Here is a 1,153,433-nt window from a genome sequence, read left to right on the forward strand (position 1 = left end):
ACATGTTCAGAACTATCCAATCTGAGACTGGAGATGGTCCAAGTCCCATCCCTGCCCTACCAGGACCCCAAACCACTGTCCCCATCACAAAGGAAAGTGACAGGAGGTCAATGAGAGTTCACACACACACACACACACACACACACACACACACCTTTCTCTCTACATTAGAACACATGAAGAAACTGATTGCACGAGTCATTTTCATTAGGTTAACATGTGCTCATTTAGCCAAACAGGTGAAACTGATTAATGCCAGGCTTTTAGGGCCAGGGGCTGCACAAGCAGAGTGGGCTTTGTGTGAGAAAACTGGGATTCTTCTGGTTTGAAATTTGTGAGAAATTCAATTTGAGTGCACACCCTTTTCACCTCTGAGGCAAGCCTGAGGCCACCTGAATCAAAACCAGATGGTTACTCAGGCCTAAAGACAACAAATAGCGGTTCGAAATCCTGTCGGCAGAGGACCACCAAAGCAAGGGCTCATTTTGAGAACTCTGCCCTGATGCATATTAATGTTCCCCAGATCTGGAGCAGAGCCTCAGCCCTTTTTCTACCCTCAATGCCCAAGAACATCGCATCATTGTAAACTGGTTATTTGAGCCGGTTTAAGTGAAACCCATAGCTCCCTGCCCCTCATGCTCCCCCCTTCTTTGCAATGTGCCCCTAGCAGGGGCTGGTTTGTTTTGGCAAGGCGAGCAGGTGCCCTCCCAGTGCTGAGATCTGAGCTCCGTCAGGAGTGTCAGCGGTGACCTGAAGTCTTGGGTGGCCGCCTTCACGCTCTCACTTCCCCCTGTCAGCTGATACATCTACCACCCACACACTGGAAGGTTCCGGCGAGCTCAGAGATTCCTGAAGGCGGGAGCGCTGACCTCCTCTGCTCCCCACCCCCCAACGGCTGGGCCCTCTGGAAGAGCCAGGGCACGCTTGGAAATCTTGGGCTCTGATTTTTCATAAACAATGGGAGAGGTGAGCATTTAAACATGTGGTCTGTGAAACATTAGCTTCCAACTGATAATTGAAATAGGGCCTTGTAAACAAATGATGCCTTAGATGTCTAGAAGTCTCTTCTAAATTGCCTATGAAAAGAGAAGTGGGATCAATGGGTTATTTTTCAGAGACTGGGTTTGTCTGGGACTCCAATCACATGGACATCACAAGAATGGGCTTTTTTCTCTGTGCTTTATCATTAAATTCACACGCAGCATCCTGGAGGCAGGCAACCCCCCAACTGGCCACAGAAGTTGTCAAGCAGCCATCTCCAGTGCCATGAAAACCAAGCCTGAGGAGGCCCACAGCAGTGTGGTAGACTTGGTTTCCATTTCTTTCCTCATACACAAGACATCCATTTAGATTATGGAATAAAATCCCCCTAATTGATTTACATCTATTCCCATAGCATTGCCCAAGCTCTGACCTTAGTCTCACTTCTGGAAGTCATCATGAAATCCCTGCAGGCTGCATGGTGAGAACGGGGCCTCTCTACTCTGTGTGGGTGCAGGTGCTGATCCCCTTGCAGCCCAAACATCCTGCTGTGGGCCAGGCCACCTGCTGTCCACTCAGGTGGAAGTGGGACCACATGTCTCTGTCCAACCCACCAAATTGCAAGGGATGAGTAAGGGAAACAAACAGGCAGAGCAGGTGCTGGGGAAGCATCCAGAATAGGACAAGGGGAGGCATGCACTTGAGCACCGTCCCCAGGCAAGGCTTCAAGGTGGGATTGCCCAGTGCTAGGGGCTTCATAGTCCCTAGGAATAAACTAGGGTCATTTTTCCTCAGAGTCTTGCTCAATCTTTCTATTGCACAGAACATTTGAAATCATTCCAGGAATTGGGGGGTACAGAAACCCCATTACTTGCAGAATGACCACTGGGAGGGGGGAGCAGGTGTGCAGTACAAAAGGGCACACACAGGGTAGTCTTTGTTTTGGTGAGCAGGTGATGGTCATTCTTATTTTAATGAGTGTATTGGTGTCTCTTTGGCTGATAACATTATTTAGTGCTTACCAGCAGTGCCAGGCATGCTGTTAAACACCTTGTACATTATTTTACTCGATTTTCACCACAACTTGCATTCTACCCACTCATGGAAGAATAGTTGAGGCTTAAAGAAAGTGACTTGCTTCATCTAGGAGAGCTGATCTGTGTGGAGGATGGCATTGACCAGAGAGACCTAGCCCTTCTCTGCAACATCCCTACTGTGTTCATCTGTAGCAGCCAGCAATGCCATGGGCAACCACATTTACTGACCTATTTTTCTTGATCCACTTGGGGTGATTTGGGGGAGCAGAGGAGGGCCCAAGATGCTTATCCAGGAGAAATCTAAGTGCTGTTAATATTGAAGACAGCAGAAACTCCCAGAACTGAGAACATGAGTACAGAGAAGCTCACACACACACACACACACACACACACACACGGCACTTTAACAGCCAGAGGAATCAGTAATGAAGGAGAGGGAGAGCCTGCTGACACAATGGTCTTTTAACTATTCACTCCCTCCTGGTCTACATCCCACCTTGAACTAGTGACTGGGGTGGGGAGAAGGTGTGGATAATGTTGAGGGTGGGGCAAGTGCCTTGAAATGCCATATTGTCGCGACACCAGTGGATTGAACATCAAAAGTAAAGTGGGGATTGTGGCAAAGTTTACGGGATGGGGTGGATGTGGCCAAGGAAGGAGCGTGCATTATGTCTACAGTTTCCAGTGTCCCTCAAACTCTGCGAGTCCCGCGAGTTTCCCACAGCCTCTGTGTGTTTGCAGGTGAATAACATTGGCCACGCCTGGCCCGGATGCGCCAGGAGTCACGAGGGCCCAGCTTCAGCACCAGAAGTCTCTGTCTCTTTCCGGGATGACAATTGGTCACAGTATGAGTTAAGCCCAAACTGGAAAGGACACCAGCTCAAAGGTCGGAATCCCACTGCTAGACTAGACAGCATAAACCTCTGTATAACTTGTCTTCTTAAGTCTTGAGGCACATAAAGAGCTAAACTACAAGGTGAGTTAAAAAATAGAAGGTGAGAAATAACCAGTGGTTCTGACCCCTGGCTCCTCCTTACAATGATTGGGGAAAAACATTAAAGAATGCTGAGCTCCAGGCCCAGATCACACAACTCAGAATCTGTCTCCATGGAGCCCAGGCATTGGGCAACTGTTAAAGCCTCCACGCCACAATGATCTCATTGTGCCACTGGGTGGAGACCCATTGGACAGTATGGACACTGGTGGGGTTTCTAATGAACAGTACTGCAGGCAGGAAGGAGCCAGGTCAAATCAGAGCACTGGGATGAAGAAGAGGCTTGCTTCGTAGCAAATCCCAGAACTTAGAAAATCTGACTGAGAAACCAGGACTGACCTACTGAGTGTGTGCGCGCGTGCATGCGTGTGTGTAAATATTCCCCCAAATAATAGTTAAATGCATATCTGTACATATACATACATATACATATATATTTATTTTGAGGGGGATATTTAGTGCTTTTTATTGTGTGTGTATATATACGTTATAATACATAGTATATTTTTGTTGTGTATATACACACTATGGTATATATATTTTTTGTTTGGGGGAAATTTCGTTTGCCTTGTTGACTAAAATGAAACTAAGTTTCCCTGTTTATAGGTGGGAGGCGTTAACAGAATTGGGCACCCCCCCCCCTTAGGCTACAGAGGGCACTAGTGAGCCTATAGGGAGCAGCAAGCACAAAAGGATCACTCAGGAGATGGGATATTTTTTATTTTCGAAAGAAAGAAAAGGAAGAAAGGGACGGAGGAAGAAAGCATCCCCTTCTAAAATTTAAACAAGACGTATCTGGAGAGCTACAGACTTTGTGAAAAAAGCCAGCCCAAACATTGGTGGCATGCCTTCCTCCCTGAAGAAACTTTGAAGCTACCTGTCTCTGTTTTTAAGAAACCTGCTTGAAGTCATGCGTTCAGCCCAGCAGGATTCGGGATGGTTAGGAGCAAGCAAGGAAGCTGGCCCATGTCTGTCATGTGAGGCCACAAGTGATCAGAGAGGAGGTGGGTCTTTCTGTCCCTGACTTGATAGCTAAGAAGCTAAATTTGTCTTGACATTATTTGAAACTTATGTATCAGGTGTTGCTTGGAGAGGTAACATCTGTCAGAAAGGGTTCTATGTTCACTTAAAGAAAAATCTGTACTTTGCAAGATTACAGTTGCCAAACTCACTCTGTGGTGGTTGAGTCAGAGGTAGAGCTGGCGATTTGTAGACACCATCTGGGCTTTCATCACCCCATCATGAAGCATTTACATTGTACTTTATATTTGCAGTGTATTTCACATTGTATTAATTTTCTCTAAGGTTTACTATTTAAAATTTTTTGCTGGGTAAAATTACAAGAGTAATTTAACAAAGCAGCCTCATATAAACTATCCACATGCCGAATAACAACCCACAAAATAGGTTTGTTTCTTTGTTACAGACAATGAAATTGAGGTCCAAGAAAGTGTAAGCTGTTTCAGTGGTGTCTGCACCTATTGTTTTCTGCTGTGGACTTTAGAAATGTTGTGCCCTGAGTTTCTTATGTTTCACATTTTTACCTGCAGTGCTATTCCTTTCATCTCCCATGCAAGAAAAAAAGAGTGTCTTTTTCCTTTTGTATCTACTCATTGCACATTTTTATCAATGCATAGCACCTGTGTGTTTTCTGACGCTACTTTGATCTTTAAATGTCACTGATGGGAAAGAAGATTCTCATTTTGACATCATCACAGAGTTTGAACACGCAAGGTGTAATAAAGAAGTAGTAGAGATTCTTTTATTTTAATTTTTAAATCAGCTTTGTTCTTGACTTTTTCAGTGAAACTATGATTGTCCTTAATGTGAGATCAAACAACTCAAATCCTTTTTGTAAATAGGAAGTGTGTGTGTGTGTGTGTGTGTGTGTGTGTTTGTGAATGCTCAGTTTTCAGACTAATTTAGTTGTCTTTGTAGTATCTCTATAGGTGATGAGGTGTGATGAGAAATTCATCTCCATGTTCTGCAGATGAAACTGAAACCAAGATCAAATAATCAGTCGCCAAGTTCATGAAGGATTTTAAGGAAACTGTGTAGGATTGGGGAGGTTTAGGAAGGTGGTGGGGGTAGGAGGACCATCTAGTAACCAATGAACCAGGCAGATGACCTTGGACAACTTACCTAACTTTAAGCTTCGTTACTTTCAACAGAAAAATGGAAATAATGTCTGCCACATCTAAATTTCTGTTGTTATGGCTATCAAAAGAGATTATAGCTGGAAATGTTTTCTGAACTCCAAATTATTATATACTTGTGTATATAATTATACATTATTATATATGTTCCTTTGTATATGAATTATGTCATATATATCCATACATAGCAATGCATTATTAAAATCAGGATTGAAGTCATTTCATTTCAGAAAGGGCAATTTCATTTCTTAAATTTAGTAATAGCAAGCCTTTGCTCTAGACCCCTTGACATAATATAACCGATTTTTAAAATAATTTTAAAATGAGATTCTTATTTAAGTAAGAACGGCTTATAAAAACAAACCTTAAATACCTCCAACAAAAGGTCATTCATTGTAAGGAAAAAGCATATTTTATGAATGTGAATCAGCTTCAGATTAACACTAGTACTTCAAATATGTGTGAGATGAGATGACATTGCTGGAAAATATATTACCATCTCTTTCAAGGATTCATATACCTTTTTCTCCTTTTCTCCTTAGCTTATGGAACCAATATTAGAGAGGTTCTTTCTCCTTTAGAAGCCAGGAAATGTAAGACACTCTTAGAAAGAAGCTCAAGGATTTGATGGGCTCAAGCCAAGACCTATTGGTACCTGGGAGGCCTGAGGCACAGCAGGACTGTATGCTTCAGGGGTAGGCTGAAATGATAAGACACTGCCTTTCTCTAGTTCCACCGGAAGTTATGAGTGTATTGCTGTTCTTTCAGAAGGCTTTCTGTTTTCTAGGAAACTACCCTAAGAAAGTAACCAGAAATGTGGATGAGATTTACATATAAGGATAGTTGCCCAAGTGTTGTTTACAATAGCAACACTAGAACAATTATTAAATATATTTTGTGTATGTATATGTGCAGTTGTCAATTTGGCACTTTCAAAGAATATTTATTAATATAGGAAAATATTTCATGCTGCAATGTTAGATAAAAAGGGAAAAATATAAAATCAGAAATGCAATGATACCAATTTTATAAATGTATATGTGCATAGAAAAAGAAGACTAAAAGAACATACATCCAAATCATAACCATGGCTCTCCAAGAAATGGATATGAGAAAATTCAATTTCCTCTAATACTTTGCTGTATTTTATTCATTTTATACAATAAGCATATATTATGATCAGAAAGAAAGTTTACTTTTACCAAGAAAATCTTTTCCAAGGATGTGGGTTCTATCCTGACTCAGAAATAAATCTATGTAGAATAAGAACTTATCTTTTCTTTTTATTTTTTTTATGAAATTTATTGTCATATTGGTTGCCATACAACACCCAGTGCTCATCCCAACAGGTGCCCTTCTCAATGCCCATCACTCACTTCCCCCTCCCTCCCACCTCCCATCAACCCTCAGTTTATTCTCAGTGTTTCAGAGTCTCTTATGGTTTGCCTCCCTCCCTCTCTGACTTTTTTTTCCCTTCCCCTCCTCCATGGTCTTCTGTTAAGTTTCTCAGGATCCACATTAGAGTGAAAACATATGGTATCTGTCTTTCTCTGCCTTATTTCACTTAGCATAATACTCTCCAGTTCCATCCACATTGCTACAAAAGGCCATATTTCATTCTTTCTCATTGTCAAGTAGTATTCCATTGTATATATAAACCACAACTTCTTTATCCTTTCATCAGTTGATGGACATTTAGGCTCTTTCCATAATTTGGCTGTTGTTGAAAGTGCTGCTATAAACATTGGGGTACAATTGCCCCTATGCATCAGCACTCCTGTATCCCTTGGGTAGATTCCTAGCAGTGCTATTGCTGGGTCATAGGATAGATCTGTTTTTAATTTTTTGAGGAACCTCCACACTTTTCCAGAACAGCTGAACCAGTTTTAATTCCCACCAACAGTGCAAGAGGGTTCCATTTCTCCACATCCTCTCTAGCATCTATAGTCTCCTGATTTGTTCATTTTAGCCACTCTGGCGTGAGGTGATATCTGAGTGTGGTTTTGATTTGTATTTCCCTGATGAGGAGCAACGTTGAGCATCTTTTCATGTGCCTGTTGGCCATCTGGATGCCTTCTTTAGAAAAGTGTCTATTCATGTTTTCTGCCCATTTCCTCACTGGATTATTTGTTTTTCGGGTGTGGAGTTTGGTGAGTTCTTTATAGATTTTGGATACTGGCCCTTTGTCTGATATGCCATTTGCAAATATCTTTTCCCATTCCATTGGTTGCCTTTTAGTTTTGTTGGTTGTTTCCTTTGCAGTGCAGAAGCTTTTTATATTGATGAGGTCCCAATAGTTCATTTTTGCTTTTAATTCCCTTGCCTTTGGAGATCTGTCAAGTAAGAAATTGCGGCTGAAGTCAGGGAGGTGTTTTCCTCTAGTGTTTTGATGGTTTCCTGTCTCACATTCAGGTCCTTTGTCCATTTTGAGTTTATTTTTGTGAATGGTGTGAGAAAGTGGTCTAGTTTCAACCTTCTGCATGTTGCTGTCCAGTTCTTCCAGCACCATTTGTTAAAGAGACTGTCTTTTTTCCATTGGATATTCTTCCCTGCTTTGTCAAAGATTAGTTGGCCATACATTTGTGGGTACAATTCTAGAGTCTCTATTCTATTCCATTGGTCTATGTGTCTGTTTTTGTGCCAATACCATGCTGTCTTGATGATTACAGCTTAGTAGTAGAGGCTAAAGTATGGGATTGTGATGCCTCCTGCTTTGGTCTTCTTCTTCAAAATTACTTTGACTATTCAGGGTCTTTTGTGGTTCCATACAAATTTTAGGATTGCTTGTTCTAGCTTCGAGAAGAATGCTGGTGCAATTTTGATTGGGATTGCATTGAATGTGTAGATAGCTTTGGGTAGTATTGACATTTTAACAATATTTATTCTTCCAATCCATGAGTATGGAATGTTTTTCCATTTCTTTATATCTTCTTCAATTTCCTTCATAAGCTTTCTATAGTTTTCAGCATACAGATATTTTACATCCTTGGTTAGGTTTATCCCTAGGTATTTTATGCTTCTTGGTTCAATTGTGAATGGGATCAGTTTCTTTATTTGTCTTTCTGTGGCTTCATTAGTAGTGTATAAGAATGCAACTGATTTCTGTACATTACTTTTGTATCCTACGACTTTGCCAAATTCATGTATCAGTTCTAGCAGACTTTTGGTGGTGTCTATTGGGTTTTCCATCATGTCATCTGCAAAAAGTGAAAGCTTGACTTCATCTTTGCCAATTTTGATGCCTTTGATTTCCTTTCGCTGTGTGATTGCTGATGCTAGAACTTATTTTTTCAGCTTCTGGCTATTCTTATATAGCCTTTGTTTTGAGAAAATGATCAGTTCCTGGTTGTAGCTTCTGCTGGACCATGCCTTGTGTCTGTAATTAGCCCAACAGGGTGATAACATGCCACATCAATAAGACTCAACACGGCAAGTTGGGGTAAGTAAAAGGATTTGAAAAGATAAATTCACTTGTTTGCTGGTTTGGCAAATACATGTTGATCTGCTGCTCTTCCAGGAATATTTTTAGGAAATTTATGTTTAGGAAGTAGGTATGGTTGACCTGAAGAGATAAATCTAGGGCTACAGTTTGAGGCTTCTTCCCTTTGGGAGCTGTGTCCAGCTTAAAGGTTCTCAAATATGTCAGTTCTTCTCCAGGCAGATTTGCAAAATTCTCTGAGAGATGACTTGTGTTATTAAATTTAAAAAGTATTTAATGAAAATAGGGGCACCTGGGTAGCTCAATCAGTTAGACATCTGACTCCAGATTTCAGTTCAGGTCATGATCTCCATGGTTTGTGAGTTCAAGCTCACTCAGGATTCACACTGGCAGTGTGAGCCTGCTTGGGATTCTCTCTCTCCCCAGCTCTCTCTCCCTCTCTCAAAGTAAATAAATAAAAACTTCAAGAAAAGATACTTAATGAGAATGTTCTGTGTGTCAAATACTATGCTAAGAATCTTGGATATGTGAAGGAAATATATTGAATGACCTCTATAGCAAGACAGCAATGTTCCTTACCACTTGAACTGCCTGTGACCATCATAAGCCACTACTGTTCATTTTGCAGATAGGCTGAGGAAACATTATTTGATTCCTCCATTGCATGCTTTAAACTTTGTCATTATGAATTTCCATTCTATCAGTTATACTTGATATACAAATACTGCTCCCTTCCTAATTCTTTTGGTAAATTTTAAAGGCACACTACAAATAACCATGGTTTTTCCCCTCTTTTTTTCATAAGCACTATGAAGCCGATGTGGACAATAGACCATCACAGTCTAGTCTTCCAGTTGTTGTAAAGAAAGTTGCATTCACTTAGTACATTTTATTATTCTGCATATATTAGCACTAGATTAATCAAGATCACTCAGGAAGTAAAATACTTGTCCAAACAATATGCAAAAAATAGCCTACGGTTTTCCCTAATAATCTCACTTCTTGACACTCCCTGAGGCCCAGTCACTGATTCTGACTTTCAGAATCAATATCTTTTATAGTATTAGAGGTGGGTGAGTCAGTGACCAAACCTCTCCTCCCAACTAACTACAAGTCTACAAGCATCTAGAATAATAGTATTCAGGAAGCTAGCAAAGCTAACAAACAAAATCTCTGGGATGAACACTTATGACTAATACTGCATTTGCTGACAAAATATAGAAAATAATTTCTATATATACTGAACATTTTTTTGTATGTAGAACCATTTTAACAGAGATTCTCAAGCTTTAATAAGCATGAAAATCTGCTGGGACCTTGTTAAAATGCAGATCCTGAATCTACAGATGGGGCCTAAGAGTCTGCATTTTTATCAAGGCCTGAAGTGTCCTAATGCTGCTGGTACATGGCCCACACTTAGAGTAGCAAGGATCATTAGGTTTGTCTTATAGAAAGAAATATAAGCATTGGCGGAAAAGTCTGAGCTAACATAAATAAAGAAATCTTCTTTTATTTTTTTTAACGTTTATTTATTTTTGAGACAGAGAGAGACAGAGCATGAACAGGGGAGGGGCAGAGAGAGAGGGAGACACAGAATCTGAAACAGGCTCCAGGCTCTGAGCTGTCAGCACAGAGCCCGACGCGGGGCTCGAACTCACGGACCGTGAGATCATGACCTGAGCCGAAGTCAGACACTTAACCGACCAAGCCACCCAGGTGCCCCAAGAAATCTTCTTTTAGAGCAAGATAACACACTTCAGGAAATTCTTTGAGGTGTGGGTCTTTGGCACATTGTCTTTGGAAGGCCATACAAGGTGAAGTCACCATAATGGCCAGGGACCTCTGGGGTGGGCGTTGCAGGGAAGAAGGGAAAGCTTACCAGCCCACCCACTTCAGGCATGGAAGCATCTTGTCTTCAAACACATAGGCCAAGTGAGATATAAGTGTGGAAATGCATTGCAAAGTACAGTATAAATGCTGGGTGATGTTATCACCATCATTATTTTGCACAAATGCGCTGGGTGCTGAGGCACAGTCTTAGGGAGTCTGAAAAATAAAAGAAACATAATTCCTATTCTAGAAAGCACTGGATGGCATTAAAGATAGATGAAACACAAGTATAGAACAAATTTGCTCATCTCATCTTCAGCCTCAAAAATATAAAACAGACTGTTTTCCCCTAATATGTTTTACATTTTCCATCCATCCACGTATCTATCCATCTGTCTTTCCATCCACCATCTATCTATATATGTACACATGTATGTGTGTGTGTGTATATATATTCCCTACTTACATCTTTCATAAGATTGAAATTTCTCAGTCCTTGTTGCTGCATGTGATTCATGATGCTATTTTATTATATGCATTAGATGTTGGACATATATTAGATGTTGGACAGTTAGCAGTAATATGTCGCTTCACTTTTTGGTCCATGCTGACCTATCTATGCTCTTATGGACCTGCTGTCAATACAGACAATGTTTGCTCAAGAGTGAAAACTTTTTGCTTTTTATATGTTTGTATGTTTCAGTCTGGTGGGAACTACATAGAGGATAGAATTACCTTTCTCTTAACAGCTACCTGGTCATAGACATTCCAACTTGATATGTATTGGAGAGAAGTCACTGGGCTTCAAAGTCTAAGTTGTGATCAGTGGACTCCCAGCTGGAATAAAAATGGATGGAAAATTCCTGATCAAATGTCAACAGTAGTTGACCATAAGCAGTGTATACTTCTAGTATTTCAGTCCTCATTTAACATTTATTCAGCAGTCATTTGTTGACCACCAACCCCGAGCAAGGATCTTGATTACAACAGAGAACTAGACACAGTATTGGCCCTGAAGGTGCTCACATCCTGTGTTAATGTGTATTGGCATGTGTGTGTATGTGTAAATAGGCATGTCTGTCCCAGGGTATATGTGTGTCTGGGTACAATCATCTATGTGTGTGTGTGTGTGTGTGTGTGTGTGTGTGTGTGCGTGTGTGTGTGTGAATAGGGAGGGAAGCCCTCAAGTGGACAGATAAACTGACTTATTAAAAAATATGTCAAAGAAAAGTAGAGGACAACACAAAGTGCTGAGGGGACACATGGTCTCCTGACCCAGTTGTGGAGGTTAAAGGAAGCCTTCCCACTGGGGTGACACTTAAGCTGAGACTTGAAGGATGAATAAGAATAGCCAGGCAACATGTAGAAGAAATGAAGGTGTTTTCATCATAGAAAGGGTAATCAAAGGCCCAAGGTGAGACTACTTTGGCATGAATGTAGCTTTTAGTGTGGAGCAGGAGGGCCTGTGAGAGGTGCTGTAGGGGAAGGAAGCAGATGAAACCTCCCATGTCCAAGTATGAAACAAGCTCCACAACACATTTCCGCTACTCACCGTCTGCCAGGGTAATAATCCCTGGAATATTCTTATGTGGTCTGTTCACTGATAAAACCTGAAAATCCTTGAACTTTTCTCCACCTTATTTCTTCCTGTTCCATGTAATTGTTTTGCAAAGCACAAAAAGACCTAATTTTGGTAGGCATAGGAGAGAAAAGGGAGAGTTTTTCCCCTTATACCATAGCTCTTTATGAACAAAGAGCGTTTCTAACTCCCGCTTATAGAACATTCACGTGCAGTGAGGCATCTCAACAAGTGTTGGTATTTTTATAAATACCACACTCCACTCTCCTATGTTTATGCAAGAACATTAAGGCCTATCTCCTGCAGCTGATGGTTTATAATCCAGATTTAGGTGAGTTAATGTAAACAGTCTGATGGACTTGCCTGGATGGATAGCCAAAAAGCAATTTCTTATGAACATGGAACACAGTGATGGGGAGGCCCACAAGGTGATGAAAGAAGCCCAAGATAGCATCAGAAATGACCTAATAGAGGAGGAACTAGGGCAGAGGTGATCAGCATCCCAGCTTTTGCTAAATTTAACATGACAAGCCAAGTAAGAGAAGTCATTATTGAGAAAATGTGAAAGTCCAGCCAAGAGTTTGTGTGATGGAAAATTAACTATAGTTGAGACATAAAAGTTTATAATGTAGGGATTGTAGAATGATTGGATGTCTTTCATATTCTAAGAATGCAGTTCAATGGACCATCTCTTAGCATTATTCTGAAAGCTTTACTTTTGATTAAAATCATAAAATCTATCTTAGAGATCCAGGAAAAAGTGTGTATACCTTAAACCCAAACATTTTACTACCTGGATGACTAATATTCTCATTTTCCTTCTATCTTTAATTAAAGATAGAAGTAAATATTTAAGTAAAAAGGTTGTGGCCAAACTAGAACTTTGTGTAGAAAATTCAAAGAAATTAAAGATTTTAAAAGCATATTTAAGAGTTTACATATTTCATCATTTTCAGGGGATACACGATCAGGTCCAGACTTAGCCACAGTCCTTGGAAAAATGGCTGATGAATGTGCCTTGGTGTTGTCTACCTGGAGGGGCTAGAGGTTGACTGGGGACAGACTCCAGCCAGCCTTGTGAATAGTCCCATGATGCATCATGTGCTGATCTGGAAGCAAAGGGTGATCAATAAGGGAGGAGGTCAGCTAGAGACAGGCTAGATTTGAATCCTGGCTATGGTCCTCTCCAGATGTGTCTCCGTTCATTTCTACCTTGTCTGCTTCACTTACATCCACTTTCTTTACTCAGCCAGAATCTCAAGTACTCATGTCATTACACTGGGCTAGATGATGAGAGAGAGCTGAGGTTTGGAATTGCTAATGCCAAGATCTGTCACACTAGAGAGCATTGTGTACCATGAACAAGAAACCCAAAGGAATAAAAAAGTAATAAAATAATAATTGTGGTTATGAGGTGTTTAACAAAGCCAAATTTCCATAATATGCTAAATAATAAAAAATGATTCTCAAGAAACACTTAACCCTAATAAGAAGGAATTGCATGGTTGTAAGTAGTTGAGTTCAGTTCAATGAACATTTATGGAGATCCTCTTATATTTGAGGCACTGTGAAAAACAATGGGGGAAAAAGATGAATCACACATGGTCACATTGATGACAATTCAGTCCCTGTCCATATCCAGTGTAAATGGAATGATAACATATCTAAAGAAAGAGAAAACATCAACTTATTACCAGCTCTGAGCTGGGCAATGTTCTGGTCTCTGAGGCTATAAAGTTTATTAAAACAAACTTTTTAACCTTAGGAGCTCATAGGCTCTATGGCCATTGCCTTTTATCTGTTGCTTTATAAAGAGTAGAAACTCTTGGGATCAAAAGAATCATAATTCAGTACATTAATAAAACTCTGAAAGATGCTAAAACTTGGTCTAGCTACTTGGGAAAGTAATCAAAAGGAAAAGATGGGGTTTCTAACAAAGGAAAAGGTGGAGAGACTCTCAGTCATTTCCTGAGCATTGAACTCTAACATATGACATGTATATTCTGATTTGACACACTTTCATCTTCTGTGGCTGCTTTATTTTCAAGTATTTGAAACAGAGCTATAAGATTTAGCAAATAAAAATATAAGAAATTCAATTAATTTTCAGATAAGGTTGAATTTCAGAGAAGCTACTCATTCTTTATCTAAAATTCAAATTTAACTGAGTGTTCTGAATTTTATCTGTTAAGCCAATTAGAAGTTAGCTCTTTATTTATAGAGATTATGTAATCCAGTTCTGCTGCGGAGTACCTATTTTTAAGCCTGAATAAATTGTTTGCTTGAAGTTGTCTCTGGATACCTGAATTAACTTAGTCTTGCTGTTTCAATCTTGTTTTTTTTTTTTTATTCATATTTAACATAAGCCTAAAATCTTTGTCTGTTTCTTTGAAGAATTTTATTAGCTCTTTTGAGTTTTCACTTACCTAGCTTGCTTTTTAATATTCATTTGGCCTCTATCAAATTAATAATTCCATTCTTGGTCTTATTTTCTAAAAACTATTGGTATACATGATCCATACCAAGGTGTCACATGGGAAATTAGTGAATTTTAATCAAATGACACATTACATAGTATACCCTGGAAAGTTCTCACCATTCACCCAAATTTCTCTGCTAAATAAGGAAAGGGTAGCAGGAAGAGTAAGAGTAGAGTTTATCCTGTTGAGTATATGAAATCAGTCAGAGCAATATTCTTTATACAGGTCATTTAGTTTGAAATACATAATTTCCTTGGTCAAAGTCAGATTAGTTAAATTCATATATTGATTCACAGGTAATTAAATGGGAAGACAGAATGCCAGACATAGCAGTGTGAGAAAGATTGGCATCCACCACTGGGGAGTTGACAGCCCATAGCTGTGCTTCTAACACAGCGGTGGCCAGCCATATGGGGCTACTTGATTTTAAATTTAAATTAACAAAACTCACAACGCACCCCCCCCAAACCCCAAATAATCCAGTGAAGTAATGAGCAGAAGACATGAATAGATACTTTTTCAAAGAAAACACCCAAATGGCCAACAGACATATGAAAAGATGTTCAACATCACTCATCATCAGGGAAATACAAATCAAAACTACATTGAGATACCACCTCACGCCTGTCAGAATGGCTAAAATTAACAACTCAGGAAACAACAGATACTGGCGAGGATGCGGAGAAAGGGGAATTCTTTGCACTGTTAGTAGGAATGCAAACTGGTGCAGCCACTCTGGAAAACAATATGGAGGTTCCTCAAAAAATTAAAAATAGAACTACCCTATGACACAGCAATTGCACTAATAGACATTTATACAAAGGATAAAAAAATGCTGACTCAAAGGGGCACAAACACCCCAATGTTTATAGCAGCACTATCAACAATAGGCAAATTATGGAAAGAGCCCAAATGTCCATCAATTGATGAATGCATAAAGAAGATGTGGTACAAATATACAGTGGAATACTACTCAGTGATGAAAAAGAATGGATTCTTGCCATTTGCAACCATGCGGATGGAACTAGAGGGTATTATGCTAAGCGAAATAAGTCAGTCAGAGAAAGACAAATATCATATGATTTCACTCATACGTGGAATTTAAGAAACAAAAAAGATGAACATAGGGGAAGGGAAGCAAAAATAAGTTAAAAACCGAGATAGAGGCAGACCATAAGAGACTCTTAACTCCGGATTACAAACTAAGGGGAGATGGGTGGGGAGATGGGTTAAATGGGTGATGGACATTAAGGAGGACACTTTTCAGGATGTGCACTGGGTGTCATATGTAAGAGATGAATCACTGGGTTCTACTCTTGAAGCCAAGACTACACTGTATGTTAACTAAATTAAATTTAAATTAAAAAAATCACATTTGGATTAGCCACATTTCAATTACTCAATATCTACATGTGGCTAGTGGCGACTGTATTAGCATAGATGATAGAAATTTCCAATAGTGTTGAAAGTTCTAGACAGTGCAGGTCTGTGAGGATAACAGATGGGATTATTAATTCCACAATCAATTATTTATAGTAATTGCAATTATGTTATGTGACATGAAATAGATGCTTAAGGAATTATTTGATTGCAAAACAGGGGAAAGCCTCTCTGAGGAAGGGATATTTTGAGGTGGAATGGAAAGGATGGGTAAAAACCAACACACAAGTAGCTAAGGGGCAAAGAGAACTATACAGGCAGAGGAGATTAGTATGTGCAAAGGTCCTGAAGGGAAAGGAACAAACAGAAATTAAAGAAAAAGCAGAGGGCACAGAAGAAAAAGAGGAGAGAGGCCCAAGAGGAACCTAGAGGACCATGGTGAGGGTTTGGGTCTTCATCTGAGAAAACCACTAAAGGATCATACAATGAAGAGTGATAAATTGAGATTCACACTTAAAATCATGGCTCTGGCTTGGGGCGCTTGGGTGACTCAGTTGGTTAAGTGCCTGATTTTGGCTCAGGTCATGATCTCATGGCCTATGAGTTTGAGCCCAGCATAGGGTTCTGTGCTGACAGTTAAGAGCCTGCTTCAAATTCTCTGTCTCCCTCTCTCTCTGCCCCCTCCGTGCTCTCTCTCTCTCTCTCTTAAAAATAAACATTATAAAAAGAAAAAGAAAAAAAAATCATTGCTCTGGCTGCTAGGCAGCAAAATGACTGCTGAAAAATGAGATATTTGATATTGCAGTAATCCAGAGAAGACAGCATGGTAGCTGGGTAAGTGTATTAATTTGCTAGGACTGCAAAACAAATACTACAGACTGAGGGTGTAAACAGCATAAACGTATTGTCTCACTGTTCTGGAGACTAAAGGCCCAAGATCAAGGTGCTGGAAGTGCTGGTTCCTTCTGAGGGCTGTGAAGGAGGATCTGTTCAGGCCCCTCTCCCTGTAGATGTAGATGGCTGTGTTCTCCCTGTGTCTTCACCAGTCTTCTCTGTGTACCTGCTTGGGTCCTAATCTTTATTCTTATAAGGACACCAGTCAGATTGTATCAGAGCCAACCCATATGACCTCATTTCACCTAATTATCTCCTTAAAGACTCTATGGCCAAACAGTCACATTCTGAGGTACTGGGTATTAGGACATCAACATGGGAATTTGGGGGGGACAGAGCTCAGCCTATCATAGGAAGTTTAACCTTCTAACTAGTGTCAAAGTTGCGTGAAGGTCAAGAGAGTTCATCATATGTCATTGGCCCAAACCCCTACCCACCCAGCAACACAAGAAACATCCAATTGGAGAAACACATAGGGTAGAAAAACACTCTCCACCTTTCAGGCTCTCTGGTCATGAACTATTTAAGAGAAGTTCAGTGAGAAGAAAGGAAGATCAACTGAAGTGAGGTCTCTACCCAGAGGCTGATGGTGCTATGCATTTTAGTGATCTGCCTAGTCTTTTGTGGCTCTTGAGTGGGAAGTTTTTTGGTTTGAGATCTATAGGATCTTGGCCCCTAACCTTCTCCTGTGTCCCTTTGGTTTGATCTCTCTCCCTCTAGGAATGGTCTCTGCAGTATTCCCACCCTCCTGGTGAACTCTCAGTTTAGACATCAGCTTCTCTGGGAACCATTGAAGCTTTGCAAGAGAGTTCAGTGTCCCTCTTAAATTATCCCATGACACCCTTTATCTGCCCCCATTAAACCTGCCTGTTCACTCTGTCTCACCCACAGTGGTGGCTGATACTGCCCAGTTCACAGACCACTGGGCAGAGGCTACATGAGTAGCAACACTGAAATGTTCTTTTTTTAATTATAAGTAATAAAATTCTTTTTATTATAAAAATTCTTTTTATTATAAATCAGAAAATGAGTGAAATTATCTTAAATAAATCCCTGATTGTTATAAAGTGTCAATGAGTTAAACTCCAAGAATAATGGCAAAGGGGGAAAAATTATCTTAAAGTAATGAAAGCTTATTTAAAAATATAATTTGTTGTCGTTAGGCAACATACAGCGTATACAGTGTGCTCTTGGTTTTGGGGATAGATTCCTATGATTCATCGTTTACATACAACACCCAGTGCTCATCCCAAGTACACTCCTCAATGCCCATCACCCATTTTCCTCTCTCCCCTGCCCCCCCATCAACCCTCAGTTTGTTTCTCTGTATTTAAGAGTTTCTCATGGATTTGTCTCCCTCTCTGTTTGAAACTATTTTTTCCCCTTCCCTCCCTCCATGGTCTTCTGTTAAGTTTCTCAAGTTCTACATAATAACTGAAAACATATGATATCTGTCTTTCACTGACTGACTTATTTCACTTAGCATAACACTGTCCAGTTCCATCCACGTAGTTGCAAATGGCAGGATTTCATTCTTTCTCATTGCCAAGTAGTATTTCATTGTATATATAAACCACATCATCTTTGTCCGTTCATCAGTTGATGGACATTTGGGCTTTTCCCATGATTGGCTATTGTTGAAAATGCTGCTATAAACATTGGGGAACAAGTGCCCCTATGCATCAGCACTCCTGTATCCTTTGAATAAATTCCTAGTAGTGCTCTTACTGGGTAATAGATAGTTCTATTTTTAATTTTTTGAGTGACCTCTACACTGTTTTCCAGAGTGGCTGCACCAGTCTGCATTATCACCAACAGTATAAGAGGGTTCATGTTTCTCCACATCCTTGCCAACAACTGTTTTTTCCTGAGTTTTAATTTTAGCCATTCTGACAGGTGTGAGGTGGTATCTCAGTGTGGTTTTGATATGTATTTCCCTGATGATGAGCAATGTTGAGCATCTTTTCATATGTTTGTTGGCCATCTGGATGTCTTCTTTAGAGAAGTGTCTACTCATGTCTTCTGCTCATTTCTTCACTGGATTATTTGTTTTTTTGGGTGTGGAGTTTGGTAAGTTCTTTATAATTTTGGATACTAATCCTTTATCTGCTATGTTATTTGCAAATATCTTCTACCATTCTGTCAGTTGCCTTTTAGTTTTGTTGATTGTTTCCTTTGCAGTACAGAAGTTTTTTTTATCTTGATGAGGTCCCAATAGTTCATTTTTGCTTTTATTTCCCTTGCCTTCGGAGACGTGTTGAATAAAAAGTTGCTGCAGCTGAGGCCAAACAGGTTGTTGCCTGTTTTCTCCTCTAGGGTTTTGATGGTTTCCTGTCTCACATTTAGGTCTTTCATCCATTTGGAGTTTATTTTTGTATATGGTGTAAGAAAGTGGTCCAGTTTCATTCTTCTGCATGTTGCTGTCCAGTACTCCCAGCACCATTTGCTAAAGAGACTGCCTTTTTTTCCATTGGATACTCTTTCCTGCTTTATCAAAGATTAGTTGGCCGTACATTTGTGGGTCCAATTCTGGGTTCTCTATTCTATTCCATTGATCTATGTGTCTATTTTTGTGCCAATACCATACTGTCTTGATGATTACAGCTTTTTAGTAGGACCTGAAGTCTGGGATTGTGATGCCTCCGGCTTTGGTTTTCTTTTTCAACATTACTTTAGCTATTTGGGGTCTTTTGTGGTTCCATATATGATTTAAGATTGCTTGTTCTAGCTTTGTTAAGACTGCCAGTGCAATTTTGATTGGCATTGCATTGAATGTGTAGATTGCTTTGGGAAGTATTGACATTTTAACAATATTTGTTTTTCCAATCCATGAGCATGGAATGTTTCCATTTCTTTGTGTCTTCTTCAATTTCTTTCATAATTTTTCTATAGTTTTCAGCATATGGATTTTTTACATCTTTGGTTAGGTTTCTTCCTGGATACTTTATGGTTCTTAGTGCAATTATAAATGGGATAGATTTCTTGATTTCTCTTTCTGTTGCTTCATTATTGGTGTATAGAAGTGCAACAGATCAATGTACATTGATTTGTATCCTATGACTTTGTTGAATTCATGAATCAGTTCTAGCAGCTTTTTGGTGGAGTCTTTCGAGTTTTCCACGTAGAGTGTCATGTCATCTGCGAAAAGTGAAAGTATGACTTCTTCTTTGCGAATTTGGATGAATTTTACTTCATTCTGTTGTCTAATTGCTGACGCTAGTACTTCCAACACTATGTTAAACAACAGTGGTGAGAGTGGACATCCCTGTCATGTTCCTGATCTCAGGGGAAAAGCTCTCAGTTTTTCCCCATTGAGGATATTAGCTGTGGGCTTTTAATATCTGGCTTTTATGATGTTAAGGTATGTTCCTTCTATCCCAACTTTCTTGAATGTTTTTATTAAGAAAAGATGCTTTAGTTTGTCAAATGCTTTTTCTGCATCTATTGACAACATCATATTGTTCTTATCCTTTCTCTTATTAATGTGATGTATCACATTGATTGATTTGCGAATATTGAAACAGGCCCACAGCCCAGGGATGAATGCCACTTGATCATGGTGAATAATTCTTTTAACATACTTCTGAATTTGATTTGCTAGTATCTTGTTGAGAATTTTTTCATCCATGTTCATCAGGGATATTGATCTGTAATTCTCCTTTTTTGTGGGGTCTCTGTCTGGTTTGGGAATCAAGGTATGCTGGCTTCATAGAATGAGTCTGGAAGCTTTCTTCCATTTCTATTTGGAACAGCTTGAGAAGGATAGGTATTAACTCTGCATTAAATGTCTGGTAGAATTCCCCAGGGAAGCCATCTGGCCCAGGACTCTCATATGTTGGGAGATTTTTGATAATTGATTCAATCTTGTCACTTCAATTTCTTCTATTCTTCCTGTTTTAGTTTTGGTAGTGTGTGGGTATCTAGGAATTTGGCCATTTCTTCCAGGTTGTCTAGTTTGTTGGCATATAATTGTTCATAGTATTCTCTAATAATTGTTTATATTTCTGTGGTATTGGTTGTGATTTCTCCTCTTTCATTCGTGATTTTATCTTTTTGGGTTTTCCCTCTTTTCTTTTTGAGAAGTCTGGCTAGGGGTTTATCAATTTTGTTTATTTTTTCAAAACACCAGCTCTTAGATTCATTGACCTGTTTTACTGTTTTTGTTTTTGATTCTATATTGTTTATTTCTGCTCTAATATTTATTATTTCTCTTCTTCTTCTGGCCTTGGGGTTTCTTTGCTGTTCTGCTTCTAGTTCCATTAGGTGTGCTGTTAGGTTTTGTATTTGGGATTTTTCTTGGTTCTTGAGATAGGCCTGGATTGCAATGTATTTTCCTCTTAGCATTGTCTTTGCTGCATTCCAAAGGATTGAACTGTTGTGTTTTCCTTTTCATTTGCTTCCATATATTTTTTAGTTTCTTCTTTAATTGACTATTTGACCCATTCATTCTATAGGAAAATGTTCTTTAACCTCCATGCATTTGGAAGCTTTCCAATTTTTTTTCTTGTGGTTGATTTCAAGTTTCATAGCATTATGATCTGAAAATATGCATGATGTGATCTCAGTTCTTTTATATTTATTGAGGGCTGTTCTGTGACCCAGTATGTGATCTAATTTGGAGAATGTTCCATGTGCACCCAAGAAGAATCCGTATTCTGCTGCTTTTGGGTGAAAAGTACTGAATATATCTGTCAAGTCCATCTGGTCCAGTGTATCATTCAGGACCGTTGTTTCTTTATTGATTGTCTGTCTAGATGATCTGTCCATTGCTATAAGTGGAGTATGAAAGCCCCCAGTAATTACCCTATTCTTACCAATAAGATTACCTATATTTATGATTAATTGATTTATATATTTGGGTTCTTTCAAGTTGGAGGCAAAAACATTTACAATTGTTAGCTCTTCTTGATGGATAAATCCTGTAATCATGATATAATGACCTTCTCCTCTCTTATTACAGTCTTTAACTTAAAATCTAGTTTGTCTGACATAAGTATGGCTACTCAGTTTTCTTTTGACTTCCAGTAGCATGATAGATGCTTCTCTGTCCCCTCACTTTCAATCTGAAGATGTCCTCATGTCTAAAATGTGTCTCTTAAAGACAGATTATAGATAGGTCTTGTTTTTTTTTTTTTATCCATTCTGATACCCTATGTCTTTTGATTAGAGTGTTTAGTCCATTTACATTCAGAGTTATTATTGAAAGATATGGATTTAGTGTCATTGTGTTATATGTAGGTTTCATGCTTGTGGTAATGTCTCTGATCCTTTGTAGTCTTTATAGTGTTCTACTCACAGAGTCCTCTTTAGGATCTCTTGTAGGACCTGTTTAGTGGTCATGAACTCCTTCAGTTTTTGTTTGTCTGAGAAAGCCTTTATCTTTCTGTCTATTCTGAATGACAGCTTTGCTGGATGAAGAATTCTTGGCTGCATTTTTTCCTATTCAGCACATTGAGTATTTCCTGCCACTCCTTTCTGGCCTGCTAATCAGTGTACAGGTCTGCTACTACCCTTATGTGTCTACCCTTGTAGGTTAAGGCCCATTTGTCCCTAGCTGTTTTTGTAATTCTCTATTTATCTTTGTATTTTGCCAGTTCCTCTATGATATGCCATGGAGAAGACCTATTCTTGTCAAATCTGAAGAAAATTCTCTGTGCCTCCTGGATTTGGATATCTACCTCCTTCCCCAAATTAGGGAAGTTTTCAGCTATAATTTGGCAAGTAAACCTTCTGCCCCTTTCTCTCTCTTCTTCTTCTCCTGGAACTCCTATGATATGGATATTATTACATTGCATTGAATCACTTAGTTCTCTAATTCTCCCCCACGTGGTCTAGTATTTTCTTATTTCTCTTTTTCTCAGCTTCATTGTTTTACATAATTTTATCTTCTATTTCACTTATTATCCCTTCTGCTTCCTCCATACTTGATGTCACTGGATCTAGTTTACTTTGTACCTCATTTACAGCATTTCTTAATTAGTCGTGACTATTTCATAGTTCCTTGATCTCTGTAGCAATAGGTTCTGTTATCTTCTATGATTTTTTCAAACCCAGCTATTCTATTAATCTTATGATTATTATTCTAAATTCTTGCTCAGATATATTTTTTATATCTGTTTTGAGCAATTCTGTAGCTGTCATTTCTTCCTGGAATTTCTTTTGAGGAGAATTCTTCTGTTTTGTCATTTTGGCTAGTTTTCTGTCCCTTATGTGTTTTAATGGCTTATTATGTGTCCTGCACCTGCAAGCACTATTATATTAAAAAGAAATCATACACCGTTCAGGGCCTGGCCCTTCAGAAGTTGTTTTTGGAGTGTGTTGCATGCTCTCTGTTGTTGTGACTCTGGTTCCTTTATCTCCTACTTGTAGTGGTTGTTTGGGCCTTCCACCAAGTGTGCTTTGATTTGTTCGTTGAAGTAACCTTGGAAAAAGTTCAAGAAAGGGGAGTGGTGGTGGACAAAGCCTTATCCTATACAAAGAGAGAAGTGAGAGGGGTCGGGAAAAAGAAGAGAAAAAAATTGACCAGGTAGAGAATAGTAGAAACTATACGGCTTAATACAGAGAGAGAAAGAGAGAGAGAGAGAGAGAGAGAGAGAGAGAGAGAGAGAGAAAGAGGAAGGAGATACAGAAGAGGTGTAAAAAGAATAGATTAAAAATGTCTATGGCATGCCACGTTGTCTCCTTGGGCCCCTGGAGATGTTTCTGTCACCCTGTAGCCTAGATTCCTGGAAATCCAAGTCTTCTGGCCCCAATACTGCTGTGTTTGAGGGATGAGGGAACTTTGGGTCCCCCTACTTCTCTGCTATGTTGACTCCCTTAATCAATAACAGCTTTTCCAAAAGGAAATTTTCAGGAGCTCATAAGATTCATCAAACAAGTATAAAATTAAAAAAAAATAAATAAAAAGGAGGATGTTTGTGTGCCTCAAACAAATCATAGAATGAATTAAATTTAAGAATAACTAACACTTATTGAAAACTCTAAGAGCACTACTGTGCTGAGCATTTTACCTGCATTATATCATTTAGTCTTACAGAAGTCCCTGAAGTAGGTCATTATCTCTGCTTATCAAGCAAGGAAATTGAGTAAATAACTTGGCTACAGTCATAGTATTCAGTGTCTGAGCCAAGATTTAAATCAATGTTTGTTTGATTCAAAGAATGTGCTTATAAACATTATGATGCAGATAAAAGACAAAAGAAAATACAGGAGTTATCTAGCAAGATTGGCACTTTTAAAAGTAACTTGTATGTCACTGTCTTCCCAGGCTTAATCCCCTGGTCTCATTTAAAGTTTCTGTGTGCACAGGGAAGCGGACCATGCCTTCACTGCTCAGAGAACTGTTAGTCTATCCTTACAGGAAAAGTATTGGTCAAAAAGAGATCCCCAAAACACAATTTCCCTTCTAGAAATTGATCCTTAAAAGTAGCCAGTAAGTCAGAAAAAGGATTGCTTAAAACACAAAAGGGGCACCTGGGCAGCTTAGTCAGTTAAGCATCCGATTTTAGCTCAGGTCATGATCTCACAGTTTGTGGGTTCAAGCCCTGCATCAGGTTCTGTGCTGACAGGTCGGAGCCTGGAGTCTGCTTTGAATTCTGTGTCTCCCTCTCTCTCTCTGCTTCTCCCCCACTTGTGCTCTGTCTCTCTCTCTCTCTCAAAAATAAATAAAACATTAAAAAAATTTTAAAAACCACAAAAGCAGCTTAAATAGGTGTAACAGTAATAAATTATGATATAATGTTATATTATGAAGCCATCTAAATGGTATTATTGGAAAATATTAATGATATTGGAAAATGTTCTTATGATTAAGGGGAAAATTCAAGGGACAAATTCAATGATCTGGATATATCATTATCCAGATTTTGTGGGTTTTTTAAAAGTGTACACACATAACACTGAAAAAAGTGATTGGAAAAAGTGCATAAATCATTAGTAATAATTACTCTGAGTCCTACATCTTACTTGTTATTTGTATTTTTCTTCAAATTTTTCTGTTTTCCAAATCCTGTGTAATGAATGTATGTGATTTTTATATTAAAACATTAATAATATAATTTTTAAAGGCCAAATAATTTATGCTATAATGTTATAGAAATAATTCTATTAGTTGTTAATCAGTTAAAGAAATAATAGACTAAAAAATACAGAAAACAATGAAATAGGAAGAAATTTGAAGTAAATTTAACAGACAAATGTTTATTAATAAATGTGAACAATAGAATTTGTAATGGTGAAAAACTAGAAAAAGTTCATATGTTCAATGATGGCGAAATCATTACGTTCATCATAATGTGTGAATCTATACATGTTTTAAAATTTTCTTTAAAAAATTGATTTATTTTATTTTATTTTAATTTTTTAATGTTTATTTATTTTTGAGAGAAACAGAATGCGAGTGGGTTAGGGGTAAAGAGAGAGGGAGACACAGAATCCGAAGCAGGCTCTAGGCTCTGAGCTGTCAGCACAGAGCCCAACAGGGGGCTCAAATCACGAGCTGTGAGATCATGACCTGAGCTGAAGTCAGTTGCTCAATCTACTGAGCCACCCAGGCACCCCAATTTATTTTTATTTTAGAGTGAGGGAGCACACGAGTTGGGGGGACGGGCAGAAGGAGAGTGAGAGAGAGAGAGAAAGAGAGAGAGAGAGAGAGAGAGAGAGAGAGAGAGAGAGAGAGAATCTTAAGTGAACTCCATGCTTAGTGTGGAGCCTGACACAGTACTCAATCCCAAGATCCTGGGGTCATGACCTGAGCCTAAATCAAGAGTTGGCTGCTCAACCAATTGAGCCATTCAGGCACTCCTATTGGTGTTTTTAAATAGCCCACAATCTAAGAGGCAGAATGTGACCTCCAAAGCCTAAAATATTTGCTATCTGGTCCTTCAAAGAACAAGTTGGCTAGCTCAGTATAAAATATTATGAACACATTAAATTAATAAAGATAAAGACTTTATTATAGTAGTATCAAAATGTGTATATAAAATTATATGAAATATCACAAAATGAAAAGATACATAAAGATTAGCAGAGACCAAAACCTATTATGATGGTTTTTTTTATATTCTCTTTTTTATATTCTCTTTTTTATATTCATTTGCTATCACATATTTTTGGAGCACTCACTATGTACCAGACCCTGTTTGTGCACATAAGAAACATCATGAACAAAACTGACAAGAATCCCTTCCACCATGGAGATTACATTCTAGTGGGAGGAAGGAAGACTGCAAACAATAACTAGTATGTCCAAAGCTAAGCCAATGTTATCTAAAGATTATGTATCAAATAAGCAAAGCACATCTTCTTGAGAAGGTGACATTTGATCAAAACTTGGAAAGGTGTAGAGACTTAGTGATGTGAATGATGTGGGCAAAAGAACATTCCAGGCAGAAGCCCTGAGAATGGAGTATGTCTGTAAAGTTGAGAGGCAAGAAGGCCAGCATGCTGGACCTGGTAAGTTAGGTGGAAACAGGACGAGATAGGTGGGAGAGGTAGTTGGGTGGGGTCAGATCATATAGGGCCTTGAAGACCCTTGCAAGGACTGGGAAAAATGTTTAAGCAGAGAATGGGCATGATGTGAGTTGTATCTTGAAAGGATGGCTGTATCCACTGTAATGGTCATAGACTATAGAGGCAATGGTGGCAGGAGGGACACCTAGTAGGAAGCCAATTGTAGAGGTCCAGAAAAGAAAGCAATTGGTAAAGACCCAAATAGTGAGGAGTAATCAGATTCTGGATATTTTTTAATATTTAAATTTTAGTTAATATACAGTGTGATATTGGTTTCAGGAGTAGAATTCGGTGATTCATCACTTAGATACAACATCCAGTGCTCATCACAAGTGCCCTCCTTAATACCCATCACCCATCTAGTCTATCCCCCACCCACCTCCCTCCATTAACCTACAGTTTGTTCTCTATCTTTGAGAGTTTTTTATGGGTTGTTTCTCTCTTTTGTTTTTTTCCCCCTCCCATATGTTCATCTGTTTTTGTTTTTAAATTCCACATATGAGTGAAATCCTATGGTATTTGTCTTTCTCTGACTTATTTTGCTTAGCATAATATATTCTAGCTCCATCCATATCTTTGCAAATGGCAAGATTTCATTCTCTTCGATGGCTAGATGATGCACACACACACACACACACACACACACACACACACACACCACATCTTCTTTATCCATTCATCAGTCATGGACATTTGGTCTCTCTCCATAGTTTGTCTATTGTTGTTAAAGCTGTTATAAACATTGGGGTGCATATACCCCTTTGAATCTTTATTTTTGTATCCTTTGGGTCAATACCTAATAGTGCAATTGGTGGACCATAGGGTAGTTCTATTTCTAGTTTCTTGAGGAACCTCCATACTGTTCTCCAGAGTGGCTGCACCAGTTTGCATTCCCACCAACAGTGCAAGAGGGTTCCCTTTTCTCCACATCCTCGCTAAAATTGTGTTGTTAATTTTAGCCATTCTGACAGGTGTGAGGTGGTATCTTATTGTGGTTTTGTTTTGTATTTCCCTGGTGATGAGTGATATTGAACATCTTCTCATGTGTCTGTTGGCCACCTGGAGGTCTTCTTTGGAGAAATGTCTATTCATGTCTTTTGCCCATTTTTAAATTGGATTATTTGTGTTTTGGGTGTTGTGTTTTATAAGTCATTTATGTATTTTGATACTACCCTTTATCAGATACGTAATTTACAAATATCTTTTCTCATTCCATAGGTCGCCTTTTAGTTTTGTTGATTGTTTCTTTTTCTGTGCATAAGACTTTTATTTTGATGACATCTCAGTAGTTTATTTTAGCCTTTGTTTCTCTTGCCTTTGGAGACATATCTAGAAAGAAAGAACTTGGTATGACTGATTTCAAGGAGGTTGCTTCCTGTGTTCTCCTCTCAGATTTTTACTGTTTCAAGTCTCACATTTAGATTTAATCCATTTTGAATTTATTTTTGTGAATGGTGTAAGAAACAGGTCCAGTTTCATTGTTTTGCATGTTGTTGCCCAGTTTTCCCAACACCACTGTTGAAGAGACCATCTTTTCCCATTGGATATTCTTTTTTGCTCTGTTGAAGATTAATTAACCATATAGTTGTGGGTTCATTTCTGGGTTTTTTATTCTGTTCCTTTGATCCATTGATCTATGTGTCTATTTAAAATGTAAGTATTTAGTGAATGGAGCAATCATTTGTGCCCAGGCCTGATTCAATGCCCTTATTTTATTTCTTTTTTTTTTAATTGTAAAATATATGTAACACAAAATTTACTATTTTAGCCTGGGCTCCTGGGCGGCTCAATCAGTTAAGTGTCTGACTCTTAATTTCCGCTCAGGTGGTGATCTCATAGTTCGTGAGTTGGAGCCCCATGTTGGGCTATGCACTGACAGGGCTGAGCCTGCTTGGGATTCTCTCTCTTTTTCCCTCTTTCTCTGCCCCTCCTCCTCTCAAAGAATAAACTTTTTAAAAATTTTACTATTTTAGCCATTTTAAGTGTACAGTCCAATGGTATTCACATTATTGTTCAACCATCACCACAATCTATTGCCAGAATTTTTTTTACCTTCTCAAACTGGAACTCTGTACCCATTAAACAACAATTCTCTGATGAGTTATTTTAAGTGTTCAGGAATAGTGTATTTATAAAAATGAAATAGATTACCTATACTAGATCTAAATAGTTATTACATTAAGGAGAAAGGAGGCATTTTGGATAATTTTATTAAAATAAAAGTATTCATTAAACATTTTTTAATAAACTATATACAAATAGAACTGTCCTTAAGTCTTCATTGCTGAGACAAAACAAAGGAAATACTTACTGGGAAAACCAGTCGTGCATCCTTCTAGGCATCTGAGGCCACCACCTTTTCTCCTGGGTGCCCTGGGTCTCCCAAAAGCAAGACTCAGGAGTCCAGACAACCATCCACATTCGTGGGACAGGTGAGAGCCATCATCATAGCATAGGATATGGGAGTTCAGTCTCACCTCTACAGCCACAGCTCATCTGTCAAGCATTTAAGAAGGATGCTGGCTTTAGAATGGTTTTGGCTTTGCCTCAGCCCTCAGCTCATTTTAGTCCCACTTGAAGAAGATTAGTCCCCAAGGCCCCACAGTTAGTGTCCTTGCCTCAAGTGTTCTACTTGACTGAGTCTTCAGGGAGCCCCTTAATTCTTGTACAAGAAATGAGGAATCCTCCCAGGTATCCCCCAAGTTAGGAGTAGAGCATCCGGAATACAAAAAGCAGTGAGATTTTGATGAGTTCTAGCCTAATTACCTTCTCCAGGAAAGTACTTTGAACACCATCTTCAATGATCTAATATTAGTGTTAAAAAGACTTGGACATCCAGGAAATTTGTTTGGGAAGAAATATACCATAAAACAGGAAAAACGCAAATACACATAGTTCCAATATAGAACACATTTGAGGGACCGGAATTTTGAAGTGAAATATAAGACCACAATAACTTGAAAAAAAAGATACAATAACTCAAAGTGTTTTCCTACATTTCAGAAGAACATGGTGAGTATAATAGCTGCCTGTTGACCTTTTGCTGTAGCTGAACTAGACAATACATAATGAAACTTGGGATCCATCCAGAAGAAACAAAGGAAAAATCTCAATTCACCTGAAGAGTCCTGGTGATCACTACTTTCTCTTCTGAAAGTGCTTACATTAAAAAAAAATCATTTTGACAATTTTTCAGTAAGGCCAGCATGTAATGTTGTTTATCTCCATAAATATTTCCACATCAAATAAAGTAACCAATAATAGGCTTAGTAATAAATTAAAGTACTAGCTCTGTCAGACATTATGCTAAGAATTTCATGTGTAATCCTTGTAACAACTCTATAGAATTACTATTACCCATTGTGCCAGTTATTAACCTATTATAAATATCAACTAATGAAAAAATAACAAACCTTAAAAACATTATGCTAAGTGAGAAAAGCTAGCCACAAAAGACTACATATTGTATTATTTTATTTATATGAAATACAAAATTTCAGAATAGGCAAATCTATAAAGACAGAAAGTAGACTCATGTTTGCCAGAGACTAGGGGACGAGTGAATGGGGGTAGTGACTGCTAGTGCGTACAGAGTTGTTTTTTTTTTTGAGGAGGTGATTAAAATATTTGTGGTGATGGTTACACAATTCTGTAAATACACTAAAAGCCATTGAATTGTACACTTTAAATGGTTAAATTTTATTATATGTGAATTATGTATCAATGTAGATGCTTAGAAATATATCAAATATGGTTTCATGATTAGTTACAGAAACAGGGATGGTAACAGCTACACATATTTTTTCGTATATTTATATCAAATGTATGTATATATACTAAATGTTTCCTCTTATTGCCTATGCTGCCACTTATTATTTTTACACAACTTTTGATGCAAGGAAAGTTTAATCTAGTCTTTAAGTGACAGAACACTTAGATGGGATTGTTGCTGAATTTGAGGAATAATTAACATAGCCTAGTGATGGACAACATGACTGCCTCCCTGAGATAGATGCAAAGACTGTTTCTTTTCCTCATTTTGAGAAGAGGGTAAGCACATCTTCTCAAGGATGTCCTGTTCCAAGGACAGTTTATCTTGTCAGGTGGAAACAGGGTTGTTTTGATGTACTATGGAAATTCAAATAGCAGTGTGTGCTGGATGGTGAGTGAACAGGGGGAGGGTTTGCTATTGGATCTCACCATTGAGCTCTCCTTCTATCTTTTGCTCTGTGATGCTGGGGCAGGGGCTCTGAAACCACATGTCTGCTTTTCAGCTCATTCCATGTTGGGCTCTGCCCACTAGAGTAACTAGGGAGAGACTGGAAAGATAGGGCAGGAAGAGTGATTTACTCCTTTCTGGTGGCTTCCTGTCTATTTGCAGTTTCTCTGGGTGTCACTCCAACAGCATTTCTTCAATCCAAGAGCTACTGTTTCTTCTTGAAGCAGTAGCTGAATCAAGTTTGAAATTTTTCCAACACTTGCAGATCAGCATCATTGCATCACTTCTGAGCCAGTGGGACCAGTCCGCCAGTGTCCCCTCCTCAAAGATCTGTGCCCAGGCCAATGGACACCTCCTCTAAACTCAGACATACTAACACTAGCCACTTGGCTACTTAGCACATCCTCCTCAGAGATCCATTTTGACTCTTCAGGACTTGTTACGGGTTGAATTGTGTCTCCCCCGCAAAATTCATATATTGAGTGTGACCTCTCAGTAGTTCAGAATGTGACTTTATTTAGAAATAAGGTCATTGAGGAGGTAATTAGTTAAGGTGGAGGTCATTAAGGTGGGTCCTAACCCAATATGACTAGAGTCCTTATAAAAAGAGGAAATTTGAATGCAGACATGCACACAGAAGGAACACCATGTGAAGACGAAGGCACATGTTGGGATGATGCTTTTAGAAGCCAAGAAATACCAAATATTGCCAGTTAACCACCAGAAGCTAAGGGAAAGGTCTATAACAGAGCCTACCTTGTGGCCCTCTGAAGGAGCAAACCCTGCTGATACCTTAATCTTGGACTTTCAGACTCCAGAACTGCGAGAAAGTAAATTTCTGTTGTTTAAGCCACCCAGTCTCTGGTGCTTTGTTGTGGCAGTCCTTACAGACTAATACAGGACCCTTCCTCCCAACTTCTAAAGTTAATAATTCCAAACTTTTCCTTTTATTACCCTAATCCTGGGGGTGGTAGATGCTTCTTGAAATTACTATCTCCACAATATCTTATTGTTCTCTTTTTATCTTGAGGAGTTACATAGTTAATTTTATACCAAGATAGAGATTCTTTATTTTAAATTCTAAGGTTCAAATACCTTGTATATTTTCTACCTCCTGACTGTAATTTGGCTGATACACCTAATTTTCATATAAAGAAAAGAATCATAGAGGGATTAAACAATTTACATGAAGGCAAAGAGCTACTGAATAGCAAAGCTAGGTTGGTATGGCTTTAGAAGCTATTTCATTAAGTGGTTTTGTTAGGTGAGAATTTAAAACTTGACCCCCTATGGCTGTTGTACCAGCTTTAAAGAGGCCAGTGATGAAGTTTTGTTGATCTTAACTGATTGAGCCATTTGTCTACTTCTGTGTATATGATTAATGGTGGACATCAACGTGTGATACAATATCTTAATTCTTTGTGCCCATTCTCCAGCTGTATGTCTCTGCTCCAGACCTACTTGTCTTTGATCTTTACTTTTTTTCTCCTTCCATGCCCCTTACCATCATGAAACCATTTGCCACTTCCCAGAAAACTATATATTCCCATTTGGGGCCACTTCTTTCACATAAAGTGGATGAGCAGGTGCAGTCTTACAGCTCTGCCCACTGAGAAGCTTTGACCTCTCCACTGCCTTCAAGGTCGTGCCTGATGTGATTGCAATGCAGCCATTATCCATTTTCAGCTCACTATCACATACCAAGTTGGACATCTATAATAGAGCTCAGACTTTTTCCTCTTCCTTCTGCTGGTCATAGAGGGCCCCCATCAGCCACATGTAGGAGCTGAAAGAAAGATGTAAACAACTATAATTGATGACATGTAGGTCTGGAATGTTTACCCATGCAGCTCGTTTTGCCCTCTGATGTCTGCTTAGGCTCCATCCTGGATGTATCCTCTCCATCCAGTGATGGACTGCTGCTGGGTCCATCCAATATTATGACTTTGTGGGTCTGATAAACCAAGCTAATAATGGGAAGTTGCCCCATGGTCAAGTGTTCCATCTCTAACAGAGCTTAGTAACACTGCAGGAGATTTTTTTCTTAAGCGTGCAACTCTGTGCTGCTGATGGAATCAGCACGGCCCTGCTCCAGAGACAAAATTATGACTCCTCCATGGGATTTAATACAGATTCACACAGCATTCAGCCCTACAGACACCACTGACATTATAGGGTCTGCCATATTTCATGGTCTCATTGGCAGAACTGATTGCAGCATGACCCATTGTTGAATCCTTTCCTGCTCCAGACTTCACTTAAATACGACAGCCTTCCGTGACAGCTGATACATGGGCCAGAGCACATCTTAGGCATATAATGTGAGCAGCAGAACTCAAAATGGCTGATTAGGCAATGTGTTTCCTTATATGTGGTATGGATGTAAGATATAGCACTTTATCTGTTTCTTTGGAGGGAATATCTGAGCACCGTATTAACCTCTCCAAAAAACTTTACTCAAATGGCATCCCTCTGAATTTTGGTATGGTTTATTCCCCACCTTTGGAAACACACATGTCTTTACCAAGACCTCCAACATACTAGCAACTGCTTGCTTGTCCTGTCCAGTTTGATGTCATCAATTTAATGAATTAATATGACATTTCATTGGATGTCCAGTGGTCCATATTTTCTTGGACTGATAGAGAAGGTAGGAAAGCTGTGATAGTCCTGGGGACTGTTATAAAGTCCTGGGAACTAGTTATAAAGAATGTTATTGACTATTTAACATGAATAAAACAGCTTCTGATACTTGTTTCTTTTTTAAAAAAAATTAATGTTTATCTATTTTTGAAAGACAGAGAGCATGAGCAAAGGAAGGAGGGCAGAGAGAGGAAGACACCAAATACAAAGCAGGCTCCAGTGTCTGAGCCCTACATGGGTCTCAGAGCACAGAGAGCCCTACATGGGTCTCAAACTCATAAACCATGAGATCATGACCTGAGCCAAGGTCAAATGCTTAACCGACTGAGCCACCAGGTACTTGTTTCTGATGCAAGTAGAAAAGAATACATCTACCAAATCATTAGAATCTTCTCTAGCAACAATAGCACATCCAACCTCTAGCATAGTATTTGCAAATGGAATTATTACTTCCTTGAGCTTGGTAATCTACACAGATATTAAGATGTTAAGATATTAAGTTTGTACAAGTTCATATAGAAAATTGTGTGGTCAGAAATGAACACTGAATGCCACTCAGATCTGTTCTAATATGTGAAAATTTGTAGTTAGCAATTGTTTGGTTTAAAAAAAAAGCATGCATAGATACTTGTAGATAATAATGTCTTAATTCCTCTTTTCTATCCTTGGTTTGGGGCATTGCTTTATATCCTACTGAAGAAATTTCTCCATCAGGACTTCCTACTGGACTCGTCGCCAATCATTTTTCCCTTTGCCTTTTTAACAGTAACACCTGACATATGTATTTCCAGCCACAAAGTTGCATGGATAAAAACCACATGAAAATATCATGAAGTCAAAGGACAGTATGTTTACATATAACACGTTTTGTTTAAAAAAAAATTGTTTTTTACATTAGAAAAATACCTACTCCTAAAACTTACTCTCTCAACATGGGCTACTTGATCCAACCCCATGCTTTGTGATAGCTCTAATCCAATACAGTCAAGGTACTGAGTTGTCATTGGATATCAATCACTACTTTAAAAAAGGAGAAAAGAGACAAACTTAGATGAGGTGACTTCTGTGGTCACGTTAGAGCCACCCATGAGGCAGTCTTGATCCATAGCCTTTATCTCCTGGCAGCCTTGATTGAACAGAGGCCATGAGAGATGTTAAAGCCCTCTTAAACTCTCATCCCCCCTTTTTTCTATCATGTTTCACAGACTACTTCCTGTCACCCAATTGCCTACTTCTTTCCTTCTGCCAACAAGAAAATTATTAGGTGCCGGCACATTCAGTAGATTGTTATTCAGTTGCACTTGAAAATGTTCATTTACTGTAATAGGCTCATTATTCTAGGAATGTAATTGGAACCCAGACTGTTATGACCTCAGGAAATAGAACATAACAAAGCTATGCAGAAATATTAACTTTGCCCCAAAGCAGGGCAGCCCTTTCCTTAGGGAAAATGGAGGAATCCATCATCCTACCTTCCCATTCTCTCACAAAATCACAGATGGTTGGGTCTTTGTGAACTGTAAAAGACTTCTAATCGAAATTCCTTAATTGACCCATGGGAAAACTGAATCCTATCAACTTAAAAAAAAAATAGAACTTTTACTGTCTTGGAAAATTTTTTTCTAGTGACAACTAAAATTTGGAGTAAGAACTAGGCAAGAAAGGCTGTGTATACTTAGGTTTGTATAGCAACTGCAACACAAAGTTGGGTGGACTTATAATCAGTTTGAAGATAAGCACTGAAAGCACTTAAAAAGTGAAGAAAACCAGAGGGAGGGGTAAAAATTAAAGTCCACATTAATGGCCCATGTAGAATGAGGGGATTAGACAGGATGACAAACTCTCACATTCTATTTCATGATGTCTATTATGCCTTTAAAAATTATTAACAAAATGGAGTTTAATATAGATATAATGCACTGTACACCATCCAAATAGCTGATGCAGGAATCTGGTTTGATATTAATGATTTAGACTGGAAACTGTTCAACATATGGGCTTAAAATAATTAGAAATGTTATCCCCTTCAGTGTGAGCAATGCTTAGACTAATCTGAGACCTTATTTTTAAGCCTCAGAATAGCTGTATTGCAGAGACCTCATTTGAGTTTGGTTTCCCTTTTTGGAGTAAAGTTTTATGGCCTCATGTGACTTTATAAGAAGGGCATCATTATATGTGCACACACATACATATGAGCCATGTTTGAAATTTCTAATTTCAGCCTCTGAACAAAGAAACTATTTTGTAGTATAATCAGACATATTTACTAGTATTTAAATGGCAGGCTTATTGTAAGTTTTACAACATTAAAAATGCAATGGTATTTTTTAGACCCAAAATAATTTATAGTGCTTAACATTTCTCAGTTGGTTTAAAAACACAGAGCCAAGACCAACAAATCCAATGGAAAAAAAATGGGCAAAGGATAGGAGTAGACAACCCACAGAAAAGGAAAAGTAATTGTCTCTTAAAAATATGAAAAGATGCTCACTGCACTCAGTATAAGAGAAATGCAAATTAAAATATACTGAGATGTCATATTTTAATCAATCACATTGGCAAAAATTCAAAAATTGTTAATACTTTCATTGGTGAAGCAGTGGGGAAACAGGCCCTCGCACACATTGCTGGTGGGAGTATAAATTGCTACAGCCCCCGTGATGGTCTATTTTATAAATGCATATTATAAATTATAAATGCATATTACCCTTTAACCCATTAATTCCCTCTGTAACTTTATCCTACAGATACACTTGCACACGTGCAAAATGGCATATTTACAAGCTTTTCCATTGCAACACTGTTTATGATAACAAAAGATTGGAAATACCCCACATTTACATTAGTAAGGACTATTTAAATAAAAAATGGAGCATGCAGTTATTTGGAAAAAAATGAGAAAACTGCCTATATACACTGATATGGAAAAATCTCCAGATACATAATTTTGTGAAAGAACAAGGTAAAGAAGCTGAACATATAGTATGTCCCTTTTGTGTATCAATAGAAGGAGAAAGAAGAATATATCTTTACATTTGCTACTATTTATAATTAAAAACTCTGGAAAGCTGTACAATAAATAAACAAAAGTTTTATGGAAATGGGATAGGTAGCAGAAAAACATAGGAGGAAGACATTTTACTCCACACCTTTTCATTTCTTTTTATTTTCTTCCAGCTTTATTGAAATATAATTTGACATAAAAATTATGTAAGTCTAAGATGTACAATGTAATGATTTGAAATATGTATATATTGTGAAAAGAGTACCACAATAAAGTCACTCAACACATCCATCCCTCACATAGTTACAACTTGTTGTTGCATATGTGGTGAGAACTTTTAAAATACTTTTGGCAATATTTAAGTATACAACACAGTATTGTTAATTAGCCACCATGTTGTACATTACGTCACCAGAACTTACTTCTCTTACAACTGAAAGTTTGTGCTCTTTGACCTCCCTCACCCACTTCTTTCCATACCCCACTCCCTCCCCAAATCTCTGGCAACAATCAATCTGCTTTCGTTTACTAAGAGTTTGATTTTTTTTTAATTCCACATATGAGTGAGATAATACAGTACTTGTCTTTCTCTGTCAGACTAGGAATAATACACAATACTCTCAAAGTTCATCCATATGGTCACAAATGGCAAGATTTCCTTTTTTATGGCTGAATAATATACCAGTGTATATGCGTGTGTGTGTGTGTGTGTGTGTTTCCTACTACATTTCTTACATTTTTAATATTTCTTTTTTTTTTAAATTTATTTATTTTTTTACAACACCCAGTGCTCATCCCAAAAGGTGCCCTCCTCAATACCCATCACCCACCCTGCCCTCCCTCCCACCCCCCATCAACCCTCAGTTTGTTCTCAGTTTTTAACAGTCTCTTATGCTTTGGCTCTCTCCCACTCTAACCTCTTTTTTTTTTTTTTTCCTTCCCCTCCCCCATGGGTTTCTGTTACGTTTCTCAGGATCCACATAAGAGTGAAACCATATGGTATCTGTCTTTCTCTGTATGGCTTATTTCACTTAGCATCACACTCTCCAGTTCCATCCACGTTGCTACAAAAGGCCATATTTCATTTTTTCTCATTGCCACGTAGTATTCCATTGTGTATATAAACCACAATTTCTTTATCCATTCATCAGTTGATGGACATTTAGGCTCTTTCCATAATTTGGCTATTGTTGAGAGTGCTGCTATAAACATTGGGGTACAAGTGCCCCTATGCATCAGTACTCCTGTATCCCTTGGATAAATTCCTAGCAGTGCTATTGCTGGGTCATAGGGTAGGTCTATTTTTAATTTTCTGAGGAACCTCCACACTGCTTTCCAGAGCGGCTGCACCAATTTGCATTCCCACCAACAGTGCAAGAGGGTTCCTGTTTCTCCACATCCTCTCCAGCATCTATAGTCTCCTGATTTCTTCATTTTGGCCACTCTGACTGGCGTGAGGTGATATCTGAGTGTGGTTTTGATTTGTATTTCCCTGATGAGGAGCGACGTTGAACATCTTTTCATGTGCCTGTTGGCCATCCGGATGTCTTCTTTAGAAAAGTGTTTATTCATGTTTTCTGCCCATTTCTTCACTGGGTTATTTGTTTTTCGTGTGTGGAGTTTGATGAGCTCTTTATAGATTTTGGATACTAGCCCTTTGTCTGATATGTCATTTGCAAATATCTTTTCCCATTCCGTTGGTTGCCTTTTAGTTTTGTTGGTTGTTTCCTTTGCTGTGCAGAAGCTTTTTATCTTCATAAGGTCCCAGTAATTCACTTTTGCTTTTAATTCCCTTGCCTTTGGGGATGTGCCGAATAAGAGATTGCTACAGCTGCGGTCAGAGAGGTCTTTTCCTGCTTTCTCCTCTAAGGTTTTGATGGTTTCCTGTCTCACATTCAGGTCCTTTATCCATTTTGAGTTTATTTTTGTGAATGGTGTGAGAAAGTGGTCTAGTTTCAACCTTCTGCATGTTGCTGTCCAGTTCTTCCAGCACCATTTGTTAAAGAGACTGTCTTTTTTCCATTGGATATTCTTCCCTGCTTTGTCAAAGATTAGTTGGCCATACATTTGTGGGTACAATTCTAGAGTCTCTATTCTATTCCATTGGTCTATGTGTCTGTTTTTATGCCAATACCATGCTGTCTTGATGATGACAGCTTTGTAGTAGAGGCTAAAGTCTGGGATTGTGATGCCTCCTGCTTTGGTCTTCTTCTTCAAAATTACTTTGGCTATTCGGGGCCTTTTGTGATTCCATATGAATTTTAGGATTGCTTGTTCTAGTTTTGAGAAGAATGCTGGTACAATTTTGATTGGGATTGCATTGAATGTGTAGATAGCTTTGGGTAGTATTGACATTTTGACAATATTTATTCTTCCAATCCATGAGCAGGGAATGTCTTTCCATTTCTTTATATCTTCTTCAATTACCTGCATAAGCTTTCTATAGTTTTCAGCATACAGATCTTTTACATCTTTGGTTAGATTTATTCCTAGGTATTTTATGCTTCTTGGTGCAATTGTGAATGGGATCAGTTTCTTTATTTGTCTTTCTGTTGCTTCATTGTTAGTGTATAAGAATGCAACTGATTTCTGTACATTGATTTTGTATCCTGCAACTGCTGAATTCATGTATCAGTTCTAGCAGACTGTTGGTGGAATCTATTGGATTTTCTATGTATAATATCATGTCATCTGCAAAAAGCGAAAGCTTGACTTCATCTTTCCCAATTTTGATGCCTTTGATTTCCTTTTGTTGTCTGATTGCTGATGCTAGAACTTCCAGCACTATGTTAAACAAAAGCGGTGAGAGTGGGCATCCCTGTCGTGTTCCTGATCTCAGGGAAAAAGCTCTCAGTTTTTCCCCGTTGAGGATGATGTTAGCTGTGGGCTTTTCATAAATGGCTTTTATGATCTTTAAGTATGTTCCTTCTATCCCGACTTTCTCAAGGGTTTTTATTAAGAAAGGGTGCTGGATTTTGTCAAATGCCTTTTCTGCATCGATTGACAGGATCATATGGCTCTTCTCTTTTTTTTTGTTAATGTGATGTATCACGTTGATCGATTTGCGAATGTTGAACCAGCCCTGCATCCCAGGAATGAATCCCACTTGATCATGGTGAATAATTCTTTTTATATGCCGTTGAATTCGATTTGCTAGTATCTTATTGAGAATTTTTGCATCCATATTCATCAGGGATATTGGCCTGTAGTTCTCTTTTTTTACTGGGTCTCTGTCTGGTTTAGGAATCAAAGTCATACTGGCTTCATAGAATGAGTCTGGAAGTTTTCCTTCCCTTTCGATTTCTTGGAATAGCTTGAGAAGGATAGGTATTATCTCTGCTTTAAACGTCTGGTAGAACTCCCCTGGGAAGCCATCTGGTCCTGGACTCTTATTTGTTGGGAGATTTTTGATAACCGATTCAATTTCTTCGCTGGTTATGGGTCTGTTCAAGCTTTCTATTTCCTCCTGATTGAGTTTTGGAAGAGTGTGGGTGTTTAGAAATTTGTCCATTTCTTCCAGGTTGTCCAATTTGTTGGCATATAATTTTTCATAGTATTCCCTGATAATTGTTTGTATCTCTGAGGGATTGGTTGTAATCATTCCATTTTCATTCATGATTTTATCTATTTGGGTCATCTCCCTTTTCTTTTTGAGAAGCCTGGCTAGAGGTTTGTCAATTTTGTTTATTTTTTCAAAAAAACCAACTCTTGGTTTCGTTGATCTGCTCTACAGTTTTTTTAGATTCTATATTGTTTATTTCTGCTCTGATCTTTATTATTTCTCTTCTTCTGCTGGGTTTAGGCTGCCTTTGCTGTTCTGCTTCTATTTCCTTTAGGTGTGCTGTTAGATTTTGTATTTGGGATTTTTCTTGCTTCTTGAGATAGGCCTGGATTGCAATGTATTTTCCTCTCAGGACTGCCTTCGCTGCGTCCCAAAGCATTTGGATTGTTGTATTTTCATTTTCGTTTGTTTCCATATATTTTTTAATTTCTTCTCTAATTGCCTGGTTGACCCACTCATTCGTTAGTAGGGTGTTCTTTAACCTCCATGCTTTTGGAGGTTTTCCAGACTTTTTCCTGTGGTTGATTTCAAGCTTCATAGCATTATGGTCTGAAAGTATGCATGGTATAATTTCAATTCTTGTAAACTTATGAAGGGCTGTTTTGTGACCCAGTATGTGATCTATCTTGGAGAATGTTCCATGTGCACTCGAGAAGAAAGTATATTCTGTTGCTTTGGGATGCAGAGTTCTAAATATATCTGTCAAGTCCATCTGATCCAATGTATCATTCAGGGCCCTTGTTTCTTTATTGACTGTGTGTCTAGATGATCTATCCATTTCTGTAAGTGGGGTGTTAAAGTCCCCTGCAATGACTACATTCTTATCAATGAGGTTGCTTATGTTTATGAGTAATTGTTTTATATATCTGGGGGCTCCGGTATTCAGTGCATAGACATTTATAATTGTTAGCTCTTCCTGATGGATAGACCCTGTAAGTATTATATAATGCCCTTCTTCATCTCTTGTTATAGCCTTTAATTTAAAGTCTAGTTTGTCTGATATAAGTATGGCTACTCCAGCTTTCTTTTGGCTTCCAGTAGCATGATAAATAGTTCTCCATCCCCTCACTCTCAATCTAAAGGTGTCCTCAGATCTAAAATGAGTCTCTTGTAGACAGCAAATAGATGGGTCTTGTTTTTTTATCCATTCTGATACCCTATGTCTTTTGGTTGGCGCATTTAATCCATTTACATTCAGTGTTATTATAGAAAGATACGGGTTTAGAGTCATTGTGATGTCTGTATGTTTTATGCTTGTAGTGATGTCTCTGGTACTTTGTCTCACAGGATTCCCCTTAGGATCTCTTGTAGGACTGGTTTCGTGGTGACAAATTCCTTCAGTTTTTGTTTGTTTGGGAAGACCTTTATCTCTCCTTCTATTCTAAATGACAGACTTGCTGGATAAAGGATTCTCGGCTGCATATTTTTTCTGTTTAGCACACTGAAGATATCGTGCCAAGCCTTTCTGGCCTGCCAAGTTTCAAAGGAGAGATCAGTCACGAGTCTTATAGGTCTCCCTTTATATGTGAGGGCACGTTTATCCCTTGCTGCTTTCAGAATTTTCTCTTTATCCTTGTATTTTGCCAGTTTCACTATGATATGTCGTGCAGAAGATCGATTCAAGTTACGTCTGAAGGGAGTTCTCTGTGCCTCTTGGATTTCAATGCCTTTTTCCTTCCCCAGTTCAGGGAAGTTCTCAGCTATAATTTCTTCAAGTACCCCTTCAGCACCTTTCCCTCTCTCTTCCTCCTCTGGGATACCAATTATGCATATATTATTTCTTTTTAGTGTATCACTTCTCTAATTTTTCCCTCATACTCCCGGATTTTTTTATCTCTCTTTCTCTCAGCTTCCTCTTTTTCCATAACTTTATCTTCTAGTTCACCTATTCTCTCCTCTGCCTCCTCAATCCGAGCTGTCGTCGTTTCCATTTTGTTTTGCATTTCGTTTAAAGCGCTTTTCAGCTCCTCGTGACTGTTCCTTAGTCCCTTGATCTCTGTGGCAAGAGATTCTCTGCTGTCCTCTATACTGTTTTCAAGCCCAGCGATTAATTTTATGACTATTATTCTAAATTCACTTTCCGTTTTATTATTTAAATCCTTTTTGATCAGTTCATTAGCTGTTGTTATTTCCTGGAGATTCTTCTGAGGGGAATTCTTCCGTTTGGTCATTTTGGATAGTCCCTGGAGTGGTGAGGACCTGCAGGGCACTTCCCCTGTGCTGTGGTGTATAACTGGAGTTGGTGGGCGGGGCCGCAGTCTGACCTGATGTCTGCCCCCAGCCCACCGCTGGGGCCACAGTCAGACTGGTGTGTGCCTTCTCTTCCCCTCTCCTAGGGGCGGGATTCCCTGTGGGGAGGCGTGGCCCGTCTGGGCTACTTGCACACTGCCAGGCTTGTGGTGCTGGGATCTGGCGTATTAGCTGGGGTGGGTAGGCAAGGTGCACGGGGGCAGGAGGGGGAGGCTTAGCTCGCTTCTCCTTAGGTGATCCACTTCAGGAGGGGCCCTGTGGCAGCGGGAGGGAGTCAGATCCGCTGCTGGAGGTTTGGCTCCGCAGAAGCACAGAGTTGGGTGTTTGCACGGAGCGAGCAAGTTCCCAGGCAGGAACTGGTTCTCTTTGGGATTTTGTCTGGGGGATGGGCGGGGGAGATGGCGCTGGCGAGCGCCTTTGTTCTCCACCAAGCTGAGCTCTGCCGTCTGGGGGCTCAGCAGCTCTCCCTCCCTTTGTCCTCCAGCCTTCCCGCTTTCTGAGCAGAGCTGTTAACTTCTGACCTCCCAGAGGCTAAGTCGCGCTTGCTGTCGGAACACAGTCCGTCCGGCCCCTCCGCTTTTGCCAGCCAGACTCGGGGGCTCTGCTTGGCCGGCGAGCCGCCCCTCCGCACCGGCTCCCTCCCGCCAGTCCGTGGAGCGCGCACCGCCTCGCCGCCCTTCCTACCCTCTTCCGTGGGCCTCTCGTCTGCGCTTGGCTCTGGAGACTCTTTCTGCTAATCCTCTGGCGGTTTTCTGGGTTATTTAGGCAGGTGTAGGTGGAATCTAAGTGATCAGCAGGACGCGCGGTGAGCCCAGCGTCCTCCTACGCTGCCATCTTCCCTCTCCTCCACATTTTTAATATTTCTTACTATTCATTCATCAATGGACACTTAGATTGTTTGCAAGTTGTGACTATTACAAATACTGCTGCAATGAACATGTATGTGTGGATATCTCTTCAAGATGGAGATTTCATTTCCTTCAGATATATGCCCAGAGTGAGATTGTATAAAAATTATATTGTTAATTTTTTGAGGAATCTCCATACTGTTTTCCATGGTGACTGAACAATTTACATTCCCACCAACAGTGTACAAGGGTTTCCTCCTCTCCACATCCTTACCACCACTTGTTATCTCTTGTCTTGAGATGATATTTCATTGTGGCCCTGAGTTGTATTTCCCTGACGAGTAGTGTTGTCGAACACCTTTTTATGTACCAGTTGGCCATTTGAATATCTTCTTTGGAAAAATGCCTATCCAGGCCCTCTGTCCAGTTTTTAATTGAATTACATGTTTATTACTATTCAATCACATGAGTTCCTTATATCTTTTGGATATTAATCCCTTATCAGAGATGTGGCTTGCAAATATTTTCTCCCTTTCCATAAGTTGCCTTTTGATTTTGTTGGTTCTTCTCTTTTGTTGTGCAGAATTTTTTGGTTTGATGCTGTACACTTATTTATTTATTTTTCTTGGTTGCTAAATATTTTCATTTCATTTTCAAAACCATGTGAATTTGTTACTAATCAAAATGATTAAATAATTTTAAAAGTAGAGATAATAAGGAGTCAATTTGCCAAAAAAAAATCAAAGCTCTGAATATGTTTCATTTGTTCAATATTTTTTCATTTAAAAATTTTTAAACGTTTATTTATTTGTGAGAACAGAGAGAGAGACACAACACGAGATGGGGAGCAGCAGAGAGGGAGACACAGAATACAAAGCAGGCTCCAGGCTCTGAGCTGTCAGCACAGAGCCAGATGCGGAGCTCGAACTCAGGAGCAGTGAGATCATGACCTGAGACGAAGTTGGACACTTAATCGACTGAGTCACCCTAATCTTTCTTAATTTTAGTAAACATGTTTTTTAAGTTTTAATTTTAATTCTAGTTAGTTACTATACAGTGTTATATTCGTTTCAGGTGTATAATATAGTGATTCAACAATCTATACATCACCTGGTACTCATCATGATAAGTGCACTCCTTAATCCCCATCATCTATTTAACCCATCCCCCATCCTCCTCCACTCTGATAAGGACCAGTTTGTCCTCTATAATTAAGGACATATATAATCATGTTTTTTTAATTTGTCTCTCTCTCTTTTTCCCTTTGTTTCTTTTGTTTCCTTAATTCCACACATGAGTGAAATCATATGGTATTTGTATTTCTCTCACTGACTTATTTTACTTAGCATTATATTCTCTAGCCCCATCCATGTTGTTGAAAATGGCAAGATTTCATTCCTTTTTTATGAATGAATAATCCATTATGTATGTGTGTGTGTGGGTGTATGTATGTGTGTGTATATATATACATATATATATATATATATATATATATATATATACACCACATCTTCTTCACCCATTCATTAATTGACGGACACTTGGGCTGCTTCCATGATTTGGCTATTGTAAATAACACTGCTATAAACATAGGGGTACATGTATCCCTTTGAATTAGTGTTTTTGTATTCGTTGGGTAAATACCCAGTAGTTCAATTGCTGGATCCTAGAGTAGTTCTATTTTTAACTTTTTGAGGAAACTCCATACTGTTTCTGAGAGTGGCTGCACCAGTTTGCATTCTTACTAACAGTGCACGAGGTTTTTTTTTTTTTTTTTTTTCACATTCTTGCCAACACCTCCTGTTCTTTTACTGTTGATGTTAACCATTCTGACAGATCTGAGGTGATATCACATTGTAGTTGGTTTTTTTTAAAGAAGTACTGGTATTTTATTTTTAAAAAATTTTTAAATGTTTTATTTATTTTTGAGAGGGAGGGGGAAGAGATAGAGGGAGACACAGAATCTGAAGCAGGCTCCAGGCTCTGAGCTGTCAGCACAGAGCCCAACATGGGGCTTGAACTCACAAACTGAGATATCATGACTCGAGCTAAAGTTGGACACTCAACTGACTGAGCCACCCAGGCACCCCTCACTTTGTAGTTTTGATTTGCATTTCCCTGTTGGTAAGTGATAATGAACATCTTTTCATGTGTTTGTTTTTATGTCTTCTTTGGAGAAATGTCTGTTTATGTCTTCTGCCCATTCTTTAATTGGATTATTTGCTTTAGGAGAGTTGAATTTTTTATGTTCTTTATATATTTTGGATGCTAACACTTTATTGGGCATGTCATTTGCAAATATCTTCTCCCATTCAGTAGGTTGCCTTTTAGTTTTGTTGATTGTTTCTTTTGCTGTGCATAGTTTTTTATTTTATTAAGTAGTTTATTTTTGCTTTTGTTTCCACTTGCCTCAGGAGACATATCTAGAAAGAAGTTACTATGGCCAATATCAAAGAGGTTATTGCCTGTTCTCCTCTAGAATTTTTATGGTTTCTGGTCTCACATTTAGGTCTTTAATCTATTTTGAATTTTTTGTGTGTCTTTTAAGAAAGTGGCTGGAATGCCTCGGTGGCTCAGTCAGTTAATCATCCGACTTCGGCTAGGGTCATGATCTCACAGTTCGTGGGTTCGACCCTTGCATTGGGGCTCTGTGCTGACAGTGTGTAGCGTGGAGCCCACTTTTAGTTCTGTATCTCCCTCTTTCTTCCCCTCCCCTGCTCACACACTCTTTTTCTCTCTCGAAAATAAATAAACATTAAAAAAATAAAAACAAAGAAAGTGGTCCAGTTTCTTTCTTTTGCATGTTGCTGTCTAGTTTTCCAAACACCATTTATTGAAGAGACTGTCTTTTTCCCACTGGATATTCTTTTTTGCTTTGTTGAAGCAGATTTATTTCTGGGCTTTCTATTCTATTCCGTTGACCAATGTGTCTATTTTTGTGCGAGTACTACCTATTTTGATTACCTCAGCTTTGTAATATAACTTGAGGTCTGGAATCGTGGTGCCTCCAAATGCTTCTCTTTTCCAAGAATGGCTTTGACTATTTGGGGTCTTTTTGAGAATACCATACAAATTTTAGGATTATTTGTTCTGGTTCTCTGACAAATGTTGGTATTTTGATGGGGATTGCATTAAATGTGTAGATTACTTTGGGTAGTTAGATATTTTAAGAATATTTTTGCTCCAATACATAAGCATGGAATGTCTTTCCATTTCTTTGTGTTGTCTTCAATTTATTTCATCTGTGTTTTATAGTTTTCAGAGTATAGGTCTTTCACCTCTTTGGTTAGGATTATTCCTAGGTATCTTATTCTATGAGGTGCAATTGTAAATGGAATTGTTTTCTTAATTTCTCTTTCTGTTGTTCATTATTGGTGTATAAAAATAGAACAGATTTCTGTATATTGATTTTGTATGCTGCAATTTTACTGAATTCATTTATAAGTTGTAGAAGTTTTTTGTAGAATCTTTCAGGTTTTCTATGTATAGTATCATGTCATCTGCAAATAATGAGTTTTAACTCTTCCTTACTGATTTGGATGCCTTTTATTTCTTTTGGTTGTCTGCTGTGGCTAGGACTTCTAGTACTATGTTGAATAAATGCCATGAGAGTGAACAACCTTGTCTTCTTTCTGACCTCTCAGTTTTTCCCCATTGAAGATGATGTTAGCTGTGAGCTTTTATATATAGCCCTTATTATGTTGAGATATGTTCCCCCTAAACCTATTTTGTTGAGGGTTTTTATCATAAATGGATGTTTTACTTTATCAAATGCTTTTTCTGTGTCTATTGAAATGATCATATGGTTCTTATCCTTTCTCTTATCACTGTGACATTATCATGTTGATTACCAATATTGAACCACTCTTGAAATCGAGAAATAAATCCCACTTGATCATGGTGAATGATTTGTTTAATGTATTGTTGGATTTGGTTTGCTAGTATTTCGTTGAGGATTTTTGCATCTATATTCATCAGGGATATTGGCCTGTAGTTCACTTTTTTTGTGGTATCTTTATCTGGTTTGGTATCAGGGTAATGTCCTCATAGAATGAATTTAGAAATTTTCCTTAATCTTCTATTTTTTGGAATAGTTTGAGAAGAATAGGTATTAACTCTTCTTTAAATGTTTGGTAGAATTTGCCTGTGAAGCCATCTGGTCCTAGACTTTTGTTTGTTGGGGTTTTTTGATTACTGCTTCAATTTCTTTGCTGGGTATCATCTGTTCAAATCTTCTATTTCTTCTTGTTTAAGCTTTGGTAGTTTATATGTTTCTAGGATTTTGTCCATTTCTTCTAGGTTGTCCAATTTGCTAGCTTATAGTTGTTTTTTTTTTTATAGTTTTTCATAATATTCTCTTATAATTGTATTTCTGTGGTGTTGGTTGTTATTTCTCTCTCATTTGTGTGTATGTGTGTGTGTTTTATTTGAGTACTTTCTCTTTCTAGATAAGTCTGGCAAAAGGTTTAACAATTTTATTCTTTTTTAAAGATTTTTAGTTTAGAGAGAGAGAGAGAGAGAGAGAGAGAGAGAGAGTGTGTGTGTGTGTGTGCAAGTGGAGGAGAGGGGGAAGAGGGAGTGAGAGAGAGAATCATACTTTAATATTTCTTTCTTTATTTACTTATTTATTTACTTAGAATACCAATTATGTGTAGATTATTTCTCTTTAGTGCATCACTTAGTTCTCTAATTTTCCCCTCATACTCCTGGATTTTTTTATCTCTCTTTTTCTCAGCTTCCTCTTTTTCCATAATTTTATCTTCCAGTTCACCTATTCTCTCCTCTGCCTCTTCAATCTGAGCTGTGGTTGTCTCCATTTTATTTTGCAGCTCATTTATAGCATTTTGTAGCTCCTCCTGGCTGTTCCTTAGTCCCTTGATCTCTGTAGCAATAGATTCTCTGCTGTCCTCTATACTGTTTTCAAGCCCAGCGATTAATTTTATGACTATTATTCTAAATTCACTTTCTGTTATATTGTTTAAATCCTTTTTGATCAGTTCATTAGCTGTCGTTATTTCCTGGAGATTCTTTTGAGGGGAATTCTTCCGTTTCATCATTTTGGATAGTCCCTGGAGTGGTGCGGAACTGCAGGGCACTTCCCCTGTGCTGTCTTGAATAACTTGTGTTGGTGGGCAGGGCCTCAGTCAGACCTGATGTCTGCCCCCAGCCCACCACTGGGGCCACAGTCTCAGACTGGTGTGTAACTTCTCTTCCCCTCTCCTAGGGGATGGATTCACTGTGGGGTGGTGTGGCCTGTCTGGGCTACTTGTACACTGCCAGGCTTGTGGTGCTGGCGATCTGGCATATTAGCTGGGGTGGATCGGCAAGGTGCACAGGGGTGAGAGGGGCAAGCTCAGCTCGCTTTTCCTTCAGTGATCCACTTCGGGAGGGGCCCTGTGGCACCAGGAGTGAGTCAGACCCGCTGCCAGAGGGATGGATCTGCAGAAGCACAGCCTTGGGTGTTTGTGCGGTGCAAGCAAGTTCCCTGACAGGAACTGGTTCCCTTTGGGATTTTGGCTGGGGGATGGGCCAGGGAGATGGCAGTGGCAAGAGACTTTGTTCCCCACCAAGCTGAGCTCTGTCGTCTGGGGCTCAACAACTCTCCCTCCCATTATCCTCCAGCCCTCCTGCTCTCTGAGCAGAGCTGTTAGCTTATAACCTTCCAGATGTTAAGTCCAGCTTGCTGTCCAAACACACTCCGTCAGGGCCTTCAGCTTTTGCAAGCCAGACTAGAGGGCTCTGCTTTGCTGGTGGGCTGCCCCTCCGCCCTGGCTCCCTCCCACCAGGCTCCCTTCCACCAGTCCATGTAGCGCGCACCACCACTCCGCCCTTCCTACCCTCTTCTGTGGGCCTCTCATCTGCGCTTGGCTCTGGAGAATCCATTCTGCTAGCCTTCTGGTGGTTTTCTGGGTTATTTAGGCATGTGTGGGTGGAATCTAAGTGATCAACAGGAATGTGGTGAGCCCAGTGTCCTCCTATGCCACCATCTTCCTCCTCCCTTCTCCTTATTTATTTACTTAGAGAGCGCATGTAAGAGGGGGCGGGGCAGAGAGAGAGGGAGAGAGAGAAACCCATGCAGGCTTTGCACTGTCAGCACAGAGCTGGACACAGGGCTTGATTTCATGACCTTGGGATCATGACCTGAGCTGAAATCAAGAGTCAGACACTCCACTGACTGAGCCATCTAGGTGCCCCAGTTTTATTCATTATTATTATTTTTTTTTTTTTTTATCAAAGAAGCAGCTCCTGGTTTCATTGACTTGTTCTGTTCTTCTTTTACTTTCTAATATCATTTATTTCTGCTCTAATTTTTATTATTTCCTTCTTTCTCCTGGTTTTAGGTTTTATTTGTTGTTCTTTTTCTAGCTCCTTTAGGTTGTTTATTAGAGATTTTTCTTGTTTCTTGAGGTAGACCTGTATTACTATAAGCATCTCTTTTAGAACTGTTTTTACTGCATCCCAAAGGTTTTGGACTATTGTGTTTTCATTTTCCTTTGTTTCCATGTACTTTTTAAATTTCTTCTTTGATTTCCTGGTTGACTCATTCAGTTTACTAGGATATTATTTAATTTCCATTTATTTGTGGTATTTCCAGCTTTTTCTTTGAGGTTGACTTCTAGTTTCATAGTGTTGTGATCAGAAAAGATACATGTTAAAACTTTGACCTCTTTGAATCTGTTGAGGCTTATTTTGTGGTCTACTATGTGATCTATTCTGGAGAATGTAGCATTTGCACATAAAAAAATGTGTATTCTGCTGTTTTAGGATGGAATGTTCTGAATATGTCTGTTAAATCCATCTGGTCCAGTGTGTCATTCAAAGCCATTGTTTTCCCCTTGATTTTCTGTTTAGATGGTCTGTCCATTGATGTAAGTGGTGTGTTAAAGTCCCCTACTATCATTGTATTATTATTTATTAGTTCATTTATGTTTATTATAAACTGTTTTATATATTTGGTTGCTTCTATGTTGGGTACATAAATATTTGCAGTTGTTATATCTTCTTGTTGAATTGTCCCCTTTATTATCATATAATGTCCTTCTGTGCCTCTTATTACAATCTATTTTGTACAATATAAGTATTGCTAGTCTGGCTTTCTTTTGACATCTTTTTGCTTGATAGATGTTTCCACATTACCTCAGTTTCAATCTGCAAGTGTCTTTAGGTCTAAAATGAGTCTCTTGTAGGCAGCATATAGATAGATCTTGTTTTGTTATCCATTCTGTGTCTTTTCATTGGTGTGTTTAGTCCATTTACATTCAATGTAATTATTGGTAGATATGTATTTATTTTCATTTTCTTATTTGTTTTGCAGTTGTTTCTGAATGTTTTTTTCTGATCCTTTTTTGTCTTTCTTTGATGGTTTGCTGGTTTTCTTTAGTGATATATTTGGACTTATTTCTCTTATTCGTTACATACTTATTAATGGTTTTATAATATGTGGTTACCATTATGTTTGTATATAATTTCTTGTGCATATAGCAATTCATATCAAGTTGATGGTCGTTTAGGTTTGAATCCATTCTTTACTCCTCTCCTCCCCCATGTTTTAGGTATATGGTGTCATATGTCACATCCTTTTATTTTGTGAGTTCTTTGATTTTTTACAAAAATATTCATTTTTACTGCTTTTCTGTTTCCTATGTACATACTGTCACTTTTGATCTTTCCTTTCCACTCAAAGATCATAACTATTTCTTGAAGGGCTAGTTGTGTGAGAAACTCATTATCTCTCCTATTCTGAATGATAGTATTGCTAGATGGAATATTCTTGGCTAAAGATTTTGCCCATTCAGCACTTTGATTATATCATGCCACTCCCTTCTGGCTTGGAATGTTTCTACTGAAAAATCTCCTGATAGCCTTTTTGGATTTCCCTTGTATGTTACTGTCTTCTTTGGTGTTGCTCCTTTAAATTTTTCTTTATTACTATATTTTGCCAATTTAATTACAATATGTCTTAGTGTTGGCCTGCTTTTGTTGATTTTATGGGAGTTCTCTGTGCCTTTTGGATCTAGATGTCTGTTTATTTCTCCACATTAGGGAAGTTTCCAGCTATTATTTCTTCTGCCCCCCCCCCCCTTTTTCTCTCTTCTTCTTCTGGGACTCCTATAATGTGATTGTTATTACATTTGATGGAGTCACTGAGTTCCCTAAGTCTGTTCTCTTTTTGCATAATTCTTTTCTCTCCCTTCTGTTCAGATAGATTATTTTCCATTACTCTATCTTCTAGGTTATTCATTCCTCTCTTATTTCATTTATTGAGCCCTTTATTTCTGCCATGTTATTTCTGTGTTAAGGGCCTTACTCATGTCTTCTACTCTTTTCTCAATTTCAGTGAGTTATCCGTATGATCGTTGCTTTAAATACTCCATCAGGCATTTTACTTATATCTGTTTTGCTTAGATCTCTGGCTATCGCCTTGTCCTGTTCTTTCATTTGGTATATATTTCTCTGTCTTCTCATTTTGTCTAAGTCTCTGTGCCTCTTTTTCTGTGTTAGGAAAGTCAGTTACATCTTCTGTTCTTGAGACTAATGGCCCTGTGGAGAAGAAGTCTTACAGTGCCCTGCTGTGTAGTGTCCTGTTTCCCAGGGCCTAGTACTTCTGGGAGTGTCTCCAATGTTGCTGCATGTGCTCTGCTCTTTTGTTCTGGATGCTTTGTCTTTCAGGCCAATCATCTGCAGAGGCTCTCCTTACAGTGTTGTGGGCAGTGTTTGGCCCCTGGCGAGTTTTAATGAGATGTCCTTTGATTTGTTTATAAAATGAGAACTGTTGCTACCAACACCAGAACTGAGGCTCCACAAAACTCCCAAGTTGGGAGATGCATTTGAGTAGGGGTTTGCTCCAATTGACCAGGGCAGGGGGCCTGCCAAGCTGAGACTGAGGCAAGTGGGATTGGGAAGGGCAGTTCTACCAGAGTGTGGGGGATTGGGGCTTCATATAAGGAAGCTAGGTAGTGAGCATTAGTGCGGCCCTGGTTCCCACAGGTGGTCCTGTGCTTATGCTAAGGAGAAGGAGAGGAAAAAGGCACAAGCCAGTTCTTTTGTTCCTGGTAGGGTCTCTCCATGAACGCTGCCTCTCTGGGATGTACTCCAAGATGAGCAAAAAACCTCCCCTCTCTGTGCCCCAGGTACTCTTTAGATTTCTCTTTCCTTGCTCTATGTCATGCATTGTTTCCCTACCTTCTCTCTAGGAGCAGTGCAATGTCCTTGGGACTCTATTCCAGCCAAGTCTGCTGACCCTGAAATCTCCATGTTTTTAAGTGGTGCTGGTTGCCAAAAGTCATGAAAATCAGTCCCCTCTTACTTTCCATGCCGATTGTTATGGGGATTTATTTTCCCGTTGTGTTCCCCGGTGTGCTAGCCTGTCTCTTGCCCTTCTCCACAACGGCATCCCCCTCCCCACTGCAGCAGCCACAATCCATTTCTCTCCCAAACTGCATCTCCCACCTTCTTTGATGTGGCCTCTTTTCTATCTTTAGTTGTGAAGTTGTTTTTCCAGTTTTCAGGTCAATTTTGGTATATTTAGGAGATCTGATAGTTATCTAGTTGTATTCATGGAATGAGGCAAACCTAAGGTCCTGCTACTCTACCGCCATCATCCAACCTTCTCATTTGGTTCAGTTTGAGTTTATATTACAATATAATTATAATTTTATATGTAAACTTCAGCATATATTTCATGGTGATTAATTTTTTTTAAAATTTTCTTTAAAAAATACTTTTTACTCCTTATTTAGACCTAGAGTTAGCAATAATAGGTAGAATTAGCCAATATATCATAACAGCTCCAATAAGAATAACTTCATTACATAAATGTTTAAACAACATGCTGAATTTTATTGCAATATTATTACAATACCTTCCTAATGTGCTTCCACCTTGCTTTCCTTCAGTGCATTATCAGTCCAGCAAACAATCATCGTACTAAAATTATAAATAAGACCATGACAATTTTCTGTTCAAAACTCTCTAAAGTCTCCCTATCTTGCTCATAGTAAATAAAAACCCTTTTGATTGTCTTTGAGGTCTGATGAAAGCAGCCCTCCAGCACCTCCTGTGCCAAGTATCACTATGGCCCTTCAGCTACAAATGCATTCTTCTTTGTCTGCCTTGCATCACTGGAGTAGGTCCTTATAGGTTTTCTCCTGGCACAATACCCTGCTTTGTTAGCAGAGGGCACTGCAGGGGGAAAGGGCTTCTCCTGGTTGTGGTGTTTGATCTTGCTCTCAAAACTCAGCTGCCAGTCTTGTGCAGAAGACCCAGAGATGCCTACTCTCCAGTGTTTTATTGGCATCCCTGTGCATGCCTTCAGCTCCATCTGAAGTTTGTCACTGAATTTCTGTTATCTAGGGAACTATGTCATACCTTCTTAATGACATCTGAATCTGTGCCTTTGTTGGAAATGGGGGAGAATCATCCAACTTTATTCCTTCCTGGGGTACTGTGACTCAGTGCTATAGGTGTTGGCTATCTTTAAATCTTCTATTCACATATCCTTTAGAGTTCTCTCTACATCTTAGCAGGTAATCTCCCTTTCACTAGTTAATGATTTGTAAACTTCCCTGTTTAAAAAAAAAACCTGTATGACAAAAATGAGTTGCATTTCTATACACCAATAAGAACATTATGAAAAGGAAATTAAGAAAACAACCCCACTTATAATAACATCAAATAAATAAAAGACTTAATAATAAGCTTAACATTAGAGATGAGAGACTGGTATACTGAAAGCTGCAAAAGTTGCTGAAGGAAATTAAAGAGAAAATAAATGAGAGACATCTCATGTCCATGGACTGAAATCATATTTCCCAGTTTTTAAAATAAACAATCCGGATATTCATCCACTCTTAAAATTTTGAAATTAGACATAGGACTTAAATTGTTAAAATTCCCATACTCCACAAAGCAATCTACAAATCCAATGCATTTCCTATCGAAGTTCCAGTGGTGGTTTGTTTTTTTTTTTTTGTTTTTTTTTTTTGCAGGAATAGAAAAAAAATCCTAAAATAGACATGGAAGTTCAAGGGACCCCAAATAGCCAAAACACTATTGAAAAAGAACAAAGTTGGAAGCATCATACTTCCTGGTTTCAAAACATATTACAAAGCTACAGTAATCAATGTGGTAATGGCATAAAGATAGACATATAGACCAATGGAACAGAATAGAGAACCCATAAATAAACTGTTCTATATATGGTCAAATGATCTTCAACAAGAGTGTCAAGACAACATAATGGGAAAAGTATAGTCCTTTTAACAAATGGTGTTAGTAAAATTCCATATCCACATGCAAAAAGATGAAGAAATGAGTGCTGCATCTCAACTGCAGTAGGCCCTTAGATAGGAGGTTAGGCTATCTCTTCCACTTGACAAGAGCCATTACCAATATTGTTTAGGCAAAAATATTTAACAAATTTTGGAATCATCTATCTTTCTCCTTCAGATTGGGCTTTGACAGCGATTAAAAGGGAAAGTGTCAATATTTTGTGGCAATTCTGATGTGAGGTGCTCACCCTTTGTCCCCATCTGTATGTTCTTCGTTGTAACCCCAACAGAGAAAGAAATGATGGGGTCTGCTCTTTCCATGGGTGATCTCTACTGGCAAATATTAATTTAATGATCTGTTCCAGAATGTTCCTGGGGATTGGTTTCATGCTTACAGGTTCATAATTTCCAAAATTCATCCTTATACTTAAGTAAACTAACAGGATCTTTGCCCTTCCCCTTCCCCTTGTAACACTGCTATGATTTCCTATGAGTTAACATAACAATATGACTTTGAAATTATATTTTCCATTTTTTAAAATAAACAACCTGGATGTTCATCCATTCTTAATTTAAGAGCTTGCTAAAATATATGAAGTAAAAATTCCAATATGTAATATCCCATATAAAATACAAAAACATCTATAATCCTCAATTACTTATCATTTAAAAAAAACATTAGATTATTTTTCTTAAAGGTGCCAAGTAATCATAAACCCCAATAATCAACTTCAAGATACTAATTTTGCTTAAAATCCATGGTAAGCTGACCTTATGTGAGGCAATCTAGAACTGTTTTGTACGCTTGCTCTATTTGTGTGCCTCGGTGAGTCCTCCCATTTTCTAGGAAACAGAAAGGCAAAAATAAGGCTAAAATCAGCCAGTGGTACTTGGGCCTTCCTGATCACTGTCTGCCCTGTGCAAGTAAGTGTTCTGAGACCCTGTACTTATACATGTCTGCCATATAAGAAAATTCAACCACCAGGTCCCAAGCCAAAGATGTATTACTCTAAGTTATATTAGCAGTTATGACACATCATCCTTTCTTGTCCAAATTTCCCCCATTTGTACTTTCAGAAGTTGGCTTTGTGCCTCTGCATAACATGTCAGGGCCAAAAAGTTGCTCTGAGCTCATCTGATCTGGAAAGATAAGATAACCTGTCAGATTTGGATTTTGCTGCCTTTACAGAATGTGTATGTAGAAATGAGTGGCACCAGTGAGAGTTCAAAAAAATTTTTTCCAATAAATGAGAGACTCTGAAAGGTGAAAAGTTGAACGTGTGAAATGGCAGGGTTTAAAGAGCTCATGCCCAGCATTTGGCTTTTAACCCAGTTCCGGGAGTTCACACTGAATAATCACTGGATTCAGTGGGAGGATTACAACAATGCCCCTCATTTCAAATGGCCGTTAGTTGTGAGAGAGCAGGAGCCAAGAGTAACTTCTTTAGAGCATATTTCTTCAAGGGATTTGTCAGAAGACAGACAGAAAGAGAGAGTAGGTAGAAAGGGTGAGTATTGAGACGAAAAGGGGAGGTTGTGAAAGAAGGAAGGAAGGAAATTAAGTTTGATGATCAGCAGTGAGTAATTTATTCTTTTAAACAATTTGTTTTGTTTTGTTTTGTTAATGGGCGTTCAAATATATGCAAATACAGATTAAAAAAATACTGCTACATAAACTAAAGTCATTTTTGGAGACCTGGTGAAGCACACTATTTTAGCAGGAAGTTTAATTCCACTATCATAAATTAAAAAGCATCAAGGTCTTGTATTCACTTGCCCTTGGTTGATCTGTGATTGCAGAACAACTGTGATATAAAACGATGCCCTCAAACATATGTGCTGTAAAGTGGTAAGATCAAGTTCACAAAGAAACACACTTTATAATGATTGAGTCTGCAATCCACAATATCATGAATACGCACTGTATAGCAAAGCACTAACACAAAGTAAGATCCACAGGAAATGCAAGAAGAAATATGCAGAAATTCACTGATGGTAGAAGACAGTTCACTTTAGATCAAAATGATAAACACACACATACACACACAGAAGATCTAAACAACAAATAATGAAGTAATTACTGTGTATCAGACTATATCCTAAAATCAGAGTATAACTCTTTTTTTTCCAGATGACACAAAGTAAGTCACAAAAATTGACCCTTGCCAGCCAGAAAGGAGACCTCAATACATATTTTTAAATTAAAAGGTAAAAATAACATTTTCTGATCATAATACAATAAAAAGAGAAACTAATAATTTAGAAGCTAAAAACAAATAAACCTACCATCTATAATCATTTTTAAAAATCTTAATTCTTCAGTTATTGAAAAATAAAAATAGAATATTTAAAAAGGAATATGTATCAAATGCTATTGGAACAATTAAAGCAGTGCCCAGAGGAAATAGTAGCTTTAGATACATATATTAATAAACAGAGAATATGGAAGATAAGCAAATTCAACATACAGTGTAAAGAGCTTGGAAAAAAACACAACAGAGTGAATTTAAAGAATGCAGAAAGAACGAATTAGTACAAATAAAAGCAAAGGATAAATTAAAAAACAGAAAGCAGTAATACCAATAAATGACCCAAGTATTGGTTTCGGTAAAACTCACATCAAAATACATTTGAGGAGAGAAATGCAAATATGAAAAATTGGAAATGGAAATGCAAATACAGAGTAATTAAAAATTTTTATGTTTATTTATTTTTGAGAGAGAGATACAGAGTGTGAGCGGGCGAGGGGCAGAGAGAATGGGAGACACAGAATTCGAAGGAGGCTCCAGGCTTTGAGCTGTCAGCACAGAGCCTGATGTGGGGCTAGAACTCACAAACCATGAGATCATGGCCTGAGCCAAAGTCAGACACTTAACTGACTAAGCCACCCAGACACCCCTAAAAAATTTTTTTTAAGTAATCTGTGCACCCAATGTGGTGCTCAAGCTCACAACGCTGAGATCAAGAGTTAGATACTCTACTGACTGAGCCAGCCAGATGACCTAAGTTTTTTAAATTATAAGAAGTTAATTTTAAAAGTTCATACAAATACATGTGTATTAATTATCAAAATTGGCCCCCAAATTGAAAAGTCCACTCATATCAATTAACACTGAAGAAATAAGGTTACTACAGATCTGCTCTGTAAAACGCACCAAGTCTGGACAGTTGCACATAATTCTACCAAATCTATTTAACTGATTTCTCAGAGCATTCATATTTTTTTGTACAAGAGCATATCATTGATAACAAAACTTCCCAAACATTATCACATAACAGAAAACTACAGGCTTATCTCACAAAAACTATATACAAAGCTGTACAAACAGAGAAAATGGCCCCACCGAACCAGTGTGCACTGTGGACACTGAGATAGCATCTGTGGTGACTGTGTGGTTCTTTGTTGTCCATCACACTCTGAAGCAATGTCTGGCACTCTGATAGAGCCAGAGGTGACACCCCAAGGTAGGGATCCTGGCTTTTATGCCACGTTACTAAATAAGCACCAGCCCCTTGCCTGGTGTGATCAGGAACCAATATACAATATCAGTATAGTGCAGTGGAACCTTGGCTTCAGTTCTAGCCTGTCAGACCAAGGTTCATGAACTGGAGAGGGGATGCATCAGACCCTCCTCTGGTGAGAAAAGAATTGGAGTTCAAACCCTGCAGCTACAGCGATGTGAAGGTAACAGCAGGATATACCTTATCAATATTCAGATTTGGGCAAATGCCAGCCCCTATTCTAGCATGATCAGGAGCCAGGATCTGGGCCCTGCAGTTGACCAGAATTTATGCCTTATACGCTGAACTGTAGCTACTTTACAGGTAACTTTAAAGAGAAGCTCTTTTTTTAGAGGCCAGGTTTCCAGAGATCTTGGACAAATTAATCCTTACTGCTCAATTAGTAAATAGAACCCAGAAAAATATTGAAAGAATAATGTGCCACAACCAGGTAGGCTTATCCCAAGAATTCAAGGATGTGGTGCACCTAGGTGGTTCAGTTGGTTATGCGTCTGACTTCAGCCCAAGTCATGATCTCATGAGTTGTGAGTTTGAGCCCCACATCGTGCTCCATGCCGACAGTGCAGAGCTTGCTTGGGATTCTATCTCTCCCTCTCTTTCTGCCCCTCCCTCGGTCTCTCTCTCTCTCTCTCTCAAAAGTAAATAAATAAACTTAAATAAATGAATAAATAAACAAACTAACTAAAAAAAAAGAATTTAAGAATGGTTTAATAATAGGAAATCTATTAATATTATTCACCACAAAAAAATGTCAAGAAAACTTATATGATTTCCATAGAAAATTTAAAAATTGTCAAGATCTTAAATCCATTCTCGATTTTAACAATAATAATTTAGAAGGAGATAAATTCTTTGATCAGGAGATTCTTTTGTAAGAAGATACAGAAACAATAGATGTCCTTTATCATTATTATTTAGAATTACTCTATGGACATTAGAAATTCAATTAGATGAGAAAAAGAAATAAAGACATAAATATTGGAAATTGGAAAGTATAATTATCATTTGCAGATGATATTGTTATTTTACTAGGAAGCCTAACAAAGTCAATCTAAAAGTATTAAAAACGATAATAGAATTCAACAAAATGGTTATGTAGATAATGTTTATAATAAGCAAATTTTTAAAAGATGATGAAAGAAAAGACCTCATTGTCAAAGTAATGATAAATACGAAGAATATAATGAATGAGAAAGTTGCAAGACCTAAATGCTACTGAAGGACAGAAACAAAGACTTGAACAAATGAAAAGGCATTTTTCCCTAAATTAATCTATAAATTTAACATAGTCCCAATAAAAATGCCAACGAATTTCTTTGTACAAAATAAATTAATTTTTAAAATTAATGTGAAAAACAAGCATAGCCAAGAATTTATAAGCAAGAGTTAACACAACTTGCCATTGAAACATATTAATTACAATATGGCACATAAATGTATAGATTAATGAAATAGAATAGAATATCCAAAACTAGAACAAGATAAATACAAAAACACAGTGTTTGGAAATTGTAGCATTTAAAATCGATGGTGAAAAGATGGATTACTTATTAACAGAACAACTACACAATCACTTATTAAAATAGTAAGGTTAAATAACTATTTTGTATCTTGCATGAGACAGCTACCAAGATGTGAATGCAAAAGAAAAATTCTTGAGGTAAATTAAAAGTGCTACTCCAGTGAATCATGAAGAAAGTGAATGCCAATTAATGATAAGAAAGTGAAATGGTGCCCAGAAATAAAGCTATGTTTATATGGTCAATTAACCTATGACAAAGGAGGCAAGAACATACAGTGAAAAGAGTCTCTTTAACAAATAGTGCTGGAAAAACTGGACAGCGACATGTAGAAAAATGAAACTGACCACTTTCTTACACCATACACAACTATAAGCTCAAAATGGATTAAAGACACATATGTGAGACCCCAAACCATAAAACTCTAAGAAAAAAACATAGGCAGTGATTTCTTTGACATTTGCCATCAAAACATTTCTCTAGATACATCTCCTTGGGCAAAGGAAACAAAAGCAAAAATAAACTATTGGGATGACACTGAAATTTTAAAAAAGCTTTATATAGTGAAGAAGGCCATCAATAAAACAAAAAGGCAACCCACTAAATGAGAGAAGATATTTGCAAATGATATATCTGGTTAATAGGTTAATATCCAAAATATATTAAAATATATAAAACTCAACAACAAAAAATAAAGAAAGAATCCAATTAAATATGAGCAGACCTGAACAGACATTTTTCCAAAGAAGACATATAGATGGTCAACAGGCACATAAAAAGATACTCAGCAGCCCTAATCATCAGGGAAATGCAAATCAAAACCACAATGAATTATCACCTTATGCTTATCAGAATGGCTAGAATAAAAAACAAAAATACAACAACAACAAAAGAAAACAAGAAATATCAAGTGTTGGCAAGGATGTGGAGAGAAAGAAACCCTCATGCGCTGGGAGTAGGAATACAAATTGGTGTAGCCACTCTGGAAAACAGTGTGGAGGTTCCTCAAAAAATTAAAAATAGAATAACCATATGATCCAGTAATTCTACTACCAGGTATTTAATCTCCAAAAATGAAAACACTAATTCAAAAAGATATACACATCCCTATGTTCATTGCAGCATTATTTATAACAGCCAAGATACGGAGGCAACACAAGTGTCCATCCATAGATGAACATAGATGAATGGATAAAAAAGATGTGGTGTATATATTCAAAGGACTGTTACTCAGGTACACACACAAAGTGAAATTTTGCCATTTGCAACTACATGGATGGACCTGGAGGGTATAAAGTTAAGTGAAATAAGTCAGACAGAGAAAGACAAATACCATATGATTGCACTCATGTGTGGAATTTAAGAAACAAATGAATAGACAAAAAAAGAGGTGTAAAGAAAAGACTGACATACAGAGAATTAGTGGTTGGCAGAAGGGAGGTGGGTTGGCAATGGTTGACATAGATAAAGGAGATTAAAAATACACTTATTGTGGGCCACCTGGGTGGCTCAGTCAGTTAGGCATCCAACTTTTGATTTCAGTTCAGGTCATGATCTCACAGTCGTGGGATAGAGCCCTGTGTCAAGCCCCACGTTGACAGCATGGGGCCTGCTTGGGATTCTATCTCTCCTCTCTCTGTGCCCCTTTTCTGATTATGCATGCACTCTCTCTCTAGCTCTCTCAAAATAAACATTAAAAAATACACTTACTGTGATGAATACTGAGTAATGTATAGAGTTGTTGAATCATTATATTGCATATCAGAAACTAATATAACACTGTATGTTAATTATACTTTAATTTAAAAAAATAGCAAAACAACCTTATTGCTGATATGCAGAAAGTTTTAGTGGTCTTGATAGATGAAATCAGCCACAACATTCCCTTAAGCCAAACCCTAATCCAGAGCAAGGCCCTAACTCTCTTCAATTCCATGATGGCTGAGAGGTGAGGAGGCTGCAGAAGAGAATTTGGAAGCTAGCAGAGATTGGTTCATGAGGTGTAAGGACAGAAGCTATCTCCGTAACATCAAAGTGCTAGGTGAAGCAGCAAGTGCTGATGTAGAAGCTGCAGCAAATTATCCAGAAGATCTAGCCAAGATAATGAAAGTAACTACACAGATTTAAGTGTAGATGAAACAGTCTTATATTGGAAGAAGATGCCATCTAGGACTCGCACAATTGAGAAGAGAAGTGACGCCTGGTTTTAAAGCCTCAGAAGACAGGTGAAGCTTTGAGGCGTATTAGGGGCTAATGCTCCTGGTTACTTAAAATTGAAACCAATGCTCATTTGCCACTCCAAAAATCGTAGGGCCCTTAAGAATTATGCCAAGTCTACTCTGCCTGAGCCCTATACATGGAACAAAAAAGCCTGGTGACAGAACTTCTGTTTACAATATGGTTTACTAAATATTTTAAGCCCACCTTGGAGACCTACCACTCAGGAAAAATGATTCCTTTCAAGATATTACTAATAGTTTATGTATATATTATTTGTTTATGTACATGTTGTTTTATTTTGTGCTGAACCACTGGAAAATATGTCATAGACATCATGCCACTTTACCCTGAAGTACTTGCATGCATTTTTCCATATAATCACAACCCCAGTTTTACACCTAAGAAAATTAGCAGTAAGTTCATAATACCATTAGTAAATAGTCCGTTTACAAATTTATCAAACTGTCCCAAAATACATTTCTATATCTATATTGTGTTTCTTTATATTAAATTCAGGATCTAATCAAGTTTCATACATTTCACTCAGCCGATTATCTCTTTTGTCTCTTCTCATGTGCAAGAGTTCAACCTCCTCTCTCCATGTTTTTGAAGTTTTCTTGTAGAATATTTACATTATTGTTTACTTATGGGTAGAGGAAATGTAATATTTTCTGAAATGTATTAATGGGTTTTTCCTCCCTTTGGCACTTTTAGAATTTATGTGTCACAACAGGAATCAGGACTCTTACAGAGGGAATTTAAAAAGAAAGCTTTAATATTCCACTTGTGACATCCAATATATACATATTTTTCTCAGTCCAGAGCAAAACATAACCTGGAAATATAGATTTGTCAAGAAAAAAAAAGAATTTCTAAATCCTGTACCTATCCTTTTAATACATCATTGAACAAATCTGAAAGACTCAGATCATAACATTTTTTCCATGGTGTTGGAAGGAAGCCCATTCTAAACATGGGGAAGAGGCCATGAGGCTAACAACCCAAAAGAAGAAGGGATCTAGAGAAAGAGGAAGGTCAGCCCTAGAGACTGAGGAAGGAAAAGAAGATTGGGATGGAGTGATAGGGTTCATCACTAAAGCCCTTTTCTTCCACCCTAAGGGCTGCAAATTAGGGAGAGGGGGAAAGGAGAGAGGAGTTTAGAAACATCCAAATAGATGAAAGGATGTTGAGAATAGAGAGAATCTAGCCTTTCTCCATCTTTGGGACTCTGAGAGAAGTCCCCAGCGCCAACTCTAGGTCACTTGATTCAAGTAAAGGTATTACCAGGACGTGCCAGATAAGATGAACAGATTAAGTGTAAGTCTCCAATTCTCTTTTGGCTCCTAGTGATGTGCATGGCCCCCAAGAGTTCCCATGTGTCTCACTAAGTGAAGAAAAGGGGGACTAAGGGACTGGCAAGAGACTGGCTAGAAGGGGGTTACTGTGGTGGAGGCCGAATGGCCCCTGGCTGGGGGTTGCAGTGGGACCACCTAGAGCTGACTGTGAAGGGATCTGAAGCCAGAAGGACCACTATAACAAAGGGAAGTGGCTAATGCTCCAAGAACCACTGGAAGTCCTGCCTGGACCAGGGCGATGCTACAGGCTCCATAGGTTCCCAGCCCTGACCTTCAACCTTGGAGGCCAGCAGTTCACCTAGTGAGCAAGCTGATGAAAGCCTCCCTGCAGAAAAGCCAGAGGGCAGCACCAGGGCCCCACATGTGAGTCTGAGCCTTCTCTGTCACTCTGGGGCCATGTAAACTCTTTCCTGAATAACCAGACACCATCCTGGAGAGACAAAAGGTAAGCCCTTTCAGGTTTGAAAACTTGAACATTGACCCCAAAGATACCTGGGTATCAAAAAAAATCCTGTTTAACTTATTGAATTTAAATAAATTTAAATTGGAAATGGGCAAAAGTTTGCTTTTTTCCCCTGCCATCTATAAAATTCTTATAAGGAGGATCAAAACAGTTATAGAAAAATGAAGAATATTTTCTCTACCTACCTCAATGCAGTCTTTTTTTGTGATGGTAATATATATGTTCATACATGTGAGGGAAAATATAAAAACAAAAAAAAAGCAAAAATTATCTTTAGTACCTTCAACCTTCAGTTTCTCAACTCCTCATTCTACCTCTTCACTTCTACTCATGAGTGTTCCCACACCCTCATCCTGTCTCTTGAAGGCCCAACTAGATCTGACTTCAGTAAAGCACTGTCCCAGCTTTCTTTTCTTACTAAGTCCCTGCTTCAATTGTTCAGATAACCTGAAGTCTCCTCAATGGCCCGAGGCATCTATATCACAGAAGGAAGTGATATGACAAACCTGGTTACTAACACCTATGATGTAGGATAAATGACTGATAGGTCCTTAATATATAATGTGGGCAAGGATTCTTTGCAAAATAAGAGAAAATGCCTAGAGTTGTAACCCAAAGAGGAAGTTTTCAGCAGGGGAATTTCAGAAGTCATGGCTATTAGTTGGGTCCTCCAACCAACTAGTGCCCAGTATTCATATCTCATAGATTGCTAGGTTAGCCAGTGTCCACATAGGAGGCAGATGGCAATTTAAAGGGTTTAACTGGAAAGGTTTTAATGAAGAGGTTACTTACAGAGGTTTGGACAGATTAAAGGGGAAGCCAGGTATACCAGAAACAACAGTAGGAAGCCACTCCCATCTAAAAGGTAAAGCAGAGGGTGCTCTCTATGGAGGACACAGCCACTGAAAACTCAGAACAGGCAGAAGGAGTTCTTCCAATGGAAGACATAGGCACTGTGGAGCCAGAGCAGGTGGATAATTTTCAAACACTTTCTGCCCCATCCTTTGATATACCACTAGTGTTGTCCATTAGTCAAACCCAACTGGATGCCTTCCCTAGGCACAGAGCAAGCTGGGAAGGGTGGAATATAAATCCAGGCTCTGTGGCCAATAGAGAATACCAATCTGTACCTAACGTCATCTGACCCTCACAGTCAGTGTCTTTCTTCTTAAGAGATTATACTGCTTATAACTGTATAATTTCCAGAGTTCACACTTAAATTCATGTTTATGAGTACTGATAGAATTTATTCTTTTTAGGATATGAATTAAAGTCACTGAGAAGGTGACATATAGAGAACTGATGTATTATTAAGTCAATGAAATCATGTAAAATGTCTCCAAAAGTAAATTAAAATTAAAAAAAAATTAAAACAAAACACCAGGAGGGCATTTTCTAAGGAGATAATTATTTGGACACCACTGAAAATCAGTGCTCATATGATGTGTTTACAAACACATGAACCTAAGATAAATTGAGCCTAAGGTAAACTGAACCTAAGATGAACCCTAAGATAAATTCCATCATCTAGAAAACAGGATTGTTACATTCCCTGCAGATATGACAGGCAATAAGACACAATAAGATTATGTTTGTGAAGTATTTCTTCAACTGTAATGAACTAGGCAAAAATAGGTTTATATTATTACATTTATATAATACATTATATTATAATGTTATCTATAAATAAGCATATGTTATATTATAGATATAGAAGAAATTTTTTAGTTTACTCTTTTATTTAAAAAGTATTTATTAAGTACCTGCTAGGGACCAAGGCTTTAGGACACATAAACACGTGAAGTCTCAGCCCTCAAAGAATTTATACTCTAGCAAGTATAGGGGTCAGTAAAGTGCGGCCCATGGGCCCAATCCAGCCTGCTGCTTGTTTAATTATACCTGTGATCTAAGAGTCATTTTTAAAAATCAAAAGAAGAATAATATTTCATGGAAAAAATTATATGCAATGCAAATTTTAATGTCCATAAATAAAGTTTTATTGGAACACGGCCATACCATTTATTTATATATTGACTATGGCAGCTTCACACTATAACCACAGAGTTGAGTTGTTGAGACAGAGACTGTGTAGCCCGCAAAGTCTAAAGTAGTTATTATCTGGCCCTTTACAAAAAAAATATTGCTGATCCCTGGTCTAGCAGAAGACAAACAAATAACTACAGCAAGTTCAAGTCAAGTATATAAGGGTGAAGTCAGGGCAAAAAGCGGGAAAAGATTACATCTGCCTGTAGGAGTGGAAGCACAGAGCAAGGGGAGCCAGGGAGGCTTTATGAAGGATGCAGGGTTGGCCTTTTAAGAGCAAATTGGTACAATCCATATAATAATGATGAATGTACCCATCAGCAGGACTTCCTCCAGAAATTGTTCTTCTTCCAGAAATGCTGGTGGTGGATTTATACAAATCCCAACAAATGTTTCTCCTTTTCCCTGAGTGACCAATTCCAAGCACTTGCTAGATTGCTAGATTAACAGATACCTGGGAATTTTAGAGATGCTATATCTGGCCATGGTATAAATGACTCACTCAGAAATTAAAGCCATGCCAACCTATCACCTTATTGCCACTAAATTTTCATCAACTACACTCACAGAGAGAGAAATGGGAGTTTTGTAGTTGGAAATGATAAAGAATAATGAAAAAGATGAAGAATAATAAAAGATTGGGTCGGACCCAGGGCCCATAAGTGGAGGGATAACTCCATGAGAAACCACAGCACTGACTGAAGGAAAGAGCAAGAAGCTAAAATAAACAATCAAAGGCAAGAACTATCAAATTGTCAAGGACAATAGGCCCCGATGAACGGCATGCCCCCAAGAGCAAGCTGCAAAGGGAGCATCTTAGGAGAGCAAGCTGCAAAGGGAGCATCTTAGGAAAACAACATGTCAGGGCCCATAGCCTCATGTGGCAGACTGGTACAGGAAGTTCATTTCCTCTCCCCAAATTCCAAAAATGAATAAAATGTTGCTCCCAGACAGGAGCAAGGGGGCCATGCCATTGACTTATTTGAAATGGACTAATCGTTCTGATAAACAAGTTGTTTTATGAAAGTATATGATGCTGGTTGAGTGTCTCTCTTCCTTTTGATTCCTTCCACGTGTTAGCCATGGTCTTGGCCTCTCAGCACACAATGGTGACTGATGCTGGTTAGAAATAGCAGCCTCTGCTGGTATCTGGAAGGATTCCCAAAGAACAGCAGGAAGGCAATAACTTGTGTGGAGAGGATGTGCGGTCACTGGCAGTGATGCGAGTGGCAGCAGGTTCAAGCATAAGAGACTCCAAATATTTGGAAAACTCCCAACTTCTTCTTGAGTCTGCTAGCCTTCCCTCTGTCTGGTTACCTGACAGGGGACTAAGTTCCTAGCATCACCACAGGCCAGCACAAAGCGGCCTAGCCACCGCAACCCCACAAATTACCCAGGGTCTTTTAGTCCATCTTTCCAAGTCCCATGATAGCAAAGAGCTAAAGAAATCTTGGCATAGATCTGAACTTCATTTATGTTTTCTTGAAAATCCATTCATTTTCATCTCATGATAAGAGTGTGTTATGCTCTTTGGGATCCATGGCACTTCTCTAGGAATTGTAAAGAAGCCTTACTCAGACATGGTCCTTGCCTAAAAAGATATGGCTTTCTGGTAGTAGGGATAGTTCTTCTATTTCACAGATTTTAAATGCTTACATTTTATATAGCCTCACTATAATGCTATGGGCAGATCATTTTATTCCCACTTTACAGATGACAAAACTAACCCTAGTAAGGCAGAGTACATTGTCCAAATTGCTTTATACAAAAAGTGCTGGAACTGAGGCAGGGCCTAAATATTTAGAATCCAAGGACTCAGTATTGCATTAGCTGAATCTGCTTGGAGATACACTATGTTTAAAATCATCAACTGAACCCAACACTTTCCAAAAGAGTTAATATTAGAGACAGTTTTTAAACCTATGCCAAGGGAGCAAGATTCTTCTTTAAGGAGTAAAGACTAGGTAGTGGATAAATGAAATATAATTTTGTTGATTTTGAAAATGTGTGTGTGTGTGTGTGTGTGTGTGTGTGTGTGTGTGTGTCTGCATATAGGAGGCAGATGTATGTATATATGAATTTCTCTATGGGGGCATATAGGTATGTTTTGAGTGCCTGTGTGTAAGTACATAAGTGCACAAAGCAACCTGCCAAGAAAAAAAAGGGGGGGGGAGTGGGAAGGGAAACACACGTTACACTAAGCACAGAATTCACTGCCCTAGGAATTAAGAGCAGACGATCAAGAACTTTTCAGAAAGGGGAATCTTGAGTCCTGAAGAATGAGCCTCTCCATCCATGGCAGGAAAGCCAATCCCTCATCTTGTTGTCAGTTTTCCGTATGTATTCAGTTCAATCATGAGGGATTTTTTAGAAGCTGAGGAAATGGGTGTTTATAAATGTAGATCTAAAACGAGGACACCATAGGTTATGGCGTGAGTTTTATTTACAGTTTCTCTGTGACAGTTTTAATCCTATTGGCATTCCTTTGCATTATTCTTCAGAGAATTTTTATTCGTGAAAAACAGCAAATTGTTCATCTCTGAAACACTAGATAGTTTTGTGACTCTGAAAGTATTATGAAAATTATAAATGATAAGGAAACTCTGGGCCAAATTTTTTTATACAACTCTCCAAGAATTATATAGGATGGGAATCTGACCCTTTGAGAGTTAAAAATGTTTCTAAAGACAGAGAAGACTTGATGCACTAAGCCAGAGTGCATTAAATCACATTGGTAGTGCAATTATCTCTCAGCAAAGATCCTTGGAGTTGAAGTTCAAGCTGGGGGTCAGGAAGATGGTTGGGGGAAACAGGGTCTCCCTTGTTAAAATAAAGCAATTAGTTTAATATATACTGTAGGGAAAGGAGAGAAGGGAAGGGAAATTCCCCTTGTCAAATGTTGAACATTAGAGTACTGCTTAGAGCAAAAGTAATAAGGAGCTCTTCATGAAAAAAATTGGCCATCTACCATGTCTAAATGCAAACATGTGTGTTCTTTATTTCTTTAATTCATTTAAACTTCTGTTAACTGGGAATATTTTTATGTGCATTCTCAGTCATTCCTTTTCTCACTTGAACAAAAATGTGTCAGGGGACAGGAATGGTGCCCATGCAAGTACATTTAGATACCATAAAATATTTAACAGCTCTTTCTAGTATGGTTAAGCCCCACCAAATGGCTAAACAAACTTTAATTTACAATTCACGGGCTGAAGCATTCAAAGGGCCATAATATTTTGCTGCTGCTAATTTATATCTCTTAGAGAGACATTAAATTCAAAGTGAGTCATTTAGAAGTTCCCAAACCCACATTCCTTTCTGTGAAATAAAGATCTTTGTTTCTTAGGAGTTTACATCCTTTGCCATCAAGAGGAAGCAGCTTTGCTTGTTAGTTTTAAAGGTCTCTGCTCCCTGTAGAGATTTTTAAAAATTGCCCTTGAAAATAGGTGATTTTGACCCAACTGAGATCCAGAGGTTGCTTGGTTCTTATAAAAAGAATGAAATAAATAAGTTTTGGCAATGAAACACATGATGACTTAGGTGATTCTCAAGAATATTATTCTGAGTTTTCACTGACCTGAAGGCCTTACCCAAAAGAGTATGATCTACAGTATGACCTCATATTTCTAAAGTTATAGAACCAGCAAAGTACTCTATATTGAAAAAAAGAAAAAACCAGAATGGTGGTTGTCTGGGTGAAGGGAAATCAATTGGGAGGGGGTGGGCACAAAGGAACTTCCTTAAGGTGAAAGTAACATTTTATATCTTGACATGGGGTTTGGGTTATACATTTATTTGTCAAAATTCATCAAATAAGCACTTAGATGTACACTTCATTTTATGTTAATTTTACCTCAAAAGAAAAAGTACATTTTAAACAAATGTAGAATTCTGGTTATTGATGTATAAGGAGAAGCAATTGATGCCTATAAATTACTCTGAAATGCATCCAAAAAAATAAGACAGTTGGATGGATGGAGAGATACAAGATAAAACAAGTCTAGGAAATTATTAATGGTAAGATCTAGCTGGTTGGTATATAGGTATTCCCATAAAATCCTGTCAATCTTTTTGTAATGAAATGAGATTTCTCATAATAACAAGTTGGGAAAAGGGTGAAAGGAGGTACTATTAGTAATTAGGCCAGAAACCCAGGCATAGGTTGAAACCATCTCAGACAATCTTGGACATATGGTCACCCTGTGTATAAGTATTCTTGGTTCTTAATTTAAACACTCCCCAGGTCCACTTTCATTGAGCCAAGACATGTATTTCCTCTGGGTTATCTCAAATAGTGTTAAAGTCCTCACAAAGCTACTCAAAAATCACACAGTCCCCCTTCCTCTAATATAGAAGCTATAGAATTTGTGCAGTAAAGAGTAGATATGAGAGCCAGTTCTGGGCTATGAGATGTGCGTGGATGTCAGGATAGAGTGTCCCAGGAAGCTTTTTATCTTATTTTTTAAAGTTTATTTATTTATTTTGAGAGAGAAAGAGTGTGTGTGTGAGCAGAGAAGGGGGAGACAGAGAGAGAGAGAGACAGAGAGAGAGAGAGAGAGAGAGAGAGAGAGAGAGAGAATCCTAAGCAGGCTCCTGTCAGTGTGGAGCCCGATTCAGGGCATGTTCCTATGAACTGTGAGATCATGACTTGAACTGAGTTCCAGAGTTGGACACTTAATCAACTGAGCCACCCAGGTGCACCCCAGAAAACTTTTTAAAGAGGAAAGACTCAGTAGGAATGCCCCCATTCAGCCTTTTGTCTTTTTTCCTTCATCCAACTCCTTTCTTCCTGCCTGGAATACAGTGCCTAGAGAGGGGGTGGCCATCTTGCAGCCATGAGGATGAAAACCCACACAGCAAGGATGACAGAACAGAAAAGGAGATGGAGCCTGGACATTATCCCTGTGTAAGCTACACTAAGATTTCTTATTACCTGACTCAAATAAACTCCTTATTTTTAAAAACATCTTCAGGTTTTCTATTACATTCTGTCAAATGCATACCTAACTAATATTCAGGGTATTTTAGATTAGTTCTCAAAAAGATTTTGCTTTAATTCACATTAACTTGAGCAATGAATGCACTTGAGTGCTGGAAACTTTAGGAAGAAAGAAAGGTGAATTCCACACAACTAAAACAAACAGAGAGATTCATGAAAGCCAGGAGTATGGGGGACTTAAAAGCAAATCAGCATGTCTAACTGTTCCTCTTCTACTATCCTTTACATTTTTGTATGTAATTTGGTTAAAAAAATACAAAAGACAGGACAGTCTTCAAATAAAGAGCAGGTGTCCCAGAGAGCATGGTACAGCACCCTGGGAGGGGTTGCAGAAGGAACAAACTGTTGGCAAACAGCTAGCCCTAAGGTTACACGTGTATTTGAGTGTATATGAGGACCCCAGGTGATTCTTTATCCCACCTTCTAACAACCGCCTTCCATTCTCAGCAGATAGCTCTGTCTCAGAGCCAAAGCCATACAGGTTTTCAAATGCCAAGGGTCCATGGGCAACTACCATGGGATACTGAGCCCAGGGACATCTTGGTGATAATGTTGGGGAGTGAGTCCCAATTGAATTTAGGGCTGAGAGTAACAAGGATATAGTAAACTAGGGCAACTGAGTTATTATACACACATTGCTGTTACTTGCCAACCCCAGGTCCTCAGACCAGGTTTAAATGGTATAATATTTTGGGAGAGGCTGGGTGGCTCAGTTGCTTAGGTCATGATCTCATGGTTCATGAGTTGAGCCCCCCATTGGGCTCTCTGCTGCCAGCATGGAGCCCACTTCGAATCTTCTTACCCCCTTTCTCTCTGCCTCTTCCCTGTTCTCTCTCTCAAAAATAAATAAAATAAAAATTTAATAAATTAGTATAAAAATTTGCACAGAATGGATTCACACTACATGAAAACATAAAGGGGATACAGATCTGTACCTTTCTTATATTTCTAGAAACAGCTGGCTTTCTGCCCATGGCATATGTAAAACTTAAATCTACTAAATTTTTAGAAATGATGACTCCACTTAGCATTGGTATATAGGACACTTTATATAAGGTCTTTCATCATCTTAGGGTTCAGCATCTCCATGTCATTCTGATATTGTTTTAACTTCCACCTTCGAGTGAGGCAGCCACACTGAGCAGGTAATCCAGGCAGCTAACAACAGAAACACAAGCAGAAAACTGTCTGCCTGTGTTGCTCCTGACATCCACATGGCGAATTTCACTGGACACTTGCTTATTACAAAACTTAAAAAATATTGTAAACATCTTTCAAAGCCAAACCTTGCCCCACTTCAACAACTAACACGATGTGAGTGGCCTATGAGTTTATAAATCTGGAAGTCACATTCAATCACTCAGGAAAGGGAGTTTACTTTCATGGCCAAACCTGTTTTCTGCTTATGACAGGATTTTTTAAATTGCTAGTGAAAACTGCTATGGCACAGATGGAAAATTACCAGGCAAACACTGACTGTTTCACTTTGTGATGATTATTTTGCTCTCTTTTGTTTTTGAAAATAGTGGGTTTTTTTTTTTAAATAAAAACTTGTACTTTCTACTATTAAAGTTCGTGCCCTGCATTGGCTACACATTTGAAACAAGCCATTTTATTTCAAGGAATATACCTGTTTGAAACAGGCACAAGTGAACCTGATCGTATTTATGTCTCTGATTTAATCATTCTCACCATTAATTGGAGTCTTGACTCTCATAGTTTGGTGGGCACTGCCCTGGGACACTGGGATATTTACACAACTGACAAACTGGGGGTTTGGGTCTTTGACATAGTTTTCCCCTCAGCACTCATGCTTAGCATCCTGCAGACAGGACCTCAGTTACATATGTCATCCACATAAACCGTACACTTTGCCACCCATTCTCGACAAGGTGTTAAATACAAAGAAAGTCTGTCTGACATCCAAAATTTTAGTTAGAAAAGCAATTAAAATATATTTTGCTGGAGGATTTTTAAATGCAAAAGAGGATTCTCTTACTTAAAAGCAAACGAACATAACAACACTTATAGACTACAGAAAGTGTCTTTTCCCAATTGTTCTTTTTCTTTTAATGTCTCAGCACATGTCAACTTCTCCTAAAGCCTCTCTCCTACTTCTCTCCAAAGTCATCAGAAAGACTCCTTCAAGTCCATCTGAACTGAAGCTTGCCTTTGTCTCTGCCCATCCATCCCTTTCTCTTCTCCTAAAAATGTTCTGGGAATCAATCAACTCCACCTGGACTCTCTACCTTTGCTACTCCATCATTACTTTAAGTTTGCTCAACAAAGCCTCTGTAGTAGAGCAGATTAAGACAAAAATCCCCTCCTTGGGTGGAAGTTGGGGGAGGGAGGATACTGATAGGAATAAAGTTTCCACAGTTGAAGGGAATATAAACATTCAAAATGCCCCGTTAGCCAATTCCATCCTCTTTTCTAGGGAATCAGAACTAATAGTAGATCTCAAGATTGGTAGTTTCAGATCCAGTTCCTTCATCCAGCTTACTCTTCTGACTTTGTACTATAGAGAGGATGGCTATGTGAAAGTAAATGGGAAAATTTTCCCCACTCTGTCTATATCTAACAAAAAGCTATACACAACTGTATTCAACAGTAAGAACAAAATGATAACTACAATCACTAAGGCCTGGGCAGATTGTCTTCAGGTCCATTCACATATGTCTATCTTAACTCTGTCCTTTGGTTAAACCTTGCATCAGCTGAACGAAAATAGCCTATTTATAGTCCTATGTGTAACTCAGAAAATCAAGAACTTCTCTTTGAGATAATCCACAGCCTTCAGAAAATCTACAATGAGTTCTGAAGGGCCTACTACAGGAATGTGCGTGTGTGTGTGTGCGTGTGTGTGTGTGTGTTTGTACACAGACATGTGTGTGTTTGCCACTGGAATATATATGATGCACCCGGTAAGGTTTACTCAGCAGATAACTTAGGTATCATTTGCTTCATTTACTCTTCCATTTTCTCCTGTGCCTGGAGCAGTATAGATACATGATTTCAAAAAATTGAGCTATAAATACACTTGGAGTATCATATTTTTAGTTTCTTATGACAAAGACAAATCACTGCTAGTGTGTGAGAAATGCCAGAGTGAAGTAGTGGGCATCTGATATTGAGGGCCCCTCTTATTAAGAATTGGCTATGGGTCAATTGCCCTCAGTTGACTCCATCGCATTTTGTCTCATTATGTGCTGTTGTGCAGCCAGCGGATCTCCGCTCTCCTAATCTTTCTGTCATTAATGATTGGCCTTCATTATGGCAGGTTTTTGGCTTGAAACTGAATACTTTTGACAAGTTCTACAAAGACGAGAATTTAGCCAAGGGGCTCTTTTGTCAATTAAAACATTTTATCCCACAATTGCCATTAGGGGCTTTCCAGGGCTCAGGAGATTCCTATTGCTGTCTGGATTTCAAGAATGAAGAGGAAAAATGTTAGACCTTCTGAAGTCATCCCTTCTATCACAGGAAAGGCAAATTCTTTCATCTAACATTTAAATACTTGCCCAGAAAGAAGACATACATGGAAGAAGGGCATTTTCCCAATTTCTCCATGAGTGATTATCTAGTGACTTAGAATTATCTAGACAGCCAAAGCAAATATATCAGACCTAAGACACCATTTAAGGTTCGAATTGTCCAAATTGGCTGTTGAAGCAAGCTGCTAATTCAGAATGATTCTAATTCAGAAGAAAATTGTTGATACTTCTGCTTCAGTTGTTGAAAGCTGGCCTCAGGTTTCTTAATATTGTTGAGTATTACATGGAAAATACACAGACATGTTTCTAAAGTATAATATACTTATTATTATATAGTAGTGGCTTTCTTCAGCCTGCTTCACAATTAATTGTTTAGTTTAAGACACCAGGCTTTGTTCTGATTGTCATTTTTTGAAAAATTACTTGTTTTACTCAGGTCATATTTCCTTTTTTGAGATGATTTAAGAACTTTAATAAACTGTAATCTGAAAACTCTCAGGAACGTTCTTCCTGCTCTTCTGGGAAGAAGACACATAGATGAACCCAGGGCTAAGACTGAATTATGTTCTGAAAATCCAAAGGCCAAGAGGTCTGGTCACTCCTCAGAGCCAGAGTGGCTGATTTACAATATCACCAAAGTCCCCATGGATGTGTGATCACTTCTTATTTCCATTGCCTTTGTAAATTTTGTGTAATTTAAGAATGTTAATGCAGATAGGGTAGGAAATGCCAGCAAATACTCACAAATCAAGAAGTTTTACCCAAAACTCAAACTTCCTCTTGCTAAATGCCTTTGGATAGAAATTAACTTTCACCTCTAGCAAGTTGGGAAAATGATAGATTTGCTGAGCCTATTAGTTTAATTTACTAAATTTCTTCACAAAACTTCAGGGGTGTAATGTGAAAACGTTTTGGTGAAAACCAACAGAAATTATGAAGAACCATCTGAAATGGACAAGATACACTGAACTGAATTAAGTTAGATTTCAAGATCTTTCAAAGTTCTCCTCACACTTGGTGCTGTTCAAATTTGTGAGAATTTTTCATCTCAGAGAGGTCCCAATTAAGATCTAGTAGTACAGAGATAGCCCCCTCTACCCCACACACCAATGAGATAATAGAAAAAGTAAAAAAAGGGGATGAGTGACTAGAAAATTAAGAAATTATCACATGCCCTTCTGTCTGTCCTTTTCTTAAAATAATGGAAAAGGGGAAATTAAGAGTTCTGGTTATGTTCAGAATTAATTTCTACAGAATCAAATTTTATTCATTGTATTATAGATCCATTTCTCAGAGTCACTTTTTAGCTTAATCCCTTGGGTTTGTACTTCCAAGGACACTCTTAGCACAACCATTTTCCTATTTCTTTTCTTGCTTAAATTAGAGCAAAGAGTGAACAATAGTGACTGAGTTACACTCAGGGGACTGAGTAGCCAGGTTGTTCATACACATGGCGGCCACAACAAAAGCCATTAGCAATTTCCTGTTCAGTTAGGAGTTCACTTATTATTTATTCTTTCAATCCAAAAATATAAACCAGAAATTGTTCCTGCTTATGTGGGGGGCAAAGATGGTCATTCCATAATCACAAAAATATGTATTAAATTACAATTATAAAAAGAGAGGTTAATTAAATTACCTTTGTAAAGGAGAGGTTCGGGGATCTCTGAGGTCTTCCAACAGGGGACTTGACCCAATGGGGACATCAGGAAAGGACTCCTGGAGGAAGCAGTAACTGGACTGAGGTATGAAGGAGAGGTGGGAGTTAATTAGCCAGAAGGAAAGTCAGAAGGAAATAACTGTCCAGGCAGAGAAACCAATATACATATAAAGGGGGGGGCCTGCGTCAGAGGCTGGGGTGAGCCTGCCACAGTGTGAGGATTTGCTGTGGGGCTGAAATACAGAATGCAAGGGAAAAGAGCATGTATGAAGTGAGTCTGGAGACACAGGTCATGGCGGAGCCATGCCAGGATCTTGGAGACCACATGAAGAACATGCTCTCTTAAAGGCAAGGGAAAGGCAGTGATGTGGTTTAAGTTTCATTTTTAACAAGATTGTTGTGGCTATAGGGTGGGAACTCAACCCAAATGAGCAGCAGAGAATGTGAATAGAAAAGACTATTACAGTGGTCCAAAGGAAAGACTTGGATGGCTTGGACTGGAGAGGTGGAGATAGGAATGGGGATGCAGTGGGTGTGGGGTAAGGAGGGGAAAGAGCCAGAGATGACTCCCAGGTTTTTGTTTGCCTCCTGGGGAGTTGGCAGTGCCATTCATCAGGATAATGAGCTGGGCAGGCACTAAGCTTTCAAGGGAAAACCCGACTTTGGTTTTAGACACGTCAAAATTGAGCTGCTCTGTGATATCTCAGAGGAAATGTCAAGTGGTCAGTGGGATACACAGGCCTGGGTCTCAGAGGGAGGTCCAGGCCAGAGGTAGACATGATGAGTTATATAACATGTTAAAGGTCAAGCATAAGCATAACTGGCATTACTAATCTATTTGCAAACACAATGCTGGGAGCAAAATTTAAAGTAATAAAAACATCTGGATACCTCTAACTGTTATCAATCACTCTCAACACTGTTCTCCCTCTCCTTCCCTCCCCTCCAGGTTTGACACTTCATTATAACTCCTCCAGGCCCTTCATCTTGTAGTTGGGATTCCTCTGGGAAATCTATGTGCCTCTGGGTTTCACATGTTAGAATCATTGTCTTTCTCCCTGTCTGGGACAGCTAGGGCTCTTTAGCTCAGTGAAAGCACCAGTATGTTGGTCTCTTCCACAGCCTACTGCTATGCCCCCCAAGAACTTGAGCTGTGCTCCACCCAGAGAATTTCTCTTACCTCTTTGAGTGCTGGGCATAGGTTGAACAAGAGAAAATGCTTAAAAGGGATACCATATTTTTTTAATATCATAAAACCTGGAAATGTTCTTTTCCAGTAAAATGACAGTTTTCCATTCTCTTGCCTAACTGGTGGCAAATAGCTTAACTGCGTTTTATGTATTATACATTTAACATTCCGAAAATTGGTCAGAGCATCTGACACTCACAAAGACTATTCTGGAAGAGTTAGACATTTTGAAATTTAAGTTTATGAAGTAATAATTTAAAATTTTTTAAACAACTTTTTCAAAGTTTATTTATTTATTTTGAGGGAGAGATTGAGGGAGAGCACAAGCAGGGGAGGGGCAGGGAAAGTAGAGGAGAGAGAATCCTAAGCAGGCTCCGTGCTATTAGAGCAGAGCCCAATGCGGGGTTCAATCTCATGAACTGAGAGATCATGACCTGAACCAAGATCAAAAGTTGTACACTTAACCAAATGAGCCACCCAGGCACCCCTAAAAACTTTTTTAAAAAACTTTAGAAAAGGTTTTTAGGCAAACAAAATGACAACTACATTTAACTATATTTTTTATCAATCTGAATTTAATACCCATTATCCTGATCTACTTAAAAGGAGTGGTTGTTACAGAAAGGCTTAACCATCATAAGAGCTTGTTTTAGCACTATTTCTTCCTCTTTCTTTATTTACAACCTAATGGGAGCCACTCAGTCTCTTTGGACCTCAGTGTCTTCATCTGTAAAATGGGAACATTAATAACTGGCTTCAAAGGATGGTTTCTAAAAACTGTATATCTATATAAACTCTTTTAACTTTACCCATAAATTCTATCATTTATTATTATATGAATGTAAAATATTACAATTGCTAAAACTTTCCAAAAAAAGTTTCAACTTTCTTAATGTCTATTTCTTCTTGAAATGATTTATCTAAAATCCTTTTGTAACTAGTACTCTGTGATTTATGTGTCAACTTGACTTGGCCACAGTGTCCAGATATCTGGTTAAACATTATTCCAGGTATATCTATGAGAATGTTTCTGGTTGAGATGAACATTTGAATCAGTAGACTGAGGTAAACAGATACCTCTTCCCAGTGTGGGTGGGCTTCATTCAATCCACTGAAAGCCTAGATAAAACAAAAAGGGTGAATAAGAAAGAATTCACTTTCTCTTCCTGTCTTCAAGCTTCAACTTTAGTCTTTTCCTGCCTTCAGACTAGGACTTGCACCAGAATTTGCACCATGATTCCTCCTGGTTCTCAGTCCTTTGGTCTTGGACTAGAACTATACCACCAGCTCTCCTGGGTCTCCAGCTTGTCAATGGCAGAGTTTGGATTATTGGCCTCCATAATCACATGAGCCAATTCCTTATAGTAAATCTCTCTCAGATAGAGGGTTGGATGGATGGATGGATACATAGATAAATAGAATTGAGATAGGTAAATAGATAGATAAGAGATTAGATTAGATAGATATATAGATAAAAGATAGATATAGATATAGATAGATATATAGATTGATGGATAGATCAGTAGATAGATACATACATATATAAATATATACATACATAGATATAGATAGATATCCTATTGGTTCTATTTCTCCTATTTCTCTGGAAGGCTCGAACCAATACATACTCCTTCTTCTAGATGGAAGTGGTCAGAGGGCCTGAACTATTTCTGCAACACTATATGATTGAAAGACGTTGTCTGTGGCATCAAGGAGATATGTGCATGGACACACTCATAAGCCCAGTGTCTTTGAACAAGTTATCCAAACTCTCAGAGCCACACTTTCCTTATGGTAACCTAATCTCCTAAGACCTTACCAACTGAGGAAAGAGGCTGGTTTATAGTAGGATTTCCATTAATGCTAGTACCTTTCTCATTTCTCCTCCTTTCCCCACCAAAGCTTCTTGTAACCCCTGTGAGTGCTCACCCCTCAGTGAGCTGTTTCACAATGCTGATGGCCGCCAGGGAGGGCAGCAGCCCATGGTGGGCACTGCTGATGTGTAAGCATTCAGACAGCAAACCACAATTTCTACACATAGTGCTGCTAAATGCCCTTAGGGAGTTCACTAACCCTAAAAGACTCCCAAGACAATTTGAGGTCATAAAAACATGAAACATTAGAGCTATATTTCAGAAAATAATTTCTAAATGTTTTTAACTCCACAGAAACAATCCACCCTTGCTGCACACCCTCCTCCCCCCAGCAATGCCAGCTGACCCACAGCAGCTGGGGTCTGCCATCATGAACCACCCAGTGGCCCGGCCTACAGCAGGGTGAAGTGCTGGGGCCAGAGCCACTGGCAATGGCCCTCCTTGCATCATCCCTGCCACGGAATCAGTCACTTGTTTCTTTCCTCCTCTCTGGGAGGTTCTATCCTTTCTCTTGGAAGCCTTTTCCAGACAGCAGAACATGAGCCCCTATCCATGAAATGCCCTTTCCACAGCGTTGCTGGCTTAAATCCTGGCTCTTATGGCTCTGACCAAATGTAAGTATGTATGACCCAATGGGCAGACTGGTTATTTTTGGAAGGGCACTGCTGTTTACTTTGGAGAAAACTCACCATGCTAAGAGTGACAAATACTTTTCCTTTTGCTCACAGATAATTTCTCTGGGGGCAATTTGGCAATAGCCAAATTTTTAGATGATTTTTTTAAGTACCAGCATTGAACCATAAATGAGAACTGTGTTGGTATATTCCTGTATTCCCAAGTGGGGTTGAGAAGTGGGTCAGCTTGGAGGAAGGAAAGGAAGTTGCCAGCACCATTTAGGGACACTGAGTTGTCCTTCTTCACATTTAACAATGCAGGAAATGCAGAATCAATGAAGACATAGACAGTTAAGGCCCTCCTGATGGGGGCATCACTAGTCTGAGTTCCTATTATTTCCTGCTTGTGTGCTTTGAAGGCTAACCTTCCCATGGAGACATGACCAAAAATGGCCTTCCTCCAAAAGGATTGTCCATGCATTTCAATGTGTCACTATGTTCTAGTGTCTCAACATTCTATCTGCTTTTTAATCAAAATGAAAGCTGATTAATGGGTACAAAGTTTCAGTTTGGGAAAATGAAAAAGTTCTGGAAATATTTGCATAAAAATGTAAATGTATTTAATGCTACTGAACAGTACACTTAAAATGGTTAAAATAAAATTTTATGTTATGCGCATTTTACTATGAAAGAAACAGAGAGGGAGGGAGGGAGAACAGGAAGAAGGGAGGGAGGGAGCAGGGAGGGGAAGGAGGGGAAGGAAGGGGAAAGGAAGGGAAAAGAGGGGAAGGAGAGGAGAGGAGAGGGGAGGAGAGGAGAGGAGAGGAGGGGAGAAGGGAGGGAGAAGGGAAGAAAGAAAGGAGAGAAGGAGGGAAGGAAGGACACTGCATTATCAGATTTGTCAGATTATGGCTTGTTTTTATGCCGTTGATATAGAACTCAAAATATTTTAGTATCAGAAAAAGATTTAAATGACAATCTTTCAGATCCCCACTGTGGTATCTTTGCCACATTGTGCTACACAATAGTCTAATTTACAATCAAGTGTTTTTCTCTGCCATATATACATCCATGGAAATCAGCTTATCTATGGATTTATCTCTATCTTGTTCCCATATATAGAAACACTCACACAACTACAGTGGACACTGTGAAATAAGAAAAAGAATCATCCATGGAGATGAAAGACCTAAGGAAATAAGTATACACATGAAGGAATGGAAGTAGTGTTTTCCAGACAAATGTAAGTAACTAAGCCAAATAATAAATGCTTTGCTCTTGGAGATGGTAGACATACTGCTCTCAGGTGCTTTAGCACTTGTACGTCATTCAAACTTCTCAGGAGGCTGCTTAAACTTATTATTTGCTGCTCAAAATCCTCCAGAAACTATTAGCTTATATTAAATGTAAAGCCACTAAATTCTTTCCTAATGACAGAGTCATTCAGAGTGGCTAGTTTGAAAGACGTACAGCTAACTTTACACCAGGGACGTTTTATGGAGAAACTTGACCTAGGCGCTGCCTTCTTTAAGTGCCCCTCTCAATCACCCCAACAGGAGTTGTCTTGGGGCCGTTGGGAAAGAAAATCACACCAGTGAAAGGCAATGCTGTGCATTTTCTCTTGGCTCTGGAACTCTTAATAGCACGCTCAGAACTCACTGTCTTGCTTTGAATTGTGGTCGCTTGAGACTGTCAATCACTACAAACAACAACGGTCATATATCACATTTATAAACCACCTCTCATCCCCAAATGCTTGGCAGTCACAGAGAAATTATATTGACCACTTTTCCTTCATGTGGCTTACGAAATTCTTGAAGAAATGCTTGCTTCCTAACAGAATAGCACCAAGTGCACAGTCAATGTAGGCATCATTTTTACCTACCGAATGGATTACACTTTTACAGGCAATTTTACTCATGCATTCCCATCTGAACTGCACAAATAATAAGAGCAGAGCAAGTCACACCTATTTGAAAGATTAAAAAACTAAGGTCCTGAGGATTATAACCCAAATCTCTATCTCTTAATGTGTGCTCAGATACATGCATTGAAAGGTGCCAAGGAGGCTTTATTAACCTGCATTTTCTCAAAAACATTTCATCTTTCCTGGGAAACTCTTAATTCAGCCTCTTACACAAGAAGCCATTCAACTTTTAGGTTCTATATACAGTGAGAGGAGAAGCAGAAGGAGGAGGGTTTTGCTCTTTGATTCAGGGGCAGAGGCTCACTTCCACTCGCTCCTCTGTGAGAGGAGAGGGGAAACTGAAGATGTTTTGCCAAACCACTTCCTTTAGGGAAAATAGTAACAATCACTGATGTTTAGTGAGCAATTGGTATGTACCAAGCACTGAACTAACATACTTCATGTGCATTAACTCATTTCATCCTCACAACCATCTTATGTGATGGATACAATCAGATGGGTACTATTGGGAAAAGAAAACAGGAGTCACAGAGAGGTGAGGTAGCCCACATTGCTTGAACTTGACTAAGCCAGAATTCTGACATGGATGACAGGGCTGCAGAGCACGTGTTAGCCACTACTGTACCCATGTCTCTATCTAGACAGCTGTTTCATAAGCAGTCAAAATCTCTCACACATGTAATTATTGGAGTACTTTCTACTCATCCTCCCCAGTCTATCCTCATTCTTTGTACAGCAAGAAAGAAGGATAAGTGTCACACACACACACACACACACACACACACCATCAGAGTTTCCAGCCCCTGAAGGATAAACAAAGATGCTTTATGCATTCTAGGTGTGTGCCTGCATTCATATGAATCTCTGTAAGGAACTTAAAGTATAAAGACCTGGTATACATATCATCATGCAGATTATTCTACCTTATAGAACACTTCAGCTCTGTTCTAGTCATAGCAGAGGTAGACACAGGCAGAGCTGAGGCAAATTTTGGAATGCTTATTTTTCATGAAACCAGAGTCCCCCCCATCCTTTCTTTGCCAGCCAACACCAACTCATTGTTTGGGTCTTAACTCAAAAGTCTCTTCCTCTAGATAAGCTTCTGGATTCCCAAAGCCAAGTCAGCCCCACCAGTCACAAGGAGACAGAATAGAAGAGTTATCTTTATAACAAAGGTAGTGAGAAGTATGTAGGGGAGTTGGTCCAATGTGAGAAATCACAGAAGACTAGAACCTATGCATCTTTGATCACTGGTGCTTGGCAGTCTCTAGCATTATAAATACTAGCCTGTCACATCTATAGTGTATGCATCTACAGTGATAGTGAAGTTTGGTAGGTTTCTTTATCCTTTGTGTCAACTTTTGGTCAAAAGAGTGATGGGTGGAGATTGTGTAATTTCAGCCAGCTCACTAGGTCCTCTAGGATTCAAATAGAACTGGCTCAGCCTCCTTCCCACATCCTGTGGGAAGTATTAAGGCCCTACTCAATATTTCTGCAAACTCCATGGGAGTAACAGTCCCATCCATGGTCACCTTTTTTTCCAACTTCCTGTCCTGCTGACCTTTCCAACTCATTCACAGCTCACCTCAAGTGACTGCTTCCTTCTCTCTGCCCTGTGGGAGCCAAAACCTGGCCACAGGTTTCACCTGTGATTTCACCCAAAGCCACTCACAGAAGTCAGGGGATATACAGGAAAATTTTACTCAAAATTAAAGAATAGGGGAATGGGGTTGACACAACACAGCACACAGCATATGATTTCAGATGAAGGGTTAGGCATCCCTTTTCTATATACCTTCCCCAGTGAACTTCTCATTGGCTGATTTTCCCCCTATTGTCCCTGGTCTCCCAACCCAGTGGAAACACTTTCTTTCAACATCTCCTCATCTTGTCTTTGTGTATTCTTCTTCTTGTTGTTGTTGCTCTGCACCTAGCACATTACTGTTCTTTTCTAATCCCATTAAGTTCCACCATCTCTTTGTCATTTATTGGCCCTTATAAACCATACCTGCATCCCCATAAACAAACATGCCCATTTCAATATTTTCCAAAGCAAGTTCAGTTCTCTCCAAAAGAGGAATTTTGCAGTCCGTTCTTAAAGTCACAATTTTCCCCAACCTTTCCCAGTAGAATTTATAATCATCCTGGTATCAAGAGAAAGGGAGATGAGTAAGGTGGGGAAGGGTGGATATAGGGTGACATATGGCTGGCAATTCGGCTGTGGACCAACAGTAGCCTAAATGGATAGATGGCAAGACCGAACAGGGACAAAGCCAACTTCAGCTGATTCTTAAAATACCAAAAGCACTTACTGTGTAATGATCAAGGGCAAGAGCTAAGCCTAAGAGAACAAAGATTCAGCTCACCTCCTTGTCCAGGGAGAGGCACACAGGAAACACAGCCTGAGATACCAGCATCTCATATGATCACTGGGGAAGCAAGGCTGACAAAATATCAGGGCTGTCAGAGCTATGGTTTCATCCTTTTGCTCTGGCCTTTTCTGTTGTACATTCTAAAAATGTACAGAGATCTCAAGATTCTAGCCTCTGCACTCTTTTTACCTCCATTTTCTATCCCTGCCCTATGAGCAATCAGTCCACACTCTACCAAACTCTCAATATGCTAGCACTGATTGCCTAATGTACAGCCATCTGAAATCCACCTTTTCCTTCCCCATTTTATTCAGGCATCTGCCCCTCCCACGGTGACTTCATCTCCTGTCCTAGGGTACATCTTGGCCTATCTTAACCAATGCAATAGTTCCACCCACCCGCCCTCCAGAGGGATTAGTAGAAGAGGAAGGTCTGCAGAGGGAGCATCTTTGAGTCATTTCCTTCTCCTCAGGTGGCACCTCCATCTACACAGGTGCCTGGACTCTGCAGCCATCTGCAGCTGGCCAGAGGATGGAGGGACAGGCAGGAGCAAGAACTTGGGTTCCCTGTGACATCAGGGAGCTGCTGTTCTATGAAATAACAAATTATTGGGTTATCCAAGCAATCTGTATGTGGGGAGGCGGCTTTATGTTATCTATGATTGAAAGCAACTTGACTAACACACCCAGAACATAAGAATTGTTTCTGCAATGTATTAGATGATAGCAGGTTGTTAAACACATACAGCGTGCCACTGGCCTGAGCATGAGCAGATACCTTCTTCACATGGATGTGCCCAGACTTTGCATATTAAGGCATACAGGGTAGCAGATTCTTGTTCTTAAAACTTCACATAAACTGTAGCTTTGTTTTGAACATCAGAATACGCTTCTCTGTTATCAGAAGACTGAGGATATATACTAGGACCTTCACCTTTTCTAAGAGTGGGTAAAAAGATCTCTAGATGGCTGGTGAAAAGTTGGTTCATGAATAGATGGGTAGCAGGGAAGTGAAGATGATGCCAACTATGTGTGTGTCTGTGTGTATGTGTTATGTATGAAAACTGGCTAGAAACCAAAGCTAACAAACTTTGGCTCCAACTAACAGATCTGACATAAATGGCATGATTGCTGGAAGTTCATTAGTGTTCTCTTACTGAATGGGGTTTGGCACTGGGCTTGTTTTCCATTGGCATGAGAGAGTTAAGAAAGAAATTGCCAATGAATTTTTAGCCAACCAGATTATAATCAGCATGCTCCACCTGAACTTGGTGCCTACACAGCCATTTCAATTAACACCTGGAAGTCTCTAGTACTTGGTGGGAAGCAGATGAAAAGATTCAAAGTTGGGAAAAAATGTGTTAAGGGGCTGGACCTTGAGCTCACAGAGACTCAGACTGTAGCTGGGGGAGATGAGGCAAACCCATGTGTAATGAGATTAGAAGCATGTGCCCTGGGGCATATATTACACCCACAAATATAGACCCTATATATGTTATATATTCTCCCAACCCAAGGTGAAGGCATGAAAACTTTCCAGACATCTGGGCTGTGGCCTGGGTCCCAGGGAATTCTGCCCTGTGGCCACCGTCAGGTCCCCTCTCCACTCTTCTTTCCTTTCTGTTTCTGTCTCTTTACCTCCCAGGGGCACACATTTATTTGGCACAAATATTTCTTGTCAACCCCAAATACCATCTGCTGTCTCCCAACTCCACATTAAAACCCATTCCCAGAAGAAGTATCTATTGTCAGCCATTTCTTCATCATCCATCTCAGCCCAGCCATATCAGATCAAAAGAGTTGTTTATCTAATATACTTGTGCTGCAGAAACCATGACTCTGATGTATCTCATCTCCTGGAGTCTAAGATACTGTACATCAGCATGGCTGAGTTTTGCTTCCTCTGCCTAGCTGTGGAGTTGACACACTGTGAGGAATTCTCTGGTTACTTTGTGGATACAATCAATTGGCTCCAGACAAAACCAAGTACTCCTCTGAGTCTGATTTTTGAAAATTATGAGTTTGTTGTCTTTTTTCTGAGTGGTTAGGGTTGGCACCAAGGGGGATGGGATGGAGATAGTTATTAAGGATGTGTTTCACTCAAAAAATAGTAGACATTTAAAAAGAGAAAAAACAGAGTAAGAGATATGATTTGGACCATTTCTGTTCAGAAAAATTCCTTGGTAAGAGGCTATCAGAAAGAGCCATCTTCAGACATCATGATCACAGGGACATTAAATAATGACCCAGGGAGATGGTGGGTGGATTTGCTGATAAATGCTGAAAAACATCACCTGGGTTTGCATTTATCCCAAAACAGTAATGGAGGGTGACAACTGGATGGTTCTGAGAAGGTCTTTATATACCTCCACTGCCATACACACCTTCTCAGGTATCTTTTAGAAACATGAATTCATCCATACAGCCCTTGAGATTGAAGTTATTTAATCAGGATTTAAGAAAAAAATTGAAGCAGCACATAATGTTATTCACCCCAGATCTTAGAGGGAAATACCATATTATGATGGAAAAACCATAACCTCCAAACTGGCCATTTATTACACAAAAATAAAATCTCAATAACTTCCAAAGCAGTAATCATACAAGTATAATATTTTTGTCATAATATAAATATATACCAAAAAATTTAAAAGGTAAAATCATCATGACTCTCATGAAACTATAAAATGAATACATAAGAGATTTTATTTTTATACATCATTAACCATTGAGAGAACCAATGAGGCATTAATTACAATGAGCTCAAAACAATTCAATAACACACACACACACACACACACACACACACACACAAGCACTCTTAGAGATGTTGAAATGAATTTACAAATAAATGCCATTTCCACAGGACAATAATTAATTGCATCTCCACTAGACAAATCATTACATTTCTATGGGTGAGAATCATATACATTAGCTTGAAACTTCTTCAACTTAAAGAGTTCTAAAATAGCACAAAGACAGGGAAGTGAGAGATAATCTAGAACAGTGTGCTACAAAGGATACCCAGTAATTTCTGCCCATTTCAGACTTTTCAAAAATGTTCATGTATGTGTGTGTATGTAATTTTTCATTGGATTTATGTATCATATAGATGGAAATGACTTACTGTTAGAATAAGAAACAACTAAGCAATAATACTTTTACTAATTTTGGTTTTATACATGGTAAAAAACATCATATTCATCTAAATAAGTAGACGGTAAGTGAAGGCTTTGTTGAAGCAATGGCATTCAATTCTTTGAATTTCTTCTGAGTTCTATGTCATAATGATCAATAATCAAAATTATTTTTAATGATCCATCAACTGATAATTAGACCTTCCTTTGACTTCATTGAGAGCAAAGGATTAGCAATTATCTGATTTGCTACCATCATTAGAGTCATTCACATTCTCAATACAAATATTTTGAACTGTTTCTTCATTGCCCATGATGAATTTTATATCCTTGAGCAATGCATCATAACAGTCTGAGTAAGAAGTATGGCTTTTGCAAAGTGGGGAAGGGAGAGGAGGAAAAAAAGAACAGGCATTACTCACTCACAGTGTTATATTTCTCTTGGTACTTCCCAGTATCTGGCACATAGTAGAATTTTTTTTAATTAATAAAAAAATTAGTGAATACATGGTGTCAAGGCAGATTTACTATAAAACTAACAAAGCTCAAACTTCAGAACCCTTTATTGCATGGGCCCCTTCCAAAGGCTTGGATGGACACCTCAGGAAGGCATCCAAATGCCCATGTTCCTTGAGTGGGCCCCTAACAATGTGTTTACATGTTCATATGTAATAAAATTACAAGAGAAGGATACTTCAACCACAATGAATTAATGTCTTTTCCATTCTTATTTACTATAAATCACATTTTCCCCTCCATAGGGTGAATTGGAGTGACTGAAGGCCACTTGTGATTCAGTTAAGGGATAGTTGGGTTGGGGATATACTTAGTTTGGATTTAATGAGATACATTTATGTGATTTCCAGTCACTCTTCCATACTTTTATTGCTAATTATCCTGATGTAGTATGGCTTCTAAGAATATCCCCATTGTACATTGCTCACTCAGCATCAAGAGTTGAAGATACAGGGCAGGAGATAAAAATACAACCTACAGGATCTGGCTGTGGGCAGTGAAGAAGAAACAAATTTTGGTATGTATAGAAATAGAAGCTACCCCATGGAAAATTCCTCCAATCATCATCATATAAAATTATATGCACAGGATCATAAATACCTCTGCCAAAGCAAAAATTCACTATGCTTTCTTTTTCTGTTTTTGGTGGGAGTGGAATATTTGATAAAATTTGAATGCATTTTTTTTTGCATTTGAAAGATTAAACATTTTAATAAAATAAATGAGAATTATAAAATCTTGATTTGGATGTATGTGAAAGTATCTTCTTTTGGAGAGTTTAAACTTATTAAAGAACTAAGAAAAGTTTACATTAAATTCAATAGAATATAAACAAAAGTGATAAAGACATGCAATGAAATCAATAAGAATTATTTCAGTATTTTAACCAAAAAAAGAGTTTAGATTATTCAAAAAAACAGTAATTCATCAAAAGGAAGAGAAATTCTGAGTAAAACTTATGAATAAGATTGGATTATAGGAAACTCTAATCAATGAAGATGTAAGAATGATATGTAACACATTAGAATAAGATTTAAATGTCTTCTTGATTTGAAACAAAATAGCTATATTGAAGAAGCATAAAACTCACAGGTTGCTTTCACTGGCTATTGATGAAACTAATGAATGTATATCATCAGTTTCAAGAGTATGATTAGTCAGTGTAGAAGGATGTCTGAAATATCCTGAAATATTACAGTTCATACATGAGAAAAGTTTTCCCCAATTTTGAGAAAAATCCTAAACTTTACCGAATACGACCAACAGTGAGTGGAAAATTAAAATAAATTTTTCTAAATCTTTAATAACAAAAATTAAAATTTAATCAACCATGCTCAAAGAAAGTATGAATTATCTTTCTGTTCTCTCAGGTACTAAAAAAAACTGTCTTTTGAAGAGGTCATCAAAGAGGATATAGCTAAACAGGTAGGAAAAAAGTGTGTTAGAGGTGTGTTGGATGTTTATTAGGAATACATACTATTCTCCTAGATTTTGTGAGGTCTGAGGTATGTTCCAGAATTTTTACAGTTATAATATGTTTGGAAAGATTTCAGTCATATAACTTCCAAAATTTCTTTTGCATGTTCTCTCTCCTCTTCTGCTAATGTTAAACCTGATTACTCTATCCTCTCTTACCAACCCTTTTGTATTGTTTCATTCTGTGTCTCACCATGCTTTATTCGGAATATTTTCTTCTGATCTAACTTCCAGTTTACTAAATCTCTTCTTGGTTATGACTAATCTATTAATTCCATTCATGAGTTCTTGATTTTGGTGATTGAATTTTTCAGTTTTGGAATTTGCTTTTGATTTTTGTGGCCTGATATGTTTTCTGCCAAAATTCTTAATATTGTCTCTCACCTCCTTGAACATATTAAGAATAGGTATGGCAAAGTGTCTATTTCTATTGAATTTTATATCTAATTTTTATTTTTCTATTTCCATTAAATTTAGTTTTCCATTTCTATTAAAATTTTTAATTCTGCTATCTGAAGTTTCTGGGGCTCTGTTGCTATTGTTAGTTTTTTCAGCAGATGTTTGTACATGCTGTCTTGTCTCCTAAGAAGCCTGGTTATTTTCTATTGTATGCTAGATACAGTAACCCAAAATTATTTGTAGAAATAATTTGTGGCTCAGGTTCTTTTCCCTGAAGGCACTTAAATGTGCCTGTGGGAATAGCTGTGAGTCTGAATGATGGCATTTGGTGCGTCATGGTGTCAAAGGACAGCCCTGAAATGCAGGGCTGGCAAGGTGTGTGTGTGTGTGTGTGTGTGTGTGTGTGTGTGTGTGTATGTGTGTGTGTCCATAACACAGCCCTTTTGAGGCCCCCAATCAAAGTGAGTGCAGGGTAGGGGTACACTTAGTTTGGGTCTAGTGTTGAAGAGGTTGATGATCCGTTATTTCAAGGAACATTTATATTGTTACTGCATCCTGATCTGGACATGGCTTCCAGGAATGTTCAGAGCCCATTCTGCTGACATGCCCAGTGTGGTGACCTGAAGGTACTGGGTCAAAAGTCTTCTGACAATCCAAACATGTTCTATAGTGCCTGGCACTGGAATACATGGGGAGGGAAAAGAAACCAAGTTTGAAAAATATGGAGTCAGAAGCCAGCCTTTGGAAAGGTTTTTCAAATCTTACAGCTTACATACGAATGAAAGTTGATAAAAGTTATTCAAAACTTGACACCACTAAAATTTAAATGATGATATCAATAATAAGCTGCAAAACTGAAAGAAAAATTTCTAAACTATCCATAAGAAACAAATTTTTATCACGTGCTAGAAAAAAAGACTGAAATATATCACTGCTCCCTCTATAAAAATGATATTACAAAATTGGTGTCATAGGAAATGGTAGTAATCCAACTGAAATTGTAAGGAAATAGGAAATATAGAGGTGGGTTGGAAATTTAAAGTAATAAATATATCTTCCTGGATTTTATGCTGTTTGTGTTATTTAGCAAGTTTTGAAAATTTGTAAACTATTGTGATTTATTTTCTTTCTAAATGATAACATTTCCCATTTAATTTTGTATTTATCCTTTTTGAAAGAAGACTCTCAAATTGCTTAGGCTTCAGGCCCCTCTTGGTCTGGGTTTGTACCTATGTGTGTATTATAAAAAGCTTTCTGTAGTTGTTTGAGAAGATATTCTTGGCTCTCATCATGTCACTTACATTTTGTGGGTTTCTGTTTAGTCATCTGGAAAATGAAGGAATTAGCCTGAAACTTCTAAGGTCTACTGTCACTTTACATACAGTGGCCCTGTGATGCTGTGAATTAAGGTAAGAGCTTTAGTGACACTTCTCTCACCCTGGTGTCCTCATTTGACAGACAAAGAAAAAAAGTGACCCAGACCACCTCAGAACTCAAAGCACACAGACCACCTCAGAACTCCCGAAAAGAGCAGCAGAGGGGCGCCTGGGTGGCTCAGTCAGTTAAGTGTCCGACTTTGGCTCAGGTCATGATCTCACGGTTGATAGGGTTCGAGCCTCTCATAGGGCTCTGTGCAGACAGCTCAGAGCCTGGAGCCAGCTTCAGGTTCTGTGTCTCCTTCTCTCTCTGCCCCTCCCCCACTCACACTCTCTCTCTCTCTCCCAAAAAATAAACATTAAAAAAAAAAAGAGTAGCAGAGAAGAACAAGAGGGTAAGAACAAACCCACAGCAACCAATGTGTACACATGCCAGGTAAGATCCCAAGACACCTGGGCAGGACCTGCCGGGGAAGTGGCCAAGTCCAGCTTTGCAAATTTCAACCCAACACCATCTCCTGGGTATAAAATGGTTAGTGCTGAAGAAAACAGAAGAGAGGATTTATTTGGAAAGAGCTTTGAAAGTCCTGCTGTGTTTTCTTTTCCCATACCAGAAGTTTGGCATTATTATTTTTGCATTAAAGTAAATCTTTTAATTATTAAAATTAAAAGGTTTGACTAGAAGTGACCAAAGGTGAATTTTTTTAACATAGTGTGATTAGAAAAATCACAGAATTTATCCCAGATTTTCTCCGGGGTAAATGAGAAGCCAACATAACTGGTTTGCAAGGGCAGTCATGAAAAAGCATCAAATTATTATATGGTTGTCATTAAGTTCTGCTCTTTTAACTTAATGCTTTAAAAACATTAGATACAGAGATGTTATATAAACTATACTGTGCTTTATAAATTTTAACTTGGGTTACATTTGGAGATAAAAAGGTCATTAGATCCTTAGATTTCATAGATAAGTATAATTTAGAAACATTTTGAGAGCTTGATATCAGACTGCCAAATCCTTATTTGGCCAAGTAAAAACATTTTTTAAAATCCCACCATCTACCATCATGAACATTTCATAAGGGGAAGAAAAACTTTATACTAAGAAAGTATGAAAAGATATAATGATATATTATTGGAACAAAAAACAATACTTGCAATCTATTAAGTTAACTATGAATATTTACCTCATAATTGTTTTTCCCACAGATAAGTAAATATTCTGTAACATACATGGGTCTGGAAGCTGTGAATTAAATGTTTGTGGAGGCATTGCTTTGACTGTGGCATTTGAGAAACCAGAAAAAAAACAACATGATGGTCCTCTCAGTATGTCAAACCTGCGTAAATTGACATGACCCACAAACTGAAGCACATATCCTGTCAAACCTCTCTGATTTTCTCACGTGGTAAATCAAAACATGAAATATTAACATTGCCCTCTTAAAAGCCTCCTTCCTGGAATTACCCGTAAACTCTAAAAACTAACTGGCTGTGAGGTGGAGGCAGGAGGGGAGGACTCCTCTTGAAACAGCCGCTGGACAGAAAACCAAGCAATCACACTGCAATTGCTTCCACTGCCACATGGTGGTGCTGTTGAAGCTTGGTCTCGCACAACCTGATTCCACCTTGAGGTGAAAATCCCTCTTCAAGGGAGAATAGGCCCCTTCCTCAGTGTTACTTGCTCAAAAGTATTCTATATTTAAGCCCCAGAGTTGCAGCTCTTAGAGATATATTCTTTCAATTCCCGTAGACAGTCCTTCCAGAATACCAGCCACCCCAGTCCTAGTTCTAACCTACAGCAGCTCACAGATAGAGATCAGGCATCCCCTTTCTCCATAGTGGCCAACATAGAAGGGGGGGCAGATTTTCCTTTAATACCCTCCCAACACAGATCCTCTCTGACACTCAGATGTCCTTGTTGAAGAACCTCTGGGACCTTGGGGCCCTCACCTCCCATCACACAGAGCAATCTCATTGATGGCAAGGTGGTTCTCCACTGAGACATCTACTACAGAAAGGCTGGCAAAAGAAAGAACTCAGATTTAATCTCTATTCAGGCAACACTCTGTGCCAAACATGCCCCTTACACGTTGCCACAGAACCTCAGCACAAAACTGAAGAACTGTGAGTCAGCCACTTGGCCATGAACCTCCACAGAACACAAAAGGTATAAGGGATGCAGGGGTGCAGCCTGCACCGATGGCCAATGGTGATGGCAAGGGAATAGGGACATAAGGGACCAGCCTCACCTCTGCTCAGTACCACCTGCAAGAGTCATCCTAACGTCAGTCACTTGGGGGCAGGCTGGAACTTCTGATACTTGCAACAGCCCAATTTCCCTCTCCATCCACCCCATCCTCTCCCTCCCACAAAGGGGTTACTCTTTTTTAAAAATTTTTTTAATGTTTATTAATTAATTAATTTATTTTTTGAGAGAGAGACAGAGTGTGAGTGGGGGAGGGGCAGAGAGAGAGGGAGACACAGAATCAGAACCAGGCTCCAGGCTCTGAGCTGCCAGCACAAAACCCTCCATGAGGCTCGAACCCACAAACCGTGAGATAGTAAACTGAGCTGAAGTTGGATGCTTAACCAACTGAGTCACCCACGTGCCCCCAAAGGGGTTACTCTTGAGAGGATGCCCCAATAAACTCTCTGCATGCTAATCTCAAGGTCTAATTCCAGGGATGCCAAACTGTGACACTGGCCCATCCTCCAGAAGTTCTAGTCCTGTCAGTTGGATTCCTCAAGATCACAACAAATGACGTGAATAACTAACTTATGACAGTGAGCAGCGATTGCCAAGGAATGTGTGAATATGCAAAGGGGGGTAAATGGCCCCAGCAGCTGATTCAGTGTCCTGTCCAAACTTCAACAATTGGCAGGACAGCCAGGATAGCATTGCTATAGACAGCAAACTCACCTATGCTGTTATTCTCTTGGGATTTAACATTTACTAAAGAGAGAGATCTGGTTGTACCATTTAGTGTCTTTGAGTATGGAATATCTCCACTCTGTACCCCTTGATCATAGTCCCTTTGTAGTTGCATGGAACAGGAGTGGTGGTTCACTCTGAAGACAGGTCTGGTTTCCCATCCCTGATAAGCTTGCTCCCCGAGCCACAACCACTCAACAAGGAAAAGGTCAGTGGGGGCACTTTCTCAAAAGGTGGCCATATACTGGGCAACACTAGGGACTTCAGACTTCTCTTTTATCCCATCCAGCAACCCTGTGCAAGCAGCATAGCATGGTGGTTTAGAGCAGCGGATTTCACTGTGGTCCCTGGACCAGCAGCATCAGTTGCCCCTGGAAAATTCTCCTAGAAATGCAAGTTCTCCAGCTCTGCCCAGACCTACTGAATCAGTAACGCTGGTGGGGTCCCACAATCGGCATCTTCACAAGCCCTCTAGGAGACTCTGATGCATGCCAACATTGAAGAACCACTGGTTTGGAGCAGAATTTGGTAAACTTTCCTTAGACAGGGTCAGATAATATTTTATCTTGTGGACTATGTGGTCTCTCTCATGGCTGCTCGGTTTTGCAATTGTAGAGCAAAGGCAGCCATGGGCAGTACATAATTGAATGAGTGTAGCTGTGTTCTGATAAAACTATATTTGTGAATACTGGAAAGTGAATTTTGTGTAATTTTCATGTGTTGTGAAATAATATTCTCTCAATTTTTGTCAACAATCTAAAAATTTAAAAACCATTTCTAGCCCACTGGTGTAGAGTATGAATTTGAATTAGAGTCTCCTCTAATTAGACCTCCTCCTGGGTCTCCCCTAAGCAGTCGATAGCTTTGGGCAAATCACTTTGTCCCTGTGCCTCAGCATCCTCAAATGTGAAATGGGGCAACGGTGGAACATGTCTCCTACAGCTGTTGTTAGCATTGAAGGGCTAACACATGGAAAGCACATGGCATGGCCCTGGAGAGATGGTTTCAATTGTTTTTATATCTGTGCAGAACTTCCTTCTTACTGGCAGATGTCCCTTTCCTGAGAGGCTCAACCCTCTGGCAGGGCGTCTTTTCCCAAAGCATCCCTGAGGCTCCCAACATGTTTCCCATGCTTCCCTACAGCACTGCACACAAGAAGGGGTTACTCTGCTGCTCTTGCTCATAAAGAGAAGACTCCTGGGGTTCTGGCAGTGAAAGAGTCAGTAGTCATGGGAACAGACTCACTTTTCAGGCCTCAGTTCCATTTCTGGGCCAGCACTCTGCTCTGTAGGCTCTGGTTCTTCCATGGTGTCCTCAGCGATACATGATAGCTCCAATTTAACAGTTTACCAAGTCAGTCAGCCCTTTCTTCATAGCTTGGCCTGGAACGTGCCAAAAACAATGTTTTAAGCACTGTTAGGGTGGGGTGCTTTTGTGTGTGAGGGAGAGCATTGCAAGTGGAAAAGAGACAGGAGCAGGAAATGGCAATTACTGTGCTAGAGAGCCAATATGCCATCCTTGAACAACACCCTAGGAGGGAAGACAAGGCAGTAAGAACAGAAACAGTGTGAGGGTGGCCTAAGCTGGGAATCTTGGATGATTCAGACATGGAGCCAGGGCTAGGTCCCAGGCACATGAAAAGCCAGTAATGCTGCTGGTTTGGGACTCAGGGCACTGGTGACCCTCACACTTTGTTCATCGTGTTCCAGGCTTTCCTTCTTCCACAGTGGTGTCCCTCCTGATCCTTCCTCTTCTCTCATGTCACATGAGAAGTTCATCCTCTCCACTCCATCCTCAGGCTTCTCTCTGCATCCAGTTAAATGCTCTTGGAGCAGTGGAACTACATCGCTTGCTTCCACCAAATAGCTTAACATGTGTGGTTGTCCAAGATATAAAGTAATGAAACATGCTACTGGGGAAAATGTGGAGTGTTTGCCTCCAAAAATTAAGAGTAAGAGACAAAGAAGAACAAAATGGTCTTTCTATGTCAGCACTTTCCTGTTTCCCTGAATAGAAAGTGAGAGTCTAATGCAAAATGCAAATTTCAAATGTACATATTTTATCTAGTATCATTGTATTTATTTATCATAGGAATTCCAAGAGGTAATTAATCTTCCTCTTATTCAGAGATGAATCAAGGAGACTCAATGAGGCTAACTAGCTCTCCCACGGCCTCACAACCAGGCAATGGAAGATAAAATAATTTATTTTGCAAATGACTCAGTGAGAAATGGCTCCAAAATGATCTGATGAGACAGAAAATGAGGAAAGATCCCCTGAAATAAGGAAGCTCCCAAACACTGCCAGAAAGCGACTACAATGTGGGTCATGTGTAAATGGTCACTTCTGTATGACTGTTTTTTTTAAACAAAGTTAGTTTTTACTTATTAAGACAAGCTTTCCAGAATAAGTCTCTCCCTATCTTTCAGTTATCACTTGTTAAGATCCCTGCTGGCATTTTCTTCCATGGAGATAACTATTCAGTTGAAATTTCTGACCACTTCATCATGTGAGTGCCTAAGATGGTTCCTTCAAATCCAGTCCTCAGGCGCTCTAAGCTAACACGTTATTTTTTCCCCTCTATTCCTCTTCCAGTCCAGCACAGTCTCAGTTGTCACTCTAGGTTGATTCCAACTCCTGCTTAGGCCAGGATCAAGCCAAGTTTTTCCCAGTGCCAGCTAGACACAATAGACATGAGGGGGTCCCAGCAGGCAGTGTCCAAGGCATATCATCTTGGTGAGATTCTTTGAAAGTTGTCCAAAGTTCTCTCTTAGTCTGGAGGATGTTAAAGTGAGTATGTAGTCAAATATGGAAACCTTAAGTAAAAGTTGATGAAGAAACCAAACTTGGAGCAATTGGCAAACATTTCCTGAACACTAGTGCCAGACACAGACCATGAGCCAGAGAAACATGGCGGTCAATCTTGGGTGAAGTAAGTTTACTGTTACCGCTTCGCTCAGCTGAAGCCAATAGTGGGAGAATCCTGTCTGACATTTAACTGTCACCAATTATCCAAATTTAACCTTCTTTCTGTACTCTGTATTCTGTCTTTCAAACTCGACAATCTGATTTCAATTTTATCCCTAATTCAAGGAAATTTCTACATTAAAGCTGTATTTCTCCTTGCCTGTTCTCCTTCCCTTCAGCATGGGACAGTGTTCATCTATATACTGATGAGCCTCAAGATGTGAACATACAAAAAGGTCTGCATGAGCTAATGCTTCTGACCCTCCTGAATGAATACAAGTAGAAATCACACCCCCTCCCACACAAGCACTTTTCATGTTATAAATGCTGTGAGAAGTACTTCCTCATAGAAGGGATGCCCAGCATGGCAGGTCTCAGATTTGCTTCTCCTCCTCTCCTGACCCCATTATTCTCTGCTGACTCCACCCCACAAATTCTCCTCATATATTTTGCTTCAAAGTTTGTCCAAAAGGTTGTGAGTGAAATCTTTGCTTCAGCATTTTCCTCACAGCTCAGGAAGGGAGAAAGAGACAGATGGAGGACACTCGCCCTCTGGCCCTGCCTGGGGCCTCAGCCGGGCGTCCTGCTGGCTGGCAGAGGAATGATAGATGGCGCCCCTTCCCCGTGTGCGTAGGGGAGGCTGTCTTTGCCTGATTCCGTCCAGTTAGCAAAACAGGGGGAGCTGCCAAGACAAACAGCCGAGGTATGAAAGTTAACAGCTAACGATCACTGCGGTGTGAAACGGACCCATGAAACGAGACATCAAGGATGCTGCTTGGAATAGCTTGAATGTCGAACATTCTTTCCCAGAGAAAGGATGGACAGTGGCACAACAGCAGTGTGGGAGACCCAGGCCAGGCAGGCACACCCGCGTCCCGGGGCGTGTAGGGGGGGTGATGGGACTTCTGATGCCACGGCCTCAGGCATCATGTTGGAAGGGCAGGAGGCAGTGTCCACTTCTTACCCATCCTGTGCCAAAACCCCCAGCCACCTCCCCACCCCCATTCAAAAAATAGCGTGGCTATTAATACGTCATATCAAAAGAGCCCTTGTAGTTTATAATCATTTTCATCTGGCTTAGGGAAAAGCAGCCATAAAACGTCTGTTGGGTGACTGCGTGGGCCGGCGAGGCAGGTTTACATTAGCTAGTGCTCAGAACGTGGTAGCAAATGACAGACGAGGCAGAGGATGGTTTATGGTCCTTAATGCCTGTGCTGACACGGAGGATTGGGACAAGATTTATACTAGGCTCGGGCCATCACCGAACACTGAAAACCAGTCATTACAAGCCGGATGACAACTGGAATGCAGCAATCACTTGGAGGAATATTTATTTGGTTTTTAAGTTTTTGGATGAATCTGGTTTTCAGAAAGTGAAGGCCCGCTAGGAAGTCAGACTATGCCATTATTACATCCAAACCATTATGCATTTGCTAGCCAATTATGTAATCCTATATGGAAAACATAACCAGAAAGTGGGATAAGCTCAAGACACGGAGGCTCATTATTACAGGCCTCACCACCATAACTTCATTTGTGGTTACCACACACCCTAAATATTATTAATGGACTAAAAGAATCCAATACTTGTAAAGTCTGGTCAGTATCATTAAGCCCGTGGTCCACTGTGACAGTGAATTTGATGGAGTGGCAATACATATTAGGGTACTTTTCTTCTGACTCATTGTACTGAACTGATACTGATAAAGTAGCAAAAATAGAGCTAGACATTTTTATTAAGCCCATTGTCAGCCTAAAGATTTCAATTAAGTTTCTATAAACACATCTTCTTTTTACACTAAAATCATCCCAAATGTTAACATTTCTGCTCTCAAGCAAGTCATGCCTTGGAATTAACGACGTTTACTCATGACATTCTTAATGGTTCTAGCTTCTTTCAGATAAGTAAAGGAAGTTGGGCGCAAATGACTGATATACCACTATTTCTACAAAGTATGGCATGACACTTCCTGTATAATCTTGAATTCATTACATCCCACTTAACCATCTTGTTTTTCTTTCCTATCCAGAACTCTAAGCAAGCATCTTTCTCTGATAATTTTTCTCCTCAGAAAAATCCATAATTTTCTGAGTACACAAAAAACAAGAAACCTTGTCTGATTTATGGCCCACTCACCCTCATGGTAGGTGTCATATACCACCTCACACGTCACTCGGCCTCTCTTGTCAGCTGAGGGTGCCTAAGCCTGATGCCTGCACAAGCAATGTCCATGGTGTGAAAATTCATTGAACGATTTGCTTACGTGGGCACATTTCTAGGTATATGTCATATTCCAACAAAACAATTCATGTTTTAAATGTACATAAACCATGACCATAGAAGTGTTCTCCCTGTCTCCTCTACATTTTCAAGTCTAAGATAAGTAAGAAACAAATAAATGTAAAGCCCTCCAGTGTGCGCCATGAATCTGGAGCTTTGGGGTGGACCATGTCAGGTTTGAGAGAAAGCAGCATATAGGTTTCAGGGAAAAGGCAGAGACTGGAATCCCCATCTTCTGACACTTAACGTGCCATTTCCAGTGTGTGTCCTGGATTTCAGGCATCACTTCTTCACCCACCCCCCGCTCACTCTCACCTTCTACCTTGCAGGTTTCAGATTTGGTTACATTTGTGTTGATCAAACTTCAAGACCAGAGGTTTCAAGAAAGAAATAAAAAAAAACCCCACAACTTTACCATTGTGTTTTTCTTTTAGCATAATACTGTGCAAGGAATTCATTCTGATTCTTAAATTATTTACACACCCTTTTTTTGACCATGTCAGTAATCAAAACATTTCTTTTTCTTTAATGTTTATTTTTGAGAGAAAGAAAGTGTGAGTGAGGTAGAGGCAGAAAGAGAGGGGGACAGGGGATCCTAAGCCAGCTCTGTGCTGACACTAGCGAGCCCGATGTGGGACTCAAACTTACAAACTGTGAGATCATGACCTGAGCTGAAGTCGGATGCTCAACCGACTGAGACACCCAGGTGCTCCAATAATCAAAACATTTCTAAGATGCTATTTAAAGCTAACGAATTTGGCAAACACAAATTCATTTTGTTCTCCACTCAAAGCTGTGAGCTTCCAAAGCCGGTGGCGGTGGGGGGGGGGGGGGGGGAGGGCAGGATGTGGCCAAAAGTTGCAGCACCCAGCTGCTGTCTGTCCATAGTCTCCATTGCAGCACACTCAGAGCCTGCCTCAGATATTCTCTGTGTATCCCTCCAGACCCCATCCTCATTTGTCTCCATGTTGTGATGGAGAGACCTCACCAGGGAGCCCCATTATCCTCTGACTCCCAGGTGGGTTTGGAGGGTGAGGCCAAGCCTTTGTTCCCCCAGCAACCTTCCTGAGGAGTTGCTTCTGACGTGCTAAGTCTCTTGAACTAAAATTACAGCTCTTCTCAGGTGGCGCTCTGCACAGGACTCTATACCCACTAACTGTCCTTGCTCCTTCTGGCTGAGGGATGCTAATAGTCCTAGCTCTTACTGTTACTTGTACCTGTAGCCTGATTTCAACATTGTAAATAGTCCCTTCATTTAAATCTTCATTAAAGTATTATAATCAAAGAGCCATACATTTCCTATAAAGACCCCGACTTGATATGGGATCTAAAGGGAGACTGTGGTCAAGCATAAAATGGAGCCACCACTATATGTTGGATTGTCAGAAGCTGTTTATGACTACAGAAAAGAAAGAATGTGTGCTGCCTTCCAGTGAGGCCCACTGGAGTCTATACATCTGAAGGATTTTTCTGGGAAGTTCTTGTCAAAGTCTTTGGTGGTCTATCTCACTGTTCTTGGCGGTCTATACTCTATTGCTGAGCATTGCTGGCCTCCTGACTGGAGGACCGGAAATAGAAGGGCTGGCACATGATGACCCACAATGTATACTGTTGAATATGCACCCCTCACAGGCAAACCACTTGATGAATTTTCAAAAAGGGAAAACACCAGTATCAAGAGCGCCCAGATTGAGAAACAGGTGTCACCAGCACCCTCCAGGCTTCCTCACGCTCCTGGTCACCCCACTTGCAATGAAAGCCTTTATACTGACTGTTAACACCAGAGTTCCAGCTTTTCTGTTTTTGAACTATGTGCAAATAGGATCTTGTAGCATGTTTTTCTCTGTCTAGCTTTTTTTTTTTTGCTTTACATTATGTTTATGAGGTTCATCCATGTTGTTGCATATGTCATTCTCATTGCCAAATAGGTTTCCATTCTACAAACACATCACAATTTACTTATCCATTCTATTCTAGAAGGATATTTGGGTTGTTTCACTATGGGTATGAAAACTAGTGCTGCTATGAACATACTTATACATGTTTTTGTTGAACGCATTGCATGCATTTGTGTTCAGGGTCTGAATGCTATGATTTGTACTAGCTTCTCACCACCCTTTGAACCTATGTCCCCTCCTAATTAGTGCTATTCGGAACAAATGGGAAAAAGGGAAACTGAAGTTTGAGGACAGAAAGGGAGATAAAGCATACAGCAAAGCTGTGGTATAGATTTCCAAGAGTGAATCTGATATTGAATCAAAGAGCCAGGGGCAGTTAATCTGCACCTTAAAACTGTCCTGTTCCAAACATGCATAGCTTTGTGTGCCATGGGGGTGGGAGATGGGGAGGTTCTCCATATCAAGTAGACCCAGAAGAAAATTCCTCTTACTTTGCATTATCTTACACAAAGAAAATAAAGTCACAGGCATCTTGTTGAAATTGATGGAGGGGGGGATCCTGAAAAGTCTCTACCCAGCAAGGAATGATAAGTGGCAAACAACCACAAAGTTCCCACGACTACCAAACTCAGATGCATTAAATGCTACTAATAATCTCTCTAACTGGTGTTTTAGCTCTATTTTTTTTTTTCATTTTAATAAGGACATCTTAATAAGGGCTATTAACAATGCTCTTAATGTCCTAATTCCCTGCGGTGTCCTAGGGTGACCATACAAATGCCCTCAACCTGACTGGGCAACACGGTCTTACTTTCTCACAGTTCTGGAGGCTGGAAGTCTGAAACCCAGGTGTCAGGAGACTTGGTTTTTCCTGGGAACTCTGAGGGAGGATCTGTTCCATGTCTCCCCTCTTAGTCTCCAGAGTTCCTGGCAATCCTTGGCAGTCCTTGGCTTCTGGACGCATCGCTGGAAGCTCTGCCTCCATCCTCACATGGCCTTCTGCCTGGGCATGTCTGTGTCCAAATGTGCCCTTCTTATAAAAAACACCAGTCACACTGGATTTAGGGCCCACCCTTCTCTGGTCTGACCTCATCTTTACTTGATTACATCTGCAGAGACCCTATTTCTAAATAAGGTCCCATTCACAGGTTCTAAGTGGACATACATTTTGAGGGAGCACTTTTTAATCCAGTACACCCCTACATGATTTTTTCCTGTTAACCTTAAGTATGATTTTTCTTCCCACAGAGATGTTCAAGAGCATAATTCTTGCACTTGTGGAGGGAACCCAGATGTATATAATGAGCCTTGAGTTGGAGCAAGAATGTGAGTCGGGAGGAGAGAAGAGCCTCTTGACCTTTCTATGATACATGCAGCTCTTTTGTCATAACTGAGGAGACAGAAGACTAGGGGGAGGAGGCTCTGAAGACAGCTTCTGGCAATGTTGGCCAAAGTTTTCCTGCACAGCAAACTAACTTATAAACCAGGAGTGAGGAATGTCCAGAAAAGGGGGAAAAGCAACCACTCACAACCACGAAGGAACAGGGATTTCCTAAGTTTTACAAGAAACATAGAAAATGTTAATTGATTAATGTTTGCTAATGGCCTAGTTCCAGACAGCCCAGAGCACCCACCTTCCAGGAGAGTAGAGCTTCTGTGAAGATCGATTTAAATTGTGTATGACTTTTGCCTTTAATCTGTGATGCCAAGTTTCTGTCTGTCGTGCATTTCCTCTATAAATTGCTCTTTGTTGTTGAAGTGTGTACAGCATGGCCTTACATGACACAATTGCAGAGCAGCCTATGGATGCGAAGTGGGGGAAGGCTGTCCTTTTCCATAGCATGCTGCTCCCAGTGGTGCTAAGCAGGAACCAGCCAGGCCAGGGTGGCTGTTGGGAAAGTTCTGGAGAGCTGGGAAGAGGTCTGGCTACAATGACTACTCTACCACTTTCTCTTCTCCTCCTCTGACCTCCCTGTCAGCATGACCTAGAACACCTGAACTGGCAAAGCTGAGTGACAACTATGTTACTCTTCTGGTCAACCAGGAAGCAAGTGGATTTGCAATTTTCAGGTGACTGCTGAATAATAACCAAAAAAGAGAGCATTGGGAGTCTCAATCTATCACATACATTCTTATTCCATAAAAAGGCAATTCAGATCATTCAGCCCAAAATAAATGCATTATCATGTGTGTTCAGAAATGCCTAAATTCACTCTATAATTTTGAATTATCTATTTTTAGCATTTAGTTCATGACTAAAGAAGCTGAAGAAACACTGCAGGCAACTAGCTGGATGGCATAACGGCTACAGCTAATGGTAACATTCACAGCCCAGCTCAGTTCAGGGCAGGGTATATTTTCACAAAATGGTTCCTTTGAAAGCAGAAACTGAAAGTGGTGGTTAGGTTAGGTGGAATGTTTGAGTTGAATTTGGCTGCTCCTTAGAAACTCATATAATGGGGACCTTTGGGGCAGAAGCTTCTGAGACAATTGCACAAGTAAAAGAACTGAAGTATTTTCTGCTTCAAAAACATCTTTCACTAAGGGTTGCCCTACACCACACTGAAACTGTTGAGCTCTGCTGACTTCCGTTCTAACTTTTTAACAGACTAATCTCTTCACGTTGGGATTTCTCAGCTGGTGATGGGCACATGCTGAGTGTAGGCTGAAGTTCAGAAAAGGAACATCACAGGAGGAGACGTGAGAAAGAAACTAACCAGGAAATTCAGATTGTGCTTACAATACCATCCATCTGTCATTGATTTTGTAGTAGAGTTGCAACTCACCCACAGTTAACTTCTAAAATCAGTACTCAGAAACAGAGTGTCACCTTGAACGATCCCGAGAAAGTCCCACACTGGGCATCTCTTTGGACACCTCCTTCTTTGTTGGAAGTGTTGGCTGTTTTTTTGAACACCAGAGTTATTGACCTAGGTTTGGAGGGCATTTCTCTTTAAGCCCTAGAATCACACTCAGCTCCTGCGATGTTGATACCATGAGAGACACATGTGGTCTGTCACAACTGACAGCACAGGCACCCAGAACTGCCCACTGCGGCTCACTCTGAGGTACGCATTCATCGGTGGGTGTAACTGACCAGTGTTCAGTATTTTTTCTTTTGGCTGAACTCATGAAGTTGAATTCATGGAAGTGCAAAGTAATTTTGATACTCTATTTCTTTTTTAAAAAATTATTATTTTTTTCTAAGACAGAGAGAAACAGAGCACGAGCAGGGGAGGAGCAGAGGGAGAGAGAGAGAGAGAGAGAGAGAGAGAGAGAAACAGATAGAGAATCCCAAGCAGGATCCATGCCCAGCACAAAGCCCAACCTGGGGCTGGATCCTACAACCATGAGATCATGACTTGAGCCAAAATCAAGAGTTGGACGCTCAACTGAGCCACCCAGGAGCTCAATACTCTATTTCAAACAAGCATTCCCTTGTGAATAGTGATGCAGAAAAGCACATGTGCTACCTGTACCCACATATGCTGGATCTGTGGATTTCATCAAAAACGAATAAACAGATCTATTTATGGTTATTGGTTTAATAAGCTTCTTAGTGGCAGACACACGTCTAGAATTAAAACTAATGAACCTATATAAATCATTGATTTTGTGAGGCTTTAAATCTATGGGCTATAAACTATAAACTTTTTAAGATATATTTTATGAAATATTATGTTACTGCAAGTTGAAGACAAGCAAGAACTAAATAAATAAGTGTCATCAGCTTAAAATAATGTAATGAAGCAAGTATTACGGAGAGAAGGAGTGAGAGAGGGAGAGGTAGATATTAATTTTTGATACTGGATACTAGGCTATATAATAAGCTCAAATATAATTTACTTTTAACAAAGATTATTTTCATAAACCAAATAAATAATAATAAATTATGACTAATGGAAGAAGTAGAGCAAAGTTTTCTAGCAAATAAAAACAAAATTAAAAGAATAGAAGGCATAATGATAACTACATTTATTTTAAAATACTACCATCTTAAAGCAAAATATTATTATTTTTTAATGTTTATTTTTGACAGAGAGAGAGACAAAGTGCAAGGGGGCAAGGAGCAGAGAGAGAGGGAGACACAGAATCTGAAGCAGGCACAGGGCTCTGAGCTGTCAGCACAGAGTCTGACTTGGTGCTCAAACCCACAAACCTTGAGATCATGACCTGAGCTGAAGTCGGACACTCAACCGACTGAGCCACCCAGGCGCCCCTTAAAGTAAAATATTATTAAATTGTATGATTTTAAACAAATTTCTCATGGAAGAAGTTGGAAAGATTTTAAACAAATTCCTCATGGAAACAGTTGTAAAACGTCATGATCTTTATAGAATTCTCTGCCCTCAAATAGCCATGGGAGAACGAAACACTTGGATGGACATTTTCTTAACTAGTTTTAGCAAATCTCATTTCCCCTCTCCCAGCCAAATTCTTCCTTCACTGCTTTGTCTCCTGGAGTTGACACAAAATAAATCTTATTAAGATTGACAAAATTTGTCTCAAAATCCAATCAAAAAAGCTTGTGAGATCCAGCTGACTGATATGGATAGAAAAAAAAAAACAAATAATTAAAAACTCTTCCTTGAATCTATAATATTGGAGTTTTGTTCTGGAGAGAGAAAAAAATGAATTTCAAGTTCTAGGGAAATAACTGGAGTAAGCTGGTCCCATGGCCTCATCTACCCCCAGGGGCCTCCCACTGCAAGAAGACAAGAGGCCTCCTCTTAGGACTAACCCATCCATGTCCAGCATGGCCAGAACAGGAGTCAGGTGTGGGCATTTGGGCTGGGGCTGGCCTTGAAGCTGGATGCATAAACATCTGTGGTTACTGTACCATTTGTCCAAAAACAAGGAAATAAAATGCATTTCCCCACGAATCAAACATTTCAGAGCAAATCTGATTTGTCATAGGAAGATTGGTACAAGAATTCTTAGCTTGTCAGAGATGCCCAACCAGCTTTTTGGGATTCACCATAAAGTCAAAAACCCCTCTAAAATCACCATAACCCCATCTCGCACACATGTGTACATACACACACACACACACACACACACACATACACATTCATCCATGAACACACATGTGTACACATACACTCACACACACATGGGCTTCTAGGCACATAAATTGCTCTGCTTTCTGTCCATTGTATGGATGTGGCACTGTATATGCAGCTCACACATCCCATGGCATTTATTCCTGCCAAGGTACTCAGTTCATGGTTGAAGCATGGTGCTCATGAAATACAAAGGACTAGTTTCTGGCTAGAGGCAAACATGATGAAAGCATCTCCCACATAGCACTTCTTCCATTTCTGTTCTGGGACTTTCCTAGGGATGTCCACCAACTCAACAGAGTGGAATGTGGTGTGTGTGTGTGTGTGTGTGTGTGTGTGTGTGTGTGTCTAAGAGTTATGTGGACAGATGCCCACAAGAGTCTGGGTCAAGACCACCAGTCTTTTTTGCCTTCTGAACGAAGCCAGAATTTGAATTCAGGTCTCCAGAGAGGGGAGCTTGCCAAGCCATCTACTGTCATAATTGGTGCTACATCCACTACAAGCAGAAGTTCTGGGAACAAGGAAAAAAAAAAAGCTTGGAAAAGAGAACTGGCCTTCGACATTCCCCACAATCCAAACCAGCATGGCCCTGAAACCCCAAAATAGTTCCCTTGAGGGACACTTGTTTATTCGTCTGTTTGCATCCCTTGGTTTCCTACTTTTACCCAAAACCAGAGAAAGGGACAAAAGATACTAAAAGCAATGGTACATTCTTGCCATATTTCTCATCCATTCAGAACTAAGAAGCATCAAAAATCTTGTGGGAAAGCCACTTCTCAGGAGATTTCTAACTCAGTTTCTCAACTATAGTGGTCTGGAGTTTGTTCCTAAGTTTTAGATAAGTTCCTAATTCTTGGTTGCTTGGCTCCTCAAATTTCAAATCCTCAGGTTCACATCAATCATTCCAAGAAATAAGCAAAATATTTTACATAACAAAATTTGTTGGTTTTTAACATATCTTTGGTCTGGATTTATAATATTTCTATGTCTTTGAGGAAAAACACATATCTTCTGACAAAGTCCTCCCTCTCGTAATCTGAAGCCGGCTTTCACTAGCACCGCAGACCCCAACACTGAGCTACTAAACCAAGTGTGCTCTAAACAAAATGTACAAGGAAACCACAGAAATGAAGACAATTAGGGTAAATAAGATCCAGTGATCAAATATAGCTAATTTGTATCCATAATATTTGGGAGTTACACAGTCTGCTTTAATTTGAAAGATATCTTCCAGACCACACTGGTTTTTTTCCAAGGGGACTGCCTTTTGCTTTTAATTATTGAACCTTAAGAATTCTTGCTATAATTTGGGGTTAGCTTGTAATTCTTGAAGAAGAAAAAAAATCCAGCCCATAAATCCTTCTGTATTCCATCACTTCCAATAATAGGCTTCTGTGACCTAATTCACCATCAATTAACTGCATTTTTCAGAGGGAGCGGGTGAAGCAGGAGAGGAATTGAAAAAACTAAGCTCACGGCAATCATGGCCTCAAATAGCAGTAGAGTGAATGGACACTCCTTGGCAAAGAGCCTTGGCTAAATAGAATGTATAAGAAATGTCTCAAAAATAGAATATGTAGTAAGGAAAAAAATGAACTCTAAATAGCAAGACTTCAACCTACTGTTTTAAGAGATTTTGAGCATTCCCATGGTAAATAGTAGTTAGGAGTTCACTAGCATTGCTCACATTTTAAGCAATGTATTCTGAGGCTCCATCTTATTATCAGTAGTGATCCTTGTGATAGGAGGTGGGCCATTGCCCTGGTCGCAACCAGGTGTTTAGTGGTGCACAGGGGATCCCGACAACAAGTTGCCTTCATTCTCCAACTTGGGCCTGTAGCAGTGATGACAAGACTTGCTCTCCCCATTACATTAAAGGAAGGGGTTACAGCCTAAACCTTCCCACGTAACTGTATATCGTTTTATACATTTGTACAATCTGTCAACACATACCATCTATGAACCAGTGACAGGCTATATTAACCATGCCTTTTACTGTCTTTATTCTGATACTTTAACATCTTGGGTCTTTGCTGACTCTGGAAGGGCTGTCCCTCTCAGGGTTAGCCAGTTCCTAGAGATAGTAAAGACATGAGCCATGCATTGCAAGCCAACCAATACAGAGCTCCCACACTCCTCTGTGGGGCTCTCACACTCTGGTCACTATACACCCACCTAATCACTCCAGGGCCAGATATCAGACAACTAGGGACAGTCCCTATGTCCCAGAGCCCACTGAAAATTTTCAACCTTGTCAATCCTGAGCCTGCTTACCCTGTCTCATTCATTCCTTCCCTCAGAAACCACAATACAATCTCTTACCACATACCCCTCTGACTGCCCCTGACGCTTTCCTGTGTAGCCCTGGGTGGTGTGGTGTGACTCCTCCCCTTGGGGACTGTGAGCAACAAACTTTATTTTCAATGGCAGCAGCCATCTAATCTGTTGACTTTGCCATACTTGAATGATAATAAAACCTATATTTTAATTTTGTTTTTACTTTAGAGAGAAAGCATGTCAGCAGAGAAGAGAGGCAGAGGGAGAGAGAGAAAGAGAAAGAAAGAATATCTCAAGCAGGCTCCATTCTCAGCGCAGAGCTCAATGTAGGGCTCTATCCCATGACCCTGGAATCATGACCTGAACTAAAATCAAGAGTCAGTCACTCAACCAACTGAACCACCCAGGTGTCCCATAAAGCCTATACTTTAAAATAGCATTTCCAGCTGGAGACATCAAAGACTCAGAAATTCCTTCTTAAGAACAGGTTCATTTTTTAGCAAACCAACCATGGAAAAAAATAACAAGGACCAATAGCGTTCCTAATTTTAAAAAATGAAATAATTTCTATCAAAGTGGGAATTAAAAAAAAAAAATATATATATATATATATATATATATATATATATATTTGCAGAAGCATGCTATGGAAAAATGGGAACTTAAATTGTAGGACTGTTAATAAGAACAACTTTTCTGTGAGGCTATTTGGCAAAAGTATTTAAAGCCTTAGAAATGTGCATACACTTTGACCCATAAATTCTATTTTGAGGACTATATCCTAGGGAAAAAACTAAAGATTTAGCAAAATGATTTTCCTAGAAGCATTGTTCATAACTGTAAAGAGTACAGTGGGGGTGGGGAAGGGGCGGGTGAATCCACAACCAAATATCCAGGAACAGATGACTGGTTAACTAATAGCACATTCCACCATTCTATCATTTAAAATGATGGTGTAGGTTATCATATATTCACATAGAAAAATGTTCACAACATGATTTTAGGTAAAAAAGAAAAGATTACACAGTGGTGTGTATCAACTGATGAAAAAGGTAAATAACTATATCTAAATACAGAATACCCCAATTAAAGACATGAAGAATTTATCACCTATGTTTTTAGGTAAAAAAGAAAAGATTACACAGTGGTGTGTATCAACTGATGAAAAAGGTAAATAACTATATCTAAATACAGAATACCCCAATTAAAGACATGAAGAATTTATCACCTATGTCTCACAAGTAGAAAAACAGATATTAAGCAATATTTGTTCTGAGTGTTGTCAAATCACAAATCACCCATGTGTTACAGAGAGAAATGTCAGTGCTATGGTATTGGAGCACCAGGGACATATTGAAAGACTGGAAGAGTATGCTCAAGGTGAAAATAATGGTTATTCCTGGATGATGACATCATGGGTGCTTTTACATTCTCTTCATTTTGCTTTTTGTATATCTAATGTGTCTACAATGAAGTTATCTCATTTGTATTAAGAAAGAAATATGCTTTTTAAACACTTTTAAAACAACCTTTTTTAAGGTATGGACAGAAGGGTCAACTTAAAAGAGGTATTAACATAACTCACTCAGCAGAATAAATTGTACCATTTTTAGGACTATTAGGATTTCTATGGGTCACTTGGGTATAAACTAGACCACGAGGACTGACAACCTGATTTTCTGACTGACTATATTTTGTAGACCAAAGAACAGGGCATATAGTTTGGCAAATGGATCCCAGAGCATGGCAATCATGTGGTTGCTGAACTCATCTAGCCTTTGAAAACAGCAAAGAACCACAAGTCCAAGGCTTGAAGGAAAATCAAGTCAAAAAAACACCTAAACAAATAAGAAAAAATAAATAAGTGATTTGCATTAAATCACCACTCAAATCACTTTGACTCAGCAACATTATGGGAGATCTCATCTGTGCCAGGCAGGGGCTGGGTGCTAAAGGCAGAGAAATGAATGGGACACAGATTCTGTCTCTCCAATGCAAGGAAATTTAGCATCTTCTCACACAGTGAGCTGCTGTTCCCAAAATCACCTGGGAGACGTCCAGACACAAGGTCAGAGTGGGCAATTACAAAGGTCCTGGAGGTGTGAATGCAGAAAGGTGTAGGCAAAACAGCCATGGAGCCAAATTCTACTGACTGCTTATGTAAGTTAACTACCCTGAGCTCCAGTTTCCATATATGCAAAATGGGGATAATAATAAATGCTTCATGGAGATGCTGTGAAAAATCACACCTATGAGGTAACCAGGTGAGTTCCTATCTTTCTATTTCTATGAACACCCCACTGAACAAATGGTTAGCACCTGTTCGAACAGTCCAATGCTCTTCTTAGCTGACTCAACCTTTTCACCATATAACTTAAAGTTGCTGTTTTAATCAATAGTTGTTCTAAGAGCACCTAGAGGATATCCAGCATTAGTATCTGTGCAGAGTTCTAGACAGTCTTCATTTGATCACCCGAATTTCCTAAGAATTATCCTGCAATGATTTTCTAAAGTAGAGTTGCTTGAGCTGACTGAAAGAAAATATTGTGATGTTTTTTTCATATGTCTTCACCTATTTTCTATCACATTTCTTCTTTGCACATTTAAAGAATTTTTAATTGTCTTGCAAACATGATTTATCTTGTAGCTCTATAGACATTGGCCATCCATTTAAGTTACTGCCCAAGAGTGGGATTTGCAAGGACTTTATAGGGGAAACACTATAAAAGTGGGAGAGCAAGATAAGTTAGGGGGCACCATGAGAGTGTGATGTAAGGCTAACCCTGAGGAAAGAGGAAGCAGAAGTTGGTGGCAGTGTCCTCGACTGCTCCTCAATCTGAGGATGTTTCCACAAAGTCATCAGAGAGTCCTCCAGACAATGCTGTCCATCAGAGCAGTCCTGGGTCTCCCAGGGACAGACCTGCCTCAGTATCCCTGCTGCTTAGTCACTGGCTGGGAACAGCCTGTGGAAGCATGGGTTCAGAGGAAAGATGGATGGTTTTCAGAGCCAGAACTGGGCTCTGGCCTGTTACACACCCGAAGCTGAGGCACTTCTCATGGCCACCACACCTACATTGAGGGAAACTAATTCTGCAAGTGTTCATTAATCTGAAACTTTGTCCTCATATGTCACTAGAGTATCCAGAGATAACACAAGATTTTAACATTACTTTATCATGGCACTTCATACTTTTCAATGTATGTCTTGCTTTACTCTTCGACTAATTTCAGCAAATATTGGCTGGGATCCTGGCTCTGCACTTGCCAGCCCAAAAAGCGAATGAAATGCAGTGTAGAGTGGGTCTGGCCAGCACAGTGGGGTGCACAAGGCTATCTATGAAGGGGAGAAATGGTCAAAAGAAGCAAATGGAGAGGGGAAAACCGAGTCTTCAGAGTGTAGACAAAATTAAACTAGGGCATGTTCATGGATGCCAAAGGAAAGAGAACACTGAAGGAAAGGGGGTCAACCTGGAAGATAGAGAAGACCTAAGAACCTTAAGTTGTAGTAGCCAGGAAAAACACTGTATTTCCATAATATTGATGATACTTGGAGACATTTTGTCTTTGTTTAAGCCATGCAAGATCAGGACCAGCACTCAGTTCTGGGGTTCATCTTGTGAATTTTCCATTGAGGTATTCTTATGTGACTCTTACCCTTCATCCAGCCATTGCTGTTATTGTCACAGCAACTCTGTGCTCTTCTGGGATCCCCACATATCTCTTTCATTCAGATTCCTCACGATGAGAGAGTGGCTACTGAGGCTAAATACATGCTCTCACTAGGGGAGATGAGGCACAAGGTGGGTCTTGTGCTCAGCAGAATCCTGTCTGAGTCTCCACTGGTCAATCACGGAGCTTCAGGGGAAAGTAACAATATAAGGAATAGGCTTTACTAGAAAACATTATTTAGCCAAGGGTAAAAAAGAGAAGAGAAAGCACAGGTACCCATGAACTTCAAAACATCTCACAGAGACATGTGCCAGAACCAGGGCGCAGCCAGACTTGCTATGGGGTCTAGTGGAGGAACCTCTCCACAGTATGGGCCTCCCTTTCTTTAGGTCCATTATGGCAAAGGATTCCTGTCAATGGGGAAACATTGTCAGTCAGTGCCAGACATTCTGGGTTTGGGGTGTCAACTATTGACAGAATTAAACACCTGTTGCAGAACATCAGCCACCCAGAACCTGGAGACTTTAGGGGTCTGAAGGAAATTTAAGTCTCCCCTGTAAGGGGAAAAATCTCAAGCCCCAAGGGCAAATCCTCCTGCAGAAAAATAGGGGTCCCTTGGTACCAGAATTTATCAATCAGATGACACAAAGTTAGCCTCATGAGCACTTTAAAACCAATATGCTCATTGCACCCCAGATCTGTAACCAAAATAACTATATTATACAAGTGGTATGTGGCATTAAAAATAAGATCAGGACAAATGTGATGGCTGTTCAAAAATGGAAAGAGAGCTTCAGCAAGTGAGATTATGAGGTAAGCCTTCATAAAAGAGAATTTGATCAGGGGCCAAAGGGGTAAGTAAAGTTTGGGCATGTAAGGTGGTGGACAGGGGCAACTGAGATGTAAATCAGAACTAAATTACAGAGAGGAGCATCTTATCAGAACACAGGTGGCTTTCAACACCCTGTTAACTGAAACACTGGGAACCATATTCCATATCTCCTTAAAAATTTATTTCAAAACAGAGTAAAATGGTGGTTATGAAGAATGGTGGGGGGATAAAATTGGGGTGTTTAAGGGTACAAACTTAAAACAAATAGTAAATATGCCATGAATATCTAATGCATAGTATAATGAATATAGGCTCTAATATTATATTATGATTCTGTAATGTGACAAATATCACTACATCTGCGCTTATGTTACAATACATAAATGTATCAAAGTAAAACCCTGTATACCTAATATTTACACAATGTTGCCTGTCAAATTTATTTAATAAAAACAATTCATAATGGAATTCAGGAATATCATTTTGATCGGGCAGATTATAATACCAGCAATTTAGACTCAGTGAGTGTTGGAGTGTGCTTCACTTTTCTCATAGTTTGGTCTGTTGTTCCATTAGGATCCAACACAATTTTTTTGTTTTTTATTTTTCTAGACTTAAAATTTTGCTACCGAGGGTAGAAATCCCCACAATGGAATTCTTTCTTCTTCCCAAATATGCAATTCTTTTCAGTTCAATTCAGATGTTGGGATTCTGAATGTTTCTTGACATTTTGGGGCAAACTACCTAGTCTGGAGGTATTGCAGGATAAAGAACTTCCGGAACAAAACATGAGTCTCTAAATCCTGACTAGGAATGTCTAACAAGAGCACTTTTGCATCAAGGAGATGCAAAACACACAGGGGAGGCCCAACACTCAGTTCCCTCTTTTGGCTCTAGTGCGTTTCCACATTTGTCATTCAAGCTGTGACGTATTTCCAAATGACCCCAATATGTTTTTCTCTCTTTTATATTGTTTGTCTTGAGGTAGACTGGGTGTTAAAGATAAGCCAGGTTTGGAACCGGGTTGGAACCAAGTGTGACTAATCACCAGTCACTCGTGCAAGGAATACTTTCACCCCTCCCATATGCCAGAGCACACCGTCCCCTCATTCTCTACACTTCAGGTCAAGTTCTGCTCTCCCTGACCCTATTCACCTCCAAGAAAATGCCTCCAACGTATAGTAAATTCAATTGGAGCCATAACACTTCTTTTCAAGTCCATGATGTACTACTGCACAGCCAGAGCTGATTGGTGTAAATAATCATGCTAACTGCTGGTTCTTCTGTCTGGCCCTTACTTCCAGGTAAAAACAAGTTCTAGTCCAAACTCTGCAACTAGCTCACACTGGGACTTTTTGTAAGTCAACAAATTCTGGGTGTATGTTTCCTTATCCATAACAAAAGGAAGTGGACAAATATGGGCCATTGTCATCCCTCCCCACATCCATATCCATGGCAGACATTATTAATCAATCATGACACTGAGTTCCAACATGAACTCAGAATCCTTCTAAACCCAGGACTCCAAGCAGCTGCTACCAGCCAACTGGTGTTGGCTTTTGAAATAAAAATGATTTGCCATCTTGGGATTAAGCTTTCTTACAGATTTATCAGTCTATTATTGCATTAAATGAATGTAACAGCAGTATAGCATTAAGAACAATGGGATAGACCGACCAATTCTAATACAAATCCACTTTTTTTGTAGTTGACATTAAATAAAGCCTCATCCAACTTTTTAAACCAACGCATGTCTTCACTTGAAGTAAAATATTTCTAAATTCAATGATGAAACGATGTTCATTGGATAGGACAACAGAGTTTCTTTGGTATACTTTGAACCCATTCCCAGTTAAGACCTAGCTTTTTAAAAAAATTTCATGGGTCAGATTACCAATATCCTGTTATATTACCTGAGTTATTTTTTTCTGCACAATTGTACATTTTATAGAATTTAGAGCAATCAAGTAAGGACAAATGACTAAAGACAAATCTTTCTTCAGTGAAATGAATTAAGTAGTTCTGGTAGCCCATGCATCAGAAACTATCAAACCTAATGATAGGAACTTGAGGCTGAGGATCTGGGAACCTTAGGAAGATAATGGCCTAATCATGCTTCTGGAATACCACAGTCTTTGTCAGTTTACATACATCTCCTCTATATGCTTGTGAGCTCCTCAAGAACAGAAACCCTGCTCTATTTATCTCTAAATCTCAAAAGCCTGGGACATCAACCAACCAGTTGTGGATGAATGGCTTTTGAGTGAATCTTCTCATTTCTCAGGCCTTCAAGGAGCAGGCCTGAAAATACATGGGGGTTTTAGAAGGCAGCCTGTGATCTCTCTGCACACATGCATATTACTGTTAGGTGGTGGAAGGGCCCCAAGAATCCTTTCTTTCTTGGAACACTGTTCTTGGAAAAGTGGGCAGGAACACTGCTTCCAGGCTTGACTACACTTTCTATCAGGCTGATCCAATTTGCAGCCTCTCCAGCAGGAACTCAATGTCCAGAGGTGAGAAGGGGCTTCTTTGAAGAATCAATAGCAGATGCTGAGAATGTCCCAGTCTTTGGCCCTTGGGCAAAACACATAAACTCGAAATGACAAAAAAAACCCCTAGAAAGTTCATTAGAACATCTGGGCACCTTATCAGGGATTTATCAAGCTTTCCAGAGTTGATCCAAGTCTTGTTTTAATAAAAATTTCCTGCCCATAAACAATTTATGCCAAGGATTTTTCCTTTTCTTCTCCTCCTTCTTCTTCTGCTTCTCTTTCTTCTTCTTTCCTTCCTTCTCTGGCTTTTATCACTGCAAAAAGTTAATTCCGATAGTGAACAAGCTTCATATTTCCAGGGCTGCTACATATACTGTTATTATCAAACATTTGTGCTTGGGTTAACCACTCTCTGTCAAAACAAAATAAGTGTAGTGGACATCCATCATCACAGCTTGAACTGGGGAATTACACAAGGTTGAATTACCCTTTACTTTTGCAACTGGGTCCTTGGCCAAGACAACATAACCTTTCAATTCTAATTTGTATAAATAAGAAAGATCTGTATATGTTTTACTGATTTTTAAACTGGTAATTTTACACCAGTCACGTATTTCAATTAACTAATTGTTATTCCTCTGTACTTGTGCCTTGAGATGACTTAACCCAAGAAGTTGCAATCATAAAATTAAAATAAAGAACAATATTCCAACAGAGTACTGCCCATCTATACAAATCAACAGCCTTTGTTCATAGCCTTGGGGGAAAATAATGTTCTTTGAACAATCAAAATGATATTACCATAACATTATCATAAACTCCTCCTTTATTTCTCTGCTCTGCTCTGATTTAGTTGTTATGTTTTCATTTGAGATTCTTTCATTTACATGAATAAATTAACTGACAATGGAAGTCAATGAGACAAAGAGAGGGAGTACAGTTGCAGGCGCAGAAAGGGACAACCATGGGACCTCAGAACCTAGAAATTCTCAAGAGTCTAAAGATGGAAACTCAAGAGCCCCTGCAGTTCTGAAGACATGAAAGATGTCAGGGCCTGGAAAGAGCAGCTAAAACCCAAAGACCTAAAAAGCCAGCTGATTGAGTAAATAAAAATGTGCACTGAATTTAAAAGATAAGAAGAGGAGCAAAGCTCAGTAGACAACTAAACTTTTAAGGGCGTTTAGGGTGATAAAGAAATATCTGCTGAAGAAAAATGGTTAGTTTCAATCTAATCCACCTTTAAGCCTGCAACAGATTCAGGGTTAAAGGACACACATATGAATTAACAGATAGACATAGATATATTGTAGATTTGTTTTAAATTGTATTTGAAATAACTATGAAGTATGGTTTTAATACTTTAAAAAAATGTTGAAAATCATAAGGAATGGGATTTTTCATTTCAATTTCTGTCTGAGCACCACTCACACTTGATTTGAAGAAGAACGTGGTATGCTCCTCAGCTACGACCATGTGACCAAACTGTATTTCCCTCATCTAAAAATTGAGCACCTCGCGTCCTGATGAGGTAAGATAATACACCAGCAGACCCTCTGGGTGCCTCTAAGTTCTCAGGCTTGGCAGCCTTCATCCTCTACAACCTACAGGAGACAGGGAAGCTACACCTTAGGTGGTTACTGACCAGGATGTGCAGTGGGATCCATGTAGATCTTGATTACACAGCTGTAGATTTAACATCTCATCCACATGCAACAGAACAGTATTGGCTTCCATCTGGAGATGACTTGCTTTAGAAATAAGGCATTTGGATCAGACCAGAACATCTAAATTCAGGGTTTTCTACTAGCTCCCAATGTTCTTCTTTAGTACCTCATTACTGATGCACACACAAGCTCTCATATACATTTATGTCATTCACCTTGAGGTCTTCCCACGAGATCTAAATACCCAAAGGGCAGGGTATGAATATGGCACAGGCCATGCACTTCTGAGTTGCTCCCAAGTAACCATATGGCAGTATATTGTGGTGGTTGAGATGAGGCATTTAAAAGACTTTGTTTCTCCTTTGAGTCATAGTACTGGAGAGGACATTTCCAGTTAGTCAAATGAAGTATAGAGGCTACATTTGAGGGGAATTTGTATTTTCTACTCCTTAGGTTTTCCTAGTAGGAATGGAATTTCCACACACTTCACTAGCAGGAAAAATATGGGAAGACTCTCTCACTCTCTTCTCACTCTCTCACTCTCTTCTCCCTAAACAATGGGTATATTATGGGGATATTTGTATAACTGGCTCATTTGAGAGAAGGACATAAGGACAAGCCAACTTCTGCCTCTTCTGGGTTCTCCAGCTGCAGATCAGGTTGGTGATGTCCCGCTCTGTAGTCTCTATCCAGGGGCAGGTGGAGAGCATGTTTGAGGCTGGTGGGGATGTTTGGTCATTTCAAGTGTTATTTATTTTAAAAGTCCTGTGGCTACTGGTCCAAAAATGCACTTTCCAATAGAGATGATGATTTTTCATCTCTATGTGACTCCTATGTTTTATCTTATAATTACATCTAATCTCTGGTGATGGATGAGGGGACTGGACCATAAAAAAGCAAAACAGAGTGAGGTAGAAGATTTAAAAACATGCCCCAGGAATGACATGCTCACAGGTCTGGCAAAAGGGGAAAGACCAAAGAATGCCCAAGTCCTCCTCCCTGATGTCCCTCTAGCCCAAGGAAGAAATGGAGGTTAATGGAGAAAGCTTTCTGTTTTTTTGTTTTTGTTTTTGTTTTTTGGTTGCTTAATGCCTCTCAGTCTCTCTTACGGTGCCTTATGCTCACATCCCTGTCTCCAACCCATGTGTATCTATCTAGTGTTTGCCAAGCTGTCTGATATACTGTCTTCATTTTTTTTCTCTTATTTATTTTTATACTTGTTTTTGTATTTCATAAATAGTATTTAAATATATTCTCATTATGAAAATTCAAATGCTACGAAGTGGATGTCCTGTCTGAATTTCCCCCATCCTCCTAATCCCAACATTCTTCTTTGAGAACCACTACTGTCAAACACTCCTGAAGACCAATTTTAGAAGCTCCTTCTATAGTGAGGCCCACCTCTCCAGAACACTCCACCTGCTGCTTCCTGCAGAAGACCAAACATGGTTTATTTAAAACCCGGTGTAGCTACACCTCAGGGTTTGAGCTTCCAGATATCTTTATACTTACAAAAGCACTGGCTGATTCAACCTCCAATTTAACAGAGAAATATGTTAACTATTGTGATGCAATTAACAAAATTGAGGCAATGAGAAACTCTATAAGACAGTTTGGAGAAAGTTTCTTCGACAAATACATTTCCAGAGGGGAAAAAGAAAAGAGAGATGGGGTGAGGAAATCCATAGATTAAAGAAACATCTTGACAAAATGCAATGTTTTAAACTTGTTTGGATCTATGATTCAGACAAACTAATAGAATAATTAAAAGACATTGATGAAACAATTAGAAATGTGAACAAGGACTATCAGGTGATAATAAGGATCATTGTTAATATTGTTGACATGTGATAGCAGATTTATATCTTTATATTTATGAGTTCTTATCTTTTAGAGATATCATCTGAAACCTTTATGAATGAAATTATATGAAGCCTGGATTTACTTCAAAATGGTTCTGGGCAAGGGAGAGTGTGTAGGGGTGAAATGGAAAGAAGACTGGTCACACTTTGTAATTATTGAAGCTGGGTGATGGGTACCTGCAGGTTTTCTTTTGCATGTGCTTAGAATTTTCCATTAAAAATTTTTTTTAAGGTGGAAAACCTTGGCCAAGTTTCATTGGCACAGTCCTGAGGGAACAAATCTTTTCTTGCCATCCTCCAAACCTATTGAGTTGGGTGTAGTTGATGGAGAAGCCTGGTGGCAGGTGTGGGCACAAACCAGGCTGAGAAAGGGCTCAGGGAGTTGGAGTGGCCCTGACCCTGTTAATGAAACTTGACTACTCTCTGCAGAATGCCAAGTTCAGTCTTGGACTCAGATGGAAAACATGAACGGCCTCCTTTGCAATGACCCCAGCTTTGAGGTTCCTGTCATTTTATTGCAGGACTAGGTTCCCACACCCTGACTTAATTTGAAACATTCATGCACATCTCTTCCCCATTATGAAGAAGTGGAGAGATGAAGGTTTTAAAAGCAGCATTTCTCTGTGATTGCATGGGTAGTGTTTTTGCCCTGGAATGTGGGCAGCCTGACACATGTGATGCTGAGAGCAGATGCTACTAAGCAGGGCTTAGGACTTTGCCCAGGAGTGAGGACATGATTGGAATATTTACTTTGAAAAGTAGCCTCCATAAATGGGAAATGATTAATTCACCATGAGGAATGTTTTATTCTACAGGGTGATACCCTCAGGAAAGAAAGGGCCTCCTTGAGAAAACCAGATTGAGGAGATCTCTGTTGGTCCCTTCCCCTGCGACACTGGCTTGACTATGTGCCTTCCTAGAGCAAAGAGACAGCACAGAGAGAGGGCAGGAAGAAGGAATAAAATCCCCTTTACCTGCCTTGAAACAGTTATAATCATCAAAAGACATTATTAAGAAGGTGAAAAGACAGCCTACAGAATGAGAGAAAATATTTGGAAATCACCCATCTGACAAGGGTGTAATATCAAGAATATATAAAGCACTCCTGCAACTTAACATCAAAAAGACAGTTCAACTTGAAAATGGGAAAAAGACTTGAACAGACATTTCTCCAAAGAATATAAACAAATGATCAAAAAGCACATGAAAAGATGGTTGACTTATCGCATCAGTCATTAGGGAAATACAAACCCAAACGACAATGAGATACCACTTCACACCCATCAGGATGGCTTTAATCATAATTTCTTTTTAAAAAAGACAGAAAATAAGTATTGGCAATGATTTGGAGGAATTAAAGCTCTCTTACACTGCTGGTAGAAATGTAAAATAGTTATGGAAGACATTTTGGTGGTTCCTTAAAAAACTAACCATAAATTGCCATATGGCCCAGCAATTCCACCATTAGTAATATACCCAAAAGAACTGAAAGCAGAGACTCAAACAAATACTTATACATCATTGTTCATAGCAATGTTCTTCACAAGAACCCCCAAGTGCAAACAACCCAGATGTCCATAGACACATGAGTGGATAAGCAAAATGTGACATATATATATAACAGAATATTATTAGGCCACAAAAAGGAATGAAATTCTGACACTCCCTACAACATGAATAAACTTTAAAAACATTAAGCAAAGTGAACAAGCCAGACATAAAAGAACAAATATTGTATGATCCCACTTACATGAAATATCTAAAGTAGGCAAATTCATAGACACAGAAATAAATTAGAAGTTACCAGGGCCTGGGAGAGGGGGAATGGGGAGTTATCGCTTTAATAACTTCAGTGTAAGTTCCCGTTTTTCAGTAGTTTTTCTGCTTGTGGTGATGAAAAGGTTTGGAAATAGATATGGTGATGGTTGCATAACATTGTGAATGTAATCAATGCTGTTTGAATTGTACACTTGAAAATGATTAAAATGGAAATTTCATGTTATATCTACTTCACTACAATTTTAAAAAATTAATAATATACTAAAAATTGTACACTTAAATGGGTGAATTTTATCTAAGTAAAAGTGTAATAAATTGTACACTTAAATGGGTGAATTTTATCTAAGTAAAAGTGTAAAAAAAGAAGTCACACACACACACACACATACCCTAAAAAATGTTGCAACTCCTCTCCCATGCCTACATCCACCAAAGATGTGGCTGCTGGAGAAAACAAAGCCACTAGTGCTCAGTGTTAAAGTGATATGAACTCAGCTTCAAGGGTCCTATCTTCAGTTGCCCTCAGAGCTACATAGGCACCTCCTCACAATCCGTGTCAGCTAGAGCTGACCTGTGCCCCTTACTGCTGATGCTGGCAGAGCCTGACCATAGGTACAACCTTGTGTCTTCCTGGCTTCCAGCATTTGAGGGGAACATGCTCTGCCAGCTTCCATTCAGCAGCTCTGCCAAGGACACAAACCAGCATGTAGAAAATTCAGTTTGTGACCCGCCTAGTAAACTTGGACAAGTAAGCCACTCACTTGTCCTTAAACAAGATCCAACAACTAAGGGGGACAGCAGACACCACCACCAAAAAGCAACTTTGGAGAAGGGTAAAGCCCTGGTCCTCTTCAGGCAATGCAGGCTGAGCAGGGAACAAACCAGAAGCCCCCCTGTGAAAGAGACTGCCACTTTATCCTGATGAAGCAGGGCCATGCCACATCCAAAACTCTAGCCACTTCATCCCCTGCCTTCTCTCCCTCTTCCAGTCCATGCTCCAGCCACAGCACCCAGGCTGCTTCTCTCTGAACTGGCGCTGAGCCTCCTATGCCTCAGGACTGGTCAAGAGTTTTCCAGCCTAGAATCATCCTCTGCCTCCTTCTCCCCTGGGTCTCAGTCCACTGTTACCTCATTTCTGAACCCTTTCAAGACCCTCCAAATCTGGGTTGGTCAGCCTTCTCTTTGTGCTTCCACTTGTAACAAGAACTTGTGCCATCCATGCTGGCCTCTCTTTGAACTAGGAAGTACGTGAGGACACGGCTATGTGTTTATCTTTGTAACCCCATTGCTTGGCATGGTGGCTGGTACATAATGAGCTCTCATGTATTTACTGAATGAACAATTGAATGGCACAGAATTGTCACAGCATTGGACAACCCAGGGGATGGCACTCAAATTGAAGTGGGGGAGGGGTAGTTGCAGTTCCATAGAATATGACATAAGTGGGCTCTGGAGCTGGGCAACAGGGAGAGCTTGAATGACTACCACCCCATATTCCTGTAAAATTAACATTTCCCCAAGGAGGCTCACAACCCCCAGCACAGGTGTGTTTCTTCCCAATTTTCAAAGAAAATTACTTGTCCAAGCCCCCCAGAAATGACTGTTCATAAGTAGCCACTGGTCAGTCTTGGTCATGCTGGCTCCTGCATCCTACTTTGGAGACTACACACTGGATCTTGGGCTCTGAGAGTCTCAGATAGGACTCCCTCTTTCACTTTGTGTGTGTCGAGAGGCCAAGGGCTGTGGGCAGTCAATGACAGCAATGCTGACATGGAGAGCTTTTCATTCCCACTTCACTATAATTGCACTAGCCTCTTTACATTTTGTAATTTGCAATTGCAGTCAAAACCACAAAAATAAACCCCACTTTCTAATTTTCCATTTTCTGGATGTTATATTTTTATGTGGAAAGCAATATCAGTTGTTGTGTTCCCATTTCCCCCCTGAAATATCTAGATGTCACTTTAATAGTATATGAAGTACATATCAAAGATTCTCCCACATCAAAGGAGCTTAACAATAGTGATTGTCAACACGAATTTCTACTCCCTATTTCTACTCAAACCTGAATTTTCCCCTAAGATTTCCAAATGCATCTTGGAGTCTTTGGCCAACTCCCATTTGTGTCCCTTCATGCTAATATGGAAACTACAATCAACCGAACATTTATTGTTTTCTTTTTAGTAAATGAGTATGTGTTGGAGATTTTTTTACTGCATCATAAAACCAACATAAAATGAATTTGCTCCAGTGCTTCCTCACTCTTTAAAACTACCATGCCTCCCTCTGCTTGTGCTAGTCTTTCATTGGCATCTTGCCCAGACCTTAACTAGGTTATCAGCTGGGTGATGGCAGGCAGCCTTGAGTCTCAGGGCTTTGGCCGACCCTGGGTGTCCTGTTGTCTGCCCATTTGGGAGTCCTTGCGGGACAGGCAGACTGTGATCAGTTTGCACCCCCAAGGGGGCTTGGCCACTGTGGATATCGCTTTTATAGACTCTAGTTGTTTCTGACCCTATGTTTTTTATTACATTCCTTTGCAATTCTAGCAGCTGTTTTTGTCAAGAGTCTTAATAAAGTTTGAACTGCTAAACGAACTTTATGGAAATTGGTCACAGAAGTCTGCGCGGCACCTTTGAGAAAACCAGAGGCTAAAGTGCCCTACAGCTATGCTTCATAGTAACAATAGTGACAAAATAAACCCAACAGTATGGGTGAAAAAGGATGGTTTTGCAACTCATTACTAACTAGGTTTCCAGACTAGATTTCTGAGATTATCTTCCATACATAATTAGTTTCTTTACCTCTATCTACCATAATTTATTTAAAATGTTTGCGGCATGGCTGAAATTATGAAGATGCCTAAAATACCTTTACCTTTTAAGAAAGTCAACTCAAGTTTCTGTTTTGTGTCTCAGGGGTTTACTTTTTTTCATGTTCTTCAATTTTATATAACCTAAGACTCAAAAGAACTAAATTTACATATTTAGTAGAGTTCTCTGGTCTATGAAAGAAAAACAAAATATCTGAGATACTATTAGCTTACATCTCTTATTTAGTATTTATTTATACTAAAACATTGTTCCATTTTATTAAGCATATTAATTTGGCCATGAAGTTACTTGGATTCAACAGTACCCATATGAGCCAGTAAAGAACTCTCAACTTGTTCTAGACCTGCCTTGAGTATAATGGTTTACCTTCCACTTCACATACCAGTGTTATGGAAGAATAATTCATCAACAGACCAAAACTAACCATTCATCTGTTTGGGGTTCAACTTCATGCATTTCCACGAATAAAGCAGACTCTGAAAGCATAACACCAAGTGTCTCAGTAGCCTTTGCCAGGTATCTGAGTACCCACCTCCCATGTTCCTGTACAACCATCAGTCCTTTCTTTCACATCTCTTTGGAAATTAATTTTGCCCCCCAAACCAAGAAGTTTAAAATCAGATTAAGTTATTAGCAATACAGCAACACTATAGCTAGTTGAAATAAAACATTTATACAGAGATGACTCGGCAACTTTAGGCAGGTCACCTTGGATTTACAAAGTATAAAACAAGAAAGTGAACTATATTACCTTGAAATGTCCCCATACCTCTAACACTGGAACATCTAAGACAAGGTGAGCATTCTAGGCTGAGATGAGAGATGGGCCAAAGTGGTAGTCATGTTGGGTAGAAGGCATTACTAACAGGGTGCTTTCACTGTAGAACCAACAGATACTTCCACCCTTCCAGGTGGGCTGCAACGAGAAGCACTTGACATTAAGGTGCTGGATCTGTCCTTCGGCTCCAAAGCAAACTGAAACTCACAGAGCCTCTGGTTATAGGGTCAGCCCACAAATCCAGCTTCCTCTTTAGTCTTTTGAGAACTGCATCTGATTTTAATTTTCTTTTGTCTGTCAGAATATATTCCAATGCAAAGGAGAGGGAAAATATAATCATGGTAAAGGGCCTCACAGGCTTTGCAAAGATGTCACAGTGAAATATGAAATACTGTAGATGATTTAGAGTTCTATTCTTATTTATAACCTAGAGTGAATAGACACTTTTTTATACCATTCTGGCTATTTAAAAACAAAAAAACAAACAGCCCAATGCCAATAACTTACTTATGTTCTGATATCCTAATATCTGTGCTGTAAACAGTGGCAAACTGCCTCTGATTAGAATGATCTCCTTCAGCTGGCCTGGTCTTCCTTTCATCACAAAAGCACACATTTCCCTTTAATGACCAGTAGAGGGCGCTGTTGTATTTGATGTGTTTCCACACACTCAGGAAATTTTTCCTTTCTGAGGGAAAAGGGCTCTTTCCCATAGTAATATGAACATGATGTACGATAATGAAAACAATAACTACACCAACATATTTTCCCCAGAAGTTGGGGATTTTTTTTCAGAGTGTGAATGTAGGGCTTCAATTATAAGATACTAAGATAAATGAATTGACTTTAGAAAAGGGTGTGAGGTATTGAAACATATTTTCAAGATGAACATGGGCTTCCCAGACCTTGTAATTCGACGATTTTGACTACTGTATATTAGGAGTTTCATTACATGTCATTGTTCAGCAGTATGAAGATAATATAATGACAACAAAATAGAGTGAACAGCAAGATTAACATCTGGCCACAATCAGCCTGGTGTCATAGAATATACTCCCTGAGTTTCACAGGGCATGAGCCTGGCAAGAATGATAGAAAGACACACTGTTAAACCGAGTTGTGACAGCTGAATATTATTTTCAACCACTACACTTAAGATCTGTGTAAGGCGCTTCTCCATTTCCTTTCCTGAAGCCTGAACACCAAAGACACTTTTTTATTTCCCACAGTAAACTTCTGCTACATAGCAAAATTTTTTGTGTAGTTTCTCACTAATCATATAATTCTCTGTGTCACGTAAGTAACTTAATAAATCAATTTAAGAAACATAAGCATGCTTATAGCATGCTCAAAAGCCTCTAGAACTACAAGCAAGGAAACCTGACTTTTCGTTCAAGCACGTTTTCATGAACTCCTAGAAGGGTTGCCAGATAAAACACAGGACAGCCAGTTAAATTTGAATTTCAAATAAACAACAAATAATTTTTTTTGGTATAAGTATATCCCATGCTATATTTGGGATCTACTTACACTAAAAAAATTATTCATTTATCTGAAATTCAAATTCCTATAGTTTTATTTGCTAAATCTGACAACCCCTACCCTTAGGTAACCAGGGCACCTAAATTGAGACTGACTGTCCTGTACAGTCTCTATGGAACTTCAAATTTAAAATCCTATTTGTCTGTAGTGCGTGAAAATATGAATTTACAAACACTTAAAAACATGCCAGCTCTACAGCTTTTGGAGAAGATGGGACACAGGTTTTCTTTCCTCTCCTAACCTAGTCTGCTGCCAAAAACCAGATGGAGATAATTTGGCTTGATTTAATACTCTGTTTGACAGAAAACTCAGCTTAGGGAATAATGTTTTTGTGAAGCCAGGCTGACAGCTAACAACAGGATTCCACCCAAGACACACCTAATGAGACTCAAAGATTTAACTGCTCTTCGGCCAAACCCAGGTATAAACCTGAGGGTCAGAACAACCAGCCCACCCCAGTGGAATCCCAGACTTGGCACCTGTTACTCATTAATTTAGCTTCCATCTTGGTCATCTGAGCAGAATAGCACACTCTAGCTGCCTCCTGTTTTTTTCCAGAAACAAAAGTAAGCAGGTATTGTGGAATACTTAGCAAACAGGGCTACCTGCATTGGAAAGGGATAATGAGCCAGGCCATCCCCAGGAGCCCAGTGAATTAGGCATTTAAGGATGCTCCCTAAGGCTTTCAGACATTGGGAAGCAAACAAGAGGCAATTTAAAATGCATTACAATTCCCAAGCTGCTGGCTATCACTACTCCCTTAGAAACCCAACGTAATGCCAGAGAATGAGTAGCTGAGTGAGGGGAATAAAGCCTACCTCGCTGCAATTACTCAGCAGCACAAGTGAAGCATAAATTGAAGAGATCAAAACCATTATGTAATGATGATTGTTGAATTCCCTGAAATATCACTAAACTGTTGATTAAGCCAAAGGAAGTTTATCTGAGCTCAGTGCAGTGAGAGAATGCCATCTTGACAGATCTTAGCACTGTCTCAGAAGGCAAGGTCGGAGAGAAACCTTCATAGGGCTCTATGAAGCCCTCGACTTGAGCCTCGACTTGAGCCCTCGGAGGCCAAGAATTCAAACTGCCAGGGATTAGACGGCTTTGTGACATACAAGTTTGGGATCAGTTGACACAGTGCAATGAGTGCCTTGAAGTGAGTCTTGATAAGTAAATTGTTGCTTTAATAAGCAAGCCCTTTGTCCAGGTGAGCAGACTACTTCTGATAAATTGATCATAGTAATTTCTTGAAGTAAACATTAAAGTTAATTTTTGATTTACAGCCTTATCTCCCCCTGGGTAAGTTTCCCTGGAACAAACAACTAAATCATATTGATATGGGTGGTCTCGGATCTCTCCTCCCATGGCAACCTTTAGTTTCAGGTGAGCCCTGATATATAATTACTGTGTAATGAGCACCTACTAAATGCCAAGTACTTTCTACAGGTTTTTGCATATAAACATAGATGTTAGTATCCCCATTTATTGATAAGGAAACAAGTCTAAAAGGTATTAAGTAATTTGCAAAATCCTTCTGGATCAATCATTTTCTGAAGGAAAGTACAGCAAAGCATTTCTTATCTGACATAAACAGAAACTGAGGCAAGTTTAAAGGTTTTGGCCAAAGTCTGCAGCCCTTTGGAATGTCTCTTGGATCCTGATCAAAGTGTGAAGTTTGTTTCCTACAACCTCTTTCTAGAATCTTTTCTTCCTTTCTGATGCCCCTTTGGATTAAGAAAAACACAGTCCCTACCCGAGAGAAGTTCACAGTCTGATTTATTATTTTAACAAGCCAGCTCAGTGTCTATTCTACCTACTGGTAAGATGAATACCGTGACTCCTTAAAACCCAGCACCTCATGCTCAGCTTTGTGCTCAGAACAACATTTCCGTTCACTTCATGTGAGGCATGAGAAACGATCACGTTACTTTCCTAAGGAATGAAATGGGCTGAGGACTGTAGCAACTTTTCTTTCCAGTATAATCCATCAAAAGCATGGTCTAAATCATGATAACACTAAGTCCCAAATTTTCAAAGTAGGACATGAAATTATATCTCAGTGACTTCCTTGACCCAAAAGAAAAATGCAAAGCTGGACTTACTTGGTTTATCTTCTTCTTAATCATGACGGAGAAGTGTATTTAAAACACCGAGCAGAATGCCATTTTTCAACTTTTCCTCACAATGTTAGATGTCTCTTGAACTACAGTATTTATTTAAATCATCAACTCCAGTGACCTTGCTCCCTATATTTATTATGCTTTGGATGAAATAATATTGTAGGAGTTCCTATTTTTTAAATTCCATGCTACCATAAAATATACACTGGATCTATCAGTATTTTATCAATCCTTTCAGGACTTTGAAATCATAAATGGGTTAGCTTTCAAACCTTCCCTTTCTGAGAAAAATAAGATAAACTCTTTTTCATTTACCTTGGAAAGTGCTAGTTTCTTTGTTTTAAAGATACAGCTCAGATTCATGTTTCTTTTTAATAGAATTTTCTGTTTTCCTTATGCCTCGCCTGGACAATCCTCTCAAAAACAGAACTGCTTTTGGACAAATGTTGATACCACAGATTAAAAGGGGATATAATTCCCTAACCATGAAAGGGAATATTATCCTTAATTCTTAATAATAACAGCAGAAATAAAACCAAGAACCTTTAACAACATATTTCACTATGATATTTTAAAAATAAAGATGACAACTTCATTTTTAACTGACAACAAATTATACATCTATCACTGTGTTAGGCCAAATATTGCCTAAAATAAGTGGGGTAGGATTTGCCTTTCTTTCTTTTTAAAAACAATTATATTGACTTTATTCATTTCAGTGGGGGTAAACTTTATTTACACAGCTAATATACCAGTGTGAGCATAGGTGTGATATATATTTGTAAACCACTAACAACACTGAAGCTAGTTAAAATAAAAACAGTTCTATTTTGCGCATCAATGTTGGAAAATAATTACAATAGCTGATATACTTTCTACCCTTTCTAGCCTAGAGGATCTATTTAGGACTAAATCGAGTCATAGATTTTGAGCTATTATTTGTGCTACAAATAGCAAGTTATCAAAACCTCTTAGAACAAATTTCTTTCCATTGTCACCCTTCTAAGGAGCCTTTGTAGACATTTTTTCCTAATCAATACCTGTGAAATTTTCATACCATGGACGTAGTGCTTATGGACTAAATGTATATGTTTGTGACTTATACACAAAAAGAAGAATATTTTTTTCAGTCTCTCCCTACCCCAACCAAAGAACCAATTTTCACTCCTTTGATGGAAATATTACTCCTGCTGATTTTGAATTTTTTTTAAAAGATTTTATTTTTCTAAGTAATCTCTTCACCCAACGTGCAGCTCGAACTCATAACCTGAAGATCAAGAGTCACATGCTCTACCGACTGAGACTGCCAGGCACCCCTTGAATTTTTTGGTAGAGAAAGATACCATACCCAAATTCCCACTTGGAATAGGTTTGTTCTACTTGTCTTGAATCAGAGCCTGAAGAATGGGCCTAAAGTAGACTAAGTCCAAAATCATTTTTTGGGCGTGGGTGGGGAGAGAGAAATCTTCAATTTTAAGCTGATTATTTTTCCTGAAAAAAATAGTTTTTATCTAATAACGGGGAGACTCTCACTGACTGAAAGCAATGTTGACCTTGGTACTCAGCTGTAAATATAACCACTTCACCCATTCGCTCATTATCATTCATTAATTCACTTACTGACTTGTTTGCCCAGCAAGCTTGATCTTAGCAGTTAAAGAGACAAAGATGAATTCTATTTTGAGCTTGAATTTATTCATCTCATTGATGAAACCACAAATTTTACAAGTAGTAATAAAAAATGTAAATAAATCTACATATTCTGAAACACCTGGAATGTCTAAAGAAAGTGGATTACTAATTTGTAAAGAAGAAACAATGATTAGGAATCACAGCCCAATTACACTCTGTGTGTATAGACAATTCCATTCTTTTGAATAAGCATACAGAACACAAGCCAACAGCCTAATTTTGGCAATCCACAAGTGTGTTAATAAATCTGCCTTAAAACCAATTTGCCAAAGTTTGAATTATAACTTTAAAGTGCCCATAATGGGGATGGAGAGATGGTGTCTTGTGGTGGTCAGCTCCTGCTTTGAATTTAATTATTTCCACCATTTTAAGTTTAAATATTGGTTTCCTAAAGAGGGATAGGCATATTTTTAGATTTTTTTTTAAATCAGTCACCTCCTTCATTCCTTTTTCTCTCTAGCCAGCCTTAAACCTCAGACACCATTTGTTTAAGAGTTCACTTTAACATCCATGATGTAGTGGGAGTCCTTGCAGCTTTGGCAAGCATACGGTTCACTGAAAAGCAACTTTGCACTAGCACACCATTTATTTCTGAAATGCTGGCAAAATTGAAAGAGGCTCTAACTCCACAAGGGATAACATTTTTCTTCAGGAAAATTGTCAACACAGGTAAAACAGCTGTGTGCAAATTAAGAGAAATTAGCTATTGAGTCAAATTCCTGTAGTTCAGGGATGATATTCATTGACATAAACATATTCTAAAGTAATAAAAAGTAGTGTTTCCCAAATGAGATCCAGGGACACCGATGATAGTGTATCTGTGATCTATAGTCCATCTGAGAATGAAGGGGGAAAATCACATCATTTCTAACTATTTGGCTCTTCCCACTCTTGTTAACGTGGGTATGGGGCTCTAGCAATTAAACGGTGGGAGGAAGGTCAACACAGATAGATGGAGATTTGAGGCCACCAAATAGGGAACTGATGTCTAACATTTTTCCAGAGGTTTGCATTGCCAAGCTTACAAGATAGTCTCCATCTTTTCTGTGATTTAATAGCTGCAAAGAGTATGGATATTGTGAGAGACAATTTTGAGGGCATATGTGTAAGTATTGTTAAATCTGGGGAAAAGCAATGGGAAAAGCCTCTTTCAGCTAACTAAGGAAAAAAAGTACAGCCTTTCCAAGATTTTTACCAGCAAGTCCAGATTTTAAACTTGGCTACTGTCTATGAAGAAAAAAAAAGTAAAAAGGGTTTGCTTTATGCCAGCAGATATGGGGTATAGAAAGAAGGCACAGACAACAAAAATATTAAAAGCCTAGAATTAAAGAGAATGTAAAAGTATAGATAACAATATAGCAAGAGAGAGATTAGAATGTAGTCAGAACAATAGGAGCATCATAGGGGTAAACTGTTTAGACTGGCATTTCCCAAAGTATATCCCCTGGACCACAAGTCAACTATGGGTAGAAATGCATATTCATCTCTCACTTGGTTTACAATACCAATTTCTTTTTTTTTAAGTTTATTTATTTTTGAGAGAGAGAGCATAGGGGAGAGGCAGAAAGAGAGAGAATCCTAAGCAGGCTCCATGCTTAGCATGGAGCCCAATGTGGAGCTCAATCCCATGACTGTGAGATCATGATTTGAGCCAAAATCAAGAGACAGATGCTCAACCAACTGAGCCACCCAAGTGCCCCTACGACATCTATTTCTTTTTTTAAATTTATTTATTTTTGAGAGAAAGAGGGGCAGAAAGAGAAGGAGACAGATAATCCCAAGCAGGCCCTGTGCTATCAGCCCAGAACCCAACACGGGCCTCAAACTCATGAACCAGGAGACCATGACCCAAGCCAGAATCAAGAGTTGGGACACTTAACTGACTAAGCCACCCAGGCACCCCCTACAATACCTATTTCTATAAGAAATTCTCAGCACTATTTACTGAAACAAACTGTTCATGGTAGATGTCAATTGTGTTGTGGGATGGTTTGTGCCAACTAATGAGAGCTCAATGTTCATTTTCAGGAATTTGCAAATGGATTTTTAAAAACAGCCATTATTTAAAAAAACAAATTATATGCATTTACAATTAAATAAGTTATCTTTAAAACAAAGATAACAAACCCATTTGGTGATTTTTAAAATTTCAGTTATATGTTTCCACTCTAGCTTTCCATTTCAAGTATGTTCACAATTGCTTTTGGAGCATTTTGATAAGAGTTTTTCTGATATCTCTGTCATGTAATTACAACATCTGTGTCATCTCATTAGAGTCTGTGAGTCTGTTGATTGCCTTTTGCCACAAAAGTTGAGATTTTTCAAATTCTTTTTATGCCAAGCAATTTTGACATTTTGACTATTTTAAGACTCTGGGTCTGGTTTAAATATGTGGAAACTTGACATTTGTGTTTTAGCAGACAGTCAACCTGCATAGGTTCAGGCTGCAAGTTCCAACCCGCCATCTTTGGTTTGTGGTTTCAAGGTCTGTTCAATTTTCAAAGCCTTTGCAGTGTTATTTGGATCTATCCTGCATACAGTGACTAGTCTGGAACCTGGATGGTGGCCTATCTGTTAATTCAGTTCTCAAAAGTCCTTTCTGTGCTGATTAAAATCAGATTCATCCATGTGTAACTTTGAGGTGAGCCTAGGATTTCACAAGTAACTTTGCAAGGTTGCTTTCCCAAACTCCTCTCTCTTTGTGCCCTGTGAGTACTTCCTGGTTTCTCAGGGCCTCCCTCTTTGTCTTCCACCTAGAAAGCTGGGACTGTAGTTACCCTTCCATAGCTATACCCACATCCTGCATCAAAGAGTAAGAGAACTGGAGGGGAGAGGTCGTAAGCTTGCTGCCAGTTCAGTGTACTTTGAATTCTGGTCTTCTGCAACCCACCTTCTATTAGCTACTTTCCAGAGTCCCAGAATAGCTGCTCCACACATCCTGTCCAGGTTACACAGCTACATTCAATGGGAGACACGGGGAGGAGTGAGTATTCTCCATTTTATCATGAACCCCCGTGCATTTTCTGCCAACCCACCTGCATTCTGCTCCCCTCCCCCCATGGAGAGAATCTTCTTCCATCTATTCTCCTGTTTTTCTTCAGGAGAAATATCCCTGTTTTCCTTCATGGTTCCTTATAATTTATCATTTCTGGACTCCTTTTCATCTCACTCACTTTCGTCTGGATTTTCCCAAATCTGTTAATATCGCTTTTAAGATGTGGTGCCCATATATTGAAACCATTACCTCTGTCGATCTGGGTACTGTAAATATAATCATGCAGTTTCAAGTGTGTTAGCTTTTTCAGTAACTGCATTTCATTATTGGTTCAGACTAATTTTTTTTAAGTCCCAGGCCTTTTGCATATGCATAATGTCAGGTCTTTACTACTCTACTGCTGTTGCTTTTTTTCACCCAAATGTGGGAATTTAAGACTTTAATGTTATATTTTACCTTATTGGGTCTAGGCATCATTCTTGCCTATTGAAGTAATTTGGAATCCTGATACTATTATATATCTATTATTTTATTAGTTATTTCTCCTAGCATTGTGGAAAAAGAACAGAAGTGGCTTTTATTATGTTCTGAGAAGTCTGGTAAAGTGGAAAGATTTTCAGAAGCTAAAGTCCATTTCTGCATTATGCCCAAAACACCTCACTAGTTTTGTCGGAACATATTGAATCCCCAATTAAATGGAGCTCCAATTTTTTTCCATTGGGGTTCCTCTTCCCCATGTCATATGGGGGTTATCTCTAGACACCTATTTCAAAGTGTTCCGTGTTTCAGAAGGTTCTATAGACTGGGGCAGGTGGATACCCTGCAGCAGTTGGAAGCAGTTGGCCCACATACTCTGGAAGAGTTTGAATTGGAAAGATAGCTATGGGACAGCTTTTCCACAAAGAATATAGGAAATGATCTCATAGTTGGGAGTTTGAGCCCTCTGTCCAGCTCTGTGCTGACAGCTCAGAGCCTGGAGCCTACTGTGTCTCCCTTTCTCTCTGTCCCTCCCTTGCTTGTGCTGTGTCTCTCTCTGTCTCTCAATAAATAAATAAATAAATAAATGTTAAAAAAAAAAAAGGAAACAGAGTTGACCTAGTACTGAAAGAAAAGAAGAAAACAGAAGGGGTGGGAAGAAGAAATAATAAAGGGAGACAAAGAGAAGGGGAAAAGAGGAAAGAAAAGGAAGTAAAACTGGATCCCAAAAGGAGAAAACTTTTGGTTCAATGGTGCTCATCCTTGCTCATCTCATCCTGTGCTCTTCGTGGGTCTACACTCTGCTATGCTTACCCTGATAGAAGTTACAATAAGAACACACACACACACACACACACACACACACACACACACACACACACACATGGTGATAAGCAGTGTCTTATCAGGTTGAGACATCTTCAGAGCTCCAAAAATGCCATTGTCAGAGATGGTGAACTGAGCAGAATGATGTCCTTTCCAGACTAAACGTTTGGGGTCTAGAAGAAAGAAATATGGATCAACAAACCAGAGTCCAACAAAAGAGAAAAGTGAATCCTGGAGAGAATTGAGGAAAGCATTTTTTATGGAAAATTTCAAATGTGTTCTAAAACAGAATAATGTAATATACGTCCATATGCCCAACATGTAGCTTCAATAATGATTAGCTCACAACCCAGCTGGTTTCATCTAGACCTTCACCCATATCCCTCCACCACCTCACCGTATTGGGTTGTTTTGAACCGAATCCCAGACCTCATACCATTTCCTTAATAATACTTCAATATGAAGGCTTTTAAACTAGGACAACTTCTGCACAGAGAAGGGGCATATAAATTCCAAGGGAAAGTAAAACCTGAAAACAAACAAAAGTAAAGCCACTAAAGAAAAATTTGAGAAGCCAAGTGGGGAAAGGGAAAAAGGAATTCATTCTTAAAAACTATTCTTAAATTTTGATAACATTTTACTTTTCAAATAAGACATAAAATTCTATTACCACTCCTTTTTTTCTAATCAAACACTACAGCAGAAATCGGACACTTAGTAGAGAAGCAAGACTTGTACTGGGGAAAAAGATCTGTCCACTCCATACAATTAAACATGAAAGAAACATATTTGAGCTGCGTTGGTCCGTGGTGACAACACTTTTTAAAATATATGGACCGTGACCATATTTTTAAAGTTTATATTTACTTTGCTTCGTTCCATGAGAGGTAAACTGGGATATTCAGTTATAAAACAGCATTTTATTGCTTCTGGATAATTCCCCAAGAGAGAAAAATAGGGTTTCTTCCCCCACCCCCACCAAAAAAAAGGTGATATTTAATGAAACATCTAGACTTTTCCCCTTAAGGTTAGGCATGACTTTTCAGAATATTTTTATAAGCATCTGATTTCTTCCACCTGAATTTAGCTGATGAATCAGAGTCCAGGTATGGGTTTGGAAAAAGGAGAAGAAATACTTGTGACTCTAAAAACGGGATTTACTCTTCAGTACATGGAATTCCTGTCAGATGAAAGACCTGTCTCTAGGAAGGACCATGGGCTGCCGAAAAATGATGCCCACTCAGAAACCATAGACAAGGGCTCAGCAAGTAAGATTTCACTCAAATTGCCAGCTACTTGAAAGAAAAAAAGTATGGATGGTTTCTAGATCACACTCAGACTCCATAAAGAGTTTGTGGGCTTCCAATAGTTGTTAACCCAACTAGTCTCAGAGAAGGATAAGACAAACCAGAAACAAAGGTATGAAAGGTTTCTTCAAATAAACAAAGATTTCCAAGGAAAACAGGAAAAGGCCCATTGAGGATTTCACCAAAGGTGAAACTTTTCTCAGTGAGTTCTCAACGCAGTGACCCCTGAGCACCCATTGCGCTCTTGGCTGTCACATCACCTTCACAGAGTGTGGCTGATAAAAGTTGTAACTGTGAGTACCTGCATCGCAAGTGTGCACCTCATTCAAAGTGCAGCCTTTTCTCCCCCTTCTCCCCTTTTATTTCCTGTGATGGTGTTATTTGCTGCCTCGTTTTTATACCTCTGGTTTCCATTAAATAAAAGTCAGGAGCAGAAGACTGTAAATCTCTTCATGTTCTACGTGGCTGTAGGGCAGCCAGTCTTCAGCCCCTACCTAAGGGCCTCTCCTGCCAAAGCCCACTATTCCAGCCCCGGGGGACCGGGGCCCACCAGGAAGGGGAGGGAAAGGAGGCTTTCTTGCCTAGAGCCCGTTAACCCGAGTGTACTTTCTCTTTCTCGGGTTTGTTTTCTCAGCTGGTGGCACATGCACTACTCCAGCACCACTAGGTCTAGTGGAAAACAGCTTCCTCCAAAATCTAACGGTCCATTTTAAAGAAGTGGTTTGGAGCTTAGAAGAAGGGAGCTCAGTTTTAGCTCCATGCCCAGCTTTCTCTGTTTTTCTTAGTACATGGAAATATGAGCTGTGTAAACAGCTCATATTTCACATTCCACCTGTAGCAAAATCGGCCAAAGCAGACAAGGGAGGCTCTTTAGACCTGTCTCCACCTCAGTTATTAGTGTCTTCCCATCATTCTCTTTGTTCCCTATCACCCCGCTTTCACCAAACACACACGCACATGCTCACCATGGTCCATATCCCAAGGGAAAATGTCTTTTCCCAAAATATTTCATCCTTACAGCGTTCTATGACTCACCAACTTCTCCACCGGGAGGCTCCAGCTCCACATAGCAATTGGAATGCTTTTACCCATCAGCACCTAAGCGAGGGTTTTATTTGCCCTTCTTCTCTCTAACCAAACATCAGTGAAAGTTGGACCTCAAAAACCTAGCTAGCAGCTTTCAGCTGGGAGCTAAATAGGACAGTTCCCTGAGAAGTCACCCATCTCCTTTCTACAGGTGTCCTACAGCTGCCCTTTTTCCTTTTATCTCAGCCCAAAAATGGTCCTAAAGCTTTGATTGGCAAAGAGCCCCCTACCTGTCACATGGTAGACAAGCATCAAGTCCCTTTCATTGACTAGAGAGAGATCAACGTGGAGGGGAAATAAATGAACAGAGATGACACACATTGCAGCATTTGCAAAGCCCTTCATCACGGAAGGGACAGACAAGCTGGTTCCACCTGGCTTCAAAGTCTCCAAGCTGTAACTTATTCTTACCCAGAGGTAAATGCTCAGTGGTCTGCAGGGATGTCTAGTAGTGAGGTCAACTCTGGCCCATTAACCAGCAGCCCTGGCCTCAGGCTAAGCCCAGAGGAAAGGTAGCTGGTGTCAGCAATACTGCATTCTAATTCCAGGTGGCCTGTTTCTGGCTGGAAATGGGAGAGGAGGAAAGGGAAGCTTCTTTGTGCTTTGCCTTCTCAAGGTGCAATGAGACATTGCAAGGAAAGACATAAGAAGAGGAGAGAATGAAGGGAGAAAGGGAAAGACAGGGAGAAAGAGGACAGGAAGACTTCCCTGGGGACAATTACTGGTCTCACATGTAGCCGTAACACCAGCTTCTAATTTTGAGTTGTCAAGATTCATCTCCCAGAAAAATCAGAGCCGAAAAGAACGTGCAGTCTTCTTGAAAGAGACCCCACAGTATCTCCAGATGTTTTGGTTTATTCTGTGGGGAGGGGAAAAGGCCTAGGTTGAGAGAATCAAATATGTTCATTCCCTGAAAGAAGGAAGGTCACCAAATGGGAACAGTTTATTCGCCTTTGGAAGTATTACATTTCAGCAGAAGGAGCCAGGAATAAGATATCATTTGTTAACTTTGCTAATCCATTAAGTATACATTGGACAACTGAGCTATTATTTGGAACTCTGTGCTGTGTGTCCTCTAACAAGGAAACAATGTCCTGCTGAGTTTAGGTGTGGTGTGTGCTAAGACTACATAAAACTTTCAGCAGCTTTATATGAAATTGATTTTTATTTTAAGGAACAGCACATATTGAATCAGTAGGAGAGAGAGAAACCACTGCCTTCCATCTCCTCATCATGAAATACATTACTAGTAAATTACTGGATGCTTTAAATGGTTTATGGTGATTTTTATCAAATCAACTCCAGGACATAGGATTTGTATTTTTGTGTATGTGTGTGTGTGTGTGGGGGGGGGGGGGGGGGGCGTTCTCCTAAATGAAATATCCCAGAATCATAGAAACATTTTGAATTAAAAGGAGTGTTTGTGTCCCAGATTCTCATTCTACTGATAGAAAGTTGAGGCCTAGGGAGAGGTCAGTGAATGCATGAATACATAAGTTAATTTGGTGACAGAACCAGGAGTAGAAAAATGGATGATACTAAGACCAAGCACCAACCAATGAGAACACAGAGCTAGTGTGGTCATCCAGTGCACACTGGTTAAATACTAGTTACCCAGCCATTCCAGTGCTCTGTCCATTGTCTGTGATTCATCTTGGCTTTGGGTTTAGGGCAGTAGCTCTTTCTGTCCTCCGCGCAGCCCTTTAATTTATAGTCTCAGCAACGTTTGAAGGGTGAGCAGCAGAGGGATGGAAGCCAGAGTCCCATGCCAGTTACTGTGGAATAAGAAAGATGCATGAGATGCAGTTCCTGGAAATCTGACCCCTTGATATCATTGTTCTGCATGACTTACAGATGATTCACACAGACCGGCTAGAACTGGCTGGTTGCATCACCCTTCCTTATTCTCATGACACAGGACAGGGCATGGCAGGTAAAGACAGAGGGTGAATTGAAAATACAGATTAAAAGACTCCTTTTCTGTCATTCCTGTTCCCCTGACAATGACCTGTCCTAGGAAATGTGCGACAGGAGAAACAAGCTGACAGGTGGAGTGAATCAGAGGCTAAACCACAATCAAGAAAGAAGCATTGGCCCAGGGGATCACAGTGTTGTTGCCAACTTAGAACCCTGCCCTGAGCCTGTAGTGTCACCAACTTCTCCTCACAGACAAGTATTCTTTTTTTTTATTGTCCTGGCCAGCTTTTATTTCTTCTGGTAACAGCACCTCCATTTTCCTATGAGGTTCCACCCTATCCCAGGCTAACACCCAACTCCTGAGGTAGGTACAAGGCTCAGGCCTGGATCATTGGGGCATTCATCCCACCTTTGTGGCCTCAGTGGTCAGCTCTGGGATGAGCTCATGAGTCAAGTCAGGCCAAAGAGACTTTGTCTGAGGAATTTTATTGGAGAGACACAGAGAAAAGCATTCTATTTCTGCCAGAATTGCTAACCATTAAGGTGATGTAACTGCAGAGAGCTTTCAGTGGCCCACCTGAGAGCTAAGCCAATAAGTATGAAAGCAGATCTGAGAGCCAGAGAGCAGAGGGAAAGGGAGAGATAAAATCTAAATGACACCATCGGAGCTCCTGGATTCAGTTATGTCCAAGGTCAAATCCAAGGCTTTTCAATGCATTCTCTTTTTCCTTAAGTCAGTAGTTGCAGTTTTGCCACTTGATGAAGCAAATGCAGGACCCATAATACCAGCATTCACACAGAGCTGTGGGAAAGAACAGGCACATTATGAACCAGCTACAAGTCCTGTCAAAAGAGTAAGGAGTGTTAGGCCTCATCACCTTCCACTAACCATTAAACAAGGTGGGCTTCTTGGAGGTAAAAATACACCAGCATTGTATTTTGAAGTGAGAGTGAACTATGCTTTGCTGGCGGTATATGTAAAGTATGATGGAAGTATAGAGAGAGACAATCTAACTGAGTCTGGGAGAAAAGAGAAGACCGCACTCAAGGGCCATTTGCTAGATGAGGGAAAATAAAAGGAGAAGTAGGCTGAGAAGGAGAGGGAGATGAAGAGCTTGGTTTTAGAAATACTAAATTTTAAACAGTCCTCAGGACAGCTGAGTGGTGGTGTCCAGTTGACGTTTCATATGTGATTCTTAAAGCAAGGATGGAAATGTAGGTTAGAGAAACCAAATTTGGAGTCAACACCACGGGTGGGGTGGTAGGTAAACCATGCTCACATATGAATGAGATTACCCAGAGACAGGGATGAGAAGAGGAACATGACCATGGACAGACCTTGCAGGATGGTGACATTTAAAAGACAAGACTAAGGAAAGGGAGCCAGGAAGGAAAAGAATAGCCAAGAAGGAGAAAGAAAATCAATAGGAAATGTTGTCCCCAAAGCTAAGCAAGAAAATGTTTCTAAAAATGAAAACAATTGGCAGAACCAAATGCCACAGAAAGGTCCAAAAAATAGGAAACCTGGGAAATACATCCTTGATTGGCTAATCTGAAGGGCAGTCTCATGGTATGATAGTGACATGATCAACTGTCTGGTGTGCTATCCCTCTCCTGAAATTCCCCTCTGCCTTTTTCCAAGAGAACCAGTGTTCATCTCCCTCTATCTTCTCTCCTTCCCCATGCCTCTATCCATGTCTTTTTCTCACTCCTCTTCCTACACACTTCCCTGGAAGCACTTAGCACATGCATAGAAACTACTCCTTTTTATACTTTTCTCTCTTACTAGGCTATTGGCTCCTTGAGGCCAGGGATTCTGTATATACATCATTTTCATTTAAGCTATTTAATTGAGGTATAATTTTCATATATCAAAATGAAAACATCTTAAATATACAACTCAACCAATTTTTAGAATATTTACATATTGTATACTCCCAGCCAGATCACAATATGCACATTTCTGGTGCCCCAGATGCCTACCCCATTCCCTTTCCCAGTAAACTCCCCCAACACCAAATTAATCACTATTCTGAATTGTCACCATAGATTAATTTTGCCTATTTTGAACTTAATATGAATGGAATTTTGGAGTATGTAGTCTTTGGAGATGTCCACTTGTTCTCAGCACTTTTGCTCACCCAGGTTGTTACATGCAGCTGTAATCTGTTCCTTTAAATTGCTCTATATTGAATGGGTGTACCACCATGTATGGATTCACTTTTCTATCACAGGGCTCTGGAATCATTTCCAGATTGTGGCTGTTAATAACAATACTGCTTTGGACATTCTGGCATATATCGTCAGTGAACATAGTACTCATTTTTTGAGGTATTTTCCCAGAAGTGGAAATCCTGGGTCTGTCCTTTGGTCTTTTTTTCTCAGCATTTATCGCCTCGTCCTCTGTAACAGACAAATAGAGTAGATACCAAATAAGTCAAAAATGCTCTTGGTAATATCATAAACAATTTTTCAACAAATCTCTTGTAAGAAGTTAAATTTAATGCCATTTACTATATTTTTGTGGTATTATCGTCAAATATTTTTATATTTATTTCAAAGAAGTATATCAAAAACTAGAGAACTGGCAAAAAGTTCAATTAGCAGAAGACATAAGCCCCTGTCCTTAAAGAACTCATAATATAAGCTCAAATTAAAAAAAAAAACTGTTTAATTTCAATAAATAAGGTAAATAGCTTTTGAAATAGATAAGACAGAATATGAAAAATTAGTTTCTGGGGAACTCAGGAAGATCTGCTATTTTGCCAAGGGAAGGAATGAGACACATATTCTAATGTAGGTTGGAAGGAGGTCTCAGTCAATACAACTATATTTGCACAAGAAATATGTTTAGGTAGGAACACAGCCTCAGCAGGTGCTCCAGGAATAACATGGCAAGAAAGGAATCTCACCAACATGGTACCAAATTTGTGGAGTGTTTTGCAAGTACTTGCCTCAGTTTTTACCAGTTAGAAGGAGTAAATACCATGGGAAAGCTAACAAGTCATGAGAAATGGACTTTTATCACAGGAGAACCATGCCCGGACAATGCCAGGAGATTGCCTGCCACCTCTTTCTCTTCCTATTCTCCTTGATGGGCAGAATCTGACCACAAATTTGGCCTGAGTTTGCATGAAAAGAAGTGAAGTATTACCTTAAGTGAAAGATAAAAGGAAATGTAAGATAATGTGACTTCTGGTTTGGACTCAAGCCTTTGTCTTCTATCCATCTCATTCCATCCTCCCAGCCCCCTGCCCAACCCACTGCTCTAAGGCATGACTCAAGTGCAAATATGAAGTCAATAGAATTTGTTGGTGTTTTTCTAGGTCTCCTTCTATCCCCTTGTAAATCTTTCCAAGAGGAGGAAAAAATGACCTCCTGCCTATCCAGCTTAAACTATCAATACAAAGTGATTAAATAAATAATTTAGGCAGAGGGTGATGATGAGGGTGAATTCAAGGTCATTACTCTTCTGTGGCTGGCAGATATTGATAAGAAATACCAGGAAAAGTTGAAAAAGGAATGAACACAAAGAGAGGATAGGCCTTTTCTGGCTGGGTCTGCCCCAGCTCCATTCGTTCAATCGTCAGGTTGAATGATACATTCAATGATACATTGAATGATACACAATGATACATTCATTTGCTCTGTGGACTCACCCGTTAATAATATATGAGGGTTTGAGTAGAAAAGAGCCTGAAAATGAAAACTTTATGGGAAACAATAACATTGTTTTCATCTGTGGCACAGGGCTCTGTGGTACTGGCAGTATTGGGACAGACAAGGGGAGTGAGCAGTCTGCTTGCCTGTGCTGGGGACGCCAGCTTCCTGTGATGCCTGCCCCTGGACAGTTCAGAAATGCTAGTCAGTACTTCTGAGGAGACAGGGCTTCTGTGTTTACAACTCCAAGGACACCATTTATGTTGGGTGTCACTAGGAAACAGAACGGGAATGAATGTTGGCACAGTGATTGTATTTCCCTATTGAACATTGGCCATGTGTCATGAAATATCCTGGACACTGATGAATTTTAAATTAGATATTTCATTATCTTGGTAAATCTACTCAAAAGTGTCAGCATCACAAGTTCTATGTTTTGTAGTTTGAATATACAGTTGACCCTTGAACAACACAGATTTGAATTGCATGGGACCACTTATACATGGACTTTTTTCAATAAACATACAAACATATTTTCTTTCTTATAATTTTCTTAACAATATTCTTTTATCTCTAGGTTGCTTTATTGTGAGAGTACAGAATGTAATATTTATAGCATTCAAAATATGTGTTAATCAACCATTTATGTTATCAGTAACTGATACTGGTCAACAGTAGATTATTAGTAGTTAAGTTTGGGGTGAGTCAAAAGTCAGACACCGATTTTCAACTGCCTGAGGGTTTGGTGCCCAAACCCCCATGTTGTTTAAGAGACACACACACACACACAAAATATAAGCATATCAGGTGCAGGGGAGGGAATGGAGACGACCATAAAAACTATAAGAACCAACCCCAAAGAAAATAATCCATAGAAGAATTGCCACTAATATATCCCTTTTGCCAATGCCACCCTCCTTTCTCTATCCACTGGAAATGGTCAATAAATACACTATGGTTTAGTTCTTGACTAGAAATTCTTAGAAGATGTATATCTAACTAAATCAGAAGTTTCCCAAAGGCAAGCACACAACAGCGTATAAAGTAGACGATCAAGAAATAATTTTGTATTTGACTTGACAGTGCCCCCCCCTTTCTTTTTATTATCTTCAGTTAGATATGCCAAAGGTCTGTTTCCTGCAGAATTCACCTATTCTTGAGGAAAACACCATTTCTAATAGCATTAAAAATTTTGATCTCTGATCACCATCTCCTCTTTTTGCTCAATTCCTCTAACCCCAAACTGCAATAATGCTTTCATCTAACTGGTACGCCCAATCTATTGATCAAGTCTCTTTATGGGCCTCACACTCAGGTGAGACCCTTTAAATTTATTTAGTTTAAATTTGGTAGTGAACATGCATATATCCTTAACTCCTTTGCTCTTTTCTGGTTTGCTCAGGCTTCCTTAACAAAAAACACAATCTCAATAATGTCCAACCCTCAAGAAATTTAATTCTACCTCACTTACTTCATACTCTGACTATGACATCCAGCTATCATGCTTTTTGGTATTTACCTAAAGGAGCTGAAAACTTATACCCACACAAAACCTGCACATGGAAGTTTATAGCAGCTTTATTCATAAGTACAAAAACTTGGAAGCAACCAAAGTGTCCTTCAGTAGGTGAATGGATAAATAAGCTGTAATAGATCCAGACAATGGAATACTTTCAGTGATAAAATCAAATGAGGTATCAGGTCACAAAAAGACACGGAGAAAAGTGCATATTACTAAGTGAAAGATGCCAATCTGAAAAGGCAACACACTGTATTTTCCATCCACATGACCTTCTGGAAAAAGTAAAACTAAAGAGATTGTAAAAAAATCAGTGGTTGCTAGGGGTTGACCAAGGGAAGGATGAATTAGTGACACCCAGGATTTTTAAAGCAGCAGAACTACTCTGTAGGCTACAATAATGGTGGATACATGCCACTATACATTCATCCAAATCTGTAGAATGTATAATACCAAGAATAAACCATAAAGTAAATTATGAACTCTGGGTTATTGAATGTGACAATGTAGGTCATCAGTTGTAACAAATGTACCACTGTGGTGGTAGATATCGATAATGCGGCAAGCTATCATGTGTGGGAAGAGGGGCATAGGAGAAATTGTTTTACCTTTCTGTCAATTTTTCTATAAACCTAAAACTTCTCTTTAAAAGTGTTACAGTTTTTAAGACTTTACATTTTTATATATAAATATATTTGTATGTAAATATATAAATATAAATATATATATGTTATGAATATATATGAGCATATAAATTTATAAATATATAAAAATATATATTTATAATATGTTTATAAATATCTATATTTTAAGACTTTACATTACATCTGAGGATCACCAGAATAAAGAAATCAGACACTCCAGTAGTGAGGATGGGGAATCTGCACTTTTAAGAAGCTCTCCAGGTAATTTATATCCATGCACATATCCATGACAATCACGCTGTAAACCTATTAATGGTTTTCAAGTTTTAAAAAATTTGAAGCTTTTCTCCAAATGTCGACCTTCAACTTCCTATTAGATCAGACAGGTAAACCCAAAGAAACTCAGATTTAAGCAGACAGAGGTGAGTCCTTGAAAACCTTGTCCTCTTGCAGTGACCTCTGACAGAACAGGACTGGCCTCCATAGTGCTTCATAAAGGATGGGAAGGCCTCAAGTGTGAAGTTGTAACTCAAGGCCTATTTCTTTTAGGAAATTTGTATTAACATTAACTTTTTACTGACTCAACCTATCACTTCTCATTAAATTAGACTCCACTAACATTCAAAATGACTCTTCCTTGAAGATGTTAAAGTATAGAATTTCACCCCCTAAAGCTCAACCTCCCTTCCTTTGGCAGCCCCCACTCTTACCTCCATTCCATCTGAGCAGGACTTCAGTCCCTCCTTCCTTCTCTCTGGAGGCTGACCTCCCACCATACTGACCTTCTGCTTCACTGACCTGTGCTAATTCCAGCCCTGGACTATCCTGATGATCTCTTGTCTCCATTCTTCTTCCTCAATTTCCTTGGAGTTAAATTCTCCAAATACTGCTTTAAAAAAATGACACACCCACATTGACTTGCTCCACCGCAAATTCATGTTTTTCAAACTTGCCTGGAACTACAGCAGAGAAATCCACTCATTCATCTTGGGTCAGTTCCCCTTCCCTTCCCTTCTCCCAAGAAGGTGATACCCAGCTCTGCCTACAGTCTTCAAAGTGACAACTCCTTTGGGATTCTTAGTAGATAATATTCCCTTCTGACTTGACAGAGAAAACAGATGCAATCTGGCATGCCCTCCCACAATTTCCCTCCACCCTTTTACTAGCCTTATTGATGTACTTATAGTCAATGTTTCAGAAAAGATGTTTTCACTTCTTTTTTTTTAATGTTCATTTATTTATTTTGAGAGAGAGAAAGTTGGGGAAGGGCAGAGAGAGAGGGAGAGACAGAACCCAAGCAGGCTCCGCAATGTCAGCACAGAACCCCACACAGGGCTCAATCTCATGAACCCTGAGATCATGACCTGAGCCAAAATCAAGAGTTGGACACCTAACAGACTGAGGCATCCAGGCACCCCTGTTTTCACTTCTATTTAAGATAATTCTCTCCCATGCCCCTTGTCGATCTCCTCCCTTCTCTTCTGGAATATCCCTCTATTGTACCTTTAATCTCTTTCTTCTGTTTCTATTCCTTAGCCTGAAAAAAAATACACAAAGAAAATACATACAAAAAACACTTTTCCAACTCTGTGCTTCCTCAAGCTACTTAGTATCTCGTTTCTCCAGCTAGACACCTCCAAACTTTATGAAAATACTCTAAATGGCTATCGATACATATTTACCTTCTGTTTACTCCTCACCCAATGTGAACTTTTGTCCCTTGCTCTTGCAAGACAATACTTTCTCAAAAATTAGAAATCTTACTTCCTCATTTAATGCCCAACCCAGCCCAGGGTCTCTCACATAGTGGATTCAATGGATATTTGTTGAAAAACCACCCCCAGTAATTTCCTAATTTCTAGATAAGAATTCCTTTTGTCAGTAGGCATTGTAAACTATTAAACTATTCTCTCCTTGCCACCATAGAGTCTATTTTCCACAAATCAGCTTGAAAGGTCTTTTTAAAACATGTAACAGATGTGGTGAGCAGACTTTAAAGCAGTGTCCATGACCCTACCTCCTGATATTCATGTTCGTGTTCACCGCCACTGAGTGTGTTTGGAATCTGTGACTCGCTTCTAACCAATAGAATATGGCAAAGATTGAATGTTATGATCCCATTATGTCATATATGACCCCATCTTGCTAGGAGACTCAATTTGCAGTATTGTTCTTGCTAACTTTGAAGAAGGAAGTCATCATGAATCCTACAGCACAAGGAAATAAATTCTGCCAAAAACTATAAGGGATCTTGGAAGCATGTTCCTCCTCAGCTGAGCCTCCAAATAATAACACAGCCCAGCTGACACTTTGCAGTTATATGAGATCCTGAAGAGAGGACCTAGCTATGCCATGCCCAGAGTCCTGCCCCACAGAAACTGTGAGATGATAAATATATATTGTTTTCAACTGCTAAGTTTGTAGTAATTTGATACGCAGTATAGAAATCTAATATATCTGACCATAACATCTTCATGCTCAAACTCTCAATGGCCTCCTACATTAAGAATAAAACCCAAAGTCCTTACCACGACCTGTAAGATCTTTGTAATCTGGCTCCTACACCTCTCCAAATTTGTCTCCTCCCACTTTTCCCCTTGCAGCCACACCAGTTTCCCTGCTGTCCCTCAAATACATCCATTTCTGCCCCAGGGCCTTTTTACATTGTGTTCCCTGCCTGGAACATCTACCTGCAGATCTTCCCATGATTCACCTTTCAATTCATTCATGACTTGACTTAAAAGTTAGCTCCTCAAGGAAGCCTTCCTCTGGTCCACATCCTCTACTCCAGTCCTTATCAATACCTATTATAGATACACACATATTTGTTTATTCATTGACAGTTTATTTTACTAGAAACTAAACTCTTAAAAAAAACTAAACTCTCTCGGGACAGGAACATTATTGGTCTCATTTTAGCATAATGCCTAGGATAATGCCTGGCACTGAGTAAGTGAGTAAGCAATTCATAGTGAATTAATGAATAAATTATTCTACCTGACCTATCTGAAGCATTGAGCATTTATTGATTGCCTCCTTGAAACATTCTCCTCTTACTATTCTCTTGGTTCTCTTCATATGTCTTAATAACTGACATTTCTCTTTGCTGACCACTTCTCTTCCAAATACCCATAGAAGTTCTACGTAACTGCAGCTCTTTGGCCATGAATAGGTTCCTGTCCCTTTAGCTGGACTAGGAATTCTCTCCCAGGAATTTGAAGTACTGCAGTAACAAAAGATGACTTTAACTTTGGGCCAGGATGGTGGTGCCATTTACTGAGATGGGGGTAGGGAGGGATTGGGGGGACAAAATCAAGAATCCTGCTGTGGTCACATTTAGTTGTAGACATCTATATGGTTCACAAGTGGAGCTATCCCCTACACAGTTGGAGCTTATTGAAATGGTAGAAATGATAGATAACGTAGATGATGATGATAGATAGATGATAGATAGATAGATAGATGATAGAGAAATAATTGGTCTACAGATGGCATCTAAAACCACACAACTGGATAAAATCACCTACATAGAAATTACATCTAAAGACACAGAGGACCCAGGATCGAGACCCTGGTGTGCTGCACCATTAGAGCACAGAATAGCACCCAGCAAAGGCTTCAAATGAGTCATCAGTAAAGGAGGAGGAAAACCAGGAAAGTATGATAGCACACAATTTTTTTTAAGTTTTAAAATAGAGGAAATGGGGGCGCCTGGGTGGCTCAGTCAGTTGAGCGACCGACTTCGACTCAGGTCATGATCTCACAGTTCGTGAGTTCGAGCCCCACGTCGGGCGGGCTCTGTGCTGCCAGCTCAGAGCCTGGAGCCTGCTTCTGATTCTGTGTCTCCCTCTCTCTCTGACCCTCCCCCACTCATGCTCTGTCTCTCTCTGCCTCAGAAATATATAAACATTAAAAAAAATTAAAAAAAAATAAAATAGAGGAAATGGTTAACTGTGTCAATTTGTTTAATTGTTTAACTGTGATAGTTCAGATTTGGGTACTCGGTAGAAACTATCTTGAAGTAAAGGCAGTGAGCTTTTCCCTACAAGGAAAACAATTGTCAGTCTTGCTGGCAATGATAAAATTTGAGCTAGCTAATAAAATGAAGACGTTTTTAATTTTAAAAAAGAATGTGTATATACCACCATGAGAAGTTTACACATACTTAGACTTTTTGATGAAGTTCGTGGCGATACCAATGAGTGTGATTTTTTTGATATTGTAAATGAAATATCTCAATATTCAGAAAATATGAAAAACTCTATGAACGTTTTCAAAGTGATCAGTAAATAATGTTACAAAATCATACATGGGTAACAAAGACAGACATATAGGCCAATGGAATGGAATAGAGAGCCCAGAAATAAACACTTGCATAAATGGTCAACTGATCTTTGACAAGGGTACCAAGATCATTGGGTAGGGGAAAGACAGTTTTTTCAACAAATAGTTTCTGGGAAACTTGGATATCTGCATGCAAAAACTGGACCCTTACTTTATATAAAAATTAACTCAAAATTCATGAAAAACCTAAATGTAAGAGCTAAAACTGCTAAGAAGAAAACATAGAGTGAGATATTTATGGATTTGGCAAGGACTTCCTGCATATGATACCAAAGCCCACATGCAACAAAGTAAAAATCGACAAACTGGACTATATCAAAATTAAAGATTTCTGTGCATGACAGGACACAACAAAATAGAATGACAACAGACAAAAATGGAAGAAAATATTTGCAAATCATATATACAATAAGGGTTAATATGAAGGTGAAAAACTCCCACAACTCAAAAACAAAAAATCAAATAATTCAGTCAATAAATGGACAAAGGACATTGTCAAATTTACCAAATTTTTACAAAGTGGACAAAGAAAAAGATATGCAAACAGTCAAAAAGCACATAAAAAAGACGCCCAATGTCACTAATCCTTAGAGAAATGCAAATCAAAACCACAATGTGATATCACCTCACACCTGTTAAGATGGTTACTACAAAAAGAAGAAAAGAAGTGCTGGCAAAGGTGTAGAGAAATTGGAACCCTCGAACTCTGTTGATGGGGTTGTAATATGGTGCAGCCACTGTGGAAAACAGTATGGTACTTCCTCAAAAAATTAAAAATAGAATTAATATATGATCCAGTAATTCCATTTCTGGGTATCCTAAAGAATTGAAAGCAGGATCCCAATTGATATCTGCACACCAATGCACATAGCAGTATTATTCTCAATAGCCAAGGGGTGGAAGCAACTCAAGCCTCTATCAACACATGAATAGATAGAAATGGATAAACGAAACATGGTGTATACACCCAATGGAATATTACTCAGCCCTAAAAAGGAAGGCAATTCTGACATATGCTACAATGTGTGTTACAAATAGTCCAATACTGTATGATTGCACTTACAGGAGTTATCTGGAGTACCTGAATTCATAGAAACGGGTGGAAGAATGATGATTGCCATGGGCTAGGGGGAAGAGGGGAATGGAGAATTATTATTCAATGGGTACAGAATTATTATTCAATGGGTTTTAGTTTTTCAAGACGAAAATTTTGGAGATGGATGGTGGTGATGGTTGTACAACAATGTGAATGTACTGAACTGTGCACTTAAAAATGTACAATGTACATTTTTAAAATGTACACTTAAAAATGTACAACAATGTAGAAGAACTGAACCGTCCACTTAAAAATGATTAAAATGGTAAACTTTATGTTGTGTATATTTTACCACAACCTGAAATAAATAAGTACAAATCATTCATGAGTAAAATATCCATTCAAAAGTACAAAATAAACCAACATATATATTTTTTAATTTTTTTAATGTTTATTTTTGAGAGACAGAGAGACAGAGTGACAATGGGGGAGGGTCAGAGAGAGAGGGAGACACAGAATCCAAAGCAGGCTCCAGGCTCCAAGCTGTCAACACAGAGCCCGATGTGGGGCTCGAACCCAAAAATGGTGAGATCATGGGGTGCCTGGGTGGCTCAGTTGGGCGACCAACTTCGGCTCAGGTCATGATCTCACGGTTCGTGGGTTCGAGCCCTGCATCGGGCTCTGTGTTGACAGCTCCGAGCCTGGAGCCTACTTCAGATTCTATGTCTCCCCCTCTCTCTGCCCCTCCCCTGCTCATTCTCTGTGTCTCTCTTTCTCTCAATAATAAATAAACATCAAGAAAAAATTTTAAAACAAACAAATGGTGAGATCATGACCTGAGCTGAAGTTGGATGCTTAACCTACTAAGCCACTCGAGGCACCCCTAAACCAGCATATTTTAATGTAACATGATACTAAAAGTTTAGTGGTAACATTTTCAGATTCTGGATTACAACTAACTCTTAAAAATTATCATTGAGTTTTATGAAGACACAAGAACATTTATAATTACCCCAAAGGCTATTAAAACATCACTCCGTTTGCAGCTACATATCTATGTAAGCCCAATTTTCTTCATACATTTCAACCAAAACAGCATATTGCAACAGCTTGAAAGCAAAGCACGCAAGACAACTCAACTATCTTCCATTAAGACAGAGAGGAAAGAGATTTGAAAAAATAGAAAACAGCACCACTCTGTTCACTAGCTTTTTACTTTGGAAAATACAACCATTTTCCTAAAATTAGGTCATTTATGTCAGTATACATAACCGTTTTTATTTTCATATAAATTAATAAATGTTTTTAGATTTGCTCAGTTTAAATTTCTAACTGTAAATATCTTTAGATATGCCTCACATAAATATAAGCTCTTGGGGATTCTTAAGTGAAAAGGAGTACCAAGACCAAAAAGTTTGAGAACTGCTGCTCTAGACTAATGCAAAACAGAGGATAAGGCATTTAATCCTTTTCTCAGTGCTCTGCCCTTGAAAGATTACAGCTTTAATTAATAGATAGAATTTAGACAATCACATTCTGGAGGCCGGAAGTCTGAAATGAGTATCATTGGGCTGAAATCAAGACGTCAGCAGGCCTGTACTCCCTCCAGAGGGTTTAGGGGAGAATCTGTTTCCTGTCTCTTCCAGCTTCTGGCGGCTGCCTGCATTCCTTCACTGTGGCTTCATCACTCCAGTCTCTGCGTCCATCTTCACATGGTCTTCTCCTCTTCCGCCTGAAATCTCCCATGCCTCTCTGCTATAAGGACACATGTGACTAGATACCATTCTTTTGCTTTATTAGAGCAATCTTATCATGATTATATTTGTTTCATCTTTTGTATGTCCAAATGGTGTCAATGAGAAACAATTTGATTTGTTCACGCTGTACCTTGTGGTTGCTTTTCTAGTTTTGTCTTAATCCAGTGTAAAGCGATGCTAGCAAAAGTATAGGTTCTAGAGCCCAGCTACCTAGGTTTGAATTTCAGCTCCATTGTTTCTAAGTTGTATGTCCTCAGGAAAATGAGTGTTCCTTTGTGCTGCAGTTTTCTCACCTATAAAATAGAGATGATAGTAACACCGACCATTTAGGATTGTTGGGATTAAATGAGCCGATGCTTGTCAAGCGCTTAGGATAGTGCCTAGAACATAGTAAGCATTGTGTTATTATATGAACAACTTTATTAGAAAGAAGTTAGATCTGGCTTAGGAATTAGATCACTGGGATTGGGATCACTACACTGACACGATTGATACTGATGAAGTATCTGTTAAGTCACAAGGCATCGGGACCTGTGCACCCCAACAAAGGCATCACTCTACATTTCCATACCAAAAACCATCCGGATTTTTTCTGAGGTATCCACGGCCAGTGAGTGGTGCTCCTGTCACCCCAAGGACATCCACACACCACAAGGGGCCTTCTCTTAGTCTCCAAAGTCGGGAGGCACTGTCAGGTTTTCTTCTTCAGCTTGAGGCATTGCTTCTTTCTGAAAATGAATAGCATATATTTATGGAGGGAAAATGACGGCATGTTTTCTGTGAATAGCTGCATCATTTTTATTCCACTTCCTGTTTCCACCATTTGAAGTATTTATAAAGTTTTCCATTGGATCCTCTTTTGGGACAGACTGCTTGTCTGGAGGGGGAGACATGGAGGGACACAACTGAATACTATGGACAGCCGGGCCCAGGAGCTATCACCAGCGTCTTAGCCCTGTCCAGGCCACCAGGCGCAAGGAGCAGGGTCTCCAGCAGCATCTGGGCGCCGCGCTCAGAAGGATGGCACGGGCCGCAGAACCGGTACCAGGTTCCCGTGGGCCTGACGACCCGGCCAGCGGGTGGCTGCTCTCGCCTGGAACTCATTTACAGTCGTTACGTGCGTGTGCGAAGAGCAAAGGCAGTTGCCCAGAAAACGGAGGATGGAAAATGACGGTTATCGCAGACTGTGTTAAATAGCTCCGTGGTTTGTGTCCCACAGGAATCCGGAAAGTGGAGGCTCTTGAAAAGCTGTCTCCAGAAAGTCTCTAAAGAGAACCTATTAGCAGCAATCGAGCCCTGAATAAACTGAGTAGTGACGTGACGCCGGAGAAGGAAAGCCTGGAAAGAAGGGGACACAGCGACCACGGGACAGCAGATCTGGGGCGCTGTCTGGGGACTCTGCCACCGGCCCGTCAGGGGCAGGGGCAGACTGTGCCTGGAACAAATGATTCAGTACATTTCCCAGAATGATTTTTCAAGCTGGCTTCTTTGCTGGATCCGAGACCCAACCCGTCTGTTTATAACATGCTAATTTCAGGGCAGAGTGAAAGCCACTGATCCAAAGCTAGCCCAGAACCAAAATAGAATCCACTGCTCCAGGACCGCTTGGAGCCTGCCCCCCCGCAAAGCCCCTACTGGCTGGAAGACATTCCCCGCAGCTTGACTCCTCAAAGGAAAATGCCTGCTTTTGTCGAAGTCTCTGTGTGTTACATCATGGGACACAGCGTGGTTCCTTTCTTTGTTGCTGACTTGTAATCTGTCTGACCTTTAAGGAGAAAAAATACCTCCAGACTTGGCTCCCAAGCTTGTCACCACAGAACAAGTGCTGGGAGCGGCCATGCTAAGTTAGGCAACACCAAGGCACTTGTTCATCCTCACGTTGTTTCCTCTTAAAAAATATCTCCATGGTCATGCGTCTCACTGAAACAGCTGGAGGAGATCTGACCTGCCCAGCCAGCTCGGCCAAGGGGAGTCCACGGCATACTCACATGGGGTTGGAGTCAGAATCGCAACGGGCGTGAGGCAGGGGTGTACAGGAGCATCGCCCCTGTCAGCTCTCCAAGAGAATCAGGAAATGTTGCAGAAGTCGCCACCAGGATGCATAAACTAGCAAAGACAGCTTTAGAGAGGACCTCCAAGGCCCTTAAGGAACAGGTGTTCTGCACATGCTCAGGTACTCAACTAGAAAGTACATTAAAAGCACACAAATGCTCTTCTTTTAAGATTTTATTCAAATGAGTATTATAACAGTCCCAGCAAAGTATTTAGCCCTATTAAGTAACTAGACCATTTATCATAGTAAAGGAAAGGGAATTGGGGGTTAACATACTTCTAAGCTTTTCATTCAAGGGAGAAAGATGAGGGAAAACACATAATATATCTTAGAAACAGTAATGTCCTGTTATTGTTAAAAACTGCTGGGACCTCATTAGAGCCTATGAAAACATCATCTGTAAGTACCGAAAGGCAATAAATCTTCAATAGGCAAAAAAGAAAGTGGGTAAATGGAGAGAAAGACAAGAGGAAAGAAAAATGAGAGAAGAAAGAGGAAAATAAAACAGAAGAAAATTACCATCTATCTGTTGGTTTTCTCACCAAGCTATGAGCCAGCAAATTCCGTGTTTGCCTGCCAACCAGCTTCCCAGAATGAGTGTGTCAATTCAGTGACTTGATACAGGTTGATAAGGTAGGAAACTACATTAACTATTTTTAAATAATAGTCAACAATTAATAAAATCTGTTTAAGATAGAATTTTTTTTCCTTTTCAGTTTTTATACTGTGAACCTTTCAGTGGCCATAGTTCCTTTCTCGAACATGGAAATTCCTTTTCATAAACTTCATCCTGTAACTGAAGTTGAGCCAGTTTTCAATAATCAAGCAGAAATTAAACAGTAAAGGTTCAAGTTGCTCATTTTGGACTAACTGAAAGTCGTCCCTGTAATCCATTCTTATTGGCACATAGCCAAGGAGCATCTTCCAAGCCAAATGCCTTTACAGGATTCCAGGGGCTGTGTGGCTCATTTATTATCTTATAGAACTGAAAAAATGCTCACAGGTAATAAGTAATAAAGCCCTCTCTGAAAAAAGAAAAGAATTACAAATTCAGCAGTGAGCTATGTGAAAAGTATAGACAGAACTTGAAGAGTATCACAGCAACAAAAATTTGTCAACAGAGAAATCCCTTGATAAATAGAGAGCATACTACATTCTGTATTCAATAAATAATACCTTTTTGTCTATAAAAGAAATTACTTGGCTCTTCAAATGGCCAGTCTGTTTGATGCTGAAAATTCTCCAATATCTCAGTGGCTCTTACCTGTGGAAAGGAAAATATTCTGATCACTGTTTGTGCTTTTTAATTGTCTATTGATTATTGTTTAAACAAAAATGCTCTAAACATTTTACATACTATTTCCATAAACTTAACTACTAAATAAAAACCTAAATTACTAAATATTAAATATGAAGTTATAAATTTAACAAACTTGACTCCTCTGAACACGAACATTTAAATAGATGATTGATATCAAAAATTAAACAGACTCTTCCAAAGATTTCATGGGTATAAGTCTTTTCAATGCTTTGAGCACATAAAAAAGGACACATTGGAGTGCCTGGGTGGCTCAGTTGGTTTAGTGTCCAACTCTTGGTTTTAGCTCAGGTCATGATTTTGCAATTCATGGGTTCCAGCCCTGCCTCGGGCTCTGCGCTGACAGTGCAGAGCCTGCTTGGGATTTTCTCTCTCTCCCTCTCTCTCTGCCCTTTCCTTGCTTGTGCTCTCTCTCTCTCTCTCTCTCTCTGTCTTTCAAAATAAATAAACTTAAAAACAACTTTTTAAAGGGACACATTATTACAATGAATACAAAACAGATCAATGAATTTACACTCAGACTAGTTTACCAAAGATTTAATTCATGGATTTATTTGCCTCTTTAATTTTATTTTTATTTGTATTCTAACCTCCTTTTAGAGTCCAAATTTCACTCAGCAAAAAAAGCTAGGATCACCTTCTTAGAGTACCTGTGATTGCAAACATGAGTTTTGAGACAAAAGACAAAATTTAGGCAGTTTCCAAGGAACTTGTAGGCAAATCACCTGCCCTAGTACCTTATTACAGTTGTTCTTAGTCCATTACTTCAGAAATTCTCTAGATCATTTGCTTTGGAAGTTTGGATGTGTTTTGATTTTTTTGTGACCTTAATCATTTTATTATCAATATCAAAATAGTACTTATTTGACATGTCTTTGGTTGTTTTTTGTGTCACTAAGATATTGTAACATTTATTTTCATCAAACGTTAAAATCCATAATATTGACATAAAGATGCCACCGAAAGCCTATTACCCACTCTTCATCCACCTTTGTGTATGGGATGCTGGGATGGCTCAATTCTGATGGCATCCTTCACACCTTTAGGGTCTCATATTCGCTTGTTTCCTCCATCTTTCTTTACTTATAGACTTGATTAAATAACTGCAGCATAGAAATGAGTGAGCAGAACACTTCTCAGAGAAATTAAAGAATCCAGCTCTCCTTTAGATCAAGTTCCTTTTAAACTTGCCTTTGAGTACATTTGTTTAGATTAAAGATGAGTACTATCTCATTATTATTATGAAGATTTATTGTCATCTGTCTCATTATTTCACACAGTGGTTCTCTAAGTATGGTTCCCAGACTAACAGCACCACCTGGGAACTTGGAAGAAATTCATATTCTCTCGCTCTATCCCAGAACAACTAAGTACGAAACTCTAAGAGCAAGATCCAGCAATCTGTGTTCTCCTAAATACATCAGTGTCCACGTGACTCTGATAAATGTGGGAGTTTGCTACAGTACCACCATTGAGAAGTTTATTTAGTCTTTTTATTTCCTTACACCTATAGTCAACATATAGAAGTTTTATTGTGAGATGCTTCCCAAATTTTGAGATTACTAATCTTTGAGGTGAAATTAGCTGGAATGATTACTTACTGGAACAGTTTTGTCATGCTCAGAAATAACTCACTCTAAGAAGTGGATTCTATGGATTCTAGAATCTATGGATTCAAGAAAAAGATCAAGAAACATTCTCAATCAAGTCATAGTACTGGGATGTAATTAAGAAAAACAAATATCTGATTGAATTAAAACTTAGAAGAATAAGTCTCAAAATAGGGAAATTGTGTAGGGAGAGAGGGAAGAGTGTATGTGAAATAATAGAACATATATGCATTGGTGTCTGGCCCCAATTTCTGAACAGAGTTTCTAAATCCCTTGAATTTCCTGGATGTCAGGAACATCTTTTGCTCTAGTAAGGAGATATTGATAGGTTCTTGAATAACTTCACTATGGAAGCTGGCCACCAGAAAGACCCAACCATGACTAAAAGCTTGGAACTTTCAGCCCTAACCCTTATTTTTCTAGGAAAGGAAGAGGGACTGAATATTAAGTTAACAATGGATCATGCCTACATAATGAAGCCTCCATAAAAATCCCTAAAGCACAAGGTTCTTAGAGCTTGCAGGCTGCTGAAGATGTGGAGGTACTGGGAGGGTGGTATGCTTGGAGGAGGCACAAACACCCTTACCTTTTCCCCCATGCCTTGCCCTACAAATCTCTTCTCTCTGGGTGTTCCTCTGTATCCTTTATCATATCTTTTTATAGTAAACATAAGTATTTTCCTGAGTTCAGTGAGCCATTCTAGCAAATTATCAGACCCAGTGAAGGGGTCACAGGAACCCCAATCGATAGCCAGTTGGACAGAAATACAGGGGACTTGAGATTGGCACCTGAAGTGCAAGGGGTGGAAGCAGTTCTGTGGGACTGAGCCCTTAACCACTGGTGGGATATGAGTGTCAGAATTAATTTGTGAGACACCCAGCTGGTGTCAGGAATTGCGTGATGTGTGGAAAATCCACACATTGGTGTCAGAGATGAAGTGTGGAGGTAATGTTGTAATGTTGTGAGAGGAGATGAGAAACACAGGAATGTTTTTCCTCATACAGGGAGAAAGAGATTCTATGCAAAAGACTGGGCATTCTGGACCCTAGAAAGACTTAGTGTGTTCTGCACAGAGACCATTCAGTTGTGCCCTTCCTGTCCTGCATCCAAGCTGGTTAGGCTGTTGGAAGAAATTGTGCAATGGCACAGATGAGTCCCACTATAAAGTCATGATTTCCAGCCTTGGTTGGGCCCAGAGTGGATTCTACCATCCTCCTACTTGCCCTTTCTCGCACTTGCCTAAAACTCATCACCCAATGCCTGGGCCTTCATTCACTCTCAAAAAACAACTCTGTCCCCACTTCAAAGAGAAAAGGCATCAGATCAGAAATTCCTCAAATTTCTGCCCTGGAACATACAGATTCAATCTGTAAGCATTCCCATGCTTTTTCTTCCTTCCTTTTAAAATTAGAAGATGACCCTCTTCATCATCAAAGGTTAATAACTTTCACCTGTGCTCTAGATCCTGTCCCCATCCCCCATGACTATCCTCCCCCTCCTTTCCCTTCAATACCTCCTTCTATATTGTTTCATTCCCAACAACATATATGTGCATTCAAACCCCTCTTACCTAAATAACAACGACACCGTAAACTCATATTTCCTTCCAACTATTTGACATTTAGTACGAATTTTAGGTAGTTTCTATGTTAAAAGAGCAGATTCACCAGGTTCTGCCAGGAAATATCTTTATTCTCCACTCCTTTTGTTCCAACCTGTTCTGTGGAGTTTGTTCTTGTCCTTGCCTGGGTGGAATATTCGGCAAACACCACAGTTTATCTGCTCATGTTGAATAGTAAAACTAAACAAGAATAGTCACCTTTTGGCAATTGTGGGGGGTTTTTTTTTGTTCCTGTAGTAATCGTGGGTTTTATTTAAGGCCACTTCCCTCTCCCAGCTGTGTCTTGAGGCCTTGGGGTGAGGGATCTCTTTTCTCTATTTCCAAGCTTAATGCTTCCACTTCTGCTCCCTCATCAAATAAAATATAAGGGAAAAAGTAAAGGCAGAACCAGAGAAGATCTTATTTGACAGATAGTGCCTTCATCTTCTCAACCTACCACTGGTCTTTGGGTACATTCAAAACTATTATTCTCAGAAAGCATTTGTAGATTCATCAGAGACATTCTTCATAACTGTGGATCACTCATGGAAAACTTACTTCCTCTGTTTAGCCACTTACAACTTCCCTTTCTGATGATCCAGTCAATGCAGACTCTCTCTGTTGGGACCCTACTGGCCCTACTGTCCCTACTGTCAGCTGTCTTATGTAAGTTCCTCTTAAACATGAATCCAGACATTTATTTCCATCAGTATGGTGGACTAGAAACCCTAAATGACTCAGCCTCCCTGTTCAGAAAAGGAAATAAGTGAAGTCTGGATAAATATGAAACAAAAGAAAATAACAATTTAATGAATCAGCATCCTGGCAGTAAAGTGAGGAGTCTATCTTACTATGAAACTTGGAACCATGAGTTTCCAGTTCCAAAGTGAAACACTGAGACTGGAACCATGGAGAGTAAGCAAGATCCAAACCAGCCTTCACCCTGAAACTATGTACTGAACTCTGATGACCTTTCATTTCCACTGGAGAGTTACACAGTGGCATGAGAAACAGGAAATTAAGACTTCAGCACACCCAAGGTGGAGAAATACTACATAAGGTGGGGCCTATAATGTCAACTTAGTATAAAGGTGAATGGGAAACAAACCCAGCACAGAAAGGGAAAGTAAGGGATATGCCTATTTTGAACATGTCTATTATTTAATTCATTACTGTCAATTCCACTCACATGAGTTAGTAAATAATACATACTACTTTTGTCAGTTTAAAAAAAAACACAGATAATTTCGCTTAAACCGGTCCCAACTTGGTCATGTCCGCTGGCAACTGATAGAAGAAATCTCATATATTCTCAAAAGGAACTCAACCTCAAAACAAATCTCAAAGAATTCCAACAGAAAATGTTTCAAGAAACAAAAAACACAGAAGGAGACAAGGTACCATGAGTAAGAAGCAGCAGAACACACACACACACACACACATTGTAGTTTGGGTTTTGTGAAACCAGTTGCCAGGTCAAAACTTCAGATACAAAATGTTTATTAGGATCAACAACAGTGAAGAAAAGAGAGAGAAAGCAAGATTACACAGAAGGAGAAGTGGAACTGCTGTGTAGCTCTGACAAAACCTCGTCCAGCCCCAGCAGAGAGCACTGGTAAGAGTATTGTCCATCAGAATCATCCTACACTGGGCCAAAATGGCCAGGCCTTCATACCCTCACTCAGTCTCCAGATACAGGTTACTTTGAGTATGGCATGGCCATTGGTGAGGCAGCTCTCTGCAAATGGAGACTGCCTGCTGAGCCTCATTTCTTCCCACATCTGGGCATCAATTGTTTCCTTGAAGAGGAGTATAGGTAGCACATCTTTGTGATAGATGATAGATAATCAGAATAGGTCAGGTAAAGATTTTAAATATGGAAATTATCAAACAACATAAAACTGGTATTTTAACATTTTAATAAATGTTTTATTCTTTTAGAGTTTCTAAAACGACCAAGCAAATTTATAAAGTAAAACCTCTAGAAATGAAAGTTATAATAACTAAGCTTAAAATTTCATTAGACATGTTAAAAAGCAAGTTAAGCACACTAAACAAAAAATTACCAAGCTGAAAGTAAGAAATGAAGAAATTATTCTTCATCCCAGAGAAACAAAGGTGGAAGAGAGAATGAAAAGGTGTCACTTACGTGTCATTGGAGTTCAGGAGAAGAAAAGAGAGGAAGAAGAGGCAATATTCAAAAGACGGTGAATGAGAAATTTCCAGATTTGTTGAAAGATCAAACCTCAGATTAAGGAAGACAAATCAATTCCTTGTGGGATAAAAAGATAGACACATCATAAAACTGTAAAACGGCAGAGACAAAGAGAAGAGTTTAAATGTAAACCAAGGAAAAGAGACAGAAACTTTCATGGGAAGGGGATTATATCGAAGCCTGACTTCTTATCAGCAGTAATAAAAGCAAAAAAGAGTGAAAAAATTTATTAATATACTGAAAGAAAATGACTGCCATCGTTAAATTCTTTACCTAGTCAAATTAAGAAAATAATCACTTTTTCGGAAAAAAAACCCAACAGACCCTTATGAACAGAATTTCTTGAAAATACAAAAAGTTCTAGCAATGAAAAGAAATATAAAATATTTAATACTCTTAAGTTAAAAAATTTATTTTCATCAAAAGACACCTTGAAAAGAGTGAAAACACAAAGCAAAGAATGGAAGAAAATACTTGCAACACATTTAACCTACAAACTCTACTATCCAAAAAATATATAATGATCTTACTAGCAATTAGTAAAAATAAGACAACCCAATAGGAAAATAGGCAATGAACTTGAAGTGGTATTGCACACAACAGAAAATCCAAATGAGAAATAAACATAAATTTTAAATGCCTAAACTTATTAGTAACCCAGGAAATGCAAACTAAAATCACAATGAGACACCATTATACCATCTTGTCAAAATTTTCAAGTTTGATAATATCAAATTTTGGCTTGGATATGAAGCAAAAATGGGACTATCATACACTGCTGTTGGGAGTGTAAACCAAGAACAGGATGTTATGGAAGAGAAAAATAGAGGATTCTTTTCAAATTGGAAGTTTTCAGATGGCCTTTTTAAAAACCTTTAGCTGAAACTGAAGAATCAAAAGCTGGTTAGACCAAGTAATTCCAGGCAAAAAGAACACTTTGTACAAAGGTCTGAATTGGTAAAGGGCTTGGCATGTTTGAGAAACTGAAAGACAGCCAGCATGGCAAGGGCAGATGGAGCAAAGAACACAGGGCCAGAAAAGCCCAGGATTAGGCTAAGCGGACAGGCAAGACTCCTCCATGTCTTTGCAGGCTACTCTAAGGATTTTGATTGCAATCCTGAGCCATGGAGGCCATGAAAGTAGGCAGAGGACTGATGCTCTAAGAACTGCATTTCTCAAAGATCATGCTGGTCAATACTAGGAAGATGGGTTGAATGCATGTATGTGCAAGAGTTGATACAAGAATGGGACACCTGGGTAGCTTAGTCGGTTAAGCGTCTGACTCTTGGTTTGGCTCAGGTCATGATCTCGTGCTTTATGAGTCCAAGCCCTACATCAGGCTCTGTGCTGACAGCATGGAGCCTGCTTGGGATTCTCTCTCTCTGCCCCTCCCCTGCTCTTTCTCTCTCTCTCTCTCAAAATAAATAAACTTAAAAAAAAGAGTGGATACAAGGAAACACTTATCCTTTGGCAATAATCCAAGTGATTAATAATGATAATAATGAGAAGTGGATAGATTGTGAATATTCAGGAAGTAAAATTAATAGACGTTGGTGATGGCCTGGAAATGGTGGTAAGGCGGTGCCACACGCTCAGATAGGAAACCCTGGAAGAAAACAAGGCTGAGTGTGGGGTAGAGAGAGATTGTTAGTTCTATTTTGCACAAGTTGATTTTGACATACTCATTTTGGAAAGGATGCATTTGATACGTAACTTTGGATCCAGAGGGATACTGGAGACAGCTCACACATGCTCTGCATCATTCAGTGATACCACGTCAGTAGCTTGATATTGGCCCTGGTTAGAATATTTACACCATGGAAATTGGCAAATACTACAATTCAGGGTGGGTTTCCCTCTCTTTGGAGAAATGGTGATTAAATATTTTCCAGCACACCACTCTTTGGGTTACAGGGGAATAGTCTGATATAGAGATATAAAATTTGGGAGTCCTCAGAAGGCAGCTGGAGGTTCTCAGCTGTGCTTCATTAAGCAGCAACTCGTTCTTCGAACAGAGCTGAAAAGCTTAGCAGGGCATTTGCTCATGCCATGCCCATAAAACTGCCTGTTATTGACACATGAATGGCTGCCAGACCCTTCGGACAGGTTGGGGATAATTTTATAAGAAAAAGAGCGAAAAAGAAATGTTTGTCAAGAAACCCAATTCTCTTCCTGTTTTTGGCCTTGGTAGTGTGGCAAGGAATGTGAAAACAGTGTTACAGATTTATGTGCATGTTCCATTTACTGCCTTTGGAAGCATCTGTACTTGCTTCCTTAGGAGCCTCTGTGGCCGGATGCCGGCTCTGTGCACACACCAGCGCTAGGTGGCAGGGCTTGTGCACACCTAGCTTCCTCTGTCCTTACATCCAGGCATAAGAAAGCATACATGAGTAAAGAACCCTGCCGACAGCCTTGTTTCCACCCACAGAACCATGCACTTCCAGGCAGCACATGGAAGCAGAGCTTAAGAAAACACAGTGGCTAAGGTGTCTGACAACTGGAGCAAGACGTGTGGCTAATGCTCCTCAAAAAAGGCTCCCAGGGGCTGCAAAGCAGCAGTTGTGCGTGGTTCTAGGAGCCCCAACCCTGCCTGTAGGAGGTCTTGGCACACATCCAGAGATAACAGCTAAAATGACGGTGACAGTAGCACCTTCCTCTAGTCTTAAGACTTTATGCTTTTGCAGGCGTTTTCACATAGTTTCTCACGTTTGTTTCTTTGCAACAGCTCTATGGAGTTGAAAGCACAAGTGCCACTATCTTCCTTTGTTTTACATAGTAACTAAGATTCTGAAATTCTGAGTTTCCAGGCCCTTTAAATTAATAGGGACCACTAGCAGCACTGTGCAAGGACTGGGCAAAATCCACTCCAAGTATTCCCCATTTATCTACCATCTGGAGTTTTGTCATTGGCGTCCCTGGGCTCTGGACCTTCCTACATTCCCCACTGTTTCCCTGATTTGAATTCCAGGTAATGGCATATATATTCATACATACAATAGAATATATAAATTCTATATATAATTGTGTCTATTAGTGACCAACTAAAAAATATTTGGTGTAATGGAAACATCATTAGGATAAATATATAGCCTACCAAGGTAGTGATTACTTTAAAGTACAGTCATTTGAGTTTATAAATAATGGTATTTATATATATAATGAATGTTCATGTGTGTGTGTGTTCATAGGATATACATGTTCAATGTCTTATCCTACAGACTGCTCTCTAAATGCCTACTTTAGGTGAAGGCCCTAAAGTCAGCTGTGGAATTATGAAACACACATTGGCTGTGATAGTCAGCTTCAAGGATGCTCCTAGGTATTCACCTTCTGTGTGGTTCCCTGCCACACTCAGCAAGGCTGACCTGTAAAACTAATAGGATATTCCAGAAATGACAATACATGATTCCTAAGGGTAGGCAACAAAAGGCATTGGGTGTCTGTCTCTCTTTTGGGTCACTCACCCTGAGGGAAACCAACTACCATGTCGTGAAGATACTCAGGCAGCCCTACAGCAGAGCCACCTGGAGAGAAACTGAGGTCTCCTGCCAACAGCCATGTGAGGGAGTTAACTTGGAAACAGACCCTCCAGGTCCAGTCAAGCTTTCAGATCATGCAGCCCCAGCTGACACCTGGACTGTAGCCTCATGGGAGACTCTGAGCCAGAACCATCCAGCTATGATGCTCTTGAATTTTTGTTTCACAGAAACTATGAATTAATAACCTTTTAGTGTTGGCTTAAGCCAGCAAGTTTTGCGATGATTTATCACGTAGCAATAGATAACTAAAACACTAGTTTTAAAGCAGGCAACCCAAATTAAATCCAAGCTGTAGCACTAAGTAGCCTTGGGAAATTCACTTCATCTCTTATTTACAAATTCTTTAAGATTGAAATAACAGTATCTACCTCAAAGCATTGCTTTAAAGAGTAATGTGATCACATAACACAGAAGAGCTTAGTACAAAGTCAGCATTCTTGGGGTACTAATTCATTCTGATTTACTCAGAACTTCCTTGATTTTTGCGCTGAATGTCTGACATCTGGAGAACTCCCTAAACCCCATGCACATTGAAATAGTTGGTCACCTTAGCATTCATTGAAAATTTGTTTAAACATAAAAGGTGTCAGTGGAATATAAGCAAGAAAATCTAGAAGCATTAGGTAGACTAACCCACACCTTATACCTACACATAAAGAGAGATTCCAGCTATAAGATTGCATCACTATAGCTGTGAAACCCAGACATGGTAAAATTGACAAGTTCTTCCTAAGAACTACTAATTCTATAGTGACCCCAGAGATGTCTAGTCTGCTGGGAGCTCTGCTGTTTCCATAACTCTAGTCTTACCAGGGAAATTCTAGGTCTTCCCATTACCACTCTTTCTGAAGAATGGAACAAGGCCGAATCCACACCACCAAAAGACTGATCTAGAACATCTCACTGTTGAAGTTTGGAGATCATGACAGGGAAATGCAACTCTACCAATACTAGAAATGGCAGCTCTGAAGTCCAGTGTCAAACCTAACCACAGAGAACCTTACCAGACAGAGTTCAATCCTGCCTTGAGTTGGCCTCCGCAGAAGCCCCAGGTATCTCCCAGTCTCCTCAGAGTGTCAGTTCTGCCTGGAGTTCTCACCTCTAAACCCTGTTTGCCCTATGCACATCTCCATTCACCCCGAAAACAACCAGCTGCCTCTCATCCTTCATGTCTATGGTGAGGTATTGCTTCTTAGAAAATTCCCCCAACTCCCAGGGAGCTACTCACGGCACCTGATGCTTACCCTGACATACTGCATTACCAGTTCTATCCATGTGCACCATCCCCACGCCCCATTATGCACTGCGTCTTGTTCACACTTCTCTCTTTAGAGCCCACAGTGTCTGGCACATGGTCAATTAAATGTATCAATGCATGACTAAATGCTTTTCATTTCACTTGGCTCAATTTTGCAAAGACCCACTTATGGGACACAAAGTGAAATGCCCCTTTTGCTTCCCAAGGAGTCATGGATTGCTCCAGCTCATAAGCCAATGAAGAAAGAAGGCAGCAAAGACTGCAGAGTTCATCACTTGTACAGGATATCCAGCGGTGGATGTCTATTGATAACACTTGACAACAGGGAGTGCCTATCCTAAGGCAAGGCCAGGGTTGGTAATAACTCTTGAAGAACATTCTGCTCTCTGTCTACACTGATCACTTAAGAAGTCAAAAATAAAAGTAAAGTGTCTTCAAGGAATTTTCTTTCTTTTCAATATGACACAGACCCAGACTGAACCATTTGACAAACTCCAGTGCTTGGTGGATTCCCTATAATCAGGAGTGTCTGCCCTGAGCTACTGAATTACCTACCCACAAACAACCAAAGGGAAGCCAGGTTAGTCTGGGTAACACACAAAAGAATGATTATCAGGAAGATCTTGAAGTAGCTGACCCTCTGGACAAAGATGGGAAGCGTGAGGTCAATGACGTGAGTGAGCATGTGTGCAGCAATAGGGGCCTGTGGCTTTCTGCCAGAGGCTCCTACTTCATGCATTACATGTCTCATCAGAGAAAATAATGTCTTCTAGAAATCTCAGTCACCTCAACATCTGGTTTAGTGCTCTTTCCAGCAGCCCAAATAAAGTGACTTGCTGATTTCAAAATCAGGTCAAAGTAAATAGAGGGGAAGGATGTTTTGACAAATAGACTTCATTCTGTCTGGTAAACAAGAAAAAAAAAAGTCAAGGCAAAACCTTGTAAAGAGAAGCAGTAATGAGTGAGCAGCCCACAATACTTTTGGGGGTAAGTAAGAGCATTGAAATTCAGTTTCTAAGACAGTTTGTCTGTTATGATGCTAAACAGGGGAAGGAGCAACATCTCATAACCTTGTTTTACTACAAATTTGCTATTATGTGCCTGCTACCTAGAAACCAAGCATTAGGTTGTATGTGGTTCTCCAAGATCAAGACACATAAAGTAGCAGACTGAGCAGCCACAGCTGCCCCTGGTATTAAGGAAAGTGAACTAACATTAATTGAACATCTTTATGCTTTTACATATATTCTTTAATGGAATCCTTGGAACGAAGATGAAAGGATAGTTATCATCCTTGCTTTATAAATTAGATTAAGCAACTTAATCAGGTACATGCAACTAAGTAAATTTCAGAGCCATAATCTGAACCCATGGCTCCAAATCTGCTGTTCCTGTGTTCTAGAATGTACAGTAGCCCCTCCAGGCTAAGACTACTGTAGTGGCATCTTAGATCACTTGCAACACGCAGGAGCTAAGTGACTTCATTTGCTGGTTCAGTGGAGATTTCAGCAGATCCATAGTCAATCATAGCAGGCTACTGATCAGAGCATTCTCAGTAAGCGCAAACCTCAGGCTATGCACTGCTTCACTTTTGCAGTCCTGCCTTCTACCATATTGGGACTTAGTATATTTTCCATAAGATGGAGTATCAAGGTAACTGCATAAAACTCACACTCACTTATGTGTTTTTTTTTTTCAAATTTGAAAATCCAAATTCCCCATCTGCTCACAGAGCCATGTCTGGAATTAACCAGACAGAGTGATATCCTTACATTATAGAGTGGGTGCAGAGTTAAGGAAGTGAATTGAATTTACAGTGGTTACCATTTTTTGCCAAGAAACTCATCCAGCTGGGGTTGGAAAACCAATCCTCAAATGTTGGGTATTAATTGGACCCTTGGCCAAAGCAATCACTCTATCAGCCAATTAAGGTCCTTGAAGCAAGAGTATACTGTCATCCAGAGCCAACACAGACGGCTTAAGTCCTGGTCACACACCATTTCTTTCCTTCTGCCGCCAAACCCGTGGCTTTGCCCCTTTGTCTCCAGTGACTTGAGTTTCCCTTCTTCAGTCTGCTGGCAAAATTAGGGGGCTTTTACAGCACTCCAGGACCCGCCTACCCTTGAGTATTAAAAAAGAAGCCACAGTTAGTTATTGAAACTTGTGGAAAGTTTGTGAATTTTCAGTAAGGGTCCTGGAGGAGTTCGTGTTCTTCTGGAAAGAGACAAAAAGAGTTGGAGAACCAGGAAGAGAGGAAATTCTGGAGGCCAGTGAATGGGTCAAAATAGGATAGAAGACATGCCAGTTTCTCACTGTCTTTCTTTCCAATATGAAAAGGAATACATAGTTGGGACCTATTTCTATTGTTTTCAGCATCATATTTACTACTAATAAACATGTTGCCCATTACTTATAGATAAGACAAATAAACCAGAAGCTCTAGCACCCCCTGGACTTGGACTAGAATCCAGACTCTGTTGCTTTCTAGTTAAGAAACATCAGGCAGGAAACTTGTATTCTCAAACCTCCATGCTGTCAGCCTTAAGTTGCCGAAGGGTTTAAGTGAAAACTATTTCACACACTTAACACAGAGTATGTACTCAATAAATGTTAGTAACTATTGTTATTGTTCTCTGACCATTTTTAAAATCTTTTCTGTCCTTTCCATTTAAAAAAAAGTGTAAAATTGGACATTAATTTCAGCCCAAAGCTGGATAATTGTTTTCTAACTTAGAGCCATGGCATTCTTCTATTAGGACACATGTAGACCAGGTTAAGCCCTGGGAGATTTTCTGGTAAATTGCATAGTGTGGATGCCCAAACCCATGTATAAGATGCAGTAAGCCTCTTTGGATATTGGGCCAAAAAAATGGAGAACACAGGCAACTGCAATTTTGGCCAAAGAGAGCATGTTCATTTGAAATATTTCAGTCAGTGAGGAAAAACTGAAGGTTTTTTATGGATTGAATTATCTGGAAAAATGTTTCAGGCTCCCAGAGTATCCAGACAGTGAAGTGATTTCCTACAGTATGCAATCTATATGGGAGCCCACAGATGCAATAATAACCAGACCGAAGTGTTAGACTGAACTGGTAAGAGGGTAGGGGAACATTCCCTGCTGGCAGTTATCAGCTCACAGGGCTCACTAGAGCAAGAAGTTGTTGTTTGGCTGACTGGTGATGCCATTAGGCAGTGTTGGAGTGACACTGACTGGTTGGAACAAAGCCAACTGTGATAGTCAACAACACAGAAAGATATCACTTTGACCTTTCTGATATTATTCCTGATAGATATCCAAGATTTGTGGCAGCTGGCTTTGTCCAAGAAAAATGTAGTGGCTACCACAATGACAATTCATGGAGTATCCTTAGAACTCTTTATTTCCAAGCCAAATACAAAGACTGTTATGGAAAAAAAATCATCCCTATTCATTCACCTATGCTTCAAGACTTCCTGCCTTCTTCATTAAATATCCTTGTTATATTCACAATTCTTGACTTTGTTCCCTTTCCTACATCTGCCCTGACCATGAAACCAATAAGGATGATACAGGCATTTGTCCAGCATGTAGTTTTATTGGTTTCCCTCAATAGAAGTGAAATATGTGGGCCCAAAGGGACTGGGTTAAGACTTTATATTGAGAAAATACATCTGTACTGATAAGTGTCAAGGGTTTAGTGACAAAGCAATTCATTTACCATCAGGTCAAAACCATGTGCCAAAGACTTTGAAGATCTTAACAGGAAAGACTAAAAATTCTCTTCAAGGCAAAGATACCCATGAAAATGGACTGCAAGTTATAAAATGAACCATGGAGGATTTGTAGATGAACAAGCATGCCCCTGGGCTAAGGTACTTCAAGTCCTCCCTGCCACCTGAAGCCTCACTTGTTCCCAGTTCTAAGGCCAGATCGGAGTCCTTCCAATGCCTCCCATGTGCAGGCAGACACTGCCAGTTGAACCCTGTGGCCTTGCCATGTCCCACTAGTAGATACAGTCTTTGTGGCATCTGTGGCCCAATACCCAGATACCCAGGGCAAGATGGACTTTTGCTCCAGGGGACACTAACTCAAAGGACCTAAAACTCACTACCATAACTTTTAAAGACTGCATTATAAAAATGGGTTGCAATTACAAGTTGGAAACTCATGAATTCTTTCAATGGCATAGAAACAACAGTATTACTAAAAATACCTATTGAAATAATAAAAAAAAGATGTTACTCAGTTGTACCCACTGCTGTCAACATTCATGAGTAAGGTGTTTGAAATACAAAATCAATCAGAAGGCCTACTTGATGCTACTCTCCTGAGCACCAAAAGGTCAGGCTAGAGCTCTTAAATCGGTCCTGCTAAGATCACTGGCCTGGGTCCTGGGTGCCACAATGGTGAAGGAGGGCGAAAGAATGATTATCATCTCCATAGCTACCATTACCAAACACTTGTGCTAAGAGCTTTACATCCAGTCACTCATTTATCCCATCACAAACCATATAGAAACGTACTTCCCTGCACATTTACCAGGCTTAAAGAGACCAGGAGTAACTTGCCCCAGTTAAACAGTTAATATGTTGCAGAGGATTTGGGGTCAAAATCAGAGCCAGGACTGTCTGGCATATAGTATTTGGCATATATTATAAAACCCCCATCTAAACTACTATATCAATGCATCTCAAACTTGAGTGTGTATTCAAGTCACCTGGAAAATCTTGTCAAAATGCAGATTTTGATTCTGCAGTTCTGAGTAAATAGGAGATTCTGCATTTCTAACAAGCTCCCAGGTAATGTGGGTGCTGCAGGTCTCGAACATGACTTTGAGAACTGAGGTTCCACATGATACTCCTTCTGGTATGTCTAAAAGGGGAACCCACGAGGGGAAGAGGGAGGGGCACAGGAAAGGAATAAACAGGAAGGGAGCAAGGTTTTCTTCTGAAAAATGTGGTCTCATCCCATTTTATATATATGTATATTATATATATACATATATATATTATATATATAAATATATGTATATATATATATAACAAGTATATATATATATATATAAAATATATATATATATATAAGTATTCCATGTATTTATATATATATATAAGTATTCCATGAAATCTCTTAACTAGGAACTAGATACAGGTCCCATGTATCTATTTCATAGATCTTTTCTGAAAACCTTGCACCCCAATTCTGCATTTTAAGAAATCAGCCTGTGGGAGTAATAACTGATCAGACTGAAACCTGAGGACAAGGTACAGTCACAGTTGAGTAAGCCTGAATGCTTGCAAGAGTCCTGCCACTTGCACTGTGGGAGTGTGAGAGCTGCTTCCCTTCAGGGACACCTCCAAGTCATGCAAGGTCATACAAGGCTGGCCTCTCAGATGGAGATGGTGCCAATGACACTTCTAATGGTACTTCCTTCCTCATAGGAATTTTTGGGGACACTTCATGGAAGATAGTTTTATTTTCACTCAGAGCATCAGGGCATCTGATTCTTGAGAACAAATTCAGGACATGAAGGAACACTCCAGAGACATCTGGCAACATCTGAAACTCCAGCCCTGCACACAGGACCCGAGGTAGCTCAGGAGCACAGTAATGTGTCTGGGTCTCACCAGGGCAAACATTGCCCCTCTGGGCTTCTTTTGTCACATTTGGCTCCCTCTCTCACTTGTGGGCATCCTCTCTCCTCCCCACACCCAGAGAGCAGAATCAGGAAGTGCCCAGTGCAGACCTACGCCCTCATTCTTGGCAAAGTTCATCCTTCCTGAAGAAAACATGTAGTGCTGTGGCCACCCCTAAAGAGTGTGGTGAGGGTTGGGCAACAAACATGATGTGTTTTCAGCCCAACTTTCAAAAGTCTTTGGCTGGAAATTTTAGTGAGTGATTCTTCCATGAAATTGTCATCCATTGATCCATTCATTCAACAAATATCCACTGAGTATCTACTATGCTCTAGGCCCTGGGGCTATAGCAATGAGTGTAGCGCAGTCCATGGGCTTGAAGGACTTGGAATCTAGAGGGAAAGACAGATGTGCAAACAAATAATGATGACACATATCATGCCCCTGAATTACTTCCAGTTCTGTGCGCAAGGCTGGGGGTTCAGATGCTGTAATAGAGGCTTGTTCACAAGTGGGAGGGAACAAGAGGTGGGAAAACCTACATGTGTTGAGCACTTACTATGTGCCAGGAACTTTACAACATTCCTTCATTGCTTCCCAGTCTTTCCACATTATTGTGCATCTGAAAAATGAGAATAGCCCTGTAACACACTCAGGTAAACTTGGAAGGGTACTCCTCCAGGGCTAGGTACCCTCCAGGTCTCTCTATAGACTGCAGGGAACACATCTCAATACCACCCACCCCTTTCTTGGGTGCCTCATTTTGCTGTAGAGGCAGGCAGGAATGCATTCAATGCATCATCAAAACCTCACAGCTCTACAAATGGGGAAAATGAGGATGCATTGAGTTTAAGAAACTTGTTCCAGGTGTCACTGCTCATAAGAGGTGAGACTGAGATTCAAACCTAGGCCCATCTTGTTTCAAATTCATGAGAGTTTCTCTTTGGTATTACATTGCCTCCAGCTCTGCCTTTGCTGGGGGAAACACTTCACTGAGAAGTGGGCCCCAGGAAAGGGATCTTGACAAATGAGCAGTCTTTTCGAAGGGAAGAGAAGAGATTTCCAAGCAGAGGAAATAGCAGGTGCAGACACATAGGGACATGAAATAGGTTTTTCCATCCCAAGTTAAGAGCCGTATAACAGCATTCATTCATAAGTGATGAGAATAAAAGGAAACTTGTTATTACAACCAGTTACTTGTAATCATTTCCCTCCTCATCTTTTAAGGAGAAAGGACACTTTGCTCAGGCAGGTCAGATTTCCAGATTTGTGCTGCTGGCTGAGTGAGGAGATGGAGGGGAGATGTCAGATGCAGAGAATGGGCTTACCTCAGGCACTTGGGAAAGATGAGGTGTGGTGAGGTGAGGTGAGCCAGCACTGGGAGAAAGGGACAGAGACCAAAGGGACAGATACCAGAGACCACAGTGAGAGTGGGAGCATGGAGGGTAACGGAGAGAAAGGGAGAGAAGCCAGAGAGACTTGAGGGAAAAGACGGCTGCAGTCTTGCTGTGTGTTGGGCAATTGAGAGACCTTCAGCCGAAGCCTAACATAACTCCTATGTTTCTGTGAGCTACATGGCCATATCAGGAATGCCCTTGGGGAAACTCGGTACATTTGGCTTGTACAGTTGATCCACAAACATGCTCTAGAGACCCTACTCTGTCCAGCTGCTGTGCTGAGCAGTGAGAATCCAGTTCAGAACAGCCCCACCGTCTGTATGCACGCAGTGAATCGAAACAGACACACACACAAGTCAGCAGATGAACTTAGCATAGATGGAAGGGCCAGCACATGGAATCACCCTTGTCCATCCTGTTACTGCCTTTTGCCTATGACAAATCATACTGCTGTGAATATTCACATACAAGACTTTTGTAAGTGCATGTTTTCATTTCTTATGGGTAGGTACATAGGAGTGGAGTTGCTGGGACACAAAGTATCTCTATGATTAAGTTTTTACACATACTCTATATCTTACTTATTAATTTTAATTATACTCTTTCCTGGCTGGCCCAGGAGAACCAAGGACCTGGCTGGTCTAAGTAATTGAAGGGCCTCTAGAATCCCATGAAATGGGTGGGTATGTGTTTATGTGTGTGCTCACATGTGCAGTGTATTTTTGTGCACATGTATGTGTGTGTGCATGGGCATGTGTGTATATGTGTGCTGGAGAAGAATGGTAAGCGCAGGAAAACAAAAGGGAAGGCATGAGAGTAACCGACGGATGAAAGGATAGCTAGGCCTGATCCAGCTCAGTGCACTGAAGGAGGAAAGGCCACGAGTGGGGAATATTACAGGGGGTGGGTAGCACCTAGTGATGGGCAGTATAAGAAACTCTTGGAGTGCTGGCCTGGAGGACTTGATGTGTCCCCATGTCATTGACTGAAATAAGGAGTAATGGAATAGAAGCAGATTTCATGGGATGGCTTTGGTTTCCTGGTTTTTTTACTCTCTTAACACATATTCAGACTTATTTTTAAGTTGAAAAGACATGCCTGAAAATTATAATCAACAAAAGACACTATCATCAGGGCTACTATAAAGGAATCTACAGTATAGAGTTTCCTTTCCTTTGAGGCTTGAGATCTAATACAGACAGCATTAAAGAACAACCTGAGATGGCATAGACACAAAGTGAAGTTCATTTGTAACATAGGTGTATATATTTTAATACATATGTGTACACATGTAATAAAATGGAGTACAGAAATCAAATACTGCCTCAAATTGAGAATAGTTAGAATGTATGATTTTTTCAGTTAATAGGTAAACTATTTTTAGAGTTCATGGGATAATTAAATATACACACACACACACACACACACACACACACACACAAAGAAGTAAGAATAAATTGGCAAAAACAGTAATACAATGAGATGGTAAACATTGAGTATATTAAGATAGATGTAGGTAGAAAGACAGACAGACAGATAGTAGATAATTAGTTTCCTATAGCTACCATAACAAATCAACATAACCTATGTGGCTTAAAGTAGCAGAAATATATTCACTCACAGTTCTGGAGGCCAGAAGTCCAAAATCAAATTTTCAACAGGGACAAGCTCCCTCCAGAGGCTCTTCAGGAAAATATGTTCCTTGTCCTTTCCAGATTCTGGGGGCTCCTGGTGTTCTTTGGCTTGTGGCTGCATCACTCCAATCTCTGCTTGCACAATCATATGGCTTCCTTTTCTTCTGTCTGTCTCTCCTCTATGTGTCTCTTCTAAGGACTCTTGTCATTGGATTTAGGATTTACCAGATAATCCAGGATGATCCTCATATCTTGAGATCCTTAACTCAAATGACATCTGCAAAGATGCTTTTTCCAAATAAGTTCACATTCACAGGTTCACAGGGTCTGGGAATTAGGCAGTAGACAATAGGTGGGGCTTCCATTTTCTATTACATTTATTAAATCCCATCTAGTGTCCAGGCTCATTTATTCTCTTAACTTAGTTGCAATAACAGTTATAACTGAAGCAACTATGAGTCTCTAGCATTAGTTTCACCATATCATTTTGGATCACAAGCTCACAAGAGACTACATTTTTTAAAAAGATGATTGTCAAACCAGATGCCAGAAGTTCTCCTGAGACACTGTATAATTCAAACCACAGGCTCCTCAGACTATGTTTTAAGAAGGACAGTCCTATAATAAAAATACTGTGTGGACTTCCTCTTGGCCTCCCAGAGGCTGGTGGCACAAGAGCCCATCACCTGTGAGCAGGCAATGTTCTGGACACTGCTAGGTGAATACAGCCAAGAAATAGTCCCTGTGCCCACAGCCCCAAGACCATCAGTTTCCAGAGACCATAGACTGTCATATAAAGCATGTCTATGGAAAAAAGATTTTTTTTTTTTAATTTTTTTCAACGTTTTTTATTTATTTTTGGGACAGAGAGAGACAGAGCATGAACGGGGGAGGGGCAGAGAGAGAGGGAGACACAGAATCGGAAACAGGCTCCAGGCTCCGAGCCATCAGCCCAGAGCCTGACGCGGGGCTCGAACTCACGGACCGCGAGATCGTGACCTGGCTGAAGTCGGACGCTCAACCGACTGCGCCACCCAGGCGCCCCGAAAAAAGATTTTTTAAGAGTATCCCATTTCTTTAATCTTTCATTCCTCAGTGCTGAAAGAACTCCATAAAAAAAAATAAATAAATAAAGTGTTTTGTTTGGGCCAGTGGAAGAGGAAGACTGGGGTTTATTTCTGTTTAATTTCCAAAATGCAAACAACTAAAAGAAAACTTTTGATTTTCTTTGCATCCCAGATTGGTCAGGGCTGACAGTTGTTGCACGGCTGTCCATGAAAACATCAAAAAGTGACCCAAATGGCATAAGGCAGCATGCCCAGAAAAAAAAGGGAGAAATATAAAAAGGACTAGAAAAGCCAAAGAAAAGAAGTTTTGAGCAAGAAAATATACTTCAAATTTAAATATACAGTAGTTAGGTATAATAAGTATATTTTCTCAGTTTAAACATCTCTTCATTTAAAGAATTTTGTTTTCTTCATTTTAGTGACCATTCTGTGACTCAGACTACAAAATAGCTCATAGTGTTTTTTATTGCCATAAATTAGCCATGTTTCCATCATTGTGCCACAATAAAACATAGGGAGTTATCATTATTATTTTTTAAAGAATTAATTTAAGCCATTATATAACATCTCCTTAGCAACATTCACACAGGTGTGAACCCAAACCCTCAGTGACTGTTCTCATGCAGGGGAGCTAGCATCGGCCTCATCTGTTCAGTAGGAAGACCTTCTGCTTCATTTTACTTTTCACTTGACACAAATACCCTTTGGCTTTTCAAACATTCTCTTTGAGATATATATACGATACATATATGCCTCACATAGTTGAAAAAGTAAGGAAATGCTCCAAGTGAAAAATCACCTTTAACTTTCCTGTTGTTGCTGTTTCCTGGACATTTCAAGCAATTTAATGTATGTATTTATATAGATATCTCCAACAATCCATATAAGTATTTCAATATTTATCTTTATTTTTTCCTTTGCATTTGTTGAAAACTTCTTTACTTACAAAAAAAAATCTTGCAACACAGCATTCCCTTGAATAAAAATTCCATTAATAGGCCAGAATTATGTAGGAAGTAAAGTGAGTGAGGACTAGCATTATTCACTTATACTTACAGATTAATACCATATTATTAAATTTTCAGTTCCTATTATTAAAATGACATTTATATCCTGCTCAACTGCCTGGATTAAAAAGAAATCAGCTCTTGAGAAGCATAAATGCCCAAATGCAGAACAAACTATAATGCTTGGAATGAGTTGCTGCTATTACTCAACAAAAATAAAAAGTATAATGTCAATGGTAGAGGTTGCAGAGAACAGCTGGAAAATATTGCCCTCTTGATAGAAGTTACCTTAATTGTGAGATCATTCCCAAGCCAGGATATCATCATTTAAATTTGCTTTTCTGTCCCCTGGGCAATATTTTACTATTCTGTGTCTAACCAATAAAGTTTACCTCAGTTGTTTATTTACAGTTACTGCTGTCAGTTGCCAAGCCAATAAAATACATAGGCTCTATTATTTATCACAAGAAATATGTGTGTTTTATAGACATTTATGGTAAATTTTTGTGCCTTTTATAGGTTCTGTAACCAATACTAAGTCTCTAAACATCTAAGACAGCTTCTGCCCTAAGGGCATCGTTTCCCAGCTGTTACATTAAACATAAGTCACTACCTATTTTGTAAGGTTTTTAAATTAATACATGTTACAACTCTACATTTAATTAGAAACCCATTCACCCAATCAGGCACCTACTAGGTGCCAGGTGCCATGTCAGGTCTGGGGAATAAATAAGATCTTACCAGTACGGGAGGGCTCAATGTTTCCTGATCTTGTAGATAGTGTAGCCTATCAGACACTGAAATATTCACAAAGGAGCAATGAAGATATACCTGTCAGCTTTTACTAAAATCATAATTTTAAAAAGAACCTCTTTACCTGGGAGTTCACAAGACAATTACCAAAACAAAAAGAAAATAATAATTATAATAAAATAATAATAATTATAACAACAACAACAACAACAATAGTATTTGAATAACATCGTGGATAACAGTCCAATCTAAGGAACAGAATCAGGTGATGTCTACAATGGACCAAGAAAATAGGAGGTAGGACAATTAGCAGCCTAACTTGCATGATATGCATACATAGCCAAACATCTCAGAGTGGCTTTCTATGCTGACAGACCCAAACAGCTCTTTCTGGTGCTACTTAGATGCAAATGAATTATATTTATATGCAAATACAGTTGATTCTTATTCATTGCAGTTCACTGAATTAGCCAATACTGAACCAATGCTCCTGGGGGAAATCCAGGGTTGGGTTCCTTTCAAGCCTCTGGTCACATTTTTATTGACAGATCAACACAGGATGTTCTTTTACATGCATTGCTGTTTAAAGACACCTTTAATGTGTAGTGTTGATTTATTACCATTAAACTCATCTTGGACAGCATTATAATTCGTGCCTGAATGAAGTGCCTCTAACATATTTATTTTCTCCTTGAGGCACACACATCACAGCCTTCTTGCACTTAGGAAGACTAGATAATATTTCAGCACTCTGCTTGGAAATCACTTTAAATAGCAAAATCACTATTAAAAAGCACAAAAATGCAGAAACTGGGGCACTAAATAGACCATGAAAAGGACACTTGTTTACAGGATGAGAACTGAACCAAGGAGGCAGAGCATCATCTTGTTTAACGTCACCTGGGACCGTGTCCACTGGTTGACTCAAATTTTTTGATGCTCTGTGCATGTCCATGAACGACCACAAAAGCCCTGTAAGTTTTGATTTGGGGATTACAAATATATTTTACCTAGTAGGTGAATTCACAAATATAGAATAGCAAATAATGAGGATTAATTATATATGGGACTGTCAAGACATTTTAAAACTTTTTTAAAAATGTTTTTATTTATTTTTGAGACAGAGGGAGACAGAGCATGAGCAGGGGATGGTCAGAGAGAGGGGGAGACACAGAATCTGAAATGGGCTCCAGGCTTTCAGCGGTCAGCACAGAGCTCCACGTGGGGCTCGAACTCACAGAGTGTTAGATCATGACCTGAGCTGAAGTCAGACGCTTAACCTACTGAGCCACCCAGGCGCCCCATTTTAAAACTTTTTAATGTGAAAATGTTCAAACATACACAAAAGTAGAGATAACATTAACATTTACTTCTATCTGAATCTCTTTTCAAAATCACCTCTATGACCTACATATTTCAGAAGATGAAATTTGTGCTTGCCCTCTTCAGATAGCAGAAAGATTAGCACATAGCCTGTCTGGCTGATAAGTCTAGGACCTGGTATTTGCATGGTTGAGTTCTTTGAGAATCAGGAATGAACAGAAACCATGCTGAACATATCATTGCAAACAGGAGTCTTACTGAAGAAATGTTTATGATATAGACGCATGTAAAAAATAAGCCTTTTATTTGGAAAAATAGGCATTAGTGTGTGAAAAGAGAATTTATTCATCAAGGATATGTAAATTACAATTCATATCAATTAGAGTCCTGCATGAGGCCGAAGTTGAAGGCATCTAGCAACTGATAATGAAGCAGCAACTATCCATGTTTGAAAAGCATTTTGATGGGCTCTAGACAACCGAACATACGGAAGAAAACTGATGCAAAAAAGCTAGCCCAAGTAAAGTCCTGATTGGAAATAGTAGATTAATCTGAGTGTGGGTTAGATGGGTGTGAAATTACTACTTTGAGATATTTTATAATTTTAAACAGAAACCTCTTTACCCAGGAGTTCACAATGCCAATTGTCAAAACTAAAAGAAAAGTAAAATAATGATGATAAAAACCAAACTGGTAAGAAAGAAAGAAAAAGAAATTATTTTGGGGCAAAAGAACTTAAGGATTCTTTTTCTCTAAGTTTTACATTCACATATTAAAAAAAAATTTCCCATAAAATGTCACAGCATAGTAAGTATTCCTACCATAAAATTGCAAAGATAATTTCTAAGCAGTTTTGTTTTCAATCTCACATTCCTGAAATGAATACAGAAATTGAAACATCTGCCATATGCATGTGAATTTTAGACCCTGAGCGCATACCTTAGCAGACTTGCAGAGCCTAACACATTCTTAACCAAAGACCACTTGGATTACCTTTCCCTCCTCTGTTCATGCCATTCTCCATAGCAGGAAAATGTATCATGTATCATATCATTTGCCCCAAACCAATTTTTCCAAGTTTCATGGTCATCATCTCCCTATTCCTGGAACAGAACGGTCTTGCAAAGTTTGCCAACAGTAATTCAGACTTGGGCTGCTAGTCACTTCCTAGACAAGGCTGTCTTGACAACCAGTACCTGGTTTCCCGACATTCCACTCTATGTAATGAGATGTTGCTGCCCTGTTGTGTGGATAGATGTTTGAGTAGGATGCAAGAGAGAAAGGTTTATATGCAGCCTCAATTATCTACCCCTGACTAGTCAGGACAGACAGAAGTAATTGGGATAATGGTTTTGTGGGGGGAAAAAACAAAATTTAGGAAGCCAGGAACTAAATAAGAGACTGGCCACATGTTAAAATATGTCTCTTTCTTAAAGCACCAGAATGGGGGAAGGGTGGGGAGGATGTCAGGGAGAAGTAGGCCAGGATCACATTAGGGTGGCTAACATTGTCCTTCATCAGCCCAGTGCTGGCTCATTTCCTGGACCATTCAATCTATCTTCATTTTTCTGGCACTGGACATTTGCCTGCAACAAGGCATTCCCAATATGATCCAAGAATGTCTTTTTATTTATGTTATGATATTCAACACAGCTCTCATTTCTTAATTCACATAAGTAAAGACATCTTAAACTTCTCATTTTAGCATAAAGCAATATTCTGTGCTCTGATCAAAGACAGTAACTCTTGGGTTCTTTATGCCTGGTTAATTTCAATACAATGTACTCCTTCAGAGAATTAGTACTTTTATTTCTAAGAGAAAGAATAGTAGGGAACCAGAGGCAGTAAGCCTATGACTTCAGCAAGGAATCAGATGTCAAATTTAGAATAATCATCTAAAGATTAAATGTCCTTTCTGAAAGGATCAGTAGTAATTAGGTAGTGGCCACTTTACTGATCCAATTGGATTACTTTCCTTAGTGACATTTTTATCTTGGTTTTGGAAACTGCAGTGTCCAAAGAATTATTTCCTTATTCAAAACATTTTAATATCAACTTCTACTTTAATTTAGGGAAATGTTTTCTACCAAAATTAAATAGACATATCTATTTATGTATAATTACTCAATATTTTTGATGCTGAAAAAAATTAGCGAAATTAGGAGCTTTTTCTTACCCAAAGAGAAATATCATCCAGTCACCACCTTTTGACTCTGTGTGTGTGTGTGTGTGTGTGTGTGTGTACTCTCTTTACTCCATCAGCTATGACTTTAATGATTCCTTAACACAATTCAACCAGTCACAGAGGGAGACATATACATATGTGTAGGATATGTACATCCTCATGTATTTCTGCCATGTAGACAAAATCTGGGCTTTATCTATTTGATTTGCTTGTCCTGAAGTTTCACTGGCCACAGGCTGGGTTACATTGCTCAGTCTTTCCACTGACTAAAGCTATTGGGAAAACCATTCATATTGGCTCTGTGTTCGGAGAGAGGAACAGAATACTATAATTTGAGTTCAACAGAGCATGGCCAGAACATATGTACATTACCCAGAGTGCAGGAAGGGCACTTGGCCAGGGGAAGCATATGCATAGAGACAGGGAGTTCTTTCTACTTGCTTGGGCACTTTCCTGGTCCTACCCCTCCCTCCCTTTGACCATAGTTAGTTTTTCCTTGATGGAGCCTGCCTGCTTTACTTCAGCACAGCTAAGAAGCATGAAAGTGTGGATTCACATGGTCATTCTTCCATTTATTCCTTTATTCAAGTAGCATTCTAAGGGCACACTATGTGCCAGACACAGTAGGCTCAAGGGACATCACAGTGAGTAAGGTAACATTATTACCAATCAAGCCAGTGAGAGGACAGAATTCTCAACAAGACTAGAATTTAATACCTAGACCTTAGATACTGGAAAAGAAAACACAGCTATAAGGAGTTCCCAATTCTGCTCACTCTCTCTGTCATTTGTCCAGTACTATAACAACTTACGGTAGAATATGTTGCATCTTAGGTGCATCTTTAGGCTTTAGCATGGGGAAGAGCCACAGGATGCTCAACATGTTATTCACTTAGTACTCTGTGCCTTTACAATGACAGTTTATCAATGAATTGATTGTAATACTTGCTTAATGTCTGTCTTTTATTGAGCTATGGTAGTCATGAAGGCAGGGTCATAAATTATGTTGTAAACATTTAAACACAAATTTATTTTTTACATCACCAGATGGGGTAGGGGTGGGGAAGGGGAGAGATTGACACCTTGCCTCCTCCATAACTATACCTTCTTTATATCTATGACATTGTAAGTAAGTTCACATCAATCCATTGATTCTAACACAACTCAGAATAATTTAGTTAGGAGTTAGTTGCATGAGGCAGCTTTTTGTTTATTACAGGGAGCACTATGGGACATGCAATTGAGTCTCCATAACATCTTCCTGCCTTGATTCCTAAAATCCATCTCCAATGCACATCCTGAGGCATAAAGTTCAATTGAGATTGAATGCAGCTATCTCAAATAACCCAGTCAAATTAGCGTCAGTACAATGATGTATGTCAACAAAGAGGAATGAGATGGGATTGGACACCTTGTACCCATTGGGCTCTATGTATGTGTACCTGTGCATCACACGTCAAAACATCACATGGCATTGAGAAAATGTAGTAGAAAAGCTACAATTCTTTTTTTTTCTATTTTTTAATGTTTTATTTATTTTTGAGACAGAGAGAGACAAAGCATGAGCAGGGGAGAGGCAGAGAGAGAAGGAGACACAGAATCCAAAGCAGGCTCCAGGCTCTGAGCTGTCAGCACAGAGCCCGACACGGGGCTCCAACTCACAAACCGCGAGATCATGACCTGAGCCGAAGTCAGATGCTTAACCGACTGAGCCACCTAGATGCCCCGGAAAGCTATAATTCTACACACACAAATTGTATATGGTGATTTTGCAGTGCTTTTTTAACATACTACAGGTCCTGCCAAATGTGCTTCTCATTATAAATAGGTTTGTGACAGGTCCCTTTTCAAATGAGTTTACTACCTCTCCTACTTCAGAGAGCAGCTGGGGAAATGAAATTATATATTTATACCTATCTTTTGCTTTTAGTTATCATCATCATCATCAATAATTTATTTTAACAAGCAATGGTAATTTCAGCCTTGAATATTTAAAATGTTTTTATATGAAATTTTGTATATCTTGGTGATACCAACTCTTTCTAGGGTTGACAAAGATTTATAGTTTATTAAATTGTTGGTTAGTTTGCACCTGTTTACAAAAATCCACTAAGATCCAGAAAGTCTTTATATTTTTCTTTCATAACTTTGCCCACTTTTCAGCACCTCCACATGCTCAAAAACTTTATTAAAGTATACCTTCCCGGGGGTGGCACCTGGGTGGCTCAGTTGGTTGAGCATCTGACTTTGGCTTAGGTCATGATCTCGTGGTCCATGGGTTTGAGCTCCACATCGGGCTCTATGCTGACAGATCAAAGCCTGGAGCTTGCTTCGGAGTCTGTCTGTCTGCCTGTCTCTCTCTCTCTGCCCCTTGCCTCCCCCCTTTCTCTCTCTCAAAAATAAATAAACATTAAAAATTTTTAAGTATATCTTCCCCAAAGGTATATACTTCTCCTAGCATATAGGAAGTGCTCAATAAATATTTCAAGAAGGGAGGAACAATCTTATACAACTGTCTTATGTACCAGTGTTGTAAAGCAAAATATTCAAGGAACTAGTTATCTCAAATGTGTTAAGACCCCTAGGATATGTCCATTTAAAAGAGGCCTTCTTCAGAGGGCATTGTTGAAAACTCTCAACTCTAATATAGGCTGACAAGACCAGTTCTGGAAATAATGGATCCGGGGTCAAGCCTGGGAAAAGCATATGTGTACCTCCTCTGAGAAGTACCCAGTTACAACTCTGTGTAACAGTACTGAAACCAAGACCGTCCCTGTCTTCCTTCCTTCCTCCTCCCTCTCTCTGTCTCTCTCTCTCTCTCCCTCCTTGTTTTTTTCTCCCTTCTTTCTTTTCCCGATTCCTTCCCCCTTTCCCTATTTCTTTTCTTCTTTCCTTCCTTACTTCCCTTTTATTTTTTAGAGCACCACACGAGACTAGTTGAGGAACATTCTTTATAGAATTCTGGTCTTACAGAACCAGTTACAACACAAGAAGAACAGGGCCCTCCATCAATTTGACCAGGGCCAACCATCTCTCAGAAAAATTATCAGGAGGTGACTTCCTCCGTGAAACAGGACAGTACTTACCTCATAGGGGTATGATGATTCACTAAGTTAGTACACATATGATGCTTAGAGCAGAAGTGCCATACATGGTAAAATAAATATAAGCTATGATGACTATTATTAATTTCTGAGGTTAACCATTCAGCTAGCCCTGAATGCCCCTTCTTTGACTTGTTAACGGGTATATGCTCAGAACACTGCTCTTGGTGGCAAACATTTTTGAATCAACAAATGAACTGGCTGCTCCCAAGTGCTTGCTATTTTTAACAATTTTTAAAATGACCTCTCTTACTTTTACTTGGTGGGTGGGCAGCTGTTTGCAATTACAGCCATATATGTGGTCCACAGGTAAGCCAGGGTTGGGGAATCTGGCTTTTTGTGAAACGTTTTCAAGTAAGTTGCTGCCACATTGCACCTGGCAGCCAAACCACAGCCAGTGGAAATGTGTGAAAAGAGATGGCAGAGTGAGTGCTCCCTGAAAAACAGAAGAGTGACTCATGCTCGTAAATTATCATTACCATGGTAATTCTTGAAACATACTTCTCAGTCTTGGCAAGGAGGGTGGGCGGTGGGGAGGAGCCTCTGGAGGGCATCTCAATAAACTGCTCATTGACCTGTTGTTGAGGACATTGGCTTTCTCACTTGGGCTTCTTTCTTTTATTAGTGTGGCCAGAAGACAAGTTGGTCCTAGAAAGGAAGGTGTTCTCAGCTGGGTAGAGAAGAAAGTCTCCTTCCTGCCTTGTTACAAACCCTGAAACATAAGTCCGTGCCCCACCACATGATAGCAGCCATCAGCCAGCATGTGCATGGATTGGGAGGAAAGGGGGCATGTTTTTCTTTGTTTAAAATTATAAGATCTTGAAACCAAGGAAATAGTTAAATAAAAGATTCCTGGCAAATATGCACTCTTTTCATCAGTGTAAAAGCTATCAAGCTTTAGAATATGGAAAAGGCGGCTTGGGAAAACTCCATTTGAAGGGAGCCTCCTGCTCCTTAAGCCCACGACCCTTCCTGCTGCCCTGTCACCTCACTGTTCTTCAGCTTCTTATCCTGATCCCGGCTGTGTCTGTCTGCAGATGCCTGCTTCTCTCCATCCAGTTGTGGGAATGCTCACACCGGGTGTGTACGTGTAGGCAGGGTGTGTGTGTGCATGTGTGTGTTGGCTCTGGGGTATGTGGGCACAATGTGTATAGTGTGTATGTGTGTGTTGGGTGTGGAGAAGATTTGTGCAGCATGTGTGCATGTGTGTGCACGTGTGTACATGCATATGGTGTGTATGTTGGGTGGAGTGATGTGTTGTGTTGTGTTGTGTTGTGATATGTTGGGGGAGTGTTGTGTACATTAGGCATGCGTGTGTGTTGGGTAGGTGAGTGTGTTCATGTGTGTGCCTGTGTGTGTATGAGGTATACATGTGCAAGTGTGGTATGTGTCTATAAGAAGAGACAGATGCCCTTGGCACAAACAGGAGGGATTTCTACCCTAAACAAAAAACTAGTAACTCATTTTTATGCCATCTTCTATGGTCACTGCCAAGGCCAAAGCCTTAGACTTATTACATAAGACAGGGAGAAGATACCCATACACCCTTTGGGCATACACTTGGGAGAGCAATAAAAGTATATAAATCAACTAAAGGTTGCCAACTGGTTTTTCTGCATTTTATATTATACTGGCTATGTCAGTGACTATCAAATATGAAATTAGCACGTCTTTTTTTTTTTTTTTTTTTTACTACTCTTTCTAATTTGTCCGTGTTTATTGCCTTGGAACAAAAGAAAAAGAAGTTCAGAAGAAAGGAAAAGTAGGAAAGGAAGGGGGATAAAATGGCAAGGTAAAGGAAGAAAGAAAGAAAGAAAGAAAGAAAGAAAGAAAGAAAAGATTTCAGACAGAAACCCGGGAGTGAGCAAAGGAGACAAGTTTTGGCCAGCATTGCCTGCACGTGCCAAAGAGGAGGACTGCTCTGGAAGCACCGGAAACCCAGAACAATTGCCGACTGTACCTGAGGATAAGTGAATTAATGGCTCCAGCACTGTCGACACTCCCTCGCTAGCACGTTCTCACCTGTGGCATGTCGGCCAGCCTGAGTTTGCAGGTTCAAAGCTGGCTTTGTATATCCATTCCCTTGTGAACTGTGTTGGATTTTCCCCACATGCACACTTTTACATAATTGTTGCATGTTCTTGCACTTAATGAGAATAACATGATGCTTGTGTAAAGGAGCCCCAGGTGTTCTGGAACAGTGATCTTTCAGATAAGAGCTTTGGGGGTTGGGGGGGGGGGACACAACCACGGGATGTCATCTTCTAGACACTGCACCCAAATTCACAGCTTGCCCTCGATCCCAATTTTCCTTGAAATGAAGCCAAATCAAATTATGAGTATTACCAAACAGTTGACTGGCATAAATGACAGTAGCAAGCAATGTCAGGGCTTTTGTGATTATGCTAGTTTCCCCATAAAATGGTATGCTAAAGAAACTTCCAACCTCCATTCCATCACTCTAGGGAGTTTAAACATGTTCAATAGATTCATTCACAGAATGTTCCAGCTAGAAGTGACTTTAGCGGTCATCTGGTGCAAACACCTCATTTACAGATGAGAACCTGGGGCCTAAATGTATAAAATGACTTGCCCAAGGGGCCTTAGCAGTTTTGCAGAGAACCAGGCTGGGGACTGAAAGCATGCTCATGCACCCGTCAAGAATATGAGTGTACACGTGATAGAGAGCAAGTGGGCTCGGACTGTTTTATCAAGGGGGCAAGAGCGGGCCTTTACCACAGACTTCATTTAAAGAGGTGCTTTTAAGTGAATCTGTTTGCACATACCCACCTCAGCAACTTTTTGTGCCAGGTCCAGAATAGAGGCTGTGCATGGTTTGTTATGAGTGAAGACACACGGGCATTAAGTAGGGTCTGTCCAAGCAGACCTCACTCATAAAGTACCTCCTTTAAAATAGATCTTTTGCAGTATAAGGTACCCTTTCCACTGTCATTTGAGGGCATCTGTTGTCTAACTGACCGGAGGAAAGCAGAGAAAGAAAGTATCATGAAGGAGCATTCTCGAACTTGAAATTAGGTATTTTAAAACTCGTATGAAATATGTGGGTGTGTGCATTTGTCTTGCTCATAGAAAGAAATATGAGAGCAAAGTTTCCTTCTTTGAGGGAAAGAGAAAGAGGCCAATACATTACAAGCTCAGAGCATAAGAGAGTTTGGCAAATACAGACTGGTCTGTCTGTTTTATTACTTTTGAGATTATGTGGAAACTAGGTGGGTGGGAAAGTGTAACTTCCTCCTGTGCTGGCTTGAAAAAAAAAAAAAAGATGTAGAATTGAATGTCAATCTACCTCAAGCAATAAGCTATCACAAAGACGATGTCTAAATTTTTTGACATGGACCTCAGGCCAAACAAGAAAAAGCTGAAAGGCAGGGTTTGTAAATATCTCAGTGACATATGATCATCATATCCATAGATATCTTCATTTTTTTATTCCTCAAAAGTTTCCAATAACATACCTGGCCACAGGCTCTATATCCTGCCTGCAAATTTCCTCCTATCCTTTTGGTTTATCTAACTCCTGCAATACTAAAGCTCTCAGCTCGAATCTGATTTTTTTCACTATGCTTTTCCTGTCCCCTGATTTAACCTACTTTCCCCCTCTTGCAGCATCCCATGGTGCTTGGGTGTATCTCCCCACACTCGCATAAAGTCATGTGCTGTGCTAGGCTGGAAGTTATCTGAGGTTAGGAAGCACGTCTTTCCATTCACAGCTGTCTCCCCAGTGCGTAGAAGAAAGCTTGGCACATAGAAATTCTCAGCGAATATTTGCTAGATGGGAAGACGGATGGATACATACCCTTTCAAGATTCAGACACTGTATTCAAAGTACCTCTTTTCAAACTACAGAAAGAAAACACCTTCTTTTTCTTGAGCCCTGTTTTCTTGACCACTTTCTTCCAGTAAAGTACAATTAACCCTTGAATAACATGGGGGTCAGGGGCACCGAGCTCCAGCTCAATAAAAAAATCCACATATGACTTTGACTCTGCCAAAACTTTACTAATAATCTATTGCTGACCAGAAGCCTTACAAATAGCATTGTCAATAGCCACCTATTTTGTATGTTGTATGTGTTATCTACTGTGCATTTGCAGTACTGTACTGTTTTTATTGAAAAAACAATCTGCCCGTAAATGAACTCATGCAGTTCAAACCCACGTTGCTCAAGGATCAACAGTAGTTTTCAATAGAAATGTAGGAGCATTGAAGATAAGCCAAACTAGCTGCCATTTGCATTGGCCATAAATATAAGATTCCCATGAAAAGCTGGTTCATTGTGTGTTAGGGACACTTTGAATTCCAAGTGTTGAAATAAAGTAGACCTCTAAGCCCTAGCTCCACACAACTTTGAGTCAAGAATTGTGTCTAATTCTTTTTTGGTTTCCTACTAGATTTTCAATAAAAGTTTGTTAAATAATGCCCATGTTTCACACAGACCAAAAAATCACCTTTGTGTAACATCAGTGTGCAAATTGGATAAATCATAAATGAGTTTGCCTTAGCCAACACATTGTTCCAATTTAATGCCAGTGCTATACATCTAGCATCTGATAGTGTCTAAATTACCCCAGAAACAATAATCTGCACATATATTCTGAATTATTTGAATTCCTGCCAGCCATAGCTTAGTATCACCTCTTGATACAATGTCCACTTCTGCATTAGGCTTTATGAGGGCATTAATGGCAAAAAGTGCCACATTTCAACAAGCTATTAAAGTAACAGATTTATCATGTAAATCAGGGGTATGCAAAATTTTGGAAAAAATGTTTATTAACTTATTTTGAGAGAGAAAGAGCACGGTGGGAGAGGGACAAAGAGGGAGGAAGAAAATCCCAAGCAGGCTCCTCACTGTCAGTGTAAAGCCTGACACCAGGCTTGATCCTACGAACCACGAGATCATGACCTGAGCCAAAACCAAGAGTTAGGTGCTTAACCAACTGAGCCATCCAGGTGCCCCAGGAGTGTGCACACTTTTTCTGTAAAGGGCCAAGGTATAAAATATGTTAGGTCTTGCAGGCCTTTCTATTTCTGTTGCATTTGCTCAGTTTGGTTGATACAGTACAAAAGCAGTCATAAACACACATAATAAATAAATGGGCAGGACTGGGATCCAAAAAAACTGTATTTACCAAAACAGTTTGTGGGTGGTGTTTGTCTTACTCCCGATCTAAATGACGCATGGAGCCAAGTGAAGGCCAGACAACATAGCAGAGCATTACAGGGAAAGTTGCCAGTAGTTTGAGTAGGGAGAAATGATGGAAGAATAGAAGGTAATGCAATGATCACCAGATTAAAAGTGGAAAAACTCAGCCTTAGCTGTCAATACCATATTCACATTGAAAGCAATGATTTGGTATAGAATCACTTATAGAATTGATTAATGTGTAAATCATTATAAATTTATGAAATATTATAATGTACTTGCAGAATTTATGAGAAAGTTTATACATAGTTTTAGGACTATACAAACTAAGTATTAAAACAAAGATACTTTATAAACTGGGAGATTCTGTGAAAAATATTTTTTTCTTTAAAAGACACGTGCCTGGGGGTAGTGGCTCAGTCGGTTAAGCGTCTGACTTCCACTCAGGTCCTGCTCTCGCAGTTGGTGAGTTCAAGCTCCATGTCGGGCTCTGTGCTGACAGCTCAGAGCCTGGAGCCTGCTCCAGATTCTGTCTCCCTCTCTCTCTGCCCCTCTATTGCTTGCACTCTGCCTCTCTCTCTCTCTCTCTCTCTCTCTCTCTCTCTCAAAAATAAAGAAACATTTTTAAAAATTTTTTTAAAAGATACATTTCTCAAGATTGAGAACCACTCGTCCAGATGAAATTAATATTATATTCTACAACAACAGCTTCACAATACACAGAGTCTTGATCAGATATATGGTCTTTTTGGCCTGTTTGGTTTTGTTTCATCAGGTTTCAACATTTTAAACAGTCTTTCAGTCAACACAAAAGTGAGAAAACCTTCAGGCTTTAGGGTCTTTTTGGAAAGAAAGTGTTATGAAGTTTATGAAGCTGATATATATGTAGGTGGACACACAGGCACATACACGCACATGTGCCTCAAGCAAACAAGCATTTGGGGAGACTCTGGAATGAGTCTGAAGCCAGCTTGGTTAAGGCCTCAGCTTCCCCAAAGTGTTCCATGTTTCACCATCGAGTATGATTTTGCTGCTGTGGGTTTTTTGTAAATATTCTTAATCAGATTAGGAAAATTTCTTTCCGTTCCTAGTTTGCTGAGAGTTTTATCATGAAGGAGTGTTGAATTTAGTCCAATTTTTTTTCTTCATCCATCAAGATGGTCATATGGTTTCCTCTTTTTTCTAGTAATCTGATGAATTACGTTGATTGAGTCTCAAATGTTAAACCACTCTGATTCCTGGAATAAACCACACTTGAGCATGAGTATTATCCTTTTTATATATCACTAGATTCAGTTTGCTAATATTTTCTTAGAAAACTTAGCATCTGATAATTTCCGTTCTTATAATGTCCTTTTCAGATATTGATATTCAAAGTGGACTGGCATGTAAAAAGAAAAAGCGTTCCATTTTTTCCTATGTTCTGGAAAAGTTTCTGTAACATAATTATTGTTTCGTCCTTAAATGTTTGGAAGAATTGACCACTAAAAGCATCTGGACCTAATTTTATCTCATATAAAAGATCCTACAAATCCTTACTTCATTTTTTCACAATAGGAAAAAATCTACATAGAAATCAGATTACAAACCTCTGAGTACCTCCCACACTGTACTCCCCAATACCCACCAGTCTCCCCCTCACTCTTGTCCCCAGGATGTGTAGGATCGTGGGACCCAATACCACCATAGCTTCATCATTGTAAATCTCCCAGCACACTTTAGCTCCACAGTGAGTAACCATAGACCAATGGGATAGTTACCAAAATACTGTCTGACTTACTTCACTCTCAGCCTTGTACTCCAGGGATCCAAATCTTGTAAATTTAAAAGTTCCAAGGGTCTTTGGATCAGTCAAAATTAACCATAGTATGCTAGGATAACAAATAACTCCAGAATCCCAGGGACTTACTCCATCAGAGATTTTTCACTTGATCACAATACATGACCATTTCAGGTTACTCTAGCCATGTTCTTGACCCCTTGGGGACCCAGGCTAATGGAGCAGGTTCTACCTTGAGCATGGCTGTCACTGGAGCTGAGGGAAAGAGAACACAGAGAACCATGTGCTGACTGCCAAAGCTACTACCCAAAAGTAGCAGGTATCACTCCCACTTACATTCATTCCACTAAGCACAGCAGGTCACATCCAAACAGAACCCAACAGGGTAGGGCTATATTTGTGAACAACAGTGTTCTGACCAGATTTAGAGCACCAATTCTCCATGTCTCTCTGGCTCCCACATCATCCTGAGCCACCCCAATACATATGTACACACACACATACCCAAACACATACACATACAGAACTTGGGTTCTACAAAAGGACTCCTGGTTCCAATGAGATGAACTGTATGGGCTCAGAATTGCTTTAGACCCCACATCCCCATGTCCCAGACTGCTTAGCAGAGAAGCATATTTTGGTGGTGCAAAAGCAATCTGATTCCAGTGGGGAAGCATGGCTTTCACTTTCTTTAACCATATTTCACTGATTAGGTAAAGAAAATACCCAAAATACACATTACTGAGTACCTGCATCTAGGTCCTGGTCTTTAGTTGGCTGAATCAGTAGAAGAGACATCTTACTCCCCCATTCCTGCTACTACCTGTACATTCACTTTTCTTTTGATGAAGCAATACATCAGTTTCCTTCTGGGGACTCCTCCACTCCATCCCAAGCTCCAGTATCAGGCCCTGAGTTAACCCAATGATGTGTCCCACTCTGGCTCATGGCCACAGAGAGCAAAAACACCTGAGGCTGTAAGGCTAAGACATCTGTTTGCTGGAACCTATAGGAAACAAGAACGTTCTCTCCCTTCAGAGGGGGTTACCAGAAGCAAATTCTTTTCTCCCTCTGAAGGATAGGCTATAAGGGTATGAAGCCCAAAGATGTCATTGTCATTTACATTGGGAATTCTCAACCTTGGCTCTATTGACATTTGGCCTAGATGATTCTTTGTGGTGGGGCCATCCTGTGCATTGAAGGATGTTGGGCAGCATCCCTGGCCTCTACCCACTGGATACACATTCTCAATTATGGCAACCAAAAATGTCTCCAGACATTGCCAGATGTCTCCAGTGGGGCTAAATCAGCCCAAGTTGAGAACCACTGGTTTATGTCAAAGCCAGTTCCAGCAGTGTTTTCTGTCATTTGCAACAAACAGAAAGCTATTACAGCACATATGAATGATACCTTTGATCACGTCTTAGAAATATTTTAAAGTGGGATAGTATGAATTAAATTCCTCCAGTGAACCTCATGTTTGCTTGTTTTTGAACCATTTATTTTAAATAAATTTAAATCTTACTTTCATTTTTAAGGTTCTAAAGGCAAGAGAAGGTTCTAGTTTGGAAGACCGCCTTTAAAATACTGGTTTAAGTATCAAATAGGGTTGGAAAAAAGGACACCAAATTCTAACAATTAGTCTAATTGTGGCATATTTGTAATTAGGCCACAAATTTCAAGGAAATAGTGCATCCAAACAGAAAGAAGAGTAAGATTAAGAAACGAACAAAGTCAGGGTGCCTGGGTGTCTCAATTGGTTAAGTGTCCGACTTTGGCTCAGGTCATGATCTCATGGTTTGTGGGTTTGAGCCCCACATTAAGCTCTGCACTGATGTAGCAGAACCTGGAGCCTCTTCAGATCCTCTGTCTCCCTCACTGCGCCCCACCCCCCTGCTCTCTCTTCTCCCTCTTTCTCTCTCTCAAAAATAATAAAAACATTTAAAAAAAGAAATGAGCAAAGTCATTATGTTCTTTAATTCTTAGCAAAAGAATTAGGTCATTTGCAGAAAAAGCACAAGAAAAAACATGAGTCCTAGGAGCTAGGGGGAGGGCCATGTCTTTGCTTTGTACCCATCCTGGGCAATCCCTGATCAGATGCAGATGCCTCCCAGAACGGGATGAGACCTTGGACCTAAGCCATTTTCTTCTGCCAAGGGCAGTACTCAACGAGGCACTCAGCTGAGGGCTGGCAGCTGCCAATACTAATGGGTCTGAAAGAATCTGCCAGCACTATGGGAATCTGAGTGGTTTGGGTCCACTGGTGTGAGTGGCTGATCCAAGCAGGATGGTATCTACTCCAAGGCTCGATTGAATGTTTAACACAAAATATAAATCTTACATCATTAGATTATTGGTTTCAGGGGGGCCTGCATCTTGTCTTTCTACTTATCATTGTATCCTTAGCACCCAGAACAAAGCCTTGCACATGGTAAGGGCTCAACAAAAATGTATTGGTCAGTTAGCACTTGGACAAGTAAGTATTGCTTCACAAATGCTGAAACATTGATTACAGTAAGTTTCAGTGTCATTCCAGGGTTCTCAGCTGGGTTATCTGTATACAAATTTTGTACTACTAAATTGTGTAGATTCGTTGTTTCTTATAAGAGTTATAAAATTGTACAAATGTAGGTATAAAGTCTATTTTAAACAGCATAACCCCCTACTTGCAAAGGCAAGTCAGTCAATCCTGGTGCCAGGCTACTCTTAAGAGAGTGCAGGGAGGGGCAGTGAATAGCAATCCTCAATGATGGAATGAGGCAGAAAACACCTCCAACATCACTCCCCTTCTTGAGGGACCAGGGGCCTCTTGGCACCTAGCACATGCCTTCCAGTCGGGCCAGCTGGGTGAGAGAAACACACACTGAGATGGCTGGGGTTCCTCTGTGGAAAGGGGGTGGGGAGCATTTTGGACAGCTCTTTGGAAAGCTGTAAAATAAAATGCAGTTCAGAACACATGGTGTTTGATCAAACAGAGCCTCCTCTCAAGTGCCAAGACTCAGCTAAGGGACCTAAAACTACATGTTATAAGCCAGCCTTTGCTTTCATATGCATCCGTGTGTTATTTCATTCTACTTGGGAAGAGAACCAAGTTGCCAAGATAGGAGTGTGTGGGGTAGGGTGTGTGTGTGTGTGTGTGTGTGTGTGTGTGTGTGTGAATCCTGGCACACAGTACATTCCACAGGATATTTTATTTCTCAGTTAGAACACAAGTTAATACTTTCTCATTTTTATTGTTTTTCTTAGCTGAAGTATATGTTCACTACAGAATTATGGTCCTTTACAGTTATAACTACAATTACAAACCAAGATCAGGGATCACTAATTTCTTTTGTATTTGAAAGATTAATATTTTTTAAATGAGCCATTTTTTTTTTTTTTAATTTCCAAAGAGAAGGCATCATCAGTCTGTTTGCCGGCTGACAGGAGACCAGTGGTGTGCTTTGCTTAAACATATAGTTTGGTGGTTGCCAGACTTTGTTTTTTAATTTTTAACTTAATGTTGTGTTTGAATAGTTAGTGTTTGGAAATGATATGTAATTCAAAAGCAGATGTAGAGGAAAATTGAACTTCTCTCCTATCCTTATCCCTGAGCCACCAAGTTTCCCCCTGGAGACCCCCTAGGCACTCACCGTTACCAATTGTTTTTTCTTGTACAAGTGGGAGCTTACACTATCACACTGTTCTGCACTTTGCATTTCACCTCCCAGTAGAGCTTGGGGATCACTCTATATCAGTGCAATTTCCTCCTTTTTTAAAAAATACCGACAAAGTATTAGAGATTTAAGTTATTTAAGATTTAAGATTAGAAATTTAAGTTATTTCCAATCATTGGCTATTATAATTAATGACTTTGTAGACATGTTATTTTGCACATGTGCAAGTACAGTTGCATAAAAAAATTGCTGGGTCAAAGTGTTTATTGTTTTTATAGATAAAAACAAATTGTACCCCCTAGAGAGTATAAATGGTTTACATTCCTTCCAACAATATATGAGACTTTTTGTTTTTACTTTTATTCCAATAAAGTGTGTTGATGTTTTTTAAAATTTCTGCCTTTTTGATAGGTAGAATATGGTATTTCTGAAGGAAGTGGATGGAGGGGTATGACAAAATAAGACTGGCCATGATAAATGTTGAAATTGGGTGATGGATATAGGCAGGGGAAGTTGATTGTACTGTTCTGCCTACTTTAGCATAAGTCTGAAGTTTCTACAGTAAAAAGCTTGGTGAATGAGACTGATTTGTATTTACTTTTCTAAGACCTGCCTATGTATATATTTTTCCCATATTTCTATTAAACTGTTGAAACTTCTTCTAATTGATTCAAATTAACCCTTTGCTTATGAAATGGTTTTTAAATATTTTTCTTATTTTCTGCTTTCACTTTTGAGCTTTCAGAATTTTTATATATATTTCAATTTAACAATCTTTGTTTTATGACTTCTGAGGGTTGTACCATAACTAGAAAGGCCTTTCCCACTCAAAGATCATTTTTTAAATTCATGTCCTCTAATAGTATGTTCATTGTTCCATTTGTTTAACATTAAAGCTTCAGCGGGTCTAGAATTTACATGGAGCTAATATTTACGACAGGGATCCAGTTTTATTCAGATGTTCCCCTATTGTCCTCACATCATTTTTATGTGATCCATTTATTCTAAATGGATCTTATGCCCTTTACCAAACACTGAAACCTGAAATCTCCAGAGGTTTTAGGGTTTCCCTATTCATGGGCCTGCCTCCCATGATTTTTCTGGTAAAGCTAAAACCCATGATTTTTTTCTCTTATCTAATTGCATTGGCTAGTACCACCAGAACAATGTTAACTAATAATGATGATTGTGGACATCCTTGTCTTGTTCCCAACTTTAGTGAGGATATTTGTATTTCACCATAAATCATGATGCTGGTTTCAGATTGAAATGGGTATCTTTTATTTTAAGGAAGTACCCAAGTATTGCTCATTTCAAACTAAAATATCCAATAATTACTAATTTCAACTCCAAAATCTCTGTGGCTTGAACAAATAAAGACAGTTTGGGTTTGTTTTTTATCACTCAAATCACAAATCACAGCCCACTGTGGATCATGGGGCAGTGTGAGAGCTCTAATCTCTGCAGTCACTTAGGGACCTATGCTTCTTCCATCTACCATTTCCCAGAGCCTCAGAGGCCTCCCTGAATTCTCTGTATCTGGGTAGCAGAAAACAAGAAACAACATATAGGAAATTGTTTGGGAGATGTTCTATGAGTCAGGCCTAAAAATGGCTGATAGCTCTTCTTTCCACATTTCATTAAAAGAACTCCTACCTGTGAGAGAAGCTGAACAATGTTGCCTATCTTTGTGCTCGACTTCACAAAGAAGGAAAAAATAATTTAGTTAATGCATTGCTATGTTCATTATTCCTATTATTTCCTGTCTACCTCTATGCATTTTACCCATATATGTACTTTTATGTATATAAACAAGTCATTTTCTTTACCAGTCAGGACTGGCTACGTTATGCTGTAGTAATAGACAACCTAAATATCTCAGCTTACGAAAAGTCCACACACCCAGCACAGTTCAGAGGAGTGGCTCTGCTCATCCCAGTTATTCAGGGACCAAGACTGATGGAGGGACCAAGTGAAACATACTTCCATGATAGCTGGGTAGGTGAACAAAAGGCTATAAAGTCAGGCACTACATTTTGTTGACAAAAGCAAGTGACATTCCATGAATAAATGCTGGGATAAAGAAATGCAACTCTCCCATGTACTTGTATATAAGAGGTAAACCAGATATAGGTGAACTGTGGAAGTACCTGCATTACTCAGTGTGTAGGGCAGGTATTCCAAAGCCTATCTCACATATAATCTATAATTGCCTTTATGTTCATAGACATGTATTAACATAACTGGAAAACACTGAAATGCACTTCACTCCCAAAGATAGGATAAAGTATTTAAGAAATTGCTAAAACCTTGGTCAACATGGGCCTATATCAATATCAATACCATTAGCCACTAAACTCAACTGATCCTATCTAAAAAGAGCGTGTCCACATTTGTTTTTTGTAAAATGGATAAGCCAACCTTAATGGATTTCACTAACCCATTCTACAGCCTCCAATCCAGGGACTAACATTTACTGTGCCTAAAGATTTTAAGTCAGTTGGAGACTGTCAAATACCATACAGATGCCAAAACTAAACTCTACCAGCAAAGAGTTGTAGAAATTAAATACAAAACCAAAAAATCTCTTAAGCAGTTAAACTTTCAATAGTTCTTCTCTTTCAAGTTTTAGAAACAAATTTCCCCTCTTTTTTTAATGGACTACCAGGTACAAAGTATTGCAAGAAAGCATATGTATTCCAGGGAAATAAATCAATGGAGAAATGTGAATTAATTCCTACTATGTGCAAAAGCCCTTGGAATGTGAGTAATTTGTTTTTCCATTTCCACCCATTATTCAGGTTTCTAACTGGAACTTTATTGGTTGTGGGATAGATCAGAATAGGTCAGCATGAAACCTGAGTTAAAAGTGCAATGTGGAATGGATAATCTTCCAAGGTTTTTTAAAAAATGTTTATTTATTTATTTTGAGAGATAGAGAGAGAGTGGGGCAGAGAGAGGGGGCAGAAAGAGAATCTCAAGCAGGCTCCACACAGTCAGCATGGAGCCTGATGTGAGGCTCAGTCTCATGAACAGCAATATCCTGACCTGACCCAAAACGGAGAGTTATATGATTAACTGACTGAGCCACCCAAGCACCCCAGCAGTGACTCTACACTGACCAAGTGTTTGAACAAATGATCTGGGCTAAGCCTGTAAACCCTTCTGTTAAAGAGAAAAAAAAAAAAAAAAAAAAAAAAAGGATAGGAAGGGTTTGGGGAATTCCCCTGAATGGCTGGGACTCCATTTGCTCCCCCTGCCTTATTCTGACTTCCACAAGGCCAGACTGTGTTTGCAGTCTGCCTTGTCCCTTTATTTGCCTCTTCAGCTAACAATTACTGAGAACCACTATGTCCCAGATTCTGTGCCAAATCATGGAGATACAACACAGAATAAAAGTTGGCTATAGTTTTGAGAAAGTCATAATCTAATTTTAAAAATGTTTATTTATTGGGGCACCTGGTGGCTGAGTCGGTTAAGCATCTGACTTCAACTTGGGTCCTGATCTCATGGTTCATAGGTTCGAGCCCCACATTGGGCTCTGAGCTGACAGCCCAGAGCCTGGATTCTGTTTTGGATTCTGTCTCCCTCTCTCTCTGCCCCTCCCCCACTCACAGTCTGTCTCTCTCTCTCAAAAATAAATAAAAACATTTAAAAAAGTAAAAATGGTTATTTTAAAAGTCTTTTTTATTTCAGAGGCATTTTATATTTTTATGCTGGCAATATACATTCCTATCACAAGTGGCTTTTATAAAAATGAGTTTATATTGATGCCTCTTTTTTTAAATTTTAATTCCAGTTAACATACAGTGTTGTACTAGTTTCAGGTGTACAATAATGATTCAACAATTCTATACATTACTCAGTGCACACCACGACAGGCACACTCCTGGAGTGCCTGACTGGCTCAGTCAGTAGAGCATCTAACTCTTGATCATGAGGTTGTGAGTTTAAGCCCAACGTTGGCATAGAGTTTACATTTTTTTAAAGTTATTCTTAATCTCCTTTACCTGTTTCACCCATCTCTCACCCACCTCCCCTCTGGTAACCATCAGTTTGTTCTCAGTAGTTAAAAGAACTATTTTCAGTTTTTGGTTTGTCTCTCTCTGTCTCTCTCTCTTTTTCTTCATTTGTTCATTTGTTTTGTTTCTTAAATTCCACATATGAGTGAAATTATGTGGCATTTGTTTTTTTCTGACTGGCTTATTTCATTCAGCATTGTACTGTCTAGATTTATCCACATTGTTGCAAATGGCAAAATTTCACTCTTTTTTATGACTGAACAATATTCCATTGTATATACCTATTGTATATATCCACTTCTCTATTCATTCATCAAATGGTGGACACTTGGGGTGCTTCCATAATTTGGCTGCTATAAACAATGCTGCAATAAACATAGGACTGCACATATATCCCTTCAAATTAGTGTTTTTGTATTCTTTGGGTAAATACTCAGTAGCATAGTTGCTGGATCATAGTGTAGTTCTATTTTTGATTTTTGAGGAAACTCCATGTCATTTTACACAGTGACTGCACCAGTTTGCATGCCCACCAACAGTGCATGAGGGTTCCTTTTACTCCACATCCTCACCAACACTTGTTGCTTTTTGAGTTTTTTATGTTAGCCATTCTGACAGGTAGGAGGGAATATCTCATTGTGGTTTTGATTTGCATTTCCCTGACGATGAGTGATGTTGAGCATCTTTTCATGCATCTGTTGGCCATCTGTATATCTTCTTTGGAGAAATGTCTGTTAATGCCTTCTTCCCATTTTTTCATTGGATTATTTGTGGGGTTTTTGGCGTTGAGTTATATAAGTTATTTATATACTTTGGATACTAACCCTTTATCAGATAGGTCCTTCGCGAATGTTTTCTCTTCTTCAACAGGTTGCCTTTTAGTTTTGTTGGTTGTTTCCTTCACTGTGCAGAAGCTTTTTATTTTGATGTAGTCCCAGTAGTTTATTTTTACTTTTGTTCCCCTTGCCTCAAGAAACATATCTTAAAAAATGTGGTTGCGGCCAATGTCAGAGAAATTACTGCCTGTGCTCTCTTCTAGATTTTTATGGTTTCAGGTCTCACACTTAGGTCCTTAATTCATTTTAAGTGTATTTTTGTGTATGGTGTAAGAAAGTGGTCCAGTGTCATTCTTTCACATGTAGCTGTCCAGTAAGAAAAGGGATATGTACATGAGGGTAACTCGTACGAACTGCTTCCCAACACCTGGAGGGCTGCAGGTACTGCCTCATTTTCTTCACTTTTCCAGATTTAATCAGAACTAGCTCAAGCCTCCACCTACAGACTGGCAAGAGTTCTAGGATTACAAACATGCACGTTCTTGTCTTCTTCTAGATCATCTGGATCATCACCTGGAATCCTCCACCATGGTCTTCTTCCAAGTAAAGGAAAGCCCTGTCATTACCCAGCCTCCATTTCTAGTCTGGTTCTCACTGCCCTTCTGCATGGCCTCACAGCTGGTTCCCCACCTGTCAACAGCGCTGACCCACACTGCAGCCAATAGGCCTTGCAAGGGAAGATGCCATGCAGCATTCTGCACTCCCTCTGTGCTAAATCCACCTGAGTCCCCACCACCCTTTCTCTCAGGACTGTGGCTCAAAGTCCTCAGTTCCTCCACACAACCTTCCTGCATTCTCTTCCAAGGAGGTACACAGCTTTGGGCACTTCACAGAGTCCACTGTGACTTAAGGATTCCTCCAGTGGCATGACTGCTTTCCTTTTCAATACTGGAAATATGTTGGCTTTACTTCTTTTTTTCAGGCATTGTTGTTGTGGCAGACCTAGATCTTTGGTCTACCTGGCAAGCAGGAGGACCTATTCCCAGATATTCTGGCAGTTCACTTTGTGGTCTTGAATCAGGGCCACAGCTTACAGTTGTGAAAGCGGCACGTTGCACAACTTCAAGACAGGGATTGCTGGGTCAGAGGACAGATGCACACTTTATTTCACCAAGGAACTGACAGTTTCCAGAATGACTGTACCAGTTTGTACTCCTGTTAGCAACGCCCTGTCTCCCCACATCTTCGTCAGGCCTTGACTCACCCATCCTTCTCATTGTTGCCATCCTGATAGGTCTGAAGTGGTTTCCTTTACTATTATTTCCAGAGCTAGAGTACTGGTGACACTGAGCCCTTGTTGTTTCTAGTCTGTCTTTGTCATGAACCTATGCCTTAGTGACGAATTTGGGAATATGCTTACTCTATATGGTATATTTTAAAGATGGCAAATAATAGAACACCAGTCCCCTCGCCCCTGCCCAAATATTAGTTTTTCCAAAGCACTATAAGTTCATCATCTCCTTGGATCCCCACAGCCATAGACTGCCCAGTGCTTTCCCCATGCATGCCCTCTGCTGTGGGCCACTGGGCGCAGTGCTGAGAGAGGCACTGGGGAGGGTTGGGGACCATGCATGACATAAGCATAAGGTTTGCACTGAAGTTCTGGAAATGGATGGAGGAGATGGTTGCACAATAAAGGAAATGTACTGCTGAACTGTACATTTAAAATAATTAAAATAATGAATCAAAGGTATATTCTACCACATTTTTAAAAATACTTATTTATTTTTGGGAGAGCACAAGAAGAGGAGGGGCAGAGGATCCAAAACGACTCTGTGCTGACAGGCTGACAGCAGCAAGCCTGATGTGGGGCTCCAACTGATGAGCCATGAGATCATGATGTGAAACACTGACCTGAGCCAAAGTCAGGCGCTCAACCAACTGAGCCACCCAGGTGCCCCATTCTACCATAATTTTTAAATATTTTGTTAATGTTTACTTATTTTGAGAGGGAGACAAAGACAGAGAGAGAGCATGAGTGGGGAGGGGCAGAGAGAGAGAGAGGCAGACACAGAATCTGAAGCAGGCTCCAGGTTCTGAGCTGTCAGCACAGAGCCCGACCCAGGGCTGGAACTCATTAACCTTGAGATCACGACCTGAGCTGAAGTTGGACGCTTAACCAACTGACCCACCCAGGTGCCCCTTACCACAATTTTCAAAAGTCTCCCTGGTTGCCCTGTGGATCAGATGCTAGAAAGGCAGGAGTGGAAGCAGAAAGACCAGATAGAAGGCGACTGTATTAGCAGAGGCAAGAAACAGTAACTTAGATCAGAATGGTGGTGGTGCAGATGTGGGTGCAGGGATATCCTAGCATTCCCACTTGTTCCTAAAAATCAGAAATTCTGTGCAAAAACGCTAAAAGCCTATTTCCCACTGCTTATAAATGGAAAAAAGTTATGCCACATTGTATGGCAACCCCAAACCCCAATCAATTTTCTAAAACATAACTGCAACATGGTGAAATGTCTCTATATAAGTAATATATAATATTACAGTGTAAAATGCTTAAGACATCATTTTCAGATCTCCAAATAATGTGACTGTTATGTGCCATATGTTAATTTGGTTTGTAGGCAATAACATGTACAGCTTGCATGCTACAACATAAACATTTTGTTTACAGTGAGCCATGGCAAATAACAAATAGCGATGAATATATTTGCTTAAAAAAATGCAGACAATGGGGTACCTGGGTGGCTCAGTAGGTTAAAACCATCTGACCTTGATTTTAACTCAGGTCACAATCTCACAAACTGTGAGACTGAGTCCCACATCAGGCTCTGCAGTGACAGTAGGGAGCGTTCTTGAGACTCTCTCCATTCCTCGGCCCCTCCTCTGCCCCTCCCCCACTCACTCTCTAGTTCTCTCTCAAAAATAAATAAGCTTTTTAAAAAATGCAGACAAAAATTTTCAATAAAAATAATGCTTTTTTTTCTTTTTTTTTACGGCTATTTCTTGTAATGTTCACAAGTACCTGGAATTAGGGTGTTGGTCTCTTTGGGGGGGGGGGCAAAAATTTACTGTCTACTAGATTTTGGAAGATGCCAGGAAAAATGTAAAGAACTTGAGTTCTTTGTGATGGTACTCAGCTGCTGAACCCGGGAGCTCTTACCTCTGGGTTTCTTTTTTTAAAATTTTTTTTTTTAACGTTTATTTATTTTTGAGACAGAGAGAGACAGAGCATGAATGGCGGAAGGGCAGAGAGAGAGGGAGACACAGAATCGGAAGCAGGCTCCAGGCTCTGAGCCATCAGCCCAGAGCCCGACGTGGGGCTCGAACTCACAGACCGCAAGATCGTGACCTGAGCTGAAGTCGGACGCTTAACCGACTGCGCCACCCAGGCGCCCCTGGGTTTCTTATTATATGAAATCACACATTTCCAAATTGTTCAAGCAAAAAAAAATTTTTAAGCATTTATATTTGGCTGTTTTCCAACTGATATTGACACCTTCATAATACATGGTTTTATCCAGTTGATACTTATCCACTAAATTTATACTTGTGAACAACACCAAAGTAACCAGACTAAAAATTCAAGTGAGTTACAGCAAAGATCCCAGATAAACAAGGGCAAAAACACTTGTCCATAGATAATCTACCAAATTATGATCACTACTTGGAGAATTTAAAATTAATCTATATTATTAAAGCAGATTTTTGAGAAGGAAGAAAGACTTGCTGTATATATTTCAAGTATTAAGGTAAAAAGGTAGCTTGTCCAGGGCACCTGGATGGCTCAGTCTGTTGAGCATCCCACTGCTGTTCAGGTCATAATCTTGCGCAGTTCGTGAGTTTGAGCCTCTCATTGGGCTCACTGCTGTGAGTGCAGAGCCTGCTTTGGATCTGCTGCCCACCTCTCTCTCTGCCCCTGCCCCCCACTGTCTCTTTTAAAAATAAATGTCTCTTTTGAAAAAATACAGTGGTCCTACATGGGCTAATCCATAATAATTTAATATTAAAATATAGTGTGCCAGCTTTTTCTAAATATACATCTAAACTAGATATCTCAGGAGTCCTTATTAATAAAACATTATGTTGCTACTGAACAGAAAGGAGCTCTGGGGAATGGGGCTAAAAAGAAGAAAAAGGCAAGGAAAATTCAGAATCTGGTCTCCTTGAAAAGGCGATTCAAAATACCTGCAAGAAGAAAAATGAGAATTAGGAAAAATACAACAGTACTTTAAAAAAATCTCGCCTCTTTTCTTTTTCCACATATTATTTAACACAGGGATTGCTATAATTGGCATGGATGGATGGATGGATGGACGGATCGATGAACAAATAGGTGACTAGGAAGACTCATCATTTGGAATCGTTTCTATGAAGAGCAGAAAAGACAGTAGGAGAATAATTATTCAGGAGCATGATCGTTTTCAATAATTGATCTCCTCTTCCTCATTCAACAGCAGCCACACATCCTCCCTATAACCTTCAGCACGCCTAATGGTTGTAAGGAGTGCTAAAGTCTATCTGTGAACTCAACTTTTTTTTTTTTAATTTTTTTTTTAACGTTTATTTATTTTTGAGACAGAGAGAGACAGAGCATGAACAGGGGAGGGGCAGAAAGAGAGAGGGAGACACAGAATCTGAAACAGGCTCCAGGCTCTGAGCTGTCAGCACAGGGCCCGACGCGGGGCTCGAACTCACGGACCGTGAGATCATGACCTGAGCCGAAGTCGGACGCTTAACCGACCAAGCCATCTAGGCGCCCCTGTGAACTCAATTTTTAATGTAAGACTCTAATTTTGAAATTACATGGACCCTACTGGGTTTTTATGTTGTACATTTTATGCATCAACATACAATATAAATAAAAAATATTTATAGACCCAAAAGATTGTTTTAAAATATGGTGGAAACAAAGTGGACCAATTAATGTGTGAGCAACAGTAAAAAAAAAAAAAAAAAAAAAAAAAAAAAGATACCACTATGTAAATTCACTTATTAGAAAGTAGAGTGGACTCTCCAATCTCCCGCTACTTATTTAAGCCTACATCCTAGTCCTGACTCAGTTAGAAACATGTTTTGATGCTTTAGACAACTTAACTTGGCTATTTAAGAGCTCTGTTTCCCTGACAAGAGAGTGTTGAACCAGGTGGCTGTAATGGTATCTCTCAGTTCAAAAACTGAGTTCAAAAACTATCATTTTAGTGAGTAGTAGTTTGAACTAATGTGTAAAGAAAAACAAATGCCAAGTCCTCCAACTAGATTTTAACCACTAAATAAGAAACTCTGGGCTATTCTCCAAAAATCTTAAAATTTAGTTAGAGTCCAAGGAGACAGAATTGCTGAAAATAAGTTGTGTTGCTGTATGGAAACAAACCAAAAGATGTTTTTAACCAAAATATTTTATTTATGTGTTCATACAGTCATACTTTTAGTTATCTACCCCCCAAATCTCCAATATTATAAAAGTTATTTTAAATTCTAAGCCTATAATTAATAGTTTTTCAGGTTTTATTTGCTTGTTTTTTTAGCTTGCAATTCTAAAATCTTGCCTAGGAATAGAGACCTCCCTGTTTGGGGCATTTATGCTCTTCAAGTTACATAAGTCGGAATATTTAAGTGTGGTATTATCATTTTATGCAGATTTCGATCTTTTCTCTGATGCGAGCTTTTATGGCGATTTCCCTGAATCAACCCTTCCTTCCCGCTTCTCTTTTGTAAAGCATTTGGCCCATTTTAACTGCACAAATGCTGCTTACTTGTGTTTCTTCCATGCAGCTCCTGTTTGCAAGTACTCTATTCAGAAACTAACAAAAAATAATGTGAGATATGCAGCCATATTACAGAGATAGTAGCAAAAATGTTTGGTTAAATTGGTTTCCAAGATCAAATCTGTGGTTCCCAGCAAATTTATTGGTAAGTAAATATTTGTAGTAAACGGGTAACGCCGAAGTAAACATGAGGGCCATTGTGACAAAATCAATGTAGCACCATTAAAATAATAGATTAACCATTAAAATAATAGATTTCTGTATCAGTGAAGAATGAATTTAAATGCAACGAATTAGTAACTACGGACCCTCACCTTGACTAGCAATTTTAAACTTCCCTTCCACCAAATGTTTAATAAATGCTGCCGACATGGGAAACAAATAGCTGACATAAGTCTCGCCCTCTTTTGCTTAACTTGTCTCCACTATGGATATAGTCTATGAATGAAAAGACAATAGTTAGAACCGGAGGTATTTACAAAAGGAATGAATAGTACCACAAAGATTTATAATACTCCTGTAACTTTTATAAGTATATTGGAAATAGTTTGTAGCAAATGTGATTCCAATAGATATCCACTAATACAAAAAATGCACATAAAACCACATTGTTGCTAAAGGCATTGTCAGAGAGAAGGAAAGAGACCGAATTTTGAAATAATGGGGTTTCGCGCCACAATTTATTTTTATCACATACTTTCTGTAAAAGAAATGCTCACACAAAGAACCTTCCTCAGTTAGACCAGCAGGTGGCGATATTGACCGTATGCCAGGACAGCCTAAACCTGGCTGGAACTTGTCATTGTTTCAAAAGAGTAATTCCCAAGAAATACAAATGAGTTAATCTTATCTGTGTTTTGAAACTTTCAAAGATATTATTCCATCCTATCAGAGACTACTGTGAACTCCCTTTGTAAAGCCTGATGATCCATCTATTTCTCTTGGCTGGATGTATAGCATTAAAGAGATGGCCTTTCTTTTCCAAGTCTTAGTCAACCAGTGGATATATACTTTATCTATTTCATAGTTAGAAAAGCACCACTGTTTACGTTGCCCAGGACAGAGCTTTGGAACTACATGGGAATTTTCCTATAAACATACAGAGCAACAATATGCATGAGAGAATATGAGTTTATAATTGGAGTTAGAAGCATTAAAATAGTCCAAGCTATTCTCAGAATAATTTATATACCTACTACAAGCTGTTCAAGGATCCTCTGACAAACTCCTCTTTAATTGTATATTTATTGTATTTTTATTTGATATAAACTTATCTGTAGGGGAGGTTATTGTTTGCCTACTAAATGGAACAATCTGATATCAGGATTCTGAATCGTATCAACGAAATGAAACCAATTGGTCATATCATCAGAGACACGTTTATAAACATAAGTACAAGTGCATCATGTGAATAAAATGTTCACATTCTTTTTTACCAAAGGTTTCAGTGTTGTGCTACATATACCTTTCAGGCGGGTTACTGAAATGCTAAATGAGTTATTTATCCCTTTCAATTAGAGTAAAGGTTGGCAAACTTCTCTTAAGCAACCAGATAGTAAAATTTTCCTCTTTAAGGGGTAAGGGGCAAAACTGAGGATATTATGTGGGTATGTATACAACCATTTAAGAATGTAAAAACCATTCTTAACTCAAGAACAGTACAGTACCCAGCAGCAGGCCAGATTTGCTTTGCAGGCTGGGGGTTGCCAACTAGTTTCTAGACAATAAACCCGATCATGTAAGCCAAGCGCAGAAAGACTCCCAGAAAGATAGACCCTAGCCCTGCCTATTATGTTAAATTTTTCCTATTTAAAACTTTTGCCTGTTTAAAGTTCTATAGTAGAATTTGACATGGATCTTTAGTATTTTTAAAAACATATTTATTTTCATTAGGAAATAGAAAATCCTGAGCCCAATATCAGAAAATCTGGTCCAAATGACAGCCATGATGCTGCCCAGTGGGCTGGGTATGGTGAGGGGAGCGAGTGAGGAACAGAAGTGTCACAGAGAAAACAAGCAGAAACCGCAACACTGAACACACATGAAACCACAGCATACGCTTTGCAGTAGAGACTTAGTTAGAATGTCTTTAAGCACTCAGTGTTAATGAGTCTTAGTTTAAAATTTTTTAAACTTTATGTTTAAATTTAAGTTTTGAAATTTTTACAAATCCTTAGCACTGTTGGCTTTGAAAGAAAAGATCTCACTTATTGCGGACTGCTCTGTACAGTGAGTTTCCTCCAGCAGCCACAACAGAAGAGCATTAGGAGGTGGGCTGGTGTTGGTGTTTATCCTCCGTGGAGATTTGAGGGCTAATGAACTAATCTGTAGAACTAACTTAGAATGAAACATGAGTTTCAGATTCACAGTTTCTCTTTCCTCCCTTTCACCAGGATCAGACGATATTTTGCAAAGTGGATTAGCTAGTAGGAAAGGAATAGCATAAAATAACAGACTCGCTCAATAATTATTTTATCTTTGACTCTGCAGTATAGTCAGAGATACTCTCAGAAGCTTGCTTTTTAGAAATGAAGCAAAGAAACTTGAATAAGTGTGCCTGCCTGCTGGGCTGACTTAGAGCTAGGAGGGGCCTTCAATATCCTTCAACCCCAGTCTCTTTTTTACAGATGAATGAACTATGGCTCAGAGAAATTGTGTGGCTTACATAAAATCACACAGCAAGGAACTGGCTGGGCATATTATATACAGTCTGTTTAAGACAAACTTTAGAGATCCAGGGTAGAGCTAAAAGGAAGTTATTTTTCTTTCAGTGAATGGGTCTTAGACTCACAAGATGACAGAGAAATATAAGTTAATTTGAATGCATTGTCCAGAGATCCAGTAACAATGGGAAATTAAGGGGTATAACTTTGATCACTCTATGCTGGTTCTGGTGAAAGTTGTAGGGAGTTGTGGGGGGGCAGTGAACATGCTCAGCCAACCTGTACATGCCCAGGAACTAAATTCTGCCTCCTCTGAGTCGGGACCAGCCATACCGTATTGGATAGTCTCCTATCATGGCACAGACCAGCAGTATGTTATTGTTGCTCAGACAATTCCAGACAGAAGGGTATTGGACCCTACATTTTGTGGAATCAAAGGAAAGCATCAAAAGAGACCAAGCATTTCAAGGCTGGGCTCTCTAAACACAAATAACACACCAACTCCCGAAATATAAAATACACAAAGACTCTTACACCTTTACATATAAACACATCAAACTGTTTTATTATAATCAATTCCCATCAGCTTGTGTTGTTTTTAGATTTAAGGCTTCTACCTTGTGGGACACTCTGTGACCCATAAAATAAATTTTTCTCACAAATTAATATTTGCTCAGAGAGGGTTACAGGCATCTAAAGTGAATTACCCTTGTGCCCCCTATCAAAAGAGTCTAAACATCTGGATTCCATGTGATTAGGACAGTTTTCATTTTCAAAGTCATGTCGCCTTCTAACCCATAACCTCATTACCATTCAGACTCTCCACTCATCTTCTCATCCATTCCAGAAAGAAATAGGAAGATGATTTTTTTAAAGTTTTTATTTTAATTACAGTTAGTTAATATACAGTGTTATATTAGTTTCAGGTATACAATATAGAGATTGAACACTTCTGTACAATACCTAGTGCTTATCACAAATGCCCTCCTTAATCCCCATCACCTATTTCACCCATCCCCCTACCCACCTCCCTTCTGGTAGCCATCAGTTGGTTCTTTATAGTTAAGAGTCTGTTTCTTGGTTTGCCTGTCTCTCTTTTTCCCCCCTATGCTCATTTGTTCTGTTTCTTAAAGTCCACATATGAGTGAAAACATGTGGTATTTATATTTCTCTGACTGACTTATTTCACTCAGCATAGTATCTCTAGCTCCATCTGTGTCATTGTAAATGGAAAGATCTCATTCTTTTTTATGGCTGAATAATATTCCATTGTACATATATATACCGCTTCTTTATTCATTAATCAATGGACAGTTGGGCTGCTTTCATATTTGGCTTTTGTAAATAATGCCACTCTAAATATAGGAGTGCATGTATCCCTTTGAATTAGTGTTTTTGTATTCTTTCAGTAAATACTCAGTAGTGTGATTGCTGAATTGTAAAGTATTTTTATTTTTAGCTTTTTGAGGAACCTCCGTACTGTTTTCCAGAGTGGCTGCTCCAGTTTGCATTCTCACCAACAGTGTAAGAGGCCCCCCTTTGTCCACATCCTCACCAACATCTGTTGTTTCCTGTGTTGTTAATTTTAGCCATCTGACAGGTGTGTTGAATGTATTTTTGTGGACGGTGTAAGCAAGTGATCCAGTTTCATTCTTTTCCCTGTAGCTGTCCAGTTTTCCCAACACCATTTTCTTAAAAGACTGTCTTTTTACTGTTGGATGTTCTTTCCTGCTTTGTCAAAGATTAATTGACCATATAGTTGTGGGTCCATTTCTCTAGTCTGTTCTATTGATCCATGTGTATATTTTTGTGCCATTACTATACTGTCTTAATAACTACAGCTTTGTAATATAACTTGAAGTCTGGGATTGTGATGCCTCCTGCTTTGTGTTTCTTTTTCAAGATTGCTTTGACTATTTGGGGTATTTGATGTTCCATACATATTTTAGGATTGTTTGTTCTAGCTCTATGGAAAATGCTGTTAGTATTTTGATAGAGATGGCATTAAATGTGTAGATTGCTTTGGGTGGTATGGACATGTTAACAATATTTGTTCTTCCATTCCATGAGCATGGAATGTCTTTCCATTTCTTTGTGTTATCTTCAATTACTATCTGATGTATTTAATAGTTTTTTCAGAGTACAGGTATTTCACCTCTTTGGTTAGGTTTATTCCTAGATATCTTATTATCTGGGGTGCAACTATAAAAGGGATTGTTTTCTTAATTTCTCTTTCTGCTGCTTCAATGTTCGTGTAAAGAAATGCAATTTATTTCTGTACACTGATTTTGTATCCTGTGACTTTACTGACTTTGTTTATCAGTTCTAGCAGTATTTTTGGTAGTCTTTCAGGTTTTCTATATACAGTATCATGTCATCTGCAAATACTGAAAGTTTTACTTCCTCCTTACTGATTTGGATGCTTTTTATTTCTTTTTTGTTGTCTGATAGCTATGGCTAGGGCTTCTAGTACTATGTGGAATAAAAGTAGTGAAAGGACATCCTTGTCTTTTTCCTGTCCTTAGACCGAGAGCTTTTCCCCATTGAGGATGATGTTTGTTAGCTGCGGGTTTTCTTATGAAGCCTTTCTTATGCTGAGGTCTGTTCTGTCTAAACCCATTTTGTTGAGAGTTTTTATCACAAATGGATGTTTTACTTTGTCAGATGCTTTTTCTGTGTCTATTGAAACGATCATATGGTTCTTATCCTTCTCTTATTGATGTGATATATCATGTTGATTGATTTGTGGATATTGAACCACCCTTACATCCTGGAAATATGTAAAATTCACTTGATCATGGTGAATGATTTTTAAAATGTATTGTTAGATTCAGTGTGCTAGTATTTTGTTGACGATTTTTGCCTCCTTATTAATCATATTGGCCTGTAGTTCTCTTTTTTTGTGGTGTCTTTATCTGGTATTGGTATCAGGGTAATGCTGGCCTCACAGAATGAATTTGGAAGTTTTCTTCCTTTTCTATTTTTTGGAATAGTTTGAGAATATTCTCTTATAATTGTTTGTACTTCTGTGGTGTTGGTTGTTATTTCTCCTCTCTCATTTGTGATTTTATTTATTTTAGTCTTTTCTCTTTTTTTCTTCCTAAGTCCAGTTAGAGGTGTATCAATTTATTTATTTATTTTTTTCAAGGAACCAGCTCCCGGTTTCATTGATCTGTTCTATTGCTTTTTTTAGTTTCTGTATAATTTATTTCTGCTCTAATCTTTATTATTTACTTCCTTTTACTGGCTTTAGGGTTTATTTGTTGTTCTTTTTCTAACTTCTTTCAGAGTAAGGTTAGATTGTTTATTTCAGATTTTCCTTCTTGAAGTACCTTTAGCTTTTGTTTGTCTGGGGAATTCTTTTTATCTCTTTCTATTCTGAAATATAGCTTTGCTGGATAGAGTATTCTTGGCTGCAAATTTTTCCCATTAAGTACTTTGAATATATCATGCCACTGCCTTCTGCCTTGCAAAGTTCCTGCTGAAAAATCCCCTGCTAGCCTTATGGGGTTTCCCCTGTATGTAATTATCTTCTTTTGTATTGTGCTTTTGAAATTTTTCTTTGTCAGTATATTTTGCATTTTAATTATATTAATGTTTGGTGTGGCTCTGCTTTTGTTGACTTTCCTGGGGATTCTCTGTGCCTCCTGGATCTGGACACATGTTTCCTTCCCTGTGTTGGAGAATCAGCCATTATTTCTTCAGATAAATTTTCTGCCCCCTTTTCTCTCCTTTTCTTCTTCTGGAACTCCTATAATGTGAATGTTATTATGTTGATGGAGTCATCAAGTTACCTAAGTCTATTCTCACTTTGCATAATTCCTTTTTCTCTCTTCTTTTCAGCTTAATTACTTTCCATTACTCTGTCTTCTAGGTCATTAATTTGTTCCTCTGCTTCCACCAGCCTGCTGTCAATCCATCAAGGATGTTCTTCACTTCATTTATTGAGTCCTTTATCTCTATTATGTTATTTTTTTAATCTCTGTGTTAAGGGTCTCACTGATGTCTTCTTTTACTCTTTTCTCAAATCTGCTGAGTAACATTCTGATCATTGCTTTAAATTCTCCATCAGGCATGTTACTTATATCTGTTTTGCTTAGATTTCTGCCCATCGCCTTGTCCTGTTCTTTCATTTGGGAAATATTTCTCTGTCTTCTCATTTTGTCTAAGTTTCTGTGTCTGTTTCTATGTGTTAGGAAAGTCAGCTACTTCTCTTATTCTTGAGGGTAATGGCCTTATGTAGAAGATATCCTGTAGTGCCCTGCAGTGTAGTGTCCCCTGTTTCCTAGGACCTGGCACTTTAGGGGATGTCTCCGATGTGTGCTATGAGCTCTCTGCTGTTGTGTCTTGATGCTTTATCCTTCAGGCCAGTCATCTGCAGAGGTTCTCCTTGCCGATTATGGGCAGTGTTTGGTTCCTGGCCTGAATGTGGTGAGTTTTAACTAGGTGTGCTCTGGTCTGCTTGTGAATGGAAGGAGATATGTTGTTAGCACTCCTGGAACCAAGGTCTGAGTCACGAGATGTAGTATGAACAGCGGTTTGGGCTGGTCTTCTGGGGGATGGAGCATAGAGGGAGGGGTTTAGTGTAAGCAAGTTAGGTTGCCAGAATCTGTGCTGTGCTGGTTCCCACAGGTGGCTCTGTGTTTATGCTGAGGTGGTGAGGGAGAAAAATGGTGCCTGCCAATTCCTTTGTTCCCCGAGGGGTCTCTCTGTGAATTCTGTCTCTGTGGGACATGCTCCAAGCTGAGCAAATAACCTCCCAACTGTGTGCCTCAGGTGTTCTTCAGATTGCTGTTTCCATGCTGTATGTCAGAGGACTGTTTGTCCTACCTTCTCTCCAAAAGCAGTCCCAATGCCTCTGGGCTCTCCGAGCACTGAAGCCCACTGACCTTTAGAACTCCAGGCTTCAAGTCTTGCTGCTTGCCAGAAGTCATGAAACTCAGGCCCTCTGGTTTTCCAAGCCAGTTGCTATGGGGATTCATCTTCCCTGAGGGCTCCCCTCTGTGTTATTCTGTCTCTGGACCTTTTACTCAACCACAGCTCCCTCCCACTGCAGTGGCCATGATTTGTTTCTCTCCCAAACCACATTTCTATACTTCCTGCCTTCTTCACTGTGGCCTCTTCTCCACCTGTATTTGAAGAGTTTATTTGCCAGGCTTCAAGTTGATTTCTGGGGTACTTAGGATGATTTCATTGTTATTTAGTTGTATTCATGGAATGCGGCAAACCTACAGCCCTCCCACTCTGCCACCATCTTTCTTTCCTAAAAGGGTGATATTTTAAAATTTTATCTACTTGAAATTTTTTAAAATATTTTCCAATATAATGCTAGACAAATGCCAACATAATGCCAAATGCAATGTGCAAACTGGCTTGCAAATGGCAAACATGGAAACATCCCCTGGTTCTGGCTCCAAGTGGTGCTCCCTTCTCTCCTACAGGAAAGAGAAGGTACTGCAGGCACCATGTGAACAGTCACGAATGCCCCCCGTAAAGTAAATTTCCATTATCTTGTATGCCCAGAAAATGTTTGTTTAAAAAATATGGTGAAGAGGGGTCTGCCATCACAGTGCCCACTGTGTGTCCTTAGACATTGGCTGTCCCAGTCCATCCCAACACATTTTTTCAGCTCTAGCTTGCCCAAAAGAGCTTTTTCTTCTTTGGTTGAAAGGTCTTAAAGAAGTGAGCCTGAATCTCCTCTGGTCCTGGCTCTGGTTCTGTGATGAAGCCTATCTGGAGTGGAAGAGACATGCAGAACCAGAGAGAGGTTAGGCAAGGGGGTAGAGACAGGGCTAATAGCTCAGAGTCCTTGTTTTGATCACCTCTGGCTTTGCCCTTGTCTTACCCAGCTAAGTAAAATGATGAATCTCTTATTTTGCTTAAGTGAATATGAGTTCAAATTCAGTCACTTGCAACCAAAGAATCCTGACTGAAATAAAAACCACTGTAGGGGCCAGTCCACCTACTGCTATGATGCAGACACATGTTATCATGTAGTTTAAAAGGATAGTAGTGTTACTCCTGGACCAAATAAAAGAAGACATTGTGCTTTATCTCTACACTTTCTATCTTAAGTCATCTCAGCTACTGGAATTTGGAAGGAGAAATAGGCTTTGCTACTTGCTGATTTTTCCTTGGGGTTTCCTATATTGATCCACTTGGGCTGCTATAAAAAAATATCATAGACTGAGTGGTTTAATTTTTTTTTTTAATGGAGCTTACTCCATGCCCAGCTTGGGGCTTAAACTCATGACCCTCAGATTGAGAGTCATGTACTCTATCAACTGAGCCAGCCAGGCACCCCAAACTGAATGGTTTAAACATAGAAATTTATTTCACACAGATCTGGAGGTTGGAAAGTACCAGATCAAAGTTCTGTCAGCATTCAGTTCCTGGTAAAAGCTCTCTTTCTGGTTTGTAGATGGCTGGCCACCTTCTTGCCTCCACCTTCATGGTGGAGAAAGAGAGAGAGAGAGACTTGGACATCCCTGGTGTCTCAGGTTTTTTTTTTTTAATGTTTATTTATTTTTGAGAAAAAAAGAGACAGAGTGTGAGTTGAGGAGGAGCAGAGAGAGAGAGAGAGTCACAGAATCTGAAACAGGCTCCAGACTCTGAGCTGTCAGCACAGAGCCCAATGTGAGGCTCAAACTCATGAACTGCGAAATAATGACCTGAGCCAAAGTTGGATGTTTAACCAACTGAGCCATCCAGGTACCCCACCCTGGTGTCTGAGAATTACACTAATCCTGTTGGATCAGAGTTCCACCATTATGACCTTTATTTAACCTTAATTACTGCCAAAAAAGGCTTATCTCCAAATACAGTCACATTGGGGATTGACCTTTCAACATATGAATTTTACAGAAACATAACAGTCCACAACAATCCCTTTCTGAGGGAAGGACTCTCTCAGAAACGTGAAGGCCAGAATGATAACAGCTGTTGAGGAAGGGAGGCACAGAGATTAGATCAACCATTCTTGACCAGTTTAGTTCAGCAAACATTCATCAGTTCATTGCTATATACCTGGACCTGTGCTAGCACACGGAAATAAAAGTGAATAAGCTATATAGGCCCTGGTATAGGCAGAGTGTTCCCTCCTAGCAGAGGTGGAAACTGGGGACTGTGTGGTCACCGGCTGGGACATCACCGGTCTGGCATTTGGATAAGTGCCTGTCTAGTGCCAACCATGGGACTTGGTCTCCATCACATTGCTCTAGGTGTTTGCTGTGCCTTAAATAAGAAGTGAATTTCAAGATATCCAACATGCTAAACTTAAGTTATGGGAAAAAAATGGATAAAGCTACATGCCCTACCCTTAAGGAGATTTCTGATGAAGGAGTACTTGGCCAGCAAATAGATACATTTGATGTAATACAAAAAATAATCAGAGTGGTGAGGGTTCAAAGGTGCTACAGAACCCAGGGGAGGGCCTTTTACACTTCAGGACACATAGGTAACCTTCACAGGTGAGACAGGCAAAGAGGTGAAAATGTCATGTCAGGTAGAGGGATGACATGCTATACATTTTCACATAAAAATGTTAGGAGAAAGAGGTTGTTAGGAGGTGAGGCTTAGTAATAAAGGTAGGGGGCCTATCGTGAACTTGCTCCTATTGTCACTCCAGAACTTTATATGGAGGAGAAATTGGTCAGGTTTATGTGTCAGTTACACCATTATGGAGCTGCATGGAGGACAAACTTGCATGGGACAAGAGCAGATGTAGGAAGACCAGCTCAGGAGATGGCTGCAATTGGTCAAAGGATAAGGGTCCTCCTTTGAACTAAAACATTGGTTCTAGGGATGCAAGACAGATTTGAACAAATATTTAGGATATAAAATGGGTAAAACTTGGTGACTGATGGTATCAGGAGGAAGATGGGGGAGACTAAGAGTATTACATAGTCTTCCCCACCCTGAAGGACTAGTAGGGGGTGGTGCTGTGAACTGGGAGCTGGTATGAGGGAGAGAGCAGATCCAGAGAGGGTAGAGCAGGTGTGTGACAGAAAGCATGGTTATCAATCGAATGATAACTTATATGACATGAATGGTAAGAACAAAAGGTGCCCTAACAGCAACAAGGAATAAGGAAGGGGCACCTGGGAAGATTTCCATGGTCTCCAGAAGTTTTAAATGAAACCTAGAAAGGACATGGCCTTATGCGGGGTGGGGGGGGGGGTAATATTCAGGGGGGCCTGAATATTGCCTGCCCATATTTTTTATGATGTTGTCCACACAGTGTTGGTTTATTGTTTCAATGAGTCAGTTACCGACACTTACAAACCAACCGTTTGTATATAAAACCTGGATCCTGGTCTCTCAGTGATAGTGTGTACAGGGTACAGAACTGGTTCTGCCTTCTTCACTGGCCAATAGTCAGCTGGCCTGGGGTGTCAATATTGGGCCTATCAGACCAGGCAGGCCTACTGCCTTACCTGAGTGTTTCCTGTATGTTATTTGGCCATATTGCCCCACAATATGGTAAAGACAGGAGAAAATCCAACCTTGCTATTATCAACCTTGGTGAGATTGTTCATCTAATGGAAATATAAATCTCTTTCACAAAATTCAGAGTTAGGACACTTTATCCACTGACTAATGGCTTCCCAAAATGTTTTTGTGTTAAACTAATTATGCCAAATATTTAGAAATATTTTTATTGGGAATATATACTATACTGTTATTTAAATAACTAGTATAACTATCAATTTTCTCCAGAAAATTCAAAGTGTTCTAAATCCTAAAGCAAATTTAACCCCAAGCTTACGTTGCTTATGATCCTTATCTGGAGTCAGCATCAAATATGGAGGGGGAAAAGTTATAGTCAAAGCAGACACAACTTGATTATAATACAGGAGTCCTCTGGGAACTCAATAAATAGTCTCTCTGGTGTTCATTTAGTATCAAATTTCCATCTGCTGAGTAGGTCTGTAGTAAATTTACAGAGGTGGTATTACAGGGAGGAAAGGACTGTTTCAAGGGCTGGGAAGTAGGGAAAATCCTGGGTTACTTGAAATTCCTGCCATGTATGTGGTCTGTTTACTCTGAAGAAGACATTGTCCAAAGGGGGCAGGGTTTAATGTACTAAGAGTATTACTCACAATTGATGAGGATGACCATCTACATTTACAGATAATTCACCCTGAGTCCTTAAGGGTATGGCAGGATATTTGTCCCTTTTTTCTTCATTAGAGTATGCTCATTGATCTGAATTAAGGGATTTTTCTTTTTTTTTCTTTGCCTTCAGTGTGTGTGTGTGTGTGTGTGTGTGTGTGTGTGTAAGGTAGGATGATTTTTCCTCCAGTTTAGGAGATGAAGCATTCTCACCCATGGGCGATTGAAGAGTGGGTCAACTAACTGATCTGCTGGGCTAAACTTCACTTTGGATCCTATCTCATTCCCCCTTTTGGAAATGTTCTGTCAGATGTTGTAATTCAGATAAAGGAGCTAGTTCTTATTCCAGTTTCTATTTTCAAAATAGGTCTCCACTTCCAGGCTCAACTTCACAAACAAAATTAAATGATATTCCATCAGCATCTTCTTTACCTCCTAAATTTGTCCAAAGGCATTTTCTAATCGATTCTGAAAATCTCCTATAATTATGTCTTTTCTGTTTTGGGTTTTTTTTTTATTGAGGTATAATTGACATATAACATTATATTAGTTTCAGGTGTACAACATAATGATTCAACATTTGTATACATTTCAAAATGATCACAACTTTAGGTCTAGCTAACATCCATCACCATATACATAGGTACAACAAATTTTTTCTCTTGTAATGAGAACTGTTAAGATCTATTCTCTTAACAATTTTTAAATATGCAATACAGTACTATTAACTACAGTCACCATGCTATACATTACATTCCCATAACTTAATTATTTTATAACTGGAAGGTTGTACTTTTGACCTCTTTGTCCATTTTGCCCACCCCTTAGCCTCCCATCTGTTCTCTGTATCTATGAACTTGGTGTTTGTTTGTTTTTCAGATTCTATATATGTAAAAGCATAAGGTATTTATCTATTATCTAATATATTATATCTATATTTATCTAATATCTATATCATAAGGTATTTGTCTTATTAGCTAATATATTATATATATTATTTATATAATAAGAAATTGTGAGATATATTATTCATTCATCCACTGATGGACATTTAGGATGTTTCCACATCTTAGCTGTTGTAAATAATGCTGCAATGAACACAGGGGTGCATGTATCTTTTTGAGCTAGTATTTTTATTTTTCCAAATAAATATACAGAAATAGAATTGCTCTATTTTCCTATTTTTCATTTTTTCAGGAAGTTCCATACTGTTTTCCATAGTAGCTGTAGCAATTTAAATTCCCACCAGTAGTGCATAAGAGCTCCCTTTTCTCCATATTTTTTTTTGCCAATACTTGCTATGTCTTCTTTTTTGATAATAGCTATTCCAACAGGTGATACCTCATCATGGTTTTGATTTGCATTTACCTGATTATTAATGATGTTGTGGACCTTTCCATGTACTTGTTGGCCATCTGTATGTCTTCTTTGGAAGAATGTCTATTCAGATCTGCCCATTTTTTCAAAATAGATTTTTTTTGAATTGCATGAGTTCTTTATTTATTTTGGATATTAACCTCTTATATGATTTACAAATTTTTTTTCCATTCAGTAAGATCCCTTTTTATTTTCTTGGCTTCCTCTGCTGGTGTAGAAGCTTTTTAGTTTGGTGTAATCCCACATGTTCATTTACCTCCCACTGCCTTTGTTTTTTATGTCAGATTTTAAAAATCATTACCAAGACCAAGTCAAGGAGCTTACCACCTGCTTTCTTCTAGGAATTTTATGGTTTCAGGTCAACCATTCAAATCTTAAGACATTTGAGTTAATTTTTATGTTTGGTGTAAGATAGTGGTCCAGTTTTATTCTTTTGCATACAGCTGTCCAATTTGCTCAACACCATTTATTGGGGAAATTGTCCTTTCCTCATTGTATATTCTTGCCTCCTTTGTCATAAATTAATTGACCATATTTGCATGGGTTTGTTTCTGGCTTTCTTTGTTTTCTTGATGTATGTGTCTATTTTTATGCCAATACCATACTGTTTTAACTACTGTGGCATTGGAATATATAGTTTGAATTCAGGAAGTGTGAAACCTCCTGCTTTGTTCTTTCTCAAAATTGCTTTGGTCATTAAGGGTCTCGGGATTCCATACAAATTTTAGGATTTTTTTGTTCTATTTCTGTAAAAAATGCCATTGGAATTTTGATAGGGATTACATTGAATCTATATATTGCTTTGGATAGTACGAACACTTTAACAATATTAATTCTTCCAATCCATGATCATGCTGTTTCTTTCCATTTATTTGTGGCTTTCTTCATTAATGTCATAGTTTTCAGTATGCATATCTTTTACCTGCTTCATGAAATTTATTCCTAGGTATTTTATTCCTTTTGATGCAATTATAAATGAGATTTTTTTTCTTAACTTCTCCTTCTGATGGTTCATTATTAGTGTATAGGAACACAACAGATTTTTGTATACTGACTTTGTATCCTGCAACTTTACTGAATGTACTAGTTATAACAGTGTTATGGTGGAGTATTTAGGATTTTCTATTTAATATCATGTCATCTGCAAAGTGACAATTTTATTTTTTTTCATTTTGGATGCTTTTTATTTCTTTTTCTTGCCAAATTACTCTGGTTAGGACTTCCAGCACTATGTTGAATGAGTGGTTAAAGTGGGCATCCTTGTCTTGTTTCTGATCTTAGAGGAAAGGCTTTCAGCTTTTCACCTTTGAGTATATTAGCTGGGGATTGTCATGAATGGCCTTTATTATGTAGAAGTACATTCCCTCCACAACTACTTTATTAAGAGTTTTTGCCATAAATAGATGCTGACTTTGTCAAATACTTTTTCTGTATATATTGAGATGATCCTATGATTTTTATCTTTAATTTTGTTAATGTGGCGTATCACATTGATTTGTGGATGTTGAGCCATCCTTACATCTCTGAAGTAAATCCCTCTGGATCGTAATGTATGATTCTTTTAATGCATCGTTAAATTTGGCTTGCCAATATTTCGTTAAGGTTGTTGGCATTTATGTTCATCCAGACATTTGGCCACTAATTTTCTTTTCATGTAGCATCCTTGTCTGGTTTTGATATCAGGGTAATGCAGGCCTCATAAAATGAGTTTGGAAGCATCCCCTCCACTTTCTATTTTTCAGAATAATTTGAGAAGAATTGGTATTATTTATTGCATTCTTGGTAATATTTACCAGTGAAGCCATCTGGTTGGACTTTTGTTTCTTGGTAGGTTTTTGATTACATATTCAATCTCCTTACTAACAATCAGTGTATTCAGATTTTCTATTTCTTCATAATTCAATTTTGGTAGGTTGTATGTTTCCTGGAATTTATATCCACGTCCTCTAGTTTGTCCAAGTCCTTGGCATATAATTGCTCATAGTAGTCTCTTATGATCCTTCATATTTTTGTTGTATCAGTTGTAATGTCTCCTCTTTCATTTTTAATGTTATTTATTTGAGCTCTTTTTCTTTCTTGGTGATTTTAGCTAAAGGTTTGCCAGTATTATTTATGTTTTCGAAGAACCAGCTTTCACTGATGTTTTCTAATGTTCGTTTAGTTTCTATTTCATTTTTTCCACTCTGATCTTTATTTCCTTTCTTCTACTAACTTCAGGCTTTTTGTATTACTCTTCTAGTTACTTAAGTGGTTTAGTTGAGATTTTCTGTTTCTTGATATAAGCATATGAGCATATAAGCATATATATGATATATATATGATATAAGCATATAAGCATATGCTTCCCTCTTAGAACTGCTTTTGCTGAATCCCATAGGATTCAGTATGTTTTATTTCCATTTTCATTTGTCTCAAGGTATTTTTTTTTATTTCTTTTTTTTATTTCTTTTTTGGGAAGTATATGCTTCCCTCTTAGAACTTAGAACTTAGAACTTCCCTCTTAGAACTTAGAACTCTTAGAACTGCTTTTGCTGAATCCCATAGGTTTCAGTATGTTTTATTTCCATTTTCATTTGTCTCAAGGTATTTTTTTTTATTTCTTTTTTTTATTTCTTTTTTGACTGATTGTTCAGTAGCATGGTTTTTTATCTCCACATATTTGGAGTTTCATCTTTTTTTGTTTGCATTGTTAAATTATGGTCCAATAGATTTTTCCTAGAAGTGTTTTGTATATGACTTTTCAGATACTCATACTGACATTTTCGGCCTTTTTTGACCCTCAGGTTTATTGAGGAATGAGGATCCTGCAGATCCTTTTCCAAGTTAATCACCTTTTCTTATCGAAAATTCAGCATATGAGGTTATGATCAACATATGTACAAGTTGATATAGGTCAGGTAATTTTGTCATGTGCTCCCCCCCCCCCCCAATGAATTCTAAATTTTTACATGAATATTTGCTGGTCTTGTTTGGGTTTAGGAAAATCTTTCATTATAGTTCATAATTCAGCTCAGGTTCACAGTTTAAATTTTATAGTTGTCTGCATATTCAACTCATGGGAGAGATGGATATTTAGATGTAATTACAATTTTGGATAAGAGAGTTGTTTGGAAAAGGTAGGGTGTTTGAACAAGGGAGATGAGAGAGGAGTTGATAGAGGCACAGAAAGGGGACATCAGAAGGATACGGGGAGATAGACAAAGCTGGATATCAAAACTAGTCTAGTTCACTCTTGCTTAAGTTCGCTGAATTACTCAATTAGCTTTGTTCAAAGAACCTTTTAGTGAAGACACTTTTTACTAAGAATTTTGTTTTGATACCTCTGCATACCAGTCAAAAAATGCTGTTCATTAAGCCTAATAAATATTATTTCCTTTCTTCTTCTCAAATAAATGTGTTCAATCAAATGTTCCCCAGAGTAGACACTAAAGGCCCAAATCATCCTTGGTGAAATTATGCCAAGAAAGACGGGCACAAGAATTAGGGTTATGAAGAGAGTACCTATATGAAGCAGGAGTTTTTCCAGTTAAAGGAAAGGATTTAAACTTAGACGACCCCATGAAAGCTGGCAACAGTCAGTAAAAATGTATTGCCTCTGCATTCATACCTCTGCATTCCCCTTACTAGAAAGTTAGCCACCTCCAAACCCCACAATCTGCCCCCAGAAGGCAGAAAAAAACATTGATTATACTTTCTCTGAACCAAAAAGCTCTCAGGACACAAAATAAAGACAAGGAGAACCTCAACCAGTTTTGTTTGTGACCCACAGCAAAGTCTGTCCAAGTGGACACTGGTCATGTGAGCACTGTAAATGCACCCATCTGGGAGGTCAGCTCTAGTAACAGGCCCATAGGTCCTATGCCTGTGCTCTACCTTGTGATTCTCCTTAGAACAGCATAACACAAAACAGTAACACAAAGACAGCAAAAAGGAATTAAAAAGAATGGCCTGACTCCACCAAGGATGCCCCAAATTTGGAAACCAGTAACAAAACCTAGATAACATATTGAGAATAAACAGCCAAGGAACTCAATGCAGAGAGAGTGAAGTTGAGACACAGTGATAACTTACCGCATCAGCACTGTCAGCAGCAAAACATGAGGGGCCTTTAGGGGTTCCACATCTCCCTGAAGGCTGGGGTCCATGACAATAAGCCATACAGACCATATCACAATGGGACCTCCACTTTAATTGTGGAAATAAGTAAATATCAACCAAATAGAGAAGAGCAAAGCCTATTTATTCAGAGCTTGCTGTCATGAGGGAGTTAGCCACCATGACTTGTGTCTCAAAAGGAGACAGAAGAATAGGAAAGTCTTGTAGTGGAATAAAGGAAAGTCTTCAGATGTGCCTTGATTGGAGGTTGTTGGAATGGGAAAGCTATAGATGGACTAACTAGAATCAGGACATCACATGTCATTGGTTAGGGGTGCATATTTGGATTTCTCCAGTTGGTCCTAAGTCAGACACAAGGGAATCTATCAGTTATTAATCAAGTCCTGGCTGTTGTAAGCCAATTGTTAAAGAGGGTATAGTATGACTTCTTGAACTGGTTCCTGCAGATAATGGTTTGACTTTCTGGACTGGTTACAACAGATAATGAGTTGGTTTTCTGGGCTGGTTGCTACAGACTATGGGTGAGAATTCTATGTTTATACAGACAATGGTTTGGCCATTGTCCATTGGTACGTGTAGTCTTTCAGCACAGAGCCTTAAACCCAGCAATTTCACTTCTGGAAATTTGTCTTATATCAATTAAATGAGCTATGTCAAGGTTACTCATGACAACATTGTTTGATAGAAAAAAGAGAGAAAACAAACAAAATGTCTATCATCAGGGCACAGGATAAATTAGTTAGGGTGTAACCCTGTAATGAAATACTAGGTAAGTGTCCTTTTATTTGTGCTCCCAAAGCCCATTGAACAGGCTTTGACTACACACTAAGGTATCCATTCATATGTGAGACTTCTTTAGTGCATTCTTAAGGACTCAAGAAAAAATTTAACTTTATTAACCTTTGTGTCCTCTCAATAAACATTTGCCAAGTGAGAGTGAAATACAAGATACTGTTCCTTTCCAACCAGAGGATAGGCATTTGTAAAAAGCAGTGCAGAGTTTAAATTTCACTAATAGAAAAACACGGTTCTGTAAATTAAAGCATTGTCTAACAAGTTTTTCCTACCCTGATTTTGTATGTCAGAACATATTTGCAGAAGCAATGTTTAATTCAAAGTAAATAAGATTCTTGGGACATTATCTAAAAGAAGTGGTCAGCAAACTTTTTCTCTAAAAACTTTGAAATAATAAATATTGAGGCTCAGATGGTAAATATTTTAGGCTTTGAGGGCCATATTGTATCTGTCACCTCTTTTTTGTTTTCTTTGTTAATTTTTAACAATGTTTTAAAAATGTAAAACTTTCTTTATTTCAAAGGTGGCATAAAAACAAGAAATAGCTGGATTTGGGGTTCACAGACCCCTGTCTAAAGCCAAAGTTCACCGCCTTCTTTCTAATATTAAGCAGAGAACATTTTGGAGAAATATCTAAGTATGAATATCCAAATATCATTGAAAGGGTATAAAATGGACTTTTTCAGTCAAAAAAACAATACAAAGAAAGAGATTGAAATGACTTCTGGAACTCTAGAATCAGAATCACACAGAGGATTTGTTAAAACCCAGATTGCAGTGGGTCCAATTTCCCAAGTGATACTAATGTTCCCTGTGCAGGAACACACTTTGGGAACCACTGCTGTAGAGGTAGAGTCACTAAATGAAAGCCTCTAAGTTCCTTATTTTGTGCAATCTTTCCTTTGCTATGTCAGTAATCTCTTCTAGTGACTGCAAATGCTTCTAGGCATTAAACTTCTTCTTAGCTGCCAGTGTATCAGGCAATTTATAGATGTCACACTGAAATTTCAATCCACCCAGCAGTGAGGACAAAAGAAAGAGAATGTTGTCAAACCAGTAACATGCCCTAAGGGGCAACTCTAGAGCAAGAATACAGAAGGAATCTAGCAGTGTGATCCCCTTTTGAACTGAGAACCTCTGTACCCCTCCCTGAGGGGAGCCCTAGTACTGAAGGCTGCTGACCTACATGAACCAGAATGCAATATGGTGACAGCCTGTATAACCTGTGTGACTAGTTCAGCCAATGGCCCTAGGATCCACGATAGTTTGAGGTACGATCCTTTTTTTTTCTATTTTTCTACACATTTATTTTGTTCTGTTCACATTGCACAATTATACAAACCTACAACCTACAAAATAATACACAACCTAAAAATACAACCTACAAAAAGTACAAAAACCTAACCATTTTCCAATGCCAGTTCAGATTTAAGTTACAAAAAAGAAAAACAGTACAGTAACTTACAAAGAGTTTGGGTGCCCTGCACAAGTCACACTGTCTGTCATGTGATGTATTTGCAGCTGTAAATGTTGCCAAAAGAGAATCTGTTCTCTGCATCAAACCACACAGTTTCTGTCAAGGAGGCTTCCTTAGATCAGTGTGCCTTTTCTTCTGAGGGCAAGAGCAATAAGACTTTGAATAGGCTTGAAATGGATTGTTTCTACTCAATAAATGTTAAAATTCATTTGGCATTTGCAATAGAGTTGTTTGAAACAAACTTTGTTCCAGAAATGCACCACATGTAAGCACTGTCCCATCTGGCTTTACAATTTTTACAGTGAAAATACCCATATTTTTGTTTCAAAAACTGGAGATTGGGCTTTCTGAACAGATTGGTGACATCTCTCTCCATGCTTGCTTGCTCTTTTTCCTTTCCCTAGGACTTGCATCATCTTCCTACTCCAATGCATCATGTTGCCAGAGTTCCTTCTGCCTATCACCTTCTGACTTTGATGGTGGTGGCTGGCTTCCTCACTGCCTGAAAGCACCTACCTCTCCTCCGCTTCCTCATCCTTCCACATCTGGACCAAGCCTCTGCAACCAACCACCACAAATAGATCACCCAGGTTGGTAGGGGTGTCTTGTGGCCTGTGCTGCCCCAGGAGAAATGGCTGTGCAAGTGCAAGGTCCCAGAAAGCACTGCACAACTTGCCCACCCACAGGCTCATCTGCACACCCACCTATTGGTGCTGGCCTTGCACAGCCACAGGCTCAAGCTGAGGTTCACCTAGGAGAGAATGGTCTTAAGCTAAGCCCTTTTATAATGGTCTGTGTAGTAACTGGAGGCATTCATGGGTGCCAGAAATCCTGGCCTGGCCAAGAAAGTGGGGGGTAGGGGGAAGACACTTTTACCTCTTGTAAGACTGTGCTCAGAGGGTCCAGGGTGGGCCAAAGGCAGTGTGTTCCCATAGCCATGGTATAAGCCATAGGGAACACAAACAAAGCCTTCCATCTGCTCACCCAGTGCCCAGGTACAGCACAATATCCTGGTACAATTTATTTGTGTACTTGCTTGCCTTCTACCTTCATTCACCCCTTTTTTTTCTTGATCAAGTTGGTTCTCAATCCTTTTTTGGTGGATTCAAATGTTGGTGTCAGTTTGGTTTATTAGCCTTCCTAAAGGCTGATAACCTGTGCCAATTTTTGTCATTGTCCTTACCACATTCTATGTATGTATTTTTCTGGGCAACAAAGACCAGCTTATATGCTGAGTTAATATATGTCAAGCACGTGGACCAGTACCTGGCACATAAGTTCTTGTAGTTAAACTAATTTGCTTGGAAACACTAATAATAATAACTTGGGAAAGTCCAGAACACACATGGCTGACATTGCAAGAGCCCACTTCACCATTACCACTCCATGGTCTGAAGCCTGTGTCAGTCTTAAAAAAAATACTGTATCTACTCAAGGAGAAATTTATAAATAATAGAGGAGCCATCATCACTTATAGAAAGGAGAAAAGAGGTTAGGAGGCTGATAAGGTATACCACCACAGAGAATGCCAGTTATCAGCCAAACTCTTCAAGGTTTCCCAACACTTACACCAAATCCGACTAAAAGAATGGGGTTTGCCACTCAAACAAAACAAAACAAAACAAAACAAAACAAAACAAAACAAAACAAAAGTTTCAAAATACTGGGAACCAAGTTTAAAATGAGCAAAGTAATTTCACTTATAACTCTTAAATAATATTTTCTTATTAATTAAAAAAGTACATGTCCAAGACTGCTATGAGGAACTACAATAGTAAGCACAGTCAAAATTTCTACTCTAAAAAAGCTGAGGCAAATTTTGTTTCCTCAGGGAGGCAAATACACCATGAGTCACACATTCAATGAAAAATAGGCTCTTCACGATAGGAAGATGGCAGCGTAGGAGGACGCTGGGCTCACCGCGCATCTTGCTGATCACTTAGATTCCACCTACACCTGCCTAAATAACCCAGAAAACTACCAGAAGACTAGCAGAACGGAGTCTCCGGAGCCAAGCGCAGACGAGAGGCCCACGGAAGAGGGTAGGAAGGGCGGAGAGGCGGTGCGCACTGCACAGACTGGCAGGAGGGAGCTGGGGCAGAGGGGCAGCCTGCCAGCCAGGCAGAGCCCCCAAGTCTGGCTGGCAAAAGCGGAGGGGCCAGACGGAGTGTGTTCCGACAGCAAGCACGACTTAGCATCTGGGAGGTCATAAGTTAACAGCTCTGCTCGGAAAGCGGGAAGGCTGGAGGACAAAGGGAGGGAGAGTTGCTGAGCCCCTGGATGACAGAGCTCAGTTTGGTGGGGAACAAAGGTGCTAGCCAGCCCCATCTCCCTCGCCCATCCCCCAGCTAAAATCCCAAAGGGAACCAGCTCCTGTCAGGGAACTTGCTTGCTCCGAGCAAACACCCAACACTGTGCTTCTGCGGAGCCACCCCTCCGGCAGCGGGTCTGACTCCCTCCCGCTGCCACAGGGCCCCTCCTGAAGTGGATCACCTAAGGAGAAGCGAGCTAAGCCTGCCCTTCCTGCCCCCGTGCACCTTGCCTACCCACCCCAGCTAATACGCCAGATCCCCAGCACCACAAGCCTGGCAGTGTGCAAGTAGCCCAGACGAGTCACGCCACCCCACAGTGAATCCCACCCCTAGGAGAGGGGAAGAGAAGGCACACACCAGTCTGACTGTGGCCCCAGCGGTGGGCTGGGGGCAGACATCAGGTCGGACTGTGGCCCCGCCCACCAACTCCAGTTATACACCACAGCACAGGGGAAGTGCCCTGCAGGTCCTCACCACTCCAGGGACTATCCAAAATGACCAAATGGAAGAATTCCCCTCAAAAGAATCTCAGGAAATAACAACAGCTAATGAACTGATCAAAAAGGATTTAAATACTACAACAGAAAGTGAATTTAGAATAATAGTCATAAAATTAATCGCTGGGCTTGAAAACAGTATAGAGGACAGCAGAGAATCTCTTGCCACAGAGATCAAGGGACTAAGGAACAGTCAGGAGGAGCTGAAAAACGCTTTAAACGAGATACAAAATAAAATGGAAACGACCACTGCTCGGATTGAAGAGGCAGAGGAGAGAATAGGTGAACTAGAAGATAAAATTATGGAAAAAGAGGAAGCTGAGAAAAAGAGAGATAAAAAAATCCAGGAGTATGAGGGGAAAATTAGAGAACTGAGTGATACACTAAAAAGAAATAATATACGCATAATTGGTATCCAAGAGGAGGAAGAGAGAGGGAAAGGTGCTGAAGGTGTACTTGGAGATATAATAGCTGAGAACTTCCCTGAACTGGGGAAGGAAAAAGGCATTGAAATCCAAGAGGCAAAGAGAACTCCCTTCAGACGTAACTTGAATCGATCTTCTGCACGACAAACTAGACTTTAAATTCAAGGCTGTAACAAGAGATGAAGAAGGACATTATATAATAATTACAGGGTCTATCCATCAGGAAGAGCTAACAGTTATAAATGTCTATGCACCAAATACGGGAGTCCCCAAATATATAAAACAATTACTCATAAACATAAGCAACCTTATTGATAAGAATGTGGTAATTGCAGGGGACTTTAACACTCCACTTACAGAAATGGATAGATCATCTAGACACACGGTCAATAAAGAAACAAGGGCCCTGAATGATACATTGGGTCAGATGGACTTGACAGATATATTTAGAACTCTGCATCCCAAAGCAACAGAATATACTTTCTTCTTGAGTGCACATGGAACATTCTCCAAGATAGATCACATACTGGGTCACAAAACAGCCCTTCATAAGTATACAAGAATTGAAATTATACCATGCATACTTTCAGACCACAGTGCTATGAAGCTTGAAATCAACCACAGGAAAACGTCTGGAAAACCTCCAAAAGCATGGAGTTTAAAGAACACCTTACTAAAGAATGAGTGGGTCACCCAGGCAATTAGAGAAGAAATTAAAAAATATATGGAAACAAACGAAAATGAAAATACAACAATCCAAACACTTTGGGATGCAGCAAAGGCAGTCCTGAGAGGAAAATACATTGCAATCCAGGCCTATCTCAAGAAACAAGAAAAATCCCAAATACAAAATCTAACAGCACACCTAAAGGAAAGAGAAGCAGAACAGCAAAGGCAGCCTAAACCCAGCAGAAGAAGAGAAATAATAAAGATCAGAGCAGAAATAAATAATATAGAATCTAATAAAACTGTAGAGCAGATCAATGAAACCAAGAGTTGGTTTTTTGAAAAAATAAACAAAATTGACAAACCTCTAGCCAGGCTTCTCAAAAAGAAAAGGGAGATGACCCAAATAGATAAAATCATGAATGAAAATGGAATTATTACAACCAATCCCTCAGAGATACAAACAATTATCAGGGAATACTATGAAAAATTATATGCCAACAAATTGGACAACCTGGAAGAAATGGACAAATTCCTAAACACCCACACTCTTCCAAAACTCAATCAGGAGGAAATAGAAAGCTTGAACAGACCCATAACCAGTGAAGAAATTGAATCAGTTATCAAAAATCTCCCAACAAATAAGAGTCCAAGACCAGAAGGCCTCCCAGGGGAGTTCTACCAGACATTTAAAGCAGAGATAATACCTATCCTTCTCAAGCTATTCCAAGAAATAGAAAGGGAAGGAAAACTTCCAGACTCATTCTATGAAGCCAGTATGACTTTGATTCCTAAACCAGACAGAGACCCAGTAAAAAAAGAGAACTACAGGCCAATATCCCTGATGAATATGGATGCAAAAATTCTCAATAGGATACTAGCAAATCGAATTCAACAGCATACAAAAACAATTATTCACCAAGATCAAGTGGGATTCATTCCTGGGATGCAGGGCTGGTTCACTATTTGCAAGTCAATCAATGTGATACATCACATTAATAAAAGAAAAGAGAAGAACCATATGATCCTGTCAATCGATGCAGAAAAAGCATTTGACAAAACCCAGCATCTTTCTTAATAAAAACCCTCAAGACAGTCGGGATAGAAGGAACATACTTAAACATCATAAAAGCCATTTATGAAAAGCCTACAGCTAATATCATCCTCAATGGGGAAAAACTGAGAGTTTTCTCCCTGAGATCAGGAACATGACAGGGATGTCCACTCTCACCGCTATTGTGTTGGAAGTGCTAACATCAACAATCAGACAACAAAAGGAAATCAAAGGCATCAAAATTGGCAATGATGAAGTCAAGCTTTCACTTTTTGCAGGTGACATGATATTATATATGGAAAACCCAACAGACTCCACCAAAAGTCTGCTAGAACTGATACATGAATTTAGCAAAGTCGCAGGATACAAAATCAATGTACAGAAATCAGTTGTATTCTTATACACTAACAATGAAGCAACAGAAAGACAAATAAAGAAACTGATCCCATTCACAATTGCACCAAGAAGCATAAAATACCTAGGAATAAATCTAACCAAAGATGTAAAAGATCTGTATGCTGAAAACTATAGAAAGCTTTTGAAGGAAATTGAAGAAGATATAAAGAAATGGAAAAACATTCCGTGCTCATGGATTGGAAGAATAAATATTGTCAAAATGTCTATACTACCCAAACCTACCTACACATTCAATGCAATCCCAATCAAAATTGCACCAGCATTCTTCTCAAAGCTAGAACCAGCAATCCTAAAATTTCTTTGGAACCACAAAAGGCCCCGAATAGCCAAAGTAATTTTGAAGAAGACCAAAGCAGGAGGCATCACAATCCCAGACTTTAGCCTCTACTACAAAGCTGTAATTATCAAGACAGCATGGTATTGGCACAAAAACAGACACATAGACCAATGGAATAGAATAGAAACCCCAGAATTGGACCCATAAATGTATGGCCAACTAATCTTTGACAAAGCAGGAAAGAGCATCCAATGGAAAAAAAGACAGTCTCTTTAACAAATGGTGCTGGGAGAACTGGACAGCAACATGCAGAAGGTTGAAACTAGACCACTTTCTCACACCATTCACAAGAATAAACTCAAAATGGATAAAGGACCTGAATGTGAGACAGGAAACCATCAAAACCCTAGAGGAGAAAGCAGAAAAAAACTTCTCTGACCTCAGCCACAATAATTTCTTACTTGACACATCCCCAAAGGCAAGGGAATTAAAAGCAAAAATGAACTATTGGGACCTCATGAAGATAAAAACCTTCTGCACAGCAAAGGAAACAATCAACAAAACTAAAAGGCAACCAACGGAATGGGAAAAGATATTTGCAAATGACATATCGGACAAAGGGCTAGTATCCAAAATCTATAAAGAACTCACCAAACTCCACACCCGAAAGGTAAATAATCCAGTGAAGAAATGGGCAGAAAACATGAATGGACACTTCTCTAAAGAAGATATCCACATGGCCAACAGGTACATGAAAAGATGCTCAACGTCGCTCTTCATTAGGGAAATACAAATCAAAACCACCCTCACATATCACCTCATGCCTGTTAGTGGCCAAAATGAAGAAATCAGGAGACTATAGATGCTGGAGAGGATGTGGAGAAATGGAACCCTCTTGCACTGTTGGTGGGAATGCAAATTGGTGCAGCCACTCTGGAAAACAGTGTGGAGTTCCTCAGAAAATTAAAAATAGACCTACCCTATGACCCAGCAGTAGCACTGCTAGGAATTTACCCAAGGGATACAGGAGCAATGATGCATAGGGGCACTTGTACCCCAATGTTTATAGCAGCACTCTCAACAATAGCCAAATTATGGAAAGAGCCTAAATGTCCATCAGCTGATGAATGGATAAAGAAATTGTGGTTTATATACACAATGGAATACTACGTGGCAATGAGAAAAAATGAAATATGGCCCTTTGTAGCAACGTGGATGGAACTGGAGAGTGTGATGCTAAGTGAAATAAGCCATACAGAAAAAGACAGATACCATATGGTTTCACTCTTATATGGATCCTGAGAAACTTAATAGAAACCCATGGGGTAGGGGAAGGAAAATGAAAAAAGAGGTTAGAGTGGGAGAGAGCCAAAGCATAAGAGACTCTTAAAAACTGAGAACAAACTGAGGGTTGATGGGGGGTGGGAGGGAAGGGAGGGTGGGTGATGGGCATTGAGGAGGGCACCTTTTGGGATGAGCACTGGGTGTTGTATGGAAACCAATTTGACAATAAATTTCATATATTGAAAAAATAAAAGGAGCAGAGGGACTAAACAGACATTTTCCTAAAGAAAACATCCAAATGCCAAAAGAAACACGAAAAAGATGCTCATTATCACTACTAATCAAGGAAATGCAAATGAAAACCACAGTGAGATATTACCTCACACATGTTAGAATGGCTGTCATCAAGGACATAAGGGGAAAAAATAAGACAGAAAAAGTTTTGTCAAGGATGTGGAGAAAAGGGAACACTTGTACACTGTTGATGGGAATGTAAATTTGTTCAGTCACTATGGAAAAGAATACAAAATTTCCTCCAGAATTAAAAATAAGTCTACCATTAATCTAGCAATTTCACTTCTGGGTATATACATAAAGGAAATGAAAACAGAATATTAAAGAGATGTATGCACTCCCATGTTTATTAAAGCACTATTCACAATAGTTAAGATATGGAAACCACCTAAATGCTTATCAGTGGATGAATGGATAAAGAAGATGTGGTGTATGTATACAATGGAATTATTCAGCCATGAGAAAGGACATCCTGCCATTTGTGATAATGTGTATGGACCTTGAGGAAATTATGCTATGTGAGATGAGTCAGATAGAGAAAGACAAATACTGTATGATATCACTTATTTGTGGAATCTAAAAAGGCCAAATTCACAAAAACAGAGTAAAATAGTCACTACCAGGGGATGGAGGTAGAGATATTGGACAGATGTTGTTCAAGGGTACAAACTTGCAAGAAGTAAGAAGTGAGTCCTAGAGATCTAATGCACAGTGTTGCAAAATAGGCAACAATATTGTATTGTAATCACTAAACTTGCTAAGAGACTAGAACTTAATTAATCCAACCACTAGAAAGAAATAGCAATGTAATGTGATAGAGGTGCTAAATATTGTTACAACGGCAATCATACTATAATATATAAATGTATCTAATTAACTCTTTATACATCTTAAATTTACACAGTTATATGTCAAATATATTTCAATTAAAAAATAAGGTGCATAATATTAATAATAGCTAACAATAAAAAAGTCTATTGACAGATGGATGTTATCAACAAAATGTGTATATACCCACAGTAGAACATTATTCAACCTTAAACAAGAGAGAAAACCCAGTGCATGCTACAGTACAGATGAACCTTGAAAATATTATAGTAAATGAAATAATCCAGATGAAAAGAACAAATATTGTATAACTCCACTTACATATGTACCCAGTATAGCAGATTCAATACAGAAATGTTTATTAAATGTTTCTTTTTATCTTTTGCCCTTTTATAATTTTTTTATGATTCCATTTTCTTTCTTCTTGATTTATATGTTATTGTTGTATTAACTCTATCTTGCTTTTCCAATTCCACTAGACATTGTCTTTATTTGTTTATTGGTTATTTAAGCTTACCAGTTATTTACTACTGTCTTTACTCTTTATTCTTTCTTGCACATCAGATTTTCCACTACGATTATTTTCTTTTGCTTGAAATATATTCATTAAAATTTCTATTAGTGAGGACATGTTGAAAGTGAATTGTCTGTTTTAATTATCAGAAAATGCCTTTTTTTACAAGGTTATTTCTGAGAAGATATCTATTATTGTTCATTACCGAGTGCAAGAGTGACTACTATAATCTTTCAGCACTTTGTCTTCTGATTTCCATTGTTGTTGAGAAATCTTTCACTCTGTATTTTCAATATAGTTGCTTATAATAATTTCCCTTTATAATTGTCTTTCATCCTTTTTATTAAGATTTTGTTATTTTATTGTGCTATCTATTTGAAACTAGAGGAAGATTTTCTTAGAAGACTTCTTGATTTTGTAAATTGGTAATCTTTTATTAGTTTTAGAAAAGCCTCAGCCGCTTTCTCAAATATTAGCTCTTTCTCATTCTCTCTCTGTTTCTTCAAAACTCCAGTTAAACATCTGAGAGCTCACTTTCTAACTCATCTTTCATGTTTGGTTTTGTTTCTTTGTGTTTCTTCATGCTACATTGTGGGTTATTTATCCTGATCTATCTTTCAGTTTACTAATTTTCTCTTTGATAGACTTGAATCTTCTATGAAACATATTCAACAAATTTTTAAAGTTCAGTTTTCTGTTTTCCATTTCTTATTCTATTTGGTTCTTCTTTACATTCACCAGGTAACTTTTCATAGTGTTCTATTCCCTGCATACGTTTTTTAGTGAACATGACTGTTTTATAATCTGTGATAACTTCACCACCTAAAGTCTTTTCAGATTGTTTTCACAAACTTCTAGTTCTGCCCATGAGAGAGTCCTATGATACTTTTTTTATTGTGTGCTAGGTGCTGTCCATGAAAATTTATTTGTGAACATCTTTTTGAGGCCCAAGATAAAGATATTTCTACCCAGTGTCAGGTACCTAGTAGCTCCCAGTCTAGGATCATATTTTGTTTTGTTTTGTTTTACTATTTAAACAATGTTGTTAAGATTATAAATTACATAAAATAAAACTTTAATACTTTAATTATATCCATATCAGTATCAGTTGACAAACATGTTTACAACTGTGTGACTGATGGACATAAACATCAAGATATAGAACAATTTTCCCCCGGAAATTTTCTTGTGTCCTTTGCAGTCTGTATTTCCCACTATTAACCCCAAGCAACCACTAATATGCTCTCAGTCATTATGTATTAGTCTAGCCTGTTTCAGAATTTCATATAAATAGAATATTAGTATGTACTCTTTTGTACCTGCCTACTCCTGTTCAGCATGTTTTTGAGACTCATCCATGTGTATCAATAATTTGTTTTTTTATATATAAATTTATCATATCTTTACCTGTTCTCCAGTTCATGGCTATTTGAAGTATTACCAGATTTTGATCATTATAAATAAAGCTGCTATGAACAGCTATTTACAAATATTTTTATAAATACATTTTTGTTTTCCTTGGAAGTAGAATTGCTGGATGGTATGGTAGGTACAAGAGTAACTTTCTAAGAAACTACCAAAGAGTTCTCCAAAGTGATTGTACCACAATAACTTTTAAATAAACTCAAGGGTTAAAAATTTTAACCATGCAGGAGAAATGAATTAATGCTGCAAATCTTCAAGGGGGGGCTAAAAAACGTCACTGTTTCTGGGATATATTTCCCTGCCCTCCACACCACCTATGTTTAGTTTGGGGACAATTTTTCTTATAGGTACCCAGTGAAAATTCACTTCTGATTCACTTGGCTATGGGATTTTTTTTGTCACTTTCTGAGGTGATCAAAACCAAAGAGCAAGTTTACCAGCCTCTGTGAGTGCCGTAAGAGCCCAAGAGGCTTTTGTGCTCTGCTTACCTTCCTGGGCTCCCATTTTCCTTTAGATTTTGGACAGTGAATTCCTAAGGTCTTGGCAAATTTTTGATGATGTCAAGAAATAATTTTTTACATTTTATCCAAAATTTTATGTGTTTTCAGAAGGAGGGTTGGTTTCAATAACCTAGTCCACATCAACAATTTGTTCTTTCCTTTTGTCTCCTCTGTTCTATCAGAAGATAGATCTGTTTTATATTCTACTGTTACTTCTGAATTGTCTGAATTTTTATAGTGGTTATGTGTTCTACTTACAATAATCAAAAATTATAAATACATTGCCAATTTGAAAAAAAATCTAGCAGTGGTTATCTATAAATTTTTCTGAAAATAACTGTGCCTTATTTTCCTTCATGTTCACAATGGAAAATGAGAAGTATTTTTCTTATTTCCTTTAGAAAAGCAAGCACAGTTTTGTGTGTTGAAATTGAAGGTGGGGTGAGGACAGAGGTGTGCCACTCAGGGTAGCATATATAATGTCAGACTAGTTATTATGGGTTGAATTGTTTTCCCTCAAAAGATATGTTGAAGTTTTAACTCTTCATACCTCAGAATTTGACCTGATTTGTAAACAGGGTCTTACAGATATAATTAACTTAAGATGAGGTCATCCTGGAGTAGGATGGGCCCTAGTTCAATATTACTGGTAGTACTTATAAAGAGAAAATGGAGACAGAGACAAACAGGGAGAGCATCATGTGAAGATGGAGGTAGAGATTGGATTGATGCATCTACCAGCTAAGAGACACCAAAGATTGGTAGCAACCACCAGAAGCTAGGTCAGATGAACACATCAGATTCTCCCTCAAATATGATCCAGCATTCCACTTCTGGTTACTTGTCCAAAACAATTGAAAACAAGATCTCAAAAAGATACTTGCACTCCCAGGTTCATTATAACATTATTCATAATAGCCAAGATGTGGAAACAACCTAAATGTCCATAAGTTGATGAATGGATAAAGAAATATGATGTACACATACAAAAGAATATTATCCAGCCCTAAAAAAAGAAGTAAATTCTGTTATATAACATATATAACCGATGAGGACATTATGCCCGTGCAAATAAACCAGTTATAGAAGGACAAGTACTGCATGATTTCACTTCATGGAGTATCTAAAGTAGTAAACTTCAGAGAAGCAGAAAGAAGAATGGGGTTGCCATTGGCCAGGGAGTAAAGGGAAATGAGGAGATGCTGTTCAATGGCTATTGAGTTTCAGTTATGAAGGATGAAAAAGTTCTAGAGATCTGCTGTTACAATGTGTATATAGTTAACAATACTGTACTTAAAAATTTGTTAAGAGGGTAGATCACATGTGTTTTTTTTACCACAATAAAAAATAATTTAGCTATTATAATGGCAAACATTCAAAATATCAACAACAAACTGTTGACAAGGCTATGAGAAAATACATACTCTCATATGTTGCTGTTAGGAATGTAAAGCTGTACAACCTTTATAGAGTTTGGCATCATTTGACAATATTACATATGAATGTCCTCCAGAAATCCTTTGGGCTGGCAGTCCTACTTCTAGGAATTTATCCCACAGATACACTGGCAAAGATATCAAAATACAAATGCACAAAACTATTATCTGCAGGGCTATTTGTAACACCAATAACAAAAACATAATAGAGTACTATGCAGCATTAAAAAGGAGTGAGAAACATCCCCATTGTTATGAACTGAATGTCTGTGCCCCCCCCCCCAAAATTCACAGGTTGAAATACTAACTCCCAATATGATACATCTTTGGGGACGTAATTAGGTTTAGATAAGGTCATGAGGGTGGGACCCCATGATGGGATTACTCTCCTTATAAGAAGAGGATATCTAGATAGATATGGTAAAATATTTACGGATGTAACAATAAAGTTGAATTTTCTTCAAAAAATACAGAGGGGAAGGAGTAAGCAAATGTATGGATGACACAAGCTTAGCCACTGGTGTTCACTGAAACTGAGTGATAGGTGCACAAGAGTTCGTTATATTTTTCTACATATCTTTGTACATAATAGGAAGATTACCTAGCACAGTCTTTCAAAGAACAAGCAAATTCATATATCTTGGTTCCCCTGATGGTTTGGCAGAGGAAAAATAAAATGTTTTCTTCTACCCTTTTAAATTCAGTGGCTGGGTTTATAGATCAAATTGACAAAGATTAGTAGGATAAATAGGTGTATTGTATATGAGGGACTCACAGAAATGAAATGAAAATCCCAAAGAGGTGGTCAGACCCAGAGGTCTATATAGTATTTTAAGAAAGGGTAATAAATTTGTACAGAAGCTAGAGTGTATTCTGCTAAGCGAAGTAAGTCAGTCAGAGAGAGACAAATATATGATTTCACTCATATGTGGAATTTAAGAGACAAAACAGATGAACACAGGGGAAGGGAAAATAAAGAAGAGGGAGGCAAGTCATATGAGACTCTTAACTATAGAGAATAAACAGGATTGCTGCAGTGGGGGCGGGGTATGTATTAAACAGGTGATAGGTATTAAGGAGGGCACTTGTTACAATGAGCGCTGGTGTATGTAAGTGATGAATCACTAAACACTACTCGTGAAACCAGTATTACACTATACATTGACAAACTAGAATTTAAATAAAAACTTGAAACAAGCAAACAAAAAAATTGCATAGATGTTACAAGACAAAGAAAATGCGTTTGAGGCTTTTAGGGGCAGTACATTAAGGAAGGTAAATATATGGGAGAAACTAATGGAAAATAAAGATTATTTAGTAAGGTTTGTTTATGCAGACACATCTTAATACTATCTCCATCTTCTGTGATAGAGACTGCTCAAAAATAAATGACTGGGATCTCATCAAGACAAAAAAGCTTCTGCATAGTGAAGGAAACAATCAACAAAACTAAAATGTAGCCTACAGAATGGGAGAAGATATTTGCAAATGACCTATCTGATAAAGGATTAATATCAAAAATTCAAAAATAACTTATTAAACTCAACTTCCAAAAAACAAATAATCCAGTTAAGAAATGGGAAGAAGATATGAATACACACTTTTCCAAAGAAGACATCCAGATGGCTAACAGACACATGAAAAGATGCTTAACATCGCTCATCATGAGGGAAATACAAATTAAAACCATGATGAGATATCATCTCAGCATTTAGTCAGATTGGCTAAAATTAACAACACAAGAAAAAACAGGTATAGGCAAGGTTGCAGAAAAAGGGGAACCCCCTTACACTGTTGGTGGGAATGCAAACTGGTACTGCCAATCTGGAAAACAGTATGAAGGTTCCTCAAAAATCTAAAAATAGAACTACCCTACAACCCAGCAATTGCACTACTAAGTATTTACCCAAAAGATATAAAAATGCTGACTCAAGGGGGAACATGCCCCCCAATGTTTATAGCAGCTTTATTGACAATAGCCAAATTATGGGAAGAGACTAAATGTCGATTGACTGATGAATGTATATATATATATATATATATATATATATATATATATATATACACACACACAATGGAATATTACTTGGAATTCAAAAAGAATGAAATCTTGCCATTTGCAACAATGTGGATGGAACTAGAATGTATTATGCTAAGTGAAATAAGTCAGCCAGAGAAAGATGAATATCATATGATTTCACTCATATGTGGAATTTAAGAAACAAAATAGATGAACATAGAGGAAAGGAAGGAAAACTAAGATGAAAACAGGAAGAGAGGCAAACAATAAGAGACTCCTAAATCCAGAGAAATTTGTTTCCCTCTCACTTAGTCCCGGGATGGGCTGGCATGTCCATGACCATCAGGGATCCAAAGTCCTTCCACCTTTTCACTCTGCCATCTTCAACACATGGCTTTCCACCTCACCATTCCTGCTTGCTCCTTGAGTCCAGTCATGATATCCACATTCCAGCCAGCAGAGAGAAGGAAAGGATGAAAAGCATGTCTCTCTCCTGTCATGATAGTGACTAGCTAAATGATTCTCTGTATTAGGTACAAAGTTCTAAAAATTAATCACTTATTTCTATAGAGGCCAGAGTCTTCATATACGGATTCCTCTTACAAAGTGGGAGGTTTCTCACATTTCCACCTTATGTCTAATATTTTCTGCTAGCAATAAAATAAAATACAACACTTTTTTTTCCAACTGTCTTTGCCAGCATGCAAGCAGAAACACACCCTGGTAGTCAAATAAAGTGACTTCTGGTATGGAAAATGGCAAGCCCTATGCCATAAAACTTCAAAACCAATATAACACTGGTATAAGAACCCCTAAAGAGATTTTACATCATTAAAAAATGAAGTGGAAATATTAACATTGAGTTTTCCAAGACCAAAGATATGTGACATTTTGCATAGATGTCAATAAGATGTTTCAATGGTACCATTTTGAGACTGAAATAAAAAAGAGCTGATGTTTGTACGTATACTCATGTATGCTTTTTTCTGGATTTTCATCATCCTTAATTTTCTTGTTTCTGGAAAAGGCTTACTCAACCCTGAGGCTTTTTTTTTTTTTTTTTTTTGGTAATAAGACCTTTCCAAAGGTCTCTGATTTGATGGCACTCAATAAATCTTTAAAATAGTAAAATTGAAAGAAACATTTTTTAGATGCCCCAGGACAATATCCTATCTCACAAGCAGTAGAATTCGTACTCAAGGAAAAGAATTTCTCACAATAATCTGGAGATCTCTAACAACTCACTCCTTAGTGAATAAAAGCCAAACTTTCTAAACAGGCTGATGATTATATTATTATGGATAAGCTGGTCCCTGATCCAGTAGTGATTCTCCACCATCAACAACTTGATGATGTAGGCTAAAAGGAATAATAAAGAAAGAAGTAAGACATTCCAATCCGGTCTGGTGATGTATACCTCGTTATTCCAGGCAAAAATGAGATATCCAGCTGTTAAATGCTTTTATCTGAATTTAAGAAGAGTAAAAAAAATGTATCTTATAAAGAATGAAGCATTATACCTACTTGTGGAGAATATATCCTGTTTTACTTTTTAGAGAGACACAAAATAAAATCATTCTGTTTTCTTAATAATTTGAATGTGTAGGTTCTAAGATGTCCCTAAATCATACTTACCTTACTATTGTGGGGATCCATTAGGACCCCACAATTGGTATAAAGATTATTTTAAAGTGATAACATTTGAGCTATGGAAAGATGCAGAAAGAAATCTTGTCTGAACTTCCCATATATGGCTAAGGCAGAGCCTCCGGAAAAACACAACTGTCATGAATCTCCCTTTAAGGGAATTTCCTGCAAATTCAACTTTCCATGGAGACACACTGCCCATTTCCATGAGCATCAAAAATCCCAACAGAGGGGTGCCTGGGTGGCTCAGTCAGGTAAGGGTCCAACTTTTGATTTCAGCTCAGATCATGATCTCGAGGTTCATGGGATTGAGCCCCTGCATGGAATTCTCTCTCTCCCTCCCTTTTTGCCCCTCTCCGCTCATGTTCTCATGTTGTCTCTCTCTCTCAAAAATAAATTAATTAACATTAAAAAAACCAACCTTCTCTACTTTCCCACTGAAGACTTCAATGCCCTTTTGTTAGGTTGGTATATAAACTTTTATTCTGGCTCTTCAGTGAGTTACTCATTACTGAGAAACTTCCGAGTGCATGTGTACGTAAACTTTGTCTTTTCTCTTATTAATCTTTTTACTACCATGGGCCTCCAGCCATTCAAATCTAAGATGGTGAAGAAAATATATCCTCCCAACGTCACCCAAGCCTCTGAGGTTACTATGCTTACAGACATATGTTGAGAGTGGGGACACAAAATGTAGACTTGAAAGTATAAAATCAATTTGCCCATGCTTACATGACAGACCATAAGGCAGGCTAAGAGCAAAGTATAAGCTAAAGCACCCCTCTTCACAGGTAGGATATGTGTTATATTCCTTGGACACTTCTAGGACCAAAAACAAAACAAAACAAAACAAAACAAAAGGTTAAACTGATGAGTCTTCACCAGTTTACAAGAAAAAGGCAATTCCATGAATAGGCTAGAGTCCAGGAACTCCCCACTGTCTTAATGTTAATGCTTTGCTAGAGGGAAAAACAACCTTAGCTTGAAAATAGCTCAGCCTCCAATAATCTGTGTCTTTAGCATATGAGAGATCTTTGAAAACTTCCTCTTGACTTTACTTCCCCCGCCCCATAATATATAAGGAGTCACTCTTCCACAACACTCTTCACAACGCAGCTCTTTCTGCCCATGTGTCCTGTCCCTGTGCTTTAATAAAATCACCTTTTTTGCACCAAAGACGTCTTCAGGATTTCTTTCTTGGTCATCAGTTCTCAACCCCAACATCACCCCAAAACCCCATCATTTGGTTCCCAGCATGGGGAGATGAGTCTTTTCATCTGGACTCTGAGCTTTGGAGCAAACTTGGTGAGCACTTTCTCTTTTCTTCCTTTACTCTCATTTCAGGGGTTTTTCGAGGAGTATGGTTTTATTGGAATATTTTCATGTCGATTGTTCAGGCTGCAATCCTCTAGCCCATGGTTACTCTATGGGGAGGAGAAAACCTGCCTTTTGGCTAGAAGTTAGTACCCTGACCAGAATGTTAATAAGACCCACAAACGTGATGCCCTCTCTTTATTCCTGTCCTTATAAAAGTTGTCTTTCTTGGGCAGGGGACAACCACCTAGGTGACTAGTATGGCTGCCAATCTTCAGACTCCTGTGTGAGGTTTCCTCCTCATTGGTCTAATGTGATACCCTCTACATGTCTGGTCTAGCAGCCTCTGGCCATGAGACCTCCACTGGGACCCAGCCAAAACCAGTACCCAATTGAATTAAAACCCAACCAGGGACCACTTCCTAGGGAAGTTGGCTCTAAAGGCAGTATGTGTTGGAATGTTGCTTAGATCATGATGGATTTCTGTCTTTACTGTTATCAGTCAATGTCCTCTACTAACTACTACTTAAATTACAAAATTGGGTAATTCCCCTTTGTAAAATATTTCCAGTGTTTTCCATGGGTTAAAAACAGCAGTTCTTCATGGCCTTCTTAGCAAGGCAAACTCAGGTTCATACACTGGTACCCATCTGTAGTCTAGAATGCAGTGGGGAAGTGGGGGGACACTAGCATCCCTCCTTAGGGGCCCTTAGTGGCTGTTCAGTGATCATAGCTGCTTCTTTGGAGGGATGCCTCCAGTCACTATGACACCAGGAACTTCTGACATATCCTGTGCATGGGATGCCACCTGGAAGTTGTCGGTGGGGGGGAGGGGTGTTGAGGGAATCTTCGTGGAAATGGGCCTTCTCTACTTCCCTCTGTCTACTTTTCTCTCTAGGAGGAGCATGGGAGCTTCTCTTTGGCCCTCATGGACTTTCCCTTGGGATGTCTTTTCAATCTACTAGAAACAATTTGAATTACAAAATGTAGAAAAAGACTGATCTCCTGTAACACTGCGTGGCCTTAGTAGAATCTAGCAGTTAGATCTCTTTTGCAGGAAACAGGGCAAATGGACAGAGGTACCCTACCTAGGGCCTCAGGTTCTAAATCAGGACCTGGACCAAAAGACCTGTTGGAGAATATGTTTGCCCAAATGCATTTGGCTAATAAACTCCCTCCTGACAAATTGAATGTCTAAACAGGCCTCCTGATAAAACTCAGTCACTGGAGTTCAGGCCATCCCTGACTCTTTCTCTCTGTTCCTCCTCCTAATAGATGGGAGGGCATCTCCCTCATTCATTTCCCGGATTAATGGCTATAAGTGAAGTCAATTATGGTTAGTCTACCTAAGGACAGGGACTTTAAGAATTATTCCCAAGCAGCTGCTGAAACTCCATTTGTTTTGGGGAAATTCCCTGTCTTCTCAGGCCTGACATGTACATTCCACTAGTTGGCAAAAAAAAAAAAAAAAAAAAAAAAAAAAAAAAGACATGGTGTCTGCTTCTGTCAGAACTGACATAATTTAGAACTGGGAATCCTCTTTCTCTGCCTTCTGTTAGTACCTCGCCTCTTCTGCCTTCTCCTCCCAGTCCTCTTGTTTCTGCACCACCTTGGGTACAGCCTACATAACTGGCTCCTCAGTGCCTCAGGCACCATCTGCTCTTCCCACCCTCAATGTCAAAGAGCAAAGAGCAATCCCTTGGACCACCCACTTCAGATTTCCCCACCAGTGTTCCAGGTAAAAATTGACAACGGGGAACAATTGTCTTAAGTGGACCCAAGTGGAACATATTCATTGTTTAAACTAAGTTAAGTTTGTTGGTTTGATATAGACCTGTTTATCAGCATTAAACATAAAAGTTTTATTCTATCTAGGTTTCCTGAAGATCAAATAAGCTCATGTTATCTCTGTTGCCATTCATTAGCAAAAAAAAAAAAAAAAAAAAAAAAAAAAAAAAAGAAAAAAGAAAAGAAAAAAAAGAAAAAAGACTTACAATAATGGTTAATTAAGAAGATAGCTTTCAAAGTCTTTGGTAACCTGAAACTTTAAAGTTTTGTTTGCATGATAAAAGGGATTGAATTCATTGGCTATCTAATGAGATAAAAAACTAAAGCATTGATTACTGAACATAAGTTTGCACTTTTGACTTCTTTTTCTTCCACCTGCTTTTCATTTATTGCAAAGAGGTTTGTTGGTAAACATCTTTGTGCTTAAGTGGTTCATAAATTTTCCATCTAAAGAATTCTGGTGTAACAATTCATAATTGGTTACTACTAAGTTTTCACTGGAGATGAAGGTTTCTAAGAGTTAAAATTCTACTCAATATAGTTAAGACTGATGGGAATAAGAAAAACAACTCTGGATGTAAAAAAAGTAGAAGGTATGTAATAAAGATATAAGGAATGGAAATAAATTTTTGTTGAAGGTAAAAGAAAGTAATTTTGTCCTAAATGAGATTGGTTCTTTAGAGAGAAATGACTTGGGACAAAATTTGAAGGTGAAGGAAAGTTGTAGGAGGTTTTTAAAGGGAAATCTTGGGGCGCCTGGGTGGCTTGGTCGGTTAAGCGTCCGACTTCAGCTCAGGTCATGATCTCACAGTCCGTAAGTTCGAGCCCCGCGTCGGGCTCTGTGCTGACAGCTCAGAGCCTGGAGCCTGTTTTGGATTCTGTGTCTCCCTCTCTCTGACCCTCCCCCGTTCATGCTCTGTCTCTCTCTGTCTCAAAAATAAACGTTAAAAAAAATTTTGAAAAAAAAAAGGGGAAATCTTTAGAAAGAAATTTTATGTATGGTTAAGATGGACTAAGGTTGCAATGAGTGGATTTTAAAATACACTGTTTTAAGATTAAAATTCTGCTTTACTCTACGTTAAAAAAAAGGTTTTTTTAGATTGTTGGTCTTCTCTTGATAAGAAAATATAAACAAAGCTTTTTTTCTCATGTCTGTGCAGGAAAATCAAAGCTTTAAGTTTTAAGTGTTTTTTTTTTAATTTTTTTAATATTTACTTATTTTTGAGAGACAGAGAGAGACAGAGCATGAGCAGGAGAGGGGCAGAGATAGAGGGAGACACAGAATCTGAAGCAGGCTCTAGGCTCTAAGTTGTCAGCACAGAGCCTGATGCAGGGCTTGAACTCACAAACTGCAAGATCATGATCTGAGCCAAAGTCAGATGCTTAACTGACTGAGCCACCCAGGTGACCCAATGTTTTAAATGTTTGTGTTTATGTTTATATGTTTATGTTTATGTCTTTATTAGGTCTTTGATTACTTAAAGTTAAAACTTTTCAATGTTAAAGGAGCTAACAACTATATAACCCTATATATTTGCCTTTAGAATATCTTATTGCCTTCTTGGTTAAATAAATAAGATCAGTAATGATTTGTAATCCTATTTAGGATGTGCTTTATAACTTTCTAAGGTTTTAACAAACTTCCCAGAATTTAAAATTATAAATTAAGTCTTTGACCAATTAAGGCTTGCTTATTTGGTATATTAAGTTACTCTGGAAACACTGTCAAACAAATGATGATAAACCTTAGGTTGCATTGCTTGGGTAAATGCTATAACTGCTCAAATATAAATGCAATTCCTGAAATTTTAATGTTTTTGTATAAGGTTCTCACTTGATACTCTGATTATTGAAGTGTTATGTGTCACAGAAATAACCAAATTTCCTTGTCAATTGAATCATAATAAATTCTCATCAGATCTTTAACAATGTCTACCTCTGAGATTTTGTCATTTATAATTGTTCTTTTTCTCTCACAAAATGTATTTCATCTTCAAGGAGATTAATTATAAGGACTTTTAGGACAAATATAGGTATTTGACATATTTAAAATCCTAAGAGGTATTTGACATCTTTAAAATCCTAAAACTAAAATGGGTAAGAATTTCCAGAATTAAAAAGCTGCATTCAAACTGAACAAGAATTAGTAACATGGGACTAAATGAACTGAGAAAGATTATAGTTTTTGTGACTCTTGTTAGAAATATTGCTGGTTCTTTAATGTTTGCTCTTCCAGATTAAAGAAACTTCTTTTAAGATATCTATGACATACAGAAATAGGATAAAGCATTCATTTGTAAACAAACCGAGGTACTTAATTATTCTCTCTTTAAAATTCAAAGATTCTCAGTGAGTATTCTTTCTTTCATGGCAATCATACATATTTGTATAAGTTCAATAAGAATCTGTTCATCTTGGAAATACTGGTTATTTTACCAAGGCTTTGATTGGAATGTCATATTTGAGCGCAACATTCATAGCCTCAGATATAACCATATAGCTTTAAGGAACTAAGGTTGACTTTATGAAACATGAAGCCAATAAAGCTCCTTGGAAATGCTGGCCTATACCTATCTTACTTACAGAGTTCTCAGGAGCCTTATCAGGCAAGTAAAGAATGCCACTTCCTGGTTGGTGCAGGAATCTCAGGATATGTTGGGAACCTTGTGAATAGAAATTTGCCCAAATCAGTTGCTATTGCAGCCATGCCTAATGGCTAACTTGGCTTGGCTTCTGGCTTGGAGAGGCTACCAAAAGTTCAATCTAGAGTCCTTATAAAAAGTTTCAGCAAAGCAAATTATAAAAGATCTATATGATCAATCACTATCCTTGCTGAGCTTATGTAAATAATTAGGCCAAGTTTGTTAAAACTGGACTTATTTTATAAGTGAATTAGTCCTGATTTGGCTATCTCTAGTTGAAGGTTATTAGAGAGAAAAATCATGTTTCAGTAATGCACTTTTATGGATGTTAAATTCCAATTCTGATTGCCTTTAAAAGTTTGTTTGCCTAAGCTGGACAACTTGAGGTAAACTTAAGAGATACTGTCACAATAGCACAGGTCTGGACAATCTTCTTGCTTGTTATTCTGTGAGGATAGTAACAGGACCTCATGGGTATATTGTTTAAACAACTGGAAAATGAGATGGATTCCCCAAGAATTGTATATAAAAGACTTTTCTTACTATAGACCTTTCAATAGACAAAAAAAATATAGTGCTTTATTAAATTCGTTTAAGGCCAGGTTAATTCATAAATCTCTAAATATGCAAACCATATCCTCCCTAAAGCTGATCGGACAGTTACTAGAAACCCACCCCATATAAACCCGGGAGACCTGGTTTATTTAACGATTGAAAGTCTAATACAGAAGGGAATTTAATTCCAAAATGGAAGGGCCCCTACTGGGTCATATTATGTACTCCCACTGCAGTAAAATTAGAGGGGCATTCTTCAAGGGCTCCTATATCTAAAATAACACCTGTACTCCCTTCACAGGAAACCAGTGAGCAAACTAATGTGTCTTCTTATTCCTGTGAACCCATGAAAGACCTCAAACTTCTCTTATGAGGGTTGTACCTTTCTTTTTCATTCTCCTTTCCCCAATTTATACTGACAATTCCTTCTCAAAATGGGCCATTCAAAAGGATCACCACAGACATTTGAATTATAAACTAGAAAACTCCATCTGATTCCTGCTGCTTGTTCCCACTCTATCTGGGGATGCTTCAAGCCTGACATCTAAAAATCTTCTCACTGGCAGCACTGACAGATGTTGGGTTTGTAACTTGCTCTAACCATTAACTTATATTTTACACCCCTTATTAATTGCCTAATTGCTTACTAAACAAAATTGAATCTATATGACGGCTAAAATACTACCTGTTACCCAGTTAAGGCCTTAAATGACTCTCAAAATAACATACTAAAGTAACACAAATCCATAAATCAGTTCTACAAAATAGAATGGCATTAGATGTTTGCTGCACAAGGTGGAACTTATGCTCTCATAAAAACAAAATGTTGTGTATATATTCAAGATTGCCACAAGAATATTTCTGTATTTCTAACTAACATGAATACTCAAATTGGTGCTTTAAATAATCCCTCTTTCCTTTAATGATTAGTTAAACATCTAGACTGGAGAATTATACTCAACTATTAAGGGTCTCTCTATTGGACTTCTCATTCTTCTAGCCATGCTTATCCTAATATGTTACCTTTTTCATTGTCTCTGCTTGGTGCCAAGACTCTATCACTACAATGACTTCTCAATGACAGATAATCCTTACCTACATTGATACCAACTTAGTGTCTACATTGGATTTGGCTGCCTCTGCCTTTTGTTCCCCCGACTGACCAATGTTCACCCATAGGTAGGGACATCTCTATACCCCTACTCAAAAGGAAGAAGCTGCAGAAGATGAGACCTTCCACCTTCAACAATTTCAAAGATTTGAGGGTCAAAATTGTTCAGGGGTGATATGATGAGAGACCATAAGGCAGGCTAAGGGCAAAGTACAAGCTAGCACACCTCCCTCCCCAGGTGGGATATATGTTATATTCCTTGGACACTCCTGGCTACCCAAAAACAGGAAAGGACAAACAACAACAACAACAACAAACCCACAAATGGTTAACTGATAAAAGTCTCCACCAGTTTACAAGAAAAAGGCAATTTCATGAATGGGCTAAAGTCCAGGAACTCCCACTGTCTCAGTGTTAATGCTTTGCTAGAGGGAAAAACAACCTTAGCTTGAAAACAGCTTGGCCTCCAGTAATCTGTGAGTCTTTAGCATATGAAATCTCTTTGGAAACTTCCTCTTGACTTTACTTCGCCCATAGTATATAAGATGTCACTCTTCACAACGCTAGTGCAGCTCTTTTTGTCCATCGGTCCTGTCCCTGTGCTTTAATAAAGTCAACTTTTTGCACCAAAGACCTGTTCAGGAATTCTTTCTTGGCCATCAGTTCCAAACCCCACCATCATCCCAAAACCCCATCACAGAATAAGTTACATATCTGGCTAGAAGCTTTGGCCTGATGTGGAAAATCTCTTCCATTTTCTCCTGTGCTCCTTGCCTCCCCTGCGTCACTTGATTGGCTACAGTATAATAGTCACAAAGATAAACAAAAGGAGAGCTCCTGGAAGCATGGAGAGGACAGGGAATGGGCTTCATTATAGGTATTTTAGGGGTGGAGAAGGAACTTGTGGACTGAAAAAAAAAGCCAACCTCAAAATAGGTTAGTAAATGTTTTATTTGTTGTCTTACTGAGGATTAGAGACTGAGAGATACTATTTCAGATTGCTCTGAAAGAACTACTCCAAAGTCCATCAGTTTACAGGGGATTATATACAAAAAGGGGAAGGAGTATACATGCTTGCATGCAGCTCTCCAAGGCATAATTGCATGTCACAAGGTATAATTTGTTCATCTGTAAAAATTAAGGTTTACCAATTTCCACATAAGTATGAGAAAGATCTGTAGAGCATCTTAATATCGTAGTGACTAAATGGGTGTCTCTCAATGGGATGGAGGCCCCCAGATGTGAGGGGGTGATCTTGTGGAAGCTGGTGTTGGTGTGGGAGGTAAAAGATTTCACCTGAGGCAGAACAAGGGAGGTAGAAGTTGACTGAATACCCTGCCAGGGAGCAGCAGGCAGGACAGCAGAGGAGAGTCTGTATCTGTAAGAAGGCAGTGGGAGAGGTCTGCATTTAAGGAAGGTAGGTGAGGATGTATGGTGACATGGAATTTTCCCTTTCTTGGTAACTGTGCCTAGTTGTTAGTAACCCATCAGTCAGTTAGGGTCTATGGGTATTTCTCATTGGGTGACCTGATGGGCCTGTCTGTATTCAGCCAGGTGGCCATTATGGCCTTTTCTGCATTCCATTGCCCAAGCTTATTTGTCTAAAAGTGCCCTCCACAAATATGTCATGTTTCTATCATATTTGATTGTTCAAAAATATTGCTTGACTTCTTCCACTTAACTGTTTTTCCCATTCTTCTTGTTTTTAGTTTCTTCTTGAGGTCATTTGAGACAGTCACAGGAAGCTGACATTAGTCATCTACTGTAGTTTCAGTGCACAAACCAATCACTGGTACCAGGCGGGGCATATCAGCATGGAGTCTTGGTGGGTGACTACCCTCCCCTGGAGCAGCCTCTGTAATATTCACAGCAGTGGACTAGTGTTGGGGTGCCTGTCTTCATTCAGCCTCCTGGCCACTACATCCTGCTTAAAGTTCCACTCTAAAACCATTATCCCCATGCCATCTGCTCTTCCTTCACAGAAACTTATTAGGGGAAACCAAAAAGAGAGCTTGAGCCTAGACAATGCAGTGTAGGCTTCCTGGAGAAATCTTAAGGAAGAAGAAAATACAGAACTTGGTGTAAGAACTGGGCTGGGAAGAGAAGAGGATGTGTCCTATATTAATAAGTTCAGTTTGGAATTTTAAAGAATTCTTTTTAAGCTAGCCTCAAAACTCCTCCGTAGAAGCCTCTCTGAGAAAACACTTCAGTGGAATTTGATGACAGATCAGTCCCAGGGCATGATTGGAAAAACAGAGGAGTGGCTTAGAAATATCTAAATGGTTTAATCTACATAATAAAGAATCTGAAGTTTTGGAGAAAATATTCAGAGAAAACACCAGAAGGCTGGAACCCTCCTGGAGAAAGGGGGCTGGGGAGATGAGAGTCAAGGTACCAAAGAACAGGGAGTTTGAGTAGCACTCATCTGTAATTCCTCTCATTACCTCCTCCCGCCTTTGCCCAGAAAAGACACTTGGTAAAAGGCTGCTCTGCACATCTGCTGTCCATCAGTGATAGTTTGTGAAAAGTTACAATAGCACCAAAAACAGCTGTGTTCCATGTTCCTGGGGAAGAAGTCTGGACACTGAAGGGAAGATGGAATGGGGTGGAGAGTTTAGCAGAGGTACAAGAAACAAAGGGCAATGACCAGGAGAATTCCCCAGAGTGAGGAGATGGAGCTCCATCTAATCTCATTTCACATTAACGTGCAGCCTGCCGACATAATACCAGGCCAACTGGAGTTGTTTGAGAGTCCAACACTTGATTACACTAAATCAAGGTGACTGTTCTCAGCAGCTGGAAATCACGAAGAGATTCCTTGCTGTGAGTGGCTCCTCCCCTCCCACTCATGCTCCAAAGACCTGTCATCAGCTCCTTGGTTCTCTATGGTCCCAAGCCCTTGGCTTTGTGAACAAATGATTCAAGAAGACGATTTAGGTGATACAAACAAACTTGATTTAACACTTCATGGACAGTCTCCTTTTGGAGAACTGCAAAATGGGGCAAGGGCAATACGTTTTTATAGGGTAAAGAATTATTAAAAAATAAAATTCAACCGAATAAATTTGAAGATCTAAGGATTTGTTAGGCAGGAAGGAAGGCATGAGCAACAGGAGGATGGACCTTAGACATCCTGATGGAGAACCTCAACAGAGGACGGCCCCAGGACAACCCATTCCACCCATCCAGTGGTCGGTTTGTGGTTACAGCATTCCAGCCGAAGAAGAGTTAAGTTTGTTTGTTGTGCTCCTGCAGAAAGCAGAGGCTTGTCCTTATTTGACCTATGTCTCTAGAATAGAAACAATATTGTGGTTTCCTACCCTGCGCAGGCGTTTCAAATACATCTTGGAGAAAGGACATGCACAGTTGGCTAATTATTGTTATAACTTGGACCTGTCATTCAAATGTTGCACCCCTAGGGTCCACCCCCCAAAAAAATTGAGATAAGCCCACACCCTGGAATTTCCAGGGCCTTTGTCTCTCTTGACTGGCCTGCTCCTCTCTTGGAGAGTACTTTAATAAAACTTTGCTTGCTTTACTTTCATTTCTCTGTTCTGAAATTCTTCACCATGGCAGTGAAAAGAACTGAGGGTTCTTTTTCCATTTCACTCTCGGTAACATCTTTATTAAACAATTCATGAACCCAGCAGCACTCCATCTAGCATATAGAGGGGTGCTCTGAGGAGTTCTACAAAATGGAAGGTTTTTATAGGTGGAAGGGTGTTGGCAAGAAAATTGTTAGCAAAAGAAAAGGATTGTTCCAGAGAAGGCTGTTTGCTACAGGGAAGAGCATGGTGTCTTATGTAGATTACCTCATCTTTCTTTAGGAGATAGAGAGGACCCAGGTAACAGATGCAGCAGTGCTGATGGATAGAAAAATTCCCTGACTGTTTAAGGACACATTTCTGGGGGAGGTTGAAACTGCACTTGGCTTGGGTATTAAGCCCTGGTTTGGAAACTCAGTCTAAGTGACACCACTTGGAGCCTGTGGTTTTCTCTTTAACAAAATAAAGAAGAAGAAAGAGACAAATAGAAAGTATCTGATTGGCTGGGGCCACATAGTCAACCTTTTTGGGGTGAGGAGGTCCAGAGTTTGCTTGGCTTTGGGGATTGGCTGACTGAATATACTACATTCCTAGTCAAGGGGAGCATTTTCAGGGATATGGCAGTTATCTAAATGTCGGTTTGTTGATGTAGCACCCTAAGCAGCAATGGCTCCATCTCAATAGTTTTCAAAGCCAGTCTTTCCCTCAGCTTTCATTTAGACTTTTCATTGCATTGCCTTTTTGATGTTCTGAATCTTTATATCCCTTATAGGTTACAAGCCCTTTGCCAGGTGTATACTTTGCAAATATCTATGTCTTGCCTTTCACTCTTGAAATGGTATCTTCTGAGGAACTGCAGCTCTTAATGTTAATGTAGCCCAACTTATCAATGTATTACTTTTTTCCTTTATGGTTAGTGCTTTTTTATGAAGTTGCCATAACCTGAAGGTTTTGCCAACCTGAAGGTCAGGAAGATACTCTCCTATGTTTTCTGCTAAAAGCTTTTGGGGCACCTGGGTGGCTCAGTCAGTTATGCGTCAACTTCAGCTCAGGTCATGATCCCACAGTTTCTCAGGCTGAGCTCCATATCAGGCTCTGTATTGACAGCTTGGAGCCTGCTTTGGATTCTGTGTCTCCCTCTCTCTCTCTGCTCCTCCTGCCCCCTTGCACTCTGTCTCTCTCTCTGTCTCTCAAAAATGAATAAATGTTAAAAAATTTTTTTGAAGCTTTGTTAGGAAACAAAAACACTAACTCAGATATCTGTAACGCCGTGTTTATAGCAACATTATTTACAATAGCTAAGATGTGGAAACAACCTAAGTATCCATTGCCTGATGAATGGATAAAGGAGTTATGATATATAGATATAGATATTATTCATATTATTCAGCCATAAAAAATGAGGAAATCCTACCATTTGTGACAACATGGATGGATTTTGAGGGCACTATGCTAAGTGAAATAAGTCAGAGAAAGATGAATACTGTATGACTTCACCTAGATATGGAATAGTAAAAAAAAAAAAAAAAAAACTCATACAAAAAGAGGTAAGACTGTGGTTACCAGAGGCAGAAGAGGAGTAGAATTAGAGAAGGTGGTCAAAAGCTACAAACTTTCAATTATAAGATAAATAAATAGAAGGGGTGTAATGTACAACATAATAACAATAGCAAATACTGCCATGTGATGTATAAGAAAGTTAAGAGAGTAAATCCTGAGATCCCAATACAAGGAGAATTTTGTTTCCAACTTCTTTTTATTGTATCTATATAAATGATGTACTATAGTAATTATTGTAGTAATTATTTCACGTTGTTTGTAAGTCAAACCTTTATGCAATACACTTGAAACTCAGTGACGTATGCCTTTTATATCACAATATAAATCTGGGGGCAAAACTTTCATATTTTAATTATTTACATTTAGATCTACAAGATTTCCCGAATTTTTGTATAGGACATGAAGAGGAGTTCTAGACATATTTATTTTATTTACGGATGTCCAGATGACCCAACAGCATTTATTGAAAAGGCCTCCAGACCCCATTATACCATCTTTATAATAAATCAAAGGTCGTATGTTTCTGGACTTTCTATTCTGTTCAACTGGTCCATTTGTCTATTCTTATACCAGTGCCACATCTTAATTACTATCACATTAAGTCTTGATGTCTAGTAGCAATACCCCACAACTTTATTCTTCTTAAAGAACACCTTTTCTATACTTGCTCCATTTGTTCCCATACATACATTTTAGAAACAGCTAGACTATTTCCATACTACAAACTTCGTGGGATTTTTGACTGGGATGAAGCTAAATGTATTTATCAATTGGGAGAGAACTCAGATCATGACAATATTGAGTCTTTCCATCCATAAACATGATATAATCCCCCCTTCATTTGTTTAGAGCCACTTTAATTTCTCCCAGTATTGTTTTGAAGTTTTTGATGTACAATTCTTATACATTTTTTATTAGTTATATTACAAGGTTTTTTTTTCATGTTTTTCTGAAGTTGTGAGCTATCATCTTTTGAAATTCATTTTTTGTTAGTTTGTTGCTGATATAAAAAAATACTGTTGATTTTTGTGTGTTTTGTATGTTGACATTTCAAGAACTTGTTTTCTTTGTTTGTTTTTGTTTTGAGAGAGAGAGACAGGGAGAGCAGGAGAGGGACAGAGAGAGAGTCATAGAGAAAATCCCAAGCAAGCTCCATACTATCAGCAGAGATCCCGACATGTAGCTCAATCTACCATTAGATCATGACCTCAGCCAAAATCAAGAGCTGGACACTTAACTGACTGAGCCACCTAGGGGCCCCCAAGAACTTGTTAAATGTATTTATGAATTATAATAGTTTTTCTTTGGAGTCTTTTGGATTTTCTAAGTACATATCTTATTGAGTGAAGATTTCTTTCACCTTTTATTTGTTAATGTGGCAAAATAGGCTGACTGATATGTAAGTGGTAAACTAACCTTCATAGCTGAAATCAACCCCACTTATTCATGATATGTAGCCTTTTCCATTTGCTAAAAATTTTTTTTAGAATTTTTTTGGTAGAAATTGGCCTGTAATTTTCCTTTCTTGTATGTTTTGGAATTAGGATTATACTGGCCTTAAAAAAGAGTTGGGAAGTATTGTTTCTTTGTCTATTCTTTAAAATGGTTTGTGGAAGATTGCTGCTGTTTCTTTATTAGATTATTAGAATTCACCAGTGAAACCATTGATACTGGTGGTTTGGTTTTGTTTTGTTTTGTTTTAAATTTTACTTAGCCAAGGGACATCTGGGTGGATCTGTCAGTTAAGCTTCTGACTTCTGTTCAAGTCATGATCTCGCAGTTTGTGAGTTCAAGTTCCGCACTGGGTTCTGTGCTGACAGCTTGGAGCCTGGAACCTGCTTCAGATTGTGTTTCCCTCTTTCTCTGCTCCTCCCCTGCTCGTGCTCTGTCTGTCTCGCTCTAAAAAATAAATAAGCATTAAAAAATTCAAAAAACATTTTAATTAGCCAACATATAAAGAATATTGGTCAGGGGTAGAATTCAATGATTCATCACTTATATATAACACCCAGTGCTCATTACAACAAGTGCCCTCCTTAATAGTCCCCACCCATCTAGCCCGTCTCTCACCCACCTTCCTCCATCAACCCTCAGTTTGTTCTCTATCGTTAAGAGTCTCTTGTGGATTGTTTCCATCTCTCATTTTTCTTCCCCACCTCTCCCCCTATGTTCACCTATTTTGTTTCCTAAATTCCATATATGAGTGAAATCATATGGTATTTGTCTTACTCTGATTGACATATTTCACTTATCATAATACCTTCTCGCTTGATTCACATTGTTGTCAATGGCAAGATTTCATTCTTTTTGATGGATAAGTAATATTCCATTGTGTATCTATACCACCTCTTCTTTTCCATTCATCAGCCAATGGACATTTGGTCTTTTTCCACAGTTTGGCTATTATTGATAATGCTGCTATAAACATTGAAGTGCATGTACCCTTTCAAATCTGTATTTTTGTGTTTTTTTTCAAATTTAATGTTTATTTATTTTTGAGAGTGAGAGAAACAGAGGGTAAGTGGGGGAGAGGCAGAGAGGGAGACAGAACCTGAAGCAGGCTCCAGGCTCTAAACTGTCAGCACAGAGCCCAACGCAGGGCTCAAACCCACAAACTGTGAGATCATGACCTGAGCTAAAGTTGGACCATCAATTGACTGAGCCACCCAGGTGCCCCTTGAATCTGTAGTTTTGTATCTTTTGGGTAAATACCTAGTAGTGAAACTGCTGGAGTATAGGGTAGTTCTATTTTTAGTTTGTTGAAGAAACTCCATACTGTTTTCCAGATTCGTTGTACCAGTTTGCATTCCCACTAACAGTGTAAGGAGTTTCCCCATTCTCTGCATCCTCACCTACACCTGTTGTTTCTTGTGTTATTAATTTTAGCCATTCTGACTACATGGCAAGGTGATATGATCAGTGATGTTGAGTATCTTTTCATGTGTCTGTTAGCCATCTTCTTTGGAAAAATGTCAATTCATTTTTTTTTCTGACCATTTCTCAATTGAGCTATTTGGTTTTTGGGTGTTGAGTTTGGTAAATTCTTTATAGATTTTGGATACTAACCCTTTATCAGATGTGTCATTTGCAAATATATTCTCCCATTTTGTAGGCTGCCTTTAAGTTTTGTTGATTGCTTCCTTCACTCTGCAGAAGCTTGATGAGGTCCTAATAGTTCATGTTTGCTTTTGTTTCCCTTGCTTTCAGTGACATGTTTAGTACGAAGTTGCTGCAGCTGAGGTCAAAGAGGTTGCTGCCTGTGTTCTCCTGTAGGATTTTGATGGTTTCCTGTCTCACATTTAGGTCTTTCATCCATTTTGAATTTATTTTTGTGTATGGTGTAAGAAAGTGGTCCAGTTTCATTCTTCTGCATGATGCCATCCAGTTTTCCCAGCACTATTTGTTGAAGAAACTGTCTTTTTTTTCCATTGGATATTCGTTCCTACTTTGTCAAAGCTTAGTTGACCATATAGCTGTAGGTCCATTTCTGGGTTTTCTATTCTGTTCCATTCATCTATTTGTCTGTTTTTATGCTAGTGTCACACTGTCTTGATGACTACAGCTTTGTAATATAGCTTGAAATCTGGAATCATGATGTCTCCACTTTTGCTTTACTTTTTCACAATTGCTTTGACTATTTGGGGTCTTTGTGGTTCCATCCATATTTTAGGATTGTTTGCTCTAGCTCTGTGAAAAATGCTGGTGGTATTTTGATAGGATTGCATTAAATGTATCAATTGCTTTGGGTGGTATAGACATTTTAACAATATTTGTTCTTCCAATCCATAACCATGGAATGCTTTTCCATTTCTTTGTGTTCTCTTCAATTTCTTTCATAAGTATTCTATAGTTTTCAGGATACAGATCTTTTACCTGTTTTGTTAGGTTTATTCCTAGGTATCTTATTGCTTTTGGTGCAAATGCAAATGGGATCAATTCCTTGATTTCTTTTTCTGCTGCTTTATTATTGGTGTATAGAAATGCAACAGATTTCTGCACGTTGATTTTATATACTGTGACTTTGCTGCATTCATGCATCGGCTCTAGCAATTTTTTGGTGGAGTCTCTTGAGTTTTATACATAGAGTGTCATTGTTATCTGCAAGTGAAAGTTTGACTTCTTCCTTGCTGATTTGTATGCCCTTTATTTCTTTTCGTTGTTTGATTGCTGAGGCTAGGACTTCCAGTACTATGTTAAATAGTAATGGTGAGAGTGAACATCCTTGTCTTATTCCTGACCATAGGAAAAAGGCTCTCGGTTTTTCCCCATTGAGGATGATATTAGCTGTGGGTCTTTCATATATGGCCTTTATGATTTTGATGTGTGTTGCATCTATCCCTAGTTAGTTGAGGGTTTTTATCAAGAATGGATGTTGTATTTTGTCGAATGCTTTTTCTGCGTCTATTGACAGGATCATAATGGTTCTTATCCTTTCTTCTATTAATGTGATGTATCATGTTGATTGATTTGCAAATATTGAACCAGCTTTTCAGCCCAGGAATGAATCCCACTAGATCATGGTGAATAATTATTTTAATGTACTGCTGAATTTGATTTGCTAGCATCTAGTTGAGAATTTTTGCCTCCAGGTTCATCAGTGATATTGACCTGTAATTCTCTGTTTTAGTGGGGGGTCTTTGTCTGTTTTGGAATCAAGGTAATGCTGGCTTCATAGAATGTATTTGGAAGTTTTCTTCCCATTTCTATTTTTTGGAAAAGTTTGAGAACAATAGGTATTTAACTCCTCTTTAAATGTCTGGTAGAATTCCCCTGGAAAGTCATCTAGCCCAGGACTCTTGTTTGTTGAAGGATTTTTGATTACTGATTCAATATCTTTGTTGGTATGAGTCTGTTCAAATTTTCTATTTCTTCTTGTTTCAGTTTTAATAATTTGTGAGTTTCTAGGAATTTGTCCATTTCTTCCAGATTGCCCAGTTTTTTGACATATAATTTTTCATAGTGTTCTCTTATAATTGTATTTCTTTGATGTTGGCTGTGATCTTTTCTCTTTCATTCATGATTTTATCTATTTGCGTTTTTGTTTTAGCTTTTTAATGTTCATTCGTTTTTGAGAGAGAGAGAGAGAGAGAGAGTGAGCAAGGAAGAGGTAGAGAAACAGAGAGAGAGTGACAGAATCTGAAGCAGGCTCCAGGCTCCAGGCTCCAAGCTGTCAGCACAGAGCCTGATGCAGGGCCTGAACCCACAAACCATGAGATCATGACCTGAGCTGAAGTTGGATGTTTAACCAACTGAGCCACGCAGGTGCCCCTGATTTTATCTCTTTCAATCCTTTCTCTTTTCTTTTTGAAAAGTCTGGCTAGGGGTTTATCAATTTTGTTAATTCTTTCAAAGAACTAGCTCTTAGTTTTGTCTGTATGTTCTACTGTATTTCTTTTTCTATATCGTTATTTCTGCTCTAATCTTTATTATTTCCCTTCTGTTAGCTTTAGGCTTTATTTGCTGTTCCTTTTCTGGCTCCTTTATGTGTGAGGTTAGTTTGTGCACTTGGGACTTTTCTTGCTTCTTGATATGGGCCTGTATTGCAATATACTTCCCTCTTAGGACTGCCCTTGCTGCATTCCAAAGGTTTTGGATTGTCATGTTCTCATTTTCATTTGCTATTATGTATTATTATTAATGAGTTATTGATTAATATATTTGGGTATCTCCAAGTTTGGGGCATAAAAATTTACTATTGTGGGATCTTCTTTATGGATAGACCCCTTAATTATGATATAATGTCCTTCTTCATCTCTTGTTACAATCTTTGGTTTTTTTTTAAATTTTTTTAACGTTTATTTATTTTTGAGACAGAGAGAGACAGAGCATGAATGGGGGAGGGTCAGAGAGAGAGAGGGAGACACAGAATCTGAAATAGGTTCCAGGCTCTGAGTTGTCAGCGCAGAGCCCGACACGGGGCTTGAACTCACGAACCACGAGATCATGACCTCAGCCGAAGTCGGACGCTTAACTGACTGGGCCACCCAGGCACCCCACAGTCTTTGTTTTAAAATCTAGTTTGTCTGATGTAAGTATGACTACTCCAGCTGTCTTTTGACTTTTATTAGTATCATAGATGGTTTCCCATCCCCTCACTTTCTTTTTTTTTCAATGTTTATTTTTGAGAAAGAGAGAGAGACAGAGACAGAGCACAAGTGGGGGAGGGGCAGAGAGAGATAGAGACACAGAATCCAAAGCAGGCTCCAGGCTCCAAGCTGTGAGCACAGAGCCCGATGCAAGGCTCAATCTCATGAGCTGTGAGATCATGACCTGAGCTGAAGTTGGATGCTTAACTGACCGAGCCACCCAGGCGCCCCCCTACCCCACCCCAACCTCCTCACTTTCAATCTGCAGGTGGCTTCAGGTCTAAAATGAGTCTCTTGTAGGTAGCATATAGATGGATCTTGGGTTTTTTTACCCATTCAGATACCTTATGTCTTTTGATTGGGACATTTAATCCATTTTCATTCAGAGTAATTATTGAAAGAGTAATTATGTGAATTTAGTGCCATTGTGTTACCTGTAGAGTTGGTATTTCTGGTGATGTTCTAGAGTTTGTTGCTTTTGGTCTATCCAGTCTAGTGTAGTCTTTGTTGCTTTTGGTGTTTTTGTTTTTTTTTTCCCAAAGATTCCCCTTAAAATTTCCTGAAGGGCTGGTTTAGTGATCACAATTCCTTTAGCTTTTATTTGTCTGAGAAACAGACATCTCTCCTTCTATTTTGAATGACAGCCTTAGTGGACAGAAAATTCTTGGCTGCATATTTTTCCCATTCAGCACTGCCACTTCTTTCTGGTCTGCCAATTTCTCTGGATGAATCTGCTGAGAACCTGATCTGTCTTCCCTTGTAGGTTAGGGTCCTCTTTTCCCTTGCTGCTTTCAGAATTCTTTCCTTGTCTGTGCATTTTGTAAATTTGACTATGATACACCTTGGCAATGGTCAGCCTTTGTTGAATTTATTGGCATTTCTCTGTGATTCTTGGATTTTGATGTCTGTGCCCTTCCCCAGATTAGGGAAGTTTTCAGCTATAATTTGTTCAAATAAGTCTTCTGCCCCTTTTTCTCTCTTCATCTTCTGGGACTCCTATGAGAGGAATGTTATTCCATTTTAATAGTTAAGTTTCCTGCATCTGCCTTTGTGATTCATGACCTTTCTTTTCCTCTTCTTTTCAGCTTCATTATTTTCCATAATTTTATCTTCTATATCACTAATTTGCTCCTCTGCCTCAATCATCCTCATTTTATGGCCTCCATTTTGGTTTGCATCTCAGTTATTACATTTCTAATTTGGCCTAACTAGACATTAGTTCTTCTATCTCTGCAGAAAAGGATTCTCTGGTATCCATTATGTTTCTTCAAGCCCAGCTAGTATCCTTATCATTGTTGTTTTAGATTCTAGTTCAGACATCTTATTTATATCTGTATTGATTAAATCCCTGGCCATGAGTTCTCCTTCCTATTCTTTTTTTTTTTTTGGGGGGGGGGAGGGGGGTGAATTTCTCTGTCTCATCATTTTGTCCAGAAAAGAAAACAAGAAAGAAGACAAACACAAACACACACAAACAAAACAAAACAAAACAATCAAACAAAAAAAAAAAAACTAAATCCTGGGTGTGTTTTGGTTTGCTTGTTAAAAGAATCTAGATTCAACAATAAAAATAAAATAAAGACAAAATTTAATACATAAATAAAAAATAAAATAAATAAAGGAATTGAAAAAATAAGAAAATAAATGAAAAAAAATTAAAAATAATGAATAAAAATAAAAAGGAGGTTGCGTCTGGGTGGCTCAGTGGGTTAAGCATCTGACTGTTGGTTTTGCTTAGGTCATGATCTCAGGGTTAATGAGTTTGAGCCCTGCATCAGGCTCTGCACTGACAGTGTGGAGCCTCCTTGGAATTTTTTCTCCCTCTCTCTCTGCCCCTCCCCCACTCACTCTCTCTGTCTCTCTCTCAAAATAAATAAATAAACTTACAAAAAAAATTTTTAATCTAAAGAGAAAGGTAGATCTATTTCCCCTAGACCTGAAGCTTTGTAGCACTCTAGGATCAGAAGACTTGGGGCAAGCAAGTTATTTGTGCTGGTCTTCTGGGGGTGGGACGTGTTGTGCTGATTCCCTGGCTGACTTGTTGCAGTAAAAATGCTCCTCCAGGGGACGGGGAGAGGAAGGGGCTTGGTGTATGTGACTCTGGCCTCCACTAGGTGGCGCTGTTTTGCTCCCTGAAGGCTTTCAACCCTGATGGGCTGGATGAATATGGCAGGCCCCCCACTCTCTAGCTCCTGAGGTGAAAGACTGCACTGCCCACTCTTCAGGGAACTCTCACAGAAGAGCAATCAATCACGCCTCTCCTGTCCCTGGTTTCTGTCAGAACCCTGTGTTCACACTGCCTGCTTCCTAACTTTTTTTATCTCAGGCTCAAAACTCCAAATTTTAAAGACTCTGGAAGGGCAAACCTTCGCTGTTCCTCTGGGCTTTTTCCAGCCCCTGGAAGGAAAGTGGTCACACAACTGAGCAGCAGTTTAGAGTTTATGTCGAAACAGAGCAGAAAGCCAGCACCTCTGCTTGCTGCCCTCAGCCTAAGTCCCTGCTCCTATGCCTGGAAAAAGCACAGCATGTTGGTACCACCCATCCCTCTTGTGACTCAAGGGATCCTCAAACCATGGTGTCATTCCTGGGATTCCATCCCACTTCACCACCTGCATACCTTTAACCCAGGCACATCCCCCAATGTAGCAGACTTCTAAAAGTTCAGATTTTACATTCCACTGCTTATATTATTTTGTGGTAGCCTCCATAAGCAACTTCCTTCCCCTCTGCTGTACCCAGAGCTCTTTCTGCCCCAAGTTAACTGTCCACACCTCTTACCTTACAGAAGGTGATAGCTTTTCTATTTGTAGACTTGCAGGTTTTGTTTTGTCAAATATCCAATTGATTTATTCTGTTTTCAGAGTGATTTGTTAACTATCTAGCTGTGTTTGAGGGATAAGACAAGCTTAGGGTCTCCCTTCTCCTCCTTCATTTTAACTACCTCCCAGATTTTTTTTGAGTCCGATGTTTTTTGGGGTGTGTGTGTGTGTCTGGAGATGTTTAATTATAGATTCAGATTTTTAAAAAAAATTTTAATGTTTACTTATTGTTGAGAGGCAGAGACACACAGAGTGTGAGCAGGGGAGGGGTAGAGAGAGGGGAAGAAGACGCAGAATCCGAAGTGGGCTCCAGGTGCTGAGCTGTCAGCATACAGCCCTATGCGGGGCTCCAACTTACAAATTGTGAGATCATGACCTGAGCAAAAGTCAGTCATTTAACCAACTGAGCCACCCAGGCTCCCCTATAGATTCAGATTTTAGAATAGATATATGGATTTTTAGTTTCTCCTTGCGCCCATTTTGGTACACTGTGTTTTCCTAGGGATTTTTGAACTTCACCAAAATTTTTAACAGCATATAAATTATTCATTATATTCCTTATTATCTTTTCAATGTCTGTAGAATGTCAGGGATGCCCCATTTATTTTCTCTTCATATTGACAATTCATGATAGCATGCAAAAGGCTCTAGCAATTTTATCATTCTTTTCAAGTAATAATTTTTGTTTTGCTTATTTTCTCTATCAAATATTTACTTTTGTCATATAAATTTCTGCTCTTTTATTTACTTATTTTAGTCTTTTAAATTTTGCATATATTTTAATCTTCATAAGATAATAAATTATTGCTTTATATGTCCAATATTTAATTACATTTACCCTCACATCATCCTTTTCCATTTTCTTTAATTCCTGTCCCATGTTTCTATGCTTCTGTATGAAACTATTTTTTCTTCTTTCTGAAGAATTCCCTTTAGTATCATTTTTAGTGCACATCTGCTAGTGATAAATGTTTTCAGTTTTATTTGCCTGAAAAATATCTTTGATTTCCCTTCATTTCTGAAGAGAATTTTGTTTGGTGAGGTTCTAGATGAGCAATTATTTTCTTTCAGCATTTTAAACTTGTTATTCCACAAGTTTTTTCAGCTTCCTTCATTTCAATTAAGAGGTCAATTATCAGTCTTTTGTTGCTCTTGCAGATATAGTGCCTTTTTTTCCCATCAACTTGCTTTAAACTTTGGTTTTAGTAGTTTGACTATAACATGGTTAGGTGTATTTTATTTTATTTATTTATTTATTTTTAATATTTATTTATTTTTGAAAGACAGAGAGACAGAGTGTGAGTGAAGTAGGAACAGGGAGAGAGGGAGACACAGAATCTGAAGCAGGCTCCAGGCTCTGAGCTGTCAGCACAGATACTGATGCGGGGCTCTAACTCACGAACTGTGAGATCATGACCTGAGCTGAAGTCAGAGACTTAACCGACAGAGTCACCCAGGTGCTCCTGGTTAAGTGTATTTAAAAAAAATTCATTACTGCCTTGAGTTTAAAAACTCAGATCTGAGGTTTCTTTGTTGTCTTTGTCTTTTATTAGTTTCAGATAATTTGCAGTCATTGTGTATTAAAATATTATTTCTGACCCATTCTTGTAATTTTCTCTTTTGAATACTGTAATTTCAAGAATACATAATATACTCTTTCCTGTATTATCCATCCTTTGCTGTTCACTATACTTTCATCTGCATATTTTGTTCACCTTTCTTCTAGTTCACTAACATTTTGATCTTGTGTAGCTAATCTGCTTTAAACCCATTTATTGTGTTCTTAATTGCAGATATTTTATGTTTCCATTCTAGTGTTTCTATTTTCTTCCTTTTTTTTAATTTAAATTTTCTGGTCAATTTCTCCCTTTTTTCTTTAGTATCTTGACATATTAATCATACCTTTTTTGAAATGATTATTTTTGAGAGAGAGAAAAGACAGAGCATGAGCGGGGTGGGGGGCAAAGAGAGAGTGGGAGACACAGAATCTGAAGAAGGCTCTAGGCTCTGAGCGGTCAGCACAGAGCCTGATGCAGGGCTGGAACTCATGAATTGTGAGATGATGACCTAAGCTAAAGTTGTACACTTAACTGAGTGACCTAGGTGCCCCATTAATTGTAGCTATCTTAAATTCCTTTTCCAATAATTCCAATATCTGAGTTTCTTTGAGATTGTTTTTATTGTCCTTTTTTCTTCTTGTTTTAAATCATAATGTATGTCATGCCTAGTTATTTTTTTATTGAATGTTGGGCATTGTCTTTGAAAATTTTTAGATGTTCTAAAAAATGTTATCTTCCTTCAAAAAAGATTTAGTCTTTAATTCTGTTTCTCTAGGATGAGACTGTGAAAAGTTCTATTAATTTTTCTGCTCTTACTAGCAATCATTTCCTTAATGTCTTTGCTTGAATTCTTGGTCTGTTGGTCTACACCCAGAATCAACAAATGCCCTGAGGAAAAAAGTATACTGTCAGCTACATGGTTCTTCCTTCTCCAAGATTTTGTCCCTTTAATTCCTACTTACCTCAGCAGCACGTTGATGCTTTCAAATGTATTTCTAAACTATCTATTTAATTGATATTTCTATATATAATCTTAGAGGAGAATTGTTCCAATCTGTCATGCCTGGAAGCTGGTTATCTTTTTTAAACATAGTTTCATTATATTCTCCTCTGCTTGAGTTCCTTACTGCCTACAGCATAAAATCCAAACTCCTTCCCTCTTTACCAGGTCAGACAAGTTTCTTTTCACCATCTGGTGCTAATGTATCTTTCTAACCTCATATCCTGGTGTTTCCCTTCATTCACTCTATAAGTCAGTCAAATTGAGCTTTTCATAAATCATCACATACATCATGCTCTTCCACCTTTGCAAACCTTTTCACATGTTATATCTCTTGCTATAAATTTAGTTTCCCTTCATAACTATTCCCAAGTTACTACTGATCATTAAGACTCATTTTATTTTTTAATGTTTATTTATTTATTTTGAGAGAGAGAGAGAGAGTGCAAAGGGAAGCGGGGAGGGACAGAGAGAGCAGGAGAGAGAGAATCCCAAGCAGGCTGTCAGTGCAGAGCCCAGTGCAGGGCTCATCTTACAAATCATAAGGTCATGACCTGAATGGAAATCAAGAGTTAGATGCTTAACCAACTAAGCCACCCAGGTCCCCTTTTAAGGCTCATCTTAAATGCTACTTCCTCTATGAAGTCTTTGCCAGTGTTTCAAGACAAAATTAAGTGTTTCTTCCTTTATATTCATGTTGATGATTCCATTTAAATGCTCTTTTTAAAAATAGTATCGGTTAATGTACCTATATTATTCAATAGACTTGCGATACTTGAAGGCAAGTGAGTGATATCATGATTGCTTGAATCTTCAATGACCAGCATAATACTTGGTATTACTATAAGCTCAGATTTAAGACACCTTGTTTTATATATTTTTTAACCAGGAGCCCTTCATCTTTTTATTACCTGTCATCCTAGCCATTCCATATAACTCTCTTGCCTTTCACAGCCAAACTTTTGCCACAATGGTCTTCAACTCTATATTGATTACCTTAATCTCTCCACCATCCAATATTCCCTCTTCTACTAAAATTTGGCAGTTGCTCTCACTACTTTACGGAAACAACACTCTTGAAAACCCCAATAATTTTCCTTCTTATTACATACCTTATTTTAAAATAATTTGTGTATGAGGCATACAAATGGCTAACAGACACCTGAAAATGTGTTCAACATCACTAATCATTAGAGAAACACAAATAAAATCCACAATAAGATATCATTTCTCACACGTAAGAATGGTTATTATGAAAAAGAAAACAAATAATAAGTATTGAAAAGGAAGGAAACCCTTGTACACTGCTGATATGAATGTAAACTAGTGCAGCCACTATGAAAAACAGCATAAAAATCCTCAAAAATATTAAAAATATAACTGCCATATTATCCACCTATTCCACTTCTGTGTATTTATCCAAAGGAAAATGAAATCACTAACTCAAAAAGATATCTGTACCCCTATGTTCATTGCAGCATCATTAATAAAACCCAAGACATGTAAACAAACTAAGTGTCCATTGATGGATGAATGGAGAAAGAAGTTGTGTGTGTGTGTGTATGTGTGTGTGTGTGTATACACATGAATTCTGCCATTTGTAAGAACAAGGATGGACCTTGAAGGTGTTATGCTGAGATAAGTCAGACAGCTCAAGTATGGTCTCACTTAGATACGGAATTTTTAAAAATCAAACTATAGATACAGAGGAAAGATTGATGTTTGCTAGAGGCCGGTGGGCAAGATAAGTGAAAGTAGTCAAAAGGAGTGAACTTCCAGTTGTAAGATAAAGAAGTCATGGGAGTGTAATGTACTACATGGTGACTATGGTTAATACTGTATTATATGTTTTAAAGTTACAAGGAGAGTACATCTTAAAAGTTCTCATCACAAGAAAAAAAAATTTTTAACTATGTCTGGTGATGGATGTTAAATAAACTTATTGTGGTAATCATCTCATAGTATATACCTGTTTCAAATCATTATGTTGTAGGCCTAAAACTAATACAATATGATATATGTCGATTGTATCTTAATTTAATTAATTAATTAAAAATCATTTGTATATAATTTGTTTCTCTGATAGACTGTTAAAAATTGCTGGTAGAAATTTTGTGGATATTATATCAGAAGGTCTTACACTTAGTAAGTCAGACAACAAATAAAGACCATCCTCAAAGATCTTACCTCAGTCCTATGTCCTATGTCTCCTTTGCATCAGCTCAGACTGCTGATCTTCATCTTCTTTAAATCTCTTCCCTCAACTTGTGAAAATACACCATTTTGGCACTCTTAACCTCCACTTTATGTTAAATTGTGTGAGAATGAAAAAGAATTCAAAGGAAGAGGTGGTCAATATATAACTGGATGTGACCTGCTGAATGATAAGCAATGCCTCTACAGTTTCGACTATGAGACAGCAATGGTGGTTACACCATAGCCTAAACACAAGGGTTTGCAGCAGTTGCAGTCACAGGCAGTTTCTCCCTTTCTGATGTCCACAGGCATGAAGATTCCTGATATCTATTTTGCAGTAATAACAGGTGGAACCCAAATTATCAAGAAATGGGGCTACAGAAGAAAAAAACAACCAAAAGAATGAGGGGCAGCTGCACTAGGTGATAAGCTATAAGGTTGATTAGTCACAAATCTGGACCATACAGTTATCACAATGATTGGGAATAGGTCTGGAAGGAGTAGAAAGAACTGCTCAATCTCATAGTGGGTAGGCATGAAGTTACCAACTAGACCTCTTAGTCCTACCCAATTTTTATTCCCATACCAGGGTGTGTACTTGGATAGACTTTGGTCCCATGTAAACTTCTCTAGGTTTGCTTTTTTTCTCCTATTCCAGCTCTGAGCATCCTTCCAAGTTCTCTATTTTTATCTCTCTCTTCACAGCTTCATTTGCCTACCTCCTTTCAATGATCTCTCTGAAGACATCTCTGCTGGCTTCCAAGAGTCTTTGAGTCTAAGAGATCTCCAAATCCAAATCTCTAGTCTTATCCTTTGTACAAAAGCCACATATTTCTAACTTCCTAATGAACACTTTCATGCCCTCATCTCACTGTCAACGTCCATCTTCCTCCTTAAGCTTTTCCCAACTTCCCTATTTCCTGTATTTAACCAGACTGAGGTTTTGTTTTATCATCACAAAATGGGCATTATATTTTCCATACAGAGTTGTAAGGATGATAAATAAACTGTGTGAAACCATTGTTGGCACACAGTTGGGGCTCAATAAATGGTTCTCATTCATGAAAGTAGTACATTTATTCTCTGGTATCCTGATCATTTAAGTTCATGGTAACTCCTTTTTCTCTGTGTCCCTCATTCCCTACATTCATGTATGCTCAGCTCTATCATGTCAAATTTTCAAATATCACTGGCCTCATTCTCTGCTTTGGACTCTTTTTCTCCCACATATGAAACATTTAAACATATAGCAAAGTTGAAAGAATTTTATAGCAAACATTCCTATATCTACTACCCAGCTTCTATTGTGAACATGTTACTACACTTGGTTTATTACATACCTTTACATCCATCAATTTATATCAATTTTTAATACATCTCAAAGTATATTAGAGATATCAGTACACTTCCCTCTAAGTACTTTAATATGCATGCCATTTGCCAGAGTTCTATATTTGTTGACAGTTTTTCTTCTGTAATAAAACTTACATATGATCTAATATACACATATGTATATTCACTGATCACTTGATATATCGCTATCAAGACATAGAATACTACTACTACCCCCAAAGGATTTCCTCATGCTCCTTCCCAATCATTCCCCACTTTTCCTCCCCAAGCAAATCTTTTTTTTAATTTATTTTATTTTTGAGAGAGATAGAGAGCAAGGGGAGGAGGGGCAGAGAAAGAGGGAGACAGAACCTAAGTAGGCTCCATGCTGTCATCACAGAGCCAGATGTGGGGCTCAAACTCACTAACTGTGAGATCATGACCTGTGCTGAAATCGAGAGTCGGATGCTTAACCGAACTGAGCCACCCAGGTGCCCCGACAAAGCAAATCTTCTAATTGGTTTCTTGCCTAACCTACAATTACTCTTTATTATAATTCACCACTTATCCAGAAGCTAAAATAATCTCCTAAAACACACTTTGTCATGCCACCACTCAGTTCGTAAAATCCGCATTGCCTGTGAAGTGCAAGCTGCCAATATAAGACCTTCCCCAGTATGGCCCCACCTTTTTTTCAGGTGCTTCTCCACCACTCCTGAAGTATAAAACATTTGAAACTCTCTCAAGGCATTATACACTGACTTAGGTTTAGTTAGTTCTTGAAAGCTGTACCAAAAGCACCTAGAAGATAACAACAGTGTTTCAAGTATGTTTTTATCCCACAATATGTGAGGATATTTCCTTGTACAAGGATATTTCCTTGTATACAATTTACTTCCCAGATATTCATGGGATAAACTAATGACAAATTTGAAAAATGGAAAAAGTTGGAAAAGGGAATGTCTTTAACTTTCTGAGCCTACCCTCGTATTAATTTAGATTAGTTATATTTACTGTGCCTATCTTGTAAGAATGTGGTGAAGGAGGCATGCAAACATTTCCCAAGGAACCCTACAAGATTTAGAGATGAGGGAAAGAGAGACATTCAGTGGGCAAGAAGGGGGATCCTTTGAAAATTTTTTATTAGGATTCTAGAGTGTAATCTCATGTCATCGATGAAATTGAAATTTTTATTTCTCTAAGTTAGTTCCCACATTGTCAACTAAAGACTAATTATCAAGTTTCAAATGTAGAGCTTAGAACATGGATTTCAACTCTGCTGCATATTAGAAGCATCAGGGGAGCTCTTAAAATCTCCTGATGCCCAGGCTCCACCCTCAGTAATTCTGATTCCATTTGTCTGGGGTTCAGTCCAGGCAGGCATTGGTATGTTTTTAAAGTCCCCCAGGTGATTCTAATGTGTAGTCGTCACTGCTATATGAATGGTCTTTACACAGAGACTCAGCCTCACAGCCAATAATAAATACACAAGCAAATTTACTGCCACCTCCTCTCTCTCTAGAGACTCAGTGGGAAAGGAAAGAGCAAATTCTTAGCCAAAGAGGAGAATTAGGGGTATTAGTTTTTCAGCATTCCTGGCAGAGTGGGGCATGTGTATCCCCTGACAAGAGGGGAGTTTTTCCAAGAGCTACACGTTCTCAGAAAGCTAGGCCCATACTCTTAGAATCAGAAGAGTATGTCAGCAGCTGCCAGAGAGGAATCACATCACTGGTAAGATTCATGTAAGTCCAACTGCTTCAGGTTGTCCCAGGGAGAGACCATGAGGATGGGTAGCTCAATCATATGGGAAGTGACTTGAAAGGTAGGGGCAGAGGACTTACAGACAAAAATAACCATCAAACCTTTAAAAATACATATCTAGAAGACTTCCACATATGAGTTGGGGCCTGCCTTTTGGAAGTGTAAGGAATAGAATGTGTCAGTCAAATTTTTATTTAACAGTCAAAGGTCACTAGTGCTCCTCAACCCTTTCACTCCATGGGGGTAATGGAAAATAGTATAATTATCCATATATTGGGTAAACTGGAGGGGATGATGAGAAGGGTTTTGTGTTGGACTTAGTGAAAAAATTACTACATTTTCTTTGTATTATATGGTTAAAGAAAAATAAAATGCTAAGTATTGAAGAAAATATTAAATATTCAATTTATTTAAAATTTCCAAGTAAAATCTCATTAAAATTTTAATGAGAAAATTGAACTTGTTTCTTTAGCATAATTCACTTTTCTTTTGAACCCCAATGGGTTTTTTATCCCTTCCACTATATCACTGGGCCCTGCAGGGCTTGTTCGTCCCTTATCCCACTCATATATTCTGCCTTGCTCGTCCCTCATTGTCAACAACTTTATTCTGTTTGATGTATATTTTTGTTTGCACTCTTATTAAATGTGCTTTGTTGCTATGTATGCTGTACTTTTAACTAAAGTAAGTGGCATTACATTATATATAAAATTTTATTTCCTTTTTTGTTTCCAGTAAACACTCTTTTCTAAGTTCTATCCATATTTTTCTGTGTATTTTTTAAAAAGTTTACGTATTTATTTTGAGAGAAAGAGAGAGAGTGCTAGTGAGGAAAGGAGCAGACAAAGGGAGAGAGAAAATCCTAAGCAGGCTCTTCACTGTCAGCACAGGGCCCGATGCAGGGCTTGATCCCACAACCTTGAGCTCATGACCTGAGCCAAAATCAAGAGTCATACACTTAACCAGCTGAGCCCACCAGGTGCCCTTGTTCTGTGTATTTTTTTTAACCCATTGCTTCTAGTTGTTGTGCAGTGCTTTATGTAGTGCACTTACACTTTTCACCCACCCACTCTCTCAAGGATAGATATATGTGTTGCTTTCAACACCGTGTTATCATGGAAGAGTATTCTTCTGTAATTAAGGGAAATCTCTTTTCTGTCATCAACTAGAACTCCGATAATTCAGTCCCTTTAAATTATACTTCTTAATCTAATTCCTCTTCTTTTGAGTTTAAATCAATTATTGAAAATTCAAAGGTTAAATCATAATGTAGTGGAGTTCCAATCCACTTAAACTTTTATATAAATTTTTACAAAATAATAATGACTTTTCCTCAGGCATACTCTCTATTATACTTGTCACTGTACTATTTTCAGTAATTTTGTTGAAGGATTGAAATTACAACACGACTAAGCATCTTCAGTGAACCTCATTTTACCTCATTTTTTGAAGGCTGAAGTTTTGCTTTGATTCCTTAAATGTTATCAGTTCATGGTAGTATATATTTTCACACAGCCCACGCAGTTTTTCTGTCCCAAGTATAAACCACAAGTTTAACCTTCTTTTGCATTCGAAGCCTGATGCTTACCCTTCTTTTCTCACCTGTGACAGGTCAGGCCTGATGCAGGTGGGAAGTCCATTATTGGCAGTGGCTAGAGGTAGTTGGTTTCTTCTCTCCCTCTACAGTTTGGCTTCTACTCTTCTTCTCTCATCTTGCCAACTATGGTTTCTGACCCTTCTCTGAAATGAAGATAGAATGAAGAAAAGTGGGGACAGGAAAATTATGTTTTGCATGCTACTGTCAAAGTTGCATCACTCTCTGGATCTGATAGATATTTAAAGCTGGGATTTTCTCAACTATAACTCTCTTTTTGTAGGTGACATACTTTTCTACTTCTCAATATTAAGACATTACCTCAGACCCTGAGTCTTTGGTGGTTCACTTCTGGGCTCTTTTTTGCTGAGTTCCTTTTGTCCCTGTGGCAATCTTTGGATATTACATCAGGTTCTCTAGTTTACTCTTACACGAGATCCACACTTGGTTTGTGGAGTCCATACATGCATGCTTTGGACCAAGTCTGGGAGGTTACCATACATGCTTTGGACCATCTTATTGCAGTAGAAATCTCTCTTTGGCTTCCTTTCCCTAAAGAGCAGTTGACCAGCTTAGCTCCCATCTCTCATATTCTCTAGACAAGAGGCAGAGGACAGTTCTCTGTGTCTCTCACACATCTCTTGTAATGGAATCCCTTTCTGGGTTTTGGGATAATTTAGACAATCTCACCACCCTGGGAATGAGATTTCCACTTGGAGAAAGGGTGACACTCACAAGACATCAGCAATTCTTTTCAAAAATACCCCCCAAATTCTCCTTCAATCTCCACTCTTAGTCCCTTTGTGCCCTTGATATAGGTTAAGGATTGAGAAGTTATTTAGCTGGCTTTCTGTCCCCTCTTTTCTGCATGTCTTACACATCTATGTGTATCAAAATTCAGTCTGGCATTTAGTGTCCAAGGTCTTAGGGGTTTAGCTGAAAGTGGTCTTGTCACATTTCATTGCATGTAATATGACACCCCCACTGATACAGGTTGAAGGCTTTTGAGGAAAATGAGAGCAGCAAAAGGAAAATAAAAACACATGTACCATTTAAGACTTGTGGTTCCGCTAGTCTATGATTCTGCTGCTAGCATAAACTTCATGTGAGACCTTTCTCACAACAGCATACCTAATCTTTTTGACACTGACATTAAAAATTGGGTAAACCACAGCTTCTCTTAGTAGTCATGTGTAGCTCTGTTTATTCTACACTTAACTAATCATTTTGGGGATGAGTTCTATTTTTTGGCCAGTTTTGCTCCAGGCTCATTGGAGCACCAAAACTGAAGGCAGTAAAGGCAAAGAACCAGATGCCACAGGAAATGTCAAAGTAGGACAACAGAAAAATGCATGATTCAATGACTCACGCATTAAGTGAGGTCTTAAACATTGGGAAAAGATTTTTCCAGATTATTGGGAAATAATTGCCAGATTTGGGAGACCCTGAAGTTGACGTACAAAGCAAAGAAGAGAATTGCAACTGAGAGCTTGAAATTAAAAAAAAAAAGAAGAAGAAGAAGAAGATGAGGAAGAATGTATTTTCATTTGTGTGAATTATCTGTGTGTAATAAATAACAGAAAAATATGTTGACATATTTTCACACAATTTTATCAGTTTCTTAGCTGTAACTGTCTCTAATACGACTGGTCAATGGTATTTCTTTAAAGAGTTTTATTTGGTATTATTATTATTAAATATTTTTTTCAAAAAATTACTTGCACTCTTCTTCAAAGTGGCATTTTGTTGTTAACACCTTTTAGAGCTTTTTGACTCCTTCAGTCATCCTTCTCAGTAGATCATATTATTTCTAATTGAGAAAGTGTTCTTTCCATGGGCCATACAGTACACAGTAGTCTCTAAGTAAATTCTGCAAATGGTGGGCATTCTCAATTCTCGTTATTCTGGTATTGAAATATGTAAGTATTTGCTGTTGAAATGTATAACTATTTCTAGTTATTTTGGTATTAAAATGTGTACATGCTCAAGGCATGGCTTGTGCCCCTGGCCCCAGCTCTTACAACCTGGGCCCTGCCATGAGCCTTGAGATCATCAAGTCTAATATGAAATTCTTTTTTTTTCAATATATGAAATTTATTGTCAAATTGGTTTCCATACAACACTCAGTGCTCATCCCAAAAGATGCCCTCTTCAACACCCATCACCCACTCTCTCGTCCCTCCAACCCCCCATCAACCCTCAGTTTGTTCTCAGTTTTGAAGAGTCTCTTATGCTTTGGCTCTCTCCCACTCTAACCTGTTTTTTCTTTTTCCTTCCCCTACCCCATGGGTTTCTGTTAAGTTTCTCAGGATTCACATACGAATGAAAACATATGGTATCTATCTTTCTCTGTATGGCTTATTTCACTTAGCATCACACTCTCCAGTTCCATCCACGTTGCTACAAAGGGCTATATTTTGTTCTTTCTCATTGCCACGTAGTACTCCATTGTGTATATAAACCACAATTTCTTTATCCATTCATCAGCTGATGGACATTTAGGCTCTTTCCATAATTTGGCTATTGTTGAGAGTGCTGCTATAAACATTGGGGTACAAGTGCCCCTATGCATCATTGCTCCTGTATCCCTTGGGTAAATTCCTAGCAGTGCTACTGCTGGGTCATAGGGTAGGTCTATTTTTAATTTTCTGAGGAACCTCCACACTGTTTTCCAGAGTGGCTGCACCAGTTTGCATTCCCACCAACAGTGCAAGAGGGTTCCCATTTCTCCACATCCTCTCCAGCATCTATAGTCTCCTGATTTGTTCATTTTGGCCACTCTGACTGGCATGAGGTGATATCTGAGTGTGGTTTTGATTTGTATTTCCCTGATGAGGAGCGACGTTGAGCATCTTTTCATGTGCCTGTTGGCCATGTGGATGTCTTCTTTAGAGAAGTGTCTATTCATGTTTTCTGCCCATTTCTTCACTGTATTATTTGTCTTTCAGGTGTGGAGTTTGGTGAGTTCTTTATAGATTTTGGATACTAGCCCTTTGTCCGATATGTCATTTGCAAATATCTTTTCCCATTCCATTGGTTGCCTGTTAGTTTTGTTGATTGTTTCCTTTGCTGTGCAGAAGGTTTTTATCTTCATGAGGTCCCAATAGTTCATTTTTGCTTTTAATTCCCTCGCCTTTGGGGATGTGTCAAGTAAGAAATTATTGTGGCTGAGGTCAGAGAGGTTTTTTTCTGCTTTCTCCGCTAGGGTTTTGATGGTTTCCTGTCTCACATTCAGGTCCTTTATACATCTTGAGTTTATTCTTGTGAATGGTGTAAGAGAGTGGTCTAGTTTCATCCTTCTGCATGTTGCTGTCCAGTTCTTCCAGCACCATTTGTTAAAGAGACTGTCTTTTTTCCATTGGATGTTCTTTCCTGCTTTGTCAAAGATTAGTTGGCCATACTTTTGTGGGTCTAATTCTGGGGTTTCTATTCTATTCCATTGGTCTATATGTCTATTTTTGTGCCAATACCATGCTGTCTTGATGATGACAGCTTTGTAGTAGAGGCTAAAGTCTGGGATTTTGATGCCTCCTGCTTTGGTCTTCTTCTTCAAAATTACTTTGGCTATTCGGGGCTTTTGCGGTTCCATATGAATTTTAGGATTGCTGGTTCTAGCTTTGAGAAGAATGCTGGTGCAATTTTGATTGTGATTGCATTGAATGTGTAGATAGCTTCGGGTATTGACATTTTGACAATATTTATTCTTCCAATCCATGAGCAGGGAATGTCTTTCCATTTCTTTATATCTTCTTCAATTTCCTTCATAAGCTTTCTGTAGTTTTCAGCATACAGATCTTTTACATCTTTGGTTAGATTTATCCCTAGGTATTTTATGCTTCTTGGTGCAATTGTGAATGGGATCAGTTTCTTTATTTGCTTCATTGTTAGTGTATAAGAATGCAACTGATTTCTGTACATTGATTTTGTATCCTGCGACTCTGCTGAAGTCATGTATCAGTTCTAGCAGACTTTTGGTGGAGTCTATTGGATTTTCCATGTATAATATCATGTCATCTGCAAAAAGTGAAAGCTTGACTTCATCTTTGCCAATTTTGATGCCTTTGATTTCCTTTGTTGTCTGATTGCTGATGCTAGAACTTCCAACACTATGTTAAACAATAGCGGTGAGAGTGGACATCCCTGTCATGTTTCTGATCTAAGGGGAAAAGCTCTCAGTTTTTCCCCATTAAGGATGATGTTAGCTGTGAGCTTTTCATAAATGGCTTTTATGATGTTTAAGTATGTTCCTTCTATCCCGACTTTCTCAAGGGTTTTTATTAAGAAAGGGTGCTGGATTTTGTCAAAGGCCTTTTCTGCATCGATTGACAGGATCATATGGTTCTTCTCTTTTCTTTTATTAATGTGATGTATCACATTGATTGATTTGCGAATGTTGAACCAGCCCTGCATCCCAGGAATGAATCCCACTTGATTACGGTGAATAATTCTTTTTGTATGCTGTTGAATTCGATTTGCTAGTATCTTATTGAGAATTTTTGCATCCATATTCATCAGGGATATTGGCCTGTAGTTCTCTTTTTTTACTGGGTCTCTGTCTGGTTTAGGAATCAAAGTAATGCTGGCTTCATAGAATGAATCTGGAAGTTTTCCTTCCCTTTCTATTTTTTAGAATAGCTTGAGAAGGATAGGTATTTTCTCTGCTTTAAATGTCGGTAGAACTCCCCTGGGAAGCCATCTGGTCCTGGACTCTTATTTGTTGGGAGATTTTTGATAACCGATTCAATTTCTTCACTGGTTATGGGTCTGTTCAAGCTTTCTATTTCCTCCTGATTGAGTTTTGGAAGTGTGTGGGTGTTTAGGAATTTGTCCATTTCTTCCAGGTTGTCCAGTTTGTTGGCATATAATTTTTCATAGTATTCCCTGATAATTGCTTGTATTTCTGAGGGATTGGTTGTAATAATTCCATTTTCATTCATGATTTTATCTATCTGGGTCATCTCCCTTTTCTTTTTGAGAAGCCTGGCTAGAGGTTTATCAATTGTGTTTATTTTTTCAAAAAACCAACTCTTGGTTTCGTTGATCTGCTCTACAGTTCTTTTAGATTCTATATTGTTTATTTCTGCTCTGATCTTTATTATTTCTCTTCTTCTGCTGGGTTTAGGCTGCCTTTGCTGTTCTGCTTCTATTTCCTTTAGGTGTGCTGTTAGATTTTGTATTTGGGATTTTTCTTGTTTCTTGAGATAGGCCTGGATTGCAATGTATTTTCCTCTCAGGACTGCCTTCACTGCATCCCAAAGCGTTTGGATTGTTGTTTTTTCATTTTCGTTTGTTTCCATATATTTTTCAATTTCTTATTTAATTCCCTGGTTGACCCACTCATTCTTTAGTAGGGTGTTCTTTAACCTCCATGCTTTTGGAGGTTTTCCAGACATTTTCCTGTGGTTGATTTCAAGCTTCACAGCATTGTGGTCTGAAAGTATGCATGGTATGATCTAAATTCTTGTATACTTATGAAGGCTGTTTTGTGACCCACTCTCTGATCTATCTTGGAGAATGTTCCATGTGCACTCAAGAAGAAACTATATTCTGTTGCTTTGGAATGCAGAGTTCTACATATATCTGTCAAGTCCATCTGATCCAATGTATCATTCAGGGCCCTTGTTTCTTTATTGACTGTGTGTCTAGATGATCTATCCATTGTTGTAAGTGGGGTATTGAAGTCCCCTGCAATTACCACATTCTTATCAGTAAGGTTGCTTATGTTTGTGAGTAATTGTTATAAATATTTGGTGGCTCCCGTATTCAGCGCATAGACATTTATAATTGTTAGCTCTTCCTGATGGATAGACCCTGTAATTATTATATAATGTCCTTCTTCTTCTCTTGTTACAGCCTTTAATTTAAAGTCTAGTCTGTCTGATATAAGTATGGCTTCTCTAGCTTTCTTTTGACTTGCAGTGGCATGATAAATAGTTCTCCATCCCCTCACTTTCAATCTAAAGGTGTCCTCAGGTCTAAAATGAGTCTCTTGTAGACAGCAAATAGATGGGTCTTGTTTATTTATCCATTCTGATACCCTATGTCTTTTGGTGGCGCATTTAGTCCATTTACGTTCAGTGTTATTATAGAAAGATATGGGTTTAGAGTCATTGTGATGTCTGTAGGTTTCATGCTTGTAGCAATGTCTCTAGTACTTTGTCTCACAGGATCCCCCTTAGGATCTCTTGTAGGGCTGGTGTAGTGGTGACGAATTCCTTCAGTTTTTGTTTGTTTGGGAAGACCTTTATCTCTCCTTCTATTCTAAATGACAGATTTGCTGCATAGAGGATTCTCGGCTGCATGTTTTTTCTGTTCATCACATTGAAGATTTCCTGCCATTCCTTTCTGGCCTGCCAAGTTTCAGTAGAGAGATCCATCACGAGTCTTATTGGTCTCCCTTTATATGTTACAGCACGTTTATCCCTAGCTGCTTTCAGAATTTTCTCTTTATCCTTGTATTTTACCAGTTTCACTATGATATGTCGTGCAGAAAATCGATTCAAGTTACGTCTGAAGGGAGTTCTTTGTGTCTCTTGGATTTCAATGCCTGTTCCTTCCCCAGATCAGGGAAGTTCTCAGTGATTATTTCTTCAAGTACACCTTCAGCACCTTTCCCTCTCTCTTCCTCTTCTGGAATACCAATTATGCGTAGATTATTTCTCTTTAGTGAATAACTTAGTTCTCTAATTTTCCTCCCATACTCCTGGATTTTTTTTATCTCCCTTTTTCTCAGCTTCTTCTTTTTCCATAATTTTATCTTCTAGATCACCTGTTTTCTCCTGTCTCTTCAATCCGAGCTGTGGTTGTCTCCATTTTATTTTGCAGCTCATTTATAGCATTTTGTAGCTCCTCCTGGCTGTTCCTTGGTCCCTTGATCTCTGTAGCAATAGATTCTCTGCTGTCCTGTATACTGTTTTCATGCCCAGCGATTAGTTTTATGACTATTATTCTAAATTCACTTTCTGTTATATTGTTTAAATCCTTTTTGATCAGTTTGTTAGCTGTTGCTATTTCCTGGAGATTCTTTTGAGGGGAATTCTTCAGTTTCATCATTTTGGATAGTCCCTGGAGTGGTGCAGAACTGCAGGACACTTCCCCTGTGCTGTCTTGAATAACTTGTGTTGGTGGGCAGGACCGCAGTCAGACCTGATGTCTGCCCCCAACCCACCACTGGGGCCACAGTCAGACTGGTGTGTACCTTCTCTTTCCCTCTCCTAGGGGTGGGATTCACTGTGAGGTGGCGTGGCCTGTCTGGGCTACTTGCGCACTGCCAGGCTTGTGGTGCTAGGGATCTGGCATATCAGCCGGGGTGGATCGGCAACTAACACAGGGGCGGGAGGGGCAGGCTCAGCTGTCTTTTCCTTCAGTGATCCACTTCGGGAGGGGCCCTGTGGCACTGGGAGGGAGTCAGACCTGTCACTGGAGGGATGGATCTGCAGAAGCACAGCATTGGGTGTTTGCGCAGTGCAAGCAAGTTCCCTGACAGGAACTGGTTCCCTTTGGGATTTTGGCTTGGGGGATGGGCGAGGGAGATGGCGCTGGCAAGCGCCTTTGTTCCCTGCCAAGCTGAGCTCAACAACTCTCCCTCCCCTTGTCCTCCAGCCCTCCCACTCCCCGAGCAGAGCTGTTAACTTATAACCTTCCAGATGTTAAGTCCCGCTTGCTGTCAAAACACACTCTGTCCAGCCCCTCCGCTTTTGCAAGCAAGACTCCGGGGCTCTGCTTTGCTGGCGGGCTGCCCCTCTGCCCTGGCTCCCTCCTGCCAGTCCTTGTAGTGCGTACCGCCTCTCTGCCCTTCCTACCCTCTTCCGTGGGCCTCTCATCTACGCTTGGCTTTGGAGAATCCGTTCTGCTAATCTTCTGGAAGTTTTCTGGGTTATTTAGGCAGGTGTGGGTGGAATCTAAGTGATCAGCAGGATGCGGTGAGCCAAGCGTCCCCATACGCTGCCATCTTCCTCTGACTCTCTGTCTCACATTCTTTTATCTCATTGAAATTCTGGCTCTTTCAAACTCTTCAAAGCTTTCCCATGTTCTCTCTTGAGTAGTGCTGTACAAGAGAAAGTATTGGCACTATATATGTAATTTTAAATTTTCCAGTATCCACATTAAAAAAGTAAAAGGAAACAGGTGAAATTACTTTTAATATATTTTAATTTGAAATATCCAAAATCTTATTATTTTAATATGTAATCAACATAGACATTCTTGAGATGTTATATATATATATTTTTTTCTAAGCCCTCAAAAATATAGTATGTATTTTACTCTTATGGTACATCCCAAGTGCTCAATAGTCATATATGACTAATGGCTACCCTACTGGACAGAATAGATCAGTCCTGGAACCAATGTACTCCAAGTTTGGTCCACAGACCAGCAGTGGCAGCATCACCTGAGACCTTATTAGAACTATACAATCTCTGAGTCTGCTCAAGGCTTATTTAACTGGAAGCTGCATTAAATTTTTTTTTTTTTCAGGCAATGGGATATTTTAATGTTCTACTCTTTTCAGTACTAAGATGTATTTTAATTACAATTAAAGAAATATAGTCTTCCATGAACTAGCCAGGGGGAACATATGTAACATTATCATTCATTGTTTTTATGAGAACATGTAATGTTTCTTTTTTTTTCAATTTTATTTTTTAAAATTTACATCCAAATTAGCATCTGGCACAACAATGATTTCAGGAGTGGATTCCTTAATGCCCCTTACCCATTTAGCCCATCTCCCCTCCCACACCTCCTCCAGTAATCCTCTGTTTGTTCTCCACATTTATGAGTTTCTTATGCTTTGTCCCTCTCCCTGTTTTTATATTATTTTTGTTTCCCTTCCCTTATGTTCATCTGTTTTGCCTCTTAAAGTCCTCATATGAGTGAATTCATATGATTTTGTCTTTCTCTGACTCACTAATTTCACTTAGCATAACACCCTCCAGTTCCATCCACGTAGTTGCAAATGGCAAGATTTCATTCTTTTTGATTGCCGAGTAATACTCCATTGTGTGTGTGTGTGTGTGTATCTATCTATATATATATATATATATATATATATATATATATATACCACATCTTCTTTATCCATTCATCCATTGATGGACATTTGGGCTCTTTCCATACTTTGGCTATTGTTGATAGTGCTGCTATAAACATGGGTGTGTGTGTGTCCCTTTGAAACAGCACACCTGTATCACTTGGATAAATACCTAGTAGTGAAATTGCTGGGTCGTAGGGTAGTTCTATTTTCTATTTTTTGAGGAACCACCATACTGTTTTCCAGAGTGGCTGCACCAGCTTGCATTGCCACCAACAATGCAAAAGAGATCCTTTTTCTTCACACCCTCGCCAACATCTGTTGTTGCCTGAGTTGTTAATGTTAGCCATTCTGACAGGTATGAGGTGGTATCTCATGGTGGTTTTGATTTGCATTTCCCTGATGATGAGTGGTGTTGAGCATTTTTTCATGTGTCAGTTGGCCATCTGGATGTCTTCTTTGGAGAAGTGTCTATTCATGTCTTTTGCCCATTTCTTCACTGGATTATTTGTTTTTTGCATGTTGAGTTGAATAAGGTCTTTATAGATTTTGGATACTAGCCCTTTATCTGATATGTCGTTTGCAAATATCTTCTCCCATTCCATCTGCTGCCTTTTAGTTTTGCTGATTGTTTCCTTCGCTATGCAGAAGTTTTTATTTTGATGGGGTCCCAGTATTTCATTTTTTATTTTGTTGCCCTTGCTTCTGCGGAAGTGTTGAGTAGGAAGTTGCTGCGGCCAAGATCAAAGAGGTTTTTGCCTGCTTTCTCCTTGAGGATTTTGAAGGCTTCCTGTCTTACATTGAGGCCTGTCATCCATTTTGAGTTTATTTTTTTGTATGGTGTAAGAAAGTGGTCCACGTTCCTTCTTCTGCATGTCGCTGTCCAGTTTTCCCAGCACCACTTGCTGAAGAGACTGTCTTTATTCCATTGGATATTCTTTCCTGTTTTGTCAAAGTTTAGTTGGCCATATGTTTGTGGGTCCATTTCTGGGTTCTCTATTCTGTTCCACTGATCTGAGTGTCTGTTATTGTGCCAGTACCATACTATCTTGATGATTACAGCTTTGTAGTATAGCTTGAAGTCCGAGATTGTGATGTCTCCTGCTTTGGTTTTCTTTTTCAAGATTGGCTATTCGGGGTCTTTTCTGGTTCCATACAAATTTTAGGATTATTTGTTCTAGTTCTGTGAAGCGTGCTGGCATTATTTTGATAGGAATTACATTGAATATGTAGATTGCTTTGGGTAGTATCAATATTTGTTCTTCCTATCCAGGAGCATGGAATCTTTTTCCATTTTTTGTGTGTCTTCTTCAATTTCTTTCATAAGCTTTCTATACTTTTTAGTGTATAGAGTTTTCCCCTCTTTGGTGCAACTGTAAGTGGGATAGATTCCTTGATTTCTCTTCCTGTGGCTTCATTGTTGGTGTATAGGAATGCAACCGATTTCTGTGCATTGATTTTATGTCCTGCAACTTTGCTGAATTCATGAATCAATTCTAGCAGTTTTTTGGTGGAATCTTTAGGGTTTTAGATATAGAGTATCATGTCATCTGCAAAAAGTTAAATTTTGACCTCCTCCTGGCCGATTTGGATGCATTTTATTTCTTTGTGTTGTCTGATTGCAGAGGCTAAGGCCTCCAATACTATGTTGAATAACAGTGGTGAGAGTGGACATCCCTTTTTCCTGTCCTTGGGGGGAAAGCTCTCAGTTTTTCCCCATTGAGGATGATATTAGTAGTGGGTCATTCATATATGGCTTTTATGATCTTAAGGTATGATCCTTTTATCCTTACACTCTTCAGGGTTTTTATCAAGAAAGGATGCTGTATTTTGTCAAATGCTTTCTCTGCATCTATTGAGAGCATCATATGGTTCTTGTCTTTTCTTTTATTGATGTGATGAATCATGTTAATTGTTTTGTGCATATTGAACCAGCCCTGCATCCCAGGTATAAATCCCACTTGGTCGTGGTGAATAATTTTTTTAATGTACTGTTGGATCTGGTTGGCTAATATCTTGTTGAGGATTTTTGCATCCATGTTCATCAGGGAAATTGGTCTATAGTTCTCCTTTTTAGTGGGGTCTCTGGTTTGGAATCAAGGTAATGCGGGCTTCATAGAATGAGTTTGGAAGTTTTCCTTCCATTTCTATTTTTTGGAATAGCTTTAAGAGAATAGGTGTTAACTCTTCCTTAAATGTTTGGTAGAATTCCCCTGGAAAGCGATTTGGCCCTGGACTCTTGTTTTTTGGCAGATTTTTGATTATTAATTTGATTTCCTTACTCGTTATGGGTCTGTTCAAATTTTCTATTTCTTCCTGTTTCAGTTTTGGTAGTGTATATGTTTCTAGGAATTTGTCCATTTCTTCCAGATTGCCCATTTTATTGGCATATAATTGCTCACAATATTTCTTATTATTGTTTTTATTTGTGCTGTGTTGGTTGTGATCTCTCCCCTTTCATTCTTGATTTTGTTTATTTGGATCCTTTCCTTTTTCTTTTTGATCAAACTGGCTAGTGGTTTATGAATTTTGTTAATTCTTTCAAAGTACCAGCTTCTGGTTTCATTGATCTGTTCTACTGTTTTTTGGGTTTTGATAGCATTCATTTCTGCTCCAATCTTTATTATTTCCTGTCTTCTGCTGGTTTTGGGTTTTATTTGCTGTTCTTTTTCCAGCTCTTTAAGGCATAAGGTTAGGCTGTGTATCTGAGACCTTTCTGCCTTCTTTAGGAAGGCCTGTATTGCTATATACCTTCCTCTTATGACCGCTTTTGCTGAGTCCCAGAGGTTTTGGGTTGCGGTGTTATCATTTTCATGGTCTTCCATATACTCTTTAATTTCCTCTTTAACTTCTTGGTTAGCCCACTCATTCTTTAGTAGGATGTTCTTCAGTCTCCAAGTATTTGTTACCTTTCCAAATTTTTTCTTGTGGTTGATTTTGAGTTTCATAGTGTTGTGGTCTGAAAATATGCACGGTATGATCTCGATCTTTTTGTACTTGCTGAGGGCTGATTTGTGTCCCAGTTTGTGGTCTATGGAGGAGAACATTCCATGTGCACTGAAGAAGAATGTGTATTTCATTGCTTTAGGATGAAATGTTCTGAATGTATCTGTTAAGTCCATCTGGTACAGTGTGTCCTTCAAAGCCATTGTTTCCTTGTTGATTTTGTGATTAGATGATTTGTCCATTGTGAGTGGGGTGTTGAAGTCTCCTACTGTATTTTTTTATTAAATATTTTTTAATGTTTATTTATTTTCAACAGAGAAACAAAGCATGAGCAGGGGAGGGCCAGGGAGAGAGGGAGACACAGAATCTGAAGCAGGCTCCAGGCTCTGAGCTGTCAGCACAGAGCCCGACGCAGTGCTCAAGCTCACAGACCGTGAGATCATGACCTGAGCCGAAGTCAGATGCTCAACTGACTGAGCCATCCAGGTGCCCCAAGTCTCCTACTATTATGGTATTACTATGAGTTTCTTTATGTTTGTGATTAATTGATTTATATATTTGGGTGCCTCCACACTTGGTGCATAAATATTTACAATTGTTAAGTCTTTTTGGTGGATAGACCCCTTAGTTATGATATAATGTCCTTCTTCATATCTTGATACAGTCTTTATTTTAAAGTCTAGATTGTCTGATATAAGTATGGCTACTCCAGCTTTCTTTTGTTGACTATTAGTATGATAGATGGTTCTCCATCCCCTTACTTTCAATCTGAAGGTGTCTATAGGTCTATAATGGGTCTCTTGTAAACAGCATATAGATGGATCTTGTTTTCTTACCCATTCTGTTACCCTATGTCTTTTGATTGGAGCATTGAGTTCATTGACATTTAGAGTGGGTACTAAAAGATATGAATTTATTACCATTATGTTGCTTCTAGAGTTGGAGTTTCTGGTGGTGTTCTCTGGTCTTTTCTAATCTTTGTTGCTTTTGATATTTATTTATTTATTTATTTATTTATTTATTTATTTATTTTTTCATCTTTTCTCCCCTCAGAGTCCCCTTTAAAATTTCTTGCAGGGCTGGTTTAGTGGTCACAAATTCCTTTAATTTTTGTTTATCTGGAAAACTTTTTATCTCTCCTTCTATTTTGAATGACAGCCTTGCTGGGTAAAGAATTCTTGGCTGCATATTTTTCTGATTCAGGACATTGAGTATATCCTGCCACTCCTTTCTTGCCTGCCAAGTTTCTATGGATAGGTCTGCTGCGAACCTGATCTGTCTTCCCTTATAAGTTATGGACTTTTTTTTCCCTTGCTGCTTTCATGATTCTTTCCTTGCCTGAGTATTTTGTGAATTTGACTATGATATGCCTTCTTGATGGTTGATTTTTGTTGAATGTAATGGAAGTCCTCTGTGCTTCCTGGATTTTGATATCTGTGTCTTTCCCCAGGTTAGGAAAGTTTTCCACTATGATTTGCTCACATAACCTTTCTACCCCTATTTCTCTTTCTTTCTCTTCTGGGACCCCTATGATTCTGATGTTGTTCCTTTTTAATGAGTCACTCATGTCTCTAGTTCTTAAATTGTGCTCTTTTGCCTTAATCTCCCCTTTTTTTCTGCTTCATTATTCTCCATAAGTTTGTCCTCTATATCGCTGATTTTCTCTCTGCCTCATCCATCCTTGCTGCTGAAGCATCCATTCGAGATTGCAGCTCAGTTATAGCATTTTTTATTTCATCCTGACCAGTTTTTACTTCTTTTATCTCCGTGGAAAGGGATTTTAATCTATTTTCGACTCCAGCTAGCTTTCTTATTATCATGATTCTAAATTCTGGTTCACACATCTTGCTTGCATGTGTGTTGGTTAAGTCCCTAGCTGTCATTACTTCCTTCTCTTTCTTTTGGGGTGAATTCCTTCGTTTAATCATTTTGAAGGGAGAAAATGAATTAATGAGGTAGAAAAAATTAAAATAAAAAAATATAATTAAAAAATATATTAAAATTAAAAAATTAAACACACACACACAAATAAATGATGCTACATCCTAGGTGTGTTTTGGTCTGGGTGTTGAAAGTGGCTTGATAGATTAGAGAAAAAAGGGGGGAAAAAGAAAAAAAGAAATCGTTTGAAAAATTTGAAAACATGAATACACTGAAGTAGACTAAAATAAAATGATGGAAGTAAAATAGAATTTGAAAAAATTTACACAAAAGTAAAAAATATAGTAAAAGAATTAAAGAAAAATATTTTTAATAAAAATTGAAAACAAAAATGATTTTTTCTCTTTCTGTATTCAAGAAAAAGAAAATAAATAAAAAAGAGAAAAAAGAAAAAAAAGAAAGAAAATTGAATAGATGGACCAGCTAACCGACTGAAATACGACTGAAATTACTTCATTTTCCCCTAGAAGTCAGACTATGAAGTGCTTTATAGTCCATAAACTAAGCAGGCGGCGAGACTTCTGTTCTTGAAGAGTGAGGCTGGCCCAGTTGGGCGGGGCTTAGTGTAATGGCTCCATTCTCCACTAAATGGCGCTCCTAGCCTACTGGGGTGGGTTGTTGTGGTGCTTGTAGGTGCATGTGCACATGCTCGGGAGCAGTGAAAATGGCTACCTAGTCTCTAGTATCAGAAATCTGTTATCCCTGATCAGCAATTGCTGGCCCATATTTTGTCTTCAGCTTTCATCCACTCCCTGCTTTTACACTGTCCGTGACCAAGCCCCAGGTAGTACCTCTGTCCCAAGTTTTGTCTCATATATGGCTGTTTTCCCTGGCCCCTTACTTCTGAGGGACTGTGGCTTTGACCCATTCCAATCCTTTGCAGAAGGTCTCACTGAGCAATGGCTGAATGCCAGTCGCACCCAGGAAAGTTTGCAGGACCATTCTGCTGCTAATGCCCAGAGGCTGTGGCCAGGTGCCAGCCTGCCCCAGAAAAATTTCACAAGATAGTGTAGCAGCAGCGTTTCAGGGATTATGGAAAATCACAACATACATCTGGCACCAGGCTTCACCCTTAACGACCTTGTTCCAACACCAGCAAATGTGGCCGTTCTCTGGGGTCTGCTGGGCCAAGGTTGCCTCACAGCCTCTACCAAATGTCCTTCCAGCAGTGGGACAGCTTCTCTCTTGTGGCCTGAGAAACTCCCAGACTCCACTCTGCTTCTGAGGATTCACCCTTCCCACCAAAGCACTGCCAGGTATCAAGCTGTGGAGTTGCAGACTCTGCGCTCCCCCTGTTTATAGTCTTAATGGAATTTAAACTCTCCTTTCTCCTTTCTCCCTTTTTAGTTCAGTCCCTGTGGCTGTTTCCACTTTTCCACTTTCTCTCCAGATGCTTTTGGGTAGGGGTGCTTTTCCCATATTCTCCCCATCGTCTCCATCCTCTCTCCACATGCAAAAGTACCTCTCTGCCCTCTGCAGCTTCTCCCTCCCCAAGTTCAACTCTCTGTGCCGCATACCTGCTGAATTTTGTGGTTCAGGTTGTGCAGATTGTTTTGTTAATCTTCAGATCAGTTTTCTAGGTGTATAAGATGGTTTAGTGTTGGTCTGGGTGTATTTCATGGATTCAAGACACACAAAAAAATTCCATGCTGTTCTGCCATCTTGGCTCCCTCCTAAAACTTTTTAATTAACTAATTTATTTATTTATTTTTATTTTATTTTTTTTTTTTTTATTTACATCCAAGTTAGTTAGCATATAGTGCAACAGTGATTTCAGGAGTAGATTCCTTAATGCCCCTCACCCATTTAGCCCATTCCCTCTCCCACAACCTCTCCCGCAAACCTGTTAGTTCTCTATATTTAAGTGTCTCTTATGTTTTGTCCCCCTCCCTGTTTTTATATTATTTTTTCTTCCCTTCCATTATGTTCATCTGTTTTGTATCTTAAATTCCTCATGAGTGAAGTCATATGAGATTTGTTTTTCTCTGATTAATTTCGCTTAGCATAATATCCTCCAGTTCCATTCGTGTAGTTGCAAATGGCAATATTTCATTCTTTTTGATTGCAACTCTCCATTGTATGTATATGAATGGAGTAATACTCCATTGTGTGTGTGTGTGTGTGTGTGTGTGTGTATATATATATATATATATATATATATATATATATATATCTTCTTTGTCCATTCATCTGTTGATGGACATTTGGGCTCTTTCCATACTTTGGTTATTGTCAATAGTGCTGCTATAAACATTGGGGTGCATGTATCCCTTCGAAACAGCACACCTGTATCCCTTGGATAAATACCTAGTAGTGAAATTGCTGGGTCGTAGGGTAGTTCTATTTTCTGTTTTTTGAGGAACCTCCATACTGTTTTCCAGAGTGGCTGCACCACTTTGCACTCCCACCAGCAGTGCAAAAGAGATCCTCTTTCTCTGCATCCTCATCAACATCTGTTGTTGCCTCAGTTGTTAATGTTAGCCATTCTGACAAGTATGAGTTGATATCTCATTGTGGCTTTGATTTGTATTTCCCTGATGATGAGTGAAGTTGAGCATTTTTTCACGTGTCTGTCAGCCATCTGGATGTCTTCTTTGAAGAAGTGTCTATTCATGTCTTTTGCCCATTTCTTCACTAGATTATTGTTTTTTGTGTGTTGAGTGATAAGTTCTTTATAAATTTTGGATACTAGCCCTTTATCTGAGATGTCATTTGCAAATATCTTGTCCCATTCCTTTGGTTGCCTTTTAGTTTTTCTGATTGTTTCCTTTGCTGTGCCAAAGCTTTTCGCTTTTTACTTTGATGAGGTCCCAATAGTTCATTTTTGCTTTTACTTCCCTTGCTTCCAGAGACATGTTGAGTAAGAATTTGCTGCTACCAAGGCCAAAGAGGTTTTTGCCCACTTTCTCCTTTAGGATTTTGGTGGCTTCCTGTCTTACTTTAGGCCTTTCACCATTTTGAGTTTATTTTTGTGGATGGTGTTATAAAGTGGTCCAGATTCATTCTTCTGCATGTTGCTGTCTAGTTTCCCCAACAATATTTGCTGAAAAGACTGTCTTTATTCCATTGGATATTCTTGTCTGCTTTGTCAAAGATTAGTTGGCCGTACGTTTGTGGCTCCATTTTTGGGTTTTCTATTTTGTTCCATTGATCTGAGTGTCTGTTTTTGTACCAGTACCAGTGTCTTGATGATTACAGCTTTGTGATATAGCTTGAAGTCTGGGATTGTGACGCCTCCAGCTTGGGTTTTCTTTTTCAAGTTTGCCTTGGCTATTTGAGGCATTTTCTGGTTCCATACAAATTTTAGGATTGTTTGTTCTATCTCTGTGAAGAATGCTGGTGTTATTCTGATAGGGATTGCTTCATTAAAAAATTGTTAATGTTTGTTTATTTTTGAGAGACAGAGCAGGAACAGGGGAGGAGCAGAGAGAGAGGGAGACACAGAATCTGAAGTAGGGTCCAGGTTCTGAGCTGTCAGCAGAGAGCCCAAACGGGACCTGAACTCATGAACCGTGAAATCATGACCTCAGCCTAAGTCGGACATGGAAGCTGCATTTTAACAAGACTCCAGGTGATATAGTTTCACATGAAAGTTTGAGAAGCTCTGGTTTGGAAGACACAGTCAGTCCTCAGTAAAATCCCCCATACCTTCTGTCTTCCTGATCTTCTGAAATTTAGCCTTGATCTGTGGGCATTGCTTCCTCTGCAGCTTTCACAGGTGGTGTCTGTTTTCTCTGCCACATCCTTATATCGGTGGGGTGGATGTCTTCTCTCTTACTCTGTGCCCTTTGTGACCATTCTTCTTCCTACATCACTAAGGCCTCACAGCTTTGCATCTCATGTCAGCAGATTATACCACAAACTTGCTCATTGTTGCTGTCTTTGACTACCTCCCCAGGTCACTCTTCTTCATTCCCATCTTTCTGTCATTCCAACAGGACTTGGTGATTTCAGACTAATCTCAAGCCTTTACTAGGCTGAAGTATCCACTTCCAAGGCCACTCGTGTAGTTATTGACAGGCTGCAGTTTGTTGCAAGGTGCTGGACTAAGGGCCTCAGCTCTTCACCATACCATGTGGTCTCCAGAGACTGCACCCAGCATGGAAGCTGCTTTCCTAGAGTACAAATGATTTGAGACACACAAAGACAAAGAGTGAGAGAATATGCAAGATGGAAGCCATAGTCTCAGAAGTCACATCCCACCCCTTGTACCATTTTCTATTTGGTAGAAGCAAGTTCATAAGTGTAGCCATACTCAAAGGAAGCAATCACAAAAAGGAGGGAATCTTAGGAGTTAGGGATTTTTGGGGACATCGTGGAGACTGTCCACCACAGTAATCTTCACACTCCTCTTCTCCTCACCAGCTCATAGTGCTCCAGTTTTTCTGGCTTCTTTTCTGTTCTCTGGGAATCCAAGCATGTGCTCAACTCAGAGTTTTGCCTTTGCTTTCCCTCTACCTTGAGCACTTCCCCTCCAGATATCCTTATGACTTACTCCATTACTTCCTTAAAATTTCTGTTAAAAATGTCACCTTCACAGTGAGATCTTTCATCATCATAAAATTTAGAATTATAGCCCTCTACCTCAACCACCTGAAACGCTCTATCCCCTTCTCGTTCTATTTGTCTATTTTTCCTGTTGTTATCTAACATATTGCCTTACCATTCGTTTTCTTTTCGGATTCCTCTCACCACAGCAACATTTTCTTAACAGGCTTTTTGACTTTAATCATGAATTCATTCTATAACCAAATGAGTATGCCAGTAAAAAGGCAAATATGATCATTAATGCTTCACATTCTAAAATTCTTCAATGACACTTGATAGACTGAAGAAGTAGTCTTTTTGGGAGAAGACAAACTAGGTTTGGTACTGGCCTCCAAAAGGACATTTGGAAATAAATGGGCTAGCAGATATTGTTGGTTCTCTGCCTATATCCCTTGGGACTTAACACTTCAGTACACCCCAGCCCTTCCAACTCCATCTGTTTTTGAAGAAATATTCTACACCCCAAGCATACCAGTATACTTTGAACAAGACTAACGTAAATTGGAGTATAGATACCTCTGCTTCCTTGCCCTGGTGAGATAACTACAAGGTGCTTTCTATACTATTTCCAAGTTATCCTACATGATTATGCTCAGTCATCCACAGCAGTAGCTAGTTTGATAACATACCCTTTTTGGTTTTCCTTCATTGTTTGTATCATTTTCTCATTCCCTTGCTAGTATTTCTTGCACCTCCCAAGTAAATTACTTGGATTCAAATCCTGTGTCACTATCTGCTTACAAGAGAATCCTAACCAAAACAGGGTATTGCAGGTGTCACAACAACCAGGGATCAGGAGGCCAGGAAGAATGCTAAATATCTTATGATGCATAGACAGTACAACCAAATGATGAATTATCCCTCCTGAAATGTCAATAATACAGTGTGGCTCCTTATAATGGAAAATAAGACACATCACTCTTTTCAAATTTCCTCTCCACTATAATTTTCATCTTGCCTCATTAGATTCAATTTCTAATTTTACCTTTGGATGTCATTTTTGTTTGTTTTTAGCTCTTAGTTTTGTATTCCAATTCAGAATGGCAGAAAGGATAAAGAATATTTATACCTACCTTGTATAATTCCTAGATTCATTCCTGAGAATGGTCCTCCAGGTACATTCTGGTGATTTATGTGGGGTCTCTGGAAGAATCTAAACATCTAGTGATACTTAAAGAAGCCACTGGGTCTAGCAATGTCTCTCAACCAGAGTTTTATAGTTGCTCTACAATTGATTGCACTCAATCTACACCACGGGGTGTTCAGTGGCAGAAAATGTTCACCATTAAGTCCATTATGATTGTGGAGTTACAGCTAATTGTTGATTCACTAGCCAAATTATGTTTTTCTTCACTAAATGCCTAATTTGATTTTACTTAATTTCATTACTGGAAGGTCAAGTAACAAAATGGTGCCCATGGCTTTATTTGGCCCTGCCAAACTCTGTGATCTTTTAATAGCTTATAAACCAGAATGCTTGGGATTTTCCCACCTTGATTTATGATAAGTATGGAGTAAGAGTTAAAGAGATAGGGGGCGCCTTGAGTTTTACCTAGTTCAATTTTCTATTTTCCTGTTAATCCTCAGGATAGTGCCTCACTTCTCAACAAAGATCTATAATGATTCGTATTATGCTACTTCCATTAGTAGCTCACTCCAGCAACTGTCAATGCTGGTAAGTCAGCATTAACAACAAGTTATCACAGTACTTATAAATATTTTCTGAGTGAATATTTGATAATCAAGATGTTCAATCAAAGTTTAAATTTAGGTCCCTTTGCCTTTCCTGGACTTCAGAAAAAAGAATATGGCCCAACATTTTTCTCAAAGCCCTCTATTAGACTTGAGGACAACACTAAAAACAGTTTTTCTTCTTGACGAAAAGATTTTTTTTTTAACTTTTAATAGGAGCACTTGTTTTATCCTTCAATTTTTCATGATAATTTTGGCTGCTAGTCTCTATTTTTTGCAGACAGGAGTACTGAATACAGTAAGCTGGAAAGGCTTTCACAAACAGAGTGAGAAAGAAGGAAGGAGAACATTCTTGACCTGGAATGTCATAATCTAAATGGATTAATTTTTAAGCTACCTCCATAAAATAGAACTAATAGTTAGAAGCATTGTCTGTTTCTCATCAAGATTCAATTCAGTAAGCATTTATTGAATATCCTTTCAATCTGTTCTGGGTGTGTTCAAAGAAGTAAAATGTGCAGTCCTGCTTTTGAAGAGCTGGTAACTTCAGAGGTGCTCTACTTTCTCAATAGTTTCTTAGTTCATTAAGAATTCTGTTTTGATTTAGTATAATCCAAGAAAGCTTTTGCAGGAAACACTAATTTCTAGTGTTTACATGCCTTAAAGCTTTGAATCAAGAGGCAGAAAAAGACAGTTGGGGAGGTGTGAAATTTTTTAACTGACCAAGAGTTTCCATTCACTTTGAATTCTCTCCATTTTGCTATTTCATGTTTTTTTTCTCTCTTTTTTTCTAAACACTATCAAAGGTTTACTCTTGATTCCAAAGTTCATATGAACTTTGCATATATGGAATTCCCAGTGTAACAGAGTGGAATGCATGCTATTTTTAGTAAATCCTTTCTAACTTTTTCCTTTTACTTATTCTCATTACCCTCAGACCCATGAATTAGCCCTTTATGCAAATTTTTTCAGAGATTTTTAAAATACAGGCAGCAGCTTTTTACAAGTTGTAATAACCATTCTTAGATGATACATTAAAAGATCTGGACCCAATTTCAATGTGTGTGTGTGTGTTGTGGGGATGGGAGGATTGGGGGATTCCCCACACCATTATGGAACAATTCTCTGACACCGTTGGTGGTCCTACAATTCAACTCAGTTCTGATACTAATTACCAAGAGATAGCATCAGATTCCACAGGTTAAGGGCTCAGTCCCACAAGACTGCCCTCCACTTCAAATGCCAAATATAAGCCCTGTTTTGTTACCTGTGCCTCTGACTGATTGAGTATAGATTGGAAATTACCATGATCCCATCCTGGGGTTTGATTAGTTTGCTAGAATGGCTCAAAGATTCCTCATCCCATGATCTTTTATCTTTTCTCTCAACAAACCACAAGTTTCTGTGTACCTGGGCTGTTCTAGCAAACCCCAGTTCTCTGACACCAACTAGAGGTTCTGGTCACCAATTCCAATATGTGGAAGTAGTGGCCTTTTTCCACACCACCAAGCAACTTGGGGATACACACCCATGATTCCTATAATTCAACTCCATTCTGACCCTGTCTGACTGAAGATTGTGTCAGATCTCATAGGTTAAGGGTTCAGTCCTCTCTATGGACTTCAGATATAAGTCATAAGTCCAGGTTTTCACCTGTGCTTTTGACCAACCTGGTATAGATTAGGGGTTTCAGTGATCCCCACCTTGGGTTTGATCAGTTTGCTAGAGCAGTTCACAGAACTCATGAAAACATTTTATTTACTAGATTGCTGATTTGTTATAAAAGGATATAACTCAGGAAAAGCCTGATGGAAGAGATGCATAGGGCAAAGTATGGAGATCTTTCATGCTCTCTGCAAATGCATCACTCTCCCTGAATTCCCATGTGTTCACCAACTTGGAAGCTCTCTGAACCCATCCTTTTAGGTTTTTATGGAGGCTTCATTACATAGGCATATTGATTAAATTATTCACCATTGGTGATTGATTCAATCTTCAGCCCTGCTCCTCTCCCTGGAAATCAAGGGGTCGGACTGAAAGTTCCAACCCTCTATTCAGATTGGTTCCACTGGCAACCAGTCCTCATCCTTAGGTAATTTCCAAAGTCACGTCATCAACATAAACTCTGTTGTGGTGGCAAGGGGCTTGTTATAAATAACAAAATAACCCATTTCAATTTTATGGCTCAGAAGTGGATTTTAAGAACAAAAGACAAGAGACCAAATATTATGAGAAAAGATACCCCCATTGCTCTTATTGTTCGAGAAATTCCAATGGTTTTAGGAGCTTTGAGCCAGGAACCATGGAACCAAGACCAAATATATATGAGAAATATATTTTGGTCAATGACCAGATATGTATTTATTATAAATCACAAAATTGCACACATTAACCAGAAACACAAAATAAAGACATTATTAAAGTATCCATTTTTCATATTTTAGGTCAGATTTATTACTCACTAGTTATTATTTGAAATCCTGTTGTTTAAATACAGTACTGATGAGTTTTTTGATTTTGTCAGAATTGACTTGGAAGATATATAAGGAAAAGTTCCAGTAACATTCTTATTTTAGGATTTCAACACACAGTATTAATGTTTGGTCCAATTTATGCCTTGGTTGATCTGAATTCATGCTAATGTGGGGACCACTTTGACATAAAGATTATTTTGAATTAAAAAGAAATCAAAACCCAGTAGATTCAGGAAAAGCTCTTTTTGTCCTCCACAACTGTCTAAAAAGAATTTAGATAGAGGGTCAACTCCAGGAAGAGTGCTATCACTGTAGGTAACTATATTATACTATGAACTAGGTATGGTGGACAGGGAGGAACCCAGGGCAGTCAGTTTGATCCCTGTCTTCTGTGTCCTATTGTTTCTGAATAGCCTAGCAATCATTTGTTTACAAAACATTTACTCTTTTACATCTCTCTGTGAATTGCATTTCTTCCCCTTGAAGTCCCTTATTCTCCTTACCTCCTTCTCCTTAGTTCAGAATGACATAAAAACCTCACTTTGCCTGACTGTCTGGAATTTCCATGTGTGGATTCCCCGTATGTATGAAATTACATTTGATTTTCTCTGATTAATCTGTCTTATGCCAATTTGGTTCTTAGTCAGACTAGAAGGACACTGAAGGGGATAGGAAATTCTTTCTCCCAACATTAATTATAACTGAAAGGGAAACCTGGCTTTATCAAAAAGTAGACCATACTTTTTAATAATCACAGATTTTAGAATAGACCTAAAACAGTGATTTTTTCCCAGCCCCTTAAGACTTCAGCTCCTTGAGGGCAAGCCCTGTGTCTTAGTCTCTGTGCTTGTAAAATAGAAGGAGGAGGGCACCTGGGTGGCTCACTTGTTTAAGCATCTGGCTCTTGATTTCTGCTTAGGTCATAATCTCACAGTTCCTGGGATCGAGCCCATGTCAGGCCCTGCTCAGACAAAGTGGAGCCTGCTTAGGATTCTCTCCCTCTCTCTCTGCTCCTGCCTCTCAAAATAAGTTAATAAACATAAAAAAGGGGGTGGGGAGGACTGGAAGGGGAAGGGAAGAAAATCCTCTCTATTGAATTATAAAGCAATTGAGGACCAGAAGTTTTCCTTAGATTATAGAACCGGGCAGGGTTGCAATCTCAGATATTCTGCATCCTCATAGAATACATTTTGCTCTCTTAAGCTGCTTCCTACTAAGACCATGTTTTTTTCTGATGGTATTTCTTGTTAGGTAAACTAATTGTCCGATGTTTCTGTCTCTACCCAAGGGATGGACAGAATTTTAGTCCAAGCCTCTGTCTTCTCCCTTCTCCTTGGAGAAATGTTGGAAGGAAACCTTTGACTTGTACTTCTACCTCTTTTTTCACTCCATGCTAAGGGAGGAGGTGCAATGAGTATGATCATGATTGGTGATGAGTTGCTGGGTTACTGTGCCTAAAAGCAAGAATCAGGCTTCTCACTTCTTTCGCTCTGTTCTTGGGCTCTGTGGGGTCTTGTCTGTTTCCAGCTCCCATATGATGAACACACCTGGCAGAGAAGGTGATGAACACACCTTCTCAAGGAAGCAGAGGGATCCACCATCGTTTCTTGGTTTCAGCTTTGCAACTAACCCCTGGATGCATGTCAGACAGGCCTCCATTCTAGGCCAGCTGTCTCCAAATAAGGAGGAGGGTGGTAGTAAACCACTAGGTTTCAGAACTGAGTCAAATTCTCTAAGAGCTTCCTAAAAGGGGATTGTGCTGTGCACCAATGCAGACATAATGTCCTGCATTGGACTTTCAATCAGTTGTCACCGTTATTTGAGTGCTCTATCAGTAGCAAAGGCTGGAAGCTTAGAGGGCATAGCTAGGCCGTTCCAACATAGCAATTATCATCATGTCAGAGGAGTTGTTTATTGTTGTTTTGGGTATGGAGAATTTCACCATCTACAAAAACACACAAAATAATTTTAATAAATTTCCATGTACTCGTTTGCCAATCCCAACAAGTATTCATTCATGGCCAATACTTCTACATCTGTTAAACCATTGAAATCTTATTTTTCCTAAGTGACAAGTGTTCCTTGCATGTAGCTTTTGCTTTCTTAGGCTACACAGCCAGGGGTGGATGGTAGTTAACACTTGGGGTTAACAATAACAACAGCAACAAGACAATAATATCAGTGTGACTTCTTCCCCTTGGCTTCCATCCAACAGCAGCAATGGGATCCCAAGTTTCCTTGTCACTCTCCTTTCTCTGAGAGGGTTCTAGAGGTTTCTAGAGAGTTCAGAGTATTCTCTGATTCATGAATTATTTTTGGCAGCCTCTATTTTTTCCCCCATGGTCAGAGATGTTCTTCTGCCACTTAGAGACTTTGAGGGACAGTTGCCATCTCTGCCACTATTGGGATCAGCATAGGCTTTTTTTAAGACAACTTTTAAGTTCATAGAAAAATTGAGAGGATGATATAGAGATTTCCCATATACTTTCTGCTCTCACATGCATACCTAACCATATTGCCAGCACCCCCACTCTCCTCCCCCCAGAGTGGTGTATTTGTTACAATCAATGAGAACCTACACTGACATATCATAATCAAACCAAGTCCATAGTTTACATTAGGGGTCACTCTAATGTAATGAATGTGTTGTATATTCTGTGGGGTTAGACAGATGTTTAATGACATATCGACCATTATAGTATCACATAGAGTAGTTTCACTGCCGCCAAAATCTTCTGTGCTCTGCCTATTTACCCCTCTCCTTACAATACCTGGCAACACTGATCTTTTTACTGTCACCACAATTTTGCCTTTTCCAGAATATCATATAGTTGGAATAATATAATATGTAGTCATTTCAGATTGGCTTCTTTCACTTACTAACATCCATTACTCCATTTCTTTAATAAGATTCTTCTTTGGTGCTCACTTCGGCAGCACATATACTAAAATTATAATGATACAGAGAAGATTAGCATGGCCCCTGTGCAAGGATGACACGCAAATTTGTGAAGCGTTCCATGAATAAAAAAAAAAAGATTTCTCTGCCTTTTCATGACTTGATAGCTCATTTTGTTTTAGCAATAAATAATACTGTATTTTCTGTGGATAACCACAGTTTATCCATTCACTTACTGAAGGACATTTCGATTCCTTCCAATCTTTGGCAATTATGAATAAAGTTGCTATAAACATTCATGTATAGTTTTTGTGTGAACATAAATTTTCAACTCATTTGGGTAAATAGCAATGAATGTGAATGCTGGTAAGAGTTAATATAGTTTTGTAAAAAATGGCAAAATGGTCTTCCAAAGTGGTTGTACTATTTCGCATTCCCATCAGGAATGAATGACAGTTCCTGTTGCTCCACATCCTCATCAGCATTTGGTATTGTCAGTGTTCTGAATTTGGGCCATTCTAACAGATGTATAGTGGTATCTCATTGTTGTTTTAATTTGCATTTCCACAGTGACCTATAATGTAGAACATATCTTCATATATATATTTGTGATTTGTATTTTTGGTGACCTGTATGTTAAGATATTTGGCTTATTCTTTTAAAAAATTTTGTTAAAATGATTGCTTATTTTTGAGAGAGAGACACAGAGCATGAACAGGGGAGGGGCAGAGAGAGGGAGACACAGAATCTGAAGCAGGCTCCAGGCTCTGAGCTATTAGCACAGAGCCCGACATGGGGCTCAAACCCATGAACCATGAGATCATAACCTGAGCCGAAGTCTGATGTTTAACTGACTGAGCTACCCAGGTGTCCCAATCTTTGGCTTATTCATTAAGTGGGTTGTGTTTTCTTATTGTTAATGTCTAAAGAGTTCTTTGTATATTTTGGAAAACAGTCCTTAATCAAATATGTCTTTTGTAAATATTTTCTCCTAGTCTGCAGCTTGTCTTCTCATTCTCTTGACATTATCTTTCACAGAGAAGTTTTTAATATTAATGAAGTCCAGCTTATCAATTATTTCTTTCATGAATTGTGCGTTCAGTGTTGTATCTAAAAAGTCATCACCACGCACAGGGCTAGATAGTAGATAATGTAGGTTTTCTCCTACATCATCATCTAGTTTTATAGTTTTTCATTTTAGATTTAGGGGTCAATACACTATTTGAGTTAATTTTGTGGAAGGGTATAAAGACTGTGTTTAGGTTTCTTTCTTTCTTTCTTTCTTTCTTTCTTTCTTCTTTCTTTCTTTTTGCAAGTGAATCTGCAGCTGTTCCAGCACCATTTGTTGAAAAGACAAATAGTCTTTGCTTCATTGAATTGTCTTCACTCTTCTGTGAAGGATTAGTTGACTCTATTAATGTGATCTATTTCTGCGCTTTCTATTCTGTTCCATTGATCTTTTGTTTCTTCTTTTTCCAATACCACCCTGTCTTGATTACTGTAGCTTTGAAGTAAGTCTTGAAGTCAGATAGTGTTAGTCTTCCAACTTTATTTTTCTACTTCAATATTGTGTTGGCTGTTTTGGGTATTTTGTCTCTCCATATGAACTTTATTGTTTTTAATGTTTATTTATTTCTGAAAGAGAAAGAGAGAGTGCAAAAGCATGGGAGGGGCAGAGAGAGAGGGAGAGAGAATCCCAAGCAGGCTCCACCTGGCTTGAACCCACAAACCCATGAGATTATGACCTGAGCCAAAATCAAGAGCTGGATGCTTTACCGACTGAACTACCCAGGCACCCTGTCCATATGAACTTTAGAATTGATTTGTCAATATCAGCAAAATAACTCGCTGGGATTTTGATTGGGATTGCATTGAATCTATGGACCAAGTAGGGAGAACGGACATTTTGGCAATATTGAGTCTTCTTATCCATGATAATGGAATACATCTCATTTATTTAGCTCTTCTTTGACTTCTTCCGTCAGAGTTTTATAGTTATCCTTATATATATTTTACACACATTTGGATAGATTTATACCTAAGTATTTCATGTTAGGGGGTGTTAATGTAAATAGTATTGTGTTTTTAACTCCAAATTATACTTATCCATTGCTGGTATATAGAAAAACATATTTCTGTTTCCTAATATTTTGGATATTAATTTTGTATTCTGCAATCTTGTTATAATTGATTATTAGTGCCAGGAGATTTTTGTGTTTGCTTTTTTTTTTTTTTTTGGTCAATGTTTTTTTTTTTTTTTTTATTTTCGACATAGATAATCATGTTACCTATGAACGAGGACAGTTTTACGTCTTCTTTCCCAATCAGTTTACATTCTGTTTCTTTTCCTTGTCCTATTGCATTAGCTTGGTTTATTGTAAATGATTTTTCTGTATCTATTGATATAATCATGTGATTTTTCTTTTTCAGCCTGCTGAGGTGATGGGTTACATTAATTTGGTTTTCAAGTGCCAAGCCAGGCTTACATATCTAAGATAAATGACACTTGGTTGTGGTATATCATTCTTTTTATACACTGTTACATTCTGTTTGTTAACATTTTGTTGAGGGTTTTTACATCCCTGTCCATGAAAAGTATTGCTTTGTATTTTTTTCTCCCTTGTAATATCTTTGCAAATTTTGGTTAGAATAATGTTGGCCTCATAGAATGAGTTAGGAAGTATTCCCTCTGTTTCTATCCTCTGAAAGAGATTGTAGAGAATTGGTATAATTTCTTCCTTAAATGTTTGGTAGAACTCACCAGTGAACCCCCCTGGGTCTGTTTTGGATGCTTATTTATTATTGATTCAATTTCTTTAATAAATATAAACCTATTTAAAATGACTATCTCTTATTGTGTAAGTTTTGGCAGATCTTGACTTTCAGGGAATTGGTTCATTTCATCTGGTTACCAAATTTTTTGAAATAGACTTGTACATTGTACTCTTTATTATGCTTTTAATATCCATGACCCATGTGTTCTTTAGAAGTATGTTGCTTAATCTCCACATGTTTTAGGATTTTCCAGTCATTTCTGTTATTGATTTCTTGCTTAATTCTATTGTTCTCTGAAAGCAGACATTGCATGACTTCTACTGTTTTACCTTTGCTAAGGTGTGTTTTATGACACAGAATATACTCTGTGTTGGTGAATGTTTCACGTGAACTGGGAAAGAATGTACATTCTTCTGTTGTTGGATGAAGTAATCTATAAATGTCAATTATATCCAATTAATTGATGGTGTTGTTGAGCTCAACTATGTGCTTACTGATTTTCTGCATGCTGGATCTGTCCATTTCTGATAGAGGTCACCAGTCTACTTTTTGTCATTATTGCTGCTGTAATTGATGTTGCTGTTGTTAATCTCACTGTGGTCGCTGCTGTTCTTGTGAATGCACTATTCTATCTTCAGTATGAGGTTCCTTTTTTAAACTTGTTATTTTTAATTTTTATTATTGTTTTTTAAAATTTATGAGGTGCCTTTTTATTTGGATCTCTTGGATGGGTATTGTCCTTTAAATTCTTACTGTCAGCTTTTTCTTTGAACTTGGGAGAGTGTTGATGAGGAGACTAGGTGAGGAATTATTTGAATAGCTTCACCAACTCTCACACTTAGAAGTGTTTCTCCCTTTCAATGAGGAGCTAGTGCCAGGATAAGTAGGGGATATCTCTGTTTTTTCCCATATCACACCTCATTCACCTGTGGCTTCTCTCAGAGGTAGGGAGAGTGACTGCCTTTGTAACTCCTCTTATTTCAAGTATTTTACTTCTGATGTCCTGAATAAAACATGACCTACAATTATAAAGCACATCAGTGTTTTATTTTTGGAGGCAGACACAAGATCCTTCTGTATGTAGCCCTTGCAAGTCAGCATCCTTATCCAAATTATGAGAATGTATGAAGTCCTCCAAAGATAAACCCAATATCTCCTAAGACTTGGAAGAAACAGGTCCAAAATGGTGACTGTATGTGTATCTTATATTTCCTCCAGAAAAACATACAACATATATATTTGTTTTTACATTTTGGAGGTCTGACTCCTATCACTACCTTCCTCCCACCTTCATCTTCCACCCACCTCAACCCACCTCCCACTTTTGTCCTCCTCCCATTTCTGCTCTCTCCACTCACCATCTTGAGATTATTTTCAGGTGGTATGAAAAAAGAGAAAGGACAGAACTTTTGTCATCCTACTAAAGGTTCTGTTCTGTATTACCTTGGAGGAGAGAAGTTGGCTTGAAGAGTGATGAGATAGGTAAATGGTCTTACCTCTAGAGTTTTCACCAAGCCTTCTCAGATGTGGTTTTCTTTACCATTAGTTAGGCACACAGCGAGTGTTCAACAAATACTTTGACTGACTGATAGTTTCCATCAATCCCGGTTTTGATATAGTGGGGATGGTTTATTTCCTGGGCCTTCTTAGGATAGTCTTATCCAAGCTCAACCCATGTTCATACAGGTATGAGAGCCAGGCCCTAGCAGCACATAAAGACTGCTTTTTATTCTCTTGTGCATTGATTCCATGCATGAGTAGGGGCTCTAACCTTTTCATTTGGACTCCATTCATTTACATAAAGATATCTAGAATCCCAAGGCTTCATGCCATCCCAAAACACGCTGGATTTTTAATCACTGGTGGGAAAGCTGTTTGTCTTTTTGTTCTACCTGCATTTGTCAGCTACTTATAAGAGTGAGAAAATAGCAGATATATGTACCCTACATGCTTCATTATGTGGCTGGCATGCTCCCTTTACCAAAGCTCTCAATCATAAAACTGCTTTAATATGGTAGATCTTTGTCTACACTAGCATTATTGGGACTATTAGGGCCCAAGATAATTTGGACTTTTTCCCTTTCATAATCCCTTGACATTTGCATTTACTCTTCCTATTTTCATATAGATGTATGACTATGTAGAGAAGAACAGATTATGGTGAAACCCTATAGTGTGAAGAAAAGAAATCAAGATATAGAAATTGATTGTGTCTTGCTTTTCTATTTTTTAAGCAGTATCCAATTAGAAAATATCAGGAAAAATAAACTCCCAGTGAGAATAACTACATAAATTATAAAACCTTGGTATGAATCTAATAAGAAGAGTATCTGAACTATGTGACAAAACCCTTAAAACTTTAAAGTCCTAAGTTAAAGGGTAGGAAACAATATTATAATAAAGAAATAAATATTTTATATTAATCTATAAATTTAATGGTATTCCCCCTAGAAGTCTCAGTGGAAAGAATTTGACAAAGGATTCTGATATTTTCCAGGAAGAGAAAATGTGTGGAACTAAAAAAGAAATTTTGAAAACAAAGACTCATAAAGAGAAAAATATTATGACATATAAAGCTATTATATTAAAAGAGTTTGGCATTGAAAAAGGAATAGATAATTAAATCAACAAAACAAATGAGATTCTAGTATAAGATTCATGTCTAAATTGTAATTTAAGATATAACAAAGGAAAAAATAGACTATCAATAGATGGTTTTGAGATAATTGGCTATCTGTTTGAGAAAAAATGTATTTTATTACATTTTATATAACAATATAAACAGAAAAAATAGCAGAACAGTTCTATAATCTTCCTGTGAAGAATACTTGCATAAGTTACTTACTAAAAATAAAGGGAAATGAAAAGAAATGGACCCTAGGGACAGACCTTAGGGTCAATAATTTCCATCTCCTGAAAGTCATGAAAGTAATATATTTATAATATATAAAATAACAGAACTTGGGGCTCCTGGGTGGTTCAATCGGTTAAGAAACCAAGTCTTACTTTCAGCTCAGGTCACGATCTTGCAGTTTCATGAGTTCAAGCCCCATGTCCAGCTCTGTGCTGGCAGCACGGAGCCTGCTTGGGATTCTCTCTCTCCCTCTCTCTCTGCCCCTCCCCCACTCACACTGTCTCTGCCTCTCTCAAAATAAATAAATAAACTTTAAAAAAATAAATTAACAGATCATTACTATCTAGCATACATAAATATCTTTCATAAGTCTGTAAGAAGATAAACCCAATAGGAAATGGATGGACAAAATATATGACAAGGTGATTTAGAGAAAAATGAATAAAAATGGTAAAACAATCATTTGAAGAGATGTTTAACTTCACTAATACTCAAAAACATGCAAATTAAGACAAGGTACTGCTGATACTATCAAATTTTGAAGAATTCCAGATTGAATATTCAGTTTGGGGAAGGGACTGGAGAATCAAATACTTTTATGCACTGTGAGTGGAAATGTAAACAATGATTACTTTTATTGAAAGCAGTTTGGCAGCATGTATTGACACCTACTCTCTGGTCCAGTATGTGACATATGGTAGGCATGCAATAAGTATTTGTTGACTCAGTGCAGGATGACTTCTGTGACTGGAAAGAGCATGGACTTTGCCGTCAAACAAAACTGAATTTTATTCCTGGTCCTGACTTTATTTACTAAGTAAACTTCAAGCAATTTATTTAACTTCCTTATGCTCCAACTTCCTTTTCTAGAAAGTGGAGATACTTCTTACTTTAGGAGTTATGAGAAATAATGAAACAATGCATGCAGTGTTTCATTCATGGCTGCCAAGTTGTAAATGCTGGATAAATGAAAGACTTTATTGTTTCCCACATGGTTTTTCTGGCCACCCAAGAGAATTCTATTTCTTCAGATAACTTTACCCAGACTCTTTTACATTCTCCTTCCTCACCATCCAATCATCTCGCTATTTAAATTCAGCTTTTCCAGAGGCACCTGAGTGGCTCAGTCAGTTAAGTGCATCTGACTCTTGATTTTGGCTCAGGTCATGATCTCATGGTTCAGGAGACTGAACCTGCATCAGGCTTCACACAGGTGTGGAGTCTGCTTGGATTCCCTCTCTCTCCCTCCCTCTGCCTATCCCCAGCTCTGTCTCTGTCTGTCTCTTTCTCACAAAATAAATAAATAAATAAATAAATAGACAAGCTTTATATAAAAAAATAAAATAATTTCAGTTGTTCCAAATCTGCCCTTATGCTGTTATCTTTTGTGCTGCCAACACTTCATTAGAATCTTCCAATTAAGGATGATGTTCAGTATCACATGAGTTCTTTAATAGACTCATCACCAGTACTTTTTGTGAATTTAATTGCACCCCCTCAAAAGACATGTTCAAAGGTCCTGGGACTGTGACTTTATTTGGTAGCAGGGTCTTTGCAGATATAATTCAGTTAAGATGAGGTCAAACTGGAATCAAATGGACCCCAAATCCAGTATAACTGTCCTTAAAAAAAAAAAAAAGAAAGAAAGAAATCTGGACACAGACACACACAGGGAGAACATCAAGTGATTGTAGAGGCAGACACTGGAGTACTCTATCTTCAAGCCAAGGAACCCCAAGGATTGCTGGTAACTATCAGAAGCTAGGCAGAGGCAAGGGAAGATCCTCACCTAGAGCCTTCAGAGAAAACATGGCTATGATGACACCTTAATTTCATACTTCTAGCCTCTAGAACTGTGAGAAAATAAATTTGTGTTAAGCCACCAAGTGTGTGGTACTTGGTTAAGGCACTAAGAGACTGATATTCTGGTCACAAAAGGTCATTTGATTCTAATTCTGGAGTTAGTAATAATCTGTGGAACAGATGGAGGCAACACCAGGTTTTTTATAATTAAGGATACATTTCCTAAAATATAATCTTGTTTTTCCAACATAAAGCCAGCCTTAGAAAGGGGGAGAATAATTAAGGATTAGAAAGGGTTAAAAAAATCTCTAAGGAAACAAGACAACAAACTTGTTCTCTCAGGACACTGACTCAGGAAGAATAGTCAAATGGGTAGGTTCCCAACCAGTGAGCTCCAAAGGCTCAACTTTCTTTGGCAGTATGCCCTAGTGGCCATTAAAGTTTTTCTGCACTATATTCCTTTCCTTTCCACTATTTGGTGGCCTGGAGATATGTATTAATAAGAATACATTGAGTTGTAAGTAACAGAACACTCATTTAAAGTAGTTTATAGGATAAGGAACTTTCCATCTCACATAACAAGAAGCCTGGAGCTAAGAAGTTTCAGGATTGGTTACTACAGTTGCTCAGCAGTTTTCAGTTGCTTCTCTACAATTTTGACTTCCTTTTCATAATCACAAAATAGCTACTGCAACTCTAGGCATCAAGCCTTCACATCACAATCCTCAAAAGCGGAAAGATGAGTTTTTCCTCACCTATTTCTTTTCAGGAGGAAAACACTTTCCAGAAGTTCTCAGCAGATCTTTCTGATGTCTTAGTCTTGTATAAGACTCCATCAAGCTATCCAAGATAATGGATGATGGCATATCCATAGCTTGCCATAATTAGACAGTTTCAGGGTGACTATGTGTGTTTGATGCCTGGTCATTAAATAACTAGAGGATAATGCACCTACATGGCATTGGTTGTTTAGTCAAAATTATATCTGGAATCTGGACAGGATGTAGGTGATATGCCTGTGAAAGAAAGTTTTTGAAACAATGTAAAGTAATTATGCTGATTTTCCAGGTTGCCATATTTTAGGTTTTAATAGTCTCTACAAATGGTTCTCTGACTGAGCCATGACTCTGAGTATTCATGCTCTGGTGTAGTCCCTACCCCTTGAATCTGGACTGGCCTTATAACTCTTATAACTTGCTTTTCTTCAATAAAATGTGACAGAAGTTACCCTGCATGGCTCCTGCATGAGTCTACATCATAAAAAACCTTGAAGCTTCTGCATGGGATTCTTGAAATGTTCACTTTTGTGAAACTAGCTGCCATGCAATGAGTCTGACTACTCTGAGACTCTCACAGTGTGAGGAAGCTCAAGGTAGCCACATAGAGAGGCTACATGGAGAGACATAAATGCCCACCCAGGCTCTAGCATGCTAGTTACCCCAACCAGGCATGAAACATGTGATTGAAGAAGCCATCTTGGACTTCTAGACCATTAGGCCTTCAGATGATTCCAGTCCCAGATGCCATTTGATTGCAACCAGAAAAGTGATCTTAAGTAAAAATTTTCCATCAGAGCCCATTCAAAAGCAAATAATAACTTTTTTGTTTAAGACACCAAATTTTGGGGCCTCCAAAGAGAGAGGGTTGTAGACAGACACTGTGGTCAATAATGTCCATCTCCCGATATTTATGACTTCATGGAATTCCCTTCCCTTGAGTGAGGGTGGGATCTGTGACTTGCTTCTAATCAACAGAATATGGCAAAGGTGATGAGATGTTTAGGTTATGTTTAGGTTATGTATAAATAAGACTCCATTCTAGCATACTGAAGTGAGAGGTTCTTCTTGCTGGCTTAAAGAAGTGAGCAGTCTCACTGAGGAAGCCCACAAAGCAAGGAACTGCAGGATATCTCTCAGGATTGAGGTTGGCTTCTTCTGACAGCCAGAAAAAAAACAGGGTTGTCAGTCATACATCACAAGTAAATGAATTCTGCTGCCCACCTAAAACACTTGGAAGCAGTTTCTTCCCCTGTCAACCCTCCAGATGATAACATGGTCCAGTTGACACCTTGGTTACAGTCATGTGAGACCCTGAGCAGAGAACCCAGGCAAGTTGGTCACAGACTCCTAAGCACAGAAGCTGTGAGATAGTAAATGTGTATTGTTTTCAGAACTAAGTTTGTGTTAATTTGCTACACAGCAATATAAAACTAACACATGGAGTGAGTGTATTTTGCCTGAGAAAGGGATGTGAATTGAATGGCCCAAGGATGACCTGAAGTGGACAGTTTCCAAAGAGGGCTGCCATCAATTCCTCTTTGCACATTCATGCTGCTTCTCACATCAAGAGGTGGAATCTAACTCCCTTCACTTGACTCTGGGCTCGGCTTACTCAGTTGTTTTGCTTTGACCAATAGAATGTGATAGAAATGATATTCTGAGACTTCAAGGCCATCAAAATGAGTCTTGAGGTTTCTTCCTAGGTCTTTTAGAACCCATACTCTTGTTAGACCTGAACCACTGTGTAAGATGTTTACCATGTTGGAAGAACCATGTATAGAGACCACATAGAGAGGCCAGATGTAGAGAATGTCCTGGCCATCTGAACTCTCTGCTGATGTCAGCCTTCCAGCCTTCCCTGATAAGGCACCAGACTGTGAGTGAAGACTTTTTGGACCCTTTAGGCCATACTAGCCATCATCTCAACACCAGTGAGTGACCTCAGATGATTATCACCAAGAGCAGGACTGCCCAGAAGAACCCTGCTCAAACTACTGACACACACAACAAATTGCAGTTTGTTGCATGCAGTAATCAGGCAAGATTTGGTTGGGTCTCTTCCAGGAAAGGTAGAATACCACCAATACTAACCTGAGGATATCTTCCATGGAGGTGGGGAGAGGGGGACTCAACAGCAGAACAATTATACCCATCACATCTTGTTGGGTAGAGTTGCCCACTCTACCTGTGGGCAATCCTTCACTAACTATGGAATTAACTAAGAATGGAATTATGATGATTCAGATTAATCAACATGCACCCCCTGGTGCTCCTTTCCCTGAACACTTGCTGAATACTTTTTATGTTTGAAGTCAAACCATAATCTCTGCCATACTCATCGTGCCAAGACCACAGATGATACTGATTTTGCCTCAACTATCTCCACTGCTTGCTGGCAGCTGAAGGCTATGTCTTTACCAGTGCTTACTGCTCTTCAGTGAGGTTCCTGGAGGAGCAGTTGACTTTTTAGAGGCTTACACTTTGCTTTGAGAACTTGGGACAAATTACCCCTGATCTGGATCTGAGGATTATTTAATGGTCTCAACTACTATCACATCAGCAGTAGTCACTAATAATTAGGACACAATGTGGGACAGAATCCAGATGCTCTTTAGCCCTCCTTCTATCCTAGAGTGAGGCATCCTTAAGGCTTGCCTCCCAGAGATTGAAGAATTTCCCTCTTGGTGAGAAGGAGGAGACCATTAAAAAAATTCATTAGGATAAAAAATTCTCTTTGCCGTGGGGCACCTAGGTGGTTCAGTCCGTTAACCATCTGACTTTGGCTCAGGTCATGATCTCATAATTCGTGAGTTTGAGCCCTCCATTGGGCTCTGTGCTGACAGCTTGGAGCCTGGAAGACTGCTTTGGATTCTGTGTCTCCCTCTCTCTCTGCCCCTCCCCTGCTTGCTCTCTCTCTCTCTCTCTCTCTCAAAATAAACATTGAAAATTTTTTTTTTACCTTCTCTTTGCCATTCCTCTAAGGAGGTATAGCAAATTTTCTAATGCATAGGATTTGTGGTTCTTGCCTCTATAATCCCTAGCATTCATCTGTTACCTGTATATATTAGGCTCATAGCCAGGCCCTTTACTAGTCATATAGGTACTAGAAGGAAGATGGAAAGCCGTTACTAGTTGAAATGGGCTTTGTTTGAGTTTGACATTTATGACAGCATCTTGAATATGTTAAACATGTTAGTATAAAAGGATAAAGTTTCTCTGGAATTAGAATTCTTAGAATTAAAGGGGCACCTAGATGGCTCAGTTGGTTAAGCATCCGACTTCGGCTCAAGTCATGATCTCATGGTTCATGGGTTCAAGCCCCACATTGGGCTCTATGCTGACAGCTCAGGGCCTGGAGCCTGCTTCAGATTCTGTGTTTCCCTCTGTCTTGGCCCCTCCCCCACTCTCTCTCTCTCTCAAAAATAAATAAACATTTAAAAAAAAGATAGAATTAAAAATGAGGCCTATATTTTAACCTTGAGGCAATTTTGACATATTATAAGGATCAGACTAGTAGTCAGGAACTGGAAATTATCCATGGGCAGTCAAAGGTGTTTTATTCCATCATCTAATTGAAGGAATAATGTATTACCTCATCTTTAGTGTTTTGTGTTATTGGAGATTCACTTTTTATTGAGCAAGTCTTTAGGAAATACCATAAAGAGAGTAGTGAGCACATATGCATTCTCAAATCCAGAGAGGAGAATGCTGAAAATAGAAGCCAAGGAAGACTTAAAGCTTTACATACTTTCCTCCCGGGTTTGATGCCACTAATGGAAAAACAGTGTTGTATGCATCGAGTGGAGATTCTAATTAGACAGCACAGCAATGATCCCAAGGCTCTGATCCTGGGGTTTCGTGAATTAAGAAACTCAGATTACCAGAGTGGAAAACTTTCTCAATAAATAGCTCTTCTAGCTTTAAAACTATTAGTCCAACTAAAAAAATTGGAAATTAAAAAGCAAAGGAGGTAGAGACAACATGTTTAGGCACACATGCTCTATTAGAGACAGAGGTACATCCAGGGCCCAGAACTCATACTTCTTTTTTTTTTTTTTTTTAACGTTTATTTATTTTTGAGACAGAGAGAGACAGAGCATGAACAAGGGAGGGTCAGAGAGAGAGGGAGACACAGAATCTGAAACAGGCTCCAGGCTCTGAGCTGTCAGCACAGAGCCTGACACAGGGCTCGAACTCACGGGCCCCGAGATCATGACCTGAGTTGAAGTCGGACGCTTAACCGACTGAGCCACCCAGGCGCCCCTGGAATGCATACTTCTAATACTCATTTGCCTGAAGACAGAGAGCTATGTGATAGAAAATTACAAGAGTGAGGATATCATAAATACATGTCTTCAGTTATTTTGAAACCCTTTCCCTTTTCTAAAAACACAGTCCAAAAAATCGCCGTAGTGTGATTTCATCAGTAGAACAGAATAATCCCAAAGTGAGGTGACAGATTTCAGGAAGTCCTTACAAGCTTCAGAGCTATCTCGTCACCTTCCAGTTCTGTTTCTAAAACTCTGTTGCTTTTGCCATGAATTCTAAGGAGACTGACACAATTTAGTATTATTCCAAAGAGAAACATGGTGGAAAACAGAGATCATAAGTTGTCCCATCTCCAATAGAGTTGGATTTTATAAGATCTAACGTAAAAAGTCACTACTTCTATTCTGCTTGTTTCCTAAACTGGAAAACTGGTATAAATCCTGAAGTAGAGGTAAGGTAAAAAGGAAAAATGGTCCCCACTTCTCCCTTGTATGTTTTCCCTACTACAATGCTTCTCTTTCAATCGTATTCACACACAAGTAACCATTTCATTAGTCTTTCAGTTTTGGTTACAAGCCCTGAGTCTGGATTTTGTGTCTTGTCTCTACTGCTGTGTCAGTCAGTGTGTAGAGTGGGACACTACCATAAATATTTTAAGCAGAAAAAGAGTTAGTGCAAGAAATTTTGTTTACAAACTCTTTGCAAAGACCAAGTTTGCCATTTTTTTTTTTTAAAGTAAACAAGCATACAGCGCAACAATTGAACTCTTGGGCAAAATGAAAACTATATTCACACAGAAACCTGTACATGAATGTTTACAGTAGCTTTATATGTAGCAGCCCCAAACTGGAAACAGCCCACATATCCTTCAATAGGTAAGTGGCAAAACAAACTATGGTACATCTATACCATGAAATAATTCTCGACAATAAGAACACCAAACAAACTATTGATACACACATCTTGGATGCATCTCCAGGAGACTTAAACTGAGTGAAAAAAAACAATTCCCGATGATTACAAGCTGTATTATTCCATGTATGATACTTTTTGAAATGACAAAACTTTAGAAGTGTAGGACAGATTAGTTTCCAGGGATTAGGGGTGGTGATGTAAAAGGGCAACATGAGGCATCCATGTCAGAACTACTCAGTACTTTGACTTTGGTGGTTGATGAATGAACCAACATGTGTGATAAAAGGCATTGTATAAACACACACACTAACACAGACACATGCACAAATGAGTACAATGGGGGAAATCTGAATAAGACCAGCGAATTGTATAAATGTCAATATCTTGCTTATAATACTGCACTGTAATTTCTGAGGAGGTGACAAAGAGGGAAATTGGGTAAAGGGTACATGGGATAACACTGTGTTATTTCTTACAAATATATTTGAATTGTACAATTATCTCAATAAAAACTTCAGTTAAAAACTTTTTTGGGTCATAGCGAGTCTTACATCTTTTGACATGAAACGCTGTTGCCAGGAACACTTAAACATCGTGCCTGGGGTCCTGCTTTGAAAAGCATTCACAGAATTACAAGCTGAAGTCAGGTCTTCGAACACCATGCTAGCACTTTGCCGTCCACAGAAGGTGACTGACTTAATTGGTCCAAACACTGACAGCCTCTGGATTACTGACTGGAGGTCTTCAGCGAGTTGCATGTTCTTCTTCACCCATATAGAAAGGGAACAAATGGAGCAGTAGTACTATTAGAAAATAAACAAGAATCTTATTTCCATTTTTCCCCATAATTTAATAAAAAAGGCATGAAGGGAAAATTGGGATATTTCATTGGAAATAAAAGCAGTGTTCTGGATCAGTAATTACATAATAAACAAAAACAAAAACTTTTTTTGTAAGGGTGGTAGTGCTTGGGTGGCTCAGTCAGTTAAGTGTCTGACTCTTGGTCTTGGCTCAGGTCATGATCTCACAGCTTGTGGGTTTGAGCTCCATGTCAGGCTCTGCACTATCAGTTCAGAGACTGCTTGGGATTCTCTCTCTTCCTCTTTCTCTGCCCCTCCCCCCCTCAAAATAAAGAAATAAACTTTCAAAAACAAACAAACACTTCTTTGTAAGGGATGGAGGAACAGAAGCCAGGGAACCATCGCTGGGCTGTTGATGTCAAGGGCATACCACCATAGCTCCAAGCTAGAATTTAGGGAACTGCTGCTGCTGCCACCCTACTGGCTGTTGTACTCATGAAACTTGTGTGACTAGACCCAAACTTGGGGTCTAGTTGCCAAAATTCTCAGGTTAGTTTGACTAGAAGTAGAAAGATGGCCTTTGTTTTACCTCGACCTACCAGACGGAGGGGGAACATCTGATTGCTGTGAACTCAATTTGCTTCCAAAATATCAGATGCAAAATGATCTGGGAAATGTGGGCTTTAACATTTCAATTTTTACAGATAGTAAATGGAATGGGGATTGAAAGGGTCAATCATGATATTTACCATAACCAGCCACTAGCTATGTGACCTCAGGCAAGTTTATTAACCTTTTTGGTCCCCATTTTCTATCAAATAGAGATCATTATAAATGAGATATAGCATAGTGCTTGGCACATCTTACTGCTCACTTAATACATTCTAGTCATTATCATTGGTTTTCTAACCTGATGTATGGTGAAAGAATATTACAAATGTTCCATAGGTTAAAAGCAAAGAACGATTAAAAAAGAAGAGATAGTTTGGAGGTGAAAGCAGAGGTCTTATTTTTGAATACTTCACGTCTACTCAATGTCAAGTAATAAAGATGTGAAAAAACTTATTCAGCATATTAAGTATTGAGTACTAAATATACTTATTAAGCATAGTAAGCATATTAATTATATTTATTAAGCATATTAAGTATTAAGTATAGAATGGTTGATGCTGTGAACCGAATTGAATCCTCCCAATATTCATATGGTAAAGCCCTAACTCACCATATGATGGTATTTGAAGACGGGGGCCTTTGGGAGGTAATTACATCATGAGGGTGAAGATCTCATGATGAGATTATTTCCCTTATAAGTAGAGACAGGAGAGAGATGATGTCTCTCTCTTCACCATGTAAGACACAGCAAGAAGATGGCCCTTGGTTATCCAGATGGAGAGCTCTCACCAGGAACCAAATCAGCCAGTGAATACCTCCTCTGAACTCAGAGCTATTACTATCCACTAAGTAGCACATCCTCCTCAGAGATTTGTTTTGAGTTGACAGGACTTGTTATGGGGTTGAATTGTGTCCTCTCCTCCCCTCAATTTTATGTTGCAGACAACCTCCCTGCCAGTACTTTAGCACATGACTTAATTTAGAAATAGGGTCATGGCAGAGGTAGTTAAGCTAACATGAGGTCATATTGAGTGGGCCCTAATCCAGTATGAGTGGTGTCCTTATAAGAGGAGAAAATTTAGACACAGATACATGTACAGGGAGAATGCTATGTGAACATGAAGATGGCCATAAAAAGCTAAAAGAGAAACTGTAGAGGAAACTAACCCTGACAATCCCTGATTTGGGATTTTCAGAATTGTGAGGAAATAAATTTCTATTATTTAAGCCACCCAGTCTGTGGTACTTTGTTGTGGCAGTCCCAGGAAACCAACATACAGCCCTACCACCTTTCTTCAGAGAAGTTTTCTAGGGAAATATCCATCACTTTTCAATCTTTCACTGTGTCTCAGAACTACCATTTCCCTCAATATTTTGTAATTATTTTATTTATAGGACCTACAATATCATCAATTTTCTATGGGTCTTCTATTGTTATACTTCTACTGTCATACTAGAAAAGGCAAATGTCCAGTATTTAGTGGTATGATAGGAGGTCTCACAGCTGCAGGATAAACTTGGTAGGTCCTCTCTGAATAACCACTTTTTTTTCAGCAATTTTGGGGAAAATATTAAATAATGTATTTGAAAGTATATTTATATTAAAACAAACATAACTTTTCAAGATAATTTAGTAGATTTCAAAGACATTTCTTGCTTATAGTAAGTTCCCCTAAATGAAAGTGTTCACTGTCTTGTGCATCAGGGCCTCTTCATTAACCATTCAGAGGCAGCCTTCTACTATTGCATGTAATACACATTTATTCAGTTGTTCTATGTATAGAATAGACAGATGAGGGACAAAGTGTGAAACCAAAGACAAGTCTATCTATAAAGGTAAGGAGTATTCCTGAGGAGCTTAGGGGACAAACAGATTTTAATTTTAATTTTTTTTTAATGTTTATTTATTTTTGAGGGAGAGAACAGAGCATGAGGGGCAGGGGCAGAGACAGAGAGGGAAACACAGAATCTGAAACAGGCCCCAGGCTCTGAGCTGTCAGCACAGAGCCTGATGCGGGGCTCCAACTCAGGAACGGCGAGATCATGACCTGAGCCAAAGTTGGACACTCAACCGACTGAGCCACCCAGCTGCCCCAAACAGATTTTTATTTTAAACCTGAGTTTTTCTGATTTGGGGATTTGAGGTCTGTAATAACTTGCATGATAGGTTGGGGACTCTCTAGTCACTCACTTTGTGATTTGGAGTGATGATCCGAGGTGATTTACTGCAGAGAGGAATAGCTGCAGATAAGCAGAGCAGTGGAGACAGGGAAGTTTTTGTCTCTTCTGTGGATTCCAGCCAACTGCTTAGGTACACACACCTGCTGCCCTCCCAGTGTGTGAGTCACCTCTGCTCTTCTCTCTGCCCAATGTGCGGCTGCCATATGGAAGCCAATTCAGCAGACATCAAGCTAGGACCCCACCTTGCATTTGAATTGTTATTTTTTTGAAATTGGCCATGTCTAGGTTTATAGGACCTTGCAGTCTTTTCAACATTTCCTTAAGTTGCACATGAGTGAGGCCAGACTTACTTGTACTCTGCCAGACCTCTGAACTAGAATACTTTGAATCCAGTTACTTGGAACTTTGTGCCTGGTTCCAAGCTTCAGGGAAATATGAGAAGAGCCAGAAAGCCAGGATACAGGTGAGGTTAGTCTTAACTCACATCTGTGACACCATTTAGGGTCCTTGTAACGCTAGTGCTTTCAGTACACATAAAACCAAACTCATCAAAAGGCATTGCAACAGGTTTTCATAAATTATTTATCAGAGCTAATGGCCCCAGGCCCTGTGACGCCTAGATTTGGAATTCAAGGCTTTCTCCTTACTTAAAGGTCAGTCCATCCTTTCTCTCAGCATCCTCTGGAACTATTAGCATTCCTGGGAGATTCAGAGGGGCGGAGGACAAGAGATAGGGGTTCCAAGGAGGGTAAGATGGTGAAGTCTAGGCCACTGACGGCCCGACCTCTCCACGCCAGGCCTTGCCAAGGGACTGGCCAGGCGTAAAGACCTGGTAACAGTTCCCTTCCTGAAGCTGCCTATCACACCCGGACAGAGCAGACACAGCCCAGCGGCCAGCCCGCCCCTCCGGCGCCCCACCCCACCCCCGGAGCCCGCGCTGCCAGCAGCGGAGGGGGCGTGGCGTGGCGCTGCGGCCGTCGGCGGGGGGCGGGGCCTGCCGCGGGCGCAGAGGGAGCGTCGCGGGCTGACGCGAATGACGCGGCGCCCGCCAGGCCGCAGCCCCGCCGCCCGGCAGTGGGGCCCGCCTCGGTCCGCCCCCGGCCCTCCCCTCCCGGCCTCCCCAGCGCCCCTGTCAGATTGTGGCGGCGGGCCGCGCGGTGCGCTAGTTCCTTGCAGCCTGGGCGAGGAGACTTGCGCGCGGGCACACCCCCACGTCCCTTAGGCGCCGCTGCCTCCGCTCCACTGGCCTCCGCTCCGCCCAGCCTTCTGCCGCACGCCCGTAGCGACATGGCACACGCGGCGGTACGCTGCCCCAGCGCTCGGGGCTCTGGGGACGGCGAGATGGGCAAGCCCAGGAAGGTGGCGCTCATCACTGGCATCACGGGCCAGGTGAGTGCCGAGGAGGGGGTTTGAGCCGGGCCTGCTGCTGCCGGGGCACATGTACGCCTTGCCCCGCGCTCGGGGCTGCCCGCGTTTCCAGGAACAGCCTTCTGGGCATCCCGGAAGGTTTCCGATGTGGCTTGTCGTAGAGCTCGGAGACAAGATGTGTCTTGTGGAGAGTGTCCTGGATACATTGGATGCTTCTAGGCTTACCTTGGGGGCGTGGGGGCGTGTGTTCTACTTGGGATGTGGTCCTCAAACCTGAGCGAGATTACGCTCTCTCACCTGTCCTGCCGGCGACTGGAGCGCTTGTTTTTCCAAGCCCTCTAGGGTGCACTTCCAATTCAGTTCTTTAGAGATCCTAGTGCTGGAGGAGGGAAAGGGACTGGTTTTCTGTGAGAGAGAGTGTGTGTGTGTGGAGTCAACTTGCTGTATTTCCGTGTAAGGGCCAAGGCCACTTACCTGCTAATGCTTGGGAAGCAGGGGAGTTCTTGCTCTTTTCGTTCCCGCCAACCAGATTTCCAGACGAAAAGACAAAATAAAAGAAAGTAGTGCCGTGGGGCCACAGACCAGGAAATGTTTTTGTTTGGGGAGTACACCTCACAAAACCTTTTTAAGTACACAAACTCCTGAGATTCATGTTAACACATTTGAAGTGTATGTGACAGACTGGTCCAAAAGTTAGGCTAGGGTTCTATTTTCAAATAAAAGGAGTTCCTTGAGTGAGATAATCATGAGGAGCTGTCCTGCATGTTGGAACCCACATGTGCAGACTGAGCGTGACTGTTTCTGACAGTCATCTCTTAGAGATGTTGCAACAGGTAGGACCCGACCACTGTATCTAACCAGGCTGTGCTGTGTGAGATTCATTGGTGATGGAATAATTTTGCTCATGTATTTTTGTAGATAGTATTTCTGGAGATTTCCTGGTAGTGGCTAATATTACTCTGTAATGAAGATGATAATAATAGCTAATAAATGTTGTGTTTATTATGTATTGATCACTTGACTAATATTAACTCATTTAGTTTTTACAAGTACTCTTTGAAGGGGATTTTTTTTTTTTTCAACCTTCACTTTACTGATGTGGAAAGTGAGGCATGGGGGTTTGATTTGCTGAAATCAAACAACTAGAAGTGTCTAATTCGGATTCAAACTCTTCTCACAAAGCACTCTAGCATTAGAAAAGAAGTTGGAATTGGCCAGATGTAGAGTCAAAGAATATTAGACAATTTTAACTACTGGATATCTGATTAGTTTCTGATTATTCATGCATCTTACTTTGTTTAAGGTAATTACAGTAAACAACTGTTTGAAAACTGGTTGAAGAGGTGTGTAGGACAAGGATTTGAGGTTGAGGAAGTGAACCATTAAATTAGTCAAGGGCCCATATGCTTCCAGGTCACGGCCTACATACTTTTTTTTTTCTCTCTAATGCTGAGGACTCTTCCAATTTCTTATACTAGATCTGAAGGTCAAATGTTTACTAAGCTTATATGAACTCTTGAAGGTAGAGATTTTTTTTTTTTTTTTTTTTTTTTTAGTACCATTAAGAAATTAGTTAAGCTGTTAATGTAACTCTGTTGGTATGGCTTATACCAATTTGAGTGACCAACACTGTGAATCAATGCAGGTTAGAAATAAAACCTTGTTGAGAGCTTTGAACACAGTCATCTGGTTGGTACTGAGTGACAAGGGAGGAGCAGAAGTGGCCCCCACTGTAGTTTGTCCTGTAGGCTGCCACAGGGGAGTCTTTCTTATACATGTGTTCAGCATGCTATGCCCTGGCCAGACACTTTTGGTTCATCACTTCATTTCTGACTTTAAACTCCTGCTTGAGTTTCAGGCTCCTTTTACTCTCAGCACCAGCATTTTAATCTTTCCTCCAACATTCACCCTCTGCATTATTCCTTTCCATGTTGAGTTGTTGTGTTGGCTTCCATAGCCCCTGGCACAATGTTGAACTCTGTATTGCCATGTAAATCCTTGTTAATGGAATTTAATGCCCTGCTATACTTTGCATTTATCTTCTAGGACAGTGACTCCCTACCTGGGTATTAAGGATCTCCAGAGGACTATGGAGTTAATACCAGAGGTCTGAAAATCTATACGTTATTATTCATTTTAAAAATAATATTCAGTGAGAGCTTACTGAGCCACTCTGCCAAACATTTTATATCCCTACCTTAGGGGCAGATACAATTTTTATTCCCAATTTACACCTACCTAAGTAAGGTTAAGAATGTTCCCTGGGAATGCACATCCAATGAGTGTCAGAGCTGAGATTTGAACTGAGAAGTTGCTTAGACCCATTTTGTTAACACACTTCTGTGGTAAGCTACACACAATTAAAATACAGTTCTGTGTGTGTGTGTGTGTGTGTGTGTGTGAGAGAGAGAGAGAGAGTGAGGGAGAAAGAGAGATTGTTTTACTCTAAGAAGTCTCAGATTCAAGAAGATGAGGCAGACACCATTGCCCTTAGGGCATTCGTGTCATTGTGCCATGATGGGCTCTTAAAAGTCCCAAATTCCCACTTGAGAATGAATGCAGATAGCCATGGTGCCCTGTATGCTATTTATCATCTCTAGTATTTATCATCGGGCTTCATAGTCTAGCTTCAGCCCCCCTGTCTATTCTTAATACAGTAGTTGTGAATCATTTTCTCAAGTTTTTACCTCATTAAATCACCTTAAAGAAAAACAGGCTCTGGCTTTGCATTGCTGCCTCTAGGCCCTCTACCAGTCATCCCCAAAGCTCACCTCCATTGATTGTCTTAATTGTGCTTGTGGTTCTTTACTACATATATGGGTGGAACTGTTCTTGCTGTTGTGTGAATACTGTCTCTTTGTACCTCGTTGGAGTCATTTTGTGGCTGAATGCCCTCACACGTTGTACTCCTTTTCACTCTCCTAAAAGCCTCTGTGCACTCCAAGTAGTCCTGCCAAATGCAGCCATTCCATGAACTTTCTTTGTGTTTACATATATGCACCCTCCCCATTGGCTTTATAGGTAATTTACATATCTTGGTTCTTTGGTTGGTGAACTGCTTCAAGATAGAAACCTTTTCAGCATATTATCTCCCACATAGTTTTAGTTAGTGGGCTTTCAAAAATGTTGACTTACTCTTCTCATTAACAACACATCTTTGTTCCGTGTCTGCAAGGTACAATGCTTATTTTGATGCTGGTGGGAGTATAAAGATATTTAAATTTACTCATTGCCCACTGGGATTTCACAGTCTTTGAAGAACTTAAGACAATGCACATGAAAAAAGTAGTGTTGTACAAGTATGTTAGGGGCCAAATGAGTGGTTTATCTAACCTCAGGATTCTGGGAGAATATAGGTATTGTACCAACAATATAGGTATTGTTGAATGCTAGAAATAGCAGGGACTATATTGGGGTGAACAGCGTGCATAGGAGTGCAGAGAGGGGAGGGTTTGGGGACAGTGAGCACAGATACAATAATAACAGAGGGAATTTAACTTATAAATTAGTTATACCCTTGCTCATTTCCAAAAAGATTCTGAGGTGGCATCAATAAAAAAACACATCATTGGACCATCATAAAAAGAATGAAAAGAAAAAAAGCCCCAGCACCCCAAAACCACAGAACAGGAGTCTGCAGTGAAGGCAACAGAAAGGTGGAGGTAGTGTACCAAAACCCAAAACTAAGAGGTGGCTGCTGTCAAGGTGGACGTAAGATTCAACTTTGAGGTTCCTTATAGTCAAGACAAAGTGATAGGTGAATGATAGGTGAGTGAAACTTTTTATTAGTATTACATTCTTAGAGAAATAACTTAAAAAAATGTTTATTTATTTTGAGAGAGAGAGAGGGAGGGAGCATGTGCACAAGCAGGGGAGGGGCAGAGAGAGAGGGAAAGAGAGAATCCCAAGTAAGCTCTGCACTGTCCGTACAGAGCCTGATGTGGGGCTTGATGTCACAAACCATGAGATCATAACCTGAGCCGAAGTCAAGAGTCAGCTGCTTAACCAACTCAACCATCCAGGTGCCCCTAGAGAAACAACTTTTAAACAACAGAACAACATGATGCACAATATGGTTGATAGTAGTTTTTTAAAAAAGACACTCATCTCCCTGGGACACTTTTATTACTCCCTATTGGATGACAAAGGCACACTTTTTTGATAGAGACTTAGATAATTGAATGGTTAGTGTTTGTGAATTTTTCCCTTTTTTAAACATATACTTTTCTAACATCTGTTATTTCAAGCTGGTCCCTGCCAAGAGAGCACGCAAGTTGGAGCTGTAGATTACTTTGTCAGGTATGTTGATTGTCAGTTTAATGTTGGTGTTTTAAAAGTGGAAGAATTTGACATGGTGAGGTCCTTCTCACTTGTAAGTTGGTCTAGATTTTCTTTGGGAAGTGGTTTAGATCTGGCCAAACATTTATGCAAGTACCTATTCAAGGTTCCACATTTCTGCATCATGACAGATGGAAGAGAAAGCATTTATCTTTAAATAGTCAAGAGGAGTTAACTTGTCTGTGTTTGGAAGACAACAAAGAAACTTTTGGTCCCTTTGGGTTATCAAGGTCAGATTCTTTAAGTCATATTTTGTTTCAGAATTTTTTTTTTATGGCTTATTTTTTATTTTCACCGATTTTGTTTCATTTGAGCATACTCTAGCTTCCATGAAACAATCCTGGCCTTTAAAGAAAACACGTTAAATGGATAACCTAATTCCCTGGACTCGGGTGGCTTTTGCAGGCTTCCTTTTCTTCATTGAAGGGTTAATTTAGCACATTAGAAAATAATAATTGGGAATTGGCAGGAAGTACCATTCTCCCCACAATTTTCCTTAACTCCTTTTAATTAATGCTTCAATTGAATTATAATAGATGAAGGGGATACTACCTCTTTTGGTTTTACTTTCTTTTTTTTTTTTTTTTTTTTTTTTTTTCAACGTTTTTTATTTATTTTTGGGACAGAGAGAGACAGAGCATGAACGGGGGAGGGGCAGAGAGAGAGGGAGACACAGAATCGGAAACAGGCTCCAGGCTCCGAGCCATCAGCCCAGAGCCTGACGCGGGGCTCGAACTCACGGACCGCGAGATCGTGACCTGGCTGAAGTCGGACGCTCAACCGACTGCGCCACCCAGGCGCCCCTGGTTTTACTTTCTGATGCATATTCAGTTTCCCACAAATTTCTACATTCCAGTATAGGTATCAGAAACATCACTTATGGAGATGGAGATTTATTTTTTATATTTATTTATTTATTTGTTTGTTTGTTTATTTAATATGAAATGTATTGTCAAATTGGTTAACATACAACACCCAGTGCTCATCCCAACAGGTGCCCTCCTCAATACCCCTCACCCACCTTCCCCTCCCTCCCATTCCCCCATCAACCTTCAGTTTATTCTCAGTTTTTAAGAGTCTCTTATGGTTTGGCTCCCTCCCTCTCTAACTTTTACTTTCCTTCCCCTCCCCCATGGTCTTCTGTTAAGTTTCTTAGGATCCACATAAGAGTGAAAACATATGGTATCTGTCTTTCTCTGTATGACTTATTTTACTTAGCATAACACTCTCCAGTTCCATCCACGTTGCTACAAAGGGCCATATTTCATTCTTTCTCATTGCCACGTAGTATTCCATTGTATATATAAACCACAACTTCTTTATCCATTCATCAGTTGATGGACATTTAGGCTCTTTCCATAATTTGCTATTGTTGAAAGTGCTGCTATAAACATTGGGGTACAAGTGCCCCTATGCATCAGCACTCCTGTATCCCTTGGGTAAATCCCTAGCAGTGCTATTGCTGGGTCATAGGGTAGATCTATTTTTAATTTTTTGAGGAACCTCCACACTTTTCCAGAGCAGCTGCACCAGTTTGCATTCCCACCAACAGTGCAAGAGGGTTCCCGTTTTTCCACATCCTCTCCAGCATCTATAGTCTCCTGATTTGTTCATTTTAGCCACTCTGACTGGTGTGAGGTGGTATCTGAGTGTGGTTTTGATTTGTATTTCCCTGATGAGGAGCGATGTTGAGCATCTTTTCATGTGCCTGTTGGCCGTCTGGATGTCTTCTTTAGAGAAGTGTCTATTCATGTTTTCTGCCCATTTTTTCACTGGATTATTATTTTTTTGGGTGTGGAGTTTGGGGAGTTCTTTATAGATTTGGATACTATCCCTTTGTCCGATATGTCATTTGCAAATATCTTTTCCCATTCCGTTGGTTGCCTTTTAGTTTTGTTGATTGTTTTCTTTGCAGTGCAGAAGCTTTTTATCTTGATGAGGTCCCAGTAGTTCATTTTTGCTTTTAATTCCCTTGCCTTTGGAAATATGTCAAGTAAGAAATTGCTGTGGCTGAGGTCAGAGAGGTTTTTTCCTGCTTTCTCCTCTAGGGAGATTTAGTGAAATGTGATAATGTCTGTTAAAACTAGCCCATTTGATTGGTAATGGCTACATGGAATCATGGAGCCAAGGCTTTTTCCAGTGCAGGGGAGAGGCCCATGATTGGTTAGTGATGTCTGCCTGGGAGAGGGAGTGACAGCATGCATGCTATGTCTTTACAAGATTGCGACTCCTTGAGAATAGGAAAAAAGTGTCTTAGTCATTTATCCCCTGTGAGGTACTCAAAATTAAGTTAATTAAATTAATCTTTAGTTACTGTTGTTTATTGTCTTGCAGAAGACTTGCCTGGAAATTGCAGATGATTGTAGAAATAAGAATAAAATGTTAATGATGTATTCCTTTTTGGTTGGGTAGAAGCAAGACATCGTCAGGGTACTGGGCAGATTGGGATAGTATATACTTGACAAATTGCAGTTTAGGAGGTGAAATGATTTATTATAACTTAAGGTTTAAAGGACATGGAATATGTTCATTTCAGGGAAAAAAGGTAACATGCCCAGTTTTGTGTGATAGATTTCCTACTGTTTTTGTATTCATATTTACCACTAAATTTGAAATATATTCCTGTGGTATACATGTTGGGATTTTAGAGCTACAGTTAAATACCATTATTGTGTAGAGGAGGAAAGGAGACTGAGAAAATGTGATTTCCCCAGGTCACACAGAAAATTAGTGCTCGTGTTGATTAGCACCCTGGACTCTTGTGTTTCTATTATGTTAGGACTCATCAACACTGTTTTCTGCTAACAAGAAAGGGAGACTGCTTTAAGCTAGGAATATTAGAGTAGAAACTATATGTAGTAATATTATAGTGTTCTAGAAAGTTGAATAATAATAAATATACACGTGAAGAGTAATCAAATCTGTTGTGATATGTAAGGTAAAGGTAACTTTATGTAACATTTAACATCTTATATTAACAAAATATTTTCCTTCTGCAAAAATTGTGAGGCTTAGGGTAATTAAATAGGAATCTTTAGTATGGGATCTATAAAGGAAAATTAACAAGATTATAGGGACTAAATAAAGAAAGGTTAACTTTAGACAACACATTCTTTCAATTTTTTTATTTGAATATAATTGACACGCAATGTTACATTAGTTTCAGGTGTATAACATAGTGATTAAACTTGTCTATACTTTATGCTATGTTGACCTCAAGTGTAACTACCATCTGTCACCATACAACACTATTACAGTACCATTGACTGTATTCCCTGTGCTGTGCCTTTTATTCCTGTGGGTTACTTACTTCATAACTGGAAGCCTGTATGTCCCACTCTCCTTCACCCATTTTGCCCATTCTCCCACCTCCTTCCCTCTAGCAATCATCAATTAGTTTTCTGTATCTACAGATCTGATTCTGCTTTTTGTTTGTTTATTCATTTGTTCTGTTTTTTAGATTCCACATATGAGTGAAATCATATGGAATTTGTCTTTCTCAGTCTGACTTCTTTCACTTAGCATTATACTCTGTAGGTCCACCCATATTGTCACAAATGGTAAGTTCTTATCCTTTTTAATGGCTGTATAATATTCCTGTGTGTGTGTATGTATGTATGTACTACATCTTCCTTATCCACTAGGACACTAGGATACTAGTGTCCTCCATGGACACTAGGTTGCTTCCATATCTTGGCTATTGTCAATAATGCTGCAATAAACATAGGGGTGCACATATCTTTTCAAATTAGTGTCTTTGTTTTCTTTGGGTAAGTACCCAGTAGTGGAATTATTGGATCATATGCTATTTCTATTTTGAAGAACCTTCATGCTGTTTTCCACAGTGGCTGTATCAATTTACATTTACACCAACAGTGCATAAGGCTTCTTTTTTCTCCACATCCTCACCAACACTTGCTATTTCTTGTCTTTTTGATTCTAGCCATTCTGACAGGTGTAAAGAGATATCTCATTGTGGTTTTGATTTGCATTTCCCTGATGATTAGTGATGTTGGACATCTTTTTATGTTGGACAACACATTCTTTAGAGACCTTAGACATTCACTATTCATTCAAGGTCATATGCTGTCCTGAGCTGGTCAGTGCCTCCAAACCTAGTGCTACCTTATCTACTCATGACATGGGAAAACCCAGTGCTGCACATCTCCATGTTTGGCCTCTGGACTCCAAGGCTGAAATGAGAGTGGCTTTTATTAGTTACTGACTTGATTTCTGGATGAACTGAAAGTACACTTAAGTGTCTTTGTGATCCTCAACGGCTCTTTAAGGTGTAGAGTTCTCAACTTGCCTGTTGAAGCAGCCTTTCCTGAACTTTTGTGAGACAGAAGTTACCACTAAAGAAGAATTATATGGTTGTGATTCTATGTAAAGAATCAGGTTTAAGGAGTGAGGCAAAATGTTTGCCTTCTGGATATTTAGTAGATAATTATTGGGGATAGGGTACAGAAAAAAATTACTGACATTGATAGAATGATTACTGTGTGCCATACAATGTACCAGGCATCTTTACAGATTATCTCTTTTAACCCCAGGTGGTATGAATTTTTACTGTCCACCTTGTATTAAACAAGGAAACCGAGACTTGGAGAATTTCAAAATGACCTAAGAACCCTTAATGCACTAGTTTTTTTCCCTCAGGACCTTCTTTCCTGCATTATCAGACTAGCTCTGTTGGGGCAGTTTGTCAATTAACTGCAGAAGTTCACTGCTCTCAACTTGTTTTTAAAGGCTGCTATATAATTTGATTGGTGTCTTACCATGCTCCTTAGGTGATGTTAACATTAGCAGTGTGTGTGTGTCTTAGTGGAAGTATGGAAGGGGGGTAGGGAAATGGAGGTCGAGCACTATGTTCTCTGAGTCCTTTTGAAGGGTTCTTGTGGCTCATTTCCCCAGTGTTCTTTTCAGTTCTCTAAGGGATTTTTACAGTAAGAGATTAAAATACTTCTCCCTGCTCATGAACCTTCCTCTTCCAGGGGAGAGCCAGGAGCCAGTAGTCAATTAATAGGATCCTCAGAAACAGGTAGGTCTCTGGGGCTACTGTGTGGGTGATGGGCTGTCTGGATGAAAATTGTGGCTGGAGAGCTTATACATAAGCTCTGATGGTCTGAGTTTTCAGTGTGGTGGAGAGAGGCAGGTGAGAGGCTGAGATGCTTGCTTGTGCGGCTGCTACAAATTGTTCCCAAGGATTCTTCTACCTGCACATGGATCAGAGAGTTACAGCTCCCAGTTCACTTGTTGTGCCCTTAGATACATTTTTTTTTCTTTCTCTAATGCTACTTTTTGTTTCTATAAACTGGGGTTTGTCCTTGATGTCAAGGTCCAGATTAGATTTTCCTTAGACTCAGAAGTCTTCTAGATTCTTGTAGCCTGTTATGAACAAACATGGTCTAAGCCTGAAAATAGTTTTGCCTGCAAAATGATCTTAGCAAGTACTTTTGATTTGATGTTTCTTCTGGTGAGTTAGTTTAATCTGAAGAGATGCTTCCTTGACTTGAGAGTAGCCTCCCCTCTTCTCTCTTCCAATAGCATTGCATTTGGGCTACTAGCAATTCTCCTATTTCATACCTCTTCTAAATTTCCAGGCAGTAATTTTTTTCATGCTTCATTTATCTCTCCTCCCAGAGGCAATTACATTTTGGTGTGAATCTGTTTAGTAATAGAAGTATTGTTAGTCGTAATTAATGCATTCATCAAATGTTTGAGTGCCAAATATGTGTCAAGCACTAGGGATATAACAGTGAACAAAACGACAAAAATGACCATCCTTATAACATTGATGATGTTCTAGATGGTGTTGATAATTATGGTAATTATAATAATTAGCACATATTGCACATTTACTTTCTGCCAGGCACTGTTCAAAGTTATTATATTTATTACTGAAACAACAGAGCACTCCTATGATGCAGTTTTCTTATTATCCCCAATGAATACAGAAGTTAAATATATTATCCAAAAGTGGGTCCAGTCATTTTTTTCAGAGTGACATCTGAAATGTAAATCCCATTATTTTTTTTCTATTAAGTTTGTAATTGGTATCAACATATAAATTCCAAGGAGAGATACATAAATTGTATATCAGATTTGAAAAACAAAGCATATTTAAGAGTTTTTTGCAGTTGTGGAAAGGTGGATTATAGTAGTAAAATAAGCCTGCAGTAACCACTCACTACATTAGATACCTTTTATTTTATTAGCTGTGTCATGTGGGTCATATCTTAGTTCTTTGGAGGACCTGTATTGATGACTAATCTTGTAAACTCTCTGCAGGCTGGGGCTCTGTCTTGGAGCAAGTGGAAGAGAATGAGTTAGATTTTTAGCCCAACTTGGGTTTGAATTACTGATTAGTTGCTTATGAGCTGCATGGCTTTGGGCAAGTTTTAACCTTTGCTGTTGGGTTAAAAGAGTAATTCTACCAAGTAGAAAATAATTCTTGCACATAATAGGGACTTTTGCCCCATTATTAGAATGTACCTTCTCTTCACAGTGTTAAGAAGATAATAAAAGATTTCTTGAATTTAAGGAAAGAAAGTGGAATGAAGAGTGTATTAATATTTAGCTTTGCTTTGTACGAGTCTATTATCAGTGGCAGAAAGTTCCATAACATTTGGAATCAACCACAAGGCTGTAAAGTACTGGAAGTGAGGAGATTTGACATCACTAAGTCTTACAGACTGATTATATAAGCAGATCTGGGAGACAGTCTTATCTTCCTGTATAAGAGGATTGCAGGCAGTGGACTGCACTCTGAATCTTCCTTACTGTGATTGTGGTCCTGGAATGAAAGGTTGGCATATTGGAAATGAGAAAGATGTGTTGAGTGCTTTCCTACTTTGATGAAAGATTGTTATGTGGTGGAAACGTTTTTTAGTCTTTACATGTAACTGATTACCTGAGGAAAGAACATGGAACTGAGAATCAGAAGCTGGGTTTTAACACCACCTTTATTTTATAGCCTTAATTTTTTCTGAGCCTGTTTCTTAATCCTTATTGCAAAGATGCTTTGGTCATCTCTCAAGTCTATTCAGAGTGTAAAGTGCTATGACTTTAGGATTGAACCCTAAAGGTGGTTCAGTGAGTTAAGTGTCCAGCTCCTGATTTCAACTCAGGTCATGATCTCATAGTTCGTGAGTTTGAGCCCTGCATTGGAGGGCAGAGTCCCACATCATCCAGAAAGAACCTGCTTGGGATTGTCTCTCTCCCTCTGTACCTCTCTCTTTCTCTCTCTCCTCCCAAAAATAAATAAATAGGAATTTGTAAGGTTAAAGTGAAAAATCTGAGCTATCCTTTTTAGGTTATACCTAATTAAGTGGTTTTTTTATGAGAATGGATTTTTAAATTCCTGTTATTTATTATATATATTTTGAGCTTAGCATTTAATAGTTGATATTTTATTCATTCAGTAAATATTTGCTGAGATTTATTCTGTGTTGAAGTAGGTATTGGAGATATAGGCACCAGCAAGATGAATATGATTTTGTCTTTAAGAAGCTGATAGTCTGGTGAGCAACAATCAATTTTACAGCATGTTAAGTAGTATGATAGTAATAAATAAGTCACAGAATCACATGAAGATCCTTTCTTAAATAAAAATGCTCTAAAGTATCATTGGGGCACCTGGGTGGCTGGGTTGGTTAAGTGTCGGATTCTTGGTTTTGGCTCAGGTCATGATCTCGCAGTTCATGGGTTTGAACCCTGCATCGGGCTCTGTGCTGACTGTGTGGAGCCTGCTTGGGATTCTCTCTTTCTCTCTCTCTCTGCCCCTCCCCACTCACACATGCGTGTGCGTGCTGTCTCTCTCTCAAATTAAAAATTCTCTAAAGTATCATTAATTCAGTAGATTTATTGATTGAGCATCTCTTCCTTGGAAATTTCTGGTTATAAATGCTGTTGTATTAACAGGGTTAATTGTGAGGCCTTCTTGTGGAAAGCTGAGCTGCCTAAGCTCATACACTACTGTATTCTTCTTTTTGACATAGAACTTTTTTGAATAGTCTTATATTCAGTGAAGAATGGTTAAGTCAATTTCTGACTGCAGGCCTTTCTCTGAACTGGGGCCGCTGACCTGTTTGTGCACCTGGGGAGGAGGGGAGCCAGCCCCGGTAAGTAGCTCAGAGGTGCAGTCTGGAATGGGAGACAAAGACTGCCTGTGCCCGCCAGCCAGAGGCCATTTATTGGTGAGGTGGAACGGCACTTGCCAGAGGAACTGGAAGTGTGGATCAGGATCCTTTAAGACGTGGGGTATGAATTCCAGCTGAGCACCTGGCAGGTGAGGGAGACTGGAGCAGGACAAATGCCTTGCTGGTGCCTGCACTGCACTGCAAGGATGGCCTAAACAGAGTGGTTTGGGACATGCACACAGGGAGGAGAGACTAGGGTATGGCCATTTTTCTCCCTATCACCAACCAGGTAGGGCTTCAGGGAACGGACAAGGTGACACTCACCTATACCAAACTATGCCCCTCTGTGTCTGGTAACTGTGTATCTACCAGAGGAATATTGACACTGATGGAACCAAACAGTCCTTCCTCCAGACCAGTGCAGGCACGGGTTCCAAGGCACCAGCAGTTTTGCATTTTCTGATTTAATTCTTGGTCAATTCTTATTGTGTGTGTGTGTGTGTGTGTGTGTGTGTGTGTGTGTGTATTTTTTTTTTTTTTTTCTCTTCCTCCTATTCTCTAGTCTTGTTATTCTGGTTGTTGGTTTGTTTAAGCAGACATATTTAATCTATTCTTTTTACACCTCTTCTGTATCTCCGTCTTCTTTAGTTTCCTCTCTCTCTCTCTCTCTCTCTCTCTCTGGATTAAGCTGTATAGTTTCTCTGCCTGGTCACTTTTCTTTTCTTTTCTTTTCTTTTCTTTTCTTTTCTTTTCTTTCTTTTCTTTTTTACCACCCCTGTCATTGCTCTCTTTGGTAGGGATATGGCTTCTTCCACCACCACCCCTCCACCCCCTTTATAAAAAATTTTTTTTCTAGGGTTACTTCAGCAAACAAATCAGAGAACACCTGGTGGAAGGTCGAAACCACCACTACAAGTAGGGAGATAAAGCAACCAGAGTCACAACAACAGAGAGCACATAACACACTCCAGAAACACCTTCTGAAGGGCTGGGCGCTGGACAGCATATGACTCCTTTTCAATACAGTAGTGCTCACAGGTGCAGGACACATAACAAGCTATTAAAACACATAAGGGACAGAAAACTAGTCAAAATAACGAAATGGAATAATTATCCTTAAAAGAAATTCCAGGAAGAAATGACAGAGAATTGCTCAAAACATATGTAAACAATATATCTGATCAAGATTTTAGAAAAATAGTCATAAGATTAATCACTGGGCTTGAAAAAAATAAGATAGCAGAGAATCTATTGCTGGGGAGATCAAAGAACTAAAAAGTCACAACGAGTTCAATGCTGCAAATGGGCTACAAAATAAACTAGATGCAGGGACAGCAAGGATGGAAAAGGCAGAGGGGAGATTAAGTGAAATAGAAGATAAAATTATGGAAAATGATGAGGCCAAGAAAGAGACATAAGAAAATACTAGACCATGAGGAGAGAATTAGAGAACTAAGTGATTCAATGAAACGTAATAATGTCCATATCATAGGAGATCCAGAAGAAGAAGAGAGGGAGAAAGGGGCAGAAGTTTTACCTGAACAAATTATAGCTGAGAACTTCCCTAATCTGGGGAAGGAAGCAGACATCCAAATTCAGGAGGCACAGAGAACTCCCTTCAGATCTAACAGGAATAGATTTTCTCCCTGGCATATTGTAGTGAAACTGGCAAAATACAAAGATAAAGAGAGAGTTCTGAAAGAAGCAGCTAGGGACAAACAGGCCTTAACCCAGAATGGTAGACACATAAGGGTAGTAGCAGACCTGTCCACTGAAAATTGGCAGGCCAGAGGGAGTGGCAGGAAATATTCAATGTGCTGAAAAGGAAAAATATGCAGCCAAGAATTCTTTATCCAGCAAAGCTGTCATTCAGAATAGAAAGAGAGATAAAGGCTTTCCCAGGCAAAAACTGAAGGAGTTCATGACCACTAAACCAGCCCTACAAGAGGTCCTATGGGGGACACTGTGAGTGGAATGCTGCAAAGATGACAAAGGACCAGAGAAATCACCACAAGAAGGAAACCTACAGATAACACAATGACACCAAATCCATATCTTTCAATAATCACGCTGAATGTAAATGTACTAAATGCTCCAATCAAAAGACATAGGGTATCAGAATATATAAGAAAACAAGACCCATTAATATGTTGTCTACAAGAAATCCATTTTAAATCTGAGAACACCTTCAGATTGAAACTGAGGGGATGGAGAAGCATCTATCATGATACTGGAAGTTAAAAGAAAGCTGGAATAGCCATACTTATATCAGAAAAACTAGATTTTAAACTAAAGGCTGTAACAAGAGATGAAGAAGAGCATTATATCATAATTATGGGGTCTGTCCACCAAGAACTAACAGTTATAAAGGTTTATGCCCCCAATTCGGAAGTATCCAAATATATAAATCAATTAATCACAAACATAAGCAATCTTACTGAAAGGAATATGGTAATTGCTGGGGACTTTAATACTTCACTTAAAGCAATGGAAAGATCATCTAGGCAGAAAATCAATAGAGAAACAATGGCTCTGAATGACACACTGGACCAGATGGATTTGACATATATATTCAGAACTTTTCATCCAAAAGCAGTGGAATACACATTCTTTTTGAGTGCACATGGAACATTACCCAAGATAGATCACATACTGGGGCACAAAACAGCCCTCAATAAATATACAAGAATTGAGATTATACCATGCATATTTTCAGATAACAATGCTATGAAACTTGAAATCAACCACAAGAAAAAGTTTGGAAAACCTCTAAAAGCATGGAGGTTAATGAACATCCTACTAAAGAATGAATGGGTCAACCAGGCAATTAAGAAATTAAAAAATATATGGAAACAAATGAAAATGAAAGGACAACAATCCAAGCCCTTTGGGATGCAGCAAAGGCAGTCCTAAGAGGAAAATACATTGCAATACAGGCCTATCTCAAGAAATAAGAAAAATCCCAAATACAGAATCTAACAGTAAACTTAGAGGACCTAGAAACAGAACATCAAAGAAACCCCAAGGCCAGCTGAAGAAGAGAAATAATAAAGACTAGAACAGAAATAAACAATACAGAATCCAAGGAAAAAAACCCCAAAAAACAGTAGAACAGATCAATGAATCTAAGAGATGGTTTTTGGAAAAAATAAACAAAATTGATAAACCCCTAGCCAGACTTCTCAAGAAGAAAAGAGAAGAGACCAAATAGATAACATCACAAATGATAAAGGACAGATCACAAAACCAACCCCTCAGAAATACAAGCAATTATCAGAGAATACTATGACAAATTATATGCCAACAAACTAGACAACCTGGAAGAAATGGACAAATTCCTAGGCACCCACACACTACCAAAACTCAAATGGGAAGAAACAGAAAATATGAACAGATGCATAAGAAGAAATTGAATTGGTTATAAAAATTTCCCAACAAATAAGAGTCCTGGGCCAGGTGGCTTTCCAGGGGAATTCTACCAGACATTTAAAGCAGAGTTAATACCTATCCTTCTCAAGCTGTTCCAAAAAATAGAAATGGAAGTAAAGTTTCCAGACTCATTCTGTGAAGCCAACATTACCTTGATTCCCAAACCAGAGACTCCACTAAAAAGGAGCATTGCAGGCCAATATCCCTGATTAACATGGATGTAAAAATTCTCAACAAGATACTAGCAAATCGAATTCAACAGTATATTAAAATAATTATTCACCATGACCAAGTGGGATTCATTCCTGGGCTGCAGGGCTGGTCCAATATCCACAAATCAATCAATCAATCAATCAATGTGATACATCACATTAATAGAAGAAAGGATAAGAACCATATGATCCTGTCAATAGATGCAGAAAAAGCATTTGACAAAATACGGTATCTTTTCTTTTTTATTTTTTTTAATTTTTTTTAACGTTTATTTATTTTTGAGACAGAGAGAGACAGAGCATGAACAGGGGAGGGTCAGAGAGAGAGAGGGAGACACAGAATTTGAAACAGGCTCCAGGCTCTGAGCTGTCAGCACAGAGCCCGACGCGGGGCTTGAACTCACGGACCGCGAGATCATGACCTGAGCCGAAGTCAGCCACTTAACCGACTGAGCCACCCAGGCGCCCCCGGTATCCTTTCTTAATAAAAACCCTCGAGAAAGTTGGGATAGAATGAACATAACTAAACATAAAAGCCATATATGAAAAGCCCAGAGTTAATATCCTCCTCAGTGGGGAAAAACTGAGAGCTTTCTCCCTGAGATCAGGAACACGACGGGGATGTCCACTCTCACCATTTTGTTAACATAGTGTTGGAAATCCTGGCTTCAGCAATCAGACAACAAAATGAAATAAAAGGCATCTGAATTGGCAAAGAAGTCAAACTTTCACTTTTCACAGATGACATGATACTCTACATGGAAAGCCTGAAAGACTCCATCAAAAAGCTGCTAGAATTGATACATGAATTCAGCAAAGTTGCAGGATACAAAATCAATATACAGAAATCTGTTGCATTTCTATACACCAGTAATGAAACAACAGAAAGAGAAATAAGAAATGGATCCCATTCACAATTGCACCAAGAACCATAAAATACCTAGGAATAAACCTAACCAAAGATGTAAAAGATCTGTATGCTGAAAACTATAGAAAACTTACAAAGGAAATGGAAGAAGACACAAAGAAATGGAAAAGTACTCCATGCTCGTGGATTGGAACAACAAATATTGTCAAAATGTCAACACTATCCAAAGCAATCTACATTCGATACAATCCCAATCAAAATTGCATCAGCATTCTTCTTGAAACTAGAATAATCTTAAAATTTGTATGGAACTACAAAAGACCCTGAATAGCCAAAGTAATGCTGAAAAAGAAAACCAATTGGGGAGTGTGGTTTGGGAAATCTGGAGCCCAGGAGGCGAAGACCTGAAGGATCTCCATACTGGCTGCACACCTAATTCTGACATTTTACCTCAGCTAAAAGTGTGAGGAGAACTTGGAAAAGTCTGATCATTGTGAAATCTACGGATGCTGGCATTGACAGAGAACGTGGCCCGGCACCCTCCGTGTAGTTGGGAGTGTATCTCTCTCGTGTTTGTGTCACCGGTGCCTGGCACTTGTAAGGCTCTTGATTAATGTTCATTGGTGGGAGAAGTAAATCTCTCTTAGGGGATGATGTGCCCTGTGCATGGGGGAGAATGGCCCTCATTTTTTGGGCTCCTCTCAGCTTTGCTGATGAAGGTTGGGAAAGTCATGGTACAAGCTCTCCCTGGGCCTAGAGGAGGCAGTCCCTTGAACACTTGTGAAGAGCCATGCTGCTTCCAGCCACCTGATCCCATCCCTTTACCTAGTTCTGGTCTCTTCTGAATAAAGAGATTGGGGGAGAGGGGTGCAGAGCAAGTACATACAAATGTTTAAGTGAATGTTTAAAGACAACTAATATTTCGTCAGATGCCCACTATGTGGAGCCAAGGACCTTCCCTTTTTGCCATATAATCTTAATCTTCAAACCTGGCTCTACACTGAGGACACCACTTCACCTGTAGCTCTTTTGAGAAGAGGTTGTCTATATTTCCACAGTTTACATATCCCAGGGTGAAGTTTTGGGGCCAGCAATCTTCCTTGACCCTTAGTGCTGCCCCTTCTATACCATTAACTTGCTACCCTCTAAAAGAAAAAGAAAGAAAGAAAGAAAGAAAGAAAGAAAGAAAGAAAGAAAAAGAAAGAGAAAGAAAGAAAAAGAAAACCAAAGCAGGCATCACAATCCTGGACTTAAGCCTTTACTACAAAGCTGTAATCATCAAGACAGTATGATACTGGCATAAAAACAGACACATAGATCAATGGAATAGAGTAGAGAACCCAGAATTGGACCCACAAATGTATGGCCAACTAATCTTTGACAAAGCAGGAAAGAGTATCCAATGGAAAGAAGATAATCTCTTTAGCAAATGGTGCTGGGAGAGCTGGACAGCAACATGCAGAAGAATGAAACTAGACTACTTTGTTACATCATATACATAAATAAATTCAAAATGGATAAAAGACCTAAATGTGAGACAGGAAACCATCAAAACCCTAGAGGAGAAAGCAGGCAACAATCTCTTTTACCTCAGCCACAGGAATTTCTTGCTCAACACATCTCTGAAGTCAAGGAAAATAAAAGCAAAAATGAACTATTGGGACCTCATCAAGATAAAAAGCTTCTGCACTGCAAAGGAAACAATCAACAAAACTAAAAGGCAGCTGATGGAATGGGAAAAGATATGTGCAAATGACATATTGGATAAAGGGTTAGTATTCAAAAACTGTAAGGAACTTACCAAACTCAACACCCAAAAAACAAATAATCCAGTGAAAAAATGGGCAGAAGGCATGAATAGACACTTTTCCAAAGAAGCCATCCAGATGGCCTACAGACACATGAAAAGATGCTCAATGTCACTCATCATCAGGGAAATACAAATCAAAACCACATTGAGATACCACCTCACATTGGTCAGAGTGGCTAAAATTAACAACTCAGAAAAGAACAGATGCTGGTGAGGATGTGGAGAAATGGGAACCCTCTTATATTGTTGGTGGGAAAGCAAACTAGTGTAGCCGCTCTGGAAAAGCAGTGTGGAGGTTCCTCAAAAATGTAAAAATAGAAGTACCCTATGACCCAGCAATAGCACTACTAGGAATTTATCCAAAGGATACAGGAGTGCTGACTCATGGGGCACATGTACTCCAGTGTTCATAGCAGCGCTTTCAACAACACCCAAATTATGGAAGGAGCCCAAATGTCCATCAACTGATGGGTGGTTAAAAATGATGTGGTTTATACATACAATGGAATACTACTTGGCAATGAGAAAGAATGAAATTCTGTCATTTGCAGCAACGTGGTTGGAACTGGAGGGTATTATGCTAAGTGAAATAAGTCAGTTAGAGAAAGACAGATATCATATAGTTTCACTCATATGTAGAACTTGAGACACTTAACAGAAGACCATGGGGGACTGGAGGGGAAAAAAATAGTTTCAACAGAGAGGGAGGCAAATCGTAAGAGATTCTTAAATACAGAGAACAAACTGAGGTTTTATGGGGGCTCACGTGGGAGAGGGAAAAATGGGTGATGGGCATTGAGGAGGGCACTTGTTGGGATGAACAGTCGGTAATGTATGTAAGTGATGAATCATGGGAATCTACCCCCAAAACTAAAAGCATACTGTATACACTGTATGTTAGCCAACTTGACAATAAGTTATATTAAAAAAAAAAAAGATACTTGTTAAAGGCAAACTTCACTTATTCACAAATTTCACTTAACACAATGTTATGGAAAAAAGAAAAACCCTATTATTTTAATATGATTTACTCTGTTCCTTGGAAGAGTACTGTCTTTTTGTAACTTTTCACAAAATCACTTGGTTTTCCAGTATTCCTTTCATAAACTGTATGTTTATATTTGTTGTTTATCATTTATTTGTACATATTTTTATTTATTTTTTCTTAATGTTTATTTTTGGGAGAGAGAGAGAGAGAGGGGCAGAATGTGAGTGGGGGAGGGGCAGAGAGAGAGGGAGACATAATCTGAAGCAGGCTCCAGGCTCCTAGCTGTCAGCACAGAGCCTGATGCAGGGCTCGAACCCATGAACTGAGCTATTCAGGCAGCCCTACATTTGTTCTTTAAAAATGATGAACTGGAATTTTACAGATATGTGTAGGCCATTGTAAGATTTTTTTGTTGACCAATGTTGAAAAGCTAAGCTTTTTATTTTAGCTTAAAGTGGAATCTCTTAAAATTGAATCTTGATTGCAAGAGACCTGCCAGGGTGGCATGTATTCCTGTTGGAGTGAATTGGAGTGAACCAAGTCCAGGAGAAAGAATGAGAACCACAGTTTGTCAGGAATTGCTCGTGGGCTAGCAAGTGAGCCTACTGCAGTTTCTCGGGTGAGGGCCTAAGACTGGATCCTCCTGGATCAGAGACAAAGGACTTTATTATTTATCCACAGGAGGCAGTATGAGCTTCATGTTTGCAGCACTTCTGTTTGCATCAGATCCTCTTGCCCCCCTCAGGTCTGTGGAGGCAAAAAGGTGGTAGGTTTAGGTAGATGTGGCAAATGCAGTGGGTATCATGCCTCACAGTTGAGAAACCCTAAGGTTTTGGGACCCTAATCTTTTATAAGGGGCTGCTGGAAAATTTGACCAACCTTTGCTTGGGAGGGAGACATTATTTTTCTAGATAGCAAACAGGTCTTCCCTTTGCTCCAGAGATAGGAGACAATATGTTCATCTTAAAAGGCTATCTACTTTACAAATACCCTTGAAACGATAGGATTGAACGAAAGCTGTCAGTGGGTCTGCTCATAAGACATACAGAAACAGGTGAGATGCATGGAGAACTGCTTCCCAATACCTTTTACTCTGTGAATTGAAACTTACCAGTTTGACAACTTAGAGACGTTTTCTCCTTATTTCTCCATACATCTCCATGGGAAGCTTGAATTTTATTTTGGATCCCCCTTTCTTTTACCATTTTTACTTGAGGAACAAAATCATAAGACTTGGACTCTGGTGCTTAGTGTAGGCTGGGTAAATGTGCATTGCCCCTGGGGAATGTAATTTATTTTTTGTTTCATGTATAGTAGTGGGTAGTATGGTGAAACATTGAATAAACTTAATCTGGTAGATTCGTCTCTGTTGGCCTGAAGAACCCCAACTCAGAAGAACATTTTTCCAACTATGAAGAGCTCACATCCATACTTCTACTGACCATGATCCCAACTGGATAATTCTAACTCATTTAGCTTAGAACCTTCTTTTCCTCATTGCACCCCTATGTGAACACATGCCATCATTTATTGTTATTTACTCACTGAGTGAAAGTAAACTTCTTTCATTGATTTAATGCTTTTTCTTGCTTTGTTTTAAAATCATACCTAATTTAAACTTTCAGTTTCACCTTGAGATTACTCCTATCAATTATGAGAATGTTTAGCTAGTGCCTACCATGTGATAATAGGCCCTGTCCTCAGGGTAAGAAACTGTAGGTCTTTTCAGATTTTCTTAAAGTTTCCCTGAGTCTTGTTTTGATTTTTATGAGTTTTGATGTTATCATCAGAATGTATTGTAGCAACTTGCATGTTTTGTTAAAGAATATGATTTTTGCACTCAAGGATTGCATTTTTCTAAGTCAGGCCTTGTATAACTGTTTAGCAAGATCAAAGTTTTTTGGTGTGGTTTACCATTGCAAATTGCTAATGTGCATGTAACTTTGGTTCACTCCTATATTAATTATAAGAACTTATATTTGTATATTAATTTGTTATTTTCAGAGAATTAAAAAAATTGCTTCCATTGTTCTTAATAGTATTCTGTGAGGCAGGCAGGGCAGGTATTACTGTCATTTTACAGTTGTGGTGACCAAGACCTAAGAGTGATCAAATGACTTGTCAGTGTCTTGGGGCTAGTGATTGTCAGTCATAACTCCAGGCTTTTTGTCTCTGTCTTTCAGATGTTTACAGTCTACTAGATTAAGTTAATGTAATTTTCTTCTATTTTCTGTCACCAGTGTTTTACTGTAGTCTGGTATTTTTCTTTACTGTTCCATAAACAGACTGTGATAGGTAGGGTAGTAATGCTCCCTACCCCCACCGCAAGATGTCCACATCTTAATTCCTGGGTCCTGTGAATATGTTACTTATGGTAAAATGGACTTTGCAGGTATAGTTAAATTAAGGGTCTTGAGATGGGAAGATTATCCTGAATTATCTGCATGGGTCTAATATAATCATGAGGGGTCTTTAAATGGGATGGAAGGGAACAGAAGTGTCAGGAACAGAAAGATGGCATTGTGAGAAAAACTTGACTGGCCATTGCTGGCTTTGAATGAGCCATAAGCCAAGAAATGTGTGTAGCCTCCTGAAATGGAAAGACAAGGGAATGGATTCTCCCTAGAGCCTCCAGAAAGGAACTAAGCCTTGTGGGCCCTTTAAGGTCCACATCAGACTTCTGACTTGCTGAATTGTAAGATAGTAAATGTATGTTAAGCCATGAGCTTGATGGTAGTTGGTTATACCAGCAATAAGAAACTAGTACACAAATCATGTGTTTGTCCATCCTTTTCACTTACTGAGAATTCTCTTTTCTGTCTCACTTTTGCCTATTTATGTCTCCTCAAACCCTCCCTTCATGTTCCAGCCCTTATTCATTTACATCATCTTGGAATCTTTTTTGTATTTCTAACTATCCAACAAATACATATATGTGTGTGTGGGTATATATACATATATATTTACAAAATATATGTATATTTACAAAAATGTGTATATATATTTACAAAAATATGTATTTTATTGTTTCAAGTTTTTATATATAGTCTAGCATATAGTGTAATATTAGTTTCAGGAGTAGAATTTAGTGATTAGTCACTTAATATAACACCCAGTGCTCATCACAAGTGCCCCTCCTTAATACCCATCACCCATTTTGCACATTCCCCTGCCCACTTCCCCTTGAGGAAACCTCAGTTTGTTCTTTATAGTCAGGAGTTTGTTTTATGGTTTGACTCTCTGTCTCTTTTTCCCCCCTAAGTTCATCTGTTTTGTTTTTTAATTTCCAAATATGAAATCATATGGTATTTGTCTTTCTCTGATTGACTTGTTTTGCTTAGCATAATACGTTGTAGCTCTATCTACGTTGTTGCAAATGACAAGATTTCATTCTTTTTTATGTCTGAGTTATATTCTATTATATATACACACACACACACACACACACACCACCTCTTCTTTATCCATTCATCAGTCGATGACATTTGGGCTCTTTCCATAATTTGGCTATTATTGATAACATTGCTATAAATGTCAGAGTACTTATGTCCCTTAGAATCAGTATTTTTGTATCCTTTGGGTAAATATCTACTAGTGCAACTGCTGGATCATAGGGTAGTTCTACTTTTTTTTTTTTTTTTTTTTTTTTTGAGGAACCTCCATACTGTTTTCCAGAGTGGCTACACCAGACTGCATTCCCACCAACAGTGTAAGAAGGTTCCCCTTTCTCCACATCCTCACCAACACCTGTTTCTTCCTGTGTTGTTAATTTTAGCCATTTGGACAGGTGTGAAGTGATATCTCATTGTAGTTTTGATTTGTGTTTCCCTAATGATGAGTGACGTTGACCATCTTTTCATGTGTTTGTTAGCCATCTGGATGTCTTCTTTGGAAAAATGTCTATTCATGTCTTCTGCCCATTTCTTCACTGGATTATTTGTTTTTTCGGTGTAGAGTTTGGTAAGTTTGTTATAGATTTTTTGATATTAACCCTTTATCAGATAGCTTACTTGCAAATATCTTCTCCCATTCCGAAAGATGCCTTTTAGCTTTGTTGATTGTTTCCTTCACCGCACAGAAACCTTTTATCTTGATGAAGTTCCAATAGTTAATTTTTGCTTTTGTTTCCCTTGCCTTCAGTGACATGTCTAGTAAGAAGTTGCTCTGGCTGAGGTCAGAGAGGTTGCTGCCTGCATTCTCCTGTAGGATTTTGATGGTTTCCTTTCTTACATTTAGGTATTTCATCCATTTTGAATTTGTTTTGTGTATGGTTTAAGAAAGTGGTCTAGTTTCATTCTTTTGCATATTGTTCTCCAGTTTTCTCAACACAATTTGAGGACACTTTTTTCTATTGGATATTTTTTCCTGCTTTGTTGAAGCTTAGTTGACCATATAGCTGTGGGTCCATTTATGGGTTTTCCATTCTGTTCTATTGATCTATGTGTCTGCTTTTGTGCCAGGACCATATTGTCTTGATGACTACAGCTTTGTAATATAGCTTGAAATCTGGAATCGTGATGCCTCTACCTTTGCTTTTCTTTTTCATGATTGCTTTGGCTATTTGGGGTCTTTATCATTTCATCCATATTTTAGGATTGTTTGCTCTAGCTCTGTGAAAAATTCTTGTGGTATTTTGAAAGGATTGAATTAAATGTGTTGATTGCTTTGGGTAGTACAGACATTTTAACAATATTGCTCTGCCAATCCATGAACATGGAATGTTTTTCCATTTCTCTGTGTCCTCTTCAATTTCTTTTATAAGTTCTGTAGTTTTAAGAGTACAGATCTTCTACCCCTTTGGTTAGGTTTATTCCTAGGTATCTTATTGTTTTTGGTGCAGTTGTAAATGGGATCAATTCCTTGATTTCTCTTTCTGCTGCTTCATTATTGGTGTATAGAAATGCAAGATTTCTATACATTGATTTTGTATCTTGCAACATTACTGAATTCATGTATTAGTTCAAGCAATTTTTTGGTGGGGTCTTTTGAGTTTTCTACATAGAGTATCATGTTGTCTTCAAATAGTGAAAGTTTGACTTCTTCCTTGCCGATTTGGATGCTTTTTATTTCTTTTTGTTGTTTGATTGCTGAGGCCAGGACTTCCAATACTGTGTTAAATAACAATGGTGAGAGTGGACATTCCTGTCTTGTTCCTGCAACAAATATTTTTGAGTGTCTTCTGGTAAGTAAGATATTCCTTCTTTTGGAATTAAAGAGAGTACAAGATGTCCCGTTTTTGAGGAGCTTAGTCTAACAAGAAGCATTAATGTGTCATTTCAGGAAATGTTTATTCAATGCTGAGCTTTGTGGTACCAATATGCTCCTAATGATAAAGCTGTCTGTCATCATCATCATTATTGTTATTTAAAAACAGAATTCTCCTTTGTTGGCTTCAAGGATGAAAGTGGCTATGTTGGCAGGGAGTTGGCGAGTAGCTGAGGGTAGTCTCTGGGTGACAGCAAGCAAGAAATCTAAAGCCTTAGATCCTAAAATTCTGCCAAAAAATGGAGCAGATCCTTAGATCCACTCAGGCTTTAGATGGGACTGACACGTGGCTTGTAACCTTGTTGGAGGACCCAACTAAGTGTGCCAGGCTTTAGACCCATAGAAAATGTCAACTAACAAATATGTGGTGCTTTAAGTAAGCCACTGAATTTGTGGTAATATTGTTATGCAGCAATAGATAACTAATATGAGGAGAACTAACATACTGCCACAGCAAATGCAGAAATAGCTGTAAGATAGGGTACTGTAAAGGCCACAGTAGCAGTGTAAATAGGTGTTTTGCTTATCCGGGGGGCATGACTGTGGTTGATGAAATAAAGGAGAACCTCATTGAGGAGGTGCCTCTGAACTGTACTCTACAAGATGGCAGGACTTTGAGAGGATAGACTTTTCTGGGCAGACGGGCATGACCAGAGGTATGGGGAAGAATGCATAAAGCTTGTTTCAGGGATGTTAATCACATTATTTGACTGACATGTAGAGGTGATGTGAAAATAGTGGAGGATAGTCTACTAAGATGAGATTGTGATGAGCTTTGTAGGTTAGACCCTAGGGTTTGAGCTTCATCCATTAAGTGGTAAGAAGTCATCAAAAGTTTTTGTTTTTGTTTTTGTTTTTAAGAAAGAGTGTGAGAGGGGCAGAGAGAGAGGGAGGCACAGAATCCGAAGCAGGCTCCAGGCTCTGAGCTGTCAGCACAGAGCCTGATGTGGGGCTCGAACTCGCAAACTGTGAGATCGTGACCTGAGCCGAAGTCGATGTTTAACCGACTGAGCCACCCAGGCGCCCCTCATCAAAAGTTTTTGGATAGAGAAGTGGTATGACAGAAGTTGTTTTAGGATATTGATTGGGGGAGGAGGTGGTAGACAAAATAGTTTGAAAGGTAGCTAGAGGAAGAAGGACTACTTTTTTTCTTATTACAGGTGTGGGGAGGTAAGAATCTGAACTAAAGTGATAGTTATTCATTCACTTAAGAAATACTTACTGAACACTTAAAATGAGACAAGCATGAATAGATAGGAAGGAAACAGTGAGAAGGATTGTGAAAGGAGAATCAAAGAACTTAGATACTGATTGAATTGTTGGATTGGGGGGGACCAGGGGAGAAGCCTTTGTTTCTGTAGTTGATGCCAATGACATTCAATTTAGTCACTCCCTTGTCCCTAGCACAGTGCCTGGAACATCATGGGCTCTCAGTAAACACTTATTGAGTGATGTCTGGAGTTAATATCTCCTTTGTAAAAGTCCTGGATGAAATATTTACTGCATAAAAAGAGCACTGGGAATGTAGGAGTGTAAAGTTTCACTGAACACAGCCACATCTATTTCTTTACTACTATCTATGGCTGCTTCAACCTTTGTTGTAGTTATCCTCTTAGAATGGACAGTTGAATTGCTATGGTTATAGATATGGTCTCTCCAAATGGGAGAGCAAGGAGATGGATGGATGAGGGTAAGATGGAGAAATGTTTACACTTCAGGATTAGAAGAGGGGGAAGAGGTAGTGAGGGAGAGAGAACAGGGTACAGGTTAATAGGATGGAATTGAGGAAAGGACAGAGGTGTTTGTTATTGTTGCTAAAACACAGATAATCATAAAATTTATCATTAGTGACATTCACTACATTCATAATGCTGTGCAACCATTACCACTATCTAGTTTTGGAACATTTTTAGCACCCCAGAAGGACACTCCATACTCTTAAGTATTCACTTCCCCTTCCACAGCCCTGAATTCAGTCTCTATGGATTTCCCTATTCTGGATATTGCAAATTAATGGATCATATACCACGTGACCTTTTGTATTTGGCTTCTTTGACTTGGCATAGTACTTTCACAGTTCATGTTGTAGCATGTATCAGAATGTCATTCCTTTTTATGGTTGGGTAATATTCCATTATATGGATATACTATATATTGTTTATGCATTCATCTAGGACATTTGGACTATTTTCATCTTTTGGATTATGCAAATAATGCCATAATGAACATTCATGTACAAGATCTGTTTGGACACCTGTTTTCAATTCTCTTGGGTATATTTCCTAGAGTGGAATTGCAGAGCTGAATTTTGAATAAGGAGGCTTAGTATTGCAAACACTCCAAGGGAGGTCAGGAAGAAATTAGAGCTGAGAAAGGGCTTTTTTATTTTAGTAACAAGAAGTCGTTAGGCAATTTTCAGTAGAAGTAAGAAGGGAGCAGCAATCACATTGCATAGTTACTCCAAGGCAGGGCCAAGGGTGGGAGACTGCAGGTGTAGGTTACAAGTTTGTAAGATTTGGCTGAGAAGAACCAGAAATAGTTTTCTTATCTATTGAAGGCATCAGGTTAGTGAAGGTTTTTGTTTTTCCTGATAGAATGGAAACATGTTCTTTTCAGAGTGGAGCCAGTGGAGGAAAAGAAAATGTGGTTATGGAAGAGGCTAAAGCAGGGAGGGTGACAGGCACAGACAGGCCTGACAGGTAAGAGCACGTAGCCCTGCACAGGGTGCTTGTGGTGCCAAGGCTGCCATCTCTGCCTGTAGCAGTCTTGTGGGACATATTCTGCAATGTGATTTTTGGTGGTGTTGCTGGCTGTGAAGCTTCTTTGGTCTGTGCAATAGCTTTAATAAATTTGTGATTTAATAAATTTAATAAATTTAAGATTTGGTTGGCTGCAGAATGGTTTATTTGTATGGTGTGCCAGTAAGATCCACAAATGATTCCAGAGTGGAAAGTGATAGTATATGTTCGTGGGTGAGGTGTGGACAGAGAGATACCAACCAGGTTTTGAAGGCTCATAAGAACACAAGAGTGCATGTGAGTAGATCACACCAGTGAGGTCACTGTGGTTTGATTAGGGTGGTATAAGTACATTTCCTGGTGAAAAGTGCTGAGAAGCAAAGAGAATGTGGTGATTTGTGTTTCAGAAGTGGCATCAGGAATTGAGGGTAGGGTTTTCTTGCTGTACTTTTTTGTACCTAGAGGAATGAGTGAGTAAAGTTCTGAATGTCAGCAGCTCCCAGATTTTAAGATTTCATAGACTGATAAAAATTTGTGATTGATATATGGTTTTTATTTTGGGATGGTAAGAACCTCAAGAATAGCAAATTCCTACTGGGCATCAGTCATTTAAGTAAAAAAAGACATTTTACACACTAAAATGTAAGAAGGATATACTATCAGAATAAAGAACAATCACCAATTTATATATTTTTCGCTATGTGACCTACTTTAGTATGATAATCTTTCTTATTTTGTCAAAGAAAGGGTTAAAATGTGTCATGGATTAGCATTAGTCTATTGACTGCATTTGGGAATCACCATTGAATATTGTTTTATTAAAAAAAATTATTCACTTCTCTGATTCTCAGAACTCATATATAAATTTCCTGGCTTGGGGTGACCATTTTCTTCTGGACTCCAAGATAGGCCACATGATCTCATGTCTATATGATCTAGAGTGGAACTGAATATTGGAAACTAGAGCTGTCTGGAAGAATTTGGAGTTACTGTACTTTATAATACTTTGTCCTTCCTGGTACCCGTAACTAAGCAGTAGTTAGTTGGTTCATTGAGATTTCCCTTTTTACCACTTTCTTTGGCATTCTGGGCAGCCTCCTTAGGCAGTTTTCCTACCTCATAAAGAATACCAGCAGCAGCTGGTAGTCAGGAGACCCCAGTTAATTGACCCTTACAGCTCTGTTTCTGCAGCTGTGCCTAGTCTTTGAGTGTGCTTGGAAGGAATATTCAAATTATTGTTGTGTTGTTTCAACTTTAACTTTGGAACCTGAAACTGAAATCAAGTTTTGTGTTGCTTCTGAGTGGTTTTGACTCTGTTTTGTGAGGTTAGTCAACCCTAGGTATACTGGGAAAAAAAGTATTGAGTGAATTTCTCAAGGGTGAGTGGAAAGATTTTTGGGGGTTGTTTTTGCAGGGAAGTGATAAAATACATAATGGATTTTTCCAGAGAGTTTTGCTTTTCTACATTTAAATGTAAATCTTGAAATAGAGACATAGGAATTGGAACAGATATTGAACTGCCTCTATTATTTCTATTTTCTTCCAGTTTTTTGTGGCCTATATTTTTTTTATTTCACCCCTCCTCCATTTTTTTTTTTAATGTTCATTTATTTTTGACAAAGAGACAGAGACATAAGGAGACACAGAATCTGAAGCCAACTGCAGGCTCCGAGCTGTCAGCACAGAGCCTGACATGGGGCTCGAACTCACAAACCGCGAGATCATGACCTGAGCCGAAGTCGGACATTCAACTGACTGAGCCACCCAGGCACCCCTCATCCAGTTTTCTATTTGACTAAGTTAGAAGGTTTTGAATTATTTTAACTTACATAGTATTTTTTTCTGTCTTTTAGTTTTTACTGATGTTTGAACATACAGATTTTAAACTATTTAAGCATAATCAAAAGTTTATATTATTGCCATACTGTTATTATTGGGATTTTGATTTTAATTGCTAAAAACAAGGGAATGTTTTAAAAGGAATTATTTTAAAAGGAATTCTTTTAAAAGCAAATCATTAGGATCCCAACTGGAAATCTTAGAAGATTCTCTATATAGGGCACAGTGGTTAATGGAGGGCTTAGGGTTGGGTCCAGGAAATGTGAAATTACTACTCAGCTTTTTGAACAGTGCAGATCACTTAACCTTTATGGGCTTTGGTCTTTCTCCTCTTTAAATATACATTTCAGGAAATAGATGTAAATATACATATAGACTAAAAACATCTAAATTTACTTTTTGCTTTCCTAAGTTAAAATCTACATCATGTGTAACAGAAACTAGAAGGTAGTAGGACATTGACTAATGTGGATAATTTTAATGTTTGGGTTTGGCAAGGATTTTAGGAATTAGCCCACTGCAGGACCCTGTATACAGAGGAAGTCAGCCTTGGCTCTTCAGAGGCGTATTCCAGTGTCACAAATGCTGTCATGGAAGAGGCAGCAGTGTTGCCCCCAAAGGCATTTTGGAAAGATGACCACAGTAAATGCAGGGGCAGAGGCTGTTCCTCAGGGCCCTGTAAAGGAATAAAGCCTTTTTTTCAGGGATGATTTTGGTAAAGCTCCCATTTCTGGTATCTTAGATCTGGCCTTGGAATTGAGAGAAATCTGTTCCTAAAGGAAGAGGAGAGCCAGATGAACATGGGTTTGAATCCTGACCGCAGTATTTACTGGGTGTCATGGGCACATTTCTGTGTCTCTCTATACCATCCTCACCTGTGCTAAGAAATAATAAACCTACTTCTGAGGATTGAACTGTAAGAAAGTGCCTTGCACATTGGCATTCAGGAGATGGGAGCATCATTATCCTAGAGGATCATTTTGGTTTTTCCTGCGTGTCAGATGGGATTCAGGTAGTCCCTTATCTCCTGACACCTGATTGACGCTTCTCCCCCCACTTCCCTTTCCCCACACCCTCTGTAGCAGAGCCCTGGGTGAGGGTGGAGACACAGGAAGGGGTGGGTAGGGGTGAGGGGGGCCACTTGGCCATAGGCTTCAGAGACTCCTGGCACTCTTCTCTTCTCCTTGTCTCCTCCTCCCCTAATATACAAAGCTGTAGAGTTTTCCACAGGAGCCTCTGGTTGCTATTGCTGCCAGGAACCTGGCTGCCCACCCCCCGCCCCTGCCCCCGCTATTGTTGACTGGAGCCTCATTTTACCCTGTTTCTCAGACATCATACCTGGACCCCCGCATGATGAAGGTGTCAACAGAGAGCGTGGGGCAAGGAGGGAGCTCTGCAACACTGCCCAGTTTGAGCCAAGAATGGCATTCTGTGTAGAAAAAGCATCATTAAGGTTACTCTTATTACTACATATTATGGGCTTCAGGACCAAAACTTGTGTTCAGCTGAGTGCTCTCCTGTGGTGAACTGGGTTTCATGTTTCACATAGCAAGTGTATTTTGGTAAGGATTTGTTAAAGCACAGCTTTTTGGCCAGCTAGTACTACCAGCCAAAAGCCCACCAGACAAGTTGAAACATGACTGCTGCAGAGCGGGGAAGGGCTGCTTTCTTGACTCTGCAACAAGTGGCTCCTTTCTCTTAAATTGAGTCTTTTTTTTTCTCTGTTCAAGATGGCTTTGGTTTTTCTGCTCAGGGCACACATTTAACATGCAGGTGGAGAGGGGTTGGAGTAGACAATGAAGAAGCAGGGAGGGTTGTAAAGTAGAAGAGAAGGAGAAAGGCAGAAGTCCACAGAAGTGCTGAGAAGTATACAAGGGTGGTGGTAGCGTTTTAGTTCTGAGCCTCTTGACTTTTTAAGTCCTTTCCCACTGTGAATAGATCATTTAAAACAGTGATGAGATGTCATAAACATTTAATGCTGAGGGACATTCACGTTGACATAGCCTTGCTGTTTTCATCCAAGAAGACCCAAGGACTCTTTGACAGGTTTATTTAAATAGGTCTACAAACACATATATATCAATGAAAGAAGGTGTTACTTGAATGATGGTTTATGCAGAACAGTGTAGTTAGTTTCAATGAGGTAAGCATATGGCTATTCCCATATGCTTCTACACATATGTATAGAATCTCTTACATCTTTTTTTAATGTTAATTTATTTTGAGAGAGAGAGAGAGAGAAAGAAAGAAAGACAGACAGACAATCCCAAGCAGGCTCCTTGCTGTCAGCATAGAGCCTGACTTGGGACTCGATCTCACTGAGATCATAACCTGAGCCAAAATCAAGAGTTAGCTGCGTAACCAACTGAGCCACCCATGCATCCCTAGAATCTCTTACATCTTAATGAAAGATGTTACTTAAAGGACATAACATACAGTGTAGTTTCGTTTTTTTGCTTATGTTGATTTGTTTTTATTTTTTTACTGATTTTTTTCTCCACGTTTTGTTTTGTTTTGTTTTGTTTCCAGCTATTGAACATATAGTGCAAATTAGGTTCAGGTGTAGCATTTAGTGATTCATCACTAACATACCACACCTGGTGCTCATCACAAGAGTCCTCTCTTCAATACCCATCACCCATTTAACCCATCCCCCGCCCCCACCCACCTTTTCTCCAGTAACCATTAGTTTGTTCTCTAGAGTTAAGAGTCTGTTTCCTGGTTTGCCTTTCTTCCCCCCACCCCCCAACCCCCCCCCCGTTCATTTGTTTTATTTCTTAAAGTCCATGTATGACTGAAATCATATGGTATTTGTCTTTCTCTATTTCGCTTAGATTAATACTCTCTAGCTCTATCCATGTTGTTGCAAATGGCAAGATTTCATTGTTTTATTCTGCCCTTTTCCTTTAGGAAGAGTTGCTGAATTGTTCCTCTGCTGCTAAGCCAGGTACATTTTATCTCAGTTTAGCTCTGGCATGTTTAATTTGCTGCTTTCTTCCCTTTTGTGTTGTGCTTCCCATTGTGGGTACTGCACAAGCCTAGGCCATGCACTTAGAAAAAGGGCAATGTCTTGGGTTTCACTGAGGTATGAGAGTGTGTAGATTTCCTAAGTTGCCTGGAAATACTGCCCAGAACTGAGAGGATGGAAACAGGCACGAGAGCTGATGTTTGGGGAGCTGCGGGTAAGTTCGGAGCATCCATATACATATGGCCATGTCCAGAGGGATCAGCCCTGCCTTTTTCTTGCTTGTGTGGCCACTGAAATCCAGCTGCCATTGTGACCCAAGATTCACCTGTGCAGAGCCACTCTTTATTCTGGAATTCCAAGGAAACAATCCCTGTCCTGTCGACCTAGTTCTTTAGCTTCAGCCATGTTTAATCTATTACCTCATTCACTAGATCCATCTTGGTATTTCCTGCTGGGGTTTTGTTTTTCCCTATTCACTCTCTACAAATTATTGAAATTCTCACCAGAATCAGCTATGTCTCTGGAGTGAGAGTTCATTCCAAAAGGATAGTTATTCTTTTTGGTGTTTTGACCTTCAATTTTAATCCTTTCCAAAGAAATTCACCTTTTGCAGATGAAGTAGGAACCATCTATAAAGCATAGTTGTTGGTGGCACAGTAGAACCACTTCATTGGCTTGAAAAGTCTTGGCTCTTCTCCTGATCAGTTTAGTGGAAAGGGTGGGACTAAGACTTTGCTGTTTTTTTTTTTTTTTTAATTTTGTTTTGAACATTTATTCATTTTTGAGAGTGAGAGAGACAGAGCACGAGTGGGAGAGGGGTAGAGAGAGAGGGAGACACAGATTCTGAAGCAGGCTCCAGGCTCTGTGCTGTCAGCACAGAGCCCGATATGGGGCTCAAACTCATGGACTGTGAGATTATGACCTGAGCTGAAGTTGGACGCTAAGCTGACTGAACCACCCAGGTGCCCCAAGACTTTGCTGTTTTTAAAGACATTCCCAGTGATTCAAAAGTGAGCTTGGAAAAAAAAAAAGTGAGCTTGGGCAGAGAAGCCCTCATCTAAGGGGATTGTGATAGTGACTTGAAGCTTAACTGATTTTTTTCCTTAACATTTTCCCAATTATTAAAAAAAAAAATGCATGTTTACTATAGAAGATTGGGAAAGTATAAGAAGGAATAAAGTATCAGGCAAAAACAGAAATAACAACCAACTCATGTAATCATACTGCTCAGTAGTAATCTTGGGTAGCATTATTTTTTCACTGTTTTGACTAAACTTTCTGATTTTTTTCAGTGCTTTTCAGCAAATATTATGGGCCTAGAATAGGATATGGATCTTATAGTGGATGTGGAATCTTTCTTGAATATTTCTTTAGCGGTCGGCAAGTACTGACTACAAGGGACTGTAGTGGACTGTGGTACACACCTTATGGTTCAGTGGTGAGGATAACCCCATCTACAAGATTTCTGATGTAACACACATGACACTTCCTTGGCCTCTGCTACAGTTGTCACAGATACCTGCTTGTGTATTTTAGTTCAAATGTCAGTTGTTTTAATTGGTTTTATATTTTGAGTGAGATGATGTGATTTAGGGGAATAAATTCAAATAGAATCAAAGTTCATTAATTTTTGATATGGTATATGCAAAAAATTAAAAAAAAATTCCTGTGCTATTTATTGAAGATTACAATTCCACACATTCATATTCCATTGCTGTTGATGCTGATAGGGAAGGTTATGATACCTTTGCTCTTGGTGTCTTTTTTAGTTGACTTTTGTTAATGACATACGGTGTGAAAGCACTTTAAAACTTGACTTATTAATGTTTAAATATATTTTAACCTACAGTAATGCCACAGTGTAGTGCACTTTTATTTGTAAGGACAGTCACCATATGTAAATGAACCTCTTAGATGCAGCTGGTGATCATGACCCCACAGGTCTCCAAGCAGCTCTGACATCTTCTTTCAAAGTTTGTGGACTGCATTCACAGCCACTACTGTAGAGGACACTTTGACCTCACAAGTTTTATATTAATTCTACCCAAGAACCAGGATTCTGCACCCAAGGCTAGTTTTGAAAAAAGTCAAGTGTATATTTGGTGAGTATGAATGCTGGGATGGCTCTTTATCTTGGGTGGGTGAAGGTGGAGTCCTCACCTGGCTGAAGGGCAAAGTTCTATCTGTATTTCTCAATTGGTTTTCCCCTCTTGACAGTTGGTTACATATGCATGGTAAATTGTTGTAAAATACCAGTAAAAAAAAAACAAAACATAGTGTATAAATCTTGACTGCTAACCTGGCTGAGTGTCATCTTTTAGAAACTACCTTCTTGCATAATTATTTGTTTTCTCTCTTACTCCAGTTTCTTCCTTTTTATAGTTCCCCCCTCCCCCACCTTTCTATTCTGCCCCACTCCCCCTACTTTTTTCCCCTTCTTCACATTAGGCTTTCTGGGGTTGGAGTGGTAATAGCTTATCATGTGGGAACAGAGTTCACATGGCAGGAAGTAAAAATGGCAGGAGAGCTATAATGGCAACCCTTGTCCTCTTGTGGTCCCAACTGATTGCCTTGTGGTTGGTAATTGTGCCCTAGGAGAGTTTTGAAAACAAACAGTGGACTCTTATTTAAATAGTTCTGGAAGGAGCATTAATGATGTTTGCAGGTCATGGTCCAGATGGAAGCTGGCACTTTTCTGAATCTACCCCTCTCATTTTACTCTTGAAGCATTTCCTTATTCTATTCTGTGTTGGGGTTTTGCAATCACTCCCTTCTGATCCCTAGGTTGATATGTAATTGCAGGTGCTTTTCTATTTCCTTTTTGCAGTGATATTGATCATCAGTGTTGGTCTATAGCAAACACACTGATCCGGATGCAAGGTGGAACATCTAAGAGTTAGCAGATGACTTATCATTCACACTGAGTGACGTGGGACAAATCAGAATGAATGCAGAAGAGAGGGGTGGTTTAGGACCAGGGCCTTCACTAACAGGAAACAGTATAAGTTAGAGGGGCAGTTTGCTCTGCCCCTTTGTCTTTAATACAATCAGCAGGGGAAAGGCTTGTTAATCTCAGCCAGTGTCTGAAATTGGGCAGACACACCTGTGTTTAGATGGCTGTTTCCCAATTTTTAGTTCTGTGGCTCTGAGGTGGTTATTTAGTCTCTCTGTGCCTCTGTTTTCTTTTTTGTTAAGATGGGGATAATAACACTACCTATTTCATAGGGTGAGAGGTGGATGAGATAATGCATGTTAAGGGCACAGCCTGGCACATAATAAGTATGCATGAATTGTTTACTGCTAACCATCCTGAACATTAGTCTATCTTGCCCCAGAATTCTTTTCCTGAGGATGTGCTATAATTTTGATAGGAATACTCCACCAACTCTTCATGTCCAAATAAACATGTTTTTATAAAGATACTAGATGTTAGTCAACAAATGCTGTACTCATGATACTTTCTTTATCAGTAACATTCTGAGACACAGTACCAAATTTATGCACAAAATATTTCTGACCACTGATCCCTTTTACTAAATATATTTCTCCTAAAAGAAGCATCATGGAGATCTTTTAATCAGGAAGCGATTAGTTGCAAATTGAAAATAGTTTCCAGTTTTTTGCAACATTGACAGGGTTTCCAACATTTTACCCCAGCTGAAAATACCTGGTCATCTAAGCCTAATGCCCAGAGGTCATTGTTGTCTTGTGGTCAATGGTCTTTAAAACAATAACAGGGTCAGAGATCCCTGCAGCGAATGCTGAATGAAGATGAAATATGTAATCCAGCATCTATGTCAATAGGAATGGACAATTTCTAGGGTTCCACAAGGGGCTGTCAGGAAAACTACTCCTGTAATTGTTCCCATAGCTTTTGTTTCATGGCTAAGCATCTTTATTACTGATACTCACTTTCTTCTGTCTTAATTACTATTCAATTTGCTGTATTTGGTCACTTTCCCCTCATACCCTGAAACTTATTATCTAAGCTCATCTATGACCTTTCATTGCTAAATGTCTTTTGTTTTTTCATGACACCTGCTGTGACTGTGAGGCACTTTCTCTTGACCTTCTCCCCTCTGCTGGTTTTCCTTCTACCTCACTTTTAGTGCTGCTTCTCCTCCTCTTCTTCCCGCCTTCTTTGAAGGTTGGTGCATTTTATGATCCCATTTCTGGCTTTTCTGCTCTACACACTTTCTGCACCAACTTTCTCTAGCTCAGATTGGTTTCCTGAGTTCTAGACCCTTGATTTCCAAGTGCTTCAACATTTACATACAATTATTTCATGGAAAACCTCCACATGTCCAATGATGAATTCATCCCCTTATTTCCTCCTACCCATTTCTCTGTTTATTCCCATCCTAATCCACAGTGGCACCACACAGTCCATTCAGAAGCCATTCAGAAATCGTGGAATCATCCTATTCTCCGCTTCCTTCACTGCTCCTGTCTTTACCAGCAGGTCCTGTTGATTTTATCCCACTAACATAACTTTTCTAGTTATTTCCTCTATTCCTTTCACTGTCCAGGTAAGTCACCTTATCCTGGCTGGGCTATTGTCACCTCCTACCTGACTTTTAGCCTCTAGTCTCTGCCTTTTCCATTAATTGGCTGACTGAAATGACCGTCTGATCTTGTCACTCTGGTTAAAACCCTTGGTGGCTCTCTCTTGTTCCAAGGGGAAGTATGAACTCCGAGTGTTTAGGCTTTTTATAACCAGAACTTTTCTGCCTTTATAGTGATGCTCCCCCTCTCTGTGTGTTCACCTTGTAATCCAGTCATTCTGTATGCTGACATATGGGAATCTCACTATATATGTATTAGGGTATCCAGAGAAATAGAACCATTTGCCTGCATATATACGGAAAGAGAGATTTCTTTCAAGGAATTGGCTGACTCATGTAATGGTGGAGTCTGGTAAAATTGAAATCTGCAGGGAAGGCAGGCAGGCAGGCTGGTGACCTAGGGAAGAATTGATGTTGCAGCTTGAGTCTGCGGACTGTTTGGAAGCAGAATCCCTTCTTCTTTGAGTGGATTGGAGCCCACCCACATTGTGGAGGGTAATTTGCTTAACTAAAGTCTGCTGATTTGAATGTTCATCCCATTAAGAAAATACCTTCATGGTGACATAAAGACTGGTGTTTGGGTACCCTAGCCTAGCTAAGTAGACAATAAAATTAAACATCGCAGTATCTTTCTCAACTTTTCTCGTGTTCTTATCTTTGCCCACATTGCTCCATACACCCACTGCGGTGCCCACTGACCAGCAACTGCTACTACTCACGTACTCAACTCTCAGCCCTGCCCTGACCTTCCCAAGGAGTACAGTATTTCCTCTTTTTGTTCTTAATTGGCTAGCAATCACCTCTATTACAATATCATTCCCTTGCAGTGTGTTCTCTTTACTTGCCTATCTTTCCTAACACAATAAAAATGCCTCAAGGACAGCCCTCTTCTCTTCACAGACTCCATGGCTTAAACTCCTGGTTTGTGCCTAGTAATTGTGTAATGAATCAGTGAATAAATGGGGGAAGTTGGGGCCAAGGATCTCAGACAAGCAGTGATAAAGGATCTCAGACAAGCAGGATCTCAGACAAGCACTTATCATGGAGGAAAGCAGAGGTTTTAGAACCATCTTGAAATTCAGGAGTCGTTTGTCACAACACTAGGGTGAGATCCATAATCCCAGGGGAGCTGTGAAAGATGCCAAGGGAAATTAGGTCTGCAGTCACATTAAATGAGGATTAGAGTTAAACTCTGAGAAGCTCCAAAACTCTCTGCTAGAGCATTCATCCAGGCAGTGATGGTCTAGTGATTTCCTGAGAATTTACAGCCCTGATATTATGACTGTGACAACGTGCAAAAGCAGTCACTTATCAGACTTCAGCATATTAGATGCTTCTTGGTAATCAACTGCAAGCAAGTGAACCCTGTCAGAAAAATGTCTTTCTTTTGTTTTTCATTATGTTGGAGAATAATTTAGGTGGAAATACTGTATGTATGTAATGTATGTATGTAATGTAATGTAATGTAATGTAATGTATGTATGTAAGCCTATTCCTTTATAGTCCTTTAATTTTTTTTTTCTTCCTAATGTCCTGGTTGCCTCTTAAAGGGGAAGGACCAAGTTTCCTGCTTGTCCTGTTGGCAGTGGCTATTGATTGTGGTTTCTTTCTTTCCTTCTTTTTTTCTTTTCTTTTTTTTTTTTTGTTTTCTCTTAATACTATGTGGCACGTTTTGAAAGTAATTTTTTATTTTGTTCTTGTTTGGAACTACTATGTGTTGAGTAAGAGTTTCTAATTCTTCTACTCATATTATAAAATTCACTAAAGTCACTTTGTTAAAGTAACATTTTAGATGATGCATTTTAAAAGAATGTAATAATGTGTTCAAGGGAGCCTGATGAATGTAACGAAATACAATGCAGTTGAAGTCAAATGGCTGGATAAATTGTGACATTAAGAGTGAGAACTGGAATTCTCAAGTGAAGCCCGAGTAAAGCTGGGAGATTAACTGCATGCCACAATTCTGTACATCTTTTCTTAGAGGAGGGTCACAGTTTTGTCTATAAGCATTACTATAACCAAAACACAGAAGGAAATATAATTAATTTATGGTATTTGGAAAAAAAAAAGAAAGAAAGCAACTAGGCTGCTTTGGAGCAGTTTTCACTATTCAGATATCAGAGTGAATTTTTTTTTTTATAGTTCCCTGTTTAAGTCAGTGACCAGAAGATGTGGTCTGTCCACAGGTGTGGTCTCTGAGCTGTTACCGCCTGTGACAAGATAAATATAGAAGATAATAGTAACTTTAGAAGCTTTAATACCAAGTTGACATTCCTTTGACGTTCACATGTATGGTCATTTTCCTCTTAATTCTCTTTGTATTTACCAAAGAACCAGTTCCTGATGGACTAGAAGTTGAAAACGATGGCAGGGATGACAGTCTTCACTGCAGCTAATTGAGAGGCACTGGTTTAGGAGAGCCTGTGTCAGGGGACTACAACGTTGCCTTCTCATTGGACATACTATGCTGTTGGCTGATTGGCAGTGTCAGCATGCCCTGCAGTTAAAGCAGTTAAAGCAGTTCTGTAGAGATTCAAGTTCACAGGTCTCTTATGATCTGGCTTTTAGTGAAATTTTGCTTTATTAAAAATTTCTACTTTTTTTTTTTTTTTTTTGAGTAGGTAATAATTCATCTAACTTAAAATACAAAAAATACAAATAGATGTTAACATGAGTCTCCTTCCCAACCCTGTCCCTCACCTGGCCAATTTCCTTTCCTCAGAGGAGCCACTGGTAGCCTGTGTTTCATGTCAATTGTCTTTCAGTGTCAGAGTGGATTACTCCGTTTCCTTCAGATAATCTCTGTGAGAATTTTTAAGTTTTGGATAAATATGGCAGCAGTGTAGACTCAGAGTTAGATTTTGTATGTTGCTGATTAGGTGCAGAGTGTTTTCTTTTGCTTTAAATAAAGTTGCCTTTTAAATAAATGACCAGAAGAAAGAAAGTACAGTCTTTTATATGTACTGACTTACCCTTGAGGTGAGAATGGTAGACTCTAAAAGATACTAGGCTGCCTGGGGCAGGCAACAGAGTAGAAGGGCATCTCTCCTCTGCATGGAGTTGGGTTCAAGCCCAGTCTCAGGTTTTCAGGGACACTCCACCATGACAAGGAAAAACATTGGTCTTAAAGGCCCTATATTTTACCTTACATAGTAGTTTTAATCTAGAAGAGTTTTAAAGTGGACATTACATTATCTTGGCTATAAAATGATCTCAGCAAACATCTAAAGAACGTTTAATTTTCAGAAATTTAAATTCTTGTTCATTTTCGAGATGTGTCCCAGAATGTCCCAGTATAGCCTGTGTACCTTGGGCATAGATTTGTTGGGCATATAGGGGAGTTAAACCTTCTTTTATTTATTTTTATTTATTTATTTATTTTTTTAATTTTTTTTAACGTTTATTTATTTTTGAGACAGAGAGAGACAGAGCATGAACAGGGGAGGGGTAGAGAGAGAGGGAGACACAGAATCTGAAACTGGCTCCAGGCTCTGAGCTGTCAGCACAGGGCCCGACGCGGGGCTCGAACTCACGGACGGCAAGATCGTGACCTGAGCCGAAGTCGGCCGCTTAACCGACTGAGCCACCCAGGCGCCCCTAAACCTTCTTTTAAAACAAAGTAGTTATTCTAAGAACTGTGGTGATTGGTTAACAGGAAATCTGTGCAAGTGAAGAGTGTACAAAATGGAAAACAACATGGTGTGATATAAAGAGTGCACGCAGGCTTTAGATCTGAGTTTGGGACCTTGTGACCTTCAATAAACTTTACCCTCTGTGAACCTCAGTTTCTCAATCTATTGAATGAGGTTAGTTAACATGTTATTGCTGGGTTATTGGCACATAGCAATAAATGATAGGGCAGTTGTAATCTGAAATACTTTAAAATATACACACATTAAAATATAGAAAGGATTCAAAGTTATAAATGTAGATATTTAAATATACTGAAGAAGCATCACATGGGAAGGATAAAAATTTAAGATAATGTTAATGTCCCATGCTCTTTGAGGTGGATAAAAAAGGTCCCAATTTTCCATTCCAGGATATGAAAGTATGGTGCAAAAGTGAATCATTAATTGCTGGCAAAGATTGACTCTTAATCCAACAAACAGTGTATAAACTCGAATATCTTGTAATTCCTGAATTATCTAATCTAACTGGTTTGCCCTTATCCTGTACTTCCTGTGGGTGAGGGTTTTTCCATCCCCTGTTTTTCCTCATTATATCTGTGAAGAGAGAGAATTTAGGTTGATTTACAGAAATGTGGGATTTGTTTTTTTGTCATTTAGCCTCCAAATTTCCAGAGGATGAGTTCTGGATATCTTGGTAGTTAGATAAATTTGTTATAACCCTTTAACTTTCTTTTCTTTTTTTTCCTTGAGGTTTTTATTCTAACTCTGCAGATTTATTTATTTATTTATTTTTTTAAGGAGTAAGTGAGAAAATGGTTTATCAGGCTTATCAGGCTTGGGATGGGGTGATTGTAGGGTCAGTAAAAAGGGTGCTCTAGGAAGAAGTTGGTGAGGACACTTAAGGACACTCCCACAGGCTAATACCATTTTACAAACCATTTCTCAGTTCCTGTGGAACCTGAGAGCATTTTCTTTCAGTTTGTCTTTCAGATATAGCTAGACTAATTCCAGACTCTAAATGACATTGATTAAAATAAGTTTTGGATAAATATGGCAGCAGTGTAGATATGTAAATATGCCAAGCAGTGTATTGCTTGGCTTTTTATTTTCTGGAATAAAGCCAATTTTGTCTTGTCTCTTTTCAGAGAAGGACATGCAGAGCTCTTGTTTCTTGGTAGGTTTTGGCTCTAGGTGACTCCATTCATCCCATAAATGTTCCCCAGCAGCCTGGGCGTCCAGCACCCTGGTGGGGCTGGGGAGTTCTGAGGAGAGTTCAGAGCGATCTTGCCCTCAAGGAGCTTACTAATTTGTATTAAGATACCCTGAAATGTCAGTTATTAATATCAAAAGCCATTTTACTTATAATCTAACTACAATTAGGAATGTTATTAATAGCAGCTAAACATTATGAGTGCTTACTATATCAAGCCCTGTATGTGCCAAGATCTTCACATATTTAATCCACACAAGGGCACCTTCGCTTTATTAGCCATTTGCAAAGTCATTAAAAGCATAGTTTGATGTTTCCTATTTTAAAACAGGGTTGGGAGACCTTTCTCCTACTTTACCCCAGTAAAAGGCTTAGTTCAAAAGTAAGTTAGTGAAATTACATCTATCCCCTTTAAAATTAACAACAAACCACAAATACAAACCTTCACTTAATATTAAAGTATTGTCTAAAATCTACTATTATGTTTTATTATATGAATATTATATTACACTATAAAAACATTACAGTATATAAGAAGTGTACCACAGACCTATGTTATGGGATGTCACAAGTAACAATGCTCCATAGCTCTTGGTGTAGTAGGGTTTAAGGTGAGGGGAAAAAAAAATCCAAAGAGGGAAAAAAGGTGGGGGGTGGTAAGGGTATTTTCCTAATGGGATTGGGGTGGATGGCAGAATGGAAGAGAAGTGGGATGGAAGCAAAGGGTGGAGTCAGGTGGGAGGGAGGTGAAGCAGAGAGGCTTAGAAGGCTTTTAAGCAGATTAAGAGGTGTCACAGCTTGGGCTGCAGAGAAACTGCCTTCTAATAATCTTTAATCCCACTCTCTGCTTGAACTGCTTACCTACTTACTACTTACAGAGAGGTGCCCTCCAAGTGGGGCAAGAGTGACAGCCCTAATCCGAATCCAGTTGGGTGGGACACTGCCTGGCCCTCAGGACCCAGTGAACAATCAAAGACAGGTGTGTCCTTTCGGTCTCCCAGTCTCATGGGGGAGACAAGACACTGTGCAGGTCCCTGTGCATGGTAAGAGTGGTGGTGAATACTGAACTTGGGCCTTGTGGCACAGTGGAAGGAAGGGCAGGTATTCTGGAGCAGGTAATAGCTGAGTTGTGAATGGGGGTCATGCCAGACAGAGGTACCTGCACAAGCAAAGGGCAGGCAAGCTAAGAAACAGCTTTGGTTCATTCAACCAACTTAAAGCACTTTTAATGTTTTTGGAGCATGTGTTAAATACAGTGTGAAAAGGCCTCTTGTGGGAGGATATGCACAATTTTAGTGATTCTGTTTTATTTTTAGAAATAAAATTTTTATGTATGAGCATTGACAGCAGTTCTAAGTGAGCCAATTTTTTTTTTTTTTTTTTTTGAACTCTTCTTGAGTTACAGACCCTTTTGACTAAAGCCTGGATCTTTACTCATAGAAAAACATGAGTGCAATAAGTGTGCATGCAGGTACATACTTATACATAAACATGCTCACACAAAGACACACTCACATACACACATGCTTATGTACCCCTCCATATAGTACTCGAGGTTCACAGGTCTTCTACTAAAGTACATGCATGTTCCTCTGATTGACTCAAAATCTGTTTCATACTAACTTGAGCCAGTGGAGATTGTTTTTCTTAAAATGTTCAAAATAATTTATCCTAAATCTAGGAATTATGAAATTAGATGGGCTATTATTTTCTTTACAGACTTTAAAAACATTACCCACATATTTCTGAACCTTAAATACTATAAAGTTAGAAATTAAAATTATTTCATGTTGTGAGTTCTTTTAAGTAGTGTATATTTTCCTCTTAAAAAAAGCATTTTAATAATCTCAAATCTTTAAAATTTTTATTTATATTCTGTCTTATGTCAAAAATGATTGAAGGCAGTTTTATATATTACGCTTTTTATTAAGGAAATTTTCAAATATATACTGAAGTAGAAATCATAGTATAATGAGTCTCTACATGATATCACTTAGGTGCTACAATTATTAGATTGTAGCAAAATTTATTTCATGTGTAGCTCTATATTTTTCCATGATCCCCTCTCTCTAAGTTTTTTATAGTAAATTGTGGGCTTCTTATTATTATATGTGTATTTATTATATATCTCTAAATGATTCTCTTAAATAATGATTTTCTTAAATGATTCTCTTAAATAACTATACTGCCAGTATTTCATTCCCCCTTCCTCCTTTTCTATCCTTCTCCCCTCCCTGCTCGCTCTCTCTCTCACTGTTTTCTCTCTCTCTGTTTCTCTGTCATAATGTATTTGTTAAAGACACTGGGCCATTTGCTGTGTCTTGTTTCCATATTTTGACTCAGGCTAATTTTATTCCTGAGGTGTTTTTTCATCCTTTGTATTTCCTGTAAATAGATATTTAGGTTTAAAGGCTTGATCTTGTTTTTTTTGGGGGGGGGGGAGCAGTGAGGGTAAGAGTACCCCATAGCTGGTCTTGTGTACTTCCACTAGGAGGCATATATGTCTTGTTTTTCTTGTAATAGCAGCCATTGAGTATCAATGGACAGGATCCATGATTTCATTAGTGATTACAAAGTGGTGATTATTGAATTTTGTAATTCCTTCTGCATTGAGTAGCTGAAATACTTCTAAAAGGAGAAACTTGTAAGTATTTAGTTACTTTGGGGTGTAGGAAAGGCAAAATAAATGATGCCTCTTTCTTTTTTTTTTTTTTTTTTTTTTTTTTTTTTTTTTTTTTTTACCAGTTTTTGAGACTTGGTCCGTACCATCCTACAATGGTGAACAAATTTTTTTCTTTTGGTATCATTATAAACTCATGGAATTATATATTTTTTTATGTGTTTCAGTCCATTGTAACTAGTTGATGCTCAAATTGCCTCATATATGGCCATGGAAACCTTTTCATTTGACCTCTGCATCCCTTTGATGCAGCTGTGGTAGTCTTTGCTTCATTACTTTTTGGTAGGAGAAGATAATCTATTTATTTTTCCTGCTTCAAATCTGGAATCAGTTATTTTTCCAAGGACCTTGGGAGCAGGTTTATTTTAAGTTTGAAAGTCTTTAAATAAAAAAAAAATAATACTTTGTTTTTCATCCAACTGCTGCTAAAGCACTGATTTTGGTTGAGGCTTTGCAGTGTAGGGAGCATTAATGGTTTACCTCTTTGCCAGGACACTTAGAGCAGTGTTTTGGACATAATAGGAGCTTAATAAATATTTGCCAAATTGTTGTATGGATTGTTTTATTTGACCAAAAACTGAATAGTGGTGGTTCAGTCCTTCTCCCCCTTTACGCTTGAATTTTAGTCTCTTCATCTTTATTCTCAGTGATGACCCATATGCCTTATCTGAGATTGCTGAGCCTGTTTGGGCTCCCACATCTAGGGGCTTCTCTTTCATCTCAGAATGCTTTTATGTCTACATTTTGTACAGCTTTTAAAACTATCCCTGATCCTGGTCTATTATTCCTTATTCCCTGACAGGAGCAGCAGTTCCACTGTCCCAGCTGATTGTCCTCCCAGGTTCCAACCTGGTAGGATTGCTGCCATCTGTATGAAAACAGACTATGAGATAGCCCCTTGCTTTTGGTCCTCCGGTGGCCTCCAGGAGGAGGCCTCTTTCCTCTTTCCTAACACTCTCTGACCATTAGTCTTCTGAGGTGCAGCTACCTAGTGTTGTTTGTTAAATGGTGCTTCTTCCCACACTGTGACCACAGTCTCTTCTAGGCCTGTCATTGTTTTGTTCTTTTACTCTACGTGTACCCTTGCCCCTGCGCCCCGACCCACCATAATAGAACTTTTTCACGTATCTTTATGAAAATTAATTTATATTTTATTTGCTTTCTTTTTCGAAGTGAGTTCACATTAAGTATCTCCTTTGATTCCTACAATTGCCCTATTAGGACCATTGGGTCTGTATTGTTTTCATTTTATGAGTGTAGAAATGGAAGCCCAAAGCTTGTTGGCCCTAAGATCCCACCATTAGTAAATGACAGATTAATGAGCAGCTGGGATTAGAATTTAGAGCTGTAGAGGTTTTTTCACTATGCTTTACGGACAACCATAAATCAAGGGACTCCTTGCAAAACGTTTTGAGGCATTCTTGAGTTAAAATGGTCTAAAATGGCTTTCCTGAGTGATATTGGCCCCTTATGATGAGCTTTTACTTTGCATTATCGTTTTATGGTTTCTAAAGTAGTGAACAGACCTTTGCAGTGAAAGCCCATGTTCCCTTTATTCAGTTCAAAAATACTGGGAAATAATGGAGAGTAAGGAGTATTTTTGACTTCCCTGTCCCTTAAGTCACCTGGAGAGGGAGTAACCTTAGGGAAGACAAGTTAAGTAAAACATGACATGAGCATACAGAAGAAATTATAAGAAGTGACCTAAAAAAAAAGTTTTAAGTGGTGATTTTTTTTTTAACAACTATTCAGAAAATGACTTTTCAAAAAGAGGACAGTGTGCTCTTACAATCTGAGATTAGAGACCATGTCAGGCTGCATGAGTACAAAATTATTTTAAGATTATTCTCAATTGGTAAGCTCAGTGTTTCTAATTTAGTTTTTCAAAAGGTTAATACAACTTTGTCATGCTGAAAAAGGTGACAACTGAAAGAGTAAGCAGACCCTTTCTAATGCAAAGGCTACCTGCGATGTTTTTCTCCAGTGACTATAATCTTTATAGCAGTTTTATCATTTTTATTCCCTTGCCAAACATGAGTTTGGGGCTGTGCAATTTTCACAGACAATGCATGTTTAAGTGTACGTTTTAAATGTAATTAGGAGTGTCCTGTAACTTGTATTATTATCTAAGAGTTATTGTAATCTTTTTGAATTTTATCCCATTGATTTTCATTTTTTTTTTCTGTTAGGCAAAGTCCTTCGAAATGGTAGTCATGCAGATACTTACTGCTGAAGCAATATTTTGTTTAAGTCTGGGAAAAGTATAAATTGTGAATATATTTATACGCATTGTCATTGAGAAAGACATTCTTGAAATCTTAATTTTCCCAAGTAGAAAATAACATTTGAACCACTTAAGGAGTTAGTTGAGGTATTGCTATTTTGTAATTGAATCCAGATGTTAAAAAAAAAAAAAATTCGTGTCAGAGGTAGTATAACTTTTCTTTATCACATCACAAAATATCACATCTAGTTGGCTTTTAATCAGTTGAATTATAGAGAAATGTAACAAGTTCTAAATGAAAAACAACATTAAAATTTCCCACACAATTTTATATTTGTTTAGTTGCATGAACTATAATTCAAAAGGGATGGATTAAATGATTAATTGTTGAAAGTTTAATTAAATTTTAGGTGGTTAAACTAGAAAAAATGATAGCAAAGTTGTAATTTTGGAATCCTTCTATATTATGTCTTATAAGAGTACTTGATTTTAATTCCTACTTTGGCTTGCTTAAAAAATTAGAAGCTATTAACTTGGTAGACTTGTTTTCAAAGGGGATAAATATTTTATGGGAATTTCGAATTCTGGAGCAGTTTTTTGGACTCCTTTTCACTATTACCTAATTTCTGATCCTATAGGACAAATGATTTTAAGAATACTAACGTGAAATTTTTTTTCCCCACTTTACATGTCCTTTGGGAATTTAAAAAAAATTACTGCTTTTTTGAGGAGAGGAGTTTCACCAAAAAAAGAGCATCTTGGTGGGGGGGTACCTTGGTGGCTCAGTTAGTTGGTTGAGCGTCTGACTTCAGCTCAGTTATGATCTCATGGTTCATGGGTTGGAGCCCCACATCGGGCTCACTGCTGTCAGCACAGAACCTACTTCGGATCCTCCATTCCTCTCTCTCCCTGTTTCTCTCTCTCTCTCTCTTTCTCTCTGCCCCTCCCCACATCTCTCAAAAATAAGTAAACATTAAAAAAAATTTAAAAAAAGCATCTTGGGACATAAGCCCTATTTAAAAAACGTGTAGGACAGGTATTGCTACTGTAGTGAATTGGTCTTGTCTGAAGTTTAAAATGCAAATTAGAAAATTGTAGGGGGAAGAGTAATTGAAAATGCTGTCAAACGCATTGGAAACAATCAGATGTTATTTGAAAAACACAGTCTTTGTCAAAGATTCATTGCCATGGAATAAGATTATTTTAATTACTTCAATAAATAATTCTTGAGCATTCCCCATGTTCAGGCCTAGTGCTAAGGACTGGAGGTAGGAGCCAGCTGGAGACTGCTGGCCTTAGCAATTAAGTACTCTTGCAAGGGATATTTGCATATGCATCCAACAGAATAACTTCCCTTTCACTTCTGGGATGCTGCAGGGAGGGTAGGCATATAATAAACAAGTAAACAGAACTATTTTAGGTAGTCATTAAGTACAGCAAAAGAGATTAACCCCATGTGGTATGAGAGGGTGCAGAGTGGCTAAAGCATTTCCAGGTGCTATGTCTAGAGATGGTTTAGAAGAAGGAGATTCCTTTATCCCTGTCACCTTCTGTCTCTTTCTGTCATGAATAAGAAAACCTTTACTGAAGCCCCCAGCTGACTTTCTTTTATGTCTCCTTGGTCTGTACTGAACTGCATGTGTTCTCCCAACCCATCTGTTGGCTCACTTCTGGAGCTGAGTTGCACTGGGAAGGGATGGATAAATATATTTGGGATTTTGTTAGAAAACTTAATAGTTAACAAACACCACTATAATTTTATTTAATAATAACTAAAATGTATTGAGCAATTACTATGTGCCAGGCTATATGTCCTCAACACTTTATGTGCATTATTTAATCCCTTTATCAGTATGCTGAAGTAGGTGCAGAAGCTGAGGAGTATAGAGAGGAACTGGGATACTAAGCTAGCACCCTAATCCCAGACCTGGCATTCTCAAAATGCCATCTGTAGAAGTAGGAAATATATATTTGAAATATTCTACACACATCTGTTAATTATAATGAAAAAATAATTGAGGATCTGAATTGGTTAACCTTCAGTAGCTAGAAAACTCATTTACATGAAGCTTTTTGTTTCTCTGCAATGTGGAGCAGTTACTGTTTTTTTCACTAATTGTATGTATAACAGAATATGTCACCTTTGTGTATGTTCAGGCTATCTTGCGTAGGAATCTTTTTGTGTACATAAACTAGTTTTTTTGGGTCCTGATGGGAAGGAGTATATGTTCTGTCTGTGTGTGGCTAATAGCAGTAGTGCTAAGCTAGTCACTTAGCTCAGTGAGCCTTTGTTTTATTGAAACAACTTAAGAATCTGCCTTAAGCTTCATGTTAAACATTGTGATAAATCATGCATTAAAATTCCCTAGATTTTCCCCTTAATTTAAAATTATTTTTATCTTTGTCCTTTTCTTAGGACTACTTATCTGATTTCTAGAGGTTTTAATAATTGCACAGGTTTGATAATACTAAATATAAAAGCAGCATAGAAGTTTTCTCAACTTTAGTTCTTTAAGAGAGAGAGAGAGAGAGTGTGTGTTTGTGTGTGTGTGTGTGTGTGTGTGTGTGTGTGTGTGTGCGCGCACGCGCTAGGGATACGTTATACTTCAGAATTTGAACATGGCTTTTCTCTTTTTACTTGGCACTTGTAAAATCTCATACTGCAGTTGTGTCTGTGCCTGCTGGTTACTGGGGAGGTAGGTGGTAGGGTAAGGACACCAGCCTGTTGTATAGGCAGTGCTCCCCCTAGAGGAATAAGAGGTTCAGTAATTAGTCGTAGAACTCAAGAAATGGTGAAACATTACATCTGGAATGGAATGGCTAGCAACATCTACCCCACAATATATATTCTTGGTTCAATATGGATCAGTGCTCTTATTTTGCCTCCTAGGGATATTTAAAATCAAAATTAACCAAGCAAAACCCCTGCTATATGCTAATACTAAATATTGCCATCATTTAAAATAATGGGTATTTTAACACTAGAATAGTGAGGAAGTAATCTCAAGAATAGAAGATTTTATTAGAAATCTGGATATTGAGCTCTAGGCTTGTCTGATATTATCTTAATTTTTTTTTCCTTTGTAATAGCTTGGTGAACTCTGAGTCAGGGGTCTGCATTATAAGAAGGAGGTCCAAATGATGGTCTCAAAGTGATGGAAGAGGTAGTTATTACCTGTGCTATGGACAAAGTTAGATTACCTTGACCCAAGACACCCTTATTTTTCCTTAAATGAGGATGGTGATAGTGTTCAGATGGATGTTTCACAGCTTGCTTAATGTAGCCCACTCTGCGGGCCTTATAATTCAGTTAGTGATAGTTACTTAACAAAAATGGACAGATATTACTTGAAGAAAATAGTAAACAAATGGTCTTTCTAAAATTATGGGCTTTCAAATTACCACATTTTGGGCATGTTATTTTCGAAAGTACTTTTACTTCCCTTTAGGTGTTTCAGCTACACTGAGCTCTTCTACAGTCTGGACTGCCATCAGTCTATGGGAAAATGTTTTGAACAATCATGTAGACAGTTTTCTATAAGCATCTAAGATATGTGGACTGCGATTGGTACTGCCTCTTTGTGACTCTGTAACACAGTGGGAAGATTGTATGTGTATTCTCTGTACAGTACTCTAGGTAGTTTTCCTGTGACTGTAAGATGTATGGTATATCATATATGTGTGTATATTATATATGATAATATATATAATAAATAAATATATGTGTATATTTATTTCTTGGTTCTCAAGATCTTATTTTGGAGAAATATTCTCAATTTTCTTTTGGTACCCAGAGGAATTTACTTGTGTAATTGCCCTTAGTACTTAAGAAAATTGCTTCTGGCAATGTTAATATTGCAGTCTTCCCAGGAGAACCTTCAAATGGAAAGGTCTTTCATCACAGAAGAGAAGGGAGGGTCTAATATGAGAACCACTTTTATTTTTATTTAGCTATGGCATGCAGTTGCTCTCATAGATAATATTCATTCCTTCAACAAGTATTTATTGTGCATCTGCTAGGAATGAAACAGTTCTAGGAATAATGCATATAAACTCATAGGCAACTTGAATCCAATACACAGTCTGTATGATTGTAATTCTAAACTCTGTCATTATAAGCTCAATATTTTATTCTCATTTTGGCATAGACAACCAGTTGGTTGTTTATCATTCTTTTCTTCTTCCTTCTAAACACAATCATTGTATTATTTGGATTCAGCTCTTTGCTTAGGTAAAGGATGGTATTTTCTAACTTCCTTAACTGTCACTGATTCTGTGACTGATTTCTGGCCAATGAACATAAGTAGAAGTCTGTGAATCTTCTGGAATGGCTGCTTAAAGAGAGTTGGGCCCCCATAGCCTTTACCTTCCGCTTTCCTGCTACCTGGTATTTGGATGTGATGTCTGGAGCTCCAACAGCAATTTTTGATGATGAGATAAACTTGAGGATAGAAGTAAGAAAGATAGAAGGAGCATAGGTCCCTCTTTATTGTTGACCTAGTAATCAACAGCCACACCAGCCCTGGACTGACAACTACTAAACTTCTTTTATGTGACATGTGTTAGGTTTTAACTTGTATGCAGCTGTACCTAATCCTTACTAAATAACTCATGTTTTCAAGGTTGTTTTTGACCTTAACAGCATGATTATAATTAGAACACCACCGTTGAGCAGACTTCTGGGGGTTACCAATGTGCTTATCCTCCCTTCATGTTCCTGCTGACAGTAGTTCCAGATTGCAAGTAAGGAAATCCTCAGATTAAGGAACATCAACTGCACTGTTCCTGAACAAATATGCCTTGAAAAACTTCAAATAGAAGTTCTTAAAGTACTTTCGAGATCAGCAACACTGGTATCAACCTGGGAATTTGTTTGTAATCTCATGGCCATACCCTAGACCTTCTGAATAGAACTGTGGAGAGTGAGACTCAACAGTCTGTGTTTTAATGAGTGACTCTGATGTAGGTTAAAGTTTGAGAACCACTGCTTTATGATTTTATGCACCTTGTCACTCAGATAAGCAAGGTGGTGTTTTCATATGAGGTTGGCCAGGCAACGGTGGGTTGGTTGGGTTTGAAGTTAATTAAAATGGCCATTTCGACTCTTATCAAGTGGTTTTCCCTTATTTACGGTGGAACTGACAAATGAGCACTTAAAAAGATGCATGAATTCATGCAAGAAATAAGTATACCCCTTAAGGGAGTCAGTACAATTTCTAGTGCCTTCTAGTGCATCCCAGAATCACCACTGGAGTTTGCCAGTCAGTGCAGCCCACCTGAGGTAAGAATCATCAAATACCAGAGGAAATGATACTTTGTTTGAATTGGCAATTCTGGTTTCAGGTTTGGATATCTGTGCTTTTTATGTTCTCTATTACACCATCAAACTATTCAGTGAAGAATGGACAAATTGCTTGTGAGAAAGACAATCTACCAAAACTGACTCATGAGGAAACAGAGAACACGGACACTAGTATATTTATTAAGGAATTCATAACATTATCAGAACCCTTCTCTCTCACACACACATGCAGAAGCCCTCCTAAACAAACAAAACCCTGAAAGTTTAGGCTGAATGCTGAAAAGGAACAAGCCATGTAGAGCTCTGGGGGTGCAGTACACAGGAGGAGAGCAAAGGCACCAATGTAAAAACCTCCTCGGTGAGGTCTCTGATGTGTACAAGGACCACATCATTCAGGATCTATAAGAACTTGACAGAGTGTTTGGATTTTCTTCTAATTGAAATTGGGAATAAATGGAAGGTATTAACTAAGAGAGTTATTATAATCTGATTTGAAGTTTGATAAACTTGTTCTGGCTGCTGCATGGATGATAGACTATAGAGGGCAACAGTGGAAGAAGTAAGAGCAGTTAGCATGCTGTTAGAATAATTTGGATGTAAGAAAATTGTGACTTAAACTAGAGGATGTGGTGGGAAGAGTTCAGATTTGGAATACAGGTATGCTTTGGAGATATAGCAGGTTCAGTTCCAGACCACTGCAGTAAAGAGAATATTGACATAAATTGAGTCAGATGAATTTTTTGGTTTCCCAGTGCATATAAAAGTTACATTTACACTATACTGTAGTGTATTAAGTATTCTGTACATACATTAATTTAAAAATGCTTTATTACTGAAAAATGCTAACCATCTTCTGAGCTTTCAGTGAGTTATAATCTGGTGGAGGGTCTTGCCTTGATGTTGCTGGCTGCTGACTAATCAGGATGGTGGCTGCTGAAGGTGGAATGGCTGTGGAAGTTTCATAAAAAAAGACCACAGTGAAGTTTGCCATGTTGATTGACTATTCCTTTCACAAGCAATTTTACTGTAGCGTGCAATGCTCTTTGCTAGCATTTTACCCACAGCAGAAGTTCTTTCAAAACTGGAGTCAGTCCTCTCTAGCCGTGCTAAGTTTATGTAGTATTCTAAATTCTTTGTTGTCAACTGCATCTTCACCAGGAGTAGATTCTATCTCTAGAAAACCATTTTCTTTGCTCGTCTGTAAGAAACAACTTCTTATCTAGTCAAGTTTTATTTTGACATTGCAGCAGTTCAGTCACATCGTCAGGCTCTACTTTTCATTCTGGTTCTCTTGCTATTTTCTTTTTTTTTTTTTTAATTTTTTTTTTTTTAACGTTTATTTATTTTTGAGACAGGGAGAGACAGAGCATGAACGGGGGAGGGTCAGAGAGAGGGAGACACAGAATCTGAAACAGGCTCCAGGCTCTGAGCTGTCAGCACAGAGCCCGACGCAGGGCTCGAACACACGGACCGCGAGATCATGACCTGAGCTGAAGTCGGCCGCTTAACCGACTGAGCCACCCAGGCGCCCCTCTCTTGCTATTTTCAACATATCTGCAGTTATTTCCTCCACTGAAGTCTTCAACCCTTCAAAGTCATTTATGAGGGTTGAAATCAACTTCTTCTAAAGTCCTATTCATGTTGATATTTTGACCTTTTCCCATGATTCATGAATATGCTTAATGGCATCTAGAATGGTGATTCCTGTACAGAATATTTTCGATTTATTTTGCCCAGACCCATCAGAAAAATCACTGTCTATGGCAGCTACAGCCTCACAGAATGTATTTCTTTCTGTTTTTTTTAAATGCTTTATTTATTTTTGAGAGACAAAGAGAGAAAGAGAGAGAGAATGAACGGGAGAGGGGCAGAGAGCGAGGGAGACACAGAATCTGAAGCAGGCTCCAGGCTCTGAGCTGTAAGCACAGAGTCCGACACGGGGCTTGAACCCACGAATTGTGAGATCATGACCTGAGCTGAAGTCAGAGGTTTAACCGACTGAGCCACCCAGGCGCCCCAAGAGTGTATTTCTTTAATAATAAGACTTGAAAGTTGAAATGACTCCCTTATCCAGGGCTACAGAATGAGTGTTGTATTAGCAGGGATGAAGACAACATTAATCACGCTGTACATCTCCATCAGAGCTCTTGAGTGGCCAGGTGCATTGTCAATGAGCAATAGTATTTTGAAAGAAATCTTTTTTTTCTGAGCAGTAGGTCTCAATAGTGGTCTTAAACTATTCAGTAAATCATGTTGTCAACAGATGTGCAGTCATCCAGCCTTTGTTATTTTATTTAGAGAGCACGTGCAGAATAGATTCAGCATACTTTTTAAGGGCCCTGGGATTTTAGTAATGGTAAATGAGTATTGGGTTCAATTTTAAGTTACTAGCTGTATTATAAACCCCTAACAAGACAGTCAGCTTGTTCTTTGGAGTTTTGAGGTCAGGCATTGCCTTTTCCTCTCTAGCTGTGAGAGTCCTAGATGGCATTTTCTTCCAATAGAAGGCTGTTTCATCTGTATTGAAAATCTGTTCTTTAGTGTGTAGCCACCTTCTTAATGAGCTTTGCTAGTTCTTTTGGATAACTTGCTGCAGCTTCTACATCAGTACTTGCTTCTGCATCTTGCATTTTTGTGGCTTCTTAAACCTCATGATCCAACCTTGCTAGTCTCACACTTTTCTTCTGTAGCTTCCTCATCTCTCTCAGTCATCATGGAATTAAAGAGAGTTGGGGTCTTCTCTGGATTCTGGTTTGATCTTCTATCCAGACTGTTAAAACTTTCTCCATATCAGCAGTAAGGCTGTTTTGCTTTCTTATCATTTGTGTAATCACTGGAGTAACACTTTTAATGTCCTTCAAGAACTTTTCCCTTGCTTTCACAGCTTGGCTCTTCAGTGCAAGAGGCCTAGCTTTTGGCCTGTTTTTGGCTCTTAACATGCCTTCCTTACTAAGCTTAATCATTTCTAGCTTTGGATATAAAATGAGAGACATGTGACTCTTCCTTTCACTTGAATACTTAAGAGACCATGTAGGGTTATTAATTGGACTAATTACAATATTGTTGTGTCCCAGGGAATAAGGAGGCCTGAGGAGAGGGAGAGTAATGTAATGGCCGGTCAGTGGAGCAGCCAGAACACATACATTTATTTCGTAAGTTCATCTTCTTATGTGGGGAAGGTTCATGGTGCCTCAAAACAATTACAGTACAACATCAAAGACCACTAATCATAGATCACCATAATAAATATAAGACTATTGAAAAAGTTTGAAATATTGCAAGGATTACCAAAATGTGATCTAGAGACAGGAAGTGAACAAATGCTATTGGGAAAATGGTGCATTGGCTTGCACAATGCAGACTTGCTCAATGCAGGGTTGCCACAAACCTTCAAGTTGTAAAAAATTCAATGTCTGTGAAGGCAATAAAAGTGAAGCACAGTAAAACAAGGTAGGTCTGTATATTTTAGAGTCAGGATGTATGGAATTTGCTATAGGATTAGACTTTAGGAGGTGAACTTTTCAATGAGGGCATTTTATATGCAACTAATGGTGACTTAGGCTGAGGAAGAACAATATAGTGATTTATTTATTTATTAAAATGTTTATTTATTTATTTTTGAGAGAGAGAGAGAGAGAGAGAGAGAGAGAGAAAATGAGCGAGCACAGAGAGAAAAGGAGACGGAGAATCTCAAGCGGGCTCCGTGCTGTCAGTGCAGAGCCCAAGGCAGGGCTCGAACCCATGAACCATGAGATCATGACCTGAGTTGAAATCAAGAGTTGGACACTTAACCAACTTAGCTACCTAGGTGCCCCTGTTTTAATCTTTTGTTATTTATTTATTTTTAAATTTTAATTTAAATTTTAGTTAGTTAACATACAGTGCAATAATTGGTTTCAGGAATAGAATTCAGTGATTCATCACTTACATACAACACCCGGTGATCTTCACAACAAGTACCCTTCTTAGTACCTATTACCTATCTAGCCTGTCTCCCACCCATCTCCCTCTGTCAACCCATAGTTTGTTCTCTGTCATTGCAAGTCTCTTGTGGTTTGTTTCCCTCTCTTCTCTCCCCCTCCCCATATGTTCATCTGTTTTGTTTCTTGAATTCCACGTATGAGTGAAATCATATGGTATTTGTCTTTCTGACTGACTTATCTCTCATAGGATAACACATTCTAGCTTCATCTGCATCATTGCAAATGACAAGATTTCATTCTTTTTGATAGATAAGTAATATTCCATCATATCTGTATACTACTTCTTCTTTATCCATTCATAAATCAGTGGACATTAGCACTCTTTCCTTAGTTTGGCTATTGTTGATAATGCTGCTATGAACATTGAGGTGCATGTACCCCTTTGAATCTGTATTTTTGTATCCTTTGGGTAAATATTTAATAGTGTAATTGCCAGATTGTAGTGTAGTTTTATTTTTAGTTTCTTGAGAAATCTCCATACAGTTCTCCAGAGTGGTTATACCAGTTTGCATTCCCACCAACAGTACAAGATGGTTCCCCTTTCTCTGCATCCTAAGCAACACTTGTTGTTTCTTGTGTTGTTAATTTTAGCCATTCTGACAGATGTGAGGTAGTTTCTCTTCGCAGTTTTGGTTTGTATTTCCCTGATGATGAGTGATGTTGAGCATCTTTTCATGTGTCTGTTAGCCATCTGGATGTCTTTGGAAAAGTATCTATTCATGTCTTCTATCTGTTTCTTAATTGGGTTATTTGTTTTTTGGGTGTTGAGTTTGGTAAGTTCTTTACAGATTTTGGATACTAACCCTTTATCTGATATGTCATTTGCAAATATCTTCTCCCATTTGTAGGCTGCCTTTTAGTTTTGTCAGTTCTTTCCTTTGCTGTGTAGAGCTTTCTATCTTGATAAGATCCCAATAGTTCATGTTTGCTTTTGTTTCCCTTGCCTTCAGTGACATGTCTAGTAAAAAGTTGCTCTGGCCTAGGTCAAAAGGGTTGCTGCCTGTGTTCTCCTGTATTTTGATGGTTTCCTGTTTCACATTTAGATCTTCCATCTATTTTGAATTTATTTTTGTGTATGGTGTAAGAAAGTAGTCCAAGTTTCATTCTTTTGCATATCGCCATCCAGTTTTCCCAACACCATTTGTTGAAGAGAGAGCATGTTAGGGGGACTTGAGGGAGGGGCAGAGAGAAGGAGAGAGAGTCCCAAGCAGGCTCAGCATGGAGCCCCACATAGGGCTTGATCCTATGACCCTGGGATCATTACCTGAGCTGAACTCAAGACATGGACACTCAACTGACTGAGCCACCAGGTACCCCAACAATACAGTGTTTTACACCGTCAACCATTTAACTCCAAATCGGTTGCTTCAGCTCTGCCACTTTTTATCAGAGTGACTTTGGCTAAGGTTTGCTGTATCTTCAATTTCCTTATTTGTAAAATGATCATCATCCATCTTGGAGATCAGTGGGAGAATTAAATGAGAAAAAGTATGTTAAAATACTTAGAATAATACCTGCCACATAGTAAAAGGTCAGTACATAATAGTCATTACTGTTTTCCTTTGTAAAATTTTACACATAAAAAATGTCAGTATTAAAAAAAGCTCTTTGTCAAAGCACATATACTGTAGATTGTTTTTTTGTCATTGAAACAAATAGTCATGATAGCTTTAGGCCTTGTATTAATTATGTAGGAGATAGGTGACTGTTGGCTGTTGACAGCACCTGACGTGAGCATGAGCCAAAGAAGAGTTGTAGAGTGGTCTAAGTAGTTTACCACATTTTGGCAGTAGTAGAATGAGATAGATTATATGATGATTTCTGGTTTCTAACCTGATCCCAAACCATCAATTACCTGAACTGGCAGAAAGACTAACATAAAGATGATAGGAAAATGACCTTTGTTACAGGCCAGTCTACAGCTATAGTGATAGGAACTTAATACGTGAAGTATGCTTAGAGAAATGCTGGGAAGGATTGGCCTATCAGAACACAGACAATCTAAGGTACTGGTTTTATCATTTCCTGAAAAACCTTTCTTTCAGAATGCAGGCATCCAAATTAAGGAAGTTTGAAAATCAAGTTGTTCAGAAATACTTCAACTTCATCTCAAGGGAAATTACACCCTCACCCTCCTCCTTTAAGAAAAATGTTAAATGCTGATTGATTTATGTTGGTTCACACTAATTTTATCTTACCAATAATTTTTGTTCTTACAAAATGAATTTGTTTTCCTAAGATATTATGTAATCATTTAAAGATTTCCTTTTCTCCTACTAATATGAAGATATTTCCCTTACCCACCCTCTCAGCTTTCTAGACTACCACCTTCTACCTAAAAGGGCTACTACAGTGTTTTTTATCAAAATGCACCATGTAGGAAGAAAAACATAGCAGAATCATTGGGATCAACCTAAACTACTTATATTTCTTTAGTATACCAATAAGATGCTATTTTAAAGATACAAAAAATTCATTTTAAAGTCAAACACTTTCTCCAAATCATTACCGAAAACATTGTAGGAGCATTTTTAAAGTCATTAAAAAAATATTGACACATAAAACAAAAATTGCAGTCTAAATGTCACAATAGCATTCACCCAGGGCTTCCACAGTGGGCCTACTGTACTGTGTCTAAAGAAACTTGGCATTTTGTCTAAGAACAAGTCAATAACAGGAACTCAATCATAAATGCCCTGGTTTCCTGCTAATATAGGACTTTCTGCTGCTGACTTGCACTGGGCAGGAGCACACAAGTTTAAATAACAGCTGGCAGCAAAGCCTGACAGGGAAGGCAGTATTATTTTTAAATTGGGGAATTGTTTTTCATAAATTTCTTTTCTTACATATTCTTTTCCAATTTTACCATCATTATTCATTTCAAAATTGAATAAATGTTCTCAAAGTGGCAGGAAAGACTATATTGAATCATTAAATGTAACTCCCTCCAGCCCCTCAGTGGCCTCAAATAATTTCAATACATACGCATCAGCCTTTTATTAATTGGACAAGCCTTCAAAAATGAGGAAAAGTAATTTATGTTGGCAATTTGATTAACAGGCTTCCTATGAACACACATTCCTATAAAGTTAACAAGTATGAACCATTCAAGACACACCAAGAAAAGTTCTTAGAAACCTTTCAAATGAAAATACAGCAGAATACTCATGGCAAAAGGGGGTGCATAGCCTCTATCAAAGTGCCTTTGCTACTTGACTCAGGCTCACTTTCTGCAGAACTTGTCAAGTGTAAAAAGGCTTTAGGACTGTGCACATGATCTGGGAGACCTTTATTTCCCCTGCTGCTCCAACCATTCTATCTACTAAGGTCCAGAACCAAAGGCACAGTTCATCTTTATTAGAGTAAGAGGAATTTCATGTTAGAAGTCATACATGGTATTGAGATAAACCACACCAAACTTGGCGCCATGTTAAATTCAATAGCTCCTTCTGGGCCTCCCTGTCTTTGCCAGGATGTAGGTCACAAGTCTAGTCTCTGAGCCTGTAGGCTATCATGACTGTTCCCACCTTACCTGGTTTTCATCAGTTAACTCCATTCCCATGTGTACAACCAGGCCCCTCCTTCCAGCCAAAGGGCACAGAGAGAATTATGAGGTAGTCAAACAAACATTTGAGTTGAAACCAGACATTCAAGCACACCAGTGTCAGAGAAAATTGTATCTGTCAAAAAGAGAGAAACTGAGAATATGGCAATAGTTACCCAGAGCCAGCAAGGTGCAACTCCCGTTTTGCCATAATGTGATTATCTATTATAAGTTATGTTAATTAACAACAATAATAATGGCTGATATAAATAGCACTGGAAAATACCCTGTAGTAGCTATTGAGTTAATGCAAACAAATACTGCTTATTTTAAGGTTTCCCCTCCCTCTAAAACTACTGTATAAGGTTTAATAGTTTGAAAAAGTTACATCTTTTTCATACTTCGAATACTTAAATGTTTTCTGTACTAGTCTGATATTTTTCTCATTACAACATTGAACATCTGCACAAAGGGTTGACCTGACAGTTAAAGAACAAACAAAAAAGAGCTTGGATCCAACACAGAGACCACAGGAAGCTAAGAACATCTCCTGAGGAATAGTTATGTGAGGTCAGTACTCTAAATTGTTACACCAAAAGTTGGGCTGAATATTTACAGTTAAAAATGAAATTGCCACCAATTGAGATGATTTTTGTTGCCTTTTCAATAAACTGGGTTAAGCCATATGAAATTACCAATATTCAACCATTTTCAATGGTTTTGTATGGCTCAATATAAAATTTAGTTTCAAGATTTTAGGGGGTTTTGTATGGCTCAATATTCAGTCATTTTGAATGGTTTTGTATGGCTCAACATAAAATTTAGTTTCAAGATTTCATGGGGTTTTGTGTGGCTCAACATAAAATTTAGTTTCAAGATTTTAGGCACTTGCTATTATGTTCATTCATTTAATAATTTGTCCAGCTTTAATTCGGTATGCTGTGGTGTGCCACGGGCAGGCCTGCCACTGCCCTGAGAACAAGCTAGGCACATAGAACACAGAAGTATGTAACTGTTGAGCCTCATAGAATTTTAATAGGGCTGCAGGCCTTTGAGCCCTAAAGTGGTTCCTCCCCAGCTTAGAATATAATAAGTAGTAGCCTGTGCCTCTGGGTTCCTCCAGATCTGGTGTTCTTACCCCAAGTAAGCTATATTGACAGACAAACTACAGGGACCTCTGAGAGGCTGTTCCTATTCCTACTTTGTTATATTTAGGTCTTACATGAATTCATGCATCTTTTTTTTCTTAGTGTATTTGAAGCCCTGTCATTGGGTTCATACTCCTTTAAGAAAGATTGTGATTTTTTTTTATGAAGTCGTCTGCTCATCATTTTGAAATATCTGTCTTTATTCCTGGTAATATTCCTTGTTTTGAATTTGACTTTGTTTGATATTAATTAGCCACTCAGTTTTCTTATGGTTAATGTTTGTATTGTGTATCTAAGAATGTTTATTGTTGAGTTTAATACACATTGATAGCCTAATCTGTTTATTTAGAGGTTAGACTCCTAGAAATCTTGGTTATTTGGAAAATAGCTTTTGTTTTTAGAAAAAACTTTCTGAGTCATTAAAATAAGTGTTGTATGTCCTAAGCCCTTAGTCCATGGCAATGACCCTCACTTCTTCTGCTTACTTCTATTCCTTACTGGGCTCCCTGCTTCTACCCTTGCTCTTTATACTGTCTTCAGTATAGTGATCAGTGACTCTTTAAGTCAGGTCATGTCATCCTCGTTCCAAAACCCTCCAGTGGCTTCTAATCTTACTCAGAAAAAGCCAAAGGCCTTACTGTGGTCTGCTAAAGCCTTTCAGGAAATAGTTCCTGCTACTTCTTTGACCTCATTTTCTACTACTTTTCCCCTGCAGGCCTCAGCCACACTGGCCTCCTTGCTGTTCTTTGCATACATTGTGTACATCCTCAGCTCAGGGCCTTTGCACTTCCTTTCCTCACTTGCTGGGTCATTCTACCTCAGATAGCCAAATGGTTTGTTCTCTCTCTTCCTTAGTGTCATCTTCAGATCATGCCTGAATTGTATTTTAAGTATCAGTACCCTCCTTCTTATTTCCTTTACTTTGCTTTATTTTTCTCTCTACTACTTTTCATTACCTGACATGTGCATTTGTTGATTGTCCATCTTCTTTGTTAATTAAGTGTGTTAAACTTTCTAAGTTTAGGGACTTTGTTGATGTTTCCTGCTGGGATCCCTACTGCCTGGAATACTGTCTGACACATGGTGGGTGTGCAATAAATATTTGTTTAATAAATGAATGAATGCATACTAGTACTATTTGTACTTACAATAAGGTTTCCAAATGACAACATTCATATATATAGCATTCAAGTGCGTAATATTTCTAATCTGCTGTGAGTTGGAATATCATTTATTATATAGTTTGGGATTTTTTTTACCCTTCAATCTTTTGGAACTCCTTAATTCTCAGACTGTCCACTTTTTTTTTTCCCACAAATATTTCCTGAATCTGCTCTGTACTATTTCTAGGTACTGCTAAAAAGTAGTTAACAGGCAAATAAGAGTCCTGTTGTTAAGGAGTTTATACTTGAATGAAGGAGACTGAAATAAATGAAGGCAATTTCCCCAAATGATAAATACCATGAAAAGAATTATAGGAATAGAAAGTAAATTGGGTTTGTGGCTGGGGTACTGCATTAGTTTGTTGGATAAGACCTTTTGAGGAGCTATCACAGGAACTGAAAATGGAGAGAAGGAGCCAGCAGCCTGGAGGAGGTGTTAGGGAGGGGGCAGTGAGTAGAGCAGGTAGAAGGGAGGGAGAGAGGGGAGCCAGGCAGGAAGTAAGTAGAGGATGGATTGGGTTGGATTTTGTAGGCCATAGTGTCAACTGTACCTTATATTCCAGTTGAAATGGAAGCCAATGGAATGATATCTGATTTACATTTTATAAAAGATCGCTAGCTGCTTGTGAGTTGTTGTGTCAGGGAGTTAATTTATTTTGGGCTCCCAGTAAGTTCTCTAATAGAGAGATTTCAGCATAATACTTAATTTTTATTTCCATCCATAAAACTGGCATTTTTTTATTTAATGGGTTTTAGGAAAATCTCAATTATTAAATACATAACACCATATATTGTGGATATGAAAGTTAAAAACACAAAGTAAATTGAATTAAATATTTAATCTAAATATTTAGGGGCACCTGGGTGGCTTAGTCACTTAAGCATCTGACTTCAACTCAAGTCATGATCTCATAGCTTGTGAGTTTGAGCTCCACATTGGGCTCTGTGCTGACAGCTTGGAGTCTGGAGCCTGCTTCGGATTCTATGTCTCCCTCTCTGTCTGTCTTTCCCTGGCTTGTGCTCTCTCTCTCTCTCTCTCTCTCTCTCTCTCTCTCTAAAATGAACATTAAAAAAATTTAAAAAAATATTTAGATTAATTTAAATCTAAATATTTATAAATCTAAATAAATAAACAACATTGGATTATGAAGTCTTTTATATGTTATAGGAAGTTGCATTTTCAAATTACATTTCTGAATATTTAAAATATTCCAGTTAACTCTCAAATGAATAGATTGTTAGAAATTAGAGATTTAACTTTATGAAATAGGTAGGATCTTTTATTCTTTCCCTAGGGTAGCAGTGGCAAATGTTTGCCTCACCTGAATTATCAGCTTGATGAGTGGCTCTTTTCTGTGTCTTCCCATTCTAACTGGGAGTGGTCTTAGGGATGGGCTAGAGGCATCATATAGACTAGTAGAATTTTACTAGTCTGCTAGTTTATTCTGTTGTTTGTATTTCGGACAACAAAAAGTACACAATGCTTAGTTTTTCTTAAACTTGATGAAAAGTCTAATGTGGTATAGAAGTTATTCTGCTGTGGTACAGAGTTATAACAGTTCTAGTATTTTCCACTTTCACAAGGTCAATCATAGTTTTCTGATTCTGTAAAATACCTTGTATCAGTAAAATAATATAAATTTTTTTTTAAGTTTATTTATTTATTTTGAGAGAGACAGAGACAGTGTGAGTGGGGGAGGGACAGGGAGCAAGGGAGAGAATCCTTCTGCTAGCACAGAGACTGACATGGGGCCTGAACTCACGAAACTGGGAGATCATGACCTGAGCCGAAACCAAGAGTCGGATGCCTAACTGAGCCACCTAGGCACCCCTAAAATAAAATTTTATTTGTAGCTCCATGTGTCTTCCTTGCTCACTTCCCTCATTCTTTATGTTTCCAATCCAGTGATTTCTGGGGCCTGATTAAAAATTGATGTAACCTTGGACCTTCTAGTCCTTGAAGAGTCCTAGCATGCTTTCATATTGTAGAAAAGAAAAATACACAGATTGACAGCTGTGTCACTGAAGGAGAAACAAAGTGTATTAGTTAATAGCAAGGCCCTCAAAGCATCTCTGGGAATTTTGGATATATTTATTTCACTTCCTAACAACTATTTTTTCCTGTCATGAGGCAGGCAGTGATGAGACACCTGTTAACAAGACAGCCCCCTTTCCAGGAAACATACAATCCCTTAGGAATTACATATATTTGTACATGTATACATTACAAATATATGTATGAATCCAGATTTCTCATCATGGTCAAGGAAATTAACCCTCCAGCACTTGGTGCAAGTTCTGCATTCTTGGTTCCTTCTTTTATCAGCTAGTCTCAAGCTCAGCTTCTGGTGGCTGTTTAAACTCCACATACTTGCTATGGAGTGATGAGCCTGTGGGGTGATAGACATTATTTCCTTGGTATAGGTGGGGGGGGACAAGAATGATTGTTTGGTGTCTCCCCAATGGTGGATGACAGCTGAGGTTTGAGCCCAGAACTTCTGACTCTAAAGCTCATGTCTTTCCACTGATACCCTTGTTGTTTCTTTATAATGAGTTCTTGAGGAAGTGAATGAAAGACCAAAACAAATCTGCCTTTGAGCCCTGCAGACCAAGAAGCGATGAAGAGTAGGATTATTTCTTTAGGGAGCATTTTTCCTTTGCCATCCCTGCCTTGTTGCAGACCCTTTTATCAAAGGTGCCATTGTTTTTCTCACAATGCTGTTTATTTCATAGTAGCACCTAGAAGTAGGAAGTTTTGAAAATTAAAGCCATATTGTTAGAGGATTTCAAGGAAAGGAGACCCTTTGATTGGCACTGAGGAAAATGTCCTATGACAGTGTCCTGAGCATGTCTCACTTTTTGATGTGCTCACAGCAGGGCCTGAGTTTCTCAAGCTGTGGTGCTTGCCCACGAAGGCAAATGGTACAGAAACAGGGAGGCCTTTTTGCTGGAAACATAGTCATTTTTATAGACGTGCCCATTGACGTGGTCAGGTTTAGCAACTTAACTCAAGACCACACAGGGAGCTGGAGAAACAGCTGGCAAAAGAGCATCTGCCTTCCAGCCAAATGGTCTTTTCCTAAAACTATCTACCTTCCTCAGGAAACTAGTCTTTTAATAGAAGCCTTGCCTCCACCAAGAACCTGGGCTGGAAGATGAATAGAGCCATCTTGAGAGCTTCCTATCCATTCAGTGTTTCCACTGGGCAAGTTGTATGGCCTTGAATCACAGAGATGATTCAGAAGCACAGAGCACGCTGACGTGAGGGTGCAGCTGTGCATAGTGCACCTCCCAGTAAAATCAGTAATGGAGAGTAGTGGTTATAATGTGTGTGTGAGTTTGCTAATAGCTGAGTTTTATTGGTTCTCCATTGAAAAGATCACTGAAAGAGTGAGGAAGTTGTCTCTCCAAAGAGGGGTGTGGGACTGCTGCTATACCCAGTTCACCTCATTGATCCCATTCACTTAATTAAAAGTCTCAAATTGTCACTGTTTTTGTCTGTCTGTCTGTTTGTTTGTTTGTTTTGGTAGATATCCATTTAGAGTCAAGTTTTAGATAATTCTCATCATTAGGATTGTCATGGCTATTGTCTAATGTACTCTAGCTGCTAGGCTATTTTAAAATAAAGGTATACTTTGGACATAATCTGATTTTATAAAAATTTGAGCACCATAAGAGTCTCCTTGGGAATTCTTTTGGTTGTCACAATTTGATGTCAAACAGAGTCATAAAGATTGGCATTCTGCAACTTTCCTCTTGTTGACAGAGTATACCTTGTTTAACTTTTTTCTCTGATTTTTAAATGATGTCTCTGAGCACCTATTGCCACCTTGCTGACAGTTAAGACAGTGCCCTGTTAGAAGTTAAGTTTGCTATTCTGAATTGCCCAGACCTGGGCAAGAGGTAAATAAACCACAGGCAAGCCTGCTGTGTGATCTACAGGTACTGTGAATTTATTTTGGATTCAACACTTAGTGTAGGCATCAAACACTGTTGAAAAGACATAAGAACAATTAATAGAGGCCCACTATGATAAATTTTCAGGTGTGGATTCCGTGCTTAGCCCTGTGAATTTTTTTTAAGTGCTTCTGAGTGGAGTTGTGCCTTGTGACCTACACTGTTACTAAATTTTGGTAAGTGTAAATTCTTTTTGGTCCTGGTATCAAAAGTAAAATATGTAGTATCCAATTCAAAGTTTGTTCATAGCACAAGGTGTTTATTCATGCAGTGAGGGAAATAAACCACCAGGTGGCTCAAGTATATAGCATCTGCACTTCTTAGTCCTGGATAATTATACTTAAGTTTTGCAGTTGCTTTCCACTTTTAACAAAAACCATTGTGAGCATTGACTTTTTTCACATAGTCTTAGAATGTTAAAACAGAAGTTTGCCTTTTTGAATTGTGTCACTGACTAGGATTTACAAGTTTTGGACCCAAACACTATGTTTTGCTAAATATATAGAAAACTTGAACATTATTTTTTTTTGGCAGAAGTGAGTGTCCGTAAATTGTCATCTTAGAATGTTATGATAATTTATTTATCTGTTTATTTTGACATATACTTTCCACAGTTGCAAAAAAAATTTAAAAGTTATGTTATTAAGTCACTAATTAATAGATATGTTGTTAAATTTCACTTTTGAAATTTAAACTGTTAGCCTGGTTTATATTGTCTTATTTTATGCTTGCATTCTTTAGAAAAATGAAGAGATACAATACCTAAAAAATCAACACATAGTTTTTGTGGACTTATTATTGCCCAAGAGGAATTAAAGAAACCAATTTTGTTACATGATAAGAAAGGTTGCTATGTAGGTTCCTACCAGCATAGACAAAAAAAGATTTAAAATGCCAGAATATTTGCTTTATTTTAGAATGTATGTATAATAAAATTAAAGTAAAATTAACCCTTGGGATTCTGCCTTTTTGGCAGACCGAGACACATCTTAATTTTGGTTCTCTTTATTTTTTAATCACAGATTTCCTGGAGTTATGACTTTTTTTCTGATAAGTTTAAGGCATATGAGAGCATAAAACACTTGTTTAAAAATTTTCTGTTTTCTGTTTATCTAGGTCTTTTACTTGAGAATTTTTGGACAGTCATTAGGACTATCACTTTTATTATAAAATTCGAAAAGGGAAAAGGTGAAATTCAGAACAGGGTTTTTTTTTTTTTTTCTTTGTGTTAATTCTGGTTACAACTTTTGCTGGAGAAAAGATAAAAAAGGTTTTTAAAAAACTTGTATTAAAACTACCGTGATTTTATTTGTTGTTGTTAATTTCATGTAAGTGTAATTATCTCAGAAAGAAAACCAGAATTTTTATTGATATTATTAAGCATGTTTTTGTGTCATTTTAGTGAAGGCTGATAATTCCAAAGACACTTTTTAAAAAAAGCAGAATAGCATTTATTTAACACTGCTCTACTCTAACTGCTCAGAGGCAGTGTTACGGTGTCTGAAAGTCTTGATATATGTTCTGTTGACTAATAAATATGTTCTATTAACTAATAATAAAAATACTAATTTTCCCCCTTGTATACACGGTTAGCTGTGTGGTAATCAAGAATCTTAAACAATGCCATCTTTGTTAGGATATTAGTTTTTGTTAAAGAAATTGATGTGGTTTAAAAAAACTATCAATGAAACAAAAAGACCAAATAACCCCCAAAGAAATCTTATACTGCACTCAATAGACTTATTTTTTAAACTATTGTTGTTTGGGGGACAATGATATGTGAAATAGTTTAAATCAAATTATTAATTATGTTAATTACAAGTAAATACTTTCACTGTAAGAGAAAAAAATAAAAAAATAATAAAACTATCAATGTATGTGAACGGTATAGAGGAAGCTGCATGTATGTTTCCTCCTCCCCCATGATTAGGAAAATAAAACAAACAAAAAAAAAGCGTGTGTGTGTGTGTGTATGTGTGTATAGCACTTTTTTTTTTTTTTTAATGTTTATTTATTTTTGAGAGAGAGACAGAGCACAAGCAGGGGAGGGACAGAGACAGAGGGAGAAACAGAATCTGAAGCAGGCTCCAGGCTCCGAGCTGTCAGCACAGACCCGACACGGGGCTGGAACTCCAAAGTTGCAAGATCATGACCTGAGCTGAAGTCAGATGCTTAACCGACTGAGCCACCCAGGCGCCCCATGTGTGTGTAGAACTTTTTAATCCTACTTATTTTTTATTTATGCTGGTGGCTTGGTATAAAAGTGGAATCTTTTTTGTCATAATGATAAATTAGAAGTGTGTAAAGCAAGTTGATTGATAAGTAAGGAAGTAAAATTGGTAGAAAATGCTTAAAGATATCATTTAGTGTTATAATCCTTTTAGATATATTTATTTATTGGGTTTAAACAACTGTATATGTGTATCCCAGGAGGAATAGACCTTTAAGAATTGTGAAGCATATTTCCCCTAACTTTATTTTTCATATTTCTTTATAAGCTTTCAAAAATTTTTGCATTGTATTTTAATACCCTTCCTCCTGCTTTAAAATTCTAAATTCTTTTTAATTAGTTTTACTGTGTATGTTGCTTCAGAAATGACAATAAATTTAAAAATTTAGCTTTGATATGAAAAGAACTTAAGTATAGAATACAAAACTGCCTTGATCAATTGGTGCCTCTCCTCATATACACGTAGTCCAAACTGCTGACAAAGCTGAGATTAAGTCAGGATTTCCTGAGGTTTGGGAACTACCTAGCTTGACTTGCATCATGTTGAATTGAGAAAGACAGGTAATATTTATATGTCATTTTTTAAAAAGCACTTTCACTAAGCTTTCACTGTTTCAGGGATCGATGTGGCTGTTGCCTGTGAGTTTGGTGCTTTTACAGTCTTAAAATGAAATTCATGGTTAACACATCTTAACTACCACACATTAAAAAAAAAATCTATATACTGTTTTTAGTGCAGCTAAAAAGAGAAAGTAATTTGTAAGGAGAATTTGTGTTTCTGTATATAAAGGTGTAGATGCTGTTGCATCAGAACATTTGGTGAAGCACTCAGATGTGTGCACCTCAGCTCGAATCCCAGATGTGATGGCTGCAAATCCAAACTGTGACACCAGTGAAGGGCAGTGGCACCTCTGCAACACTAGCGGCCATGCTGTTGGTATCCTTGTTTTTTGAAATAGACCAATTTGGGTAAATTTGGAATAAAATAGCAGTTTTCCTTAACACATACTCTTTAATACATACTTTGTGTCTGTGTAAAAACGTAGTTAGGATCTGTGCTCAGATAATTAGAAAACAGGTTTGTTGTTGTTGTTGTTGTTGTTTTTAAATGCACAGGAATACCCAGCAGGACTTTTGAAAACTGAGAGGGAAGGACAGTCTTTGGCTGTAGGACTGTTCCAGGTATTGCAGTACTGCCAGCATTCCTGGTCTCCATCCCCTAAGCCAGCAACATCCCTCAATGATTCTGTTAATCAGAATGTTGCCATAAATTTCTAGCCCCCTTCCTTCTTTTTTTTCATACTTGAAGACAAGTTTTATTTTGGGAGAGTTTCTAACTGTTAAAGCTGTAAGCAAGTTCCATTCTCCATAGCAGTTCTAGAGACCTAGTAGTTTCAGAGATCCCAGTGTTCAAAAGTATTTCAAAATTAATAACAAAAACAAACCCATACCAAAAGGAAAGAACTTTTGGATTGGTTTGGAATGGACAGCCATTGATTTCAGTCCACTAGGGCTATGGGAACATTGGCTGTGAGAGCCAGTGGTAAAGACGTAGCAAATTACTTGGTCATGTTCATTCAATAACGCTGTTAAGAACTTTCTTTGTCAGGCAGTGTCAGGGTGAATGACACTTGTTTTCCTTCCTGAGAGAGCTCAGTCTGGTGTGTGAGAAGACACATATATATGCTGTGTAAGGGAAAGTGAGGTAATTTGATCACAGACAGGATCCAGAAAAAAGTCCTGTATAGAGCATTTCAAAAATAAGCTGTTTTCCTCTACCTTTACATTCTCTCTTGTATTGTGTTAGGCCCTTAGGATAATGGCCAAGAGGACACTGTCATCAGGAAGCACTGGGTGGGAATTCTAGCTGTGCCCCTTATAAGAAGTGACACCTTGAACAGAAACTTAACTTGTCTAAGCATGGCTTTCTCCCCCTGTAGAATGAAGATAATGAGATTACCTACATAATAAGACAACTGTAAGAATTAAACAAGAAATGCTGTGTAAAGACAGCACAATTATCAATAATGAGTGTATAAAAGGTTGTCTTTTAGTATTTTTTTTTAACATAAGGGAAAAAAACAGGCAATAAATTGGGTTGGTGTTACTCTATTACAAACTATGTTTGGTCTTTTATTACAAACATTAAAAAAAAAATTCCTGTGGCTTGTAATATCAGATTTTCATTCCATACTTGATCTTTTTTTCTTCCCTCCTGGTTATTTTTTTAGGAACAAAATATAAAAATAAAAAAAAAAAACATTTGTACTTTTAGTAAAAGTGGCGAGTTGAATGTTTTCAGTTGGGTGAGTTGCCTTCCTGAGTGACCTTAGTGACCTCACCTCTGTCTTGAACCTGAGGAGAAAGGAGATAGCAGTACTGAGAGGATTTAGGATGAGAAAGAAATCTGTTGAAATATGAAGAAAAGTTATTGAAATCTATAAAAGGTTTATGTTTGATTATGCAAGTTATCCTTTCATCTCACTGAGTTCCATCATTTAAAGAGAGAACTACTATATGTGTCATTAACCTGGTAGTCATGGAATCCATTAGTTATCTTGGTCACAGAAAATTTGAGCAGAATTGATCTTTGTGTTGTAGTGGTTGGTACTTGTAGACCTAAACCATCAGTTATGTAGTAGAATATCAAAGCCATTCCCTATAACCAGTGGGATACAGACTGAGAAATAATTATTTTCAGATGTGAAAGTATGTTTCCAATCCTCCAGAGAGGTGTACTAGTTTCATATTCTGTAAATGCCATCCAAGTATGTTCTGGAAGTATATTCAGAACTATAAAGCAGGAGATTATGAACTGCAGAGTGAGCAGAGTCATGTAGAGCAATGGCTGCATTCTTGGCTTCTAAATACTGTGTATTCTTGGGTCCCATGGAGATCTATTTAGTTAGGATTTTTAAGGTGAGGCCTGGGGTCTTTGCTTCCCAGTTGATTCTGACAAATCATATAGATTTGGGAATCATCATTATGGATTGGAAAATTAACCCTCCAAACATAAATCAGCCTGCATTTCTTGTTGTCCGTTTGCTATCTCTACTTGGATGTTCTCCCTAAATCTCAAAATCAACACAGGTTAAAAAAACATCTACACTCCTGACTTCTGCATCTCCCCTCACCCCCCACCCCTGCCTCTTCCTCACCATTAACTTCAACTCCCAGTTGTTATTAGCTTGATTTGTCTCCCTGTTACCCAGGCCTAAAATACCAGTTCCTTTTGAATGGTTTTCTGTTCCTTCCCCACCCCCTGCTTTTTCCTTTTTATTAACTCTCACCTGGAATTTTGCAGTCTCACTGATTGTACTGCATTCAGTCTTCCCCACAAGTTTTTATCAATATGAGGTCCATTTTCTTCTGTGCTGATACTGTGAATTAACCTAAATGCTTTAGCCTAGCATTCTAGCCTTTCCACAGATATCACAGTTTTATCCCTTATGTGTATCACAAGTTTGGCCATAGTGGATGATTGACTGTTCTTTTACCCTGCTTCACCTTTCTCGTGTACCCACATTATTGCTTGTGGGAATGGTGTCCTCTTACGTTGGGTCTCACTCTGTTGCTTTCCCACTGTTCATCATGACCCAGCTCAAGTATTAGGTATGGAGGAAGGCTTCCTGATCCCTCCTTTAACAGATGTGCTCTTGGCTGCCTCTGATTCCTCTGCAGCATGTTACAGTTCCTTAATTATTGGCTTATCTTAGTATTGACATTAAACTCCTTGACAACTGAGGCTTACTCATCTTGATACCCCTGCAGCACTAAGTAAAGAACCTCAGTCATTGTAGATGAGGGAATAATAAGTATTTGTCGAATTCTTTAGAATTGAGGTTACCTGGAAAATATCTCACTACTGCAAAGAATAGGAATTAAAACCTCTAACTACCTTTTCCTACCTCAGTAATGAACCCAATCCATATCAAAATGGAACATTTTATTTTGGAACTCAAGGAGGAGGTTGGTTGGGAAGCTAAAATCACTTCTATTTGACCATTGATGAATTTAACTAAATTGGACTTTGTGTCTAAGGAGAGAGCTCTGAGTATTTACGGAAGATAATAAAATCCATATTCCAGTTGTGTGCAGTGCAGGAGCCCTTGTGCACCCAAATTACCTCCTTACTTTAAGTCCTCCCTCTTCTGTGGAAATGGATGTGTTTCTTCTAGGGATGTGGCCAGCTGTCAGCCTGAAGAGAAAAGAAAGAGCTTGAGTGTATAGGTAGTTAATTTGTCAGTTATTAATTGGTCTGGATTAGAGTGCTATTTTTGTCCCTTCTAAACTGGAAGCTCTGCAAGGGGCCCGGAGACTTCACTGCTCTGCTTTCCTGGGCAGATTACTTGTGAGTATTGTTTTCTAGTGTTTTAGAGGAAAGAATTGAGTTCAGTGATTCTGAAATGAAAGTGTTGGTTTAAATCTGTAATTTTCTGCTCTTTAGTAATTGACTATATTGGAAACATTTTTAAGGGACAGTGCCTTTGAATAAAACAATTTCAGCTTGAAAACCATTACTAGTTCCCTCCTAATATGGATGCCATTTTATGTTATCTATTACAGTGAAAGAAAGATAGATAAAAGTCACAGCCCAGATTTTAAACCTTCACTGTTTTATTTGCTTGACATGCCACTTAAGCAAGAGCTTCTTAACTTCATTTTAAACCTTTATGTTCTCTTCTGAAAAATGGGAATAGTGGGGGTACTATTTCCATCGGCTTGTGGGTTGATTAAATGGAATGATGGATAGCAAACACTTAGCACTGTATCTCTCATGGTATGGGTGTTTTCTACTTGGAAGACTGTGAGGCATTTTTGTGCTCCTTCCATTTTGTGTTTTGTCTAAGAGCTTGGTACCTCTCCAAGGAGTAGCTTAGGTCTAGTTGGATGAAAGTCAATCTTGTGATTGTGACTAATGGGGCCACAGGTAAATCAAATCTAGAGAACTGTGAATGCTTGTTAAGTGGTGAATGAAAGAATGAAACTTGTTTCCTAAGCATGTTATAGGACTTGGTAGTCTCTGTGACTTTGTCCCAAACCACGAGGGTGGAGCTGAAGCAGAATCTGATGGTCTATGTAAAGGTCTGTCCTTGGACTGAGTCAGGAATGCTTTACCAACTGGAGGCACCTTCTCTCCTGAGTGCAGAAAGGACCAACCAACCGAAACCAACTTATTTACTGTTTCTTTTGTGAATCTGACTTGAATTCTGATTGAGATGAAGAACATCTCAGGTCTTAAATAATACCATTACAAAATCAGTAAAGAAGACACGCTATATATGATAACCTAAAGAGGAAGAATCCTTTAGGATATTTTAGTGATCTGGCAAAGTTTTAAAAACATTGTTTTTAAACATACAGTATCATGAATGGTTAATAGTAGACTTCACTTTTAGTTGAAAGTATCACATTTGTCACATACATAACATTATATATAAATAGATATACGTGTATATCTATTTATTTGTGAAATGTGGCAAATACCTAAGTAAAGAATTTTTTTCAGGTTCCCATTTACTTTAGAGTATTAGTACATGGCAACTAGTGATTTAAGTCCTACACTTTGGTTAGTCAGATCTTGATAAGTAAATCTACATAGGTGGTTTGTGGTTTCTAGTCCTTGCTTGACAGAATGGATTTTTTTTTCTTTAAATTAGTGAACAAAATTAAACAATGGTCTTCAGCGTATTTTAGAGTAAATGCTTAAAGGCAGCTGGAGGGGACACCAAATATAGAGCTAAAGTTTTTCTAGAGTGTTTATTATAGGAAGGCTAGCTAGCACTTTGTTTCTGTGGAAGTAACTCTTGGGGGTTGTTGCAGATCCCCACCATCCAAGTTGTTCCAGATATTCAGATGTTTTAATGGAAATCTTTAAACAGTGTCCTTGGCCTTATTCTGGGAATCAGCTAAACTGAATAGGTGGACTTATGCCAGGATTTAATTAGCACTTTTGGTATTTTTAAGGAGTAGGCTCAATCCTACATTGCAATAACATAAACGTGATTTTTGAAGTCCTATGCAAATAATATTCTAATAACATGGTACATTAAAACATCACAACAGTGCCTGTACATTTTAAAAATGAACACCTTTCACTTTCCTATTTCTCTTAAAGTTTTTGTCCATAGGGTACTTGATTTTTCATAGTAAAATACCTTGGTTCTCAGTTCTAGTTTGGCTGCATTAGAACCACAGTGGCAGCTTCGATATTGGTAGCTTTGGGGATTTGAAGCCTAGGCAACTTTGAGAATTCTTTGTAAGGATATAACACTGTATTTAATAGAATAAAGTTTGAACAAATATGTGGTAATTATTTTTTGACAGATATTTACTAAATATATCTAGTTCTCAGTTTTCTATAAACCGTGGGTAATGAATATGGAGAGTTGGGGAGATGGTGAATGGTTAAACAGGAGTGGCAAGAATCTCAGCATGTATGAGATAATCCTACACAATTCAAGGTCTGCTCATTATATAGATATGGGCCAATGTGTTTTGAATGGACTTTTTTTTTTTCATCACAAGCTGATGAGGTCTAAGGACATGGAGTTATATTTATATATTTAATAGGATTAACACCATCATGGTCCCAGTTCTCTAAAAATGGCCCTAGTATGGCAGCTAGAATTTTCTTCTGAGGCACTGATTATGTCTTGGGAGAAATCCTAAATGTCATCACTGCTGATCTGGGAAGTGGATGAAGGAACTTGCATGTAGGATGGAATAACACTAGCAGGAGACACAGTACAAATCTGTGCTTTTGTCTGTATCATTATATAGTTGTTTTAGTCTTCATAGCCAGTGTTCCAGCTCTATTCCATTTTTCCTCATCTCTCCAGGTATCACCACAGACCCATCCCTTTTAGCAAAATATCTTTTCTTCCTCACAGTTATGTATTAAAGTTGATATCTGAATAGACACGTTAGAAGTAATATGAAGACTATACAATTATAAGAGTGCCGTATTTTCAGGAACAGATGATGATGCATACAAACTTGCACATTTCACTGCTTAGCTAAGTGCTGAGTGTTTTTCAGAAGCCAGGAAAAACTTTAGAGTCAGACCTAAGTTCAAATCCTGGCTTTGCCTTGTCTTGACTAATATGCCTCCCTGGGCCTCTCCATAAAACATGAGCTCTGAGAAAGCAGGGGTCTTGTCTCTTTCTTCCGTTGTGCAACTCCAGTGCTGAGAATAGTGTCAGGTACAGACAGATACATACATAAATGGACCAAAGGTGTGCCAAGTGCTGTGCAAAGGAAAGACTGGTGACACATTGGAGCAGTATCATAGTCTAATCTGCTCAGTTTGCCAGTTCACAGTGGGATAAGCACAGAAAGTGAGAGACTCCTAGTAACGTGATAGAGAAAATTTTTGTCTGTTGATGCTACTAATGCAAATTTTGAACTTATGCTTTGTATGTCCTTTTTATTTTATTTTATTATTTTTAAATTTTTTTAAGGTTTATTTATTTATGAGACAGAGAGAGACAGAGCACGAGTAGGGGAGGGGCAGAGAGAGAGGGAGACACAGAATCTGAAGCAGGCTCCAGGCTCTGAGCTGTCAGCACAGAGCCCGACACGGGGCTTGAACTCACAAACTGTGAGATCATGACCTGAGCCGAAGTCGAACACTCAACTGACCGAGCCACCCAGGTGCTCCTGTATGTCCTTTTTAAATTCCATTTTATAAAGAAAATAATTTTTACTGTATTTTACAAAAGAATAGTTCCATGATAGATAAGAAATTAAAACAAGAAAGCCGCCTTTCTTCACAGGTAGTTTGAGAAGCACTGCACTGGAGAGTAACAGGGTGGTTTAGGTCAGGAATGGCCTCTCTGAAAAATGAGATTTGTGTTGAAATATAAAGATATTGGAGAATATCTTTCTGGACAGAATAAACAGTAGTGCAAAAGCCTCAAGGTACAACAAGCCTGGTTATTATGTTTTAGAAACAGAAAGAGGCCAGGAGCATAATGAGTAAGAGAGTGATGAGAAGGGTGGTTAGGAGGTGGGTAAGGTCCCCGATCCTCTCAGGGCTTCTTGACCCTTGATAATGAGGTTAGGTTTTATTCTGAGTGACAGTTGTTGGATGGTTTTTGTTAAGAATGTGGTGTGACCTCATTTATGGTTTAAGATCACTTTTGCCACATGAATTATATGGTCAAGTGTGGAAAAGAATGCACCAGTTAGGAGACTGGTATAGTAGTCTAGGCAAGAGGTGATGGTGGGTTGGATAGGAGTGTAGGCAGGGGAGGTGAGAAAAGTAGACTAATCAGAATGATACTTTGAACTTGAACTGATAAGATTTGCTGATGGATTAGATTTGGGGAATAAAAAGAAGGGAGGAGTCAAGGATGAATGCTAAGTGTTTTTCTTGATCATTTGGATGAATAGATTTTCCACTTATTGAATGGAAAGACACTATTAAAAAATATTTAAATCTTAGTTAACATATAGTGTAATAATGGTTTCAGGAATAGAATTTAGTGATTCATCACTTACATATGACACCCAGTGCTCATCCCAACACATGTCTTCCTTAGTGCCCATGACTGATTTAGCCCATCCCCCTACCCAATACCCCTCCAGCAACCCTCAGTTCTCTATATTTAAGAGTCTCTTATGGTTTGCTTTCCTTTTTTATCTTATTTTTCCTTCCCTTCCCTATGTTCATCTGTTTTCTCTTTTAAATTCCACATACGAGTGAAATCAAATGATATTTATCTTTCTCTTACTGGCTTGTTTTGCTTAGCATAATACATTCTAGTTCCATCCATGTTGTTGCAAATGGCAGTATTTCATTCTTTTTGACTGCTGAGTAATATTTCATTGTATACACCACATCTTCTCTATCCATTTGGAATGGAAAGACACTTTTTGAAGAGAAGGGTGAGTGGGAACTGAGCATTAAGAAGGGTTAGTTATCTTCCTTGTTGATATGTACCTTTTTCATGAATCCTTTTAAAAGTGGAATTTCATAGATCTGTCTTACATAGTATTGTTACACATGTCTTGGAGAGGAAATAGCTAATGACGTATGCTTCTTGCAGTCTCATCATTCTAAGGGTCTAACAGACATTGGAAAAAATATTTTTGTTTATCAATTATTTTGGAAATCTCAGAAAAATACTTAGGAATTAATGGGAGGATTTTTTCACATTGGTTATTATTTATTTCCAAAGCAGCATCCTGCTCTGTGTATGTAATTTGCATTTGCTTATGTGTTTACAAGGAACAAGTTACTCAAGTAGTGAAGTATAGATATGGTGGGCAGTCATATAGCTTTATCATACACAATTGTCTTTTTTTTAAGACAGTGAGAAAAAAGGGAAAAATTCAACTTTCATATTAGCTTTTAAGTCCTGAACTTCATTTTCCAAGCCATTTTTGTGTTTGCTAATAACTTTTTTTTCCTTAGGAAATTCAAATGATGAAAAGATCAAGATTTATGACCAAATTTGGGGTTAGTATACTGGGGCTAGCCCCTGGCCAGGGGAACAACTGAGAAAACAGATTAGTTCTGGTGTATACCTTTCTCTGCAGCATTAGAGTCTCTCCAGAAAGACCCAGGTGTTTTTTATTTGGTCTGGGCTCTGTAAGGTGAGATTCTGACATTATTCTTCTTTTATTTCCGTGAGAGAGTTCCTTTGATATTTTGAAATATGCCTTGCCCAACCTCTGGCATTTCTGCCTACACTGGTGGCCAGTTTTGCCAATTCTCTGGCTTTCATTGATTCAATCCTGTACTTCTGAGCAGTCCTGAAGTGCCCCAGTTGCTGTCATTCACACCACAGACTGAGAATTGCTTAATCTACCTGCAGTTAACCCATACTTCATGATTGGCCTTTGTCAATAAATTGTGCCACTGCTGTATTATATCTTTCAGTATGATCAGAAAGGTGTATCACCTTAAATTTCCATTTTTTAAGTAAGAATTTAATTTATTTACTTTGGCAGTTAATTTCAAAATAGAGAACCTTAAAAAATATATATGTGTATATATATGTATGTATATACATATATGTACATATTTTGCATAACCTTTTTGTACTCTCTGTGGACCTTACTATTGCAACTTCCTGAAATCAAGTTTTGAAGATACATTTAAATTTCTTCTTATGAAGAGCAACTGCCTCTTTTTACGAATGAGTTATCTTGGATTTAAGTTAGAGTTCTTCTATGTATTGTGCTGTGTTTTGCCATCTTTATCATGCTTTTCTATGTGTACTATGGTAGTTTGCATTTCTCATCTCTTGGACTAGATGGTAGTGTTCTTGAAGGCAGATAGAATTTTTATTCATTGTTATATTCTACACAAATAGTAAATAGTCTATGTGCAAAGTAGTTTTTCAGTGAAAGAATGTCAAGAGATCTCAAATTATGCTCTTATGATAATGGCATCTCTTTTTCTTTTTTTTTTTTTTTGGCATCTCTTTTTCTATATGTAGTCATGGTAGAGATTATTTTTTAACAAAGAATATATTTCCAAGGATATATTTTGCCACAGAACCTCATTGTCAATGGGGGAAGTCAGGGCATATGGATGTTCAGACATTGGAAAGGGTAATTATAGGAAAATTCTATTAAATCGTGACTTATAGAGCCAGCTATACTTTTGTCTATATCATTATTATACTGTTGTTTTAGTCTTTGTAGCCAGTGCTCCAGATCTATTCCACTTTTCCTGATCTCTCCAGGTTTTACCATAGACCTATCCCTTTTAGCAAAATATCTTTTCTTTTTTTCTTGCTTTTTTTTTTTTTTTTTTTGAGATCAATCCCATTCTTAGGCAAATCACACCTCATCCTTTTAAAATCTTACTATAGTTTGATGGTCCCTCTCTTCTCTGGTCTTCTTCACCAAGTCTGGGCCTACTAGCTATGTTCTTTTAACCAAATACTGTTCTTTCTGAGTATGGGTCCACTTACTTTGTACTCTTTCCTGTATATCTTTTCCTCACTTGCCTACAAGCTTTCTGAGATTGTCCGTCTTCTAAAATAAAATCTCTTCTTTTGACTCTTCTACCTGCTTACATTGCTTTTCTGCTCCTCTGCTTACCTTGACAGCCATACCTTTTTAAGATGTCCCCTCTGTGCCTGGCCTTTAACCTGGCCTTTCCTTATTCTTGAACCCTGTACTGTAGCCTGTGCACAGAACTGCATGGAGTCTTAGTACTGGGTGGTATCAGTCCTGGGGAAGGGGCTTCAGCAATTGCTTCCAGGCCATCTCCTACTTTACTACCTAGGTTGCAGGAGGTGGGCTTCTGAGAAAGGAGGTTTGAGAAAAGAAGGATTTTCTTAGGATTATTCTTTGCCACCTATCTTGCCTTCATTGGTGCTCTCAATGTCCCCTCTCCCATCCTATACCAGGCAGATCAGTGTTGTCTGTATACCTGGCTGTAAGATAAGCCATTATATGGTTTCTGTGACTTCCCCTATTTCCTCTCTGACCTATTCCCTACTTCCAGTTTCCTCTATACTAAGTTATTTTACCAGACATTTTGTTAGGAACTTCATGCTTTAATTTTTGCCCCCGCTTCATGAAGGCCTATACCCACTTCACAGATGAAGTGCAGAAAAGTGAGATGACTTAGCTGAAGTGATAGAGCTAGTAAGAGGCCAACCTCTGGCTTTAAAGTCTGTTTTTAACTATTGTTGCATTGCCTTATTGTAGCTTTATGGTGCTTAAAATTCTTTTGATATGAGATAAGATTGCAAACAAAAATTTAGATAATATGCTTAGGAAAACTCTTAATATATAATTAGTGAAAAAATATCAGAATCAGAGTCTATTCTGTTTTGATACTTTTTATTAATAAACAGAAATAGAATTTTATCCTGGGTGGCTGATGTGGGCAGGTAGTACCTGGGGAGGCCTGTAACACCAGATTCAAAAGTTGTTAATGTTACATTTTGCATGGAGTCACATCTGTTGCCTTTAGCTGGTTAAGGACAAATTGAAACATCTTTACTCCAAGGCACTTTTGTATGATAGTGATATACATAGGCAGCTTGGTGGGAACATTGCTATTGCCTCTGTTCCCTCATCTATAAAATGGGGGTAAAGATACTACTACATTATTAGATGGAGATAATAGTACTACAAACCTTACAGGGTTGCTTATATGGACTGTGAGTAAGTATAAAGTGCTTGGACCACATTTTAAGGATGTATACATTTTAGATGTAAAGTAATAATTAGTATTATTGTTAATAGAGACTTATTGGCTACTTTATTTATGGCCTTTAGAGAGGGACTGGGTGCCTGACTTTGTGTGTGTGTTAAAACAAAAGTAGGTTCATTTCTCAGGAGTTCTCTTCCTCTAGGTTTGGGCAATTACTGTGTGAGTGTGCTAGAAAAGTTGATTTGAGTGAGCAGTTCATTGAGGGAAATGCTGCAGCCATTGTCTCCAGTTCTTCATAGACCTGGAGTGTGGTAATGTTTCCCTCTTTTTTCTAACCACACTGATTCCCTCAGGAGTATTTGCAGAAGAGTGGATCTGATGTCTCTTCTGCTTAACGTTCTTTACATGGAAACTTATCTTTCTCAAGGGCAAGGTGGCATGTCTCTGTGGCAAAGAATTTTCTCTTTGAGTTCAACTGTACTTTGCTTTAGTTCTCCCAAGCTCAGGAACCATGTTTTTATTATTCTTAAACTGCTTGGAATTTGCTGAGCCCTTCTAAAGCTTAATAATATTCTAGTCACCTCAAATGTGCTATACTTACAGTACTTAAGATGTGATGTTCTCTTGGGGCTCTTGGGGTGGCTCCGTCAGCTAAGTGTCTGACTTTGGCTCAGGTCGTATCTCGCGGTTTGTGGGTTCGAGCCCCACGTCGGGCTCTGTGCTGACAGCTTGGAGCTTGCTTGCTTCATATTCTGGGTCTCCCTCTCTCTGCCCCTCCCCTGCTTGTGCTCACTCTCTCTGTCAAAAATAAGTAAACATTAAAAAAAATGCAACATTCTCTTTTTGAGTTCATGCTTATTAATTTAACTTATGTTAATAAGCAAAACATCTTTTTTAAGAAGCAAAAATGCAGTTATTTTTCAGGTTCCTAAATCTGGCCAACCATGAAAATGCTGGGGGAGGTTTTTGAAAGGATTGTATTGTATTGTGTTTCACGTTACTAGCCCTCAGGTGACTGTGATAATGAGTCAGGTGCTCTGGTGTGGTATATTTGAATGAGAAAAATGTCTTTAATTTACAATAAGGATTTTATGAGGTAGATAGTATATTTGATCACATTTTTTTGAGATTTGGGAACTCCGAACCTCTATATCTAAAATTTTATTTTTAATGTTTATTTATTTTTGAGACAGAGACAGAGCATGAACAGGGGAGGGTCAGAGAGAGGGAGACACAGAATCCAAAGCAGGCTCCAGGCTCTGAGCTGTCAGCACAGAGCCCGATGCGGGGCTCGAACTCACGGACCACGAGATCATGACCTGAGCCGAAGTCGGCCGCTTAACCGACTGAGCCACCCAGGCGCCCCTGAACTTCTATATCTAAACACAGAAGCTTGCACACAGAAGATGCTTAATAAATATTTATTGAATAAGCGAGTGTCCAAGGTCACATGACTAGGGTTAGCGGGAGCCTATAATTTGTCTCTAACCTGATCCTAAGCTGTATAGTTCTACTTAATATTTATACTGTGTTGAGATCTGGGGTTGGAATCCCGACTTTGTATCTTTGCTAGTTGCATGGCTTTGGCCCAGTATGGAATCAGTTGGCTCCTAGGTAAATTGGTGATGCCAACCTGTCCCTTTCAGTCCTTAGGTTAAGAAGTGTTATGTATGCAGTTCCTCACACACTCAGGTGCTTGAAGAATAGTAGCTATTCCTAGAACTAATACTAATACTCGCCTAATACTAAGCAGATGTGGACTGTCCATTTTCTAATCAGAATACTGGCTTTATTTGAAATGAAATAAATGAAAACTGCTACTGCAGTAGTTCACAGACCTAGATATTTTCCTTTATTCTTGATTCTCAGAACTGTTAGCAACCACAGCCTTTATAGGCAATCAAGTAAATTCATTTTCCCAGAATAACTGATGTAAAATAGAACTTCATGCCGGCACTACTTGTCTGTTTAGTTTCAATTAATGTTAGAATAAAAGTACTTATACTAAGAAAAATGGATGCATATTAAACTCTTTTCTGTGTCCTCAGTCTCTACTTTTTGAACTCTTTTAAACTCATGACTCTCTGCCTTCCTGCCCTCTTTACCTCCGTGCCCTATGAAAACATGGAAGCATCTGGTATTATTTAACTTTATCAATCCATCAGCTGGGTGCAGGTGGCCTAAAACTGGTTCATTCTGAAGTGTGTTATCTTAAACTATGGACTTGTGCTTTAAGTCCTTTAATTTCTTACTGTAAATGAAAAATTTCCAGCCCCCCCCCCCACTTTTTTTTTGGAGGTATCAGTAAGTGGACATCAAAATTTTTGTTTGCATCTCTAATATTGAAAAGCTTTAAGGCTGTGCATTTTCTTTGGAGTGTATCTGATTATAAGTGTTGATAAGTGGTAGTCCTGTTATTTTTAAACTTACCTGTAGTTGCAGATTTTTTTTGTCTGTTTTATGCATTATTCAGTATAGTATTTAAAAATTTCTGGTATTTTTTATTGTTTAAAATTAGTTACTAATTTTATTGCTTTGGAACTGAGACTTTGGCTTTGTGTCATTTATACTTAAGAACTTTCTGAGGTTTTCTTTGTGTCTTGATGTATTATCAATTTTTATAAATGTTCCATTGATGGTTAAAAGGAAGATGTATTTTTAATATGTGCGTTACAAATCTGACACAAATCCTTTAATATTATCAATTATATTATTCCAATCCTCTGTGCTTTGTAATTTTTTCCTATAGAATATACCAGATGGAGAGGTGTGTGCTCTTTTAATGGTGTCAGATTTTGTAAGCTCAACTTTCCTTGCACGTCTAATAACTTTTGCCTCTTAGTCTTTTAATTCTTTTTATTTTCAATTCAGTGATATTTTACAAATACAAATTCATGACTGGTATATCCTAATCACTGTTCTGCTTAATGCTTTTGCCTTAAAGTCTACTTTGTCTTATATTAATAATGCCACTCCATTTTTCTTGTATTTATTCTTATTTATTAAAAAAATTTTATTTTTACATTATCTCTACACCCACCATGGAGCTTGAACTCACAACCCTGAGATCAAGAGTCACATGCTGTACTGATTGAGCCAGCCAGGTGCCCTCTTTCTTTTATTTTTATCTACTTGATATATACCCAATCTGGTTATTTTGAGAGGTAGTCTTCCTTAATCGGAGAGACTTTAGTAGAGAGGAGCTAAATTCATTTATAGTGATCATCATAACAGATAAGTTTGGACATATTTCTGCCTTCTTGTTTTTTATTTTTAATGTGTTCTTGCCTTGCATGTGAGTTGGAAGGCTTGTTTTTGGTATATATCCTGTCTTTTCTTTGGGGTCTTCTATAGTTTGGAATCTGTTTTTACTTCACTTTTGACCTTCACTGGTTTTAGTGGGAATTTAAATCATTTTTCAATTTTAGTTTCTTTCCTTATTTAATTCACCTTCCTTTTTACTTTATCCTATTTTTACCTAGCTGCTTCTTTCATTATGGCTTTTTGCACTTTTTCGTAAGTCTTTTTGCAATCTAATTAGGATATTAAAGAGGTTTTTTTTTTTTAATACTTTCTGCTGGCTCCTCTGGTAGATTGTTTTAGTTTTCTGAGTCTTTAGGATGATGATCACATTTTCCTTTCCTCTGCTAGTCATCTCCCTACCCTCTACCCATCATGGGAGCATTGTTTCATTAGGTTTATTTGTTTCATTAACCCAGTGCATTTATTGAGTGCCTGCTGGAGATGCAGAGGTATATTAGGTTTTTCTGAGTTAAAGCCTGGATTTTGGTTTTTCTTAAGCCAGTTTTTTCTATCTGTTTTATCATAACATCTGCCATTTTTTGGCATTTGCTTGTCTGTCAGAATAGTTGTAAGTTTTTGTTATTTTCTGTTATCTTCAGTGATAATGGAAAGCTGGGACACTGTCTCAGGGACTACATTTTATACTTGAAGGCTGCTAGGGAGACAAGTCAAACGGATGAGATACCCCTGAAATGACATTAGACATGTATGGTTTGTTGTGAAAGAAAGCTGGCTTAATCCTTTCAGGCTAATTTCAGTGGGTGGTTCATAAATCCAATCCTTGGTCCTTTTCCTGGAGAGGACAGACTGGATCAGCATTGGCTGTTGTAAACTAACCTGGTTGCTGGGGGCCAAGGAACCTGTGTGTGCTTTAGTATAAGCATTTCCTAGTGCCTAAAGCCTGCTTGCTGCCAAGTGTGTGACCTCTAGGCTGGTGTTTCTCCCACACCTGTGTTAAAATAACTTAGGTAAGATGGTTACAATCCAGACAACTAGGCCTAAACCCACAATAAAAATCTTGAGGGGAGGTGGGAAGGCCTATATATTTTTAATAAGCACCACAGATCTTTTTATCTTTTCATAAGGGAAGTTATGGAAATATAAAAAGAGAGAGGATAGAGTTATGAACTCCACACATCCATCATCTATGTAGCTTCATTAATTATCACTATATGGCTAGTCTTATTTCATATATATCCACTCCTGTTTCTTTATCCTGATTGTTTTAAAAATAATCCCAGGCATCATGTCATTTATTTCATTTGTAAATATTACACTATATATCTAAGAGATATAAAGCCCAATTCCATTTATGAAAAAAAGCGCAATTCCATTTATCATGCTTAAAAATTAAGAACTAAAATTTAAAAAAACAAAAAAATAAAAATCCCTTAATATTATCAAATATCCAATCAACGTCTGCATTTCTCTAGTTATCTCTCTCTGTGACAGCTAGTTTGAATTTTGTATCTAAGGTCTGTGCATTAAGATTGGTTTTCCCTCCATTTCCTTTTGTTGTTTTGTTTTTTGGAGATTTGTTGTTGTTGTTGCAGAAATCAGATCTATTGTCTTAGAGGGTTTTGCACATCTGGATTTCACTGATTGTGACCCTATGGTGACATTTAACATGTTCCTATATTTCCTATACATTGACAGTTAAATCTAGAGGCTTGATCAGATTTGGGCTGTTTTTTTTTTTTTTCTCCCAAGAAATGTCAAAGGTAATGTTTTATACTTCCATTAGGAAGGTATGTAATATCTGGTCTTTTCTCTTTTTGTTATTTTTCGGCTATTCATGTTCACTGTCTAAGCCTATTCATTAAGTATTGCAAATGGTGATACTCTAGTTCTGTTATTTCTTCTTGTTTGATTAGTCATAATTCTTTTGTAAAAACAAAAAGGAGCTTACCCATATCAGCTCTTTGGTTACCCTAAATCACAGATCATATAGGAAAGATGGAATAGTGGCTTGATTCTTACCAGCTTTCAAATTAAGGAGGTGGTTTTTAAAATTTTTTTTAATGTTTATTTATTTTTAAGAGAGAGAGAGAGCATAAGCGGGGAGAGGCATAGAGAGAGGGAGACACAGAATCTGAGGCAGGCTCCAGGCTCTGAGCTGTCAGCACAGAGACTGATGCAGGGCTCGAACCCATGAACCGTGAGATCATGACCTGAGCCGAAGTTGGACACTTAACTGACTGAGCCACCCAGGTGCCCCAAGGAGGTGGTTTTTTAGTGCATTAGTTTACTAGAGCAGTCCTAACAACACAGATTGAGTGGCTTAAGCAACAGAAATTTATTTTCTTGCAGTTCTGGAGACTAGAAGTCTGAGATCAAGATGTTGGCAAGATTGATTTCATTCTGAGGACTCTCCTTGGCTTTTAGATGGCTGTCTTCTCTTTTTAAATTCATATAGTTGTCCCTTAGTCTGTGTTTCTATCCTAATGCTTTCTTATAAGGGCACCAGTCATATTGGATTAAGGCTCACCGACATGACCACATGTAACCTTAATTACCTTTGTGTTCTGTCTCCAAATATAGTCACTATTCTGAGGTACTGGCATTAAGATTTCAGTGTATGAATGTTAAAGGGAACAAAGTTCATTCCATAAAACCTAGCATCCTGTAAATGTGGATTTTTTTTTAGAAGTATCGTATGGAACAACTTTCATATGTTGTAATCCATTGCAGTTATCTTCAGTGATACTCAAATTTGTCCTCTTGGAAGCCTATTTAGGTTGCTCCTAAATTGTCCTTTAGATAGAATCCCATTATTCCTGATTAGCTTTCTGGTTTTTTTGCATTCTTCTAGAACAAGATGTTCTCAGCCTGTCTTCCTGCTCCAGACTTGCAAGGACATTTCTTCCAGGAGTCCTGGTTTCTTTTAGTGAGATATAGTACCAGATGATTCTGAGTACACTAATCTTTGGAAATCTCATGAATAGGCGATTTTTGGTTTGTTTTTTCTTTTTTCTTTTCTTTTTTTCTTTCTCTCTCTCTCTTTTTTTTTTTTTAATCACCACAGTGTAGGAGGCACTATAGTATAGTGGTTAATAGTTCTGGCTTAGAGAGTCGTATTGCTCAGATACAACCTGGCTCCGTTACTTACAGTATTACTTACTTGACCCTAGGCAAGGTGCATAGTTTCTCTGGGTCTTAATTTAATCATCACACTCATTCATCATCTACTGTAAAGCTCCCTGAAGGCAAGGACTTTCTCTATATTTTTTACAGCTCTATCTTCACTACCTCAAATAGTGCCTGACACATAATTGGCACTTGATCAATATGTGTTCAATGAATATATTTATGAAATGAAAATAGTAGGAGTACTATTTTTAAAGAATGCTGAGATGCTTAGGGGATAGTGTTTATAAAATGCTTATAGTCACCAAGAACTGTGAAGGGTCTAAGATTTTACCCTACTTACAAGCCAGCCAATTAGCCTGCCAGTTTTGTGGGTACTGGCAGAAGACATAAGACTTTTGGGTTGGAGACAAAGGGCTTTATTAAACACATAGCAATAGCAGATACTAAAGTGTCACATTTTCTTGCTCTCATTTTCTGAACCCTAGTTTTTGCAGGGCAATACGAATATGGCAAGGTGAGATCTATATATGCAATGGGCTATGTTATAGGAGAAAACACTGAGCTTAGGGAACCTGAATCTTTTATGATGGACAGTAAACAAACTTGTTCTGGAAGAAGACACTTTATCTTCTTTACATCCTTGAAAAGATAGTTTGGGACAAGAGGACATTCAAATAACTCTGCTTGCAAGATGTGCAGAAACATGAGAGATCCATGGACAGTTGTTTTTCAACAAATGGCATTAATAGATGTAGTAGTCAGTATAATTGGTCATGATGATATTGATGATTTCCTTATGCTTCTTTTCCAACCTAAACACAAGGTTTTCTTCTTGCCACCTTAATCTATAATCCTTATTTAATCTCAGTTTTCCAACAAATAGCATTGATATATGCAGTCAGTAAATATTGGCCATGATGATATTACTCATAATTGCCTTATGTTCATTTCCCAACTTGAACATAAGGTTTCTTCATGCTGCCTTAATGTAATCTTTATTACATCCTTGTCTTTCATCTTTCATTGCAAGACTCTGGGAAGGGTATTTTGTGATTTCTGGTGCATTGACCATTATTTTATATTATTATTTTATTTTATTTTGTTTTGATTTGTTTTATTTTTATTATTCTATTTTATTTATAATTGTGTATATATTTTTAAGGGATTTAATTTTTTTTAGCTTAAATCCCAGTTAATGATTTCAAGAATAGAATTTAGTGATTCATCACTTACTTATTACACTCTGTGCTCATCCCAACAAGTGTCCTCCTTAATGCCCCTTGCCCATTTAGTCCATCTCGCCATCCAACACCCCTCCAGCAACCCTCAGTTTGTTTTCTGTATTTAAGAGTCTCTTATGATTTGTCTCCCTCTCTGTGTTTATATTATGTTTGCTTTCCTTTTTTTTTAATGTTCATCTGTTTGTATTTTATAATTTTTTAAAATGTTTTATTCATTTTTGAGAGAGAGAGACAGAGTGTGAGAGAGGGAGGGGTTGAGAGAGGGAGACACAGAATCTGAAGCAGCCTCCAGGCTCTGAGCTGTCAGCACAGAACCTGATGTGGGGCTTGAACTCATGAACCGCAAGATCATGACCTAAGCTGAAGTCACCGCTTAACTGACTGAGCCACTCAAACACCCTTTTTGCATTTTAAATTCCACATATAAGTGAAATCATATGATATTTGTCTTTCTCTGACTGACTTATTTCACTTAGCACGTTTAGTTCCATCCACATTGTTGCAAATGGCAAATTTCATTCTTTTTGACTGCTAAGTACTATTCCACTATATATATATATTAGCCATTCTGACAGGTGTGAGGTGGTATCTCATCGTACTTGTGATTTGTATTTCTCTGTTGATGAGTGATGCTGAGCATCTTTTCATATGTCTAATAACCATCTGCATGTTTTCTTTGGAATGGACATGTCTATTCATGACTTTTGTCCATTTCTTCACCGGATTATTTGTGTTTTGGGTGTGGAGTTTGATAAGTTCTTTATAGATTTTGGAATTAACCCTTTATCTGACATGTCATTTGCAAATATCTTCTCTCAGTCCATCGGTTGCCTTTGAGTTTTGCTGATTGTTTCCTTTGCTGTGCATAAGCTTTTTATCTTGATAAAGTCCCAATAGTTCATTTTTGCCTTTGTTTCCCTTGCCTCTGGAGACATGTCAAGTAAGAAGTTGCTGCAGCCAAGGTCAAAGAGGTTGTTGCCTGTTTTCTCCTCTAGGATTTTGATGGCTTCCTGTCTTATGTTTAGTTCTTTGATCCATTTTGAGTTTATTTTTATGTATGGTGTAAGAAAGTGGTCCAGGTTCATTCTTCTGCATGTCACTGTCCAGTTTTCCCAACACTATTTACTGGAGAGACTGTCTTTTTTCCATTGGATATTCTTTCCTGCTTTGTCAAAGATTAGTTAGCCATATGTTTGTGGGTCCATTTCTGAGTTCTCTATTCTGTTCCGTTGATCTATGCATCTGTTTTTGTGCTAGTACCATACTGTCTTGTTGATTACAGCTTTGTAATACAGCTTGAAGTCTAGGATTGTGATGCCTCCAGCTTTGCTTTTCTGTTTCAGGTTTGCTTTGGCTATTTGGGGTCTTTTGTGGTTCCATACAAATTTAAGGATTGTTTGTTCTAGCTCTATGAATAATACTGGTGTTATTTTGATAGGGATTGCATTGAATATGTAGATTCATTTGGGTAGTATCGACATTTTAACAATATTTGTTTTGCCAATCCATGGGCATGGAATATTTTTCCATGTTTTTGTGTTTTCTTCAATTTCTTTCATAGGCTTTCTACAGTTTTCAGTGTATAGATTTTTGTCCCCTTTGGTTAGGTTTATGCCTAGGTATTTTATGGGTTTTGGTGCAATTGTAAACGGGATCAATTCCTTGATTTTCTCTTTCTGTTGCTTCATTATTGGTGTATAGAAATGCAACTGATTTCTGTACATTGATTTTATATCCTGTGACTTTGCTGAATTCATGGATCAGTTTTCGCAGTTTTTTGATGGAGTCTTTTGGGTTTTCACATAGAGTATTATGTTGCCTGTGAAGAGTGAAAGTTTGACTTACTCCTTGCTGATTTGGATACCTTTTATTTCTTTGTGCTGTCTGATTGCTGAGGCTAGGACTTCCAACCCTATGTTGAATAACAGTGGTGAGAGTGCACATCCCTGTCGTGTTCCTGACCTTAGGGGGAAAGCTGTGTTTTTCCCCATTGAGGATGATATTAGCAGTAGTGGGTCTTTCGTATATGGCTTTTATGATCCTGAGGTATGATCCTTCTATCCCTACTTTCTTGAGGGTTTTTATTGAAAAATGGTGCTAAATGTTGTCAAATATTTTCTCTGCATTATTGAGAGGATCATGTAGTTCTTTTCTTTTATTAACGTGATGTATCATATTGACTGATTTGTGGATATTGAACCAGCCCTGCATCCCAAGAATAAATCCCACTTGGTTGTGGTGAATAATTCTTTTAATGTATTGTTGGATCTGGTTTGCTAGTATCTTTTGAGAATTTTTTCATCTACGTTTATCAGGGAAATTGGTCTGTAGTTCTGCTTTTTTTTTTTTTTAATGTTTTTTAATGTTTATTTATTGTTGACAAGGAGAGACAGAGCATGAACAGGGGAGGGGCAGAGAGAGAGGGAGACACAGAATCTGAAACAGGCTCCAGGCTCTGAGCTGTCAGCACAGAGCCCGTCGTGGGGCTCGAACTCACGGACAGCGAGATCATGACCTGAGCTGAAGTCGGACGCTCAACGAACTGAGCCACCCAGGCGCCCCTGTAGTTCTGCTTTTTAGGGGGGCCTTTGTCTGGTTTTGGAATCAAGGTAATGCTGGTCTCTTAGAACGAGTTTGGAAGTTTTCCTTCCATTTCTGTTTTTTGGATCAGCTTCAAAAGAATAGGTGTTAACTCTTCTTTAAATGGTAGAATTCCCCTGGAAAGCCATCCAGCCCTGGACTCTTGTTTGTTGAGAGATTTTTGATTACTGATTCGATTTCTGTACTATTTATTGTCTGTTCACATTTTTTATTTCCTCCTGTTTCAGTTTTAGTAGTTTTTATGTTTCTAGGAATATATCCATTTCTTTCATATTGCACAGTTTGTTGACATATAATTACTCATAATATTCTTATTATCCTTATTATTGTTTGTATTTCTGCAGTGTTGGTTGTGATCTCTCTCCTTTCATTCATGATTTTTATTTGTTTCGGTCCTTTCCTTTTGGATCAATCTGGTTAGGGGTTTATCAATTCTGTTAATTCCTTAAAAGAACCAGCTCCTGGTTTCATTGATCTGTTCTGTGTTTTTGATTTCAATGTCATTTATTTCTGCTCTAATCTTTGTTATTTCCCTTCTTTGGCTGGTTTTGGGCTTTATTTGCTGTTTTTATTCCAGCCCTTTTAGGTGTAAGGTTAAGTTGTGTATTTGAGACCATTCTTCCTTCTTTAGGAAGGCCTGGATTGACATATACTTCCCCCTGCCTTTGCTGCATCCCAGAGGTTTGGGGCTGTCGTGTTTTCATTTTAATTGGCTTCCATGTACTTTTTAATTTCCTCTTTAATTTCTTGGTTAACTCATTCATTCTTTTAGTGTAGGGTGTTCTTTAATCTCCAAGTACTCATGGTCTTTTCCCAAGTTTTCGTGTGGTTGATTTTGAGTTTCATAGCGTTGTGGTCTGAAAATATGCAAGGTATTATCTTGATCTTTTTCTACTTGTTGAGGTCTTATTTTTATCCCAGTATGTGATCTATTCTGGAGGATGTTCCATGCGTAGTCAAGAAAAATGTGTATTCTGCTGCTTTAGGATCAGATGTTCTGAATATATCTGTTAAGTTCATCTGGTCCAGTGTGTCATTCAAAGCCATTGTTTCCTTGTTGATTTTCTGCTTAGATGATCTGTACATTGTTTTAAGTGGGGTTTTGAAGTCCCCTACTGTTATGGTATTATTATTAATGAGTTTCTTTATGTTTGTGATTAATTTATATATTTGGGTGCTTTCACGTTGGGGGCATAAAGATTTACAATTGTTAGATATTTTTGGTGGATAGACCCCTTACTTGTGATATAATGACGTTCTTCATTTCTTGTTACAGTCTTGATTTTAAAATCTAGTTTGTCTGGGGCACCTGTCAAGTCGGTTAAGAGTCCAACTTCATCTCAGGTCATAATCTCGTGTTTTGTGGGTTCGAGCACCACATTGGGCTCTGTGCTGACAGCTCAGAGCCTGGAGCCTGCTTCAGAGTCTATGTCTCCCTCTCTCTCTCTGCCTGTTCCCCTCTCACACTCTATCTCTCACTGTCTCAAAAATGAATAAATGTTAAAAAAATTTTTTTAAATCTAGTTTGTCTGATAAAAGTGTGGCTACTCCAGTTTTATTTTGATGACTATTAATGTGATAGATCTCCATCTCCTTACTTTCAATCTGCAGCTGTCTTTAGGTCTAAAACGAGTCTCTTGTAAGCAGCATATAGACGGGTCTTGTTTTCTTATCCGTTCTCATACCCTATGTCTTTTGATTGGAGCATTTAGTCCAATGACATTTAGATTGAGTACTGAAAGATATGAATTTAGTGCCATTGGTTTGCCTGAAGAGTTGGTGTTGTTCTCTGGTCCTTTTTAGTCTTTGTTGGCTTTGGTCTTTTTGTTTTGTTTTTTCTTTTCTCCACTCAAAGAGTCCCCCTTAAAATTTCTTGAAGGGCTGGTTTAGTGGTGACACATTCGTTGAGTTTTTGTTTGCCTGGAAAATTCTTTATCTCTCCTATTTTGAATGACAGGCTTGCTGGATAAAGAATTCTTGGCTGCATACTTTTCCGATTCAGCACGTTGAATATATCCTGCCACTCCTTTCTGGCCTGCCAGGTTTCTGTGGATAGGTCTGCTGCAAACTGATCTCTCTTCCCTTATAGGTTAAGGACTTTTTTTCCCTTGCTGTTTTCATAATTCTTTCCTTGTGTGTATTTTGTAAATTTGACTATGATATGCCTTGGTGATTGTTGATTTTTGTTGAATCTAATGGGAGTTCTCTGTGCTTCTGGAATTTTTATGTCTGTGTTCTTCCCCAGATTAGGAAAGTTTTCCGCCTTTAATTTACTCACATAAACCTTCTGCCCCCTTTTCTCTCTCTTCATCTGGAACTCCTATGATTTGGGTGTTACTCCTTTTTAATAAGTCACTGAGTCCTCCAAGTTTTGTTTCATGCTCTTTTGCCTTTGTTTGCTTCTTTTTTTCTCCTTTATTCTCCATGATTTTGTCTTCTGTGTTTCTGATTCACTGCTCTACTTCATCTATCCTTGCCATCGTGGCATCTATTCAGGATTGTATCTCAGTTATAGCATTTTTAATTTCGTCTAGACTAGATTTTACTTCTTTTATCTCTGCAGAAAGGGATTCTATGCTTTTTTCACCCCCAGCTAGTATTCTTATTATCGTGGTTCTAAATTCTAGTTCAGGTATCTTGCTTGTATCTGTGTTAATTAAGCCCCTGGTTATCATTTCTTCTTGTGTGTGTGTGTGTGTGTGTGTGCGTGCGTATGTGTGTGTGTGTGTGTGTGTGTGTGTGTGTGTGTGTGTTTTACTTTGGAGTGAATTTCTTCATTTTGTCATTTTGGAGGAAGAAAAAAAGTAACAAAATAAAAAATAAAAATTAAGAAATTAAAGACAAAACAAAAAAATCAAATAAAGGAAGCCATGTCCTAGATGTGTTTTGGTCTGCTTGTTGAAAGAAGCTTGCTAGAATAGAGTAAAAGGGAAAGAAAAGAGAAGAAAAAAGAAGGTAAGAAAAAATTTAAAATTAAAAAAATTATAGAATGAAATAGAATAAAATGAAATAGAGGAAATAATTAAAAACATACAGCTAAAAAAGTAATATAAGAATATAAAAATAAAAAATGAAGAAAATAAAAATAAAATTTTTTCTTTCTTTATCCAAGAAAATGGAAAGAAAAGAAAAACCAATTTAAACAACAACAACAACCCCAAAAAACAAAACAAAACAAACCCCCACCCCCAGAAAACCAAAGAATAAATGAACCAGCAAACACAATGAAACCCAAATGAAGGTATATCTAATTTCCCCCTGGGCTATGAAGCACTCTATAGCCCATACAATAAGCAGGTTGAAAGACTTGTACTCTTGTAGGGGATATGATTGGAGGGTGCAGTTGGATGGGATTTGGTGTAACAGTTCCGTTCTCCAGTGTTGGTGCTGCTTAGCTTACTGGGGTGGATCATTGTGATGTGCATGTGTGTGTGTACGCATGTGTGTGCATGGAATAGATGGAAATGGCTTCACCCAGCTCTGTAGTCTCTGGCACAGGAACTTCATGCTGTCACCGACCCGCAATCAAATACCCCTCCTTTGTCTCGGGCCTCCGTCCACTCCCCTCCTCTACACTGTCCATGTCCAAGCCATCTGCCCTCCAGGTGGCACCGCCCTCCAGGGTTTTATCTCACACGGGGTTGTGTTTCAAAACTCCACATTTCAGAGACCCCTGCAGCTTGGACACACGCTAACTCTCTAGTGGAGGTCTCACTGAGCAATGGCCAGATGCCAGCTTGCCCCAGAAAATGTTTGTGTGGTCACGCAGTAGCAGAAGTTCAGAGATTTTGGCAAATCATAACAGATAGCCAGCACCAGGTTTCACTGCACTCTGGCATCTTTGTCCCAATACCAGCAAATGTGGCTGCTCTCTGGGGTTCACTAGAACCTTTGCCTATGGGGAGGCCTAATAGCCTCTACCAAATGATCTCCAAGCAGGGGAACCACTTCTTCCTGTGTGACACATGGGCCCCTCAGACCCTGCTGCCTCCTTCTGGGATTTTCCCTACTTCCGCACCAGAGCACTGTCAGGCACTGGGTCCAGAACTTCAGACTCTGTGCTCCACTGTTTATAGAATCCTGGTGGTATTGAAACCCTCTCCTTTCTTCCTGTCAGTGGTTTTGGGGAACAGATTTCTTGTTCAGTCTTCTGCAAGTGTTTTCACTCTCTCTCTTTCTCTCCAGCTACTTTCAGGGGAGTGTTTTTCCTGCACTCTCCCCATTTCTCTGTCATTTCTCTGAAAAACCAGCTCCCTACCTTCTGTTGCTTTTCCTTCCCCAATTCACCTCTCTACACAACATACTTTCCAAGTTCTGTGGTTTATGTTATGCAGATTTTTGTGTTAATCCTTGGATCAAATTCCTAGGTGGCAAAATGGTTTGGTGCTGATCTAGCTGTGTTTCAGGGACAAGATGAACTGAGGGTCTCCATGATACTCTGCCATTTTGTTCTAAGACCATAATTTTATTAGTTAATTTTGATTGTTTATTCTAAGTTGCAATTTTGTTTTGTTTTGTTTTGTTGTTGTGTTTTTAAAAGTCATAGCCCTTTACTCTGCAATAATCCTCTCTGTATTATATTTTTGGTCTTGAGTATGGCTGAACATGTCAGCTATTTTCTACATATACACCTTTCTTTCTTATAAGGTTAAAAAAAATTTTAATGATTATTTATTTAGAGAGAGAGCACAGTGGAGGAAGGCAGAGAGAGAAGGAGACACAGAATCAGAAGCAGGCTCCAGGCTCTGGGCTGTCATCACAGAGCCTGACATGGGGCTCAAACCCACAAACCGTGAGATTGTGACCTGAGCTGATGTTGGATGCCCAACTGACTGAGCCATCTCAGTGCCTCTCTTGTAAAGTTTTAGTGGAATTTTTCTGATTGGTAGATTGTGTTAGAAATGTCATTTTATCTTGCCAAAGCGGTCCCATGTTGAACAAATTACTACATTCTTCCTCCATCCTCTCTTTCTGTTTTGTTATTGTCTTTTGAATATATATAAGAGCTCATCAGTCATTTATTTTTTTAATTTAATCACTTTAATTTGATTAATGCTTTTGAAGTATGGTTGGTATACATTGTTACATTGTTTTAAGGTATACAACATAATGATTTGACAAAATTATACGTTATGTTGCTCTTTTCACAAATGTGGTTACTGTCACCATACACTGCTATTACAATACCATTGACTGTATTCGCCGTGATGTCTGTACCTTTTATTCCTGTGATTTATTCATTCCATAACTGGAAGCCTATATTTTCCATTCCCCTTCACCCATTTTGTCTATCCCGCACCCCCTCAGCAACCATCAGTTTGTTCTGTGGATTTATGGGTCTGTTTCTGCTCTTAGTTTGTTTTGTTTTTCTAGATTCCACATATAAGTCAAATCACATGATATTTGTCTTTTTCTGACTGACATTTCATTTAGCATTATAACCTCTGGGTCCTTTCACGTTATTGCAAATAGCAAGATCTTATCTTTTTTTATGGCTGAGTAGTATTCCATTGTGTGTGTGTGTGTGTGTGTGTGTGTGTGTGTGTGTGTGTGTGTATCACATCTTCTTTATCCATTCATCTATTCATGAATACTTGGGTTGCTTCCATATCTTGGCTATTGTAAATAATGCTGCAATAAACACAGTGGTACATATGCATATATCATTTTGAATTAGAGTGATTTTTTTTGCCCCTTTGGGCAAAAAACCTGTAGTAGATTTACTGGATCCTATGGTACTTCTGTTTTTAACTTTTTGAGGAAACTTCATACTGTTTTCCACAGTGGTTGTACCAATATACATTCCCTCCAATAGTGAACAAGATCTCCTTTTTCTCTACATCCCATCCTTGCCAGTACTCATTCTTTCTTTTCTTTTTCTTTTTTTTTTAAATGGTCCCCGGGGCGCCTGGGTGGCTCAGTCGGTTAAGCGTCCGACTTCGGCTCAGGTCATGATCTCGCGGTCCGTGAGTTCAAGCCCCGCGTCAGGCTCTGTGCTGACAGCTCAGAGCCTGGAGCCTGTTTCAGATTCTGTGTCTCCCTCTCTCTCTGACCCTCCCCCGTTCATGCTCTGTCTCTCTCTGTCTCAAAAATAAATAAACGTTAAAAAAAATTAAAAAAAAAAATAAACGGTCCCCATTCTGATAGGTGTAAAGTGATATCTCATTGTCATTTTGATTTGCGTTTCCTTGATGATTAGTGATATTGAGCATTTTTTCATGTGTCTGCCATCTGTATGTCTTCTTTAAAAAAATGTCTATTCAAGTACTCTGCCCATTTTTTAATTAAATTGGGTTTTTTTTTTTTTTTGGTATTGTCTGAGTTTTTTTATATATTTTGGATATTAACTCCTTATTGGATATATTATTTAAAATATCTTTTCCCATTCAGTAGGTTGCCTTTTTATTTTGTTGATGGTTTCTTTTGTTGTGCATCAGCTTTTTATTTTGGTCTAGTCCTAATAGTTTATATTTGTTTTCCTTGCCTTAGTAAATACATCTAGAAAAATGTTGCTATGACAGATGTCAAATAAACTTCTGGCTGTGTTTTCTTCTATGAATTTAATGTATTCAGATCTCACAGTTAAGCCTTTAATTTATTTTGAGTTTATTTTTGTATATGGTGTAACAAAGTGGTTTAGTTTCAGTTTTTTGCATGTAGTTGTCCAGTTTCCCCAGAACTATTTATTAAAGAGACTGTCCTTTTTCTATTGTATATTCTTGGTTCCTTCATTACAGATTAATTGACCATATATTTGGGTTTATTTCTGGGATGTCTATTCTGTTGTGTTGATCAGTGTGTCTGTTTTTGTGCCAATACCATACTGTTTAGATTACTACAGCTTTGTAATATATCGTGAAATCTAGAGTTGTGATACCTCCAACTTTATTCTTCTTATGATTTATTTGGCTATTTAGGGTCTTTGTGGTTCCATACAAATTTTAGTATTATTTGTTCTAGTTCTATGAAAAATGCTGTTGGTATTTTGATAGAGATTGCGTTGAATCTGTAGGTTGCTTTGGGTAATATGGACATTCTAGCAATATTTGTTCTCCTAATCCATGAGCATGGAATATTTTTCCATGTATTTGTGTCATGCTCAATTTCTTTCATCAGCGTTTTATAGTTTTCAGAGTACAGGTCTTTCACTTCCTTGGTTCAGTTTATTACTGGGTATTTTATTCTTTTGGTGCAATTGTAAATGAACTTGTTTTCTTTTTTTTTTAAATGAAATTGTTTTCTTAATTTTCCTTTCTGCTACTTTGTTATTAGTGTATGGAAAAGCAACCGATTTCTGCATATTAGTTTTGTATTGTGTAACTTCATTGAATTCATTTATTCTAATAGTGTTTTGGTGGGAGTCTTTAGGGTTTTCTATGTATAGTATCTTATCACCTGTGAATAGTGACCATTTAACTTCTTACCAGATGGATGCTTTTTATTTCTTTTTGTTGTCTGATTGCTATGACTAGGACTTCCAGTACTATGTTGAATAAAAGTGGACGTCCTTCTGTTGTTCCTGACTTTAGAGGAAAAGCTCTCAGGATTTCCCCATTGAGTATGATGTTAGCTATGGGTTTCTCATATAAGGTCTTTATTATGTTGAGGTCTGCTCCTTCTAAATCTACTTTGTTGAGAGTTTTTATCATGAACGGGTGTTGAATTTTGTCGGATGCTTTTTCTGAATCTGTGAATATGGTCATATGAGTTTCATCCTTTGTTTTGTTAATGTGGTATATCACTTTGATTGATTTGTGAGTATTGAATCATCTGTTCATCCCTGGAATAAATCCCACTTGATTGTGGTGAAGGGCCCTTTTAACCTATTGTTAAATGTGGTTTGCTAATATTTTGTTGAGAATTTTTGCACCTGTTTTCATCAGAGATGTTGGTCTGTAGTTTCGTTTTTTGTAGTGTCTTTGGTTTTGGTATCAGGGTATTGCTGGTCTTGTAGAATGTATTTGGAAGCTTTCCTTCTGTTTTTTGGAATAGTTTGAGGAGAACAGGTATTAACTCTTTAAATGTTTGGTAGAATTCACCTGTTCATCACCCCATTTGATGAAGCTCATGAGGCCTTTGAAACCTGTGTGACAGTCTCATATACTTTACTCCTCAGATTGAAAAGACAGACTCCTGAATACAGGTTCATGAGTTTCTGAATTTCCATACCAATGTGTATTTGTAATTTTTAATGTTATCATTTTGATTGATAGGTACATAGTAGTAGTAATTTTTGTCCATCTGACATATATTGGTTTTTAGAGCTTTAAGTCTTCCAAAAAAAGGTAACTGGACAAATGTGCTTTTTTAAATTTAGTTTAGAATATATAGTAACGGGATGAAGGACTTAAAGCAGTCTAGAAGTGATAAGATGTTCTTACAATTACAGTGAGAAATGGGATTCTCTTTCCACTAGAGAGCACATTCTAAACTAACCCAGGAGTTTCCAGGATATAGTTGGGAGACTATGCTGCTGGCCAAAGGAGCATGACCATGAGACTGAGCTGTCTTTGAGTCTGTTTCCCAAGTCTGTGTCTGAGGATAATGTTCTGCTGCAAGACTGGTGTGAGTTAAGAACCATGGGACTTGGCAACTATTTTATGAAAGTAAAGGGAAAAAGAAATTACTTTTAATGGCCTCATTGAGTTGCAGTTGTGATCATTAATTTCTTGGTGCCTCTGCTTCTCCAGATGATTTAAAATTATAGTGTCTTTTTTTTTTTTTTTTTGGCTGCCTAGTTGCTTCAAATAGTTACATGTCCTATTGTTGAATGAGCTATTTCTTGGGAGAATTTTTAAGCTGTTTTTTTTTTTTATATTAATTGGGCTTTTGGTTAACTATTTTTATAGTAATGGTAACTTTAGTTTCCCTCTTCAGTTTCCCAAGGTGCCTTCCAGTTTCATAACTTGTGCCTGATTTATGTCTGGTGAATATAACACTACCTATGTTTGAAGTTGTCCCAGATATTAAGAAAGTGGATGATTTTTATTTTTTCCCCTGGAAAGTGGAGTCTAAAATGAAATCTGTAAATTCTCTTTGAATATCAGTATCTTTCAAATATTCTTTCTATCTATGACTTAAAGCTTTTAAGTATTCATATGATATAGTCCCATTATCTCCTGCCAATATAATGTATTCATATAGAATTAAAATTTCAATTATTATTTTTGTACTTTTGTTGACCATAAAGGATCTAGAAATCCATGAAAATTGAGAGTGAACTTTTTTCCTCTAAATATTCAGAAGTAGAGTTTCTTTCATAGTTTTGATTTTGCCTACAGTGGTTGTGTTAAATTTATATTTAGAAATAGAGTCCTTATTTGGCATCATCTTTGTCCCATTTTAAAATAAGCAGTTGATGTGTTCTGGCTAGTATTTGAAGAATGTAACTGATTCAGTCAATTTCAGAAAGTACAGCAAAGACAAGGTGTAGTAGAAAGCTAAATTTGTGGTACATGAAATGAAAGCATAGTTAGGGCTTTTTCTAGAGTATCCTCTCTCAACCACATACAAATACAATATGCTAGTTATTGAACATTTATTTGTATTTTCATGGGCTAAAAGCTGACAACAGATGAAACATTCAAATTATGTAAAATGTTCTGGCTCCATATTCTGAGGCTTACATTTTGTTAGTTATGTAGTGACCCTTTACTTCTCTCCCAGTTTCTTCTACTCAGGAACCTTAGGATTTGAAATGGTACAAGTGAAGCTGTCAGGTATGAACATAGTTTTGGTTTTAGATACTGTTATGGTAAATAGAAACTTTTGTACTCTCACATCTCTATAGTTTGTAGAACATCTGAGTTGAGAAGGGGAAAATGAAAGAATTGAAACAATATTGCTAATAAATTTGTCCTTCTGAGGAAGGATGGAAAAGAGGAGAAAAATGCAGAAAAAACAAAGATGGAAGAAGCACCATAGAAAAGTTTGTACCTGCTCGGTGCAGAGGCCTGAAATGATGCCTGGGAAGTATAATCATGCTATAGACTTGCTTCCTGCATCAGCATTGACTAACATTTACCAATTCTCAAAGGAGGAATGCTTTGGGCTTAGTCATTACAGGCTGGCTAGCTGGGAGCAGGCATTGTAGGTGAAGGATAATGTAAAGATATGAAAGAGCTTATTACATGTGGGGGATGCAGGAGGGGGAATGACAAGACATTAGGTGGAATAGTAAGAGTCTTTCATATCTTCCCATAGAATTACAGTTTTCTGTTGATATAGGGTGACTGTAAATTTGAAGAGGGGTTGATTCTGATTGGTTTTGAATTTTATTTTTATTTAAAAAAATATTTTTTAATGTTTATTCATTTTTGAAAGAGAAAGAGCATGAGCAGAAGAGGGGCAGAGATAGAAAGAGAGGGAGACACAGAATCTGAAGCAGGCTCCAGGCTCTGAGCTGTCAGCACAGAGCCCAGTTTGGGGCTTGAACTAACGAACTATGAGATCATGACCTGAGCTGAAATCAGAGGCTTAAGACCAGTAAGACAATTACTGTTTTATTTATTATATATGTATATAGTGTATGTATTTATATATCTTTAGTTATAATATCATGTTTCTTCATCTGTAAAATGAGAATGTGAGTTATTTCACAGGCTAATTTGAAGGTTAAAACCAAAAAAAATTATAATAGTAATTTTTGTTTTCAGCAGAGGGCCTAGCACAGAGTAACAGCCTAGAAATTGGGAGCTAAAACAATAATAATGTTGCTGTCATTTTTACTGTTAGTATTTTACTGGGAACAGTTGGGACTTTCTTTCCCTAAGAACTTGTATATTACTTTATGGAGTTCCAGTAAGATATGTGTAGGAATGGACTTGTTCTTATTTATTCTGCTTGATACATGATCTGTATTTTCAGCCTGAAGACTGTCTGTCTTCAGTTCTGGATATTGTTATGCCAGTGTTTATTTGAATATTCATTTCCCTCTCTTACTTCTGTTTCTCAATGTGCCTATTGAGTATTATTGGAGTTTGCCCAGTCTATCATTCATGTTTCTTAGTTAGTCTTACATATTTTCAGTCTTTCTGTCTCTATATGAATCATTGTGGATGCCTTCTTTCAGTTTGCTAATTATTATTATTATATATTTTTACCTTTGTCAAATCTACTGTTCAACCCATCTTTGAGTTTTTTAACCTTAATGACTGTATATTTTCATTTCTGGAATTTCTGTGTTTCTTTTCCAGAGCTGTCTGTTTTTATTTCATAACATCCTGTTCTTGCATTATGAATTTGGTTTCTTTCTTTATCTCTTAAAACATACTTACTTTAAGTCTGCATTTAGTGTTGTAGCTCAGGAAGTTCTAACCATTTGTTTGGCTGAAATATAGATGGAAAAGTGGCTCACACTGAGTGAGTTAGAAATGCTGGATTGGCCCTTGTTTAATGTAGAGGGAGGGATAAAAAATTTAGGGAGATTGGAATATTAGAATAGATATTTCCTTTAAGACCTGCTCACCCAACCTGGGAGGGCCGAAACAGACCTATCTTTCCCCAGTACTGTGAGAAACAAATTTCTGAGGGAAGCCCCAGAAACCTTGAAGAGCTTTGTCATCTCCCATCCCTAGTAGACTTGACATTACAGTGGGAACTGTGGTCACTGATTAGGAGAACCTAAGTGCAATGAGAGTAACGGGATCTTGGGGTAACAGGGCAAGTGGCAGCACTCAGCCACCAAAGACAAGGTAGGCATGACTACTGTAATGGACAGTAGAGTCAGAGTAGAGCTGTGGTATTGGATAGTTGATTGTGGTGTTTCTAGAAGTGAAATAGATAGGAAGCCTACTAAATTCTTACTTGATCTGTATAAGCAGAAATGTTCTAGGTCAAGTGAACAAAAGTCTAACCTGAATTATAAAATTAGAGAGTCACATCCCCTTAATCAGTTACCAGATTTGAATCAGTTTACAGACCCAGAACCCTTCAAATGAAAGAGAGGCTAAGTCCCCTTGAGGAAGGACCCACGTACACTGCCAAAAGTTTATACTGTTAGTTTTTCTCCCAGTCTTCCCCAAAGGGACTTATGGCCTTTTCTAGGGTAACTGTGTACTGGGGAAAAGGAGATAATCAGATTTTCACACTCTGAACTGATTTCAGGAGACCCAAAGTATCAGTGTGGTCCTTTAGTCACACTATGGACTATGGACTATGGACTTATGGAAGTCAGATGATCAATGGATTTTTAACTTTGGTCCATCTCATATGGGCCCAGTGAATCCCTTAACCTATCCTGTGGTTATTTCCAAGTATCAGAATGCATACTTAGAGTAGACATACTCAGCAGCTGGCAGAATCCCCACATTGGTTCTTTGACCTGTGGGGGGAGGGATATTGTGGTGGGAAAAACTAAGTGGAAGGCACTAGAACTGTTTTTACCTAGGAAAATAGCCAAAAACAATAGTGCATTCCTGGAGGGATTGTGTGGATTAGTGCCACTATCAAGAACTTGAAGGATGCAGAAATTCGAATCACATCCCCATCCAGTTTACCACTTTGGCTTTGTAGAAGACAGATGGATTTTGGAGAATGACAGTCGATTATTGTAAGTTTAACCAAGTGGTGACTCCAATTGCAGCTACTGTACAAAGTATGGTTTCATTGCTTGAGCAAATCAACACATCTCCTGGTATTAGTCTGGCAAATGCTTTTTCTTCATCTTGCTTTCAGCTGGCAAGGCCAACAATACACCTTTACTGTCCTACCTCAGGGGTATATCAGCTCTCCAGGCCTATGTCATAATTTTGTTGGCAGGGATCTTGATCACCTTTCCCTTCCACAAGATATCATACTGGTCCATTATGTTGATTGGACCTAGTATATAAGGACTACTCCAGATTTGATGGTAAGATACTTGCTTGTCAGAGGGTAGGAAATAAATCCAACTAAAATTTAGAGGCCTTCTACCAGTGAAATTTCAGAAATGGGGTGGGGCATGTAAAGATATTCTCTCTTTTTTTAAATTTTTAAATGTTTATTTATTTTTGAGAATGAGAGAGAGAGAGAGAGAGAGAGAGACAGAGACAGAGACAGAGAGAGAGAGAGAGCATGAGCAGAGGAGGGGCAGAGAGAGAGGGAGACAGAATCTGAAGCAAGCAAGCTCCAGATTCTGAGCTGTCAGCGCAGAGCCCATTGTGGGGCTTGAACCCATGAACCATGGAATCATGACCTGAGCTGAAGTCAAGAGTCATACGCTTAACTAATTGAGCCACTCAGATGTCCCCTTTAAAAAAAGGTTTTTTTTTTTTTTTTTTTTAATGTAGATATTCCTTCTAAGGTGAAGGATAGTTGTTGCATCTGGTCCTTCTTACAAACTGTTGGACCTCTTTGAATTTTATAGGTAACATATTCTTCATTTGGGTGTGTTACTCTGGCTCCTTTACTGAGTGCAGAAAAGTTGCTAGTTTTGAGGGGTTGCTCAGAAGAAAAGGCTCTGCAGAAGTTCCAGGCTTTCATGCAAGCTGCTCTGCCAGTTGGGCCATATGATCCAGCAGATCCAATGGCACTTGAAGTATCAGTGAGAGATAGGGATGCTGCTTGGAGCCTTTGGCACACCTGTATAGTCAGACCTGTTGCAACATAGTCCCTTAGGATTTTGGAGCAAAGCCCTGCCATCTTCTGCTGCTAATTACAATTCTCTTCAGAAACATGAGAAACAGCTTTTTTGGACTGCTAATAGACCTTAGTGGAACACTTACCAATAGGCCTTGCAATCTGAACTGGATATTATCTGATCAACCAAGCTATAAAGTTGGGTATCATCAGATGAAAGTGCCATATATAAGATCAACTTAAGAAGATCCAGAGAGCACAAAAAAGTTATAAGAAGAAGTAACCCAAGTGCCCATGGTCCTACTATCATTACACTGCCTCCTCTCCCCTAGTTTGTATGTATGATTTTTGTAAGGAGTTCTCTGTGGTAGTGGAAGAGAGGACTTGGGCCTGGTTTATAGATAGTTCTGTAAGTTCATCTGAAAGTGGACAGCTGCAGCACTGCAGCCCCTTTTTAGGACATCCCTGATAGACACTGGTAAAGGGAAATCACCCAGTGGGCAGAACTTTGAGCACCAATTTGATTGTTCACTTTGCTTAGAAGAAGAAATGGCCAGATGTGCCAATGACCAATTCACTGGGCCAGTGGTTTGGCTTGGTGATCAGGGAGTTGGAAGGAGCATGATATGAAGGAGCATGATATGGCTACAAGGAAATTTGAGGAACAGATGCGTGAGTAGATCTCTGATTGGGCAACAAACATGAAAATATTTGTTTCCCATGTGAATGGTCACCAAAAGGTAACCTCAGCAGAGGAAGATTTTAATTTTTTTAAATTTATTTTTATTTTTTTGAGAGAGAGAGAGAGAGTGCACATGTGCACATGCGAGGAAGAGTGGGGGAAGGGCATGGGGAAAGGGAGGGAGAGGATCTTAAGCAGGCTCCATGCTCAGCGTGGAGCCTGATGCGGAGCTTGATCTCGCAACCGTGAGATCATGAACTGAGCTGAAATCAAGAGTCAGATGCTTTACTGATTGAACCATCCAGTTGCCCCAGAGAAAGATTTTAATATCAAGTTGTTAGGATAACCCATTCTGTGGATACCAGTCAACCTCTTTCCCAGCGACCCCTGTCATCACCCAGTGGGCTCCTGGACAAAGTGGCTATGGTGGCAGTGATGGCATTGTACATGTTCTTAGCAACATGGATTTGTATTCATCAAGGCTGACCTGGCTTTGGGCACTGCTGACTGCCCAATTTGCTCACAACAGAGACTAACATTGAACCCCTTTATATCGCACCGCTCCTTAAAGGTCATCAACCAGCTATCATGGTCTGAGGCTGATTAAGATTATTTACATTGAACTGCTTCCCTTATGGTAGGAATAGACACTCTGGATATAGATTTGCATTTGCTATATATAATGCTTCTTCCCAACTGCCCTCCGTGGAGTTCCAGAATGCCTTATCTACCATTGTGGTATTCCACACAACATTGCTTCTGATCAAGGAACTCTTTTCACGGCAAATGAAGTGTAGCATTGGGCCAATGGAATTCACTTATTATATTATGTTCCCCAACATCCTGAAGCAGCTGGCTTGATGAACAGTGGCATGGTCTTTCGAAAACTCAGTTGCAGTGCCAGGTGCCCTACCTTGTGGGGCTAGAGCCAGGTTCTCCAGAAGGCTGTATATGTTCTGAATCACCATATGGTGCTGTTTTTCCCATAGCCAGGATTCACAGGTCCAGAATCAAGAGATGGAAATGGAGTGGCACCACTTACAATTACCCCTAGTGACCTAGTAGCAAACTTTTAATTCCTTTTCCCATGACCTTATGCTCTGCAGCCTAGAAATCTTAGTTCCAGAAGGAAGAATGTTTCTACCAGGAGACACAACAATGATCCCATTGAACTGGAAGTTAAGATTGCCACCTGCCACTTTAGGTTCTTCATGCCTCTGATTCAGCAAGCAAAGAAAGGTGTTACAGTGTTAGCTGGAGTGATTGATCCTGACTACCAAGAGGAAATTGTACTGTTGCTCCACAATGGAGGCAAGGAAGAGTTTCTGTTGAATACAGGAGATCCCTCAGGGCATTTCTTAGTATTATATGCCCTGCATAAAGGTCAATGGAAAACTACAACAATCCAATTCAGGAAAGGCTTTAAATAGCCTGGACCTTCAGGAATGAAGGTTTGGGTTACCCCACCTGGTGAAGAACCATGATGATTTGAGGTGCTTGCTGAAGGCAAAAGAATGAAAGAAGGTAGTTATAAAAACTAGCTACAGTGACATGACCATTATGGAAACAAGGGCTGTAATTGTCATAAGTAATTTCCTCTTTATTTTGTTAGGCATATACATGTGCTTGTGTGCATGTATGTGTATATACACACAATATGTATATATACAGACACACACACACTATAGAGCAAATATCTTTGTTTTCTTCCCTCTCTTATTCCCTCATCATGTAACTCAAAGATGTATTGACTTTATATCATAGTATTTATTTAAATATTATTTATTTTATATCATAGTATTTAACTTAATGGGTTATTAAAGAGGAGAACAAACCTCATTCAAAGACTTTACCTCCTCTTCTCTGGGGAAGGGGTTAATGCATTTTCAGTTGTACAAAGGATAGTTGTATCATGTTAGGCTGAATTATATATTTATTGTTATAATTTATTTGGGGATTTAAGGAGATGTGATGAATATGGGTACTTCCTTGAGAAGGAGTACACTTGTGATGGTAAATTTTATGTGTCAACTCAACTGGGCTACAGGATTCTCTGACCTCTGGTCAGACATTCTACGTGCATCTGTCTCCCATCCAAGTACTAACAAGGCCCGACCCTGCTTAGCTTCCGAGATCAGATGAGATCGAGCGCGTTCAGGGTGGTATGGCCGTAGACTCTACGTTCATCTGTGAGGGTACTTCTGGATGAGATTAACATTTGAATCTGTAACTGAGTAATGTGGCCCTCCTTAATATGGGTGGGTATCATACCATCAGTGGAAGTCCTGAATAGAACAAAAAGGTTCACGCTCCTGCAAGTAAGAGAGACCTCCTCCTTTCTGAATGTCCTGAGCTGGGACAACAATATATATATATTCCTAACTTTGAACTATAACTGAAACATTAGCAATTCTTGAGTCTCAAACCTACAGGCTTATGCCATTGGCTCTCCTAAGTTACCAGCTTTCTGGCTGAGGATCTTGGAACTTCTCAGCCCCTGTAATTATGTGAGCCAGTTTTGTTTTTTTTTTTATAATAAGTCTACACACACACACACACACACACACGCGCGCACACACACACACATATCCAGTTGGTTCTGTTTCTCTGAAGAACTCTGATACAGGCTGTTTAGTGTTTGCCTCTCTTGGGCTTGAGAGTTCTACATTACTTGGTTAAGTTTGGAAATCTGACTTTACACTTGTGATTCTTTCTCTTCCTGAGAATCCAGGCAGATAACATGATTTCCTACCCTTCTCCTGGTGATTTTTCTAGTTCCTGTTAATTGTTAGGATAGTTTCCTATTGTCACCTGGGGCCACAAACTCAACAGAATTTAGTATTCTAAACCTAGCCTGTATCATTCTTGATTGGGCATCTTAAGAGTTTGCGCATACTCTGCTTATGACAGTTTCACATCAGCATTGTAGAGCTGTGAGAAAGTTAGAGAGTTGTCTAAATCGATGGGCTGCTTTTCGTCTAATTCTTTATTCCTAGATATAATCATAGAGCATATAGAGTGATAGAGAAAGGTGGCTGCAGGCACACAGGCTGGCAGGAATAAAGTGACATTGCAGTGGCCCCAAACCTAAAGATCAAGAGGAAACTCCATGCCTGTGAGAAGCAGCGTGAGTGAGGAGGACATATGCATCGCCTCACCTCACCTCACATTACATATGTGTTCTCCTCTCACCCCAGGGCTGCTTTTTAGATGTTACTAATCTAGCAAGTCTCAAATGTGGTCACTAGCAAAGCACCAGGAAGGGGTGTGTGTGTGTGTGTGTGTGTGTGTGTGTGTGTGTGTATGTATGACAATTTGGTATCTTTGATTCTATCATTTGCACCAGGAATAACTTTTACTAGGAATAAATATAACTATTTTAAGTATGAAGTTTAAAATTCCAACCCTGAACACAAGACTGGAAAACACACAAAAAATTTACTCTTTTCCCTTAGCAGTCAGTTTCTGCTTGCTCATAGCTAACAAGTAGTTTCAAGTCCCAGAGGTATAAGAAAGAATCATGAGAAAGAACTTTGCAAACAGATGCCTATTATTTGGTTTTAGCTACAGAAAAACCACACTCTTAAATTGTGGAATACTGGTGTTCCATGGGAGGAGAATTTGAGAACCACTAAACTTGTCTAATCAGTTCTTTTTCACCAGTGCAAAAACTGGCCCGTATACACTGTGGCTTACTTTGACTTTCAAGGGCACATAGCTGCAGGCAGAACCGTGGCTAGATAGATCCCAGGTGTCCACACTGTTAGTCAGGTGTGCTTTCCATCCTTGGAAAGTGGGCCTATTTTATTTTATTTTTTTTTTAAATCGACACTAGAATATTTACCCAGGTCTGGCTCTGGGGGCCAGCTTAGTCTCCAGAGATTTTGCCTCTGAGGGCAGTGACCTTATCGGGCATAGACAATTTCCTGTGTCATTAAGATGTTCCTTGGCAGAATATTATTTTTCTTGGTGAATATGTTGTGGTGTAAAACAAGCACAGAGAGCCAGGTCTCTGTTTTTCGTGAATGAATTAGCTGTATCGCAGCTTATCTGTTGCAAATCTTGCTTTTAAGTTTATTGACAGTGACTCCTGTCATTAGTGACTTGCTTGGTTGAGGTCTTGGCTTTCTTATTCTGACTTTTTGCAGCCTGAGTCACAGCGAGGAAGTTCTTTGAAACCAAACCCTTAGCTCTTCTTTGTGTTTCAGGGAGAGTTTGGGAAATAGTAACTGCTTAAAAGGGTACTTTGGTTTCTTCATTGAGGTCCTTCATCTTTTCACTGGCCTGAGGTATGTTCCTGTTGTGTCCGAGAAAAATTGGTGCTTGAGGGTCATGGTGGGAACTGGGGTCTTCCCAGTTGCCTCTGGGTCAGCACTTCATAGCACAGCTTTGTTGACGTTGAAAATGAATGTCCAGATCCACAAGTACACGCAAATGGAAACAAAATCCTCAAAGAAACACTTTGAAGCTCCCTGAGGATACTATTATAACCTCTGCTTTATTCATAAATCTTGTCTCAGAACTCATAATGTTTAGGATAGTGGATATAGTGTGTGCTCTGTGAGCACCTATTGTCAGTCATTCATTACTATTTAAATAACTTGTTTTAATCCATGAGTGAAACTAACTTATACATAGAATGAAAGATTAATTGTACTCTAAAATTATCTTTGCATAATAGGTTTGACAAAATTTATTAAAAATGTTTCAAAGAGCATAAGGTATAGTTGTTATTTATTCAGGTTGCAAGAATAATAGTATATATTTAGGGAAGTGATATTTTTTAGAAAATGTATAATGTGTGTTGGTTTAGTAAATTGAGTTATCTTTTTTTTTAAATTTTTTTTTTAACGTTTTATTTATTTTTGAGACAGGGAGAGACAGAGCATGAACAGGGGAGGGTCAGAGAGAGGGAGACACAGAATCTGAAACAGGCTTCAGGCTCTGAGCTGTCAGCACAGAGCCCGACGCGGGGCTCGAACTCATGGACCGCGAGATCATGACCTGAGCTGAAGTCGGCTGCTTAACCGACTGAGCCACCCAGGCGCCCCAATTGAGTTATCTTTAAAGAATTAGTTTCAAAAATATATAAAATGATTAATAAATTTGGAGTTTAGCATGAGACCTGGATTGATTTCTTTATCTCTGACATGATTTTCACCTATTAAAAGGGGTCATAATAGTACTCATTCATCTCCTTTTAATGAAGATTATGTGAAAGAAGTTGTGCTTGTTACATGCTCACATAATAACTGGACACTGTCCATAAATGTCAGCTGCCTTTGTCATTTTTTCTCCTGGTGAAGAATCACTGTCCAAAAGTCACTCTTCTCAAAGTTTAGTTGCAGCATTTTAGCACAAGTTGCAAATTATGAAGATAAAAACCATTGTAACCATTGTAAAAATCTTTTGGAAAATATAGTACTACTTGTTTTTTATTGGTGGAGAAGTTTTCATTTGTCTTTTAAAATTTATTTTAAAAATATGTTAATATTTGGGCTTAATTAGATCATGGTTCCTCCTATTAACTCTGAAAGGATTGCATTATATTTGAAGTCAAATAATTTTTTGTTGGCTTCCTTGTTCATTTACACTCCTATACATGATGCTAATATAATGTGACCATAAAACTACAAATATATTTGTGTACATTCCTCACAAAGAGTTTTTTAAAATTACTTTTTGGTCTACATTTAGTGTATATACTCAAATTTGGGCTTGCTTTAACTTAACAGGTGGTAGAGAGATTTTGTAAAGTTCTAAAATATTGAAGGAAAACTCAATCCATCCAAAAACAATATGGCCAACTTACCTATGTTTGTTATTGCTTACCCAGAGCACTTATATTTTATTTATTTATTTATTTATTATTATTATTATTATTATTATTTTTTATTTTAAATTTTAGTTAGGGGCCCCTGGGTGGCTCAGTCAGTTAAGGGACGGGGTCTTGGTTTCGGCTCAAGTCATGGTCTCATGGTTCATTGAATTTGAGCCCTGAGTCAGGTTCCATGCTGACAGTGCAGAGGCTGCTTGGGATTCTCTCTCTTTCTCTCTCTCTGCCCCTCCCCCGACTCGATCCCCGCCTCCCCTCCCCCCCATCTGTCTGTCTGTATCTCTCTCTCAAAATAAAGAAATAAACAAAAAAATAAATTTTAGTTAGCCAACATACAATGCAATATTGGTTTCAGGAGTAGAATTCAGTGATTCATCACTTACCTACAGTACTCAGCAGAGCACATAATTTTTTATCTTCATGCCCCTTACTCTTACTTTTGATGATTTCTTTTCCTGCAGAGTTAACTTTGAAGATTCTTGATAAAAGCAGCTGTAATTCTCACAAACAACTAAGGACTTGGGAAAGACTACCTTGCTACCTCTGGTGGTATAGGGAATTAATTAAGATGGACACCCTAAGGGAAAGAAGCATCCATTTATGCCAGTTGGAGAAGGAGAAGCCATCGTAACCGTATCTGGGTATACTGCTTTGAGTGAAGGTTAGGAGAAGTAATTGAAGGGATTTGCTCAACTCTCATCCCTGCCTTTTTCCCCCAGCAGTGAAGGGAAGTCAGAGCAGTGAGCTTAGTAGCAATCAAATGGGCGGCTGGTATCCAATGGGGATTTTTACTAAGGAGTGACCAGTTGTGATCTGTGATTCTTACCAAGGTTGGAAGTTCCTTTGTTAAGGTACTCTGAAGTGTTATTATGTGGGAAGTACCATTTTATTTTGGCCTCTAGGTATTATATATTTGAGGTTGATTAGAAATTTTGCTTCACATTCCTTCATTTTTCAGGAAACAAACATCATAGGACATATTTATACTTTACTTTTCTGTTCTAGTCTCACCATACTTTAGAAAGTATTTTCTTACTATAAGTTGACTACCTTCCAGAGGAGTTCTCTGAATGTGAATGAGACTGCCTTTTGGTTTCTGTGTTTCCTTTATGTATACATATGAGCTGTGTATGTGTGTTTTAACATTACTAGTACTAAGAAGGAAAATAAAATTTGGAACCAGCAAGGTGATGAAAAGGCCACTGTGGAAATTGAATGGAAAAGAATGGTGCTTTCTACAGGAGGGAGGGATTGATGTGGTTTGGGGGATGAGGTTTGTTTTTGTTTCAGCTACCATCTTGGAGACAATAGTGAATTAGAACTGTATCAGGCAGGCAGGTTTTAATGCCTCTTTCCAGAGATGTCTCTCTTAGATACACTGGGAAAAGCTAACATAGACAGTCTATTTGTTCTGCTTCTCATTTTACCCTTGTGGAATGAAAGAATCCTGCTGAACAGTGCCAACGTTAGTTTAGGCTGAAACACATAATTGTATTGGGTAATAAAGGAATTTAAAAATTCCTGTTTTTTTTTTTTTTCTCCCCACTGTGGTTCTTTTTAACAGAACAGGCTAATGGTAAAATACTTTTGCAAGTGTTCCCATTCATCTCCAACTGATGCAAGATGCGTAGTGGCTTGTGGTTTGCTAATTACTGAAGCCCTAATTTCTTTGGCAATTCTGTCTTCTGTCTGAAGAATTCCTTTTGGCAGTGAAAATATTAACTCACACGACAAGATGAGCACTGGCATCTTTGGTTGAAACAACATGTATGTCCTGAGATTCTCCACAGGATGTGTTTTCTTTTTTATTCAGAGCAACAGATTAGCAGTCCTTGGTCACTTGGGTTGAGACATACACAGAATTCTTACTACTTGCTTATTTCCCAGCTCACTTAAAATGAATCTGAGACTGGTAACTCCCATTTCACCACAAAAATGACCATATCATAATGTCCACATTTAAAAAGAAGACAATGAATTTGAATGCCCTTGATCACTTGAGCAATTGTCTTAGGGGAGGTCTTTGAAGAACCTTGCTGTCCAGAATGTGGTTCACAGATGAGCAGTGTCCCTGAGAGCCTCTTAGACATGCAGTCTTTGGCTTTGCCCCAGTCTGATGGAATCAGACCTTGCATTTTAACAAGATGTCACAGTTTTTGGATGCACGGTAAAGTTTGAGAAGCTCTACTTTGGAATGTATTGAGTCTATAAGGAAAATCTGTGCTGTATTGCTGTTACAAATGGAGTTGTTAGTAGGTTTATCACTCATTTTTGCACTTTCCACGAAAGTTAAATCCTCTGAAATACAAATAAATAAAAGTTTGTGTGTATACTTAGAAAAATCTGAATGAATTCTGTTTTTTCTTTATAATAATAAATTGGTTATAGTTTTGTGTTCTCTTCTACAAGGTTAGCAGTCTGCTCAGAGCTGTGGTATTTGGCTTTCTTATTTAAAACCTTGGGTGCTTTTTGCTTTCTTCTCATTTTAATAGGACATTGAACAAAGTATGGGGTTGATATTTCATGTGTGCAAAGAAAATAGAAGCATATTCAAAGTAGAAATTAGAAAGCTCTCATGCACAGAAACAAAAATAATGTCTACCCCCCAAAATGTTTATCTTTTTATAACAATGATGTTTTGAATCATATTCTTTGTTTCTTACCTGACTTTAGGATAAGAAGAGAGTAACTTACTTTGTTGGTCACATTATGAAATTAAAACTTTTTTTGTTGGTTACATTATGAAATTAATTTTTTTATTAAACAACCCCTAAAGTATAAATCCAATCTGATTTTAATAGGTATCAAGGACATCTTTTAAGACTATATTTTAAAAAAATTACGTTTATTATGAGAGTCAATATTTAGTTGTATGCCTAATTCTTATTAGTCTACTCATTTATTTATTGAGTATAAGCTGTGAATGACACTGCAAAGCATGGCCCTTTCCCTTCTAGGATCTAGAAGTTTTCATTAGGTTTTCTTAATTAAAAAAAATCAAGAAAATAATTTTTGTTTTATTATTTTTTTAGTAGGAGCAGTTTTTCTTCAGGTTTTGGTATAGGAATGTATATATAATGGAATTCCTTGAGGATATTTTTTAAGTGATTGAAAATACTGCCTCTAGTATTTATCCTTCATACTTTTGCCTAGAAATTATGCACAACTTACAAGTACAGGGGAATAAGTTTTTAAGGTATTTAATAATATATTTAATTTTCTAAGCTTTGGGCTTAGAAAGTGGTATCAACTGAAAAGATTTAAAGGAAGAAAACACTATACCATCTATTTAGATTCTTCGTAACATTTGGCACCAACCTGTAAAGCATCCTATCTTCCTTGAATCTTTAAAAAAAAGTAATCTACTACTCACTTCTAACAGATGCCAAAAATAATTTTAATTTTCTTTTGTGGTTCATATATTTCTTTATAGCTCAATTTGATTTTGTAAGTTTGTTGTTGTAAAATAACTTTTCACAACTTTCAAATTATGGCCATTGTGTTTGGTTTCGTATATGTAATTTTCAACTCACATTTGTAAAATCTTCACAACCTGATTAAAAAACACCTTTTAGCAGAAATACTGATTCCTACCCTCCCCTACAAGAAAGAGAAAGCAACTTGATGGAACTGTTGCCAAAGAGGAAATTGGCATTATGGCTATTCTTCTCACACTTCATTTTTCTTAAAGATATGGTATCCCCCAATGCTCCATTAATAGGGAGCTCCTATGAACATAGTGCCTGAATTTGAAAAATTTAAAACAATTATGTTCTTTTTATCTGTTGCTTGGGACACACTAATCTTTTCCCGTCAGTCAGATGCAATTAGGTTAAAATGTTAAGCTGTCACGTATTGGTGGTAAGGAAGTCAAATGTTTCCTTTTAAATGGGGGAACCATTTAGGAGAGAGATCTAAAATAAATTTGAGCATTTGGTCACAAGGTTTAGCCACAAAAGACATCCACCCAAATGGTAATTACCTTTCAAGTCAGTCTGTGAATAGTCTTAATTTTTGGAAACTGTCCAATTTTTTAATTTCATTATTAATTGTCAAATTAGGAGAAAAAAATCGTTATCCTTTTTGTACTTACTCATTTCTTTTTGTGTTTTGTCTGTTCAATAAAATTAGCAGGAAATAGTAAAGATAAACTTGGTCATATGCAGACCTTTAATTGGTAATAACAAGTATCCTTGTGATTTGAATAATCTACATTGTATCATATTGGACATATAAAGTCTCAAGTAAAGAAGTTAGTTTTTTGTTTTTGTTTTTTTTTTTTTTAATATATGAGCATTTATGAATTCATGCCAGTATTCTGGAAGGACTTGAGACTAAGCATCCCACAAGGAAGAACCTCACCTCTGGTTTTGGAAAACATATTTCTAAAGTAGGTCACATATATTATGAGTTGAAAAAATAAAGAAGTACTATTAAAAAAATCAATGAAGGTAATAATCAGCCTCTTTAAAAGGTTTAATATTAGATTGAGCCATATGAAATAGGTAAAAAGCTGTAGGTAAACTGTTGAATACATTTCATATGGTTTAACCTATTACAGTACTCTTTTGGAACTGACTGGTTTGGTCTAGCTAAACTTTTTTTTTTTTTTTTTTTTTCATCTCCTCAGTGAGAGGCTTTTATTGAATTTCCCTTAGCCAGATAAAATTCAACACAGGTTTGGGTCTGGCCAGAAGTTCAGGTTCATGTTTTTAGTGATAAATAATTTGAAAAATTCAGCTTTTTACTCTGATCTTTCATATAATGGCATTTCAGTGCCTACATGTATTGATGTTATTAGTCTGATATTATAAACTCAGAACTAGTCAAGAGAGCAAGTTTTGGGTGGCACCAGACAATGAATGTCTGGAAGTTGAGTGGCCTAAGTTTTAGGTGGAAAAAATCTTTTACTGAATTTGACTTGGAAAAAGAGTTGGTGCATACTTGTGGTCACTGACTTTCTTTCCTATTTTATGTGCCAAAATCAGAATTATAGATCCTAACCACTTCCCAGTATCTTAATTTAATTCTGAGTATAAGACTGCTTTGACACATTGTTTTAATGTATTAGTTAATGAAAACTATTAACATCAATCTGGACTGCAAAGAAAATTTATTTAATGTACCATTTTGATATTGAACAGAATTTCTGAAATAGAGGTACAGATTTTCCAAATAGGATCATTGTATGTATTTATAAGCCATTTTTCTTTTAAGTCCAGAAAAATGTGGACTGAGCCAACTGTTCAAGAAGAGAAACTAAATATACTTCACAGCTTTTTCCATTTTTGTGTCTAAAATCTACCTTGAAATATCAAATATTTTCATTTAAGCTTTCAGTAACTGTGATTGTGATGTGGAATTGTATGTGTCACTGGGATAAATAGTTAGAGAACACTTATGTATAAAAACATAAAAGCAGCCTTAATAAAAACCCTTTCTTACTTTTTATACAAAAGTGTTTTATGGACAAGACAAAAATCAAACTGTATAGAAAGTCTTTCTCATCACTTTTATCTCTACCATTCTGTTCTCCCCTCAGAGTACAGTTTTTGTTGTATCTTTTCAGGAATATTTTTATGTACACGTCAATATATATACTTTTAAAATTTGCAGAAATGTTTTATTCTACATGCAATTCTGACCCTTGCTGGAATAAACATTCTTGTTACGTACATATAGGTAACTGGGTAAAAAGTGTGATGTTGGTATCTCACTTTGATTTATATTTATCTCATTTTGAGTAGGGGTCAGTATCTTTGTATATATATTTGTTGTCAATTTATACATATGTTGTCAGGCATTGCATTTTTCCTACCAGATTATTTGTTTTTCTTCCTAGATATGTTCTTTGTATATGTGGAAATTAGCTTTTTGTCATATTGAAGATAATTTTCTCTCCATTTTCTCATTTGCTTTTTAATATTTGGTAGTTTTGGTGCTACAGAAAATTTTAATCAGTCAGGTTATCAATCTACAGTCTCTCAAGTTAGCAGTCTTTTTCTTTATGATCTTGATTTTGTGTCCTTATTAATATATTCCTTGGTCAAAGATTATGAATATATTTACCCATGTTTTTCTAGTATTTTTAAGGTTTCATTTTTAACTTTTCTTTGTTGTGCCTGAAATTTATTTTGGTATAAGGAATGAGATAGGGCTGTAGCTTTATTTTTTTCAAAATGTTATTTCGTAGCATCATGTATTTAATAATCCATCTTTTCTCTGTTGGTTGAAATATGCCAATTTTATGCTATATTTATGTATTTATTTGGGACTGTATCTAGGTTTTGGTTGTATATTTACTGTCTTTCTGCTGTATCATGTTTTCATAACACATAATTTTAGTGACTAACAGGATTCCATCCCTCCAACTAATCTTTTGCAGGATTTCTAGGTTATTCTTGCATATTTATTTGACTGTAGCATATAACTTTGTCACCTTCTATCTAAAACCCTATAACCTGATCTTGAATTAAATTTAAGGTTAATTAGGGTACAATGTATGCCTTCATAATGTTGAATCTTCTAATCTAAGAACCAAGATTGTCCTTCAGTATTTTAAAATACCTTCTGTTTTTTACAGCTTTGAAGAGCTTAAGGCTTTCCTTATATAATTTCTATTAATAGTTTGTTAACCCTGATTTCAGGTATGTAAATTTTGTTGCTAATATAAATGGGATGTTTTTCCTCAATGTAATTTTCTTACATACAACTTTTTTTTTTTAATTGGAAAACTCTTGATTATAGCCTGGTATCTTAATAGATCCTTGTTTTTTAGTTATATAGTTATATCATCTGAAAAATGATAATTTTTATTTTCTTTTTTCTTATTTAATTACATTCACTAGTAGCAGGAAGCAAATTGACCAATAAAGTACTTAGATTGCATTTAGTTTGATTAAAATAGCCTTTATAGAAGGTATTCTTAAATATAGTTTTTTGTTTAAAAAAGGGAATTTTAAATACCATTCTTAAAGAATTAAGTCCAAATTATAAGGAGATAAAAATATGGACTTAAGTATTTGTTTATAACATTAATATTTTCATGTTAGAGAACTGTATATGCTTATGACATTGATCTGTCAGCTTGTGTATGACCCTTAAGTATGGTGGAGTTCCTATCAGAATATGTGAACTTCAATTTGGAAACCTAGTATAGATTAGCAAATGAACAGTTTCTCAAACCTGTTTGTAAGATAACATGAAATATTTTAAGGAATGCATTTGAAATCAATTGTTCTATATTTATCTTAGGAAAAAATTATTTACCCCATTTCTAATGTGTGTTTTCATTGTTGACATTTGCCTACAGTGAGGTTAAAGACAGAAAAATGCACAAAAACACAAAACAGAAAACAAAAGAGACACAGCAAAATAATTTACAGAAAAAAGTAAAGAACAGTTTATAAATGTCATAAAGCTTTTAAAGAATGAGAAAGATTGAAATTTGGAAAATCTAGTTTTAGATTAATAATATTTTATAGACATTTTCAGATATCAATAATGGTTTTCTACATTTTTTTAATTAGTATTTCTTAATAATTATAATAATACAGGTAATAATACTGAAGATTATTGTGAGCAAGAGATTACAATAAAAGGTTTTATACATTTTCTTATATACTGATTATAAGAATGCAGCTTTCTTGCACAAGATTATGTAGCTATCAAATGGTTATCCTGTTCATTTACTATCAACTCTGTTTACTCAGAATGCACTCATTCATATTTTCATGACCGAACTATTTTTGAAAGTTATACTTCTTTTCAGTAAAAATAAAATTAGATATTTTAAGATAATACTCCTTAGAGACAAAACCATAAAAATATATTATCTCAGTACATCATATCAATAATAATTCAGGGAAATTTGCCCATGTAAAAGTAGTCCAATTCTATTCATATTCAAAATTTCTAAGTATTCAAAGTAGTTGGAAGCTGTGAACTGTAACTGTGGTCAGAATAATTTTTGTGGAATGGAAGGAGATAACATATTTAGTATTATGTAATAATTAAAGAAAGGGGTATTGACACACTTTGAAATATTAGCTAACCATAGCACTTGTAATCTTACTGAGTGATTAGAACTCCATATATAGCCAAATAGCTACCAACTTTGCAGAAAGTCAGTCTTTGGAATATGTTTTAGTTCCAATTATTGTGAATTGCTAATCTGAAACTTCTTATAGGTGGAAATAATTTCAGAGATTATTTTAAAGTTCCAGTTTTAATTTTACAGATGAGAAAATTAAAGTAAATGATTTTCCCATAGGACAGCAGAATAATTGGTAAAGCCAGCTGCATGCTGGAATCTATCTCTAGAATTCTGTGGAGATCATTTATGTTGTTGGGGGAAGTAGACTGTACAGCCAGAGGGATCCAGCTCAGTGAAATTATTAATTTACTTTTCCTCTGTGGGAAGTCTTGATTTCGTTGTCATCCTAGGTAGTTCCTAATGCTGTTTATCTTTATATACCTGTTTCTAAAAGAAAATCTTTTGAGAAGTACTTATTCTTCCCTAATAATATGGACTAGATGGAATGAGCATTTTCTGGCAGAAATAATAAAATATAAACTTTTAATGAAGAATACTGTGTTGTGGCAGTGTTTGCGTTGAACATCTTGTTATTAATAAAAAAATAAATTTCAGGACTCAATCTACATAGCAAACTGAGAAGAGGTTCTTCTAAGTGTTTTTTTCTTGTTTCCAGGATATAAGGTAATTTTAAGACACTTAAAAAAGGGGGGGGGGTGTAAAAGAAAACTCCCAAACCAAAAAACCTTGGTTCCTAGTTAATGCACACAGCTCCAGTTGGGACCTGCCTTGTGTACTCAATCTCCCCACAGCTTGTAAAGTCAGTTAAATATAGTCACAGTTGAGTTCTGTGGAACAGCAAATAGGAAAAGAAGGGAAAGCTGGAGGCGTATTGGTGAAAAACACTTCAAAGTAATTTATTTTGACGCTTTTTAAAGGCTTCTTTGTAAATGTACTTTTAAATAGTAGTTCTGTTTCCTTGAATCCACGCAAGAGCATAAAATAGACGGGATTCAGGAGAACTGGCGTGGGAATATTTTCAGCTCCATTTCTGCCTGTGTTGGGACAGCTGCTCTACTCTGCACTGCCTGTTTTTTTTAATGGACCTAAATTCAGGTGACTGAAAAAGCCATTTTGTGGTACACACCTTATGTGCGTGTTCATTGTATGTGTCTCTTTGTTGGAGTTTTGTGGTGATTATGTTGTCCACCTATTAGTTTTCCAAACAGAAGGAAACACATAAATGACCCAATACTTGGTAGCAGTTTGGTTAATAAATAAAAAGGTAACACATCTTGTCCTCAACATCCGTTTCAATGAATGAATGAATAAACTAATTACCTCTTTAAACCCAGCCGCTGGCTGGCTCTTCAGTGGTATTTCCCAATTTAAAATAATTACCTACCTTTTCTCTGTTAATTACTCTAGATAAAGTCAGGTTACCTCCTTAAACTGTCTCAGAAACCTTGGGCAAGCAAAAGAACAGTATTGTTTTCTAAAGCTTTTCTATATTTTACATTATTAAGGTCTTGGTTTCCTCACTGGTGAAGTAATTAGATTTAATTGATCTGTATGGCCCTCTCTGAGTCTAATTTTACGATTCATAACTGTTTCAGTGGTGCTTTGGGAGCCCAGTGTGCCAGCAGTACCTCCAGTGTAACACACAAGAATAATTTCTTACCTTCTCTTCCACTGTATTTCTACACACCCACAAACATTGCTCCCATGGACTTAGTCAGCTTTGGGTTCCTGTGAAGCACAGCTCCCTAAACTCTACCTTTTTCACAAAACTGATGTAGCACGCCAGAGTGTGACAGCAGGTCTTTGAGAAACCCTGCTTTCAACTACCAACTTCTTAGATGTGAACATGGACCTGGAGGATGCTTTTAAGTCTTGTATTTATACTCTGCTGCCCTACTTATGACTTCGAAGTGCATGTTGAGTCACTGAATAGATCTATTAACTGGAGGTTTTCACACTACAAATCAGAATTTACCACACTCGGCTTAGTCACACCAGCGTTTAATTTATTTTGGATCAGCCCCTTTAGCTAGGAACTTAAGGTTTTACTGCTCTAAAAATGCTTTTGAAATGTTATTTACCCTGTTGCTCACTCAACATCTGACAAAAATGTGCAAGTGCTTCCAGGAATAGTAAAAATGTGTTTCAAAACACTGGACCAGAACAGGAGCTTAGTTCCATGGTATGGGTGCCCCAGTTTGAAAATGTCTAATTTATAACAACCTTTACAGATGCTTTTACACAGGATTCTTTTAAACAGGGACTACTACTAACATATTTCAAATGTGAGTCAATACATAAATATTTTGTTAAGACGTCTTGTCAGCAACACATCTATTTCATTATGCATGAAATGTAACTACTTTTAGTTTCTAAGTTGCTGAATTATCTAGTATGCTCAGGGGAATTTCTCTGAAGATTTACTAAGGCTTGGTTACATCTTTATAATTTTTTGAAAATTGTAGAGAAAAGTTCTGTGTTTTATAGCATGATCTTTATAAGGATCTCATTAAGAATTGAATCTCTGTGAAGAGTATGAGATTATTGATAATATCACTAGATAGATAGTGATGGCATGCATCTTTGTGGCAAGGGGATGGATAACTTGATAAATGTAGGTGACTCCAGAGTGATTACCTGCGAATGCAGAGGTTTTCAATGTTTTGTTGCCAGACTTAAGATAATTAATTCTAGGGCTTCAAAGTTATAAGAGTCTGATGTCTAGGTCTTTCCTCCCCATTTTGGAATATTATCAAAATATCTTAATACTTTTGGATTAAGTCATTGAAAACATTGGGTTCAGCATCTCATGCATCTCTTCCAGGCTAGCAACCAATGTCATGTGCCACTGAAATTAAGGGCTCTGAACGTGTGTGTGTGTGTGTGTGTGTGTGTGTGTGTGTGTGTCTGCACACGCGCGCGTGTGATTGGTTTTCTAATCTTGGCAGGGTCTGCTGTATCAGAGGTCAAAGGATTACTCTTTTGATTATCTTCATGATTTGTTTCAGAGCATTACTTTTGCAGTTTGGCCAACTGGTAATTTTTTTTTTTAGGTTTCATCAAAACTAAAGAATTTTTTGAATGTCTTGTTTTTCTCTTAATTCCAAAATACTATTTTTGACTCTAATAACACATTGAAAGAATATAGATAGGCATTCTAAATTTAATAATTAACTGAATAAGCATAAGTCAAAATGGGACTTATTATTTTTTGCCTTTTGGTCCTTTAGTTCAGTTAATGGATACCAGTTCTACCAGTGACTTCCTCCTTCATTCTTCAACCCTCTACCAAGAATATCTCATTTCTCTACTAATTAAGTTCCTTTACATCTTTAAAGGTTTGGACCCAAATTCACCTTTGGGAGGGCTTTCTTGACAGATTCCACCTGACAGTTAGCCCTCTTCCTAGATATAGACCATATTAAAAATTTTTTTTAAATGTTTATTTTATTTTAGAGAGAGAGATGGAGTGCGAACGGAGGAGGGGCAGGAGAGAGAGAGAGAGGGAGACACAGAATCCGAAGCAGACTCCAGGCTTTGAGCTGTCAGCACAGAGCCTGATGCAGGGCTTGAACCCATGAACTGTGAGATCATGACCTGAGTTGAAGTCAGACACTTAACCAACTGAGACACCCAGACACCTCTAGACTACATTTTGAAAAAAAAAAAAAATTAACCAATATTGTATGAATAGTGTATACTGTATTATCGTATGAACAGCACTGTGGTAGAAGGCACTCTGAGGAAAACAGATGAATGCTTTTTTATATCCCTGCCGGGGGACGCCTTTAGCTCAGGTCATGATCTTGTGGTTCATGAGTTCAAGCCCCACATTGGGCTGTCGCTGTCAGCCCAGAGCCTTCTTCGGATCCTGTCTCCCTCTCTCTCTGTCCCTCCCCTGCTCTCATGAGTGCGTGCACACACATTCACTCCCTCGCTCTCAAAAATAAATAAATATTTATATCCTTGCAGGAACGTACTGTCTAGTTGAAGAAGCAAGAAAAAAATTTAAACACTCATATTATAAAGACAGGTTTTTTTTTTTTTCCTTGTGGAGGTGGTTAAGAAGCTGGTTTGAGTGTGCAAGAATGTAAAAGCAAGGGAAGATGTTAATTATAGTCACATACTTGAAAGAGCCATGAAGCCTGCTTTTTCTGATACTATTATAGAGTCCTAGCTCTTGAGAGCCACAAGGGCCATTAAAGATTTTGTAACTTAATCAGATTCCAGTGTTATATGACCATAGTTTGCCTGCTGGACATGTTCATTTGAGTATTATTGCCTAAAACTCAGAATGCCTCCATCCCACCTAATATTTACTATTCTTCCAGTCAATTTGACTCTCCTTTCTTCTGCCTTGTAACTGTTTACTTTGCTCACCTGTTACATTTTCCTTACCACCACCCTCATTTAGGAACATAACCATCTTTTTCTGAACTCGTATAGTTATTTTCTGATTTGTCTGCCTCTGGCTTTCAGTCAGTTCTCTTCACTACTGCCTTTTATACAGGTGTAAAATTTACTGATGTAACAACTATATGCAATGCAAAGACTATAACTGGATCTTGGATTAAAAAATAAAGACTTATAGAAACATTTTGAGGCCAACTAAGAAGCTTGAATATTGACTATACTAATGGCACTGAGGTCACATAGGAGAAAATCCTTCAAGTTTCATGCCAAAGAAGTGTCATTAAGAGTGAAGTACCATTATGTCTATACCTTACTTTCAAATGGTTTTCCACCCAACAACAAAAATTGTGTGTGTGTGTGTGTGTGTGTGTAAGTAAAATATGGAGGGAGATAGAACAAATATGTAAAATTGTTAATTGGTAAATCTAAGTGAAAGATTAACGTTTACTGTACAATTTCATTAACTTTCATGCAGATCTGAAAATTCTCAAGATTAAAAGTTGGGAGAAAACCTTAGTAATTACTTCAGGGACTAAAGGCAGGTTTTAGGTCAAGTGACAGTACCTGTGAATTGGTAGTGACTATGTAGAACTCTGTGGAAAGAGGTATGTGTCCAGTGGGCACTAATGCTGTGCATGCTCTGGATAGGTGGAAGGTGGCATGGTGATGTGTGCAGATACTTGTATCTCTGGCCAAATAACTATGTGCCCTTCTTAACCTGTCCATGGAAGCCTTTATTCTGAGATGCCCTGGCCTCATCTACACTATTCCCTCTTATTACTGTTCTCGAGTCTAATCAAAGTTTCTGTGCTTTCAAGTATTCCTTTTTCTCCTAGGTTATTATCATGTTGGGGCTTCACTTCTGTTCCTTCCAGGTCTAAATCCAATGGCCAGTTACTTTAATTATTCTTGGAATAGTGGTACTCTTAACTCCTTGGTCCTTGTCTTTCTTTTTTGCCTCTCTGCAAACTTTCAACCCCAAATAAATTTGACCATTCTTTTCTTTCCTGTGTTTATGCTGAAATGACAGTGTTCTTGGAAACACAAAACAAAACAAAACACAACAAAAGCCCAAATAAGTATATGGTATCGCTCTTTCTTCGTAAGTGTCTGATCTCTTTTGGGCACTCAGTAGTCATCTTATGTTGATCAGTCTTCTTCTACTTCTCTAAGTATTCTGTTTAGTCTCTTTCTCTAGGTTCCTGAGGCAACTTGATCTCCCTTAGCAAATAACCTTGCTTTTTAGCTCCCGAAACATCCTTCTCTTTCCAATACTAAATTATCTCCATCTGCATCCATCCTTCTCTCCAGCTTTGGGGAGCCATTGTGCTTCCTGTTTAGACCAGACCTTCTCTACTTGCTCTTGAGCCTATTCCCTTCCTCCACATGCCAGTTATTCTTCCCCTTTGTTTGTTCATCCATCTCTTTCCATTAGCTCTCTTCCATTTTAAGAAATAATCTTTATAGTTTATTAAGGACCTGTTCTATGCCATGTACTTATTTATTTATTTAGTATTAAAAAAAATTTTTAATGTGTGTTTATTCTTGGAGAGAGAGAGGGAGAGAGAGACAGAGCATAAGTGGGAGAGAGGAAGAGAGAGAGTGGGACACAGAATATGAAGAAGGCTCCAGGCTCTGAGCTGTCAGCACAGACCCTGACGCAGGGCTCGAACTCATGAGCCATGAGATCATGACCTGAGCTGAAGTTGGATGCTTAACCGACTGAGCCACCCAGGTGCCATTTTTAATTAGGGAATACTTGATATATGAATACATAATATCTTGATAATTTACGAAGTGTAGTAAGGAAATGAAAGCCCAGATTAATCTACCACCTAACTTAAAAAATAGTGGAATCCTGATGAAAGCTCTCTATCTGTTCTTTCCTGTAAAGCTCCAGGGGTAACCAGTATCATGACATTTGCCTAATCTCTTGCTTTTCTTTATAGTTTTATCATACAAGAATAGTTGCTAATTACTATATTGTTTAGTTTTGTGTATTTTTTAATTTATAAGAAGTATGTCATGCTATATATTGTATATATTTTTCATTCAACATTGTTTATAAGATTTATCAACTTTGAGGTGGGTAAATATACTTGATTCATTTCCATTACTGTGAATACTCACTTTTCTGAGTATACCATAATCATCAGTTTTCCTGTTACTGGTCATCTGAATTGTTTCCATTTCTTGCTTTTACAAATAATGCTTCTGTGAAGATTTTTTATGTGTCATGAACAGGAGTCTCTCTAGGGTGAGCAATTTCAACATTGGAATATAATTGACTGCTATCTTGTAAAGGGTTTTACTTCCACCAGGAGTGTACACAAATATGTCTTCATAACATATTTTTGCTAATAATTGATTTTAGTAAATTTTTAAACTTTGGCTAATCTAGTGGGTGTAGATTGTTATCTCATTGTGGTTTTAATTTGCATTTCTCTGATTACTAATGAAGACTGAGCATTTTTTCATGTGATTACTGGCAATTTGTGTTTCTTTTGTCTTTAAATGTTTATTTATTTATTTTGAGAAAGAGAGAGAGAGAGAGAGAGCTAGCCAAGTGCTGTCAGCAGAGAACCTGATGCAGGGCTCCATCCCATAAAACATGAGATCATGACCTGAGCCAGAATCAAGAGTCCTATGCTTAACTGACTGAGCTACCCAGGTGCTCCTGTGTTTCTTCTCCTATAATATATCAGTTTGTGCATTTGCCAGTATTTTTATTGGATTGTCTTTTTAAATATGATATTTAGGACTTATTGATATATTCTGGGCATTAAACTTTTCTGCTCTATATGTGCTTAGACTATAATTGTACGTAATAAACTTTCGAGAAGTTGAACTAAAATGCGTATCTATTCGATTTCTTATCATTATATCCCTAATTGAAAATTGAGGATTCTTGCCCTGATGCTAGTAGCCCTTTAGACTAGGTCCTTGCCCTCATCTCTACCCTTACCCTGCTGTGCTCTCTCAGGACCCTGGCTCCAGTAACAGCCAGGCACTTTTAGCTGACTGGATTTTCTAGTTTGCCTTATCATGGGTTAGTCCCTTTTATTAGAAAGCCTGTCTTCTATTCTTACCCTCTTGTAAGTTCCTACTTGTCCTTTACTACCCACTTTAAGCACTGCCTTCTCTGTGGATCTTTTCCTAACCTTTTCTGTATGTCATCATGTTTCTTTCTAGGGCCTGTACTTTGTCTCTGGTCCTAGTGTCACATAATTGCCATATTGAGGACGCAGCAGTCACAGGAGTTGGAAGATTTGAAGTCACATAATTTGGTGTATTGTTCATATTTAAAATTTTCTGTACGTTCTGATGTTTCATTACCTTAAAAATCTTTCTGGGGCCAGCCAATAGAGATAGCAAAGGCCCCAGCTGGAAGCATGTCTCTGATACCAAACTAACCAATCTAGAGCCACACGTCCTCTGTCTGGGCCCTTACACTCCAGGATACAATATTCTTCTTCCTTCTACCTCATCCTGGGGCTAGGTGTCAGGCATCTGGGGGCCACTCCGATAGTTAAAGCCTGTCAAAATTATTCAGACTACCAAAGTGAAACTGCCCTGTCCTGTCTTGCCTTTCCCTGGGAGACCCTGATAAAGGCTCTGACCTTGGCTTTTCCCTTGCTTTTGCTTTCTGCCTCTTGACTACCCTGAGGTTTCTCCATTATGGCTTTACGTGGTATGCTGTGCCTTCTTGTTTCTAGGACTTGTGAATATAATAAACTTTTTTCCTGAGCCTTTCCTGTGGCTGTATCTACTGACCATCACATGAAAGGTTACAAAACATATTTTCCCCCATTTTATTGAGATATAATATATATACATACACAAACACACAAAAATGTTTTTTGCGCTTGGTATGAGAAGTCTTAGAATTTACTTTCTTAACAACTTTCATATATACCATATGGCAGTATTAACTATATTAACTATAGTCACTATGTTGTACATTATATCCCTAGTACTTATTTCTCTTATAATTGAACCTTTTGACCAACATTATCCAATCCCCTAATGCCTGCCTCTGGTAACCACAAATTTGATTTCTTTCATAATGAAGTTTTTTTTTTTTTTTTAAGATTTCACAGATAACTGAGATCATACAATATGTACCTTTCTGTTTGATTAATTTCACTTAGCACAATACTCTCAAAGTCCATTTGTGTTGTCACAAATGGCAGGGTTTCCTCCTCTCTATAGTTGAATAATATTCATATATATATATACATATATATATGTGTGTGTGTGTGTGTGTGTGTGTGTGTGTGTGTGTGTGTGTGTGTGTATGTATCAACTTTTTTACCCATTCATCTGTCAGGGGACACTTAGGTTGTTTCCATATCATGGCTGTTATAAATAATGTTGCTATGGACATGGGGGTGCAGATATCTTTTCAATATAGTCAAAACATCTGATTTTTTTAAAAAAACATTTTCCTTAATGTTTATTTTTGAGAGAGAGAGAGAGAGAGACAGCGAGCAAGTGGGGGAGGGGTAGAGAGAGAGGGAGACACAGAATCCGAAGCAGGATCCAGGTTCTGAGCTGTCAGCACAGAGCCTGGCATGGGGCTTGAACTCATGAACCACGAGATCATGACCTGAGCCGAAGTTAGATGCTTAACTGACTGAGCCACGCAGGTGCCCCAAAACATCTGATCTTTAATTTATACTTTGCTTCTTTCTAGCTGTACGACCTAACTTTATCTTCTTAAGAACGCTGTTTCCTCATTCCTAAAATTGGGATAATAGACCCTACCTTTAGTGTTATTCAGAAGGCTAATGCTTATAGAATATTTCTACCAGTTCTGCCCCATGATAAATATTGCCCATTATTTTTATTATTACTGTTATTATTATTACATGTTTTGATAGACACAGCTCTCTCATCTACCATATTTTCATCTCTTGAAGGGCAAAGATCGTCTCTGTAACCCTCCTTCTAGAACATCAATAAATACTTGACACATGAATGAATGAATGAGTGAATCAATGAATGAAAAAATACATAATGCAAGGAAGATTGAAGCCAGGATATGAAATGCCCACATTAAAAGTGTGTACTTTTATTTGGTTAAACTTTTGGGAATGGAAGTGATAGTTCATTGAGAGCTTTACTGGAGCTTCTTAATTAGAAACTTTAAGTTTAATCAGAAGGGCTGGTGGTTTCTAAACTGTGTTTTGAAGAGCCTGTGGCTGCCTTGAGGTGCCTCAAGGTAGGATGGAGGTAAAGGGTGTGACACAAAGAGGAGTGGGAGGCAAAGTGTATGGGAGGGACTCTTTCCTCTTCCACATCTCCACAGAGCTCCTGACCTTGAAACCAGATAGTTTTGTGTATAGTTTTATGCTTTTATGTATTGGATTTCTGCTTAAGTTTCATTGGAAAGTAGTTGAGTTGTAGGAGTAGCACAGCCCATTTACCGTGGTGTGCTGGGTGTGTGATGGCTTAGGTATTGGGGGTGGGAGGATCAAGGCAGTGCCCCATGTGCTGGGAGAAGTGGATGGCAGCTGAGAACCTGAGAGGCACCCTGGGGGAGAGCTCACGCAGTGCTGAGGAAGTAGAGCCCGTAGTGCATCTCCATTGGCAGTGTGGGGTGTGAGTCCAAGCTGATTGATAAGACAGCTTTTGATATAGAAGTTGTAGACAGGACATTGGTATGTCTGCTTGAGATGAAGACCTGTGAGATTAGAAACTCAAGCACATTGAATTTTACTTTATTGAGTGGATAGGTGTTGTGTGCCAACTACCTATCAGTGTTCTGGGTCATGATGAGCAAAGCGATTGTGGTCCTGTCCTCATGGATCCTGCAGTCCAGTGGGGAAGGCACATAATCCATTGTCACTGACCTATGATGAGATATGAAGCAAAGAACTGTGTGCTTTGAGTGTTTCTGACAGGTAGGAGATCTGATTCAGTCAGGGTGGAACATAGCAGGAAGGATTTTCTGAAGAAACAATGGTTGAACCGACATCTACGATTATGGGAGTCCTAATAAGTGGACAGTGGGGGCAGGGTAGTCAGGAGAGTTGAGGAAGAGGGAGCAGCCTGTGTGAAGCTCAGGAAGTACAGCTTATGGAGCCCAAGGAAGGCCAGTGTGGCTGGTGGGCAGCACACTGGAGGGAGGACTGGCTTGGCTTTGAACCTCATAGTTCCTGACAGTCGACTAGAAGTGCAAAGAGCAGAAACTTTCCTCTGACCCTTTCCCCCTGGCCCTGCATGACCTTTGGTTTGCACTCCTTAATACTTTTGAGTCCTGTATTGGTTTCCTAGGGCTGTTTTAACAAAGTACCATAGGTGGAATGATTTAAACAACAGACGTTTATTCTCTGGCAGTTCTGGAAGTTGGCAGTCCAAGATCAAGGTGTCAGCAAGGTTGGTTCCTTCTGAGGGATATGAGGGAGAATCTGGTTCAGGCCTTTCCCTTTACTTTTGATTGTTTCTTGACATATATGGCATCCGTTGGTTTGTGTAAGCATCACCCCAGTCCTCTGCCTTCATTTTCGCATGATGTTTTCCTTGTGTGCGTCTCCGTCCAAGATTCCCCTTTTTATAAGAACACTGTCAGATTAGGGCCCATCCTACTCTGGTGTGACCTCATCTTAACTAATTTCATCTGCAGTGACTTTTTTTCCAAATAAGGTCACATTTTGAACTCGTGGGGGTGTAGGACTTTCATATGTGAATTTTTAGGGGGACACCATTCAGCCTGCAACAGGTCCTATTTTTAGCCTGATATTGTTATATGTTTACAAAATAACTACTTCAAATATGAAAATGAACTTTCTCTCTCCTTTGTCTTAGAGCCTAGAGATGAAAACATAAAATTGAAACTGGCTTGTAGTAAACATGCAGTAAAATTTAGATAGTAAGGTCTTTGTTCAAGTGCCATAATTTACTTCCACCTCATAAGAAAATACAAGTGCCCATTGTTGGGTGTGTACCTATTAGACAGTTGCTGCTGAGTGGATGTTATTAGCCTGAAACCAGTGGAACCCACATTTATGCTGGGTGGGGGGTAGGGGAAAAGAAGGGAGAGGGAGACAGAGACAGAGAATGGAACCAAAACTAAACCCAGACTTCCTGGCATGTAAGTAGTGTTTGCAGAAGGTGCCAAGAGGACACTTTAGAGGCTGTGGTGCCAAGTGTGTGGCTGCTGGGCCATGAGTGCAGCTGCTAGCAGTTTGTGGTCAGATGTCCGGTATATAGAGAGTGGTTTCCAACCTACCTGGTCATCCTTCCCTTCCATCCTGTGGTTTCCTAAGCTTAGGGACCTATTGTCAATTCAAATAAGCAGGTTTTAAGTGGTGTTAATTTTTCCCTCTAACCTCTATATTCTTGCTTGCTCAAAATCCATGTTCAACTGTAGGTCACTGTCAACAGTTTTATGAAGACTGAAATTCATCTGGTGAATACCCACCTGTTAGGTACATAAGCTGACAAGCATTTTGGTGGGTTAGTGCATACACTACAATAGATTATGAAATGTTTTGAATTTCACCCCAAGCTTAACACAACATATTTTTAAAATTTTTGAGGGGGGGGGGAGGGAGAGAGAGAGAGAGAGGGAGCGCAAACAGGGGAGAGGGGCAGAGGGAGAGAGAGAATCTTAAGCTCGATGTGGGGCTTGATCCCATGACCTTGGGATGATGACCTGAGCCAAAATCAAGAGTCGGACACTCAACTCAGTTATTTATTCCATGTGGATGGACATCACATGTGGATATGACAAAAAGGTCTGTGGCCAGTTTGGGGCATAGACTCTTAGACTTGAAGGAACCTTATTGGTTTTGTGGACCAACTTCCTACCCTTGTGGATTTTCTCCTACAGCAGTATAATAACTAGCCGTCTAATCTCTGCAAGAATATCCAAATCAATCAGGAACTTGCCCGATCCTACTCTCCTTGAGTATTTAATTTTTGGCTTTTACTGACCCCTTCGTAGTTTTATTTTAGCCCTTTAGTTACCAGAAGTTACCACTATTTTCCTTCTCCCTTTGTTATTATTCTCTGTTCTTTTGTTCTTTAATGCCATTCTCATTTATCACCTTCTGAAGCTACTGGAGTTGGTTATTGTCCTTCATAAGTTACTGTATTGTAAACTGAGATGGTTAGCTCAACTGGTTACATGTTCTGTCCCCCAAAGCCATGAATTCTACCACTTGGAAGTCACCTGGAACCCAGCTTCATAATTTCCTCACCCTTAAGAGTTGGCTTTTTATAACATTTCTCAAAAACCTTTAATTTTTTTGTATTGTTGTTTGAATATAGTTCAGACTTAACTTGGCTAAATTATATCCCTTCCAGAATGTGTTTTGGGTCAGCATTTCCTAGACCTTGTTAGTAGAACACTGGGCTTGCCAGAGGTGAACAGGATCTCTCTCTTTCACCACCATCCCTCCTTCAGAGGCAGTAGGGATTCTGTCATTAAAAAATTGGGAAACACCGCTTCCAAGTTTCCCCTCTTGCTCATTCACAAGGTACATTTGCTGAAGGTTTTGAGAAGTCCTGAAGTAACTTCCTAGGGCTGCTGCAGCAAATTGCAGACTGGGTGGCCTAAAACAACAGATTTATCCTCTCACAGTTTTGGAGGCCAGAAATCCAAAATTAGGTGTGGGTAGGGCTATGCTCCCTCTTGAGGTTCTAGAAGAGAATCAATTCCTTGCTCTTCTGGCTTCTGGCCGCTGCTAGCATTCCTTGACTTGTGGCTGCATCACTTCGGTCTGTTTCTGTGGTCACACGGCCTCCTCATCTTCTGTCTGTGAAATCTCTCTGTGCTTCCCTCTTAGAGGGATGCTTGCAACTGGATTTAGGGCTATCCAAAATAATCTCCACATTTCAAGATCTTGATCACATTTGCAAAGACTGTTTTGATATAAGATAACAACATTCATACAATGCAATCATTAGGACGGGGCTATGCTTTGGGGGGCCATTATTTACCTACCACAGTTGATCATCTTTTATCCATTTAGGACACACTTCTTAGCCACTCCTTCTTACGCCAAATTGGTTTTCCTTTTCATCAAATATTTATCTTGAAGCTCATCTTTTCTCCTTTTCACAATGCCTTCCTATCTGTCTTCGCTCCCTACTTCTAATTGCTAAGTAGTTTGGTTTATATTTTTAAAACACCTTGCACTCTTGTGTCATCTCTCATTAAACTCTGTGCCTTTGTTGAACTTTGAACAGTGTGGGATAGTGGGCAAGAATCTCTGGAGTCAGACTGTCTGGGTCTAAATCCCAGCCTCCCTTCCCCGGTTAATAGCTGTATGATTTTGGGTAAGTTACTTAATTGCTTCTGCCTAAGTTTCATTGTCTGTAATGGGGGATAATTAGAGTAAATGCTTTAAGGAGTTGTTTTGGGAATTACATAAGTTAATAAATGTAAACTGCTGAAAACACAGCTTATCACTACACTGTCCAAAATTGTAGCCATAAGCCATATGTGGCTATTGAACAATTAGGATGTGGATAATAGGACTGAGGAAATGAATTTTTTAAATGGAAGCGATATAAAATAGATTTTTGTTAAACACAACTCTCTTGTTTTGGTTAGGATTACATTTCAGTGTAACTGGTGTATTTCACACTTAAACACACCACTGATTTTGTTGATGTCACCTAATTTATTCACTTGGAATGATTTTTTTTCTGTGTTCTATCTAACATTGTATTGCATTTATTTGAGTATTTTATTCAGACAGCAGGACTTAGTGATACATGTACCTCATCATTGGTAATTAAATTGAAATGTTTATAATTTTAATTAAAATGTAATTTTTCCAATTAAAATCATATAAACCAATTTTAGAATTCAAATCAAAGGCATTTACTGCTGCAGAATTGAGTGCAGACATAGAAACTAGTACTATGATCAGAGCAATGAAGACATAAAGAGACTGGAAATTCTGTGATTAATTTGCAATTTGCTCTGCCAGAGCAAAACAGAAAAACTGTTGTGTTAAAAAATTTAAGGAAAATAAACTGGGTAATATTAAGAGATTAAGATTTGATTAGAAGTTTCCTCTCAATGATGATCAAAAAAGAATTAATGCATTTAGTTGCCTGAAATCTGAATTAAATATCCAGTACATTTAAAATTTTGGTAGGATGAGCGCTTGTCACTTCAGACACTTATAAAATGGCTTAGATTAATGCACAAAAGAGGAAAACAATTTTAGTTGGAGAGGTGGGAAAATAAGTTATTTGTTACTGAAGTTTTATTAGAAAATTATGAGAAAATACAACAATGTATATACACAATTTTAATGATATTCAATTAAATCACCAGTTGCCTATAGAATACAAGGTCTTTCTAACTATCAAAGATTAGTTTATTTGAAATTTGAAAAATTTCAAGTGCTTTTCTTTATCTTTCAACAAGCTGCAGGGTCACTGCCTAGTTACTACTTTAGATATCCTTTTTCTCAAAGGATTTAAAAATTTACAAAGAAATGATGTAAATTTATAGTGAGAAATACCAAATTTGTAGCATAGATATTTTTGAATGTTCTGTATGTCAGAGAAGAATTTCAGATGGATATAAAAAAAATTAATTTCTATTCAACAGGTTTCTATCACTTCAGCTATGTTAGGTGAAATATCTGCATTTATGAATTTTAAAATAAGAGACTGATATTTCTTTTATTGCTTCTTTTCACTATATTCTGAAGCAGACTCTAAAAAGTGTCATAGGGGCACCTGGGTGGTTCAGTTGGTTAAACGTTCAACTCTTGATTTTGGCTCAGGTCATGGTCTCACAATTGGTGAGATTGAGCCCCACGTGGGGCTCTGTGCTGACAGCATGGAGCCTGCCTGGGATTCTCTCTCTCTCTCCCCCTTGCTCTCTGTCCCTCCCCAGCTTGTGGTCTCTTTCTGTCTCTCTCAAAAATAAATAAATAAACTTAAAATGTGTCATAGATAACTGGTTAAAATTTTTCAATCTATACATTCAAATATATGAATCATTGCCAGTTCATAGACCTGTTGAAGGAAATAACAGACAAGGCTGTGATCTTGCGCTCTTGGCCAGCATTCATTGGTGGAGTCATGAATGAGTTTTACAAAGATTGCTGAAATATTTACTCCAATATAAGATTTTCTTTTCTTTCTTGAAATGAAAGGGATGCTTGCCAGATAATTATAAAGAAAACATGGCAGTGTGATTTATGTTTTCTCAGTTTTACCACACTGCTTATGAATGAGTTAAATTTGAAGCTGTAAGGAAAGGAAAAGTTTATTTTTGACCTAGCTAGGGAGGTGTGAGAATTCATGTTGAAATTGAAAATCTTTATAATACAAATAAATAATGAAGTTATATGTTTTTCTAACATGAATCAATATGTAGAAGATTTAAACTCTTAATAGGATTACATAAACTGGCTATAAAAACCAGAAAGAAATTGGAAGAACACTATGAGAGTTGCTTTCCGATGTATGCAAATACTCATTTGGATTCAGTGTTAATACTTAAGACTGAGTTAACTTGAACAGATATGGATTTTAAACTGATAGCCTTTTGCTCCAAAGTCAAATCAGTTTTTCTTAAAACAAAGCAAAACAAAACAAAACAAACTGAATCAGTTGTACCAGTGTATATAATGGTTATTAAAGGGAAATTATTTTTTTTTTTTTGGTATTAAATTTTCAGAAGATTTGATATGACCAGTTGTTCAATTTTATGAAATCTAGATACAGATCAAGTGCTTCTGAAGAAAATTTAAGTTTGAATTGAGATGTGTTGTGTCAAATAACAGATTTTGAAAAATTTAATACAAAAAAGAATGTATAACATCTCATTAATAATTTTCTCTTAATGTATTGATATAACATTCTGGATATATTGGGTTAAATAAATTTTTTAAAATTAAGTTTTGCCTATTTTGAACTTTTTAAAATTTGGCTACTAGAAAATTTAAAGTTACACATATGGCTCAGAATATATTGCTGGCCTAACCCATCATAGGTATACAGTGAATGAATGTTAGCATTAATATGATCGCTAATATGATGATGATGATATATTGTTGTTGTTGTATTGATTCCTTGTCCTCTCACTAGATTATAAATGCCTTAGGGATAAGAAATATATCTTATCCTTCTTATTTTTAGGTTTATATATTTATTTTGAGAGAGAGAGAGAGAGAGAGCACAGCATGAGCAGGGGAGGGGCAGTAAAAGAGGGAGAGAGAGAATCCCAAGTAGGTTCTGTGCTGTCAGCACACAGAGCCCTACATGGGGCTCAAGCTCATGAACCATGAGATCATGACCTGAGCTGAAATCAAGACTCTGATACCTAACTGACTGAGCCACCCAGGTGCCCCATCTTATCCTTATTTTTATTTGCCATGTCATACCGTGTAGTCCTTTTTTAAAGGACAGTGGATTGATTGCCCCAGGATCTGCTTTTAATATTCCATGTATGGACCTGTGGGTTTTTTTTTTTTTTTCATCTTCAGGATAATGGCATAGAAATCTCTTTGAGTCTGTGAACATGTGCATGCATACAATCACACACACACACACACACACACACGAATATTTTGTTTAGTATACTTGAAAGGGAGTTATTTAAACATTCATAATCATGGATTATTGCAAAAGTAATTGGTACTTACTTTGAAAATTGTATTTCAGTAAGCTTTGAGTTTTTATATATATTTTTATATACATTGAAAACCTTTAAAAAAACTGACATTATTAGAATCTTGTTTTTGTTGAAACACTTTTATTTTGATTGAAGTAGAATTATTCAGGAAATAACACTGTAGTTAGGATTAGACAAATTGGTTTCATATTCTGCCATGTTCTCTAACTAGCTCTGTGACCTTGAACAAGGGATTTAAGCTTTATTATTATTTTTTTAATGTTTATTTATTGAGAGAAAGAGAGAGGCGGGGGAAGGCGCAGAGAGAGAGAGAGAAAGAGAGAGAGAGAATCCCAAGCAGCACCTGACATAGGGCAAGGTCCCATGAACCATGAGATCATGACTTGAGCAGAAATCAAGAGTTGGATGCTTAACCAGCTGAGCCACCCAGGTACCCTGGGATTTAAGCTTTCTGAACCTCAGTTTTCTAATCAGGAAAAAGAGGGGGATAATATCAGTTCCATTACTAGGATGGTGTGAGAGATATAAGTGGGAAAAATATCTTAGAGTGCTTAGCAACCATAGGAATCCTAGAAATATACATTATTATTATTTTGATAGAAATAATAATACATATCTTGAAAAACATAACACAACATAAGGTTGAGTTAACCACATCAATTAAAACGTGATTGCTTATGGGATTTTTAAGCATAGAGTTGTGGTACAAAAAAAGCCTCTCAATTGTTTCAAATGTACAACCTAAATCTATAAAATATAGTCAAATACCCCCAAAGTCATAAACATTAGGTGAGAGACTAGCTGGGAAACAAATCAATAGTTAGACATTTAAGTATTATAAGATTAGACCAAAAGGTGCATCTGATCAGGTAAGACTGAACTAGAGACACCTGGTTTTCAGTCTAAGACTCTGGAAATGTTGGGAAGTTGGAGTTTGGTGCTGCTGTAAGCAAGGTGGGGAGTTGATTTTCACCTAGAGAATTTCCACTCCTCCTCCTACTCTTGCCCCTGTGTGCCCTTACAAAACTCTGGTCTTCGTTCGAGTGCAATTTTGATAATGTTTTTTGTCGTATTAAGTCAAGATTTTAAAAATTGTAGGGTTGAATAAGAACTAAGCTCCACTGCTGTTAGTAAGAGAAAGCAAAACAACAGGATAAAAACGACTTAAAGCGTAAGTGCTGAAGAAATTCAAACTGTCATCTCAGTATCTCACAGCGTTCCTTTTATCCCTCTGTTTTTTTAAAAATTTATTTCGAACATTTATTTATTATTTTTGAGAGACAGAAGGAGAGTGCAAGCAGGAAAGGGGCAGAGAGAGAGGGAGATACAGAATAGGAAGCAGACTCCAGCCTCCGAGCTGTCAGCACAGAGCCCAATGTGGGGCTCGAACCCACAAACTGTAAGATCATGACCTGAGCCAAAGTCAGACGCATAACCAATTGTGCCACCCAGTTGCCCCTTATCCCCTCTGTTTCTATGTTAGGGCTGAAATATCTAGAAACACACCTAGATTGTGTAGCCTAAAAGGCAGTGACACTGGAGAGAGAGTTGCAAGCACAGTGGAGGCACATATTTTTAAATATGTGATTCCCCCTCCCCCCCAAATGGTTTTTAATAACTTCTTTGGGTGGTAGAACCCAAAGCACAATATTAGCACAACTTAACAAGTAAATGGAGAGATTTCCTAGCCCACAAACTGAATGGACTGAACCTACCCACAGACCGGACAATCCAGGGGAATCAACATTGTTCATGGTAGGACCTCTGTGATTTACGGTCATTCCTACAATACTTTGTTCTTTGTCCTCTGGCTCTTAAAGTTAGTTGGCTTTATTAGTTTTATGATATGCAGCTTTCGGGGTAGATGGTTACAAATTTCTCCATTTATACCTGGGTACATATGCTTGAATTTTATCTGTTTCAGTGATTTCAAGTTATGTAAATCACAGTAAATCACAGTTCATATTTTGTATCTTTCTTCAGTGATTTACAATATCTCCAGTGTGATGGATATTCCATGGTTGCAGAGCAGGTCTGAAATGCATCAGGGAGCCTGTAAGTGACATTTCTGTCATAGTATATATTTTAGAAACAGTCTTAACTAGATTGTGCCAATAACTTAACCCTGAAAGAAATTAGGTTAAAAGAACATTTGTAAATAGTTAAACTCTGCTTGTTACCAACAGTGACATTTTAGTAACAACCTGTTAAATGAATTTGCAGTAAGATGGGGAAAGATAGAGACATCAATATATGTGTATTCTTTTGTTATTTATGACCTTTTTAAAGCTGTAAACAAAAGGACATTTGTTTCGTCTTCCTCCCTTAGCCAGGACACAAATTATAAAAAGAAATGTATAAGGAAGTGTTAATAAATCAGGTAAATACTAAAATTTCATAATTCTTCTCTTTTCAGTACAAAGAAATTTAAAGTTTTTCATTAAGCATGGACTTGAACACTGGACAAAGTATAGCACTGTTTTAGTTTTGAGTACCTGTAAAAAATCCTTTCCTGTATAAATCACTTGGATGAATAGAACTACATAAGCGTATACTTTGCAAAGAAACAGGCTTTAATTGTATAGACTGTCACTTTGAGAGATAATGAGAAAGGGAAAAGGAAAGAGAGGAACTCTGTTTTCAGAATCTGTATATATATATTTACTACAAAGAAGTTATTATTTAAGCATGAAGTTTACTGGTGATTTATTATTAACTTCCCTACAGATCTATCCAAATCTTTATCAATGTATTTGGAATGCTGAGTTATAAAAACTTTCAGTTAGTATATTGTTCTAAACTTGAAAGGAGTTAATTCACACCAGCACTGAATGGCCAGTTAGGTAGATATTTAGAAGGATTTTGACAGGGATATGTTTCTTGTATTTCCTCCGCCCCCCAACCTTGATTTCATGCTCAAGTGTGATGATTTATTTCTCCAGGGAAGTCTGCCATCCAGTATAGAAAAGGTCAATATGGTAGTATTTCATAGCTTTTCTTTTATCTGTACAGCCTTGCCGCCCTCTGTCTATGACTCATGCATCTACTGGTGTTCACTGATAGCAGAACATTTTGATTAGCTGCACAGGTTACCTGGTTACTGTTCTCAATCTGTCCACGTGTGTGTTTGCTGATATATGTGAAATGTGGAGGTCTGAGCCAGTGTTGGAGCATAATCCTATCTAGGTCAGGAAATGCCTGGCTTCCCAGATACTTCTCAGAGCAATAGGGCATGGACTAAATCTCTTATTTCCTTCCTGTCCTTTATTCCATAACACCTATGGCCCAAGTGGATGTTTGATATTCACTAATCTGGGACAGTTCATATTGTTAATAAATTGTTTAGTGACCAAATTTTATGTTAAAACATCTGTCCATCATTATGGGGTAATTGATCCTGTTAGTAAAACAAATTGTCATAAATAATTCATTACATATGTGTGTGTGTGTGTGTGTGTGTGTGTGTGTGTGTGTGTGTGTAGATTACATATATATTTCAAATTCTTTTTCTGTTTACTGACATCTTGGGCAGGTTACTTGGTCTCAGCTCACCTCAGTTTGCTTATTTGTAAAATGGGGATAATAATAGTGCCAACTACATAGGGTTATTGTGAATATTTAAAAGTTAATGAATGTAAAACATTTAGTGCATGTCTTGCATATCTTATCTAAGTGGTATATAAGCACTTACTATTGTTATTAATATTATTTGTAGTAATAGTAAGTCATGTGAAGACTTTTTTTTTTAATCTCTGAAGGATAAAACTTCAGCATTAGTGAAGAATAGGAGAGTGGGAGAGAGAAAAACACAGAGGTTCAAACTAAAGGAGCTTACCCATTAAAAAAAGGAAAGCTAGTCAGTGGGATACAGTATTCTTTGGGCATACTTATATTCATGTAGAGATGAAAGTTTGGCTCATTCTTGATGTGTCTACGTATTATGTACACCCAAACACACTTTAGGCTGTTAAAAAATGCCTTTATATTTCCTTTCGAGGCTTTTTAAAACATTTCTGGGACTGTGTGTGTGTGTGTGTGTGTGTGTGTGTGTGTGTGTTGTAATTCTAATTATGTAGTTAAAAATTGTCTTTCTATACCTTATTAATAATTGTTTCCTTTCTACCTTCTTTTGTTAACCCTTTAATCCCATTTTCCTTAAAGCATTTGTCTAATTACAGAAATTTATTTTACTATGTTGAAGTTAACAATATTACAAATGCTGGGTTGTGCAAATTTAGCTGGAATTCATATTTTGGTGTTTGCATTCTTCTTTGGTCATTAAACCAAGAACGTGCAACAATCATTTGCAATTTGAAAAGAACATGTATTTTAAACCAGCTTATTATGGGAGTTCTATCACTGCAAATCAGTTACTCTGTTTCAAAATACTTTTTTGAGTAGCTTATATTAGAGAGGAAAATTAATTTTATATGTGTTCTAGATACTAACAAGAACAAATCAATTGGCAAAATACAGCCTACTAGAAAAGTGGATAAAAAATAGAAAAAATAAGAATAGATAGTTCCTAGAAGAAATAGTATATATGATCACAAACAAAAAACTCTTCAGTCTTAGTACTAGCCAAAAAATGAAAAGAAAAACATCATTTTTAACCTGTCAAATTGGAAAAAAAATGTTTGTAAAATTAACCTTTTAGGTCATTTTTTTTCTTTGTGATATTTTTTCTTCAGCAAATCTTTTTTAAAAAATTTACCATGGACACAAGACTTAACATTACAGTCATATGTAGGATTATTGGAGATATCTGGCTTTTTAAAATGTTGCTTTTAACCTAGTTCATGATGGTTTACTGGAAAGTCTTGTGTTTGGCAACAGAGCTGCTGTATATGTATATATATGTATGAAGTGTATGTGTAAGCACTTCACACCTGTTTGAAGGGCTCTTTCCCTGGCAAATAGTCAGAGGGAATGGGTGGGTGGTTACAGGAAGAATATCTTAGCTGCTGGGCACAATAAATTTTTTATTGTTCAGAGTTTGTTGATAGCGTTTCTAGATTACAGTGCTCCTCTCTAACAGGAAGTAAATCACAAAAAGTGAAAGTCTGTTTTTCTGTGGCAGTGGCTTTTATGGAGAAATAATTGTTAATTTTGAAAGACTACTTGGGTAGCTCAGGTTGGCTTGGGCTCAGGTTATGATCTCGCGGTCCGTGAGTTCAAGCCCCACATGAGGCTCTGAGCTGACATCTCAGAGCTGAGAGCCTGCCCAAGATCCTGTATCTCTCTCTCTTTTTCTCTCTCTGCCCCTCCCCAGCTTGTATTCTCTCTCAAAAATAAATAAATAAATGTTTAAAAAAAATAAAAGACTATGGGAATTGGGAATTATTTATGTTTTAAATATTGATAATATCCTCGTTTCCTGTCTACCACTGTTAGTTTTCACTCCACTGATAATTGTTGGCTGTATTCTTGTTCTTCACTTGGAAGTGCATTAGTGTATTCTACTTGGTTCTCAACTGTAGACATTAGTCCATTCTCTTCTTTTTAGATTTTTTTGTGACACACACACACACACACACACACACACACACACACACACACGTGTGAGTGGGGGAGGGGCAGAGAGAGAGAGAGAGAGAGAGAGAGAGAGAGAGAATCCCAAGCCGACTCCACGCTGTCAGCACAGAGCTGGAAGCAGGGTTCAATCTCACAACCATGAGGTCATTACCTGAGCTGAAATCAAGAGTTGGATGCTTAACTGACTGAGTCACCCAGGTGCCCCTACATTTTTTTGCAGTAGTTTTTAGTGAAAAATTCTGAGGCCTGGGAGTTGAAGACTGTTTTTTTTTTCTTTCTTTCTATTTTTTGCGTGTAGATTTTGCTGCTTCCGTACTGTGTGACTCTACATTAAACATTTAACTGTTTTGAATCTCAATTTCCTGACCTGTAAAATGAGAGAGTTGGATTAATTAATCCCTATGGTCTTTTGAATTCTGTGAGTTTGACAAAGATTTTATGCAGTGATTTGTGTTACAAACATGAGCCAAGTAAAAATACTTTTCAAGTATATTCTGCTTCTGCATTCTTCATATTATGTGGCTAATCTTCCCATTGGAAGTTTTCATTCTAATTCTAAACTGCATCTTCCATTAATCATTGAGCTGTTTGCATTTCTTTTATGGGGAGGTACAGATTACTTTGATATTGTAATAGCTATTAGCTGAAAAGATGCTTATTTTAGTGTAATTAGAATTTGTAGAATTAAAGAACATAAAGGGCAGCATAAATTGGTGTTCTCTCTCCTTCCAGAAGGGATATTCTATTTCCTAATGCTTGAGATGGTCTAAACAAAGAAGTTCATGTGTTAGTGGCATGAATTCTTTAGCCCAATACTACTTATTCTGTTCAAAGAAGCTGCCAATTGGTTCTTAGGCAGAAACTCACAGTATAATTTAGCATGCAGTTCAGAGGAACCGCTTCTCAAATTGCATACAAGAAAGTGTCCTTTTCATTTGTTCTTCTGTACTATAAGTGCATCCATGTTTGAAGAGAAAAGAGAAATGCTAGTCTCCTCTGTAGGAAGGTAGACTGCCTGGCACATACGTGCTTGGATGTGGGCTAGATTAGAGGATCAGTCGGTGCTTAATATAGCCTTCGGTGGCCATTGGGAGAAGGGGTTAGCTTTCTTTACTTCCTTCAGCTTTTTATAGTTGTGAAATTTTAGGGAATTTTAATGCTACAGTCAAAATAGGATTGAATTAGAGGCGCCGGGGTGGCTCAGCTGGTTAAGCATCTGACTTTGGCTCATCCAACTTTGGAATCCTGCGTTGGGCTCTGTGCTGACAGCTCAGAGCCTGGAGCCTGCTTCGGATTCTGTGTCTCCATCTTTCTGCCCTTCCCCCCACTCATGTTCTGTCTGTCTCTCTGTCTCTCACAAAAATAAACATTAAAAAAAATTTAAAAACAAGATAGGATTGGATTAATTTTTGCAATTACTCTTTATTTTTATGGGTGTTTATCTAAAATATTTCTGAATACTCCATGAAAGGTAAAAGACCAGAGGTACCCAAGTATAGGGACTATAGGCATCAGGCACACCTAAATCTGGCACTTTTGGTCCTTGGTCATTGGCCCCGCCTCCTTGGCTCTAGAGCCCCAAACAGTAAATACATCCACAGCCAATCCAAGTCCATCTTCAAACAACATTATACTGTTTCCTGTGTGGAGCATACACCCAAACAAAACCTGAGAAATCTCAGGTGCTGTGTATGGTCTCCTTCCTCTGAGCTCTGGAATGTTCTAAAATTAGTTTACTTAATCAAACTAGAAGCACTGATTAATCCATAAAGCACTGTGTAATGGAAAATGACTAAATTAATTTGATTTAAAAGTAAACCCATTATGGTCTTTCATTATTTTGTTAGGTTTTGACATGTTTTCGTAGATCCCAGGTGTAGGAGGGTGAGGAAGAAGGTTGTTTTCTAGGTCAAAATTACAGGAGATTTGGATTCTAGTCCTGGCTTTGCCTCTGTAGTGTGATATTAGGCAAAATGGCTATCTTCACATGCTTCACTTACCTAAGATGTAGTGGCTCTTGCTTTCCAGGCTGAGTTCTTGCAAGAATAAGATAGAAATGTTTTTGTGTCTTGAAAATGTTATAGCCATGGTGATTACTCAGATCTGTATAGCATTTAATACAAAATGGAAACCCTTAATTACCTTAATTTGTGCAAAATTAAGTGTAAAAGAGTCACAAATGGGACATTGTCTCTCCAATTAAAAAGTTTTCTATAACAAGGATTGAACCCAGGCTGGAATTTGTACCAAATTAATTGTGTTCATAGCAAGTGAGTTGGAAATTTAGTTCATTTAGTTCCTTGTTTTCTGGGGGATTAAGAATCAGAATTTTTAATGTTGGTCATAGGTTCTCAGTTGCCATGACATTTCAGTCATTAGTCTGATTGAAGCCTTCTCCAACAACCCTGTTCTTCTAGAGGAGGCAGAAAAAATGATCTTGTTGGCTTGGCTGACGCCTGCCTGTTTAGATACTGTGTCTCCCTATGGAGTCCCCTCAGGGTCCTGGGAAGAGGACAAGGGGAGGCCAGCTGGGCTGCCTAGGCCAGAGACCAAGAGCCTTTGCTCTGCTCCATTTCCCACTCATTGTGCAGCCCAGGCCCTATCACTTGAGAGACCTGGCAAGGAAGTCAGGAGGAAGTGAGTGCCCTGCTGGTTCAGAATGTTCCAGTGTGGTTGGAAAGTTTGAGAAGGGCCCTGGGTGAGAAGAACAAGACCTTATTGACAGGGTTCAGGCCCGATCAGGTCTGTTTCACATCAGCTTTCTGAATAATCACAGCCCTCCCAGCCCCCATGGATCTCTAGCACTTTCACCTCTGCCTTTTTTTTTTTTTTTTTTTTTTTGAAACATTGTATGTAGCCATGGTAGAACACAAAGCGTTTTAAATTTTTATTCCAAAGAGGAATTATGAAAGGTGAAAAGTATAGTGTTGCCTGCTTCAAAATGACAACACTAACACCAGCACCAAAACAAAACTTCATATTTTGTAGGGCTTTCCAGACTACTGTAAAATTATTCCTCTTATTGTAAATGCTTTTTCTATTAAGCTGTTTTCTCATTGATTGATTTGTAACATTACTCATTATTCTTACATTTCTGTTGGTCTGTTCTAGTCTGAATTGTTCAGCCCTCTTATCTGATTTAGTTTGCATGTTGGGTATTTAAAAACTGTGTAATTGTGTGTAAATCATAAGATTGAGAGGAAAAGGAATATGTTAAACAATTTCTCTTCTCTACATAAGTCTATAAAACAGAATATTTATGTCGAGTCAGAAGAAAATCTGCTGGTGGTTTTAATGAACCACAAAATGTGTCCCTTGTATACCTTGCCTTGTCATCCTGCCTGAATTTATGTGTGACTCTGCATTAATGTAGTAAACACTCTTTTGGCAGTCCTGTCATTTTCAGGACCCATAGGGTGTCTCCAATTCCAGCTTTAAGCCAACTAATGACAATAATAAGACTTGCTTCACTTTTCTTTTTCCTGGAATGTCTGGTAGGAACTTTTGAAGCTCAGAGGGATATTGTAAACTTTTTCAAAGTGAAGAAACCAAATATCCCCAGCTACTTTTGAGTACACAAATATCCAGTAGTTGGAGCCTCCCATTTTTATGTTTAAGTCTGGATAGGATGGAGGGGACCTACCCAGGCTGAAAGCAGGTGGGCAGTTAACAGGTTTTACTGCAAAATGTCTATCCAACTCATATTTTGAGCAAGGCTGGTAGCTTTTTTATAGTACCTCTAGAACAGTGATTTCTCACCTCTTGGTCTCTTAATAGTTTTATTAGAAGACTCTCATACTCCCTTTCCCTAAACCTGGCACATGAAATATTTTAGTTTAAATGACACTCTCCCTTATCTAGAAATTTTTACAAGAGTTCTTAAAAGCCAGTCGAGAATCTCTGTGTTTAGTCAGATACCTTCATCTTAATGTAGGGATTAACTGCATGATTTAAGATGCATTCTTTCTATTTTGTAAAAAATAAACATCCTTCTTTTATTTAAAGTTTATGTGTGTGTGTATGCATACATATTCAGTGATAATAACACAAATCTGATTGTGTTTATCCCCCTCCCCCAAAAGTCTTTTGTTGCTGAACTTTCCAGAACCCCTGAGTTAGAAGCCAACTCCCACCAGTGCCTAGAAAGCCTTCTCCCACGAAAGTACTCATCTTCCTCCTTTCCACTATGGTGTCTTTTTTCAATAACATTAACACTCTAGTGCTCCCTGCCTCCTCCTCACACTCACCCTGCCTTCTCCCCAAGTCCCCACAGCTCTCATCTAATTCTTCCCCAGTGATTCCTTTTTTACAACCACCCAGAATTAGTCTGATTCCTGTATGTTCCTGTAGTACATAGGAACATGTACTACATGTACAAAGGACTTCTGCTTTGCTACATATACTTTGCATAGTAAAGTGGAAAAACCTAAACCCAAATCCATGTGAATCTTAAGTGTCATGTTCTCTCTGTTGCCCCATATTATCTCCCCAGATTTTGTTTCTTACTCCATGAATAGGACAATAATAACATTTTACTGTGCTGCTTTGGTGCTCAAATGAAATAATGCCTATGAAAATGCTCAATGATAGTAGAAAGTTGATCATTATTCTGTTTTTACCATCATTATCTGTATTATTTTTATTTTGGTTGCCATGATCCTTAATTTAAGTTCATATAGCCTCTTCAGTGCTTTTCTCAAAACTCTCAGTTTTGGCTACCTTCTCTCCTCGCCATGATGAATCTGACAGTTGTCAATTTTCCTTCCCTTCCCAGGATGGTTCATACTTGGCTGAGTTCCTGCTGGAGAAAGGCTACGAGGTGAGTGACTCAGTGAGCAAGCACAGGCTGGTGGAATCACTTGGACGCAGTGGCCTCCTGCTTCCTCTGCCGTAGTCCTCCTGTGTGTGTTTTCCACTGAAACTCTGATAACAAGTCAAAATCAGGGGAAGAATGTGCCGCTTGGCTTGTAACCATGCCAGCTCATTGTGCTATTTATCTGTTGGTGAGCACTGGTGGCTTCCCCCTGTTCCTTAGTGTTTAACTGCTTTGCACGCTTCCCACATTCTTAGATAAAACAGCAACCTGTGTAAGCTAAAAGCTATAACATTATTAGGGTTAATTTATGATGTAATGTGTTACATAAAAAAAGGTCTCGAAGTGAAGTCACTTAATTCGGAAATTGCACAGAGCAATAAAAACTAAGCTGATCTTTGGCAAGCTTGAATGAAACATTTACACTCAGAGGTTTTTGCTTTCTAATAGGCAGCCATATATTTTATGGAGGCTGAAACTTCTGGGTTTGCTGGCGTCATCATCATTGTCGTCATCTTTTTCTCCTCTTTTGTCCTCTCCTTCAACACTGACTGCTTTCCTTAAAGGAAACCGGAATTTTACATATTGAATTTGATATAACCCCATGTATATATCTTACCTTTTTAAAGAACAATTCTCAGATATATACATCTATGTAAATTCATGTTACACAGAGAAGAAAAACCTATACAGTGACCCATATGCTCTGGGCTGATCTGGGAGTATTTATGTTAATAAATTTGGATTCTCTGGATTATTCTAATTGTAGGTGTACTGTTTTAAAAAATGTGCATGGTGGGCAGATGGAAAAACAACAGCAAGGAATTTGGCATCTAAATGCCAACAGGATTTGCTGAAAAGGAAACTAACTTTCTTACTATAACTCATAATCTTTTCTGAGAGCCTTGACTTTTAGACTTTAAGAAGTAATAGCAGATATGTTTAGCACCTTCTATTTCCTTACCTAGCCAGCTAGTTTTATATTTTGCAAAAATATCAAAATGAGACAACTATAATTATGAAAGTGTACATGTGCACTTATGTTCATATGCAAAGATTTCCTATAATAATTGAGTGATAAATACATATTCTTTAAAGCAGAGAATTTTAGAGTAGATCATATGTAATATAGAAGAGTTAGTTTTAGATAAAGACTGGTATTTATTTAGACTACATTAACTTAGTGCTTTGGTAAGTCTAAAAGGGAAGGATTAGCAGAGAGACTTACTCTGTTTCAGGTGCTGGCACTGGCTGAGAGGTGTTTGGTAGCTAGAGAGGAGTTAGTGATTTGGCTGTGTATCAAGTGAACGAAGAGAAGGAAATTTGTGAGTAATAGTTGATGGGGTTCAGGATGTGCTACCTCAAAATATGGCACCTCAGCATATTGAATATTTTAAGCTGAAGCAGTTTGAGAAAATAGTGGAAGTTGGAGAAAATAGAAGGAGTTTGAGAAAACTGTAGAAGTTCTTCCTGTTAATCTTTTTTGGTTTAATATGGAGGAGGAAAAAATTTTTCCTCAACTCTCTTAGGGTCCCTGTCTGGGTCTGAAAATTAAACTGAGAAGCATGCAAATTTATTTAATGTAAGTTTTACGTGACATGGAAACCTTCATAAAGAAATGAAGATCCAAAGAAACTGTTAAGGCTAGGTATGTTTATGTTAGGTTCGATGGAGAGTGGATGGTTGTGGAGAAATATGACAGGTCAGGCAGTATGATGTGAATATAATAAATAGGGGAAAACTTAACAAGATTTGTTTATTTGAATTCTTCTTGGCATCCCCTTGTCTTCAGAGACAAGGATGCTTCTTTTCTCCAGTTATAGGGTGGATACCTATCACTAGAGGGTGTCATGACTGTTTCAGGGGAGAAGAGCAGGGGGAAGGTTAGAGTGACTTTCCTGCTTCTACTGTTTTCTCACATTCCTTCAGCTTAAAATATTCCATACACCAAGATGCCATATTTTGGGGTAGCGTGTCCTGAACCCCATCATGGTCATTGCAGTTTTGAACAGTGAGGTGATATGTCAGACAGAAAGCTTAAGCTGTGTGGTGTTGAAATTTACTTCCAAGGTGGACATGGAAATTTACTTCCAAGGTGGACTAAGACATGGGTGAGGATGGTGGCAACAAGTTGTATCCACAGCTAGCCCAGAGGAAAATGGAGCAGGCATGGCAGCATGAGGTGGAGTTGTCACTGTGAAAATGTGGTGGACTAGCGATAGGGCCTAGGGTTAATCTGGATATGGTAGATGGTGAACGGTCTCAGCATGATGCTGCTGTTAGTATTACTAGAAATGGCTGGAAAGAAGACCCGCAGAGGGACATGCGAACCTCCATTTAGGTGGCTCGTTAAGGAACTAGCAGACTTGAGAAGATGTTCCTAAATGGTTGACAGACATAGAAATAAATATAATGAGAACCTAGGACTGCCAGGTGAGCTACAAATGTTTTTGTTACGTTGACATTTGAAATTATAAGAGCATATTTGATTATGATAAATGCAACAGAAGGTCCACTTGGCAAATCACAGTTAATGAGAGGAATGAATCATTGAAACAATGATTGACCAGAGAAGGGAGATTTAGGAGTGAGATCCATAAATTGATAGAGGGAGATACTACAGACAGTACAGGTAGAAGGTATAGAGCTACAAAGCATAATCAGAAATGATTCCTCTTCATAGTCCAGGGGAAATACGACTTTTGTAGGAACAGGGGAATGAAAGGGTGTTTATCCATATTGTATTCAATTTTAATAGGCTGCTGTCTTCAATTTTAAGACATGGGTATAATTGTAGGATAAGCTATTAAGGGAAGTCTAATAGTGGCACAGACTTCATCTTTTTGTGTTTAGGTTGAAGTAAATATGAGGGTCATTTTTCAAAGGGGCTGCATTGGAAGTTTTCCTGAGTTATCAGCCAGCAGCCCCTGGTTGCTCAAGACCATGAGCAAAATAATAGGGCTAGTAAATTGCATGCACTAGGATAAGAGGAGACACTTGTCTGTATCTGATTCCAGAGGGTCAACATCAGCAATTTGGATGAGCACAGACTTCTAACACAGCAGGTTCTCAACCTGTAGTATGCATCAGAACCACCCAGAGTCCCCATTAAGATGGGTCTGGGAATCAGCCTTTCTAACAAGCCCCGAGGTGTGACTGATGCTGCTCTCCTGGATCTTATGGTTTGAGAACAAGTACAACTAAAGGTTCAAATGAGATCATTTAATCACATGGTGAAGATGAACAGAATTTCTTAAGGTACCTTAATTTGTGGGGCTTTGCTTCTCTGAGCTATCATATTATTTTGAATTTATGCTTTGTATAAGGACTATCACTAGGATCAGAAATAACTGGAAACAATATGCTTTGGGGTAGCAGAGTATAACCCAGGAACAAATAAGCAATGGGAAAAAGAGCTATAGATTCTGTGAATAGGCTTGATAATGAGGCTGAGTTCTTCCTAGAGCAGAAAGGGGCAAACTTTAATTGGCTAGTAATGGCGAAGTCAGCCTTTCATTATGAAGAGGGGGAGGCATGGACTCTACAGAGAAGCAGTAGTCAACTGGAGCAGAGCAACCGGTTGAAGAACAGAGACAGGTTGGTGAGGTAATGATGATGGAGCCACGTAGGTAAAACCAAATCCTATCTATAGAATTAGCACAGCACAGTTACATATATTCCTTTACTTTTCTTTAGTCAAAAAAAAAAAAAAAAAAAAAAAAAAGCAGAGTATAAAAGGATTGGCTAACTTTATTTTTTTTTAACGTTTATTTATTTTTGAGACAGAGACAGAGCATGAACAGGGGAGGGGCAGAGAGAGAGGGAGACACAGAATCCGAAACAGGCTCCAGGCTCTGAGCTGTCAGCACAGAGCCCGACGCGGGGCTCGAACTCACAGACTGCGAGATCATGACCTGAGCCGAAGTTGGCCGCTTAACTGACTGAGCCACCCAGGCGCCCCAGGATTGGCTAACTTTAAAGCAAAAATAGACATTTGCATATGACTTGAAAAGGAATATCATATATTAATAGACTGATTAGTTATTGTTAATTACCTTCTGTGACCTCACATATTAGATTCCTGAAGCAGTGGGCCCTGGCCTTCTAATGTGGCCACTGAAATCCATGCATTTGATCATGCTCTGAATGATATAACATAAGAAAATAAAGGATTGCTTTATTCCTGGTTCAGTTCTCAATGAGAAGAGACTCTATTTAAAGTTTTAAACTTATAGTTTTTAATGTTGCTTTTTTCTTGAATTTTGCTTAACATTAAACATTAAAGAGAATGAATCACACACTTGCTTATTATTTATAGAATATAGGTGCCATATCATGATGAGGGAAATTCAGAATTGTCAGGTTTTATAGAAATTCACCCTTTAAAACCTCAGATATTTAATTCTACAGTTGTTAAAGTACAAAGGATAATTCTCCCTTATAGTCTGTCAGCCAGCTCAGAGCCAGGAAGGTGAACAAGGAGGTCCAGCTTACAGTGGTGAGGAAGCCCTTAGGCTTGAACACTGAACAGCCTGTTTCCTACTCCTCCTTTGCCATTGGCAGCTCTGTGGCCTTGGGCAAGTCACTGGACCTCTCTAAGACTTAGGGTTTTGTTTTGTTTTGTTTTGTTTTGTTTTAGGTAAATGGGGATAATAAATGCATCTATTTCCTAAGGTTGTCTTGAAGATTTAGGTGAGACAAAAAGATGGAAAACAGTCCAGAGAAGCTCTGTGGGATCTATGGGGCTTTAGTTGATATAAGAGTAACAAGGTGACACAGTGCTTGATGCTGACAAGCCAGGGGATAGAGATTTTATAGAAGGCTCCTTAGTCTAGTTCATTAATTAGCATTAGTGAAAGGTAGGCCTGTTAACATTTCCTAGGATCCTATCCCTGTATTCCTTCTTGCCATGAGGGGAAAAGGAGCATTGACAAAAGTGAAACTAATTCTTATGAAAGTTTCAAGTGCCTTTCTGTAATCACTGTTAGCAGATAAGCTAGCAACATACTTCTGTACCTATTTTGTACCCCAAAACACAGAAAAACCAGAAAAACAAAAGTCAAAGTTATATATTTAAAGAGCTAAAATATATCTGGGAGTAAATGAAAAATTTATATTAAATAACATGGTAACAACTACAGTACAACATATCGAAATTTAAAATAAGGAATAGGTGAATTGTGGGTTTTCCTTCTAGGAAAGGAATTATAACCTGGGAGTATCAGGAAAACAGAAAGAAAATAGCATATAAGGATTGTCCAGTTGTTATCTGGGAGATCATTTGTTACAACATGGAGTTCCTATGTATGCAATCATGATCGGTGAGAATCTGTAAAATAATTTTTCTGGGTGAAAAGAGGCAAAAGTTTTTATGGATTTCATTTTGAAACATACTGAATGTTGGTAGAATGAACCATGTGTATACTTTAACTTTACCACGTATATTAGCTGTGTGATCTCAGGCATTGTCCTCTCAGGCACTGTATTATAATCCTAATAATATTAGGAAGATTAAGTGATTTAATGTCTATAAAGAACAGTGTCTGGCATAGGGGTCATTGCCATGTACATATTAGCTATTGATGTTACCTATATTATCTATGCTTTTCAAAAGGCAAGTATATTAAACATACCTGGGAAAGCATCCTTCCTTGGCTCCAAGAGAAATCTAGACACTGAAGAATTTGAAATCTAGTGGTTATAATTTTTCTGTTTTCTTGATCAAAATAACAAACATCCTGAAGGATTTGAAATCCAGTAGCAACAATTTTCTGTTTTTGTGATTGTAATAAATAAAGAAATGAGCAAGCATTTCTCTGTTATATTGCCTTATCTGAGTCTAGGTTTTGAAGTAAAATTAACTTTGTTCTGACATTGAGAGAACTCGAAATTTTCTTTTTCATCGTTTAGTTAAATGGAACATAAAATTTATTTGTCAAAATACTCATTTCTGTTTAAGACATCGGTTTTTCAGAATTATATTTTGTTTTTGAACTACTATAACATAATAGTGATTTTGATTAAGTTTATATGGAGTCATTTTCAGCTCATTTATCTTTTCAGTTTGGTTTCCTAACTCCTCAGCTCCTTTCCCCCCAAAATCCTTATAAAAACAAACAACAACCATACATACATCCCTTCTGTAAAGAGAAAGCTGCTAATCTCAAATTCTTAACTAGATTATCCAGTTTGCACACATTTTGGCTTGTCTTAAAGTTTGTATTTCACCTGTCTCTGAAGCAGACAGACTCAGCTTTCATTAGTTCTTAGAATAATACTTGCTGTCATGGATTAAGCATTTGGCAGGTCTTCTTTCCCTGTATACACATACCAAAAGTTGGGAGTAGGGGAAATTAAAACACATTGTGTGTGTGTGTTATAAAAAAACTTAGTGCTTAATGCTTTTGGTTATAAGTGTGACAGAAAGTCCTATGTTATTCATTTGCTGTGACTTTGTGTAGTTGTCTGATTTCGTACTGAATCCAGCAGTATCATTTGATATTTTTATCAGAGCCTTTAAAGCTGATATGCATTGTGTATGTATAAGGAGTTGCTCTTTGTTTTGGGCTGTTGGAATATGTGACTTACCCAGAATCCAGCGATCAAGAGAAAAAATAGACTAAATCATATTTTTATTATTACTTCATTATGAAAATTCACTTGTCTTTAGAACATAGAAATTCCTTTATATCCAATGAAATAAAGCTCTACTTACATCTGAGAAATCTATGTTTCAGAAATAACTTGGTGGTCAATACCAATTTTGTTATGTATAAGTATGTATGTGAACTTGATTTTTATTAAACAAAAATTATTTGCTGAAATTGTTTGTTAAAATTGTTTGTAGAACAGTTCAACTTTACAATTAAGCTACAACCTGAAAAATTGGACCATGAAGTACAATAATTCTAAGCTTGATGTGTTATTCTCTACTTTCAAATTAAGAAATGGATATGTGTACCCAAATCTCAATTTAGTGTTTCCTAGATTTTATTGTTTTTTTATTAAATTTTTTTTAATGATTATTTATTTTTGAGAGAGACAGAGTGCAAGTGGGGGAGGGGCACAGAGAGAAGGAGACACAGAATATGAAGCAGGCTCCAGGCTCCTAGCTATCATCACAGAGCCTGACGCAGGGCTCAAACTCATGAACCTGAACCAAATCATGACCTGAACCAAAGTTGGATGCTTAGCTGACTGAGCCACCCAGGTGCCCCTACTGTTTTCCTCCTGAGATGTCAATGAAGTTTGAGATATTCCCTTCTTAAAATATTTTCCTTTTTACCAAATTTTCTTGGGTTTAGTTCTTTTGGAAAATAGTGTGGATGAGTGCTTTTCTCTTTGGCTAAAGCAACTAACCAACAGAATTATTAATTGTGGGTGTGTTGTATCCTTTGAAGAAGTTAATTTCTCATGTATGCTGTATAAAATGACGGTGACATTTCTTTCTATTTGAAAGAAAGTCTTATGTGCTTATAATTCCACTCCCCGCCCCCCCCCCCCCCCAATTTGGAATATTTGAGTCATGCCAAGGATTAATTTGGTTTGAAACAGACAGAAAACGATTGAGTGAAAATATAGAAGTGTATTCAGCTGCAAATGAGACTACTCAACTTCAGAAGGAACACTTCTAAAATAGGTGAAGGATTAAAACTGCCACCAGTAGAACTGGAACTTGGGCAGCTGGTGACATAAGCTCATATTAGCATTGGCAACACAAAGGGAGCAATCTTGACACCAGAAGGAAGTGAGACCAAGTCTTGAACAATTTCTCTTATGTATCAGACACAAATAGTCTTTTCTTCAGTATCAGACAGGTATGCATTCTTGTTCCGAGGACTTTATCCCACTGTCACACTTATTATGGTTAAGTCAAAGATAAAAATTAAAAAGTAAAAAATCCTTTTTTAATTTGAATTTGCTTCATGTGTTAAATCTAGTAGTATATAAGTCTTGTCCCTAATCTGTGCTGTTTAGTTCTTACTTTTCCACAAAGCTGCATTATAGGAGTTGCTGCCAGATTATATTAGTGCACCCATATATTTATAATGAGGACATTGGAAGGACATGGTGGCATCAGAGCCTCGTGGCCTCATGCTTTGTGTTAAAGAGGCTGCAAGGCAGTTTTACCGATATGGCCTCGCATGGTCTGTCTTCAGTTTCAAACTCAAGAGATATTTTTTGTCAGCAGCAGGGTTCTAAGTGTGTGTGTGTTTGGAAAATGAGACATTTGAGTATCAGTAAGTAAGCATTTGCTGTGAAGTTGCATAATTATCTAATTACTTTTGTTGAGATTGCCAGTGAAAACACCACAGAGAGATGGAGGCACCATGCTGGTGGCTGGTGGGCAGTGGTTGGGGAGAAAGTAAGCAGTGGAACTATTTCTAACAAATTAAAAATAATGTTTATTAAAAAATAATAATGTTTATAAATAATAGTTATTTTTATCACAAGGTAAGCATTAACAAAAGAACTTTTGAGGTGCTTGTTAATCCTCATTACATGTTTATAATTTCTTTTCTTTCCACACTATAAAAAAATGAAGGTCCATGGAATTGTGCGGCGGTCCAGTTCATTCAATACAGGTCGAATTGAACATCTGTATAAGAACCCCCAGGCTCATATTGAAGGAAGTAAGTCATTTTCTTTACTAAAATTTCTTTCTATAACTTCCTGTATTATGATAAGGTATTTTCAGATGTCATTTTTCTCAAAGCCCATCAAGTTGCAATTATTTACCGGTGAATTGCCTGCATTGAATTCTATCTGCATGCTTTGAAAACCCTTCCATTGCTTGCTGCCCCTGGGCCACAGTGTCATCTTGGTTAGTCTGTTACAGGATATTGGTCAGGTGATACTGCTCAAGGGACCAAGAGTAGACATGCCTTTGATTGCCCTTCTCCAGGTGTCCTTATCCCCTCAAGTAAGATCAGGTCCATATTCTCAGAACACTCCTTTACCTTTTATGTTTGGTCTAATGTAATCAAGCCAAGTAATCTTAGTACATGTATTTAATTTTTAAAATAATTTGTGAAGACAGGTCCAAAAACAAATGGCAATCAAAACTATATTTAATTGCTTTACAGATCATTGCAGTTGCATGTTTTTTTGTTATTAAAATTGCCTGAATGTAGCCATATAGTCTACATAGCACAGTCACAGAGTTTTCTCATTTGCTCTTTACAGCAGCTCCTAAACTTGTGAGTGAAACCATTTTACAGATGAGGAAATGGAGGCAGAGGGAGGTTGTAACTTTATTGAGGTCATACACCATGTAAAAGACAGAGCTAGGACCAGGACACTGGGTTTTTAAACTCCAAGTTCAGCCGGCTCTGCTTGTCCAGTTTTTCCAGCTGGCAGGGATGATTCAGTCAGTTTGTAAAGCATAAGTCATTTTGTATTCATTTCAGAGCATCGAATACTTGGAGTTTTGGGTTACTTGTACAAGTAGTGACATCATCAGGAAGATGATCTAGTTGTCTCCACTAAAGGCTTTTCACCTTTATATTTAGTATTTAGTGCATCCTCCTTGAAAATTATGATCATTTTTGTGCAAAGTGAAGAATGGCACTACCATTGGATCTAAACATAGATTAGTATTATGTACAAATAATGTAAAGATCAAGCTAGCAAATTGCCCATCTACAATGTGTCAAATTCTTATAGTAATGAAGTCAGTGTATGGATCTACTGAGACTTAGGGTTAGAATAGGCCAGTTGTTCTTTAATCAATTTAATCAATTATGTCACTACATCACTCATTTCATGGATGGCTTAAGGATTCATGTTTATGAAGTACTTAAAAATCACCAGATAAAAGCATCTGATTCACTATTACCCAGTGTATTACAGAGTTCTTTAGAGAATATATACATTAGTGTGAGATTTTCTTTATCTGAATATCACTCTTATGTAATATACCTTACAACTATCTGGGAACCATAAGATTCATTAATTGTATAATATCTGTCTTCTGTCTTGATATGACTTTTATTTTTTAATTAATTAATCAATCTTTTATTTTTTAAATGTTTATTTATTTTGTGTGTATGAGAGAGCGAGAGAGAGAGAACACAGAAGTGGGGGACAGAGAGAATGGGAGAGAGAGAATCCCAAGCAGGCTCCTTGCTGTCCATATAGAGCCTGATGTGGGGCTTGATCTCACAAACTGTGAGGTCATGACCTGAGTTGGAATGGAGTTGGACACTTAACCGACTGAGCCACCCAGGTGCCCCTTGATATGATTTTTTTAAAACGTTCTTTTGAGTTTTTAAAAATCCTCTTTAGACATAGGCAACACATGTGAATATCTTTCTACTCTTTAGGTTCTTTAAAGATGAGAGTTATTCTCTGCTACTCCAAAACCAGTCTGGTTTTCAGACATTTAGAATATACATTTCCATTTTGATATTTTTAAAAATTGGGCTTTTGTTGTTTTCTTCTATCTGATGGTATGTTTTTGAATTCTAAAGACATGAAGTTGCACTATGGTGATCTCACTGACAGTACCTGCCTTGTGAAGATCATTAATGAAGTAAAGCCTACGGAAATCTACAACCTTGGAGCCCAGAGCCATGTTAAAGTAAGCCATTTTCACAGTCACATTTCTTTGCTATGTTCTTGAGTTGTTCTCTATTTTGTCTGTTGTTTCTTAATACAATAATACAGGCACTGCTCCTAGTCTTCAAGTTTAATTAATGAATCTGATAGAAATACTAATACTTTTTAGAAGTGTATTCTGTTATTGAATGATATAAAATCTTACTGCTAACATTAAAATAGCAGTATTCCTTTATTTTGGATTGATCTTGTAGTCTGTTCTCTGCCATTTCAAATCACATTGTGAATGAAGTGTTTTGTTAAAATATTGAAAAATGTAACTCAATAAAACTTCTATTTTAATATTAATTTTTGGTAGTGGTTATATTATTGGCTAGAAAGTAATATTTTTGAGTTAAATAATATGTTAAAATTAACTGAATTAACTTTTTATTATAAGTAGTAAAAATCATGGGAAGAATCTTGTCTCCTTAGTATGATACAGCTAATGTTGATTTTTTTCCCCTTAATTCAGATTCTCTGGTAGTCTACCTACCTCTCTTTAGTTTTTCTTTCTGGAAAAAATTGCAGTAAACTGGAGTAGCCCATTCCTAGGGCTCTACTAATCTCCTTAATTCAAGTTTTTGTTATATTCACTTGAGTGAGCGAAATCTGAAGCCAGGAATGCTATGAATTCTATTTAGATATTTATTCAATCAGGATAGTGGAGCTTAGAAATAAAAGCAAATAACTCTAAGCTAAAACAGTCCCTCTCTCCCCCCAAATCAGAGAATCTATCAGTGATTTTTTCTGTTCAATGAATGAATTCAGCAGTCTTATTTCAGAATTGTATTCCTTTATATCCCCAACTCTGGCACAGTGGAAGCTATATGTCTCAGCTAGTTTAAGGGACAAATTATAAATTTCTAAATAAAATGAAACAGGTGTGAACATAGTGAGAGAAACATAATGGTAGGCCCAGTCTTATAATTGATATCAAATTTAAAAATAGTGTATAAATTCTCATAATGTACATTTTTCTCTCAAATATTAACCTTGACAGATAGCTACATATCAGTAAAGATGCTTCTTATCTGTGCTGTCTAGGAAAAAAATGTTTTTCCTTTCTTAATCTCTGATGATACTGTCCTGTATCCAGCATTAAGCTTTGGGCTGTGAAAATTATCAAGGTTTTTCAGTTAGAGCAGAGCTGGTTTTCTAAATGATTCTGAATGTATTTTCTCATTTTGAAAGGGTATCTTATGCATACTATGCCTGGAGAGATTATCACCTGTCTTTTCTATAGAGACATAGTGGCTCTCTTTATCACTCCAGGAATGAAGACTATTTATCCCTAACTGGAACAATCAGTCCATCTTCCACATTGTAATTTATCTAGCTGCTTTTTGGCCTTCCTCACCAAAATGAGAGTATCTTCCAGGCAAAATAGAATGTTTTGGAATGAATCCTCTGTTAATCAACTTCCTTTAGATTAAGAACTTTACTTTGTGATTCTAGATAGTTTCTTACCCCTGGGGCTATAAACTGGCATGGTGGGAAGCTAAAGGAAATTTTATGGAAATTTATTTATAGAAAGTCTTCCCCTTGTCACTTTAGAATTAAATGGATCAGGCTTCTTTTTCCAAAAAGTTCAAAAAGTTAGTTGTACTTTTCTTACTTGAGTGAGCCTGTTACTGTGTGGTTATTATTCTGGAGTGGTTGTACTGTAAGTGTAGAAAGTGTAGGAGACTGAGTTGTTTCATTCAAAGTTGCTATGTATGTGAAGTTTATCTGTTTTCATTGTGTTTTGCCGGCTTCACCTAAAGGCCAGTTAATTGGCAGAAATGGTGTCTAATTGAATATGAATCTTGCTTTGTCAGATAATTTAGCCCTTTAACAAATATTTGCATGCATGGTGGAATAGAGGATACAAAGATGTATAAATCCCACTTCTGTCACGGAGGGTCTAAACTTTTGTAGAGGTGATTTGTGGCAAGTGACAGAGGCTGGCACTAGTATCTTAGAGTCTTTAGAGAAGGGTGAGAGAGAACTTCAGTCTGAAGAGATTCAAGGAGAAGATTTAGGGAGGAAATTTGCAGACATAGTGGGAACTGGCAGTTGAAATGGAGGCAGTAATGTAAGTCTAAGAGTCAGAAGTGAGAAAACTTGGGACACATTTTTAACATGATAAGCATTCCAGATTGAGTGAAAAATTTGTTGAAAAATGGGACATAAGGCTCTGTAGATAGTTGGGCTACCTTTCAGTAGCCTCTGCATATTTAAAAAAATTTTTTTAATTTTTATTTTTGAGACAGAGAAAGACAGAGTGTGAGCTAAGAAGGGGCTGAGAGAGAGAGAGGGAGACACGGAATCTGAAGCAGGCTCCAGGCTCTGAGCTGTCAGCACAGAGCCCGACGTGGGGCTCAAACCCACGTACTGTGAGGTCATGACCTGAGCTGAAGTCTGGTGGTTAACCAACTGAGCCACCCAGGCGCCCCGGCTCTGGATATTTTTGAACATGGGGAAAATAGATTTAGAGATGAGGTTTACAGGTAAGTCTAGTGGTAGGGCTTCAGAAGAGATAGGAAGCTGTCAGATGAAGATGGCAGGAATGAAGTAGATGATACAGGATGCCTGGTAGGACAGACCTCTCTACTGATAAGATATGGGAACCAGGGAAGAGGGAAAACAAGGTTCCAGTGCCGAGGGGACCAGACAACTGCTGGTACCAATACCAGAGCAGGCATTCAAGGAGGGACTGTTGGAATCAGACAGGGTAAATGAGAAGTTCCTTCACCCTGTTTGATTCCAGGGTACTGGCAGTACTTGAAGGACATTCAGGTGAAACAAGTCATGAGGTAGTTTCAAATATGTTGTGAGAGAGACTAGGGGTACAACAAATGTAAATTCAGCTCTGGGAATTCTTGCAATGCAAGATAGCAGATAGAAAAAGAAGAGTAGAGGCCTGAAGATTGAACCTAGGGGACAGGGGTGTATTTAGAATGGGAAGAGGAAGAGTAGTCACTGATAACAGGAAAGTGGGAGATGGACATGCAGGAGGGTGGAATTGTGTCACAGAAGTAAAAATCAGGCTATTTCAAGCAAGAGGGGATATCGGCATTGCTAGATACTTCTAAAAAGAGCATTCTAGCAATATGATAGAAGAGTTAGCTAGCACAGAGGGTTTAGAAGTTGAGGGGTTATAAGGGAAATGTAAATTGAGTGGATTCTTTTCTAGAAATTTCCTGGTCTAAGGAAGAGAGCATATCTGATAGATAAGGCTCACTTTAGCATCAGCTGCAGGTTGCAGGGTGCTTCCCCAGAATTTCTGATTCATAAACTTATGTTTTTAGGACATGTTGATAATGCTGATTCTGGTCTGGGAATTTCACTTTGAGAGCCATTGTTCTAATGTTTCAGGTTTTTTGGTTTATCTATTTTTGATATGTGTCTTAAATGCATTCTTTTTAGGCCTTCTTTTTTTAATGTACCAGCTTTTTGAATTTGGTATAAAATAGTCCTGTTCCTTGACAGGTAGTGAACTTGTGTGCTTTTAAAGCCTAAAACTATACCTACGATCATGAATGATGAGAATGGAGAGTCTAAGGAGAATCTGATATACATTTATATCAAAATTCTTCACATTCACAAATCTTTTTCCAAGAAGTATGTAGTCCATGAGAAATAACTAGTATTTTAGGGGAATAGTATGAGTACAAACCGCTGTTAGGATGTCCGTTAAAAATCTGTGTTCCACGTTACTATTTCTGCTGTGAGCTAATGTCTGATTGATTATCAGTCATAGAAGGAGTGGGTGTGGGTCAGGGGCTGGTGTGATGGTAGCTGGGGATGACAGACTGCCCTGTTATTAGGGAGATGTTCCACAGTTCCTCAACCACTCCAAGGCTCTTTGCATTGGGCTTCAGTTGTCTGCCTGTTCTTTTAGCAGCTTGTTAGGGGGTTAGGATGGGAAATATATATGTATATATATTTGAAGTGAATTCTCAGTGTTAACTTTGTAGGATTTATTGTATTCTTAGACACTAGTTTTTAAACAAAAGTTCTTTCTGACTGTGAAATGCTTGCAATAAGGTTAATTAAAATACATTTTTATTATTTGGTTTGGAGCTTTTAAGAAGGACGATTCTAATATTAGCACATTTTGTATTTTCTTTTGAATCCGTGACTTCTAGACTGGGCATTGTTTGTGTTGGCTTCTCTCTGTGCAGGATAAAGTCTTCTATCACTCTCACTTCCAGTTAATTTGCTGTGGGCTATGGTATGCTAAAAGTAAGGAAAATAAAATAATAGGAAGTTGGTCTGGTTTCCTGTAGGAAACCAATGAAGATGAAATTGGTTCTTGGAATAAACCCACAACAGTCTGGGAAATACTGACTGAAGACATTTTTCTGAATCATAAACAGAAAAATTATGACTCATGAAGTGTGGGTCATTGAGAGGCTGATTTGATCTTATGTGGGAGAAAGTGAGAGATGACGGAAATGTACTAGTTATTAAAAGTAGTTAAACCTAGCATGATGACATCATCCAAGTAGGAACAAATTATCCAATATTTAGTCCAGCCCATTTTGATGGAGAACATGTTTCAAAAGCCTGCTTTATTGTTCTTTTCTTAAAACTGTGTAAATAATAGTTTTTCAGTAATTTCTGTCTTAAATTTCTTACCTGTTCAATGTTCATTACTATTGTGATTTTGGATTTTTCCACCATTCCTCCAACTTGTTTGGTACTCTCATGTCATTCTTGAAGCTATAGTGTAGGATGTGATCTTTCTATAATAAATCTAGTCCAGCATTAGTCTTTTTTGTCTCACAGTGTCCTGTTGGAGTTGCCTTTTTTTTTTTCAAAGAAATGAAAATTATACAGTCATGGAATATTACAGCTAAAAGAAACTTTAGAAATGATTTCATATGGGGACCTCTGCATAGCTCAGTCGGTTGAGTGTGTCTGATTCTTGATTTTGGCTCAGGTCATGATCCCAGGGTTGTGGGTTCTCTGTGCTGAATGTGGAGCCTGCTTAAGAGTGTCTCTCCCTCTCTCTCTCACTCTTTTTCCCCCACCCTCTCTCCTTCTCCCTCTCCCTCTTCTCCTGTCCTTCGTCCCCCTTTGTATGCACGCATGCTCTCACTCTCTCTCTCTTTCTCTCTAAAATAAAAAAAAAAATAAAAAATGATTTCATATGCTTTTCATTTTATAAATGAAGCTACTCAAAGTCACACAGCTAGTTTACTGGCCAATCCAGGATTGGAACTCAGATCTCTGTATTCTATAATTTATTTTAAGGACCATGCAAGAAAATGATTTTCTCTGCAGTAATAAATGTAATGTAAAGTAGTTCTCACCATAATTTTTTTCTTTCCCCACATACCTAAGTTTCTTCTTAAGCTTACTCTTTTCCCCCTGTGTCTTCAGTGGAGACAGAAAGTCGTTTACTCTTTTTCCTTCAGTTTTGAGAAGGATTTTCAAATCCCTTCTCAGTGTTGCAGACCATTATTAAGTCTTTATCTTTTTCAAATTGAATAACTCCATAGTTTTCATTAATTTTCTAACTCTTTAATGACATTTATTTTGTTTCATGAAAGTTAGGAGGCTGTCTTTTTACCAGAAGGTAAACTAGAGCATGACCAAGTGAGCAGGAGTGGGATTCCTTGTATGGTTGTGTGGGACCAGTCAGCAAATTGTGAACATGGAAGCACAAAGGAGCTGAGTCTAAGTTGTCCTCATGGTGGGAACTTCCAGCCCAGGAAGCTAGACAAGAAGCAGAGCTGATCGTGAGCCAAGGAGCTAGCATAGTGGCCACGCACCAAGTTAGAATTGGGAAGAGATGAGAGAAACACCAGGACAGGGAATGAAGCTGGGAATTAAAAAAAAAAAAAAAAAAAAAGAAAAGAAAAAAAAAAAAAGAAAAAGGCATGGGAATTAGACAAGTGGCCCTTGGGAAGGGGACTGAGCTGTTTAATTACCTGAGTTAAAGACTGTCATCTCCAGTGGCTTTTTCCTGGCTTGTTCTAGGAGTTGAAATTTATAGCTGGAGAGCTGACCCTCATATTTATCTCCAGGAAGCCTAAACCTCTTGTGGCTTCTCTCATTGAGGGGAAGGGGGTGGGTGACTTGATGCATTAGAGAATTGCTTATGGTAGGAAAAGGCAGGTGCCTAGGTTGAACATCTGGTTACTGCCTGACTAACTCAGTTATAGAACAAAATAAAATTGCAACAACGTGGCCCTGTGCTGTGTAATCATAGCAAGGGTAGGGGGTGGCCTATTAAAACCCAGAGCAAACAGCAGAGAGGACTGTTCTTCTGTGTCCCTGCTCATTCATTCTTTCTTTTTTCTTTTTTTTTGGGGGGGTTATCTTGGGGAGCCCTCAGGGAGGGGTGAGTAGAGCAGGAAAATGTGGGGTATAGCTTGCTGTTAGGACAGGAAATGTGAGAACATCCTTGTATGTGGATGAGAGTCTAGCTCCATGTCCCACACAATTGCATGCTAGATTTCATTAAATCAAGTTGTGTGAATGCAGCTATCTAACATGTGGTCTGGTTGCTGCCTTTTATCAAGCCCTATGCCAGCAGGATCAGGAGGAGGCTTACAGATGCAAAACAATCTTAGTGTTATCTTTCAAAAAAGATCACATTATACCACTTTGCTTTTACAAAAGACCTGAATTAGTACCTGTTATCACTAAAATAAATATGAAGAGAATTTTCACTTTTATGAAAATAATAGGTCAATAGCAAAAAATCAGGTTCAGTGTTTGTTTTGTATTGAGGTGTTGTAGAGGCAGCCTGCACCCTGAGCAGTGAGAGTGGCACATCAGACTTCTTCCCCAGGAATTACATTCAGCATCTCAGCATCAAGACACCATAGGTTTGAGCAGTGTTTGTGAGCATCTGTGCTTTATCTAGACTTATTTTGTGCACCTGTTAAGCAGGATGTGTCTTAAGGTATCAGGAAAGCCTAAGAGAGGTTATTTTTTGGGTCTGGGAATGCTCAAAAATTATTCCATATAAATTAATGGTAATTGTTCCTTGCTTTCATGCCATTTTGGCTTATCAAAGTTTTCCTAGAACTGTCTACTTTTGGATAGTGGGGGAAACCTGCAGATGATCATGTCATGGGGCAGAAGGGAGGAAGGTTTTCATGGGACACTATAGGCAAGAGTTCTTAAATCAGGGATGCACATAGAATTCCTAGGATATACTCTAAAACTTTAGATCCAGGCCCACTCTAGACCCTGGGCCTTGGTGTTTTTTCTGGCTTTAGATCCTGGCCATGTTACATGCCCCTATCAAAGGTATGTGACTTTGATAGAGTGCTCAGTGCTTTTAAGCCTCCATTTAGTCATCTATAAAATGAGCACCTTCCTTCAGTTGTGGGTCCTTTCGACATGCTTCTATCTATAGTCCTTTATGCTTGCTTTTGATTGTTGATACTCTGTCCTAGATATCCACCTGCTTGTTCCCTTAACTACTCCCAACCTTTACTCAAACATCAACTCCTCAAGGCCCTCCTGACTATGCTGTTTACAATAGCAACTCCTGGGAATGGTGGCACAGTCCATCCTGAGGGGGAGGGCTAACAAATGAATTTAGTAGGAACAAAGGAGGGGGGACGGAATTGCAAATTCGCTATTCTGCTCCCCCCAACCTCCAATCCCAGTTTGCTGTTTGTCATACTTTAGGCTAACATGAGGCAAATTATTCAGGGAATCGAATGCATGAAGGTAACACAGGGAATCTACATGCCATTCATTGTTTCATCCGCCAGTGATGGAGGCCTGCCCTTTGCCACAGCAGCTGTTTGAAATTATATGCAAGAATGTTTTCCTCATTCAAATGCCTGTAGTTCCTGCCTCTGAAATGTTAACTTGTTATGTCCTATTATAAAGGGGAAAATGATGTTTTGGGCCCTTTGATTTTTATGAAGTGAGCCATAGTATTTTGAGGTGGAAGAGATCTTGGCGATGAGCCAGCTTAAGCCCTTTTTTTACAAAACACCACTTGGAACTTCCATTTGATGAGCAGCAGAGTCTACTATCTAGGCCGGAACCCAGAACTGACACCACTTGATTTTCTTGTCACACAACTGATCTAAGAAAACTGAGGTTGGAAAGGCATCACTGAAATATCAGGGGATGATAACGTAAGACTCTGATGTTTGAAGTTTTACCTCTCTTCTTGTTCCAACCACTTTAATACAGTGAAATGAAGTTTTGATACAATAGGTTTGAATTAAAAGCATTGTTTTTTCCTTAATGGAGGGAACTGGTTGTAATTGATACCATATGAGTAGTGTTTGCATAGTGAAGAAGATCCCCTAATACAACAATACAAGATGTAATGGTAGCACATAATTGATATTAATATAAAATTAGTATATAAGGAAAATAGAAATCTACAGTACTAAATCATCAGGAATAAGCACAATCTTTTTGGCTAAGATAATTCAATAATAGTTTTTATGTCAAGTGCCTGTACTGTGCTAGTGTGTAAATAAGTTTCCCTAAAAGCTATAGGATGCTAATAATATTTGCTACTTATGGAATCAGAAGTATCAATAGCTTGATAGCCAAAATGAATAAATTGTTCCTATTTGGGTACTTTTTTAAAAAAAGAAAAAGCCAAGTCAGTTATATGACTATTATCAATTAACCTATTCTATAAGATTTAAAAATAAATATTTCCATTTTAATACTACAAATATATTTTTGTCCATATATTAGTATATACAAATTATAACTCCTTATTTGGTCTCTGAAGATAACTTCTTTTGTTTAGCAGATAAATAAATTAATATAGGCTTATATATTTTGTGAGGTTTAAAATAAGTTCTTGGGGCACCTGGGTGGCTCAGCTGGTTGAGTGTCCGACTTTGGCTCAGGTCATGATCTCGCAGTTCAGAAGTTTGAGCCCCACATTGGCTCTGTGCTGAAAACTCAGAGCCTGGAGCCTGCTTCAGATTCTGTGTCTCGTTCTCTCTTGGCACCTCCTCCCCCGTCCCACCTTGCTTGCACTCTGTCTCTATCTCTCAAAAATAAACATTAAAAAAAAAAAAAGCTAGTTCTTTCATTTTCATGTGGAATTCCCTTTTTATATGTAATTCTTTTGTGTGCTCACAGCAGCATAAAGTCACCCTAATTGTTAACGATTATGAAGGTACCTTATGGGCAGAAGGCTTTACCTGGTAAAGAGCAATTAATACAACTTTGAGAATCTGAGTATTAATAAGGTGTGTTTGCAATTAGGCCTAATATCCATGCCTTCAGTGGTGTGTCTGTTTCTGGAAAAATTAGCTCCCTTACAAGTGAAGTGAGCAAGATGAATGGAGCAACTACTGGATGCTCTTACTCTGTGTAGATAGTTGGCTTGCGTGATACAAATCTCTACTTTTAAGTAAAGTTGCATTTTGTATGTTTTTGTTCCATAGCTCCATTTCTTTCTGATTGATTCTGTTGATCATCACCCATGTGGGCACAGTCCCCATGATATTTAATAATTTGGTAACCACTTTAGTTTGTTACAAGGAAATTGTAGTATAAAACCTTTTCATTTTATAATTTAATGTTTAAGCTTACAGCGTATAAACTCCTCTAATGTAAATATGGCTAATCACTTCCTATGGTTCTTAGAAGGAAGTTTAGCATTTTTTATCTTATATTCATGAGGGTAGAGCAGGACTTTATAATGCTTGTGGGCCTCTGTGTGTCATCTGGCTCAAATTCTTTCTGGAAGCCTGTTACAGATTTGAGCAATTGAATTCAAATCTAAAACCACTTAAAAAGTCCTTTATAGTCCATTAAGAATTTATATGAGAGAGAACACTCTATGAAAGTTCTCCTCTCCCTGTTCAAACAGATTGTTCTGTTTTATTAGATCTAGGTGGTATTGTAATTTTGATAACAGCTAATAACGTTTGGAATCTTGCTTATAATTAGTAGACCACACAAAGGTATGTTTGTTGGGTTTTGCACTCTTAATCCACTTATTATTAAATAAAATCCAGAGTATTATTTTAGCTTTGCAATAATTAAACTAAAATTAATGCAAATAGGTAAATGTTTATCTTAATATCAATTTCTAGATATATTTATAAGTACAAATAGTAAATAGTGTAGGTACTATGCGTGAAACTTTTTGTTTTGGATTTTTAATGATGAAAACTTTGGATTCCCAATTAGATTGAAATGTGTAATTTGTATAAATTAAGATGTAGACATAGATAATAATTTAATATCACAGTTAGATGTATCTGTCATCCCAATCCTCAAAAAACCCCACAAAACACTTGTGTGTAAATTTAAGAATTTAAACTTAATCATTCTTTTAAGCACCTCCTATGGCTTGGTATCAAATATAATTCTTACTATATCCTTTTAATACAAGTGGAGTTTATAAAATTCTCTTTGTTAAATGTAGATCCTTAAAATTGGTATAGTAAAATAAAATGAAACCTTTTGTGTTTAAAAAAATGTAATGCTTAAAATCATTTTTATTTCTATTTAAGTTGTTAGGTATTGGATACCTTACAAGTGCCAAAAAGAAGTAAATTGTGAGAAAATTGCTATAATTTAGATTTCAATTTTTTGAAAAATGTCTACGCTACTGTTTTTAGTAAAATTCATACAATGTGTACATCGTTTATGGATGTTAATAAAAAATCATCCGTGATGAATTTAAGTTTGCTTTCTTTACAAGTAAATATCCATAAAGGCTTGGTTGGGCTTCTTAAACAATGTTGTTTGTCATTAGAAAAACTTAGACCAAAAATTCCTTAAAAAAAATGTTGAATTTTAAACAATGAGCTCAACTTATGTATAATTATAGTGTTGATTAAAATGAAATGTTCTCCAGATGACAAATATTGTGTTAGTAGCAATTATGCAGTTATTGTAAATGGCAGATTGTCAGAGGTAAGGCAGTCAGTGTGAGCTTTTCATTTTGTTTGGTAAATCAGGGTAAAACCTTTTCCTGAATCTCCTTTCTAGTCCCACCCCCATACACTTTAGTTGTGTCAGTTGTTTTTTGTTTTTTTTTTTTTCATGTTTATTTATTTTGAGGGAGAGAGAGACAGAGTGCAAGCCGAGGAGGGGCAGAGAGAGAGGGAGACACGGAATCCAAAACAGGCTCCAGGCTCTGAGTTGTGAGCACAGCGTCTGACGCAGGGCTCGAACTCACAAACTGTGAGATCAAGACCTGAGCTGAAGTCAGATGCTTAACTCACTGAGCTACCCAGGTGTCCCAGTTGTGTCAGTTTTTTTTTAACAGTAAAATGTCTTCTAGAAATCAATAGTATTGACAAACATATAAGGGACATTCTTTAGGACTATTAACACATATAATTAATCCTGATTGGAAATATCAATCTTTACCTTTTACCATGCAGATTGTTAAATGGTTTAGTAGAGGAAAGTTTTGTTTGTTTGTTTTGCTTAGGTTTCCATACGGCTCACACTGGAGTGATTTTGTTTGTTGTTTTGACACTGACATTTGTCAGGACAATTCAGAGCCATCAGCACCACTAAGGAGGAGGTTGAGAGGCTCTTCAGTATTCTGATGTATTTCTCTGTCTTCCCTAGAAAAGAAGGATTTGAGTGTTTGACAGACAGTGGTTAATTAGTAGATCACAATATTTGAATTATTGGTAGTTTAAATAATGTGAATAAATACTTTTTTATCTCGTTGCTTTGCATTCGCTTTGTATTATTATGAAAGTGTTTTGGGTTAGTGATCTTTTCAGCGTATCACTTGGCAAGATTATTTAGATTGCAGTTTTGCAAAAATTAATTTATTGTAAATAATTGACTTAAAACTTCACCTTTTCTTGTCATTGTTTCATTTCTAAACATAACTCTGTAGAAGTTGCCATATTAGCTAAAATTTATTGACAGTAATAATGAAAAAAACTATTGGTTTTGGTTTATGTTAAATAATGTATCCTCACTACTCTTTCAGTGTTAGAAAGTTGTTGTACAAAGACATAAATAGAAATTCCTGGTAAGCTTCGGCATTTTTGTGGGGAGGCAAATTATTCCTGAAGCTTCCGTAGTCATCTGTCTAGATTAGAGCCATGTTTCTTTTTGGAACAGGGGAGGTTTCTGGTGCATGGAAGATTGTTGTGCTCTTTTATACACATAGATGGCAGCAAAGTGTTACAGACAGCGGAAGTCAACCTTGTACTTCTAATGAAAGATGAATGACAATATAAACTGACTTCTATCAGCGTAGCTGCCTGTGTCCTGTAGTTAAACATAAAATAAGAAAGAAAGCCACTATTGATAACACAAGAATATAGGAGAATGAAGAAGGCTATGAGAAGCTATAGTACACTGAATTTCTGGACAAATCCCAGGTGGGGAGGCTTAATCTTTTAAGGTATGTCATCCACTCCTGTAAGATGATAGAAATCAGCTAAGATAATATGCATGTCAAAATAAAGAGACCGCTAAGGACTGAGGGGCGGTAGGGAAAGAGGGAAGTAAAAGAGAAACTATATACAAGTTGCAGCGGCTAGTAGTGGCCTGCTGCCTGAGGGTACTGTAGAGTTTGGCCTGCATGTCTCCTTCTTAGTTAAGCAAGTTACAAAGAGGAAATGTCAGTCCACGAATCAGACAAACATTCCATGGGAACATTTGCTCAAATGTCAGCATTTTAGAAAATAGAACTGCAGTCTGTTATGGTCTGGTCCCCACACTGGATTTTCTATTAAACACACTGGTGCAGATATATATTTCTTCAGAATGGATTTACAATTAAGAAGTCATTTTATGTCTTAATTAGCATTCCTATATAATGACATAATCACTATAAAAGATGACAGTCATCATTATAATTAATATTTAATATGTGTCTGTTTCTGAGGACCTTTCTGTGGCTTCCCACAAATTTCCAAGGTAATTTTCAAGTTGTAGAATTGAATTTGGTGAAATCACAGACATGAGGATCTAATGAAGTAAAATCGTATTTATTAGAAACCTGAGATATGGAGGCAAGTTATAAAAAAGCAATTTGTAACATGTCCTGAACTATCGACTCATGTCAGTATCTTACTAGTTATAAATATAATAAGGGTTCCTTAATACCTCTAATGTAATGGTAATGTTGTTCAAGAAAACATTTCCGTACTCTTTAGTTTTTTTTCTGATCTAGTCTCATGCGATTTAGTACCACAGACTAATCTCTGTGTCACAAAATTGATTCCAAAGGTGTGTATAACAACTTGCTCAAATGCAGTGTCTGGCAAGTCTCTCTTGTGACAGCAACTTATTTCTCACATAATTATTTTTTTAGTAAATTTGATATCTTAACAACCCTTCCCCTCATTTCGGGGTTCAAAAAATAACACTTAATATAATTTATTTCTCATACTTAATAAAGGCTTACTTGAGAGTATATTGCCATTCACTCTCTAGCCGCTTCAAGCAAACGAGGTTAGAAGGGAATGTGGTTTCCCAGGGTGTGCGGTGGTTTCCAGCCCCATTTGCTGTGCACTGTGATGGGCCTCAATGTTGTTTTAATGAAGCATAAAACATATAACGGTGGTTGCTTGTTACTTATTAATGATTAAATGGTTATACTCTGTCATATCAGTAGAAAAAGAATATACCCCCATATATATATTCTATTAAAAAAATCTATTTTGTTAACTTAAGTTTGTGTGCACAGATAGGTCTGTGTTACTCTCAATTTTTTAGTTGTGAGCTGTATAAATACAAGAGCTAAAAAAATTATGAAAATTTGAATTTTATTAATTTTGTGGGCTCTCAATTAATTAAATAGATTTTTATAAGATGAACTTTCACAGTCATACAGTTCTTAAAACCAAAGTCAAGGATGTTCCAATTAGTCACAATTACATATAAATTTCTTTATAAATCGTTATCAAAATATCAAATATGTTTTCTTTATATTTATATATAAATATAATTTTTTTAGATTGACATCTGCTGTTTGGAAACAACTTTCAACTAGAATATAATATGTTTTGCAGGTTGACAGCATACTTTTTTTCATATTTTTTGTCCCTTTTTGGCAGTATTAGATTTAGGCTGTGTGCTTTTTCTTAATGGGATAGTATCATGCAGATTATTTATGTGACCTTTTCACTGCTGCAGTTTTCATAAAAAGGGCAGTGTTGCAACACCACTTCCTCCAACTTCTTGGTTTCAAAGAATCATACCTAAAAGTAGGCAAATCTAACAGAAGAACATTGTTTTAAAGCTTTTTTAAAACCAATATATTGATTTTTGTTAATATTAGCATTGGCACATCAATTTTTCTTGATAAAATGTTTGTAAATATTTTACATAAATAATTAAATGTTGAATGATTAGAATTTTAAAAAATTGCTTATAACACTTTAAATGGATTTTAGAAGGATGCACTTTATAAATAATTTTTGATGTACTTTTTAAACTAGAAAAATAGATCATGTATGGGTTGTAGAGGTCTTCCAAAATTTTATTGGCATCTTATAACCAATTATAATTTGTGATGGCTTTACATTTGTAAAATGACTAAATCCTATAAAATCTTAGATATTTGCAAATAATATAACAGTAGCTTATGTTATACTGGTCTTGAAGATTTCTGTTTCTTAATTATATTAACTTTTATGTAATTAGTTATGTAGGATTTAAATTGAACAAAAAGTAGGCTGCACTCTATTATTTGGAATTATGCTGTTAAAATATTTGTGTTTATAATTCTTAGCTTTTCATTCTTATTATGCCCAAACTGTGCTTTTTTTAAAAAAAAATCTGATAAAAGTATTTTAAAGTATATAAATATTCAAAAATTATTTAAATTGATAGATGAGATAGACTATAATCCCAAAACATATTTTCTCGTGTAACCATTGTTTTTTATGAAGTATTAATAATTAGTAGAAAAATTAATATAAATGCCCTGAAGTCCAGTTTTGGCTCCAAATTTATCCATTTAAAAATTATTTTTTCTTTTTTATAGATTGCATCTTTATTTTTGTATTGAACAGTTAGATTCATAAATGTATTACCTATAGTTTGTATCCTTTGAGGGATGATTTTTTTAGATGTGATACGCTCTCTCATATTGTGGGAGATTCTTTTATATCTTTAGTGTTCTCTCTCTCCCCCTGTTTCTTTCTCAGTTTCTTCTTGAGGATTCTACTTATCAAGTTGAACATCTTTTATGATGATGAGTCTTGGTGGTGCAACTTTATTGGCATAAGATCCAGAGACTAATCCATAAAACACAATTACAGAAGTCTCCAAAGTATAAAATATTAACTTGTCATTTTTTGAGTTTTCCCTTTTGACAAGCTTCATTGATTTTTCTTTTTCTTGCTTTGTATGTTTTCTGCTGTGCTAATTCTGGAAGAATTTATAGATGTCATTATGGGAAAATATGTATTTTAACTGACAACATAAATATCTTGGTTATATAATTACCTGGTCAGAGATTTTAAGTTACAAACCGGTAAAAAATCATTCTTTATAATGTAGCATAAATTATACTTTGTATTTTCAGTAAAAACTTGTTAGTGAATTTGAACACTTTTTTTTTTAAAGAAATCTCAGTGTCAGTTGACATGCTCATGAAATATTTAATAGAAACAGTGCAGTTTAATTTTATCTTCTTTTATGATAAAATACTGGTTTACAGAGAGTTGACTCATCTTACTCATTTTTTTGCATTCATTGAAAACTTTTAATGAAATCAATTTTCTGGATGAGATTTACATTTCTATGTGTAAAACAACAAGTTCAGAGATTTAGTGCTTCCCTTTGCTTTTTAGGGGCATTTCATTTTCTCTACTGTAGTAATCTTAATTCCAGATGTTAACACATGGCATTCATGTAGTGTTCTAATTACGTTTGTTTATTATTTTTTTTAAATATTAGCTCTGTGACCTGATGCTATATGTGGTATCTTGATTTCTCAGTTATATAGATTTTGTTGTCATTTAGTGTATATTTGCAATCTTCCATGTGTATTAAGTAAAGACATGTTTGTTGCTACATATTAAATCTCTTACTGAATAGTCTTGTAGTTTATTTAAATTGTGTTGTGACTTGAGACCTTTATGTATACAGACAGCATCATAAAATTAAATAAAATAGTTTTTTGCATATAGAGATAGCTTAATGAAATATCACCATAATGATGAAAAATTGATTGTTGGAACTTTGAAGACACTAAGAACACATACTTAAACGTGACTAATGTCTGAAAGTTCTTTTAGATATTTGTAATAAATCTGTAAGATAACTACATGGTTCACACATGAACTAAAGATTTCACCATATTGACAATTGAGATTGTATATTTAACCCATTTTTAATTATATAATTCTCTGATTTAAGCTTCATTGATCATACATGTGATGGGCATATTAAAATGTAAAACATTCTAAGTACTGGTATAGGGCATTTTTTCTTTATGAAGAGAAGTAAAAAGAATTGGACTTGTCAAATTTTTTTTAGTCATATAAGAGCAAAACTTCTGAACAAGACATGTAACTTATCTGGGCCTCAATTTTCCTCATCTGTAAACAGGGTTTGAGACTTTTTGGGAAGTAAGGAAGAGTTAGGTTATGTGCTCTTGAAGATCTCTTTCAGACCTAAAACCTTATGATTCTGTGATTTAGTTTTGCAGTGGTATTATTGCTTATTGATATAAATTATGTGTCTTGTCTAATGTAAATATAAATGTTAAAAATTAATGATGAAAACTTCAAACAGTCTCTTTTAAAAACTAATTTTGGGCAAGATTCAATTGACAGATTTTATTATATAATGGTTTTCTCAAAAAATATTTGACATACTCATTTAAAATGGGCTTATACCTTTTTAAGAATTTAATACAGAATAGTGGAAACTCAGGGATGGAAAAAGCATTATAGTCCATTTTGTCGGAAAGTACAGACTAAAATTGAGTGCTTTGTAAATTGTTGATCACACTGTTACCATGGGTCTATCTTATCTAGAAAAAATTAGTATGTGAATATTTTCTTTGAAACAGAAAAAAATAAGTTGGTTTTCTGAATAATACATGCTAAGTTTTCTTACATGTAAATATGTATATGCATTTCCATAAATTGATTCTGAGGTATATAAATAAATTTAGGTATATAAATAAAATTAGGTACTATACAGTGTTAATTTGTTTCTATATTTTGCTTTAGTAGTTATGTCTTAATTTCTGAAAATTTGTAGACAATTGCAGTAGAATGAATCTGTTGTGCCCCAAATTTGGTCATAAAGGAAAAACCAACCAACCAACCTATGTTCATGCCCTGAGTGTATTGAATATGCAGTTTGTGATTATGGAAACTAAGCTTCTAAATATTGTAAGTACATTTCATTAAAGTACAACCTCCCATAAATTTGTGTTTAGTGACATTACTTTTGGGGGAAAGGGGAGGGATTATGGTTGGAGTAGTTAAGGTTGAAGTATGTTTGGTTTTTAGGGTAATAGAGTTTGCCACTTATCAGTATTGGCTGCTCTATTAAATGTATGCTAAATTGGAGTTTATAATGTAAAATGTAGTGGTCAAATATATAAATGAATTTAGAAAACAAAAAGTGAAAGTTTAAAAAAACTTAAAAGATGTGTCTTTAAAAGATATTCAGTAGCAAAGTCCAAATTCACCATCTGGAAGAAAAAATATAAATTAAAAGTTTTAATTTCCAAGGTGTTCATTTTTTGTTGATTTTTTATTTTAATAAGGAAGTGCTATATAAGGAAGTGTTTATAAAATTCATTAAAAAATACTACATAGTAATCAAAGCATGTCTTCTCCTCTTAGCTTTCATTGTATTTAAATATTGTATTCCCAGTGAAAGAGTACAAAATTATAACCAGCATAGAGTAGGTTATTTTTAATTATTCAGATTTCTTTTCTGTTTAGGGGCATTTTATGTATTCAAGGTGGCAAACTTGTTTTTAGGTTGTTTTTTCAAGCTTTTATCAGTCTTTTATTCATCCCAATTAGGGCATTCCTAAAATATTTACTCTGAGCGCTTTGTATTAGTTTTCTTATATGACATTTGGAAATCTTAAAAGTTTTGTGCAGTGATTACTATAAGTGTAACTTAAATAACTCAGATACGTAAAAGTTAGATTTTCCCCCACCTCTCTTCTATGCAGTTACCATAAGGATTTAAGAATTTGTGTCTAAATGAAGTTATAAATTATATACAAATTCTTAGATTGGACTTTGTCTTTTGCTATTTACAATAAAAGCTTAAAATTTTTCAAGCAGATTACTTTCTTTGTGACTAAATTTTCATTATTTGAAGAATAATTACAAAAATAACTTATTTGTAATTTTCTTAATATCCTACCTTTTTTGTTTTTACTAATATAAGGGAATATTTAATCAGCTTTACTTTTGATAGCTAATTGAAGTTTTTTTTTTTAAGCTATGATACAAAATTGGAAATATACCTGAAAATTAGTTATAGACTCTACTTAATGGCAACAGTTTATTTATTTGACATTTCTTTTGTTATCACTATCTTAACCATCTAGATTGGTGACTGCCTTCTTCTAACTGGAAGATCCTAGTCTAATTCCTTCCTTTTACATATTAGATAACTGGATCACAAAGAGATGAAGCTTCTTGCCTTTGGTTGCCCTAGGTCAGGCACAGCTAGGTTATGTGGGGACTAGAGTTAAGGCTTTCTCTTTATTTGGAGCTAAATCTTCTCTACCCATTGCCTCTCACTTGCTTTGTCAAAGTATGACATGGATGGATTGCTTGGAATTCTTTCAAAGCCTTTCCTGTGTAATAATGATGGCAAAGATTTCAAGCATTTGTCAGGGGCCACTAATACATGTTGTGACAGCAGTTTAAGGGGGGAAAGGTGGATTTATTACTAATAAAACATTAAAACTCTTATATTTTAAAGCCAAACATAATTTACATTCAGTTTTACCCCTCACTGCTCTACCTGTCTATTTTTGATTTAAACTGCCACCCTCTTTCTCGTCCCGGCAACATTCATCCTCCTCCTAGCCATCCCCCACATCGCCACCCCTTCAGGAGATAGGTGGGAAAGCTGGGGGTTGTTAAAGTGCTTTGACTAGAACCATCTGTTTTTGCTCTCTCCTAAACACAATAGAACAGGCATTATTCCATTGGGTGGGGGCTATGTATATTCCTATCTATAATAATAAAATATAAAAAATAAGAAAAGTTTCAGATTCTAAAAAATCCAGTGATATGTAAACAGCTTCTTTTGGACTTCTGAATATTCTTGCAATTCTTTTGTCCATTTATGATCTGGAACTAGCGAACTTGCATGGTTTATTTTTCCTTTTCCTTTCAAATAGCATTATTTTCTTTGTATTTTGCTCAGTGTGACAACGTTAAGATGAAACTTGTTAAATAGATCCACATTGTCTATCAATATATACACATTATGTATCCCTCTTTAGTAACTAGCTTTTTTTTTAAAAAAAGGCAAACTTATTCTTTGATTTTTAAATATATAGACATTTAGAAATATGGAACTTGCACTCGCTAATTTAAATGGTCTCTAGATGTATATACATACACAACTAGAATATAAAGTTGATTTTGGCTTTTTATGGCATGTGTTCATTGTGACTTGATTGGGATTTTCATGAGATAACTGTACTTCAGAACTGTTGCCCATCTGCTTGAATTGAGAACCTCAAGTAGATTTTTACTGTTCTCAGGCTAGTGAGAATTATTTGTTCCCCTTGCTTTTGATTAGTCCTAGAATTATTGAGCAATATGTGAACTTCACAGCAAGAGAATCTATTGAAGTATTTTTTAGAACTGCCATACATTGCTCTTAATGATTTTGAATTGCACTTGACCTAGTAACAGCTGTTACCTAACTTGTCTTTTTCCATAAAATGGCAAACCATTGATGTAGTGGTTTCCACTACATCAGTGAACATGAAGATTTTTATTTCTGAAACAGACACTGTGAATATTTCCTTTAACTGGTTGTGCTTAAACTGTGCTCAAGTTTACAAGTATGTTGTATTTTCTTAAAATATAAGTAAATTCTAGTAATAAAAGAAAAGTGAGATAAATACACACACACACATATTTTATTTGGAAATCCTAGAACACATTTTATTTCTCTGTACAGATAATATGCTGCTTCAAGACAACCTGATGTATAAAAACCTTAATTTGAAAACAAATTATAATTATTATTTTTAGCTATAAAATGAGTATTTACTTTACAAAATAGTTTATTTCAGTGTTCTTTTTAATACATCGTGTTACTTTACCAAATATTAAAATGTATCCTTTTATTCTGTAAATTAGAGGACTTTATGTAATATCATGGCTTTATCTCTGATTTGTAGTAGAGTTGAACCATCGGTATATTTATTAGATATTCTGGTGTTCCTTTGTGTGAAATGCCTTTTATTATCCTTTGTCCATTCTTTTCTCCTACCATTTTTATTGCTGATATATAGGCATTCCTATAAATCTTTTATCAGTTATGTATGTTGCAAATACATTCTTCTGGTTTGTAACTTCTGTGCTAATTTTGTGGTGCCTTCACTGAGCATGAATCTTAAATTTTTTTGAGGTCGAAGACTTTCTTTTTGGTATACTTTCTGTGCCTTGAGAAATCCTCTTTTGGATAGCATGATTTCTATTAGGTTCCACAAATGTGTGGAATTTTCAGCTTCTTTAAAAGTTGTCATCTACTACATCAGGATTCATACACTAGATTGAGTTAGACCAAATGACCTCCAAGTTTCCTTCCAGCTCTACAATTCTAAGATGTAGATGGATTAAAATAAAGGGTTATGTAGTATAAAATACATACCAAATTTTCAAGAAACACATTGTATTTCATTGAATCTAAGATACTACTGATTTAAGATGTATCATTATTTTATTTCACATACCATTAGGAAAAGATAAGCTTTCCTAATTAAACTATGACATAATTCTTTCTTTCCACTTAAAATGCTTTTATTTTCCACTTATAGAAAAGCTTACTCAGATTTATTGAGACATATTTATATCATATTTTACTCTTGTGCATGTATCGAAAATAAAAATATAAGTGAAATAAATTGGTTACTCTGCAAGAAAACACGGAATTGTAGACATTCCTCCAGGACAAGTGTCTGCTTAATTTAATACCAAACTTGTGCCCCACTCCATATTTTAGTTCCTTTCTATGTACAATAACTTTTTGTTTTAATGCTGATAGTGTAATTAAAGGTAAGATATATAATACCTGCAGTGCTCCCTCTTTAACTGGGGCAACAAGAGCATGAACAGTGGTGACCAGCTGTGCACATGTTTAGTCACTGACAGCTACAGCATGACTCGCACTTGGCTGATCACAGCTCTAGATTGTAAGGTGCAGCCTGGTTTTGGACATATTAAAATGTGAAAAATGTCCTCTGTTAAATGTATGATATTCTGTGCTATGTTGGAAAGCTAGTTGCATGTGTTTAGTGCTTTGAGGGAGTATGCCATCTGTTTTCACAGTTTCCAAATTACTGGAGCAAATAACCATTTTTCTTATTTTTAATGAGAAAATTCCATGTGGGATTCTGTTTTATTTTCAGTGTTGGTTAGTTGTGGTGCCTGTACCAGACCTTAGTTGGCTTAACAAATCATGGAATCTCACAGTTAGAATAGATTTTACAGGTAGTCTATTGTCTTTTATATAGTGCAGGAATCTTTTCTATAGCTTCCTTGACTGTATATGATCTCATTTATGCTTCTGTCTGGACACTCCCGTTCATGGAGCTGGCTGCCTTCACCAGCAGCCCGTTCTATGCTTGGACTGCTTTCTTGTCAGAAAGATCTCTACATTAAACCCAAATCTGCTTCTTTCTGATTCTCTATGCCATTGATTTTAGTTCTCTGTGACCCCCAAACTACACCAAAGTGTCTATCCCTCTTTTTATGTAACTTCCTCTCGAATTTTTGAATATAGTTTTAAATAGCTTTAAATCTCTTCTTTTCTCTCTTGGTGCTTGGTTTATTGGTATCCCTTGTAGTATGTGGGTTTAGTGAAACATATGGCACTCCAGGGCTACCATCTTCTCTTTTTGTGCAGTCTAGAATCATATTTTGCTTTCTTGGCAGTATACATGTTTCCTTCAGCCTTATTTTTATGCTTTAACATTTGGACCCAGTGAAGCCTTCAGATTACCTTTGTTAAATTACCATCTTGTAGGTGTAAGTTAAAATTTTCCAGTCTGTAGTGTTTAAACAAATTAATAGCTTTATTCTGTTTTACATTGTTCATTATAATTGTAATCACTTCTAGGTATCATTTTCTAATGTGCTCAGCGTGTTTCCTAAGCCTGTGTCCACTTCACTGATGTGTATTTTGAACAGATGTGAGCAGAGCCCTTGCTGCATCTGACAGAATCTTCCCTGTGCAGATGTGTGTTGACACTGGTCTTTAGCTTCCTTCAGGAGTGCTCATTTAGCCAGGTTAGAATCCCTGCTGTTTTCTCAAAACAAGGGCCTGCATTTCATTATCCTCTCTACATGAAGACTTGAAGATTATTGGGAATTATCAGAGGACTCTTTCTTGAGAAATCCGTATTCTACTCTAAGTACTGTTTTTCCATTATACCAGGACTTTTAAATTGTTTTGAATGAAAAAAAATTTTTTAGTTACAAAAGTAACAGCATTAGAAGAAATTTGGAAAACAGAAAATAGTTAACCTAAAATCTTAACACTGGAACCTACATTTTGCTGTGTTTTTTTCTGTTTTCATTCTTGGTCTGTTCATTTACATGGAATCATAACATGCATTCAATTTTTCATCTTTTTAGCTTTTTTTAATATTTGCTCGTTTGTGTGTTTGTTTGGAATCTCTATACTCAACCCAACATTGGGCTTGATCCCACAACTCCAAGATCAAGAGCTGCATGCTCTTCCGACTAAGCCAGCCAGGAGCCCTGCATCTTTTTTAGAATTAAAACTTTATAAAATGGTTCTTTTTGTTTTTCACAGTAAACATTCAGTGACTGCATAATCTTACAAGAGTCTTTCAATTTGAATAATCTTGCTGAATGTTTTCTTAACTTTATATTTATATTAATTAAGCATTATAATTAAAATGCTTCTTGTGCATTTTTATTATTTGGATCCTCTCCGTGTCTATAAAAGGTACTGTTATGCTCATTAACTCTAGTTATGGGATTAGGCTGAGTCTGTGCTGAATGTATGAAATGTTTTGGATATTTTTAAGATAAATCCATGTTTTTGTTTTTTCACCATTTTTTCTTATCTTACAAAAAAAGGATATAATGCAAACAACCCCTATCTTTTGGTCTTTATTTTTATTGTTTTTCAAATGTTTTTTTGTCTTCTTTAAATATTAAAGAATGTCTTGTGGTCTTTGTAGACCTATTTTTCTAAAATAGAGATTTCTAAAAGCCCAGTAGGAATAGCATAGGCTGAATATGTTTGAACTTAATTTTCAGTCCAGTTAGTTAGATCTGGAAAGACTGATCACATTGGAGATAGAGTTGGTGGTGAGGCTTGACATTTTCTCCTTTCCCTTACTTTTATAGTTTTGGCATATATCAATGGACAAGTTTAAGATACAGCCCAGAAGTAGAATAAGCAATAATAATAATACAAATAATATAAATTTGTGTAATTGATAAATGTTGCCTTAATACACCTATCTGTTAGTATTTCCTGACAACATTCCAGCATCTTTACTTCTGTATCAAACATTCTGCATTATTTAGGATATCATTTATATTGCTATTAAATTAAAAATTGTTCTTTTTTTCTGGAATGTCTAAAATGACCAACTTCTACTTACAGAGCTCTGAGTGAGCTTTTTGTTTTTACTGTCAAGAGAAATGCAGTTGGTTCTGAGTGTCTCCATTTCATTGTTAAGGGTGTGTTTACAATAGTTTTTTCTTCTATGCTCACTGATAGGGGTATCAGTACTAGATCATCTTTATTTACTGGTAAGAGGCCTAAACATGTCTCTATATTTCCTAGAACTATAGAATCTCAATGTCTTAAAAAATTACCTAGCCTGACTCTATATCTGCTATTTGACTACTTTCTGCATTTCAGAACATATTTGTTGCCTAAAACATGACAGGCTAAGACTATACCACTATATAGGTGCTGGAAAAATAAAAATAAATATGGTAGTCCTTATCATCTGTTATCACACTTGAGTATAGGTAAATATTGTAATAGAAGAACACAAATAGTGCTGCATGATCTTTGGTGAGGGAATAATTAATTCTAAGGATGAAGGGCTTTGTAAAAAGGGTGATGTCAGGGAACATTGCAGGACAGGGGCCATATTTGGCCTAGAATGATTGAAGTTATATTTTGCCAGGTAAAGAAGGAAACTGATTCAGAGAGAACAGAACAAGTTGAGGCTTGATGGTATGATGGTACACTCATGAGATACTCAGTAATATTAACAAATACAGTTGACCGTTGAACAACACAGAGGCTAGGGGTATCAACCCGCCATGTAGTTAAAAATAGACATACAACTTTTGACTCCCCCAAATCTTAACTACTAATAACCTACTCTTGACTGGAAGCCTAACATAAACAGTTGATTAACACATATTTGTATGTTATATGTGTTATATATTGTATTACAATAAAGTAAGCTAGAGAAAAAAGGTTATCAAGAAAATCATAAGAAGAAATACATTTATACTACTGTACTGTATCGAATAACATCCATGTGTAAGTGGACACAAGCAATTCAAACCTCTGTTGTTCAAGGGTCAACTGTATAACCTCAGTAGTTTAACTACTTCACTACAACATGTCATGGCAATCCATTTCATCCTCAGACAATTGTATTTGAAAATTTCTCCTCCTGTAGCCTGTTTTACATCCATTGTTTCTAGTTTTTTTCTTAGAATTCATGCAGAACAATCCAATTATTTTGGAAAGGGTTTTCCATGTAGATACCTTTCCCCCTCCAGAGAAGGCCCTGACCTTCTCTTTTCATGGACATAAATACTATTTCCTGTAGTATTTCTTCTTATGTGGATTCAGGTTCCCATAACTATATTTATTCTTATGTGCTTAACACATCCCATTTACCTTTATTTTTTGAAGGTGTAATAATGCTCAAAATTGAATGCCTTATACCAGATTGTGGTCTGGCTGGTGTGGAAAGAAATAAGACTATCATTTTCTTTGTTTTAATGACTAAACTTCTGTTTTTCAGACCAAGATTGGAAAAGCCTGTTTTAGACTGTCCCATTGTCTACTCCTATTAAAGGCACTTAACTTGTAGCTCATGATCACTTGACTTTTATGGAGATCCTGAGAGTAAAAAACAAAAAAATAAAAATAAAAACTGGATAGAATTTGAGTACTTACAATGGAAAATGTACTAATCCTAAGTTCAGTTCCCCTGAAAATGTTTTAATGTTTTTTGATCAGTTGAACTTGTTAAATGTATGAGGCTATGTGTTATATAGCTAAGGGTATTTTGAATTTTCCTTTTGATATGTGTTGGTTTCACATCCATCCAAACATCTGGTGAGGATATTTCAGACCACATTGGGTTTTCTATCAGCATACTTTAAAAGTAAGCAATTCCAGCTAAACATTATGAAGTTTTCTATAGTATAAACCAAGAAGCAATTTAGTTGGCAACCCCAAAGTGGAATGTAGAATGAAAATGAAATGAGATAAATTCCCCCCAGCGGCAGTCCACATCGTACACCCTAAAGGGATGAATGCTGATATTGTACATAAAGTATGCTTTATAAAAGGTTGGAATTTCCAAATATTTATCATGGCAGTGTTTTATACTTAAATCACATAATGAATATAGTGTCATTTTCCTTTTAGTTCTCTTAGGCTGATAGTTTGAACTAATAAGTGATGAGACCTTGAAACTTCAGTTAAATCCTTCTTTGATACTCTAAAGTATGTATTCCATTTTGGTTGTGGAGGAGTTGTTCAAATTATTTTATGCCATTATAAACATAGTAAGAGTTCAAATATTTTAAAATATTTGTTTTAATTTGAACTAGTATCGGTATAAATCAAAGTACCATTCCAAAACCTTTTTGTTTTTATACCTCTATAATTAAGATTAAGAAACAAGGTTTTTTGGTTTTGTTGTTCTAGCTTGTGATTGAAATCCTAGAAAGCAATGTAAAATAGGTCATTTTATAAATGTATGATTTTTTAAAATCTATTTTTGTTTATTCAGGCTGAATGTTGCTTTGAAAATTCAAGAGATTTGTTGATACTTGGAATGTACATCATTAGGAGTATTTTCTATGTATTTGTTGGTTGGTGGCCTAATAAAATAATTTAGTTTTTTAATGGTAAGTGACTTTGTTTGTAACTATCAAATTAATGTTAATTTCAATTTTGCAAATACTTAATCTTTTCTAAGTGTAACAATTGCATATACTTGTTTCTCATTGCCAGCAGATTTGGATCATATATTTCCTTAGTTTACTACAATATTTTTGTGTATAGAGATTTGAATTAATTATTTTGTTCAATATCTACGGATATTGAAGGCTAAATTATTTGGATCAAATCTTATATATAAAACAACTGAAAATGCATGATAAAAAATATCTTAAGTCTGCTTAAAATAACTGAAGAACAAACAAGATAGTGGGAGATAATTAGGCTAATACCTATGGGAAAGTAGGGTAGGTAAATCACATATTTAGGCTGTTTTAATCCTGAGAGCATTTGCCCATTTGGCAAACTGGAACTTAGTTTTGTCAGTCTTGTGTGTGATGAGAGAGACAGAAATCAAAGGACTACATCTTTAGATTTAGGATGGATTAAATATAAACCTTATCTTTACCACTAGGGGATTCTACAGGAATAATTCTTTGGTGCTAAGCAGAGCACAGTTGAGGGGAAATTGCTAAGAATATATAACCAAAAGTAGACCTTTAGGCATACTTTAAGCCTAGGATTTAGTGATAGGAGTTCATTAACTAGTAGCATCCTAAATTCCTGACAGGAGCTAACAAAATTCCTCTTGAGGGGAAGCTGCCACAAATAACCCTCACAAATAATTTTACAAAGATAATGAGCAGCACATAGTAAAAAATAACCAGGCACTCAAGGAAAAAAGTAATTTCTGATGAAATCTCTTTTCTCACATCTTTCTTCTGCATCATGTATTGCTTCTGTTTTTCTTTCTCTTTCTCTTTTCTCTCTTTATTGCTATCTAGTTTCCCTTCTTCAGTTTTGTAACAGCTTAGAATGTTTTCACTGAAAATTATCCTCTGCTTGGTAGACTCTCAAAGGATTAGTTTTTCATTTCTGGTGCTATTGCTCTGGTTAAATCCTTCCTCACCATCTTACAAACAGTTTGTTGTTAGAGCCTTCTAGTTGACTTTAATTTCCCCTTTTCTTTCCAAATTCAATAGTAAATCAGTTTCAGGCTAATTAAGTCCTTCAGTAGGTTCTCTATGAAAATTCCACTTGATTTCTCTGTGAAAATAAAGGTAGGGCCGAGTATTGGGAACTAGGAAATGGTTGAGAGCCATTTACTCATATGATTCATTCCCATACTAGATTACTATATCACAAACTAACCTATAAGCTGTTTGAAGAATGAGAGTTCTTCTATTTTGTTGTAGTGTTTGCACTATTTTGTTTAGTGTTTGCAACATAGTGTTCTTCATATAGTGATTTGCACATTATAGTTGTTCAATAAATGATCACTGAATGAATTAATAACTAAGAGAAAGCAGATAACTCTCCTGAAAGAAATCATGAGTTACTAGGCAGGTTAAGGTTGATACAAGGAACACTACCTTCATTGATACTTATGGTTTGTAGAACATTTTCCCATGTCTTCTCTGTCTCTTTTATCTTTATGCCAACCTTATGATACAGGCAAAGCAGATTCCTATTATTGCTGTTTTTTTTTACAGGAAAGTTAGCTCCTAGCCATCCTTTTCTTTTAAAAATGAGTCACTTAGTTTAATTCCAGAAGCATTAATGAAACTCCATATCCCTCACTCTGTTCTTGACTGTGTTGTTGTTGTTGTTGTTGTTGTTGTTCTGATCTCAGCTGCATTTTTATTTCTGATTCCTGCTGCTATTACTAATTTAGTCTTGTAACCTTGTCAACACTTGACTTTTTTCTTCCATGGCATTATCATTTGTAAAATGAATACTCCATATCACAGTGTTTTATTATGACTCTTTTTAATTTTGACCTTCTTTTTAATTGTCTCTCGTTTGTCTGTTCCACTGTGTGAGTAGATTATCCTTTGCAGACAAGTGAAGTAGATAAACCCTGAATTAATTGTTAAATCCATAACTCCTTTTTCAGCTGTTTTGGGGTTAGGAAAAACAAAGACCTTACAAAATATGTCAACAGAGTATATATGGTAAGGCCAATAATCTTAGGACACAGAACTTGGACAATGTAGATAATTCACCTTGATTATGGAGACTTCCCTCAACCTAAATTTTGTAAAAAAATAAAAACTTCTTTGATGTTGATAATATTTAAGAACAAAGAGTCAAACTGTGTTAAGTTTGGGATAATTAAAAGTTCAAGGTACAGAGCTTATTTGCAGTTCCATTGGACAGGCAGTGGCACTCAGGGAACACTGTAAAGTCACATGTGATCAAGTGATAATGCATACAGTTTGATTAGCACAGCATTTATTGAATGCCTTCAGTTCCCAGGAATTGAGGATCAGTGTAGCAATCTGTGCTTAAACTTGAAAGCTAAAGATGAAATGGTCCCTAAATCAAATTCAGTCTCTTCTTTTGGAGATTTCCATGAAGATTACATTTGGAGAGAATTCATGGCTACCAAATGATTATTTTTTTACCAATGTTGAGCTAACCCATTCTCCTATAGGTAATTAGTACTCCTGGTAACTTGTTATAGTTACAAGGCCAAATCCTTCAACTTGAGGAAATCAATCTAAAATTATCTGCAGTCTATAATTATCTATCAAAAATATCCATCATAGAAAGAAGGAAAAAGTACCTACATTTTTAATACACAAAATAAATAATTTTAATTTCTTTAAATAAAATTATAAGGGCTGGCTATTTGTTTATTAAATGGACTTTTATTCAGGATTGAATCATATAATGCTCTTTCTTTGTCATTCTCATCTGTTCCATCAGAACTTCTGCAGATCCCCCAATCTAAATCATTCTGGTTGGTGGCATCAGTATTGTATGAAGAACAATACCAAACATGTGCTTGTAGTGGGAATGGAAAAGCCTTTATGAGGCTAAGGCACTCAGATCCTCATAAATTACATCTGTGGTAATAATTCTTTAGTATTTTAGCTCAACATTTCAACAAGTTTTTTATGTTAATATTTTATTTGGAGCAATATTGTGATTTTCCAAGTGATTTCTCTTATGGAAACTCTTGAGTACATGAAGGACACAGACAAATATTTCAGAGCTTTTTTATTGCTCCAGACAGCAGCAAACACATGGCAACAATAATGTACTAAAAGGAAAACTCTTATAGTCAGCCTGAACATTCTTTGTCAAAGCCCTTCTTTCATAATCTTGACCATAAAGGGCCTGGAAATGCACACTACCACCTCTTCATTGTGTTATTCTCTGCCAGCACACAACCCAGAAGGGAAATAAAACACATTTAACTGATGTGCACCAGCAGAATGAAGTCTATCAACAACTTTCTTTAAAATGTCTATTATATGAATTGAAAAGTATGTAAATGCTGGGAAGCAGCCCTCATCACTAACTGTAAGAAGTTTCAAAGTCCCTGAGGTAGCTACAGAACAGCAGCTTTGGGGAGAACATCACTCTGACTGTTCTTGATTGGTTATTCTCTCATGACATAAATGGAGAAACTACCTTGCCAATGTGCCTTGAAAGGTCTGGGTCTTAGTAAAGGATCTCTGTTGTATTTGAATGATGGGAACCCAAGATATGTGAGGCACGATTTTCTATTGTGTGAGACCAGATGCTTATTTGAATTGTATCTTATAACAAAAGAAGTGTTGCTTCTAGGAGAGGAGTGAAAAGACAACAGAAAACTCAGGTAGGGTTTTTATAGTTTCTGCCACTAGGCAGGAAGGTCATTGTTCAGATAGAGTAATTGCCTCAAGAGGCACGATTGCTGGGTAAATAGGCCTACATGGACAGTGTTGGACCCTTTGTTAGTAGAGTGTTCTTCTAGGTGTCAACTCTGTAAGAAAAGAAAGCATGTCTTTGGGATGACGTCTATTTTCACCTGGGTAGATCAACCACAGCCTGTTAAGTTAGGGAGGTCAGATTTGAATACAGGTCTGTTCAACTACAAAAATGTCTAAATTTCATGGTAGGTTTTTTTCCTCTTCTGATGAGATTGGCACATGAAAAAGTAAGAGAAGGTAGAAGTAAGAACATATGATTGTTAAAAATGTAGATGTTAGATGGATGATGTTAATTCATGATGAAATGTGATGAATCTCATCCTGGATTAAGAACATCATTTATTTACTTGACATAGTGAAAAAACAAGCTTGATTGATTTGCTAGGTTAAGAAACTATAAATAAAAGAAAAAAAGTGAGAGAAAAATAAAAAATAGTACAACCTATGTTACAGATACCTGGGGAGATGGATAGAAGGGAAAGAGAAAAACATTGAGATATGGGAGTGGGCCTGGGATTACCCTTAAAGATCTTTAAGGCAAGAAAAATAATTTTTGTTTCTTTCAAGGAAGAGAGAATAATTTAAGAAACTTAAGGATCTCATGGCATTGGTTAAACATTGTTGTAGAAGAGGCAAACTTTTCTAAATGTGAATGTGTTAGTTCAGAATATTTTCCTAGGCTTTATTTGCTTTGCCTTGTAAAAACTGGTATAACCTTGAAAAATGATAGGGTTGCTAGATTTTGTACTGACTGCTGAATTTGGTTATGGTTTTATGTGACTAATTGGAATGCTGGTTCTTTCACTTTAGTAGTGTTAGAAAGTTTTCTGATGAAGGGAATAGCCCTCTCTGGTTTACTCAAACTATGTATAAACTAACCGTCTTACTTCTGGAAAGTTGAATTCAAGAATTTTATTTGGATTATTTTATTATAGTTACTTTCTGTAAAATGAAGGGTAATTGGCTAATCTAGGATCTGGTAGCAATTTTAGAGATTGGAAAATTGGATCTCCATCTGCCACTTGAACAAATAAGCAGCTTCTCAAATGTACATCCAACCAGCAATATTCAAATGGTGTATTCACAGGTCTGCCTCTTGTTCACTAGCTTATTATGGTCTATGTGATTTAGAAAATCTGTCCCCTCCCTCAAATCTCCCAAACCCAGAAATACAGGCACCTCTACATAACAGGTAGACGTACTTGGAAACACATAGGCTTATGTGAAAAGTACCCATGAGGATGAAGGAAAAGGTTAAAGTTACATAATCAAGTATAACTTTATTGTCTGACCGAAGACTTTGGTCAGGAAAAGTAAGTTACCTGTATGTAATGTCCTTGAGACATAATTTTGACTGACTTACTTATGATTCAGTGTTGTTTATTTTAGTGTTAGCTGTTTCTTTCTATGCAAGTTGAAATAATTTCTGTTAATGTGGCACATTGTAATACCTACCCCCCAATTAACTGGAATGTTTTGGTAAAAATAGACCTCCACTTGAGTATATCTGTCAAGAATCACTAGTAAAATGATAAATATACCATAATTTAAAAATTACTTGATGATGGACTTGTCCAATAAACAGTAGTTATTTTTAAGAATACTCAAAATGGCCTGAAGATTTGTGAGAAATCTGAGACCTTATTGTAAAATCAAGGCAAAATTAGCTTTCAGATGGCATAGACAGGAACTTCAACTCCTAATCTAGAAGGTGTTGAGGCCAGTATTTCAGAGCAGTTAAAATTAACCTAAGTGTCAGAAGAGATACATGGTTAATACTCTGAAGTGACATGTCCATTTGAATATATGTGATTTGAATGTTACTTCCTAAATGGTTTTGGATCCTATTTTTCTGCCCATTTCATTTAATTTTCTAGTTCTTTAGAATAACCAGAAGTGTTTCTATGGTTTTTGTTGTTGTTTTCTTCAGGCTGTTACAGACACTTGAAGAGTTACAGATTATCTAATAATGCCAGTTCTGGCTTTTGGGCAGTTAGTTTAGATGTTATGGGAGTTTTTCTGTTGTCTTGGGTGATCTAGACTCAAGGTACATATGGAAAACAAAGGAAGTGTGACTAAGGAAGATACTGGTGTTTGTTAAGTTCCTGACATTGGGTTGAAGACTTTGTATGTTAAATAGATATAATCTTGTGTTGATTACAAATCACAGTGTCTGGTTTCTATCCTCAGCCTGATGTTATCCTTAGAGTCCAGATTTGTCAACTGATTTGGAGAAATTGTTTATATAGTTTATGTGCAATTATCTGGAAAATTTGTGAATACCTGCATTTTGGGTTTGAGACAAGTGCTGAAGTTTAATGTGACTTTAAAAAAAGAAAGAATTACAGGAAATAAAATCTTTTTAAAAAAGACATCTTATTGGGGTGCATGGGTAACTCAGTCCGTTAAGCGTCCAACTTTGGCTTGTGAGTTTGAGCCTCACGTCGGGCTCTGTGCTGACAGCTCAGAACCTGAAGCCTGCTTTGGATTCTGTCTCCTTCTCTCTCTGCCCCTCCGCTGCTCATGCTTTGTCTCTCTCAAAACTAAATAAACATTAAAAAAAGACATCTTATTAAGAATAATTAAGTTTGCGTACTTGCTAGTAACAAGTTGTGTAATTGTGGGTAAGTTTCTTGACCATTTTGGGGCTCAATTTTGTTATTTGTCAAATAAGGAGATTGGATTAGAGCAGTATTTCCAAACTTTTTTTTTCCCACTGCAATCCACAGTAAGAAATATATTTTATAAAGCATCCTGGTATGTATGTGTGTATTAAAAACAAAAGTGTTGCGGCACTTGGGTTGCTCAGTCGGTTAAGCATCCAACTCTTGATTTCGGCTCAGGTTCTGATCTCATGGTTTATGAGTTCAAGTTCTGTGTTGTGCTTACAGTATGGAGCCTGCCTGGGATTCTCTGTCTCCCCCTCTCTCTGCCCTTCCCCCGCTCGTGCTCGCTCGCTCTCTTTCTCTTTCTCCCTCTCTCTCTCTCAAAAACAAGTAAATAAACATTTAAAATAAGTAAATAATAAATAAATAAATAAATAAATAAATAAATAAATGCTTTATATATGTGAAATGTTGCAAAACAATACATGTCATTCCAATGTGCAGTATATTATTTATTTTTTAAAAATGCCATCCAGTTAATTGATTTCATGACCCATAGTCATCACTTTCAGTTTGGAAGAACACTGGATTATATGCTCTCAGCCCTTTCAATTTTAGGATTCAAAACTGAATTTTAGAAACCAGTTTTATGATTATTTGACCAAAAATAAGAGTTAAGTTTTTGGCAATGACAAACCAATCCTCATCATAATGTGGAGGGGATGTGTTGGCAAAAAAGTCTCCTGTGTTCGTATGAGTAGAACTGGCAGATAGGAGGGGCTCTCTGGGACTGCTGTGGTACCTGTCATGCCAGGAGGCCAGGCACTGACTAGGCCAGCAGCAGGGACTTCTGCTGTGTCTCCTCTTTTGCTGGTTGTGCCTTACTGTTTCATTCCTTAGAGCTGAAGTCATCAGAACTCAGGAATCAAGATTAGAATAGCAGATTAATTAGGTAAGAGTAGAGGTATGTAGCATTTACATTTGTGCTACCTTACTTTCCTTGATTATGAAAAGAAAATATCTGAAGTCCATCAGCAGAAGTGGCAAGTAAATGAAACAGTGGGTTTTTGGAAAGTATGTGTATTTTCTGTGTTTAGTTTGTGTGTATGTCGTGTGTGTGTGTGTGTGTGTGTGTGTGTGTGTGTGTGTGTGTGTGTAAGGTAGGGAACGCATATTGTATTGTGTGTTTTTTGATCTTCTTTCTTCATTTTGAATGTTATTACATTTTGAATGTTATTACTATATAATTTTTTTTCAAAGATGGCGTGAACAATAGAAACAGTTTACAATAATGTTAGAACAATGAAGTGGTTCCTCATTGTGGCTAAATCTGAAATTTGTGGCATTGTTGGGATTGAGCTGGCTATTGGTTTAGTAGTTAAACTACATTCTGCTCACTTGTTCTCCTCTTGAGAGTCAGACACTTTTGAAGTAGGTAATGTTTGAGAGTGTACCTTTCTGGATATGTGGGTATCATTTTGCTTTGAGGAGAGAGAGAGGAGATTTCAGGAACAAGCACATTGATTCTGGACTTCCAAAGATCTCATGAGAACAGATGGAAATGGGAGAGTCAGTAGCCTACCCTGAATTGTTCATGGTAAATATCCTCTAAAAGAGAAGAGGGATCCACTTGCAACCTGTACTCTTAAGAGACCTGTGAGAGTGAGTGGCTACATCATGGAGTGGAGCTTGTGCCCTTTGAGATGGTGGTTAGCCTTATCAATGAACACTAGCAGTTTTGACTCTTGAGGACTGCCAAGGGCAGAGGAGTGAGCTGAAGAAATGGTTGATAAATCCAAATGATTGGGGGAGTCGAGTTGAAGGATATAGATAGACAGGCAAAAAAGAAGTGGTCTAGATGAATCCAGAGGAGGAGGTACTGATGCCTGCAGTGGCTCTTTGTGTAAGGCTTGCTTCATAATGTTGTCAGGTACTGGGGCAGGGTGAGCTGCAGAGAGGGGAACCTAGAAGCCCACTGGAACTAAGCCCTCACCAGTATGCACACTTAACATGTAGCCAGAGAGAACTGTATGTAGTTTCTAGGGCACATTTCTCTATCCTGAGTCCTCCTCGTAGTCTTTATCTTCTAAACCCTGCCTCCCCTTCCTCCTTCCTTCATTTTTTTTTCCTTACAAAGGCTCAATTTTACCATGATCTTCTTTTCTCCCTTCAGAAGTTTAAAAAATTGAATGTGGGTTTCTCGTTGAAACCTGACATCTGACATTTACTAATATACTTTATAAACAAAGCTTTAGTAAAAACATTGAAATTTTTTTGGTTAGATTACTGATGCTTCCTAATACAATAGCCCTATTAAGTAGAGACATTATCTCAATTTTTCAAAAAATTGATGATCCTATTAATTACTCAGTTGAAGCCTCTGAGATTGCCATTTTGTCACCCCCAAATAAATATCAGCAGTATTTGATGGTTCAACCTAATAACTTAGCAAAGATCAAATATCTAGGAATCATTCTAATTCAGCTCTGATGACCCCAAAGCCCATCTTCATTTTTATCCACTATTCTTTACTGCTTTTTATTTGAACTTCTCCACATTTTAAAAACTCATGGAATAAATAGTGTAAAAGCAAAAGATGTTTCCTCATCATGGCACAAAAGCATGAGAGCACATTCTAGGTTGGCACCTGAAAATAGAAACGTGAAGATGAAAAGGGACATTTTGTCCAATATTGTTGTGAATTAAGTGACTACTAAGAATTTTGGAGGGAAGGGTGATTTTAGGATTCCCAGTATAATTATTTCTAAGTGAATTTATTTACTGAAAGTGAGCATATTTATAGGCTTGAAATCTGAAGCAGAATGCCATTTCTTCAATACTAAATATATTCCTTTCCCATGTATCTGCTCAGTGGCTTCTTCACATTCTAGAGATTGGCCCTCTGTCCTCCCAGGATGCATGATGATGAAGAGTAACTAGATATGTTTAGAAAAGATGCCTCCCCCCAAGCCCAGAGCTATTCCCGAGATGCTCTTGTGCATTCAGCACAGAAGTGGCATATGCAGAAGTTAACATGAGTTGTGGCAGGTGGGAGCTGTATTAATTTTCCCTGTGCACTGACTGTCTAATCTAAACATTCCAATGTTGAAAACAAAACCGATAGTTGATATTTCTAGGGAAGGGTCATTGAGCCTCAGATGGATAAAAAGAATATATGCAAAAAGAAAACAGTATGTTAATGCAGAATATCTGAACCCAAGATAGAGAAAGGTCACACACTCATCTAATTTAAGGGGATAGAAATTCACAGATGTGTTTGTGATTTTACCAGCTATAGAGATTTCAAATATTGAAATGGCATTTGGAACAGGAAGATAGGGTTCAGATTAGAGCACAGTGAATAACAAAGTGAAAATGTTGTTATTCTAGCAGCTTACAGATACTTCATTGTATTTGCCTCTGCTAAATCCTGATGAAATGATCTTGAAAGAGTGATGCCTGTTGTTCTTGGCTTTTATTGATTTTGTTCCATGCAGTGTGAAGGATCTGCTGCTTGTCCTAAAATAATGAAATTGAGAGAAGATTGATTTTGGATGACTTCCAGTATCTTTCCTTAAACTTCAGTTTGCAGAAATTGGTCACTCAAAAACAAAACCATAACTCCCACAATTGACTCCCCACTGCTATGAGACCAAAATTTACAGCTCACGTGCTTCATAGCTTTGAGAGAATTGAAAATTCCAGCCTATTTTGGAGCAGTAATACTTCTATGTTTGATCAGTTCCAAAAAAAAGAAAAAAAGAAAAAAAAAAGGCTAGGCCTTTAGACACCCCAGACTTTCTGGATATCTTACTTTTCTTCAAATGTGTCACGGAGAACAGCTGCTGGAACATTGGAGAATTATGGTGTTGAGGGTTAACAGTAGAGGAGGTTTCTTCCTTCTCTTAGATTTTAAATATTTTAGAGGCTCTAAATAGTAGAAACTAAATAAATTGCTTTTTAAATAAATTAATATTAGCTTTGCCTTATGGCATGTGTTTCCTATTGTGTAAAGGAAAAGTTAAACCTGCAGAATGTAGCTATGACCACACACACACATAAGCCCCTCCTCGCAACACCCACACTACACACCCACCTGCCTGGCATGAACTCTCTGACTCACATGTTGATTTCTTCATTCATATAGAGTTCTACAAATTGACAGAAGGCTTTACTGTTATTTTACCCATTTTTTTTCTTTTGGAACTTTAATGGTAGTGTTTGCATTTAGAGATGAAGAAAATGAGGCCTGGGTCTATGGTTTGAACTTTCCAAGATCACATTAAAAAATAAGAAATACAGGCATAGACAGCTTAATTGGACCGTGTTGGAATTGCTATTCAATCTTTACCATATCACTTGCTGTTTTACTATCTTGGAAATTTCAAATATGGCAGTATAGGTGGCTGAATGGGAATTTGGGGTTTGAGGGTTTAGAATTTTAGTTTCTTTATTTTTAAAGTAAACTGTCCCATGTGACATTGTCTTTTATAGCTTTTTAAGTCTTCAATTTAATTGTTAAGGAATATGGAGTGTTTATTCTTTTGTTAGAGATCCAGCCTCTGGCATCTTTAGTCTACTGTATTTACTCGTTTGTTCTTTCACTCATTCAACATTTATTGAGCTTCTATTATGTATGAGACAGTTGTGTGGATACATAAATGTACAGCATTTTTTCCCCTCAAGAAATTAATTAGCAGAACAGATGAGTTCAGGGAAAGGAATCACAGAGTGCATCACTCAGGCTTGACTCTCCTTGCACTTATGCTAAAGGAATAAAGCAGGTCCTTACTATTTCTTAGTTAAGTTCGACTCATGAGACTAAGATAATGTAAGGAAAAGAAAGACAACTGACATTCTCTGTACACTCTGTAAATAAGAAATTTCTGATTTAGTTATTGTAATAAGTTGAGTGGGATTTAGGATTTGAGGTTTATAATTCTGATTTGACTCAGTTAACATCTGGGATGTGGGGTTGTTGGGGTACACTTGCTGGAAAATCAGATTCTTAAAAGCAGCTCTGTATATGTGGACAGTGAAAAGAGGAAGGCACTGAGAAAAGATGGTGAGTGACCTTTGCCTCTGCTTTATGGGCACCTGTTATTTTGGGACCAAAGGAGTCATTTCTGAAATAAGGGTATGGCTTCTGTGGGTAGGCAAGAGTGAGGAAGCATTACATAAGAGTAGCTACAGCATATGTGGTAGTGGGAGATGAATACTAGGAGAGCTGATTAAGAAGTTACCAAGACTGTTTCTAGGATGCATACTCTGATAAGAAACCTTTGGACATGTGTGTGTTCAGAAGTTAGAAGAAGAATTAGTGGACGGAGCAGAGAAGTACTGAGAAGGGTAGGAGGAAATACAGGTAAGTATCGGGTCTTAGAAATCAAGGTCCAGGGAGTCCTGAGAATCCAGGGTATCAGTGAGGTCAAGAAAATTGGGACTAAATAAAGTGCTCAGATTAGGTAGCCACTGGTGTACTTAGAACTGACTTTTTGATCCAACTTTTCATCTAACTTTTGTCATGTATTTTTTTCTTCTCTTTGTTAATTTATTTTAAAAGATCTGTAGTATTAATAATGTCTATAAATATATATTAAAATATATTTTTGATTAGTATATTTTATTACCTTTCTGGCCTCAGCACTTGTGTCTTCCTCCATCAAATTTCTATATCTTAAATAAAGGACGTTACTGTATCATAAATTCGCTTTTCAAAATATTTTGACAATGGTATTTCAATAGAATTTGGTATGTTATGTGTTTTATTTTGTGTCTTTACGAACATTATGCTGAGAAAATGTCCATAGGCATCATAGATTATCAAAGAGATCCATGGCACAAAAACCATGCAGGACACTGCCCTGGAAACTCTCTCTGTGGCTTGTACTTCTTTGTCACTAGCACAGTAGCTTCATGTAGGTACTAAATAGGTATCTGATGAACAGCTAAGGAATGGTGTATGAATAAACACACAGAACCTTCCTCTTCAACAGGAAAGATGTAACACAGTTACGTTTCAACTCTTAGTTACAGTCATATTCCAATAATGACTAGACAGTTTGAGCTGGGGTCCACCTGACTCTCCATAGCTCTAGGCTCATTTTATCTTTGAAAGGCAATGTAGGGTAGGGATAAGAGCATGGTTCTCGGTAAGAGCATGGTTCTCAAGCCAGACTGGGAGATTCAAAGCCTAACTCTGTAACTGCCTAGATCAGTGTACTTGGACAAGATATTTAATGTTTTGGACTTAATATTTCTGTAAAATAGGATGGTAATAGAAAAGAATATAAAACTTGTAGATACATTATTATTATGGTATATGCTTGTACAAAAGTAACTAAAAGTCAATAAAGTGCTTGGAGTGGTAAGATTCTGTTTTTGTTTGTTTGTTTGTTTTTTTTTTTTTTTTTTTACTTTCTATTTTCTCTGTAAAATCACTTAGTTTTATAGCATTAAAAACACATGTCAGATATAAAAGACTGCCTCTTGTTGAATTGTAGGTAATAGAGTTAAAACTGTAACTTTCATGGATTAACCTGCTAAGATACAAGCTTATTTTAAAGAAATGTGATGATAACATGGGAACAATTGTTTGTCACTTGTTAAAATAAGAGTGTACTTCATAATAATTTGTCTTCTTCAGAGATTATGTAATTGAAAAGGAAACATTAAGAGGATCTTATATAAAATCTCATTCTTCTAGTTCAAGCTATATCTTAATGTTCAGTGCCTCTATAGAATTCTTGCTTTGAGTACTTGTAACACCTTTATTCATACTATGATTATAACAATTAAAATGTTAATTATGATTGTTTATAAATTATTTATTTAAAAGATAGAATATGAGCTTCTTGTTACAGGTAAATTGAGTAAAGTTTTATCCCAAAACGTTCCTTCAGTGCCTGTTATATGGCAGACAGATGTTTATTTTTGAGTGAATTATTTTTATCTACAATATGATAGACTGTTTCCAGTTATATGCTCTATACTTTGCACATAGCCTTTGATTAGGTATTTCTTATTTGGGGGGAATTTTTTGTATGTGCTCAATTTAGGTGTGCTTGGGACAATTATTCATAGTCTTAATTCTGGAGTAACACAAAATAAGTTTTCTCCTTTTAACAGAAATCTTTTTTCCTCCCATATATAATCACCTCCCCTTCTTTCATCCGTTTCTGACAATTGCAGAGTTTCCTCACCCAGCATGCTCCTCTTGCTTCTTGCCGTGCTCATGTAGTTGTGCTTGGCCAGGATGGGTTCTGAGGACCCAGCAATGCCATTGCCTCCCCTAGTCCACCAAATACTCCACTACTTGTGTGGCCTGACATCTTTTTAGCTTTTGTAATTTTTATACCACCCTGTAAAGACCAAAGTTTTCTAGTCTTTAACACATCAACTGCTTAACTGCTATCAAATCATGTCTGTCTTTCTTTTCTTAGATGTGGAAATTTATATAATTATGAATGTCAGATGTTATATTTTCTTTTTGTTTCATTCCAAAAGCCATTTAAAATTGATTGATTGATTAGTTTCCCTGCCTACTCTGAAACCCAGAGAGGTAAAACAACATCACAACCACCTTCTTCTCAAGAGCCTGGCTTTTCATAAATTTATAATTTTATTTTGATTTGTTTTGCTTTTCTGTCATCTATTTCTTATAAGATTTGCATTGTAGGGGAAGCAAAACTTTCCCTTAACCCTGTTTGGGTCTCTGGCTGGGCCTGAGAATCAAATCAACATAAGACCGATTAACAGGGGAGAAGCATACAGATTTTTACATGCATATATGAGAACACCCAGAGAAAATGAAGACCCAAAGAAGTGGTTTGGTCCAAGTGTTTCTATACTAAGTTGAACAGAGAGAGGTACTTGTGGACAAATAACTAGAATATATGGGGAGACTCAAGGAAGATAAGAGTGATTTTAACAAGGTCTGTTTGTACAGATGTTCCTTGGCCTCTACACTCCATCTCTGGTGATAAGAACGTTCCTTTCCTCCTGGTATAGGGAGGGCATCTTTTATGTGGGAGTTTTCCTCCTGCCTTCAGGAAGGAAAGAGGAGGTCAGAGTGCACTTCTTATGTCTGCTGTTTCTCTAGTGTCTCTTTCTCAATGTAATCCTTATGCCAAGGTAGCATACTTTGGGGTGGTATATTCTACCATCCTTCAGTATCAAACTATAATTAAATATCATAAAAGTCAGAAATTATAGCCAAATTTTATTAGTTATTCTTTCTTATTGGGTTTGATGCTTATGTGGTCTAAATAGGATTTTAGGGAAGAGAGTTTCAGGGCAGTCAGGCATTGTGCTTCAGAGCTTGGGGTCTGGAGCTAGATGGCCTTGGCTCAGATCCTGCCTTTGCCATATTCTGGTTTTTGTGACTTTAGACATAAAGTGCCCCTGTTTTCTTTTCCTTTTTGTTTTTTTAAAGTTTACTTATTTGAGAGAGAGAGAGAGGGAGAGGGCAAAGAAAGGGGGAGAGAGAATCCCAAAGTAGACTGTACTGTCAGTGCACAGCCTGATGTGAGCCTTGACCTCACGAACCATGAGATCATGACCTGAACCAAAACCAAGAGTCGGACAGACGCTTAACTGACTGAGCCACCCAGGGACCCCCTCTGTGCCCCTGGTCTCTTATCTCTAGCACAGAGACAGTTGCATTTGCTTCATAGGGTTATTGTGAAGTTTATGGGACTATTAGTGCTTAGAATGACTCCTCACCACTCCCCCCCCCCCCACAAATACTCCATTCCATAGATGGAATATAGATATCTATCCATTTATAGAATGGAATATTGTGGAATTCCTAAAGAAATACCTGATGGATAGATATCTATATTCCATCTATAGAATGGAATATTGTGGAATTCCTAAAGAAATACCTGATGTGAAACCAGCCTAGTCATTCTGAAAGCTGGTGAGGCCAGACTACTTCTTTCTTCCCACACCAGCTGCACTGACCATCCCTGTACTCCTCAGTTCAGTATCAGAACTTGTGTCAGGAAGTGTAAATACGTGCAGCAGGACTGGAGGAACCATGGGCTTGGCTGGAGTCCTACATCAGGAGGGCAGGGGGTAATAGAGCTAGAAGAGATTGTGGGGCAGAGAGGGCAAGGGGACCTTGGAACCACTGGAAAGGGGGAAAAACATGTGGACAAAGTGTCAGCCAGCCCCTAGGAGGAAAAAAAGGGAAAGTATTCAGCAAAGAGCTAATCTGCTTGAGGTGTAAGTGTGGTTGGTTAAAATATATTTTCTTTTTTTCTACCTCTCCCTTTCCCCTTCATCTCCCTCCCTCAGTCCTTCTCCCCTCTCTCTTCTTCTCTCTCTCCTCCCCTACCTTTTAGTTTTATTTTAAACGTTCTCTTGCTTGGTCTTGGTATTTTTACACTTATTTTCAAAATACTTTGACTAAATTGTTACAAACTGAAAAATAAAGTAATTACATTTGTACAGTTGTGATTATTAACTTATTAATAAGTTTGATTTTTTTAATGTAGAAAAATAAATTCATTTGCTAAGATTGGATTACCTTTTAGTATCAGTTTGGTATATGAAAGCATAATTTATGACACGGTCTACTTTTCAGGTGATGGAAAATATAAGATCTACTTTTTGTGTTTTAAAACCATTTCATTAGGTACCCATTTGTTGATATTTTAAATTTGTGAGATATCTTTTCCACACAGACTGTAATTAATTATTCATTCTTGATATCTTTATTTGTAGGTCACCTATTTATATAACTCAGTTTGTCTATCACCTGGGTATGTAGCTGCACTGGTAACATCTGTTAACTCATGACTATTTTTGACCAGTAATGTTAGGGGCATTAACGAGTTTTATTTATTGCTGTTCTTTTTAAACTGCTCAGAGTACTTCTAACCTTCAAACAGCTTTTCCCGGCTTGTTCTCTCAGCACATTTGACATGCAACAAAAGTGACTTTTGTCTTGTTATGGAAGTGGGCCAAATTGTTTGACATGACGACAGGTGGGATATTATTTAGGGCTGCTGAAACACTGGGTTCCATGGCTGCTTTGTTCCCTCTGGATTGGGTTTTGACTTGCATGTTTCTGACAGCCATTGTGGCATCAACCTCCTTTATTGAATTTGGAACACGTCTGCAAGAGCCAGCCTTATAAAGATTTTAGCTAGGATGTTAGCATTTTCTTAAACGTTTTATACATTAGTATTTATTGTAGTTTGATTTATTAGTAGTGCTAGAATTATACATAGCATTTGTTATGGTTTGCTTTTGTTTGTTTTTACATAGTTTCTTATTACGGGAAACATAACCATTGTTTATGGTTGTGGATATTTGTGATTTCTGATTCCTTTGCCTTTTAGGTCTCCAGTATGAAATGTCTTGACATGTGTTTATTTGCAAATTGAGAAAATATAAGAGATTTCTATGACTTTAGACAAATTCCTTAAGAAATTAAAGCTTTCCTTTTGCTTATTTGATATCTTTAATATCAAAATTATCAGAATCTATTATTAGAGCAGTAAATGATGCAAAAATTAAGGTGATCCAAAGCCTAAGGTATGTTAAAATATTCTTCCTTCTTTCTAATCAAAAAGATAAATATTCAGTACCCTTTAAATTCCAGGCCCTGTGGTATGTGTTAGAGAGATAGCAGTGAAAAGACAGAATCTTTATTCTTCTGAAACTTGTGTGGGCTTGCGTGTAACAGCTTGCATCCATAGCTCATTGGGGCAAATGCTATATTCCTAGGATCTGACTGAAAACAAATTCTATAGCAAACTGGTTGTAGTAATACCTATAATTTATTTAGAGCTTCAGGCTTTGTGTATTACATCTCTAATCTTTACAAGTGAGGAGCTATTAGTATTTTCATTTTATAGGTAAGTGAACTCATTGAAGTCGATGTCATAGGTAAGGTTCAGAAAAATTGATTGATTTGGTCCACATCATAGTGCCAGTGTTGGCATCAGCCTCCTTTATTGTAATTTTAAAGCTACAGTCTGTTGCCAGTTGACCCTTTCCATTATGACTCATTATCTCTCATTATAGGTTTTAGACTAATGCTGCTACCTTGTTTTTAAGATGAAATCAGTGGGTAGCAGTTTAAAACTTGATAGTTTTAGAAACGTGATTTAGGTCATTGACAAAGGAAAGTAGTATTTTTGTAATTTGATTTTTGGTTTTTAGTTTTGGTTTTTGATTTTCAGATAAATTAATGGTTAGCCTTATATTTTTGCCAGCCATGTAGTTTTGCATATAGTTTATGTATATATCCACTAAAGCAAGAACATACTTTTTTTTTTTAGTGCAGCCTGATAATATGGTTATCACATGTTATATCCCATATCACAGTTCTTCTTGGGATCTTTGTGAATATCCAATAGTTCCAGTTACCCTAAGCATATGGAATCTTTCTTCCTAATTTTTGCCCAAAGCAACAAATGTTCTAGGTTAACAATGCAAGGCAACACACAGTGTATTTACAATTTTACTTTTGAATTGGACCTACTTATATAGTTCTGTGATATTTTCTAATATATAGATTATATTTACTGAAGGCAGAAAATGACCCAGAAGGATTTCTGTTGTATATGATTGTTCAATCGTCTTGGGGTGCCCACCTCCTGGTCCTGCTTCTTGCAGTGTGTGAGGCACATTCCTCTTTTGGGGTCTTGTGATCCTTCTTCAGCTCCCTAGATGTAAGGTGACTGCAGTTGTGAAACTGCTTCAGGGCTAGCTGCAGGGAATACTGCTAGCAGAGTGCTTTCTCCGGTTTCTTGTGCTGATCCAGGCATAATTGTGGTCAAGAAAATATTGAGTGAGTGATTAACATTGAGTTCTCAATTTTATTCAGCTGCCAAATTCTTAGCACTAGGAAATAACCCAAGCCCACCACCTTGCACTGGCTTAGGGTTCCAGGTGTTAAAAGTCAAAATTCATAGCTATAAAAACATCGAAAGCTTTTAATGTACTGTGAAGATAAAGAATGACTAATGATAGAGAATTTGAATCAATACATATTTCTTCCTTTGTCATCTTGTCTCCTGTTGTATTTGGAGCTGTAATAAGCATTGCAACAGAGATAGTTTCAATAATGTGGGTTGGTAACCACTTCAGATCTGTAATACTGATCAATAAATAACATCATTTTTATTCTCCAGAGTAACAACGTAACTGCAGTTGAAGATAGATTTGGAGAAATTATCAGTCCACAGAAAAATGTTTTCTTCAGTTTTCAAAATGCCATGATCATTTCTTATTTGATGCCCTCTAGACTCAGAGTTGTAAGGTTCAGGATGTGAACTAGTATGGTATAGATGTGGAAGTCAGCATACAGGTAGTTGACTGGTTTTAACAAGGTTCTATAGGACCTGGATCTGTCCTCACTTCCTACCATTCCTCCTCTATCCCTCAGTGCCAGCCACACTTGCCTTTTTCCTGATGCTAGACATACCAGTCAAGCTTCTCCCGCTGTTCCTTCTGTCAAATGCCTGCACAGCTTGTTTCCTTCTTTTGGGTCTTTCTTAGATGTCATCTTCTCAGTAAGGTGTTCGCTTTCCCTGATTATGATGTGCAGTCTGCCCATAACTTGCTCCCTTTTGTTTTTTCTTCACAGCATTTACTTAAGACATACTGTATATATTCAACATATTTATTTTATTCATTGTCATTCTTCCCTCACTAAAGTGTAAGATTCATCAAGACAGAGATTTTTGTCTCTGTATCACCTTCTAGAATGGATTATACTAGAATGGAGCCTAGAATGGTGGTGGCTCATTATAGGTGCTCAATCAGTATTTTTTGAATGAATTGAAGATTTTTAATATAATCACAGAACTTCAGAACTGGCTTCCTTTTATTTTGCTGTTAATTTTTTCCAGTATTTATCAAGAACCTGAAAATAAGATAAGAATGTTTAAGATGTGCTTTCTTTTGGGGATTTGAGGGAAAAAAAATATCATTGTGGAAACCTCCTACCTAGCTCTTATGGAGAGTGAGCATAGTGAGGCAGTTGTGATGAGCAGCTGAGGAAGGGGGCAGAGATGTTAGGGTCTAGGAGGTAGAATGCCCAAGTGCCACCCCTGCTTGGGGGTCTAGTTGTGTGACCTCAATTTTTCATTTGTAAAATGAGGGTATTAGTTAATGTCAATAAAATTACTTCTGTGGTTTACTTACTAGAGAGAACAGTATAGAAAATTAAGAGCATAGTCTGGTGAAAAAATGAAGGAGGTTTATGTTTACTGATATATTATTTTGTTCTTTTATCCTGAAAATGTGGTTGTATTATTTGTTGTCATTTCAACTATAAAGCTTATTCTATAAATTTGTAAAAAAAAAAAAAAAAAAACAAAAAACAAGAGCCAGACTCTAATATCAGTGCTGAAATGGAGCAGTTCTATTTCCATTTTTTTTTTAATTTGTATTTTTTAATCTACAGAATTTTCCAGTCAATACCTCTGAACTTTGTTCTATCAGAATTATTAAATATTTGAGGTTGCTTAAAAGTATTCAAGGATGAAATACTATTTATTATTTTAATGATCATATTTTCAATCTGCCTTAAATTAAAAGGAAATAATAGCTCCAACAAAGTATGTATTCTCCAAGGTAGCTCTCTGTTCAATAAAGAAACTCTGGAGATGAGAACATGTGTAGCGGACATCACTACCAGCAGTTTAAAATGAAATTCATAACCCCTAAAATAACTTTAAAATTTGTGACTACCTCTATTCTCATGGATAGAATGGATGAAGGAAGGGTTAGAAGATCTAGATCTGTTTCCAGGTGTACATTTGATTTATACAGGAGTCTTATGAAAACCAGGTTGTTTTCTTGTGAGTCTATTGATGTCTACATGGACTTACAAACTTATATTTTGGTGCTTCACTCCACATACCTGTCCCTGCTCCAGGAACCTTTACGGTAGCACTGAATGTGGTAGTTGGAGATATTTTTAATATCTTTGGTGATGTGAGACTTACCACCTTTTGAGATATTTCTTGTACCTTCAGTTAGCTCTATTTGAAAGCTCTTCCTATGCTCATAATACATCTGCCTGCCTTTAATGTTTACTTCAGGAATAAGAAAAATAAATTAATCTCTTTTCTACTTGGCTCTTTTTTTTCCAAATACAATAATTTATGGTCTGTCATTATTCCAGGTTAATTATTCCTGGCCGTTTTGTTTTGTTTTGTTTTGTTACAGTTTACCCCAGTCATGGTTCTGAGTCTCCCAGTATCATCCTTGTCCCTCTCCATGAGACCTGCTCCAGCAGGAGCAGGCCTTGCTTCTGGTGGGGCACCGTGACTTAATCCATAAACCAGACGCAGCTTGCCAGCCTGGAGAGGGTGGAGTGGCCGTCTTCCCTCATTTTGGAAACTGCTTCTATCTATATATAGCTATGATGACATTAGCTTATTTGGGTGGTCAGTGTCACACTGTTGAAATGGTGAGCTTCATTTAATTAAAATCTGTTTTGTTTTCTTCTTCCTGCTTGTATACCAGTGAACCTACACCATCATCATTCTATCTTAATGAGGCTTTTTCTGTTTTTGGTTTGGTGTTTTAGTCTCTTAATATTCATTTTCATTAAATGTGCTAAATATAGACTCTGGTCCCAGTGTTTTGATTTCTTTTTTTAGGGATATTATTCCTCCTAGCTTATTAACCTTTCATTTCACTTTTTTGTCACTGACATACTTGATCTGAAGACTTAATATAAACATTGACCAGGATAAGGCTGAAGATAATGTAGGGTACTGAGGCTTACCCCTATATACCTCTAGACCTGCATTGCCCAATTTCATTTGAGGGCATCAGACAGGTTTTAATGTAAGATGTAATATAATTTGTGTTTTGAAGGATGAATATGATTTTGGGAGTAGATATTAGTGGAATTGTTAATTTCTTGGGAAAACTGGGTAATACAGGTAGACATGAATAATTCACCATTCTTGGGGATTAATATTTGTGGGGGCATGGTTATGTTATGTTAATTCATAAAAAATAAAGTAAATATATGTGTGTGTGTATACAGTTGACCCTTAAGTAATGCAGGGCTTAGGGGTGCTAATACCCTTCTCCCCTGCACAGTTGAAAATCTGCAATCTATGTATAAGAAGACCTGTGCAGTTCAAACCCATTTTTTCGAGGGTCGACTATATATACAAAGCGCTGACCTAAGTATGAATTATGAACTAGAGAAAAAGAATGTTTATTTGTTCACTTATTCAGTCAGCAATTAATTGTTGAGTTCCTACTCTGTCCTGACCCAGATCTGTATAGAGAAGATACCACCATGAGGTCTTGCCCCTATAGGGACTCAGAGATCAGTGTGAGAGACACAAACAGAAGCAGGTCACTGCAATTTGCTGTATAATATGGTTGAGATAGGGATGATGTCCTTAGAAAGCAAGGCCACTGGCGTAGGACTCCTTTACCCAGTGGGTAGTTTCAGCATTTGTCAGTTGAGGTAGAAGCGTGACAAAGACACTGATGTCGTTTCCTTCAAAAGCACTTTTGTTACATTTTCCCAGTCTTGCTAGTCACTGCTCCATTTCCATAATCTCAACACCCAGTAAATGTTCTGGGTAATGTTGCCTTTTTGCAGAAACAGAGATTCCTATTCTCAGCAAGTCCAAATGTACATGGAATAAGTTTTTAGTTTTAAAAATATAATGATGTTAAATTAAGACCATATTAACATCAGAATACTTTTGGTTGTTATACAGTCAATGTTTTATTACCTAGGTGTAGATCGCTAGTGGTAGGAGTAATGGAGAGTGTGTTGGTGGAAAAATTAAATAATCAAAAATAAGATGGATTGGTCCTCAAGCCTGGCCGTACAGCAGAGTCACTTTTGGAGCAAAAGAAGCACAGATCCCTATATTCCAATCCTGGAGATTCTGACTCAAGTCAGTCTGGGGTTATTTCTTGGCATCTATGGCTTTTTAAGGATCTGAAGTGATTCAGATGGGCAGCCAGGGTTGAAAACCACTGGTCCTGTGTGGAATTTTATAATAATAGATGCCACATTGCATGTTTTTGTGACATGCAATGGCCTTCTTTTTCATAGTCAGAACCTGACATTCTGTCTGTACAAATTTGAGCCCTGTTGTATTGTTGAACATTTCAAGTTAATAAAATGACAGAACCCAAGAAAAACAGGGGCACTAATAATATACAGTGGCCAATAGCAAGAAGTCTGAAGCCAAGTTGGTAGTCTTTGAATTGGGCAAGTGACTTAATTTTGTGGGCCTTAATTTCTTCGTCTGAAAAATGGGGATAATAGTATTTATTTGTAGGACTTTGTGAGATATATAAAGTTAATATATGTGCTTTATTTTATTGTTTCTAAGATGTACATGTTGCCATCTCTGAAATGAGGAGACATACAAGCAATATAATGTTCTAGTTCACTTGAGAATGTTACTTCTTTCTGTGTGCTACATAAAATAAGAGTGTATCTTACAAGTGATGATGTCTTAGATACATTTATTTTATGAAATAAAAATGATTAGATGAGCTAATTTTTGTTTTAATAAAGTGCAATACCTTTGTCTCTTATTTACACTTAATTACTGTGATTATAACTTCAAACAATTATTGAGCATTTTTTATGTATCCGGGATGGTGCTAGTAAGCATTTGATCTTCATACTAGAGTAGCAATAGTAAGTATTTTTTAGGTGATGATTTTGCAGCAGCTAGAAAATTACAAAACTGAGATTTAAACACGTTTTACTCCAGAGCTCAGCCTTGTAACTTAACCACTGTACTCTACTGATGTCTTCATATTTAATCTACCGATCTGTGTGTAATCCTCAGAGTTGGTTGGTTCTTTTAGGTAATGGGGCAAGAGACGTATAGAACTGAGGGAAATCCAAGTTAATGCTGGATTTCCCTCAGTTCTTATGTTCCCACTCCATCAACCATATAGCCCTACATACTAACATGATTACCTGTGAGGTTGAGGGATGAGATGGTTGAGAAAGAGAGAAAATAATTTGACATCCTTGAGGCAAGATTCTGGATAGTGCAAATACCAGAGTCATCATACCCAGACATGACAACATGTAGGAAGACTGTGAGTGTTATAATAAACAGTGAATCAAGTGACAATTAGGTATCTTTTTATCATTGGTTTTCAGTAGCTAGACTGACACGCCTAGGTGTGGTTTTCTTTGTATTTATCCTGCTTGATGTTTGCTACACTCTATGAATCTGTAAATTAATGACTTGAAGCCTACTGGAGAAATTTACTACTTTTGTCCTATTCCCCTTTTGTTTTGTTTTGTTTTGGGTTTTGTTTTTTCTCTCCCCCTCCCTCTCTGAGGACCCAATTATAGGGCTGTTTTAATATTGTCCTGCAAGGCAATGGTTTTTTCATTTTCAATATTTTTTCACTCTTTTCCTCAGATTCTATAATTTCTTTTGTTCTGTTTTCAACTTTACGTACCCTTTGCTTTGTCATCACTCATCGGCTTGCTAAGCTCATTTGCTGCTTACCAAATCCCGTTTCACTTCAGTATGATGCTTTTGACCAAACTAAAAGGAGAAGTAGACAGATTGTAACCATAGTAAGAAATTTTAACCCACTTTCCTTATAACTGCTAGAAGCAGACAAAAATACAGAAGAATTGAACAGTGTGGTTAACTTATTTGAGCTAAGTAAATGTCATCTGGCTTGATACATACTTAGGTCAGTCTTATACATACTTTTCCACGGAATATAAAGAGAAAGAATATTCCCTAATTCATTTTATGAAGCAACATAACTTCAATAGTATAACTTAATAAGAGTATTAAGAGAAAGGGACATTACAGACCAGTCTCACTTGTGAATTCATATAGGAATTTCTAAACAAAATAACTGCAAACCAAAACCAGCAGTTTATAATAAAGATGATAGGTTAGCCAATTGAGTTTATTCCAGGAATGAAAATATTTAATATTTCAATCAATGTATTTCACCACATTACTTACATAAAGGAAAAAAATTATGTATTTTCTTAACAGAAGCAGAAAATTATTTGATAATAGAATTTTATTAAAAATTTTTTAATATTTATTGTTTTGAGGGAGAGAAAAAGAGTGAATACAAGCAGGGAAGGGGCAAAGAGAAAGAGGGAGACATAATCTGAAGTGGGCTCCAGGCTCTGAGCTGTCAGTACAGAGCCCACCCAATGCAGGGCCTGAACCCAAGAACCATGAGATCATGACCTGAGCCAAAGTTGGACGCTTAACCAACTGAGCCACCCAGGCACGCCAGAATTTTACTTTTTTTTTTTTTTAAGAGGAACTGTCTTGAAGGTTTTTTTTTTTAATTTATTTTAATTTATTTTTGAGAGAGAGGGAGAAAGCTTACAAGTGTGCAAGCAGGGAGGGGCAGAGAGGCAGAGAGAGAATACCAAGCAGGCTCCACATTATCAGTGCAGAACCCAACACGGGGCTTGAACTCACAAACTGTGACCTGAGCCCAAATCAGGAGTCAGATTCTTAACCCATTGAGCCACCCAGGTGTCCCAATAATAGAGTTTTAAATACCTGTTTTAGTGTGTATGTTGGTTTCCTACCTCTGCTGTAACAAATTCTCACAAACTGAATGGCTTAAAACAACAGAAATGTATTACAATCTCTTTTTATAAGGGCACTAATCCTATCATGAGGGTCCCACTCTTATGCCTCATCTAACCCTAATTAACTCCCAAAAGCTTCATCTGTAAATACCATCACATTGGAGATTAAGACGTCAACATAAGAATATTGGCAGGACACAAACATTCAGTTCATAACATTCCATCCTTGATGCCCCAAGTTCATGCCTTTCTTACATGCAAAATATATTCATTCCATCCCAATAGCCCCAAAAGTGCTAACTCGTTTTGGTATCAGTGTTAAAGTCTAAAAGTTCAAAGTCTCATCTAAATATCATTTGAGTCAAGTGTGAATGATATTGGAGGATGATTCATCCTGTGGCAGAGTTCTTCTCCAACTGCCAATTAGTAAAACAAGACAAACAATGTGCTTCCAAAATACAGTGGTGGGGGAGGCATAGTATAGACATTACAGTTCCAAAAAGGAGATATTGGAAGGAAAAAGGAGGTGATGGGTCCCAAGCAAGTCCAAAACCTAGCAAGGCAAATTCCATTAGATCTTAAGGCTGGAGAATAATTCTCTTTGGTTAGATGCATCCCCCTCCAGGTCCACTGGGGCGACAGTACAACCTGGAGAATGTGGGAGGGGGTCTTGCCATTGTAGCTCTGCATGGCCAGTTTCCATCCTCAAGGCTTTGGGCAGCTGCGCCCCCATGGCTGTCAGAGTGGCCCTGTCCCCAAGGCCTGTTGAAATGAGGCTGGTGATCCTGATGATCTCTGAATCTCCTTCTGTGTCCTTTTTTACCTCTTATTAAAGAATAGTATACAATAATAGCCAAATAGCACTATCTTCCCATTCTGTCAAATCCAAAAAGTCCTATAGCTTTCATTTTGTCCTGTCTCTATCCCCTGCAGTTCAAGCTGTCAGTGTTTCTACTCATATAATCCTATAAACTCCTTATCAAGTGTAGTCCAACTCTTTAGAACATACTTTCTGAGTGTTTGCAATGTGGTAGGTTGGGAATTTTCCAAATCTTCAAGTTCTGATTCCTTTTTGCTTGACAGTTTCTTCTTCAATTCATCTCTGTCTTCTGGCATTTTATTATAATCAGTCAGAAGGAACCTCATTGCTCCTTCAATACTTTGTTTAGAAATATACTCATTTAAATCTTCAGTTTCATCACTATCAAATTCTGCCTTCCACAAAGCACTAAGATACTTTTCTTACAAATTCTTTGCAATTTAATAACAAGGATCATCTTTTCTCCAGTTTCTTATATCAGGGTCCTCATTTCTGAGACTTGAGCAGATTCAGTCTTAATGTCCATATTTCTAGCATGTACTTCAAAACTCTTCTAGCCCTTACCCATTACCCAGTTAAAAAGCAACTCACACACTTTTAGGTATTCGTTAGAGCAGCACTCCACTTTTAGTACCAAAAGCCGTCTTATTCAGCTCATGCTGCCATCAAAAATATTATAGACTGAGTGGCCTAAACAACATAAATATTTTTCCTCATAGTCCTCCAGGCTGGGAATTCTAAAATAAGGGCAGACTTGGTTTCTGCTTTACAGATGGCTGCCTTCTTGCTGTGTTCCTCACATGGCAGGGTGACAAAGAAAACAGGCTCTGTGGTGTGTCTTATAAGGACACTAATCTCATCATGAGGACCCCTCATGACCTCATCTGTCTCTAGTAACATCCTAAGGCTCCACTTCCAAATACCATCGTATTGATGGTTAGGGCTTCAACACATGAATTTTGGGGAGATACATTCCATCCATAACAGGATATTAATGGATGAAAAGTCAATACAGTAAATAAAGTCAGTTTCATTTCTATACAACACCAACAAAAAGAAAACATAATATTAAAAGACATTGTTTGCAATAGTAGAAAGATATCAAATGTACTAAAATATGCAATATCATAACAGGATAAACATTTTTAAGAGGAAATTACAGAAGACTTAAACAAAAGGAGGTGATCCTATACTATTATAAGTAGGATGATGCAGTATCATAAAAAGGTAGATTCTCCTCTAATTCATCTACTGACTTATAATCCAGTAGGTGTGTGTGTGTGTGTGTGCGTGTGTGTGTGTGTGTGTGTGTGTGTGTGTAAACTGGTAAATGATTCTAAAATGTATATGGAAATGCAAGGGGACAAGAAGAGCCAACACTTCTGCAAAGAAACCAGCATGGTGTGAGGAACTATTTAGTTGGTTATTAAGATTTAAGTCACATTAATTAAAACCCTTAGCCTGAGTGCCACAAAGAGACCAGTGGGACAGAGTATTAAGGAGTTTGTGTACTGCCCTGGGGACTGACTCATCTTTTCCCTAAAGAGTGTGTCAGTTGCCTGCCATATGGAAAAAAACCTACACCGCATGAAACAGTTGTAGATGGATTATGAATCTGAATGTGAAAGGAAAAATAAGTAATCTTCTAGAACATTATATAGTGAAATGTTTTTATAACCTCAAGGTAGGGAAATATTTCTTATATAAGGCATAAAAAGCGTACTAGATTAGTTTGGTGTTTGCGGTTTGAATTAGTTCTTGACTATTGGCCATCAGAGAATATTAGTAAGTGAGAATGTGTAAACTTGAAAATGATCATTGATTTCTTGGATACTAGTTTTAAGAGTTTTTATGTTGTACAAATTTAGTATTGTTATTCAGTATAAACACAATGGTAGAAACATTTGGGAAACATTGATATAGCTTTATCTAAAAGTATCTAGAATGGAAGTCAGCTATCAAACTTTTCTAAAACTAAATGTAGTTTACCAGATAGATGGAATATTCCTTATAGGATGACAAGGTGTTTTTAAAATATTTGCTATGTATAATCTTATGTGATTTTATTCTTAAAAACTATGTGGATGACTTGGATATAATATGGTTTTAAAAAAATCATGCTGACAGTTTGCTATTTTAGAGGAACTTCATGTTTAATTTGCTTTACAAAGGCAAAGATCCCTCTGGGACCCCAGTAATCATGCCTTCTTCCCCACTCCTCTAGTTCATTGTTTTGTAAAGTTAGATTGGTTGTTTGAGTTTACAAGGATACTGCAAGAGCATTGTGCTCAAATTTTAATGCAGCTCAGACTATGCAAGATCATGTAAAGAGGATTGCCAGATTTGTGTTCTGGTGGATTATATCAAATGTCCATTACAATAAGACTATAATCTAGGGTGTGAATTGAGTATTGGTTGTAGTATATTTTCAGGCTGCTTATGATGTTTTAGTGTCTGGAATTTATCCAAACATAACTGAAAAGTAAAATTTGTGCTCAACCTAGAGTTTCTAGCTATTCCTATATGTGTGCAGTGCTTATGTATTGCACATACTCATGAGTATACACAAGTAGAAAAATATCTTTGCTTGAATATAAAATTAACTCACCATTTAATGTACAGAATATGATGGAATTTTTGGGATACTTTCAGCATTGAATCACTGTCCATATTTCTTTATCACTCTTCCCTGGCAAGTATGAAAGTGTGTCAGAAAATGAGCTGGCTTCATGCTATTTTTTCAATTACTTTATTACATGTAATATGACAGAAGATATGGAAAAATTAGTGAAATGAATTTTAGGAAAGTATAAATTATGTAAATTATTCAAATTGATTCAAGAAAATCTAATTAGAAGATCTAGTAACAATGACATGTATATTTATATTTTATGAGGTATGCTTGAATACTTTTGTGTAAGATTTCTCGAATTAGCTAAGATTGGTAGGAGCCCTGTTAAGTCACAGAAATAAAGGATTTTTTAACAGACAATAAGAAGGTCCTACTTGTGAAACCAGCTGTCCCTGTGGTCCACGTTCTCTTTGCCCCCATGGACTAATGCATTGAGTGACAGCAGTAAATTTGTGCTTGCTGCAGTATCCCCTTTGTCTTCAGGTAGCTCTTTTGAGCCTGTGAGACTTGATCAAACCCCAGAGAGCTCCAGAAATTCTATCCTCACCATAATACTATCTTTATTAGTACTTTAGTCAACCATAGGAATTTATGGAAAGCATTACATGAGTAGTTGATTTAGCAAAGTGAAGGGTGATTATGATATAAATGTTTTGTGGTGTGTGTGTGTGTGTGTGTGTGTGTGTGTGTGTGTGTGTGTGTTACCATCATTTGTATAGTGGCTTAATGTAAAGAAAACACACCAGTGAAAGCAAATAATTAAAATTGTTAGGCATTGTTACTGTTGGTTTTTTTTTAAAAAAATATTAAATTCCTCATGTTTATGAGTGGTTTTGAAAATGATTAGGGATTTGAATCTCCATAGGCCAGCACTTCTCAAAGTAAGTTCTGGGGACTACCTACTTCAGAATCATCTGGGGACATGTTCAATATTTAGGTTTCTATATTCTAAGCTCGACTTTTTCCATTAGTATCTCAATTGACAAGCCCCATAAATCTGTTTTAGAATAAATTTCTCATGTAATTCTTATTCTGTAAGCTGTAAAGAAGAGATGTACATCCTGCAAGGTAACCAGCTACCTTTGAGTATGGAGGATGGACTGTGAGAGAGGGCAAGTATTCAGACTGGGCAGGGTAGGGAGAAGGGAGTGGATTGGAAAGATACTGGGGAAGTATAAGAAGGGTGACTCTTGACAGGTCAGCTATTGGGCATTAAGAAGAAAGGGGTCCAGGAGGATTCCCTATCCATTGTAATAATCGCTGACATTTTGATATTTTCTTTACTGTTGAATAAAGTATTTAATAATCAGGGTAATGATTGTTAAAGTTAAGTAGAACAGATGGGAACACTCATAAATGTAAGCACATGTGGCATTCAAACAAGTTAACTTTTTTGGTTTTCCTTTTACTACCTCTTCTAATATTCAAAGTCATTTTATCATGATTTCCACTGTTATCTCATATTATGCCCATCAGAAAAAGATCTCAGTAGTTGATCAGGATGTTTTATCCAAATTTTAAGTAATATCTCTTCCATTAAAGTTATTTGGTTGGGATAGAACATTCTAAATGCGATACTTACGGATGTTCCAGGTAGACAGATGACCACATATGCAGGTGATCATATATATTTTTTAAAGGTATTCTTTACTTTCTTTGTTTTCACTCTTTCTCTACTGCCAGTCATAGCATATTTTCTACCCTTCTTACCTGAAACTTTCCTCACAGTTTCCAAATTATATATTTCTACAAAGTCTTATTAAGATATAAAATTGATGTTTACAAAAATTTATTAAGCACTGTGTTCAGTAGATACCCCTGAGCCCCACTTATCCTTCTGAATTCTGCCTCTTCCTGCTCCCCAACCCTCTTTGAGGCCCAAGGATGGGAAGGTGAGGATCAGGGACAGTATCAACTGTCTGTAGCACATGCTAGCAGATCATGTTTTAAAAGTTGAAAGTTCAATGGTTTGTTTTCTTTAAGCCCAGTCAAAATGGCCTTGGTGTCAAAATGGCTATGTAAAAATGTTCCAGGCAAGATAGCTTAATTAAATGATTTGAGATAAATGTTATAGATGCTGTTATTTTTACCTGTGATCCTTTCCTGAATGTATCATACTCTCCAGGTAGCTGAAATAGTCATTTTCTCTTATGCTTCATTTTTTTCATTCATTACTTTTCGGTAGGAGGGCAGGCTACACATTGTAGAACTCTCTTAGGCATTTATTTCTCTAAATCTTTTTCACCTTTTTTAACAGGTTTTGTAGTTTTTAGAAATTCTGTCTATATAGGCACACATGTATATGTACACTTTTATATAGAAGTGTGTGTGAATTTATTTGTATCTAGTGCAATATCCCTTTGAGCATTTATCACCTGTCCACTTTCGATCCACAGAGCCAGTATTCTGCAAGTAAGTTGCCTTCTGTTACCTTTGGTTCTACCTCATGGAGTTTTCTACAGTTCTTAGGGGGATTTATTTTACTTGAAAAATAGTGTATATCTCTGGTAGTACTAAATACAAAGATGATACTATCAATATATTTGCTATAATAGAGCAATCTTTTCTGATAGCAGGTAAGTCAAATAGATCATATAACTGTTTCCTATTGTACTAGCATTACTATTGACCCTTTGATTTAATCCTTCCAGTGGACATGGAGAGCAGGCCTTACCATCATCCACATTTTTTTCTAATCTGTGGAGAGCGATAAATGTGGTCTAGTGTGTCCTCTTAGGTAGTAAGGTTCCATTTGACTCAGAGAAAGTACATGAATGGAATTAAAGCTCTCTAGTCTACAAATTTAAATGAGGGCTATGTATTTGAAGGAAGTATTCATTAAAGTTAGTGTGGAATCATGTGTTCCATGCCTTCTGCGTTTAATTAGTAACTCCATATGTCCAAAGTTACTTAGTAGTTAAAATTACAAATTAATCATATTTTTTAACTTAAGATTTCATTGTATTAATAAAAGGTGGAGAAAAATTTATGGCCCTGTGTTACTGAGCAGTCATTGACATGATGAGCATACTTCTGTGGGAGTATTTTCTTTAATGCTGTGTTTCTAATAGGAGTTTGTGTTAGGAAAAAATACTATGGAGAAAAGCCTATATGAAGAGATGTTTTCTTGCAGGTTTTTTTTTTTTTTAATATTTGTTTTCCCTGTATGAACAGGATATTGCTCTGACATATCAAAGACTTGGTCTTGCTGCCAGCTGAAAGAACACTGTGAAGCATACCAGCCTAGTGGAGGTTGGGGACCATAAGTGAATGCTAAGGATGTGAAAGCATTAAGCGTCCACCAAACAAGCCAGCATTCATTCCTAGGAGTGGCTGCTCTGGCAGCCTTTCTAGCTTTTGCCAATGTAGCTTGCTTATCAAAGCACTTTATCGGTGGGGAAGGGATGTGGGTTAACCACTTCACTTAGCTTTAGCTTCCCAGCTCACAGTCTGTCAGCAAACAGCTGCTTTTCAACATGTACGCCCTGCACTGCGCAGCTGATGCAGGAGTGGGGACAAAACCAGCATTGTGTCAGGAGGTAGGGGGAGGGAGGGACATTGATCTTCAGCGAAAAGTGGCTGAGCCCGACTTCAGGGTTTAATTTATAAGGGGTTCTTTGGTGAACCAGTTTCTTCCCTCCTCTTTATTTCAAGGTTCAAGGTTAACTTTAAAAGTATGGCTTACCAAGGTAGGTAATCTATAGATACATTGTGGCAAGTAGTGGTTAAATCATTTATGTTTGTAAACCACTGTTGTACTGCTTTTGGTAGTTTTTTTTCTAAGACTTTTCCCTCTTCTGTCTTTCCCAGTGCTGTGCTGAGTCTTCATTTACTTGTTATCTTTCTGTCTTCATTTCAGGCTTCTTTAAAAATAATGTGCAAGTTAGCAACTTTTAGATCTTAGTGGTAAGGGAGGACCAGCTTTAGTGTTTGTAAACACTAGAGAGCAGCAGAACCAAATCCCAAGACAATCAGATTCTACTAGTCAAGAATCCAGGCACTCTGTCACATCACAACCTAATTTGTAGAAATTTCTTTAAAATGTGGTTGAGTAAGGATGCTCTCACAGATGTTCAGTTTTCTTGTTGTGGATACAAGGTAGGGTCCAGCTTCTTAGCCTGTTTGATCTCTGACTTTTCTGAAGGCAGTTTCCTTTGCTGCCTCATCTCCCCCAGTGCCCCACCCCCACCCCGGTTATGGAGGCACATGTTAGGATGCTGGCTCTTTGTCCCTGGAAGAGCAGAACCCCCATGGTGTGCTGACTTGTGAGGGGTGTGAGGTGGGAAGGAACATATTTCATTGGGAATGTTTTATTTGAAGGCTCCTGTTACTGCAGCGTAACATAGCTTTTTGACTGATTCCAGATTGTGGAAAATTAATCTGATTTGCGTACCTTTTGGACCATTTATAAATATCTACTAGGATTTTCATCTCCTACCTTCTTCTTCTTAAAAAAAAATAGCACTCAGAAGATGTGTATTGCAGGGGATTGAGAGTGGTACAGTTAATGTGAGAGGTCCAAACCTAATAATTGTTGGTAAGCAGATAGAACCATTTTCCCAGGCTGTAAGTAGAGATACCTTTTATTAGGGAAATGTTATTGATAATCATGATGCTACTGAGGGTTCTTTCCTTTTATCTCATAAGTTCATATTTTTACCTCACTTCTTTTTGATTCCAAAAAATAATTCCAGGTAGAACAGAAGTGGGAATTGAGGCATCTAGTAAGTATTTTAAACCTTTCTTCTGAAAGTATATTTTATGGCTAAGATGCTATAAGGGATCTGTGGCCATGTTAGTTTGGGGGAACACTGCTTACCATGCAAGTTTCACAGGATATATTACCATACTAAAGGCTCTGAGGTCTTCCCATGAAGCAGTTTTTTAAACCTATTTGACAGTTTATTTTTCCTATAGAATATCTTCATGAGGATAACTGCTTACCCTCAGTATATCCTATATTTACTTCCTAACATTTATAGGAAGATAATTATTATTAATCAACATATGATTCTGCTGTGTAAAATGCTTGGCATTTTGCCTGGAGCCCTGCTTATTTGAAATACACAAATACTGTACTGGATGATGCTAGGAATATCTTAATGTCTAGTATGGACAACTAAAGCCTAGAGTAGTAGAAGTACTAAGGGATCTATGATACAAACCTCCTGGTTCTGCATAGCTTGTATTTCTAGGTGCCAATAGCTAACAACCTGGTGTCTGGCAATAAGATACTGAAAAGTTATAATTTTGTTTCTAGTTAGCAAACATACTAAAGAATCAATAAGCTAGTTTACTCCTGAGATGTACATTTATAAAAGACACCTTCATAACCTCTTACACTGATATATTTAGGTCTTTATCCAGCCAAAACCTAATTTACCATCACCTTGTTATCTTAAATACTTTACACAGAAGGGTCATAAATCCTCCTTAAAGGGCTTTATTTCACCATTTAATTAAGTCTCCCTGATTTCCTTCATTGACTTTAAAGGGGAGTTAAGGGTTGAGTTGATTTTCATTAAGCACAAAAATACTTATATTAAATTAAAGTTGGGTGAAAGGAGAACACTGTTCGTTAACTCTTAATGGCACAGTATGTTGAAGGCTGAGATGCTCTATTAGGCCAGACTAGCCTAAGACATGAGATTATTCTGGGAGAGAGGATTTTTGAATACTCTTTTGCTTTATCCTGTGCTGTTTTCTCTTTCCTAAAGAACTTAGTTATGAGTAGTAATATTAATGTAATTGACAAATTTGAGCTTTTATGTAGCTCAAAGTCCTGTGCTACTTATGTTGGGGTAGGGGAACAGAACTGAATCCGGTGGTTTAGTGGAATTATAAGAGACATGAATAAATGTAAAATAGAAAGTATTAAATCCCATTTGGGTACAGATGTGGGAGGTAAGAATAATGGGTGATTCTTTGGGAAATAAAAGAAGACATTTTTAAGGAAGTGGCTTGTTAGTTGGGTTGATCTTGAAGAATGGGTAAGCTTTAAATTTTGGAAGATGAGGAGAAGGGTATCTGCACAGATCAAATCAAGCATTCAGAGCAGTAGGGAAGGAAAACATGGCATCTAAAGGCAGAAGAGTTGATTTGATCTCTTTGCTGTTTCAAAGTGAGGTCTGCCTTCCACAGTGCATGAGGCCAGCTGAGGCTACACAGTATTCTATCTGTGACTTTTAGAGAGGTATGATGCTGTATATGTAAAGGATTTTATCCAGCTTCAAGTTAAAGAATATTGGAAAGCAGCTTAAATGAATTTATTTTTCCAGTGTAGCATGAAGTTTCAAGAAGGTAGACTAGAGATGATGCAGACATTCCGCAATGCTATCAAGTGTGGCAGCTTTTACTGTTTTTCTTCAACCATTCTTAACCTAGACTTCCTTTTGGCGTCCTGGTAGTGACTTCACCTTGGGCATTATTACGCTCACATTCCAGACAGGGAGAAAGATTGGTTGGATTCTCATATCTGCCTCTACGTTTGGTTCATTTTGATACCACATGTCAGGTAGCCTCTGGAAGACTCCAGTGTATACATGTGAAAATACAAGAATGAAAAACACAAAAAGACAAATAATTTTTGATGATTTAATTTTTTGATGATATTTTTGGTTTTGCAGCTCCCCTCGAAAAGTCTTGGGCACCCTCAAGCGTTCCCAGACCACACTTTGAGAACTATTACTATAGATCAGTGGTGGGCACACTCTGGTCCTGTGGGCCAAAGGCAGTCCTGAGATGAGAATGGTGGTTACATTTTTTATAGCAGCTTTATTGAGATATGATTCACATACTATATAGTTCACTCATTTAAAATGTAAAATTCAGAGTTGTGCAACCATCATCACAATCAATTTTAGAACAATCATCACCCCAAAGGAACCCCTAGTTCTGTTACCTGTCACTCTTCATTTATCTCCTAGCCCCTCCAACCCCTGGCAACTACTAACGTACTTTCTGTCTCTAGATTTGCCTATTCTGGAAAATTTGGAATTTGGCATTTCAAACAGTGGGTCATGAAATATGCAGTCTTTTGTAGCTGGCAGTTATTACATTTTAAAAAGGTTGTACAAGGAATATAAAACAAGGAATATAAAACAGAGATTGGGTATGTCCTACAAAGCTTAAAGTATTTACTGTCTGATCCTTAGCAGAAAAGCCTGCGTCTTAAAGAAGATCAATGTACTTTTTTTGTGTGATTTTTATTTTTTTTATTCTTTCCTTTTTACCCAGCTTTATTGAGGTATTGCCATATAACTTTATGCAACTTTAAGGTTACAATGTGTTGTTTTGATACAATAATATGTTGCAAAATGATTACTACCATAGCATTTGCAAGTACCTCCCTCCCCTCATGTAAGTACCATTTCTTTTTTGAGGTGAAACATTTAAAATGTGCTTTCTTAGCAACTTGTAAGTATATTATTTAATATTATTAACGACAATCACCATGCTGTACATTAGATCCCCAGAACTTATTCATCTTTTAACTGGAAGTTTATACCCTTAGATCAATGTAAATTTTTGTGTGTGTGGCTCTAAATACTCATTATTTTTTTAATTTAAATTCTAGTTCATTAACATACAGTGTAATATTAGTTTCAAGTATAAAATTTAGTGATTCACCACTTCTGTACAATACCCGGTGCTTATCACAACAAGTGTCCTCCTTAATTCCCATCACCTATTTCACCCATCACCCCACCGACCTCCCCTTTGTAACCATCAGTTTGTTCTCTACAGTTAACAGTCTGTTTCTTGGTGTTCTTCTCTCTGTGCACTCTTCCCCCACCCCCCATCCCCCGTTCATTTGTTTCTTAAATTCCACATATGAGTGAAATCATATGGTATTTGTCTTTCTCTGGTGTATTTCACTCAGAATAATACTCTAGCTCCATCCATGTAGTTGCAAATGGCAACGTTTCATTCATTTATATGGTCGAGTAATATTCCATTGTGTGTGTGTGTGTGTGTATACACCACCTCATCTTTCCTTTTCCTTTTCTGTTTCTGCCCTTGCTCCTTACCCATCCCCTCCCCCTTCCCTTTCCCCTTCCTTTCTACTTTCTTTATCCATTCATCAGTTGGTGTATATTTGGGCTCTTTCCGTAATTTGGCTATTACTGATAATGCTGCTGTAAACATCAGAGTGCATGTATCCCTTCAAATTAGTATGTGTATTTTGATCAAAGAGGTATTTTTGAACATATAGCCCCTATTTACACACATATATTTATAAAATTGTATACTCTTAATCTTGTACCATTGTATTTGTATGTTATTAATTACTCAACTCAAGAATTAAAATAAGAGGTAAAATTAAATCTAATATATCTAATATATATATTTATTTATTTTAAAAGTTTATTTTTGCAGTTGGGGGGAGGGGCAGAGAGAGAGAGGGACAGAGAATCCCATGCTGGCTCTGTGCTCTAAGGGCAGAGCCCGATGTGGAGCTCAAACTCATGAACAATGAGATCATGACCTAAGCCAAAATTGACAGTCGGATGCTTAACTGACTGAGCCAACCACGTGCCCCCAAATTATTTACTTATAAGTAGGCGGTGTTAGAAGCATGTTGGCATTTATCAAAATGTAGCATCTAGGCCTCTAGCTCAGAGCAACTGAAACAGATTCTTTAGAAGTTGAATTCAATGATCTACATTTTAATAAGTACCCCCAGCAATTCCCATGTGCAACCAGGTTTAGGTACCACTGCTATGTATTTTTAGGATCTAAGGTACCATGTACAGGCACACTGCAGGGCAAACAGTATAATAAAAAATAATGGCAGTGAACCTCTGACAGTTTAACCCCTTAAGAAATTAATTTCCGGAAACCTTATTTTATCGTGAGACCATTCTTTCAAAACATATTTTTTTTTTCTTATGAATCAAATATTGCCACTTGCTCTTTGGGAAGTACTCTAATGAGATTTAAGAAAAGAGAATAATATTTGGTTTAGTGATAAAATGAAGAATGTTTTCTATGCCTGACCAGTTTCAGTGTACATCTTTTCCTGAACATCTGTAAAAGTTTCCTTGGGCCCTAGAAGAAAAATAATGGAGCTCCCCTCACCACTTCCCCCTACCCCAACACCTCTCATCAAACAATATGATAATTTTTGGGGTCCCTGAGCGGTTCAGTCAGTTAAGCCTCTGACTTCGGTTCGAGTCATAATTTCACGGTTCCTGGGTTTGAGCCCTGCGTCGCGCTCTGCACTGAAGTGAGGAGCTTGCTTGGGATTCTCTCTCTCCCTTTCTCTCTGCTCCTGTCTCTGTCTCTGACTCTATCTCTCTCTCTCAAAATAAATAAACTTAAAAAAAAGCAATATGAATTTTTGAGGGAAATAAATACTGCTTTAGTTTATCAATTTAAGAGCAGTATAACATGATACTTTGAGAACTTCTCACTGAGTTCTTTGCTGTTAATTTCATGCTTGGGTTTATTCAGTTTTTCTTTCAGCAATATTTCATTGATTAATGAATCATTGATTCAATGATTATGCAATGATTATTTCATTGGTCACATGGTTTGTCTCAAATTAAGAATATCAATTTAAAGTCATCTAGTAATGGAAATGACTTGAATTGCAAAGACCTTAATCTTTCTTTTCTTGCATGATTTTTTATTCATCTGATTGCAAGATTTAATATATTCTCTCCTTTGAATAAATACCAAGAACTTAGTTTAACTACATGTTATATGTTTTTTACTTAATCTTTATGACTTTTAATTTAGAAATTTTAAAAAATGAGTTTTGAAAAATCCCAAATTTGTGTTAAAAATTTTCTTTGCAGTTTCTTCTCCTAGGAGTTGGTGAATTATATAGCAAACCAATAAGAGGAACTATTTCATGTCTGTCAGGATGTGTTCTATTTTAAATGCTGACACTGTTTTTTACCGTGACTTTGTGGAAGACATTTTAATTAGCAGGGAATTAGCAATTTTACAATGATGAGTGGAGATGCTGCTACTGATTATGGTGTTGTTTAAATAGACTCTGTGAGCAAGCTACTTTTTTCTTGTCTGCCTGTATATATATATTTTTTACTTTTTTAAGGTCCCTAAGGGCAGGGATCTTTATTTCACTCTCAGATGTATGCTGAGCCCCTAAAATAATATCACTCAATAAATATTTAATGAATGAATGGATTCCACAACTTATTTTGAAAAGGATTTAAGGAACTTTGATGATACATCTGATATGCCAAGAGAAAACAAATTTAATATTGGTAGGAAGAAACTGAGACAATGGGAAAGGATAGGTAGCTAAGTAAGATAGTACCAAGAATGAGATTAGTGTAAAGATTATACACATGAAATTCTATAGACTTCTCGGAGAAGGGTTATAGATTTGGCTTTGCGGTTTCCAGCTGTACAGGATTCTGTATCAAGAAGATAAAAGGCAAATTAGATTTACTGTCTCTTAAGGCATCCTTGACCTGGGCTGCTCTCCTTTCAAATGTTTGACATTGATTACAAAGCAACTAAAGAATAGATGTATGTCTCCAGTACAAACCTGTCACCACTACCAGAAAAGCAGTTCACAGTATCTATCTTACAGATGATGGAATACGGGCAGCAGATTCATAGATGAAGGACAACTGAATATTATCTTTTGCTGGGATTCTATTCTACCCTTTGATCACTGAAAGATCCTAACATCTGCACTTGTTCTTTGTAGATATTTGTGTACACCCATTTTTTTCTGATAAATTCTGATGATAAAGTTGTATATTTTCATTATAGTTGAAAAGTTTAGAAAAAATTAGACAATGATAAAAATGGCTAATAATTAAAAAAAATTTTTTTTACATTTATTTATTTTTGAGAGACAGAGTAAGACAGAACACAAGCAGGGGAGGGGCAGAGAAAGAAGGAGACACAGAATCTGAAGCAGGCTCCAGACTCTGAGCAAGTGTTCAGCTCAGAGCCCGATATGGGGCTCGAACCCATGAACCATGAGATCATGACCTGAGCCAAAGTTAGTCACTTAACCAACTGAGCCACCCAGATGCCCCTGATAATGTTTTTAGAAGGCATAGTACTAAAGTAAAATGTTAATTTTATCTTCAAAGTCTTGAAATTATAGAAGCCAGGAAGTGGTGACCATAGGCTTAATGTTCTTTAGATTTTAGCATTTAAAAATCAGAAGAGAACATGTAAAGCACTTAGGTTTTAAATGACCTCCTAGCCCTTTCCCATGCTCACTTTGCTTCTCAGCCATGTAGCTTCCATACTAGTCCAGTTTAGTACACCAGGAATGCTCTAACCCCAGGTTTCACAACATGGCTTTGTTCTTCCCCTAGATATCCTCATAGCTTTCTTCATCTCTCTCCTCCTGTTATCAAGTTAACTATGAGAGCATACATCTTTGTCTGGCTTGTCACTGTATCTTAAGTGCCTAGAATACCTGCCATGTAGACGAGCTTGGCATATTTGTTGAATGAATGGATTTCTGGCTTCTTTTGAGAAATCGGTCAGCACTGAGCCTGGTTGCATTACTGTGTGGAGACGGTCATCTGAGGCAAATTAGCAGAAAGGGAAAAGAGCCCCCTAGTTCATTGCTTCTCAAGGAGCTTATTAGAAATGCAGAATCTTGGGCATTGCCCCAGAACTACTACATCAGGATACGCTCTTAAACAAGGTGATTCCTTCATGCACATTAAAGTTTGAGGAATATTGCATGAGTTTACCACAGCCTGCACCTGCCTTGCTTCACTTATTTATATTACATGCTTGCCTCTCTCGGCATTTGAATTTGTGACCCTGCTGTATAAAGTAACATGATCATTTTTATGTGTGAGAGAGTTGACATGGTAATAATTGATTTTGTTTATAATAAAGGAATTGGAGAAAAGCCTTTTATTGTATTGATATTGAGTCACAAGGATAATATTCATGTCCTAAGCTTTTCACATTTTAGTGAAACATGGGCCCCATATTACTGTTCCAAGGAATATGTTTTGACCTGCAGTGTATCCACATTTTAGTGTAGCACTTTACAACAGTTTTATTGTGTTTGTTTAATGCACACTGCCTTCTTTGGAGCCAATACGTATTTTGGCAAGTGTGTTACTTTTTAAAAATATCTATTACTTTCCCCCATCAGAAAGTAATAGTTCCAAGGGAACTGTTATAGTGAGTCTTATAAATTCTTCTCTGCACACATGTCATTGATCCCTGGAGAGTATTAGAGTCTTTGAGACTTATTGTGGTCAAGTCTGTTGTATAAACTCTTTTTGCTGTAGATCCTTGGGGAAATTTTAGATAGGAGAGCATTTTATATATGTATAAAGCAAGTCTATGTAAAACAGAAATTGGGGCAACATTTGAAGTTATATGTCCTCTCTTCTCCCTAGAAAGTCTCAGATGCTGAAGTAAAAATAGCAAAATATCCTTTAAGGTGTTTTATAAATATCAAAACAAGATTTACCTCAGTTATCTTTCAGCTTTCCAGATTCACAGAACTTGACAGGCATTCCCGTGTAACACCTCCACAAACACTAAAGGAAATGTAGGCATATATTTATTCTTGTTGAAGCTCTATATTATTTTTTATTTTTATTTTCTATTTTTTAGTTTATCTCTTTATTTTGAGAGAGAGAGAGTGAGAGAGAGAGAGAGAGAGGGAGAGAGAGACAGAGAGAGAGAGAATCCCAAGCAGGCTCCGCACTGTCAGCGCAGAGCCTGACTCGGGGCCTGAATTTACGAACTGTGAGATCATGACCTGAGCCGAAAAGTTGAATGCCCAACCAACTGAGCCACCCAAGTGTCCCGACTCTCTATTTTAAAATAAGTTTTTATAATTAATTTTTTTAATTTAAGTGCAGACAAACAGCACAAACTTTTGTGGAGGAGATGAACGGTAACCAGTGGTGTGTGCTGTGGAAAATGACCTGGACTACATCATGGTCCCTGTGTCAGCACTGCATTTCCCTCCTCCTTCAACCTGTCCACCTGCCTGGACTGTCCTTGTGGTGCTTGTTATCTCAGGAGGAGAAACACAGCCCAACAGTTAGATAAAAGGTATAAAAATGTTTTATAATAGAGGTTTGACCAGGATCAGATTAAAATCCTGAAGGGACCTAAAGCATGGAAAATAGTATTTCATGCTGCCGCCTCCATACTCCAAAATATAATTCCAAATGACCCAAAACTTAAATTCATGTTAAAATTAAAATAGCTTCTTTGAAATATTTCTTTGAAATGTTTTGATATAAAAATCCTAGATCACTGCAGATACCCTTTTTTGGGTGACATGTGTATCCTCAAGCATATACTTACTCAGCCTCAGCTTTTGCCAGAACACAACTCAAGAATATTTCATAGTAGAAGTGATGCTTAACACAGGTTTTACAGAATGAGCGTGTGTTTTGCTAGTCTTACAAAATTTGCCACTTATGCTGTATGGAGAGGTTGGGCTGGATTGTGGGTGCAATTTGTAATCTGGTCTCCATCATCGAGGCTATTCTTGGAAATCACCAATACCCTAGACAACTTATAATGTGTTTTGGCTTGGTAGGTAATTTATCTGTTATTGCATACCTCTTAGTTGAGGTGCTAAGAAATAGGAAAATGTCCTAAGGATTGCCGGTAGATGGTGAGAAGAAATATGAGGGGATCAGAGGCAGAGTAAATTGACAAATTGGACAGTCACCAACTGAGTAATTAAATAAGGGTGTAATTTATTTTATTGTAGTTGAAAAATATATGTGTGTGTGTGTGTGTGTGTGTGTGTGTGTGTGTGTGTCACACACATGAGACAGAGGAGACAGATAGAGATGGAAGAAGCAAAAGGTGATGGCCAGTGATTAAATTTAAATCAACATTTATTAGGATTTTGATTGGATTTATTTTGTCTTGAAGGAGAGAAAACTTTAACAAAATGTTTTACATTCATTAAATATATAGAATAAAGTTTTTTTTTTTAAGTTATGAAAAACTTATTCCCTTCCTTCTTATTCCCTCTGGCTAAAAAAAAAAATAATAATCTCATAGCAAAGCCATCTATCTTGTATAATTATCCTCATAAACCTCTAAAGTATGCTTCTCTCCCAAAACATTATTGGCGTTGATCCTGGCATACAGTCATCACACCAGTAATTACAGCTCTTAACTGGAATATAGTCATCAGTATTTACTAGCCTCTATTATGAACACATAAATCATTTAATAAATGGTGAGTGGACACATTACTTGTCATTTTGTTTACGTTAGGCATTCTCTGCAGGTATTCTACATGAAAGTTAAAGCAGTCTGAGGCTCTTTTTGTAGACTGTGCTTATCATTAATAGAAAGCAGCATGTGTGCATCCTGCAAACCCATTTCCTTATTTAAAGTGGGCATCCTTCCTTTACTGAGATGTGCTTCCTCTTTTATTACAGGACTGAAGACCAAGCCTTTGTAAACCCTTAAAGGCACATCCCTTCCAAATGACCTTTTGTCCTGAGCGACTAAGATGTATTGTTTAGTCCACTCAGAATTACATGGGGTGTCCTAGGAATTTTTGTTTTGGTTAATTAAATTTGGAAATGTGTCATTTTTTCCTATTATAAAGCATAAATGAAAGTCCACTAAAATTGATTTTGGAGTTCTGGTAGATGAGATAATTGCAGAGCGTAAATGATTTAGGATTTAAAAATTATGTGCCTTTTCTCCACTCAGAAAAACTGAAACATATTTAACTTCAATTAAATTATCTCTTTGTGTTTCCTTCAACTTATAAGGGCATTTTAGACCCATGTCACGTACTGAGCTAACTTATTCCTGTTCATTATGCTAAACAGAATAAGAATTAATTTTACTGAGAGTAGTCTTTTTCCACTTAAAGATGTGGTTAAAGGAAGCTAAAGCAGAGATTTACAGCCGAACTTATAAAATACGTAAGATGCTGTTTTACAAGTTAGATCTCTTTAACTAGGGCCCTTTTATAGTAGCTGTCTTTAAGGGTGTTCTTTTGCCATAAATTCTTTGTTTTTCCTTAAGTGTTCAAAGTTTTTAAAAATCTTTGTTCAAACAACTATGAGCACTAGAAATTTTTTGAGTCTCAAAGTGTAGAAGAAAATGACTTTGCAGTGGCAATAAGTTTAATTATATCACTATATAAAGCCAGTTTGATTTTACAGATTATTTCCTCAAGTTTTCATTTTTCACATAGAAATCCATTTTTTATTAAAAGGGTTTTTTGTAAACTTTATGAAATATAAGTTTATGACTTCTCATTAAGTCTATATTAGGTCATGCCATTTTACCTTATTTTGCAATAATTATCATGTACTCTGCTGGCCTCTGATTGCCTTATATTTGTTTCTGGAAGTATTCTTTTGTCTCTTATTTGCCATTCAGGCATTAGTAAATTCTGTTGTTGGGTCTTACTAATATGCCAAATACTCTTATCATTATGTTGATCATTCCTATTCTTTTTTTTTTTAATTTTTAAAAATGTTTTTATTTATTTTTGAGATAGAGTGACAGAGTGTGAGTGGAGGAGGGGCAGAGAGAGGGAGACACAGAATCTGAAGCAGGCTCCAGGCTCTGAGCTGTCAGCACAGAGCCTGATACGGAGCTTGAACTCTTGGACTGCAAGATCATGACCTGAGCTGAAGTTGGACGCTCAAACGACTGAGCCACCCAGGCACCCCGATCATTCCTATTCTTACTCTAGACCATAACACTTTTCTCCTGGACATTCTTTAATTCCCAGCTCTGTTTTGCATATTTTATACATACCCAAATAAAAACCATCTTTCTCAATCTCCCACTTTAAGAAAAATCACCTAAGTCCCCTTTTGAGCATATTAGAAATCAAAGGGAAAGAAAAAAAAGAGTTGAGTCCTATATTTCAGAGCTCTCTACCTGTGAATCTCACTGTACTGGACTGCCTTTTGTTTTTTCCCTGCACCTTTACTTCCTCTTCCCAGATAAACTACTTGCTGAAAATTTGTCCACTCCTGCTCAGCCTTACCTAAGGCCCGACATTCTCCTCATGAATGCCACTCCTTCTCATTTAGTTAGAAAACCTCAACTTCAAAAGGACCATCTCTTCATGAAGCAAGCAAGGATCATCTCTTCATGAAACCATTTTAGATTGAGTTCTTTTTTTTAATACTTTGTTTTATATTCTCTGGTTTTAGCATCGAGTTTACTATGATATTTTTGCTTATATTAATGTGTTATGTTAATGCTTATGTTAATATGTACTCCATAGTTTCTGGGTTTTTTGTTTTTGATCTTTTCTTCTTTGACATTATTATTTTTTCTTATATGATCTATACCTTCATTGGAAAAATTTATTGACTCATTTCCTATTTCTCAATAACATCTCAGGATTAGTACAAAGCTCTTCCATAGGCAACGTTCAATAAACTAATGAAATACTACATTCATTTTATAAAGTAGCTTAATTTAAAGTATGCACCAACATCCCACTAAATCTGGTGGCCATATAGTTGGTTGTCTCATCCACCAACACTAGGTTCTATGAAGTTTGCTTTGTGATGTATCTGTAGTCATCATCAAAACCAGTCTAGGAAGAATTTCTAGGAAATGTTGAGATTAACTGTAAGCAGTTTAGGAAATGTGAATGCTAAAATTCTACATTTTGCTGATAACATGTCCAGATCATACAAAGGACAAACTGACTTTGGCAAGGTTGTGCCTGTAGCCAGGGATGTAGAAAATAAAAGTTGCTACTCTAGGATGCTGGTGGCTTTGAACAGCATGCTCTCATTTGCCAAGAGAAATGGTCTATGCATTAATATTAAACTATCTTTTCATGTTTCATGTATAACTTGCAAAAGTTTTTTGTGTTGACTTTGTGTTTGAAAAGTCCTTATTATCCTTATTTTCCACTTCATTAAACCCATGATGCATGCTGAAGATGTTTGTGTTAGGGCTAGACAAGTAATGCTCGTGATCAGCAGAGGAACAAATGGAGCCTAGTGAATGTGGAGTGAAGGTATATGCTTGGGAACCAAGGTTGGAGCCTTCAGAGTTTGAACTGAGAGAAGTTGGGAGGTTTTCTACACCCTGAGATAAAGAGAGCCACATGGCCAAAAACCCCGTGGAGGGGGGGGAGCGGTGGCCCAGACCAGGTGGTGGCCCTTTGACCTCCCTTTGCCTTTTGAGCACTGTTGTTTATTTGTTTTTTTGTTTTTGTTGTTGTTGTTTTTTTGCAGCTAAATGGTGCCAATTGAACTAAAGTGATTGTTCTGAGGATCAAACCTTTTACATTGAAAAAATAATAGTAAAATGTAAGCATTTGTGCAAAATGTGCTACGCAACCTTAAAATTAATTTTAAAAGTTAATTTGTTATATCAAAAAACTTTAAGGGCCGTGTAGCTGTTTAAAAACTTAAAAAGAAAGAGATAATATCTTAGAGTAAGGGAGACTTGATAATTTAACATGGGACTGGTGAAGTCATCTTCTTTATGGAGAAGATTATTCATTCAAACAAGAATTATTATCTGTGTAGGTTTGTTAGGATTAAGAAAGAACTTGCTGAATTTTTTCATTTTGCGTTTTCCAAATACTGACTTCACCTTGAAATGTGTTCACATTGCCAGAGAACATCTTGACCTGGCAACTGGCTGCATGGCGTACATCTTTATACATTCTGAGCAATCGTACATCCATTCATTTATAGATCCAGAGGTTACGGTACAAGGTGGAAAGTACAAGTTTACCAGTTTATATATTTGTTTTGAGCCAGCATAGTCATTATTCATGCAATGTTAGTTGAATTTACTTGCTTAATAACATCATGTATAAAGTTAAGTAAATGGTTTATTTGAAAATTCTTGAAGTACAAAAAGAAACACTTGTTTGTGTGTGAGTGTGCCTGTGCACATATCAAGAGTTCTAAATATTTATTTTCAGTAGGCTCTAGTATCTTTTTATGTCAGACCTTAGTTTATGGGTTTATCGATGTGTGAATACAAATGGAACAAATTAGGTTTCAAAATCTCAATAGAAAATTAATTTTAATATCTTCTGTTTTCTTCGAAATATTGTTCCATTTCTTACATTGATTATTAAGTTTATTTACTTTAGTCTCTTCTTTTCCTAAATGATTACATTGAAGATTATAATATTCTCAAAAAGTATTAATCTCTCAGTATCATTGTGGATTTATCTGCATTTCTTCATTTATGATTATCATATCCTCTTGGTGGATGGTTTTACCAGTATGCAACATACCTCATTATTCTTGTCACTACTGGGATTTAAAGCAAAAAGAATGAATATTACTGAATCCACTTTCTTTTTGTAAATAGTTTCCTGGGATATCTTTTTCTATTCCTTATATTTTCAACCATTCAGTGTCCATTTAAGCATATGTTTATTAAAAAAATAATTATTTATTTTTTTGTAACTTCAATTTGTCACTTTTATAAAAAATTTAGTGTTTACATTTACTGTTATTACTGATGTAGAGGTGCTTATTTCTATCTTGTTAATATGTGTTTTCAACTTTTTCTTTTACTTTTTTCATGTTTCTTCCCTTTTGTTAGTTTGGTGAATCTTTTGGTTTTTTTTCCTCTTAACATCTGGTTCAGAAGTTACACTTTTCATTTGTATTCTTTTTGTGGTTATGCTTAATTTTAGCACATGTACTTAACACATATACTTTAATCCAAATCTAATCACTAGTCCTCATTGCCTTCTCAGAACACTTTGACTCTGATCTGCTGCCTCCCATGTTCCAGTTTATTGCTGTCCAGTTTGCATGTCTTTCAAATTAATCATTGTTATTTTTCTTGTTTTTAAATGTAGCTTGTAATTGTTTAGATTTATCCATATGTTTACCAGTTTATTTGCTCACCCTTAGTGCTTCCATCCTGTTCCTGCTTTTTGAGTTTAATTTCCTTCTGGTTAAAGAAGGTCCTTTAGTGGTAGGTTTAGTGAAGTTGTGTGACTTACAAACCCTCTACCTTTGCCTGAAAATATCTTAATTTTGTGTGTTCTCTAGTTGAATGGTAGTTTTGCTAGTTTTTGAAAGTTTTGTCTTCTATTCAACCTATCCATTGATGCCTTTTGTTGTTATTTTACTAACTATATGGAATTTGTTTGGTGCTTTCTTCAAATCACCTTTTCTTATTTTGTGGCTTTGTTCACATCTCTTATCTCTTTGAATATTTTAAATATGCTTATTTTAGAGAGTCTTTGATTTTCCCTTGTTTTCCTTTTAAGGAGTGAAAATTCTGTGTTACATCTTTGCTTTCTGTACAATGTCTGTGTAACCTGGGTTGTGGAAGTGTCCCCGAAAAGAGGGTCTTCATCTTTGCTTCTGCCATGCCCCCAGGTTTCACTGGTTTCAACCAAGATTTCATGTTTGAATATGAAAATGATAGCACGGAAAAGACTGTTCATCCAATAGTTATTATGAGGAAGAGTCAGAAGTCCTGTCCTTTTGTAGCTTGTAACCATCTCAACTAATGACACGCTTAAAAGACAGGAAAAGCCTTATTCTGAAGTCTACATAAAAATGGGTTTAACTTGACAGCATAAGTACATATTTAGATAGTTGCCACTATTTTAAATGTTAATGTAATTTACATATGGGTTTGAGTATAGTTTTCAATATAATTTAAATGAATTTCAAGTCGACTATTTGAAATCCCTCTGGGAACATAGTTTGGATCTACATCAATATTGCTTGACATTTGCTAAGTCGGCCCAGCATCTGTGTATGTAAAGAAATAAATTATCAAAGTCAGTTATAAATAATTGTTTTGAAAAAAAATCACTTAATTGTCACAGTTTTTAAAAGACAGGTGCCTGAATAATTCTATGATTCCTCACAAGGAAAGCTGGTTAGAGTTTTAGGGGGTTTTCTCACAGTGTCCTGAAAAAACAAAAAATGCCTGGGATGTTTTCTAATTGACTGATTTCCAAACTATTTACATGTAAGCAAAATCTTATCTTTTCTTGGGATGCTGTTCTCATATATATTCAGTACACAGTGAAATTCAAAACCACATTTCAGTCTAAAGTGTTTTGTGCACCAGCACAGTGGCATATACACAGTAGCAAATATTATATAGCTAAGGAGCTCAGTTTCATATTGTGTTAAATGTGGTGATTTTCATTTTGTAATCTGCAAAACTGCCAGTGTATTTAACAAGCTATATGTGACTTTTTTACCTCCTTTTAAAATTAAAATTGTAAAAATCATTGAAACTCTGCATTGTTTTAAGTAATGTGTAGCACCATTGTACTTCTTTTTATCTTAGAAACCTCACAAAGCAAAAGAATAAAGGAAAAATGCCACAAAATTATCACTTGGCTTTCAGAATATGAGCAGCTGCCCATCAGGGATCAGTGACTATTCTTCCCATGCATGTGTCCTGTATCCACCCATTTACATTTAGTACCTTGAAGGTTCTGCCCTTCATACTCTGGCTGATCTGTTTGCTTTATAGTTTTCTTCAGCCTCCACCCCCCATGAACTATAAAAAAACATTTGCTCCACTTCAATTTCTTTAGACTCTGTTTCCTGTCCTTTTGGCATTGCCTCTGCCTGGTTTTGGCATAGCTTACATGTGTTATCTGTGTCGTCTTTCCATACTCTGTTACCTTGCTAGGCTGAGGGAGGCTGCCAGGCTGTAAAATAGATATGAAACTGAGGTTTCCATGAAAAGCATTCCCTCATCCCCAAGTCCAGCTTTTCTCATCCTTTGGCTTAATGGGATTACACAAAGGCCATTTGATGTTAGGCCTGCTGTGTTAGCAATTTAATGATGTTGAGAAAGAGACAGTGGCCAAGTCTTAATGAGAGTTTGCTATTTCACAACCTCTAAATCAAGACATACAGCTGAGGAAGTCTGGCTTCTTGCCACCGTACCAGCTGGGTGGTATATGCATTGTTAGTATCACCTTACATCCTGACTGGAGCTCCAGAGTGTGGGGTGTATGGTGTGTGATGTGGTGGGGAGCTGTTTCCATGGATGGGTGGGGATGGAAACTTACTTGGAACATTGTCATTAGTGGGTATAGCTGCAATGTTCTACCCCTTCAAGATGGTAGTATCTCTAGTATCCTATATCTAGGACTACAGTTTTGGGAACTGAAGTTAAGACAAGATGTGGAGACTAAGAGAGTCTTAAATATTTTACTTATTGTATTAATTTTTGTCTCTTTTTCTCTTTATATCTTTAATTCTGTATTTATTATTTTTTAATTAATTTAAAAATAATTTTATATTTACTATATTTCTAGACTCAATCCTTGAGTTTTTGGACTCAGCTTTTAAAAACTCATTTTATATCTCTTGGTTATTAGGAAAAGGGCACGTTGGTCTTTTAGTCTGCTAATTTATTATTTTAATTGTTTTAAGACTGCTACAGCTAGCATCTCAGCTGTTGATCACTTCTGTTATTATTTCAGATATTAGTCAGTTATCTATTCTTTTTTTGCCATATTCTTAAATTTTAGGTTTAGTAGATAAAGAGGATCAGCATTTGGATCCTTGGAGTGGCTGGTTATAAATAGACCGGAAAATAGCAACAAGCTGGGCTGCTGCTTCACTAATGGCCCTTTTCAAATACTTAAAAGCAAATGATTCATCAAATAGAATCACTAAAAGCAGAAACCTGCCAATTTGTAGAATTTGACTCCTCCTAATCAGAGTAAGGCAACAGGATGTTGAGTTCCTGCTCTGCACCTGATTAAAGCCAAATGCACAAGGAACAGCTGGACAAAGGAGGAAGCACAAGACCATCTCAGCTGGGGGTAGAAGGGCTAAGGAAATTTAGAGGAAAAATGATTTTTAAAAAATCTTACACATTTGTTTTATTTTTCCAGATATGCTTAGTAGATAAGCACATATTCAGTCTCATGCTTTAATTTTTTTAATATTCCATCCACAATTTAAGGAAAATAAATCTATATAGGTATGGTTTAAATAAAATTTCTTCCTGTCTGAGTGGATGCACTATTTCCAGATAATTCTATTATCATCCTAATTTTTCACATTTTCTTCTTAGGCATCTATTCTAGCTATTAAAACAGTCTCTCTGCTTCATGTATATTAAATATTAATGGTTTCCCCCATTGAGTTTCTATTTTATTAAGCAGTTTTCCCATTAAGGAGTTCTTTGATGATTTTGATTTTTAAAAAAAATGTACACATCTGAATGCATTGTAGTATTTTTTCATGATTATGAAAGCATTTCAAAATGTATTATTGGTAATTATTTTAATATTTAAAAAAAATTTTAATGTTTATTTTTGAGAGACAGGGAGAGACAGAGAGAGACAGAGCATGACTGAGGGAGGGGCAGAGAGAGAGAGGGAGACACAGAATCCGAAGCAGGCTCCAGGCTTCAGGCTGTCAGCACAGAGCCCAATGAGGGGCTCGAACTCACGAACCTTGAGATCATGACCTGAGCCGAAGTTGGATGCTAAACTGACTGAGCCACCCAGGTACCCCTGTAATTATTTTAATATTTTTACAACATTAAGGTAAAACTCTTCTTCCTTGAAAATAAGTTTTAAAAAAGCTTGAAAGCATTCCACCTACTCTATTGTAAGTACTAGAACTGAGAAAGTATTAAAAATTAAGATAATTTTTATATTATTTTAATTTAATTACATTTTTCCTGTATTCCTTACAAATATCTAACTACAGTATAAAATCATATCATCTGCTAATAGAGGTAGTTTTATTTCTTCCTTTCCTATCTGGATGCCTTTTATTTCTTTTCTTGCCTAATTATTCTGGCTAGAACCTCCAGGGAAACATTGAACACAATTGAAGAGATCCCGCAGTCTTCCTTTATCTCTTATCTTATAGGGGAAGCATCCAGTCTTTCACTATTAAGTATGATATTAGCCATGTTTTTGTTTTTGTTTTTTAAAGATGCCCTTTTTCAGGCTGAGAAAGTTTTCTACTCCTAGTTTTATTGGGTATTATTATAAAAGAGAGTAAAATTTTAGATATTTTTTCCTCTGTTATAATTTTCTCTGTACCACCAGTTTATAGCAATTTTATTATAATGTGATGTTTGGTTTTCTAAGTAGTTACCTGCTAGGGTTTCATTAGGTTTCTTGGATCTGAAGGATTCAAATTATGAGTCTTCATTAAATTATGGTGATTTTCATTCATTATATCTAGAAATATTGTTCTTGTATTTTAATAGCATGTATATCAGACCACTTAATATTTTCCTATTTGTCATTGAGCCTCTATTCAAAATAAATTTGAATCTATTTTTTGGTTCTTTGTGGAATTTTGCTGATTAAGATATGAAGACTGTTTTCTTAATTTTCCGTTCCTAATGAGATTAGCAGCTTTGATCACATTTCAGTATTTATTTTAACTTTCCATTTGTAGTATCTTTTCTTTACCAATTTTTATCCTCTTCATTTTTGACTTTTTTGGTACAGATTAAATTTCCATTGCTAGATTTATTCCCCTCTTAGACCTGCCTTATCCCACCTTGACCTGTCTGCTGTTTTGAATGTGTCAGTATCTTTTATAAGAACTTCGATGATCTTTGAATTAAATCCAAGACTTCCAGGATTAACTTTTGGTCCTTTTAAAATTCCTTTTAGCTGTATTTCTTTTTTTCTCTTCTCTCATACTCTTATTCTCTCTATTGCTTTCCTTAGGATTCTTTCAGCTGGTTTAGAGTTGACACTTTCATTAAAAGAAGATATAGATTTTTTTTTCTTTTTTCTGCTTTTCAAATATTATTATAGGGCCTGTTTCCTTCATTGATTGTTCTTTTCTCAAGAATACAAAAATTGGAATTGCTTTTGGAATACTACAGCCAGAAAGTCTTTTGATTCCTCCATAGTTGTGAGCTATTTGTCCTTTTCTTGAAACTTTTGTCATGCTGTTATTTCAAAAGATAAAACTTTCTCTACCCAGTGACAGAGATCTCTCTTTCTAGTTGTATGTCTATTTGTTGACGTTATTTGGATATAGGCCAGTAATTACTCTGATTTGAATTGTCTTCATGATTTTCTTCCACTGCAAGGCGAAATATATATATTTGCCTTCACTTCATCTCTTAATATGTGAAAACTCCCCCAATATGTTTCTTAAAATAATTCAGAACATTTGAAAACTCACTGAGGTGACACAGTCTGTTTTTCTATATCTTACTCATCTTGGAATCTGGTGATTACTTTTTGTGTTTAATGGTGATATTCTGTGTTTATATATATAGATGAGCTGGCTAGAGAATGCCACTTTCTGCAGCAGAGATGATTTTAAAGTCACTGTGACCTACAAAAATAAAGCTTTAAAAAAAAAATTCTGTGAGGGGCTCCTGGTGGCTCAGTCGGTTGAGGATCGAACTTCGGTTCAGGTCATGATCTCACGGTTTGTGAGCTTCCGCCCTGTGTCAGGCTCTGTACTGACATCTCAGATCCTGAAGCCTGCTTCAGATTCTGTGTCTCCCTCTCTCTTGGCCCCTCCCCTGCTCATCCTGTCTCTCTCTCTCTCTCTCTCTCTCTCAAAAAAATAAACATTGAAAAATTTTTAATTAAAAAATAAAAAAAAAAAACTTCTGTGAAAAAATCAAAGGTGATTTGTGGAAAATCAGATGGTTGAGAGGGAAAAATGCCATATATTTTCTGTTGTATATTTTCATACCTTGAAGCTATGAAAGGATGAGATTTTTGCATAGTTACTCCATCCAATTAAAACTTGCTCAAGTGTGCTCGCTTCGGCAGCACATATACTAAAACTTGCTCAAGTAAGTCTAGGATTTTTAAAGTTATTTATTTTCTATAATATTTAATAGAGTACAAAGAATACTCTATATGGAACTTTCTTTTATCTTTTATCACTTTTTGTTTCTTCCTAGGATAAGTTCCAGGAAATTATATAATAGAAGCTTGGTATTTTCCTTTTACATAAAACTTGTGCTAAGCACATTGCTCAAAACACTTGTGCATTTGAGGGAAAAACATTTGCAGTATATCCGGGAAATGGCTCTCTTACCTGCTTTGAACACCTTGAAAACTTCATGTATTGTGGATTCATGTAAATTAATTTATAAGTCAAAGTGAAGTAATTTTGTGATGATTTATTTATTTGATGGAAAGTTAAATACCTTGCTAACTTTTTGGTTACAGGATGGAAAAGGTGGTGGGAAATTATTGGTGCATAGACACAGTGGAATGATATTGAAAAGTATTTTCAGATAATATAGAGAATATACATAAAATAATAAAATGCTACATAAAATATTCATTTTTAGGTTCATTTAGTAATAAATACAAATTTTATTTTGTGGCAACTGTTAAGAAGTATACTGCCATCAGCAGAGATTTGGAACCCAATTCTTTTTTGCCCCTGAAGCCAGTGAATGGGTTTGATGGTTCCTACATTTCTGTCACTGGAGCTAGGTGAGTGGTGGTGAGACAGGTCGAAGCAGAGATCTTTTAATGGCAGCTTGGACATGCTTGTCTGGAGCTCAGAAGATGGTTGAATTAGAGATGAGGATTTGGAGGTTATTAGTGTATTGAGAGGTAACTTTGAAAAAGTTGAAAAGAGTGAATTCTATGGAAAGATGGCTTCTGGAGATACCAAAAGATATGGGTGTCCTGGATGTTAAGAGCCTAGTTAAGAGTGATAAGAGAAGCAGGATGAGAATTAGGGCCTGGTGGTTTCAGAAACCAAGGGAAGCATTGTATTTCAGGAGGCATGGTATAGTTTCATTGAGTGGAATGCATTCAGAAGGGGTGTCATGTGTTGAGGATCCAGCTGTATTTGGAAGCCATACATTGGAAGTGTATCTCTGTGCTCTTCATGGATTGGAGAAGCCAATCCTAACCAGGTAGTTAGGTTTTAATTGGATTAATGGAAGATCATGAAGGTAAGGTGAGTCCTGACACATGAGTAAGGTGTTAGGATATGGGATTTAGGCTTTCCTCACTCATACCAAAATTTCTGATCGATAATAAGATGACAAAGATGAAAACTGTTAGGCTCAATTTCACATGTCAAAATGCCTGTTGATTTAGGATGTTATCTCCCGTCCCTGTCTACTCCAAACCATATAAATTTGTTTCTTCTCTTTCCCTTACAGTGTTGAAATCACAGAGGAATAATTGTTTTCTGTGGGGTAAATGGCCCTGATAGACTAACTCTGACTAGAGTTTTCTTACATCTAACTTGGACCATACAGTTTAACTCTCTGAGTCCTAGTGATACTTAACATCTTGCACAGGCCTTGTGTTTTGAGGTAATTTAAAACCTTATTAATCCAGGCCCCATTGAATCAGGATTTGAGCCATTCCAGACACAAGGCTTATTAAAACTCACTGTAACAGTCTCTGAAAAAATTTCCACTAAGCAAACTAATAGTGCGAACAAGATTTTAGCAAGAATGTTCAAACTACTTAAAACAGGACTTTGTTTATAAGCACCCGTAAGTACTTCTTAAGTACTTTAGAAGCTCTCACTTACTTATAAACTATCTATACACTCATTGCAAATCACCCTTATCTAGTTATTAAATCTATGGATTGATACTGCATAAGATTTTATTAGTTTAATTCCAGTTGCTGTACTTTATAGGCAGTTTTCAGCAGTGAATGTCAAACATTAGCTCAAATAATTTTCTAAAGAGTAGCATTAAATCCAAATACCAAAACCCATTTAAAACTAGCTTATAATTAGAGTCTTTGAATCCCTTATTTTATCCCGTTGTCCTTATTTCCATCACTCCTGCACTCTCCCCACACAGTTTTAAGAAATGTCAGTGGATGAAGTGTTCAGGATTTCTTTTCCTTTTTCCTGATTGACAGTACCAGAAGTTTAGAACTTCCATAACAACCTTGGAGCTCAGTTATATTTTAGAAAGCTTGGGTCAATACCAATATTAGACCAACCTCAGAATGTGGAGTCTTTATATCAAGTCCTGGTTCTAGCAGCTCATGGGCTGTGAGAGTTCCCTAATATAATATCTGTTACCATTTGGAAGAACTTAAGAAAAACTTTAATTTTTAAAATTAGTTTATTATAGTAAATTACTAAATAGTTATGTAAAATTCAAAAAATGGCTAAATTCTGTTCTCAAAGTTTGAGTTGTTTTGAAGTTGTGACAGGTAACTATTTCATATGATGGATAATGAATAGTGGCTTCTCGATGGCCTCGAAAGCTCCTGATTTCCACTGTACCCAGAAAAAAGTGCTTTGGAAATTTTGCTGCTTTAATTCTATATTCCCTTAAGGAGTAGGTGTGGCATGAGTAATAACTACTTTCTAAATTGTTGGTCTCATGGAAGGGAATTATCCTGTAGCCTTTTGACAATGAACATTCTCTAAAAAGGGCTAACAAATAACTTAAAATATAGAGGTTAATTAATATCAGATTAATTTTTATTTCTGTGACCTCTGAATGCTTTGTACTCTTTAAAAGGAAGGGCCTTTTTGTTACAAGCCGAACTGTAGCAATAGAAGATTTAATTATGTGGCATATAGTACAGGGTTGTATGTGAACATATCACTGGGTCTTAATTTTAACATGTGGTAGGTGTCTAAATGTCAAAATATAAAAACCTGCATTGGATCTTTACCAGAAATTTAGGGCAAAATAATCTTTATGGGCAAACATAGCATTGAAAAAGGAATCATAATTCACAGGATTTTAGTGTAGTAGAAGCTTAAAATAATGGGCTGTGGCCCTAATTTGGGGCAGTGCATTCCCTTAACTTGAAAGGTGTCAAGTTAGTCCTGAGATGATGTTATCCCTCCTTTTTGCAAGACAACAATTTATTGCTAAATTCTGTTGTATTCCAGTTTGACTATTCTGAGATTGTAAGGCAAATATTTGAGATCTAGGAAAAAAGTTACTCCTGTGTGACTCCTCATTCCTAGCAAATCTTACTCTAAGAAGTGCCCTGGGAATTTGCTGCTGCTGCCACTTGAAATTTTTTGCTTTAATCTTTGTCACAGATTCTTTTGGGGGAGTGGTAAGGCATAAATGACAAGTGCTTTCTAAATTTATGGCTTAATGGGCAGCATCATTCCTGGTCATTTAGCTTGGCAGTGCTTTGACTCTTTGGAATTTTAAGTAAATTATTTTATTTACAGTTTTCCAGTTTGCAGAATTGACATAATATGTATTGTGTTCTTACTCAGAGGGATCTAAAGGATATTCATAAAATAACATTTAAAACCTCAGTGGGGTCCTATGCCACATAAATATATAATATCATCATCATCCTCTATCAACAGCATTATTGCATGGCTTTCTCTATACTTACATTAATTATGACTAAGCAGTAAGTCCTCCTGTGTATGGATTCTGAGTTTTATTCTTGTATTCCTTTAGAAGTAGGTTAACTCAGGAAAGATGTGCTTTTATTATCAAACACTATTGTAGAAGATGGTTTTCTACATATTGAGACATGGACCTTTTGTATTAAATGCATTTTTTTTTTTTACTTTTCTTTCTTTTTTTTAAATTTTATTTTTTAAAATTTACATCCAAATTAGTTAGCATATAGTGCAACAATGATTTCAGGAGTAGATTTCTTAATGCCCCTTACCCATTTAGCCCATCCTCCCTGCCACAACCCCTCCAGTTACCCTCTGTTCTACATACTTAAGAGTCTCTTATGTTTTGTCCCCCTCCCTGTTTTTATATTATTTTTTTTCCCTTCCCTTAGGTTCATCTGTTTTGTCTCTTAAAGTCCTCATATGAGTGAAGTCATATGATGTTTGTCTTTCTCTTAGCATAATACCCTCCAGTTCCATCCACATAATTGCAAATGGCAAGATTTCATTCTTTTTGATTGCTGAGTAAGATTCCATTATATATATATATATATATATATATATATATATACACACACATATATATATATATACGTATATATATATATATACACACACACATATATATATATATACGTATATATATATATATACACACACACATATATATATATATACGTATATATATATATATACACACACACATATATATATATATACGTATATATATATATATATATATATATATATATACACACACATATATATATATATATATACACCACATCTTTTTATCCATTCATCCATCGATGGACATTGGGGCTTTTTCCATACTTTGGCTATTGTTGATAGTGCTGCTATAAACATTGGGGTGCATATGTCCCTTCAAAACAGCACACCTGTATCCCTTGGATAAATACCTAGTAGTGCAATTGCTGGGTCGTAGGGTAGTTCTGTTTTTAATTTTTTGTGCATTAAATGAATTCTTATTTTTTTTCATGATTTCTGTTAGTTCATGTAAAGTAGGTTCAAAAGAATTCCAGCTTTTTTAAATAACCCGTATTACCAAGAGCTTTTCCACAACCAGGTAAGATTAATAGGTTTTTCTGGAATTATTATTTTTTTTTAAATTTTTTTTAACGTTTTTATTTATTTTTGAGACAGAGAGAGACAGAGCATGAAGGGGGGAGGGGCAGAGAGAGAAGGAGACACTGAATCGGAAGCAGGCTCCAGGCCCTGAGCCATCAGCCCAGAACCCGACGCGGGGCTCGAACTCACGGACCGCGAGATCGTGACCTGAGCTGAAGTCGGACGCTTAACCGACTGCGCCACCCAGGCGCCCCTTCTGGAATTATTTTAAAGTATCATCTAATTTGCAAAGATAGGAAAATTCTGTAGAATTTGGATTCCTTGTTTAGATGCAGTGCTTTGAAGGGAGTAGACATTGAAAAAGTGGCTGCTGAATTGAATTGTATTCTCTTTCTAGTTGCGATTTCTCTTACAGTGTTTAAAAAAATCTCTTGTATAGACATTGGGGTCTGAAATCTCTAATGTTTGTTTCTAATATACTTTGAAATTGTTATGAAATAGATCTTGATAACCTAGAGCCTTCTTCAACATTTAAGTCCCTCATATTAATAAAGGGTAGGATTTCATAACAAGATATTTTCAATTTAAAGAATAAATAATAGTGAAATTGAAAGACCTGTTCATATTCAGTTTAATGCTTTTTTACTATTTTCAACATTAGTTCTTAAAAGAACCCTTCCAATTTAAAAAAAGAGGGGCGTCTGGGTGGCTCAGTCGGTTAAGCCTCCGACTTCATCTCAGGTCACGATCTGGTGGTTTGTAAGTTCAAGCCCTGCATCAGGCTCTGTACTGACAGCTTGGAGCCTGGAACCTGCTTCGGATTCTGTGTCTCCGTCTCTTTCTGCCCTTCCCCTGCTCGTGCTCTGTCTCTGTCTCTCTCCCAAAAATAAGTAAAAAAAAAATTTTTTTAAGTTCATTTAAAAAAAGTTAAAAAAAAAGAAAAAGGTTATGAAAAACATTGAAGTGGGAATATTTTTTGACAGTATGTTTTTGTTTTTAATTCAATATCTAAGTATATCCCTCATTCATCCTGTCTCATCTCCATGGTGTTTATCACCAACTAATACATAATTTTTGTAATAGTTCATCTCTTCCCAGTAGGATAGAAGAATCGTGAGGGCAGGGACACTGTCCCTACTACTGTTTAACATATGGTAGGCACTCAATAGTATTTGTTGGATGAATGAATGAATGAATGAATGAACGAACAACCCTTAGTTCCAGAAGATGGTGGAGCAAAAAAATTGTGATCCAAAAACTTTATATAAATCCAATTTTCCCTTCATGACCACTTTACAACAAATATTTAAAAACAAATTTTAAACAGGATGTAGATTATACAACATCCAGGTGCTTTTTTTGGAAAACTACTTGAGAATGTAGTTCAACCAACAAATTGATGAATCAAAATAAAGAAAATTGGAATAGTGAAAACATAATAAAAGAAATTGGTGGCAAAGAGTGAATCAATTTAAATATAAAAATAAGGCTACTACATTTAGATCTTTGATCCATTTTGAATTTTGTATATGGAATGAAATAAGGGTTCAACTTTATTCATCTGCATGTGGTTATCTAGTTGTCCTGGCACCCTTTGTTGAAAAGATTGTTCTTTTCTCATTTAATGGTCTTGGCAGCATTGTTGAAAATCAGTTGATCAAGACTGTTGGGTTTATTTCTGGACTCTAAATTCTATTCTATTTGATATATATGTCTGCCTCTATGCCAGTATAATGTTTCCTTGATTACTGTTGCTTGTATAATATATTTAGGATTTGGGAAGTCTGAGTTCTCCAACTGTGTTACTTTTTAAGATTGATTTATTCTTTATATTTTAAAGAGTATTTTATTCTTCTGGAAATTCATGAATCAGACTTCACCAAAATTAAAAATTTCTGTGCTTCAAAGGATATCATCAAGAAATTGAAGAGCAATCCACAGAATGGGAGAAAATATTTGCAAATCATATATCTGATAATGAATGTGTATTTAGAATATGTAAAAACTTTTACAACTTGTATTTATAAAAACATGAATAACCCAATTAAGAAATGTGCAAAGGATCTGAATAGATATTTTTCTCAAAGAAACAAACCATAAAAACAAACAAAAAAATAAAAACAAAAACAAATAAAAAACCAAAAAAACTCAATGGCTAATAAGCATATGGAAAGATACTTGATGTTATTAGTCATCAGGGAAATGCAAATCAAAACCATAATGAGATACCACTTTATATATTCTTTAGGATGTCTGGAATCAAAATAATGACAAGTGTTAGTGCAGAAATGGGAATCTTGTACACTACTGGTGGAAGCATAAAATGGTGTAGCCACTTTGGAAAACAGAATGCAATTCCACAAATGGTTAAACATAGTTACCATATGATCCAGCAATTCCACTCCTTAGTATGTACCCAAGAGAATGAAGCATATACTCATGTAAAATTTGTATAATAATGTTTATAGCAGCCATTATTTATACTATCCATAACCCAAATGTCTGCCTGTTGGTGAATGATAAACAAAATGTGATATAGCCATACAATAGAATATTATTTGTCCATAAAAAGGGATGAAGTAGTCGTACATGCTATAATGGATGAGCCTTGAAAACATTATACTAATTGAAAGAAGTAAATCACAAAAGATCACATTTATGTGAAATGTCCAAAATAAGTATTTAAGGTGGGAGGAATTGTTTTGTGGAGGTGATTGCTAATGGGTAGAGGACTCTTTTGAGATTACTAAAATGTCCTAAAATTGACTTTGGTGATGGGTGTACAAATCTGTGACTCTACTAAAAACCACTGAATCACCCACTCGAAATGGGGAATTTGGAAGTATGTATATCTCAAGTTGTGAATATGTGAATTGCATTTCAATAAAGCTTATATTTTTTTGAGAAAATAAAGCTGAACAACTGTGTGAATTATGTTTATAGAACAGAATGTCAATGTTAACTACATTTGAACCTTGAACAACACAGGGGTTAGGGGGGCTGAACCCCTGTGCAGTCAGAAATTCATGTATAACTTTTGACTCCCCATAAACTTAACTACTAATAGCTTACTGTTGACTGGAAGCCTTAACATAAACAGTTGATTAACACATATATTGTATGTTATATGTATTATATACTATATTTTCATAATAAAGTAAGCCAGACAAAAGAAACTGTTATTAAAATCATAAGGAAGAGAAAGTATATTTACAGTATTGTATAGTATTTATTAAAAAAAATCTGCATGTAAGTGGACCTGTGCTGTTCAAACCAATGCTTGTCAGGGGTCAAATATATATTTAAAACCTGGTATCATTTTACAAAATTGGGAGAGGAGAAAGATTGCCTTATCATTTATAGCATATTAGCCTTGTCCTTTAAATCCTTAAGTGATATAGCCTTTATTTCCTATGATTATCCCTTGTTTGCTTCCCTCCATGTTAACTTCTTTGTTGTTCCTGGAATTCACTGAAGTTTCTACATTTGTAGTACCCTCCACATGGAACATTCTTCTCCCAGATATTTACCTGGCCTGTTTTCTCAATACTTTTAGATTTCTCTTCAAATAGTGCCTCATCAGAGGTCTTCTCTGCCTGCCATACTTACCTGTCATGTTTTCTTCCCTCACTGTATTTAAGGGTCAGTACTGTGTGGTAGAGGCACAACCTCAGAGCCAGACTGCCTGAGTTTGATTTCCTGGCTTTGCCATTCATTTACTGTGTTGTGACTTTGGGCAAGCATCTCAATCTCATTGTGCCTCTTCTTCCTTATATGTAAAATTGGGTTGTAACCATATGTCCTTTATAAAGTTGTCATGAGGATTAAATGAATTAATATAGGCAAAGCTTTTATTTTTCTTTTTTTTTTGAGGTTTGGTTTTTAATTTTTATTTTTAAAAAATTCCAGTGTAGTTAACATACAGTGTTATATTAGTTTCAGGTATACAATATAGTGATTCAGCAATTCCATACATCACCCAGTGCTTACCACGACAAGTGCACTCCTTAATCTTCATCACCTATAGGCAAAACTTTGAGAACAATGCCTGGCATGTGGTCAATGTTATCTGTTATGATTACTGCCTGACATTATAAGCTTATTTACTGTCTACGTTCCCACCTGATTATAGCTCCATGAGAGCAGGGATTTTATAGGTTTTGTTTACTACAGTTTTCCCCATGCCTAGAGTAATGGCTGGAACATAGTAGATGCACAATAAAAAGCTGTTGAACAGTGGGTTTTGTTTGATTATCTTTGACCTCTTATTTTATTGAACCTATCTTCTTTGTATGAAACACTTGTTAAAAAAAACATTGTTCTGACACTTGTTGATATGTTAAGGAAGCCTTCCTTCAAGACTATTGCAATAGGGATAATGCATTTGAAAAGAGATCAGGCTCAAGTCTAATTACAGGACAAGTCGGCTTTATAGCCAAGCAACAGAGTGAGCAGGTCAGTGGATAGAAAATTACCAAGAGGCAACATCGCATCATGGGTAGGGGGATTTTATGTTAAACCGACTTAAAAGGATTCTTGCTGAAGGCTAGCCAGGTGATCAGGTATCAAAATTGGAAGAGGAGAGAGATCAGGTATCAGGGGGGGATTCTTTTTAAACAGACTCAGGAATCTTAGTACAGCTGTACTGATGCAAGGAGGGTATATGTGTGGTGCCCATCTTGGTACCTGACACCTACCTGCCGTTCTATAAATGCTGGTAGCTAATAATTATAGCTCTAGTTGTAGTTGTTCTTGGATTTGAACTGTAGTTCTTGATAAATCTGTTAATATGGTAGGAGTTATAAATAATACAGACTTAAAAAGAGAAGCTGCATGAAGGGAGAAAACAATTTTGAAAGATAGTCTGTTCTGATGTGTTGGCTGACCAAAGGGGTCCTCAGTGACTGAAGTGGGAATACCATGGGGGTTGTTGCACAGAACAAGGTTTTTGAAACGTTAAATTAGAGACCGACTGTGGGAGGCTTTGAAAAGTATGTTAAAATGGCTCTGGGAAGCGCTTGAAGGTTTTTAAGTGAGTGAAGACATGGACCAAGCACAGATAACTGTTAGGAAGGCCTGTGGTTAGACTGGAGGGAGTGAGATGGCAGAGCCTGTAGGAAGCAGCCCTCAAAGAAAGGTAAAAGAAAAGGTCATAGGAACTTAGTAACACATTTAAACACAAATTTTCCTGCTCATAAAAATACACATATGAAAAATATTAAATTCTTAGTGCATATCTGAAAGCATTTAATTTCCATGTATATATGCAAAATACACAATTGATTTTCCCTTCCTAACATTGTTGTGTCCTTTAACTAAAACTGTGTGCCTTTGTGGTGGCCTTGAGGTAATTTAAGACAAATGGCATGCATATTCCTGTTATGTGTTTAGCCGACTTTAAAGTTCACATTCAGTTTGCAAGCACAGGTGAATGCTTGTGCACTACTCTTATGTAAGTCTCATTACTATTGCTCTTCCTGGAATCTTGTTCTCTTGACTTACCCAGGCTGTCACAGTTGTCTGCCCACTCACCTCTTGCCACTGTCCTCCTTTCCTACACTACTCCATTCTCAGTCCCACTTTCAGAGACATCTGGGTGTGTCACCTTTACTAGCAAGATTCAGACTACCTACCCTGACATCCAAGGCTTTTTAGTCTGGTCTCAACCAATTTTTCAAGCTCTTTGTGTCTCATTCCACCTAATGATGTCTATATTCTTGATTTGCCAAGTGGCACTTTATGGCCTGATCACTTTATGGCCTGTACCATAGCTACCTGTAGTTGGCTTGCTTCTTACTTTTTTATTGCTGGTAGAGCAACATAGGGTGTAGAACGTGTAAAACGGAAGCTCTGAAAATACCTTCTCCATTCTCCATTTTCTCTCTTCCTCCCCAACTTCTTTTATTTATTTATTTTTGAGTACTTAATCTTTTACATTCTAAGATTTATATAGAAATCCTGCAAATAAAACTGTATTGTCTAATTGTGTTTGAACTTCTAATTATTTTTGCTTTATGCTTTTGGACACTGTTATGTTGCTTTGTGTTCTAAATGTTTCATTCTTTTATATATTTTTTCATATTTTTATTTTTTATATTTATTTTAACTAGATAAAATATCTTTTTCCTGATTAATATGGTTTTTTGGATTATACTTTATTTGATGTTAGTATTGCTACTTTTACTTTATTTTTATTAGCATTTGTCCTTTTGTTTTCAGTCTTTCTGCTTCATGTTTTGGGTAAGAATCTTGAAAATAGCATCTAATTAATTTTCCTAATACTCAAAGAACTTTTTAGTCTTAAATAGAAGAATTCAAGGCATTCACATCTATTTTGATTCTTGATCTATCTGTCCTAATTCCTACGATTGTGATTTTATGTTTTTAAAAGTTTGCTATGCTTTTCATTTATTTATTTCTGTTTCTGACTCTCTTATTTATCTCATTTTCTTTAAGCTGTATTCCACCTCCAGTTATTTTGGGGTTCTACATTCCAACTATATTTTGTTGGTGGTATTTGAAACTATGAATTCCAAGAATTTAAGAGTATCTGCATCTCACTACATCCTTGCCAAGGATAAAAGGAAATCTTATGCATGGTTTATGCTTATCTATTCTTTTCCTCCTTGAGTCCTAGGTTCTTAGAAACAATGTATATTTTAAATATTAGTTCAAATTTTTTTATGTTTTATCTTTTCTATTTTAATCATTCTGTAATTGCAGTTAATTCCACAACTGCATTATTAAGATGGTTTGGGCTAAAAATTTTTATTGTTTGTCACACATTGCTTTACTTATTTGGATTTTTTTTTTTTAGGTACTACCTCAAATAATACCTTACCTGAAAAGAATAAATTATTGTTATGCTTTGCAAGTCTTTTCATTTTCAAAAATGTTTTTCTTTTATCTTCACATTTAATATTATGTCTTTTTCTTAAGTTTCATTTATTTTTGAGAGAGAGTGAGGGAGGGGCAGAAGTGGGGAGGGACAGAGAGAGAGGGAGAGAGAAAATCCCAAGCACCAACATGGTGCTCCAACCATGAGATCATGACCTAAGTCGAAATCAAGAGTCGAAAACTTAACTTACTGAGCCACCCAGGCAACTCTTCACATTTAAATATTATATCTGGTTTCAACTCTGGGGTCATAATCCTTTCTTTCAGATTGGTATATTTATTTTCTCCACTATGTTTAGCCTTTAGAATTGTCTTTCTCTTCCCTTCTCCACTCTTCCCTGGCCTTCCCTTCTTTTCCATTTTCTCCTTTTCCCGTTCCTTCCTTATTTCTTACCAGGGAGCTCATAGTGATTTTCTCTTTATATTTAGAAATTCCACCAGGGGTTTGGGTGTATGTGATCTGTCAGTGTTCTGGTCCAGCACTTAGGGGGACCTTTATCCTCAGGGAAGTTTTCTATTTTGTTGATTATTTCTTCTCTTTCACCCATTCAAATTCATGGCAATGGAATGTCTTGGATATAACACTTATGTTTCTTGCTATTCTCTCACCAGCCTCCCTTCTGCATTCTGGAAGACTATTGAGTTGGTGTTCTGAATCAAGAATTTGGTTTTCTTGAGTGTTTTATTTGGTTACCTGAAGTCCCCAACAAGTATCTCACCTAAGCAGTTGTGTTTTTAATTTCCTAGAGCTATTTCTTGGTTATTTTTTCATAGCAGTCTTCTCCTGCTTCTGAGATGGCATTTCTTCAGATCTCCCTGAAGATACTAATTTTCAACAGGGCTTTTTCAACTATTTATTCCAGTTGCTCCCTCTTCCCCCTGTTTTTGGATACTGATCTATCCCAGTAGTGCATGCTTTTCATTGCCTGCTCATTTTGATGAAGGAAGGTGTGAACTGATCACTGTTAGTGGTTGGCAGGCGCCACTTAGCAGTTGTGGAAGTCTCTTGTTCTCTGAGGGGCCTCTTCCCACCAAATGGTCAGTGGGGGTGAGCTCCACAGGGTTCACAGGCCAAAAGGTGGCCTTCCCTTGCAGGTGTGTCACCTAGGAATGGACAAGAAGGTCACAGCCCCTTTTAGGAAGAAATCAGAGGATGTTGAGTGGGTTGTTTTCTGTCTCTGCATAACTGGCGATTTGTGTCCAGGGATCTTAGAGCCATGAAGTCCTCACATTCTTAAGAGAACCATCAATAGCTGGGACCTCATTCCTTTGTCAAGCCTTAAGAAGCAGCATCAGAACCAGCTTTGCTATCTGCCAGCACTTTCTCTGTCAACCCTATAACCTCCTCCCCGCATCCATCAAAGCATATTGAGTAGGAAGAGGGGAAAGAATCATTAGGCATGAATTGTCAGCCTAGTGGTGAATGCTGTGGCTGTTTCCTTCTCTGACCAAGCTAATGTGGTGGGGGGGCATCAAAAGAATTTCTTGGGAAAATTGGTGATGCTCCAAGAAAAATACATCTCATTCTTTCATTGGAATTCTATTTAGGTAGTATGGTAGAAGCTATAGATTGCTTTTTGCCTTTTTCTATCATAGTACTAGTAACTCAACATTATTTTGCCTGATAAACCTGACTATACATTCTTTATGGTGTTTAAAAATTCTTTAGTTTTCTTTTGTTGAATGTGCCCTTCTCTGTGTTCTAGCACTGCTATTCATATTTTTCTTTTATATATAATATATATTATATTTCCTTTATATTTCTACATTATATTTCTTTTCTTTATATATATGTTTGTGTTTGTTTTTGTTTTGAGAGAGAGCAGGGGGACAGAGAGAGAGAGAGAGAGAGAATGAGAGAAAATGAATCCCAAATCCCAAGCAGTCTCCATGCTCAGCACAGAACCTGACGTGGGGCCTGACCCCATGACCCCGGGATCATGACCTGAGCTGAAATCAAAAATTGGATGCTCAACTGACCGAACCACCAAGGTGCCCCTGATATTTTTCTTAATTTTATGTTGCTTTGGTGATTTCAATATGATTTCTTCTTTTAAAAAGGAAGGGATTTCTAGGTCTTTCAATACTATTTCCTCTCTCTGCCCTTCCCCCCAGTTTGTCCAGTAAAGACCTATAATCTCTCATGGCTTAGCTTAATTGTCACCCCTCCTTGAAGGCCCAGACTACCCAGGGCATATTTACTGCTCCCTTCCTCCTCTGTGCTATTAATACTTGGCATCATTCTAATTGTGCATTAAATATGTTTTAATATATATATTTTTGCATGTATGTGTCCCTTATACATTATGGGTTCCTTAATGACAGAGTTTGTGCTTCATTCCTCTTTCTGTTCCCAAACTGTGCACAGTGCCTAGACCTAGTAATATGCTGTACATATTTGTTGGAGAGTTATTTATGGTTTGCTTTCCTGATGCTTTGTGAAAATTACAAGCTACAAGTTATAGAATATAGCATATTATTTCTCTCCTGGGAAAGAAACACTAAGAATTTTAGAACTGACATAAATATATCCTAAGAGTTTAGTCTTCTGCTTTCACCTACTAACTTTATATCATGATTATATCCATATTTGTTTGTTTTGGTTGAGGAGTGATAGTTGGAAAGGTATATGAGTGTATATGTATATATGTGTGTGTAGGGAGAATAAATAAAATATTTTTTTAGTGTATAAAGACCAAGCAAACAAAGTAGTCAGTATGGGTTTGTATGTCTTAGTAGCCAAAGAATATCAGTACAAATTGAATGAATAAGAAAATTATTTATATTCTAATCATAATGTGTACTTCTAAAACCAGTTATTATATTCCTTTTGCATATACTTCCCCTTATATAGGTTACTGTCTTCATTTCCTTCACACACACACACACACACACACACACACACACACACACACCAAAGAAAGATTTAAGCCAGGAACTAAGGGTTACCATGACATGTATCAGGTCACTTGGAAGGTATGGTGTGGATGATCAGAAGTGGGCAGAGCTTCATGGAGCAGTGATTCTTGTCACCACAGCCCTGTTGGCACTTGGAGAACACAGGAAATTGGCAGCTAGAGCTAGCTTTTTAAAAAAGAATCCACTTAAATTCCAGACAACGATAAGTCTTTGTATTAAAAAAAAAATTCTTTTGAGCCTATACAAACTTCTTTTCCCTTTTTTGCTCTTTTCCTTTTAGAGAAGGAACCATTAAAGATTAAGGTCAGGAGAATAAATTAAAAGAAATTTTCTAATGTTAGATTTAACTTAAAACTATGCAAACATTTATTAAATAGTTTTCTGGTAACATTTGACAATGAAGAACAAATAAATAATGAAATATGGTTCAAAAGAGATAGATACAGAAAACATAAGTATTTTTTAAATAAATTTTTAAAAAATATTTATTCATTTTTGAGAGAGAGAGAGAGCACGCGCAAGTGTAGGAGGGGCAGAGAGAAAGGAAGACACAGAATCCGAAGGAGGCTCCGGGCTCAGAGCTGTCAGCACAGAGCCTGATGCAGGGCTCAAATTCACGAACTGAGAGATCATGATCTGAGCTGAAGTTGAACGCTTAACTGACTGAGCCACCCAGGGGTCCCTATATTTTTGTTTCTTGCTTGATGATAATCCTTTACGTTGTGGTAAGATTTAATTTTTTATTTCATCATCTGCCCACAACAGAAGTTTATTGAACATCTTTTATGTGCCAGGTCCTCTGAGGAGATGCTGGGATGCAAAATGGAAAAGCCCCAGCCTCTGCCCTGAAGGAGTCTACAAATCAGTGTGGTAGGGTCTTATATTAAATTGGTATTGTAGTATCAAAAGTAATAGAGGAAGAAATATCTAATTCAGTTCCTGGGATTTAGAAACTACCAAAAAAGGAATGAGAAGCTCAGGAATTTATTGTATAAGTAAGGCAGCATTCTGTGCAATGAAACAAACAAAAATACTGAGAAGAAAGTCCTAGAAAGGAGAATATCTATGACCTGTTTGGAAAATGAAGATAGTTTAGTGGACTGAATGTGCAGTAGGTAGTGGATGGATCTGGGCAAGGGTAAGACGAGAGGTCACAGTGGTAACAAGTGGAGACATCTAGATTAAGGACTCCAGGTGTCCTGGGAGAGAATCTAGACTTTATTCTGCAGAAAAAGCAGTTGGGTGATCTACTTCTATCTGTGGTGCTGGATTGTTTTCTTATTAATAGCTCTTCCTTTTTCCTTTTTATTCATGAACATATTTCAAAAAAGATCTTTTGGAAAATCTCTATGGTTTTTGTGGGTAGTGTGTGGGATCTTTTGGGTGAGAAAGAGGCTGGAGACTGGCTGCTCTAAAGAAGCCTGTTAGTCTCCTGTAGATTAAGTCACTTAACAGACAATTATTGGGTACCTTCTGTGTGCCAGGTGCTGTTCTAGGTGTTTGAGACCCATCGGGGGACAATGTAAGCCCTAGCAAGGTGGATGTTAATACTGTAATAGTAAACCAGAATACTAAGTAAGGAGGTAGGTAGGCAAGCAGATTACATGTTATTTTAGAAGGTGATCAATAAATACTATAAGCCAAGGAAATAAAGAATGCTAGGGACACAGGTGGAATGGAACATGGGTGATTGGGACCTCATTTAGAAGGTAACATTTGAGGAAAATCTTAAATAAAGTGGAAGTGTTCAGGCATGCAGATATCTAGAGGAAAAGTATTTTAGGTACAAACAATAGGCAATGCAAAGCCCCTAAGTCAGGAATTTCCATAACAGGTTGAAGGAATAGCATGGAGACCAATGTAGGTGAATGGTTGTGGGCTTGGCTGGGAAAATAGCAGTGGGAACCGAACGGAGATGCTATTTTAGGCTTCAGAAAGGGAAAACAGTGTCAATGATGCTCTTCAAGTGAGATGGAGATCTCACTCCTCCCCCACCCGCCACCACTTCAGATACCAGTGCCAACCTCAGCTTCTTATCTGTGCTTCTGATTGACTGTCTACAAATTGGAGTTCCCAATGACCCATCCTCCCCCTGGACTATATATATGCCAGCCACAAGTCCAGTATCTGTACTTCTGACCAACTGGCTGTAAGTCAGAGGTTCCTATGACCTCCTGTCAGGTTCAATTAATTTGTGAGAGCTGCTTACAGAACTCAAGAGAAAATTTTATAACTAGATCGCTGGTTTGTTATAAAAGGATGTAACTCGGAAATAGCCAGGTGGCAGAGATCCACAAGGCAGGGTATGGGGAAAGGGCATGGACCTTTCATGCCCTCCCTTGATGTGCCACTTGCCCAGAATCTCCATGTGTTCACCAACCTGGAAGCTCTCCAAAGCCCATCCTTTTCGGTTTTTATGGGCATGATTGATCAAATCACTGACCATTGGTGACTGATTCAACCTCTGGCCCTCTCCCCACCTTCCCTGAGTGGGGCTGAAAGCTCCAACCCCTTAATCACACTGTTGGTTCTCTGGGTAGTCATCCCCATCCTTAGTCACATTATTAACATAACAAAAGGATGGTTCTAATCAGTTCCATCATCCAAGGATTTTAGGGGCTCTGTGCCAGAAAGCAGGGGGGGAAGACATGTAAACCAAATATTATATATAAATATAAATATAAATATAAATATATATATTAAATATATATATTATATATATAAATATTATATATATATATATATAATATATATATATAGTAAACCACAATATCACAGGAGAAAAGACCAATGAAGTTTATGTAGAGTAAAATATTTGAGAAAACTTATTCCCCAATGACTCTTCTGTTTTCTGGGTGAAATAGAGAGCTAGTGTTCTGGAGAAGGAGAGAAAAAGGATAGGGTAGGACTTTGAGAGGAGTGGTAGGGAATCCAAAAGGGAGCTAATTAATAGCATGTGAAGTGACTACAAACTGCATAGATTGATTGCTCACAAATTTACAATGTTACCATGTTCACTTAGGGTATTCTTTGGCAGCCAAGGAGTTCCAGTACAGAGGGGGAAAAAACAAGGAGAAATTGGGAGTTATCAGTGGTGTGTTCCAGTATTAGTAAGAATGTAGGTTAATTAGTTGACCAATGGGGAACCAGCTAGATTTCCAAAAGGAAATAGAGACAACATGTGAGCAAAAGGTTAATCAGTGGAGAATTTCCTTCACCCCAGAATGTGGCCTGCAGAGATCACAGTAGAAGGCCAAAAAGGGGAAGGGGACTCAGCAGAGTAGGATGGTAATAAGAGTGGCTGACTGTTCTTGGCACTTATTGTGGAGAATCTTCACAGTTGCCTCACAGAGTAGGTAATATTAATATCTCCTCTTTTACAGATGAGGAAACTGAGAAACAAAAAGGTTTGGCAACATGTCTAAAATTGTTCTACTGCTAAGAAGTAGAGCTGGGACTCAAAACCAGGCAATCTGGCCCCAAGAGCACATCCTGCATCCTCAACCTGCCACCTCTGATCCTCTCCAGATCACAGAAGTCAGGACGGACCTGGGAAGGGATGAGAGAGGGCAATTGACCAGAAAGGTGTGTCATGAGAAACTGAGGAACTGGGGAGAAGAGTGATGTGAAGGCAGTGTTCCAGTCAGATCAGGGGTATAGTGGGAAGAAGCCCGAGACTGCCTGGCGGCTGGAGTCCTGACTGGCCCATCCTTGGTCATGCAACCTCTGAAGCAGCTTTAAATAGTTGCCTGCTACATAGGTAACAGGATTTTTAGGTATGGTTTTTATACTTCCCAGTTAAATTTAAGAGAGAAGATACCTCCTAAAATCAAGAATATGTGTCAGAAATACACTTTGTGCTGATTTTATCAAGATAGTGAAAAACAGACACTCTTTTTCTTCAAGTTTCCAGATATGATAAATAAGGCCTGTTTATCTGTATATTCCTTGGCCCCATGGACAGTACTGGAGGAACTCCTTTGATCTCTTGCCTGGGAAACATGTTCCCAACACTTAATAAGTAAGTTTTGACAGGTGGGGTGGAGTCACATGATGGAAAATCTTGAAATACACAGTGAATAGCTTAAAATTTACCTTGAAATCTATATGAAAGTTCTAGTAGCTTGTAGACAAAAAGGGTGACTTAGCAACAATTAATGGGTAGGGAAAACATTAAGTACTAAGAGAAAACTCAAGAGACATTTGCCTAAATTAGTCCTGAGGTCATGAATTTTAGGATGGCAGTAGTTTCCCTCCTGAAAACTTGAATTGTGTACTTTCCTTTCTATAAGATGTGTATGAAAAAAATTATTTCCTTTTATTCTTATAGTACTTTAAAAAAATCTGAGACCTCCATAAGTTGTTAAGCTCTGATATAGATTCACAGGTCACAAAAATGCTGTTAGCCCTATTTTACAGAAGGAAAAAAAGACATTGTGGTATGAAGTCCAAGGTAGAAACGTCTCCATTGCACTCAGTTCTAACTCCAATGTGGAGTCACTGTATTCAGCTAATCTTTTTATTATATTAAATGTATTTACATTCATTTATTCTTCTACTAGCATAAAGTTTTATAAGCAGCCCCGCTTGTAACCCTAACAATTTATGGAGGATTACTGTTGTCAGGAAGGAGAGCAGTGAGCAGTGCTCATGTGACCACAAAGGCCCAGTTCCTCCACTTGGTGGAAAGCATGCAAGGGTGAATTCCAAACACCCTTTCCCTGCTGATATAGAACTGCAGATATGTAGAGATTCCAACCATTTTGTCTCTAATGTACTGGTAAAACCCAAGTTTCATATTTCTGAAGCCAAATGTGTTAAAGCTAAACCCTGTCGCAAGCCTCCTGCTTATGCCTTCATATACAGGCACGTACGCCCTTTGCATTCCAGCTCTTTTCATCTTGTCAGAATTCCTGCATTCTTTCTAAAGGTGACATATGCTTTAAATATCCAGAATGTTAAAGCTTCTTAAGAACTGTTAATTTATATATAATAGGAAAATAAAGAATAGTCCCAAAGGAGAAAATTTGTTAGTAATAAAAAATTACAGATAACAATGTGAGTAGTGTCTTGGCATTGGTGTCTTTGGCATTTCCTACCACTTTGGGTTTAAGGCTAATTAATGAAGAGAGAATAAGAGTTTACACAATATGTATGGTATTTTAATTCCTATTGGGTCTGTATTTGTTTTAAAACAGATAGTAAACAACTTTAACTCTACATGTTAGGTTTTTAACGTTTTTAATTTTGCCTATTCAAGCAGCATCACTATGGAAGTGTTAGCCTCAAATACAATGAAATGTTTGGGATTGGTATTTCGTATCAAACGTCCAAAACAGAAGCTTGCTTTGTTTTCTGGAGTAATCTTAACACCTCCATTTCTGGTTTAATAATCAGGATTGCATGAACTTTGGACACCTTTGGATATATTTCTTTTGAGCATACTATGGGTTCTTCTATTTATTTTTTGATATTTTCCTTTTGTTCTTTAAAACTTAAACATTCCTTCTTTATTTTGTGGTACCTTGTCCATCATGAACAGTCTTCTTCTTTTTTTTTCCCCTGAACATTTGCTGTGTCTGTAACCACATACCATACCCAAGAGGCTCTCGGTTCTGCAACAAGTCTGAGCATTTGGCCTGTTTTTGTTTCTGTGAGGACAGGTCAGAGTGCCAGGCCAGGCATTTGACCCACAGGCAGAGGAACACAGGGACTATTACTAATTTTGTATGTGCTTTATTATGGTTCAGCACAGAGCATGAAGCATACTTGGTAAAGAAGAAAACATTCATAAATGTTCTGTAGTTTTCAAGTGTCAGTTATTAATGTTTATAGTCAGAGCTTTGGCATATTAAGAACGGTTATATTATTTCGGCTATGTTTTATTTATTTTATTTATTTATTTTGAGAGAGAGTGAGCACGGGAGGGACAGAGAGAGAGGGGGGAGAGAGAGAATCCCAAGGAAGCTCCACTCTGTCAGTGTGGAGCCCAATGCAGGTCTCGAATGCACAAATATCGAGATCATGACCTGAGCTGAAATGGAGAGTTAGACGCTTAACCAACTGAGCCACCCAGGTGCCCCTCTGCTGTCTTTTAATGGTAGAGGAGCATTTTAGAAATACAAAAAAATTAAAAAATACATTCCTAATCTTTGGTTTTCCAGAAAAGCAACTGACTTCCTCACAAAATACCTTACCTAAAATAACTGTTTCTGATTGTTGGAGAGCTTAAGGAGAAGACTAGGACTATTCTGTGCATCTCCCTTGTACACATATTCTGAGAGAAACAAGGGAGGAAAGCATGAGAATGAAGAGTAACCTTTATTCATCACACATAACATGATCACCTTTGTTTTTCCTCTGTGAAAGCTGGTGCCCTTTGACTTGTGTCTACCCTGTCTTCCCTCCCCAGTCTGTTGTGACAAGGGCCAGGGGAAGAAGTTAGTCATCATCCAATGCCCTCAATACTCTAGGCACTCAGAGCATATTTTTTCAAAGACTAAGCAAGGCCTATTGGACTCTTTCAAGTTTTCAGAGTCAATTTTCTTTCTCTTTAATTTAAATGTAAATTGTCACTCTGGGTGAAAATACTCATGTGTGAAAGCAGAGCCTTTCTTCTTTGGGAATGTCTGGGTTCCCTTGTTACCCCAGTGGAAGCCCTTGGTCTCTCTCTTTTTCCCCCAACCCTGACCACACACCAGCCTGGCCATTCTGTTGTAAGGCACCACTGTTCTCCAGGGATTTGCCCATGTAAAATCTTTCTTCTCCATCACAGCCTCTTTAACTTGTTCTCTGACCCTTCCCCATACCTAGAGTTTGTCCATTTCTTAGGTCTAGGTTTCTAATTATTTAGCTTTATCCACTTCTTTTCTTGCACTTTTCTGGCTATTCTGGCTTGAATTCCTAAAACATATTGCATTAACCACTAGATTGTAACCTGTAGCATTGCTAAGATCCCATTTCCCCTTGACCTTCCAGTTCTGTCATGTGGAATAAACTCTCATAAACTTTCTCCACTCCTACTGTGAGTAATGTTACTGTAAGAAAATTCTGAAGTCTAATGTAGGAGGACCACCCTTCCCATCCTCATTGCCCAGTACCCCAGCATCACACTCCTTTACTGAGAACTGGAATGCACAAGTGTAGCTTGGCCGAGTCTGTCTGGCAGTTTCTTGAAGGTTTGTGGTTCTCCTCCTGTGTATTTTCCTTTCCATGCCACTTTTCTACATCCATCTCTCCTTAAAGCTAGATTTAAAATTTGTTTTTCATATTTAAAAATCTATTCCTCATTTTAAAATAGTTGGTTTTATTTTAATTTGTTTTTAAACATTGACAATTTCATTGAACAACTACAGTCACGTTACTCTGCATAGTTGTTTAGTATGAGAGAATTCTTTGTTGTTAAATTCATTGTTGCAGATGACATGCATGCCCCGAGACTTCACATGAGGGCTGCTCCACCAGCAAAGAACATGCTTTCAGGCTGACATGGATAGGGAGTCCAGACTGGAACACACTCAGGGCCTTGGGCTTGGAGTCTCTACAGAAGGAGTAGTTTTTGTCCCAAAGAGGTAGAGCCCTGAATGGAGATGACAGGAGTGGGTTTGGGTGGGAGAAGTGGAAAGTAGTTGCAGTGAGGACATATTAATTGCATCCTCTCCTTTTTAAAACTCAATTTCTTTTTTAGCTGCATTCTGAATCCTATAGACTTATGTGAAAACTAGGCCACTATTTATAATAGTGTATCTATGGGAAAATAATATTCTGAATTATGAAAAACCATCCTAAAAATATACTGTTATGGACAATCTGATTGTAAATCACAGCCACCCCGCTTTTTGGAAAAGTGAAGCATCAACTTAGGATTAAATTGCACAGAAAAGTCAGGTACCAATTCTATAGAATTGGTTATAGAGAATATTATGTATTATGGAAAATATTGTAAAGCATACATGGGTGTGTGTGCATGTTGATGGTGGTTTGTATGTTGGTGTGTGTGTGTGTGTGTAGTGGTAGTTTGGTTGTTTCCCTTATATTATTATTTTTTCCCCTCGTGTTGATCTCACCACCACTACTTATTGACTGTGACCTAGGCAAGCTCATTAAGTGCTATAAGCTTCATTTTTTCCAGATATAAAATAGATATAATAGTATTCCCTGACTCACAGACTTGTCGTGATGCTTAAATGACAGAGTGCTGGTAGGGCACTTGGCCCAGGGCCTGCTGCATGGCAAGTTTCAAACTCTTATTACTATGACTTCCACCAGGACTACTACTTCTGTGGCTACTACATTTTTGTTATTGTGTTTCCCCCCTTTGCTCAGAGAAGCCTCATCTTATTTTAAAGTGCAACCCAACATTCCCTGTCTCCATTCCCTGCTTTGTTTTTCTCTTTACCTCCTAGCAGCATCAAACTTTCTATGGATTTTAACTTGTTAATATTATATGTTTTCTTTGTCTCTGACTAGAAAGTAAGCTCTACAAGGACAGGGATTTTTGCTTGTACTGTTCACTGCTGTATCCTTAGTGCTTGGAACATGCTGGAGCCTCGTGAGTTGCTCTATAAATATTTATTGAATGAACAAGAAAATTACTTAAAAATGATCAACTGATACTTTTGCAAATAGTATGACTCAGTGTATCTGAAGCAAAAAGTGAAAGTAAAATAAAATGAGAGAAACTTTCATGTCAAAGAGACACCTCAACTTTAGATGGATTTTAAATTTTGAGTATATTTTAAATGTATGTCTATAAATAGAAAATAATGAAAACTAGTTTTAAAATGGTTTTTAAAATTCCTTTCCCACATTTAGGCTCATTCTCCTTTTTCCCTTGACACAAATAAGGAAAAATGAATGGCCTATCTTTTTACATCTTCATACTACTGTTCTCTGGTGATTTCTCAAGTCCCTTGTCTGCCCCTTAACTTCTGAGTAGCAGTTAAGCCACTAGCACAGCTGGATCTGGCTTGTGTAAACAAACTCACAGAGCATTATCATGTCACGCACCATGGAGGGTACAGCATTGTTTCAGAAAGCAAACTGTTTCTGGCTCCACTGTTGGTCTGTTTTGCAGTGTGAAATAAAGAGAGTGGGGCCTAAACAATCTCCTTTGCAAAAGTGTGACATATTGCTTCCCTCTTATTCTTAAATGCTGTGTAGTTTAAAGCTAAAAAAGTTTTGAATAGTGGGTTTGAGATTATCTTGAAAGATCAATTACTTTTACCAGATATCTCTGACAGTCCTCCAGATCTTTAAATTAGTAACAATGAATGGAGAGATCAGTAAACCTAATGGCAAGATAAAGGTTTTATGATGGGGGTTTAGAGTCATTGTGATTCTCATGGTCTCATGAAATCACTCCTTCACCCCTCATTTTATTTTCAGATTGCAGTATTCATTCATGTAAAATCTACCTTCATATAGAAGTTTGAAGATAAACTATTAATAAAACTTTGTGGTTATGTAGCACCTCATTTTTAGGAACTTAAGGCACCTTTGTTATTTAATATTTTTTTGAAGTTTATTTATTTATTTTGATAGAGAGAGACAGACAGACCGACAAATAGAGACCATGAGCAGGAGAGGGGCAGAGGGAGAGAGGGAGAGAGGGAGAGAGAGGATCCCAAGCAGGCTCCATGCTGCCAGCACAGAGCCCAACATAGGGCTCTATCTCAGGAACTGTAAGATCATGTCCTGGGCTGAAATCAGGGGTCGGATGCTAACTGAGCCACAAAGGTGCCTCTGTTATTTAATTCGTAATATATGGTTTTGTTCTCTTTAAAGTAGTGAAAGGCTAGGTTTCTTAGTGAAAACTAACACAGAAATAGTTGAAACTTTTCACAAATGAAAATTCTGAGTCATTGATGATGGTAAGTTGAGAAGGGTCATAGCAGTGCAGTGTCTGGCACTGATGCAGATACACCTGTACAAACTGTATTTGTACCTCTCTGAATAGTTAATCTTGAAGGCGACTATAATAATTTCAGGTAAAACAAGTAACATCTCATTTTACTTTGGAGAACTCCCAAAAGTAAAAGTCCTTTTCTGGGACATTTTAAAAAATACAAATAATGTCATTTACAGATTACCTGTGATTTAAAACCTTGTCCTATTATAATAAATCTTAAAGGAAAGTGATGTTCTTTTGAATAAAAGAAATGCTGAAACTTGAAATGATTGGTACTCACTAGTTCTAGGTTGTTCACTTTCCAAATCATCATAAATATGCCACTATACCAGCTAAGTTTTGTGCATCATGAAGTCAGAGGAACAGATTGGTTCTACTTAAAATATAGAAAGGCACATTTCCCAGGTACCACCTGTGGCTTGTGCAAAATCTGACTTGCCCATCTTCCTCCAAGGTAATTTGCAAAACTGGTAAACCTCTGTTGCCTTTCAGTTCTTGAAGATCCCAGTTTTAGTGATCCACCTTTTCCTGTTTCATTACTGATCATACTTCCTTACCTCTCTCTCTCTTTTCATGAAATTCGTATGTTTTCTGGCTACATTCTTGACAGTATGCTCGATATTGAAGTTTGAAGAAAGGTAAGTCTTCAAAAATGTACCCATTCTTTTGGAATCTATTCTTGCTGTGGTATGTCTAGTTGTATTTCCTAAACACTTGTTCCTTTCTTTAATCTTCATAATTTGAGTTTTGCTGATATATGTTTTATTTCCAGAATTCTGAGCCTTTTCCAAATCATTCTTGTTTTGTTTTGCCTGTTTTAAGGAATTATTTCTTGTTTTTAGCTGATGTTATTTTTTTTCATCATCTCTTTAAAGTATAATTTAAAGTCAGTGTTAAAGGAATATTAAAGAGATATATTTAAAAGTCATTTTCAGATTGTAATACTGTTTTCATTTCCTATAGAGAAAATTCTTCCTTAAATTATAGATATTACTGATTCTTCTTTTAACAGAAATATTCTTCTTTAAAGTTTTGGTTTGCAGACCCATATTTAAACAGGAGCCTCCTCTCTCTATTCTTATCCCTTATTGTTCATTAACAATTTTGTGGTTGTCACCACCCCAGCCTCTAGAACCACTCCTATATTGGTGGCTTAGAGTTTCCGTCCTGCTTTGATAATGGAAATCTAGTAGATCCATTCAGTTGCAGACCTGTCTAGCATCTTTCAGCAGATCCCCACGTAAAGTTTTATGTGCTGCCATGTGCCTCTCTTTTTAGAGACTTAGCTTTATATTGAAACAAAAATACTATTAGTTTCAGAAGCAGGTTTTTTTCCTTTTTCTTTCATAGGCCAGAAATTCTGTCCCAGACCTTCATTTTAAGCAGCACACCAGGCTTAAAACTCCCTTCTCAGGGTGGGGGAAGAATGAAAATAGGTGAAGGGAATATGAGTAAACTTACCGTTATAGGCACTGAGTAATGTACAGAATTGTTGAATCACTACATTGTACACCTGAAATGAATATAATACTGTACATTAATTATACTGGAATTAAAAAAAGAAAGTTCTTCAAGAAAAGAAATGAGTCCCTCCTCATTAGTGCTTTTAGCCTTCTTTGCCCATTACTCACAAGAGCTGAAATTCTACCTGTGCTTAATTCTGGCCTTTACTTCCAACTGGTTTACAGCTTTGGCCTTGGTTACTGCTTGCTTTGTGTTCTAATAACTTCTATTTGGAGTCAGGACTACAAAGCTATGTATTTTTAATGATTTTCTCTTACATTTCATTATTGCTGTGCTTATAGTGGCACAGGTAGGGGATTGTGGCCTTAAAATATGGCGACATATTTTGCCATGTTGACTTGAGTTATTTAAGATGGGGCAGTTGAACTTCATCTGCAAGCTATGTGGAGTCATTACACTTTTAGGAGAGCATGACCTGATAAGATTTTACGTTTTAGAAAGATAATTTCAGTAGCATGCAGTATGGATTTTCAAAAGGCCATGTACAAGGTTGGGACACCTGTTTGGAGAATGTTGCCTACATGGTAGAGGATCATGGGAGACCCAGGGTGTTAAGTGGGATAGAGGATATTAGGGTGACCAGGAGCAACTGCAGTGTATCAGACAGTACATCCAGTGATGCCTGAATGGCTTTCACCTTCAGGACCAGCCTTGTCTCCTGATTGTAGTACCCCCTGGCTATTTGGAATAGAAGATTGAACATTTGATTTTCCTGGCTTCTTCTGATCTTCATATCAGTCAAGTTGGTTTTTGCTGGATACATGTTGGTATCCTGAATTACATGAAAGAGAAAGGATTAGAATGGACTTTATTTTTGAGAAAGAAACTGAGACTTAAAGAGGTTGACTTGAGTTTTGACAAAATAAGGACTAGAGCCCCAACATTTAAAAAATACTTTTTTTACATTTATTTATTTTTTGATAGAGACAAAGCGCAAGTGGGGGAGGGGCAGAGACAGAAGGAGACACAAAATCTGAAGCAGGCTCCAGGCTCCGAGCTGTCAACACAGAGCCTGACATGGGCTCGAATTCACAAACTGCAAGATCATGACCTGAGCCGAAGTTGGACGCTTAACCAACTGAGCCACCCAAGCGCCCCTAGAGTCCCAGCATTTTAATTAATTGTCACCAATAACTTCTTGTGTCATTTTCTTCTGGTTTCTCTTTTACCAATCATACATACACAAGGGAATTACTGTCATCACAAATTGGTATTTTTTTCTGCCTCTGGGAACTTACGAGTTCTAATTCTTTGGGGGTTTTGTTGTTGTTGTTGGTGGTGGTGGTGGTGGTGGTGGTGGTGATGGTGTTTTTGCTAAGTTGCAACTTGGATAATGATTTTTTTCTCCTCTTGCTTTGTGGTCAATTTCCTTTTGTTCTCATTTTCTCTGTCTAAAATGTTGTAGGTACATCATTCTCTTCCATTCCTTTCCTTCATTCTATCTTGTCCTCAGTGTCCCTGCTTTTCTTGCATCAGTTTACAGATCTTAAGGAAGTAGACATCAGGTTACACTGCAGCAAGTATCATCATGCTAGTATTCAAAAGAAAATAAGACATGTGTCCTGTTCAGTGTGACCTTTGTTTTCCTGCAAAATCTAAATTTTATATGGCCCAGCAATTTGAATGTGGAAAAAACCCTGAAAACATGGCTTTATGTTTTTCTCATTTTAAAAGTGTGAGGCTAATACCTTCTTCTGTGGTTTTTTGTTACAGAAAGATACTACTTCAAAAATAATGTTTAATACCACTAAACAAACACTAAGAATATTAATAATGGTAATACTATTATTGATAATCTTTTCCTCCCAGAGAATACTTTAATATATCTTACTGAATTGCCTTGATCTCATGTTTACATCAGGTTTTTACATCATTTTGTTGCTGTGGAAATGATTCTTCATTAGAACTAACACATGAATATAGAAAAAAGCATCTGTAGAGGAAGGAGCAATTTTGAAATTACTGTCATTTCTCCACAGAAAATCTCTGCCATGTTTGGTGATATGGAAATACTCTGCTCTTATTTATTCATTCCCTGAAGAAACTCACTGAAGGCCTATCACATGCCAGGCACTAAGCTAGGCACATAGAGGAAAATAAGATGGAAAGTCACTGTTATTAACTTTGCCTCTAAAATTCATGGGTTTTTTTTAAATGCATAATATGCTTTCAATAGTATGAGTTCCTCCCAATGGAGCAGATTAAGCAAATTGTTCTTCAGATATCACTCAGTTAAAGACAGACTTCTATTTTGTTAATTTAGTGCTTAATCAGACTTAAGTGAAGGGTGTGCCTCATTCAAGCCTTCTGAACTTCTAATGAGCTGGTTTATGGTCTTTCTATTCATATCCTTTATTATTTTACAAAGCCTTAGTCATTGCACCCACTTCCTGGCTTAGAGTTCACAAACCAAAGAAGTCTAACTTTTTTTTTTTTTTTTTAACCCTCTCTTCATTCCATAGCTGCTCTGTTTCCTTAAACATTTTCCTAGTACTCTGGATATTCTTTGAGCTCCAGATGACTCTCTTAAAATACAATCACCAGGACTCCAGGCCTCCCAGGGGTGCAGGAAGCATGGTATTCTACAAAGGACACTGCTTTCTGCTCTGTTGGCTCTGTCAACAGAGTGTGAGACTCCACAGTTGATTAGCCATTTAGTGTCAAGCCAACTCCTCATGTCTTCAGGAATATTCAGAACTCTGAGCATGTGGGTCCAGTCATTCTTTTTTTCCCTTCCTGTATTAAATGCATTATCTTCATGTGGTCCAATTCAACTCCTTTAGGCAGTCCCATGGGATCTTGCAGTTTACTGTTTCTAGTGTGACTTTACACTTTTCTGGAAAAACAACAGAAGTTTTGGAGATTTTTATAGTGTCCCTCCATTTTGCAGATTGTTTCAAAACATTAAATAAGGACAGTCCATAAGCTAGTCACCATCAAGGATCTACTTTTTGTATTTTGCTCTTCCTGCCTGTAAGTTTTTATTCTTTTAGTGTTCTGTCTAGAAGCTCATGACTGTAGGTGGGAGGTACTGGGCATGGAGCGGCAAGCCCCCTATTAGTGCCTAAAAGACTCTGGGATATTCTCCCAGAGGCAGTTATTGTGATTTCTTTGTTAAATGCACTTTGTTATGGTATTTGTCAAGGCTTTTGGCAATCTAGGTGAATTGTATCCACAGGTTCTTCCCATACTCTTCCTTGCCTCTGTGCTTATTTATCCCTTAAAGAATTTTGCAAAAGTTATGAGGCAGTATCTACTCTCACAAAGACACTTTTATTTTCTGCCATGACATATCTTTAACTATTTATGGATTCTGCACATTACATACATTTTGCTAGATTTTTCACTATGAAAACAACATCCCACAGCTTGGTGATTTGAGTTTCCCTCCAGTGTGACCGTAAAGTTACCTTTTCATAGAGTAAAGTCGTATTAGGAATCTACTGGCATTTTCATCATAGTTCATATAGTTTTTATAAGATCACTCAGGGCTTCTTGAATGCCAATCAGTCTCAGTGATTTGTCTGTATTTTAGTTTGTCTCTTAGATCTAGAACAGCTCAGTATTTAGCACTGTTCCTTCCTACCTGCTTCAACAGTAGAACACACCCAGTGTCTGCCATAGCCATGGAGAGCAAATTTTCTCAGCCGTCTCTTCCTGGAGCCCTTGCATTCCTTCCGGACTTGCATCTCCCAGCAGCCCTCTCTGTATCTGGTTGTACCTCTTTTGACTTGTCTTTCAACCTCTCCTCTTTCTTTCTTGAGCATTATTTTAATTTTATTCTAGTTTTCACAGATCCATCTTTTCCCATGCTTCCCGGTTTGTTTTTATTGCTGGTTTGCCACACAGTTCCTGTTTGTTTCAAGTTCCTAGTACTTTGTTACAAGGATTTCAATAAAGTATTTTCAACAAAACCTCCAAGTCTCTTTTGAGGAGTTAACTTATTTAAACATAGCTTTGTTCATTTCTCCCATGGCTTAGGTATTTTTTCTCTTTAATTCCTTCCAAAACTGATACAGCATATGCTATTTATGGGATAGAGACTAGACAAGAGAAACAGAGGCAAGGGAGGACTGAAAACAGTTGATTACCCAAATAACATGTTGCTTTGGTCTCTTCTGTGACTTCCAAATACTTGCATATGCTAGTTGCCAGTGGGGTTCAAGCTTCAACTACTTATTTGTCCTAGAAGCTTTAGTGGTAATTCTTAACGAACTCTTCCTGTGTGGATATTGAAACCTCCATTATTGCCACCTAAGTCCATGTTCTGGTTTCCCAGACTCATTCAACCCCTTTCAGCAAGCTCTCATTTCTTTAAGATGATCTATAAATTAAAAAAAAAAAAAAAAAAAAAAAAAAAGATTAGCTATTTAGATCCAATGGTAAGTACTTTGTTCCTACTTTAATGTTGGTAGTAGATAAATTCCAAATGTAATTATAGTAGACACAAAATGAAAGTAGTAATACTTTATAATAATAATGAAGACTATGAGATGTTTGCTGTGTTTCAGTCCCCTTATACCACAACTGAAGTAACTTTTCATTATTTTGTCTGTGTAGAGAACACTCCAAGTTACTGTAATCTGAGTAGCAACTGACAGCAAACATTAAATACACTAGTCGTCTCTGGATTAACTTCAACAAATATAGTTAATTCCTTGGTCTAATATTTTAAGGCTCTTGGTTAAGTACCTCTGATTTAAATAATACCTCAATTCACTCTTGTGCCATCACCCTTTGCCAACAAAGGGCTTGGGGAATGTTAGATCATTTTGTTTATGTATGATCAAAATAATACAGAATATTAAAGTTATAAAAATATAGGTATCAATGCTAATTTGATACTCACTTTGATTTGCATGTACAACTCTAGTGTATTTACATAGTTTTGATTCTTAGTCATTGTGGTCAAGAATGTATTCAATATTTCAGACCATAGAATAAAAGGATGTAATAGTAATGCTTTACCTTATATATATCCAGAATCCAGAATGGCTGATTAGAACTTGTTAATGGACTGGGTATGGGTTCTGAGAGAGATTTATGGACTTTTTCTCTCTGCTTTTTAAACTCAATTTAGTTAACAATAACAACAATAAAAGATCCCAAACAGTTTCATCCATTTCTCCCACCCCCCTGCCCTGTGCTCTTACAGCCACCAATCTGTTTTCTGTTATCTGTGAGCTTGGTTTTTATTGTTGTTGCCTGTTGTTGTTGTTTTAGATTTCCCATGTAAGTGATCATACTGGATTATTCTTTCTCTGTCTGACTTGTTCCACTTAGCATAATGCCGTTGAGGTCCATCCGTGTTTTCACAAACGGCAAGATTGCATTCTTTTTTATGGCTGAATAATCCAGTGTGTGTGTGCGTGTGTGTGTGTGTACCATAATTTCTATTCAGTCATTGATGTGTACTTAGGTTGTTTCCATTCTTGGTTATTGTAAGTAATGCTGCAGTGACATGGGGGTGCATATATATTTTTGAATTCGTGTTTTTGTTTTCTTCAGATAAATACCCAGGTGGAATTGCTGGATCGTATGGTAGTTCTATTTTTAATTTTTTAAATTACTTTTTAATGCTTATTTTTATTTTTTTAATTTTTTTTATTTTTTTTTTTTGAGAGAGAGAGAGATAGAGTGCAAGCAGGGGAGGGACATTGAGACAAAGGGAGACACAGAATCCAAAGCAGGCTCCAGGCTATGAGCTGTCAGCAGAGAGCCCAGTGCAGGCTTGAACCCACGAACCATGAGATTATAACTTGAGCTGAAGTCGGGCACCCAACGGATTGAGCCACCTGGGTGCCCCATTCTATGTTTAATTTTTTTTGAGAAACCTCCACACTGTTTTCCATTAGTGGCTGCAACAATGCATTCTGTATTTCCACCAACAGTGCACAAGGGTCCTCTTTTCTCTCTTGATGTTTTGATAATCGCTATTCTAACCAGTGTGAGGTGATACCTCATTATGGCTTTGATTTGCATTTCCCTGATGATTAATAATTTTGAGGAGACCTTTTCGTGTACCTGTTGGCTATCTGTATGTCTTCTTTGGAAAATGTCTATTCAGATCTTCTGCACATTTTTAAATCAGATTTTTTTTTCCTATTGAGTTGTATGAATTCTTTATGTATTTTGGGTATCAGCCCCATATCAGATATATAATTTTCAAATATTTTCTCCCATACAGTAGGTTGCCTTTCTGTTTTGTTGATGGTTTCCTTTGCTGTGCAGAAGCTTTTCAGTTTAATGTAGTCCCACTTGTTTTATTTATTTTTATTTTTTAAATATAATTTATTGTCAAATTGGCTTCCATACAACACCCAGTGCTCATCCCAACAATCACTTCTTTTATTTTTGCATTTGTTTCTTTTGCTTTCGGTGTGAAGTCCAAAAAATAATCACCAACACCAATGTCAAGGACCCTAACAACCTGTGTTTTCTTCTAGGAATTTATGGTTTCAGGTCTTATGTTCAAATCTTTAATCCATTTTGAGTTAACTTTTGTGTTTGGTATAAGATAGTGGTCCATTTTAATGCTTTTGCATATGGCTGTCCATTTTTCCCAATACCATTTATTGGGGAGACTGTCCTTTCCCCATTGTGTATTCTTGAATTCTTTATCACATGTCAGTCTACCATATGTGTATTGATTTACTTCAGGGGTCTCTATTCTGTTTCAGTGAACTGTGTGTGTTCTTATGCCAACACCATACTGTTCTGATTACTATAGCTTTGTAATATAGCTTGAAATCAGGAAGCATAATGCCTCCAGTTTTGTCCTTTCTCAATATTGCTTTGACAATTAAGGGTCTTTTGTGGTCCCGTACAGATTTTAGGATTGTTTGTTTTATTTATGTGAAAAATGACAGTGTAATTTTCATAGGGATTATATTAGATCTGTATATTGTTTTGTGTAGTATGAACATTTTAACAATATTAGTTCTTTCAATCCATGACCATGGTAATCTCTACATTTGTGTCTTCTTCAGTTTCTTTCATCAATGCCTTGTAGTTTTCAATATATAGGTCTTTCACCTCCTTGGTTAAAATTAATTTTAGTTCTTTTCTTCTTTTTGATGCAATTGTAAATGGCATTGTTTTTTAAATTACTCTTTCTGATAGTTTGTCATTAGTATAAATAAACAATGGATTTTTGTGTATTGATTTTGTATCCTCCATTGTTACTGAATTTGTTTACTCATTCTAACAGCTTTTTGATGGAGTCTTTAGGGTTTTCTATATATAGTATGTCATCTGCAAATAATGATAGTTTTACTTTTTCCTTCCCAATGTGGATAATTTTTATTTCTTTTCCTTGCCTAAATGCTCAGGCTAGGACTTGCAATACTATGCTGTATAAAAGTGGGGAGAATGGGCATCCTTGTGTTATTCCTGATATCAGAGGAAACAGTTTCAGCCTGTCACCATTGAGTATGATTTTAGCTGTGGGCTTGTCATATATGGCCTTTATTTTGTTGAAGTATGTTTCCTCTTTACCTGCTTTGTTCAGTATTTATCATAAATGGGTACTGAATTTGGTCAATTGCTTTTTCTTCATCTTTTGAGATGATCATACATTTTTATCCTGCATATTGTTAGTTTGATGTGTCACATTGACTGATATACAGGTGTTGAACCATTCTGGCATCTTTGGAACAAATCCCACTTGCTCATGGTGTATGATATTTTTAATGATCATTAAAATTCAGTTTGCTAATTCAGTTTGCCAATAATTATTGATTTATTTACATCAGTGTTCACCAGGGATATTATCCTTTATTTTATTTATTTATTTTGGTGGCATCATTGTCTGGTTTTGGTATCAAGATAGTGCTGACTTTGTAAAATGTATTTGAAAAAGGTTTCCCTGCTTCTGTTTTTTGGAAGTGTTTGAGAGGTATTGGTATTCTTTGAATGTTTGGCCGAAATAACCAGTGAAGCCATCTGGTATTGGACTTTTGTTTTTTTTTAAGAGTCTTTGATTACCGATTCAATCTCCTTTTTATATTGGTCTACTCAGATTTTCTGTTTCATCATGATTTAGTCTTGATGGGTTGTATGTTTCTAGGAATTTATTTTGTGAATTTTCCAGTTTTCTTCATGTAATTTGTAGTTTCATTCCTTTGTGGTCAGAAAGGTGTTCGATATGATTTTAATCTTCTTAAATTTGTTAAGTTTGTTTTGTGGCCTAAGGTAGGATCTCTTTTAGAGGAATTTTTCTTCTTTAACCACATTCTAAAGTATTGATACTCTGTCACTACCACTCAATATACAGCAGACATTCTTTCCTATGCCATGACTCCTTCAAGTAGTCTGGTGAAGCCTATACATATTCTCAGAGTAATGTTTTTGAAAAGCATAAAGCAAAACAGTTAGGGTTACAAAGGAAACAAATTATATTCATATGCTAATATTATAATTATTAAAAGCCAGGCTTGTGATGTAATAATGTGATGTGATACATTATATGGCGAGATGTGAAGTCACCACTGTGACTTTAAAGCAGTGATGGGCACAAGTGATACTTTAAGACCTTTGTAGCAACTATGCTGTGGTATAAAAATGTCTTGAATATCCATTGGTGAAAAAGTCACATGTGGTGCTATTATTACCAAGGATTTTTGCTTATATTCAAAATTGAAGAAATTGTCAATTTCAGATAGAATTTGCTAGAAATGAAAGTGTATATTTTTCTTATCCAGATCTACATGCCTCCTTGAATTCTATCCATGGACCTTGTGGACCTTGGTTTAGTATTCCAATGTAATTACTTTCATGTAGTAAGCTTGTATTTCTGCTTATTTGTAGAGAATCTTTGTAACTTTTGCTCTTGAAAAATTGGATAGTTACTTCTGGTATTGTTTTTTCATACAAAAATCATTACAGGTTTTTCTATGTTTATCACCAGCTGATACAACTCTGTAAACTGGAAAACAAAAAGATGTCTGCTATAGCTGATTTGTGATAATTGGAGTCGCAAAGTATTTTTAAATTAAGATTTTCTACAAAACCTAGAGACATAGTTTAATTGTTTTCTTTTTTTCAACTTGTGGTCTCTCTTAAATGAGAAATCAAGAAAGGTTTTAAAGAATGGGGCCAGAGATTCTTGGAGATACAGAATGTGGCAAAGAATTGTGACCAAGGTGTTATTGCTGAAGTGGGGGACAAAAACTCATGTCAGAGATGAAGATTTTCAAACTGAAGGAATTCAAACTGAAGCTGTCCTGGGACAGCTGAGCTTCCTTTTGGTGTTAGTAAATGGGAAGAGTAATAAGATTTTATAAGGTATTGCAGTGTGGTTGACCTTCCACAGCAGGAACTGTGCTCTTCAAGAAGGCAAAAACGTTAGAAAACTCTATGAGTAGAATACCATATATCTTTTCTACTCTGATTAGACAAAGTTTCAATTTGTCTTGATGGTAAAAATATGGTGTGAAAAAAGTTTATGTTAGTCATTCATTCATTCATTCATTCATTCATTCAACAAATCTAACTTGGCTAGTAAGCAATAGGAATGACACATGGAAAAGCCTGGTCCCCACAGTGTGGGGAGTAGACAGAGACAAAAGCAGTATGGTGCTGCCTTGACTCTATCAGAGTTTTTTTGGAGCACAGTGCATCTGGGGACTGTTACCTTGTTCTGTATAATGAAAGTTCTGATTACCTCTGAGAGTCCTTAGTCTACTTCGAGGATTTCAAAAACTTATTGGAAACTACATATTAATTTATGTTGGACATATAAACGTAAATAAAGATATCACATTTGTTCAGTCTGGCAGGAGTGTATCACTTCAATGAAGTAATGCCCTTATGATTATTTGGTGTTCCAATTTGTAGTTATAAAAGGTTTTGAACAAAAATACAAGTGCAGTGAATAAGGAAAAATCATATAAAACCAGGTTTATAAATGTGAGTAATAAATGTTTCTGATCTGGGCCTTGGCTGGGCTGGGGGCAAAAAGAGATGCATCTTGGACTGTAGTGCACAGCGAGAAGCCCTTGTTGAAATGATGCTGCTCCTCAGTTCTAGAACCATTGTTCCTCCTCAGTACCTGCTAAACAAACTACAGGCTGGCATATAAGACCTTTCCCAGAATGACTTCTACTGGTGTTTACAAAATTAGTTCCTTCTGCTTCTTGTCCTTTCTCCGTCTAAACTGGAGGCTTCTTGTTTCCCAAACATGGCCAGTGCATTTTCCCTCCTTTTGCTCATGCTGGCCCATCCATTAGATTGCTTCATACCCCTCCATCTACATTTGCTTATGTAGGCCATCTCTTCGCTGAGCCCTTTTTGATTTGTCCTTGTCATCTCTGCTCCTTTAAGTCTATATCCCTACCTTGTTACAAACATTTCAACCATGCCTGTCTTAATTCCTATTGCATTCATTTTGTAACCTCTTCGCACCTCTTACTTTTTGTTTTTGTTTTTCTTCTTTTTTTTTCTTTTTCTTAGAATACAAGTGGGGGAGAGAGGAAGAGGGTGAGAGAGAGAGAGAGAGAGAGAGAATCTTCTCAACCAGGCTCCATGCCCAGCACAAATCCTGACACAGGGCTCGGTCCCACAGCCCTGGGATCATGACCTGAGCCAAAATCAATAGTCAGATGCTCAACTGACTGAGTCACCCAGGAGCCACCACATTTTTTTCTGATCTGTACCCATAAGACAAGTACCCATAAGACAAGACAAGGGTCTGTTTCTTTACACCTTTGTATTTCCTATAATCAGGATATGTTGCCCTGCTGCTTGGGGACGGTGCTTCTAAAACAGGAGTGCACCCTCTCTAGATCCCCTCAAGGAAGCCCTTCCTGCCCACTGACATACAATTCTTCAGAATCCATACTTGTTTCACTCTGTTAAAACAGATTTACTTCTAGTCCCAGCTGCTAAATAAATGCCAGCTTTGCTGGATTTCTGCTGAGAAAGGCTGATTCATGATGGAAAGTAATGTTTTATTGTTGTTCTCATTGGCTAATAACTCTCACTTGTAGATTCAAAGTCTTGAGGAGTAGTAAAACAGTGCAGCTGCTTGTGTGGTCTTAGGCATTTCCAGCCTACTGGTATTTTGAGCCTCCTATGTCTCTAAAAGCAAATGTTAGAGGAAGTTCTGGTCTCTGGTTATCTTTTTCCATATATAGTTCTTTTGCCACACCAGTCTTTTCTCTGAGGCAACATTTTTATTCAGGAAACTTTGGCTCATTCATTGAGATTTTTAAAATTTAATATACTTCATATGTAAAGTTCACTCCATTATTAATTGTAAAATAAGGTCATTGAGAAATTACATGCCTAAACTTCAGATTTAGTGCCACTGTATTCATTCAAATAATGTTTCTGGAGCACCTTCTGTGTGACAGGAACTCTTCTAAGTGGTAGGAAGCCTGGGGGAAAAACACCAATAACCTGCTGTCCTCAGAGAGCTTACAGGCTGGCTAAACAAATGAAGACACTTAGAGTCAAATGTGTTGGGTACTCTGGAGAGATGTCTGCAGTGAGAGGATGGGTTGGAAAGAGCTGTTTGTTCTAAATGGCAAGGTCAGGGAAGGCCTTGTGAGGGAAAGAAGTGAAGGGAGCCAGCCAACCAAGCAAATATCCAGGGGCAAAATGTTCTGAGTGGAGGAAAGAGTGAACACCCAGGCCCTGAGGTAGGGCTTACTGGGAGCATTGAGGGACTAGTGGGGCTGGCATGGAGGCAGATAGGGAGTGAGGTTGGAGAGGCCAAGTCATGTTGGACTTGGAGGCTGCAAACAACATACATTATAAGGGTATACGGATAGCCGAGTGGTCTCATGCAACACCTACTACAAATAACTTTGTGTATCTTTAAATTCCTCTATAAAGTTTTCTTTGTGTTTCAGGTGAAAAACATTTCTGACCTCATGTATTCAATTTTGGTGATCATTTTTAATAGGTAAAAATGGCAGGACTTCAGTCACCGCCATTTTGGAAACCAATCTACTAATTGGACATAGTTCATGTTCTCTTATAATAAGCTAATATAAATAACATTTTAATTGTCATCATCAACACAATTTTCTCATCCTATTTGGTTAGAATGCCCACTTCCAGCTCTGCTCATTTTTTGTGTGGTTATAGAATGGACATGAATTTATGATAACCTTGAAGAGGAATAAGGCTTTAAAGATGGTAGAATTATCATTATTATTTGCTTTATTTAATGTGAAATCTAGCACAGTGAACCCACACCTGCAGTATAATAGTCTGATACAATTAAAACAGTTCTAGAATTTACATTCCAATCTGCAGTCTATGTAGAATTGCACTGTAAACCTTCAGTTCATGTCTGGATCCCACATAGACTTTTAGGTGACCATTTCTAATTTTCTTTTTGTTTTAAGTGAGGCCATGATTTACCACTGATATACAAATAAGGATAACTGAGGATATCTGTTTATGTCTTTGAATGTTGAGAAGAGCAATTTTCTTTATATTTGTACTTGAATTAACTATTTTCTTTTAATTTTAAATACTTCTCTGGTTCTATAAGGCTTTACTACTCTTCTCTGAGACTGTCCTAATAGCGTGTTACAGATGAAGATATCCCACTACAAGATCTTTGTACATTTCAATAACCCATTTCTCCTACACCCACTTCATTGATTATAGTCTAAGATGGTTCTCCTTTACTCTGAATTATACCTCTTTACATAGTGTAGTATTTAATCATTAAACCTTTGTTTAATAATTGTTATACTAAAGCTTTGAAATTTATATAGAATTTTGTCGATCTTGCTCTTAGAAATTTTATCTATTTCAGTACTGTGAAATTACCAACCCTTTCTATCATTCTGGTAGCCTGTTTTATTTTCTACTAGTTTTTGGGTTTTTTTTTTATTTTTATTTTGTTATTTGTATATTTGACATTTAAATTCCTCATTTGTTTACACGCTGTCTTCATTCAACAAATACCATGCCAAGCAATGTTTCAGTCTGAGGGATACAATAGAAAAGATAAAATCCTCGCCATCAAGGAGCTTACATTTTGATGAAGGAGATAGAAAATAAACAAGTAAACAGATAATATATTAAAATGAAGAAGAAATGAAGCAGCGTGGAGTCCTGGGTAAATATAGAGATGACAAAGCATTGGGTGTTTTAGATACAGAGGAAGGCAAAGAAGCCCTTTCTGAAGGGTGACATTTGAACAGAGATAAGGGAAGAAAAAAGAGAGATAGTAAAGAAGGAAGAACACACACACATAGAAGGGACACAAGTGTAAAGGTTGTAGGCAGGAGTTGGCACTAGTCTGGGGACAGCAGAATGTCCAGAGAGGTAGGGTCGTTGGTGAGAGAAAGCAGAGTAGGCAATGAGATGGAGAAGCACTTGGGGGCCGGGTGGGAGGAGGACTGTGGTTGAACTAGTAGCTGCTCAGGTGCTGCTATAGTCCTGGTGGAAGGTGATGCAGCTTTCATAAGGATGCTGCAGATGGTAGTGGGGAAGGTGTTATTTCTGCGAATTCTGAAGGACAAGAAGGGCATCCATGAAACCTAGGTTTTGTCTCAAGCAGTAGGTAAATGGGTATCATTTGCAGAGGAGAGGCCAAGGGAAGAACTTTGGCGACAACATCCAGAATTCTGTTTTGAGCCAGTTCAACATGAGATGATATGAAGCCTGTCAAACAGATGGGAAGAAATGGGGGGGGGGGGGGTGGTCCTACAGCTCAGGTCCAGGCAGGCCTAGAGATGGACCCTTGGGGTCCTAGGCACAGTGATGCTGATGTGAGACCCAGACGGAGTGAGACACCTCACAGTGGGTGGGAAGGAGCCACAGGGCCAGAGTGGAGATGGTGGGACAGCACAAGAGCCCAGGAAGTTGTGTCAGTGAAGTAGAAGAGAATTAGAAGAAGGTAGGGCTCCAAACCCAAGTGAAGAAAAAAGTTTTAGAAGGGGAAGGTAGGGACTAATTTTGTAGGCTTTGGTTTTTTATCAGTCTTATTTTTTTATTCTCCTTATTAGATAAAATAAGTTCCTACTGTTAACAGAGTCTCCATGCCTCTGAAAATGCAGCTCTGTTCGTGATCGGAAGCATACTCCATATTCATCCTGTAATATTGAGGAAATATTGGAAGAAGTAATGATAAACATTTTTTTTAATTATTCAGTCTTGGCCCCAAAATATAACTATGATTTAGTTCAGGGTGCAGAAAGCTCTTTCTGTAAAGAGCCAGTTAGTAAATATTTTCGTTTTTGTAGAATATATATTCTGTGTCTCAGCTACTCAACTCTGCTGTTACAGTGTGAAAGCAATCATAGAAAACACATAAATGAATGCATGTGGCTGTGTTTCTATAAAACTTTATTACAAAAACAGGCATAGGAACAGATTTGGCCTGTAACTTTCCAGACCCCTGATGTTTCGGTGTATTTCAGAATCGTACTTGTAACCATGAGAGGTTTATCAAGCTACAGAGGAGTAGTCTGATATTTTTTTTTTTAAAGAAAGTCAGTTAATTTGTTGCTCTATATTATAAAACCTTGTGGACAGTTAGATTTTATTAGCCAATCATATTCTTTAGCATTTTGAACATTAAACATATGCTGAATTCTTGATGGACTTACTAAAAAAATCTGTACGGAACCATCCTGCCCTATAACTCCCACTCCCCTGCCATATTTACTTTCTTAAGCCTAACTGCTTTTAATTCTTTTGGACATGATTAATTGGATATTCTAGCACAAGAAAAGCTTTTTGTTGTGCAGAATCTCCTTATCCTGTGTTTCAGAAATAGGAGCATATATATACACACAAGGACTTCTGCTTCACTGTGAATATAAAATACAATTATATAATATATATAACTTTCCTGTAAGTATAGTATGTGGCTTCAACACTTGCCTTCAGCCTTCTGTGCCTCAGTTTTAGTGTTTACCTGTTTTAGGATTAAACATGTATATGCAAGATGTTTAGAATTATGTCTGCTCAATATTGAGTATTCATATGCCAGCTTTTCTTTTCATATAGCTGTTTACATAATATGTATATAAATGAAAAAAAAATAGCCAAAGAGAAAAAAATATCCAACATTGTCTTGCCCTTCATACTTGACTGATCCCATCAAGACAGATTCCAAATGTGATTGGATATTAATTTATATGTAAAAAAAAAGATTTAAGTATTGGCTTGGCTGATATATAGAAAGGATCTTAAAGATCATCTGGTTCACGGTTTTTTCATCTGCATTTCATGAATCGTTAGAAACTGTAGACAACATGGCAACACTCTGCATGTATACCTGCACACATGTACATGCATACACAGTTGCACATATGTGCATTTCTATGTCTTGCCAGAGTCTGAGGCTTTCATTGTGTCCTCACAGAGTGAGTCTCAGAAAGGCTGAGCACTGAGCACCATTCCAGGAATGGAGACCCAGATTTGCTGTTCCTGACTTTTAGTGTGACTTTTATCAAGTCATTCTCTGTGAACCTCAGAACTGGTTTATGTTTTTCCTAGAATTGTTATAAAGCTCCAACAAAAGCACTTTTGAATTGTAAAATGTCCTATAAATATATAGTGGTGGCACTATACTATAAGAAAACTACAGCCAGGAAGAGTGGTTGAGTGATCTGCTCAAGAGCCCTGACATCCCCATCTTCTGAGATCCACTCAATGAACTATACCCTCAAATTGGAGCCACAGCTTTTTTTTTTTTTTTTTTTTTTGAGAACAAAATGACCCAATTCCAAGACCATTCAGTGGAAAAAGAATAGCCTTTTCAGCAAACAGTGCTGGGACTTGACATCGATGTGCAAACAACTACTTTGGACTTCTGGCTCACCACATACATAAAAATTAGCCAAAACTGATTGAAAATCTAAACATGAGAAATAAAACTATAAAACTCTTGGAATAAAACTAGAAGTAAGTCTTTATGCTCTTGAATTAAGCAAAGCATTCTAAGATATGACACCAAAGCACAAACACAAAAGAAAAATTAGATAAATTGGACTTTATGTTTCATAGGATACCATTAAGAAAGTGAAAGTGTTTGAATACCTTAAATTTACACAATGTTACATGTCAGTTACATATCAATAAAGCTGGGGAAAAAAGTGAAAAGACAATTACAATCCATGTATCTGGTAAGAGATTTTTGTCCAGAATATATAAAGAACTTTTATAACTCAATAATAAAAAAGATAAATAACCAAACTTAAAAATGGGCAAAAGATCTGAATAGACATCTCTGCAAATAACATGTACAAATGACCAATAGGCACATGAAAAGATGCTTAACATCATTAGTCATTAGGTAAATGCAAATCAAAACCACAGTGAGAAATTTGTGTGGAACCACGAAAGAATCCTAATAACCAAAGCAAAATCTTGAGAACAAAGCTAGAGGCACCATGATGCTTCCTGATTTCAAGAGGTACCATACTTCCTGATTACGAGCTGTCATATAAAGCTATTGTAACCAAAACAATATGGTATTGGCATAACAACAGATGCATAGATCATTTGAACAGAACCAAGACCCCTGAAATAAACCTATACATAGATGGTAACTAATTTATGATGAAAGAACCAAGAATATATAATGGGGAAAGGACAGTCTTCCTAATAAATAGCATTGGGAAAACTAGGCAGCCATATACAAAAGAATTAAACTGGACCACTATCTGACACCAAACACCAAAATTAAATAAAGACTTGAATGTAAGACCAGAAAGTATATAACGAGAAAAACAACAACAACAACAACAACGACACAGGTGGTAAGGTCCTTGACATTGGTACTGGTGATTATTTTTTGGATTTCACACCAAAAGCAAAGGCAACTAAAGCAAAAATAAAATAAGTCGGAATACATTAAACTGAAAAGCTTCTGCACAGCAATAGAAACCATCAATAGAATGGAAAGGCAACCTACTGAATGGGAGAAAATATTTACAAATCATATATCTGATAAGGGTCTAATATCCAAAATAAAGGCTTCAAACAACTCAATAGCAAAAAAAAAAAAAAAAAAAAAAAATCTGATTTAAAAATGTGCAGATCTGAATAGACATTTTTCTAAAAAAAGACAGATGGCCAACACATACATGAAAAGGTGCTCAATATCATTAATCATCAGGGAAATGCAAATCAAAACCATAATGAGATATCATATTGTACCTGTTAGAATAGCTATTATCAAAAAGTCAAGAGAAAGCAAGTGTTGGTGAGGATGTGGAGAAAAGGGGACCCTTGTGCACTATTAGTGGGAATACAGGAATGTATTGGTGTAGCCACTGTGGAAAACAGCATGGAGTTTCCTTAAAAAATTAAAAATAGAACTACCATATGATCCAGCAATTCCTAAGGAAATTAAAACACTAATTGGAAAAGGTAGTTACATCCTCATGTTCATTGCAGCATTATTAACAGTAGCAAAGATATGGAAGCAACCTAAGTGTCCATCGATGGCTGAATGGATAAAGCAGATGTGGTGAATATATACAATGGAATATTGTATTAAGAAGGAAAGAAGGACATCCTGCTATTTGTGACAACATGCAAGAAACTTGAAGGCATTATGATAAGTGAAAAAGGCCAGACAGAGAGAGATAACTACTCATGATACTACTTTATGATCTCATGTGTATGTGGAATCTAAAAAAAAGTAAAAGAGAAAACAAATACAGTCATAGATACAGAGAATAATTTGGTCATTGCCAGAGACAAGGGAGTGGGGTGGTGGACAGTGGATGAAATGGGTGAAGGTGGTCAAAATGTACAGACTTGCAATTGTAAAGTAAATAAGTCATGGTGATGTATAGTATGATGACTATAGTTAATAATGCTGTATTGTATCATTTGCAAGTTGCTAAGAGACTAGATCTTAAAAGTCATCATCAAAAATTTTGTAACTGTGTGTGGTGTTGGATGTTAACTAGACTTGTGGTCATTTCATGATATATGCATATATCAAATTATTGTACACCTGGAACTAAGATAATATTTTATGTCTATTATACCTTAATAAGAAAAAAACCCCACAGTGATATACAACTTCACACTCTCTAGGATGTCTACAATCAATAAGACAGACTATAATAAGTGTTGAGTAGACTGTGGAACAATTGGAACCCTTATTTAGTGCTGGTAAGAATGTGAAATGGTGCAGCCACTTTAGAAAATAATGTGGCAGTTCTTCAAAATGTTAAATGTTGTATGCAAATGACACTACTTCTAGGTACATGTCCAAGAGAAATGGAAATATGATATGTGAAAGCCAGTTATAAAAGGCCACATGTTATGATTCCATATATATGAAACATCCAGAATAGGTCACTGCATAGATTCAGGAAGTAGATTAGTGGCTGTGGGGGTGGGAAGGGAAGATGGGCAAGAGATTGCTAATGGGTATGGTGTTTCTTTAGGGGATGATGAACACATTCTGGAATTAGATGGCGGTGATGAGTGCATAATGCTGTGAATACTAAAAACCACTGAGTCGTAAGCTTTAACAGGGTCAATTTTATGGTATGTAAATTTTATTGTAATAAACTGTTACTTGAAAAGTGTAACCCCAAATTGTGCTTTCTTGCCTATGAAAGCTTGGGAGGAAACATACTTTTATCCTATTTAAAAAAAAATTTGGGGCAGTGCCTGGGTGGCTTAGTCGGTTAAACGTCTGATTCCAGCTCAGGTCATGATCTCACGGTTCATGAGTTCGAGCCCCGTGTCAGGCTCTGTGCTGACAGCTCAGAGCCTGGAGCCTGCTTCAGATTCTGTGTCTCCCTCTCCTCTCTGCCCCGCCCCTGCTTGCACTCTGTCTCTCTGACCCTCGAAAATAAATAAACATGTAAAAAAAATTAATAAAAAAATAAAAATAAATTTTTTTAAGGGTTTATTTATTCTTGAGAGAGAAAGAACACAAGCAGGAGAGGGCCAGAGAGAGAGGGAGACACAGAATCTGAAGCAGGCTCCAGTCTCTGAGCTGTCAGCACAAGGCTGGATGTGGGGCTCGAAGTCACAAACTGTGTGAGATTATGACCTGAACCGTAGTTGGGTGTTTAACCAACTGAGCCACCCAGGCACCCCTACTCTTATCCTGTTTTATCTCATGTCTGCCATGTGAATTTTACTGACAGGCCTAGATGACATGCGTTTAGAGTCAGGTCTGTGGTCAGCAATCACCCAAGTTCCCTAAAGACAGACTGCACAAGACTGCAGCTTGTGCCCAGGTGACACTCAGGACTGGCAGCAATGAGGGCCAGTAACCTCACTCACCTCAGCGAGGGGTTTTTCCAGGTGAAGATTGAGGTCATTCACCAGGCAGCAGGGAAGCATCTTTGTATTGTGCCCTGCTGTTACTGGCCTGCAAATAAACCAGTGACAAAGATTTTCATCATTACTGTTTGGGGACATTTTAATATTAGGTTAATTTATATTTATTGTGCTTAGAAATAATTTAAGAAAAATAATATATCAGTCACATTTATTTTTAAGAACCATCCTAAGGAAGCGCAAAATATTTGTTCCTTGAAACCCCTTTTTGGAAATCATTCAATTCTATACATTAGTACTTACTGTATTTAATGTGCCTCAAAATTAAAAGATTATGTATGCATGTGATATGCTAAAAATCTTGTATCTTAGTTAAAAATTAAAAAAATAAAACAATCTTTTAAAAAATCAACTGTGTCCAAAACACATATTCTCAAACTTCTCTGCATAAAAGTCAACTGGGATTGACTCATTATAAATGTGGATTTCCTAGGATTCTACCCCCAAGAGATTGGTTCATTCTGGATTTTTAGAAATACCACAGGTGATTCTGAGGAGCAAGGGTTTGCACTTTGAGAACCACAGCCATAGGGACTTCAGCCTAGAATTAGGAAGTAATATGTGTGTTTAAAGTGTTCTTCACTTTACCATGGATAATTAATAGATATTTCTTAAGATATTTTTCAGTCATTTGATGTTAGAATAGATCACATTCATACTCTTATTCTGCTATTAGAAAATATTTTTCCATGATTTTAAATTTATTTTTATTTATTTATTTTTTTTTTTTTAATTTTTAATGTGTATTTATTTTTGAGAGAGAGAGAGAGAGAGAGATTGAGCACAAACAGGGGAGGGGCAGAGAGAGAGGGAGGCACAGAATTCAAAGCACGCTCCAGGCTCTGAGCTGTCAGCACAGAGCCCGACCCGGGGCTCGAACTCACGCACTATGAGATCATGACCTGTACTAAAGTTGGACACTCAACTGAGTGAGCCACCCAGGCACCCCTCTTTTTCTTTTTTTTAAATTTTAAATCCAAGTTAGTTAACATATAGTGTAATAATGATTTCAGGAATAGAATTTAGTAATTCATCTCTTACATATGACACCCAGTGCTCATCCCAACAAATGCCCTTCTTCCACCCAACACCCCACCAGGAACCCTCAGGTTGTTCTCTGTATTAAGAGTGTATTATGGTTTGTCTTCCTGTCTGTTTTTATCTTATTTTTGCTTCCCTTCCCCTATGTTCATCTGTCTTTTTCTTGAATTCCATATTTAGTGAAATTGTATGATTTTTTTTATAAGCATAACATTTCTAAGTAAGTGAAATTGTAAAATGTGTTTGTTTTACCACCGTCAGCATCTATGTTGCTGCTAAACATTAATGTAACACTGTCTTCACCTGCTATTTCCAGATTTCTTTTGACTTGGCTGAATATACTGCAGATGTTGATGGAGTTGGCACTTTGCGGCTTCTGGATGCAGTTAAGACCTGTGGCCTTATCAACTCTGTGAAGTTCTACCAAGCCTCAACTAGTGAACTTTATGGGAAAGTGCAAGAAATACCCCAGAAGGAGACAACTCCTTTTTATCCTCGGTCACCGTATGGTGAGAACGCATGGGTATAAACTTGTACATGTGCCATGTTCTTTTGGCATGGGCGTGCGTGTGCTTCTGCTTTAATTCTGTTCCTTTCTCTCATCTGAAGTCATTTGAGTGTGAGATTAACACTCAGATTGGACTAAGTGAGCAGACATTGAGAAGCATACCTTTATACACTGCTAACTACAAGTATTTGCTACCATTGCCTCCAGGGTGAAATTACCACTTCACTTCACCAATCCATGTTCATTCAGTCTTCCATACAGATCACTTTGAAAGGAAAATTAGGCCCACATGACTTTTTTTTTTACTAAACTGTTGTAAGATTTGCTGAAGTGATAGATTTCATTTCATGTTTTTTATTTTCCCAACAGAAGTTTCCCTGGGTTCAGATATTTAAAAACAAACGAACAAAAAAACCAGGTCTATTATATCTTATATATTTTTTAAAAAAGAGTATTCATGGAAGACTTTAGTGATAAAACTTCTAAGCATCTAGAATATTAAGATTCCTTTTTTTTTTTTTTTTTTTTACTTTCTAATTCCTTAAAACTAAGAAAATGGGAATAAGATCTTAGGTCAACTTGATATATTGCATACTATAGTTGAATCAGTTAGATTGTAGAAGACAGAACTGTGTCTATTACAAAAGTAAAAAATTCTTAAATATTTTCTTGTGCACATGATTAACTAGCAAAGGAACCTTTATTTTGTCTTTGGCTTTCATTCAAATTTTTTTCTATCTTAATGTAATATAAATTATAGTTTTTGCAAGTTGTTGCTTATTTAAAATGAGTGAAAATCACTGTCTTTTATAAGGAGACACCATCATTTATAATAATTACTGTCTTTTATTTCCTTTTAAAAAATTGTTCAACAGGGGCAGCAAAACTCTATGCCTATTGGATTGTGGTGAACTTCCGTGAGGCATATAATCTCTTTGCGGTGAATGGCATTCTCTTCAATCACGAGAGTCCTAGAAGAGGTCAGTAAATATGTTAATGGACAAGAGAATTTCAGACTTTTACAACAACTAAAAAAGTTGTATGTTATATTCTGTATGTGTACTGTGCAGACTGGGGAAAACTTCACATCTGCTTTTAACTACAATTGACCCTTGCACAACAAGGTTTTGAACTGTGCAGGTCTGCTTATACACAGATTTTTTACAGTACAGTACTGACAATGTGTTTTCTCTTATGACTTTATTAATAATATTTTCTTCTATCTAGCTAAGTTTATTGTAAGAATACAGTATATAATACGTATAACATACAAAATATGTGTCAATCAAATGTTTATGTTATTGGTAAGGCTTCTGGTCAACAGTACGCTATTGGTAGTTAAGTTTAGGGGGAGTCAAAAGTTATGTGCATATTTTCTACTGCATGGAGGGTTACCATTCCTTACCTGTCTGCATTGTTCAAGGATCAACTATATTTTGAATGTCAGAAGTGGTAAATGAAAAAATACAAATCCAGACTTAATTATTTAGTAAGTTTGCTAGGTGTTTTATTCAACATGAAAACTGAACACTGTTCTAATTTTACCACTTTCATTGGTAGGTCTTCTCAAGCACATTTTCTTTCTTTTTTTCTTTTTTTAATGTTTATTTACTTTTGAGAGAGACAGAGACAGAATGCGAGTGGGTTAGGGGCAGAGAGAGAGGGAGACACAGATCTGAAGCAGGATCCAGGCTCTGAGCTGTCAGGACAGAGCCTGACATAGGGCTCAAACTCACGAGCTGTGAGATCATGACCTGAGCTGAAGCTGGCCGCTCAACCGACTGAGCCACCCAGGCACCCCACAAGCACATTTTTAACCTAAATATTAGGAAGTTTCAAAATGAATGGAAAGGAATAAGTAGTAAACTAATGGTTGTTTCTGGAAGTCACTCTTACTTGTGTAGACTCAACTTGTAGAATCCATATATTTTTTTACTTTGAGTCAATTAGATGTCAATATTCTTTCTTTACATTCCATTGAAATAGACATCCAGAAATTACCATGCTTCTAGAGTATATGTTAAAATAAATTTGAAATCAGTTCTTGTATTTAGAATCATTATCACTTTTTTTCAGAAAACCATATTTGTTTGTATTGCCTTGTTTGCTTCTCATAAGTTTCTGTTGAAACTGTTAGCAACATGCTGGCTTTTCCGTTGCAAATGTAAGGTTTTAAATAAGAAAATGTGTACTCTTATCATTATTTCTGATTTGCTGAAACATGAGAAATCTTTATAAAACTTGTATACTCTTCACAAAATGATAATTGCCTGTACAATACAATTCTAGGAAGTTTTATGAAATTTCACTATCCTTTAGCCTTTTAGCTTGAGAATCATTGAGAAGTCCAGTCCTAATTTGTTTCATTCATGTCCACCAACTAGTAATGCTTATAACTTTTTCAGTGAAATTTTTTGTGACTGTATAGCTACATAATTAACCTATAAGTCATGAGGAAAGAGTAAAGTGATAGATTTATAAAGGTATCTTTAGCATCAGTACATTTTTATTTTATAATTGCATAAGTTAAAAATTCCCATGATGGGCCATTAGAGCATAAGAACCCAATCTGTCATGTCTGTTGCTCCAAAAGAAAACAAAAAGCAGCCAGAAAAGTTTCTTTAATTAATTTTGTGGTTGTGGATATTCTTAGTAGAGGGAAAAGGAAAAGGAAGATCGTAGCTATCCTTGCTCACAGCATTTGGTGTGCGGGATGCTCAAGGCATCTGTTCAGTAAATGATAGTCCCTCCTCCCTCTTTCATCCTAAGTATGTTGATACCCATTGTTTGGGTTTTTGTGCTTTCCACCCCTCAACTTTTCCATCTGAAAAACAAAATAAATAAGTAAAAGTCAATTGTTTTGGATAGGTTAGGATAGGGAAAAGCATTCTTAGTTGCAGAATGAAAAGATACATTAAAATATAACTTTCCCTCAAAAAAATCCTCTATTTGCATATCTTATAATGAGAACTAATTTTTGTCTTTGTCAGTGTTAAACACTTTAAATTTTTTTTATTTTATTTACTTTTTTTTAACATTTATTTATTTTTGAGAGAGAGAAAGTATGTGTGAGTGAGTGGGGAAGGGGCAAAGAGAGGGAGACAGAGGATCTGAAGCAGGCTCCAAACTGTGAGCATAGTCGAGCCAAAATGTGGGGCTCAAATTCATGACCTGAGCTGAAATCAAATCTGCCGCCCAACTGACTGAGCTACCCAGGTGCCCTAAAAAATTTTACTTTAAAATTAATAACTTCTTTCTTCCCTTTCATTCCCTCTCACTGACTCCCAGCTCTGTCCTCAGGCCCACTAAAGCTCCTTCAGAAACATTTCAAGTGTCTTTATCCTTAAACATACAGAAAGGGTTATTCTATATGTAATATTCTACATCTAGGGCTTTTGTTAAATATTTGTTAAAAACTTGATCTTGTAATATACACATTCTGTTTTATTATATACCTGAAAATCAATATTTCATTTTTTATTTCATTTAATATCAAATAATCAAGAATTATAGGGGTATATGTAAAAATGATATAATACTTATTTGTTAAGATTTCTAATAGTTAATACTTAAAGCATTTTTTGAACTTGAAAATTAATTTTCATATTAACTTAGTCCTACAATACTATTATCATTTTCTCACAATTATTATTTTTATTTAATTATTAACCTTTTCCAAGGAGATTCTTTGGAATCTACCATTAAGGAAGTCTTCTTCCTGTGTTTTATTTTTGAATCTTCAGCTTATAAAACAATACCTCTGTGCTAATAAAAATTCAATACATATTTTTAAATGCATGAATGAATAAATGAATGAATATCTCATGTTTTAGTAAAACTTTACTGAGTTGAAAGCTAGGCAGTCTGAATTAGAGAACAATAGGAATTTATGTAAAAGTTTTAAATAAATATTCTTTTACTTATTTCATGCATAAGGGTAACCAAAGGCTAACTATTCTGAAGTAAAGATTAACCCTGACATACTTTAATAAATAGATAAAATTCATTTCTAATTAATAATCTTAGTCTGTATGCCTATAATTGCTATAGTACTTTAAGTTTGTTTTCTTACGTAGGTTTAGCATTTATACCTCAGTCCTCTTTTGCCCTGTTATCACAGTGATCAAATAAAATACTTTTTTTTTTTAATGTTTACTTATTTTGTTGAGAAAGAGTGTGCCAGGTGGGGAGGGGCAGAGAGAAAAGGAGACAGAATCCAAAGCAAGCTCAGTGCTGTCAGTTCAAAGACTGATATGGGGCCTGAAGCCAGGAACCATGAGACTATGATCTGAGCCTAAGTTGGACACTAAACTGACTGAGCCACCCAGGTACACAATACTCTTTTTTTAATGAAGTGGTAAACTTCAATCTAGTCCTAAGGTATATATCCCAAATGCCCAACTAGTAGCGCCCAGACTGATGCAGCCTTTTTGGGGTATGTGCTTTTTCTCTAATGAAGAATAATGACCAAGGCACCTTTTGACTACAGGAATAGTATTCTATGGGAATTTCTAACTTTAAAAAGTATGAATGAAGAATTTTTCAATATAAAGATATTCTAGACCAGAATTTGGCAAATAATGGTTCATGGGTCAAATCCAACCCACCAGCCTATTTTTATATATTAAAAAAAAAGTTTTATTGGAGCATAGCCATGTCCATTTGTTTGTATATTAATCTGTGGCTGCTTTCACAGTAGAGTCTGGTGGCCTGCAAAGCCTAAAATATTTGCTGTCTAGCCTTGTAAGAAAACATTTGCTGGCCCCACCTATAGAATAATTTGTTTCTCAACATCAAGAAACTTTCAGTTGGGTTTAATATTTCTCCCAAGGTAGCAAGATAATCTTACACAAAAGATTTCTTATAAATATTGAAGTCAAAGAGAATAAATAATTAACTCATCCATTAACAAAATTCTGAAGTGTTTGGGTCAGTTAGGGTTCTGTTATGCTTTATTGAAGCACTAAGGTGTGGAACAAAATAAACTAGTAACTGACTGAAGATCTGTAGCATAGCTCATTACAGCAGCCCTCCCTCCTGAGTTTGACACTTTTTCCATGATATTTTTGACGGGGTTATATGTCTTTTCTCTATTCCAAATACTTTGTAGTTTTCTTTTTAAGTGTACTTATTTTGCTTTGTTATGGAAAGATCACAATGCCTCTAAAGATAGTTGGGATCACCTGTGTTTGGCGTCGAATTAACAGTTGGAAATCATTGATGTAGAGAATGAAGCCAGTAATCAAAGACTTGGCCCCTGTTTCCCTCAGTCAGCCATGTAGTCACTCTTTCAATTAAGGCAAGATAGTTGATATGCTCATGCTTTAGGTATGCTTATTTTATAAAATAGAGGCACTTTAGTAATATGTAGTACAAATTAGTAATGAACAGTAGTTGAAATTCCATAAAGGCATGAAAATGTATGGTATGTATTGTATGCTGTGGGAATAACTACCATGTTTTATATGACAATATCCACAGATATTCATTAGGTGCTTTTATTCGTAAGCACTCAACTTTTTAAACTAAAAAAATGTACTATTCTCTTTTGAATTAAAGGGGTAGTTGCTTTATGAATAAATTGCAAAAAACAAGACATCTATCTGAAAACCTTTTTCCTCTCATGTTGTTTCTCCAAATTTGAAGTTCTCTGTTCCCTTTACATATCTCTATATATGTACATAAATACAGTGTTCAGTTTGCCACAAATGTGAATGTGACTATAGTGACACTTTTCTTCTGGAAATACAGATTTATATATTTTCTATTTAGGAAATAAAGGCTGGGTTTATTGTCTAGCACTATTAAATTTCTTTGAGGAAGGTGTCATGTACAAAAAATCTTTCAGCATTTGTTGCTAAGTGTTTTTGAAAGTTATATCAGTTAAGAAGACTGATGTCATAAAGCTATTAACTATATAAATTAAACTATGGAAAATATTGAGAAATTTTTAAATTACCTTAAAGTATTTCATGAATAAGGACATTAGAATTTCTTTTTCAATATATTGTTTATCAGTATAAGAGATTTTATAATCTCTTAAGTTTAAGATTATTCTATAAACCAGAACATTAAAACAAGGCTATTTGTAAAGCTAATGATAATATTTCTAGTTCTCATTGTTTATTAATTTAGAAATAAAGTAACAGGAATTCTTACTATTCATCACCTGGATAATTAAAACATTTTGCTAATTATATTTTATTCTTATATTAGCAGACTACTTTGTCATTTCACAAATAACAAATTTGCTGACCTTTAAATATTATAAATAACAATATATATGAAATAATATATTGAAAAAAACATATTTTACATGATCAAGAGTGAACAAAGAGAGATATCTTACCTTCTAGTTTCCAAAGATTAGAAAAGTCAAATGATTAAACTTGACTTGATTTCCTGACTTTAATAACTGTAGCCATCATGATTAAGAGTGAAATGCACATAATATTGAGCATTCATTGTTTGTGACTTTTCCATTTTCAGTATGAGTGTAGAAATAGTGTCTAATATCTTACAGCTAAGTAATGGTGTAGGTTTCTGAGAGACTTCCCACAGTCTATGTCCTTAAGGAGAAAGCCCACACTAGGAGTGTGTTCCATGAAAGTTCTCTGCTGTCTGGTATCAGCAGGTGGGGCTCAAGTGTCTGCTGGTTCACAATGGTGGGCCCATTGACTTTTGACCCTCAGTTGGATGCCACTGGTGTTACAGAAAGAGGTTAGTTTAGCAGTTCCAGTCTTTTTTTTTTTTTTTTAATGTTTATTTTGAGAGAGACAGAGAGAGAGAATGAATCCCAAGCAGGGTCTGAACTGACAGTGCAGAGCACAAAGTGGGGCTCGATCTTACAACTGTGAGATCATGACCTGTGCCAAAATCAAGAGGCAGACACTTAACCAACGGAGCCACCCAGGTGCCCCAAGAGTTCCAGTCTTTTTATGAGGATATTTTTCTTACGTTGACTCATCTTAATGTGTAGATCATTAGATCAGTCTGGACAATATAGTGACTACTACTTCCAGAATAAACTGAAGAAGTAAAGTTTGGCTATGTGAACCTACCTCATCACTATTAGTTTGCTAGCAATGAATCACATGCAGTGACTGCCTTCATCCCTTGGATACCTTTAGCCTGAGTAAGAAAGAAACCAGGGTCCATGTCAACGATATTATTTCTTCCATTTTATTCCCATTCTTTGTCTTCATTTTTTTTAAGTGTTTAAAACTGGAACATTTACTCAGTTCTACACAAATTAATATTTTTTTCTTAGGTCTTCTCCTTTTCTTTCTCCTTCCATGTTTGACCCCTAAATAATGCTGTCACCCACATATGGTGTATAACTGTGCTACCTTCTCTGTGACCATGGAGTCCTATAAAGAGACTCCATCATTGCCTTCTCCCTCCAGGAGCTCTTTAGTTTCTGGACTCCTGTTTTCTCTAGAATTCCAAGAAAGCCTAATAAATACCACGAAGAAATGCTGGGGCATTTATGTGCTTATTTTATTTTGTGTTTCTTAGTCGAGAGGAACTTTTTATCATTTCCCAGATGAAGGAATCAGAGTAGTTTGGCCACATCATCATCATCATCATCATCGTCAAGCATTATAATAGTGAAAAATATTACATCCATGAGGTGTTTTGTTGCATTTGACATTGTGATTTAATATCTAAAGGTACTTTTAGAGACATTTTAACTAACTTATTTAACTTACACATCTCTTTATTTGTATGTGGAAATTCATACACCTATTTTTTCTAACTCTTTAATTTAAAAGTGTATAATAACCCATTAAATAATATTCTTTATTTTAAAGACCTTTTAGGGAACAGTTGATATCCACTTTTATGTATTCTTCCCAAATACCCTCAGAATTTATGAGATGGGAAGGAATTTAAAGATCACCCCCTCCCATTGATTTCATCAGTGAAGAAACTGGAGCAGCATGAGGTTGTGTTGTCCAAGGTGACAAAACTAACATGTGTCAACACTAAAGCTAGAGGTAATCCTGAAGAGAGAAATGACATAAGCATTGTTCATATTTGCAGAAATAGCATGTATATGAACTGTGAGTTGGAAGTGAGCAGATCAACTCCCATGCAGCAGAGCTGGTACTTATACTATGGAACGAAGCAAGCAGAGAAGTGGGAAATCTATCTCAATTGCTTTTATCTTTTTGTAAAAGACATTGATTGATTCAGTTAATGGAAATATAACCTTTCAGATATTTAGCATAATAATCATAATAAAACATTACTTTTATAATATTAAAATGTAAATATGCTATGAAGACAATGACTTATCTTGAATATCAGCAAAAAGTTGGCAATGAGAAGAAACAGAGCTAATACAAAATACGTTAAAAATCATGTGGCAATAAGAAGATATAAAGTACTTTAAATATACCTATAATTAAGAGTTTAAGACTACCACAAATGGATGGTGTACTACTACTGTTTAGATATCGAGCCATTTTTAGATGAGTGTAACACATTCCTCTAAATATGGGCTTCATAAGAAATCATATATATCAGTCTAAACACAGTATTCAACTGAAAGAATCTGACATTTTAAGGTTCATGAACTTGTGGTTTTGAGTTTTAGACTTGAGTTTTGTTTTGTTTTGTTTTTTTAGCTACCAAGTGTTTTGCTTTTTAAAATTCCTAACTATATTTATTGTTATAAATTCATCTTCATATGTTTAAGCTATAATTCCTGTAAAAATCAACTAATTAAGTCACAGTAAAATTTTGGATAATTTTCCCCTTCATTTTTTTCTAATGATTGCTCTTATTCATTGCTGGAAGATAGACTAATTCTCAAGGATTTTGGTTCTCAACTGGGAGGGAATGAGGATTGGAAGAGTGTGACTTTGCCCCTCAGAGGACTTGTGACAATATCTGGAGGTGTTTTTGGTTGTCACAACTGGAGGTGAGGGTAACAGCAGGAATGCTCCTTAATGTCTTACAATGCACAAGAAAACCCCAACAGCAAAGAATTATCCAGCCCCAAATGTCAGTGCTAAGGGTGAGGTAGCTGGCTCTAGAATTTCACCCTTGAAATGTTATCATCCTATCTAGATAAATATCATCTATAAGACTGGGATCTTCTTTTTCTTTACCTATCACTTTTATTTTGCAGTGAATCCTTCATGGAGCTTTAGCAAGCATTTACCTAAATACAGTAGAAAAAAAAAGAAAGAAAAGAAAACTTCTGATTGAATAAGTAGCTCCATGTGAAACCATTTAGGCCTTAAGTGTTCTGGTCTTCTATAGGTCAAACGCCAGTCAGGGAAACCCAGAGAACAGAATTGTTATTGCAGGGCTCTCCTAATCATTTTGGGCTGAATTCTTACTTTCGTGACCCACTGGTCTGCAGAACCACATCAAAGGTAGGACCTTGACGACCTTCCTTCCACCTCCAAAATAAATGAGCATATTTATCTTTTGTTGTAAGTTATAACAAGAACAAAGCTTTCCTTTGGGAATAAGCAATAGAGTCCATGTTCTGTCTTTGATATAAGACAATAACAAAAATGGATTCAAGATAATTTTTCAATGCATAGGATTACAGTAATATTAGTGTGAGATGTTCACTTTATTTGGGAATTTTCCTTTAAAATTATTTGAATTCATAGATAATTTTAGTACTTTAGAGATAATAGAATTCAGAATATCAATTAAATAACTTATTTTTATAATTAGAACTTATTTTTATTATTTCAACAGGCAGAAGCACTCATTTGTGTGTGTGTGTGTGTTTGTGTAAATAAAACAGTATTTTTAAAAATTACAAAGTTATTATTTGCCTGAGTAGCAATTTAGATCATATAGAACTATCAAGAAACAAGCAAACCAATATCTAACAACCCAGTATTTTATTTGTATTTCTGTCTGTTGAAGCTACCTTGTGGTTCTTTTAGATGGGCATCATAGCCTCAATGTATTGAAAGAAAATTTGGCCGCCCATTGCAACATCAGCAGATGAAGTAATCTCATGCTAGAGTTCAGCAGAGCATTAATGTGTTTTACACAATACCATTTTGTCTGTGTGTAAATGGTTAGATTGTTGGCAACTCACCTTGGACCCACCTGATTTTAGGTGGCCTTTCCGGTTGGGCACAAAGTGACATCATCTGGCTTACTATTACATTTGTAGACTGTGATACTTCACAGATGACATCTGCACTTGGAGATCACAGAGCTGTCTGCTGATATTATTCACTGTGGGGAGATGAGGTGTAATTGCTTAAACATGAAAGACTTTTGAAGCAATAGTTGTTCTAATTGAGGTGGTTGTTACCACTAAATAAAGTCAAGTCCTTCTCACCTACTGAGGTGAGACTTCTGAGACTGTTGAATTGATTTTTTTTAATGTTTTGTCATTTCTGTGACATTTACATTTGAAACCAAACGAACAACTGTCTGATCTCACATAGTGCAACTCCCACAGTATAAGCAGGCAGTGTACACAGTGGTTAAGAGTGCATTAAGCCACTCAGAGCCAGGCCTGGATGGAGTCAGCTTGGCTGCACTACTTTTTCAGACCTCCGTTTCCTCTTCTGTATTGCTAATGTGCCTGCCTAAAATGTGCACTGTGAGGGTCAATGAGGCAATATATGTTACCTACCTATGGGTCCAGTGTTAAGATAAAATAGGAGAGCATATGTGAAAAAGATTAATATAGTACCTGGTAGATTTTGAACATGTGTGTATTTCTTTTTCCTTCTTTATTTCCCTCTTACTGTATTTTTAGCACTGAACCTAGAGTATTTCTTTTTTCCTCCCCTTCTGAGGTAAGACTGTGTTGGAGCCAAACCAATTTGTGGGGTTCTAGTGGCTATTGGCATAAGACTAAGACAGTGTGAAATATAAATCCTGCAGGGCCTGCCAATTAGAGATGGTTTTGAACCACAAACAAAGTATATTAATGATGTTTACAGATGAGTTAGAGTAGTCAATTTATTTGCATGAATTGCAAAAAGAAAAAAAAATGTAGTATTGGAGAATCGCTGGAATCACAGGAAGGCCATTTTCAAATGAGATTCAGGCAGTTAAACCAGTGAACCTTTAAATTAGGGAAATCAAAAAAAGATGATGGATATGGAAGGAGTATGGTAAACATCAAACACATATGAAAGACCCTTGGGAAAATTAATGAAACCTTCTAGTATATTTTTAAATGATTCAGATATTTTTATTAATGTCCCTGTGAGAATGCTACATGAAATACAAAGTGCTGTTTTGTCAAAAAAAATTATAAACAAGAATTTTTTTTTTTTTTTTTTTACTTTTTGGCTATACTTGGAAAAAACACATCAGTACAATTATAATTTAAATTTCATTAATTATAAGATAAATTACAATTCTTTTCAGAATAGCATTTTCCCTCAAATTCAGTTTGAATCAAAGCTTTCTTTTTCACTATTAATTATGAATTTTGTTTTCCCTTTTAATTGGTTCAGGCTCGGGTAAGGATACAGAAGTATTCAACTGCTTCAATCCAGGTTCTATCACTTAGTTAATGAGCGACTTTTGGCAAGTTTCTCAGTCTTTCTGAGCCTCAGTTTTCTCATCTGTAAAATGGGGTAATATTAGTCTTCACTTATGGGGCATCTGGTTGGCTCAGACGGTTAAGTGTCTGACTTCAGCTTGGGTCATGATTTCATGGTTCACGGGTTTAAGCCCCATGTCAGGTTCTGTGCTGACAGGTCAGTTTATGACTTTGCGCCCCATGCCAGGCTCACTGCTGTCAGCACAGAGCCTGCTTCAGATCCTCTGTTTCCCTCTTTCTCTGCCTCTCCCCTGCTCATGCTTTCTCTTGCAAAAATAAAAAAAAGTGAAAAAATTAAGGAAATAATGTAAATAAAGTTATTAGCACATTATTATTATTATTACCACTACTACTAGTAATGTTGCATCTGGAGAAGGAGGGTCAATTTGTACCACCTCACAATCTAAAATGTGGGAATAACAAAAAAGAAATTAATTTTTTTTTTAACGTTTATTTACTTTTGAGACAGAGAGAGAGCATGAACAGGGGAGGGTCAGAGAGAGGGAGACACAGAATCTGAAACAGGCTCCAGGCTCTGAGCTGTCAGCACAGAGCCCGACGCGGGGCTCGAACTCACGGACCGCGAGATCACGACCTGAGCTGAAGTCGGCCGCTTAACTGACTGAGCCACCCAGGCGCCCCAACAAAAAGGAAGTTAATGAAGGGATAGACAACTTGTTTTTCCTGAGCAAGTATGGAAGTTAAGCTTTCAGAGCTTGGTAACTGGTAGTTAAGGTAGACAAGATGTGATAAAGTAATTTACAGAGCATTGAACATGAAGTATTGGTAAGAATAAGTTCTGAACTTCTGTTGTTTATGAAATGTTTAATTCCCAGAGTTCATTTGAAGACTGAACTCGGAGCAGAAAAGAGTTTTCTAGATAAAGGGTTTAAAATCTTACTTTCCTATGCTCACTTTTGCAGAAGAAAACTTGTGGTATAAGAAAAAACTGGTTGCAGGGATACCTGAGTGGCCCAGTTGGTTAAGCATCCGACTTTGGCTCAGGTCATGATCTTGCAGTTTCTGAGTTCTAGCCCCGCATCGGGCTCTGTGCTGACAGCTCAGAGCCTGGAGCCTGCTTTGGATTCTGTGTCTCCCCCTCTCTGTTCCCCTCCCATTCTCATGCTCTGTCTCTCTCTGTCTCTCAATAATATAATAAAACCTTAAAAGAAAAAAAGGAAAAAAAAGAAAATACTAGTTGCAAAGAAAGAGAAAGATCAAAGAGCCACATAGCACTCCAGATCCACAGTAAGCATTCTGGAAGCTCAGTGGAGGAACTGAAGCCTTGCATAAAAACCAGCTGATAATGACTCAGTGCTTAAAGACAGCATTTGGCCAGTGCATAAACCAATACTAAAACAGAATGATAAACTTGCGGGAACAAACCCAGCTGGACAGACCAGCCTGCAAGGGGCACAACAAAGAGAATCTGCCCAGAACAGAGCAGTTCCTTAGGTCAAGATCATTGTGTGTGTGTGTGTGTGTGTGTGTGTGTGTGTGTGTGTGTGTGTGTTGAGGGATGAGGAGGCATTGGACATTTTTACCAGAACCACTGAATATCTTTTATAGTTTGTTAAGTACTTATAAATACATTTATAATAAGTATAATCTAAATTTAGCCTAGACTAAGATTAAGAGTGGGATTGGCAACCCCTTAAAACTGAGTCACTTAACTAGGTATGAGAAAGGAGATATGATGCAATGAGAAGGCAGCATCACTTTTTTTTTTTTTTTTTTTTTTTTTTTGTAATGAGGAATTTTGTGACACTAGAGACTTTGGGATGCCAGGAATACTCCTTTGGGGCTCTCAGATTATGAACTGAGACCATGAGGTAGGAAGGGGCCATCTCCCTCACTTCCATGTAAAGCACAGTTCATTGAGGGAGAACATTTCCCTGTGGACCCTCAGGACCTGTGCAGCTCTGAATTCTCACAGGATCAGGAACCCATATGGCAACTCAAGTTCTCATGGAGGGTGCAGGTGATTGTGGTTCCTCCCTAAATTAATTTAATGCCAGGAGGGTGAGAACTTTAGATAACTGGTTTTGAGAATGTTTAAAATATCCCAGCAACTTCTAGAATTGTTGGAGATTCTGCAGGTAGGGGTACTGACTCAGCAAAAGTTGAACCCTAATGCTACTCTTAACCTCCTTTATAGTTCTAGACTCATGGAATCCTGGGGGGCATGCAGTTACCAAAACAAACTTAATAAATTGTTGGATCTTATTAGAGTTTGGGCTCAACCATTCTCAATGAATCCTTTTGCCATCTTCATACAGTCCTGGTTTAATGAACGCTTTTCAGTTATTGTTATATAGACATTCCTGGTCTGGACAGACCCTAATGATGAGTAAGGTAAAAATTCCTGGAGTGAGCAAAATTTATGTTCAATAAGGCTAATTTCTGCCAGAATAGGCAGGTCATTATAATAAAACTTTTTAAATATCTAGCATGTTTAAGATTTCTTAAAAGGTGCTAAAGCAGGATGCACATGAGAATAAGTAGCCCATAATGGGATGCAATTAAGGAAGTGAAAATACAATCTGATCACAAAGAAACACTTCCTGGCCATGAAAAAGGTAGGTATGCAGCATAATTTTGTCAATGGAATAGGGGAAGCCCCAGTGCCCACAAGATGTTAAAGAAGGCTGGGTTGAAGTACACAGGAAATGTCTCAACCCTGGCCCAGGTGCCTCTTAAAATCCTAACAATGAATTTGTACAAAAGGAGCAAAATTTCTTTTTAAGGAAGAGGAAGGAGTTTCTCAGAGGAGCACTAATTAATTTTATTAGAGGCAGACAAAACGAGTATTGTTAAGAACCTTAGTACTAATATATACCCATGTGGACAGCCATAGGACTGTACACTCTCAGAAGCCTATGATAACTATTTAATCTGAGGTGCTAGACATTTAGGAATGTTTTCTTAACCTGCAAACAAAGGGAAATATTCCTTATAGGGAGCAGGGGAATGAAATTATTTTTTAAAAATGAATGTAATCTATTGTTCTACACCCAGCACTATAATGAAAATTCATACCATATATGAAAAAAAATGACATGTGTACATCTCTTTAACAGAGAAATCGAACTTTGTAGACATAGCTGAATATCACTATGTCAATTAAATTTTGTGGTCATGAAAATGAAATTGCTATTCTAGAATAGACTTGGGGGTAGGGATTTCAGGAGTTGGCTGCTCCCCATGGGCTAGCTTTAGAATATGGCACTTCTGTCAGGAGGAAAGGCTCCTGGGGGTGGTTAATGTTCACTGTGAAGCCTTACTTAGTTAGCATCCATAGTGGCTGCCCTGCCACACACTCCTTTCCTCCAGCTGATGGGATGAACACGCCCTGTGGCCACTTCCTTCAAGGTCTTTGACACTAGCTTGATGTTTTTCGCATATTCCTATTTTCCTTGGTTGGATTCTAAGTGTGTCTAAGATCAGAATTTTTAAGCACAAATCATTCTTGAGAAGTATGGAGGGCTCCTGAGCTAATAGCTTGCATTTTTAAGAAGTTTTAACTTTTGAAACTATTAGTGATATTAATGATGATGATGGTAACATAGCAGTTAACACATAGCCCTTACCATGCACACAGTGCTGTGTTTTTCACATTTCTTTTAACTTCATAGTAAAGCTATGGTTATATCCATTTTATAATGGTTATATCCATTTTATAGGTGAGGAGACAGAAGTTTGGAGAGATTAAATTACTTTCTCATAGTAAGTGAAGTGTCCAAGATTTGAACCCAGGCAGCCTGACTCCAGAACCCCTACAATTATCCATTACGTTATGCTGACTTCTAAGATGGCCTGTCTCTTAAGCCATGCTTCATTTCCCAAATGAGCTTTATTCTAATCACATCAACTCCTTTTTTGACCCTCAAATTTTTCCTCAAGAGTTTTATTCCTATTTGACATTTTTGTTTCTTCTTGACTTTCCTGGTTTTCCTTATTTAGTTTTGCTAAACACTAAATTTAATTAGTGAAAATACGAAATGATGAAGCAAGATGTGGAAGCAAATTATTTTTCCTGAATTTTGTCCTGTAGTTTACATAGAAACTGGGGCAATATGAGACTAAGCTATCTTGAAACTGAGTGTATTAACTTTCAAAAACTATGTTGCATGGTTTTTAGTTTATAGAGACTATTAGGGAATCAATTATACTGATGAATGATAGCTACCCTCACTGTTTAGAATTCTTAATATTGTTTATACACTGTCAAATAATTTTTAAATTTGCTTTTTCACTGATGGCAACAATCTTTGTTTTTACAAACTGATGTGAAGAATATTGGGTTTTGCAGCTCACAGACATTCCTTTCATGAAAATCAAACAGGGGCCTCAAGAGCAGTATGTGCAGACTCGAAAATTCAAGGCAAGACTCCCTGGACAAAAAAAAATAATAATAATAATTGTGTAACAGTTTATTTCCTTGCATATTATGGTTTAGGGTCAGCATGTCTTAAAATGTCTTCTATAACACCGATTATTAGGTTCTCCAAAGAAACAGAAAAAATACGAGATATCTATACCTATATGAGATGTACTGTAAGGAATTGGCTCATGATTATGGAAGCTGAGAAGTCCCACTATCTGATGTCAACAAGTTGGAGATCCAGATACAGTTCCAGTCTTAAGTCCAAAGGCCCTGGAATGGGGACTCACACTTGCAGTGTAAGGAAGAGAAGGCAGGGGAAGACAGATGCCTCAGCTCAAGCCCTCCAACAGAGAGGAGGAGTTCTCCTTTTATCCACCTTTTTGTTCTGTTCAGGCCTCTGAGGGATGGAATGAAGCCCACCAATGTTAAAGAGGGCAGTGTGCTTTGCTCAGGCTATAGATTCAATCAAATGCTAATCTTATGGGGAACACCCTCACAGACATACCCAGAAATAATGTTTAGCCAAATATGTGGGTACCCCTTGGCCTGGTCAAGTTGACTCAAAATTAATCATCGTACTGACTGAATGCTTTTTTTTTTTTTTTAATCATTACCTAAATTTCCAGAAAAAGGAATTTATTCTTCATTCTCTATGATAATCAGGAATAGTTTCTGTCTCTGCTCTGGTGTGCCTTAGATATGCTACTGTCATTTGTGTGACCATCAGACTCCCTGGGCCTTCAGCTGAGAACCCCAAATAGATCAGGAATATCAAGAAAGCATAGATAGTAGTAGCAGAGAGGAACTATGTAACAAATAAGAAAGTCATACTTTCCCCTCCTTGTGTTTTTCATTCCTTAGTATTACATATTTATTCCATGTCAACAATTAAGGTGGCATTTATTGACTGGTAACCAATACTTATAACTCATCTTTTATTTCTGATTACTCTTGCCCTTGGAGTCTGACCCTTCTTGAAAAATATTTCATAAACTGAAGTCCAAACCACGTATCAGCAACAGTTATTACAGAAGAAGAAATATTAGTTGCTTTCTTTGGGTGAAAAACTATCATTTGTACTCATTTGTTTTTTGGGGTACTGCATATCTTTACTTTTCTGTGATATAAGAGAATAACAGAAACAAAGTCATGACTACCAAGTAAGATTATTGTGTAAGGAGACACAATTGCTTCATTTTATAGATATTTGTCTTATCCTCCATTTTCTATCAGATGAAAATTTGAATCAAAGCCCTTTTGAAGATTTTCTTACTTTGCAGTCTTTACACTGGAATGGCTATATGCCAATACTGTTTTTTTAAAGTTACTTTGAACATGAAATTTGTATGAATGGGCTCTGCTTTACTTCTCAAATTTCACTACAATTTTGAGTCAAGATGGAAGCCAAAGAAGAAACTGAATCCTAGAGGGTCAGTGTGAGCAATGTCAAATAGAAGTACGAACATTGTCCTGTGAAATAGCTCTATATGTCAATTCTGAAATACAGCAAACATAATATAGAATGATGTCAGATAAGGCATTTTAATGTCAATAAGTCATTTTGTAAAAATGAGTTGATTTCAAAAATATATATCTCTCTATATTATTCCCATGCTTTTTCATTCTTGTATACATTGCATATATTCTCTCAGAACAAAGTTTGATTGTTCTGCATCAATCCCTTACCTCTCCCCACTCCCTACCTCTTACTGTAGATTGAAGTAAGAGTAGTCTACAGAGGTCCTGAAAAATACGGATGGTGAGAAGAAATTATGACTACAATGTGTCAGAAGAGAGATAAGCTGCCTAGTATGACAGATAATTTCTTCATCATTGACTGGTATCTGTAATGTTATCTTTATGCTTACTGTATACATGTCCCTGTAAAACAAACATACTAGTTTAAGTATCTAATCATTCCCAAGAATCTAGAATTGTGGCAAAAGAAATAGAAGAACTAAGTTCATGATGTACTGTATTTACCAATGAAAAGATACCCTATTCCTTAAACTGTTGAATACTCCTACTTCTTTCTTGTTCAGAAAATGTTTATTGAATACCTATCATGTGATAAGGCCTATACTAGACTCTGGTGAAAGAGATGAAGAACATAATGCTTGTGTTTAAAAAGCTCACGGTGGGGGCTCAGTCGGTTAAGCGTTCGACTTTGGCTCAGGTCATGATCTTGCGGTTTGTGGGTTCAAGCCCTGCAACAGGCTCTGTGCTAACAGCTCAGAACCTGGAGCCTGCTTCAGATTCAGTGTCTCCCTCTCTTTCTGCCCCGCCTCCCACCTCTCTCTAAAAAAAAATAAACATTTAAAAAAATTAGAAAAAGTAAAAATCTCACAGTGGAGATAAGTAAACTAAAAATTACAATGAAGTGTAATAAAAGCAGGTGGACATATGCAAGGGTGATTGAAGAGTATGGAGGAGGGACAGCTCACCTATTGGTGAGGGGAGGACTCAGGAAATCCTTTCATCAAGGTGATACTTGAAGTATGACAATTGGGGAGCAAAATATGGATAAAGATGTTTCTCACAGAGGAGGCATATGCAGAGAAAGAGAAGGGACCTAGGCTTGCTGAGGAACCTGTACAGTTGGATGCTGCTGGAGAGAATTGTGGGGTAGGAAAGGGGCAGGTGGAGAAGCTAGAAGGTGATGGATGACAGATCACACAGAGATAATGTTACCGCGGAAGAAAGAGGGGGTTGTGATCAGATTTTCATTTAGGAACTGTAAGTTTTTAAAACAGACTTCTCTCAAAGCAAGAAGAGCATCTGGTAGGAGGGCTAAATGAAATCTTTCACTGAGTTGGACTTGTGCATCTGTGGGGAATCTAGGTTTAGAAATGTCAAAACTCACACTAGGCTTGAGCGAAATAAGTAGAGTTAGATGGCAGGTTGGGTGTATATTACCCAACTGTGGGAATGACAGAGATGTATCTGGCCTGACCTTAGTGACAATTGGAACCAGAAGTCATATATCTTCAGGGTGCTCTCTCTTTGTCTCTTGTCTCCATTTTTCTTTGTCTTGGTTTTGTCTTTTTAAACCACTTTCTTCTATGAAACCAGAACTAGGGTCACTACCAGCTTTAGTCTCACTATGCTCCCTCAACTCTATTTAGAAAAGGCCAAGGGAAGGAGTCTAATTGGCCTGCCATGATGGGGTGCCTGTCCCTCAACCAGTCACTGTAGCTGTGGTTCTTTGGGTCAGCGTGGGTTCCGTTCATGCTTTTGAATAAGTCAGTGCAGTCAGAAAGGCAGAGTCAGTCCACTGCCATTAGGACCAGGCAAAGAAGGAAGGAACACAAAAATGTCCTTCAGGGGCATCTACAAATTAGGCAGCCATCACTATCATGGTCTACTAGAGGCTTGATTTGGAAGTTCTGTAGGAATGTCTGGGAAGTAGAAGCAGTAGGAGTTGGGCAGTTGACTGGCAGATGTGAATGAGAAAGAGTCAAAGGGGATTCCCAAGTAGCTGGGTAGATAGCCCATTCATCAAGCAGTGACATCTAAAAAATCATGTCAGCTGAGGTAAAGGAGACTAGAGTGAGATAAAGGTTATATCCCCTGAGGTGAGTAGGAGGAAAGCCGGATGGAGACTTGCAGATCACATAAAATGATTACCAGCCAGGCAGCAGGAGCTTAGCTTGAGTTGGAGAGCATAATTAGAATAGGTGTGTTCTCCCACAGCACTCAGGCCACAACATAGGAGGAAAGACATTGATATTGATATGAGGTTTTGCAGAGTATGTGAAGTGGAACAGCCAGGAGAGCAAAGGAATTAAGGGTATTAGCAAGAAAATGGTCAAAGTGATGGCTCATTATATGAAAAAGAAGGAAATAAAGACCAAGGAATCTGCATGAACAAGAGACTGGGAGTTCTGTATGCTTGGACAACTGGTATAATGCTGCTGTGAGGATGGACATTGTGGACAGGAGGATAAATCATATAGCAGAGGGAAGTGTTTGTTTAAGATTTGAGAGGGAAATAGAAGCCCTCAGAGGGAACATCTGCACATTTTTTAATCTGAATTTTTTTTCTTTCTACCCTCTCTCCTATGCCCGTGGATGGGCTGTCTGGAGAACTCAACATTCGTCCACTAGGCCCTGTTTGTAATCACCAACCCAAAGGTGTGACACCAGTAATTTTCACCTCTCTCCTGGATCATTTCTATTTCTCCCTCATCACTAGATCTCTCCCTTCAAATGTTACTTTTTCTCCCATCTTGAAATAAAATTTTCTCTCCTCCATTCTGTCTTTAACCCTCTCACCCATCAGATTTCTGACTACATTCCTCTGAGGCTCTCTGATCAGGGTCGCCAGTCACCTTGAGTCTGCCATACCCATTGGTCATTTTTCCATCTGTCCCCTGTCTTCCTCCCTGACCTACAGTCGTGGTGATTAACAACCTCCTGGGCACGCGCTTTCCAGACTTTCCGGATTCTTCCCTGCTCTTGTTTTCCTTCAGCCTCACTGCTTCCTCCTCATCTGTTTGACCTCTAAATGTTGTAGTGTCAGTGGATTCGGTTCTTGGACCATTTCTGTTTTCTTGCTCACTTCCCTCTCTTGGTGGTCTCAGCCGGTTTCAGGACTTGAAATACCATCCACACATCAATGGTTCCCAAATGTGTGCTTTCACCTAGACCCTCCTCAGGAGGCCAGACTCATATATTCACTTTGACTTTAGATGAAGACTCACCCTGTCTCATCATGATTTAAATATTTCATGTTTATTAGTTCTCTGATAGTTTCGTCAGTGTATCAAATGAATGGAGAGACTTAAAATAACACAGTGTATCTGTGGGTAAGGTTAGCGTTTATATATAAATTTGTTTTAATTTTGTGGGATTTTGTCTTTGTCCGGATTCGTTTGTTTGACTAAGGCAGTGATTCTCAAGGAGGGGGGCAGTTTGTTTCCCCAGGGGACATTTGGCAATGTCTGGAGACATTTTTGGTTGCCACTGCTGAGAAGGGGGTGCTACTAGCATCTCTTGGGTAACAGCCAGGAATGCTGCTAAACACTCTGCAATGTACAGGTCAGCCCCAAATGTCAATAGTGCTAAAGCTGAGAAACCCTGAAAATGAAGATTTGTGAATTTGAATCATCTTAATCTCGGTAGAAAAGGCATTGAACATTTGATGCAAAGAGCAAAGTAGCTTGAATCTTTCTCTTTAAACATATATTTATGAATAATTGCCAAAAGGTGGTAGCTATCCTCGACAAATGCACGTTGTGAATGGTCCTCTTGTAAGCCTGAGATTCCTTTAAGCATGCCTGTTGGATTTTGAGTACCTGCAGTTAAATAGTGTTGCTCTTGGCAGGACTTGGTGAGCAAATGAGGTATGAGCTCTCTGATCTCTGCAGTCTGCTCAGTCAGCCATGACCTTCCCAGTGTCTCTTCTTTCTACACCCTGTCTGCAGCGAGCCACGGCCCAGGCAGTTCCCAGTGGGGTGGCCAGAGACTACCACAGGGGGGGAATGCAGGGCCCCAGGGCGGAGGTTCATGAGGGGTTCAGGATAAATTGGAATGATTTCTGTTTTGCAATGAATAGCATCCAAACGGGCTTTGTACTTTATCTAACTCCAAAAAAATCTTTAAATCTACAGCTTTTGGATGAAGTACTGGGCAATGAAATAAAACTTTTCTTAGAGAAATTGTGGTTACTTCACATACTATTTGGATGCTGACAGGGATATATTTTGCATGTATTTATATGTATGTCTTCAGCATACATATTTGTGTATACATGTGCACGTACTAACAATGAAAATTGCCACACAATCACAGCTACTTTGCTTCTTGGGAGTTAGACAGTATAATGGCAGGGCCAGAATGAAGCAGTTTTGTTTAATGTGGTAAGCAGAATTATCCCTCATAGGAATTACTGTATCTCCCTCAATGTTTCTTCCCTTAGTTCTATTTGATCATCATAAAATGTCCATTGTTGTATTTTGTATGTTATAAAAACAAAAATAAAAACAAAACCTCTGTTTTGTACAGAGGGTAGTACATTGTGGTAAAGATGGTGATTTAACAGATGATCTAATTCTTTAATTGCAATAAGTATGCTGCTATTCATGTCTTAAAGTTTAATGCTGATAATTTATGATATATGTTATAAATTTTGTCAGTTCTTCTTTTCCTTAAAATTTTGGTTTAGAAGATATTTGACTATAAATATTATTGGTATATTTTACGGTATTATAGTAAAAAGTTTAACAAGGCATATGTGCGTATACATACTCACACATACATTGATGTAAGGATTAGATATAAGAACAAAGCCAGGAAATTAGGAATTTGGCTTTAGTTCTATATCTGAGCTGCCTCCTGTGTGTTGGTGCTGGAATGATCTCACAGCAGGTCTTAATCATCTGTTCTCACAGGAAGTGAGGCCCACTGTAAAGGGGAAGAACCACAAGACAAGACGATATTCTAGTTCAGAATTTCGTAAGGAAAAAAAAAAGCATATTTGCCTGTTGTGTGAAAAAAATTATTAAAAGTAATCATATTTGAGCCAAAGACATACATACATACATATTGAACAGGCATACTCCGTTTAAAAGAAAACATAAAAATAAATTTTTTCTGAATGTCTAGTATGAAAATAAAAATAAATATGTGTTGGGTGGAACAGTTATTTGCTTTGCATCCAGCTATACAGAGCAAATAATTTCTTTTAATATCTTTATTTCTCTAAATCTGTCTTCATCTTCCTGACAATTGCCTCCCAACTGTAGGTGGGGACCACTAGGGACCCCAAAGTGGTATCCAGTCCTGTTTACCTAGTTTTAATAGACCTTTAGGTAATGTCCAACCTCTTTAATTAGAAGGCTCAGTTTTGGCCTTAGACAGCAACAAACTAGAAGAGCAGAACCTTATTAACCTGGGCACAGTGGAAGGGGATGAAAGGTTGTAGAGGTTAGCATCTCCTGACTTCCATCAGAAACACACATAGACCCTCTCAGGAGGAAACAGTCATTCTCAGACATGTCCTCTGGTTTCCAGCAGATTAAGATTACTAAGTATGAACTCTGAGTGTCATCAAATGCACAAGGAAACAAGCTACCATCAGTCATATTCAGCAGGAGAAAAACAAGAAATTAGTCCCCCCAAGAACTTTAAATAGTGGCATTATCAAATTCAGAATATAAAATTACTAAGATATCTCTAGGTAAATAAATTGATAAATCATAAAAAATAAATAAGCAGCAACAGAATATAGAACTGCCCAGGCAGATTTGAAAAAGAACCAAAGAGAACTTTAGACATAAAAACAAAAATAATTATGGAAACAAAGAATTGTATGGCTGACTTTAAAATATTAGACTGCTGAAGGAAAATTAAATGGATCTCAGGAAATTACCCAGAACATTGCAGAGAAGGATAAAGAGGTGAAAATTATTAAAATAAATAAATAAACAAATAAAAGAAGGTGGAGAAGAAAGGAAAGAGGAAGAAGAGGAAGAAAGAAATTAAGATTTTGGAAGGCAAAATAAGAATGTCTAACATTCCTTCCCAGAAGCAAATAGTAAGAGAAAAGAAAACAGAATAGAGTGATGAAGAGGCAATATTGGAAGCGATGGTTACTGAGAGATTTCCAGACCTGCTATAAGAGACACTGTTAAGTGTTGTGTGCATCATGCAGAAAACGTATCTAGACACATTGAATTGAAATTCTGGGATACCAGAGGCAAAGAGAGAATCTTTAATGGGAGGAAGAAAGATGACCTACTAAGGAATAATAGAATGACCTCACACTTACCATAGCAAAAAATGGAAACCAGAAGACAATGGAATAATACCTCTAGCATGCTCAAAGAAAATAGTTTGCACCCTGCAGTTGTGAAATTAGCAAAATTATCTTTCAAATATGAGCCAATTTCTCTACATTAAAGGGATTTCAAAAGGATACATTTTCAAAAGAAAGGAAATTATGCCAGAAGGAAGATTCAAGAAGGAATGATGAAAAGGGAAATTGGTAAATATGGGAATATGCATGGCATTTCCAGTCCAAAATTATAAATAGATGTGTATTCTCTGAAGGAGAGACTCTGGGAGCTACTCAGATTAACTGAGGCAAACTTAAGAGTTACAATAGAGAAGAAACTTATTTTATCACCTTTAAATTAATCTTTTGCAACCAGATACTGTTTGTTGTGCTCATGAAAGATATATCATTCTCTTAAGATGTTATTAAAATAATATAACAGTGCTTGATTTATGTTTTATCATTTTCTCAAATATTCTAATCTGTGATCCTTATAGTGGATTGAGTGATCCCAAAAAGATCTGCCTACTTCTTAATTCCAGAAACTTGTGAATGTGATCTTATTTGGAAAAAGGGTCTTTACAGATATAATTAAATGAAGGATCTTGAGACGAGGAGATCATCCTGAATTACCAGGGTAAACTTTAAATTCAATGACAAGTGTTCTTATAAGAAACAGAAGAGGCAAAGACGTAGATGTACAGGAGAGGATGGTGTAAAGATGGAGGAAGAGATTGCAGCCAGAAGCCAAGAATCAAGAATGCCTGGAACCAGAAAGAGGCAAAGGAAGGTTTATCCCCTAGACTTCCCAGAAGGAACTTGGCCCTGTTCAATTCCAGACTTGTATTTCCAAAACTGTGAAAGAATAAATTTCAGTTGTTTTAAGCCCCCTAGTTTGTAGTAAATTGTTATGGCAGCCACAGGAAAGTCATACAGTCCCTAAAGGTTAAACTTTTCTCAAACAAAATAAAATGAAACAAACAAACAAACAAACAAAAACCAAATTCAATTAAAAATGTAATTGTCTGCTGTATTACAGTATTGAAGCCAGTTTCTCTAGGCATGCCATCTTCTTCCCTTGTTTGTCTTTGAGATGGCATCTGGCTATCTGGGACACAGATGTGGCTTATTTGACTTGGTGTTGACAAGGAGGCAACTGGAATCCTCAGGCCCACATGGTACGCTCGGCACACTGCTGATCTCAGTTGCAGAGCTGCTGATACAAGCCATTCCCTTGCCTAATGGCCAGGGAGGCGGCAGGCTTGGCTCTTTTTTGGTGTCTGCTGCTTATAAAATTCAGGGGCTTCTCTTTCCATAGGCTCCTGGAGTGAGTTAGCCTCATCCCATCCTTCATTGGCATGGTGGACTATTGACCCACTACATGTAAGATGTAGTCCATATCCTACGGGTTTTACCTCCAAGCCTCAACTACAGAGCATCCTCCCTCACCGCCTCCAGCCCACTCAGGGCTGCAGGGCAGGCCTGTTGGCTCTCACACCACTGCCCATGCCCTGTAAGAGAGCCTCATAATACTGCTTCATGTATCTTGATGCAGCTATCCCAGGTCAGTCTGGGTGGCATCCTAAGGAGATCTCTCCAGAGTCTCCAGCATGAAGTAGGTTGAAGTCTCCTCCTCTTGATGATTTCTTCAATATAATTTACTTGTTATCCCACAGAAGCTAGGTTGGAACATTGCCTCTGCTGGTGTCCTCCACTGCCCGGGGTGGCCTGGGCACCCCCCACCTGCTAGCTCTTTTCATCCTTTTTACAAGAACCACAGGCCACATGCCTGCCCATCAGAATGTGTGAGAAACTTTGGGTTGTGACCACTCTTGGTTTTTGATACACTAAACTTATTTAGAAAATTACTTTTCCATGACCTTATTTTCAAACTTACTCTCTTGTTACGGAATCCTATTTTGAATGATAGGGATGAATATTAACTCTTTCTTTTTGACTATTTGATACAGTTCTGTTCTTTCTCCAGACTTGGGCTAACTGTGGAGAAGGTCACATAAAGACAAATGTGGAAGAAAAAGATTTTACTATTTTAAAAGATTTATCACAGTAAAAATATCCAAGACAATAAACATTTATAGCTAATAGAAGTACTTTACAATGATATAGAGTTATACAGCCTTTAAACTAAGTATCTTACTAGGTCCTTAGAGTGGATTATTATCCCATTTTATAGATAAAGCAACTGAAAAGTTAAAATGCTTATTTAAGGTAATGGCACTTATAAAGGGAACAGAACTATTAATAACTCATAGAGTATATAACCCTACTTCCAGTGTTACACTTCCAAGGCCATGTCCTTTGCCTCAGCTCGGACATTAAAGCTAAAGCCCTCCTAGGAGGGCACTTTTTGGGATGAGCACTGGGTGTTGTATGGAAACCAATTTGACAGTAAATTTCATATATTAAAAAAAAAAAAAAAAAAAAACCTATTTCTAGGTCCTGAGGTGGTATTCCAGTCATGTTCTTAGCCCAGAGCCCTCAATGTCCACCCAGACATGTGCTTTGGAGCTTTCCCTTCACTTGAGTACTTTTTTGAGACTCAGCTTTGAATTTAAATTAATAATACTAATGCTTTATCCAGCATATCTTGGTGTTTTTTAATGTGGCAGTTTTTCTTATATGCAACATTGGCAAAACAGAAATTCTGTTCTTTTCATTCTATCTGTGCTAGAACTCATGATCTCAGACTTAGAACTAAGATTTGGACTAAAATTCATCTTAATTTTTTTTCTTATGGATATACATTTATGTGACCACTCTTTTTTTCTATGTTAATGAGTTTACATTGACAAAGTAACGTTCAGTGGTTTAAGAAATGTTTATTAGTGCTTTCATTGTGTGAGTCTGTACATTTGACTTTGACTATTTACCTCAATTCTCAACTTTAGATTTTCAAAATCAGAGAATTAAGAGACCTCGTCATAAAAGATGTAAGAAATATGAACTTTCATTCATGCTTAGTTATAGATACCACTAACATTGTAATGTAATAATTATCATAATAGCTAACATTTATTGAGAACTTGCTAATCATATCACCTTGATTTTCTCACTTAAACATCAAATCTACATGGTAAGTATTGTTATTATCCTTGTTTTACAAATGAGGACATGATGATACTAATTCCTTACATTTCAGTAATGATTATGTTCTACAGTGTTGTTTCAGATACAGGAACATTTGACATGGCACATATCACTATATTGATAGTTTACAGAACAGACTGTAACTTCAGAGCCGTTAAATGGTTTGTGCAAGATCACATAGCCAGTAGCTATCAGAGCTGGCCTTTGGTCAGTTCATTGGGCTAACTTTTCATTTCTTGACACTAAGGTCTTCTAGTTTAAGGCTCTTAGAAATCAAGTGTACATTTAAAATAATTACGAGAGGTCCATTATCCACGTGTTATAATGCACAACCACTTAAATAATCTCATCTGAGGAAGGATACCTCCTGCATTGCACTGTGGCTTAGTGAAATCAGCACAGGTGGGAAAGCAAGCCAGACAGGCTTGGATCAGGCTTACCTGCTTGTCCTGACTGTTGGGCAGTTTTGCTCAGCCTCTCTGCCTGTCTTTCTCCACCTGCACACTTGGGATGGTTTGTCAAAGTGGCCTCTAAGGTCTCATTCTAATATATAATTATTTTTATGGTTCTCTCCCAAAAACAGCAGGTGATAAGGAGTAAAAATGAAGAGAGCAAATTTAAAAAAATAATAATTTTAAGCCTCTCCAAAAACTAATTAGTGAAGCATATGATAACAACAATGTTTAAAATTAATCTGAAAATGAAATTAAAGAAAACAATTCCATTTACGATAACATCAAAGGAACAAATTTAACAAAATGAAAGCAAAACTTATTTTCTGGAAACTTCAAAACATCGCTGAAAGAAATTTCAAAAGGCCTAAGTAAATAGAAAGACATCCTGTGTTCATAAATTGGAAGACATGATATGGTTAAGATGACAGTATTCTTTCTTCATATTGTCCTGCAGATTCAACACAATCCCTATCAAAATCTCCAGTGGCTTTTTTTTTTTTTTTGCAGAAATTAACCAGCTGAATATAAAATTCACAAAGAAATTCAAGGGACTAAGAATAAGTAAAACAATGTTTAAAAAAAAACAAAGTCAGAAAACTCACACTTACTGATTTTAAAACTTACCATAAATCTAAAGTAATTAAGAATGTGGGATACTGTCATGAGGATAGATACGTAGATCAATGGAAAAGAATTGAAAGTCGGAAATAAACTCACACATTTACGATTAATTGATTTTTCACATAAGGTGCCAGGACAATACAAAGGAGGAAAAAATAACCTTTCTAATAGATGGGGCCAGGACAGCTGTATATCCACATACAAATGAATGGAGTTGAACCCTTTTCATCACACCATACACTAAAATTAACTGAAAAATTAATCAGAGGCCTAAATGTAAAAACAAAGTCTGTAAAAATTTACTTTAAAAAATACGAGAAAATCTTTATGATCTTGGGTTAGGCAAAGTCTTCTTGGATATGACACCTAAAGCTCGTATTACTCCAAAATAGACAAATTGGGCTTCATCAAAATTAAAAAACAAACAAAAACTTTTGCACTTCAAAGGACACCATTAAGAAAGTGAAAAGAGAAGCTATAGAATGTGAGAAAGTATTTGGAAATTATATATCTAATAAAGGACTTGGATCCAGAATATGTAAAAAAAAAAAAAAAAAAAAAAAAAAAAGTCTTACAACTCAATAGTAAAAACACAACCAACACAATTAAACAATGGGCAAAGGATCTGAATAGACATTTCTCCAAAGAAGGTATACAGATGGCCAATAGCATGTAAAAATACAGATGCCCAATCTCATTAGTCATCAGAGAAATGCAAATCAAAACCATGCTGAGATAACACTCACTATTCACTAGGAAGACTATTACCAGAAAAGATAAACTGTAACAAGTGTTGGGAAGGATGTGGAGAAATGAGAACCCAGTTTACTGCTGGTGTAAAATGGCAGATACTTTTGAGAACAGTTTGACATTTCCTCAGTAGGTTAAATGTAGAGTTGCCCTGTAACCCAGTAATTCCACCTGTAGGTGTATACCCAAGAGAAATGAAAACATGATGTCGGTACAAAAACTTCTACATAAGTGTTCATAAGCATTCGTCACAATCACCAAAAGATTGAAACAACCCAATGTGTACCTTCTGACTGATGAATGAATAATGTGGTATATCCACATAATAAAATATTATTTGGCCATAAAGAAAGAATGAAGTACTGATTTATGCTGTAACATAGATGAGCCTTGAAAATGTTCGCTAAAATGAAGCCAGTCACAAAAGACCAAAAATTAGTCTGTTTATATATGAAGTGTTCAGAATAAGCAAATCTGTAGTGACAGAGCAGATAAGTGGTTGCTTAGGGCAAGAGGCCTTTGGGGAAAATGAGAAGTGACTGCCTAAGTGTTTTTTGGGGGTGCTAAAATGTTCTGAAATGTTAGTAATGGTGGCTGTATACTTTGTAAATGTATTAAAAGCCATTCAATAATACACTTTAAATGAATGGGTTATATAGTATGTGAATTATATCTCAAGAAAGCTATTATAAAGAATAACATTAAGAAATTAATATTTGAAACTGTCCCATTTACAATTGCACCAAGAACCATAAAATACCTAGGAATAAACCTAACCAAAGATGTAAAAGATCATTATGATGAAAATTATAGAAAGGTTATGAAGGAAATAGAAGACACAAAGAAATGGAAAAACATTCCATGCTCATGGATTGGAAGAATAAATATTATTAAAATGTCAATACTACCCAAAGCTATGTATACATTCAATGCAATCCCAATCAGAATTGTACCGGCATTCTTCTCAAAGCTAGAACAATCCTAAAATTTGTATGGAACCACAAAAGACCCCAAATAGCCAAAGTTATATTGAAGAAGAAAACCAAAGTGGGAGGCATCACAATCCCAGACTTTAGCCTGTATTACAAAGCTGTAATCATCAAGACAGTATGGTACTGGCATAAAAACAGACACATAGACCAATGGAATAGAATAGAGACCCCAGAATTGGACCCACAAATGTATGGCCAACTGATCTTTGACAAAACAGGAAAAGAATATCCAAGGGAAGAAAGTCTCTTTAGCAAATGGTGCTGGGAGAACTGGACAGCAACATGCAGAAGAATGAAACTAGACCACTTCCTTATATCATACACAAAAGTAAACTCAAAATGGATGAAAAGCCTAAATGTGAGACAGGAAACCATCAAAACCTTAGAGGAGAAAGCAGTCAACAACCTCTTTGACCTCAGCCACAGCAATTTCTTACTCAACACATCTCCAAAGGCAAGGGAATTAAAAGCAAAAAGGAACTATTGGGACCTCATCAAGATAAAACATTTCTGCACTTCACAGGAAACAATCAACAAAATTAAAAGGCAACCAACAGAATGGGAAAAGATATTTGCAAATGACATATCAGATAAAGGGTTAGTATCCAAAATTTATAAAGAACTTACTAAACTCAACACCGGAAAAGCAAATAATCCTGTGAAGAAATGGGCAGAAGACATGAATAGACACTTTTCCAGAAAAGACATCCAGATGGCCAACAGACACATGAAACGATGCTCAACATCACTCATCATCATGGAAATACAAATCAAAACCACAGAGATACCACCTCACACTGGTCAGAGTGGCTAAAATGAACAAATCAGGAAACCTCAGTTGCTGGCGAGGATGTGGAGAAACGGGAACCCTCTTGCACTGTTGGTGGGAATGCAAACTGGTGCAGCTGCTCTGGAAAACAGTGTGGAGATTCCTAAAAAAATTAAAAATAGAACTATCCTATGACCCAACAATAGCAGTACTAGGAATTTACCCAAGGGATACAGGAATGCTAATGCATCGGGGCACATGTACCCTAATGTTTAAAGCAGCACTTTAAACAATAGCCAAATCATGGAGAGAGCCTAAATGTCCATCAACTGATGAATGGATAAAGAAGATGGGGTTTATATACACAATGGAATACTACTTGGCAATGAGAAAGAATGAAATCATGCCATTTGCAATAACATGGGTGGGACTGGAAGGTATTATGGTGACTGAAATAAGTCAGTCAGAGGAGGACAGATATCATATGTTTTCACTCATATGTGGAACTTGAGAAACTTAACAGAAGACCATGGGGGAAGGCAGGGAGAAAAATAGATAGAGAGAGGAAGGCAAACCACAAGAAATCTTAAATACAGAGAACAAACTGAAGGTGATGGGGGTGGGAGAGAGGAAAAATGGGTGATGGGCATTGAGCAGGGCACTCCACAGTTGGGATGTGCACTGGGTGTTGTATGTAAGCCAGTTTAACAATAAATCATATTTAAAAATTACATTTTGAGAACTACATATTCAAATAGACTTGACCATTATCCAAGACAACTTTTGGATGCAGATAAGGAAGGTTCCACATCTCCTAGCAAGACATTCTGTCCCGTCAAGGAGGGAACCTGGGCTTTATAATTTTACAGTCACTGATGTAAATCTGTTTTAAAATGGTCAGTTTGCATAGGTTCTTTGAATCTCAGTTTCTTCGCCTACAAAATGGGGGTAATGACAGTTCTTAGTTCTCGGGTTTGTCTGAAAACTAAATGAGTTTTTTCATCTAAAGAGCTCAGTGCGGTGCTAAAAGTGATAGCCATTGTTAGAGGTCTTGAGGTCATGATCATTGCAGGCTTGTGATAAGGATTTAAAGACAGGCCTGCTGGAAACCCCTGCACTGCCTTTGCATGTGCCTGGAGCACTGTCCTTGTCTCACAGCTAATTAGTTGCTTCATGACCTCATGAGGAGACTCCATGCAGGCTGCTTCTCTGGTGGGTGTTTCCTGACCACATCCAGCTACTGAGTTACCAGATTTGACTGTTTTTGTTCTTGCAAATCTGTCATCTCACTTCTGGCAGCACTGATTTGTCTATCTTACCCTCTCTCTACTACTTTGAGTAGCTGCTACTGCATCACTCCCAAGTTCCCCAGCTCAGTGCTTAGTGCTTGATACGTACTCAGTTAATACTATTTGAAAGAATAAATAGGGAAGGACAGGACCTAGATGCATTGAACATGGTCACATGCTTCCATTTGACCCCTAAACATTTGCTTACTAGTAAAGAGAATAATCTGAACTATTTTTTGTTGGGAACTTTATTTAGTGATATGGCATCACTAGTTTATCTAGTATATTTGTAATGATAGTATAGTCCTGATATTAAAAGAAAAAGGCAGACATCAAGAAATCTACATTTAATTATAAATTTAATTTTATTTGTTACAAGTCAGTGGAGAATAAAAGATTGTTAATGGGTAGCAGATTGAGAAGGATTGCACCTATTTAATATTTCTTCATTTTGAAAGTCTGGTTTTTGAAGGAGCTCTGTTTTATAAACTGCCATGGAAAGTTGAAACTTTGGATTTATTAATGTACTCTATGAGCTGCTAAGAAAAACTGAAAATTTAGATTTCCATAGAAATCCCATTGTCATCTTTAATGATGGCATTGGTATAAATGCATATACCAAATTTTTGTAGTCAGTGATCTAGTATATGTTGGCACTTGCCCTGGGCCATGTTCTTGCCAAAATTTAGTAAACCTATTTAGAAAAATTCCCCTTATCACTGTGCCAGTTTCTCTAGAAACCAAAAGCTTTCATCATAACTAACCTCCCTGCTTAATCTGCAAAAGAACAAAGCTAAAGTTATTGAAATGTGACAAATTGTGATAGTAATCTATCTAAACTGTATGAAGCCATCATTGACTTTATGTGTATTATTACCTTGAGAATTTGGTGCTTTGTGCTAACCTTACCTAGAAACAGAGCCATGGGTAAAATCATCTCCAAAGTGTCTTTTATTTTGTCCTTCTCTATAATCTTTTAAAAAGTAGAACCTTTCATTAAGACCAGAGAACATAAAACAATTTCAGTTCTTTCTTCAATTCATGGCACCTTTCCTCCAATCATTTCAAAATATTTATGCAGAATTCAGGAGCCCATTTCTGTAGATAGCACTTAAGTGAATTTGGAAGGTGGCATTTCAGTAAGTATAGTAGAGAGAAACTTTTGAGTTGGAACTGTGTCATAATTTATAACTGGATAGGTTTGCAAGTTTCCAAAGAAGAATGATCACCACTTATTGGCAACCCAAATGCATTTCTTGTTTGTTTCCTGTAACTGGTTATAGCCTGTGAGCTACTCCTCTCCCTTTCCCCATGAGCTCCAAAATAGCTTTATTAATAGGAACATACGTTGTTTATGTTCTTAAAAAAAATCAGGGTGGTCTTAGATGTCTGTCTTCCATTCTGGCATTTCCCTTTGTACAACCCTTTTGAATTTTCTGTTTAAAAACTGGCATTCCAATAGCTTTTCTTTGGCCTAATGCCTGGGTCACATATTGCAGCAGCAAATTAGGAATGTTAAGACGTCCCCCAAAGAAAAATGTTTGTTATGAAAGTAGAGCTGATGTGACACATAGAATTAGAGCTTCTTAACTTATCTAAATGACAGTTAGTGATCATTTTCTTTCATTCTTATTTTAAAGGAGGGGGAATGGGGGAGAATGAAAGAAATGCCTAGAGGCTGAGATTGGATTTGGTTCACCAAACTGTTAAATGTCAAATGTACTATCTGATAATACATACATCATTTTATCTCTTTTTAGGAGCTAATTTTGTTACTAGAAAAATTAGCCGGTCAGTGGCTAAGATTTACCTTGGACAACTGGAATGTTTCAGCTTGGGAAATCTGGATGCCAAGCGAGATTGGGGCCATGCCAAGGACTATGTAGAGGTAGGAACTGACTCATTATGTTCTTAAAAATACCTGTATCAGTTGGTGTTTTCAATGCCAGGCCTCTGGTGGAAAAGCATGACCTAGAAGAAGTGGTAGCATATAAAATTTTGCTAATGCAGATATATTTACACTCACACTGCTTTCATTTTAAGGCTCCATGGTTCCATTTTACATGTAGATGACACTGAATGTTACTTGAATGTGGAAACCTTTCACAATTGTTCTTTCCATCATTAAAATGAAGGTGTCAGTCAGTTGTTCCGAGGATGGTTGAAAAATGTTTGAGTAGTATTCTTTCCTTCCTAAAGCCTCTATCTCCTCACTTTGTGCACCTTCTCCCTCCTGCCTACTCAAAAGCCATATAACTGTGAAAAAAAATTTAGGTATACAGGTACAGTTCTCAGAGCTTCAGGAAATACTCCCTAATTTCAGTTTGTATAATCTAAGACTTTCAGGTTTACATTATTCTACTAAAGTACTCTAAGAGTGAAATTCTTGCAGAGGTTTTGGTTTCTGCTGCTTGAGTGTCTGGTTATTACCCTACATACTTCTCAATGTGTGACTTTACACACCAATGAATTTTGTTTATTAAATAGAGATAGAGTTGTTAATAATGATAATATTGCATAATACTGGATATAGTTGAAGGGAAATTCAAATTCTCACTCTTGGGATTTATCTGCACATTAAATTCTGGTCTGAATTAGATGTGTTACATGTGTAAGTAGTGTGATTTTTCTTTAAGCAAATGGTTATATTTTACCTTTCCCTGATCAGTATCCTTTTAAATATACATGGCTCTTTCTGTGGCCAGACATGAAGGAGCATGTTGGTGACATTGTCTTTTTCCCTGGAGTCTGTTTGTCCTTGTTTAGGTGCTTACAGATTTCCTGTGCTCAGGAGACTATTTCTGTCCTTAATGATTCGTCTCTGGGAAACCGGATCTGGCTTCCTTGTTCATTGATGCGATTCAAAAAGAAACTTGAACGTTTACGAAAGAAAGCAAACAAGTAGTTTACTTGCTAACACAGAGATTAGTTTCAGGTGTTATTATTTTTGTTCATAACAATTAAAAATGGGTACTTGTACACCTAATACTGATTTATATTATGGATGAAGAACAGCTTTGATTTTAAATTTTGAACAGCATAACATTTAGATAATTTCGGTATGTTCTTTGAAGCTGTCATTACAAAGAGGCATTTTATGACAATAGACATTAGGTACATTCTAAGAACATTTCATTAAAAAATGTATAAGACCACCTTTTCAGAAATTTAAGAAGTAGGAGAAAGGAGATGTTAATAATAGAAGCTGAAACTCTGTTTTGTCTAATCTATATGGCCTTACCTACTTAAAAATATGAGGCAAGGTTCATAAAAATGATTTTTTTTTTCAAAACTATCATTCTAGCTTTCTGCATATGCTTAGAGCAGTAGATAGCTGTATAGTTATCTTTCTTTATCCAAATTCTTGTTCTCCAAATTCAGAACCAAATAGATCAAATTTCATTCTATTTAACTTTATTTTTTTGCACCGGGGTAAAAAATGAAGTTTGTACTAGAACTCAGAAATAGATTTTGATAGAGAAACAGTATACCAAATCTTAATAATGTTTATTACCGTTTATGTTTATTTTTCTCTTTGTATTTCTATATTTTCCATATATTTGAAATGAATATAAACTTTTCAATCAGAAAAAAATTTAATGACATTTTAAAAATAAGCCAAAAAGTGTTTTAGAAACTCATGACACTGTTAAATACATAAGTAATGAGTAAGTCTTTTGTGAGCTCAGTGGATCTGGAAGAAGGACCCTGGTATCATCTCATTCCCCAAATGCCAAGGCTAGCACTGGTCCTGGGTGTAGCTCAAACCTTGAAACAAAGGGGCCACATTTGTATTCATTTAAAATAAAAGCATTTTATAAACATTTTGGCTCAAAGACTTCAAAAAGGTCTTCCCAAATGCCATTTTGAAGATTCCTTGACAAAATGGTATCAGTACAGTGAACCAAAGCATCCACGCAAGAGTAAAATGTTCTGGCCTTTCAGGAAAAATGTAAAATTTTCAGATTTTATGGAGAAACAGACATACAAAATTAAGTCATTGTCATTGTCATTCAAGACCTGGCTTGTTCCACAGTACAAGTAGGTTTTGCTGAACCCTGGGGTTCAGACAGTAACACATGTTGATAATGCAAGAAGTATTATATAGTTCTCATTTATGGGTCCTGAAGGATGTCTCAATTTAAATTTCTTGATTTCTGAAAAAGTGCCATTATTAAGTAAGAATACGTAGTTTGCTATTTCCATTTTAAGAAGTGTTACCATCTCTTGCATTTCTAAACGTGTTAAAATGAGGTTACTTCACAGACTTACGACTAAAAGCAGATGTTGCTAAAATTAAAATCAACAAGCATAAGAATGAAAAAAGAGAAACATTGTATGTTTAAAGTGCATCTGCATCCTGGCGCTATAATCAGCTTTAGAATAAAGGAGCCTTGGCAAGTACAGATCAAACAAGTTATAATAGCATCTTATTTACACACGTTTTAATTATATAATCTTTCTCATTTATACACAAACATGTTGCACTGGTGAATCTTTAGATTAAGTGACTTACACTTTTTTACTTATGGATAAACTTCCATGATGAAGAGTAGAGAGCGTTTGACAGAGTATAGGGATCCTAGCTGTGTCAGTGATTTGTTCTTCAGTCTTAGGGCTTTATATCTCAGCTTACCCATCTGTGAAAAGGGCCTAATAACAACCCTGTAAAAAATTAGCATTAATGTGCTGTACATTCATGATTAGAATCTACCTCTGTCTTGTAAACATTTTTGCAAGAATTTATACAAAGCCACTTCCTGTTGCTGATTCAAGTTCATTAACATCCATTTATAGTCTTGTTTCCTAGATCAAAATGATTTAAAACTTAAACTGAGTGGGTAAGGGGTATTTCAACTTGAAGTGAAGAATATAAAAACTATATTAAATCATGCTGTACTTCAGAATAAATAAGTTATGTGCTTACATCTTTTCCAATAATCTTTATTATAAACATTTTAAACGTACAGGATTGTTGAATGAATTTTACCATTAACAGCCATATACCCACCACCCAGATCCTATAATTAACATCTACAATTGTTGCAACTTGAGAAAAAAAAAGTATTACTGTTTAAAAACTACTCTGTAGTGCTGATGGCTCAGAGCTCTAAATACTCAATTTACACAAATGCAGGTTGTCGAGAATTTGTACTTCTTACAGGATATAGTCAGTTGATAATTCAAACTTTTGAAATATTTTATCTTCTTAAATAATTATGTGACACCATCACACTCTTTTCATGCCTGCCTCCGTCCACATACATTGAACCATTGTATTTATGAGAACACATTCAAACAAATTCAAGATGTCAACACAGTACCAGTGGTGCCTGAAAGGAGAGGATCTCTAACTTCTCTAGGAGGCACTGTTCTTTCCACACACCTTCTGTTGACTACCTACCATGGTCATGGTTCTAGTTGCTGTAGATGACAGTCTTGTAAACTTTGTCTAAAGCCACATAAGCCTGCACAATGCTAAATTTCACAAATGTAAGCAGATTTCTTTATCATGAACTGGCTTCTCAAAACTTAGAATATGTGAATGCACTACTGCCTATTAAGATTAATAAAGTGTTTCTCAAACTTATTTCACTTTGCTACCCTTTTAATAATTATATATATATATATATGTGTGTGTGTGTGTGTGTATATATATATATATATATATATATATATATATATATAAACATTAACAGTGAAGAGTTGGAAAATGGCACTATATGTTTAAAATTAATGGTAACAGTTTGATTAATGAGGTCCCAGTGTGATCCTACCTTGATAAAACTAGCTAGGATACAACTTTAGCTGGAAAATATGGAATATGGAACGATGACCTAATTGATAAGCACTGGACTGGAAGTATCTTTAAGCTTTTATCAACTCACAAGAGGGTCCTTAGTCTTGGGATACATGGATAATCAGTGACCCAAGTCTGAACTTTTTCCAAGACTCAGCAAAACCATTTAAAAAATATCATGAGGTTTTACTACCAACAACTGACCATACAGATATTCCTGAAGAGTTCTCCTGTTCTCAAGGCAATCCGAGGCACATTCATATTATGGGGGGTAGGGCGGGATTTTTGAGACTCATCTGAATTTTAATATAATAGTCCCTCACACACACCTCTTTCTTTTCTCCCTCCCTCCCTCCCTCCCTCCTTTCTTCCTTCCTTCCTTCCTTCCTTCCTTCCTTCCTTCCTTCCTTTTTCTTTCTTCCTCCTCCTCCTCCTCCTCCTCCTCCTCCTCCTCCTCCTCCTTCTCCTCTTTTTCGGCAGGTAGCATATATTAATTTTAAAAAACTACTTTTAGAAATAAAAATAATAAAAATTGCCAAATGTTGGATGCTCATTATGGGTCAAAAACTTTATAGAGGACTTTACATACATTATCTTATATGAAACATACAACAATCCTTTATGGATGAAGGGACTGAGGGTTGGAGAGTTCAGGGTACGATTTGCCCAAAGCCATGGCCATCAGAGATGAATGAAGCCAGAACTCCAGCCCAGGCCTGATAGCTAAGCCATGTTCATAACCACTAATTCTCACTGAAGTGAGGGGAGGAGAGACATAAGCAGTGGGGTCTGCCTAACTTTCCATTTCCCAGAGAGCCAAGACATTGAACTTCTCTCTCTTTTCTCTCTGTGCCATTTATAGTTCAAATGGAGGAGAAATATCTGGAAGAGAGTGTGTGGCTGAAACAGAGATGATCAGATCTTGCTGAACTCATTATATTGACCGTATTAGGCAAAGATGCGGAGGGTGTGTTTGGGGAAAATGGATAGTTAGATGTCCATCCCTCTCTGTTCATTGTCTTCTGCATGAGTTAATTTTTCTTACAGCTTCCAGTTCTCAGCTGATAAAAGAGACCAGGGGAAAGCCAGGGAGCCTCTGGCAGGGGGAGAAGTAGACTGTTGACAGAGCTGGGGAGGATTAACCAGTGTTTCCCCCTTGTCTCTAATTCATCTGTCAGTCTGCTGCTAGCATTTTGCATCCTGTGTTAATTCATACAAATCTGGAAAGAAAGTATGCCATTTAAACTTTCTGAGATTTTATTTAAGGGAAAGCTTACTAGTTGCAACATCAACAAATAGGGTTTTTTTTCTTTTTTATGTTCAGCGGAGTAGCTTGATTACTTGTTGTGTTTGAATTCTCAAAGTGTTCATGGTGCCAGAGTATTCTTTAGTAAGGCCTCACTAAACAAATGCAGAAAGTCATAGTTGCCTTATTTCCTCTGGCCAGGTCTTGTGTGGCTGGGGATGATATCACAGGAGTGAATGTGCCCCAAGATCCCCAGAACCTCTAGACTGTTTAAATTGCTACCTCAGTGAATGAAGACTACACCATCAAAGTTTCTAAGATGGATTATTCATCAAGTTTTCATCCACAGATAGTTTAGGAACAAGGAGGTGGATGCATTTTTAGATATTTTCAATTGTATTTTAAAAATCTAAAATTGAGCATCTGACATTAAATTGGAAAAAGTAGTTCTTGGCAAATGTGTATAAGTGTGTGAATGTGGAGGGAAAAAATGAAAATGAATATAGAAGGGAGTTGCATACTCAGGAGATACAGTGCCTGTGGAAATGGATTATGAAACTTTGTGTAAATGCCATTTAAGTTCTAATGGGTAGCAATTAACCACATTAAGGTGGAAGCTTGTACTCCACCCTTTACTCACTCTCATGATGCTAAGTGTCATTATTATTCCACAGTGGTCTGTGGAACATGAAACGATACCTTGTACCTAAGAAAGTCCTGGTTCTATTTCTGAGAACAGTCCTAGGGAAACAGTGTGAAAGCCCCTTCCTGTTCCTCTTAGATTATGACACTCATTGACTTACATGTAAAGTGTACTGTGAGATTCCACGAGCTTTCTGCTTCCACCGCCCGTCAGGCCTGCCCAGTCCCTTTGTGCTGGTCCTCATCCGGGCTGAGCTACCCTTCCTCATGCTCTCCTCTGTCCTTCCTGCTTCTCTCCTTTCACTGGCCTTCCACTTCACATCTGCTTCCACCCACAAATGAAAACTGGCTATTTAACTTTAATAACAAGGCTATTCGTGTGATATAGACATAATTGCCTCTTTTAAAATACGACATCATCTAAATTTGATGATGAATTTGCCTGTAGAAGGTATGTATCTTTAATATTAAATGCCTCATTTTTTATACTAGCACACTGTGGAAAGGACAGAAAGTATTTGCAATGAAGTTAGTCTTTCCTACTTTCATGTGACTCATGCCCAGGAATGCCAATAAATTAATATCTCTCATACACACACACACACGCGCGTGCACACACACACACACACACACACACACACACAGAAACAATCCTAATTTTTACACTCATTCTAAAGTACTGTTTGGTTTCATCCTAGTTTTCTGCTTTATTCACAGGGAATCATTTACTAAAATTATGTTTTGTCCTCACAGAGTCTGGCCCTGTGGCCCTTTCCTATAGCTTTCTCAGACCACTTGAGAGCCTCTTACTGCCCTCATGATCCCAGGCTCCAGGTTCCCAGTCTTGGCCTTATGGGGCCCTTTAATACAAGCGTGTTAATTTTGCCTTTATATCCAAAACCATAAAGCAAAAACCTGTTCCAAATAGAATATTCTGTAAGGCAAGGACATGGATTTTATTTTCTGCTTCTGTGTACCATGCTAGAAAATATCTCCTCTGCTTATTCTCTGCAGTGAATTGTCAAAAATTCTCCTTATCTTTTCTTTCTAGGGAAGGAAAAATTTTGATCCCCTCTCTGAGTATTGGATCTTCTGCATTTGTGAGATCAGTTATTTCTTTTTCTACATATTGAGTTTAGTAAAATTGGGATACCTGATGGCTTTGTAGAGCAATTAGATCTGAACTCAAGGACAATCTCTGTGGTAGATACCTTAATCTGTCCCACTGATGGTCTGGTTGCCCAGGGAAGCAATTGTGATACCAAGAGGCAGACACCTTTTTGGACTGTCTTGGGAATAGATGCTGTACAGGAATGAAATGTCTGCCACTTTGAGTTGCTAGTTAAATAGCTTTAAATGGGTTTGTTCCATGACTTTGTCCCATGTTCTTTACTCTCTGCCTTATTGTGGTTCAAGGATAATCAAAAGCCACTGTCCTCTTGGGATCAGATTTCCAAAAGGTTTTCCCATGTAGCTTTTACCATTGTTCGAGAAACTGGATGTATCACGCATGCAGGCTAAATATGCCCCAAATGGATGAATTTGGGATACCATTAAGCAAAGATCCCCTTTTCATTTTAGGAAAGATAGACTGGGGCTTGAGCCAGGCCCAGTTAATTAACAAGTGCAGTTTTACAGAAGTAGAATTACTTAAAGGCAAAATTGAGAAACCTTTTGTAAAACTGTCTTTGCATTGTTGATTTGAGACTCCCATGGAAATAAATAGTAAAGTTCCTACAGAAAGAGATGAATTACTCCTTAGAATAGCTTCCCAGCTACCTCTCAAAGTTATGTAAAATATTTGAGATCACTTATGTTATGTTTTTTCATTATAAGGGGAATGGTTGGGTTTAACTCATTACTGTTTATTACTTCCTGAAGAATCTAAGTAAATTGAAATCTCTGAGAATAAAACCATTTCTCCACAAGCATAGGCTATGATGTGGTTAGTTGGCTAGTGCCAGTCTCTCTCCACGAAGCTCCTTGAAGGCAGGGACTGGCTATTATTCCTCTTTGTCGTAATTGTGCTTCCCAACATGCCTGGCACAGAATGGTAGATGCCCAAAAAATACTCTCCCAATTTGACCATTTCTTTATATGGTTTATAAAAATGAATATGTATATATGAAATGTGTTTTATCCCTCTCATTACTAAAAGATTATTTTCTAAACTTAGCATAAGACATTATCTACTGAATATGATTTTAACCATATTTTAGGTTTTAATCGTGATGGATTTACTTGATGCTAGCAAGTAATTTTCAAGCAATTTTCACTCTTGTTACATGCAGACCATAAAGGAAAACTGAATAGTGCCCATATGTTCTTGTACTATGATAAGTTTCCCAATTATCTGCAGATTCTACTATCATTAGACTTTATTCCTATTTGTAAAAGAAGGATATTTGAGCAGATGGAAGAAGTAGAATGAAAGACTGATATACTGGTCCTGATTTACCAAACAGAATTTTCATAATCACAAAAGTAGCATTGGCTTACAAGATTAAGTGCCCCTCTGCATGAGTGGTAACACTGACGTCTGCTCATTCAGAAACATCTTTCCTTGTGTGGTCCTCACTATATTTTGTCGTAGTTTTCAAGCCCGTCATTTGGTAGAGGATTCTTCTAGATAAAGCAGGATTTCTGTCACGAATTCTATTGTTTTTGGAAAACTTTCACTCCTCCTTGCCTTCCCCCTTCTTGTCCCCCCTCCCAGTCCCCAGTATCTCCTTCACCACCCACACCCACACACATGCACACATACACATAATAGGAGCAGGTAACTTTCTAATAATACGACTTTGTTTTTGTACATGTAAAAGTTAAAGATTCTTATATGGAGATCTCTGATAGCAGCTGTAGAAAACTGTAAACTGTGTAGCTAGCAGAAAAGAGAAGTATTCTGTGGTATCTTTTTAAGTGCTCCGAGTGTGTACTTTCATTTCCTCCGAGCAGATCCCTGTTCCCAGGTCCATCCTCCAGCTTCTGACTCACAAAGTGGAGTGGTGAGCTTCCGCCCCAGGGGCGATGGTGTGTGGGTTGCCTGGGTGGAGCCTGGAGGAGGCAGGTTGCATTCCAGGAAGGTGACCAAGGCCCTTGCCTCTTGGCCATTCTGTCACCACGTCCACACAATACAAATACTCATGCTGGGTGTGGCACTTGATTCTCTCTCCTTGCCAGTGCAAAGGCAAAGATCAGAATCCCCGAGGCTTCATGGCTTCATGTGTTTTTTCTTATAATATCTCCTTTAAGTCAAGAATTGCTTGCTGATTTTCACTGGATCTTAAATTTCAAGTTTGAAAACAAAATACAAAGAGCTTTCACCAGACTTTTTTTTTAACCCCCTGAAGGTTATCCTCTTATATTTGTGTAGTGCTTTATCATTTATATCTTTGGATTCAATTCTCCCAATAAATTTTAGTCAGGGATTAGGAGAGCAGGAATTGTTATTTGCATTTCCATATGAAAAATCTGGCTTGGAAAGGAGATGCCCAGGCCTTGTGTTGAACATGGCTCTTCAGCACAATCCCTTCATGTGATACAGCATGACATTTCTGGCTTGATTCTTGGTATATTGAGTCATTCTTGTGAGATTTTAAAGCCATTTTTTTTTTACCCCTCTAATAAGTATACCCCTCACTAGAAATTACAAATTAACTAGCATTTTTACCACTGGCCTTCTGTGGAAAAAAGAACACACAAAAGAGAAACTGAGATAGAAAGAAACTCTAAAACATTTGAAGAGCCAAAAATTAAAAGGCCAGGTCTTCTATTCTAAATGGGAGACTTCCTCTGCAGTATTAACTTAATAGTTGTACACTCATATAATTTTAAGAAGATACCAACTCTGTACAGGAAATACAGGTTTCACAGAAATCATTTCATTTGATCCTTATCTTCAAAAAAACCTGAATAAGTTTGAAGAAATGGGATAGGTAGTTTAAATTCCATCACCTTTTGTCAGTGACAGCTGAAAGCTTCATTGTAGTTAACTATCTGCTAGAGCCTTTGGGAAACCAAAGCATCATTGACTGGCTGGGCTAAATGAGTCATCTATTAAAATTATCCCTAATGAATTACTGGTTTGCTTGTTTAATTGCACGTGATGTAGGGCTCTGAGATGTTAGAAGTCTAGTGAGACTCAAAGAAATTGTGTTGACTTCATTAAGCATGTCAGTAGGATCTTTCCTAACTCACCATGTGCAGACATTCCCTCTCCTCCTCCCTCCATCTTCCTTTCTTTCTCTCTCTTCCTCCCTCATTCCTTCCCTCTGTTCTATCCCTCTTTTTCTCCTCCTTCCCCTTCCTTTCCCCTCTGTCCTTCCACCCTTCCTGTCATCTCTCTCTCCCTCTTTCTTCCTCTCTCTCTGCAGGGGGGACCGGGGGAAGGGGAGGGGAACAGTATCAAGAAGTCTTACTTCTGAGCCTCTGTGATAGGGCTAACAGTGTCTTGAGTATTAACCACCTGGCTTTGCTCAATGAAAACCCTTTTAAAGCATGACAGACTACTAGTGGTATGCCCTGTTTCACTTGATGTGTGCTGGGCACTATGTGAACAGCATTATACTGTGGCTAGGTGGCTGGTGGCTTCCTCTCTTTTTCCTACAGCTGTGTTTTCCATATAAACTGGAGTAGCAAAAACATCAGGATGAGAAAAAACTAAATTACATGAAAACCATGATTATCACACAAGTTTGTGTTAAAAAAATAATTAATGACAGTTGTTGCATCGGGAAGAATTTTAAGATCTTTAGGTACAGCTTATGTTCCATCTTTGTAGCATGTTTGAGAGGTAGCTAGGCAGTCTGCTCATTTCTTCTCAAAATTCTGCTCTGCCTTGTGGTCACTCTGAGCTGCCTCTTTTTTATTACTCTCCTCCCCAGCTGCTTATCCACAAGGATTGACCATTTCCCCTGTAGTCCTGTCACCCTTTATTTACAACCCTTTGAATCGCTGCTGCCAGAGCCCTTGTCCCAAGTTAGCTGGGCAGCCTTCTCACAGACACAAAACTTTCCACATCTGATCACCATGCTGACCTTGTTTCATAGCCCCGAGTGCCCTCAGAGTACCTGAAACATAGGACGTGCTCAGTGGGTGTTTATGGAATGAATACCCCAGAATGAATGGACCTCAAACCAGATTAGCTTCATCTATTCATTTAATTTAAAAACTGAAGCAACTTTATTTATCCTCCTATCCTTTGCCCTCATCTAGTAGGTGAAGCAGTTCATTATTCAGAGATATTCACTGATAGATAGATTGAGATAAAACAGTTCAGAGTCTGAACATAACTCCAGTCTTTCATGGTCTTCCCACTATAGCATCTGTCAGATCATGTGACCAACACAAGGGCTACATTATGCATTTTATCATCACTGTGAAGACTCATCATCTAGGTGGTCCATGCACCAGTTAGGGATTACACTCAGTTACAAGTGACAGCTTACTAGGGATCACTGTTTATTTACCACCAGAAGTCCAGAGGCAGGGGCAAGCCACTTACACAATTCATAGATGCCAGGCCCAAATATCTGATCATGACTCCACAGTGGCAGCAGTCCCAGCTGTCCTGCGCAAATCCCCTAAGGACTGTGTCAAGGAAGAGAAGGCTGCAAATCTCTGGGTGACCAGCCCTAGCATTCTGTTAGCCAGAGCCATGGCCCGTGGCCACCGTGCTCAGTAAGGAAGATCATGAGGCCAGGTTTGTAGTCTCTCAGACTCTCTTCCTGGTTGAAGACCAGAGACTGGGTGCTGCAGGAGACACCTGCCTGTGTTCAACTGTGCTCTTGCAAATGGCATGGTTCTGAACTGGCCAGAGTGGGTGAGGGACAGAAAGAGACGCCCTGCCTCACCCCAAAAGCTTGTGTTGAGTGCTGTACCACATTTGGACTTCATGTGTTTGTAAACAACCACATTAAATTGGATGTTCAAGAAGCCAGAGTGTAGACTACAGTTACTTTAAACTCTGTATTTAAAGGCTTATTTTTTAAATAGTTTTTGTGATAATTCACAGATGCTCAGTCTAACACAAATCATACTCTATTGGCTTCCAGAATTTTGCAGTAGTACCTATTTAAAGATTGCTAGTAGCTTATATCCACCATCAAGAAAACCATTCAGATCTGTGGTATAGATCTACTGTGCTATTCCCTCCCCAACCCCTTCCACTTACTGGTATGGATGGGAACGTAATGCAAAACCGTGCTTGTCTTATTTACATAAATCTCCCTGTTAGCTTTCCGTTTTACCATATCTGCATTTTTGTGTTTGACCTATTAGTGCTTTTTTGGTTTTATAAAGAAAAAAAAAGTGCTTCCCTCAGCAGAACCATCTGGCTTCGTTTCCTGTTCCTCAGCAACTCTATGTGTATTCTAACAAGGCCAGCCCTGTGGTTTTCCGAGTGGTGCTGTTACACTGGTGGTCTTAGAATTCAACAGGAGTGATGGAAAAGTTACACTATAGGCTTCTTTCAAGTCTAAAGTTTCCAAGGTGAAAAAAATGCATATTATTGTCATTTTGATATAGCATTATTTTTTTCTGTTACTGAAATATAGTCTTTTAAAATGCATTACACCCTTCTATTCTTTGAGGAAGAAAATGCTTCTCAAATGTCTTTTAGATAATGGGCTACCAAATTTGCATATCAGCAAATTGAGGTGAATGAAAATATAATTGGGACATGCTTATAATATGCAAGTTTTTTTGAAAAGTCAGTTAACAGTAACTAGGTTTTTTTTTCTTAAATTGTGATATAATTCAAACATAACATTACAGTTGATACTTGAACAGCATAGGTTGGGAACTGTGTAGGTCCACTTATATATAGATTTTTAAAAAAATAAATACAGTATAGCACTGTAAATGTATTTTCCTTATGATTTTCTTATTGACGTCTTCTTTTCTCTAGCTGAGTTTATTATAAGAATACAGTAGATAATACATAGACAAAATATGTGTTAATCCACTGTGTATGTTATTGGTAAGGCTCTGGCTAATAGTAAGCTATCAGTAGCTAAATTTTGAGGGAGTCAAAAGTTAATAGATGGATCTTTGTGCAGGGGTGTCAGTGCCCCTAACCCCTGCATTTTTCAAGGATCATCTGTATATTAGTGTCAGGTAAAAGCATAATTTTTCAGTCTTTATATATATTGCAAATTGATCAGGACAGTAGTCTAGTTAACACTCATTACCATACATAGTTACCATTTTTTTTCTTTTGGTGAGAACTTTTAAGATGTACTCTCTTAGCAACTTTGAAATTTACAATACAGTATTAGAACTATAATCACTATCCTGTACATTACAACCCATGACTTACTTGTAAGTAAGTTATGATGGAACTTTATTCCTTTTGACCACTTTCACCCATTTCACCTGCCCCCAACTCATGCCTCTGGCAGCCACCAATCTGTTCTCTGTATCTATGAGCTCAGTTTTTTGTTTTTGTTTTTGTTTAGATTCTACATATAAGTGGGATCATACAGTATTTGACTTTCTCTTTCTGATTATTTCATGTAGCATAATGCCCTCAAGTTCCATCCATGTTGTCACAAATGGCAAGATTTCCTCCTTTTCTCAATGGCTAAATAATATTTGTATGTTTTTGTATAACAGGTATTTTCTTAAAGGATCAAATAATTAAAGGACCAAGTAACAATAAATAAGAGGAAGCCAGTTTTGTAACTGAAAGATTCTCTATACTCTCTTTTTTGTGTGACAGAAGATAACATAAATCTGCTTTTGACAGGTGATTTGTTAATGCTGCTTTGGCCTTTTAGTGCGCTTAGAGATCATCTGGGAATTGGATCTGTTCCCAGACAGGCATGTGTATAAGGAAGTGAAACTCTGTATTTTTTTTTTATTAAAAAAATGTTTTTAAGTTTATTTGTTTATTTTGAGAGGGACAGAGTAAGTGGGGGAGGGTTAGAGAGAGAGGAAGACAGCGAATCCCAAGCAAGCTCTGCACTACCTACATAGAGCCTGATGTGGGGCTCGAAGCCATGAAACCATGAGATCATGACCTGAGCCGAAAACAAGAGTCGGACACTTAACCAACTGAGCCACCCAGGCACCCCTAAACTCTGTATTTTTATGTTGTAATATTCCACAGATTTTTTAAAAAATTTCTCACCAAGGGCAAATATGCCCTTATTTTCTTTTCTGAAATGCTTCTTTTAAATATAACATCATTGTTTTTAGACACAAATTAAAAGGCTTTTTTTGAGAGTCAAAAGGTTTTTATTTGTGTATGTGATACTTACCTGTGTTCCTGCCTTCCATCCATCCATCTATCTTTTCATTCTTCCATCCATCCATATCACGTGGCAACTCAGATACACCATCTATAGAGAGAAGAAGATCCTCGTGGTATTTTTTTCTCCTTCTTTGTTTTCTTTCTTAACTTTCTTTCTTTCTTTTTTTAATAGGTATCATTTTCATCAACCAGTAGGCATTACATTTGGGGACAAATTTTACTACATAAGATATTAAAATTAGAGTGCTTAACCTAATGTTTATACAAAGGAAGGAGAAAAAAATTATCTCCAGAATTATTTAATTAGGTCACTTATTTTTGGTGATGAAGGATGATGAATGCTAACAGAAAAGGACTATGAGATCTCTGATTCTTCTGTGAAGTTTAAAAACTATAACCTCCCACTTGCTGTTTTTTATGAAGGAAGACACTGAAAGAAACTCTGCACTAGGGGTTACAGTTATTTGTGGTGTTTTTCCTCCTGTATTTGTCTTCGATCCCTCCAAGGCCTTGATTAGCCTGAATGCTGCTTGAAGGTGTGCAAAGTTGAAGGGAATGTTCATTTTTAATTTTAAGAGGAAGAGAAAAAGTTAAAAATTAAAGCTAATAAAAGTTAATGAGGAACATTAAAATCCTTTAATGGTTCAATTTATATTGCAAGTCAGAATGGTTAACACTACTATTGTATACATGTTGGCAACATCCTTTCTCTGCTGTAATTCTTTTCCCTGGAATATGAGCCAATGAAAGATGGAAGGCATATCATACTTTCATGATCTCTGCTCATTCTTTTCACAAACTCCACACTTTTTTTTTAATGGGAGGAAGAACTGGGACAAAGAAATTAAAATGTAAAGGTCTGCTTTGGGTTTTCTCTCTCTCTCTCTCTCTCTCTTTCTCTCTTCGCCATTTTCCCCCTTATTTGACAGATTACTGAATAAAACATAGTTATCAGCAGAGTGACCACTTCTAACTGTCTCTTTGTGCTTAAAAATTTATTTTGGGATGGGAAGCATTCCCCAAACCCAGAGGGTACACTTAATATGCCAGTTTTCATTTGAGAAGAATTACTTTTCAGTTGTAGGTGTTCTGGGATGTAGCCTGACTCAACATCCAGTATTAATGGACCAAAGATAGAACAGCTGAACTTTCTGACTGGCCTTCTTTGGGAGACATTAGCATGTCCCTAGAGACAGTTTCCCTAGCTCTAGTTACTCGGATCAGTATGTAGGGAAAGCTTATTACTTTTAGAAACATTACTCTTGGATGGCCCTGTCTGTTACTAGGATCAAATATATGGTACGCATTGCTGTTTTCTTTGTGTTGGAAGTGAACTAGAGCCTCATGTATCCCCAACTGCAGAATCCAGACTATGGGAATCCATTCCATATCAGACCACCTTGAAAGAGGTACTTCGGCTACTAGGATGAATAAAAAAGCCAGACCATCCTCATGTAGAAATAATTGCAACAGTCACAGATGCTGTAGAACAATTCTAAGTAATGGTTAATGAAGTGAACCTTTTGTGATTAAATTATAATCAATTGCCCTTGCTCCAGAGTTATCAGTGGTTTTTCTTAAAAACACATTACCACATTTTGTATAGCATTTTTTAAAAGTTAATCCTCCACTCATCCAGGAGAATACTTCTATCATACATTTTCTAGAGGGCGTTTACCTCATGAGCTGGTTTTATTAGAATTAAATATATGCTGTGGAACTTACCTCCATTTAGAACATGAAATCTTGCTTGTTTTCTTGCCTCCTGTTTTCTTGGCTTGAGAACTTCTTGTAGTAAAGACAGTTGACTGTATGGCTTGACACAAAAAACCCTGTTCCATGCCTGCTCTGCTGGTGGTCCTTAGACTGTGCTGCTATTTGCTAGCTGTGGGGCTGCAAACCCATCACTTTTTCACTCTGAGTCTTAATTTTCTCCTCTTCAGAGTGAGGGAGCTGGGGTCCTACACAGTGTAAGATTCATAATCTGAGAATATGATTTTAGCATAATAAACACTTTTTCCATGAAAGTCTTATTTGCCATCTAGTATAAAATTTGTTTTGTTTTCAGTGATACAGAATATACTTTCATGTTTTGACATTGTAAAACTCCTAAGTGAAACAAATCATTTATATAGCCTGATGTCATGTATTTTTTTTCCAGTTTTTGCCACTTAATCCGGACTAATTTAAAATTTCTTTTTTCATGCCATGATAAAAGATGCTATAGAATATCACTGTGAGTCATTTAATTTTAGGAAATTTAAAATTTTCTAGTAGCCACATTTTAAAACATAAAAAGAACCAGGTGAACTTAATTTTAATATTTAACCCAATGTATCCAAACTATTCCTTTTTGTGTTACTAAGTTTTTACAGTCTATGCAACAATGTGTTTTATACTTTACAGCAAATCTCAACTCAAATTAGCCACATTCCAAGTCATATTTCAAACTAGCTCCTACGGTAGTGAACACTTTAATGAAATTCTGTATATTTGTAGATTTAGAATTTGCTTCATTTATACACAGAGTTGCATACTTTAAAACTAGTTTTTTAAGTTTATTTTGAGAGAGAGAGAGAGTATGAGCAGGGGAGGGGCAGAGAGAGGGAGAGAGAGGGAGAGGCAGAGTATGAGCAGGGGAGAGGCAGAGAGAGAGAGAGAAAGAGAGAGAGAGAGAGAGAGAGAGAGAGAGAGAGAGAGAGAAAACCAGAATTGTAAGCAGGCTCCACACCATCAGCACAGAGCCCAACATGAGACTCCCAACTCACAAGCTATGACATTATAACCAGAGCCAGATGCTTGCTTAACCGACTGAAACACCCAGGCGCCCCTACAGAGTTGTATACTTCAAAACCAGCATTCATACATGTAGTTGTGGAATCCTAGAGAAGGACATCTATGAGAAAAGAAACCGTAGATGCTTGTATGATGCCATTTTTTAGATAAGCAATTTGTCATTTTTCTGTGTAGTGATACGTGATTTGACATCAGTGGCCTTCCCTCTGTCCCACTAGTAATTTTTGGGGACCACAGCCTGGTAGTCTCTGCACGCTCAAGGGGGCAGGCAGAAGACTTTCTTCACAGTTTTTTTTTTCCCAGAGTGAGATTTTTTATGGAGATTTTGAAGGGCTGTAGCTAGCGCCATTCACAAATGGACATCTTCAATCATCTGAAATGCAGATTACCCTTGGGAAAAACAGCCACACAAGAATCACTGTGAGACTGGGGGTACCAGTTAAAAGGAAAGCAGCTCAGTCAAGCCTTAGACTTTGCAATCCAGAGAATTCTACAATTTTTAAAGTAAAGGAGCTTAGAAAGCCTATAGTTGTTGACATAGGATTAACCATAAGAACAGAGTAAGTATTTATCTTTGGATGTTTGATTTAGACTAGATAGAGTCATTGTAACTGTTCTTTTAGACAGATGATTCAGAGGTAGGCAGAATCTCAGTTGTCAAATGAAATTCTGGACTAACTTAATTAAGTGCTTTAACTTCATACTAAGAATCAATTTAATTTTGGAGAACAGTTTAGCTGTACCTTTCTCTATGATTTGTTCCATTTAAAGACTGCCAAACTTCACTAATTACAAAAACCCAAAAGTCTTTGTTTAAAAGGAACTTCATCAAGTCTCATGGTGTGTGCTTTTTATTCTTAGGGACAGCAATACAAATAAATTAAACATTTATAACTTTACCGGTATGACTGATAGCCTGAGGTTTCAGGCGAATCCTCCAATCTTTCTGTTTATATAGCATCTTCTTTTCCAAGGATCTCAAACTACCTTTCTGAACAAGTTGGTATAGGTTTCCTAATTACAAACATGTGGATGCTTTAACACCCCTGGGGGCTAGAATAGCTGCCTCTAGAGTCAGCCCTGAGTCTGGGGCAAAACTGTGATATTTAGCCCAGGTCTCCTGATTCTTAGATTTCTGCTCTCATGTTTAGTTATGAAAAAGTATGAAGAGAAAGGGTAATAGAGACCATTCCAATATTTGTCCAACTGTGTATGAGCAAATAGCCACAGCAAAGTCCAATTTTACATCTCTAATTTTAGTCTTTGAGCTAAGAAGTAAACAATTCATGCTTTAGATTGCCAAGAGTCTGTTTGAAGGTCCGAGTGAAGATCAGAAGAAGTAAATCAAGAAGAGAAAAGAACTGTGGCTGAACAAAGGGATTTACTTTCCATGACCCCTTTGTTCTTTTCTGGATAGTTCTGTTAGCTGGATGACGTTAAAATGATACAATCTTCATTGAGTTTATATCACAAACCAAAATTTTTGATTCCAATTAGTATTTTTTATCAAAAAAAAATTCAGAACAAAATTGGGCAATACTCAAAAACTGCTTGTCAAAGAGAAATCTTAGGTAAAGCCTTTAAGTGAAAGCTGTAAGAAAGGAATGAACAAAAAATGGTATAGCTCACTTATGATCAGGTATTATCTCTAATAATCTCTAATATCTCAGGGCACCTGGGTGGCTCAGTCGGTTAAGCATCTGACTTTGGCTCAGGTCATGATCTTGTGGTTTGTCAGTTCAAGCCCCACGTTGGACTCTGTGCTGACAGCTCAGAGCCTGGAACCTGCTTCAGATTCTGTGTCTCCTCCTCTCTCTGCCTGTCTCATGCTCATGCTCTGTTTCTCTCTGACTCTGAATAATAAATAAACGTTAATTTTTTTTTAAATCTCTAATATCTCTAATAAGCATGCAGCATGTTATTTATAACCCCCTATTAATGTAAACTTTTTTTGTTTGTGTTTTTGTAAAATGTATGTTCCCATGGAGACCAAACTGGCTCACAGGGAAAAACGTTTCTGTGTTAGTTCTTGCACAACTTTGCTTTGTTACAGTGAACAAATCACTTATATTTTCTTTATGAAATTATTGGCCTATTCATCTGAGAAAATAAATACACTATGTCCTATAAGAAAAGGGTGCACCTATTTCAGTTAAAAGACCCCCTTGAAGATAGAACATTCCTAGGCGTGCTCATATTACTTCCCTTATTTCATCACTGAACTGGCCCAAATTAGGTATCTGGTCTTTGATTTCTTTTTTTTTTTTTTTTTTTTTTTTTTTTTTTTTTTTGAGAGAGAGGGTGCAAGTGAGTGAGGTACAGAGAGAGAGGGAAGCAGAGAGAGAGAGAGAGAAGCGGGACTCATCTGAGTTTTTTTTGCCTGAAGTGGGGCTCAAGATCATGACCTGAGCCAAAGTCAGATGGGTAAACAGCTGAGCCACCCAGGGACCCTGGTCTTTGATTTCTTACACAAAACTTCTTTATAAATACTTTTAGAGAGTTATCTCTACTCATAGGTCACAATTACTGCTTTATACCAGGTTTGTTTAAATTCCACTAAAATTCTTCTCTCAAATTGGTCCTGTGTGGCCTTTGATTTGTAAGAATTCACCCACTGGTTTATCATCTTCTCCCTCTGCATCGTATGGAGCTTTAAAATATCTGAGGGGGTGGGAGGAGTTAAAGTTAATGCAGATGCACACACAGACACACAAATGCACACTCACACCCATGCATGTATGTCCATCTTCTCCTAGAAGCCAAGAATCAAATGGGGGAGAAACTACATATGTGAAAGCAGGAAATGATATTAGGGGTGAGATTGCAGGTACAAACATATGAACATATTACCCTCACCCTTCATCTTCCTGTTCATACATTGACAAAGAAAATGATGGATCCTGGCAGCACTTGACTAATAGCTCTTCTGTGTGCCTGAGCGCTCACCCTCTGTCGCCAGGCACAGGGGCAAGTGCCATTCCACTCCTGCCCCCTTGCAGCATCTGGAGCCGCCATGCTTGGGCAGCCCCTGCAGCAGGTCCTCTGACCCTTCCTGCTGTCTCAGTGTCACTGAGCATATGATGGCTGGTGAGAAGTACCTTGCAAGCTGTGGTGTAGGTCACCTTGGCCCTGCGGAGAACAGGGAGTACTCTTCAAAGAGCCCTTTTGCCCCACCGGTTCCTTGTGATTAGGAGGCAGCTCCGAGGGACAGAGCCCTGCCCACCTCCTCTCCAGCACAGAATGCTTTGAGATCTGCAGGAGCCCACCCTGCCCTGCGCTGGTGTGCAGACCTGGGTCCCCTACATTAAATAGGTTTTGTGAATGTACAGCATTTCTCAGCCAGGGCTTTCTAACCTCTCAACCTCGAAATCTCTTTGAGAAACTAGAGTATAATAGAGATGTAAAGAGAGTTTAATTTCCAAAACCAGTGAATAGATGTATTCAGATAACTTTCACTTAAGGTTAAAAAAAGGAAAGTCTATAAAAATTAGAGTATGCTGGCTTCAGTGACACAACAGCTGCATTTCGTTGTGCATTTATTCACATCAACCCTGGTTATTGAATTTGCAGCAATTAATGTTTTGGTGTAGCCTAAATAGCCTCGGAAGTTCAGGGATGCTGTGGATTTCCAAATGTGGTGTCTCTCTCCATGCTCGGAACTTGTCTGCTAACTCCTGGCACACCACACCTCAAAGTAGGTGACTGACACTTGCAGGAATGGCAGACTGACCACCCACAAGATGGTTCCTCTACATATGCGCATTGTTATGAAAAGCCAGCTCTGAAATTTGATAGCACTTTGTAAGGTCTCTAATGTGCTGGTGACCTAACAATTGTGTTTAGCGGCTTAAACCTCAAGTCTAATCACAAAGCAACAGTTATATTAATCCTTGTCACAAGCATCACTCATTCAGTAGTTTTAAGTAAAGATTATTGTATGTTTAGGAACAGCCTTTATATGTGGCTCTGTGAAGAAAGAGTCAATACTATGGTATGGTGGGTGGCTCACATTTGCAGCCACCTGGGCATTCCTTCTCAGAGACTTCTGTTTCTGTACACATGTTCACAGACACCCTTTAGGGTCATGCTCACCCACCAGTGCCCATGGATGCATTATCAGTGCTAGGGACAGGTACACAGGTGAACGCTGATAACTTTGTTCCTGTCCCTCTCGTAGCACTCTCCCCGTGTCTTCAGCACCAGGAATGCCCATGTCTAATGTGTTAAGAGCTTTACCAACATGTCCTCTGCTCCTCACAGCAGCCGTGCAGAATAAGTGTTTTTCTCCCCATTTGCCAGTGGATAAAAGGAGGCTCAGCTTGGTTATACCCAGAGCATATGTGTATAGCAGCTGTGATGGACTTTGAATATACTTTTTCCACTTTTGTAGGCCATGCCACTCCCCTTCTTCTTTTTTTGTAACCCACTTTTCCTACCATTATATCCCTTTAGAGAACTTAACTTTGCCTATAATGATTTTTGACACTTCTCTTGTGTCATCCATATATTCCTGGTGACACCAGGCCAGGACCACGTGCACAGACTTTCTCCCTCCAGGAGCAGGGAGGGCTTCTCAGTATTCAAAGATCCTGTGGTAGACGCCCCTACTGTGTGCTTGGCATTATGCTAGGCCAAACAAAGGTGTAGAGAAGCATTAGCTGGACTTTCATCTGCGCATGCTCGTGTCGCACTTGGGGGTCACCGTGCAGATACAACTGTGCTCAAGCAGATGGCAGTGAGCTCAGCACATTGTCAAGGCTTCAGCCAGGAAAGGGCATTACGGATAGCCTTCCCATGACAGAAACAAATTCATTAGTTAAATTTACTAACTCTTCTAACTTTGTTTAATCAAAAAACTGTAACTTCTTTTTGGCTTATTTTGTCTGTCAAAAAAAAAAAAAAGCATAGGAAATCTGACATTACTTAATCAGCCAAAAGATCTTTGGTGTTGCTAAGTAGGAGGTACATTCTGGAGAATGTTCCCCCAGCTAGGAAGGAGAGGCTTGGCTGGGCCACTGCTCCCTACATGCAAATGAGAGCCTTGATTAACACTGATGCCCCACTGGGAATTGTCCTTTTCCCAGAGATAAGGCCAAGGCTTCCTATCCTGCTGCAATCAGCCCACTATTTCAGGACCATTTTCTCTCATCCATGATTGCATTTATTTTGTTATGTACAATTTTAAGTTATTTAAATCATTTTTTTAATGGCTTTCTCAGAGGCCATTCTCTTCTGAACCGTTTGTCCTGCAGCCCTTGGAAGTCTGGAGGGCCTGTGCTGACATCACGTGTTCTACATTCAACAGCACTTTTCTGTTCTGAGCTTGCCCTCCTCCCCAAAGCTGAAATAAATCAAAGTTGGTTGAGACTCAGTCGCAATAAATCAAGACCTGTCCAGAACTGGAGCCTGCCCAGTCAAAATGTCATAGCTTGGCTTTCACTGAGGATTAATTAAAGGCCTGATATAAAGCCCAGATGTGCTTTAGGAGAGTAGCAAGCTGCCTGGTGGCTGCGTCTCCCCAGGTTTCTGCCCACCCAAGAATATGCTGGAGGAGGACGGGAAAGGCATCCAAGGTTGGGAGGGCACAAAGGGGGAGGGAAGCTCCCATGAACCCATCTGAGTGGACTTTATCTAATTTGGAGGAAATAGAATAAGCTGTCCAACAAGGGAATATTGTATCAATGTCAGGCTATGTGTATACAGTATTTAAATGGAAGGAAAATATAATAGCTCAGAAATTGTATTTTAATTGAGGAGACAAAATGAACCAAGTAAAGGAGCTTTTGTTATAAAAAATATATATAATAAAATTAATGCCTCCTTCTTTGTAAATTTTTTTACAAAAAAGCTGTGCCGGTAAAACACTTTTGAGGTGCTTTTATTCACAGAAAGCTGAGTTAGACAAGGATAGCTTTGGATTAGCATTCACTCCCAGTTTTTTCTTTAGTTCTGCATGCTTCCACATAGCCATCCAAAAAAGGACAGTTGATTAAATTCCCACAGAACATGTCTATATGAAAGTGATTATGTAAGATGGACTAATTCTCCATATGTACCAACAAAATATTGCATTTGAAATAGAAAACAAGATATAATTTAAAACCTTACACAGTAGCCATGTTTTTGTACGACTTTAATATTTACCACTGTAGAAATTCGATTCTGAAACTGGATAAAAAGAGGGACACCATCTGAGCCCCTAGGTGGCTCAGTTAAGCATCTGAGTCTTGATTTCAGCTCAGGTCATGATCCCAGGGTCATGGGATCGAGCCTCATGTTGAGCTCAGTGCTGACAGCATGGAGCCTGCTTGGGATTCTCTCTCTCTCTCTGCCCCTCCCTGGCTGGCTCGTTCTCTCTCTCTCTCTCTCTCTGTCTCTCAAAATAAATAAACCAAAAAAAATTTTTTTGTATTAAACGTTTGATAATACATCAACAGTCTTTTCCTGTGGTAATACATATACTGAATATCTGAAAATCAGCTGTTTAGAAACTTCATAAACAAAAGAGTGAATCTCCTGATTGCTATACAGTGTATAGTGGATAATTGGTGCTAATAACTGGAATACTTTCATAGGGAAAAATAAGGCTCTTTGTGACTAGGAGAGCTTGCTATTTTGTATGTTTTGTGTTTACATGAACATTAAGCTTTTATCAATAGAAAGTTCAGCTTTTCACAGAGTGATAGATTTCCTCACAATGTTAATATTGATGTTCACATTCTGGATATGAAACTTTTGTTTCTTATGAACTTCAATAACTAAATGGCATATAAATTCAACAGATTTCAGAAAGACATTGTGGTTTCAGCTGAAGTGATCTGAATGTTTTTGTACTTATTATTTGACCCAGGTATTTAAATATACAATCATATCTAGTTGTAAGGTTTTTTTTAAACTACAGAACTTTTAATAGCCACATTATAAGTGATTATATATAATTTATTAGTATTTTTTATCCTATAATGTGAATATCTTGTGGCTGAGGTAGCAATTAGGGTTTAGCATATTTTCACAATTTGTTAGAAATAACAATTTCAGCTCTTTTCCAGATGATCAAGCTATGTCTTTCTATTGAGATTACTGAAGATTGGTAGATCATTTGGGGTTGTTAAGGATCTAGCAGCATATTTGGCTTTCTAAGGGCTTCCTCAAGGACACCCTCTTACTGGAGTGAGTTATCTAGGAAAAAATTAATTACTGCAAACTTACATTTCCATTAGTACAGACAACTGACATTTTCAATAGTTTTGCCATATCATGCTTTATTGCTTAGTCCATAAGTAAATTTTATAGTTATAGTTACCATTGTATTATTATTTTTTTTTTTACCATTTCTACGTTTAAATTTTACTAATACTGTGTGGGGTTGAAGGTTGAAGAGCCCAGGTCAGTGTGTATCTAGAGTGAAGATTGGGTTTTAAGAGTCAGGAAATTTAGAGAAACAGACTTTTCTTAGGGCCCACTTTAAATACTCTTGCATACTCAACGCTCAGTACACAAACTTTAATTTATGCACTTCTAGAACTTTGAGCCAATTGACAATCAGTATATAACATAGCCTGTGATACCGTAAAGGAACAGATTTTCTAATCCATTAGGCTTTTCTTTTATATTTCAATTTGAAGAATTGAAGAATATATATATACATATATATACATATATATACATATACATATATGTATATGTATATATATGTATATATATGTATATATATGTATATATATATCTGTCTGTGTTTATGGTACCCTTGTATCTTGGGACTGCAATCTTTTCAGCACCCAAAATAGGCCTTTTCACCTGTCTGGCCTTTTAGTTCATGCAGCATCCATAGTAGTGATTTATTATTTAGTTTTTTATATGCTTGTCTATCCAGACATTATGAGTCACTCAAGGGCAGCAATGCTATTTTTCATGTGGTTTCTTCAGTGTCTAAATAAGTAACAGGCACATAGGATCAGCTCAATATATGCTGATGATTGAAGAGACAAGAGATTTGGCGTGTGTCTTTTCAGACTAGTGAGGGGCACTTTGATACATCATTGCCATGGCATTGCAGAGGACACAGCAGATTTCTCTGACAGCCCTTCAAAACTACTACCTAAAAATGCTCCAGTGCAGAGAGGAAGAGCAACAGAAATCTTCTAGTAAATAAAGTATTTGGGGAAGATGCATTAACTTTTCTACTTGGATGACGTTTAGTTTCTAGAAACAGTAATATGTGGTCCTCAACAGATATGAGTTACTACAGTTCCCTAAAATAGGTGGTCTGGCTCCCAGAATAATCTTTTTTACTATATATTTTTTCTTATGTGCTTTTAATCACATTGAGGTGAAAAGCTAACTTAATAGGCCTAATATACTTTAGATAAGTGTGAGCATGTGCACTGTTACAGTAATAATATTTGTGCCAGTAAGAACATATTATTATCAAACCCAAAGATTAACACACTATTCAGAAAAGATCGACTTTAAGTTAAGAGCTTGCTGTAGTCAAAAATCAGAATTATGTTACGCAGTTGAGATGAGAAATGCACCATAATTAACACAGACCATCCATAGCTGCAGAGTACTGGGCCTGGGTGGTGACTCAGGCCTGCCTGCCCTCTGGAGCTGAGACTTGGAGCTCAGGGATCAAGGAGCCTGCAGCTTTGATACTTTAGCTCCACCATAAAGTAAGGTCGGCTGTGAGGGCCTGCTTGGGCTCTGCTGCCAGCACCCTGCTTCTCACTAATTTTAATTGTTGTTGAAGACACATGTTTCTTGCTAGTTAGATGTGTGAGGAATTGGCCTAGGGAGGAAAAAAAAAAGGTTACAGCAAAGCCTGTTCCCTAGTACAATAATGTCAGAATAGCATATTGACATAAATGAGTTGCCTGAAACACTCTTGAAGTGAAATCATCCAGAAGCACTTTTTTGAATTTAGGGTAGGCTGCATTCACAATGTATTACATTTTAGATGAGAGAGTACACGTAGGGGTGCCTGGTTGGCTCAGTCTGTTGAGCGTCCAACTTCGGCTCAGGTCATGATCTCATGGTCTGTGGGTTCGAGCCCTGCATTGGGCTCTGTACTGACAGCTTGGAGCCTGGAGCCTGCTTCGGATTCTGTGTCTCCCCCTCTCTCTGCCCCTCCCCCATTCATGCTCTGTCTCTCTCTCTCTCTGTCAAAAATAAATAAACATGAAAAAATTTAGACTAGAGAGTATACTTAGACATTGTTTTTACTCTGATCAGATGTGGAAATGAAGACCAAAAGAAGTCAGTGACTTATTCAGTGTTGTACAGCCAAAACTTAAACAGACAAACCAAACACCTGCCAGCCTTTTTGGCTACTGTTTTTTCTTTCCATTGTTGTCTCATATTATCATATTATTTTAAACATTGGTGAAAGTTGACCATAAAGCTTCATGATTAGTTTCTGAAAATACATCCAGCCATATGCTCATCATACGTGTGTTTTTGTATTTTATATTATACTTAAATATAAGGTATCTTAAAAATGCCATCATTTATGAAATCTGACATACTTACCAGCATGAGGCCTTTATGAACATATTTTTGGTGATAATATATGCTTACCTCTTAAAGTTAAGGGGATGACCACAGAGATGGATTCAATTGCAGCTCTGTGCTACCTGCTAAAGTATCAGACAGTTTTTTCCTTCATGCCTTGTTGGCAGTTTTTGCTGTAGACTCCACATGATAAAAGTATTAGATTGTTACATTTTAGCAGTTATCTATATCTGCTCAGGAACCGCCTCCACTTGGGTGGCCATCCACCACATGTTAGACCCCAACGAGGTCACCCCCACAATTGCACTCTCTCTCCTACTTTGCCCGGTGGGAGGCCCTGACTGCTGAGGAGGACTTCCAAGCCACTCATTTGGCACAAATAGTCTTCCTGCTTCTTTAAGAAGCTCTCCTTCCTAGGGAAGGGACAGTTCGTGTAGAAAACAGACTTAAGCCTTAAATGTTGGCTAGAAACATCTGGATGGCTATGTGGACTTTCTCCAGGAACTAGCGACAGGGTGTCCAGCCACAGGTGACTGTGTTCTTTTTGCCCAACTTCTTTGCATCCAGATCCCAACTGATGCTGTCTTCAATAAAGATTAGGTCATGTTTACAAAATAGTCTGAGCTAAGGTTTTCCTGAAGCCTTAGGAGATTGTTTTTTGGCTTTGAAATTTAATATTTTTTATAGTAAACTTATTAAAAGTTCAGCTTTTTTCCATCATTTCCTGGAATGGCCTGAGGGTTTTCTCTCTCTTGATTCTGTGCAGCCTTAGCTCTGGGTTTTCTTAGTGAAGGTCTTCTCTCTTTAATGGAGGCTCCTCTTTAAAAGTCTGTTAAATCATCTTTATCCGACTTTACCCCATGGAGAATAGTTACCACTCTTCACTTTACCCCTTCTTCACATAGTGTGATGCATGGAAACAGTGCTTTTAAATTTCTTCTTAGTACTAAAGTTAGATGTTTTAATTATTCCAGTTCTTCAGTATTAGATCAAAGCATTCAGAAAACAACAACAACAACTATAACAACAACACTAGTAACATTTAAATCTGACACTTTAAGTATTATTCACACCAGATGTCTTACAAGCTCCATAGACATGCTGGGTGGATGGAGAAAGAAGGAATAAGGAGAGAGGAAAGGAGGGAGGGAGGAAGATTTCCTTCTAATTTTATTCTATTGCCACTTCTAGAGGAGCATTTATAAAGGAAGTGATAGTTCAGGAAGCACTTTAAATACTTTATCTGAGCTCTTTTCTTTCATGGTGTTTATTACAAAAGTAATTAACTCATTATTTGTGTGATCTGTGGTGCTCTTCCTCCTCCACTGTATTGTAAGCTCCATTAGGGCATGGCCCTGTCTGTCCTGTTCACAACTAGAGCCCCAGCCACATGCCCACCTCCTGGCCTGTGATAGGCTAGCTGGAAGTATTGATTAAATGGCTGACTTCTTAGAGCACCCTCCCTCACCTTAAGTGTGACTCTCCTAGGAGATTATTTTGATCCCCAGTCTAAGAATCTGTTCACAAGCTCCTGTTGCATCTTGTTCTTTATTTTGAAACTCACAGAACACATGTACTTCATTGTTCAGAGACTTTCTTCCATGCTAGACTGTCAGGCTCAGGAAGACTTGGCCCGTGTGTGATTCTTCATTGCCGAGTCCCTAGGGCCTAGCACCATGCTGAGTGCATGTTGATGCCGTTTGTTGAATGAACAAACAATAAGCAAACCCCAGATAAGGAGGGTGGACACTGTTGTTTTAGGGCTTTATAGAAAAGGGAGTTGCGCCTGAGAGAGTGAACAGCTTGACTTGGGTCAAATGGTATATGGTGGAACTGTCATTTGCTGGTCTCTTGGCTTTATGTCTTGTGTTTTTCCACTGTACCACACTGACTCATTTGTGTGAAATCCACCTCGTGATGCTATCTGAAGAAGACAGTTTCCAGGTCCTGAGGGACACAGCTGCAGCCTTGAGGAAGGGGATCTGAAAATGAAGTCTAGCAGTAATGGCTGATGCCTTCCACATCTCCTTCAGGGACTGACAAGTGTGAGTTTGCCTAATCAGCCTGACATGCTCCTCCCAGTTGTCTGCAGCAAGACTCAGGTACCCCTCCCCTTAGAACTTCCAGGGTGGCTCAGGTTCCCTTTCAGGAATTCTGTAATGAAACACTCCTTGAGGAAACCTAAGGCAGTCTCTTCTTTTCTCCCTAAGGTGAAGTTGTTGTGCATAGACATAATATTTAGGCATATGTACCCACACCCCAAAATCTATCCATCCCCCAAAAAAGATATCTTCTTCAGAGTTCCTGGAGGGATTGTGCTTCCTGGCTGTAAAAATCTCTCATGATCAATAAATACCACCTGCTGAAAATAGTTACAAGGTCAAGTGATTCTTCCTTGGGAAAAAAAAAAGAGACTTTTTATTAATATGCTATGCTTACTCATACTACATCTGCAGCTGGAACCTTCAAGCAAGAGTTACCCATTCCTTCATTTAGTCACCAAACACTCACAGGTGATCCACTCTGTAAAAAATAATTCCCACCTTCAATAGCTTAGCATCCAGGAGAATAGAAATTGATGGCGTCAGTACAGAGACTGAACTACGGAGTTTCTAAAGTATCTTGCAATTCTAATTTTTTTAACTCAAATAATTTAATTCAGAATGTTTTATTCTCTTTAGTAAGTTTTATTGTGGACAGAAGCAATGGGCGAGGCCTTGAGGATCTCCTTGTGAGGCGGGGTCTGCTGTCCAGTCTGAGCCCTGACAGAAAAGGAAGCATCAGGGTGTGCTGTGTCCTGGATGGGCAGGGGGTGGCTTTGGCATGAATCCAGCCTTCACAAGGTATCAGATACTCTCAGGTTTTAAGGAGCTTCTTTTTGGTGAAAAGCTGTCTGGGAATCGTTCAGTGTTAGATGGAGAACACTGATCCTGAGAACAGGGTATCAGTGCCAGGGCCTCTATCTAGCTCTGATAGTTTTACACTTTTGGTTCACTAGTTCTTTGGGGTTTTTCCATAAAGAAGCTTGAGATTGCCATATGAAAGCGCTATCTAGTTACATGAGGAAAAATATCTTTCTTTGTAGGATATGTGAATTATTTGTCTAGACTTAGAACTGCGTCCTAGCTGAACAGGGCAGGAGATGGATTGCAACAAGTTGATTATAAAAAGGAGTACTTCTGGGACACTGGGTGGCTCAGTTAGTTGAGTGTCCGACTCTTGATTTCGGCTCAGGTTATGATCTTGTGGTTCCTGAGTTCAAGCCCCGCATCAGGCTCTATGCTGACAACACAGAGCCTGCTTGGGATTGTCTCTCTCCCTCTCACTCTGCCCCATGCTCTCTCTTTCTCTCCCTCTTTCAAAGTAAATAAATAAACTTAAAAAAAAAAAAAACAAATAAAAAAATGACTACTTCTGAAGTACGAAAAAATTCATTTTACAAAAGGATTCCCTACAGGGTGCTTTGAAATTACTAGATCTCCTAGTATAGTAAAAATAGAAAGCATTACCTGTTTCATTCATACACATTTTGAAAGCATGCATCCTTTGCCTCATATGATGTGCTAGACTTTTTGAAAACCCCATTCTGATGTAAAAACATCTAGTTGCCTAAAAAAAGAAGGCATCAGGCCATAGGAATTGCTCACCAAACATGTCTTACAATACAGTGGTTGGCAGAACACATCCCACATCAGTAACTAGGGGCTTACTGCCCTGAAAAGACTGACAAAGCCTTCTGTGAACCTGTACCTCACCTGTGCTCTTCATCACTCCAGCACTGTAGCTCCGCCTCTGGAGCAATGCATGTGCTCGTCTCTTCTTTGCCTGTGGTCTACAGCTGCAGCTAAAGTGAACTGCCTTCCTGCACTTCTGTCCCCCAAAATCATGCCACCTACTAGCAACCACTTTTTATTTAGTTCTTTTGTAGCAGTTGCCATTTTTGTCCTGCAACAAAAGTTCAGCTAAATTCTTACTCTAAAAATATTAATATGGCTGGGAAGGCAGCCTCCTAGCAACCTGAAGACACCTCCCAGCAAATTTCTGAAAATGTACATATTCCTTTAATACTCGTCAGAAAATAAGAATTAAACATGCACAATTGGGACCATAAAGGAGGTTTCACTGGTATTTATGGTAAATTTTATTTTGTGCTTACATGCACAGATTATACAGTAATGAGTCTTGGTTTGGCTATGTACAGTTTTTTTAGATGAGTGAATTTGATAAATCACAATAGTTAAAAAAAGAAATTCACACATATACAATCATGCCCTTCGTTAAAAGTAATGTAGTCAGTAGCATAGGTACTTTGTACCGGCATTATGTCTGAGATATTACAGGTTCAGTTCCAGACCACCACAATAAAGCAAATATAGCAATAAAGCAAGTTAAATGAATTTTTTGGTTTCCCAGGGAATATAAAAGTAATGCTTACACTACACTGAAGTCTATTAAGTGTGCAATAAATAGCATTATGTCTTTAAAAAAACAATATATACACCTTAATTAAAAAATATTTTATTGCTAAGAAATGCTAATCATCATCTGAGGTTTCAGCAAGTCATAATCTTTGCTGGTGGAGGATTTTAGCTCAATGTTGTTGGCTGCAGACTGATCAGGGTTGGTCGTTGCTAAAGACCAATGAAGATGTTGCTGAAGACAATAATGAAGTTTGTTGCATTGATTTAACTTTTCCTTTCAGGAACAAATTCTTTAGTAGCATGTGATGCTCTTTGATAGCATTTTACCTGCAGTGGAACTTCTTTCAAAATTGGAAGTCAATCTTCTGCCTTATCAACTAAGTTTATGTGATATTCTAAATCCTTTGTTGTCATTTCAACAATCTTCAAAGCATCTTCACCAGGAGTAGATTCTATCTCAAGAAACCACTTTCTTTGTTCATCCATAACAAGCAACTTCTTATCCATTCATGTTTTATCATGAGATTATGGCAGTTCAGTCACATTTTTAGGCTTTACTTCTAATCCTAGTTCTGGTTGTTTGCACCCCATCTGCAGTTATTTCCTCCACTGAAGAGCTGAACCCCTCAAAGTCATCTATGAGGGTTGGAATCAACTTCTCCCAGTGTCTTGTTCACGTTGATATTTTGATCTCTTACCATGAATCATGAATGTTCTTAATGGCATCTAGAATGGTGAATCCTTTCCAGAAAGTTTTCAATTGACTCTGCCTGATCCATCAGAGAAATCAGTATCTATGGCAGCTATAGCCTTACAAAGTGTATTTCTTAAATAATAAGACTTGAAAGTCAAAATGACTCTTTGATCCATGGACTGCAGAATGGATATTGTGTTAGCAGGCATGAAGACAACATTCATCTCGTTTTCATCTCCATCAGAGGTCTCGAGTGGCCAGGTGTATTGTCAACAAGCAGGAATATTTTGAAAGGATTCTTTTTTTTCTGAGCAGTAGGTCTCAACAGTGGGCTTCAAATATTCAGTAAACAGTGTTATCAACAGATATGCAGCCATCCAGGCTTTGTTGTTCCATTTTTAGAGCACAGACAGATTAGATTCAGCATAGTTTTTAAGGGCCCTAGGATCTTCAGAGTGGAAAAAAGACCTTGGCTTCAACTTCAAGTCACTAGCTGAATTAACCCCTAACAAGAGAGTCAGCCTCTCCTTTGAAGCTTTGAGGTCAGGCATTGACTTCTCCTCACTAGCTATGTGTCCTAGATGGCATCTTCTTCCAGTTGAAGGCTGTTTCTCCTACATTGAAAATGTGTTCTTTAATGTAGCCACCTTCATCAATGACTGTCACTAGATCTTCTGGATAGTTTGCTGAAGCTTCTACATCAGCACTTGCTGCTTCACCTTGCTCTTTTGTGTTATAAAAGTCACTTCTTTCCTTAAGCCTTATGAACCAGCCCCTTCTAGCTTTAGAATTTCCTCTGCAGCTTCCTCACCTTTCTCAGCCTTCATAGAATGGAAGAGAGTTAGGGCCTGAGGGAATGTTGTGGATGGTTTCATCTTCTATCCAGAACACTGAAACTTTCTTCATATCAGCAATCAAGCTATTTGGCTTTCTTATCATTCGTGTATTCACTGGAGTAACACTTTTAATTTCCTTCAAGATTTTTCCTTTGCATTGACAACTTGGCTAATTGTTTGGTACAAGTGGCCTAGCTTTTGGCCTGTCTTGGCTTTCAACATGCCTTCCTCACTAAGCGTAATCATTTCTAGCTTTTGATTTAAAGTAAGAGATGTGTAATTCTTCCTTTCACTTGAACACTTACAGGCCATTGTAGGATTATTAACTGGCCTAATTTCAATAATATTGTGTCTCAGTGACTACAGAGGTCCAAGGAGAGAAAAAGACTGCCTGGCCAGTGGAACAGTCACAACACACACATTAATCAGTTAAGTTTGCTGTCTTAGTTGGGTGTGGTTAGTGGGGCCCCCAAACAATTACAAGAGTAACATCAAAGATCACTGATCACGAATCATTGTAACACATATAATAAAAAATGAAAATTTTGAAATTTTGCAGGTATTACCAAAATGTGACCCAGAGTCAAGAAGTGAGCAAATACTATTGGAAAAATGGCAATGATAGACCCAGGGTTGTCATGGACTTTTAATTTGTAAAAAACTGCAATACTGCAATATCTGCAAAGTTCAATAAGTTGAAATATGCCAGTACATAATTCAAACAGCTTCCCATTCATGTTTGAGAGTTTGGAAGTTAATTTTTGCTAAGAATTCCATTTTTTTTCATGTCATTTTTAATGTTTGTTTATTTTTGAGAGGGAGAGGGAGGGGCAGAGAGAGAAGGAGAGAGAGAGAATCCCAAGCATGTTCTGTGCTCTTAGCATGGAGCCCGACATGGGACTTGATCCCACGAACCCATGAGATCAGGACCTGAGCCGAAATCAAAAGTCAGACACTCAGTTGACTGAGCCACTCAGGTGCTCCATCTAAGATTTCCATTTTTAATGCTGGTGTTTGGTTTATACATATATATAAATATATAACAACTGGATCACATTTTCTGTATTGTATTCTAGATACAATATAATTACCTTCTAAGTCTATATATTCTGTGTTTTAGGTACTTTAATCATACCTATAAAATGTCAAACATTTAATATGGATAACCATGTCTGAAGTCAAGCACATTACATTATTATTCCATTTTAAACCATACATGTTATCGGGGCACCGGGGTGGTTCAGTAGGTTAAGCATCCAACTTCGGCTCAGGTTATGATCTCACCATTCGTGGGTTGAAGCCCTGCATCAGGCTCTGTGCTGCCAGCCCAGAGCCTGGAGCCTGCTTCAGATTCTGTGTCTCCCTCTCTCTGCCCCTCCCCTACTCATGCTCTGTCCCTCTCTGTCTCAAAAATAAATAAACACACACACACAAAATTTTTTAAACCATATATGTTACAGGAAATGCATACACTTTTGTGAAAATTTAAAACAGTCAAGTCAAAGAGTAAGATGTTTTTCACTAAATGACCTTTCTTCTATACATATTTTTTTAATTTAACTACTTTCAACTCTTTGCAATTTTATGTTAATTCCTTATCATGCCTTTTTAATGTATGCTAACTAGTGTGGCATAAATATTTTCTTTAGAGCCAAAGAAAATGTCTAAGCTCAAGTTAAAGATTAAACTATGAAAACAATTTCTTACTTTCTTTTTTACTTCTGGTACTTGAATTCATATGAGAAAACTTTCAAATTTCAAGAGTTTAACTAGTAGGAAGGTAATAAAGGAGGAGTAGAGAAAATATGCTTGGATATTTCCTGCCAGATTACTTTCATGAGCATTTTAAGTGCAACAGTATTTGAAAGGACATAATTAAAGTCAACTTAAGGTTTTTACTCAATATATATTATCACCTGTCCTGTGAACAAAATTATTGAGTGACTTTGATACAGTGTTAGGCAAAAGCATTACAACTGTGCACCTTTGGGTGTTTGCAGTACTAGCCCTAGTCAATGCTAATTGAAGAAATATGGTCTGCAGTAACTCTCATAACCCATCCCTTTCATGATGCCTCACCTCAGGAGGGTTTTCTTCTCCCTCTTCAGATATTTAGGTCTTATGAATTCTCTGAGAAACCAAAAAAGGCCTCCAAGCATGGGTTCTTCATATTGCCTGTGGCAGGTCCTGGTGTGCCTTCCGCCTCCTCCAGAACCCAAGAAGTTCTTGCTCTAAGATTTTGAAGGCCCATGTACTTTTAAGGGACACATGTTCAAATGGACCTTGAATCCATGGCACGTATATGGTTTGCGGCCAAATAATCTTAAGATTTTCAGTGGGGAATTACGAGCTCAGGCCTCTGGGGTGTATCAGACCGGGAAGGTGGGCTCAGGCTAGCTTTGTCAAATTAGGATTTCAGCAGTCCTGGTGACGGGTCTGCAACTGCTTGGGGCAGATGCCCTCCTCAGAGCACTGACTCCTGGTCTGTAAGATGAGACCCACACTCCTTGGCCTGATCATCTTAGCTCTGTATGGCCTGCCCTAACTTCACTTCCCAGCCTTTTCATTTAGGTTCTCAGCTAGGTTTGCCCAGGAGAACATCCAGATCCCTGAGGACAGAAGTGATTTTCCTCTTCCAGGCTTGTGTGACAAATTACCAGTACCACTTTTTACATTGTGGTAGTCATTTTTACCTACATGCTTTATCTCCCCTAGTAGGCTTTGTTCTAGAAGAAGAGTCATATGCCTCAATAGTGCCTAGCAGGGTTTTGTACACAGTTGATTCTCAGTAAAGTTTGATGAGTGGCTGCATGTGTCCTCATCCAGCCTTAATTATCTATTGATGTAATTGATCAGTACTTCTCTGAAGTGTGTATGAAATAATAGGCAGCCCTTTCATAGTATGGTTGCCAGATTTAGTAAAGAGAATCCAGTTAAGTTTAATTTCAGATAAATGGCAAATAATATTTGTTTAAGACACATGCCTTAAATACTGCATGAAAATATTTATAGTAAGAAATTATTGTTTACATGAAATTCAAATTTAACAGGGTGCCTTGCATTTATTTTGCACTCCTACCTTGTGACCCTGGCTAAAGGGGCACCAGGGCTAATTCTGCTCTCCCAAAATTGTCATCCCACCATTTAGTCATAGACTTCTGATGTATGACTTTTCCTTAAGATGCACGTCCTTAAGATGGCAGAAGTCACACCACACCCAGTACTGAGCACTGTGCCAATAGTGTGGATGACATAGTAGAGAAGGTGCCTGGCCTCTTGGTATGAGGCCACATTCCAGAGGAAATGTTTGTCAGTCAGACATCAGAGACATAGTGGTGAAGTGTGATAAATACCTGAAGAGATGGTCAGCTTGTCCCTGGGCAGCCTCATCAAACCTTTGGATCCCCCTAGGGGTGTCTAAGCTGACATTTTCAGGCACAGCCTTGTGTTTTGAAACCTGGTTGAAGCCTGGGTTTAGCTCATTTGAAGAGATAGAAGAAACCCATTGCAATTCACTTGAAAAGTTGGTGATAGCCCACGTGAAGGCAAGAGGCAATGATATGTGGGTCTTTTCAGTGGGGATGAAATAAAAGCCCAGTGTTATGGAAGCTATTCTCTCAATTTAGGTTTCTTTGAACCTCTGTCTCCTGATTCTGGGTCATTCATTCTCTTTACCACCATGTTGCTTTGAGAGCAGCTGCCAGCTCCTCCCCACCTTTACTGAGCATCCAGTACTTCCAGACCACAGCTCAGATTAATGTTATCAGTAGAGAGGTGCCTCAGTGGCTCATTCAGTTAAGTGGCTGACTCTTGATTTCGGCTCAGGTCATGGTTTCGCAGTTCATGGAATCAAGCCTTGCCTCAGGCTCTGTGCTGATAGTGTGGAGCCTGCTTGGGATTCTCTGTCTCCCTCTCTTTCTACCCCTCCCCCGCTCATGCTCGCTCGTGTGCTCTCTCTCTCTCTCTCTCTCTCTCTCTCTAAAAATAAATAAACATTAAAAAAAAACTTGTTAAATGTCATCAGTAGAGTCCACAGTGTCACATCTTTGAACACTTCATAGGACTGACCTTATTTATTTGCATTTGACCCTCCCCTTCATGCATTCTTATCTTTCCTTTCTTCTCTCACTCCCCTTCTTTTTTTTCTACCTCAAGTATGTGTAAGCTTTGCTCCCAGCATTGGGGGCACTGCACTGAATACACTGCCAAGGTTGCTGCTTTCCATGAGTTTACAATTTAATGAGAGGAGACTGTCACTCAGAGATGAAGTACTGTCCCAACTTTGGAGGAAGTCCAGCACGGTGCTGTGACAGGGTGGCTGGGACAGGGTAGTCAGTGAAAGTGGTGAAGTCCTCTCTGAAGAGGTGCCATTTAAGCTGACAGTTGGATGATGAGACAGAGCCAGCAAAGCAGAGAGCCAGGCAGGCACTCTGCAGAGAGGCAACAGCAAGTGCAAAAGCCCTAAAATAGGCACAGGTTTGATTCATTTGAGGAACAGAAAACAAGCCATAGTTTCTGGGACAAAGTAAATGAGGAGGAGAGTGCTATAGGCCACGTAAGACATAGCGAGAAGATGGCTATCTGGAAGTCAAGGAGAGAGGCCTGGGAACTAGGAAACTAGAAATCAACCCTGTTGACACCTTAGTCTTGGACTTCTGGCCTCCACAATTATACAAAAATAAATGTCTGTTGTTGAAGCCATTTCATCTGTGGAACTTTGTTATGGCCACCCTAGCAAATTTGCACAGCCTTCCTGTGCCGTCTACTCTCCTCGTACTAAGCCCAATCCATGCTTCAGCCAGCACTGTATAGTGAGACCTTACATCTATCCCGAGTGGTACAGACTTCTCCCATCTGCTACCCTGCTCCTCCTCTTGAATCTGCTGCCTTTGTTCATGTGACCCCCATGTGTGTAGTTGTCCTTACCCCAAAGTGGGAAGTGATCCTAAAGATCCTCACTCCTCCTCCTCCCTGGCCACACCCCCCACAGTGAGCCTAGGAGCTAGGTGTTCCACTTACAGAGACACCAGTTAAATCCCTGTCTCCGGATCATCCCTATTAGAGTCACCTATGATTTGGAACTTCAATATCTTTACTTAGAAAAAGGTTTTTAACCTGTCTACAGTTTAGGTATTTGATAGCACTTGTGGTTTGTATGTCATACTTTGATGGCACAAAATTTATATCACCATTCAAAATATAATCTGGATCATGTTATTCCCTTGTTCAAGTGTCCTACAGTAAGTTCTAAATTTGACACAGCAATATGCAACATACAGGTGCACCTTCACAATCTGGCTCTGCTTCCTCCCCTGGTCCCATTACTTCCTGTCATTCACACTCCTCTCTCCTCAAAGCACCAACCCTTTCCCATTCTGTAAAGTTCCCATGTTTTGTCACCCTTCTGTACTTCCATGTATGTAGTTTTCCCCGCTTGAAATTCCCTCTACCTACACCCTACCTGTTCACTCCAACTTCTACTAGACTCTAAGTTGCTTAATATAAAGACCTTGTCCTCTCATCCATTACCCTCACCAGTTAGTTTTCAGTAGTTGTTCAGTGAACTTTGTTGGGGCAAATAGTGAATGTGTCCTAAAGGCCTTAGGTTAGTGATTCTCAAAAAGGGGGGTGATTTTGTCCCCCAGGGAACATTTGGCAATGTCTGGAGACATTTTTGATTACCACCTCTGCTGGGTAAAAGCTAGGGATGCTGCCAAACATCCTACCATGCATGGGATAACAAAGAGTTATCCGGCCCAAAATGTCACTAGTGCCCATTTGAGAAACTCTGCCTTAGCTTCTGCCCCTTAGGGAGAGGTCCTTCCAAGCCAAGCTCCCTGCCCCCACAGCTCTGCTTGTGCCTTTGTTATGGCTTTTAGGAAATTACTCTCCGATTGTGGCTTTACTTTTCCTATTCTTCCAGATTGTGTTCCTTGAGGCTAGGAACTTTTGTGCCTTCAGTGACTGACCTGTGGCTGAGGGAAATAATAGTTGAATCCAACTAAGAGAGAACTGAATGGTAAAAGATACTAATGCAAATTTTCTCTTCTTTTTAAACTTACATCAGTTCTGCATCTCTGTATTTGATGGTTATGACTGGAAATGCAGAGGGGGGTGTGGGTGGAATGTGAATGGAAAGCTGTGCAGAAGCCTGCTGGCCAGGGCACTAGTGTCAAAAAGGCTCTAGATAGGGGCGCCTGGGTGGCGCAGTGGGTTGGGCGTCCGACTTCAGCCAGGTCACGATCTCGCGGTCCGTGAGTTCGAGCCCCGCGTCAGGCTCTGGGCTGATGGCTCAGAGCCTGGAGCCTGTTTCCGATTCTGTGTCTCCCTCTCTCTCTGTCCCTCCCCCGTTCATGCTCTGTCTCTCTCTGTCCCAAAAATAAACGTTGAAAAAAAAAATTATAAAAAAAAAAAATCATTTAAAAAAAAAAAGGCTCTAGATAATTGGCACTCAAGCTTGTTTTGTGTGCCATTTTTACTCTGTATTAGCTAGAAGTTATATAGGAGAAGGTGAAAGAAATTAGAGTACTGTTGCCTAATGGAAGATTCTGCAGTGTTAGAAATGTTCTCTATCTGCAGTGTCTGGTACAGTAAGCCACCAAACACAAGTGTGGCTGGTCAACTCAGGAGCTCAATTTTCAATCATGTTCGTTTTAATTAAACTTAAAGGTCACATGTGGTCCATGATTGCTGTAATGGACGCTTCAGACCTGCCCTACCACGTTTGGTGGTCTTGGGATCGTTTTGTTAACTTTATCACAGTTGATCATGGGCAGGGAAAAATGGTAAGTGACATAAAGTTCTAAAAAAGGAAAGACAATACAGTGGGGAAAACAGTCCATTTTTCTTCAGTGTGTGGCAGATGGAAGCCAGGTTTAGCTGCGCACAAGTCCAAAAGCTTGACAGGCAAGCCAGGGACCACTACCCTCACACCCTCCCAGATTCATAGCCCATGAAATAAAATTATTCCCACTGCCAGAATGTGCCACAATAATGTGCCATAAGGACTCCTAGAACCTCTCTGGCCTTTGAACAGGTTCAAAATGTGCCACTTTCAAATGGGGATGAATATAAATTCTACAAGAGATCAAATTTGTTAATAAATTATAGAGCCTGATGGACACAAAAGAATGCCTTTTGTTTGGAATTTGCTTCGAGATGTAATTTTTATAAAATAAGCTTTTTGTTAATCAGTAAAATAAGGGCCGCCGGAAGATGGCAGCGTAGGAGGACGCGGGGCTCACAACGCGTCCTGCCGATCACTTAGATTCCACCTACACCTGCCTAAAGAACCCAGAAAACCGCCAGAGGATTAGCAGAAGGGAGTCTCCGGAGTCAAGCGCAGACTAGAGGCCCACGGAAGAGGGTAGGAAGGGCGGCGAGGCGGTGCGCGCTCCACGGACTGGCGGGAGGGAGCCGGGGCGGAGGGGCGGCTCGCCGGCCAAGCAGAGCCCCCGAGTCTGGCTGGCAAAAGCGGAGGGGCCGGACAGACTGTGTTCCGACAGCAAGCGCGACTTAGCGTCTGGGAGGTCATAAGTGAACAGCTCTGCTCGGAAAGCGGGAAGGCTGGAGGACAAAGGGAGGGAGAGCTGCTGAGCCCCCGGACGGCAGAGCTCAGCTTGGCGGGGAACAAAGGCGCCAGCGCCATCTCCCCCGCCCATCCCCCAGCCAAAATCCCAAAGGGAACCAGTTCCTGCCAGGGAACTTGCTCGCTCCGCGCAAACACCCAACTCTGTGCTTCTGCGGAGCCAAACCTCCGGCAGCGGATCTGACTCCCTCCCGCTGCCACAGGGCTCCTCCTGAAGTGGATCACCTAAGGAGAAGCGAGCTAAGCCTGCCCCTCCACCCCCCGTGCACCTTGCCTACCCACCCCAGCTAATACGCCAGATCCCCAGCAACACAAGCCTGGCAGTGTGCAAGTAGCCCAGACGGACACGCCACCCCACAGTGAATCCCGCCCCTAGGAGAGGGGAAGAGAAGGCACACACCAGTCTGACTGTGGCCCCAGCAGTGGGCTGGGGGCAGACATCGGGTCGGACTGCGGCCCCGCCCACTAACTCCAGTTATACACCACAGCACAGGGGAAGTGCCCTGCAGGTCCTCACCACCCAAGGGACTCTCCAAAATGACCAAACGGAAGAATTCCCCTCAGAAGAATCTCCAGGAAATAACAACAGCTAATGAACTGATCAAAAAGGATTTAAATAATATAACAGAAAGTGAATTTAGAATAATAGTCATAAAATTAATCGCTGGGCTTGAAAACAGTATACAGGACAGCAGAGAATCTCTTGCCACAAAGATCGAGGGACTAAGGAACAGTCACGAGGAGTTGAAAAACGCTTTAAACGAAATGCAAAACAAAATGGAATCCACGATGGCTCGGCTTGAAGAGACAGAGGAGAGAATAGGTGAACTAGAAGATAAAGTTATGGAGAAAGAGGAAGCTGAAAGAAAGAGAGATAAAAAAATCCAGGAGTATGAGGGGAAAATTAGAGAACTAAGTGATACACTAAAAAAAAAATAATATACGCATAATTGGTATCCCAGAGGAGGAAGAGAGAGGGAGAGGTGCTGAAGGGGTACTTGAACAAATTATAGCTGAGAACTTCCCTGAACTGGGGAAGGAAAAAGGCATTGAAATCCAAGAGGCACAGAGAACTCCCTTCAGACGTAACTTGAATCGATCTTCTGCACGACATATCATAGTGAAACTGGCAAAATACAAGGATAAAGAGAAAATTCTGAAAGCAGCAAGGGATAAACGTGCCCTCACATATAAAGGGAGACCTATAAGACTCGTGACTGATCTCTCCTTTGAAACTTGGCAGGCCAGAAAGGCTTGGCACAATATCTACAGTGTGCTAAACAGAAAAAATATGCAGCCGAGAATCCTTTATCCAGCAAGTCTGTCATTTAGAATAGAAGGAGAGATAAAGGTCTTCCCAAACAAACAAAAACTGAAGGAATTTGTCACCACGAAACCAGCCCTACAAGAGATCCTAAGGGGGATCCTGTGAGACAAAGTACCAGAGACATCACTACAAGCATAAAACATACAGACATCACAATGACTCTAAACCCATATCTTTCTATAATAACACTGAATGTAAATGGATTAAATGCGCCAACTAAAAGACATAGGGTATCAGAATGGATAAAAAAACAAGACCCATCTATTTGCTGTCTACAAGAGACTCATTTTAGATCTGAGGACACCTTTAGATTGAGAGTGAGGGGATGGAGAACTATTTATCATGCTCCTGGAAGCCAAAAGAAAGCTGGAGTAGCCATACTTATATCAGACAAACTAGACTTTAAATTAAAGGCTGTAACAAGAGATGAAGAAGGGCATTATATAATAATCACAGGGTCTATCCACCAGGAAGAGCTAACTATTATAAATGTCTATGCGCCAAATACCCGAGCCCCCAGATATATAAAACAATTACTCATAAACATAAGCAACCTTATTGATAAGAATGTGGTCATTGCAGGGGACTTTAACACCCCACTTACAGAAATGGATAGATCATCTAGACACACAGTCAATAAAGAAACAAGGGCCCTGAATGATACATTGGATCAGATGGACTTGACAGATATATTTAGAACTCTGCATCCCAAAGCAACAGAATATACTTTCTTCTCGAGTGCACATGGAACATTCTCCAAGATAGATCATATACTGGGTCACAAAACAGCCCTTCATAAGTTTACAAGAATTGAAATTATACCATGCATACTTTCAGACCACAATGCTATGAAGCTTGAAATCAACCACAGGAAAAAGTCTGGAAAACCTCCAAAAGCATGGAGGTTAAAGAACACCCTACTAACGAATGAGTGGGTCAACCAGGCAATTAGAGAAGAAATTAAAATATACATGGAAACAAACGAAAATGAAAATACAACAATCCAAACGCTTTGGGATGCAGCGAACGCAGTCCTGAGAGGAAAATACATTGCAATCCAGGCCTATCTCAAGGAACAAGAAAAATCCCAAATACAAAATCTAACAGCACACCTAAAGGAAATAGAAGCAGAACAGCAAAGGCAGCCTAAACCCAGCAGAAGAAGAGAAATAATAAAGATCAGAGCAGAAATAAACAATATAGAATCTAAAAAAACTGTAGAGCAGATCAACGAAACCAAGAGTTGGTTTTTTGAAAAAATAAACAAAATTGACAAACCTCTAGCCAGGCTTCTCAAAAAGAAAAGGGAGATGACCCAAATAGATAAAATCATGAATGAAAATGGAATGATTACAACCAATCCCTCAGAGATACAAACAATTATCAGGGAATACTATGAAAAATTATATGCCAGCAAATTGGACAACCTGGAAGAAATGGACAAATTTCTAAACACCCACACTCTTCCAAAACTCAATCAGGAGGAAATAGAAAGCTTGAACAGACCCATAACCAGCGAAGAAATTGAATCGGTTATCAAAAATCTCCCAACAAATAAGAGTCCAGGACCAGATGGCTTCCCAGGGGAGTTCTACCAGACATTTAAAGCAGAGATAATACCTATCCTTCTCAAGCTATTCCAAGAAATAGAAAGGGAAGGAAAACTTCCAGACTCATTCTATGAAGCCAGTATTCACCATGATCAAGTGGGATTCATTCCTGGGATGCAGGGCTGGTTCAACATTCGCAAATCGATCAACGTGATACATCACATTAACAAAAAAAAAGAGAAGAACCATATGATCCTGTCAATCGATGCAGAAAAGGCCTTTGACAAAATCCAGCACCCTTTCTTAATAAAAACCCTTGAGAAAGTTGGGATAGAAGGAACATACTTAAAGATCATAAAGGCCATTTATGAAAAGCCCACAGCTAACATCATCCTCAACGGGGAAAAACTGAGAGCTTTTTCCCTGAGATCAGGAACACGACAGGGATGCCCACTGTCACCGCTGTTGTTTAATATAGTGCTGGAAGTTCTAGCATCAGCAATCAGACAACAAAAGGAAATCAAAGGCATCAAAATTGGCAAAGATGAAGTCAAGCTTTCGCTTTTTGCAGATGACATGATATTATACATGGAAAATCCGATAGACTCCACCAAAAGTCTGCTAGAACTGATACATGAATTCAGCAAAGTTGCAGGATACAAAATCAATGTGCAGAAATCAGTTGCATTCTTATACACTAACAATGAAGCAACAGAAAGACAAATGAAGAAACTGATCCCATTCACAATTGCACCAAGAAGCATAAAATACCTAGGAATAAATCTAACCAAAGATGTAAAAGATCTGTATGCTGAAAACTATAGAAAGCTTATGCAGGTAATTGAAGAAGATATAAAGAAATGGAAAGACATTCCCTGCTCATGGATTGGAAGAATAAATATTGTCAAAATGTCAATACTACCCAAAGCTATCTACACATTCAATGCAATCCCAATCAAAATTGCACCAGCATTCTTCTCGAAACTAGAACAAGCAATCCTAAAATTCATATGGAACCACAAAAGGCCCCGAATAGCCAAAGTAATTTTGAAGAAGAAGACCAAAGCAGGAGGCATCACAATCCCAGACTTTAGCCTCTACTACAAAGCTGTCATCATCAAGTCAGCATGGTATTGGCATAAAAACAGACACATAGACCAATGGAATAGAATAGAAACCCCAGAACTAGACCCACAAACGTATGGCCAACTCATCTTTGACAAAGCAGGAAAGAACATCCAATGGAAAAAAGACAGTCTCTTTAACAAATGGTGCTGGGAGAACTGGACAGCAACATGCAGAAGGTTGAAACTAGACCACTTTCTCACACCATTCACAAAAATAAACTCAAAATGGATAAAGGACCTGAATGTGAGACAGGAAACCATCAAAACCTTAGAGGAGAAAGCAGGAAAAGACCTCTCTGACCTCAGCCGTAGCAATCTCTTACTCGGCACATCCCCAAAGGCAAGGGAATTAAAAGCAAAAGTGAATTACTGGGACCTTATGAAGATAAAAAGCTTCTGCACAGCAAAGGAAACAACCAACAAAACTAAAAGGCAACCAACGGAATGGGAAAAGATATTTGCAAATGACACATCGGACAAAGGGCTAGTATCCAAAATCTATAAAGAGCTCATCAAACTCCACACCCGAAAAACAAATAACCCAGTGAAGAAATGGGCAGAAAACATGAATAGACACTTCTCTAAAGAAGACATCCGGATGGCCAACAGGCACATGAAAAGATGTTCAACGTCGCTCCTTATCAGGGAAATACAAATCAAAACCACACTCAGATATCACCTCACGCCAGTCAGAGTGGCCAAAATGAAGAAATCAGGAGACTATAGATGCTGGAGAGGATGTGGAGAAACAGGAACCCTCTTGCACTGTTGGTGGGAATGCAAATTGGTGCAGCCGCTCTGGAAAGCAGTGTGGAGGTTCCTCAGAAAATTAAAAATAGACCTACCCTATGACCCAGCAATAGCACTGCTAGGAATTTATCCAAGGGATACAGGAGTACTGATGCATAGGGGCACCTGTACCCCAATGTTTATAGCGGCACTCTCAACAATAGCCAAATTATGGAAAGAGCCTAAATGTCCATCAACTGATGAATGGATAAAGAAATTGTGGTTTATATACACAATGGAATACTACGTGGCAATGAGAAAAAATGAAATATGGCCTTTTGTAGCAACATGGATGGAACTGGAGAGTGTGATGCTAAGTGAAATAAGCCATACAGAGAAAGACAGATACCATATGGTTTCACTCTTATGTGGATCCTGAGAAACATAACAGAAACCCATGGGGGAGGGGAAGGAAAAAAAAAAAAAAAAAAAAGAGGTTAGAGTGGGAGAGAGCCAAAGCATAAGAGACTGTTAAAAACTGAGAACAAATTGAGGGTTGATGGGGGGTGGGAGGGAGGGCAGGGTGGGAGGGAGGGCAGGGTGGGTGATGGGTATTGAGGAGGGCACCTTTTGGGATGAGCACTGGGTGTTGTATGGAAACCAATTTGACAGTAAATTTCATATATTAAAAAATAAAAATAAAAAAAGAAAAAAAAAATCAGTAAAATAAGTAAAATCCCATAGCCCAACCAGACATATTTTGAATGTCTGTTGCTGTGACCCCAATTATCAGTAGACACTGGGCACATATTTGAGAGAACCATAAGACATAATCTCAAACTCCATGGAGCTTAGAATCTTTTGCATAAAAACTTGATTTCTAAAAACAGATTTTTTTTTTACTTCTATACTATTTCTTTCCAATGCTTTTCACAGAATAGCCAAGCAGTAGTATCTATTGTATTGTATTGTAGTGTAGTGTAGTGTAGTGTATTGTATCTATTCCCTTACTAGATATCTCATTATGGAAATAAAATAATAGATGCAACATCTTACTTTCTATGTAATAAGAGAAGGATTTAGGTGAAAATGAGATAAATGTATGTTTCAGTGTAAAGAAATATCATTCACTCCTATTAATGTTTTAATATTGTTTTAATATCAAAATTAGATGGTTATTTAGGAAGGGAAACGTTTTCTACGATGAGATTATTTTAATAGGACAGTATTAATGTGTGTCTGTGAACCCTTTTGCCTGTAACTGTGCCGTCATTCTCCCAATGGAATTCCCCGTGGCTTTTCTCAGCATGGCGGTCAGATCAGATTAGAAGTGTGAGTAAAATATTATTGCAATCAATTAAAGCATTAGGCTCATAAATTGATCAATAATTTTTCAAGAACATGATAGGTCATGATTTCTTTTCATTTCATTGAAGAAAAATGTGATAGCTAAGATGAAAAGACAGGTTTATTTTTGTGTCAGGTATTCTCTGATTAGTTAATGAAATATTTTCATCGGTTAGGGTGACCTCTTGTCTCTCAGCTATGTATTGACTTTCACAACAGTGCCTTCCATCCTTCTGATTGTAGTCAGGGGAAACCACATTCCCCTCAGCCACCTTCAGGCTCTGTCTTATCTAACTCAGAAGTGCTTTCCTTCCAGAGAGGGCTTTCTTTGGAGACGAATGTCACTGAGCTTCCGTGGTCTAAACCCAAAGGTCTCAGATTTGTAAAAGGGTTCATGGCAGGTCAGATATTTTTCAGTGTGTTTTTGAAAGGGTTGCTTGAGCTAATTTAATTTCTTATATTCATTAATTCCTCTCCTTCCATCTCCACCCCCGTCTGAATAAACGGCCCTTCACATGAATCCAATTTAGCTTCAATGCACCTTATTCACACTGCCTTTTATTGCAAGCCACATTCCAGCCAGCTGTAAGATTGCCCGGCTGCCTCAGGTTTCCCGATTTAGCTCTGGAAATGATTTCAACATGGCAAAAACTTTTCACTGGCCAATTTGGAAAACAGGATTCAATTTGTGAAGAAAGCCCAAAATGGCAACTGAAAATGAAGAAGAGGACAGAGAAAGTTGGAACGGGGGTAGACAGTCAGAGACAGAAGATGAGAACCCTTTGTAATTCTCTTCCTGGTGTTCCTTCCTTCTCCCGTACCTGGCCCCTGGTTCCATTTTCTTCAATTGAGGTAGAATGGGGAGGAGAAGGGTGAGGGAGCTAAACCTGAAAATCAGTTTTGAGTCTTGCACTTTTGTCCCTCTCTTTGGGGCTTCTCTTCTTGGCTTTCGTTTAACTGCAGCACTGGTATAAACATGGGGCTCTCTACCAGCAGCTGGAGGGAAATGGGCAGCAGTGCCCAGGATGAGGTTTAGAGCTCAGGCAAAATTGCATGGTCTTATCTGGGAGCAGCCATAGGAAGGGGAAACAGTTTGCAGCTGTGAGTGAGAATGCATATCTAATTAAAGTAGGCCAAGGCATCAAATGTTCACATTTACACGGCTGGGGGGTAAAAAATAGTAACACTTCCCTTCTGCAGGCACCATTGAACTTAAAGCCACCCTGCTAAATTTGAGTCTATTAGATCCAAAAGTTATTTTTAAGTAATTCATATGGGGTGTTAAACGGTTAATTAAAAGTGGATTTATTGTAGGCTTTGATAAAAAGATATGCTATTGAAATGCATACAGGCAGAGTGTACATTCCAAAGCCTGATTAATTTCAAAGTCTAGGAAGGATGTACTTCTAGGTAAAAATTTTGTGTGTGTCATTCTTTTTCTCTTCAGGTGTGTATTTCCATTTCTCCCAAAATAAATGTATTTAAATATGAGCATAGTTTAATAGGTGCCACTTCTATCTTTGCTATGTTGCTTCTCATATATATGGAATTTGTGATGCCAAAATAATAGGCAAATTTTTGACTATAACAATTTACACATTGGGGCGCCTGGGTGGCTTGGTCGGTTAAGCGTCCGACTTCAGCCCAGGTCATGATCTCACGGCCCATGAGTTTGAGCCCTGCATCGGGCTCTGCTGACTGCTCAGAGCCTGCAGCCTGTTTCAGATTCTGTGTCTCCCTCTCTCTCTGCCCCTCCCCTGTTCATGCTCTGTCTCTCTCTGTCTCAAAAATAAATAAACGTTAAAAAAAAAAATTTACACATTTAGCTATATCATTTTGACATATATACTAAATATTGGCAGTCATTTAAATTGGTGAAGTTCTTTGGTCTCATTAGCCATTTCAGCATCTAGAAGAGGTATTGATGTAGTCATGTAAAGCTGGAAAAAAAAAAAAAAAAGAGCCTGTCTGGCTAATTAGGAGCTCAAATATTTATTATGTTAATAACTTTTTAAAAATAGGTCAGACATTTCTAATCTACCACTAAAACTTTTCTAAATTAGCATAACCTATTCTAGAAGTTTGGGGGTTAGACCAAGAAATATGAGTAGGCCCTTGCTCTAACATTGTCATACCTACCTCCAGTTTATTCCACAACCCAGCACATCAGACTCCTCTGCTTTGATTAGCCAAGGTGTGATAGCTTTGGTTTGGAACAGCTCGGTCAGTACACCGGGTTAGATATGGATTTATTTCTCAACTGTGTAGAGGTCAACAGTAGTGAATATTTGATTTAGGACAATATCAGAATGTAAAGGAAGGACTAAATGAAAACAACTTGCAAAAGTAGAAACTACAAGGCTTGACAAACGTTCATGCATGGGAGGTAACAGAAAGAATCAAAGATGACTCCCCATATCTGAACAAGAGAATAGTTGGTGGTGCCAGTTTAAAAAAAATCAGGAGTGGACTTTTGGAAAGAAAAGCTTAATTTCTAGAATATTAGTGTATGCATTTATGATTGATTGGTTTTCAACAAGGGTACCAAGACGATTTGGTGGGGAAAGAACCTCATACTGTACACAAAAATTAGCTCAAAAATAGATTGTAGACATAAATATGAGTGCAAAACTATCATATTCTTAGGAGAAAACATGGGAGAAGATCTTTCCAACCCTTAGTTAGGCAAAGCCTTCTTAAATGTGACATCTAAAGCACAAGCAACAAAAGGAAAAGTAGTAAAACTGGACCTCATCAAAATTAAAAGATTTTATGTATCATAGGACACCGTTAAGAAAATGAAAAAGCAGCCCACCAAAGGGAGAAAATATTTGCAAATTGTCTGTCTGATAAAAACCAGAATATATAAATAACTCTTACAACTCAATAAGTAAGACAAATAACCCAATTAAAAATAGAAAAAGAATTTAAATAGACATTTCCCCAAAGAAGGTATTCACATGATCTATAAACACATGACAAGGCATCATTAGTCATTAAGGATATGCAAATCAAAACCACAGTGAGATACCACTTCACACCCACAAGAATGGCTGTAATCAAAATGACAGACCCATAACAAGTATTAGTGAGGATGTAGAGAAACTAGAACTCTCATTCATCACTGGTGGGAACGTAAAATGATTCAGCTACTTTGTAAAACAGTTTGGCAGTTCCTCAAAATGTTAAATATAGTTTAATTTATAAATTGGGCACATAAGAGATTGATAATAAACTAGAACAATTATAACAATATACCATAATAAAAGTTATGCAAATGTGGTCTCGATCTATCTCCCATAGTATCTTACTATACCGTTTTTTCTTGTGATGATGTGAGATGTTGAAATGCCCATGTGATGAGGTGAAGTGGGAGGAGTGATGTAGGTGAAGCGGGAGGAGTGACGTAGGCAGTGAGATGTAGCATTAGACTGCTACGGACCTTCTGACTGTGTGTCAGAAGGAGGATCATCTTCTGGACCACAGTTGATCTCCTGAACTATGTTAATGGAAACTGTGGAAAGCAAAACTGTGGGTAATGGGGGACTGCTGTATCTCCATATAATGGCACAGTATGCAACCATAAGAAGAATGAAGTACTGATACAGGTGACAGCCAAGATGAACCTTGAAAAGATTATGCTGAGCAAAAGAGGACAGACCTAAAAGGCACCATATTGTATGATTCCATTTATACAGAATGTCTAGAATAGGCAAACTGTGGAGATGTGAATTAGATTAGGGGTTGCCTAGGATGGACACCAAGGATGAAAATGACTGCTAATGGATGTGGGATTTCTTTTGGGGAAGTAAATGTTCCAAACTTGGATTGTGGTGATGGTTGTACAACCCTGTGATATACCCCAGCCCATTGAATTGTAACCTTCAAATGGGTGGATTTTATGGTGTGGGAATTATATATCAAAGAAGATGCTTTTTTTTTTTTTAATTTTTAATGTGTATTTATTTTTGAGAGAGACAGAGACAGAGCATGAGTCGGAGACGGGCAGAGAGAGAGGGAGACACAGAATCCGAAGCAGGCTCCAGGCTCTTGAGCTGTCAGCACAGAGCCCGATGCGGGGCTTGAACCCACCAATCCTAGGATCATGACCTGAGCCGAAGTCAGACGCTTAACCGACTGAGCCAACAAGGCGCCCCTCAATGAAGATGCTTTTTAAAAGAAATTAAAATGTTAATCTTGGGAAACCAAAAGTATATACAAGGGTGAAGTCCAGGGAACCCGGGAGAGAGGTCTGGGCAAAAGGGAAACATCTGCAGCCCTCTGTAGAGGAGTGGGTGAAGCTGGGGAAGTGAATCAAGTATCCAAGGGAGAATGCAGAGTAAAACTAATGAAGTTACTTGCACAACCTGGGGACACAGGTATTTTTTGTTTTTAATGTTTGTTTATTTTGAGAGAGAGGGAGCACATGCGCACATGTGCGCAAGGGGCAGAGAGAATGGGAGAGAGAGAATGGGAGAGAGAGAATCCCAAGCCGATTCCACGCTGTCAGGGGGGAGCCCAACACAGGGCTTGATCTCACAAAGTGTGAGTTCATGACCTGAGTGGAAATCAAGAGTCAGATGCTTAACCCACTAAGCCACCCAGGCATCCCACACAACTATTTTTTTAAGGATAGAAGTCAAAAGAATGGTCTGAGAGATAATGAGAGAACAGTTAACAGTACAGAATAATTGAAGGAAAGGGGAGAGGTGGATGCATAGAGGAGGTAGTTCATAAAGGTAAATTTGGAATGACCAAATATGCAATTGACTTGGTTTGGGAGATTGTAATTTTACAGTTAAGTGCAGAAGATGGGGAGGGGGGGGGAGCCAGATACAAAATTTTAATGAATGAGGCTTAAAGAAGGTAGTGGAAAAAGAAAAAAGAAATTTGTGAGGCTGAAGGAAGGTTCTCCTGTTGATAATGATAATGATGTTGTTTAGAAAGGAAAATCTTAAGGGGCGCCTGCCTGGGTGGCTTAGTCAGTTAAGTGTCTGACTTCAGCTCAGGTCATGATCTCACAGCTCATGGGTTCAAGGCCCACATCAGGCTCTGTGCTGACAACTCAGAGCCTGGAGCCTGCTTCGGATTCTGTGTCTCCCACTCTCTTTGTCCCTCTCCTGCTCACACTCTGTCTCTGTCTCTCTCCTTCAAAAATACTTAAATACTTAAATACTCTCTCCTTCAATAAATACTTAAAAAGTTTAAAAAAAGAAAAAAAGAAGAGAAAATCTTAAGATTTAGAGGTTGAGGGAAAGGAGCCAGAGAGGGGAATGATTGATAATTAGTTCAGAGCAGAAGAAAACTCATAACAAAGTAAAACTCTGGATCTACACATTATAAACACTTAGTACACCACCTACCTCTACCTCCATAGCCCCTTCTTTCTATTTTGGAGATACGCATTACCTACAGTAAATCTTTTTTTTTTCTTAATGAAAAATCTATCTTAGTTGTTGATAAGTTGTCATTTTGTAAAGTGTTTCCAAAATCTGTGCAGTTTCTAACATTGGGGACTGGACTCTTCCCTGTTAGAGGCCCATGATTTGGTAAACTCAGGGTCCAGCACTGCCTCTTATGCACTTGAATACGGTGTTGTAAATGTCTCTAAATATGTGGTCTCAGCTCTAAAATGGGTGATGGGCATTAAAGAGAGCCTTTGTTGGGATGAGCACCGGGTGTTATATGTAAGTGATGAATCACTAAATTCTATTCCTGGAAACATTATTAAATGTTAACTAACTTGGATTTAAATAAAAAATAAAAATAAAATGGTAATAATAATCTCTACTTGCAAGGTTTTTGTTAGTATTACTGGAAAAGTATTATTGAAAAATATAGCTTGTAAATAATTGATAAAGAATAAAGGCCTAGAATGGACTGTCATTGGTTCCATTCTAGGGCAATCTCACTCTGCCTCTGTTTTCTCATCTGTGAAATGGGTAAGATAGAGCTACTTATGTGGTTGTTATAATGAATAAATGAGAACATGCATGTAAATACAGAGCCTGGAACATCACTAAGTGCTCAATAACTTAAAGTGGAGTGAAAATCTAAGAAAAAACAGAAAGAAAAAAAGAAGAAAACTTTTCTCCAGTTGTTAATGAGAGCTAACTAAGAATGAACTCTGCTGATTTAATCCTTTATTCAAATTAAAGTCTAAGCTGCTGTGATAAAGTTTACCATTTGCTAAGAGTCCAGTCTAACCATTTATTACAGTAACCAGACAGTACTACCTCTGACATGCACTCTTTAGTCTTTTTACCCTCAGTCATTGGTGTTGATAAATGTAATAAAAAGTCCTTCTTTTGTTCTTGATTTTTTAAAAAACAAAGTTGTAATTAATTGCAATGAAGTAGATAAGGCACAATGTGAAGCGGCCATTGTTCACTGCAAAATTCCTGGGTCAGAGTAAGAAGCACTGACAAGTAATCCTAACAGTACATTTTCTTATTTAGGATGCTGTTAATGAAGTAGCTATCAGATTTATATATGCCACTGTAAATGAAACGTCTTTGTAATACAAAGCCTATTTGTTACAGAACAGGGTCTCTAACTTAAGTTTACCTTTCCATCTCTGATATGTGATGAAGTTATTTGATTTATTGCAGAATAAAATCTTTGCCATTTCTAGTCATTATCCTTTTTCCATTGATATTTTAGTGCTTGTTACAGTAAAATTCCAACAGAATTACACAACTGAGAAAGAATGATTTGATAGGTCCTAAAAGTATATACCCTAATGGATTTCTGATGGAGATTGAACTTGATGGCAGTATGTTACGTTCTTGAAGTTGGAAATTAATGTTATATTTTTAGGGGACATTCTTGGCATTGCTTTTACGTTTTGGGAAGAGGGGGGAAGAATACCGTAACTTTTCTTCTTTTCTCAGACAAATGACCAAGCAGGAAATTTTTTATAAATTACAAAAACATTCACTTTGAATAGCATGCTGTGATTCCCAGCTAAGTCACTCTGGTTCACCCTGTCCTTTGCATTTCTGCAGACAGCAGTAATCAAAGCAGTATGGGAGCCATGCAAGTCTGATTTGTCAGTGTAGCCCCAGGAGTTCAGAAGTCTCCTCTGTTTTGGGGGTATAGAACAAGAGGAAAGGGCAATGCTGGACCCACTGACTGTGACTGGATGGCCGTCCAGTGGCCTGGCTGGCCCACCATAGAAGTGGTCTAAATGAAGTCTGTGGGCTTCATTCTCCAGACCAAAGGACGGGTGTCTCTTAAGGAATGACAGGTGGGTGGTAACATAGGAGGAGGGAAAGGATGGAAAACATTGGAGAGGAAGCAGACAGCCCACAGACTGGCAAAATGGACTCTGTTTGCCCTTTGACACCTAGGGAGCCCGGAGGCCAAGAAACAATCATGATATTACCTGGTCACTTTCCACTGTGATCTTTATGAATTAAAAATTCAAGGTTGTTTTTAACACTATGAAAACACTGGTTTGTCCCTTTGCCTTTGTAGTCTCTAGCCAATGTCAGTTTAGATGTATTCCACCATTTCTCCTACTCTTCTTTGGTATGAGAAAGTGACATAAAGTTCAGATTAAACACTTGACTTCTTTACTTGGATTCATAGACACATTAATTTGATATATGATGAAGATAAACAAGCAGAAAGAGAATGAGTGGGAGAATCCACTTATTCTAAGATAGGTTTCCTTTTTCAACTTCAGAATGAGAAATAATTATATTTATCTCTGTCTCATGGAGATAACTAGGCTGTAAATTAATTTCCATGCAGGTTTTTCTAATAAATTACAGAGTTTTGCTCTTTTCCAGAATCAGAAGTCCAATATGGCGTGTCTGGGTCAAGTGCTCAGGGCCTTCTGACCCTATTTCTTTACAACAAGGGCTTTATCCCCTTAAATCCATAAATTATCTGCAACGTCCTTTTAACTTCTCTGAGGAGAGGTGCCAGATTTCTTAAATATTTCCTGTTTTATCAGAGTTCTATATTCATTTTTCACTTGTTTCAACATAGTTTCCTCCTATAGTTAAATCAGCATTTCAGAATTCAACATTGAGTGGGGAGCTTACTGATAAATGATAGAACTTTGTAGCCTGAAATAGATAAATCTTGGGCCACTGCCAGTAGGTAAATAACTAACTTCTTTTCAAGCAATTTAGAAGTGATCAGCTACAAGGTCAAACGACTCAGGGCACTGTAGCCTAATGCACTTTTTAATGAGTAAATCATTGCTAGCTGGTGCTCTCACAATTTAACTCCTTTTTAAATATACTGCCCATGAGTTATGCCCCTAAAAAGCAAGTGAGGTACCCTAAGGGCCAGAAGGGGACTGAGAACATTTACAAATGAGCGTGACACTAATGTGAACCAATGGATTATTTGCATTCCACTGCTTCAGTTATCACTTAGTGGCTGCAGGCTCCGATGGCAAGCCTGTGGACTGCATTATGTTAGCCTCAAAAATAAATGCTAATATCTGTGATGTTTTCACATTCCCCACCATATTTGGTAAATTGTACTAGCTTAGCCCCCTAAGGGCTGCCAAGAGTCTTATTGGCAAAAATGCCACTTTGGTGAAGACATAACTGACTACCAGTCCTATTTGTAGGCTTTCCCTGGTTGACGCTACATCATTTCCTTCCTAGGACTCTGGGATTTGTGCTTTTTATTAAATATTGACAATTTGAGTTATATATAAATTGCTCTTATGTCACATTTTCCTTTGTTGGCAGTGTTCTTTTGTTCTTTATAATTTTATAAAGGAAGTTCTCAACTATGTAAGTTTCATAAATGGTTGTCTGGATCTGATTTTCACATAGATATTTGATTGGGTACTTGGGACCAGTTGGTGAGAAAAGTAAGATGCAAGGGATAGAAGGACAATGACTGTGTGATTCACATTCCCATGTGCAGATCGATCATGGCCTTTTCCATAAATTGAGCCTCTTGCTCTAATTATAATTCCATTATACCAAAATCTGCACTAGTTGGAAATTGTATGCTAAATATTACATAGGTAATTGAAGAATATTTAGTTTTGATTAAATAGACATGTAATAATGTACTTGAGTGTTATAAATTTTATTTTGCTAATAAGAACTTAAAACATATGAGATCAGAGTGTTTTTTGGTATATTTGATGTTTAAATTAAATTAACATTAAAATATAAATATTAATATTTTAATGAAATTTTTTAAATAATTTGGCTTAATATGCAAAATAATTTGTACATATTTAGGTAGGAAGAAAAGTCTCTGGGTGTTGACTTTTAGTTGCATCTCTGTTCCTTAATCTGTGTCTATGTGAGTTAAAGATTCACCTAAATTTTTTCATTAAGACAGGGTATTAGAGTAAATAGATGATATATCTGTGAGCCTTTCTAGAAGCTTTCAAAGTCTATTTTGTAATAGATGTAGAAAAATCATTTTGTTATTTAAATTAGTCTTTAAGATATTTAATTTGTGTTTTATTTTACTTCTTTTTATTACTAACTTTTTAAGCATTTTTTTTTTAAGTTTATTTTGAGAGAGAGAGAGCCTGAGCATGCATGCACTTTGGGAAGGGGCAGAGAGGGAGAGACAGAATCCCAGGCAGGCTCTCCACTGTCACTGAAGACCCCAATGCAGGGCTCAAAACCCTGAACTGAGGCCAAGTCAGATGCTTAATTGACTAAGCCACCCGTGTGCCCCAATTACTACCTTTTAAAATCTAGTGATTAGGGGTGCCTGGGTGGCTCAGTCAGTTAAGCAACTCTTGGTTTAGGCTCAGGTCATGATCTCATAGTTTTATGAGTTCAGACCCTGCTTTGGGCTCTGCACCAGCAGGGAGCCTGCTTGGGATTCTCTTTCTCCCTCTGTCTGTGCCTCCCCCACTTGCACTGTCTGCCTGTCTCAAATAAATAAGTAAACTTTAAAAAATGATAAAAATCAAGTCCATTGATTATATATAAAAAATAGACCAATAAAAAATTGACTAATTCATAAAATTATATTTTTTAAGAAAAAAGGTCTAGTGCATGTATTTATTTTATTTTATTTATTTTATTGTAGCTAAATTTTAGTTAATATACAGTGAAATATTCATTTCAGGAGTAGAATTCAATGACTCATCACTTACATACAATACCCAGTGCTCATCACAATAAGTGCCTTCCCTGATACCCATCACCCATCTAGCCCATCTCCCACCTACCTCTCTCCATCACCCCTGTTTGTTCTCTATCTTTAAGAGTCTCTTGTGGTTTGTTTCCCTCTCTTTTCTCCCCCTCTTTCCATATGTTCATCTGTTTTGTTTCTTAAATTCCTGTGTTTATCTTTAATGTCATAAATTGCATATGTGTAAAAAGAGTGACCTTTTTCTCTTGGTAATGGCTTGTACTGCTACTGCCAGCATAGCTACTATTTTATGAGCTACTATGAACCAGGCTAATTCATTATACTGTGTGTTTAATCTTCACAAATGCATACATGATATATATTATTAACTCTTTTTTTCTGCAGATGAAAAAAATGGAGCTAAGCTCTAAGGCATATAACTGTAAAAACAAAGGAATTCTGAATTGGATAAAACCCATACTTTTTTCTGTTATGTTGTATTCCCTTGTCCTTATAAATCTATTCTTGGATATCATCAGATAACGAATTCAAGAGCCACAGAATTTTAAGATCCTATCTGTAGCCATATTTATAAGCCATGCTTATCAAATAATCAGAAACAAAAAACTGTGTTAGGATTCTCTTGATCACTGATTCTGACTGTAGGTCACTTGCCAGGTATTGCTAACTGCATTGAGTTTAAGATTGAATTTTAGAGTTTTTATTTCCTTCCTAAGTCCAAATGTGGAGTTTTTTCATTTCATTATTTCTCCTTCTTTCTAAGTGATCCTGAGTCACAATCATTCTAATTGCAAAATATGAAACTTTTGTCAACTTGTCATCCTATCCTAAGAGCACCAAAAGAGCACTTCTGATTATATTAGGTCTATTTCATTCCAGCCTTTTATTAATATTTGAATATATGTGTATGCACTCATGTACACACATATATATGCGCGTCCTCATACATGCTAAACTAAATGGAGGATGATTTTAGTTATAACCAACATTTGTATTCTAAGTAATATTGTATCTCTACAAACAACAGCAACAAGAACAACAATTCAATAGCTCTTTGGTCAACCTCACTTGAGAGTACTGTGCAGGGATTTTCTCTTCCTCCAGTTTTGAGGGACCAAGAATTGTAAAGAATTCTCATCCCCCTGCTGCCTGGTAAATATGCTTAATTTAGACAGCATAAACTGTATGTTCCAGTTTGAAAATGCCACCCCATGTTTTTAAACCAATGCCTTCCTTGGTTGATTTAGAAAAGAAGTTCTAAAAATAAAATACTCACCATAAATAAACCTACTTATGTGTGTGTTCAAAAATAATCATTTTGATGATCTTTTGTGGATGAAGGTTCCTTGACATAGGACCTTATCTGGGAAAAGACTCTATTAACTTTTTCTATAGCTGCAAGACTTCGAATCACACTGCTCTTTCTCTGTGATTCTTGAAAGTATGTAGGCTTCCTTCTACTTACAATCTTTGCCAGATCTCTGTCGGACTGTTGGTCGACTTGCCAGGTCTTGAATGATGTCTTTTGCTTCATCCTGCTGTGCATCTTGCAGGAAAGCAGATGCTCTTAACCATTTGAGTAATCTGAATCCTGTTATTTCCAGTAAACTCAGTAGGATTTCTGGGATGAGAGTTGGAGCCGTCCTGCTGAAACAATGAGATGAGAGATGAGAGATGAGAGGTTTACTGAAAAACAGAACAGTCCATTTTCGGTAGATAAATTTGTCTCATTTATGTGGCTCTTATTTTAATCAAATCTTTGAAGTTTTAAGGAGAACTCATTGTCTCTTCAGAGTCACTTCTTTTGACTAGTCACTGTTGCCCTTGCAAGGCTACATGGCAGAGATTTATGATGATGTACTTTAGGAATTTATTTGAAATTGCTTTACTTAAACCTATATTCACCCTGCTTTTTGCCTAGAAAGTAAGCCATTTTAATTTTCAATCTCAGTTTGTTTTTTAAAAATTACTTAATGATTTTTAAAAATATCTGTTCTTACAAGTTTGATTTCAAAACAGGAGCTTGTCTGCAAATAGTTTAAAATGTAGTATAGAGTATTATAGCTTCTCTTTGTTTTTGTTTCATCTCCTTACTCACTTCTTCCATGTTCTGGATATACGTCCCAAGGTTAGTTTCTGTATCACTGGTTCTAGTTTTGCAGGAAAAGGCTGCTTCTCCAATAAGTTCAGCCTATTTGATTTCTTAATGCCCTCCCTGCCTTTTCCTCCTGCCTAGTTTTTTTTTTTTTTTAATAGATGAATGCCTTCTTTACTGAGAAGAGCACCCATTTCTAAAAATTCATCATTTTGCATCTAGGAAATATACTTCAGGAATTATTTTACCTTTGGTTCCGTCTAAAATTGTCAAGATAATAGAATGTTTTTATTGTTTCTTCCTGTTTGATTTCTGCTATCATATCTCATCAACAATTTATATCCTTCCTTCCTAGTTTAATTTTTCTATTAAGTACTGTCACTACCTAATAGGGATATGTATCTACTTTTTAATTTTCGTGTCCATCAGAATACACAGACACCTTTTCATGGGTAGATAGTGACTGAGATTTCCAACCGGATGTGGGGCGTTGTTTCTGTTGCTGGAATTATCTTTGTTTCTAGTGATTGTCTAAGTATATTAATGGAATTTGGTTGTAATTGGGAAAATATTGAAACAACCATTTTGCCTTCAATCTTTGCTTTGAAAGATAACCATGTTAGTGCATACTTTCTGGTTACTTTGGCAGAAATAATCAACTCTAGGAGCTGTTTGGATATTAACTGAAATGGCTAGGAAACAAAGCAGTATGCTTGCAATACTAGGTAAAGGAAGGTTACTAAGCAATATTGGGTAAAATAAGAATAGTAAGCCCCAACTTAGCCCAATTACTTTTAAATTTTTTTCTTATAACAATAAAATACTTTCATAAACTTTCTTTCCCTTCCTTTTTATTTTCAGACTCTGCCTTACTACCCTGTAATACAAGTGCTATTTAAGAAAATACATCATTACTTACTGTTATACATAACAACTCAAATATTTGTCAGATAATAGAACTAATGAATTAGTTCTTCATGTTTATCCCTCTTCATGTTTATCCCTCTTCATGTTTATCAAAGAGCTCTTCCATATCTCAGGTGTGGAATGAGGTTATATGTTCGTGAAGCAAAATGAGTAGTGCCTCCCCAGGCCCTTTCGTTACAGAACCAGGATCTACTTTTTGTCACCTAGAAAGGCTAGACTGCCAGTACCTATAGAACTTGCCACCTCTTGGAACACTCTTCTGTGTCTCATGCATAATGCCTAGATCAGAACTCACTACATGAAGGAAAGTGTTAAGAGATGTCTTAGACATGCAGCCCATTTGCAGATTGACCAACTGAAACCATCTGTCCTGTGCTTGCCCTGGCAAGTTAGTAGATCAATCTGTCATAAAGTACTGGGTTTTCTACTACTTAAGCACAAAGAAGTAAAAGTAAGAGAAAATCTATAGTGAAAGGAACTTCTCTATGTTATCTCAGTATAAAAAACTTGACTAACATGAAGAGAAAGATGAATACATTTCCTTCTTGAAGAAATATCTTTTATTTAACGTAAAAATGCCTACATTTATTCATAATTCTGGGTTCACTTTAAGTGTACTCACCCAGCCAGCTTGCTTCCTTATTTGCAATAATAATAATATATTAGAATACCTTCGGTCAGTATTCAAACTCTGCAGGTATACTTTAGAAAGATTTCTGACAATTCTGAGAAACTCAGCCACTTTCCTTGGTGACCTTTTTAGTGGTTTGCCCCTCTTACAGTCAAGTTATCCTTCTCACTTATATCTAAATATTTTTCTATATTTTGTACCCAATACCTTTTTAAATAGAAATACCCAGTTAATTCTTATATTTTCTATGTCCATAACTAGATTTTAGAAATAATCCTTGAATTCTTTTTTCATTTTTCTTTATTCACAACTTTTTGTACTAATTTATTTAACAAGTATTACCGAATACCACCCATTTATTGAGAATTCATTGTTTTGCTGGGGATGGGTAACAAAATGAATACACTGCAGCCTCTGACCTTACATGGTCACTGGACATGCTCAGTGAGATCAATCACAATAAGCAGTGGTGAGTGTGATGACAGCTTTAGGCCTGGGTATGTTTAAAAAAGTTAGGACTGTTACATACCCCACTTTCTATCATTTGCTCACTTGAGTATCTGTCTATTGGGAATATATTCTCTCTTTTCGAGTCTTATAAATTGTATTTCTAAATGCTATTTTTCACGTATCTATTTACGTGGTTCTCCACTAGATTCTGCAGAAACTGCACTGGGTTTTATACTGAAATTTACATTTCTAGGGATTAAATAATATCTGTTAAGAACATTAACATGTACATTGGCATTTTTCATCTCACCTTTCTCACACTTTTGTGAATGCAACTTACTTTTTTCACACAAAGTTTTGTGTGGCCAGTAGAAATGTTAGAGCATAGCCCCACAGGACTGGATGTCACATGTCTACATCTGTACAAAATGGAGTACATGTGCAGAGCCAAGAATTCCCCTGGGGTTGCTGGTTATGTTCTTGAGGGTTAATGCATCACATCATCCCTTAGAACACCCATGGTTGTAAAAATGGAAGAATGTCCCTCAACAGCAAACTGATGTAGATTGTTTTACAGAGCTAGCTACCTGAGGACTTTTTAAAGAGATAATTCTGCACACAAGTATGCGCTATAGATATTATAGTAGTATTATAGATACTGGGAGTATGTGTTATAGATGTTATAGCTGTATTATAGATACTTGGAGCAGGACGTTAGCCAGTTACATGGTCCAGTCATATAAGAGAGCAAGTGGGTGTGGCTGGCATCTAAATGGTGATAATTTGCTTCAAAGAGCAAAGGACTTTGCATATAGATCTTATAACTTTAGATCTATAATCTAATAATTGTATAATTTTACTCCCTGGAGGAAGCATTTCTCAAAAAAAAAATGTGAAATTTCTCTAAAATCCACATCCCAGAATATACGTGGTAAAGATCTGTTGTGCCAGGTGGCCAATGAAACAGTGCACCTGCCAGCCATTTTAGTCTTTAAATCTCTCCCAGTAGATTAAGATTACAAATGACCCATGTTGGATAGGTCTTAAATTTTTTCCCTCCAAAAAGTGCTTTTATGTAGATATCCAAGGTCAAAAGAGGATAATGGACAACTTGACAAAAGAAGGTGTGCCTTCAAGCCTCACTCTTTTTTAGGCCCTTAATTTTTTCCATCCGTTCTGCTGAACATCTGGGCATATACTGCAAACTGAGACCACTCTTCTGTGGATCTGAATGTGAGGCTTAGGAAAAGTTAGGTGAATGCAGTTCCTCCACCACAGAGGTGGATAGTATGTCAGCTTCAGCAGTGGGCCTTCTCTGAGGTAACCCTGAAGGAAAAAGAGAAGACCCACCCCGCTGGTCATCAATATGTCCAAAACCAAAGCTTGAAGCTACTCATTTCTGTAATTCTGAGGACCGGTGGCTCTGATACACAGTAATAGCAGAAAGTTCTGTTACACTGGCATTTTAGCCATAATGTTCCTTCCCCAAGGTATTTGTTCCTACAACATCTCTTTTTCCTGGTTTGTTCTGTGTGGGCAGGGATAATAGAGATGATCAGAGAATCTCTGTACACATGAGAATTAATCACTTTAGTTTTCACCAGAAATAAAGAAGGGAAGAATTTGATCTCATGGTATATTGTAAGTAAAAGTTTGTTGAATAAAAAAACAGGAATAACAGTAATAATACCTAATGTTTATATTGTATATCAGAGGTTTTGGAAAGCTCTCCTATGAGTAACCTCATTTAATCAGTCTTCAGGATAGCACTAGTTGGTACTATTATTCCCATGTTAAGTGCGAGAGATAAAGATCACAGAAGTTCAGGAACTGTCCAAAAGCCAGGCGTGAACGTAGGTCTTAAACTCCCAACCACCTCCACTTTCTAGCACCCTGACACAGCAGCCTCCCCATAACCTAGCCATAGGTTTGTTTCTTTAACAAATTATCACAGTCGTTTTCAGAGTCTATTTATTATATCCTGAGGATTACATTCTTAAGTTAAAGATTATATAAATCAATAAATGGTCTCTTTTATGTTTCCTTTTGAAAACCTCTTTTTTTCTTATCACCTTCAGCTCCAGAGCATAACAGAAACAGACCATATCTTCAAACTTACGAACATCACATTATCTGTACTTTTTTAAAATGAAGATAAAATAAAATATTGCATAGGTTATTTTGAGTACATATTTTAAAGCATGAGATTAACAATATGTTGTTCTTATTTTAAGCAAATTTGACTTTGTCAAGTTTACTTTGACATAATATTTGGCAAATAGAAATTGTGAAGATATTTGGCAATACTATAAGAAAAAACACATTGAGCATCTTGAGACATAATATAGTACTTTAAGAATAGTGGTAAAGATTCTATACCCTGAAATTTTGTAAGATTTCCAATCTACCTGTATAATTCTGTTTTTCAGTTGTTTTGAGAGAGTAATAGAGGGCCATGGGTTTTATTTTGTGTGCATGGGTGTGCATGTGCATGTGTGTGTTTTAATTGACTAAAATATTTTTATAATGTATCCCATGGCATTTATATACATTTAAAAATCATTTTAAACCTGAAACTCAGAGATTGTGTTGGTGCATATTTTTCCAGACTTTATGTATACATATGTAAATTTTAAAAAGAGGGGAAATAAAACATACATGGTTAAATAAAAAGCATACCAATATTTTTTGTAACTAAAATCTGAATCACAAACATCAAAATTGATATTCTTTTAAATTATTTCAAATTCATTAGTTTGAAAGAGTTTTTTAATAGAATTTTTTGGATATTCTTATACTATTTTACAGTTTTATATTCTTTTTATTTTGGATTATATGTATCCAAGAATAAGTAACCTCAAATGAGGCAGTCACATATTTTCCAGAGAAGAACAAAAAATGTTCTAAACGAACTGAATAATTAAACATTTAGGCTGGGACACCTGGGTGACTCAGTCGGTTGAGCCTCTGACTTTGGCTCAGGTCATGATCTCACGGTTTGTGAGTTTGAGCCCCGCATTGGGCTCTGTGCTAACAGCTTGGGGCCTGGATCCTGCTTCGGATTCTGTGTCTCCCTCTCTGCTCCTCCCCTGCTCACACTCTGTCTCTCTCTCAAAAATAAATAAAGATTAAAAAAAAAACCAAACATTTAGGGATGTGGACAAAATGACCAAATGACTCTAAGTGTTCAATTTACTAAGCATATACACATCCTTTAAATAACTGAATGCTTAGAAATAGTGGGCGTTCTTTCTACTCATATTTTATAAAGTGATTTTATTCAATACCCTTGGACACATCTTTGATATCTCCTTGAGTCATCTGTCTTTCAGAGCACATGCTGTTCATCGAAGGGCTTTTGAATTCATTGCTGGTGCTGCCAGAGGAAGAAGGTCTATCCCAAGCCCCAAGTCTTTAGTGCATAACATGAGGACATGTACTATTTCATTCATTGCATGGAGATATTTTATATATATATAAATAGAGATAATAAATATAAATATATATATATATATATACATATAAATATGTATATATATATATATATATATATAGAGAGAGAGAGAGAGAGAGAGAGAGAGAGAGAGAGTGTGTCAGGCTCCCCATCCCTAGTATAGCATTTTAAAGTGCTTTCTAAAGTATTGTTGACATCAAACTCATAACTATGAGGTCATACTTGCAATAATTACGGCTAATTTTTTTTACTGCTTTTTTAAAACAGATTCTTTCATGGCCCCTTGAAGCATGGAAACTAGGATCGATTGATGTTTAATTAACATGTCTTCCCTCTCACTCAGCCACCCCAATATAGTACTTTGGTGTTCAAAATAATATGATTGAGAGGCTGCCCCATAATAAGCAGGATTTTGTTAGGACTTAAATATGAGGTGACTCCCTTTTTGCTGAGGTGTATTAGCAGGAAAATTTGAAAGTTTAAATTGCAACTACAAAAGAAATGTCCACCTCTTCGCTCTTCTTGCTCTGTCACCTCTTCAACTTCACGTTTGTTCTGGGAGATTTTCTGGATAATCAGAATAACAAACCTGAAATTCCGGTGGGCCAAAGTGAAAAACTGGAATCAAGAACAGTGTGACTGCTAGCATGGCAGGCTTAGTGGCTTTCCTGTCCACTGTGGGTTGGCACACTTCGTGCCCTATGACAGACCATGGTTTCCCTTCCTCCTGTTGCTGCATTTGCCTCCTGCAAGCTGTAGTTACATACTGGCTCCAGTACAGCTGTGACTGGCAGGGAACACAAAAGCACAATCAATTGATTGTTTCATATGAATAAAGGGAGTGTATGGTGTCACAGGATTTAATTGAGTTCTCATGGATGTTGGTACTTTGAAAGAGGTTGACACTTGCCTTTTCTCCACATACTGTGGCCCCTCCAAATGAGGTAGCGTGTTGTGCTTTCTTCCTGTCACCAGCTGCTCTCATCCATTAAGCTGGTCTTTCACCAGACTGGCCTTACTGAGGTACCTGAAACCACAGATAAAGAAGGACGACCGTTATCACTTAAAAATAAGTATGCTGCTTTGTTGTTGAGGTCTCTCAGCTTTTTACATAGTAAACATCTTTCAGCCTTTTCAGTACTTTTCCCTCAGTGCTTATTTCCTCAGTACTGCCTGAATATTGAGAGTGTCAGCTGGTATTTCATTTCTGAGTGTCTAAACTTGTTGTGTGCCCTGTTTCCAGGGAACAAGTGGCCCCAATGTAGGCTGGGAAGTCGTTGCTCAAAATTCCATTCCTTTATTGAATGGTTGAGTTGTGACATTGCACTCTTCTTCCAAAGGTGGGGCAGGATGGCTGGCGATGGAATTAAGCATGCGGATGTGGATGTAGCCCAAGTGAAAATTGTCTTAAGGAAAAGTGGTAGGAGTAGGTCAGGATGCAGAACACCCTCTGACCCACACAGTTCATTTTGGGATAAAGAATAACCATCCTGACAACTTCCCTTTTCATCTTCAAAGCGTCAGCCCAGCCTTCAGTCAGTCCATTCTCCCGCACCTCTGTAAGGTAGGTTTTTCTTGTCTTCATTTTTCATATAAAGACACAGGATGGGAATAAGCAATTTGCCTAAAGTCACCGGGGCTGTCCCTCACGATCCATGTCTCTCTGTCTTTCCTCCCCTGTGAAATAACTCACCCAGACTCATAAAAGTGTGGGGATTTTAGCAGTTTCCAGAAACCTGTGTGATGCAAGAATCTAATGCCACTTGTTGCTCTTGAAAACATTGTGTTGCCTGATTCTGCAGCATTGTGTCTGCTTACAACAGCAAAGCACAGACTGAAAACACGTAAACAGCTGTTGGAGATAGGGGGCGGGCTGGCGGGGAGGCCGAGTGTAACAGAATAGGCTGCCAAATTCTTGGCTGCCATATGTGCTGTGTAATACTTGTCATCTCAAGTGAGTCATTAAAAGGTTTCCCCTTAATGGGGCTTTGAAGTGCTGGGACAGCTTGAGCGCATCTATAAATTGCCACAAACAGCCCTCTGACTGAGTTAGCTAATTGCTTGCTCTTTGACTTATTAGGATCAACTGAGTTAAATAATTTGTCACATGTGTGGCTCGTAATAAATAATGTGACTAGCCAGTTTGTGAGCTGTTTTGGTGATATATTGTACCCCTTTTGGATGTTGTCACATACAGCTAGCAAATGCAGGCTGTTTTATTCGTAGGACTATCATATCCCTGCATAAAGAGTAAATTCTGACAGAGCCACTGGGGAAATTTTTTTTTAAACAGTCTAATTACAAACCAATGTGTTCATTTCATCTTCAACCTTTCCATAAAGTATTAGTCATCACTTCTTTTGGTTATTAAGCATATATATCACACATCATGCATGTCGTAGGTGAAAGAATATAAATAAAAGTATTGAAATATTATCATTAATATGGATTGAATTTTTATAGTTAGAGTATAATCTTTTGCCTTTTTGAAAAATAAGATAATCCTGCCAGCAACCTGGTGGATGTCCTCAGTAGCTCAGTACTGCATATAGGCCAGCATTTATGCTGTGGGCCAACAGGGCTGGATGCTGTAGGCCACACCGAAGGCATTGTTGTCCACTGTCAGAGACAGACAGCAATAAGTGGAAAAGATAGAACAATAGGCAAGGGAGAGATTATTTTGTGAAAAGGATCTGGGAAGATAATTGTCCAGTCATCAGAGAGGGAGTATGCTCTGCTGGCTAGAAGTTAGAATTAAGTACTTCATTTGCCCATTAAATAATCTGGTACCTAAAGGTAGTCACTGCATCACACAGAAGGACAAAGTTGCCAGCACATCTGGACTGCCTGGCTTGAATATCAATATCATGTATTTGTTCCCATTCAGAGAAAAAAAAAAAGGGAAAAAATGGCAAGCAGCTTGCCATGTTGTTAATCTTAGTCTGGACTATGTTCTTGTAGAAAGTATTATGTGACTAATAAGAAAAGAATTGAGCTGTTTTGTAACTATTTTTTTAAATCCTTACAAGAATACATCATAATTGGCTTTCCTTATTATTAGCAATAGCAGCTTAGAGCCACAATTTTGTTGTATTTAGCGTAGAACAAATATATCTGAAATGAAGGAAGCTATGCTTTTCTTTTATAAAATTCATAGATTTGTCCTTCAGAATTTCATGAAGAAATAATTCTGAAAAAAGGGATAAGAAAAGTCCAGCTTACCAAAGGTTTCTTTCAGTGTTTCATTTCATGGAATGTCATTTATAATTTATTTGTCTGTGCTCCCCAAAGCCCTCAATTGAAATAATAATAGCCTTAACTTACATTTTTATGGCAATTTTAAAAATTAAAATATTGCATTCTCTATATGTGTTACTTCAAAATTAACGTTCTTCTGCTCTTTTCTCTAATGACCTATTCTTTTTCTCTCTTTGAATATATTTACTTAGGGTTTTAATATATCTCTATGCTTGCACATTATCACTGAGACAACAGGCAATAAAAATGCCAGAAAGTCTCAAACAGTGAGGCCAAGAAGTCACAAACAGGCCCCAGCTGGAGGGTTTCCAGTGAGTTCTCCCTTTTCCCTCCACCCCTTTGCTGGCCAGCCCTTTCTTAACCCATGGTGCTTGGTAACTCCCCTTCTGGATGTTCACTGTGTAATTAGATAATGGTTTAAGTGTGTGGGGTAGGGGATAGGGATATGAATGGCTGCGTTTAGTTTGGAGAAGATTAGGTATTTACTCTGTCATTAGGGGAAGCCACCCAAACCTGAATTTGTTTTGTATGGAAAATAGTCACTGTCTGCGACTGACTCTGACATTCATTTTTCCAGCATATGGCATAAGTGACGTTGTCAGTTCCCCAGGCCCTATTCATGTTTATGTTTGCTTACATACATACCATTGGTAAAATTTATCATGTGTGCCTTCTACAGAGGTGATATATAGAAAAATAAAACTATTGATATGGTTTAATTTAAATAATTATGTATGTTTCACATTTGTTTTGAGTACTATTCCTAAATGACTTAAATTTCATAGGTGTGTCCTGGGTATAACAAAAAGAATGATTCTATTAAAAGGAGTATGTGTAAGTAAAGGGATATTTAAAAATATTTATCTCGGGGCACCTGAGTGGCTCAGTTGGTTAAGCGTTCAACTTTGGCTCAGGTCATGATCTCACAGTTCATGGGTTTGAGCCCCGTGTTGGGTTCTGTGCTGACAGCTCAGAGTCTGGAACCTCCTTTGGATTCTGTGTCTCCCTCTCTCTTGCCCCTCCCCCACTCACACTCTGTCTCTGTCTCTCTCTCTCTGCCCCTCCCCTGCTCACGTATCTCTCTCTCTCTCTCTCTCAAAGCTAAATAAACATTAAAATTTTTTTCAATAAATAAAAATATCTCAAGGTAACTGGCACTGAAGTATATTTCCTCCTCTTAAAAGACAAAATGTACTGGGGTTGTACACACAGCCAATCTGGCTTCCTCTATCACAGCAAAGAGCCCCAATGATGATTTGGGGATTGCTTTGCAGCTGTGTTATGTATATGTGGAGGCGGGGAAGGGGGGAGCAAGACTGAGATTGTGGATGCATTAGCACCAGCATATATTCTGCTTCTAAGAGCTGAGTGCATAGTCATCACTGAAAGTACAAGCTGGTTGAAGTGCTCATCCTTAGCTCTTCTCTATCATGTACAATGGCAGATGTGTCCTGGCTTTATATACAAATCTGTCATAACAGTAACAGGGTTCTCATCCCACACTGAGGAACAAGAGGGGCTGAAAGAAACTGGCATTGATTTCACTGTTTATTTCTGCAGATAAACCCTATGGAGTGGCCATTGAATTAAATCTTTCAAGTCAAGTGCCAAAAGACAGCATGTTGGCAGAAACACAGTGGAGTCTGGCTGCTTGTCATGGCCTTATTCTCCCCTCTACCCAGAAAAGCAGGTACCAGATGTGACCTGCTCCTCCCCACCTGCGAGAGAGAGTAGGCACCACTTCCTCTGCGGGCAGCTGGTGGTGGACAAGCATAATCAGAGACTACCATAACCTACAGCACCATGGCATACACCTCCCAGTGGCTGCCTCCCCTATGCCAAGCTTTATGGAAACATCCCGAGAAATCAGTCTGCCTATGCTTATGACCATAGCACACCAGGAGGAAAAATAGGGAGGTAGTCGGAGGACAGAAACCTTTGGTCATTAGCAGGTGTCCTCCAGAGATTGAATGGGGAAATAGCCCACTAAATGTTTCAGGACAAGATTGTCTCCGTCCCACAGTGTGTTCCACACACTGGATTCTGTGATTTCTTTTTCTGTAGGTTCTTAGCTTTTTATTTTTTTAACATTAAAATTTATTTTCTGCCCATAAGCATTTCATTCTACTTTCCTGCCCTGCTGACAAGCAGGGGTAAGATGGTCCCAGATTTGTCAGCATTCCTAACCATGTCAGAAATGTTACTGCGTGAACATCTAAAAGCTGTGGCTCTCACACAGATCGACAATTCAGAATGCCCACATACCAGACATTCACCAGGGAGCAAGATCTTGACAGCCCTCCCCAGCTTCTGCCAAAAGCAAGTCTGAAATCATTGCTGTTAAAAGCATGACACCGTGCCAACCTCTTCTTTGCTATATATACCGTCTCTCTGCCTCAAATTAGATCACCCTAGAGAAACATACCTGAACCACATTTTCATTATCTCCCCCCACCTGAATGGTCTATCCTAAGTTGTGATGTGTGTATGCCTTTGCCTTTTATTTGGGGGTTCTATTTAGAAAAACAAAAGACAAGAACTAGAACAGTTTAGCATCTCCAAAGACACCTTTGAAAACATTCCCAGTTGTGTTACTCAGTATCCATGTATAAGAATTCATGTACCCCTTGCCAGAGAAAAGCATTCCTGAAGAAGTAGTACTTCACTTTTATTCAAACAGAATGAACTACATAACCCAGTGGGGCTCCCTTCTTGCTTTCAGTTGCATTATCCACTTACAGACTAAAGGAAGCTTGATGTCCGTTTTTTCTTCCAACTGACACAATATGATTTCAGATCTCATTTAATACTTCCATTTCAGGTTGTTATTTGAATTTAGTCATTCACATTAAACATGTCTGAAATCATTTTTAGGAGAAAAGTAGATAAAAATCATGAGTTGTTAATTTAAAATGAACATTTTAAACTTAAAATTTGCATAAAGATCCTACTTCGATTTCTTTTTGTATTTTATTGAAATGTAATTGACATACAGCACTGTGTAAGTTTAAAGTATATAGCATAATGACTCATATATATTGCAAAATGATTACCCCAAGAAGTTTAAGTAACATCTATTACCTCGTATAGATAAAAAAAAGGAAAGAAAGGTTTTTATTTGTGTGTATGTATGTGAGATGAGAACTTTTAAGATCTACTTTCTTTATAACTTTCAAATGTACCATGCAGCACTGTTAATGGTCATCATGTTGTATATTGCATCACTATACTTATTTACCTTATAACTAGAAGGTTGTAACTCTGTACTCCTTATTTCAAGTAACATATAAATACTGCTTTTTAGATTCTGAATTATTCAGCCCTTTTACTTGGATATTGAGTATCTGGATGCTCAATCATATGTAATGTATTCTGTCTATTCTGTACTACTAAACATTCATTTGTAACCTTTGTACCAGAGTGTACTGGAAAGAGGAGGCCTAAACTTAATTCAGAGATTTAGGAATGAATCCCAACTCTGCCTCTTTTGACACCTTTGAGATAAATTTCATCATCTGTAAAAGTCTTTTACTCAAAGAATCTTTAAAATTTTTAAATGAAGTGAGGAATATATAAATGCCCATCTCAGTGCTCTGCAAAATAGTGTTTTCAATTTCCTTACATCATTTTTAGTTCCCAGGTTTGAGACAATCTTGTGATGAAGTATACTCAGTTTATGAAACTAAGTAATTCACCTCAAATGATTGCTGTTTTCCTTGGGTCATCTGTATACTCACCCCATATTTATTAATATAGAACACTGTTTCCCAGGTTACCTGATTACTCGTTTAGGATAGATGGCTGAATAAATTGATGGGTAAACATCTACTGCTTGCAGAACAACTATTGAGAGGTCACGTTAACATTTAGGACCCTGCTTGGTCTACCTCTCTCACTGGGAGAGAAAACATCTACCCATAGGTGTGCAGGGACACCTACCATAACAGTGGCTAATTGGTGATAGTATGTTTCTCCCACCTCCATTCTGCCTTCTGTTATCAGTATTACAGAATGTGTGTTTTCTTCAAATTTTCATAAGCCAATTTTACTTTTATTCTGATTTGTCTTCTCAGAATTTTCTTTGATTTGCTGACTTATTTTTATGAAACATCTAAAGCCATACTTATTAATAATTCAAAATTACTCAGGCAATAGAGGGAAATTTCCTCTTACATTTTTATTCTCCAAGATATGTGTCCACATGTTTCTAGGAATCTTTGTAGTAGGCACCTTCTTGTGCAGTACTTAGAGAAGGCTTGCAGGTTTACATTTTCAGGTGGAGTGGGTGTCAGTAAGCTGGCTGGTATGAAAATGTACAGTGTTCTGGTGGTCTTAGTGCACAGTGTTGTAAAATCCGGATGAATGGATTCTAGACTGGTCAAAATTATTTCCGTCTATATTTGTCTGCAAACCCTCCCAAATCTGTCAGGTATAACCCTATTGTTACCTTTAAAACTTACCTAATTGCTTGTATTACCCTATAATAGTAAAAATATATCTTTGTTAACATTTCAGAAGGGAGAAAACTTTTATAGGAAACATGTTAAGATTATTTTATGAGATTTATTTAACCAGTTTTTAAAGTAATCCTTATTTTGACGCTATTAGTGTGCCCCATAAGAAAATGCAATGCGTAAATATTTTAACTTTAAAATTTGTCACAAATTCCAACCCTTTTGGGTTCAAAGTGATTTTTCCATACATTCACCAGAAAATCATCAGAAGGGAACACATAGAATTCTGTAAAATTATTGTGAGTAAGTTGGGAAATATGGCTGAATATACCCATACAATTTGTCAGAAACATATCTTTGCATAAATTGAAAGACAACACTGATTTTTTAATTAATTTTTTTGGTATTAATTAAAAAGTTGACAAAACTACCAACGTATTAAAAACTATGTGTGTGTGTGTGTGTGTGTGTGTGTGTGATAATTTAGTGAGGTGGTATGCTGGGTGCTCTCTTCTTCCTGAAAAGGACATTACCAAACCATCCTAACCATGCAGCATGAATTGCCCTAGGCAGAGTATAACACCACAGGTTGTGCAGTCTCTGTTCACATAGTAGGTTTTCTACTGTCTTCTGAGGATGATGATACTGTAGTATGGCCCTAGTATGGCCCAGAGCTAGTAACCAAAACAGTTTATTGCTTTGCCTTTTCAAAATTAAGAATAAAATCTGTATGTTATAGTTAGTAATTAAAAAAAACACTTAAATATTTTCCTTGTCATGGTCTCAGCAAGCTTTACTTGTTGAACTTTAGTAAGCAAGTTAGAGTTGACCCATTGAACTGACAGCTAGTCAGGAATAAACTGAGCCCCCCCCCCCGCCTTTAATAAATAGAAAACTGAACGATTAGCAGCAGAATTAGCTCATACTCACTACTACCTGCTTTCTGTATGGCACTCAGTAGCTCCAACCACTTAACATTTTTAAGCCTTTTTTCCCCTCTGTAATGTAAACTCTGTGAAGCTTAGGCTTTTTTAAAGCACATACCCTTCTCTAAATAAGCTTGATACAATAAAATCTTTGTTCTCTGCAACATTGCAGATTCATATATGTATATATACACATGCACTGTCTAATATTTATCTGGTCTGGAATAAGCATTAATCTTTAATTACTGTATAAACATTTTAAACAGGTGTGGAATAACTGCACTCTCAAAAATGCAGTGTTTATCTCCTCACTGCCTGATGGCATTGGCCCCACTGCCTGACAGCTTTCACCTCCCCGTGCTTGAGGTGGAAACGGAGAGGCAATGGGTAAAGGGCAAAGAAATGCCCCAAATCCCACATGAATCAGAAATTTCCAGTTATAAATTATGCACCACCATAACATCCTTTACCACAGTTTGTGAGCCAGGAATTGAGTTTGAGGTAGTTTATAGCAGAAAAATGTGTTTTTCTGTATGGGTGGGGGTGGTGGTAAGGAGGTTAGGGGTTGTGTATATATCCATGCATTTTTTTTCTTCCTGTGGATTGTACACTAGCAGCCGCCTTTTCTCGGGGCTGTGCACGGAGCCTGTGGTGTGAGGAGATATAAAGCAGCATTTTTCTAGCTGCCTTGGAAACAATGAGGGCTCTGTTAAACGAGAACCCAAACCTCTGCAGACGGCCTCGCTGGTTGGAATGACTGGTGAAGCCCAGGTTCAAAGCCATTGGCCTCCAAGTGCTTTAATTCAGCATTATTTTTGCTCCTCTGACCAAACTTTTTTTTTCTTTTTTCTTTCGTTCTTTTTTTTTTGTTTTTTTTTTTTCTTTTTTAGTTAAACCTTCTGAGGTCTCCTTGTTTGGTTGGGAACTGAGCAGTGACTTTTTATAATTAGATTAAAGTTAATCAAATGAAGTCTTGGATATTTTTTAATGTCATTTAATCTCCTCCTCTTCCCCCATGGATTTTATCACCCTACCTTAATCTGTTGTAAAATTTCACCTCATTTTTGCTTCATTCCACGTTTTCCTATTTGAAAACTAGAGGATAACAGGTTTTTCACTCGTATTTGTTTTTCCTTGAAATAAAAACAAATGCAGTTGTATACTAGACATTATACCATATAGTTGTTATCTTTCTATGACTTTTTCTACTGTTACAAATCTACCAGGTTGGAGAAGTTAAAAAGGAAATATAAAATATAACAGATTCTATAATCAATGACGATATAGCAAGAGAGGGCTATAAAGAAACCCACAGCTGAGAAATATTTCTTACAGAAAGAAATATATGTCTATAGTAAGCACAGGCTGATGAAATTAGAATATTTTGGACAATTTCACATGATAATGCTGTGAAGAGAGAGGTACTTAGGAGTGTGAATGTGGTGAGCACAGATGATGGCATTTCTATGCTTCAGCAATAAAAATTCAAGCATTCTTCTCATGTCCAGTCAAAATTTATATTACTTATATTATGATTTGCAAATGAAATTTGAAAACAAGGCAAAGGAAATAGTTCAAACATACACCTTACATCCAACATTGTTGTAAATTCTAAATACCATATGAAGTTTGACTTTACTTAGAATCTTTCTGTACTTTTGGTCTGGAGGGAACAGGCAACAGAGGAGGCATCAGACATTTGCTGCTTAGCTCCGAGTTTACAAGGGTATTTTCTGCTCGGATGAGGGGGAGATCAGGTTTCTAGTGTGTTAGGCTGACGGCAATGAGGGGGGTGTGCTGATGGGTCTGGTTCTGATTTTTAAGTAGTGTTAAAAAGGTCAAGGTTCACATTTTTTTCATTTTATCCTGAGTTCATCACCAGCAAATCTTCCTTTGCCACGTTTAGTACATGCTACTAAATGAATGAAGACCAGGAATGAGGATCACAGATTTGTTTCCACCCCTGTTATGTGCTAACATACACCACATTAAAAAAAAAAAAAAAATTCATGTCATTGTTGATTGACCCATTGCTTCATAGTGTTGACTAAGTAGTCTAATAATTAAAATGTTCAGTTAACATTTCTTATTTGTAGGAAAAATAATTTACCACTTCTTCCCCCCCGCCTTTTTTTAAATATGAAATTTATTGTCAAATTGGTTTCCATACAACACCCAGTGCTCATCCCAACAGGTGCCCTCCTCAGTACCCATCACCCACCCTCCCTTCCTTTCCACCCCCCATCAACCCTCAGATTGTTCTCAGAATAATTTACTACTTCTAACCTTTGAAAATAACAATTGAATGCTATTTTATTAATTTATTATTTTTCCCTCATCATGGTTCTTTAAATTTATACTTCAATTTTTAGAAGTGTTATGATGAACTATCTTACAAAAAAATATATGGTATTGAAATTCCCTATCTTTTTTTGTAATAAAGAAATCAACAATATTTTCTGAAATCCCTGCTTTGAAAGATTAATCAAAGTAGCATTTCTATGTGGTAATGCCGATAAATAATAAGAAAAGCTTATATAAATAACTCTGATTTCTGTAGGTTTTATCTTCTTCAGAATGTTTTTGAATTGATAATAAACTAGAAAACTTTTTTCTTATTTTCATAAAAAGTGACTTAAAATTTTTATAAATAAAAAGTAATGATTTACTTTACTAAGTAGAATTAGATACTACTAAATTAGATAACTTAATTTTATCAATTGAAAATCTGGTTTATTGGCTAATTTGTTTGAAACCGGTTAATGTCTTTTTAAAGGATGCAACTAGAAAATGTGGTCTCAAACTCATTTTTAACTTTTGTGATAACTTCAAAAGTTAGCGATTTGTGATGTTGCTAAATGTACAGATATGGAGAAATGTACATGTTGTGAGATGTTTGCATGTATTAATAAATACATTCTTTATAATAATGGCAAAGATAAAGTGGTGTATAGATACCAAACTACTGTACAGTTTAGATACATATATGAAGATATTCTTCTTATGTGAGCTGAAGCAAACCTATAAACATGTCTAAAGCTTTAAGAGTTAATTTAATTTATAAGATTTAAAAGAAGATTTGGGGAAATTTCGAAATCTTTAAATTACTACTAATAAATTAGCCCATTCTCATGCTGTTTTAAAGTCAAAAAAAGAATGTCATCCATCCAGATACTTTATGTAAATTTAGAGGTGTTGAATAAAATTACCAGGAGGTTATCCCTCCTTCTCCTATTTATATTGGCAAACATGCACTCATACACAAAATGTTTTCCTGTGTTTAGAAGTACTATGTAAGGAATTAATATGTGAACATATTACATAATAGTTTGGAGTTGTACACCAAGTGTTTGTGCTGCTGTTTCCAGTCCACTCTCCTCACACACAAAAATCCACTAAACCAAATAGGAAAAATATACCCTCTAAAGCAAAATCCTGACACATTTTTTACTTGACTTGCAGAACTTTTCCTATGATGAGTTTTCCTCAATATGTTGTAAAAACCCTAACAATTATATGTGATTATAACACCTGATAGGAGCTAATTGATATATTCAACCTATCATTGATATCTGTGTTACCTCCTACAACCACACAAATAATAAAGGTGATTCTAAAAACAGATAACAGGAAGAAGGTTTAGAATTTAATGTCTAAAATAAGATTCCCTAAAACATTTTTCTTCCTGTTCTGCAGAGTCAAAATACAAGCATCATTTCTTATGTGTTAAAAAGTGGAATAATGTATTTAATTTAGCATCTATGCAGTTAATGTTCATAATAAATTGCCTATAGCTTCAATATTTAGCTTCTCTAATTTTAGAGATGTTTCCTCTTCCCAGTGTTTTGTGTAAGTTGTTTATGCAGGTTTTATATTTGGAAGAGAGAATGATCCTTGGAAAGACTTATTCTTAACAACGTCATGAACGTTGTATATATAAATTATATCTCTTCCCCAATAGATTTTATATTATGCCCATTATTTTAGTTTTATATTATGCCCATTATTTTAGTCTGCTCAGCGGTACAAAATAATAAGTCCACAATTATTTACAAAGGAAAATATATATGAATAAAATATTAGATGTTTTCAAGTTAATTTGAGGCTGTTGTCCATTGAGGATTTTGTTGGGTGCAGCTGGGAAAGATTCTTTGGCGGAAACTAATCAGCACAGGCTATAGCAACTTATGGAAATATATAAATCATTGACTCCTTTCATGAAAGATTTCAATATTTGTTAGCCTTGTTCTAGGTAATGCAAAGAACTTCTCTGAGCTTCATTTGGTATATTTGGCAAATTCTTTTTAATAGTGTGGTGTGTTGTACCGAGCACTCAGTACAGCAGTGGTATGTGTTGCTAATATACGTTAGTGATGTTGTTCCGTTGAGCCCAAAGCTTTGCCAGCAGGACTCTTTGTCTTCTTCTATTGTCTTCTGTTCAAGGTGTGTTTATGTAAAGGGAGAACCACTATTTTAGTTTCAAATATTAAACAAAATAATTTTTATTTCTGTTTCAATACCAATGGATCACCCACAACCTCTAAAATAAATAGATGAGTTTAACTCATCAAACAAAACCTTATTTTCATTGGTCTGGTTTATGAAGAATGAGAAGTCCTAGTGTAGGAATATCTATTCTTTCATCATCATTATCTTCCTTCCCTTTCAGGTTAATTTCTGTAAGTCACAATTAAATACTCAAAGGTTTATAAGTATAACTAAAACATTGTTATGTTTTCTATTCTTCAACTTATTCAATCATAATCTGCTTTTCAGTTTGAATTTAACAAAAATAACTTTTAGCAGAGTAGGTAAAATGTATTTTGTCCTTGTAACCTAGACTAACTTTTTCAGAAGGAAAATCACACAGGACCAAGTGTGTTTATTAACCCTGAGACTCACTGTGATCAGGGACTCAACAGTATCTGTCTACATTCTCTCATACCGTCTTTTCACAAAAGAGGACTGTGGCAACCAGTCAGAGAGCTAATGTCATGCCAGACCACTCACAGCCAATTAGCCAGTTTCCCTGTGAACGGTGGGTACTTCTTGGGTTTTTTTTTCACTTTTTGAGGGGAGGGAGGTTTACAGCAATGACCTTTAGCCACTGACATTTCTGCTTCACGCCCTTAAGTCTGAGGAATTGGATCAGCCTGTTTGGTGCTAGCAATCCAGCCCTATAGGCTGTGATTTTCACAGGAACGAGGTTCTCCTGCTTTCCCTCTAAAAGGCAAGGCCCAGATTCTTACCCCACTGGCTATGTGGCCAAACTAAACCTCCCTGCTGTCCCCCAGGTACAATAAGCTGGAGTGGTCTTTCCTGGCTCCTGTTCCCTGAGGAGTGTACAACTCTGTGACAGGACGGTACCATTGCCTGGGGGATAGCATTCTGAGCCTTCTTGGGATCTGTTTTTTGAGGAGATTCAAGCTTTCAGCTCCTGGGATTTTTGAATGATGAAAGGCTGACTTGCTGGCCACCAGAGAGAGGTGGACAGAGAATGACACTTTCAATGACTGTGGTCAAGTAAACAGCATCATTAAGTTGGTAATTTTATTTTATTTTTTTTAATTTTTTTTTTTTCAACGTTTTTAATTTATTTTTGGGACAGAGAGAGACAGAGCATGAACGGGGGAGGGGCAGAGAGAGAGGGAGACACAGAATCGGAAACAGGCTCCAGGCTCCGAGCCATCAGCCCAGAGCCTGACGCGGGGCTCGAACTCACGGACCGCGAGATCGTGACCTGGCTGAAGTCGGACGCTTAACCGACTGCGCCACCCAGGCGCCCCAAGTTGGTAATTTTAAATATTGCTTAGAAACTACTTCAATGTATACTTTGGCCTGAAGTAGGAACTGAAAGCTACAGTTTCACATTTGAAAGGTTGTTAGTTAATAGAGAAAATAGAAATCATCTGTATTGTTCCAGAGGTCAAAATAATATTGTGCATTTTTATGTTTTTTGTGTAAGACAAACTTTTAACACTCAGAGTTGTTAATAATGGCAAGGGCTAATTCAAGTGCAGGGAAAGCAGTAGCCTCATGTTAATCTAGTCCTAGAACCCCTGGATTCTTAGATCTGTTTGTTTATTATACAAACTTTTGTTTAAATATGTTTCATCATATTTTCCCATTTTTATACATATATATCCTCCTAGAATGAACATGAACTCAACACATGAATGATGAGCCCAGAACTTCAGAGATGTCAGTCTGGTTTTATGGTCCTTCACATCCTGAGGGTGCCTTCACCTTGTGTGCTTTTTACCCTGCAGGTAATTCATAAAACTTCCCTCCAGCAATCCAGCTCAAAAGCAGATGTCTTATTTAGTTTAACAGTACACTAACTGGAAGGCAGAGAAAAGACAGATCTTGTTTCTGTAAATTACATTCTTGAATTGAGAGACCTGATATTTCATTGCCCTGCTAGTGGGCTCTGGGCCAAGATGCATAAATGCAAGTGTGCTACTAACTGACCAGCAGCTACTACAGCAGGATGAGGAAAAGCACCTTGCCCAGGTGGTGTAATCATAATAAAAGCAGAAACATTCAGGTTCTTATCGTCTTCCCATCAGTGTTTCATGGCTATGTAACGCAGCAAATTAGAGAGCTTAACTTTAACCTTCTGAAAGTACTGTTAGATTTTACCTTCCTAATCAAGTTCTAAAAATCCAACCTTGTGGACTAGGACTTCTTTTTTCTACAGTTTACAACGTAAGATCGTAGACTCTTCTTAACCCTTTTTTGGGCATTATACATATATTAGTGAAAAATTAGTTTTTGTTTTTTTGGATTTTTTTGAGTCAGGGTTGTTCAGGTGTGACTGACATATACCCTCTTCAGTGTGTAGTTCTATGGTTTTTGAAACTGCATGTAGTCATATATTCAGTGCCATATTCAAGATTAAGATAACTAAAATTCAGAACAGTCCCATCACCTAAAAATTGTTCCTTCACTCCTTCCAGTTATAACCCCTTGTAATCATAGATATGTTGTCTGCCACATAGTTTCTCCTTTTACTGAATGCCATATAAATGTAATTATATAGTAGGTGGCCTTTGTAATCTGGACTTTTTTACTCAACATAACATTTGAGATTCATCCCTTTTGTTGTTTATATATATAGTTTTTCCTTTATCACACATTTTTAACTGAAAAAAGTTACAGAACTTCATTATAACATTTTAACTGTATATCACATTTATATTACATGTAGTCCCAAGATCTTTAAGTATATATAATTAAAGTCTGAGGCTAATGATTTGTTTTGAATTCACGTATTCCTTTTTTTAATACATTACTAGGAGGGTTCTTTTTTTTTAACTCCTATTTGCTTAGTCTCTCTTCTTAACTGAATATGATGTCTAGAACACCAGTGGGAAACAAGAGTGGCTTCTAGTCCAATCATATTAAATAAGAGTTTCTACTCTCTTAAATCTCAGAAGGTTCCAGGTCCACTCAGCCATCCACTTGGTAAGAGGACAGGGCTGGAAGACTCCAACACTCCCAACTCTCCCTCTAAGGCTTCTGGTCTTTTGACAGACCATTTAGAAACAAGAGCTTTGGGGTAAATTTTCCTTACTTTGTTTTTTAATTTTATTTATTTATTTTTGAGAGACAGTGTGTGTGTGTATGAGCAGGGGAGGGGCAGAGAAAGAGAGGGTGAGAGAATCCCAAGCAGGCTCCATGCTCAGCAAAGAGCCTGACAGGGGGCTCAAACTTACAAACTGTGAGATCATGACCAGGGCAGAAATCAAGATTTGGACACTTAACTGACTGACCCACCTAGGCACCCCTCCTTACTTTTAAGTAAGGAAATTTTGCTTTTTAAAGCAAAAATTTGAAGTTCAGTACCATGATGAGGTATGGACTTGTTAAGGCAGTTAGACTCATTTCATTGCACTTTTAATGGCCATTAGTAGCTAAGATATTGCAATTTTCAACCAAATTTAATTTATTGTATTAATCTTTTTCATCCAACATGCTACAGCCTAGCCTAAGTTGACCTGCCTAAGAAAGTTTTTGTTTTATTTGTTCTGTGTCATTAGATTAATTTTGGTAAATAGTTTCTAGATTCCCTTTGTACAAACAAGGGCATTTGAAGAAAGCATTTCTATCAATAGAGCTGAAATGGCACAAGGGATCATAGTTGGATTTCTGTTTTCTTATGGGGTATCAGTGTTTACTGTTTACTGATCTCCTAGGTAAATGCTGGGTCTGGATGTCAAAATAAATAAATAAATAAAAGTCATGTGACAGTATCATAGTCAGTTAATCACTACCAGTGCCCAGACTGAATCGCCATTTTTTATATAGGTCTGAGTATAGAGTTCATAAAGTATAAACCAATAGGGCAGAATGTGTCTCCTCAGACCAGATAATCTGACCACAGCGCTTCTGATTTCATCTTAGTCCTAGGTAAAAAAAAAAAAAAAAAAAGAAAAGCCTGAAATATGGCTGACATTTTCTCCTTTAATGTAACCTGCCAAAGCTTCTAAATGATCTAAAACCATTAAAATTCTCTTTTAAAAAGTTGAATAGATTTTAACCTCTCATGTACACAGCAAAGAGTAAAGAATAAAAGTCATCATCTTCATTGAATTCTCATAAGATCAATTGATAATCCTTAGTATCAATGATGTCAGGGAAAAACAGAAATGTCACAAATGTATCTTTAAGCTTGCCAGTGAAAATGAATGTGAATTAAGAAAGTATTGACTCTGGGTGTCAGAAATAAGCATTTGAATTTACTCTTCTCTCTATTACATTTCTTTGCCTGTTTTTATCACTGTTTGGTAATATGTAAGATACTCCTCAGAGAAAATGACAACCAAAGAAAGTAATTGGAATGAGTAAAATCCAAGCCAAATACTAGTATGAAGTAGTAGAGAAAACGGAATGGAAATCTAGTGACAAGCAAAGCATTGTTATTGAAAGGTTTTGGAAAAAAGCCTCTTTCACGTTGCTGGCCCAGTTAGGAAGTTTGGTCCCTGGTACAAAGCCATACAGCTGCACACAATATAAAGGAAGGTTAACAGCATATTTGGTGCGTTTATAACTTCCCTGGGGCATTTTAACAGTAAAAATAGTGATTGTTAACCCGGTCCATCTGAACTTAAATATGAGCTTACTTTGCAAGAAATGAGGGGTAACGTCTAAGCAATTTTCTCTAGGTTTCATTATTGTTTGAAGATTTTACATTATGGCCCCTTTTTGTCTGATTTTATTTGTTTTATCCAATGTCCTGAGATATTTGGAGTCGTAGGTAATTAGATGTAGGACTCCCTACTTTGAGCTCTACTATTTTACTCTTATGTATATAACAAAGATCTTCATAAATATATTACATAATGTACTCTAATAAATATACACACTTTACCCTTATGGTGTGATATGTGTTCATAAATGCAACACAAGCTTGTGGTGGATGTGGCAGTAGTTTATCTTAAAATTGGTTGGGTGAATTTTCTAAGATGTTTATAGATGGCTGCCTCTGTACTTTGATTATAATTACATGAATGTGATTCCTAACAGTGGCAACTCCTAGATTGTCAAGGTGGTTGCAGCCATATTTGTGGCTTAATAAAAAAAATAATAATAATAATAAATTCTGCACATGGATCACTGCTCAGTCCTATTATAAAATAAGATGAATAATACCAATGCATTTTATTATATTCCCAGTAATACATATGTGAAAAAAAGTAGAGGCATCATCTTCTCCAGGCTTTGTGACATTTGCATTCTGCTTGGTAGTTCTTATGCTCACAAATGGGAAGCCAGCACATTCAACCTTAAGAGACCATTCTGTTTTTGTTTTTTTTTAAAGTTTATTTATTTTTGAGAGAGAAAGAGACAGAGTGTGAGCAGGCAAGGGGCAGAGAGAGAGGGAGACACAGAATCGAAGCAGGCTCCAGGCTCTGAGCTGTCAGCACAGAGCCCAACGCAGGGCTCGAACCCATGAACTGTGAGATCATGACCTGAGTCGAAGTCGGACACTTAACCGACTGAGCCACCCAGGCGCCCCAAGAGGCCATTCTTAATAAAAATAAGGTTAGGATCTCTTTCCAAATTAGCCCCTACTGACCCTAAACAACCAACTATTAGCCAGAGTCAAACCACAATTTCCAAAGTGTAAAGAGCTGAAGATACTGCAACAGGCATCCCTTCTCAGCCCAAATTCAGCATAAGCACCCCACAGAATCTGCTACCTCGGTGTGTCCCCAGGCCTTGTTTATTGTTCATGGGCTTTGGAAGCTGTTACTAGTAATCCTGGGCTTCCCATTATGATGTCTGGAATGAAACTCAGTATATAGGACTAGCAGGTGAGTTCTTGAAGTGTGAAGCAGCAAGACCCAGTTACATTCACTACAGTGAATGCCATGTATATGTGTTCTCCTCTTAAGACCTCATCCTGTTTGTACTTCATAACTTAGTAGTGAAGTCAGTATTTTCTAAGACAAAAGCCTCAAGCATGTCTCAAGAGGATAGATTTGAATGCTGAGCACTGGTATTGCCAGTGTGTGCACATGGTATGCTCATTCCCTCAGAAAAGTACAGTGAAATCATGTGTTAGCATGTAGTACAACTGTATGCATTCTAGGACTGATTTCATTTAATTTCTTAGACTGAGTGTGATTAAAAACTCATCAACAGTATTTAATATTTTTGTTCTATCTCTCCATTGTGTATAATTATGTACCTCACTTCCAAGATTAGACGTAAGGAATGAGTGTCCACTTCCATGTGGCTGTGTCAGGAGTGAGGTGGTTGATCACAAAGTTGAGATATATAGGAGGGAATACCAAAACTGCTAAGCCAAATAAGGAGCTAGATTAAGCTCTTTTAAGCTAGCTGTTGGGGTGGAACCCCCTACATGTTGAACCCTACTGAAAATGAGAGGCTCTACTCTGTTACAGTTTGTCCAAATGAGCTCCAGCTGTCATGCTCTGGGCAGTGTGCCAGTGTAGCCTGTCTTGAGCAAAGCTGGGGCATCCCCATCATCAAGTGAGCAAGTCAGCTGCAGACTATTAAGATGCAAATTGTGCAGATAGGTTAGCTCTCAGCCATTTGAAGAGCTAATGTCTACATCAGTGGCAAAGTTTGGCACTCCATATGGTAGTTAATAATGTTTTTAGGGCCAGGAGGAGTTTTCTGATTTATGGAAGTAAAAGGAGAGGTGCTGAGCTGTAAGTAGGAATAGATACAGGCAACCTCTAGCAGGTAGGTTAGAGTGCAGCTTTCTGTGACATGGCAGCAAGCCCAGGTGAATTATCAAGATGGTTTTCATTTTCAGCAACTTTATTCACTAGAATCAGGGGATGAAAATAGTTAAGGTATTTTAAGCACACATACACCACCATTATCACTATCACCACCAACAACTAGTATGTTTGATCCTCACTGACCATACTCCGAAATACAAGACCTACCCCCCAGGGCAGTCTATGCACTTACAGAGAGGTTTAGATTTCCAGAAGGTGTTCAAGTGTTCATTGTTCAGGTGTCTGGAATTCTGAAGGATTTTGAAACTATTGTGGGGAAATTTTGGAGTTAAGAGATTGCATACAGAGACATACATAGTGTCTATGAATATTAGTTTATAAATCCAATCTCACAACTCCAAAATCTCCCCACAGTATACATACATGCACCCCTTCACACATACATAGGGGTGTATGTGTGTGTGTTACAATAGTAGTAACAGTTGTAGGAGAAAGGAGAGGAATATGTGATACAATGCCTAAAATTTGTTGGAAAGGTAAATTTAAATTCTGTTTTAAATTTTTCAAATTCTGGAATGGTGAATTTGTGTGTATTTTCTCCTAGAAAAATACTGTTTTCCTGTTCAATCTATTTGGCCTCCTGCTATCACAGTGTACTTTGGTTAACAAAGGTAATATTTTTATTGCTTAGTCCCATTGAATATTTTACTTAACATATTATCCTTCAGTTCTTTTCCTCTGCCATTTGACATCATTTGCCACTCATTCAAGACAATTATCAAGATAACAGATAAAGGTGGTCATATATAGTCCTGCCAGTGGTATTTTGAGGGAGTGGAATCAACCATCTCGGATCTCGTGAATTCTAGAATCCACAGTGGTCTGTCTCAAAGAACTCTTGGTCTTTGGTCTGAAAAGAGAACTCTCTTCTGTTTAGTTTTAACTGCTCAATCTGCCCAGCCACTAGCTTGTTGCTTTTTCACTTTTCTTTAGTAAGCAGGCGTTCCTCACAATGGTAGAAATAAGAAAGAAAAGGAATTGAAATTTGAATTACCAAAATATGTGACTTGATTGATGGTTTTAGCAAACTGGTTTTAGATGGTTTTAGAAGATACTGGCACTAATGACTGAAAACAGAATTGGGGATCTCCTTTTAATGTGTTTGGTTGATGCTCTGCACAATTCCTGTAGTAGATCATCAAGGCACCGAGAGCACCCTGATACCTTTCCTGACACAAAGTGGGGAGATTGGGTGTTTGATTAACAGATAGCTAAAACATGGGAGTTAGAAACAAAGTAAAATAAAATATGAGAGTTAGCTATGTATTTGTTATAAATAAACAAAAGAGTTTAGTTTTTATCTGTTTTAGCTGATTCTTTTCTTTTTTTTAAGTTTTTATTTAAATTCCAGTTAGTTAACATACAGTGTAATATTAGTTTCAAATGTACAATATAGTGACTCAACAATTCCATACATTACTCTCTGCTCATCATGATAAGTGTTCTCTATCCCCTTCACCTATTTCACCCATCCCCCAGCCCACCTCCCCTCTGGTAACCATCAGTTCTCTAGACTTTCTTAAGTACTTTCTTAGTGCTTTCTTGGTTTGCTCTTCTCTCTTTTTTTCCCCCCTTTGCTCATTTGTTTTGTAATGTAGGATTTTTAAATGCCAAGTGAGTACCTCCTAAAACTACACGCTTTGGGGGTCTTTACTAGATAGCTACACACTCTGGCCCAACAGTACTTTCTTCCGTCTCTAATGAAAACGAAAAATAAGCATCAATTCCTAGCACAGAGCCACTTATTTATCATCTTCCTTCTCTTTCTTTTTTGTTCTTATTTTCTCTGTGCTTTACAAAAAACCACTCCTTAGCAAGAATAGCATGATAATAAAGGAAATAGTCCAGCATAATTAATCAGAGATTTTGAAGTGCCTCCTCTCCTATCAACTTAAAGACACAAACACTTCAGGACACTGGGGATTAGATTATTTGTGAATGAGGGCTATTTCCCTACTAGACTGTGAGTTTCCTAGGAGCAGGGGATAGGGCTATGGACAGCTTTGTACTTAATGTGCTCATATATTGAAAGAAGATGGCTCTGCAGTGGGATTATCAGAAATAACTTCCAGAATAGAGGTTCACAACCTTGCCACTACTGATGTTTTCAGCCATAAAAATTCAGTCTTTCCTTTTTGCAGGATCCCTTGCTTCTACCCATTATTAGCATACAACAACCCAACTATGATAACCACAAATATCTCCTGACATTGCCACATGTTCCTTGGGGGACAAAATCCACCCCCCCTCCCCACCGTTGAGAACCACTGTTCTATAAGGATTGATGGGGGTTAGATAGTGCTAGAGGAGGGCACTAACAGAAAATATTACTGTATGAGACTGTCATGAGACTTAGTGTATTTTGGTTTTTATAACAACAAAATCTGAGTTTTTAAAACTGAAATTTCAACTCAGTACATGGTATTTGTGCCCTTACTTTCAGTAAAATAAAGCCACCAAGATCAGTCTCAATGCTGGTGGCCTCATCCACACACAGAGACATATATTCATCTTTCTCTAAGTTCTCTTTCTCTAAGTCACATATCTGTATGTGAGAATTCAGTGTGCATTAAAAATATGTCTTTTTGAGCAAGTATATTTCCAGTTTTACAGAATGAAATTGTTCCTGCTACCAAATTTTACCTGGGTGTGAATTTTTACAACTGAGATATTAATCCTTGAAAAGAGATTTTTATAATGGAAATGCTAACACAACCTTAGCTGCCCTGCTTCGAATGGCATCATTATATTATTCCACTCTTGACCATGTCTGTGTTCTGAAAACAGTGGTGGCATTGTCTGCCTCTGAATGGTGCTAAAGGACTGAGGAGGGGAAGGATTTGGCACTGATATCAGAGTGGGGGAAATAATTTAAAATAAAAAATACACTTTATGTGCATGACTCATTCATTCAACTCAGGGGATTTGCTAAGTTGAATAACTAGGTTTGACCCACATAGGGTTTGAATGTTTCACCACCCATGGTATATCAAACTGATGATAATGCCTTCTGGTTCCATCTTTGAGACTATCTTAACTGACTCTTGAACTGCTAAAATGGTAACCCAGTGATAAGTATTCTTTTTTATAGACTAATCACTTCTGTTTAGTCTACCTTAATATTTTAATTTCCTGGTAGACTCTGTAGCTCTAAATAAACACAGAAGATATGCTTGAAATAATATTTTTTGTCTCCATACACGTTGCTGTCAAAGTGCATGCACGTGGGTATGCACACACACATGCACCCTGTTATCTCCTTGAGACAACATTTTACAAAAAGACACTATGTGCTTGGTGTTGGCATTATTGCACGTCCCAGATACTTTTCAGAGGCTTCCTACATGCACTTGGTGAGGAGGGAAGAAATGGAAAGACTTCTAGCAAGGCCCACCTCTATTTCCTCTTTTTCTCAACAAGGACAGAAATGAGAACATTCTCCAAATGATAAACATACTTCATGACTAATGCCACTTACTACTGTCCTTCCACCATCCCCAGGAATAGGAAAAAGTAGCTGAGGGTAGTTAATAATGAAAGTCAAGGAAAGAAGTGGGAATGGGAAAGGTAAAATGCAAAACTGTCAAAGCATGAGTTATGGGGGAAAACATCTTTTAACAAAGGGAAAAACTTGTGGAAAATACTAAAATACTACCTTTAAATGGGTTTGCTATAGAGCACAGGGCAGAAAATGTATCACTGTGTCTAGAATGGAAAGGGTACTAAAGTTTTAACAAATGCGTCTTGCATATGCATTTTTGAGTTAAGTTATTAAAGCAAAAATCTTTTATTGCTAAAGAAAATGTACTTGAAAGATTTTGATGAAAATGAAGCATTCGTAAATTTAATTTATTGTTTGATTTCAACTTCTCGGCTCCACATCTGTGTCCGGACCTTCCAAGGGCGTGTGTGACCTCTTGAGGGGACGCAAATACCCCTGAGTCGTCAGCAGCTACTGCTGCTTCAATAGGTAACTTGCAGTTCAGTCACCTCCGAAATCATGGTGGCTGGAGTGACAGTTATGGAAGAGACATATTTCAGAGCATTCTCTGCGGCCCCAGAAGAGAAGATACCTTGCTGTCTATCTAGAAGCAAGTACTCCATGTCACCCCCTGACTTCTGTCTGAGAGTCTGTGTGATTTAGTGTCAGTGGAGCTCAGCTCCCTCTTTACCATCTGCTGTCAGCAAGGGCAGGAGACAGTAGTTTGATCTGTTACAGAAACAGCACAGGTGATGATCGAACATGCATGTGGGCGCGTGCTCGGCAGTGTTGAGCAGCCTACCTTGTTTTTTTTTTTGTTTTTTTTTTTGTTTTTTTCTCATTTGAAAGAGTTAATCTTTTTCTGAATAAGAAATAGAAGAGGCACTTGAGAGAGAGAGGTCCGTATGTTAAAATGACACAACAGTTACCTCGGATTATCATTAAAAGCAGTTCATGTTCTGTGGATAGTTCTCAGTTTCAGCCTTTCTTTTTTTATTATCACTTTTAAAAATGTGGTGTTTAGTGGTAATCACCAGGCTAAGAGAAAGCTCCCTGGCACTTCACTATTGGTGATCACTTCCTTATTAGTTGGCTTGTATTTATAGCCCTGCAAACACGTTCCCATTATTAAATTCTGCCATTCAGTGTGGGCTCTGCTGTACAGTATGTGTGTCCTGAAGCAATTAGATACCAGCACAAGTAAGAAGCAAATTCCTGCCCTGAAGCTCCTAAGTTTAATAAAGTATGTTATTTCCAGTAAACCCCTTTAATATGAGTATAGGATTATATTATTGTTCACCAAATGTATTTAAATATTTAAATGTTTAAATGACATCAGCAAACACCTAAAACTTATTTCCTGTTGCAATAAAATATATTTTTTCAGTCTTATAACTCTCCACATTAATAATAATTAAATGGTCAGAAGACAGCCTTAATTATAGCTAATCACTCAGCCTTTCCTCTCATTGTTTGGAACAAACAAGTGTTTTCTAGATGTCTTAACTGGGCTGCCTTCTGTTCCATTCTTCTTTTTTTAATCTAATGTGTAAAAAAGGGTGTTTGATTGATGGAACATCCCCTTCCACAACCCCTCCAGTAAATCTCTCAAAGTCCTTAACCTTGTGCAGCCTGCTTGATAGAGCATTTGCTGTTGTTTATAGTCTGTTATCCCTGGGATTGGCTTTCCGTGTAATAAAGTACTAAAAATCTCGTAGAGTAGGATCAACTTGGGTGTTCTGCGGTTTGCATGGTGGTTGTTATGCCTAATTCCCACAGCAGAGAAGGGAATTAGAGGGAGCATCATAAAGAACAAAAGTTAGTGGGTTGCCAGCTGAGTAAAGCCCTCCCTGTGAACAGGTTTGGGTAATAGTGATATTTCTAAAAGGGAGGGCAATGACACTTAAGTGAGGTTGGTTTTAGGAAGCAGTTGCAGGTCTGGATCCAATAATGTATCATTGACTGCGTCTGGAATAGATCGCCTGGATAAATTAAGTGAACTCTTACCCTGCTGGGAGCTTTTTTGCTGTGTGCTCTGTGCTTATTAGCCTCCTAGCCCCTAGTTTGACCCTGTTCCCTTTTTAAATTAATGCATCTCCAATTCCCTAATCTAGACATTTTTTTTAATCTCATGTTTCTTTGTTTCCACCCAATTTGAGGAAATAGCTGAGGAGTTTTCAACTGTTTACCCAGAGGCAAAATTAACAGGTGCATTCAGGGTTATTGTAAGACTCATCAAATACACTGAGAGCCTGGCCCAAATCCAGTTCTGATAAACAGACCAGCATTGTAAATTAATTGAAAACTGACAAAGATAAAAAGCATTATTTAGAGGCCTAGATAAAAGTTTTATGTGTGCTTGCAGAAGAGCCTTACTACAACACATATTTTGACACATTCGTAATAATGACTTTCTAATGAGCAAAACCTGGGTTGTAGAAACTGCAGCTGAACCAAAAAGGGGGGCCCCATTTTTAACACAGTCTGGGAATGTATTTACATCCAATAGCAGCTTGGCACAAGGAAGAAACTATTCAGAAGTTTGCCCACATGTTTTGCTGCCAGTTTATGCCTTTATTTGGAGGTCTTTATGTGGAGCAGAAGGCCCATGAAGCCGCATGTGTATGAATGCAGAGAATTCTGAAGAAAATGCACCAGGAGAAATAGGATGTGTCTGATATTATATTCTGCATTGGAACACATCAGGATCATTTACAGGGAAACAAATGGTATTTTATATGCAGCAAATGTGTTCAGGTACAAAAGCTCTTTAAGACCTAACTTCCTTATTGTGAAAAACGAACTTCATATTTTGCAAAGAACACTCACTTTTTCTGAGCAATTCTGGCTCCACGAAAAAGGTTTTGAAAAGTTCTTTGTTAGATAAAAAGAAGGGATTGCAAAACTGTGTCATAATAATACCGACGGAGTTGCTGGTTTATATAATATGGCAAAGAGCTTCAATCTGAACTGCTGATTGTCTACAAATAATAGGGTAATTCTTATGGTATACTCTTTTTAGAATGAGGAGGTTCTGATAAAGATTTAAGAAAGTTCAATTCAGGGTAAAGCTATATAGCCACAGAAATTCTAGGATTTGTTTTTGCAATGACAAAATTGTCTTACTCTGTATCTTGTGGGTATTCACAAGTTATTCACAAATAAGCTTTCATGTTTTTGTGATAACTAACAAGTCAACAAACTTTTCTGTGTCTGAAGCGTAAAAGAAAGAAATAACATCATTTGTGTCTTTACCCTATGTTATCTGCTTTAAGAAAGATCATCATGAATATCAAGTCATTATATTCCTACTTCCCTGGTTTATTTATTAGCATATGTGGCCTGTGGATGCATGAACATTAAACCATTTGATCTACATGCTTCTGGTGGTCATATCCCTTTATGAATACCCTTGCTAGATTTTTTTTTCCTGGAATGTAGCATTTTTTTCACTTATTTACTAAATATGTATTAAGCATCTAGCACAGGCCTTCAGTGCTATCAAAAATGCCTTATATATATTATATGCTTTCACAGTATTTGCTTAACAATTAATTTAATCAAATGACTAAATCACAGGAATAAAGAAACATGCTTAGAACATATACTTACAGGTCTAGACCAGTAGTTCTCAACCAGTGGTGAGTACTAGTAGCATCTAGTGGATAGAAGCCAGGGATGCTGCTTCTTATCCTGCTGTGCATAGGGCAGCCCCCAACAAAGAACCATGTAGCCCAAACTGTCAGTAATGCTCCTGCTGAAAATCTCTGCTCTAGTAGAAGAGAAAACATATACATAGCCATTCCTACCTGCCAGCCTTCTTCACCATACTTTGCATACCCTCCCTGGGTGATTCTTCCACTCCTGGGGTTTCAACAGCCATATGCACTCTGGTTCTAAACTTTTGTTTCCATTCCAGTTTTCTCCCTGCACCCAGCTCTATACAGCCTGCCGTCTAGACATTACCATCTTGGTATCTTAAAGACTTTCTCAAGCACAGAGCCTCTAAGACAGAATTCACCATCTTCCCTCCAAACATTTGCTTACAGCATTCTGCTAGGTACATGGTTGGCACTCAGAAAAGAAAATGCTTTGTAATTCAAATTGCATAAGTGACCCAAGGCAGAGAGTAGTAAATATCAAGAGAGGGTATCTGTGGGAGTTAAGAGTACAGATAAAGTGCTTTCAGCTTTAAAGGTAGTGAGGACCTGGAGTGGAGTGGAAGGAGCAGAGATCCATGAATATTTTACAGGGAAGGTGGCATTTGAGCTGGGCATTAAAAGCTACATAGCATTTAGATGCCTGGGATTCTAAGTGGAGGAAATAGATGAACAAAGGTATAGAAGCTGGAAAGTAGGACTGTGACCAAAGAATATGTGATGGAATGCTCTGTGTGGAGCATTGCATACAGAAGGGAAGCAGTAGATGATGAAAATAGAAAGATTAGTTGGTGCCTGATCATGGAAAATTTCAATGCAAAGCTGAGAAGTCTGCTTTACTCTGTTGGCAATGGAGAGCCATGAAGATTGAAAATAGACATGATTTGAGGTGGATTTCAGTAAGATTAAACTAATCGCAGTGCCTGGACCACCCACTGCTTTTCACCTCTCATCCTTCAAGTCTCTGTTTCAATGTCACTTCCCCAGAGAGTCTTCCCCAGCTCCCAAGGCTTGGCATACTGCCCTTGCTGTTGTACTCTCCTAGTATCTTCTACTTGTCTTGTGTAAATCTTGTCACTCTCTTTCCTCCTCCTACAGTGCTTATCTTCCCTTCAGACTGTGAACTCCCAAGTCAGGGACCTTGTCTGTCCCAGTCTACCCAAATTCCCAGACCAGCACAAATCAGAATTTCAACTCCAGTTGACAGAGATGTTGCATTAGGATGACGTGGTAGAATTTACCAACTGATTAACGTCGGGGCAGAGTAGAAGGGTGAATCCAAGATGACTGTATGGTTTTAATCCCTCCTAACAGGGGGTGTGTGGTACATTAAAGGGCTAGGGAATAAATGGGTTGACACACATTCAGCAGAAAAGAAGCTGAGCTCCATATTGCACATGCTGAGACTGAAGTGCTAGTCAGTGTTAGTGTGGAGAGATTTAGCAGGTTTGGGAAATGTGGAAGAGAACTAGGCATAGAGGTTCAGATGTGAAAGTCAGTTACAGTTACATTCAAAACCTGAGACAGACTAAATAGGTTTCTGGTATTTTGATCTTAGCAGAATGGAAATTTCACCACTGCCCCCATTGTCTTTCTTGCCATCTTCCCAAGTTCTTTAGGAATATTTACCCTCTCTCCAATAAAAGATACACAATAGTGAGTATTAAGTACATCTGAAAGGTTGAGAATGATGCCAGCTATTCTTTTTCCCCTAGAGTCTTTTCCACCATAACCATCTGTTTTGCCAGAGTTTTTGCTTTCTTGGATCAATAGACTCAAACTGACAAATTTGCTGCATCATGAAAGATATGGGTTGTACAATTTCTAAATGTTAAAAAAAATATTTCCTCAGATGCTCTCCTGGGACCTTATTGTATGGCAAATGTAACCCTGCTTCTGGCCACATCTCTACCTTTTACTTACTCTCATTACCTATTCTCCTTGCCCAGCTCTAGTTTTCCAGAATTTGGGTTGCAGTTTAACAATGTAGTGGAGGAGATAGACGTTTGTAATGTAGGATTTCAAAAGATGTAGAGAATATTTTGTATTGCCTGTGCCTTCCAAACTCGGTTTCTCCATTCCATCCAGACTCATCGTTCTCCCATCTTTCCTGCTCTCTCTGAAGAGAAACTTAACTTTTTTTTTTAATAAACTGCAGTTCACTTTACCCCAGTGTTGAAGTAATTTTGTTTCTCTTTATTGGTTGTGAGAATTTTAGAGATTATAAGACATTAGAAGTCATATTGTCTAGCCCCCTCCTTCAATTCCCCATGTCATATTATCAAGGAAGCCATAGGGTGAGAGGTTTCCCCAGAGGCCCACACTACAGGCCCAGGGTTCAAAATTGCCCCACTATGTTATTATGCATGAACATTGCTGTGAGGACTTAGAAGGGTGCCCTGTGAACAGGCCAAAATAATAAAGAGCATTCTGAGAAGGTCTCAATTATATTAGATATCCATTTAATATTTGTAAGCAATGAAGTAGCTCATTAATAAACAAAATTATGGGCCAGGATATTATTCTGATATAATCTATGTGCATTTTATATGAGAACCAATGTGGGGCTTGATCCCACAACCATGAAATCATGACCTGAGCCAAAATCAAGGGTCAGACGCTTAACTGACTGAGCCACTCAGGCACCCCAAGCCATTTATTTTATTTTTAAGGTATAATATTGAAATCATTAGAGAGTCATATGATGATATTGACAAATTACCTCAATCTTAGATGTAAAATGCAAAATGATGTGAAACCAAATTGTCTTGCCATTATTTCAAATGTCCTACTTTTCCTCAGTAACCAGAGTCAGTTTCATAATCAGTCTGAACATGAGCAAAATATTAAGATACATGATTTAAATGCATTGGGCTTTAGCAGCATTTACTGAGCAGTGCAGTAAAACCTAAAGATTTCTTCTAAGGCTAAATTTCCATTTCATTTAGAGAGAGGCACCTAATTTAGTCATTATCCATTCACATTAAGAAATGTTACTTTAAGATTATAAACACAATTCTCTGTTATTAACTCCTACTTAAATGAAGTTATGTAAGAGAGAAGTTAACTAGTTTATGAAAAGTATGTATTTGGAATTGGGCCAAGAGTTATTCTGAAATGTATTTTCATATAGTAATGCTACTAAAAGTTGCTAGATATAGTACAGGCAGTGTGTGCATTCATTATCTTTGCCATAATTTCCAACCAAAATATTTTAAACAACAAAAAAGACAGGTCTAAAATATGATTTTTTTTTCAGATCCCTCCAGAGAAAAGGTGTAGATTGTTATATTTCTTGATATAAATTCTTGAAAGATTTTCTCTGATAAGGAAGGCTGTCAGTGATTTCAGAAAAATTCAAATTAAATGTAAAAAGTGTGCCAAGCATTTATGTCCCAAACCAGTTAAATTCAAAAAGTATGGTATGCCGAGAATTTTAGGTTTAATCCTGAAATAGGTAAAAAGTGTTTGAGATAGGTTTCCTGTGATATTAACTCTTTTAGGGGCCAAAAAATATACCTAATCCATTCAGCAAGGACTCACCTTTGTCTTTTGATTTGGAAAAAAAAAAAATTCATTTTACTTGGAGTTTTTTTTTTTAAGGCTTTTTTATTTAGGCAATATACTACACTTGGAAAAACATAAAGTTTAGCAGCAAACCCCAGCTCTGCCACTTAACCAGTTGTGAAACATGGGGGTAACAAGCCATATGAGTAGGATAACTGTGTAAATTAAATCGGGTGGTATATATAAAGCTACTAATATGGTGCCCAGCACGTGGTAGATATTCAATAATTATATTTGTTGCTGTTGTTATTACCTGTATATTTATGTTGAAAATAAAACCTATGAACAAGGTAAGGAAAAAGGCTCTGGAGTGGAAGTCTGAATAGAAGGCTGGCATCATCCTTCACCAGCATATCAGATAGGTTGTGTGGCCATGATGGCATCCATCCTGTTCCTCCATTCTTCTTGCAGAAAGGCCCTGTGGTATAGGGCATGTGGTACAGGTCAGTGGCTGCCCGGTGCTCAAACAGGGCTTCAACAACATGGGCCTTACATTGGAGAGAGCCACTATAGGGCCCTAGACATTATACTTTGGTTGTTTTTCCACCTTAACTGTACATTGATATAGATTCTTTTCTAAAATAGGAGTCAGTAGGGGCACCTGGGTGGCTCAGTCATAATCTTGCATCCCTTCAGCTCAGGTCATAATCTTGCAGTTCACGAATCCAAGCCCCGCCTAGGACTCAGTGCTGACAACTCAGAGCCTAGAGCCTGCTTCTGTGTCTCCCTCTCTCTCTGCCCCTCCCTCCCCCCAAAACTAAATAAACATTTTTAAAAATTTTTAAATAAATAAACACATAAATAAAATAGGAGTCAGGAGACCCAGAAGGATTGACAGATATCTCCTTTTGCCCCACATGGTCATGGCCTGCTTGGTGCATGAATGGACCTGCCTGCTTAAAGCTCTGCCACTCTGAGAGCCACTCACTTTGGTGTGGGCAGTGGCACATCGGTGTGACTCCTAATCTGTGCCATCCATTACCTACCACCTAGGCAGAACCTGAGCAAGCAGCAGAGCTAGATATTCTCTTATTAAAAATATACAATTTGAGCCTCTGTGTCTCATTGCAACCTTTGAAGGCAGTTGGTCTCCTTCCTCCTACCCCCTTCTCCCAAATTAAGATACTTTTAGCTTCAGAAGTTACAGAAAATTTGAATCAAACTGTCCTTAACCGTAAGGAAATATATTGTCACACATGACCTGACATCCAGAGTTGGGCTGGGTTTTACCGTCAGCTGGTTCCTGTAAATGGCTGTAGGCCAGCCACCAATAGCAATCAGGGCCACATTCTTTTCCATCTGTAGAAACAGAGATGATGTCCAATGGCTTTCCCAGAATTCCCCAGCAGACCTCTGCAATCTCCTTGGCTAGTGTTGAGTCATCTGCCATCCGTGGCCCTTTGCTAGTCAAATGAGTGGGATTGCTCTGATAAGCTTGGACTAGAGCTATGGTCCTCTTCCCTGAGGTACAAGAGGTTCTCTTGTGCTGGCGTTCTCTTAGGAAGGAGAATATAGGAAATTACTCAGGCCATTACAACAAAGCCACCACAGCATACTTCCTGGAGGAGGGGATCTTTGTGCTGAGTTTTAAAAAATAAGTAGAGTTAGGTTTATATACACAATGAAATACTACGTGGCAATGAGAAAGAATGAAATATGGCCTTTTGTAGCAACGTGGATGGAACTGGAGAGTGTGATGCTAAGTGAAATAAGCCATACAGAGAAAGACAGATACCATATGGTTTCACTCTTATGTGGATCCTGAGAAACTTAACAGAAACCCATGGGGGAGGGGAAGGAAAAAAAAAAGAGGTTAGAGTGGGAGAGAGCCAAAGCATAAGAGACTGTTAAAAACTGAGAACAAACTGAGGGTTGATGGGGGGTGGGAGGGAGGGGAGGGTGGGTGATGGGTATTGAGGAGGGCACCTTTTGGGATGAGCACTGGGTGTTGTATGGAAACCAATTTGACAATAAACTTCATATATTGAAAAAAGAATTAGAGTTAGAAGGCAAGGAAGAGGTTTTATTAAGTAGATGGGAAGAACATATACAGAAAGTTTAGATGTCTGAAATAACATGGTCTTTTGGAGGGAACCGAAAGTATGTGACTATAGAGAATGAGAGTAATGAGATATGAGCCTGAGGAAGAGGTCTGTTTATGTCATGGCCAAGCTTGAATGCCACTCTGAATTATAGGAATATGCAGACTAGATATAGGGAGTCTTAAGTCTACATTAAGACTATGGTTGGGAAAGTAAAGAAGAAGTGATCTTCAGAGAAATACTTCAGAGGTAGGGTTGCAAAACTTCCTGGCCAGTGGGATATAAGGGAATGAAGAGAAAGGAGCCACGTGACAGACCTGACAAGTCCTAGGTCCTTCAGCCTCTGTAACCACCTGTATTAGTATCATTTCTCATAGTGTCTCCTGCTCACACATGCACACATGCACACACACACATACATAGACACGCACAGAAATTTTTATGGCAGTGGCATTGTAACAGAAACAGAAACATGCCTGAAAGATGTTAATTTTTTTATGTGTTCTCTTCCCCATTCTAGTATTAATGTCTTCCCCTTTCCCAGTTTTTGGAAATATTTTAAAGGAATGATTTCTCTTGTTTGAGGATACAATAAAAATGACTCTTTTAAGAAAGATTTGGTGGGGCACTTGCGTAGCTCAGTTGATTAAGCGGCTGACTTCAGCTCAGGTCATGATCTCGCGGTCCGTGAGTTCAAGCCCCGCATCGGGCTCTGTGCTGACAGCTCAGAGCCTGGAGCCTGTTTCAGATTCTGTGTCTCCCTCTCTCTCTGACCCTCCCGCATTCATGCTCTGTCTCTCTCTGTCTCGAAAATAAATAAATGTTTAAAAAAAAAAAGATTTGGTGATTTCTAATTAGTTGTGACACTGATCTTTAGAAAGAATCAATCATTTCAAACCTCAATATTCGGTTATCAGTTACTTTTGCATTTGCTGGGTTACATGTAAGTTTCATTTTGTAGAGTTTGGGAGGAAACATACCATTTACCAGTATCATGTTTCTTACAAATGACTGAAATATGCTTAGTCAACCTCCTCCCCAAATAAAGTTCACCGTTGAACTAAAGACCAAACTGGAAACAAGGAACGCCTTGAAATATTTGGGGATGTACTGAAAGCAAGTGATTATAGAGAGGGAGTCCATTTTATTTTTAGCACTTCCAGCACTTTGGCACTCCCTAAAGATAAACGCCCAAGACTTATCAGCCTTATTCTTTACTGCTTAGGATCTTTTTACATTGCTAAAGCATTAGTTAACAAAACTTGAAAACAAATTACAGAGAATTTAAAATGTACTGCTTGTTCAGTCTCTGATCCTTAAACTCTGTATACTCTTTGTCCATATGTCAATGTTGGGAAAACATAAGGAAGCTTGACTCATAAATTTCAGTCTGTGCTATTTATTTTTTAATTTGTATTAGGTATACAGTGAGCTTGATTATGCAGCAGTCCACCCACACATAGTAAGTGGCTGCCAGATCCAGTGAGCACCAAACTACCACTGAGGCATTTTACCTAACCCAAATGCCATTTACTGAGACGATGCTGGAGAGCACACGTTATGGCTACTCTACAGACTTCTTAAAAGTCTAGCCTGTTCACTTGCCTGTTGTGGCTTCTTACAGAAAACAGGCTTCTTGATCAGCTGGACACCAGAGCCCAGAGTCTCTCCTCAGTGTTCTACTTGGAAGTGCAGCTGACCCAGACTTTGGTTTCTTAAAGTAGCCAAAAACTAGCATCTGGCCCTAATTTAGACTCAGCTTATGGGCTCCCCAGTAACAGCAGCAGATACTTCTCTCACTCTCTTTTCCTCTCTCGCTCAGACGGGGCACAGAGCTGTGGAGAGGAGATCAGTAATGCATGCTTCTATTTTTCTCTCTGAACTCTCTTGCTCCCAGTACTTCTTCTTTATACTTGTACATACCTATTTGACATTTCTGGTTGTCAACATTTGCTTTTGTGAAGCTGTTCGTGAAACAGCCACCTTTATTTAATACCCATTCACAGATAGTTATTGACAACCTACTATCAAGAACCTGCCAGGCATAATGTGTGTGTTCTGGAAATGTGTCTAAGGCAAGTGGAACATGTGAGCAGTGTTGTCATTCCTGAAGTGATGGCTGAGCTGCGCCTTCCAGGTGTGAGGTCTTGAAATGTCCCAATAGAACAACATCCGTTTTGTCTTTTAACATTTGGTATTGCCTAATGAGGGCTTTTTCTTTCCCAATCTTCTGGATTAAAGTGTGTTCCTAACATTCTAACATCTGAAGAGCACTTGTTCTGTATATTAGATGCTGTGGGGGTTTCAAATAAGGGTAGGAAAAATGCAGTCCCTGCCTCTTAGGTGTTTCCAGCTAGGTGTCTGCTGCCTAGAAAAAAATATATATATACTTCCCAAATCATACCTCAATAAAGTTAATTTTAAACAAACAAATGAAAAAGGTCCCAAAGTATTCCTTTCATGATTGTGAGCTAAAGATACAGTTAATCCTAAAACATCCCCACAAAGGCTCAGGGCTCACTAAAGCCAAAAGAGTGGCCCACAGTCACTCAGCCCTGCTGCTTCCTTGTTGCACTGTCAGTGTGACTAGTAGTCCACCCTGCTCCTTCCACAGGTAGCTTCTAGTGGCGAGTACGTTTGGCTTTGCCTGACAGAGCTCATTGTGGAACAACAGGGTTTTATTTCCAGTTTCAGGGAGAGAATTACAACATCAGTTAGAATAGTACATCTGACTTGGAATTGACCAGAGTAGTCACAATGATGGATCTGAGATATACTTGAAGGGATAATTGTACACAACCAGTTTAAAAGCTGGTAAATATTTAAGGGTCAGGGGTTAAATGTCAAAGCCACAGAGCTTGGGCTCAGCTCCATAAAGTATTAAGAATGACTGCTAATTAAATCCAGGGTATATTTCACCAAAGGGAAATAAATTTGACAGCTAACAACCAATACTGGATTACCACCTTACAGAGGTTAGGGATCATGCTAGTAATTGTAGATGGTTTACAGTTTTTAGCCCAATAGTAATCGGGAGGATGATTGCTTACAGTTACAGATTACCACGCTCAACAAAGTTAAGTCTTATGAGTCAAAAATAAGTATTACCAAAAGGCATATATACCTGGGTCCCCTGGCTCACTTTTTGTTTAAAAATAAGTGCCCTTTGGCTGTTGCAGAGCAAATCCCTAAAACAAATGTAGTCAAAAGACATGCTCACTTTTTTTCTTCTGAGCTGAACATTTTTTTCTGTGATTAGTAATTACCAGCCAGTGTAATAGCCAGCTATGAAATTAGCGAATTTGATTTCTAAACCAGTACAGCAAATTGAAAGCAGAAAAATTGTCAGCCAAAGGTAAAATAGTCCCTTTCCTAGTGGCACACTTGTTATACTTAGATGATATGATATTTTACTTAAATTCAGCATTCTTAGATGGGCATATAATTTGGACGCTACTTTAGATGCCCCACCTCAGGAAAAAACTATTTATCTTAAGATGAGATATACCTTATGAGCACTAAGCAAACAGAGTAATTGTAATATTTTAATAGCTATGTTTACATGCAGATCTTGAGATTATTTCTGCATTAGGTGATTTATAGGGCTATATTAAGTAAATCACACTTGGAATGCTGCTCCTAAGGATGAGTCACAAAATACTGCCATTTCCCCTTTCTCCTTTCAAAAGAGAGCTCCAGGGGAAAGACAGAAAAAGAACTCCACTCCCTGGACTAATCTTAATGCTAATCAAGAAATCAGACCATTTAATCAAGTGAATATTACAGCTATTTTCCATATTGATTTCCACTGATATGTCTGTTTAAAGTGAAATTATCTAATGCAAAATTTCATAGAGATAAATTTATGTTGTAGAAAAAAAATAGCCAAAGCCATTATAGAAAACCTCATCATCCCTAATACTGCAGCTTCTGCAGGCTGAACTAATTATTGCCTAATCTTTAACCTGAGGTATTGGTTAAATCAATTAAGTCGTTAGGAGTAATTTCAATAATGCTAGTGTTTGCAAGAACTACATAGCAAACACCATTCGCCTTAATTAGACTTTTAAATTCAGAACCCTGTCTAAGTCTGGAGCCAAGTCCTCTATTTTAAATCTCTCTGTATTCACTTAGTTGTAAGGGGAAATTTTTTAATATGTCTGGCTCTAAGTAATTAGTTTGCAAATTTGTAATGTGAGATGTTGTGGGAGCTGAGTTTGGGAAGGAAAGCAGTGCCTCCTCCCTTTTCATTTTATTAGCTTTTCCTGTATCTGGAGACTTCCTGCAAGGATGGAACATTCCTTTAAGTTCAACTTGTGGGAGTTTTGCACCAATAGCATAAAATGGCTCTAGACAGGTACCTGCCACTGACCTTCATGTACCTTTTGCCCTTTAAGAAAGAAAAAGCAATGCTTTTCTTTGTCAAACCTCTCAGAGCCTGTGGTGGGCAGCTGAGCCATATGGGAGTGCCTGAGTTGTGTCTGTGCGGTCCTCCTGTCTCCTCCTCCCTGGGAGGCCTTGGTCTCCAGCGGCTGCCCTCCATGCGCCTCTTCCTCTCTGAGCAGTAGATGCTGAGCTGGAGATCCTGTCCAGACCTGTGGGAAAGTGCACAGAGCACCAGCTATTCAAACTGTTCCTTTCCCACTCACTGGGAAAGGGACTCCAGACAGGAAGGTTTCATTAGCCTGAAAGAACATCGCTCCTTCGTTTTAACTCTTTGGCTCCTCTGGCAGTAAATCCATTGAAAGCGGTATTCACATTTTAGATATTGAAGTTCTTTCTTGGGAGAATTATAATTGCTTTTCTTCCACAAAGATTTTTCCTAGTTATATCCTTTATCAGACAAGAGTTAATCATAATGCATTTCTGCCCATAGAAAGTGCAGGCCTTAGTACCAGGGTCGGTCAACACTGTGAGCAATGCCATTTAGCAACATGTATGCAAGTAACAAGCTAAGAATCTAAAAGGTCATATTGTATTAGAATTTGAATCTTCAGTAAAGTGTAATTTGTTTAGGATTTTCCCATTCTTCAACGATTGCATTTATCAAATTTCATGGTAACTTACTGTATGTTTAAAGCAATGACTATGTTCCCTGCATTGGAAAAAGCTCTCTCTGCACCCACTCCCTGCCATTTTGTAAGTGCAGAAACATCACCACAATAATGACATACAATTATAGTAAACATTGAACAATCTGTGCATTCTCAGGTTTATCTTATCATCTAACCATATGGTAAGCCCAAATAGGTTAAGTGTCTTTTCCCTAAGGTGCAATATTTCTATACTTTTGAATGCAATTTACATTTTATTTTTAAAGCCTTGCAATCACACGTATGAACATTCTGAAAATTAAATCTTGTATGAACATAATTGCAAGAGTTAGCGGAAATTGAACAAATGAAATATAAAGACTTCCACTTCCTGTATATGAATTTTTAGCCTTTTCCCAAAATTTCTCTATTGTAAACTTAAAGCAAAGTCTTATCAGCAAGTAACATAGAGTAGCAGCTGGATATCATTAAATCCCTCTGTCTAAGCTATTCTTCTTCATTACCTTTTTCCTGACAAGCTCTTGCTCTGCACAGAAAATGTAACTTTGTGATAGAGATTTATGTAATTCAGGTGTCCTCTATTCTGAATAAGAGCTTGGCTGCAGAAGAAAGGGATTTGCAAGAATCCATAGAATTTTATAAAAAGAAAAGGGAGAACCTGACAGAATTCAGTGAAGAAACACGTGTTAACATAACCAGTTCATCAACCACTTTTACCTGTGCTCTCTTTTATAGGCTATTTTCATAATAAGAATATTTTCCTGCAAACTGGAACAGCTAGATTTTTTTTTCTGTGGATGCAAGAACATTAGCTACTTCATCATAAAATACATAGAAATGCTTTCCAAATGCTTTCAGTTTCAGTGAAATGTTAAAATGTCTGTACTTAGCAATGTAATAGAAAATACTGACAGACATCTAACCATAAACACAAATTATAACAAGCAATGGAGGTGCCTTTCTTAGTTTAGTGAAACAGTGTAATGGTTAAGTTGGTGGTGATGTGGTAACATAGACACACTGATTTGTGAGCATTTAATTTGGTTCACTTTTCTTTAATTATACAAGAGAACCACTGGGAAAAGAGACTTCTATCTCTTGGAGATGATAAGACACTAGGGAATCAAAAATTATATTTAAAAAAATAAAACAAATGAAAAAATCCCTAATGACTTTCTGGAACCTTAAACTGATAGTCTCTTCTTTCCTTGTCAAAAAATAGTCCTTTTTATGGGGCGCCTGGGTGGCTCAGTCTGGTTAAGCGGCCGACTTCGGCTCAGGTCACGAACTCGCGGTCCGTGAGTTCAGGTCACGATCTCGCGGTCCGTGAGTTCGAGCCCCGCGTCAGGCTCTGGGCTGATGGCTCAGAGCCTGGAGCCTGCTTCCGATTCTGTGTCTCCCTGTCTCTCTGCCCCTCCCCCGTTCATGCTCTGTCTCTCTCTGTCTCAAAAATAAATAAACTTAAAAATTTTTTTTTAAATTAAAAAAAAAATAGTCCCTTTTTTTTACCGTATTACCAAATCGATACCATAAAAAAATAATCAAAAAGCACAATAAACAGTTGATATTTATGCCCTTGCTATGTGAATTACAAATACAAAAAAGCCTAAGAACTTATAAATAGTTGACTCATCAAACCTAGACATAAACTTAATGATTTAAATGTAAATATTACTCAGGTGGTTGTTACCATTTCATTGTGATGGAGATCCCTGTTTTTCACCTTTGTTTCACATTATTTTCTGTAAATGCTGGATAAAAATGCCCAGAATTGGACATAACAGCTTCCCCCCAAAAAGCAACGTTACTCTCAGGAATTCCGCTTCTACGGCTGCGAGGGCAGAGAAGGTAGAGCCTGGCCCAGCATCAGCCACTTCCACCCTGTCCCCAGCTGTTTGTCCGTGTGCTCAGTCCTAGGCTGACTCCTCATGTCCTTCAGCAAGTTTACATATCGTGTCATCTGGGAAAACTTTTTGACAGTCTTCCCCTAGGGAGGAGAACTAGGTTCTATGTCCCTCCTGCTCATGCCTGTATCACATATCATCTCATTTTAGCACTTAATGCTTGTTATTGTCTCTCTTTCTCAATGAAAGATAAATGCCAATGCGAACTCTCATCCTTGATGTGTAAGAGGTCATCTGTCTGTCAGAGATCGGGAAGGCTCTGTGACATATTGGGGGCCTGTCATCTCTTGGGAAGTTTATATGTGTGATCTCATTCACTCCTCTTAGGAACATTGTAAAGTAGGAGGAAGATCCCTTTCATAGACTCAGAGAAACTGAGGCTTAGAGAAGTTGAAAAGAACCTACCTAAGACCATACAGATAGTAAATGGCAGAGTCTACATTTGAATTCAAAAGTGTCTGACTAAAATACTCTCTTAAACAATTTTTAAAAATTCCTTTTTACTAACTTAACCTAGGAACATCTAAACTCCTGCAATTGGTATTTTGACACCTGGTTATAGGTGCTTTGGACTCATTTTGAATTGCCTGTATGGCTTGTCTCATTTATGACATTATAAGCTCCTAATGGACACTGGTTATTTTTTAAAATCATCTCCCTCCACCACCACCTCTACCTCTGCTTGATATCTAGAGGGTGCCAAAAGCTCGACATATAATATTAGATGCTTAATAAGTACTTGTTGAAAATATAAAAATTAGGGGCACCTGGGTGGCCCAGTTGGTTAAGCATCCAACTCTTGATTTTGGCTCAGGTCATGACCTCATGGATGTGGGATCCACACCTAGCACGGTACCTGCTTCAGATTCTCTCTCCCTCTCCCTCTGCCCCTCCCCTGCTCACGTGCTCAAGCTCTCTCTCTTTTTAAAAATAAATTATATATTAATTAATTAATTAATTAAAGGTAGAATACAGTATTGTTTATAATAGGCAGATGATAGACTTCAACTCAATTTTGGATCAAACTCAAGAATCAAAAAATTAAGCCCAAGTCATCAGATGTACTTTCTTAGAGCTACAGAACAGAATCAACGTAAGATTTAAAAGTCTAAAACACTTATCTCAAGTTTTTCTATTTCCTTTTTTTTATTTTTTAAGGGAGCGGGGGGAGAGGAAGTCTATATCCATTAATAGAGAACTAATTAATACCTAAATTAAAACAAAGTTAAATAAATTATGATAATTCTATAATGTGATTTGATTGCAGCCATAGAAAAGAATAAGAACATTCTCCGTGAAACTGGAACACCTCTATGATAGGATAAGATGACAAAGTAAGGTCAAAATAGCGTGTGTAGCATTAAAAAGGTGGGTGAGAGAGATAGGAATGCTACTGAGGTTGCCTAGTTGAGGGGCTAGGCAGGAGAGTGCTCAGGAACTGGATGGCGGCAATTCAGTACATCCCTCATTAATTTGGGGGGATTTTAACCATATGACTGCAATATCTGATTTTTCAAAATGAGTTTTCATGAATTATTGCATTTGATATAGCTTAAGAAATGTTTCAATCCATTCTCTATAAGAACAGATCAGTTTTGTATTCAAATTAGGAGTATATTAAAAACGAAATGCTGGTGCTTAAACCAAACCTCACAAAAGCACTGTAAATAAAGGGTTTTGCTGTGTTTTATTATTTAATGAAAGAGGGAGTTTCTGACTCTCCACACAGATGTCATGTGCTAAGAAAAGATGGATCCCAACTGGGGACAACGGAGGGAAGATGTATCATGGTGCCTCTGACACTCAGTAACCCCCAGGAGCCCCAGGACCTCAGTGCAATTGCTCAGGGAAATGCAGCTTTGTAGGTCTGCGTCTGTTCTGCCAGATGGAAATTAGTATCTTAAAATAGACCAACTTTTTTTTCCGCCACTGAGAACATTTTAAATGGAATCTCTCTTAGATTTAAATGTTTTTTAACCTTTGGTGGACCCTTAATAAAACTTTGTAAAGTATCTTTCATTTTCTTGCTACTTGATGAAATTAATGTCAGCCGGTTTAATTTCAAAGCATGCCAAACATTTTAACCTGCAAATCAGTAACTTTTCCCTTTTCAGTTTTAACTACTAGATTTTAAAAAATTAACCTTTAATAATTTCTTTAAATTTTTTATAAATTTTAGCTAAAACCCAAGCTCTGCCTTAATGATTCCATTATGTTTATATATATAGGCGTTCATTTTCTAAATTGTAGGAATACTGGAATTGTTCTAAGGATTTGAAGGAGAATGCACACTGTGACTTTAAGGGCAGCATATTTTCCCATTTAGACACTGACTAGAAATAGAGAAAAGCTAACCAACCACCTCTTAGTTTACTTTTTTTATTTAATGAGCAACTTGGGTTCATGTTAATTTCTGCCTCCATAAATTACCTTACTCTTAAATAATGAAGGTTTTTCAACTCACTGCCTTTCCATCTGAAAATTCTTTTTTAAACAACCTTGGTTCTAGTTTTCTACTTTGCTGGGAGAGCTGGGTCATCTGAAATATGTGTGGGGTGTGAAGTTTTGTTTTCTGCAAAAAGATTTGTCATGAGTCTAAACATCTCTCTCTCAAGTAATTTACCGTTTAATTACATTGTGTTATGTTCTCTCAGGAAAGGGAGGAGAAGGGAAAGGAAGAAAACTCAAAAAAAGTTTTTTAAAATGTGTACTGCATTCAGGATTTAGATTTCACCTTATAAAGTTTTTATTACAGTGTCCTCCTCCTCTCATTGTGTCATGAAACAGTGAATCACTCCTGTTTGTCTCTGAGGACAAATGCTGTTCTCATGTTTTATCCTGACACCTCTGAGATGAGCTTTCCATATGAAGAGAAGGGAGGACATTTGATGCTTCCAGTGTTATTCTGGGGCCTCCCCTTTTCTGGGAGTCGCTGACACATGTAGTTTGGGCAGTGAAGCCCAGCGGGAGGTGACATCGGCGATTCCCCTGCTGATTAATGTGCCTGAGGGTCCCTGCCACCCTTTGCCCCCTTCCAGTGTGTTGGTTTTAAAGAAGGAGCCTTTCATATGCTCCACTGCCGGCTAAGCTGGGCAGAGGTCCAGTGGCGCCAACAATTTTCCGTCCTTTGTATGAGTGATCAGAGGCCAACCCCAAGAAACTGACAGTGGTTTCACTCAGTGCTACTAATGATCTTCAGTAGCCGAAGACTTCCTTCCTCATGTGGCCTGAATGTTTTGCTGGGTGAATGTGTGATTTGGAAAGTGGCCACAGAGACACACAACCAGATAAAGTTCATCACAGGCGTCACACGTCCAGTGGCGACGTTTTCCCCGGAGGTATTCAGATCTGCATTATATGAAGTTCAACTTAAAAGAGAGAAATAAAAGGTTACCTTTTGTGTTAAAGGGTTTTTGCAGATATGCTTTCTAAAACATGAAGGCTCACTTTGTTAGTTCTTTTTCTTACTGAATGTTTACAGTCAAGCTAACGATTCGCGTGGCAGACAGTTTTTAAGACCAAACTGTCTTTGGCTCTCTCTTACCTTGCCTTTCCTTTCCCACTTGCTGCTTTTTCATCCTGAATGCCCAGGGAGTCATGACAACCAGGTTGTTGCTTGCATTATCTGCATGGTAAGCAGTGCCGGCTTTTGTATGACCTATCGGACCAAAAAAAAAAAAAAAGTCATTATTTCAACCTGAGGGTCAAATGCTACAAAGAAAAATTAACCTTTAAGGAGTTTTTCTGTTCTGCACCCTAGTCTTTGCTTAACTCTAACCAAATCATGCAACATGATAGTTTTGTCAAATTTATGAAATTTCTGAGGTTATTTTCAAAACCACCTCCTGGTTATTTGCTCTAGGAGAGATCACTTATGACCATAAAGAAGCTCATCCTTAGAATCATCTATTTACAAAAAGTGTCCTGCATGGAGATAGAAATGGTGAGAGTAAGTCACCAGAACTTACCTGTGGCGCTTGCACCCTGGCTGCAGAGCGACCCAGTAATCAGAGGTTAATATGGACCTGAATTAGGCTTTCACATATCATATATCACCTTTTTCAGTATACTGATTAGCACTGGCAAATACCTGTTGAAACGAGTTTCAACTCCTCAAATAAATAATCTTATAGGTGTTTGAAGAGCTTTCAGGATTTCATCAAAAACCTAAAAAGAGTAGGAACACCTTTGTTCAGATGAATCCTCAGAGAGGTAGAATAAAAGACTGACTGATTGGGGCGCCTGGGTGGCTCAGTCGGTTAAGCGTCCGACTTCGGCTCAGGTCACGATCTCGCGGTCCGTGAGTTCGAGCCCCGCGTCAGGCTCTGGGCTGATGGCTCAGAGCCTAGAGCCTGTTTCCGATTCTGTGTCTCCCTGTCTCTCTGCCCCTCCCCCGTTCGTGCTCTGTCTCTCTCTGTCTCAAAATAAATAAACGTTAAAAAAAAAAAAATTTTTTTTAATAAAAAAAATAAAATAAAATAAAAAGACTGTCCCCTGAGTGACATGCCATCCTACAGTATTTTTTCTTTTATTAAATCATGCCCTAAAGCATGCTTCCCCTAAAACATGCTTCCCCTAAAACCCACCTCTGAGATTCACAGTTCTCTTCAACTTGTGCTCTTCCCTATCCCTTTGCTAAAAACTTTATAACCATATCTAAAATACTTGAATAAAAGTGAACCTGGCATCTGTTTGGTGCTTTGCAGTTTATAAAGATGTTCCCTTCCCCAACCCCAAAAGCAGGATCATCATGATTCATTATCTTACTGAAGAAACTGGTAAGCACCATTGGTTAAGTGGCAGAGCTAGAGTGAAGGCCTTCTTGCTCATTGCCTATCACAAATGGCAGAAGGAACACAGCCACTGATTTCTCCTTTGGTTTCAGAATGGGAGGACTTTGACCTAATGTTAAGGAAACCAGTGTGGCCAGTGGAATAATGTAGAGGGAAGAAAGCCATCTGACTTCCTCTAATCCTGTAATGATGGTACTATCTTTGTAGCCAGTCAGGAAGCAATTTACAAAAGGCCTTACCACAATAATTCTGCTAGTTCGTTCTGATTCGGAAACATTAGACCTGTATCTATATTAGCAAAATAAAGCCAACAGGATCACTGCATTCATGTTTGCAGAATTGCAGTTGAAGAATAATTTAAAAATGATAATACTTCTGGCAAATAATTTTCTATTTATGAGCAAATAAATTTCTAGAAAGAGATTAAATTTTCTAGAGTGCTTCCTTTCTTGAAGGAAATTAAAAGTACTGTTCCAGTGATCATATGAATGATACAAAAGCAAAATAACCTTATTGTTGATATTTAGAAAGTTTTAGTGGTTTTGATAGAAAATCAAGCCACAACATTCCCTTAAGACAAAGTCAGCAAAGTCCTGACTGTCTTCAGTTTTGTGAAGACAAAGGTAAAGGAGTTGCAGAAGAAAAGTGTGAAGCTAGCAGAAATTGGTTCATGAGGTTTAAGAAAAGCGATCTCCATTACATGAAAATGCAAGGTGAAGCAACGAGTGCTGATGTAGAAACTTCAGCAAACTATCCAGAAGATTGAGCTATGGTCCTTAATGAAGGTGGCTGCACTGAAGAACAGATTTTCAATGTAGCGGATACAGCCTTCTATTGGAAGAAGATGCCATCTAGGACTCTCATAGCTAGAGAGGAGAAGTCAGTGCCTGACCTCAAAGCTTTAAAGCACAGGCTGACTCTCTGGCTAAGGTCTAATTAAACTGGTGACTTGAAGTTTAAGCCAATGCTTATTTACCATTTCTAAAATCCTAGGGCCTTTAGGAATCTATTCTGCATGAGCTCTGCAAATCTCATGCTAAATCTATTCTGCATGAGCTCTCTAAATCGAATAACAAAGCCTGAATGATTGCACATCTGTTAAAAACATGGTTTATTGAATATTTGAATCCCACTGTTGAAACCTGCTCAGAAAAAAAAAAAAAAAAAAAAAAAAAAAAAAAAAAAGATTTTTTCAAAATATTCCTCCTCATTGGAAATGCACCTGGTCACCCAAGAGCTGAAATCGAGGTATACAAGATTAATGTTATTTTCATGCCTGCTAACACAGCATCCATTCTGCATCCCATGGATCTAAGAGTCCTTTTTGACTTTCAAGTCTTATTATTTAAGAAATACATTTTGTGAGGCTGTAGTTGCCATTGACACTGACTCTTCTGATGGATCTGGTCAAAGTACATTGAAAATTTCTGGAGAGGATTCACCATTCTAGATGTCATTAGGAACATTGAGGGAAAGAGATCAAAATATCAATGAACAGAACTTTGAAAGAAGTCGATTCCAACCCTCATGGATGACGTTGAAGAGTTCAGGACTTCACTGGAGGAAGTGACTGCAGATGTGGTAGAAATAGCGAGAAATTAGAATTAGAACTGGAGACTGAACATGCAATCTCATGATCTTTGCTTTTTAATCAATTACAGGCTTTAGTGGTATTAATAGTAACAGAGTCATCTAAGAGCTGATTGCATCCCACTCAAGGCACATAACTCCTTGGTTGAAAATGTTTTTTCTAAGGTGCACTCCACTATTAAATTGTTTTGCCAAGAGAATAGCAAATTAATACCTTATCATTTTTGAAGATACACATTCAAAGATTATTAACACTAGTACATGGATATCCATGAGTTAGTACCATGAGATTCACACTATTAAAAACTGAATGTGTCATTTTGAATTCAGAACACTAGAGTATTTTCTGTTCATGAAATACTACTATCTGCAGCATTGAACAAAAGAGAATAAGGCTTATATAATCCTCTTTTTAGGTGTATAAAGAGAATGGAGGAGTATGAGCATAGATATTATAGATGCCAGAAATGCATGTTCGAGTAGAAAAATGTCAATTCAATAAAGCATATTTTCTAATCACCCAAATTCTTTATGGAACGTTACTGTTTATGAAGAGTTTTCTTTATATTATGCCACTTGGTTCTTACTCTGCATCTGTGAAATAGTCATGGCAGATGGTAGTAACCATAATTATTTATAAGGAAACAAGATTTCAAAACGTCAAATGGCCAACCTTGGACTACATGGTTAGTAAATGGCCAAGCTAGTACCAAATCCTTATCTTTTTCCTTCTTATTTCCTTTTGTATATATTCTGTAGATACTTTATTTGTGGTTATCATAGGGATTATATTTAACGTCCTAAAGTTATAACAATCTAATTGAATTTATACCAGTTTGTCTTCACTGCAGCGTTATCACTACCTTTTTCCGTTAGCAATGTTACAGATTACATTGTGTGCTCAGTAACATAGATTAGTGATTATTTTTATACACTTTCCTTTTAAATAATGTAGAAAATAAAAGTAGAGTTAAAAGCAAAATTACAATAATAGTAGCTTTTATAATGGCTGTGTATATACCCTTACTGGGGATCTTTGTGTCTTATGACTTTGTGTCTTATGACTGTTTAGCATCCTTTTATTTCAACCTGAAGGACATTTCTTTAGTATGTCTTGCTGGACAAAGTCAAGTGGTAATGAACTTCCTTAGGTTTTGTTTATCTGGGAATGTCTTCATTTCTCTCTCATCATTGAAGGCCAGTTTTGCTGGATATAGAATTCTCAGTTTATGATGTTTTTCTCTTAGGACTTTGAATATATCAACCAGTGGCCCTTCTGGCCTCCAAGATTTCTAATGAGAAATTGGCTGATAATATTTTAATTTGGAATTTATAACTGTATCTTTACAATATTTGTAGAAAGCATTTGCTTAGCATATTAACATCTTAAGCAAAGTGAAAATGGTGTCTACCTACAACCAACTTTTAAGCATTTAACATAATTTTAGGAACCTCTATTGAATGAAAACAGTTGGCTAATATAAATCTTGTATCTCTATATAAATATAGATTTCATATGCTCTCTACTTAGAAGTATTCTGTGATTCTCTTATTACAGATATTCAAACTAGTTCCCCAAATTAAACTGGCTTCATTTATTTGGCATAGCTCAACTTTTTTATTTATCTGGTTTTTTGCAAGTCTGGAATTATATAATATATCTTGTCTAGTAAATTTTTAAAAGTTAAGAAAATATATGTTTTATGAATTTTTTAGGTTTTCTGTATCTCCTATGACTATTTCCTATTCTCACAAGAGTCATAGGACTCTTTTAAAGGACACTGAACAAGTTAAACTTTATCAAGAATAATCTCACCTGATGCTTTCATATCTGTAAACCTCAGGCATTGTGTCCCACATGCAACTTTGAAATGGTGACTGACTCCATATTTATTTGCAAGTAAAGGATTTAGATGTTAACAAAAAGTTTTAGGGGTGCCTGGGTGGCTCCGTCGGTTAAGCGTCTGACTTCAGCTCACATCATGATCTCACAGCTTGTTTGTTCAAGCCCCACATCAGGCTCTGTGCTGACGGCTCAGAGGCTGGAGCCTGCTTCAGATTCTATGTCTCCCTCTCTCTCTGCCCCTCCTTCCCTCTCTCTCTCTATCTCCCTCTAAAATAAAACATTTAAATTTTTTTTTTTTTTAAGTTTTGAAAAACTTTGTGTGGCTCCTTTCCTTCTCCTCCACTCCTGTAATTTCTGGCCTATGAAAAGTGACTTCAGAAAAATAATCAAACACTTAGTAAGCACCTATGATGCATAAAGTACTATGCTAGGTGCTCAAGGATTTAAATGTTGTAATTCATGCGCCCACCATCTAAAATAATATTTACAACATAAGAAAACACAAAATGTTCAGTACTAGAATCCAGGGAAGAGGACAAAAGAAACCAAAATCACAACTTGGAAGTGAGGCTATTAAAATAATAGCTGCAAAATATTGAACACTTAAAATGTACCAGACACATAGCATACATTATTCCATTTAATCTTCATATTCTACATGTTAAATAACATCTTCACTTTAGAATGAGGCTCTGAGTGTGGAGAGTTTAGGTAGTTTACAGAAAACTACTTGGATAAGTCCATGCTGGAGCTGGATTTTGGACCTAATGTGATGTCCACACCATTATTGCAAACACTATGCCTTGCTGAGAACCTCATGGGAGAGACCCACAGAAGTAAGGTTGCCAGGCATTTTAAGAGGTGAGGATTTGGTGTTCTTTTTCCAGAATAGAAGAATCAACAGAGGTTGTAGCACAAAGGCTTAAAAAACATGTGGACATATTCAGAGACTGTGAATAGTTAATTGTGGAAGGATGAGCAGGTATAGAACACAAGACTGAAGAGGGAAGTGAGAAAGATGCTGCGGATGACATAGAAATGTCCAGCCTGCGTGGTTCAGTCAGTTAAGCATCTGACTTCGGCTCAGGTCATGATCTCATGGTTCGTGGGTTCGAGCCCCGTGTCAGGCTCTATGCTGACAGCTTAGAGCCTGTGAAGCCGCCTTTGGATTCTGTCTCCCACTCTGTCTGCCCCTCCCCCACACTCGCTCACTCTCTCTCTCTCAAAAATAAACATTAAAAAAAATTAAAAAAAAAAAAAAAGAAATTCGAACTCAGATTCTCTGGGCTATGTGCCCAGCTCTAGGAGGCTTCCTTCATGTTGCATGGACATGCGTTGCCTTTGCATGGATTATAACACGAGTTGCAGGCCCTGGAGTTGTGCAACACTGGCCATCCTGGAATCGGAGACAGGAGACAAAATCATCGCATAGTTTACGAGTCATGGATTAATGGGGTGGTGTTGCAAACAGATGAGACCATTGCAGAGCAACACATGGACTTGTAGCTAATTGAAGCTGTTGGGCGAGGGAGGAAGGGAAGGAAGTCTGAGGATTAACATTTGGCAGTACCGTAGCAGAATTAGGGACACAGGAGAAACGACTTTCTCAGGAGTTGGCAGATGGTGAAGTGGGCTTGCATGTGAAGTATTGATAATGCTGGACTATTAGAAATGTCCATGCCAGTGTGGCAAAGGGGATTTTTAGTCTTTGTTTTGTCTTGTTTTTGAGTTATGGACAACTTTCAATGAAATTTTTGGATTCTCAACAAAAATACACATATTTATTCATACATTCTATCATAACTTCAGTACCCTGACAGACTCCCGGAAGTCCAGCCATGGACCTTCTGAACCTACAGTACAGATCCTTACGCTAGAAACGGAGATATTTGAAGCCATATTGGTGGATGAATTTACTGGAAAACAGTACGTAAAAGGAAAAGGAAGGAAGATAAGGTCACAACTTTAGGAAGTGCCTAAAGTCTAGTGCCAGGAAGAGGAGGAGGAGGGGGTATTCACGGAGTGTGTAGGAAAGGTAGAGAAGAACACTTGGTTAGTACAGTGTCTTTAGAGCCCCAAGGAATCTCTTCAGAGAAAACAGTAGTCATCTGTGTTCAAAATAATATAATTAGGAAGATAGTATCTGAAAAACTGTAGATTTGATGAATAGACAGTTATTTTTGTTTAATATTGTTTAATATTATTATTCCCATTTTTTAAAACAATTGTGTGAGGTGAGGGTTGATTTTAAACTGAAGAGTGGGTTTTAAGAAATTAGAGATAATATAGAATTTTATTAACTTGAGGCTACTGAAATTATGATAGAATGTATGAATAAATATGTGTGTTTTTGTTGAGAATCTAAAATTTATATAATGGGTATTTTTTCAGTCATTTCTGACCCCAAAATATAACCAAACATTTAGTAGCTACCTACTGTTCTGTGTTAAGCTCAAGAAGGCCTTTAAGTATAAAAATTAGGGTTTTTTAAAATATATTTTACAATTTTATATGTAAATGAATTTTGCCAAATATTTTACATATTTCCCGTATGCATACAAAGTCTTTTTAAAAAGCTTTGAATTTAAAATTACAGAAGGTCACTGAAATTGAGAGGATGTTTAGGAAAAAGGAAATCCTGTGGTATAAATGACCCAAATACACAATATTTTCACGTTGGAGTTACTAGGTTGAAGTACTTTGTTATTACATTTTTTTATTCTAAGGACAACCTTCTTATTTCTCTTTTCAGACTTCTCTTTATTAGAGAACTATTTAAAAATAGTAAACCAAAAATAAAAATATTTGTTACATCAAAGATCATTTTTAAATTATTTGTCATTACATTATAGGTCATTTTGAAAATTAACAATATTTAAGTGGTTAAAATATTAAAGGGGCATTTTACTGAAGTGAAAATAGATCACTGTAATCTAACTTAGCATCTGGTGTAATAAAAAGCAAATCCCTGAGAATATAAATAAATCTCAAACATGCGTCTGTTTTTGTTTTATTTGTACACTCATCACAGTCTTAACTAAGCAGATAATTTTATTTCTCCTTTCTTCCTCTCTCCCATCTATCTGAATACCAACTATGAAGTAATTTTCTAAGTAATTTTGCTTATCCAGAAGCATATTAATAGTTTTCTTGAATCATCTCATGACTGTATATTTTGTTTCTGTGATTCTTTTCTGCTCTTTGAATTTATCAAATTATTACTGGTTTAGAGTTTTTATATGAATTTTTCCCCGTTTTAGTCTTAAGGAACTCACTTCCTATGAAAATAATCAGAGCACTGTCAAGACTACCAAGAATATGTGACCTAAAACTTACCCCAATACTTCTCAGAATGATGAGTTTCTTAATACGTTTGGGCTTTGCCAAACCATCACATACTTTAAAATATAGCTATGGTTTTGAATTTCCAAGTGCATTCACTTTAAATAATTTTATAATGTTAATATTTTTAAATGGGAAAATGTGAATTGGGTTAGAATGCTTGTTTTTTCCATGTGTCCTTCAGCTCAGGTAACATGTTGCACCATTTCATTATGCAGAATGCAATGAACAAGAAGTCACTTGTCATAGCTGTCTGTTTCCTGGTAGTTTACACACCAGAAACTGAAATCTGAGAACGGCACTTGAAGGAAAACAAAGAGCTTTACAGTATTTTTTTTTTCTTTTCAGGAAAACACACAGAAGCTAATTTTAGCTTCTTGATCAAATTGACCCAGCCTTTAACCCTGGCAAACTTTACCACAACACACTTCCAATAGACAATAGTTTGCATACCAGCATCACACTGGAAACAGATGTGCATGCAGAATTGGCCTTTTTTTCCCCTCCAAAGACTGAGCCTGCCACTGTAGTGAAAGCTGAAATGTGGTCCTTCCTAATTGAGGTAAAAACTGGGTCTTCTTTCAAATTTCAGTCTTCAGGTTTTCCTGACTTCTTAAAAAATTTATTATGTCACAGTTATGTTTTGACCAGAGTTTCAAAATATCATTCACTAGAGAAACATCTCTTGGCTTCAGCATGATTTTTATCCTGGGGAAAAAAAAAAAGAAATTGTTAGCAGCTGCACTGTTCATGAGTGATGGTTACACAGTTTATATATTAAAACGTTTGGAATGTGAACAATTACCTCTTTTACTTTCTCACCAAGTCTCCTATAGTTTACATAAATTGAATTTTTATTACCAAAGAAATGTCAGCCTCCCCCTCCTCATTTCCACCCATCCTGGCCTTTCCAGGCACACTCCCTGTAGTGCCCACCCGTCTGGCTGTCTACCGTCTACCGTCCACCAGCAGTAACTCCTGGCAGCACACTGGGCTCAGGCTGAATGGAGCCTCCAGGAAGGAACCAGGAAGGTTGCCTGAGCTTAAGAGTATTTAGCATAGGCTCTTCTTGGAACCTGTGGGGAGACCCACTAACTTCTGAAATACTGGAGCGTTTTTCTGTTTTTGCCGGCAGACAAGAAACAAATGTCTATGTTTCCCTGAGCAATGAAAAAGAATGTTTCTTATTTCATTTGCTTTAATAATTACCTCTTTCAAAAGATCCTTCCACTTTGGGATGACTATAGTTGAGTGTAATATATGTGTCCATATATAGAGTCCATGTATGTAAGGCACAGTTAAGTAACATTCTCCAGTACTTTGTGTAACTGTTTTTGTAATTTCTGTGTGGAACATATTGGCTGTGCAAGTCACTGAAGTCACTAAGCGGGTTAATGACAGTGGGGTCTGAGCTAGAACCCCAGGGTCAGGTTCCCAAGCTGAGACCCTTACCCACATGTGCAGAACGACCTATTGACCAGCCATAGAGTGTTCTTAAGATTACAGGCAGAGAAATCCTAATTAATAATTTGTATTTTTAAAATACAAATTTAGGGGAATTATGATTTTTTTAAAGCTGTGCACTTTATATTATAGAGTGTTATGTAAGTTACTAGTCTATCAAATTTTAGAAATTAAATGAACTTACTCTTCAATTTATAAGTAAGTTATCCCCTTCTTTAAAACATTCTTCTCTCAAAAATAATCATGAATACCACTTACCCCTCTAGGTGAATTGTTTATATTAAAATTTAAATAGAATTCTGGGAGATTATAATACATCTGTATGGAATTACATTAAGTAAATAGATGTTGGACACTATAATAATAATTGCATGTTATATATATTAAATGCAAAAAACATTCTGAATTTTATAGGGTACATAAGCAGTCATTGGTCAGAATCTATACCAAAATATTATTTCTTATATCTGCAAGTTAATAACCAATAGCTACATTTGAACTTTGTGAAGGGAATTTAAACTATTTTCCTGGAATTTTTGTTCGACTGCCAAAGGAGGAGAATTCTCATCGGATTTTGATTGTGAAATCCAATACTTTTTATGTGTATGTTTTTATTACGAAAGATTCTTATGCACATTTTATTTTTTTCCTAATAAAGTTCATGCCTCTTCTTTTCAGTAACACATGGATAGCAGATAACTACCCAAGTCCTTTTTACCCACTTAACAATTTATGCTAAATATGTTTTCAAACTAGTAAGTTTCATCTCATTAATGCTGAGTCAAAGATATGTAGTTTATAAACTGTAACAACAGATTAGGAAATCTGTAATTTCACTAAATAATGGTTATATTATCAGAGGGCTTTTATATTAGTACCAGACAGAAGTTTTTGTATGACGTGTATTTATTATTGTATACGTTGCCAAAATAAATACTGAAAATTGCAGCAGTTTTCGCTTAGCATGAAGATTCCTAATTGTACCATACTATTTTATTTTCTTTAACATTACTTCCAAAGCTTTTACCTGTCACATTCCTGTCTCTGTGAGAAACGTAACCCAAAGTACAGACTCTAAAATGAATATAAAGAATTATGTTTCACGGAACGGGCATCTTCCATGAAGCAGAGTGAAGTGACATACCCAAGACCACATAGGTGGCAAGCAGTGGATCTGAGATTTAAACCCAGGCTCCTCACCTAACTCCCAAATGTGAAATGCACTTATTTTTGTGATCTAGTGTAGGTCTATATGTGTGCCACATCCATTACATGTATGTTACATGTATGATATAAATGTATGTGTGTCTATGTTATACTAGTCCCCCTACCACCACCAACACTCCAAGTAGCATTTTTCCCCCCAACAAAGTTTTGGGAGGAAACTTTGATTTAGAGAAACCTTTCAGTCATTACAAACGATCTGTCTTGATATCCCAAGTTTAAAATTCATTAGCTATGTTCTTGGCTGTTACATTTTAATTTACCCAGTTATGTTTCCCAGGAATGTAACAGATTCAGGAGATACACACAGTTTTGGTAATACTAAATCAATTGTCATATTTCTACATAAAAATGCATTAATGCACATTCAGATATATTTATGTGCCTTGATATTCTGTAATTTTATGGTTTTCTGTTGGGCTAGTGATTATGAGGTAAATTATAAGGCCAACGCTATATTTTAGAAAAGTGACTAGTGGATTCACTTTTCCTCTCTTTTATTAGCTTTTGTAACGTTGTAATCTTTCTTTTGCAGTTCTCCTTGAAACAAAAGAAAGAAAAAATACTTCATTTCATTACAATCTCCTTTAGGGTATACTGGGCAAGGGTTGCCTTTTGTCCTCTAAACCAAGCTTTTACCTGCTTCCTGAGGTGCAGCTCCTTTGATGTCTTGAGAGAGTCAGGGTGAATGGCATACAGGTTATGAGCTCCGCAAAAGCCACGGGGTGCTCTGACCCAACTTCGTCAGAAGCTGTTTGCCCTTACAAGGACAGAAGCAACTAAATTGTTTGTTCTGCTATAAAGTAAATGGGCTACTGAGAACTTGTTTGTATTTTTATATGCTTTTATGGTTAATGTTTTCAGTGACCCATGTTATAAAGTAAACCATAACTACTTCTGTAAGCATGTTACAGTAGTAAAGCAAAACTGTATATTCCTAGATATTTATATCACTTCACTCAAAGCCTTGGAGTGAAACTTAAGAAAAAAAAATTCTTCCCAAACATTTCAGAAACTCAATTTCAGATCCTTGGCAGTCTTATGTATAGGCTTTCTTACATGATTGTTGAATAACATGTTATTATACGTGGGGGAAGAATAGTTCTTTTGTTGGCTGCATTACATTTTGTGGTGAAATTGGAGAAAACAAATCATTAAGGAAGTCTATTTTAGTTCAAGACATTACACACTTATGACGAGTCTGTTTTTTAACCCTGCCAAGTTAAAAGAAAATGCAGACCCATTTGTATTGGAACAGGAAGGCATGTTCTAGATTGCAATCTATCAGTAGCATCATGTGTATTTATATATGAAGGAGAGCAATCTATTAAATATATATGTGTAGACACCAGCTTATATGTAGTCATGCTACTATTATGTATAGTCGCTGCTAATTTACTAATGACAAATTTTCTAGATAGTGCTTGAGAAGAATGGAAAAACATGTTTTCTTGATGAAATGTTAAACTCTGATAACCCCACCCAGACCTACTCTCCTCAGGCAGTTTCCCTGGTCTTCCAAAACTCTATCACCACCCCTCCATTGGAATTCCTATTGAAGAAGCATTCTATGATCGAAAGACAAAAAGAAAACCTCTCACTACTTTATAAAACCACACATCTGTGTTTATCTATTTGTTGCAGTTAGCATGAGCAGAGAAAAAGGTATAAACAGAAAAATACCAAACTTTGAACACTGGTTAATTAGTTGAATTCAACTTTGTTTGAAAAAGGAGGAGAAAGCCTGTTAAGTCTTTATACACTTCTGTGCCCTTTGATTTATTACAATGAGAATATATTACATTTATATTAATGTTATAGAAAAGTAGAAAACATAGTAAAATGTTTTACAGTATACTATGAATTACCAATAGCAGTCAGGCATGTTATCCTGATGATATCTATGTTTCAGAAGAGGTGATGTTACTGTACATGAATACATCTAACAGTGGTGTTTTGTGGAATCACCATATTATGGTCATCGAGAGCTCCTGGGCTTTGAAATGGGACAAAATGGGGATGCAGTCATAGCTCAATCCTTAGTTGATGTGATTTAAGATAGCTAAATAATCTCTTTGAAGCTCAGTTTCCTCATCTAAAATAAGTTATAAAAATATTATTTCTATTAAGATGGTACAAAGATGAATGCAGATAATTAAAGCTGCTAGCCCATAGCAGATCTTCCATAAATGCCATCTAAAGCATTGCCAAGCACATGGTAGGCTCTCGCAAATATTGAATAAATGGATAAATGAATAAATGATTACTTTTCCACCCACTCTCTCTCCTCTTGCCCAGTCACACCACCAGTCAATGTCAGACCAAGGCCAAGAGTGCAAGCCTCCCTCTCAGCTCTACACCTGCACCTATGGGACAATAAGCACTCTTACTCATTCATTTCTCATTGCAAATAGCTGGGATTATTAACAAGCATACATAGACCATATTAGAGATAGGAAATGTATTTAGTGTCATGGACAAAGACTTTTTTTTCCAGTTGAAGTTTTCTCTTCCTCTTTTATTTTGCAATATTCTATTAGACTGAGGGTTTTTTCTTTCTTTCTTTTTATGTGAAAGGAATCTGGAAGAGTAAAAACACGGTTGGACATCAGTGTAAGTTATAAACAGGCAGAAGGCCATCAAAAAACAGTTGCACTAATTAAACAGTTATCTATAGAACTTACCTTGGCCTTTTTACTACTCATGTACTTTTCATTTTTAAAAAAGGAAGGAAGAAAGGAAGGAAAGATGGAAGGAAGGGAGGGAGGGAGGAAGAAAGAAAGGAAGGAAGGAAAGGGAGGGAAAGAGAAAGAAAGAAAGAAAGAAAGAAAGAAAGAAAGAAAGAAAGAAAGAAAAGAAAGAAAAGGAAAAGAAAAAAGAAAAGAAAAAGGAAGGAAGGAAGGAAGGAAGGAAGGAAGGAAGGAGGAAAGAAGAGGGAAGGAAGGAAGGGAGGGAGAGAGATAGGAAGGGTGCCTGGGTGGCTCAGTAGGTTGAGCTTCTGACGCTTCATTTTGGCTCACGTCATGATCTCTCAGTTTGTGAGTTTGAGCACCACATCAGACTGCACTGGCAGTGGAGAGCCTGCTTGAAATTTTGTTTATCCCTCTCTCTCTCTGCCCCTCACCCAGTCTCTCTCTCTCTCTCTCTCTCTCTCTCTCTCTCTCAAAATGAATAAAATAAACTTTAAAAAATAATTAAGTTATCTAATGTTTACTTTGTAAAAATGATAACTTGTTGGGTTGAAATATTTATAGGGCTGACTGACACTTTAAACTTGCCTCAAACCTAGGGTAAATTGCTGAGTTTTTTTATTATTATTAAACAAATTGCTTTTTTATTTCTGGCAATACATGCACTGGAAAAAAAATTGTCTTAAGTTATCTAAAGTATTCCATCATACAGAAAAGCCCACCTTTCTGTGTGAGAGATATACTATGTACATGGGGAATTTTACCCAGAGCAGAAGGCTATTGCATGTTACAGAGGGCTAGTTCATTACATGATCATGTATGTTTTATCTTAGAATTTATGATATTTTATTGTATGCCTGCTATTGTCCCCAAATGTGATATGTTCTTTTCATATTTGATTTAAAATAAATACCTTTTCTTTTCTTAGTACAATTCAAGTACAGAACTATTCATCCTATCATTTTTAACTGGAAACTGAAACATCAAGAAACTTTACAAAATCATAAAATAAATGTAGCATAATTGGCTTTGTATAAACAAGTTTAGAGACTGAATTGTAAAGCAGAATTGTTTCATATAAGTAAACTTTGAATGTGTGTATATAGACATATACACACCACACACACTCATATGTTTTTTTTAATAAAAACATAAAATGCCTTCAAATTAAATCTGCTCTTCTTCCACTTGAGAGTTCTTTAAAACTATAGACATTAAGTGCCTGCTTCGTATTATTAAATCTTACATTATTTAAGTCTTTATAATATCCCACATGTTTAAATTGCTCTTTCGCCCCATATAGCACATCAACAAACTTAAGAGAATACAGCTTGGGTGGTCCCGAATGTTCCAAAGGCAGCTGCACTTTTTTTCTCTGGGTGCCCTTATCTTGGGTATTAATGTTGAAAACATTATAAGACTTTTCATAATGCTTTCAATAGTCTTTCTGGTCCCCAAATGTACACTTCTTTTAGAAAGAAAAAAAAGGCCATTTTAGCCTAGTGCTTTGAAAGTGGAATGCTTTTTCTTTGTAAAAAAAAAAGTTCTTGTCTCTGCTACAGACAGTCCTACAAATGAGGAGAAGGAAAACCTCCTCAGTCATTATGAAAAACCTTCTGGCAGCCAGGGTAGATTTAATCAGACTCTTAGGCTAGACTGATACTCTGATTTGGTATAAAGTTATGTGGTCAATATTTGTTTTTCTCATCAATATGTGGGACTCTGCTGAAATGAAAATGGAAGCACAGAAAGGATACATAGCCTTCAGGTTACTGCAGAGCACCAAGTTTCCTTTTGAGTACAGCATGGCTTTCATGGTGCCAGCTCTTCAAAATTTGCTCATGTGAAGCAATTGTGTTTTGTAATTTAGTCTTTACATTTCTTTATATGAAACTGAATATTAGTATCTATATTAAACAATGAATGGAAGTTATTCTGTGGTGTTCCCCCTAACATTTCAGTTTCAAATTATCAAACAACAGGATGAACAATTCTCTATTTAGTTGAATTGTGCTAAGAAAAATTTTAAAAGGAGGTTTTTTTTTTTTCAAATCATACATGAAGAGCCTAAGTTAGTAGAGACTTCATGACTAAAAGAAAATTCAGTGAATTGCTTCTTTTCTCTTACTTATGGATCTTAAGTATCCTGTGGGAATGTTGGAAAGATGCTCTTATTAAAACCTCTGGAGCTGTCTCTGTTTTCTCAAGCATACATTATTAGCTATCTAGAACTAATTACCCCCAAGGCACCTCTTTATGGACTTTACGATTCTGTCTGTCTCCTGGGTCATCATGTAAAGTTTTCAAATGAAGAAGAACCCCCCATAAGCGTTCATTCTTTTTCTCAAGTCAGATGAAGATAGGAATTACTTAGGAATGGTGGTTCCTAAAATAGCCACATTGGCTGTTGAGTTCTGGGTCTCTCTTATGAACTTTCATATAAAGAACCCTTTAAAATGATTATTTATGGGGCACCTAGGTGGCTCAGTCGGTTAAGCGTCTGACTTTTGATTTTGACTCAGGTCATGATCTCACAGTTAGTGAAATCAAGCCCTGTGTCAGGCTCTGTAGCGTAAAGTCTGCTTGGGCTTTTCTCTCTCCCTCTCTCACTTCCCCCTCCCCACCCCCGCACATTCATTCATTCTCTCTCTCTCTCTCTCTCTCTCTCTCTCAAAAAATAAATAAATAAATAAATAAACCTTTTTTAAAAATAAAATAATTATTTATTAGTTATGTATTAGTTTGTATTCTTTCCTGAGATCCTTGAAAACATATACTGACACTTGATAACCTCATTTTAGAAGTACAAAATTACAGAGAATATCAAAGAGAGAAAAAGCAAAGAAAACTGTAGCAAAAACACAGAGGGAACTGTGCCAGGTACATCCTTTCTGTGCTGGAGTCTAAGAAGTTTATATCCAACTGGAACTTTGTGGCAAAAACAGATAAAAAACAGAGCCTGCCTCCTCCCAGTGAGTCTGACAATTCACACCAAGATCCCAAACCTGGCTGCTCACCCACATTAGAACTGCAAGGACCAGGCCCCTCGTTTGTAGCTTCTGGCTCAGCCTACCTGGATTTAGAGACTGGGGATCTAGATGCACTCACCTGTGACCTGCTTTTCCTTCTTATCTTCTGTTCTCCCTTCCCTTCTCTCTCCTCCCCTGACTCTCCCTTCCGCTGCTCCTCTCACTGCTTGTCCTTCCCTTTTCCTGTCCTTCTTTCTTTTTCTCTCTGTATCCTCCTCATTGAATTTCCTGGAAGATTCTACAGCTGCTCAAATGGGAACCTCTGATTTTCTCTACTTCTTTCAATTCACCATTAGCTACTGAAAGTTTAAAGTCCTCAGTAAATAATCATCTGGTCCTAATTTATTGACTCAAAGCTTTCTTTTCATGTGCTCTTTACATGAATCATGAGGAGTACTGGGCATTCCCTTAACTTATTCTGTACATTCATTCCCTTTTCCCTTTGCTGTACTGTTTACGGTACTAGGCAACACAGCCTTTCTGGTTCGTGAACGCTTCTTCATTCTACCAGGCCCTCAACTAAAATTTTACCTCTCTGAGTTTTGCTCCATTCACCTTTTATCCTATTCAAAATTCACTTCTTCCTCCATTGTGCCCACATAGCATTGTATACAGATCTGTATTTTAGCATTTATCATATCTTAATTATAATTCCCTTCTCCTAGTTGACTCTGATTTCCATGATGGTAAGGAAGGTATCATTATTTTTGTATATCCAGCACTGTACCTGAAACATAGTAGGTGCTTAGTAAACATTAATTGGATGAATAAGATGAATGAATATCAGAGCTTCTAATTCTGAAGTTATGGAAACAGATCATTTTACAGTTAGATACTTAATTTCACATGGGTTTGTTAGATATTCTAAGAGAATCCCCTAGGGGCAGCTGGGTGGCTCAGTAGGTTGAGCCTCCAACTGTTGATTTCAACTCAGGTCATGATCCTAGGGTTGTGAGGCTCAGCCCCACATTGGGCTCCATGCTAAATGTGGAGCCTGTTAAGATTATTTCTCCTTCTGCCCCTCTCCCCCACTCAAGCTCACATTCTCTCTTTCTCTCTCACTCTCTTTCTCTCTCACTCTCTTGAATTAAAAAAAAGAGGTAGAGAATCCTTTAGACATAGGCTTTAATTTAATGAACCATCAGACTTATTCAGAGGATGGCAGATAGTAGAATAGGAATATAAATCAGTATGTCACTCTCATCAAATATTGAGTTCCTACTATATGGGGTGACATAGAGGATTAACAATATTGCATCTTCCGGTGATACACAAAGATGGTGCCTATGGATGTTCTCATGCTTGTTGTAACAAGAGGCAAGACACCTCTTTCCTCTAAGTCTCCCAGAGTATTGTGGAGGTCTTCAGTTAAAAGATAAATAATCAAAATATTGATAGTTACTGTACACATAAAATTTTATATTAAAGATGCATTGAAGTGTAATGATCTATAATAAATAGCAGTACTCATTTCTTTCATTCATTCAAGATGTATTGAATCACCTAGTATGTACAAAATACCACCAGGAGTTGAGAGAAACAGAAACATGAATAACACTTAGCTGATATTACTTACATGACTTGTTTGTCAAATTTCTATCCATGGCAGTTCAGCCTTCATAGCATCATGTTGAATATTAGAGAAGACCTCAAGACTATATTCTTAGATGGCTTCTATGAAATAGGACATGTTTCTCTTTGACAAGGGCGGAAGTTTTTAAATAATTATTTCATCATTTCAACCTCAGCAGGACATGAGAGTTTATCCAGTAGAGTGATGTCTTTGCAGTCAAAGTAATCAAGAGACCAAAAGAAGATTTCAAAATCATCTTCTTAACATGAGACAAACTAATTAACACAATTCTACTTCATGTTGACACAATCTTCCTCACACCATTACAAATCATTCTATAGAATACTGAAGGGGAAAAAACAAAGAACATAATGAAAGGAGAGGAAGCAATCAAGACATGTAAAAAGCAACACATCTCTGCACGTGCCTAAGCTATCCTTGTGAAATGGACACCTTCCATTTCCACAGAAAATAATTGTACTTCTACGTGCTTAGTACATGTAAGAAGAATATAATGAAGTCTGTTCTGTTCTAGTTTTCATAATTAATTTTTACAAAGATAAATTTTTAGTTTCCAAGATTGTTCTGTTTAATAGCTAAAAAATGTTGGCTTTGATCATTAAATGGTGTTATAATGAAATTAGCCATGGTGCTGAAAGAATAATCTTCCTAAATGCTAGTCTAATCTTGTCATTGCCCTGCTCACCTTCAGGGTGACACCAGCCCTACTCTTTGGCAGAGGAAACCCCATCATGATTGTCCCCTTACCTTCCCCACCCACCCCATACTTCTCTCCCTGTCTATTCCCTGGACAGGCTCTTCATGCCCCTTGTTCCATCCATCAAAAAAATGGTTTTTCTGTCCTTATCCCCCCACCTTCCTCTCCCTGTGCTGCCAAACAGGCTTCTCCTGAGCCTGTCTTCCCCATCTGCAGCCCAGTTAGGTTAGGTGCCCTTGGTCGGCACCTTCCCATACAGGAGCCTCCCCTGTGAGAGCTCAGGGTGTGCAAGTATGATTGTTGATTTAACCATCTCCCTCTGCTCCCAACTCTGAGCTCTTTCAGGGAGCAACAGGGCTGTGCCTTATTAATTTCAGTACTCAAGCCACTGGCCTAGGGGCAACAGCAGACAGCAAGTGTTCAGTATGTGGTAGTTGCATACATGAAGGAACTATTAACCACATTTGAAAATTGGTATTAGTTATTAAAAATAATCTTCCACGTTTTATCTGTGTGCACCTATTAGATATCAGGACCTACCCTTGATATATTCAAATAAGACCGTGAATATAAAATATATTTCAAGGTCAACCCTTTGAAGCCACCAGATGATGGTTCAGTTATTTTAATGCCATGCCCCGAGCTGCTAGCATAAATGTTCCATGAGTGGTTTTTGCATCATGTTCCTTCCATTCTCCTCTTCTCTTTTCATAGTTAATCTTGATCTATTCCTAGGATCTCAGAATTCTTTCACTAGCCCTCTTTTTTGTCACTAGTTCTTTAATTTACACATTTGGTTGGCTGGTTCCTGTTACTCGGCCTACAAATCTGTCCTATGTCATCTCCTTTGAGTAATTTACAACCATCATAAAATGCCACGCAGAGGCGCTTTTTTATGTTTTTGAGTAATGGCGAGAAAGAATTGCCCTGGGAATCAAAAATCCAATGAGTCATAGATTATTTTGTTATTTATGACCAGAGAGTGGTCATTGACAATATTTGGCAATTTTACAGCTATGAACCTAGGCTATTGTGCTTTAGAATGTAATTTATTAAGCAAATAAAACTCTTACTGGTAATGGGTCCTGTTAAATCTGGGGAACCATGTGAGCTCCAGGTCGGTACAGCTGTGGAAGTTTCATAGTAGCCACATACATCTCAGATGTCTGGACACTAATATTTTACACTTACTTCATGGTTTTATTTACTCAGTTGCCGTTATATTCTTGATTGGATTCTGACCAACCATTTTGGTTAAGAAATCATCAGCTTTGAGTAGAGAGGGAGGAGCCTAGAGAAAATAAAATGAATTTATGTTTAAAAAGCATAAATCCTTCCTTCATTAGATATAACATTTAGTAAATTTAGCCGGTAAAGAAACACCAGATGTGTTCATGGAAATTGCTGATGTAAAATCATCTTGGAAAAAGAAAAAAGACAAGGACCTACACTTAACTAAATATAACTGAAGAAGAGATATAGATAGATTTAGAGATAGATACATATGTATTTGTATGTATACAGATACACAAAGACACACATATACAGAGAGAGAGAGCATACCCTAGTGCAAACAAGTATGAGAGAACAAGGTTAGGATTTATTTTTTGAAATTATTCATTTATATCAGTAGTATTTTGTAATGGTGGTTTCAGTTTAATTCCTGCCACACTTACTTTTAATATGTTTGGAGAAAAAGATAATCTTGGAAGCCTCAACAAAGTTGATCTTATTGTAAATAGTGGCATTCAGCAGTACTTTTTCTTTATTGTTTTTTTTTTCCAAACTGGAAATGTACTTCCTTTGGTGTTATTATTATACATCTATATCCAACAACATCTAGGATTAGAGAAATTCAGTTATATACTTAATGGCATGAAACACTCATAAGAAGTTGGGTCTAACGCCATACACCGAATGCTGATCAACAAAAATATTCCAAGAATGTTCCTCCGTTTGAAATTTTGCATCCATCTATCCATTCTACAAGTAATTAATTAAACCTCACCATGGTCATTGCCTCATATATCTGTATAAAATATAGTTGGAGAAGTAACACTTAAGTATGTATGGTAGAAGTAGCACTACTGAAAATAGAATTAAAAGGAAATGAAGCCAGTCATGTGACCCTCAGGGCTGCCCTGAATTTAGCCACATGCCACCTAGGCTTTCATTGCCATTTCACTCTGTGTTATCATTTCCCATTCACTTTTCTGCCTCCATGATTAAACTGAAACTTCTTGCCATTTATTTTATCAACTGTGTGTGTGTGCACAATTTCTAACAGAGGATCAAGTAGCAAGAACATGCTTAAATGAATACACAAGTTACCTCCCTACTGGTTGTTTTGATCCTATTGCCCCAGCAAATTGATGGTGTTCATTTGGAATATTATTGGGCTCTTGGCTTTTCTTTCTTAATTTGTAGGAGTTTCTAATATAGTCTAGAAATGAAGTCTTCTGTCAGTTATGTATAATGAGAATTTTTTTTCCCACTCTGTGGGTTGCCTTTTCACTTTCCTAAGTGATTTCTTTTGAATCAAGTCCAATTTATCATTTTTGTCTTTTATGGATACTTCTTTTGTGTCTTTCTTAAGAAATCTTTGCTTATATCCATGGTCATGAAGATAGTCTGTGATTCCTCAAGAAGTTTTGCAGTTTTAGCTTTCATATTTAGGTAATGTCCCACTAATTTTGTATATGGTGTTAGGGGTGCAGATTCATTCTTTTACAAATGGATATCTGGTTGCTCTAGAACTCTATTGAGAACATCTTTCTCCCATTGAATTGCTTTGGTGCCTTTGCTAAAAATTTGCTTTGGGTCTTTGTTAAAAATTAGAATGAGTTTTAAAACTTCATTCTTTCATCCATAAATTCTTCCAGTGAATTCTAATTGAGTTCATGTTATGGTCATTGTTAAGACAGGAGTGAAAAACAACATTGTTCCTGCTCTCATAGGGTTCACAGTCCATGGTTCTACCCTTTAATTTACATTGCACATGAGATTAAAAATCTGTCATTATAAGCAAAAGATTCTTGTCAGTAAATCCTATTTCCTCTAATATGTTCATTGAATTTTAAAAGTATTGTGACTAAATATCGTGACTAAAACAAAATAATTACAATACTAAAAATGCTTTTCCACAACACACAAATTGCCTCTGCTCCCTCTACGCTAACCCAGTATTAAGATTTGCTAGTCTAAATGAAGACTAAATATGCAGATTATAGTTATACAAAATTTAAGGGACTGAACAATTAGCCATCTTTAGCCTGAAGCCTGAAAGATATATGAGACTGAACATTGACTGTCATCTCCCATGGAGAACCATTAGCTGACTTGTGAATTTGAGTGATATTTATAGTTCTATTTTTGAAAGATCACTATTGTTAAATACAATCCTATTTTCAATTATAGATATCAGTGTGTGAAAGTATCAACAGAGCCTTTTCCTGTTTTAAAATGTAAGAATACTTAAATTTTAACCTAGGCAAATTCAAATCCATCATATTTTACTAACAAATAGTAATGGCTGTAATACCAGAAGGCTTTTGTACCAAAAGATAAAATTGATAGGGTTAGAAATAGTGTTTCCAAAGGACTATTATGTTAAGTTACAAATGGGCCTACCAAACTCAGGTCTCAATTAAGATAGTATGTGCATGTGTGGTTTCTTTTGACACTGGATGGAGCGCCCATGCCCAAATTCAAAGACTTTTTCTGACTTGAATTACATTGACAACATAAACTCTAATCCAAAGGAATCTTCTTTTTGATTCCGAAACCAAAGTCTCAAGTTATAAGAACAGAGTTCAGAATCTCTAAGAAATTTTAGTTGTATTCAATATTTTAAGTAAGCATAATAAACAAATACTAGGACCTATTTTATAAGTGTGAATAACTCTCTTGTAAGCTTCTGAAGTTGATTTTTGAATGGTTAAATATGTCTTCAAAAGAATAGACCAACTTGGACTTAGGGCAAAGTTGGTTATCTAGATACATTCTTACATATAAATCACAACTTTATTATATATATATTTTTTTCACATTTCCATATAAATTGAAGCTCCATAAAAGAGAAGCCCCAAATTGGAAACAATCTAAATAGCGTATATCAGAGTTTCTCAAACTGTTTTTGTCTCAGAACTCTCCCAGCCTTCTTTATAATCTTAAAAATTATTGAGCACCTCAAACTGTTTTTGCTTATGTGGGTTATATCTATCAACATTTACCTATTAGAAAATAAAACTGTGATATTTGAGAGATATTTATTAATTCTTTTTAAAAATAACATGGTAATATAAATAATAGAAATAAATAATAAAGATGTCTTTGTATTAGAAAAATAATTTTGCCCTCAAGATTAAATTAAATGGCCCCAGGGACCTCATAGGGTTCCCGGTTCATACTTTGAGAACTATGGCCCTGTACTGTTGGAATGTTTATGCAACTACATCAGAGCAGTACAGCAAGATACCATACGGCCTTATAAAATGGCATGCATGTGGATGCTTTCAATACACAAGAATACATTTTTAATAATATACGCTCCCCAACTTAGAAAACAAAATGAATATAGAACACAACAGGGAAAATAAAGCATACAGTTTAGACCACTTCTCATATCAGTACAGTTGACCCTTGAACAACACAGAGTTAGTGATACCAACCCCTCACACAGTCAAAAATTGCATATAATTTTTGACTCCCCAAAACCTTAACTACTAATAACCTACTGATGACTGGAAGCTTTACCAATAACATAAGTAGTCAATTAACACATATTTTGTATGTTATATGTATTATATACTGTATTCTTAAAGTAAACCAAAGAAAAGAAAATGTTGTTAAGAAAATCAAAGAAAGATAAAATACATTCATAGTACTGCACTGTATTTATCAAAAACAAGCTACACATAAGTGGACCTGCACAGTTCAAACCTTTGGTGTTCAAGGGTCAACTGTACTTCATAAAATCAAACAGCTTAACACTGAACCATCTCAAAAAATTAAACTAATAAGTTACCTTTCAGAAATCTAAGGTAGAGCTATAAGTTCTGTATGACAAAGAGATATCCATCAATTCCAAAAATGAGATAAAACAAGGAGAAAAGCTGACACTATTGTAGACTGTAAGAGGTTTGTCTTCATTTCTCTTTGAAACAGAAAGCCACTTCACTTCTTTAGAAGGATGGCTAAGGGATACTTGGAGGCGAATGTTTTTTTTCTGAAACAAAAGCTTTAATTTTGTTGAAGCACTTAGAAAAATTTTCCATTGATATCCTTAGACTTATATACCTCAAAGTTTGGCAGAGATATCTTTAGCCTAGAAAGTATTAACAGCAATATATTTCAGCTGCCAGTGAAAAATGAACATACGGTGTTGAAGTGTTTTAGAGAAAATAGAATAAACACATTTCTACCATGTAAAAGTATCTATTAATAAGGATTATAAGTAAATTTCTAGTAGGTTTTTAGAATTTTCTGTTCATTGGCTTCTTTTTTTGTAGTTTAGTGTATTATGAACTTCTATAATTTCAAATGAAAGTATATGCAGTTCATGATAAATAAGAGATATATGTGTTCTCTGATAGAAGAGGAACTGGTCAGTCAGCATAGTGTAATCAATGGAAAGGACCAGCAGGCACTGAGGTTCTGATTGACTGGCAGTTAGCAAAAAGCAGCACTTTTGACACAAATTCCCAGAAGTAACAGAGAAAAGCATAATTGCAGTGAAGTGTAGGTGGCAGAGGCCACAATTACTGGTGGGGGGGCGGGATCAGCCTCAGAGATGGCTAAGGTGGTGCACCAGGCCAGAGGCCCTCACTGGGCAGAGTTGACTTACACCTCGTGGACATCATGGCCCCACTGAAGGGATGAGCATGAGGTTAAAACAGCTTCTATTAGAACCAAGTTCGTGTGTGAAAGTAAACCCTCCAAATAGCCAGCTTTTACTGGCAAGCTGAATAAAAGGTTCTTGTTGTTCCTGCTTCTTTAGAGAAAATGAATGTATGAATCAAACTGATCCTTTAAAGAATGAAGACAGTAAAGGGAACAACTGACAATAGTTAAAGTTTCATCTCAAACTTGAGTAGTGGCCTTATTCTTGTCATCTGTGGTGTTCTGGTGGAAGGCCAAGTCATACCTTTCCTTTTATTGAAACTGCCAAGATTGTAGGAACTCTCTAAAAATATGTACTAAAAATCAGACACTAAATTACACCTGTAAGCTTAAAGCAACAAAAATAATTTAGTGACCTTATTCACCCCTTCAATTGAAACAAACTCTCTACTGTATACTTCCTGTACCTCAAGTGTGGAGAGTTCCTTTTTTTACTTCTGAACCTCTCCTCCACTCTCTCCCACCTCATTTCCCCTCAGTGTAACCGAATACTTTCAGCAACTGGAGGCCCAAACAATCTTGTTAACTTGAAAGTTTTCCTTCAGATTTATTGACCCAGCAGAGTTAAACAGGGTAAGTGTTGATCAACACCTCTCAGGTATTTCTTTAATTATTGCACTGGCATCTCTCGGGCCTCATAAAAATTTGCAATAAAGTAACGATTTTATTTATTTATTTATTTATTTATTTATTCATCTATTTATTTATTGGGGGGCGGATTTTGGATTTTCTAAGGGGAGCCTCTACCTTTTGCCATAAATTGTAGCTGTAGCCTTGATAATACTGTGGTTGAACAATAAGGTCTCCAGAGCTCCTCACTGAAAGAGATTAAACTGTAATTAAAATACACTATGAGTAAGGAGGGACAGAGAAAAGAAGAAGAAAAAAAAAAAACTGTGGTTTTCATAAAGCAGAAAAGAAATACATTGACTGGTGTTTACAGCCCAGAGACGTTTTTTGCCTTTGCAACTACAAAACAGTCTTATTTTTAGCCAGTCAAGGTTTTGCAAGAATGCCGTATCAATCCCACAGTTCTGTTCTTTGAAATAATTGCACCAAGCTGGTCCCAAATCAGCAGTAACTAACTGAAAAGCAGGAGGGAAACATTTCTCAAACATACAGTGCCGATGAAATTTGCCATAACACTATGAATTATGTCGGCTGCCTGCATGAAGTTCCACATAATGGGAAAAAAGAATTTAACTAGATCTTAATTGAACATACAGCTACATAATATCCTTTTGTTTAGGCTCAAAAATGGATTTTTTTAAACCTCCTTATCAGTGCAGCTATTAAATATTGTGGCTCTCCAGCTATCAGTCTCCGATCAGCACAGTTAGTGCATTTTACCTTCCAAGGAAGTGCACTTTGAGCCAGCTGGAGCACAAGAAATGTAGGAGCTGGAGAAAGTCGTAATTGAAACAGGCGACTGCTTCAGTACAGACAGGAAATAAAAGGAAGACTGGCCCTCCAACGGATTAAATTAGATGTTTCAAATTCAGACAGTATCAGGAAAAAGAAGACTTATGTTAGGGGGGAAAAAGGTAACAGTAAGTTCATTCAGCTGAGTACCCCCTCCTCTCCTCATAACACATGTTTTTGCTGGAATCTTACTGTGCCGCCCGGTAGGGTAGAATCACCCAGGCTTCTCCCTGCCAAACAACAGAGTAGCAGGTCCCTGTGTTAATGTCACACTATCCTTTCCCTCCTGCCTGCCCTCTCCCTTTCAGAGCCCTTTGGTATTCTGTTTCCATAAATTAGGCGTGAAATTACGTTGGGCTGAGGATACATGATTTCAGCTGTTTTATAGTTGGAAAGGAAAATCTTTTAGACCTAAAGCAAAAACATTTTTTTAAATATACTTCCTGCCTATTAGTTTGAGATATGCCTATTATAGAAAATGCTTGCTTTGTAGAAACTTTCTTTTCTTTTAATCTCACAGAATTCTGTCTTGTCCTTCAGTTCAAGTCAAGTGACATTTATTGAATACTGACTGTATACAAGGCCATGAGCTAACTGGTGTTGCCGATACTTATACATTCATTAAGATGATGGTAACATATGTACAATTCAGATTCGCAAATGAAGACTTGTACTTTCGGTACAGTATTTTAGGAAGTAGATTTTCTTTTGCATTGGAATAATCAAGTGAAATTATTGCAATGATTTTTTTTTTTCACTTTCCTTACGTGGTACTGCATCTCATTAAGCAAATACACTCCTTTGTTTAACACAGTTAGGTAAATGTCCAAATCTAAAGTTTGTTACCAGCAGTGCTTGAGACATTGCTTTTTAAGGTCAGTGCCTATTTCAGCATTAGAATATTCACTGTCATTTATATATGGGGAAGGGGTGTAGCATTAGATGAGGTGTTTTCTCTGAGATATATTTAAACACTGAAAAATTCAACAAGTTAAAAATACTGTAGCTCTACACTGTCCCCTCTGGAAAGCTGATAAAACTAAACATTACTACAGCAAATGGATAGAATTCCAAACTTACAGAATGAAAATGTCTTTGTTTTTCCTACTCTGTGCCTCTCCATGTTCGTAAAGCATAGTCTTACAGAAACATGGGGCTACGGCCCAGCGCTACCTGCCGGATCCAGGCCTCATTTGCTCAGGTGTGCTCACGGTTTTAGCTTCTTGAATTAAGCCCTGGGAAAATTCCTGTGCAAACATCTGTTTCTTCTTCCCTGCCTCTCCAACAGGAGCAAGATGGGGTGGGGAATGCATCATGTGAGTGGGTTTTGCATGGAAAATGTTGTGGGTTGCTTCCACTCCAGCTGGACAGCTTTATATAGCTATAAACCTTTACTGCTGTATTAAGGTTCCGCTCAAAGGGTATGAATCTCTGATATTCACGGTCCAACAAAACTGTTACTAATTACTTATCTCCTGAATAGCTACCAGGATTGGCAACTTGAACAACAATAATCTGTGTACTAGTATTCTCCAGCAAGGGAACATCCTCCTTCATATAAATAGCATGGCTTGCAGTTTTAAAACTCAAAGGAACAAACTAGAAATGTATACCTGGGGCCTTCATAAAGGCCATCATGCTCAAGGAAAGCATATCCCTCATTTCTGAAAGGTAGTTTTAACACGGGTCTTGAAGAATGGGGAAGTTTTACAAATAACTTTGGTTTCTAAACTTAGGGCAGGCTGTGCTGACTGTGGGACCTCGTAGTCAGGACTGCATTCCAAAGAGTGCCTGGAAGTAGACTGTGTCCTTGGAGCATACCTTTTCAGGAGCAAGGATAAGGTGATGGCTGCCTGCTGCCCAGATCTTTTGTATCCACAGCCCTAAACCAGGACCTCGCCTTTCAGGGGTAATAGTCTCCAGACCTCCCTACAGAACTCCAGAGTTCTGCTCATAGGTTGCCACACTTCGAACTTAGTGAAACAAGATGGTAGTTGAAAGACAGTTTCTCGGAGAGCCTGGGTGGCTCAGTCAGTTAAGCGTCTGACTTCAGCTCAGGTCATGATCTCACGGTTCATGGGTTCGAGCCCCGCTTCGGGCTCTGTGCTGTCAACTCCAGAGCCTGGAGCCTGCTTCAGATTCTGTGTCTCCCTCTCTGTCTGCCCTCTTCCCCTCATGCTCTGTCTGTCTCTGTCTCTCAAAAATAAGTAAATATTTTAAAAAAAATTTTTTTAAAAAGGCAGTTTCTCTATAGTGTTGTTTCACAGAGTTGAGGAAATGACACTTTCTTCTCCACAAAGGTTGGCAGAAGCTCTCCCCAGAAGTTTGCTCCCAAACCTCAACATCTTCTGGTGTGACTCTGTTCTTGGAGGCCCAAGCCCATGTCTGTGCATTCAGATGCAAAGTAACATCCACCTAGTGCAGCTGTGTGACAAGGCTGTGTCTGCTTCACCCAGCTCCCTGGAGATCATGAGTATTGTGCAGGACCATAAAGAAGTGAACTTTAATAGGAGCCATAAGCACACTGTGCCAACCCTTTATAGATGCCACCTCCATTTGGCCTCACACGGGCCCCTCTAAGACAGACCAGACAGATTATCTGTTTTTACAAATGAGGAAACCCAAAACTTTATTAGAATCAATACAACTGGTCTTCAGTTGGGAGTTGCTGGGATTCATTCCCCAAGTTCTCAGAATCAGAAGTCTCTTTATTTCCTTATATCACATTACTTAAACTAGACCTTATTTACTTTGAAAACCTAGTTTGGAGACCTTGTTTTTCAGAAGGAGTGGTTTCCAAAAGTCATCCACCATATGGGTGTCATCAGGCAGCCTTCATTAAGATGGAAGGGAGGGAGGACCACATGGCCAAAGGGAGAGAGGTGAAGGCCAGCCCTGAGCAGGTGAATACATGACCATTCTATTGCATTCCCCCAAGTTTCTGCTCTTTTCCTCACAGCAGAGCTCTGAATCACTGAGATCATCATACCTAGTTGGGATTTTAATTGTTAAGAAAAAATCAAAACCAACGTGTGAATGATCTGTTGGCTTAATTAACCCTTGCAGAGTTTGTTAATTCAAATGAATCTGTAAATGATATCAATGTGTGGGAAGCATTTGAAGTAGTGGATGGGTTTTATTCTCTGTTCAAAGAGAAAGTCCCCAAACTATTTTATATAGGAATAAAGTCTAGGGGTTTGTTGAATATGATGTAACTCTGAAATCAGTTGTGTGGTAATGATAAGGTATAGTGTTGAATGAATAGCATATGCATGTATCCAAGAATTATCTTCTCCAGAGTCTCTCTCCAATTTTAATTCTCCCTCACTCCCCAGCCCCTTAACCAATTTCTCTTGACTTTCTTCCTTTGTGATCCTTTCCATGTTAGGGTCATGTAACATCTATTTATTCTAAAATGTGACCAAGTACATAAGGAAAACCAGAGTTCTATTTTCTTTCTCTCCTTAGCCTACTTTGACAAGAATGAAGACCTTTCGATTTAAAATCAAAGTGATCTTGATCATTGTTTCCCATATACCCATCAAAGATATTACAATTTCAAAATTAAAACTAGACCAAAGATTCTTGGTTGAAGTGCATCTGGGCTGTATAACACCTCATCCTTTGTTAAAAGACACTACCTTGCTGAAGCTTAGGCCTCAGCAATATACACAGTCTGATCCACCACATCAGGGTTACTCATATCATTAGAAATTAAATCCTGAGAAATTTGATATTTTAAAGAGAACCTGTTTTTTTGTTACCTGAACTTGAGGTCAAGAAGGAGGGGATGGCTGACTCTTTGGTCAGTGGGAAGCTCTGGGCCTGGACTGAATGAGCAACCCTCTCTCCCTCACTTCCATTTCCCTATTCACTCTCCTCCTTTAGCTCCAGCTCCCCAGTTCTAAGGCCCTTTGCTCACTTATGTTTGAGCTAAATGATATCCTGGGGATTGTTAGGAGTAAAGGTTTAGAAAGTTTGTATTTAAAAATAAGTAGTGGTGATTGAAACGCCTCTTTACTGGCTCGTGAAGACTGGGCCTAGAACAGCATACATGAGACAGAAATAAAATTGGGGGTTTCTGTGTTATTTGTGTCCAGCTTCCTGCCTTACTAAATTTATATGGCTACTTCCCATAAGTAACAAGCATGTTTTGAAGCAAGCAAAATGCAGGTTTGTGCTGCCATCGATGTGTCATAGCCTGCAGTTCACACCCCCAGTGTAGGTGTCAACAAAGCTGTCTCTTACTCTCCAAGGTATATGGTGCCAAAACCAAAAAGTGGGATCTGGTTGCAAGGAAGGCGCTGGCAAAACAGAACTTTATAGTGCCTGGTTCTGTTTGACATTTAAGGGACATTCACTTGGAGGACTCCCAAACACGTAATGCGCCAAAAGGAGGAATGCTTTCTCTTGAAGATTCAGTGGGTTGCTGGCTGCAGGGAGAATTATAAAGCCCTCTGATCAAAAAGAGACTCTCATTACTAACCTCCACATGCTCCTCACTCATATACCAGCTTCCAGAAAGCCTGGTGATGTTCCAGTGCCTCCCACACAAAGGGTTTACACAAGACTCAGTGGTTCTACAGGTTCTGTTCTTACCTGAGAACAAATGAGTCCAGGAAGGTTTACTTAACACATCCTTCAAAATCCAGCTTCTTTCAAAATTGTCTGTTATAGTCACTTATTTGAAAATCATAACATAGTTGTATGGAGTTGCATTTTCAATAATAGCTTTTAAAATCCTTAAAATGTTTACCTTAAGGTAGGTGTGTGTGTGAGTGTGTGTGTGTGTGTGTGTGTATGATTGCTGTGTAATTAGAAGTAAACTCTTAAATCAGAATTTAGGAAAGATTGGCCTTTTTCAGTATGTTGTCATAGTTGAAATTTCTAGAACTATGGAATAAAATGAGTGCTTTTCTGAAGTGGCATAAATTGAGATCGAAACCAAAACTGAGAGACTGTGAAAACTTTGTGTCCTTTTACTTCTTTGTAAAAAGAATTGCAGTAGGGCGTTTTCCAGGAGTACTTTTGAGTATATAAAACCAGGAAATAACTATGTGACATTCCTGGCACTAATACTCCAAAATGAGTCAGAGATAAAGTTGAAACAGAAAACTACAGTGCCCTGCCTATCATCAAAGAACACGTATTTTGACGTGTTAATAAGCCTGTCCTGGTATATGCAAAGGCATGGGGTCTGATAATTATTGAGGGGTCCTGGAGGCATTGCTCATTGGGAACTCCAAGTGCCTTACTTATCCTGTGTTCTATGTGAAAGATGTCCCATGGAGCAAAATTCCACAGCATCAGTTCTGAGCCAGACCTCCTGGGTTCAGGTGCGGGCTCTGCCACTTCCTAACTGTGAAATATTGGGTGAGTCTGAAGTTCTTTGTGCTTCAGTTTCTCCATTTATAAAGATGCACATAATAATAGTACCTGTCATAGGAGTCTTATAAGGGATTTAACACAATGTAAAGTACATGAAACTGAATATTTTCAAATGACAACAACTATGATGTTGATAGTGATGATGGTATTGACAGTTGACATGCACTTACCACTGTGTTTTGCATCACACAAATCAGAACATCATAAAATTCTTCTTGAGGAGGAGCTTTCAATCTCATAGAAAGTGGACACAGGTAGAAAGAAGTCTATTATATATTTATTACCTAAAGAGGGAATTGAGAAAATTCTTTTTACCAGTACACTTGTGGTTTTACCATGCTAGCTATAAAATTTAGGTTATCCTCAGTGGTCACTTGATGTGGGTATAGTGACACCATTCTGTTTACTTCCTTGAGCCATTTAGATAAACATTTCTCATCAGAAACAATATAATTTTTCTCTGACCTATTATTAGTAAATGGGAAAAGCACCCCTATGAGCATAGTATATGTGTAAAAATCACTGCAGTTTGAGGAATGGGATCTTTAGTGAGTGCTGAGAAAGGGAAAATCTTATTCTCTGCTTCCTCAAGTTTCTTGCTATTAAAATAAAGTGAGCATTTGGATTGAAAATGCAGCAAATTAATATTTTGTGTTATTTTTAACTGAAATGGGGAGATGAATAAGTGAATTTTTATGTTGCTTGAAAGAGCAAATATATGTAGTAGTTCAATATTCCAAAGTGACATAAAATTTGAGGGTTATGATTTGAGAAGTTAGCATCCCAAGGAAAATTTCCAAAATAGCATCAAATTTGAGATTCTAAACATGGTTTAATTGTTAAGAGCACTTGGGGAGCTTTATAAATTTAGAAGTTCCCAGGCCCCTCACCAGTTTACCTAGTTGCAATCTGCAGAAGTGAAGCCTGAGAATTTTTTTTTAAGCACCCCAAGTGATTGGAAATACACATAGTTAACAGCATAGTTTATAACCTGAACCAGCTTTGTTTTTTAATACTATTTTTTGGAGTACGGTCTTAGTGAAAAATAACAAATTGTATACATTTTTTCTCCATATCTTCCCAAACCAAGATAGAAGAACCCCAGTGTGCTGTAAGCCTCAAGGAGAAAATGTGAAGGTGGGTGGACTTCTGGAGCTAGCTAGCATTGCGGGGATCGCTCCCCAGGGCCCTGTCCATGGTTCCTGGCCGCAGAACCTTCTTGGGTCCTGTGGTGATTAATAAGGAAGTGTGTATACATCCCTGTGCATATACTTGGAGAGAAACTCATTCCGACTGAGGTAACAGCTCTGATTACAACTTTCTCTTTGGCTACAGACATCCTGCTTATGTGGCATAGAAAGAAGGGAACTGGCCAGGCCCTGTCTTCTTTCTACCCCTTGGCTCCACTGGCTTTTAGAAAGAGGGTCATTGCAAATATAGATTATGCTTTATGATAAATTATCAAAACTCATTCAAGTGCCTCTTTAGTGTCATGTTGCAAATGTTTCTTATATACCTTTAAATCAAAGAGCTGTTTAACCTGAGTGTAATAAAATGTGAATGACTTAATGTGCGTGAACTGTTTTCAGAAAAGAACATCTATTTACATGTTCTTTTTATTACAAAGCCCATTCTAGTATTGAAGCATTTCGTGTGGACTTCAGGTTTAGAAGTATTTTATCTCCAAATTCTATTTGAATTCAATGCATAATTCCTATAATTTGTCTATTTGTCACTGCATGGTTATTATTTTTAAATCTGAAAGTTTTCTTCCAGCTTTTAATTATTCTCCATTAGGAACTGTAGTACCTAAATCTTCTTTCTAATAGAGGTTTTAAAAGATATACATAAAGAAAAGGAGATTGGGAGGAAAATCAGTAGTTAGATTCTACATAGTCATTTAAGCAGTTAGACTGACATTGTATGTATTTGTGTAACTTTGATACCACATGGGTTTTAGGTATAGCTGATCATTTAAAAAACAAAACAAAACAAAAAAGTCACTACTTCAAAGTCTTTGGTAGCATATAGAAATCTTTATATAAAAATACATTAATTTAGAACACTTAGGATATTATTAACATTTAAATACATTTGGTCTGGAATGGGACATTTCTGTCTTCCTTTCAAAGGTTCCAAATGGATTTTATATTCCCTAGGGTAATGACAAGTATGTCCTATATAGTACACATATGAGAATCCTTTCACATAATACATATAGCTTTTAATCAATCTGTAAAATTATTTGGGTACTATCATTAATATTCAGAGTTGATAGGAAGTTTTGAAAATGATATTTTATCCTTCCTTTGTCCTGAGACAACAATACTAACCCTACTTTTTCATGAAGTCAGGCTGAGGCCAAGCTGTCTCAAGGCAGGTAGATTTCCAGTAGCTTACCTCTCTCTGACCCTATCCTTAGACATAAAACCATTGTAACTGGCGATCCCATGTTTCAACTATCAAACACCAAGCTCTCCATGTTTGCACTACCTGAGTGATGCTGCAGTTTTCCAAGTTTTTTCTCAATAAACTGGTTTTATAGGGGATATATTAGATTGAGAAATCCACAGAGTAGAGTAGATATAAAGAAATAGGATTTGGAATGTACTTATTTAACTGTGGGAATCTCCATGGGTTTATAAAAGAAAGACCTCACTGGGTGTTGTTTGTGGCATTGAAAAATGGCTTATACATTCACTTCAAAGGTTAGAATAAACTTCTCATATAGATCTCAGAACCATGCTTTGTTGGTTTTGTTGTTGTTTTATTTTATTTTTCACTAAAACACGCCCTCATAGGACATCGTTCATTTTCCCATCTTTAGTTTAGCAATATTTTTCTCCATCTACTGTCCATTTAAAACTAAGCCATTCCCACATAAGCGTATAAAGCCCTTTCCATCACTTCACCTTCTCCCATCCTGGTGGATTCCTTGTCCTGCTAGACCAAGGCATACTGTAATTTAAGCTCAGTACAAACATCTCTTCATTTTTTGGCCCTGAACTGTCAAACTTTCTGTTAAGTCTTGAGCATTTGGGAAAAGCTCTCAACCTTAAGGCAGAGAATTTGTGTGCATTCATGAATACTAAGCAAAATGAGTACCCACTATTCCAGGTGACCATAAAATTGCAGTGCAGGAAAGGAAAGGATAGTAATTATCCCCCAAAGGGCTTTTAACTTTCTTTGGCATTTTAAAGGAGAAAGATTAGCTGCCTTCACAATATACTATATCTATCACCTCTGCATGTAAAGTACCCTTAGCCTTCACCTAGGGCAGTTTAGAAGCATCCAGATTTCTTGGAGTTGACTGCATTCACTTAACACAAGAACAGACTCATCAAGTAAATAGACATCTTAAAGGCATACATTAGGCTTTAATTTCGTGAACTTCTGGAAATAGGTCATTTATAGTTCCCCATTCAGATTTCAGACCTACTTTAGAGGAACATAGGAATTTATCAGTTTACCTGAATTTCTTCTTGTAACTGTTCTAAAGGCAGCTGGAGCTTTTAGGCTCACTTTAACCCATATCTATACCCCTACAACAGCCCCATAGATTCCTAAAATCATTCTAGAGTAGAGAAGTGCATCACAAATTCACAGTCATTTTATCATGGGTTCCAAGACTACCATAGAAGATGAGGTATCTGGGAATTTATAATGGCCCAGGAAAGCTCCCCTTAGTGCCCCAAAGAAACCTCAAGAAGTCATTTGCTGAGACTGGAAGAGATTGCTATTAGAGTGAGTATAGAGAAAGGGGATCAAGAACGAAACTCTGGAACATACCCGCATGAAGATGAAGCATATGAGAACAGAGGATATATTACAAAGTGAAAGCATCTAATAAGAATTTCAAACTGAGAGAAAATGGAAAATAGAAGGAAATTACCAAATCACTATTTGAAGAAAAATTCCCAGAACTGAAAAATATGATTGCCAAAGCTTTGTGAGTGTCTTGCTCTGTGAATGAACAAAGATCCCCATACCAAAGACCATTACTGTGAACGTTCAGCGTTGGGATCAGAGAGAAGATCCTAAAACTTCCAGCAGTACACATAGGTTTCACACAAATGATCAAGAGTAAAATTAGGAGCAAAAATGGCAATGTATGTCTATTCCAACATTGAAATGAGAAGCCAATGAAGCAAAGCCTTCTAAAATTTGAAAATGATTTTTTTTAATTTTTTAATGTTTATTTACTTTTGAGAGAGACAGAGCATGAGCTCAGGAGCAAGGGGAGGCAGAAAGAGAGACACAAAATCCGAAGCAGGCTCCAGGCTCTGAGCTGTTAGCACAGAGCCTGACGTGGGGCTTGAACTCATGAACCATGAGATCATGACCTGAGCTGAAGTTGGACACTTAACCAACCTGAGCCACCCAGGTGCCCCTTGGAAATGATTTTTAATCTGAATTCTAAATCTGGTTGAGATCCTACGGACATTTTCAAATGTGTAACTTTTTTTTTTTTTTTTCAACGTTTTTTATTTATTTTTGGGACAGAGAGAGACAGAGCATGAACGGGGGAGGGGCAGAGAGAGAGGGAGACACAGAATCGGAAACAGGCTCCAGGCTCCGAGCCATCAGCCCAGAGCCTGACGTGGGGCTCGAACTCACGGACCGCGAGATCGTGACCTGGCTGAAGTCGGACGCTTAACCGACTGCGCCACCCAGGCGCCCCTCAAATGTGTAACTTTTTAAAGAAATTATCCTCTGTGTACTTTTTGAGAAAACTACCCAAGAATATACTCCACTGAAACAAGTAAGTAAACCAAGAAAGAGAAGGGTATGTAGGAGTAGGAGATGTAACACAAACAGGACATGGGAATTCTGAAGATGACAACAAAAGAAGTCCCAGGAAGACAACAGCAGCAGGTCTAGAGCAATTAGTAAATGAAGGTGGAGGGCTTAAGGAGATATGTCTGTAGGAAAAAAATTAAAAGGTAACAATAAGTACTTGAGTACTTTAAAGTCATGGACAGTTAAATTGCATTTTATAGAGAATTGAAGGGTATGAGAAAATTCGGCTATACAAAGTAGACTAATCAAATGAAAAAAAAAAAAACATGTATAAGTATGGTAGGGAGAGGGAAGAGATTTCTAAGAAAGGAGTTGAAATCCTAATCTGCTGGTTGATTCAGAAGTGGGTAACATTTATTTAGAAATCAATAATGACTACTGTGAATGAAGATCTAGCACAAAATTGAGAATTAATTATAGATGTACAGTAGGGTGGAAAAGTATGCAAATATATTAAAAATCTCCATCTGCTATAATAGGAAGTCAGAAGGTAATGTCTAAAATGGATTAATCAGAAAATAACAGACACATTATTTGGCAAATTATTATAAGTGTTAAAAGTTGGGAGGAGCAGGATATAAGGGGATTCTGCTTTTTTAATGTCTTTAAGCACTATTTAATTTTTTACATTGTTTACATATAATATATTGATTAATTTGAAATCGATTTTAAAAACAAGTATAATTCAGCACTATGTTTTTTTTAATGTTTATTTATTTTTGAGAGAGACAGAGACAGAATGCGAGTGGGTTGGGACAGAGAGAGAGGGAGACACAGAATCTGAAACAGGCTCCAGGCTCTGAGCTGTCAGCACAGAGCCCGACGCGGGGCTCGAACTCCCGAGCTGCAAGGTCATGACCTGAGCTGAAGTCGGACGCTCAACCGACTGAGCCACCCAGGCGCCCCTAATTCAGCACTATGTTATACACAGTTTTAAAATTAAAGAATATGTTCAGTTTTCATCTTTACTAAATATACCAAAATGCACACAATATTCCAAGAATAGGAATTGAGATATAATGGGTATATACCATTATATTAGTTTCATGTGTATGACATAATCATTCAATATTTACTGTATGTATTGTGAAATGATTACAATATGTCTAATTAACATCCATCACAACATGGTCACAAATCTTTTTCTTGTGTTGAGAACTTTTAAGATCTACTCTCTTAGCAAATTTCAAATATACAGTAACAGTATTATTCAGTATAGTTAGTATAGTAAAATGTTCATTTCATTTACCTAGAAAAAGAAGGGAAAAGGGTGTATTAATGTTTTTTGCTGTTGCTACAAATCCCCACACTTAATAGCTTAGAACAACACTACTATGGACTGACTTGTGTCCTCCAAAAATTCATGTGTTAAGGTGCTGACCCCCAGTGTAATGACATTTGGAGATGGGGATTTGGGGAGATAATTAGACTGAGATAAAGTCATGAGGGTAGGCCCCTCATGATGAGATTAGTGCCCTTTTAAGAAGAGGAAGAGATCCTAGGGTTTGCTCACTCTGTTTCTACTATGTGAAGGCACAGTGAGAAGCCTCCCAGGTATAAGCCAAGAAGAGAACTCTTACCAGTAACTGAACATGCCACTCTGATCTCAGACTTCTAGTTTCCAGCCCTGTATGAAAATAACTGTTGTTTAAGCCACTGAATCTTTGGTGTTTTGGGGATCAGCCTGAGCAAACTAAGACAAACGCAGATTTATTATCTTATAGTTCTGGAGGTCAGAAGTCTGAATGTGTCTAACAGACTTAAAATCAAGTATCAGCAGAGCTGTGCTCCTTCTGGAGGCTCTAGGGGAGAATCTGTTCCTTGCCTTTTGTAGCTTCTCCAGTCTGCTTGTATTCCTTGGCTTGTGGCTCTTTCCTCCATCTTCACAGCATACCACTTCAATCTCTGCTTCATTTCCACAGCATCCTCTCTGCCTTTTCCAGTCCTCTTGTTGACCTTATTAAGGACTTCGTGATTACATTGAGCTCACCCAGATAACCAGGATCATCTCCCATATTCAGGATCCTTAATCACATATTCAAATCACTTTTGTCATGTAAAGTAACATATTCGCAGGTTAGGGGGTTAGGGTATGGACATCTTTGCAGGACCATTATCCAACCTAACACAAGAGAGGTAAAGAGAGTCAGCAGGTATAAGCAAATAGAACTTCTTTATACTTTAATCCCCAAGTATCAAGATTGCTGGTAGTGAATTGAAATTTGTGAATCATATGTTCCTTGTTATATTCAGAGATATATAGAAATTCACATTTAATTTCTGTTTTAACTGCAACTATTGGAAACCTTAATATTTGAACAAATTTGGGAATTTCATAGATAATTTGCCTTGTTACATCATCAAATTGTATCTATTAAAAGAAGACACATCAGTCAGTTAGATGCTTGGGTCAAACAAGTGAGCCTAAAACCCAACTCTGCCTCTTCCTGTATGAGTTTTGACAAAGTCCTGTGCCTAACACATTGAAGATGTTCAATATGTGAGCTCTTATTCTTATTATTAATTATTGGTTTGTCTTCTTCACAAAAGTGGCTTATCTAAATAATAAACCCTAAATCCTGAAAGCTTATTCTTGAGCTGTCATACTGGAGTGACACTGTTTATGTATGGATTTGTCAACAAGTAAATAAGATTAATAAGATTGTCAGCAGAAAAATGGGATTTTCCAGGTGACCCTGAAAATGGGAAAAGCATTTCATGAAAAGGAATAAGAACTTCAGTCACAACAAATGCAACCCCATATATTTAAGAATTTTTTAAAAATGTATCTTTATGGATACAAGATGGGGGAAAATAATAAAATATATCAGAGTGGTTTACAAATTGTTTTAATTCTGGAGGCTAATAAATTTAAGTATTATTTAAACAGGAGTGAGACTGCCACTCGTCTGAATACAAGCACAATAATTAGCTATGCTACCAACAGCAAGATGAAATAAGAAAATTTGGGGACACCTGAGTGGCTTAATCAGTTAAGCATCCAACTTGGGCACAGGTCATGATCTCACTGTCAGTTTGAACACTGCATCGGGCTCTGTGATGACCTGGAGCCTGCTTCAGATTTTGTGTGTGTGTGTGTGTGTGTGTGTGTGTGTCTCTCTCTGCCCCTCACCTGCTCATGCTCTCTCTCTCTCTCAAAAAGAAATAAACATTTTAAAAAATTTTAAAAAGAGAGAAGAAAATTTGTTGTTTGGTTTCATCTAACTTGTATATTTAAGAATTTGACCGGCCTTTTCCCCTCATTCCTGGAAGGAAGACTAAATCCTTGGACTTTCCAGAGTGATAGGGGCATCTTTGTTATTCATGGTGGGCCCCCTGAACCATCCTGAGTTTATGCTAATGTGGTGACTCATATGGACCCCTAGATAGCTTGAGGACAGGGCCTGACCCAGGCCACCCAGCGTGGTTGGAGGGTAGAAGCTTTGAGCCACATGAGGTCAGCCCAACCTCCTGGCCTCTGGGGAGAAGGGAGCTGGAGACTAAACTCAACCCCACAGCCAGTAATTCAATCAATCACGTATTGGACACCCAATCATGTATAATGTACACCCAATAAAAACTCTGGACTCAAGGTTCAGTGGAGCTTCCTGGCTGGTAACCATATTAGGTGTGTTGGGAGGGTTTCTTGTCCTGAGGACACAGAAGCTTCAATTTTGGGGCCCACCTGGACCATCCTCTATGTCCCTTCATTTTACTGGTCTTAATTTGTATCCTTAATTTGTACCAAATAACATTTTCCTGAGTTATGTGAGTCATTCTAACGAAATATCAAACCTGAAGGGAGTCATGGAAACACCTTGAATTTATAGCCAGTTAGTGAGAAGTACAGTGGCCTGGGGACCCCGAAAAACTTGTGGCTTGCATCAGAAGTGAGAGCATTCTTGTTGGGAGCTACATCATTTGGTCTGTGGAGTCTGACTCTGGATGGTTAGCATCAGAATTGTGTTGCAATATTGCACTAACAAATTGAGGGAGAGGAAATGACCCAGAAACCCAAGATAATTAAATCAAACATTTGGTGTTTGAAAGAGTTAAAATTATTTGACCTAAAGGGCGCCTGGGTGGCTCAGTTGGTTAGGCGACCAACTTCGGCTCAGGTCATGATCTCGCAGTTTGTGAGTTCGAGCCCCGCGTTGGGCTCTGTGCTGACAGCTCAGAGCCGGGAGCCTGCTTCAGATTCTGTGTGTCCCCCTCTCTCTGCCCCTCCCCTCTTCACGCTCTGTGACAGAGTCTCTCAATAATAAATAAACATTAAATTTTTTTTTTAATTATTTGACTTAAAACATAGAGTGCCAAGTAGTATCAGCAGCGTTTGAGCCATATGGAGCTTTGATACTTCTAACTAGCTAGAATGAAGTTTGGCCTAAAGTGAGACCTTTGTAGAATTCTGACAGAAGCTCTTATTTTCTTCCCTAGAGTAATGATGTCATCACCTGTAGCCCTAATTGTTCCCTCTCCATTGCTAGTTAAATATCAGAAATGGCCACTTTCTTCCCTCCACTGTTTTCATCAAACCTTCTCATGTACTTCAGCTAAGAGACCCCAACACAGTCACCGCATGCCTGTGAGTTAACTGATCCATGCTTCTTAGAAATCAACACAAAAGCCCCCAAATAAATGCATTTGTGTGCTCCAGCCTCTGCTTTTCTTTTTAATTTTGAAGACATCGAAGCATCCAGTGTAGTACACAATGTGAAAAGGCATTCTTTTTTTAAAATTTTTTTTTAATGTTTATTTATTCTTGAGAGAGAGAGAGAGACAGAGCATGAGCAGGGGAAGGGCAGAGAGAGAGGGAGACACAAAATCCGAAGCAGGCTCCAGGCTCTGAGCTATCAGCACAGAGCCCAACGCGGGGCTCAAACTGACAAGCCGTGAGATCATGACCTAAGCCGAAGTCAGATGCCCAACCGACTGAGCCACCCGGGCACCCTGAAAAGGCATTCTTTACCTATGAAATTTCTCTCTGGATCCTTTGAGTCTATCTCCTCCCCCCCCCCCCCATATTTCTTCACCCCCTGATATGAACTCTGGATCGCCCTCCTGACTATTGTGCCTTGGTAGTAGTCTCCTGGTCCCTGCCTCATGACTCATGGTTTCCTCTCTGTGCCTGCTTCTGGCTGGTTTGCCAAGCCTTTCCTCATTGCCTGTTCTAACCTCTGGGTATTAATATTCCGATTTGACATCTAGACGACTGAGACAGAGGGTAGGTCACCTGCCAAGGCTGCACGGTGAGCACGTGGCAGGGCTGGGCTCCTCGCCTGTCTGCCTTAGGGCTGTGTTCTCCATTCTCCCATACTGCTCCCCACCAACTGAGCCTCCGTTACCAGGTGCAAGTCTCCATTTCAGTCCTGTACACACTCCAGTATGAAAATGGTGGATCAACCACTGAAACCTTAGTGTCAAGAAAGTTACAAAAGTATGTGTGTCCTTCAAAAAAAAAAAAATTCCAAACAAGTTCTTCTCTTTTCTCTATTCACTCATTATCGGAAGCTTATGAAATTTCTTTAGGCTTTATTTCTACTTTACAGTCTAAATTCTCTCTCTGGTAATCCATGAAAATGCCTTTATATCTTTTTCACATTAAAAAATATTTCAAATATCCAGAACTTCCTCTCTTCCTTTTTTTTCATGTATTTGGATCTAGAGAGTTTACATATTAATTTTGTCACACACACACACACACACACACACACACACACACAAATGGAGTCAAACCAATTAATGTTTAAATGTTAAAAAAAAAAAACACACACAAATCCAAAGGAGCATTTCAAGATCTGTTTTTTCCCTTATTATAAGTGAAATTCCCATTAGTGGCAGCCAGGACTGAACACCGATAGAGAATGGGGTCTCTTGTTTGCAGAGATGGACTTATCACATGGTTAGCAGCTGGGATTTATGTGGAGGCTCATTAAATAAAACAGCAGTGGCAGCTACCTCCTGCTGGAATACACTTGGAGGTACAGTACCTGAATTTTTCCAATCCTAGCTAGTCTTTTATACTTTGTTTTATGTCTCTCTCATTTTTCTGACTGTTCTTGACATTTTCTGACCTCACAGTACTTTTATTATTATTTTTATTGCTACTATAACAATGATAACTTAAGGGCCTGATTTATATGATGGCAACTTAGCCAAGGGGGAGATTAAGGCATACCCAAAAAACATGCAGTAAATGTTCAAGTCTATTACCCTTTCATTTTTATTAAGTGGGAAACTTTAGTTTTGTTTTGACACAAATGAATTTGGAGAGTCATGAATAACTGCAGGATTGTGTTTGCTGGGGGCATATTGCTGTGGGTCCAAGAGCAGATGAAATAATTTAAGACATCTTAAGGTATCTATAACTGATACATACATCATAACAAGACGCTCAATTTATTCTATTTTTTTGAGTAATCAATAGTGATCTTTCCAAAATAATTATAATTTTCAGAATGATAAACATGCCACAAATTATTGATAAATTTCCATATTGTAATAATTTAAATACACAACTGTTTCATTTGGGAGATGCCAGACCTCCTGCTCCCCCAACAAAAACCACTCTCCCACGAGGGTGAGTAGCACTCCTCTGAATGCCTGGCCTAAAGCTTTTCAGCCTCTGCATGCTTAGTATGTAGGCCTAGGACTGCCCAGTTGGCACTGCTGGCCACAAGCAAGGGCTAGGACTCAGTTTGCTGAAGTCCAGCATATGGACCATGAACCTAGGATGCTAAAGTCTTCCTCCTGTCCTTCAACCCACAGCCTTCCTCTAGACTCTGCTGTGCTTGCCAAGACTGTGTGATGGGGCCTCTGTCTTGAGTCTTTGCATTCCACTTCCCAGAGCTCAGCGCCCTGCTCTTTACCCCAGCCTTCTGGACTAGGGTTCTTATTGGCACCTGCCCTCAGCAGACTCCTCTTCCTATACTTCCCACCCTCAGCTGAAGTTCTATACCAACTGGATGCTATTTGTCAAGGCATTGCCATTTACATCTGTCTGAATTATAGTTATCAACCTCATTGATGGCTGTGTTTTAATGAATTCTGATTAACTGAATCAAACTGTCCTATTGTTCCATTATTTCACCATTTCCATAGAGTTACTGAAATAACATCGTTCTTTATGGGATGAATAGTTTGACCTAGACCATTACTAGGCAGACTTTCCAAGACCTTCACAGTCTCCAAGTCTTTAGACAGCATATAACTTCATGCAGAAATAGTAACACACTTGTTTTAGGTGGATTCTTTTTCCTTAACCACTGTACTCTTTAACATTTCACTCTTTATCTAATATTTCAACTCTCTGGCTGAGAACCATCTCTCCTTGACTCTTCATTTCCTTCATCAACACCGGCATTTGGTTTTATTTCTAAGAACATTTTTCACAAGAGAAGTTTTTACGTCTTCGTGGGAGTAACTCAGTATTGAATGGTGACCTTCTGAAACTCATAGAGGTGCTCAGCATAGTCACTCAATATGGCCAATTGTATTTCTAGAAATGGCCATAGCAATATTTGCAGTCCCACATGTTCTTCCAGAACTTTACCACTCCCCTATCAAGAAATGGAGCCTCATTTTTCTGCCCTAGAAATTTGATGGACCTTTGTGATTGTCTCAGTGAATAAAATGGAACCACAGGTCCCCCCTTCCATGCTATTATGGGATGCTTGCTCTTGGGAACCAGTCATCATCCTATGAGAAGGTCTGAGTCAGCCCACATGGAGAGGCCTGAGTGGAAAGGAACTAGGGCTCACAGCCAACAGTCAACATTGACTTCCAGACATAGGAGTAATCATCTTTCAAATAAGTCCAGCCCCCAGCTCAGGGTCTTCCAGCTCAGGCTCCAGACAACAACTCTGTCCAAATTGCTGACCCAAATAATTCATGAACATAGTAAATAATTGTTTTAGGGTACTACGTTTTGGGGAAATTTGTTACTCAGCCATAGTGGCCATAACATTCACTAGAGAGCTAATGCAGACAAACCAGCCTCAGAGACTATAGTGCAGATTCATACCTTGGCACAACTTTACAGTTATCATGTCATAGACCTATGGTTCCTCGCCAATAGTGGAAATGCTAGCCTCTGTACCCACCCATACCCAAACTGCTAACCCTGAGCCATGTGAACATCAAGCCAGAGTGTATTTATCTTCTACTTTGATAAAGCCAGTCAGTCTTGGTGTTAGGAACATAAACAAACTTCAAAATGAGCATGTAGTTTGCTCTTCTTGAGAGAAACAAAGCAAAACAAAACAAAACAAAACAAAACAAAACAAAACAAAACAAAACAAAACAAAACATGGAAGTTTAGACTTTGCCAGTTTCCTACAGATCCATGTTCCTCCTCAGATTTTTTGCTGGAAAACAACCGCTCAATCCAAAATGGCATCTCCTAATGCCCGCTTGCATTCCGGTGGGTCCAGTGCCTATTTCAGAATAGAAAGATGTATCATTTCTGGGCCTTCTTCTTCCTGTCTTTCCCTTATCCTGACTAGAAATTAAGCTCTCTGACCCCCTAGGGGTAGATAGATCCACAAGATGGAAGGACCTTGGTCCCTGAATCAGCATACAGAAGACTAACATTAAATACCCGATTGAATCAAAGATAGCAAGGATGGAGAAGGAATTCTATTGTGTTAAAACTTTGGCATCTAGTACTACTATAGCTTCTAGCCACATGTGCCTGTTGAACACTTGAAACAAGGCTAGTATAAACTAAGATTTTTATAAATGTAGACTAGATCCTGGATTTCAAAGGATACAAAAAATGTAAAATATCTCAATTTTTATATAAATTACAAGTTAAAATGATAATATTTTATATAGATTAAGTGACATTAAAATTCATTTTATCTATCTTTTTTTATTGTGGCTACTAAAAATTCTAAGGTTCCTTTGTGGGTGACTTTGTACTTGTGGCAGACAAGGCTGTGTTAAAACATTGAGATTTCAGGGTTTGTCTGTTACAGCAGCACGCATTACCCAAACAAACACAATGGTACCATGCAAAAGTGTAGTGTTGCCTGGTCTCCCAGACCTGTTGCAGTTCCTATCTCCTATTAGAGATCCCCTATAATAATACTATGCAATTTTCTTAGAAACTGATTTCTCCAGAATGAGATGTTCTCCACATTCTTAAAACTTAAAACAAAGCATTTTTTATGGGTCTACTTCTTAGGACTTTGAGAATCTAGTTTTTCTGTCCTGTCATTTAGAAATAAGAGAGTTCTACAAAATATCATTATGGCATTCAGTTGCCATAGTCATGGTTAAATTACTGTCTTTAGGCAAATGCAACCTATTATAATTGTATATAATATTATGACTTTCATCTGATAAAACTATTTTTTCTTGCTAATTGTTAGAATTTTCTTATATACCTCTTTTTTATATAGTTTTTTTATATAGCTCTTTTTTTTATTTTTTTAATACTTCATTCCAAAGATTTATTAAGAGTACACATAAAAACATGTTTTCAATTCTGTTTTTCAATTATAAGCCATCTGGATTTGTTACAGCCAAAGAACTTCATGAATTACACTCCTAATCCTGTTTAGCTAATATAAGTCTCTGCTAGAAAATAATGGGTCAATTTCTTAGGACTTTGAGATATTACTGCAGCTTTATCTAGCACATTTTTATTTTAATCCTTGCCTTAGACTAAAAGTCATCTTTTATGCTTTTTTAGAGAAAAAATTATGCTGTAACATAGATTACTTCTATATCAAATCTACTCTGAAAACCTCTCACTTTTTCTTTCTGCATGCTTTCTGAATTATAATGTTTCATATATTGCACAATTTTAATTTCTATTGGTATGTCACAGTGATTAATTATTCAAATCTGCAAAGGCACATCTGTGATAAACCCAAGAATGAAATCAGTCTGTTTTATATGTAATGCAAAGAAAACTAGGCTACTTTATGGTCAGTCACCTCCAAAGGAAGAAAAATCCAACATTGTAGAATCATTGAAAGGTGGTCTTACTCTTTTCTGCAATCTCTAGAAGAGGTGGCAAAGAGGAACCAGTCACATGACACAAAGCAGTGAGTCAAAGCACCCATCTACCCACACATGCCCTGTTTCTACCCCATCTCTGCCCCAAACTCTAAAATTTATGTAGATCTGACTCTCCTCTTTCCTTCTGTCTCTGGCCTCTTTATTTTCCTTTTTTACCCGTATTCCTTCCAGCACCAGAGAGTCCTACGATCAGACAAACACTGAACATCCTCAGGCAGTAATAGGAAAAAGAGTTCTGTGAAAACTTACAAATGAACTTTTCTGGTCTTTGTCACATGCTATTACCCTTAGAGAGTTTTTTTAAATTGGTAATCATAAATAGCCTACCTGTAACATGCCACTTTCATTACAGCAAATTTAACTTCCTAATATTTTATTGGTGTCAACTCAAGTTGAAAAGTTTTTATGTTTTTATTTTTTTAAGACCAGCCCATCTAGCCTGACCATCTATGCAATTATCACAAATCCAGGGCTGGCCACAGACCCAGGGTAAAGGGCAAGACTTTATAAGGCACCCACACTAACAATATGTTAACATTTTTTCTGTCACTAAGACCAAAGAGCCTCCTGTCCTTGTAGTGTGCATATTTGAACCTCATTAATATATGAATGATCTGCATTATCAGATAACTGATAGTAATGTTTTTACATTTCTTGCTTTTGTGCCTTTTCAATAGTGATTCAGTTGCCACCTCTGAAGACAGCAAAGCTGTATTTATTCCAACAGCATTATCATTACCTGTGTAAAACATCACAATTCTTCTTTTTTATTTTAAACATTATAATTATAATTCTTCTTAAGGTAAAAAGAAAAGTTAACTTTATTCAATATGTATTTTATTATTTTAATTCACAACTTTATTCAGATTTTTATATTCCAGTGAGTAAGAGAACTATGCCCCTCCTTTGGATTCTTTGGACATGTGGATTCCGAGCAATATTTAACATTCATCTGACATTTATTAAGTCAGGCCCCAGGGTGACAGTGGTGAGAGAAGCACCCTCAGGATATGTATAGTTTTATGGGAATGTACCAGCACCCCACACAACCTCAAGGGCAGGACTTCCCAGTGGAATAGATATCAGGAGTGTCTAAGCTAACATGTTTTGAGTTGAGTAATCAAGTCCTCAGTTTTCTCCCCAATCAAACAACTGTCTTAACCTCTCTGATCCTCAGTTTTTGACAGGGAAATAGTTATGTCTCCTTCTCAGTGTTGTTCTGCCAATTAGCCAAGTTAAACTGTGGCTGTGCATAGTGCCTGGCACATTGTAGCATTTACTAACATTGCCATTTAACCCTTACACATTCCTTCCTAGCAATTCCTAATATTTCCCTTTGCCAAGATTGAGTTAAAGTCAGTAAGCTTTAAGAATCAGACAGCCAATGAGGCATTTCTATTCAAAGTCTCTTGATACCAAGCTTTCATCCTTCTGTGCATTTGATGATGGTCCCTTTTGCTCTAAATTCAGATTTTTATTGGTCTTGAAAGATATTATTAGAAGATTAAGGTTTTGGAGCATTTTATTGCCTCTGGTCAGAATTTTTAAAGCTATCTAATTGTCCTTATCTAATTGTAACTTTCTCAAATTAACTAAGAAAAAGAATCCTCACAAAGCTCAAATTGAAGATTATTGTGTTTGGTTATATGTATCTAGAAACAGCGACTCTTAGAACACACCTAGCTTTGGGTGCATTGGTTTGGATGTTTTGTTTTCCTTGGTTTTTTTTTTTTTTTTTTTTTTTTTTAAGTACATGTAAGTAAGTCTTTTGCTAGGAATTTCTTTGGGGTTAAGTTGGAGTAAGGAAATAAATGAAAGAATTGGACCAAATTCTGTGAGTCTGGACTAAACCACGCCAAATTCTCTTTCCCCCCATGCAGTTTCAATAGAATTCCATTGAATTAATTTTACTTGTAATAAAATCAGTTGTATTTCAAGCCTGCCTCCAGACTCTCAGATCCTTTTGATCCAAGCACAACAGCCTGTTGCTGTGCAGTCTGTTGAACTTGGCTGTGAGGGTGGGACAGGGGTTTGTGTTTGAAGTTAGCCCATTCTACCCCTGCTCATCAATATTTCAAGACAGCTGGGATTCTCTGGAAATCTTTTGCCAAGAAAAAAAGTGGGGGGAAAAATTGGGTTGAGAGGATTGTGCTACTTCTAAATTATTATTCCTACAATACTATAAAATTATAAAAGGCTCCACAACCATTAAGAATATTGGAACCTGGTGACTCATCTTTCAGTACTAAGTTAAAAGGAAAGGAAGTTATGACCAGCAGGGTTCATTCCAGAGGATATTCACAGTGGGACATTATTCTCCAAACTGACAATGCAGTAGGGTTCAAGTCCACGTGGTAGAGCTTCCCCTGTCCTTCACGTGAAGTGTTCCAGCCTGGGAATAAAGGTGACAGAGGACAGCAGAGGGAACCAGGTCCAAGATCTTGACCTCCACACTTGGGAACTCAAACTCCCCTGAGGTTGATTCGGAGCGAGGCCATTAAGGAAGCAATCAGAAGGCTCCAGAGTCAGCTTGAGGAGCAAAGGGCTGGGAGCCCATGCAATGGCTCAGAGTAACCCTATCTCCACACCAGAGAGAATGCACAATAAGACAGCCACAGGAATAGAGCCCACTCATAGCTTCTGTCCTTCACTGGCGACCTGAGTCAGCAGCAGGGACACCTGGAGGACCAGGAGGCCATTTTCTCACTGTTGCTTAATTAGCAAAGAGCTTTCTCTAACCAGCTTTCTGTTGTACGCCTTCTCTGATTTCTGCATCTTCACAGATCAGGGACTTCGCACGTAAGTCAGTGCTTACGAACTTGGTGATCTTACAGTTCACAGATGGGTTTTCGTCTGACTTTAGTAGTTGCAACAGTTGCAGAGAAAGATTTACTTCCCCTGGGTAATTCTTCAAACGCAAATTGTGTATGCAATGGGATATGACAGAAAAAGAAAAATCTGGCTCTAGTTTTTAAAATTTAAAGTTGGGTTCCTTGATATGATGGTTTTAAATTTATACATTAAAAAAAAAACTGATGTGGAGAGATGATGCTGCATCATAATGTAGGTCAGATCTGTCCTTGGACTTTGCACTTGGGAGTCTCTGGTTGCAGGGGTGCCTGGGTGGCTCAGTCCATTAAGCGTCCAGTTTGTGAGTTCAAGCCCCATGTCAGGCTCTGTGCTGACAGCTCAGAGCCTGGAGTCTGCTTCAGATTCTGTGTCTCCCTCTCTCTTTGCCCCTCCCCATTTGTGCTCTCTCTCTCTCTCTCTCTCTCTCTCTCTCAAAAATAAACATTCAAAAATAAATAAATAGTAAATCTCTGGTTGCAATTCAATCTCTCTGATTAAAAAGAAAAATCATCCTGGAGTATAATAATGCAAAACATGCCAGCATGGGCTTTCTCTAAGTTACATCCCATCAGGCACTTGAGTTACTGTAGTGACATAAGTGAGACTTGAGAAGTGACAGAGCGGTACAGTGTTGATCCTCATGGAAGAGCAAATGGACAGGGCAGAGAAGCTCCTGTCTTCCTGGGCCCGATACCCAGCATCACCTGCTCTCACCAGGCAGGCAGGTGACAGGGAGCTTTGACACACAGGTGTGCAGACCCTTCTGTCCCTCCCCTCTCACAGGCCAATAGAGACAACCCCCAGCAACCCTCAGGGCCACGTTTGCTACTGTAGAAGCTATTCAAATAATAGCCACTGTTTCCATTTATGGAATATATTCCATGTGTCTCCCACCATGCTGAGTACTATAATTTAGTTCTCCTAAGAACCTCTGTGCTACTATATGTTCATCACTGTACAGGTGAGGAAACCAGAACATAAAGAAGTAAGTGATTGGCCCAAAAGTTGAGAAGTAGCTATTTAGAAATAAAACTTTTACTCATATATCCTCAAATGTAGTTACCAAAATGAATTTTTTCATATCTGTGAACAATAGGCTGCAGGTAGACAGACTGTATTAAATATGTTTCTCTTTTTATATTTGGAGTCTGTCACCAGCTCTTCAGAAAACAGTTATTTGTGTGTGGCCTGAGGGAGCTATATGGCAGGAGGTATCCTCAAAAGACCAAACTCAGAACTGGACTCAGCAACAGAGGCAGGACTAGGGAAGATGTGATTCTGTCAGGCTGGTTCAATAATTGCCTGCTTGTGCCTGTTGTTCCCTAAAATGTACCTGATCCTGCAGCTATAGGGCTGGCTCCCTTGGAGAGTTCTGAGCAATTAAAGACAGACATTTTGTTTAATTCATCCATGACCCTCAATAAATGAAAAAAAAAAAAAATTGGATTGATCAGTGGTGTTTTTCTTTTACCTGTCTCAATTACAAGGACTGATTAGCACACAATATTGAATTCTGCTTCCCAGCTGTTTATATAGTATTCTTCAGGGTGGCAGGGGAGAGCAACAAAAAAACATTTTCAGGACATTTCCTGTCAGAGGACATTCCTATTTACACAGACATGTACTCATCAAGAAGAAGACGGATGTCTCCACAGGGGTCAGATGCACGGTCTCTCACTGGAAAATCGGGACCTGGGTCAAAAAGTTTCCTTCCACAGTCATAATCTCTAGAAATTTCTCAAGTCACTCATGGATCTTTGGTCATTTTTGAAAAGGATTTGGAAGAAGAAAGCCTGGGTAGAATTCCAGACTGTTAAGTCACCAGATAAATGACCTTAGGCCTCAGTGAATTCATCTGGAAACAAAGGGAGTATATACAGCTCCAAAAGCATTGGTCAGGAGACTGTGTCATCGGGGCTGTGTCGGAAGGGACAGACCTGGGCCTAGAGGTCAGAGGGGAGCACTGAGGGGAATGAGAGACCCATCTCTGAAGTTTCTCATCAAGTGTCATCTTGGGTCTGGGACAGGAAGGCTCCCAGCATTGACCTCAAGAGAGACCTTCCAGAGAAGGGCCACTGCTGTGCCCAGAGAAGTCATGTGGATTGTGGCAACCCACCTCTGGCCTAACTTGTAAATAGAGTGGAGCCTTTTTTGCTTGAGGCCCTAGCCAGGCCTGATCAAGGGAGCAGCCTAGGAGGCCATGCCAGCTCCTGCAAGGTGACAGGACAAGCCCTTGGAAGGACCAGGCAGAGCATTGAGAAACCTGAACCAGGGGGGTCAGTGGGGGGTGCTCGGGTTGGAAAAATATTTTCAGGCATATTTCTGCCTTAAAGGAAAAAAAAAAGAAAAAGAAAAAGAAAAGAAAATCCAAGTTCTGACAGTGGAGCTGGTACAGCCCTGGCCCACACTGGTCAGGCTGTCGACGCGCTTTGAGGTCTGAACTGCAAACGTCAGCAGGCTTTTTCCTGGCTGGCAGGAAGGGAAAGTTCCCTCCAGTGACAGACAAAAATAATGGATTTGGGGCAAATCTAGGCCTTCAGAGGTTACAGTGAAAATTAATGGAGGGCCACGTTAACTAATGTTACTCTAATCCCGCAGTTTGGGGCATTGGGCTAAATTTCTGTTTTATGGCATGTTTTACAAACTAACCCATTTTAGATGTTGGAACACTCCAGGCTGGAGTAAGTTCCAGGTCAGGAAACTTGCCCCTCCCCTGGAATTCCACAGCTCCTGGCCACTCCTTGGTGTAGCTCCTGCTGTTCCACTTGTCTGCTATCTCCACTGAACCTTTAACATCAGCTCATTTATCTTTCAGGTGTTATAATCATTGACTTCAATCAGTATTCCATTATCCTAAACAGGCAATTATCTACATTGTCACTTTTGCCTTTGCTCTTTTGACCTAGGGGTCACAGAGGCCCGAGTGTAACTGAATCCAACAAAATTATTCCCTTACCTGTCATATAAATAGTCATCCCAGCAAAATGAGACCCAAGGGGGCTTTTCAAGAGGTGTTGAGAAGGCCAGTCTAACTCGATCCTTTATTCAGCTCTTTAAGGAATGCAGTACTGTTTTGGCACTCTATCAAAATAAAACAAAGTTCCATTTTTCAGCTTCTTTTTTTAAAGCATGCACCCCTGAGCTTACAAATGCTTCTTTGTGGCCTTCTTTATTGAAATTTCCATTCAGCTCTTCCATCTGTTAGCTGTGTTTACCACTATTTCTAGGGAAAGAATTCAGCATTTCACCTTTATTTGGGGTGTAAGGTCATAAAACTGCCTGGATTATTTCAGCTATATTTATACCAAACTTAATATTGCTTCTTTAACAGGTTTAAAGCTTTTAATTCCCTGGTTCATTATTCACAGTGAGTAGTCTGAAGAGAACAGTTTGTGTTTTAAAATGAGGAAGGCATTTTATACCTTCTTGCTATCCCTTCTTCACCTCCTCAAAGAAAATGTGTTCCACAAATGTGAATTTCATCCAAAGAACATCTAATTAAACTCCAATTCTGTCCTCTACACATGGCAGCTGACTGCCTAGTATTGCATTTCAGGAGCAGAAACTTGCTCAACATTCCTCTTTTTCCTAGAAATATTAATGTTACTATGATCTTAGCAGTCTCTTAGAAGACTCATGGTATAACACCCACTGTTGAAGCAAGATATCCCAGATGGAGATGACATATATGTGTAAATAGGTGTGTGTGTGTGTGTGTGTGTGTGTGTGTGTGTACATATGTGTATATACATATGCATGTATTTATATATAAAGTATATATGTATATATTTTTTTTAATTTCTCAAAACAAGATGACTCAGCCTTCAGCAATACATTTGAACTACATTGTTTTGGACTACATCAAAATATAAAGATGCAAACAAACTTTTTTCTTATTAGAATTGCCACATCAATTTGTTTTTTTTTTTTTTTAAGTTTCACACGTTTCCCACGAACTTTAAGGAAGCAGTATAGAATAGTGAAAAGAACATCGCCTTTGAAGTGGACAGACAGTAGATAAATTCCCAGGCTAATTAGGAATTGTATAATGTTAGCACAATAATACATCTGACCTCCATTTCTTCTGCCATCAAATAGGAATAACACAACCTATTTAAATGATACTGTGAGGATCAGGGCATATGTGAAGTGCCTGTATGGTGTCTGGCACATGGTAGGTGTTCATCAATGATGGGCTGTATTATTATTATGTCAGATTATCCAGAGTAAGAGGTGACTAGAATTTGTGTCTAAACCATTTGTTTTCACACTAGTGACTGTCTGACACCTATCATCTATGACCCTTTGTCAGATGGCCACCTACAAATGTTCCATGTTGTTGCTTCCTTAGTTGATCAGCCTCGGGCCATGTCCCCCCATAACTTTGCAGATGTTGATGGAGAAGAGTGTCAATTTTCACCCTTATATTTGATTATTTCCTGTGTTAACAGGCTCTCAGGGTAGACAATTGAGTGCCCAGATAGCAAAGAGCTAAAGCCATGCTTTGGTTTTGGGGATTTGGTTAAATGTAGGGTTTCAGCCCTTAGGTCTGGGGTAGAAACTGAGATTCCATATATTTGATTCTTTGTTTATCAAGGCTCTAAGATTCCTCAAATGCAGTGTGAGATGTAAAGCTTTGTAACAACAGGAATACCTTAGATTTAAATGGAAATCTATGTAGTTTAACATAATTGGTTTAAAAGAAAGGCAGCAGCTGTCCCATGACTCTAAGCTGAAAGGAAATAGAGAAATGGTATTTAATCACTATCCTCCCATGACTGGTTAAGAAAAGTCAGTATCTTTTTGCTCATGTTGTGTTGTCAATTCCAGATTATGCCTGGTTTTCAGTGCGCAGATGATGGAGGTACTGACTCCCTGAACCTAGATTGACTTCTCTGGCTGCCCGTGTGATTCCAGGATTGCGGCCATGCAGACGCCTATCCATACTTAGCAAGGGAGGTGACAAAACATGCAGTATATTGCTCAGTAGAATACTGGCCATAAAACCCCACAAACCTCATGGGTCCCATTTTTTACTTCTTAAACACAAACTATTCTTTTCATTATAAAGACAGAGAAGAATAAACATTCATTTTAGAAAATTTAAGGGAAAAAAACCCAACACTTAGAAACAACCACCTATCACGCATTTTTTTTTTTATTATAGGATAATTTCTCTGTATTCTGGAGAACAATATTTTGAGTTTTAAGCAACACAAGTTTCCAGAGGAAAAACAATTGGCCAGTCGCCTTCATCCTGCTTCACGGCAATAGGGAGAATATTTGGCAAGGCTCTGCCCCCTCCCATCCCAGGATTTCTGGGGCAGGGCATCAGAAATATAGTGAATTTCTCTATATATGCAGGCTTCCAAGAAGGGATGAGTTTTGGCCCTGCTAAACACCAGATCAGGGAAGCTTCAAAGTATAGTGGGTTCAAGTCCATCCTGTGTAGTGTGGGTGCTGTACTTATCTGCACACTCATTAGGATAATCTAGCAGGTTGAAGTAGAGCTTCGTATTATAACAATCAACATATTAATAAATGTTTTCCACTGAAGAAAAGGAAAAGGCACTTTTTTTCTAATGCACAGAAAGATGCCTTTTGAGCTAGCAGCCACACTATTACGTGGTAGTGATTGTCTTAATTAACCTTTATGTAGTTTCGGCCCTTCAAATATCTCCCAAGTCTATACAGATAGACACGAGGCCATTGTTGTGAACAAACGACATAGAAAAACAAAGATGAGGCATGTGGACTTACTGCGATTGCCCATAAAAGTCCTTACTTTCAGCTGGGGCGTTAGTTTGCTAGCAGAATTCAGCTCTTCTCTTGAAGACTTGGTCTTTCTCCTTGCTCCTGGATCCCTGAGTTGTTTTATTTATTTATTTTCAATGATCACATTAGGTGTTATGGATTTCAATTAAGTAGTTTTCTCTGACAAATTTGTTCCTTTGGAGGAAGCCAGAGACAAGAGGCCATCAAGCGGCCTCACCTTGAAAATCCCCACTACCCTCCCCTGCTCCTGCCCATGGAATGAACAATTATTTGCTGTGTCCAAAAGAAATTTCTCCATAGTATGTCCTGGCTCCACTTTCAACTCTCTGAAATTCAGTTCCCTTTCCTTAATCTAAGGTCATCTAAGGTCTTGTGATCTTCTAACATTTATACATCTATTATTCAATCAGAGTGGCTGGAAAAGATGACTGCAGTAATTAAATATGAAAATTTGTTTATGAGCACAAAAGAAAACTTTGGAAGCTCTTCCTTTTTTAGTCTGAGTCAAGTAATTTCTACCCTGACATGAGTTACCATGCTTTTCTGAACTGTAACTTGCTGCACATATGTTTTCAATGTGAGCCATAGCTTGAAACATCTTTCCTAGATTTTTGGTGAGACAGGACAGAGTGTGTGTTTATGCCTGTGTTTGTCTGTGTCTGCACATTTACACACGGTCATCATTTGGGGATGCTGATGGGCCCTAATCCACTTTAATAGCCTAGTGAGAGATTGCATCATGTTTTGTTTTACCAAATATGAAAACTATTTGCAGCTGTGAAGGAATAACTCTCATAATTCATCCAAGAGCCTGCCTCTCTTACTTGTGGGATCTATTCCATATCTCATATCAACTCATTACTCTGTGTATCCTCCATGTATGCAGAAAGACCACATGATAGATGCTATACAAGGATGTTATTTCCACAAGAGGGGGAGGTTAAACCCTGTGACACAGGAGTGATGAGGCACAAGTGAATTAAGAAGACAGTATATCTCTCCACACCAGATAATATACTGTCCTTTATTCTGCAGCTATATTTATATTAACAATGTAGCTAAGAAGAGAGATGAGGAAAATAGAATTCTTATGTTTTTAATTCATTTATTTATAAGGTCTTGTCACCAGCATATTCAGTGCTCTTTGGGAATTTTATAAGAAAAAACAATGGACATGGCCTTCTTTTAAGACTTTCTTTAATGAATTTTTATATGTTATTCTAATGTTGATTTTAAATACTTGTAGTCATTTCTGTACTTTAAGTGTAAGCTACTATTCAAAAATTCAACCTAGTTCCTATTTTTCAAAAATGTGTCATGTGTAATTGTTTGAACTTTTGACACAATAATAAATATTTGAATTCAAAGATACTCATAAACTGTTAATGGATTTGATATTTTTAAAAAACAAGCTGTACCCCTTTATGTTAAAATCTCCTCTATCCTTTCCAAGGAGACTAAAGTCTTGATTAACTCATTCTTGGAGTATGATATGACTACTTCCACAGAGTTTCTTCTCCACATCCTCTCATGAGGAATTGACCATGTAGAAGTCATAAAATTAGTTAGACATTACCTGGGCCAGTCCATCCAGTAGCAGTTGGAACTGCTTACCAGTAGTAGTTCTTAGTTGATAGCCGACCTCTTTCAGAGTGAATTGCTCACTTCTGTTGCCCATGCTGTGAAGCTCTCATACCACATACACTCAGATTTTCCTCTGATACCACACAAGCCTTTCTAAGCAGTAGCCTTCCTTTTTCATTTGTACAATTCTAATTATTGTAGTGCTGGGACACCCAGAACCTTTTTGTGAAACGACTTTGTGCAGTTGACCCTTGAGCAGCATGAGATTTGAACTGTGAAGTTCCATTTATACATGGACTTTTTTTATATATATAGTATAATTCTGTAAATATAGTTTCCTTATGATTTTCTTAACATTTTCTTTTCTCTAGCTTACTTTATCCTGAGAATACAGTGTATAATATATATAGCATACAGAATATGTGTTAATCATTTATGTTATTATATTAGTAAGGCTTCTACTCGATAGTAGTCTATTAGTAGTTAAGTTTTCAGGGAGTCAAAAGTTACATGCAGATTTTCACCCATGTGGTTGGTCAGCACTCCTAACCCATGCATTGTTCAAGGATCAACTGTACAAGTGCTTCCCAGTTATAAAGAACATGCCTCCCTTTTTCCCTAACATTCCTTCCTTTCCCCATCCTTAGGGATTTAAGGAGAGAGAGAGAGAGAGAGAGAGAGAGAGAGAGAGCAAGTGAGCAATGGGATTTGATTTTGGTCTTCAATTCATTGTTTCCTTCTGCTTTATTTTCCTTATAGCAATAACTGCAAATAGCATGAGATTTTGGAAATTACAAAAGGGCAGTGTATACTTCGACACATTGTTGTGCTGTTTTCATAAATACCATTCTTCTAGTCCATCAAAATGTAAACCTCAGTAAGTGCAAGTTTCTGCTTTCAAGGATATTCTTTTTATTGCTCTTAGAAGCCAGCAAAAACCTCTTTGCCTCATCTCCCTCCCTACACTATTAAGTTTCTCTTGAGACTGATAGTCTCCATATTATTTGTTCATGCTTCCCAGATAGCTCCTCTCTTTTTGCTTTTATTAAATATTTATAATATTAATAGAGCTGGGCTCAAATATCACACTGTACCAATAGATACTGGTAACATAGGATGCTCTCCTGGCTGGACATATCAGATGTTATAAAACTGTCAATTTTCACTTGGACCACTTCTTATTTCTACCACTGTGGGACTTTAGCAAATCAATTAACAGCTCTCAGCCATTGTTTTCTCATGGGTAAAAGAGAAACAGTAATACCTGGTTATTTAATTCAAAGTTTGTTGTGGGATCAAATGACATATTATGAGGGTGTTTTAGAAAACATGGTGCTGTATAACTAGGATTATAACATGCTAATTAATGGAGGCCACCATTTTATTGATCTACTATGTACCAACCATTGTTATAGGCACTTTACATTCATTTTCCTGCTTATCTTTTTAAAGCCTGCAATGGAGGCATTGTTACCCTTATTTTACAGTTGAAGTGACTTGCCCAGCCTCCTAGACATTAATTAACAGAGCTGGGATTCTAACTAGGGTCTGTCCAATGCTCAGGCTTTCCTCATGGTTTCTCTCTGCATCCTAAGTTAGGAGGAAGAGGAGACAAAGGAAGCCACCATCATACCCATCTTCAGCAGGATGTAATTGAAACTGAATATGGCTTGTTTGACTGTCTTGCAGCTGACATGCTCCAGATTAATCATATTTTCAAGTTTAGATTTCTTAGCTCCAAAAGAGTACAGTGTTGGAGTGCCAGAGGAGATGCAGGTGTTTTAGCATATAATGTATGAGAAATAAGTGAATTTCAAAAGTGACTATATCTTATAAACCTTTTACTTATTATATTTATTTAATTTTAGTTTATTTATGTATCTTATGAACCAAATGAAGAATGCGTGAAATAAGTCAGAGCCTTTGCTACTGCGTGACACTCTAGCAGACACTTCTTTATTTATTATATTGGCAGCTTTATTTTTTAAAGAATCATCAGTTTAAAGGTCCTTTCAAAAAGATTGGGTGCTTTTGGCTAAATGATATTCTTCCCTCATTAAGAAGACCATTATGGGTTCGCCTGGGTGGCTCAGTCGGTTAGGCAGCCAACTTCGTCTCAGGTCATGATCTCATGGTCTGTGGGTTCGAGCCCCACGTCGGGCTCTGTACTGGCAGCTCAGAGCCTGGAGCCTGCTTCCGATTCTGTGTCTCCCTCTCTCTCTGCCCCTTCCCTGCTTGCTTTCTGTCTCTCTCTCTCTCTCAAATAATAAACATTAAAAAAAATTTTTTTAAAGACCATTATGGATGCTTCTGATTAATTCTTCTCCTCCCCACTTCTACTTTCCTGGTATAAGTTTTTCCTTTACTATTCAGTGGTTGGCTCCCAAAACAGGAAGACAAGTTTGACTTCATAAAACCAACAACTAGCAGTTGCACAGTGGTTTACCCTTTACAAAGAAAGCACTGTTCACTCCTATTGTCTCACTCCCAGTGCTGGGGGTCACTGTCATAGGACTCCAAATCACAAATGAGGAAACTGCCATCCTAGGAATGCTTTCAAGCTGTTGCATTGACAGTGTGTACAGTTTCATGCCATATCTGCTTCATGGTCAGATTCTCCACTGCAAGAACTGTATGCTGTATTTCTTTGTGTCCCACACTGCTTTTAATGAAGTACCTTAAACCTGACCTTCAGTAAATGTGCACTAGAAGGAAGCATGAATGAGTGAATGATCAGTGGAAATTGTAGTGTTTTCTAATCTAGAGTCCAAAGATGGCCTTTAGGGAATATCTGTGAATCTCCTAAAAGCATAGGCAAAAATGTGTCCATGCATAGGCTCACACGTATGTATGTTTTCAATGAGGAAGGAATCCTCCTTATTTTTCATCAGATTCTCAAAGGATTCCATGACCCAAGTGTTAATAATTACTGCTTTAAAAAATTAAACAGATAGCCACAACTATCTTTAGATTTTATTTAACATTTGTAACAAAAGGTAGAAATCACCAGAAAATTAGATTTAACCTCTGTGTGACTTAAAGGCTATCAACATTTTATGTCTGAGTTAATTGATTTGGTTCGTTACAGCTTAAAACTGGTGAGGTTGAAGCCTGGGCTTCAATCTTCCTATTTACTAATTAACAGCACAGTCCTATGGCCACAGATTTTACCAAGTCGCACCAGCCATCTTGAAAATGCCCACGATGGATTTGAGAAGGGGCAGGGAGTTATAGTATACTGGTCAACTCTGTCACTGTGCTTCCTATAGTTTGTACGTACATCTCTTCAGTCTGGATACAGCTTGCATTTCAGCTGAAAAGTAACTAAATGTAAGCTAAAACAAAATTTCCCCCAGCTTTGAGAGTTTCTGAACCCAGCTTTTAACATTCAAGAACTTTATTTCTTCATAAGACATTACATATCTTCTGTTACTCTGGTGCTTCTTAAGGGAAGAGTCTTCCTCTTTATCTCCATAAATAAAAGATGCACTGCCATTGTATGCTATGTATCCAGTCAGTGTCAGTCATTGTTTTGAGGCTTTAGTGAAATAGTCGGGGGGCATATTACATAGAATCACTAGGTCAAAATAGAGGACTCTTCTAGGAACTAATTACATCAGTAGATAACCTAATGTAAAGTATAATATACTAGCAAATAGTTTTTATCACCAAGTACTTTGCTGTCTATAGTAGAATGTAGTATAATCAAAGTTAGCCATTATCCCTCATCCAGGGGAATATTATTCTACACTTTTTATCTCTTACAATGGTCAATGAATATTAAAAGGAATCTAAAGTTAAAAATGTCTAAAAGTGCACAGCATAACTTTTAGTCTGAAAAATGTCAATAGATGAATAGATTATGAATATTCAAAAGACACGAAAGATTTTTTAAATCAAAGCAAAACAATATACATTGTGGTGTAGTAGCTAAGAAGAAACATTTATTCATCAGAGAATTAGCAAACATAGTTCTTCCTTGGTTGAAGCAGAAGAGCTCCAAGTTATACATCCAAATCTGAATTCTTTAATAGTGTGTTGGTCATATTTATAGACAAGCTGTATTGATACCTTTTTTAGAGCTATTCTCCTAATTAAATTTTTTAGAGGCAAATGATACAATGGTTATCCTGCACTTTTTGAACAGATCTTATTAATTATACTATCATTCTAAATATTTACAATGTGTTCTTTCAAATATTTGTAGATATAATAGAAAGCATGTCCCTATGACATTATATGCCTTACTGAATTGACATTAGATATTCCCATGTTTACACACTACATATGGTTAATGACTCATGTTACCTATTACAGTTTCCTGTTTCCTAATTTAAAAGATTTAAAGACTGAAGTACTAAAATGTTTATTTTTGACCATGGGATCTTACTGCTTCATATAGTAACATATAAACAGTCTAAATACTCATTTTGACACCAGAAAACCCACTTTTTACCTTCATTATGAAGCTAAGATTTGATCAGCTGAGGTCAAGTTGGACACTTAGCATCTCTGGCATTATAGTTGGTGAACTCTGTCACAGAGAGGAGAGTTGAACATAAACACTGAGCATTTCTACAGCAGCTTAGAGCTGGGATTAACTTGGATCACCTAGTCTTCTGCATTTAATGAAATTCTCTCCCTTGTATTTTCAAGTTTGGAAGAGAGTCCAAAGTTATCTCATGCTAATTTAGTCAGGCAGTGCCCTCCGGGGATGTCACAGGCTTCCCTGACCTCTCCAGAGAGAGATTCAGTGAAGGGATGAGGAGAATTAAACATTCCTGAGAAATTGGAAAGCAGCAACCCCCAGAGAATTTGCAGAGAAACTCGCTCCAGACTCGGCTGCCAGATACTCAAGTCACCTTTTCAGCACTTGCTTGATGTCTCTCTCAGTCCCATCTGGCTTGACTCAGAGGTCAGTCTGGGGACTAGAAGAGGTGGCAGCTCTGAGAAGAATTCAGGGGAGGTCTAGCAAATAGCACTTTCTGTCTTTGTCATTTGTTGTTATCTGAAGTGCATTCAAAAAGGGGGACAGAGCATGGGATGGAAGTAGTGCGGAATTTTGCTTGGCTCTTTTTTTTGAAATATTTTTTCTTACCCCCAAATTTACTTTAGATGAACTGGTACTTTTATGCCCCAAATTTCGGGTTCCCTGATTTTTGATGAATGCAGTTTAATGTAAGGGTTGTTGTTGTTTTTATTATATAGGAGCTCTGCAACTGATTATTTTTGTAATTATATTAGCTGTTTTACAAAGGATGTTTTCACTTGTGCATTTAATGAAATTTGGGGTAAAAGGGGATTGGAAAATATGTTTCCGGTTTTAAAAATTATATTCTCTTTGTGGTTTATATTTCCTACATGAAGAATTTCAGAAAAGTAGGAAAACAAAAGTATTCTTAAATGTGGTATCTATATTATAAACAAACTAAGGAGCTACATTTTATAGTTTATTTTCTAGTATAGTTTTATTTTCTAGTAAGTTGAATAAAGTTCAGTATTCCCTGAAGTAGTGGTGTGAGAAGAAGATTTGGAGATCCCTTGCTCAATTTTACACTCAAGTCAAATTCCTCAAGAAAAAATAACCCTTATTGGGATACTCCTTTAGGCCAGATTACTAAATAGTCAGACCTCAGATCTGGCTTCATTGGTATGCTTTGTTTAGTCCAGGTAATGTTTAAAATTTTTTTAGCTAACAGTTAAAATCTGTGAGGTGTGTGTGTGTGTGTGTGTGTGTGTGTGTGTGTGTGTGTGTGTTGTGTGTTAACATAACTCTCAGTTTTTAGCATGCCAGATTTACAATTTCTTTTATTTAAGCAGAAGATCTGGCAAGACTGGTTCTACATCCTTATGTGAGTACTGTCTGTTGAAGTGAAGTTATTGCCCCTTCTAGAAGGGGGGCATACTCTCCAGAACACGGGGGGTAAAACCCAGCCAGGGGGCCTTGAAGGCATTAGAGTTGTGAAGCCTGTCTTAGACCCCTTTTCCAGCGCCCTGTCAAAAAAGAGAAATCATTTTTCAAAGTAAAATACTTTGTTCACTAAAAAGTTGTTACTAATTTTTGTATCAAAGCAGGTATCTAAATATATTACTTATTTCTTCACTGGCTTACAATAGGATTCTCAAATGCTTTTATCTCCTCCATGGTGACCTAAAAAGAGGATTGGCCTAAAAAACAGAAGGTGCGGGCTCCAGGGCTAGGCCTGTCTCTAGCCATCTGCAGTACTTCGTTGGACCCCAGTTTTCATATCTCTAAAACCTATACTAACCTGCCAACTGCCCAAGGCTCTGTGATCTCTGCCACTGTTCGGTTTCCAGTGATTCAACACATAGTAGCTTAGATTTCCCGATTTATATAGTTTCTCTGTCAAAAATAGTAATAATTTATCGTAGACTCAAACATGTTGATGCACTGAGGGAGTGTATATGCAACAGAATATGCAGAAAGTCCTTTGTAAAGATAAGAATTACTCCAATAATCACCCTCCCATTTTATCTGTCTAGTTTTCTGAAAGTGCAGCCAGTTTGTGGGGCCAGTCTGACCACAGTCGTGGAGGACACTTGCACTTGATATCTGAAGTAGAGTTGTTAATAAGAGGACTCAAGGATGTTTCAAAGAACCCAGGGTAAAGTCTTCAAAATCCCTTGTACGTAAGGCTGAAAAGTGGAGAAGGGAGGAGGGTTCTGTGCTGAGTCTTAGAAATGCCAATCCCAAGCCCTCTCACTGTATTGCCATTTCCTAAGCCAGTATGTGCAGAAAGAGTTAAAGGGCCTTGAGCCTTAACCCACCATTGGGGAGTGTCTTGGGCACTGGAGAGAATCTGGCACAGGACATGTTTTCATGGAACTGCTTATCAAAACTAAGCTTCTGCCATTTCATTTAGACGGGTGGATTCGGTGGAAAACTGGCACAGGGATCAGGAAATCTGCCTTCTGTTCTTCATTCTGCTGCTGTGTGACCTATTTGCAGGTCATTCCCCCACCATGTCTCAGTTTCTCCATCTGTAAAATAAGACGATGAAATTAATATTCTTTGTATAAAATGTTGGAAAGCTCTTCTGATGATTTTCATCAAAACTACTGCAACGGAACATTTTCTTTTTTTTTATTTTTATTTTTTATTTTTTATTTTTTTTAATGTTTATTTATTTTTGAGACAGAGAGAGACAGAACATGAACGGGGGAGTGTCAGAGAGAGGGAGACACAGAATCTGAAACAGGATCCGGGCTCTGAGCTGTCAGCACAGAGCCCAACGCGGGGCTTGAACTCACAGACTGTGAGATCATGACCTGAGACGAAGTCTGCCGCTTAACCGACTGAGCCACCCAGGCGCCCCAAAGGAACATTTTCATGGGGGCCCTGTCTTCATCCATTCTTTGGTTCACTCTTTTCTAGTGCCTTCTTATCTGATTGGAGGAGTTTTTCAAACCAAGGCCTTTTAGACCACTTGCTACCTATTAATGGGTTGTGTTCCCACCTAACCTTCATGTTAACACCATCCCCTGCTCTAAAAAGAGAGCAGTAGAGGTTAAAAAGCTCTTGATTCCAAAATAAACAATAAAGTTTGGAAACACTTAGACCAAAATAATTAGGAAAATGATGTTGAATAAAAGATGACATTAGACCTATTATAATGCTTAAATTAGAATCTAGTTCCTAAAAGCACAATCTCCAGTTAAGTGATCTGTTTTTAAAGGTTTTATTTTATTTTTTTTTTAAAGATTTCATTTATTGAAATCTTCTGATCACTCCTCAGTTCAGGCTCTACTAATGGGTTTTTCTTCTTCAAAAGACTTCTATCAACAATTTACTATTTAGGAACACTTGAACAAAGGACCACTATCTCACAACAATTAATGAAGCTAACTAATCAGAAAAGAAGACTTAAATCTCCTTTGAAATATCTACCTATGTAACACAAATTCATTTTCCTGAAATAGCGAAACCCATATATAAAACAAATGTATAAGGTACCAGGATTTTTATGCTCTTTCAAAACTTGAATATAAGTGACCTATTTTGGGCAAGAAATCAGAAATTCTTAAGAATGGAAATGTTGAAACCCCAGATTCCGTTCTAAAACACATTTTTAAAAGAATTAGTATACTGAAAAATGCTGTGTTTTAAGTATAATAACAGTCTATGGAATTATCACATCATATCTCAGTGATCGTTATGGAACACTGATCTCTTAGGCATTAACCCAGGAATTTTCTCCAATAATATTATAATTTGTAATAACAATAACATTGAGTAGATCACAAAGTACTTTCAATAGATTATCTAAAGGGATACCTAAAACCCTGTAACCTGTGTAAAAAAATCAAGAGTGAAATAAGTGGCTCACCTAAAGTGACAAGCCCAGAGTCTTAGGACTTCTGTCTGAGTTCTTTTCACTACATAACATTAAGGCTGTCCTTTATGACTGCCTATTTTCCTGTAAAAACACCTCGTTTGGAAAGAAGAATAAACACATAAGGCCTTCATCTCTTGCCCCTGCGATTCTCTCAGCTCTCACATCCAGCTACAGAGTTTCATTTTGAGTTTGTGCTTTTGTATTCAGTCTCACAGCACAAGCCCAACTTTAAATAATTGTCTCCTATCTTGTATGAAACTACACAAGTGCTCACAGAAAAGGTTCCTAAGCTAGCAGCACTGTTTACTGCTGGGAACAAGATCATATTTTAAAAAAAGCTTTTTTTTCTTCACTCCTTCTGTCTTAACCGCCACTGCTAGTAGCACTAAACCAGATGAAACTAAACCAGATGAAAAGCAGGTAGTTCTGAGATGCCAAACTAGCAAGTAGTTCTGTTCTCCAAACTAGCAAGTGGGGTACTGGGGAAGAGTGGATGTCTCAGCTAAGTAGATTGGGTTTTCAGCAGGTGGCGCTGTTTCCTCCAAGTGAGCAGGACATCTATGCCCCCCAGATGTGGGGCACTGTTCCCCATTATTAGCAAATGTCCAGTATTTGTCCTTTTTTCTCAATGGACCTCGCAAAGTTTTAAACCAATGTAACATTGAGTTGGAGACAAAAGTGAGTTGTGCAAACTGAGAAACTGGTTCTCACTGCTCTGTAGGTCATCATGCCACCAGGTTGGCTGGGATGTATCTGTTCCCTCTAGAGTAAACCTGCAGTGCATTTCACCGTTAAAAACACAATGCTTGATTTTTTTCCGTCCCTGTTTGTTCTGGAGTCAGTCACACATAGGCAATCTTCTATGAAAGAAAAAAGAAAGGCAGAAACAATTGTGTAACTGTCATTACCGCCAAGCATGTTCATTCTCTCACTGACCAAGCGCTTTAATGTCTGTGGACACATGCTTCTGGAGGCCTAACCAGATAGTGAGGATAGTGCACTGGGAATAGAGGATTTATCACTTGGCTGCCGGTTTACTTGTGAGGAAAAACTGGGAATTTATTTCTATGCCCTTGGAGAATTGCTTTACTATACATCTTTACTATACATCAAGACTTAATTCACTGATTCTTCAGCCCCCTTATTACATAGTCTGCTCACTGGACTTTGTACTGAATTTCTTCTTTGTCAATTTTATTCAAGAGAATTTATTCCAGAAGGCACTCTCTGAATGAGGGAGCTGGCCTCATGGGAAAGGACTCCTTATTTTATCATCACATCTGCAGATGACCCAATGGCCACATTTAGCAACATCTTAGATTATGCCCTAAAGCTCTGCCTGCACAAATCGCCCTTATCCTCTTTAGTTTTTCCCTCTATGATTTTGGAAAGGATTTGGTAGAAATGGGAACTGATTTCCTCCTTTTCAAGAGCAAAGTACACTAAATATTCTGCCTGCACACATATTAGTACTTTAAAAATACCAGCTTCTTGGGGCGCCTGGGTGGCTCAGTCTAAGCGGCCGACTTCGGCTCAGGTCATGATCTCGCAGTCCGTGAGTTCAAGCCCCGCGTCGGGCTCTGTGCTGACAGCTCAGAGCCTGGAGCCTGTTTCAGATTCTGTGTCTCCCTCTGTCTGACCCTCCCCTGTTCATGCTCTCTCTCTGTCTCAAAAAATAAACGTTAAAAAAAAACTAAAAAAAAATACCAGCTTCTTAATTTATGTTCAATAGCTGTTCTTTGAATCGATAACATAAGGAAAAGGTTATCTCCCATGATCCAGAATTCCATTCTTCTCCTTAGTAGACCAGTACTACCAAAATATTTTAGTCAATTATTATTCTATTATCTTTTGAATTTTGTTACTAAAAAACTGTGGAAATCTAAAAACAAAAAACCAAAATTGCTAACATTGGTTAGCATAACCAAAATGCTAACATAATGTCTCACAGTGAAGGAAAAAACTTATGGGAACACATTAAAATTTTAGTTTTGAAATGTTACCAGTTTTAGGTTTTCTAAATACCATTTTACCCTTGGTAGGTGCAATGAAATGGAAACACTATCATATTCTTTGATAAAGTGAACAGGTATGTGAATGTGAGGCATTTAGTACATTTCATTTCGAAGACCCGGTACACTGCATCTCTTCCTAGGAAGGTTCAAATCATGAAGTTAAACATCTGTATTTTGTAAACACCACTCTCAAAGTTCTCTCTTTCTCTGAAAGTTGGAGGCTGAGAGAATGAAGCACAGATCCTCTCCAGGCCAAGTGTTGCATCATAAGCCCTTTGCGATCAATAAGAACATTGTGGTGGTTATTTCATAGCTGATTAACTTATATGTCTACAAGCCAACACTTGACTTGAAAGGCTGGTCTGGTTTCTCGCGGTGCAAGCATGGCCTTTACTAGCCTGTCCTGGCACCAAGTTCTGGGACTGCTCTTTCCTGACCGCAACCAGGGTACAGCCCCACAGTTTCATAGTGAGTAACCCATCAGCTGGAGCCTGCACTTCTGTGAAAGGGCATTTTGTCTTTTAAGGCAGTACCATGATGGCAAGATAGTTAGCATTAGAGAGAGAAAAAACAGAATTGAAAACCGCATCAGATATCTGGTTGTGGACTCTTTGACTTTGAAGAGACAAAATGTGGTGGCTTTATTTTTCTTAATAACTGGGATAAATGCAAACAATTACAGGTAATTGAGCATTTAATGATGAGATGATGTAGAAAGGCATAACTTAATAAAAATTGTCCATGTGTTTCTCAGTTCATTTTTGAAACACACTGTGTTTCTTGGCTTTTCCGTAATTGGTTTATATGGTATTGTATTTTAATTCATGTCAGGATCATAGAATTTCCTCTTAAGAGTTTTTGTATTCTTCCTTGCAAGCTTTCTGTTTCATTTTTAGGGAAATGGAATCCTTGTGTCCTGTAGTTGAAGTATAGTTTTATAGTGTTCGACATTACTTTTAATTTTACCAATTGTAGGGTAAATAAACCATTGTATACTTAGGAAAAAAATTGGCAGAAAAGCAGAATATGTTAAAGACTCTTGCTTTTCATTGCTAGTGAGATTTCCCAACTGGAGCTTCTCTGTTTTATTTTGCCTCTGGCTAACATCTAAAGATCAGTAATAAAGCTCTATGCAAATACTTTCATGTATTTAAAGAACAATATTTTGACACTCATTGATACAAGCAAAAAACTACAACACTAAATTAGTGTTCAGGAAAACAATGAATACATTGTTCATTCATATGAAATGAATGTGAAAAATGTTGTGTTATATTAACAGAAAAGATTTCCCTCAGTTTGTGACCTTTAGTGTTTGCTAAATGATATTACTTATGGTGTTGTGTAGTAATAGACAATTTTTTATTGTTAATAATGGGTCTTGAGCAGTCATTGATACTTGTCAGACTACTGGCAATTTTAGTCACCAAAAAATAATTATTATTCTCCAGAGTCTGGTAATCTGAAGTAGGCTTTGCTAAAGATTTTTAAAAACATTTTTTAGACATTTTTTGATTTCCAAATACTTGACAAGTTAATGTTTTGAAAATGTTAATTCAGTGTATTAAAGGCTTGTCTTTCTAGATTTCATCTAGATTTATAAATACCCACCCCCCAAAAATCTCTTGTCACCATCTATGTGTTTTCAAAATAATTGAACTTTTAGGAGCGCTCTTGATTTTTTTTTTTTTTTAAATTTGGAGAACACAAAGGGGCTTTTTGTTCAATTTTCAGTAGTGTGAAGCAGTCCATCTTGGAAGTGGAGTTGTCCTTACATTATTGCTTTTTATATATTAGTGGAATTTCTTTCCTCTTGTATCACTAGGCTCCAATATTACTGCTACAATAAATGTTGTCTTAATTACTTCCCTTTTCATCTCTCAGTCAAAGATATTACAGAGTCAGCATCTGGGAAATAATTATGATAGCAGAAACATTACACTCAGGGATAAGACCAAGTCAGTAAAGGCAATTTGACCTCCCAGAAGAACAGCACTGTTTATCTTGGGATATTTTTATATTTAACAACCAAAAATTAAAGGCATCATGATTAAGTCTGAATCTGTTCAAGTATAGTTTTAGGAGTATTGAGTGGTAGAGTGACTTTTAAATTGAAATCCTGATTTTTGTAAATGAAGACATTGTGGGGAAACACATTTGAAATGAGTTTAAATGAACAAGTTAAATGGAACACTAATTCCGTCTGCAGTCTTCAGAGGAACTCAAAAATGGGCAGTCAACACTGCTTGCTGGGATTAAAAAACAGACTAAGAATTCTTTGGATCTCTCCTCCTCTGCTCATGTGCAGTAATCATCTCCTTTGTTCTCTTGTATCTCCTTTCCTGCTAACATTTGTCTCATTTGCCTTCTGTTATTTTGGTTGCTGTTAGACACATGGCAGTCTTCTGTATGGATGCTAAGTTCTCAAATGGTGCCTTCTTGCCTCTGGCACTGCCTTCTTTCACTGAATACAGAGCCTAACAAATGATCGGTCCCAACACTGAGACTCAGCAAAGTTCTGAAAGTCTTCTTCCAACTGCAGCTGTCTTCGTCCGAGCTTATCGGCACAAGGAGCAGAAACCAAGTCAGAGAAATGCAAGTAAAAAGGGATTTCTCATAGAGTGTTGGGATAATTTACAGGAACTGGGAAATGAAATCTACTTTACTGTTTGTCTATGCATCTCTCCCCTCAACACCACCCAAACCTTGTACTCTACCTTTTCCCACTCCTCTACCCAAATAGGTCTTTGCTCTGCTCTGCTTCTTCTGTAGGCCTCCCCTGGACTTCAGCAGGGCTGGCTGACTCTATGTGACAGTCAGACAGCCCCAGTGCTCAGTGCTGTGGGATTCATTCAGTCTCTGGGTCTCTTACTACACACTCTTTTAAGACAGACTGGCCTAGAATATGTCAGGTCCCCATCCATGATAAGGGATTTGGGAAGGAGGGAAGGTATAGAGACAAGTCACCTGGCTTAAATACAGCTGCCTGATTCACTCCCTCAGCAAGAGCTGTAAGGATAGTCTTGCTTAGGAGGAAGGTTTTAGAAAGATTCTATGCCTAATGTCTTCTGGAAACTACCTAGAGTTTATGTCTCAGAAGTTCTTTCTTAAATCCAATGTTGAACTTTTAAAACCCTTTTTGTATATAAATGTTGGGAGTCCATAAGTCAGGCACAGCATCTACATTGTTTATCCCTCCCTGATACACCATCAGACTCTAGCAGAGTGGCACCTAGCACCTAAATATTCCATAAATACTTAACTGACTGACATGGCCACAGAAGTCCATGCAGCTATTCCTAACAACCATTTCTAATAGAATTTTCACATGAAAATGCATGTTCATATAATGCAATAAGAATACCGAAAGAGGAATTGAGATTCTACTCCCAGCTCTGGCACTAACCAGGTATATGACTTTAAGCAAGTCACATGATCTCTCTGGTTTCAGTTGCTTCACCTTTAAAATGAATTGAATTGGATGAGAACATCTCTGAGGCCCCTTCCAGCTATAAAATTCTGTGGCTCTGACTAACAGAATCAAGATTAAATTCACTCCACCCTTTAAGTCTCCCCTCCCTGTGCCATATATGGGTGCAAGAATTTGATCATGGAGATGAACTAGATCCTCCCAGACACCGGTAACCCTCTCTAGCTACATAATTATCATTGTCATCATCATCATCATCATGATAAATAATAGTCTTTGAACACTTACTATGTCTCAGGCACTGTTCCAGACACTTTACCTATATTACCTTATTTAATCTTAAAAACAACCCTATGAGGTAAGTACTGTTATTGTTCTCATTTTTCTGAGGAACTGGAAGATTAAGGAACTTGCCAGAAGTTTCCAGCTGAGTCCTGCCTGGAGCTGGGGTTTAAACACAGGTGGTCTGATCCCAAGTCTGAGCTCCAGCTACAACAAACAGTGGTTCTCAGTGTGGTCCCAGACAAGCAGCCCCAGCTTAGGCAAACTTCTTAGAAATGCAGATTTTCAGGCCCCACCCCAGGCCTATTGAATCAGAAACTCTTGGGCTAGAGGAAGCCAGCAATCTGTGTTTTAACCTTATAGATGGTTCTAAAGCACACTAAAATTTGAGAATTCCTGCCTCCTCTCCTCATCACTGTATTTCAGCATACCCATAAGTGGTTCTCTAGGTATTTACTCCCCAGGTATTCTAATTGGGGGATAAATACTTAGAGATGTAGTACTGTCGCCCATTTGTACATGGACAAGGCAAGCATTCAAATATAGGTGACCATAAATTAGGAGCTAGTTATACTGCTTTTCAAGCTCTCTACCTCCTAGTTAACATCACGGATGAAATCACTGCCAGAAAAGTCAGGAGGTGGAGACAATTACAAAGGAGGGAGGAGAGGAAGATTATTCCTCCAGCTCTGCTACAGAGATGAGGAGGCCTCCTCCGTGGAGCTCCAGGAGAGTCTTTGACAGGTTAAGCACATAGGTAGGGCAGTGCATCCCATAGCAGGTGAACTCTCCTTTCTCACACGAAGCTGACCCTTCAGCCCTGACCTGTCCTGTGTTGTGTCCACTAGCTGCATGTGGTTACTGAGCACTTACAGTGTGCCCAGTCTGAATGGAGATGTGATATAAATGCAAAATACACACTGTACTTCAAAGACTTAATACACAAAAAAATAAGGTAAAATATTGTGATAATGTTTTATATTGAAATGATACTGTACTGTATACATTGGATTAAATAAAGCATTAAAATTAGTTTCACCTTTTCTTTTTACTTTTTTAATATGGTTAATCGAAATTTTAAAATTCCGTATGTGGCTTGCATTATATTTCTATTGTTTTATTTTTTTTATTTTTATTTTTTTTAGCATTTTATTTATTTTTGAGACAGGGAGAGACAGAGCATGAACAGGGGAGGGTCAGAGAGAGGGAGACACAGAATCTGAAACAGGCTCCAGGCTCTGAGCTGTCAGCACAGAGCCCGACGCGGGGCTCGAACTCACGGACCGCGAGATCATGACCTGAGCTGAAGTTGGCCGCTTAACCAACTAAGCCACCCAGACGCCCCTATATTTCTATTGTTTTAGACTAAGCTTGTAAAGTCCTGTCAACATCTCCCATAATGCACATAATATGGTGTGTATATAGTTTTTATTTACTGGTAACAACGATTATCAAACCTGGAACTGAGAGATCTATGGCAACACTGGGACCTGTTATTCAAGAGAGCCCAGAACAAGCCCAGAAGTTGGATTCCAAAGGTCAGAGTCAGACTGAGGCAGAACCAGGTGGCCAGGACAGGCTTGAGGGATAAGGTCATAGAAAAGTCAGAGCTGGCTTCCCAAGAACATGTTCAGGCCAGGAACTATAAGCAGGGAGATGGGCAATCAGGGGGTCATGAGTATAAAGTAACTTCCTGCTGCATGCCCACAGCTTTTATATTGTTCCTGCTGAGCCAGGAACTAATTCTAGAATGGCTTACCTGGGTATGCGAGTGGGAACAGGTAATTGGAAACACCTGGTTGAGGTAGGTGGCTGGGCACGCTCCAGGAAACAACCACTCTGGGAAGTATGTTGTGACAGTAGTGATGTTAGGGCCAAGTAAGAGTATTTGTTAAATTACAGTGACCTGAAAGTGAGTTTCCATATTCCAGGTGTTATCTGCAAATTACTGTCACCCTCATATAAACCTAATGCCACACAATGTCAAAGATAGATGGAGCTCTATATAGAAACTATGAGCTGAAGCAATAATGCTTATATTAAAGGCAGTCATAGTCATTTCATTACTATATTGAAACAATCAGCTTTTGTGATAGCCATCACAAGATAGGCCTTTGTGGTAGATTTTTTCTAGAGATGGCTGCAATAATCCCTCCTGTTCGGCAGGCCCTTTTGCACTGTGACTCCACAGCTCTTCTCATAAAGAAGGAGATCCATTTCCCTTTTGTAAGAATTGGGACTGACCCTATAAATAGTAATATGAGAGGAAGTGAGGTCTTATTAAGACCTTATGAGACCTTGCAGCTTCTGTTTTGTAAAAAAGCTTGAGCTGGACAATGAGAGATCACAGGTTTGGGGGACATATGGAGGAGAACTGAGCACCAATGACCTAGGCCTCTGAGGGAGGCCAGCAACCCCAGTCAGATCACCTTGGTCATAGGGAGCAGAGTCGAGCCATCCACCCCAAGCCCTCCTAAATTACCAGCTCATACAATCCTCAACCGTAAAAAGGTTTAAACCATGAAATGTTAGGATGGCTTATTAAGCAGATTAGACAGGTGAAGCATCCCTTATTTGTATGTGGATTTTACATTAAAGTTCTTTCATACATGATTTTATACTCACATAATTTAGGGATACATATAATTGCTTAAAATAATTCCTTACGTACTCAGAATATATTATGTTATACATACATACATACATACATACATACATACAAGATGTATGTTTTGCTCAAATTAATTTTGAGTCCTAAAAGGCCACAAAATGGTATTACAGAGGAATGAAGAATACCTCAGTATACCCACCTTTATACTGCAGAATGGCAAGAGGATGTTGCTGAAGGAGGAACCAATTTTGCTGTCTGTGACATAGCCTCCTAGCTGAGAGTGCAGATTATGATCTGTTGTAAAGGCAGCAAGGAAGCAATGATTGCCAGTAGTACCATAACAGTCTTGCTGTTTATGGACTATTCTGCAAGCCACACTAATCAACTAAGTGCTGAAAAACGAGGACAGCCATGAGTTCAATGAGAGGCTTTTGAGAGAACTTTGAAAGGGTGCCCTCAGCGCACTTTCCTGTGCCTCATATGATTCTTCAGCAAATTTCCAACCTTGTTCAAATAGTATTAATAATTTGAAAGGCATTACTCCAGGATTTGTACCTGAGGTGGGAGTGAAGAGAGGGTTGCAAGGAGAAGAAAAGGAGTAAAACAGATGAATAGCACATATCATAAGGAGTATTTATTATTCAAAGAAAAATACATAGCTGGAGCTCAATTTATTGTTCTCCATAGATTTAAAAAAATTATAGGCAACATATTTTTGTTGAGTTTGGTAAAAGTAAAGGTGGGCAAATTACAGTCCATGGGCCAGTTGACTGATTTTGTAAATAATGTTTTATTGGGATGCAGCCATGCCATTTGTTTCTGTACTGTCTGTGTTCTTGTATATGTTCTTGTGCCACAACAGCAGAATGGAGTACTCATGTTAGATATCATATGGCTCACAACCTAAAATATTTACTACATTGCCCTTTAAGAAAAAGTTTGCTGACCCCTGGATTAAAGAAAATAAATGGAAGAGTTGAGCTAGAAGTAATCAGGAAAGATATGGAAGAGAAAAAATCCATCCAGAAACTGAAGCCCCACTAGCAACAAAATTTAAAATAAATGTTACTGAAAAGAATCAGGTGAACAGGCAGGAAGAAACCACATAAAATAATAGGGAAAAGAACAAGCCTAAAAATGATTCAATAGGGTGTAATAGGCACAGAAAATAGAAAAACAGAGATACAACATGTGCATAATTGGTGCGCCTGAAAAAAGAAATGGAACAAATAGAAGAGATAAAATATACTCAAAGATTAATAGAAGAAATAAATACATAATCTGTATCTGCCTATAGTATCCCAGAAAAAACTGATTCATGATGATTAACACAAGACTATGAGGGTTTTCTCTTGTTTCCAGAGGAAAACTAACCCTTGCCCTTGGAATTTGTACATTGATGTGCCTAGCTAGAAAATAGGGATAGAGGGCAGGGCCAATTTTGACACAAAGCCTTTTTCTTTCAGTGCATATTATATCAATGTAAAATAATGTGTTAATAGCAAAAGTAAGAAACAAGAGCTCTATATTTGTGTTCTAAATTGTGTTCTGTTATTTCTAAATTGTGTTCTTTAGCTTTCTAAATTGTGTTCTGTTATTTTATTGTTTTTATTAATTTATTACCTAATGATTCTTTTCAGTAACTTTGTATCTTTAAAATGTCTGAAGAACTCTATGGAAGGAATCTACAAACCACAGTATTTTTGTCCATGAAGAAAATTACTAGATTGAGAAGGCCTTAAGGCCAGCCTTTGGTTTTGTACTAGATAATTTTCTTGATATAGTTTTATTTATATAGTCATTTGGTACCTGTTTCCCAACTATGTCATAGTAGGGGGTAGTCTCCCATACTAATGCTCAGGACTACATATGTGGGTACTACAAAGCATAAAGCCTGACGTAGCGCAAGACTACTTGAACTCCTGACCTGAACTGTATAAATACCAAGCTCTTATCATGAAGACAGCTACTAAAGTTTAAAGACAAAATGTATGTGAATGGAGCCCCAGTTGGCATTTTTTATTGGGAATTTTTATTTCCATTTGTTCAAATTCCATTGATTTTTATTGGAATTATTTCATAGACTTTCTCCCCTGAAATATATACATGTATATGTATATGTATATGTATATGTATATGTATATGTATATGTATATGTATATGTATATACATGTATATGTATATATGTATACATATGGTTCTAAGATTATTTTTATGACAGTAGCACATAAAGCACAAAGCACAGGACTGGAAAAGCAGCAGTCAAATAAACATAGTTAAACATAACCTTGATTAACAAATCTTGTTATTCATGGATGACAGCTCAGTTAATAAGTGTTTGTGGCTTGGATACTGAACTGGAGGTTAATGGCGAGGTGGAAGCAATTGTAGAATCCAGATTTTTAAGACAAACACACCTCACACCCCAAAAGGCATGCATGGAATCAGGTGTAGTTAGTCGGCTGTGGTGATGTACTTTGGGTGTTCTCCTTCACTGGTCCAGCTGTGAACAGCCTCCAGAGCTACCAAATCAAAGAAAGCGGAATGATCCTTCACTACCTACTTCCGCATTCATGATTTGAATAGCCAAAGAGTACATTTTGGGACAGAGTGTTTTTCCTTGAATTTTTTTTTTTATTTTGACTTCTCTAAATTAGATTTATAGAACAGATATGTTCTGTCTATAATTATATAGTTACCAGAGAACACATGTCCAAATTTAACTAATATTTATAACCATCTACACTTGGCCTTCAATGTCAATGGTATGGTGTCAGATTTCTTCTCTACATCATGTGCCTTAAAAGCAAAATGAATGTGAGACATGATTTGAAAACTGCACTTTTCATTTGCCATTAAGGGATATTTTTATGTTGAAGAATCTAAAGCCTTGGTACATTCCTTAACTGTCTTTCCTCCCTGTGGGATGGATTAAAAAGCAGGAGATTTTTTTGTTTGCACTGGTGATCAGGTCACGGCTGAAAGTAAATAAGTATCTGAGGAAGTGGATAAGTCAGTCATATCCTTAAAGGGCACTGAAGGAATGTGGGAAGACTCTCTTTTTTCTCCTTCATTCCTGGAGAGACAAAGAGAGAGGACTGACATCTAAAACATGTAACCTCAAAATTGTTTCTATAGTCAGACGTCAAAGCCGAGTGGCGATTTGATCACAGATTGTGGCCTGGCTGTGTTATGGGTCATATGTTCAGCATGTGAACAGGAAGGTGAGAAGTGGTGAGCTTTTGCCTCAGTTGTGCTATCCATCAGAGAATAAATGGACCAAATCAACGTGTGCAGCTGTATAAGGAGGTGAATGGCTGAGTACTTCTCACACAGGGGCCTTTGTGTCCTGGACATGATCTAGCATTATGATGGGATGCACTGGGCCTCGGCTCTGTGGCAAATTACTAACCCATTATCACACCCAAACACAAGATCATTTATCTTCTAATCCAGAATGTCACCTGTTCTTCATTTACCAGTCAATAACCATTAATTATGCTCAGTGGAAATTTAAACAAAGCCCTTTCCCTCTGTTAAAACCAGTAAACTATTCAGTAATAACAAATAAATCTGGGGTTGTATATCCTTTCCCTTCCCATTCCCAGACTGGAGTCTGGTACAATATGAACTTTAGAGGAAATGCCTAGAAATTGATAGGTCAAAGGCCACAGATAGTCTGATGGAAAAGAAAAGAGCAGATTCTTGGCACCCACTTTAGTGAAAGTGAGAGTCTCCTACTGATCCCCAGATTCCCGTCAGGGAACAAAACAAGTACCAGGGAACTCGTGCCTAGTGTTTAAAGTAATCTACCATTAACGAGTAATCATATTTTCTCCTTTTATTTTTAGCAAGCTCTTGCTCTCTTTCACATGACTAAAAATATAATTTTTTCAAAACCATTCTAGCACAACATAGTGTTTCAAAAGAAATAAGCTGAGCAGTCCTGAAAGACCTATTTTAAATGTTATTTTTAGAACGGAAATTTGAGTAAAACACGTGTAAGTGTATACACTAATCCCTCAGAAAAATGTTCAAATAGAAATTGTAGCCAGAAGCATAATTTAATTTTTCCTAAAAACTCTGAAAGTATTTTTGAAGAAAGCCAAAACAAGCGTGTGTGTGTGTGCGTGTGTGTGTGTGTGTGTGCGTGTGTGTGTGTGTGTGTGTGTGTGTGCACGCGCGCGCACTCAGGGAAGATGGGAGGGTCAGCTTAGTTGGGGAAGGGTGGCCAAAGGGCAGGCTCAGTCCCAGGGAAGCCAACAATACTGTGTGCCACTGGTCACATGGAAACTCAGTGAGATAATAGGAATTTATTTCAAGGACTAGATCTTGGGCTTTTGTATGGGATCTGGAAGGAGAGGTGAGAGTTTCCAGGCAAATGAGGGAAGAGGGTATTCTAAGCTGCGGGAACTGCACATGCAAGGCACAGAGACACTGGGAGATAGACCCCCACCAGGCCTGTGCTAACGCCCATGTGCCTTGGTGCCCATTACAAAAGACAACCCTGTGAGGACCTTCACAACAAAGGGTGCTGAGCATAGGGCTTGGCCAGCATAGCTGGGCTGCATTTCAGAACCCACTAATCCTCTCAGCCTAGAGCATATAATAGCTCATCCCTGAGTTCAGGGAGGTACAAAGATTTTGTAAACTCTGTGTTGCATGGACTATCCCAATAAAGAGAACATCTTGCACTTTTATGTCTTTTAAAAATTGATCAAGTTTTATTACTAATACTAATTTAACAATTTTTGAAGTGTTGCTCATCAACTGTGTTCACCAACTGTCAACTCCTAATGCAAAATGAAGCTGCAGAAATTTCATTAATGTCAGCAGAACTCTCTCCTAGCCAAGACAGTTTCTTTAGCTACTTTTCGGTATATCACTGACCTGAATCTACTGCCATTGTCCCAGCCAGTGTGCCCCATCTCCAAGGCATATACAATTGCCAAAGGTATCATCTTCCATAGAACAAGAATATGATTTGAAATAGTCTTGTAATAGACCAAAAGTACAAAATATTCACAAGAAATAACTTAAAGGGAAAGATCATTTTTTTTTTATTTTTCAGAAGGATGCCACAAATTCAAATGAATAAAGAGGAATTAAACTTTTTGGGTTACATTCTCTAAGAAAAAATAAATTGCCCCATTGATTACAGCAACTTATATTTCAGCTCCAATAGCAGCTGGGGAGACACCAACCAAAATAGTTTTCTTTAAATGTTACAGGAGTTTAATGCACATGATATTGGGGACTGTGTTCTAATGAAGTGCCTATTATCTTTGCCCATTTTATTTTGAAAAGTGGGTGAGAATGATGAAAAAAAACCTTTTTTTTTTTTTGGCTTGGATTTTTATTAAAGAGGCATGCCTAGTCAACTATAAGCTATGATTTTTTTTTTAAATCTGTGTCTTCTGTGCAACAAAATCACAAAAAGTAACGTACAGTTCCAAACTATAGAAACTGTAGTCCTGTATAGCTACTGATAAAAGTTACAACTGAGTGGAGCCAGGCTATGACAGTTGCCACCAGTTTGTGTCTCAGACATGCAGCTGCATTGTTGCCCAACTAGACTTCTCATTCCTGTGGAAAAAGTGCACCACCAGTATGATGCCCCCATTGAGTACCTGACCTTGAAATGCTACCTGATGAATCCTGAACTCTGGTGAAAACAGTCTTATTGCCACTCAGATAACTTTTTAAAAGTGGCAGTTTTGTTCATCACATGATTCTTTTTCCATTAATGATTCTTGATTATTTTGCTTTTTGATGTCAGCACATTGGTAAATTTCTAACCTTATCGTTAAAAATTTGGTTCTACTTTTAAGAAAAATCATCTGTCTTTAAAAAATGACTTTTTCTTACCTTCTGTCCATGATATTAAGTAAAATTTGGCAATACTTTTTAAACTCTTCCTTTCTTAAGTATATGTAAAAGCTTCTTTGCCACAGATACTTGTTCCTCTAAATTGTAGCCCAAAGACCTGCTGTGTGGGAATCAAGATGCCTAAATGTTCTCACGTCTACTGAGTCCAGACTTCTGTGTCCTGGGCATCTATACTGAGATGTTCCACAGATGATTCTCGTGCACATTCAAGTTTGAGAACTTGACTTCACATAACATAACTTCACATCACATAACTACTGTGATGGTTAGAATATTGTGTAAAATTCATGCTCATTTTCTAGCTGTGCAGGTCAAAGAATTCATATAAGGAGAGCATTAGACAGAGGCAGCTTTTAATGCCTTAATAGCCTATGTAAGTGAACCAAAACCTAAGCCAGAGTCCATGCACTCAAATCCAAGAAAATGAAACTTAAGAACAACCAATCACAAACAGCTATCTCCAATTTTTTAAATAAGGCAACTGTGTAAACTAGAGTCAATCAAATAACTTTTTTTACTGTGCTTCCGTGTCTACTCTATGAAAACCCTACTCCTACTTTCTGTTAGTGCAGCGCTCCCAGCCTCCTTTGGTTTAGTTCTGCCCTATTTGAATTGATGTATGCTCCAATAAACTCTTGAAAGAAAAATTTTTTAATGTGCCTCAGTTTACCTTTTAGCAATGTCCATATCCAATTACATGCTTTTGATAACATTATCTTTCCCAAGGGGCAACTGGATGCATTCAACTTTAACTTGGATTTGCCTCTCTCTCTCTCTCTCTCTCTCTAGGCTATGTGGCTGATGTTGCAGAATGATGAGCCAGAGGATTTTGTCATAGCTACTGGGGAAGTCCATAGCGTTCGGGAATTTGTAGAGAAATCATTTTTGCACATTGGAAAAACCATTGTGTAAGTAACTAAGGGTTGATTTCTGGTCATTTATCAGACGTTTGCCGGCAAGTTTGTATAAGTGCTTGCTATCCACCTTGGTTTTGTCTTTTTCCCTTTTTATTCTCTTGTAAAGCAAGACATTGAGTTTCAGTATGAAGCAGAGACTTTGTTCTTCACTGCCTCTTTTTTTTTCTTTTTTCAAAGTTTTAATTTTAAACTTTTTACAAAGGTTAACGCATGGTTTACTGTGATTTTACTGTAGGTAATTCTACTCTTACCAGATCAATGTGATAACATTACACAGTCTTTTTTAATACTGTCATTTATATTTTAAAATTTTGAAACCATAAAAAACTTACAGAAAAATTTCAGATCCATTACAAATGATCTTCTTTTCTTTGAACCATTAAGAGAGTAGATTGATCCATCACCCTGGACTTTGTGTGTATTTCCTATAAACAATGACATTCTCCTAAACACAATAAACCATCAAAATCAGGAAATTCACAGTGATAAATTGCTACTGTCTAATCCTCAGATCTCATTTGAGTTTTGCCAACTGGGACAATGCTATACTTTATACCAAAATGATCTGGTTTATAATCATGAATTGCATTTATTTGTTGTGTTACACAAATTTTGGAGTCAGATTTTTATTGGAATATTTGAAAGATTTGTCAGAAATCCTTTATTATAGATGGAAAATTTTTCGGTCTTGGTAATTTTTTATTGTGATTGTATACATACACACACACACATATAATTTGCTGTTTTAATCATTTTTAAGTACGCAATTCAGTGACATTAAGTATATTCACGATGTTATGCAGTAATCACCACCATCCATCTCTAGAACTTTTTGATTTTCCCCAGCTAAACTCATTCAACAGTAACTTGCCATCCACCCCTCCCCACCAATCCCTGGCAACCTCCATTCTACTTTATGTCTTTATGAATTTGCCTATTCTTGGTACGTCATATAAATTGAATCATATAGTATATATCCTTTGTGTTTGGCTTATTTCACATAGCTTTATGTCTTCATGATTGATCCATGTTATAGCCTGTTTCAGCATCTCACTTTTTTTAGGAGTGAATAATATTCCATTATATGCATATACTACATTTTGTTTATCCATTCATCTTTTGTTGAACACTGGGTTGCTTCCAAATTTTGGCTATCATGAATCATGCTACTATGAACATGCATATTCAAATATCCACTTGAATCCCTGCTTTTAATTATGTTGAATAGTAGAATTCCTAGGTCATATGGTAATTATATGTTTAACTTTTTGAGGAGCTGCCAAACTGTTTTCCAAGATTCATTGTTGAAGTATAAAGAAAAGACTTCTACTTTGAGCTATGATAGAATGACAGAAATCATATTAAACCTTCCATCTTAAAAAAAAAAGGCGGGAACTACATAAAATATATGAAATAATTATTTTAGACATTGAACAACAGGCAGTGCAAGTCTGTGATCCCTGATAGAAAAGAAACAAATGAGGTGAGCTCTGCAATCACTCTGAGCCTCTTCCTGGAGGCACAGTCTCAACCATGGAACATGGAAGAGGCACTCCAACAGAGAACAACTGTTTTGCTGAGTTGAGGAGATAGAGGACAGAATTTAGAGAATCTGAGGCACCTAACATTATGGGGTAGAGTTCTAGAAAGGTGGGCTCTACAAAGAAAAAAAGAACTCCAGAAATCTACATAAGGACCCCATTCAGTTTGTACTGAATAATAAGATGTAGATATGCAGGAAGAAATTCCGTAAATTTAGACAAAGAACTACCTGGAAGCTGGGAACTGAACAACATTTCGTAGAGCTTACTCAAGTCTGGGAGGCATTTGTGTTTCAGCCAGCCTTATTGGAGAGACCTTGTTCATCACTCAGAGAAGCAATTCAGATTCTAGAGGGCTGTCTCAGTAATGTGACTAATGCTGAGAGTAAAGCCTACTCCAGACTTTGGCTTACAAAGTTTAAATACAAACTTCAAAAGGATCAAACTGGACACAAATAACAGCCCCTTACTAAAAGAAAGCCCAACATTCTTCAAAATAAGACAGTAAAATCTAGACTCAACAACATAAAATTCTTAATGTTCAGCATTCAATAAAAAATTAGTAGGAGTGTCAAGAAGCAGAAAAATGTGACCTATAATCAAGAGAAAAGTCAATCAATAAAAACAGTCTGAGGAATAATAAAGATGATGTTACGAGCGCCCAAGGATATTAAAACAACTATTGTAACTATGCTCAAATATTTTAAGTAAAACATGAATTTAGTGATAAGAAAGAGGGAAATATATATTTTAAAAAATAGCCAGATGGAACTTCAAGAGATGGAAAATTAAGTATCTGAAATGAAAAATTCACTATTGGCATCAAGAACAGATTAAATATTGCAGAAAATACTGTTGAACTTATAGTAAAAATAAAAATGATCCAAGATGAAACACAGAAATAAAAAAGACTGGAGAAAAAAATAACAGAGTCTTGGTGACCTGTGTTACAATAGCAAACAACCTAACGTGTAATTGAAGACCCAGGGGAAAAGAGGGTAGGGCACAGAGAGAGAATTAAATAATGGCCAAAATTTCCTCAAATTTGGGGAAAACAATAATATCACAGATCCTTAAGAGGCTTAATAAATCCCAAGCAGGAGAAATAAAAAGAAAATCTCACCAGGATATATCATAATCAAATTACTAAAAATAAACACTAAGGAGAAAATCTTAAAAGCAGCCACAGAAAAAAAGAGAATTATTTACAGAGGAACAAATGAAAGCAAGTTTTGTTATAAGAAACTATGTAAGACAAAAGACAATAGAGTAACATCTTTAAACTGCCAAAAGGAACCTACAACCTAGAATTCTATACCCAGGGAGGCTATTTCAAAAATGGAGGTGAATTAATACTGTTTTCAAACAAACAAGACTGCAATGTTCTATTGTTAGCAAACATTTAGACAAAAAGAAAATGATATTAGTTCAAAGCATGGGTCTCTATGGGGAAATGAAAATCAAAAGAAATAGTAAATATGTAGGAAAACATAAAAGGTTTTTTCCCTCATTTTAAAATTTAAAAGGTAATTGGTTGAAAGTAAAAATCATAACATTATGAAATTTCTGATACATATAAATAAATTATATGACAACAGTGGCATAAAGTATGGGGCAAGATGGAAGCATTTCATCATTATATTGTTTGTAAGATACTTACACTAGATGTGAATTGATACAAAATTATTCAGAGATAGACTGCAGTAAGTTTAAGTGCATACTACAAACATCAGAGACTACGAAAAACAAAACGAAAAATAGCAATAAGGCAATAGTGGAGTTAACATAGAATCCTGAAAAGTGCTCAGTCTAAAAGAAAGAAGAAAAAGAGGGAATGGGAACAAATATCAGATGGGATGAATAGAAAACAAGTAGTAACCATATTGATAATACATCCATTGTAAATGCTTTAAAGGCAGATTTGTTGCACTTGATAAAAAAGCAATATGCCATCTACAAGAGACACACATTAAATGTAAACACGTAAGTTAAAAGTAAAAAGAGAAAAAGAGAAAACGTGCAAATACAAATCATAAGAGAGCTGAAGTAGCTATATTTATATGCAATGAATTAGACTTCATTTAATTAGAAGGAATGAGTCATTTCATAATTTTAAAGGGATCAATTCATCATGAAGACATAACAGTTTTAAATGTACATACACCCCATTACCATTACTTCAAAATACTGACAGAACTGAGGAAAAATAGACAAACTTTATATTTGAATACTTCAGCACTCTTTTCTCCATAATTGACAGAACAAGTAAACAGAAAATCTTTAAGGATATAAAAGACATGAACAACATAATTAATCTACTTGACCAAATTGATATTTGTAGAACACACCACCCACTGAGCCCAGAACAGCAGAATATGTGTGTGTGTGTGTGTGTGTGTGTGTGTGTGTGTGTGTATAAAATACATATATATATATATATATATATATATATATATATATATACACACATATATATATGTATGTATGTATATGCACACAAATACACTTGTAACATTCACCAACATAGACCATATTCGGTGCCATAAGAGAAGTTTATAAATTTTGGAGTATTAAAATTGCAAAAAATACATTTTCTGACCAAAGTGAAATTCAGTTAGAAATCATTAACAGAAAAATATTAAAAATTCCCAAACATTTGGAACTTGAACAACACACTTCTAAATACCTCACAGGTCAAAGAAGAAATCACAAGGGAAATTAGAATATATTTTGAACTAAATGAAAATGGGAACAGCATGCCAAAATTTGTGGGATACAGCTAAAGCTGTACTTAAAGAGAATTTTTGGCTTTGAACACCACTATTGAAGGAAGGAAAGGAAGGAAGGAAGGAAGGAAGGAAGGAAGGAAGGAAGGAAGGAAGGAAAAGAAAGAAAGAAAGAAAGAAAGAAAGAAAGAAAGAAAGAAAAAGAAAAGATCAGAAGATCCCAAACCAGTTATCCAAGCTTCCATCATAAGCAGCTAGAAGAAGAAGAAGAAATTAAACCCAATACAAACAGAAAAAAGAAATAATAAACACAAAAATAGAGATTGATGAAATAGAAAAATAGTGGAGAAAATCAGTACAATCAAAATCTGGATAAACTTTTATCTGATGGGGGAAAAAAAGACACAAATTATAACAGATTATATTTATTTGAAATGAAAGAAGGAACATCACTACAGTTCCTGCAGATATTAACAGAATAATAAGGAAATACTATGGACAATGTTTGCCAATGACTTTTTCAAATTAGAGGAACTGGACAAATTCGATAAAAGATACAACATTGCCAAAACTGACTCAAGAAAAATGGAAATTTTAGCTGTATCTCTGTTAAAGAACTTGATTTCAAGCATTTAAGGAATAAAATAATACCCTTACTATACACACTTAGGAGAAAGAATACTTCCTAACTCATTTTATGAGGTCAGCATTACCCTGATAGTAAAAAAATATATATATATTACAGGAAAAAAAAAGTGTACAGACTAGTCTTCCACATGAAGATAGAAACAAAAAATCATTAAGAAAATATTAGCAAATTGAATCTAGCAATATATAAAAAGTCAATACACCATGACCAAGTGGGATTTATTCTAGGAATGCAAGATGAGTTTAACATTTAAAAATCAGTGTAAGGGGCACCTGGGTGGCTCAGTCGGTTAAGCGTCCGACTTCGGCTCAGGTCACGATCTCACGGTCCGCGAGTTCGAGCCCCGCGTCAGGCTCTGGGCTGATGGCTCGGAGCCTGGAGCCTGCTTCCGATTCTGTGTCTCCCTCTCTCTCTGCCCCTCCCCCGTTCATGCTCTGTCTCTCTCTCTCTGTCTCAAAAATAAATAAACGTTAAAAAAAAATTTTTTAAAAATCAGTATAATTTAGCATATTTAAAAAAACAGAAAAGAGAAACCATGTGATTTTTTTCAATAGTTGCAGAAAAAGCATTTGAAAAAAGTCAGTGACTATTATTTAAAAAAAAAAAAAAGATGGGGCACCTGGGTGGCTCAGTCAGTTAAGCGTACAACTTCCGCTCAGGTCGTGATGTCGCGGTCCGTGAGTTCGAGCCCCACGTCGGGCTCTGTGCTGACAGCTCAGAACCTGGAGCCTGCTTCTGATTCTGTGTCTCCCTCTCTCTGACCCTCCCCCCCATTCATGCTTTGTCTCTCTCTGTCTCAAAAATAAATAAACATTTAAAACATTTTTTAAAAAAGAACTTTTTTTTAAACTATATTAGGAACTGAAGGAAATTTCCTCAAGTTGATAAATGGCCTCTGAGAAAACCCCACAATTAATATCTTACTTAATGTTGACAGACTGAATGCTTTTCTCCTAAAAATCAGGATCAAGGCAAGGATGTCTGCTTTTATTATTCCTTTTCAAACTTCTCTTGAAGATCCTAGCCAAAAATAAAACAAGAAAAATGAATGAAAGTAAGAAGTATATCTGTCTTTATTCATAGATAGCAGGATGGAGGACATACAAAACTTTAAGTGTTATACCAAAATAACTACTAAAACTAACATTTAACTATTTATTTATTGATCAATTTGTTTAACAACGTCACAAGATACAAAATCTATACATAAAAATCAATTTTATTTTTATGGACTGCCAGTGAACAATCAGAAACTGAAAATTTTTAAAAACCACAATACCACTTATAACAGAATCAGAAAAACATGAAATACTTAGAGATGAATTTAATAAAATATATGAAAGATTTGTACACTATAACCTGAAAAAACACTGATGAGAGAAACCAAAATAGCCCTAAATATAAGGAGTAATACACCATGTTCTGGGATTGGAGAACTGAATATTAAGATGTAGATTCTCTTCAAATTAATCTACAGATTGAGGTGCTCCTGGGTGGCTCGGTCGGTCGAGCATCTGACTTCGGCTCATGTCATGATCTCACAGTGTGTGAGTTCGAGCCCTGCGTCGGGCTCTGTGCTGACAGCTCAGAGCCTGGAGCCTGCTTCGGATTCTGTGTCTCCCTCTCTCTCTGCCCCTCCCCCCCTTATGCTCTGTTTCTCTCTCTCTCCCTGTCAAAAATAAATAAACATTAAAAAAAAGTTTAATCTACAGATTGAGTGCAATCACAATCAAAGTCACAGTCTTTTTTGGTAGAAATGTACAGGCTGATTCTAAAATTTATATGTAACTTCAAAGGATCTAGAATCTTGAAAAAGAAGATCAAACTTCTTTTAACACTTAATCTGCATGATACCCACAGAAAGATAGATTTATAGATCAATAGAACAGATTGTAAAGCCCAGAAGTAGACTCACACTATACCATCAATTGAATTTTACAAAGATGTCAAGGTAATTAATTGGGGAAGGATAGTCTTTTCAACAAATGGTGCTGGAATCATGAATAGCCATACCATACGGAGTAGAAAAAAAATGAAACTCAATCCATAAATCACACCATACATAGAAATTAATTGAAAAGGATCATCGCTATAAATGTAAGTGTTAAAATTAAAAACGATTAGATGAAAACGTAGGGGAAAGGCTTTACAACTTTGCTGTAGGCAAAGATTTCTTAAGTTGTTTTTCTATTAGGTTGAGTTATAAGAGTTTTTATGTTTTGCAGTTACAGTCTCTCAGCCCATGACTACCTTTTAAATTTCTTAATAGTGCCTTTCAGATAGCAAAAAATTTTACATTTTCATGTAATTCAATTTATCATTCTTTATGGCTTTTGGTTGCTATGTGTGTTTGCAGTGAATGTATCAGTTTGGGGTGAAGCCAAGGATTTCTTAGGACACCAAAAGCAAGAACCATAAAAGGGAAAAAAATAACAAACTGAATATCACAGTTAAAAACCTCTGCTCTTTATAAAGAAAATGTGCGATATATACACAATGGAATATTACTTAGCCATCAAAAGGAATGAAATATTGCCATTTGCAATAACGTGGTTGGAACTAGAGAATATTATGCTAAATGCAATAAGTCAGTCAGGGAAAGACAAATACCATATGATTTCACTTATATGTGGAATTAAAGAAACAGAACAGATGAACATATGGGAGGGGGATAAAAAAGAAAAAAGAAGGAAGCAAACCATAAGAGACTCTTAAAGATAGAGAACAAACTGAGGGTTGAGGGAGGGAGATGGGTAAGGGATGGGCTAAATGGGTAATGGGTATTAAGGAGGGCACTTGTTATGATGAACACTGGGTGTTGTATGTAAGTGATGAATCATGGAATTCTACTCCTGAAACCAACATTGCACTGTATGTTAACAAACTAGAATTTAAGTAAAAATTTGAAAAGAAAAGGAAAAGAGAATGCTAAACAAACAAATACACAAAAATCAACAAAAAAAACAAAACAAACAATACACCTCTGCCCTTTGAAAAGTGACCATTAAGAAAATAAAAAGGCAATAGGGCACTGGGTGGCTCAGTTGGTTGAGCGCCCAACTTCTGCTCAGGTCATGATCTCACGGTTTGTGAATTCGAGCCCCGCATCAGGCTCTGTGCTGATGGCTCAGAGCCTGGAGCCTGCTCCGGATTCTGTGTCTCCCTCTCTCTCTGCCCCTCCCCCACTCACACTCTGTCTCTCTCTCTGTCTCAAAAATAAACATTAAAAAATTTTAAATAAAAGAAAAAGGCAAGTATGGTCTAGAAGAAATAAGTGTAATACTTACATCAGACAAAGGACTTATATCTAGACAAGAAGACAAATAACTCAATTAAAAAATGAGTCCAATATTGGAACAGATAACTTCACAAAAGAAAAGGTACAAATGATTATTTGGCACATGGAAAGATGCTCAGTGTGATTAGTCAACTGGGAAATGTTCATTAAAACCACAGTGTAAATACTATTACACTCCCTTTAGAATGACCACAATGCCATAGTGCCAAGTATTGATGAGGATGTTGTAGCAGCTAGAGCTGTCATACATTACTGATGAAAGTATAAATAGTAAAACCACCTTGAAAAATAGTTTGGCTTTCTTATAAAATCAAATCTATATTTATCATTTGACCAGCAATTTTCCTAGACACTTAACAAAGAAAAATTAAAATCTACATCCACATAGACACTTATAGATGAATATCTGTAACAGCTTTATTCCTAATTAAAGCACTGCCTCCCCCAACATTCAGTCAACCAGTGAATGAATAAACAAATGTTATGTGTCTGTACAGTGGAGTTCCAAAAATGAGTGGACTAGGATGTCTTAAAAACTAATGATTTTAAAAATCTTAAAAAATCAAAGCATAATTGCTTAGTGAAAGAAGTCACCCACAAAAGAGTACATACTGTAGAATTCTATTTATAGGATATTCTAGGAAAGAATAATTTGGATTGATAGAAAGCCAATCAGTAGTTAGTTGCCTAAGCATGATGGGCTGAGTTTGGGGTGTTGACTGGAGAAAAGCACAGGGAAGTGGTATAAATGTCTCATATCTTGACTATAGTGGTTGCATGAATGTATGCATTTTTCAAAACTCATCAAACTGTCTACTTGTTAGACATTTTATTGTTTGTAAATTATACCTCAGTAAAGTTTTTTTTTTAATATAAAAGGGAAAAAAAACAAGGAACTTCAAGAGGCCATCATCAAGGAATGTTTAAGTGACTGTAATCAATTGTTATCAAACTATTAAAAATAATGCTTAAGAGCAGGGCACCTGGGTGGCTCAGTTGGTTGAGCGTCTGACTTTGGCCCAGGTCATGATCTCACGGTTCATGAGTTCAAGCCCCGTGTCGGGCTCTGTGCTGACAGCTCAGAGCCTGGAGCCTGCTTTGGATTCTGTGTCTCCCTCTCTCTCTGCCCCTTACCCGCTCATGCTCTGTCTCTCTCTCTCTCAAAAATAAATAAACATTAAAAAAAATTTTTTTAGTAATGCTTAGGACTTTAAAGTATAATTATGACAATGTTAAGTTAAAAAAAAAAGTATACAAGTTTAGATCTGTTGTATGATCTAAACTCCCTAAAACTGTGCCTACAAAACATTAGAAGAAAACACAATGGCAGTTTCTACATTGTGAAATTATGGGCAGCTTTAGTATTCTGCTGTATATATTGCTCTGTATTTAAATTTTCTGTGAGGAACTTGTGTCCTTTTATAGTAAGTCACCTTACACACATTTTTTTTTTTTAAATTAGGGGTAGTATTACAAATGAATCAGATTCTCTTTGAGAAGTGGATGAGACTTGGCCATTCTCCCATCTTGGGGCTAATGTTCTGTTTTCAGTCACCAGGCCATTCTTCTGACCTATGCTCCCCATGAGCTAACTGCCTGTTTTCTGACCTAGTGCAGTCTCTCACAAAGTAGAATGCTATTCCAAGAGATGTGTATGAAAGCATTCCATGTCTCCTTCATTTAGAACATACAGAATATTATAACCGCTCTTGGAGAATTGCCAGTAAAGAAACTGTTTAACTTTGTTTAACCCAGCATTTTCCAAGCTTAATTTTTAAGTTTATATTAAAATCTTATAAAAACAAGAGTTCTGTGGCTCACCCACTGGGAAACGTTCCTCTGTCATTCAAACCTGAACAACAGATATCTAGCATGTCTGACTCCCTCCCTCTCTTCCAAAGTAGTGCTGGCCATTAGTAGGTTCTCCCTCAGTAGGAAAGGCCCGGCAAAGCAGTTGAGTCATTTTCACTAAAATCTGTCTCAAATTTCAGGCAATGGCCTTCATTTTGTTTCAGAAGGCAGACTACACCACAAATCAAGTTTTTACTGGTATATTAAAATTTTCCTTTGAGTGGTATATAAAATTTTGGTAAAGCAAAAAACTTTTTGCAAATTCTTAGAAAAAAGAGATTGATGTGAAGTGCTGAGCATTCTAGATGAACTAAAGATCTGGCTCTGTCCCTTTAATAAGAGTCTTCTGAGTGGCAGCAGTTACCACCTGTGTGCCCAGTACCCTTCAGGTCTTGCTGTGTCCTATCACTAGAGTTGTGGGAACAGAATGCTTACATTGCATATTCTTCATAGTTTGTCTGAAAATATAAAATTCCTTCTCAGGGCTAGATAATAAAATCATGATGGCTTCGTGAATGCTGTCTGCAAGTTATGTTCTATTGTTTGTTTTTTTTTCAATTTCCTTCCTCTGGATCTTCTTTGGGCCCCATGCATCAGCATACCAATCTCAGCTGGAAGAAGAGCAGGGAAGCCACAGGCAATTTCATGTGCTACAGCCAAGGCTGTTCCTTGGGCTTCAGAGTCCCCACTGCAGCTGTGAGCTCTGATGGGCCAGCAAGTCCTTCTTGGGAACAGTATCCACACAGTCAGAAACCAGGCAGAAAGGAGCAAAGAAAACACACTGATATCTGAACAGAGCTTAGAAGGCCAAGGATAGTATTATACCTCAGTAACTCATAGTGCTATTACAGTTTGAGGAGACGTGCTTTTCTAGACTTTCAGGAGTGTATATACCTCTTTCTCCTGGGGATGCTGTTTTCATCTTTTTATTTCAGAATTGCTCGATTTCAGTCCTAAGACATTCATCCTTATCTGTACACAGTGTGGCATAATATTGTATTGTAAAAGCACAGTACCAGTGCCACATTCCCTGAGTTTGAATCCCAGCTCTACAACTTCCAATGGGAGTCCTTTACCTGTGTCTCTATTTTCCCAACTGTAAAAATGGGGATAATAAGAGTACCCATCTCACAGGGATAGGGTGAAGATTAAATGGGTTAAATATATTTGAAGCATCTGAAACAGTGCCCTATGCTTCTGAAGCTCTATATTAAGTATTTGCTATTAATAAAGTGTGTAATTGATTGAAAACATTGGTCAGCAGTGAAAACAAGGAAAACATAAAATGTGGAAACAGTATGATTGGAAAAGTGATTATATGTGTGGGGAGAAGAAATGTTTCATGTTTGTGTAACCAGACAGAACTGAACATAGACTCTTAGCAGAGAAAGGCGATTGCAGGAAGAACAAACTTGCCGGTTGTAGTTGGATAGAAATTATGGGTGTAATGAGACATCTCTTCATCTCTAACACCTGACCCCTTCTGAGAAGTAATTGTCTATTTATCAGAATTAGGACACCTTTTTGCTGAGTCTATCTCCTGTAGAGCAGTGGTTCTCAAACTATAATGTTCTGTGGATCACTTAGGGATCTTTTCAAATGCAGATTTGGAATCAGTAGGTCGGGGCAGGGCCTGAGATTCTGAATTTCTAACTGAGATACCAAGTGATGCCAGTGCTGCTGATCCATGGACCACACTTTGAGTAGCAAAGCCTGAGAGAATTATGGAGTCTCAAGTTTGAGATGCACCTTGACAATCACCAAACCCAAACCCTTATCACTTTCTACTTTGTTTTCAGTCATCTGTGACTTTACCTTCCCTGATAGACTAGACAGTGGGCTCTTTCAGGGCAGAATGCAATTCTAGTTCCCTTTTTTTCTGTACCTTTCATTCTGGACAGTACAGTGTCAGACATTTTGTAAATAAATCAACATTTTAATGAGTCTACAATGGAAAAATAACTTATGGAAGCTGGGGGATTTGATTTTAGGGGTTTTTGGAGGGGGGAGGGAGTACTTGCTTATAAATGAAAAGACTTAAAGAAAAAAATTCCAGGCATCCATGAGAAACAGTTCAGTGGGCACCTATAACTAGTTTGTTCCTTTTCTTCCTTTTCCATTCTATCCCTTACATCTCTAGTATTCATAAGATTACTTAAATGCCAGTTGAATTTAATTGTAATTGGATTGAATTTATCATCTGATAAATTCAGGTAAAAGAGTTCTCTGGACTTTGCATTTCTGCTATTAATAAATTCAGGAATGCACAAAGATGAGATGAAGAAATCTAAAAAGCAAGGGTCATACATACCTCTTTTCTTTTATATGGCTTGAAAGAGGTAGGCCAAAAGATGACTGGAATCTCCAAAGAATGAAGCCAAAGTTTCTGGAAATTGCTTCTGGTCCTACCATGACTAAACCAGTCTCTAATATGAGATGAGATACTATGCTCTTTTAATACAAGTCACCTCAGAGACTAAGGAAGGATGGTTTATTTATTAATCATTAGGTACCCAATCCCACCAGTCCTTGATGAATCAAGTTCTTACAAATGAACTAATTATTACTGCATAAAGTAGTTTGCTTATTTTTGACAGATTATTATAATTTTTGTTATTTTAAAAATTATGATAATCTGTCAAAAATAACCTGAAAATTGGAGAATGTCTAAGAGCTTATCTTTTTGGAAACATGTAATGTGCTTTCCTATCACATTTTACATTTTAAAACATTTGACACTGCTTAAATCCCAAGACTGCATGAAAGTCCATAAGCCCATGACCAATGTCCTTGTTTGTGTACGTCTTAAGGCAATTTTGTTTCTGAATTGTAGTATGTAGAGCAAAAATTTTAATTAGATTTACTTTGTATAAATCATTTTTCATTCACTTACATATTCGTCCTTAGCTGGCTAGCTGACTTATAAATTTGTTTTCCATAAAAACATTTTGTAGGAAACTAACATTAGTTAGAGAAATTACAGTATGTGGAAGCAAATATCTGGTCTTTTTTTATTTTAAATACAATGCTGCAAGTTGAAAATTTGGACAAAAATTAAAAGTGCAAAAATTAATCTTTGCAGTGTAATTTAGTCATCTAGATAATCGTTATGCCCTCAATTTCATATTTTACAGAAGGTATTTCATGTTTCAAGAAAATTGTCCATATTCTTTTATGGACTTAAAAATGCATTATTGATTACTTAGGTTAAGATTGAGGTTTTTTTGCACCTTTTTGATATGGAATTCATGTTGCTTTTAAACAATCCTTCAAAAGGCTTTATTAAAATGTATACTTTAGAAGAAATTAGTAGCCTCTGACTCTACATGGAAGCAACATCTTAGTCTGTAAAAATATGTGCACTTTGTGTTTCTTCAAGGAATCAAGCATGACATTTTATTTTTAGGGGTATTCTGTTGAGTTATGAAGGATGATATATATAAGTTCTTATTTTTTTAATGTGTGAAATATCCATGCTAATAAAATAAAGCCTTAAGCATAATGAAAGTATTTAGGAAGGAGAGATGAATGAATAAGCATTTTTAGTAGTCATAATTTTTTTTTTTTGTTTTTAAGGAAGTGAAACTGAACTCAAAGTAGCCTTGGGGACACTCGGATCCAGGGCCTGGAGGTCTGTCAGGGCTCTCTCTGCTTCTTGGAATGCTGCCTTCATTCCCTCAGCATGTTCCTATGGCAGAGGACATCATTGATAGCATTTCTGGGGATGCAGACTAACACAGTAAATGAAGAATAGAATCTTTTTGATAGTTATCAAGAAAGAAGACTGAGGAGGGATTCTGGCTGGCCCCACTGAGCCCTATGATAACCTCTAGACCATTCACTGAAGACAGAGTATGGGGCCAATGCCTAGGCCCTGTCTTGTTAGGGAGAGAGAATTCTGTGCTTGGCAGGCTATAGAAGTCCATGGTCTGAGTAGGAGAGGATCAAGGTCCTTCTCCAACAGCAGGATGTTATTTCTAGAAGAAAAGCAGAAAGTACTGCTAAGCAGACAAAAATAACATGTTCATATAGCATTTAATGGTCATTTAATATGAGCCCCAAAGTGTGCTATGAGCTGCCCACTTATTCAGTTTAATTCCAGGTCTGGGGCACTGTTTCACTGAGAAGGATACTGAGGCACAGTGAAGTCAAGTATCCTCTGAAGGTTACCCAGCTAGTGAGTGGTAGAGCCAAGATCTAAACTGAGTACTTTTTGACCCAAAGAGCTTTTTATATTGCACTTTTCATCCTACTTGTTTATATCCTTCAAAACAATCTTTGTAATGTGATGGTTGTATGCTAACAGTGGGATCACATCATAAGGAAACAACTTGCAAAACAAGATCCAGGCCCACATGCCTCTGTGAAAGGGAGGCCCCAAACAGAATACCAAGAGAGCAAAAGAAGTCAAACCTTGGTTTTTAAGCATTCAAGAGCCCATGTTCTGATGGGAAAAAAACAGATTTGAAAGATCTTTCAAGGATAATCTTTACTATATGCAGTTTTGTTCATAAGCTCTGTCACTAGAAGCAAATCCCCCCTAACCTGTAGCACCACACATAGTTCCTTGAGCATCTCCTGTCCTTTCAGATCCACAATTGTAAGCGAATGAGCCAGGCCTGGCATCTGTGTCAGTCACCAGTGTCCTCAGTGCTCACAACAACTGGTCTGTAGTAGATGCTCTGTGATACCTTCTTACTTGAGCCCAGATGGATAGCCAAAAGCCAGTTTGTCCAGAAAAGCCTTTCGGGAATGTTCATTGTCACCCTAACTTCCCCTAGTTGGATTCATCGTGGTTCACTCTCTCATGGTGGTGACAGCTGTAGAGAAGCCACTATGCTTCCTACCCTAGAGAGCTGCTAAGGAAGGATGATAAGGACCTTAGTTTACACAAGTGCCTGGAGGTGGAGAGGGAGAGAATGGACTGATCCAAGAGACTTGGAATCGATAGGATTTGGTGAACAATTGGATATAGAAGGGAAGGGAGAGATTGATTAGTGTGCCATCAATTAAGATAGAAAACTTTATGCCCTCTCACAGTTTTACCTGGTGTACTTTACATGCTTAAAGGAAAATTATGGATATTTTCTCTAAACTGAACTTTTTCTTTAACCTCATTATTACATGATTTTCATATCAAACACACCAATCACTATCTGCAATATTCTCACTTCAGCTGTTTGAAAGCCAGTTATCACTTTCTAATTCTATTATCGTTTTTGAAATTATCTGTTGTAATTTTCACTGAAAAAACCTTGAAAGATGTTGCCATCTATATGTTTAGAATTGGCACCAATATTTGCTCTTAAATCTTTGATATCATTTGAGTGATTTTTTGCTTTGAATTTATTAGAAAAATAGCATGTTCATTTCGGTTTGGGTGAGTAGAAGATTCTCGGGGAAATAGATCAGTACCACATAAAATCCTGATAAAATTTAAGGTAATGTTGGGCAATTAAATTCCCATTTGGTCATTTGTATTAAGAAGGCACCCTTATGACAGCAAATGTTTTCTTCCAAGAACATTACAGGGTGTTTGTTTATTTGGAGGAGGGTGCGTTGTTGGGGTTGTTTTTAGTGTTATGTTTTGCTTTACACTTTCCCATCAAGTTATTACTAAGTAATGTGAAAAGGAAGTACTTTTCTCCTACAATTAAAGTGATAATAGCATAAACCCAAATAGGTAAATACTTGTCTTGACTAATTTTTTTGTCGTTAATCTTGTTAAATTTTGAGAAGAGAGTTGTAAGAATAGCCTACAGCCTTGTGAGCTCCACCATCCGTGCTGGGGGGAAAAAGATGTTTCAGCCAATGGAAATATTTATCATAGTTTGTGGCACTCTGTCTACATTTTGGGTAAAAATAGCAGGGGCCAGAAATTATTATTTATTTAAAAAGAAATTATTCATTTAGAAAGAAACTCATTTCTAAAATCCTCTTGGCTGAGATAAGTCATTTTATGTTCATGCATATTCTTCTCCTAATTGGGAATTATTCCCTGGTGGGTAGGATTTCTGTCCCCTGGGCTTTGAGGATGAGGGTAAGGAAGACTGTAAAAAGAGGAAGGCCAGTGGATAGAGGTTAGGGTGTAAATCTTGTACCCCTGTGGCTGGTGTATCTGCTAGAAAGTATTCCTCAAGAATTGGCTGTGCCTATGACTGTGTTAGATTGCATCATGGGAAAACAGATCCCTCCAATGAGTTGTTTTGTTGAACAGAATTTTCCCAAGACCTACTTCCAAGCATTCTATTTGGGGGGAAAGTCAGAAGAAAGAAAATCACTGTGTCTCTGCATTTTTTCCCCTAGAGAGATTTCATAACTTTAAATGTAGGTCCACTAAGTGTCCCTTTCCCTGACAGAGCATGGCTCCATTTGTTTTTGACCAGCTGCCTCTGAGCCCCTACTTGCTTTAACTCCCACCTGAAAGCTTTAACTCCAGCTTGCTACATCTTTCTTTGGCGTCCATACTATCTAACCAAGTTGAACGAAATCTGTGAGACTGAATGTTAGAAATATAACTCACCTTTAGTCATCATCACTTTGAATCTGCCACTGGAGCTAGAAAAACTCAATCACTGTGAGAAGCCTGCACAGAAAGCCTATTCCTGAATGTAGGTACTATGGGAACTTTCTGGCGATACTCTAAATAGACTCAGGCCTTGAAAAATATCTACATAATATTTAGTCACAATAAATAGATTTGGATTTGTCATATAAGCTTCAACTTATTGAAAAAGACTCTTTCCCCTGCCTCCCTTCCTCCTTCCCTCCTTCCTCTCTTTTTTGTCTTTCTCCCCTCCCCTCTCTAGCAATCTGAACTCTATTATTTGCCTTTGTAAACTTCTAAGATAGTTGAATTTTTAACATGTAAAAAACCCCCAAAATATAACATGCTAAAGTGATGTGTGAATCTTTACTGAAACAGCAGGTTTTTTAATTATTAACCTGTATAAGATCTAATTTGAGCCCTGATTTCATGCTGTGTCTTGGAGGCTGAGGCAAACCTCATTCTATTTCATGTATAGTTGATGTAATTCACAGGGTCGCAGGTCAGTTTAAGTTCTTTAAGGGTCCATTAATCCTCAGAATAAATGCTTCTTCTATAAGTTACCTAATTAAGCAGCCAGCATAGTTCTTAAGATGTAGTAAATGCACCATAAATGTGCTATTTTTCCCCTCACTTTTTCTCTCCAAGCAAAACTCATCTAAGAGAATCAGAAGACATTTCCTTTCCTTTGAGTAGTGTAGACTCTAATTGGCTGACAATACATTATTTACAAATATACACAAATAGATGTTGGTATTGTGCAAATTCATTCTATCAGTACTGAAGTGATATCACCATGATATCACCATTGGAGCAATGTCTGCAGAAAGGTACATCTAAACAGGCTCTTAGCCAAAGAGGGAGATATGGATGGTAGTTAAGAAGAAGGAAAGCATTCCAAGTGGGTGGAATGGCATGAGAAAAGGCATGGAGGCAAGAGTTAGTAAATTGTATGTGGGCGATAGGCAAGCTGATAAACTGGGTTGGACCAGCCAGACCACATTGGGGCATATTGAGAGATACTCACACCTACTATTCCCTCTGCTTCTCTGCACTTCCCACTCATTCTCTAGGTCTTAGCTTAGACATCCTCCGTAGCCCAACATCCTACGCTCAACCAAGTCTTGCTAGGTGCCCTCCCAGTCCTCTGGTATCACTCTGTGTACCTTCTACCATCATTCATACACTACATTGTAGGGGCCACTAGACTTTAAGCCCCCTAAGGACAAAGACCATCTAGTTTTCTCATACCTGTGTCTTCAGCACCTGGCTTACTTTAGTAAATACTTTTAGTAGGCACTTAATAGGTATTCAGTGAAGATTTGTGGGAGGTGGGAGGAGGAGAGATGGATAGATAAGATTGGGCAAATAGAGGAGGTACAGAGGACAGAGGCCTTGAGCTGTGGCTGAGACTCATACAGAGCTCAAGCACTAGTCCTTAAATTGTACCTTCCCACTACCACCCCTTAGTAAGACCTCCATTCATTTTGCTTAGTCCTGTAAAACAGAAGAAACTCCACCTACAATCTTTGGAAGTGTATAGGATGCCCCAGGTGAGTTAAAATAAATTAAAATAAAGCAGGTGGATAGAGCATGGTTAGCAATCCATGCAAAGATAGCATAGAAACACCAAGGCTTGTTTAAAAACTAGCTGTGCATTTGAACTTCCCTTCACCGCCATTTTACAGCTGAGAAGAACAATTTCTGGTCTTTTTCCTATTCGATCTCTTGATCTACCCTCGTTAGACATGACCACACAAAGCTTTTTTCATTGAGTTAATCATTCTAAATTTCCTAAAGATTTCCTAAAGATAAAGCATAAGTAAAAGACACTTTGAAAGTACAATTTAAGTCTCTCAGCAATACTGATAAAAAGAAGAAAGCAAGGAAACATTTACCAATCAATAACTCTTATTGATAGTAACGTTTGGGAGGGGCCTCCCATGAAAATGACAGTGACCTTTTAAGAGGGCACCACACCTATCCTGCTTTTTCCAACTGTGTGAGATAGAGGTGTCATCCAATGACCTTCCCAAAATTGTTCAACCTCCTAAACTCCTCTCCCTCCACATGTAAACTGCAGATTGTACTACCTGCCTGATTCTTGATGTGGGGATTCATTAGTTGGCATTCACAAGAGGCCCATGATATGGAAAGCACAAAGTAAAGGTAGTTCTTACTCTAACAAGTGACATGAACAGCTGTTTAATGGATTTAAATTTTACACTTTTTGTTGTAGTTGATTATTCATTAACTGCATGCAATAGCTGGAACCCCATTATTTAATAACAGTTATCCTTATTAACATAAATAAAATGGGGTAAAATTGAGCATGAATAGAGACAGGAGTCCCCATTTCAATAGCAATATTGTCTTTCTGTGCACAGCTAAGTTCTCATATATACATAAATTAGAGTAGACTTTGTGATTAAAACCATGGTCCCCTGAACATAAAAATTACACTCTGTCCTCCTCTCCTGTTCCACTGACTGGTTGCCCTTTACTCCTTTCTGGTAACAGTCTCTCCTGGCCTTGGGCTTCAGCCTTCCAGTCTCCTCAAGAAACTATCAGTTATCTCTCCCTTCTCTGCCTTCAGCTGTCCTACATTGCTCCTTCCCATCAGTATCTTGACATTTTCAGATCCTTACATCTTTAAAAAATGGACCTCTGCAAACACTCATTCCCTTCAGACACTGCCCTTCCTCTCTTTTCCCTGCTCTGTCAAAACGTACCAATGAATTGCCTCCTCACCATCTCCCTGTCCTTACCTCCTGTCCCTCTGCCACACCTCAGTCCACCTTCTGCCCCATCACCCCATCAAAGCAGTTCTTTCTGCCATCCCCAGGGACCTGCATGCTACTAAATCCTATGGACCAGTTTCAATTCTTCAATTTTTGACATCGATGCAGCATCTGGCATTGTTGATGCACTCTCCCTCCCTTGCCAAACACACTGGTCCCTCACTTTCTGAGATCCAACCCTCTACAGTGTGCCTGCTTCTTCCCAGGTGGCTCTTCCTCAGTTTTTGCAGACTTGATCTATCTGCCTTGTAGTGTTTTCCTCCATGGATCAGATTGGAGCTGGGGTGTCAATGGCTCTACAACATCAGTTCCTCCAGATGTCCAGAAGGCAGGGTGAGAGAGGGAGATATGGAAGAAGTGTTGCGTCTTTAGGGGAGGCAGGCAGGGCAGAAGCCCTGGGGATAGAGTTCTGTAGGCCATGTAGAGGGAGTTGCTGGCAACAGCCTTGGTCAGAGTCCTCTGCGAACTCATGTTTGTAATGATTTTTCCTTCATTGTTCGGATTTTTTTTCCCAGTTAACACCAGCACATAATTTAAATTCTAATCATTCAACAGGAATTGTCACCAACTCCAGCAATCTCCCACCCTCCACCCCTTCTTCCCCATTTTCACAGCTATTCCTACCCACTGTGTGGGCCATTCTTTTGGCACTTTACGTCTGGAAAAGTATGTTACTCTGCTCTGTTAAATTGTCTTGATTTACCTCAAGAGATTTACTCTTCTCTATGTTTTTCTGTTCTCTTTCTGGAAATCCTTTTGCACTCTATTATACTCTTTTAGCTGATTACTTTGGCATTTACCTCCATGTTTCTAAGTAACATGTTTTTATTGCTGATTCTTGATTTTTATCTCCTTCTAGGCATTATCTATTGGCGTCCTCTTATTCAAAATGAGGGTTTTATTTTCTGTTCCTCCCGATCTCTCCATTCTCTGAATATTCTATTGCTGTATTTTAATTTGAGGATAGCTTAATATTCGGTGTTAAATTATCATGACTGATCAATGGTTTTCATTCCAGTAAACAACAATTACTTTTTTTCTGTACAGTTGTCATTTGTTTAACACAGAGCTAATAATTTTCATTTGTCTTCATTTGCTTTGTTTTCTATATATTTATCACTAACTACCCCAGACTTTGCCCCAGCTATCTAAATCACCTTTGAATGTGTTCAGGTCTGTGGGTTATTCTATCAGTCATGTCTTCCTGTAGCAGGGCCTATAGAACCTTCTGACCTGATTCCATCTAGACTGGTGGAGGGTTGGCATTGTGTGATCTGCCTTCATGCTCATCTGAAGGGTTCTCTTAGCCACTCTCTTAAATTGGGTCCTCCATTTCCTGGCATCTTTTTAAAACCTCCTTCCTCATCAAGATAAAAAGCTTCTTTACAGTGAAGGAAACAATCAACAAAACTAAAAGGCAACTGATAGAATGGGAGAAGATATTTGCAAATGACATATCAGTTATAAAGGGTTAGTATACAAAATCTGTAAAGAACTTATCAAACTCAACACCCAAAAAACAAATAATCCAGTGAAGAAATGGACAAAAGACATGAAAAGACACTTTTTAAAAGAAGACATCCACATGGCTAACAGATACATGAAAAGATGCTCAACATCACTCATCATCAGGGAAATACAAATCAAAACCACAGTGAGATACCACCTGTCAGAATGGCTAAAATTAAAAACTCAAGAAACAACAGTGTTGGCAAGGATGTGGAGCAAGGGGAACACTTTTGCACTGCTGGTGGGAATGCAACCTGGTCCAGCCACTCTGGAAAACAGTGTAGAGGTTCCTCAAAAAATTGAGGAAACCTAGCCTACAACCCAGCAATTGTATCCAAAGGATACAAAAATGCTGATTCAAAGGGGCACATGCACCCCAATGTTTATAGCAGCACTACCAACAACAGTCAAATTATGGAAAGAGCCCAAATGTCCATCAACTGATAAATGGATAACAAAGATGTGGTGTGTGTGTGTGTGTATATATATATATATATATATATATATATACACACACACACACATACAGTGGAACATTACTCAGCAATCAAAAAGAATGAAACCTTGCCATTTGCAACAACATAGATGGAACTAGAGTGTATTATGCTAAGCAAAATAAGTCAGAGAAAGATAAATGTCATAAGATTTAATTCATATGGAATTTAAGAAACAAAACAGGTGAACATAAGGGAAGGGAAGAAAAATGAGATAAAAACAGAGAGGGAGACAAACCGTTAAGAAATTCTTAAATACAGAGAACAAACTGAGGGTTGCTGGAGGAGTGTTGGGTAGGGAAATGGGAAATGGGTGATGGGTATGAAGGAGGGCACTTGTTGGGGTGAGCACTGGGTGTTATATGTAAGTGATAAATCACTAAGTTCTACTCCTGAAACCATTACACTATATGTTAACTAGTTTGGGTTTAAATAAAATTTAAATAAATAAATAGATAAATAAATAAATAAATAAATTTTTAAAAATAAATAAAAACTCCTTGGTTTGATGAAGCAAAATCTTATTTCTAAGAATAGTGCATGGAAAGCAAATATTTTTGACCCAGTACATCTGAAAATACCTTTATTCTGCCCTCAGCATTAAGAAGGTAGCTGATGTAGATTGCTTGCTTGGAAATACTTTGCCCTCAGAATTTTGAAGGTATTGCTCCATTGCCTTTTAATTTGCAGTGTTACTATGGGAGACTGAGCCATTTTGCCTCCTAATCCCTGTGTATTCTCTCTGGAAGTCTGTCAGTCTTTTTCTTTGTCCTAATGTTCTGAAATATCGTGTGATATGGGTTCCATCCATTATTCAGAGCACTCTGTTGGGCCCTTTCAGTCTGGAAATGCATGTTCTTCTCTGACCAATTGTCTTGATTTAACTTAATTATCTGCTCTTTTCTGCTTCCTTTTTTTCTGTACTTTTTCTGGAAATTCTATTATACTGACCTCTTGAGGCCATATTCTGATTTTCTTATCTTTCTTCTGGTTTTTCATATCTCCATCTTTTTGCTCTCCTTTCTGGGAGATTTCCTCAGTTTATCTCCAAAATCTCCTCTTGAACTTTTAATTTTTTCAATTTTTTTTCAATTTCTAAGATTTTTTTTCCAAATTGTCCTTTATTATATACTGTCTTATTTTTGTTTCTTTGGTATCTTTTCATATCTCTGAAGATATTACTGGTAGAATGTGTGTTTTTGTTTTGTTTTTTGATTACCTTTTCTATTTGTCCTATTTTCTCCAGGTTGCTGGTTTTCAATTTGTTTGTTATGATTTCTCTTTCCTATATGTGGTTTTCCCCACATGTCTGTCTGGTAGTCCTTGTTTTTCTGCTCATGTTTAAAAGTGGGGGCTAAAAAGCTAATTGGGAGTTTTTGAGAACATAGTTAGAGCTTGTTGACTATGTCACTTACAGGGGGACCTAACAGGACCATTTAGTTTGGAGAATCCCTGATACCCAGAGAAGATTCCTTGTCTCCTGCCTGAAAGGAGACATGCCTGACTGCCAGCACCTTGGGGCTGGCTGGGGAGTCTCAGCATTCTGTGCACATACCTCACTAGATTTTTCCTTGTTTTCAGCATCGTGGCCCTACCCCTTCCCAAGCCCAGTGACCTTCAGATCTGGGACCTTGTTCTCCAGGGAGGGTGAGGTAGTTGCCAAGCAATGTGGGATCTGGGAGGGGACTGGGCATCACACTGCTTCTCAAGGAAAGTTGTAATCCGCCCTCACTTCCTGACATCTGAGGGCTCCTGCAAGTGTAAATTGGGTTCATTTTCAGCTTCCCCACTGCTGGCTTAGGAGTCTGTTTTCTAGGGCTTCTGCTAAGTCCTTTAACACTCATCCATCTGGCCTTCCAGCTTCCAGAATTTGGTTTCTGTTCTCTTTCTTGCTCTTTTAGCCTTTCTGAGTATGTTCCTTTTTGAAAGGGGCATCAGACAAGAGCAAAACTGTACAAACCACCACCTTCATTCAGAACCTAATAATTCTCCCAGGACTACTTTGTGTCATTTTCTAAATTGTAGCTTTTGGCAACCTCCTGTTTCCTTATATACATCCTTAATAAAATAGTATTTTTTTTTAAATAATCCTTGATAACTTTTGTGATATTCAGGTTTTTATAAGGGGTGCATCGTGCCCTCCCTTACTTTAACATAGTCTCCTAAGCTTGACTTAATACAGTTGACTTTGCTTTTGTTGTTCCTTAAAGGAATTCCTAGTTGAGTAGATTTTAATAACACCTCATCTTTCCTTATTGTGCTTGATTCTGTTGTTCTTGAATGTTTTCTATTGCCATTTAATGCTTATTAGGAGCCAACAATATATTTTAAAAATTGAATTATACAGAGGCTCTTCTCAGTGAGCTGTTGATCTAAATTGGTGGGTAGCAATTCCTTTTAATTAGCTGAATCCTCTATTCCCTGTCAAGCTACCTTCATTTCATTAACATCCCAGCTCTGCTTTGAGTCATAACATTGCTTGTTAGGACAAGTTAGCTGTTACCTTTTACTTGTTAATACAAGTGTTTTGTGTATTGTTGTAACTGAATGTTTTTTGGCCCTTGGCCGAAACTTTTGCTTACTGCCTTCATGCAGACCTAGTGCAAATTACAAAGCGGTTTTGCCAACTCAGTTCTGCTTTGAGCCCTTTCCTGGTTATACTCGATTATTCGATGCATCTCTATTAGTAGTGGGGGCAATGCAGTGACCACAGAGACGATTTGGACTGTAGACAGCATTTGCAAGATGGCAGCCCTGTGGACAGTATTCAGACAGAGGCCAAGAAGTGGGCCCAGAGCTGATACACACAGGTGCCCAAGTAGAATCAAACTCAAATCTAACCTGCAGTTTCCTTCCGTCAGTCAGTCTTTTCCCATTTCAACTACTGTCATAAATCCCACATGTTAGCATATGGCTGCAGAGCAGCCAAAAAGAAGCAGTAAACCGCAAAATTTAAGCTGGTCCAGCAATGCAACTTTTTGGTATGAAAAGGAATTAAATGTTTTAAGTTAAGAATGAGGATATAGCATTAACTCATCCCCTAAAGCAGGAGTAAGGAACCTATGGCCTACAGGCCAAACCCCACCTGTTTTCTACTGAACTGTAAGGATGTTTTTATAGTTTTAAAGGGTAATTTAAAAAAAATGATGATGATGATGATGAAGAGGAGGAGGAAGAGAACAGAATGGGGAGGGGGAAAGGAAGACTATGTAACAGAGACTATATGTGATCTGTAAAGCCTAAAATATTTGCTTTCTGGTTCTTTACAGAAACAGTTTGTCAGCCCCTGCTCTAAAGACACAGCTGGCTTTTCCTCATTCCTTTCCTGTCCGACATGTTCCCTCCCCAGTCAAGCTCTCCAGGTCTTTTCCAGGCCTTTATCAACTTAAATATATGTGTGTTCATGTGTGGTTTCAAAGAAATCAACTAAAAGTACAATTGAATCACCAATTTTCAAGTTGGTGACATCTGAGAAGATTTATCAGTAAGAAGGACAGAATTACGGATATGTATGTGTGCACATAAGTCAACCTGACCCATTATAGATTACATACCCAGCTACCATAGGAGAAAAGAGTAAAACTGTGAGCAGTGATTTTTTAACCCTTTCGGCTTACTGGGAGATACCATCAGGAAGACAGATGCTGGACTGGTTTCTCTTTGTTAGTATTAAACATGAACAAGAATAAAAACATGCTTATGAGATACAAATATCCTTTCACCCACTGAAAGCCTTACCAAAGAAAAGGCTCCACTTCAACAATTAACTTTAAAATTAGCTAGGTAATTTTTAAAGTAATGATTTATCAGCTATTCTCCCTTACTGCAGATATTTGCCAACATCTGGTCTTTTCTATTTAGGGACAGATAGGGTTTATCACCACTTAGGGTTTTCTCATTTTACACTGTTTTCAGTCTGCATGCTCTAAAGCATCCGCATACCATATCCAGGTGAATTTTCCAAAAACTTAGCTCTGACCCTGCCAAATTAGTCTAATCAATAGTAAGAAATTAAACCAAAAAAGTAAGTTACCAAACACCTCTTTTTGAGGCAACTAATTAATATAATGCCAGTTGTTCAGTTTTATTATTCAACATATACTATGAATCCCTACGTGTTATGGGATGTTTTTCATATTTGCCTTGAGTCCACTGGCAAATTCAATGTGCTTAGAAACTGAGTTTTCCCAACAATGACATGTTATCTCTCTGCTATAAAAAAGTAAGTTGAGAATAGAACATTCCAGTGATTGTCCAGAAATTAAGCTTATAAGGGCAATTTATGTCTCTACTACCCAGCTATGTCCAAAATACAGCCACAATCAATATTTACTATTTGTCTTCAATGACACGTGTGAATGACATAGTCAAGCAACTAATTTAATGTTCTACTCTTTCCTTTGATCTCCACTGTGCCTCTGATCCAGGGAGCACACAGAATTGTCCTGTTGGCATAGGATTCCTCTCCAACTGATAAAGCAAACTAGGTCTGGTGATAAGCATGGAAGTCAGACATTACTTTGTAATTTCTTTTCTTTCTTTGCTGAAAAGTTTCATTTGTAAAAATAATTTTAATTGTATAGTATTGTCTCCAGAGGCTAACATGAAGCCAGTGTCTTCATTTCTTTAAAAATGAGAACATAAAATGGAATTCCAGAAAGAAGTTGGTCTTGAAACTTGTGAGCATATCCTGCACAATGTGCGGTATAGACTTGAGGGGGGACTGTTTCCAACTGTGGATGTTTAAGGAAGAAAAACCCAAGTCCAAAGCACACCGTAGCTGATGCTAATATGCCCTCTCTTAGCAAGCAGTAAACCAGTTGTGTATTTTTTTGGAGGTTTAATAGTCTGAGATTTGTTAATGAGGCCTACTGCTGACTGAATAGAGCAAGGGAACTTGCTATAACACAGAGATGAGATGAATGGTTAATTTAGGGTATGAAACTTATTCCAAACTGGAGTGCATTGAAGTTTACAATAAATATCCCTAAAACATCACTACAAATTTTTTTTTTTTTTCAACGTTTTTTTATTTATTTTTGGGACAGAGAGAGACAGAGCATGAACGGGGGAGGGGCAGAGAGAGAAGGAGACACAGAATCGGAAAGAGGCTCCAGGCTCCGAGCTGTCAGCCCAGAGCCTGACGTGGGGCTCGAACTCACGGACCGCGAGATCGTGACCTGGCTGAAGTCGGACGCTTAACCGACTGCGCCACCCAGGCGCCCCTCACTACAAATTTTAAAAAATAAATAAAAGGGAGACAGAAGACATTAATTCATAATAATTGATGTTATCAAGAATAGTCTAAAGAAGTACAAAATCTTTGAAATCCCTGTGCCCAATTCCTTATTCTGGCTAATCTGTTCATTTCTGAAGTTGCACTTCTGAACCCATCACGATTTTCTTACAAAGAAGGAAAAAAAAAAAACCTACCCTTTAGAAACAGATCTGGAAAGGCTTTGAAAGTCACTGTTGCCCTGATAACATGGTGACACATCAGCTGTGTTCCTGTAGTTAATGAGCTTATATACTCCTGCAGGGAGAAGGCTGAGCCATCCTGAGGGACTATAACATGGCAAATGCTCCCAAGCAATTAGAGGCTGATTAAGTGTTTATCTCCTTTACAGGTGGGAAGGAAAGAATGAAAATGAAGTGGGCAGATGTAAAGAGACCGGAAAAATTCATGTGACTGTGGATCTCAAATACTACCGACCAACTGAAGTGGTAAGGACTCCTTGGCCACCCAGTGCGTGGCCACATTTGGCTGGCTGGTTGTCTGGGAAGATGTTCTTAGTGAATATCCACAGTCAGCCTTCAAAGCTTTCCATTGGGTTCTCTGACATCCTTCAATGGTCAGGTCCCAAAACAGACTACAGTGAATTGAATTTAAGTTGTTATTCTCAGCACGAAATCCATTGCTTTATCAAGGAAAACAAGGGTAAAATACAGCCAAGGAAGTAGTTGATTTAAGAAACAGAGACTTCTATCCAAGGCAAGTCTCTTCACATTATTAGCTTTGATAGCTGATCCCTGATATGGGATGTCTGACTTACAAGGCCCTCCATAACCTGCAAGATCTCAAGACCTGGAGGGCTGCATACCTTCCCATATGCACATGCACTCACACATGTACCCACACTCACTCACATGCGCTCACATGCACCCACACAAACCTAACCCATAAACAATCCCCCTGTACATTTTTTTAAGATTTAGCTCATGTACTGCCCTGCCTGTGAATCCTTTTCTGGTCAATATACTACTTACTACCACTAAAATCTTTCCTCCTTCATTTGTATCTACATTATATGCTATGCATAATCATGCTGTAACACCTATTATAATTTATTATACTCATTTGTTTGCATGACCTTCTCTTTTTACCGAATTACGAATTCTTTGAGGATAAGGTCTTTTTAAAAAATATCTTAGGCTTTAATAAGTAGGTGCTTAATAAATATTGACTGATGGGTGGATGAATACAAAATTTTCTGTATTAAGAAATGACCTATAGATTGTTAGTGCCTATTATCCTTCTTTCCTCAATTTATAAAGATTTTTAGCTTGGTGCTGTCACTTTAAAGTGGTCTACCTTCATACTATAGTGACAAAATCCAGCATGTTAAATAGATCTAAAAATAATCAAAAACAGCATCTTCAGAGAGAATTGTTCAGAGGTTTCCTAATGAAATGTACATTAGCTGTGAAAATAGAACCTGTTTTATCTGTGCTTTGAACCTTATATGTTGTACAGCATTTCAGAGATTAGGAAAACCCCAGAGAAGAGAAACTGACAGTGAGTATGTCATCAGTAATCACCCTCTAAAATCTCTTTTTTTAAACAAAAGAACAAACTTCATTTCATGTACTCTGACACACAGGAGGAAGTAAAAAGGAAAGGAAATCAGCAGTGCTTAGAGACTAGAGCTGTAGAGTCAGTGCATTGTCCTGGCACAGGGCGTGGCTGGGTCTCTAACACACAGTGAACAATGGTTCCCTGTGCTAATGGCAAGTGGGTGTGCCAAGGAGAGGATGTGCTCCATCTCTGGGGGAGGAAGATACCAGCACACTCCTGCTGACACCGCAAGGAATGCCTGTCTATGGAGCCCCCTAGCCACACTGGCATTTGTTTCCCTGTCCTAAAGAGGTGCCACAAGGGTGTCATTTTTCCAGACTATTGCACAGATCACATAAATGGACAAATTTATTTCTCTCCTCACGAACAAAAATTGTCATCTCAGAGTAGAAAATTTACTGAGCCCACAGAAACCTCCATCCTTGTAACAACTGAAACGTGGTTCTTTCTCTGACACCAAAATAGTTTCAAAAGCTAGGAAGTCATTAAGAATGGCTTGTCTGTCATTCTTACTTAGGCAAGGTGGGGGATTGATAAGGACACAGAACAAAAGAATTTGCTGAACAGGAAAAGGACCCTTGGACTAACAAGATGGTTCTTAGAGTCCGTATCGACCCCTCTTTCCTGCCCTGACAGTGCTGCATCCCTCCTCATTTCTTTTGTCCATTCAAATGTCATCATCATACCTGTTCTGCAATTCTGTTTACACTAGTGTTGTTTGAACATAAGAGAAGCATCTTATTTCAAATGCTTGCTTGCTTTTTTCACTGATGGAACTCTCACCCTAGATTTTCTTTTGATTTGGGATTCCCTGCTTGATTTGGGATTTTTAACTACATTTCATCTTTCTAAGCCTTTAGGCTACATTCGTTTTGTTCACTCCACTTCAACTTAATATTCTGTGGGACAAGCTTTTCTTGTATAGTGAGACTAAACTTTTAACCTCATTCCTCAGAACAACAAGTTTTCCCAAAACTTGGACCAGCTTGACAGACTTATATAGAATTGCCTCAGGGGTGATAGTATTCTAGTTAAAAGGTGACCAGAACTGGAGACTGACTTGTAAATGAGCTTTCACTTAGGTGCAGGGCCCTAAAACCAACACATCTAGAGTCATTCAGAGTGAGTCCTGAAAAGCACCCAGCTTCTCTGAGGTTTGTCAGCACTCAGTATAGGGTGGACGGGGAATTCTCCCATGTCTAAACTGGATCCTTCCCATTTAAGTGTCTTAAATCCATCTTGCAAGAGCCAGAGACTTTTTTTTCTTTCTTCCTTGAATTCTTTAAAACTCTGATCTCCTGATTAGCTTTAATCATGCATCCTCCAAGATTCTCAGCATATAGGGCACTCTGAAGCCAAAAATATAAACTAAATCTTCTTAGAGTCAAATGGTTCCAGAATGACTGCTAGGAAAAAATAAATAAATAAATACCATCAAGAAAATTTGAAAAAAAAAAATGATAAGGACATATCAGGTCTCAGAACATCAATACCCTAATGCAACTGAACGGAAATAGAACTTTGTGTTGTTTTTTGAATAAGATTCAGGCTAGTTTTAAGAAAGGTTCTTTACTCAGCACAGGACAGCACGACCCCAAAAAAGACCACCGATGATGCCATATAGAACATACTTCCACATGCACCAGTAATTTTTGTCCTCATTGATTTAGCCACCACAAAACCTTAAATCTTGCTTCTGTTACCAACATGGAAAGTGTTGAAAGTTTTTGTTCTGAGCTAAGGACTCTGGCAGCCAATTAGAACAGAATGGAGTCACATTCTTTTTGTTCTTTACCTATCAATCTCTATGTTTCCTTTAAATGTTTAGTTTTGCTTCTGTGAAGATCTTGATCCTGGACATCAGACTTTAAATCCTCCATAGCCCCTGATTTCCAGTATCTGGTGATGGCAATGTTAACACTTGAGTTCTGTGCCTCTTAAATCTCCTCTCTTGTACATAATTTCCTGTATGTGTACCCATTTATACACAGACTCATGCAATGTGCTTCATTCAGAGAGAAGAAGTAGCGTCATGCCTGAGTGTGGGCCTTAGGGCCAGACCGCCTGAGTTCAAAAACTGCCAATGACTAGCTGTGTGACTAGGCAAGTTACTCAACTTCTCAATGCCTCTGTTTCCTTGACTTTAAAAATGAGATCAATAGGAGAACTAGAAGTCTATAGAAGTATTGAAGAATTAACAGTCAATTATACAAAATGCTTATAAAAATAGTATCTGGCACACAGTAAAATACCCAATATTGATGTGCCATTATTGTTATTTATTTATTCATCCATTTACCAAATATTTACCAAACACTATGTTAGGCCTATGAGCAAAACAGACACATTCCCCACCCTTGTGGAAATTGTACATACAGAGAGAGGTATAGATCAGTTACTTAAATCTAGTACCTTTTGAAAAGTACAATGACACATGATAAATTGTACAGATCAACCAGTAAAAAGTAGATAAGAAGGTATAATAAAGTCTTCAAGCCAACATTAATAAGTACGTTGATATTTTATTCTTGATTTTTATCTTTTCTAATTCTCCTTCTGAAGCTTTAGTAGCTATTTGGTGGTATGGAAATAATAATATTGATTTACTACTTAATTTAAAATAAAATAAGATGTCTTCATTTTGTTTGAGAATTTTTCACTTGGAAAATTTTCAAAGGTTGTATTAATGAGAAATTCATCTGAATGTTTTAACCACACCAAATTTTTAACCACACCGAAAAGTCAATCCATTGAAGGAAAAAAAAGGCTGAGAGTTTGTTTTTGTTTTGTTTTTTGGTTTTTGGTTTTTGTTTTCTCAGTTAAACTAACAAAAATCACTTTTTTTTCTGCAGAGTATTTTAGGAAATGACATAGGGCATATATTCACAAACCAAAATTCAAATCACATACCTTTCATGAAAAATATCTTGACTTAAATGCTACTAGAAGTTGTAAATTAAATTTTTTTCTTGCTATTATATTCATCTCAACATTCATTTTTCTTGCCATTGTATTTCTAGTGTCCTCAATTGTAATTGGTTTTTGTTCTGTTTACTTAGATACTTTCTGTTTATTCCCATTATTTATAGATATTAGAAAAATCAGGAGTTAAAATCCAGAATTGAGAAGGCAGTAACTTCAAAGAAGTCCAACAAGCTAGTTAAAACAACACCTTCCTTCAGTAAAAACATGTGGCCTGTTTCTAATCAAATTACCATATGCTTGTCGAGTTGTCCCCTCTGCAAACTTTTCCTAATATTTTTCTGTAAATGATGTTAAGTTAAATGGCCCATAATTGCTTGCTGTATCTCAGAGCCCTGTTTAGAATAATGCTGGGTAACACTTTCCAGACCTCAGGAATCTGATCTATCATCAGAAGATGTGTATATGTCCTTCCTTCAGCTCCATCTCTGGGTACTGGGGGTCTTGAAACTGTCCCCTTTCTCTCCCATCTTTGTTCTCACCACCTTCTCACACTTCCCCTCCCAAAGCAGGAAATTAGATCCTCCCAACTCCAACCCTTCATCTTCTCAGCGCTGTTAGAGCCAGTTGATCTTTCCCTGTCCTGATCCTCTGACCTCCAAAGCTCTAATCCTACCCCTCCACTGCTGCTTTTCTTTGTTCCTTGTTTTGACTGGTGGGAGCTAGGATAAGGAGTTGCAGAGAGAGCAAATTAAGGGCGAGTCCCTTTCTTCCTGCATTCTTGGACCTGTGAAAGGAGAGGCTGTTCTGTAAGACCCCTTCCAATTTTTCATATCCTAGCATTCTCCTCTTTTACAACTATCACAATGGAGTGGGATGCTAGCACTAATGTGCCATCATAATGCTTCCTCTGAACTTCTTATACTTGTATTTTATAAATAGTTTATATCTCTAAATCACTGTTTATATATTTTAAGCCTCCCTCTTAGGCTCCTCATACTAATCTTTATATCCTTCCTTAATCACATTGACCTTTCCTGCCCTTTTCCTTCCTTGGATTTAACCAAAGGAGCTTTAAGTTTCAGTCTCTTCAGTTGATTCTCAAATATTCTACTGTATGTTTTCCATACTTCATAGGATCCCATACAGAACCCCTAGGGGCATATAACATTCCTCTTAAAGCCTGTGTTCTTTCCTTGGTTGCTACCCCCCTCGAGAGCATTTCATATCTAATGAAATAGTAATTGGGTACTTACTATAATGCCCCCAACATCCTATTTTTCCTCGAAAGTTTTCATGATTAGATCCTGATCAGAACAATGTAATTAATGATTCATAAAATCTATATGAATATACATAAGTATATACTTTATCTTATTTAAAAATATTTTTTGCATTTGTCCTAAAAACTCTCTGATGTCCTTCTATAGATGGGGTTTTTTCTCTGCACCAATTAGGAATTCCTATAAAATCTGTACTTTTCCCTCCCCCCAAAAAAAAGCTGTCCAGCTAATGACTACCCCCATTTATAATTACAGTGTTGACCTCTTGACATCTACAAAAGAAATTCCAAAATCTTAGAAATTTGTTTTAGCTTCTGCAGCTACTTTTCTTAGGAAGAACTATTAGTACTTGAGTTCAGCTTCTACCTCAGCTAGCCCTGATGAAGCTCACTCAAAGTATAGAATTACTTACGGGAGGCCCATCCATCATGGGTGTGATCACCTGTTCCCTCTTCATTTTCATCCAGCCAGCGAGATCTGTATTTTGGAATTTTAGAAATCCCCATTTGCTGTTTGTTTGTTTTTTAAACAAATTGACAGTGTTTTTTCCTGTTGTATCAAGCTATATTTATCTTCCAAAATAAATACAAAAATCTTTATTCATGGAGATTTCATGGATAAATCTATCTGTGGTTTCCTTCCTCTACCCTATTCTGCTTTATCTTCTCAATAAGGTTAATTATTCCTTACCAAGTTTGATTTTTTCCCCAGCACTTTGTTCACTGAGGAAAAAAATATTCCAAGTATTCCAGGTCTACCAAAATTTAGTCCATGTACATTTACTCTTGGCCCCTATCTATCTTTATCTTACCCTAGGCCTTCTGTTGCCTCACTCTCCATGCCCTTGGCTCATGGCAGACTGGTTTCTTCATTCACTGTCACATCTACTAGCAATGTTGAGAATTCATTTGACTGCTTTTGTCAGAAACTTCCAATTTGGTATCCACAGCTGATGGGCTAACTTAATAGCTCTGATCTGCCTCCTAGATAATTACATGTTAGGTGCTTGGCCTGCTGGTAAATACCTAGTTCCATTCAGCCACTGTTCAGTATAGGTGCTGTCCTTAATAGCAAAATCCAGTTTGTACATTTTGTAATGCTATCATAAATTTGATGGTTTCTTGGATAAATCAGAAGTGCACTGCTTCATGAAAAGCTGGCATAAGAATATCTAAACTTAAGGGCACGTGTGTAGCTCAGTCAGTTGAGCATCTGACTCTTGATTTCGGCTCAGGTCATGATCACCCAGTTCATGGGTGCAAGCCCCTCATCAGGCTCTGTGCTGACAGTGCTGAGCCTGCTTGGGATTCTCTTTCTCCCTCTCTCTCTTTCTGCCCCTCCCCCATTCGCACTCTATATCTCTCTCTCAAAATAAATAAATATTAAAAAAAATTTTTTAAAGAATATCTAAACTTAGAAATAAGTAGGTTTCTAAGGTATTAAAATATTATCTAATTTCAGGATTTATTACCAGAATCTTTTAAAAATAGTATGCTCATTGTATACATTTAAAATATAACTCTTATTTACCTTCAGCTTCTCCAGAATATATCAGTATATATAAAATAAAGTATTCTTATATGATTGCGGTCTTAAAGATTCAATTCAAAAAGAATGTTTACTGAATTTCTACCATGGAGATAAGTCCTAGAACCTCTGTGAGAAATGTGAAGATGGATGAGATAAGGTTCTTGTCCCATGGTAACTCTCAGACAAATGAAGAGGAGCATCTAGGAAGCTATTGGGACAATCTAGTGCAGGTATAAGAAGGAGCTAACTGAACCAGGGCAGCGGAGGCGAGAAAATCAGTGACAAATGCCAGGACATTGCAGAGATGGTGACCACAGGATTAGGTATGGATTGGATAGTGACATGTGGATGACAGACAGGAACTGAAGGTGGTTCCCTGGAGTAGAGGCTGAACCGTGAAGTAGGTGAGAGATAATGATGCCAGAACTCACATCAGAGATATAAGAAGAGGACTCCGTTTGCAGTGGGAGGTGTTGAGGAATTCTGGTACAGTCATGTGCCTTAGGGATATCCACATGGCAATATCAAGCAGGAGTTGGAGCTGGAGGCCTGGTGTAAAGAAAAGAGGTCAGACAGGGCCTCTAGACAGGGTAGTTGTGCAAAAGGAAGAGTTAAAGCTCTGAGATGAACACCCCAAAGAGAGCATGGCGGGTGAGAGGAGAGAAAAGCATGAACAGGGAGCTAGTCACAAAGCCAGGCAATTTGAATTTCAGGAGATAAGCCTCAGAAACCTATTTTTGGAAAAGTGGGTTAAGAATTCACAGAACTCTGGGGCATCTGGGTGGCTCAGTTCGGTTAAGTGTTTGACTCTTGATTTCAGCTCAGGGCATGATCTCACAGTTCATGAGATGGAGCCCCAAGTCAGGCTCTGTGCTGACAATGTGGAGCCTGCCTGGATTCTCTCTCTCCCTGTCTGCCCCTACCCTGCTTGCTCTCTGTCTCTCTCTCTCTCTCTCAAAATAAATAAATAAACATTTTTTTTTAAGTCACAGAATTCACCAATCGAACGTTTGTGTCCAAGAGCTGCAGAGCCAGACTAAAGTGTCTGCCATCCTTGATGATTATCCCCTGCCTTCAAGGCTCCTTACCCAGCTAATATCAAAGAGTTTCCATTAACTGGCAGATGATTACTACCTGTCAATCCAGGCAAAACTGAATTTCAGATGTAAGCAGAGACCTCATTTCATATTGATATGTACTGGAAGGTTGCAAAGCATCTTAGAATTCTTAAAGATGAAAGAGCTTATATAAATATAAGGTACTTTGTGCTGCATATTACCATTTTTATTACTGTCATCATGATTAATTATCATCATCACCCACTGCTGTGAAATCATTAGTTATCAAGAGACATCTGAAAGGATACTTTGAGCTCATCAACTCCTGAGATTTTCTTTTATTTAAATCTTTATTTTGTTTTTCATCCATAACTTCATGCAGAAAGGGTTATTTGCTACTTACCAGCTCTGTACTTCTTGATCCAGTGGCAGAAATGATGATCACAGTGAAAGTTAAAGGAGATGAGTTAGGGACCCTCCCCTCTTACTCTGCCTAAACTGTGTATTCCCAGAACCTATAATAGATCCTGAGATCTAGCAAGTTCTATGACTACTCCTAGAATGTAAGTATCCCTAACAGTCTAGAGAGCAGCCACCAAAGAGAATATATTAGGCCATCATGTATGTTCATAGTGCTCCATTTACCTGCCAACCACACCCTTCCATCCCCTCTCAGAAATCTTCCTGCAGAAACGTATCTTTGTACTTGCTTCTTACAACCAGCTAGATGTCACTTTTACAGTCTGAAATCTGTGTTGGTTTCCTATTGCTGCTATAACAAATTATCCCAAACTTAGCAGCTTAAAACTATACAGATTTATTATCTTATACTTCTCGATATTAGGAGTCTGAATTAAGTTTCACTGGGCTAAAATCAAGGTGTTGAAGGAGCTGTATTCCTTCTGGAGGCTCAGGGTTCTTGGGCTGTGGGGTATTCAGTTGGCAGAGAATAATTAATCACTTTGACCCACTGCTGGATCACAGTGCTTTCTGTTGTTTGGAAAACACATTATTTATCACTTGGAGAAGAAAGAAGAAATGGGGGACTCTAGTTAATTGTCATTTTAAAGTTTAGTAATATACGTACTCAAAAAAAAAAAAAACCCACCAAAATACTAATATGCACTTGAGCAACTATGAATGAGGACAAACCATCCTAAGTCTGAGGGAACAGTAGGCAAAGGAATAAGAACAGGCTTCCTAAAGAATAGGAGCTTTAGAGTAGAGTTTTGGAAAGACTTGTGGTTTGAGAGACAGAGAGAACACACTCCAGGTTGGGGCAGGAGGTGTCCAGGAAATGAACCAGAGGGGCCTGCAGAGACAAAAGGCAGGGAGCCCGTCGTGCAGAGAGAACCTGTCCAGCACAGCAATAATGAGGCCCATCACCACTAACTCTCCTTCCCAGCCTCCATTTGTGCCCAGCACATCCTCTGTTCTATGTTGCTGTGCCTCCAGCAATGGCATGTTATATCCCCCTGCAGCAGCTCAGCTGCTCCTCCTCCTTTATTTCTAGCTTATTTCTTCTTCTTTATTTTTACCTTCTTGTATTTGTCTTCCTGTACTTCATCTTCTCTTTTCTTGCTGTCATGGGTCTTAACATCAGTCATGCATCATTCTTAAACTCCGTGTAGCCACTATTCTTTCCAAGACCACCAATCTGCCTTGTGTTACGTGGCATCTGACCCCTAACTGTCTTAAATTCTAGAAGAGTGCCCCTTGCATGTCCTATGATGTTAGTTAAATTCTGTGTTCGAGACTAATTCCTGAACAGTTCACAGCTGTCTTAATGCTTAAAAGGCAAAGTCAAGAATAGAGACGACCTTACCTTCACAAGAAATTTTGTTTATCTCATAAACATGGGTCCTTAACAGCTATTCCAAGGTCAATCTACATATGTGAGGGTTTTTTTTTTTCCCAAATATTCAAGTTTATCATGAAATGTTTCCCAATCTTACAGGGAATTTGTTGAGAATGAAATTAATCCTATGTGGAGTGGTATTAGAAAGGCACTATACATTTTAGATTCAAGTTGTTTCTATTATTTTTGGAAAAATGTTAGAGAAAATGTGCCTAAATGATCATCTAGAACCACTTGTTGAACTTTTGGGAATATGTCAAGTTTCTCTAAGTCAAGATGGTGAAAAGAAATAATCTGTTTCTGAATTCGTTTTAGCTTTGGAAGGTTAGAGAGTGAGTGCTACGTTGCCTTATTAAAATTCTAAAATTTATAAGAAAGTGCAGTGGTAATTTGAATCTGTTCTACTGGCTAGCATTAGAAATTTAAAAGTATAAGTCTCAACACTTTTTATTCCCAATCCTCTCACTTTTATAAATCTCAAAGCTTCGAACTTCTCCTTCCTTCTGTTTTTTCCACTGTAGCATAACAATGAATATTTCCCACCAGTCTCAAAGGGCATATTGAAAAACTGATGAATTATTAGTTTCTAGGCCCTGCACAAATGTCAGCCCATTGGTGAAGCCTCCTTTTATTTCTTTAGGCAAAGTTAGCACTTAACCTCTTATGAAGCACTTGTCCCATTGTAATGTGATGTGTCATTTCCACCTGGGACCTTGGGGGCAGGAATGACATCTGATGGCCTTGGATAGTACTTGGTACATAAAAGGGGATCAATTAATGAATGCATGTATGCCACATCAAAGGATCATTCTCCTGCTTTCCAGCCAGCTCTGGTATAAACAAAATTACTCCAACACTGTAATAAACTGTAACTAAATTCCAAAGTAGAAAAAAAAGTATAAAAATATTTTTCCTCTTTTTCTTTCTATTTGAAATTCTACTACAAGATGAGTATTGGGTTTATTCATGGCTTACATCTGTACATCCAACCTTTAAACAAAATTCATCTTCCTTTTATATCCCTCCATCTCTGTATATCCCCCTTTCACGAGTTCTTTATTTCTTGCCCTTTTCTTTCTTATTTTTTTGCTGATATTGCCTTCTTTCTTTCTTCATCTTTTCTGAAATTCTTTTTTCCAGAGGTTCTGATTGTTTCCCTACTCCAGTCCCTGCAACTTCTTTCTTAAGCAATTCGGACCATCTCAAATAAGCTTTTAACCCATTCCAACCCACCAGAGTTGTGTACTGGTGCCTCTAAATAGGAAGAGCTGGTAATGGGGATATTACAGACTGACTCTAGAGTAGGTCCCTTTGGCATCCATCTGGTGTGTTGTGGGTACACTGCTGTGCACTGCTCATGTGAGAAACCTTATTGTTGTCTTTGAAATCTTGGAGGGAGTGCACCAATAGCATCACATATGCAAAAGGCATGCTAGGTTGTTTCTAACTAAGAAAAGTACACCTGCCAAACAGAGGCATTTTCAGTTTTGAACTGCTAATAAGAAATGCCCTGGTGGCAGCTACCATCTTTCTTTTCCCTACTCTGAGACTGTATGTGTTGAGCAAAGTATTATACGGCATAAGAGACAATCAGCTGTTCTTTTGGCTTTGTGCATTGCATGTGTTCCTCTGCTACTTCATGTCCAAAACTTTTTGAATAAAAAAGTGATAACTATAGATCAGTAAATAGCTACAATGACTGGTACTTTAACTGTGGAGCCAAAGTCTACCAGAAACCTAATGGCGTGTTATCTCCCCCTCACTTAAACCTCCAGTGTTTTCCTGTTTTTTTTTTTTTAATGAAGACTAAAATTTAAATATATGATTGTGTAAGAAAGGTAATAGTCATTTAGAACAATATTTTTTTTTAATTCTGAAATAAGCATTGGACTCACAGAGAAGATTTTCCTATTAAGGCTTGCATTGTATTCCTCTTTGTGCAGCCATTTTGGTAAAAAATACAGTCAGATGCAATGGAATAAGCTTCAGACCTACTTTCTAAAACAAGTATATAAAATATAATTTTTTTAATATTGTGTTTCCCAACGGAGGAGACGTGGGTCTGATTGAGTATGGCTCTCTTGCTAAAAATTGTGGATCCATGGATCAGAAAAGAGGGAGAATGTGGATCAAAACAGTTCTTTTTTGAAGCCTTTGTTTTGCGTGCTGCCAGGTTGAGATGAGAGAGAAGCCATTTTCACAGTTTGGCACATCTGTAAAATGTAGTGTGAAGGTTGGGGGGAGGGAAGTCCATGGATCTAAAGCCTATTTTTCTATTGGTGATATGAAATACTGTCTTCATGAATCAGCACCTCCCACTTGCCCTAAAGGTGGGATGGCTGTTGATACCAATGCATTGTCTCCTCTTTCAGCTGGTGAGGGAGGGCAGTGGGAGGCAGTGCAGCCTAAGGGAGTAGACGCTGAACAAACAATGCCCACACATCCGATCCTAGTGTGGGCGGGTGGTGGGGCAAACAATGCCCACACATCCGATCCTAGTGTGGGCGGGTGGTGGGTGCCCAGGAGCGGCAAAGGCTCGCACCCAGTCATCACATATGGTGCTGAGCAACCACCAACTGATCCAAAAAGGAACTGAAAAGATAAAACGCTAGAGTCCATTCATAAAACCAGGACATTTCTTATCCCATAAGGACAGTGGTAGGTAAAAGAGTAGTTTTAATCATGGTTTTCTTTAATGGATTTATGAAAAGGGTGGCGCTTAATCTCCTGTCACTTGGGTTTGTCTGGAAAAATATAAAACAAAATTCAGTTTCTTGTCCATTTAGAGCATCTACTATGGGCATATTTCTTCTAATTTATCAGTTTTACATTTGTGACTCGGTTCTGCATAGTCTTATACTGTTTCATCACTTTGGGATAAGCATGGATGTAAGGACCATTGCCTTCCAGCTTTCTGCAACAAAAATAACTTCACACATCTGCATCATTGTCCCCATATGTTGATGTACATTTGTCAGTCATTTTGATTCACATCACTCTGTCCTCAACCCTCCCCAACTGAATATTTATATTGTTTCACTACCCACCAATCTTGAAATCCAAACTAAACAACCCATTGCTTCCTAGAAATACTCTCCTCTCCTTTTCTGCATTTTCATGATGTTGCTCTTTTTTTAAAATAATTCAACCTCTTTTCTTTCTTCCTTCCTCCATCTTTATAAATTTTCCAGGTAGCTAAACTTCATTTCTGATTCCTTTATATTTTGTGGTCTGCATCACAGACTTAAAAGTAAAGCATGTATTTGTTTTTAAACATGAGGGGATAAGTCATTATTTCTTTTGGAACTTCTGTCTGTGTAGGTGACATTTTGTGCCTCAACTCCCACTATAGACAATAGGTTAGAAATGTGTTTTTGCAGTTATTGTTTTTTATGGAAACCATTGACAATGATATTAGTTTATTCATTGAAAGGAAACACCAAGGAAAAACACTCTGGTTAGATAATTAGGAGTTGAGATAGAATGCAGCATCAGAAGGTTGTATGTTTAGCTATCTACAACCTTAACATCATCTCAGTGTCCTTGTCTTCTAAATGAAGGGTGATTATGTTAACCTACACAGAGGTACTAGAAGGCTAAGTTAATGTTTGTGAAACATGGTGACATTTTATGACCAAAGATACCATCTTAGTATAAATTGATGTGGTTATTATCAAAGAAAACCTCTCTAACAAGGAGTCTGAATTAATTTGGCTGAATTAGTCGACCTCCTTTGTATCTGCTGTGAAGCCCCAAACCTCTGATCTCTTGAAATTTTCTCTCTTGATCCTGGAGTCTGTTTCTAGGTGTTGGAGAGGATTAGAGAATAGGTCATGGTCACAGAATTATAAACAGAGGAAATGTGTCAGGTATTTGTAAACACTGAGATGAAGGACTGAACCAGGTTTTCAAGACAACTTCTTCAGATGACTATCCAGCACAGCCACCCAACAGATGCTTGCTGGATACCACATTATGTTAGCCCTGAATGCTCATAATGGCATTTATCATACCATATTAACAGTCCCTCTACCCAGCTCAACCCATGTGGCCAACAGGAACTTCAGTCCACACTGCACAGAATCTGACTGGCTTTTAAATGATTCTCTTTACCAAGTTGATGAATATATCTGCTGTATCCTCAGGCATAATGTGACTTTTCAGGAATATGGACATATACAAATGCTCTTCCCTGTCTGATGGAAGGTGGGAATATAGAGTATTTAGAAACAAAGTCAATTTGACAGGCATGGTGTAAGTAAACAGCCTGACTTCTGCAGGAATAGTGTTGACAAGCAGGGACTCTTGGGAAACTTCCAGGTACATCATGGGCTCAGACTTCAGGGATTTAGGCAATATAAAAACAGTTTTTTAAGATCCAAAGTCATTTACATTAAGTGAGTTTATATCGGTTGGAGTTTTATGTTATTGTTTTATATACATATGTAATTTTTATTGACTATTTCCAGAAATAATTCTGCAGTTAAGCCACAGGCTGTTGCTAGAGATGCAAACTCTTCATTCTTGGCTGCTCTGCCCTAGTTGAGCTAGACAGATTTACAACTAAAGTCCATTTTCACTGAGAAAAGGGACATTTTCCCTCCACCCCCAAATTTCAAGTTCTGGTTTTGAAATGTAACTCTCAGTCCCAACTTTAAATCCTAGTTAGAGCATAATTTCTTGACAAATTCCTCTTTTCCCTTTTTTTCTCTGACATAAGCAGTGTCTCAAAACCATGTAAGGGCAGCTCAGAGAATCAAGTTCTTGCCTTAGGAAGCAAGATTCAAGGTCTTGGCCCACAATACTTGTTCATTTCTGTCTGCTGTTGTGAAAATCAGCTAAAAACATCAGGTGCTTCTTCCGGGCCCTGTGGGGTGAGGGGGAGTAACAGGCAGAAAATCACTTTGCTTGGTGTTGGCCTTTGCTGCCATTTTGAATCTGTGACCAATCTCTGCTGTCTTGCATCTCTGATTTCTCCAGCACAGAATTTCATTGTTATTTCTTCCAGGTGCCTGGGGAGCATTAATTTCTCCATCATCATTTCAGATGGGGAAACTGGGACACCAAAAGGCTGAGTGACTTGCCTAAGGTCATACTGTATGGTCGTGGCCCAGCCGGTTTCCAGGCTATGGTTCCCCATTAAGCCTTACCCCCTTTTTCTCCAGGGTCATATGTTCTAGGTCACCTGAAAACTTTGCCTTCTACCCCTTGGCCATCAGGGACACCTGCTCTTGGTCTGTTCCAGCCAAGGTCCCCTCAGCTCTGGCACCAGAAGGGGTGGCTGGCACTGTGATTCTGTGAAGGTCTTCCCTGGCCTTTTCTCAGTGCAGCTTTTCTTTGTTGCAGTGAGTGGGTTTGCACCTACTTAATGGTCTGAAACTATAAACCCAGCAGGCAGAGTCCAGTGGTATGTTCAGAGGACGTAAACCTGTCCTGTCTACCTGCAGAATTGAAGCACTGTGAACCATTCACAGGCCATCAGAGAGCATTATTCATTTGGCTGCTCTCCCCCAGTGGTTCTGAAGAATTGTCTACAAGTGGGAGGGGCAATGGCCCAGCTGGAGTGCATCACCTTATTACCTGACAATGGCTCTTTGTCCTTTTAGTGTGTGACTGGCTCACATTTTACTTACCATGTAAAAAAGTCTTTTTGAGGAGTGCTTCTGGTTTAGGTTTAAAAGAAAAATCAAAGCCACCAAGATACAGCATAATAAGATGTGACCCTAGTGGCTTTTTGCTCTTCCCCTGGGGCTCAAGGGAATGTTAGCAAGGCCCAAAAGCCCACCTGGCAGTCACTATTTTTTCTTTAATGTGCCCTTAGAATTCTTAGACTAGTAGATTTTAATTTAAAAGGAATACTGAGGGTTGATGGGGAGTGGGAGGGAGGGGAGGATGGGTGATGGGTATTGAGGAGGGCACCTTTTGGGATGAGCACTGGGTGTTGTATGGAAACCAATTTGACAATAAATTTCATATATTAAAAAAAAAGCTGTAAATATCTGAAGATCAGAAAGAAATGCCTTGCAAAGTTTATGGATTAATAACTCCAGAAGTTTACGCAAAGATGATCCAGATGTTGGAAATATATTTGAATTCAGTATTTTAAAAATAAGTAATTTCACAGTCATCAAAACCTCTGTAAGAATACGAATATAAGCAAACACACTTACATAATAAAAACTCTATTTTCCATTACATTTCATGTCAGGAAATATTCAACAACAAAATAACAAAAGAAAAAGATGTCCTCCTGTCTTTTATGATTGTTAAGTTCCTTTTTATGTTTACCGTATCATATTATTCTAGCACAAATACTCTCTTTTTTGAAATATCAAAAAAAAGGAATATTTTAATAATTTTAATAATTTTTAAATGAATATACCAAAGCATTTATAATAGCCATAGTTTAGGAGGAAACCAAACCTGCTTTTGCCAATATCTAAACCATTTTATGGACCACTTATCTGATGCAATGGGACTTTCTCCCCAACACCTTCTTCATATCTAAACTGTATTATTATTATCATACTTCATTGCACAGCTACTTCTTTATCCCTGAGCAGTTCAGATTTGGACCCACCCCATGTGGCATGTTTGTTCTTGTCACTGTCACTGTACTGACAATGCCCCCAGAGGGGTTCCAACTGTAAGCCCACTCCTCAGGCCCCCCTTCCCCCTTCCTCCACCTTTCTGCTTCTCTGAACATGCCCCACAGATTGCTGGGAATGCAAAAGAGTGACATTTCCAGCATCTACAGAGTTATGGCCTTCTAGTTATTTCCTTCCTACCTGTGAGATATATAAGGATGTCATGTTTTGTTTCACACACTTTCTGTGAATGGCGAACAAATGGCTCACTCTTTATGGCCCTTGAGGCCTTAGGAAGGTGTGGATGGGTACCTTTCCCACTTGGCACTTCTGGTTGTTTCCTCTCTCTGCCATTAAAATTGGGTGAACAGTGTATTTGTTTATTCTTATTTCACTTATTTACACCTTATTCCATAAAATGTTTAAGAAAATATAATTACCTCTGTCACAAGTAAGGGCATAGCCTATTTTGTGAAATCTTTAGTGTAATAACAGAGTTCGTATTCAAAATGATTTTCCTCCCATAACACATGTTTTAAATAATATTAGGGCCCAGCCCTGCCCAACAAACACCTATCTTCCCAATAACATATTGAAAACACTAATAAAAATATTTTAACTGTACCTAATTACCATATATAACATTGTTTTTCTATGGAAGCACTAGTTCTGAATTCCAAATCTAGGTGCTAATGACATGGGTCTTTCGAGAAGAGTGGGGTGGATGGGTAGGGAAGGATGGATGCCCAACAGATGTTCCTCTAGTCAGAGTTGTGTGTGGTCACTCTGAGGACTGCCCTGGGAGACACAGAGGGCACTTCGGTCCAGTACCTCCCTCCTGGACAAGATAACGGTGCTCTGGAACAGAGCCCTTAAGAAAGTTGTCCTCTCTTTACTTCTCTGAACTTCATGGCTATTCAGTCTATCTTTAAAGTCTCTTCTCCCCCTTCTGTGAGACCCAGAAGTATTTTTCAGCAATAGATAGATGAATGGAAAGATAGGTATTTTGAAAAATCACAATCTTTTTGGCCCATGTTTTGACCCCCAAAATCTTATAAGTTGGTTTTGCTTTCTTGAAGTCACATAAAAGTATGGTTAACAGAGACGTGGTTCTGGTGGGCACAATGGAGATGTAATTTTAATTCCTTCTATTCCCAACCAATAATAATATTGAAATTTTGGGTAAACAACATTGGAGAAGTACTGAAACTTGAGATTCATTTAACTGCTAAAATACTACTCTGCTATCCACAAACCACCAGTTATAAATGTTTCCATGCCCGGTTCAGCTGACAGCAAGAGAATTTGGAAAGTTAGAAGCTAGGACCTAGTAAGAGATGCCAAACACTTCCTTGCCTTCCCTATAATATTGTCATGAGTGTTTTCCTTTAAAATAATTTCCTTAGGGCTTAGAGATCTATTGGACAGCATAATATTCAATCATAAAAGATAATTGTGTAGGATACTTCAAATTGACATAAGGCACCAAAGCCTTTAAAAGCTGCATTCATTCAGAATTGTTTGAGATAAAATGTTGAATAAGAAAAGCAGTATTGAAAATGGACAAACAGTATGATCGCAACCATATAAGAACAGTAAGAAAAAGTTAGAAGGAAATAATCATTTAGCCACATTCTTCAGACTTCTCTTGTGTTCAGGCCTCTTTCCAGCACAAATGTTAACAATGACTGTGTTTTGATGATAGACCTTTAAGGGGTCTTTCCCTCTAATGTACTGTATTTTCTAAATATTTGCTGATGAACATATATTATCTTAAAATGGAAAGTAAAAAATGTCAGTCACAGATCCCAGAGATGTTCTCATCAGTTAACATAAAGAAAAGCATGAGGAAAAAGACAAGTATTTTTCATAGGGCCTCAGGTTAGAACAAGTGAACAGGAAAACCTGTATGTTTCCCTGGGCTTCACCCTTTTCTTCAAGGCCTCCTACATCTAGCAATCCTTTGAGCCCACTTCCTGAAGGGCCTTTGAGTGTATCACCCCCTCCAGTGCAGCCAGCTTCACCTCCTGCTTTCATCCCTTCCCTGGCCCTTCCTCAGAGTTATCAGTGCAAAACTGCCACAATCTTCTTTTGAAAGTGAAGATCTGACCTTGTTCCTCCCAGCCTCAGGCCTTCCAGATGCACCCCTTTGCTTACAATGGCCTCCCTGCCTCACTGCCTGCCTTTCTGTTACTGTCTGGCTCCAGCCCTGGGGTGACTGGGGATGCCACCTCCCAGGACATGACATCCCTTCCCTCTGCCCACCCCATTCCCAAACGCTCCTTCAGCTAACTCTCCTCCTCCCTCAGGTCTCAAGCTCACCAGTAGTTCTTCTGGGAAGCTCCCTCAGCTTCCCAACACTGAGCAAAGTGTTCCCTCTGCCATTCTTCTGTAATGCCTGCACTTCTCAGAAGGTGCTGCCTACCACTCTACACAGCCCACAGCCTCTTGCCCAGGATTTCAAAGTTCAGAAAGCTCTGGAAAAATCAAATGTTTCTCATAACCCACGTGGCAGCACAATCTGGCCTGAATGGACAAAGGACTATTTACAGTCTGTCTTTATACCATTTAGTGTGAATATTCATAATTTCACACCTCTTTTGCTAAAGAGATTTTAATTTTGCTAAAGAAATCTGAATGCGTTTGATTATGGGGTGCTTCTCAGGCATTGCCAGGAGTGTTAAGATGGGATTAGGGTAACTGTATTCCCCATACAATTTCTGACAGTAAAAAAGGGGCACTGGCCAGATGCAACCTCAGGACAGGTATAAATAGGGTGGGCCAGACAGACCAGGGCAACGTTCACCTGTGTGTGCTACATCTGTCATGTTGTCTTTCTGGAAGCCAAACTATCTCAATTCCACAACACTCCCCAAAGCTTTCGCATAAGGAATTGCACACCTGTGTCCTAATTGCTGGTTTCTGCATCTCTTTCCGCCACAGTATTTTAAGCTCTGTAAGTATAGGGAAGGTGTTTTGTTCCATTTGTATACCCAGTGCCTTGCCAGACACATACACCCAGGCATCCCCATTGTCCTGCATTTTAACCATGAGTTTTATCATTAAATGTTTTAATACCAAAGCCATTTAATAATCCAGTTTCAGGGGCACATGGGTAGTTCAGTAGGTTAAGTGTCCAACTTCAGCTCAGGTCATGATCTCACGGTTTGTGAGTTCAAGCCCCGTTGTTGCCCTTTGTGCTGACAGCTCAGAGCCTGGAGCCTGCTTCGGATTCTGTGTCCCTCTCTCTGCCCCTCCTCTGCTCACAATCTGTCTCTCTCTCTCTTAAAAATAAACATTTTTTTAATTCAGTTTCAAAGATACTTTTTAGGTTGAACAAATGTGTATCAACCCCTCTCAAATGACAGAAGAATGGTTTTCATAGACAGATAGCCCTGATATTAGTTCACAAAGCATGCAGGCAGGGCTATGTTTTATTTATTCACTTTCTGTTTGTTTATTTCTCTTCTCATACATGGAAATAATAATAAGCACAATAGTTCTAGCATAGCATTTACTGGGCACATATTATATAGTAGTCACTATGCAGAGAACACCTTGTGCATTTTTCATTGAGTCTTTTCAGTAACATTATGAGGCAGATATTTTTATCTTCCCCATCCATCTATCCAGGCCCTCTTCCTCTCTGGGGTGTTCCTTTAATTTCCTGAGTTTCTTTCTGGCAGTCTCCCTGCCTCATCCTCTTCCTTCAGCAAACCATCTCGACCTTCCTTCTTCATAAGCACATTCTTGCCTGTTACCTGTAGTGGTTCCCAATTGCCTATCTCATGGAGCCTGCGCTAGTCTGCCCAGCCTTCACATTTCCCTGTTGGTCCACATATCCTCTTTACCAGGCAGGGTGATCCCCTCACCCCTACAAATGCCCCCTCCTGGAATTTTCTGTGCCTTTGCTCAGGCTCACCCTACCCACTGTAATGTTCATTTTCCTTTTGATGGAGAAGCACAGAATTTAGTCCTTGTAGACAACCTTGTATTGTTGGCTGATTATATCATTAGTGTTTATCTTGTCCCCTTAGCAAAAACGTTAACTTGTTAGAGTCGAGAACCATGTCTTGTCTTGCTATTGTATCTTCACAGTGCCTGTCACTGTGACTGACAGATGATAGGTAATTAATACTGTGAGTGATGGGCCTTAGAAAGTCAGGGTGCACCAACATTCAGAAACACATCTCTCACGTGGGAGAACCATGTTTTTAAACTCATTTTTACAAGAAGCGTATATCAAAAGTGAAAGAAAAGGAGATCAGAAATGTTCAAGGCCTAAACCTGGATCTAAACATCAAATTATGGAAGAGACAGACACAACTGAACAGTACCACAAATGGGGAAAAAAATAAAAAAGCCTTGGCATTGTAGCTTCTGTCACTCGTTGTGAACCAGGGGAGGGTTATGAGATGCTCAAAACCACAGTTCTGTCTTGGGCCTCTTGAATGTCAGTGTGATGCCCAGGAGGATCTTCAGTGTCTCCTTTTCTTCTCCCTGCTGGGGCAGAGTGTGGCCACAGAGGTGCCGACAGACACACCCAGGGAGACTGGCTGGCTTGCTGTGCACTGAGTTACCAGGTGTGGTAAAGAGGGTTGTATGTCTTTATTTATACAAAATAGCGATTAATGAATTTCTACCCAGTACAGAGAAAGCCATATGCAAAAGCAATCTTGAAGAAAATTGCGAATGAAAGTTCCTAAATACTTGAGCTACAGACTCCTTTTTGGTATGACAAGACATGTTCAGATATGTTGCATTATCAGTTTGGGATGGAACTGGAGATAAGAAAGGTGAACTCAGGTAGCAACTGCCTGCCTTAACACTATTTACAAACTATCAGTTAAAATGTCTGCTCTCCCTGAGGAAAAGAGAGGGAGGGAGAAGCAGAAGGGAGAGTGGGAGGTAAGAGAGAGGGGGAGGGAGGGGAAAGGAGAGGGAGAACGAGAGGGAGAGGGAGGGAAGCAGGACTCTGTACTTGCTCACAGTTTCCCCCTCCATGCCCTGCATGTCTGCCAGCTCTGTTGTTCAAGAGCAGCTATCACAGAAGGAATCCACGACACATGCACTCTCCTTGTTGTGCTGAAGAAAGATTCCATCTTTCTCAGCCAAAATGCACCGCTGCAGCTATAACTTGGGGCATGCGCTATGTTCATCACTTCAACCTGTCTTTGCACATTTGGGCTCCTGTCCAACTGCATTAGGAAATCCTCTGAGGATAGTGATGTCAAAAACCAGCAGTCATAAGTCAACACAGTTGATCTTTTCTCAGTGAGGACCAGGGTGGTGTTGTCACAGAGAAGAAATTATCTTTCATAGAGAAGTGATTTCCCTCAGGGTCACTAGCAGGGCAGTGAGGCTGTGTGGTTATCTGCAACACCACGTTCTTGAGCTCTAAGACCCTGAGTGCTTATGGCTTAAAGGCATCAGCCTGGAAACCTGCAGAAACTTACCCCTGGAAGCTTTTAAAGGCTGTCACTCCCCACTCCACAGGCTGACGCCACCGTGACTGACAGTGCTGTTAATAACACCTTGGCTAGGGGACGGGGAGAGGGAACAGAGAATGACAAAGAACGAATGCACAGGTGTTTGCCTTCATTGTGGCTTCTCTCAGAGGCATTTTTGTTCCTCCCTAAGGAGCAAGATTCAGTACATCTAGTGTTACCCTTTCTAGTGCTCCTTAGGACTGGCCCACCGCCCACATATAATTATAAAACATAACAAGGATCAGTGTTGTTAAGAAAGGGGTCAGTACATTAACCTCTTAAGTGGGCAAAGGGTATTTTTAATCAAGCTTTTGGGGAAAGAATGGAAGGTATATAATGTTTTAGTCCTGGCTCTGCTACCGTGTGTTTTTCTAGCTTTGCTGTGCCTCAGTGTCATCACCTGTCAAACCAAGGAGCCAGACCAGGAGTTTCTACTGCCCTAAATGTCTTTAATTCTATTAAAGATTCTCTATCAGTGCCTGGATTAATGTATACCTTTACAAAAAGTCAAACCCAGGCTACTCTTGTTAAAACAGGACATTAAGTCAGGCATTGCTGGGAAAACAGCTCTTGTGTTACCTTTCTTCAGTGTCTATCTGGTCTTAAAGGGGAGATTCCAATTTCAAGTTCAGTAATACCCCAGAGAGCTATGTGTCATTTTAAAAGAATCTCTCACACCCCCATCTCAAAAATCTTGGACATCCGACATTTCATAACATCAGGTCTCCCTACAAACGGCAAACTCCCACATTTGTGAACCTGCTTTTAGCCACTTTGGAAAAACCCTTTCTCTGTGAATCAGAACATGTTTTACTCAAATAAAATTATTTGTCTTATCCATCATAGGTAAGTAAAACTAATTCATTTTAAGGAATTACTTTAAGCTTATAGAAATGGAAGAAATATTTATAGAGGTGTGAAAAGGAAGAAACTCATTTATAAGTATTTATATAGATGTACATATAATTTAAAATTAATAAGACTTCTGCCCCACTGACCTTAGATTTAATGGCCTAATGTAAGAAAATGGAATGGAATAAATTATCTTATTTTTAATTCTGTTTCACAAAGACAAAGACCATAAGAGAAAATAAGATTAATTTCTTATAAATTTGAGTATATATTCTTTAAATTGTACAGACTTATCTTTATGCTCAAAAATTGCCTTAATTAAGGGAAGAAGTTACTCTGTCGATGAAGGAAAGACTGTCAAAGTAGACGTGGGTTTTAGACCTGAAAACCCATCAGGAGGGAGTAATCAGGTAGGGAAGGAGTACTTTCTAGAGAAACTGGAATCAAAAGACAGGACTTCCATCATTTTTATTTCATTTGCCATGGGAAAACAATACCTAAAACATTCACAATGAAAGAAGGGTTACCCGTGCTTTTGAATGATAAATACAATTTCTGTGAAGAATTAAGGTCACTTAGTTCATTATAATCCAAAGCTTAACAAATATAGTTCATCCCTTTGGATGTACTCCACTATAAGAGATGGAAGGAAGGAGGGAAAATGGAGTTAACAAAGAAATGAAGTGTAAATATGTGAAGGAGCATCTCTAGTCATTGCACAATTGATCACCTAAAGCTTCCTAAACCTAAACATCACTATTCACCCTCCCCCCACTGCCCTCCTTTTAAAGGGCCACAGCCAATTTCTCTGGCATTGTCACCAGAGCGTCGGCCCAGGATCCTATACTTTGCTATTCTGATTTATGAATAGGATAAGTTACGGCTGACCCCTCTCTTTGACTCCTGCTGCTGTTTGTCAGTTATCTTTTAAAATACAGTAATAGTCTCAGATTTCAAGACCAAGGCTGGGGTGGATTTTTGCATCTAGGGCATATATGCACCTGGAATCCAGTGATGGACAGTGACTCCTGCAGGACGCGACCCACAGGTGGAGAGGAGTGGCCTCGGCGAGTTTTGTGCTAGCGCCTCCATCTGTTGTATAGAACATGCATCAGACAAAAGCACTCACTTCTGCAAAACACAAAAAAACAGATACCGTTCTCCTATGATGTTGCTATGTTTCTTCTCAAATCAACATCTCTGATGTCCGGTCTTTTTTTTTTTTTTTAACGTTTATTTATTTTTGAGACAGAGAGAGACAGAGCATGAACGGGGGAGGGTCAGAGAGAGAGGGAGACACAGAATCTGAAACAGGCTCCAGGCTCTGAGCAGTCAGCACAGAGCCCGACGCGGGGCTCGAACTCACGGACCGCAAGATCATGACCTGCGCCGAAGTCGGACGCCCAACTAACTGAGCCACCCAGGCGCCCCTAATGTCCGGTCTTTAAGTCACCATATTTGAGCCACCAATAAAAATTTAAACTGTGATATAGAATCCTTCCTGTGCAGCTTCAGACTGTATTCAGAGTACTAGGAGCCAAAAGACTATAAACAGGCTTTTTTTTCCTACCCCTGCTCCCAGGAAGAAACTAATAATTAGAGTTTATGAAATGTACTCCAGGCTCTCCCCTCCCCTCCTGCTTTAAGAAGTACTAGGGAGCCCCATTTGATCTGTACATCAAATTTTTTGTTTTTAATTTTCTTCTGATAACTTTTGTGACTGTATGAAAATGAAATGAGAGAATTACTGATGTTTTTCCAGAAATAATAATTAAATTCAGATATAAAAATAAAAACTTACCAAGAGTAGGGGTGCCTGGTTGACTCACTCAGTTAAGCATCTGACTCTATTTCAGCTCAGGTCATGATCTCGCAGTTTTGCGAGTTTGAGCCCACACCAGGCTCTGTGCAGATGGTGCAGATCCTTCGTGGGATTCTCCCTCTCTTTCTCTCTCTCTCTCTCTCTCTCTCTCTCTCTCTGTTCTGCCCCTGCTCATGCTGTCTCTGTCTCAAAATAAATAAATAAACAAAGAAAAAAGAACTTTCCAAGAGTAGTTGCAAATAAAAGTGAGAAGTTTCCTTAAATGATTAAAAAAAAATTCTCATACTCAGATAAATTAGTAGGAGCATGAGGATTTTTCCTTAAAGAAGTATTTCTTTGCCTGCATTTCTAAGCAGTCTAAAATTTCTGCCACACTGTTAAATACAAAGTACAGTTGACCCTTGAACAACCTGAATTTGAAGTGCATGTGTCACTTACCTGCAGATATTTTTTTATAAATACTATACAATGCTATAAATGTATTTTCTCTTTCTTATGACTTTCTTAACTATTTTTTCTCTAGCTTACTTTATTGTAAGAATACAGTATATAATTCTTATGACATATAAAATATACGTTAATCGACTGTATGTACTATTGGTAAGGCTCCCAGTCAACAGTAGGCTATTAGTAGTTAACTTTGGGGGGGTGGGGGGAATAAAAAATTACATTTGTATTTTCTACTGCAGGGGGGTTGACGCCCCTAACCTTGCATTTTCAAGGGTCAACTGTGTTTCAAATTAAACAGTTTTCTACTGAGAGTCTTTGAATAGATGGACAAAATAGACAATGGGGACAGTTTACACATTTGGGGGCCTCCCTTGTAGAGAAGAATGTAAAAATAACTAACCTTTAGAAGTTTTTTACACAGGTGGAGGACAATGTGAACTGTTCTGGGCCCCACCTGGGCCTCATTGCCTCAGGCCAGCCAGTTTTTGTGCACAGGGAAGGTGTATTTGCTCCTTAGCTGTACCAGGGAGGACAGGAGACATGGCTAATGCATAGTGTGCCATGGTCTGCGTGGGTCACAGGATAGTGGCTCCCAGAGATGTCCCCATCCTAATCCTAGCACCTGTGCCTGTGCCACCTTACATGGCACATGCAGGTGTGATCAGGTTAAGGGTTGTGAGATGGAGAGATTATCCTGAATCACAAAGTCCTTATAAGAGGGAAGCAGGATGATCAGAGCAGAGAAGGAACTGTGATCACAGAAGCAGGTCTCAGAGTGACGTGAGGAAGGAGCTGTAAGCCAAGGAATGCCAGTGGTCCCTGGGAGCCAGAGGAGGCAGGGGAACCAATCCTCCCCTGAAACCTCCAGAAGGAACCAGCCCTGCCAACACCCAGAACTGGAAGAGGATATTTTGTTTCAAGCCACTACTCTGTGGGAATTTGTTAGGCAGCCCAAGGAAGGACATTGCACTTCCCTGACTGCAGCATTTCCTTTCTGCCCGCCCCCCCCCTCCCCCGCCGCTGCAGCACATCTCCCAGGGTCCAGGCCTTTCTGAATGCCCCTCCAAGCTGCCCAGGGCCCAGGGCCCTCCTCACCCCTGACTCTGGCTTCTTTTTATTTTCCCAGCTCCCATTTTCTTTATTTCTCTTTCCATTCTCAAAATATAACCCCCCAGGCTTATTTTTCCAGCCTGATGTGCAATCTTCCTTTTCTCTCTTCTGTTTCTTCCTTACGGAAGAAACTGACTAGTCCCTTACTAGAAGAGCAGCACAGAATACCACACTTCTGTAACACTCAGGGCAACTTCTCTTAGTTAACACAGTGTGGATCTGTGCTTTTTAAATAATACATAGACATACACATAGAATAGATACAGCCTATAGAGCACAGGGGGTGGATGGTTTTTGAGGGTCCTAACTATGAAGTACACATTAGTTTTTCATGAAAACGGGGATTGAGAGTTTTTATCACTCCATTATCATAGGCTGTTATCAAGTATGTGCACAAATCCTAGTGTCACTGTCTACTCAGAATACTTTTGGAATTTCCATTTGGCCAGGTGACAAGAAAGCATTCACAATCCTAAGGAGTAATTTATCTGCTCCTTCCCAAGGAAATATGCACCCCTACCACAAAAAAAGGAAACCAGGCCTCAGGCTGCCGCAGAGGTGGCACCTGCACCAGAACACTCCCCTGTGTCCCAGGTTGTACACACGGGAGACATGAGGCCTTGAAGGTGCCAGCATGCTGCCCTTCTCAGTGCTAGGTGCTGTGGTGCTCAATCTTCTCCAGTTCAACCCCACTTTGTCGACCTAACTTGAAGCAGCAGTCCTGAGTCAGCTCATCTCCCCACCATCTCATTTCCACAGTCAGGAGATGGGTGATTCCATGTATTTTTTCTAATAAGCAAAATCCCCACAGGTAAAAGAGGCCATCACAAAATACTCAACTCTTTCTGGACACAGAAGACTCTTCCTGATCCAGATGCATGTGTGTATTTACCACACAGGTGGAGGGCAGTTCAGGGAAATTGAGTTTGCACGTAAAAGATCTCAGTCCTGACTTCATAGGTGTTGCCCACCCATCCCAGGCCTCATCTCAGTAATATTTCACATGTATATCATCTATAAATACTGCAGTGTGTGTATATGTGCATATATACACAAAGCTAAAGTATACATTAACCAAGATAAGCTGTGTCTGCCAGGGCTTTAATCTCCCCAGGAGGCTGTTATTACTGGAGTCAGGCCCTGGAGCACCAGCTGAGGAGAGGAAACTAGATTCTAGTGTGCCGGGCCTGGGAGGAGGATCTCTTTGTCTCCCCTTTTCTTTTTAGAACACATGAATAAATAGCACTCACATGTGGCCACAGATGATGTAATATGTATGACTTGTCCCTAAAGATGTCTTTCTTGTCAGTATGTTACTTTTTGGAGATACTTTACACTTGATAATCTCCGAGTAATACTGGATTACTATGGAACAAGGGAGAAGAAGGCGCTCTTCTAGCATTTTCTCATTCAATTTGAATAATCAAAGATGGAAGTAGAGGAGCCTGAGTGGTTCAGTCAGTTAAAAGTCCAACTCTTGATTTCGGCTTCGGTCATGATCTTACGGTTCCTGAGATCAAGCGCAGACAGCACAAAGCCTGCTTGGGATTCTCTCTGTCTACACACACACACACACACACACACACACACACACAAAATCTCTCTCTCTCTCTCTCTCTCAAAGTAAATAAGCATTTAAAAAAAATCAGAAGTGAATGAAAATGTTCAAAGGAAAAAGTTTTCTCTCATGAGCTTTCATTGCTTCCATTTTACTTGGCATCTAGTCTAACTTTTGTGTATGCTCTAAACCAGTGGTTGTTTTTGAACTTGAGTGACCATCAAAATCACCCATGTTAAAACTCAGAATCCTGGGCTTCATCCCCAGAGCTTGTGAGGCATTAGGTCTGGCAGGGTGCTCCAGAATCTGTTCTTCCAACATGTTCTGAGGCAATGCTGGTGTTGGTCTGGGGATTACACTTTGGGAACCACTGATTTAGAACATGAGGTCACAGAGCTCCATGGTTTTTGCATTGTTCTCTGTTTATAAATATCTTAGGTATTTTATTTTACTACTAGTTCAGTCTCCATGACTGATAAGGTGACCACCCATCCCAGTTTGCCCAAGACTGAGGGGGTTCTTGGGACACAGGGTTTGCCATGCTGAAAATGGGAAAGTTCTGGGTAAACTGGGAAATATTGGCCACCTCAGTTACTGATCCAGCTTCCCCAAATCCTTTCCAGAATGGTTCAGCTAAGGTACTGACACAACAGGTCCATTCCAATGGATTCCCTACTCCCACTGAAAGGGCCATGAGGGGTGCCTGGGTGGTTCAGTCCATTAAGTATCCAGCTTAAGCTCAGGTCATGATCTCATGGTTTGTGAGCTCCAGCCCCGCATCAGGCCCTGTGCTCTCAATGCAGAGCCTGCTTCAGATCCTATATCTCTCTCTCTTCTCTCTCTCAAAAATAAACACTTTTTAAAAAGGAATTTGAAAGAAAAAAGAAAGAAAGAAAGAAAGAAAGAAAGAAAGAAAGAAAGAAAGAAAAAGAAAGAAAGGAAGAGAAAGAAAGAAAAGGCTGTGAATGTGCCACCCCTGGGTCTTATGGGCAAGGTGGCAGAAGTAATGATGGTAGAACTTGACTGATACTTGCCATCAAAGCACAGTTATGCTCTTTAGAGATGCTAATTAAACCTCACGAGGAATATATAGGAATCACAGACACTGTAAATATGCTGACTTATGGCTGGTAGGCTTACACAGCAAAACAGCTGTTATAGTCTTGAATAACACCTATGTTGCTGGGTACCTACTGTGTGGCAGACATACTACTATGCACCCTTTGTGTACTAGCTTGTTTCATTCTCCCTGCAGCCCAACCAGTTAATTGTCATTGTTTCTGTTCTCCAAAAGTGGATACTTAAAAGGACCATTTTTACCCAAGGGTCACAGATCTTGTAAGAGGCCAAGCCACAGGTCAAACACTTGTTCTTTTACCACATGACCTTAAAGAACATTAAATCCAAGTCTTTTTATAGTAACCACCATCCTTCCCACCATTCACATTCTTTTGCTTTATTGGAGATAAACCCATTCTGTAGTAGAGGGCAGTGGATTCACTTCAAAATGCCTGGGCTTTTGTCTTGCTTCTTCCACTACTGGCTATATAAGTTAGACCAAGTCACCTTTTTAACCCCTCTGAGCCTCACTTCCCTTATCTGTGAAATGAGGATAATAATGCCTTCCCTGTACTCCACCTTACCTTGTTTTGAAAAGCCATAGAAGTATTGTTGGGGGAGCACCTGGGTGGCACAACTGGTTAAGTGTCTGCCTCTCGATCACGGCTCAGGTCATGATCTTGCAATTTGTGAGTTCAATCCCCGAACTAGGCTCTGCACTGATGGCCTGGAGCCTGCTTGGGATTCTGTTTCTCCCTCTCTAGGCCCCTCTCTCACTTGTGCTCTCTCTCTCAAAAAAAAAAAAAAAAAAAAAAAAAAGAGAAATATTGTTTAGGAAGCTGTTGGTAAACTGACAAAGTGCTAAACAAATGTATGCATAGTTATTAAACCTTCTGTTGTTCTTAAAGAAAGATTTGGTGCATCAACTTGAGGAATAGTTAACTTTAGTGAAAAAGAAACAAAGCAAATTCAAGTAGCTATCATTAGCAAAAAACTGAAGAAAATTCTTGGGAAGGGTTGGGGAAATGGTTCTTTAGCTGTTTTTATAAGGATTAGCAACTTGTATGACCCATTGCAGAGCAGCCAGTTGAACACTGGCCCTGGCCAGTATTGAAGGAACCCAATGAGAGGTGTAGACCCCTCTCTTTGTGAAATGCTCTTGTGAAGACACAGATTACAGATGTGTAAAAGTAGGCCAAGCATGAGCTGTCACTTCCTCAGGGTTAAAAGGTCTCATTACATTTCACTGTGGTTATTTTCCTTTTTGCTTAAAACATTAGGAACTCTAGAGCACTGAACCAAGATCATGAAATATGATCATCCTTTTGCGAATGTGTCTGCTTCTGCCTTTCCTACTTTCCTGTTCTCCTTCCTTATTCTCTGTGTGCAAAGATGTGTCTGCCTATAGCTTTATCATCTAAATTGATACACGTGGATTAAATCATGTCCTCTCATTTCCTCCTGCATTATTTTTTTTTGGTCAAAGCTTCAACTCAAAAAAAAAAAGTGCATGATAGTTTTCAGTCAGGTTCAGCTTGCTCACAGACCCATGGGCTTCTCCTCAGCACTCTTTGTTCTCAGGGTTGAGTCACTGGGTGCCAGCTATTGTATTTAAGCCAGAAGAGGTGCACATGGGACCCAAAGAGGAGGTGCCAGAATCTGAGAGTGACAGGGCGGGTTCCCTAGCACAGGGACCTTACAGGGAGAAGCACACATCTACTGTTCATAAGCTTGGCAGTACTGTCAACAGCTACTTCCACATTCTACTTGTCATGGCCAAACGTGTCAATGTAGACTTCAAGGAAGGACTGACATATTAGACATTGTCTGCTACTTCATGGGAGAACTCTCTGTAATAGTATCTAGCATTTAGAAAATCTGTTTCCTGTATATCACTGTCACCCCTTACTCTTCTGAAATAGGAAACATAATTAAATCATTCATATTTAAAATATTCCAGGCTGGGGCGCCTGGGTGGCGCAGTCGGTTAAGCGTCCGACTTCAGCCAGGTCACGATCTCGCGGTCTGTGAGTTCGAGCCCCGCGTCGGGCTCTGGGCTGATGGCTCGGAGCCTGGAGCCTGTTTCAGATTCTGTGTCTCCCTCTCTCTCTGCCCCTCCCCCGTTCATGCTCTGTCTCTCTCTGTCGCAAAAATAAATAAAAAAAAAAAAACGTTGAAAAAAAAGAAAAAAATAAAATAAAATATTCCAGGGACGCCTGTGTGCCTCAGTCAGTTGAGCGTCCCGACTCCAGCTCAGGTCATGATCTCACAGTTTGTGAGTTCGAGCCCCACGTCGGGCTCCGTGTTGTCCAACACAGTCTCTTCAGCTCAGAGACTGAAGCCTGCTTCTGAATCTGTGTCTCCCTATCTCTCTGCTCCTCCCCTGTTCATGCTCTGTTTCTCTCTCTCTCAAAAATAAATAAACATTAAAAAAATTTTTAAATATTGCATTTCTAGGCCAGGATTGTAACAGTCTTTATATTAACATACCTGTGATTTCATATAAAATATTACTGATGTGAAGTCTCAAAGGGAGCTACATTCAGTTCTATTATTTCAAAGCCATTCATTGGTTCAACATTTTTATTGAAGGCTCAGAAATCCATTTATTTCTAATGGTAACTCACTGTGGAGATTTATAACCCTTATTAGAAATGAGAATTCTAAACAGCAGCATAGCTTTTTAGCATTCTCCACATTGCATATTATGTTGGTGATGACATGTAGATTAGTTGTCCTTGGATGTTTCATCGTAGGCTATAGTTGTCAGTCACAGTAAATGACCAACCTCTCACTTTTACCTTCAGGAAAGCTTGTTTGTTTGTCTTAATGTGTTCTTAGAAAGAGGAATGAATCTGTTCTGTGATTGTTTGTAACACCAGACAGGGACAGAAGGAACAAGGAAACAAAAGGAAGTTCTACCTGGAGCAAAATCTTCCTGGTGTAGCACTGTAAAGACATGTTCTCTGACCTCTAACCTCTAACCTATAACTGTCTAACCTAAGAACTTTAGACAGTTAGACTCACTAGACAGAGTTTGTCCTAAATCTTTAGTGTACAACTATAGTGTGAGCATCTATAAAAGCAGCAGATATTTTTCATTTGAACAGATGTCTGGTTTTTTTAATTTTTTTAATGTTTTTATTTATTTTTGAGAGAAAGAAAGAGACAGAGTGTGAGTAAGGGAGGGGCAGAGAGAGTGGGAGACACAGAATCTGAAGCTGGCTCCAGGCTCTGAGCTGTCAGCACAGAGCCCAATGCAGGGCTTGAACTCTTGAACCATGAGATCATGACCTGAGCCAAAGTTGGACGCTTAACCAACTGAGCTACCCAGGCACCCCAATAAGTCAATTATTAAATTAAAATATACATGTGTTCTTGGAGTGCCTGGGTAGCTGCAACTTAGAGGTTACTGCATGGAATAATAGTATTTACTTGATAAATTAAAGATTGAAATGAGATAATGTACATAAAACACATCATACTTGGGGGTATGTAGTATATGCTCAGTGAATGATGAAGAGGGAAAACAAACTAGAAACCATGCCTGCTAGTGACAGACCCTTTGCATTTTTATTGATTTTTTTTTTTCTGCAGTGGGGAAAAGTCATCCAAAGTCAACCCTTGTCAAGTTGATGACTATGTCAAGTGATAGCAAAAATTAAGTGGGAGATATCCACTTCCAACCAAAGATGGAGTGACAGGGACCAGATATACCCTCCAGTCCAGAATAAGACAAAACACACATGACAAAATATACAAGACAATGCTTTTCAGTTCTCTGGATATCGGACGGCAGAGGACAGTCATCCCTGACAAATGGGAAACAAATGAGCCCTTGAGAGAATTTCCAAGATCCAGCCTGGGGATAAGAGTTAGCCAGAGCCCAGTGGATTCTCTAAGTTGAGAGGACAGATATGGGAGTTAAGGGAGGCCAAGCTGGCAAGAGTCTGTAGGACAGAGTACCAAAGAGGAGAGAATTGCACAGATTACTCCAGAGTGTGAGGGGGGTTCCCCTAGAGTATTTAGGAAAGTACTGATCAGCACACACATATGAGGAAACTAAGTCTGGGGAAGAACCACCTGAATGGATTACAGGGATCAGTACCAAGCATTCACACAAGGCTGGGAACATTGCCTGTTCCCACCAGCCAGGATGGAAAAGTTCAAAATCCACAAACATTAATTGTAGCACTTAGAAGGGTCTTGCCCCTGTAGTGGGGATTTATTAGCCCTAGATTGGGCACAGCTCCAGACCTACCTAACAAATTTTAGAAGGAAGACTCAAAAGGACCACATTCTTTTCAAGTAAGTTAACTGTGTCCCAGAACAAAGTTCAAGATAATTTACAAGAACAAAAATATCTACCACCCACAAGGTAAATTTCACAATGTATATGACATCCAATCAAAAATTACCAAGTTTGCCAAGAAGCAGGAAAATATGTCCCATATTGAAGAGAAAAAGAATCTATCAAAACCAACCTAGAACTGATATAGATGTTTAAATTAGTGGCAGGGACATAAAACAATTTTTAGGACCCTAGTCATTTCGTTTTAAAAGACTAGGCAGGGGGCTACTGGGTGGCTCAGTCAGTTGAGTGTCCAGCTCTTTATTTAAGCTCAGGTAATGAGCCCAAGCTTATGGGATCAACTGCACTGACTGTGGAGCCTGCTTGAGATTCTTTCTCTGTCTCCCTCTCCTTCTCTCCCCACCTTGTGCACTCTCTCTCTCTCTCTCTCTCTCTCTCTGAAATAAAAAATTAAATTAAATCAAATTAAATTAAAAAATGAAAAGTTAGGCATATAGAAGAAATAAAGAAGACTCCCAAATTGAACTTGGAGAGATGAAATCTATGTTGTCTGACATGAAACTTATATTGGATGAAATTAATGGTATATTAGTCATTGCAAAACAAAAGATTGGTGACCTTAAAGACATAATAATTAAAAACTATACAAAATGAAACACAGAAAAAAAGAATTTCCAGAAGATGAGCAGAGTATCAATTCCAGAGGACAGCTTCAGGTGCCCTAATGTGCATGTAATTGGAGTCCCTGAAAAGAAGGGAAAACAGAAGAGCTATCTGAAGAAATAACTAAGATTTTTCCAAATTTCATGAAAACTATAAACAAAGAGATCCAAGAAGCTCATCCAACCCCAAGCACAAGGAACAGGGAGAAACAGGCACTGAGGTGCCTCAGACTCAAATTGCACAAAACCAGTGACAAAGAGAAAACGTTAAAGAACACGTGACACACATAGGAACAAAGACAAGGATGGCAGCTCTTCATTCTATGTTAATTATGAACCTTAAAGCTGTTAAAACAAATTAAAAATACTGTAACTGTACCATATGAAACTGGTTTTCTAAGTGACTTGTAGACTCACTGTTAAGGAAATTCCCAAAGGGACACTCCAGAAATATTTTGAAGTCCAAGATAATTTCTTTAGAAGAAACAATGCACAGTTCATTTGTATATGTAAATGTGAAACAGTTTCATTTTGTTTAACAAAAGCAATCTGATTACTTGGTCATGTTTTATATATTAATACTATATATTTCAATCTGCTTTCTGTGCTATTGAAAGCCAATTTGAATATTTACTTAAGATTAGGCCAGGTGGGGTCCACCTGACTTAAAGAAATTATGGCTCTTTTTGAACTTTATTATAATTTTTCAAAAGGCATTTAGGAAGTCCCTATTTGCATGACACTATAGTATGTAAATCTATGTTCCAGGAGCTAACGATGTAAGACAGCCTTCAAATCAGTCTTGTAGGCAATGGAAAGGCAACTTAAACAAAAAGTCTGGGAATATTAAATCGTTTGGTGACACAAAAGAAAAAGGAAGATTTCTGCCTCAGTGAGTGATGGAATCTACACTGAAGTTACAGGTTTACCTGCCCAGGGTTCCCAGGAACATGTTTACTCCTAATATCCAGTATCTATATAAGAAGATACAAATGTATCTGATTCAAAGATGTGGGTGTAGTTTGTTAAATTATACCTCTATTCAGTTCTACACTAGTTGTGACTCAGGGGGAGTGTCCCTAGATTGCTACATTGCTAGATGACATTAGTCATGAGACATTTCATTCAGAAAATAAAAAGTTACTTTATAATAGCTAGTGAAAGCTTTTAAGTACTCATTGCAAAGTAGTTTTAAAGGCCTGCACTTAAGGTAATTTTATAGGCTCTCTTGGCTAGTGTTTGCAGTCTTGGGTGTGGGGAAGTCAAATGAAGAGAAAGAGGGAAGTGGTAGATGAATCCTCCCATGATTTTATTGAACCCAGAAGAAATATGGGATCCTACACAAGCCATTTCTGCTGTATCTCTTAAGTGGTTAAATAGATGGATGGATGGATGGATGGATGGATGGATGGATGGATATAAAATTATTGATATATAGGTATAGACATATAGAATTGATGATAGATTGGATAGATAGGTAGATAGATAGATAGATAGATAGATAGATAGATAGATAGAAAGAAAGAAAGATAGATAATAGATAAGACTGAATGCTTGTCTGCCTATGTAATGGGCTACTAGTGCTGGTGATGGTACAGAAGTTATAGTTCCAGAGCATCATTTTTCAATGCAACCTTCATAATTAAGACCATTATATAAGAAAGTGATCTTTTACAACAATGACCATATAAATACACATTTTCTAACATTGGTTTTTGGGTGATCTCCAGCGCAAATGACATGAATTTAAAGTCTTATCATTTATTTCTCTTCCAAAATTTATGTGTATATATGAAAAGCTGACTTTTTTTTTCCCAATAAACTCATGTTCCTTTATGGATACCAAATTTGGGGAAAGCACTACCCCCCAAATTCTGCTTATACCGCAAAAAAAGTTAATTTGATATCTTTATAGAATCTCTGATTTATTTGATACCTATGTCCCTAACAATGACTATTAAGCCATATCTTAAAAATAAACTAAACTGTGCACAGAAGTATAAAGTCCTCAGATAAATTCTTCCATTTTGGATAGTACTTAAGATAGAGACCTTATAAGAGTTATGGTAGATCTGTGACTCAGCAACTAAAGATGTGCATGAAGACTGTAGACAGGTTTTAGGAAATAATCACAGAGAGGATTTAAAGTGGAAACACACATAATTTTAGAAGGTAGGGGGGACTAGAATTGCTTGATTGCCATAGGAAGATTTAAGTGGGAGAAAGAACTTTGGAGTCGGGCTTGGTTTCCATTCAGCATGCCCCACCTGTGTGACCTTAGCAAGCTACTGGATTTCTATAAGCCTTTTTTTTCCATCTGTATAGTGGGGATAAGAACACCTTTCAAAGTTTCTGAGACTAGTAGAAACGATACACCTGACATGTAATAGGTATTCAAAAAAACATAGTGGTTATTTTTGCTGATTCCCAAAGACTCAGAGTCAACTGTGACTCTCGTCTTTCTCTTATCCCCATATCTTATCTATCCACCAGCAAACTGCACTCTCCTTTGGAAATACATATCTGGAACCCAGCCACATTTCACCACCTCCTTAAACTAAGCCACCACATTCTCTGCCATGAATTCTTCCATAGCAGCCCCTCACCTTCCATTCTTGTCCCAGCTACAGCCCATTCACATGACAACAACAAAGTGACACTTTTAAAAATGAAGTGACATAATGTTACTTCTCCCAACAAACCCTCTCTCTGTGGTGTTCTGTCCCTCAAAATAAAGTTGTAAGTCCTTCCTCAACCTACCAGGCTCTCTATGATCTGCCCCTCCCCCCACTCACCTCTCTTCAACCTCAGTGACCCTTCACCCCAGGGTACACAGACCTGCTCTTCCTTCAGAAAGCTGGAAAGCACAGATGGTTCCCTCACTCCTTCTGTCTCTGTATAAATGTCGCTCTATCAGAGGAGCCTCTGTAAAATAGCAGCTGCCATCGCAGCCTACCTTCTACCTTCTCAAATCTCTCCTCCCATTAGAATGTAAACCCTGTGAGGCTGAGACCCTCCTTATTGTGCTCACTTCTGTGCCTCAAATAGTACATGGAACATAGCTGTTCGATGACTACCTATTGGATGGATGAGTTAATCTTGGCCCCTACATACCATTGAGGGAGAGGCCTGGAATGCAATAGAAAGAGTTCTGGGCTGAAATTCAGAACACCTGGGGCCTGAATTCAGGTCCTGACCTTGATACTCACCACCTGTCTGGCCTTGGACAATATCTAGACCTAGAAAGAACACAGGCCTTGTTCTTCACCCCAGTAAAAATGGAAGCCTGGGCCACTTGCAGCTCTGAACACTGGTTACCTGTGAAGTGTGGGCGAGACTGTGTATAATGTATACCGTGCAGCTATTCCCATCCTTTCTTCTCCCTGTTGGGAATGCATGGGAGTTTTACCTTTGTGTTATGGGAGAAATTATGTCTCTGAGGAAGTTAGTAAACACTGGGGAGGTTACTGCTGTAGGGAAGGGCTTTGCAAATAGCTCTTCCTTTCTCATCTTGGAAAGTATCACATTTGTGATTTTGCCTAAAGCTGGGGTGGACTAAAACTCCATAATGTTCCAATTCTACCTGTGATTCCAAACATTTGTATCTTCCTTAACTTAAAGTGAATATTATTTGAGATAGAGGAAAATGAAGTTTTACAATATTTCAACAGATGGCGCTGCTGGTAGCTATTATCTGACTGTAAAAAAAAAATACATTTCAGGTTTACTAACTTAAATAATCTCATTTTGTTAAAAATTTTATTGCATCCTGGGATGATACATTAATCTGGTTAGTCTTTTATTTTGCCAGTACTTCAGAAAATGAGTGATTTTAACCAGTTTGTACAGTGAAGCCAGCCCTGACACATGGAACAGTTCAATCCCCACAGTTGCCTACATTAATATATCATGCACTTTTACCCAGTGGTGTCATAGAAAATATGACAAAATGCTTTACTTGGAGGAAAAAAGATCATTTGCACATAAGTACAGTCCATTTTGGCTTATGACATAAATACAAACCAATCAAGGAGATCTATTTAGGTATTTTAAGTAGATACAAAACAATGACCCATACAAAGAAGATACTGTGATTTCTTAGTGGGCATAGAGAAAGATGCATGAATACTAGAGCCCAAGGAGAAAATGTTTTGTACAGAACGATAGTCAACATGTTAGAGATGTCATTTACACTCATTCATCAGCTTCTTCCACCCCTGACCAGTGTTTCCATCTGGTCTTCAAGCAAGATCATTCTAATTACACAGCCATGCACTTGCTTCTGGGTGTGGTTTCCCTGATTGCATACTTCAGCACAGATTACAAATATTTGGCAGGATTCCTCTTTCTGTGGGAACCAGACAAGTCATAACACCAACTGAACGCTCTACGCTGTTGTGCAGGAAAGAACCGCATCATCTCAGGTTTCAGAGTGCAGAGTATGAGAAACTCGCTTCAGTTATACTCTCCTCTTACAGCCATATGCCTCAGCCAGGAAAGGGCTGGTAATTAGAGTTATAGGCTCCTATTCTACTCCCACCTCCAAACAAGAGCCAGCCCAGAAGTCCCCAACATAGAGTGACATTTGTCTCAGAGAATGGCTTTTTTCCCTCTGTTTATGTCATGATTACCGAGAATGGGAAGGGGAATTTAAGATTCGGGCATGTGCCAAAAGAAGGTTTCAATATGTGATATTTAAGAACTTACTGCTAAGATTAAGGAGGCTGTCACAAATTTTTAGCTTTTAAAAACTGAACAGCATTATTAATGAGTAAAGCCAAGAAATGTTGAGTGAAACAGCCATAATTTTTCCTTTAACTCGAGCCTAAAATTTCCACTTCTGTGCCCCTCTGGTTCCTTTTCACCTTCTTTACTCTGTTCTTCCTGTTGAATGTTCCTACCTTCGCAAGGCTCAGCCCCAGGACCCTGGTGAGATTTGAGCTGTGGATGAAGAGTGGGTCCCACCAGGGCCTCCCCTGCTCTCAGAATTAAGGAGCCCATTGGTATAAGTCTGACAATATGAGCATCAGTAATCTGTCAGCATAGTAGGAGATGAGGAATAGATCTCCAACAGACCTTTTAATTGCCTTTTAAGGTTAAACAGTGCTTTTTTATTGTTGTTTTTACTTTATTACTGAAGCTACTTAGCAAACAAAGAACTTCACTATTTGTATAGTTGAAAACAGAAAAGTAATAACAACACTTGGCAGTCCTCTATCACTTTTTATCCAGATGTCCCAAGGTGCTTTACAAACATTAAGCTCAGTCTCCTCCCCACCTTCTTCTTTTTATTTTTTAAGGTAGGGAAAGGGAAAAGGGAAGGGGAAGGGGAAGGGGAAGGGGAAGGGGAAGGGAAGGGAAGGGAAGGGAAGGGAAGGGAAGGGAAGGGAAGGGAAGGGAAGGGAAAGGAAAAGGCAGTTGTGCCTCAGAAGTACTTGAAGGGGTAAAGAAATACTTAAGCCTAAGATCAGCATGGCTTTGGTGATAAGCACCATTAACACAGATAGGCACAAGGTTATCATTCTAAACAACAACTAAACAGGAAGAGGATTAACAGTTTACTCAATATATTTACTTGGGGCCAGGCACCATGCTTGGCTTTTCTCTCTCCCACCCAGCTTTAATGAGGTATAATTTGTTTAAAATAAAAATTACTTTCAGTGTACAACGTGGTGAGTTTTGACAATATATAAATTGTATAACCATCACCACAACCAAGATATAGAACATTTCCCCAGAAAGTTCTCGCCTGCTCCTTTGCAGTTAATCCCTCCCTCCACTTTTTGTCACTGTATTTTTTCCTCTCTAGAATATCGTGTAGAATGTCGTGTAAGGTTTCCCTCTTTAGAATGTCATTAATTTGTAGTCTTTTGTTTGACTTCTTTCACCTCCTATAAGGGCTATGAGATTCACCCACGTTCTTAGTATGTCAGTAGTTCATTGTTTGTTGCTGAGTAGTATGCCACAGCGTGGATACATACAGTTTACCTGATGAGCAGCTGAAGGCCATTGGGTTGTTTTCTTTTGGAATGATAGAAATGTTGTTTCTCTGAACATTCATATACAAGGTTTGTGTGGACATATGTTTTTATTTCTCTTGGGTAAATACTTGTGAATGGGATTGCTGGTTCATATTGGGAAGTATATTTTTAACTTTATAGGACATTGCCAAACTGTTTCCCAAAGTTGCTCTGCCCTTTTGCCTTCCCGCCAGCAATGTCTGAGAATTCCAGTTGCTCCACATCCTCCTGTTTCTATATTATTTCGGTTACTCCCCATAACAACACTATGAAGTTAACTATTATTGTTGTTATTCCCATTTTACAAATGAGGAAACTAAGACCTAAAGACAGCAAGCGACTTGTGTAAGGTACATAGTGAACAGATAGCAGATGCAGTGTTTATCAGACCAGGTCTATTAATGCCAAAACCCCCCTCACCTTCAATTACAAAGTGTACTTTTAAGGTCACAAAAGCTTTTGTTGGTAATCTGGAGGATTTTAAGACAGATAAAATATGATTAGTTATATGTCAAAAGTCAAGAGCCTGAGTTATAAATACAAAGTTGAATGAATGTGTGCGAAAGAATTTTTAATTAATAGAAAAACGAATTTAGGGAAACAAGTGAGATGAAAACATCTCTCATGTCTGAAGCCTTTATTCCCCCAAATCAGCATATCATGCCATTTCTATATGATACCTACCCACCCCCTCCTTGAAACCCACAGGAGTAAATGCTTACATCCTATTTGCTGAAGTTGCGAGAAAAGCCAGCACTGAAGCCAGGCTTTCTGGGTCTCCGACATCAACCTTTCAGCCAGTTTCTTGGGTTAAAATGATTTGTCCTTTGTGACAGGGCTTAAAGCCAATATCCTAAAATTTTAAAACTAGAGCCATTGGTGGGGTAAAATGTATATTATAGGAACCAATCCCAAACGGAAAGGAAATTAATGAAATCAGCAGAGTGAGGTTTCTATGCATTCGCTGCACATATGTTTTCTTTGCCTTTTCTACATCGCCTGTACAGAGATCTCAAGTCGGGAAATTCTCGGGACCAACTAGACCAGTAGTGGCGCTTTCTTTATTTGAATTTAAACATCAGAAGATTTTGCAGAAAAACTCAGATTCCTCTTTCTGAGAAATGAGAAGACCTTGAACACTGGATGTACATTCCCTTGCTGATGTTGTTTGCCTGCTTTCTTGGCCTAAGGGGCATGTTGTGACCGTGGTCCACACAATTGGCTAAGGCACCAGAGTAGTCAAAGAACAAAACCTGAATCCCTTTAATTGGGGAGTCTTTGTGAAGCTGAAGAGAAATGCCAATAGTTCACCTACCATTGGTTGTCAGTTTGGTGGGATGGAAGGCTAGAGAGGGAAGCCCCAAGAGAACTTGTTTGGGCTTAAGAACAACACTGGCTTCTTCCTTTCTAAAAGTGTGACATGTTGGGACCCCTGAGTGGCTCAGTCAATTAAGTGTCCAACTCTTGATTTCAGCTCTGGTCATGATCTCACAGTTTGGGATCCAGCCCCATGTCTGGCTCTGTGCTGACAGCATGAAGCCTGCTTGAGATTCTCTCACTCCCTCTCTCTCTGCCCCTCCCCCACTTGCACTCAAGCGCTCATGCTCTCTTTCTCAAAATAAATAAGTAAACAGTTTTTAAAAATAGAATAAAATAAAATTAATTAATTAAAAAATAAAGCTGTGATGTGTTATAAAGTGTGCTAAGATTTGGGGGAGGGCAAAGATTCTTTTTTTGCTTTTCTTTATATTTGTCTTAGAATAAGTTATAGAATATAATAAATTTCATCAAATCACTCACAATTACATGTGCAATTGGGGGTAAAGTGTAGGTATTCAGGAAGCATCAAAGTTTTTGAAGAAAAGAGCATTTCATAAACCTAGAACATATCAAATACTGAAGACTGTGAGCCTTAACAAGTGAAGGGTCTGTAATTTGGAGCTAGATCTTGTAAGTCCCATAAGTTTTCCATTTAAAAAAGGAGAGTGGGGTGCCTCGGTGGCTCAGTTGGCTAAGTATCCAACTTTGGCTCAGGTCATGGTCTCACGGTTTTGAGTTTGAGGCCCGCTTTGGAATCTGTGCTGACAGTTCAGAGCCTGGAGCCTACTTGAGATTCTGTGTCTCCTTGCTGCCATCCCTCCCTTGCTCCCACTCTGTCTCTCTCTTGCTCTTGCTCTCTCTCTCTCAAAAATAAGTAAACATTAAAAAAAAAAAGGAGATCAAGTGCCTGGCTGGCTCCATCCGTAGAGCAAGCAACTCTTGATATTGGAGTTGTAAGTTCAAGTCCCACATTGGGTGTAGAGATTACTTAAAAATAATTTTTTTTTTAAAAGAAGTCCCATTGGGGCGCCTGGGTAGTTTAGTCAGTTTAAGCATCCAACTTTGACTCAGGTCATGATCTCGCAGTTTGTGGGTTTGAGCCCCGTGTCAGGCTCCATGCTGACAGCTCGGAGCCTGGAGCCTGCTTCAGATTCTGTGTGTGTGTGTCTTTCTCTCTGCCCCTCCCCTGCTCACACTCTGTCTCTCTCTTTCTCAAAAATAAACATTAAAAAAATAAAAATAAAAAGTTTCCGTGTTAACATGCTAAATGCAGGTCCACAGCATTCTTTTTATTCAACTTCTAGCACTTTCTTATGATGCTCAGGAGACTAGAGGGCTGGTGGGATTTGATTGGTCCCCTCCCAGCCCTCTGTAACTGTTTTTGGTAAAAGCCTTTTCTGTCAGTCAGGCAGCCTGTGCTGTGCACCTAGGTCTGCCAACTCTTCATGCAGAGCCACACTCCATCCTGAGCAAGGAGCCTTTTGTAATTTCCCAAACTTCAGATTCTGAACACTGTTAGGGCTACTTATTTTCTGTGCCATTTTGGAACCATGCATGCTAGAACACAGCTGACTGAAAATGAAACATAAGTGACTTATCCAAAAATGTGGCAGAATTTTCAGTGTGATGTCATATATATCAGTCAAGCAGAAGCTTTTGTCACATTCAGATAAGTACCAGCATGTCCAGGTGGCAGGATACTACCCAGAGGCAAATGAGCAGACACATTCCTCTCCCTGCCCTGACATACACCCTGTGTCCATCACCTCTCCGTTTTGTGTGTGTGTGTGTGTGTGTGTGTGTTGCTTCTTTGTTTTTAGCCACCTTCCTAGGGAGGTAGCAGTAAGCCCAAGAATTATATTATATTACCTCTAGCCCACTTCTGTGTTTTTTCTTTAGGAAACATCATCCAGAGTGATTTGTCATGAGAAGCAGTGTTTTAGGTCATTTATATCAGTTTAAGAAATGACAAGGATTCTTGAACACTTACCCTAAGTAGACATCCTCACAGACTTAGTTCATAGTTTGCCTGATTGGGAACACTCTGTGCAAAAGTAAGTATAGGGGAAACTGCTCTGTGATTCTGATAGCTCAGATGTTGCATCTAGAATATATGCCATAGATGACACTTTGCCTTTAATGTAAGGATCTCAAAGGACATTATCAATGTGACATTACATGTTCTGATATATCTCCCAAGGGAGAGAAACGAGAAGACAGGCACCATTCCTGATATAAGAAATTGAACCACAGTAAAGAATTAGAGCTAAAATCTGACCTGAGTACTTTAGAAGACAGAGCGTTTAAGAAGAGAAATAATAGGCAAAGGGATTCTGATATTTGGGATCGGGACTCCAAAACATTTCAATCCTGATTTGGGTCAGCGCCCCCCCCCCCATTTATTCACCGTAACTCACCTCCTACCTGTCCTGTTCACTAACCCATCTATCCAGAACCATGTCTTATCTGTTTGGAGGATTCTGGAAGAAGTCAGGTTGGTGAAGGGTCCACAAATTTGGAATTTGTGTTAGCTACAGAAAAATGCTTCATGAATGAAGGTCACCTCTGAGGCTTGGTGGCAATGATGATGGTCTACTGAACAGCTGATATTAAATACAATAGATTCTCTTAGGCATTAAAATCTCCTCTCCATGGGCAACTGAAAATGTAATCTACAAAATGAGTATAATTTCAGTTTACAACACCTAACCTAATCTGTAAAATTACAGACTAGTTGAAATTAATGATCAATTTGGCAGGTATTTGTGCAATAGGACTATGGCTTATCCATGGTACAACATCCAAGAACAATATATTCCATTGTCAATTTTTTATTTTGTTTTCTTTCCTTTTTTTTCTTGTTTCTAGGAGACCAATTAATTGTTCAAAGGTACTATATAGAGGAGATTTCAAGAGCATTTACTTTGGCACGGTCTCTGCCCTTTTGTGGTCTGGCTAACAATAAAGCTAAAATTTGTTTTGTAATGATGGTTCCAGTTGGACTGGAATCCCTTTGAAGTTCCTGCATTTTGCTGTTGTGAGAGCTCAAGATATTATTTGATTGCAATAAAACACTCTTGAACATTATCAAAATATGGTGCACACTGAACTGTAGCAACTTGCAGTGGCCAGACTCCCCCTTGCAGGTGTTCTGCATGAGTGGAGCACACAGCAAATAAAGGTGTGCCTTCCTCTGCATCCATTTAGTGCTCGGTCATTATTCCATGGTCCATTCATGGACCTTAAACTCCCTGCAAGGTCAATATCAGCAAGTGTGGAGAGTACTCTTTTAGACAGGGTTACTTTGCTATCAGAATCATATTCCAGGTATTAGAATGTGCTCTGGTAGGTGCTTATTTTAAACAAATAATGAAATCCTTGTAGTGTTTAGTGACACTGCTGACTGGGCTGTGGGCTTGTGTAAATGAAAATATTTAAAGTGATTTTTAATGATTATTTTAAATAATGAAAAGAAATGCCTGAAAATATATTTTGACCCAGAGAAGTCTTTCTTTACAGAAACTTATCAACATATCATGTGAAAAAATAATTATAAAATCTATTTTAATCTTTTACCTCTGACTGAGTATTAAATTAAAATGTTCTACCTGTCTGGTTTTTTACCACTTCCCCTGACTTACGTTTTGCCTTTTCATGTTCGATCTTAGTTGCATTTAGTTGAGGAGAAAAATAAAAGTCCATTAAACTGTTTTCTGGTTCCCACTCTAACATATAAGAAGTGGGGAAGTCTTCATTCCTATCCTCACAACAGGAAGAAAACTGAACTAACTGAAAATCAACAACTCTTCTTAGATCCATCAGAGAATTGAGGTCACAGGACAAAACTGCTGTCCAAAATTAGTAAGAGAGGTGAATACAGAGAATCAGAGAGCTTAGGAACAGAAACTTCCATTGGGCTATCATCAGGTAGGAACACATTAGATGGTTAACTAATTGCTGGAGGTTGAGTGTGGACTAGCTTGAGAGATCAAAACTCTTGGGGGCCCAGTATCAGGACCCCACACTTTCATGAGTTCTCCCTCACAAATTTTACTTGTTCCCAGAGTTAAGATCAGAAAATGGGAGAAAGATCAGAGAAAAATCCCTCATGCTTTCGCCAGAAGGAGGAGAAAAGTAACCATTTTGAAATATGTCCAGAGAGATCTGTTTCCCCTTAGCAAAGGCCTTCCCTCAAGGGAAACGATTTTACCAAAGCCTAAATGATGTGAACAAAGGCAAATACCCACCTCCAGTGCCCTTGAGCACTCTTGTGTCACTTAAGATGGAGAGGAGGAAAACTGAGAAGCACTTATGAAGGTCACAGCCCACGGACACAGACCCAGTAATAGAATGAGAACTAATCATAGGATTATAGAATGTTTCCTTTTCTCCCACATTTTAACACCACATCCTGTATAATAATGGGGGGTTCCAGCTGAAAGAACTGGTCAGACTCCATTTAAGAAGGAGTGTCTAGGGAACCCAAAGACAAAAGGGGAAACAAAAACAAGGACACTGGAGGAAATTTTAGCCTCCGATGCAGCAACAGCAAATAATAAAAACAACCTAACTCGTAGCCAGACATAAACCTCACACCAGAGGCCTATTGACCTTAGATTCTTTTATCCAATACATCAAGTCTGGCTTCCACCTATAAGATATGCTAAAAGGCAAAAAACACAGCCTGAAGAGACAAGGTGAGCATCAGAACCAGACTCAGATATAGAAGAGATTTTAGAATTATCAGACTTTAAGTTAAAATAGCTGTGATTAATATACTCAGTGATCTAATGGAAAAAAAAGGGACAACATGCAGAAACAGATAGGTAATGTAAGCAGACAGATAGAAACTCTATGAAAGAACAAAAAGAAATGCTAGAAACCCTAAACAATGTAACAGCAATAAAGAATGCCTTTGATGGGCTCATCGGTAGACTGGACATGGCCAAGGAAAGAATCAGTGAACTTGAAAATATGTCAGTAGAAACTTCCAAAACTGAAAAAGCAGAAAGAAAATAGAATGGAAAAAATTGGGACAGAATATCCACGAACAGTGAAATAATTACAAAAGGTGTAACACACATGTAATGGGAATAGCAGAATGATAAGAAATAAAGGAATAGAAGAAATATTTGAATAAAAAAATAGATGAGATTTTTCTCAAATTAGTGGTAGAACACGAAACCACAGAGTCAGGAATTTCAGAAAAGTCCAAGCAAGATAAATACAAAAAAACAAAAAACAAAAACACTGAGGTATATCATATTCAAACTACAGAAGGAAGCTGGTGGGTGGAGAACATCTATAGAGGAACAAGGGTAAGAATAATATCAGACTTCTGTTTAGAAACCATGCAAGCAATAGGAGAGGGAAGTGAAATATTTAAGATGTTGAAAGAAAAAAAAATACCAACATAGAATTCTGTATCTAGTGAAATCATCCATCAAAAGTGAAAGAGAAATAAATACTATCTCAAACAGAAATTAAGGAAATTTGTCACCAGTGGACTTACCCTGCAAAAAATGAAGTTAAAAGAAATCCTCCATGAAGAAGGAAAATAATATAGGATATTTTTGTGGATCTTGACAAACTGATTCTAAAGTGTATATGGAAAGTCAAAACACCAAAAAAAGCCAACAAAGTACTTAAGAAGAACAAAGTCAAAGAACCGACACTACCTGACTTCAAGACTTACCCTAAAGCTACGGTGATCAAGACAGCATGGTATTTGCAAAAGAATAGACAAATAGATCAGTGGAACAGAATAGCCAAGAAACAGACCCATGCAAATATAGTCAGCAAGTCTTTGACAAAGGAGCAAAGGCATTCCAGTGGAGGAAGGCTAGTCTTTTCAACACATGGTGCTGGAACAACTAGAAATCTATGTGCAAAAAAATTAATCTAGACACAGACATTACACCCTTCCCAGAAATTAACTCAAAATGGATCATAGACTTAAAGGTAAAATGCAAAACTGAAAAACTTCTGAAAGATAATATAAGAGAAAAATCTGGATAATCTAATGACCTTAGAGTTTTTTAACTACATCACCAAAAATGACCTTGGATTTTCAGTTTCAACCTCAAAAGCACAGTCCATGAAAGAAAAAGTTAATATGTGAGGCATCGTTAAAGTTAAAAACTTCTGCTCTGTGAAAGACACTGTTAAGAGAATGAAAAAACAAGCCAAAAACTTGGAGAAAAATCTTCGCAAAACACCTATTTGATAAAGGACTAGTATCCAAAACATACAAAGAACTCTTAAAATTCAACAATAAGAAAATGAACAACCAACCCAATTACAAAATGTGCAGAAATCTGAACAGACACATCACCAAAGAAGATATACAGCTGACAAATTAACATATGAAAAAATGTTCAACATCCCTTGTCATTAGGTAATCGCAAATCAAAGCAATAACAGGAGGGGCAGCTGGCTGGCTCAGTCAGTAGAGTGCGACTCTTGATCTCCGGGTTGTGAGTTTGAGCCCCACATTGGGTGTAGAGATTACTTAAAAATAAAACATTTACTAAATAAGTGAATAATAGAATACCACTACACACATTAGATTAGGGAAAATCCCAAACACCAAATGTTGGCGAGGGTGTAGAGCAACAGGAACTCTCATTCATTGCTGGTGAGGATGCAAACTGTCACTTTGCAGGAATGTTTGCAGTTTTTTAAAAAACTAAACAGTCTTACCATATACCAGTTACACTGCTAACTATTTACACAGTTGACTTCAAAACTTATGTCAGCATAAAAGCTGCATATGACTGTTTATTCATAATCATTCAACTTTATTCATGATCACCAAAAACTGGAAGTAAGCAAGATATCCTTCAGTATGGTACATCCATACAATGGAATATATTATTCAGTGATAAAAAGAAATGAGCTATCAAGCCACAGAAAGATATGGCATGTTTAGACTACAAGTTTAGGTACATATTAAGTGAAGAAATGAAAGAAGCTAATCTGAAAAGCCTACATATTCTATTATTCCAACTACATGACATTCTGGAAAAGGTAAAACTATGGCGACAAGAAAAAGACCAGTGGCTTGCAAAAGGTTCAAGGGGAGAGAGGAAAGGATAATAGGTGGGGTACAGAAGTTCTTTAAGCCAGCAAAATTATTCTGTACACACTGTGATGCTAGGTAGATACGTGATATTGTACATTTGTCAGCACCCATAGATTGTACAGTACAAAGAATGAACCTAACACAAACTAGTCAATGCATCAGTACTGGTTCATCAGTTGTTACAAATATACCACTCTAATGCAGTATATTACATAATAGGGGAAATTGTGCAGGAAATGGAGGAGGAAAGCATATATGGGAACTCTACACTTTCTGTGTAATTTTTCTGTGAAGCTAAAACTGCTCTAAAAAACACAGACTTTGAAAGAAAGAAAGAAAGAAAGAAAGAAAGAGAGAAAAGAAAGAAAGAAAGAAAGAAAGAAAGAAAGAAAGAAAGAAAGAAAGAAAGAAAAGAGAGGGAGGGAAGGAGGAAGAGAGGAAGGAAGGAAGGAAGGAAGGAAGGAAGGAAGGAAGGAAGGCAGGGAGGGAAAGAGGGAGGGAGTGAGGAAGGGAAAGGCCCATTGACAATTTATCTGAAGAGAAGTCCTAGTGAGAAACTTGTAGGCTAATCATGCCAAAAAAAGTAGTGGGAGGGAAGAAGGGATATGGCAATGCACTGATCACTTGGCCCTATATTTTCTGGGAACCAGGCAACCTGTGGATTTGTGCAGGCATCATTCTGCTGAGGGTGAGCAGATTGGACAGCCTGGGATGTTAGAGAGAAAATAGTCAGTACTAGTGATGGCCTGAAACTGGAGAGGTTCTCTGAAATCCCAAACCTCATTTGTTTTCACGAAAGTTCAAACCACGGTGGGCCTGCTTGATCCTCTGCCAGCTGCTGTTGGCTGATCGATGGTTTGTTTCATGCTGTGTTTAAAAATATGGAATTAGGAATTGGGTGGTACATTCTGAATCCCTGCTGAAATGTCTGGCTGGGCGTGGTGGAGAGTGCAGAGCCAGCAATAAGCTTGTCTTTCCCGACATGCCCACAAGGACACAAGGGAATGGAGTTCTCTCCAGCCTAGTGATGACTCTGACTTCTGACCAGCAGGGCTCAGAAAGCCTGCTCTGAGAGGGTCAGAAGAATACAGCATGAGACAGGACACATAAATTATGAATAAATAACCCCCTTCTGCACCCACAAATTTGCATCACCACTGTTCCATTGCCCCGTGAGGTGTTTGGATCCTCTTGAGACTTTTCACTTTCTGGAAGATTTTTCAGTCCAATGGCAAAATAGGTCTTCTCTCTATACTGCCACGTAAAACCTCTGCAGTCTGTCATTTCTTGGGATCCTCTTAACCAATCTGAGAACTATCTCTCAGCATCTGATTTTGCTGATTAAGGAGACCAGGCATTGTGAAATGCCTTTTTACACTAATCTCAAAGACTTAAATAATGACAGCTAATGTTAGACATAAAACTAGAAATTCCAGGGAGATTTTTGTTTCTAAGAATTATCGCTCTGCTGCAAAAATTAAACATAACTCTAGATCTCTATATTTATGCATGCCTATATACACACACAGAAGCCACCCAATCAGTGTCTCATCGACTACTTTCTGTCACATCAACCCTGCTTTCCCACCTACCTCTGCCTCTCTTTGACTCCATTTTTATCCTAACCACCCACCATCCCCCACCAGTTCTCTCCCATTCTCTTCCATCTACTCTCATTCATTCGTCATGATGTGGACACCAGACCACCCTTATCATTTTGGAAAATACAACATAACAGTGGCTTCAAATTTGCCAGTACCTCCTTTAACCCATACCCATCATCCATAAAGCCATACCCAAATGTGCTTTTATTGGGTGACTACTAGGCATTTGTCAAATCCACTGCAGAACACTCTTTTGTATAAATACAATAAGGAACTATGTGGTGGTGTTGGGTCTGTGATTTTGCCTATTTTTAATTTATCTCATTCAGGAATACACAAAATGCTTGCCTCTTAAATCATCAGAGTGATATCATTCATTCAGTGTCTCTGTTTACGTAGGGGTTTACATATATATACATTGGTGACTATAAGCTAGAAAATAAATAATGCCCTTTATCAGGAGTCTTTAGTGGTAGTATGGAGTGTTGGTGGTGTTGCTTTTGGCCTGATCCCAGTGGTAAGCCATTCACCTCCTCGTCAATATGGCACTTCATAGAAAAGCAACTTTTTACAAAAATTTTTTAAACATTTATTTTTTTGAGAGACAGAGAAGGAGCTGGAGAGGGGTAGAGAGAGAGGGAGAAAAAGAAGCCGAAGCAGACTCCAGGCTCTGAGCTGTCAGCACAGACCCCAACGCGGGGCTTGAACCCACAAACCTCGAGATCATGACCTGAGCGGAGGTCAAGACGCTTAACCGACTGAGCCACCCAGGCGCCCTATAGAAGAGCAACTTAACAGAAAATTTGTTTTCGGTCGCTTGCTTACTCTGAACTGGGCATAGAGAGAGAGGCAGATTTTTAAACACATGCACCAACATGAATGTGTCTGAAAACTCATAAACGAGAGTGATAAGCCTGCTACCAGGCTCCAACAAGCTGCATCTTTGTAGGTCACAGGTTGCTCAGGAAGGGTGAGTTCAGTGAGGCTGATTAACACCTTGGACAAATTTTATGTGCTGGGGCCTTTGTGGGTTACTGTGGTTTGCAGGACACCGCCATCAGATCTTTGCCCCCAGTCCTTAGACTCACGCCTTCTGAAGGCCCCCGTGGTTGCTGGGAGATGAGCAACATGGAAATGAGCTTCATTGCCTAGAATTTCAAAAAGCCCTGCAGCTATGTGGTGACAGCAAAACTGAGCAAAAGTCCGCCTGGATGAACAAGGAAAGATGAACAACTTGTAAGAGGCGTGGTTCATTGAATCCAACCTCAGAGCAAGAGTTTTCATGTTTTCAGAATGAAGACGCATTTTTTTAAGAAGTACGAGGTACTCACCCCAGGCCATGGTTTGACCTGCAGATGACTTCAGCTTTTGGAATCATGGAATGCAGAATGAAAACTAAAAATACAACTGAAGACAAAAGACACAAAGATGATTATCTCTCTTACTACTGAACTGTTACCTTAGGAAGATTATGTCTAAGGAATATAAGTCTATTTAATTTTCCTCATTTTAAATGTACTTTTTCATTATAAACCAAGTTAGAAAATGGTCTAGCTTTTCACATTAGTGTACTTTTTTTCTCTTATCTTCACATGGATAAACCAATTCCATTGAAATATCTGAGCTTCTCATTAATTAAGAAAAACAAGGCATCAGTTACTAGACATGATGCCTCAGAAACTTACAAATCACTCATCCAGCCCATGTTACATGAAGTCGGAAAGGCTTGATCAAAGTTTCCCTAGGCATTCTCCTCTCACTTTTAGTTCAGGTGGAAAAAGCAAGCCAACAGAAACCCTTCATACTAAAATAGCTCTTTCAAATCAAAGCAAGAAAAGTATTGCATCAGAAAGTTGTATACAATGGCTGTGCCCAGGGCATCCCTTCCTGCCTCTGGTCCTCATTTCAAACATGTAATACCTTCTCCTTTCCAAGCCACCAGCCTTTCACCCTGCAATCCCAGAAGGCCACCCAGCACTGCGGTAGGCTCCCTCATTCTCATGTCAGGTCAAACAGGCATTTTCTTTTCCTGAAGATTTCATGGGTCTAAAAGTTCTGTTCAATCTTTCCACTCCTTAATAAAGCTGAGGAGACATTCCCGAGAAGCCCACCAAGCCTTCCATGGGCAACTTCTGTGGTCTCTGCCATAAACTGGCTATTATAGGACAGGTCGTGACAGCTCTTGATGGCAATGCTCTTGCTTCCAATGAGTTCACTGTGGAGTGTGGTGGAAGGTGATGACATCATTTTTCAACACCCCCATTTAAATAGCGAAACAATGCATATTGTTTCTTTTTATTTAAGTGACAGAGGGAGGTGTTATTCTCGAAGTACATTTTTTTTCTCTAAATAAATGCTTCATACATTTGCTGAATCCTAAAGATGAAAATAATCTTAAAGATCATAGAATTCTGAATTGTGTCCCAGAGCCTGAAAGAAGAGGAGATGCCATCTCCTCTGAAGTACACACTCCCTGATGAGCAGGCAAAGACCTAAAGAGGCTTGTGAAACTTCCAAAACCTGGCTGTGACAGCACCAAGCCTTGATCCCAACTCTCCCAATCTTTCATCTGTTTATCCCATGAAATAAATGCCTCTTCTGTCTCCTCCTTCTGAAGAAAAGAAAACAATTAGAATGACTCTTTTAATCAGGCTACCAAGACATTTGACAAAGTTTCTTTGACCTCAGTATTAGATTTTAAGGTTTTGGAGAGTTCTCCCTTGACTAGTTGATTTCTTGATAATATCAATTTGAGTAAGATATGTATTCCCTTCAAATCTGTGACTCTTCACTAATTCCAGTGATTGAGGTCCACATGTAAATCCCTTTTGATAACTCACTGGCTTTATGGTCCTGAGCTGATAACCTTGGTACTTGCTTGATTTTGCAATAATCAGATGAAACCTTGCTAGAAGCAACACATATTCCAAAACACCTTATTTCTAAGTTAATAGTATTTTTTTTCCCTTAATGGAGAATATTCTCTTTTAATGTTTGGGTTCCTTTTTTACCCTGTGTCTCTGAAAATATCTACATTTCCTGCCTGTTTTTTTAAAACTTAGAATTTATAATTTAAATATAGCTTTATTTCATTGATAAAACATTTTAAGGTAATTTTTATTAGAGTTCATAAATCTTATAATCATGCATGTATTTGCTTGCCAATGTACAATTTTAGCATTTTGACAGAAAGGGACAGTATTCTACTTATTTGGAAGCTAAGCCACAAAGTGACTGAATAATATTTTTATACAGAAAAAATTAACACTGCGAAGGTTGATCTTCTCTTTTGAAATAGCCTTACACTGAAGTATATTTAATAAGTCATAAATATACTCTTATATTTTATAGAAAATCTAGGTTTCATTCATTTGAAATATTAATAAATAAATAACAATGTAGTGGTAACTACCTTCATTCTTCCTGGGCATGTATACAGGTGAAGCTTTACTAGAATGTCAGCTACAAGCAGATTTGTGGAAAATTAGGATATCACTAATATGCTTGAATGGGGAGAGGATCCCAATATTCATTTGAAAGAAACTTAATCAGGACAATACATATGTTCAGTGGCTCTTAAATGTCCAAGTTGCTTATAACTGGGACACACTTTTTCATTCTTTATTGGAATGGCCACCTTGGAGTAAACCTTTGAGAAAGAAGAAAAACTAATAAAAATATATCACTTAAAAAAATTCAGAAGTGTTTCAGACCAACTCTCATACCCATTCCTATGCTGCCATTATACCAACTGGTCTTCAGAAGGACTGTCACCATCAATTTTTCATTTTTAAAGGACTTTAATTCTTTCAGCATGTTCATATGGTTTTATAAAGCCCCAGATACCCAGCAAATCCCCTTGGTGTTGTAAGACAAGATTGCTGTTAAAAAATGTTTAGGCTTAGTCAGCTTCTTCTCACTGCTGACTTCATGAGGGGCTCTGGGAAATGGTGTTTATACTAAGCTTAAATTGATAGGGCAAGTTTAATGCAGTAGGGTCAAAGGTACAACTGCTTAGCTGGTCTCATCAACCACTCAAGTTTCAGCATCGGTTTATAAAGAAAGGTCTGTAATGATAACATCTGGCTGCTTGAGCGTGACTGCGTTTTGCCTACTATGATTGAATGGAATTTAATGGTGGGGAGGAGAAAACTTAGGGCAATTTCATTCTTGAATTATGGTTCCAGATGGACAAGGCAAAATGGCAGACTTTGATCAATCTGAATCCAGCCATCTAGCAGTTTCTTGAGCAGACTTGCTTCTTCCATCTCCACCCCACCTCTGGGCCCCTGTAAGACAAGCATCCTTGCTGAGTCAATGGCAGAGGCCCAGAGTAGGCACAGCTTTGAATAAGCTACTCTTTGGTATTATGCATCTAGCTTGGCCTTGCCTTGTTGCTCTGTGAGGAGTCTAAGAATACTTGTGCTCAACAGAAAACACAGCACCCTTCCCCCAGAGGGTGCTCCATAAATGGTTGCTAACCAACTAGGAGATTTGATTACCAGCCATGTTCATACTGGCAAAGAAGAGATAAAGTTAGTTCCAGATCTCCACCATCATTCCGGTTAACTACTTTGTGCCAAGGTTACAAAGACACTGTGACACTGGGGACCAAAAAATGTAAATGTGTCATAAATTTGCTATAAGACATTATAGGAGATGCCTACTACATAACTCGTCCAGCAAGGGACTGATTCAAATTGTACCCCATTATGCCAAAGATCTTGTGCATTCTGTGGGTACCCAGTTCCTTCTGTTATCAACCACAACTCTGTAACATAAAAAGCTCACTGTATAAGTATAAATTCATGTTGCTTAAGGTCCTTTAGAGTCTTTTGAGCATACCTTTGGATCACTGAGTATCTGTAAACTTTTTAGATTTTCAAGAACTTCTTTTTAATATAAACAAGTAGGTAGACAAAAAGTAAATGATGGCAGAGATTTACCTGTAGTACAATAAGGCTGTGCGAATGGGAAGAGGAGTTCTCTGATGCTTAACATTTACCATATTTGCTCCACAAATGTGAAATGTTCTTGGTGTTGGTGCGTCTTCAAGACCAAGAGAAGAGGAGTCAGAGCCCACCAGACACACAGTGTGAAATCAAGAGGGTAGAGAAAGAGATGCACATGTGGTGCAGGTGAGGGGACCTTGGCCAGAGTGTGAGTCCCACTTCCAGGATCTCATAGCTGCTCGACCTTAGGGGATTCATGCAGACTTTGTTTGTTTATCCGTAATATGGAACAGATGCCTAATCTACTTAATGTAATACATACTTACCCCCATGGCTTATGAATCAAAAATGATATACATGAAAGCTCTTCTGTGGACTCAAAGTCCTACCTGAATGTACATGTCATTATCACTCCTCCCTTGATGGTCCATTTGGCTGATTCCTGTTAATATGATCAGAGGTCAAGCTTAACTCCTCTAGGTCACATTAGAAATTAGAAATAAGGTCCCCAGAAGGAAATATTCTACCTGTTACATGACTGACCTTGATATAGCAAATCCAAACCTACCAAATAAATTAAGGATGATATTTAGAAAATGGTTGTCATTTTAGCTCTCAGTAAGATCTTTTTCAGAGAGCAAGATTCCTCATTACATTTAAGACATGAGTACAGGGGCACCTAGGTGGCTCAGTTAAGCATCTGACTTCAGCTCAGGTCATGATCTCACAGTTCATGAGTTCAAGCCCTGCACCAGGCTCTATGCTGACAGCTCAGAGCCTGAAGCCTGCTTGGGAGTGAGTCTCTCTCTCTCTCTCTCTCTCTCTCTCTCTCTCTCTCTCTGCCTCTCTCCGTTCTTCCCCCACTCACACTCTGTCTCTCTCAAAAATAAACATTAAAAAAAGACATAAGTATATATACAGAAGTTCTATTTTTCTAGTGCTGTAGCCATTGTGTGAAGCAAGACACATGTATTGTCTTCTCCCCCTTCTCCATCGTCCTGTCATTGCCTTCTTCAATTTGCTCTATTTCAGTCACAACTCAATAGCCATTGACAAAGCACATCTCCACTAAAAGAGGAAAACCTAGACACCAAAACAACAGCAAAACCCTGCTCTATACATATACATATCCTTATCAGATACCCATTCCTACCCTTTAAGAAAAATGGGAGAAAGTAATGTATAGAGTGAACCTGAGATAAGTATCTTCTTTGCACTAACAAGCCAGGGTCTACCTTCATTTCCATCTTATTTTAATATTTCATTATCACTTTCAGTTCCTAGGCTGGCCTAGGAACTCTCTCACACATGGGATTGAAACCCTTTAAAGTAATTGTGATTATACACTTTGTGCATTTAAAAGCATAAGCCACCTTTGAAGACAGTGGAAAAAGATAAACTAGCAACTGCCAATTCCATGAATCATGTTCTGTTCAAGGGAGTTCTAGATGTGGAAAGCCAACTGTATATGTAGAAGGATATATATATTTATTTACACAGCACATATGTCATGCATAAGTGATCCTGATGAATACTATTGAACTAAAACCTGTTAATTTTGTAGTTGGGACTATTTTAACTTTAATTTCAAAATGTTTTCATTGCCCTATACCTTCAATATCAATGAGGTAAAGAAAACTCTACCCATATGTGCAACCTCTTTATTACTGTACCAGTATTTTCCAAATTAAATATTATGCTTAAGTATTAAATATTAACATTTTCTCTTAATTATTAGACCAGAACTGCAGCTGATCAGCGAAAGTTTACATGAGGCTCAAACCCTTCAGTACTGGCAGAGTCACACATTAAACCACTTTTTATTCATCTCTGGCTTACACTCAAAGGAGCATCACTTTCAACTTTATGTGGTTGTCCATGTTCTAAATGCAAAAGTAGGGCCATATGTAGTGGAGTGAGAATTCTAAGGAGAATGGGACCCTCATTCATCTAAGGCTCCTCTAGGAGAAATGATTCCTCTTCACTAGGGGCGAAAACTCCCAACCTTCCATGTGAGCGAGTAGTGAAGTCATAAGAGTGCACCTCAACATTACTCTGTATGACACTGAACAATAGGATTTTTTGGGGAGCTGGCAGGTGGGGCAGGGGTCACAGGGATAAAGGAGATGCACGTGTGACTCAGAAATCGCTGTGGCGAAAGGTGGCCCAGACTTTTATTGGTTTTGGCCAAAGGCTGATACAAGATTCAAGTAGCAAAGAGCAGATTCCTGATCTTAAAAATCAATTGTTAAGATGCAAACTTGGTTTCTTGGAGTAGGGGCAACATTTAAGAAATTAATTTGACAAAAAGAATCACCAAAGTAAAATCTTTATGAATTATTTTTTTTTTTATTTGTAAGCAACTTTTAGCCTGATTATTGTAAAGAAACTATAACAGGTGGTACATACAAATATTAAACATGTATCTAACAAATTCTTACTGGGTACCAAGCACTGCTGTAAGGCCCTGGGAGTGCAAATTCCCTCCTCATAGGATGCTTACATACTAATGGGAGGGCACAGAACATAAATAATTGAATATGTCAGGGGAGATGTTCTATGAAGAAAATACGGTGGGGTAAATAGTGATCAAAGAAGGCCTCTCTAAAAAAGACATTTGAACAGAGCCATAAAGGAAGTGAGGGAGCAAGTCACACAGATCTTCAGAAGAAGGGTACTCTATGAGTGCAAAGGTGCTGTGTGTTTTGCCAGTTGAAGGAACAGCAGTGGGACCAGTGTGCCTGAGAGAATGAGAAAGGGCTGGAGGAGGAGAGAAGTTTAGGGAAATAGTCAGGAGTTAGTCACATAAGGCAACGCAGGCTATTGTTAGCATTTGGGGTTCTAGCATATGGGAGTTACAGAGAGTTGTGGGTTGTTTTGGCAGGAGGAATGCCACAGTGCAACTTGTGTTCATAAAAACATCTAACTGCTGTGGGAAGAACTCTGTAAGAGGCATTAGTGGAAGCAGGGAGAAAGTGACTTGGTTTTCTGCTGTTCTAGGAAATTGGCGAGGGGGCAGTTCAATTAAATAGGTCAGAACGAGAGGAAATTTGGGGGTGCTTTGGTGGAGGGGTTCCACAGTTTGGACTGGCTTCATAAAGGGAAGCAGTGGCCACCTTTTCTGAGGCAACATCCACATCTCTACTTTGGTGTTTTCTACCTGTAAGAGTTTCCACATCCTCGATTCCCATCAGTTCCCAATATCCCTGACAAAGGTTTCAAAGACATCTCAAGTTGAATTTCTCTCTCTTTCCTTTTCCAATGCACACTCTAGAAAAGTTGCAAGATGCTAAGAAAAGCTACAATACCATATTTGAGCAGTGAGCTCTATGAAAATAAGAAATTTTACATCTTCGTGGAAAAGCATGTCATATAAGGAAATATATTTGAGAGGAAAGTTCCAGACCTCTCACAATATCAAGAGATGGGAGAAGTATGAAGCTTTTAGCAAAATAAATAAATGCAAACCTCTGTCCTTATTCTGACAGTCTTGTGAGGATTTGTAGACTATGAAAGTTTGGTTTCTGAGTCCTCATTCAGTGTTTCGTTCAACAAACATCCATTCAGCCCCAAAGTAGCATTGCTCAGTGCCCTGGGCCTTTTGGTAGGAGAGAGAGGAAATGGTATTCAGGATTATTCCCCAAATTTTTATTTTCATCAAATAACCAGAGAAGCATTGGGATGATTTCCTTCAATTAAAAAGTCAAGACATTTTCCTTGACTCTCAAGACGGTATGTATAAGTTAACACAAGCCAACTGATGTAACATCCACTTGAATGCTCTCTGGATATTCCAGTGAGTTACCCCGACACAGTTTAAGCAGCCTCCGCACTTCCCTCACACTGTCCTCAAGTCCCTCGCAGCTGCAGGATTGCCGAATTCAAAATCAAGCCCCCAGCACTGTGCCACTGTCAACTTTACAGCCGCTCCCAAGCCTCCACTGTCTCCCAGTTGTTCCTGGAAGCCTCCTGCCCTTTTATTTGTTGAAATGCCCAGAGTCCTTCCTTGTTTCCAGTGGTGTGGGGTCATCACTGTCAGCCAGACCTGGTTTGAATTCCAGTTCCTCCAGAAAATTGACTGTCAGTACTTCAATTTCCCATTCCTAAAATGAGGATAAAAATCAATGTTTTCATGTGCTGGAGTTGATTTGAGGATTAAATCAGTGAATACTGATACACAAAAGGCACTCCAGAATTGCTGGTTCTCTTTCTTCCTCTTCCCAGATGCAATTCTTCCGCCTTTTCCCAGCACTTTCAGTCACCAGAGCAATTTGCCACTCACAATTCACAATTCCCACTGACGTAGTTTTTCATTCAGTTATCACTGTTCTCCACCATTTCCCCGGTGTAGGTTTTTGCTGCTGTTGCTGTTGGTTTTGATCACCCTTAGATGATAGGCTCCTCCTGCCCATGCGTTCTCTTTTCCTCCATTTTTTCCTCCCTCAGTAACCCACCCTTTAGATATGACAGCTCACTTTCCCAGCTATCTGGCCGGCCTGAGCATTCTCCCCCAACCAAGCCACTAGTGCACTTCCAGTGTGGTGAGGGAAGGCAGAAGCAGAGGGCCCCCATCCTTCCTCCACCCACTGCAGCTGGACAGAGCAGTGGATTAGCCAGAGCGTGGCTCTCACTCGGTGCTCTCTCTCTCTCTCTCTCTCTCTCTCTCTCTCTCTCTCTCTCTCTCAGACAAACTCTATTCTGGGTCAAAAAGTGATCAAGGAGTGGCATCTCCAGTGGAGTGGGACAGGGTCCAATAGACAGCCTGAGGGCTTGCCTCCTCTGACAGTTTGTCAGCAGGTCTGCTGCAACCTCACGCCCTCAGACAGAGGCACTTCTTTGCTCCTGGGCAGTAAGGGCTCAGGAAGTGCCGTGAGCCAGCTGACTACACCACTAGCACACCTGGGTGCGAGTTTGGATCAGGTGCTTCTAATTTACGTTCCCAGACCCACTCTGGGCTTGTTGTGTGGCCTCAAGCAAGCCACTTAACCTGTCTGTTTCCTTATATGTCAAGTGGAGATAATAATACTTAACTACATCACAGGGGTGGATAGTGTATATTAATTAATTAATGTTTGTAAAGTGCTTTGAAGATGCAAAGCTGGTTAAGTGTTTAAGTATTCTGATGATAGTCCTTGCTTATTATTAGAACCTTCCCAGGTTCCTGGACCATCTCTCACTGATTACGACTAGGTTCTAATAGCACCTGCTGTGCAATCCACTCAGGGATCTAAGGCACAACCCATGAGAATTTAGCCCAAATGGATTTATAATTTGAAAAAGATGTCAGTGAGGCCTGTGCCCAAATGTCGGGCCAGTTACAGGGCTCCCTAGCAATTTTCCAGAAGCCAAGAGGACTGCATCGTGGTATTTGCTGCAAATGGTGCTTGTTGTAATTGCTTTCATCTTTTATGTGGTGCTGCTCAGATATAGATTGAAAACTGCTTGCTGGGACTTGCGGTCTCCTCAGGCCATATCTCAAGGTCAAGATGGGAGAAAATGGAGGCCATATGGTGTGGCCAGCACTGATTTATTTACAAACCCTTGGAACTGTGCTGGAAAGAATGAGAGTTCCTAATATACTTGTCTTCCAGGCAGCTCTGAAAGATTCCAGGTGTTGTTCGTGAATATTTCTTGCACCCCTCTTTGTGGTCATGTCTATTTTAAAAAGACTTTATAGTGGAATTTGGATTTTATATTTGTGACTGTCTTCTATAATGTTCCATTACTTATATCTCACAAACCAATTAGGTAGGTTGAACTCAGGGACTAGGCTGCTAGTAATCAAAATAGAATGAATCCATTCCCAGCCTTGTTAGTAATCAAAATAGAATGAATCCATTCCCAGCCTTCTTATCCATCTGATCGATGAAGTGAACAGAACAGACTGTGTCCCACAACTTACAGTTTTGGTCACACTCTACACCTGATAACTCTAACAAAAAAAAAAAAAAAAACATGTAATTCCTACATATTTTTCATTCATTAACATTCATCTTCATTTTTTTCTACTAGAAGTACCACTCATGACCCCTTACATTCTTTTCCTCATAAGACTTTCTGGAGAAATACATACTATGTGCAATCTTTTCATTGTTTTCAAGAGCAGAAGTGACTTTCTTAGTTTTTCTGAATAGTTGATGTTTTCTTTTCTTTTTTCTTTTCTTTCTTTTTTTGTTTAGATGTTGGGTACTGTAAACCTAAAGATACTATGAGCCCCACCCTTCAAAGTTTTGTATGAAGAATTCACTCTCAAGATTTTCAGAAGTCCTGAAGCTGAAATCCTAGGCTTTACCTTAAAAAAAAAAAAAAAAAAAAAAAGGTATTCCAATCCCATTAAGGTCCCTTGAATTTTAATTGGCACATGGATTGGTGGCTTTATCTTTCCCTTCTCATGATTGCTCCAGATATGATTATCAGGGGCTTTCCAGGCACACTTAAGCAAGGAAGTGTGAGCATATACATAAAACAGCATGCATGTTATTTTCTTCAAGGTGCTACTTAAGTACCTGCTTTAAGAACACAAGCAGGTCCTTCGGGATGGAGGAATAGTGTGGGCATGGGGCCAAACTCTGCTCTCACAGAATGTCTGTGTCCAAGGCATTGATACTTCTTTTGGGGATGCACCACAGGGAGCCTGAGTTTAAGAGGACTCCCTTTTTCTGGTAAACATATGTTAACTCATTAGGGAAATAAAGTGGTTTGAAAATAGATGGTGCTGTTTAAAAAATGGACATTACAATTATGATAATCTATTTTTGCTAGCAGCTAGCTTCAGTTTCTTTTTTCAAGTGATTTATTCTTAAAGGCCTCTAAAGTTTGCTATGATAAACTGTCAGAGTAAAAGTGTCCACTACTTTAAACAGATTTATTATAACTAGAATCTTATACGGAGTTGAGGAGAACCAGTGGAAAAGGAATATGCTCTTATCTTGTTGCCACCTCACAACACTAGCCCTTTGGTTCACCCATGGGCTCACATTGACCTCCCCAGAGCTCTCACCTACCTGCCAATCTCCTCCTCTCCATCCAGCCCTTCCTTCCTGCCCTTGTTCTTTGCTACAGCATCTGATCCACTCACAGTAAGGTGCTCGGATTGCAATACATACCACCATGATTTGGTGTGGGTGAGGTGGCCCCTCACTAGATAGCCGTGCCCCAAGAGATGGTACTTTAGTTAAAACAGCTGTCCTAGTGGGATCTAACTGAGGTGATAATATACTACACCTCAGTATAGTATAATATACCATACTGATGTATGGTAACATTGCTTACTTTGTTCAAGTAACTAAAGATCAGTGCATTGTACAATTGAAATGGGTGAATTATATGATACGTAAAATATGGGATAATAAAGTTGTAAAAAAATAAAAGTCTGCCACAAAGTTACTCCCAGTGTGCAATCTCCCATGTTCCCACCCAGCCCAGCGGTGGGATTTTCCAGCCTCCCACCCAATGTACAAATGCTCACATATCCCACAGAGGCTAAGCAGGGTCTGTTTTGCCCAGTGATGAGGAGTTGGTCACTAGGTCACAAGGTGGCCCTTTCTGTCAGAAAGCTGTTATTTCTTTTCCATTAAAGCTATTTTTTTTCTATTAACTAAAATCTGCCTCCATATAACTTCTATATTTATCTACCCCAAACAATGCCAATCCCTTGCCCATGTGAGTCTTTCAGATATTAGAAGACAACTCTCAAGCCTTCCTCATTCCTTGGACAATTTTAACAATAGGCTTGGCTGGGGTGACACCACCATGCTGCCAAGGTGACTGTGGTCAAGACATTGACCTCTCTGGGGCTGGTGCCTCAGTCACTGGTCTGTAAGAGGAAAGTTGAGCCACGCAGTTTCTCAGGTGCTTTAAGTGTTCCAGATTCTATGGTTTTGAGATGAAGGATTATAAACATATATGCTATATTTTTTTAATCTTGCTCTTTTATTCTTTAAAAATTAATCATTCAAAGACATTACTTTTTTATTCATGATCAGTAGACTTGATATGAATTAGTATATCATAAAGTACATGAAGTATTGCATAAAAATGGAAGTCAAGTCTTCCACCTGACCCATAATGCCTATAATGAATTCCCACCTTCACACAAGGTGATTATATTTCTGGGCTCTGTGGTGCAGCTTAGGGAGTCCTGGCCAGCAGTCAGCAGAACTATACTGTATGTTCTTCAGTCCAGGTGTAAACACTGTAAATATAACAAGATTGCACAAATTTAACTTCAGCTTTGAAACAGTGAACCAGGTGAAGTGTGAGAAGCAACTGCTGGCTAATAATTGATATTTTCCCCTAAGTCCCCATAAAGAGATAGCGTCATGTACATCTTCATTATAAAGAACCACAATTTTTATAAAGTGAGTTCATGATGGACCACCCCAACTGAAGAGAAAAGAGCCCTCAAAACAATTACTTTCAGTTTAGAATTCAGGGCCATATTTCCTAGATCATCTTTTGGATATCTGTTTGCAAACACATACCCTTCAGACACCCAGCCTCTGAATTCTTCCATGAGAATCCTCCAGAAGTGTTGGACCCCAGTGCTGTACGAGGCACAATTGAAGAGAGAAGCCCAGTTTCCAGGCCCATGCTGGCATGACACTCACTACCCATAGAGCTCATCTTATACTTTGAAAAAGGTAGGGGGTGGATTCTACTCATAATTTTATGTGGATTTTTTACTTGAGTTCTTTGTTACAGGAATCACTTTAAGGAGTAAAGAATAAAATTAACAAAAGAGAATTTTGCTTAACTCTCAAGGGAGAAAGAAAGTGAGTAGGTAGGAGTGAGGAGCCTAGGGTGCCTGTCCTTGACTATCATTTTTGATGGAAACATTTTATAGCACCCAAATGGTTGCTGCTCCTGAAGGAATACTAAGGACAGGAAATCTGGTCTCGCTTCATAAACTCAGGTAGTGAAAGAGCCGTGTGAATACCAGTTAATAAATGCCTAGGTCTGTTTTTAACAATGGAGGGTATCGGTGTCCTGCTTGAAAGCATTCCTAAGCTAGTCGATGTTGTAAAATAATACAGAAAACTGACATTTTTATCGTGACACAAGTTACCATATAGCAGTTATCTGCTGGCTCATCTGGTTTTTATGATCCACAAGGTAGCTGTCATATCGAGACTTGACCAGCATCTTCAGGCTCAGGCTCTCTCATTTCAGCACCTGCCTAAGTGCATAAGCGCCACTTCCAGCACAGAGACTAATGGACTCTGTCTGCAGGTCTGTGCCAGACAAGCTCAATCCTGGCTCTGTCTCCCTTCACACTTCACTCTCAGCTCTATCTGTGAAAACAACTGAGAGACAGAGACTCCACCATGCTCATAGGCACATCGTCTGGCCTTCATCTCATCAGGAATCTGATGGCATCCCGGTCAGATGTCTATGAGTCAGCCAAGAGAACCAGGCTCCCAGGGACCTGATCTCCCTTCTGTGGTAAAGCCAAACCCTCTAGAATGTCCTCTTCACCAGAGGAGTGCAGTGTGGCTGGATGATTCATGTCACCATTGATGAACCACTTACCTGGGTCCTATTTGGGTAAATGAAGGGCTGAAATAGCCACTCTGCAGAGCAGGCTGAAACAGCTCTCATGTGCTCCATGAGACAGGAGGTGTGGCTGCCATATCCACCATCATAGCGTGACACAAAATCATTGAATGAAAGAATTAATTCAGTATTTTTAATCATTCAGATCTCTTGCAATATCATGATGAATGACCATAGGCTATAAATAGATGAGGATTTTTTACACCCCCACCAGAACAAATTTCTTCTCTGTGAATGGCCTGGTACAGAATGGGAGTTTGACTTCAGTGAGATGGGATGCTGGATGGAGCAGAGGTTCCTGGTGAGACGTGTCTGTCCATGGGCCCAGTACTACACACCTGCACCTGTTTCCCCCTTGAGAAAGCATCTAGCATAGTCTTCTGGGAGGCCAGACTCAGTCTTTCCTTGTGAGTCTTTCCTGTGTGCCTTGTGCCTGGTGAGAGACCACTGGAAGGAACACTCAGCCCTTCTCCAACACAGTGTACTGTATGTTAGAGACCTTTAGTCCTTTGCTCAGTTCAATTTTATGGAGGGAAGGGGTCACAGTGTGCAGCCAGGAGCCAAGCCTGGATAGGAAAATAGAAAGTTACATTTTCTTACAATCAAGTCAGTCTACCTTACTGCATGTACCGATTCACATTTACAAAGAAAGCTCTTTGCAGATGCTACCTCATCTGAGCCTGAATTTGTGATTCGTGGTAGTAAATCTGCCTTGGGAACAGGGGAAAGAAGAGAGTAGGGCAAAAAACATTTTTCTAAAATGAATAAATTGCTTCCTCAATGACAAAAAAAAAAAAGATAAATCTGGGTCTAATTTAGCAACTTAAGTAGCAGTAGACTGTGAAGGTAGTAACTTTCTCTTCCGAACTGCACAGCTGTGAGGCCCTGTTGCCATCAGACCCCACATGTCTTAGCACATGCTTCAAATAGTCAGGGCTCAAGAAGCCCCACTGAGTGCTTAGAGACAGTAGTGAGGATGTTTCCAAAACTCAAATACCAATGACAGTAAAACACTGGCATTTGTTTCTCTTTAAGAAAATTTTGTTTTTATTTTTTTATTTTTTATATTTGAGAGAGAGAAACAGAGAGTGCTTAGGGGAGGGGCAGAGAGACAGAGACCGAATCTGAAGCAGGCTCCAGGCTCCAGGCTCCGAGCTGCCAGCACAGAGCCCGACGCGGGGCTGGAACTCACAAACCGTGAAATCATGACCTGAGCCAAAGTCGGACACTTAACCGACTGAGCCACCCAGGCACCCCTAAAAATTTTAATTAACCATATCTGAAAATTGGCCAAGTCATGTTGGAAAATTAATCTTATTAGTTAAAATAATTCACTTGCATAAATGTGAAAATAAAGAGATTCATCCTAATGGATTTGGAAGATCTCATATACCTAGGGTTATGGAGATAGATGTCCTAAGTCCACCATTTACCATTTGTGTGAACTTGACCACTTACTTAACTTCTTTGTATCAGTCTCCTCATATATACACATACATTGGGAGGTACTTGACAAAAAGATGTGACCGTGACTCTGAGGAAATTATGGTAACATAAACCGTGGCCAAAAACAAAGCTCTGAATTGTGGATTCTGGGTGATATGTATAGACATTCATTATACTCTTCTTTCTAGTTCCGTGTTAAAAACGTTAAAGGCGGGGCACCTGGGTGGCTCAGTCGGCTGAGTGTCAGACTTCAGCTCAGGTCATGATCTCACAGTTGGCGAGTTAGAGCCCCATGTCAGGCTCTGTGCTGACAGCTCAGAGACCGGAGCCTGCTTCCGATTCTGTGTCTCCCTCTCTCTCTGACTCTCCCCTGCTCATGCTCTGTGTTTCTCTGTCTCAAAAATAAACATTAAAAATAAATAAATTAATAAAAATAAAAATGTTAAGGGCTTTTGACATAAAAAGAAACTAATATATTTTATATAAATGGAAAATTCTTCACCTAAAAAAAGAAATATACATGATATATATCAACTTATATATGTATATATATAATATATATGTATATATTATGTATATGTATAATATATATTATATATATGTATTATATATATATATATTATATATATGTATCAGTTGAACATGAAATAGTTGAGTGAGTAGCCCTAGAAATTTAAGAAAGCCTGGATGATACATGGAATAGTTGAATGATTATATTATACACCTGAAACTAATATAACACTGCATGTTAATAGATAAATAAGTTTTTAAAGAGAAATTTAAGAAGGGAATAATCAGAGTTCATATATTCGTCCCTGCACTTTTTTCTTCTTTTTTTTTAGCGAGTATATTGAGTTCCCATGATGTAACTTGCACTGTGCTAAGTGCTGATGATACAAAAATTAAAGTTCAGATACCACCTAAAGGAGTAGTTCTGGTGTGACACTTTTTGAAAGATAAAGGACAGTTAAGAGATTCAGTATAGTAATGACTTATTTATTTTTAAGTTGAATATTAAAGGAATATTTTTTAATTGTGATGAATGCACATAACAAAATTAACTAGGTTAATCATCTTCCACTATACGGGTCAATGATCTCAACTACATCACATTATTATGACACCATTACCACCAGCCATCTCCAGAACTCTTTTGTCTCACAGAACTGAAACTCCGTACCCATTAAATAGTAGTTCCCCATTCTCCCCACCCCAGTCCCTAGAAAGCACCATTCTACTTTCTGTCTCTGTGAATCTTACTACTGCCCTGGGTACCTAATGTAAGTGGAATCTTCTATTTATCTTTTTGTGTCAGGCTTATTTCACTCCACATAATATCTTCAGGGCTTATCCATGTAGCATGTGTCAGAATTTCCTTCCTTTTTTTAAGCTAAATAATATTCCATTTTAGGTATATACCACATTTTGCTTATCCATTCATTTGTTAATGGACACTTGTATTGATTCCACCTTTGAGTATTGTGAATAATGTTGTTATGCACATCGATGTATAAGTATCTCTTTGAGACTCTGCTTCTTAATTCTTTTGGATAGATACCCAGAAGCAGAATTGATGAATCTTACATTAATTCTATTTTTAATTTTTTTGAGGAACCTTCCAGTTGTTTTCCATTGCAGCTGCACCATTTTACATTGCCACCAACAGTGCTCAAGGGTTCCAGTTTCTCCACATCCTTACCAACAGTTGTTATCTTCTGTTTTTCGTTTTTTAATAATAGCCATCCTAATGGATGTGAGGTGGTATCTTATTGTGGTTTTGATTTGTGTTTCCATAATTATTAGAAGTGTTGAGATCTTTTCATTTGCTTATTAGCTCTTTGTATATCTTTGTTGAAGAAATGTCTATTCAAATCTTATGCCCATTTTTTTAAAAATTGAGTTGTTTATTTTGTTGTTGTTGACTTGTAGGAGTTCTTTATACATTCTGGATATTAACCCCCTATCAGATATATGATTTGCAAATATTTTCTCCCATTCTGTAGGCTACCTTTCCATTCTGTTCATTTTTAAATTTTGATAATCAGTTTATCTGTTTTTACTTTCATTGCCTGTGCTTTTGGTGTCCTATTCAAGAAATTATTGCTAGATGAAATATCTAAAACTTTTCCCGTTTTCTTCTGACAGTTTTATAATTTTAGCTCTTAAGTTTAGGTCTTTCATTCATTTTGAGTTGATTTTTGCATATGGTATAAGGTAAGAGTCCAAGTTCATTCTTTTGCATGTGGAAATCCAGCTTTCTCAACTTCATTTGTTTAAGACTGTCCCCACTGAATGGTCTTAGTACCCTTGTCAAAAATCATTTGACCTTACATGTGAGGGTTTATTTCTGGGATTTCTATTCCCTTGTTCTGTTCATCTGTCTTTATGCCCATACCACACTACTTTACCATAGTTTAATAATAAATTTTGAAATCAGGAAAAGACCTCCAACTGTGTTCCTCTGTTTCAAGAATCTTTTATCTATTCTCAATCCCTTGAGATTCTGTATGAATTTTAGTAGGAATTTCTATTTCTGCCCAAAAAAATCCATTGGGATTTTATTAAGGATTGCATTAAATGTGTAGATTTCTTTGGCTAGTGTTGTCATCTTAACAATGTTAAGTTTTCTGATCTATGAACACGGCATGTCTTTCCATTTATTCGTGTCTTTTGCACTTGTTTCTGAAGACCAGTTGTAAGCACAGCACCATCTTTGATCATAGAAAAATGAAAACTTAAATATTTTTCTTTGAAATATTAAATTTTTCTTTGAAATATTTAAATATTTGTCTTTGAATAAGACAAATAATATGAATGAGTCAAGGGCATGGTTGAGAAATGACACCAGCTGAGGACATCAAGGTGATGCCATGAGGTCAGAGGGGGAAAATCTGTCTGACCAGTATTAGGACCCCCAGGGAGATTGACATGAGGGGCACAAGCCAAGGAAAGAAGCAGTAGAGCCAAGAATACAATGGGATGACGATCTGAATGACTAAAAGTGAGCTGGAAGGCCAAAATAAAAAGCAAGCAAGCCTGAGAGACCAAGAGGAAGCTTAAGCAGAAATGGATAACCTGGCAAAGGTTGGGAAGAATGCCAAGACAGCACCCCTGTGTGTATGTACATATGTGTGTAGTAGCCTTTGTACATCTGACAAGCAGGGGAAGGACACACAACAAAACATAGCCAGCAGGAGACCTTAAACAGTATCTGAGCTGGCAAACAAACAAATAAAACAACAGTTTCTTAGGAAACCTAATGATCTCAGATGTACCAGTTCTATCAAGAATATGCTCAGATTAATATCTCAGAGCTCTGTATCACTATCAGTAAAAACATAAAATGAGGAGCTTTTGGTTCTCATCATGTGCAGTGCAGAGGATAGCTAGCTGAGCATGTGACATAGGAGTTCATGGTTTTGTTTGTGTTTTTGTTGTTGTTTTGGTTTGTTTTTTTTGTTTTTTTTTTTTTGCCAATGCATGCTTGGAAAAGAGGTATTTGTGCAGTTGTTTGTTTCAGACCAGAAAGGATGATTTCTGTCATTATGAAGTGCCTGCATCTACAGGTTGTCAAATACATTATCTCATTTAGTCCTCCTTACAACTCTATGAGTCAGAGATCATGGCTTCTATCTAAAGACAAACAGGTAGGTGCAGAGAGATGGTCCCAGAAACATTAAAAACTGAGCAGTGACACCTATATACCACGTTGTAAAAGCCCGCATTTACATCCACTTTCTCCAGGGTCAGGATGAAGGAGGAGTAACACATTTGGCCTCAGCTGCATCCTGGCTTCAGATCTCCTGGGCAAGAGATCCACAGGTGTTCTAACCCCTGATCACAGACATCTTCAACTGCTCTTTTACTTCAAGGAGGTGTGCACACAGCATAGTTAGAGTGTGGGTGACACAGGACCCAGAAATCGAGGCTCGTGGAGCATCTTAGAAGGGAGTTAGTTCCAGGAGCTTCGCTTCTCTGTCCCTTGCCTGGAAAAATCAGAAATGCAAACCGAAGAACATGAGCATAGGGCAGCTTGGGAGAAAACTGCACTGGGCTTCACAGGTCAGTCCAGAACACTCCTTTAGATCAACCTGACTCTTTGAATTAGTCCTTAAGTGTCCCTAACCTGCATGACAGGAGTGAGCTAAGACAGGATAAGAACAAGCCACAGGGATGAGTGTGGGCTGCTGCCTACATGCTGCAGCAGGCACAAGTCAGCCAGCCCCAAAGTGTCTCCTTGCCCGATTAGATCTAAGGGGAATGTGCACACTGGTAATGGTGGTGAAACCAGCATGGCCATAATTATTGAGATAAGGTACTCAAAGGGAAACATGTACGTGTTTAATACAAAGCTTAGTTTTCATCCTGTGAAGGGTCCAAGAAAGCCAGTCACCAGTTTTCATTGTTGATCTGGTTCTGTCACAGACTGTGGAGCCGGTCCCGCCTCCCCAGAGAGGCATGGCAAGGTTGCTAGGTAGTTTTCTGTTTCATTCACTTGTTCATTTTTTCCCCCAATCTAACAAGACTGCCGTAATTCTATAAAACATTTAATTAGTAGATAGTGAGTTAAGAGGGGTTTTCCCTCTGTCCTTGTATTTTAACCTACTTGGAAATTACAATGAAAGAAGAATTGGAGCCTTTCTGGTTCTGCCTGGTTACTAATGTACTGTGGCATATCTCACATATTCTTAAATAGGTGCCACTGTCACAAGCCATCAATGGGACACTCGGGAAGAGGGTTGCAGCACTTAAAGGAGCCTCTTCCCATTTTTAAAGAAAGAAATCGGGGCACCTGGGTGGCTCAGTCAGTTCAGCGTCCAACTCTTAGTTTCGTCTCAGGTCATGATCTCACAGTTCGTGCGATCAAACCCCATGTCAGGTTCTGTACTCAGCTCAGAGCCTGCTTTAGATTCTTTCTCCCTCTGTCTGCCCCTCCCCTATTCATGTGAGCATGTGCCGTCTCTCTCTCTCTCTCTCTCTCTCTCTCTCTCTCTCTCTCTCTCTCTCTCTCTCTCTCTCAAAAATAAACGCTAAAAAAAATTTTATTATAAAAAGAAAGAAATTAATGTATAGTTACTATTTGTTTTTTTCTTGACATGGAGTTTGATCATTAAGAGTGCTGTCAGAGGACAGTTGTAAACACCGGGTGCAAAAAAGGTAATCCTTTCAGTCTTTGCTGGGCTCACAGCTGCATTGACAGTTAAAACTCCTTGTGCTACAAGTGCACTCATCGACACCAGGCTCCACAAAACAAGACAGGGAAAGGAAGGGGCTGCAGTCTTGGAGCTGGAGCGCCGAGAGAGGCCTCAGCCGTGAAACCCATCCCCGCTGCTTCACAGCTGAAGAAACTGAGGCCACACGGAAGTGTGACTCGCTAAGGTCAGACAACTAGGTAGCTACTTGGAGGACCTTTTTCATAAGGTGAGGTTCAGATTCACTGGCCAGGAGACATGCTGGAAAGTTCACTGTGTTCTTTTTAGGGCTCTCTGATAAATGAATTTGGGGAACTATGAAACCAGGAACTGGGCACCCACATAAAGAAATAAAGCATGTTAGAACTGTTTTCTGAAAGAGGAATTAGGAGTGTAACATCTAAGAGATATCTTGGAAGCACAGTAAAAATGTCTTTATTAGAGAAAGATGCAATAAACTTTTCTTCAGAAATAGAGAAGAGATGGTTTAGAAAGAATAACCTGTGGTAACTGGCCTTTTGTTTGAGAATGAGTTGGAATGTAGCAAAAGAAAAAAATGCCCTTTGGCCTGCACATAATAAACAAGATGTAGTAATTAGAGAAAGAACATTTAGATCTATTGCATTTGTACCTTGTGTAACGTGCTTTCATGTTACAAGGTGCAATGGTAGAGGATTTCGGTTCCTCTAAGAATCTTAGTTTAATAGGTGCATTATTAGGAAAATTAAAATGTATTATTGCATGTGCTCTAAAAGAAGCTAGATGCACAATGTTGTATCTTTAATGTTGTTGGCACATAACACATAAATATAACATGTTAAATTGAGATTGAGAAATCATCAGTCTGATCTTCCAAATTGACCTCTGAGATTGAGCTTTCTCATTTGTTAAGAAGTGAATGATGCATACTTGAAACATGGATTGAGGTGGGTAATGGCAAGACTAATAAAAACCCTACAGTGCGATAGTCTCATTTCTTCCTAGTACCCAGGTTTATTTTTCTGAGAGTGCATCACAATGTTATTCTAAAACAGGACCTTAATTGTCAGAAAGGGTTAATGCATACCTGCACCAGTGAAACCCAATTTTATGGCAAGTGATATTTCACATCATCTGAAACCTACCTAGCATGTGAACAGTATTCTGTAACAATACTCTAAGTTAAAACTTTAAAAAATAAGAATTATAATTACATTTGTGTATTTTGAAAGCTTGCCTTAAAAAAAAGCTCATGTTCTCTTTAATTCTGATTCTGTTTAGTGTTGCCTTTATGGCCATTATATCTGGAAATTTAGAGCAATAAATTCAAAGAAGAACTCTAAAGAGAAAACTGTTTATGTTTTAGATGCTTTATCATCAAGAGCTCTGCAACAGCCAGCAGAAATATTAAACAGGGAGGCAGCAGCCAATGATCACCACAATATTTTTATACTTAGACTGATACAATGCAGCCATTTTACAAGAATGATTTTATTTAAAATTATTAATAGTTGCAATGTTTCATTATTTGGGAGTAGTAATTAGCTAAGCTACCTATGAAACTAGTATTATGAAACTAACGGATCTGACAATTCTTTGTGCAAAACAGCTTTGCATTTTTATGGAGGAGGCAAGAGTCACACTTCTCCTTGTGAAAATTTAATTGTGTATTTTTAGAATTCGTTCAAAACTTTCTTCGCTATATTAGCAAGGAATAAGGGTCTAGCAGGACTGATGCTTTGTGTGTTTTTCTCATATAAATTCAGTAACATTGTGTTCCTAGTTACAAAACTAAGCCATACCTTATGGAGCAGCCCTCAATAGTGATGTAAAAATAACCTATAGAACCTCCTGTGTTACTGAATACAGCTCCATAGGCAGTTTCAAATAAGTAAGAAACTCAGAAAGCATGGCATTGGAGAGAAAGGTTTTCTTCAGATCAAACTAACTACTGAAACGTGCAGGTATGTTAGAGATGTGACTTCCTGTGATATTCACGCAGAATAACTACACTGCTTATATTGTCACTTTGAAAGAATAGTAGGAAAATCCTGAAAAGAGAGAATATGATGAACCATTGCCCAAATTATAGAGCTCCAGGCCTGTTCTCATCAAACCAGAGGAAAGAGCTTAAAACGATGAATCTGATCATCTTTCAGTAAATATGTCTTGAGCACTCACTGCAGGCAGAATACATGGCATTCATAGGCAGTATGGATAGGGTGGTAATGAGTAAGATAAGAGTTCCTTTCCCATCCAGAAGAGGCCACAAGTACAGCCCCCTTGCACATCAACAACAAGGATGTGGGGAACCGAGCCATGTCAGTGGGAAGAGCCTAGAGCTGCCTGAGTTTGAAAGAAGACCAGATCACTTAGGAGCAGTGCGCTCTGGGAAGAGGTGGCATCCAAGCTGGTTCCTGAGGGATGGGTATAATGTGAGTGGGTCCAGATGGAGAGAAGGACATCCCAAATAGAGGGAATGGCTTGTCCTTCCCACTCCGGCTTTCCATGGAAGGCTTCCATGATTCTGCAGGACTCAGCCCAGACACGCTCTCCCCTGCAGAGCCCTGTCTGTCCCATGAAAGAATGGGTACTCATCTCTCCTCCTTTTCTTCCTCCACTGTCCCCCCTAATGACATTTGTCACTGAGCTCCGTTATTGGCTTACGGAACTGTCTCCCCTACCATTCTGTGTACAGCTAGAGGCACTGCAGTTTATTTTGGTAACCAGAGTCTCAGCCACTTGGATGCTTCCAGACTCATCAGCCTACTGGGGACTGTTTTTAAGATTTTAAAGGAAAAAAAATGGTCGAATTCTTGTCCCTGCATGCTGAAGGCAACACAGTGTTTCTCCCAGCACTTGTGTGAATTACGTGGCTTCAGGGATGCCCTTGCTTCTGCTGGACTCTCCAACCTTGTCTGGATCTCCTGTATCTTCCATTCTCCACATGACCTAGCAAATAAGATGTTCTGTAATTTCAAGAATTTGGTAAACAAGCTATATCTTAATGAATAGGCCAGGGGTTTTTTTTAAGTTTATTTATTTATTTTGAGAGAGAGCATGAGTAGGGGAAGGGCAGAGATGGAGGAAGAGAGAGAATCCCAAGAAGGCTCCATGCTATTAGAGCAGAGCCCCACGAAGGGCTGGATCACACAAACTGTGAGATAATGACCTGAGCCCAAATCAAGAGACAGATGCTTAACCGACTGAGCCACCCAAGTGCCCTATGAATAAGCCAGTCTAAAATCACATATTGGACAGGCTGGTTCTCCAAAGTCCCTGGTTATTTTTCCCTGTGGAACATTGGTTCCCTCGGGAGAGGGATCAAGGTCCTGTCCCTCTGGCACCTGCTGAGCTCCTCCTACCAGGTTTTGTCACCTTTATGCAGAGCCCTTTCCTACTCACCTCTTGCCCAGCCAGACCAGAGAAGGGACAGGAGGCCTGACTGCCCATGCCCAAGGGAGCCATCAGGGTGGTCTGCTTGGGAGACAGGCTGTCTCTGACCTAGCTTGTGAATTAACCTCCCCACTCCAGCCTCATGGCATTTAGCTGTGTATGTTCAGCATGCAGTACCTGGAATGTGGTAGGCATGCAATTAATGCTTCTTCATTGAATTTCTACATTTGGGAAGGTAGGGGAGTCCTCAGCATATGTGGGCTTCCTGATTGATCTGACTTGTCCTGAATGCAGGGAATATTTGGAAAGGAATGGGAAATAAACCTGGAAATGTAGGTTGGGATCAAATCTTCAAAGATAATTGGAAGTCAGAGAGAGAATTTGGATTTTATTTGGCAATAATTGAGATTTCTAACTGAAGGAATGTCACAAAGAGCTTCTGAAAGAATGAGCCACATCTCAGAGAGAGAAGGGACCCTGAAGCCAGGGAAACACTGGTCTGTGAAAAGAAGGGGACTGTCGTCATCCATGTACATGTGATCTGAAGGCCATGAAAGGGAAAACTGACAGCAATAAGGTTTGGAAATGAATGATGTGTGGAAAATATAGAAGAAAGAGCTAAAAGCTGACCAGAATTTTAAGGGAGGGAGGCGGTGTTAATGGTTACAATGCAATAGGAAAGGGGACGGGTGTATTTAGCAGGGGGAATACTGACTTTGGTTTTAAGCATTCCTGTGTCCATTCAACAGATACTTGTTGAGTGCCTCCTGTGTGCCAGGCACAGTGCTAGATCCTGAAGATAGAGGTAAATGAGAAAGACACACTTCTGTCCCTCATGGAGCTTACATTTTAGGGAGGCTGACAGTAGAACAATAAACTAATTGACAAAGTAATTACAGACTGTGGCAAGGGACAGAAGGGACATTAAGAGGACACTGTAACAGAGAGAACCAGGGGAAGACTTCTTCAGGGAAGGGCCTGTACGCAGGAGGCCATCCCACACACTTCCCAGGTCCCTGCAAATGGGCAAGAAACACTTTCTGCCCTCGTGGAGCTTCCATTTGATTGCGGGAAAGAAGCTCAGTGGTTAAGAGCAAGAGTTTAGGTGTAAAGCAGGCGAGAGTTTGAAGCTCATTCTCCTCCACCCCGACTCATCAACTCTGTCAGTCTCAGTTTCCTCATCTGCAAAACGGAGATGATATCCAGCACGTAAAATGACTGGAAAAATGAGGTGATGTCATAGATGGAAGCTGCATAGCGAGTGTGCAGAGGTGGCAGCTATAGAAAGGGTGTTGGCACAAAGCATGGAAGCACTATGGGGGGGGTAGAGCTGTGGGGGGGCCACACCCACACATGGGTGCAGGGCCCCGGGAGACTTTCACCCATGTGGCAGCACTGGCACAGCAGTGACACTATGAGAAGACACAGCACAGGAAATGACATACAAAGTGGTGAGGAGAGCAGGAGCAAAGGACAGTCAGTGACAAAGCCTTGAGCTTACTGGAGAGGCCATTTGGTTGCTCTGTGGGCCCTGTTTCTGGAAACTGAGAGGAGAAGCAGGAAAGCTGGGGGGCAGGGCATGTTGAGGGGAGACAGTCGGAAGCCTGGCAGAGGTGATCACAGTGGTAATTTACCAGTTCAGCTGACAGGGCCCCAGTCACAGCCGCAGTAGTAGGCACCCACAACATAGTGGTACCCCCACGCATGCCATAACTCACCCATTACCTCAAGGTGGAATCAGGGTCTTACCTGGCAGGTAAGCATCCCTGGGGAAAGGGCAGCAAATCATCAGACTAGAGGCTGCAGGCTGCATGTTGGTGCTGTGGACGTGGGCCTGCCAGGCCCAGCTGGCATAGAGGGCATCCAGAGAGGAGCTCCCAATTGCCAGGAAAAGTCAGGACCCAGCAGAATGCATGGGTGTGGGCCTCAGGCCCAGAAGGGTAGCTATCTGGGGAAGCTGGGGGCTAGATGGGCCTGTGAGCCCTGGGAGCAGGTCTGCTGAGGCAGAGTCAGAACGTGATCTCCAGGAAAGGTCTTCAGGATGTTCTTCTTTGTGCTCTTCAGTGTTTCAAAAGGACTTTTGCAGGCTCCACTTGCCTCATTTAAGCAATTTGGGAGCCATTTGGTGATGGAAGTAATTGAGAACCTCAAGGGGTAGGGCAGTCATGAAGTGTCTGGCTACACTGGACAGTCTGGGCTACATTCCAAGGAGAGAGACTGTTTTTCCTTTTAATACCCATTTGTGTACCCAGAAGTGGACTGGGTCCCAGGGATACCAAGCTGAATAACCCCCCAAAATGCATACGGGTCTGAGGAAGTGATTTTAGCACACTTTTGCTGAGGGTCCCCTTCGGGAATTCTGATTCATTCAGCCTATCTAAGGATCCCACCAATTCCACTTTTAACAAAATCCACAGAATTTGTTGAGGAACACCAAGTTACCTGAGGAGACAGAGATAGAGAAGGGCAACCAGATAAGAGAATGAAAGCAAGTACCCACTTGATCTGGCTGATGCCCACCTCCTCAGCAGACATCCCTAGGATGTAGCTGGATCCACTCTTTCAGGGTCAGAGGTGGTGGCTAAAAGCCCCTGAGGAGTCCCCATAAGCAACTATTCCAAAACAGGAAAAAAATTAAATAACAAAAGAAAAAGCTCAAAGTGAGAAAGGGTCTATGTGAGGAATAAAGGTAAGGGGTTACATGTGGCTGGCTGTTCCTGGTGTGCATTAGGATCAGAGACCCATCCTGCCCTGAGTACCACTGCATCCTGCTAACTTCCTGTAGGACTCTAGGGACAGTCCCTTCTGGGCCCCAGCTTGTCCACCTGCTGACAGGACCAGCACAGCTGGCACCCTACATCTTTCACATAGACACTACCAGCAGGTCATGAAGGCAGGTTTTATAAAGTCAAGATATTACACTGTGTTTCTGTTCATAAAGATGAGTAAACATACTTCATTTATAACTCGAGACTATGGTCATCAGGAAACCCAGTTCTCTAGTCCAAAGAACAAGGCCACATTGGATTGGCCTTAACCTAGGAGAGGGGAGTATTTTGAAGATATAAAAGGAGAAATTTATTTTCTCCCCCACAAAACCAAAAATTTCAGACAGACCAGAAGAACAGTTACAGAACCAATGACAAGGAAACATGCTGAAATGACCCAGGTGTCACAGAAATGAAGCCCCTTCTGTCCACCATTATCTAAGGAGCATGACTTCCAAGCAGAGAGAACTGGCCGAAATGGAAAAAGTGGTTGGGGGTACAAAGTACCAGGGTATGCTTTCTCAGCTGGTAACCAACGAGAAAGGGCAGGAAATCCCAAAGGGGCAGGCCAAGTCAGGGCCTTCTTTGGGGCTCTGAGGAACTGTCTAATGTGTTTTGGGAAAAAAGATGTGTTGAGTTGTTGGCAGCATTTCTATCTCCCCTTCAGGAGGGTAAGCCAGAGACATACAAGGAGCCCCCCAAACATATATAAAATATTAAACAGAATGTTGGCCAATATTTAAAAGACTTTCCTTTAAAATAAATGACTCCTTCACGGGGAAAAGAGAGAGAAAAGGATAGGAAAGAAAGAAACTGTTCAAGAGAAATGAGGTGTAAGCACTGGGCTGCTAAAGCGTGATGCTGAGGCTTCAGGACTGAGCTCATCTGCCAGGATGGTTCATGTGTCTTTTCCTCCTCTACCCTCTGTGCCTCCTTGGATAGGGTGACTTTTCCAGTGCTCCAGTCAGAGGGATGGTGGTGCAAGAAGCGCTGAGTCACCCGATAAAGATCAAAGTGGCCCTTCAGGTTCTGCCACTGGCTCCAGTAAGGCAGGCACTTACTAGGCTTTGAGGTGCCCTGACCATCATTGAGATATTTCCCTCCTTTGACAGGAAGAAGGTAAATCTTTTCTCCTGAAAGACCTTCTCTGTTCCATGACCCTGCGAAACTTTGAGTGCCATCAATTGGCACACAGTATTTCCCTCCATTTATTTTTGGTAATTTGGTGACAGTGACATAGGTTATCCCAGAAGAACTTACTATATCAGATCCCGCTCTCCTCCTCCAAGAACTCCAGGGTGCCTACGAGTGGGTGAGGACCTACAGCCTAAAAGGAAGCCCCTGGGCTTTGGAACTCCTGACAGAGGCTGTCTGTGCTGCTCTGGCCTCCATCCCTTTCCCAGGACCCCTAAAATGAGTCCAATCTGCTCACCAGTCCCTAGGTGGCCAACAGGTTCCCCAAGTGAATCCCTGAGGCCACCTGCAGGCAGAGGGTCTGATGAGTATCCAGAGGAAGAAATGTATCCAGGGATCTTTCTTGAAGCTCCAAATTATTACATCCTGGATTCACTGCCACCTGTAACAGCCTACCTTACCCCATGCTCATGGACCACTCTAAAATTCTGGGATTTCTGACTAGCCAGCTCCCTACAACCACAGGGCACTAGTCCAAGCTGCATCCCCCATCTGAAATGCTTCCCCAGAGTCTCCCATAGCTGGCTCCTCCTTGTAGTTAGGACTCTGCTTAAACATCACCTGGTCTGTGTTCCTGACGCAGGAACCATTTTCATCATGGTCTTGGTTTCCTCCCTGCTGGTTTGTTTACTGCCAGCACCCCCACAACAGAATGTGCACTGCCTATCTGTCTCATTGGCTGCTATGTTAGCAGCACTGGAACAGTGCTGTGGGAATACAAAGGCAGATTACGTATAATGGGGTGGGGTGGGGGAGAAGGTTGGAATGAGTTCAGGGAGTAGGGAGTCAGGACTTGAAGAGGGGAGAAGAATGAGCATGTGTGGAGGGCCTTATCTGACAAACACACAAAACATCACATCCTTTCCCCAGCTCCAGGTTGTGGTACAAATGAGATTTTCCACCTGAGTCTCTCTGTCCCTAAGTCCCACATGTTTTACAGGGGTATAGTCGAAATAAATGAAGAGGAAGAGGAAGAACATCACAGGCTATAGGGAACTAACAGAATGACAAAAGGGGGTTGCCCATTGCTGCAGTCAGAAGTTTTGGTGGAGGGATGTCGGGCAGGCTCTTTGGAGAACCATCCCCTAGTCTTGGAATGGCCCCCAAGGCATCTTGCCAGATCCTCCAGGCCCTGGTGGAGCCCTAACGTTATGCACTGACAGTCGCTGCCGTCTGCTCAACACCAGGCACTGCTCTAAGCACTTACGGTCTCTGGTCTTTATTATTGGAAGATATAATTTAACAGGTTTATAAATGATAAAACTGAGGCTCAGGTAGTAAGTGACAGTATTGGGATTCAGCTAAGGTCCAACTCCAGATTTCATGCTAAACGAGCCCTGACTGCTGTGTGCCTGGGGTCCATACCCAGCACAAGGTGGGAATCCCATGCCAGCCTGCCCCCAGCCATACCAAACTGCAACTCTTGGAAGATTCTGTAACACCTTTGTGCCTTTCAGCTCCTGATCCTACACCTACACTGTCTTTACCTTTGCCCTTTACCATCCTCCCTCCCACTTATTCTTCATGACCCAGCTCAGGGAGCATTTGCTCTGAAAATGTTTCTGAAGGCCTTGGTCCCCGATGGGCTGCAGTCCCCTCCTCTGGCCCACTGTGAGAATAGCTCACCCTAGCACCTTTTCTAGAGGGAAAATGTTGAGAGAGTCCTCCCATTTACTTGTGCAGGTGCCATGGTGACATACTTACACAGGGTACTTTTCAGGCTCACCATTAATGCTCATTCTCCTCCCCTTTCTTGTTGCTCTTCAGGTCTCAACTCTCTCTCTACTCCCTACACTCACATGGCCTCCCTCTCTGCCCATCTGCTGTGTCGCTCACTCTTTGCTGTGGCACGCGTCATATGATAATGCCATGAGCTCACTAGTCTTCATCACTGGACCTCGATCATCTCAAAGACCAGCAATTATGGCTACTGAGCACAAGAATGCCTGAATGTTGCCAAGATTACATTACATTACATTTACAGAAAATAGGTCAAGAGGTCCTAATAGTAAAGCACGACACAGCTGTTGTTATGTGATAAATATTACCATTGTCACTACTATCACCATGACGGTGATAAATAGAGACATCCCTTTCTTTCTGAACTCTCACTGTCCAAACTCCAGAACTAAGTCACTTTGGATAAAGTCTTTAGATACCATGTGTTCTCCAGACTCGCTCCAGCAGTAATCTCCTTTACTATCCAGACCCTGAACCTGAAAAGATATACACCCTGAGGAAGAGTTGCATTTCTGTTAGTTATGGTCATGGCAGTGGCGTAAATAAGACTGGACAACTCTTTTGAAATCTGTGAGTTGAAGTCTTTTCATAGAAAAGGGTATTCCGCGGAGGTCAGATACTGAGGAAAGGCCATTTGGAACTTTCCCAAACTCACAGAGTTCCCATGTCAGGCATCTCTTAGTATTCCTTGTGGTCCTAGAAAGCCAACAGTTCCTAGAAGATTCTGCCCCAGAGCCTGGTTCTGCCAGAGGAAGTCCACTGGGAGTCTCATGGCCTGGTAGTGTCAGCGGGGTACAGATGAGGAAGAATCCTTCCACAGGCAGTTGCCCACTGGTCTATGTTTTAGCTACCTGCAAAGTCCATTATCATGACCATTCCTGATGGAGCTTGAGGAGCCGATGGATGTTTTTTCTTAGAAAATGCATTAATCATATGAACCAAAACAAAATACTTCTTCATCTGAGGTTCCCCCTATAAAACGTTTCACCTCCAGCTGAGGGAAAACAATGAATTTGCTTTTGCTCTACAATCCATGGCTGTGTCAAAGTTTTTCAGAAGGTGCTGTTTTGACATCAAGAGCCATGTGCTTATTTCAGTGTGGTGTCTCCTGATAATGCTTCCTTTTTTTCTGACTCAGGTTTCCACTCCTAAATCTGCTGTAGTGTACAACCCATGCAGGCAGTCCAACCAACAGTTTTAGTGTTTCTGGACCTCTAGTGAAGTGAAAGTATATTCCCCTTCTATTATGTCTTCAACAAGTTCTCCAGGGTGGCACTTCATCCTCATTAAGAAGAGCTGCTTGATGGGAATGTGTGACTTGGTGTATTGTACACCTCAACTGTCAGCCCACATACTTAACAGAGAAGGAGAAGGAAGGGAGTGTAGATAAATGGGATAATTACCTGGTCTGGGGTCACAGAAACCTGGTTTTGAATCCAGGCTCTACCACAAACTGACAGTGGGCATTTACCGGAGCCTCACTTTCCTCATGGAGCACACAGGACTGTTAGAAAGTTTAACAGTAGGAGGTATGTAAAGTGCTTAGCACGTGGCTCAAGCAAGGGGCCCATTTAATAGGTATTGTTATTGCCAGCTCAAAGCATTTCCCAATTTCCCCACCCCTAAACTAGTAATAGGTCTCAGAGCCTCTATGGACTTCTGGAGTGAATGACAGCCAGAAGCACTTCATGTCCAAGTCCTGAATGGTCAGAACTGGGGCGTGGGGGTGGCTCATTAGCCCACTGAAGAGGGAACCTCTCTTAAAAGGCCCCTGAGTAAAAGCTTCCTAACCCAGTAACAGTCTCCAGTAGGCCAAGCCATTTGATTAGGATTTGCGTCAGTGGTAGATTTGTTCCCCCACTTTCACCACTATTTATCAGGCAAGTGTCTCAGTGACATGCATAGCCCTGGGCAATAAGATACTGCAAGTATTCACTTTACAGCCACAAGACAGCTGAAGCACTCAGTCTGGCTGGTTATTTGAAAAGCTCCCCAAATGTTCAGGGATGTTTTCATGGGGAATGTTTGAAGCCATAGTTCCCTCTGAGCCCCATGCAACACATCACTACCAAAACCACACCTGTACCCTCAGGTCACCTGCCTCCTGACTAGTGCTCTCTACATGGAGCCATCCAGGAAGTATGGGCTGACCCACCCAGGAAGTGTGGGCCCAGCCTCTGTGGGCAGAGGTGACCAGGGCCAGCATAGGCCTCGGCCATCTGATTGTGTGCTAAGTCACCAGCTCCCCCCACTGCTCAGCTTACCAGGAGCAAAAGTCACAGGGCAGTGCTGAGGCTAAGCCAAACCAGGGCCTAGCTGGAGCAGAACTTGAGAACCATTGCTCCTGCGCCACAGCCACTATGAAATGATGAGCAGTCATTAGGCAAGAAGATGCAATACATGATCCATATGGCACTGATGCAAGGCACGTAGTGCTTGTGCAGGTACCAACAATCCTAGCAGAGTGGCAAGCAGTAGCTTAGAGAAGGGACCTTAAAATTCTTCCAGCCCATTTACAGATGAGGAAAGCTTGAGTTATTATGGAACTCATGTGGAGGGCCAGAGCTGGGCCTCACCTCTCTGCTCTGCTCCCTCCCCATCATTCCAGTTCCCCATACAGAATCCCAGGAAGGTCAGGTTTGGGCAGGCTTTCCCAGTTCAGAAATCAAACTCAGAAGGAATTGACAGTGAAATGATTAGGGCTGCCTTATGTGGCAGTAGGAGACCCATTCTGAGGTTGATGGTGTTCGGACCCAGACCCTGAGCTCCTCCAAACTGGGGGCTCTTCCCTCCACTGAGCATCAACCTTCTAGGAACCTTCACAGGGCTGTGTCTACTTACCTGAGCCTTTGATTCTGTGAAGTCTCTGCCCTACACAATTGAGGTGTAGCAGTAAAACAAAGTGAACATAACTTAGAACTGAATCCCAGTCTTCATTTTGCCAGCCTTCCAACCCTGACTAGCCCTTTGTCAGTCCTGGACCAATCTTTGGAACACCTCTCTCCTCTCCCCCCAACTCATGAATGCCAGGACCTTCAGAGTTGGTGTCAATCTGCAAAGATAGGCCTACTTTCTATGCCAATGAGCTTTTGTGGACTTGATGTGGCCAGAATTCTAGAACCATCCAATACTCTAGTCTTTTTTGTCCCTCTTTCCTGTGTTTATTTGCAGAGTACATCATGCATAGCAAAGAAACTGAGGCTCCTTTTTGGTGGTTTTATCAACTTACTGATCAAGAGAAACAACATAGTGATGCAAATAATCCTGGGACTGATTCCTTGTGGCATGAGGAATTCACCCCTTGATTTCCTCTGACATTTTTGAGTGTGTCTTCTCTGTCATCTCTTATCCCCCTTAATTATTAAGAACGATACCACAGTGGGCACTACTTTGGAACTACTACATAGGAAAAAGTTCTAACTGCAGAGTCATGTCCTAAAGATAGTCCTAGGAAAGCACAGAAGAGAAAATCAACAGAAGCAGTATAGGAAGTTATTACTGTTGGGCATTGCTGCTGTAGGGGTGGATTATGTAAAAGAGTATGATCTTTATATTTCTATAATCAATAATTCCCCACATCCAGATAGAGCTATTATTTCCAAAGCATTTTCACGTACACTCAAGTGTTATCTTAGGCAAGCTAGCAGAGTGTGAACCAAACTCTTGTTTTATCTGTGGACATTAAAGCCATGCTCCGCTGTGGGCAGCCAGCAACTCGGACTCCAGGCTTTGTCGGTGAAGGCCGCTCCAAGCACAAACAGAGCACCTGCCAAGGGTTACTGTGCAGAATGTCACACTTGGAGTCCCCACCAAAGCTTTCATCAAAGTCAACCTGATTATTTTCCACTGCATTTTCCTGAAAGGATGTTATGATTTTCTAGATGTTTGGTGGCTGGCGATAAATCAGGCTTTTATGATGTCATGTGAAAGGCCACCTCTCGGACTTCCTCCTGCCACAAGCCATAGATTAAAAGCGGGATGGGTTGGTAGGGCATAGTGTACACAGTTTGGCTTAACCCTTTCCTTGCTTGTCCTAAGGCACAGCTGAAGCTGTCCATTAGCTAGGGTCATAGAAGAAGGTGAGCTGCCTTCCCCTCTCCTTCCTTTTACACGAACACAGCTGGGGCCTGTGGAAACTGAGCTCCTTTCTCTGAGTTAACCAGACTTCCTCAGCTAAGAGGCTTTGGCAACAAATCAAGATCCAAAATAAGACAGTATGTTCCATGGAATGATATAAGAGAACATAGGTAATTTCACAAAAGTAATCTTTTCAAAGAGCCTCTGTTTCATAATCATGAAAATGAGAGATTTCCTTGAAAAGGAGATAAAATCTAATGCCGATGAGGTTGTGATAAAAAGTTACACTCATACTTTGCTGGTAGTGTTTGTAAATTCATACAGTGTCTTTGAAAGCAATGAAAAGGTTCTCATTCAAGCCCAAATCCTAGGAGTTCTCTGTGAATCCTCTTTCCTCCAAATCCAGTCCTTCAGCAAGTCTTCTCACTCTCACTATCTCTCCCCGCATCTGGGCTGCTCTCCTTTCCTGCCACAGCCCCGATCCAGGCTCCCGTCCAGCACAGCACCCACACTGATGCCTGAAAACATCCCACGGAGCATGTGCCCCCAGTGCCGGAAGCCTCCAGGGGCTCAGAACACAAGCCAAACTCCGTGTTTTGGGTAGTAGGCTGATGAAGGACTATACGTTTTAAAGCAAAGCTAGGTTCTTTCTCTGTAGATGAGTGAACCTTTACAGACATAGAATTTGGTAAAAAAAAAAAAAAATTAACTCAAGCAACTTTCAGTGCTGTGTCCCATTGTCTTGAGAACTAGTGGAAGGGTGCCTGGGTGGTTCAGTCGGTTAAGTGTTCGACTTCGGCTCAGGTCATGATCTCACGGTTCATGAGTTCGAGTCCCCCATCAGGCTCTGCACTGACAGCTTGGAGCCTGAAGCCTGCTTAGGATTCTGTTTCCCTCTCTCTCTCTCTCTCTGCCCCTCCCCTTCTCACAGTCTGTCTCTCTCTCTCTCAAAAACAAATAAATACATTTAAAAATTAAAAAAAAAAAAAAAACTAGTGGAGAAAAAGAAGGCAGCTCTCAACAAGGAGTATTTGTAGTTAGAGTTTCACTCCGGCCAGAATTCTGCTCACACAGGAGGAAGTGAAGGGTGGGGCGCCATCTCTGCAGCCCTCTGGAGGTTGAGTGTGTCCTTGTTTGGCCAGAAGAGGTGTGGCCCTTCTACCACATACCCCAGCAGGTGCCAGCTCATAGGCCAGGTTCCTGCCTGCTGGCCCCATGACATTTCTTGGGCCCTATGTCCCACAGGGCCAGCTGAGTATAATCCTGACTTAACTGCAATAGCTCGGACAGAATCCCTTCAAGAGTGGCCAGATGGTTCTAGGTTGGGTGGCACAAACAAATCAAAGCGTGGCAGCTTTTTTAGGAGGCAAAGGGGCTGAAGCATGCCAGGCAAAAATATGTCATCCACCTTTTAAACATTTAGCTAAAAGTCAGTCCCATTCGTACTTTGAAAGATTGCATTGGCATCTGAAAATCAGACTTGTGAGCTATATCGAGTTGAGTTAACCAGCTGTATGACTGTGGCCGGCCAGCTGCAAATAGTCTACGACACAATCTGTGACTAGAGAGTAAAGTCTTGTGAAGACACGGCTTTGCTGGGAGAGACCTGGGCCCCGTGATAGGGATTACCCAGCAGGCCAGGCCTGATCTGACCTTTTTTTACTTCTCCAACTTTGTCTTGGGCTCTGATCACCCTCGTTCATTTTGCCCAGACACAGTGGCCTTCTCTCTGCATCTCAGACCAGCGGTGTTGCTCCCTAAGGTCCTTATACCTGTGGTGTCCCTGAAAGACCCTCCTACCCCAGGACTTCGTGTGACTAGCTTTTTGTTGTGATTCAAATCTGGGATCATATGTCACTTCTTTAGGAAGGCCTTCCCCACCCAGCCTTCCCACTCTTTATCAAGCTTGCTCCCTCTTCTGTCTTTGCCAAACCCTCTCAGTAGTTGACATGGTCTTATTCACATCTCCTGTCCTCTTGACTGTCTCTCCCAGCTGGAACATAAGCTCATGAACATGGCCTTGTCTTGTCCACGGCTACTTCTCCAGCATCTAAAACTATAAACATTTGGCAGCAAAGGATCAAGAGCATTATGAAATGTTTACAATAATTGGGGGAAAGTAGAATACAAAATCCTGTGTACTCTGGTTACAGTGATTCAAACAAAATGACGATTTAAAAATAGTAGTAAAGGTTAAGTGCAAGGTTAAAGTAACATACAAGCATGAAAGAAAAACTATAATACAATCCAGTTAAAAGATTACATTTTCATCTGTGATATTAACTATAAGAAATTAACAGGATAGCTTTCCCTATACTTCAGTGATAAGAGCAACACCAGCTAGCCTTAACAGTGTAAAATGAATTGGAAATAGTGCTAGCTACTTTCTATGTGTAATCTTGAATTCTCACAGCAGCCCTGCAAGATAGGTGATGTTTTCCCCATTTTACAGATTTAAAACCTGAGGCTTAGAAATACTGAGAAACTTGCCCCCCACACAGCTAAGTGGTTGAGCCATGATACAAAGCCAAGTCTCTCCAGTGATGTCTCTGTATTGGTGGTGGTGTCTAAGAATCTTTTGTTATTGAGATCGAAGTTATACACAATGAAAGGCACAGATCTTAACTATATATTTGGGTCTACTTTGACAAATGCATACACTCATGTATGCTACACTCCTATCAATGTAAAGAACATCACCCAAAAGTTTCTTCGTGCACCTTCCCTGTTGATCTTTTTCCCCTGTAACCACCGATCTAATTTCTATCACCATCAATTAGATTGCCAGTACTAGAACTTCATACACATTGAATCATACTGTATCTAGTCTTCTCTGTCCATTTCTTTCATTCATCACTGGAGTATGTTCCATATTTCTATCTGTTGTTACAGTCTTTATTATTTAGAGACCTTTGTGCCACTCAAATTAGTGCAGCATAAAGTATATTGCTTATAGTACTTTTTAGGGAGGGTTTGTACCACTGAGCATTGTGAGTGCTGGACTAAGTATCAGAAATCCTGACTTCTAGTCCAAAACCCTACTACTAGATGGCTTTGTGACATTAATCAAGTTATTTGTTTAAATATCTCTATAGATACGTAGAGGTATAGGATTCTATTCCTCTTATAAAAATATAAAAGAAAGAATGCCAGGTAACATGTGATATAGATACTCAGAAGCCAGGTAAACTCTCTATTAACCATGGTAATAGGAAACCAAATAATGGATAGATAAAATCATAAAAAACCTAAATATTTGTCTTAATGCTCTTTTCTCCATACCTCTCAAAAACCTTACTAACAAATGCCATCATACTTGTCTTAATTTTTCCTCAAATATAAAAGTCCCTAGAGAAACAACCGTAAAACAAGAATTTGGACTTAGTCAGCTGCCTGGTTAATCCTAGAGTTTCTTAAGTTACTGAGGGCATGAATGATTGAAGGAATGTGGGGGTATACATTTGAATGACCCTGTCATATAATTTTTATTTTGGTTGGGAGGAGGATGGATGGTCGGATGGATGGATGAATGGATGGACAGACAGACGATGGATGGACTGAAAGGAGGGAAGGAAAGAAGGACTACTGAAGTGAGTTTCTTGAATTTGAGTGACCTATGGTACTATATAAAATGAGAAAAATCCCAAAGGAAAAAAATATCCCATCTATATTATGGAGGCATTCATATCACTTACAATATTTTTTAGTACTAATATTCAAAAGGAGGGCAGAACCTTTTCTAAGGGGTGGTGTGTATTTCCTAACAAACTGCAAAGGACAAGCTTAAGGAAAATCACCTTCGCCTGTTGCTATTAGGAGTCTCCTGTGACCCAAGTCAGCCTCCCCCAAGTGAGAAGGTACCTTCCCTGGTGACAAGGTGGCTCCCCACCACATGCATGCTGAAGATAAGCTGCACAACAGAGTTGGGCTTTAACTCTCATGGATACTTTGTACAGTGCTTTCATCCCTAGGAAATGGGCACCTGAAACAGATACACAATCTCTTGAGTTGCATTTTGAATGTGATTGCCTGGAGATTTAATTAGCCGATGTATGTAAAGTACTTTGAGGTTGAAAAGTACTAAGTGGCAAAAGAAAGGCAGCCTGCTTCTTGTGCTCCAGAGTGCCACTTGCCAATTAGGTCACAACAATCTTTAATCGGTCCACTTAAAGGTGCTTTATCTCCTTTCCTCAGGGTTTGTGTCACCTCCTACCAGCATGGGTAAATCTTTACACCCTAGATCCAGTTATTAACAGTAACCAGTAATTTCCATCGAAGATGGTGCTGGCTTTGAAGCCTGGAATGCTGAGGTCACTAACAATCTTATCTCCCTTTCATTAACTGGCTCTGCATCACAACTGTGAGTCAGCCCCCCATATCAACTGTTTGGAGTGAAGATCAGTGAAGAAATCAGAACCAAGAGGGCTCCAGTTACAGTACTTAATCTAGCTTTCCCTAGCTTGATACTCCTGTAAGCACCAGGGATCAAGAAATAAAGCTAAAAACAACAACAAAAATTAACTCTATGATTACAATGTAGATGTAGAATAGGTACAGAAAGACATTAGTACCTCATAAATGTGTATGATGCAAGCCTACATCCTATTCCCCAAATCCTATTGCTTATTTTATTTAAAGCAACCTATTAACACCAACCTATGAACAGACAGTTCCCCCAAAGCTACAAAGCACAGCTTCTGAAAGATGTTTTCCTTTGCTCAGCTAGCTCACTCACAGCCTGTCTGAACAGGACAGGCCCTGAAGGCCCTCAGGGCTGGATGCTGCAGATGGCTGGACAGCTCTTGGGACCCTGCTGTAAGGGCACCCTGCTCCTCTGCCCCTTCAAATGAGGGGAGAAGCTGGGCCTTAGCATAGCATGCGTTGTATGGCTCTGTATGTCCCTTCCATGCAGGATAATGGACCACTGCCCTCGTCTCTACACGTCTCAAGTATGTCTGCCTGAAGGGGCTTTCTCCACAATATTTTTAAAAACCTATTTAAAAGAAAATTAGTGTGGTTAAGTCCTGTATGTCTCCTGCATGATTGTGTTGTCAGTGTGTCTTATAGAGTGCTTTTTGTCTAACTACATTTCTTTCTTTTCTTTTAAATTTTTTTGTTTATTTATTTTTGAGAGACAGAGACAGAGTGTGAGCAGGGGAGGAGCAGAAAGAGAGGGATACAGAATCCGAAGCAGGCTCCAGGCTCCAAGCTGTCAGCACAGAGCCCGATTCAGGGCTCGAACTCACCAACCGCAAGATCATGACCTGAGCCAAAGTCGAACATTCAACCGACTGAGCCACCTAGGTGCCCCACTACATTTCTCTTTCTGTGCTAACCATGTTTTTAGAACACATGTTAAAAAGAAGCATCTAGGGGAGCCTGGGTGGCTCAGTTGGTTAAGCGTTCGACTTCAGCTCACGTCATGATCTCGCGGTCCATGAGTTCGAGCCCCGCATCAGGCTCTGTGCTTGACAGCTCAGAGCCTGGAGCCTGTTTCAGATTCTGTGTCTCCCTCTCTCTCTGACCCTCCCCCATTCATGCTCTGTCTCTCTCTGTCTCAAAAATAAATAAACATTAAAAAAATTTTTTTTAAAAAGATGCATCTATATGTAGGCTGCGCTATAAGTGCCATTAATTGGGTTCTCCCTTAATAAAGTGAATACTTTCTTTTACCACCTTAGGCTTTATTTACAAGTGGGAGCATAAGGAATACAGTGTTCTCATTCACTGTCCATGAAAGCTCTACCATGCTAAATAGATTTTTCAGTAGTGTCTAAGCCATACACACACAGAGGTATTTCCTTCCCTTTGTTTAGTAGCTCTTAATAGCTCCTGGTTCCAAATGATAAATGCTACCAATTGAAAATAAGTGGTCCCCAACCTAGGCTAATGGGATCACTGAGGGGTCACAGGATCCTGGAGACCCCCTCAGGCACCATCCAAGGGGTCAGTACAGCACATCCTGGATCATAACTAACCAGGCTCACATGCAAGGCCACCAGTGGAGGTGACAGTGGTGATGATGTGAGGGCTCTGCAGGGCATTCAGTGTGGGGTATATATGTGTTACCCTGTGCCGAGTGCCTCCCAGCAGCCTCCATCCGGGTAACTGAGGACAGGGACACAATGCAGGGCCTGCTCACTCAGTTTTGCTCCCTTTGCCACTTTATCTCCACTGTCAGTACGTTCTTCGCTCATCAGAGCCGGTGCTGACTGACTCAATTTCCCTGAGGTTGAGCCCAAGCATTGTTTGGGGTCTGACGGCATTCTGTCAGCTCCTGCTGATGGACAGTCCCACCGAGTCCAGCTTCCTGAGCAGACGAGACGGCCTGCTGTTTTCTTCTTGTCTCTTATCACCTCTTGTCATTAAAGGAGAGGCCTTGCTTCAACTTCAATTTGTGCTGATATATGGCAGTAAAAGGGAAGAGGGGGAAATGTTCGTTCCGTTATTAAGGCCACTGCCTTTCTTACTGCTCTGAGATTCACTCCGTCTCTGGGAAGGTTTCAATCAAATGATGTAGTTGTGAGCATGGAAGAGTTTAAATTGCCCAATAAGAGACATACTATATTGCAAACTTTCTGGGGGAAATCTCAGTCTTCATTCCCCCACCCCATTCTTGCTGACTCCCAGCTGCACATCTTGAATCTTGACTGGGATATTCTAGGCAACTTTAAAGCTTTTTCCATTTTACTGAAGTTTGTTGTTGTTTTGGTTTTTGGTATTTTGTTTTGTTTTAGCATTTCTTTTTCTCTAAAAAGAAGCATTTCCCCAAGAGTAATCTTTTCCTGCTCACTCCACATTAGCATAAAGTTAGATCAAGAACCAAATTTGCTTCATTCTTTTATTCCCTTGGAACCTAAGCTATTCCTCAATTTTGCCTTTAAAAAAAAAAAAAAAAACAGAAGAAATGAATATCCAGTGTTACTCACAGCTCTGTATTTTAAATTCTTGAAGATATAACCAGGGCTTTCACCAGTCTTAGTTTTCTTTATTAACATCCCCTGTCTATATATCTTCTCCTTATTTGTAGCACTCAAGAGTCAATTTCTTTCAATATGCACATTAGAAATTTAACAACATCCTGCCAAAAGTGCTCACACTCTTAAATGGTTCTCCACCTAAACAGCTGTCCTTTGCAAACCTCACAGGCAGACCTGTTGAGGAAACATGGTATCCAACACATGATTTGAAATAAATATTTAAATTTCCCCAACACAACCACAGAGAAAAAGGGAGACAAAGAAAATTACACTATGAATTTTGAGAAGTTATCCTATGTTGTCAATCTATTTAATAGCATTCCCCACAGTGATTTTCAGGAGAGAGGGTGGGTATCAAAGGCATTTAATGTGTTAAATGATGATCAAATTTTTAAAAAGATTGGGGGCAGGGAGGAAAGAAGACTAACCCGTGTGATTTAAAGATGCGTTGTTATCTTGATTGAGATAAAAAGGCACCCAGGAGATTTGAGGAAAGGGAACTATAGTTAGAGTAGAAGATAATGGCACAGCATGGTCTCTCCTTTTCTGGATTTTATGTTAACTACTGTGGGCTCAGGAACTGGCTTAATGACTTTTCCAGGATTTGGTCTGGCCCTTTATCAGTTCACTATAACAAGAACATAAGCCAGGAAAGCCTGAAAAATTGCTGCAGCAAAACATGCCCTCCTACTGGGCTGCTGTTTCCAACTCTGGCCATTGGCATTGGGCCTGTAGGGTTTATGCCTAGACAGAGCCATCAGAGGACAGCTCCTAAAGGTCTGACCAGTCAACGGTAGGCAGGGAGTCCGAGAAAAATTAAGGGGGCTCTGGGCATCTGGACATGCACGTTTTCTCTTTGCTCATGCTGTTTTGCTGCTGTAAAATGCTCAGCTAAACCTAATTGAATTTGACAATAATAAATCACATGTTGAAACTGTATAGCTCACCTAAGGAATAGCAGTGGAAACAGTGAAGACACCAGAAGCCAGAGTTCAGGAAATGTCATATTCACATAGAAATGCTTTAAATTTTTCCCAGAGCTTTATTCTCTCTCTCTCTCTCTCTCTCTCTCTCTCTCTCTCAGAAAAGCTCCAGACCACCCAGTGCAGAAAGTCCATTTTGGAAAGTGTACATAAAATCTCCTTAATCAGCTCTTGCCCCTGTTGTCATACTATGACTTTAAGCCTATAAATAAAGAAGGAACTGAACTGTCAAAAAAGAAGAAAAGGACAAAACAGATGAATCATTCTTCTCTCTCCTCCTTAGGAGCTGATCACGCCCTAGAGGAGAGGATTTGTCAAATGTAAAGGGAAACTGTAGTGTGACCTTATCTGCCTCCCTCTCCCTCCCCTCCCCTTCCCCTCTCCACCCCACCCCAGCATTGCCCCTGTAGTCCTGTGAGAAGAGCGGTTAGTTCCTGATGTTCTTGTAAGAATCCAGCTTCCCCAATCCCATTTCTTTTCACGGTGGCAGAAGCCTTATTTAAAGAAGCATTTTTGTGTCCTTGCTGTCATTCCAGAGCCACCTATACTCCTGGGCCACACTTCCCCACCCCACCCTTTAAGTCCACCTTATGCCCCAAACCCTGCAGCCTAAACCATTTACTATATATTTTCCCTAAAGGGACACAATAGAAAGAAGTAAGAAAATCCTTCAAGAGAAGTGAACAAGCTAGGATGTCCCTAATCTTTCCCTAAAAGTTGACAGGGGCAAAAGCACAAGGACTAGTCTAGATGTTAGCTCAGTAGCAGCTGGCATAGAGAGCTGCTGCTTTGTTTTGATGGAACCTCATCCTCTTCCTTCACTAGGTCTCTTGGTCTAATTAAATTTCAGGGAGACAGAGCCTTGGCAGAAGGTTAAAGTAAGCTGCTAGACTGGAATGTAGGAGCTGGGCTCAAAACTAAATTGGGAAGTTTAACTGGGTGCGTCTCTGGTTTCAATGAAATACTTTTACAGTGTATGGTAGCAATGTCTGTTGCTGAGCTTTTGAAAACCATTTTTCTTTTTCCTTAATTGTAGTTCCCTAGTTGTTTTTATATTATGAGCTACTTGTAGAAAAATACAGGAAACATAATTACAATACAAAGCTCCCTTTCCCAAGCCTACTGAGATCATTTGAAGCCAAAATGGGTTTTAGGGCTTTGCTAACTATAAGTTCAGAGCCATGAATTGCATCCTATGCAATGCTGGTTGATTTACAGCAAGTGTTATGTGATTAAACAATAACCATGTTTCTTCAAGCTATGTAACTGCTATAGAATTGAGGGAGGCTGTGTTGCTTCATGACGCCACATTTCACAGCTCTCTAGGGAAAAAGAATGAATATCTTTGTGTGACTTTTATAGTAAAATAGAGAAGTATTGTGGAAATATATACAAGTTTATTTAGGGAAAGGAAAGAGAAATAAATTAATTTGTTTTTCCATTTATATTTCCAGCACTCCATGCAGTGTTAAATTGCCAGTTATTAATTTTTGTATCCTACTTTTCCTGAAGAATCTGTATGTGGACTGTTAGGGCCAGCAGAAATAACTTGTTTTATTATTATTTAACACTCTGGAGAGGAAATCAGTACTTCACTGTATTGTGAAATGCAAACGCCTTTGGGAGTTTGATTTATTCAAGCCTAAAAAGTAATGATGGATGATGGAGAATGAGCGTTGTTGAATGTACTCTGTTAGAGAACCATTTCAAGCATACAGTACAGGGCGCTGCCGCCCTTATTCAAGGTGGGTCCATTCCAAGCCCCACCTCCAGTGATGCTTAGAACTGTCAATAGTACTGAACTCTATGTATACTATGTTTCTTCCTACACATACACACCTATCATAAAGTTTAATTTATAAATTGGGCACACTAAGGGATAAACAATGATAACTAATAAGAAAACAGAACAATTATAACAATATCCTGTAATAAAAGTTATGTGAATGTGGTATCACTCTCTCGAAATACCCTACTGTACTGTACTTACCCTTCTACTTGTGATGATGTGAGATGATAACATACCTAGTGATGAGAGGCAGTGAGGTGCATGACGTAGGCATAGGGGTAGGCTACTGCTGACCTTCTGTTTGCCTGCTCCAGACTCAGTTGAAGGCAGGTAACTGAAGCCATGGAAAGTGACACTGAGGATAAGGCAGGACTATTGCACGCTCATTCAGAAGTAGCATCCAGACACCCTTCAGTATGGAAGTCTCAGTGAAGGTGGGCACCAATTCTGCCCAGCCCTTTGTGGCCTTTCTGATCATGAATCTCTAACAAACTCCCCACACGTGCTACCTTTCAGGGAATCTGAAGAAAATCAGTGGGGCAGGCTTTCAAGCTGCCGCTTCATTGTCGGTTACTTTCACCTGATGTAACTGGTTTTAGGTTGTTCTTTAATATTGTGTGTAACTAAAATAGTTTCTCAATGGGGTATGTATCCTGTTTAAAGTACAGCTCTTTGTCATACCACCTTCACATTCTTTTGTCTTAAGGACTCATCTTGTGTACTGTTTGATGAATTCATTTGTACATGTATTTAGGCAAAGCTAAATGTTTATTTCACCCCCCCAAAATGGTCTGTTTCAAAGTACGTCTCTTTCCTCTTTCTTTCTTTCTTTCTTTCTTTCTTTCTTTCTTTCTTTCTTTCTTTCTTTCTTTCTTTCCTCCCTCTCCCTCCCTCCCTCCCTTTTTTTTTTCAAATCCTCTTGAAATTCTCATCTCAATGTTCTTCCGAATCAGTCTTCAGAAATCTATAATAAGAAATGGGTGAGTGAGGGCTGAGGTACAGGATTTATACATCTCCCTATAGTTTTCTATTAGACAGTTTCCTTCTAAGGAAGTCTCTTAAGTGGATGGAAACTCTCCTAAAGCAGTTCCATGTCTGAACTGGTAAAGCTGAGCAGGGCCGACCCAATCTGAGTCTTTGGCGTTGTAGATAGATGATAGATAGATAGATATTTTGATAAGGCCCTGTCAGATGGGATGAGAAACGCAAGGATCAAGTAGATGTCAGCTTCGTGTACAGGAGCTGGAGGGTCGTTTCAAAATCAACTTGATCTTCCATCAGAGCAGTTAGGGAAGGAGTGCGGTGGAGCTGAAGAAGCTGCAGGGTGCTGGCTCTTCGGAGCTGTATTTTCAGACAGCTGGTTGCAACGTATTAGTGGGTCGTGAGGTGAAGTGGCTTGAGATCATTATTTTCTAAGGAATGGGACAGAACAGAACAGAAGAGAAAATACGGTATGTCGTGCCCCCGGACAGTGAGGGCGAGGATTGCTTCGTGAAACTTCAGTTTCGTTTTATGTGCACGCGGGTGTGCTGGAGGGCAGTGAGCCGCCCGTCTTTACCGTGGGTCAGGAAAGCTCGAGGCCACCGCCCGGAAAGAACAGCTCTGCGGACCGGGGATTACCCAGCCCCCCGCCGCGGAGTCCCGGGTCCCCCAGCGCCGCGCGCCAGCACGCTGCGGACCCGGCGCCCCGGAGCCCCGGAGACTCCGGGGAGAGTCGGAGCGCGCCCGCGGAGGGCTCACGGCCGTCCGCCCTGCAGCGGAGAGGAAAGCTGCCGCGGAGCGCGGGGGCGGGGAGGAGGCGTCTGCTCATTTACTCCTCTACTTGCCTGAGAAGTGCGGTAATTCGAAACAGTTCTCACAGTAGCGTCCCTGACAACTTCATGTTTGGGGGGGGGGGGGGTGTGTGTGTGTGTGTGTGTGTGTGTGTGTGTGTGTGTGTGTGTGTGTGTGTGTGTGTGTGTGTGTGTGTGTGTGTGTGTGTGTGTGTGTGTGTGTGTGTGTGTGTGTGTGTGTGTGTGTGTGTGTGTTTTAAGTCATTTAGCGTCAATGGGACGCCGCGGAGGGGAGGGGTGGACAGGAGGAGGTGGCTGCGTGAGCTGGGGACGGAACCGCTGTCACGGTCCGCACTGATCTGTGCAGCGCATTCTTAAACGCGACCTTCCCAAGATTTACGGCTCCGGGAACCGCGACTGAGCGTGCCTGACGGGGGCCAAAAGGAGGGAAGCGGGGAGCCGTGTGCATCCTGAGCTGCCCGCCGACAGCAGCGGGAAGGACGCCGCCGCCGCCGCCCCCGACCCACGTCTGCTTTATCTTTCCCTCCCCCCGCAGGACTTTCTGCAAGGAGATTGCACCAAAGCGAAACAGAAGCTGAGCTGGAAACCCCGGGTCGCTTTTGATGTAAGTGCCTTTTTTTACGGCAGAATCCGCTGGCCCGCTCGCTGCGGGGCTGGGCTGGTTCGGGCCCGGCGGGAGGGGTGGCCGGCCCGGCGAAGCAGCGAGGTGTCCGGAGCAGCAGCGTTCGGGCCCCGCCGGGCGCCCGAGGTGTCCCAGGCTTGGAAGGAGAGGAGGGGGCAGGGTGGAGGCGGGTAGGGTGGAGGGAGGGTTGCCGAGGCCGCTCCGCGCGCGCCACAGGGGGTGGAGGTGTCACCGGGAGAGTGTGGCAGAAACTTCTCCTTCACCGCCCACCCCCTGTGTCTCGGGTCCCAGGAGCTGGTGAGGGAGATGGTGGACGCCGACGTGGAGCTCATGAGAAACAACCCCAACGCGTGAGCGCGACCGCGGAGCCCCGAGCCGCCCCTGCCGGCCTACGGTCCCTGCTTGGAATCGGCGGGTGCGGGGCCGCAGGTGTGATCCTGGGAGGGGCGGGAGAATCCGGCCCGTTCCGTGCGACCCTCCTTGCCACTGCGCCTTATTCCCGCCGTTAGGATGTGGGACGGCTGAGGTTTGTAGCAGCCGGGACGTGCCACTCCGGGGTTCGGCCCAATTTCCATTTGTCGAGGCCTCTTCTGAAGGGTTTTGTGAAATCAACAAGATATTTTAATCACAAGTTCACTATACTTGAAATTATGTCATTAGACAACTGAAATTGTGGGGCTTTCAAATTGTTTTTCTCTTTTATTAAAAATGTCCTTTCTATGAACTAGCATTAACAGAGTCGTCAATGTTTTTCCTGAAGTATAAGAGCGGCTATAAGGACCCCCAAACAAAAACACCCAAATTCTTGCCTTGGAGTGAAATAGCTTCCTTTAAGCCTCCCTCCCTTTGGAGAGAGCCCCTGCAGGTAGACCCCTGCTGGGCCTGAGCCTGGCCTCTCTGGAGTGTTCTCCTAAGGCTCTGCCTGGGACATTTCTTTCCTTCTGGTGACAATAAGCCACTCTATCCAGCCGATCTGGAAACCCAGTTCCTGAAGAAAGGAGGCATTCACACCCCCTCAGGTCTCTCTGCTGACTATAATTAGAACCCACGGGGCTCCCACCATCTCAAAAGAAGTCTTGAGAAATAGAGGGGGGCTAGAAGAAGCAACGTGAAGGTAAGTAAATATTGTTGGAACATTCCAGGCCAAAGCCCCTGATTTACCCAGAGGTCTCTGAACCCATGCCTTTCCTTGTGGTCTAGAATCTTTCACACAATACTTATTTCCAACCACTTCTCAGTACCAGATCACTTTTTAAATCTAATTTTGATGTAGTCATTCACCCAATTTATATTAAGTAACTAATATATGCCAGACATTGTGCACTTGAACTACATCAATGTTAATTAAAAATTATAATAAAGAGGTTTAACTTGGGCCTCAGATCACTGGATCCACTTTTATTGAGTGCATCATTTAGGTGGCCTGGCTTTCACCGCAGGTATGTTCTCCTGAGCTGTGTACAGTGGATTAAGGCAGGTTAAGGCAGGTGGACACATAAATGTATATAACCCACAAGCAGCAAGCAAAGATTTGTGTACAGGTGTATACTTCTGCATGAAATACAATATTTTGCCCTAGAATAAACTGGGTCAGGACTCTTCTTTTCCCCCCTCACTCCCCCTCCAAGGAAAATAAAATAAAACTTTACAGCAAATGGAGTTCCAGCCTTTGCACATGCTTGTGTGAATGCCGGTGAACTATTTCTGAATGTCTTCACCGGCAGGTTTATGATCTGGGGGAGGACCCAGGCTCCAACGGCTGGCGGCAGGAAAGAGGGCTCTTTGTGTGGCTGCCTGAGTTGCTGCAAGAGCATGCTGGCCAGGGGCAGCCTCGGCTTCGATGGAGCAGAACTGGGGCAGCTTGAGCTGGCCCACCCGGTTCTCAGAAGCTGCCCCAGGACAGGCCTTCTCCCAATCGGGATGCTGCTAATGGGAAACAGATGGTCCTGGAAGGCTGGGCTCCAGGACCGAAATGGCTGGTGGGCACACATACACACTCACAAATACACAGTCACACACATTGTCACACATCCAAACATTCCCATGAACACAAATACAAATACACACCTACAACCTGCCATCTCACACACTGACACACAATAGTCTCACAAACACTTGAAAACACAACTCACAAACCTGCTATCACAAACACACGGCCACACACATAGTCTCATAAACCTCACAAATCACACACACACATTCCCCTTAGCCTTGACCCTGATGGATAGGCACCCCCTCTCCTCCTCTGACCCCATGAACCTTCACCTCATCCCACACCCAAGCGTAGAGGCCATTGAAGGGTCCTTCAGGCTTTGCAGTGGCCCCATGTAATTCAGTGTTTTGAGGCTGTTAGCCCAAAACCATAATAAGCTCCTTAGTAAGGATCAGGAGGGATTCTAGGCAGGGGCTTAATGGAACTGTAGTGGAGTTATAATGTTATATTATTTTTCTCACGATGACCCAAAGCATCAGTTTTTGAAAGACACAAGAGTATGTTTGGTTGCAACCTTCTTTCTATTTCTTGAACCCTCAACTGGGGGGAAGGGGTTGGCTCCTTTGGCTTCCTGGTCTCCTGTTTAAAAGGTGAAAAAGGGGCTTCTGGGTGGCTCAGTCGGTTAAGTGTCAGGCTTTTCGGCTCAGGTCATGATCTCACCGTGTGTGGGTTCAAGTGCCATGTTGGGCTCTGTGTTGGCAGTGCAGAGCCTGCTTGGAATTCTCTGTCTCCTTCTCTCTCTCTCTCTCTCTGACCCTCCTTCACTGGTGTGCTCTCTCTCTCAAAAAATAAAAAATAAAAACTTAAAAAGGGTGAAAAAGAGAATATATTTGCTTAGGTATTTATGTTCTTTCTGTGCTGTGAATTTCACTCAGACATACCTTCAGGACAGTTCTTTTTATTAAACAGTGTCTTCCATCTTAAATCTCAACTCAGTTTCACTGAACTTATTTACCTCCCCTTTTCCTGGTGAGCCAGCCCTCGCTATTCAAGTATGATAAAATAGCTTCCACCTTTTTTTTTTTTAAGTAAAATCTAAGAAAGTCAAACTTTCAGTATATTCAAACACAACACCAAAGGCGCCAAACACCACATTTATGCCCCTAATGAACACCAAGGTGCATAGATACCTGGGCCACCCAAGCACCTCACTTTCAACCGGACCTGCCTGCCTGCCTCTGTCTTGGGAGGTGTCTGCTGCCCTTTGTCTTTAAGGAATTAGGAGGGAGCTAGGCTCCGCATAAAACTGACACACCCCTACAGCTGTTTGGGGATAAAGGCCTGCAGAGCAGGGAAGTGTTGAAATGCTAGGGGAGATAAAGTTCCCCGCCAAGATGACTCCTCAGGAAACTCGATTTCAGGTCTACCGTTGTGCGGCAGTAAACCATGCAAAACTGCTTCAGGCTTCCTCTTGGTCTTTAGTCGCCTTACCAACACCAAGATTCCATAGAACCCCTGCTCGCTGGATGGTCGACTGCTGGCATGAGACTTTCCCCGTGTTCTTAAAGCTGGAAGCTGGAAGCAACTCTTTGAATTTTCACCTCAAATTAACCTTAAACGCACTGTTTACAAAGGACTTTCTAAACCCCAAGAAAAAGCCTCAAAGCATCCCAGACACCGTGTTTGTATTTGGAAATTCAACCGGGAACTCTCAGTTGTAACCTGGATCCCAATAAATCCAAGCCCATACGTCATCTATTTTTCACAACCTGTGCTTGCAGGTTTGCGCGATCGGATCTACGTATGGTACGCTGGAAGGGGGTGCGGAGAGCGCTCCCACCCCGGTTTTACAAAAAGATCGTGCACGCGCTTATGTACGTATCTTACAAATAGTTCAACATGTCCCAACATTGCCACCTACACCTCTCTAAAAATCGTTGATTTTAATAACTGGAGGTGTCGAGAAGTTTCACAAACGGCAACGACAACTGGGACACAAAGCTGCTCTGGGAGCTGGTCCACCCTCCGCAATCGGGGGTTTCCCACCATCCACGGCGTCTTTTTCGAGCTCACAGGGTCTGGATAGGATTTCTTCCGGGAGGCATAGGGGGCGCTGCTGCCTTGCTCCAACTAGGCCCCAGTCCAGGGCTCCCAGCGACCTCGCAGCCACATTCCCTGTCGCACGCACACCCCGGGAGCGTCGAGCACATTTTCAGGGACTGTGCCATCAGGATTATTACTCGTCACTGGGGCTCTAGCCACTTCGCTTTCCCGAGCCCGTGTGGCCGCCATTGCCTCCCCTTAGGCCCTAGCTGCGATGCTTCCCGCAGGCCTCCTTGGGCTCACCCTCGCCCCCGTCTGGCTCGGTCCCCGAGTGCGCTATGTCCCCAAAGACGTTTCCAAGGCCTCCGTTACGAACGACGACACGGCCCCACCCCACCCTCACCCATTTCCTCGGCCAGTGTCTCTCTGCTGGGAGGCCGACGACCGCGACCTGACCCCGGCCCCGCCGCCTACTCCCCAGATCCCTCCCTTCCTCCAGGGTCAGGGATCACACAGCGGACGCCCCGTCTCAGCTGCCCCTTTTGATCTCTAAATTCGGGACCGAGGTGCTCGCCTCTGTGCACACCCAGCATGTAAGGTGCCTATGGGCCCGACGACAGGTGCTGAGGCCTAGGATGGCCCGCGTACCCCGCTCACTAGCCCAGCAAGTTCGGGCGAGGACCTCCAAGCTTCCGCCAGGACACAGTGTGCTGGGGTGTTGGTGTGGCAGACCGCGGGACCGACCCGCGCCGCGCGCGTGTGCGCAAGCGCCGGCCGCGCTCCCTCCGCCCACACCTGGGAGGCTAGCCCCGCGCACGTGTCGGGGAGCGGGGGGAGGGGTGTGCAGCCTCAATCTCCCGAACAATCGAGCACCAGCGGGGGCTGAGGAGGTGATGGAGAACTGTCCTTAAGAAGGAAACCCTCCAAGCCTCAGCCCTCGCCTAGCTAAGGCGCCGGTGCGCACGCGGAGCCGGGCGCTCACAAGCCTAAGACCTAAACGCTAGAACACACGGATTGGTGAACTGGGGAGACAACTGAAATTGGGGCTTCCCAGACTCCTGCCACTCTGAGACGAAGCGCTGGGCACGGGCCAGCTTGTGAGGAAACCGCCCAGCCCGAGGCCTAGGCTGGAGTGGCGGCCCCGGGCAAGGGAATGTATATTTGGAAGGGGTCAGGACCTCGGCTGGAGTCTGGCTTTTTATGGCGAGGAAGCCGCCTGGGAAGGGCCTTCTGGCGAGGCTTTCCTGTTGTGCCACTTTCCCCCCGCCGCCACACACACCCGCCCCCCACAGCGCCCAAGAGGGAGGGAGGCACGATCCGGCGGCACCCCGGGGCCCCTGGCTCCACGGACCCTGTCTTGGCTTCTGAGATGGTGGATAGGCCCTCCCGGGAGCCAGCCCGCAAATACGGAGCAATGATACATTATTTCTCGGTCAGCAAACGCACTGTAAACAACTGCCCTGTATCTCCTGGATATTCCATAGAACCAGAGTGGGAGTGGGCACGCAGGAAACCCCCGTAAGGACCCAGGACAGGTGACCTAGGACATCAGCCGCTCGAGTTGTCTCTGGGAACTCCTAGGACCTAGGCAGCCCTTGGCTGTGGGAACAACGACAGGGCCTCCACTCATACACATACCCCTCCCGAGGCTCCCCCCCCCCCCATACTTCCGGCGGAGGATCCGCGGCACCCTTTCTCCCCGAGTTAGCCCACCACACTCCTCCTCTCGCCCTGACCTGAGCGGCCAGCTGTGAAGCCCATCGTCCACTGTCCGCGTGAGTCCTCCGTGGGTGATAGCAGACATCCTCTTCATAACCTCAAGGAAGCCCTTCTGTTGTGTGTGCCAGGGCTGCAGAAAGACCCCGAGGTTGGAGCGCTACTGCGCTGGCGCTGTGGAACTAGCCGCTGGCGCTGTGGAACTAGCCGGCAACTTGGGGGACCATGGCAACCCCCAGTGCGGGCCTGGGGCGCGGGGCTTTCAGAACCGGATACCTCTGCGCACCTTCCGGGTCTCGGATTTTGTTCAGCTGGGAGGACAGAGTTTTCGTTTTTCCTCCAGTAGCAGATTTTTAAGAATCCTATGGCCACCTAGACACGTGCTCCCCACCCCTGTCCTGTTTGCACATCTGCACCATTAACAAGACCCAGGTACAGCCTCCGGGACCAATGACCTGCTTTTATACTGAAGGAAATGAGGAGGCCTTAAGAGTTAATGGCGCTAAATGTGTTGGTTTTCCTGCTTTTTCCCTAGGGTAGGTAATGAGGGAGGGAGGGTGCCTGTCTTCTCTTTCTTATTCTCTCTCTCTCTCTCCCCCCCCTCCTCTGCCTCCATCTCTCTGTGTCTCTCTCTCTTATCTTTCAATCTAAATCAGCCTCAAAGCCCTCAGACCCCTTCATTCCCAAACTCAAGTTCTGAGACCCTCCAAGCCCTTCACTGAGGCCTCCTCCTTGTCCCTAGGCCCTGCCTGGGGTCCCACCACCCAGGTCAATGGAGAGGCCCCACCACCTGGCCCTGGCTGCCAGCCCACTGCTCACTCTATGGGCCCACAAATTGCACTTCCATGCCCACCCAAGTAGCACCAAGCTGTGTTGACTTAGGGGGCAAATGAACAGCCCACCCAGTCTCATTCTGGGGAACAGGGACAGCTAAGGAAAGAAGATGAGCAGTTTAGTACATATGACCAGCTGTGCTGACCAGTGGGTTTGACGGAACTCAAGGGCAGACCAGTGAAAAAAGAAGATGCTCTTTAGGAGAACAGAAGGAGGTGCCATCTGGAAGAGCAAGAGGCCTGTGGAAGTGCCCCTGAGGCTTTCTCCATACTCCAGGTGGGTGAACTCTGAGCTGGAAACAATGTCAGGCCCTTTCCTAGCACCCCTCAGACCAGCCTCCCCCCCTCAGGCTGTCTTGCAACGGGAGCTCCACCCCTCTCTCCTGTCTTGAAGACAGGCTCAGGCCTATATGCAAGGAAATTCCAGATCCTACTGCATCTCCTATAATATGCTCAATATGTTGCAAATTTAAAATCAGTGAGGGAAAAAATCAAGTAAACAACAAAAAAAAAAAATAATATAAAACAGAGGGTTTCATTGGAGCCAGGGTAAGATGGGAAAGGAGCAGAACAAAGGTCTTAAGTCAGGCCTTATGCTCTCTGCGCCATATTTTGGTTTCCAATAAGGTGGACATGGTACATTTTGCTCAATTTTCCACTCCTAATCATGTTGAGAATGTCGTGGAGAAGTGGCTTTCATTCTCCTGAATGGATTTTGGAGCTGGAATTCTTTTAATTAAGTATTGTTCCTTTTCCAGCCGGACTCAGACCTGGAACCTGCCAGTCCTGCCTGAATATAGCCCCAGCTCTGTCTGAGGCCTGAGTGCAAGCTCCAGGTCAGGACCCCATGTGGCCATCACCCACAGGGCTCAGAGCCTGGTTATATGTGTTACTGGGGAGGTGGCTCAAGCTGGGAAGGAGACATCTGGGAGAAACTGTGGAGCCTTTTAAAAGGGCCTGGGAGGGAGAGGGGTGGGAGAAAGAAAGTGAGGAAGAAAGGGACAGAGGGATAGAGACACAAAGACACACAGAACTTAATGGTTATGTTGGATTCACACTCAAAAAGGGAGAGACAAAGTAAAGGAGGTTTCTGGTCAGAAAGGTCCAGCTATGAATGTAGAGCCCAAGTAGTAAAGGAAGACTTTCTATTTAAGTGCAAGTGAAAATGCCATTAACAAAATCTCTTTTCAGGGAAACTCTTAGCTTCCTTAAAAAATGAAATAGGAGCTTTCAGAAAAGTGGGGTTTCTGAAGCTGACATTTAGGGCCCCATAGCAAATCTCAGCAGGTTTTTTTTTGTTTTGTTTTGTTTTTGGTTTTTTTTCATGCCATTGTGGCTACTATCTGAATGACCTAGGTCTTGCTTGGGAGCTCTCCTGAGTTTAAGGCTGCTTCACTCTCTGCTCCCGCCATACCTCACAACTTGGTGGGGGTGAGGACTATGACATAGTTTCTCTTGGTCCCTTTTCTCCCTGCCTCCCTCCAAAGTTCCTTGCTTAGCTGAAGAATGACTGCCCGCACAGAATCTAACCTGCCTGGCCAGCTTTATGACATGGCCACTATCAATCTTGCCCTTAACGTGACATTTGTTTATGACCCAATGGGAAGGGCTAATGGCTTCATGAACCCACTCTGAAATGAGTTAAGAGAAGTCTAAAGAGAAGGCCCTGGGACAGCAGGCAGGGTCCAGTAGTAGAAACTAGGTTCAGAAGCAAAGGGGGCCCCTCTCCAGAAGCTCTAAGATGTGGAGTGTAGAAAGAAACTGCTACTCCAACCAGCCTTGTTTCTAGTGCCGATAATAGCTGTAGAGAACACCGGTATGGGTGTCCGGGACCTGGGTGCAGTATGGATGCCTCCTGTCCTTCCTGGGCAACCTGGCCAGGCAGCCTGGACCACCAGAGGGTTCAAGGCCTCTCTGGAATTTTGTGCCATGAAGAAAAGGCCCTCCATCTTAAAACTGAGACCCCTTCCCTAGGGAACAGGGTGGGAAAGAAAGGTCCTATGTCTCTTCTTTACCTATCAAAGTTCAGGGGAGCCCGATAGGGCTATAAGGCACTCTTGTTCCCTGACCCTTGTTTCTGACCCCCGCAGGAAACAGCCAAGAGCTTACAGACCACCAGCACAATCGAGCCTTATTCCTCTGCAAACATCGATTATTAATGACACAAACTGTGTGGAATGATAAATTGTAAAATGCATGCTTGTTTGCATGCAGTCTGGTGAAATAAGGACTGCTAACTACATAACCCTGGAAAACAGCACGCGTTCCTACCACACGTGCAATATGCCAAAATGCAAGTTTTTATGTGGCATGTAACATGCTGGCATTTACTTGCTCACTGTATAAATTGCAAAGAAAATAAATGCACCCACTGCTACATAAAGGACAAAATACTTACTATCCCAGAGCTTTCTACAGAGGCTAATTTCAAAATTAGCCAATTCCCAACCACTAGATCCTGCCTTGTGTCCAAGGCTAATTTCAAAATGTACTGTCTGTTAGCTAAAATAGCAAGAAGTTTCTCTTATAATATTTTACAGAAAAAATATCCTTATTGCTGAAAAAGTGCAATACCACTAAAGGAACAAGTAGTTCCCCCAGATTAAATAAGGTCAGCGGTAATTGTTTTTCTTAATTTAAGACGAGAGTCCAAAAGCACATGTATTGAGAATTGAAAACATTACCTATATGGTTTAAAAAATCCGAATAATGAGCAGAACTTCTGACCTTCCACTCTGACATAGCTCCTGAGCTATGACTTAAGGCAACTCCTGTAGATATAACTATATATGTATAACACAAACACCTTCCCAGACATATATATCTGCCATGACTAATTTTCAAACGTTGCAGTCGAAGAGGGCAGTAACGATTGCTAAGAAGTTTGTCCCAAGGCAAATGTGTAAACACTCCCGGGAGCTTAGGAGAAGAACTCCTCCCGGGCTGCCTCAGTCCAAGCACCGCATTAATGCCGGGATCCTTCTCCAGCTGCAGGAACTCAGGCTCCAAGGAAGGATGAGCAAGGGATGCCCGCTGCCCACTCCACATTCTGGCGGAGTCGAGAATGGTCTCCAGCCCCGAGCGAGCCCGTTCTCCACCGCCCCCCCCCCGCCCCCCGCCATGCTCAACCCCGAAAGTCCCCTCCAGCGCAGGCCGCGTGCCCTCCCTCGGGGCGCGGGGGCAGACGCAGCCGCACGGGTCAGGCCGCCCTCCCCACTTGCCTGCCTCACTGTCCCGCATCCCACCCCTCGCAGCGGCTAGGTCGGGCCCTCAAGAGCCTGGCTGGGGTAGGCCCAGGGCTGGCTGAGGACGCGACGTGCTCCGGCCTCAAAACCCAGGCTCAGGGAGAAGCAGAGGGGTGCGAGCACGTGGACCCCGAACTCGCCGAACCCGCTGCCCGCTTGCATATCTCCCGAGTCCCTTAGGCCCAGCGACTCCCAGCGCCGGCCACCGCCAAGTGATTTGTGGCCTGTAAACCGACCCCACACGCCGCGCAAGGACACAGCCCAGCCGAGGAGGCCGCCTGGGGCCCCAGCGCTGGCCCGGGCACGTCCGGCGCGACCAGGCGACCAGGCCGAGGCGGGGCGGGATGGGAGATGTCCTTCTAACAGCGCGGCTGCCGAGGCTGCGGGGCGCCCTGTCACCCGGGCGCGATGGAGTGCCTGTGACCTTTCTACCCTGGCTAAACACCTAAACACACGTGTGTCCTCACAACAAAGGCGGCGCGAGAGGAGTATAAATAGGGAGCGCCGTAGGCCAGGTGGCGCGAGGCAGAGTTGCGGGATGCGGAGCGGGTAGGCTGCTTTCCCCGGGCTCCGCCGGCCCCCGCCGCGAGGGCTGGAAAGCGCTCCTCCCGGCTCGGCGACCCTCGTCCCTCCACACACAGCCTTGCTCTTTGCCATTTTCTGCTCAGCGCGGTCCTCCCGGCACCTACGACCCAACTTGTGATTCATCCATCACACCTAACAGAGGTCTCCTCGGGCTCTCTGCTCCCCAAGCAACCTCTTGTGGGGGGCAGGCAGCGGCGAGGAGAGCGAGAAGCCGGGGAGGGGAGACGGCGGGGCGAGGGTAGGCGTGAGGGGGTGGGGGGCGGGAGGAAGGAGCTCCAAACACAAACAGAAGCCGGGCCCAGGCCGCGGCGGGTAATTACAGCTAATTAGCTGCAGAGCGTTCCCGTCCGGGAGCGGCGTCCCGGAGGCCGGCGTTGGGCCAGGAGCTACTCGGCAGGACCAGGGCCGCGAAGAAACGCCCCAGCAGGAAAGCCTCGGGTGGGCCACAGTCGGGTGGGCCATGTCCCCACTCCAAAAGGTTGAAATCAGGCAAGTCGAGAAATGTAACGTCTCTGGCTGCCGGAGCTGCTGGGCCTTGGGATTCGCCACCAGTCCGAAAGGACAGGGCCATTCCGTGGGTCACCTGCTGCCGCCTCCCATCCGGGCCTAGACAACCCAGCTCCAGCCACCGGACGCTTTGTCGGCAAATCCTGGCTCCAACCCGTCTCCCAAAAGTGGACCAACGCACAAACTATGAGATCTGTCAATGGATTCTTTCCCTTCACCACCCACCCGCAAGGGGTAACCCGAGGCAGCTCCGGAGCCTAGGGCCGAGACAGCCGAGCGGGGAGTTAAACGCAGCAGTAAAGCGAGTCCCAGCCGGCCTGACCCGGAGAGACACCCGCGCCCTGGGCCGCTGCAATCTTCTCTAGCTATTAGGTTACGACTCTGAGGGAGGAGACCCAGCAAATCAGAGGCCACGTAAAGCAGTTTTTGACTGAAATTAGAGTGTATTTATTTGCAGCAATCCTTTAACAATGATCAAATTTTGACAACAAGCAATAGCAATTACTGCTAAGTGTTGCCTCTAGATAGGAGCGGCAGATAGCAGGAAACTGTATTATCTCGAAAACAAACTGAAAGGCCCTGAATGTCTGTAATCAAATCGCCATCTCTCCAAAGTCTGATTGACAGGGCAGATCACCCTAAGATAATGAATTTATTACATTTCCTGGGTTATTTACAAAGGGGGAGGGCCAATATGGATTGCCCCCTAGGTTTAACTGTAAATTGACAAGAAAAAATGGATTGAAAAGAAACCACCCTAGACTAAAATGTTCTGCTCTTCTCTCCTTCCTTCTTATTGCTTTAAATCTTTTTCAAAAAATAATTGTTCTACAAACACATCTTCTAAAATAGTTTCCCAAAGATTAAATATCCCTTTCCAACCCACAGTACATATATATTTTTAAATCAACCCTTCTTTGTAACGCATGAAGGATTGTAAATGTGGATGAGTTATATACATTTATAAACGGGTTTATTTTTCTTCTTACAAAGGAGTGAAATTAATAGGAGAAATATCTATCCAGCATTTGGCTCACAGGGATGTATAACACACATCATGATTTTTTATATGATGCACAAGCCAAATAGTCATCTGTATATATCTCTACACACAGGTATCACTGTGGTAATAACGCTGCTGATTCATGGGCTTAAAATTTCCAGATCATGTTCTGTCCTTACTGAAAAAATATATTTTCGTATATGCCAACTCAGATCTGTTTAGGAAAGTATCTTTTGACTAGCCACAAAGCAAGCTGACTATATAGTACATTTTGCAGAAGATGCTGCAAGAAGAAAAAAAATCTAAACAAAAAGAGACTTTTATGTGAAATTTGACAAGGAATAGTCACAGGGCTTCTCCATTTTGAAGATATTTAGGAGGAGAATAGGTAATTCCTAGTGTTTTAATCTGAAATCTTTTTTCTTATAATAATTAAGGCTGTATTAAAGTATCCAGACATATAGATCTCATTCAAACTGAATGGTAATTTATTAATAAACAAACAATGAATATGTTCAACAAAAAGAAAAAAAGATGATAGAATAAGATTAATACAGTTTCCCTTTTTATAATGAAAAAAAAGCACAATTTAAAGTTTCAGGCAATTTAACGTCAGGTTTTGGAAATACTTTCTGGCGTTTGGTCCACGACATCCAACTACAAATTAAAAATAAATTACTATATTGCAATTTACATTTTAAAACAAGTCCATGAATAAAAAGAAAGCCATTTTCATATACGGGGACTTTCCCCCTCCTTTCAACATAGGATAAAATAATATCTTACAAGTGAGAGGTGAAGGAAAGAGAAGGGCAGGGGAATGGAAGAGAAAGGAGGAAAGCGTGATCTCTGAAAAGCAAGAAGAAACTTACGTGTTATCTGGAGTAACACTGTCCTTTAATAAACCATGATTTTGCTGTCTCTGTACAAAATAGTTTACCGTTTTGTTTATTTAGAAAAGGCAAAGTGAAGGTGGCTCTGAATCTTTTAAGAAAATAGTTTTCTTTGTGCTGGTTGAGTTGAAGTTTTGGAGGGATTCTGTTCACTCGTTTGGTGAATGTTTTTCAAGTTTGTTTTTAAATTGGAATTTTTTTCTTTTTTTCTTTTTCTTTCTTTTTTTTTCTTTCTTTTCTTTTTCTTTTTTTTTTTTTTTTTTTTTTTTGGTTTCGATTTTGCATTGATGGTTCTTTTGGCTGTTCCTGCTTTGGGGTTCGATTCATTTCGATTTTGGGGGGGGGGGGGGACAGGGAGTGTCAAAACTTACTACAGTCGTAGACGAAAGCCCCGGACGTGCGGTACAGAGACTGGCTGGAAGGGAAGGCCATCTGACAGCTACTATTCCCGTTCACTGGAGAGTTGTTCAAGCCGATCCTCTGTGACTCGAACATCTCTCGCACAGAGTGGAAGTTCTGCTGCTGGCCCGGGTAGCCCGCGGCGGCTGCCGCCGCCGCCGCACTCGCCAAGTGGCCCAGGTCTCCGCCCGCCTGATTCAGGTACCACGAGGTGAGGCGGCCTTGGTGGGCCGCAGGGTGGTGGCCGGTTTCCTGGCCGCCGCCGCCGTGACTCAGGGACGAGGAGCTGCTGCTGGTGACTGGGGGCAGAGAGTAGTCGGGGAGGGGGTCGTCCACCGCGGAGCCGCCGGTGCTCCCCGGTGCGCCCTGCAAGTGGCCGCCGCGCTCTCCGGCCGCGTACAGGCTCATGGCCTGCAGGTTGCAGTGGTAGGTCCCGGCGCCCGCCGCGCCGCCACCGCCGCCGCCCCCTCCGCCGCTGCCCCCTCCCGAGCTGCCGGCGCTGGAGCTCTGGCTGCAGGGGGAGCTGTAGAGGGAGCTCTGGCCAGGCGAGTAGGCGCCGAGCGCCAGCGGGGGTGCGATGCCCGAGCGCGAGGACCCGGCCGCCGAGGCCAGGAGGCCAGAGCTGAGCTCCGTGGCCGCGCCCTGCGGCGACCCCCGCAGCGACGTCATGATGTTGTCCACGCTGAAGCCCTGGCTGTGGTGCGGCGGCGGCGGCGCTGGCTGGGTGGGTGGCGGCGGCTGCGCGGGCTCCGCGCCGTCCAGGCTCAGCGGCCGCGCCGAAGGCAGACTGCCCGGGGGACTGCTCCCACTCGACAGGCTGCTGCTACTGCTGTCGGGGCTTTCGATTTTGGGCACCGCGGCGGCGCTGCCGCTGCCCAGGGCGGCAGCCGGGGACAAGGGCTGGGGCGGCGAGGGGCACGTACCGTTCTCGGTTTTGATGTCCTGAATGCGCACGGGCGGCGGCTGCGGTCCGGGCGCGGCGCCGTCGGCCTGCTCCGGCGGCGCGGGCGGGGGCTGGCGGCCGGGCTGCGGCGGCGGCGGCTCCTTGAGGTGCAGCCGGTCTTTCTCCTCCTTGTCCTTCACTGCGTCCTTCTTCTTGAAGCGCCGCCGCCGCCGCAGGAAGCTGCCGTTCTCGAACATGTTGTACGAGTCCGGGTCCAGCGTCCAGTAGCTGCCCTTGCCCGGTTTTTTGTCATCTCGGGGCACCTTGACGAAGCACTCGTTCAGCGAGAGGTTGTGGCGGATGCTGTTCTGCCAGCCTTGTTTATTGTCCCGATAGAAAGGGAAGCGGTCCATGATGAACTGATAGATGCCATTGAGAGTTATCTTCTTGTCGGGGGCGTTCTGGATGGCCATGGTGATGAGCGCGATGTAGCTGTAGGGAGGCTTCACCATGTCCTTGGGCTGCGGCTGCGGCGTGTAGGGCCCGTAGGCGCGGGCCATGCCGCCCGGGTACTGCTCGGCGTGCGCTGGGTGCGAGTACACGCTCATGGGGGCCGGCATGGCGGTGTAGCCGCCCCCGGCCGCCGCGGCCGCAGCGCGGTAGTAGCTCTGCTCTCCGCCGAGGTAGGGCACCACTCCCAGGGAGTTGGGGCTGGACACGGAGTAGCGCGCCTGCATGGCCCCCGCTCGCCGCCGCCGCCCCGCGCCTCCCGCCGCCCCCCACCCTCCCTAGGCCGGCCACGCCAAGCCGGCTGCCCAGTCCGAGTCCGGGCCCCACAGAGCTGGTGCCGGGCCGCCGCGCTGAGTCCGGCTCGGCCGCCGCCGCCGCCTCCGGGAGCCGCCGGCCGCGCACGGCCTCTCCCTGGGCTCTCTCGTGCTCCTGGGGGGCCCCGGGCCACTTCGGGGTCGGTGCTAGGGGAGAAGGCCGGACGAGAACGCGGCAAACGGCCTTGGAGGAACCCGCGGAGCAACTTCCAGGCGAGGACGGCAAAACAGAGCCAAAACTAAAAAACAAGAAGGCGCCCTTCTCGCTACACTGCCTGTGCCTTCCAGGAGACTCTGCCCTGAGTCGCCGGCGAAGGCGGCCAAATAACCAGGGGCGGGGGGCAGCGCGCCGGCCGCCTTCTTGGGCCCCGCGTCACCTTTTTTTCAGTCTCTCGCGCGCCGGCCGCTTAAGGAAGCATTGGGAAAACTTCTGAACTTTTGAGCATCCGTCACCCAGGCGAGGACTTTTTTACGCAGTTACATTTTTTCCGGGCAGCGGAGCCCCGCCCCACCACAGCGGCAGCAGCCAATGGTAGGCGAGAACCGCCTCTGAATGAGCCGGAGGCCGAACCCTGCCGGCCCGCGCCCAGCTGCGGGAGGACCGCCGGGCTGACCACACGCGCGCCGGCCGTTCGGAGTCCGCGCCCTTGCCCCTGCCCCTGCCCCTGCCCCTGCTCCTACCCTTGCCTGCGCCAGGCTTGCCACCCACAGCAAGATCGGCCCCCTATTCCCAGATGCCCACCGCCGCCTCCGCCGGTACTTTCACCCCCAGCTCTCTACACAGGCGTCCTTTGGTCCCGCAGACTTCCTGGGTCCTCCTGTACCCTACGCAGACCCTTCCTCTGTCCATCGCTCCCAGATGTCACCGAGTCCTCGACCCCAACTGGCTCTTTCCCATTCAGTGGCGGATCTTGCTGTCACCAGGGCCGGGATTTCCTGGGCCTCTCTTCCCCTCCTCCTTTTCCCTCACCTTTCCTCTCTTTCTACTTCTTCCCTCCCGTCGCCACTCTCACTGGGTTCACACATGTGTTCATTTGCCCCCCACCTGGAGGTTCTCTTGTCTGGAGCTGGGTTACAAAAGACACAGTTTTAAAGGCTCAGTCACAGCCATGCTCTTCCCAGTGGGGCAGGAGTTGTCGCCCCACCTCGTCTTCCCCGTGACCCCTACCCAGTTGAAATAAGGTGTGTGTGTGGGGGGGGGGGGGGTAATATGGGGCCTTGCCGGGACCGCTGCCCAGGTGGGCTCCGCCCGCCCAGCTTCAAGACACCCTGCTTCTTGTGCCCCAAGGGCCCTTGGCGGCCAGGGGGTGCTTGAGGCTCAGGCTGCTGAGGCCAGGAGGCTTTCTGCGCTTCCCTGTGGTGGGGAGGGGGTGTGTGCATACGTGATCCCTAAGGTTTGCCACTGGCCTATGGGTCTTGTCTGGTCCGGCATGTTTCTGCTCAGAGGAGGGGTCACGCTTCGGGCTCAGTGACATTAGCAGGTGTGATGACAAGAGGCAAATAAACACGTCCAAGAACTTAACGCGTCTCAGTTTAACCTCCATCTCCACACGCGCGGGGCTGCCGGCTTTCAGAGATAACGGGTGTGCTGGGGGAAAATGTTCAAAATCACACCTGCAGAATGGCTCAAGGATTGGGGTGGGGGTGGTAAGCATACAAAGCGTACCCTTGTGCACGCCTGAGATTTGCAGTTTCTGAGCGACTGGAATGGGATGGGAAGACGACAGAAGAAAGGAAACGAAGGAGCAAGAAAAAGATTGGCCTCCCTGTGCCTGCAGTGCATTTCTGTGTTTTGGCAACTCTAGAAAAGACCCTCCTGAAGACTGAACACTGGATTCTTTACTAGAAGCTGGGGAAACTGGCAAGTTTAGGAAACTGTGAAGAAGAGTAGTGTGACACATTTAACACCTCCACTCCCCCCAATTTCTGACAATCTTTAACTGCAAGGACGTGTTGGGAGCCCCTTTTGGCTTCTCAGCTGGAATCCCGGTTTTCTCACTCACAAAAATTCTCCTTGTAGCTTCAGTGGTTAGATGTCAAGACGCTATCTTGTGTAGCAGGCTCAGCTGTGTGTCACTTGAACATTAAAAAACACACAACAACAACAATGTGTTTCAGAATGGACATTTACACGGAGAGGGGAGGACCTGCTCCTTCTAGAACTAGCCTTGGGGGGGGGGGGCGGAAGTTCCCATTCCTGTGGCAGCTACCTCTTGGCCTGCTGTGCTCTTGGGACACTTGAAACTCCTTTTCCAGGGTGTTTGAAAGGCGGGGTCTCGGATTGGAAGAAACGCTTGATTTATCAGCAGGAGGCTCAGTACTTGATATTTCCTAAACACTAGCAGGGGGAGGAAGGGAAGAGAAGACCCCCGACTTGAAAAAGGAATTTGTGTCCCATTTCCAGCCCTGTACCCTGACATAACCAGCCCCTTTGGCTGAGGCTTTATGGGAGCATTTTGGTTTCAACCTGGAGACCAATTAAGTGGTCTCCCTAAACACCCCAGTGTTTGGTGAATTTGGACTTTAAACTGCATCCTCACTGCTGGCAGTGCTTGGAGAGAAAGTGGCAATAGCGACTCGTTTGTTTTCCTATTGTGGGAAATGCCAGCGGACCCTGGGTGTTGCAATGGACAGTTGTGCTTCACTGTCTCCCCCCAGCTCACCACCCCCTGCCCTCTCCTCACTCTCTCTCTCAGCAGCCCGGAGAAATGTAAACAGCTTGTTATGTAAATTGCAAATCGAACAGCGGGGGTGTTCTGGGCTCCCCGCTTTGGATATAAAAGTTGTCGTTGTGAAATTAGTATCTGGCATGCGGAAAAAAAATGGAGAGGTGCAGTTTTATAAAGATCAACTTTCCACTGGTTTAGCTCTGGATATTCGCCAGGAAAAGATATTTGCATTTGTATTTTATAAGCTTACTCGGAAGCAAACGTCCAGTAAACGGCTTGATTATATTTCAAGTACTTTGCTTATTTTATTATTGTTGTTAGTGGTCTTGTTTTAACGTTAAGGCACAGAAATAAAGTCTTTGGGGGAATGGGTAAAGTTTTTATTTTTCAGTTTAAAGTTTTTGATTGCCCCGTTTTTGCTGCTCCTCGGGGTAGTTCAATCATCCGTCTTCCGGACAACTACTGACTCAATTGGCAGACATGCCCCCGCAGGAAACCTTGGGCTTCTTTTCTGACACCTCCCATAGTTGCAGCCTGAAGGTCCTGCAGGCGACAGCGGTAATGGATGTTTGGTGGAGCTGTCGTTTGGCCCGCCCTGCAACCCCCAGCCCTTCCTTGACCTGCCAGGTGGGGTTACAGTTCCCGGGGCCCACTTACAGCCTCATAGCTCTGAGGAGGGGGCGTGACGTCACAACGATATTTAAAACAAGGCCTCACCGGGCCCCTACTGTAGAAAAGAACCAGGGAGATGTGGCCAGCACTCCAGGAAATGCCTGGATTTGGGAACGTGGGGACACCACAGGAATGTGTGTATTGGGGGGAGTGGGGGAGGAGATGGTGCCCTAACGCAGGTCACCAGGAACCAGAAGGAGCTCTTTCTCTTCTTTTTATTCCAGTCAATAATAATAAGGAAAGAAGGATCGGGCGAGCTCCGAGTTCAAGAAATGAGTCTCCAGGCGTCTGAGCCCTGCCTAGGGTGCATAGATTGTCCTCTCCGTCAGAGACCCCCTCGGGGAGTTTCCAGCGTCCCCCTCAGGCCCGGCAGCCCAATCGCCCCTGTGACCTGCCCAGACCCCCTCCCAGTCCGCTGTTCCCGCGTATCCAGCTTTTGGCTCTCGGTTTTGCCCAGGAAACCGGCCCATCGTCGGGGGGGTCTAGGACGCCCTCGAGAGATTTTTTTTTGGGGGGGGGGCGCTTAGCCCAGGAGCTGCGGAAACAGGAAAGGCGGGCTTAGAAGATGAGGGAAGGGGCTTCCCCTGTTCTAGACGGTGCCGCTAATCTAAGGGATTCTGCAAACCCAGGAGGGAGGCTGCACGTCAGCAGCCCCTTCGCTGTCCCCTTCGCTGCTAGGGGACAAATTGGAAGATTAAGGCATTTATTCTGCCAATGAAATTTGAAAACTCCCCACTAGACCGAAATCACAAACAACTGCAACAAAGTCCGTGTGGGGGTGTCTTTGGGATATTTAGATACGTGCCTGTAGTTCTACATATGGCCTCGTTTGCGTAGACCAGGAGTCCAGGGGTAGGGGAGGATATTTCGGTGTCAGTAACCGGTATTCGTTACCAAACCTTCAGCTCCGAAGGTAGCCTTGCTCTTCAGTGTGACTTTTCAGCTGAGGGAGGAGGCGGGGACCAAATGTCTGGGTTGCCGAGACTCAGCGGGTTGCTTCCTTCTTCCCTCTTAGTTGGGGGGCTTCTGAGAAGAGATTGAGTTAACACAGTACCTCTAATTCTACTCCCTCCTCAGCAGAAAAATACTTGCTACAATAAATAAAAAGAGCATTTGTTTTTCGATTATGTTTTAAAGTGATCTACATTGCCTGTCTACATGATTGAACTAATTGGATAGTTGCTCTGGTAGAAGCAGCCCTTCACAGTTTATGTGATGGAATAATTTAACATCATTCCACCAGTCCCCAAGCTGGGCTGTCCCCCTAATTACACAGGAGAATGCTTGCCAGCACCTGCTCTTGGTTACCCCGTCGGGCCGGCCCACCTGTCACCTCAGAGCCGGGCTGAGTAGCAAGAAAGGGACACAAGGCATGAGGGAAGTGAATCTTTAAGTTGTAGTGGCTGGCTACGGAAGACTCAGGGGTTCCTTTGTCCAGGCAGAGGTAGATGGAGACCCGAAATGTCTTCTTTAATTAATAACCCAGGACAAGAATAAAATCTATAAAAGGGTGGATGATCGGAAAGGATTAGGTGCCTGCGCGTGCATGCGCGCACCTCTGTGTCCTCGCATCCAGGTCCCCAACAGACTCAGGGCGGCTGCCGCAAGCCAGGTGCTGAAAGTGTAGAGGCCCCGCTTCCTCCCAGCTTGGTAACATCTGCTCATTTAAGGCACGCGCCGCGCACGGCGCAGCGGTCCTCCAGCCCCAGAGGCTGTAGCACAGCACCGAGATTGTAGGGTACCGGCGGGCGCCAGCCGTCAGAAAACCACGGGGTGTAGGCGCCTTCTCCGGGCTGGAGTGAAAAGCGCGCGCTCCGGCACGGACGCGCCTTGGCTACGGGTGTTGGTGGAAAGGCTTTGATCCGTGAAAAGACCCACAGACAGTTCAGAACCGCACGCAGGCCGGGTGAGGTCGGCTGCACCTTGCTGGCGGCTGGGCCTGTGTCGTGCGGGCGACGAGTGCTTCCCGGGTCTCCAGCCCCGTCCCGCGGCTCTGCCACCCTTCTCCTAGCTGAAGAGCCACCGTGGCAGAGCCTGAGCCTCGACTTCCCGGGGCCTACGATTGCCCGGCGGGCTTGAGCTCTGGGACGTCCCTCCCGACGTCCCTTACCCCACCCCGGGCCGTCCAACCGAGCGTACGCAAGGCCGGGCCTGGTGTGCGGAAAGCGCGATCAGCCTCGCACCCTTGGACTCTGGGGAACTGCCGCGGGGCCCTCGACCCCGAGCCGGCTGTTTGCACTTCTCAGGGCAGGGACCGGCAGGCACCTGGATCGGAGCAATCGGCCTCCGGGGAGGGCGGCGGTGCTGGCGTGCGCCTGCGGTTGGAATTGGTGGCCCGGGGTTCGGGCTCCCCTTCCTCCTTCCACAGACTTCCCGCCTTTTCCCCCGCGAACGCAGAGCAGGGAAGAAGTGTGGGAAGTCCCGAGGCCACTCGACAGCACTGGGCTGGGGCTCCCGGGCTGGGGACGCAGCCCCAGCCAAGTCCCATGTCCTGGGACCCCGGACTCGCAGGCGGCTCTGGGCTCCTTCACTTGGCACTGCGCGTGCTCCGAGCGCCCCCTGCGGTCCGTGGCTTGGTCTCCCCTGCGCCTCTGAGGCGGCGGGAGGCTATACTGCCCCTCGCAGGCCCATCACTTCCGGAGCCTTTCCTGGGGAAAGGTAGGGGTCCCTGGGGGAGGTCACGAAGCTAGAGTGGGACCCCGAAGTGTCCGGCTCCTTGTTTTAGCACCCTGCAATCTACCCAGGGTCCAAGCAAGAATAGTCTGAAGTCCCGTGGGGAGACCATCTCGGACTCCAAGGCAGGGACGAGGGACGTTTTTGTTCCTGGAGCCCGAGGTGACCTGGTATTGGGGCTTGCAGCCACCGGCTACATTCCTTCCAGGCGGCCCCTTTTAATTGATGTGCACGTTACAGAAAAAGCAAGGCCGCTTCATCAAGTGAATTACATTCTAGGAGATGCCAAGGAATGTATTTACTGGCAGCCAGGTTTGCCAATAAAAGTTGCAAATGAAGACTGCTGGTTTCCAGGAAAATGTACTTCTGTTTTTTAACCACACCTTAGTCTTAATTATGAAAAACTGAATCTCCAAAGAACCTGTTTAGAGAACAGGACTAGTGAGTGGCAGTGATAGTGGCTACTAGTGCGGTCTCACACCCCCACACACATTTACACACCCCAGAGACACTGTATGACAACACAGACCATGCACACTGCAGCTTTACCCACGGAGAGACTTGCCAATATTTACATACACAGTAGACACAGACACAAGGCTAGACGCTGGCACGCAGAGAGGTATGCATTCGGATTAGTGCTATTTAGTTTGGAAGCACAGATATAAGAAAAGATAAACTATGGCAAATAAAGAGGCGAATTTCCACAGAATATTAAATAGAAATAAATGTATGAAAGGAAAGGAGGCACTTGCTCTGTAGTATTTAGCTACTACTAAACTTGCCCTAGTATTTTTTTTAATGTTTTATTTATTTTTGAGAGTGCAGGCGGGAGAGGGGCGGCGGGGGGGGGGGGGGGGGGGGCGCGGTGCAGAGGATCCAAAGTGGGCTCCTTGCTGACAGCAGGAGTTTGTGGGCTCAAACTCACAAACCAGTTGGAGATCATGACCTGAGCCAAACGAAGTCTGATGCTCCACTCATCAACTGATGGAGCCACCCAGGTGCCCCACCCTAGCATTTTTTAAGGCCAATAGTTGACTAGGGTTAAACTATAAATTTAGGGCAACAGAAAAAGAAACCCAGAATTTACTTTTACTGAGGTTCCTTTTTGCCTGAGGTCACACCTCCCCCCCCCCCGCCCCCGCCCCCGCCCCCGTCAGAATGGGAAAATCTCCCCACTCACCAAATGGGACAGCTCTGTTTTCCCTAACATTTGACTGCTCCTCTAGACCTTAGTTTGGGGCAGAGTGAATACTAATGCAGGGTAAATCTGTTTGATATGACATTTCTCTAGTCTCAACCACAGACCCTTAAACAATAACAATAAGATGCACAGAGCATTTATTATGTTGTTCTTCTGCTGAGGGCTTCATATAATCATTTCGTTTGATCGTCACAAGGACCCCATTGTAGACACTATTATCTGCATCTTATACAGAGGGAAACTGAGGCTCAAAGCGACTAAGTTACTTGTCCAATTTTACTTGGTGTATCTCCTTGGTTCTAACATGCCATTTATGATAAGGTACATCATTTATGTGCCACTAAGAAGAAAAATTAAACCAGTAAACATCACTGGTGGTTTAAGTCTCATCTCTATTTTGGATGTTAAAATGTACATTTTAGATCATTGATATATTGACTAATCCATTTAATCAGCAAATATATGGACGCTCTTTTTGTGTTCAGCATTATTCTAGCAACTGATATATAAAAGAATATAATACCCTTTACTGGACACATTTGGGAAGGCAAATAGTAATAACTGTTGGGAAACGCTCATCCACATAGATGCTTGAATCTGTTGTATGTGTGTAAGCTTAGCTGACTTGCACAGAGCTAGTGTGTCTGCACACAAAGGCAGGGCTCCCACCCAGCACTTGCAGCCTTCTCACCGTTGGTCACCCCAGCTCCTCAGCCTTAACTTACACCAGGCCCAAGTGCCTAATGCAGTGGAAGCCTTTGGACATGTGGTTGGTGCTTCAGGGGGCAGGGTGGGGACAGCATCAGGGAGGGCCAGAGAGGTGTGGGGAGAGAATAGGCAAGAGGGCCTTTGTATCCTTTCTAGGAAAAAATCCCTCCCCTGCCCAACTCGGACTTGGCCTGGATAGTGAGGTAGGAAGAGGGTCACCTAGCGGCATAGCCAGAGGAGGCCCCAAGCCCCCAGCCCTGTTTGTGGGCCGGCACTATATCTCACATCTTGGGAGCTTCTGGAGGACAAGGGGCTCTGCTCTCTCAGGGAACACGGCAGAGTTGTATCCTGGACCCAGTGGTGCGAAACTGCCTCTCTGTGCTAGGATCCCTTGTGTCTTCCCAGGGAGAGCAGTGTGCCCAGTTGGGGTGGCCAGTGCATCCAGCATTGGTGGGTGTGTCCCATCAACTGGTGGCTGCAGCAGGCAGTGGGCACCAGGGCCAGACTCCCTTAGGACCGCCCCAGCCCCCCCCCCCCCCCCCCCGGCTGCGGGCAACAGTCTGGGACTGCCCTGCTTCTCTTCAAGGCCAGCCAGTGTGGGCATCTGGTCTCCCCTTTGTCTGTCCCTGTAGTGAGCGGAGGAAGGTTCTTTTAAAGGCTGGGCTGTTGTGTTCACACAGGCGCACGCACGTAATCCCGAACCAGAGCCTGTGTTTAGTCTATCTCGCTGACGTCCTTCCTGAACAGATGGGAAGAGGAAACGATTCTCCTAGCCATTTTTGCCTTCACTGTACCCTGGCTCATCCATCATTTTCTCACCTAGCATCTCCAGGACGGCACAGTCTCCACTGACTGCCCAGAAAGTCCCCACCAGCAGGCTGTCACCGGAGAGGCTGGCCACCGCCTGCCCCGCATGTACTTTTCCTCCTTCCTTTAACACAAAGGTTTACATTATTGGCCATCCTTATGATGAAACAGGCTCCAGATTAGATAAGGTTAAATTACACTTTTATAAGGTGCCAGTATCGTCTTAGGAGACATTATCCTTTTATTTGTGAGTGTGCGCTTATAATAATAGTTTGTTTTTGTACTTATCTCTCTTCCCAAGTAGACAACATATATACACACTGTGACTTATTAGGGAGAGGACCACTCACTGCCCCAAGGGGGGAAAATTAGCTACTTGCCAAGAAAGAGCAAGTTGCTAACGTTGCTGACTTCTGGGAACTGGCCCAGTCAGCAAGGCAGAATTGTTTTGCTTTTGTGTGTGGTAATTCTACATAGTGCCCAGTGCCATCTTAAGAAACACCCATAGTAGTTTTCATTGTTTGCCTTTATGAGTATTTGCTATCAAAGATTATTTGTTAGGTGTATTTGTTTTAGTAAGGAACACGTCCAAAGGCAGGCAGACGTGTCACTGGGAAAATGTTTTGGCAGGAGTCAGGCAGGGGTTTTACATAATAGGAAAACAAATGGGGCCCCACCCTCCTCACATCAAGGCAAACAGTCACATATTTTGTTTAATATCAGTCACAATGTCTACTGTCTGCTGGAAGTAGGTTAGTTTTCTAGTAAACATCACTATCATTGATGTCAACTGTTTTTGTTTTTTTTTTTCCTGGAACAGTCTCAGACTTACTCCGATCATGATGCTTTGTCCATTTTAGTTTGTCTTTGGGTATTTTACAAGAGAGGGTGAATGCATAGTAATAACATTTCCTTTTATTTTAAGATGAATTTTGAAAAATATGTGTTTCATATTTCTCCTTAGTTTGGCAAATTTTGAATTTCCCTTGATTATGGATTAAGTGGAGTTTTTCTTACTTGTTGCCTTCCCTTGCTGGTTTGTACATTCGTTTTCCTGATCGTATCTATACAGCTTTGCTGATTTCAAGGAGATTCGATCATCAGGTGGTGCTGACAGTCTGTTGAAAATCTCATAAAAGGAGAGTTGCACTTTATTTTCTGACTGTGCCAAACTTTTTCCAAGTAGGTATTTAGAACCCAGAAAACATCTCCTAGCAGATCAGAGTAATATTAAATACAGGTCAAGTGCTGGATTCAAAGTTCTTGGCAACGTCCCTTTAAAAACAAATTTCTCTGATATGCCTAGATCTGTTTTTCCAATATTAGCATAACTTTCAGTTTTATCCACCCGACAAATATTTTAAGTGTGTACATTTGGTGGAAAAAGAAAATGATGGATGTATAATTTGTTCTTTCTCTTTGGGCAAGTTTGAATTTTTAATAGTTTACTCCAATGTATGTCTTGATAAATTCGATTCATTTCCCCTCCCCACAGTGCTTCATTTCTGGCCATTTAATACTATACTTAAAATTTGAAGTCAGCTGGGTGTGGGAGCATGGGAGGAGAGAGTGGGGGTGAGCTCTGAAAAGAGATCAAACCAAGAGCCAAAATTTTGAAGAAAAAATTAGATGGGTCTTTTATTGATAATGACTTTCTCTTAGAAAGCATAGTGGCTGTGGTTGTGAACTCTTTCATATTATGAAGGGCTTATTAATGATCATATGGGGCAGAGAGTCATATGGATGCTGTTGGGAAGCTCCCCTCATCCTCCTGGCTGGTGATTCAGTCTGAGACGCCACTGGGAGTCCCTAGGGCTGAATAGGAAGACATAGGTCCCCCTGTCTACTGACTGGGTTTTTTATTTTATTTTATTTTATTTTATTTTATTTTATTCGTATTTTTTTTGCAGGAGGAGGGTAGGGTTATTTTTGTTCCAGCGTGCCTCCTCTTTTTTTCTTTTTTTAAGGTACATGAACTCTCTAATAGTTCAGTGCAAACTGCGTCTATGTCATCCAGTTTCCTCCATTGTGCCCCTGGGGAGGGAAAGGGAGATGGGGGCGAGTGGCAAAGAGAAGGAACAGATGGAGAAAGGAGTCAGCCAGTTCCTCACCCCTCACCCCTCACCCCTTTCCTTACTGGAGACCCATTCTAGGGGCTCCTGAGAGATGATCTGGCGTTGGACAGAGGTGTCCTGGCGTTGGACACCCCTGGGGGTGAGTGTTTCAAGAAGTTGAATGTAGAGCGACGCTGAGCTTCTTGTTAGGAGCAGAAGAGAATCCCAGAGAAGGAGGTCGGTCCACTAGCTGTCCTGTCAAACACAGGCACACCTGACAGGAAGCTGTGTTTACATCAGTGTTTAGGAAACTTTGGGGGCCTTCTTACTGTGGCCACCAAAGGGAGGGGAAAAGTAGTGGTCTTGGTGTGGAGAAGCTAGGCAGGGCCAGGAGCCTATAGTCCTCTTTGCCAGGCCTGCCTTGCCCTCCCCTTCCTGGTGGGGTGGGGTCTATTTGGAAGAAGCTGGAAGCTGGAGGAGAAGTCATTTGTGCATTCTGTTCGCTGGGCCCAGCGCTGGTGCCTGCTGCCCTCACCCTCTCTCTGCGTGGAGTGTGGGTGTTCTCCGTGAATATTTTCCATCTCTATGTGGAGTTCTATGCCTGCCTAGTCCCATTTCTGCCCACATTCGGTAGACACCATGAAAGGCCATTTTTCTTTTTGAAGCAGGTCCAAAATAATACACATGATGAAGTGCAGGCAGGACGCCTGTGGAAAAAAAAATAACTTCTCCCAATTATTTCAACGGAATGAAATGGCTGGGCTGCTGCAAGCAGAATCTGACAGAGAAATGAAACCTTGCCCCATTCCGGTCAGGGCACTAGCCACGGGGTGGAGCAAGGGGACCTTGGCTGCCACAGCATTTGACTGCACAGGGCACGGCCCGGCAGCTCCAAGCAGGCACAGAGTGTCTAGCATGAGGTGCTGAGTGCTGCCTCAGTTTACCTTGTTTTCAAAGGAGAGAATAATATATCTCTTTTAACTGAAATGTTTTAACTTAAAAAGTTTTAACTTAAAAGAGGGATTTTTATGAAATGATCTCAGTAGAGAACCTTTGGAATGCCTTTGAAAAAAGAAACTGTATAAATACAGGAAATTAAAGAACGATGATTATAAATAGTGAACGAAAGAGTGTACCGGTGCTCTGAAGTTCCAGTTAATGCTACTGGAGTCTCATGTCTCTACCCTGGGCAGCACATGCGGACTGGGGGTTGTGTGTTCAAGTCTAATTGTGCTGAGAAAGAAAGCTGAAAATAAATAACAGCATCATAGAGAGTGGGTCAGATGAAGGGCCCAAGCAAAGGCTTATTCTCAGAGCACCTGCCCAGACTTTACTGCTGGCACTGGTTCATATATGAACTGGCTCACCGAGCTGCAGAAGAAATAGTGTTTCAGGGAAACAAAGAGAGCCATGAAGTGCAGAGGAGAAAGTCCTATATATATTGCAACTGATACTTCAATTAAACATAAGCAAGATTTTCGATAGTGCAAACATTGAAGCAAAACCTTTTGAAGAAATTTTGACTCATACTAGATATCCATTAATGACAACATCAACTTAATGGGTTCACAAACAATCTTAATTATGAGGACCTTGCAAAGTATGAAAGTGAACCCATGGATGGATTCCTTTGGACACAGAATATCAAAAACATGCAAAGTGAAAGTGATCGGTAGGGTAGTAGGATGATGCTTTCGTCCATCTAAACATTTCTTTAATGTATGATTTATATAGGTTTTCAAATTATAGAAATATAGAATTTATATAGAAATTCAAATTATAGAAAATTTCAAGCTGGAAAATGTATTTGGAAAAGCATCATTTGTGATTTGAGATGCACAATCACATCAAGAGAAGCTTCTCTGGAAAGTCCTCCAGCCGGCAGCTGGGCCTGGAAATTCCCTGGTGAACAAGTATGGGACAGGCAGGGGGCCTCATGGGAAGGTGTGGGAAGAGAAAGAAGTGGGGGAAGACGAGGTGTCAATGGCCCTAAGTAATTTGGTGAGAGGAAGAGATAAACAAGGGGTCTAAAGCCTCTGGGAAGGTAAAGAAGGAAAGCCGCATTGAGTTTCACATAAAGCTCTTTATCTTCTTCTGCTCTGATGTTATCACACCTTTAAAATGGTAAATCGTTTATATAACGATTGCTGATTCACAAAATGAAGGTGCTGCAAATTAACATTAAGACAGAGTAGAGCAGTTCAAGGGGAAAAAGCTTTGGGGGAGTATTGATTTCCCTCTGGTTTTGCATTAATCTTATCTGGGGGGCAGGGAAGAGGGAGAAGTCTTGGTGCTGTGGAGGGTGAAGTGAGTGGGCTGCTGGGGGAGAGAGGTGATTGCTTGTGGGCTGTTCTTCAGGTTTTTCTGGGTGGTGTGTGCCTGTGTGTGTGTGTGTGCGCGCACACGTGCGCTTGTGTGCATGCCTGAGAGGCTCTAGGGCAAATGGCTCTGGCTTCCCAGTGAGAGAAAATTTTTCACGAGGGCTCGGTCTCTTGGCAAGCCAACTATTGGAGCTTCATCCTGTGTGCTGTTACCAGAGGAAGAAAAGCCCAAGTTATTAATGTGATGTCAGCCTTAAACAGAAGAGAGGTAGAACTAGAGGTAGGTTCCATATTTTGCACTTATTTGTTGCAAATTCAGTTGCTATGGGTTTTTATGTTTTGATGTGAAGTGTTCTCTTGTGTGTGAATCTCAATAAACTAGAATGGGACTGCAGTTTTGAAGACTGGAATCAATGGTTTTAGTTATTTCTTGACTCTGTAAGAATGTACTAACAGAAATTATTCCCCACCTCACCCCCACCCCCTTTATTTTTCTTCTCTTTTCTTCCCTGCACTCCTCCCTCCAATACAGGCTGTGGGTCCTTTAACATGCCAGTCTACGGGGACTGTGATGGAGCTCTGCCGCCATCTAGTGTTAGTAATGGAGAAGTGCACTTCAGAGCCTTCCAAAAGCCAAGGAAGTTACACACCAGCCAAGTGAGGAGAGGACTTTATCAAAGTAAAATCCTAGAGGTTTATGGGTAAATATTTGCAAGTCAAGAGCCTTCACAATGGATTTGGAATGGTAGTATATCACATGCGCTTTAAGTAAGCTCTGTTCAGCTCTTTAGGGAGAAGGAGCAATTGAATTCCAAATTGGGGTCTGTTTTGGTGGCTCTGTTTCCCTACAGTGGCTAAAAAAAAGCCACAAATGAACTTCAATTCCCTTGATTTCTACTTTGATCAATCCCTTTCTAAATCCAGATGTACCTATGAGAGGTAAACTGAGGCTCAGAGAGGTTCAAGACATGTGCTTGGTCACACACCCTGCTGACAGATCTGAGGGCTCTGCTTCATGCTCTTCTACTCACATTATTTCCTAGACTGATTTTGAAAGCATCATAGCCCTTCCTTAAAGAATACTCCCTAAACCAAGCTATCCTTGTGTTGTATCTGTAGGGAGAAAGGCGGACAAGAGAGGGGCTGGGGGGAAAGAGAGCTGGGACTCTGAGGACTGGTGCCAGGCAGATTAGTTTAAGGGAAGAACAAGTATGGAAATGAAGGAGCCAGATGTTGGGTTTCCTAAAGCTCTCCATCCCCAGGTACCTGCTGGAAAGTCCTTGGAGAACAAACTCTCACCACACTGAGCTGTCAGAGAGGGTGTTTGAGAGAGGGCATGGCCATTATTGACCCGATGCAATGCCAACTTTCCAAACTCAAAGCTGACCTGGGCCAGAAGGCCCTGCTGGGGAGGGCGCAGGCTTGAGACCCAGGGGGGTGTTTCACCCTGGCCAGGCATCACCCAAGTAAGGGCTGTGCCAAGGCCTTCCTGGGAATGAGCCACAGGCTCATGGGAGCTCCTTGGGGATCCCCCAACTCAGCTGGCTGACATTTTCTAACCATCCTGGAAGCTGAAGATTTGGATGTCTCTCCTAAAAATCTAGCTTTTGGGAAAACCTCAGCTATGGTTCACATGAGGTGGCCAGGTTACTTAACTGAAATATTTAATATAGTTAATGATATTTCATAATAATAAATGTTTAATGTTAATATATCAATAAAATATAATTACTAATTTAATTAAAACAACATTTATAACTGTCTTGAATGATTCCCTGGAATTATCTAAAGCTTGGGGTGCCTTGGTGGCTCAATCAGTTAAGCATCAGACTCTTGGTTTTCACTCAAATCATGATCTCATGGTTTGTGAGATGGAGCCCAGAGTCAGGCTCTGTGCCGACATCATGGAGCCTACTTGGGATTCTCTCTCTCCCTCTCTCTCTCTGCCTCTCTCTCTCTCTCTTTTGAAATAAATAAATAAATAAATAAAAGAGAAAATATTCTTAGAAGAAGGATTATGTAAAGCTCACCCTCATGTGAGGATTATGTAAAGCACACCCTCTGTGTGTGCATTGACTTAACCTCTCCTGACCATTGGTTTATGTTTCTCAACCTTCTGCACTGATGTGCTAGCTTGGTGGGTGCCACTGTCCTCAGCACCATCTTTCCTTTTCTCTTCTGCTTTGCTAAATGCAGAAACACTGTAGGTGAAAGAGAAGAGAGACATCCCACCTAGTGGGACAGCCAGCAAGCAGGGAGGGCTTGCAGGTGGCAGTCGTGTTGGTGAAGAAAATCTCTGTGTTGACTGAGGTTAGAGTGTAACTAATTTAATCTCTCCTAGGACAAAGCTGGACTTCTGTTGGAAGTTTCCCAGGGTACACATTTTGAATTTTAATTTCTAAGTGCAAAAGCTTTCTTCAGTACTTATAGTTGGTTATGCCGTTGACACAATGATCTGGATTATCCTGATCACAAAAGCACTTGTAGGTTATTAAACTGCACTGTCTGAGGAAGACTCTTAATTGGTTAGTGGGCTCACAGATTGTCTTCCATCGGGGTCAAGCTATCTGGGTGCTTCCCCTTCCTCCTCCCTCTGCCTGTGGCCCTGATGGACCCCAGTGGCAATAAGGTCTGATTCCCAGATGGGGAAGAGAAGCTGGTGGGAAGGAGCCTGTGGGAGACAGGAGCAGCTGACGAAGGTGGGGCCATGTCAGGCTGAGACACTCCTGGGTATTGTGAGGCAGTGTGAACCGGCTCCAAGGGCATCTGCCGCCCCAGGGACGTGGTTATCTCCCTGCAGACTCTCCCTGCCCAGGTATTGCCTGAGTGAAGTTATATAAAAAGGCTTTATGAGCTGGGAAAGTGTGTAATTTGTTCTGGAAGAACATAAAGTTCATTGTTTTCCTTCGCCTGTAGCTTACTCTCCCCTCAATTTGTCTATTAGGAATGCTCACGACTTTGTCTCATTTCCATGGGCAAATTTTCCATGGGCTTCAGTGAGGCAATTTTAGAAAACAGAATTCAATTCCTTCCACAGTGAGAGAGAAAATAAGGCTTTCACTCATTCCCACAATTTTTAAAAAGGAGTTTTCTTAAGGATTAACTCTTGAAAACTTTCCTTATTTCCTTGGCATTTTGAATCATATAGAATTCATAATACAACCCCCAAATTTATTTTTAAATCAGAAGTGTTCAGTCGTGTTCAAACAGAGGGTATAAATGTGAGCACTTTCTCAACTTCATCCTTTTGGCTTTCACCTCGAGAGACTTGTAACTTGCAGGGTCAACTGACATCCTCCTGGGGTGAGTCGTCAGCAAGAAGGCCACTTCTTCTTGCAGACTATCTAAGTGTTCTGCAACAAGTTTAGCAGCTGCAAGAAAGCTAGTAGCTTGGTTAACCTACACTTGCCAGCAATTTCTTTCTTGGCCAGACAGTCATTTTTTTTGTGCCTTTGTCTGGCTTTTTTCTTTTTTTGAAGACAGCAAAACGAAAACTTAAAAAACATTATATTGTATTATACGTGTACACACACACACACACACACACACACACACACACACTAGACCACATAAACCTTCTGTGGAGAAGAAGACCTGTGGAGACCACATAAAATTTGTGGCCCTTAGCTACCAAGCAGGATCAAGTGACAGCAAAATAAAGACCAATCAACTCAGGGGGTGATTTTTGCCCCTACAACGGTACCCCAGTACCCAGGAATCTGCTTTTGTTAAAATTCCAAAGGAAGAAAGACAACTACCTGGAGTCCCCTTTATTTGCTTCCTCCTTGAACGAAAGGCTTTTCATTTTCTTTGTTGTTACCCCCCTTTCATCCTCTGGAGAAAAAGCCAGGACAGCTTCCCTGACCAGAGGGTTGACAGTGACTGGTTAATGCACCTACCTGGGGCTTCCTTCTTGTGAGGCAGGTTGGAATCCTCTGTGCCCTCAGAGGCCAGCTCCTCTGGACAGGGTTGGCTTCCTCTGGGTTGGTGACAAGGTGATAGAAACATAGAAGCTTACCACAGGTGCCCGGTTCATCGGTTAAGTTCATGGGGTGTGACCTCATCAAGCTTCTAGAAAGTGCACCGAAGGAGGAGAAGCTCCTCCTGAGACTGACGAACCTGAGGTGACAGATTTTGTGCCTCTTTTCCTGGCGCCCATTGTGTGTTTGCACAAGCCGAGCAAAACCCCTTGTGAATCACTTTGCTGCTTGCAAACGCTCAGGATAGCTCTCAAAATCGCCCAAGGATCTTTTTGTAAGTTCAAAGGAAAAATGTGCTATTTCAGTCCATGAGCATATCTCTTTATAGCTGTAGAACTATCACGTCATGGAATAATCACGCTGCACCTGGGGATGGGGGGGGGGGGTGCCTGATCATTAAGGGCTTTTTATTTTATTTTATTTTTTTGGTAGCACATTTTCCACTGAATAGACTTTAAAATCAGATTTATTTGGCTGTAATCTTCCATTCATGGGCTGAGTCTAGAAGCATGTCTTTTTTAAAAAGATTGAACAAAACTAATCTTCCTGAGGCTTCTGTGTGTGTGTTGGTGCAGAGGAGGGCACAGAGAGAGTGTGTTAGAAGGAAGTAGGAGCATGGATTTTGAACTTTTCCTCCTTTACAACTGAATGTGAGCCACTTTTGTGGCCATAGAACACCATCGTGGCTGAACCACAACAGTTGATGTTGTCGGTGAGTTTTGTCTTGTGGAACACACAGTTCTTACACACCAGCAAGCTGTCTTTGAAGTCAGTGGAAGCTGTGTACCAGACCAGGCCACGAGGGCTACAGGTGATACCGCTGCAGACAAGAGCCAACGTTGTATCAATGGTGGCCTTATCAAGGAATGATCTTCTAGATTTTTTAGAGAAAAGGTGAAGTTACAATGACTGAAAAACATGTTTGATGATGTCATCTCAGCCGATCTTTATAAGATGGGTTGAAATTACCATTATACTTGATTGTCATGATTTTTTATTTTTTATTTTTTTATTTTTTTTTTTTTAAATTTTTTTTTTTAACGTTTATTTATCTTTGAGATAGAGAGCATGAACGGCGGAGGGTCAGAGAGAGAGAGGGAGACACAGAATCCGAAACAGGCTCCAGGCTCTGAGCTGTCAGCACAGAGCCCGACGTGGGGCTTGAACTCACAAACCACGAGATCATGACCTGAGCCGAAGACGGACGCCCAACCGACTGAGCCACCCAGGTGCCCCTGTCATGATTTTTTAAAGTTTACTTATTTATTTTGAGAGAGAGAGAGCGAGCATGTGAGCAGGGGAGAGAGGCAGAGAGAGAGAGATAGAGGGAGAGAGAATCTCAAGCAGGTTCCACTCCACACTCAGTATGGAGACCCAAATGGGGCTTGATCTCACAACCTTGGAACTGAAATCAAGAGTTGGATGCTTAACCAACTGAACCACTCAGGCATCCCAATTGTTATGATGTTTTAAACACAGGAAAGGTCAACTTCAAACGGGCCCAGAGAAGAACAACATTTCAGCACAGTAGGATTGAGACATGAATAAAATTATGCCTTCTAGGGCATCATTCAGTTGTTTCAACCAGGAGTTGAAAGAAGAGTTTGTTGGAGTACCAGAGATTCACACATAGGACTGAGTCAACAAACTGGCTGCAGATTTCATTTAAACAACACAATATCTTGTGCACTGTCAGCGAAGACCAAGAACAGCCTGCTGGTGACTGAGTGGTTCTAGTTTCATCCAAAGGTTTGGCATCTTGCAGTACTTAGACTCACTGGCAGCTTGTTCACCTTCCTGAAGTAATCTCCCACTTCTGCCAGTCTTTTTCTTGAAGGAAACTGTGCCTTGCTCCCCAAATATCATACAGTCGATTCTCATGATTCTCAAATGTTAAGTTCTATAATGCTACCATGAACTCTGAATTAACAAATATTGAACCATTGATCTTGGGGGAAATACAGGGTTGGGTTCCTGTGAATTTATGGTATTTCCATCATCTGATCAATACATAACCTTGTTTTATGTGTGCTTCTGTTCTGAGACATCTTATTTAACATACAGATGGTCTCCAACTTATGATTGTTCAACTTATTATTTTTCAACATTATGATTCACTAGAAACTGTACTTTGGATTTTGATCTTTTTCTGGTCTAGCAATATGCAGGATGATGCTCTTTTGTGATGCCAGGCAGTGACAGCAAACCTCAGTTCCCAGTCAGCCATGCCATCATACAGGCCAACAACTGACACACTTACACAACCACTTTGTACCCACACAGCCATTCTGTTTCCACTTTCAGTATGACATTCAATAGATGAACTGAGATATTCAAAACTTTATTATAAAATAGACTTTATATTAGATGATTTTGTCCAATGGTAGGCTAATGTAAGTGTTTTGAGCACATTTAAGGTAGGCTAGGCTAAGCTATGATGTTCAGTAGGTTAGGTGTATTAAATGCATTTTCAACTTACAATATTTTCAACTTACAATAGACTCATTGGGATATAACCCCATTATAAGTTGAGGAAGATCTGTATATTGTTGATTCATTGCCATTGAACCTATGGCCAGCAACATTATAACTCAAGCCTAAATGAAGCCCATCTAACACATGTATTTTCTCCTTGAATTACGTCATAGCCCTCTTGCCCTTAGAGACACTACACAGCACTTCAGCACTCTGCTTGGGGAACATTTTCTCAACTGAGAAAAGAACACTTCTTTACACTGTGAGAACTGAGGTGGAGAGTCACCTTGTTTGACCTCAGCTGGGAATGTTCAGGGCAACTCAATTTTTTTTTTTTTTTTTTTTTTTACTGTTCTGTGTATGTCCATGAATGACCATGAACATACTGTGAGAATTGACTTTGGAGTTACAAATAAATTTTAGTGAGGAGGAGAATTTGCAAATACAGAATCTGTGAATAATGAGGATCAACTGTATTTTGATAAACCCAATGTGCATTCTTAAGATCTATTGATTCTAGGTATTGATTATTGTCTAGTAAGTTAATTTTTGGTCTGATTTAGTGTTAAAGCAAAGATAATGCATGTTTTAAAAAATTAACTTCATTAATACAGTGTTCTGTTAATCAAGACACATGATTTTGAAAATAGCTCTTTACCCTTTTCTCCCCTTAAAGTCAACAATACTCCTTCTGTCTCATCTTTCCACACCCATCAAAAGTTGCTAATCAAATACCCTCTGCATTTCTAGATATGACTGAGGCTTGATATTAGCCTCACTTGTCAGTCACCAATGGTAGAATTTAGGGTTGTTTTAAAGACCAGAATTTCATCATTGTTGAACTATTGGATGAGAATGTATCAATGTACTAGAAGGAGTAAATTACTTCACTTGGAGATGATGCTTTTGCCTTTTGGAGCTATTTTGGGAAAAAAAAATATTTCAAGTGAAGGATCTCTTTCAGGTGTCCTTCCCACATTTTTGTGACAAGGAAGGCTTATCAGTTTTTTCCAAAGTGAGATTATGAAACCATTCTTAAAGTGAATTCCACAAAACACTAGTAATATGGATTATGCAATTGGATAAATTTGAGAAATTCTGAGCAAAGCGAGCTTGTTTTTCTATTGAAGGCCTTCACAGAACCTTTAGCTGCCAATGTACATTTTGAGGTATGTAGTGTGTTCCACACGGTGTTGGCCATGGGATTATCTCCCAGAGCATTGTTCTCTCGGTTCCTTCTTGGGACACACTACTACAGAGGCTGGATGGTGCACAACATAGACAGGGCACGTCTACACTGGAGGAGTTGTCGCTGGTGCATGGGGTCAGGTGCAGCTTCCAGGGGGCAGATGGCAGTATGTGTGAGACAGATCACGATGGGGGACAAACACAGTCACTCCCATTGTCTTGGATAAATGAAATGATGCTCTCCCTCCTTTTTCTTTCACTACTGGGGATTGTTTCCTGTTTTTTAGGTACCAAAATGGACACACTCCTCTCTCCATGTGATTTTGCAAGAAGCATTTATTGACCACTGAGTATGAACAGGCACTGTGCTAAGTGTGGGTAATAGGAAGATGAATGGAATGACAGAGTTGCCAAAAAAAGAGAAACTACAGTGACTTGCCTTTGATCTTGTTTTTCATGCTGCAACAATAAATATCTCAACCTTAGTTACCAAACACAAATATTTCAGGAGGAGGCTCAGACATTCACTGCTCTTTGAACCCCAATGAACACAGTGGAACTGATATCGGCCTTGTAATGACTATTGTTGGAGCACCATGGATTTTCTTTATCCTTTTGCATTTCTCGTGTAGACAGTGTGACATGCGTAACAATTGGATAATGGTAATAACCTTAAAAAATTGTCCCAAAGTGGGCTTTTGAAGGAGAGTCAATGAGTCACATGGGTTCTCAATGTTCCTCTTTTGTGCAATTTGAAGCTCAATATTGGTCACCTCTGTAAGAAAAGCACAAAAGCATTAGTACTGAATTAGATCTGGACAGGTGTTGTGCTAGGTACCAGGCAACAGTATTAATGAGATTTAGTTCCTGTCCTTATTGAGAGAAGGTCTTGCCTTTATAATTAAATTGTAACAATTACAGCTACCAGTTCTCAAATACCCACTCTGTGCCTGATGCTGGAATTTTCCACGTTTGCTGTGAACAATAACTGTGATATTGTTGGGAGTGTTTGGGACAGAGATTTTAAAAAAATCAAATGGACTCTAATCCATGGGGATTAAATGGAGGTGATGGCAGAGCATTGAGGACACTGGCTGGAGTGGGAGTGTAGGAAATGTTGCCTCTGTTGCCCACTGTAATTGTCACACAGGGCAACATCTGGTTCATCTTTATCTCCCCAGTGCCTGGCTCAGAACTGATGCTCTGTAAATGTTTTTTAAACAAATAGCGATGATGATTTAAAGATGAAATGACAATTGGCTAGTCAGCAAAACAGGGTAGATATGAGGTTGCTTTAGTACTTATTTTTATTTTATTTTATTTTATTTTATTTTATTTTATTTATTTGGAGAGAGAGAGAGAGAGAGAGAGAGAGCAAGGGAGGGGCAGAGAGAGGGGGGGAGAGAGAATCCCAACCAAGGTCTATGCCTGCACTGTTGGCACAGAACCCAAAACAGGACAAACCCACGAACCATGAGATCATGACCTGAGCTGAACTCCAGAGTTGGATGCTTAATTGACTGAGCCACCCAGGCACTCCAATACTCATAATTTTTAGAAGAATTTTTCCTTTTGATCATTTGGAGAACTAATGACACACGTAAATTGTAGTGGAGAATTGAGTTGATCCATTAGATTAATAGAGCCTGTGATGTGTATTTCTGTGATTTATCTAGATAATTCAAGAGCAAGTATTGGGGGTCGCATATTATCTGAAAAATGGCCTAACCCCTCCATTTCATGTTGTGTATTGGCAGATGTTCTGGAACATTACACACTCTTACCATGAACTTGATGACAAAAATGCTCTTCTTCTTTGTGTGTCGGTATTTTATAGGAAGGATTATCATGGTATTCTGAGCATGTAAGGTTCTCTATAAAGGAGATGGCTTGAGGATATGTACATAGATTTATCTTCAGAGTCTACAGTGTATGCTGTTTCCATAAAGGTCACTTTATGTGAGCTCACAAATACCTTCATGGGACTTAATTCCGCAGCTGCCAAGCCAGGTGAGCCAAGCTGGGCTGCCCCAGGGACTGGGCCTGGATAAAGGCTGCAGAAGTGTCTCTCCAGTGTTAACAGGAGTAAGCAGGCTGGTTACAGGGAGGGTGGAGTCACATTTCTCTGCTCCTTTATTCACTTGCTCATAACTTTCTGCCAAATTCTTTGGGGCTGAAACCTCTTGCCTGGTCCTGGGCCATGTCTGCCCAAAGGTAAATTTTTTGCAGAGTTTCTGCCAGAGCTATTAAGCCTTTCTTGAGTCAATGAAAAAAAGAAATCTTCATTTGAATTGGTTGGCTTCAGTTCGCCAGTAATTCAAAATTTAACCCAATCACCCAAGGGATGTTCTCCTTTTTCTCACCCCCATATACTCACACACACCTAACATACACTCACACCCACACACCACACACCTGCACACACTGACTCATGCACATACCCACCCACCCAACACACGCACTCACTCAACACACACACCCAGCGCACACTCATGCACTATACACACACACACCATGCACACAAGCTGACACTCAGTCTAGCTGATGCAAACCCTGAGCCAATGGGTCGTTTTTCCTTCTCCCTGTCTGGTTATATGTAACAGGAAAGGAAGGGAAACTGAGTGGCAGATGGACTCACCAGATTTTGGTAGTGTATAAGCACAAACAAATGCCCTCATTTGCCTGCTGCTTCTAAATTAGGAGTATGAAATATGTATCAGGCATTGCTAATGTAACAGCAGCAGTGAAGGCTAAATTCTCAATCCTATTAATGCTACATTTTTGTCACAATGGGGTGGTGGAGGGGAGAAGCATACACCCCTTGACCCACTGGGGTTTGATCCTCTATCATGAATGACGTCCTTCAGTATCTCCCGGATCCTGACCTCTCTAGTCATAAAGAACCCAGGTTTCTGTACACTCGGGGAAACAAAAGGAAGATACCTATGGCCACACCAAGTTACAGAGGTGAGCCACACCTGCTTGGGCATTGCTCTCAGTTTTCTCCACAACTTTAATATTCCATTCATTTAACCCTGCTTGTCAAAAGCTATCGTCAGTAGCAATAGTTATCTCCAGTTTTTTTTGTTTTTTGTTTTTTGTTTTTGGGAAAAAAAGTGACTGGTCTTATTGAATTAAGTGAGCACTGGTCAGTGAGAGCTTTGCTCTGGGAGAGCTAGAATCAGAACTAACAACTTACTTTTCTTTCTTTCTTTTTTTTTCAAAGCCTGTTTACAACAGAAGTTCTCTTCAGAAAGGCTTTGCTTAATAATTTGACACTAACATTACCTAATTTAGAAAAACTGAAGTTCTTCAATTTTGCATATTTAAATGTTTTATTGCCCTGTATAATTTTGTTTTGCAAAAGGAAAACAGAAAAACCTAAGGCCACAAGAGGGAAAAGGGCAAAGGATCTAGGAAGGTAAGTTGGAGATTGTTCCAGGACACATGTGGCTATAACAGCAGGCACTCACACTCCAGGAGCCCGTACCCTTCTGATCCCTGGCTGGGAACTGTGACTAAAGAGGAGGGATGGCTGGCCTGGGGGATGGCAAGTTGGGCTCATGGCCAAGAATCGTATGCTTGGAAGACCCTGTTCTGTGGGCTCAGAGCAGCAGCCCAAGGTCACTGTCAGCTAGGAGTTGACTTTGCTTTGGCAGCTATGAAATCCCAGAAGCCCATTCTCCTATAAATAGCCTGTGAACCCTCTGTGTCCCTGAGGAAATGCACCCCGTTCTTTCTATGGACACTTCAGCCTGCATGTGCCTTTTGCTGAATGTTTTTTCTCTTCCAAGCTGATTTAACCTGCACAAGAGCACACAGGAGGGTGTCAGGATGCAGGGAGGCTGAGAGATACTTGCAAGATTGCCTGAGCTTCTGTCCCCACAGGATCACCTTCCTGGGCATTATGGCAGTTCAGGAACATCCTCTCAACAGACAGCTACATTCTGCAAAATATTCTGTTTTCATGCTGAACAACCGGCTCCAGGAGAGGGTAGTGGGTTTCAAATGGATCCTGGAGCTCCCTGCCATAGTATAGGCATTTCAAACACTCTGGTTTTTCTGTCTTAAGAATAGACTGAATGGATAGAGTCAGTACGTGTGGCTTTTTGGCATCTGGGTGGCTCAGAAGGGTGGGGATGTGTTTTGTGTTGGTTTCTGGATGAGACCCATGAGGAGCAGTACTTCTCCCCACCTTTCTTGAACAGCAGCCAGCTCTCTTGCACTGTCAGTTTTCTCACCTCCATATTTGTTTATGAATTATCTGGAAAGGTGATTGAGCTTATTGAGATGGATAGTACCTAGAGGCACCTGGGAGAAGCCAGGCTATGTCTACACAAGCAGAGCCCTGTGGGAGAGCTCATGGGATAACTTAGAGCAAATCCCATGTTTCTGGTTACTGAAGAAAGGAATTTTTTGGTTCTGAATTGTTGAGGTTAGTTATCTACAGAAACCAAACCCACCAGGTAAGCAGTTGGCTCTTTATTTTGCACAATTTAAAAAAGATGACAGAAGCTGTGAGAATGTTGGGAATCAAAGTATTGACCAGAAAACTCATAGAATAATCAAAATAAGTACCACCAACATTTAAGAAATTTTTATTTAAAAATCAGAAGTTTTGGATGACCTTTTCCTCTTTCTTTTAAATTATTATTATTTTTTTTAACAGGCAATACAAGAACATGGTTTAAATAGAAGAAGGATATAAAAGGGTAGACACTGACAAGTCTTCCTTCCATCCAGGTGGCTGACCTTCTGTTTCCAAACTGCAGCCCCCAATGTAACTATTTTTATTAATTATGTGTGTGTGTGTGTGTACTCAGTTGTGTGTGTGCACGTGTGTGTGTGTGTGTAGGGAGGGAGCATTATGTGCTGTGTCCTTCTACTATTTAATTGTGGAAATACAAATAAATTAAAAGTATACGTTCTTATTTTTCTTCTTTTTATAACCAAAAATACCTTACTCTTTCCATGTAACATTATGTACTACAGATCTGTCCTTAGTACACAGGAATCTTCTCTCTTAGAATTGCCTGCTGCTGTTTGAGGTGGATGCACTGAGATTTATTAACCCAGCCCCACAGAAATGGGTATTTGTGTTGTTGTCAGTCTTTTACTATAACAAACAATGATTCAAAGAGTCAACTTGGAAATCTGTCATTTTATATGTATGCAGGAGTACCCATAGGGGAAATTCCCAGAAATCAAATTGCTGGGTAAGAAGTAAATGCATTTATAATTTTGATAGATGTGAAATCCCTACTCACTGTCATTTTGGCATTTTGCCCTCCTACCAGAAAAGCCTGAGAGAATCATTTTCTCACAGCTTCACGTGTTGTCAAACTTTGGAATTTTTGCCAATCTGATAAAGTGAGACATGTGACCTCAGTGTAGTTTTGATCTGAATTTCTTTTGAATAAGATCAAGCATTTTTTCATGTTTCATATCTCCTTTTTTGTGAACTATTTCTTCCTTCACTTTCTTTTCTATTGGGTTTTTGGACTTTTTCTTATTAACTTCTAGAATTTCTTTATGTATTAGGAAGAATAACCCTTCTTTATGATATGTGTTACAAATAGTTTGTCATTTGTCTTTTTTTAAAATGTTTATTTGTTTTTGAGAATGAGAGACAGCGAGCGGGGGAAGGGGCAGAGAGAGAGGGAGACAGAGGATTTAAAGCTGGCTCAGTACTGACAGCAGAAAGTCCCATGTGGGGTTTGAACTCACAAACCATGAGATCATGACCTGAGCTGAAGTCAGATGCTTAACCAACTGAACCACCCAGGCATCCCTGTCGTTTGTCTTTTGACTGTGTTTATGATATGTTTTTCAACTTTCTGTTATGAATAAATAACTCATCAAAGGAGTAGTGTAACAATCACTTGTATATCCACTCTCTAAATTCAACAATTGATAGCAGTTACCACCTTTGCCTTAGCTGTGTGTGTGAGCATGTGTATGTGTGAATGTGTGTGTATGGACATATGAAGACATGAGTGCACATATGTGTGAGCATGTGCATATAAACATAAGGTGCAGACAGCACGTCTCTTTAAACCCAAGTCCTCAGCATGCACGTCCTAAAAGAACATTTTCTTACACAGTTATATCATTATTACATCCAAGAAAATTAATAATTCCCTAATATCATCTAATATCTGTATTGCCTGTGATAGATTTGCCATATGATTGTTTTTGATTTTGATATCTTTACATTAACTATTTTCTCAATTTTTTTATGGCTACAGAATTTTTGAGTCTTAAAATGACTTTTCAGTTAGAAAGACATTCTCATTCAAGGTTATAAAAGCCTTGGATTTCTTCTGTTCTTGAATATTTCTAGTACTTTTTGATGGTTTCATTTTCTTACATTTGAGCCTATGACACATTTGGAGCTTATTCATGGTATTTTCTGTGAGTGATGGGTCCAGTTTACTCCAAATGGCTGCATTAGTCTCCTGGTTTGCATTGGTCTCCCTTATTATAAAGTCCATCTCTGTTGCCACAGATTTAAGATGCAGCCTTTGTCAGACATTTATTTCACATATATGGATAACTCTTTTCCACTAGTCTGCCTTCCTTTCAGTTTTAGTTATTGGGTGTTTAATTATTGGTTTTTTAGAGTGCATTTATACCTCTTAAAGCTGGACCTTCCTCATTTTTCTTTATTTTCATAATTTCCTTGGTTCTTCCTGTTTTTCATATAGACTTTAGAATTACTTGTCCAGAAAAATCCCCTCCTTAAAATTGAGATAGTATTTATATTTAATTAAACAAATTAATTAATTAAAGGGAATTGACATCTTCTAAAAATTTTTTTAATGTTTATTTATTTATTTTGAGAGAGAGAGCACACATGCAAGCAGGGGAGGGGCAGAGAGAGAATCCCAAGTAGGCTCTGCACCACAGCAGAGCCTGACACAGAGCCCAAACCCATGAACCATGAGATCACGACCTGAGCCAAAACCAAGAGCTGGAGGCTCAATTGACTGAGCCACCCAAGCACCCTGAGAGTTGACATCTTTTGGTGTTGAGTCTTCCTATCAAGAATATGGTATGTCCTTCCATTTAAAAAAGTTTACCCTTGTATTCTTCAGGAGCATCTTGAAGTTTTATTCAGAAGGTTTATACATTTTTGTTAAGTTTTACCTAGATATTTCGTCTTTTTTATTGCTCCTGTTAACGATGTTGCCTTCCCTGCTATCTTTCAAATGAGAGTTTGTACATACAAAACTATTGATTTCTAGATGTTAATTTTCTATCTTACTACTAAGAGTGCACATTTGTGTACCTGAGTCATTGCACAAAGCATGGTGAGGGTGTGGGTTGAATTCAACTTGCCCTTTCCTGGTCAGGCAGCATGGTCATAGGGCTGTGACTACCAGAAAGAGGTGCCTTTTCTAAACATCTTCACAGATGGGGCACATTTTCCTTAGCTGAACCAGGCATGGGAAAATCTAATGTCAATCTTGCTTCTACCTGTCTGAACTATTGTTTTTAGTAACAGTTTTGGTTGATTCTCTTATGATTTCCTGGTTGTAGTGATACTATCCATCAACGGTGATAGTTTCACCTTCCCCTTAATTTTTATATATCTAATTTCTTTGTCATATCTAATTGCTTTGGCTAGCATGACCAGTATAATATGAATGGCTGTGATGATGGTGTACATCCTTTGTTTTGTTACTGATGTTAGTAAGAATACCTCTTGTGTTTCCCCAGGTTCACTTTTTCTTTTTTAACTATCTTAACCATTTAAAAAATTACAGTAAACTAGGGGCATCTGGGTGGCTCAGTCGGTTTAGCGTCTGACTTCAGCTCAGGTCATGATCTAGCAGTCCATGAGTTCGAGCCCCATGTTGGGCTCTGTGCTGACAGCTCAGAGTCTGGAGCCTGTTTCGGATTCTGTGTCTCCCTCTCTCTGACCCTCCCCCACTCATGCTTTGTCTCTCTCTCTCTGTCAAAAATAAATAAACATTAAAAACTACCGTAAACTACACATAACATAAAATTAAACATTTTAAGTGTAAAGTTTAGTAACATTAAGTACATGAATGTACACGGTATTATGCAACCATCACCACCATATCTATGTCTAGACTTTTTTCATCTAGCAAAATTGAAACTCTATACGCATTAAATACTAACTCCTCATTTCCTCTATCCCCTAGTCTCTGACAACTATCATTCTATTCTCTGTCTCTATGAATCTGACTACTCTAGGAACCTCATACAAGTAGATCCATGCAATATTTGTCCTTTGTGACTGGCTTATTTCACTTAGTGTAATGTCCTTAAGGTTCATCCATGTAGTAGCATATGTCAGAATTTCCTTCCTTGTAAGGCTGAATCATATCCCATTGTATGGATATACTACATTCTTGGAGGGACCTTAGTTTCACTTTTAAATATTGATGCAAATTTCCTCAATGAAATGTCTGCTCTTGTTCATTGGGGTTTGCACAGCACCCAGCACAGTGCCTAAGCACAAAATAGACGTTTACTGAGTGAATAGATAGCAAATCAATATCCAGCTGTAGATAAAATTATGGAATGGGAATTTATAAAAATTATATCTTCCATGTGTATGCTGCTTTTGGGGATTTAACACATTTAAAAACTATACTCAGGGATGCCTAGGTGGCTCAGTCAGTTAAATATCTGATTTTTGGCTCATGTCATGATCTCATGGTCTGTGGGTTTGAGCCCCACATTGGGCTCTGGGCTGCCAGCTCAGAGCCTGGAGTCTGCTCCAGATTCTGTGTCTCCCTCTCTCTCTCTCTTTGTCCCTCCCCCACTTGTGCTTTCTCTCTCAAAAATAAACATTAAAAAAAATTAAACAAAAGTATACTCATTTTAGCTATACAATAGACCTTTGAGGTAAGAGTTATTACTCATATTTTACCATTTATAAATGGTACAGGTAAGAAAAATTGAGGCTTAGGAAGATTATATGACCAGATTAAGGGTTTAATAAGTGGCAGAGGTGGGAACAAAATCCATGGATTTCTCTCAAATTTCAATACTTTTTCTTCCCTCCCCCTTCTTATATGGTGAAATAGAATATATTTTCATAAAATGCCTTCCTGTGCATGGATAGCTAAGTGAAGCCACTCCCAAAATAAAAAAAAATAAAATATTCCAACACCCCAGAACATCATCCTACCCCTGGAAAGGGGTGCTGTGGGCTTTTCCAATTACATCTTTGTCCCACTTTTCTGGAGATTCTTCTTTTTCTTTTCATTGTTTTACCACCTGGATATAACCCCTAAACAATATAGGTTGTGTATGGTTTTTGGCTTGTGTTTGAATTTTATATAAATGGAGTTATATTTTCTATTTCTTTTGGTCACACTTCTCTACCTCAACATTATGTTTGTGGGATTGATGCTTCTTATTGTGTATAGCTATAGTTTGTTGGTCTCATTGCTTATACTATTTCTTTGTGCTTATTATTCATTGATTTTATCACTGCTGGATGTCTGAGTTGCTTCCAGTTTGTGGATCTTAGGACCAGTATTCTATGAAATTGCTATGTGTGAATCCAGATGCACATGTGTGTATATTTCTGTTAAGTTACACCAGGTATGGAATTATTGAATCCTAGTGTCGTATGCTCCCCTGACAGTGTGGAAGAACTCATGGTCCAAATCATTCCCAAGTGATAGCTCTGTTTCTTGGACTCAAAGTGGGAGGACCCAGCTCCCATCTCCTGGGTCCTTTTTCCCTCTCTGGATGGTCCCTCTTCTGGGGTTCTAAACACCCTCATACTTCCATCAGCCCAAAAGCTACATCTTCAGTGAGGCAGCAGTGGCTTTAGTTATTGGCCTAGGCATGCAGCATCATTAAAGAGAGTGGTCAGTGAGATGGGATATATCTCAGAAGACCAGAGCAGGAAAGAGGCCTGTGGAGACATTCAGTGAGTTTGGAAACTGAGCTGGGCTGGGACAATACTTGTTTGTTTTTGCTGTTTGTTTGTTTTTAAGTATTTTCTGTCAGGCTTAGTTACCTCTTGCTGCCCCCATGTGGCTGTATCGTGGAATGAATTAGCCCCTGATTGAGGATCACTCTGGAGGCTTTCTGCCCATAGTTTTCTGCTGTCTTTGGACTATTTGATTTTGCCTCTTCAGGTGTGCTGGCACCTCCAGGCAGGTAGTGCCCTATCTAGGTCCTTGGGGTCCCTTATCTCCTCTCCATTGTCTCATAGGACACTAGCCCTCATACACTCTGTGCCTGAATTTCTCCAGAAACCTCTTTAACATTGTCTGCCAAGATGCTCCTTTAACACAAGCATGAGTGGGAGACCCTGGGGCAGACTCATATTATAGCCCCAAGAGCCTACAAGACTAAGAAGTTCAGGTGACAAAAGGAGGACAGGAACTCTGGGGATTTGGGGGCGGGGAGCTTCAAGATAAGTAGAAGAAAACAAAGAAGTAGAGGCAGCTCAAAATTTTGCTAAAGCATACTCACACACACCACAACTAAATATTGAATTCTGCTTGCTCTTCCACTCATCTCTATGTCATGACTGGGGGTCAACAGATAGTTTGTCCTGTATCTTGTATCATTATATCACAGATGAGTATAAATCGCAGATGGATACACAACCTAACCAAAACTGAACATTTATTGAACAATTATTGTGTTTATGAAGATTTCTTTCTAAGGCAGAAAAGTGGGTATAGATTAGCAAGATTTTGGCAGAATCTTAGCTTACCAGGGTGTGAGATTTCTATAATGGTCCCTGGTTTTAACAACAAAGCATGGCAGCGCTTAAAGGGCACCTTCAAGCCAGGCAGAACCCCATGTCACCAAATGCCTCTTCTAAATATTCTGGCTAAGGAAGTTCTCTCTACACTGGTTTTATCACCTAATATAAAATCGTAGCTTGTTGTTCTCAGTCAGCATAGTATTATTTTTAAAAAAATGGGGGGAGGGAGATTCAGGAGAGCTTTTCCCAGCTGCAACATGAGTAATCCATTTCTAAACTGCTCCAAATAATGGTCATCTTACTGTACTTAAAAACCATTTTTTTCTCAGATCATTGATTTCAAAGATAGAACATGGAAAGTAACTCTCCCATATGTTCTTGCAGTTTTTTTAAAAAAAAAATTAGAATACGAGGTTATGTGTTTCAGGGGATAGGTTCAGGCTCATTGAATGGAAGAGGAAGACAGACATACTATTCCCATAGAGTACAGTCCTTGATGCTGCGCAGATCTTAGGGCTCAGGCAGGGTGAGGAACTTGCAGTGGAGCAGCACCAAGGGAGAGAAGAGCTGCAGTAACCCCCATGGTGTCATCCACAATCTCTTTGCTCTGCTGGACTCTCCACCTTTGCAGATCCTCTAGTCTTGGAGGCTAATCTGCAGAGTCACTCACACCTCAAGGGTGGTTTGTTCAGCCTTCTGATTTTCTTCCTGGACCAGGGGAGCTAGCTTAGCAGAAGGTCACTGAAGATCACTACAGTGGGGAAGGGGACGGAAGTAAGGTACAAGGAAGATGGAAAAGAGCTCCGTGAGGAGAGATGGAGAGAGCATACTTGCCCCAGCAGGGGCTCCTGCATACTGTTCCTGGGGCCACTTCTGCTTGAGCTTGTCACCCTCTGTGGGACCATCTCTTTGACAGCTGACTTTGCTAATCCCAGTACAGGCAGGCCAGCAACCACAGTCCCTGGAGGCTGCAGGTTATAAATATATTGTTGGCTCTCTGGCCAAAAGCCCGGGTGTGGTCTGCAGCTGCCCAGGTCCCACTCCTGTGGAGAATGGAAACCTTCTTCATGGGGGAGGCCTAGTGATTATTTTAGGTTGTTCTTGCCCTGGTTGACTTATAGCTGCTGCACTTACTCAGTGTTGCATGCTGTTGACCCTCCCTGCATTGCTCAACCTTTCGCAGTCTATAACTCAACTTTGCGGCTCTTTTCTGGAAGACTTCCAATGTCTCAATGTTCTTCTGAACTTGGGGTGCTCCAAACTGTCTGCGGTCTTCTTAAAGGCTGAACTAAGGTTGGGATCTGCAGAATAAAGAAAGCCTTGTTACATCTCAGGCACACAGTGTCTGGCCTCTTTGTATACACCCAGTGTATCAAGTTTTTTAAAAGTCCTTTTTGTGAGTACATTACATCATATATTTATAAGTACTTCTCTATTCATTGATACGCCTAGAACTTTCCTGGAATCTTTGCTTTCCCCACCTCATCTTTCTATTGTTTCTCTATAGTATCTGTCACAAGAACAGAAATTAACTAATAATAATGTGGTCACTCTTCTTTCCAGGGCATTTAATGTGGTGATAAGGTATGCTTTTCCCAGTCAGAGACATGTCTAACACAGTCTCTCTTTTCAGTTTGGGAGATGGATGCGCTTCAGACCAAGCTCTCTTTACCTAGAGGGGCTGCTATATTCAGGCTGCAACATCTTTTTAGAAATTAAAAAAACTGAATTCTGATTTCAAAGCAAAGAGGGATTCCTCTCCCTCCAGTTATGGGAAATAGAGCTGTCTGCTACCCGTATTATTAATTCCTCTTCCATGTAGTCTGCCCACTTCTATAATATATTATCTGATCTTTTTTTCTCCTGCCTCTTGCAAATTACAAGATAAAATCATGGAGTCTTAGACTGGGAAGGCTGCAAGGACTAATTTTAGGGATCAGACACCTAAGCCCCAGAAGAGCTGTAACTCGATCATAGTCATGGTTACAAACAGACTGACCAGAGCCCAGGAAGGGTAAGCTTTCCCTACCATTCATCCAACTAGCAAATAAATGGTCAATGGATTTGGATGTCAGCAAGAACTCTGTGGGCATTTTCCCCAAATCTCATTCTCAATTTATGAAGAGGGAATTTGTATGATTTTTCCTGTGCATGGCTACTAGGCTTAAATTCATCATACCTTGCCTAGCCTTTGTGGAAAGAACTGTGGTCAAAATCTGACTAATTCATCAATGGATTTATGGTCTGTTCAAAGCCCATGCAAGAAATGGAAAGAACTGTGGCCATGAACAGCAGGATTTATTTGGTACGAGGTGGTTACCATAGAGGGACTCTACAATTTGTTGGCTATGAGGTTTTTGAAATGGTGGAATTTTGGACATGTGGCATTATTGTTTTTGGAAAGATGGTGGAATACCCCACTCAATTATCTGTTGTGCTTGGATGAGTAATAAATTCCAGCAAGGAAATGCAGAAAACAGAATGGTAGTTTTTTCTTCTTGAAAATGTTGGTTGGTGCTTTAATCCCTCCCACCCTCCTCATGTCCCACCCATTTTTTCCTTGTGGTTCCTTCCAGTTGTTCAAAACAATGATTTTTCTACATAAAATAATAAAACATAAATGTGAAAATAAATCCCACTGATGGCCTTTAAAGTCAGGTTACTCTGTGCCCAAGTGCTGGCTTCACTTCTAAAAGCTAGGTATCATTGTTGAATGCTGGGCATCTAGAACGTCTGGGCCCAAAGTCTCTGAGCATTCATTGCTACATTTGCCCTCAGGATTCACTCGTCCTTCTTTCCAGGGACATCTTGACACAAATGGTATCCAAGGTTCTCTTTGTCTTTTCTAGTACAGTTGTTTCTTATACTTAAGGACCACAATTTGAAAAACTAATGTTAGGCTTTGAGGTATTTCCAAATACTTTGATAGCTATACTAAATTAAAAAAAAAACCTTTTAAATATGTTTTTATTTATTTTTGAGAGAGAGAGAGACAGAGTGTGAGTGGGGGATAAGCAGAGAGAGAGGGAGACATAGAATCCGAAGCAGGCTCCAGGCTCTGAGCTGTCAGAACAGAGCTCAATGTGGGTCTTGAACTCATGAACCGTGAGATCATGACCTGAGCTGAAGTTGGATCCTTAACTGGCTGAGCCACCCAGGTACCCCAGCTATACTCTATATTTTATAACCATTTATTTCTCTCTCTCTCTCTCTCTCTCTCTCTGGTGTCCATTTAAAAATATGCTTCCTTAGGGCACCTGGGTGGCTCAGTCGGTTGATCGTCCGACTTTGGCTCAGGTCATGATCTCACAGTTCGTGGGTTTGAGCTCTGTGTCGGGCTCTGTGCCGACAGCTCTGTGCTGACAGCTTGGGCCTGGAGCCTGCTTCAGATTCTGTGTCTCCCTCTCTCTCTGCTCCTCCCCTGCTCACTCTCTGTCTCTCTCTCAACAATAAATAAAGATTCAAAAAATAAAAAAAAATAAAATATTCTTCCTTATTTGGGACTTGGGACTTGTCCTTGGACTCATGCAAGCACTGCATGCAGTCAGTAGAACGGCTCCAGACCCAGGGGAAGGAAGTGAGTATGTGGCAGCTCTGGGTTGCAGGGGTGGCTGAGATAGCATGCTGGCTGCCTCAGATTGCTGTCACCCTGTGAGTCTGCTCGGTAGCCCATAATTAATGGCACAGGACCAACCAAAGGGCTCAACTTCATTTCCAGGGCACAACTTTCCACATCACAAATCTTTCCCAAAGTTTCCCTGCAGTGGTAAGAGGTTCCCGCAGCTCAGGAGTGGACAAATAGGCACTCTGCTGTCACACACTGTCCCCATTCAAGGCCCTGGCTGCAGGCTCAGGGAGGCCAAGGTGGTGAGTGTCCTGGGAGGAGCTGAATGACCCTTCATCCTTTCAGGAGATGTTTCTTTTTTTTTATTTAAAAAAATTTTTTTTTCAACGTTTTTTATTTATTTTTGGGACAGAGAGAGACAGAGCATGAACGGGGGAGGGGCAGAGAGAGAGGGAGACACAGAATCGGAAACAGGCTCCAGGCTCCGAGCCATCAGCCCAGAGCCTGACGCGGGGCTCGAACTCACGGACCACGAGATTGTGACCTGGCTGAAGTCGGACGCTTAACCGACTGCGCCACCCAGGCGCCCCTGGGGATGTTTCTTAACACTGAGTCCTTGGTGAAGCTGAAGGGGCAGCCAGTTCAGAGTAGTGCCAGAAGGAATGTCCAACCAAAGCGCTGATACAGGTGTGGGTCATTAGGAGCAGCCACTTCCCTGAACCCTTGGTCTTTTCTGTTTGCTATTTGCCTAATTTGTTTGTTAAGCATGGCTAAAAAGGCATCTTAAAAGATTTTCGCAAAGACTCTCAAGTATTCGCAAAGACTCTCACTTTTGCATCTTTATTGCTCTGGAAAAGTACATAGCCTGTTCCATTGTCTCAGCACAGGGTTCTCAAACCTCAGAGCTTCTGGAAGCCTGGCATGGCTGCTGTGTGGAACAGAGACCAGACAGCTCACCCCAGAGGCAGCTGCTCACAGTCCATCAGGCTCCTGGCCTGCAGGATGGTGGGGCCCAGGGTAGCCTCATCTCCCAATTACGGGAGACAAGAAACAGAGATTTGTGTGATGTCTTGACTTTTACATGGTGGCAACTAATTCAACTCCTTTTTAAAATTTTTCTCTCATTTATTTTATTGGGGCAAAATATATATAACCAAGTTTATCATCTTAACTATTTTTAAGCTCAGTAGCGTTAAGTATATTCATATTGTTGTACGACAGATCTCCGGGACTCTTCATCTTGCAAAACTGCAGCTTTGTATCCATTAAACAACAACTCCTCATCCTCCTTTCCTCCCAGGCCCTGGGAACTACCATTCTGCTATCTACGAATTTGGCTACCTCATACAGGTGGTAACTCAAATTAAACAGAAAAAAGCTCTGAGAGTCCAACAAGACCATTTGGGATCTATTTACTTTTTGCCAGTTCTCTCTAGAATCCTTTCATGGTGCCAATGAGAGACAATACATGTTTTTCCTGAAGAGCTTGTTTTCTTAAGTTACTGGTAGTTAAGTAACCATGCAGTTAAGTTATCCATTGAGCAATGATTGATTCTGAGCCTGGTGTCTGTTTCTCCAACTACTCTTCTTTCATTTATTGTCAGGACTGGTTGTTCTGCATATCATTTCATTAACTGACCTCAAAATAGTACACGGCAAGGCACCAGGCTTGCACTTAAGTGCAAGATAATAGTATGATAGAATTTGAGAAATTGAAGCCTCTTAAGTAAGGATGTAAGTCCAAGAACAAAAGTATTGTAGACATCATTAAGTAATTGAAATTATTAAGGATATTTAACAGACTTTCTTACTGTATGATACTGATATGATATAGATAACATTGGCATCCTGGATTGTGCCTTTGGTGTTTCTGTTGTAGAAAGAATCGTAGGCTGGTAGACTGACCGTGAATAAGGCATTTCAGATCTTTTTCACAGCTAAGGATCCTAAACCCCAGGCTGTGACCCTTCAGCATTGTGAATCATAACTAAAAATTAAAAATGAAGTTTTAATTTCCTTTCCCACTGGGGCCAGAAGTTCAGAGAAAATGAAGCTGGCAGACAGCTCACTGGCAGCTTCTTTCTCTCAGACCTCGCCCAGAAACATCTTTCACAAAGCCTGTTGAAATGCACATGTTAATCATCAGAACTGCATTTTCCAATTGTGGGGAGCCACAGCCCTGCTTTCCCATCAGAACAAGGCTACCCTTTTATTCCCAATCGCGAGCTGGATGCGGACAGTGCTGTCTTTTCCTGCACAGGCTGAGGTCTGGGTGTGAAGAAAGGTTTCAACATAGGGCTTTTGGGTTTGCCATTTTTGGAAAGAGAACTTTTGGTGCTCCTGGACTCCCTTTCTTTTTGAAAACGAGAACACGAAGGCTGAAACCCTGAGACTCTGGCCTCTGAGGGCTTGTGCGGGAGTCAGTGTTATGACTGGGCTGAGGTCCCAACTTCAGGATGCTGTGGGGATTTTGGCTCTCTTCCTGATAGAGCAAAATTATTGCCTAAATCTTCTAGCTTCTCAGGTAGAAATGATATCTCCTGTGAGACTGTCACTCAAGGGCCTCTTTCCCCGTTTTTCCCTTTCTCTTTGCTGCTCACAGCTTTAAACTGTAGGGGAACTGTCAGCTTCTTGTGTTTTCTAAAAACCAGACTTGCACTTTTAAACATTTCCCAGGAGAACACTGGGCCACAGTCTGCATTAGCTGTGAGGTGACATGGTGTGGTGGGTTGACAAAGAGCCTGGGAACTTGGAGGTTGTGAGTTTTATAGTCTCAGTTCTGCTCCCTCAAGGAAACCCGCGGGGTCTATTAGTGGCCTGGGTTCCCACACCTACAGAGAGGGGGCAGACAAGGGGAGGGGGCTCATAGCAGGGGTGTGCAGTCCCAGAGAAGACTCCAGGCTCCTTCTGTGCTTGTGGGTGGTTATCATCCCAACACCACAGGGCAAGCTCAGGGCCTTAACACGAGCTCTGCCTGAGTAGTGGGGGTTCATGTTGAGATAAAACTGGTGATGGGGATTAGGAGGAAGGGAAGTCATGTTTATTGAGTTCCTAACCAGAGACCATGATTAACACTTCAAGGTACAGAGAGAAGAAACCTAGAAGCTCAAATGCTAAGTCATCCCCCCTTGCATTTTCCAGACACGTAAAAGATCCTGGGAAGAGATTGCTGTATCTTTTCCACAGATGAGAAGTCTGAGATTCAAGATAAGTACAGGACACAGGACAAGGTTGGGACTTGGCCCAGGTTTGTGAGAGCTGAAGACCGCATGTTTTCTGCCACTGGAACTGCCTTCTAGAGCCAGTGAGGAAATTTTCAGAACAGAGAAGTTTATCACAATCTGATGAAGGAATCATCATTCATAATTGAGACTTCTCCAGAAAACTGAGGCTGTGGCCATCAGCTTATTACAGGAAAAGCATAAGGCCCACTGTGTGTGGAAGGTCCACAGTAGGTGCAGTTAGGAGTGGGTGACTTGGCCATAGTGTTTGTGGGGGAAGCCTTTAATGGGAGGGAGACAGTCGGAGTGAGGATTATGTTAGGTCACTTTGTCCTGTTCCAGACTGTGAGATTTGGTTCAGGTTTGAGGATGCACAAGAATTAGTCCAAGGTTGCTTTATTTTGGTTTCCTCTCGAAAGAGGAAATAAACAGTGAAAAGACTATAAACAAGCCAGGGATGCAGGTAGTGACTGTGACCCTCCTTAGCCCCTGCACATCTCCTAGATATGGAGTTCCCCGGGTTTGGCAGGCTGCTCCTGTGTGAGTTGTCTGCCAGTTTGGAAGGCACAGCAAGGATAGTGTGTATTTGTTGCACAATACCTGGTGCTTCTATTGGGAAGATTTGAACAGCTAAGGTTGATGTGAATGTTTGGAGCCAGCACCTGGGCTGAGATGACTTGATATCTGAGTTCACCTGAATCTCTCAGGAAGCTTGGGCTTCCTCACAGTATGGTAGCCTTGCACTAGTCAAGGCTACAGGATGGCATAGGGCCATCTTTAGTGAACAAGGCAGAATCTGCACAGTCTTTTATGATCTAGCTTTGAAATTGCTCATTTTTATTGTTTATTTTTGAAAGAAAATAACATATCCCAATACAGATTGGTATTAAAGGAAAATAATTTTATATTTACCTTTACCTTTTAACATGTAATTTCCTCAATATTCTTCCCTAGCAGTTACTATGCCTACATGAGCACAAACAATTGATTCATGTCTGGAAAGGTAGTGTGAGAAACTCTGAGGAACTCAGCATAAAAACTGTAACTGGTGAAAATCATTTTTTAAAGCTCCAAACTTTAAAATCCCTGGAAATTGTCCTAAGAGTATACAGTAAATGAAGAAATATTAATTCAAGGAGTTCTACTAAGTCTTGGTAAGAAAAGGAAGATTCTGTGGTACTCAAGCCACAATCTGCTCACTCTATCAACTCAGCATGATGGAAGCTACTTTTTGGGTGGGTATGCCCAAGAACATAAGCCTTCCTGTCTGACCAGCTTCCAGTCAAGGGTTATTTTGTCTTTCTAGGTGGGAAGGACCATGAACACTTCTCATCTCCCCTGGTTCTGTGTTAAATAGGCTGAATTCCAGGTGAGCATGGCTGAGGTTGAGGACTGAAGTTGAGGATTGAGAGAAGAGACTTTTGGTCATAGAATGGAACCTCTACTCTAAGTGGCAGGCCATGAGTACTGGGGCTCCAGTTGTCCTCCCTCCAGCTTATTAATAGGGTAGAGGTTTCATGCTGGGAGAGGCACAGTGAAAAGACCAGAAGCTACTGCCCCTGCCCTGCATGCTGCTTAGAGAGAAGCAAGCCATTACCCTTGCCCCCAGATCTGGAGCATTTTGAGAGACTTTGGCTGACAGGAGAGGTGGGCCTTAAGAACAGAGCATTCTGAAGTTCTCCCCAAATGACCTGACTTTATTTGGAACAGAGGGGGGAAGTTCAGACAGATCTAAGAGAGCTCTCAAAAACAATGGTGATTCTGGTGGTAAGCGATTAACAGAAGGCTGGTAGCTCCATGAGAGTGACCTAAATTGTAGGACAGCTGGTTTATCAGAGAGAATCAGGGAAAGACTAAGAAGAGCCCTCTGAGGGGAAAAACAAATCTTAAAGACTAGCCTTGAAAGCTTCCCCTGGAAAAGCGTCTGAATTTAATTGAAACTATGAAGCAATTTATGCACCAAGCATCATCAAAAACAGACCCATCAGCAGGCAATTAGTAGAACCTAAGAGCTGGGTATGAGATCAACAGAGAGAGACAGCCTAACAGATCAGGGAAATAAACAGTGAAAGAGAGACCTGCTAAAGCCACTGTCATCCCAGGGTGACTAGGCTATGTTTTTGTTTTTTTTTAATTTTTTTTAGTGTTTATTTATTTTTGACAGAGAGAAACAGAGCATGAGTGGGGGAGAGGCAGAGAGAGAGGGAGACCCAGAATCTGAAGCAGGCTCTAGGCTCTGAGCTGTCAGCACAGAGCCTGACGCGTGGCTTGAACTCACGGACCGAGAGATCTTGACCTGAGCCGAAGCTGGACGCTCAACCGGCTGAACCACCCAGGCGCCCCTAGGCTATGCTTTTTGAGGACCAATATCAGAGACTACACAGGGGAAATAGACTTTGCTGTTTTAGACCAGCCAATTCACTAAACAAATACATAAGCAAATGGCACAACAAAAACAACAATAATCCCCAGAAGGAAAGGGGAAATCAGTATCCTAAGTTGCTATAATACGTTATCTAAAATGTCCAGTTTTTGCTGAAAAAAACAAGCCATTCAAATAAACAGGACAGTGAGAATTTTACATGGGGGAAAAACAGAAAAAACAAGACACTGCTTGGGAGAGAGCCCAGGCATTAGATTTAACAAAGACTTCGACACAGCCATTGCAAATATGTTAATAGACATAGAGGCAGCCGTGCTAAAGAAAGTAAAAAAGCATGATGATAACAGCTCATCAAATATTAATATTAATAAAGGGATGGACATTGTAAATAAAGATCCAAATGGAAATTCTGGAGTTGAAAATTATGATAACTAAAATGAAAAATTCCCTAGAAGTACTCAACAGTAGATTTGAACTGCTGGAAAAAAAAGGATGAAGACTATACACTCTGAAAACAGACAAAAAATGAAGAAAAATGAATACAGCTTCAATGAAACACAGAACACCATACAGTGCACCAACATACATTTAATGATTGTACAAGTAGTACAGGAGAGAGGGGGAGGAGCAGAAAAATGTTCAAAGAAATAATGACTGAAACTCCCCAAAGGTGGTAGAAAACATTAATCTATACGTCCAAGGACTTCAATAAATCCCAAGTAGAGCAAATACAGATTCGCGCCTAGACACATCATATTAAAAATGATGAACCCAGGGCACCTGGGTGGCTCAGTTGTTTATGAGTTTGAGTCCCAAGTCAGGCCCTCTGTTATCCATGCAGAGCCAGCTTCAGATCCTCTGTCCACTCCCTGTCTCTGCCCTTCCCCTGTTTGTGTGCTCTCTCTCTCTCTCTCTCTTTCAAAAAAAATGCTGAGCCCTAGGGACACCTGGATGGCTCAGTCCGTGGAGCATTCCACGCTTAATTTTGGCTCAGGTCATGAGATCAAGCCCTATGTTGGGCTTCGTGCTGAGCATGGAGCCTGCTTAAGATTCTCTCTCTCTCTCTCTCTCTCTCTCTCTCTCTCTCCCCCCTTCTTCCCCTCTCCCAGGGTGCTCTGTCTTTCTCTCTAAAAATTGAAAAAAAATGCTTAATCCCAGAAGGATTAATAATTGATGTCTCATTAGTAACAGTGGAGGCCAGAAGGCAATGGGATGTCATATTCAAAGTACTAAAAGAAAAAAGTCAACAAATCTTGTATCCAGCAAAACTATCTTTCAAAAAGGAAGATAAAATAAAAATACAGATAAACAAAAACTAAGAGATTTCATTGTTGGCAGAACTGCTTCACAAGAAATACTAAAGGGAAATTTTTTAGGTTGAGAGCAAGTGACCCAGACAGGATTTTGAATTCACATAAGAAATCAAGCAGTACTTGTAAAGGTAATTATAAATATTATATATTGATATAATATATTTATAATATTATAATTATTAAATAATTATAAAATACCCCAATAATGCACACTTTTCCTTTTGTTATTTAAAAACAAGTTGTATAAAACAATATTTTATACAGTTGACCTTGAACAACATGCAAGTTAGGGTTGCTGACTCTCCACATAGTAAAAAATTCACATATAACTTTTGACTCCCTCAAAACTTAACTACTAATAACCTACTGTTGGTCTGAAATCTCATCAATAACATAAACAGTTGATTAACACACATTTTGTATGTTATATGTATTCTTACAATAAAGTAAGCTAGAGAAAAGAAAATGTTATTAAGAAAATCATAAGAAAAAGAAGAAAATCATAAGAGAAAATACATTTACAGTCCTGTACTGTATTTATATAAAAATAAAATCCATGCATAAGTGGACCTGTGCAGTTCAAACTCATGTTATTTAAGTGTCAACTGTAATAGTACTGCTGAGCTAATGACATATAAAAATGTAATATATTTTACAAGAACACACGAAGGAGGTGATTGTGAGCAAAGCTACATTAATGTAAGGAAATTATGGCAGATGGTAACTGGAATTCATAGGAACAAGTGAAGAGAGCCATAAATGGTAAATCAGAAGGTTAAAATAACAGACTCTGTAAATAAAACTTGCTGTCCTCTCCACTCAGCTTCTTTAAAAGACATAAATTTATATAATATAATAACTATAACAATGTATTGCTTGGTTTGATATAAACAAAATAATACATTGTTATAATTATTAGGTATATATATAAAACTAATTATATATATAGGATATATATATATATATATATATATATATATATAATTAAAGGATTATAAGAGAATACTATGAACAACTGTATGCTAACAAATTTGATAACTTACATGAAATAGACAGATTTCTAGGAGGCTCAAACTACTAAAACTGACTCAAAATAAATAGAAAATTTGAACAGACTATAAAAAACCAAAGGATTTAATTAGTAATTTAGAAACTCCCCACGAAGAAAAGCCCAGGCCCAGACTTTACTTCTGAACTGTCTAAACATTTAAAATACAGTTAATAGAAACAAGAATACACAATGGGAAAAAAGATAGTCTCTTCAACAAATGGTGTTGGGAAAACTGGATAACAACATGAAAAAGAATGAAACTTGACCACTTTCTTATACCACACACAAAAATATACTTAAAAAGGATTAAGGACCCAAATGTGAGACATGAAACCATAGAAAACAACACAGGCAATAATTTCTCTGACATCAGCTGTGGCAACATTTTTCTAGATATGTCTTCTGAGGCAATGGAAACAAAAGCAAAACTAAACTATTGGAAATACATCAGAATAAAAAGCTTTTACACAGCAAAGGAAACAATCAACAAAACAATGGGAGAAACAATGGGAGAAGACATTTGGGAGACAATGGGAGAGGATATTTGCAAATGACATACCTGATATAGGGTTAGTATCCAAAACATATAGAACTTATATAACTGAACACCCAGAAAACAAATAGTCAAATTAAAAAAAAATGGGCAGAAGACATGAACAGACATTTCTCCAAAGAAAACATACACATGGCCAACAGACACAAAAAAAGATGCTCAACATCATTCATCATCAGGGAAATATAAATGAAAACTACAATGAGATACCATCTCACACCTGTCAGAATGGCTAATATCAAAAACACAAGAAACAACAAGTGCTGGTGAGGATGGAGAAAAAGGAACCTCTGCACTGTTGGTGGGAGCACAAACTGGGACAGCCACTATGGAAAACAGTAAGGAGGTTCCTCAAAAAGTTAAAAATATGATCCAGTAATCGCATTTCTGGATATTTACCCAAAGAATATAAAAACACTAATTTGAAAAGATATATGCACCCCTATGTCTATTGCAGCATTATTTACAATAGCCAAATGATGGAAGCAGCCCAGGTGTCCATAAATAGATGAATGGATAAAGATGTGGTAACACACACACACACACACACACACACACACACACACTGGAATATTATTCAGCCATAAAAATAATGAAATCTTTCCATTTGCAACAACATGCGTAGATCTAGAGAACATAATGCTAAGTGAAATAAGTCAGTCAGAGAAAGAAAATGGTTTCACTGATATGGGGAATTTAAGAAACAAAACAAACGAACAACAACAAGAGACAAATCAAAAAATAGACTCTTAATTATAGAGAACAAACTGATGATTACCAGAGCGGAGGTGGGTAGGGAGATGGGTGAAATAGGTGAAGGGGATTAAGAGTACACTTATCATGATGAGCACTGAGTAAAGTATAGAATTGTTCAATCACTAAATTGTATACCTGAAACTAATACAACACTTTATGTTAACTATACTGGAATGAAATAAAATAACATAGAGTTAATACAAATTTTTCCAAAGAAAGGGAAGGAACAATTACCAACCCATTCTATGAGATCATTATTACCCTTATAGCAAAAGTTGACAGTCATCACAAAAAAAGGAAAATATCTCTTATGAATATGGATACAAAAATCCTTAACAAAATACTTGCAAATTGAATTCATCAACATATAAAAAAGATTGCGTACCATGTGAAGTGGATTTATCCAGAAATTTTTAGTTCGAACATAAAAAAATCTATGAATACAGTATACCATATCAGTGCAATGAGGACAAAAACCACACAATAATCTCAACAAATTTAGAAAAAGCTTTTGACAAAATCTAAAACACCTTCATTATAAAAATACTCAAAAATTAGGGATGGAAGGAAACTTCCTTAATTTGATAAAGGACATCTATAACAAACCCACAGGTCACATCATTCTTAATGGCGAAGAACTGAGTGTTTTTTCTGTCAGATTAGGAACAAGACAAAAGTATTTGCTGCTGCCACTTCTATTCAACATTATACTGGAAATTCTAACTTGGGAAATTAAACAAGGAAAAATAAAGGCACCCATATTGAAAAGAAAAAAGTGAAACTATGCCTATTTGTAAGTGATATGATCTTATACAGTAAAACCTTGGACTGTGAGTAACTTGATCTGCAAGTGTTCACAAGACAAGCAAATATTTCTTTTTTTTTTAATGTTTATTTATTTTTGACAGAGAGAGACCATGAGCGGGGAAGGGGCAGAGAGAAAGGGAGACACAGAATCCAAAGCAGCTCCAGGCCCTGAGCTGTCAGCAGCACAGAGCCCGACACGGGGCTCTAACTCACAGACCTGGAGCTCATGACCTGAGCCGAAGTCGGACGCTCAACCGACTGAGCCACCCAGGCGCCCCAAGCAAATATTTCTAATAAATATTAACTTGATAAGCAAGCAATGTCTTGTAATATGAGAAGTACGTGACACTGAACATCATATGATCACAACTGAGCCAACATTTGGTTTGATATACAAGTGCTTTGGATTACAAGCATGTTTCTGAAAAGAATTATGCTAGCAAACCAAGGTTTTACTGTATATAGAAAATCCTAACGGCTCCACTAAAAACTATTACAACTAATAGACTAGTTCAGCAAGGTTGTCAAATACAGGATCAAAATATAAAATCAATTGTATTTCTATACACTAGAATCAATCCCAAAATATTGTATTGCTATATTGTACACCTGAAACTAGTATTAAACTGTATGTTAACTAACTGGGACTTAAATAAAAACTTAAAAAACAGTTGTACTAACAATAGCTTCAAAAAGAATACTTGGGGGGTGGGGTGCCTGGGTGGCTCAGTTGGTTAAGTGTCCGACTTTAGTTCAGGTCATGATTTCACAGTTTGTGGGTTCGAGCCCCGTATCGGGCTCTGTGCTGACAGCTAAGAGCCTGGAGCCTGCTTTGGATTCTGTGTCTCCCTCTCTCTCTGACCCTCCCCTGCTTGTGCTCTGTCTCTCTCTGTCTCTCAAAAAGAAATAAATGTTAAAATTTTTTTTTTCTTAAAGAATACTTAGGGCACTTTTTAACAAAAGAAGCGAAAAATTTACATGCTGAAACCACAGAACACTGTTGAAAGAAATTAAAGACCTGAATAAATGGAAAGACATCCATGTTTATGGATTGGAAGGCTTAATATTGTTTGAATGGTAGTATCTACCCCCCAACAATTGACCTATAGGGTTAAAACAATTTAGTTCATAATACCAGCCGATTTGTTTGAAGAAATTGACAACCTGATTCTCAAATTCATATGGAAAGTCAAAGGATCCAGAATAACCAAAACATTCTTGGAAAAGAAGAACAAAGTTGGAAGGCTCACACTTTCTGATTTCAAAAATTACTACAACACTATAGTAGTCAAGACAGTGTGGCATTGGCATAAAGGTAGACTTATAGATCAATAGAATAGGATTGAGAATCCAGAAATAAATGATCACATTTACAGTGAATTGATTTTCAACAAGTGTCAAGACAACTCAGTGGAGGAAAGAATAGTCTTTTCAATACGTGGTGCTGGGTTAATACTGGATACCCACATGCAGAAGGGTGAAGTTATTCACATTATACACAAAAAAATTAACTCAAATATATAATAGACCTAAATGTAAGATTAAAGTTATAAAATGTCAGAAGAAAGTATAGATATAAATGTTCATGACTTTGGGCTAGCCAAAATTACTTAGATATGACACCAAAAGTATAAGCAATAAAAAAAATAGGTATATTGGACTTATCAAAATGAAAAACTTATGTATTTTAAAGGATACCACCAACAAAAAGAATGAAAAGACAACCTTTATAATGGGAGAAAATATTGCAAATCATATATCTGATTACATAAATAACTCACAATTCAATAATAAAAAAATTAACCCAAGTTTAAAAAGAAAAAGAACTAAAAAAATATGAATAGATATTGCTCCAAAGCAATATAAGTGGCCAATAAACATATGAAAAAATGTTCAATATCACTAATCATTAAGGAAATGCATATTAAAACCACAATGAGATATCACCTAACAATTAAAATGGCTACTATTTAAAAAAAACAACAACAACAGAAAATGGCAAGTGTTGGTGAGGATGAGGAGAAATTGGAATCTTTATGCACTGTTGGTGGGAATATAAAATGGTGCAGCCACTATGGAAAATTGTATGGCAGTTCTTAAAAAAAATCAAATTACTATATGATCCAGTAATTCCACTTTTGGATATATGTCTGAAAGAATTGAAAGCAGGTATGAAAGAGATATTAGTATGTCTATAGGCATAGCAGTGTTATTCACAAGAGCCCAAAGGTGAAAATAAGTCAAGGGCCCATCAACAGAGAGATGAATACACAAAATGTGGTGTATATATGATGGAATATCATTCAGCTTTAAAAAAGAAGAAAGAAAATTCTGACACATACTATAATGTGCACGGACCTTGAGGACATTGTACTAAGTGAAATAAGCCAGTCACAAAAAGACAAATACTGTATAATAACACTTATATGGGGTATCTAGAATAGTCAAATTCATAGAAAAAAGAAGGTGGTTGCCAGGGACTACGGGGGAGGGGGAATGGGAGATGTTCTTTAATGAGTGTAGAGTTTCAGTCTTGCAAAATGAAAAGTTTCGGAGGTTGACTGCACGGCAATACAATACTGAACCTACACTTCAAAATGGTTAAAATGGTAAATTTTATGTTATATGTATTTTACCACAATTAAAAAAGAAAGTAGTACTGGTACATGCTACAATATAAATGAACCTTGAAAACATTATATTGAATGAAAAAAGCCAGTCATGAAATAACACATGTCATATGATTCCATTCATATGAAATGTCCAGAATAGGCAAATCTATAGAGACAGAAAGCAGGTTCGTGGTGCTTAGGCCCGGGAGAGGAAGTGCAGAGGGAAAATAAGCAGTGACTGCTAATGGCTATTGAGTTTCTTTTTGGAGTGATGAAATGCTCTAAAATTTATTTCAGTGATATTTTTGGACCTCTGTTAATAAACTGAAACTTTTAAATTGTACTCTTTAAACGAATGAATTATGTGGCATATGAATTATATATCAATGAAGCTACCATATTAAACAAATTTTAAGAAATAAACTTTAAAAATGAGCATGCACAGGGGAATCTTAAAATGATTACTTTTTTTTTTTTCCAAGAAGATAATCTGGTGCACTGGAGAAAGTTCCTGGGATAGTATTAGCGTGAGGCCTATGATGGAAGGATAGTTTTGATTCTGCTTTTGCACAAGGAGGAAGAGGGGCTGAGGGATGGGAGGAAGTGATCATTGTTTTCCTGAGAGGCTGGCTCATTCAGTTCAGCAGTAGTTAAGTACCTCTTTATGTGCATGGCTGTAACCTAGGGCCTATTCCTTCAAAGCTAGCCCCCAGCAGGTAGTTCTGCTTTCTGGTGTTTACTCTGCAGTTTCATGTTTCCATCTATGATAATTTCTCTTTAACCCAAGGAACTTCCTTTAGTATTATAGTGTCAGTATGCTGCTGCAGATTTCCCCCAGCTTGTTTTGTGGTGTCTTTATTTAATTAGTTTTCAAATAACAGTTTTACTGAGTATAGAATTCTAGGGTGTTTTTCAGCACTTTAAGGATGTAATTTTTCTGGTTTCCATAGTTTTTGTTGAAAAGTCAGCCATTGGTTTTATTGTTCCTTCTTTGAAGATACTGTGTCTTTTTTTCCTGTGGACGTTTCTCTGATTTTCGGGTTTTCTCTGGCTCTTCAGTAGTCTGACTATAATGTTCTTTGGTATAGTTGTCTTTGATTTATCCTGCTTGGGGTTCCAGAGATTTTCAAATCAGTGGTTTGATGTCATTCTCCAGTTTTGGAGCATTCTTGGCTATAATTTCCTCTGCCCTCTGTATTGTTTCTACTCCAATCTCTCTCTCTTCGTCTAAGACTTTGATCACGTATATGTTTTTTGACTATGTGCCCCACATGTCTCTTGTGTTTTTCTTTTTTTCTCCCTGTGCTTTTGTTTGTATATTATCTATTGACTTGTCTTTTTTTTTTTGGAAGAAACAGTAAAATTATTTATCTACAAATGGCATGATTGCTTATGTTGAATTGTGACTCCACCACTTGCTTTGTGGTATAGTTTCGTGATCTTGGGCTAATTACTTAGTATAATAAAATTTATTTCTTTTGTGTTTTTTATTTTTTGTTTTCACAATCAGAGCCACTTTTTTATATTAAATATAATTTATTGTCAAATTGGTTTCCATACAACACCCAGTGCTCATCCCAACAGGTGCCCTCCTCAATGCCCATTACACACTTCCCCCTCTCCCCAACACCCGCATCAACCCTCAGTTTGTTCTCAGTATTTAAGAGTCTCTTATGGTTTGCCTCCCTCACTCTCTGTAACTTTTGTTCCCTTTCCTCTCCCCCATGGTTTTCTGTTATGTGTCTCAAGATCCACATATGAGTGAAAACATATGGTACCTGTCTTTCTCTGCCTGGCTTATTTCAGTTAGCATAATACCCTCTAGTTCCATCCACATTGCTGCAAATGGCAGGATTTCATTCTTTCTCATTGCCAAGTAGTATTCCATTGTATATATAAACCACATATTCTTTATGCATTTGTCAGTTGATGGACATTTAGGCTCTTTCCATAATTTGGCTATTGTTGAAAGTGCTGCTGTGAACATGGGGTACATGTGGTCCTATGTATCATCACTCCTGTATCCCTTGGGTAAATTCCTAACAGTGTTATTACTGGGTCATAGGGTAGATTTATTTTTAATTTTTTGCGGAACCTCCACACTGTTTTCCAGAACGGCTGCACCAGTTTGCATTCCCACCAACAGTGCAAGAGGGTTCCCCTTTCTCCACATCCTTGCCAGCATTTACAGTCTCCTGATTTGTTCACTTTAGCCACTCTGACCCACGTGAGGTGGTGTCTCAGTATGGTTTTGATTTGTATTTCCCTGATAAGGAGTGACGTTGAGCATCTTTTCATGTACCTGTTGGCCATCTGGATGTCTTCTTTAGAAAAGTGTCTATTCATGTCTTCTTCCCATTTCTTCACTGGATTATTTGTTTTTCAGGTGTGGAGCTTGGCGAGTTCTTTATAGATTTTGGATACTAGCCCTTTGTCCGATATGTCATTTGCAAATATCTTTTTCCATTCCATTGGTTGCCTTTTAGTTTTGTGGATTGTTTCCTTTGCAGTGCAGAAGGTTTTTTATCTTGATGAGGTCGCAATAGTTCATTTTTGCTTTTCATTCCCTTGCCCTTGAAGATGTGTCGAGTAAGAAATTGCTGTGACTTAAGGCCAAAGAGATTGTTTCCTGCTTTCTCCTCTAGGTTTTGATGGTTTCCTGTCTCACATTCAGGTCCTTCATCCATTTTGAGTTTATTTTTGTGAATGGTGTGAGAAAGTGGTCTAGTTTCAACCTTCTGCATGTTGCTGTCCAGTTCTCCCAGTACCATTTGTTAAAGAGACTATGTTTTTTCCATTGGATATTCTTTCCTGCTTTGTCAAAGATTAGTTGAACATACATTTGTGGGTCCAATTCTGGGGATCTCTATTCTATTCCATTGGTCTATGTATCTGTTTTTGTGCCAATACCATGCTGTCTTGATGATTACAGCTTTGTAGTAGAGGCTAAAGTCTGGGATTGTGATGCCTCCTGCTTTGGTCTTCTTCTTCAAAATTACTTTGGCTATTCAGGGCCTTTTGTGGTTCCATGTAAATTTTAGGATTGCTTGTTCTAGCTTCAAGAAGAATGCTGGTGCAATTTTGATTGGGATTGCATTGAATGTGTAGATAGCTTTGGGTAGTATTGACATTTTAACAATATTTATTCTTCCAATCCATGAGCACGGAATGTTTTCCCATTTCTTTATATCTTCTTCAATTTCCTTCATAAGCTTTCTATAGTTTTCAGCATACAGATCTTTTATATCTTTGGTTAGGTTTATTCCTAGGTATTTTATGCTTCTTGGTGCAATTGTGAATGGGATCAGTTTCTTTATTTGTCTTTCTGTTGCTTCATTATTAGTGTATAAGAATGCAACTGATTTCTGTACATTGATTTTGTATCCTGGGACTTTGCTGAATTCATGTATCAGTTCTAGCAGACTTTTGGTGGAGTCTATCTGATTTTTCATGTAAATAATATCATGTCATCTGCAAAAAGTGAAAGGTTGACTTCATCTTTGCCAATTTTGATGCCTTTGATTTCCTTTTGTTGTCTGATTGCTGATGCTAGAACTTCCAACACTATGTTATACAACAGCAGTGAGAGTGGACATCCCTGTCGTGTTCCTGATCTCACGGGGAAAGCTCTCAGTTTTTCCCCATTGAGGATGATATTAGCTCTGGGCATTTCATAAATGGCTTTTATGATGTTTAAGTATGTTCCTTCTATCCCTACTTTCTTGAGGGTTTTTATTAAGAAAGGATGCTGTATTTTGTCAAATTCTTTTTCTGCATTGATTGACAGGATCATATGGTTCTTATCTTTTCTTTTATTAATGTGATATATCACGTTGATTGATTTGTGAATATTGAACCAGCCCTGCGTCCCAGGAATGAATCCCACTTGATCATGGTGGGTGATATTTCTTTTTATATGGTGAATAATTCTTTTTATATCTGTTGAATTTGATTTTCTACTATCTTGTTGAGAACATTTGCATCCATATTCATCAGGGATATTGGCCTGTAGTTTACTTTTTTTTGCTGGGTCTCTGTCTGGTTTGGGAATCAACATAATGCTGGCTTCATAGAATGAGTCTGGAAGTTTTCTTTCCCTTTTATTTTTTTTGGAACAGCTTGAGAAGGATAGGTATTAACTCTGCTTCAAATGTCTGGTAGAATTCCCCAGTGAAGCCATCTAGTTCAGGACTCTTATTTGTTGGGAGATTTTTGATAACTGATTTAATTTCTTCACTAGTTATGGGTCTATTCAAATTTTCTAGTTCTTCCCATTTGAGTTTTGGAAGTGTATGGGTGCTTAGGAATTTGTCCATTTCTTCCAGGTTGTCCAGTTTGTTGGCATATAATATTTCATAGTATTTCCTGATAATCGTTTGTATTTCTGAGGGATTGGTTGTAATAATTCCATTTTTATTCGTGATTTTATCTATTTGGGTCCTCTCTCTTTTCTTTTTGAGAAGTCGAGCTAGAGGTTTATCACTTTTGTTTATTTTTTCAAAAACCAACTCTTGGTTTCATTGATCTGCTCTACTGTTTGTTTTTTTTTATTGTTTTTTTAATTATTAAATAAATAATATTATTTATTTCTGCACTGATCTTTATTATTTCTCTTCTTCTGCTCGGTTTGGGGTGTCTTTGCTGTTCTGCTTCTATTTCCTTTAGGTGTGCTGTTAGATTTTGTATTTGGGATTCTTCTTGTTTCTTGAGGTAGGCCTGGATTGGAATGTATTTTTCTCTCAGGACTGCCTTTGCTGCATCCCAAAGCATTTGGATTGTTGTCTTTTCATTTTCATTTGCTTCCATATATTTTTAAAATTTCTTCTCTAATTGCCTGGTTGACCTATTCATTCTTTTTTTTTTATAAAGTAGATTTTTTTAATGTTTATTTATTTTTGAGACAGAGAGAGACAGAGCATGAACAGGGGAGGGGCAGAGAGAGAGGGAGACACGGAATCTGAAATAGGCTCCAGGCTCTGAGCTGTCAGCACAGAGCCTGATGTGGGGCTCGAACTCATGGACCGTGAGATCATGACCTGAGCCGAAGTTGGACGCTTAACCAACCAAGCCACCCAGGCGCCCCGACCTATTCATTCTTTCGTAGGGTGTTCTTTAACCTTCATGCTTTTGGAGGTTTTCCAGACTTTTTCCTGTGGTTGATTTCAAGTCTCATAGCATTGTGGTCTGAAAGTGTGCATGGTATGATCTCAGTTCTTTTATACTTATGAAGGGCTGTTTTGTGACCTAGTATGTGATCTATCTAAAAGAATGTTCCATGTGCACTCGAAAAGAAATTATATTCTGTTGTTTTGGGATGCAGAGTTCTAAATATATCTGTCAAGTCCATCTGATCCAATGTATCATTCAGGGCCCTTGTTTCTTTACTGATTCTCTGTCTAGGTGATCTATCCATTGTTGTAAGTGAAATATTAAAGTCCCCTGCAATTACCACATTCTTATCAATAAGGTTGCTTATGTTTGTGATTAATTGTTTTATATATTTGGGGGCTTCTGAATTCGATGCATAAACATTTATAATTGTTAGGTCTTCCTAATGGATAGACCCTGTAATTATTATATAATGCCCTTCTTCATTTCTTGTTACAGCCTTTAATTTAAAGTCTAGTTTGTCTGATATAAGTATGGCTACTCCAGCTTTCTTTTGACTTCCAGTAGCATGATAGATAGTTCTCCATCCCCTCACTTTCAATCTGAAGGTGTCCTCAGGTCCAAAATGAATTGACTTGTCTTCAATTTCACTTCTCTTCTTTCCAGCCTGCCTTTATATCTACCCAATGGAGCCTTAATTTTATATATTATGTTTTTTTAGTTCTGTAATGTCCATTTGATTGTTTTGTATTGTCTGTTGAATTAGCCATTTTTTCATTGATTTTTATCCATCTTTTCCTCTATTTTCTTTAATGCATTCTTCTTTGCTAATTCCAAAATCTGGATTTTCTGTCAGTCTGATTTTAGTGTGTTTTTTTCCTCTTGATTATTGGACACATCTTCCTGCCTCTCTGTTGTTGTATGCCTGACATTGTGTAAAACAAAGAAACAAAGAAACAAACAAACAAACAACAATCGTAGCTCTGTATAATATCTTTGATAAACCAGAATTTTCATTTTCTTGTAGTAGCATATAGGGTGAAGGGATGATTTCTTCAATTAGAGCAGGGATCAGTGTGAAGTGGGGCTGGGTTCCAGTGTATGTAAAACTTTGTTTAGCTCTGGTGAGGTGTCTCAGCTTTGAATTGTTGATCTCTTCCATCTTAGATGTTTTGGCGCTGGAGGTTTTAGCTTAGTTCTTTACTTCAGCTGCTACATGCTGCTTCAAAATCTAACAAATATCTTGAGGTAGAAACCTGTTGTCTGTTTTAGGCTCCTTCTTAGCAGGATGTTATCTTCGGAGTACCATAAGACTGGGGAAATTTTTACTCTAGCTTTCTAGCTGAGTTCCCTAACCTTCTACACCATCCTAGCATTAGCCGGTGACTAGTGGGTTTCCAGCCTATATTATATTCAGATAGATTTTGTTTTAATTGAAACTCTCTTGGGTTTTTTCTTCCATGTATTGCTTGAACATGAGGAACTGCTTGAAGGCAAAAACTGTACCTTACTCAGAGATCACAGATTTTAATTATATTTTTTAATTTTTTATGTTTGTTTGATTTTTGACAGAGAAAGAGAGAGAGAGAGGGGGAGAGAGAATGAGTGGGGGAGGGGCAGAGAGAGAGGGAGACACAGAATCCAAAGCAGGCTCCAGGCTCTGAGCTATCAGCACAGAACCCAAAGCGGGGCTTGAACTCATGGACTGTGAGATTGTGACCTGAGCTGAAGTTGGTGCTCAACTGACTGAGCCACCCAGGCACCCCAAGATCATAGATTTGGAGTTGCAGTGAATATATTTCATGTAGACATGAATGTCTTGCGTGATAAGAGGAATGTGGATGGACATTGGGATGTTAAAGAGGTGGGCTGTTGTTGACGCTGTTGGTTGTCTACTCAGGATCTATTCCCTGCTTCTTTCCTCTTAACTGGACTTTAAATTTATTCACCTTTCTGTTGAGCACTTTCCTGTTGCACACCTTTCTGTGTGCAACCTCTGCCTCAGGGAAAGCTAATTCCATCCTCAGATCCAGGAAGTGGATCTAATTGGTCCAGAGGTAATCGAATCTCTTTTGCCAATGATGTGGTTAAGAAAGAAATAGGTGGTTGTATGGTTTTGATGGATGGATCCTTGACGTTGCTTTTGCATGTGGGAGGTTTATAGCTGAGGATTTTTTGAAAATCACAGTTATGAAGTTTTCTAATTTAGTTTCTAAAGTAGTATCAGAAGCTGAATAGTGGGTTTTCTCCTCACACAGCATCCATTATCAAGTTCTTTAAGCTGAACTGCTTAAAGTGGTCTTAATGTTGGCTTTTAGTATGTTGCATAATATGCCCCAAGTAGTCTGTTAGGGACAAAGTGTATCTATTTATACTCTGACCCAGTTTTTGAATATTCCCATGAAAGTGAATAAAGCCTCGTTGTGATAAAGGTTATTAGATCCTTTTGCCACTTGTGGTGCCATATATCAGAGCCCTATGGTTGACTTGGCCTTTCAGTTTTGTCCATGGTAAAAATTGAAGCTCTGTCCTCAAAACTGAACTGAATTCATAGCTAAAGTCAACCTGGGAAATGATTGATTTTTTCTGGCATTATGTTTTCATTTCCCCTGTAATTCACTTCAACCAGAATTTCTGTGGCTTAAGTCAAGAAATAGCAGCTCATTCACATTTATAAAGCCTCCTGGATAACTTCATATCTTCAATAACTGGGTCCTAGTGATATTTTAGTTTTATGCCCATCAGCATTTCATTCATTCATGAATGAAAAATGTCATATTTTCATTCCTCTCTTCAATAAACACTGTTTGAGCACTTAATATTTCAGGCACTATATTAGGATTTAGGACATGGAAACAAGACTCTCATCTTACCTACCCCTCCTCCCCCACTCCAAGAACACTAACATGTAAGCACAAGGACAAATGTTTCTGGTTGTTTATAGTAACAAAAAGGTGGAATTAATCCAACCATCAGGAAGAAAATGGTTAAATATTTTTTATTCATACAATGGAATACTATATAATAATTAAAATTAATGAAAATGGTACATATTATACCATGGATAAACCTCAAAAGCACAATAATCATAAAACAAAAAGCAAGCAGCAAAGTAATACATATACCCTGATGTTACTTATGTAAACCCTAGAGACCCAATGTATGTGATAGTATATCTTATACATATGAAATAAAAGTATAAAATATGCTTTAATAAGGGCATTTCCTTTGGGAAGGAAAGAATAGAAGAAGTAGATGGGGGAGGTCTTATCTGGGTCAGTAATATCATCATTATTTTTTAAAGAGAGATAGATGAAGTCAATTAGATAAAACATTAACCCTTCACTCAATTTTAGTAGAGGGTTTATAAGTGTCAATTATATATACTTTTCTGTATTTTAACATATGAAATATTTTATAATTAAAACACTTACATAAAAAAGACAGAGGTATTATCTATAGTAGCCCACATTTTAGTGAGGAAGCAAAATGAGCAAACTAAAAGTGGTTTGATACATGCTGATAACATGAAAGACATAGGGATGTAAAGGAGCTGCTGATAGTTCAGACTTGGGGTTTTAAAGCACCTCCTGGATAGGTAATGGCTTATTGGAGTGTTGAAAAGCAATATTGGAGTAGGGGACATAGTGGGAAAGAACATTCCAGGCAGACAGCAAAGCCATCCTCAAGACCTCTAGACTATTAGGGTAGTAACTATTATAAAAAACTTATGATGTGCTTGATGCTCTATATGTGTTGCTCTCCCTAATATTTATAACAGACTTTTAAGAAAGTCATTATTGCCCCTACTTTACAAACAAAATAGTTGAAGTTTAAATGACTTGCTCAAGATCACATAACATGTAGGTGATGGGTCTTCCACTAAGGTCTGTTGGGCTCCTGTGTTTTTTTCCATTAGACCATGTGAGACCTTATGTATCCTCCCCATCAAAGAATTCCACAGAAAAAGGCCTCATCTACAATAGTTATGAACTGCATAATATTGAAGTCATGCTCTACATTTGTTCTTTTTGAGGGGAAGGGAAAATCACAAAGCAGAATGATCTCAAAAGAGGAAACACTAAATCTCAAGGATCTAGATCTAATTGACAATTTACAAGAAGTACAGGAGACATGTAAATGACACCACTAATATGCAGTCAGCCAATTCAGAACATGGGAAATGTTGAAATGCTGTTAGATAGATGACCTGGTTTCTTCAACAAATATATCAGGGAAAAAGAGAGGAAAAGTATAGATTAAAAAGGACCTGAAAGATATATCAGTCAAATACAATGCATGGACTTTGGACCTGATTTGAATACACAATCAAAAAATCATGAAATTGTTATAGAAATGTGAATGAGCACTGACTGGATATTCAAGGACATAGAAGATTGCTGTTATCCTTTTTTTAATGTGTGATAATTATAGTGTAATGTATTTTCCCCCAAAACAGTAATTATATTTTGAAATACCTATGGAAATATTTTTAAATGAATTGATATATCTTGAAGCAAATATGCTTCAAAGTAATTAGAGTATTAGGTATGGGTATATATACATATGTATTGATAATTATTGAATTGGCCAAAGGGTACAGAAAGGGTTATTACAATATTCTCTCTACATTTGTGTGTATATTTAAACGATGTTTCACTAAAAAGCTAGAAAAAATGGGAAGCAATAGAGATGATCTCATACAGTTTTCTTACTGATGTTTGAAACCTCTGTGTAATGTCAGTTACATAAAAATGTGAACTCATCCATTCTTCCACTCTTTTAAACCAATTTTTTTTCTTTGGAGTTTAGTGAGTTTTTTAAAAGTAAATACTTGTGGAGAAAGGAAAGCCTGATTTTCCTGGCAACGTTGTCTTGGCCTGGGAGATTTTTTATTATATGGCATATGCTTAAATATTTCAAGTGTAAAATTAAGTAGCTCAATTTTTTTTTTCATTTGCAAGGGAAGCTTGAATATTTCATGATACATTTAGACTTAATCTAACCTGAAATAAATGTTAAAATATTTGATTATTAGTTAAGTTAATATACAGTCTTAATTTATAAGTTAATTGTAGATCTTTTTAGAGGCAGAAGTCTTGAGTATAAACTAAATGTTAAAAAACTTTTAGCATGTTGGCATTATTGGGTTTTGTAGACATTCTTATTTTACATTTTCCAAATGCTGATTGCATATAGGTCTAACGGGAGAATAATGTGGCTGATTAATTAAATAAAGGTGATTATTAAAAAGTAACAATATGATGGCTAATTACAAGGTTCTGATAAATGCAATCCAGACAGACCTGGGTTGGTTCTTGGGTTCTTTTAGCTTGGATACATTAACTCTTATCTTTAAGCCTCAATATGCTCAGGCAGCAAACAAAGGTGTGAAAATTCCATGTGATAATGCATGCCTGGCACATAGAATATGCCTTGCACATACTAGCTCTTATAGTTAATTCCTGGAATCCCTATGTGTAAAGATAATACAGGCACCAGAAACAGTTACAGAGACTATGGAAAATGTGAACCACTGTCCTCTGGTTTATCATCTGCTTGAGAAACAAGTGGTTACCATGCATGGAGCTGCTGTGTCTGATCTACTGTGTGGTGAGAGAGAAACCCATGTCCCAAGTGGTCTCTAGCACCTAACAGCCACACCAAACTTGAACACCCACCAAAGCAGACTTCTGCTTAAAATGATATTCCACCTGTTTCAGAGCAGGAAATTAAAAGTTTGTCTCTGAAAATGATGAAAAGATTTCAAACATGTATGTGCTCACACATTTTTGGAAGCAGTTAAGACACTTATAGTAATATATGCTTGTGTTTGTTACCAAATTTTATTTTTAATAAAGAAGACTACAGTTTTTTAAAAAGAGAATACAAAGAAATGTACCTGGATCCTTTGCCTTTAAGTAAACATAATCAAGAGCACAGCCACCTGATCCCATATGACATTATGCATATCTTTTAAAGAGTTTTCAGGAACTAAAAATTTTTTTAAAGATGAAGTTATAGATACCTCAGATGGTCAATTCCTGTGATGTTCCAACTTTTTAAGGCTTAACTTTTCCATGTAGTTGGGGACTTGGGAATTCACAAACAAAGGTGCCCCAGAACCCTTCTTTTTTTTTTTCCAACGTTTTTTTTTGTTTTTTGTTTTTTTTTTATTTATTTTTGGGACAGAGAGAGACAGAGCATGAACGGGGAGGGGCAGAGAGAGAGGGAGACACAGAATCGGAAACAGGCTCCAGGCTCCGAGCCATCAGCCCAGAGCCTGACGCGGGGCTCGAACTCACGGACCGTGAGATCGTGACCTGGCTGAAGTCGGACGCTTAACCGACTGCGCCACCCAGGCGCCCCAAGAACCCTTCTATTCTTCAATGTTAATAACATGACAGGTGGCAAATAATAAAAATATTTAGAATGTCCCCAAATGAAACTTATGGCCAGGATATGTTTAAATTCTTTTAATATCTGATTTATTCCTGGTAAGACAAGCATTTTATACATGTGTAAACAAAAAGGCATGTAACATAATCCATTTTTAAAGGAAAGAATAATTAAAATAGGAACAGGTTAATGTCCTTAGCAAGGAAGCCAACTTTCCAATTAAGGAATCTCTTTGACTTATGTTTTAGTTCTAAATCCTAAGTGTTGATTCAGTGACACTGTACACTTTTGTCTTTTCAGTTGCTAGAGAAAGTGTTTATTTTATTATTCAAAGAATATTGAATTTTGGAAATGACACATAATCACATAAGATTGACTGATCAGTTTTTTTGCATTTTTATTTAGTTTTTTAAAATATATCAAAATGTAAATGACATTGTTAATTGCCAATTGTTACCATTTTTTGATTTTTGAAATTGGCACTGTTGCCAAAGTCTGATAATATGGTTAATTGGAAATTCATGACACTACTTCAAATAAGCCACTTACAGGTTAAAAAAATAAATTAAAAAAGCTGTGACTTCAGGAATCACAGTTAATGAGAAATATAATTTATGCATTTTCTAATGGTTTCTCACATATTTGAGCCATCACACATTATATTAGTTGAAATGACCTCTTTTCATTTAATTTCCCTTTGGTGTTTCTCTTTAAAACTTATAGTGAATTTGTTTCTGTGTCTTTCTCTGCCACTTCTCTGGGTCAAGTGAAAAGTCTACAGCTGAGAAGTGGAACAGAGACATCGTGGGAAAGCAGGAAGCAGTGCCAAGACCCATCCCCAGGAGGTGGTGTGTGCCCACCAGAGAGCTTCCTGCTTCCATTCAGCACTTCAACACTTGTGATTTGAGAAGATTCAGGCACAGTGGAGGATGAATCTAGGTTCCAGGGCTTTCTGAAAGAGTTGTTTTGCTGACAGATTTGGACTGTTTTTGAAAGAATATTGTCATAGGTATGATCAACTGCCATCTAGTTTTGCTGCCAGCTGCCAGGTGTTGTGGGAAGGGGAGAGATAAGGAAAGTGGAAGAGAAATAACTTGAACAACTAGAGGAGTAAGTTTTCACATCTTTCACCATCCTAGCTTAAACTATAGCGTTTCTCTTAAGTCCTCATCTGCCTTGCTAGGTCAAAGTACTTTTTACTTTATGTGAAAAATGTTTCTCAGGGGAAGTACTCTGACTCTGTTTCTGAAACTGATTAATGCTCTTAGAATCCCCAAAGAACCATTACTAAGTGTCTAAGTTACAGTTTCAGAGGAAATGGGATGTGTTTTTGAACCCATCTAAAATGGCTTCATGGAGGGTAAATCTCAAGTTGCATTTTAAAAAAGGGAAAGCCTGTGGTTTGGCCAAAAAGAATGAATTATGTATTCTAGATCCATGTGCAGCGACTTGGTTTGGGGGGGGAAAGGATACATAGGGAAAGGAATAGAAAAGAGGGTGTATTGCCCAGGTTTGCATGCAGGCAATAGAGTTCAATCTAGTTAGTTAAACAGAAAGGGATTTATTACAGGATGCTTGTTGGTAAGATTGAAGAAACATTTTTCATATTGGTCTTTTAAGAGCACTGCCCACAACCACCCTGCAGAACTAAAGAAGCTATTCCCTCTCCTCTAATTCAGCTGACATCAACCACATTGGGAAATGGTGTCCACAGCAGAGGCTCCAAAGCCATACCATCTGCCATGATCAGGACAGCTATCCTGGCAGGTAGTTGGCACAATCAGGAAACTTCCATGAGTAGAAAGCAGCTGGCTCCAAAACCATGCTGAGTCTTATGCAATCCACACCAACAAAATAGTTACTCTGGGCAGTACTTTTGAGTATCCCATGAAGCCAATAAATAGACACCTCATTCACAGAGAAACCAGATGCTTCCATTATGGTGCTTGTCAGCAGAAATATTAGAAACATACCTTCTAAATCTTACATTTATGTTTCTAAATAGTGGGGCTTAAATTATTATAGAACTTTAGATGCAAGAGAATTGAGAAACTGCATAAAACCCTACTTTTCTAGCTTCTGAAATACATAAAAGTATGCTGGAAGGATGCTGGCATGGATGCTGGTTGAATCAATTCACAGTGCATGTCACAGTTCCCTATGGTTACTCAATTCTCGTACATGTTCTTTCCCCCATATTTAAACTTCAAAACATCAATAATCCCTTGTGTAATAGAAACTAGAGCTCATTTTGGATTCTAGTCCAAGATGGTGATATAGGAGACTCTTGAACTTCCCTATTCCAAAGGATACCCTGAATGCATATTCACCAAGCAATTTCCTCTGAAAGAAATCCAGAAACCAGTTGAGTGACTCCTACAAATTGGGCAAATGAGAAAATACCCACATTGAATAGATAGGAAATGCTGAGACACATTCTTCCTGTAAACCCCAACCCTGGAACAGTGCTGTACAATTGGAAGGGAACTGCCAACGCCTAGCTTCTTCCTGAGGAGTTAAAGATTTGGACCCAACATCTAGCACCCTAACTTTTAAAACTCCCACGTAAGAGATGGGTCCCTGAAACACCTAACTCTGAAAGCCAATGGGGCTTGTATCCACAGGACCCACAAGACTATAGCAAACAAAGAAAGTTCTTAACAGGCTCTCCAGTACACACCATGGCTATTCCCTCAAGGCTCAGTACAAAAGCAACAGACACAATGCCCACCTTCAATTCTTTCCCTGAAAATAGTCTATTTGCATTCATTAAGAGCTGCTGTTTAAGGATTAGGCTTCTAATTTAGCATACATCTAGGGGACGACCACCATCTTCCCCAGTGATCAGGATGCTTCCTTAGCCTTTTCCCTCCAGTTCATTCCATATCATTGGTATCTTCCTGGGAGGAGCTTATAATACACATGTTAGCATCCCAGTTTTGGTTGCTGCCACCTAAGAGACAGGTCCCTGTAATACATGGCTCTAATCGCCTATGGGTGTTACATTCATGAATCCCACAGCACTGTAGCAAACAAAGGAGCACTTGCTTACTGGGTATACTACCAGGACTCAGAGTAAAGCAAGCAAACAGAAACACCCATCTCCCAGTCTTTCCTTGAAAGAGGTCTATTTGCATGTTTTTTTAAAGCTGCTGCCTAAGAGTCAAGCTTCTAATTTAGCATGCATCTAGAGACTGACTGAGGTCCTCCTTGGAGATCAGGGAAGCCTGTGGACACCTCTGCTGCCTTTTTCCTTTAGCTTGCCGCAAATTGTCAATATCTTTCTAAAAGGTGATTGTAAATACATCTGGCATCCTAGCTTTTACAGTTGCCACCCAAGGGATGGATCCCTAGATCTCCTGGCTCTTAGTCATGGGACTTGCATTCATGAGTCCCACAAGATTAGCAAACAAACAAAAAGTTTTTAATGGGCACAGGATCTCACCTCCCCCAAACTTTACCAACTGTAGAAGGAGCAGGAAAATACCCTCTCCCAGTTTCACCCTGGAAAGTCCTAATTACATACTTTTCCAGCTGCTGTGTGAGGGCATGACTTTTTTAAAAAATATTTTTTAAAAATTATTTATTTAAACTCAAGTTAGTTAACATACTGTGTTGTATTGGTTTCAACAGTAGAACCTAATGATTCATCACTTACATATAACACTCAGTGCTCATCCCAAGTGCCCTCCTTAATGCACATCACCCATTTATCCCATCCCTGACCCAATTCCCCCCCCCCCCCAGAAACCCTCAGTTTGTTCTTTATCTTTAAGAATCTTTTATGGTTTGCCCCGCTCTGTGTATTTATCTTATTTTTCCTTCCATTCCCCTATCTTCATCAGTTTTGTTTTAAGTTCCACATATGAGTGAAATCATATGATATTTGTCTTTCTCTGACTTGTTTACCTTAGCATTCCAGTTCCATCCCACATTATTGCAAATGGCAAGATTTCATTCTTTCTGATTGCCAAATAATATTCCATTGCATTTATATACCATCTCTTCTTTGTCCATTCATCAGTCAATGGACATTTGGGCTCTTTCCATAACTTGGTTATTGTTGATAGTGCTGCTATAAACACTGGAGTGCATGTGCCCCTTCAAACAGCATTTTTGTATCCTTTGGATAAATCTTAGTAGTGCATTTGCTGGGACATAATGTAGTTCTGTTTTTAATTTGTTGAGTAACCTCCATACTGATTTCCAGAGTGACTGCACCAGTTTGCATTCCCACCAGCAGTGCAATAGTGTTCCCCTTTCTCTGCATCCTCGTCAACATCTGTTGTTTCCTGAGTTGTTAATTTTAGCCATTCTGACAGGTGTGAGGTGGTATCTCATCATGGTTTTGATTTGTATTTCCCTGATGATGACTGATGTTGAGGATTTCTTCACACGTCTGGATGTCTTCTTTGGAGAAGTGTCTATTCATGTCTTCTGCCCTTTTCTTCACTGGATTATTTGTTTTTTGGGTGTTGAGTTTGATAAGTTCTTTATAGATTTTGGATACTAACCCTTTGATATGTCATTTGCAAATATCTTCTTTCATTTAATTGGTTGACTTTTAGTTTTGTTGATTGTTTCCTTCACTGGGCAGAAGCTTTTTATCTTGATGAGGTTCCAATAATTCATTTTTGCTTTTGTTTCCCTTGCCTTCTGAGATGTCTAGTAAGAAGTTGCTGCAGCCAAGGTCAAAGAGGTTGCTGTTTTCTCTTCTAGGATTTTGATGGTTTCTCTTCCCATATTTAGGTCTTTTATCCATTTTTAATTCATTTTTGTATATGTTGTAAGAAAGTGGTCCAGTTTCATTCTTCTGCTTGTCGTTGCCCAGTTTTCCCAGCATCATTTGTTGAAGAGATTTAGATTAGTTGGCCATTCATTTGTGGGTCCATTGCTGGGTTCTCTATTCTGTTCCACTGATCTATGCATCTCTTTTTGTGCCAGTACCATACTGTGCTGATGATTAACAGTTTTTTAATACAGATTGAGGTCCAGAATTGTGATGTCTCCAGCTTTGATTTTCTTTTTCAACATTATTCAGGGTATTTTCTGGTTCTATACAAATTTTAGAATTGTTTCTTTAGCTCTGTGAACAATGCTGGTGTTATTTTGATAGGGATTGCATTGGATGTGTAGATTGTTTTGGGTAGCATCAACATTTTAACAATATTTGTCCTTCCAATCCAGGAGCATGGAATATTTTTCCACTTTTTTGTGTCTTCAGTTCATTTCATAAGCTTTCTATAGTTTTCAGTGTACAGATCTTTTACTACTTCGGTTAGGTTTATTCCAAGGTATCTTATGGTTTTTATTGGAATTGTAAATGGGGCCAATTCCTTGATATTTCTTTCTGTTCTTCATTGGTGTATAGAAATGCAACCAGTTTCTGTATGTTGGTTTTATATCCTGCAACTTTGCTGAATTCTAGCAGTTTTTTTGGCGGAATCTTTTGGGCTTTCCATGTGTAGTCGTCTATGAAGAGTGAAAGTTTGGCTTTTTCCTTGTCGATTTGGATGTTTTTATTTCTTTTTGTCCTCTGACTGCTGAGCTAGAACTTCCAGTACTATGTTGAACAACAATGGTGAGAGTGGACATACCTGTAATGTTCCTGAACTTAAGGGGAAAGCTCTCAGTTTTTCCCCATTGAGGATAATATTAGCTGTGGGTCTTTCATATATGACCTTTATGATATTGAGGTATGTTCCTTCTATCCCTACTTTCTTGAGGTTTTTTTTTTAATCAAGAAAAGATGCTGTATTTTGTCAAATGTTTAATTTTTTTACTTTACTGGGATATAATTGACATAAGCACTGTATAGTTTTAATGATTTGACTTATATATATTTTGAAATGATTACATAAGTTTAGTTAACATCCACCATCTAATACAGATGCAAACAAAAAGGAAGAAAGAAAAGTTTTTCCTTGTGATGAGAACTCTCTTAACAACTTTCAAATATACCATACAGCAGTGTTAACTATAGTTATCACATTGTACATTACATCCCCACTACTTATTTATTTTTTGAGTATAGTGGATATACAATGTAACAGTTTCAGGTGTATAACTTAGTGATTCAACAAGTTTATACATTATTCTATGCTGACTAGAATTATAGCTATCACTGTCACCATATTTATCTTATGACTGGAAGTTTGTACCTTCTGACCACCTTTATCCAATTCTCCCTCCCCTGGACTCTGGTAACCACAAACCTGATCCCTTTTTCTACAAGTTTTATTTTGTTTGTTTGTTTGTTTGAGATTCTACATATTAGTGCTATCATTCAGTATTTGTCTTTTTTCAGTCTAACTTATTTCATTCCCTCAAGGTCCATTCATATTATTGCTAGCTAATTTGTATTACAAATGATCTACACATGTATATTTTCCTTTCCTTTTACTATTTTTTGCACAAAGAAGATATTTCAAAGCTGTTTTAACCCACATGTGTCAATTGCCCTGGGCCCTCTGCTGAAGGAGCCTGTGACTAAAGTTCCCCTGAATCCTGCTATTGAAGCATTTTCCCCTCTGGAAGCTGTGGGTTGTTTGCTGGGCAATCTCATGCAGCCTAACCCTTTCCCTCCTGTGTGGCATTCCTGTTTGGCTAACTGGGAGGTTAAACCCATAAGCTTTTTTTCAGTTAATGGGACCTTTATTTAGAGATAACAGAAAGAAACATGTTGTAAAAATACTTTTGTCTCCTGCCCTTTTACTAAGTCCTGGGAAGTGGAGACGTCATAGGACTACAGAATGTAAAGTTTATTTTAGATACATGCTTGCCCTTTCCCTAGGCATCTGTAATGTCCCTGAAGCTGCTCAGTTAAAACTGTCATGTGGTAGAATCATAAGTTAGTTCTGGGACCATCTTATTATTTAATTTCCTTGGTTTAGGTGTGTTCCCCATTCTAATCCTGAGCTGAGGGCATTAGACTTCTAATCTACCTGCATCTAGGTGCTGATTGTGATCTTGCCCTTTGATACAACTTCAACTACTGGGAGGCTCCAAGGACAAAGAAAGCAGCTCGGACAATCACAGAGGTTTGGGAGACAACCAAGACCTCAAGCTATGCTGATAGGCAAAGTTCATTTCTTAACCTGAAACTAGTTTTTCAAGACTGGGAGAGTTGGCTGTTATATCTAATGCACAGAAACCAACACAGAGAAGCCAGGAGAATGAAGAAATAGAGGAATGCATTCCAAACAAAAGAACAAGATAAAACTAGAAACAGACCTTACAAAAAGGATATAGCGATTTACCTGATAGAGTTAAAAGTAATGATAAGGAAGATACTCAACAAATTCAGGAGAACAACGCATGAACAAAGTGAGGATTTCAACAAAGACACAGAAAATATTAAGAAGTACCAAACAAATCACAGAGCTGAAAAATGCAATAATTAAACTGAAAAACTCAGTAGAGTTTCAACAGCAGTCCAGATCAAGTGGAAGAAAGGATCAATGAACTTGAAGACAAGGCAGTAGAATTCATCCAATCAGAGGAGCAAAACGAAAAGAAGAATAAAAAAAAAAGAAAGAAAAGTGAAGACAGCCTAGAGGATTTATGAGACACCACAAATAGACCAAAGTACAGATTATAGAATCCTAGAAGGAGAACAGAGAGAGATAGGGGCAGAAAGCTTTTCAAAGAAGTAATGGCTGAAAACTTTTCTGCCTTGAAGAAAGAAACAGAAATCCAGGTAAGGTTCCAAACAAGATAAATCCAAAAAGACCCACACTAAGATACATTATAATTAAATTATCAAAAAATTAAAGAAAAAAACCCTTAAATGCAACAAGAGAACAGCAACTAAATTCTCCAGTCAAAACTTGGAGAGTGAATGGATAAAAAAACAAGACTCAACTATATACTGTCAACAAGAGATTTGCTTCTACTCTAAGGACACACAAAGAATGAAAATGAAGAGATGGAGAAAGATATTCTTTTCAAATGGAAACCAAATGAAAGCAGGAGTAGCTATTCTTATAGGAGACAAAATAGACTTTAAACCAAAGACTGTAATAAGAGACAAAGAAAGTCATTATATAAGAATAAAGGGATCAATTACTCAGAAGGATAAAACATTTGTAATTTTTAAAGTATAGTTGACATACAATGTTACATTAGTTTCAGGTGTATGACATAGAGATTCTACTAGTTCATATATTATGCTGTGCTCACCACAAGTGTAGCTACCTGTTCTCACACATCACTATTACGGTAACACTTACTGTATTCTTTAGGCTGTGCCCTTTATCCTGTGACGTATTCATTCCATAACTGAAAGTCTGCATTTCCAACTCTTCTTCACCCACTTTGCCCAACCCCCTATATTCCTCCCTTCTGGCAACCATCAGTTTATGCTCGGTATTTATAGGTCTGATTTTGCTTTTTGTTATTTATTTATTTATATTCCACATACGAAATCAATAGTAGCTGTCTTCTCAGTCAGTCTTATCTCAGTTAACATAATATCCTCTAGCTCTACCTGTGCTGTCTCAAATGGCACAATCTCATTATTTTTATGCCTGTAAAATATTCCAGCCATACACACACACACACACACACACACACACACACACACACACCACATTGTCTTTATCCATTTGTCTATAGACACTTATATTGCTTCCATAACTTGGCTATTGTAAATAATGCTGCAATAAGCATAGGGATGCATCTTTTGGAGTTAGTGTTTTTTTTTTCTTTTTTTTTTTAATTTTTTAATGTTTATTTATTTCTGAGAGAGACAGAGACAGAATGCGAGTGGGTTAGGGGCAGAGGGAGAGGGAGACACAGAATCTGAAGCAGGCTCCAGGCTCCGAGCTGTCAGCACAGAGCCAGATGTGGGGCTTGAACTCACGAGCTGTGAGATCATGACCTGAACCGAAGTCAGACGCTCAACCGACTGAGCCACCCAGGTGCCCCTGGAGTTAGTGTTTTATTTTCATTTTCTTTGGTTAAATACCCAATAGTAGAATTATTTTATCATATGATATTTCTATTTTTTAATGTTTATTTATTTTTGAGAGGGAGAGAGAGAGAGAATAAGTGGGGGAGAGGCAGAGAGAGAGGTAGACACAGAATCTGAAGCAGGCTCCAGGCTCCACACTGTCAGCACAGAACCCGATGTGGGGTTCTCACCAACCATAAGATCATGACCTGAGCTGAAGTCGGTTGCTTAACAAACTAAGCCACCCAAATGCCCCTGGTATTTCTATTTTTAATTTTTGAGGAACCTCCACACTGTTTTCTAATATTTGTAAATATTTACACATGGAACAAAGGAACATATAAATCTATAAAACAAATACTAACAAAACTGGCAGGAGAAATAGACAGCAGTTCAATAGTAGAGAACTTCATTAGTAATAGGGAACTTCAATACCCTACTTTGAATAATGGATAGATCATCTAGACAGAAAATCAAGAAGAAAACATTGGAATTAAACAACACATTGTACCAGATGGACTTGACAGACATTTACAGAACATTCTATTCAACATCAGCACAACACACATTGCTCCCAAATACACATGGAACATTCTCCAAGATAAATCACATTTTAGGCCACAAAAAAATAATTAATTTAAAAAGATTGAAACTATATCCAGCATCTTTTCTGACAACAATGGTTTGAAAATAGAAATAAATTACAGGAAGAAAACTGAAAGATTAAAAAATATATTGAGATTAAAAACATGCTGCTGAATAATCAATGGTCAAAGAAGAAATCAAAGGGAAAATGAAAGACTATGCTGAAAAAAATTAGAAAACACACATGCCAAAACTTAGAGCATGCCACAAAAGCAACTCCAAAAGGGAAGTTCATTTTTTTGTTTGTATTTTTTATTTATTTTTATTTTTTATGTTTAAAAAATTTTTAATTTCCATCCAAGTTAGTTAGCATATAGTGCAACAATAATTTCAGGAGTAGATTCCAGTGATTCATCCTCTATGTATAACACCTAGTCCTCATCCCAACAAGTGTCTTATTTAATGTCCCTTACCCACTTGGACCATCCCCCCTCCCACAACCCCTCCAGCAACCCTCTGTTTGTTCTCTATATTTAAGAGTCTCTTATGTTTTGTCCCCCTCCCTGTTTTTATATTATTTTTGCTTCTCTTCCCTTATGTTGATCTGTTTTTTATCTTAATTTTACATATGAGTGAAGTCATTTGATATTTGTCTTTCTCTGACTATTTTCGCTTACCATAATACCCACTAAATTCCATGCATGTAGTTGCAAATGGCAAAATTTCATTCTTTAAAATTTTTTTATTAATTTTGAGACAGAGAGAGACAGATCATGAGCAGGGGAGGAGCAGGGAGCGAGGGAGACACAGAATCCGAAGCAGGATCCAGGCTCTGAGCTGTCAGCACAGAGCCTGATGTGGGGCTTGAACTCATGGACTGTGAGATCATGACTTGAGCTGAAGTCGGACGCTTAATCGACTGAGTCACCCAGGCGCCCCAAGATTTCATTCTTTTGATTGCTGAGTAATACTCCATTGTGTATATATATACATATGCCACATCTCCTTTATCCATTCATCCATTGATGGACATTTAGGCTCTTTCCATACTTTGTTGTCGTTAGTGCTGCTATAAACATTGGGGTGCATGAGCCCCTTCAAAACAGCACACTTGTATCCCTTGGATAAATACCTAGTAGTGCTATTGCTTGGTCAGAGGGTAGTTCTATTTTTAGTTTTTTGAAGAACCTCCATACTGTTTTCTAGAGTGGCTGCACCAGTTTGCATTCCCACCAGCAGTGCAAAAGCGATCCTCTTTCTCTGCATCCTCGCCAACATCTGTTGTTGCCCGAGTTGTTAATGTTAACCATTCTGACAGGTGTAAGGTGATATCTCATTGTGGTTTTAATTTGTATTTCCCTGATGATGAGTTATGTTGAGCATTTTTTTCATGTGTCAGTTGGCCATCTGGATGTCTTCTTTGGAGAAGTGTCTATTCATGTCTTTTGCCCATTTCTTCACTGGATTATTTGTTATTTGGGTGTTGAGTTTGATAAGTTCTTTATAGATTTTGAATATGAGCCCTTTATCTGATATGTCATTTGCAAATATCTTCTCCCATTCAGTCCATTGCCTTTTATTTTTGCTGATTGTTTCCTTCACTGCGCAGAAGCTTTTTTTTTTTTTTTTTATGAAGTCCCAATAGTTCATTTTTGCTTTTGTTTCCCTTGCCTCCAGAGACGTGTTGAGTAAGAACTTGCTGTGGTCAAGTTCAAAAAGTTTTTGCCTGCTTTCTTCTCTAGGATTTTGATGGCTTCCTGTCTTAATTTAGGTCGTTCATCCATTTTGAGTTTATTTTTGTGTATGGTATAAGAAAGTGGTCCAGGTGCATTTTTCTGCATGTCCCTGTCCAGTTTTCCCAGCACCATTTGCTAAAGAGAAGGTCTTTATTCTACTGGATATTATTTCCTGCTTTATCAAAGATTAGTTGGCCATACATTTGTGGGTCCATTTGTGAGTTCTCTATTCTGTTCCATTGATCTGAGTGTCCGTTTTCGTGCCAGTACCATACTGTCTTGATGATTACAACTGTGTAATACATTTTGAAGTCCAGGATTGTGATGCCTCCAGCTTTGGTTTTCTTTTTCAGGGTTTGCTTTGGCTATTTGGGGTCTTTTCTGGTTCCATACAAATTTTAGGATTGTTTGTTCTAACTCCATGAAGAATGTTGATGTGATTTTGATAGGGATTGCATTGAATATGTAGATTGCTTTGGGTAGTACAGACATTTTAACAATATTTGTTCTTCCAATCCAGGAACATGGAATATTTTTCCTTTTTTTTGTGTGTGTGTCTTCAATTTCTTTCATAAGCTTTCTATAATTTTCAGTGTATAGATTTTCATCTCTTTGGTTAGGTTTATTCCTAGGTATTTTAATGCTTTTTGGTGCAATTTTAAATGGGATAGAGTCCTTGATTTCTCTTTCTGTTGCTTCGTTATTGGTGTATAAGAATGCAACCAATTTCTGTGCATTGATTTTATATTCTGCAACTTTGCTGAATTAATGCATCAGTTCTAGCAGTTTTTTGGTGGAATCTTTTGGGTTTTCCATACAGAGTACCATGTCATCTGTGAAGAGTGAAACTTTGACTTCCTCTTTGCTGATTTGGATGCCTTTTATTCCTTTGCATTATCTGATTGCTGAGGCTAGGTCTACCAATACTATGTTGAATGACAGTGGTGAGAGTGGACATCCCTGTCATGTTCCTGGCCTTAGAGGGAAAGCTCTCAGTTTTTCCCCATTCAGAATGAAATTAATGGTATATCTTTCATATATGGCTTTTATGATCTTGGGGGATGATCCTTCTATCCCTACTTTCTTGAGGTTTTTTAGCAAGAAACGATGCTGTATTTTGTCAATTGCTTTCTGTGCATTTATTGAGAGGATCATGTGGTTCTTGTCCTTTCTTGTATTGATGTGATGTGTCATACTGATTCTTTTGTGGATATCGAACCAGCCCTGCATCCCAGGTATAAATACCATTTGCTTGTGGAGAATAACTCTTTTAATGCATTTTTGGATCCGATTGACTAGTAACTTGTTGAGGATTTTTGCATCCGTGTTCATCAGGGAAATTGGTCTGCAGTTCTCCTTTTTAGTGGGGTCTTTGTCTGGTTTTGGAATCAAGATAATGCTGGCTTCATAGAATGAGTTTGGAAGTTGCCCTTCCATTTCTATTTTTTGGAACAGCTTCAAAAGAATAAGTGTTCACTGTTCTTTAAATGTTTAGTAGAATTCTCCTGGAAAGCCATTCAGCCCTGGACTCTTGTTTTTTGGGAGATTTTTAATTACTAATTCAATTTCTCTACTGGTTATGGGTCTGATAAAAATTTATATTTCTTCTTGTTTCAGTTTTGGTAGTTTATATGTTTCTAGGAATTTGTCCATTTCTTCCAGATTGCTCATTTTATTGGCATGCAATTGCTCATAATATTACCTTATTATTTTTTTGTATTTCTGCTGTGTTGATTGTGATCTCTCCTCCTTCACTCTTGATTTTATTTATTTGGGTCCTTTACTTTTTCTTTTTGACCAAACTGGCTAGGGGTCTATCATTTTGTTAATTCTTTCAAAGAACCAGCTCCTGGTTTCATTGTTCTGTTTTACTGGTTTTTTTGGTTTCAATAGCATTGATTTCTGCTCTAGTCTTTGTTATTTCCTGTCTTCTGCTGGTTTGGGGTTTTATTTGCTGTTCTTTTTCCAGTTCTTTAAGGTGTAAGTTTAGGTTGTGTATCTGAGACCTTTATTCCCTCTTTAGGAAGGCCTGGATTGTTATATACTTCCCTCTTATGTCTGCCTTTGCTGCATCCCAGAGGTTTTGGGCTATGGTGTTATCATTTTCATTGGCTTCTATGTACTTCTTAATTTTGTCTTTAAGTTCTTGGTAGGATGTTCTTTAGTCTCCAAGTATTTGTTACCTTTCCAAATTTTTTTCTTGTGATTTATTTTGAATTTCATAGTGTTGTGGTCTGAAAATATGCACTATATGATCTCGATCTTTTTGTACTTGTTGAGGGCTGATTTGTGTCCCAATATCTGATCTATTCTGGAGAATGTTCCATGTACACTCGAGGAGAATGGGTAGTCTGCTGCTTTAGGATGAAATGTTCTGAATATATCTGTTAAGTCCATCCAGTCCAGTGTGTCATTCAAAGCCATTGTTTCCATGTTGATATTTTGTTTTGATCATCTGTCCATTGTTGTAAGTGGGGTGTTGAAGTCTTCTCCTATTATGGTATTATTATCAATGAGTTTCTTTATGTTTGTGATTAATTGATTTATATATTTGGAATTCTTCCACATTAGGAGCATAAATGTTCACAACTGTTAGATCTTCTTGGTGGATAGACCCCTTAATTATGATATAATGTCCTTCTTCATCTCTTTTATTTTAAAATCTAGAGTGTCTGATATAACTATGGCCACTCTGGCTTTCTTTTCGTGACATTAGCATGATAGATGATTCTTCATCCCCTTAATTTCAATCTGAAGGTGTCTTTAGGTCTAAAGTGGGTCTCTTGTAAACATCATATAGATGGATCTTGTTTTCTTATCCATTCTGTTATCCTATGTCTTTTGATTGAAGCACTTAGTCCATGGACATTTAGAGTGAGTACTAAGAGATATGAATTTATTGCCATCATGTTTCCTGTAGAGTTGGAGTTTCTGGTGGTGTTCTCCAGTCCTTTCTAGTCTTTGTTTCTTTTGGTCTTTTTTTCTCTGTCTTTTCTCCCCTCAGAAATTTCCCCTTAAATTTTCTTGCAGGGCTGCTTTAGTGGTATGAACTCCTTTAGTTTTTGTTTGCCTGGAAAACTTTTTATCTTTCCTCTGTTCTGAGTGACAGCCTTGCTGGATAAAGAATTCTTGGCTGCATATTTTTCTGATTTAGCACATTGAATATATCCTGACACTCCTTTCTGGCCTGCCAAGTTTCTATGGATAGGTCTACTGCGAACCTGATCTGTCTTCCCTTGTTCGTTAAGTACCTTTCCCCCCTTGCTACTTTCACGATTCTTTCTTTGCTTAAGTATTTTGTGAGTTTGACTATGATAAGCCATGTTGATCATTGGTTTTTGTTGAATCTAATGGGAGTTCTCAGTGCTTTCTGGATTTTGAGGTCTGTGTCTTTCCTCAGGTTAGGAAAGTTTTCCACTGTGGTTTGCTCACATACACCTTCTACCCCTTTTTCTCTCTCTTCATCTTCTGAGACCCCTATGATTCTGATGAGTTCTTTAATTCTCATGTTGTGCTCTTTTGCCTTATTCTCCTTTTCTTTCAGCTTCATTATTCTCCATAAGTTTGTCCTCTATATTGCTGATTCACTGCTCTGCTTCATCCATCCTTGCCACCATGGCATCCACTCAAGATTGCAGCTCAGTTATAGCATTTTTAATTTTGTCCTGACCAGCTTATACTTCTTTTATCTCTGCAGAAAGGGATTCTATGCTATTTTCAACACCAGCTAGTATTCTTATTATTGTGATTCTAAATTCTGGTTCAGACACCTTGCTTGTATCTGTTGTTGATTAAGTCCTTGGCTGTCACTTCTTCCTGTTCTTTCTTTTGGGTGAATTCCTTTGTTTCATCATTTTGAAGGAAGAAAAGGAATTAATAAAGTAAAAAAAAAATTAAAAAATTAAAAACAACACAAAAAATCAAATAAAAGATGCTAGATCCTAGGTGTGTTTTAGTTTGGTTGTTGAAGGAAGCTTGATAGAATAGAGGAAAAAGGGAAAGAAAAGGAAAAAAAAGGAAAATGTTTGAAAATTTGAAAAAATAAACATGATAAAATGGGATAAAATGAAATGAAAAAGTAAAATAGAATGTAAAAAATTTACAAAGAAGTAAAACATATAGTTGAAAAAAATAAAGAAAAATCTTTTTAATAAAATGGAAAATAAAAATAAATTTTTTCTCTTTTTTTAGTTAGGAATAAGAAAGGGAAAAAATAGATTAGATGGACCAGCAAACAAAGTGAAATACAATTGAAATTACATCCAGTTTCCCATAGAAGTCAAACTATATTGTCCATAACCTAAGCAGGCAGAGATACTTGTGGTGTTCCTTAAGATCATGGTTGGCCCAGTTGGGCATGGCTTGGTGTAATGACTCCATTCTCCACTAGATGGTGCTGCTTTCCTTTCTGGGGTGGATTATTGTGGCATATGTAGGTGTGTATGGGCATGTGCAGGAGGGGTGAAAATGGCATCACCCAGCTACCCAGTCTCTAGTATCAAAACTCTGTGCTCTCACCAGCAATCAAAAACCCCTCCTTTGTCTCTAGCTTCTGTCTCCTCCCTGCTTCTACACTGTGACCAAACCATCAGGCTGCCAGGTGGCACTTCCCTCCTGATTTTTATTTCAGATGGGACTGTGTTTCCCAACCCCTCACTTCTGAGGGACTGTAGCTTTGACCAGCTAAAACCCTTTGGGGGAGGATCCTAAAATCAATTTCCTAGGTTGCAAGATGGTTTAGTGTTGATCTGGCTGCATTTCAGGGATGAGAGGTGCAAAAAAACCTTCCATGCTGTTCCACCATCTTGGCCCCCTCCTCTTAAGTTTTTATTTAGATTCCAGTTAGTTAACAACAGTTTAATAATAGTTTAATGTGTACAATAGAGTGATTCAACACTTCCATACAGCACCCAGTGTTCATCACAACAACTGTGCCCCTTAATCTCCATCACGTATTTCACCCATTCCCCCCACCTCTCCTCTGGTAAACATCAGTTTGTTCTCTATAGTTAAGAGTCTGTTTCTTGATTTGCCTCACTCTCTCTTTTCCCTTTTGCCCATTTGTTTTGTTTCTTAAATTCCACATAAGAGTGAAATCATATGGTATTTGTCTTTCTCTGACTGACTTATTTCACTTAGCATTATATTCTCTAGCTCTATGCATGTCACAGCAAATGGCAAGATATCATTCTTTTTTATGGCTGAGTAATATTAATATGTATATATATGTATATATATATATATATATATATACACACAGTGAAATTTACACACACACACACACACACACACACACACACATCTTTTCTTTTTTATCCATTCAGCAATCAATGGACATTTGGATTGTTTCCATTATTTGGCTATTGTAGATAATGCTGCTATAAACATAGGGGTGCATATATCCCTTTAAGTTAGAATTTTTGTATTTTTTGGATAAATAGCTACTAGTGTAATTGCTGGATCATAGGGTAGTTCTATTTTTAAATTTTTGAGGAACCTCCATGGTGTTGTTCAGAGTGGTTGCATCAATTAACATTCCCACTAACAGTGTACCAGGATTTCCCTTTCTCCACATCCTCACCAACACCTGTTGTTTCATGTGTTGTTGATTTTAGCCATTCTGACAGATGTGAGGGGATATCTCCTTGTGGTTCTGATTTGCATTTCCCTGATGACAAGTGGTGTTGAGCATCTTTTCATATTTCTGTTGATCATCTACATATCCTCTTTGAAAAAATGTCTATTCATATCTTCTGTACACTTTTTAATTGGATTATTCATTTTTTGTTTGTATTTGATCTATTCTGGTAATGTTTCATGTGCAGTTGAGAAGAATGTGTGTTCTGTTGCTTTAGGATGAAGTGTTTAGAATATAAGTCCATCTGGTCCAGTGTGGCTTTCAAAACCATTGTTTCCTTGTTGATTTTCTGCTTAGATAATCTTTCCATTGCTTTAAGTGGGGTGTTGAAGTCCCCTACTATTATGGTATTATTATCAATGAGTTTCTTTGTGTTTGTTATTAATTGATGTATATATTTGGGTGTTTCCAAGTTGGGGCTAGTTTATTTATATTCAAAGTAATTATCAATAGATATGATTTATTGTCATTTTATTACTTGTTTTGCCATTGTTTTGGAGATTTTCTCTGATTCTTCCTTGTCTTTGTCACATTTGGTCTATCCTTTCCATTGAGAGACCCCTTTACTATTCCTTTATGAGCTGGTTTAGTAGTCACAAACTCCTTTAGTTTTTGTTTGTCTGGGAAATTCTTTTGTTTTTTCTTTTATACCGAATGGTAGCCTTGTTGGATAGAGTATTCTTGGCTGCAAATTTTTCCCATTAAGCACTTTGAAAATATCATGCCACTTCCTTCTGGTTTGCAAAGTTTTTGTTGAGAAATCTCCAGATAGCCTTATGGGTTTTTCCTTGAAAGTTAAGGACTCCTTTTGTTTTGTTGCTTTTAAGATTTTTTTCCTTTATCACTATATTTTGCAAATTTAGTTGCAATATATCTTGGTGTTGGCCTACTTTTGTTGCTTTTAATGGGAGTTTTATGTGCCTTATGGATCTGAACGTCTGTTTCCATCCCCAGATTAGGGAAATTTTCTGCTATTATTTCTGCAACTAAATTTTCTGCAGCCTTTTCTCTCTCTTCTTCTGACTCCTATAATGTGAATATTATTATGTTTGATGGAGTCACTGAGTTCCTTAAGTCTATTCTCATGTTGTATAATTCTTTCTCTCTTTTGTTCAGCTTCATTACTTTCCATTATTTTGTCTTGTAGGTCACTGATTCATTCTTTTGCTTATTCCAGCCTGATACTCATTGCATCAAGTGTGTTTCTAATCTTATTTATTGCATTCTTCATTTTTTATTGATTGATTTAAAAATATTTTTAAGGTTATGTATTTATTTTTGAGAGGGAGACAGATAGAGTGAGCAGGGGAAGGGCATGAAGAGAGGAGAGAGGTAATCTCAAGCAGGCTTAGCACTATCAGCAGAGAGCCCAATGTGGGGCTTGAACTCACAAACTGTGAGATCATGGCCTGAGCCAAAACCAAAAGTCAGAAGTTTAACTGACTGAGCCACCCAGGTGCCCCTGATTGATTCTTTTTAAACTTTTTAATCTCTGAGGTAAGGTTCTCACTGATGTATTCTATTTTTTTTTCCCTTAAGCCCAAGGAATATCCTTATGATTGTTGCTTGCTTGCTTTATTATTTATTTATTTATTTATTTATTTATTTATTTATTTAGATTGTTGCTTTAAATTCTGCATCAGCATGTTACTTATATCTCTTTCACTTAGATCTCTGGTCATGGCCTTATCTTCTTCTTTCATTTGGGATAAATTCCTCCATCTTTGCATTTTGTCTAAGTCTCTGCCTTATTCTCTATCTTAGAAAAACCAGTGATGTCTCCTGCTCCTGAAAGTGATGGCTCTATGAAGAAGAGGTCAGGCAGTGCCCAGGGCTTGGTGTTTCAAGAAGTATTTCTGTGTGTGTTGTGTGTGCTTTGCTGTTATGTTTTGGCTGCACTATCCTTCAGGTCAGTCATCTGCAGAGGTTGTTATTGCCTTCAGTCGACAGTGTTTAGTTCCTCTCCTGAATGTAGTGAGTTTTAACCATGTGTGCCCTGGTCTGTTTGTGAAATGAGACCACCTCCACCAAAACTGAGGCCCTGAAGAATTCTCTGGTTGGGGACATGGTGTAGGCAGGGGTTTGTGCTACTCTTCTTGGAGAGATGTTCTCTGCTGGGACTGAGGCAAACGTGACTGAGAAGGGCAGTCCCGCCAGAATACATGAGGATGGGGGTTCATGTAAGCAAGTTAGGCACCCAGTGTCGGTGTTGGGCAGTTTCCCAGGGCTGGCTCTGTGTCTATGCTGAGGGGTAAGGGAAGGAAGTGACAGTGGCCATCTCACTTGTTCTTGGAGAGATGGCTTCATAAATGCTGCCTCTCAGGGATGGATTCTAAGAAGAGGGAATTATCTACCCCCTGTGTGCCCCCTCAGATCACTGTTTCCATTCCTCAGATCACTGTTTCCACACTGCCCCTGGGCTGTTTGCCTGCCTGCCTTCTTTGCAGAAGAAGGGCAGTACCCCAGCCAACCTGCTGACCTTTAAAACTCCAATCTTTAAGCCCCACTGGTTGCAAGAACTCACGAAATTCAGCTCTTCTTGTTTTACAAACCAATGGCTTTGGGGAGGTGTTTTCCTTATGTAAATCTTGGTGTGCTCCTCTCTCTCACCCTTCTCCACAACCAGAGCACCTTCCCCTCTGCAAAACCCATAATCCATTTTCCCCCCAAAAGACATCTCTATACTTCCTACCTTCTTTAAGGTGGCCTCTTCTCTCCTTTTAGTTGGGAAGTTTGTAATGTCAGTCTTCAGGTCTATTTCTGGGGTATTTGGATACTTATCTAGTTGTGTTTGTGGGACAAGGTGAGTCTACAGTCCTCCCTATTCCATCTTCATCTCCCTGTGCCTAAAATCTAAAAGGGAAGTTTACAGGAATAAACGTCTCTATCAGGAAAGAAAAATCTCAAATAAACAACTTAACCTTATACCTCAAAGAATTTGGAAAAGAAGAACAAGCTAAGCCCCAAATTAGCAGAAGGACAGAAATAACAAAGGTAAGAGCAGAAATAAATGAAATTGAGACTAAAATGACAATATAAAAGACCAATGAAACTGTAAGCTGTATTTTGAAAGGTAAACAAAATAGACACACCTTTAGTTAGACTCACCAAGAAAAAAGAGGAATGAAATAAAATTATAAACAAAAGAGGAGACATTACAACTGGTACTACAAAAATACAAAGTTCATAAGAGACTACTATGAACAATTGTATACCAACAGGTTAGATGACAGAAGAAATGAATAAATCCTAGAAACATACAACCAACCAAGAATGGATCATGAAGAAATAGAACATTTGAAGAGAATGATTAGTGGTAAACAGATTGAATCATTAATCATAAACTTCCCCCAAACAAAAGTCCAGGGTCAAATGATTTCACTGTAAATTCTATCAAACGTTTAAAGAGTTAATACCAATCCTTCTCCAGCTATTCCAAAAAAAATAGAAGAGAAGGGAACACTTCCAAAACCATTTTATGAGGCCAGCATTTTTTTGATGTTTATTTTTGAGGGCAGGAGGTGGGGGGGAGAGAGAGAGAGAGATAGAGAAAGTCTCAAGCAAGCTCCACACTGTCAGTGCAGAGCCCACCGTGGGGCAAAACTCATGAACTGTGAGATCATGATTTGAGCTGAAATCAAGAGTCAGATGCTTAACCAACTGAGCCACCCAGGTGTCCAGAGGCCAGTATTACTTTTCTATCAAAACCAGAAGGACACTACAAGAAAAAAAATACAGGTCAATATCCCAGATGAACTTAGATATAAATATCCTCAACAAAATATTAACAAAGCAAATACAACTGTACATTAAAAGGATCATACACCATGATCAAATGGCATTTATCCCTGAGATACAATGATGCTCTAACACCTGCAAATCAGTGTGATACACTACATTAACAAAAAGAAGGATAAAAATCATGATATTCTCAAAATATGCAGGAAAGCATTTAAGAAAGGTCAACAGCTTTTATGATAAAAATTTCAGCAAACTGAGCATACAGTGAACATAATAAAGGCTATATATGATAAGCCCACAGTTAATATCATACTCAATGGTGAAAAGTTGAAAGATTTTCTTCTAAGAACAGGGGCAAGACAAGGGTGCCAATTCTCACCATTTTTATTCAACATAGTTTTGGAAGTCCTAACCAGAGGAATTAACTAGAAGAAAGAAAGAAGAAAGAAAGAAAGAAAGAAAGACCCAAATCAGAAAGGAGGAAGAAAGATGGTCTCTATTTGCAGATGACAGGATATTATAAATAGAATTCCTTAAAGATTCCACCAAAAACAAACAAACTGTTAGAACTAATAAACAAATGCAGTAACATTACAAGATATAAAATCAATATACAAAAATCAGTTGTGTTTCTATACATTAAGGACAAACTATCAGAGAAAATAATAAAACAGTCTTATTTACACTAGCATCAAAAAGAATAAAATACTTAGGAATAAATTAAACAAAGGAAGTGAAAGACCAAAACACAAAAAGCTATGACATTGATCAAAGAAATTGAGGAAGCCACAAATAAATGGAAAGATATTCATGCTTGTGAATTGTAAGAATTAATATTATTACAATCTCCAAACTACCCAAAGTGATCTACAGATTCAATGAAATCTCTATCAAAATTCCAATGGTATTTCCCGTAGAAATTAAAAAAATCATAAAATTTGTATGGAACCACAAAAGATACCAAAGAGACAATCCAATCTCAAGAAACAAAAACAAAGCTGTATCATACTTTCTGTTTTCAGACTATATTACTAAACTACAATAATCAAAACAGTATGGTATTGGTATAAAAGCAGACATACAGCATAGAGAATAGAGAGCCTAGAAATAAACCTATGCATTTTTTCAATTAATTTAACACAAAGTAGTAGTTTATACAATAAATGGTATAGCTGAAAACTGGATAGCCACATGCAAATAGATAGATGATAGATGATAGATAGATAGATAGATGACAGATAGATAGATAGATAGAGTGTACCCTTATCTTATACCCAGAAAAGTCGACTCAAGGGATGCCTGGGTCATTTAGCTGGGTGGTTTAGCTGGCTAAACATCCGACTTTGGCTCAGGTCATAATCTCACAGTTCATGGGGTTTGAGCCCCACATCGGGTTCTGTGCTGACAGTTCAGAGCCTGGAGCCTGCTTTGGATTCTGTGTCTCCTTTTCTCTCTCTGCCCCACTTGTGCTTTCTGTCTCTCTCCCAAAAATAAAATAAAAATAAACATTAAAACAATTTTTTAAGTCAACTCAAAATGGATTGAAGAGTTGAACATAAGAACTGAAGCCATAAGACTCCTAGAAGAAAACATAGTAGGTAAATTTATTAACATTGGTCTTGGCGATGATTTTTTGGATTTGACAACAAATGCAAAGGCAACAAAAGCAAAATAAACAAATGGGGTTACAGCAAACGAAAAATCTGTACAGCAAAGTAAACCATTGACCAAATGAAAAGGCAACCTATGGAGCAGAAAAAAATATTTGACAATCATATCTCTGATAAGTGGTTAATATCCAAAATATATAGATAACTCATACAAGTCAATAGAAAAAAAACCTTACCACAACCACCACTAACCACACCCCCCAAAAAAGCAACCAATCTGATTGAAAAAAGGAAAGAAGAACTGAATAGACATTTTTCCAAAAAATACATACCAGTGGCCAACAGGTACATGAAAAGGTGCTCAACATCACTAATGATCAGAGAAATGCAAATTAAAATCACGGTGAGATATTACCTCATACCTGTTAGAACAGCTATTGTTAAAAAGATAGGAGATAAATGCTGGTAATGATATAGAGAAAAGGGAGCCCTTTTGCACTCTCGGTGGGAATATAAACTGGTTCAACCAATATGGAAAACAAGTAAGGAGAGTCTCAAAACAAGTTAGAACTACCATTTGATCCAACAATCTTATTTCTGGGTATATATCTAAACAAAATGAATACAAGTTCTCAAAGGAATATCTGCACTCCGATGTTCATTGTAGCATTATTCACAAACCAAGATATGGGAACAACTTACATGTTCATCAATGGATAAATGGAGATGTGGTATATATACATACAATGATCTGCAGAGTGATGGGATATTTCTTTCCAAAGCAAAAGGCAACTTCCTTTACCTTACATACCTGCCCTTATTAAACAGCTACAGAACTTGATGGGAGTCTGGATTTGGGAATTAATATTTACTTCATGTGAATGTGCAGTTCGACCCATTTATGAATGACCACCAGCTTTGAGAGTTATCCAGGGACAATTATTCAGGCCAAGAGCAAGAGGCTCTACCGCTTAGGTCCACAACAGGTCTAAAAGTGCTTGAAGCATCAATGGTAGATTATGATACTGATAGTGCTTGCAGAAGGTCAAGGAAAATAACAGCTAAGGCTGTCTGTCCAATCATGCAAGTTAGTGAAAGACTACAGCTTCTCAGTACAAAGTACAAGAAAGAACACCCAGAAACTGACCATTTGGCCACGTGTGCAATGTGATGGTTTATACACACACATGTGCACACACACACACACACACACACACACATTGTGGAAAGATTACCAAGATTAAGATAATTAACCTATCACTTCAGATAGTTAAGTATTTTTTATCTTTTCGTGGTGACACTGCTTAAGATCTACTCTCTGCATCAATTCTTTTTCTACTTTTTGTGTTTATACATGGAACTGCGGGAAAGTCCTGATCACAAAATAAAGCTGATAGGAATGGGAAAGGGTTTGTGATGGTTCTCTGTTTTTCCAATTCCTTCCTAGTTGTATTTCTAAAATCACATAGTATTTCTTTTTTTTTAAAGTTTTATTTTGAGAGAGAGAGAGGCGGGGGAGGGGCAGAGAGAGAGGGAGAGAGAGAATCCCAGGCAGGCTCTGTGTTGTCAGTGCAAAACCCCATGTAGGGCTCAAACCCATGAACTGTGAGACCATGACCTGAGCCAAAATCAAGAGCTGGCTGCTTAACCAAGTGAGCCACCCAGGGGCACCCAAACCACGTAGTATTTCTTACCCAAGTTCTCTTTTCTTTCTCTCACAGGACTGTCCCTCTAAAATGACACATTCTTTGACAGTGGCTGAAGGGTGTAAGAGGTGAAGAGGTTTTTAAACAACAGTTGACATCATGCTCACAGCTTCACTTCATCACACACCTGAATTAGGAACATTCCAGCACAGACCAAAATACTCAGTTGCCAAAGCCAAGTCTCACACTTAACAGAAGGTAACACAAGACAGGGGAGGATGGAAAGGCAGGAGGATTCATGGTTCCTTGGTTGGTTATCAGGGAAGGCTTTCCCTGTGTTAGGTTGCTAAGCCTAGGGCAATCACCTGAGTCAGTCTGGGAGGGCTGAGGGCTATTGCTTTCTGTTATAAACTGGGTGAAGGGTGATTGTGCATTTAATGTCTTTGAGGCAAGAGTATATATGGAAGGTGAGGATATGGACATAGATTTCTTTAAAATGATCTGTGTACCACTTGTACTTAGGAGTTGGAAAACCACTGAGATAAAGGATCTTTGATTTTCATTCCTAAGGACCCCAATGTGTTTTGCAACCCCTCCTGATACCAATTACTGTATTGGTTAGGGTTTGGTTATAGAGTAAAATCCACCCTCAGTAGTTTGAGCAAAAAAGGATTTCTTACAGGATATTAAATGGCTCATAAGATCAGTGGGGAAGGTGAACAAACAGACTCTATACCAAGCTCTCAGTAATGACTCCCAGAGTATCATGTAGCAAGGAGGCTTGTGGCTCTTCCATAGTGCACAGTCTGACACTTTGGCAAGCTGCTGAGCCAACTATATTGCCATTGCCGAGCCATGTGATGTTTAGATTTCTAACCACTGAAAAAAAGGAAGGTATGCTAAAGAAAAGGATGAAAAAGATGGAATATCAGAGTGTAGATGCACAACAGCAGAATGGTGGTAACATGGAAAATGTGGAAAAGATTGCCCTTGTGGAGAAGGAAAGGAAAAGGCATTAGGGCCATAACCAAAAGAATCCCTCCTGGGGAACAGACAGTCACAACTTGCAGAGTCCTCGGAGAAGGCACCAGAATTTATTGCTTTGATAACATTTATTGGATTTATTACATTAAGTGAATATTTTAACATGATGGACTGAGAGAAGAGGGTGTTTTGAGGCTTGCTTGGTTTGTGGAAGAAACACAATCAGAGGAAGGAGGGAGTGAAGCTTGCTAAGGGGTTTGGGCAGATAACTGCCACAACATGACTTAGTGTACCCATTTTTACCCCTAGAGATGACTCACATTCAACGTGCCCAAAATATGCTCTGTTTATGGATACAGACTATGATAGCAGTATGTGCCTGAGAGTCTCCAATTTCCATTACACATAAGGGTGTTTTCTCTCCCTATGTATTCCCAAAGACCATGCAAGATGACTTTATGTTTCTTCAGAGACTATAAGCACCATAAGGGCAGGACTTTTGTTTTCTCTACCACTGTATTCCTGGCACATAGATAAAAGAGTACCTAGTGAAAACGATGTCTTTGATAGATTTTTATTGAATTAATGGATAAAATAATGAGTGTAGAAAAGGAACCCACACTCATTAATGGGTTTGTGAAAGGTTTTTCTCAGTGTCTGAGTAATAAATTGCCAGTTCCAACAAAAGTTGTCATTGGAGGGTCATTTTAACCAAGTCTAAGATCTAGAGAGCAGAGTCAGGTGTCTGGATTACCTGGCTGACGCTACCTGTTCCTGACATTAAAGTCAAAGGCACAAGAGTGTCATATGGCTTTAAAACTACAACCTCAACAGCAAACAATGTAATGAGTGCTTACTATGCACTAGATGCTATACCAGTACTTAATATTCATTATCTCATGCAGACCTCATAAACACACTTGAGATAAATTTTATTATTCCTATTTATAGTTTATTGTTAATAATAAAAATAATTAATAATAATAAACAATAAAATATATTTATTATTTCTATTTATAAATGAGCAAACTGACTCTCAGATAAAGCAGCCCAAAGTCATTGGTTTAGAACCTAATTTTTACTTGAAGCCATGTACTCTGGTTTCTGAATAGGAACACTGAAAGGAAACTCACATGACTTGGTTCTAGATCCAGCTCTGCTGCTGAGTACCTTGGTTTGATGGACATGACAGCTTCATGGTTGTCCTGCACACTCACAGATCTATCCTTCCCAGCCATTGCTTGTGAGATTGGGCCACGTGGCCAACCCTGCCAGTGAGTGGTGAGTGGAAATGACTTGTGTCAAATGCAGGTGGAAGCATTGTGATCATTGTCTCTCTCTTCTGCCATTGTGACTAAAGAAGATGTGTGTTATCAGTCCTGCAGCTGCAAGGTAGTGAAGCTTCCATCACCCTTGATTCCAATGATTTTATAGAGCAGAGCTCCCTGATAACCCATGTTGGACACATCCTGAGTGAGAACACATGCAGGATTTTAAGGATGTTTGTTATCATGGGATAAAGCATCTTATACTCTTACACTTGGTCAACTCTCCTTCACTCCCTGAGTCTAAGTTTTATCATCTGTAAAAGAGTAATAATAATATCTATAAGACAACTGTATGGGCTGAGTTAAAGGAGCCAACAGTTCTGTCCAGGCCTAACATTCTGCAAAGAACATTTAGCTTAGCAAAACAGCATGCTTTAAAAACAAAGTTTTCTTTGTGGCCACCATATGGTGCAATGAAGGACTTAAAATCTTCATTTCCTTATGCTCAGATTTGGAGATAGGCAGAATTTGAGACACAAGCATTCCTCATGCCTTTAGGTTGTAATTTTCCATGCTGCCACCAGAGGTCAATTCTATATCATGTCGAAAAAGATTCTGCAGGTTAACTTTGCCTTTGTCTCCCCAGCTCCCTAGCCCTTTGTAAAACACAGCAAGGCAGGTATGGACCATTCCCCAACCTCTACAAGATGTGCTCTGACTAATGAAATGTGGGAGATGGTGACCCAGGTCGCTTCTAGATGGAGCCAGGAAGGGCTGGTGGGAGACCCTCCATGCTGTCTTTCCTTGAAACAGTGAACTTAGACAGTGCTAAAATGGCTGTGACCTAGGATAGTGGAATGTCAGCTCCACGGCCTGATGAACTAAGATGAACAGAGCCCTCAGGCAGACCTGCTGCAGACATGCGTATGAGAGAGAAATCAACCCTTGTTATTCCAAGCCACGGAGATTTGAGGGTTGCTTCTTATTGCAGCATAACTTAGTTTGTTACTAATGCCAGTATGAATGAGGCAAAGTGGCAGTGATAGAATCTTAGACTGGGAGTCTGGATTATAGGTGTTACTTGGGAAACCATGGGCTAAGTTTCTCTGGGAGTTAGTTTTCTCATCAGTAGACAAAGGAAATTGAGCTAGATTTTCTCTCCATCATCTTATGATTGTAATAGTCCTCTCTCTCTCTCTTTCTCTCTCCATCAATCTAACTTTATTCTAGAGACTAAAGTGAATTACTTAGTAAACCATGATATTTTTGCTATAGTCTGAATGTTTGGGTGCCTCTAGAATTCATATGCTGAAGACCTAACACCCAAGGTAATGGCATTAGGAGGTGATCCCCATTCATCATGGAAGATGGAGCCTACATGAATGGGATTAGTGTTCTTATAAAGACCCCACAGTGGTTACTAGTTCCTTCCTCCCTGTGAAGATACAGCAAGAAGTTAGCAGCCTGAAACCCAGAAGAGGGCCCTCACCCATGCATCCTTGCACTTTGATTTTGAATTTCCAGCCTCTAGAACAGACAGAAATAAATTTCAGTTGCTTATAAGACACTAAGTTTATGGTATTTTGTTATAACAGCTCAAATAAAAAAGACTAAGACAATTTTCCCAAAACTCAACTCTTACATTCCACTTACCCTTCTATGTGAAAGTTAGCTTAAACCTCATCACAGACTTTTCCTCAGATGACATTACTTCTGAGATGAAGAAGAAAAACATTTCGCTCTGTAAAAGCCTTTTGTGTTTTTGCAGGTCCTTGCTTCCTTTTTGTTTTGTACGCTGAGATTGAATAACGAACTCTTGAATTTGCATTAAACAGCTGGAAAAGGTATCTAAGCAAACATATTCCCATCAAAATAGTTTCACTCCTCTTTTTACATCAATTTATTGAATCAAAAAGAAACTTCCTCTTACTGGAAACCCAATTCCTGACAGATGGAGAAAAAAGGGTAAAAATCTGTATAAAATATCACAACCAAGTGACATGGCAACCTTGTGGTGAGAAGCTCCATCCAAAAGGGAGATGCACTCAAGAAAATGAGAATAAGATTTACAGGAGAAATTTACATTGTGAAAAGCAACGATCAGTGAAAAATCATGTTGTGTAATTCTGTAAGGAATCTGGCAAGGAAAACATGACTCTTATTCTGCAGAAAGGACAAAGGGCCACAGGCTAAGATTCTGGGGTGAGGAGGAATCCCTAGATGGAAGGGGAATTTTTCTGTTGGTTATCAGGTAATAGATCATGTTTTGCTTTTGGAGCAACAGCTGGGAAGGTGGAAGTTTATTGGAAAGTTGGTCAATAAACTCCTGTGCCAGAAGTATCAATAAACTCTCTCTCAAGCAGTTACTCTCTTTCTTTACTTTGGTTAAGATTTAGCACCACTGTTTATAAAAGAAAACCTCAAATAACGGTGATTTAAACATATAAGTGTTTATTTTGTCATGTAAAGCAGGTCAAGATATAGGCATTTTGGGGCTGATATGGCAGCTTCACAATGTTGGCAGGGATTCCAGCCTCTTCTGTCTTTTTGCTTTCATATTCATAGTGCATAGCTCCCATTTTCAGGGTAACCTCATGGTCCAAAATAGCTGATGGAGCTCCTGCCATCACATCTGCATTCCAGAGAGCAGGAAAAATGAGCCATGAATGGGCAAAATGGGTTCACTACCTGAGTTAGTTTTCTTTAAGAAATATTTCCAGAAGTCCTACCATCACTGCCTCATTGACAGTAGTTACTTGGCAATACCTAAATGTAAGGGCTGGGAAATGCATTCTATTAGTTGGGAATGTTGCTACTACCTAATAAAATCAGGGTTCTATGACTAGATAAGGGGAAAAGGGATATTATGAGGCAACTAACAGCTTTTTCCACCTGTGAGATAGATGGTTCTTGAGACCAGTTATAGATTCAGAAATAGCAGAGCATACTCAATTTTCAGTTGAGAAATTGTTGTATTGGCCCTAAATTCTGAAATTTCTTATATAACTTAAATAAGGAACAGTTCTTAAATAATTGTTCATTATAGGCTGGTGTTTCCCAAAGTATGTTTTGACAACTAGTTACATTGGCTGTTTATAACTGTCAACAGTTGTTATATATACAATTTGTAAAAAAAAGTTTCAGAAACAAATAAATTTTAAATGGATTTCACCAAGACTTTAATATGCTAATGTGTATTGTGACTCTCTAGAAATAATGGTTCCCCAAATCATGTGACTACTGAGATTTTCACCCTGAATATTCCTTGGAATTACTGCTCCATGGATACACTTTCTGAAATATGCTTGTAGATTATAGTGCCCTGGGGAAGACTTCTCAATTTTCCTCTTCTAATGACAGGATTAGAAACTATGAGATTATAAGCTTCTGAGGACTGAGACTAGATCTTCAATTTCTTTTTACCCTACATATTGCTTAGAATATTGCTTGTATGCTGCAAGCAATCTCAATATATTTGCTAATTGGTGCTTAATTAATTGGGTGGCTATGATCATTTAATTGGAAACCCAGAAATAAAGAATTTTTGCTCTATGATAAGAAATGGATTGGATCTAATGTATTTTAAAATGTATGTTTTATTATTATTATTATTATTATTATTTAGGTATGGTGAAGCAAACAGATAAGGAGACAATTGCCATTGAGAAAATAGTTTATTAGTCACAAGTCTCAAGAGGAAGGCATGTCATGCCATTCAGGGCTATAAGGGGAAACACCACGGTTGGTCAGAAGGCATATGGAGGTGGAAGAAAACACAGGCCAGAGCTGTATTGTGGTTTCAATAGGAAGGAACAGGCAAGGCAGAGTGAGCAGGCTTAGGATTGGCTATTTTGAATAATGTCAATGGGCTCTGGGGCACAGGGGCTCTCTCTGATGGTCCCATACCTGGTCTTGAGGTGATTAGGGCATGAGGATTAGGGCTGGAGTGAGAGCCCCACATCTGAGGACTCTGGATTGGCTGACTTGTATCAAAAGGCATGCTCACAGGTAAGTTCTTTGCCATCTCTAAAGACTGACTAATGCTGGGAGAGACCATCTTTCCCTGTTGGTGAAGCGTCAGATGTCAGATCATCAGAAACACAGAAAATAAGAAAATATAGTGAATCCACCACATGATGGAGTAGGGCTTCCTGCCACCTGTTCCCTCTTCCTTTTCCATCTCAGACTGACCTATCCTGGGCGTTTGGGTCCCAGGACTCTTCCTCTTGCCAGTGATACATTCTCTACACTAGTTGCAGAATGTAAGAGGCACTTATTAACAAAAATTCTCACTCCTATCACATATCTGGATATAGAACATTCCTACATGAGCCAAACACTGTCAAACCAGCCTCACCTTCACAGATAGAACATCAGGTGGGAAGTCCTGGGGAAACATAAAGTCCTATGCCTGTTTCATTGTTAATAAGACTCCCCTGCTTTGTCTTTGGAGTCTTGTGGGAAGGGTGAGGGGGATGTTATGTTTTGTGAAGTAAAAGAGGGCAGTTGTGAACTCAACTGTGGGATGCTCTTGGGGAAAAGTGCATATGTGAGCCGAGGATCTGGAAGTGGATTTCTTCCTTGTCACCATAATCCACCTGTGTTTCTTGCGCCTCCTGGATCACTGTGAAACAGAATGTGACCTCTCAACTTCTCCCCTGTGCTCCAAACCAGAGGGGTGTTACAAACTCACATTATTTTAGGGGCCAGTAGGGGAAGACCAATTAGTGAGTCAGCTGGGTGGGGACAATAGGACAGAGAGGGATTTGTGTTTAACTGAAGAGAACATCCCCTGCCAGTATCATTCAGATTAAAAAATTTTAAAGCACAGTGTTGGTCAAATTAACTACATTCCTGCTAAATTGTCCAAGAAGCCTTGTGTTTGTGGCCTCCTAGTCCATCTCTATTATATTATTTTATTAGCAACCTTCCAAACACAACATTATTCTCATGTTACTGATGCAGAAATAGGAAGTCTCTTCAGAGAGATGAAGGCAGAGTGGATTTTGGATCTGGGCAAACTTTCATTCTGTTTGCCATTCTTTGTCAAGTAACAGATATATGATCCAAGTCAGGTAATGTGACCTTTTGACTTCAGTTTTGTCTCCATAAAATGGTATGTGACCTCAAAACTGACATAAGGAAAAGGACAAATGAAGGGGAGGTAATCATGTTTGCCTTGCAAGGTTGTTGTAAAGATTAGAAATGATATTTAAGCAAAACACATAGTATAGTTCTTAGAACTTAGTAGATCCTCAAAAAAATAGTACCTGAAACTATTAAAATAAGATGTAAGTTATATTTTCAATACGGGAAAACATCTGGAGTTTGAGAGTATGCTGTGTTGACATAGTTTAAATCTTAATATTTGGGAACATCTGGAGAGTTTAACATTGTGTAGGCTGACCTTCAGAGAAGCTAAATGAATTCTTTGGGGTTAATCTTATAGTAGTAAGGAGAGCTCTGAACAACATGCAGCCTTGAGGACTTTGAGACGTGTTTTTACTCCAGCATAACTATGGAAGTATCCTTACCTTCTTTTGCTCTGGCTGTGGAGTGGATTGGTCTGTACCTGGGATCACTCTTACATGCATGCACACATCAACAGACACACACAGAGATGAGAATGTGTCTTTTATTGAGGTTGTCTAGAAGCTCCTAAAACCTTCAAATGCAGGTGGTTTCAACACTGGGGGAATGAAAGAAACCAAAGCAGTCTTGCTTCCTCCATTGACCGATCAGATCAATCATAGGTCAACTTTCTGGTTCAATGGACATCACCCAGGAAGCCAAGACACAGTAAGCTGCCTGTTCTGGGCTCATTACATATGCTTGTTAGAGCCCAGCCTATTATTCTGGAAGAGGGACTGTGGATGGGCCTTCTGGCTTTTTGGTTCTGAGTCTGTGGCTCTAGCAAGGATTTTTTATCCAGAGGCACTAAAACACTGAGGACAGAAATAAATGCATAAGCACAAAAACTTCCCCAGGCTGGTCCAGATGCCTGTGTTCAGAGCCTGCACCCACCCAGCTCCCAGGTTGGAACACAGCCGAGTGAAGCACTTCCCACAACAAATCCTCACAATATGAACTGCATGGAAATTTGCCATTCCTATCAGAAAAATTAGAGGTCCCAGTGTTGCAGGAAGTTTAGAAAAGGAAGCTTTAAACCCACATTCCTTTGGGAGATGCTGTCCTGGTGGGATTATTGATGCCATGGGATGGAGGTCTCTGAGGTGACCTTCTTGGGCATTTGCTTCAAAGTGTTTCATCAACAAAGGGAAACTCATCTTGGGAAATTAGTCTTCAATGTCTACTAAGGTCCTGCTAAGAGCCCTATCTGGCACCAGACACATTAACATACAAACTGCAGCAGTCTCTGCCCTCAGGGGACTAAGCCTGCATTTACATTCAGAGGTCAGATCAGCACAAGAAAAACAAGGCAGGCAGGGCATCCAAGGTGAGGGTAGGGTACAAGATACATCCTCCATCACTGTCCTTGATTTTCCTTTAGTCTTTGTTTATTCATTGCTTTTGCAAATCTAGGCAATTGCTAAGGTCTGTTATTATTTTTTTTTATTAGGCTTAAAAGTTACTCTTGCTCTATTATTGAGCAGACACACATACACACACACTCGCACACACACACACACACACATACACACACACACTTTTCCAAAATCATGATCAGTATAAAGGAAAAGCCAAAAGAAAACAAAATAAAACTTGATCCATTATTTGATCCTTTAGACCCCATATAGATTTTGTTCGAATGAACAGCTTGCGACTACAGACTGATCAAGTAAAACATAATTACCAAACCTTTTCTGTGCTTTTGCAGACAATGGGAAAATTTGTCACTTCTACTGTGAAATGAGTAAAAATACTTACTCACTTCATATCCAAGCTCATGATATTCTTCAGAGGATGTTTGAACTCCCTTAGAAACATGCCCTGGTTTAAATGCAACCTTTTATCACCATGTAACCCCTAATAATGTTCCCAAATAATAGTCCCTTGGTCTGGATGAAGCACTTCCTCTCATGATTTCCCTTGGTTTCCTTCACTCCTCTTCATGGGACTCTGACCACCCAAGTGTCTGGAATTCTGCCTCTGTGGCTTAGAGGAATGAACTCCGAACAATTTTGAGGTCTCTGTTGTTTTTACAAATGGCACAGTTGGTACTGAGAAGAGAACCAAATTATATCATTTCTTTCTTTTTTAAGGCAAGTCTCGTTCACTTCAGACCACTGAAAGGTATTCTTTAAAAGAGGGTTATTTATTTGGCAGTATCTACTATATCTTGGTTTATTTATTTTTAAGTGTTGTATAAATGGCTTATATAGGCTGATTTCCCCTACCTAGAAGGTTTAGGCTTTCTTTAGGTCATAAGGTAGTTCTGGGACTTGATCTTGATACCACGGTTTCTAAAACAAACCGGACACAATCTATTTGAGGTGTCTTTGGGGAGTAGGGTCCACACTATGTAATAAAAGCAGCTGCAGGAAATAAATCTCAGCCCTTATAGCTTGCATATGCTAGGGTTGTTGAAGGTGGAAAGAGAGTTGGTTTCTCTGAAAGCAAGGCATCTGAAAAGTTGGAGAGCTCTTTTCTCAATTATTTATGATAATTGCAATTTCACTGCAAAAGAATGTTGAAGGTTCTTATGCCTACTTATTTTACAGCTTTCAAAATAGTACAGCATATTTCTGTATGCACGTAGACAATGTTAGCACAGGAGCGTTTTGGAAATTGGGGGCCACAGGTAGCAGGTATGGAGCCTCAGGAGGTGAGCAGTGCTGAGGAGAGATCCCATGGGAATATCAGACTTGTCCACAGAGGCAGTCTGGGGCTCCTAGCCTCTGGAGAAACAAGAGCCTTACTTGAGGAGATGACGATATCTAATGGGGTCTCTGATGCCTGCTCATCTCAAGCTTCCTAAGTAGTTTTGTTTTTATTTGTAAAAAAGGCATGATCAGATCACAGGGTAAGCAGTAAGAAAAATAAAGCTAGAAAATACTGGTAATATGGGAGAAATATCTGGGTCTGATACTGAATAAAACTTTAAAAATAACACAATGAGATGATAGAGATGATAGCACACTTTTTACTGATGTGGATGTATTAAGGACCAACTGATCATGTTTTTGGAAATTTTATTGACTGAGATAAAATTCTAATACAAGAGGATTAACTCCAGTCCTTTGACTACCTGTGGAATGCCACTCCGTTATTTATTTTAAATAATAGTTTTAAATTGGGATATATTTATTGAAAATATTTGCAGAAAACAAACAAAAAATCATCCACAATCACCATCCAGGTATAGCTACTGTTAATGTTTTGGTATTTTTCCTTCTAGTCTTCTCTCTTTCTCTCTCTTTTGTTTATACACATGTAATACAAAGTTGAGATTTTACTGCATATATATATATATTTATAATTTTTAACCTTCTTGTTTTCATTCAATGTCAAATCAAGAGCATCCTTTCTCTATAGTCAGTATATTAGTTTATGTAATTTGAATTTGGGAAACATTAGATAATATTTTTTAATTTTTAATTTTAGAGAGAGAGAGGGAATGCATGGGAGGGGCAGACGGAGAGAGAGAGCATGGATCCCAGTGATGGGCTTGATCTCAAGACCCTGGGATCATCACCTGAGCCAAAATGAAGGGTTGAATGCTCAACTGACTGAGCCACGCAGGCACCCCAGGATGCTATTTTTTTATTTTATTTTATTTTATTTTATTTTATTTTATTTTATTTTATGTTAAGTTTTTTGAACATTAATTTATCATTGAGACACAGAGAGACACAGAGAATGAGCATGGGAGGGGCAGAAAGAGGGGGAGACACAGAATCCGAAGCAGGCTCCAGGCTCCAAGCTGTCAGCACAGAGCCCGCCAGGGTGGGGGGGTGGGGTGCTGGAACTCACAAACCGCAAGATCATGACCGGAGCCAAAGTTGGACACTCAACCGACTGAGCCACCAAGATGCCCCAACCATGGATGCTATTTTTTAAAGTTTATTTATTTATTTTAAGAGAGAGAGAGAGAGCACAGGAGTGGGGTTGAGGCAGAGAGAGAGGAAGAGACAAAACCCCAAGCAGGCTCTGCACTAACAGTGCAGAGCCTGATGTGGGACTCGAGCTCATGAATGGGGAAATCATAATCTGAGCCAAAATCAAGGGTGGATGCTTAACTGAGAGCCACCCAGGTGCCCCCCCCCCCACCAGATATCCTTCTTAAATTTTTTAAAACATTTATTCATTTTTGGGAGACAGAGAGAGACAGAGCACAAGCAGGGCAAGGGCAGAGAGAGAAAGACACACACACACACACACACACACACACACACACAGAATCCAAAGCAGGCTCCAGGTTCCAAGCTATCAGTACAGAGCCCTATGCAGGGCCTGAACCCACACCCGTGAGATCATGACCTGAGCAGAAGTCAGACGTTCAGCTGACTGAGCCACCCAGTCACCACCCCCCCATGCTATTTTTAATGTAACAATCCTTGTGCCAGAAAATGGAACTTTGATTTCACACATATTTCATTGTTCAAGGATTCTCAAGATATTGCAATGGACCATTTCCAACTTGCCTAAAATGAAAGACCATTATGGAGCAACTTCTTTCCTGATTCAGGCTGATTTTGAGGCAAAGGGCTCACATCAGGACTGGAGGAGGGTCTCTAGCCCGGTGTCAAGGGCTAGGATAATGTACAGGACTTCACAGTTCTATGTGGTGGCTTCAGGAATGGTACACACTCAGGGGTGGTGTGGCCCAGTAGGTCATGCCCCTCCTCTCCTTGCTTCGGTGCTCTTGGGGTCCATTCTTTTCAATTGTGAGGTGAAGGGCAAGGTTAGCTAAGAAGTCTAGTGCTCAGCACAGGGATGGGTAATCAATATTTACTGCTGTTATTATTACTATTACAAGGGCCTCAAGGTGTCTTCACATACAAACACCCATCCTTTGATCTGCTTGGAAACTAAGGTCTCACTTGAGAATAATTATTCAAAAGACTTCATCAAAATAACAGCAAAGAGAACCTAGCAGCTCATGAAGAGGATAATGGAACATGACTGAGTGGCTTTTTTTCCAGGAAAGCAAGGGAAATGATTAATAATATGGAACATATTCATAAAACACAAAAAAGACATAATTTACTCTTCTTAGAGATCCTACAAAGGCATTTATAAAATGCATCCATTCTGTTTTTACCTTTGTATAATGAAGAATTTCAAACAAATACAAAAGTAAACAGAATAGTATAATAAACACCCATGTCTCCACTACACAGTTTCACCTGCAACCACTCTTTTCTTCCTTTCAAGCTTTATCGAGGTGTAATTGACAAGTAAAAATTGTGTATCATTAAGGTGTACCAACTATGACCACTCTTGTTACATCTGTACCTCCATCTACTTCCCTTTCTTTTATACTGTTTTGAACCAAACCGCAGACATCGTATCATTTTATCCATTAACATTTTAGTACATATCGCTTAAAGAGGAGGATTGAAAAACAACCTTAAGGCCATTATCGCATCAAAAAAAATTAACAATTCTTTCTTAATGTCATCAAATATCCAGTAAAATTCAAATTTCTCATTGTCTCATGATGTTATAATTTTTTTGGCAGCTTGTTTGTTTGAATCAGGATCCAAATAAATTCCACACATTGAAGTTGATTGATGCCTTTTGTCTTTTTAACCTACATTTGTCTCCCTCATGCCTTCTCTCTTTTCTACCCTTTTAGAATTTATTTGTCAAAGAACCTGAGTTATGTGTCCCGTAGTGTTTCTTATAGTCTAGAATTTGCTGATTGCTTCCCTATGTTATGATGTAGATAGTTCCTCTGTTCTCTGTGCTTCCATAAGTAATTGGATCTAGTGGTTCGATCAGATCCAGCTTTGACATTTTTGGGGGACAAAATTACTTCACAGGTGGTATGTGTGTTTTCATGAGGAGATACATTATACCTATGTGATTCTTTGAGATGTTAGCAGCCATGTTTTTTCTCAATGCTTAGCTAGCTGGCTAGATACTTCAAGAGTGTCTGGGTGGCTCAGTCAGTTAAGTGTCTGACTCTTGATTTTGGCTCAGGTCATGATCTCACAGTTTGTGAAACTGAACCCCACAGCCGGGCTCTGTTCTGACAGCGTGGAGCCTGCTTGAGATTCTTCTCTCTCTCCCTCTCTCTGTTTCTCCCTCTCAAAATAAATAAACATAAAAAACCCCCATATTTCAATCCCAACAACGGTGTCAGGCTTAAAACGCAGAAACACTTGAAGCATTTGTCTCAAAGAGAGGAAGAAGACAAGAATATACACTTTCACAAATATTATGTAACACTGTTCTAGAGATCAGTTCATAAATTACAGTAGAAAGAAATATGATATATACAAATTAAAAAGAAGATAAACTAATTGTTAATTGTAGGTTATGTGATAGTTATTTTTTTCCAGCAGATTTTCTTGGGTTTTCCAGGGAATTACAGATAGTTAAATATTTTAGTAAAGTGACTAGATTCAAAGTTTATATTCTATAGTCAATGGCTTTAATATAGACAAATGAAAACTAGTTAGTCTAAGACTTAATAATAAATATTCCACATACAAAAGCAACAACTACAAAAAGAACACACCTATGAATAACCTTAATTAGAAATGTGCAAAATAATTATATAAAAACTCATCAATATGCTACTAAAGGAATGCAAATAGGACTTATCTAAAACAAAAAACAAAGAAATCCATAAAACACATAAAGCAACAGGAAAAAAACACACAAAAAAACCAAAAAACAAACAACCCCCAAACCCAAACAAGCAAATAATCCCCTTCAAGCCAAAAAAAACCCCTCACATATTATGTTCTTGTGTAAGATTCAGTATCATTAAGAGGTCAATTCTTCATAGATTAAAGATTTCAATATATTAGATTTTTGGAACTAGACAGTGTATGCTAAAGCTCATATGGAAAGGCAAATAAGCAAGGATAGGCAGGAAAGTTCTGGAAAAAAGGGATAATGGGGGCAGGGGACTATCTGTGCCAGATATTAAACACATTATAAAATTACAGTAATGAAAACTATGGGTTTCTGAAGTATTATTAGAGACAGATCAATAGAGCAGGATAAAAGGTTCAGAAACCTTCAAATATGTATAATAATTTAGCATATATACTAAAAGTGGCATTTCAAATTAGTGAAGAAAATGTGGTTTCTGGAAAAATGAAGCTAGCATTATGTTACATATTAATTACACATTACATAAAAATAAATTTTAGATCAAAGATTTAATCATGAATAACAGAACTATTAAACTATTTTGTAATGTTAAAATATGGGGGAATTATAAAAATAATATGAAGTGAGGAAAGCCTTTTTAATTATGAAAAAACTCAGAAAAAGTAAAAGAAAAATCAGTATGCAAGAGAAGAAAACACTTCTGCACAGTGGAAAACAAACAAACAAAACAACACTACCCTCTAAATACCTAAAAGTAAAAGGAAGAAGACATGTAGAGGGAAAATGCTTGAACTTGCACTATACAGAGATCTAAAGCTCTTGATATATAGAGAAAGGTTTTATAAACTAGTAAGAAAAAAGCCTGGTGGAACCTCAGGCAAAGAAAGGAAAGTGATAAAGACAAGGAAAAACAAATGGCTCTGAAACCTCTGAAGAATGCCTAATCTTATTTATAATATAAGAAATACAACACAAAACTACAATGAGATTTTTTTCATTTTCAGATTAGCAAAGATTAAACAAGTGATAAAATATTGTTAAGCATGAGGGAAGAGAGGTATATTCGTACACTGTTGATGCAGTCTGAACTGGCATGTCATCCGTGGTGAGCATCCATATGAAAAAATGCACATGCCCTCTGACCCAAAAATCCCACGTTTAGGAATAAATCTATCAGATATAATTTCACAAGAATATGTAACATTACCTATAATAGCAGAAAGTTAAGAATACTTTAAACACCCATCAGTGGGAGACAGGTTAAATAAATCAAAATAAATGTATACAAGGGAGTAGTATCCAGCCATGAAAAAAACAAAAACAAAAACAAAAACAAAAACAAGGCAACTCTAAATGTATTCATATAGAATAAGCCTCAAAACATAATGCTAAGAGAACTTGAGGAAGATGGTGTATTAGGTGGACCCTAAGCTCACATCATCCCATGGAAACAACTCCATAACACTCATATCAGTGTATATAACCCAGAAAATGACCCAAAGCCTGACAAAACAAACTCTACAACTGAAGGTAGGGAAGAGACCACATCAAAGAGAGTAGAAAGTGTAGAGACACAGTGAGGAACTGAAAGGGCCCTGGTTGCCTGTGGCTGGGAGAGAGCTGGGGGTAGGGATAAAGAAGGGTGAGAAACAGACTATCACACTGGGGATCCCACATGGGAGAAGACGATGAATCCCAACAATATTTGGTTTTGAAAGTGAGAGGGGCTGAATTTCATGAGTTCTTACAACCAGTGGGACCTAAGGACTGGAATTTAAAAAAAATCAGTGGGCTTGGCTCTGGGAGAGCCAGGAGGATGTTAGAAAGCTGAGTCCTCACTCTTAAAGAGATAGCACAACAAACGACCTGTGGAGATATAGCATAGAAGCAGCAGCTTGGAAAACCCCTAAGCATGAAGGAGGGAGAGTTATGTTTTTATGTTTTTATTTTATTTATTTATTTATTTTGAGAGAGAGAGAGAGAGAGAGAGAGAGAATCCAAAGCAGGCTCTGCACTGTCATTGTGGAGCCTGATGTGGGGCTCAAACCCATGAACTGTGAGATCACGACCTAAGCCAAAATCAAGAGTTGGGTGCTGAGCCAACTGAGCCACCCAGGTGCCCTACGAGGGAGAGTTATTTATGCATCTCAGAGGGAGACTCTTCCAGGAACCAAGTAGCTGGCAGGTGACATTTCCCTCCTCTATCTCTCAGAATAAACACACAGCCACCTGCAGATATCAGCACAACATTGACACTCTGACACTTGCTACCTAACTTGTTTACACCAAGCCCTGCACCCTGAACTTTGGTGGATCCATCCTTCCCAGTCATTTGCTTCAGTCCTGGTACTGTAAGTTACCTTTACCAGATGACCAGCATAAACTTTGCCAACACCACAACTCATGGGGTGAGTCATAGTGGTGAGGACACACCCACCCCCGTGGGAGGGTATGTGCACAGCTTGTTAATACTGCATCCTTACCTATGTGTGCTTTGCAGAGCACCCCCAGCTGGCCCAGTCTCTGCAGTGGCTGTGTGTCCCCTGTGCAAGATGAACACCACCTTGTTAAAATTGTGTGTCCTGCCCACTACTTTCAAGAGCAGGAGACATCACTGACTTTCCTAACACAGATAAAGAGACACAAAGTTAGACAAAATGAAGAGACGAAGAATATGTCCCCAAATGAAAGAATAGGACAAAACCACAGCAAGAGACCTAAGTGAAATGGATTAAGTAATATGCCTGATAGAGAATTTAAAGTAATGATCATAAAGATACTCACTGGATTTGAGAAGAGAATGAGACCTTTAACAAAGAGATAAAAAAGAACCAATCAAAGATGAAGAACTCAATAAGTGAAATTAAAACACACGAGATGGAATACATAGCATGCTAGAGGAAGCAGAGGAACAAAATAACGACTTGGAAGACAGAGTAATGGAAAGTAATCAGGCTGAACAGGTGAGAGAAAAAATTATGTAAAATGAGGAAAGACTTAGGGAACTCAGTAACTCCATCAAGCATAATAACATTCACATTATAGGGATCCCAGAAGAAGAGAGAGAAAAGGGGGTGAAGAAATAATAACTGAGAACTTCCTGGATCTGTGAAAGAAACACAAATCCAGAACAAAAAGTACAGACATCCCCCAACAAAATCGACCAAGGATGTCCACACCAAGACACATAGTAATTAAAACCATAAGAAGTAGAAAAAACAAAGAATTTTAAAAGTAGCAAGAGAAAAGAAGACAGTTATATATAAGGGAAACCCCTTAAGGCTATCAGCAGAGTTTTTGGCAGAAATTTTGCAGGCCTGAAAGGAATGACATGATATATTCCAAGTGCTGAAAGGAAAAAAAATCTGCAGCCAAGAATACTCTATCCAACAAGGCAATCATTCAGAATAAGAAGGATAAGGAGTTTCTCAGACAAACAAAAACTAAAGGAGTTCATGGCCACTAAACTACCCATACAAGAAATTTTAAAGTGAACTCTGAGTAGAAAGGAAAGGCCATAAGTAGGGTATCAAATGTAGGAAACAAAAAAGTAGTAAAAATCAGTATGTTTGTAAAAATCAGTCAAGGAATCCACAAAATAAAAAAGTGTAAAATATGACACCATATACCTAAAACATGGGAGAAGAGTAAAGAATGGGTTCAAGCTTAAGTGACCATCAACTTACTATAGATTGTTATATGCAGAAGATGTTGTATACAAACCTAATGGTAAACACAAATTAAAAACCGGTAACAGATAGGCAAAGAATAGAAAGAAAGTAATCCAAGTATATCACTAAAGAAAGCCAGTGAACCATGAAAAGAAGAAAAGAAGAAAGAAACTGAGAATAACCACAAAACAACCACAAAAGAAGTAAAAAAATGACAATAAATATATATCTATAAATAATTACTTTGAATGTAAATAGACTAAATGCTCCAATAAAAGATAGGGTGACAGAGTGGATAAAAAACAAGAACCATTTATGCTGCCTACAAGTGACTCATTTCATACCTAAAGACACCTGCAGATTGAAAGTGAGAGTCTGGGAAAACATTTTTCATGCAAATGGATGTAAAACAAAAGCTCGTGTAGCAATACTTATATCAGACAAAATAGACTTTAAAACAAAGACTATAATAAGAAACAAGGAAGGACATTATATAATAATAAAGGGGACAATCCAACAAGAGGAAATAACAACTGTAAATATGCATCCAATATGGAACCACCCAAACACATAAAACAGTTAATTACAAATATAAAGGAACTATTTTCAGCCATTCTTACAGGTGTCTAAAAATAGTTCCTTTGTATTTGTTATTAACTGTTTTATGTGTTTGGGTGGTTCCATGGAGGTTCCTCAAAAAATTTAAAAATAGAGCTACCTTATGACCCAACAATTGCACTACTAGGTATTTATCCAAAGGATACAAAAATGCAGATTCAAAGGGGGCACAGGCACCTTAATATTTATGGCAGTGCTATCAACAATAGCAAAATTATGGAAAGAGCCTGAATATCCATTCACTGATAAATGGATAAAGAAGAGGTGGTATATGTATATACAATGGAATATTACTCAGTAATCAAAAAGAATAAAATCTTGCCATTTGCCACAACATGGATGGAGCTAGAGTGTTTATGCAAAGTGAAATGAGTCAGTCAGAGAAAGACACATTTCATATGATTTCACTCATATGTGGAATTCAAAAAACAAAACAGATGAGCACAGGGGAAAGGAAGGAAAAATAAGATAAAAACAGAGAGGGAAGCAAACCATAAGAGACTTTAAAAGACAGAGAGCAAACTGAGGGTTGCTAGAGGGGAGGTGGGTGAGAGAATAGGCTAAATGGGTGATGGGCACTAAGTAGGGCACTTGTTGGGATGAGCAATGGGTGTTATACATAAGTGATGAATCACTGGGTTCTACTCCTGAAACCAATACTACACTGTATATTAACTAACTTGAATTTAAAGAAATACATTAAAAAATAGGAAGTGGGGGAAAAATCTAACTAAATTCATCCCTTTTTCCTGATTCTCTGTCTAAAATGAATATATATATATATATATATATATATATATATATATATATATAATTGATAGCAATATAATAATAGTAGGAGAATTTAACACCCTTCCATCAGTGGACAGATAATCCAAACAGAAAAATCAACAAGGAAACAGTGGCTTTGAATGACATGTTAGACCAGATGGATTTAACAGACACATTTGGAACAGTTTATCCTAAAACAGGAGAATACACAATCTTTTCAAGTGCACAAGAAACAGTCCCCAGGATAGATCACATATTAAGTCACAAAACAAGTCTTAACAAATAATAACAGATCAAAGTCATACCATACATCTCTTCTGACAATAACACCATACTGTTATAAAACTAGAAATCAACTAAAAGAAAAAGGTTCGAAAGAACACAAATATATGGAGGTTAAACAACATGCTCCTAAATATGTTACTAAACAATGAATAGGTCAACCAAGAAATCAAAGAAGAAACCAAAAATCACATAGAGACAAATAAAAATGAAAATAAAGTGGCCCATAATCTTTGTCATGCAGCAAAAGAAGTCCTAAGAGGGAAATTTAGAATACTACAAGCCTACCTCAAGAAGCAAGAAAAATCTCAAATAAACAACCTAAACTTACACCTAAAGGAGCTAGAAAAAGAAAAACAATGTCCAAAATTGTTTGGAAAGGATAAAATAATAAAGATTAGAGTAGAAATAAATGATATAGAAACTAAACCAACCAACTAACAAACAAAACCCCCAACCGAACAGATCAATGAAACCAGGAGCTGGTTTTTTGAAAAGATCAATAAAATTAATAAACTTCTGGCCAGACGAGAGATAGATGATAGATAGATAGATAGATGATAGATAGATAGATAGATAGATAGATAGAATTCAAATAAATAAAATCAGAAATGAAAGAGGAGAAATAACAATTGACACCACAGAAATACAAAGGATTGTAAGAGAATCCTATGAAAAATACATGTCAACAAATTTGATAACCTGGATGAAATGAATAAAGTCCTAGCAAATAACCTACCAAAACTGAATCAGGAATAAATAGAAAATTTGAACAGACATATTACCATCAATTAAATTGAAATAGTAATAAAAAAGTTCTCAATGAGCAAAAGTCCAGGACCAGACAGCTTCACAGGTGAGTTCTGCCAAACATTTAAAGAACAGTTAGTACCTATTCTTCTCAAATTATTCCAAAGAACAGAAGAGGAAAGAAAACTTCTTAATTCATTCTATGGGGCAAGCATTACCCTGATACCAAAACCAAATAAGGACATCACTAAAAAAGAGAAGTACAGGCCAATATCTGTGATGAACATAGATGCAAAAATCCTCAACAAAATACTAGCAAATAGAATTCAACAATACATTTTAAAACATCATTCACCATGATCAAGTGGGATTTATTTTCAGAATGAAAGGGTGGTTCAATATTCACAAATCAATCAATGTGATATATCACATCAATAAGACAAAGGATAAGAATCAGGAACAAGACAAGGATATCCACTCTCACCACATTTATTCAATACAGTACTGGAAGTCCTAGCCACAGCAATCAGATAAGAAAAAGAAATAAAAGGCATCTAAGTTGGTAAGGAAGAAGAAGTAAAACATCCACTATTTGCAGATGACATGACACTATACACAGAAAACCCCAAGGACTCCACCAAAAAACTACTCAAAATGATAAATGAATTCAGTAAAATCTTAGGATACAAAATCAATGTAGAAAAATCTGTTGCATTTCTATATGCTAATAATGAAGCAGCAGAAAAAGAAGTTAAGAATCCCATTTACAATTGCATCAAAAACAATAAAGTACTTAGGAATAAATTTAACCAAAGAAATGAAAGATCTGTAACCTGAAAAGTATAAAACCCTGATGAAAGAAATTGAAGACAACAGAAAGAAATGGAAAGACATTCCATGCTCATGGATTAGAAGAATGAATATTGTTAAAATGTCTATACTACTTAAAGCAATCTACACATTTAATGCAATCCTTATCAAAATGCCAACAGGAGTTTTCACAGAACTGGAACAAACAATCCTAAAATTTGTATGGAACCACAAAAGACCCCAAATAGCCAAAGCAATCTTGAAGAAGAAAAGCAAAACTGGAAGCATCATAATTCCAGACTTCAAGTTATATTACAAGGCTACACTAATCAAAATGGTAGTGGAACAAAAATAAACACATAAATCAATGAAACAGAATAAAAAACTCAGAGATAAACTCACAATTATGCTGTCAGTTAATCTTTGACAAAGGAAGAAAGAATATGCAATAGGAAAAGATAGATTCCTCAACAAATGGTGTTGGGAAACTGGACAGCAGCATGCAAAAGAGTAAAATTGGACCATTTTCTTACACCTTATGCAAAAATAAACTCAAAATGGATTAAGGACCTAAATGGGAGATGTAAAACCATAAAGAATACTCGAAGACAGCACAGGCATTAATTTCTCTGACATTGGCTATAGCAACTTCTTTCTAGATAGGTCTCCTGAGGCAAGGGAAACAAAAGCAAAAATAATCTATTAGGATTACATGAAAATAAAAAGCTTCTGCACAGCAAAGGAAACAACAAAACTAAAAGACAACGTACTGCATGGGAGAAGATATGCAAGATATCAGATATGCAAATGACATATCTGATAAAGGGATAGTATCCAACATATATAAAGGACTTACACAACTCAACATCAACCCTCCCATAAATAATCCAATTAACACATGGACAAAAAAAAAAACCAAAACACATGGACAGAAGTAGGGAATCCAAATGGCTCAGTTTGTTGAGCATCTGACTCTTGGTTTCAGTTTGGGTTATGATCCCAGGGTCATGGGATTGAGACCCTTGTTAGGCTTAAGCCTCTGCTTAAGAATTTCTTTCTCTCCCTCTGCCCCTGTCCCCAATTCTCTCTCTCTCTCTAAGATAATTTAAAAAAAGATAGAAGACATGAAGAGAATTTCTCCAAAGAAGACATACACATGCCAACAGACACATGAAAAGATGCTCAACATAACTCATCATCAGGGAAATGCAAATCAAAACTATAATGAGATAGCACCTTACCACTGTCAGAATGGCTAAAATAAAAAAACACAAGAAACAACAAGTGTTGGTGAGGTTGTGGAGACAAAAGAACCCTCATACAGTGTTGGGAATCTGGTGTGGCCACCCTAGAAGACAATAGAGTTTCCTCAACGAATTAGAAATATAATTACCCTAAATAAAGATAGCCCTGGGTATTTGTCCAAAAAATTCAAAACACCAGTTCAAAGGAATACATGCACTCCTATGTTTATTGCAGCATTATTTATAATAATCAACTTACAGAAGCAGTCCAAGTATCCATCAAAGATGAATGGATAAAGATCTGGCATATATATATATATATATATATATATATATATATGCCAGATCTTCTTTGTATATATGTGTATACATATATATATATATATATATATATATATATATATATATATATAATGGAATGTTATTCAACCATACAAGATAATGAAATATTGTCACTTGCAATGACACGGATGGAGCTAGAGAGTATAATGCTAAGTTAAACTAGTCAAAGAAAGACAAATACCATATGATTTCACTAATATGTGGAATTCAAGAAATGAAACAAATGAACAAAAGTAAAAAAAAAGAGAGAGAGATAAAGAACCAAAAAAATACACATTTAACTATAGAGAACAAACTGATGGCTACCAGAAAAGAGATGGATGGAAGGATGGGTGAAATAGGTGATGGGGATTAAAACCACACTTATCATGAAGAGCACTGAGTAATGTACAGATTTATTGAATCACTATAGTGTACACTTGAAACTAATATAACGCTGAATGTTAACTATACTGGAATTAAAATTAAAACTTAATAAAAGAGAAAAAAGATTACCATGAAAAAAAAACATATGCTAAGTGAAAAGAGCAAGTAATACTGTGCTATCATATGTGAAAAAGAAAAACTATATACATGTCTATATTATATATGTGCAAAATATCTTGAAAATTTGTGGAGGGTTTGCTAAACATAGAGTAGGCTGTCATACTAACTGGGTACAGCAGAAGCAAAGCACAGGGTACAGATAATGATGTGAATATTAGAAGGAGTAGTAAAAACAAACGACAACCCTGAAACCAAATAAAAATTAATGCCCCCCACAATACCCACATAGAAAGTCTGGACTAGGATCCTCACAGAAGTTTGTTTTAATAAAGGCCCAGTCCTTTCCTGCTTACCCAAGGAGGGTTAGGATTAGGTTTGTTCTACCTAAAGCCATTCATTCATTTAACATTTTTACCATGTGAGACATGCTGTGAATAAGAGAAGTAAGAGATGCTGTTGTTTTTCAGGCCTGGACAATCTAGTCGGGAGACAGATAAACTTCAAGGAGTTCAGGAATGAGATTATCTCAGGAGCCACATCTCATGGTTTATAAAGGGAAGTAACTTTCCAGGATGGTGGGAAAGCTTTTGGGCAGAGAGCTGTTTAATATCAGAATAAGAGTATTGAATGTCTGAATCAAGATAAGGCCCTGATCCTTGCAACTGGAAATCTCCTTAGATGCCCAACATCTAGGAAATATGACAAATACCCAGATATCTTGCCCTCAGTTTCTCCCCAAGTTTCTCTTTCTTGTCATCCCAAACTGTCCCTTAACTTCTTCATAAGACATGCCTCTGATGGCCTGAGGAAGAGCCTATGGTCAAGCACCAATGTCTTCACCAGCTCAAGATAGAACTTCCCTGCACAAGTGTCTGGTGGCTCTGGATGGACTTAATTCTTAACCTCGAGTTAATGGATGCTACAGAAACTCTGAGACCTCTGATATGGTAGGTATGTATCATGAATTTGTGAGGCTGTAATCTGTGTTTCTGTCAGATTCCCAAAGTGGCCTGGATTTAAAAAAGCATCGCTCCTGGCTGCCAATTTGGCTTAATGTTGGAAGCTTCAGCCCATGGTCCTGAGGAGAAAGACTTTCCAAAGAAGACATACAAATTGTCAATGACGAAGACATGCAAATCCTCAACAGGCACAGGAAAAGGTGCTCAGAACCACTGATCATCAGGGAAATACAAATAAAAACCACAAAGAGCTATAACCTCACACCTCTAAGAATAGCTATTATCAGAAGAGATCGGGCGTGTTCAGGGTGGTATGTCTGTAGACAAGAATAGCTATTACCAAAAAGACAAGAGAGAACAAATGTTGATGAGGATGTGGAGAAAAGGGAGACCTCGGCCACTGTTGGAAGGAATGTAAACTGCTGCAGCCACCATGGAAAACAGTATGGAGATTCCTCAAAAAATTAAAAATAGAACTACCGTATGATTTAGCAATCCCACTTCTAGGTATATATCCAAAGGAAATGAATACAGGATCCTGAAACTGTATCTGCACTCCCATGTTCATTGAAGCATTATTTACAACAGCCAAGATATGGAAATAACCTAAGTGCCTGCCAATGGATGAATGGATAAGAATGTGGTATACATTAAGAATGAAATAGTATTCAACCATGAGAAAGAAGGAAATCCTGTCATTGACAACAACATGTTTGGACCTAAAGGCGTTATCACTAAGCGAAAGAAGTCATAGAGAAAGACAAATACTGTATGATCTCCTATCTGGAACTTGAAAAAGCTGACCTTGTAGAAACAGAGAGTAGAATGGTGGTTACTTAAGCATTGGGTTTCAGGGAAGTGAGCAGATGTTAGTCAAAGAGTAAACCTCCACTTATCAGATGAACAGGTTCTGGGGATCTAATACACAGTATTGTGAATACAACTAAAAATATTATATACTTGAAAGTTGCTAAGGCAGTTGATTTTAAATGTTCTCACCACAGAAAAAAATGGTGTGATGGGATGAAGGCATTAGCTAATGCTATGGTGGCAATCACACTGCAATGTATAACTGTATCAAATCAACACATTGTGCATCTGAAACTTACACAATGTTATATGTCAATTATATCTCAATAAAGTCTGGGGGAAAAAAAGACTTTTCATGCCTATCACTGCTACTGGAAAGGTACCAGAGAGTGTGTGTTGAAGTATTGTCTTTGAAGACAAACCACCTGTATAGAGCGAGCTTATGTTTGGGGTCATGGAGTTAGGAAATGTAACTAAACTGAGTGCACCTTCTCAGTCCCATAGAAGAGAACAGGCCTCAGGGAGGCAGCAGTGGTCAACACAAAAGCCAATCATTACCACAAAAGGGAGAGAATTGACCAGTAACTATCCCTCTGCCTGGATTTTTTTTCTTTGCACTCCCATCTCCTAGCTCAATCTCCCATTCTCTTCTAGTTGGCAAGATCTAGGTGTGTGATTTGTACATGAAAGGCAACATATACAGGCTATTCTGATGCTCCCCACTCTCTTTCTCCCTTTGGGTCTCATTTGCATCTTTTCCTTTGAATGGAATCTAAAGAAGGTAGAATGAATGTATAGCCTTAAGCTATTTTAAAAATGCTCAGAGTTTGGGGTTGTGGTGTGGAGGGGTGGGGTGGATGATGACTTCACTAGTCATAAAAGAAATGTAAATTAAAATAACCTTTGAGTTTATCAACTTTTAGCTTCTAAGTCAGAAAAAACTAATTTAATTCCTGGCAAAGTTGCAATTAAAAAAGTTATACTTCCTCTAAAGTGACATTGTAAATTGTTAAAAGATTTTCAGAATACAAGTTGGAATACCCTGAGTCCTGGAAATGATTATACCAATGGGTACACTAATGTTTCACTCATAGAAATTCATCCCAAGGAAATCAATGGACGAAATAACTGGTCTACACCATTGTGCATCTACATGTCCAGGAATAGGGGGATGACAGACTAAGTCCCAGTGTTTGCTGAATGGAATAGTGTTCAAGCAGTAGAAATTATAGTTGTGTAGACTGTATCACAAATGAAAGTGGCTTTAAATAATAAATTAAGTGAAAATAGTGGATGTCTGGTTGAAACTTGATAAAATACTCATTCATATGGTCAGGATTGAAAAGTATATAAATAGATGAAAATGGGGCTGACAAAGTTGTATTTTGGGTTATATATGATGCTAAAGTGTTTTAAAGTGAAAATGAAAGATTGAAAAAGTGTATTTTAGAAAATACAGTCCATGGTGTCTCTCAGAGAAGACAGAGGACTAATCCATCTACAAAAGGGATATCTCCAGCTTAGGATCACAGTGATGAGAACTGCAAAAAATTCTGGAAACTTTCAAGGATGCTTCTCCAAGTGGGTGTCTTGAGCAAGTGGCCCTCTTCTTACTGGAATCCCCAAATTAGAATGATCATCCAGACAGAAGACACAAATGGAGGAGAAATCATGTTCTCCAAAGCTGAAGAGAGATTTTTGGAGGATCTAGGAACAGATCTAGGAACTCTTTCACATGATTGGTTGGTCTGAACACTAGTTTTGCACCAGAGAGAGGCCTGGCCTTGTGGTCATAAATATGGGGGCTGTTGACAAACGGTTTCCCACCCTGGGACTTGGGTTCACAGTTCAAGAGTCACGTGGGTCTGCTTGAGCAGCAGGGCTTGGCCTCTGAGCTGAGCACAGGCTTTGAGAAGAAGCTGGGCTGGCTGAGCCTTACGGGAAAGGAAATGCTCAGGTTTCACTGGAAGGAGGGTGTGTGAGGATGGGGCCAGGGCTGGGAGTTTGAGGGAAAGAATGGTCCCTTTCAATGCAGACAGATGCAGTCTGGCTCAAAGTCAGCCTGGTTAAAAAAAAAAAACAAAAACCCAAGTGGTCCAATAACATTAAAAAATGTGCACACATTCAAAGTTGTATTTTAAATACCGCACAAGGGCAGATAATAAATGTGATGGTTTTTCCATCCTGTGAGTGTGGAGAGCCTCCCAAAGCCTTAGCAGGTGTGCACAGGTAAACATGTATGCATGCTCATTTGGGGTGTATGTAAATACCCTCATACAAGTACGTGTACACATGCAATACTATCCATGGCACACATACTTCCATTCTCTCCTCAGAAAGCTAGGAGTCTGCAGTTGATCTAAGTTTGGCATGGGCTGAAGGCAGTACTTGGAATGGCTGCTTGGACTGGTTGTGAGCAGGGCGACAGGCTTGAAGCTTCTAAGAAAATGAATTACCTTCTTTATCCTGCTGGTAAATGAAGATGGCTGCTGTTAATTTAGAAACCACGGTGAATTTTGGGCCCAGCCATGACAAAGTCCTTAAAGCTTTACAACAGAATTATTCTATTCACAGGTTTCCAGTTTCTAAGTGTTCGTTTCATGATGGGTAAATGGCATGGAGAATTAGGGTTCTGGGGCTTCCAAATGCTCATTTCCATGGGCTTGCTTCTGGGTACACCCATCCTCATGTTCTCTCCTCTTCCCTGTGAGCTCATTTAGGTGTTCATTGTGCCAGTGTCAGCCCAGAGATCCAGGCCAGGCCAGGAAAGCCCTTAGGGCACCTGTCTCCAGGGCTGGGAGCATCCCTGGGAGAGTCAGCTGGGCCTGGGTCAGAGGGAGGGCTCCATAAACCTGGCACTCACGTCCACCTCATAAAACTGCTGGCTAATTAAAGGCAGAGCAGTTCCAGGGCAGGCGGCTCTGTGGACTGGAGGGCTGCACGGTTCGACAGCAGCTCTGCAGGTCAAGCTGAAGTAGCAGAGGTGGTGCAGGCAAAGTTCCTGTGGGCCTGCTCCTTCACCTACAAAGGTGAAAAGTAAGGCAAAGAGGGGTGGGTTGGGCCCACATGATCCCTGAGGGGCTGGCTGGGATGACCCATGGGAGTTGCTGTAGAGTAGGCCCTCCAGAATCAGATCAGCAGCTGAGGAAGCAGGCCAGGGCTGGAGTATTTAGCCTACTCCCTAAATATTCTTCCTGGGGAGAGCGAGGTGTTCTATGAAAGAACAAAGAGTTGCAGAACCCTGGACCTTTTTTGCATTTCAGAAGGTCATGGGTGCTCTTGCTTCTAACTGTGTCCTTTTCTAAGAAGTGTGTGCTGGGCCAGCCTTCCTCCTCCTCTGAGACTCTTCTCTCTAGTTTCATGTGTGCTAATCGGGGCATGCTGTGCCAGGCCATTTCTCAGAAGCCTGGTGCTTTGAGGGCTCTTGGGGATTATCATGTCCAATTGCCTTCATTTTACCAATGAGGAAACTGAGGTTCAAAGAGGCTGTGGGACTTGCCTAAGGCAACACGGGGACCTGAGAGCTGGGCCATTGAGTCAGGTGTCCCCACGTGATGCATTGCTCTTTCTACTTCTTCCTGCAGGTCCTGGGGATCAGGGTTGTCCTGAAGATTGAAGAGGTAGCTGAAGTGTTCTGCAGAGTGTGAAAATTAAACAATGCATGCAAGCACTCACCCTGTAGGTAAGAGCAGTAAACTGGAGGAAAATGGAGAAAGGGTCAAGATGCTGTGCACCACGTTCCCCTGTCCACATGCTGGCTCTCCCCACAACTGTTCCCCCAGATGGAAGACCTGGTGGGTCCAGAAAGAGGCCTATGAACGTGGCTAGAAAGAGCTCTGGTGCTCAAGGTCTGGAAGGCAACAGGACCAGGCAGTAGAGAGCCACCCCTCCCTTATCTTGACCCTTCTGTTTCTCTGAAATGGGGCAGGAGAGATTGGGAATCAGCCACCTGAAAATATTGTTATTGTGGTAAAACACACATAACATAAAAGTTACCATTTTAACCATTTTTAAAGACACAATTCAGTGGCATTAAGTATAGTCACATTGCTGTGTAGCCATCACACCATCTATCTCCAGTACCCTTCTCATCAAAACTGGAACTCTGTACCCCTTTAACAACAACTCCTCATTACCCCCTCCTTCCAGGCCCTGGAAACCACCATTCTGCTTTCTCTCTACTTTGAATTTCTATTTGATGACTCTACATACCTCCTGTAAGCAGAATCATCCAGTTTTTGCCTTTTTGTGTCTGGCGTATTTTGCTGGGTATAATGTTCTGAAGGTTTCTCCATGTTGTGGCATAGCCACCTTTGACTTTAAACTCTGCATGTGTTGAGGTGCCTGGGTGGCTCAGTGGGTTAAGTGACTGATTTTTGATATAAGATCAGGTCATTATCTCACGGTTCGTGAGTTCGAGCCCTGTGTCAGGCTCTGCACTGACAGTGTGGAGCCTGCTTCATTTCTCTCTCTCCCCCTCTCTTTCTGCCCCTCCCCAGCTCACACCACTCTCTCTCAAAACAAACAAACAAAAAACTCCACATGTATTGCAGGTTCTTTTCTCCCCAGACCACAGTTTCAGACCATGTGGCAGTGCTGGCTTGTTGGAAAGGGATGGCTTCATGCTGGTGTTCCCTAGTATTGTAGGACTATGGCATGGCCCTGGGTTTCTGGAGCTCTTTGTTCTTGACTTTAGTCTCACATTGGCTTGATTAGCCACAGATCCCTCAGCAGTTTCCTTCTTCTGCTGTATTTGCACAGGAAGGAGAATGAGGACTCAGGACAAGTGAAAGGAAAAAGCTACTTAGTTTAGGGATTTTCACACCCTCCTGTAAGATTTAGACATCTGGAGTGTGTGGCTGGGTGCCTGGGTGGCTCAGTTGGTTAAGCAAACTACTTTGGCTCAGGTCACGATCTTGTGGTTTGTGAGTTTGAGCCTATGTGGGATCTCAGCTGTCAGCATGGAGCCTGCTTTGTATCCTCTGTCCACCTCTGTCTCTGTCCCTTCCCAGCTTGTGCACTCTTTCTTTCTCTCTTACAAATAAATAAACATTAAAAAAATATTTCTCCCAAAATCTGGCATGGCTTTAAACATATTTTCTGGGTTTTTCATAAGTTAACATTAGATATTTTAGAGAAAATAGTTTTATATGGCCACTTAATGCCAGGACTTAACAATGCTTGTCTTGTGTGCTGGACTTTCCTATGGACAGCCATGCTACCATTGTAGCCCAGCACAAGGGTGTCTTACGGCAAAGAGGCCCTTCAGAGAGATGGTGTCTGTGGTGCTGGCAGCTACCAGGGTGGGCCTGGGAGCACCCTGGCCTGGCCATCTAGAAGATTCCTTTTTTCTTTTTCACATGAGACACCCCCTGGAGGTTCCCAGAAATAACTGAGTGGAATTGGCAGAGAAATGGGCCTGGGTGGGAGCAGGGGGAAGGAGGATTCCCAGTTATACATTAGCAGCAGGACAGGTCAAAAGCAAGAGAAATAGGTAAACAATGACTGTTTCCCCATCTGCACTCACAAACCAATAAGCCTGAGTGTGCAATTCCTGATATGGAAGATACTGGGAGAAGAGGAAGTGCAGATCTCCTCCTAGAGCTTATAATCTTGGGAAATAACACGTTTCATTTGTTCCTGAAGGAGAGAGTGTGGGGCTGGCCCTCTGAAATGCATGCAGTGTAAGCTCCTCTGCTGAGAGGGCCATGCTCCTGGAGGGGTGTAGTGTGGCCTGAGAGAACATGGCTGAGAGTCCGGGGCCCTGTGAAGGGACTCTCTAGAGCCCCACAGGGGAGTCAGTTAGGCCCTTTAAGGCCTTAAATTTGCAAGACCCAACAGAAGTGGACCCTCATGCTTCTGGCTCAGACCCTGAAATTATGACAGGCAGGGAGGGAAGGCATCTTAGACAGTTGGGCCCTGTTTTCTGAGGAAAACTTTCTATTTTATTTTATTTTATTTAATTTATTTTATTTTATTTATTTTATTATATTATATTTTATTTTATTTATTTAATTTTATTTTATTTATTTTATATTTTTAGTATATATATATATATATTTGTAGGGTAAAATATGCATAGCATAAAATTTACCATTTTTACCATTTTCAAGTGTACAGTTTAGTGACAAGTGCATTCACATTGTTGTGCACCATCACGGCGATCTATCTCAGAACTCTTTATCTTGCAAAACTGGAACCCTATACCCATTAAACAGTAATTCCCCATTCCCTCCCCTACTGGGAACAACCATTCTATTTTCTATCTCTATGAATTTGACTACAGGGACTGCATTTAACTGGAATCATCCAGCTTTTGTCCTTTTGTAACTGGCTTATTTCACTGAACAAAATGTCCTCAAGTTTCACCCATGTTTTAGCATGTGTCAGAATTTCCTCCCTTTTTAAAGCCAAATAATATTCCACTGTAAAGATACCACTGAAGAAGTTCTAGGATTTTGTGGGTCTGTTAGAGAAGTTAGCGATGCAAATCTTATCTGTTACTTCTGCTTTTTAATCTCTGTTTGGCTTTGCATCAAAGAGTTTCTCCTCTTTTTAGAGCTATAATCTAGGCATAGGGATGAAGTTCACCTATGTGGCAAGTAGGCAGGACGAGATGATGCCAGGCAAGCTGAAAAGACCATTAGGGCTCTGGGACTCCAAGAGAGATAAAGAACCATGGACTGAGAGCAAACCCATGAGCCAGGTGGGCTTCTTGGAGGAGGCAACTGGGCTTGAGCTAGAGGGAGAGGATGTGAAGAGTATCTGGGGAGAAGACAAGGAGGACAAAACAGCCATGGGGGAGGCACCAAGCTGTCCTCATAAGCAAGAGTATTTATTTGTTAGATCTTTCTGAAATAAGAAGTTTGAAAGTAACCTTCCTGCTATTTCACTGAGATAGTTTCCTTTTGCATGGAATAGAAGAAAGACAATTTTCCTGTGGTATCAGGAAAGGTCGTGAACTCTGAAGTTGTGAAGATCTGCATTGTGGTCCTAGTTTTATGTTATATTGTGTGAGCTTGAACACATCTCTTAACTTGAGACAAATTTTTCATATATGGAATGAGCACACTAATACCTGATTTTCAGATTTTTGAGAGTATTAATGTATTTAAAATCTTATTTTTTATTTTAGAGAGAGAGAGAGAGAGAGACAGCAAGCAGGGGAGAGAGGCAGAGAGAGAGAGAGTGAGATAATCCTAAGCAGGCTCCACATTCAGTGCAGAGGTCTACTCAGGGCTTGATTCCATGACCCCAGGATCATGACCCAAACTGAAATCAAGAGACTGAGCCACCCAGATGCCCTGAGGGTATTAATGTATTTAAAATACCTAGCACAGCACTTGGCATATAATAGAATCTCAATAAACAGAAATGGTATAAATAGAAATAGAGATAATACTAGTAGAAGAGTAATAGAAGACTTATTTATTCAACAAATTCTTACTGTTGTTTGCAATGAGAGTAGCTTTGGACTAGATGTTAAGGATATTGTGAGCAACATAGGCAAGGTCTCTGCATTGAGGAGCTATGTGAAGAAGGAGATATATGAAAAAGCAAAATGAATAAGCAAGACATGGTTGTGCAGTAATGTGAATGTTCTTTTTAAAAAATGTTTATTTAGTTTTGAGAGTGAGTGGGAGAGGGGCAGAGAGAGAGAGGAGGATAGAGGATCTGAAGCAGGCTCTGCACTGACAGCAGAGAGCCTGATGTGGGGCTTGAACTCATGAATCATGAGATCACGACCTGAGCCAAAGTTGGATGCCCAACCAACTGAGCTACCCAGGTGTCCTTGTGAGTGTTCTTAATGCCAATGAATAGTATACCTAAACAGGTCAAAATGATGAATTTTATGTATTTTTTTGTTATTCTCTATGTTGTGTCTGATGCTCCACATCACTCACCATCGGGGAAATACAAATCAAAACGATGATGAGATATCACTTACACCTGCTAGAATGGCTAAAATTAACAACACAAGAGGCCATAGGTGTTGGCAAGGATGTGGAGAAAGGGGAATCCTTTTGCACTGCTCATGGGAATGCAAACTGCTGCAGTCACTCTGGAGAACAGTATGGAAGTTCCTCAAAAAAGTAAAAATAGAACTACCCTCTGAACCAGCAAGTGCAATTGCAAATACTACTAGGTATTTACCCAAAAGATAAGAAAATACAGATTCAAAGGGGTACATGCACCCCATTGTTTATAGTAGCACTATCAACAATAGCCAAATGATGGAAAGAGCCCAAATGCCTGTCGACCAATGAATGGATAAAGAAGATGTGATTATATATATATATATATATATATATATATACACATAAATATATATATATATTTACGTATATATATATTATACATAATATATATACATATATATACACAATATATATAATGTGTATATATATATATATGGGTGTGTGTGTGTGTATATGTATATATATGTGTATATACATATATACACACACACACCCATATATATATATACATATGTATACACATATACATATATAATGGAATATTACTCAGCCATCAAAAGAATGAAATCTTGCCATTTGAATGACATGAATGGAGCTAGAATGTATTATGCTAAGTGAAATAAGTCAATAAGAAAAAGACAAATATAGGATTTCACTCATATATGGAATTTAAGAAACAATATAGATGAACATATAGGAAGTGGGGGGACAAAGAGAAGAAAGGGAAACAAACCTCAAGAGACTCTTAATGATAGAGAACAAACTGAGAATGGAGGGAGGTAGGTGGGAGATGAGTTAGATAAATGATGGATATTAAGAAGGGAACTTGTGATGAGCACTGGGTGTCATATGTAAGTGATGAGTCACTGGGTTCTATTTTGGAAACCAATATTACACTGTATATCAACTAATAAAAATTTAAATTAAAAAAAAGAAGATTGTACAGCAGCAAGAGTAGAGACAGGGGACCAAAGGGCATGCTGTTGCAAACACATGACAATGGCTTAGTGGACAGGGAGGAAAGTGAATGGATTTGAGACACAGAATAGGGAAGATTGAATGTAAGGGTGAGGAGGGAACGAGACTCATTGTTTTTGATTTGGGCAACTGTGTGGTACCACTTGCTGAAATGGTGGCAACTGGGGAAGGAACATATTCAGGAAAAAAGCAACAGCTTCTTTTTTTTTAATCAGTAATGTCTATGTAATGAGGCCTCCCTAAAACCCCAAAAGGACAAAATTTGGAGAGCTGCCAGGTTAGTGAACACGTGGAGATTCAAGGAGAGAGGTGCTACCTGGAGAGGGCATGGAAGTTCTGCTCCCTTTCTCTATACCTTGTCCTATACATCTCTTCCATCAGGATGTTCCTGAGTTATACACTTTGTAATAAATGGGTAACCAAGTAAGTAAAATGTTTCTCTTAGTTCTGCGAACTTCTCTAGCAAATTAATCAAATCCAAAGAAGGGGTCATGGGAACCTCCAACCTACAGTCAGTTGATCAGAAGCCAAAGTGACAACTTGGACTTGCCATGGGCATCTAAAGTGGGAAGAGAGGGCAGTCTGTGGGACTGAGCCCTTAACCTGTGGGATCTGAGACTATTTCCAGGAAGATATTTTCAGAAATTAGTTGGATTGTAGTGCATCCAGCTAGTGTTGGAGAATTGCTTGGTTTGGGGGAGAAAAATTGATGTCAGGATCATAAGATATCTAATAAATATCCAAGTGGATATGACAAAATGTCAGTTGGATATTTGGATCTGGAATTCAAGGAAAAATTTGGAGTTAGTAATTTTGGAAATCACCAGCATATAGATGGTGTTTATGGATGTAAGACCAGACAAGAGCATATTAGAAGTAGGAATAACTGCCATTTCTTGAATACAGACAGGTACTGGGCACATTTAATCAAACTTACTTGTATCAACAACCCTAAGAAGGACGTAGTATTACCACATACCACTGAGATGGAAAATGTTAGTCATAACCAAACTCCATGCTTCCCTTCATTCATAGCAATAAATTTTATCTGGGATTTAGACATCAGCTGGATGCTACCTCTCCCAGCCCTCTTTGCAGTACATGGGTCAAGTTAATTAAGGTCATTCCATAGAGTGTTAACAGAAATAACATGGGTAACTTTTAGACTGGGGCGCATGAGACAATGGTGTGTATCAGCCATGCTCTCTATCCCCTCTTTACTGACAAAAATGATGATGACCACAGCTGCCTTGGATGCCATGCGCTAAAGATGGTGGAGATATTCTCAGCCTGGGTTCCTGGATAACTGCATAGGTCAGAGCCACCTGCCAAACTGGAACACTCACTTTGGACTATTATATGAGACAGCAGTCAACTCCTTTGTTCTCTAAGCTCCTGAATTTTGTTGCTCTCTCTAAGAGTTTATTTTATTATCTACTGTTTATTTTATTTTCTACTAGAACAGTTTATTTTATTATCTACTATGATCATTTTATGAATGTTTGGAGAAGTTAAGATACCCAAGGTCACAGAGCTAGGACCCAAATACTGTTCAGTCTAATTCCAATACCTGGCCCATTCATTGCCTCAGACCAATAAAGATTGAGAAGTAGACTAGAGCTTGGGAATATATGTGTCCCCAATTCATAGCCAGTCTGGTAGTTCAGTGAGTATGATCAGCGGTAAATCCTACCGTTTGTTAGAGAAAATTGAAAACTAATTTGTTTGTATAATTCATGTTCCAGAGAAACTTTGCAGAAAAGTTGGAAGTCTTTGTAATAACTAAGAAGGCAATGTGTTGCTTGGTGCCTACATTACAGTGGAGGGGAGACCCTATAAGGTCATGGCCAGTGAGCTTTTTCATCTTCCATATGAGCCATACTCAGTTCTTCAGAATTTCTGGGGAACTTGATTCCAAAAATCTCTCTTCAAGATGTCTGAAATCTTATGAAATCCCATGAGAAAGAAAATCTTTGGGTTTGGCTTCCATGACAACCAAATGGAGAGGCAAAGAACTGTTTTAAATTTAAGAAGGATTCTTTGCCTGGTCTGGAAAAGAGCAGTCTTGACCTTTGTGATCCAGTCTAATGCCATCTTGGACAAATCTACCATTATGTCTGCATTGTGATCTGAAACCTTCTTGAGAACAATTCCTCTCCCCCACCCACATTTTTTTCCTTTGGTTTAATCACACCCTTAACACCCTTGGGGCATAAGTTTCTTGATTTGCTTTGGAGATATGACTATGATTCCCAAACATTTCCTCCTGGGTAGTCTCTAGGGCTATAAAAAAAAAAAAAAAAAAAGCAGGTTGATGGAAGGTGGGGTTGCAGAGATCTACTCATCTTGAGGTGGACCAAGACATGCTTCTGTCTGTAAGTTCCCTCAACAAACCATTTCTTGTCAAGTTGGACTTTTCATCCTTTTGCATTGGTCTTACATTTTCTTCTGCTTTTGGAGACTGTTTTGCATATACTTCCCTTTCATGGAACACCTTCATACCACAACTGGAGAAATAATTCCTGTTGTCACCATTATGCCATCAATCTAGAACTGGGCCTGGGACAGATTAATACACAAAGATGAACTTGGCCAAAGGAAGCATGGCCATGAGTGCAGAAGCATACTGCCTACTCCAGGGGAGCACTGATTTCTAGCTTAGGTGTGCATTGTTGATCACCACTGCCCCCTTTGGAACCAAGGCCAGCAGAAGACACTAGTTCTGTGGTAGTTGTGGGAACTTTAACTTGAAGGATGAGAAGCTGTCTGAGCTACAGGATTGATTCCCAGTTCTAGATCACTGCATAATTTATTGTCCAAACTAAGATGATTTTCAAAATGAAATGGACAATATTAATGATTATCCTGGGACAATGGGATACAATCAAACTGCCTCAGGGAAACTAGGATGGATGGTCAACCTTCTATACACTGTTGTTCCCAGAAGGGTCTTGAGAATCTCTGCCATGATACATGGGCTTAAGTGTATGAGCTTTTGTAAGAATCTTTTCCTTACATACTGGTCCTGTGTTTTGTTTTTTTTTTTAACTCAAAACTTTAATTTATTCACATCTTTTGATGAGGGCCAAAATCTTTTCTTTGAGTGCCATCATTAGAAGTTGGAGTTCCACGACATCTTTCTTTAATAAATAACACTCAGTACATTTATTGATTGATTTCCAGTTTCAGCTTCTTTAAAGTGAAGAAGGAACTTAATTCAGTAGTGAAGCAATTCCAATATAGACTCCTCTATTTTAATGATTTTGTTCTTTATCTCACCTCAACCTAATTTTACAGCAAAAAATTTTAGTAATCGTTTGCCTTTACTGAATATTTTTTATTAATATAATTTATTGACAAATTTGTTTCCATACAACACCCAGTGCTCATCCCAACAAGTGCCCTCCTCAATGCCCATCACCCACTTTCCCCTCTCCCCCACTCTGCATCAACCCTGTTTGTTCTCTGTATCCAAGAGTCTCTTATGTTTTGCCTCCCTTCCTCTCCGTAACTTTTCTCCCATTTTCCTCTCCCCCATGGTCTTCTGTTAAGTTTCTTAAGATCTACCTATGAGTGAAAACATATGGTATCTGTCTTTCTCTGACTGAATTATTTCACTTAGCATAATACCTTCTAGTTCCATCCATGTTGCTGCAAATGGCCAGATTTCATTCTTTCTCACTGCAAGTAGTATTCCATCATGTATATAAACCACATCTTCTTTATCCATTCATCAGTTGATGGACATTTAGGCTTTTTCCGTAATTTGACTATTGTTGAAAGTGTTGCTATAAACATTAGGGTACATGTGCCCATATGCATCAGCACTCCTGTATCCCTTGGGTAAATTCCTAGCAGTGCTATTGCTGGGTCATAGGGTAGATCTATGTTTAATTTTTTGAGGAACCTCCACACTGTTTTCCAGAGTGGCTGCAGCGGTTTGCATTCCCACCAACAGTGCAAGAGGGTTCCCATTTCTCCACATCCTCGCCAGCATCTATAGTCTCCTGATTTGTTCATTTTTGCCACTCTGACTGGTGTGAGGTGGTATCTCAGTATGGTTTTGATTTATATTTCCCTGATGAGGAGTGACATTGAGCATCGTTTCATGTGTCTGTTATGGTCCTGTGGTTTTTATGTGTTTGCCTTGAATCAGGTTGCAATTATGAGTTAATAAAAAGAATGCACAAAATCTTATATTTTTTAAAATTTTATTTATTTTTAGAGAGAAAGAGGGAGTGAGCGAGCAAAGCAAACAGGGAAGGGACAGAGAGAGAGGGAGAGAAAAAATCCCAAGCAGTCTCTGAGCTATCAGTGTAGAACCTGATGTGGGGCTCATTCTCACAAACCCTGAGATCATGACCTGAGCAGAAATCAAGAATTGGACACTTAACAGACTGAGCTACCCAGGTACCCCCCAAATCTTCTTATGTTAATAAATGTTCCAAGAAAACAAATGCTTGCTTCCAGTTTACTCTTCCTTCCATGGTCTTGCAGGGCTATCCAGGGCAATGGCATGTAAGAGGAAGTATAAAATCTCAAAAGGTAGATGCTCCCCAAAACTAATGGACTTTATGACTCATTTATGCGCTAAAATCTGTGGACTTATAAGTCTATAGTGTGTTTCTTTTTATTTTCAGCAGAGCATTTTGTATGTCTTAAAATCCACATTCAGGCATGTTCCCCAAAGCTAGATATGGGTGATCCTGGAGTGAGTTGCCCCTCTTCAGTTGACTGCATCACTCATTCCTGCTTCCTTCTGTTTATCCTGCCAATGGAAGGGTCCAGTTTGGAACAGGCAACTACTCTGGCCTTCTTATCACACCCCTGCTTGGCCTGTCTTATCCCTAGAAAATGATTGAACTAAAATTCCATTGCTTTTGGTGTTTCTGATAAAGGTAGACCAACCTTTCAGAACCCTGTTACCTGTTGTTGCCTTTGATCATCGGGCAGGTTCAACCATGCTTTTGGGTCTCTGCTCTCCCATCTTCTGTATGTCTCCTGTGGGTGTGCACCCTGAATTCCTGCTAGAAGTGCTGGTGTCATGGAGCAGTGACCCTGACTAGAGAAGGGATACTTTGCTTTCCCTCAAAAGAGTTCTTTTGCAACATTAACTTTCTTGTAATATAGACTCTGTTGTGTGCATGCTGGGGGCTTTCAGTTTGCAGTTAGAGCTCAGTAAATCCCATGGCGTTGAGTTAGCCCCTGGGGTATTGCCATCCACCTCATAAAACTCCTACTTAATTAAATATGGTATATACAGTTAGAAGCCTTTGCTTCTGGACAAAGCACCAGACCTGAGCATGTAAATGTATTCCTGCCACATCTGTGCCATGAAGCTGGTGGGCCCCTATATGACTGCAGAAGGAGTGAATCTTCTTCCCTGAGCTGAAGGGCTGTCCCCTAGGATCATAGAAAACCAAACTGGTAGACCCTCTCCTGCTCCATCAGAACTCAGAACTCAGAAGCCTTCCAGAAGTTTGTTTTTGGCAAAATGTATTTCATAGATGTTGAAATAATTTAACTGATGTTGAAAAAATACAAAACCATCTTTGACTAGAGGAATTGCCATATCAGTGTTCAATTAGAAATACCTTTGTTTCTGGGCACTTGGTTGGCTCAGTCAGTTAAGTGTCCTACTTTGGCCTGGGTCATGATCTCGCGGTTCGTGAGTTTGAGCCTCATGTTGGGCTCTGTGCTGACAGCTCAGAGCCTAGAGCCTGCTTCAGATTCTGTGTCTCTGTCTCTGCCCCTTCCCTGCTCAAGCTCTCTCTTTGTGTCTCAAAAATAAAGTAAACATAAAAAAGGAAATACCTTTGCTTCAGGAGAGCTTTGAGCAAAAGGGAATGAGACATTTAGATTCTACTTATCTGAATTAAAAAGAACAGCTTCCCACCTTCTAGTGATAGTACTAAATGATAACTATTAATGTCAGGGGATTCTTTCACCTAACCTTTTATTTAAATTTTAGTTGGTTAACATACAGTGCAATATTGGTTTTAGAAATAGAACCCAGTTATTCATCACTTACTTGCAACACCCAGTGCTCATCACAAGTGCCCTCCTTAATATCCATCACCCATCCAGTCCATTCTCCACCCACCTCCCTCTATCAGCCCTTAGTTTGTTTTCTATTATTATTTTTTTAAGTGTTTATTTATTATTGAGAGGTAGTGAGATATACAGCATGAGCATGGGAGGGGCAAAGAGAGGAGACACAGAATCTGAAGCAGGCTTCAGGCTCTGAGCTGTCAGCACAGAGCCTGATGCGGGGCTTGAACCCACAAACTGCGAGACCATGACCTGAGCTGAAGTCGGATGCTTAACTGATTGATCCACCCAGGTGCCCTAGTTTGTTTTCTATTAAAAGTCTGAGGTTTGTTTCCCTCTCTCCTCTTTCCCCCCCCTTCCCATATGTTCATCTGTTTTGTTTCTTAAATTCCACATGAGTGAAATCATAGGTATTAATCTTTCTCTGACTGACATATTTCACTTAGCATAATACTGTCTACCACCATCCATATCCTTGTAAATGGCAAGATTTCATTCCTTTTGATGGCTGAGTAATATTCCATTGTATGTATATATACATATGCCACATCTTCTTTGTCCATTAATTAGTCAGTGGATATATGGGCTTCCTCCATAGTTTGGTTATTGTTGATAATGCTGCTACAAACATTGGGGTTCATTTACTCCTTTGAATCTATATATTTGTATCCTTTGGGTACTTAGTAGTGCAACTGCTGGATCATAAGGCAGTTCTATTTCTAGTTTTTTGAGGAACTTCCATTCTGTTCTCCAGAGGGGCTGCAGCAGTTTTCATTCCTATCAACAGTGCAAGAGGTTTCCCTTTCTCTGCATCTTCATCAACACCCGTTGTCTCTTGGGTTGTTAATTTTAGCCATTCTGATAGGTGTGAAGTGGTGCTTCTGATGAGTACTTTTGTGCATCAGTAATAAGGAGATACTATATAGTTAACATTTGTAAAAATAAGTTCACGAGATAGGGCCATATGATGATTAAAGGTGTGCTGGGGCTGAGAGAGGGGCTACAAAGGGCTACTGCTAACTCCAGTAAGATGCAAGGACCACTGTGACCACCTTGGATCATACAAAGAGTCATTTTTTTCAGTTAACACAATACAGTCTTAATTCAGTTGAAATGAAGACTTTATATAATCTGATGCAAAAAGAGAGGGGTTTCTTCTGGATTACCTATTGGACCCCTTCCAGCTCTGAAGACCTCTCAGGACACTTTACATAACATTTTTCTTACTGGAAGATACAGTGCATATAGTAGAAAGAACATGAGCTTTGCAGTCAGATATACTTGATATACCTTTGCAGACAGCTTCCAATCCTGGGTCTATCACTTGCTGGTCACTGACATTAAAATTACTTCCCTTATAAGCTCATTTCCTTGTCTCAAAAATGGGATGGTATTCCTTATTTTATAGGGTAGCAGTGAGGCTTAAATGAACGTGCCATAAAGAGCCTTTCCTCAATTCACCCAGTACATGTGAACCCAATGTTTCCAATGATTATATTTAAGAACATGATGGACATGTTCATGTTCCCTTGTCTCCTGGGATGGAAGCAGAAGTATCCACCTATCTTTTCTCATCTTAAAGACAGGGCACTGAGATAAGGATGACAGAGGGTGAAGAAGCATCTTTCTTAAGCAGCAACTCTGCCAGATTTTGGTGACATATATGATTACAGCCTTGGTATTTGGTCCAACTTGCCTTGGGGTCAGGTGGGAGCCATCTTAGGCTACAGCTGGAGAGTATGATAGATGATAAGATCAGAGAGTGGGCTGAACAGCTATGTCTCTGGAAGTTCAAGATACTCTTGAAGAATCCTGGCCTTATCACCATCTTGTCCCAATCACAGCTGGATGGTAGCCATAAACTACATCCAGTAAATGAGTGTCTTGCTGTGTAACAGGCACTATTTTAGGGTGTGAGGATACAGCCCTGGATAAAATAAACAAAAATCCTTGCCCACTTGGTCCTCACATTCTGGTGGATAGTTACAGATAATTCATGGGAACTGAAATGTAAGAACTCTACCAGCAAATACTTCTTTTCTTGAACTGAATTACCTCCATAACCCCAGCAAGGGCTCTGCAAACTACATCCCTCCCTATTCTCCACTGGTCCTCCTTTGAGCGAGGTCAGACTTGAGAAATATTAGTTTGCTGGGACTCCATTCTCTGTGTACCTGCTGAAAGGTAACAGGATGGCCCCATGAATGTGAGACTTTGAATTTCATAAAGCTCCCTTCCTAGATGAAGGCCTTGGTGTAGATTACACAAAAGGTTCAGAGGCAGGACTTCCAGAATGGCTGCATAAGGAACTAAGAAAACTCTGTCCTCAGCAAAGATTTAACTGGTGAAAATTATTTAAAAAGATAAAACATAGCCCAATAACCATTTAAAGCCTTTAGTTATTGTTCGAAGGGCACATAGCAAAGGAAGAATTTTTGAGAAAATCTACTATATCTTCACAAGAATATCAAGTCTGTGGCATTTGAGCCATGACTTGCTCTCTTCACCCTCACCTCACCCCTAGCTCTGTGTGATGTCAGCTCTACTCTGTGATGGCAAGTGAAGCAAAGAGGATGGGGGCTCACTCCCCTAGTTCATCCCAGGAGGGACAGGTCATTTACACTTCTCATTCCCCTCAGCCTGTGTTGTACACGTGTTACTCCATTTGGGCATGGCTGGAGGACTGGGTTCTCTTCCCTACAGGATATAGGGATGGAGATATCATCCATGTGTAACTGGGGCCTCATTGTCCCATTCCATCTTCCTCAAAGAGTGGAGCTTCCATACAGGGAGAAGCATGCTGAGAAGACCAGGGGTCACCATCCCTTTCATAACCTGCCCTTAGAGTAGAGGTATCTCTCTGGGCTGTAGGATGAGCCCAAAAACATTACCCATGCCACAAAGACACCCATTAGGAAGGAACTTAAGCACAACATCTGACAAGACACTGGCTAAAGGCAGTGACTCCTAGGAAGCCAGATATAAAAATATAAAATTTATTCCTGGTTGTCTAGAAGATTGTGCATACCCAGGGCTGTACCTTCTTAGGAAAGAAAACAGTTGACTACTAGTCCTGACTGAAGATAGGGCAATATCATAAACTCCCTGAACTGTGAAAGCATCTCCAAGCCACATACAGAACCAAAGGATAAAAATCTAAGTGGTTAAGGGCCTTAAGCACAACTGTTGACCAATGAGTGGTTTATGCAGACCCAGGTGACCTCTACAAAGTCAACTTAAAAGACATAAGCAAGCAAAAATTTCTGAGGAGGGACATCAGTGCCTGTACCCTGAAAAGGAAATATATTTTTCAGAATTAGCCCAGCCAAATAAAAAAAGTTAACAAATTAATGAGAAAATCAAAATGGGGGCTCAGTTTCAGAGTTACTACAATAAATTAGCTAAATGTCCAAGTTTCATCAAAAAATTCTAAGCTACACAAAGGAACAGGAAAGTGTGGCTGATATACAGAAAAACAAAAACAAACACAAACAAACAAACAAACAAAGCAGGCAATAGAAGCCCCCTGGAGGAGGCCTAGATGTTGGATTAGGTAGGTAAATACTTCAAAGCAGGGATTACAAATATGTTCAAAGAACTAAGGAAATCCTATTTCAAGAATTAAAGGAGGGTATGATAAAATGACTCATAAACAGAATATCACTAAAGGGATAGAGATTATAAAAAAGAACCAAATGGGAATTCTGGAGTTGAAAAGCACAACAAACAAAAATGAAAGTTCACTATAGAGGTTAAAGAGTAGATTTGAGTTGGTAGAAGAAACAACCAGCAAACTTTGAGGATAGATAGAAATTATGCAACCCGAAGAACACAGAGAAATAGAGTAAGGAAAATGAACAGAGCCTCAGAAAACTGTTGGACTTATAAGCACCCTGACATGCATGTAATTAGAGTTTCAAAAAGGTTGTGGAAGATTTTTTTCTGCATAACTGATAAAACAGGATTATTTTAGCCCCTTAGGGAATATTATCTATAACAAGATTTTCAAAGTTATTTGAGCATTATGAACAATCCACTTTATATTGCAATAATCTAGCACATATGTGCACACAGGCACTAGAAATAATATTTGTCATTATTTTATGTAATTTGCACTAATTTTCAAAATTTTTATTTTATTTTTCAAGAAATAAATTTTTTAATATGAGATTTATTGTCAAATTGGTTTCCATACAACACCCAGTGCTCATAAGAAAAAATTTTTATATTGATGGTCACAGCCCACTGAAGTGATCCCGCGAGCTTCAAATGAGTAGTCTGATAGGTGAAAAACACTGTGCTCAGGAGCTTTCTGAACACCCTTAAACAATAGATTAAGAAATAGCATGCCTGGCACAACCAGTGGCTTCTAAGTGTCTCTTACTCTTCTTTTAGTGTTCTTCTATCCTACCTGATCTAGTCAATATTCATTCATCCCACGAGTGAATGTATCAGTGATTTGTTGAGTACCAACTGTGTTGTTGAGTACCAACAAGTTCTAGGCTCTGATGATATATCACTGAACAAAATAAACAAAAAAATCCCTGTCCTCTTGGTCCTCACATTCTGATTGAGGGAAACAGGTATTAAACAATATATAAGTGAAATATGTAGCATGTTAGATGGTGACAAATGCTCTGAAGTAGAATAAAGCTAAGGAATGAGTGTAGATAGGGTTTGTGGGGGCACCTAAGATCTGAAAGAAGTGAGGAATAAGCCATGAAAATATGTTGTGGAAGAGCCTTATAGGCAGAAAGAACAGCAAGCACAAAGGCCTTCAGGTAAGACCATGTCTGGAAATTTCAAGGAGTAGCATGGACAGAATGGTTGGGGTGGACTGAGCAAAAGGGACAATAATAAGAGAGGAGGTTAGAGAGGTAACAAGATCAGATTATGTAGGGCCTTTTAAGACTTTGTTTGGCTTTTAGTCAGTAATATGAGAAACCATTAGAGAGTTTTGAGCAGTGAGGTGACATGAACTGACACACATTTTAACAAAATCACTGTGTCTGCTGTGTGGATTAGATTGAAAAGGACAAGGAAGGATCCAGGGAGACCAATTAAGAAGCTTTTGTAGTAGTTCAGGTGAGAGAAGATTATGGTACCATATCAGGGCAGTAGCAGTGGCACTGGCAAGTGGTGGCCGCATTTGGATATTTTGAAGATAGAACTGACAATATTTACTGATGGACTGGATGAAGGGTGCAAAAAACAGGAGTCGTGGATGAGACCATCATCAAACATTAAGGCACTCATCTTGTGTCCCATCCCATTAAACATAATTTTATCTGGCAGGCAGTGATGGAGACATTTAATTAACATAAATTAAAATAAAATAAAATTCTGGAAGACCAGAATTCCAGATCCATAAAAAAATAAAATTAAATAAGAGATAATAGTTATGGTTCTGGCAGGCAAGGGAGTTGGAACAGATGTTTGCGGTGAAGCCAATTCCCTCTTTGTCCCGAAATCTCATGTTTCTAACCACTCTGATGCTATCTACATGTGACCTTGGACTGCTGAGTGACCTGTTTCTGTCCTAGATAACTATGACTTTCGTCTTTCTTCTCTGTTCAATCTGAGCAAATGCAAACTAATCAGGGGAAATAAAATGCATCCTCATTTGTTCCCTGCTTCATGTCTGAACAGAAGGGAAATCTCCCCTGCCCTTTTAGGACACTGTCTGTGCCCACTTTTCTGTTCTAGCTGTTCTGTCTGCTCATTTCCAGGTCATGGGGGCTTCTGAGGATCAGAACTCCCTTAGCAGCCGGCAGGTGGCTCGGGGAGTCCACCAGCACGAGCTAATATCGCCCCCTGCTGTCCCAGCACTGCCTGAGACCTTTTGGTCTCTCTGTGCCCCAAGTCTGATCCAAAGTAGCCAGGTAATGTTGTTCTTCCACACTCTGGGAGGGGATATGATGAAGTTAGTGCCCTATTTTTCCATTTCTGATGTAGTTAGTTAATACTATTTTTTGACAAATGCAACACACTTGTACTCTAAAAGGACTGTCTTTATAGGGCTAGCAGAACTAAATTCTTTCAGGGACTCAAAAATGAATTATTGGCTTTAATAGCTTCTCCATAACATGCTTAAACACAATTCCATCTTTCAGTTTGTAACACTTTCTTCATTGGTGTTTTTCCCCACCATCATGAAGCACTTTACCTGTAAATGAAGGGATGCTATGCTGTTAGAGATGGCCTTGCTAAGAATGATTCTTTCTTCTGAGTCTCAGTGAAAAATAAACTCCATGTTTTTGGTGAATGGACAAGATTAGCCCACCCTGTGCGCCCTGGAAAATATGCAGCACAGTTTCTGTGAAGTAGAAAACCTAGAATTCAGCAGCGGAAAGCCTTGTAAAGAAAACCACATGTTACAGTTTACAGGTCAGTTGATATCCTCCATGGAGGCCGTCTTCGTTTCTGGCTTGGACCTGCTGATACATCAATGCCACATCCGTCAGCACTGCTCAGGGATTCAAATGGAAGGCGTGGTCTTTGGGCAGCACATGCCCTCTGCACATTCACAGTTCCAGATGACACAGTCCTCTCTCTTACTTCATTAGTGTTTTGAATGGAACATTCCATTATTGGTGGTTTCTTTGAGCAAATTGTCCTTTAGATGGGTGGATTAACGCTTGTTTAATGAAACCATTCTTGTTAAATCAAAGCCACTCTGAATAATGCTTTTTCCTGTGGAATTCATCTTTCTGTATCTAAATGAGATGTTGAAGTATATTATGCACTGACCAACTGCATTTACATTAAGAGAGATTAGATAAAAGGGCCTCCCTGCTGCTGAGGGGCTCCACTGTTGCTCCTGGAATCCCCAGACATCAGGTTTCACACAGATCCTCTGCGGTTATCATTCAAGTTCTGAGTTGGGAAAGAGATGTAAGGATCCAGCCAGAAAAGATTTTCAGAGCCAAATATCCAGGTTTCTTTTTTTTTTAAACTGACTTTGCTGATTTTGGCAAACTCTTCCACTTATAACACTTAGTGCATTTACAAATAATAGAGTGAATTGGGACAGAAGGGCAAGTGTTTCCTGATGATATCGTCAGATTTCATTGTTTAAGATATCACCACAATAAGAGATAATCCAATGTTTTGCACACCGTGCATTGTTTCAGTAACATGTTTTTGCCAAGTGAATTAGTAGTACATGGGGATGGGTGTTACATGGGTGTGGGTCTCTGCATTTATAAATACTTTGTGAGTTGAGATGGTTTATACACTAAACTGACCATTTGAAAGTTGATAGAAAAAGGCTAAATGCAGAGGACAGCTTGATAATATATTAAAAAACAAATATACAAAAATATTTTATTGGATTAATAGGCATTATATTTAAAACAATAAAATAAAAAAAGATAGGTTTACATTCTTTTCAGGAGCAACTGAAGCTGCTTGCTTACTGTTATATATAAGCTTATGTGTGGAGTCCAGTTGTTTTCTAGAGCAGTGGATCTAAATGAGGTGATTTCTTATGCTTAGGTTCAGAAAAACCTGAAGAAACAAAGTCAGTTAAAGTGTCCAAATATTTCTAAGACTTAAATGCCATTGTCATAGATGTAAAGTTATTCTCACCTAAGCTTATCACAAGAACCAAAATAAAGAAAACCTCATAGAAAACATTCTGAGAAATGCAGTCTCTGAAGCCTGCTTTGAGGATTCAGTCTTCAGTAATTAGGGCTTTACTGCATGGTTTTATTTTATTTTGTTAAAAAAAATTTTTAGTGTTTATTTTTGAAAGAGAGAGAGAGAATGAGCAAGCATGAGTGGGAAGGGGCAAAGAGAGGAGACACAGAATCCGAAGCAGGCTCCAGACTTTGAGCTGTCAGCACAGAGCCCTATGCAAGGCTCAAACTCATGAACTGTGAGATCATGACGTGAACTGAAGTTGGACACTTAACTGACTGAGCCACCCAGGTGGTCCTTTACTGAGTGGTTTTAAATATTTGTTTGAATTAGAGCAGAAGCTGCTTATTCTGAAATAATTTTAGATTTAGAATAAAATTGCAAAAAAAAGTAAAGAGAATTCCTGGGTACCCCTCATTCTGCTTCCCCTTATGTTACTATCTGACACATCCATGTTATAATGATCAAAACCCGGGATTTAGCATCCATCTAATACTGTTAGCTAAAGTACAGATTTATAGACTTACTTGTTTTTCTATTAATGTCCTTTTCCGCTTCTGTTCCAGGATGCAATCCAGGCTCCACACTGCAATTTGTTGCCATTTCTCAATGACAGTAATGACACTTTACATTTCTACAATGCTTCACAGTCTTTCATCCTTGGGATATAGGATTCCATCTCACAGTGGACCACCTCAGAAGTCAAAGCTCTGAGAGGTAGCCTCTTTGGCATGAAGCTTTTGATAACTTCCCTGTATTAGTGAGACTTGCCAACAATCAGGAAAGAGTGAGGCTATTCAATATCAGAAAAGCACCAACTGCATTCTGTACATCTTCATACAGAGATTAGCAAATAAATAAACACATCAACAAATAAACACCTACAGCTTACTAGGAATGCCGGGAAACATGCTTCTGCTTTATTTTTCAGTTTCCTCTTTTTTCACATTTTACTTTCTTATATGTGTTATTTATGGTAAATCCTGTGTCCTGTTTCTAATCTCTGATATGAAGGTAATTCTGGATGGTGACACTTTAAATTTTTGCTACTGCGGTTCCTGGCATTGATCTTTGACATTACTAGGATGATGATGATGATGATGATGACGATGATAACTAGTATTTTGTAAGCAGATTTGCATCATAGAAGTCATAGGGCCTTTATTCCTTTACTCATTCTAACAGCATTTGTGGGGAGTAAGAGAGTCTAGTACGAGAGCCCAGCAGGAAACATCTCTGTGTCATATCAGTTTGATTTGCATTGACTCTGACCCTCATATCCCCTTCTTTGTAATTCTTCCTTTAGGGCAGAAGATGCTATTAGTTTTTCTCTGTTTTGGCCTCTGCTGCCAACTACTCTTCTTGTATTTCAATCTTCGATGTTGAAGTTCTAAACCCATTAGTCTTATTTAAAATTCTTACCCTCAGTAAATGTATCCACGTCCATGACTTATAATTTCACTTAAATGGTGATTGGTCTAAGTTCCAAGGGGGCAGTGATAATGTCTGTTTATTTTTTTAATGTTTATTTATTTATTTTTGAAAGAGAGAGAGAGAGAGAACACACAAGGTGGGGAGGGGCAGAGAGCGAGGGAGACACAGAATCCAAACCAGGATCCAGGCTCTGAGCTATCAGCACAGAGCCTGATGCAAGACTCAGACTCACTGACCATGAGATCATGACTCAGGCCAAAGTCGGACGCTTAACCAACTGAGCCACACAGGCACCCCAATAATGTCTTTTTATTAATGAAAGTCTAGAACTTCATGTACAGTACCTGGTACAGGGTGGGGGCTCAAGAAATCTCTACTGAACAAACATCAGAATCAATCTTTATTTCTAGTGCTGACCTATCTCCTAAACTCCAGACCCATGTCTCCAATCATTTACTCAACCTCTTCAAACTGGTGTCCTACAGAAACTTCAAACTTGACATTTCCCAAAGGAAGCTAAATTCCCCAGGCCAATGCACTTCCTCTCCATGATTCCCTTTTGTAGAAAATATCCTCAATGTACAAACTGTTGTTCAGGCCAGAATTCTGGGAGGTAGACTCCACTCCTTCCATTATCTCACTTTGCACATTTAATCTGTTAGCAAGTCTTAGTGGGTTTTTTTTTCCTAAACATTTCTCAGATTTATCTACTTCTCTCCATTCCTGTTGGCACTACCCAGATCGAAGGCAACAATAATTCTCTCAGGTGCAGTTGCCTTCCTCTTGCTTCTAGTCTTACTCCTCACTCTTCAGTTTTCTTCTCTGCAGCCAGTGTGGAACTTCTAAAATGTAATCTGGTCATATCATTGTGACTTAAAAGCCTCCAGTGGTTTCCCAGTGTACTGACGATACTCAGCACCATTTTCCACATTTTTTGACTAAGATGAATGGTAAGAAATACTTGTCACATCTAGACCCAGTAAACATACACACTCATGCATATGTGCACATGTATGTGTAACACACACACACACACACACACACACACACACACTTTAGTGGATTATGGCACTAAATTCAAGAATAAAGATGGATAGGATAAAAAGTAAAATAAAGAGTAATGTTCCACATCTATAACATGGCTTGTGAGACCCCTGGGGATCAGGTTCCTGTCTTCCTCCATGTACCCCACCCCAACTCTGGCTTCATGCTATGTCAGGTCTGGGTAGTTTTCAGATTCTTCAACCTGCCATGGTCTTACATAGCCAGTATGTAATGTTTCCTTCCTCTAGAAAAATACTCATCTTCTTTACCACCTGCTTGCCTCTTGCCCCCAAACTTGAGGACTCAGCCTAAATGTCCCTTCATCAGTGAGGTTTTGCTTAACCTGCCTTTACCCACAAGCCTTAGCTCAGGTTACCCCATGCCCCATGAACTTTCAGAGTACTGTGTGCCACTTATATAATGAAATGTGATTTATTTACTCTGTAAGGGCAGCAGCTATACATGCCTTTCTCATCAAGGTATTCAGAGTGTCTGGCAAAAGACAAGTAATAAATATTTGTTAAATTACCAGATTGATGAGTCAGACCTTTTTTGTGTAATGGTCAGGCTCATAACTTACATCAGTGAAGATTAAAGCATTGCTTCTTGATTGGGAAATAATGATGAATCTAGGTTTGAATTTCTCAGCTAAATTTCCAGGAGAACTATATCTTAGACAGTTCAAGAAGACATTTATAGAACCATAAATTCATGTGCACTTAATGCTAACTATTTAAGTAGTCTCACAGTAACTTTAATACATTATAAGTGTCTAAGTTAAACAGCCCTTGGGTTCCTAAGATTAAAAAAAAAGGCAAATGAGTTTTTATGATCAAATTGAAAATTAAAATTACAGAACTCTATAATATATAGTTGAAAATGCATTTTGATCATATAGTTAAACATATTTAGAGTTTCAACATAACTGTGTTTTTAGTGCTATTATTTATACATTGCTTTTATACAGGTAGATATGTCATATACCAAACATTAAAAACTGGAAAGAAACTTTTTTACAATGACTTTATTAGTTATAACCATGTTAGAATGACATGGAAACCCAGGTTTTAGGTCAAAGATATCTAATTTTATTATTGAGCTTTTCCTTACTTTGCAATGCTCTGCTCTACATTTTATTTGTTAAAATCTCTTAGAAATTGTTAGAAATCCTCTCCATTGTACTTCAAACCCTTCGGGTAATGTTTCCCCAAGTGACTGTCCAGACTATACCTTCCTTTGTTCAGCACATGTTTTTAGAGCAGACTCAGGCCCTGTGGGAGAAATACATTTCATGTCTAAACAGCTATTGTGATTAGAAGGTTCTTACTTATATTGATTTGGAATCTGCCCCCTCTCAACCCCTAGAGCTCTCCCCATTTGTACTGTCTCTCTCTGTCTTCTGAGTCCACAACAAGTCCAAGTCCATTTCCACAGCCAGATCATTAGGAATTTGAAGGCAGCAAATAGCATTGACCAACATTTCCTGACTCTGCCCTTGGCTCTACATAATTAACCCTGATATGGCATGATTTCCACATTCTTAACTGGCTTGGTCTGCCTCCTCCAGATCTAGAAAGCCAATGTTGTTTTTCAGGCGACAAATAGTAGCTTCTTAGGCAATATATTTATTAGCCAGGATTTAATCAGGAGACAGAAACCACTTAGTAATTTGAACAGGGAAAGTTTATTCTTCTGCATGTTGCTGTCCAGTTCTCCCAGCACCATTTGTTAAAGAGACTGTCTTTTTTCCATTGGATATTCTTTCCTGCTTTGTCAAAGATTAGTTGAACATACATTTGTGGGTCCAATTCTGGGATCTCTATTCTATTCCATTGTCTGTTTTTGTGCCAATACCATGCTGTCTTGATGATTACAGCTTTGTGGTAGAGGCTAAAGTCTGGGATGGTGATGCCTCCTGCTTTGGTCTTCTTCCTCAATATTACTTTGGCTATTTGGGGTCTTTTGTGGTTCCATACAAATTTTAGGATTTCTTGTTCTAGCTTCGAGAGGAATGCTGGTGCAATTTTGATTGGGATTGCTTTGAATGTGTAGATAGCTTTGGGTAGTATTGACATTTTAACAATATTTATTCTTCCAATCCATGAGCACACTTCTTTGTATCTTCTTCAATTTCCTTCATAAGCTTTCTAGAGGTTTCAGCATACAAATCTTTTATATCTTTGGATAGGTTTATTCCTAGGTATTTTATGCTTCTTGGTGCAATTGTGAATGGGATCAGTTTCTTTATTTGTCTTTCTGTTGTTTCATTATTAGTGTAAAAGAATGCAACTGATTTCTGTACATTAATTTTGTATCCTGCGACTTTGCTGAATTCATGTATCAGTTCTAGCAGACTTTTGGTGGAGTCTGTCGGGTTTTCCATGTATAATATCATGTCATCTGCAAAAAGTGAAAGGTTGACTTCATCTTTGCCAATTTTGGTGTATTTGATTTCCTTTTGTTGTCTGATTGCTGATGCTAGAACTTCCAACACTGTGTTAAACAACAGCGGTGAGAGTGGACATCCTTTGTCATGTTCCTGAACTCAGGGGGAAAGCTCTCAGTTAGACCACTTTCTTACACCATTCACAAAAATACACTCAAAATGGATAAAGGACCTGAATGTGAGACAGGAAACCATCAAAACCCTAGAGGAGAAAGCAGGAAAAAACCTCTCTGACCTCACCCGAAGCAATTTCTTATTCGACACATCTTCAAAGGCAAGGGAATGAAAAGCAAAAATGAACTATTGGGACCTCATGAAGATAAAAACTTTCTGCACTGCAAAGGAAACAATCAATAAAACTAAAAGGCAACCAACGGAATGGGAAAAGATACTTGCAAATGGCATATCAGACAAAGGGCTGGTATCCAAAATCTATAAACAGCTCACCAACTCCACACCCAAAAAACAAATCCAGTGAAGAAATGAGCAGAAAACATGAATAGACACTTCTCTAAAGAAGACATCCGGATGGCCAACAGGCACATGAAAAGATGTTCAACGTCGCTCCTCATCAGGGAAATATAAATCAAAACCACACTCAGATACCACGTCATGCCAGTCAGAGTGGCTAAAATGAACAAATCAGGAGACTACAGATGCTGGAGAGGATGTGGAGAAATGGGAACCCTCTTGCACTGTTGGTGGGAATGCAAACTGCTGCAGCCACTCTGGAAAACAGTGTGGAGGTTCCTCAAAAAATTAAAAATAGATCTACCCTATGACCCAGCAATAGCACTGCTAAGAATTTATTCAAGGGATACAGGAGTGCTGATGCATAGGGGCACTTGTACCCCAATGTTTATAGCAGCACTTTCAACAATAGTCAAATTATGGGAAGAGCCTAAATGTCCATCAACTGATGAATGGATAGAGAAATTGTGGTTTATATATACAATGGAATACTACGTGGCAATGGGAAAGAATGAAATATGGCCTTTTGTAGCAACGTGGATGGAACTGGAGCTTGTTATGCTAAGTGAACTAATTCAGTCAGGGGCAGATACCATATGTTTTCACTCTTATGTGGATCCTGAGAAACTTAACAGAAACCCATGGGGGAGGGAAAGGAAAAAAAAAATTAGAGAGGGAAGGATCCAAAATATAAGAGACTCTTAAAAACTCAGAATAAACTGAGGGTTGATGGAGGGTTGGAGGGAGGGGAAAGTGGGTGATGGGCATTGAGGAGGTCACCTGTTGGGATAAGCACTGGGTGTTGTATGGAAACCAATTTGACAATAAATTTCATATTAAAAAAAAGAACAGGGAACGTTTAATATAAAGAATTATTAATTATAACAGGGGATTAGAGTCATGAAGGATTAGCTAGTTAGAAGTGAAGAGAATTCTAAAGAATAACAGAATTATAAGGAGGGGCCAACACCCCTAGGGATGAGATACAGTACCTGTAAAAGGGCTTCTAGTCTCTGACCTGAGGGCCAAACCTTGTTGGAAAGGCCATGGCCATGACTCCTTAAACGGCAGAGCCACACATATAGAACTTTCTGGACATCTATCCATCAGAACTGACTGGAAATCTACTCTAGAAGCCAGAGAAAGCTGTTCAAAATGGGACATCTCAACAGAAGTCCACTGCCAAAATGGGGGCTGGAGTGGAGCTCCTAGCCATGGTGGAGGGGCTTCTGGTGTTGTAGGAACTATGTGTGTTGCAGGAACCTAACTAGAGCGCATACTGGAACCAGGAAGGAAGATCCTTCCTGCAATGTTTTTCAAATGCCCTCTAGTAGGAAGCTAAACATTATTTCAGCTGGCAAAAGGAAACATTTCATAGGCCCACCTCACTTTTCGTAGTCAATTCATGAAGAGTCAATTTGGAGCTATTCATAAATTGACAATGATCACAGCTTGATTTACACATGACTTGATGTTATGTCATGACATCCCTGCTGTTTGCCCCCCTCCCTCTGTTTTCTGCTAAGTCTGAGTCATATTGGGGTGTGAATACTCTGAGAGGGAGGGAAGCATATAGGATGGGCAGATTCCCACAGGAAGAAACATGAAGCAGAGATGCTCAGGGTTGGCAGGCTGTGAAAGTCATATGACTTATAGCCTTCTGGTGGCATGTTTTAGGGTCAGAATACTAGATTATGTACCTTCTCTGTTTCATGCTGGCCACCTCACATCTAGCTTAATGACTTTGGAGTATCCAAATACTCTGTAAAATGAGGAGGGAACTTCTGTTCTCATAAGTCCCAGGTAACTGTAAGGGTCACATGAGATAGCAAGAATATGCAGATATGATCTGCTGCGATGGTTATTTATCACTTGTAATACTAATACTTACCTTTTGAGGGTGGGTGGTGTTGGTGGATGGCTTCCTCCTTCTGAAGAAGAGACTATGGTGGAGAAAAACCCTTAATGTATTAAATAAAAAACTTTTATTTTAAAAATTTTTTTAAGTTTATTTATTTTTGACAGAGACGAAGTGTGAGTATGAGCTGGGGAGGGGCAGAGAGAGAGGGAGACACAGAATCCGAAGCAGGCTCCAGGCTCTAAGCTGTCAGGACAGAGCCTGATGCAGGGCTCGAACCCATAAACTGTGAGATCATGACCTGGGCCGAAGCTGGATGTTTAACCGACTGAGCCACCCAGGCGCCCCTTAAATAAAAAACTTTTAAAGGGAGTTAAATCTATTTGTCTATTTGCTAGTGCCAGCACCCCTTTCTTTTCATAAGGCACACATTATGACTCAAACTCTCCCATGTACACAAAAGTATTCCTGCTCTATGCCTAACCAATTCCTGGAGGGATGCAAACTTCAGGAAAAGTAGAGGCTGGAAGTCAGGATATTGCCTACTTTGATTTTTTTAATGTTTATTTATTTTTGAGAGAGAGAGAGCAAGCAAGGGAGGGGCAGAGAGAAAGGGAGACACAGAATCTGAAGCAAGCTCCAGGCTCTGAGCATTCAGCACAGAGCCTGACATGGGGCTTGAACTCATAAACCATGAAATCATGGCCTGAGCTGAAGTGGGAAGCTTAACCGACTAAGCCACCCAGGTTCCCCTGGATCTTGTCTACTTTGAATGAGGCAGCCTTGAAGACCTCGACAATCCAAACCACAGCTGTGACTAGGAAGTCTCTAGTCCCCCATAGTGGGACTTGCAATATGGCAGGAGGAGCCCAAGGCCATGGCATGGAAAATGAAGTTGAGAGTAGAGTCAATAAGTTCACTTCTTTTTGAAGAGTTCGGTAGCATGGAGAAGGCATGGCAGAAAGCTCAGAGACAAAGGGGCCACCTGAGGAGGGTTGGTTATTGAAAACAACTGGGTAGGTAGAGAGGTTGCAGTGAGGCGGTCTGACAGAGAAAGCAGAGCTTTTACAAAAAAAGGAGAGCTGGGGGAGGGAGGAATTCAGTTCTGTTGACATGAACACTGGTCTGCATTCCTACTCCAAGGAAAGGCTGCCTTCCTGCAGACTGCTGTAGAATTCGTCACAGCTAATCCCAGACACCCCTACAATCTGGGTTTGGGCTGTGTCCTGAAGCCTGGGCCAAGAGAGCTGCTTGCCATTGATTTTCTTGCTCTACATTAACCAGACTCAGGTTCTGCTTGCCAAGTCCATGTTTTCATATGAAGTTAGGAGCTGGGGCCTGAATCCAGGCACTGGAGAGGTGAAAGGTTAGTATACCAATCTGCTGCCCACCCTGCTCCCAGGCATAGCATCACACATAATTAACGACAAGGGCTGGTTGAGTGGTGAATAAAATACAAGTTCCTTAATGGAACACTGAGTGTCCTGTTTGTGTTTGCAGCAGGTGGGACTCATGCCTAACCTAACAGCCTGATTGCTGGAGCCAGGCTCACAGGGGAGCTATTTATGTTGGTGCCTAAAAAAAGCCCCAATAGTTCTCTCCCATAGTATCCTGCTGAAGTGGACTGGCTTTCCATCTCAGTGGCCCTGGGGCCACAAAGCACAGATGTGACCAAGGAATCCAGCTTCCTTGACAAGTTGTTATCATGGTTATGAGGCTTTTTCTATTCTCACCATCATGGGAGGCAGGCCCTGGTTTCCCAAAATCATAGCTGATTTTCCCTCTTGTCCATGTATATTATTTCAACTTCAGTTTAAGACATATTATTACTGAGTGATCTAGGCAAGAATATGTATTAAGCCAGTGTTCTTATTAGAGTAGTGAGAACTAAGTGCTTGACGTGTGAATTGTATACAGATTATTCTTCCTTTTAAGGAGGTTATGATATTGTGATTTATAATAATAACTATCTGTTTGGTCTTTGACCATAACTGCTGGATTACAGCTCCTAAAACCCTTGGAATTTCCTAATCAATAAGAGCAATGGGAGCATCTTTTGTTATAATATTTGGCTTCTTGTCCTCAGTTCCTGAAATCATTTTAGAATCATCAAAGTAAAATGGATATCTTGTTATTCATAACAAGCCCCTTTCCAACACAACTGGGTTTATGTGAGAGAGGTGATTTTGGAAAGCATCTAAGGATGCGGGCTAGTTGTCAGGGGAGCTAACCATGAGTAAAGGGTTGGAACTTCCAGTTCCACTCTGATTTATGAGAAGGGGAGAGGGGCTGGAGGTTGAATCAATCACAATTGGCCAATGATTTAATAATCCCATGAAATGAAGCCTCCATAAGCCCCCAAAAGGACAGGGTTTGGAGTGCTTCTGAGTTGGAGAACATGTAGACATGGGGGGGGGGGGGATGGTGTGCTAGGAGAGCACGAAAGCCACGTGACTTTTGCTCATACTTTTCCCTATGCATTTCTTCCATCTGGTTGGTCCTGAGTTGTATATGGGGTTCAGAGAGCTTCCCGTTTGGGGAAGCACACTTCCAGGTGCCGCTATGGCCCATCCCAAACTTCGTTAGGACAGAAACTTCTTTGTTGAGGATCTTGCCCTTTGTATCTCTTCTTCTGACTGTTGATCTGCATTTTCTAATATATTTTGTAATAAACTAGTAATTTGGTGAGTAAACAGTTTTTCTCAGTTCAGTGAGCTGCTCTAACAAATTAATCAAACCGAAGGATATGGTCATTGGAACCTCTGAAGCACAGGTGGCAGCGTAGGCTTGACTATGTCTGACCTGAATGAAAGGAGGGGGGTCTTGGGACTTCTCATCTGTAGCTGGTAGGTCAGAAGCACAGGTAACAATCTGGGCTTACAATTGGCATCCAATGTTGGGGAGGGGAGGCATCTTTAGTGACTGAACCCTTAACCTGTAGAATCTGATGCTATCTCTGGATAGATAGTATTAGAATTGAGTTGAATTGTAGGACACCCAGCTAGTGTCCATAGAATTCTTGGAGGAGTGGGGAGAAGACCCCATATCAGAATTGGTGACCAGAACACTTTTAGAAGTGTAATGGGTTGAACTGTGCCCTCCTCATTCATATGTTGAAGTTTAATCTCCAGTACCTCAGATTGTGAATTTATTTGGAGATAGAGTCTTTAAAGGGTTAATTAAGGTTAAATAGGTTATGAAGGTAGACCCTAAGCAATGTGGCTGCTGTCCGTATAAGAAGAGGAGATTAGGACACAGACGGGAAAGCCATGTGAAGACACAGGGAGGAGATGACATCTATAAGCCAAGGAGAGAGACCTCAGAAGAAACCAGCCCTTCTGACACCGTGATTTCAGACTTTAAACCTCCAGAGCTAAGAAATAAATTTCTGTTGTTAAAAATAAATTGTTAAGCCACCTAGTGGTACTTGAGGTACTTTGTTATAGCAGCCCTAGAAAACTAATGTAGGTCAGCAGTGTTCTAGTTGTTTACTGCTGCACAAAAAACTACTCCAAACCCTACTGACTTAAAGTAACAGAAAAATTTTTTAATGAACTCCAGTTTTGTGGGCCAATAATTTAAACAGGTCTCAGTTTGGCAATTCTTCTGCTCCACGTGGAATTGACTGAGGTCCATTTGGCGGTATTCAGCTGGTAATGCGCTGGTGTGACAGTCCAAGAATTACATGTCTGATGCCATGTAGGGATGGCAAGAAGGCTGTGCTGTGCTGGGTCTGAGGACTGGAATAGGTACTCACGATCGCCCACATCTGAAGCCTTAGGGTATTTAGACTTCTTACACTAAGGGTCAGGGATCTAAGAATGGGTGTTCCAGCATGCAAAAGGAATGTTACATAGCCTTTTATAACCTAATATCAGAACATGACATCACTTCCACTACACTCTACTGATCAGAGCAGCCATGAGTTTATCCAGTTGTAAAGGATGAGGAGAGCAGCCTTATCTTTTGATAGGGGAAGGGATGAAGAATTTGTGGTCTTATTTTCAACTGCCCCACGTGGAAAGTACGTCAGGAAGATCATGAGACTACATGTCAAGGCTGGAGGTGTACCAGCCCTTGTTATATTAGTAATACACTGAATGGTTTGGGGTCATCTAGGCTTTAGTTCCTGCCTTGTAAAAAGATAGTATTGAATCAAAGGGCCTCTGAGATCTTTCCAAAACTAAGATTCTAGGAATAATTTCTACATCTAGGAAACATATAATAAATTACTTGACAATTCATAAAAAATATCTCACAATAAGTCAGTGGCAGAATGTGCTTTGTATTGTTTTTGTGGCTGAGTGAATAACTAAAACTGTATTTTAAGCAGGCTCTGCCATTTGGTTATTCCTGGATCTGGTGGTTTATATACTGTTGAGGAGGTGGTAGGGAAGAGTCCATGTGGAAAAAAAAGACAGCCAGTCTTTCCCAACATCAGAATGTCTGGGTCTCTGGGACACAACACAAGGGATCAAATAAAGTCTCAGCACAAGTAATTGGGGTGATCTGATGATCTTTAGCTGGTGGGGTTGGGCTGGGGGAAATGCTGGAGTAGTCTCTGGGGTAGTGGTGGTGGTAGTGGTAGCCTCTGAGTAAGGAAGGGTGTGATTATTTACTGTTCCTGATGTATACTAATTTATCTATATTTAGAAAAATAACTGAGAGCCTAATGGAGTTCCTCAGAGTGGGCATAAGAACTCAAGCAGGTTTTGTTTTGTTTTTTATAATCTGGAAAAAGCAGTCTTCTGCTTTCTATGGGGGATTAACATGGAGAGATAGGGTTGCTGGGTCAATACTGGGATCCCAAGGTTATCAGTGTGATAAGACCCAGATCCTGCTTGGCTAAGGCTCACTGAAGAGTAAATCAAACAAGGAAGAAAGGGAGGAGAAGTGGGTCAGGGTCTAGGATGGGAAAACCTGGAACTCAAGACGGAATCTTAAAGGTTTTCCTTACTTAGGATTCCAGCAGAAGCTAGAGCATGTGCTCTCATCTTGGAGGGAAGGGTCTCAGGCAGGCCTGAGAACGCTGAGACTCCATGGTGCCAACAGCAATGCCTCAAGTTTATTTCTCTTTTGTTCTTGTGCAGTGAAGGTGACTGTAAATTCCAGTGCATTTCAGCTGTGCTCAGAGTTCCCAAGGAAAAACGTTTTGAGCATGTGTAAGTAATGGAGGAGTGGTGCCTGTTTGGAGGCCAAAGGAAGTTTCTACAAAAGAAATCAATATGGAGCCCACAAGGGGAAGAGGACACAAGTCAGCTGGCTCCCCTCCCTACCTGGAGTTATGTTCTCTTATTATAGCCCTTCTCTGCTCAGATCTCAGAATTTCAATTCTTCATAAGGGAGACTGAAGCTGGATGTTGATAATACTGATAAAGCTCGTCTTAAAGGTTTCCTTACATTGATAAAATAGCTTGCCTCTGTGATTCATTTTGTTTTATGTAAAATCAAACCAATGACAAAGATAATCTGGGCTAAAGGAGAACTTGAATTCTAATCAAGTCCCTCAAGATGATTTGAATTGGGTAGAATTTAGAGAGTTGCACAAGTGGTTACTTGGCTATCAAGTTTTTTTAGTCATAAGTTTTTTTTAGAATTCATCAGTTGAGGAACTTCACAGGGGAGCAAAATTCTTTTCTCTTTTGGCTTTTGGGATCAATAATTAAAAGTGGCAGGGTGGTTTTGTATTGGAGAGAAGAATATTTGGTGAAAAACTTAGAGCTTTCCTCTAAGCTCAGGCACAAGACAAAGATGTGCACCCTCCCCACTTTTATTCAACAGAGTACTAGAAGTCCTAGCCACAGCAATCAGACAAGAAAAGGAAATCCATTTGTAAAACAAGTGTAAGGAAAAAGGCATCCATTTGTAAAGAATAAGTAAAACTTTCACTATTTTCAGATGGCTTGATACTCTATATAGAAAACCCTAAAGACTCCAAAAATGACTAGAACTGATAAATGAATTCAGTAGAGTCACAAGATACAGAATTAATATACATACATATGTTGCATGTCTATATACTATTAATGAAGTAGCAGAAAGAGAAATTAGGAAAACAACTCCATTTACAACTGATTCAAGAGGAATAAAGTACTTAGGAATAAACTTAACCAGATAGATAAAAGACCAGTGCTCTGAAAACTGTAAAACATGACACAAACAAATGGAAAGATAATTTATGTTCATGAATTGGGAGAAGCAATATTATTAAAATGTCTATACTACCCAAAGTAGTACATTAAAATTAAATACAGATTTAATGCAATACTTATCAATATACCAACATCATTTTCTCACAAAAGTAGAACAAATAATACTAAAATTTGTACTGAACCACAAAAGACCCCAAATAGATAAAGTAATCTTGAAAAAGGACAAAACTGGAGGTATCACAATACCAGATTTCAAGATATACTACATATCTGTAGTAATCAAAACAATATGGTACTGACACAAAAATAGACACACGGATAAATGGAACAAAATAGAGAGTCCGGAAGAAAGCCTGCATTTTTATGGTCAATCAATCTATGACAAAGGAGGCAAGAATGGGAAAAAGACAGTCTTTTCCATAAATGGCGTTGGAAAAACTGGTTCGCTACATACAAAACAATGAAAAAGGACCATGTTCTTATACCATATACATAGATAAATTTAAAACCTAAATGTGAGACTTGAAACCATAATATTCCTAAAAGAAAACATAGGCAGTAATCTCTTTGACATCAGCTGTAGAGATGTTTTTTTAGATATGCCTCTTTTGGCAAGGGAAATAAAAACAAAATTAAACTATTAGGACTATACCAAAATAAATTCCTTTTGTGCAAGGAAGGAAACCATCAACAAAATAAAAAGACAACCTACTGAATGGGAGAATATTTGCAAATGATATATTTAATAAGAGGTTGATATCCCAAATATCAACATAAAGAAATTTCACAACTCAAAACAAACAATCTGATTAAAAAGTGGTCAGGGGAACCTGGGTGGCTCAGTCAGTTAAGCAACCAACTTCAGCTCAGGTCATGATCTCCCGGTTCATGGGTTCAAGCCCGCATTGGGCTTTGTGGTGACAGCTCAGAGCTTGGAGTCTGCTTCAGATTCTGTGTCTCCCTCTCTCTGCCTCTTCCCAGCTCATGCTCTGTCTCTCTCTGTCTCTCAAAAATGAATAAATATTAAAAAATTTCTTAATTGGGGGGAGATGGTGGCGCAGGAGGATGCTTGGCTCACCTCATCCTGCTGATCGCTTAGATTCCACCCATATCTGCCTAAATAACCCAGAAAACCGCCAGAAGACTAGCAGAACGGACTCTCTGGAGCCAAGCGTAGAAGTGTAGGCCCATGGAAGAGGGTAGGAAGGGCAGAGAGGCAGTGTGTGCTACACAGACTGGTGAGAGGGAGCTGGGGCAGTGGAGGGGCAGCCCACCAGGCAAGGCAGAGCCCCCAAAGTCTGGCTTGCAAAAGCGGAGGGTCCAGACTCCATGAGTTCTGACAGCGAGCAGGACTTAACATCTGGAATGTTAAAAGTCAACAGCTTTGCTCTTGGAGATCTGGGAGGGAGAGAGACACTGGGAGGGAGAGTGGTTGACCCCCAGGAGACAGAGCTCAGCTCAGCAGGGGGACAAAGGCACTGGCAAGCACCTTCTCCCTCTCCCATCCCCCAGCCAAAATTCCAAAGAAAACCAGTACCTGTCACCATCACCAAAATTGCTTGTACTGTGCAAATGCCCAACACTGTGCTTCTGTGGATCCATCCTTTGGATGGGTCGGCCTCCCTCCCGGTGCTGCAGGCCCCTCCCTGAGGGGACCACCAATGGCACAGCAAGCTAAGCCTGCCCCTCCCACCCCTGTGCACCTTGTGGATCCACCCTGACTAATATGCCATCCCATCAAAGCAGCACCACAAGCCTGGCAGTGTGCAAGTAGCCCAGACAGGGGCCACACCACTCCACAGTGAGTCCTGCCCCTGGAGGAGGGGAAGATAAGGTACACATCAGTTTGTGGCACCAGCAGTGGGCAGGGGGCAGACATTGGGTATGACTGTGGCACCAGCGGTGGGCAGGGGGCAGACATTGGGTATGACTGTGGCCCCACCCACCAACACAAGTTACTCAGACAGCACAGGGGAAGTGCCCTGCAGTTTGGAGTCACTGCAGGGACTACCCAAAATGACAAAATGGAAGAATTCGCCTCAAAAGAAACTCGAGGAAGTAGCAACAGCTAACGAATTGATCAAAAATGATTTAAACAATATAACGGAACAAGAATTTAGAATAATAGTCATAAAATTAATCGCTGGACTTGAAAAAAGCATAGAGGGCAGCAAAGAATCTATTGCTACAGAGATCAAGGGACTAAGAAATAGTCATGAGTAGCTAAAACATGTTATAAATGAGGTGCAAAGTGAAATGGAGGTGGCCATTGCATGGTTGAAGAGGCAGAGGAGAGAATAGGTGAATTAGAAGATAAAATTATGGAAAAAGAGGAAGCTGAGAAAAAGAGAGATAAAAAAAAATCCAGGAGTATGAGGGGAAAATTAGAGAACTAAGTGATGCACTAAAGAGAAATAATATACGCATAATTGGTATCCCAGAGGAGGAAGAGAGAGGGAAAGGTGCTGAAGGTGTACTTGAAGAAATAATAGCTGAGAACTTCCCTGATCTGGGGAAGGAAAAAGGCATTGAAATCCAAGAGGCACAGACAACTCCCTTCAGATGTAACTTGAATCGATCTTCTGCACAAATATCATAGTGAAACTGGCAAAATACAAGGATAAAGAGAAAATTCTGAAAGCAGCTAGGGATAAACGTGCTGTAACATACAAAGGGAGACCAGTAAGACTCGTGACGAATCTCTCTACTGAAACCTGGCAGGCCAGAAAGGAATGGCAGGAAATCTTCAATGTGATGAACAGAAAAAAATATGCAGCCAAGAATCCTTCATCCAGCAAGTCTGTCATTTAGAATAGAAGGAGAGATAAAGGTCTTCCCAAACAAACAAAAACTGAAGGAATTCATCACCACTAAACCAGCCCTACAAGAGATCCTAAGGGGGACTCTGTTAGTGAAATGTTGCAAGGACCACAAAGTACCAGAGATACCAAAACAAGCATGAAACCTACAGACATCACAATGACTCTAAATCCATATCTCTCAATAATAACACTGAATGTAAATGGACTAAATGCTCCAACCAAAGACATAGGGTATCAGAAAGGATAAAAAAAAAAAAACAAAACAAGACCCATCTATTTGCTGTCTACAAGACACTCATTTTAGAACTGAGGACACCTTCAGATCGAAAGTGAGGGGATGGAGATCTATCTATCATGCTACTGGAAGTCAAAAGAAAGCAGGAGTAACCATACTTATATCAAACTAGACTTTAAATTAAAGGCTGTAACAAGAGATGAAGAAGGGCATCATCTAATAATTACAGGGTCTATCCATCAGGAAGAGCTAACAATTAAAATGTCTATGCACCGGATACGGGAGCCCCCAAATATATAAAACAATTAATCACAAACATAAGCAACCTTATTGATAAGAATGTAGTAGTTGCAGGGGACTTTAATACCCCACTTACAACAATGGATAGATCATCTAGATACAGGATCAATAAAGACACAAAGGCCCTGAATGATACATTGGATCAGATGCACTTGACAGATATATTTAGAACTCTGCATCCCAAAGCAACAGCATATACTTTCTTCTCGAGTGAACATTGAACATTCTCCAAGATAGATCACATCCTGGGTCCAAAACAGCCCTTTATAAGTATAAAAGAATTAATATCATACCATGCACACTTTCAGACCACAATGCTATGAAACTTGAAATCAACCACAGGAAAAAGTCTGGGAAACCCCCAAAAGCATGGAGGTTAAAGAACACGCTACTAAAGAATGAGTGGGTCAACCAGGCAATTAGAGAAGAAATTAAAAACTATATGGAAACAAATGAAAATGAAAATACAACAATCCAAACGCTTTGGGATGCAGCGAAGGCAGTCCTGAGAGGAAAATACATTCCAATCCAGGCCTATCTCAAGAAACTAGAAAAGTCCCAAATACAAAATCTAAGAGGACACCTAAAGGAACTAAAAGCAGAACAGCAAAGACACCCCAAACCCAGCAGAAGAAGAGAAATAATAAAGATCAGAGTAGAAAAAAACAATATAGATTCTAAAAAAACAAAACAAAACTGTAGAGCAGATCAATGAAACCAAGAGTTGTTTTTTGAAAAAATAAACAAAATTGATAAACTTCTAGGCAGACTCCTTAAAAAGAAAAGGGAGATGACCCAAATAGATAAAATCATGAAGGAAAATGGAATTATTACAACCAATCCCTCAGCAATTATCAGGGAACACTATGAAAAATTATACGCCAACAAACTGGACAACCTGGAAGAAAGGGACAAATTCTTAAGCACCCACACACTTCCAAAACTCAAACAGGAAGAAATAGAAAACTTGAACGGACCCAAAACCAGCGAAGAAACTGAATCAGTTATCAAAAATCTCCTAACAAATAAGAGTCCAGGAGCACATGGCTTCCCTGGGGAAATCTACCAGACATTTAACGCAGATAATACCTGTTCCAAAAAATAGAAAGAGAAGGAAAACTTCTAGACTAATTCTATGAAGAATTACTTTGATTCCTAAACCAGACAAAGACCTAGCAAAAAAAGAGAACTACAGGCCAATATCCCTGATGAATACAGATGCAAAAGTTCTCAACAAGATACTACCAAATTGAATTCAACAGCCTATAAAAAGAATTATTCATCATGATTAAGTGGAATTCATTCCTGGGCTGCAAGCCTGGTTCAATATACACAAATTAATCAATGTGATACATCACATTAATAAAAGAAAAGATAAGAACCATATGATCCTGTCAATCGATGCAGAAAAAGCATTTGACAAAATTCAGCATCCTTTCTTAATAAAAACCCTTGAGACAGTTGGGATAGAAGGAACACACTTAAACCTCATAAAATCCATTTATGAAAAGCCGACAGCTAATATCATCCTCAATGAGGAAAAACTGAGAGCTTTCCCCCGAGATCAGGAACATGACAGGGATGTCCACTCTCACCGCTGTTGTTTAACATAGTGTTGGAAGTGTTAGCATCAGCAATCAGACAACAAAAGGAAATCAAAGGCATCAAAATTGGCAAAGATGAAGTCAAGCTTTCCTTTTTGCAGATGACATGATACTATACATGGAAATCCGATAGACTCCACCAAAAGTCTGCTAGAACTGATACATGAATTCAGCAAAGTCTCAGGATACAAAATCAATGTACAGAAATCAGTTGCATTCTTTTACACTAATAATGAAGCAACAGAAAGACAAATAAAGAAACTGATCCCATTCACAATTGCACCAAGAAGCATAAAATACCTAGGAATAAACCTAACCAAAGATATAAAAGAACTGTATGCTGAAAGCTCTAGAAAGCTTATGAAGGAAATTGAAGAAGATAAAAAGAAATGGAAAAGCATTCCATGCTCATGGATTGGAAGAATAAATATTATCAAAATGTCAAAACTACCTAAAGCTATCTACGCATTCAATGCAATCCCAATCAAAATTGCACCAGCATTTTTCTCGTCGCTAGAACAAGCAATCCTAAAATTTCTATGGAACCACAAAAGGCCCCGAATAGCCAATTTTGAAGAAGAAGACCAAAGCGGGAGACATCACAACCCCAGACTTTAGCCTCTACTACAAAGCTGTCATCATCAAGACAGCATGGTATTGGCACAAAAACAGACACATAGACCGATGGAATAGAATAGAAACCCCAGAATTAGACCCACAAACGTATGGCCAACTGATCTTTGACAAAGCAGGAAAGAATATCCAATGGAAAAAAGACAGTCTCTTTAACAAATGGTGCTGGGAGAACTGGGCAGCAACATGCAGAAGGATGAAACTAGACCACTTTCTGACACCATTTACAAAAATAAACTAAAATAGATAAAGGACCTGAATGTGAGACAGGAAACCATCAAAACCCTAGAGGAGAAAGCAGGAAAAAACCTCTCTGACCACAGCCACAGCAATTTCTTACTGGACACATCTCCAAAGGCAAGGGAATTAAAAGCAAAAATGAACTATTGGGACCTCATAAAGATAAAAATCTTCTTCACTGCAAAGGAAAAAATCCACAAAATTAAAAGGCAACCAACGGAATGGGAAAAGATATTTGCAAATGACATATTGGACAAAGGGCTAGTATCCAAAATTTATAAAGAGCTCACTAAACTCCACACCTGAAAAACAAATAATCCAGTGAAGAAATGGGCAGAAAATATGAATAGACACTTCTCTAAAGAAGACATCCAGATGGCGAACAGGCACAAGAAAAGATGCTCAACATTGCTACTCGTCAGGGAAATACAAATCAAAACTACACTCAGATACCATCTCACGCCAGTCAGAGTGGCTAAAATGAACAAATCAGGAGACTATAGATGCTGGAGAGGATGTGGAGAAAGGATAACCCTCTTACACTGTTGGTGGGAATGCAAACTGCTGCAGCCACTCTGGAAAACAGTGTGGAGGTTCCTCAAAAACTTCAAAACAGATCTACCCTATGACCCAGCAATAGCACTGCTAGGAATTTATTCAAGGGATACAGGAGTGCTGATTTATAGGGGCACTTGTACCCCAATGTTTATAGCGGCACTTTCAACAATAGCCAAATTATGGAAAGAGCTTAAATGAATGGATAAAGAAGATGTGGTTTATATACACAATGGAATACTACGTGGCAATGAGAAAGAATGAAATATGGCCTTTTGTAGCAACGTGGATGGAACTGGAGAGTGTGATGCTAAGTGAAATAAATCATACAGAGAAAGACAAATACCATACGTTTTCACTCTTATGTGGATCCTGAGAAACTTAACAGAAGATCGTGGGGGAGGGGAAGGAAAAAAAAAGTTAGAGAAGGAGGGAGCCAAACCATAAAAGACTCTTAAAAACTCAGAATAAACTGAGGGTTGATGGAGGGTTAGAGGGAGAGGAAAGTGGGTGATGGGCATTGAGGAGGTCACCTGTTGGGATGAGCACAGGGTGTTGTATGGAATCCAATTTGACAATAAATTTCATATTAAAAAATAAAATAAAATAAAAAAGTTTTTAATTAAAAAAATGGGCACAAGATCTGAATAGACATTTTTCCAAAGAAGACATACAGATGGCCAACAGACATTCAGATGAGCAGCATGAAAAGATGCCTAACATCACTCATTATCAGAGAAATGCAAATCAAAATAACAATGAGATATCACTCTAAACCAGTCAGAATGGCTAAAATGAAAAACACAAGAAATATCAAGTGCCAGTGAGGATGCAGAGAAAAAGGAACCCTTGTGCAGTGTTGGTGGGAATGCAAGCTGGTGAAGCCACTGTGGAAAACAGTATGGAGTTTCCTCAAAAATTAAACATAAAATTACCATATGATCTAGCCATTCTACTACTAGGTATTTACTCAAAGAAAACAAAACACTAATTTGAAAGGGTATATACACTCCTATGTTTATTGCAGCATTATTTATAATAGCCAAGATACAGAAACAACCCCAGTGTCCATCCACAGAAGAATGAATAAAGATGTAGCATGCATATATATATATATACATATATATATATATGTATATATATATATATATGTCATGTATGTAGCACACACACACACACACACACACACACACACACACACTGGAATATTACTCAGCCATAAAAAAGGGATGAGATCTTGCCATTTGCAACAACATGGATGGACCTACAGGGTATAATTCTAAGTGAAATAAGTCAGTCAGAGAAAGACAAACATCGTATGATTTCACTCTTGTGAGTTTAAAAAACAAAGAAAAAAAGAGACAAACCAGACTCTAAAATATAGAGAACAAACTAGTGGTTGCCAGAGGGAATGTGGATGGAGGGATGGGGAAAATAGGTAAAGCGGATTAAGAGTACACTTATCGCATCAAAGAAAGACAAATACCATATAATTTCACTCATATGTGGAACTTAAGAAACAAAACAAACACAGAGGAGTAAAAAGAGAGGAAAACTAAGAAACAGACTTTTTAAAAATGATTTTACTTATTTATTAAAATTTTGTTTAACAAACCTTTATTTTTGAGACACAGAGAGACACAGCACGAGCTGGGGAGAGGCAGAGAGAGAGGGAAACACAGAATCTGAAGGAGGCTTCAGGCTCTGTGCTGACAGAGCTCGAACTCACAAACTGTGAGATCATGACCTGAGCTGAAGTTGGACGCTTAACTGACTGAGCCACCCAGGCACCCCTAAAAGATTTTATTTTTAAGTAATCTCTACACACAACATGGGGCCCAAACCCACAACCCCAAGATCAATAGTTACATGCTCTATCCACTGAGCCAGACAGGTACCCAAAAAACAGACTCTTAACTATAGAGGGCAAACTGATGGTTACCAGAGGGGTGTTAAGTAGGTGATGGGTATTAAAGAGAACACTTGTGATGAGTACTGGGTGTTATATGTAAGTGTTGAATCACTAAATTCTACACCTGAAACTAATATTGCACTGTATGTAAATTAGCTGGAATTTACATAAAAACTTGGAAGAAAAAAAATAAAAATGCACACACATGAAAAAAAAAAAACACAAACAAAACAACAAAAAAGAGTATAGTTATCCTGGTGTGCACTGAGTAATGTATACAATTGTTGGGTTCTATTGTACACCTGAAAGTAATATAACACTATATGTTAATTATACTTGAATAAAGAAGCAAATAAGAAAGTAAATAAATAAATACACAAATAAATAATAAAATACTAAGATGGAAAAAAAAAGGGATAACATTTGAACAATTAGAGTTGGTCAGAATGGAATGGGCTTTCCGTAGAGGAAGGAAGATTCCCTTTCTCTGAAAGTGACCTGGCAAAGAGGTCTCATATATGGCTGGTCAGCTGACTTTTAAGGTATTTTCTTACTCCAAGGGTTCATGATTCTATAATTCCAAGCCTCAGCTTTTCTCCTCCTGAAATAAAGTCTTTGGGTCCAAGACTTCACATGGAAACTACAGGCCCTGCCTTTCAATTCCTTTTAAAAGGTTCTGGAGCATGTGTTTATGTGTCCCTTGAGAAGGGATCAATTTAGTCCTAATTGTGATTTCTTTCCCTTAAAATAATAAATGTTAGACTTGCCTGAGTCTGGACTTTTCATTTAGAAACTTGTTCTCTAGGCAAAACCTTTGCAATGTGATAAAATAAAGCATCCCAGAGGGTTCTGCAACACAACCATAGCCACTTTACAGACCTGGGGAAAACTGCACTGCTACACCCAGGGCAAACTGGGCTGCACAAACTAATGTGTGCCACATATTCCTTCTTCTCTCAGAGCAGCCTGATGAGCCTACTCTGGTACAGTGACTTTTAAACATCTTTTACCATAATGTACATTAGGAAATATATTTCATATTCCAAATTAGTTTTCACCCATATGCATAACTGACATAAAAATTGCACAAAATAATACTTTCTTTACCTCCCTATGACCTACTATGATATTCTCAATCATATTTTCTGTTATGTCCATTTATTTTTTTACCTCTACATTGCTATAAAATAATGCTAGTCACAGCACACTAATTTGATTTTGTGACCCACAAATGGGGTGAGTCCTTAATTAGAAAAACACAATTCTTGTGGATTGAATTCTGAAGTCAGTCCTAAAATTTAGGCATGTTTTAGCCCCATTTAATGAGAAAATCAAGGCTTTGGTGTTAACCAGTCTGCAAAAACCTATCAGGGTTGTTAAAATTACTGAGATAAATGAAATCCAATAAGCTGAGACTTATATATGTTTGTATCTATTATTGCATTGATTCAACAAACATTTTTATTTTGTCTGTCACCAATACTGTGTTACTATGTGCCAGACATGGCTAGACTCTATAGCTACAAACATTAGTATCCCATAATCTCTCTCTTGAGGGAGCTCACAGACTGGGACATGAGAACCAATTTAAGTTTAAGCTCTTTTCCTAGGGTTCTGTTGGCAAGAACAAATTTTTCTCTACATTGCAAAGGCTCTTCTGGTTGATTTAAGAATTAAATTGACTTAAGATATCAATAGGAGAAAATCAAATTTAGTTTTTTTATGTAAAGGAACCCCACATATATGAGAAGTTCCAAAACAGAAAGGTAAAATGAGATATATTTGCGATCCTGAGCTAAGGAATCGGATAGTGTACAGGGATTTTAGAGGGGAGGAGGATAATTCACAGGACAATAAGGAGAGCAGATGTTTGATAATTAGATGTTTGCCCTGCCATACAAATGTGTCAGCCTGACAAAATTTACCTCTGGTAATAACTTTAATTCTTGGAAAGAACCGCAATTAGATTTTTCTATGCAATTAAGGAAGGAACAAAAGGTTTTCTTGAACCCAGAGGTTCTTGACTGCCTTTACCTCAGAATAGTCCACAAGCCAAAGTAGCACATTTTGGGAAGACTTGCTCTGAATCACTTCAGTTCCCAGAATATCACCTTGGGAAACTTGACCTTCATTTGTAGAACAAGTTAGGGTTCTATTGTTTTGGCTGACTTCCCCGCCCCCTCCAAAAAAATAAGAATCTCCAATTCTAGGGCCACCACATTTAGAACCCCCACGCTCATCTCTGGGATACAAGCATGGTGTAGGAACAAGTTCCTCCCTCTCTTTTGCAAAAGTGCTCCTCGTTTGTGTCTCTTATACTCAGAGGTCAGTGGCCACATGAGATTTCTCAAGAGGCAGTGGGAAAGAGGCAAGAGGGTCTCTGGGCTCTCTGTGATGAGGCATGGCCATTAGGGCAGTGCCCTCAGGTGGGCCAGGTTCTTGAAGCTCTTCCAGGAGAGACAAGATGAGTTTGCTATTCAAGGCATTTGCTTTAGTTTTCCAATGAGCTTATCTTTCTCTTCAAATGAGGAGCTGTACCTGCAGCCTCAGAAAGTACAATTATAAGAATTACAGAGCAGAAGTATCTCCACAGTTGGAGGGAGACAACTTTTCAGGAGCAAGGTGCATGGATGTGAATTGGGGGAGATAACACTTTCTGTGGAGAGACAAAAGGAAGAGAAAGAGAGAAGTTGTGAAGGTGTGGCTTAGAGTTAGCACAAGAAGAAAAACCTCTCTGTACCATGTACTGGGAATAAGAACTTTGGACTGTGCCAGTTCTTTTTTGCAAACAGCTTTTGGAGCTGAAACTCTGAGGTTTTGAAAGTGCATGACTTTCTCCGGAGTGGAGCCAGGTTGTGTGCTCTTGGGGAGGAGGTAGCTGGCCCCAGAGGGCATAACATGGTGTAGCAATCTCAGAGGTACACTGGGAGAAAACAGTCCCTTTCCTGGAGTACTTTGGGAAGAGGGTTTATTGCCTCCACAAGGACAAAAGTCCCTATAGGTGCCAGCCAAAGACCTTTCATCAGCAGGGTGGAAAGCATCTACTCTGGAAGAGGAGAGGAGATCTGCACTGTGCTACGTCCTTTAAGACTTTGGGGTTTGAATCCCAGCCATGTGCCAAGGAGAAGACACAGGAGAGTTTTGGAGCAGGGCAAGCTAACTGCCCTTGCTGTTCTGTGAGGGCTTCCTGAACAGCATAGTTTGAGATCCCTGGTCCAGGAAGGGGAGATTGTGGTGACACCATTTTCTGCCCAACACCAACATAGTGGGACTTCATGGTGGGACCTGCTTACATAAAACCCTGTCCCTCTGTGCTTGGCAACTGCTTATTTACTGGGGCAAGACTGAGTCTGACCCAAGGCAGACAGCCTCTCCTGTAGACCAGCACAACAGACAACTAGGCACCAACTGACAGTTCTTGTTTTTCCCCCCTTTACCCCCCTCCCTCTTTTTTTTTTCTTTTGGAATCAGGCTCACAGTTTCTGATTATTTTGTCATTTCTTTTTATCTTTTTTTATCAGTTTTTTTATTCTTTTCTGTTTCCTTCTTGCCTCTTTTCTTCTGCTTTTTCCTTCTCTTTTCTTTTCTTTTCTTTTCTTTTTTTTTATGTTTCCTTGGAATTAGCCTTATAGGCTTTGGATTCTATGTTTGGTTTTATTATTTCCCCTTTCCTTATTCTCTTTTTTTGGGATCAAGAGTTCCCCTTTTTCATTTTTTCCAGAGTTACTTCAACAAATGAATCAAAGCACACCTAGTTAAGGTTCTAAAAATTCTGCCCCTGCAAGCAAGGAGAAGCTCTGTAGAGGACTGACTAGTGGGATAGGGCAGCCAAAATTCAACAGCAGAGTGCACACAACATACACCAGAAACACTTCATCGAGTGCCAGGCCCTGGATAGTGTATGATCCCTTTTTAACATAGTAGTACTTGCAACTGCAGGACACATAACAAGCTTTTAAAACATGCAAAAGATAACAACTTAGCCAAAATGACAACATGGAGGAATTATCCCCAAAAGAAAGGTCAAGAAGAAATCACAGCCAGAGACTTGCTCAAAACAGATATAAACAATATATTGGAACAACAGTCATAAGACTAATATCTGGGCTTGAAAAAAACACAGAAGAAGACACCAGAGAAACCCTTGCTTCAGAGATCAAAGACCTAAGAACTAGTCAAGATGAGTATAAAAATGCTATAGCTGAGATGCAAAATAAACTAGATAGAGTGACAGCAAGTGCTGAAGAAGCAGAGGGGAGAATAGGTGAAATAGATTAAATTACGGGAAGTAATAAAACTGAATGAAAGAGGGAAGGGAAGTTACTAGATCATGAGTAGAGAATTAGAAGTGATTCCATGACACAAAGCAATCTCTGTATCATAGGAGTCCCAGAATAAGAAAAGCAAGAAAAAGTGGCAGAAGACTTATTTGAACAAATTATAGCTGAGAACTTCCCTAATCTGGGGAAGGAAACAGGCATCCAAATCCAAGAGACACAGAGAACTGCCTTCAAAATCAACAAAAACAGGTCAACACCATGGCATATCATAGTGAAAGTGGCAAAATACAAAGATAAAGAGAGAATTCTGAAAGCAGCTATGGACAAAAGGTTCTTAACTTCTAAGAGTAGACACATAAATTTAGTAGCAGACCTGTCCACTGAAACTTGGCAGGCCAGAAAGGAGTGGCAGGAAATATTCAATGTGCTGAATAAGAAAAATATGCAGGCAAGAATCTTTTGTCCAGCAAGGCTGTCATTCAGAATAGAAGGAGAGATAAACACTTCCCCAGACAAATAAAAACTAAAGGAGGTTGTGACCACTAAACCAGCCATGCAAGAAATCTAAGGAGGACTCTGTGAGTGGAAAGCAGCAAAGATTACAAAGGACCAGAGAACATCAGCAGAAACACAAAATCAACAGATAACACTGTGGCAATAAATTCATATCTTTCAATAACCACTCTGAATGTAAATGTACTAAGTGCCCCAATCAAGACATAAGGTATCAGACTGGATAAAAAAAGTGACCTATATATATGCTGCTTACAAGAGACTCATTAAGCTATTGGACATCAAAAGAAAGCCAGAGTAGCCATACTTATATCAGACAAACTAGATTTTAAAACAAAGACTGTAACAAGAGGTTAAGAAGGGTACCATATCATAATTAAAGGGTCTATCCAACAAGAAGAGCTAATAATTGTAAATATTTTTGCTCTAACTTGGAGGCACCCAAATATATAAATCAATTAATCACAAATATAAGCAAAGTTATTGATAATAATACCATAATTTTAGGAGACTTTAAAACTCCACTTACAGTGAGGTGCCTGGGTGGCTCCGTCAGTTAAGTGTCCGACTTCAACTCAAGTCATGATCTCATGGTGCATGGGTTTGAGCCCTGTTTTGGGCTCTGTGCTGACAGGTCAGAGCCTGGAGTCTTCCTCAGGTTCTGTGTCTCCCTCTGTCTCTGCCCCTCCCTACATCATTTTTTTCTCTCTCTCTCAAAAAATAAACATTAAATAAACAAATAAATAAATACTCCACTTACAACAATGGACAAATCATCTAAGCAGAAAATCAACAAGGAAACAGAGGTTCTGAATGAAACATTAGACCAGATGGGCTTAATAGATATATTCAGAACATTTCATCCTAAAGCATCAGAATACACATTCTTTTCGAGTGCACATGGAATATTCTCCAGAATAGATCACATATTGGGTCACAAATCAGCCCTCCACAGGTACAAAAAGATTGAGATCATACCATGCATATTTTCAGATCACAATGCTATGAAATTTGAAATCAACCACAAAAAAAAAATTGGAAAGCCCTCAAATACATGGAGGTTAAAGAAATCCTACTAAAGAATGAATAGGTTAACCAGGAAATTAAAGAAGAAATTAAAATACACATGGAAGCAAATAAAAATGAAAACACAACAGTCCAAACACTTTGGGATGCAGCAAAAGCTCTCCTAAGAGAGAAATATATTGCAATTTAGGCCTATGTCAAGAAGTAAGAAAGTTCCCAAATACACAATCTAACTTTACACCTAATGGAGCTAGAAAAGGAGTAGCAAATAAAGCCCAAAGTCAGCAGAAGAGAAATAATAAAGATTATTATTATTAGTCAGCAGAAATAAATGATATAGAATCCCTCCCCCAAAACCCCCAGTAGATCAATGAAACTAAGAGCTGTTGTTTTAAAAGAATAAATAAACTGATAAACCCCTATCCAGACTTCTTAAAAAGAAAAGAGAGTGGACCTAAATAAATAAAATCATGAATGGAAGAGGAGAGATCACAACCAACACCGCAGAAATACAAAGAATTATGAGAATGCTATGAAAAAGTATATGCCAACTAACTGGACAATTGGGAAGAAATGGACAAATTCCTGGACACTCACACATTACCAAAACTCAAACAGGAAGAAATAGTAAATTTGATCAGGCCCATAATCAGCAAAAAAATTGAATTGGTTATCAAATATCTCCCAACAAATAACAGTCCTGGGCCAGATGGCTTCCCACGGGAATTCTACCGGATATTTAAAGAAGAGTTAATACCTAATCTCCTTAAACTGTTCCAAAAATAGAAATGGAAGGAAAGCTTCCAAGCTCATTCTATGAATCCAGCATTACCTTGATTCCCAAACCAGACAAAGACTCTACTAAAAAGGAGAATTACAGGCCAATATCCCTGATGAAACTGGATGCAGAAATTCTCAACAAGATACTAGCAAATTGAATTCAACAGTACATCAAAGTATTCACCAGGATCAAGTGGGATTTATTCATTGGCTGCAGGGCTGGTTCAATATTTGCAAATCAATCAATATGATACGCCACATTAATAAAAGAAAGGATAAGAATCATGTGATCCTTTCAAGAGATGCAGAAAAAGCATTTGACAAAATACAGCATCCTTTCTTGACAAAAACTCTCAAGAAAGTAAGAATAGAAGGAACATACTTCAACATCATAAAAGCCATATTTGAAAGGCCCACAGCTCATATCATTCTCAATTGGGAAAGACTGTGAGCTTTCTCCCTGAGATCAGGAAAATGACAGGGATGTCCACTCTCACGATTGTTGCCCAACATAGTACTGAAAGTCTTAGTCTCAGCAATCAGACAACAAAGAGAAATAAAGGCATCCAAATAGGCCAGGAAGAAGTCAAACTTTCACTCTTCACAGATAACGTGATACTTACATGGAAAACTCAAAAGATTCCACAAAAAAAAACCTGTTAGAGCTGATACATTAATTCAGCAAAGTCACAGGATACAAAATAAATGTACAGAAATAGGTTGCATTTCTATACACCAATAAAGAAGCAGCGGAAAGAGAAATCAAGGAACCAATCCCATTTACAATTGCACGAAAAACCATAAGATACCCTGGAATAAACCTAACCAAAGAGGTAAAAGAAAGAAGACATAAAGAAATGGAACAACATTCCAAGCTTATGGATTAGAAGACAAATATTGTTAAAATGTCAATACTACCCAAAGCAATCTACACATTCAATGCAATCTCTATCAAAATAACACCAGCATTGGGGTGTCTGGGTGGCTCAGCCAGTTAAGTGTCTGACTTCAGGTCAGGTCATGATTTCACAGTTTGTGGGTCCAAGCCTCACATCAGACTCTATGCTGACAGCTGGGAACCTGGAGCCTGCTTCAGATTTTGTGTCTCCCTCTCTCTCTCTTTGCCCCTCTCCTACTTGAGTTCCATCTCTTTCTCTCAAAAATAAATAAAAATTAAAAAACTTTAAAAAATAAAACCAACATTCTTCACATAGCTAGAACAAGCAATTCTAAGACTTGTATGGAACAAGAAAAGACCCCAAATGCCAAAGTAATGTTGGTAAAGAAAACCAAAGTTAGAGGCATCACAATTCCGGACTTCAAGTTGTATTGCAAAGCTGTTAATCATCAAGACAGTATGGTACTGGCACAAAACAGACACATAGATCAATGGAACAGAATAGAGAACCCAGAAATGGATCCACAGATATATGGCCAACTAATCTTCAACAAAGCAGGAAAGAGTATTGAATGGTAAAAAGACAGTCTCTTCAGTAAATAGTGTTGGAAAACTGGACAGCAATATGCAGAAGAATAAAACCAGACTACTTTCTTACACCATACACAAAAATAAATTCACAATAGCTGAAAGACCTAAATGTGAGACAGGAAACCATCAAAATTCTACAGGAGAAAACAGGCAGCAACCTCTTTTACGTTGTCTGCCTCAACTTCTTACTTGACATGTTTTGGAAGGCAAGGGAAATAAAAGCAAAAATGAACTATTGGGACCTCATTAAGATAAAAAGCTTCTGCACAGTGAAGGATACAATCAACAAAACTAAAAGACAACCAATGGAATGGGAGAAGATATTTTCAAATGACATATCAGATACAGGGTTAGTATCCAAAATCTATAAAGAACTTACCAAACTCAACACCCAAGAAACAGATAATTTGAGTGAGGAAATGGGCAGAAGACATGAACAGATTCTTTTCCAAACAAGACATCCAGATGGCTAACAGACATATAAAAAGATGTTCAACATCACTCATCATCAGGGATATACGAATCAAAACCACAATGAGATACCACCTCACATCTCTCAAAATGGCTAAAATTAACAACTCAGGAAACAATAGATATTGGCAAAGATGCAGAGAAAGATGTAAACTGGTGCAGCCACTCTGGAAAACAATTTGTGAAAACAAAAGTGAAGTTTCCTCAAAAAATTAAATAGAACCACCCTACTACTCACCAATTGCACTACTAGATGTTTATCCAAAGAATACAAAAATGCTGATTTGAAAGGGCACGTGCACCCCAATGTTTATAGCAGTGCTATCAACAATCACCAAATTATGGAAAGAACCCAAATGTCCATTAACTGATGAATGGATAAAGATGTGGTTTATATATACAATGGAATAACACTCCATAATGAAAAAGAATGAAATCTTGCCTTTTACAACAATGTGAATGGAAGGAGAAGATATTATGCTAAGTGAAATAAGTCAGAGAAAGACAAATATCATATGATTTCATTCACATATGGAATTTAAGAAACAACACATGAACAAAGGGGAAGCGAAGGAATAATAAGATAAAAACAGAGGGAGGAAAACCATAAGAGACTCTTAAATACAGAGAACAAACTAAGGGTTTCTAGTGGAGAGGTGTGTGGGGGGATGGGTTAAATGGAGGATGACCATTAAGAAGGGCATTTTTCAGGATGAGCACTTGGTGACCTATGTAAATGATAAATCACTGGGTTCTACTATTGAAACCAAGACTACACTATATGTTAACTAACTTGAGTTTAATTAAAAAATAAAAATAATTAAAGACAAAAAAAATAATTAAAGACAAAAAAAATAATTAAAAAAAATAATTAAAAAAAAAATAATTAAAGACTCCAGGACCTGGTCTCTTTTAGTGTTTTATGTAATCTACACAATAATACTGGGAGGAAGTTTTGATGAGTCCAGTTTTAAGGATGAAGAAAGTGAATATATTGCATGCTGTCCAAGATGGCACAACTAGTAAATGGTAGAGTTAGGATTTGAGTTCATGTCTATAGGATTCTGAAGTTGCCTGTGGGCAGGGGCTGTGGCTAATCCAAGGAAGGAAGGAACATGAAAGGAAAATGACACCTGGCTAGAAGGCTCTGGGGAGGTGGGAAGCTCAAAGCTTCCTCACTTCATTCTTTGCCCACTTACCTTGTACTCTGTTGCTTCTGTCCCTCCTCTCAAAATGAGGCTGTCTGATAAAGATTAGAGCCAGGGCCCAGGTGAATAGGCCAGGAGACACAGATGTTTTTGTTGTTGTCCACATTGCCCTCACAAAACATTGTTCAACCTGCAAACAAAAGGCACTCAATCTTGGTCCTTTGCCTGAGCATATTTTCTGTCCCTTCCTCAAGACCCCACGTTAGTTCACATAAGTGCATTAGTAGGGACCCAGAAGAGCCTCAGGCTCTGCTCTCACAATGGCTTCTGGTGGTATAAGGATGGTCTAAGGAGTTCTATGTTTGGTGAGACTTTGCTGCAAAAGGGCTTATCCTCTGGGCTGATGTGGTGGGCTTAATATGCAGATCATGAGAGAAAGGCTGAGTTCCCTCCCAGGATTCCTTGACTGTGTTGGTCATTTTATCCTTAACTTGTAACAGAATCAAAGTTTGGGAATACCTGGGCAGAGGTTCCCTACAAAATGTTCATGTTAAAGTATCAGTGATATATAAGTACACTTTTATTTTCACATCAAAGTATACATGAAAGAAATGTTTGTTCCTCGGGGAGACCACAAAAATAGAAGCCACAGACTGCCCTTTCCCATCTCCCACAGACAGTTGGCTTTGCCTGGGCCTTGTTTAGAAAATTGGGTCATTTCAGATTCTTGAGTCTTCACTTTTTGGCCCTTTATCAAACTAATAATTTTAATGTGAGAATCAAACCATTATTGCTGAGCAAGAACAAGGGGTCTAGGTCCCAGACAAAGCCATCTAGAATTTCACAGACGAGAGCCAGCATTATTCAAAATCAAACACCCCCACATCTAATTCAATTTATTTATTCAGCCAGGGACTTGGGGAATATACGATTTAAGCTGAAAAACAAGACTATAAAGGGTATTATATATCAATCTGGTTACCAAAAGAGGAGGCTACAGTCCAGCTTCTCCTTGACACCATGTGGCTTTCTCAAGAGTCCTGTATGTAAATCCAGGAGGCTTTATGCTGACAAAGCCCTTTGATAAGATCAGCCTTAGAACTATAAAAAATTCACTGGGAAAACTAGAATGAGTTTTGTTTTGAATATGCCATAAGTTTTGAAGAGGCCCCTCCATGGTGCAGAAGTCTAGGGAGCAAGTTCAGGAGCCTAAAACTTTGAAATACTTAGCTAGTGTGGGTTTTGATATGATTAGATCTGTATTTAGGTGAAGTGACAGATTTTCAGGATCTTGGATAACATGACTCCACTCTTTGTAAAATGGGCTAAATGGTGTCCCTCATCCCCCACCTTCCATTTGTTGAAGTCTCCCAACCCCCAGTAACTCAGATGTGACTGTGTTTGAGATAGGATCCTTAAAGTGGTAATTAAGTTACAGTGAGGGACCTGAATCCAATATGACTATTGTCTTTATAAGATAAGGAGGTTAAGGCACAGATACATACAGAGCGAAGACACAATGGAGAAGATGTTCACCGATAAGGCAAGGAGAGTCCTCAGTAGAAACCAACCCTGCCCACACCTTGATCTCAAATTTCTAGCCTCTAGAACTGTGAGACAATAAATTTCTGCTGTTTCTGCCACCCAGTCTGTGGTATTTTTGTTATAGCTGTATAACATATAATATACTAGTATATTATAAACTAATATACTTTTGTTATAGCTATAAACTAATGTACTTTGTAATAAAAGATGACCTTTACTCCCCAGTTCCAGTAATGACTGGGAACATATTGTGGTGACTTGGAAAAGAAATTAAGCTATCAGCTTCAAAAAGACATAATTACAGTATAATGAATGAAAACGATATTGTTCTACCCTCCCAGCCCCTTATGCCGCCCTGCCCCACTTCTAGAGAGTTGAGATGAGAGTGGGTTCAGATCACAGGTATAAAGGGATACAAGATCAGGAATGTCTATTGGGAGCTTTATTTTTGTATATCAAGTATGAACTAACAATATAAATGTAGCTAGTAAAATGTTACTTTTATTCATTCCTTTCAAATTGAATTAAATATGACCTTAGGCCCTTATTCTGCTGAACTGGTGGAAAACCCATCTCAGTCATTAATGGGGCTACCACGAAAGATTTGTAAAGATGATAGGATTTTACATAGCCACAAAGTAGCAGAGAGACTGTTCTGGTCAGCATCAGAGGGCCATTGGTCCTGGGAATCTAGTGGCCTTGTTGCTATCAAAACATGGGAATATTTCCAGGGACCAAGAGCATGGGTCCTCCTTAGGTATATCATGCAGCCATCTCAGAAGGACCTGCCACCATCCTGAAACATGGCTATGGGGAGAACCTCGTCCCTTTTTGGTGTTGGGGATTCTCTCTCCCCTAGTCTTCCAGGGCATGGTCCATAATCTCTTCAATGAATTTTTTCTTTTTTTTTTTTTTTTTTTTAATATATGAAATTTCTTGTCAAATTGGTTTCCATACAACACCCAGTGCTCATCCCAAAAGGTGCCCTCCTCAATACCCATCACCCACCCTCCCCTCCCTCCCACCCCCCACCAACCCTCAGTTTGTTCTCACTTCTTAACAGTCTCTTATGCTTTGGCTCTCTCCCACTCTAACCTCTTTTTTTTTTTTTCCTTCCCCTCCCCCATGGGTTTCTGTTAACTTTCTCAGGATCCACATAAGAGTGAAAACATATGGTATCTGTCTTTCTCTGTATGGCTTATTTCACTTAGCATCACACTCTCCAGTTCCATCCACGTTGCTACAAAAGGCCATATTTCATTCTTTCTCATTGCCACATAGTATTCCATTGTGTATATAAACCACAATTTCTTTATCCATTCATCAGTTGATGGACATTTAGGCTCTTTCCATAATTTGGCTATTGTTGAGAGTGCTGCTATAAACATTGGGGTACAAGTGCCCCTATGCATCAGTACTCCTGTATCCCTTGGATAAATTCCTAGCAGTGCTATTGCTGGGTCATAGGCTAGGTCTATTTTTAATTTTCTGAGGAACCTCCACACTGCTTTCCAGAGCGGCTGCACCAATTTGCATTCCCACCAACAGTGCAAGAGGGTTCCTGTTTCTCCACATCCTCTCCAGCATAGTCTCCTGATTTGTTCATTTTGGCCACTCTGACTGGCGTGAGGTGATATCTGAGTGTGGTTTTGATTTGTATTTCCCTGATAAGGAGCGACGTTGAACATCTTTTCATGTGCCAGTTGGCCATCCGGATGTCTTCTTTAGAGAAGTGTCTATTCATGTTTTCTGCCCATTTCTTCACTGGGTTATTTGTTTTTTGGGTGTGGAGTTTGGTGAGCTCTTCATAGATTTTGGATACTAGCCCTTTGTCCGATATGTCATTTGCAAATATCTTTTCCCATTCCGTTGGTTGCCTTTTAGTTTTGTTGGTTGTTTCCTTTGCTGTGCAGAAGCTTTTTATCTTCATAAGGTCCCAGTAATTCACTTTTGCTTTTAATTCCCTTGCCTTTGGGGATGTGTCGAGTAAGAGATTGCTACGGCTGAGGTCAGAGAGGTCTTTTCCTGCTTTCTCCTCTAGGGTTTTGATGGTTTCCTGTCTCACATTCAGGTCCTTTATCCACTTTGAATTTATTTTTGTGAATGGTGTGAGAAAGTGGTCTAGTTTCAACCTTCTGCATGTTGCTGTCCAGTTCTCCCAGCACCATTTGTTAAAGAGACTGTCTTTTTTCCATTGGATGTTCTTTCCTGCTTTGTCAAAGATCAGTTGGCCATACGTTTGTGGGTCTAGTTCTGGGGTTTCTATTCTATTCCATTGGTCCATGTATCTGTTTTTGTGCCAATACCATGGTGTCTTGATGATGACAGCTTTGTAGTAGAGGCTAAAGTCTGGGATTGTGATGCCTCCTGCTTTGGTCTTCTTCAAAATTACTTTGGCTATTCGGGGCCTTTTGTGGTTCCATATGAATTTTAGGATTGCTTGTTCTAGTTTTGAGAAGAATGCTAGTGCAATTTTTTTTTTTAATTTTTTTTAACGTTTATTTATTTTTGAGACAGAGAGAGACAGACCATGAACGCGGGAGGGTCAGAGAGAGAGGGAGACACAGAATCTGAAACAGGCTCCAGGCTCTGAGCCATCAGCACAGAGCCTGACGCGGGGCTTGAACTCATGAACCATGAGATCATGACCTGAGCCGAAGTCAGCTGCTTAACTGACTGAGCCACCCAGGTGCCCCTGGTGCAATTTTGATTGGGTGAATTGTAGATAGCTTTGGGTAGTATTGACATTTTGACAATATTTATTCTTCCAATCCATGAGCAGGGAATGTCTTTCCATTTCTTTATATCTTCTTCAGTTACCTTCATAAGCTTTCTATAGTTTTCAGCATACAGATCTTTTACATCTTTGGTTAGATTTATTCCGAGGTATTTTATGCTTCTTGGTGCAATTGTGAATGGGATCAGTTTCTTTATTTGTCTTTGTGTTGCTTCATTGTTAGTGTATAAGAATGCAACTGGTTTCTGTACATTGATTTTGTATCCTGCAACTTTGCTGAATTCATGTATCAGTTCTAGCAGACTTTTGGTGGAGTCTGTCGGGTTTTCCATGTATAATATCATGTCATCTGCAAAAAGCGAAAGTTTGACTTCATCTTTGCCAATTTTGATGACTTTGATTTCCTTTTGTTGTCTGATTGCTGAAGCTAGAACTTCTAGCACTATGTTAAACAACAGCGGTGACAGTGGGCATCCCTGTCGTGTTCCTGATCTCAGGGAAAAAGCTCTCAGTTTTTCCCCGTTGAGGATGATGTTAGCTGTGGGCTTTTCATAAATGGCTTTTATGATCTTTAAGTATGTTCCTTCTATCCCGACTTTCTTGAGGGTTTTTATTAAGAAAGGGTGCTGGATTCTGTCAAAGGCCTTTTCTGCATCGATTGACAGGATCATAAGGTTCTTCTCTTTTTTTTTTTTGTTAATGTGATGTATCACGTTGATTGATTTGTGAATGTTGAACCAGCCCTGCATCCCAGGAATGAATCCCCCTTGATCATGGTGAATAATTCATTTTATATGCCATTGAATTCGATTTGCTAGTATCTTATTGAGAATTTTTGCATCCATATTCATCAGGGATATTGGCCTGTAGTTCTCTTTTTTTTACTGGGTCTCTGTCTGGTTTAGGAATCAAAGTAATACTGGCTTCATAGAATGAGTCTGGAAGTTTTCCTTCCCTTTCTATTTCTTGGAATAGCTTGAGAAGGATAGGTATTATCTCTGCTTTAAACGTCTGGTAGAACTCCCCTGGGAAGCCATCTGGTCCTGGACTCTTATTTGTTGGGAGATTTTTGATAACCGATTCAATTTCTTCGCTGGTTATGGGTCTGTTCAAGCTTTCTATTTCCTCCTGATTGAGTTTTGGAAGAGTGTAGGTGTTTAGGAATTTGTCCATTTCTTCCAGGTTGTCCAATTTGTTGGCATATAATTTTTCATAGTATTCCCTGGTAATTGTTTGTATGTCTGAGGGATTGGTTGTAATTATTCCATTTTCCTTCATGATTTTATCTATTTGGGTCATCTCCCTTTTCTTTTTGAGAAGCCTGGCTAGAGGTTTGTCAATTTTTTTTTATTTTTTCAAAAAACCAACTCTTGGTTTCGTTGATCTGCTCTACCGTTTTTTTAGATTCTATATTGTTTATTTCTGCTCTGATCTTTATTATTTCTCTTCTTCTGCTGGGTTTAGGCTGCCTTTGCTGTTCTGCTTCTATTTCCTTTAGGTGTGCTGTTACATTTTGTATTTGGGATTTTTCTTGTTTCTTGAGATAGGCCTGGATTGCAATGTATTTTCCTCTCAGGACTGCCTTCGCTGCGTCCCAAAGCGTTTGGATTGTTGTATTTTCATTTTCGTTTGTTTCCATATATGTTTTAATTTCTTCTCTAATTGCCTGGTTGACCCACTCATTCGTTAGTAGGGTGTTCTTTAACCTCCATGCTTTTGGAGGTTTTCCAGACTTTTTCCTGTGGTTGATTTCAAGCTTCATAGCATTGTGGTCTGTAAGTATGCATGGTATAATTTCAATTCTTGTAAACTTATGAAGGGCTGTTTTGTGACCCAGTATATGATCTATCTTGGAGAATGTTCCATGTGCACTCGAGAAGAAAGTATATTCTGTTGCTTTGGGATGCAGAGTTCTAAATATATCTGTCAAGTCCATCTGATCCAATGTATCATTCAGGGCCCTTGTTTCTTTATTAACCGTGTGTCTAGATGATCTATCCATTTCTGTAAGTGGGGTGTTAAAGTCCCCTGCAAAGACCACATTCTTATCAATAAGGTTGCTTATGTTTATGAGTAATTGTTTCATATATTTGGGGGCTCCAGTATTCGGCGCATAGACATTTATAATTGTTAGCTCTTCCTGATGGATAGACCCTGTAATTATTATTTAATGCCCTTCTTCATCTCTTGTTACAGCCTTTAATTTAAAGTCTAGTTTGTCTGATATAAGTATGGCTACTCCAGCTTTCTTTTGGCTTCCAGGAGCATGATAAATAGTTCTCCATCCCTTCACTCTCAATCTAAAGGTGTCCTCAGATCGAAAATGAGTCTCTTGTAGACAGCAAATAGATGGGTCTTGTTTTTTTATCCATTCTGATACCCTATGTCTTTTGATTGGCGCATTTAATCCATTTACATTCAGTGTTATTATAGAAAGATACGGGTTTAGAGTCATTGTGATGTCTGTATGTTTTATGCTTGTAGTGATGTCTCTGGTACTTTGTCTCACAGGATCCCCCTTAGGATCTCTTGTAGGGCTGGTTTAGTGGTGATGAATTCCTTCAGTTTTTGTTTGTTTGGGAAGACCTTTATCTCTCCTTCTATTCTAAATGACAGACTTGTTGGATAAAGGATTCTCGGCTGCATATTTTTTCTGTTTAGCACACTGAAGATATCGTGCCAATCTTTTCTGGCCGGCCAAGTTTCAAAAGAGAGATCAGTCACGAGTCTTATAGGTCTCCCTTTATATGTGAGGGCATGTTTATCCCTTGCTGCTTTCAGAATTTTCTCTTTATCCTTGTATTTTGCCAGTTTCACTATGATATGTCGTGCAGAAGATCGATTCAAGTTACGTCTGAAGGGAGTTCTCTGTGCCTCTTGGATTTCAATGCCTTTTTCCTTCCCCAGGTCAGGGAAGTTCTCAGCTATAATTTCTTCAAGTACCCCTTCAGCACCTTTCCCTCTCTCTTCCTCCTCTGGGATACCAATTATGCGTATATTATTTCTTTTTAGTGTATCACTTAGTTCTCTAATTTTCCCCTCATACTCCTGGATTTTTTTTATCTCTCTTTCTCTCAGCTTCCTCTTTTTCCATAACTTTATCTTCTAGTTCACCTATTCTCTCCTCTGCCTCTTCAATCTGAGCTGTCGTCATTTCCATTTTATTTTGCATTTCGTTTAAAGCGCTTTTCAGCTCCTCATGACTGTTCCTTAGTCCCTTGATCTCTGTAGCAAGAGATTCTCTGCTGTCCTCTATACTCTTTTCAAGCCCAGCAATTAATTTTATGACTATTATTCTAAATTCACTTTCTGTTATATTATTTAAATCCTTTTTGATCAGTTCATTAGCTGTTGTTATTTCCTGGAGATTCTTCTGATGGGAATTCTTCCGTTTGGTCATTTTGGATAGTCCCTGGAGTGGTGAGGACCTGCAGGGCACTTACCCTGTGCTGTGGTGTATAACTGGAGTTGGTGGGCGGGGCCGCAGTCAGACCTGATGTCTGCCCCCAGCCCACCGCTGGGGCCACAGTCAGACCGGTGTGTGCCTTCTCTTCCCCTCTCCTAGGGGCGGGATTCACTGTGGGGTGGCATGGCCCGTCTGGGCTACTTGCACACTGCCAGGCTTGTGGTGCTGGGGATCTGGCGTATTAGCTGGGGTGGGTAGGCAAGGTGCACAGGGGCAGGAGGGGCAGGCTTAGCTCGCTTCTCCTTAGGTGATCCACTTCAGGAGGGGCCCTGTGGCAGCGGGAGGGAGTCAGATCTGCTGCTGGAGGTTTGGCTCCGCAGAAGCACAGAGTTGGGTGTTTGCGCGGAGCGAGCAAGTTCCCTGGCAGGAACTGGTTCCCTTTGGGATTTTGGCTGGGGGATGGGTGGGGGAGATGGCACTGGTGAGTGCCTTTGTTCCCTGCCAAGCTGAGCTCTGTCGTCCGGGGGGCTCAGCAACTCTCCCTCCCTTTGTCCTCCAGCCTTCCTGCTTTCTGAGCAGAGCTGTTAACTTATGACCTCCCAGACACTAAGTTGCGCTTGCTGTCAGAACACAGTCTGTCAGGCCCCTCCGCTTTTGCCAGCCAGACTTGGGGGCTCTGCTTGGCCGGCGAGCCGCCCCTCCGCCCCGGCTCCCTCCCGCCAGTCCATGGAGTGCGCACCGCCTTGCCGCCCTTCCTACCCTCTTCCGTGGGCCTCTCGTCTGCGCTTGGCTCCGGAGACTCCGTTCTGCTAATCCTCTGGCGGTTTTCTGGGTTATTTAGGCAGGTGTAGGTGGAATCTAAGTGATCAGCAGGACGCGAGGTGAGCCCAGCGTCCTCCTACACCGCCATCTTCCCTCTCCTCCCTCTCTTCAATGAATTTAGACCAAGGGTCACAAACTGGGGTTTGGGACTGGATGCAGCTCACAAATATGTTTGGTTGGCTTACATGAAATTTAGCTCCTGTTTTAATTAAGACCTCTCTACAGTAAAAGATGAGTCACTAACCAGCAGCTAGATGAAGGGACAGCTGAGGATCCTGACAAGCCCCAGTTGGCTGGTTGGTGCTAGGTAGATGCTGCACCCCATGGACCAGGTCTTCTAGTTTCTTCCTTTTTTTTTTTTTTTTATTACAGGCCACCCCTGTAATTCTTGAATTGACCATCCAGAGTAGGTTCACACAAAGGCAAGAAGAGAAGTTGTCTTCAGGAAACCCCATTCAGCTTTGTGATATGGACCTCTCTCAGGCAAGGAAGCATGTGGGCTTGGTGACCTGCTTGCAATCTTGATAAAAATACAGGGAGAGAAAAATCTAAATTCTCTTCTCCAGAATTTATATTGTCATATAGTATTTCATACACAAACAAGAAAGCAGAATAAAATAATTTCACATTTTCTTATCAATAGCTGTCTTAACACCATTGTTCCAAAGTGGCTGTACTTTTTTTGCTTCTGCTAGTCTAACTCATTGGCAGGAAGAATAGAGGGTCTATTTTAGGATCTAGGAGGAATTTTGGGCATAGGTGTTGGGAAACAAATGTATCAATGGTGGGCTATTTATAGGCCTAGATACTTCTTGAATTCTAAAGATGATGTGCAGGCTTGAGGTGGCCCAGTGCATCTGTGGAGTAGGCTGATGTTGTATGCAATAGGCAAAGAAGTCAGTGAAGACTAATCCCAAATAATAGCAACAATGGCCACCATCTTTGAGCACCTTCTTTTCAGATGAGATCAAGAGAATGACCTCATATGGGGCGCCTGGGTGGCTCAGTAGGTTGAGCATCCAGTTTCAGCTCAGGTTATGATCTCATGGCTTGTGGGTTTGGGCCCCATATCAGGCTCTGTGCTGACAGCTTGGAGCCTGGAGCCTGCTTCGAATTCTTGTCTCCCTCTCTCTCTCTGCCCCTCTCCCATTTGCTCTCACTCTCTCTCCCAAAAATAAATAAAAAAACATTAAAAAAAATTTAAAGAGAATGACCTCACAATTCTGGTGACTGCCATTTAGTATCAAAATGATAACACCAGGATTTTGGTATTTAGTCCACTTATCAATTCTGCCCTTTCCCTTTATTAAAAAAGTTGTTAATGTGCTTTATTTTTTAGAGGAGTTAAGAATAGTTTTAGGGCAGTTTTGCTCAGTTTTTCTTATAACAAAATTCAGAAAAAAACACAGAAATTTCCTATATTCCCCTTGCCCTGCCTATGTACAGCATTCCCCACTATGAACATCCCCTACCATGTGGTACATTTGATATAATCATTGAACCTACATTGACACATTGTGATCACTCAAAGACCATAGTTCACATTAGAGTTCATTGTTGGCATTTGTATATTCTATGGATTTGGACAAATGTATCATAACATGTATCCTTCATTATAATATCATACAGAGTAGTTTCACTGCCCTGATAATCCTCTGCTCCACCTATTCATCCCACCATCCCCCAACCCTAGACACCACTGATCTTTTTACTGTCTCCATAGTTTTGCCTTTTCCAGAATGTCATATAGTTGGAAGCATGCAGTTTGTTATTTTATTTTAAAAGTGATATATAGGGGCGCCTGGGTGGCGCAGTCGGTTAAGCTTCCGACTTCAGCCAGGTCACGATCTCGCGGTCTGTGAGTTCGAGCCCCGCGTCAGGCTCTGGGCTGATGGCTCAGAGCCTGGAGCCTGTTTCCCATTCTGTGTCTCCCTCTCTCTCTGCCCCTCCCCCGTTCATGCTCTGTCTCTCTCTGTCCCAAAAATAAATAAAAAAAAAAATAAAAATAAAAGTGATATATAGGCACTAACAATTTATTTTCCTTGTACTTAGATGCTTGTTCCATTTGTGAGAAGGTGAAGGATTCAACTGAAGTTCCTCTGTCAGTTATCATTGAGTGTCTCAAGTAGAAGGATTGAGGAGGAAATTCTAGAGACAAAAATAAATTTCCCAGGGAAAGACAGTGGCCAGAGCCCAGAAAAAGGGCTGGGAATTGGGCTTGGGAATCTCCCTGTCAGCTTCCTGCCTTTTCCCTGCCCTGCACTACTTTCTCCTGCTTTCCCGAATGACCACCATCCCAAGAAAGCTTCATGAGGTTCCTCTGCAATTAGACTGGATCCCAGACTAGCTGAGCAGGAAATGAAAATGACTAACAAACATAAAAAAAACCACCAAATACACTAGTAACTTAGAAATCTGGAAAATGGAAATAAATGCAAAGAGGAGGAAAAAGTGACATATTTCAAACCATCTGTTTGTAAAATGTTTCTGATGATGGCTGAGGAACTCTAAAACCTTAAAGCAAGAAAACAGACCTGGTTGGCTCTCACTTCTTTTATACTCTCTGAAAGCTGAGAAGTCAAGATGAAGTTAAAACCATTTTAAGATGACACTAGTTGCATGATAGGGATATTTTTAAAAAACTCTTTAAGATTTGACAGCTGTTAAAATTTTAACCTAAATTCTTCTGGTTGCTAAATTTACCTTAATTTGATACATTTAAAAACTTGATTTCTTCAATCACAGCACCCCATATCATCATTATTACTGCTATGTTCACACCTGGCATAAACGTCCACAGTTCACTTTTTACATGGGCTATCTCATGAAATTTCATGTATCTGTTACTTAGAGAGTTTCTTTTTTTCCCTCTTTATCATCATTTTTATCCTTTTTTTTAAAGGGCATTATTAAATTACAATTTACCTACCTTAAAATTCACCTTTTGCAAGTGTACAGTTCAATGTTTTGTTTTGCTTTTGTAGTTATGAAGTTGTGCAGCTGTCGCTATAATCCAATTTTGGAATGTTTTCATCACTCCCAAAAGTCCCCATGTGCCCATCTACAGTCAGTGCTTGCTCTCACCCCAGCCCTAGATAACTGGTAATCTTTCTGACTCTATAGACTCACCATTTCTAGACATTTCATATAAAGAGCATCACACTGTCTGGATTTTTTTTCACTTAGCATAAGTTTTCGAGATCCATCTAAGTTGTAGTATGGATCCGTGGAATTGGCTTTTCTTTTAAAATTATAGTCATTTTAGTGGGCTTGCAGGTCTTTTCATGGGTTTATTAGCTACTTGTATTTCTTCTTTGGTAAAATATCTACTGAAATATTTTACCCATTTTAAAATTGAGTAGTTTGTATTCTTGTTATTGAGTTGTAAGTGTTCTTTATTTATTCTAGATAGACGTCGTTTATTATGTATATGTTTGCAATTCTTTTCTCCCAGTCTGTGGCTTATATTTTCATTTTCTTAACAGCATCTTTTTGTTTGTTTTTGTTCCAAGTTTTTATTTAAATTCTAGTTAGTTAACATATAGTGTAACATTGGTTTCAGAAGTAGAATTTAGTGGTTCATCACTTATATATAACACCCAGTACTCATCACAAGTGCACTCCTTAATATCCATTACCCATTTAGCTCATCTCCCTGCCCACCTCCCCTCCATCAACCTTCAGTTTGTTCTCTAGAGTTAAGAGTCTCTTATGGTTTGCCTCCCTATTTATTTCTTCTTCCCGTATGTTCATCTATTTTGTTTGTTTAATTCTACATATGAGCGAAATCATATGGTATTTGTCTTTCTCTGACTGACTTGTTTCACTTAGCATAATACACTCTAGCTCCATCCATGTTGTTGCAAATGGCAAGATTTTATTCTTTTTGAAGGCTGAGTAATATTCATATATAAATCTCTTCTTTATTTTTTATTTTTTTTTAATGTTTACTTATTTCTGAGAGAGACAGAGCATGAGCTGCAGAGGGGAGGAGAGAGAGAGGGAGACATAGAGCTCATAGCAGGCTCCAGGATCTATGCTGTCAGCACAGAGCCTGACACAGGGCTCGAACCCATGAACTGTGAGATCATAACCTGAGCCAAGTCAGACACTTAACTGACTGAGCCACCCAGGCTCCCCATATCTTCTTTATTCTTAATGGTACCTTTTAAAAGGTAAAAGTTATTAATTTTTACAAAGTCTGATATATGAAAATATTGTGATTGGACTTTTGGTGTCATATCTAAGTAGTCTTTGCCTAACTCCAGGTCACAAAGAATTTCTCCTATGTTTCTTTCTAGAAGTTTTATAGTTTTAACTTTTACATTTAGGTCAATAATCTATTTTGAGTTGATTTTTGTGTATGGTGTGAGATAAGGGTTAACTTTCTTTCTTTCTTTCTTTCTTTCTTTCTTTCTTTCTTTTTCTTTCTTTCTTTTGATATATGCATATCTAATTGTCCCAGCAATATTTGTTGAAAAAGTACCCTTTCATCATTGAATTACTTTGGCAACTTTGTCCCAAAATATAAGAGTTTATTTCTTGACTTTCTATTCTGTTTTATTGATCCATCTGAATCCTTACATTAATTTTATACTGTCTCAATTTCTGTCTTGATCACTTTAATAATTGTAGCTTTATGTTTTGAAATCAGGAAGAGGCTCTGTTCAATGAGATATATTTGTTCATGGTCCTTGGCTTACTCTCTGGAACTATGAGTCTAGCTACAGGTTACTTATGCACTTACTTTCTTCAAGCTTAAACTTCTTTATAAGAATCATTAACTTTTGATAAGCTCATATGTAGAGGAAGCAACTTTCCAGGAAAAAATGACAAAAACCTTCTAAACCATTTATCTTAGTCATTTCTGTGGGAATCAGTATCCACCACAGTTTAATTTACAAAGGATGGCACAGTCCATATCTGACTCTTGCGTGGTTTAAATAAATAGACCTTCAAGTCTCATCCGTCAAGTCTCTAATAGGCTTGTGTCTTCCCGGATTACCTAGTTGAAACACCATGGGGTAGCTTCCTGAGTTATATACCACATTGACTTGCCTCAATGCCTAGATTTCACCATCACAAATTATTATATTGTGTGCTGTCTTCTTGTATGAATTTGGTTTCCTTTACTAAGTTGCAAGTTCTATGTCTTCTATTTTGTTGTGTCTATGTAGTAACCATCCTATACTTGGCAATTAATAGATTATTGCTGGCTAATGGGTCCATTCATTTGTATACATATAGTCCTCTTTTTGATTCTCTTTAGGAAAGAAAACTGACTAGATTTGTACTTAGTCCTTAAAATCTTAGCTACATTTAAAATTAATTTTATTGACTTCCTTTATCAGTTATTTATCACTGCATAATAGACCACCCCAAAATTTAGTAGCTTAAAATAATATTTATATACCTACAATTCTGTAATATGGTCCTGGCTCTGCTGGATAGTACTTCTGCTGGTCTCACCTGGGGTTATTCATTAGTAGCAGTCATCTGGAGGATTGACTGGGTTGAATGATCCAAGTTTGTCTGACTTCCAGGGCTAGCATATCTAGTGAGACAGCTAGAACAGCTTGGGGGTTGGATGAGCCTTTGTCTTTCTACGTGGTCTTTCCAGCAGATTTGTCATACTTCTTAGCACACAATAGCTCAGAACGCCAAGATAGCAAGGCCTCTCGTCTTCAGAACTCACACACCATTTCTACTGTATTTTATTGGTCATGACAAGTTATAATGTCAGAGGACAGGAAATAAACTTCACTTCTTGACAGGAGAAATAGCATGTAAAATCATAGGTAGGAGGAATTTTGGGTCATCCTCTTTGCAGATACTGTATCGTACCTCCCAACTTAAGACATTGGTATTGTAAGATAAATACTGTTTTGTAAGATGACATTTTGAATAAATGCTCAAGAAATAGTAATTGACTGGTTACATAGGTTATTCCTGAGAATGCCACAAAATAGGAAGAGGACATTAAAGATATTGAAAGTTATACTTCACAATATTGTCAAGAGTTTTGTCCCAAATCCCATGATGTTAAGAGAATTCTACCAGTCATGATGTAACCTTTTACTGGAGCACAAACTTAAACCAAAGCTTTTAATGCATCTTATTAGAATAAAAATAGAGTTAAAATAAAATTTCACCTCTTTTTCTGTGAAACCTCTGCTTTCCACGTCAGGCAGCTCTAGGCCATTCTAACTTCATTGGCCATTAAGTTCTGTTGACTCTCCCTACTAGATACAGTTGTCCACTCCACTTCACCCCATACTTCATCCCCCCTGTCCTTCCTGGTCTATTGGGAGGGATTCATCACTGATCACCCATCCTTCAGACTCATTCCTCTTCCACATGACTACCAATGTGATTTTTCTGAGGTACCCATCCAACATGGCACTCTCATTGCCATAGGATAAAGTTCAAACTCCTTAGCAGAGCGTTGAGAGCCTTTCATGATCTAGCCCCTGCCTACCTATCTGGCCTTATATACTTCTGCTCTCTGCTTGCATTCTTTACTGTGGGCATGCTAAATTATAGTACTTGAAATTCCCTGAACATGTTTTTCTATTTGAAATCTCTGTTGATTTACACACACTGTTCCCTAGCCTGGATGCCTCTCTCTCCACCCCAAACATCCACCTAATAAAAACTCTTTCTTAATGCACACATCAACTTTTTAAAGCCCTATGACACACCACCCAATAAAATAAAGGTAACATTTCTGAGCTGTTTCAGCCTGGCGCAATATTTAATGGTATCATATATAGTAACTGTTATTGGTTTCCACCCAAAAGTTGGTACTCCTCTTCTTCCTCACTAAAAGACTGATCTGGCTCAGTTTTCCCACATTCTCTGTCCTTGTAAGGAGTTAGGCCCTAGCTCTATGGGAAAAACCAACATTGGTCCAAGTCATGGTTTAGGGATGGGCTTTGATGTAATTCTGGTCAATGCAGAATAAGTAGAAATCTACAGATGGGTTGCTAGGAAAGATTTCTTCAACTCTTAAAGGAGACTCACAAGAAAGAAATGATTCTTTTCTTTCTTTTGAAAGCTGTTTTGCCTGCATATGATAAACCACAACTTGATAAGAATGAAGATGACAAAACTGAAAGTTGAAAGACAATTGGGTCCTTGACAGTACTATTGAGTTGCAGAATTAACCAACTGTGGAATTGACTTACAGCTAGACCTATTGGTGTGAGATATCACAAGTTTCCTTATTGTTTAAGTCATTTTAATTTGAATTTATTGTTACTTGTGACCCCACATTGAGGCAAATGCACTTGTCTAAACTATTATCCTGACCAAAGTTGGGAAAGTGTTGATTAATTTATTCTAAACTTTATGCCCCATCCCTGGACTCTCATGGGAGCCAGTTTTATACAAAACCCTTGGTTGCATGAGGTGAGGTAACAGGAAAATCAAGTATTTTCTAAGAGAATGGTAGTAGATGTTGGGGAATCAGCCACAGTGCTCTCTACAGGATATGAGGAACTGGTGAATTGGAGTCATCTACTTGACACAAATGTTGATATCTTGTGTTTTTATTATCATTCAACTTAATATGTTTCCTAATTTCCTTGTGATTTCTTTTTTTGATGTATGGATTATTTAGAAGTACTGTTGGTTACCTTATAAATATTTGGGGATTTTTCTAGCTATCAAAATGTTATTAATTTCTAACTTGAGTCTCTATGATTTCAATCTTTTAAAATTTATTGCAACTTGTTTTATGACATATGGTCTATTTAGGTGAATGTTTCATTTGCATTTTTAAAAATGTGTATTGTTGGATGTAGCATTTTATATAAAACACTACAATTAAGTGAGGGTGACTAATAGTTTTATTAAAGTCTTCTATATCCCTACTCATATTTTTGTCTAACTTGTTCTGTAAATTACCTAGACCGTGGAGTCAAAATGTCCAATATTTCTCTTTTTACTTCTATATTTTTGCTTCAAGTATGTTGAGGATCTATTATTAGATGCTCAGTTGGATTTTTTTGTCTTGATGAATAAACCCTTTTTTTTAATGATAAAATGCTCCTTTATATTTCTGGCAACGCTTCTTGTCTTGATATCTAAAATGGCTGGTATTAATATAATCACACTAGTTTTCTTATGTGTACTATTTGCTTAATGTATCTTTTCCTATCATTTTACTTTCAAATGTGTCCTTATATTTAGATGGAACCCTTATAAAGAGCATGTAATTTGTACTTGCTTCTTCTCCAGTGTGACAATCTGTGCTTTTTAATTGGGATGCATAGAACATTTATATTTAGTAATATTATTGATATGTTTGCATTTAATTCTAACACTTTGCTATTTGTTTTCTGTTTATCACCTGTGTTCTTTTTTGTTCCTCTATTTTCCCCTTTTGAGTTGAGTATTTTTTAGTATTTTGTTTGATCTCCTTTATTAGCTTTGTAGCTCTTTATATTTTTGGTGATTTATGGATTATAATGTAGATCTTTAACTTTTCAGTCTAGTTTCAAATAATATATACTTCAAGTATAAAGTAAGAATAGTAACAATAATTTCACTTAATCTCTTTGTGCTATTATTGTCATATATTTTACTGCCATATATATTATAAACCCCATAATACATTATTTTTTCTTTAATCAGTTACCATTTAGAAAATTTAAAAGACAGTCTTTCATATTCACTCACATATTTATGATTTCAAATGTTCTTATTCCTTCGTATAGATACATATTTGTATCTTGTGTCATTTCTCTTCAGTTAAATAAACTGAAGTATTTTCTATACTCTTGTACTGGTGGGAAAAAAATTCAGCTTTTTAAACCTGAAAATGTCTTTATTTTGCTTTCATGTTTAAAAATGTTTTTGTAGGCATAGATTTTTGAATTTACATTTTTCTTTCAGCACTTTAAAGATATCATTCAACTTTCTGTTGGCCTCCAATATTTCTGATGAGAAGTTAGCTATGTTAATATGTCTTTTTTCTCTGTCTTCTGATTTTTTTCTTTATCATTAGTTTTTAACAATTTGACAATGAAATGCTCAGGTGTGGTTTTGTTTGTATTTATCCGACTGTAAGTGTGCTTTGCTCATCTTTTCATGGGAGCTGATGTTCTTAATCAAATTTGGAAAATATTTGTCCAAAATTTTTCAAATATATTTTCTGTCTCATTTTCTTTTTCTTCTCCTTCTGAGACTCCAATTATGCCTAGGTTAGATTTCTTGATACTATCTCACATGTCATTTTGGCTCTTTTCAGTGTTTTGTTTTGTTTTATCACATTTTCTAGTTCTTCAGTTTGGATAATATTTATTGAAATGATTTGTCTTCAAAGTCATTGATCTTGAAATATTCTGCATTGTGAATATTTCTTAAATTTTTCAGATATTTGCTTGTCATCCTTGATAAGGCAGAAGTGTTCTTTTAATTTTCTATTCTGGGAGATTGGCTGATTGATTATTTTAGAATTTCTATTTCTCTCCCAAAATCCTTTAACGGTTCATCTGTGTATTCATCTTTTTTTTGCAAATTTCTTAACACATCTATTATTTGCTAACTTTAGGTCAATTGTGGATGTGCTTTGTTAACTGCTTTTTCTTTTGACTATGGGTTATATTTCCTATTTCTTTCAATGTCTAGTAATTTTTATTGTATGTTGGGCACTCTGGATGATATGATATAGAAATTTTAGTTTGGATTATATTCCTGTAAACATTTAGAATCTTATTCTGACAGGTAACTAGTCCCCCATGTGATTCGTTCCTTTGTGGGATTTCTTTCTACCTTAATTTCTAGCCACTGTGGCAGTTTCGAACTATGATCTCTGGCTTTTTAGCCTAATAAAACTGTGGTTTTTGTTTGATTTCTATTCCCCATGTAGACTGTGAAGGAGTTCTCAAAGGGAAAAAATTTGGATAAATGTGGATCTCACCTCGTATGTTTTTTTCCCCCAAGAGTTGAATCTTCAGTTTCTGCCTATTTTGTTAGCCTTCTAGTGCCTGCAAATGGTTGTATTCTATCTTTTGTTCCAAATTTATAAGTGATACTGGCAGGAAAGTTAGTCTAATATAAACCATTTTGTCATTTCTAGAAGCTAAAAATCTCCAAGGCTTTAAATATATTATCTTATTTAATCTTCACCACATCTCTATGGTGATGATATATTATTATTTTGCAGAAGACACTGAAGCTCAACTCTTTGAGTAACTTACCAACAGTCACACAGCTAGTATGTGATGGAAAGGAGTCTAACTGGACAATCTAATTCTAAAGCTATACCATAATCATTCTATTCTATCTATCTACATCTATCTATCTATCTATCTGTCATCTATCTGAAAATTCATGTGGCTCTGAAGCAGTAAGCACCAAGGGGATACCAGAGCCATTTTGAATCTGGGATGGAATGAACATTGGTAATGTGGGGACATAGACACATGTCATCCTTGATAAGGCAGAAGTGTTCTTCATGAGGGTATGTGCCCCTGGTGGTGTGATAACAAATTTCTTTCTTATGGACACAAATATGTTCATAGTTTGTAGCCATCAAATCAGGAACTTGACTAGACAAGCAGGCAAGGGATGTTGGTGAGATATCTGGAATCTTCTAGAAAAATAAACTAGAGAAGAATTTAAAGAGAATATGTTGGAACTACAACGTTATGCAGTTACACAGATGGGACATTGAGGTAGATAAAATATTGATGTAATGAAGCATCATTTTTAATGCGCTGGTGGGACCTGGAGGCCTTTGAGTTTTAAAGCTTTGACTGGATATAACTGGGAATCCAACAATCATATACAATGTTCCCTTGAGAAAATGTGTTCAGGCAACTGCCAAACAATTGATTCAAAATAATCATAGAATAATAGTAACAAATAGCATTTTATTACAGGATATTCTGTGCTTAGACTGTGACTAATTTCTTATATGCAACATCTCATTTAGTTCTCATAGTAATTCTATATGATAGGTACTGTTTTGTAATATTTTATAGATAGAGTAAAACAATTAGTTTTATAGATGAAATGTATCAATAAAATGTTTCTCTCCTAAAAAATTTAGAATTGCAACTGGAGTTACTAAATTGTCTCAGGTGGAACTTGAACTGGGAGAACATAAAATTTTGGGACTGGAGAAGCAGTCATTCCTTTGAATGGAGAAACAGAGGAAAATGGAAGAGAGAAAACAAAGAGAGAAAAAGAGAAAGGGAGAGACAGAGGAATTAAAAGAAGAAGCAGGGACAAGAGAACAAGGGTTGCCAGAGAGAAAAATGGAAAAGTGCAGATGGACTGCCCTGATTTTATGTGCTTTCCATTTCCTTGTTCTTGTCCCTTATGGGGCTTGACTCCTCTTCTTGTCCTTAGGTTCTACAAGGTTCCCTCTAACCCATTTTTCTTAATCTACCTTAAATACAACTTTGTTACTTGCAAGACAAAAGAAGAGTTGTATTTTAGGAAGTAATGATTTCAGCTTAAAACATCCTGAGTTTGCAATACCAAAATAGAGCTGTCCAGTAGTCATCTTAGAACTAGACCTCACAGCAGACAAGAGCCTAGCAGTATGCAGAACCAGCCCCACAAAGAAAAGCACATCTCTATCCTGAGCACTAGCCCTTGGCCTGAAACATTGTAGCCATTCAAGAATCATATATTAAATCAATCAATGAAGCTTGATCTGCTACATAGCAATACACTTTTGCTGCCATGTTTGAAGATTTCTGTGATTCCTTGGTGATTCCTGTTCCAAGCAGCAGCTCTCTTTATAAAGCCCTTTGAATAGAACAGTAGAAGATACAAGAAATTGGACTTCTCATGTATGGATACTAGAAAGTTTCCTGGAAAGGTTTTTTTTTTTTTTTTTCTTGCTAATTCCCCTCACAAAATCCCAATAATTACCTAATTTTCCTCTGGGTTTTTTGTTGATTTGTTTGTTTGTTTGTTTGTTCTGTCTTTCCTAAAAGTGGAGAGGGAAAAGTTTAAACGTTTTTCTTAAAGCTTTTGATATGTAAACCTCAGTGTACTTGCACTTTAGACCATTGGAATATATGTTTTTGAGCATTAACATTTGTTAACTAAACCTCAACTCAGGAATAAAGCTCATTTTAATTATGTTTTAAGCCTCTCACTGAATTTCTCTCTTTCTTCCTTTCTTTCTCTTTCTTCTTTCTTTCTTTCTTTCTTTCTATCTTTCACTCTCATTGAATTTCTAAGGTTTGCCTGCTTTCTAGGTGTTTTCTCTTTAGGCCTAAGGTGGTCTAAAATGTAACTTAAAAAACAAATTGGGAAGCATGTACTTGCCAATAGATTTAGTAGGGATCAGAGATTTAAGGTGTATCCAGACATTTGAAACCTGACAACTATGCTGTAAGAAAAGCTGAGGAAGAAGATAAAGAGACAAAATTATGGAAGTAACTGATTTGGAAAAGACGCTCATGGAACATCCACAACCTAGTGGTCCCACTAGGGATTAAGAAATATAAGGGATTTGGGCCATTTTACTTCCTTTGAAAACCACAAAAGAATTAGTTTTTCCATTACTTGGGGCTTGCAACCTCTATGTGCAAGATGAATTCAAACAGATGTGTTTGATTTTAAATGTTCTCCCAAAAAACCATGTCTTTGCCTCCACAGAGTAAAGTGACATGGGGCAAAGTGGAAAATGGGGGTCCTTATGTAATTATGCATTTATCTTATTTCCCTCCAGATGGAGAAATAGGCCCAAGTCAAAGTGGCTGAAAATGGCCTTTGCAAACATATGTTGGGCTTTATAAAAACTATAATGCAAAATTAAACTTGGAAGTCCAAAGATTTCATTGAACTCGAGGGAAGAAGATGAAAGAGGTAGAAGAAAGGATAGAATATTTGAAGGAGAAAACCTTCTTGAATATCTCTGAATTTTGTATGTTTAAGTTGTTATTTTACTCTTGTAGTTGTTTATTGGGGTCATGTTAATGAGAGTTAAGCTTGTCATTTGTCTCAATCTAAGGTTCTGGTTATAACACACACACACACACACACACACACACCCCACCACCACCACCACTACTACCAGAACTATCATAACCACGACCACCACCACCATCACCATCATCGTCACCACCATCACCATCACTATTATCATCACCATCACCACTGCCGTCACCATAACTATCATGTTCACTAACACATCACCACCCTCAGTGTTTGAAGGGAGATTCCCCCCAGGCTAAAAGCAAGGTAAAAACATTAGCAAGTAGAAGTCTGTATACCCTGGATTTATACTTACCAAGTCTGCTAAAGAGGATTAAAATCCTAACTTAACAGGCATATGTTACAAAATTCCTTCAAATCAGCCCTTCTCCTATGCCATAGATCATGCATCAGCATCAGATCTTTTTTGGCACTTTACTCCACAATTCAGCCAAATCCTTACTTAAGTAATTTATTTCAAGTCTACATCTCACTGATGTTCCTTGTATTTTTACTTAACTATATTCTTTGTATTTACTTTGGCTGATACATCATTGCATAGTTAGATGAAAAGAAATAGTTCTGTGTTTCCTAAGTTGCTAACACTAAGGGAAACACCTAATCTTTTGAGTATCTTAAGGAGAAATCCAACTTCAAGACACATGCCAGCAAATGCATGGATTCTTTGTGCTGAAATTTTCAGGGGTCATGACTAATGTCCAGTGCAGAGCACACTTTTAGACTATCATTGTTAGTTGGACTTGTTTCACCATATGAAAATCAGCATTTGGTGTTATTTTCAGAGATTGTGTCATTTGAGAAGTGTGCTTCCATTTTCATCTTGGTTACTATAATAAGAGTGATAATATTTAAATACAACGTTTATCAATTGCTTCCTTTGAAAAAGGTTTATTTATTTTGAAAGAGAGAGCGAGTGCAAGCAGGGGAGGGGCAATGAGAGAGAGGGAGAGAGAGAATCCTAGAGTGGAGCTTGATGTGGGGCTCCATCTCATGAACCGTGAGATCATCACCTGAGCTGACATCAAGAATCTGACATTTAACCGACTGAGCCACCTAGGCACCCCTCAACTGCTTTCTTGATATGTGTATTCTGCCAGGCAATTTAAGATTTGTAACCTCATTTAAGTTATTCAAGAAAGCTATGAGGTAGGTGAATGTTTTACATAGTGCCTAACACATGGAAAGTGCTCTTAAAAATATGAACTTATTTTAACTAGTATAATGCTCTGGACCAGAGAAGTTAAATCAAGTGCTCCTGGTCCCACAGCTAGTGAGCTTTAAGGCCAGAATTCAAGTCTAGTCCTATGTGACTTGGAAGTCCAATTTTCCATCTCATCAGAAATGTTCCCCTATGATAGTAGATCACACACCTGTAATGTGGGTTAACAAAAGACTACTATGGATCCACTTTAATTCTATTCCAAGGCTCCTTTGGGTCTAGTGGGATAAGAGAACATTCGTATCTTTGGAACACAACTAAGTTAGTCCCAAGGAACTGAACTTGGAATCTTGGATCAGTCCAACCATTACCACCTAGAGCCAACTCTGAGGAAAATAAGTAACTGGTAACCTCTTTCTCAGCAACTCCCTCCCCTGTAGCTCCCACATATTCATGCATGAACACACACACATGCACATACACAGCCACATCCCCACCTACACATCTCCAGGTCCTGCCTTTCTTTTCTTCTAGCCTATCAAGGCCTATTGTCAATGACTCCTACCAATACTAGGAGTGGTAGGTAGAAAATTCCTACTAGGATTGGTAGGTAGGAAGACTTTGGACCAGCTCAGAGAAGGCATTGCTTTAATACAAGTTGATGAGGCTTATGAAGAGTAAGCTTTTCTCTGAAATCTCAGAGAAGATATCACTTCTTCATGAGGTAGTCCTTGACTCAAAGGATATTGGTATACTAAATAGATTCTTAATTATCTAGCAATTAAATTCGATATTTTCTTTCAGAAAATTTTATTTTGGGGTGCCTGGCTTGCTCAGGCAGTAGAAGATGTGACTCTTTATCTCTGGGTTATGAGTTCGAGCTCCATATTGAATGTAGAGATTATTTAGAAATAAAATCTTAAAAAAAGTAAGTTTTATTTTGAAATAATTATAGCCCCAAAGGAAGTTGCCTAGTACCCTTCTCTTATCTTCCCCCAATAGGAACATCTTGCATAAATATGGTTGATAACAAAACTAAGAAATTGACATTATACAGTTAACTAGCATACAGATCTTCAGCAGATGTCACCAGTTTTTACCTGTACTCATTTATGTATGTTCGTGTGTGTGTGTGTATAATTCTATCCATTTTTATCTCATGTATAGATTTGTGTAATCACTACCATAAGCACATTCTGAACTGTTTTACCCCACAAAGTAACTCTTTCACCCTAACTCTCTATATTCACATCACCTTCATACCCTCCCTATCCTTGCTCCCTAAAAACCACTATTTTTTTCTTATCTCTATACTTTTGTCATCTCCTTCAAGTGATATAAATGGAATCATGTAGTATGTAATATAATATTCCAATATTGGTCTTTATCATTCAGCATAAAGCCTATGTGATTGATTCAAGCTGTTGTGTGTATGAATTATGCATTCCTTTTTATTGCCAAATATTGTTACATTGTACAGATGTACTTTAGCCATTCATACTTCCAAGGACCTTTAGGTTTTTCCAGATTTGGTTATCACAAAGTTGATGTGAACATTTGTGCATGTTTGTGTGTGGACATGTTTTAATTTTTCTGGGATAAATACTGGTGAGGGTATTTGCTGCTCCTATGGTGAGTGTATGTTTCATTTTATAGGAAACTGCAAAGCTGTTTCCAGAGATGCTTCGCTATTCTACATTTCCACCAGAAATGTCTGAGAGATCCACCTTCTTGCCAGCATTTGGTATTTTCATTATTTTTTAAATTTTAGCTGATCTAATTAATGTGTAGTATTATGTCAAATATCTCATTGTGGTTTTAATTTGCATTTCTGTAATGATGAATAATGTTGAATAACTTTTAATGTGCTTATTTGTCATCCATATATCTTCTTTGGTAAAATGTCTGTTCAAATCCTTGCTATTTTCTAATTGAACTGTTTGTTTATTTACTGCTGATTTCTGAGGAGGTCTTTTTTCAGAAATTTTGTTTTAGTGTGAAATGATCACCATGAAAGTCTAGTTAACATCTGCTACCATACATAGTTACACATTTATTTTTCTTGTGGTAAGAACTTTTAAGTTTACTCTCTTAGCAACTTTCAGATGTGGAGTACAGTATTATTAACTATAGTTAACAATTTTAAATGTTTATTTATTTATTTTGAAAGAGAGACAGAGAGAATGGGGGGAGGCAGAGAAAGAGAGTGGGAGAGAGGATGCCAAGCGGGCTCTACACTCAGCAAGGAGCCCAACATGGGACTCAATTTCATGATGGGGAGATTGCGACCTGAGCTGAGGAGACTCAGACAGACACTTAACCGACTGAGCCATCCAGACTCCCCTATAGTTACCATTTTATACATAACATCTCTGTGAATTTACATATATATATATATTTTTTTCCTTTTTATTTTAGAAAGAGAGAGAGAGAGCAACGGGGGAGAGGGACAGAGGGAAAGAAAGGGAGAATAATCCCAAGCAGGCCCCACACTCAGTTCAGAGTCTGAGGTGGAGTTTGATCTCATGACCTTGGAATTGTGACCTGAGCCAAAATCAAGAGTTGGACACTCAACTGACTGAGCCACCTAGGTGCCCTATATTTTATAACTGGAAGTTTGTACCTTTTGATCCCCTTCATCCATTTCATGAACCTCTACCTGTCACCTCTGGAAATCACCAATCTAGTCTCAGTATCTGTGAGCTCATTTTCATCTTTTTTTTTTTTTTTTTTTTTAGATTCCACGCATAAGAAAGATCATACATTATTTATCTGTCTCTGTCTGACTTATTTCACTTCAGAAATTTGAACCTTTGGGGCACCTGGGTGGCTCAGTTGGTTAAGCATCCAACTTCAGCTCAGGTCATGATTTCACCATTCCTGGGTTCCAGCCCCATGTCAGGCTTTGTGCTGACAGCTCAGAGCCTGGAGCCTGCTTCAGATTCTGTGTCTCCCTCTGCCTCTGCCCCTCCCCCGCCTGCACTCTGTCTCTCTTTCTCTCAAAAATTAAAATAATAACAACATTAAAAAATTTTAAAAATACATTATAAAAAAAGGAATTTGATTAAGCCAACCCCCATGAAAATATTCCTTCTTCCTACCCACTCTTAATTAGGATTTAATCATTTCTGTGTCTTTGCTTTTGATTTAACAGGCTTTCCTCTATAAAATGCTTTCTCCTTTATTCTTAGTTTATCCATCCTTAATGGTTCAGTTCAAATCCGTTCTCTTCTAAGAAACCTTCCCTAGTGGGTCAAACCCTTCATGGTCTCTCTTTTCTTGACCTTCGATTACATGTGTATAGTCATTACTGCACAACCTAATGAAGGAAAAGGAAAGTTATGAGTGCCTACTCTACTATCCGTTTTCATCTACCTAGTGCTGTATTTGGAGCCTGAGGATCCATCATTTGTAAGAATGATTGTTTTTTCATGTCTCACTAAGGAAAAAGTGCTAAATGTTTAAATATGGTACACCACTAAATACCACCCATACTGATTTTAGAGATGCTTCAATGTGAGGGCAATGGTACTCTTGGAATAGGAAAAAGAATATTTTATATAGATTGCACTTGTATTGATGGGTTCATGAAGTTTAAGGTATTGCTCAATGTCACTCCTGGTGGTAGAGTCAGGGTTTACACAACTACCACGTTCTGGGCCCAATTAGAAAGCCGTTTCTGCTAATTAGTCTTGGATGGTTTCACACATGCTGGTTCTGTCTCCTTGGGTACATAGAGGATTCTTGACCTCAAAAAATTAATCACAGTATTAACATAGGATCCAGCAATTCCACTATTCCACTTAAAATGGATATATATGTATGTGTATATATATATGTATATAATTATACATTATAATTTATAATATATATTATTAAAATATATATTATATATTTAAAATATATATATTATATATATTAAAATTAAATATAAATATATATATAAATTAAATATATATTAAATATATATATTTCTCACCAGCTTTTGATATTAAAAAAGAGTGATGGGCGCCTGGGTGGCTCAGTTGGTTAAGCATCCGACTTCAGCTCAGGTCACGATCTCGCGGTCCATGAGTTTGAGCCCCGCGTTGGGCTCTGTGCTGGCTGCTCAGAGCCTGGAGCCTGTTTCAGATTCTGTGTCTCCCTCTCTCTCTGACCCCCCCCATTCATGCTCTCTCTCTGTCTCAAAAATAAATAAACGTTAACAAAATTTAAAAAAGAGTGATGACATAAAAACCCACTGTTTTTTAAGTAGGCTTCACACCCAGTGCAGAGCCCAACACAGCCTTGAACTCATGACCTTGAGATCAAGAGTTGGATGCTTAACCAACTAAGACACCCAGGCACCCCAGATATTCCACTTCTAAGAAATGAAAGGAAAAAAATCTAACAGGTATTTGTACATATTCACTGCAGCATCATTCACAACAGGAAAAAGTAGAAACAGCCCAATGTCCACTCGTGGATGAATAGAAAATGAAATGTATTTCCATACAGTGGAATATTATTTGTCCTTTAAAAGAAAGAAAATTCTGACACATGCTACAACATGGATGAAACTTGAGTACATTATGCTAAATGAAATAGGCTGATCACAAAAGGATATGTATTGTATGATTCCACTTATATACGGTAGAGTAGTCAAATTCACAGACCCAGTAAATAGAATAAGGAAGAAGGGATGCAGGATTATTAACTGATAGGTATAGAGTTTCAGTTTGAGAAGATGAATAAGTTCTGAAGATGGATGGTGGTGAATTACTTAATGTCACAGAACTATACACTTAAAAATGACTAAAGTGGTAAATTTTGTTTTATATATTTTACCACAATAATTTTATTAAAAAGTTCTTTGAGTGCTGAGACTATGGTTATATTTTGGGGTTTCCCTAGAAAGAGCCATATGCAAACCACTCAATGAGTAGGTATTGGTGGATTATTCAGGAATAAATCCTTGCCCTCAGCAAGCTTACACTCTTACTGTACTGTTCTCTGGTACATACAGATATGTGTGGAACTAGTCGATCCCTGATGAAACAGAAGCAAATGTGCAATAGTGTAAATAGTGCTCTGCATGAAGGCTAAGGTAATTCTAAGTAAGGAAAGGTCACTTTTCAAGGTGAGACAGTTTAGTAGGTTGTCATGGAATAGATGTCTTAGACTAAGCCTTAAAGAGATACATTGGTCATTAGAGTAGAATGTGTCTGGCCTCAGGGTGGTTGGAAGAGCAGAAGAAAAGGCTTGGAGGCTCGTAAGTTCAGAGGTGAAGCCAGGGACAAGAGGGTCACTGTGAGCAAGTGGTAAGCGATGTCACAAGGTAGGAAGTGGCTGGTTGAGAAAGGGTATAGAAGGCAAGGATGAAAGTTTCTTTCTTTCTTTCTTTCTTTCTTCTCTTTCTTTCTTTCTTTCTTTCTTCTTTCTTCTTTCTTCATTCACTCATTGATTCATTTATAAACAGTGATAAAATATATATAACATGAAATTTATCATTTTAACCATTTTTAAGTGTACAGTGCAGTGCATTAAGTGTATTCACATTGTTGCATCCATCCATCTCTAGGACTCTTTTGTCTTTCCATACTGAAACTCTGTACCCGCTAAACAATACCCAGCCCCTGCCATCTTCCCCCACCCTAAGAAGAGAGGTTTAGTTTTGTGTGTTTTGTTTTAATTTAAATTTTAGTTAATTAACACACAGTGCAATATTGGTTTCAAGAGTAGAATTCAGTGATTCATCCCTTACATACAACACCTAGTGTTTATCACAAGTGCCCTCCTGAATACCCATCCCCCATGTAGCCCATCCCCCACCCACCTCCCTTTATCAACCCTCAGTTTGTCTTCTATCATTAATAGTCTCTTGTGGTTTTTTTTCTCTCTCTTCTCTTCCCCTCCCCACTTCTCACATGTTCATCTGTTGGAGGAGTTGGAGAACCAAGAGGTACAGTCATGAAGGATGAAGAGGGGACCAAAGGAGAGTGGAACAAAGTTGAGGCTAATGTTTGAACTTGGAGGATCTTATATGTCACCTGTAGAGAGTGACTGTATTCCTAGAGAGCCCTGGCCACAGACTTACTTCGTTTAATACTTATAATAATGGTCTTCAATAAGGGAATACAATACAGGGGAACTTTGGTAGAAGATGGCTCTAATTTGAACCCTAATGCTCTTATAGTAGCATCACCTTGGGAAGTCATTAAATCCTCTGAATCCCAATGTCCTCATTTGTAAAATGGGATTAATAACAGGACCTGCCCCATAGGGTTGTTCTAGGGATCAGCAAGAAGGAGTGTTAAGGTGCTTGGTAAGGTATTCAGGATGGAGTAGATGTATAACAAATAGCAGTTGTGCCATTAGGTATCATCAGTTTATTAAATCTGCGTTTTCCAAACCTTCAATTCTTCTTCATCCTAGGCAGATTTCCAGTATGGCCTTGCAAAATTCTATGTGCTGGTGCACACACCCTCATGGTCCTTTCCTCTGAGTGCAGGTGGTACTGTGAATATGTTGCGATTTCACTCCTGTGATTGGGTCACTAATCAGTTAATTTTGAATTAATTAAAAGATGAGATTGTTCAGGGTGGGTCTGGCCCAACATGAGGAGTCTGGAAAACAAGCACTGGGCCTTTCCTGAAGTCAAAGATTCAAGGCCAGAATCTTCTGCTGCCCTAGAAGGCATGTTGTGGAGAAGGCAACATGGTAGGGGACAGTGGGAAACCTCTAGGAGCTGAGTCTCACATATAAAATAGCAAGGAATGTAACTCTGCCAACAAAGCCCTAGCTGACACCTGATTGCAGCGTGGTGAGACCCTGGACAGAAAACCCAGCCAGCCTGTGCCTAGACTCCTGATCCATGGAAAATATGAGGTAACAAATGTGCATTGTTTTAAGTTGATCAATTTGTGATAACGTGTTATGCAGCAAGAGATAACTAATACACTCCAATTCATCTTCTGCCCCCACCATTCTGCTGAGCCTTAACATGTCAAGGTGTTCAATGTTCTCCAGTGTGTCCTCCAGTCACAGGTCACTTCTCTTTCCTCTGAATCCATCTTTGAGTGACACTTTTTTAAAAATTGTTTTAATGTTTATTTATTTTTGAGAGAGAGTAGGGGCAGAGAGAGAGGGAAACACAGAATCCGAAGCAGGCTCCAGGCTCTGATCTGTCAGCACAGAGTTTGACACGGGGCTCTGACTCATAGACTGTGAAATCATGACCTTAGTTGTAGTTGGATGCTTAACCGACTGAGACACCCAGGTACCCCAAGTGACACTTTTGCTTTCTAAAACTCTTTCACTTTTTGACTTCTGTGTCCCACATTTCTCTACAACACTACCTGTTTCTTTATCTGTCCCTGGTTTGCTCTCCTTCTCTACTCAATCTCAGAATGTTTGAGGCCTAGAGTTTAGTCTTGAGTCATCCTCTCTATTTAGGTCATCCCATCCAGTCCCATGGCTTTCAAAATCACCTGTATTTCAATGACTTGCAGAACTATATCTAGAAGCTTGATCTCCTCTGTGGACTCCAGATACATATCCACACTTGATATTTCTACTGGGTTGTAACATGTCCAGGAGAGAATTCTTAATTCCATTTCTACCTCTAGACTTGTGCTTCCTGTGGTAAATGACACTATTTTTCACCCAATGACTGAAGCCCAACATCAGAATCTGTATTAGCTAGGATCAATCACGCCAACCAGCACAGTAACTACCTTCTTTTCCTGTTGAATCAGAGGCATAAGAAGCTTACAGTGACTGGGTGTCAGTCTTAATTAACTTCCAGTTCAATGGGATCATTGTAGTGTCTCCTGGTGGAAGCGTTCCTTCTTCTGTAACTAAGATCTGTAGGTCAGCAGGACATGAGGTCACAGGAATAGGAAACAAAAATCTTGCTGGTGAGACACTAGATGTAATAGTGAGCCATGATGCTCCCATTTCCACCCCCTTGATTCCTGGATCCGTGAATCTTGGCTATGGGAGAAATAGCACCATATATTGGACACTAATTCAGAGCATATAGAGCCTTCTGAAAAATCTGGCCTCAGCCCTGCAAACTATTGCTACCCAGCTGGCATGGCAATTCCATCTTCAAAAAGCCATTTTACCTTTCTAGTAAGCCAGCTCCTTCAGGATTGTGGAGAACATGGTGAGACCAGTGAATTGCATGAGGACTGGCCCACTGCCACACTTCTTTTGCTGTGAAGAAAATTCTTTGATCAGTAGCAATATTATGTGGAATACCTTGGCAGTGGATAAGGTATACTGTAACTCCATGGATGGTAGTTTGGGCAGATGAATTTCATGCAGGAAAGGCAAATCTATATCATAATAAGTGTCTATTTCAATAAATACAACCTCTTCCATGAGAGAAGCAGTCTAATGTAATCAGCCTACTAGCAGGTAGGCTCACCAGATCACCCCAGGTAATGGTGCGATATCAAGGGCTCAGTGTTAGTCCTTGTTGCTGGAAGACTAGGTGCTCAGCAGTGGCCAGAGCCAGGTCAGCCTTGATGAGTACAAGTCCATGTTACTGAGACCATGCATAACTTCCATTTTTGCCACCATGGCCACTTTGTTCATGAGCTCATTATGCAATGACAGGGTGACTGGGGGATGTGTCTTAATGGTATCCACAGAATGGGGCACTCCATCCACTTGATTATTAAAATCCTTTCCTGCTGTGGCCACCCTACAGTAAGCATTTACATGGGACAAAAACATCTTCACACTTTTTTTTTTCCCATTCAGTGAGGTCTATTGACATACATCTTACCCAAATTTCCGTGTCAATCTGTTTTCTAATAACATTCCTTCCAAGTTCCTTCTTTTCCTCTTCTTTTATTCATTCCTAAGTTCCAATGTACCAACTCTAGTTTTCCTATCTCCAAAGAATTTCCAAAAGTAATCTAATTCTTTTCACATCCCTGCAACCACTCTCAACTAAGCCACATCATTTTTTCCCTCTTATATTAATAGCACTGACATCCTAGCTTATCTACCTGTTTTCACTTTTTCACTATCATAATTCATTCTCCACGCAGCACCTTCCAAAGACTGCTTGCGAAATCTGCAGTAAAATATCCAGATTCCTTACTGCAGGACTATGAGGCCCTACCTCCCTTGACCTCATATTCTATCACTCTCTCCCTTGCCTGCTCTACATATCTTTTTATCATTTTTCAAACTTTGCAAAGTTCCTTCCCACGTTAGAGCTATTGTGCTTGGGAACACCATAATCTTTCTGCTTTGCCCTTCATGGCAATCAAAATGAGGTTCTTTCTCTTTGTGAACCTTCTACCACTGCTGTTAATCTTCTTGGTTATGCTTTTTCATCTTGATACTCATTTTTATCACTTCCACTCAGGGAAAAAAAACTAATGTTGAAGATGATTAGAGCAAGTTGGTGTCAATAAATTTTTGCTCAGCAAATAGGAACTAATGAAGATTTAGGGGGTGCAAATTTGCTGATTTAAATATAATTATTGAGAAACAATTAACAGCAAACTTTTTTTTAAATATGAAATTTATTGTCAAATTGGTTTCCATAAAACACCCAGTGCTCATTCCAACAGGTGCCCTACTCAATACCCATCACCCACCCACCCCCTCCCTCCCACCCCCCATAAACCCTCAGTTTGTTCTCAGTTTTTAGGAGTCTCTTATGTTTTGGCTCCCTTCCTCTCTAACCATTTTTTTTCTTCCCCTCCCCCATGGTCTTCTGTTAAGTTTCTCAGGATCCACATAGGATTGAAAATATATGGAATCTGTCCTTCTCTGTATGACTTATTTCACTTAGCATAACACTCCCAGTTCCATCCACGTTGCTACAAAAGGCCGTATTTCATTCTTTCTCATTGCCATGTAGTAGTCCATTGTGTATATAAACCACAATTTCTTTTTTTTTTTTTTTTATTTTTTAAATTTTTTTTTTTTCAACGTTTTTTATTTATTTGTGGGACAGAGAGAGACAGAGCATGAACGGGGGAGGGGCAGAGAGAGAGGGAGACACAGAATCGGAAACAGGCTCCAGGCTCCGAGCCATCAGCCCAGAGCCTGACGCGGGGCTCGAACTCACGGACCTCGAGATCGTGACCTGGCTGAAGTCGGACGCTTAACCGACTGCGCCACCCAGGCGCCCCTAAACCACAATTTCTTTATCCATTCATCAGTTGATGGACAGTTAGGCTCTTTCCATAATTTAGCTATTGTTGAAAGTGCTGCTATAAACTTTAAAGTGAACCAAGAAGAATACAGAGTCAGGTAAAAAGGTGTCAATTGTTCCAGGAATAGAATCAGGTAGAAAAACCCCTCTGCAAATTGTTCTAGCAGCTTGCTGGTGATGAGTTACAGCTGAACCCATTGTAAATGGGCAAAGAAGGCCATCTGCATTGATGGAAATACTGCCACCCTGGAGAAACAAGGGCTTTTGTGAAGTCATTTTCCCCATTTCCTCATATGGACAGGAGATGGATGAGCCAAGGGACACACTTCTAATTGTGAATTTCTTTGCTGTTCTTGGGTGGTCATTCTCAAGAGCACTTTCAAACTGTTGTTTTTGCCTCTCTTCCACCCAAGATTTTGGTGAACATCCTACCCTTTCCTCAAGGGTCTGCTTTATGAAAAATACAAACTTTTCCAGAGTCCCACAATTTCTTTTCAAAATTACTGTTTCAGATGCTTTTCAAACCCAACAATTTTATTAGAATTCAATAATGGAAATCACTGGGATCAGAGAAGTAAAAATGAATTTTATTTGGGAAGCCTAGAGCTTTGTAAACTTGAAGATATTCAAAGGAGAGGGGGAGAAAAAAAACAAAAACAGTGATGGCTCAGGATATAACATGGATGGTTGGAGTGTTATAGTCCATGAGAACACATTTGCAGCACCTGAGGGAATCCTTGGGTAGAAATGTAATGCCCTGAAATAAGGAAAATGTTCACTTTACATAGCAGGATTAAACCTCTGAGTACTTTGTTGCAATTAATATGCATTTGAATATATTGTATAACTTACAAAGGACAATTTAGTAGCATTATTCTTTGTGGCAAAGATGTAAACAAAGTAAATAACCCATCAGCAGAAGAATGGTTCCATAAATTGTGATAGATCCACAGTACAAAGTATTACACAGCCACTAAAAAAGAATAAAGGACAGCACTGTCAATGAACTTGGAAGGATTTTCATGGGGAATATTTGAGTAAAAAAGTAAGCCTTGGAGAAATGTGACTACTATGATCCCATATTTATAAAGCAGTGAAAACTATATGTGTCTATGTAAGATAGTTTGTAGATATAGATGGCTACACAAGCATGGAGGAAGTACTGAAGGACACATGCCAGATTGTCACCTGCAGTGACAGACACAGAGGCCACAGAGAAAAGACAGGTGGAGAGGCAAACACAAAAGATTTTGTGTCAACAATAAAATTTGATATGCATGTCATTTATGTAAAATATATCATCTCTCTTTCTCTCTCTCCCTCACTTTCTCTCTCCCTCTCAATCATCTATCTAGCTATCTATTTGCGAAAAGAAATTAGAGAAAGGACCTTGACTTCTTAATAGGTAAGAGATATATTAAGTCAAAAAAGCATGTTGCAGATTAATATGTAAATAATAAATCTAGTTCCATAAAAAAACACAATCTTTCTATATATACAGATTTTTTTATTTATATCTATTTATAAGAAAGGAGAATGTGGAAACACATTATTGGGTTTCTAAGAAGACAACCTTAGTTTTTCCTTAGTATACCTTTGTCCTCTGAAACAGATCAGAAGATTTTTGAGACATAGAAAGTTCTGCTTTCTGTCTAACCGTTATGCTCTAAAAGAACTCATAGCACAAGTTTCTAAAGTTTAAAGATAAAACTGCTACTAAAAATTAATTAAGGGGGGGTCCTGTGGTGGCACATGCTCACTTCTTTTGATTGAAACCCATCTCTTGCCAAGACTGTCTGTATTATAGTTCACAAGTGATTGTAAATTTCATAGTACAGACAGTAATATATAGTAACTAAGCTTCAGTATAAACAAATAATTACAATGTTGATCTCAGTCATATAAACTTGTTCTATTAAGGGCACCTGGGTGGCTCAGTCAGTTAAGCATCCAACTCTTCATCTCAACTCAGGTCTTGATCTCAGGGTTGTGAGTTCAGGCCCACATTGGGTTCCACACTGGCATGAAGCCTACTTAAAAAATAACAAAAATAAAAATAAACTTCTTCTGTTCAATTTATTAAGACTTCGTCTTCATTTATTATCTTTTAGCTCAAATAAGAACTTGTACATATATGAGCCCTATTATAACTGTCATTAAGCTATGGTTCATCAGGATTGATCCTGGCATCAGCTAATGTTGTATAGATATCTGGAAAGTCAGAATTCTGTGAGGGATGACATTTTTGAGGGGTTAGAATATAAGGATTAGGATTATGGCAGGCATTTGGAACATTTTTTACACTGGCCAACAAGTGGATTATGACTGGTCTTTTTCAGCATCCCTAGCTCTTCCAGCTCTCTTTCTCTTTTAGCTACATTTACTTTTTTTGATTATGGCAGTGAGGACAGTAATTATTATCTCAGTGTGAAACTAAAAATTTTTAAAGTCTAATCTATATTAAGCATGCAGTGCAAAAAACTGTCATCTTTGTCACATGACATATGTAAAGAAATGCACTCAGTGAACTGACTTACTTTAGCATTCCCTGAGAATCCTCTGGGGCTATTGGTTCCCTGTGCTGAACAATCTGAATTTGATGTTTGGGGAAGTTATGAAAAAGAGAGTCAAAGGACTGCTATGGCAGAGCACCTATGACTTATGCTTCCCATGCTATAGTGGAGAGTAGTTGCTGGGTATCACTGCCAGGCACAGAGTGCACCTCCCAACTTCTCTGCATCCAGGTGGGGGCTCTGTGATTAATTTTAGTCAGTTACTTTGGCCAAGATTATTTCTTAGTCTAATGTGATTCAGAATATGTTATAAACTGAACTGTTTCCCTACAAAATTCTTCTGTTGAAGTCCTAATGCCCAGTACCTCAGAATGCAACTATTTTCAGAGATGAGTCTTTTGAAAGGTAATTAAGGTTAAACGAGTTCAGAGGGTAGGCTTTAATCCAAAATAACTGCTGCCCTTATAAGAGGGATAAAGTAGGCCTCAGACACACAAAGAGAAGACCTTGTGAAGATACAAGGAAAAGATGGCCACCTACAAGCCAAGGAGACAAACCTCAGAAAAAACCAACATTGCCAACATCTTGATCTTGGACTTCCAGCCTCCAGAGCAGTGAGAAAAAAATTGTTGTTTAAGCCCCCCGGCCTGTGGTACTTAGTTATGGCAACCTGGAAGACTATGGCTGTGGTTTCCCTGATTTATTTCTATATTTGCTGGGTGGGATGTAGGTGCCTAGGGCAAACTTGGAAGCATTGTTGAAAATGGTGGGCTATTAGTCTAGTCTCTGAATACCTCTGTGGGTTGGAGCCTGCTATTGGTGATGATCAGGAATATCTATTTGAGATTTTAGTAAATGAGAAATAAATGAGTATCATATGAAACCATGGAGATTTCAAGTTTTATCTATGACAACAGCTAGAATTACCCTCCCCAAATGGAGAAGCCATTATAGTAGATGAAGTGAGACAGATGGTCACACCTAGAAAAAGAGCAGAAGCAATATCAATGTGCAGGTATTGTTGTCTTTAGCCACAGAGCACTCCGGGGTAGCCTAGAAGAGGGCAACATAACCAAAATACCTCATTAATTACCACATGATAGTATGGGTGGGAGGAAGCTCATACTAAAGCCACGTAATGCTATAAGAAAGATACATGATTTGGAACCAGTAATCTTAGGTGAATGATTCTCATTTAGAAAATGTGTGCGTCCCATTATGATAAACAACAGCTGTTGTAGAAAGTACAGATTTTATGTTTATGTTGGCTTCCACTGTTAGGACTCTGCACGTTAAATGTATTGTCTGTAATGGTTTCTAAGTTATTTAAGAAGTCACCAAAGGACCTGAGTAATTAAGAGGTGGGTGGTCCACATTGATGAATAAACAAGATAATTTATCTGTGGTCCTTTTAGTTCCTGCTATTGGCATGAGTTCCAAGTTCACAAAGTTCATTCAGAGCTAAAACTGAAAACTGTCCTTGGCTGTAAATGAGTTAGCAATCTATCATCCAAATCTGGGATCCCACTGACACAGTGTGGCAAATTGAGAAGGGAGCCCAGGTCTACAGC

The 1,153,433-nt window shown here is 38.6% G+C and overlaps 2 protein-coding genes, 1 long non-coding RNA gene and 1 other non-coding gene across 6 annotated transcripts; 3 read left to right on the forward strand and 1 right to left on the reverse strand.

Annotated features, from left to right (window-relative positions):
- Positions 1-294,896: 294,896 nt before the first annotated feature.
- Positions 294,897-295,003, forward strand: LOC132668182 (U6 spliceosomal RNA). The gene has a single exon (XR_009605528.1). It is a non-coding gene; the product is annotated as a U6 spliceosomal RNA (small nuclear RNA).
- Positions 295,004-312,897: 17,894 nt separating this feature from the next.
- GMDS (GDP-mannose 4,6-dehydratase) lies at positions 312,898-940,464 on the forward strand. 3 transcript variants are annotated; one of them, XM_060614958.1, is made up of 12 exons: positions 313,145-313,251; positions 315,277-315,337; positions 459,296-459,340; positions 467,880-467,967; positions 469,807-469,916; positions 595,858-596,050; positions 596,925-597,029; positions 629,509-629,636; positions 816,289-816,407; positions 843,460-843,556; positions 939,648-939,716; positions 940,026-940,464. In XM_060614958.1, the coding sequence occupies exons 2-12, from the start codon at positions 315,320-315,322 to the stop codon at positions 940,086-940,088; spliced, it is 1,035 nt and encodes a 344-aa protein (XP_060470941.1). In that variant the 5' UTR covers positions 313,145-313,251; positions 315,277-315,319; the 3' UTR covers positions 940,089-940,464. The 3 variants fall into 3 exon arrangements, with proteins under 3 accessions (XP_078302822.1, XP_060470940.1, XP_060470941.1); XM_060614957.2 differs by lacking the exon at positions 315,277-315,337 and having other exon boundaries at positions 312,907-313,251; XM_078446696.2 differs by lacking the exons at positions 315,277-315,337; positions 939,648-939,716; positions 940,026-940,464 and adding an exon at positions 906,719-906,853 and having other exon boundaries at positions 312,898-313,251.
- LOC132666823 (uncharacterized) lies at positions 820,459-825,797 on the forward strand. Its single transcript, XR_009604862.3, has 2 exons — positions 820,459-821,591; positions 821,829-825,797. It is a non-coding gene; the product is annotated as an uncharacterized LOC132666823 (long non-coding RNA).
- A 10,555-nt stretch (positions 940,465-951,019) lies between the features above and the next one.
- FOXC1 (forkhead box C1) lies at positions 951,020-955,043 on the reverse strand. Its single transcript, XM_060617156.3, has one exon. It carries the CDS (start codon positions 954,509-954,511, stop codon positions 952,853-952,855), a length of 1,659 nt encoding a protein of 552 aa, XP_060473139.2. The 5' UTR covers positions 954,512-955,043; the 3' UTR covers positions 951,020-952,852.
- Positions 955,044-1,153,433: the final 198,390 nt, after the last annotated feature.

Source organism: Panthera onca, chromosome B2 (assembly GCF_046562875.1).
Source record: "Panthera onca isolate mPanOnc1 chromosome B2, mPanOnc1 haplotype 2, whole genome shotgun sequence".
Classification (NCBI taxonomy): Eukaryota; Metazoa; Chordata; class Mammalia; order Carnivora; family Felidae; genus Panthera; species Panthera onca.

What these genes read in the sequence shown, in the direction of transcription:
- FOXC1 (XM_060617156.3), bottom strand. Translation starts at nt 954,511, where the DNA reads ATGCAGGCGCGCTACTCCGTGTCCAGCCCCAACTCCCTGGGAGTGGTG.
- GMDS (XM_060614957.2), top strand. Translation starts at nt 313,150, where the DNA reads ATGGCACACGCGGCGGTACGCTGCCCCAGCGCTCGGGGCTCTGGGGAC. An exon ending in TGCTGGAGAAAGGCTACGAG is followed by an intron (nt 459,341 to 467,879) that starts GTGAGTGACTCA and finishes AAAAAAATGAAG; the next exon opens with GTCCATGGAATTGTGCGGCG. An exon ending in TCACGAGAGTCCTAGAAGAG is followed by an intron (nt 597,030 to 629,508) that starts GTCAGTAAATAT and finishes ATCTCTTTTTAG; the next exon opens with GAGCTAATTTTGTTACTAGA.